The sequence below is a fragment of the Astyanax mexicanus genome, chromosome 6 (assembly GCF_023375975.1).
Source record: "Astyanax mexicanus isolate ESR-SI-001 chromosome 6, AstMex3_surface, whole genome shotgun sequence".
NCBI lineage: Eukaryota > Metazoa > Chordata > Actinopteri > Characiformes > Acestrorhamphidae > Astyanax > Astyanax mexicanus.
The window spans coordinates 45003726-46157158 of record NC_064413.1 but is presented as its reverse complement, the minus strand read 5'-3'; the positions used below and the strand labels follow the sequence as shown (position 1 = coordinate 46157158).

The 1153433-nt window shown below is 38.3% G+C and overlaps 5 protein-coding genes and 3 long non-coding RNA genes across 22 annotated transcripts; 5 read left to right on the top strand and 3 right to left on the bottom strand.

Moving 5' to 3' along the window:
- Positions 1–182636: 182636 nt before the first annotated feature.
- Positions 182637–185998, bottom strand: LOC125802423 (uncharacterized). The gene is made up of 3 exons (XR_007439552.1): positions 185657–185998; positions 184069–184363; positions 182637–183014 (listed from the first exon to the last, which is right to left on the bottom strand). It is a non-coding gene; the product is annotated as an uncharacterized LOC125802423 (long non-coding RNA).
- Positions 185999–186399: 401 nt separating this feature from the next.
- On the top strand, positions 186400–207321 carry snx16 (sorting nexin 16). Of its 4 annotated transcripts, none has more exons than XM_022673410.2 (10): positions 186400–186626; positions 190141–190654; positions 194121–194207; positions 196866–197014; positions 198655–198724; positions 199029–199165; positions 200731–200859; positions 201779–201836; positions 201947–201986; positions 203844–203919. In XM_022673410.2, exons 2-8 carry the CDS (start codon positions 190271–190273, stop codon positions 201834–201836), a joined length of 1014 nt encoding a protein of 337 aa, XP_022529131.1. In that variant the 5' UTR covers positions 186400–186626; positions 190141–190270; the 3' UTR covers positions 201947–201986; positions 203844–203919. The 4 variants fall into 4 exon arrangements, with proteins under 4 accessions (XP_022529131.1, XP_007238707.1, XP_007238708.1 ...); XM_007238645.4 differs by having other exon boundaries at positions 201951–201986; positions 203844–203894; XM_007238646.4 differs by lacking the exon at positions 201779–201836 and having other exon boundaries at positions 203844–203963.
- A 48666-nt stretch (positions 207322–255987) lies between these two features.
- Positions 255988–306522, top strand: LOC103040182 (NEDD4-like E3 ubiquitin-protein ligase WWP1). 2 transcript variants are annotated; one of them, XM_049480024.1, is made up of 26 exons: positions 256129–256176; positions 274274–274331; positions 276314–276404; positions 276523–276661; positions 283005–283129; positions 284296–284439; positions 284735–284801; positions 288423–288604; positions 290039–290369; positions 291758–291853; positions 291953–292127; positions 293734–293788; positions 293932–294016; positions 294739–294867; positions 295002–295074; positions 295187–295258; positions 295458–295546; positions 296627–296786; positions 297961–298094; positions 298647–298787; positions 298882–299002; positions 300958–301062; positions 301185–301281; positions 301407–301479; positions 302642–302812; positions 303191–306522. In XM_049480024.1, exons 3-25 carry the CDS (start codon positions 276335–276337, stop codon positions 302739–302741), a joined length of 2763 nt encoding a protein of 920 aa, XP_049335981.1. In that variant the 5' UTR covers positions 256129–256176; positions 274274–274331; positions 276314–276334; the 3' UTR covers positions 302742–302812; positions 303191–306522. The 2 variants fall into 2 exon arrangements, with proteins under 2 accessions (XP_022529132.2, XP_049335981.1); XM_022673411.2 differs by lacking the exon at positions 303191–306522 and having other exon boundaries at positions 255988–256176; positions 302642–302757.
- A 724-nt stretch (positions 306523–307246) lies between these two features.
- rmdn1 (regulator of microtubule dynamics 1) lies at positions 307247–314692 on the bottom strand. 2 transcript variants are annotated; one of them, XM_007238647.4, is made up of 10 exons: positions 314469–314692; positions 311449–311587; positions 310918–311005; positions 309401–309560; positions 309168–309257; positions 309006–309061; positions 308617–308704; positions 308486–308516; positions 308255–308388; positions 307247–307465 (listed from the first exon to the last, which is right to left on the bottom strand). In XM_007238647.4, the coding sequence occupies exons 1-10, from the start codon at positions 314577–314579 to the stop codon at positions 307421–307423; spliced, it is 942 nt and encodes a 313-aa protein (XP_007238709.3). In that variant the 5' UTR covers positions 314580–314692; the 3' UTR covers positions 307247–307420. The 2 variants fall into 2 exon arrangements, with proteins under 2 accessions (XP_007238709.3, XP_015458304.3); XM_015602818.3 differs by having other exon boundaries at positions 311449–311554; positions 314469–314689.
- LOC125802334 (uncharacterized) lies at positions 313236–313985 on the top strand. 4 transcript variants are annotated; one of them, XR_007439370.1, is made up of 4 exons: positions 313236–313319; positions 313484–313516; positions 313550–313648; positions 313898–313985. It is a non-coding gene; the product is annotated as an uncharacterized LOC125802334 (long non-coding RNA). The 4 variants fall into 4 exon arrangements; XR_007439371.1 differs by having other exon boundaries at positions 313418–313516; positions 313550–313615; XR_007439368.1 differs by having other exon boundaries at positions 313418–313516.
- Positions 314693–316887: 2195 nt separating the features above from the next.
- cul2 (cullin 2) lies at positions 316888–338462 on the top strand. 3 transcript variants are annotated; one of them, XM_007238650.4, is made up of 21 exons: positions 316888–317084; positions 320272–320412; positions 320977–321079; positions 321179–321273; positions 322555–322660; positions 322889–322971; positions 323262–323358; positions 326655–326765; positions 327537–327699; positions 328283–328407; positions 329306–329413; positions 330347–330406; positions 330582–330710; positions 331282–331368; positions 331626–331778; positions 332050–332127; positions 332261–332327; positions 333536–333738; positions 334218–334319; positions 334508–334624; positions 337741–338462. In XM_007238650.4, exons 2-21 carry the CDS (start codon positions 320294–320296, stop codon positions 337870–337872), a joined length of 2238 nt encoding a protein of 745 aa, XP_007238712.1. In that variant the 5' UTR covers positions 316888–317084; positions 320272–320293; the 3' UTR covers positions 337873–338462. The 3 variants fall into 3 exon arrangements, with proteins under 3 accessions (XP_007238712.1, XP_007238711.1, XP_022529133.1); XM_007238649.4 differs by having other exon boundaries at positions 316894–317084; positions 320269–320412; XM_022673412.2 differs by lacking the exon at positions 316888–317084 and adding an exon at positions 317561–317713 and having other exon boundaries at positions 320269–320412.
- A 2601-nt stretch (positions 338463–341063) lies between these two features.
- On the top strand, positions 341064–896052 carry pard3aa (par-3 family cell polarity regulator alpha, a). Of its 4 annotated transcripts, none has more exons than XM_015602813.3 (24): positions 341064–341391; positions 420167–420268; positions 558630–558813; positions 584608–584774; positions 591915–592052; positions 626322–626419; positions 627113–627196; positions 637614–637739; positions 642635–643164; positions 650706–650845; positions 654368–654496; positions 673332–673520; positions 674794–674964; positions 688215–688362; positions 702353–702539; positions 720317–720465; positions 722870–722914; positions 729493–729735; positions 735993–736218; positions 767422–767550; positions 778505–778774; positions 869724–869850; positions 883464–883585; positions 891313–896052. In XM_015602813.3, the coding sequence occupies exons 1-24, from the start codon at positions 341272–341274 to the stop codon at positions 891692–891694; spliced, it is 4206 nt and encodes a 1401-aa protein (XP_015458299.3). In that variant the 5' UTR covers positions 341064–341271; the 3' UTR covers positions 891695–896052. The 4 variants fall into 4 exon arrangements, with proteins under 4 accessions (XP_015458299.3, XP_007238713.3, XP_015458300.3 ...); XM_007238651.3 differs by having other exon boundaries at positions 688212–688362; XM_015602814.3 differs by lacking the exon at positions 722870–722914.
- On the bottom strand, positions 884914–924172 carry LOC125802410 (uncharacterized). 2 transcript variants are annotated; one of them, XR_007439537.1, is made up of 4 exons: positions 924088–924172; positions 917281–917372; positions 886751–886837; positions 884914–886528 (listed from the first exon to the last, which is right to left on the bottom strand). It is a non-coding gene; the product is annotated as an uncharacterized LOC125802410 (long non-coding RNA). The 2 variants fall into 2 exon arrangements; XR_007439536.1 differs by lacking the exon at positions 924088–924172 and adding an exon at positions 918158–918385.
- Between the last annotated feature and the right edge of the window lie 229261 nt (positions 924173–1153433).

The following is a 1153433-nucleotide window of genomic DNA, read 5'->3' as shown; positions in this document are numbered from 1 at the left end:
GTGAATATAAATGGCATTAAGGGCTTCACCTCCATCCAGATCAAAGGCTACCCAGATATCTATTTATTGCAGCATCGTTCGCCCTTAAAATCAATGAGATACGTATGGTAGCCTTAACAGCAGAATTTAAAAAAAACGTACAAAATTTAATAAATGAGAGAGGCACACTGTGGGCAGTAAAGCAGGCAGTATTTTAGATGTGACACCCTACACCTCGTGTAAACCGTGCAGTAATATGACAGCACATATGCATGCTCGTGGCCTCTTTAAAGCTGATTTGTTTATCCTCCCACTGACAGGCATTGAGAACACCAGACACATCCTTTCAGCCAGCTGTCAAAGTATTTCTTTGCTATCAACATCACATTATAATTTCACAACAGCCATGTTCAGCAACAATGTCCCAGCATGAATAGATGAGGAGGCATCCACACTCTCTAAATATAACTCTCCAGTGCTACCCCTAATAACCTCCAGTGTTGTGATACCACTTGAAACAAACAGGCTCCATCTTCCATTTTCTTTCCAGGAATATGTAAACCCAGTGAAAGGAAAAATACAGAGAAGGCTTTCTAATAGTTTTTTTTTTTATGTATCCAGCCAAGATTAACATTTAAACAACATTCTTTAAGAATGCTTATATTCAAGTTCCTTAGTAAAAGAAATGGTTCTATATACTGTACAACCTTGACAACTTAAAGAATCATAAGGATGCTCAACTCGATACTTTTTCTTTTTTTCTGGTGAGACAGTTCATCAGCTGGTAGAAACAATGTTAGGAATAAAATTTAATCAGATTAATCACAACACTATCCTGTGATTAACTGTGATTAATCATACTTGTTCTTATTAAAACACAACATTTCTATAATGGATATTAAAAGTTTTAATAAAAGATTGAATGTAAGAATGTAACATAAAATTATATTTATTTAAGTGGTGTCAATTAAAATGCTAGTATATACTTTTTTTGGTTTAGAAGAGATAAAGCTAATGTGAGGCACTAAATTAAAGATTGCATGATAAATCGGATAGAGGAAACTTTTTTTTTTATTTATTGTAAACAGCTCAGCTTGGTTGTAAGAATTTCTGAATTAGAACCTAATTTGCTAAGTATAAAAGAGCATTTTCACACCTGTAGTTTTTTCTATGGTCCAGATCAGTTGATGAGTTTGTTTATTTGGAGTGTCTCTCCTCCTGTTTGTTTGTTTGGTTTCACACAGGCATAAACCTAAACACATCAAAATGCGCACCAATAAACCATGCGAGCATTGACTCCTCTGATTGGTCAGAGCTGTCTATTGCGGGAGCAAAAAAGTAAATTTTGTGAGATGATTCCAGCACATATATCTGTGCAGTGTGAAGTGATTTGTGATGAAGTGAAAAAATCACCACCTATTTCCAGTATTTTTAGTTATTTTAAGTAAATCTAAGCATGGTGTGCAAGCTGAATGCACTATGCACTCCCTCAGATCATCAGAGAGTTATAAAATCTTACAGTTCTTACAACAGCTCTTGTTGGTGCCATTTTTCCAAATACAAAAACTTCCATGTACTTGAAGAAGAACTGAGAAAACTATGTCTGTGTCTGAAAGTCTGGCCTGCAATTGAAGAAGGACAGATCCCGTGTCGTATAAAGACTCCTTCTCAGTAGCCTGTTAATCACATATTTAAAAGAGTCTAAAGAAGCTTTTGCTAGTATTTCCCTACGCACTTGACTGAAAGAGAAGGAAACGAGAGGGGGGGGCAAACTCAGGTGTGGGCAGGAGTTCGGGGCAGCTTTGTTGGAAAAGTGTAAAGCTGAAGCCCCACCCCACACACATAAAGGGGTACAGGAAGAGAAAGGGAGAAAATAAATGAAGGAGGAAGATGGGGAGGAGGTGGGTGCGAGGTTGTTCAACACGCAGGTAGAGAGGAAGTGACGGTTTATATAGGGAGGAGAGTGGGAGGAGTAAGGGTGTGGATCAATCTCCCAAAATGAAGTTATATAACTCCACTTTTTTGTGATGTCATGGACAAATGATTTGTGATGACACTGAGGTGCAAAGAGGCCAAGAAGTACAGCCAACTTCACCCACAGCCTACACTTCGAAACACTATAAACTAATATTATGAAGTGTATTCTGTCTAAAATGTTACCTTTTTTCTTTTATATGTTTGCCTCAGGTGTTTCTGGTAGAAATATGCTTTTAGTTGCATATACAAATTCCTCGTGAGACTAAGCTGCAGGGAAAACCTAGCATTTACTCCTTTCCAGCTAAATATTTAAATCGTTTAAATGTAAAAAGAGATGCTTCCAAGGAGAGAAAATATGATATATATATATATATATATATATATATATATATATATATATATATATATATATATGATTCAATATGATATGCTTTCAGAGAGAGTGAAGATATATTATAGTGGATAAATAAAATACAGTACTGCAGAAGACAATTAATTCACTCTTTTTGCTACTTGTCAGGTATCTCTGCAGTACTACTGATGCGGAAACACACCTTTATTATTTTGTCATTAGTGACAACTTGCAATCAATCACACAAAGAGGCTTCGCATCTGGACCGTTTGATGGTGGAGAGCTATCACCAGCCGAGGAATAATTAGTGCTTTCATGCTGAAGGTGCGGAGCAGCGGAGAGATGAAGACTTATGGACTACAAAGGAACGGTGCAAAAACACAGCAGTTCAGCACATGTGGCCGGATTAATTAGTAAATTAAATTTATAAAACATGCATAAATCTGTAGCAAACAGCAGGTAGAGGCAGCAAGATGCATGAGATCCTTCTTGGCCAGAAATCTTGGCCAGTACAGGTGGCTGGGGCAAATCTATAATCATAAACCTGGGACAAGTAAACAAGGCTTAAACTGGGTAAAATTAGACTATAGGGAATTTGGTAACATGAAAAGATTCAGGCTTAAAACCCTGATAAATATGCTATCCAAATGCACTGTCTCACATTCCCACCAGAACACGCTCCTCTTAGTCAGACTAAGCGTTGCAAACGCCATTACTTTTTTCGGTAAGGAGTAATCTAACTAATTACTCTGACTCTAACTATAACGCCGTTACCATTTCTGACACCCCGTTACTGCACGTTACTTTAGCCGTTCTATGAACCTTTTTTTTGTAACTTCGTGCATACAGACAAAGGCGCAAGTGTGTGTGTGTGTGTGCGTTGTGTGTGTGAGTCACAAGGGAGAGGAGGATGAGATAACCGCCTAAGCAATGATTGGCTAAGGTATAGTAAGATTACGTCTTCAGCCAATCAGAGAAAATAGGTGGGTGGGTTTAGTGGCGGGTGTTTACAGTGCATAGCAAGAGATGAGCATAGGCGAGTGAGGAGGACTCCAGTGGCAAAACAGCCTTTTTCAGACGGAAATACCGGCAAGCTCACTGAGGTCAAAGGTAAAAATGTGCACGTACAGTTCACATTATGTCCCCAAACGTAAAACCTCTATGCAGGTACTTATCTTTGCTGTCGTGCACTCTATTCATCTGGCTGGGGGGTGGGGGGTGGGGTTTAGGGGGGCAAGTAACGGAAAATAACGCAATAGTTACTTTTACTGGTAACTAGTTACTTTTATAGTGGAGTAACTCAGTTACATTTTTGGAGAAGTAACTAGTAACTATAACGAATTACTTTTTCAAAGTAACGTGCCCAACACTGCTGACGACTCAAAAAGTCGTGTAGTGTGAACCTGGCATAATACTGCCACTCAGTCTGTCTTTTACTCATTCATTGTTCATGACCACAGTGACTCCTCTCAACCATGATATCACATGCAAATCCTATTATTATCCCTATTATTATTGTTAATTATTGATCTGGCTATTGGCCAGATCTGCAACATATGTATCCTTGCAAATCTTGCTGTACATAGAGGGCAGTCAACATAACCAACTGGAGGAAGTGGAGAGGAAGGAGGGAAAAAACAAAACAGTGACTGTAAGGGAAGGTCTTATAAATGAAGGTGGAAGCTGGTGACTGGTTGAAATATGAATGATGTGCATTAGAGTCTCCTGATAGAACTTGAGTTAAAGCATTCACGTAAAGCTGTAGATCCGTGGTGTTATTTGAAAGCACATAGGCGATTTCTGAATGCGTTCAGTTAAATGTACTGGGCCTTTTAATATTAAAGCCTGTGAGAAAAGTCTGTCATCACTGATATAAGAGGTAGCCTTTAATGTCAACATGAAAAAAAAAAAAAAAAAAAGTCAAGATGGCTCTCTCTCTTTGAAAGCGAAGACTAACTGAACGCTTGTAGCTTCAGCCAGCGATAAGGAATCTGAATTCAGAAGCTTTGTACAAGAGCCTTCTCTGAGTTAGGAACATTGCGTCTCCTGGGGCAAATGAAATAAAGATAAGTCAAGCATATTTTCATGATTCTATTCATACATATGTCAAAAAAAATGTGGCATATTTCTCCATCTCTTCATCAATTCCGTTAATATTCTTCAATATCTTTCCGTCAAGTCTATTAATATTTCAAATGTCAGGCGAATGAGACAGAGAGAACATTGTTATTCTTATCACCCTGACAAGGAACACCAGGAACAGGCCTGGATAATATATAATGCCTATATGCATAACTTAGCGACTCCGTTTTATCTGGAGTTAATGAAGAACAAAGCTCAGCTGAGTCTTAGTCATCCTACAGAGTCAAACCATGACCCGAGGGAAATGGGTTTGTCCTCGCACTGACCCTCAGAGATGATTCATTTGTGAGGATTATAATATATGCAGAGGAGCTGACGTGTTGGTGCACCCATGGATAAGCACAGCTTGGGTGCTGCCAGTGTTGCAGGTGGTGCGCTTCCGCACAGCCGTCAGCCGAGTGTCTCGCTCACAGCAGGAACTGAGAATAACGTGCGGACGTGATCCAGACCCTGTTGACAGTGTAAAGTGCTATGAGTTGTGTTGAGGCTTATCATCACTGTTTGATATATTGCTTCTTATATAAATTTTTCTTGTTTTTGGATCATATTAACCAATGGAAAAGTTCTTCCTTGTCATGTAAAGTTTTTTTGAGATATAAAGGCTTTGTTTAACAGGTCAGAAGTTTATACTCACTCATAGTGGGCATCAGCTTCCTACCCATCCATTTCCAGCCCAAACTTATTGTTGCTCGCAAAATAAATACATCAAAAACTACACTGATTTTTATAGTGAAACTTGTACTCATTTCCTTAACACAGACAGTGGTGGAAATATGACTTAACAAATACAGAGAGCATTAGTATCACCTGTCCACAGAACTATATATAATCTTTTTTTCAGAAAGTATAATTTCATACCATTAATTTGCTACCTTTCAACTTTAATTTCTGTTTGGAGTCAAGGTGGCGTGAAATGTCAAAAACAAAACAGTGAGAGTGAAAAGATGTCTCTTCTCAAGATGCCATATCTTTCTACCCACTTTTTGTTTGGAGGAACTGCAGATTTTAGCTGCCTGTATAAGCAATTTACCAAATATAGATCACTCATTGGGGACCAATTCCCAGACTCACTCACTGGTGTGAGGAATAAAAGAAGGCCAGCTATTGATCATTCAGCTTTCCGGTCACTGTGCTGCTATGTCAGTCCATCTTTCTGCACTGTCATCACACTGTTGATTCAGCTAAAGCAACGTAAGCTTAAGCAAAAGCTGAACGTGTCTTTTTTGAAGCCAAAAAGACAGAAAATCAGTAGTGGAGATTGTGAAAGTGGGAGGAGAATGTATTGCCCTTACTCCTTTTGGAAGAGCTTGTTTGACTTAAAAACAAATAGAGCACACAACAGTTTCAGATTAAGTCAGATACCTTGTAGACTGTACAGTTAATATAAGGAAAATAATAAAATATGTTTGAAATGTTTCATGATTGTAAAGTTATGACTGCTCACATCAGTTTGGATGGATGGATGGATGGATGGCTGGCTGGATGGATGGCAGGATGGATGGCTGGCTGGATGGATGGCAGGATGGATGGCTGGATGGATGGATGGATGGATGGACAGAACAAGGATATTTATATCCTGAAGACAACTGCAGTGTTACAGTAGCAATACAAATAGTTACACATATTAGTGCATCTCAAAAAATATCATTAAAAAGTTACTTTACACAAACGTCTACATTATATAGATGTATTTCAGACAGAGTGATCTCTTTTAATTGTTTATTTATTGTATTGTTGAGGATTATGGCTTACAGTCAATGAAAACTCAAAAATCCGTGTCTCAGAAAAAAAAATATATATATAATATAAGACCAATTTCAACTTTTGGCAGTATAGGCAGTGTGCCAAGTCCTGCTGGAAAATGAAATCCGCATCCCCATAAAACTTGTGAGCAAATGGAAGCATGAAGTGCTGTAAGATTTTGTGGGAAAACAAAACTGCACTGACATTATACTTGATAATAAAACACAGTGGATCAACACCAGCAGATGACATGTCTCTCCAAACCATCACTGATTGGTGGAAACTTCACACTAGACCTCAAGCAGTTTGGACTGTGTGACTCTCCACTCTTCCTCCAGACTCTGCTCCCTTGATTTAAAAATGAAATGTAAAATTTACTGATGATCAGTGATGGTTTGGAGAGACATGTCATCTGCAGCTGTTGATCCACTGTGTTTTATTATCAAGTATAAAGTCAGTGCAGTTTTGTTTTCCCACAAAATCTTACAGCACTTCATGCTTCCCTCTGCTGACAACTTTTATGGAGATGCAGATTTCATTTTCCAGCAGGACTTGGCACACTGCCCACACTGAGAAAAGTATCAATTGCCCTTATATAATATTCTAATTTTCTGAGATACAGATTTCAAAATAGATCACCTTGTGTGTTAAACATCTGTATAATATATGAGTTTCACATTTTGAACTGAATTACTTTAAAAAAGTATTTTTTTAATGATATTCTAATTTTTTTGCCTTTTTAGCCTGCATTAAGTAGACTAAGAATACAATAAACTATACAGTATGGTAATGAGGGGTATTTTTTATTATATTACCCATCAAATACAGCCTATATTATTAAAATCTTAAGAATATAACCATTTCCACCAACTAAAATCACCAACCAATCACCATAATAATAGTGTTAAAAGATACAGGAAATAAAATGACCTTTATAATAGTATGATTAAAATATCATCACAATACGAGTAAAAGAGAAACTACTAATTCCTCCCTGTAGCAGCTGGTAGTCAATAAAATTTAATTAATTCAATTAAAGTAAACACAGTGGGTGCAGCAAGCCTGAACTGCTCTGCAACACGTATTATGTTATTTGACACTGTGCCCAACTCACACTCTGTTGGTGAAGCAAATCAAGTGTTTTTTGACCACAGTTTAGTTTTGTTTTGGTTTGTTTTTTGCAGTAATGGATAAGTCTTAACCTGCAGAGCTCTTTTTCTGTTCACTGATAAATACATTTTATGTGCACAGCATATAAACAGTTGTTTAAGCTGGAGTAGGTGATTTATTTTAGCAACAACTTTTATTATGTTTTTTTGAAATACTGTTTACATAAAAATAGCAATAAAATACACCTGGCAATAGGAGAAGAGAATAATGTGTTATCTGTAGAGGCCGCAGGACTTTAAAAACTGAATTATTTCATTTGGAATGACAGGAGCATTCAGACCAAATGAAATAATTGAACAGACTACTTGCCTGTCTGACTGAGGAGGGTTCACAAAAATATCAACAGAGAAAATTACACAGTTATAGGGTTATAAAGACAAAGTGACATTTCGTATCAACTGTTTTAATAAATATATTGCTAATAAAATATAAAACTCAGATGCATGCTGTTTTAATTGTTGTTATAGAAAGCATACCATATGAAGAACACAGGTTTTTTGCACTGTTATAAAAGATTTAATACATAAAGTATGTGTGTGCCCATTCTCATGTGAAACATTAATTGTGTTATGTAATTAATACAGCTGCTTTAATATAATATTTTGGGTAAAAAAGGGGGAAAAATATACAATATACAAAATACACTGCCTGGACAAAAAAGTCAGTGTAACATTTGGTTGGACCTCCTTTAGATTTGATTACGACACACATTCACTGTAACATCGTTTCCAAAGCTTCTGTAATGTCAAAACATTGTATTGATGATGAAATATTTGAAGCACTTAATCTCCAGCACAGAGAATCTCCCCAAGATTCTCAATGAGGTTAAGATCTGGACTCTGTGGTGAACTCTCTCAATCCATGTGTGAAAATGATGATCTCATGCTCCCTGAATCACTCTTTCATAATTCCAGCACCATGAATCCTGACATTGTCATCTTGGAATATGCTCGTGTTCATCAGGGAAGAAAAAATCCATTGATTGAAGAACGTGGTCTATATTCAGTATATTGAGGTAGTCAGCTGACCTCATTCTTTCAGCACATACTGCTGCTGAACCTAAACCTGCAGACCAACTGCAGCATCAACCCCAGATCATAGCTCCTCCCCACAGGCTTGTACAGTAGACAGTAAGCATAATGGATTGATCACCTTAGCTGCCCCTCTTCTTACTCTGCCTGACGCTCCATTACTACTGAACAGGCTAAATCTGGACTTTATAATCCCAAATAAACTAAAGATGTTTTTGCTGGTTTGCCTCATGGATAGGTGGTTTTCTTAAGGCTACACAGCTGTTTAGTCCTGATCCCTTCAGTTCTCTTCACATTGGTCGTGTGAAAATGCTCTTACTTTCACTATTAATGCTCCACTAGGTAGGATTGAGATTTTGTGCTCGTGGGCTCCCCCTATAGTTGTAGAGTGTAATAAATGTTTCAGGCGGATTAGTTTCTTTTTCTCGTTTTCTGGCTTTCACAGACATATTCAGTCTCTTTCCAGCTTCTGCCAGAGTGTCTGTATGTTAGTTTGTAAAGAATGAACCAGTAGTCCTTGTAGAACTGTTAGAACTAAAGGTCGGAAAGCAGGTCGCAGTTCTCGCGAGCACTGGTCGCGTTCGCCTCGGAAAACTTACAGAGTCTGGTTTGAGCTCAGAGGAGCTCCGGCACAGACACGAGAGCACCGTTATTCCTCCTATTACACCTCAATGCAGCGCTGCAATGAGTTTCAAGCTGTAATTTTACTTTTTTAAAACGATTAAAAATCAAGGAAATCCTACGTAGTGGGGCTTTAAATCATGATCATTTAAGATTTTTTCCAAACATTGGAAAGGTCTTAATCTGATTTTGGTAGTTTCAGCATCTCCTTAGATGTTTTCAATAATTTGACCCTTCTGAAACAGATTAAAATCTTCTTTCCACATGAGAAGCTACCCACTGCATCAGTTAGGCTTCAATAACTTGTTGCCAGTTGAAAAATAATCGCCCATGCAGTAAATATACATTGGGGAGCTCTTACTAATTTGCTCAGTTAAATATTGTTTTTGGCCAGTCAGTGTATATTTTATTACAAAATAAAAAGTACATCACAGTAAGCACATTTAGTGTTTTCATGATGTTTGCAGGGGTGAAACCATGATGGAGCCACTACAACTCTGTTGACCTTTTAAAAACATCATTACAGAGTGATTACTGCATAAACCCGTGTTATTTGACTTGCACATAATCAGCTGTGCTGTTTGCGTGTTCTATTACCCATCCATGAATAATCATGTGAAACGCTCATCAAATATTTCAGGGGAGTTCACACCTGAAATCCCCCCTCCACCACCCCCCCCCCCCCCCCCCGGCTATGCCTCTGGTTATCGGAACGGAAGATGTGGAGAAAATTATTAAGCATTATGTTGTTCCCGGCTGTTGAGAAGCAAATGTAGCGTTCCACAGCTCCCCAAAGAAAAGAGGCATCTGACAGGAGTATTTCGGGAAACATTTGGATTAGATAGGTAGAGGTAGAACTGTGATGTGTTTGTACAGGTGTAATGTATAAACTTTTTATACAGTTTATAATATATATTCTAAATTTATATTTAAATCACCTTCTTATCACTTAAAGATAATTCTGTTCCTATTTGTTTTGAGAATTAACTGTACATGAAATCACATTATACAATAATGAAACCATTTTTAAATGCGTTATTTGTCAAAATCAAATCAAATGTATTTATGTAGCATTTTTTAAAACTTTACAGCTTTACTGCTTGTGAAATGTGTTAGCAGCACAAAGAATCAGACACTGAACATATAATATAGAACCCCCAGTGAGCAACAGAGGCAAGAAAAAAACTCCCTCAGAGCTGGAGGAGGAAGAAATGTATCTTATACTATCACTTATACATATCAAGACTGATATAAAAGGTCAGGTCAAGTCTTAAATGAAGGTTAAAAAGACATTATATATCCATGTATGTCTAATATATTCAGGTAAATATTCACATCAGCAGTTGCCAATGACAAAAACTAGGCCATGCACAACTGATATATGGTGGGTTGGAAGTATTTTGCTACTAAATCATTCAGGAACGCAATATATATATATATATATATATATATATATATATATATATATATATATATATATATATATATATATATACACTACAGGCCAAAAGTTTGGACACACCTTCTCTTTTTCAATGCGTTTTCTTTATTTTCATGACTATTTACATTGTAGATTCTCACTGAAGGCATCAAAACTATGCATAAACACATGTGGAAAAAATGTTTTATATTCTAGTTTCTTCAAAATAGCCCTCCTTTGCTCTGATTCCTGCTTTGCACACTCCTGGCATCATTCTCTCAATGAGCTTTAAGAGGTGGTCACCTGAAATGGTTTTCCAACAGTCTTGAAGGAAGGAGTTCCCAGAGGTGTTTAGCACTTGTTGCTCCTTTGCCTTCTTCACTCTGTGGTCCAGCTCACCCCAAACCATCTGGATTGGGTTCAGGTCCGGTGACTGTGGAGGACAGCTCATTTTTTGTTAAGTACATAAAACTCCACATGTGTTCATTCACAGTTTTGATGCCTTTAGTGAGAATCTACAATGTAAATAGTCAAGAAAATAAAGAAAACGCATTGAATGAGAAGGTGTGTCCAAACTTTTGGCCTGTACTGTATATATAATATAAATATCAATCCTTGTATCTTGTAATCCTTGACTTCTTTTAATAACACTGTACTTTATCTCCAACCTTGACCTTCATCTCCTACAAGGATGCTATTAGGCTTTTCTAATTTGTTCATTTTTACTTATCTTTGCCTCTAATCCTAATTAACATGGGGTGGGGGCAGAGTGACAGACTATCTCACTCTGGAATCACAACTAGGTTTAATACTGGGGGCGCTGAATATAGCGACATGTACATAATTATGATCCCACTCCTGATGAGAATCAGTACACATATACCTCTGTATCATACTGTCACATCCTGGTCTCGTCTGGTCGTGTCTCTGTGTGTCTTCCCCACGTGACCTGTGCTCCCTTGTCTCCCGTCTCAGTACTTTTCCACCTGTTTCTCATTTGTAGCTCCGCCCCTTCCCCAGGTGTTTCTAATTATAGTGTGTTTCCTTTTTCTTTAAATAGCCCTCCTCTGCCACTTTGTCTCCGTCGGTCTTTGCACCTTCCAATGTTGTTTTGTCTCTCTCAGTGTTATCAGTCCTCTTAGCGTTTCTCTGTTCTCTGTTTTTGCCATATATATATAGTCTATTTCCTTGTTTATTTCTTAGTGTTTTGCTTCTTGTTGTTTCCCTTGTATATACATCCCTGCCCTGTTTAGTTTTGGTTATTTCTTGGTTATTTTTGGTAGTTTCTAGTTTCTTGTTTATTCCTTGTTTATGTTCTTAGCTTTGTTTGTTTCTTTGTTTATTTACTCCCTGTTTGTATATATATATATTTAGTACTTCTTGTTTGTTTAGTTTATGTTCACTAGTTCCTCTCGTTTGTTTTGGTTTACTTTATTATTACGTGTTCTTTGTTATTTGTTTATCTTTGTTATTTATATATATATATATTTATTAAATTATTCGTTTCGTCCCTACCTGCACCTGTGTCCGCCTCCTCGTCTCCCTGCCTGGGTTTTCCTGACACATACCTCAGGTTTATATATTTATATTTATATTTACATTTAAACTGCTGCTAAAATAATCAACCAACCAACAAACCAACATACACTCTCAGAAAACAGTACACTGGTTTTCACTGGGGTTGAATTACTCTAAATGGTAAATAGTACATTTATTGTAGCAAAATGGACACAACTGCAGTGGATCTGTCTGTCTACATGAAATCAAATTATACAACAATGAAACCCTTTTTAGTGCAAAATATAACCATTTCTTTTAAACAACCAACTTTTAAAAGTACTATGATTTGGCCCAGTTCTCCACAGGACTGCTGCTTTCACTACAGAATGCTTGAAGCTTTATTTTATTGAATTATTGAAAATAAGAGACCACTTAAATTGATGAGTTTCTTTGATTTTATCAAATTGAAAACCTCTGGAATATAATCAAGAGAAAGATGGATGATCACAAGCCATCAAACCAAGCTGAACTGCTTAAATTTTTGCACCAGAGGTGGCATAATGTTATTCAAAACCAGTGTGTAAGACTGGTGGAGGAGAACATGCCAAGATGCATAAAAAACTGTGATTAAAAACAAGGGTTATTCTACCAAATATTGATTTCTGTACTCTTAAAATATATTTTATATTTTATAAAAAATATGTTTTTTTATTGTCATATTTGGGAGAAATGTTGTCTGTAGTTTATTGAATAAAACAACAATATTCATTTTACTTAAACATATACCTATAAATGGTAAAATCTGAAAAAACTGTCAGATTGTCTCTTAATTTTTTCCAGAGCTGTACACGTTATGTAAAATTACTTTACTGTATCCTATTCTTACCTGACAGTGGACTACAATAAAAAAACAGAATACCTCAATATATATATTTATATATAAAAATCCTGTGAACATATCTCCAGTGCATTTATCATAGGAGACATGACACACTTTCTTACACATCCCTATTCTAATTAATTCCATTTCCATCTTCATTCTGCTGGAGAGTGGAGTTTAATACGATACAGTCACCTTGATAGGACAGATGAAAAATTTCTGATCAAATTGGACTCTGCAGTGGCAGTCTGGGCAGGCTGACCTGGAGCAGTAAACGTGGCCGACCGCATGGCTGTAACAGGGCAGTAAGTTGGAGCAGGGAAAGTTCGGGTGCCCTCCTGTGCCGCGCTCTGACTTCATGGTGATCTAGCACACTTCTGCAGTGTGGCTTGCGTGCACAGAATGAAGCAGCACGGCTGAGAGTCGGTAGCTTGCTGAGTCTCGTCGTCAGAAGGAATAAATCATAAGTGGCACCCAGTGCTGTTTGCTGAGAGGCCTAGCACTAGCAGGTACGGGGAGGGTGGTGGTGGTGGGGGGGGGGGTCTCTAGCCCCCCACATCCCTCCGCAGCGCATGCCCGTGTTTCTGCACGCTAAATAATGCATAACTTTCTCCCGTTTTTTCCTCCTAAACATATGCAAAAAGGATAAAGAGTTGCGGGTGCACATGAATAGGCACAGCTTGTCACTGGCAGAAGTAGAGGTGTGGCGCTCCGAGAAAGGCAAACCTGTCATCCCCGGCTTTGAAGTCCCCTTCAAGGAAAATGTCACAATCTGCAGCGAGCGTCTCTGAAGTGAAAGCTGTCTCCGGCTCTCGGTATGACTGCGACTTGTCACACAGTGAGCTTTGTCTGACTCATTGCTCTGACACATTTAATTTCTAATGTAAGATCTGACAAACAAATGCGCAGCCCAGCGCTCGCTCTCTTTTTCTGTCACACTCACAAAAAAGCACAAAAAAAACGCAGAACGCCTTCCCTCAGTGACGGTCTGCGAGCGCTTGGCATCCCGGTATATGTTCTAGTGTATATTTAAAAAAGCGTGAAGTTTAAATTTCACTTATTACATTTTCTCTTCTGTCGAGCAACAGATTTAAACCTCAGGATTAGTGTTTTTCCCCTAATCTTGCTGCAGTACATTAATGGGTGATTCTATTATAAGGGCTCTTTTAAAAATCGCTTTACATGCTTTAAAAGTAAAGACGGCACCACTTTAAAATAAGGATCCTTTATAAAGGGTTTATTAATGTTATTAATTAGACTGTAAAGACTTTAAAAGCCATTAATAACCATTTACAACACATAAATAGAAAGGGCAACAGTGGCCCGTCATCTGTCAAATAGTGATTCCACTTTTATTTATACTGTTAAACATCAAATCCACTTTGTCGTTTCCCTCTGTCAGCATTCAAATACCTGTTAATAACTGTATTTATTTAACTAACAAGATTCATAATTGATCCAGTAATCATCAATCAACAATGCGTTGTATACAAATATATTAAATTAATAAACTGACTTAAGTTAATACATTTTTTAAAAAGCATTAATAACCAAAAACAGAAATTTTACATCAGCAGCTGTGACAATCATGAAGATTGCAGCTAGCATGCAAAAAGAAAAAAATATATATAAGTAATGTCAATTTAATATTTTGATTTGTGAATTACACAATATTATTGTTAATGATTAAATAATTAATCCAACTAATCGAGGAAGTGTAATGATTAAACCTACTGTACTAAATACAAACATATATGGCAATATGACAGTTTATTACTGACTGATACAGAACAAGTAAGATAAGTATCTAGAAAGACCTCAGGTTTACACACAGCATAAATTAATGTGGGCTCACTGTTTTAAGCATTTAATTAAGCATTTAAAGTATTTAAAATGTAATAATAACCATACATAAACTCCCTTATATAATTTTAAAATGTCTAAAAGTTTTAAAATGTGGGCTGTGGACAAGGCCAAAATACTTATCTTTTAAACATGGAGACTGGGGAAAATTGTAATCATAATGATTTGTTGGAAGTACAATAAATAATATGTTTTAAATATTTATTTAGTTTTGTAACATGAATTCATAACCTGGGGACATAAAAGTTCCCTAATTAAAGAATATCACACGTTCGAAGGCTGCAGAGTACTACTGCTTTAGGATTTACTGCTCTACTACATGTGTGATGATTCCAAACAAGAGTAGAAAAAGTGCTCAAATGTTGGGAAAGAAGAAAGAGACATACCTTATTAAAAAGTTTGCAGAAAATAACAGACATTAGATTAGATTTGAATTAGATTAGATTATTTTAGGTTACACAAAATGTAATTAGATTTCATTTAACTTAATTGTCATTGACAAAATACAATCACAAGCCAATGACATGAAGATACGCTATCTAAAGGACAAAAACAGGAAGATTAAACTGAACATGTGCAATCAGATGTCAGGGTCATGTAGAGGGGGTTTCTCACTGTAGTTCAGTTAAACCAGAATATAGTGGTGTTCTTGGTGTGTAAAGAAGATTATAAACTGGGACTAGAGAGAGAAAACCTGAGAGAGTTTAGATCTGACAGTAATCTATACATTTACTCAAAAAACACAACATGGGAAATACATTCAGTATTATAGAATGTATGCTTTGTATTTGAGCCATTAGAGTAAAACCAAACAATGACCAGGACAATATCATCATACAATTCATCTTTTTAACTGCAGGTCCAATGAATTCCACTCAATACTTATAAAGATCATTGGTATGATGCATACAAATCTGTGTGGTATAGAACACAGTATTTAAGTGTATAAAAACAAAAATAAACTTGATGGCACAGCTATTTCCCCCCCCCCCCCCCCCCCCAAGATGCTTAATCAAATTCCAGTAATATCTTCACTAATCAACTGTTCATTTGATGTTTTTTTTTTTGTTTGTTTTTTTTGGCAAACTATGTATTTAATTTTGGTAACACTTTTATTAAATGTCTACATAGCGGTTTCATAACACATCCATAAGCACTTAATAATGTGTTTAGAAAGCAGTAATTACATATTTATGAATATCTTATGCCAGTACTAGAAACATGAAATAAAATTACCAAGATTAGGCTCGAGCCACCATCCCTCAAGTCTTACAGAACAAAGACATCCCAACTCTTCTCTGTCCAAATTTCAGAGGACCATTGAACAAAATTCTACTGGGTGTCAGAACAATTACTGCCAGATTCACCTTTTAAAAGATTTTGTTTTAAACTAGCACTTTCCTAGGTGTCTAAACAGTATCAAAGTTTGAAATCTTTCTGATTCTAGTCTCTAAAATCTAGCTCTGGATATTTTCATAAAACAACAAAGCACTCGATTAGGGTTTATTATTAGTCATTCGATAATTTCTAATCACTAATAATAATTACAAAGCAATGCAGACCTGTGATGTCATTACAGAGCTACACAAGTGTGGAAAAAAGCCGGCAAACAATGTTTTTTTTATTATTATTATTTGTTTTTTATGGAGTTTAACCTTTTGCTGATTAACATTCTGGTGCATTGGTGTTTCTCAATGTTTCTATTAAAACCTTTATGATAATAAAGCACAGAAATACTATTCAAACATTTCCTGAATCTGTAGAGTCTGCCCTTTTGATTGAATCTTATCAGAAGATTGAACATGACTGACATTTGGAGTAACAAGGCTATGAAGTAGGGTTGAGATTTCCATCCTGCCACAGAGCCTGATTCTTTACCTCACTGAAAAAGTTTAATGTTTAATGGGAAAATAAATGGGAAGACTGAATTTAAGGTAAGTCCAAAGTCATACAATGACTTAAGAATAGGCCTTTCACACTAACTACATTATCGACTTATCGTTCAATGAATTGACATGACTTCAATCATTTTAATAATCATTATATCGTCCATTGTGTTCTTACATTGTGCACTTACATATATTGTGACTGTGGGCGTGGCTGCAGTGACCCAGTAGTGCGGAAGCAAAGAGAGACACAGACACAGGGAGTGAATTAACTCAAAACTTACCTTTTTTAGGAAAAATGGCCTACATCAACACCCAAAACTAACTTAAAGAAACATAGTAACAGCCCAGTGTGGCTTAACTAGTAGCTTAACTTTAGTGTCTTAAGTTCAGCCTTCCATTCAGCACCAGCTTATCTCGACTGAAGGCTGAGGCAGGGTCTTTATGTCGGTTCAACGCGGGCCAGCTGGGACAGACCGGGGCTTCAGGTCATGGTGTGGCACAGACCCGAGGTTCCTCTGCCTCCACACTTCGCAAAATTAGGTGCGTGAACAGGAATGGAAAGTTTATTGTCTTTAAAAGGGTTCATTCCTTTTTTACTATACTATGTTATCATTTTATTAGTGCCAAATTAGTTTTCTAAAAATACCAACATTATCGTTTATTGCAATCATTTCTGGGACAAAATATTGTTTGCAAAAAGTTGTTATCGTGACAGGCCTACTTAAGACCTTGCTTCTTTGCTGAGAGTTGATTGGCCACTTTCACACAGAACATACACTGAAAACAAACCCACCCATTACAGATTAGAGACTGAGGAAGGCACACTAATTCATCAAGCAGACATGGCAAGAAGCAGACAACTGTACTGCTGTATTAACTCAAAGATTATATTAACAGAAACATATAGTAACATCATATTTGACATGCTTGTGCATTCCCCAACAGTAGAGAGTTAAAAGGGTAAAGTAGTAGTTGTAACATGGTCATCTAATTTGTATAGTTGTCAGCTTTAAAATGCAATTAAAAGCTATAGACAGTCAGTGATTGGCCTGCATTTCTCCGGCCTACCTTCCCTCTCATGTGCAGAATCACAGCAGACGAAATTGATTGTGCTGAAATTGAATTTGATTGGAGTATTGGAAACGCGTATTCAGATGTGAGGTAACAGCAGGGTAATGAAGGCCATTCTCTAGCCCTGCTCATTCAAATGTTTTAATTACTGTAAGCACTATCTTGTTTCCATCTGTTACCAAGTGCGCGCTAAATAAGTCGCTTTGTACTCGTCCAAATTCAATTAAGCTGCACGGAGACAGACAAGGGCCCCGCGTGTTGGTGGAGGAGATAACCAGTCAACACGCAGCGACATTCACTCACTTTCCATCCGTCATCCTGTGCAGGCAAAGCCTGTCTGAATGGCAATTATACTGAAAAGCATCCTACAAAGAGCACTGAGGATCTGACTTAATCCAAAAACAGTCCATTTGCTGAGCAATTAATTTAGCCGATTCGTGAGTAACACATTATCATGTTTTCCCCCCTTAACATCGAGGTGACATAAATATGGAACATAAAATAGCTCAACAAAACCAGATATGCCTGTTTAATCTCCCAGCAAACACAACAATGTGTGCGCAGCTTTTAGGCTTTTTAGGCTTTTTAGGCTAAAGCTGCCAATTGCATGTGCCCTGTGATAAATAACTTCCCTTTTTGTTCCCAGAGCTGACAAAAATATCTGACAGGTTGATGATGCTAAGTGAACTGACGACCAGACAAGGGTTTTCTGTAAAAAGGGGAAAAAGTCTTTTTTTTTCCTCTCATTGAAAAGGCAGTGACTCAGCACTGGCCCACAGTGGATTTCAATAAATCAAAAGCCTAAGCGGCTGTCAATGGCAGGGAGTTTCATCAAAGAGAAATAAGTCAAGCGTGTGCTATGTGATGTGAGTCCTGGAGTGATACTGGAGGGGATGGAGACCTTATAGACCGTATGAGGGAAAAGGAAGACTGGAACGTAAAGGATTTGATCACACGCGGAGCTGACAGCGGCTGATTCCACAAACGGAGAGTCGATACCCCTCATTGGACTTCATTTGTTTGACTGGCCGAGCCTTAACAATCACATAATGAAACTAAACAGTGCAGGAGTGAACACTTTTACACGTCTCTATTTTCACTCTCTGCTCTTCTGCGTCTTCTGTGTCTGGTCAGAAAACATAGTACATGCTAGTATTCAGATTATTATGTGCTTCTATTAAAAGTTATTGGTAACACTTTCTATTAATGTCATCTCTATAAGACTCTATAAACATACCCATGACAGATTATAATGCATTCAAAAAGCATTATAAACATGATTATACATATTCATAAAAATGTATAACCTATCATAGCCATGTTTATTATGCATTATGACCTATGATCTTAAAGCACGATTTGTTGCCTATAAGACTCTATAACCATGTTATACTTTAATACCAAGAAACTCAGTCCCAGCTTGCAGAATTATAAATTCTAACTAAAAAAGCTGACAAATTCTAAACACACCCAAACAGTAATGCTCTAATAATTTAAAATTGCTCATGAATTATACTTGTCTTGAATATAATATTAGTTATAGTCACTTATAATGTGTTATAACAGGCCTTTGTGTGCTCCAAGAAAAGTTACAAACTTTATTAATGATAGATATACACTATTTTAACACACATATTATTAGCACAGCTTATACTGTATTATGATCACAAGTCACAATGCATAATAAACATAGCTATGATTGGTTATGCATTTTTTTTTATATTTATAATTTAATATTTTAATGTCTTATTAATGCATTATTATATTCATAAATGTGTTCATAGTTTCTAATAGAGATGAAATTCATAGAAAGTGTGACTGAATTATTTTTGTAAAAGAGATATACTAGACCATTTATATACATATAACAAACACATAGATGTTTTGTTACATGTGTACATGTGGTCAGATACGCTTTGGATTCACACTGCAGTTTAATGAGCGTAACACCAGGTCCTTTTCATCTTCTATTGTTTAATGGGTGACAATGTCCTATGAACCATCCAAAACCATCTCTTTTGGTCAGATTGAATTCTGGTCTTTTGGCCAGACCAGTCTTTGGCATCTTTAACTTTTTATACTTTGGATCAGACCAAACTGAAAAAAAAAAAAAACAATCCAGCAGATCTGAACTTTATTTAATGAATACAGGAGTTTTATTCAGTCTCATTGCCTCAGGTGTATAACATCAAGCCTCTAGCCATGCATTCTGCTGTTACGCAGAGTCCCAAACAAAGCAGACTAAATTAATACAAAAAGAAGCTAAGAAACAAAGAAACACAAATTGGCATGAGAAACAGAATAGGACTGAGTACCAGAGAAACAGGGGTCCAATTGTAAAGGCACAAAAGGTACTTTAACAGTACGACTGGTGTGGGATCAGTACACGCTGTTCGACTGGTAAAGCTCCATAATCTTTCAGTATGTGAGTATGCAGTATCAACACAACATTATTGTACTGTAAAGTGAATACTAGAAATTTAAAAACACATAATTTAATAATAATAATTAAAATGCTAATAAAACTAGTATCTAGTAGGGTGGGCAACTGGTCTGTTCTGTGTAACAGGAGAGCCTGACAGGTAAACTTTAATCAGTCCAGACATGGCAAGTGGTCTTAACACTTTTAGCATTTTGACGAATCTTAAGTACCTAAATTCGGTTTATCTTTGGCAATAAACTACCTTTAAGAAACTCCTGAAGGCAGAGCTCTTCAAAGAGCACTTACTCTCCTAACACCTCTAACATACTAACTACTTCTAACCCAATTTCCTCCTCTATCCCACTATTTCCCTTTGACCTCCTTTAGGCCCTGCCTAAACATGTTTTTGCCTCAAACTTCTGTCCTCTATTGCTAAATGTACATCATTAGTTGAAAGTTGCTTTGAATAAAAGCGTCTTTGTAGTTGCAGTTCATTTTTACCATCGCTTTAAAACCTGTGTGTGCATGAAATATAGCAATAAGGGATTTTATAGTATTTGCAGCTAAGAAACTAATGAATTCAGCCAGTTTTTGCAACATCCTAAACCAGTTTTACACCCACTTGCACCAAAAAGTGCAGCAACACTTGTGGCCGTCTTCATTACAAGAGTGCTTGAGACAGCATATCTCTGCCTTGGTTAAAGTTCCACAGAGTAATCTGGTTTCTCTGTGTGTGTAAACACGAAGGTGCAAAATATTGGCTAATAGAGTTGCACTGTGTCAAAAGTGCCTATTAAAATTCTATTTGCACTCAGTATGGCGTCCTGCTCATTCCCACACACTCGCCTTCTAGAAAGTTCAGTCCTGATGCAGAGCCATGGCTGGTAACTAATACGACAGTCGGAGGTTTATAGCACTTAATATTTAATCCATTATATACTCCAAACGAGGCTCATAGACTGTATCCTCCAGTGTGCTGAATAATTAAAGGTCTATTAGAATGGTGGATGGCTTAAGGGAGCATGATTTACGGTGCCATGCAGGTGCGATGCAATAGTCTTGCTGAGAAAAAGCTGCTAAGTAGAGGAGTTTGCTTCAGCTAGAGAGCAGGAGAGCCGGGTGCCTTCAGCACTCCATTGGCCCTGTGTAATTACTCACAGTACGCACACAATTAAGACAAAGGGACAGCCAAGGGCTGGGAGACACGTACGCTGTGTGCCAGACCAGTAGCGTGACACCTCAGCACGAGCCCGCGGTGTCCAGACCCCAACTAGCACAAGCCTGCAGGTCTCGTTTTAATTAGTACTTAATTAATGGTGGAGTTGTTGGGCCCGTATTGTTTATCATTGTAGAAAAGCATTCAAATAATTATCCTTCTGGCTGAACATGTCAATACGGGTTTTGATAAATGTATTTGTAATTACTCTTAATGTCTCATTTATTTATAGTAAGCTATTGTGTCCAAAAAGCACGGTTTTGTTGTCCGTTATTGGAAGCAGGGTAGTAAACAGTAGGGCTATATGAAGCGAGCTCTCTATGGTGCAATATGTTGTGATGTATTGACAAATCCTGGGCACGTATTTGTTTAAATTAGATGAAGAGTGCCAAGTTAAGTTCCTTATTGAGCTGTAAGCTTTTTTTCCTCTTCACTTGAGGCTTCAGTTTACCGTTATTGGTGACCCCGCAGACCCTGTGTTATGCTAATGGAATCATTTGGCAGCTTTCTTCTCCTGAAGGCTCATTTGAGTCAGTATCAGTGTGGCAATCTGAAGGGCAGTCCAAATTACAGGTTGGCAGTGTTTCAGCGAGTAGGAGGGAGAGTGCGCTTAGACTGATATGTCTCTATGCACTGAGGAAATTGAAAATTCCTCCCCACAGCCACCAAGAGCAACGCTGAAATCGCCGCACTAAACTTAGCCCCAGCAGCGCTGAAACAAATGTCTTCATTCATCCCTGCTCAGGTTCTACAAGAACAGCGTCGGCAAAATGGGATTTGAAGGGGCGGAAAGGGTGCAGCGCGCCTTTCTGAAGGCCTGTTTTCAGGGAAGACCTCGTTTTACCCACACTGTTATGAGAACAGCCTTATATATTCAGAGGTTTTCAGTTAATGTCAAATTTCAGAGGACTAGTGAACCCCTGAAAACATTGTAGCTGCAGCTATGTGTCGTCTTTGGTGACTAAAGTGCTCCAGGGTGCTGAGAGCTGACACTATCCAAGCAAATTCCTGTCAGAAATCATTTGGATCACCAAACTAGCCTCTTGTAGCCTGACTTCCTCACATACCCTGCAGGCTGAGAGCCACACAGTCCTCTCAGTGACCTCACCCGGTCTGTTTATGTCATAGGGGAATCACTCCACCTCCTCTTGTTGTTGTTGTTGTTTCATCACCTGCATTTTGAATTTTTGTGGCATTTAATTTGAGCCTGTTTAAGCCAATTTAGAGTAAAGATATCTAGACCTTCAAAATTCAGATTCAGATTATCACCTACGTTCCTCTGGTTTGACTCTTCTAAGGAGCTCCAGCACGTACAAGAGATCTTCACTCTCAAAAATAAAAGGTACTAGAAAAAGGTTTTTTTTCTGTGCAATGCTGTAGAAAAATATATATATATATATTCCCTCGGTTTTAGATATTAAGAATGTGTTTGTACTTGTTTGCCTTAAGTTCTCTTTTTAATTGTACAAATGTACAAAGTATTTATTATGAATACCAAGGTCTGATAAATCTGCTGTATTTCACCAGAATAGGCCTTTTTTACACTTCCGGTTTTGTTTTAACTTACCAGAAGTTATACTCCATCAGGATTAAACTGATCAACTCCAGTTGAAAAGCTCTGTTTAATAAAGTTTATTTTATAAGTAAATGAATTAAAAATAGTGATTAAAATATCTAAACTCAACATCAAAAAGAATTTATTAGGATTATTATCAGGCTTACAAGGCTCCGCCCTCTCTTCGAGTCTGAGCAACCAGAACCGGAGAGCTGTTGAGTTGTTGCCTAGCAACCATCTTATTGAGTGAGTAAGAAGAGGGCAGTAAACTGCTAGTTTCTCCATCTCAAGACTGTGTGCGTTGCCATGATAACGTAAATAAACGTTCATTTGCCAGTGATTGACAGCTGTCAGTCACAAATGTTCATTAGAATATCATGACCATGTCCACACAGTTCTCAGAGAGGTCCGAAGAGTTATTTTTTTTATGTCTGCTTTGTGTTCACTGCTTAAAGTTTGATGTATGCTTCACATAACAGCCAAGTTTAGAGTTACACCAAAAAAAATCAATATATATATATATATATATATATATATGTGTTCAAGTGCTTTAATAGGTTACTCTCATTCAGAGATGTTTTCAGTAATTGTAATGATGCTTGCTGTTGGCAAAATAATAATAATAGAAGTAAATAAAATAATTCATGTTTTTTGTGTTTATGTTGTTTCTGAAATAACCAAAAATTGTAAGCATAAATATAAATGCTGTCTTTCAAACTCTGGCGTGCACTAAATATTAATCTGCCTGAGCAGGTGGGTCTTGGTTTGTTTTAGTATGAAGTCAGAAGTATAAACATTATTTAAACCAAAGGCATCTAAACAGTGTTGTGCCAGTTCACAGCTTTTCAGAACTAGTTCAAGTTCAGTTCCTACATGCTCAAAGTGAACAGGTCACGTTCAAAGTTCACAATTTTCATTCTGAACTAGTTCAAAGTTCAGGTCATTTTACTTTTTTCGTGAGATATTCAAATAAATCCTTTTTTTTCACACTACAAGCTAGAAATCACTATACGTTCTTTGAAACTGCTCATTGTAGACATTTGCTCATTACACTGCAATTGTGGGTTTCTTACCAGGTGATGAAAATGTTCACAAGGAGAATCTGTGTCTGTCTCCGTGCATCACTTCCACTAGCCATTTTTTTTATTGCAGCGCTTTCTCTCACTCCCGTCATTGGTCTCTCTCTCTCTCTCTCTCTGTATATCTCTGTATCTCTCTCTCTCTCTCTCTCGCCCTCGCGCTCCGCGCTCTCGTTGTCTTGTCTCTCTTTTGAATTCATTCACGCACAACACTGCATCTAAATAAGTCAAATGCAGGATATGGTGTTTTAAGACCATTTTGTTATTAGCGTTCTTGCTGGAGGTCACTCCTGCTCACAGAACAATCCCCAGCTCCACCAACATCTCGACAAATGCATGTACCTGCTTCATCCTCTATACAGACACACTTCCCACATTTCTGTACATTAACTTTTATTACCTGACACTTTATATTATTACATTATTAGCTGGGCTGTGTCCCAAACCACATACCACCACGTTACACAGTGCACAATGCACAGCAGTGCCCGAATTAGAATTGCATTCATTATTACAGTAGTATTACTGTATCTCTTCTTCACCTGGGTCTACTAGTGATCTCCCTACTCCAGACCGCTGACTATTTAATCTGGTTCCGTCCAGACAGAAACATGAAACGTGATCACAGTACAAAGAATCAGGCAAAACATTAAACATAGAAAATTCAGAATACAGAACCCCCCCAGTGAGCGCGGAGGCAAGGAAAAACTCCCTCAGAGCTGCAGGAGGAGGAAGAAACCTTGGGAGGACCAAGACTCACATATTAGAGGGGGTACCATCCTACCACTGGTCAAACGGCTTTTAAATTAATTTTAAAAAGTCTTTCATACATCCACATAGGTTTTATATATTCAGGAGTATAGCAGCACCAGTAATAGAAGCAGTTAGAGTTCATGTAAGCTTGGATGTAATCTGTAGTGGAAATTAAGATGGATGATGTTTTGTTTTTGATGTGAATTACCTATTTATTTATATATATCTTTTACAAATTTGCATTGACCTCTAATATATAATTGCTATGACTCTCCGTTGTTATGTGAATTGCCTCTTTTGGTTTTCACTGTCTGTTGTTGACCACATTTTTGGATTGTTCTCTTCCAATAAAGCCTCTTTATTTTATCTGCACTTGTCTCATCCCTACATGCATCAGTAAAGTAAGGACATGTTCAAGACAGGATGTAATCATACTAACATCTGAAAAATAATGTACAATTCTATCATATGTAATTTCTTAGCAATTAACATATACATTATCATGGTGATGCAGACAGTGCCTTTGTCCTACAGCCTCAGGGCTAGCCTAGGGTTGTAGGTTTAATCCCTGCTGTGGTCACGGTCTGTGAGGAAATTGGTGTGTTCTCCCCAGGTCCCTAGGTGTGAAGCTGAGTGTGGTAGCCTGCATTGGACTGGCACTCTGTCCAGCAGGTATTCCTGCCTGTGCTGACTGATTATAAACAGCCTCTGGACCTCTACCCTGACTAGGATGAAGTGGATAAGAAGATGGATGGATGGGTTGATGGACGGATGGATGGGTTGATGGATAGATGGATGGATGGATGGATGTGCATTATCAGAAATGTGGCTCAATACCAATATCAAGGCAACATGATTTATTAGACCATGTTTAGCCTTTAATCTAATTCTGTACTGCTGGATATTTGCCCTCTGTGACCAGTTATTAATTATTATGTGGATCATGCCAGACCTGTGGACACACCCACCTTGTGCAGACCTTTACTCACTGCTGTCTGTCATACAGGCATCATTCATCACCTTTTTACTGCCCTTATTTTGGTTTGATTGTAGATATGCCAGTATAAACGCAAAGCAATCCAAGACAAACATTTGACAAAATGACAGTTTCTTACTTGGTCCAGATCAATAATTGTTTAAAAACACACCCTAAACACACTATTGACCTAAGTCTACTCAGTATTAATTTTGCTTTGACTTAAGTTAAGTTAAAAAGACATAAAATGTTAAGTATATATATACCTTAAGTTTTAAGGATTTAAATGTACTAAACTGAATATTTTAATTATAGTCGGTTCATTTATTTTTTTTGACAACTTACAAAACTTTATTTTTCAGTTTTTACAACAACGCAGTAGATTAACACCCCATGGCTCACTTTCTTAACTTATTTAGTAAATGTAAATTTAATCTGTGGTATCAGAAAAGTGAACACTGTAGCACTGGGTTAACACACTTTCACCCTTAGCAACACTGAATAAAGCTACAGCCACAACACTGAGAACTGGCACAAACACTAAAAGCTACTAGATGCTTGTTGAAACCTCTGTGCTTGTTAATTAAAACATATTTTTGTATATTTCTTAACAAACTGTTTTTTTCAATTTATTTAGCAGCTTACCCCAACATAATAACACCAGTTTAACTGACACATTCACAGTGCATAGTGTTTTTTCAGAGGCATGCTTCTAAACAACTAAAACACTTTTATTTGCAAGAGTGTACATCTTTTATTCATATATGACACAGGAATGGAAAAACATGTTTACCCTATGTCTGAATGATGCAAATTCACGTAAACCTTTACATGCACATTCAGCTTTCTTGTTATTCTAATGCAAGTTTCACTCTCCTCATCACTTACACTCCCTCGCAGAGACAGAATGCAAGAACACCAGAGTTTAAATGCCATTTCAATTTCACCCACATCATATCTCTGAAACTATCCGGCCTATACTTCACAAGAAAATTGATGATTGCTGTATTTATTCAAACGAAGCTTCCGCTAGGACCCAGAAGGCTTTATCTTAAATGAAATCACTGTGAAGGGAACCTTTAGCGGTAATCGTTTTTTATTCGGTTTGGCACACAGTCAGACAGAGCCTCCCTTTTTTCAAATATTTCAAAGTATCATCATGTGTCAGATCATACTCCTCTGACCATGGCTTTAATCTCTTAAACCGGTAATGTCATCTACTGCATACCTCAAAGCTCCGGGGGTGGAACAGGCTGCTGGAGAGAATTCTATACCACACTGAATAGTCAGCGGCTGCCGCTAAACCTGAAGCTCCTGTCTTTGCTCTGATAATCTATGGCAGGAGCGGGTCAATGCAGTGTGAAGACTCTGAGGCTGGAGGAAGGCTTGACTTTGCTTAGAGAAGCCTTCAGTCTTGTGAGATTTTTCTGCTTGTGTTTAACTGTGGGTTATGGTATCAAATGCAGTTAGGCCCTGTGTCAGATCTGCTACTACTGCTGTGCCCCAATTGCAAACTATACACTAATACTGTACTAAAGTGTGGGTTTGAAAGGTTAGTACATAATAAATTACTGTACTAATATGTTTTGTGCTAATTGAAAGTAATGAAGCATTGCTAAAACAAGATGCATCACTGCAAGTTCTACATCTACCTATGTAGACTGCCTTGCCAAAAATGTCACCACCTGGATTTAAGTAAATAAATGATTCTTTATCAATTATTTTGTCATTATATCATGCTACACCCACCTTGTGCAGACCCTTATTTTACTGCTGTCTGTCATACATACATCATTTACCTTCCTTATTTTGGTTTGCAGATATGTAAGTAGGTAAGCAAAGCATTTCAAGTTAAAAGGTTCAGGTCTTGGTTCAGCAACAGTATGTGCTGAAAGAATTAGATCAGCTGACTACCTAAATATACTGAATATAGTCCAGGTTATTCCATCAATGGATTTTTTCTTCCATGATGAACACGGCCATATTCCAAGATGACAATGCCAGGATTCATGGGGCTGGAATTGTAAAAGAGTTTCAGGTTCAGGGAGCATGAGATCATCATTTTCACACATGGATTGAGAGAGTTCACCACAGAGTCCAGACCTTAACCTCATTGAGAATCTTTGGGATGTGCTGGATGGAGAAGCGCTGCTTTGTGCAGTGGTCAGACTCTACCATCATCAATGCTGCTGCAAGATCTTGGTAAAAATTAATGCAACACTGGATTGAAATAAATCTTGTGATACTGCAGAAGCTTATTAAAACAATGCCACTGTGAATGTGTGCCGCAATTAAAGCCAGAGGCTGTCTTTACTAAAATACTAGAGTGTGTGACCTTTTTTTTTGGTGGCAACTTTCTTTTTGGTCAGACAGCATACATTACATACAAACAGAGCAAATTTACCCTCAAAGGTACAAATAACTGCAAAATAAATAAAGTGCCAATTGCCCCCTGTATTAAAAGATACTGAACCCATATTTTAGACAATATGGCTAATCTGAGTAAATATGAGTAGCTCCTCCCTTTCCATTTTACACTGCATTGAGGGACAACATTATCCACTGAAACAAAGCTCAACAACACATTGTTTTTGAAAAAGTTCTATGTATGCATTGTGACTACCTGAAGATATATAATCTGTACTACAAACTTTAAAACTAGTAAGTACTTCTAAACAGGTACACAAATGGGACACAGGTTGAGTAGATCTGCTGTTCGTCAACCGTTTATTCTGCTGTTAATCTTCAACAATGTTCTCTTCTCCTTCACACTTATTTATGTATATTTCTATTTCTGATGTATTGCTATTCTGATAAACAAAGCAATGTCATAAATCATAGTACTGCAGTATGTACTGGAAATTAAACATGAAATGTTGTGTCAAGGGAAGGCTTGGGAACTCCCATACCTGTACAAGCTGTAAGATTTAAAGTGTAAAATGCTCATGGCAAGGAGATTTGAATCATGGGAGTTGGGGGGAGGCCTGATGAAGGACTTACCACTCACAGTGGACAGTGCAGTGGGTGGTAATGATCATGATGGTTACATACCCATCATGGGTCTGCAGGTTTAAAAATAGATGTAAAAAGTAGACAAACATAACAAAACTAAATGTTTGGGGTGCATAAACTGTTTGATTAATATTCAGAAAAAAATATTCTGATTTTAAAATGAAGTTTAGAAAAGAGCTAATGTTCTGATTTTATTTATTATATTTTGACATTATGTGATAATGAAAGCTTTTATGTAATGTTTAAACAGAAATCCTCAAGATTCAGTAGTGTAATGTCAGGCAGACAAGTGACAAATATCCTGGCCTGTTAAGGAGTTAATGGGTGGAGGGTCATCCTTGATCTATTTTGTTTATTAGCTGTTGGGACACAATAATAGTTTCATACTGTCCCACGACTTTTGGCATGACACTGTGTTAGGCCACGATCAATCTCAATCAGTTTGGAAATTGAATTCTTGTATGTGATTGACAACACAATCATATACAGATCCATTCCGCTGTGTGTTACGAGTGTGCATAAGTCCCATAACTACACTGAGAGCTCATTTTAATGAGTTGAATGGGGAAAAGCCACAGCCTCTAAATGAATATTGGCAATATGTTCGATCAAACTGAGTTAATCTTATAAACGCACATATATCAATCTCAGCTGTTAAGAGTGAGGATCAGCATACTTATCCCATACGGCCACAGCTGCGCTCATTAAATGTTTCCTTTCCCACGCGCATTACCATCTGGAATCCCTCTAAATATGACTTATTTATGGCTTGGGTCCCATTATACAGATCTTAAAATATCGTCTCATTATTTCAGTTAAAAGAGAAAGAGCTCTTTCTGATTCACTTGCAATGTAATGAAAGTCAGTGTTATTTTTCCTACAAAGCAGATTTTCCCCCAATGGCAAAACAATCGATTTGATAGGAAGAAGGCCAGCACACACTTCTTACAAAGAATATGATGCATGCTGTTTCTCCCTTTTCAAAAATGATAGGTTCTGTTTCAAAACATATATCTTATTGTGCGTGTAACAATATAGGCATACAGATAGGTGGCACGTTGCATAGCAATGGTGGGTTATTTAGAGGCTTATCATACAGGGAAATATACTCCTTTTGTTGCCAAGCATTTTAAAGCTTTTTACGAAGCTCTTTGAAGCAATGCCCATAATTTGAACTGGCTCTTGTTTGTCTGAAGTGTTTTGTTATGTTGCTTTCAGTGTCTGGGTTAAGGACATATTGCAAATGCGTCTACTCCCTTTCAGCCTTTGGTGAAAACCTCAAAGATTTGTTTTTTCATACAGTCTTCATTCTTTATTAATTATTTATTAAAGGCAGATGTTCTATGAACAACCATGTTGACTCGAGAACATATTTGAATGCTTTAATTGTTCTTTTTAGTTTCAATAGTTCAATTTCAGGGAATTTTGAAAACCTTTACAAGTCTCAAGAACCATTTGAATTATTCTTCTCTGGTTAGAGGGTAAGTTATACCTGAAAGAGGGTTATTTAATGATTCTTTAGGCTGTAAGGCAATGGTTCCATATAAAACTATGACTAAACAGTTGTAAAAATACATAAATATACATATAAAATAAATGTAAATATACAATGCTGTACAAATTAAGGTGTTATTGTAACTGTGGTGGGGGGATCTTGAATATAGTTCTTTTCACAGCCCTGAATTTCTTTAATTATTCTCTAGTTATTAGATTTAAGTAAAAAAAAATAGTCATAGTTTCTATATAAAACCTTTGTGATACAAATTACTATTTGAATGCTTTAACAGTTGATGAAAAATATCATGCAAATGGTTCCCATAGTCTATAATTATTTTAGTATATTTTGTATTTTTTTAAGTCTATTTATACCCTATAATTGCATAGGCTGCTTGTTGCACAGAGAAATTATGAATGGGCTCTTTTTTGATTGGTTGTCCTGAATTCAACTTAGTTTTAATATATGAACCATATATAGGGCCTGTTGAGTCACTATATTTTAAAACATATAGAGGCCCTGATAGAGGTTCATGACAAACCATAAGAGAAGCCCTTTAAAATGGTTCTAAAAAAGTCAGAGAACCTACTGTTCTAGTTCTGAACAGATATACATAAAAAAGTTTTAATTGACTAAGTCTGTATAAATCGTTTAAGTTGCCATGAGATAAAAGGCAAGTGTTCATTCTCACTTACAAAGTAACACCTCTCTGTGACATTTGAGAAATGAAGTAAAGGTTATAGGATTTTTAGAAAGTGTGCATTAATACTTAAAACAAAAATGTGACACCATCTGCAGCAGAATGATGTTGGAGGTCTTTGGAGTTGGTCTGCGGGTTGACTATAACTGTTCTCACCATCCTTCTCCTCTGCTTATCTGAGATTTTTCTTGGCCTTCCAGTTCAGGCCTTCAGTAGAACTGTGTCTGTGGTTCTTCCATTTCCTCACTATGTTCCTCACAGTGGAAACTAACAGCTGAAATCTCTTCTCTTCATTTGAGCTTTTTATATCCTTCCTCTAAACCATGATGTTGAACGATCTTTGTTTTCAGGTCATTTGAGAGTTTTGTTTTGCGGCTACCATGTTGCCTATAATTGGATTCACCTGTGTATGTTGGTTGAGGGTTAATAAGCTTACCAAACATATTTTGTGTTCCAATAATTAGTGCTAAAAGTATTCAAATTAATAAAACAACAAGGGTGCCATTTTTTAAGGAATTATTGCACACTTTCTGTAAATTCTATAAACTTCGTTCCACTTCTCAAATATCACTGTGTTCATCTGCTATATGATATATTGTTGAAATTGCTGATCCGAACAACCAATGATTTATAAAGGAAAAATCATGAAAAGGATCAGGGTTGCCCAAACTTTTCATACCACTGTATTTAATGGTATATTTTCTTTTTATTATAGTAGTTCAGTGAGTCTGCTCTGCCACCACAAAACCAGTTGCAGAACACTGTGAAAATTTGCATCACCAGTTTTCAAGGCATCATGTCACACTGCTCAGCTGACAAGATCCCGCTCTCTTTGTCCAGTGGTGGAGTAATGGCTCGAGACATGGCGGCTCATCATTACCATTCCCCGCACATCAGCTCTCAGCCGTGAGTGCATGCTCTGCAGCAGCCAGATGGGGGACTGTGGGCCGGCTTTGTGTGCAAAGCCCTGAGTGAGCCCTTACCTTCCGCCCCGCTGCATTGTGGGAGTTTGATGTGTGTTCAGTATGGGCTGTAATGAGCTCATAAAATCTGCAGCAGCACTCTAATAGCTCCGGTCTAAGCCCTACCCCCGGGCCAGTGCGTCACACACAGCCCGGCTTGATTCCTCGGCAGGCCTTTCCACCGCCAGGCATGTGATCTATGTTCTCCACTTTGCTTGCCAGCACTCAGAAGACAGCAAAAGCCACCACACTCCAGTGGGCAACGTATGACCTCAGCGTACTGTAGAATTACACTGGCAAACAGCTCCGTCCCAGAGGCAGGGAATCGTATAGCGGAAACCGGACAGGTGTATGATGATGTGTGTCCGCAGAAACTTTAGAGGGAGCTGTAGAGCTTTGAGCATTTGTGAATAGATGGAGGCAAATCCTGTTGAACTGTATACCCCGCCATTTACACAGCGGGAGATCTGTTACACTGAGAGGGAAGGATTTAAAACAGTGTTCTTGCTCTGTCTAAATAAATTGAAACTGTGCTGTTTTTTGAAATTTTTGTTTCACAGTTTTCTGGTGTTTTTTTTTTTTTTTTTTTTTTTTTTTCCGCTGCAGCTAATGCCATGGCTGGACCCCATTATTTGGCCCAGTGTTGTAGATTTTAACAGTGTGAGAAAAAATCTATGAACTGTGCAGATGCATTTACAGAATTGCTTAAATTCCAGTAAATTTGACCCACACTGAGCTGGGTTTTCCATTTAACTAATCAACTTAACTAAACTGAACTTAACCCTCAAACTATTTAAGCAAATGTATCAGTTCACATGTCTATTTGCTGTTCCTTCTTATTTAAAGGATATATTAAATATTCTTATTTGTCAAAACACTGCTGTGAGGATTTAACTGCATTCAGCATCAAGAGCATTAGGGAGGTCATGATAATGTGTATTAGATGGAGCACCATCTTTCAAGATTTATACCCCTCTAGTGGTGCCTGGAATAAGGCATGGTGACAATAGCTGCAGTATGTGTTTATCTGTGCCAGAGAGTCCAATTCTATTGGCAGTACTTTTCTACAGGGAAGAGACATGCTATCAGAGCCTTTGCATATCTGTTTCAGCAATCAATATAACTAAAAGTACATTGTACGTATAGTGTATTTGTAACTGTCCAATGAAAAACAGTATCTGCATTTTTGTTGAGTTTTAGTTCATTACATAATATGAACACAGGAACTCTTCCCTTGCACTGTGTCAAATGTTCTTGATGAATCTTGACCAATAGAACATCTAAAACATAACCTGAAATAAACATTTTTTTACACAGACTTCCACTGAAAGTTAAAAAGATTTTATCTCTCTCCTGTAAAGCTGCTGTGTTGGAGACACATGTTAGTCATTTAGCTGAGAATGTGCATAACAGTGGCAGCTGGTGGTCTATATTTGGTATTAAGCACTATAAAAACGAAGACTAAGGGCAGAATCGTACACCCTGCACAATGCGTGTTGTGATGCTCTTTGCTATCTTACACCCCGTCAGCAGTCTATTTTCACGCCTTGTGCACACGCCATTAAAATAGCATCTTTGTTTAGGAATAAGGGAGTGGTTTATTGGTTTATTTCACATTATGCCCAAAACACACCCATGATTAATTGAGAGAATTAGTACATGCCTTTTGCACATTTCGAGCTGAACAAGGTGTATTTTTTTGCTTCCTCACGATACTCAAGACAAGCAAACACACCCTAAATCCAGCTGTGCGATTTGCAATTGTGCGCTATAGATCGCTAAAATAGGGCCCTAAATATGTGAAGTTCATAAGATACTACAGAAGCATCTGGTAGTTTCTATACTGTGCAAAGAACCTATGCTACATTAGCAAGATGACAGAAGGTGGAAAACAAGATATTCCATGAAATCCAATGGAGTATGCAGACTGATGATGTTTTCCAGTGAATGCAGCCACTGAATGAAGCAGATTTTCTGTTTTTCTTTTTTTGCTTGTAGTTAAATGCACCCTTGTTTACGGACAACACATCTTACACTAAAAGTAAAAACATGTAATTAGAAACATCACCACATGTTCAAATCTGTAGAATAATATAATGGTTCACACAATCATCATCATCATCATCATCATCATCATCATCATCATCATCATCATCATCATCATCCTACACATGAGCATGAATTCTGTCACCATGGTAATACATGCCACTGTGAGCCATGTATTATTGTATAGCAAAAACATTTTTTTTTCAATCTTAACATGTAAATGCAGTCTATAGATGAAGCACAGAAAGAAAATCTGAAGCCCTAAGTATTCATTTTAAACATTGTTCATGTTATACAGAAATGATCTGTTAAATTCCAGTTAAGATGTTAACATGTTTGAAAACGAAGATAATACTAATATAGGCAAATCAAAAGCAAAAACTTTAACTTTAAAGTTTACATAAATCAGACCTGGGGAATACATCTATTGGGAGCAAAAGTAACAAGATTTCATGTAACTTGAGTTTATATACTAAGTGATTCTGAGATAGTAAGCAGTTGTTTTTAGATAGTAAATCATTATTTAAAGATTATATGTCATTATTTTCTAAAAAAAACTAGATACTATTTATTAATAGTTATTTTAAGATACTAAGTCATTATTTTGAGACACTAAGTCATTACTTTAAGATACTAAGTCATTATTTTGAGATAGTATGTCATTATTTTTAGATACTAAGTTGTTATTTTGAGATACTAAGTCATTAATTTTAGATACTAAGTTGTTATTTTGAGATACAAAGTCATTGTTTTAAGATACGTAGCTGTCATTTTAAGATTCACCTTTGTAATTTAAGATACTAAGTTGTTATTTTGAGATACTATGTCATTGTTTTTAGATATTGAGTTGTTATTTTGAGATACTAAGCCATTGCTTTCAGCTACTTAGTTGTTATTTTAAGACACTACTTTGTAATTTTAAGATACTAAGTTATTATTTTGAGATACTAAGTTATTATTTTAAGAGAGTAAGTTTGAGATACTGATTTGTTACTTTAAGGTGTAAGTTAAATTTTAAAGATAATATGTCATTATTTTGACATAGTAAGTCTTTATTTTGAGGCATTTAGTCATTATTTTGAAATACTAAGTAACTGTTTTGAGATAGTAAGAATTTATTTTGAGATACTAAGTAATTATTTTTGATACACTAAGTAATTATTTTGAGATACAAAGTAATTATTTTGAGATACTAAGTAAATATTTTAAGATAGTAAGTCATTGTTTTGAGATAGTCAGCTGCTATTTTGAAATACTAAGTTGATATTTTGAATCAGAAAAAAGGAGGATGGATAATTATTATTTAAATATATTAATATTTGTAATAATTTATCACATTTAACCCCTTTCTGTCTGTGCAGTAATAGGTTTGTTGCAACACAAGAGCACAGATGAAGTAGATGATCTAGGATCAATAGCTGAGCTGCTCAGAGATTCAGGTCTTTCTCTGTTGATTATGTGCGTGTGGAAGGGAAAGATGCTTCAGTGATGCTGACATCATTTCCAGCTCCTTGTCATGCGACGAGACACCAAATGCCAAGTTCATTAACATCAAATGGCAGCAGCAAGCAGGGAGATAAGCCTTGATTTCAGAATCAGCTGAAGACGCAGGAGGCTGGGGAATTAATGGGATGCACGCTCTCTGAAACTAACCCAGCCCGGCTCTGTGAAGCTGCCTGTGTCTTCAAAGTTCAGAGATATCAGAGGGCATCGATGAATGGCTTAAGGAATATCACATAGATCATAGATTAATCAATCACTCCTGCGTTGGCGGCGCTAGAATAAAAACATGAACTGCAGTCAGAGGCGGCTTCTTCAAGCTCTGAGAAACCACAACAGAGAGCTTCTGGTGCACAAGCTGAAGGTACAGGATTTATATTACACAGTACAGATTCTATAATATCAAACGTACTTTTATTAAGTGTAAGAAAAGCAGCATAGAACCATTTTAAAATGTTCTATAAGACATTGTAAATACATTTTATTTAGTTATCTTATCTTATTGATGGTTCTTGTTTTAATATTGCATATATTCTTTAATGTAGACTACTTCAAAATATTAGAAGAGACCAAATCAACACTTTGGTACATTCTGGGACAAAATAGCGTCGTTGAGCTCGGGAACTCAAAAAGGCCTGAATGTCCATGGAAGATAACAGTGGGGGATAATTGCTGAATCCTTTCCATAGTGAAAAAAATGGAAAAACCCTTTACAACATCCACCCAAGAGAAGAACACTCTCTAGGAAGTAGGTGCGTCAGTATCTCAGTCTATGATTAAGAGAACACCTCATGAGAGCGAATACAGAGGGTTCACCACAAGGTGCAAAACCATTAACAAAAAGGCCAGATTACACTTTACCAAAAAACATCTAAAGAAGCCAGCCCAGTTCAGGAACAGTGTTTTTTAGGCAGGTAAATTAAGATCAATCTGTACCAGAATGATGGAAAGAAGAAAGTATAAAGAAGGCTTAGAAAGACTCGACACAAAGCTCACCACATCCTCTAAAACATGGTGGTGGTAGTATGGGCGTGCATGGGTTCCAATGGCACTCAGTCACTAGTGTTTATTGATGATGTGACAGAAGACAGAAGCAGAAAAGAATGAAAGAATGAGGTCAGCTGACTACCTGAATATACTGAATATAGACCAGGTTATCGCTTCCCTGATAATCACGGACATATTGCAAGATAACAATGTCAGGATTCATGGGGCTGGAATTGTGAAAGAGTGATTCAGGGAGCATGAGATCATCATTTTCACACATGGATTGAGAGAGTTCACCACAGAGTCCAGATCTTAACCTCATTGAGAATCTTTGGGATTTGCTGGATGGAGAAGCGCTGCTTTGTGCAGTGGTTAGACTCTACCATCATCAATGCTGCTGCAAGATCTTGGTGAAAAATTAATCCAGCAACACTGGATTGAAATAAAACGTGTGACATTGCAGAAGCTTATTGAAACAATGCCACAGAAAATGCATGCTGCAATCAAAGCTAAAGGCAGTCCAACAAAACATTCCACAAACAGAGTGTGTGACCTTTTTTTGGCCAGGCAGTGCATGCACCTCCTCATAATGCCAATGTTTCAAAAAAAAGCCACACTTATTATTTTGTGATTTTTTTATAAAACAGAGCATTTTCCCTCCAGGTAAAGTCACATATGTATTTATACATCAACAACAATTCCAAATACTCAGCAAATGCATTCCTAGTCAGCTTTAAAATACAATATATTTTTATTTATTTATATTTTTCTATTTGTTCCAGCTTTTTCAAACCCAACAACATGTTTGTTATATTCGTCACTATAAATTCTCTTGTTCCAACAATGGTAAGAGCACTTAAGCACCTGGAAGGTATGGCAGAATTGTTTGAGACTTGAAAACAATAACAAAGATAATCTAAAATGAACTGAAATGCAGTGGGCCGGCTGCTTCAGGGCTTTTTGTTTCTGCAGGCTCTTGGCTTTAAGTGCCTCTATGCACCAGGTGCCTGAAACAAGACATAAAGAGAAAGCCTGGCAGAGTACAATAAAGCAACAAGACCATGTACTGTTTATATCCGGAATTCTCAGCAAACAATGCACTACACTGTCTCTTTTCCTGCCTCCCGAACAATATTGTTCAGAGTGCAACAAATGTGAAATTAGTTTTTGAATAATTAAACCGAGAAATTAAGTGGTTTTTATTTAAAATGTCATGCATATTAATTAAGCACCTGAAACTTAATTTCTAAGCGATGATTGTAAATTAGGCAGCAGACTGGCGCAGGGTGATTACCTGCACAAGCTGAAGGATTTACATGAACACAGGCATCGGCTGGCAGCCCTCCAGGGGGGTAGGAGTTTCACAGCTTTTTCAGCACCTTCTTTCTATGATAAATTGGCAATCACATCTACGTCTGGAGTTTGTAGTCTTCCTCATCAGGAGACCGCAGTGCAGAAAGTTTTAATTACTGTTTCAGCTCAGGCTTGTCCTCATGCTCTCAACCGCTAAACACTTCACATTATCCCGGGGAAAAGAAACACAAATTAAAGCCAACATAAAATAATTGATATTTACATGATGGGAAAAGGCATGAACTGTAGAAGAAAGCTAAATGAGAATATAATAAATGTTTCAGTCTTCTAACAGTATAAAAAAAACACAACTAATAGCATTCACACCGAGACACTGACGCATTACCTGCTATACATTTTCATTACTGTATTCCTCGCAGACATAGACGAATGAAAAAAAGGTTATGTGGTGGCACTGTTCATTTCTAACCCAGTACAGAGACAGATTAGCTACTTAGTTTTATATTTAAATATCATCTGCATTAATGAAGTGTCTGAAACCTCATTTAAAAATAATATTAAAAGTTATTCTTTGGAATAAATTACAAATATAAAGCCATATATAAGTTATGTTGCGAATATGTATTTTTATTTTGCTGGTACAGATACATATTAGATACTAACAATAATAAATTAACTTTTATATTTTTTAAATATCATCTCTAATAGGTCTTCAAAATTAATTTTCCAAATAATAATGTATGTCTTAAATCTTAAATATATATTTTTAATTACATTTGTGATTCATTTTGAACACTGATTAATACAGAATTGCCAGTGTAGCGGCAGTTTCACTTCTAATCATATTAGCTAATAGAAAAAAAAACAAAAAAAAAACATTTTGAAGTAATTAAACTGAAAAATGATGTGGTGTTTTATTTTAATCTCATGTGTAATGACGCAGATGGAATGTAATTCCTAATGATTAAAATCATTAGCTTAGTTTATGATTTCTAGCCTTAAGAAATGTAACGTATTATGCATTTAAATTCCCAGTTGATACAGCATAGCCTGCCGCAACTTCCTGTAATTGATTCAAAATCATCAAAAAAGTGCTTGAGTGCAACATTACAAAGAAACTATACCATGATTTAGATGATCCAGATCCAGACTGGGATCACCTTTTTTGTTCCGACCAAATTTTGGTAATTTGGAAAAAGACCTTTGACACCTGCTGTTTAGGTTTAGACTAAAATCTACAAAACATGGGCCTTATCCCAGAACAACACTTCTCAGACTGCCATCATTGAATTTAAAGCAAATATTCATTTCGGAATCCCAGTTTGAAACTAATCGTGCAAATTTCACTACAACTCAGCTACTCCAACTAGTGAACAGAAAAGGCTCTTCTAGTTAATGTGTCTTACAGCAGATCAGAAAAAAAAAACATTTTAATCCCTTAACATTGAAGATTTCTCTTTAAGCATTACATATACAAGTTTCATCATCATAAATCATAAAATTGGCACTTTCCTGAACTTTTCACATTTTAAAATCAATATTTTCCTAAATACAAATTTCATTTCATTGTCCTCCAAACCTCGTTTCTTTACGTTTTTCTTTTTTTTTTTTAGATTTTTCTGTTTATTTTTCATCATACAGAATTTGTCCATGATTGATTCCTCTTAAAACTGATCTGAAACTATTACCTGTATTAAGAGTACAATACAGCTTCTCCAAGTGTTTTTAGGAGTCTCCAAAGTTTTCTAAATTTTTAAAATGTGAATAACTTATTTGTTTTACTGCATAGATAAAGGGATTGGTTAATGGGTTAAATAGCTTGGTTCTGGAAGAAAAAAAAAATGTGCGAATGTTAGCATAGAAAGAAATGTTGCCATTGGACACTGGATATGGAAAAACATTTAAAAGGAGAAACTGAGCTGAAAAATGGGTGACGCTGATTTGCCACTGAACCTACAAGGATGGGTTACATGGGATTAAGTTACATATCATGAGATACTGCAACCAGCCAGCAGAGGAGCTAGAACTGCAGTTGCTTCACTTTGAGAGGCCTTACATTGTCCATGCTTTTTTACATTCAACAAGGTTCAGACCAAAGTGAAAAATACAAAGGGTCAAAAACAACAAGATATGCGTGAAAATAAAAAACCCAGTAAAATCCCCCATAGTTCAATCCCAAAGACACGATCTGCAGCTGTCTCAGTCTACCCAGACTAAACCGGACCAGACCCGAGTGTAAGTAATTAATTTCTCTCCTCTGACTGGCTGCATAACCATGACCTCTCCTTGTTAAGCAAATCTTTAAGGCCACCCTTATCAACCCTGCGGAGTTGTGCTCTGAATAGCCATATAAATTCAATTTTCCTCCTTTTTTCTGAAGACAAACTTTTCCATTTTTCTGCCTTTATCACTGAAAATGGGAATGATTTCACACTTCAGCAGAACCACATTTTTTTTTCTTTTTTTATTGAAGATGAGAATGCACTTCCACTTGTACGTTTAAATTGCCTCATTTCAAGTGCATGTGCCTGTTGACTGCAAAAAGAGGTATGAGCATGCACACACACAAACACACACACACACACACACACACAATAATACACACAGGCACATAAGAACATACAAAGCCCAAACAGAACATTACAGTCGTTTATGGAGATCCCAGAATCTCTTCATCTCTTGTCTGTAAACATATTTCATACGTGCCGTATAAGATTACAGTTCATTTTAATACTGTCAAATGTATTAGCAGACAAAATATTTTAGCAGGGAAAAGAAATAAAACGAATAAAGCCCCTCAATAACAATATTTCACCTCATCGTTCCGTTCCTCATCTGTTTTTTTTCCGTGCATTTTTCTCTTCAGCTCTTCTGCTGTACCAGGACAGCTGTTGCAGGACACTAAAATCCAACTTAATCACTTTTGCAGAATTTCTAATGTCATAAATATTCAAAGTGGACATTGTGGTAGCCACAAAAGCCACAAAAAAAGGCTTTTTTATTTTTTTCGTTCTCGCTGATGGAAATCTAGGCATCCGAGAGCAGAGAGACGAGGCTGGAACACTTAGACAGTATAAGTGATGCTAAATAATAGGCTACTGGCATGGTCGAACAAAGGACGGTAATTACAGATTGACTAGATCACTCTCAGTGATGTTCTCGCCTGAACAAAAGGCAAAATCATTCAGCAAACAGGAAACAGTGGATTCGCACAGGAAGAGAGTGATGTGCGTGCCGAACTGCAAATTAAATCCGCCGTGTTCGTCGCTCTTGGAAATAAAAAGCAGCAAAGATCTGATTATAGAGATGTTTCTCGCTTGTGTTGTTTTGATGGACTGAATCCTGAGGAGAATAGCTCATCACTCATCACTGACAATGCCCAAGATGTCGTTCTTTGTCTTCGGTTTTAGAAGTGTCACAATGCTAAACAAAATTTGACATCCAACAACTGAATAAAAAAAAACTCTTAGATACAGAGCTTTAGTCACATGTTATGAAACGGACTGAAAAGATCAGCTTTTTTTACAGAAAAAGGTTTTACATTGTTCATTAATTCAATAGTATTAGGCTGATATTTTTAAAAATAGGACACTGGAAATACACAGGCATGCACTGTAGTTATGATACTTTGGCTGGGGAGGGGTTTTTTCAAGTAGGCCTAAGTTGTGAGGGCTCCGAGTGGTCCAGCTGTCTAAAGCGCTTCCACTGTGATCGGAAGATCTCTGGTTCAAATCCCGCTCATGCAGCTTGCCATCAGCTGCCGGAGTCCTGAGAGAGCATGATTGGCCTTGCTATCTCTGTTTCTCTGGGTGCGTAGATGGTGCTCTTTCCCCTCATCACTCCAAAGGGTGATGTCAATCAGCACAAGGCGTCTGTGAGTGGATGTATCGGAACCAGGTCGCTGCGGTTTCCTCAGAGTGCTGCGCTGTGATGCTACTCAGCAGTTAGAAAAGAGGTGGTAGCTGACTTCGCATGTATCAGAGGAGGCATGTGCTAGTCTGTACTCTCCTTGTGTTGTGGCATCACTAGTGATGGGGGATATACAGTAGAGTAGTTAAATAGGGAGAAAAATGGCCTAATTTGTAGGACCATAAAGTATGTATTAGGATGAGAGGGTTTTAAATATATTTAAAAACATGTACAATATGATATACTTAGAATATTTACCAAGACCATTAAATAACCTTAATAGACTATATGGCCAAATAATCTTGACTGCCGTTTCCATTTTTATTATAATATTAAAATGAAGCATTAATAAGTCAGCTTCCTTAAAAATCCAGTGTTCACTGGACACATTTTTTCAGTTCTCCTGATTTGTGCTATAGGCTTTAACGGTTTGTGATCTACATCTGATTGTTCATTTGAAAAAATGTAGAATATTTGGTCCAGATTTCTTTATTTTGTGGTTGGACAACAACAGGGTGGACACACTTTCCAATTTATCTAATATAGAATCTGTCCAAAATATATATAAAATAAAACACAGTTTGCCTAACAGAAAAAAACACTCTCCTAATTTGGTACCAATCAAAAACACTTATTATTTTATACATCTTATTATTAAGATCCTATTTTTTGCTTATAAAATATTTTATCATGTAGTAATGAGAAGCCAGTTTATTACCATGAACAGGGACTAAGTCTAGAAATAGACTATATTTTCCTTTCAATGAAAATATCTCCATTCTAAATGCTGTGTAGTCTAAGACTAAGCTTATTGCCTATCTGGGAATCTGCCCACTGAATATAAAACGAACAGTACTGATTTAACACTTCCAAATTAAAGCCACTGAGGAACCTCTTTCAGGTCTGTACCATCTTTAAATAATGGTGGCAGTCTGGGCCTGTCTGTTCTGAAGCTGTTTTGCGCTTGAATGGTCTCGTCTACCTGTTTACCTCTAACTGGCTGACAGCGAGCAGAATTAAAACCTTCAGGAGTCGCTCCATTCCAATTTGTGAGCTCCACTCGTATTCCATAGGAGACCATTCATCCTCCACCAAGCAGCTAGGCTTTAGGACATCACAGCATCAGGCAGCCTGTGCCCTTATCATGTGCTGCGATGAGGCAGTGGCATGGTGCTCGCTTATCTCCTCCACACCTGTCCCCAACACCCATCAGAAGCCAAGGTTCAGTACCTTCAACAATTACACCCTGTTATCAACAGCCAAATCCCCATGCCAACCAGATCTTTCCCCCGCTTGCTTCCCTCATTCATTTCTCAGATTCCAGTCAAAAAATCCCTCCATCTGGAAACAGTCTGGCACAGCGCTACATGCCAGCGGTCAGCCAATGGCCAGCGCTGTTTCCATAGATGCAGCATAGTGTTAGAACAGCTTCAGATGAGCTCAGTCTATCCAGAGTCTGGCAGGATACTTGAAGACATAATGGTTGAATAGTGAATGTGTGTGTTTTTAATACATTTAGAATATACCCTGATGAGGCACATTGAAAAAAAAACACATTGTTATAATAATTAGATAATAATGACACTGTAACTAATATTGCCAATAGTTGATACGCCATATTCCAATTATAAAACCCAGATTACAATTACATAATGGTATTTGTTAATCATACAACAAAATGTATAATAATGTCCAAAACAGTACAGATCCTATACTTATTTCACTCCTGTCTTTCCCACGGCTCCTGACTTCCAGGAAGTCAATCACCAGAATACTGGTCACACCTGTTCACCTCCCTATTTATACAGCCTCATTCCATTCACTCCATTCCTTTCTCTCAACCCACCCCTCGTTGTTTCTCCCGTGTGTATGACCTTTAAACTGTGTACTGTGTATGGTATGTTTTGTCTCTATTGCTGCTGTTTACCACTAATGACCCTGCTCTTTCTGATGACCCCTTTGTATCACTGCTTTTTTAATAAAGTATCTAATTCTCATCTGCGCACGTTCTGTTCTGAGTTCTGTCTAGTCATGACAACTTATCGGTGGTAAACATGTCAACTATTGAGATAGCACAGAGGTTTATCAGTTTACTCATGCTTTAGTAGAATTCAGTAACACTGAACAATGAATAAATGAGACAGGACAGTGATTTATCACTCACTATATTCATGCTTTGGCAGGAACTGCAGTAATTTGTAAAGCAATTTGTAATGCCTCTTGTCCATCCATTGTATCTATTTCATGAGTGTTTCTAGATACCATATACTGGCTTTAGAAATAAACAATGATGGTGTTTCCAGTTGCAATCCTCATATTCTCTGACCCTGTAAGTTTAAACTTAACCCTTGTGTGGTGGTCATATTTTTGTTACTCGTTTACTTTGTTACTTGTATTCAATTCAGCAAAATTAAGCAATTTTACATTAAAATGCTTTACACATGCTTGCTTCACCTAAATTGCAAGCAATATAAACAGCTTACATGGTTAATATTTGCCCTTTACCTTTTTTATGTTACATTTCTTTCAAAAAGTGCTACTCTTTTTTTATTTGTTTTTTAATAAAATGTAAAAGAAAATGAATTAAACTCAAGATATGAGTAGAAAATGTGTTTAGTTTCAAATTTACAAATGAAGCAATGTTTATTAGCCCTTGGCCAAACATACTGTATGTAATATAAATGTGTGTGTGTGTGTTTTGTACAGTGTGTGTTTATCGAACATGTGTTTTGATATATGTTTTTCACAAAAAATGAGCCAATGCCAATGAGTTTGAGTTAGAAAAAATATTTTTTTTGTATCATGATGAAATGATGAAAAATGAAACGGGTCCCACAGACCCGAACACCACACAAGGGTTAAATAAAATACACACGGCCAGTATTCTACTGTGATTCAATTATACACACTAACTACAGTGACATACAACCATATTATATTATTCATTGCACAGTATATACAGGAGTTACTTTAGTGTATCTATAAAGTATAGAAATTAGTAGGTATCCCTGCTGCCAGTTGTTTACTGTAAAACTACTTTTTTTTCACAGTGAGGGAATGTCAGTGTAGAATGCAATCAGTCTGCCATCAAGAACAGTCTGTTCACCAAAGGCTGCAGTGGATTACAAAGACGAATGACCATCTGCAGTGCTTGAAATGGTACTGGTACATACTGGCACACACTTTTATAAATGAGTAGACTGGCCACTGGTTTAAGCACGGCTGGGAGTTCTCATAATGCTCAATATGGTGTCCATTTGCAGAAAAAAACAAAAGATCCAATCATCTTGCTGTTAACACCGTAGAGGAGGGTCAACAATAATAATATAAGGCACCACTGAGGAAAGCTCATTTAAACATCTCTAGGAATGGCCTATTTGGTGTGGAGATATGCATAAACAGAACAAGCTGAAAAAATTTGTTTGTTTAATTATTATTGAGATAAATGCTAAAATACCTGCTAAAACAAATGCCAAAACAACAAGAATCGGATCAAAAGGGAAAAATGATTGTCAAGATTAAAACATAAGGCCATACACCATACATGATTTGAAACATACAGAAGTAGAAGACTCAGTACACTGCAATAGGGTTGCCAATGATAAAAAAATCAACATAGCAAACAAATGTTTAAATACAGAGAGAAATTAGTTGTATATGCTAGGGGTGGGCAATATTATATCGTATACAATATATTGTGACACCGAAATATCATTATATTAAAAATCCATATCGTGATAATAGGGATGGTTTGTCTTAAAAGTAGTCCATTATTTACTGTGAAGCTTTAAGTGTATTTATTGTATAATTGTTTTAGTTTATAGTTTTTGTTTGCAGTTTATATGCATGAAAATATACTGCAATATTTTTGCTGCATTATATTATTTTATGCTATATTATTTATTTTGCCACATTATGATTATACTGTTATACTATTATACTATATTCCTGATTTTTTTTTTCTGTTTTCCTATATTGCCAAGTATATTGTTATCGCAAAAATACCCTGAAATATCGTGATATTATTTTAGAGCCATATTGCCCACCCCTAGTATATGCATTGATTTAATACTTAAGGGGAGTTCAAGAGAGCAGTATGGACAGATGCAGAGCTTATGGCAGAGTCTTCAGAAAACAGGGCCTTATGGAAAGTGTAGTTTGAATAGAGTAAAGCAGAATGGAGTAACGGTCTGATATAAATGTGTCACTTTTTACTTGTTTAAAGTACGTATGTTTTTTTTTTACATTGACCATTATTGAAAGACAAGCTGTGATTTTTTTTCTGCCCTTGTGTTTAGAGCTGTAGGAACCTGCTGTGTGTGGGTGTGGATTGTGGACACTGCTGTGGAGCAGCAGTGAATGGTAAGAACGAAGAGCTTTATTTTCACTTACCGTAGCCATGAGTAGGCATCGCTTCTCAACTGTGCCGTAACTGAAGTTTCACTTAGAGTCACAGAACTGTGTCCTCTGCTTCCGCTGTGCAGACTCCGTCCTCTGCCTTGTGTACAGATCTGCATTCTGCTCTTTCACAAATCTCTGACAACCTGCTGAAAAGACACGAGCATAAACAAGCTGCCAGAAACAACACACAGGTGTGACTTATAGCCACTCAGCCAGCTGGGTTGCTGTGGCTGGCTCTTTCTCACTACACTGTGATGCTTGACCACGCCCTCTCATGGGCAGCCACCCAACGACAGAGAGGGAATCAGCCAATACCACCTGAGCTCCTGGCCTGTGGACAACCTTAAATTTAATAGACTATACTGTAAGTTACTGTGGAGATACAGTAAGTGCATGTCAGGCAATAGATTTCTCAATGGTAAAACCAAACTTAGTCACGTTTTTGTGGTTTGTGTGGACAGACATCTCTAAAAATTTAAGAAACCACTTCAGTTTCTGAATTAGATTCTCTGATTTTGCTATAGTGCTGCTGCTAAATGGGACAGATGTGGCCTGGGAAGCTACAGTACAACAATTTGCATGTTCAAGTGCAGTTTAATATAATTCCCAGTTCCAACATTTGACTTTCAAGGTAAACAGAAAGCACATAGAAAAGAGGACGGTCCAGTTCTATAAATTATCTCCTGTGGACAATACAGCCCCTACTCCTCTATTCAATGCATCAGTCTGTAAGACAAGGGTAAAGACAAAGGGAAAGGGAAAAACAAAGGTAAAGATAAAGGGCAGGCTAATACAGCAGCTGACTTTCAGAGAGACCTGCCTTCAGTTGGGTAAAACCCTGTTAGCCTTACTGTATCAACTGTTCTCAGGTTCAGCTTTTTAGCAAGGTCAGTCAGCAAACTGGTCAAACCCCAAACCAAAGAGTCAGACAGAAAATAACCAGCCAGCCAGAGAGCCAAAGAAACTCCCTGGCCTCCTTTTTGATCTTGGGTGTCAGATCAGGTCTCAATTGCCGCCATTTTATCAATTTGGGGACACAGTTGTCCACAACTCAAATGGAGGCCCATACACTGCGCCTCTACCTGAAACATTACACACTTCTTTGGGCTCTCTGAGAGCCTGGCTGTTTTTTATTCACTGCATTTTTCATACTGTCCCTTTTCTGATTTAGGTGTTGTGCATTTTTTTCCTTGGGGAATGTTGCTATGTCACTAAAAAAATCATTACTATAAACGAGAATGTCATTTACTTAGACAATTATGTTAAAAAGATGACAAAAACAACACTCTACTGCTACTCAGCCTGGCTCTGATTCATTCTGACTGCTCTCCATGATTATGACTTACAGACAACGAAAACCCAAAAATCAGTGTCTCAGAAAATCTAAAAAAAAAATTATATGACCAATTGGTACTTTTGGCATTGTGGGCAATGTGCCAATTCCTGCTGGAAAATGAAATCTGCTCCTCCAAGTGCTATAAGATGTTTGGGGAACGCTCTGCACTGATTTTGGACTTGATAAAACACAGTGGATCAACACCAGCAGATGACATGTCTCTCCAAACCATCACTGATCATCAATATATATTGCATTTTATTTGTAAATCAAGGAAGCAGAGTCTGGAGGAAGAGTGGAGAGACACACAGTCCAAACTGCTTGAGGTCTAGAGTGAAGTTTCCACAATCACTGTATCTTGATACTTGACCTCTGTGACCTGATGCAACAAGGTCAGGTCAATATTGAGTGTTGCAACAATTATTATCGACTGCTGCCTGCAACAATATTACAAGGACTAGAACAGATAGATACAATATAAATATTAATGGACTTTTTTTCCACTGTGTAAAGCACCACACTGCATAGTATTGATTTCTTTGTTTAATTAAGTATGAATTAGGCAGCATGTATCATGAAGCAGGTCTGTTTGTGGAAAAACATGAAGTACTCTACTCAAGGTCTTGTGGTTTTGCCTGTTGAAGAAGAATTGTGATTACTTTTTAATTATAAAAAGATGTTACTCTTCAGCCAACTTTGTTATTGGTAAACTGCATTTAAAAAAGCATTTAAACCATTTAGAGAGATGAAATGAATTCCATCTGCTAAGCTAAAGCTAGATTCTATACAGTATGTCTAACAAAACAGAATTGTATGAATTTGAACATATTAGTGCTTCCTAAAATTGTAATTGTTTGAATTGTTTGCAGATGTTTATGAAGTTTTATATCAATGGTAACAAAGTTGACTAAAACACTGAAATTCTGGACAGCTGAGTTTATACAGAGGTATGAAAACGTTTGGGCACCCCTGGTAATTTTCATGATTTTTCTTTACAAATCATTGGTTGTTCAGATCAACAATTTCAGTTAAATATATCACAGTAGACGAACAAGACAAGACATTTGAGAAATACAAAGTACAACGTTCTGGAATGATCATCACAGTCCCCAGACCTGAATATTATTAAAAATCTGTGGTGTGATTTAAAGCGGCTGTTCATGATCAGAACCCATCAAACCTGACTGAACTGGAGATGTTTTATGAAGAAGAATGATCCAAAATACCTTCAACCAGAAGCCAGACTCTTATTAGAAGCTATAGGAAGTGTTTAGAGGCTCTTATTTCTGCAAAAAGAGGATCTACTACATATTTATGTATTTTTATTGTTGGGGTGCCCAAATTTATGCACCTGTCTAATTGAGTTTAAACAATTATTGCACACTTTCTGTAAATCCTATAAAATTCATTTCACATCTCATATTTCACTGTGTTCGTCTGCTATATGATATATTTAACTGGAACTGCTGATCCAAACAACCAATGATTTATAACATATACATTACGTATTACATAAGTATACTTATTACATATACATACATACATATACATTACTTATTACATATACATAACTTATACATTTATACATTTTTCCAAAAAATTTCATGCCACTGTAACTGGTAATAGAGTATATATCAATACTGTTAGTGTTAAATGAACACTGTTAAAATGAAGCACTCACAATCCACCCAATCCACAATTACCCACATTTTATATATATTTTTTTCATTATTAAATCACACTTTGGAGATTAATAGGGTTGTTATGACATCAACAGCAGAAGGCAGACCTATTCTTCAGTAAGACGAATGATATATAAATGAAGTTATGCAAAACAAACAACTTTTCATGTGTGGGATGATTAACACAACATCCGAATTTGCAAGTCCAGACTTCTTTCTCTTTTATCCAACACTGAAGATGAGCACTCAGCAAAGTTCTAAGACCATATGCTGACAATCTGCTGTTTGTAAAGTCCAGCACTGAATCAATGCTGTATTTATGCAGACTGGAGCCGTGTTTATACTGTAGCATGTCCGCAGCAGTCATGATTATGGATGTTGATTCTGGATAACAATGCACATGGCAAGATGTCAAACATATATTTTATATTGTGGGCACAGGAAACACTAGTTCAGTCATTCTATGGAAGCATAATGTGCAGTGAATAACAGCCATTATACTATATTGTAGCTAAGACATTTGCATATACTGCACGCTGTTAATGCACTGTGGTCTTCTGAGGTTAAAGTGGTTCGAAAAGTTCTAAGGAACGTTCAGGAAAGTGACGTTTTGAAACTTTTTTGTTCTCCTGGTATTTATATAATCATTCGTTGACTGACTCATTCAAAGAATGCACAGACTCCCCAGACATTAATTTGCAGGTACTTAACTAAGTGGATTTGAATGCACCTTTGTTAAGCCGAATGAAAAATGGAAAACTTTCCACATCCGCCAGAACCTCCGCCGACCCTCATCCACCCACCAAACCTTAGCCGGCACCCGTTCGCTCACATACATTTTGATAACCCTACACTTTGAGAATGGTTAGTCAATTTTGGATTTTTTTTTCCAGTGGCAGAAAAACCCATTTAACAGAATGAAATAACTGCATGACTCACTCTGAGTGAACATTTAAGAGGAAAGGGTGACAAGGGCTTCCTGCATGGATAACACACCTGCCAGTGCTGGAAGCTCTCTCTCGCTGTGGTAGGAGGGATAGAAATATGACATCTGTGAGTATGTCTAATTAGTCATAGCAACTTCTGCTTTCTCAGGCCTGACAGATTGTACATAATATGAAATGACACCTTTAATTGCATCCTGTCTAAAATGCACTTGAAGGCTTAAAAAAAGTCACGATCAAAAGTTTTGGGATGAAATATTCCGTGCAGACCAGTGCTCAGAGCCAGAGCGCGGAGGAAATACAGTATTTCTACCCTTATAGAAAGAGTGATGTGACTACAGAAGGAGCAGAGCTTGTTTCATTCTTAAAAGATTATATTTTCCTCACAAGACAGAAAAATAAGAACTCGATGCAAAAGGTCACCGTTTTCTCTTGAATTAGCTGCAACAGATGTAGAGGCAAGGGTTACCTCCTCCTTCCACAGCGGCCATCTGTTACATAGAGAGATAGAGAACACCACTCGCCTCTCAAAGATAGAAGATAGAAAACAACTTGATCAGAGACCAAGACAAAGAGTGCTGCTGCCTCGAGGAACTGGCAGCATTCTCAGTAGTTAAAGTGTTTCTCAGTTTATGAATTGCTCATTTGGTGACATGAAGAGCACATTCCTACACTGTATGTCCACATATATGTAAGAGACCTTCTAAGGAATGATAAAGATAAAAAAAAAACATATTCAACCCTAACCCTAGTTTGTGGGGGACACATGCAGTCAGTTACTTAAAGCCAAACTCATTGCTGACATAGCTTCACAAATGCACACACAGCTTATCTGATCCATGTAGAGACGTGGTACCAATAAAATACATGTCTCTGGAGCTGTGATGTCAGTAACGCGTTACTTAGTAACGCGTTACTCTAATCTGACCCTTTTTTTCAGTAACGAGTAATCTAACACGTTACTATTTCCAATCCAGTAATCAGATTAAAGTTACTTATTTAAGTCACTGTGCGTTACTCTCTCTCTCTCTCTCTCTCCACCTCATCTCCTCCACACACACACACACCGCTCCCTTACCCATTCCCCCTCCACTCTTCCCCAATCACACGTGTCTCGCTTTCTCCTCTGTCTCTCTCTCTCTCTCACGCTCTGCGTGTCTTTAGTTTCCGCACGTTTTCGTTTTTCGCCAGTTCTCGGCGCCCTATCTCTTTATTAAAGCGTTTTTTTTTGCGGCCGCGTCCCAATTCACTAGCCAGGGCAGCGGTCTGCCACAAATTTGATTGGCAGAGGAGAGCATTTAAAGATTTTACACCACACGTGATTGGAAGTTCACTGTGGCGCAGAGCGCACATACCGTAAAGACAAGAAAAGTTCCGGTGCTTTAAATGAACACTGTCAGAATTAAATCCTTCTCAGTAGTTGGGTCCGGTATGGGTCCGTATTGGACAACGTCTGGGTCCGGACCCGGACCACAGTCTGCAAATATGTGATCCCTGGTCTAGACCATATACACGGTTTTGTTTTATAAAACCACTCCTTGCTGCCCTGCAGAGAACAACAGGTTTAATGTTCAGTTTTACAGTGTTAAATATGTCAGGTCAAGAAAGACTTTCTTTATTTTATATATTTTTTATAAAAACAAGTATTTATGTTTAGTAAAATCAAGAAAGACCATATTTTATTTTTTATAAAAAAAAAAATATTTATGTTAAGTTAATTTTTTTATTTTTATTAAAAAAAACTTATTTAGGAAATAGTTCGACTTAATAGAGATACATTGTTGCTGTTAAAAATGCATTTTCCAATAAAGGGAGTATTGGCAAAACTGGTTATAATTTTTATGTTAAGGCGGCGCCGCAGCGGGAGGTGGTGTCTGCAGCTGCTGAAAGTAACTAATAAAGTAACTTGTAAAGTAACTTAGTTACTTTTAAAATCAAGTAATCCATGAAGTAACTGAGTTACTTTTTAAAGGAGTAATCAGTAATCAGTAATCGGATTACTTTTTCAAAGTAACTTTACCATCACTGCTCTGGAGCAGACATCATACATAATGCCAGGCATAGCACTGCCAGCAAATCTACTAGAAAGCCTTCCCTGAACAATAAGAGACCCAACTCAGCCTATGTAAGAGAGAGAGAGAGAGAGAGAGAGAGAGAGAGAGAGAGAGAGAGAGAGAGAGAGAGATCGAGCAATGAACAGGTGCTAGCCAAAATGCTAACTACTAGATTAAAGGCTAAAAACACTAGATAGATAGATAGATAGATAGATAGATAGATAGATAGATAGATAGATAGATAGATAGATAGATAGATAGATAGATAGATAGATAGATAGATAGATAGATAGATAGATAGATAGATAGATAGATAGATAGATAGATAGATAGATAGATATAGATAGATTTACATATATTTATGTGTGTTGCATGTTTAAATCTTGCCAAAATCAGAGTACATGGCCAAAACAGCAAAGTGGTCAAGTCACTGTGGTCACAAGTTACAGTATATTACTAGATTGTAACACACTGAATACCTTAACTCTACCATACACCAAGGAATCATCTTATTTCTGAGAATAACTAAGAAAGAGTCAATAAGAGTGGAGGAATTCCTATTTACATGTAAATACATGTACATTTAAGAAAAGCACAAGAGCCTTGTCTCCACCTTGTGAAGGGTGTGAGATACAGCCCTAAATGTCCACAGCACAAAAAAAAGAAATATCCCTCACATCAAGCATCCGCTATTAGACCTCGCTCCAACTCTTCACATTGACATAGGCAGAGTTCAACCTCACAAGATAACACCTTATAATTTATTGTCACGCCTGGCGTTGAAGGCGCACCAATCTCTCCTGCACTTAGCTCTACCTGCAATCTCTAGACACTTTGGACTACAATACCCAGAATTCATCTCATTCTGGCATCACACAATTATACAATCCCCTGACTGAAAAATCACCAGAATATTGATTTCACCTGTGACCATCAGTATATATATATATATATATATATATATATATATATATATACATATATATATATATATATATATATATATATATATATATATATATATATATATATATATATATATACATATATATATACATATATATATGTATATATATATGTATATATATATGTATATATATATATATATATATACACATCTTCAGCGCACTTTCACATTGCATTGTATTGTTTGGTTTATCCTGTTTTGCAACACATTATTTTACTCGTCCTTGATTGACTTATTGACTTATGACCTTTTTTCTGTTTTTTTTTCAACTGATTTTCGTCTGCCCTGAATTACTCATTGCTTTGTTTTTGACCCCTGGACTGTTACCCGTTTAATGGTATGTTTTCTCCCTATGGCTTCTGTTGTCCGGTATTGACCCTGCATGTCCTGACTACTCTTTGTATTACACCTTCTAATAATAAAGTCTGTTATTTGCATCTGTGCGTGTCTGAGTACTGCCTCATCATGACATTTATACTGGTGTGGGCATCCCCAAGCCTTCTCCTAAATTGATCATTGATTCATTAATGATTTAATATTGATACTCCATCAGTTTACTAGATATACTAATATAAAACCCATTATTTCAAATGAGACAAAGAGTCCTTGAATGCTGTTGGGTAAAAACTGAATAAATGCATTGTATTCCTATTTTTATCCACCTCCAACTTAACAGCTGTTACTGTAAGTGTCTTCCTGAGCTGGAAATGCCATATGGAACCTAAGGATATTGTATACAACCTAAAATATTCTAAAATATTCATATTGAATGTGTGAGTGTTTATGAAGGCATTTAATGAGCCCCAATACATGTCATGTCATGTGACACATGCTGAAGCCCGTGTCGAGCCCATACTGGAGCCCATGCTGGATGACATGGTCTTTATTGTGAGAGTCTTCTCTTAGAGAAGCAGTGAATAAAAAGAGCTAAGCATGGTTTGAATTAAGAAAGAAGTGAGTTTTTCTGCAGTGAGATCCTCCTGTCAAACTGAAAACGGGCCTGCAGTTCCTCTGCAGGGAGGCACACAGCACACACATGCTTCCCCTCACTCTACATGTGCTTCTAAAAAGCTGTTTTATACAGACAGACTGGAGGACTTTCTGCCTGTCAACAGCTGAAAAGCTTCCTGGTTACAGGATGGTCGCAGTGAAGGCTTTTCACGCGCAGCTTTTTTAATACGTTTTTCTTTTTACGGCGACCTTGAGGAGACAATCATCTTTTCCAAAGCCGCATAGGTTTGCATAAGGTTTGCAAGCTGTTCTAAAGAGAGATAGAAGATACAGAACATCTTTGGTATTTGGTAAGGTCACAATGCACTGTTGTACTGAGAAAAGAAAACTGGAGCTCTAAATATAATGAGGCGTTTGCACACTCTTACAAAACCAGCTTACAGAAACTTAATTATTACTCTTAGAAAATATAGCAGTGAATGAGCCTACAAAGATGAAGAGCCCATATTGAGCCAACTAGATTCTCTTTGGCAACATTATTATTATATAATTGATTCTTCTATTGAAAGAAATACAGTTTACACTGATATGCCAAAAGTCATGGGATGGCAGAATGTAAACTGACCAAAATGTGGGTGGTATGGGTACGCTTATACCAACATGCTCATGGCAAGGCGCCATAAATTCTCAGATTTTTAGTGATTGTGCAAAGATTACCCATTCAATTCTTTTTAATTCCCTTGACTTCAGAAGAAACAATGAATGAACAGAGTCAGAAGTTCTTTCTTTCTCTTTCTCTTTTTTGTCTTTTTCTCTTTGATCTGTTCTTGGAGCTCAGGTTATCCGACAGAGTGACAGTCGCATTGAAGCAAAACGTTAATATTGAGCTTTCATCTCTCGGCTGGTCAGCAGATAACTGCCCTCAAACTGCTGTCAGTATCCCGAAGATGAGCTCTGAGCCATGAGCCTAAAATAGAGGGATTTTTCAGAGAGATGCAGTGATACAACTGTGCCTTTCTCCAGGGCTTGAGTATATAAATTACATTCAAATGTATTTTATGATTTATTAGGGTTATTAAGTGTTTATCCATGCACGACAAAGACACAGACGTTTTTAGATTCCTCGACTTGACTGTGAAGGGGAATTTTATCTGGCATCATCTAGAGAATATTTTCATAAAGATTTATATTAAGAAAAAGCTCTCATTCAGTTTTTACCTTGACTTGAGAACATCCTGACCCAGCATCAGTGTTTAGTGAAGAACCATGAGGATTGTAACACATTTTTGGTATTTCGGATTTGATTGTTATCATAAAAGGGGGGGGGGGGGGGGGGGTGTACCAGAGTTTAAACTTAAGATGCCTAAACTTGCCTTTTTCACATAATGCCTGTTTCACATAATGTTATGCATAACAACACTTATATAACAACAGTTATTTTGGCAGAACAATATGTGACATGTCATTTTACCATCTATGCAAAAAAAAATTTAGATAATGAAAGTGAGCTTGTTTATCGTTATTAGGATGAGCGTTGCACGAAGCAGAATAAAAACGTTTATCTCTTTTGTCTACTTTTAGCAGAATCATCTTTACAGCCATTTACAAACATTTTAATGTTCTGTTATTTGCAGTTCACAGATGCTAGAGGTGCATGAAGCTTGGCACATCATAATTTATTTAAAACATTTTTCCCATAATCCTTTTTTATCATTTGGCTTGTCACACCAGCCTCAGCTTATTCCGGCGTTTCTTTCACTCCTGTTGAGCTCAGGTGCGATTTGGAGCAAAAAGACTACAATCCCCAGATTAGTATGAACTACAAATGCAGGGACGTCACGGATCACATGCTACAATGCCGTGATGCATCACCCGAGTGGTGATTCTGTTCACCTGTGCTCCTTACTGCACCCTGTTGTGTTTTTTTGACCCTGATTTTTTGATCCCTTGGACTATTTCCTGGTTTGAACCTTGCTCTGGACTCTTTGATAATTTTGGATTACTCTCTGATAGTGTGGTTTGCCTGGTATTTAACCCTGTATGACTGGTATGTGTGTTTTGAGCTTCTTTTCCATGTTACTCTTGTATATGTTTGTAAAGAGTATAAATAAAGCACATTTAGCACCATCTGCATTTGTCTTTGTCTTGCCTGACCCTTCTGACATGGCTGGTGATAGTCTGACATTTCCTCCTCAATTAAGTGTAAAGTTTTGATGTTTTTCACTCGAAATTTGGTATTTTTCCATTTAGTTTTTTAATTCACATTTTCAGATTTCACAAGAACTTGGTGAACAGAAAAGTCTGCAATTGTTGTCTTTTTTTTCAGCACTCAGAATGGCTTTCCCTAACCAATTTAAACCACCATTCAACAACATTTTAAAATCCAACCCAGAACCAAACCATTAGTAGAGGAAACAAAAACCGTTTCAAATTTAAAGCTGTTCTTAAATCTCTCCAAATCCCAATTCCTTGGAAATCTCTTTGGGGACAGGCTTAGGTGGAAGTCTTCAATAGCATGGCCGTACGCTCTGGTATAAAGCCCTGCACAGTTAATCAGCCACTCCAGCAAAACAAATTGCATTTCATCAAATTGTGAGCATGTTGTTATGAGACACCACCACCATCTAAGATATAATGAATAAGCCGGTGGAGCCGCAAGACCAGAGGCGATGTCAATCATGCCTGAGAATGATACACTCCACAGATTCCATTCCCAACTAATGATCTCCACATTGGCCTGCATTTGTGCTGGAATAATTTTCTCCCCTATCTCCCAGCCGCTGCACAGCAAACACTGAAAATACGGAATAAGGAGGGAATTTGTCATTGTCTCTGGAAATAAAAACTGTGAATTATGTGTCAAATTCATGTTAAAAAATGTTATGTTTAAAACTTTATTCTTTACAATCATCAATCTTCAAATCATTTTTTCTCTTATTTTAAATCATTAGTGGTGTTTTTGCTCTGGGGCTAGATTTGGAATGTTTAATTCGATTTTTACATCACTGCCATAAATACAAATCACACTTTCACTTTAAGCACCCCCTTATGGATAGCTGTGCACTGGTATTTGTTGGCAAGCTGAGAGATGCAGTACCACTCAAAACTAAAAGTGTCCCTGTGTCTGATCCTCGGACTCTCTCTGGTTTATGGTATGTTTGCTCCCTCTTGCTGCTGCTTAATGGTGTTGACTGCTTGTTCTGACTACTCGTTGTATTGTTACTTGTTACTTGTTTTAATAAAGTGTCTTATTGGTATCATTAAAGCAAAAAATGGTAATTGAGTGCCCCCATATGGACATGCACTTGCTGTGAAATACAATACAATACCAATCATGGATGAGCACATATTACATTATGTAGTGAAAGCCTCCACATTTTCCCACAAAAATTCAATTGAGATGAGAGCATTTCTAAGAACTTAAGACTGCTGGAGAACCATTCTAGGTTCTACCTCATGGAGCTGACTGAGATAATGCCATTGTGTCTAAACTATTCACTGGCATGTAAAGTGAGAGAAGCATGTGGGCTGAGTAATATTACAGGATTGTACACAAACGTTGACTCAGGTAATGCAGTATAACACAGTTCTGGCAAGAGATCTCGTTCAGCTCCACCAAAGTTACATAGTGCAGTAGCAGCATTTTAGTCCAGAGTGACAATGACAGCTAACCAATTCTCTGAAGTCAAGTCTGAAGCTACTATTTTACGGTATATTTGCTACATAACGTGACTTTAACTCATAAAACTTTAAAAATGAAAAACCCATACTGTGATCCTATAGAAAACAGTAAAGTAAAGAGTCAAATGGCAGCAGGATTTGTGCTGATTGTAAGGGTGGAATCTGTTTAGCATGCAGGCTGCGCTCTTTGATTTCTGGAGGCCATATTTCATCCTTGCGTCAGTCTCTCATGTTTCACTCCAGTGATGGAGAGGATCCTTCGGAAGAGGCTTAACTTAGTGAAACACAATGGGGTCAGTGCAGTGAAACACAGTGTTTCGCTCACTTTCAGAGAGAATATGAAAGCTAACGGAGCGCACGGACACCCACGCACAAGCGCACACACACCTGCACACAAACATGCACACACATACACACACACACACACACACACACACAGTCAATCAGTACAGGTCCATTCAGATCAATGGTTCCGGGCTCATATGAAGTCCACTTACCAATTGCTCTTCATGACAGCCATGTGAAACAGTGAGGTGAACTGTGAAAACTGAGTTAAGTCCACGCGGCTGAACGCAGCATCTGCTGTATAAACACATTTGGTAGTGTCTGAGATGCGCCTGATAGTGTTATGATCCATTGTCTTTGCTCTGGTAATCTCAGGAACAGATGACACTGACAGCTGCCTGTTGTTCATGTATAATCCAATGCAGTTTAAATGAATATGAATCAAGTACTTAGTGAATGAATGCATGCATCTGAAATAAGAATCAAAGGAATGATGAATTATCATAAATAATCACGTTTGAAGAACAAAAGTTTGACTTTTTCTTGCCATTTACTGAACTTTTCAGTCTGGGATGTTTAATCACAAATGAATAAATAGACAATTTAGTGCTAACATGACAGGATGCAATTAATTATTTACAATTTAACAGAATAAGCTTCTTAGCCGCAGTTTTTGCATAATTTATGCTCAAATCTTCAAAGCAAAACACACAAGCCACAAGCGACTGCCTTCTCTCACTCATCCATCACCATGTGGATAGCAGTGTGGACAAGGCTCAAAAATAAAACAAAAAAAAAAGGAAAAAAAAGGCAAGAGGCAAATAAACAAACATACAAATAGGATTTGGAGGAATGTGCCACAGCCTTGCTCTGGTGTAATGAGAATCTAAAGACCCGGGGGCATTTCCCTGCCCTCACAGTCGCCAGTACAGCTCTGTCCTTAAACAGATTCAATGCGATTACCCAGAGCCCCAGAGAAATGCTTCCCTTCTTTTATTATTATCATTATCGACCATGAATACAAACACAAAGACAGCCAATCTCCAAACGCCATTAAATCCCGCTTTAAGTTGAGCCGCAGTATTAAAAGTATTGGAAGCCGGTTTAACGAGTCTTTTGTTTCTCCGCCATAAAACAGTGAAAGAAATCTTACCTTGGTTTAAACTCCTATAAAACATTTAAAAACAAAACACCAAACAGCTTCCACTGGCCAGGGGCAGATTTAGTGATGTTGAGGCCGTAGGCTAAAGGAAAGAGAACTAGGGCTGAACACGTGTATAAATTCTTTTATTAAGGGCCCTTTACCTTATCAGCCCGACTCTTAAACTTTAGCTTTACATTTACGGAGCGACAGATCTAGTGCAGATGGGAACATTAACTACAACATTATCCTGAGAGTCCTGATTTATTGACCCTTAAGAAATACTCCACATCCAGAGACCTCAGGAGAAGTTCATGTATAAAACCTGAATTCTGATACATTTTGGGGCATTTCTATTGGTTCTATTGGGGATTTAAATTATGTTATGTTATGTTGTTGTGACAGCATTGACATAAATCCAGTATGTATAACATATATAGTCAAGTGTACCGTGACTGAAACATACTTATATTCGTTTGCTATATATATATATATATATATATATATATATATATATATATTTTTTTTTTTTTTTTTAAGTTAAATTAAATGTAAATGATAGATGGGCCAATAGAAGTAATTTTAATGCCCTGGGCAAAATTAACTTTAGGTCAACCTCACTTAAACTTATACAGGGGTAGGTATTTCCAATCCATCCACTGATATATATGTCCCATGACTTTTGACATGCCAGTTTATATGTACCATAACTGATATTTACTGATAAACAAGACATTGACCTGTTTTTTTACAAAATGTTTTGGCCACAATAAATATAGCTCTGGAAAAAAACACTTAAAAATTATGAGTTTCTTTGATTTTACCAAATGTGAACCTCAGTAATATAATCAAGAGCAAGATGAAGAACACCAGCCATCAAACCAAGCTGAACTGCTTGATTTACCAACTGCTTGAAGTTCTCCAAAAGCAGTGTGTAAGACTGGTGGAGGAGAACATGCCAAGATGCATAAAAACTGATTAAAACCAGGGTTATTCTACGTCCATCTTTTTTGTCATTTCAGCCATTTCTCACTTTCTGCAAATAAGTGCTCTAAATGACAATTTGGGAGAAAAGTTGTCCGTATTTTATAGAATAAAATCTGTATATGTACATGCCTAATGCCTAATATTTATGTCTATAATTGCCCAAAAATCTGATTTTCATTTGAGTCTTTCCACAACAGTAGGTTTTTCTACGTTTTGTGCAGAACTGTTACCTTAAAGGGAACCTATCATGCTGTCAAATAGCTGTGATCAATTTTTCCAGCCCCCTAAATAAACGTTCAGAACAAAAATCAATAGATTTTGTATTCTAGTTTAAGATATTGAGCTTTTTTTCTGATAACCTATAAAGCGTGATTCTCACATCTCTACAGCTGGTTTGCACTAGAGGCAGCATGGCTCTATTGGCAGACCCTAGAATGACCACGCCCCCTTATCTACTGCCAGTCATTAGCAGTTAGCGTTAGCAGTTACCCTCACTTGTACTTTTTATGGATCTACATTTTCTGTGGAATTAACAAGCAGTTTCACTCTGAGTCAGTCAATATGCCATGTTGTGCAGTTAAATGCAGCTCAGGTCTAATAAAGTCTTTATTATAAAGCTTTTCATTCTGATTTTCAATTCAGGTCTAATAAAGTCTTTATTATAAAGCTTTTCATTCTGATTTTCAATTCCACTCTACATTTTACAGCTGCGGTGTTATTTGAGGTAGAGAAGAAATGCAATTAAAAAGCTGAGGAAAAAACAAGCCAAGTTTCAGATTTTAGAATTATTGTGCTTATGAACATTATCAAGTCTCTCAAACACTGCTTTCTTAAATTAAAACATTTAGGAATTCATGTTTGAAGTGTTAAATAAGCATCAAGAACAGGACTGTAAAACCAGTTGACACCTAACGGCCCAAGGTGTGGTGGGCTTTGTGTTAGAACCGAGCTAACACTGCTTCAGCAGAGAAATGGTTGACTTGCAAAGTTTTAAGTACTGAAAATCTACTAAAACATCCATGCAGAGGAACAAGTACAACATTCTGGAATGATCATCTCCGTCCCCAGACCTGAATATTATTAAAAATCTGTGGTGTGATTTAAAACGGCTGTTCATGCTCAAAAACCATCAAACCTGACTGAACTGGAGATGTTTTGTAAAGAAGAATGATCCACAATACCTTCAGCCAGAAGTCAGACTCTCATTGGAAGCTATAGGAAGTGTTTAGAGGCTGTTATTCTGCAAAAGGAGAATCTACTCAATATTGGTATAATTTTCTGTTGAGGCCCAACTTTATTTACCTTCCTAATTTAGTTTAAAGAATTATTGTACACATTCTGTAAATCCTATAAACTTAATTTCACTTTAAAATATCACTGTGTTTATCTGCTATATGATATATTTAACCCTTTATATTCCAGTGATGGAAAAATATAAAAATGATGTTTTCTGCTCATAAAGCACACAAAAGAAGAATCAAATACTCAAATTTAAAGTCCAGTTAAATCCAATTAACTAAAATATTTTATTGTTTCTTTTGTGTCCATTATATATAGATAGATAGATAGATAGATAGATAGATAGATAGATAGATAGATAGATAGATAGATAGATAGATAGATAGATAGATAGATAGATAGATAGATAGATAGATAGATAGATAGATAGATAGATAGATAGATACTTTATATCCTGAAGGAAATTTAGGCATCCAGCAGCAACAATAACACAATAGAATAAGAACAACACAATACAATAAGAACAACACAATATAATAAGATTGTATTGTAAAAAATGTAAAATTGCATTGGAAGCATTGTGTTTAATGGTTTTATTTTATATTTGATATTGACCTTTTTATGTCAATAAGCTTTCCTACACAGTAATGATGAAATAAACTCTAAATCTGTCACATCTTGGCCTCGTCTCGTGTCTCTGTGTGTCTTCCCCACGTGACCTGTGCTCCCCTGTGTCTCCTGTCTCAGTACTTTTCCATGTGTGTCTCATTTGTAGCTCCGCCCCTTCCCCAGGTGTTTCCAATTCTAGTGTGTTTGTGTTACTATAAATAGCCCTCCTCTGCCACCTTGTCCTCCGTCGGTCTTTGCACCTTCCCCTGTTGTTTGTCTCTCCGTGTCTCTTTGTGATTTCAGCCTTAGCCCTAGCCCTAGTTCCTTGTTTACATCTTCTTGTTTCTTGTTCCCTTTAGTTCCCTGCTTAGTTTATTTATTCTTGTCTAGTTTAGTTTTTCCCTGTCTAGTTTAGCCTCTTGTTAGTTTTCCTTGTATATATCCCTGCCTTGTTTAGTATTGTATTTATTCAGTCCATCGTTTGTTTCTTTGTTTATTTACTCCCAGTTTATTTTGCTATTTATTATCTCTTGTTGGTTTAGTTGATGTTCTCTGGTTTCTCTCGTTTGTTTTGGTTTTTGGTTATTTGTTTATCTAGTTTAATTTATTTAGTTCACTCCCTTGATCCTTGTATATATCTCCCTGTTTTATGTTTAAGTGTTTACTTGTTTCTCGTTTCCTGGTGTATTTATATTTATTTATTAAATTATTATTTATTGATTTCACCCCACCTGCACTTGTGTCCGCCTCCTCGTCTCCCTGCCTGGGTCATCCGTGACAAAATCACATAAAATTAGAAAAATTAGCTCTTATTACTTTGCCTCATAGACTTCAAACTGCTGCCACACTCTGATGCCTGAGCTGCCATTTTTTTCAGTAAAGTGGGGCGGGCCTAAGATACTATGTCATTGGCTTGTAAACTTATTCATTGGCTGGTTTATGCTCTATTTGGATGGACAACTGTTAGTCTCAATTAGTGTTATGTGCAACAGAACATTAAACAAAGGAAGCACATGATGTCCTTTGGAATAGACGCAGGGTATGAAAGGGTTAACTGAATTTGCAGATCCGAACAACCAAAGGAAAATCATGACAATGATCAGGGGTGCTGAAACATTTTTCATATCATATCATATATCTGGAACTCAGAGGCCTGTAAATAAATGCACTATTTTAAAGCTATCAATGTGGTGGTGCTCTATAAATGGGTATTCCCCTGTTACTGTATGGGTGTATCAGTGCATTGCTGGAGAGTTGAACAATCTGTACTGTGTGCTCCCACTGAATCTGGGGGTGTGTGTTAAAGTCAGTGTTCACACCAGGCCTCAGTCGGGTGCGGCGAGGAGCATCCTGCAGTGTGGAGCAGCAGTTTCTGCAGCACAGTAATTGTTTGTGCTGTGTGTCTGTTCTGATTTGGAATGCGCAGCTGCGCTCGTGGCTCTGCAACAGGCGCAGGATTAGCTATAGATAACTTTCCTTTTGATCAAGCGCTCCTGTGTTTAATAATGCATGCCTCAGCCCTTTCCTGCTAACTACTTCCTGAGACGGCCTCGCACTCTTAAGGTAAGCTCTCCTTCGGCAGCCCCACTCATCATCGCTCTAATCCAAGCCTCATTTATCCTCCTCCACAACGACGTGCCACAGTGTAGGGCCGCGTGATATGACGTTGATCTACAGAGGAGTTCAACAGCACAGCTCAGTGATGCGGCTCAGACAGCATATTAATCATGCGTCGTGATCAGAGCATCTTGCAGATTTTCAAATGTGCGCCATATGTGTAAGTCGTCTTTGGGAGAAAAATAAGACATGAATTATGAACGATATGAATAATATATACACACATATTTGAGAAGTACTGTGGGAGAGAATGGCGCATGTGGCTGTTTCATCATCGGTTTGAGGGATTAGAGTAGAGTGGGAATTTACGTGTCATAAATGTAGAGAAGTAGGCATTTGTCTCATTCATTTCAGTCATGAACACTGATCTCTGTCAGAGTTCTCCTCCATAACACTGCGCAAAACTTTCAGCCGGAGACAGTGAGAGCTCTACCATCACTCCACGCTCAACCTTGAAGCTTCAAAAGTTATTGGAGTGAATAAGCATCTTGCCAATCACTTCTGCTGTGTTTTAGATGTCGTGAACTGACGAATGGCATTTTTAAAGCAGAGGGAGTCAGTAACTGCTGCAGGAGTGCAATGCAAATGAAGCATTTTCCCATACAGTACTCTACTGCATGTTTTTCTAGCTTACTGTAATTTATGCAGTATGTGAGTGACACCAGCATTACACCAGCTAATGCGGCCCATACCATTACTTAATCTCGCATAAACACACACATAATGCTATTGGTTGCTACCATATACAATTTAGGCCTGTACCTGATACATTAAAGCATAAATCATAGGCTGCCCAAAAATCTAAATATGTCAGTAGATGTGAAGGCTATACATCAATGTATTGATTCACTATATAAATAGTAGAGTTAAATGTAGAACTACTCATAAATGACTACAACTACAACGGCTTTTAGCTTCATGTTCACATTTTGATTTCCACCTTAAAATGGCGCAAGCCTCTGTGCATTTCTGCTTATGTTGTGCCGAAATTAGAAACAGTCCACATTAAACTATACCTGAACTATTGTTATTTGAATATTATGTTAAACCTTACAACTGAAGCTTGTGTGTCACCACAGCAACATTTAAGGTGGAATGCTAAATTAGCAGCATTTAATGTGTAATGGTAAAATCAAGCTAACATCTTCATGTGAGGGATGTATTGAAGGCAATGAGGTGTATTTAAAAAAGCTAGAATTACACGTAGTATAAGCAGCTACTTACACATAGTGCCTTGGCTTGTGCATGTGTGACCTGAATTTTATTTGAATGTTCTGTTCCACCTCAAAAACTGAAGCATGTGTGTCACCACAGCAAAATTTAAGGTGGAATGGTAAATTAGCAGAATTTAAAGTGAAACAGTAAAATCGTGGATCTAATTTATTGACTATGCCCCACGCTCGGCGAGTGAGCCCCGCGTGAGAAACAGCTTGTCCCTAGTGGTTGTGCTAAAGTACCTGACTGAATTAGCTATAGCCAGTTAGCTTACCTGTTTAGGAGAAAAGTAGCAGCAAACACACTGCCAATATTCACTCTTGTTTTTTGAGACATGCTGAGGCTTTTTAAGCTGTGTAGCAGCTGAGGTTTAACTGTACCAGCTCTGCTAGCTAAGCTGCTTTGATGCAGCAACGATCGCTGTAGTGTAGTGTTACTTGCTGGCAACCCGGGACGGCCTGCACATTTAAAATAGGAACGTACTGCTGAATCCGTGCTGACAGGTGAGATGCTACCAGATTTAAGGTTTGGTAAGCTCATAGATAATTAGGGAAACAAACTCATTTATTATACTGGGTTCATCATGAAGGATTCTGAAATACTGTATAATATGCTGTGCTGTCAAACCTATGTTTTAAGCCAAGATTTTGAACAGATTTTAATATTTTCCCCCCAAAACACTGTTATTAAACAGATGTTATGCATTGTTTTATCATTTACTATGTTTGCACATTACAAAGCACTGAATGAATGGTTTGCATTTACCAACTACATTTTTGCTAAATCTTCTGCAATGTTTCAAATGCAAAACTCCAATAAAAAACACTTACATATTTGCAACCCCCAACAATCAACAAATGCACACCTCAGAAACCAACTGGGTTACCATAGCAATTGAATAGCAACCACCTTGCAAAACCCTAACAACCAAACAGCAACATATAGTACGAGCAAATGCTTGAGATGCTAAAGCAATAACTTAGCCACACATCTGCACCAATCTTTCATTCACTTACACAAGACCACAGCAACTACCTGTGATACCACAACCAATTAGAAACACCACAGGAACCAACCAATAACAACCTACCAATCAGTTAGAAGCTGCATAGAATCCATATGGGATATCATAGCAACCACTTAGCAAACAACAAATCAGCTGTAGTGTAGTGTTACTTGCTGGCAACCTCGGTGGGGGGAGTTAGTGTCGGGGAACGAGCAGCAGGAGGAGTCAGAGGACAAAACAAACATAAAACCCGGGACGGCCTGCACATTTAAAATAGGAACGTACTGCTGAAGCCCTGCTGACAAGAGCTGCCAGTGCTTTCACTCAACATGTTTCCTTAATATCTGATGATACGTCCTGATCATTTTATCATTTACTACTGAGAATTTGTTACATAGTGGTCCTTTAAGAAAGCTAGAGAGCAGCTACTTACATGTAGTGCCTTGGCTTGTGCGGGTGCTACCTTAATGAAGATGCCAACCGTGTGACATTTTATGACAAATATTATGAGTGTGGCAGGCGGATGAGAGGAATGGTTAATTACAAGGACCTGCATGCCAGTCCATCCCAGATGCCTCAGAGCACAAAAAAGTTGCTGCTGCCTTTGGACATGGTTAACAAAAGGCTTCAGTTTTGAACAGTATATTTTTATGACATTTATAAATGTAAAACTCCATAGTGAAGGGCTATTGTTGAATGATGGTTTTTGTGTTCAGCTTGAGTCCTTGCCCTTTATGCACTGAGATTCATAAAGAAGGAGACAGCATGAGCTCCAGCATCACTCCACTCTCAACCTTGAAGCTTCAAAAGTTATTGGGGTGAATAAGCATCGTGCCAATCACGTCTGCTGTGTTTTAGATGTTGTGAACCGATGAATGGCAGTTTTAAAGCTGAAGAGAGTCAGTATCTGCTGCATGGGGGCAATGCTAATGTATTTTCTCTTTACTCTACTGTATACACTGCTAACATTCCCTGCAATACTGTATCTGATTCTTCTGACGTTCTTCATAATACATGTTTCTACTGCGCGATGGTACATTCCAGATCCATCACAGCCCAGAAAAGTCAATACCAGTTTTGGACATTTTTTTTGCACAGTAAAGGTTTAAGTGGCATTTGTTGATGTAACTCTGTATTAAAGTAATCCTTTGCATACACAGATCTATCTTAGGCTTGTGCCCCTGCCATTTACACACTTAAATATACAAAAAAAATAAAAATTTTGTTGTAGACAGCGAGAGCTCTACCATCACTCTACTTGCAACCTTGAAGACTCAAAAGTTATTGCGGTGAATGAGCATCTTGCCAATCACATCTGCTGTGTTTTAGATATCGTGAACTGGTAAATGGCAGTTTTAAAGCTGAAAAGAATGCGTAACTGCAGTATGGCTGCAATGCAAATGAAGTATTTTCTCCTGTCCTCAACTGCATACACTGCAAAAATTCCTTGGCATGTGAGCTTATTAATAAGAATAAGTCCATAATCAGCGTTTTGCTCTGCAGAAGACTATGATCGTAAAACTATAAGAAGGAGATAATATTTCATACCACCATAAAAAGAAAAGCTGACAGATGAGATGCTACCAGATTTAAGGTTTGGTAAGCTCACAGATAATTAGGAAACAAACTCATTTATTATACTGGGTTCATCATGAAGGATTCTGAAATACTTATAATATGCTGTGCTGTAAACCTATGTTTTAAGCCAAGATTTTGAACAGATTTTAACATTTTCCCCCAGGGAACGCCTGTTCCAGAGCCTGTAGAGACAGATGGTGGTCTTTAGAAATGCTATTTTGGTTCAAATACATTTTTTAATGTTATTTCAGATCAGTTTTGTTAAGAAACTCATTGAATATCTACTTTTTTCCATTGCAGTTGCACATACAAATGTACAACTATGTAAGCTGAATTTCAGTGAACATACATATATACATTGTATGCAGTAAAAACACTGATATTAAACAGATTTTATGCATCGTTTTATCATGTGCTATGTTTGCACATTACAAAGCACTGAATGAATGGTTTTCTATTTAGCAACTATATTTTTGCTAAATCTTCTGCAATGTTTCAAATGCAAAACACCAATAAAAAACACTTACATATTTGCAACCCCCAACAATCAACAAATGCACACCTCAGAAACCAACTGGGTTACCACAGCAATTGAATAGCAACCACCTTGCAAAACCCTAACAACCCAACAGCAACAAATAGTATTAGCAAATGCCTGATATGCTAAAGCAATAAGTTAGCCACACATCTGCACCAATCTTTCATTCACTTACACAAGACCACAGCAACTACCTGTGATACCACAACCAATTAGAAACACCACAGGAACCAACCAATAACAATCTACCAATCACTTAGCAGCTGCATAGAATACTTATGGGATATCATAGCAACCACTTAGCAAACAACATATCAGCTATGTATTAACCACTCAGTGACATCACAGCAATGTTACTATAACTACTGGGTTACTATAACAACCATTCAGAAACCACTGAGCAAGACCATCGCACTCAATTAGCAACCCCACCAAAACATATCAATCACTTAGCAACCACCTAGCAATTTTAACACCATAGCAACCATCTACAACACCAGATAAACCATGTAACAAAAGCAAAGTGACTGCTTGGAAGTGGATTACATCTAAGCTGTGGAATCATTACCCATGTTACCCACAGAAAATTCACTTTTATAATTAAAATTATATTGATTATTAAAAGTATTTACATGTTTTGTCTTTATTTGGGTGAGATCCCTGTAACAAAAATCAACTTTTTCAGTAAAACTATAAATCTATGTAGTGCATCAATAGTGTTGGATGTTATATATAAGTTATAGGGACGTGTGTGCCTCACTAAATTCTATCAATATTTTCAGCAAAAATCTGAAATGTGGTAGAACTTCATATTTGTCTGGCAATAGTAGCTACAGGGCGTATATAAAATGAAATTACAAATCACACACCTTCCCAGACTTGTTATTTTTTACCTTAAATCAGTGTTCCCACTAAAAATAAAAATCCTGGAGGGAAATGGCTTCCCTTAAATTTCCTCCCTGCAGAGTGCATCGCTGTGTGTGCAGTCAGTTTCAGAAAAAAATACCTGTTTGTTCTTTGTTCCTGCTATTGCTGTCATCTATTTGCACTGAAAGCACCACTGCTTTTCTGTCTGAGTGCATAAAACAATTCAAGCCTGTACCGAGCCGGGCCAGTACCACAGACTGACCACAGGAGTTACGGCTGGCTGAGGCCAGAGTCCAGCAGTATATCAGACTGGAGCAAACACAGTTTGACATACTGCTGCTGAATGTGGGGCCTGGAAAAGTTAAAGTCTGATGTTGTGACAGTGATTTTCTCTTATATCTCTTGCACGAACAAATATTTAGGCAATAAAATTGGTATTAAAGGTTAAAATCAAAATCAGTATTGGTAATCACCAATACTATGCATTGGAAGTCTTTTTTAAGATCTGCTCTGTTCAACTATATTGTGCCAAGAACCCAATTTACAGCTCTAAAAAAATTAAGAGACCTCTAAAAAATATGAGTTTCTTTGACTTTACCAAATTGAAAACCTGTAACATAATCAAGAGGAAGATTGATAATCACAAGCCATCAAACCAAGCTGAACTCCTCAAAACTTTGCTCCAGAAGTGACAAAGTTATCCAAAAGCAATGTGTAAGACTGGTGGAGGAGAACATGCCAAGATGCACGAAAACTGTGATTAAAAACCAGGGTTAACTCTTTATACTTTATGAACATTATTTGAGGTCTGAAAGTTTTGAATCTTTTTTGTTATTTCAGCCATTTCTCATTTTCTGCAAATAAATGCTCTAAATGACGATATTTTTATTTGGAATTTGGGAGAAATTTCGTCTGTAGTTTATAGAATAAAACAACAATGTTCATTTTATTCAAACACATACCTATAAATAGCAAAATCAGAGAAACTGATTCAGAAACTGAAGTGGTCTCTTACATTTTTCAAGAGCTGTATATTGCCAATGTTACCCTACAACTGGGAAAAAGATTGTACATTAAGACACTCATAAAGAACATGCATTTCTGGACAAGCTGAGTTAAAAACATATGATTGATGTGATGTTTAGCTGCTACTGTGTCTCATCATTGTTCTTAGGAACTATGTTAGTTTCGTCCATCTCCTTAGCATAAGCTGAGGAAAGACATAAATAGAAATAAAATAATAGCAAAATATATAAAGCTAGAATAAGAAATACAGTTTTTTATTGTTTATGCTAACATGGGCAGACCTTTTATTTTATTTATTTATTTATTTATTTATGTAATTATTAGACTCATTTTATCATGTTGTTCCCCACATTATTTTATTGTTTACTGTGTGTTGTAGTTTTGTTTTGGCAGCTGTATAATTATTCTCTGCACTTGAACAGTTTGTTCAGCCCCCCAGGCTTTGTTTCTCATGCAGAATAAAAAGACGGGATTGACCGGCCTGGACTGGGGCTTCTTGTTTGCGATTCTGTGTTTTCTCCTCTCTGCATCAAATTACAGTGTTGTGTCTCTCTAAAGTCATGTTTAATAACGGGAAATTTGAGAGTGTTTTCTGAACTTTGTTTAAACCCATTTTAACTTCTTCTCTGAGACTGCGGCTGCTGCTGCTGCTGCTGCTGCTGCAGATTGTGGATGTTTACTCAGACTGTCTCCATTCCACCCACAAAGTCATTTTTTTAAAAAGGCGCTTTGGTTGTTTTCCATTAACAAGCTTACAACTGGCTTAGTCTGCTAATTACCAGATAATTACTTCATGTGCCAAACAGTTGGTTGACAGACAATAATTGATGTATTTCTGATTCTCTTTGAATCTGTTTATTCTTTTATAATAACAGATTCAAAAACAAAGCACAATATTGGAGTTTGTATTCTAAACACAGATAAGTGTAGAAACCATTATCATAATATAAACCAAAATACAGGCCGTATTTGCCATTGTCAGAGTAGTTTGAGTAGCTTCTAGGACGCTTTAGAGAACAGCAATTCCTAGAAGATCTCAGTGGTTCTTAGAAGTCACAAACTGAACTGAAGGCCATTTTCAAGGAGTCAATTCTGGAGACAGCGCTTCTTGTTAAAGCTCTCACCTATGCCGCTAACCTTGCACCCTCTTGTCAGGCAGACAGTTTTGTGGGATATGCTGAATGGATCGCAATAAATGCAGCCTTTATTGGACATTGAGTGCTGCAGATGTACTATAGCTACTGTGAGGGGAATAAAAAGGGACACCACATATTCTACTGGATAGATTTGTTGATGCCTCCCTGGGTTTTTTAACAATGAGGGACATATTTTAGCAAACTAAATCAATTGCAGATGACACAGCTGGATTTAGGATGTGTCAGTGTGTCTTTGGTATCATGAGGGTGCAAAAAATACGCCTTGTGTGGCTTAAAATGCGCAAAAGGCAAGTATTAATTCTCTTAATTAAACGTGGGTGTGTTTTGAGTTTTTAAATCAATAAGTGTGTCCCTTGTCATTCCCTTTAAGAGACAGGTGGGCTCTGGGCTCTGACTGTTCATATTTTAACAGCGCATACTTTTGTGTTTCTCAGCAGAGAATACTGACCGTTCACACTGTAAAAATGTATCAGCAGCTCATATTTTATTTTTTATTCTGTTTATTATTAAGATTTAAAAGTTGAGTTTGTGCTCTGCAGCAAATCTGTGTGTGTGTTTTGAACGAGCAGGGGTGTTTAAATGACTGTTGTCTAGGTTCATTTCAGTCAGTGGGGCACCTGTTTTTTCCACCGCCAAAATAGAAACACACCACTTATATACCTGAACACACCTCACCTTCAGATTTATTACTAAACTCTGATACTATTTTAATGGCGCGGGTGCAAGGTGTGAAAATAGACTGTTGACAGGATGTAAGATAGCAAAGAGTTCTGTCAGCAGCTTACCTGATTTACCACATTTACCAATTTACCAAACCAGGTGTTGATTAATATGATGAGAACTAGAAATAACTCTATTAAACTCAGATGAGGAGAGATTAGGAGCTGTTTTAAGGAAAACAGGGCTGTAAAAGCTCTGCTTTTTGTAAAATTGCTGTTTGTATTTATTGTAATGTTAGTGTTTTACTGAGCTAATAAACACTTACTGCCCAGATAAGAAGCTTTTCTCTCAGTGCCTAAAACATTTTCACAATATTGTATGTGTGTGTGTGTGTGTGTGTGTGTGTGGTGTGCTCAGAGACTGACTAAGGCTTATTGTGAATTATATATTTTAGTCATCATTTGTTTTAAACTAATACAACTGATAATTTATGCTTTGTCATTTTCCATATTATAGTTGCAGTTTATATAATTGAAATTGAAATCAAAATGCAAACAAAATGCCATCTGATTCTCTGATAGATATGCCAGTCTTCCAGTCTGTCACAAACCAATTTAACTCGCTTGTCGTCGCTCTTTGGCGTGACATTTCCGAGCCTGATGACTCGAACAACACCTATTTGTCCAACAAGGATGAAACATTACAAATCCTGTATTCATATATTGTACATCGCCATACAGCGCCTGGAGATCCGGCTAAATTGGATCTGTCATACCTCACAGAGGGCACAGAACATATGCTGTTTTCTTTCCTTTTTACACACCATGTACGGACTATCAGTGTAAATTAGAAAAGGTGTACAGCTGTAACAAAACGCTAATTAAAAATGAAACCTTCTCAAGCAATTCATCTTCACCAGGCTAATTTAAAAGCTTTATAAACTTAGAAACTTTTAAACACTTTTAACTGATTTCATAATTCATTTAACACTCTGCTCTGTAAATAGCTCCTACCAATCTTTAAGCATGATGAAATATCTCGGCAAGACCGCAGGCCAGGCCCTGTGAACAACCTACCCTCATCACTAAGGCACCTTGTGGGAACTACAGTTTTACTTTCTGTGCTTGAAATAGTGAGATTTTGTGTAATTAAGAAATCATTAAAATGACTGTTTTATCTTTGGGTAGCTGTTGGTGCAGAATGTTTTATTTTTATTTTAGGAGTATAACATGCACATTGTTACATGTTGTTTTTTATACTGAAACAAATTACAATCATTTTGTCCCTTAAACTTTGCTAAAATGCAATAAAATGCAAAATGTCTATTAACTAATATGTTTTCTAGATATATAAATAATATTTTACACATTAATAACAGGATGAATAACATAATAATAAAAATAGAGCTTAATGTTAATATGATGTCTCAATGTTATTTGATGTAAATTATTTATTTGAGTATTGAGTGTGTCAGTCAGTGGTGTAGTCAGTGAGTAATCTCCAAAAGACAAAGGGTAAGACAAAACATTATTTTCCACATTCAAGCAGGATTAATGTGCACTTTGTGTTTTTACATTTTCACTATGAACAATGGAACCGAGCACCATGCAAAAGTTTATCTAAAATATCTAACCTAAGACCAGAACACAGGCCCTATAAACAACTTGGGAACCTTAGTGTGATTATAATTATTTTTGTTATTGAAATTGGACAAAATGTAAAGAACATGTGGTAGATTAAATTTAGATAGATTAAATATTAAATTAAGCAACAATATGATTAGAAATGAATGAGACACTTGAAATTAACCATAGTATTTATCATATTATTCAGAATTAAAAATAACAATTACTTGTAGTTTGAAGTAAATAATAGTATATTAGGCAATCGAACCAAGAAGAAAACCAAGAGTCAAACCTAAAGGAAAAGCAGAGATCAATTCATGGAAAAAGCTGGGTAGGCAATAGGAAGGTTAGGAAGGTTGGCAATACTTCGCAAATGATTAAACAAACTGGACAGTACTGTATACATATAAACAAATCTGATTGAAAGCAGGTGACAATGATTAGTAATCAGGTGAAAAGGAACAGCACAACAATTTAGGATTTAACTGTATGTGAATTTGTGTCTGACACATAATAAGCAGGTAGATGACAAAAGAGTAGAGGGAGAAGCTGGACATGTGGCAATCATTAAATTGTAGAATTATTATAATAGTAATATATGAGTAGGCACAGATATTAGTTTAGACCTTGTTCTACACATTTGCATCTATAGTTCATCTGAAAGATAGAGTCTTATAACTAATGTCTTCTTTGAATATTCAAGTCATCTATAGTGTACTACACTAACTGATGGGGCCTTTTTCCCCCCAAGCTAAGCAATCTTAAAAACATGTGCCACACACTTGCGTTTAGAGTGTGACTATCAAGTGACTTTCAGATAAGAGCTGATCCAAGCTCATTTAAGTCAACATCCATGTCTGCTCTGAAATGTAAATGAACATGAGTAGCTTCCAAGAATAATATTTTCCCCCTTGTCCACTGCTTCTGCCCAGCAACTTCAGTGGAATAAATACATGCTTAATTTTGCCTGTGTAGCCAATGCATCTATTTGTCTTCATTATGTTTTGGAGGAGCTTAGATGAGAAACAAAATCCATTAATGATGTACTGGTGCCTCAGAGCCCTGGGGAACGCAAGGTTTGTCAAGTCAGCATAAGCAGTGCTGACTCGCAGGAACGTTTACCGAAGCTAATGTCTCTTTCCAAAGAGGTCGTGACTTGTAATGGGCTGCCAACCACAGAGCTGAGCATTACACTGCCACTGTTATTCAAGAGGCATTCTCCTGAAAGTTGCCACTGTGACCGAGGTTACTGGTGCTATACCTGAGCATTCTCTCTGCTTTTACCAACCCTAAGAACTACAGCATACTACTGCGCATCTCTGCTCTACTGCATGCAGCTCACACCTACCGTCTAAATAATGCAGTTACACTGAACAATATCATCTCAAAACAATTAATCCGGCAGTTCTCTGGAGCATTGTGCTCGCTATCCCTTCATCACACACTAATCAGTCATAATAATGATTCATCTCTTAATCACATATTAATTAAAAATGAAACAGACCTAAGTCTACTAAGCATTGCTAATCACATTGCCTGTGACTCACATTTGCCCAGATAGGTTTCTCATAACGTAGCACACTAGATTGATGATTGTGTGGTTGGAGACATCAGGAACTAAACTTGTGTTCATCTGTTGTACACACTACGAAAAGTAAGTTCAGATTTGTACTTAAAAGAGTACAAAGCTTGTTGCTGGGGCTGTACCTTATATTGAGGTACAAAAAAGTACCTTTCAGTGAAAGTCCTTTTTTTGTACCCATGGTTTTTGTGCCAGTAAAGATTATAAAAATTATAAACATTATTTTCAACTAAATATGGCTCAAAAACTTGATGACCCAAATATGTCTGGCTTTCAAATAAAACATGTGCAATTAAAATATGTATATTGTTTATTAGTGCAGTGATACAGAATACTGAATGTACCCTTTGGCTGGTTAAATGTTAGACATGTGTACTTATTGCTGTTAGGAATGACTCTGTACTTCAAAGGGAACAAATCTGACCCTGTAAAGACCAATATTGTACCTTTGAGGGGACAATTAGGAAGAGTGTACCTTTGAGTACAAAAAAGTACTCATATCGTACCTCTTTTTTTAGAGTGTAACAGTGTTCTTCTAAATATCGGTCCATCTAGCTTCCATTATCAGCTTCATCTTGTTCAGGGGTAAAATTGGTACAGTATCTGCCAATAATCAAAGGGGACATTGCAGGAATATTAATATATTACATAACTGCTCAAGATTGCTAGAAAGATGATCAGCGAGTTAACAGACTTTCCTATAAGAACTTTGACCCTTCACCAACAACAGCAATAAGAGAATTAGTGCTGACAAAACATGCATAAAATAACATTTGTTCACATTATAGCTGTCCAATGAAAAACATGCATGAAAAATGCACCAAAACAGGAACTTTAGAGGAAAAATATAAAACATACTTAATTTTAATGGATGTCAGTGTAAAATAGTTAATTTCAGGTAATTCAGGAGAAATTCTATTGGTCTTTTCATCAAGAAACTTTGAACCAGTGTAAGGGAGAGTTTGCATGCTCAAATGATGTAGTAAACTAAGAACCAACAAAATGAAGATCCTTGTTTTTCTTTTTTTATGAAAAATTCATGTTGCAAGCTCGAAAATACTTTTAAAAAGATCCACACAGCCCTAAAATCAGGTCTGTTTTACATTAAAGCCAAATATCAGATTAAAGTCACTTAAAACATGGCTGCTGACATCAATGTAGCATTAGTTTTTGAATATTCCATTTCAATAAACCTTATGCTTAAAGCAGCATTATGCAAGAATTGGTATGTTTTGTTCACAGCTAACCCTAAAGTTAGTAGTAGTAGGGGTGTAATTCATTTTTACACTACTGCCATACATACAAATCACAAATCACCCCTTTACAGACAGCTGTACATATGCATTTGATGACAAGCTGAGAGATGTAGAATCAACATCTGAACTGAAAGAAGCATGTTGACTTAGGCTACAGAATAGAATTACAGAATTTTATACAATTTTGCCCCTAGGTCTTGTGCAGCTTCATCAGAGATACAGTACATAAAGTGCAATTAGCAGTGTGCTAAGCCTGAGTACAACATGTCGGCACTATTTCCATGTTACAGATGAGTGGAGCATTAACATGATTTTCACTGTTTTTAAAGTTTTTATTTTAAAGGTAAAACACGTTACAAGTGCTATGTAATCCTGGTGTAAGTCAGACACCTTTTGTTGAAACATGGTTACATTATATCTACATTTAAATTATTTAAAATGCTCATTTTCTATAAGGACATTGTCTAACTGCTAAGATAAGTACTTTCTTGACCAGCTTTACAGAACAATAACATGTGTCTTCTGTGTTTTATATATTTTACATGTCAGGTTAATAAAGATTAATATAACTAGTTTATCTGCAAACATGTAAAACATTTAGTTTGAATACAATTTTGCCTTTTAAAACTTTGCATTTATCTCTCCACCAGTGGCTTTTAACAAATCTAGCAAAGCTATAATAAACAATGTCCCAGGTAGCAGACAATGTATTCATAATCATTTAGCATAATAGCTTTCTGTGGTGTAGCTTTTAGAGACATTAAACTCTTCAGATGCCTCTTCATGGCTCATTCATCCCCACTGTGAACCATTCTAACTCAAAGTTTGTCTAGTTTAACACATTTTTCCATCAAACCTCTCTGAATATGTTTGTTTACAACTGAGGCATTCATTATTCAGAATTTTTTGAAAGATTTGAGAATTCGCTCTTCAAGCCTTTCAAGCATAAAACAGAAAGTCTAGACTCCAAATAAATAATAATGAAGACATTTCTGATGAAACAGTTTACTGTGGGCTATTGCCGCCAGATTACATCTTAAAAATGCATTAATATTTTTTTTCCTCCGCTGCCGCCGCCGTACCTCTGCTGGACTCTTTGTAAGTGTAGTGTGGGCCTAATGGCTAGGAGAGGCTATTTCAGCATGGCGTCTGCACAGCGAGAGATTATCTGGGCTGTAAGAGGCTGCAGAGAGAGGGATTTTTACCTCTCCCTGTAGGATACAGCCTGCCTCGCCGCATAAAGAATGGAGCCGGCATAATGGGACGCGAAACAGTGACAAATGGCTTCTTTTACAGCCTCTGCTCTCATCCCTCTGACTTCACCTGTGCCCTTGACATGCATTTGTCCCAGACCACTGTTTACCACAGCTTGACTCACAGCAGCACAGCTCCTCCCTGCTTCTTCTTCCACACTGCAGGACGCTGCTTACTGGAGCAGTCGGTATTAATCTCGCACATTACTGAAGCAGCTCTATTGGAGGTAGTCACATAACATAACGTTTACAAACATGTATGTATTTCTGGACTTGTACGTGCATGAACAGCTAAAAAAAGAATAGAAGAACGGCAATATTTTGTCAATTTATGCTGAAACGAAACATTTGATTTCACTTCTATAGATGAATCAGTGTAAAATTATATTTCTATATATATATATTTATTTGTACATGATTAATACATGAGTTTTGTGTGGTTTTTGTATGGCTCTTTTGTTTTTTACATTCTTATTTTATACTATTAAAAAAAACAGTGATACTAAAGTAATGAATTACACTAATCTAGACATTTTTTTTTAGTAACAAGTAATCTAATGTTAGTATCAAATTAAAGTTACTTATCCAAGTCACTGTGCATTTATTTTTTGTCATTTGCCACTTAGCATGGATGCATTAAAATGATGGAAGAGAAAGCCATTTACAGTTCAATACGACAAAATGTGACAAAGTGCATTACGACAAATTCCTTCAAAAATGCAACATTTAATAAAAAAAAGTCCCACAGGTGGAGCGAAGCTTCCAGTAAAGTGAGTTTTGGCAAAACTGTTATGTGTTATGTTAAAATGGCAGGGGTGTAAGGGTGTGTGTGTGTGGAGGTTAGGGGGGTATTTTTGGCAGCTGCTGAAAGTAGTTAAAAAAGTAACTTGAAAGTAACTTAGGTATTTTTAAAATTAAGTAATCTATAAAGTTACACTTTAAATGAGTAATCAGTAATCAGATTACTTTTTCTAATCTGTAACTATGCCATCACTGTTAAAAATACAAACCACATGACCTTCTTGTTTTGCTCCAGAGCCCTGTTCCTATTTGTTTAAATCTGAGAATTGTGGGTAAGCAAGGATCTGGAAGGATACATCAGTTGCATCCTCAAAATCACTTCAAACACCAGCTGCATTTCTCGGCTATAAAAGAAGGGTGTCCTTCACATTGGAACAGCTGTCTTTGACATAGTGGCTGGGAAATGCAGCTCACTTTTCTGTAGCGAAAGCTTTAGAGACAGCAAGTATCACTACAGCTACTTTCATGCTGATTTTCTTATTAATGTTAATTAACATTAATAAGAAAGCTTCTAAGGAGCCTTCTAAGAACTGTATTAGGGTAAGTGTTAGGTTAAGTTAATTGTAATTTCTTTTTATAAATGTAGAGCAGATATAATATGGGGTTTTGTTTTTGTTTTAATTTGTTCTGAACCCTTGTTCTTTGTTCCTTTTAAAGCTAATAATAAAGTATATTGCATAATTTAGTGTGTATACAAGTGTATAGTTTGTTCAGTATTTTGTTAATAAGAATGTTTTAAGATGTTATTAAAAAAAAGGTCATTCAGTCCACATCAGCTTCTACCGATACATTTTCTGACACTTATTTGTTTTTCTGTTTATTTTGGTTTTTTATAACTGAGTGTTCTATTATTAATGACCAGCAGCACATCGAAATGAGAGAACAGCTAAATAATGCAACATATCAGACAAATGATAAAACAGGGCCACTAATCCTTGTTTATGAATGTGCAAATGTGTAACTGTGATATTATTTGGCCCAAATGTCACATTAAATCTGATAGTGTGTTTTATTACTCTGGATGTGAACACATTGCTTGAAATGATCTGAAATGAACGACCTTTTATTAGATACAATTTTTCATTCCGTCCACATGGAAACAGAGGACGAAACTTTATGCTTCCCAGTTGGGCTGCCCATACAGACCCCGCATGGGGACTTGCAGATGTATTCATGTATTAAATCTGGGGGTGTGTTTTATTACTCTGGCCCTAAACATATTGAACTGAATGACCTTTCAACTTTTCATTCCTTCCACCAGTGTGTTTATCTTTGCACCTAAAGCGATACCTTAAGATCGACTGAGGCTCAGGCTTTGGTCATTAGCATTAGGACAGCAGGGGTTCATTAAGGCTGTAGAGGCTTTACTAAGTCCAGCTCCTCATATATCCCTCCGCACACTAATCAGCCCTCCAGCCTGCTGCTGCTGACTCAGCTCAACTCCACAGGCACAAACCATTAATTATCATCCATCAACTCGCTTTCACACACCACTTTAGATCTCTCGCCAAATTTCAGCTGGTGTGCAGCCGAAGAATAAAGATGCTGCCTTTGTTATCATCAAATTAAGAATCAATGACTTAAAATCAGAAAAGTGCAAGAGCAACTGTTACAGAGAGACTACAAAAAATATCAGCAAATTAGGAGAGACAAAATGATACAAGTGAGAGGATATCTGTTATCACAGAAACATGTTGCCAACCCGCTTCCACTGGATTTATATATTTTTTGTGCTGTTGTAATTAATTGATAGTAGGTAAAGTTTATTTCTATAGCACATTTAAAATGACATAAGTTGCACAAAAGGGCTTTAGATTACAAAAATAAAAGAAAAAGAGGGAAAGGAAGGAAACATTACAAGAGCAGAGTTGTCACGCCTGTTACTTACATTGTAGTTCCAACCTCAACCATTTCCCCTCCCATGAATGGACATGATCCTCTCCAGAACTACAATTCCCAGCATGCATCAAACAATATAACGTGTTCGAACTCAGCCAATCGCATCTCTTTCTCACGATCATCATCTCTGGAATTCTAGAATAGTTTTCAGCTGTTAGTAATGTCCATGTATAATAAACATGTTTGTTTGTTTTTTTAAGCAAAGTATTGCCACTGTTAATCCAGCGACACACCATGCGTTCTCTTACTGTTTGTATTATCGTGTATTGACCCTTTTTTCTCTTGCTTGATTTCTAACTAGCCCTTTTGCATTGTTTGTGCTGTATTTTCTGTTTCTGTATTTTTGGGTCAGGTTTTCTCTTTTGTCTAATGATTTATGCTCTGATGTATTGGTTTATTCTCTTTTTGGATTTGATCACTGCCTGTATTACAACTAAGCTCTCCTTTTTTTCGCCCCTAGTATTAAAACCTCATCTACTTTTTAATGCAAACTTGTGATTTCAGTTTATATTGTGCAGTCTATATTGTTCAATCTATATCAGTCAGTCTGTGTTGGTCAGTCTGTACTGTCCAGCCTGTGTTGTTTAGTCTGTATCCTCCAGTTTGTATCATTCAGTCTATATTGCTCAGTCTGTATCGGTCAGTCTATATCGCTCAGTCTGTATCGTCCAGTCTGTATCATTCAGTCTATATCAGTCAGTCTGTATCGTCCAGTCTGTATCATTCAGTCTATATCAGTCAGTCTGTATCGGTCAGTCTGTATCGTTCAGTCTATATCGCTCAGTCTGTATCGTCCATTCTGTATCATTCAGTCTATATCAGTCAGTCTGTATCGATCAGTCTGTATCGGTCAGTCTGTATCACTCAGTCTATATCGCTCATTATGTATCACTCAGTCTGTATCGTCCAGTCTGTATCATTCAGTCTATATCGGTCAGTCTGTAGTGTCCAGTCTGTATCGGTCAGTCTGTATCATTCAGTCTATATCGCTCAGTCTGTATCGGTCAGTCTGTGTCGTTCAGTCTATATCGCTCAGTCTGTATCGCTCAGTCTGTATCGTTCAGTCTATATCGCTCAGTCTGTATCGCTCAGTCTGTATTGTTCAGTCTATAACCCTTAGTCTGTATCGCTCAGTCTTTATCGTCCAGTCTGTGTAATTCAGTCTATATCGGTCAGTCTTATCGTCCAGTCTGCATCATTCAGTCTATATCGGTCAGTCTGTATCGGTCAGTCTGTATCGTTCAGTCTATATTGCTCAGTCTATAGTCTATATCGCTCAGTCTATATCGTTCAGTCTATAGTCTATATCGTTTAGTCTGTATCGTTCAGCCTGTATCATTTTTTACACCATAAAACTCACAGTGCACAGACATCAGCACATAAATGAGAAATGCTGGCCAATATAATGTATTTTAAATTCTGACGTAAAAGTCAATAATGATAGAGCACTTCAGATATCAATTAGAAAACTGTTCCATAGGTCCAGGGAATCCTCAGGAGAAGCTGATCAGCAGATCTCAAGACTTGATGGTTTGTGTAGCTAAAATAGGTTGGTGATGTACTGTAAACAGAAGCTAGCCTGTTTAGGGCTTTTAACCCCTACACTAAAACATTAAACTTTCTTAATATTCTGATCAACTAAATTGAAAGCAAATGGAAGGAGTCAATTATTAAAGTATAATCATTAATGTGATTATATTTATTCCAACTGCTGCACTTAAGATCAGCTGTAGTTGTGCTAGTGAGGGCTGGCTGGTCCATAAAACTATTACAGTAGTTACAGTAATCCAAATGCTCAAATAAAAGCATGAACCTCTTTTTCACGGTTATTGGCCAACATAAATGGATTAATCTTGCAAATATATCTCACATGCACAATCTAACGTCTATGTCTTCTATTCTTTCTGCTGATTCGTCGTCCTGTCTGGGCTGTTGATGTTGCTGTAATGTTGCTGTAAGATTGATGTTGACTGGGTGTTCCTGCTGCCTGCCCTCCAGACCATCTCCACCATCTGCATGTGCCATTTACCCTTTGGTCAGGCCAGCATGCTCCACTCATTCCCCATGATCAGTCTGATAAGAGCCCTGCATAGACTCTTACTAAAACCATTACTAAAGCCATCACTGCTAACATAACTAATCACACTGAGTTCTTCTTTAAACATCAATTTAACACGGCAATCATAAATCTAATCTTCATTTCCCCGATAAGACCAACATTAAGCTCTGGATTCGCTTGTTCAATCTGAGCAATTTCGTGAAATATTACGCTCACATTTCTTTATTAGTTTTTCATACTGTGTATCCAACTGTGGAATGAGAAGCACCCAGCATCAGATGAGCTCAGAAAACTGCATTTCAAATTCTTCATAAAAAAAATTATAATCAAATAATTGAAGATGCTCTTTTTGTGGGAAGATGACTCAATTTCTGTAGTGTTTTTCATAATTCTGTTTTAATTACACATTTGCCACATGGGCTGCACAGAAACCATACATTAAAATATCTAGTTGTGCTCGCTGTTCGCTTGACATGACTTCAGTGATTCTCTAACATTAAACAAGAACACCTCAAATAAATCAGAGATTTTATGATGGCTGAAGTCAGCAGGTCCTAGCAGGTGCTAGGAGCAATTACGCAAACCATGATAAATCAAAGACATCTCATGAGAACGAGGAGGATAATGCATTAGACACCCATACAACAACCACTGCTAATTTAGAAACTGACGTCACTGCGAGAGTTAGAGTTACTTTTTCACCCAATTTATACACCCAACCCACTCTTTATGACTCCCCTTATCACTAGTAATGCTCAAACACCAGGAGGGTGAAGACTAGCACATGTGTCCTCCGATACATGTGAAGTCAGCCACTGCCTTTTTGGATGAAGCATTGGTGAGTAGCATCACAGCGCACTCTGTTCCAATACATCAGCTCACAGATGCCTTGAGCTGCTGACATCACCCTTTGGCATGATGTGTGGAGAAAGTGCCATCTTCCCATCTATGCCATCTACTAACCAATTGTGCTCTCTCAGGGCTCTGGTAGCCAATGACAAGCTCCATAAACGGGATTCGAACCAGCAATCTCCTGATCATAGTGGCAGTGCTTAGCCTTGAGTTATCTTATGAAGATCCTATACCACAGTGCATTGTGTGCTGTCAGATTCTCAACAACGAGAGCATGAAACCTTTACATCTAAAACAGCATTTGTGCACTAATCATGCACCCTTTTTCTATGGAAAGCTAAAGGTCTAAAGCGAAAATCTAAAATATGGATATAAAACAGCATCTCCAGGCCCAAGGCCCAAAACGCATCACACTTTAGTATGCAGACTGCAGAAGTTTAACTAATCAAAAACAGTTTTCAAATGACAATATTGTGCACAAGTGTGTGTATATTGTTGCTTTCTAATGAAAACCATGTATTTCCAATATAGCATTTTTTAGGAGAGAGATACCACTTTGCTAAATTCCAATGTAAGTCAAAGAAAAAGAGTTTACTTCAAGTCATTTTTGAGAATGGAGCTACTTGTTTTTCATTGGACAGCAATGATATGTCTATTTTTTAAAACCTTAAGTTTCAGGCTTTGGTTGGCACATGGTCTAAAGAAATTGAGAGCCTTTGAGTCTTGGTTTCTTTTTAAGGTTTCTTCCTGATCTAAGGGACTTCATGTAGTCTCTGTCGTCTCTGGCTTGTTCAACTGGGTCTCGCTTGAACACAGATCTCTATAAAGCTACTTTGTGATGATGTCTGTTGTTAAAAGTGCTACAAAAAATATAATCTTGATAAATTGATTTTAATAGTATCAGCCTGCTTTCCTTTCTTTATCTGTTCTAATCAAAGTCCTAAATCATGTTAGCATAAATTATTTAGGATTTTCTTCACCTGCACATCTTCCTGTTTAGTCTCTTCTTCAAAGAGCCATCACTTTTTAAATCAAGACTTCACATTTCTATCTTTAGCTTTTATTGCTTTAATGAATTCTCTGTAGCACAGTTTGACCCTGTACGTCACATAAAACAAAGTTTATAAAAGAATTAAGGGATTAATTAAGACTTTCCTGTCTGGAGTGATTAAATCCCAGGAAAGGAGGACGAATATTGTCTCCCTGCTCCTGCCACCGCTATTCTGCGATGTCTGTAGAACACTGAGGCAATCACAAATTTCTTTTCAAATCACAGCAGACAAAAACACTTAAAAAGTGTCTGTCAAGTGTGACTGCAATTCTGTTTCTTTTCAGAAAAGCTCACATGCAGCGATGCTTTCATCTTCCTGATGTCTGGACATCCACAGATTGATCAAAGCCACTGATTTCTCTTCTCTTATGAAGTCACCAGTCAATTCATTTCCTTTCTTCTCTACAACAACACGGTGCTTTACAGTCGTGATGTGGATCAAAGAGAAGATCTCTAAAGACCTTTTAGAGGACTTACTGAAATTATCTTCCAAATGCTCCCAGAGGTGTCCTCAAACTATCAGGGCAAACAATTCCTGAAGCCAGAGAACACTGCCGTGTGCATCATGTATTGACAGATGATATTGAAAGGCTCACAAAGAGCTTCAGCGGCTGAAATGCGTGACTGAGTGCTATCTGTTTATCAAGTAAAGAACAGGAATATGTCACCAAATTGCTGATCTCTACAAAGCAAAAAGCCTTTTATCATCTGAAGAGCAGTAATTCAGCAGCGCTGCGTGGTGTGTAAACCTTCACGTTCAGTTTGTTGCATCTTACTAGCTGAACTTAACAATGACTCCTCTGTACACTACACACATGTCCAAATGTTTGTGGACACCCCTTCTAATGAATGCTTTAAAATACTTTTTTTAAGTTACATTCACTGCTGACACAGATGTGTAAATCCATGCATACACAGAATTTGTATTTCTTGTAGAAAAGTACTTCAAATATAAAAAGAAAGACTCCCTGGTGCCCCAGCCAGCACTTTTGGCATATGTAAGAAAAGTTGGGGATGAGGTGGGGTGGTGATCAACCAACATCCTGACCTTACTAATGCTCTTGTCACTGAATGCAATCAAATCCTGGAGAGTAGAGACAGTTACACCAACAAAAGCAGGTTAAACTCTGTTCAATACTCTTGATTTTCAGAGGAAACAATGTATGAAGAGGTGCCCCAATAATTTTGTCCATATAGTGCATGTGAACTAATTGGACAATATGTTAACTGACCCAAATTACTCTAATTGTGTAAGCACACGTGAAGCAATTGTATTAGAGGAAACACAATGTCAACACACACTTATCAACCTACTTTTTCTAATGCAGATCATAGAAATTTTGCTAATCTACCACTAGTGTACAAAGTGTAAAATTGGCCATACAAAATATACACAAAAAATAAGAGACCACTTAAAAACTGAATTTCCAGTTTTACCAAATTGAAAACCTCTGGAATATAATCAAAAGGTAGATATATGATCAAAAGCCATCAAACCAAACTGAACTGCTTGAATTTTTGCACCAGGAGTGGCATAAAGTTATCCAAAAGCAGTGTGTAAGACTGGTGGAGGAGAACATGCCAAGCTGCATAAAAACTGTGATACAAAACCAGGGTGATTCCACCAAATATTGATTTCTAAACTCTAAACTTTAAGAATATGAACTTGTTTTCTTTACATTATTTGATGTCTGAAAGCTCAGTTTTTTTATTTCAGCCATTTCTCTTTTTCTGCAAACAAATGCTCTAAATGACAATATCTTTTTTTAAATTTGGGAGAAATGTTGTCCGTAGTTTATAGAATAAAACAGCATGTTCATTTTACTCAAACATATACCTATAAAAAGCAAAATCAGAAAAATTGATTCAGAAACTTAAGTGGTCTCCATATTTTTTTCCAGAGCTATATATATATTGTATTCTTTAAACGAAAACCCTTGCTGTCACACAACAACCTTGTATCTCCATATTGCTTAACTTTGTTTTTAGAATTTTATGCTAAATGGACCAATAGAAATGCTCTTCGATTATAAAAAAAACACTTAATCAAACATATCAAACACATATGAATAATATGGAGATCTTACATGCCTATTTTATTTTTAAGGTAAATGTATACATGTGTATATATTTAGAAAGCAAGCAATTAAATATCAAACTGTATTACATATATGTAATCAAGCATATAATTAATAACAATCTTATCATTTATATGAAGAAAATGTGCCCTTTGAAGTGTTCTATAAAGTTACTATTTTGGAGACACAGGGTTTTGTGAAACTGCACAAAGAAATGCAATTTCAAATAACTTTCTATATATTGCCATACATATATCAGATTTACATATGAGTACTATTACATTAGAATTCTATTCATTCTGTTTGATGAAGTTGAAGATGCTTAGTATAATTTAATAACTTAGCTTAATATTGCGTCTATCTGTGTCACAATTACGCAATAAAATAGGCTTTTCCTGACTTTCTTTGTGATTGATCAGTTTAATTCTGTGCCAGCAGAGCACGCAGTGCGTCATCTTGACATAGCAATGTACTGTAGGCTGCAGTAATTGACTGGTTTAATTCACAGCAAATGAAAAACTGTATTTTTCACAACATTTTTCAGTGAACGTGATGACTGTGAGAACTGTCTGCATCCAGAATCTACTGCGCTCCACTGTGTGGACAGCCTGGGAAGATAGTATCAGAAAGAAACTCTGCGAGTATCTGTGCCTATGGATGTTTCCTGTTACTGAAACTAAAGATACTGTAGACATCTTTGCACGGAATTTGTTTCTTTTAAAGCCATCCAAAATATGCACCAAAGATCCACAAACAATTTTCTACAACAGTCATATTTATCAAAGCTGTGTTTGAATGTGTCACTTTGCCAAAGAATTGTGCGAGCAAACTCTGGGCTTGTTTGTCTTTAATCTCCGCTGAATGATTGGGTGTGAAATGAGGGAGTTTTTTTTTTTTTCAGCGAGGATGAAAACCCTCGCATAATCCAAGCAAGTATCTTTTATTTGTTCAACAAGCAGGAAACTGACAGTCTTTCCTCAATAAGCTGATATCGTTTTACCATAGCAAATCTTCTGAGAGAAAATGTTAATGTTTCCTTCTCTTCCAAATAATTTCATACTTACCAAAGCATTAGATTTCAACAACATTTTAATCATGTTTTCCCCTCAGCTAGAGACATTTCTGCTTCTTGTTGATGTGTGAAAGCTTGCTGCTTTGGAAGTCAAATCACTCAAATTTGACCTCAGAATAACCTTTACCTAAAATCCTCGCCTCTTTCTGCGTACTGATTATAAACAGGCTGGGGACTGAACTCAAACACCCTCACCAGCCTTCAGCTGTTTTGTGTACTCTTTACTTTCACTCCTTTAAATTGTTACCTGAAGGTTTTTGGTCCAGTCATGGTGCTCAGGAGTCATGCGGGTAATTTTTCTTATATATTGAAAGAACTCTGTCAACATTCAGTCTTTAAATTTACCAACTTAACTTTGACAAATTAGAAGTAGAGTGGATCAGGGATCTGTGGCCACAGATACAAAAGTAATATCTCAGGGTTATTCCTTCTAATGGTCTCTAATGGTTTTGCCCATGACCCAAATTGCAAATTTAAATAGATAATTATGACATTACCAGTTTTGTTAGTCCTAAAGATACACCCTTTGTTTGTTCTTTGCAGAAAACCTTAAAAAAAGCATATACAAACTGCAGTGCTTTAAAGAAACATATTCAACACAGCAGAGCTTTACAGTGCCCTTCTAATGCTCTTAAAGGAACAATGAGTACTAAATGAGAACAAATAAGACAAAAGGCTACAGAAAAGTTTAATTTCCAAATCCTGGAGACAGCTGCATGCCCCACCCGCACATCCACAGGCGCTAAGCTCACATAGGTTGCCAGATTGAAACACAGTGGCAAGTAACAAAGAGTTATACTCTGTAAGCTGATCAGCGAACATATACACTTGCAGTCTTTTTATTGCTTGCACATTATGAACAATTTTTTTACACTGAAAGTGTGCTGTAAAGTTGGAGACAATTGGTTTTTAATATAAGTATATAAAGTATGGTGAATACATGTTAGTTATAATGAATGAAAGCAGTTTTGGTATTGCCTATACGCAATAGCATTTATGTCTGTTTATGGTGGCCTTATGTAAAATTGACATACTAGTACATCTCCAAAAATTTGAATATCATTGGAAAAAAGTTACTTTATTTCAGTAATTCAGTTCAATTCAATGTGAAACTCGTATATTATATAGATGTATTACACACAGAGTGATCTATTTTGAGTGTTTATTTCTTTTAATGTTGATAATTATGACTTACAGCCAGTGGAAACCCAAAAAAACAGCAGATGACATGTCTCTCCAAACCATCACTGTTTGTGGAAACTTCACACTAGACCTCAAGCAGTTTGGACTGTGTGTCTCTCCACTCTTCCTCCAAATTCTGCTCCCTTGATTTAAAAATGAAATGTAAAATTTACTGATGATCAGTGATGGTTTGGAGAGACATGTCATCTGCTGATGTTGATCCACTGTGTTTTATTATAAAGTCTAAAGTCAGTGCAGTTTTGTTTTCCCACAAAATCTTACAGCACTTCATGCTTCCCTCTGCTGACAACTTTTATAGGGATGCGGATTTCATTTTTCAGCAGGACTTGGCACGCTGCCCACACTGCCAAAAGTACCAATTGGTCTTATATAATATTCTAATCTTCTGAGACACTGATGTTTGTTTGTTTTTTGGCTGTAAGCCATAATCAACAACAGTAAAAGAAATAAACGCTTAAAATGGATCACTCTGTGTGTAATACATCTATATAATATATACATTTCACATTTTGAACTAATTTACTGAAATAAAGTATTTATTTTTATTTTAGATAAACTAGTATATAATGTTAACACTTTCTTAGTACATGTTCACTTTAGAATAATATTGTGTCAAGGGACCGATAGAAAAGCTTTTTTTTTAACATAGATTTCCATTGCCAATTAAAGCAGTCAAAGCTTGTTCTTTTTCTACATAGTTTACATTTTTGGAGATGAGGATTACTACTATTATTATTATTAATATTACTGCACATAGTTTAACAGTGACTCTGGCACTCAGTGAAGAGTCCTGGCTCAGTACTGCCACCACTATTAGCTTTATCTAACAGCGGACTGAAATCACAGCCAGTAAGGTACAGTATCTAAGTCTTCCAGATGGCCTGGAGTGACAGTGAAGCTTTAAGAGTGACTGGTCCCACCTACGGTACGTCAGAATGAGACAGACTGATTGATTTTGCTGTCAGTTCCTAATTATGTTGGTGATTAATCAGTTGTGTCATGGATTTAGTCCAATTCCTATAGACCTAAACGCTGACAGAACTAGACTGGCTAGAAAGAATGTTCTAATGGATGCTTCCAGAGTGAGTCCCTTCTATTTCTTACCACAACTTTACAATTAAATAAAAATATGGTAACACTTCCTATGAACTCTGCATTCATAATGTATTATAAATGAATTTATAATGCATCATATGACATGCATAATACCATATAATGACTGTAATAAGTCTGCACAATAACTCATAAGTACTTAAAGTGACATTAATAACACACTATAAACTACAAGTATAAGGGTTTATAAAGAAAGGGCTTGTAATACCTTATAATATCTGTTCATAAGAACATTGTACAATGTAGTGTTGTAATGCACTATAACACATATTAAGCTTTTATACAAGTGCGTAACACATTATAAAGCCTTATATACAGTCATTACTGACTTTAGTTGACGTGAATTTTCATATGCTTTTAAACATGAAGTACATTTTATCATGCCTTACTATAATGTCTTGACAGTAATGACAAGCCAATGTATATAAGGCTTTATAATGTGTTACGCACTTATGTAAAAGCTTAATTTGAGAAATCATAGCTGCATATTATAATGCATTATACTAAAATATACCAAATCTGTGTTATAGTGCATTACAACATTACATTGTAAAATGTTCTTATGAACACATATTATAAGGCATTATAAGCATTTTCTTTATACCCTTTTACCCTTATGATTGTAGTTTTATTGTGTTATGAATGCGTTATGAATAAGTTATTATATAGGCGTATTACAGTCATTATAAAGTATTATGCATGTCATATAATGCATTATAAATGCATTTATAATACATTATGAATACAGGGTTCATAGGAAGTGTTACCAAAATATTACTACAATACTCAAACATGGTCAGAACACAAGATACTGGACAGGTACATTATTGGCCATTACTGTACCAATACTGTAAAACACAAGTCAAACGCTACTACATGAGCCTTACTGTCCAATTAGGCTAAGTATCTAGGTTTAAGACAAAAAAAGGTGTAAATAAATTGATCATAAAGTGTTACGTGAGGGGACAGCTTAGAAATGTCCACACTTGTATAAGTTGTGAGGTGTTATCTTGTGAGTGATTCTGGACACTGGCCAGCATGCTCATGTCAAGGCCATGTGAATGATCAGAGTCTGGTAGTGGGGGTCAGATAGATGGTTTCTGACCTACAGTTTAACATGTGTACTGTCCATACACTAACTGACAAAGATCACATCCACATTTAATCCAGGAGACCCCATATGCATATACCATAGCTCAATGCAGTGTTATTTACCTTCACTGGCATATGGCAGAAGTTCATGTCCCATGACATTTGGCATGTCAATGTAAAATAGCCTCTAGTCAGAAAAAATACTTTGAATACCTAGAATGTGGTGCATGTGGTGAACCACATAAATACACTGTAGAAAATGATTAATTTACACGGTTGATGCTTGATGAATAAGGTACAACTAAATAGCCAGAGATACAGCCATATTATAAATGGCTAGAAGCAGCTTGGTGGCCAAACTAATTTAAATAAAGTTAACACTTTTTTTGCTGCTCTCGACAAAACACATCCTGTTATGCACTGAAAGATTAAAATGTGAACTGACAAGTTAAAACACTGTCAAAAACTTAAGTATATCAACTTTTTATAACTAAAAATTTAACAAAACAAATTATACCTTTTATCAAAAACTCAATGTGTGATTTCTTAATAGCGTAAAAAGGCACCGAATGTAATATTTATGTCATAACAATGGAAGCACATGTCAGCGGTAGGAGACAAGTGATATTTTGATGTCTGAAAAAGGGCAGAATTGAATTATGTATTATGTACAATTTAACAATGTTTATTACTGTTGTACTGTCATACTGTTAATTATGACCCTTATTGAAAAGTGTTCCTATATTATTTATGATTTATTATTAGAAGGAGGGGTTACACTTAGGAATGCAGTGACTGATAGTCTTGTCTGGAAGAGACTGGTGATCTGTACTGTGTCTTTGTGTTTATTACATGGCATAATAATTTACTGCTGAAATATTACCCTTATTATAGAAACACCTGCTTCGCTTCTTTTTGAATTCTGTATATCTCAGTACTGGTCATCATTAAAGCTTTAATTTAAAACACATTATATCTTGACATATTTAAACAAAATTAAATCTAATTGTTAATATGGTAAAAATAGCCCCAATTGAAGCATCAACCAAATGCACTTTTAGAGAGATATGGTGGAGTGTCTCATCTGTGGGAGTTTATAAATGTATGTATTACAGTCTCTGTTTGCTCATTACTAAAAAAAATCTAATTAAATACAGAATGTAAAACAGCTTTGGGGTCTTCTGGCTGATAAAGTTTATTTTCCACTTTACTTGTTATTATAATTAAATTCAATGCCATTTCAGTTTCATAATGCCTCTGGCAATAATGATTTCATAACCACCCTTTATGCCCGTGGCGAGAAGCAGGGAGGACGCATATTTTTGCTTTATTTTTATGCAGTGGCATTCTCCGTCGTGGGCTATTGCCTGATAAAATGAAAACTAGGTTTGTGCACTGAGGGCAGTTTGTTGCCTTAGCTTTGGTGGATTTTCTCTGTGTTGTTTCATGAATTATATGTAGTGGGGTTTAATTTGAATGGATCTGATATTTTACAATCCATTTTTAGACTCTGAAAGCTTGGTTTGACTTTGTCTCCAGAGAACTACCACTACATGATTGTTTGTGCAACCTTATGAAATGTTTGTTATATAGAAAATATGTGCTTAAAATACAAGCTGCTAGGTATTGTAAACAGAGGCAAAACTCCCCTGAGCCATCACACTATTTTTATAATGACCAGCTGGTTACTGCAGCAGCAAACTGCAAGGGTTCCAGTCCAAAGCACAGACCATTCCCCCCACGTCCATATCCAATTACCATAGAAAGTGGCTCCTTAGCCCCTGTTTTCATGATCATGTGAGATCATATTAGGGTGTACTGCTATATTAGAGCACTAGTCAGGCTTTTCTTTACTTTCTGCAGTGATATCAGAAGAGAAAGAGGAAATTCATAGCCAGTGAGGCACAAAATACGGGATTTTTGAAAAAGTTTAGGGATATCACTTTTTTCCTGACTAGACGGATCCCACCCACAGCAGGGTTTGAAGCGGGCTGGTCCCTATAGGAAAGTCTGTTCACTCGGCAGCCATCTTTAAAACATAACATGGGCAGCTATTTACAGTCACACAAGACCAGGCTCTGATCTTAATGAATGGAATAAGACCAAAATGCTCTAAACTGAAGTTCAGATTAGCATTATATACAGTATATATATATATATATATATATATATATATATATATATATATATATATATATATATATATATATATATATATATATATGTTAGATTAACCAATGCATCTGAAAACAATTCATGAATTGTTTGTAGCATTTGGCTTTAGTACTGCACAAAACATTTTTTTTAGCAGATTTGCACACACAATTCTTTACACAAAGGAGGGCTTTGCCAGAGAGGTTATACTTGCTTACAGTTATGAATAAAGTCCCACTCTTCAGCAAAAAGAGCCAATCAGCTTGCTGGCTATGCTGTCTATGGAACTGCAAGCACAGTTGCCAAATAAAATCAGAATAAAATCATATGTCTGCGCATTATTGATTATCCAAACACTACCAACTACTCTTTAGGTTTTCATTAGACTTAATCAGTGATTTAGAGATTCATAGAGATCAGAGCCTGGTCTTATGTGACTGATTTAATGATGTCTAATGATCAGACTTGCCAATAAGGTGTTTTGTCTTTCCTGACCAGCATAATAACACCGTCAACTCTCCTATATACTTGCAGCATAACAAATAAGCAGTTTGGCTCTTGCAGTTAAAGAGTGGAACTTTATGTGAAGATATGCTATGCTAATATTAATATCCATTAATTTTTCAACCAGTAACTGGTCTACTCATTCCTAAAACATAGCTGCTGCTCTGTACTAATATAACTTTAAGCACTGACCCACAGTACATCAAAAAATGTTTGAATAATTGATTGATTCAAATATGTATAGATTTTTTAAAAGAAATACAGAAATATACCTTCTGAAATATTGGGCATTAATATGGAGTTTGCTCTCATCTTTGATGCAGTAACAATATCTTTGAGAATTCTCTTCTTGTAAGACATTACACCACATGTTGAAACACTGCTGTGAGGATCTGATTGCATTTAGTCACAAAAGCTTTAGTAGCAGTGGTATGTCTTGGTTAGTTGGTTATTTCTGGAGCCAAACGCCAATTTAACATCTCAATTGCAACATTCAACTGCTGCACAATGTATAAAGATATTTATATACCCCCAGCTGGTGTTCGGCGTTGTACATGGTGACCACTGGTTCATGCTTGATTGTTCCAAAGCGTCCCCTACCATTGGAAGTACTATTTTATGGAGATGTGTGTAAAACAATCCAATGATGAGAAGGGACGTCTGGTGTCAAAGGTAGTCAAAAAGAGAGAGAGAAAGAGAGACTAAGCTAGATTTAGATTAAGAGAGCGAAAGTAAGAGCGAGAGAGAGAGAGAGAATATGGTGAGAGTGTGAGAGCTTGCTTCAGAGGGATGAAGAAAAGAGAGGGAGAGAGAGCAACAGAGCTTATGTCGTCTTCAGTGGGCAAACTCTTCAGAAAGAAGTCCCAGAGATAAAAAGCAGAGTTACCGTCGCCTGGGGAGAATCCAGCGGTTCCAGTGGAGATGAGCGCTCCCGTCTGTGCCTTCCCTTCAAAGGTCATCCACCACACAGCTGCGTAATGAACAGAGAGACAGGAGAGAGAGATAAAAGCCAAGCCACAGCCAGCGGATTCAATTAGGAGCAGGGTGGAACAGAAGCGAATGTGATGATTAATAAAGTCTTCATTATTTCAGTTTTGAATTTACTAGAGGCAGACAAGACTCGCCAATTTCTGTTCTCCTTTGTCCTCATCTCTTTATGTTTGTGCTCAGTGATGCAGATCGGCGTTCAAAGACAGAAATTACAAGTTTATAGGGCCGTGGACAGAAACTGACGGAAGAGCGTGGCTATAGGCATAGAGTTTTTTTTTTTTTTTTTTTTTTTTTTTTTTTACATAGAGTTTCTTCAGCTTTAGCTGTACTCAGTACCCATCTGTACCCCAGGCTGTACTTAGGTGCTTAATAAAGATGATCAAAAAAAATGATCAGTTTCTCTGATTTTGCTATTTAAGAAAACAGATAAATTGTTAAAATAAAAAAAGATGCAGTGCTTTCATTCCTCAAATAATGCAAAAAAACAACAACTTTAAATTCATTTAGAAACAATTTAGAATCAATATTTGGTGGAAAAACCCTGATGTTTGGCATGGTCCCGGCATGCTCTCCACCAGTCTTTCGCACTGCTTTTGGGTGACTTTATAACCCTCCTGCCACAAACATTCAGGCAGTTCAGCTTGGTTTAATAGCTTGTGATTATTCATCCTCCTCTTGATTATAATCAACAGTCAGAGACAGAGATAGAAAATAAAGTCCAAAATATTTTTATATTAAAATAAAATATAAACAGAGCAAAAAACAAGAGGAAAAGGATGATACACAATAATACTTTACAAAAACTGATACCAGCTTACAGGTTTTTTTTAACTACAGTCTGTATGTTTTGGGAATTTTGAGATTTGGCGATCTCTCTCATCGTAATTATTAACAGGTGAAACTAATTAGAATTCTGGGAATGGTGAGCGTTTATGGTATGGTTTCTCTGGTGTTGAACCTGCTTGTTATTACTATCCCTGCACCATCTCATTTATTTAATAAAGTCTGTTATTTGTATCCGCACTTGTCTGGTTCCTGTCTGGCTCTGACAGAATGATGGACATGTGGATCGAGGGACACAACAGATTAATTCTGAAGACTGTAGTTACATTACATTACATTACATTTGGCAGATGCTTTTGTCCAAAGCGACTTACAATAGTGAATTGCTGGAGAGGAGTTGATCCACAGTGGAATATGTTATAAAAGGCATTACCACCCATAGTGGACAGCACAGTGGGGCCTTCTTTAGCACTAACTATGGTTAATGTCATAGCACAAGAATTATTATTGTGTAGTTCATCCTATTTATATGCCCAATCCTTTATATGTGTATATATGGTCGCATATTAGATTTCCACATGGCCACCCACACACACAAACACACACACACAGACCACCTCACACACACACACACACACACACACACACACACACACACACACTCACACATCATAAACCTGAAAGAGGAAAAGAAATGTCAGCAGTTTTGCTCAAAATAAGTTACTTGGGCCCACTGCAGGATTTTTTATGTGTGTATCAGCAAAGGAATACAAAATGTAAAGTTTTGCCCTTATGTGGTTGTGAACACTCAAACACACACATAAGTGATACTGAGTGAAAAAAAGAATTTCACAAAAAATATATATTTTTTACATTACTGTAGTGAAAGTCTAACTATCCCTATGATCAGTACTGCCAGCAGCACAAAGACACGAGCACTGTTTACTGTAAACCATGGTCTTCCAGTTGTTTGTACTTTTGTTGTTTTTAGGCCAAACCCAGAAACGGCTCCTGCTGCAGATAATCGCAGCTCATGCATCACAGGACAACCCTCAGCTACTCGGCCCGTAGAGCTGTCCACACACATAAACCGCAGCGTTCTGCCTCACACAAATTCATTTCACTGCGTTTCTCCCTGCCTGCCCGGCTCTGCTGTTCTGTTTGGACGCATTTGAATGGTACAAATAGGAGCAGCAGGGGTTCTTTTCCTGTTTAACTTCTGAAACCAATGGAAAAGTGCTTCTCAGAACTCTTTCATGAAGAGCTGCATCAGGGATGTCTGAAATTTTCTGTTTATTGTGAACACTCTTAAAAATAAAGCTGCCACTTTGTAGTTCTGCTCAAAATCTCAACAGTACATTTTGTTTCCTATATAGGTCACTATAAAACAGCCGAAATGCATTGCTAAATGTAGTGTACAGATGATGTACGCTAGCATTTCCAATGTTTACCATCATGTAGTACTGATGTTGGTGTTGAGTCAGACTTCTTCAGAGCAACTTAAACAAAGATGTTTGGTGTCTGGTCATTCCCTAATCAGTTAACTATACAGCAAATGCAGATGATTAGATAATTGTTAGAGAGTATCCAGGAGGAGCTTTAGTTAAAACTATTTTGGTTGGTTCTTAATTGTTAACCCCTTAAAATGCCTTGTATAAATGCCCGTATACAGCTAAAGGTCTAGGTGATTAAAAATATATTTTTTTCTGCAGTAAAATAATAATACATTTTTATTTTTATAGTGCTTTTCAGGAAACTCAAAGATGCTTTACATTGCATAAAAAAACAATATAAAAATACATATTAAAATAATCATCATCATCATCATCAACAACATCATCAATACTATACAGTAGAAATCAATATAGCAAAACAATTAAAAAATTAAAATTTCATAAGTTAAAAACAGAAGAAGAAAAGGAGAAGAGAGGAAAAAGGAGAGGCACATAGAAATGTTGCATCATGCGTTGAAAGCAGATCTGAAAAGATGAGTTTTGAGGAGAGATATACAGGCTACAGGTCTAGGTGATATTTTTTTTTCTGCAATAAAATAAGTTATTTACATTCTGAAAATGTGAGGGTTTGAAATCTCCTACAGGACACTTGGAGAAGCTGGCTGTTCTTCACTCTCTACTCCACTTAATAAATCCAGATCAGTAACAGGAATCCAAAATCTGCATGTTTGAAAATAGATAATGAAACCATAATAAAACATAAGGTTTGGAGGACATGAACTGTTTTGTTTGTATTTAGGAAAATATTGATTATTGTAATATTTTCTATTGCAAACACAATTATGCTTTTCAGTAAATGTTCCTTATCAATCATGAAGCTTTTTTATGTAATACTTGAATCGAAATCTTCCAGATTTAGTGGTGTAATGTTAGGCAGACCACTGACAAAAATCCCGGCCTGTCAAGGGGTGAAGTTAAAGTGGTTGGATCCTAAGAGTTCTCTGGGACTCTGTGTTCTAATGCAAGAAATAAATATGGCCTAGATAGCTATACTGACTCAACTGGAAATACTGGATGGAGCATCATCATTCCAGAGAACACAGTTCCACTGCTTCACAATACTGGTGGGTGTATACCCACTGTAACCAACACCTGCCTTTAAGCATGTAGACAATATGTTCATGTTTATCTGCTCCGGAGTGTCCTGTTCCAAACCAAGGCCTACACATTCATCTACACTGAGAACTAGTTTCAGTCAGTTTGACCAGATAATCTGTAGAAAATCTACAGAGTATAAAATGTAGGCCCACTGCTTTAACAAACTAAGAACCTTTTCCTTTAAGTAGCAGATCTCCTGCTTGGTTTAACACAAAGTAAACTCATGTCTCATAGAGATTTAAAGAACAAAGCCAAGAAGGCCTAACTTTCCTTAGTCACTTAATCACCCACATCCAATTAACATCTCATTAAGAACCACTGTGGTTTAGTTTTTCATCCCTGATCGTTACACAGCATGGTTCTTTCTTTTTCCTAAGTTTTAATTCCATAAATCTGACTGTGAGAGAAGAAACAGCTGATGTGGAGATCTGAGAAAAAGTGTTCTTGTCACATGAGATTGGTGTTCGAAACATCTTTTAACTAAAAGCCAGGAGGAAAAGCATCAGTCACTTTGCAGCAAACAACAGCTTTTACAGGACATATAAAAATATTCAGTGTTACACCTTCCAGGCAGGAAGACTGACAGCCAGTATTTGTTACCAAGAGCCCATCTAAGCCGCCAACTGCTAAAGGTCAGGGTTTGTTATTGGAGAAAAAAGGAAAACAACAATCTGATTCAGAACTAGCCTAAGGACAAGGCTGTGCATTACGCTGTGTGATCTTCTACAGATGGTGACACCCACATTAATTATAGCCTGGTGTTTCCAGCGCCTCTGCTGACATACTTTGATTTTCTTTATTATTTTGCCGGGTTTTTTTTTTTTTCCATTTTTGCTACTGACAGTCAGCTCATTTCTTTGTTCACAAGACTAACACAGTTAAAAGTCATCTTTAAAACTGGTTTAATGCATTTATTTATTTAATCAAATGTAGGAGTAATGTTGAATATACAGACTTTAAACTATTTTAATATCAAATGTTTGATGAAAACTAATTTTGCATTCATTACAAACCTAACTAAACCTAGATAGCCCTTCAATGACCATTAAACAGTCCTCAACATGCATCTATATTACACACATTTTTGTGCTTCTTGTCATACAAGGCATTATCACCCACAGTGCACAGTGCAGTGGATGTTAATGATCTTGACCAGCAGCATCTGGCTAAATTGGTCCATACGAACAGACAGATGACTCTGGCAGATATCACATCCACATTCATTGCAGTAGCTCCACATGCATATTCTGCAGATCAGTGCAGCATTTTTTTGTCAAAATCATGGTACACAATACTAGTTCCTACCCCATGGCATTTGGCATGCTCGTGTAATATAGATATAAACTTTTAACCAGGTTAAAAACATTTATACAGTTCTTCACATGTTCACATCTCTATTGCAAACTTACACAAAAGTCGTTCTTCTACAGCATAGATCAAACAACCCTTAGAAACACCTTTATTTTGTGTTGTATGGTAATAATTGGTAATTAAATGGTATTATTAACATTAATAAGTATACATTACCATAGAGTTTAAAATTCTCTCCCCTAGCCTGAGCCTGATTCGATGGGGTATGGTCGGGCTCAAGAAAAAGGTCTGTTTTTAATGCTATTTTTATTTTATAAAAGCTGTGGCGTGATAATCACAATATAGCAAAGTAACACATAAAACAGCATTTAAAAAAAGGTTATAATTTTATAAACATTTTTTTAAATAATAGGTTTATGCTTCTTCAGTGTTGCAATGTTAATTAACATCATTCTGAACAGATTTAGTTTATTCAAACAGCCCAAAATGTTTTTTAAAAAGCAGTTTTTACACTTTAAATACTAAAAAAGTGTCGAGTTTAAATCAGGCTTGGGCTCATAATGACAGTTTATGGGGACGGGTCGGGTCATATTATATTATCATATTCTGTTGATGAAAGTTCTCTTAACTCCCTAAGGGAAGTTCTTCATTAAAAGTGATTGTTACTGCTATAGGTACAGCAGGCCTATAATATGTAGTATAAGAGTGCACAGCTCACTTATCTTCTCTCTAAGGAGCTTCTCAAGGCTACCTAAATCTCCCAGGACCCCCATGGCTTTTATTTATCACCACGCTTACTTTTCAGATCATTCCAGCTGAGTCTTGAAGACGTACAGTAATTATATGTTAATGTTGGCTGAAATAAAAGAAACTCCTCATGCCCTTGGAGAGCTGAGTGCAGTGTGCTTTAGGATCAAAAGGGAGCGTATCACTGCAATCCACAGAGACCTTGGGAACTCTGCAGTGACTTTGGGGTTTCTTTACTCTCTCAATTCAGTCAGTCTGGCCCTGTGGGACCCAGAGGAAGTGGAAGTTAGCTTTCGGCACCAGGCCTGCGCTGAGATCGCTGTTTACAGCCTCCGAATGAGAGCCAAGCGAAGCCCTCCATTCCAAATTGTACATCTGTCAAATCATTTTAGCTATCCAAAAAATAAAGCCTTAAAGTAATATATTCCAGGTCCAAACCTGCAGAGCTATCTTTGGAAATTATGATGTAAATCCTGCTAGAAAATGGATTTCTTTGGTTGCTTATATGAAAAATAAAACGCTCAGTATTGAGTGAAGAAGAAAAACAGTGATATTTGTGTGCGTGCTACAGTGTATAAATTGAACTCCTCTTGGAACATTCCCTTTCATCTCCAGGGACTTAAACCAATCAGGCTCTGAAAAATTGCCTTTCAATCTTTCCATTTCTTTTACTTTCTCTTCTAATGAAAATGTATTGGAATATGAATCCACAGCTAAAGAGCACATGTCCCCTGATAGAGGAAATTCTTGTGAAATTAATTCGCCTTTTATCTTGGATTTAATGGTCATATCAGAGCAGGATTAAAGAGCTTTGCTTTTGATCTACAGAAGGTAAAGAGCCCTAGGTCTGCAAATAGATGGCTCAATGATCTTCTCCACATCCTCACTCTGATACACAATGATTAGTTGGAGACATAAGCTGATATAATGGCTGCTATATATATGTGCATCCCGTATTTACTCATAACTGATACAGACATCCCCAGCAATATCAAGCAGTTCATAGCTGACATCACCGCAACAGTTACACTGCCGCATTTGTTCTCATGCCGTCTTGTCTTTTGTCTCGACAGAATCTCGCAGGACCCGCAGCATGTTGGAAACCATTCCGCTGCAGCTTATAGGACGTTAGCAGACGTCAGCCCCGCTCCCTGATGGACTTATCAAAGTCAGGAGGTGATGGATGCTGCCTTTGACTGGGCATATTAGCAGCCAGCTATGTCAGCATTACAATGTTCAGGAGGCACTTGCAAGCATATATCACGTGGGGAGCACAATCAGTGCTAGACAATATTGATGGATGAAGGCATGAATCACGTTTACACGCTGCAGACTTGCCACACCTTTAGTGCTGGACCTGCAAGAAAGGCTGTATTTCACACAGAGCAGCCCACTGCCTCTCTAAGCTGACTCCCACTGCTCTGTGCTGGGGCTAAAATGGTCTGATCGATTGCACATTTTAACCAAAATATGATATATGTTTCAGAGTGCAGGTTATTATATAAGGAAATATTTAAACAATAACTAATACATTTCATATAAACAAACAAAGGACTATATAGAAACATGAACCTACTGGCACCATGCCTACAGCCAGCATGGCCCACAGAGGTATAAATCCACTGGCAATGAGCTGTGGAGCAGAGAAACTAGACTGTCCTCTGGAATGATGTAGCTTCATTCTACTTTTGAGATGAGTTGGGGAGTTGGGCATTGCAAAGCAATGTAAATTATTGGATGGTACATTCTGTTTCTGAAGTTTTGTGGGCATTACTACCCACAATGAGCAGGGCAGTAAGTGGTAATGATTGTGACCAGTGGTCTCTGGCCAGAACTGTCCATAGAAACAATCAAGGGTCCCATTGTCCATAAAAACAATCAAGGGTCCCACTGTAAGATTTTTTTTGTGGACAATATATCATCTCAGAAATAATTGTGAAAAACAATATTATTATCATTTTAAGATTATTAAATGATAATGATAATAGACAAACATAACAAAGCAATTATACCCTCATAATATACATAAGACAACTAAATGTAATTAATTGTAGACCAGGAAATATAGAGTATACTTATTCCTTCACCTGCTGCAGTAAACACAGTGTGTATGGAGTCGCAGTTTTTGAAGCATTGGTGATGGCAGGTCTGGCTAAAATACTGTTCAATGTTATATATGTGAACCAACATACAAATAAACATAATGGACGCTATTATGATTATCAAATATTAAATATTATTGTACGATAAGTCAATAATGTAATTAATTGACAGGCCTAATCTGATATGCATATTCCAGTCCAGCACTCTGTAGCTTCTATGGCAAATCTTAGGTGAAATGATACTATTTCCTATCCCATGACTTTGGGAATGTCACTGTTTTAAAATATAGGAATATGTCTAAATTTAGAGTAGTAAGAGTAAATGAAATGCTTTTTCAGTGTCAATAAGAAAAGAAAAGTTTTCAGTGGGCTCAGTTTGTTTTTTCGAAATTGAGGCCAATGTACTGTCGACAGAAGACCGGCTTTATGAAACTGAAATATATAAAAGAGGCGAAAATAGTGTGGAGCCACGTCCTAAGGAATAAACATCAGGGGATGTAATGTTCCTCCTCTGAATTCCTTAGTCAGCTCCTTCCTTTCTTACCATGGGACCACGGCACTTCTTTTTATTTCTTGTAATAAATGTTTCAGAGCCCTCCTCTCTCCTTTGTATAAATATTTTAGTGATACATTCAGAATCAGGCAACTCCTTGCTTGTTCATTTTTAATTCCAGTACACCAATCAGCCGGAGAAATGTATATTACATGGATGTAGCTGCTGCAGAGAGGAGGGCTGCACCTCTGTGAGCTGTGAGGTCAACTTCCCTCTCCAGAACTGACTCCATAATCTCATTTACTCCTGCAAACATGCAGGATGAAATCAATCCCTGCAATCCCCCAACGAGCCAGGTAGAATTAAAGACGAAGGGGAGAGAGAAAGAGAGAGAGAGAGAGAGAGAGAGAGCCTATTATAAATCAGCTGAAAGGGAGACAGACAAAACTGATAGGAGGATATACTGTAGTAGGGAGGACACTGAATGAAAACCAATGGACTACTTCTTTTGGACGAAGACCAAACAACTGCAAAATACTATGAACTATGAATTCAGAACAGACATGTGGTGATGGTAAGGGATGCTGTTTAGACTCACAATTATAAGTGTTTAAGATTTTGTATTTTAAATAAATTATGCACCTGGTCCTGCATTTACAAATTGAGGTGAGAAACGAGTAGTAAATCTTAGTTAATTTGATACAAACCACTGATAATTTGATGATAATTTATTTTGTTGCATCATGAGGCTTGTATACCCTGCTGTGTAAGACTGGTACCTAGCTAAGCTAGGTAGCTTTGGATAATAGTGAATAGTGTTATAGTCTACAGTATTAGACTATATTTATTACAGCTAATAAAACAGCAAGCACACAGCATCTCAACAGGGTGAGCTTGTTCTTACAAGGAAATTTGTCAAGTTCATTCTTTGTGTTCTTGGTATTGAGAAACACTGACTGCCTGCTTTTTATAGGTAGGCATTATTCCTGGGCACCTTCAGTACGTCTAGAAAGTACCCCGGTGTGCTTTAATGGCTCCATCGCCATGGCAGGCAAATCATTATAAATGCCAAAATGAAAACTGCTTAAGCTCCTCTAGCGTGAAAATAGTCCTCTAGAGTCTGAGAGAAAGTGACAGTGGAGAGGCTGGTCCTCTCCTGGTACTCTCATGCAAAGGAGTCACTCAAAGATGAAGATAACTCCACGAAACTTAACACTTCTTTCCGCAGCAAGTCGAGCCTTTAGCTCTGCAGCGCCAGCCTTTTACAAATGAGACGCCGTCTCTTAAATGAGGCGACCAGAGAGCTTCCAGCGTTCCTCACCAGGAAATGACTGTACGGAGCGCTCCCCAGAGGAGTCCCGGCTCCATTAGGGCCCAGATTGATATTCTTCGAGATGGCAGGAAATCTATTATTGCAGGTCAGTGTTCAGGTGTCGTATCAATCAAATGCGTGTCGTCTTTAGTGAGCAGGGCCAATGGCGCAGGATGCAGGGGTAATAGACAGAAGGCCATTGGTTAAAAGGGCCTGCAGAGGAAATCACCAATCATGTGGTCAATGGATCATAACATGGCAGGGGTTCCTCTCGGAGGAACATCCTAATCACCTCAGCTCATATGACTGATCAATAGATGAAAAACATTCATAAATAAATCAGACAGCCGTCGATCCAGAGAGGCTGAGGTCATCTGATCATGGGATTTTGTCACACACATCGATTCTGTGCTGAGGGCTCTAGACAGGTCTGAGGAAATGAAATTGAACCAACTGTAGTTCATCTTTCATAACTTATAAGGAAGAAGGGTAACACTTTAAATTAACTGAAAGTCTATAAAAAGCAACTTAACCCTATGTTGAATGTAAACACCTAACCCTAACCTTAACCACTAATCTACCCTAAAATCTAACCCTACACTTATCCCTAACCCTAACCTTAACCCATACTTTAAATCTAACCCTAAACTCAATCCTAAAATGTTAAGATTAGAGTTTGGGTTAGAGATAGATGTAGGGTTACATTCATTAAATAATCATTTACTTTCACCTTACAGTTCAATTGCATTTAATAGACATGCAGTTGAATGAGGCCATCAAATGGACCATTCAAGTAAAGTGTTACTGGAAGAAAATCTGAACCAAGCCCATGATTGTGTTTTATGTGAAGAAAAAAAAATAATTTGTCCAAAACCTACTTACAAAAGTAGCTCAATATTTATTTATTATTTACCTCCCCCTGATCCCACCTCAGCCCTGATCATGTAACCGTATCATTTACATTGTGGAACATGCCAGCGAGAGTCATTAAAGTTTGAGCAGATCTGGGAATGGGAGGCTGTTTTATTGTGGTGCAAATGAACAATCAACACCTGCGTGGCTCATGTCTTCACAGTTTTTAATTAGGTACTGTCTAAATTATAGATAACCCCTCAAGAAAGCAGTGATTTCATGTTTCCTCTTCACCAAACTACTACTTAAGTCTGCTCTCTCCAGTGTAATACGATCAGAACAGAATACCTGAAAACCTGAACCTGGACTAAATTATTGTTGTATGATAAAAATCATTATTTTGCTTAGTTTTTTATAAGCAGTTGTTATTTCTGGTTGGTCTGTTCTGGTGAAAAAAGTATTTGTTTTTTGAACACCTTATCTTAACCCAAACTTGTATTTTTTTAAAAATTAAAGAACAAATTCACATTTATAAATATATTATTAAATAATCTGAATTACTTACTTTTCTAAGTTGAGTTCTCATGCCTCCTTAAGTAAGTTGGAATACTGCAGATGGCACAGCACGGTACTTCTTGATTTCCAATCAATCCCCAAAACTTAAAGCACGCTTTTCATAAGCAAGGTAACATTTTTGTTGACAAATCTACAATAAGGAAAACAGTAAAGAAGAATGGAGTTAATGGGAGGATACCGCGGATGAAGCCACTGCTGTCCAAAAAAAAACACTGCTGCACGTTTGAAGTTTGCAAAAAAGCACCAGTATGTTCCACAGCACTACTGACTAAATATACTGTGGACAGATAAAACCAAAATTTAGATGTTTGGAAGGAAAACACAACTCTATGTGTGGCGAAAAAAGGCACAGCACACCATCATCAATACCTCATCTCAACTGTGAAACATGGTGGAGGGGGCATCATGGTTTGGGGCTGCTTTGCTGTCATCAAAAGAAAAATTAATTTCCAAGTGTACCAAGACATTTTGCAGGAAAACTTAAGACCATCTGTACTCTACCTGAAGCTCAAAAGATGATGGACGATGCAACAGGACAACGACCCAAAACATAGAAGTAAATCAACAAAAGTGAATGTCTTCAATAGAAGAAAATACGCCTTCTGGAGAGTCCAGACCTCAATCCAATTGAGATGCTCTGGCATGACCTCAAAAGAGCATCATAGGAGATTTGTTTCAGTGATATAATCAACTCTTCCAGTTCATATACAATCATATACAGAGTTACTGTATATCTGTTAAAGACATTTTACATTTGTACTAAAGAATACAGAAGGCCAATAGCCCAGCACAGCAAGAGGCTGAGTGAATAAACAACTGGGTGACACTTAATGAGTCAATTTACATTTTCAGCAAGACAGCAATCGGATTTCAGGAGACACATTTAACTAGTAAGTGTCAATGAATATGCAAAAGTGTCAATACAATCCATATACTAGTCAAATTAAGTAGGCAAGTCTAAAGGGAGTGAAATGTATGTCATTAAAGCCAGCAAAGCATGTGACTCAAGCACCAAGAAGGCCTAAATCTAAAACAGTGCAGGTAAACAGTAGCAACACTGCTGATAGAGGACCAGAAAAGATTCAGATATCAGCATTAGTAATCATATAAATAAAATGCATGATTGTTTTCTTTTGTTTCTTTGTAATCAGGTTTTGGGGGTTGATTATGTGTGTCCTAGCCAATGGGAGAGCTAGCTTTGCTGTATCCAACTATACACAATGAAAAAAATAACGGTTTCCTTTTATTGTATTAAATTTAATTCATTCAATTTAAAACCTGACCTTTATAGCACACTACTGCTGTGGCGTAATATATTTATTACGGTATTGTTACGATAGTTTTAAATATATCAGTACTTAAAATACACTCTTCTTAATTCAGATGATTTTTTTTGCAATCACATGGTTATTCGGGTTTGTATTTGCTTTCACATCATACACACAGTTCTTTCTGAAGGTTTTACTGGGCTTTTATGAGATTTACCTATATTGTTCGCCTGCCTTGTGGGCATTTGCTAAAGTATGTTCATTTTCAGATCTTTAAACAGTTGATTAGAAGAGACAGTGTTTGAATAGTGACAGTACAATGTTAAAAATCAGTGAATGAAAAGGTTTTATTTAGGTTGATTATGTGTGTTCTTCTGCCAAGCACCTAAAGTCCTAGCCAATGGAAGAGCTAGCTTTGCTGTATCCACCTATATACAATGGAAAAATAATGGTTTCCTTTTATTGTATTAAATTTAATTCATTCAATTCAAAAACCTGACCTTTAGATCATACTTCTGCTTGACATTTATAAAAAAAGATTAAAATCAGAAGCACCATTTCAAGCTAATACAAAAAAAGAGACATGCCTGTTTTATATTTAAATGGAATTATTATATTATAAAAATCTATTAGTTATCAGAAATAAATCAAAACTTCTCTGAAGGCATAGAATGGTCTGCATTGTCGTTGTTTCTTTTCTATTAGCATAAACATATATTTAATGGGCTTAAAATAAAATAAAAATACTTGACAGTGGTGCCTTAGTGAAAGTTGGGTTAGATTTCATTAGTTTTCAAATGACTTTTCCCCTTCCTGACACATCTTGCATGGCTCGCTTATTTAGATTGTAATTACGCATTCAAGCGAGCAAAGCCTTGTGGGCACAGTGTCAGAATAAAGCAAAGAGTAGAAATTAAAACATAATGCATAACAAACAAAGCTGCTGTCATCTCCGTTTACCCTGAATCAAAGCCATACTTATCATGTACCGATGTGAAAGTCTGTTTAAAAGTGGTGCTCAAATATTCCTTTTATGTGTCATCGTGCTAGTTATCCACTGAATCACTCTAATTGTATTCTGTATCTCATGCGGCTTTCGTGGCCATAGTCATCACATATATGTGTGCAGCCATTACTTGCAATGGATTGCAGCAAAAATAGGCGAGCTAACTGTGTAATCACTTGTTTCCCTTTTATTTATTTAATATACATTTAACAGTAATAAAATACAGTAGTGTTTTGCAAATGTTTGTGCAACCTTGATCAAATTTCATGTTTTATCACATTTTATAACACAATATAATAATTATGCCAGATGTAATGAACAAATACACATAAAATCTCTCAGTTCTGGTAGTTTTTCCCTTTATCCATCTGTGTTAAAAGACTTAATTAAAGGTAAGAAAGAGAGAGTGTCTTTGGTAGTCTTGCATTCACATGTGAGAACCACTAAAAAAGCTTCAATTTCTGTATTATTCAGGTTGTCTATTGTCATTTTATGGAATATTTTGAATCATTATCTCATTTTAAAGGTCATCCTCTTTTTTAGCTTCAACCTTTAAACAGATACATTGACTTCTGCATTGAGAATTTGCTGAAATTTTTAGAAATCCATACTTTGCTTCATCCGTGCCAATACCACTGCCACTGGATCAATACAACCCCAAAGCATGACAGATACACCCCCATGCTTCACAGTTGACAAGGTGTTCTTTTCATGAAATGCAGTTTCTTCACCCCCACAAAAGAGCTGCTTGTGGATAAAGAGGTTTTTGCTCTTCTGTGGATATTGCAGTCGTGTGAACAATGCTGCAACAGCAGAACAGTGTGTCTTAGTATGTCTAAAATATGAATAAAAGCTGCAAGCTGCACTGGATTATGTTGTTTGAGATCATCACAACTCTGGTCCTTTAATTCTGATATATATATATATATATATATATATATATATATATATATATATATATATATATATATATATATATATATATATATATACAAATACTGTTAATATATTTTGTTGAGTGCCAGAAACCAAACTGACATTTATTTATGTTCACATTAAAACACAAATAGATGGAAACATGTGTATCAAAACTGTCTGACACAAGTTAAAATATATTTATTATGCTATTGTTACGATAGTTTTAAATATATCAGTACTTAAATTATACTCCTCTTAATTCAGATGATTTTTTTATGCAATCACATGCTTGTTTGGGTTTGTATTTGCTTTCGCATCATACACACAGTTCTTTCTCAAGATTTTACTGGTCTTTTATGTGATTTACCTATAGCATTCCCCTGCCTTGTGGGCATTTGTTACAGTATGTTCAATTTCAGATCATTAAACAGTTGATTAGAGGAGACAGTGTTTGATAGTGACAGTACAATGTTAAAAATCAGTGAATAAAATTGTTTAATTCAGTTGATTGTTGATGCTTCACAGCTGATTTGATAATCAATATCTAAAACCCTGCTAAAAAGAAGCAAAGGATGGCTAAAGTGTAGACACACACAAACATACACACATATTAAACATACAGTTCTGATTTTACCAAATTGAAATACTCTGGAATAAAATCAAGGGGAAGATTGACGCATAAAGTTATCCAAAAGCAGTGTGTAAGACTGGTGGAGGAGAACATACCAAGATGCATGAAAACTGTGATTAAAAACCAGGATTATTTCACCAAATATTGATTTCGGAACTCTTAAAACTTTATGAATATGAACTTGTTTGAATCAGAGAAACTGATTCAGAAACTGACGTGGTCTCTTTTTTTTCAGAGCTGTACATACAGATTAGTGTGTACTGTATGATGTGTCTGAGTAAGTGTTTACCAATAAAAGTTTAAAAGTGTTAATAATAAAGTAAAAGTTGAGGGACTCTCTCTCTCTCTCTCTCTCTCTCTCTCTTCTATATTAATTGGATTCACTGCTAATTTCTTCAGTAAGATTCAACCTAAAATGCCTGCAGTTAATCTTAATAGCTCTCACTGAATATTTGCATAATATCCAGTACCTGGGGCCTCTCTGGCTCTCTCTTTGTGTGTGTCCTGGGTTGACGGATGGGTGATGGTGGAGCTGGTAGATCAGGAATGAGTCTGAGCAGCTTCAGGCGGACCCTGCTGTGCGTGCAGTGTGTTATCTGCTGTGAACACATGTTCACCCGTGCAATTACGCTACAGCCGCAACCAGAGGGCCGACCCCCTTCACACACACCTCGGCAGAGCTCTGTCACTCACCAGCATCTGCACCGGACACACTTCAGAGTCTTAACTGCTCTCTCTCTCTCTCTATCTCTCTCTTTCCTACACACACACACACACACTATCTCACGTAATGAAGATTAGATAGCAGGTAACATTTTCCCCCATATATATATATATATATATATATATATATATATATATATATATATATATATATATATATATATACACTGTGAGCCAGCTTCCCTCCTCAGATCTGAACGTTTCCTCCAGGAGTCTCTCCTGTTTGCTGAGCTCCCACGTCCACCAGCACAGAAAACGTGAGCGTCACACCTTTGATCACACACCACCCCGGCATGTCAGAAAGTTTTTAAAGCCGCTGGTTCTCCCTCCCTTTATTCATCTCTTTCTGCTCTTTTCTCTTTGTTCTCAGTCTTGCCTGCAGTTTTTTTTACCTTCTCTCTCACCTCCTCCTCCTTATCTTTCTTCCTGTCGCTTATTATTTCTTCTGCAGTAATAATAGCACATCAACTTTTCATGATGCACTTTCTCCCCGCTCTTCAGAACTCTCCTCCAGTGTGCAGGTGTGACTCTACCCATTCCGGCCCGGGCTCCAGAGCTTCCTGTCATCCTCAGATGTTCTGTATCTTTGAAGAAGCTCCACCAATGGAAAGAAATGCTAATGCTGTTGTTGTTGTTTCTTGGAAATTAATCATCTAGTACTGGCTGCTGTTTCTTCACTGTTGTTGGAGCCTGTTTAGGCTATTACTGAAATACTGTGCTTTTGACATCTCATACTTTCAAACTTTCCAAAAATGGCTTTTATTTTCACTTTTTATTTCCTGTCATGCGTGTGACAAGTGGATGACAGGGTGGACAGTTTTAGAGAAAAGAAACATTTGATGAAAACTTGGTTGACCTACAGTTGCAAACATTTTGAACAGTTCATAGGTTAGCTGGTTCTGTTTAAAGATACATTTAGATTTTGCTAAGCATGGAGAAAATATGAGAAATAATAAGCGATATTTATATCTTTATTGTTGAACATGTAAGTATTTTCAGTTCCTTAAAAATAAAGCAGTATAAAGGCTGTGATGTCACTGATTTTGAAGGTTACTTTCTTTAAGTGGCAGGGTTATCCCAAGATGACAATCCAGACAAGGAATTTATAAACACATTTTGATATTGATATTTTTATGAAAATAGCTAAAATAATAACTGGAATATCAAAATTATTTTTAAAAAATCTTTTAAACTTAAAGAAAATGTTTTTTGTTTGTTTTTTTAATTATTATTATGTTATTCAATCACTGAAAATAATGTTTTATCTTAAAGCATACAGTTCTGTGAACATGGGAAAAAGTCCACCCCCCACATTAAAGAAAACTAAAAAATAGAATTTACAATTTTAAAATTGAAGGTTAACACATTACTCTATAATTGTAATAATGTTGTCATTCAGAGTAAATTTAAATGATACAAATTTACTAGTACCATCAACCAACCATTTGGGGTTGATGCAATCATTTGAAACTTTATAGGAACTGTCTACCCAGCTAAGAAAGAAAAAAAAGACGTTTAAGAATGGTTTGATAGGTTCCAGGAAGGTTAACCTGTAACAATATAGAAATAATGTTCCAGAAACTCTAAAACTCTAAAAACATGTGACATAATAATGGTTTGTATCATGACGTTCCCAGCTATGTGAATACTAATCCTATGTAAATATAAATAATAACATTCCCAAAACAAAAAATTAAAACAATGACAAAAGTTCCGCTGCAGAGACCTTAAACGTAAAACATATACAAACTCAAATAAAGATGTTCTACAAACATCCAGAAACCTGAAATTTAGAAATGTTTAGACTGTTAAAAAACATTCTACTAACCAAAAATTGTTAGCTGGGTAGCAGACACCTAGCAACATCCTAGCAACCATTAAGCAACCACCTGAAAAAATAAGCAACACCTATCAACTTCACATCATTTATCTACCAACCACCAAGCAATATCCTATCAACTATTGGAAAAAAAAACATAGCCACCATCTTGCAACACTAGTGTATGCATCTATCAATCACTAAGCAACACCATAACAACCACCTCTTTTTTACCTCTGTAAAACGCATGACAACCACTTAACGACATCATAGAAACCTCCAAGACTGCATATTTAGCTAGCAAAGCCAGCATAATATTTCAGTACTCAAAATCTACATAACTCATGAGCTGCTCTTACATTAACCATGTGATCAGTTATTCTTCTGCTGTTTGTTTTGTCTGTTGTGCTCTGCGTACTAATACCACATTTGAGTCTGGGTTCTTCTCATGGTTTCTTTCTCTTCCTCTGAGGGAATTTTCTTCTTGCCACTGTCATCACTGGTTTCCTCATAGCCAAAGCTATAGAGCTGCTTTGCTACAACATCCACTGTAAAAAGTACTAATAAATGCGTTTGAACTAAACTGAGTTGTTGTGAACAGCTGTGCCCTCGCCAAGAATCTGTGAAGATGTAATTGTTTATTAATAATTCATATTTTAGCTTCTCTGAATCTTTACATTTTATTTTCAAGTGACGTAAGACATTTACTACATGACACTGACCTTGATATATGCTGTAAAGCGCCTACAGGAATAAGGTTTTACATTCAGTAGTAGAATATAACGGAGAATATGAAGTAAGGAAAAAAACAACTGTGCTCTTTATAGAGTCCAGTAGACTGGTAGATTAGATGGTGCTGTAATGCCACAGACAATCAGCTGTAGGCTTTTAGAACCTGCAGGCTTCAGACATTTAATCTGTCTGTGAAGCTCCAAGCAGAGATCTGAACGTCTGTTCTTGCGGTTCAGAAAGTGAACACAGCAATATGGCTCTCCACACTCTTACTTGATTCTTACTGTGTTCATTTGTGTCCAGCTGGACTTAAGTGAACTGAGTAGGTGTTTGTTTAACAGTAGGGATTCTGTTCTGAGCTGTTATGTTGTCCTTTTTATGGAATTGCTTTGTCTCTTTTAAAATCTTCAAAAGCCTACATTGTTAAAATGCATACTAAGTTTGGACACACCTTCTCATTCAGTGTTTTTATTTTTTTTTCTACATTATAAATGAATGCTACAGTTATCCAGACTATATAAAGAAACACATGGGGTATCATGTAGTAAACCTTTTTCATTTTGGCTCTTTTCTGGGGCACTGTTACCTACTGGGTTCTGAGGCTAGAAACTCTTATGAATGTATCCTGTGGAACCAAGGGAACCCTTGCTCTTCCTTTCCTGATGAGGGCCAGTTTCATTATAATGTTTTGTTGGTCTTTTTGACTGCACTTGAGGATCCTTTCACATTTAATGGCCTTCGTTTATTAAAGTAATTGTTTTCTTTACTAAGTTGAGTGGTTTTGCCATAATATGGATTAGAATATTACTCAAATAAAGCTATTGGAAACACTTCCTATGAACCCTGTATTCATAATGTATTATAAATGCATTGATTATGCATTATATGACATGCACAATACCTTATAATGACTGTAAAAAGTCTGTATAATAACTCATAAGTACTTACAGCGACATTCATAACACATTATAAACTACAAGTATAGGGTTTATAAAGAAAAGGCGTATAAAGCCTTAAAATATCTGTTCATAAGAACATTATACATTGTAGTGTTGTAATGCACTATAACACAGATTTGGTATATTCTGGTATAATGCATTATAATATGCACCTATAATTTCTCAAATTAAGCTTTTATACAAGTGCTTAAAGACATTATAAAGCCTTATATACAGGCTTATTACAGTCATTATAAGGTATTATGCATGGCATATAATGCATTATGAATGCATTAATAAGGCATTATGAATACCGGGTTCATAGGAACATAGAAGTGTTACCGAGCTATTTACTGTATACCAACTCTACCTCTTCACAACTTTACAACTAATGCTCTAAAACACATTAAGAGGATAAAAAAATCAAGTAATTAACTGACTGACAGGTAACTAGCTCATGTGCAAAGCTGTAATATGTAATCTAAGCAAGAGGTGCCTACTCTGAAGAATCTAAAATATAAAACATAATATTTTTGATTAACATGAATAATGAATATGAATAAATAATTCCATGTATATTTACAGCTTGACTGACTTTAGTATTAATCTACAATGCAGAACATTTTAATATAATTAAGAAAAAAGGCAAGGCTCCCCATGTAAATCATTGAGTGTTTGGTGCACAAGACCATGTTGACCTTCTTTGGAGCACTTTTGGTAAATACTGGCCACTGTGTTCTGGGAACATTTCCCAGGACCTGCCTGATATTTTGGAGTTGTTCAGTTCTGTGATTAAAGTTTTTATTTTAATCAAGCTGCTCTTTAACCCAGTAATATCTTGCAGCTCTTGGGCTGAATTTGCTAGGACAGTGTGTTCTGTTCATGTTATCTCCTCCAAAATCACCTCTAATAATGGTCTAATCATCTGCAGCTGATGTGGTGCACCTGATAACTACTCTTTTAGGAACACTTTGTCAAAATTATCTTTTTATACCTGCCTTCGAAAAGTATACATCACAACCTGGCCCTGCTTTCAAAAGTTCAAAACACTTAAAACTGAGCCTGTCACAATAATTGCAATATTGATTTATCGTACAATAAATTAACATGACCTCAATAATTTTTGATAATCGTAATATCGTCTATTGTGTTTATTTGTATGTTTGTTCACACATATAACAGTCAGTGGCGTGCAGTTAATATAGTGGGTACCCCTTCTGCAACACCCCCCCCCCCACACCCTCCGACCTACACATAGATTTATATTAGAACTACATATTCTCTGTCTCGACTTATATGAGCTTAATTCACATTAACAGCCCAAAATTACAGCTACACACGACAAAATCAATTCTTAATTTTCCTACAAGTACAGCCGGCCAACAAAGATCACTCATTTGTATGCCTAAAAGACACCAGGGCAGCCAAAACATTAAGTATACACAAAAACTCACCAGTCAGATGGCCTATCTTTGTGAATTAGTTTCACACTGAAAGAGAGCCTTTAAAAAGACTATATTTAATATGATACGACACAATATTTGTCTCATTTACTGATGCAATTCCATGATATTAGCTAACTATTGAATTAATCCAGCATGAGCGCCGTTTTACACTAACCAATGTGTAGTCATGGCCCCGCCCTCGGAGTGAAAATCATGAATCTGATTGGTTAGATTGTCCTGTGACTATGCTAATAGACTCATTACTACACCCTTCTCAAAATCAGCAGAAGAGTCACGCAGACATGTGGGCAGAAGCCATTTTAAAAAGCTTTGATTGGTCAGAACAGCTGTCAGTCAAATAGGAGTTCTGTAGCAACTGAAAAACGTAGACTAATGCTTTTAATTAGTTGCTGTTATTTATTTTAGTTCATTTATAAAATATATGCTTATAGTTTACAATAACTATAAAATATATTTCCTGATTAAATGTTATGTAATGATTTACATGCACCTATTGTCACCCCTTCTCTGAAGGGTTAGAAAAGCCAGTCATACTTCAATAACTGTGACTATATACACACAGTGTGAACTAAAGTAGGTACAGAAATATGTATATAATTCCCAAACTAATTATAATAAATTATTACTTCAAATTTGGTTGTCTTTAAAAAGTGTATAATTGCTTTTTTTTATGCTATTCGGTTTCATAGTCTTATAATTGCAAAAATATTGTGTATCGCAATAATTTCTGGGACAATATATTGTCTACAAAAAAATATTATCCTCACAGGCCTACTAAAAACACTACATGTTAAATGCCTGCTTTTATATGCTTTGATATGTACCATTGTAATGAGATAACTGAGCCACTCCAATGAATATGCATATATCATCCACTTTTCCTTTTTGGAGAAATCATTGTAATTTTGATTACAAGTGAATTACTATTATTGTTATAATTGTTATTGTTGAAGTGCCTTCATGAATGAACTTATTAAATTTTAAATAAAGCACATTGTGTTTTTTTACTGTAAAAAGAAGGACATTTCTACTAATTTTAGAGGCTCAATTAACATAATTTACTTCACATCATTGCTGTAGAGCTATTTGGGTTTTTAATGCTATAGCTGATCAGTGTGTACACAATGCCTAACCCTAGCAGCCAGAACATCACAGCCCCATGCCGGTTTTAAAGTCTCTGTGTTGTTAACCTGAGTTCTGAGCTGTGCTCTTGTCTAGTTGAACTTTCAGTTTGACCCTGTTTCTTTATTCTTTTGATTTGTGATAAGGAAGTGTCTGTGAGGTTCCCGCCTGCCTGTGTTTTGACCCCTTGCCTGCCTTAAAGATGAGGAGTACTGGCTTCACCTTAATAAAGCCTTCCAGAAACGCAGACTGCCTCAACACCCGTTTCATTACAGTGGTAAGAAAGTGCAGGAGATGTCACGGCCAAGACACTCCTAAGATTTAAATACCACTGAGGGTTTGTGGGATAGCAGGCTGCATTTATAAACACGCACCACCAGGAGGAAATTGAGAGCAAGTGGTGTCAGCTTATTCACATTTGGGGGTTATTGGAGGGATGAGAAATGTAATATTACTACTACTACTGTCTTTTTACCTCACATTTATTCACAAAACATTCTCGGCATGAGGTTAATAAAGTGATAGATTGCCTGAAATTAATACATTTTCTATGTTCTCGAATTGCAGATCAGCTTTGGTCACTCTAAGTATGTAAATAAACTCCTTAGTTTGGTCAGAAAATCCAATTTGGGCCACTTTTACGATGTTTACAAAGCATATAAAATTTTTAAACTTTTATTTTTTATTTTCTTCTCTTAGTTCTTTATTTCCTTTTTATTTCTTTCCTTATTTTATTTTATTAAATTATAATTTGTTTAAGTTTTGTATTATTGCTTTTTAACTAATTTTATTTTATTATTATTACTATTATCATTTTCATTATAATTGCTGTATTTTTTTTGTTCATTTATTTATTTGTATTTATTTATTGTATTATGTAAAAGTTAGTTTTAGCTCAATTTTAGCTTTTTTTGTTGCAATAACCTGCTTTTGATCTTAATTTCTTATCATATAAACCAAGTTTTATTCTATTTGTTACGCTGGGGTGTGATGGAGGGATGGAGGAGGACGTAAGTGCAAAGATATTTATTTTTAAACAAACAAGATAAATCAAAACAAATAAAACGCGGGTAACGCAAAACAACAAGACTTGGGATAACAAACTAAGAAACACAGACTAAGAAACTAGGAAACATACGGGCAGCAAGGATACATACAGACTAAGGATCTCGGATACAGGATACAAAATATACAGGATACAAAATACAAAAGACTCGACACTGAACATTCAAACAGACGGGCTTAAATACATGAGGACAGTGAGAAACACCTGGGCTAGGATGACGAGGGGGCGGGGTTACAGACAAGACACAGGTGAGAACACTAATAGGCAGGGCTGGGGCGGAGCTAGGGTGGAGACAGGTACAAAAACAACAACACGCACAAGCACATGGCTGGGAAACATGACAGGTAAACAGAGGGGCAGGAGCACAAGAGACAAAATAAGGCAGAAACAGAAGACAGACATGGGCTAAGGTGTAACATTACCCCCCCTCAACGGCGCCACTACCAGAGGCGCCGAGAGAGAGGGAACAGGGACTGGACAAAAGACTGGACAGGGGGCAGAGACTGAACAAACGACCTAACAGGGGACTGAGACTGGACAGGGGACAGAACAGGAGACGGAGACTGGACATGGAACGGAGACTGGGACTGGACAGGGGGCTCAGACTGAACAAACGACTGGACAGGGGACAAGGACTGGACAGGGGGCTTAGACTGGACAGGGGGTTGGACACTAGACAGGAATGGAGACTGGACAGGGGGTTGAAACACAGACTGGACAGTGGCCGGGAACTGGGACTGGACAAGACTGGGCAGGGGAACTGGGACAAATACATGGACAGGGACGGACACAAACACAGTGACAGGGACGGGAACAGGAAAACCACCGGGGACAGGAATGGGAACAAACACAGACACGGGGACCAGGACAGGGAGAGACATGGGTACAAACACAGCACTGGGGGCAAAGTCAGAAGGCCTCGGGGCAGGCCTGGAATCACGGGGCTTGGGACCAAGCATTGTTCTGGGAGTAGGCTTGGGGGTGTACAAAGTTCTGGGAGCGGGTACCGGGTCAGGAGCAGTGGGTACCACATGGGTGGCAGGCACTGCTGGTGCTGGAGCTGAGGCTGTAGCAGCGGGAGCTGCTGGTGCTGGAGCTGAGGCTGTAGCAGCGGGTGCTGCTGGTGCTGGAGCTGAGGCTGTAGCAGCGGGTGCTGCTGGTGCTTGAGCTGAGGCTGTAGCAGCGGGTGCTGCTGGTGCTTGAGCTGGAGCTGAGGCTGGAGCAGCGGGTGCTGCTGGTGCTTGAGCTGGAGCTGAGGCTGGAGCAGCGGGTGCTGCTGGTGCTTGAGCTGGAGCTGAGGCTGGAGCAGCGGGTGCTGCTGGTGCTTGAGCTGGAGCTGAGGCTGGAGCAGCGGGTGCTGCTGGTGCTTGAGCTGGAGCTGAGGCTGGAGCAGCGGGTGCTGCTGGTGCTTGAGCTGGAGCTGAGGCTGGAGCAGCGGGTGCTGCTGGTGCTTGAGCTGGAGCTGAGGCTGGAGCAGTGGGTGCAGCTTGAGCAGGCGCGGCGGGTGCAGCTTGAGCAGGCGCGGCGGGTGCAGCTTGAGCAGGCGCGGCGGGTGCAGCTTGAGCAGGCGCGGCGGGTGCAGCTTGAGCAGGCGCGGCGGGTGCAGCTTGAGCAGGCGCGGCGGGTGCAGCTTGAGCAGGCGCGGCGGGTGCAGCTTGAGCAGGCGCGGCGGGTGCAGCTTGAGCAGGCGCGGCGGGTGCAGCTTGAGCAGGCGCGGCGGTTCTAGGAGCTCGTGACCTGGGAGTAGGCACAGGAGCAGAGGCTGGACCCCCATGCACATGAACTGGGGTAACAGCGGGCACAGAGTCAGAGGCGGCCGGGGCCGCGGGAACTGGGTCAAAGACGGCCGGGGCCGCGGGAACTGGGTCAGAGGCGGCCGGGGCCGCGGGAACTGGGTCAGAGGCGGCCGGGGCCGCGGGAACTGGGTCAGAGGCGGCCGGGGCCGCGGGAACTGGGTCAGAGGCGGCCGGGGCCGCGGGCACAGAGTCAGAGGCGGCCGGAGCCGGAGTCGACGATCTGGAAGCCGGCCGGGCTGGTGAGCTGGAAGCCGGCCGGGCTAGAGAGCTGGAAGTCGGCCGCGCTGGAGAGCTGGAAGTCGGCCGCGCTGGAGAGCTGGACGCCGGCCGAGCTGGAGTGCTGAAAGTCGGCCGGGCTGGAGAGCTGAAAGCTGGCCGCGCTGGAGAGCTGGAAGCCGGCCGAGCTGGAGTGCTGGAAGTCGGCCGGGCTGGAGAGTGCGGTGGAGCTAACATGCTAGTTAGCTTAGCTGGAGCTGGGCCGACACTCTCCACCCCAAGGAGAGGCGCCGGGAGCGGTTCATCCCCCCGAATTAGCTCCGCGAGGAACCGGAGATACTCCAGGTCCGCCTTCCTCGTGGCATTCCACTTTGCTACGTCCATTTTTAGGTCGAGTCTTATGTTACGCTGGGGTGTGATGGAGGGATGGAGGAGGACGTAAGTGCAAAGATATTTATTTTTAAACAAACAAGATAAATCAAAACAAATAAAACGCGGGTAACGCAAAACAACAAGACTTGGGATAACAAACTAAGAAACACAGACTAAGAAACTAGGAAACATACGGGCAGCAAGGATACATACAGACTAAGGATCTCGGATACAGGATACAAAATATACAGGATACAAAATACAAAAGACTCGACACTGAACATTCAAACAGACGGGCTTAAATACATGAGGACAGTGAGAAACACCTGGGCTAGGATGACGAGGGGGCGGGGTTACAGACAAGACACAGGTGAGAACACTAATAGGCAGGGCTGGGGCGGAGCTAGGGTGGAGACAGGTACAAAAACAACAACACGCACAAGCACATGGCTGGGAAACATGACAGGTAAACAGAGGGGCAGGAGCACAAGAGACAAAATAAGGCAGAAACAGAAGACAGACATGGGCTAAGGTGTAACACTATTATTATTATTATTATTATTATTATTATTATTATTATTATTATTATTTTATTTTATTTTATTTTATTTTTTTCTAGTTTTATCTTTTATTTACTGTTACTTTAAAATTATTACATTTAGCTATTATTTTATCATGTTAATCCCTGTTTTTGAAAATGAAGGTTATCCTTAATGTACTTCCAAGTCAAAATAAAGATTGATTGATTGATTTAAGAGACAACTAAACACATACTTAACAGACAAATACTTAAACTGAAGCTTTAATTACTGTTTCAAAAACTTTTAAACCCCTGATTTAAATCATAGAACAACAGAGATGTATAAATCTGGCCTAGAACAGGGAGTGCAAAGTATTTAAGCATCCATCCATTCATCTTCTTATTCACTTCTTACCCAGAATCATTAAAAGCAAAGCATTAATACAGTCAGACAGGGCACCAGTCCATCACAGAGTCCAGCCTACACAGCAGAATTAAAAAAGTAATAATATATTGACTCATTACTGAGTTAGAAAGATTGAGTTTCTTTGAGAAGCTGACACGTCAATTACTTATTATCTTAAATAATACATGTTTAGATAAATGTTCCTGGGAAATGGCTTCAGAGCCCCATAAGCCCGGTAACAGCAGCCTTATTAAAAGAAGTACCTCTACTAGTAGTGAACGCTGTTTTACAGGGAGGAGAGAGACTGGTTCTTTAATGCAATTAAAAGGCTCTATCCCTGCACTGACAGCTGAATCCTGGGTGAAGATGCAGATCAGACTCTTCCACTCACAAGGGATTACTGTAACCCTGGGCTGAACTTCACACGCAGAGAGAGGGAGATGGACTGATAATGATATCCACTCAGTGGGACTCCCCTGCCTCATGCCGTGTGTTATGTGGAAATGAGGTGTAGCTCAGCACGGCTGATTTTGTTGTAGGTTGCATTTTTTCCTCCCAGATTACATGCGGAAGACATGAGGTTATCTGGAACATGCTGTAAAATCAAGAATACACATCTGTTACTGTAATGTGCTGTTAATGTAATCCAGTCTGTAATGTAGTGTTAGGTTAAACAAGGGCACAAACTGCCTCTCTTGGGGATCTAAACACTAAAAGCCGTCTGTAAGCTTTAAACAGAAACACCATTCTAAAGCATATAGAAAACCATATTACTATACATTACTATACCTAACCTACTAGACTGATTATTGCACTTATTATGATGGTGAACTAGTTTGGACATACTGTTTATTGGTGGTTTTACACAATTTTAGAAGCAGCATTTTAGAATGCAGCTTTAATTTTAGGGCAGAATATCGAAATTGTAACAGTGTGTTCGAGAATTAATCAGCCCAACCAGCCTAAGTCACATACATACTATTTACATATCGAAGTATGACTTAAAAAAAACTCTAAAATACAGCTCTGGAAAAATTAAGAGACCACTTCAGTTTCAGTCTCTCTGATTTAGCTGTTTATAGGTTTATGTTTGAGTAAAATGAACTTTGTTGTTTTATTCTATAACCTACTGACAACATTTCTCCCAAATTCCAAATTAAAACACATTTAACACAAAAGACATTTAGAGTACTTATTTTCAGAAAATGAGAAACGGCTGAAATAACAAAAAACATGCAGAGCTTTCATACCCCAAGGAATGAATAGAAAACATGTTCATATTCATAAATTAATATTTATAACCCTGGTTTTTAAGTTTTCATGCATCTTTGCATGTTCTCCTCCACCAGTCTTACACACTGCTTTTGGATATCCTTATGCCACTCCTGGTGCAAAAATTCAAGTAGTTCAGCTTGGTTTGATGGCTTGTGATCATCCATCTTCCTCTTGATTAATTCCAAAATCAAAGAAACTTATACATTTTAAGTGGTCTTTTTTTTTCCAGAGCTGTATTTGTTGGCCTCTTTAAGCTAGTTTCCTTTGCTTAAAAAACGAAATAAACTCTAACTATAAAGCTAAACATATGTTTGTTTTTATTCAGTCTAATTCAGAATCATGTAAACCATGGTACAATGCTTAAGATTAAGAGTTTTGATCAGCAGTGAGTACACAAAGCAATCCACAAACTCAATGTTACAACCCTATTATTTTCCTTAGAATGAAACAAACTAATTTACCTAGGTCTTGTGGACAGAAAAAGATCAACTCTGTTTTACTGGCTCTTTTAAAAAAATACAATACTCTGACGTCACTACAATATAACAATATGTTACGGGATTGTGTTGCTTTCTGCTGATTGTGTCCTCAGTGAAATGTGCTTTTAGCAAATTGAGGTGATTGTTGAGGTTTGGCTTTCTTAAATCTTAGGTTGTTTTTATACCTGCAATGTGCCCCATGTTAGGGGTTAGCTGATAGAAAATTTTGAGCCATTAATGAAAACAGTTATTAATAGTCATAAGATCCCTGTGTTCTTATTGCATAATTTTTGTTTTTATTTACAATTTATTAATATGATTTGAGTGTTTTTTATGATTGAATGTTATTTAAATGTCAATATAATGACTTGCTTATGTTTATGTTATTATGTTATATGTTAAATCATAACCCCTGTATTGTGATACCCATTGTAGTGTATGCCATATGTCATCAGTTGTTTTTTTGTACAAATTTGCTTGTCTTAAAAGGGCAGTGTTACCATTAGAGAGTGGTAAAGTTTCCTTGCTTAGCGTTGCTACTGTTGAAGCTCCACAGTTGACTAACATGGCAATCCACCAATCACAATTATTTCCTTTAGGGACTTAAGGAAAAAGCAAGCTGTTTGGCTCTATACTGAAAGGAAGGACTTTATATGTATATAGATACTGTGCTAAGCAATACAAAAAGTCCCCGTCATACCATCAGGCACTCTCCTACAAAAATGCCTATAAACACACGGTTTCACCACACACAAATTTTCAGTTCCAAAAGTGTCTCATCCTGTTTGTTATTTGTATTATTTCAGAACAGTGGGATGGTGTTTATCTGGAGCCCTGCAGGTGATGCAATACTAGTAGTTCATAAAATGTAGCATGTCAGTGTACCTTAATTAACAAGTTCAACTAGTTATATAAGGGAAATATTTAATCTATAAAGGTCTGGATTTGATGCTGCTGGTTTAGACTACAGTTTAATGAAGACAACCAGTATAACACACTACATCAAAACAGTGCCTTCATGATCATCTGAATAATAAAGCCATTAACAAGCAATATAGGCTTTTTTAAGTTTAGTGTTGAGGAGGATTCAGCATTCATTGCTTTTCTTAAAACTTCATTTGCATTAAATGGAAATGTTATGGCCTTCTGTAAATGACTTTTTGTTCCCTGGACTTTGGTATTGTGCTTTTGTTTTAATGGAACCCCCATTTCATCACCATAAAGAGCTGTTCAGTGTTCACTGTTTAATGTAAGGGTGTGTCAACAACGCAGAATTTAGTGTTTTCCACTTCCCACACACCTTCCTCACCTCATCAGCGAATGAACTTTTCATGAGTTACAGTAAATCTGGGGTGCTGGGGAGTCGGGAGTATGCTAAACTAAACTATGCGGTGCGGAGGAGCCGGCTGACTGGAGCTGAGAAACACTGATGTGAAACACTTTTCCCAGCCAGCCCACCTGAGGTATACAGCGGTTCTGGAGATGGGCTTTAAAAAGGCATGATGATGGTCAGCAGGAAGCCAGAGTGCAGTGGGGTTGAGGACAAATCCGTGATGTGGTCTCTGCTGATAAATTTAAGGCAGAGGAGGCATGACATGCAGTTCATAGCCATTGGGTGGGTGGTTTGAATCACAACTCAGCTGCTGTTTTCCTTGCTCTTGTTAGCGAGGTGAGCTGCCTTATATTGCGGATGACTAATGGAAAGCAGTTCCCTCTAATTTGTTCTACTTTAAGTTGCAGTCGATCGTGTTTAACATCTGAACTTTTTCGAATCAACCCCTCCTCTTTAATCCTTTCATGCGCTTTCTTCCTGACCTGATTAACCTCTGATTGGATGTGCACTGCAGCCTGTCTGGCAGGAGAGAGTGTGGTAAGATGAGACATTTCTTCACTTAAGTGAACCTATAACCAATAGAGAGGGGAATAAATGAATGCCTACAATGCATGTTCAGAATTCCAATTGTTCCTAACAAAACGTGGGATCAGAAAAAATATGGTAATGTTGCTCAACTTGCACCATATTAGGGGTATTTGATCTGATTTTAGCTGATATAGTAGGTTGAGTCGTCTGGGAAAATAATTTTTTACAACATATATATTAACCGTGTTGAATTCCACAATTCCACATGTTGAGGCAGAGAACATTAAATAACTCTACACTTTCCACTGATTTGTACTGAAGGCATCTCATCATTTTTTTCTTAAATTAAAATGGCAAACATGCCAAAATGCTGGTACATGGAGAGCTGCAGGACAAATAAGATTAAAAACTCTGATTTAAGGTTTTATTGCAATCCACACAGCATAGAAACAAAGCAGATATTAATAGATATTAACATTATTATTATATTATTTATGGGCTTCATGGGATTTTCTGAGATCCTGATTGCACCCATGTGGCTTAAAATGCGTAAAAGGCATGTACTAATTCTCTTAATTAATCATGGGTGTGTTTTGGGCGTAACGTGAAATAAACCCATCTGTGTGCCAGTTGTAATTCCTTTAAAGAGCCAAGTGAGCTCTGACTTTGGCGAGTTCATATTTTAACAGTGCGGTGCTTTTAAGCGTCTCAGCAGAGGATGCTGACCTGCGTGTTCACGCTGTAAAGGTACGCCAGCAGCTCATTTAAGGGAACAGCAATGTTATTTTATTCTTTATTCTGTTTATTGTAGAGTTCAAAGTCGCGTTTACACTCTGCTGTGCGTCTGCGTGTGTGTGTTTAATGAGCAGGTGTGAGACAGGAATGAACTCTGACAATTGACTGTTGTCTAGGTTTATTTCAGCCAGTGGCGCACCTGTGTTTTCCACCGCCAAAATAGCAACACACCAGAAATTTACCTGAACACACCTCACCTTCAGATCACCATCAGTGTAGATTTATTCCTAAACCTTATCAATGGCTTCCCGTTCCCTTAGATGACAACAGAAACACGATTATAGTGGCCAATTTTTTTACGTTCTTACACACTGCTAGTTGATTAATGACTTTAAACATTTAAAGTTACTTTTGATGTGATACTGAGTATACCTTAAAGCTACCAACCAGTTACAGTGTAATGTTTTAATTTTTTAAATATGCTTACTGCATTCATTCCACAACAATGTAAAAGAGGAAATGAGAAGGGGGAGGAGGAGGATGAGGAGGATAAGGAGGCGGAGGAAAAATCCTTCCATAAAGTAAAAAACTCAGAGAGTATCTGTAGCCTATAGAGAATATCTCAGCAGTGGTATTTATGGTCTTCGTCCTCTGTAGCTGCGGTCTCATAATTCTGAAGGTGTTCAGAGTTCTTCACAAACACAACAAAAAGCCAGCCACCAAAACAATGCAGTTATGATGTCAGGATTTCATCTGGATATGCTTTTGATTCAAAGCAGAGAAGACTTTGAGTCCTCAGCACTTTTTGCCAGTCTGAGCTGAAAGTGGGGAGCAAGTAAACAGACTCTAAAAGGCTCTCAGAAAGCCCACAGACTGAGCAGAGAGAAAGAGAACTGGAGATGAGCATTGTTTATTCGTCTGTTTGTGCGTGTGTGCACACTCGCCAATCCGACCCTCCAATTAGTGGGCTAGGGCTGGAACAGCCATGCTGTGTGTTCTTTTGGGTTAGCGAGCTGCTGACTTCTGTAGAGAGAAAGCCTCCATTCTTCCTGAGGGACCGGGGTTTTTGTAGTAATTGTGTGATGTTAGGTTCAGTTAAGCAAGAGAGTTCAGGCTACTTTTTAACATTATGTCAGTGAAATACTAAAATTCTTTATATTTTTGCAATAGTTCAACTCTCTTATGTTCTATTAATGTTTGCTCATCCTTTCTCACAGTTAAATATGGCTTTTTAACATGTGGTCAATGACTGTATATAAGCATGGACAGTGCAGCACCTCTCAAAAGGGAAGCAACCACAGGTCTAGTGTCTCTGTAGTATGTTGTGTAGCTCATCCTATCCCAATATGTTGCAATGACAAACCTGCCAAGCTCATTTTCCATCAATTGTTTCTCCTACAACTGTTTTTTTCAAGTGTCTAATTACAACAGTTACTTTAGTTTTCTCTTTACAAATACTAGAACATTATTACACTGCAAAAAAAAAATAAATCTTAGCAAGTAAAATTCTCTAAATTTAAGGCAATAAATGTCATTTTCTTCTCTGATAAGACGTTTTGTCTTACTAAGCATTGTAAGTGTTAGATTATTTTGCTTATTTTAGGGATAATTATCTTAATCATTCTTACTTAGAATTTGTACCTTATTTTGAGTAATTTGAACTTAAAATAAGCACAATTAAGCAGCAATCAGGTTATTCTGATTCTTGTGTCCAAAAACAAGGACTTTTTTGCTTGATTTAGGTGTTACTTCACTCATTTGAGACTTTGCCATTGCATTTTGTAAGAAATTTTACTAAGAAAATTTTGCTTACCCCATTGGCAGATTTTTTTGCTTAAAATTCATATATTTGTCTTTGCAATTTGCATATATTTTGCCTAGTTTTAGCCAATGGATTTTTTGCAGTGTAGACTTTAACAAACAGTTAGCAGCACTTTACAATGGAACAACGAACAAATTGGTTATATGCACAATTAGAAAGTGTACACAAATGAGGATGAGCACTGTAACCAATTGGTTGATTGAGGGCATGTGGCTGTGTCTTGTGCTCAAGCAGAATCTTCAGTATTCATTAAATCAGCAAATGTGATATCCACATATTAAAGTAATTTTCTCATGAAAACTAAATAAAACCTTTCTAAACATTTTAAATGTTCTCTGTTAGCTGCATTGGGTTAGTCCCACTTCTAGATGAGAATGATCTGTTTTTTTATTTGTACTTTTAAATAATAATGTTACAGAAAGCATCTATTTTTTTAATCATCTAATCCACATTTTACTGTGATCTCAGGTGATATGCTTTTGAAAGGTTCAAGTTCACCACTTCAGATTCAACTCTGTAAATCTACAGTCCTCTGATCTCACTGAACCCCAGTGATCTAGCCCCATACCTCTTCAAATTAACACAGCTTTCCCATCCTAACAGCCGCCATCAAAAAACAGAGAGACAAAGCCGACAGTCGGAGAGGATTTATGCAGCTGACCGGAACACTTTGCATTGCTTCTGGGACACAAAAAGCCATATTACACACACAAAAAAGCCTCAACTTGGGAAGTGAGTGGTATAATGTGAAGATATTATATACATTTTTCAAGTGACACATCAAGCCTGGAGGAATTATGGTGCTGGGGCATAAACATTTGTGAGTAATATCATACTGGGAGCTCTCCCTGCTGCCGCATGTCTTCCCTAAAGGGACTTGAGGCAAAGTAATAAAAGTCTATATTAATCTGTCCCTTCAGATCCAGGCCCACAAACTGTTTAGTTTCAAAAGCTCTCATATATTTATTCACACAAACATACATGTGCCCAAACACGTGGGCAGCCCTGCGGCCTTGGCACACTAATTACACATTATATTATAGATGTCAATGTAATGTGGAGGGAGATTACTGTACACACTTGTTGATTAATTAGTCCTGCATCTCTGCTCCTAAACAAGCATGGTGTTGATTTCCATACACTCCACCACGCCATTAATCAATTAATTACAATCAGGGTATTCCTCAGTAGGCTCCCTTAATGGGGGCTCCGTGGAACGCATGGTAAGGGAGTTGCTGTGTATAATTAGGCACAACCTGCATGGCATATTAAAGCTAGCGTCTGTTATAGGCACCTGCCATTAGTTGCAGACTGGGTCAATTTAGGGATCACACTCAGAGTGTGTATGTGGGTTCTGTGTAGCTCAGGTTTAAATTATTCCTGATGTTATGTATCCTCTTCAGTAATTGGAGTTTCTTTTTTAGTCTGACAGCGACTGACTGGCAAAACAAGAACTCATGAATCATTAAACAGTCTGGCAGAGCAGAGAAAATTGAGAAAGTAGCATCAATCATTAGCTTTCCATTTTTATTAAATGGTTTTCAGCACATGGGGCTTAAAACAAACTAGAGCTAAAATACTTGGTTATATTCAGGTTGATGTTTTTCTTTTTTTTTCAGTTTCACAAATTTATCACATTTTTGTTGCCAGGTTAAAATCTGTTTTTAAAACCTTTTCGAACAAGGTTCATGTTTTGTTGCATTGTGTACTGTGCAATTGGTTGCACACTATTTTACACTGTAGTTTAGGGAGTGCACTAAAGTACTTCTGCTACATTCTGCCATCATCACATATGTGGTCTTTGTGTCACTATACTTTACAATTATTGGTTTGTAGAAAGACGTGCATTGAACATTTGCATAAAGTAAATTTGGAGAAATTTTGTGCTAAATTCTGCCTCCTACCACTATCCAACATCTGTGTTTAAATACTGTAGCAGAATGTGTATAATAGATTCTCCTCCCGTCCATATTCAGTTTATTTTTTTGGTATATATTTTGCTATACATTTTTTTGAATATATTTTTGTGTATAATGTAGGTCTTTATGTAGTCTATGCATATTTTGCATTGAAAGTGAGAATTTCTCACTGCTCTGTAGTGTTTCTATCTGTCTGTCTATTGTTCTGTGACACACATGCACAAAGGAGAACACCAATTATATATATTTTATTCTATAATTTAATAGGAGGTTTGATAGTGTGCCTCAACTTCACATAATTAGTCCAACCCAACCATTGTTCAGCTGATACAGACTGAGACCACCTCTTCTGGTCAATCCAAATGTGGTCCTTTGGCCCAGATCATGTTTTGCAGCACCTTTCACATCTGCTATTTTGCCTCAGACCAAACTCTGAAGGTCTGGACCAAACAAGATAGAAGTGAAGGCACCTTTAACCTTTCCTCTATATAATCCAAATATAGACACTATCTGGATACGGAACACAACAGCCCACCAGCCCATCTCCAACATTAAACTTTAAACATTAGCACATTTCCTAGCCATCAGTTTCCTTTTTACAAAAAACTACAAGTACACTTCTGCATTAAGCCAGCATCAGATCACAATCTGTTCTCCCCAGCTACTGCACTAATTAGCTTCAATTTCCCTCTAACCTGCCTTAATAGTCAACAACACAAGACCTCGCCATACAGGATGCTGATAATTAATTTCACTTTTTTTTTCTTTTGGAGGGCATCCAAAAACACAGGCTCCTTATTATCAGCTTCCTGTTCATATTTTACCATTTTAACTAATTTTAACCCCCTTATGGTGCCCTACCCAACAGACATGTTCCACCTCTGGCTGCTCAAAAGCATTCTCTATTGGTCTGCTCGGATCTTATGCTGTATTTACTCTGGTCCAGAAATGGATATGAACACTCTTCCCATTTTTAGCCGACCAAATGTACAGTAGGCATTAACAAATTTGTATCCTGCATCATTCAGTGGAAAGCATGTCCTGCTAAGTCCATCTTTTTATCTGCTTCTTCCTTTCAGTGTTGAATTACAATACTCCCAGTCTTAATTTAACACAAAAGTGAATGAACCATACACTTGTCACACAAAAGGATTGCATAGACTCATCATGTTTGCTGAAAAAAAATCCTGCTTAAAATATGTCTTTACTTTTCGCTGCACAGCTCCAGACCCATTAGGAACCATGTGGCCATGTCAAATTCCCACTGACAATGAATGGGATAAAATATGGAGCCAGAGCAGTGTAAATAGTTTTCAGACTGCTGTCAGGATGGTGAGTAACATTAGTACTATTAGTATAGTACAAACTATCATAATGAGTCTACTATCATAATGAGCTTACCTTCTCATTTGAACCAAACGGCAAAGCACAGTAACATTAACACAGTAGTATGGAACAATAAGCAATACTAAGCAAACACAATCACAAAGGAGTCAGAAAAACATTAATAGGTCAGGCTTCAGGGCTACGTATAGGACTAATCAATCAAGGCATCACACGGCATTCAGAGGTTTTTATATGCTGTTCAGACAACACAGGCTAAGATGAATGAAATGATGTGGTAAATATAGGTCAGAGAGTAGATAAAGGGCTCCAGAGACACACAAAGCTTGTTAATTTCTGCATCTGAAGTATAAGATAAAAAAGAATTCAAAGCCTTTAAAAAAAAAGAGACTTTATGCCTATTTTATTTTAAGAAAATGGACATATGCTCAAAAAAAACCTAGAATTTACAAGTTACATTGAAAGTTAGGAACATTTTTGGATTTGTCACGCAGCCTGACTCTCCTTCCACACCTCTGGACTCCACTTCCCAGAATCCTTTGGGTTATGACGTCACCGTCAGTCGCTCGCCGTCGCCCAATCACGTTACGCTCCGGCGCTCAGACTCACCTGTGTTCTGAGGAAGATCCGGGTTATGCTCTCTGTTTTTCTGTATTTAAGGTCGCACTGTGTAATGTATCTTCGCGAGGTAGTGTCGACTTATGTTGCGTACTAAGCGGTTTCTTCCTGTTCTTTGTTATTGCCTTCTCGTTACGACCCTGTTTTCGGATTACCGGTTAATGTCTTTTGTTTTGCCCTTATTGGATTTGATGTTTGGTTGGACTGTTTCTCGGTTACGATCTCGGACTGTTTATACGACTACATCTTCTGTCTTTGGTGAGATCTTTGTTTACCTGGCTATACTGTTAGCTGCATTTGCTTGCCTGCCTGTAAATAAACCTGTGAGTACATTCTACTCGGCGTGCGTCACTCCTCACTACCTGCCGTTACATAATACCTCGCCTTCTAAAAGAGCGATGGCTGAGTTTAATAACCTACAGCAGGCAGTCGGGAATCAGGGGAGGGTTCTCGAGCAGCATAGCCAGCTTTTTGAGAGCATTACTCACACCGTTACTGCTCTTAGTACTCAGCAGTCGGAACAACACTCCCAGCTAGCTCAGATTACCGCTAGCCTCCAGGGTATCGCTTCTCAGCTCGCCCAGCTGAGCGTGGCTAACCCCGTTAGCTTAGCTTCTGCTAGCTTGCCTCCGGTTAGCTCTCTCACCCAGCCAGCAACCGCTTTTCCGGTGAGTAAACCTGATAAATACGATGGTACTCCGGATTCTTGTAGGGGTTTTTTGTTACAAATATCGTTATTTTTTGCTAATTCTGCGGTTGGTTCCGATTCAGCGCGAATTTCATTTTTTATTTCGCGTCTCACCGGTAAAGCCCTAGACTGGGCTACTGCTGTTTGGCCTAGCATGGAGGGAGCTACATATGAACACTTTCTCAAGGAGTTTAAGTTAGTTTTTGATCACCCTCATTATGGTCAATCTCAGGGGGAGTTATTAGTTAAATTACGTCAGGAAAATCGTTCTGTGTCTGATTATGCTTTAGAATTCCGTACATTGGCTGCTGGTAGTGGGTGGAATGAACCGGCTTTACGGGTCATGTTTCGCAATGGGCTCAGGGCTGATGTATTAGCTGAATTGGCCTGTAAGGATGATGGACTTCCCTTGGATGAACTTATTTCTCTGGCCATTAGACTGGATCAATTGAAACAAGGCGCTGTAATGAATCATAAAGCTACTACTCCACGCATGTTGGGATATGTGTCACGTGTTTCTGCATCAACGCGATCAGTGGTCTCCAGTCACAGCAACGAGGAACCTATGCAAGTGGATGCTACTCGATTGTCCAGAGAGGAACGTTTGCGACGATTTCAAGCTGGACTATGTTTCTATTGTGGCGGAGCTGGTCATGTGTTGAGTAACTGCCAAATATGCCCCTCTCGAGCTAAACGCCAAGAAGAAACTTCCGGTTCGTCCCACGGTGGGCTCTCCCATGGTTTCCATGGCAACCCGGACCGTCCATACGAACCACCTGCCACTAGCTCGGGAAAGCGTGTGGAAACCCCTCGGATTCCACACGCTACAAGGGTAAGCAGACTCAATCCTGACATGTTTTCCAGATCTTTTATAATCTCTGTAATACTGTTCTGCCAGTCTTCTTCTTTTGTGTTCCCAGCTCTGATAGATTCCGGCGCCGAGGGAAACTTTATTCATGAGCAGCTGGCTAGACAACTCCTGATCTCATTAGAAAACCTGGAGGATCCCATAAAACTGTCTGCTGTGGATGGGACCCCAGTCGGACAGGGAAGCATAACCAGCACCACCAAACCTGTCAAGATGAGCGTCAGCGCACTGCACTCTGAGGAGATCAGGTTTTTTGTTATGAAAGACACTCGATATCAAATAATTTTAGGACTTCCATGGTTAAGAAAGCACGATCCTATGATTACCTGGTCTAACAAGGAAATTACTTCCTGGTCATCCTATTGTATGAAACATTGTTTGAAGGTTCCTAAGGTTAAACTCCAATCCACTTCTGTTGAAAGTCCAGAGCCAGAGTCTCTTGCACATATTCCTCCTGTTTATCAAGATTTATGTGAAGTTTTCAGTAAAACTCGTGCTACCCAGCTTCCTCCTCATCGTTCATATGATTGTGCTATTGAACTAATTGATAACCAGATACCCCCTAAATCATGTATATATCCTCTTACCCAAACTGAGGAAAGAGCTATGGAGGAATATGTGCAGGAGGCTCTAACACAGGGTTTTATTCGCCACTCTACTTCCCCTGTTGCTGCTCCCTTTTTCTTTGTTAAAAAGAAGGATGGTGGTCTCCGTCCCTGTATAGATTATCGACAACTTAACGCTGTAACAAAGACCAACCCATACCCTCTTCCTTTAGTACCTGTCGCTCTTGAACAATTGCGTGGAGCTTCTGTTTTTACGAAATTAGACCTTCGCAGTGCGTACAACTTGGTGAGGATTAGAGAGGGAGATGAATGGAAGACGGCCTTTTTTACCACTAGAGGGCACTATGAGTACCAGGTTATGCCTTTTGGCCTCAAAAATGCACCTTCTGTTTTTCAATCATTTATCAATGATGTTTTGCGTGACATGCTGGGCAAATTTGTCATTGCATTTATAGACGACATTCTGATCTACTCCACTGATATGTCCTCTCATGTCTCTCATGTACGAGCAGTCCTCACCTGCCTTCTTCAGAACCAGCTTTTTGTGAAAGCTGAGAAATGTGAATTTCACAGGTCTACTGTAACCTTTTTAGGGTATGTGATCAGCGATCAGGGCGTTTCCATGGATGAAAAGAAGGTTCAAGCGGTTGTTGATTGGCCCCAACCTAAGTCAGTTAAGGAGTTACAGAGATTTCTAGGCTTCGCTAATTTCTACAGACGATTTATTCGCAGTTACAGTTCTATTACAGCTCCACTCACCAATCTGCTAAAACACAATACCAGAACTCTGATTTGGTCCGAATCTGCTGTCAATGCCTTTACTACTCTTAAGAGGGTGTTCACTACAGCCCCTCTTTTAAAACACCCAGATCCTAAAGAACCGTTTGTTGTGGAAGTAGACGCATCCAGTGTAGGAGTAGGTGCTGTTCTCTCTCAGCGTTTAGGCTCCCCTAGTAAACTACATCCAGTAGCCTATTTTTCCCACAAACTCTCCCCAGCTGAGCGCAATTATGGTATAGGGGATCGAGAACTTTTGGCCATCAAGCTGGCATTGGAGGAATGGAGGCATTGGTTAGAGGGAGCGTTACATCCATTCGTTGTTATCACTGATCACAGAAATCTAGAGTATATGCGATCCATGAAAACTATGAATTCACGTCAAGCACACTGGTCTTTGTTTTTTGCACGTTTTGAGTTTGTAGTGACTTATAGACCAGGTTCCAGAAATACTAAGGCTGACGCTCTCTCCCGCATTTTTGAAGATAATGGTATTGAAGGTCCAGAACTTACACCCATCATAAAACCAGAGATTATTTTGGCTCCTATTAGATGGGAGATCTCGGAAGAAATTGATCGAGTTAACTCAATAACTCCTCCCCCTGAAACATGCCCACCAGACAGCACCTACGTACCAGATCAATGCAGAGCCAGACTAATTGCTTGGGCTCATACCTCCCCTTCGTCAGGTCATCCGGGTGAAACACGTACTTTTCAATTATTAGAAAATCGTTTTTGGTGGGAAAAAATGCGTTTAGATGTTCACAATTTTGTGTCCTCTTGCACCGTTTGTGCTCAGAGTAAAGTTCCGCGTACTCTACCGGCAGGCAAATTAATGCCCTTACCTATCCCAGCCAGACCCTGGTCTCATTTAGCTGTCGATTTTGTTACCGACCTTCCTGTTTCTTTAGGTCAAACTGTTGTAATGACTGTGGTTGATCGTTTTTCTCATGGTGTCAGGTTCATTCCGTTTAGTAAACTACCCACAGCGTTGGAAGCTGCAGAAGCTCTATTTAATCATGTTTTTCGCATTTTTGGAATTCCTGAAGATATAGTTTCTGATCGTGGACCTCAGTTTATTTCCCAAGTTTGGTCAGCCTTTATGAATAGGTTAGGAATTTCTGTCAGTCTTTCTTCAGGTTATCATCCTCAGAGCAACGGCCAATGTGAGAGGATGAATCAAGAACTGGGTAAATTCTTAAGAATATATTGCTGTAATAATTTCCATGACTGGGCCAAATATCTCCCCTGGGCAGAAATTGCTCAGAATTCGCTCATCAGTTCTACTACCAAGTTAACTCCTTTTCAATGCTGTTTAGGTTACCAACCACCTCTCATGCCCTGGTCAGCCGAACCCTCTAACATCCCCGCTGTTGATGATTGGATGCGTCGGAGCGAGGAGGTTTGGGAGGAGACTCACAGATGTATTGAGGCAGTCTTAGAACGGCAAAAACGACAAGCTGACCGCCTACGTCGTGAGACCCCCCTTTACTCTCCAGGAGATAGAGTTTGGCTATCTACCAGGGATTTCCGGCTGTCTGATGGCAATAAAAAGCTTTCAGTTAAGTATATTGGTCCTTTCAAAATCATTAAGAAAATTAATGAGGTTACCTACCGTCTTGATATACCTTCTCACTATCGTGTATGTCCTTCATTTCATGTCTCCTTGTTAAAGCCGGTTATCCCTGGTCCTCTGGATGAGACTTCGCTTGGGTCACCTCCTCCCCCACCTATGGATATGGAGGGTGGTCCTGTGTATGCGGTGGAACGTTTGTTGGACTCCAGGAGAAGAAGGGGGGCCCTGGAATATCTTGTGGACTGGAAGGGTTACGGACCAGAGGAGCGAAGTTGGGTCCCAGTGGCTGATGTCCTGGATCCCTTAATGGTGGAGGACTTCCACCGGTCTCATCCGTCTCGTCCGGCACCACGCCCCAGAGGTCGTCCTAGGAGAGAGTCTCCAGGTCCTAGAAGGGGGTAGACGCGGGAGTGCTGGCTCTGTCCGATCCTTCAGTTCCATCCGCGGCTCCAGGAGGGGTCGTCCCAGATCCAGGGCTCCTGTCCACTATGTTCCCGCTGCCAGGCCACCTGTCCGGGTCTCCACTGAGTGTGGGGGAGCGGTTCCCTTGTGTCGTCCTCATCCGTCAACCGTTTCGGACTCTTTGGGGGGGAGTACTGTCACGCAGCCTGACTCTCCTTCCACACCTCTGGACTCCACTTCCCAGAATCCTTTGGGTTATGACGTCACCGTCAGTCGCTCGCCGTCGCCCAATCACGTTACGCTCCGGCGCTCAGACTCACCTGTGTTCTGAGGAAGATCCGGGTTATGCTCTCTGTTTTTCTGTATTTAAGGTCGCACTGTGTAATGTATCTTCGCGAGGTAGTGTCGACTTATGTTGCGTACTAAGCGGTTTCTTCCTGTTCTTTGTTATTGCCTTCTCGTTACGACCCTGTTTTCGGATTACCGGTTAATGTCTTTTGTTTTGCCCTTATTGGATTTGATGTTTGGTTGGACTGTTTCTCGGTTACGATCTCGGACTGTTTATACGACTACATCTTCTGTCTTTGGTGAGATCTTTGTTTACCTGGCTATACTGTTAGCTGCATTTGCTTGCCTGCCTGTAAATAAACCTGTGAGTACATTCTACTCGGCGTGCGTCACTCCTCACTACCTGCCGTTACAGGATTCTACAGTAATGTTTCCATTTGCAAGTTTGGAACATGCCATCAAAACAGCTTTCCCCTCTCTTATAAGTGGGGTTAAGAAGGACATAAAGGAGATACAAGGAGGAGGCGGGGTGGTGGAGGGTTGTAAAGATGTAAAGTAAAAGCATGAATGAGGTAGGAATGCTCCTCCTGCCAAAAGTTTCTAAATCATAAGACCAATTTGGGATTTTTTTGTGCAACAGCAATTATATATAATTATATTCAATATTAGTTTCTGAATGCTGTTATCAATAATGAATATCAGAGATACCACTAATTTGCACTCCTAATTTGAACCCCAGGTAAACATACTGTCAAAAACTCAAAACTCACAAGACAACCTTTTAGTTCAGAAACAAAATATGGGGTTTTCATGATGGCAGCCATGTTCCAGACATACCCTCATGCATTACTTGCTGGGGTAAATAATATGGCTGTATCCCTTTCGTGTCTTTTCTCTTCGTTTCTGTGGTAAAATATTGTTCTGCTATAAATAGTCAATTACATATAGTGCGTTAATTAATTACTGCTAAAATCTGAGATTAATTTATCAACTGGAACTGATGTTGTGTGATCTGAAAACAGTAGCAGCATATATATTTTATTTGTGAGATTAATTTTCTGGGTTGAGTTGATTAAGTTTCTTGTACAGGGAGTTGGGAACAGGCAGTGAAAATTGTAGATATTGATTTTTTCCTTAATAGCTCTCTTCAATTGGAGGTATTGGAAAAGGCAATAGCTGGAGTTAGTTATATTTTTCTTGGTTGTGATCGAAGGTCTTGTGGAAGTCATCTTTGAAGAGGTGTTTCAGACTAATCACTCATTTTTGTTTCCGTGGCTGAGATATGAAAGCTTTTCTGTTGACTGGTAAGATGGATCTGTGCCATAATAAGATACGATTAGAGAACCGCATTCATTATCCACCATTCAGTCCCAATGCACATGTTTTAATGGTGTATTTTTTTATGCTGAGGTGCATTTTGATGGAATGGATGTAGCATTAATAGACAGGGTCTTTACATGCTGCTTGAGCTGTTCCCCAGTAATTAAGGTACTGTATTTGTTTACAGTTAAATTATAAAAGAGCCAATTAATGAGTCAAATAAAAGTTTAGCCAAATTTATTTTATTTTTTTATTTTTTTCGTTGTGAGATGGGGAAAATTTGTGAATCCCCAAAACTTATGACATAGATTTACTGTACAAATTATGTACAGGATATCAATTTTTATATATAGAATTGTTTTATTTAAGTCTTATTTTACTAGGATATTATAAAATGTTTATAAGTAATAATAATTAATAAATAATGTAATAATTAATATCAAGGTCAGGATAATCTTAATATTTAACAATTAATTGTTTTTTTAACAATGAATTTGCAAATATGATGCTAGTTTATGTTTGTTTTTTGTTTTTTTTTAAATAACAAGAATATAATTTATCACAATTATTTTTAGGACCGGTTATTATTCAAGCAAATACAGATTTTGTAACAGGTCTACTGAGAACATGCATTTGAGATTAGAAGATATGTTGATCTTTAATATATTTAATGGATAAAGCAGGTTTATAGAAAAACCTTTAATCCCAGCACGTCTATGGGGCTCAGATACAGGATAAAATCTTGGATTTCTACCAATGGATAAAGTAAGCAGACATCTTGCTAAAGCTGTTAATTAGATTATGGACTGATGGAGGAGAGGGTGATGGATTTGTTTTGTTCTAAATGCTGACATACAGACTGATTTCATCATGATTTACTCCTGACTCTTATAATATTCTCTTTTTTTCAGGTTGAAGCAGCAAGAGTTTCCATTCATCAATAAACCAGTACAGTAAGAGTACAGTCTGTTACTATAATGAATCTGTATTGATAACAGCTTTATTTTCCACCTGAAGACATGGCAAGCTCTAGCAGAATGGATGCTAATATACAAAATACCAGACAAAAGTTTGGAACCACCTAACTGAACATTTTTTTATTTATTTTTACTAATATTGATGACAACAAAACTATGAATCCAGATTTGCACACAAAGGAACTACAGAAAGAAATGTTAAGAACGTTTCCATTCCTCGTGTCCTGGCATGGAGTTTTCTAAAGGTGTCCTGCAATAATCCATTCTATGCAGCTGGAATAATCCAGCAGCAGGATCTCTATATATAACCACTACAGAGATCTAAAGATTCTTAAAGCAAAACAAAACTGAATGCTCTTACACAGCTGAGCCAGTCACCTGACCTCAACCCAGTGGAGCAGCTTTTTACTTAGTGAAGAATAAACTTCAGAAAGACCAACAAACAAGCAGCAGCTGGTGGCGGCTTCAGTGAATGCCTGGCAGAGAATCTCAGGGGAGAGCTGATTTTAAGGGAATAAAATAAGTCAAATGTTGAAGGTTTCTCTCATTTTTATTTCCATACATAAGAAAAACTCATTTCAACAGGATACGATGGAACATATCCGAACATGCCAGTGTGCACAGGATTAAAATAACCTGAGGTTAATTTAACAGATTTCAGAACTAGGCATAAGGTGACGTGGATTATCAGTAAGGTCTGATAGTGGGTGCCAGATGAATAGCATATTCCATTTCTGAAGCTGTGCAGGTATTTATTATTTCCTGATGCAAAGTGTGTACCGGTAATATTCACAGAAGGCATTACCACCCACTGTGGACAGTGCAGCAGTGGTTGGTAATCATCATGAACGGCAGTGTCTGGCTAAAATTGTCCGTGTATACAGAGGATTAACTCCCACAGAAATCACATGCATATTTAATGCAGGAGGCTCCACACACATAGGCTATGACCAAAATGGCTTACTATTTACTATATGGCACTATTGAGTACTTCGGCCATTCGAGTGTCCAAATCGTAAATTGGAATTGGGATTTTATTTTGAGCGCACTAAAAACTCCTATAATGCATTTGACTTATGATAAATATTACTGCTTACTACATGAGCTTAATTCGTCCCAAAATGCATTGCGAGTCTTGCTTCTAAGTAACAGACAGCCAAACAAACAGAGCAGACAGCGAGCCACCAGGGTTGCCAGATTGTTACAGTGGGATTTAGATAAAACCAAGTCACTGGCTAAAACGTGTTTCATATCCAGAGAAATGCAGAAAAAACTGCCCAAAAACAAAACAGCTGCATCTAGCATCTAAACAGTATTACAGAGTTTATTCCAACATGATCTTAATTAAAATATCTTATTATAAATATCACCAACTGCAAAAATATCTCTATTTTGTTGGTACCTGACACCAGTTCCATGTACCATGACATTTGGCATTTCATTGTACAGTACAATACCCCACCAAAACATGGGGCAGTGTCCAAGCAGGGATTAGGCCTAGTCCTGGAGTAAACAGCATTTTCCAAAAAGACTTTCAATTATAAACTATATATAGTCTATGACCAGGCCTAGGGCTCTTGATATCAGTGGATTAAATTAATCTGTAACTACTAATGTTAACATTTCAAGAGATCAGACATGAAAGGAAATGTGGAAATCCTTGAGTTCTGTCCATTTTGAGTTCACTTATCTCATCAGATCCAGCTTAAAAGTCATACACTTGAAAGTCGTAAGAACAGAATGCTCACGTTGGCCGACCCCGGTCTACAGTCAGATTCAGGATGCAGGTCAGTTAAAGGCCTGTCCAAGTCAAGCCACTTGACAAAGTCTGAGTTCAAGCAGGAGCAAGCACAGTAAAACAGGATTCTGTGAATAGAAAAGCTGCTTTAAAAGCTATGGCTCTGGCTTTCTTTAAAGCATTTATTGTTCAATCTCGGAAAAAGTCTATATTCTATTGTATTGTATGTGTTTTTGTGCAGATCTCTCACAATCAGGAAAAGTTTGAATAAGGATGAGAGTTAGACTGGAGTTCAGTTTTATCAGTTTACATTAATCTGATTCTCAGAGCTGCAGCTCCATCAATCACCAACAATCACACTCTCAATGGTTCGCTCTCCCCATATCATCATGTTTCAACAGCAAAGCATGTCTTCTGATTCTCTGAATAATTCTCTTTTCCAAAGAATTAATCATTTATAAAACGTGTTTTATAATCCACTGCTTCTTTTGTGCACTTCCTCTGAAGGTATGTTCCATCTCCTCTTCTATCTCTTCATCATTCATTCCCTTATGAGTAACCAGTTGCTAAATTTTTGCATCATAAGCTGACTCCACACTGATTCAGTCTACATTCTGCAAAAGGCCACAGAGCTGGTTTGGTGAGGTATTGGAAGAAGAAATGAGATTTTGAATTAATTCATGCTCCTTCAAAAAGACCTAAGCTCTATCTCCAAAGTTCAAAGAAGTTCTTGTTGTAGGAAATCTATCAATATGTAAATCAGAGAGGGCGAAATGGGGTGACCAGCCAAACACACTGGGATAGGCTGCTAACTCCTCTAAGGCTCAAACAGACTATTAGTCCTTTGAGATGGAGTGACTTTGGTATTGTCCTTCAAGACTTTCTCATTTCTGCCATCTTTCAAAAGCATGTTCCTCTTCTAATACATCATACACCAATTTGGAAGGGTCAGATTTTCTCCAACTTCCTTAATAACTTAGGCACACTAGTCCTAAAAGTCCCTATAAAACACCATATATGTTTATGTAAATTAAGTATGTGATAATCCTAATATGAGACTATGATATGACATAAAACATGGCTGAACTGTGACCTATAAGTAAAGCACCCTTCATGCAGTCTATCCTTCGGTACTATTAAGAGAACATCATTAGCTTTACAGTATGGCCTAAGTTGCGGACTTTCTTTTCAAAATGATCACCGATTTTACATATTTTCCAATAGGAGAGCAAGAGACACATTTTCATATGTTGCTAATAGGCAATTTGTTTCTTCAAAAGAGTTCCTCATGAGAAAATAATTTTGTAAGATTTCCGAAATAACAGTACTTTTATCCCTTTAAAACCTCAGATGTGGTTTATTTATTGACAAAAGGACTTCGTATTGTAACATAATATCCATAGTTTAGGAAGAGGAGTGAGTCTGAAAGGATTTTATCCAGAACTGTGAAAGGGGACTCAGACTGAGAGCTGTCAGCAGATAAAGTAGAGGAGCACCAGACAGCAGAACAGAAGAGTGAAAGAACAGTGAAGGTCCTATCAGCTTTCTAGGAGCTTCCTGCCTTCTGGTTATTTTAAATAGTTTTTTTTTTTAAATAATAGAGCACACAAATTAGATTAGATCAGATCAGATCAGTTGTTTCCTTCATTTCCTTCTGTTTTTTTATGTCATGAAATAAAAAGGCCAAGGTTTCAAATCAACATTCCAAAAAATAGAAAACTGTACCATTACACAACCCATTACCAAGCCAGACACGATGTCCACTACAAGGGACACAAATCAAAATCAAAAAACAAAAAAATCTAAATATCATTTATTTTCTGGGTCATCTGGGGATATACCAACAAGACAATGCTTCATGGCTTGGTGTTTTAACTGATGTCAGATAGAGAAGAGCACCAGCACAGATTGCCCTTCTGGCTATTAAACAAGTTGCTTTCCAATTGCATTAGTCGTTATCTAATTTGTAACGGAAAACTATGTTCAGTCACTCCTAATTCAAGGAATGAAAATGGTCGAATGAACAAAATGCCAGACAGAATGGTATCAGAGAGGGTGAGATCAATGCCATTGACTGACTCTTTCGCACGCAGAGCACAGAATTACAAGAATTCCTTTAAATCCTGGCAAAAGCTCAATGGTCATTTGTAATTCAGAGTGTACTGTATTGTATTAATATAAAAACAAACGCTGTGAAATTGAACAAAATCCTCATGTTCCTGACAAGGTCAAATAGTAAAAAGCATCCTTTTTTTGTAGGATTATTACATGAGTGCTCAGAATGTTCTTCATGCTTCTTATAAAGCATGTAACATAACTGCATGAATATTCTTCTTGAAAGGAATTAATTACGAATAATAAATATGCAGATTTTCATTAACAACTAGCAGCCATCCATAGATCTAGTGCACAGTAAAGGAAGAGAGGAGCGGAAGAGAGAAAGAGACCTTTGGTATTAGATAATACCCATGCAAATATTCAATGAAAGCTATGAAGATTAACTGCAGGCATTTTAGTTATTAACAAAATTAGCAGTGAATCCATAATTAATATAGAAAAATCTTGCCATGAATAATGAGCCATCTCTGAATGCGGAGATGTGATTGAGGCTGGCACGCAGACTCTTATCTGTCGCATAATGATTCTTTGCGAAATTATCCTTGAGCTATGTAATTTGAATCCACTCTCAATATTCATGCTACACTCGGTACACTGTAATTTTTCATGCGGGTTTGGTGACACCTAATTGAGATTTTGATGGGGAATTGATAAGGGGGAGCACCACTGGGTCTGGGTTTACAATATGTCACCTGGGAATTTAAAAGGCGTTCACACAAAAATAACAATGCATATATGAGGCCATTTTAACAGATAAACAACAAGTCAAAGTGACTTTACTATGGCGGGATTGGTGCGACACTGATTGGTTCTGAATTGGGACCTTCTCATAAATTGTGAGTAATCTGTGGTGGTCACGAACAATGCAAATCAGGACCCTCATCTTTATTTTTCATCTTTTTATCCCTATTGCCTGCTCATCACACAATATATTACAATATATTAGAAATAATAACATCTAGGGATTGATTAGTAAAGAAAAAAATCATCATTCATTTAACTAACACATGCAATATGTGTCCAAATGTTTGTAAACACCCCTTTTAAAAACTGCCTTTAGCTACTTTAAGTTGCACCTACTGCTGACACTGTAGAGAAGTATTTTCAACAGGACTCTCTGAAGCAGATAAACCTATTATATCACCACCCCTAATGCCAGAATTGAGCTGTGGAGCAGTGGAACTGTATTCTCTAAAATGATGGGGCTCCATCCAGTACCTCTGTTATAAGTTGGGGAGTTGGGGTGGGAGCTAACACTCACTAAATGCAAGTAAATCCTAACAGTAATGCATGCTCCAAAATCTATGAGAAAGCCTTCTCTGGATAGAAGAGACAGTTACTCCAACAAAAATAGAATAAACTCTTTAAAATGTTTAACTATCTTGATTTACAGAAGAAACAGCAAATAAGCAGGTGTCCAAATACTTTTGTTTATTGAGTAATCCCATAGAAGAACCATCATAATATGTTAATTGCATGGTCGGCCTCATGTTTCCATTCACACATTCTTGCCTTCGCAGTTTAATTCGCCATTTAATCCATGATTTAAATATTGAATACATGCGGAGGCAGCACATTGAGATTCGGTCAAATGTTGCCAGGTCTTTAATGGAGTCAAAAATGGTTCTTCTATGGCATCACTCAATCAACCATTTTCCTAGGTTAAATAAGCTGACAAAAACCACTGCAACTTGACCCAACATGTCATGCACTCCATATACAGCTCTAGAAATAGAAATAGAGTTTCTTTGATTTTTCCAAATTGAAAACCTCTGGAATATAATCAAGATGGATGATCACAAGCAATCAAACCAAGCTGAACTGCTTGACTTTTTGCACCAGGAGCGGCATAAAGTTATCCAAAGGCAGTGTGTAAGACTGGTGGAGGAGAACATGCCAACCAGGGTTATTTCACCAAAAGTGATTTATGAACTCTTAAAACTTTATATCTTTGCATTATTTGAGATCTGAAATCTCTGCATCTTTTTTGTTTTTTTCAACCATTTCTCATTTTCTGCAAGTACATGCTCTAAATGACTATTTGAAATGTTGTCTGTAGTTTATATGTAGCCAGGTGGTGAATTGAGAATACACCTTTAAAATGTGTGTCTGTAACTTTAAGAAACACAATCAGAAGTGTTGTCACCCTGAGAGAGGAAAGGGAGGAGCTAAGAGCATGGTAGAGAAGGAGGCTCAAGCTGCAGTGAATGGTGGTGCTCCATTTTAGGATCCATCCAGAGCCATCCTTATGAAATATAAGGTAAAAATCAGGAAATACTGAACAATATAAGGTTTAGTTGGCCTATAACAGTAGTAGATGCCTATTTTGCCTTTCTAAACATGTATTTTGAATGAATCACAACCAGATGCGGGCAGATGGCATTGTTTCTGTGGGGTAGTGTGCTCCTTGTGTTCAAGCCTTGTATTTTTCTGGGTTACAGAAGCTGTTTGTCCAAGTTCTCTTGATGAAATGCTCAAGTCTTGTTGAGTAAAGCTGAGTAAATCGAGGTGAGCTTAAAAACAAATATAAAAAGAGCTCTGTTAATGGTATTAATGTGGCATTAATGTTATTTATCTATTTTCTGTAATTAGTGCCACTACCAAATACTGTGCTGTGTTCTAAGCTAGGGTTTTACAGTGTATTCATTTTATTTTTGTTATTTTGAGTACAATTGAGTACACGCTCTGATAAAAGTCTATAAATCTGTACACTGCAGTTGCAGTAAGTCAAAGATAGGTGGTGCAGTGTTGTTGTGCACTGAGAATAATATTTCTGCTCAGCCAGTGAAAGTGCTGATTGTCTTTATTTTGCTTTTATTTCATATTTGTTTTATAATTAATATACATTTTTATATTTCATAAAAATCCCATGTGGGATCTATCGGAATAAAATACCCCCCAAAAAAGTATTTTGTCATTTGGTGTGCGTCCTTTCCCCGGTGACATATAGAATAAAACAAAAATGTTCATTTTACCTATATTTATATACCTATAAATAGCAAAATCTGAGAAACTGAAAAATATTTGGTGAATATAATCTCTGATATATATTTAATGGGAAATGAAAACAGTGTGAAGTATAGAATAAGAAAATACTTTGTACCCTGATACCCTTATAAGTAAAATGTGCCTTTCATGACAATGCACATACCCACATTGCGATAATGACGATGCTGAACTGATATATTGTGCAGCCCTACCCTAAACCCTAACTGCTTCCCGGGCGGTGTAGTGATGGCTGCTCACTTCTTCAGGCATGTGTGCTCACTAAATAACTGTGTGCGTGTGTGTCCTCACTAGTGTGTATGTGTATGTGTTTGTCCACTGTGGAAGTGACATTCCTGCTGTGTATCCAGCGCATGTATGGTAAATATGGTTGTCCTGTCTTATCTTGTTTCACCTTGAGATATTATGTTTTTTTTTTTGCAAAAGCAGAATAAAAAAAACAGATGGAGGTGCATTCGTACACTTCAAGAATTGATAAAAGATTCCTGGAATTGCCAGTAGGTGTTTTTGCACACTGACTTATTTAGGAGTTGATTCTGAGAGCCTGTAGATATGCATGCAAATTTTAGACCTTTTACATCTTTAACAGCGCGCACAGTATTTAAAAGGAAAAATCACCAACTGCCACCAAAAATAATGAGTCATCGTGGGATTTCTTCCCCTCTTCGTCTAGCCTTTTCTCTTTTATTATTGACTTAGATTACCGCCTCTCTTTCAATTATTAGGTATCGACTCTCTGCGTTCCCAGTGCAGAGTTATTTTTTGGGTCACATTACCAAAGATCAACCAAAGGATTGTTGGATTATATTGCTGAAAAGGTATCCAAGGCTTGTTGCTTCTAGCCTAAGTCACCCTTCAGTTTGGAAAGCTACTTAAAGCCCTGAAATCCTTGTCAGTGTTGGAGAAAAAGTGCTTTTATCAGCAGCCAGTTTTATATGAAAATAATGAAAGCTGGCCTTTGAGCGTTCTGCTGACGAATTTCAAAGGGGCTCTTGGTCTGATTTCGCAGCCTGTGGGTGTTTGTGTGTTGAGATAGTGGAGAGTGGAGGCGCTACCCTTTCTGCATTCATCTCATGAAGGAGAGATCAGCATTGTAACAGGTTTGAGATTGAATTCACCCTTTCCTTCATTTGATTTGACACTTGTCTTTGTTTACCTTTGCTCCCTGTCAATGAGATTTATTTTTCTACTTGAAACTATATAGGCTCTACATTTATTGGTGAGCTGTTGACAGCACTTTGGCACGAGGGTGTAGTGGGTTGAACAGGCTGTAGGATTAATTCCGCACTGTCTGTGAAAGAAATTACTCCTTCGCTGCTTTATTAACCTGACTATAGCACTGAAATTAAATGTATATTGGATGCAGTTTGAGAGAATCATGCATATCCTACAATAGTAAACGAGAGTGGGAGATGAATACGGAACAATGCTGGCCGGGGCACTTGTTTTCAATCCTTTGCCAACATTAAATCCTCCTCTGTTTATAGAAGAATGGCATTACATGGATACAAAAAACAATGAAGAATGAATAAACACAAAGATAGAGAGGGAAAACGATTGGGTGGGCCGACCCACTATAATCAGCTCTAGCACCACTAGACCATGTTTTTCAAACCACTAAAGCCAGAGCACCCTGACCCAGGGTGCTCCAACAAACACAAACACATCCAAACCTGAATGAATGCTTAAAGCCCTTATAAATGTTCTATAATGCCCTGCTTCTGATTTACTATCCTTAAAAGATTCAATAAATCACAAGATTTTTTTGTGTGAAGAGTAAAATGTGTTTCAACAAACACAAACATATCCAAAGCTAAATAAACGTTTAAGACCCCTTTATAAATTATCTATAATGCCCTGCCTCTGATATACTATTGTTTAAAGATTTAATAAATCAGAAGAATTTTTACTGTGTAAAGGGTAAGGGCAAAAAACTAGGCTTAACACCCATGATCTCTGACTCCTTTAGATGGTTTTGTATCTATTGGTATCATTCAACAAAACTGAACCACATCAGCATTAGGTTACTTGGCATATTTTGTTAAACACTACAACATTCACAAATGCCACTTAAGAAGTGTTGACTAGTTTGGTCAATTAACCATCACACATAGTGGAAATGGGAATCCCAGTCAAACTAATCTGTTTTCCATATCCTTTGATAATGAATTAATGCCATGTATTTCAGACCAAAGATGAAAAGGACCATCTAGTCCAAAAGAAAGCGTCTGTCATGGTATGGAGTTGTACACTAGAGTCAGTACATGTCTGTGATGGAGCATTAATGCAGAAAAGAACATTGAGATCTGAAAACATCATACGCTGCCTTCAAGACCACATATTTTTCAGAAATGCCTATGCATTTTTTAACAAGTTAATACAAAAGAACATGCAGCACATATTACAAAGCCATGGCTACTGAAGGCTAAGGCTATTGGATATTGGACTGGCCTGCCTACATTCCTGAACTGTCCCTAATAAAGATTAGGTGCAGAATTTTGAATGAAAACATGTTTAAAGGAAGAATGTGACAAAATAACACTGGAAACACTTTATCGCTTAGTATCATCAGTGCCAAAATGTTTTATAGATGTTTTTGAAAAAGAATGGCAACCCACAAAGTTTTCTATTTTACTCTAGAACCTAGATTCTAGATTGTTCTTCCTTAATCACATGTTCTGAGCAACTAAGCAGTGTTGAAGGTGCCTCACTGATAGCGTCCATCTACAACATATAATTTACCTGACACATGTTAAGGTGTGTGGTAGCCTTCATTAAGGCTAAGGCATTTGGACCTCTCTCTTTGGCCATTTCCACATCCTGTAGGCAGCTTTTCTCTGGCATAAATGAAGAACAGCTTAAAACTGATTATATCTTGAGTTTTTTAATACTACATTGAGGGGCTGAGCTTTTAACTGATGCAATCCTGACACAGTAACTGCTCTTTTAGTGCCTGCTCTGCTCATTTGTAATGCTTTTGAGAGACAAGGGAATGAATGGTCCCTTCCATGCACTGTAGCTGCACTACAAACAGGGATGTGTGCAATGTAATTCAGTCATTAAGAGGGGGAAATCTGGTTTAGTGTGTTTATTTTCCTCTGTAGACCACTGCCATTGGTTCTTTCTCCGTTTTCATTTTGCACTAGTGTCATGGAATGCTGGCAGGTCTGTACATCACCAAAGCTGGGACAGCAGGCCATTGTGTACATGGATGTGAGTCTGGGGTTTATCTGATAATGACTAGGGGAAAATGGGGAGAGCTATGGCTTAGCACTAACCTCCAGCAGTGGCCTGGATTTACTGTCAGATGGAAGAAAAACATACATTCTCTGAGCAGACAAGTTCAGCAGAGCCAAAATGCTGGAGTAAACACGCAATATTGACAGCCTAATTCATACCGCCACGTTATCCGCTGCTGCTGCGCCATAAATAACACAATCCAATCTTCAAATTTCGAGAGCGTCATGACGTATCTTTTCATCTAAATAGTGTATGTAATCAAATCATCCTGAATCAAAGCTGCTAAGTGCTGAGTGTCATCCCCATTGTTTGCTCATTATGTAGACATACTTCCTAATCCTCAAAGCATGGAAAGCAATGCAGAATTAGTCCCATCCATTGATTATTCCCCTCTTGTGCTGTGATTAAAGTTCTGTTAGTGGAAATCAGGCCCATTTTAACACCCTCTGCTGAGCGAAGTGAATCAGGAAACATGTCGGCCTGAGAAAGCTTCGGGAAAAAAGAACTGCAAAATCTTCCAGTCTTTGCAGAGTCCCCTGCCCTCGAATTTTTGTGGGGAGGAACGCAGAAGCACTGCAGCATCTACCCACACAGATGGGAACCTTATACACTTGCAAACAGTGGCTAATCCCACACAAATGCACACAAATTCCTGGGGAAGCCAACCAATGAGCCGGCTGCGTTTGCTCTAGTGACTTCCTGTGTTAATGTGCTTTTAATTATCAAACGTTATCGATTTCTCATGCCGTCCCCCAGCCGAACAGAGGCCATAAAAATGCACGACAGGACACAAACACTGGCTTTAATATGAATAAGCAGCCTGTGTGATCATGCCACTCACGGCACCGGCAGTGCACCCTGTAACACCTGCACGGCATCACAATGCCGCTGTTAATTATTTTTGTTGAATAAACTGGGTGTCAGGGGAGGAGTTACAGGGAGAATTTTTATACGGCAGAGCCGGGAATGATGCGCTCCTGTCAACACAGATGACACCGCAAATGGATATTTCCTGTAGATTTACAGAGCCTTAATTGTGAGCTCAGACCCACAGGGGCAGCCGGTTATTCCGACATTGCCCCTGAGTTACTAAAGTAGAAAATATTATGATCCTGAAACACAGGAGTAAGTGTGTGTGTCTGTGTGTATGAGAGAGAGAGAGAGAGAGGGGGAGGAGTAATAAAGAGAAATGGAAGGGAGAGATTCATTCATATGAGTTTATAAAGGTTTATTTGAGGGTTGAAATGGTACACAAGGTTCAGATAACACCTTGGTTTGCACCTTACAGTTTGGTAGAAGTATAGTACAGTAGTATAAAAGTCTACATACACCAGGGGTGTCCAAACTTTTTTTGTTGGGGGCCAGAAGGAGAAATATATTTGAAGTCACGGGCCACAGACTCTGTAATAAAACAAACAATGAAATACACCACTTTTAACTTATAAAAAGAGCTCTGTTAATTGTATTAAGGTGGCATTAATGTTATTTATCTATTTTCTGTAATTAGTGCCACTACCAAATACTGTGCTGTGTTCTAAGCTAGGGTTTTACAGTGTATTCATTTTATTTTTGTTATTTTGAGTACAATTGAGTACAAGCTCTGATAAAAGTCTTTTTTACATTTTTCCTGATTATTTCATTTACACACCATTTTACTTGACTTACTGTCTTTATCTTTGACAGTGTTGTGTAAACTAAGATTTTTCAAATTGATGTTTAATTTCATGTCTCTTAATATTAAACTCCTTAATTACTAATTTACTAATTACTTATTAATTTTCTGCGCTAAAAAATGCGCACCCTCTCCGCTTTTAGACTCTTTGGCCCATTTTCTGCTCTAGAAATGCGCTCCCTGTCCGTTTTAGACTCTTTGCTCCGTTTTTCTGCTAGAAATGCGCACTCTCTCCACTTTTAGACTCTTTTTCTCCATTTCTGACACCTAGTGTTCAAACTTTGAATTTCACATTATAAAAACCTGCTTAACAGCGGGCCAACTTTCATTCTATTTCTAAAATACCTCGCGGGCCGCTCCAAAAAAGAAAACTTGCCGCAAATAACCCGCGGGCCGTAGTTTGGACACCCCGACATACACTATATAAAAAGACATATATGCATGTTTTTCTCACTGTCTGACATGAAATCAGAATAATCCTTTCTGATTAAGATCAATTAGGTTTACTGCAATAATTTAGTAATTTATAATTACTAAATTCTCTTCACATTCTCATACTAATATCTTGGCTGATTTCTTTAGACATTTCCATGATGTCACAAAAAGAAGCAGTATGTTTCAGGTGTGTCTCTAATTAACTCAGATGTTGACAATGAGCCTATCAGAAGTTTCCAAAGACCTGACATTATCATATAGGCTATACCAAATTGTTTAAAGGCATAGTAATCCTCGTAAACATTTGATTTTTCAGAGTTATAAAAGTTATAAAGTTATAAAAATGCCTTAACATTCTCTCTCTCTCTCTCATTATTCTGGCAATTTGGCAAATATAAATAATTTTGGTAAGTTGATGTGCAAGTTATAGTTAGTTTCATACAGTGTACTCTGTGGTCCAGGCCGTAGTATACATAATTAGCTAATTTAGCAGTATATTGTAAAGCTTAGCATGTTCACCCACAGCCACAAATGCAGACACATCATCCTCGTCCAAACCACCATGATTTTACGGGATTTTAAATAAGATGTTAAAGTCACAATATAGTTGAGGTGCCTGGTTGATTATTTTGGTACAAATACAAGGTTGTAAAGTCAGCTTAGAAATGTTATATAATATTGTATACTATATACAATACAACAAACAAACAAAAAAACTATAAATAAATAGATAATATAGTACAAATATGCACTATTAAACAACATAAACAATACATTCTAATTCATACTCTCTTCTCTAATAAATGATAAAAAGTGAGAATAAAAAAGAAAGTGTTTTTTTTTCCATATTGTAAAAAGACACAATTAATTATTTACATTCATATCTATGCAACCCTTAGCATCACCATCACTACTGCAACAGCCTTGTTTATGTCCTATCCACAGAAACAGACTAACAGGGGAGCAGATGTCAGACATGAGAGACAAGTGGCATTTAGATGTCTGGAAAAGAGCATCATTTATTCATGCATATTAATCATGTTCATGGAATAGATTTATTAAGCACCATTGTTATTTAGATCATTACAAAAAACAATAGATTACCTTTAGAGAAGACAGAAAGAAGGAAAAAATATGAGAACCTATTGAAATGTATCTGATTTTTACCTTATGAAACACTATTATATATTTGTCTAATTAAACACACTTATAAGGACTTCTCCTCTCATTGGTAATGCCTCCAACACTAGGAGGGTGAAGACATGATGATGTAGCAGTGGACTTGGAGGAAAGTGCAGCAACCGAGCTCCAATAATTCAGCTAGCAGATACCTGCGCTGCCCAACATCACCTTGGGAGTGATAGTGAGGCGAGTACCATCTACCTACCTAAAAAGAGCTTGGCTAATTGTGCTCTATCAGGCAAATAGCATGACCCAGGATGTAAAGCAGTGATCCTTGGATCAAAGTAAGAGCACCTTATTCCGCTGAGCCACTCTAAACCCAAAAAATAAGAATTCTATATCATATTGTATAACTACAAATGATTAAATTATTGCTATTATTGTAGTTATTTAAATATGTAAAAGTTGGTAAACAGAATGGTAAACAGAGCCCCCAAATGAAGAATTATCCAAGTAAATGTATAAAAATGAAAGAGGGTTTTGGAGTTCAGGTTGGTGGGGGTGAACCACAAACACTTCATAAATGGAACAGAGTGAAATGGTACAGTAAGCCCATAAGAGTGTGATGAGGGGATTATGGAGATGGCCTAGCAGTGGAGAGAGGAGGGGTGAAGGGAAGGGGGAAGGGAGGCAGAGATAGAGGGATGGAGAGAAATGGAAGATAAAGTGAGATTACCTTATTATTTTATAACACAGACTGTATGTGTTCTATTTTCTAGTTGTTCTGTTTTTCATTTGATGTTTTTTTCCTGTTTGTGTTCATTATGAATTGCTTTGTAGCAATGATGCAACTGTTGAAGTGAAGTAAAAGTAACATGAGAGAGAAGGAGAACGAGAAAGACAGAGAGAGATAGAGAGAAGGGGCCAGAGGGGAAGTGGTGAAGGAGAGATAAATGAAGAGAGAGTGAGATGTACCAAGAGATGTGGGAGAAAAGAAGCATCAGCAGGGAATACTAATTAGATATTTGAATGCAGTAAAGCAGTGAGGAACACACCTTCTCACGCAGGTTTGACTTACGTGACTTGCTGGTTTGCAGGCAGATGGAGAGGGGAGGGGGGGTTATGAGCGAGGGGCTTTGTTGTTGTGTGTGAAGGAGTGCTGCGGTTTCAGGGCTGGGTTCTGTGATGTGTGAAGTGTGCTAGGTGATGTCTGATGAGGAGATCATGCCCCAGTTCTCCAGAGGTTTGGTGAGAAGGTGAGATGGTGTGAATCACACACTCCATACACGAGGTGCATCTGCCCACACCCTCATAGCACACACTTTGTTTTCACAACATCAGTGAAAAGGCATGGAGGACTGGGGAAGGAGGGAATGTGTGTGTGTGTGCACGCGCTTGTGTGTGTGTGTGTGTGTGTTTAGGGGAGGCCAATAGAGATTCCCTGTTTTGCTCGGAGGGGAGGGAAAGCAGCCATTAGTTCAGGAAGGTGCATTAATCCATCCTTTGCAGCCCAGAGAGTTTTCTTCAAGATCAAGACACAGAGCTCACAAACAGCACTGGAAACAAATCAGTCTGCTTACAGGAGAACCATTATTGCACTGGTTCTGTTTGTTTGTTTTCTTACCAAATCATGATTAAATATTAAACACTGTTTAATTACAGTTTTTACAAAAACTGCATGTAGGGCAATTAATCACAAATTAATTAAAACTGAAAATCAAATCCTCTAACCAATGTACTGTTAAAAATTTTCAGACATGCCAAAGGTCAGAGGACAGGAACTACTGGTAGTATCGTGTCCCATGACTTTTGCCATGTCCAATGGAAGCTAAAGATGCACAATGCACTGACCTGTGGGATATGTGAGTGGGGCTTATGTCTTCTATAACATATTTCTGGTACACACGTGACACTATGGATTGAGGAAAGTTAAATGTCTGCACAACTTTAGAAACTGAATGTCTCAACTATCTGGCACCCACTATCAAACCTCGCTTCAACTCCTCACCTTGTCATGAGCACATTGGCCAAAGTTAAACCTCACTCAAAAGATAACACCTCACAACTTATACAGGAATGGACATTTCCAAGCATCCCCTGATGTAGAAAAAACACTTAATTATATACTGCTATCCCAAGACTTTTGGCATGACAAATGTAGTACCCCACTGCAAATGTTCACGTTCTGTCCACCTAAAAACATATCACTACATGCCTTAGTACAGGGGGTCTGTTTTGAAAAAATGAAGTGTAACAGGATGGAGTGCTACAGACTAGTAGCTCTCCAGCCCAGAGGGTTGTTGAACCCAATTGCAGAACAGTTTCTCTCAAAGCAGGTAAACCCAAGAAGAAAATAAATAAATAAATAAATACACCGCTCCTCACATGGAATCGAACCCGTGTCGTCAGGGTCATGGTCCAACACTACCACTGCCCCGGCTAGTGAATTGGGACACGGCTGGGAAACAATGCCCTTATAAGGAGATAGGGAGTCCAAGAACGGGCGAAAAACGAGAATGAGCAGAAACTAAAGTCACAGCAGAGAGACAGAGAGACAGGAGAGGAATGTAATCAAACGTAGCTTTACTACACATCACTAAAACATGGCCCAAAGTCTTAAATTGTGGGTTTAATTGAGGTCTGTAATGTTTCTATATAGAACCAGAAACACAAGAATAGTTAGGATACAAAACTAATCTTTTGTATGGTAAAACGTGATGGTTTTTTTTTTTTTTTCAGTGATGGAAACCTGTTGTTTTATGGCATTCTTTAATAGGTTTAATGGTTCTATGTAGCACCAACATGGACTCAGTTCCAAGTTTTTAAAGCAACATTTTGTGCCATTTTAAACTTAAAACATCATTGTGATCCTCCACTGACGTTCTTGACTACATGGCTCTGCACTATGTATCTTTGGTGAATTTTTTTCTTAAATATTTGGTGAAGGTAGTGTAGTAATGACTTGAATTAAAAACATTCATGTTCTTAATAATAAGTGGTTGTTTTCATTTATGTTTTAATTCATACAGCAGACACAAGTCTTAACATTATTTGACGCAACGGAGACAAACGCAATGGTGAGCAAACAGTGAAGAAGTTATTCAACTTGGACAGTTGCTCTGTTCATTCTGCATAAAGTATCTGAACTGAACTAATGTTAACTCCTCTGCTAAGGCCTTGGAAATCCATGCAAATATATATAATAGGCTACGATGAAATGTATTGGCGTGGTCACTTTGCATAAACTCGGTTTATATAAGTGATAAAGTAATCTTCGCAAAAAATGTGGTTTCATAATGTGGTTTTGCGACATGCTTTACGTTATTAAACTCATCAGAGCTGAACAATGAAGACGCATTGTTCTTTTGAAAAAATTAGCTACTGCATCTACCTCATCTGTTTTCATTTGATACATATATTTCGCTGCACTAAAAGGTAGTAATTCTCATTTGTGAAAGTTGGGTTTAATGTCACTTTGAAATAAAGTTGGAAAAAAGTAATTTTCGAAGAATAGCTGAAAACATACTTAAATGTGGTATATCCTGATATATATCGTTATCGTGATATTAAAAATTGAATATCGTAATATATGATTTTCCCCATATCGCCCAGCACTAATGTGGAATGGCATTTGATACTCTTCCAACACAATCAAAAAGCCCTAAAACAAATTATTACAGGGCAAGATTAGGAACGTCTCACAACCTCATGCAGAAACAGCTGGTATATTGTGTTACAAATGCATTACAGACTACTTCTGTATGTGAGGCTCAATAAATATAAGCAAGAAATGCCCATATCAGTCTAAAATTCTAATTATTTTTATTCCTGGAAGAGCTCAACAACAATTGAATTCTCAATATATATTACAAAGAGAAATGTTTTAATTATAGTAATTGTTGTTGGTGTGGCGCAGTGGATAACACCATCACCTGCTTATGAGCTACCACATCATGTGGGAGACTGAGGTTCAATATCCACTCTGGGTGACTATACTGTGATACACTAATAAGAGTCCTTGGGCAAGACTCCTAACACTACTTTTTTATTGTTCATTCCATAAATTGGCACATTAATTCTCAGAAGTTCTCAGAATTTTATGTACAGACATCTGTTTTGGGAGTTGTGTTCAAATCAATATTATCAATCGAATATGCCCTATCAATGGAAATTAAGAAACATATTGGGATATTTTTGGCCATTTGATCACCGCCCTAGTTTCTGCTAATAGCAATCCAACACTGCAATTCAACACATCAACCATCAAACAATTTTTTGTTGTTGCGTGTACATTTTTACATTTATTACCTAAAAACATACATAATTTAAAATTTCCTTCAGTGGAAATATTTATTATTCTAATATTAATTTACTGTAATGGACACGCTAAAGCATATTTTTGCAGTTCAATTCTGACAAACAATGTTTTTAATGCAAATACTAGTGTATATTTATGTTTTTAGAAATCACCTTGTTAGCCGCTTTGGATAAGAGCATCAGCAAAATGCTGTAAATGTAAATGTAATATGATTCTTCCAATATTTTAGCATACATTTTTCAATCATTGACTGATGTTCACTCCATGAATTGGCACATTCATTTTATTTTAAGTATAGACATCTGTTTTGGGAGTTTTGCTGTACCTTTTTATTGTGCTTAAATCAATATTATGCCCAATCAATGTAAATTAAGAAATATATTGTGATATTTTTGGCCATATCATGCAGCCCTAGTTCCTGCTAATAGCAATCCAACACTGCAATCTGACACATCAACCATCAAAAAAATGTTGATGATGAGTATAACTTTTTACATTCATTACTTATAAATATACAAACATACATAATTTCCATTTCTATTACTGGAAATATTTAATATTTTAATCTCAGTTTACTGTATTAGACACACTAAAGCATATTTTTGCAGTTCAATTCTGACAACCACTCTTTTTAAAGCAAATACTACTGTATATTTATGCTTTTTACAGTAATGTAACCTTATGATGACCCTCAACCACTGTGCAAGCATTTATAGACAACCATGTGGTAAGTCTGGACTTATATTATCTCTCAGTGACACATACATATAGCACATTAAAGACAAAAGGTGGCATGTTATGGAGTGTTAATGCATTATGCAGTATAGAGAGGTGGGAAATTGTGACTGTAGGATATTACACACAGGCCTGTGGTAAGAATAGTTTCTCATATGTGAATTTTTCATTTTATTGATATTTCATGTAGTCAGTTGTGAAGGGCATTATGAGTATGGCTGTGTGTGTGTGGGTTTGTGGGTTGCACATCATTTGTCTTGATCGTGTTCTCCGCAGTTCATAGGAGACCAAAAGAATCTCTCATATCTCTCAGGTAGACCAACAACCTAAAAATAGGTATGGCAGAAAAAGAGAGAGAGAGAGAGAGAGGGAGGGAGGTGTTAAACTCTGGGGTACAGAGCGAAGACAAGCCGAGCATGAAGAGAGCACCTGGAGCAAGGTCTGAGGAAGGCCTCTGGTGCTCGTCGCTATAATCACTCCCAATTCAGAAAACCTGTATCTACATCCACTGGTGATTTTATCAGGGAAAAGAGAGTTGCTACAGCTTTTTAAACAGCTCTGAGTTACTGATGGGTTGAGAATATTTCACTAAATTAATAATATATACAGTATCTAGTGGTCCTGTGGTTATAAAATGTCTACTGATGAATAGATTCACTGCAGACATGGCATTTTAGCAAATAAAACAATCTTAAATCAATGTAGTCTGTATTAACCTAATATTTCTCATTGTTTTTTGTAGGATGAATCATTTAAAGATTTTAAAGCTTAGATACTACTATTTATGTATGCACATTTACACATTTTGTGTGTTATTGTATCTTGGGATTTTTTTTTATCATTTAATATATAAAGCAGATTCACCAATATAATAACATCAATGTCAAAACCTCCCATCTTTGATGTAATGTGAATGAAACAGACTAAAATATACATGTTTTAATGTTATTTAGTCTAGTGGACTACTAATATGGCCTATGGCCTACTAATATGAATATGTAGGTGTCAGACGGTGTTCTGTATTTACAACTAATCTACTTATACTTATATATCAGGACACCGACCACAGGACACCACCCACAGAACACTGCCATTAGTGCACCACCCACAGGACATAGCCCACATGTCACCACCCACAGGACCCCTGCCATCAGAACACCACCCACAGGACACTGCCCACAGGACACCACCCAGAGGACACCGCCCACTGGGCAACGCCATCAGGACACCACCATCAGGAAACTGCCCAAAGGGCAGCGCCATCAGGACACCACCATCAGGAAACTGCCCACAGGACACTGCCATCAGGACACCACCCAAAGGACAATGCCCACAGTACACCGTCCACAGGACTCCGACCACAGGACAACAACACCAGGGCACCACCCACAGGACATTGCAATCAGGACACTGCCATTAGGACACCATCATCAAGGCACTGATCACAGGACACCACCCACAGGACACCGCTATCAGGATATCACCCACAGGACACAATCATCAGGATATCAACCTCAGTATACTGCCCACAGGACACCATCTACAGGACACCAGCCACAGGACACCACCCACAGGACACCGCTATCAGGATATCACCCACAGGACACAATCATCAGGACATCAACCACAGTATACTGCCCACAGGACACCAGCCACAGGACACTGTCATCAGGACACCACCCACAGGACACCACCGACAGGACACTGCCATCAGGACACCACCCACAGGACACTGCCCACAGGACACTGTTGGTAGACTATTCTCAGTCCAGCAGGTGTTTGAGGTTTTTGGGCTCCTGAACATTAAAGAACAGGGTAAACGGAGGATAAAAAAGTATGAAAAGGAACAGATACAGGACTACACTCTGTAATTATAGATCTACTAAGTGCTCCTATATATGCTCAGTGGAGCTGATAAAATATGGGAAATGTGTGTCATAATAATGTCATGCTTCATCTGTGTATGTTTCAGTTATTATAAGCAATTGTGGTACAGAGTATCTGATATACTGAAAAGCTACTTATTTCTGTTTTCAGAATAAAATCTCAGTATATGGTTACATGAATAAGGCAGTTGATATTTACATTGTGGTACAATCTTTATGATGACCAACTGAAATGCTCCAAAATAACTAATAATAATAAAATAGTTTTAGATTGACTTCCACTGAAAGTTTAAGAAGCTCTGCTTTCTTCTGGTGTCTTCTGCAACTCCAGCTCATACCAGAGCTGCACACACTCCTATTCTACTTCTTTGTCAATGTCAGCACTGTGCTGAGTATGATCCACCACCAATTTAATATCTGGTCCTATGGTATGGCTCTTCTGTTGATGGATGGGGATGGGTTTTATAAACTGCAGAAACAGTAGAACTGCGTTCTGTAACTTCAATCGTAAACCTACAGAGTTCCCCTGTTCGGTTAATGTTTCTGATAAAATTACCAATAAGTTAATACAATATAAGTAAACCTAATAAACTGCCCACTGTGTATGTAAGTCTTGTAACTTGTGACCCAGTAAACACTGAGCTTGTTTTGTAGAGTTGGATTATTTTTATCAGTGAATGTTCTTTAATATAATTTGTCAGCCTTGGATGGATGATTGGATTGGTATGAAGAAACTAGCTAATTGAGTTCATTAAAAAGTTACTCGCCTATAATTGCCTGTTCAAAAATTTAATTGTGAAATAATCGAATGTATTACTATATTAAATTAACATAATCTGATTACTTGAGATTACTTTTGGATTACTTGTCTCTTTAAAGCAATTAATTCAAATAATGAAAAAAGAAAAACCTCATGTATAAATTCACACAAATTTGTCCTGTGCATTTCCAGCACATACCAAACTACACCATGTACAAACAAATCTGTTCTCATTAATCAAATCCCTTGTATACAACACTACATAATATCACTGCTGGACAAACAGGAACCCTAATCTCCAAAATGAGTATTAAAAGACTATAAAACGTTAAATAATTTTAGATGGATATTAAATTATTGTCATTGATACTGTTATTGTATAATATTACAAAGTACAATACCTGCACACTCAAAAATCATAAAGCAATCCCTGCTCAACTACATAAATTATATGATAATATAAAATATTTTATGACAAATACCTAAATTTAGTGGAAAACTATTTCTGTTAAACTCAGAACTTCGGAGTGTAAAAACAGTAAAGAAAACAATGTTTAGCTCAAGAAAAAAATGTTTAACACCAGTATAAATTAATGCTTTTTTTACATTGTACAAAGCAGTTTTATAGTGACTTTTAGTAAGAAACATCTAGAACTTGCTCTTCTAACATTTGACTGAAACCTGTTTAAACAATCACAAATATTCATACACAGTGTACACAGACAGTGAATGCAAAGTCACCTCATGCTCTCAATAATCCATTAATTGCAGAAAATCCAATTCTGGCAGAAATATGGTCAATACGTTTATACACACTTAGTTCATCAAATATTGAGTCAAGTAAAAGTAGGATTTAGTAGGATTATTGACAACCAGCCAATGATCTTTCAAATGCATGTGGCGTAAACTTCATACTTATGGCTTTCTGTAAACACGGACCCATGTTACTAGTAAAAATGATTTTTTTGTTATTTTATGTGTCTACTGTGTCTCTATATTGCTGCAAATATGGATACAAGCTTATTTTTTAACGAGCATCTGTCCAGTTTTGTTATGGCTCTCTACATGTGCTGGAAAATCTGATAACTGAGCAAAAACCAAGCTCTCATAATTAGATTTCTTTACTGAATTTCTGAGCCTAATTTCAATTTTAGAAATATGAGTATGTTGATTACATGACCAATCAAATAATAAGACAAATTCAGTTTCTGCAGTTTAAACACAGTCAGTGACATACTTACAACTTACAAAAGGCCTAGATTTTACTTTTAGACACTATTTTAACCTTTTGCACCCTACATCAAAACTGTTGCTTATTAATCTACCATAAAAAGTCTTCACTTCTACTGCTAAAGTCCTAATATTTGAACCAACTGGCTTACTTGGCTTTAAAAACCTAAACACTACAGGGAAAATCTTCTCTGATTGATGATTTTTTATATTTTGTTTCCAACCAAGGTGTAACCATGGAGAAGGTGAAGAATCCTTGCAGAGAAAAATATATAAAAACATATTTAGTTTCTAAAAGTCATTAGGCATCCTCTGAAGGCTTAGAAGGACACTGCTTAAAGCTTATAGTATCTCCCCAGGATGACATGAGCGCAGCTCAAATAGGGCTTATGTTACACCAAGGTCCCTAAGCTGCATAAGCCCTATTCATTCCCCTGTATACTTGAAAACAGCTGGAATGACAATAAAGTTTTTCTTGATCTTGATCTTGACATCCAAACCCTTTGTGCTACTCATAATCTCCCCGAACAACATGATGGAAGATTTCCGGCAGCAGCGCCTCATCACAGAAAGTCGAGCTGGAGAAGGGGAAAGTGGAGGACATTTGAGAGGAAGCGAGGAATGAGGAGATCGGAAGAAATGCTCAAATGCTCTCTGATAAGACAGTTCACTCAGGGTCAGTGCACATGGCTGCATCCACCAGAGAAATCCAGGCCCTCATGAAGACAGATGGCGGAAGTAAAAAGGCAGAAATTTCGAGCTTGTGATAATCAGCGCAAAATGCAATTGTGGAGAAATTACTGCAAAATAGGAATGCTAATGGGTTAGAGAGCAAACAAATTACTACTGGGCAGGATAGGTGGACTCTGCTACAATGACACACACACACACTCCTAAAAAAAAAATATGCGAGCAATCATCATGCAGCTTAACTGGAAGGAAAGAGAGAGGGAGAGATTCTATCTAATCTGTTCCTCTTTCCATTGCCACAGTAATCACATTGTGAGGATAATTATGATGGTATTACGCTGCTTGCACAATCCAGAAGAAGCCACACTATCTGGAGCCTTCCGGACACAGTCGAGCCAGGCGAGTAAAGCAGAGAAATGGAGCCCATCCTGCTCCATCATTCCTACGGCTTTATAAGTTTCAGCACAGCTTGACGTGTCAAAAATCCCCCACCGAAAGTTCCGAAGCAAGATTATACCCTCCAGGCCAAACACATACCCTACGTGTACACATCCCCTACCACTCTCACTCCAATATAACCTGCAAACTCCAATTCCTCCATAATATAGCAACACGCAGGCCGAGGCATGCACACGCAACACCCAACAAACACACACACACACACTTAAAAAAAAAAGAACCTGCACATGCAAAGCACACACAGACTCATATGCACTCCCTTAAAATCTGGCAGCTCAGCTTTGCCACCTGCTGGTCAAAGGCCGCCAGCATCACCCCGTAGGGAGCCGTAGATGTCATAGTCCGTCTGGAAAGTGAGATAAGCCGTATGGATCAATTCAGGTTGGAGCAGAAATGGCCCTCCATTCTTCGCTCCAGTTTCTGCCTTCTTCATCTGATGGTTCTTCATTCACATGTTAACAAGTCAGGAAATCAGGTGCATGTAGTCTGTGCTGGACAGCACCAATACCAAGGATGCTGGAGCAACAAATACATGTTTGAAAATGTTCTTCAAAACATGTCTAATTCTGGTACTCTGTCTGCTTATGTGGTTTATTAAAATATATAAGAAATATACATAATCTATTTATTTGATTATAGTTTGAAAAATTAGAGTCATTGCTATGCATGTTTACGAAAAATGATTTTAAAATCATTACGCACTATAAGGTGCACTTAAAATCCTTATATTTTTATAAAAAAAACGACAGTGCGTCTTATAATAATAATCTGGTGTGCCCTATGAATGAATTCCACCAGTCAGGCTGTAAGGAGCAGCAAAGCCACTTAGCTGAAGTACAGCTTTATATAGCAGTTTCAGTGAAGTTTCTCCAGCACCGAGGTGAGTATATCGGACAGTAACCTGCATGTTTATTGTGTTAAAACAAGCTACATGGGACGAGCTGCTAACCGCGACTAGTGCTGCTTCTAACAGTGCTGTTAAAAATAATGTAAATCTAAGCTTATTGTAAATGAACAGAAGCACTGTACTCACCCAAATAAACAATTTTCAGGAGAAAAATCTGCCTAGACTAACAGCTCATTTGACTTTGACATTGTTCTTTACTATTGTTGCCTAAAATGCATCTTATAATCCAGTGCACCTTATGTATGAAAATAGAGCAGAAAATAGATGTTTATTGATAGCTGCCTTATAATACAGGTGTGCCTTATAGTCCATAAAATATAGTAAAAGCAGTGTGTAAATTGATAACGGGATAGCTTGGCAAGGCCTACACCTTAAACCACAGCAATAAAACACATTGATAACATTCTTTTATCCACAGTGTCATGTGTCTATCACATCACATCATAAAAGGCATTACCACCCACAGTGGACAGCACAGTTTGTGAGAATGATCATGACCATTGGTGTCTGTTTAGAACTGCCCATGCAGACAGACATCCACATCAGAGCAGGAGGCTGAACACTTCCATAGGACATGGCAAAAGTCATAGGCCACAATACTACTTCCTGTCAACAGTATGTAAGCCTATTACAAGTATGGCTTCCAATTTTATCCCTAGATGTCTGAAATAAAGTACAGTCCTCTAACACTCCTATTGATTCTGGCAGTTTACTTTTGGACCAAAGATTAGAGAAGTGGGTTTAGGGCTGGAATGTTCAATCCTCATGACCGGCATACATGGTCGAGGTGCCCTTGAGCAAAGCACCTAACCATAAATTGATCCGTGGGAGCCCTAATCACTATTGTTAGTGTGTGCATTGATTTGTTAAGTGGGTCGTGTTGGCCCCACATACAGATGCCCATCAGAGTTATTAATAGGAAAAGAAAGGGTAAAATATGGCATACATCTGGGTTGTACACTGCACACAGTACTAGATGGCTCCCATGCAAGATCATAATGAATTAATGAAGTTACACTTATAAAGCACCTTTCTAGAAACCCAAGGAGGCTTTACAATTTACACACAACCATTCATACTCAGCACTTATCCACGCACTGGTAACAAGCAGCAGCCAATAGTGCACAGCGTACTCTCAACCGGAAACGACCGTCCACCTGGAGGACTGCATTGGGCACTACAGCATTTAGCCAGGACAGAATTCCAATCCATACCTGGGCACAGTCCTACATCTATTTTATATGTATTTTATTAGAGTGGGCTGTAATGATGGGGTCCATTTTGGAAATCCAACTGGCCCCCCCGTAACAAACCCATTCAGAGTGTAGGCCCACCTGGAACCCACCTAGCCCACATTCCACCCATGTGAATCCAACATGAGCATGTCCGCTGCAACCAAAACTGGGACTATGGTGTCACTCAAAGGACCATTTGAAGTAACTAAATTTTTTTTACAGAGTATGTACAGTATATGTTTTAATATTTGGTACCACTTTCAAATAAGAATACCTTTATAAAGGGTTTATAAATGTTTTACATTTAGTTGATTAATGGTTCCTAATTAGGTTGTAAATGCCTTAAATTAATAATCAGTTATAACACATACGTAGAAAGGGCAACACTGACCTGTTGTTTGCCAAATAGTGAACCCACAGCCATCCATAGTGTTGCCCTTTCTATGTATATGTTATAACTGATTATTAATGATTTTTAAGGCATTTGCAACCTAATTAGTAACCATTAATAAACTAATTGTAAACCATTTATAAACCCTTAATAAAGGTAGTCTTATTTTAAAGTGGTACCTAATATTTTAAAGCAGAAATTTCCCACATCAATCTTATTCCCTGCATCGTTTCACATTTAATGTGTTTCTGAAATGTACAGAGCAATCTAGCGAGCATGTCAATAATCCACCTCCAGTTATATTCTGCAGTAATCCGTGTTTTTTTTTTTTTTGTTCTAACCTCTATGGGCACACAAAGTGAGTGGAAAAACGATGATCTTTCAGGTTCCTACATGCTTTCAGCGACTTATATTATCAGCAACCATGGCAGATTCTGGAGGCAAAAGTCCAATTACTGGTTTAATCTCACATGTAGCTCCCTCCTCCGAGTGCCAGCGAATCAGTTCCAGGCGCTGTTCTGTTAACTTTGCAGAAGTGTGTTTTTGTTATGCCTGGACAGCTGGGCAGTGTGTTTTATCTAGCTTCATTTCTCTTTTAGGACTGCGCAGAGGCACTCTCTTGCAGGCTTCCTGGCTGTCCTCCAACAAAAAGAAGGACTTTTGTTCTTTCCCAAAAGTAGAGATGTTGCTTATCTAAGAAATTAAAATCTTCTTTTAATGTCTTTGCCAGGGAAGCAATGTGTGAACACAATCTGACCGCTTAAAAGAAGCTCAGAACAGCATGGGAAAAATTGAAGATTGAGGTGATTAAAGTAAGAGGGGAAAAAAATCACTTTTCTCTTACTTCCCAGCACACACACACACACACACATGAAAAAAATTCTCCTTAAAGCACAAACACGGCTGTTCCACCAGCCTTTCAAGAAAAGCACAGAGTGTTCTGCCTGCAGTCAAGGGTAATCATGACTAATGGTGCGCATTTAAAAATAAGAGCATCCCAATAATGCACACTCCCAGTGTCCACAGAAGGTCACTGTGAGAAAAACATTTGCTATAACGACGAATGAGCTTGACCTTCTACCCGTAATGATAAAGCATGGATGGAGGACCAGGCCAGAGACGCCATTAACCCAGACTAAGAAGCAGAATCACAGAATCAATGGAGGAATATGCTCTTATGATGGAGACGGCTGTGATTTACTGTACCCATAAAGCCACTCTGAGAGGCAGACTGAGCCATGGTAGACTAAGACATGCTCTTTGTTCTGGGCACATTGTTCTGCCGTTGCCTTGCTTCGCTCTGTCACTCATTCCCCCAGCTCTCATTGACTTATGACTAGGTGACAGCAATAAAACAAGCACACCTGCAAAGATTTCCATACCTGCCACTGGGTTCCACTGCCAGCCTCAGGCACATCTCACTTGACTGAGAGGAGAGATGGTAAGAAATCCTTCATGGCCATGACTTCAGCACTTAAATTATATATAGCATGAAGAGGCACAGCTTCACAGGGGTACACATTCAGTGGGGTCTTTTTCTTTTATGCCAGAGCAGACTAGAGGATCTTCAGTTTTTTGAGAGTTTGAGAACAATGGTTAGCAAAGGAATTGTCCTTTTGGTCTTATTACTCTCAGCAAAAAGAATTCCATAGAATATTGTAAAAGAACTGGTAAAAAGAATGGAACCCCATTTGGTGCTGTAAAAAAAAAAAGACATCCTGCATCTCCAGCGACTTAAGAAATTCTCCTACATATAGAATAAGACTCCTGAGGGCCAAAAAATCATATGGAATATCCCAGAACATTCACAGCAGGTGAATGACAGACATTGCAAGAGTGAGTCTCTGTACAGTTGTGGGTGAAAATGAACCGGGTTACAAAAGTATGTTTACTGTTCCAACCACAACCTTAAACACAACCTTAACACTCCTGGGCCCTATTTTAGTGATTTATAGATGACTCGCCAATCGTGCACCATGCAGCATGATTTAAGGCGTGTCAGTGTTTTTTCGCTTTCATAATGCCAAAAAAGTATGCATTGCAGAGCTCAAAAAGGGCAAAAGGAATGTACAAATAATTATTTCTTAATTAATCATGGATGTGTTTTAGGCGGAACATTTAATAACCCCATCAGTGTGTCACTTGCCATTCCCTTTAAGACCCAGGTGCACTCTGATTTTGGTGGATTGCTATTTCAGGAGCACAGCCACCAGGACATATCCAATGCTCCACAGCTCCTCGTCTTACTGTTGATGTCTATTTATGTCTACCTAGATTTTTTTTTTCAGTCAGTGGTGCACCTGTGTTTTCCGTTGAAAAGATAGCAATGCGCCAGAAATGTACCTGAACACACCTCATTTTGAGACCAGCACACCCATCAGTGCAGGTGCAAGCTTAAAAATAGACTTTTGGCAGGGTGTAAGACAGCAATGAGCATCACAACAAACCTTGTGCAGGGTGCAAGATAGAGCCCTAGAGTGCTAACTTCCTGCAGACTCTAAATCCAACCCTAATCCACCTCAACTGAACTAAGTACTGCCTTCAGAAGTCCATGTTTGGCTGACTGGCTGTATTAGGTTTGGGTTTGAGTTGAAACCTGCAGGAAAAAAAAGTTTTGGAGACCAGTACCTTATTAACAGAATGAGCATGAGCAATACTATTAGACTATGCTGTAAAAGGATGTTTTATTTTTCAGTTTGGAGAACTTGTATGCTCCCAGATTATAAAATCATGTTAGTAAAGAACAAATAATTTTTTTTTAAATAATTATTATTGAACCACAAGGATAAATCTGCACCAAAATCATTATAATATCCATGTTTTTGGCCTGGATTTTGCTTAAACCGATAGAGAAAAAAACACACTTGATGCTACACCAAGACTGTTAGCAAATTAACACATCCCAGTCCTGTCTGCCCTCTACAAAGACTCTTTACACACTTTTGACTCAACTTTTTCCATAATCCACCTTTTGAACTTTTGCTTCAAGCAACCAACCACACCATATCATTTTCTTGTTCACTCTCACCTGAGTACCTATAAGTCACACCTTTATACCTGTATATGCACACTTAAAGTATACCTGGGGTTTGTATTGTTTGCTGTTTAAGCAAACCTTTAATAAGGTTTGACTATGTTTTGATGTTATGGTCTGATATGTGCCTATCCCTTTTTGTATATTTTTGCCAGCTGTTTACTCCTTTGGTTTTGACCCTGCCTATTGTTTTTTTTTCCTTTGGCCTTTACCCAGGTTTCCCAGTTCTGACCCAGCTAGTTTGTCCCTTCTCTTTTAAACATCCTGTTTTTATTAATCCACATTCGGTGGAGAACAGGAATGTTTGTCTGTTTTGAATAATAAATCTTATTTTATTTATTTTATTTGGTATATTTAACACATTGTATTAGCACTGAACATGTAGACTATACCAACACTTACGTGTCTTTAACAATCAGGGTCCCCTTTTAAAATGTTAATAAACACTGACAGCTGTAATTACCAGAACAAAAGAAATATAAAAGCACTGAACCAGACAAGCCTCAGAACAAAAAAATCGTCTTCTGTGAAGATCAGTGGAATTGCAGATTCTCAGAAGTGCCAGGGTATTCTGGCCAACAATCAGGGTGCCTTTGCCAGGGGGATACTTCTTGGTTGACAATGGGATCCAAAATGCATTTCAAAATCAACACAGAAATGGATGACTAAAACTGGCATTGCTCTAACAATTTCAGTCTCTGCCAACACTACAGACAATCTGTAAGCTGAAGATGGCCATCCATAAACTCACACATATAAGCTAAGACTTTAAATCGGTTATCATTAATAAATCTACTTACAGAAGTTGTTTTCTGGCTGACCCAGTCCAGTCTGTGAGCAGCACCACTCCAGCAGAAGAAAAGAAGTTGCCTGGGGCAGTGGGAGGTTTAGGGCCTTGCCCTAGGATACAACCAATACATAGCCAGTCCTGGGATTTCAGCTCCAATTCCAAAAATGTTGGGAAGCTGTGTGTGTAAATATAAATAAATGTAAATAACAACATAATGCACATTTAATTTACAATACAACATAGTACACATATCAGATGTTAGAAGTTAGACATTTTACCATTTCATAAATAACATTTAATTATATAGAAAAAATATATAGTACCAACGCATATCAAATAACTTGGGTCAGGCCAACAAAAGGCTAAATAAGTGAATAAGTGGTACTAATAAGTGGTACTAATAAAAAACAGCACTAACTCACATGACAAACATTTAAAGAGGATTGGATATTGGTTAAATTCCAAATTGGCCTGACTTATATACACATACAGTGTATGTGTTTATGTTTCTATATACATATATATATCTTTGTTATTATTAAAATAAAATAATAATCTAGTCAGATATCATACCATGAATTCAAATGTGATTCCAAATGTTTCTGCTTCACTTCACTGCTGGGCATCACCTTATGATGGCTGTATTAAAAAACTGGTCGTTGCTGGCCACATCACTTTAAAATCTACTGATTTATGCTAACTTTTATTAGTTTTAATAGATTTATTGTTTTTATTTAACATGTTAATTTAGATTTAAAGATGGATTAAGTCTGTGAGCATTCTATGTACGAATTAGATAGCTAACTTAAATTTGTTTAAAATTTGTTTTTAAAGTTATTATAAATGTGTATCTGCATTTCTCTCAGCATTTGAAGATATACAGCTCTGAAAATAAATAAGAAACCACTTAAAAATTAGGAGTTTCTTTGATTTTACCAAATTGAAAATCTCTGGTTTACAATTAAGAGGAAGATGGATGATCACAAGCCATCAAACCAAGCTGAACTGTTTGAATGTTTGCACCAGGAGTGGCATAAAGTTATCCAAAAGCAGTGTGTGAGACTGGTGGAGGAGAACATGAAAAAATGAATGAAAACTGTGCTTAAAAAACAGGGTTTTTCCACCAAATCCCAACCGATTTAGAAACTGAAATGGTCTCTTAATTCTTTTAAGAGAGTTGTGTATATATATATATATATATATATATATATATATATATATATATATATATATATATATATATATATATATATATATATATATTACATGGTAAAGTGTAAAAAATAAAAGTATAGTGTATATTCCAAGCAGAGAACATGGTCAAATCTGTACACATGCTTCCTCATCTTTCCGCAATCAAGTGACATACATGTTCATTATGAGCACTGGGAAAAGTGGTCAAGTTCACCAGGAAACTTTATTTGGCAAAAGCATTAGGCATTAGGCAGAGGGATAATTATGGATGTAAAGTCCATTTACATAAACTCAGGATTTGTATCCTGCCATTGTTTTAGGAAATAAAGGCTTTATAGGTCTCTCTGTGCGAATGGTATTATATTCTGGCAAGATTTACAACATAAGCAAAGTAATCTCCTAAACTGTGGAACTTTTCCACTGAGAGCTCTGCAACGCCGCGTCTGAATCTTTGGCGTTCCAGATGAAAGCGTGCACTGGGAAAAGAATCAACAGACTTTTGGCTTTTATTCACTTATTCTGTTTGTTTTATTCTGCAAAGAAGGAATGCTGTGCTGAGGCTGTGATACGGAGAACTGCAGCTTTTCCACACGCCTCCCGAGGCTGTGTACAACAGGCAAACAACAAAGCACACTAACAAACCCACCAGTGCAGGATAGAGGAGGGGCAGAGAGGCAAACAGAGAGAGAGTGTGTGGAGCCACACCAGCCAGCGTCCCAACCGCTTTCTAACATTGCCATCTTGTGGCACCAATGAGGCAGCTGAGAAGGGATGCTGCTGCCAAGTACAGTAGAGCAGAATAGAGCACTTCAGAGTGCACACTACCGAGAACTGAGCACACTTACTCACCTCACTGCTCTCTGTATATGAAAACACCATTATACAGGAATAAATATAATGTGAATATACTGGGGCCTGGCTGTCTCATGTACAATAAAATGTCTTGTAACAATCTACATATAATCACTGTGGGTGACTAATTGGGTGACAATGTAAAGAAATATATAATCTCAAGTAATTCTCAAGCACGATTTCTGATTTATTTTGGTTCTTATAAACCAACTGAAAAATAAATATGCAAACTATTGTTTTTTTTTACATTTATTTTCAAGGGAGTCAAAATTGTGCAAGAAGTATAAAATCAATACAAAAACTAAAGTTTATTTTAGTACTTTGTTTATGAATAGCATGCAGCTATAATATTTAACAATTGGCAAAAATAACCTCCTTATATTTCAGCTAAGGAAAATTGCAAAGACTTTTTTACAGGTTTCATTTAATGAAGAACATCTACTGAGATTCCCTCTGTCAGGCTTTAATAAAGTTTAATTGTTTATTAAAGCTGAGAGCTTTTATCCAGGCACACTCTTTTCTTTTTCTTTGAGATGGATGGATGGATGGATGGATGGATGGATGGATGGAGATAGTCCATCACTCCAGAAACCAGCTCTATCAGCACAACAGGTTACTGATCTTTAAAAGGTGAATGATCTGATCTATTACCCCAAAACCAGAATTTCAGAGATCTCATTAACGTGTTGAGCTGATATGTCAACAAATTAATTCAACTCAACTGCAACTTTTTTTAACAAAATAAGGAAAATACTAAATTTGAAGCATTTCAAATTTAATTTGGTCATGAGATTTAATGTACAGTGTACAAAGAGAAAACACGAGATTCTATTTAGGTCAAATTGCAAAAAAATGTCATTAAAAAGACATTTGAACCAGGTTCAATCTTGTTGAACCTGATTTTGGTGCATTGCTGAGGACTTGGCTGCATTTAGTGAAGTTTGTTAGTGAGATCAATATTTCAGAGGATTATTACCTTACCCCATCCCCAACTCATCCCAAAAGTACATGATGGAGCCCCACCATTCTACAGAACACAGTTCCACTGCTCCACAGCTCAATGCTGGAGTCCCAGTTAAACGGTTCCCTCTCACCACTTACTCAGTCAGCTAAATCTGTAACTTATTTACATGCCACTAGGTGGACCTGCCTCCCAGTCTGATACCTTTAAATGGTTTCTTTGTAACACTGTTAGTTTAAAGAGTATGCATTTGAGAATATGAAGTATTCAATATAGTGAATATACATTTGCCCCTTTTCTTGATTGCCCATAGTATCGCACATATTTTTACCGTTAGATAGTGTATTTTATTATATTATACAATATCAATGTTGAAAGAAAAATATATAAATGTTATACTTTCCCATATTTTTCACTCTGTAACAAATACCACTGGGACATGGGATTAGTTTCAAATGACTGCATTAACCTGTGCACTGTATGCGTATGTGATGTGTGATTCTTCTAGATTGGACACTTCTAGCCAGATGCTGCCAGTTATGATCATTAAGTGCTGTCCACTGTAGATAATAATGCCTTCTTTGACTTTTATGTTAAATGAATATCCCATTAATCTGGTACCCACTACCATACCTCACTCCAACTTCCATAATTTACATCGCCTTGCCATGAGCACACTATCCAGTGTTCAACTTCACTCACAAGACAACACCTTGGCCTGTCACAACAGTTTTTAATGAACAATAAATTGTTTAGGATTAGGATTTTTTATAATATAGTATTTTATTGTGTGTGTATGTCTATAAAGATAAGCATTGTGAATATTTAATTCATTCCATTACTAATTATTATATCAATATTTAGTGCAATGGTGTTCCTTAACTCTAACAGCTAATGGTTTAACTAGAATTATTCACTTGTTTTACATGTTCAAACTTTTTAAAATGTTTTACTTCTTTATTCATTTTGAAAGACCAACTTATAAAACACAATAGTTTTACATAACATTGAAACATAACATTGCAGTTTTGTTTTATTTTTAGTTACTGCAGGAGGTAGTTGCAAATATGTGAGATGAACTATTTTTATATTATATGTTGATTACACTTATTAAAGCACACAGAAGAAATTTCACTGTAAAAATACTTTTAACTATTTTTCCTAGATCTTCAATCTTTAACATAACATAACAGGAGGGTTAATGTTATCTCCTCTGAAACTCTGGTTTTGGGAGAAAGGATCAGATCATTTTTACCACATAAAGATAGATCAGTAACTTTTGTGCTGACAGAACAGGTTTCTGAAGTGATAGACTAGTAGGATAAGTCTGGTTACTCACACAGCTCAATCACACGTTCAGCAGCAGCTATGAGTTTGAGTTTGAGTCAGACTGGATAAAGAGCTAACTGACTGACCACATACTTCCAATCAGAACACTGTGAACCAACACATGCCACACATGAAGGTCCGGAACTTTCACACACTGCCACGTAACAGGAACAGAACAGATGTCTGTGCAACCCTTCATTAATCTGTGTGAAAACCACAGTTTAAAAACAGCAGTGTGTGATGGGGCAGCCCGCCTCAAAAAAAATTTCCTTTGTCCCTCAAGCCATCAGACTGTACAACTACTCTTTGCAGAGGAGGAGGGGTCACAGGAGGACAGAAGATGTGAAGGAGCACTAGACTGATCATAACATAAACAGGATTATTAGGAAAAAAGTCTCAACAACAATATTGAGTTTGTCAAAATTATCATGGTAATTTATCACATGATAAGTCAATAACGTAAATATCACAACAGGCCTAATAACACCTCACATCTTACACAGGTATTGACTTCCCAATCCCTGCCTGAGGTAACACTTAATCATGCTTGCTACTCATGATACTGCTATCCCATGATTTTTTTACCACGTCAGTAGTATAAAACTTGGTATGTTCGCCAGAGCCTCTCTGTAAGAAGTATGTTTTTTGGCCTTTATGATCCAGAACAGGGTGTCCCATTCCCAGACAGCGTTACACTGACAAACATCTCAACAATCAGAATATCAAGTTTACTGACAACACTACAGTGAGGTTTACCCCAACAACAAAGAAAATATTCTATAAACATTCAGAGAGGAATTGAGCTACAGGTCTAGAGCAAGGACACACAAAGACTGGGTGATATAAGTAAAAACCCATACCTTGATAGCTTTCAGAAAAATGGCGATATAAGATATACTACAACATGATAAAAAAAATTAACAAAGAAAAATCTCTTATACTGGTACACTAAAATATAAGTTAATTCCCTACCATACAGTCATTTACCAATCCTAATACACACTTTTAGCCAAACTCTAAATACAGTTCCCTACACTCCACACAGCATCCTGTGATTATTTTTGGGTACACTGCCCTGCAAACACCACACTCAGGTACTAGTTAACTAAAACCCGGTTTTATTATATCTCTACAAACCTAGTTTTAAATGCATACAGAAGTATCATAGAGAGTATTTTGACCTGTAATATCACTGTCTGATAAGGAAACTACTCCATGTCTGTAACTCATTTTGAATTGCTTTTAGAAATGCTATGATTGCACTTGAAAAAATAAAGAACAAACTCATCCTTTTAATGTTTGTCAGATGATTCTAGTTGCCAAGATACCCCAGTACTGTGAGCTTGGTGGTCACCATGCCAACACCAGGAATAACAGTGACTGGTCAATTAAGTTTATTGTGTCTCAGGACATGGCGCCTGTACAGCTTATAAAGCACTTATTGTATTAATGTATTTGAGTGATTGTTCAGTTGAGAGTTCTTTTTGCCATTATAAGTAGGAAAATTGTACATTTTTAAATATGTTGGTATGTATTATACACACATATTTAAAAATATAAATTTTACTAATTGAGATACCAAAAGAAGCCCCCAATAAAAGAATAAAAAATACACTAATACAATAAGTACTCTGTATATTATTTATACAGTATGGGACATACATAAAAAAGCTAACTTCCTCCATTTCTAGAGACACAAATATCACTATTTTCTTAGTGTTGACTATTGTTACTGTTTCATTTCAGATATGCATGTGAATAAAACATTTAAAAATTACTTTATTTTACTTAATTTAAAAAAATATATAAAGGTATCATTTGTATTGATTTATTGGAGTGAAAACATTTCAAAAGTATTAATTGGGTCAAAGCAGTAAACTTTTGATATTCAAATACAAAAAAATACAGTATGTGGAGAAAAAAAAAACAGTACTGCAGGGTAAAGCACACAAAACAGAAAAATGAGTTTGTGGCTTCACAGAAAGACTAATCCCAAACCTAAGCCTACTTCCCCTGCCAAACACAAAACCAAGACACATTTCTGAAAGACGTTAAATAATAGTTTTGTGTTTGTTTGTGTAGGTCAGGCTATTCCCCCCACGGCAGACTCCCTCATAAAACCCCACCAGTGGGAGGGAGATGACTATAAAATGGGTCAAACTGGAGAAACTAGGGCCAGGCGCCGTGTGAGATTAGCTGCTTGGGACATGAGAGACTACTGCTACTGCAATGAATAATGTAGAAGCAGCTGCACGCAGGAGAGCATGCTGTGCAGACACACACACACAACCGGCTCACTGCACACCTGAGAGCCTCCATTAGGCCTGTGTGGGCCTACGCCAGCCTCTTTCTCTCTCTCTTTCTTTCTCTCTCTCTCTCTCTCTCTCTCTCTTTCTTTCTGTGCGAGTCTCTCTCTTTTTCTATCTCCCTCGCCACACCGGGGAGTCTGGAGTATCTGATGGACACACAACATCAATCAGCAGTTCATTCAGCCTCTTACTTAGTCTCCATATCACTTCATTAGGCAAGATGTGCCGTTCTTCAATTGTTAAGAGAATCTAGTGCAGAGTCTCCTTTTCCGGCTCATAAATCATGCCTAGTGTTCACCATATGTCTGAAAAGAACTTTAAATGGGCTGCCTGTTTGAGTAAATCCAGGGATGGGATGATTAATCTTGGCAGAATAGGTGGAGTTGTCACTGCAGTAGCATATTAAAAATGCTTATTGTAGTGTTCTTATAATAAAAAGTAACCTATCGCGGGATTAGACTAGTGACGCACGTGAGATCACTAGCGAGACTGTAAGGATAGGGAGAGGGCCATTATGAACATGTATGTGTGCTAAGTTAGGTGTGTTTATTAAAAGCCTCAACAAACGGATACTACTCTCGTGTGTGTTATCTCTAAAACACCACAACTGGCGACGAGGATGTACCAGACGGCATAGCAGGACGGAATTAAAAGCTCTCTCAGCTGTTGACGGACCCGGAGCGGAAAAAAAAGAGAATCTAAGAACGTCGGAGCTACAATTCCGGATTTTCACTGGAAATTCGAAAACACTCTCTCAGGGAAGTAAAATAAGTTTTCTGTGTGATGCCAAAACGTTTAATTATCGGAATTGAGCGTGCATATGCCAGAATTACTGCTCACGGAACCTGTTAGAAGCCTCGTTTGAAAACAAAAGTGAAAATGGCTCATGCGGTCCCGCTCGGTGGGCTCACGGCCCCGAAACCATTAGACACTGTTGGCGAGCCTGAAACTTTACATCAACGATGGGAAATGTGGAAGAGTGAACTTGAAATATACATTGTAGCGTCAGGAGTCGTAAATGCTGCACAAAAGCGAGCTGTGTTGTTGTTGACAGGGGGAGAGGGGCTGCGTGAGATATGGAAAAATTTCACTGACGAGCAGAAAGCCCATCAACCCGCTACTGATCTGCAACCTGCACGAGATGTATATCAAGTAGCCATCCGACTTTTTGACAACACATTTGCACTAAGGGAGAACATACCTAAAGCCCGTACAAAATTCTGGGAAACAGAGCCCAATGCTGGTGAGACAATAAATAATTTTATCACTCGCCTCAAGGTACTAGTGAAAACATGCAACTTCGATGCTGAAGCTGATAATCATGTAAGAGATAAAGTACTGCTGCACATTAAAAATTCTGAGTTAAAAGGCAAATTATACAGAGAAGATAATCTCACACTGGATCGCCTTATCCAAGTAATTGGCTCATACCACCACAAGGAGGCGCTAATACTCAGGTCTCCAGCAAATACAAACCATGTCTCTGGTAGAGCAAGGTCCAAACCAAAGCCAAAGGCACCATCACAGTCAGGGTGTTACAAGTGTGGTGCACAAGGACACATAGGTCGCGAATGCATCCGATCCAAGAACCACAAGTGCAGCCACTGTGGGAAAAGGGGTCACTTTGATGATCTCTGCTTCCACAAAGATAAATACAAGTCAAACCAAGTTGACACGCCAAGTTCACAGGGTTGTAGCAGAGCCTCAGGTCGCAGCAGGGATGATCCAAAGCAAAGCAAAGGTCGAAACAAAAAAAGCCAACGTAGGGTAGAAGAAGGAGAAAACAATGACTCGCGGAGTGATTCTGAAGATCTCTACCTATTCAGAATATCTAAAGCAGAGGACACCCTAGATCTGCGCCTGAACGGTTTCACCTTACCCATGGTGATAGACTCTGGTGCTCACCACAACACGCTGTCTGAGCATGATTTTAAAAGATTACAGAAGGCCAGGCCCGAAGTCAGTGTGCAACCTGCCTCCACAAAACTGTATTCTTATGCCAGTAAACAAGCCCTCAAGCTCCTAGGCAAATGCACACTTGAAGTTGAAGTCCCAAACACAACCCGGCGTGCTACTGCTTCATTCTTCGTGGTGCCACAAGCACAAGCGTCACTTCTGAGCAGCAGAACCAGTAAAGAGCTAGGACTGTTGAGAGTTGGCATCAATGCGAACATCCTGAGCTGCTCTGGAGCCGACGTATGGACAAGTCTGCGCACAAAGTACCCACAAGTCTTCACTGGGCTGGGGAAACTCAAGAGCTACCAGCTCAGACTTAAAATTGATCCAGACGTCACTCCAGTCATTCAGCCCGTGCGGAGGATTCCCTTTAACCGAAGGCAGCGCGTCATTGAAAAATTACAAGAGCTAGTGGACCTAGACGTCATTGAACGAGTGTCAGAACCAGCTCATTGGGTGAATCCGCTAGTCACTGTGGAGAAAAGGCCGGAAAATGACCACAAACATGGAGATGTGAGAATCTGCATTGACATGCGGAGAGCCAATGTGGCCATCATCCGTGAGCGTCATCCTGTGCCTACCATCGATGAGACAATCCAGGAAATGGCTGGAGGGAAGTACTTTTCCAAAATTGACCTCAACATGGCATATCACCAAGTAGAGCTCCACCCCGACTCCAGAGAAATCACAACATTTGCTGCACCAGGAGGACTCTACAGGTACAAAAGGCTCTTATTCGGAGTGAACATGGCATCAGAAAAATTCCAACAGATAATCAGCCAAGTTATCAAGGACTGCCCAGGTGCATATAACATGTCTGACGACATAGTCGTAGTTGGCAGCACAGAAGCTGAACATGACGAAAGGCTGGCTACCGTGGTGCAACGGCTAGCTGAAAGAGGACTGACAGTCAATGAAAATAAATGCCAGATCAAACTCACATCCATCAAGTACATGGGTCATGTCCTATCACAAGAAGGCCTTAAAGTATCAGACGAAAAGGTCAGAGCCATTGCACACGCTCCCCCACCAACTGACGCGTCACAAATGCGTAGCTTCCTCGGATTGGCCCAGTTCTGTGCAAAGTTCATCCTACAGTTCGCCACAATAACTGCGCCTCTCTGGGAACTCACTAAGCGAGATGCTGAGTGGAAATGGGAGAAGGAGGAACAGCGTTCGTTTGACCAGCTCAAAAATGCTTTGATCAACGCGCCCGTCATGGCATACTACTCAGTTGGAAGACCAACCAGAATCACCTGTGACGCTTCCCCCATCGGCGTAGGCGCCATCTTAGAGCAACAACAGACAGACGGAGTCTGGAAGCCAGTGTATTACGCCAGCAGGAAGCTCACACCCACTGAGACACGGTACTCTCAGTTTGAAAGAGAAGCTCTCGGAGTATTCTGGGCCTGTCAAAAATTCAGCCTGTATCTCATCGGATGTGAATTCAAAATCCTCACAGATCACAAGGCGCTTGTGAAAGTGCTGTCTCCTAACTCACTCCCTCCATCAGCCAGAGTGGAACGGTGGTTGCTGTACCTGCAACAGTTCACCTACCAAGTAGTCCACATCCCTGGCAAAACCAACAAGGCTGACCCCCTGAGTCGTCAACCCGTTGGTCATCGAGACAAAGCTGAGGAGAGAGAAACAGATGAGTACATCTACAGCATCATCAAAGATTCCACACCTCATGCTCTAACCCCCCGTGAAATCGAGCAGGCATCAAAGGATGATCCGACTATCTCCAAACTACGCCAGGCCATACAGAAAAATGACTGGACCTACTTTAAAGGCACAGCATTCCAGGCGGTCAAAGATGAACTTTGGACGGCTGGACAGATGGTCATGCGAGGAAACAGGATCGTGATTCCTGAAGCCCTGCAAGAGCACGTGGTACAGTTAGGACATGAAGGACATCAGGGGATTGTACGAACAAAGAATCGACTGCGAACTAAAGTCTGGTGGCCTGAAATTGACAAAATGGTGGGAGAGCAAATAAAGCAATGCTACCCATGTCAAGTGATAGGCCAGAACGCTCCACCAGAAGAGTTGGAGCGTACGCCATTGCCAGACCAGCCCTGGACTTACCTGGCAGTTGACCTGCTGAGCATCTGTGAAGGTAATTACATGCTGGCCGTAGTTGATTACTACTCCAGGTGGCCCGAAGTTGCCTACATGAAGGTCACCAATGCCACCAATGTGATTAATGCTCTCGAAATGATATTTCAAACTCATGGCTATCCCAAGTATCTGAGAAGCGACAATGGACAACCGTTTGCATCCAGAGAGTTCCATGATTACCTCACCGCGCATGGCATCATGCAGCTGAAAGGAGTACCATACTGGCCTCAGTCGAACGGAGAAGTGGAAAGATTTAACAGAACAATTCTGAAGTCAGTGAAGATAGCCAAAATTGAAAGGAAAGATTGGAAAATTGCACTGAGAAGTTTTCTGTTCCACTACCGAACCACTCCTCATGCAGTCACAGGAGTGTCCCCAGCAAAGATGTTGATGAACAGAGATCTCCGCGACAAACTGCCAAGCTTCACCGGTATGTCTGCTGACAGTGATGTTCCCCATGCAGCTGTGTCAGAGGAAATTCGTGACAAGGACGCTTTGCACAAGTTGAAACGAAACATCGCTGCTGATCAGCGAAGAGGAGCCAAGGATCAGGAAATAAAACCAGGAGACACTGTTCTTTGCAAGAACCTACACAAATCCAACAAGCTAGACCCCAACTTTGAGTCACAGCCATATGGAGTCATCAGTAAACAAGGAAATGCAGTCATCATTCAACAACCCAACAGCCCACCCATAATGAGAAATGCCGCTCATGTGAAGAAGTTTTGCAGTGATGTCAGTCTCAGCGCCCCCTCCGTTCCAAATCCAGTTACCACACCAGCTGAGTCTGTTCCAGTCACCATTCCTACGCCCTCCTGTCCCCCACCTTCTATAGATCCGAAGCCCATGACAGCGGTACCGTCACCTGATGTTCCTGTGAAGTCGACTCGTGTCCGGTCTCCACCTGTATGGCAGAAGGACTTTGTGATGTCTACCTGACGTCTGACTTTGGCAGAAGAAAAAAAAAAAACAGAGAAAGACTAATGGTTTTGTTGTTTAAGACGAGGGAAGGAAGAATTACTTTAGAATAGGTTTAGTTTGAAACGGATGTTTATTTTATTATTCTGATACAAAGGAAAGAACTTTTATGTTAACATGCTGAAATGTGATTAGTTTAGAATGCAGAGCTGATGTCGTATAAGTTAAGTTCAACGTAGTATAGCTACATTGACATAGATATGATTTATTTTCTTTAATTCTACCCCCAGGAATTTCATTATTGAAAAGAGGGAAGATGTAGTGTTCTTATAATAAAAAGTAACCTATCGCGGGATTAGACTAGTGACGCACGTGAGATCACTAGCGAGACTGTAAGGATAGGGAGAGGGCCATTATGAACATGTATGTGTGCTAAGTTAGGTGTGTTTATTAAAAGCCTCAACAAACGGATACTACTCTCGTGTGTGTTATCTCTAAAACACCACACTTATCTGGTTTGAAATCTCTATTTTGTTGTCTTTTCTTCCGGTATTAAAATGCCAATAGCACAAGTAAAGTCATGTTGGTGTCTCTTTCCCTCTCTCTTTCTCAAGTTTAATGTTTTATTGGCATAACGTAATGGCAACAATATTTTAACACATTCAAAAACAATGTCTCTTGCTATCTCTCTGTATATACCATATACACACATATACACATTAAGCACATATACACACTTTACACTTTACAGCAAACTCTGCTTCAGCACTACAATTCCCAGAATCCATCGAACGGGTCACATGCCCAGACTCACAGACAATTTTCACATACAGACTGTAGTCAGAAAACCTGCATTTTGCACATACAGTGTATGGACAAACTCTGTTTTAACACTACAATTCCGAGAATGCATCTGCTAGGCTTTTATGTACGGACTGCTTGAGTTACACTTTTTTCAGTTATCCATTACCTATTGAGATGGCCAGATTTAATGTTTATATCATCCAAACTATGAGGAAAAACATACGGAATTATTTAATAAACAAATAAACCAGAATACTGTTTTTATTTTACATTCTTTAAAGTAGCAACTCTTGCTTAGATGACAGTGTTATGGCATTTTGTCAGTTGAGAATGGCTTTCAGTTAACAGCTGTGCCTCATCAAGAGTTAATTACTTGAAAGGGTTGGTATGCAGAGCATCACACTATTTTTTCATCAGAGTTACCAGCTTTAAAAAATGCAACTTACCAGCTCCCCAGATAAGAGCAACTAAATTATTTTGGTCAGTTTAACACTTTAAAGTTACTACATGATTCCTTATGTGTTCCTTCACGGTCTAGATGACTTCCGTATTCATTTACCATGTAGGGGAAAAATATTGCATGTATACATAGCTGTTTACATCACTGTGTTTATAAAAAAAAAATTCAAAGCTCTCAAGTCTTTTATTATTAGTAGTATTATTTATAGTTATCATTGCCTGGTTTGATGGAATAGAGCACAACTACATGCTAGCAGACAAACCAAGTCTCCCTGAAGCTGCGGGACTCTCCCGCATTTCGGTAGTGGCTCCCTGAGTCACATATAATCTCCCGGAATTCAGAACGAGTGCCCCAAGAGCGCACTGCACACAAACGCGCACACAGGCGACAGACTTTTTTTCTCTAATCGCGTGTGGGAAGGAGAGAGAGAAAACAGAGAGGGTTCTGATTGGCCTGTTCTCTGCAAAGAGTCTGTTAGACAGCCAATCAGTTTTTAGTGTGGGCGGGCAGTGCTTTTCCCCCCTCCCGGACGGGATTTGTTCAGTGAGTGAGAGAAAGCAGATCATGGCGGAGGCAATATTAATAATTATTGTAATATGATAGGAAATGTTTTTGATGTTGTGCAATTTTTTGTGATATTGTAACTGTCAATTTTTGTCAAATAAAGGCTTTTCTTCCAAAAAAAAAAAAAGGAAAGCAGAGGCAGGGCCTTCCAAAAAGAAAAAAGATAAAACTAATTTCACCTCTGAATACTCTAAATTTAATTTTAAAAAAGTAAAATTAATCAATATAAAAGTAAAGTTTCGTTATCCTTTGGTGTGTGTCCATTTTTTTTTTTTTTTTTTTGGGGGGGGGGGGGGGGGGGGGGGATGTAACCTCCCTGAAATCAACTTTCTGGTGGTGTCCAGGAGAAATCTTTTTCTCTTCAAACTAGCTGGTCACTGTCACATGAAACAAAACAAAAAGATAATATGAAGAGAATGTATAAAATATGAAGCTTAAAAAAATATAAAACTAAAGATTTTGTAAGAATATGTAAAAGAATGACAAAAACATACAAAGATACGAGCAGCCTTACTTAGCCACCTAGCTGACAAATTAGCACCTATTTCACCAGTAACAAAGGCCAGCCAGTGAGTATTTTTTTTTTTTTTTTTTTTTTTGCAGAGCTTGGTTAGCTAACCTTACACGGGTTTAGCAAAGCTAACCTTACCCGGGTTTAGCAGAGCGCAATGCAAAGCAGGGTCAAATCCAGTACCAGTCAAAAACCAGTTAAATGTTTTGGGTTTTTTTTTTATCTCTTCATTTAATTGATTTTTCTACATTGTATTTTAATAATAAATACATCAAAATATTAAAGGGACACATATGGATTTAACTAGTAAACAAAACAAGTGTCTGTCCTCCCCAATCTAAACCTGATCAACTGAGACGGTGATTTGAGGTGATTTGGGATGAGCTGGAGCTTCACAGCATGAAGGAAAAGCAGCAACTATTGTTCAGCACCTCCAGAAACTCCTTCAAGACGCTGAGAAAACTATTCCAGATTCCAGGTGACTCTCCCTCATGAAGATACTGAGATTAAAATACCAGGAGTGTGCAGATGTCTCATAAAGCTAAAGAAAGAAAGAAAGAAAGAAAGAAAGAAAGAAAGAAAGAAAGAAAGAAAGAAAGAAAGAAAGAAAGAAAGAAAGAAAGAAAGAAAGAAAGAAAGAAAGAAAGAAAGAAAGAAAGAAAGAAAGAAAGAAAGAAAGAAAGAAAGAAAGAAAGAAAGAAAGAAAGAAAGAAAGAAAGAAAGAAAGAAAGAAAGAAAATAATGATATTTTAGGTGACTCTACCTCAGTGTACAAATCTGTCATTAAAGCTAATGCCTGCAATATTGAATTTACAATGTAAAAGAAAGAAACAAACAAACAAAAACACACAAACAAACACACAATTGAAGAGGTGTTTACAAACTTGTATACACGTGCTTCAGCAGATGTGTCCCACTAAACAAAGAGACGTTGAAACGACGTCTTTTCTAGGTCATTTTTGCACGTCCAATTTTGGTCTCCTGAAGGTGCAGACTGTGACGCCAGACGACGTCTTTTTTCTGACGTCTTCTGCACGTCCAGTATTGACGTCCCCCAGACCTCCGGATAAGGGCTAATTCTAGTTTAAATTAAGTCGTTGTGGACGTCTTTTCTACGTGAAATTTACATGTATTCGTTTTTATAGACCAGCTACTTTGAGGCTCCCTGCATAACTGTAGTGCCATTTCAGACGGTGGCAACTGTTCCATTGTTCCAGCTTCAGCAGATCACTGGAAACGCATACAAAGCTAAGCCAAACAATTACTGGAACAGGTTCACAACCTTCTGGAACTAGTTATGCACGTTAGTTATACACAATATGCTTTACAAATAAATTGCATTTCAACCCTCTCACTTTTTCCAAAACATGTCAACCTGCAAAGAACCAGTAAAAGCAAGGGATAAATTAATTACCCCCATCTTACTACTGTTGATTTTAAATTGACCCTTTCTGTTTGGGGAAACATTAATATAATAATAAAAATAATGAGTAAATCTCATTTGGGGTTAATGCCTTTATTTTACATCAACATAACATACACCTTAGATTCACACCATAACAATTTCACTAAACATTTACCTTCCCTTAAAACTATTACAGCTTTACATTACACCTTCCCTTAACAATATTATACCTTCCCTCAACACTATTACACCTTTAACATTACACCTTCCCTCAACACTATTACACCTTCCCTCAAAACTATTACACCTTTAACATTACACCTTCCCTTAACAATATTATACCTTCCCTCAACACTATTACACCTTTACATTACACCTTCCCTTAACAATATTATACCTTCCCTTAACACTATTACACCTTTACATTACACCTTCCCTTAACAATATTATACCTTCCCTTAACACTATTACACCTTTACATTACACCAGGGGTGTCAAAGTACCGGCCCACGCGGTTTCATACGGCCCCTCACGGGTTAACAAAATAAACATACATCTGGCCCGCAATTCAATTTAATTATTTGTGCTTTATTATGTTCGTTTTCATATTTTATCTTAACTTGTATTTTGGTGTGTGTGTGTGTGTGGTTTTTGTTTTTTTTTTGCTTACGCTGCGTTGCCTGCTTTAGTAGTCTTCAGTAGCCTTCAACAGTCTAACCTTGCTGCCGTGGTGTGTCCACTAAACTCCGTAGTTATAAACATCCTGAGGTTAGCAGCGCGCTAACTGACCTGTTTATAATGTAATCCGAGCAGTGCCTCCGTGACGCTGCTCTAAACTGCTGCTGTTAGCTGCTTGGGCTGAAAGATGAACTGTAGAGAGCTGTATTATCCGGTTAGTGGGGTTATTTTATTTCATACACAGAAGAACTTAAAAAATTTCAAAACGCTCCAGACAGGCTCAGCTGAGTCCTGTAGCCCGTGGCTGGGCTGTAGCTCTGACTAAGCAAAGACTGCGGGCTTGTGGTGCTGCAGCTGCAGCTCCGACTAGTGGTTGGATGAGGAACTGCTAAATCTGAGGAAATGCTAAATCTGTCACAGCTCACAATTTTTGATTTTATATTTATTAAGCCTTATTTCAGTATCAAACGTTTTGATCAAAGTTAATATAACTTGTACTTGATGTAATTTCTATTCACTTGAATAGTTTGGTTCTTGATTGATGGAGTTTTTGGATTTCATAACATGACAAATTAAAAGGATTTATGTTAATAGAGCAACAAGCAAACATTTTTCCATGCAACTGTAATATTTGATTGAATAAATAGTATATTGAGAGTTATTTAACATTAAGGAGTAATTACATTCATTTTATATTACATCTGGTTACATTTTCTTATATTTGTAAGTTACATCTGGCCCTCAGAGGACAGCCAATATGTCAATGTGGCCCTCGGCAAAAATGAGTTTGAGACCCCTGCCTTACACCTTCCCTTAACAATATTATACCTTCCCTTAACACTATTACACCTTTAACATTACCCCTTCCCTCAACACTATTACACCTTCCCTCAACACTATCACACCTTTAACATTACACCTTCCCTCAACACTATCACACCTTTCCACTACACCTTCCCTTAACACCATTACAACTTTACATTACACCTTTCCATTACACCTTCCCTTAACATCATTATACTTTCATTAAGATTCTAGGTCCTGAGAGACAGCGGTGTGTCCTCCACGTCTTTGTGGTGCATGTTTGAGATGCTCCGAAGTATGAAGTCCTCGGTGGCTGTCCCGTCACATTTCATGACTCCATCTGCACAAGTAGAAAAAGACAAATTAGAAATCTCAGAAAATGTTGAAGATGGCCATTTATTTTTGTCCCACAACAAACTATTTTAAATTGCCTTATTTATGTAATATTCACATAAACTTACTTCTTCACACTATGGCTTAGCTAACGCTAAGCTAACGGCGGGAATACACATTTAACACCTGACGAGAATTATCGTGCCGTTTTAATTCTCACACATCATATTAAGCTATTTTAATTAATTTTTTCCCACAACAAAGTATTTTAAATTGCCTTATTTATGTAATATTCACATAAACTTACTTCTTCATGCTATGGCTTAGCTAATGCTAAGCTAATGATAAGCTAACGCTAAGCTAAAGCGGGAATACACATTTAACACCTGACGAGAATTATCGTGCCGTTTTAATTCTCACACATCATATTAAGCTATTTTAATATTTTTTTTCCCACAACAAACTATTTTAAATTGCCTTATTTATGTAATATTAACATAAACTTACTTCTTCATGCTATGGCTTAGCTAATGCTAAGCTAATGATAAGCTAACGCTAAGCTAAAGCGGGAATACACATTTAACACCTGACGAGAATTATCGTGCCGTTTTAATTCTCACACATCATATTAAGCTATTTTAATATTTTTTTTCCCACAACAAACTATTTTAAATTGCCTTATTTATGTAATATTAACATAAACTTACTTCTTCATGCTATGGCTTAGCTAACGCTAAGCTAAAGGCGGGAATACACATTTAACACCTGACCAGAATTATCGTGCCGTTTTAATTCTCACACATCATATTAAGCTATTTTAATAAATGTTTTCCCACAACAAACTATTTTAAATTGCCTTATTTATGTAATATTAACATAAACTTACTTCTTCAGGCTATTCAAAATGCACTTGATATTGCCCCAAGTTGCCTAGGTTAATTGTGGGTGCCACAAACTTATATAACTTAACGCTAGCTTAGCGAATTTAGCCAAAGACGGTTCTTTGATTTAGCTTAGATTGGCTTATCAGCCTAGCTCTGGTTAGTGCATTGACTTAATGACCGGACAATGCTTCTACGTTAAAGCTTCGGTTACAGTAAATATTATTTGCATTACGGTCGTTCTCAAAAGTAATTCCAATTCCATTTTAACTATGGCCACTGTTTAGCTATCGTTAGCTAGCTAGCTAGTTAGCTAACTGCCTGGGAAGAGAGGCAACGCCAGCAGGTTCAGGTTAAGACCACAGAGCTAAAACAACTAACACTACAAATACATTAACTTATTATACATATCGTCTTACCTTATAGCTTGGCAGCTGAGTCCGGTCCGGAGCGGAGCTGAGCTGAGCGAGCTGAACTGAATGAGCTGAGCTGAGCTGAGCTGAGCTACTGCAGCAGCCAAAAAATGTTTAGCGTGTTTTGCCTCGGCATATCAGAGTGGAGTTTATGATGACGTGCGGTCTCAGCAAATCAGAGTGGTGTTGACTGGTTGAAATCAACTTAACAATTTTCCACATAAATTGCATTTCCAAATAAAAATAAAAACATACGTAAATAAATACCTACATTCGTTAATTAATTAAATAGATAAAAAATATAATACTCAAATAAATAATTAGAAATAAATGATGCTTAATCATAAATAATCTATATTCATAGTGATTAACAATATTGATAACAACAATTTTGACATACATTTAAAAATAAATATATTCTTAAATAATGTTAATTTCCTGCACCTGTATTAGACGTCCCCATGACGTCCAAAAAAGTGACCTAGTCCGACGTTCAAATGTTTAACTGCATATTGACGTCCAAGTGGGGTCATAGTTAGACGTCCAAATAGCGGACCTAGTTTGCACGTCGTGTAGACGTACAGAATTGGTCTTGGACCGACCGACGCAATATAGACATGATCTGCACGTCCATAAGACGTCTAATGTTTAGTGGGGTGTGACAGGGTTCTCCATCACTAGATTAAGGCCTATAAGAGGCTTGGCCACTAGAGGAACCAGTGTAGTACAGCTGAGAACAGAGGGAGCGAGGGAAAGAGGGAGGGAGACAGACAGACAGAGAGAGAGAGAGACAGCCTGGGAGGGCTATTATCCAAATAGAGATGTGTGAGTGACTGCTTGCCTGTCTGTCCGCTCCACAGGACCCTTTATTTCCTCAGGGATGTGGCACGTCTGAGCAAAATGCTTCCTAAAACGAAGAGGATCCTCCAGCCTTCAGAATTTAGCAGCTATAGGAGGATAAACAGTGGAGTTGGTGGTGAGTACAGTCCCTCTGAACTCCTCACTCTTATTTCATACTACTCGTTTATTGGCAAAGGTGGCTAGTCCAGATTCAGAGGGTAAAAATCCGCACCTGGATTTTGCTCCAACTGCCTGGATTGCCCTGCTGCAGCTGAGCCATCCAGGCAGTTGGAGCCAAATCGAGGAGCGGATTTATAATATTCTGGATCTGGAGCTGGATTTGCCGCCTCTATAGTTAGCTAGCTAGCTAGCTTAGTTAACTTGGCTTGTTTTTAGCTTTATTATCTGTTTATTTTGACAGTAGTTTGTCGATTTTAGCATCTAAATAGACGGATAGTGTCTAATAGATATGTCTTATAGCGAAGAATATCAGAATTTTAAACTGTGTTTATACGCTAAGTTTCAGCTTAGCTAGCTAGGTCAGGTAACCTAGCTACGTGTTCAGTAACGTTAGTTGTTTACTAGCCACTGTAGTAAGCCTTTAAATGTCTTTTATTTATCTATCTAGCTGTCTAATCTTAAAAGAAGGTTATAGTTAGGTCACATAGTTATTTTTTACTACATTTTTCTAGCTATTTATGAGCTATTTTCAGATTTAAACAGCTGTCATACTAAGGATACTACTAGGTTAACTTAGGACATTAAGGTTAACTAAGGATATCTCCTTATAGTAGCTAAATGTCTAAATCTAATAAAAAAAATAATGCACATTTTTGTAAATATCTTATAAGCTATATATTTTAATGGGACAACACTGAAGATTTGATACTTTGACACCACGTGACACTAAGTACTCAGTAGAGTTGAGTAATAAGGTGGGTAATATAGCCAAAAAATAATATCACAATATTTCATGGTATGTTTGTGATATGATATTCCTAGCGATATGGCAAAACTTTCAAATTTTGAGAATACTCTACTGCAACCAAATTAATATTACATTTTATTAGGCAATTTTATTGCTTATCATATGACATGCCACCAAATGTGTCAAGTGTTTACATTCATTGCTCAGGTTAAGTACTATATACTCTATATACAGCTCTGGAAAAAAAAATGAGACCACTTAAAAACAAGAAGTTTCTTTGATTTTACCAAATTGAAAACTTCTGGAATATAATCAAGAGAAAGATGGATGATTACAAGCCATCAAACTAAGCTGAATTTCTTGAATTTTTACACCAGAAGTAGCATAAAGTTATTCAAAAGCAGAGTGTAAGACTGGTGGAGGAGAACAAGATGCATGAAAAGCGTGACTATAAACCAGGGATATTTCACCAAATATTGATTTCTAAACTCTTAAAAATAGACTTGTTTTCTTTGCATTATTTGAGGTCTGAAAGCTCTGCTTATTTTTTGTTATTTCATCCATTTCTAATCATCTGCAAACAAATGTTCCAAATGACAATTTGGCAGGACTTGGCACACTGTACCAATTGGTCTTATATAATACTCTGATCTGTATGTCGCTGTGTGTAACACATCTATGTAATATATTCACATTTTGAACAGTTTGAACTGAATATTTCACATTTTGAACTGAATTCTAAAGTAATTTTTTAATGATATATTTTAAGATGCACTAGTATACATACTAGGGTTTAAAATACTTGTCTAAAAGTTGAAGTATGAACTCAAGCTTTTTAAAAAGTTTAAAAGTACTGTTTTCAAAACTACTTTAAGTATAAAAGTAACAAAAAAAAGTAATGTAAGGGGGGGAAAATGCAATTAACAATGGCAAACACATTTTTCTAAGAGCCATAATGACTATAATGTTGAAAAATTGGAATACACTAGGCTCCCTGTTTTATCCGCATATATATACAATGAAAATAAATGCATTTTAGTACAGTACAAATCTATGAAGAACATTAGTTGAGACATTTTGCTCACACTCTGTGTCTGCCATGGATCATCTTCCTACTAGGCTACAAACCTCTCCTATGTTCTTGCTGGATTTTGGCATGATGTGTTCAGGTGCCAAACCAATGGGGTGTCACAATGGTCTATGTTATGTGACTCTTTAGTGTTAAAAGGTCTCAGGTGTGAATAGAGAGCAGGTGTATTAAATTTAACTGGTTAAGTAACCCTAATTTTGCATTGGACATTATTTTCAGTATGCAAACATTTCTATTATGTTTGGGCAAAACTGTTTTAGTTTGTTTAGTTTATTTTTATGTATGTTTGAACATTTTTGTCAGATAATACAGAATTACAAACTTTAATGTAAAGTTAGTAAATGTATTATTGGTGTTGTGTTATTTAATTAAACACCCTGTATATAATTTAACATTCTGCTTCCTTAATTAAAAAAAAAAGAAATTCCTCAGATAATTTAAAGGTCCATTCACTAAATTTAACATGACATTTCCTATATAAGTGATCAGCATGTGTCATCTATTTAATCAAAGTCAGTTTCTTTAATTCAACAGTCCATTCCCACAATTCAACAATTTTCCTCCTGTTCCCTCAGTTTACACAACATTGAACTACAGTGATTTTAATGTAAATTTGCTACACTCCATCCAGCAAAAGGACTAATTAAACAGTCCGTACTGAAATGTTTAGATGGCTAGTGTTATGAATGTGCTGATAGTATCCATACTTAAAGGAAGAAATTATCTAACTGAGTGTATTATTTATTAAATTGAAAAAAAAAAACATTTATATGTCTCCAAAAACATTGTTTTTCTTTCTTGATTCTTTAGAAGCTGGTAGAAAACGGTAATTTATCTTTCAAGAGAAGCAGTTAATCCATTTCTGCCCTTTAGCAAAATATTTTTTCTACCTTGTCAGTCACCACATTTTTGCTTTGGCAGCTGACAGCACAAGGATAAACTTCCAATGAATGCTTAAAAATGAAAGCGGAGACAATGACCTATTTTAGGTTAGATAACCTTCAGTCACAAGCTTTAAACAAGAACTTTTAGTTTAGTATCTGATAGAAGCTTGATAGTGAAAAGGAGTAAAAACTAACCACAGGACTAGAACACCAGTGTTTCCCTGCACCAAGCAAAGAGCTGATGTGCTAGCTAGCACTTATCCGTTGTTTTGTATTGCTTGTTGACACATATGTAATTCTAAGTAAAGCAGTGGTCACTGCCTGGATTCTGAGCTGTTGCTTGCGAAACAGACGTTATATTTAGATGTTCTGGCTTTCTGTCCTTTGTCATGGAAATGAGATCTACTTGGATGAGCCTATTTATGTCCAGTTTAGTTTCAGCTGTGCTTTGCAGCTATAAATAAAGCTAATGTTGTTTAAGAGGAGGGAAATCGTTTAACTAATCTTTAGATTGCTGGGGAACTTTAAGTTCTTTTGTGATGCTGTATTGATCGGGACTTGATGCTAGAGAATAGTTGGGATGTGCTTGTGTGTATGTGGATGTAAAATCTATATGCGCTGTTTTTAGCTGTACAGCGTGTCCTAAATTGAGATGAATCTGCTTTTGCTTTACTCGTGATATTAGGTTAAATAATATAAATAATAATCTCTGAATCTGTCTGGTTTTTTTTTTCTATGTTTTCTACAGTGAAGGGTCATCATAAGTCTACGTGTGCTGACAGATTGTCCATCCAGGCCTAAATCTAAGACAGAACAGGCGAAAGCAGAGGTGCAGATCAGGATTACGGCGTATCACAGGAAAAGAGTCCTCTAAACGGATGGCGACACCATTTGTGCCAGTGCCTATACCCATGGAAAGGACTCTGCCGGGGGCTACCAATCCCCGGCGACCCCAGAGGGCCTCGAGTCTAGGTAGTGCATCCAGCAGTTCAGAATCCTCCTCCACTAAAGGCCCGGGCGATGAGAGCAGCTCAGGGAGGCGAGGGAATAGCAGTGGAGCCTCTGGTTCAGACAGAAGCTGCTTCACTCCACCTTGTCAGAGCCCCATCACTCGGGCCAGGATGAACGGCTTGGACACTACAGTGGAGTACTCCAGCTGTACACGGCCGGACACGCCGCCTCAGACCCCCAGCTGGGAGGAGAGACCCATAACCCCGACTGTACTGGGTTACGAGGTCATGGAAGAACGAGCCAAGTTCACGGTGAGAGAAAAGTTCCTGGGGGGCTTATAAACCTCTGAAATTTTTTCATTGTTTTATTAAATTCAAGTGTTCACATTCTGTTCATTTTCTAGTGAAAATCAGCCCAGTCATCTAATATTACAGGAATGCCTCAAACATGTTCTTACCCACTTGCTGATCTGCTTACCCTACTGCCCTCACCACAGGATTGCTTAGTCAGGGTGTTCACTTTGTGAGGCTTGGTCACTGGCCCAGTTGGTTTAAAGCTTTAAGGTTTGTCAGTTTGAGATATTGCTCGAGTAGAACTGGCGGAACTAATCAGGAGGCATACAGTCACAATGTCTGGGTCATTTGAGTTCAGCATTTGAGGTTACTCTGCCTGGAACTGCTGATCATTTTCTTCTTTTTTGTTTCAACAAGTTTAATCTAGGGGTGGGTGTAATTTAAATACCATAAGAGACCACTTAAAAATTATGAGTTTCTTTGATTTTACCAAATTGAAAACCTCTAGAACATAATCAAGAGGAAGATGGATGATCCCAAAACCCGGGTTATTCTGGGTTTTCTGGGTAAATTTTTCTGAACTCGTAATACTTTATGAATATGAACGTGTTTTCTTTGCATTATTTGAGGTCTGAAAGCTCTGCAACCTTTTTTAGTTATTTCAGCCATTTCCTGCAAATAAATGCTTTAAATGACAATATTTTTATTTGGAATTTGGGAGAAATATTGGGAGAAAGGTCCAATTTCCGACACACTGAAGCAGAATACAGTTCTACAATATTAAGACTTAATCCGTTTTGAGTATTATTGATTAAACCTTCAGCTGTGCAAGATATAATATCAGAACACCATGCTCTGAGTGTCTTTGTCTAGAGGTCTGTGAGTCAGCCTTGAGCTGGAGTCATGAGCTGCCTTTTTTCTCTGCTGCAGGTTGAGGTCATCCTCTGGTCATCCAGCATATGTTTAGTAGTTGTGTCAGGTAGAAGATAGGATTTTGTCATGTTTTGCCGGATTTATAGTTCCCACCTGTCGACTGGCAGCTGAAAAAGGAAGATAATGTTGTTTTTAGTGAACTGTTTCTTTAATACTCTGCATCCTCTGTGGTGGCCTAGCATTTAAACAGATGTTTTTTTACTTCCTGCATCCTTTCCTGGCTTTCTGCTTTTGAATGTAGCTGTACTGCATTTATTGGGAACCTGGGACTTTGTGTTAATTCCACAATATGTTTATTTTGTGGTTATTGATAAGAATTGTGCAATGTTTGTTTTTTTCTTAAACAGCTTATAAAAATAAATAGCATAAATGGTAAACCGTGCAGTTTGAATCAAAAGGGCACTATGCAAATGAGAAGAGGTGCTAATTGGCAGCAGCCCGTTTTCATCTGTCACTTGCCATTTGTAAATTATAGCCTGTTGCATTTTTTTCAAATAAAGTGAGTCTTTAAAGGTTTTAAATTTTACAACACATAAACCATTCCTTTACCTTCACCAAAACTCTATTTATATAAAAAGAAAAAAAAACTTGAATTAAAATGGTTCAGACAGCTCGTTATAAAGCATTTTTTATGTATATTTTTTATATAAATAGCTTTTAGTTTTGGTGCAGTTAAAGGCATGGTCATGTGTTTTGGTGAAATTTAAATAATTTAAAGAAGTTTAACAGGCTATAATTTACAAAATGGCAAGTGATGAATGAAAACGGGTTGCCGCCAATTAGCATCTCCTCTCATTTGCATAGTGCCCTTTTGATTCATTATTAGTAACATCTCCATAGAGATACTGAGATCACGTCTCCGGAGGGACACTGAGTGACGCAGTCTTGAAGAGGGGTTGACTGCAGCTGTGTGCTTTAATTTTCAAAATGCACTGATACACACCTGCTGTACTCTTTTTTTATTCTTATGTCACACCCCTTTCACACACCAGAAAAACACTCTTAACAGCTCTCCGTCCTACCTGCCTCTGAGACTCACTCTTCTGACTTAATGTGCTTCCCAGGATATTATGTGTATACTTTTATGACTAATTTGTGTTTTTTCCCATGTATGTGTTGTAGCCATCAGTGAAAAGGGACCATCATTTCCAGACATAGGCAAATATTTATTTTAATTTCTCAGAGTGAAATGCTGATGTGGGATCAGTTAAGGTCCACTGAGTGACCATGACCCCACTCCAGTAAAGGGGGTTTTATATTGCACTATAAATTATCCCTTAATTTGATTGTAACAATAATCTAGCCCTTTTCTTAAAGGTAATTTACAGATTTTCAGATGTCATTTAAATTACTTTTTTTTTCATTAATTAAACATTTTGCTATTAAAATGCTCTGTGTAAGAAAACCATTTAGTGCCAGAGAGTATTTTTGCATGTTTGCTTTAACAATTATACAACTTTGTATTCTGCATTTCATGGATTTCACACTTTTCCCGAGAATAGTTTATTTTATTTATATCAGAATCCTCGTTAGGTGCAATATAGGGTTGTTTGCAACTTGTATTTAGAATGGCTATATTTTTATTTTCTGTAAATGTCTCTCTATAATTGCTGAATAAATTATGTATCTGTGGCTGGATAGTATGGCCAAAATACCACAGTATGTTTCTTTACTTGTGATGTACATAATTATCCACTGATGTTGCCAGGCTATGAAAACCTATGATTCCCAATTATAAAGCACTATTATGAAGCCTAGAATAGCAGCAATGTGCAGATAGCCTCAATCTATTGTAATATATTATTGTCCAGCCCTAATTGTCCCTATTCCTCTACTGTGCTAGCGGATATTGTTTTTTTGTGTGTCTTAACCCACTTGAGTTGTCACCAAAATTAAATTTTAAGAAATATTTTCATATATCAAAGGACATTTTAGCCTGTACTACTCACACTCACTCGCACAATTATGTGAGCATCCTGCAGTAGACATCTGTTTGAGCTCGTACCACCCTGTTTCTGTCCAATCAGATGGCTTGTTCCTTAGACCCCACTCTTTAAGTAGCTTCTGGATCAGAGACTCATGCAGTGCAAAATGAAAGACCGAGCTTTTATGGTTTGCTGTATGTGTATGTGGTGGGACACATTGGCAGAAAGCCGAAAAATATTTATATCGGAGCTCTGAATTGCTCCAGATGCTGCATGTTGGGCCTGCTGAACTTTTAACTGGATTATATTTTTTCTGCTGCAGATTAAGCCTAATTATGTTCTTATTTGTAATAAATAATGCTAAGAAACAGCAGCACGCCTGACTAAAACAAAGCTTAAGATTGTTCATTTTCATTTTAATCAGGAGACTTTTTAATACCGAGACATTTAATACTGAGAATGTGGGATGAAAACTAAAAGGAACCTGCACAGAAATAAGGACAAGCAAATAAACACAGAAGGACTCCAGTGCTTATATATTCAGGTGTCCATAAACATTTATAGTTCTTTGATAGTATTCCTAAAGGGTGTGTTGTTAAACATGGTATTCGTTTCCTTTTCAACAGGTGTATAAGATTCTGGTGAGGAAATCTCAGGAGGAGACCTGGGTGGTGTTTCGGCGCTACACAGACTTTTCCAGACTCAATGACAAGGTCAGTCTCTGCCATTCACAAGGGTTTTATACCTGGATGATACAGTCACCATAAAACCTAGGTCATAATTTACCACCATTTACAACTTTTCTCATTTTCTGTCATTGCTCCAAGAAATATTGGATCACGGTATTGAAAGAAATTTTCATGATGCACCATATATAGAAGCAGATATCACATGCAGATGTAATGCATTTGTAGCAGCAGATTCTTAAAAATGCAATTTAAATACTAAAGTAATTTTTATTTATATAAGCACTGATGAAGATGCAGTGTGTGCAGAGTGAGAGAGCAAAGAGAGAATGTGGTGTTTTCCTATTTGCATGCTTTCTCTTGGCTTCATGCTTTATTTTACACAGCTTTGTGTAGTTTTATCATAAATGCGTTTATTTTCTGTGTGTGCTTTTTGACTATACTTGCTTGCGGAAAAAGAGATTGCTCTTTTACCAGGCAGTTGTCTGCTGCACGGCCCTTACCTCTTGGGAGCCAATTATACCAGTGAACCCCATACAAACCAGCTGATATGGCCCTCCACCTACTGACCTGACCATGTGAACAAATGTTTGCAGTACTCAGACCCTGAAGTGGTATAAGAGCACCACTTTCTTAAATGTAGTTGTCATAATATAGTTGTGAGTTCGAAGTATGTATTACTCTCAGTGTTTACTTGGGGGCTTTTCCATCTCACTGAAGTTTAGTCCCTTTCAATTAGGGGTGGGCAGTATGGCTCTACAATAATATCAAAATACTTCAGGATATTTTTTGTGATAATATTGTTCTTGACAAAACACTGATGAAGTGTGTTTAGTAATTTGTAAACTACAGTAACTTATTAAAAGTCTGATTTTATGTAAAATAATTATAATGTCAAAATAAATTATGTAATGTAATGTAATATAATAAAGGTCTAACACAAAAGTAAAGTGCCGAATATTTAGTATTTGCATATAAATTGCAAACATAAACAACTATACAAACATATCCTTAAATCTGCAATGATGTCACAATATGGATGTTGGAAACTATAAAACATGGCATACGCCTCCTCTCCTTACAATTTATTAGTGGACCCAAAGGACCACCATTACTTACCTGAGTGTATTTAGATGATGGAGTTTGCTCAGCATAGCATTGTGGTCAGTATGATACGAATGAATGAGGTTGCACTTATATAGCGCCTTTTTTACACACAACCATTCATACTTAGCACTCATCCACATACTGGTGAGAATGGCAGCCAATAGCACACAGCCTAATCTCAACCGGAAACGACTGTCCACCTGGAGGACTGCATCGGCCACTACAGCATTTTACCCAGAACAGAGAGCCAATCCAAATCTGGGCACAGTCATACATACGTTTACACACACACACATTTACATACATACGTTAATTTTTTCTGGGTAATTTTAGAGTATCCAATTTACTGGTTTTCATGTTTTGACTGGAATGTGTGTGGTTGGACTACTGAGTTGAGAATTGGCCTCCAACTAAAATCCTTCAGCCAATACTTATTATCCCTTTGGTCAGAAACCAACCACTAATAAAGAGCTAGACTGGTTCTAATTGTACAAGTCCTGAACTAGACTGAAACAGCTTAGTTTGGCTTACAGACCAGGTTGTTTTGTCTCTACAGTGTGGCGCATCCTCTAGTTTTGGGAACTGACCTGGTGTCTGAGTGTAGTGTGGAAGTGATTAGGCTGGAGGCTTGTTTCCATACACACAAAGCCCTACTGTTCCCCTCTAAAGCCAGGACCAGAGCCAGCCAGCTGACCCAGCCTCTGTGTGTACACCCCGCCAGTGCACTGGCTGTTCACTTTCATCCCCAGCTATCAAGGCTTGTCCCAGAGAGCAAGGGGTGACATTTCGAAAAACCTGATGGAGCTGCCCTTTCCAGACAGCTCAAGGATTCTTGTTCAGAGTGGATTTTTTTTAGGTGAAGTTATTATTTTCCATTTGTCCTGAGGCTTTGGGCAAGTTTGTGCTGTTCCCTTGTAGTATGTAGGGAGTCAGAATGAAGTCTTTGAATAGGGTCAACACTGCATTAAGTACAGTCTGCCTCAACACATCCTGTCCAGCTGGTTTTTCCACTTGCTTGTTTTGCACTGTAGAGATGAGCAGTGTAATGTGCATGTGTTTTTCAGTTTTTAGCAGTGTATTATTTACACAGTGCATTATTTACACAGTTAGATAGTTGCTTCATCTGTCAAGTGATCCTAACTACTGCATAAACAAGATCGCTTATTATTGTACTGTATTCCCTTTTTTAGCTGTTTAAGGCATCTAATAATCTTTAAAGGAATTGATACTTATTGTGTTCCATTGCATGTATCCACATTCATCTCTTTGTTGAGCACTCCTTTGTACTCATTGTTGGTCTTTGTACATTAAGGTTTAATAAAGGGTGTTTTTTAAACTTGTGAAAATGCCCATAAAGGTCAGGAGTATGATCGTGTTTCAACATATAACGTCATCATTGCTGTCTTTTATCTCTAGCATTGTGGCTGTAATAGTGTAGAGAAAAATCCATGTAAGAAGATTTTATTCCAAGTTCTAAGCATGTTTTTGGTTCATTTAAAAAAAACATTGTTTAATATAATATTACAGTAATGGAATGTTTATGTTCTTGGTTTTTCTTTCCATCTTTCTTTCCTTTAGTTAAAGGAAATGTTTCCTGGATTCCGGCTTGCTCTGCCTCCTAAGCGCTGGTTTAAAGATAACTATGATTCAAACTTCCTGGAGGACAGACAGTTAGGCCTGCAGGCCTTCTTGCAGAACCTGGTGGCCCACAAAGACATTGCAAACTGGTAAGCAGATGGTCTTATCCCCCCTAAGCTCTTATCTGCCCCCCTCCTTTAGCCTAATTGAATTATTAGTTATTATTCATGCATCTTTTTGCCTGTATATTAATGCATTCTAGAAAAACTCATGAATAGTTTGTTGAGTGCCTGGCATGTTCTGGCTACTGTATGTTTACAGACTTTCACATCAAGAGGTGCTTCCCCACTAGTATGTTGACCCTCCCCCTCTCAAGGAGTAACAAGCATCCTGATTGGATCTTTTTGTTCAGGGCTGGAACTTTATCTGTAAATATCTGTAAAACCCCATGTAAACACATTTTAACTAGGTATTCAGAAGGTGATGTGCACAGTTGTACATGTTCAAAACATTTCAGGGACTGATCCGTTCTCATTACAGACAGATACAGGACACTTCAAGTATCCAAATCCAATCTGATGGAAAAATCTGAATACAACAGATAATCTAAGTCGTTTAATGTGAACCTAGCCTAAACAATCCAGATAATTAATCAGGAACAAGATAAGTAGGTCACTTACCCAGACATGCTCTGTTCCCCTCTTTGTCCTGAGGTTAGTTAGAGTTCTGCTCTGAATACATTGTTGAAGACCCGTCTGGCATTCAGTTTAAATGCTCCACTCTCTCCCTCTGGCTGCTTTTCATCTCTCATACAAAATAACCCACCAGAGGGTGTTTAAATAGTTACACTAGTAAGGATATACTTCTTAAAGTTATGTTGGCTGTTGTCCAAGCGTTTAGTTTGTACTGTGTAAGCATAAGCAGGAAATTTACACCTGACATAAAGAGGTACTGCTCAGGTACTGTAGGTTTTCATAGCCAGCTTTTCAAACTGTGTATTTGATTTTTATTAATCACTTAAGCTGTGTCCAAAAGAGTACTGAGCTTTATGTTGTCTGCTGTGGATCATCAACAATGATATACTAATACTTGCTAAGTTTTTGCTTATTGTTTTATATTATGGTTTAAAATGGATAGCTGAATTAATATTTTCTCTAAATTTAGTTGGCGCATGATTAATCATATAGGGGCAATGAATATGCAGTGTATCATTCATTGTTTCTTAAGGTTTCTATTAATATCTTTTGACATTATACAGTGTATAGCAAATATAGTTGAAACATTTCATGCATCTGTAAATTTAACCTATTCACCCCCAGAGCCTGATTTACTTTGCCTTACAGAAAAAAAACATGTTTAATTGGAAGGCTATATTTAACTTTTTTTTTCAGTTATATATTAAAGTCCTTTGTGTCTTCCCTGGAGTTCAGTCTGTAGTTGTGTCTTCTGCAATAGGCAGAAGACGAGTTTCTCAGCTTCACTTCATTATCTCAAACATATTATTAGAAACATTGAGAAACAACAAAGCCTTTAAACAAATAAATTGCAGAAATATTTCTGTTACAGGAAGTAGACATTGATTTTATTAATGCAAAAATAAAACTTTTAATGAAGGTCAAAAATTATTTTAATTTGGAGCATTTCTAGAGTCTACTTATCATAAAACAGACACAATGTAAAGAACAAATATCAGATACACACTGTCTACATGTGAAACCTGCAAGGTTTTCAGCAGGACAGAAAATCTGGTATTGAAATTTATTCACAGTTTTGTGTTTGTGTATCGCAGCGTTGCTGTACGAGAGTTCCTTTGTCTGGATGACCCACCAGGTCCTTTCGACAGTCTGGAGGAGAGTCGGGTAAGATATCTGAGACCACCCATTGTGTGAACAGCTTTAAACAGACACATTCACTCAGTGATTTAGCGCTCACTCTGACTGTTAAAGTATTTTCCATTGTTTTCAGCACATCTTTTATTTTGCCAAGGTGCTGCAGCACAGACTGTGGAGAGCCAAACATTAGATTTTAGATTTAGAGTTTTCTCATTAGCATATCTGGCTCTCAGCAGCCTGTCCACAGCCCTGCAGCCTTTAGACTTACTATGCTGACAGACATGATCCAATACTGGACCATCTACTAATTACCTCTCTGTTTCTCTCCCAGGCGTTCTGTGAGACTCTGGAGGAGAGTAACTATCGGCTGCAGAAGGAGCTGCTGGAGAAACAGAGAGAGATCAGCACCTTAAAGAAGATTCTGGAGGAGAAAGATCTCTACATACACTTGCTTGAGAAAAGGGCCAAGTAAGAGCACTTATAAGTAAAAGTAATATAATTGTAGCAGGGGTGCAGCTGTCTTTTTACTCTGCTGTGTTACTGTACTTAAGCAACTCATAAAATTTTGCACAAACACTAGCATTAATGGCTTATGCTAGCAGCAGTGGGCTAGCACATGCTTACACCTCAAGATCCCTTGGGCAGTGTTTGCATTTCCATAATTAAAAAAAAAACACTCTCTGCCATCAACTAATTCACAAACACGTTCATTAGAGGTGAGGTAGACAACCAGCAGCTCTGTGAGACACATCAGCCACTTCCTCACTGGTATTACAGTAAGAATAACAGATTGTAGGCATTTAAATGGCATAACAAATAAACTTGCACACACTGCCCAGCACTAATGTACATTTGTAAACCAGTAAAACAAGTGCAGAGAAGGCACTAAATAAATAAATATCAGTGCAGTGCTATGTACAATTTAATTATAAAAAAAGTTTAAAAAATGTATAGAATGGCTTTATATTATTTTGTCTGAACTGCCCACTGTGAAGAATACATAATATTCATTTTATTTGGTCTGTTAAAGTGAAAATGTGCACATACAGCTCTGGGAAAAAAATAAGGGACCACTTAAAATGATGAGTTTCTTTGATTTTACCAAATTAAAAAAAAACTCTGCAATATGCTTGAATTTTTGCACCAGGAATGGCATAAAGTTATCCAAAAGCAATGTGTAAGACTGGTGAAGGAGAACATGCCAAGATGCATTAAAACTGGGATTCTAGGGCGCTGCCACTATTAGCGGGAGCTCGCAGGTTCAAACCCCCGCTCTTGCAGCTTTGATATCAAGCTGCTGACGCTCAGAGGGAGCAAAATTGGCCCTCTGGGTGGGTAGATGGCGCTCTCTCCCCACATCACTCCTAGGGTGATGTTCACAGCACAGGGCCTCTGTGAGCTGATGTACCGGAACCGAGTCGCTGCGCTTTACTCCAAGCGCGCTGTGATGCTGCTCGGCAATGCTGCATCAGCAGCAGTTCGAAAAGAAGTGGTGGCTGGCTTTACATGTTTTGTACCCTCCTGGTGTGTTGGGGCATTACTAGTGATATGGGGAGTCCTAATGAGTGGGTTGGGTAATTGGCTGTGTAATTTGGGGAGAAAATGGGAAAAATTAGAAAAGAAAAAAAATAAAACTGGGATTCTTTCTGGGACTGCTTTCTTTTCTTTTCATTATTTGAGGTCTGAAAGCTCTGCATCTTTTTTGTTATTTAAGCCAAAATTATTTGTAAATTGGGAAAAATGTTGTCTGTAGTTTATAGAACAAAACAACAATATTCAATTTACTCAAGTGGTCTCCTAATTTTTTTCTAGAGCTGTATGTTTTGTGTGGGTACGGAGGAAGCTTGTGTTTAAGATTGTAAAGGGAGGGTCCTCACTTAACTTAGGTATTAGAACTTAGGTCATTTTATGTCTGTTTTTTATTTTTATAAACTCTGTGAATTACTTACACATGCATCCTGATGTATGTCTGTGCTTTTGTGTGTGTGTGTGTGTGTGTGTGTGTGTGTGTGTGTGTGTGTGTGTGGTTTTAGTGGCGAGTCTTTGACTCCGGAGAGTCCTTGTGGTCTGTCCGCTCAAGGCAGTGAGAGCAGTGTGGATGCAGACGGAGAGGTGGAGTCCTCTACAGCCGAGGCGGATCAGGATATGCCAGATGAAAATGGGTATGGCTTCCACTCCCTAACACACACTTGTGAACATTCTTGGAGCTACTATTTCCTTCCCCCACATATTCAGTGTGTTTCTCTAGTACTTAACTGTGCACAGTGTTCCATTCGTGGGTCTTTTGAATGCTGAACTTTTTCAGCAGTGGCTGGCAGTGTGCCTGTTTCCCAGGCAGCTTTAACACACTCACTGCTTTGTTTCCGCCGTGGCCTACACACACTGTTGAGCCCCATTGATCATTTAGCTCAGTCAAACTGTGCTCAGAATTTGACTGGCCTCAAAACCTTTAGCATCGCTTGTAGGGGCAGACCTCTTTGGAGCAATACAAATTACTTTAAAAGCTTGACAGGCCCCTCCCCCTCCTTACACACACATACACACACCCATACACATGAGCATCCCTTCTCCTATACTAACACACACACCCATGCAGACATGCACTCCAATCTCTTAACTCAATTTAGCTAATGCTTGTGGGTTTATGCCTTTATCCCTGAAGTGCTAACAAGCAGATGGTAATAAGTAAGGGGGCTTAGGCACTGCATGACAAAATACCTTCATATTTCGTGTTTATTTATCATATTCAGGCTGAATACTGTTTTGAGAAATTGCCCACTCATAATAATGATCTATAGGCTTTATGCATAAGTGATTACTCACAGACTCTTTTGTAAGTCTCTTAGGTGAGCTTCTGTTTCACGCAGCCCCATAGATTGCTTGATTTGTAATCTGGCTGATTTGGAGCCTCATGGAAACATTTTTGTGGACAGACTGGAGAGTGATGCAGCTGATATTGAGTTAGCCTCCATTTCCAAGCAGCTCTCAACATACTCACTGCAATCCTGCCAGCCCTGCCGTTTTAGTGGTGGGGGCGGGTGGACTGTGTTTCATGTCGGCTTTTTTCTTTTTTACCTCTAGCAAATCAAATACAAAGACACTGAGACGAGATAGACATCAGACAACAGACATCATTTAAGTGTGTGGTTTTCTTTTAAGTAAAGTACTTGTTCCATACAACACTACATCATTTCAGCTGAAACTCTTATCTCTCATTGAAAATCCTTCTGTTTTTTTGCTTTCCTTCAGCCAGACAGAGCCACTCTGACCTATTTTGCAGTAGTGTGAGGTACTGACTGAATTATATGTGTTGTTTTTACCCCATATGTCTTTATCTTTACTCTCTTGTATGTATCTGTACCGTCTTGCTTGGTCAGGCAGTTTTGTGTTCAAAAGATTTCCTGTGAAAACATTACCAGAGACCTGTCTTGTTGCAGTTTCCCATTTGAAAACTGTCTCTTTCACATACTCTTTCTGTCTATGCTTTTATTCTTAAAAATAAAGGTGCCAGGTGAGTGGCTTAGAGGCTAATGGTGTATTCTCAAACTGTACTGTGCTCAAGCACGTTTCCCTACCAAGAGCCAGGTTTATTTGACTAGGGTGATCACCACGGACCATGCCCATGCCCATGCCCAAGCACAGTACATGGTCAATTTGGACTCTAGTATGATCACTAACTGTGCTTCTCAAGTGGTGCTGCATCTGTAACAAAAAAAACACTCTTACACATGCAGCACAGTTATCAGAGCATTACTGTGGTTAATTTGATAAATATTTAACGCATGTTGTGTTTCTACGTACTGAAACAAATAAGCACCTGAATAAATACAGTAAATACTGCAAAATTAGACTTCTGTTCATGCACAGTCAAAGTAGAGTGTGTGTTTGGGCCAAAATGTGAACCCTGTGATTATGAAGTGTATAAGAAGATAATGCAAAGCACAGTATTCTTGATATTCTTGCCTGCATGGTAACCAGCCATGCCGATACACGCCCACACGGAACAAAACTAGCAACCTCAAACAAAGGATTAGCACAATCTGAGCACAGGTCAGTGGAGGAGTGGGGAGACTAATAAGAACATGATTAATTGACCAAAGTATTACTGAGAATCACCAGTTTGGATCCTGGGCCATGATGCTTTTCCATCAAGCACAGCTGCATCTGAGAGAGCACAACTTTATATGCTCTCTCTGACCAGCATGGGAGTCTTCATCAATAGTTTAAAAAAAGGCACTGACTTGACTGCTTATACAGCTCTGGATAAAAAAAGAGATTACTTAAAAATAATGAGTTTCTTTGATTTTTTTTTAATTAAATACCTCTGGAATATTATCAAGAGGAAGATGGATGATCACAAGCCATCAAGGAGTGGTATAAAGTTATCCAAAATCAGTGTGTAAGACTGGTTGAGGAGAACATGCCAAGATGCATAAAAACTGTGATTAAAAAAAATCTATCTTAAAAAAAAAAAAATCTATCTTAAAAAAAAATCTATCTTACAACATTATGAATATGGACTTGTTTTCTTATTATATATATATATATATATATATATATATATATATATATTATTGCAAATAAATGCTCTAAATGACTATTTTTATTTGGAATTTGGGAGAAATGTTGTCTGTAGTTTATAGAATAAAACAACAATGTTCATTTTACTCAAACATAAACCTATAAAAAGTGAAATCAGAGAAACTGATTTGGGAAGTGGTCTCTTAATTTTTCCCAAGCTGTATATTAGCAGTGCTAATATAGTGCTGGGAACAGTCAATTTGTTTCAGGTTTCTACATAATTAAGGAGTTTTCCCACAAAATATATGCTCAAGCCATTTAGAACCTTAATTTTTAAGAACCTCTGTCTCTCTTGTCCTATTTCTGTCTTCTCTTGTCTATTCAATTTCCTTCTGTGTTCTTTTGATATTGAAGTGATCCAGCCTCAGTGTCTGTTCTTTCCATGGTTCAATAGGAATGCTAATGTATGCAGAAACTGTTCTAATGCAGTGTGTGAGTCAGTCTCTGACTGTCTTGTCTTGTGTCCTGAGCCCTTGAATCCTCTGCAGAGCTAGCAGAAAGTGTGCTGTCTGTTTGTGAATGTGTTTCTGCATGCTAAATGAGGTTGTCTCTGTTCTTTCTGCAGCTGTGAGCAGCGGGCACCGCCGCAGATCTCCTCAACATGCTGGTGTGGACCGGCCATTAGCCGCTCTCCTCCAGTTATCCAGGTCACTCAGCTGGAAAAGTGAACTACAACCAGTACTGCACTTCCTTTTTCTCTGTTTTTCCCCTCTCTGTCTCTGTTTCTCCCTCTTCCTGTCTTCTTGCCCCTCCCATCCCTTCCCTCGCTCTCTCCCTCTCCATACTGCGAGTGAGACGATGCTAGAGTCTCCTAACCTCGTGGAAAATGATAAACTGTGACAGACGCACAGGTGCTGTCTGTCTGCAGTCAGCATCAGTCTCTTATAACACAGACGGGCAAGCTAACCCATGAGACTCCTGGAAGGATGTGATAATCTGTATGGGGGCCTGAAATCTGCAACATCTGGAAAGACAGCATGAGAACATGAGAACATGAGAATGAGCTGTGGATAATCTGAATGTGCTCCACTATTTTCTTAACAAATATATTTATCTCTATATTTCAAGCCCATCAAGTCATGGATTGGCTTCTTGGATTTCAGGACTGGAATATCGACCATACAGTGGACATCCTGCCAAAGAGGGCTTCTCGACCAAAACATCAACAGACAGAACTTCATTTAAGCTCCCTAAAATCCAGAGACAAGAGAGTTTGTGTAATATTAAATGTGTGACAATCCAGAAACTGATAGATTGCATGTATTCTCTCACTCTCTCCTCTCTCCTGTGTGAAAACATAGCAGAGCAGTGCCCCTATTGGCTAATAAAGCTACTGCAGCCATCAACTCAGGCAGGACAGTGACGAAGACTGAGGTTTCCCCTGTGCTGCTGAAAAAAAAAGAAAAAAGAAACAACAGGGCTGTGATTATGTGAACTGATATGTAGAACTATAGGTCTTTAGACTGACGATCTTTGGTTTAAAACCTCTGACGCAAAATTTTGCCTTTCATGTCATCATGTTGCTTCGTACTGCCATTGCTTCATCGACAACAAGAGGGCAATTCATACATGTGTAGGAATACAAATATGCTGCACGTGGATTAGCCGGGAGTGTGTGTTGTTTTGGTTCTTTCTTTGTCACTCATTGTGATTTTGTGAATTTAGAATTTATTTTGTCACCCTTGTTTTTTTTATCGCACAATTCTTTCGCGGTAGTGATTGTGAAAGTCTTAACACTAAGTGAACTTTAACAGCCATGCGTGCAGGTCGTCTGCGAAACGGGATTTGTTAAAATGGAGTGAATTCAATGCCTTTTATTAGCATCAGGTATTCAGCTTATAGGATCATATTTTGACCTATAGGAGTAATCTATTATTATTTAATCATAATTTAACTTCTACATTTCATCTCCCTTTACTCAAACAACCTAATTTACACAGTCATATCAGAATATTGTAACCATCTCTTTGTTAAAATTAATTGTAATAATAGCAGTGCACTATAGGGATCATTTTAGCTATTTAGAGAACTATCAATATGATCATCTCTCTAAAAATGTTGATGAACCCCTCTTTAAATGATCTTTGTACTTTTAAATCCCTCGTGTACACACTTTTGTAGTGTAATCCAAATTTGTAGTGTAATCTAAATCCAAAATGACAAGAAAAAAACCTATTAACTTTCACCTGAGGTATCCATGCTCTAAATACAACCTTTTTTTAAACATATAATCTATTCTGAAGTTTAAGGCAATAAACAATGAAGTATGTGGGTAGAATTGCTTCAGCTTTTCAGGTTAAATGATTATTAGTTTGCTTTTTTAGTTTATTTCTTTCCAGATTGAGTATAGGGTAGCTAAGAATGAGTTTATGTGGGTGGAGCATATCATCGCTGTCTTGCAAAAACCTTGTGTCTCCATTCCTTTTTTGAAATGTTCCAATTTTCACTTGTTGACAATTTCAATCTGACAGTTGTTCTTTATATTGCTCTATTTCTTGTTTACATTGACTTCTGTTGAAAGTGTTGTCCTTCTTATATAAAGCTGCTATTTTGGAGATACTCTATATAGGCAAAACTATTCGGACACCTGCTTATACATAGGGTCTTCTGAAATGAAGGGTATTATTGTGCCCTATGTTTCTACTACGCAGAATTAAAGAAAAAATGAAATGGGAAACCAAAAAAATTTAAACTGCTTTTTTTTGGAGTAACTGTCTCTACTGCCCCTCATCTCATTGCTGGGGGATTTATACCCCTCTATCCCACATATGGTGCTTTTGAGAATCCTAATTTTTGGGCAGTACTTTTCTGCAGGGAATAGACAAGCTGTGTGTCTAGTCGAATTAAAGTACAGTAATGTCCAAAAATCTGTTTTTGTGTGACAGCGATGATTGATTGATTGCTTTATAGGTTAATATAATTTGAGCATTACAACCTGAGCCAATCACATAGGCTCTCATGGTATCTTATGGAATGAATGTGTTTGATATCACAGTAAGAGTCAGTAGAGGTTGAAAGAAAAAAAGGAAAAAAAAAGAATCTCTACTAAGTAAAATGTTGTTGGGTTCACTGAGGGTTACACTAGTAGTAGTGATGTGTTCGTTAATAAGTACACAGATTTAGAGGATCACTATCAAAGCTGTACTTGGCATAGTCCAAGCCAGGAAGCTGCTGAGTCACGGTTCGTAAATGACTGCAGTAGGTCACATGTCGCACTTTAATGTCCCTAGGGATTGTGGGGTATGATGCTTCTAGGCTAGCAGGTGGAGCTTCTTTAGAATTGAATGCTAATTTTAGCTTCAAAGGAAGCACGTGCAGTGCCTTTTCCCTGCTGTTCATATATTCATGCTTCTGTATGTGTTTATGTTCATCTGCAGGTCCATTCCAATCCAACCTCAGCATCCCTGCTAACATAGTGCCTTGCATCCCCTTCCCTTATTGTAATTTTTATCTACGTCTCACTTTTTTCATATTTACTCGAGTTGGCACCACCTTCTAAAGTAGTTTTCATGGGTGTTGGCAAATTGTAAGGTTTTAAATTATGCAATCTAAATAGATTTATTGCCATTTGTTGTTTATTGATCTCTGTAGGATTTTATTTGATATATATTTAACAAAACTGCACATTCAACGCTTGTGACAACGAATGAAGTTAATGTAATGTTTCCTGTTGATTAGGTTCAGCTGAGAGGAATTCACGTGTTTTGAGTTTATCTTAGAGTGTACCTTAGAGTTTACCTTATGCAACTGCTTAGTAGATGCAATTCATGTGTCAACTTGTCGAAACGTGTCAGTCTGTAAGTATGTCCTGACCAGTAACTGTTCAATGGTCCTGACATTTGTTTTTCTTTTCTGTCCTGTCAAATATCCATATTCCTATATTATTTCCCCCCCCACTAATGGCTGTTGATGAAAAGTAGGCTAGGACTGGGGATGTGATATTTGTTTTCAGATCATCAGAACTTATGCAAATGTGTTTGTCACATAATAATGATAGATTATTTTCTGAGGGATAATAAATGTTTCCAGTGGAGGTATTTTCACCTCATTGTAATGTGTTTGGTCATTTGTCTCTTTTTACAAGCACTTTTTTACAGAACACCCCTTATTTATTTCAATAGCAGTTTATTCCACTAGAGGGCAGAAGCTGCTTTTGTAAAACCTTAAATGCTCCAGAATGAACTCTGATACAGTAGCATCATGTTGCTTATTCAAGGTCTTTTTTGCCTGATGTGCTGTATTTGATATGCAAAGAGAGATAAAGTCATTCTCAAGCATAAATGTAGATAATTCCTTGCTTCCTAATTTCTAGTTTAAACATCTCCAAAACTTCAGTAAATCAAACATCTAGCATCTCTCATTTATCTGTTTTTTCCTTTTTAGATTCTTTTTGGTCTAGTTTGAATAGATTAAACTGATAGTACTATACGTACAAAAGATATTGGTACACTAACACATAAATAGTTTTCTCATAAATCAAGCGTATTTAAATCCTGTTTTATGGAAGTTACTGTCTCTACTCTCAAGTCAGGACGACTGCTGTGGAAATGTGATTGTGTTCAGCAACATGAGGATTAATGAGGTCAGAATGTTAAAAAATAAAACCCAACAGTATAGAATAGAGTGCTCATTCCAGAGAACACAGTTCCACCACTCTAGCTCATACCTGGCCTTAGAGAAGGTGCCCGTAATTTTGTGTTTTTCTGCTCCATAAAGTCCTATTCTATTGCCAATATATTGACATGCCAAATATCATTGCACAGAATGTCCCATGGAAGCTGAAAAATGCTGCACTGGTTCACTGCTGCAGTGGGTCACCTGCAATGAATGTGGATGTGATTTCTGAAAGAGTCACTTCGCTTTTTACAGACAATTTTAACCAGACTTCACTGGTCACCGCAATTACCACCCACTGTGGGCGGTAATGCCTTCTATAACATACTGTACTCCTGGTACACGCAAATTACTGTAGACTGAGAAACATTAGTGACCGCATCTGGCATCCACTATCAGACCTTGCTCATAATCCAATAATTCTCTCCTTGCAATGAGCATTTTGGCTAATGTTCAACCTCATAAGATAACACCTCACAACGTACACAGGCATGTGTGTTCCCAAGCTGTCTCCTAAGATAACACGTCATGATCATTTATCATATTATACTGCTGTTTTATGACTTTTGGTTTTTCATTGTACTTCTCTACAGGGACTAGATAAGCTGTGTGTACACTTGGCACATACACCTCTGGAAAAGATAAAAGCATAAGAGAACACCTACAAATTTCTTTGATTTTAACAAATTGAAAACCTCTGGAATATAATCAAGAGGAAACTAGATGATCACAAGCCATCAAACCAAGCTGAACTGCTTGAATTCTTGCACCACGAGAGGCATACAGTTATCCAAAAGCAGTGTGCAAGACTGGTGGAGGAGAACATGCCAAGATGCATGTTCTCCTGTGGAATAACCCCGTTTTTTAAAACGGGGTTATTCCACCAAATATTGATTTCTGAACTCTTTGCATTATTTGAGGTCTGAAAGCTCTACATCTTTTTTGTTTCATCTTTTTTTGTTTTTGTTGTTCATTTTACTTAAACATTTACCCATAAAATACCCGCAAAATCAGAGAAACTCATTCAAAAACTAAAGCTGTATGTGCATCTGCGTCAGCAATGGGTGCAACTTAAAAAAGCTAAATGCATTCATTAGAGAGGATATTCACAAGCATGTATTGTATAGTTTGAACACAACGCCACACAGTTAAATCTTACCATAAACCTTTTTTTTTTATCCATCAATGTTGCAAGTCACGAACTGACGCATGAGGCCTCCTCTTCCAGCAGTTATAGAAAACAAGAACATCCTGACCTGGACCAAGAAACGGGATGCTGCTTAGAACAGGTATAAAAACACTTCAGGTGAGCTTAGTAGATATCGTTAGGCAGCTCATGCAAAGAGCGCAGAGCCACGGCATGAATAAGCCCAGCTTTGTCCTGATTTACAGCTCCTTGGCATTCTGTAAGACCATAGTGTCTGGAAGCTGTTAGCGGGGGATATCAGGCATTTTGGCAACGTGGGCCTTCTTTATGACTTAAAACTACTTTAAAGCCATGCAGTACACAAGGCCATTGGTTAGCACACAGCAAGGGATCTGTACTAAACATGAATTACTGTTTCAACTCAGTGCTAAACAGTGAAACTACACACTTTCTGTAACCAGGGTCAGATTTGGGGTTAAGATCTCATAGTAAAGAAAGATGATTTGTACAGTAATTGATTAAGGTCAGGGTTTGATGTCTAATGTTTAATGTTTTTTATTATCATTTTTATTTTAGAAGGATCTCTTGAAGTAAACAACTACGAACTTCTAATAAGGGGGTCTAAATCTACTCCAGTGTTGGGGTACTGCTGTATCAGCACCCTGAGGCCTGTTCTCTATATCCATGCCAACAAAAAGTAAAGAACAATAAAGTCTCAGACTGAAGGCCAGATGAAGGCCATTTCAAAGCAAACTTTCTGTAAATGAAAAGTGATGAAAAGGATCAAATTCTCATCTAGTGCTGCAGGCGTTCTGGTTAGCATCAGGCCAGCTTGTTTACGCAATAGAGAGCTGCACTGTCTGACAGAGGAAACACAAGGCCTTGAGTTTTCAGAGTTTATTGTCCACAATTCTTCATGACTTCAGCTTCTTCATGACAGGGCCAGCGGTGATAACTGTAGTCTGAGGATGAATAATGTTCCAATTTGTCTAGTCACTGTGACTGTGACATCCCCAACCACAAAAGAATTTTCCTTACCAGCAAATAAATCAGTAATTACAGTTTTGATTATATTCTGTGATTTTTTAATGCGCAGTGTGCTTTTTTGCACAATACTGCACTGTATTTACAACTAGGTTTATGACATTTGGCAGTCACTTTTACTCAAAATGACTTGCAATAGTGCTTAACAAAGTGTTATTCACTCGTATGTAATGCTGGTATTGATAGACCCAAATTCAAGATACGTTTGAGCTCTGTTACTACTAGAAACGAGCCCCACAGAAACGTTAATTCAACAATTTTCAGGCAATAAACAATTTCCAGAACCTAAAAGTAAATATTAATATTATTACTAGAATAGTACTATGATATCACTATGATATTACATGATGATTAGTATTCATTTTACACATTATTCTCCCCCAGTTTAGCTGAGAGAGACTAAGAGACACACCCATTCACTAAAACTACACCATCACTTAGAGTCCTCCCAACATTAGGGACACATGTGACGTGAGATGTGAGTACAGTATGTCTGATACTCTTTTTGAACTGCCACTAATGCAGCATCACTATGCAGCCAACCAGCCAACAGGTGCAGGCTCTGGCCAATATAAGATTAGGGGTGATGAGAGGAAAGAACACCATCTATCAGCCCAGAAAAAGCAAGGCCAGACTCTAGCTACTGATGCCGAAGCAGCATAACCTGGGATGAACTCACAATTATCAGACCTCAGACCATGTTGCCACGGCTTAGTATGCAATATGATTTTTTTATAAAAGTACACATTTTCACAGTACACATAGTACAGTCATATGAAAAAGTTTGGGAACCCCCATTAATCTTAATCATTTTTAGTTCTAAATATTTGGGTGTTTGCAACAGCCATTTCAGTTTGATATATCTAATAACTGATGGACACAGTAATATTTCAGGATTGAAATGAGGTTTATTGTACTAACAGAAAATGTGCAATATGCATTAAACCAAAATCTGACCGGTGCAAAAGTATGGGCACCCTTATCATTTTATTGATTTGAATACTCCTAACTACTTTTTACTGACTTACTGAAGCCCAAAATTGGTTTGGTAACCTCATTGAGCTTTGAACTTTGTATCCAATCATGAGAAAAGGTTTTTAAGGTGGCCAATTGCAAGTTGTTCTCCTATTTGAACCTTCTCTGAAGAGTGGCATCATGGGCTCATCAAAACAACTCTCAAATGATCTAAAAACAAAGATTTTTCAACATAGTTGTTCAGGGGAAGGATACAAAAAGTTGTCTCAGAGATTTAACCTGTCAGTGTCCACTGTGAGGAACATAGTAAGGAAATGGAAGACCACAGGGACAGTTCTTGTTAAGCCCAGAAGTGGCAGGCCAAGAAAAATATCAGAAAGGCAGAGAAGAAGAATCCACAGACCACCTCCAAAGAGCTGCAGCATCATCTTGCTGCAGATGGAGTCACTGTGCATCGGTCAACAATACAGCGCACTTTGCACAAGGAGAAGCTGTATGGGAGAGTGATGCGAAATAAGCCATTTCTGCAAGCACGCCACAAACAGAGTCGCCTGAGGTGTGCTTTTGCACCGGTCAAATTTTGGTTTAATGCATATTGCACATTTTCTGTTAGAACAATAAACCTCATTTCAATCCTGAAATATTACTGTGTCCATCAGTTATTAGATATATCAAACTGAAATGGCTGTTGCAAACACCCAAATATTTAGAACTAAAATGATTAAGATTAATAGGGGTGCCCAAATTTTTCATATGACTGTACAAACATAGCTTGTAGTCTGTACATATAGTTCTATTCCTAACATACCTCCACTGTACTTAAGTAGTAAAATACTGTGTCTGTATCTACTAGAGTATTATTATTTCTCCTACTTCTACTTTTAATTTACTATATATTTTATATGAGTTTAATACTTTTTCTCTATGTGCACCATCATTACTAGTTACAATTACAAAAATGTTAGAAATCATTCGAAACGCAGCTTATCACTAAAGCCAGAGTGGTAGATGCTCTGCACTGTCATCGGGTTTGATGAAGCTTCTCATCATTCAGCGAATCAAGAAATCAAGCTGATCTAACATTATATGGTTCTGCTTTTCACTCTGAGAACTTTCCAATGCTTTCTGTAATAACTACACTAATAACACAGTACAGTACTTTTACTTTCATTACCTCACTACTATATTTTACTATAAACTACATAAAATCTTTGAGTATAAAATATGTTGAATACTTTAGTACATCCCTTAAGTGTGAAGCTTAAAGTACATTTCACCTTTAACTCAAGTCACTTTTTTGTTAGAGCACTTGAACTTAATTCAGTAGAGCACCTACACACTAAGAAAAGTAAGTACAGATTTGTACTTAAAAGAGTACAAAGCTTGTCGCTGGGGCTGTACCTTATATTGAGGTACAATAAAGTACCTTTCAGTGAAAGTCCTTTTTTGTACCCATGGTTTTTGTGCCAGTAAAGATTATAAAGATTATAAACATTATCATCAACTAAATATGGCTCAAAAACTTGATGATCCAAAATTGTCTGGCTTTCAAATAAAAAATGTGCAATTAAAATATATATTGTTTATCAGTACAATGATACAGAATACTGAATGTACCTTTTATCTGGTTAAATGGTACAACTTTGTACTTATTGCTGTTAGAAATTACTTTGTACTTCAAAGGGAACAAATCTGACCGTGTAAAGACCAATATTGTACCTTTAAGGGTACAATTATGAAGAGTGTACCTTTGAGTACAAAAAAGTACTCATATCGTACCTCTTTTTTTTAGAGTGTACTCAATTCTGGCTCTCTAGTACTTTATACATGCTCATATATATATATATATATATATATATATATATATATATATATATATATATATATATATTGGAGGTAACATTTTTGTGTTCTGTATTTTCCTGAAAAAGGGCTGCATAATTACCTAGAATCTGTATACAGGCACTTGAAGAGAGTATTTCGTCTTCTCTAACTTGAGATATTGCATAACCTCTTGGATCCACTGGGAGTCAGTAGGTGGAGGAGAATTTCCACCTGAAAAATATTAGTCAAATAACCTACAAAGTCCAAAAGGCCAGTAAGCGCAGTAAGGGATTTTATAGTTATTTAAATTGGCAAAAGAAAAAGCAGCATATTAGTATCGGTAACATTTTGGAGCAAAAATTAGATTCAATTAATTTTGCATTTATTGCCTTTATAAAGCGCAGTTAGCATCTAACCAAATGCTGTTTAATGAGCCTGGGCCTGCTGAACCATCAAATTCAAACACAAGCATGCCCTATGCTGCTCAAGAGCTGAGCTGCACCAAAAGCTTAACCAGTTTGACCCATTGAGATGATCATTTTTGTCAGTGGGGACCCTTGGGTTGAGCTTCAGGTGGTCCACTTTAAGATGTCAGTTAGATCAAGCTGAGGAGAATCAAGCTGAAAAAAATGAATGAGTTTACCAATTACTAGCTTTCCTTATTTATCACAACATCTTCAAAAAGTAAATTAACTGTACAATGTAAAAAGAAAAACATTACTGCACAGTGAAAATGAAGGTTTAATTGTGCATGCGGCAACAAAACAGAATCTGGAATCTAGCACTGAAGTTTAACCAGGAAGAAAGGATCAGAGTAGTCAAACTTCCACTTATTCAAATGTTATTGGATGCTGATAACAGCTGGTTCAGACTGTGGAAAATCAGTTACATTTAATACATCAAATACACTTATTTTATTGTATTTATTGCAGCCACCTGTGCGCTGCAGTTCCCTCTGAAAGTATTTGTGGGGAAATATTATTGCTAGGCAATGTTAATAGAAATCTTATAAATACACACATCATCAGATGATGGGAATTATAACATTAAAGTCCTTGTTTCCTCTTTTTTAAGGAATATCCCATGACCCTGATTTTAGCCGTTTTCTTTTTCTATTATCACATAAAAAGGTATTTACACAGCAATGAAAATATTAATACAAGAGAAAGGAAATGTACCGTAATTCTGCAATAATATTATATAATATAAATATTTTTTAGTATTTAATTTTAATCTATATGATTTTTATGTGACCATGTTTGAAGTGTAAAATGCCCAGACACAGTTTTACAACCTTGTTATGCCATGTAACACTAATGCATTTTTACCCCATGGGAGTAACAGCACTCTTTAAATTGCTGTAATACAAACACACTAGAAACACTTAGTCTACCACTAACACAGTAAATTCACCAGTGTTAATTTAACACTGAGAGTGTAAAATTTAACACTACAGATTTGTAGATACTGTGAAGGGTACCACTGCAACAAGTTGGCAACACCAGGTAAGATGGACAGCGAGTGTAGAAACAAGAAATTGGTATTTAAATAATGGCTAATTGATGTATACTGGAAATGGTTTGTCTCCTTCACTGAAAAGAGTTCCACTCTTGTTGTAAAGCCAACTAACCCTTTCCGTACACTTATATAAGTAGTATAAGACCCTTTACTGTTTGGATTCCACATGCTTTGAATTTTCCAGTTAACATTGACCACACTTGAGCCATTGTTGTTTATCTTCACCTGATCTGTATATAAAATATAATTCCAAAAAAATAATGGTGGGCTTGTCTCAGTACTCCAAATAGGATTAGGATTAGCCTATGTTACTTGATACCAATGGAAGCTTTGCTTTATTTGACCTTGAGGTCTCTATCAGACAGACCACAAGCAGTGGGAACTACTACTACTTGTTGGTTTGTTTTGTGTTATTTTCCTATGGATTCATTACAGTTTTGCTGAACTAACACAGCTGTTGTTTCATCATGATTATAAATATTTCAGATTCATCGTGTTACTTTTGAATATCTCTAATTAAATTCTTCTCTTTCAGCATTACTTGCATTAATCTGACAGTCAGGTCTTAAGCTCGTATACTGGATTTTGGCCAGGCAAAAGCATGGAGATGACAGTGGGTCTTACACTCGACCTTGTTTTTATGAGCTGGTTGTAAAAAAAAAACAGTTTTAATGCTTTTTTTACACTCCCCATAATTTATCCCATTATCACAATCATAAAATGAATCTGAAATGTGAGAACACACAGCAGAGAGCACCATTAACACACATCTATTGTTGTTGTGTGTTATGTAATAACTGAAATTTGGAAAGGGGATAATGCTTGAACCTGTTCTTTCCCTCTGGAGTTAATTTATAGTCTTAAAATTAAACAAAAAAGTTTTCATTATTCGGAAATTGGCGTAACAAAGCAATCTCAGGTTGTTTTTGGTTCTCTCACGAATGCATATATATTTATTTATTTTTCTCATTAATATTCCAGTCCTGTTCTTTGAACAGTATTCCAATTCAGCACAATGCAGGCCTAACTGTTCATAACGCTGAACATTGACAAGTTATTGAATAAGTATTTATAAGTGTTGGGACTGAAACAGCATTCCTCTGTTTACGTATAAACAAAGTTAACAAAGGTAGATATAAACACAATACATTCAAACGTATCCAATTCTTTAGTGAGTTGAATGACTTAGAGAGTGAGTTGAATGACTTTACAGTGCACTCATTACTGATAAAGGCTTTTACAGTGAGTTTAAGGTTAACATTAAAATAATTTTAATAAACATTTATTGTATATAACTTAAAATCTATGTTTCTCTACAGGAGAAAGCAAATACTTTATAGTTATGTTTTTGGAAATTGATGTAAAATTGTGTATCATGTCATTTTGTAGAGTTTCTGTTGGTCTTTTTTTATCTACAACACAACTTTATTTTTTACATCTTTGAGCATTTAATCTCCAGACAATCACTCCAGAATATGTTTAAGGAGTCATTTTGATCTATACCTAATTTTCAGTTCCACCATTATCAGCATTTGACCTCACTAATGCTCTCATAGGCAAATGTCATCAAATCATCAATCAAAGAGGGCAAACAAATGTGTAAGAGTACTTATGACAGACATAAACAATTATAAATTGTTAAATAATGTCTCAACTATTGTTAATTTTATACTAATTAAGTCATTACTAAATTTGTATGCTTGAGAATGTTGTAAATAGTAATGAATCAAGACATTATTTAAAAAAAAATCATAATGATTAGTAATTAATTAATAATTTTCATTATCATTCCTTTATTGTACAGTAATACCAACCTTCTTAAATTTCAATTGAAGTTTTATTTTGTAAAAATAATACATTTTATGTAATTTGTGAAAATGTCTATTGGTCGATTCATGGTGGAACAGCCTGAGTCCTCCACTGCCCAGCAGCCTCCGTTACTAGTCTCTCAGTTTGTGAGGACGGCCTGTTCTAATCAGATTCACATGTGACTTATTCCTTCATTTTTTTAATGATGGAATCAACTGTATCCAGGGAAAGGTCAGTGACTTAACAAGTTATAAATGTGGTTCAATACAAAGTCTAAATTCATGGATACTGATTTTGTTATTATGAGTACAGAAACATAAACAGGCAGTAATCGGCATGTTGCTTCCAAACAGACCAAAACACTGTCAGATAATATAATGCACTACATGCGCAGAGTTAAAGGAACGAGCCAGAATATTTCAAAGAGATGTTAGCATGCCTTTAACCCCCCTCTAAATAGGAAGCAGAGGAGTTGAAGATACATTCCCAACAAATCACGTTCTCCCAAGGGCGTAGGAGCGGGCTTGATATTGGGGGGGACACATTTGCCAATATGAACCCAAGCCCACCCAATTGTTTCCTAGAACAACATTTGTGGAAATTACTTTTAATTAAAAGTAAATTATTATTATAAGGTGATTTTACAACCTAAACATTACATACAACTAAAAATTATGCAAGCAATGTCTGAATTATGTACATATGACAAAATTTTTCAGTTATCACCTAATATTTAAAATAATATAACAGATTATTATTATTGTTATTATTATAATAATAACAATAATAATAATAATAATAAATAATAATACTAATACTAATACTAAATAATACTAAAACTAATTATTATTATTATTATTATTATTATTATTATTATTATTATTATTATTATGTATTGGCATGTCAATTCTGTTGTATATTTACATTTTCTCCTGCACTTTTATTTTTTTCTACTGAGAGCTCTTCTTAAGATGGTGTCCTTTTATGTAAAAGAATGTAACTTTACGTTTCATAGAGACTTTTATAAACGTCAGGATATGTGGTCTTACTGTGAAATACAAATGAACAGAAGTCACGTTACAGCAGTGTTTCTCAACCCAGTTCTTATATATTCTACTGCATATTAAAACTGTTCTGCATATTCTAGAGCTTCCTCTGGAGGATATACATGATTAATTTAGGCTCCATAAGGGGCTAAAGGATTTTAACAGGTAAACTCAGTAAATGACTGTTTATTAGCTGATCAGGTGGAAAACACTAGTTTAGGGCAGTGATCGGGGTAAAGTAACTGCTTTAAACTACCAACTTAAAGTACTGTACTAAATTCTGGCGATCATCTACATCCAGCTTCTAGATAACTAGTTAGTTAAATCAATTTTCGTTCATTATAGCTCACAGTAAGTCCTGTAATCCTAAATGAATAAACAGTTTGAAAATTAAAGTGATTAGCTGATCAGGTACAGGGAAACATTACATATATATTTTATTTTTTTCCTTTAACCCTGACTCCCAATCTAGCTAATTCCAAAGATAAGCTAACACACTAACACAGCTGCAGTTTATTAATCACAGTGGGTTTAAACTGTGTGCTGATTCAGAGACGTGTATTTTTAACCAGCTATCAGAAACATATCATCACAGTTGAAGTGGTTAGCCTATCGTTACCTTTTCTTTTAGAAAAATCTCCGTATATCCAGATCTGCTTTAAAATCAGCTGAAGCTGCTGCGTCCCGATCCCGCTGCTAAATCTCACAGCGAGGGGGCGGGGCTTCCCCAACAGCAAACTGCCTCTGCTCCGCGCGCCGCAAAACCAGCAAGCTGATTGGCTGTTTCTACTGAGAGGCGGGACTTAATACCTGAACCGGCTCCGTGATTGGTCCGGTCTGTCTCCTCATTAATAGTACAGCTGACCTGAGCGAACTGATATCATTTTTGGGGGGGACAACTACAGCTGTAGTAATGTAGTAACTGCAGTAACTACAGCTGTAGTAACTACAGTAACTGGAACTGCAGTAATATAGTAAGCTGTAGTAATGTAGTTACTACAATAACTAGAACGGTAGTAATGTAGTAAGCTGCAGTAATGTAGTAATTACAGTAACTACAGCTGTAGTAATGTAAGTAAGCTGTAGTAATGTAGTAAGCTGTAGTAATGTAAGTAAGCTGTAGTAATGTAATAAGCTGTAGTAATGTAGTTACTACAGTAACTAGAACTGTAGTAATATTGTAAGCTGTAGTAATGTAGTAAGATGTAGAAATGTAGTAAGCTGTAGTAATGTAGTTACTACAGTAACTAGAACTGTAGTAATATTGTAAGCTGTAGTAATGTAGTAAGATGTAGAAATGTAGTAAGCTGTAGTAATGTAGTTACTACAGTAACTAGAACTGTAGTGATATAGTAAGCTGTAGTAATGTAGTAAGCTGTAGTAATGTAGTTACTACAGTAACTAGAACTGTAGTAATATTGTAAGCTGTAGTAATGTAGTAAGATGTAGAAATGTAGTAAGATGTAGTAATGTAGCGGCTAAATACAATCCAATGTTCTGTGTTTCTTTGTTTTCCTGGAATTCTTCAGTTTCCTGGAAGATATTATGTCATTAAAAATGATTATCTGTGACAGTACAATAAACTTGTGCGTGATTGTATGTGTTTGTGTATAATTCACAAAGTAATGAAATATAAATATATAAAATAATAATAGTGTAGCTTGAACACTGAGGATGACGTTAATAAAGATGTATCTGGGACAGCTGGGCTCGTTTTTTTTAAATAACTGAAACAGAGCATCTGCCTCTTACACTGTAACATTTCATTATAAACAACTCAACAGAAACTCTATAAAATGACTTAATGCACAGCCTTTACACTAACCATTTAAAATGTATTTTCTTTCTCTTGTAAGGATTTAAAGTTTTTTTGATAAGATATGTATACATGCCTTTTCAATACAAAAATACATTTTAATTCCATATTTAGTTTGGAGTAAAAATTCTCAGATGAGGACATTGGGGACACAAACAGTAGTCCACTGTGGTTAAGATGTTGTAGTGGGGGGCTAAGTTTTAGGATTATAGCAGTGTGAATCATTAATAAACAAATTAAACATTTACTTTTTATCACAGCCTTGGTAGCCTATTTGGTCAAAACATTTTGATTTGTAATAATTAAGTAAACTAATAAAAACAAAAAAAGTTATATTTTATTTTATATTTATGCCAATCTAAAACAATATTATCAATCAGTCATAGTTGAAAGCACAGTGGTCCAAGCCGTAGTATTAAAGATCAGTACACCAGTGGTAAAATCTCACATTGTAGCTCAGACCTCAAGTGTATTGTTGTGGTTTTACCACAGTTTTGGGATCACCATTATTTTATATACTGTATTTTAAAAAATATTTGTTTATCAACAGTGTGGTATAATGGTGGTATAATGGTGAAATTAAAACACTGACAAAGCTGTTAAACACTGAGAATGTTTTTTTTTATGTGAAAATTAACTTCATTTTTTAATCAAATAATTTGTTCTACATTAAATAGTACAGCAGATCCAGGTCACTCTGATTGGCTGATCTAATTTTGTGTCTCAAAGCATACAATATACTGTACCTATGTACATACCTACCTACCTACCTACCTACCTACCTACCTACTTACCGATCAAGCAACATATCCGGCCAATTAAAAAAACAAGTATCTCAAAAACAATAATCATTTAAACCAGTAGGTTGTCAGAATGATATATGTTTATGTTTTTTTAACCACAATCGAATTCACTCTATCTGGATGGAGATAATTATTTGAAATGGGTTTTTCTGAACAATGAGAAGCCAAAATGAAAACAAGCTAAAAACAAGGCTATTTTTAAAATGTGAGTAGAAAGTTCATATAATTGTGTGAAAATGTTAAATGTAGGAGTAAAAAATCGGCTATGTAAAGTATAGATAACCTAAATTTCTGCTTTAGTAAGGTAACAAAGTATTTGTACTTCTGCTCAGAACTGCCTGTAGTATAAAATATAACATTCTGCTCAAGGGTTAGAAAGTTCACTAGTATTAAACCTGGCAAAGCACTAGAATTTGCTGTGTCAAGGGAATATTCACCATTCCATGGATACTTTATTGCAATTTTAGAATCATTATCTTATATCAGCATCAGTGCATAATCGTGCAATGTTGCATGTATGGCTCTTATTTTCCTCTGGCAAAATATCAATATTATCTCCTTGTTTTGTTTTGTTGTTGTTGAAGTGTAGTGAAGTGTAGTATGGCTAGCTATTCGTCTATCTGGAAATGCTTTATCGAGGGAGGGAGGGAGTGGGGAATAAATGCTCCCAGTTTTACACAACACTCTGTCTTATCTGACTTATACGCTAGCTCTGATTGTTACATAACCTATTAAACCACAGTGGACCGCAATAATGCAAAGTCGAGCCGTGTCATGGGCATCACTGCTGCTCTCATTATTGTGTCAAGCTGACGTGAATAAGTGCTGGATCTTTGGGTAAGCCTTTGAAATAAGTCCAGAGACAGGCTGTGGAACTGACTGAGGGCTGAGTGAAGTGAAGCCAACTGGTTATTAACTGTGAAGATACGCCTCCTCAGTCATTGCATAAGGGAGTAAACTGAGATTTCTTTTCTGCTTCCTGCTCTACCTGCAAACCATGAAAAAAAGCTTGTGAGGGTCAGATATTTTCTCAAATGATTTGTCTTTTCCGGGATTTGTCTTCTCCAGGATTTGCCTTGCTCTGGGAGTCTGAGCCTGAGGCCAAAAGACAAAATCTTTTCAGGCAATGCCAGGACATGGTGGATGCATGGAAAAATAAAAGCTAACGAAAAGCCCTTAAATAGGTTGGAATGAGCCTGAAATTGCAATTTATAGCCGCCCCATGGCTGGGGTGTGAAAGAACATACAACTTCCTAAAACTAATGTTTTCACACTATTAGATTTTCACACAGCGTAGGGATCTCCAAGCTCAATTGTTCAAAAGCAGAATCCTTTCTCCTAGTGACCTCTTCTGTTATGCGATGGGCCTTAAATCATTCATTTATGTTCATTTATGTTTTACAGCTGTGAAACATCTTACATTAAAAGCCAGCCGCTGACCTTTTCTCTCCACACAGAACTTTCCTTAAACATCTCTTAGTAATTAAAGTTTTAAAAGGTCCTGGAGACACAGTGTCCAGTAATGTTTGATGAGTTCCCTGTTAAAACACATCATAGTGGGTTAAGCCAGTCAACTGGAGGAGTCACATGATACAACTTCAGGAGGTGTAAGGGCAGCTATAGGACAGCGGTGGGTCATTGATCACAAGCTTGTGGGTTTAATTCCCAAGTTCCATAAGTTGCCATGGTTGGGCAAGACAAGGGCATAATTACTGATTCTGTCTCAGTAACTATTTTTTTTAACAATATTCAGAATTCAAAAGTATTGGAACAGTGAGACCAATCCATTTATTTTTGTTTTTGTAAAATGAAAACATTTTGATTTGACATTTGATTTTCTGATTTTTACATTTAGATCCGATGAACAGTCCAGAAGATGTTTCTGTAATTAACTATAAACTATAATTAACTGTAATTAACTATAAATGCACAGTCAGCAAAAACACACCTGGGTAACAAAACACCAAACAGTCACTTGTTCTAATACTTTTGCTCACAAGAAAAATGGGTGGGTTCAGATAGAAGCTCCTATCTTCTAAACTGTGCATCTGAGCCAAATGTAAATACTTGAAATTTAAAGCTGAAATATTGATCATTTTTCTCACATTAATTTTTTAATGTTAAACCCATGTTTCCAGTCTACAGGAATTGCCCTCAGTGTTCCAACACATTTAGAGGAGATTGTACTGTCCCTGATACAATTGGGCTAAATTAAATGATTGTTGTTTTTAGGCTCTTTAATGTCATTGATACAATGACAATATATTAGCCTAAAAATACAATTACACCAATTTAAAGGATAATTAATTTGTATTTAATATTAGTTCGGGACATGCATGTTTGTTTTACGTTTTCACCTGCTCCAGTCCACTGTCTGAGTATGGAGGTACTGTTTATGATGCATTATTCATTGGGCAACTGCCTAAAATATTACAGTAGATGATGTTTAGGTCAGCAAAAGTTATTGAGGGCATGTCTGTTGCTGTACAATAACGAATAATTAATCATAATATAATGATTGTGACCGGCACAATTATAACATCACCACCTAACTCTGTTTATTACATATTTGTATTTGGCCTAATATCTTAAGGTAGAACCCTTCCCAGAACTACAGCTCACATTCTCAGAGTTTTCTCCCCTCCCACAGCCATAGAGATTTTACCTTCAATACTTTTTAAGAAGTATGCTGCATTCCTTTTACCTTGAAATTCGGATGTCAGAGCTAGGAAAACACATTCCACCAAGGCGTTTGCATTTCACTTGAACTTTCCAATAACTGTACACTATTTGAAAACATATCTGGTAAAAATCCAGCTCAAGACCAGCTGGTCAGCCAGAAAAAAACATACCCTGGGCTGGTGTGCTAGCTTCTTAACTCTTGACCAGCATAGGGTATTTATATATTTATTTATTTATTGATTTATTTTGATTAAGCAAGGATTTCCAAACAACGGTTAGCTAAAACTAGGTTTTAAAAATCCTTAACTGATGTTTTACGGCAAATATGACCAAAATCTGTCCCAGGTTGGCATTGTAAGCAATAGCAGTTCATAACAATACATTATGCAGTATTAAGCTCTTTTTATATCACAATTACCATAGTAAAGGCAGTGGAAACCCTCTGCGAGATCCATCTGGCAAAGGGGGTGCCAAATTCAACACAACACCTGCACAAACTAACCAGATACTCCAGCTTGGCAAAAGCTGGGGGCAGTAAATAGCCATAGCCACAAGAAACACAGCATTAAGGCTGTCTGACTTAGTGGCAACACTCTCTTAAAATAAACGTTTTTAAACAGTTTCTGATTTTTCTGTGATATTATATTTTTTTTTTTGTACCTGTTTCTCAAACTGGCTGGGACACATCTCCCCATACTCCAGATAAAATAAAAAAAATAAAAGTATACAGGCTGACCTGAGGACTGGTATTATGGAACGCACAGTAGCAGATTACCTACAATGGCTAATGGCTAATAGCTAGCTGCTGACGCTAACTGTAATTTCGAGCTGAACTAATTGCTGTTTTTAATAACAGATGGATGGCACTGTGCTCGGCAGAATTGGGTAGGTTCTTTGGTTTTATATGATATGTGGATTATGGCTATAGTTTACTCAAGTCTAGTTATCACCCTTACGCAACTGCTATGCTAACTGACTGCTGATGTTAACGGAGATGCTACTTGATTTTTGAGTAATTATGCTGCCTTTAAGTCCTCCTCGGAAATTCCTACTTACCAGGTTGGAGGTCGTTATTAGGATTTGATATGCGTTCAAGTGTTTTTGGTCACGTGGAAATGGACCTCGTTAGAAAAGTCCTTGCGTTTATACTTTTGGTCTTTTATCATAAAACACAGGAGGTTTATCTTGCCATACTCCAAGAGAATGAAGTGAATAAGACAAACATTAGTGGAGGGATTTTATTAGATAACTAATAACAACCTGCACGTGTTTAAGTGTTAATCAGTTTACAATACAATATGTCTGCATCAATTTATTGAATGTATTCATCAATTATATAAATAAATTAAACAAATTTATTTTTCTCTTCTTACTGATACGCCCCAACTGAAAAACTCTGGGCTTATCTAAAAATCTGAGTTGTCCACTGGTAAATACGAGTTTTTAGTGGAGTTCATGTGCTCTCATCTCGTAAATACGATTTTTTCCGACACAACTTGACGGCAGCATTAGGTTGCACTCTAGAGCCCTGGCCTCTTGTGTGTTTTTAAATTGAACAATATAACAGATTTATGAAAACCTGCTGTTATTATTATGTTATTATTTCTGTCTTTTTAAATGGCTCACACTGAGCTGGTTTAATTTAACAGATCCCACAGTGGAGAACTTGAGCTAGTTTCTATGAATGCTGTACTGTAAAAACATATACTGAAGGAAATGTATTTATTAAGAGGGCCAAGCAGAGACCTTTAGAGGGGCAGGTGCATATTGAGCACAGATACAGAAACATACCTTACAATATAACTGGTTGATTTGTGGTCTCACTGTGGTGTTTCTATAAACAACAAATGAACGGAAGTCACATTAGAGCAGTGTTTCTTAACCCTGTTCTCACATATTCCCACTGTTATATATATATTCTAGAGCTTTCTCTGCTTTAAAAGCACTTAATAAAGTAATTGGTGGTATGATATATCTAATACACTGCTGGATATACAGAATAATTAATTTATTTACCATTACCTTCCTTTTAGAGAAATCCCTATGTGTCCACATGTGTTTTAATGTCAGCTGCTGCCTGTTAAATCTCACAGAGAGGGTAAGGGGGGGGGGGGGGGTTTCCACACTCACACTAACACTCCTCCACGCTCCGCAAAACCAGCAAGCTGATTGTCTGTTTCTTCTCAAAGGCAGGACTTTATCTGTAAACTGGCACCGTGATTGGCGTTTAGAGATTTCCCATTCACACAGCGGTCTGTCTCCTGATTAATACTGTTTTTTTTATTTAATAATAATACGGGAAATTTACGGAAAAATACTAATACGTGAAGACGGCAGGAAAGATACACACATACACTTACAAAAAAAAAAAAAATGGAAAAAAGGGCACCTTCACTTATTAAGTTATTTCTAAATAATTTAAAGCAAAATGAAAAATAATATAGGGCTTCCAGCAATAAATATTCTCTCTGCTTCAAAAGACTACTCTCCAATTTAGCTAAAGAAACACTGGAAGGTAAGAAAAAGTATCCACGTAGCTAGTTAGTTACAGAAGCTAAAGCTAGCTAGCACTGCTAAGCTACCTGTATGATTAGTCAGCTAGTTAGTTAACCTAGCTAGCTGACTACAGGTCACAGTCTTGTCTGATACTAAGTGTGTTTCTCTGTAATATTGTAGTACTAATAATATTATTTTAGCACAATAGCTTGTAAATTAAATATTATATATCTTTGCTACTATAAGGAAACCTCTATTTTTACCAAAGGCAGCTGTCTTTTACCCTGTTCTTCTATACAAATGAACAGAATATAACGTTACCAGCAAACAGACCAGCACACACTCGTTTAGACGTTTTTATTAGATAAAGATTCATGCTGTATATTTTTTTGTTTCAGCCAGATGTCTAAACATTGTGCGTCATTTTCCAAGACAGGGATTAAGCCTAGTCTTCAGCTATGCAGCTTTAAGAGAAAGATATGACTAGTCTTAATAAACTGACACTTTGTGATGAATTGATCAAAATAAATCTAACAAAAAACTGGAATAAAACCATTTTTGCTTTTTGCTAATGTTGTATTCAGTGAAAAGTTGTTTTTTGTTTGTTACAGAAGTGGTGGTGTATACTGTATATAATAGAGAATAAAGATGTGAGCCTTTTTTGTGTTTGGTCTAGACACAGGATGTTTTTTTTTAGATTCATACATTATATAATTTCTGTAATATTTATGTACATTTTCTATTTTAAATGTGTGTATTTAAAATACAAGTAATTTCAAAAGTAAATAAGATTAATCAGATTTTTAAATAATAATCCTTTAGATTGTGTTACAATTATACTTTTAACAGTAATGTAATATATTATGTAATATAATGTAATACGTTTTTACAGCAACCCTTTCTACCCTGATTCAATCCTGCTCTTCTGGTGGCATATGCACAGGAGCTCACCAACCTCTGCTTAGGTAAGGGTAAATTAAAATATCTGCTTCAAACTTTTATTATTTAGTGAATGATTGCTGCTGCTTTCTGCAAAGTGCAGAAACTTTTTAAATAGGATAATTAAAAGGATTGGATGTTTAACCCACTATTTCCCATTTTATATATTTTTGGTAAAATGTTTATATTATTAATTTATATATAATTTAGTATGTCTTTTTTCTTATTTTAATTTGTGGCCTTTAAAGAGAACTGAAAGTAATCTGATTGCATTCTTTTGAAATACTTAAAGCTAATAATCTTTTGCATTACATTACAATTACATTTGTTATCATGTAATGTTAAACGCATTTAATAAAAATTTGTTTTAGTTTACTACACTACATTACATTAATGTACAAAATAAAAACCATTAACGGTTTTAGACATTGCAGAGTATTACTTATACAGCCCTAAGTGCTTCCATCATATGAGTATATCACATTATGTAATCTGTAAAAAACATATAAATGGACTTCAGGTAATATAACATGAGCATGCTTCATTGCATATGGTATTTTTTTAAGGTTGTAGATAATTTAATAATCTATGTAACTATACTCTGCGTACTGGTTCCTTTCCATGATAGAGCAAAATATCTTTGAGACAGTAGTCTAACAAATTCCAGTTTTTCTGGTTGTCTTCTTCTAATATAAATTTTTTTTGGATATAGACCCAATCCTAAAAGCTTTGTCTCTAGAGCTATTTGTAGATACTGTACTGAATGTCCTAAATGTATTTACCCCTGCAAACCCAAATGCATAAAAAAACCCTCATCAACTACCTTAAATCCCCTACAGCACCAAACAAATGTTAAACACAGAGACTGAAAAATCGGGCGGTAGAAACTCTAAATCACATTTTCTACAGAGCAGTGGGGTTAATATAGAGCCCCCACATCCCCAGGCTAGGGGAGGGGCCACGTCCTCACTATAATACATGATGCTGCAGACCACCAGACCCAAAAACAGACTGACATCAAGTACAGAACTAGTGTCAGTCCTCAGATCCTCTCATCATTTCACTCCTCGCCTGCGTGGTGGACCTTCAGATATTCTGGTCCAGTGTTTTGAGTGTGGGGCAGTTTTTAGAATGAAGATCTTCTTGGTGTGGTTTTGCCTTGTCCAGGCTGTGCTTATGATGCCATCAGCACAGGAGCTCACCAACCTCAACTCAGGTAAGCATTTCTCATCTTATAAGAGACAGAATTAGCAAAATAGTCTGTAAATAATCTACTTTAAATTGACCTCTTTTAATTAGCTATTATTAAGTCTGGGATTGTTGCTTCTTCTGGTGGAGGAATTGTTTAAAAAAGTTAATGAAAGGGGAGGTGGGTTCTTTTTATTAATATTCTTATATAGTTTTATCAATGTGTTAACTGTCCAGTGATTGCACACCCAAAGATAATTCTTTTTTTATAGCCTATAAACACACATACAGCTCTGGAAAAAAATAAGAGACCACTTAATAATGATGAGTTTCTTTGATGTTTACCAAATTAAAAACCTTTGGAATATAATTAAGAATAAGATGGATGATCAAAAGCCATTAAACCAAGCTGAACTGCTTGAATATTTGCACCAGGAAAGCATAAGGTTATCCAAAAGCAGTGTGTAAGACTGGTGGAGGAGAAAATGTCAAGATGAATGAAAACTGTGTTTAAAAAACAGGGTTTTTCAACAAAATATTGATTTCTAAACTATTAAAACTTTATGAATATGAACTTGTTTTATTTTATTATTATTATTTTTTTTTTTTTTGCATTATTTGAGGTCTGAAAGCTCTACATCTTTTTTGTTATTTCAGCCATTTCTCATTTTCTGCAAATTAATGCTCTAAATGACAATATTTCTATTTGGAAGGTTGTCTGTAGTTTATAAAATAAAACAACAATGTTTATTTTACTCAAGCATATACTTATAAATAGCAATTGATTGAATAGAAATTGATTCAGAAACTGAAATGGTCTCTTTTTTTTCCAGAGCTGTAAACTGTACATAATTCTTATACATATTTGTTTAAATGAAGCAATGCAAGGCAAAATTTTAGTTAAGATCAACAACATCAATTGGTTCCATCATTCCGACCTCAAACATCATAGAGATCATAAGTGATATTAAATTCAAAAGGGAAAGGGAAGGCTAGTTTTACAACTGGGTTGATTTTGGTCATTTTAACTAAGAGTAGTAGCAGTAGTAGTAATAGTAAACTCTCATCAACTGAGTCTGCAAATTGTATTATTGAGGTTGAAATGTCATGTAGGGAAAGGATGGAAAAGGGTTATTTTTTTTCTAGTGAGATTTGTCTTTTGTTTTTTTTTTTAACTAGGGTGATTGCATAGTCTGGCATGTTGTTTTCATCTTTTTCTACTAATTCTATTATTTGTATATTTTAGTATTACAGAGCAACACACTTAAGCTATTAATAAAAATATATATTAGAGGGTAGTTACTCTTTAAAACATACTTGAGTCGACTGCAGCCTCCTGAAATATAACCTTTGGCATGAGGTTATATTATAGTCTTATTTATATTACATTCTTCTAAATGTTTTTGTCATGTTTGGGTGAATAAAGGCGCAGCTATAAAAAAATGCATCTGTAACTGATCAATGTTTATTATTTATTATTCTAGTATTTATCCTATCATTTATTCATTCATTTGCTGCTCAGCTAAAATTAATTTGAATTGTACAGTTTAAAATACTTTAATGAGGAATGTGTATATATGCAATTAGCCACATATATGTAATTAACCACAGTGCATGCAATTATTTTTTTAATCGCCTGACAGCACTATTTAAAACCTACAAACCTGAAATGTGAAGAAAAACAGTAAAACACAAACAAAAATAAATAAATAAAATGGATTTCATATGGCCCTACTAAAACCTTTAATTTTTACATTATTTGCAGCTTCTTCATAATGTAAATATTCAGTTGCAATAGAAAATCCTTTGTCGCCTTTTTTAATATTATTTTGTGTGATTTGACATTTACAGAGAGTTTTCAGTGTTGCTGTCATCCTTTCCCACAGATATGTGGAATCAGGGAAAACCACGGACATTGTTTGCCAGAAGAGGTGCCATGGAGTATCACAGACTACGAACATCAGTAAGCTATTTTATATAAGAATAACATTGATCTGATTCATTGTATGATGTCAATTAAAAAACTTTTCGTACCATATCATATACTGACATGCCAAAATACTGGTATAACAGTATGTAAATTGATCTTGAAGTGTTACCCTACAGGACAGCTTGAGAACACCCACTCCTGTATTAATTCCTGTATTAAGTTGTGAGGTGTTATCTTGTGAGTGAGGTTAAACACTGACCAGTGTGCTCATTGCAAGGCAGTATGAATTTAATGAGTATGAGTGAGGTCGAATAGTGGGTGACCAGTTGTTTGGTCATTACCATTCACAGTGGGCAGTGTAGTGGGTGGTAATGTACGTGACTGGTGGCATCTTGCTACAAATACACATTATATCCATATTTAATGCAGGAGTCCCCTCATGCATATCCCACACATTAGTGCAGCATTCTTAAGCTTACATAGGACATGCAATAATTTATGGGACATGATACTAGTTCTTGTCCCACAAAATATGTCATGTCAGTGTAAAACTATAAAACTGTCTAAAACCTTTCCCAAAGCCGGCAGAGAAAGATAGCAGTCACATATATGGTTGAGAGCAGGATTTAAGGGAAAATAAACAACATTCTATAAGTGTGAACTACGAGTCGATTTCCATGAGGCTCTCTGTGTTATTGTGCAACTCTGGCTTTAGAGCTGACTGAAAGGAATGCTCCTCATGGCCTGAAGCAAATGAAGCATAGATGTTTCTCCCCACTGAATCAACTGACCAGTTGTTTATCTTGCTGCTGCTTCTTGTACATTTTGTACATGCAGATAAAACTTCATAAACCAGCTGCTATACATTTAAAGACTCTGCCCAGGAGGTGACAACAATTACTGTGATATAGTGCTGTTTAATATGATCTCAAATCAGTATTGTAATTAACATAACTTTCTACTTCCATTATGAATAATAAGTGATTAATTTTATGGCAAACAGAGCACCTTTCTTTGTGTGTGAGTTCTCCCATACAGAAATGTATCATAAGTACGGGAACATACTTAGTCCTTGAACTATTCCAGGTGACTCTACCTGAGAAAATACCAATAGTGTGCAGATATAACCTTAAAGATAAATGTGGTTGATTCTAAAGTTTAAAAAATATTCTGGTTTGTTTAACACTTTTTTGTTTACCAAATAATTTTGCACGTGTTCCTGTACAGCTTTATTATATTCAATATTAAATTTTAAATAAAAAAAGATATATAAAAAGAAAGAAAACACATTGAATAAAAAGAGGTGCATCCAAATATTTAACTTACCCCTATAACAAAATTTTGTATCTACATATAATATAAATATATTTAGGATATGTTTTTATGATAAATTGCATCCATGTATGTTAGCCATATGTATTTAACTCTTATATACAACTGTTCAGTGTACTGTGAACTTATTTATTTCTTTTTTATTTTTTATTCAGGATTACATTTTATGTTTAATTATGTTTAATATTGATGTGTGGCATGCAACAAATTGGACTCTGTACCCATCAGAGTTATATTTACATTTATGTATAGGCTCTTCCATGTCGCAGCTCCTGAGCAACCATCTGGTATAACAAAAAACAACCCCCAAGAAAATCATAGCAGTTACTTAGCATCAACCTTGCAATATCATAGTAATAACATAGCAGCTGCCTATCAAGCAACCACCTGGGACAACATAGCAGTTTTAGCAAGCACTAAAGCACAAGTAGAGGAAGTCATGTGATAAGGTGAACATTATTAACATTTTAAGCAAAGCTGTAAACTAAATTAATAGAAATTATACACCATAGGCAAGATTACATCAGTTAGAGGTTCTGAATGTTGGTTTCAATCAATAATTTTGATTGTTCGATGATTAATTGTCCCGCCCTTCTATAATTCATGCATGAATATCAGGCATCGCACTCGTGTCTATGATTAGAGCTCTGCTTTCTGTGCAGAGACTTATTTTCAGACGTGGATTGCAATGTATTCTGAAAGTGTGTAAAATATTATTGAAAAATTAGACACAGAAAATGCAAGGTGAAGCCCAGCTTTGCTAAACTCTATTCAGCATTCAGGTAACAGATGTTTGTAGAGTGCAGGGTCTTCAGCCAAGTAAAGGGATAATTTTTTCCAACTGATTTTCAACACTTAAGGCAGATGGGCTGCGCTCTGCTTTCCGGTGTACCCTCGTCAGGCACCTGCATGGTACATTCCACATTCCATAGGATCTGTTAGCGACCCAGCCTGCAGATGTGGCAAACTCAAATCCAGAAAGTGAAAAACCTGCAGAGGACGTTGATCCAACTGCTTGGACAGCTTTGCTGCTGGTGTACACTAATTGGAACAAGATCATGTGGACTTTTTACATTTTGGAATCGAATTTGCAACATCTGCCATCCGGTGGAGGGTGTTAGCAACCCTGTAACTTGAGTTTTGATGATTCAGTGCAATTGCAATTTTTGATCATTATAGTCATGGTCAAAACACGTTGATCAAAAGACTATGGCATTATTATTATTTCATTGGTATGTGGTTGATTTAACTATGAAAGTATAAAAAGTTCAGTATTGACTGCCTTTTCATGGTTTAAAAAATTATGGGGGGCTGCTGCTTCTTTTTGCAATAAATTATGATTTTTTGCCCTCTAGATGAGAAAATATAATTAAGTGCCCTTATGAGTTCCCATCTATTAGTACTCTTATGTCCGTCCAATAGAAAGGGTGATTATGAAGCGCCTTCAATGCCACCCCTCCTAGACAGTGTCCTAAAGAATGCTTATAACATCGTTGTTTAAGGTTCTCCTACAGGTAAGAAAACATGTTTAAAAATGCCTGGTTTTGTGCCATGCCAGATGATAAAATGTGATGCAGGGCTGTAAAGAGAGCTAACGTGTGTGAGAATAAGGGGAAGTATCTACTGAAAACCCATTCAGTGGAAAAAATGTGATGTAGTGATATAGGTGTGATGTAGGTGCCCTAACAGTAGTATAAACTGCATTTGATTGTGAGACACATTAAAATAATCATTCCAAACTTGCTAAATGTGCGTCTATTCCATCCATTAAAGTTTTTATTTTTAGAGGGGGTTTAATACAATGTGAGGTGAAACCCTGAGAGCATGCTGCAGTGTGTGAGGAGACAATTAAACGAGCTTTATTTAAAAATTGTAATGATTGCGTTTAGCACAATAACATAATCTTGATCTATCTTATCATATGTGGTGCTTTGTAGCTTTTGCATTTAAGTGTTTGGTAGATACATGCTATAGTGTTGCTGAGGTGTTGTTCTAAGTTGTTGCTATGGTGGTTGCTAGATGGTGTCTACAATATCCTCACATGGTTTGGGTGGTGTTGCTAAGCAGTGGTTAGGAAATCACTGTGTTCCAGGTGGTTACTGTGGTGTCTCAGTTGGTTGCTGGGATGCTGCCATGTGTGGACACGTGTGCATATCATTGTGACATAAAAATGGGTACACAAACATTTGCTCTATATTTATTTAAATGAGAAAAATCTGTAATAAACATGTAATAATTAATGGTAGTAAACAGGATATATAGCCTATTAATAGACAGGACAATCTGAAGAAACACAGTGGAATCCAACAAATCCTCATGCAACCCCGTAGCCTGAGCTATTTGGTCCAAAACTTAATGTCCTGTCCAGAAAAGTTAATGTCTCATGTTCAGACACTAAGGGTCAGTTTCCTGAACAGGGAATAAGCCTAGTCCTAGATTAAATGTTCCATTAAAGAGAAAATCTCCATTGAAAATCCGGTATATAGTCCAGGACTAGGCTTTATCCCTATCTGGAAAACTGCCCCCTAAAACCTCACAAAGTGGAACGTACTGAAAATGGTCAAGGCTCACCGCATTACCATGTTTATTCTTATGTAAGAGCGTAATTCCGTGAAATTAGTTTGGTTTCCTGTTATGCTTTCAAGTCCACTCTCAATGACTGGCCATTGTTGAGTTTGGTATGATATTTCTCTGCTGGGATTGGTGGCAATGCTCTCAAAATAAAGGCCCTGTATTAGTGTTATTACACGGGTATTCGTTGCACTGTTCCAATATTGGGAAGTCTCATTTTGTTCAAAACAGCTTCAGTTTTTCAATTTATGGCCTGCACATAATAGAGATTCTGATCTATGTTGACATTGATTGCATCACAATTCCTGCAGATTTTTCAATCTTTTACGCCTTAAAAACCCCATTTTACCACATCCCAAAGAGTTCTGTTGGAATCAGATCCGATGACAGGGTAAGCCAGTGAAGAACACTGAAACTCACTGTTCATGAAACCAGTTGGAGGCACTGTTTGTGTTGGACACTGATGGAATTTGGCCTCCACCTTTAACCCATCTGTGCAGTGAACACACACATACATACAGTCATATAGTGAGTGCACATTAATGGAGAGAGGGTTAAGGGGGTTGTTTAAGGGCACAAAAGTGTCAGCTTGGCAAACCCAGGTACATTCCCCATTCCCCACACCATTACACCACCTCCACCAGCCTGGACTGTTCTCGTAAGGCAGATTGAGTCCATGAAATTATGCTGTCAGTGCCAGAATCTGACCCTACCATCTGACGTTGCTCCTGAAAAAATCAGCAGGAATTGTCTGAATGTTTCCAACATGTTTTCCAATATCCATAGCATGAAGAATTGCACCTGCCCTTCTTCTTTTCCTTCTTCTTCTCTTTCTTCTTTTTCTCCTTCTTCGGGTCAATTACTGTTGTACTATTTAATCAATATTTCTGCATTTATATTTAAGCTCATATGCTTTTTTGGAAACATTTCTTTTTTTACCCTGCAGGCTTGAACCGCTTCTGCTTTTTCATTTTCATTTATTGATGTGAATGTCCCTGTTCAAACACATTAACAAGTCATTTTCCATTCACAAAAAAACACAGCAAAATTATGAATATAAATATTAATATATTAATAACGTTATAATTTTAGTTATAATTATAGCATATTTTAACAAAGTCCTAATATAACATTTTCTCTTCAAAGGAAAAAAGCAAGATAAACTGCTCTGCCCAACCTAATATAATCAGATTACTTTTTTATAACTTTATAAAAATACGTCTTGATCTTAATGCTCATGTCACTGTTATCTAACATCAAATGAGATCAGCTGACCTCTAAATATTATGGGGGAATTATGTGTGGAGACACTGCAGATCAAGTCAAGTCAAGTCAAGTCAAGTAGTTTTATTGTCAATACTGCAGGACATACAGAGAATTGAAATTACGTTACTCTCCTTCCCAATTTTACAGCAGGTACAGATAATAGATATAATAAAGGAGAATGGGAGACACTATGTGTACAATACAGCAGGGACACAAATAGACATACATGAGACAAAAACAAGGTGCAGTGGTGTGGGGGAGGAATAGATATATAAATATAAGTAAATAAGTAAAAATAGATATATAATTATAATATAAAAGAGTGGGAGACACTATATGTTCAATACAGCAAGACACAATAAACATACGTAAGACAATAGTGCAATATTGATGGTGATTGAGATGGAATGACAGTAAAAATAGTAAATAACAGTAGTGCAAATACGGTATATGGTATATAGCTTAAGGCTGGTAAAGTGAATGGGTGCGTAAGTCCTTAAAGTTCACAGTTTAATTAAGTGGAATTAAAGTGCGTATTGACAGTGCAAGTATATCAGTAGTGCAGGTGTTGTGTAGTGCAAGTCCGTTTGGAAGGGACCAGTACTTTGTGCATTGTAGTGCAGAGTTTCAGTACTTTATTAGTGGGGGGGTCAGGATGCTGAGTGAGTGTGTGCTGGGGGCAGGATTGGGATGGGGGGTAGAGCAGGAAGAGAGTTCAGCATCCTCACAGCCTGATGGATGGGGCTGTCTCGCAGTCTGCTGGTCCTCGCCTTGAGACTCCGCAGTCTCCTCCCTGATGGCAGCAGGATGAAGAAGCTGTGTAGTGGGTGAGAGGGATCTCCTGCCAGACGGAGGGCTTTCCGTGTGAGGCGGGAGCTGTACAAGTCCTGAAGGGAGGGGAGAGAGGTGCCAACAATCTTCTCAGCTGCTCTCACGATGCGCTGGAGGGTCCTGCGGCAGGATGCTGTGCAGGCCCCGTACCACACGGTGAAACAGCTGGTCAGTATGCTCTCGATGGCCCCTCTGTAGAAGGTGGTCATGATGGGGGTGGGGGCTCCAGCTCTTCTCAGCTTGCGGAGAAAGTAGAGACGCTGATTTGCCTTCCTGATGCCATTATTTTATAATAAAAGAATGTATGGGAGTGTCATTTTACTTTCCCTTTCTAAAACAAAATACACAGACTTTGTATAAAATAGCTGTTTGTGTTTGTGTTGATTTAGAACCCTCATGTGAACGCTGTGATGACGGGTCCTCGCTGCTCCCGAGTGTCTGAAAGCTGTGTTCCTCACTCGCGCTGCTGTGACCCCTGCGCCTCCTGCCACTGCCGATTCTTCAACACTGTCTGCTACTGCTGGAGACTCGGCCATCACTGCCAGAAAAAGACCTAAACACACACACACGCACACACACACACACATACAGATATTAATATATGCACACACACACACTCTAAGCAGACAAAGCAAAGCAGATTTGCTGATTATTAAGCAATGGTTTATGGGCTATGCAAGCTGTTGAGTGCAATACTGCTCCACTGGCTGAATCTCAGCCTCACTCACAGCTGTTTCCTCTGACACACAATTGAACAGTCCCTTCCCCCTACCTGTTCCTAGAAAGCATCAAGCTAATTTATACTGATTTTGTATTATGTATTGTGCTTATTTGCTTAGATAAGCTAGTAAGGGAAAACAGTAAAAATACCTCATGTGAAAACAAGCAGCATAAACAGGTTTTATTTTGGATGAAACCATGCAGAGCAAAAATAGATTAATATTTTTCCTTAATTCAGACAAAAACACAATAAAAAATTATCCATCAAGAAGGAGTCCTCAGCAATCCAGGTTTATAATTTATAACACCACTGCAAATTATGGCAATGGCGACTGAGTGATTGATAAACTAGAAAGCGAGCAATTAATTAAAACAATGATTCTGCTTTTCTCAATTCCTCTCAACTGGGCAAAATGTCTTTAAGTGCATCATAGAGGCATGTCTTGCAGTCAGTGATCTCACCAAGAGGTATACTAGCCAAAAGCATTAGCCTCTGACATCTGGGAAAGAGCTGGGGAGTTTTGCAGCAGTGCGGGATGCATTGTTTTTTGTTTCTTCATTTTTTTTGTCAATAAGTGTGTTTGTATCCTTTGATCGTCAAAATTTTATGAAAAAGTGAAAAATGTACCACAAACAATGACGTCATTAGAAGATCACAGTGCTCACAGTGGAGAAGTCTCACTGGTTGCACTGACATAATAACAGTTGTTTGTTGCTGCTTAGTTTTTTGTGAGTTTTCTGGTGTTTTTTTTTTTTCTTAAAAATAGCTGTTCAGAACTACAATTGGGAAAAATAAATGCATCTGCTCTTTTTGGGTCATATTGATCCATATTGAAGAGATTCCAATATTTGATTTCATTTCATAATTATTTTAAATTATTAGTTATATTTTCACTTCACCATTATGAGTGGTTAAGTGTAGATTTAGAAGTAGAAATAGTAGTTATGTTCACTCAGAATGAAATCCACAATGCAGTAGAATTCTGAATGCTCTATAAATCCAAATGATGTGGCTTTTTACAGATTTCTGATATACTTTGCTTTTAAAAAGGGTTGGCTTTATGTTTCAGTGTATTTTTCAGATAAAAAGACAATGTTTATTTCCAAATATATTTCTTATTTAAATATGTACAATGTATATTTTACATATTTACCAGTGTACTGACTGCTTTATTGATGAAATACATTTTATTGTTTCATTAAATCCTAAAATAATTATTAAATATGTCAGCGTAGTTTCTGATTGTTATCTGGTGAGAAAATTCAAGTTTTATACACAATAAATACAATGATTCAATCAATATAGTAGTTTATTAATATCAGTTATATGTGTAATAGCAAAAGAAATATAATTTCACCTGTATTTTAAAAGTGTAAAATATGTCTATGATCAGAACATTGAGGTAGTTTTTGACAAATATTAGAGTCAGTACCCTGAAAACTTGAATTTCCATCACTTTTGACTTTGCATAAAATGCACTGTTCACACCATCCCGATAAAACTGACTAGTCACTAATAATCCAATAATCCTTGTGGCCATTTCCCAGACAGGGATTAAACCTAATCTTGGACTAAACAGCATATCCATTGAATGAATAAAGTATAGTTTATGGCTTACCCCCTGTCTGAGAAACTACATCTGAGAGTTCAGATTGGGTCATGTCACTGCAGTGATAGATAGTGATGCTGGTGTTACTCCGTGAAAACGTGAAAACGGTCAGCAGCAGTGAGATGATAGCTTCAGTGGTGAGGAAACAAATAACAGAGCTCTGAAATATTTGTACTGATGTGTTTGTTCCAATAATATTAAAAAGCTTTGGTCGCAGCTGCGTAGTGTTTCTAATTAATTAGCTAATACATTTTTGTCGAAAACGACGATACAGATTCCAGATTGCTGCATTAAAGAACATTAAAGAAAAACCTGTTTGTGAATAACATGTAAATGCACCCAGCAAGCTTTTAAAACAGATATAAATCAGATGACTTAACCCACTTTACAGTCTAACACCAACATTACCTATAAGTTATTTTTTGGGGGTGGTGGGGCTCTGGAATCCATACAGGCAGCGAGTCTGAGTCTGAATCTGATTATTGTTCTCAAATAAAATCATATGACTTACAAAGTCAGTCAAGGGGGCCGTAGTTATTTGGGAACAGAGCCAAAAAAAAGGGAGTATTGTCTGCATAGCTGTGGTAAGTTATCCCATTGTGCCGTAGAATCTGGCCAAGAGGAAGCATGTAAAAATCAAATAAGAGCATCCTATAAACTCAATACTGAGGATCACCACAGGACACTGGCAGGCTCTGTGAAACATTATGTTCTTTTTCAACAAGTAATTCCTGCCGAGCATATAGGAGATGAGGCATTTTATCACTGTTCTTGACATTCCAACCGGTCTCAAGTCTGTCTATAGGGATTTTATGGCCAATGATGTCAAAGGCAGCAGTCGTAGAGTTGTAGAGAGTCTCTTTATAAATTAATATCAGTAATGGTCTAAATTAAAACAGTCTAGGACAGATATTTTGTCAATTATACTCACTGACTTAAATATTAAGCAACAAGAAGGAGTTGTTGAAGATGCAGAGCTTTTAGACCCCAAATAATGCGAAGAAAACAGGTTTCAGAAATCATTATTCGGTGCAATAACCCTGTTTTTTAATCACAGTTTTCATGCATCTTGGCATATTCTCCTCCACCAGCCTTACACACTGCTTTTGGATGAATTTAAGCTACTCCTGGTGCAAAATTTCAAGCAGTTCAACTTGGTTTGATGGCCTGTGATCATCCATCTTCCTCTTGATTATATTCCAGAGGTTTTCAATTTGATAAATGCAAAGAAACTCATACTTTTAAGTGGTCTCTTATTTTTTTCCAGAGTTGTATGTGATACAGTATTAGAGTGAAAGGATAAGTATATTGGGAAAACTGTACAATTTAAAGCACATTCTCTGTTGTAGATCTCTGTTGAGCGCTGGATGAGATACGATTGGACATGGAGATATGCAGGTTCTGTTTGGCATCCTGCGCCACATTTGCCCACAAATCAGACCATAATAATTTACATATCCAACTGAGACCAATTATTTTCCCTGAAGAGGACATACACTACCACCCAGAAGTATTGGAACAGTGAGGCCAATGCCTGAAAACATTTGGGGTTGACATTGAAACTTGAATATGAGACAAGATTAACATTTTGGCTTTTATTTCCATCTGGAACCGATACATAGTTCAGAAGATTCCACCGTTTGCCTAAACCCATTCATTTTTGGAATATGTGAATATGTCAGGTGTGTTTTGTTGCCCAGATATTTTGTATAACAACAAACAACGCAGAATGTTTCTGATTTAGGTTTTGCTTGTGCAGACTGTGCATTTATAGTTTATAGACGAATAACCAACATTAAAACCAGAGCGCTATCTATGGGTGGAAAAACAACCAATTGTAAAAATGAGAAAAGATGAAAAATCTTTAGTAGCCATTGCCCAAATATTGGTTATAGCCATTACAATTTTGAATGTTCTGAAGAAGAAAGTATTCACTGGTGTATTAAGTAACAGATGTCGCACAGGTAGACCAATGAAAACAGCAGCATTTGATGACAGAAACATTGTGTGTGCTGTAAAGAAAGACCCTAAACTAAATGTTAGTGACAACAACACACCTGTTACTTGCCACAGGTAACCTTAAATGAATTGAAAAGGTGCCAATAATTTTGGAATTTTTATGTTGTTTCAATACACACAAAGAAATAAATGTGTATAGTAAAACATATGTAATTGCAATAAGTTTCTCGTAGAAGTACTTAATTTCCAGAAGATTAAGTTTATATAAAGGAAAAAAGGGATTGGCCTCACTGATCCAGTACTTTTGGAAGGTAGTGTAGCCTTGAAGCCAGTATTTGTTGATGTATGATGTACTTTTCTGCAGTATTCTGAAGTGTACTGATATACCTCCATACCATGCCAAACCCTGACTAATTCGGTTCATCTTGTCTTTGGTCTGGAGTTCCCGGCATCCATTTAATCATCTGACCTCAATACATGTTTTCACTTTGTGAAGGTCCATCACAGGTGATTTAGGGCCAAAATAAATCAATGCTGTTCTGGATGGTCAATATACACCTTCTTTTTTACACATACATTTTTAAGTAGCGTTATTAAAAGTAACTGTAAATGTAATCCCTTTCCTGATTGTTCTATCAGGTTTGTTGAATGACAGTTCTTGATGCAGTGCCATTTCAGGGGTCAGAGATTACAGGTGTTAAGATCTGTCTCGTTCCTTAAAAGGATCAATTATATTATGCACTGTGGAGCGAGAAATATGCGCAACTTTTCCAATATTTATTTGAAGAACTTTATTTTTAAACATTGTAGTAATTTTCTCACAGATTTTTGACAAACTACAGCTCCAAACAGGTGCTTGTAATCATGATTTAGTCCTCAAAGACTTTGCTGTTTGTGGACACTGATTTTCAACCAAATCATGATTACAAGCACCTGTTTGCATCATCTGTTTGAAATCATTTAATTTTTTTAGATTAATGTCATTCATAAATTGCCCTAAGTGCAGGAATAGATGCATGTCAAGAAATTAAGTGAGGTTGATGAGACAAGACATGAATTACTGTGTTTTGTCTTTATGTAATTTTAAAGCATGATCTATATCTGTGTTTTTTAATATAAATTGTTCTATTCTTATGATTATCTGTCGCAAATACTTTTTCCACAAACGTTTTCGTCTTCGTTTATCCATGTGACAGCGAGTAAGACAGTTTCACCTGTTTTTGTAAGTCCTCTCTAAGTAATTCATGCATTTTTGGAAAATGTATGCTTTCCCAAGGAAGCAAAAGGGCTTGGTTTGTCAGTGAATAATGCTTCCAGATGCGCTGTTCCCACAAGTTGCCAATGGAACCATAGAAAAGGATTATTTGTGTGTTTTTCAGTCCATGCAGCTGAATAATAAATGAAAGGATGCACTATGACACATGTCCACAGGAATGAAAAGTTAAGCCTACGAAGAACTGACTCCCTGAATTTGCGCAAGTCTACCACACATTTCAGACTCCCTCCAAGTTGATATAGAGACAGCTGACAGCGCAGCGGGACACGCCGGCTCCATGCTGTACGGACTTCTCCTTCATGACAGAGACATGCGCTCTGCGGTCTTGCTCCTGCCAAAGCAATGCTTTCTGTTGAGGCTACATTTCTTCACAGGCCTGATTGATGTGAGTGAGCATGACTTAAGCTGTGTTTTGCAAATTAATTAATCAAACATGACAGGAAAAGCAAAACAGGGAATAATACAAACTTTTGCCTTGATATATTGTCCCATGAGCTCAAACTGTGAAGAGAGCCATTTCAGTTTATTTTGGCACAATAGAAACTGCAATGCTAAATCATTGTACTAAAAAAGAGAGAAAATTTGACACTATGCATTTTGACTGATATGCTTTTGGTTACCCACAAAATAAGTCCTACTTTCTGCAACAGCAAAACTGGACCCATCAGACTTCAGGACTTGCAAGAGGGACTCCTGAGGGACTGTGGATCATTATTAATATGCCTTAGACCACTGAAGGGCAATAAGCATAGATGATACATACCACTTTTTACCTGCAGTAGGATTAGTTTTTTAAATTTTAGAGAGGTTAGGAAACTTCCTATACCCACTTAAGTCAAGTAAGAGAAATTCACTCCAAATTCTAAATGTTGAAATTAGACTCATGGTGACACATAACAACAGGTTTTTACAGCATATAAAAAATAGTTGGAAGAAATGATCTGTTCAGTTTTAAATCTCTAACATCTAGATTTTTAAAAAGTAAATTTAGTAAAAATAAAAAGTAAATCTCCCTCTCTGTAGAAATTAATTATGTTCTTTACTATTGTTATAATGGTATTTTATTTTTTAATGAAGAAATATAAAAAAAAACATTGAAGTTTTTTAATGGGAAAAATTGTAAAAAAAAAAAAAAAAAGAAAAAAAAAGAAAAAAGAAATAATAACTGAAACCTCAAGATTTTTGTGTAGTTTCAGGATGTAAATGGAGATTAAGGATTTTATATACAGCATAGCTTTGACTTGAAATTGTCATGGTGCTCACATAAATATTTAAAATCTCAGGTAATTCAGTGGGTGGTTCTTGATGGAGAGTCCTGTTGTTATATACAGTTATTTAAAAAGGTCCAAAAGTTATAAACTTTTTTTTTATTATTTTTAAGTGCGGGAACTTAAATGGGTGCTTTGATGTAGAACTGGGACCTGGTTATGTTTCACTTTTTGGGAGCTATTTCATTCTAATACACAAACCGATCGGTAACTACATTACAGAAGGTCTGTAAGAGAAGTAAGAGGAAGAGATTGCTACTTAAAGAGATTTAAAAATGGAAGAACAAAGGTGTTTATTGTATACTTCCCAAATAAAGAACCATTGTTCTTGAGTCTCCAAGAAATGGAGTAAAGCAGATTTTGCTGAAGGGAAAGGAACAGATGATTCAAAAACATCTTCAAGTGGTAATTGCTGCCAAATGGATGACAATCATTTTGAAGCTTTTAACTCTCTACTTGTTGATTTATTGTTTATGTAAGTCAAGTTGAAAATGTGCTTGTGGGGATCATTCTGCAGCAAGCTGCCCTTGTATGCATTAGCTTCAGTAATTGGCTAAACTACCCAAACAATTTACCCTGGTTAAAATAGATATACAGAGCATACATTCAGCTCAAGTGGATTTCCTGTAGGTGTGGTGTTCCTACACTGGAATACAGTTCGTTTTATAGCTTAAACACTGTTTGCCAATTGTTCTCATCCAAAGCTCATTAACTGTGGTAAAAAAGTGTATTCACTCTTAATTACATATTACCCAGTGGGACATACTAAGTCCACACTACAGGGGGTCAGCAATGGTGGTAGTTCGGCATAAATATATAGTCTTGTTTACTGCAGAATGAAGTAGGCATTATATGAGTTTTCAGGTTTGTCAAAGGTAAATGTGACTAAAAAGTCAGGTTTTCAGGTTTATTTAGGTTTATTTATGTAGCACCTTTTATCAACAAGTCAAGTCAAGAGGCTTTTATTGTCATTACATCTGAGTACACGAACACATTGTAGTAAAATTAAGTTTTTCTGTAACCATGGTGCAACATGGAACAACAAGCAATAGACAACATAAAGTGCAAGATGAAACTAGAACACTACAATAAATACAATAAATACAAAAGATGAGACAATGTAAAAAACAGGACAGTGCAGTACCGATACGGTATAATAAAGTGTATAGTGAGGATATGGTGCAGGGATGTGTAACATACTGTAACATATACAACATATATAATCACAGCAGTTACTGAGGTAGAGAGTTTATAGTTTTTGGGAGTAGCAGCAAATATTGCTGATAGGAATAGAGACATTTCAGTCTGGGGGGTTCAGTTTAGTTCTGTGTGAGTGTGTTGGGTGTGTTCTGGGTGTGGTGGGGTTCAGCTCTGTCTTTGTGTGTTGAGAAGTCTGACTGCCTGGTGGATGAAGCTGTTGCAGAGTCTAGTAGTGGAGGCTCGGATGCTCCTGTATTTTATTCGTGAGGTTCTCTGCAATGTGAACACTGAGGAACTAGGTGTTCTTCAGAATCACATCTTGGTCCAACTTTCACCGGTTTCTCGTTTTGGCTCGGTACGATTTGCACCGTTGTAAGAGGGCTCTATGTCCCCCTGTGACAGGGAGACCCTCGTTTTAATGACATTTTTTGTGTTGTCTAAAAACTACTTTATTCGTTGGTCTGATTTAAGTGCAGTGTAGTAACACTGTAACACATATCTATAAATATTATAGCAATATCAAAGCAAAACGTTAGCAACCAGTTAGCAGCTTCAACCACCTGGAGTACCATAGCAACTTAGCAACACCTTATTAACCACCCAGCACCAAGATTACATCAGTGAATGCACTTTTCTACTTTACTTTGTCTTCCGATCTCAGATTTCATATCTCTTATATCTTACAAGGCCTTGTGTTGTGTTAATCATGATTGGTATTGGTCATGACTACATCTCTTTAAGGCTGATGGGGTGATTAAAGCTACAGTATACTTCAGTATATGTTGGGGCTTCTTTCGACAGGGGTGGCTGCATTAATTCTGTCTGTGTTCCATCAGCTGAGGTTACTTTGTTCTTTGAGTATCTAAGGTGGCAGGTACTTTTTCACATGGGTGATTCCACATGTTGGATCAATTTGTTCATTAAATAAATCTAATAACTCTGGTCCCCTTTGTTTAGTATTACATATAAACCTGATATATAAACTGTGCAATATGCAGTTATACTGGAATTTAGAAAAAGAGGCAAATGTTTTCTCAAAGTGCTGTAAAAGCAAAGGTTAATGAAAGCTAATCTTTTCAAAGGGAAAAGATTTAATCCAATTTATTCTAACAGGATCTCTGTCATAGAGATCAATTCTCATTTTCTAATTCCTGGAATCTCTGGAATGGATTCAATTGAGGTTTCCATAGCTGAAACCACAAACAACTTCCAGCAGACACACACACTCACACTCATTCACACACATACTCAGATGTTTTCCTGGACAGATTGACATTAGAATTGCAAAAAATACACAAACCCCCACATCTCTCATCTATTTCAAGAACAACAAATTGCAGCAAATAGAACAGTACAGATTGGAGGCTGTACAGAAAGTTCTGGAAGGAGTTTTCACGGACGAATGAGATGAAAATGAACTTTATATGGAACCCATCTGTGTGTTGTTTTGATAGAAAAAAAGTTCCTATTGCCAATAGCTGCGGAGAAAGAAAAAAATGGGACAATTTGAAGCACACTACCTCATTTACCTCGTTATATGGTGTAAATAAATATGCCATAAAGTTCAACCATGCATGCCAGCCTGTATAACATACCCATCTGTACGGATTTACAAGCGTCTCCTGTGTCGATGCTTGTTTTTTGTAATTAGGTAGACTGGCAACAAACGAAAACACACAAAACTAATTTACCAAAGCAACAAAGGAGCTCATCAGAAGAAAACAAATGGTCCTAATTTATTACCATTAAAGCAGCCATTTCACATTACGGAACACACGAACCTTAGACCTGAAGTGCGCGTTAACATCTTAAGGAAAGTCAGTGATTATGGGTGCAGTCGTATTGTACTGGACACGCTGCAAATCAGTGTTTATTCAATGTATTTCTATTAGAATAGATTTGTAAAGCTATACTTTCACATTATTACTTGATCAGCTTTTAAATAAAGCAAAAATATTTTGGCATATTATTTGGCGTACCATAATATAAAAAAATAAACTAATGAATACTGACTACTGATCAGGTTTATGATTAAAGACAAAAAAGGTGCTTTACAAGATTTTTTGAATAATGCTTTAGCTCATTGATTCTTTAAAAAAAAACCCTACATGAATTTTACAGGAACACATGTGCCAAGCACATTTAAATACAGTAGGGTAGACATGGCTTCCACACATCATACATGTATTTTCCTTTAACCAACAGTTCTTTACCTATCTGCAGGCTAGCATTGTTGGACATTTTATTATTTATTCTGGTCAATGCAGCATGCCTATTTATAGCAATACTAGAAGGTTTCAGACAGAGAATAACAGGAGTGCAGCATAGTGAAATGCAGTATACACTAGGGGTGGGACAAAATATCGATATTGCAATATATCATATGGTTTTTATTTGTGATATATTATTGATATGTGATATCAATTATAAGTAGTAGTATTAAAACATAGGCTCTCTATACTCCCTAAGACTCGCACCTCAATTCAAACTAAAGTTATTGCTTTATTACTCAAATTCTGTAAACCTGACACCAATAGAAGCATAATTCCTTGTATTCTCTTATTTATGAATATTTTATTCACTTCGGTAACACATATACCGTGAAGTATTGTAGAGAATTGTATTGTGTGATATATCGAGTATTGCAGAATTACAGTATTGTAGTATCATCATGATCGTGGGAAAAACATTGTAATAATTTGGAAACAAGAGATGACCTGTAATGTATATCACTTGTCTAAATTGCATTTTCTTAAACCCTAGATTTATTGTTTAGCTGCTAATCCTAATACAAAAAAGAAATTTTTTGTTTTGTTATATATTGTGGAGATTCTCAGGCTTCTACTCTAAGTTCAATGATATGTATGTTAAAAGTACAGTACTTTTGTTACTGTAGTGTATTGAAATGTGTACTAGTAGGTAAGGTTATGCGCTAAACACACAAAAAATGCAATTTTGTGTAAATTACCTATGAAAACATATTTTAGCACATGCAGCAATTTATTTGAGGTCATCTGCTGTACCAAATTGGGATTCTTGTACCACAGTTTAAGGAACCACTGACTTAAAAAAAATGTTTTTTTCATAAAGAATGAGGTGCCACATTCTCTAACCACTCTTTAGACATACATCGACTTAAAACACTTTTAGTCACAAAGTTTTAAAGAAGATTCTGACATGCACTGACTTGTTTTCTTATTTGGAAAATAAAGTAAACTTTTTCACTTTCCGAGAACAGTGGGATCCATCATTATTACAGCAAAGCTGTGAGCAATTCCGCAGTTTAAAAAACATCATCAGTCTCAAAGACTTCAGTTAGAACTTTTCTCAAGAGCAATTTTACAATAAACAATTCTTAGGCAAATATTGGTAAAATAGCCACATCTTTGTAGCTGACAAAGTGTTTTTTCTGTGGTGTGCCTCAAATAACTCTTTGACACTCGGGTTTTTGCTGACTGTATAACCAATGCATTTGTGATCTACCACTTTTTATATATTTACAGTCGTTTGGATCTGATGGAAATATATCTATTAGTGCCACTAAATAAAAAACTATTTTTTTAACACCAGTCTTTTTTGCATTAATAGCTTTAATTTATACTGTAACTGAGATTTTACCATAGGTTTAATTCAGTCTCTGTAGATTTCTCACTGAAAACTGACTGCTTGGCTACATTGAAAATGAGGGTTGCCCTCAATGTACTTTCGAGTCAAAATAAAGGCTGATTGATAGATTGATTGAAAATTCAGGCTCTTGAGACCTACCAAAGATTATGTAGCCTTAATCCTCAATACCCATTCACTGTCTTGTGCTAATTGTTGCACTGCTTTTTACTTTTACCTTTTGTTCTTCCAATTATTTTGTAATATCCTGTTTTTTGTTTGTGTATTCCAGTTTATTATTAGAAGCTTATTTGTGAATCCTCTGTTTATTTTCTCCCATCTTGTTCCTGTTTATCCTCTTCCTCTTTGGTCTTCGATTCTTCCATTAATAATTGTTTAGTTTTTTTTATATTGAACCGGTTGTTCAATATAATAAAGCTTATATATTTATTTGTTTGATGTTTGGTGATGATGAACAAATGGTCCAAAAATAGCAATTCACAACATCAACATGAATGGTCAGCATTAATAAGGTGAAGTCACACCTACCTTCCTTACAAAATGTGGTCCTACCAAAAGTAGTAATTTCGTTCTGGACATAGTTAATCATGGTCCAGTTCATTTGCAGTATGAAAGCACTTTTCTACATTTTAATATTCAGACCAATTATATGAAGTTGAGACAGTCTATCATCACTAATTAAATAACAGATGAAGAAACAGATGCCTGCCACATTCGCACACATCACACGCCGTATAAGCACAAATGCTTACTCTTGTCATTTTTATATGTACTGTAAATATAGCTTAATCCTTATTTATAAACAAAATTAAAAGGCAGAAGTCAGAGAGAAATATGTTACACTCGTTCTGCTGCATGACGTGCTTGTGTAGGGAGACATATTAATTGATTTGATGATGACAGGATGTAGTACAGTTCTTTAGTGCGCTCACTAAACACAACCTAAAAAATACACTGCCTAGTTACACACTCTAATATTTGGTTGGAGCGCCTTTAGCTTTGATTGCTGCACGCATTCGCAGTGGCTTTGTTTCGATAAGCTTCTGCATTGTCACAAGATTTATTTCAATCCAGTGTTAAATCCATTATTTTTTTTACCAAGATCTTGCAGCAGCATTGATGATGGTAGAGTCTGACCTCTGCACAAAGCCTTCTCCATCCAGCACATCCCAAAGATTCTCAATGAGAATCTTTGATGATCTCATGCTCCCTGAATCACTCTTTCACAATTCCAGCCCCATGAATCCTGACATTGGTCTATATTCAGTATATTCAGGTAGTCAGCTGACCTCATTCTTTCAGCACATACTGTTGCTGAACCCAGACCTGACCAACTACAGCATCAACCCAACATCATTTACTTAGTTAAATCCAGTTGGAGACTATTTTTGGCCAGGCCGTGTAATTAGACCAAAAAAATACTATAACCAATATGCTATTCTCTGATTTTCAGGTCTTCAGTACTAAATGAGAAATGGTTCATATTGAGAGTGCTGTGTTTTGTAACTAAGTGTTATTATTTTTGTCAGACTCATGAAGAGACATATGCGATGTTCCTGAGGAAACACATTTAACCATCAGCTTTAAGCTTATGCTCTACCAACTCTGCTTTTTGTTGTTGCCAAATCTGTAAGTTGCCAAATATGGCACTTTATTCTTTTATCCATCACATTACAGGGCCTATGTTCTATGTTTATGGGGTGCCTTGAGTAGGAATGAAGAGAAATTAAACATCTACTCCAGATTCCTCACAATGTTGGAAACAGGCTTAGTGAGATGAGGTGTGAGGAGAATGGTCTGGATTCAGCATGTGAGTTGTTTGCAATGCCAAAAAGGTGTAATTTACTAGAAGTGGCTGTGAAATACAACAGACCTCCACAAAAAAAACGAATAGCAGAGTTTCATGAAGAACAGTTGTGAAAAGAATTGTGTCCAGATTATTCAGCAGTTCCAGTGCATTAATCATGTGGTAGAGCATAGAATTGGATGGAAATATAAAAAGGCAAGTTATGCTGACCGTAAAAGTCACTTATTGTTCCTGCATAATTTGGGTAGGAAGAAGACAGAGCCTTGTCCATATGCTGCACATCTGTGAACCAATAAAAAGAGTGAGCAAAAAGAGAAAGAGACAGAAATGTCCTTGCTGTTTCCAGTAATTTACACTATTTGTCCATTTGTTTTTGGACCTCTAATACAGGGGTGTCCAAACAATTTTTTTTGTTGGGGGCCAGAAGGAGAAATATATTTGAAGTCACGGGCCACAGACTCTGTAATAAAACAAATAATGAAAGATACCACTTTAAATAATACTTTTTTCCTGATTATTTCATTTACACACCATTTTACTTGACTTACTATCTTTATCTTTGACAGTGTTGTGTAAACTAAGATTTTTCAAATTGATGTTTAATTTCATGATTTCTCTAAATATAAAACTCCTTAATTACGGCAACTTTTAGACTCTTTGGCCTGTTTTTCTGCGCTAGAAATGCGCACCCTCTCCGCTTTTAGACTCTTTGCCCCGTTTTTCTGCACTAGAAATGCACACTCTCTCCACTTTTAGACTCTTTGCCCTGTATTTCTGCGCTAAAACTGCGCACCCTCTCCGCTTTAGACTCTTTGCCCCATTTTTCTGCGCTAGAAATGCGCACCCTCTCCGCTTTAGACTCTTTGCCCCATTTTTCTGCTCTAGAAATGCACACTCTCTCCGCTTTAGACTCTTTGCTCCGTTTTTCTGAGCTAGAAATGCGCACTCTCTCCGCTTTTAGACTCTTTGGCCCGTTTTTCTGCGCTAGAAATGCGCACCCTCTCCGCTTTAGACTCTTTGCCCCGTTTTTCTGCGTTAGAAATGCACACTCTCTCCGCTTTAGACTCTTTGCTCTGTTTTTCTGCGCTAGAAATGCGCACCCTCTCCGCTTTTAGACTCTTTGGCCCGTTTCTGACACCTAGCGTTCAAACTTTAAATCTCACATTATAAAAACCTGCTTAACAGCGGGCCAACTTTCATTCTATTTCTAAAATACCTCGCGGGCCACTCCAAAAAAGGAAATGGGCCGCAAATGGCCCGTGGGCCTTAGTTTGGACAACCCTGCTCTAATAAATGCATTCAGCTACTTTAATTGCACCTATTGCTGGTACAGTTGTGTAAATGCACATACTTAGCTTGTCTCAGTCACTGCTGTGATCATATATAACCTATATGTTACAGTGTGTTGCATATCTCTGCACCTTATTTTTACTTCGCACATTTTATTGTAACATATCAGTAATGCACTGTCCTGTCTATATAATTGTTTCTTGTCTGTTGTATTCATTATATTTATTGTAGTGTTATCGTTTCATGTTGCACAATCATTACACTTTCGCACTTTATGTTGTCTATTGTATTGCTGTTCCATGTTGCACCATGGTTCCAGAGAAATGTAATTTCTATGTACCTGTACTCAGATGTAATGACAAATAAAGCCTCTTGACTCTTGACTTTTTGTCTAGTTTTTGTAGAGAAGCATTGCCAATAGAATAGTAGAAAGTAGAAAGTAGAAAGCCTTCTCTGGACAGAAGAACTGGCCGATAAAAAAGGTCAGAGAAAACAGTGAATGAACAGTCATCCCAATACTTTTGACCATAAAATGCAGTTATTTACAGAGCATATACTGTTAATTAAGGCTAATCAGTGTTACAGTACTGCAGCACAGCTGGATTTAACCGGATGGGCCATCCAGCTATTAATCAGAACAAATGTGTTCACTACTCACAGGAGTTATAATACATCCTACAGTATTTATAACTCTGTAAAGGCAAGCCGTATAAGACATTAAAAAATAATTTAGTGGCGGCCTGCATTAAGTCAGAAACCACCCCAGACAGAGCTTTCAGAAAACAAACTGCCAAAATTACTTCACTTAATCACATCTGAATCACAAGCTGACAGGAGTGCTAACGGCCCCTGAGAGGAATGCAGTACCGGTGTTAACTGTATATTCACTGTGAAGTTGACTCTTAAAAAGAATGGAGATTTTAAACCACCTGCCTAAATATTGTACTATGGCGCCATCTACTTTCCATTGTAACACCAACAGCCCACCAAATAACACTGTTAGTACATGAGCAGTATGGAAATAGAAGGTGTATTGGTCAATATAAATATAACCTTTCTTTTGTGTCTTTTGTGTCTGTAGCATAGTTGTTTATGTTTCAACAGTAGGTCTACTCTGAGTGACCACATTTTTTACACATAAAGCAGGAAATTTCATTTTTAGTAAGTAATTTTAGTACATTTTATATATTTTTTGTGGGGTGTGGGATTTTGGCATGTCCGCAGTGCTGCATGGTTCAGTGGATCAATAACATTTAATTTTTTTATTAGTACAACTCAGGAAAAAATTAAGAGACCACTTCATTTTCTGAATCAGTTTCTCTGATTTTGATATGTATAGGTAGATGTTTGAGTAAAATGAATATTGTTGTTTTATTCTAAAAACTACAGACAACATTTCTCCCAAATTCCAAATAAAAATATTGTCATTTAGAGAATGAATTTGCAGAAAATGAGACATGGCTAAAACAACAAAAAAGATGCAGAGCTTTCAGACCTCAAACAACACAAAGTTCAGAAATCAATATGGGGTGGAATAACCCTGGTTTTAATCACAGTTTTTATGCATCTTGGCATGTTCTCCTCCACCAGTCTTACACACTGCTTTTGGATCTGCAAAAATTCAAGCAGTTCAGCTTGGTTTGATGGCTTGCGATCATCCATCATCCTCTTGATTATATTCCAGAGGTTTTCCTAATTAAATTATATTTGATCATATTTTAAATTCCTTAACTTAGCACTGAGTTCTAATGAAATGATATTGTCCATCCTGTCAAAAGGCTAAATACAGAATACCAACACAGAATATAGGACAGATTTAGTAGAAACTCTGCACTCTTATTCTGACCTGTAGTCAATGCAGCTAGTAGTAGAGTGATTATTCTTCAGCAAACAGTTAATAATACAGTAATGATCCCAAAGTTGAGACATTGGAAGATAGATCTAGTGTAGGTTCCTGGTGAGCTGAAAAAAGAACATGTGTTGATTGTGTGTGGTGCTCCTGAAAAGCAGGGTGAGGAGAACAGAGAAGACCAGCAGCAGCAGAACGAAGCTGAGGTGGATGGTGGCGAGGAGACGGTGGAACAGAGGACTCGAACATGGTAAGATTCAGTTTTACAGTTTAACCTGAAGTTCTGTAGAAATGTTCAGTCTAATACGGAACATTAACATACAAAAATGTAAAGCAGCGTTATGTAGCATTTAAACTATAAAATATTAGCTTTAAAATTATTGTGAGCAGGGGCATAGCAGCAAATTCTGGGCCCTGTACACTCTCAATATCAGTGGGCCCCTATCCATGCCAGTACAGAAGGAACATGAGTGACAAAAAAAGTGTCTTAAAATGAGTGAAGTAACACCTAAATCAAGCAAAAAAGTCACTGTTTTTGGAAACAAGAATCAGAATAACTTGATTGCTGCTTGATTGTGCTTATTGTTAGTTCAAATTACTTAAAATATGGTACAAATTCTAAGTAACAATAATTAAGATAATTATCTCTAAAATAAGCAAAATAATCTAACACTTACAATGCTTAGTAAGACAAAAAGTCTTATCAGAGAAGATAATAAGATTTATTGCCTTAAATTTACTTGCTAAGAGTTTTTTGCAGTGTGGTTGAATTGAGAGTTACACTTTCTGACTTTAGGGGAAGCCAAGGAGCAAGAAATGCCAAATTCTCTATAATGCTGCTTTAAAAGGAAGAGCTTTTTTAAATATTAGGTAACATCTGGTATAAGTTCAGGATCAACAAGCTAATAATTAAAGATGATTTCTTTTATACATTGCTTCATTGTCATCTACAGGAATGCTGGAAATGGAAATGAAAGACCCATTCTACGAAACCCATTCAACATCTCACTCAGTTGGATGGAGGAAGAGTCTCACTTGTCTTCTTCTTCCACCGATAAAAAGGGGGGGAGCAGATCATCGTCTGTAATCCACAAAGGTCTAGAGGAAGTCTCCGCCTGACTCCTCTTCCTCTTCCTCTTCAATCGATGAAGAGTTTGGAGAGCAGAACGACTCTTTAAGAGAGAGGAAGACATTGGGTTGTTTGTAGGTAGTTAATCAGCTGCAGTCTGATTTGTGGTCTGATTTCAGAAGTAACACCAATACACATAGCCTGCCAGTCAGTTAGAAGAAGAATGAAGAAGCTCCTCAGGAGAAACATTGTGGTGCATCTCTTCTTCTGCTGATTGGTCTGCTTCATACACAGAAGCTCCTGCATGCTCACATTCTGATCAGGTGGTGGAATCTGAATCTGTGAAGCCACAGCTCACACTGAAGCAGACACTCAGGGGGCTGAGACTCCTAAAATTTAAGGTATGTGAATATTAAGTTATCCATATTTTATACTCTTCAAATCACTTTGAAATTCTCATTTGTTAAATCTTTGTTATTAAGAAGTCTACAAGGGTCCATCCCATGTAGACATCCTCCACAGCTAAAAAAGTAATTAAATACCACAGTTCTGCTCCATGGGCGAGTGGTGGAAGCAGAAACTGTGCTCCCACAGCCCACAGTAATGCAGGAATCCAGAATGAGACTGAGGCTTCTGACTGAGTACACTGAGTAGTTCAGCTTAAAGGTATGTTAGATAAGGTATTTAATGTATTTATTTGTAAGGTATGTTTTTCCTTTCATTCACAATTGATGACCATTGAGAAATCTCTATACCCTATATATGATGGTCAATTACAGTTTAATTATACAATTATAGTTCTTCAGCGTTCTGTTTAGACTGTGCACATTAAGCCCTGTTAGTAGGTGACATTTGCGAGAGCACCAAGGATTGAACCCAGAGGTGAATTTAACCTAAAAGCAGATTGACCCTGGAAGAGCTATCTGTCAGCTTCTGTCTGTCTGGTGTCCACCAGAGAAGGATGGGATCCTCTTCTGAGCCGTGTTTCCTCTCAAGGTTTCTTCCTCTTAATCTGAGGGAGTTTTTCCTTGCCCCTGTTGCTCAGAAAAGGTTTGGACTCAAATTGAATTATTGATGTTTTCATCAGTTTTGTGCTTCATCAATGTTGTCTAGAAGAGGCATTTTGACTTACTGACTGACTGATGAACTATGTTAAAATGTTAGTATGAGGCTTCGGATGCTCCAGCGGACGAAGGTGCTGCCACTATGATCAGAAAATTGCTGGTTTGAATCCCGGTCATGCATCTCGCCATCAGCTATCAGAGTCCAGAGAGAGCACTGGGTGGCATGGTGTCGGTTAGCAGATGTATCGGAGCCATATATATTAGCCACATGAACCTATAATCTAGTGATTTTTTTTTTGAGGCAATGAGCTACAGGTCAGTATTTAGCCTGCTCTCTACAGCAGCATTATGCAGGAATTAGTCATAATTACTCCAGCTAAAAAAAAAAAGTTTACTCATTTCATGTCATTTTTAAAAGGAATGTAATAAAATGAGAGTGAGACTGAAGCAGAGTAAACACAGGGCTGAATGGTGGATTTACTCTGGTCAGTTTAAATTTTGAAAAAAAAGTGTAATGGAAAGGAATTCTCTCTGACTTAGTTGTTTATTGATGTATTCATTCTTCTGCGTTTCCTTTCCTTTTACTTTTGTTTTCCGTTTTCTGTGACATGCCTTGATAATATACAGTTATGTTCAGTTATGTAATATGTAGTTGTGTTTACATACAGTGCTGTGAAAAAGTATCTGCCCCCTACTGATTTATATTGAATATTATACATATTTTTTTCAGATGAACAAACATATTTTAATATACATGAGTAAATATAAAAAACACTTTTTAAATGATAATTATATTTATTAAAGGAAAAAAAGCATTTGCCCCCTAAACCTAATAGCTTGGTTGTGCCACCCTTGGCGGCAAAAACTGCAATCAAGCGCTGGTGATAATTGTCTTTCAGAGTCATCTCTGTGGAAGAATTTTGGCTTACTCTACATGGAAAATTGTTTTAATCACATTGGAGGATTTTTGAGCATGAACAGCCTGTTTAAGATCATGCCACAGCATCTCAATCAGACTTTGACTAGGCCTCTCCAAAAACTTAATTTTGAGCCATTTAGTGGACTTGCTCTTGTGCTTCGGACCATTGTCCTGCTGCAGAACCCAAGTAGGGCTGAGAATTTTTGATCAGCAGAGGTTTTTGCCTTGGAACTCTCCCATGGATACCCAGTCTCTTTCTTTTTATTAGATCATTAACACTGCCTTTAACTGAGACAAGACCTTAACACTTTTAATTCTTTACACAATAATTCCTCATGTGATCCTGTATAGCTTTAATGTCTTCAATATTAAATTTACAATGTAAAAAAAAACACATTGGGCTCTATTGTACCTATCTGTATGCAGCTAAAGGCATGTACTAATTTTCTTAATTATTTATGGTTATGTTTTAAGCATAATGTAAAATAAACCAATCACTCTGTCTCTTGCCATTCCCTCTGACTTTGGCCGATGGCGTATCGCTTCTGTGCTTCTTTGCAGATGTGTGACCAGGTCATTTTTCAGGGACAGCAATGTTATTTTATTGTGTGTTTTGTTTATTGTTGATGTAAAAGTTGAGTCTGTGCTCTGTTGTGTGACTTGCGTGTGTGTGTAATGCATGCCGTTGAGCATGCACAGCACACCTGCATTGCCAAGATAGCAATGAGCATGTTGACTGTTGTCAGAGTTTAATCAGTAAGTGGCGCACCTATGTTTTTCACTGCCAAGATAGCAACATGACAGAAATTTACAGAAATGTGATATATTTGTAAACTCCGTCACTATTTAAACAGTACAGGGCTGTTGGCGTGGTGTATGATAGCACAAAACTCACCTTGCACAGGGTGTAAAATAGGACCCATTAAATGAGAAATGAGAAGAGGTGTGTCCAAACCACTGACTGGTACTGTAAGTAGGTAAGTAAGGTGGAGAACAAGATTTGCCCTTTGGACTTAGTTGAAGTAATAACTTCAATATTTTTGTTGAATGTTGAAGTTATAAGAGATACTAAGTTACATGGTTCTTTAAATTACGTCATTGGACGTGTGGAGGGGTTTCTCTGCGGTGTGTGAATCTGGATATCAGAGAGAGAGAAAGAGAGAGGGAGAGAGAGACAGACAGACACAGGGAGAGAGAGAGAGAGAGAGAGAGAGAGAGAGAGAGAGAGAGAGAGAGAGAGAGAGAGAGAGAGAGAGAGAGAGAGATGGTCAGACCAATGACTGTATAGCTCTGCCTGTCCAGCTTTGGAGAACAGACACACACACTGCTACAGAAGCAGTAGCAGAAACAGCTCAGCAGGAAAACACACTGACTGCGACCTCTCCGCTGAGAGGAGGAGGGCGACGGACTGTGTGAGTTTATATTTATTACACAGCTCTGATTTGTTTGTTTGCTTGTTTGGATGTTGTGTAGCTGCTGCTGATGTTGTTATTTGTATTGGAGGGGTTTTAACAGCTAACCCGGGATTGCCCTGGTAGTTATATGGTATTGTAGCTAGGTTAGCTAGCTAGCTAGCTTGTTATAAGCTGCGTTCACAGCTTCGGCAAGTATTTCTTCATGTTTATTTTATTAAGCTAACAAAGGTCAGCTGTTGTGGCTTACACACACACTTTAGTACACACTCTAACACACCTTCACACACACTCTCAGTGCAGTTTGAGTAAAAATGGCGGTCACTAGTGCAAGGCCCTGCCGATTTGTGCGAGGTTTATGTTGGTTTTTAGTGGAATTATCCGTTCCACCTTAAATGGTGTAGCAGTTGAATGCTGCAAATGCTGATCTGACAGAATGGAGCGGATGCACCGTTTTAAGGTGGAACGGATTCCGCTAAATCCGAGCAAATGAGCTAGGAAGCTAACCTAGGTTCAGTTTTAAAGGCTGTGACTTGTGACAGTAACATATTAAATGGTTTTGACAAACATCTGGATATAATTAAACAAAGCATGAGCAAAATTAGACAAAATAAAGCTAGGTTAGGTCATTAGATTAGCTAACTGTTAGCTAATAAACAAACATAGATAGCTAGCTAGCCAACTGTCTGTGCCTGCCTTTAGCCTAGCTTAGCTTAGCTTAGCTGATATGAAAAAGCTACGAAATAGCTAGCTAGCTAACTACTTAACTAAGCTAGATAAGTTAAATCGTCTCGGTTGTTTTGTGAGCATTGCCTAGTTGACAAACTAATTCTCCCCACATTAAGGTTAACTAGCTAACTTTGGGTTGGTGGGTGAAGTGACAGCTGTTTATTTAACGTTTGACTTTTTTAAGACGTTAGAGTACCCCTAACGATCTAGCTAGCAACGTTAGCATATCACAGGGCTACGCTAACTTAGCTTAGCTTGCTTAGCTAGTTACCGGTAATAAACAAAATTTGAGTTCACTGGCTGCTGAGGAAATGTATAACTTAACTGTTTTTTACAAGACAGTAAAAGGTTGGTGACCTTCTTGACACTTAATTTTAGAATTAATTAAACAGGTAATTTTAGCAAAGTTTATATTTTTTACAGTGCTAGTAACATGACTTGGACTTATGGACTTAGCTAATTATATATGTGAATTTTAGACTGTTTTTGAGTCTGTTGGATGTACACTTAAACTAAAGATCAGATCATAAGCAGAACATACAGCTAAATATAATGTCTAGTCTTAAATGGAGCCAAAATGTGGGGTAATAAGCTGACTTTTGCAGCAACTGGTGCATCCTGCTGCTGTATGTGTGTGTGTGTGTGTGTGTGTGTGTGTGTGCTTAGGCCAGCACTGAAGCGTAGGACTAGAGGTTAATCGAATACATTTTATTTACCAAATTATTGTTTTAATGCAATTGAATGGGATAATTGAGATTGTACATTTTTATATATAGAAGCTGGCAAAGAGATTTTTATAGATAGACACTTTCTTCTGAAGGCTTTTATGGAGCAGTGATTTCCATATTTTAAACTCCATTATGTGGTTTTGCTAAGTGTGTGACATGCGGTATAATGGCAAATGTTCATATCACTTCCATGTCCACAAGTGTATGAAACCAAGCACCTAGACATTAAGACTGAATCTATTAACATTAGTAAAAGAATGGGCAGCTTTCAGGAGCTCAGTGGATGCCAACATGGTATCGTGATAAAATGCCCCCTATGCAACAAGCCCAGTTAATTTTCTAATTACTAAATATTCCACAGTCAACTGTCAGTGATATAACAAAGTGGAAGCAACTAGGAATGACAGCAACTCTAACTGTAAAAGGCAATGTAAAAAATCAGAGCCGCAGCAAACACTGAGGTGCATGGTGCGCATTCAGTCTCTACAGACCTATAAAGACCTCTTATCAGTAAGAGTCCATGAGCTGCTTAGGGCCCCAGGATGCGATTCCAACCTATCTAACAACTTCACAACGCAAGAACTTGAACTGGTAATCCAATGCCTGAAGACTGGCAAGGCACCAGGCATAGACGGCATCCATTCTGAGTACATAAAACACCAAGGCAAGAAAGCAACTGACTGGCTCTGTTCCTTTCTCTCTGCATGCCTCCGGTACTTAAAGCTGCCCAAGATCTGGCGTTGTGCAAAGGTGATAGCCCTCCCGAAACCGAACAAGCCAAGCGATGACCCAAAGGGATACCGGCCCATCTCACTTCTGTGTGTTCCTTACAAGCTTCTTGAGCGTCTCGTCCTGGCACGCCTCACCCCAGTGATTGACCCCCAGTTGCCCAAAGAACAAGCTGGTTTCCGAAGTGGCAGATCAACAACAGATCAGGTGACCCTCCTGTGCCACGACATAGAGGAAAGCTTTCAGGCAGGTGAGAAAGCTGGTGCTGTTTTCCTGGACCTCACAGCTGCATATGACACGGTCTGGCTGCGTGGGCTACATATGAAGCTTCTGGATACCATCCCAGACAAGCATATGGTGAGCTTCATCATGGAGATGCTAAGCAACCGCAGCTTCCGACTACACACCAGCAATGACCAAAGCAGTAGGATGAGAAGGCTCAGGAACGGCGTCCCACAGGGTTCAGTGCTGGCCCCAATGCTGTTTAACATCTACATCCATGACCTCCCCTTAACAACATCCCGGAAGTACAGCTATGCAGATGACCTGGCCATCTTATTCAGCAATCGATCCTGGGAAGCAGTAGAGGAGGGCCTCTCCAAGGACATGGAGATCTTGTGCTCCTACTTGAAGAACTGGCGCCTCAAGCTCAGTGTCGATAAGACTGTCACAACAATGTTCCACCTCTACAACAAGGATGCAACCCGCAAGATCAACATCACAGCTGATAATGTGCAGCTACAATCCGAACCCTCCCCGACGTACCTCGGAGTGAAGCTAGACAGAACACTGTCCTTTAAGCAACACCTGGACTGCGTCAAGGCAAAAACCACTGCCCGTGCTGCACTGATACGGCGTCTCGCTGGCACTACGTGGGGAGCTGACACAAAGACATTGCGCATCTCCACTGAGGCCCTGGTTTTCCCCACCGCTGAGTACTGCGCCCCAGTCTGGTGCCGCAGCCCCCATGTAAAGAAGCAGCCCTTAACACTGCCCTGCGGACCATCTCTGGATGCCTACGAGCCACTCCAACCTATCAACTGCCTGTCCTCGCTGGTATTGCCCCAGCAGAGCTCAGAAGAGAAGCAGCCATGCTGGTTCTAGCTCGGAAGGCACAGATGAGTGAATCCCACCTCCTCCACAAGACCGTCACAAAGTCTTCACAGCGCATGCGCCTCAAGTCCCGACGCCCCTTTGCCACACATGCCCAGGAACTGCTCTGCACAACACCAGTTGACATCTCCAAGGCCTCCTGGGTGAGGGCAAGATGGAAGGACCAGTGGAAGGCAGCAGGACCATCTACACTGCATCAGTTTATCAAAGATCCGACGGATGTACCTGGCCAGCATCTTACCCGTAGGGAGTGGACAACCCTAAACCGCCTGAGAACAGGAGTAGGGCGCTTTGGTGCAGTGATGCAGAGGTGGGGTCTTACAGACAGTGCCCACTGCGAATGTGGGGACCCATCACAAACTCTGGAACACGTGATGACTACCTGCCCCAAATTCCGGCCACCAAATGGCACTCAAGGTCTAATAGACCTGGACAACGAAACACTGGACTGGCTTGCAGCAACAGAACTGAGGGTCTAAGGACATACGCCAGAGAGAGAGAGAGAGAGAGAGAGAGAGAGAGAGAGAGAGAGAGACCTCTTCAAACTGTAGAGTGTGGAGGGCGGCATAGAATGGGTTTCCATGGCCAGGCAGCTGCATCCAAGTCTTTATATCACCAATTGTAAGCAGACAACTGGATTCTTTTGGTAACATAGTGTATTGGACCCTGTATATACGCCAAAACCAAAGTTATTCACTCTCATAAACACAGTATTTTAATTAACTTCAGTGTTGTAGTACCTAGAGTCATAATTTTACAAACTGGATTAGTAGTACTCAAGGGCAGATTTAGGAAACCCAAGCATTTATTTACACTAATAATGTCTATATTGGGTTTCCCAATGTCAGTTTTGTGGACCCCATGCATTCAGGTATAGTTTTGTTAGCTAGAATGTGGTTTTCTAAAAGTAAGTACCGGAAGCCTCATATTCTGTCCTTCTTTCCATAATTTAAAGGCTTGTAAGTGAGGAAAAATATGATGCATAGTATGGGGTCCTCAGGACTGGGGTTGGAAACCCCTGAGCTATATATTTTTTCCCCTTGCTCAATGCAACAGATACAACATGATTTGGCATACTTCCTTGGTTTTTTAAAGTTAGTCCTGGACACCACATGCTGTGCACATTTTTTGTGTCTCTGCTCTTGAAGTTTAATTGGATCATGAATTGAACCAGACGTGCTAGATGTGGAAAAGCACACAAATTAACATAGTGTGTGGTCCTCAGGATTGGTGTTGGGGACCCTGCTCTTTTTTTGAGTGAAATTTGTAAAGAAGGTTATGATCAGCAGCTGCACAAATTTGACTTTTGTGTGGCAATGACTTTTTGTATACCTTGTTGACCATCTCCCATGGACAGTTGCCCCTGTGGACTGTGGCCTCCATTCTGTGAGAGAGCAGGGAGCTTGAGCATCTCCGTCTCCTGCAGGGATTGTTTTGCTTCACAGTTTTACTTGCCTTGTTTTTTGGCTTTTTTTCCCAAGGAAACAGCTGTTGAGAATGCTGGAGATTTGTTGAACTCCGCAGTGTGTGGATGGCTGGAGCCAAAATAAAGAAGTGCCTGATGGCTGACAGTTTACATTTCAGGCAGTTTCAGTTACGTGTAGGATATTTTGTAGTGTATTTACTGTTTAAAAAGTGAGAGAACCACATTAAGTGTGTTAATCCAGAGCGATTAATCTTTTAGCATCCAGGGAACCTGTCATAATGTAAGAGTGTTTAATCTGGGAGTTTAAACTGAACTTGTCAGCTGATAATGTGAGATGATTGGCTAAAACCACAACATACACAATAAACAACATGGCTAAATATCTGTTAGTCTTTTTTTAGGTTATAACACAATAATGTGCACTACTTTCCTCCTTGTTGCATGTTGCGACATCAGGAAATTCAGTGCCCAGAAAGATTAAGTCAAAAAACATCCAATCTACGTGGCCAAACCTTCAAAAATGGAAGTGGACAAATGTGCCACAATCTGGGTGTTTGAAATCACTTGCAAATAATCTCTTGTCTCTGAAAACTGACTTTTGTGGTGTTGATATGGACCTTGTTTTTAAGAGCATTTTTCCGGTAAATGGTGTAAAATTTTAAGTTAATTAAACAGTATTTCATTTTGTTTTGAAAAGATGAAAATATTTTAGGCTTTGGTTCAAAATCTGTTAGCCTTTGGGTCAATTGACCTTTTCATTTTTTATTTGTGTAAAGTGTAACATACAGCTTAACAACATCAATTAAAACTTCTTATTGTGGGCTCTTGAATGAACACCTGCCAAGATGCTAACCGGTTATTGAGTTTGGAAACATGAATTGATTCCCATTAGTTTGGTTTGTTTTTATACAAGCTCACAAAACTGACATTCACCACGTTTAGAATATTTAAAATGTATATTTTAAAATTGAGCAACAGCAGCGATGGCATTTGTTCATAGCTGTAGTAATTGTCTAGACAGTTTAGTTCAGTAGTGTACTACACCTAATAGTTGGGTCAGCTCAAGGTCAAATCACATTCATACCAAAAACACCCACTCCACAGTTTGGGTATTAATTGACACCACCTCCCTTCAAGGGTCTCTGCACAGTTTTTTTGGTTCACATTTAAATGTGATTACTGTATACACACCTGCCTAAATGAATCACACAAGGATGGAGGTTAAATCAGAGTCTAATTCAATCATTCTTATAAGTTCAGGTGTGAAACTAGCTTAAACGGTTAACCTCTTTGCAGTTGACCTCTTTGGAGCTTAAATTGTCCTTTAGTGTTTCACTAGGTGGAAAATGTACACATTGATTTAATGTTATGATGTCCTGTCCACAACTCTATTTTATTAGCAGACTTGTCATGATATTAGACAACAGTGATGTGGATGTCCTGGTTTGGCTTGGTGATGATTCTGGGTATTCAGAATGCGTTAATTATCAGTAAAACAAGTCCCTGTTCTCCACAGTGGTCTGCTGCATGTGTACGATGCACATAGTCACATTTCTACAGAGATGCAGGGTTTCACTGTAGCTGTAAATGTCCTGTTAAGTAGGTCCTCTGCATTCTTTTCTGAATCTTGTATGAAATACACTTGTGTCTCTGTTGGCCATGCTGTATTGGGTTTGAGCAGTGGTGTCCACAAATGTTCAAGGTGCAGATATTTCCACCTCTCTGAGGTGGTCTTCCAGTGAAGTTATCTACAGATCTCTGCTCCATGTTTGTCATTCAACAAAACTGAAAACTGCACTGTATTAACAAGAGCATCACAGAAATGTTACTTTTTGTCCGGTCGTATTCAAGATGTTAGTGCATCATGAAAAGATAATTTTTGGTTTATTCACCATTTACAAAAATACCTTCTTCCAGTATTCACTTTCTTGCTCCCATCCCAGACAGCTCTGACCAATAATTAGAGAGAATGTTCTCACTAAAGCTCATAAGATTTTTTGTGGTGTGTGGTGCTCTTGCATTTTGCAAGTTTTGTTGCTTAAAATGCTTAGGTTACAAACCTTAGTAGGCTGTCAGATTTTTTGATTTGGAAGTTTTAATAGACTTTTTAAAGTACAGTTTCACATTTGTGGATGGTTGTATGTGAATTATAAGCTAGTGCTAGTGCATAGAAACAGTCTTACTGGCTCTATTCAAACAGTCTTACTGGCTCAACAGCCTATCCAAGTTGGTAAAGAAATAGAACAAAACTTTGTGCAAACATGTCCTGCTAATGGCGTCTTGCAGACTCAACATGTAATTAGGCAATGTTTATGTCTCATGCAATTTCCCAGTTGCCCTTTGTTTTTGTTATAGTGGTCAGTATCTTATTTGCTGCTCAGATTATGCGTCAAACATTTGTATAAGTGAAAAGGGAGCACAATGACTGTGCAAATTACTGCACTGTACTGGACTTTGACATTGCCCGCACTTGTTCACTGAGCTGCATGTCTGTTTGCTGGTTCAGACGTGGCTGTGTTAGCAAGCAAAGCCTACCCACATGCCACAGGTTGGAAATTTGTGCAGTGAATGCAAAAACAAATCTAGTTGTTTAAACCTATGTGAAAGTATTAGGTCTTTTCTCAAAAGCTGTGAGGGCTACTATACGTGGTTTGATAATGAGTCAGTGTTTTTAGTGGTTAGCTGACTAAAGCAGCTGACTGTTATCAACTGAAAATAAATTGTTCACAGATTGTTTCGCTTAGATATCATTCAAAGGGTGACCTGAACACAGTACTGTCACTCTGTTCTCACATGAGTGTAGACAGTGTAGTCCTTTAAAGGAAGATAGTGATCAAAATGAACATACTGTCTGTTCTAAGAGTGCATGTTAATCACACTGCAGAGGACAATAAACTATAGTCCACTCTATTCATAAAATACTGGGCCTACGTAACTTGCTGCTTGTAGGTTCATTTGTTTCATTGAACAGCTTTGAAACATTAGATTTGGACATGTAGACCATACTAATTTAAAAACGGATATGATTAAGCTACATTACTTTTCAGAAATGTAGTATGACGCTCTCTATTAGGTTGTCGGAGTTGGTGTATTGCCATGCCACTTAGGCCAGATATTTCTGGTTTATGTTTATTAAAGCAAAAAAAAAAAAAAAACAGTTGCATTGTTTGTGTGACTGCTGCTGTAGAAAATAATCATGATGTTGTGTCGTTTCTCTAGTTCAAGAAGAAAAATAACTTTTTTTTTTTAAAATCCAAACAATGCTTAAATGGATCTTAATCAACATTTACATATAACACTCTGTACATATTTTGGTTGAATGTTATTTTTAAGTAAACTGTGATTTAAAGTGGCTTAAGTTGAGTTGTAGACATTGGGACACCTACTTCATATCACTACAGTGTTCCTCCTCTTCATAAGAAAATCTGTAAAACGAATCAAATCATTTTTAAACTCCTGGAAAATCAGAATAGTTAATATCCTGAACATAAGAGTCTAAGCTAATGAGACACACTGATGAGACAACGTTATACTGAATGGCTTTTCGTCATTGTAAGAAAAGTCCCAGATAATGCTGTTTCCTTAAAATGTGGGAACCCTGCTCCACCACTTGTAAAAAAAGTCTTTTTTTTAACTGTTTACCACTTGACATCATCTATGAGACACAGATGGTTGTGGTATTCATTTTGAACAGTAGTCCATGCTTAACTGGTAATGATGATTGTGTATTTTCTCTGAAAATTGGCCAATATTAAACATTACCCTATGTACATGGCATTTATCAGTAATTAGTAAGCATTAGTGTAAATGAGAACAGATGTCAGTATTATAACAAGCAATGTAGACACATTTTTTGGTTGTGTTTATTGAAGTTTTGAATGTTCATACTGAGGATGCCACATCCTTTTCACTGGTAATTTCATGGGAAATACCAGTGCAAGCATTCCTGTGTATTATTATTTTAGGTCTGCATGTGTTAACAATGTGAGATCTGAATGTAACTTGAACTAATACTCTTGGTTTTGTGTAATAAGGGTTTTTTGGCTCTCTACAAGAAAGGGTCTAGCTTTAAATGGGTTTTAAGATGTGAGTGTAATTGTGCAGAAATGGAAAGAAGGTCACCGAAGGGCCACTGCACAGTTATTCCCCGCTGCCATACTTGTGATTGAGCTATTTAACAGGGTTGATAATTAGCTGATGAATTAGCTGATTAAATTGATCAGATGCGCTAAATACAGTACAGTGCTATAGCACTGCTGAAATTGGCCACCTCTAAACTAGGCCTTCTGCCCATCCAGGCAGGGAATAATAGCTGCACAGCCTGAGATGCCCAAACCGATCTAAATGATTTTATTTAGTGTGTCATATGTATTAAGACACTTTTATACCTTTTTGTCAAAAGTGTTGAAGTATGAGAAAATCATTCTGCTTTACTGGTTGTGATTGTCAGCAACACCATGTTTAATTGTACTTTCATGTTTGAGCAGTGCTCCAGCTCTTATTGCATTAGGTTCTTCTTGCCGGTTTGAACTCCAAACCAAATCTAATACACCCTGTGTGGCCTATGAAGAAGTTCTGAAGGCAGTAATTCGTTGGATCAGGTAAGGTAGATTAGGGTTGGATTCAAAGTCCTCGTGAGATCGGATTTCTGAGAAAAGGGTTTGAAACCACTGTGATAGACAAACTTGAAATTATTTGTCATAACAGCACAAATATATAATTTTACAGTGTATGCTATAATGCGCATAATCATAGTCAGTATCTAAAATGTTTTGAGAAAACGCTTTACCTTGTTCCACAATTTGGTTCACAATTAAGCATTTTATAATGATATTTTATGTTTTTTATATTTTTATTGTAAAGATGGGTATGTACAAACAAGAATAAAACAGTAACTGCATGGGTTTATATGTTGCACTTTTTTCTGTCACTTTTTAAGGTAACACTGGCTACATTCATATTATAAGCTCAATCAGTTATGATGTTTTTGCTCAAATCGAATTTGGTGGTTCACATTCATAAATGTAAGTGACCTGTATCTGTCTAAGATGTGTAATGCCTGCTGGCATCTTATTGGACAGTTCACGTTCATGTTGCATGCCCACTAATCTGGTAAACATCCGATCTCAGACCACATGTATTCAACTCGTGCATATTTCCATTTTAAAAGATTAGATTTTGCATGTTCACACAGCTCTGAAATAATCATCTATGCATTAAGGTCAAAACTCAAGCTTGAGTACCTTTAGCCTGGTAATGTAAACCTAGCCCCTCAGTTCTCACATCAGAAGCCACTTCTGTTGGCTAAAAACTGATGAATTTAACACTTATCCTCATTTAATTCACCTGATTTAACACAGCAGATAATTAGCTTTTTTGTGAGTTAAATGCAGGTGAAAATTGCTAGGTGGTGCATTACTGTGCAGTGGCCTGAAATGACCCTTATTTTACACCTTAGAATAAATCAATAAAAACTGTGTGGTTCACAGCATGCACAACATGAACCAAACCGTGGCAACTGCAGATTTTAATTTCGATTCTGAATCTCTACAGCACAAATTGTAAGATCACACCTAAAAATATGGTCAATAGTGCAAGGGATATATTCACACTTAAAACATAAAGGATAAAAAAATAAAAGTAAAATGGATTTACGGTTAAATTACCTTGATTGTTCATTCAAAACATGGAGTGTGTTTCTATACCAAATGTTCTGCACAATATGCAGAAAAGCTGAACTTGCTGATGCAGGATTTTACTTTATGGCATATTCAAACAGTTTTCACTTCACTTTTTTGGGATGGTTCGGTCTCTGAGGATTATGACTCATGCCCCCTGTGGCTTTGACACATCGGTACGGAGGTTAACAAATCAGACCTCAAGGGCAGAGTTCCTCCATCTCCTACACATTAAACTGTAATCAGCTGATTATCAAGTTTTAGGGTTAAGTTTGTAATGTTAGAGCAGGTCACACTGTAATCAGTGCTGCACTGTGGAATTGGTGCAGGTGTCATTTAAGGCCTGAGAAACACTACACCATGACTAGCAGAGTATAAAAGGTATTTAAAAATACTGTCCTTTATTGTAGAGGTCAGTCTCACATATGAACATGTGGATGTGTGCTGTTTACTTATCATGCAGATTTTTTTATTTATTTATTTTTTAAAATGAGATCCATTTGGACCGAGTGTTTGACCAGTATGTACTGCTAGATTACATTCAGTTGGTAGTGTTCTAGCTTTATATTGCACAATTGGTTGCATGTTTGCACTTTGTTTCACTATGTTGAACTGTTTGTTCCGTGTTGCACCATGGTTCTTGAGGAATCTAATTTCATTGCACTGTGTACTTGGTCTTAGATGGAATGACAATAAAAGCCTCTTGTCTTGACTTGAGATTAATACTCTCTTTAAATATGGAAATGGAAACCGTTTCATAAATCCTTTACTACATATAGCATCTACAATAAAAACCTTTACTCAAACCTATTCTGGAACTCTGGAACTGGTGATTTTCTGTAATAAAAGCACGTCTGAAAATCATGACGCAAACAAACATGGCGATGGTAAAAGGGGTTATTTTTATAACTTATCTACTACACAAAGGAGAGGCAGTGGTCCTAACAGTGAGCAGAGTAAAAGCAGAGTAAAATAATCAGAGTTGGAGATATATATGGATCTAACCATTTAAAAATTAATAATAAGTGTGTTTTCTTTTTGGCTGCAAGTCTGATGCATGTAATTGTCTTCTGTCTTTCTGGCTGCCTTAAATATTATGCTGATCAGTCAGAGTTGAATCACTGTGCAGAGATGCACCAATGTGGGAATTTAGATATCTGATATTACACCTGTATAACTTGAAGAGAGATGCCTGAGATTGTTCACAGCTTTAAATCCTCTTTTTTTATGTAATACGTCAAGTGTAAATAAAATGTTGAATGAGTCACTAAGTAACTTTGTTTAACAAGTGTTTTTTTTATTTTAATTGTTTATTCATTTAGGCTATTTAACCATATTTTATATTTTCTAAAACCAGCTTCTAACCAGCTACTAAACATATTAATTATTTAAAGGAAAATATGAAACACAATTGTCCTAAAATGACAATAATATCTCTGCCACAACGTATTCCGACATGCCTTCTTTTATAATAAACAGTGTTTGTATATGATATTATAAATAATGTGAGCTGGGCTGTGATATAAGCCCTGTAAATCATTGTTTGTTGGCTGTAAAAATGCACTTAAACCATGGGAGCTGCTAGTAGCTACAGTGAATGTGAAGAAATATGGCAGTGTTTTGGCACATCTCACTCCAGGCTTTAGTACAACAGCAGCATAATGCTTTTGGGGCCACCTTTCCTGACCCAGTGTGTTGTTTTGCTGTTGTTTTTCTGGCTGGCTCCCTGCTGTGGCGAGTGTCCTGCTTTCTCAGGGGCAGGGCCTCTACCCAGGCTTCTCAGTTTTCATTGATGGTCATGGCAGACATGAACTGACTGGTGTAGTGTAGGCTTTGGTAGGAAGGGTGTGTGTTTTGTGTGTGTGAGAGAGAGAGCTTCAGGGTTGGAAAGGGAGGGAGGGGACAGGGATTGTACACTGCTGTGTTAGCAGAACTCTTTTTATCTACAGTGACATAAATGCAATTTGCTCTGCTGAGGATGCATGTTTGGAGCTCAGATTTAAAGCATTTTGAACTTTTCTTTGAGATGAACCAAACTCACCCCCCACAGGTTTTTATTATTTGTTTACCATGATGGCAATGATTTATTTGCTTGTTAATCACTCTGAACTTCATCACTAAGTGGAGGGGCTCTGCGAGAGGGCCGAGGTAAGGTAACCGCCAGATGATTAAGTTGGCTGAGAGCACAGAGGTCATTAGTGTAGACGGAACAGCAGCATCAACAGTTTGGTTTTTGCTTAAGTGGGATACATTTATGCTTGTGAAATAAGTATTGGTGGAATAAATATGGTCAGACGTGATTGACTCAGGGCTCTTTGGCATAATGATGATTTTTCTGTCCAGAGTACTGTGGAAGGTACACACTGGAATGTATAATATTCTCTGTTTTATTTTTGAATGCTGTCACTCTGCTTGTGTCTCTCGTGTCGGTAGGAGCAGGATGCTGATGGCAGTGTGTGTGTGTTCAAGTTGGACCAGAGTAAGATGACATAGGCAATTTGCTGTTGACCACAGCTCCCTCTGATCTAGATGACTAGACTGACATCAACACAAAATTGTTAAAAAAGCTTAGTAGTCAAATATATATTGTATATTATGGTTTTTAATTTCCCTACTCTTTATTTTTCGTGCAGGATTAATGCAGCAATATGTAATTTCCTGAAAATAACATCAATGCTCGTTATCATGCTGATACTACACTAACTACATTTAAGGAGACCATGTCTCCAATATTGCTATTCCTGGCTGAAACAATGCTTCACTACTTCACAAGACTTCTCTTGAGTACTACATAATACAAATGTATGTAAAATCCTATAAAATTACTCTACCACCTCAGTCCACATGTTTCTTTTCTTCAAATACCAGTTCTGTATCTCTTTGCTCGTCAACAAATGCACATGTACATTTGTTCAAATGGGAGAGCTCATAGCATGATTAGTGTTTATGATTGGGGTGTAAATGTGAATTGACACTCCACTTTGTCTTATGAACTGTGTACTACTATGTAGTAGTTATCTGTTGGTTGCTGATGTTTCACGCTTTTAATAATATACCAGTTTTATATAATATACAAGGTCCTAGAAAATGTGGAAAAATTTACAGAGATAGGAAAAACATTCAGCTATTTATCAATATCAGACAATTTTCAGACAGAATATATACAATCTGTCTACTTGAGTACTTATCCTGAGAGTACCTCACTTAGCTTGGTACACTGCATATCAGAACTATATGCAGCACTAACCAACACCACTAACCACACAAAACAGAAAACGGTGTAGAGCACATTTAACCACAACCCGTACAGCAGCAACAGTTGAAAGGTAAGGGAATCGGCTGAACGTTTTTAATGCTAAACCAGCAACTCTTTTTTTTGTTACCACTGAGCTCCACAGTGCAGTTCTGTACAGGAATTCACAGACTCACGCAGCTGGTGCTCAGAGTTTGACAATGTTGTAAATGACTGTAAATTTCACCTTAAGAGAAGATGCACAGAGCATTACAGAAGCTTGCTCAATAATTCCTTACCAAGTTTGCCTGGAGAGGTTAATGTGACTCGAGCTCTGCCCTCAATCTCTATTTGCAGCTTGTTTCCACACCAAAAAACACTGATTAGTCCATCTTTAGAATTTTCAAAGTGATTTTTCACTTAGACCCGGACACCAGCCTCCTGCTAGCAGTCTGAACAATTTCTCTCCATTAAGCTGGGGCTCATTCAATCATGTTAGGCTTGGGTGCATTTTAAAGTTGTCACTTTTTGTTTAAACCATTATGGTGATTTGTGTTAATTTACTGCTTTAGACTTTATTTCTGCAATTGTAATTAAAACTGAGGTGCTGACTGTCAGATTCACAGGCTCTTTAAAGCCTGACACATTTTTAAATATGAATGCTTTTTTAAACATCATCAGTGTCTGTACAGTGTAACACAAACACATAAATATTCATTATATATGCATTTCCTGCATAATGTCTGTGTGTTACCCACGCAAATATTAATTTGTGGACCCTCAGACAGTGCTTTTTCAGTGCTCAGGCTTTACTGAAGACATGGTGAGGGTTAGGGTGCTCTCTCTCTCTGTGCTTATGGTTTGGAGGCCATGTGGTTTGGCTCAAATGGTTTTGTCAACAAACTCTCTTGATTAGTGGTGAGTATACAGTTTGTGCTTGTGGACTGTGGTCTGGCTAAGTGAAGGTGTTTGGTCTGATTGCCTTTTTCACTTGCGGGGAATGACTTGGACCTTCTGAACAGCAGTGAGAAAGATTTTGCCTTCACTGAGTTGGCTAAGGCTAAGCACACATCATGTAATTTTAGCCAGGAGTGTCAGAACCCAGACAAGTTTGCAGAAGTTTGAGGAAATCTGTACAGACACAAGTGTGGACTTCTTGTCTACCAGCATTTGTTTAAACATTTGTTTAAAGTGAGATGGTCAAAGACTCCTTGTGTTTCTAGTCTAGGGTTTTGCAAGGTTTTGAATTTAACTCTGGTCTTTAGTCTGTGATCTTGAAGTTGCAGGCCAAATGATAAAACTTGTTAGTGTTTTTTATTGATTCTTTTGGCAGTAAGAAAATAGCACAAAGCACAACGTTTTAATCTGATATTTCTTTTGTTTATCATGATCTAATGCATTCTTTAAAAACATATTTATAGTGATTGATATGTCCTGTTTTGTATGATGTGGAATTATTATTAGCATTATTAGACAGAAAAGCCTTTCACTCTATGCCAAGTTGTGTATAACACCTTATTATTTATTTTTCTTTTAGCTTAAGGTTGTGTTGCACCTAAATGCTTTAGGTGTTACCAAAGGGCTTTATGAAGAGAAATTCTCATTAACCACTTTAAATTTTCCCCCAAGTATTGAATTTCCCCCCTTTGCAACTTCTTATAAAAAAATTAACTTATCTTTTCCCTTTCATTACCATAACACCCAAAAGATGGAATATGACTAATTAAGGGGCAGGGCAGTTTGGCTACTCTTTCCTGTGGACAGTAACCATAGATCAGTGACTGTATTTTTTCCATGATGAGTTGGTGTCATGCTTACAGTGGAACATTACCACAGTAAAATCTCAGTCACTGCAGTAATTTCCGTACCTTTCTCTTGGGTAAGAAAAATCCTTCCTTAATTATTAACCTGGTTCTTAAGTACAAACCTTAAAAACCACCTTAAGTTTTTACTTTACCAATTCCTGATGTTTGTAAATTAACGATGCTATTAATTTCTACTTTTATAGTTTTAATGACATGTATGTTTTTAATTAATGCTTTAGGCTGTGGTAATTGGCACTTAAATAGTTACATATTTGTAGAGCTACTTTGTGTTTCATAGCTGATGAATGGTACATATGTGATGTACAGCATATGATCAGTGCTTGTGTTGAATGTGTGTTTTCTGTTATTATTATTTCCCAACCCTAGATTTACATACAAATGTGCTTACAAACTAGAAATTATAGTAACATATTTATTGATGCTTATGAATGAGTGGTAATCATTCACTGATTTCTTTACCCAATCATTATTTTCCTCATGAATTTATCTTTTCAGAAAAGATTTTTATGGAGAAGGTTAGGCCTAATAGAGCTTAGAGCCCTATTATTGAGAGTTACAAGCATTGGGCAAACTTTCGGTCCAACCTTTTGACAAAACACAAGTTAAAAAGCATAAAAAGTGCAGTGATAGCACTTATTAGATACCGCTGAACTGAGCATATGAGATTTCTCTCTTTCTCATTGACCTATAACTCCAGTCTCTGACTAAAGCCTGGTCATTTGCAACACTGTATGCTGAAGTAAGCAATAAAAAATCGGTGGTGTTAAAAAATGAAATAAATCACATTATTCAACCAAAAGTAAAGCAACCACAGTTTTAGCTTCTCTACTGGCTGTAGAGAAGCTAAACTCCTCAGTTTGAGGAGTAGATTTGCTCATCATACTACATGATCAGATTGTGAGGACCCTTTCTGTTTATGACATGGAGAAGAGGAGTTGTAGATGAACTTATGTGAACTACTTGAACTGTTAAATCATTATACTTACTGGACAAACTGAGAATCCAATGCAAAATCCACTTTGCTTCTGGTTCGGTAGACTGCACTGTAAACTCAACGACGGCAGTCTGGGAAGCTTGATCTGGGAGATGATGGGGCAGGCTTACCAAATGCAACCACAATGCTATTGTTTTTGTACTGGCCTCAAGTTAAATATAGCCATGTCTGAAGTGAAACTGTAGACAGCCAAATAAACATTACGAGACCTGAATGAATAATTAAGATCCCTGTTCCCTTTGTTTATCTGACTTTTTTGTTTTAAATAAAAGATGCTGACAAAAAGACTGTGATGATGCTGTGAGAATGTGCAAGTCCTTTACACTTCCTTTCAAAAGTGAGGCTTCGGTGTAATGTTTTACTACTGTTGCTACTACTGCCATATCGAATCAGCAAGTGTGATAAGAGTCTGTTGCTTGCCTGAGTTGCTGCTGCTGCTTCTGCCTCTTATGAAAAAGTGCAGATTACTCCTCTGCCTCCCTGCTGTGCGACTGCCACCGCTGTGAACCAAACATATAAAACAGTTCTTGGAAGCTTTATTATTTAGCTTTGCATTATTTATATATTCATTATTATTAGGGATGCACTGAATATTCAAAAACTGACATTTTTTAACTGAAAATAGCTTGACAAAAACATTTTCAGTAAAAAGTTTGAACACTAAAGTGAAATTGGAAAAAGTTTAGCAAGCCAGAGTGTTAAACTGGCAGTGAACTTCAGATGACAAAGGAAGTAAACAGAAGTGAAGTGTACAAAATTAGATTACTTATTAAAGACTTCTGTGTGTTGTTTAACATTGTGTAGTGACAGCATTACTGTCACTATATAAATAAATTCTATATAAATAAATTAGTGTTGAATAAATGTGTACATTTTATGACTCACTCTTAACATCTGGTTTGGGTTGTTCATGCACACCCATTTATCTTTCTCTGTTTATGGCAAGTTAACCAGCAGCACTGATATTTATTCATCTAAAAAAAATAATAATGTATGGAAATGTTTGAAGCAAAAATATTATACACCTTGACTAAAGGCTATAGCCAATTTGCAGCTCTTCATTTTTACATGGTGTTTAAAAAGGGTTCTTTAACTGATGACATGCATAAAACTAAATATTTAGATGTTTATCATTAAATTCAAGTGTTTTAAACATTTAAGCAATTTTCTTCAAGCATCTGTTATATCTGTTCTTTATGGAGGCAAAAGTAGATATTCTGTGGCATCCTTCGAAGAACTATTTGAAGCAGTTTTTGAGTAGTGTAGTATTAGCTCTGAATGGGTTTGTTTGGGTCTTGCTATACAGTGGTTGTGTGCTGCAGCTGGTGCTGCTGACACGGATCATTCTCTGAGCCTTCTCCCTCCATCTGCCCTGCTATCCGTGTGGAGCTCACTCCGGCCTAATTGGGTTCTTCTTAAGCTGCTTAAAGCCCGCTCAAATTTGGGCCTCTATCTCTATGCCAGCCTCCAGGCTCGTCTCCCTCCACGCACACAGCCCTAACCACGCTGGATGTGCTAATGAAGCTGTGTAGCTCTGCAGGTTTTCTATGTTAAACACTCATGCAGCATGCTGTGGTTTGTCACTGCCGCCGTCTGTGTTTTATTGCCATCATTGCTAACCACTTCCTGTTTCCTGTTCTAGTGGTAACCATGGGCCACGGTGTCGGCTGAGGATCTGGAGGGCTTTGCACACACCTATCGTGAGTACACTATGACAAACCTCATTCTGGTTGTGTTTTTAATTAAGTATTTATACTGTATGTGCTGAGCAGAAGTTGTTTAGGTGTAGTTAATGATTAGAGTAGAGCTGCAGCAACAACCTGCACAGCTGACTTCTAGGAATTTTGTTGTTTCCTTTTATGCCAGTGCCCTAGTAATGTGTCCCTATAATAGTGGGCATAAGCAATGGTACTTTATTTTAGGGGTGAAACATTTCCTTCGAGTACCTCAAGTAAAGAAAATTAATAAAATAATTTTCTCTGCCTTGAGGATCATTTATTTAATTGTTAAAACTCAAAGCATGTTATTTCAAAGTGGCTAATTTTAATGTGGCACAAATCGATAATGGCGACAAAGGTGCCACACAAAAAAATTGCAAGTTGTTGTTCAGTTATCAGCATAGTAAGAGCTAGAAAGAAATCCTACCGCTTATATAAAAAAATGCATAGTCATCGCTCTCTGGTGAGGATCTGTGATAAATTCTCTGAAGGAGCGCTTATTATTGAGTGCTTTCCACAAAGTTTCTTTTAAAGTAACTTTATGTGTCTGGTTCACTGCTTTATTTCTAAGTTTTCATTCACAAACCTACGTTCTGAAGTATAATCCAGTGTCGGTAGCTCTGAGTTATTCTGTGGTTTGTGTATAGCTACACAAGGTCTGAGCATGAGATCAGCTTCCACACAGTGTTTTGAATCATTGATTCAAATTTGCACTCAATTCATTAAATGAATCGTCTCTACACTTAACCCATCGTGTGAGCTCCTCAAAACATCCAAACACAAAGAATTCACAAATATCACAAAGCAAATTAATAAAGTACTATGTTCTTACTTAAAAAATATAAACATCACATTGTTCATCTTTTTTTTTCTTTATGATTTTTTTGTATTATTATTATTAATAAAAAAGCAAAGCTGATATTTCCACAGATCATGTTTCAGCTAACTAAGGCTCAAATTGTTTATGCTTTAAAGTTGCTAGAAGATATGAGAGCAAAATCAGAGTGAATGTTCTCAGAAGTGTTTTAAACTATTTTAAGTCATTTTATACCGACTGGTTCATCCCTGTTTGCTCATTTTTCCTTTCATTTAAACTTTGAATAGACTAAACATGCATGTACCAGTCAGTTGGATCCTAAGGTGGCACAACCCAGGAACATAGCAAATGACTTAGCGAATGTACATAGGACGTAAACTCATTTGGCCATATACTTGATAGACACAAAACAGAAATTTGACAAATCAAATACGTTGTATATTTATAATTCTCAAAATAGCATCCTCAATTTGATATACAGCATCATTTTATATACCATGATATATGGTATTGCTGTTGTATTGTCTAACCCTACTAGTGGTTATACGTTTGTATACTGTAAATTAACAGACTGACCAGAGACCATAACCAGTATAACCAGAGAATGCCATTAGACATTAGAGTTTCTCCTGATCAGCATAAACCACTTTGATTTTCTTCTTCTAAATAAGAACCTCTGGTACTCTAGAGCTGCAAGAGAGATCTTTTTACCAACAGTTATCATCACTAATGAACCCCTAACAGAGAACAGAGTAAAAGCTCATACAAAAATATGCAAAGAAGGTGGACAGACTATTTTTTATTTAGGTCTGTAGAAAATGCTGAATCGATTGTTATTAATTGCCTAATTATTGAATCTCATATTCTGCTGCCTCAGTGTGCCTTTCAAAAGAATTGCTATGATCTACTTGCCCTCAGAACTCCCTGGATTTAGCAACTAGTGCTTCATAATTATACATGATTGTGTGACTCTTACTCTCTCTCCCTCTCAGCCTGTTTGTAGAGGCTCTTTAAAGCCTCAGGATTGAAATGGTGAAGTCTCTTTTAATTGGATCATTTTCCTCTGATTCACTTTGTAATGATGTGTCTCTAAGAATGTATGTTTCTCTTTCTCTTTTTCTTTTTTTATTTCTCACTAATGTCCTAGGCTTCCACCTCTGTATATGACATGGCCACGGCCTCGTCCAGAACAGATTGTAGCAATAACCACGGAAGGACGTCGCAGCTACATGCCATTGGTAACCCATTTTGAAATCGCAAGTGGAAAAACATATCTAGCTTTTCTGTGATCGAGAAGCTCATGTATAAATTAACCTACCAGTTTAGTTGGTTGAAGTTTGGTCTATTCTGCTTCAGTTTCATGTGCCAAACTCAAGAGGAAGAAGACTTTGTTTGGGACGGCCATTTATGTGGAGGTGACAGCGGAGGGTGAGAGCAAGAAGACGGCCAAATCCCATAGCTCCTCCAGTCCCAAATGGGAAGAGCGGCTCACCTTGTAAGTAACCTCATCCTCAGCCCAACACTCCCCACATCCGCTTTCATCAATGTCACACAGAAAACTTGCATCATTATTTTTGCTGGTTTCAGCAAAATATCTAATAGAAATGCCCCAAAATAACTAAAAACTTTATTTAACATCCATGAATTATTTTTGGTTTAATGATAAGACCATTATTGTATTTTATGGGTCACAGACACTTTAAAAAGTGGAACGTTTCTTACAGCATCTTGTCCTTGACTGTATTTCCTGAAGGCACAAAGTGACGTACTGGGCAATCAGTATGTGTTAAAGTACAATTTATAAAGGTGTGTACCTCTGACTTCCTTTATAAAATCCCAGTGTTCTTGGACAAAAACCAGATCATTTTCAAAGTGTGCTTCTTCATAAGCATCAGAATCTGATGCTTATGATTCTGATGGTCCGTTTTTTTAAATTTAAACAATTCAGATGCTTAAATAAAATATCATGTTTTATATTGCTGATTCTAACTTGATTTATGAACTTTATGTTGAGACATGTAAAATCAAGATTTAAAACAGTATATTTATTTTAAGTCCTGTGACCATCGCAATCAGAAGAAAAACTGAACAACTGCTTAATTGATGAAACTGATTCAATAATTTAAAGTTAGTATTTAAAACTGGGCCCAGGCTCTTGTGTGGTAAACTTCTATAGTTGCCTTCTTTACACAGAAAAGGGGACAAGGAATGCAATTTTTTAAATTATTTGCTATTATTTACTGTTAGTAAAATGTACTATATTTAATTAAAGGTATAGGATAACAAAAAATGGTAATAGTTTACAGGAAATTGTTAAAGTAACATGTTCTACATGGGTTTTACACTGTATGGACAAACGGTATTGGCAACTGCTCATTTGTTCTTTCTTCTGTAATCATTGATATTTAAAAAAGTAGTGATGAGAGTGTTAAGGTGAGGAAGCCAATAGGCTTTTGCCGCTCTATTGGTAATATGCCTTACAGGGAATAGAGAAGCTGTGTGTGTATACATTTGTTGATCAGTGTCTGAAAAGCAGTGTCCAACATTTAGGCACAGTGTATTTCTAGTGTGTCAGCAGGTTTTCTGTTCTATTTTAACTACAGGGAAATTGTTGCCTGTAGTGATCTACCATGTCCTACAGAACAATCAGATATAGAAGACAAACACACACAAAAGGAATATAGTCAGTTGCACTAGTTTTAGATATACTGATCTTTATATTTTGAAGGCCTTAAGCTCCAGACATATCAGTGATGTTATGAGTAAGATTATCTTTGGTTACAGACATGCTGGTAGTTAGAATTCTCTTGTTGCCTTACATGCCTTGCCCATCATTTTCCTGGTATTTGTTTTTTCTAAGAAGACCATGTGATGTTGGTATGAAATCTGAAGAGGGAAGGTTCCCACAGGCACACCTAACAACAAGGAGTAGGTTGTGTTGTATTCCTAGAGAAGAAAGATTCCAAGTCATAATCCTTACTGCTGTTGAACCAAGTCTGGCAAGTCATAACCCTAAAAGAGCTGTTGACACTTGTACGGTATTTTTATGCTTGTGTGTAAAATCAGCCCTATATACTAACTGAGCTAGCAGAAATCATGTGAGCTGTGCAGAAACACTGCTCTTGCAGACTAGAGAGTGCAGTTTCTGCAGAAACTGCTAATGGGATTGCATCTCAGATTGTTGGTATATAGTAAAATTAAAATACATACAGGCAATAGAGCTGTGTCCACACACTTTTTGCTAAAATACCTAAAGGTTTTAAGGTCTAAACCCTCCTCCATGCACAGACAGTACTGAAGAGCAATAGGGAGAAAAGAGCCGTGCCACTCTTCTCTCATTCTTTAAAAAAAAAAAATGTAGGTCAATATAATGAATTCATAAAGCAAGCGTCACAATTAAAAGGAAATGGACACATTTAAAATGCATTCCTAAGGAACAGTTTTGCAACTGTTGTACTTGCTATACAAATACTACTGCTTTTTTCCAAAAACTGTATACAAGCAGACTCCAGACTACTTAATTTGTTTGAATGGGGACGATATCTCAAGTTAATGAGATCTCACTAATAAGCAGTTTAGAAATACTGAGCTTCAGACATAAGTAAATTATAGCACACACATTTACACACTTGCTAATGGACTGCTAATAGTAAAGTCTGCAATAAGAATTAATTTAAGGGAATTCAGTTACGGTTTAACAGTTGATGGAACTGACATCCAGAACAGTTTCTCTCCCTAGACTGTTTATTTCACACGCTTAAACCAATTCACCAGTGGCTGTCAGACATTGTCAGAATGAGCTGCGTTGCATGGGCGACTGTGTAATTTTTCAGCTGCATTTCTCAGAAGCCCACAGGTCAGAATTCTCTGTATAAACACCTCCACCCACTATGAAGGAAATCCAGCAGAGCTGTACAGAGAGCTGCTGGCACAGCGAAGCTGCACTGCTCAGGCAGGGAGGGGGATTGGCGGGGAGACATTTTGCAAGTCATTGGTATTGTATTCTAATCTCGTTTTTGGCCTGGGTCCTCTTGCTGTTTTTAAGCTGCCTTCTGACTGAAGCTGTAGTCTGAGGGAGTCCCTGTGTTGCTCTGGTGTGAGAGAAGACTGCAGTGTTGGTTATGCACTGCTGTGATTTGGTGTAGGAGAATCTGTGCATCAGTGGATTAACACTGTTTGCCTGGACATCAGCTTGTAAAATACTTAAGATTAGGGCTGGAATTCTCTAAGAACATAATTTTATTTTATTGAGGGTGCAAAAATGCAGTTACACTGGCATGCCAAAAGTCATGGGACAGGAACTGCTACCTTGTAGGATCTCATTAAGGCCAGTGAATTGCAGCAACTCGCCATGACATCACTTCCACAAATGGAAGGAATACAGCTGGAAGGAAGCTGAGACATTATCTCTCAACAGCCACCAACAGCTCTGTGGTATTTGTAGGCGCAGGATTGGAGTTCTTGGCACAACATCCCACAAATGCACAGTTAGGCTCATGTCAGCTGCCCACGCTGGCCACACAATTTGTCAAACTCTTCAGCTTAGTACACATTGTGCCCAATGACTGTGCATTACCCAGTTGGAATATCCCATCACTTTTGGGGTTGCATGAAGTTCATAAAGGACTGCAGTGAAATCTATTGGGTGCTTGTGTACCTGTGAGTCCATTGTTGGGGGGTGTTTAATAGAAGTAGTCTTGTGGGTCTTTAGCTTTTCTATCCCTTGGAAGCTAATGAATTTTGTTCTTACCTGCATTGAATGTGGATGTGACTGTCTGCCAAATCCGGTCTTATCACATCGACAATTCAAGTCATAGGCCGCCGGTCACAATCAACAGGCACCTATGGACAGCCCCTGCACTGTCCACTGTGGGTGGTAGTGCTTTGTATGACTGACACCCAGTACAGAAATGGCCAAGCAGCCTCCTAAGATACCTCCATAATCTCATAATCTCTTAATAATCAGTTTTCATATTGCTTTTCTCTTCATTAGAACTGGCATAATTAAATTACAATAAAGCTTGCACAGCCTGCTTCATGTATCCCTATATGCTAATGTTTTAACTGAAATAATATGCTGGATGTGCATTATGTAGCCTGCAGTGTTTTATTTCTTTAAGAATGTGTTATGCACTCTGCTTTAGTAGCTTTGCTTTACTACCTGTACACTGCTCACAGACTAAAATAACTTGAAGCAAATCTCCAAAACCTCCTCATCAGTGGGGCTTTTCCTCTGACTGGCTTCTGCTCATCTCTCTGCTCAGACTGACTGCAGAACCAGCAAGTCCCCAAAAGAGCAGTCAGACAGAGCTCTGAGCAGCTGCTGATGGGGACTATAACTCCAGGCTCTTTTGTGGCTGCTGATTGAGCTAATGGGAGAGAATGAGAGGACGATGATGGAGGGGATAGAAGAGAGAGCTGCTGTTTGGCTAAAGCCCCTGTGTGCAGAATACTAACTGCCATTCTGCTCATCTGCAAAGAGCTGGGAGGGAGGGAGACTGAGCCGGAGAGCGAGTTCGTCCTTCTGACAGATTTAGAGGTGTTTAGTCAGACATAATGGTGTTTAATAAGCTGTGTGTTGGTGGACTGATAGATCTACACTGTTGGTGAGCAGAGAATCAGGTTAATGGTTTTTCTAATTTTTCATTTGTTCTATTTAATAGGTCCATCTGTTGATTATTTAGCAGTTTGATGAACTGACTAGTACTCTTAGGATGCATATTATAGCATTGTTTTTTTTAACACTGTAGCAAAACACTGTAAAAACTATCAGATATTACTGTATATTTCTGCTGTCCTCTTATTGTGTCTTTTGAGTGCTATTAGGGTGTGATATAGCTCTAGATTTGTTTAGTTGGATTTTTCTTATGGACCAGGTAACTGAGTGAGTAGAGAATGAGAGGAGGCTAGCATTAGCTCTTTGCCTAGTTTGCCTCTGCTGCTTGGTCACATGCCTAATTTGAGCACAGGGAATTTTGCAGTCATGAGGTCTGATTCGTATAGCAGCCCCATTCCCTTGATGATTTTGAGTCTTTATTGCCTTCAACACGTTATTCTCCTGAAGTGTTTTACTATTTTACCTGATTTTACTAGAGCTTTTGCTAGAAGTCTAGGTTTGTGTAAATTGTTGAGAGGATGAATTTGTTCAAAATTAGTATGAAACGGTTTTAGGGTTTGAAATTTATCTTTTTTTTGGTCCCATTGATTATGCTAGATTTTCATTTGAAAGAGAAAACAATAGTTTTTTTGAGGTTAACGGTTTGTCAGTTCCATATTTCAAACTGTGTGGATTGTGATCTTTTCACATTCAGTGATGCCTAATTGACATAGCAGTTTCATAAACCCTATGAAATCTAATTACATGTACATTTTCTGAAAGATATTAAAGTGGGACCATCTTCACCATTGTTAGTTTCTATTCTGTTTATGTACTTTGCTGTGATTTAAACACAAGTGTCCTGACCAAGCTCTAGTATCAAGTCGGTATTCAGTATCATCCAATGACCTGTTTCACCTAGTTCAGATATCAAAATCAATATTGGGACAGAAATGTTTGGGTCAATTTATCCCTACACTCATCCTGTTCTGTCTCACCTCTGAGTCACAGGAGAGGCTTATCCTAAAAGCTGCAGAGGAGATCTCCGGAGACAGGAGTGTGAAATTTGATTAGACACTTTGTCTGTGCCCGGTCTCCAGTGCACAGATCGATCAGGGAGTCCGCCTTGGGATCATTTGAGAAGGAATGGTGAAACGGTTACCATGCGACACTGATGAGGCAACCTGGATCTGGTCTACTCTCTGATGATATGGGCTGGGTTATTTTAATAACTGTAGGAGGTTTAATGAGGAGTTCTTCATGATGTGCACTTTTGATAAAAAATAAATAAATAAACAAAATAAGTGTCGGATTGCAATGCTTTTAAAAGGAAAAAGAATCTTACCAGAAACAATACATTTACATTTTATTTTAACAGATAGAGGAAATTATTAATTCAGGTACAGATATAGAAGTAGTGTGTAAGGCAACATGCCAGACTTTTCAGCATGAAGTTCTAATGTTTCCTATTGGTGTCCTGCAATAATCCTTCCACAGATTTAGCAGTAGAAGTGTTCATAACTTGTAAAAAATCTCCCACACATTTTAATCTGTGATTGGTCTGGCAATGGCACAGCTTTTGGGTTTTGAAGGCAAGCTCTTTCAATGGCAGCAGCATGTGGATGAGCATTGTTCTTTCAGAATATTGTTCTGGAGTGTGCTTTCAGAAATGGTAGGGTCACTGATTGCAGGCCCATATTAACGTAACAATCAATGCTGTCAAAGTGTCTGTAATGAATACAAAAGGATACCACACACCTTTACAACAGGCCTTCTTGACATCTTCAATCTAAATTTGTAATCATTTTGGTTCCGGGTCGCCACTGTCCCTCTGCATTGCATTGCTTTTGTTTTTGAGTAAGATAAATGTAAAACCAACAGTTTACACAGATTCTGTTCACAGAGAGTATTGTCTTTCAACACTTATACAAAACTTATACACTCTATATAACTCTATGGGGTTCATTGCAAGATATCTGGTGTCACCGGTGTTCATCACTCTCTGTGTTCCAGAAATCTCCATACACACAGCATGCTTACGCCGATTATAATGCCCTTATTTTCATTCCACATCTTACTCATTTTTCCTGCCTAAGGCAGCAAACAAACAGTGTCTGCTCCTCTTCTGCATTTCAGTCAAGATGCTCCTGCTGATAGCCGTCACTGCCAGTGTCTTGTGCATCCTTAAAAGCCTCTTTCTTGCGGTTGTCTGTGTTTGTGTGTGTTGTCTGTTGTTTTGCAGGAATGTAACACCACACACACAGTTGGATTTTAAAGTATGGAGCCATCACACTCTAAAGGCAGACACACTGCTTGGGAAAGCCACTCTAGACCTGCGCCAAGCTCTGGAGCAACACGACAGGAAACGTATGATACAAACACCACACTGCATCACAGTTTGAATGAAAATCATTTGAAGCATTAAAACACACTAGGAATGTTAAAGCTGCGTCTGATAGAACAGGCGTGATGCTTCATATTCTGTTCAGTTCTCAGTAAATTATGATTAGATTATTATTTTAGTAAAATATAATATACCATTTATTGTAGCACTTAATATTACATTTGTCTTTTGAGGAATTACTTTTATTTTAGATAAAATTGGTTGGACCAGTGGTCTTAAAAAATATCATTAAAAAGCTTCTTAATTTCAGTAATTCAGATAAATTTTATTTTATGTAGATGTATTACACACAGAGTGATCTATTTTAATCGTTTAATTATTTTTTTATTGATGATTAAGGCTTACAGCCAATAAAAACCCAAAAATGAGTATCTCAAAAAAAATTGAATATTATATAAGACCAATTGGTACTTTTGGCAGTGTGGGCAGTGTGCCAAGTCCTGCTGGAAAACAAAATCCATATCTCCATAAAAGTTGTCAGAAGAGGCTAGCATGAAGTGTTGTAAGATTTTCTGGGAAACACTGCACTGACTTTGGACTTGATAAAACAGTGGACAAACATCAGCAGATGACATGACTCTCCAAACCATCACTGATTTCTCTCCACTCTTCCTTCAGACTCTGGTCTCATGATTTACAAATTAAATGTAAACTTTTCTGATGGTCAGTGATGGTTTGGAGAGACATGTCATCTGCTGGTGTTGATCCACTGTGTTTTATTATCAAGTATAAAGTCAGTGCAGTTTTGTTTTCCCACAAAATCTAACAGCACTTCATGCATCCCTCTGCTGATAACTTTTATGGAGATTTCATTTTCCAGTAGGACTTGGCACACTGCCCACACTGCCAAACGTACTAATTGGTCTTATATAATATTCTAATATTCTGAGATACTGACCTTCGGGTTTTCAATAGCTGTAGGCCATAATGATCAACAATAAAATAAATAAACGCTTAAAATAGATCAATCTGTGTGTGGTATATCTCTAAAATGTATGAGTTTGACATTTTGACCTGAATTACTGAAAGTAAGTTTTCAATGATAATTAATTTTTTTGAGATGCACTAGTCTATTGCTTTGGTCAGGAATCAGTCAGTGATGTCAGTGTTTTTGTATGTGTGCATGCAGTTGAGAATGTAAAGGAGGTGCTGAAGCTAACTCTGGAAAATAAGAACGGTGTGGTGACTTCTGGAGAGCTCACTGTCATCTTAGACGGCTTCACTGTTGAACCGGATTCTTTGCATAATGGTAATGCCACCACTACAACAACCAGTGAGTATTTGTTTGTAGTCATTGGTGAGTCCACTTCACTAGTGCGGGGCGATATGATCTTAAATTATTACGATGAATTAACCAATTTTACTTGAAATATGATTTAATGGCACGCAACATTTTTGTTTGGAAGAAGCTTCTCATTAACAATGTTTTCAGCAGTCAATTGTTGATTAATTCTCCAGCACTAGTCTTGACTCCTTATTTTTTTCATTTACTCACTCACACACTTATGGTTAAGCAGGGTTTTGGCACTTTTTTGTTAAACTGCATTGTCTTAATTTTTTTTAAACAGAAGTTCAGCAGAATGGAGATGCCATTCATGAGAATGGGGAGGATGGTGCCACCAGGGCCCAGAGCAGGTGAGACCACTTTTTCCATTATTCTAGCACCCTGGCTCCTAAACCTGGAGTACTGCCTACCCTGCATATTTTGGCATTTCTTCCTGCTTTCAATAGACCTGATCCAACTAATCAGCCAATTTACTAAGCCTTTTCTATACTGAATTGTGTATTTTGGATGGAGGCCTTCATAGTGATCAATGTTCAAAGTAGGGATAACTGATATTGCTTCCTGGGAGCTTTGAAAAGCATGCTACTTTTTTTGACAGTTTTTGCAAAAAGACATCAAGAAAATTTGATGCAAACATGTGATTCACGTGTCCAAAAGTTCTGTTGTGCATCTACAGCTGTTGGACAATGAAACTGAAACACCTGTCATTTTAGTGTGGGAGTTTTAATGGCTTTCATGGTGGCCAATCTTCATTATTTGCACATTGCACCAGTAAGAGCAGAGTGATTAGCACCAGTAATTATCAGGGTAAGAGCACAGTTTTGCGTAAAACTATTTCAATGCACACAACATTATGGGTGACATACCAGAGTTCAAAAGAGGACAAATTGTTGGTGCACGCCTTGCTGGTGCATCTGTGACCAAGACAGCAAGTCTTTGTGATGTATCAAGAGCCACGGTATCCAGGGTAATGTCAGCATACCACCAAGAAGGACCAACCACATCCAACAGGATTAACTGTGGACGCTGTAAGAGGAAGCTGTCTGAAAGGGATGTTCGGGTGCTAACCCAGATTGTATCCAAAAAACATAAAACCACGGCTGCCCAAATCACGGCAGAATTCAATGTGCAACTCAACTCTGCTGCTTCCACCAGAACTGTCCGTTGGGACAATAAATTATTGTGGTCTAAAACCAGATGTTTCAGTTTCATTGTCCAACCCCTGTATGTGATGCTGAGTTTGTCCTCCTGGTAGTACACCATAATGCAATGCAGCATTTTTTTTATCATGATTTTTTAGCTTTGGCAGCAGCTCTCCTGTGTCCATTATTATTGTAAAGTTATTCATTAAGTTCCTCTTCAAGCAGCCAGGTGTTTGCAAACTAACTGATGCCAGCTGTCATTGTAAACATTGCAGTGTCGCTCTATGAATGGCTTCATAGTGGCATTGTTTAGATTTAGCTGTGTTTGCCAGCTGTGCTGTATGTAAAGTGGCTTTGTATGGGAAGCTGTTGCTTGCTGTGGTAGAGTGTCAATAAACAGCCAGACGTGGCAGTCATAACTTCCTGTCCCACACATTGTTTCCTGCCAGTGTTCGATCAATAAGCTCCCCCTACACAGTCTGCAGATGTAACTGCTCTGTCTTGTAAGAGCCCCTCCAGGATTACCTGAGGCTTTACCTCTTACTCAGAAGTGCTAGACTAGAGTCTGTGCATCAGCCTTTTCCTTGAACTCCATGTGCTATGGGATTATAGTTTTATTTACCAAAAAGTTTTATTACTTTCACTACCATTGACATTTTTGTGAAACATTATAAAACATAAATTTCCATATATGTAATTTCCATCAATGCATGTATTTGTTCTTTACAGTGTGTAGAGTGAGTATTGCTTTTTAAGAATATTAAAAGTGTATTTATTCAGCTGCAGTGGCATATAAAAGCTGTTGTATGGTGCGTTGTAGTACTGCTTCCGTTACCTCCATCTTCCCACCTTGATGCACTTGCTGTATCTCTCATTTTAAATTAATAGGCTTTTGCAAACTTAAAAAAAATTGATATGACATTTACAAAATATTCTGAAGCAGCAGCAGAAATATATATGTATATATGTAGCGTATTTAATATATGTATTTCATTATTCAGCTCTGGAAAAAAATGAGAGACCACCTCAGTCTCTGAATCAGTTTCTTGTATTTTGCTATTTATAAGTATATGTTTGAGTAAAATGAACATTGTTTTTATATTCTATAAACTACGGAAAACATTTCTCCCAAATTCCAAATACAAACATTGTTATTTAGAGCATTTATTTGCAAAAAATAAAAAATGGTTGAAATAACAAAAAAGACAAAAAAAAAAAGAACACAATTTTATATTCATACAGAGTGCAGAAATCAATATTTGGTGGAATAACCCAGGTTTTTAATCAGTTTTTGTGTATTTTGGCTTGTTCCCCTCCACCAGTCTTAAACACTGCTTTTGGGTAACTTTATGCCACTTCTGGTGCAAAAAATATTCAGGTTTTCAATTTGGTAAAATCAAAGAAACTCATAATTTTTAACTGCTCTGTTTTTTCCATAGCTGTGCGAAAAACTGCTAAAACGATAAATAAAATTTAACTGTATGCCATGGGCTTTAGAAAGTAAAGCATTGTAGAATATATATAGTCCCATAATTCCCTTAATTCTTTGTTGTGGGTTTCCCTGGTTTGAGATTTTAAGCAACAGATTTGAAGCGTCGCTTTGAGATTCCCCTGCGCTCTGTGTCGATTCTTCATCATGGCTGCCCTCTTTCTTCTGTGTCCTGCATAACAACAGACTCAATGTCAGACTGGCAAATACGTCAGAAGTGCCCTCTCTCCTCTTCTCCCACTCACAAGCAAAACACATGCCACCACTTCCTCTTCCTTGATCACTGAACAGGCCAAAGGCCGCCTTCCTCTGTGTTGTGTGGCTCCCTTTTTGATCTGGCTGCTGGGTCTAGTTTCTGATACTGTGCTTGTCTGTACTAAACAGAGAGGCAAGCAATTTTGTTTATCCTGGTATCTAACTTTGATTTTTGATATAAATATAAACCTGTAAATAGTAATTAGGTAAAGGAACATAATTAATATACAGATATACAAATAAGTCTAGTCTGTATATAGTAGTGGATGTTTTTTTTTTATATTTAGTTGGGGGTGTTTGCACAGAAGTTAACATTTTTTTTGCTTAAAAGAAACACCACTGGTTGTACCAGCAACTTCCAGGGTGTTGTACTGTACTACTTGAATAAATTGTCACTTGTACCATTGTCTCTTTAATCTAAATAAAAAGAAAACAAGGTTAAACATACGCCTATGGTTCTGGGCTTAGTTTGCATCAAACTATAACTTTGGCACTGTTGTACTCCTTCCTCTTTGACATGATTCAAATCATGATTCACTCTGAATTAGAGCATCAGCCAAATACCATAGAAATAATTGTAATTGAACAGATTTGCTGTTTTGACTTCACTGCTAATGGAAATACATAGTTCATCTTTCAGGCTTTGGTGAGTCACCATTTCCAGACATTGTGTAATTTGTGCAGATGTTTAGTGTGGAAATGTGGGTGTATCTATTTTTCAATCTACTTCATAGGGCACATATTTTTTGTTGATCTCAGTTGTAGAAACATCAGTTCAGTAGGTCAGTACATATGAAATTAAGAATAAATTGTGTTATTAAGCATGAGCCACTGCTTAACATTTTTGGCAAATGAAAGCTGTTGAGTTCATTCATTATTTCCAAGACTGTAATATACCTTGTAATAGCTCACTGGCACCTGTTGTAGTAGGCTTGTTTGTGCTTAAACCTGCAGATACTCAGCCACAAATTATTATATTTATTATTATTATTACTTAGGATATAAGCCTTTAAGGACTGTCCTTTTACAACTCTCAGACCTCCAGCTAGTAGTAAATTCCTGAATGTGTTTTGTGTGCTTTGCAGCTCAGTGAATGGCACAAACGGAGTTGAAAGTGAAGCACCATCCACCTCTTCTGGCAACAGTGAGGGCAGCTCTGTTCCTATTGTAAATGGTGAAGGAGAGCCCACACCTACACATCAGATCGCCAGCCCAAAGGCAACGTCCATCCCGAACCCTGCAGACAGGGACTTAGACAGTACGACTGGTGAGTACCGCTGCTGTGCTTACTGGGATGCTGTCACACATTTGCATCCCAGAGTCTTCTGGATTGCTTGCAAAGGTCACTACTGTAGAAAAGGAAAATAATAAGCACCTATTTCAATACAGCCATTGATTTATGAGTAAACTCTTTGCAAAATTCAAATCGGAATGGTCATAGAAGGATTGAGCTTCCTGACTGATATTATTTCTTTCCACGGATCAAAAGAAAATTACTTCTGCTTTCAGATCTGAATCTGGTAGTGTTTTTAAACACCTGTCACTGTAATTAAAAATAAAATAACTTTGACTATGTTATTTTGTGCATGGTAAAGACACAGTTATTGGGACATCTGGTTATTCATTGTTTAACAAATGCAGGTTAAGCTATTTAATTAACTCTTTTGTCCAGGGAATGTTTTCTGCTCCATTTTGAGCATTGCTGTGATTGTTTGATTGTACTTAGTTATAATAACATTTAATAAGTAGATGATGTTGGATGATCCCACTCCTACCTCATCCTCTACTCCCCGACTCATTCCAAAAGTACAGAATTATTAATGGAGTGCCGTTATTCCAGATACCACAATCCCACTTCTGTACAGCTCAATGCTGGGGTGTTTTTTCCTTTTCTATTGTCAGTACTTCTCTACAATGAGTAGACTAGCTGTGTTTGGGTGTTAATTATTGTTACAGGCCTACAGGCCTAGTTGCCATTGCAAATTGTTGTTGATTTATATGATAAGTTAACATGAGGGTAATCATTTTTGATGGTCTCGATATTGCCTTTGTGCTTGTGTTTATTTCTGTGTATTTGCGTGGATATGTTAAACCATGTTTGTCGTTCTGTTCTGCTGAGAGGCTGTGTATCCTGGGACAATTTATCGTCCATTAAAAAACAGTTATTGTGACAAGTCTAGGAGCAACTTAGTGGCTAAATGCATTAAAAGGTGGTGTCCCCGAACATTTGGAAATTAAGTGTATGACTGCAATTCATGCACCTAAACACTTTACAGATGCGTCAGTAGGAGAAAGACAGTTCTTAAACCAGTCTTCCGTTGTTGCATGGGTTGTACAACATTTTGCAGTACTCTCCATAGTGAATGTGCATGTGTAGAGAGCAGAGTAGAGGATTTACTGTGTCTGCTGGGGCTCATTTTCATTAAGGTGCTTGCTAATCCATGCTGCTGTCAGCACCTCTGCTCAGCTGAGCTCTGAGAGCAAGCAGCCAGAACAGGTCACGGCAAAGACACTCACTCAGGGGTTTGGCCTCATGATTGACACCTCAACCCAGCAGGGAAGAAGTTCAAATGGTTCAAATTGAGCTCTGTTTAATAGGGAATTGGTTTAAACATAGCTATTGTTAGATTTTTGGAATCTGTTGAGACCAGATTATGGTCTTTTTAAATGTGTTTCCCTTTTTTTTCCCCTCATTCTGCAGTTAATGGGGAGAATTCTGCTGCTGCATCCACAGTGGAGCAGGTGCCTCCCCCTGCTGGTGGGAGTGAGGAAGGCAGTGAATCTGCAGCTTCATCATCTCCAAGACAGCCTGCTGCTCCTTCCAACACGCAGCCCACTAGTGCCGCTACCGCCGCTGCCTCCTCTTCAACCTCTTCCTCGTCTACAGCTTGCCAGGCGGCTGCTGCTGTTGCTGCTGCTACATCCTCTAGCTCTACAGCAGAGGCTGCAACTGGCAACAGCACAGCCACGGATGGAGCCAAACCGCGCCAGCAAGCACCTAGCTCTGGCACTGCAGACCCTTTGCCTCCTGGGTAATTCTCACACATTGTCACAACACAAACAGTAAGCAGGAATTTGAAGCATGGTTTGATAAACATGAAAAAGAAACCTGTGGCAACGTTAGTTTGTGTTTATAGACCTTTTTCACAGTTGCTGCATCGTCATGTCCAGCTCTGAATAGTAGCATTATCCACCGTTTTTCAGACTCCCTCAGACATCTTTACTGGGCTTCAGCACAGCTAACAGAAGCACAGTGAACATGTCTGGACATTGCTCCAGCATGGTCTATAGGCTAGTGTGTATTAGGAATACCGCTGACGTTTAATACTTGAACAGCACGACTCTCACAGCACCATATGTGAGCCTGTTCCAGTTTTTACATAGTAGAGCATTTGTTTATGATCATCACATGCCTTATTCTGGAGAAAGAAAAGAGGAGAAAAAAGGCATCAGGTTCCCCACTTAGTCCATGTAAACATTACCACAGCACCCTGAACCCCACAGCTAACACAGAGCCACAGCGTCATATTTCTACATTAAGCTATGCACCAACACATGCTGCTGACAGTCCTCACTGATAGTACTCTAAATAAATGATGAAATGTATTAATTTTGATGTTGAGTTTAGGGTTTTTAATCACTATTTGTCACTATCTGAGTCAGAGTGAATGCTGAGTTAAAAAACAATTTCACTCTGGTTTTATTGATGTAATAAGCAGAGCTTTTTAGCTGGAGTTGAATAGTTAAATCCTGATGGCATATAAACTCTGGTAAGGGTGTTTAACTAAATTATTGGTGTATTTAGGAATGGGCAGTAGCCTCCGCTATTGATCACAACACAAACGGAAATCACTTAACGCTACTATTTACTCACGGAACACAGATGTGTAAAAAAAAAAATATATAGATAGATTATACATTTCTAGTAGTAGCTATATGAACAGCATATCTTCTTTTAAGATTGCAGTGTGGTCTAAAAATCTGATAAAGGTAGCTGATTTTTTGCCAAGTAATGGTATTTCTCAGTTCATTTATGCTCTTATTCAGAGTATCCTCAGATTTCTCAGTCTGCATGAAATCAGAAATAAGCTAGCAGTGTTCAACACAGCACCTGCACCTAAAGGATCTAAATAATCTTCATCTTCAAGCTGATGTATGGTCATATTGTGGCCTGATGTGTTTACAAAGAAGCCAAGCATTAAGTTTGGGTATTACAGTATGTTTACATCACAACTTATTCTGTATATTGGCTGATGGCAAAGGCAAATATGGTTATTGCCTGACCCATGTATTCCATTATCTGGTTATAACTTTGATATTATGCATCAGTTGTATTATAAAGTACATTTAAACACAATCACTGTTTATAAGCCACTTTTTAATTTTTTTTCTTCTTCTTCATCTGACCCTGTGCTCATAGGTGGGAACAGAGGAAGGACCCACATGGCCGAACTTACTATGTCGATCACAATACGAGAACCACAACATGGGAAAGACCACAGCCCCTGCCACCAGGGTCAGTCGTCTACTCTTTTGCACTGATGAGGGGAATCACTTTTGAAACATTGTGTGAACTTGTAAGTGATTGTGTGTGTTGTTCTGTGGGTTTGTGTAGGTGGGAGAGGCGAGTGGACGACAGAGGCCGAATCTACTACGTGGACCACAACACACGGACCACTACGTGGCAGAGGCCCACCATGGAGTCAGTGCGCAACTTTGAGCAGTGGCAGTCTCAGCGCAGCCAGCTACAGGGAGCTATGCACCAGTTTAACCAGAGATACCTCTACTCGGTACAAAAACCAGTTATACTGACTATTATTTGCATTTTACATTAAATAAATACAGATAACTGAAGACCACAAGGATGTATAAAGAATGTATAAATATGTAATGTACTTAATCACAATTATCCACACATAAAATGCCATCTATCACTATTAATAACATTTGTTTGCTTATATCGACACTGTATAGACCTAAACATCTACTGTTTTGATTGCAAATGATCATTTGGTCATACTATGCTTACTTTACTCATTAGGGCAATGGTAACAAATGTTATCGGTGTAGGGCCGATGTGGCTGCAGGTTTTTATTCTAAACAACCAGTCAGTTGGTCAGTCTTCAAGCTACTGATCTTCTGTTCTTCTGTTTGGCTGAAATGAAAACCTGCAGCCACACCTGCCTCTTTGTGGATAATGTTTGACACCTGTGCATTAGCAGATTCACACTATGGAAGTGGCTGGAAACAACTTTGATTTGATCAAAGGAGTCAAGAGAACTTGGCTCTGTTTTAAAGCTGTTTTTCTAAGAGCCTATTTTTAAATGGTTCCCTTTATCCTATATATTTCACTATAAAGGCATGAAACTGGAACCACATTCATGAAAGTATCTTAAAGGCATTTTTTAGAAACATTTTTTTAATTTGATACCATTTTATTCTTATTTTTTATTCATATTCTTTTTTTTCTATTAATTAAATACTAATAATACTACTACTACTAATAATAATAATAATAATAGTTTTCCTATTTAATAATGTTCTTAATTATTTTTTATCACTCCAATCTCCTCACACTAATGACTTATCCTTAAAAGTGCAGATTATTGGTAAATTGCAGTTAGTTCCTGAGAGGAAAAATAGCTTTTTTAAGGCCTTTTTTAAATGTTGGTTCTGCTTTACCTCAGTTTTGCATTATGAGTTAATTCAAATGAACAATGTCAATGTTTTTTGGTAAGAATATTAAATGTAGAATTTATTCTATGTAAAACATTGGCTACATTTGAAAACTGAAAGAAGAGTTGGTGATTCTCCCCCAAACTTCCTTTAGGAAAGCTTTTGTGAGTCTGGCCTCTTAGTTTTACACCCAAATAATGCACTAAAAGCATGCCTAAATGAGTTTCTATTACACCTAATTTGAGTGAAATGTTTCATTATTTACACAGTAAACAACATAGTATAGAACCATTTTAGAATAAATGGTTTGAGGGGTGAACAAGGACATGGGGTTAACAGTATTAAAAATACACTTTATCTTTTCAATTTCTAGTTTCACACATACTACATCTTTGATGTTCTTCTGTACTGCTAGACTTTCAGTAGCTTGATTAGCTTCTTCACTCCATTAGAGAGTTTCACTTTCAGAATGTGGCACTTTGAAGGACACTTGCTGGGCCTTTGAGATGCTGGTTAATCTTGTCTCAGTTTGATCACAGTGATAAGCTTATCTAGCCTTTGGTAGTTTATATAGCCGAGGTGTTCAGATGGAACTGCTTGTGAGTTGGAGCAGAGCTCCTGTAATTTCCTCAGCTAAACTGGAATATATTTCCCTGTCTTCTAATGCCTGTCTTTCTCTCTCGATCTCGTAATATGTATTTGGTCCTGTTTCGGAGACAGGCTTCAATGATGTCGGCAGAAAATGACCCTCTGGGCCCACTACCTCCTGGTTGGGGTGAGTTTTTTTTTTTTTTTTTTTTTTTTTTGTTATCTGCTGCATTGTGTTTTGGGTCTTACAGGCTCTGAAAAATAACAGAGGAGAGGAAACTTGATTGTTTATTGATTAACAATAATGTTGGATCTGTTTTCTTTCCTCAGAGCGACGAGTGGATTCTAATGATAGGGTGTATTTTGTCAATCACAATACCAAGACTACCCAGTGGGAAGATCCACGCACACAAGGGTGAGTACCAACTTAATCACTGTTTTTCAGATGATGTCTTAAGGTTGTATGCCAGCAAAGATGATACTTTAATCAAACAAAAGTGTTTAGTATAAAAACGTACAAATTTGTTTGTTTTTATTTATAGTTTTCGAGCATTTGGGTAACTTCTATCAGATGTGTACACTTAAACATCCATAGCTAATGTGAATAGACTACTTTGATGAATGAGATTTTGTCAAACCTCTGAAATAAGTGCCATGTATCACTTTATATTCTTTATTTAGCTTTAAAAATAAGTAAATAATAGCATGTTAATTGAACTAGAGCTGGGCAATATGGTAAAAATAGATAATGTTTAAAAACATTTGTCACTATTCGAAAAAATGGCTACACTCCATCCAAAAAAAACAGGAATGAAATGTGCAGTTAGCCAGGGTTATTTATATCCAGGCACCACTCATAAAAGCATATTGTTTGTCATGACACAACCACCTATACCAATATAGTAAAATATTGTCAAATTGCCCACCTCTAAAGAGAACCTTGAGCTGCCCAGCCCAGTCTACTCTACTGTAGTGTTGAATGTGGGCCCCTAAACACCATATATATTTATATGTTTTATATATATATATTTATATGTTTTATATATATATATATATATATATATATATATATATATATATATATATATATATAAACAAAGCATATGATTTGCTGCTCTCTTTCTCTGTCGTTTTTAGGCTGCAGAATGAGGACCCTCTACCCGAAGGCTGGGAGATCCGCTATACACGAGAAGGGGTTCGATACTTTGTGGATCACAACACCCGCACCACCACATTCAGTGACCCAAGGACTGGCAAGTCCTCTGTGTGAGTACATATTCATCAGCCACAGACATCACTTTCTTTGTGCTTTTTAATGTGTTTAGTTTAGTAACAACTTAAAATGTATTTTGTGTATGCTTTAATAAGTGTTTTTTCTTATCTTGCCTTTTGTCTTGCAGCACCAAAGGGCCTCAGATAGCATATGAGCGTAGCTTCCGTTGGAAACTGGCTCACTTTCGCTACTTGTGTCAGGTAAGAGTAGTTGTATTCATGCCTGCCATCTGCATTTGGATGCTGTATATTGCACATACTGATTCCCATGTCCCGTCAGTCACCAAACGTTTGGTTTCTTTTTCCTTTCCAGTCCAACGCACTTTCCAGCCATGTTAAAATCACAGTGTCTAGACAGACGTTGTTCGAAGACTCTTTCCAGCAAGTAAGAGTTTTCCCACTTCTCCCTCTGTGTGGAGCATGCTCACAGGAATGCCATGTTTGCTTTGGTTGTAATGAAAAACGTTCTAGTTAATTTTTTATCGTGTGAGTAAAACTTCATATTGTTTGATAGATGGCTGCTTGTTATGCCTATGTGTGTTTTTGTGTGAACTTACTTATGTGTTAACTATCTTCTCTACTAGATAATGGCTCTGAAGCCTTATGACCTTAGGAGAAGGCTTTACGTCATTTTCCGAGGGGAGGAGGGTCTGGACTATGGAGGCCTTGCCAGGTTTGCTCAGTTATACAGTCATACACCAGTAATATTTTTTAATGTAATTCTGTGTTTTGTAATGTTAAAATGTACCTTATACTTTGGTTCAGTATGAATGTTAAAGGAGCAACGTGTACTAAATGAGAGCAAATTTCTACCACAGTTCAGTTTCAAAATCACAGTTAGGTTTCAGCCTGCCCCCTTCCCCACCAGATGTAAAGCTCACACATGTTGCCAGGTTAAGGACACTGAACTGATGCAAAAGAGCCTAAGAACATGATATCACTAAATGGAGAAAATATAGACTCACCTCTATACCTCTGTCAAATATTTCTGCCATGCTTATTGCTGTGACCTGTCTGCTCCTCCTTTTTTACTAAAAGAAGTTCATGTTAGCATGTTGTAGCCAGCATTTGTCTGAACAACTTTACCTGTTAAGTTTAATACTTTCTTCATATTCCCGTATATTGGTTGTGATAAAAATGTACTACTAAAACCGTAATTCCATAAGGAGACCCTCATTATGCAGTAACTCTGCTTGGAAGCTGGTCCTTTGTTAGCTATTAGCAGTAAACAATAAAGCAGCACTTTAGCTTGTGAGTTTCTTCTTCTTTTATTTTTTTAGTAATATTTCCCAAATATCTCAAATACTTGCTGCATTGATAACCTGGCTGCACATGTACCACTGAGCATGAATGTTAAAATGACTTAAGATGGCCATTCCAACTTGTGCTTGTTTATAAATGATCTAGCTAAGTTTAGCTAACTTTAGGTGAAGCTCAGGGCTTACCTTTTAGTCTTGCAGCTTTTTAGAAGGATGCCAAGGGTGCAGCATGCTATTGTGTTCTGTACCTGGCAACCTGGGTTGGGGAAACAGGAATGGGCAGTGGGTGTGATCAGATGCTATAACACATTTCTGCTCCATTACGGACAATAATAAAAAAAAAAAATCATCATACTTTCTCTTGCTCATACTGCTGCTGTTGCCTTAATATCTGATGACACATACTGATCAGTTTATACATTAATACAGTAAATACCATGCATATTGGTTTGATTTTCACAATCTTTGATGTGCTTGTGTGTTTTGTTTTTTAGGGAATGGTTTTTCCTTCTCTCACATGAGGTCTTGAACCCCATGTACTGTCTGTTTGAGTACGCCGGCAAAAGCAACTACTGTCTGCAGATAAATCCCGCCTCCACCATCAACCCAGACCACCTGTCCTACTTCTGCTTCATTGGCCGCTTCATCGCCATGGCAAGTGCTTTTATTTACAGTCCCTGCTTCTCTTCTCTTTCACGTTCAAGTAACTTAAGGTCTGGGTTAAAACTTTACAAAACGATGTATTCAAAATGAATTGTTGTTCAGGTTAACTGTATACATTTTCTTTTTTTATTGTGTCTGAGAGATATGTATAGTAAGGGAGTAGAACCACTATACTACTGTACTTAAGTACAAAAATACTGTATCTGTATCTACTGGAGTATTATTTTTACTTCCACTTTTACTTCACTACATATTTTCGCTGATTTTAATACTTTTACTTTGATCCATTCACTGGGTTTGATGAAGCTTTCTCATCATTGAGTGAATCAAGTGATCAAGCTGACCTTATAAGATCTCGCTGCTCCCATTCTGCCTGTCACTCAGAGAACTTTCCACTGATTTCTTTAATAACTACACTAATAACACAGTATTTTACTTTTACTTTCAGTACTTCAGTACTACATTTTACAAAAAAAAAATACTTCTGCAGTACTTAAGTATAAAAATGTTTAGTTCTTTAGTACTCACACACTTAAATGTGGTGCTTAAAGAACACTTAAAGATCACTTTTGTGATTGAGTACTTGTACTTTTACTCCAGTCTCGTCTAAGACCAACAGCAGTTATTTAAAATATTATATATTGTAAATAATGAAAATCATTTACATGCACAAACGATTCTGTCTACTCCTAAACCTCCTATAAACACTTTATGTTCTCATTATCATTTTAATCACCACCACAAACAGTAAAGATTTGTTATGGTGTTTCATAAAAGGTTTTATTGCTGATGCTATAACATATTTATTGAACCAGATTAAAAAGATGTAAGAAAGATCAAGTTAAATTTGTTTTTAAAAGGCTTTTCTCATGATCTAATCGATACACATTTATTCAGTGACACTGACCATTCTAAACAGATACAACTGGTCCATCTATGAATGGCTAATGATGCACATTAATTGCACTGTTTTAATGAGGCAGAGTTATTGTCTGTTATGGTTATATACATCGCTTCAGAGGATTTATATCCAATTAAGAGACCATTCTAACAAGCTCTAAAACAGAGCTTGGTGCAGTGTACATGTTCTGTATTGTTGTACATTATTAAACAAGGACAGGTATGTGCTGGTTTATGAGTGTCTTCATGTGCTGTGTGTCTGTAGGCACTCTTCCACGGAAAGTTTATCGACACAGGCTTCTCCCTGCCTTTCTACAAGCGCATGCTCAACAAGAAGCTAATCCTGAAGGACTTGGAGTCAATTGATCCAGAGTTCTACAACTCTCTGATCTGGATCAGGTATGGGCTGTCTGTACTCTCTTCACATACAGCTCTTTTTAAGCACATTTCCTGTGATTGTGTTTGTATGTGTGTATCTGAAATTTGATCTGTGCTAATGCATGTTTGTGTTAAATAGGAATTGAAGCCTTGTAAAAATCAATAAAAAATGTCACAAACAAAATAGTATCATATAATGCTAATAATGTGCAGCAAAGATGAACACTTGGTTCAATTAATATTATGTGATCTAAACTTAAGTAAAATAAAAAAAATATGTATATATAGATAATATAGCCAATAATTGAAGGCTATTTAACTTTTCTTCCTGAGAATAAAGTAATGATTAAATAATTGAATAGCCTTTAGATCTTTTTAAGTTAAATCAAATCTAAATTATATAATATATTTTTTCAATTGAAGCCACTATTTAGATTTTCACCTTTTGTTTTTGCATATTAGACATTTATTGTTTTAGACACTTTAAATAAGACATTTGTACTCTCTTTAATTTATTAAAGATTATACATTTGTAATGTGTATGCTCACTGTTCTTTCTCTCTATTTGTGCAGGGACAACAATATTGAAGAGTGCAGTTTAGAAATGTATTTCTCTGTTGACATGGAAATCCTGGGCAAAATCACCTCCCACGACCTGAAACCAGACGGGGCGAACATTCTGGTGACAGAGGAGAACAAAGAGGAGTATATCGGGTACGAGCTTTTGTTTCACGACCAGATGGGCACAGCGTGATGCGACTGCAGCGCAGGATGACTAATGCAGATGTGTTTTGTGTGCCCTCTGCAGGCTGATGGCAGAATGGCGGTTTTCCCGAGGTGTAGAGGGACAGACCAAAGCGTTTCTGGATGGCTTCAATGAGGTGGTTCCCCTGCAGTGGCTGCAGTATTTCGATGAGAAGGAGTTGGAGGTGAGGTCTAGTTCTGGATCTGAGAGAGTTCTGCTTTTACACACTTAGTGATGTGTCAGCAGTTATATATTTATTTGTAGGTCACACATTAGAGATGTTAAGTTGACTGGCAAAAAAAAAAAAAAATACCTGTAGGTTTATAAAACATCAAATTGAACGAGTTAAAGGCCTTCAAGTCTTAAGTTGTGCTGCTGTAGTATTTCTTCTGTAATTGTATTAGAGGGTAGATTCTTTGTTTGCGCCTGCACCCACCAAGCAAGACTATGGACATTTTTGGGGCAGAAATCAGAAAGTATAGGCATCTTACATACACACCACAAGTGAGCAAAAATGCATCTTCTGAGTAGGGAATTGGCCCCACTACCCCCCTTCTGGGTCAGTCTCAGACAGAACATGATTGGGCTTGAGTAGGGTTGGGCTGGATATTTTTAGTTTGATCTTAGCTTTATTTTGTAGTTTGGTACTGTTCAAAAAGAGTGAAAACTGCAATAGACTTATTTAAAAAGTAAAAAAAAATGGTTGCCTATGTTCTCATATTTTAGGTATAATATTAGGCTTATGTTTGTTTGTTTTTTCTTTTCTTTAATTGTCTAACATGTGTGTCCAGAGTTCACTGGAAAACTGGAAATTTAATCACAGAAATTCATGAATGACATAAGAAATGAGAAAATGGTTTGAAATGTCCTAAAAAAAGAGAGAGATCCTGGATAGTTTGAGCAGTTTATGTCACTGCTAATACAAATATTTGTCAGTGATTAGTAGGATCATTATTAATAGAGAATTCATGTTGTTGACATCTCTGGTAAACATTTTCTTGCTTTACAGTGTGCCCAAGTGTTTGTGGTCACCCCTTCTAATGAATGCTTTTAGAGTTTTTAGGTTGCACGTAGTGCTGGACTTTTTATCACGATATATTCCTTAATTTCGGTCGATACGATATAATTTCAATATCGATATAAATACTTTGAAGGCCTCGGAAAACGGCTAAGAATCCCTGCAATGGAAATCAGTACACTACTGTCTGAAATTTTAATTTAAGTCTTTGAAACCTACTTTCACAAAAAACTTTATAATACTTTATAAAATATAAAACTTTATAAAAAAAATCAAAATAAATCAATGCTCATTTTTATTTGCATATAGCAAAATATAAACACGACATCCCTTTTAAAAATAAGCCTATATAACTAACTAACTAAAAATAACTTTAAATTACAACAGTGGCAGAGCGTCTTACTCTTTTGTAAACATATTTAACAGATCAAAGCAGAAGTGTTTCAACCAGGATAAAGAATACAAGAAGCCTTTATATACATAAAAGGAACATGACATCCCCGTCAAGTAATCAAACCTGTAGGCTTTATGAATTCTAAATACCTTAGTTACAACATAAGCTACAAAAGTGCTTCAGCCAGAATACAAGAAGCCTTCATATACATAAAAACAACAAGATTTTCCCCTCAAATAAACAAACCTATAGGCTTTAAGAATTATAAATAACTCAGTTACAACATAAGCTACAAAAGTGCTTTAGCCAGAATACAAGAAGTAGTCATATACATAAAAGGAACATGCTATCCCTGTCAAAAAAACAAACCTAAAGGATTCATAAAGTTAACTTAGTTACAACATAAGCTATAAAAGTGCTTCAGTCAGTATAAGGAAAATATTGTATGTAGTGGAGTTATTTCAGGTGGTGGAAGAGATTAGATGTATTAACGTTACCGCTGCTGGTCGGCTCCACTCTCCGGCACAATTTGCAGCAAACTGAAGTTTATCAGACCTTCTAAAGTCGAACCAAATCCTCACCACTGAATTAGACCTCCCTCCTGCAATTAATCACTTGTGGAAGCGGCAGGGGCATTCATTTTGCATGAAAAATGTCCCGCGCTGGATCCGAGCGGACCCGCGTATGAGAGTTTTAAAAGTGTGTGTTTTGTGTGCTTGCTTGTTAGGTAATGCTTTGCGGGATGCAGGAGGTGGATCTGCAGGACTGGCAGAGGAACACTGTGTATCGCCACTACACCAGAAACAGCAAGCAGATCATGTGGTTCTGGCAGGTGTGGTAACTCTGTTCAGTGCTCCTCAGTTTCTCATCAAATTGGGCAGATCACCTCATTTCTTCTTGTTGGCTTGGTTTCTTTGTCTGGAAAGTCATATGTGAAATGTGCTGTGTGTGCAGTTTGTGAAAGAGGTGGACAATGAGGTTCGTCTGCGACTGCTGCAGTTTGTCACTGGCACCTGCAGGCTGCCTCTGGGGGGCTTTGCTGAGCTCATGGGTGAGCATAAAAATACAGTTTAAACTACACAGATCAGAGTGATCAGTAACTGAATTATACCTACACATTTGTAAATGCTTACATTGTCTTCTGTATTTAATATTTTCCATAATATTTTTTAATAGGGAGTAACGGACCTCAGAAATTCTGCATCGAGAAGGTTGGCAAGGACACTTGGCTTCCTCGCAGTCATACATGGTAAAGCATTAGCTTTTATATATTTTTATATTATATTTTGTCTCATTGACATTATATTACGTTACTGAAAATGTTATAGCTCTTTTACAGCTCTGGAAAAAAAATAAGAGACCACTTAAAAATTTTAAGTTTCATTGATTTTACCAAATTGAAAACTTCTGGAATATAATCAAGAGGAAGATGCATGATCACAAGCCATCAAACCAAGCTGAACTGCTTGAATTTTTGCACCAGGAGTGGACCAGAAGTTATCCAAAAGCAGTGTGTAAGACTGGTGGAGGAGAACATGCCAAGATGCATGAAAACTGAGTTCAAAAACCAGGGTTATTCCACCAAATATTGATTTCTCAACTCCTATAACTTGTTTTCTTTCCATTATTTGAGGTTTGAAAGCTCTGCAACGTTTTTGTTATTTTAGCCATTTCTCACTTTCTGCAAATAAATGCTCTAAATGACAATATTTTTATTTGGAATTTGGGAGAAATTCGTAGTTTATAGAATAAAACAACGATGTTTATTTCACTTAAACATCTACATGAAAATAGCAAAATCAGAAAAACTGATTCAGAAACTGAAGGTGTCTCAATTTTTTCCAGAGCTGAATTTCATTATAAATCTCTGAAATTGGGCTCGGAGTGGCTTGGGAGACTTACGATCGTATGGCCTGAGATTTGTACTGTAAGTTTGAATCCCGTGTCCGGCTGCACCACCAGCGGCAGCTGAAACCTGAGAGAGCATAAAGGGCCATGCTTTCTCTGGGTGGATAGATGCTGTTCTCTCCCCTCGGTCACTCCCATTGTGAAGCTGACTGGCATAAGCATCTTTAAGTTAATGTATCAGAGCTGGTGATCCAGTGCTTTCCTCCGACAGTCCGGTCATGCTGTGTTGGTATCTGATTTGCTTGTGCTTGTGCACCTTCCTGGTTGTGCAGGGGGGATTCTAGTGAGTGGGGCAACTTCAGAGAAGGAGGATTTTTTTTTCTCTCTCTAATAAGACCGAAAAATTAGGTTAAAATAAAGTTCTGTAAAGTTGCTATTTTGGAGATATAAAGTTTCTGTGTTACTGTGACATTTATAATTTTCACCAAAAGTAACCAGTCTTGTGTATTTAAAGTTGGAAAGTGTGATTTCTAATTTGTGTTTTTCTGTTCTGATGTTTTCAGCTTCAATCGACTGGACTTGCCCCCCTATAAAAGCTTTGAACAGTTGAAAGAGAAGCTGCTTTTTGCAATTGAGGAAACAGAAGGATTTGGCCAAGAGTAGAGAGCAGTTCCTCTCTACAGCCGTGCCCAGCCAAGTCCATGAGGGGGAGAAAAAAAAAGATTACAAAAAAAGTAAAATTGCACAGATAACTACCAATGTACATAAGCTATTTTGTCATTTTAAACCAAATCTTAATCTTAAACCTCATTTAGCAATCTCCATGACATTATTCCCCATGATTATGCAAGCATTTCAGCTTTTTCTTATCTTTTAAAAGCAGAAATCTAAAAACAGTAATAGTCTTTTCCTTTTGGTTGTTTTTAAAGGAGATTGACAAAATAAAAAAATCAAGAGAGGATTTTATAATTAAAACATACCTACAGCTCTAGTTTTATAGAGCTCTTAAAGGATGATTGTAGTGTTTGGTCTGGTGCCTGGGTTTTCTTCTTCTTTTATTTATTTTTTTTCCTTTTTTTTTGTTTTTGTTTTTTTTTCTTTTTCTTTTTTAGATCTTTAGTTGTGATCGTGCTGCACTTGCATGGCTGTCTCCAGAGAAGATCAAACCCCCACCCCTCTCCCCTCCCCAGACGCACAAACACACCATGCAGCAAATCCATTACTCCGTTTGGTTTGCATATCATCCAAAAGACCTGGGTTCAGTCTGACAGTATTGCTGTTTGTCACTTTAGACCAGAAGTATTTTTGTTCCTCTACTTAGCTGCTGCATTATACACAGGTTATCTACTTTAGGTTCTCAGTGTCCTTGTTCAGAAAATGAATTCACAGGGAAAGGCTAGCTCAGTCTTACTTTCTCTCTTACCATATTTGCTTAACATATATATGCCTGTCAAGTTATATTCAAGGCTACGCAGGTTCTCTTTGGTTTAGACTACTGGAAAAATAGATTGTCTTAAACTTCAGACTAGCTGGCAAGCAGAAGGAAGCATTCAGCATCATTTTATATGGCATATCAGAGTTAAGTCTTTAGAATTACTTTACATCTTCTCTTCACTTTTTTAGACTTTTCTAGAGTAGATCTGAAGACTTTAGGTTAAAGTGTCGGTTTGGATGCTCACAAAATAAAGAGGCTCCCAGTGTAGTGATACAAAACATTAGCTGTGTCCAAAACTGTGCCCTATTCACTCTATAGTGCACTACTCTGAAATTCTGACATTCTGAAGTGGTATTCTAAAACAGTGGACCACAAAAATCCCAAACCCGAAAATATAACACTATAATAAATGCACTATAATATATATTGTAAAAAATAGTCTACCCTCCTACCAGCTACTAATTACCTGTAATTCACTTTGTTGTTTGGTTTAAAGATTTGCATGAAACATAGTTAAGGAAAACCGACAATTAGATTGTTATATATGCGACGGCAGATTGTCACATACTGAGCTCGTACTCACTCAGCTAGGTAGATGTGGTGTTCATTCAACACTCTATTATATTATTCTCCTGTAATAGTGCTTTGGAAATGGTGTTTTGGATTTTTGCATGTAGAGGAAAGGGAATAGGGTACATAGGGTTTTGGACACAGCTAGTAAATAAATTACAACTATATCTAAAAAAAAAAACATTTATTGTACGTTCCCAATTATAAATAAAATACAGAAGGGTAAATCTCCCAGGATGTGACATGTGCATGCTCTTCCCAAAAATGGTTAATCACAAAGCATATGTTGCTAGGTTGGACAGGTTTTACAGGATACTGGCAAAAATCTCCTTTAGGCTGATCTGAGATTTTTTTTTTTTTAATAACAATTTTCTTTATTTAGAAAAGTGTTCTAGACAGTCACTTATCCAATATGATTTAATTCTTCATCTCTTTCTGGTTTTTAACTGGTTTGAAGACAGTTCACATACACATCTTAAAAATATGCCCGTTATTTAACAGCAGTAAATATAAAATATATTTATACGTATATTCAAGCTAATTATACTAAGTCTATAGCATGAACCTTTCAGTAGAAACTGAAACCACTACACTTAATGGGTGAGAATAATCAAATTAAACATTTTAAACATTGCTTGTTTAATTTAATTGTAGTTTTCCCTTAAACATTTTAAAGAAGGTGATTTGATATGCTTATTTCTCACAAAGATGAACAGAATTCTTGCCAGTGTTCTGTAAAGCTTGGCCAATTATCAACCATTGCTGTGAGAGGACATATTTGTACAAAGACCAAGTATAAAAATCCCTGTGGTTTAACATAAGTGAGTCTGAGTACTGTCTCTCTTGAGCTTTGCCACCAAGCATGTTTCACTTTGTTTTAATCTTTATCATTGTTTCAGGTTAATGTATTACTGCCTGTTTGACTTTGTTCTTGACATTTGATTGTTAAAGAGATGAACACAGGGATTCTGGACATATGATGCAATAGTCACATTTATACTGAAGATGTTCTGCCTAAAGCTCATCCTAAGGAACTGATGTTGTTGGACTCATCAATACTTTACCCTTAAAAATTGACAAATAAAAAAATGTATACCTGTGTGTGGTATACATGGTATATATTTATACCATTTTTATACCAGAGTTATACAGAACTGTGTTCTCTGAAATGATGGTGCACCTCGCTAATGCTCTAGTTGCTGATTGCAATCAAATCCTTACATCAAAGCTCCAAAATCTAGCAAAAAAAGGCTTTTTTGGACAGTAGAGACAGTTACTCCAACATAAGCAGGATATGCTTGTTTTAATACCCTTTATTTCATAAGAATCAATGAATGAGCAGATGCATTATGTGCTTTTTTTTTTCTTTCTTTTTTTTAACTTTTACAAAGGACGTTATCACTGAGATTATTACTCTTTCCCAGGTCTCCACATTTTTCTTTCGTTTTTTTCCTTTAAATATCGTATAAAAGCACCTGTAGTAGACATTTCACAAGCTTCCCGGAGACAGTCCAGGCCTCGGCAGAAACGGGAATTATAGAGGCTGTTTTGTTAGTCTAGTTTTTTTTTCTCAAATGTATTTATTTAATTCTTTCTTCTTTTTTTTGGTTATTTTCTTTGTAAATGTGAAAACTACCAAAATCTGCCTCTGGTGCTTTCTGTCAAATAACTAGAGCAGGGAGCTGCTCTGTCCACTTAATCAAATGAGTTTATCAGCAAGCTACTGCTGTTGAATTTTGATCAAATCATGAGAGTAAAAAAAAATCAGTATAGTTGGTGGAATTCAGTTTGTTCATTAGTCTTTGTAAATAATGAATGTTAAAGTTACTCCTCACTGAAGAGTGAAGCCATACGGTAAGAGGACTCCATCGCTTCTTGTCTGTAGCTATTGGCTTGAACAGCAGCAGTTGCTAAGTAAAACCTCATCACCACGGTACTGTGCTTCCACCTGAAATCTACAACTGAAGAAAAAAAAGTGTATAACACAAAAGACTAACTTGCAACTATCATAGAAAAAAAAATACTTAATTGGTTGTATTTGGAGCAGCAACATCAACAGGCTCTGTGATGCCTTGTTCCTATCAGATGAACTGTAACATATCACATGTAGATAGACACTGTAAACACTGTAAATGCCCCCAGCTGGAGATTTGTGTATAAAATATTAATTTTTAATCTACTTTATCCAGTTTAATAGACTCATTTGATTTATGGAAAATTGAAAACCTACCCTCCAATTTTGTCCTATGGCAGGAGACAAGAGGAGGGGTGGGGCAAATTGGCAATGGTATGGTTTTCAGTAATTTTTTTTTTCTTTTACTTTCTTTTTGTTTAGTTTTTTTTTTTTTTTTTTTCGTTTTCTTGGGAGGGAAGGGGGTTATCAGTTGGATCTTGCCTGTGGAGAGAACCATATTTAATAAATGTATATGACCATCTTTACATTGAATTTGATTTTGTTTCCGGTCTAATTCACCACACCACTCAACAATAGTAGAGTTAATCAGGAAGCACAAATCAAATGGCCTGTATTACCTGGTAAATCCAGCATCACTCTGAACTCATTCTCTAGTGTGATTATTATAATAAGGTTATGTTAACATACTACTAGGCTCAAGTGACCACTTTCTTCACTTTTATTCTTTTTAAATCGGATCGGTCAGCTGTATGTGGTCATAGATCATATATGTAACTAAGTTTGGGGCATGCGACATGAATGTAAAGAGCAAGCACCAGTGTTGTGCCAAATACTGTCTCCTTACAGGATACAACTCCCCTTCGCATACATACATGCGAACTCATTACACTTACAATTCCTGTTTCAGTTAATAAAAAAAAAACTTAATATTAAGCTATCCTTCACAACACATTAAAGAATGTTACAAATGGGGAGTCAGATTCTGGCATGTAGAATTTGGAACAACACAGGCAGCACAGCACAAACTGAGGCTGTTACATTCATAACTGTACCAGTCTGTGCTCATATACTCTTTCAGGGACAGATTTGGTCACATTACAGATATGCAGGTTATTATGAATCTGAACCATCAAGATAAATCTGATCTAAGCCAAAAATCTGATTTAACTGAGACTTTGAATGTAGCCTACGATGATGATATAGAAAATGGGCCATGGTTAATTACAAGCAAAATCTTTTTACACTTGGTGCAGTTAAAACTATTTACATTTTATTACTGTTACCTTAGAATACAATCAAACTTTTTATTTTAAGGCTTTTAGAATTAAAAATACAGCTTGGAAAACTAAAACATTAGAAACAATGTGTTGGGTCCAGCTCTGTGTGATATCTGGTACTATCAGTGACTGTCTGATACTTCCATCAGCCACCGAGTTTCTTCAGCAGGTCCAGTGCTTCTTTATGAACCTAAAAAAAAAAACCATAAATTAGAGAGAAAAGGGATATGTACATCCCATCAGGCATAATATTAAAATGTTAAAAAAGAGAAAAACTATTAATTAATCATTGAGTGTCTTGTTACAATGTCAAAGGGAACAATGTCTATATACTAGTCTGGAAGTGAACGGTTACATATTGAAGTCAAATTACTAGAATTACTTGAAAAAAAATGGATACATGTAAAAAAAAATCTGAGACACTTTAAAATGGCCAAACTGTAAAGGCTTGACGACTGGGTCGGAGCATCTCCAAGACATCAGGCAGGCCTTGTGAGGTGTTTCCAGTATGTATTGGTCAGTCCTCCATGGAGGAACAACCAGTGAACTATGGTCTAGGTCATAGAGTCCCAGGGCTTATTAATGCCCAATAGGAGCAAAGGCTTTGCTTTTTAAAAAGAAAAATGTCTAAAGAAACCTTGTGTCTTTGACACATACCACCTACCTAATGTGTAGTGCAAATGTGGTGTGCAAATGTAGGCAAATATAACAGTTGCAAAACCACTTTATGGCAGCTTTATGGCATACTTAATAGCAGTGGCCCCTTTCAGCAGCATAACACACCCTGGCACACTGCAAAACCCATCTCTTAACCCATAGGATTTAAAGGATCTGAGGTTATGATACCAGAAACCACAGGGAGCCTTCAGGAGTCCAGTGGAGGCCATTCCTCAACAGATCAGAGCTGTTTTGGAGGAATAAGATGTACCTACACAATATTAGGCATGTGGTTTTAATGTTATTTTGTGTTGCTCCTTACCTGCTTGTCCTCCTCTGTTATTGCTGGATAGTCCCGTGCTTTATGGAGCCAAAGAAGAGCTTTGTCCTGGTCCTTAAGCATCATGTAGGTCTTTCCCAGCATCAGAAGGTTCTTGCTGTAGAAATTTGGGTCCACTGCAAAGATGCAGAACAAAATATATGTTTTTGTTTCCCCATAACTGTCAGGTAAAGGTTTAATTTAATCAAGTTTAGGAAAATATTAATACTTTACCGTCTTCAGCTTTCAGAAAATAAGCCAAAGCCTATTAAGGCAAAAGGATTTATGTCACTGTCAGTCAAGTTTAAGAACTTATGTAAAAAGACCTGTGAGGCAGAGGTTAGATTTTGCATTTAGCATTTTACCTCTTCGTATGTAGCAGTGGGGGGAGATGCAAATATAACCGCTGCAACTTTACGCTGGTACCACGGCAACTCAGCAAAGGCGAAACACCTGAATAAAAAAAAAATATATAGAACAAATGAGCTTAACAGTTCCCCTGGTTGTTTAGGGCTGTTCACTCTCTTACACTGTCAGAAAAATAATAGTGGAATTTTAACAAGTATTCTACTCTCTCATACATAAAGATTCTTAAAATTGCTATTTGAGTGATGCCATGTAAGAAACAACTTTGCTTTTTTTTATATAAAAAGTATTTTCTTTGTGGCATCACTCAAAAAACACTTTTGAAGTACCTTTATCTTAAATGGTGTAACAAATCTTTAAAACCAGAGGCTGAACAGATGACACTTACCAGTAACCCAAGATGTGGATAGATGTAGCATCTTTCGGATTCAGCTCTATGGCTCTCTGTAGAAACAACATTCTGTTACAATAGAAATTTTATTCTCTGATTCTGTTATCTGTATGTTTCCCATTGTGTTATTCGCAAAAATTATTACTATAATCAACTTACCTCCAAATGGTCCTTAATTATGTAGGAATTTCCAATTTTAACTTTGACTCCTTCATAATCACCCACATCACTGAGGCAGATGGCATACCACTTAAAAAAGTGAAGATTTTTTTCAAAAGAAAAGCACATTCACATTATTAAAAAATAAAAATAAATAAAAGTTGCATCAAAAAGTTATTTGAGCAATGCCGTAGTGTGAGACCATTTATCTTTCACTAAAGGACACCGTTTACCTTGTGTGCAGCAAAGCAGGCTTCATTCTTCTCCAGTGCTTTTTTGGCGTAGTCAAAGGCTTCATAGGTGAGCTGTTTCTTCTGGTCAGCAGCAACGTTGGGTACTAAGGCAAGGTCTCGTGAAGCCCGTGCCAGCCTCCACAAGAACTCAGCATCATCACTGGAGAAACAGGAAACATAACTAAGTGAAATACTGGTAACTTTATAAGAAATAATGAAAGATCATCAAGCCAGCTCCCATTTCCCATTGGAACATCTGACTTTGTATTACCAATTTTGTATTTTTGATGTTTAAATAGATTTTAAAAATAGGTTTAAAAAGATTTTTTTTACCAGTTCTTCACAAATTTCTTCTTCTTTTATGGCAAAGCTTAAAGAACCCTTATCTTGGTGCTACCAGTATGTACATTATGTATGCAGTTCAGCTTAATTTTAATCTAAAGATTTGAAGATTTAGCTTGATATTCACATAAAGGATAAATAAGTAATCACTGGTTATTTATTTCCCAATATTTGAGTATTTGCATATACAGCTCTGAAAAAATAAGAGACCATTTAAAAATGACCTTTGGAATATAATCAAGAGGAATATGAATGATTACAAGCCGTCAAACTAAGCTGAACTACTTGACTTTTTGCACCAGGAGTGGCATAAAGTTATCCAAAAGCAGTGTGTAAGACTGGTGGAGGAGAACATGCCAAGATGCATGAAAACTGTAATTAAAAACCAGGATTATTCCACCAAATATTGATTTCTGACCTAATCAAACATATACCTATAAGGAGCAAAATCAGAGAAACTGATTCAGAAACTGAAGTGGTCTCTTCAGAGCTATATATATATTTGCACTCACTAGTGCAAATTAAAGACACCTGCATATTAAAAAAAAGGCATTGTGTGTTCTTGTGCAATTGGGGTTTAAAATCTTAGAAAAGCAGTTTCTTTTAATATCTAGTGGCTTAAAGAAAACATCATCAATCAGCATACAATAAAAATAAAAAAAAAATATTGGCAATGCTTTACTAAATGATATAAACAATTCTGTATTAACTTGAAAAAAACATTCAATGTCAAGGACCACTAGAGTTTTATTAAATCTGATTGGACTGATTTTGAAATTTGGGGTCGAACTGCCTTTATACTCACAAATTTCTTTTACAAACATGGTTCTTTTCTATTGCATTGCATAAAGAACTTTTGTATATTTTGAGACTGTTTTTTTTTTTTATCAAAATATTGAAAACTTTGCTCAAAGCAGCATGCATACCTTTCCAAGCAGGCACATTGTATCCTATCTCTAAAGTTTCCTCAGCCAAATTCAGCTGGTTCTCAAAGCCATCAAAGCCACCATTGTCTGTTATTCATCTCTGAAAAGAGAGTGCACTCAGAGGGTACTCCAGGACACTGCCCGCAAATAACACTCACCCCAGTTCACTCACTGTTAGAGTATGACTATCATGTTCAGGGTGGCTAAACAAGTTTATTCATATCTAAATCAACAGAGGATTTTTCTTACCTGTCCTTATACTGCAGCAGCAGCTGGTAGAGTTTCTCAGTCTCTCCACAGCTGTACAGGTAATCTGCTCGTTCTATAACCTCGTCAGCTGATCAGAGAGGAGAAAAGAGGGGCGAAAACATGCACAGAATTAGTCATAAAGTGATGGAACAGCAGTAAACTTCTCAGCTCAAACCAACCCATGTTTAACCATGTTTAATAATCCATGTTTCCTCATTAATCTGATCTTTAGTATAAATAGTATCATAAATATAATTATTATTTCTAGTATTTAACACATTATAGATTATAAGTATAAGTATTTGTGTAAATTTAGTTTTTTTTCCCCCTTGGAAGCCTCTATTGTCACTACTGTATCAACCTGACTGAAACAGTATGTCTATGAAAAACATGTATTAAAAAACATAATACAAATGCATTAATTTAGCATTTTTACAGGCTTAAACCACTAATTTATTAATAGTTAAAAAATGTTTTATTCAATATGGCCTAAAAACCTAAGTTTATAAAGTATATAATTAAAAGCAATACCTTTGTCAAGTGCGTAGACTGTGGTTGCAAACGACACTTTCTTGTGAGCCTCATATCCCAGGTAAGATAGAGCAGGTATAGCAGCCAGGAATGCAGTCTTTCTAGCCTGATTTGAGCCAAAACACACAAAATATATCACCTGTGGGAAGCCACACAGTCAGACAGAAAACAAAGTATGTAAAGCATGTAAAAAATGTCCTGAATGGTTTCATGCATTTAAACAGTATATGGATAAAAGCAGTAATATCTAAAGGCATCAGACTGTCCAGTTCCTGTAGAAAAGCTGTGGAGCAAACAGCGGAAGAACTGTGTTCTCTTGAATGATGGTGCTCCATCCAATACTTTTTGGATTAGTTGGGGAGTTAAGTTGGGGGTGAGGTGACTTGGTGATCATCCAAACCCTGACCTCATTAACGCTGAATGCAATAAAATCCTCACAGCAATGCTTCATGGTGGTTAAAAAGCTAATCAACTAGGTGAAAACACACCCTATACTGGTAATATAGATGATTAACTAGCATTTGATCAGTATAGTGTATGATGTTGGTGCTGATCCAAGAGCTACTGTGAACATGAAGATATCAGAACAGCAGATTAATAATTTTTCTGCACATTTACACATCATAGAATTAGAACTAAAGAGAGCTTATTGTGATAAAGAACGACTTTTTAAGGTTTTAATCCTGATGTAACATAAATGCAACAACAATGATATTTTAATGTTTTATTCTAGAAATCATATTAAAACTAGTTATATGGGGAGTAAAACATTTCATTAAAGCATTTACATTGTTAACCCTCTATGGCATAGAATTGCCTGCCCCCAGGCAACAAACCAAATTTTTGGTTAAACTGCACCTTCTTTTAAATATTTTATATAATGTTAAAAGGCATATCTACCCCCATTACAATGAGAGGTACAAGTGGATCATAAATAAAAATGTGTAAATGTGCAAGAATATGTAAATTAAGTATATTTGGCTGTTTATATCCTAAATATGTTCTTACATTCTTGTCATAAAATTACTAAACCGGTGTTGTTTCACTTGTTGCAGGTAACCCACTCCTGCATGTTTTGGGTGCCTCCTTGGTTTAAAACATCTGATTCAAACGATCAGTTTGTTATCAAAATTCAAAATAGAATTTTATATTTGATATATCCACAGGGACTCCAAAGCTTTCAAAAATAATATTTTCCTCCGAAAAAATTAAATTAATGCCATAGAAGAAGCAAAAGTTACTTTTAAAGGAGCTAGTTTTATTTCCAGCACAACACAGTACATTTACATTCTGTAAATATAGTCAGATGGATGAACACACATTCACACACTGTCTCTCAAGATGTTCAGTATGTGTCACTAAGAGACTTAATGAGTTAGAGTGAAGGACAGTGTGCTGTAAGTAAACTTCCACAGCTTTTTTGCACAGCACACATATGTCACCAGACGTATCCACTGTGAATAGAGTGTACAACAATGCAAGTGTTTAAAGTGTTTTACCCTGCACTTTTAGCATATGGACTTTAAGCAACTTTTTACAGTGTTGGGTAAATCATGCTCCTGTCAGAGGCTCTGTGCTCTTTCCCCTAGATCTACTAATCTACTAGCTAGTGCAGTTCAGAGTGCAGATATAACCCACTGCTGCTGGGGGCTGACTGGTCCACTGTACATTTATAACTATAGGTGCGCAGAAAAACACTGAAGCTACTCTGTAACAAGTCCTGTAACTAGTTAGTTTGCAGCTGGAAAGATCATGCTCAGAATAATCTACTGTTTCACATAGTAAAACACTAGCTATAATATCAGAGGAGTATCAAATGTAATATAGGAGTCTCACAGGTAAACAGCTATAATATCAGAGGAGTATCACAGGTAAACAGCTATGATATCAGTGTAAAATCACAGGTAAACAGCTATGGTTTAGAGGAGTATCACAGGTAAACAGCTATGATATCAGAGGAGTATAACAGGTGAACAGCTATGATATCAGAGAAGTATCACAGGTGAACAGCTATGATAGAGAAGAAGTACCACAGGTGAACAGCTATGATATCAGAGGAGTATCACAGGTGAACCGCTATGATATCAGATAAGTATCACAGGTGAACAGCTATGATATCAGAGGAGTATAACAGGTGAACAGCTATGATATCAGAGGAGTATAACAGGTGAACAGCTATGATATCAGAGGAGTATAACAGGTGAACAGCTATGATATCAGAGGAGTATCACAGTTGAACAGCTATGATAGAGAAGTATCACAGGTGAACCACTATGATAGAGGAGGAGTATCACAGGTAATATCAGAGTATCAGAGGAGCATCAGACATAATATCAGATGAGAATCACAGGTAAACAGCTATGATATCAGAGGTGTACTAGAGGTGAACCGCTAAGATATCAGAGGAGTATCACAGGTGAACCGCTATGATATCAGATAAGTATCACAGGTGAACAGCTATGATAGAGGAGGAGTATCACAGGTAATATCAGAGTATCAGAGGAGCATCAGACATAATATCAGATGAGAATCACAGGTAAACAGCTATGATATCAGTGTAAAATCACAGGTAAACAGATATGGTTTAGAGGAGTATCAAAGGTAAACAGCTATGTTATCAGGTAAACAGCTCTAATATCAAAGTGGTAACACAGGTGAACAGCTATATGATATAAGAGGAGTATTACAGGTGAACAACTATGATATCAGAGGAAAATCACAGTTAAGCAACTATGGTTTTAGAGGAGTATCGCAGTTAATATCAGGAGTTTCACAGGTAAACAGGTATGATATCAGGGGAGTAACACAGGTGAATAGCTATGCTATCAGAGGAGAATCAAATGGAAATATTAGAGGAGTATCACAGGTAATAACTGAGACAAATTACAGGTAAACAGCTATGATATCAGTTAGTGTCACAGGTAATTTAAGAGACAAATCACAGGTAATATCATAAGAGAATCACAGGTGAACAGCTGTAAGATCAGAGAGGTTTAAGATCAAGATAAATTCTTAGTTACACGAGTTGAGATCCTCCGGAAGGGCCCGAGCTGCTGCTGCCCGCTGACCCGGCTCTTCAGCTCCCTCCCCGCGGCTCTGAAACCCGCCCGGACCGCAGCTACAGAGGCCATTCTGCAGCTCCACTGACCCCCAGCTCAGCGACCTCCACTATCAGACGGGCTGAATGGAAGTGAACCTGAGAGCGGGCGAAGCGCCGTGTAACCCGAGCGCTGTATACCACACAGCGTCAGAGCCGGGGCTGCCAGATCCTCTACAAACCCTCTTCTCTAATACTTTCTTTTTCTTAAGGATTAAGAAGATTATTAAAGATTTTAATAGTGGATATAGAGAAAAACATTGAATAAGAAGAGGTGGTCAAACGTTTTACTGGTACTGTGTATGTATGTATGCACATAACAAGTTTAAATTGCGTTTTAAGCTAATGTAATTTGTGTTAAAACCTGGAGTGTAGCTCGGGGGTTTATCTACACCTGGCAACCCACAACATTTGTTTTGGTCTGTCGGTTCGTAATATCCGCTGACGACACGCATAATGATGCGGAAGAAGTGCTCGGTTTCTCTCCGCTCTGAGAGAAATTCACACCTTTATTCTGTGTATTATTAATATATTACATTTAATCTGGAGCTGTGTGTGTTTCAGAGCCTGTAAACTGTCAGATATAGAGTGTAGACAATGGGGATCACCTCTCTCTCTCACACACATACATATATGTTACCATATATTTTTTTTTAACAATTCTAAGGCTTTTTATGAAATATTCTACTAATTATTATATATTCTGATATTCCAAAAATAATAAATGTGGGTATATTCTTTAGACTTTTTCGGCACATTTAATTCTGTGCCGAAAGAATAAACAATTAACAGCAGTTTCAAGAGATTTGTTTGTTTTTTTTAATTCAATGTAACAACTTGTGTTTTGAAGTAAAAAAAAAAAAGAAATATTTGCATTCGCATAGGAGAAACAAATGGTAATTTTTTCTAAAAGTTAAAGACCGTATTACAATAAAAAAAAGATAAGCCAGGTTTTTATCACAGTTACCTCAAAATGTAAAATATTGTTTATATCTTATTATATATTTATTAGAGAATTGCATGGGGGATATTTAAGTGTATTTCTTTTACTTTGTTTTATACACCTTATATAAAAGGATTCCATCATCCTTTACCTCAGTGAATATTTTCAATAAGAGCATTCCAATTAAATTGTACACACAGAGTGATATTTTATTATTGATGATAATGATTATGGCTTACAGCCAATAAAAATCCAAAAATCAGTGTCTCAGAAAATTAAAATATTATATAAGACCAATTGGTACTTTTGGCAGTGTAGGCAGTGTGCCAAGCCCTGCTAGAATATAAAATCTGCATTTCCATAATTGTCAGTAGAGGGAAGCAAATCAAGTCAAGTAGTTTTATTGTCAATACTGCATATGTAGAGGACATACAAAGAATTGAAATTACGTTACTCTCCTTCCCAAAAGTTACAGAAAGTTCAGAAAATAAGATTATAAATATAAAATAATGGGAGACTCTATATGTACAATACAACAAGGACACAGAGGCAAAAAGACACAAGACAATAGTGCAATAGTCGTGAGGGGGAGATTAAAGAGGAAATGACAGTACAAGTATAAACAGAACCCGTATAACAGTAGTGCAAATATAGTGGTATAATTGCTTAAGGCTGACAAAGGGAATAAGTGCACACAGTTCTTAAATGTTCAGGGGGAATTAACAGTGGGTATGACAGTGAAGTCCTTCCAACCATCACTGATCATCAGTAAATTTAGCATTTCATTTGGAAATCAAGGGAGCAAAGTCTGGAATAGTGGAGAGGCACACAGTCTAAGCTGCTTGAGGTCTAGTGTGAAGTTTCCACAATCAGTGATGATTTGGAAAGTCATGTCTCAATCTGCTGGTGTTGGTCCACTGTGTTATATCAAGTCAAAAGTCAGTGCAGTGTTTTCCTGGAAAATTCTACAGCACTTCATGCTTCCCTCTGCTGACAACATTTCATTTTCCAGCAGGACTTGGCACACTGCCCACAAGTGGGTAAGTACCAATTGGGTAAACCATAATCATCAACCATAAAGAAATAAACACACATTTTGAACTGAATTACTGAAATAAAGTAACTTTTCAACAATATTCTATTTTTTTGAGATGCACCTGTATTTGCTCATTTCTTCTCAGTTTTTTGATGATTGACGTCATGCACCTCAGGTCGGCCTCGGAGCAGAGCGGTGTGCGCGAAGGTGAACTGTCCTGAGCTGGATTCCGTAGTTTTGGACAAAACCAACTCGAAATGGGGGAGTTTTAATAGCGAAATATTGTTAAATCTGTCTGTTCTTACACAGAAGGGATATTTAACACTCTGTACATCAGCTTTGTAGTTAACTTAAAATTATTACAGGTTCCTGGTGTGTGTTTTACAGCTTTTTCCCAGTTCCGCAGTGTGTGTGGAGTCTGACATCCCTCCAGCTGATGGAGTTGTGCTGTCCTCCTCTGCTGCTGCTGCTGCGATGGAGCAGGTCTGAGAGAGAGAATCGGGCTTTCTGACAGCGGGGGAACTTCACTGAAACCGAGCGCACTGACCCTGAACCCCGAGGTAACCACCGACACTCAGCTACACACCCAGAACCGCGCCTTTATCCGCGTGTTTAGGGCGCGGGCGAGCCGGGGCCGGGTGTCGGGGCTGCGGGAGGAGGAGCTGCGGGCTGGAGCTCCTCTCTGGATCGGAGGCTCGCTCGGGTTTAGCCGACTAGCTGCTGTTTCGGTTCGGTTAGAGTTCGGATTTCAGCGCTCTGACTAAAAGGACGGTCCAGTAACTTTACTTGGGGAGTAGCTTCCTTGTTTTGGGCCTGTCTCAGTCTTTACCTCCACTAAACTCCAGCTCCAGCTCCCTAAACAAAACCGAAATCACTGAAATGTCAGACTAGCTGAAGCGGCTATCCGGCTAACTAGCTAGGCCTCCGTACTGTTAGGCTCGTGACTGTGTTTTTATAAGTAAACGGGTTTAAATCCCAACGGGTAAATCCGGGTAATTACCCAACTGTCGGCTTATAAAGCTTCACAGAAAACTCATATAACCAGCGTTAACTAACTGTATAACGAGCCTTCCTTAATATAGCCACAAATGGAGTTCATCAATCTGCTGGCTGGCTGGCTACTTACTTAGCCCTAGCTGTAAGACATGGTGGTGGTCTGAAGTTTGCTCTGTAGTTCTACTGTAAGACTGTAAGACTTCAAAATCTGCTCAAATCAATTTTACCCTGAAATGTTGTGCTTTTAATACTTGGTGTGTAACTAGCTTAATTATATTTAACTTATACTATTGCACAAGTTATATTGGCTTAAAAGTTACTGGTTGGCTTAACGTTATCCTAGCTAGATTTAGTTAACTATTTAGCTAGGTTAAATAAGTCAATACTTAAGCCCAAAATGTGATAACAGATATTTCATATATTGTAACCTTAGCTGTAATCTTAAAAACATCTTTTATCTACCATTTTTCACTTTATGACAATGTTAATCTGACAGTTTTCTACGTTGTGTCGAGTTTCACTAATAAACAGACCGATAGAAATGCTTTTGAAGATGCCTAGCCCTAGCTGTAAGACATGATGGTGCTCTAAAGTTTGCTCTGTAGTTTTACTGTAGGACTGTGAGGCTTTACAATCTGCAAATTTCAAATTTTCCCCAAAATGTTGTGGTTTTAAACATTTAAAGGTGTGTAGGTTAGTTATATTTATACCATTACACTAGCTATTTTGTGTTACAGGTTTACTAGTTAGCTAGATTTAGCTAACTAACTAGGTTAAATAAGTCAATAAGTTACTTAAAACCAAAATGTGATATGTCATGTACTATAGCTGTAATCCTAAAAATATCTTTGACCAGCCATTTAAAATTTTTGACAAAAAAGTACTCATATATTTTAAATAGCATTTTAAAATGCATTGTCCTGTTTTTTTTTTATGAAAACAAAAAAATATATATTCAACACTAAACTTTTTAAATGAGCCAGCTAAACAATGAAAGTGCCTTTTTGCCTTTTTAGCTGAATGATTTTGGTTGGTGAATATATGGGGCTTCCCTACTTGGAATAAAGAGTGTTTACATTGACTTCCATTGAAAGTTGTAAAGTTGTCATGGTTCTGAAGTTTTTCAGAACTGGTAGAGGCTTCCCAAATTAGACTTAAATGTCTTGACTCCCTTTGAGGAGATATGTTGCCCTAAATGTCCTGCAGTAAGTTTACTGAGTTTTACTGCTCTTTTGCAGTCACCTACAGAGCACTGCTAATAGCATGGTAATGATGCAGTGTTCTTTTAATTTATTTATTTTATCACAAATGTATCTGCATTCTTCTGCAAGGGCTTAATTGCTGCACTTCTGATAAAAAACACTAGTCAAGTGTGTATTTATATACTATATAGAAATGAAACACTGTTACTTGTATATTCTTTTCTACATTTTTTACATTATTTGACCCTTGCATTTAATAATTCTAGTGTGTACAAATTTCATGACAGGGTTCCCGCAGGTCCTTAAAATATGCATAATTTAGTTCTTAAATTGTCTTAACATTTCTGTAAATTTACTGTAGGTATTACATTTTTAGATGGTGCGTTTAATGCCAGTGGGAAAGCACTAACATTAGCGGAGAGCTTAGTAACATGCTAACAGGTTCTGCATCACAGTGGAACAAAATTGATGAAGAAAATTGATCATAAATGGGAAACGTTACATTTTAATTTTTAACACAATAAATTATTTTCTACTTAAGAAGTTATAACTACATTTTTGGGCCTTAAATATTTATAATATAATATTTATAACATATTTACTGAGGTCCTAAAAAGGTCTTAAAAAGCGTTCAATTTGACTTTTAACAAAGAGCAAGAACCCTGCATGATGAATTGGCCTCTTTAAAAGTAAAATTCAGATTCAGTTAGTGAATCTGTCATCTATTGATTGTTTGATAAGTGTAGATGCGCTGGTTTTATATGTACCTATATGAACCTAGAGTCGCTATGCCCCAGTGCTAAGCCTCGGTTCTAAAGCCATCCTCACTGGGCTGTAGAGGAGTTTTCTGTACTGAGGGAGCTCCATTCAATACTTTTGGGATAATCTGGTAGAGCTTAGGTCAGGCCCAAAATTAGGCTACAAGAATTAATTCTGAGTGACTTTATTCTAATCTAATATAATTTAACATGTTTTAAGATAAGAAAATAAATCTTAACAAAATATTTTTATATTGAGCTTATAGTCTATGTGCAAAAACAAACAAACAAACAAACAAAAAATTATTAGGCTATGCACTGCACAGCACTGCAAGTAAAGTGCGTACTACGGACAAGTGGAGTGTGCACTTTTTTAAAACACAGTTTTAAACCTTGCTAGTGATTATCATGCCATAGATTTATATAAAATAAAAATATTATTAAAAAACAGATGCCTACATTACATATTATTATCTTGCGCCCAATTCGGCCTGAGGAAAGTGGTGATAAATCTCGGCCCGACTCTATGGTTCGGACATAGAATCTAAGCTGCAACTTACAGCTATGTTCCAACATCTGCCATAGTTGAAAAGCCAGCAAAGCATGATGCATCTCCCTATTAATAACTCCTTGATTTCAGAATACACTTTGCATGAACTGATGTTTACAGTCTTTTAAACAGGCTTTTTTTAGAGTGTAGCTGCTGATTATGAAATCTGTGCTTCACTTTGGCATTGGTTACTGGGTTGTATGACACATTATCTTTTGAAATCCTCTGCCTCTCCCAGCAGTCTGCAGCGGAAGCCGCACACAATGTCCTTAAAACCGCGGGTGGTGGATTTTGATGAGACATGGAACAAGCTGCTGACGACCATCAGGGCTGTGGTGATGCTCGACTACGTGGAGAGAGCCACTTGGAATGATCGGTTTTCGTATCCTGCTTTACACCTGAAGGGAGATGACATATGTCCGGTGTCTAGTGGCAGTAAGTCAAGGCTTCAGTGGCTTTGCAGATGTTAAACCTTGACTTGCTACCTCTAGACAGCACTATTTAGAGCTATCAAATAAGCAAATTTTTGTTTTTTTAGCTTTAAATTCAAGGTAGTTAAAAAAAAAAAAAGTTTTACTTATTTTTTTAAGAAGAGCAAGCTAGCTATTTAGCTTTTATATTGAAAACATATCCTCTTTATATTTCAGTTGAAGTTAGGTGCAAAATATGCAAGTCGCTGCCAGTTAAAGTTCTTTACAGATTTAAAAAAAAAGGCACAAATCTGTTCCTCTGGCAGGGTCTATGTGTAAAATTATACAATCTTGATTATCCCATTTTGAAAATGATAACTACTTGACTTATTGCATTTAGCTCCCATCCCAACCTCCAACATTTAATTTATATTTAGTCTTAAAGAGCTTGGCCTTGGTTAATTTTTATTTTAGTACTGCAAATGTTATGAAATGTTCAAACTCTGACCTCCACAAAACTTTAACTCCACCCTCAGTGATATTTATGCATTGTGTGTGGCGTACCCAGAACCTTTGGGCGAGCGGCTTTACACAGAGACAAAAGTATTTCTGGAAAATCATGTCCGTCAGCTCTATAAGGTAAGGACCAGTGACGTTTCCTCTTGTGGACATTTGCTCACATGTAGTGCTGCCAAATGCAGAACTGGAGGTCATACTGAATGTTGTCTCTTTTTGTAGAAAGTGCTGGAGTCTGAGGAGAAAGTCCTGCTGATGTATCATAGATACTGGGAGGAGTACAGTAAGGGTGCTGACTACATGGATTGCTTGTACAGGTGCGTGGATGTAGACTCAAATAGGTAGAAATACATTTCTCTTATTAAATGGTTTGTGTGAAAATAGAAAATAAATTTTAGCTTTTTTGCATGTTTGTTTTTTTTTGTTTTTGCTCTTTATGAAAGTAGTGGAATAAATGTTTCACAGTAAACAAGCTCAGCTGGTTCTTTAGTCTGTTTACTAATGCAGTGACTCCTTATAAATGTGTTTTATTATGTGCCTGGTTTTCATGGAAACATAGCCTTTTATCCTCCAGTCTTTTGGATAATCCATCTATCACTTGTCAGTTCACAACGTAAAAAAAGCGATTGGCCAATTCAGGTAGCTTCACTTGATTTTTGCCTATGGTGGAGTAGCACAGTAGTTGCATTTGAGCATTGATTGATCGATTGTAGAGGCATAGTTTTTATAGTTTCAGTTTGACTTGTTATTGCAGGTGGTTGCATGTTTACCTATTTAAAACACTGTCAATTATATTCATATTTATACCAACTTATTACTGCTGTTTTATGGTGAGTATAACAAAAATGTATCACATTTTTATGTAAAAAATATATTGCAAGACCATTCTCTATGATACTTCACCGACCTGTGTTACTGAGGATAAAATACCCCTAAATAAGCAAATACCAGAAATTAAAGATTTATTGGTGTCAGTTTCACATAATTTTACAACCAGTATTTTTCACTGCAGGTTTATTCTGTTCATTTGATTAACACCAAAAGGTGGAGCAATAAAGCAGTAATTGTAGTAAGTCAACTGCGGGTGAGTCTTGGGGAGTTTAGAGTGCCTATGTTTCATTTAAAAAATATCAATATTTGACCCCATGTATCGATAATGTATCACAAATATGCAATATATAACACTATGTCAAATTTCATTACAAAGCTCCTCATGTTTTTTATGCAGATGTAATTACTATAGTTGTTGTTGTTATTGTAATATAATGTATTTAAAATTTCTGTGCCCTGTAAGCCCAGTCAGAGTTTAAGGTCAGTTCAGTGTGCCAGAGTTCACAGTGTTATGCTGCATCCTGGCAGTGTCACTGTCCTGCTGAGCTTAGACAGCTGAGGAAATAAGCAGAGAGCCCACAGAGGCTCATTGTAGCGCTGTAATTGTTGATTGTCTTTTGTCTTTACGGTTTCATCCAGTAACTCAGTTGAAATGTGGTACTTAAAATGTGATGTGTGTGCCAGACAGATAAACAGTGATGCATGAGGACAATGTTTGTTTTTATAGTGTTTTTCCAACTGTCTGTGCAATTATTATTTTACCTCAGGTACCTCAACACACAGTTCATAAAGAAAAACAAACTGACGGAAGCAGACTTGCAGTATGGGTACGGTGGGGTTGATATGAATGAACCGCTGATGGAAATTGGAGAGGTAAACACAACAAACTATTGTTCTTTTACTATGCTTAGATTTAATATTTTTGTTGCTCAGTATTTTATTGTGTATGTATGTTAACAGGTGCAAATTGTATAGATTTAAGAATATAATATTTAAGTGTTTTAACTAACAGAGTTAAACTTATTAAAGAGTATAACTAAATATCATGTTATCTTAAAATGTTATTATGATAAATTTTATAACTTTTGATTACATCTGCAGCTTGCACTTGACATGTGGAGGAAGCTGATGATCGAGCCACTACAGGCCACGCTGATCCGAATGCTTTTGAAAGAAATCAAAAAGTAAGTTTACTGTCTGCATGGATCACTGTTACTCTAGATGCTGTTTCATTTACAGTGTCATGTACAGCTAAGCCTCTGAACAAAAATAAGCTTGTCTCAAGCAGTTGTTTATTTTGTAAGCTGTGTTGAAGTTCTGGTAACTTGTATGTCACATCACATTTTGACTGGTCTTTGTGTCTTTTGTTTATGGATTAAAGTTTACTTCATTTGTGTATGAATTGTAAATATCTCAGGCTTACCTTGGCTTCTCTTGTCTGTAATGATATTAAAAAAATGTGTTCTGTCTCTAGTGACCGGTGTGGGGAGGATCCGAATCAGAAAGTAATCCATGGGGTTATCAACTCCTTTGTTCATGTTGAACAGTACAAGAAAAAGTTTCCTCTAAAGGTGAGTACTAGGGGTGGGAATCGATTACTATCTCACGATTCGATTCGATTCCGATTTTGGGGGCCACGATTCGATTCAAAATCGATTTTTGATTCAAAACGATTTGAATTATAAATATTTCTGCTTCTGGCTTATGAATCGTATTGAAAAAAAACCCTCCATAATATACACTGGTCCTGGAGCAAGTAATGTGTTACAAAAACAATAAAATGTGCAGGAATGTGGGTCCTCAGTGACAGAGGAATCACTGGGATATCACAATGACGTTAATGAACAATAAATAAATAATAAATAACACTGCTTTATTACCAGGCTACTAGCGGTGGTGTGTAGGTGACGCTGCTGGGCTGATGTGATGATAGCAGTGGAGCGCTAAAGTTCAGGAGCAGCTGCTGATTAATTAGTTAATTTAAGGTGGTTGTATTTCTTCAGAAAGGGGGCAGGAGGTGGAGAAATTAATTCATATTGTCCATTCCTTAATTCCTCTGTGATGAGGAGCTGAAATTAGCTCTGATTAGCTTATTGTTATTTTTCCGTTCCGCCTTAAATGCTGCAGCCCGCTGCCACCTGTAGCGTTATTTAAGGTGGAACTGGAAAGTTAGCTAGTTAGCTAGCTAACAGTTACTGAAACTAACTACTAGCGATCTTTTTATGCTTGTTATGAAGCATTCTGCCATAAAACATTAAAACTACACGTTAATCTAAGGTAATATAGTGCTTGTTCTGCCATCTTACCGGTGATTCTCAAACACCTACGCTCTGTGTGGGTCTGGAAGATCTCCAAAGGGACAAGCGCTATCCCCAGGGTTGCCAGGTCCAACAAAAATACCCAGCCCAAAACCCAGTCTAAAACCCGCCCCTCAGAATCGATTTTGGGACATTTTAAATCGATTCTGAATCGTAGTAAATGAGAATCAAGATTCTTATGTGAATCGATTTTTTGGCACACCTCTAGTGAGTACCATTAAAAATGTTGGCCACTGTTTTTTTTGTAGTGAGAAAAAAATTGTATGAGTCTAAATGTCTGTGTAGATTATTTGGCATAGGTCTTGGCATAGGACTGTGACCTATTTTATCTAAAAGGTTCCCTAGTGTGGAAATTGTTTTTACCTTACTTAACCAAAACAGGGGATGCAAAATAAGGAAATTCTTAAACTCCAAAATTGTTATGTGTCAGTCTTTGCACCTAGCCCACTAGCCAGTTAGCCTTTTATAAACTGTAGCTGCACCTCAATTGCTTACATTACCCTGAAAACAAACTTGACTACAGGTGCTGGTCAACGAATTAGAATAATTTGAAATAGTGCAATCATGAAATTCTTTGAATGCATTTTTTGTGCAGAAAGCAAATCAGGTGTTCACCGCACCTGTCCTACTCTTTAGACTAATCACAGAACTCGTTACCTGGAAAATAATTTGCTCAGCTGAGCTTTCCAAAAGGCCCATTTAGGCCATTTAACTGTGACACTGTTGTTTTATTGAATTAGAATAATGGAGAAACCGTTTCATTGAATTAGAATAAATGCTCGAATTTTTGTTTTCTGTGAAGAGTGTTCACTGTGCAGTATAAAGTCAGGGTTGAGTAGAATTTCTAAGTTGTAAAATCAATCATGGGTAAGCAGCGCGACCTCTCAACTGGAATAGTGGCTCAAATTCAAGCCCTTTGCCAACAAGGCTTGACCCAAACTAAAATTGCTGAGCAGCTCGGCATCAGCCAGTCTTCCGTCTGCAAAGCTCTCAAGAAAAACTGCAGCAAGCGCACCAACTGTTCCGGCGTCCGAAAAACTTCTGCTCGCGACAACAAGCAGCTGAGAAAGATCGCAGTCAGCAACCGGTTCAAGTCCACTTCCGAGCTCACCGACTAGTGGAACAAGCAGACCGGCGCTGACGTCTCCAGATCAACCACTTACCGTCGTCTGCGCGAACTCGGCTTCAAATCTCGCGTTCCAGCAGTAAAACCGATGCTGAACAAGAAACAAATGGAGAAACGGCTGAAGTGGGCCAAAGACCACGGCGAGTGGACTGCTGAAGACTGGCAGAAAGTGGTCTTCAGTGACGAATCACGCTTCTGCATCTCCTTTGGTGAGCAAGGTACTCGTGTCTGGCGTCGTGGTGGCGAAACCTACGAGTGCGTGAAAAGATCCGTCAAGTTTCCCTAGAGCGTTATGGTCTGGGGATGCATGTCCGCTCGAGGTGTAGGGAAACTCTGCTTCCTCAAGAAGACTGTCAATGCTGCTGTATATCAAGATGTTCTGGAAACGTTCCTGATTCAGACTGTTGAGGAACAGTTCGGCGAAGAAGACTTCATATTTCAACAGGATCTTGCACCGGCTCATGCGGCAAAGTCGACCAAAGATTGGTTCACTAAAAAACAGCTTGAAGTTTTGGCATGGCCGGCCAACTCGCCTGAAAACCTCAATGTCATTGAAAACCTTTGGGCCATCCTCAAGCGGAAAATTCGCGACAGAAAGCCTACTACGCTGGACCAACTGAAGCAGAACATCGCCACTGCCTGGGAAGCTGTGAGTGCGGAAACTTGCGACAAGCTGGTCAAATCGATGCCGCGGAGACTTCAGGCAGTCATACAAGCCAAGGGGGCAGCCACAAAATACTGAGAAAGTGATGATTGTAATTATAATAAAAATTATTCTAATTCAATGAAACGGTTTCTCCATTATTCTAATTCAATAAAACAACAGTGTCACAGTTAAATGGCCTAAATGGGCCTTTTGGAAAGCTCAGCTGAGCAAATTTTTTTCCAGGTAACGAGTTCTGTGATTAGTCTAACGAGTAGGACAGGTGCGGTGAACACCTGATTTGCTTTCTGCACAAAAAATGCATTCAAAGAATTTCATGATTGCACTATTTCAAATTATTCTAATTCGTTGACCAGCACCTGTACAGTGGCTGAACCAAACTGGGGCAAAACACACATCAAAAGCGACCAGTACCAGCTTGTAATTCTGAAAGACCTGGTAATAATTAGAATGCTATGGTATGTTGCTCCTAGGAGCCATCATGATGTTGCAAACCAGCCAATAAAAGCAGATTTTATCATGTTTCTATTATGACCTTCTGCGACAGAATTTATGAATGTAGACAATCTGTATATATCTCTGAATAAATTAAATACTCAAAAAATGCATTCTGTCTAAGCTTTTAAGCAAGTTATGCTAAATTAGCTTTTAATGACACTGTATTGTTTTAGAATATCTGAAAATGTGTCTCTGCTCTGTATGCCCTTCTGCACACTTACAACTCACATGGGAACCACACCCTCTGTTGCTGCATTCTAGTTTTATCAGGAGATCTTTGAAGGGCCATTTCTGACAAAAACGGGCGAGTATTACAAACAAGAAGCCTCCAACCTACTGCAAGAATCCAACTGTTCTCAGTATATGGAGAAGGTAAGGTGGGGCAGACATACACTTTTGTTTTTGCTGATGGTTTGTTTGCCAATCTTGATTCTGTTCTTATAAAAATACAATTAGAGACTGGTTGTGTTTTCACAAGCACACTGATCAGTCGTAATGCACTGAGATAAACTGCAGCTGGTATCAATTTATGTTTAAGAGAGCTTCTTAAAGCATTCTCATCTTGTACCACAGTCTCTTGATTTGGACCTTTTCCAAGTAATTTTATGCTTGTTTGATTTGGGGAAAATTGTCTGATTTTATCTGTCAGTGTTCATTAGACGTACTGGTTGGTATGCTTAAGATGAATGTTAGTATCATGTTTCATTCTGTTGAATAGTGTTTTAGACACAGTCATGCAGTCATGAAAGCCCCAGTGATCGCTTCATAGATTTCACATTTCTGGAATCGGTGTAGATAAGGGCTCTTTATTATTTACTGGAAATTTTACTCTACCATTAACATGACTTTGTTTTTTCTTTCTTTTCTTTTTTTTTGTTATTGGTCTGTTGTTTCAGAAGTCGTAGGTAAAGCAAATCAATTAAAAAGAGACACATTTTGTTAAGTTTACTTGTGGGAATACTGCAGACTTTCCAGAAACATTTTGAGACATTTTCAAATCAGATTAGTGGGTTTACTGCTGTATAATCTTGTGGAGCTGTCATAAATAATCAGTTATCAGAACTAGAGCTAAGCACTTGAATGGAAATGAATTTCCTTTATAGCTTCCTATGATCAGAGAGTCTGTGGTTTTCTGGGTTGCAGGTTTTAGGGCGGTTGAAAGATGAAGAGGTGCGATGTCGGAAGTACCTGCACCCGAGCTCCTACGCCAAAGTCATTCACGAATGCCAGCAGAGGATGGTGGCCGACCATCTGCAGTTTCTGCATGGGGAGTGCCAGAACATCGTCAGACAAGAGAAGAGAGACGGTGAGTATTTTTTTTATTCTGACAGCCTCAATCAATCTATTCAAACTACAAAATGCTGAGTGTGGTTTAGCAATTTGTCTTTCACATGGAGTTGTAACTAATGAGGAATTACCATAGATTAACATTTCATGCACACCAACAAGGTCAAGATTACTCATCAATCCAAAAAAACAATTCAGATATTCTATTTCATTATTTTTTCTTTTTTTTTCATATCAAAAGAATGATTTAATTTGACAATGAAAACATCCAAAACTTCTGGTTCCAACAGGCAAAAAACATGCTCCAGATATACAACATTGTATAGTTTTATGTTTCTATTATTAAAAGTAATAGTTTAATAATAATAGTGACTGTTAGATAGTAGTAGTAGTATAGTATATAGCTCTCATAAGTTGTTCCTCATTATATCTCAAGGTGTTTAACAGCTAATTCTCAGCGGTGATCTTTTTTGTTGTTGTTGTTGCGTCAGTGACTCTTGGTCATCCTTTAGTGTGAACAGTATGTTGGGAAGGAGCCCAAAGCCCTGATTTTCACTTTTGGATCTGGGGATTTGATGTGGCTTGTTCTGGCTTGTTTTCAGACATGGCGAACATGTACACGCTGCTGCGGGCTGTCTCCAACGGCTTACCTCACATGATACAAGAGCTGCAGGTGCACATTCATGATGAGGGTCTCCGAGCCACCAGTAACCTCTCTCAGGAAAATGTGAGTTTTATGGGAAAATAAAATATATATGTAAATTTGATTCTGTATGTCTATTTTCTATGTGTCTGAACTAATTAATTAAGAAATCCTTATAAAGGCAATATTACTGTTTCAAGTTTACATACGCTTGTTGTGGACATAAATGCATTAGCAATTCTGGGATTTAAGTGTTTTTTTAATACTCTAACACTGAATTCTCAGGGGTACAAACACATACATACACTTACGTACGACCCTTAGATTATTAAGTGAGTGGTGCTGATAGTTTCAAAATATATTTTAGCATGCCATAGCCAAGGGCAACTTTTTGTTAGTGATTTTAATCGACTACAGCTGGTTGCTTTCCATTTAAAAGGGTTTGAGTGAAGTGCATCTTGTACCTGTACAAGTTAATAGTAAGTATATACATTAAGGAAATCCCACACTGTCACCCTAACATGCACGGAAATTGATAAACAATCCTTAAACCACTAAGGCACAGGTCTGCAATAAACTAGAAACTGCTAAAACACCAGTGTCACTGACGATGTTCAAAATGAGTTACACATTGCAGTGAGTTATTCATAGCCTCATAATACCATAACAATCATGTACACAATGTGAACTTTTATCCACCGCTTTATACCCTTTGAGCAACTATTAATCTGAAGTACTTTTGATAATTAAATAAATTCATTAAAAAAGCATAGATTCAATTAATAAAGAATGTCTGCCTCAGGGTTAATTGAATTAATAAAAAAATCTGAAAAAAAAACCTAATGCACTCAGGAAAGACTGGCACCAGTGCAGTGATGTTACTTGTCATGGCTGTTTAGTCTGTTGCCCCAAGAAGTAGTATGATTAGTGTGTCTTCCTGTAATTTATATTATTTATTGTTTTTTATGTCCTTTTTCTGCAGATGCCAACCCAGTTTGTGGAGTCTGTGTTGGAGGTTCATAGTAAATTTGTCCAGTTGATTAACACAGTGTTGAATGGGGACCAGCATTTTATGAGCGCACTTGACAAGGTATAGAGCATTTCTTATTGCATAAATAAATTTACATCAAAATGATGAATAAAGGTCAGTGGCATGATTTAAACATTGCATAAATCTCATACAGGGCCCCAAACCTGTACCTGCTTGTCAGATTTCCAGGTTTATAAAGGCCTGCCATTCCAGCGTGTGCAGGCTTGTCAGACTTAATGGGAAGTTACATATTTAATCATAGACTTTAAATCCTGTCTGAGATTGTTGGACGACTAAATGAGACATTGAATATGTTGGATGTTTTTCTGTATTTTTGTATAAAATCAGTTTTGGCAACTGAGCACATAATTTAAATTAATTTGTTTCACTAATCTTTCACTAAAGATTTTACTGTAAAAACTCCAGGTCTCATTAAAGCAAGGTATTAAGATTTTGTTCTGATTTTGAGTAACATACTTTATCTTGTGATGTAGTCTAAAGAACAAAGCTTCTCTTACAAGAACACATAAATACATAAACATACATAATTTGTGTGGATTAATGACCAAGCTAGGTTGTTGATATGATGATAACTATAAATATTCCTAGACTCCACTAGTCTAAAGCTTAGGGGATGTTGTAATGAATACAGTGATATAAACCATGACTTTAAGTATGATATTTTGTATAAATATTCTATTATTCTAAAATTACAATAAACGATTACTGCCCAGATAAGCGTTTTATTCTAATTTCCACAGGTGCTGAGAGAATTGCTCAATACCATTTGTACACACAATATTCTTACATTTTGTTTGTGTGTGTAAATGTGAAAGTGAGTGTACTGGGCTTATGCTTTTGGCCCAGTGGGTGGCATCAAAGAGTCAGATGTTGTGGATTTGGTTTTATGGCACTAACCACATTTGCAGGCCTTGCATGTAATGCTTAGTGATAAAATTATGACTGACTGTTTTATGAAATATTATGTTTTAGGCATTGACTTCAGTAGTAAACTACAGAGAGCCTAAATCCATCTGTAAAGCGCCTGAACTGGTGAGTGCACGGCCCTAGATTCTATTTAAGCATAACCATACGAGTTCTAAAATATTTCACACTAAAGCATGTTTTTTTTCAAGAGTGCTGCAAATAATTGTTGTGTGTACGTGTCTTTTATTTGTGTGTGTGTGTGTGTGTGTGTGTGTGTGTGTTTCTTCATGCTGTGGTGCAGCTTGCCAAGTACTGTGACAATCTGCTAAAGAAGTCAGCGAAGGGGATGACTGAGAACGAGGTGGAGGATAAGCTGACCAGCTTCATCACTGTTTTCAAGTACATTGATGACAAAGATGTCTTTCAAAAGGTATGTTTAGTTGGCTATATATTGATTAATTAATTAATTAATTAATTATATTCCCAAATGTGTGTTTGTGTGTGTGTTTGTACACACACAATGTACAAATGCACCCACAGTTTGTCTAGTCTCTGAATAGAAGCACTGCCAATTAAATATGAAGCAGATGAACATGAATCATTTGGCATCAATAATAATAACAAATGTGGGCAATTGGGGGTATATAGCTACTCAGTATTGAGCAGCATTGGTGACCATCCAACATCCATAACTGGTTATACATCATTACACACAGGCCTTTTGCAGATATTTTAGCATATATCAGATATATAATATTGCTTTAAACATTGTTTTAGTAGTATGCATCTGTTCATAAACTTAAAAGACCCAGCTATGCAACCTTTTTTTTTCATGTTCTCCCTGTCATTTCCTTATTAGGTCTCATGTTGTTTAATTGCTAAGTAGTTTATGTTCACATCTAGGCCCTTTCCTGTTTACTTGCCTTTAAATTTCTCTGTAAATTCATAAGTAAAATGTGCTTATGTAAAACTTGTAAAACTAAGTTTTTTCTTTCTTACAGTTTTATGCAAGAATGCTTGCTAAGAGATTAATACACGGCCTCTCCTTATCCATGGACTCAGAGGAGGCCATGATCAACAAACTTAAGGTAAGGCAGCAGTTTTGTGTTGCACTGTGTGTCTCTTTGAAGTGGCCTATAATTCTATGCTCCTTGCCTATAAATGTAGTGATGTGATTCAGCAGTAATCACCAGTCCTCTTCTGACTCCCACTCCTGCACAACAGCTGCTATTACGTATAATCAGTAGCACAAATGAAAGGGCACTTGTGATGAAAGTATACAAACTGTGCCCTTTTTTGTTTGTTGCTTTTTTTCCTGACTCTTTTTCTGTCCTTTAACCTGCAGCAAGCGTGTGGCTATGAGTTCACAAGCAAACTGCACAGAATGTACACAGACATGAGCGTTAGTGCCGACCTCAACAACAAGTTCAACAACTTCATCAAAACCCAGGAGATAGTGGTGGACCTGGGTATCAGCTTTCAGATCTACGTGTTACAGGTAAGAGCAGGCAAGATAGACAGCGAGAGACCACACAAAAACGTGTGGAGCTAGAGGGAAAAATATGTACTGGGCTTGAGAAGTTAATGTTGTAATGGATTCAGCAAGCGTAAAGTACAGATAATTTGACATGTAGTTACTCTGACATCTCTTTTCCAAATGTAGACAAATCCAGACAAATTTAGACAAGTTCTCTGAGATTTGGGAGACATGAGGGGATTTTGTAAGGTAACAGGCTGTCTGTGAATGTGTGTGTGTGTGTATATTGCAGGCAGGTGCATGGCCTCTTACACAGGTCCCCTCCTCTACGTTCGCCATCCCTCAGGAACTGGAGAAGAGTGTACAGATGGTAAGTTCTTACATTCTTGAGTATTTAACAATACTTTTTTTTTACCTCTATTTAATGAATAAATTAATAAATAATCTATTTAAATATAGCAGTTTACAGAGGTTACATGTTCTTTATGTCTTTTCTCCCACAGTTTGAGTTGTTTTATAATCAGCATTTCAGCGGGAGGAAGCTGACCTGGTTACACTATCTTTGCACAGGTACCATGCACAGGTTCATTATAACACATTATAATGAAAATCCTATAAATCTATAAGTAATATTTATTTTTGGTGTTGACCTACAATGTTTATGCAGCTTTATTAATCCAAATACAATGAAAAAAAAAAAAAAGTTAATTTGCACATCTGTGTATAGTTTAGATTCTCTGCTCAAGTCCTAACTCGGGCCAAGTCGGTTTGAGAATTCCCACCAATCTCTTTGGGCCCTGTTAGTTTGGGCTCATAAAAAAGGTCTTTGACATACATGTGTGCCCTTTCACTTGTCCGCAGCTATAGCCCTTCGCATGGTTTATTTAAAAGCTCCGCACCTTGCTCACTTGGTGCGCCACACACCTTGTGCGCATCTAAGCTCTACATCTTTGTCGCAGGGAGTGCCAATTAAAGCGGCTAAATTCATTAATTAGAAGTGATATCTGCAAATATCTGGACACAGTGAGTATAATAGTGAGGCCTGTCACAATAATGACATTGTCAGTTAGACACTACCTTAATTATTTTAGCTAACTTCAGTATTGCTTATTCTGTTTAGTTAGTAAGAAGAGTACTTTGGCATGAATAAATTGACCTGTTTAAAAAATAGTGGTTTAATTTTGTAGAATATATAAACATTTTATAATTTCAAGGTCAATGTCTGTATTGAAAAAGGTGACATTGTATTAATTATTTGTTTGTATTAATGTCATAAAATGTGTTTTTTTTTTAAGATAACAGTACTATAAATCCTCAAACATGTGAGTCATTGTGACAGGCCTACTGTATAGTACTAGTATTTATTTTACTAATCCTGCTTTTGAGATAATAGCAGCCAGAACTGCTTTGTGTACCCCAGTAAACACACGCACAAACACAAGTCTGATCTTGTTGATGCTGTGCCGTGAGGTGATGTTTGTTGTTTGAATGTTTTGGGCCATATGTAACATATTTCAGAGCGTGCCATTTCTGTGGAACTGGTATCATCGACTTATTCTTTAGAAATGTAACTGGGATTAGACTGTTAACATCAACATAATTGATAACATCAGGCAGAATTGCTCAAAGCAAAGTCATCACTCCTCTCGGAATACACCCTCTTTTCTGTACATGTTTCGAATAACTATCACTAACCTGGAGAACATCTGATACTGCTCCAGTGAATCATGCTGAGTTTCCCTTTCACTCTTTTACACACTTTTTTTTTTTTTTTACAGGTGAGGTGAAGATGAACTACCTGTCCAAACCCTATGTGGCCATGGTTACTACCTATCAAATGGCGGTGCTGCTGGCCTTCAACAACAGCGAGACTGTGGGGTATAAAGAGCTGCAGGACAGCACACAGATGAGTGAGAAGGAGCTGCAGAAGACCATCAAGTCCCTGCTGGATGTCAAGATGATCAATCATGACTCACAGAAAGTAAGTTTGTGTTTTATGCAGGGGTGTGCCATATTGTATTTTTTTGCAATAATGCCAGTTTAATTTTTAAACTGTAAAAAAAACATATTGTATATCTTGGAAGTCTATTTTTTATATGTTTTTCTATATACTGTAAAACTGTAAGGGTATTTTTGTACAATTGTGTATTTTGGTTTACAAAATAGGCAAAAGGTTACAGATTTGTTCATCTATTTATACTTATGAAACTATCATTTATTTAATTTATATATTTTGTTCTTGAAAGTATTAAAATATACTTTTTGTGTTTGGTCATATAAAAAAAGAATTATCATATCAAAAATACCCTGAAATATTGTAATATTTTTTTAGGGTCAAATCACCAGCTTCTAATCTCATATAGCTGCTGATAAATAATAAAGAATAATTTTTACTATAGATTCTTAGTTATGTATGTTTATGTACTTTAACTTTCTGTTCTGCTTTGCTTATGCCTTCAGGAGGAAATTGAGGCCGAATCTACTTTTTCACTAAATATGAGTTTCACTAGTAAAAGAACCAAGTTTAAGATCACTACGTCAATGCAGCGGGACACACCACAGGTACGACACTGTAACACTCCTATATATTGCTGGTTCTGTGAAAAAAGCTCTTTACACAGCACTATAAACAGAAAAAAGTAATAATTCTTTGTTTAATTATGGGGATTAGATATGACTGTGAGGATGTACTGTCTGTGTCATATGAAGCCAACTGCATGACTCAAGCTGTCTTTGAATGTGTATATTAGGAGATGGAACAGACGAGGAGTGCTGTGGACGAAGACAGGAAAATGTATTTACAGGCTGCTATAGTGAGGATTATGAAAGCCAGGAAGATCCTGAGACACAATGCCCTCATACAAGAAGTGAGTTTTCTGACTGCATGCCTGCCTGCCTGCCTGCTCTCTCTCTTTCTCTCTCTCTCTCTATATATATATATATTTTATTGACTTATTATTGTCTTGTAGTCTGATAATCTTTATTTCTTATCATTTTCTTAGATTGTGACATTTGTGCAGTTTTAGGAAACAAAAGCTCAATTTTAAATTTCTTAAAATTTAACAGGATATTTTTGTTGCTGTGCCTTTTAAGATTGGCATATTAAGTATATGCTTTGACTGGCTCAACTGCATTGTGCTTTATTCAGAAAATAATTATTGTTATTATAACATCACAAAGGTCAGTAGGTTTAAAATGGGTTTTAAAACATCATATTCATTAATTTACTGTAGGGTTCAAGCTATGTGTTAAAGGTGTCCCAATCAAGTTATTTTGCTCCATGATAAATCATATGAAATCTTTGTGTGATTTCATAAACAAACAGCCAGGTAGATCGTGTAACATATAAATTAAATAAAATTACTTTGCTTTTAGTAATAGTTAACTGTGCAATAAATCATTTTAGCTCCCAGTTCCTTTAAAACACTGTAGTCAAATAACTGTTTTTGCATGTGCGTACATACAGAAATGTACTTTCAGATATTTTATTTTATTTAATCTTCATGTTTCCCTGTAAAATAGTTCCACATTGTAGACTGTAAACGGTCTTATTACCTTCTTAGAACACTCCCAGCTTCAGGCTGTAAATTATGTCCCTTAATGATCATCTTGAGGGCATAAGAGGGCATGTTGTAGATCCTGCTTTCAGATTTCAGTTTTTTCCATCATACATGCTTTTTAATGAGGCATTTTAGTATATGCCTCTTTTTAAAAGTCATATTTACTATAAGATTTGGCTTTGGTGTTTATTTTGCGAAGGGTTTAAGCTGAATTCCTAAGGTGTGAGATATGACAGCTTTTAAATGGGATACTTAGGGGGACTCTATTAAGGACGTCTGTCGAGACACGCATATGGGCCACACATGTCTTTAAGAACATTACACAAACACAAAACTGCATGTACAAGGCCCCTGCACACGTCTTATGTAGATATCTTTATCTAAGCCTTCATTAGTAAATCAGGTGAACAGCAATTGGAACTGAACTAATCCATACAGTGTCTAGAGTTCACAAAGATGACAAATCAATACAGGTGTACAGTTGAGTGAAAAAAAAAAAAGGGTGCATGAAATAAAACAAGAAATATACACTTACGCTATACACATTAACATTATGAACATACAATATTGCATGTAATGTTGAATGTACTGTGAATAAAGTGCAAGGTGCGGTGTGAGTTCATATGGGATGAAATAAGACCGGTGTGGAGGCCTGTGGTGGTTTGGAAAGAACACTGTTCTACTGGCTGTTCAGCAGTCTGAAGGCCTGGGCAAAGAAGCTGTTTTGGAACCAACTGGTTCTAGTCTTCATGCTTCTGTACTTTCTACTACCTGGCAGCTGTGAGAACAGGTAGTTACTTGAGTTAAGGTCCTTCATGATCCTTCTACATTTCCTCAGGCAGCGGTTGGTCTGAGGTTTTGAAACTGAACCCCAGGCACTACAGCTCTGCAGGGCTTTCTGCTTAAAAACAGTACAGTTCCCTTACCAGGTGTTAATGCTCCCTGTCAGATTACTTTCAATAGTGCAGGTGTAGAAAGTACTGAGTATACAGGGATTCAGACCAAATCTTCTCAGCCGCATGAGGAAGCAGAGGTGCTGCTGAGCTTTCTTCACCATCCGTGTGGTGTGTTCTGACCATATAAGATCCAAGCTGATGTGAACACCAAGGAACTTAAAGCTGCTGACCCTCTCCTCTGCAGTTGTATTAATGAAGATGAAGAGTGCACTCCCTCCTGCTTCCAGAAGTTCACAATCCAGCTCCTTGGTCTTGCTGCCGTTTAGAGAGAGGTTGTTTTCCTGGCACCAGCTAGTCAGGATGTTACCCTCCTCTCTGTAGGCTGATTCTTCACTATTGGGGATTATCTCCAATCAAAGCTGTGCAGACGGGGTTCCCTCATCTGTGCTGTATATCAGACTGCTCCTTCGACTCTGCATTTCAGACTACTGTGTTCTCCCAACTGTGCTTTTTAAAGCATGCTTTTTAACGTGTGCTCTTCAGATTGTGCACTTCTAACAAAGTGCCACATGCTATTTTTTCCAGAGACCCTTTTATTGACCAGAACAACTTGTAAAGAACATACACGCACAGTAGTTGTAGGTGTTGACAGAAGCACAGGATCAGTTTTCTGGATTCCCACCCTATCTACATTCCTCTGCCACATTTAGGCACTTTTCCCGCTCGCTTCAGGCTCTTGTATGCAAATCTGGGCTTCATCCCTTCTCTCTTAGGTCTGTGTGTGTATTCTATTAGCGTTAAAATGTTTGTAAATTTTTCTGTCTGTACACACTTTGACTGTTTCGGTAGCCTTTTTTGTTGCAGAATTTGACAGAGGACATTATGCCTTGTGTTGTCTCCTAATCTAGTTGATCAGAAGGATATTATATTTGAAGACTGTGGTTCACAAACTGGGTCCAGATTTAAAAACCTTTTATCTCCTAAAACTTGTAAAGAATCTTGAACATTAAAAAGTTCTTAATAATGTTTAAAAAAATCTGAACTGTCTCTAAGAATAACTAAGAATTACTAACCTAAGACACCGCTTTGGATTTATAAAATGCCAGTCCAATTGTATGAAATCATTTAGAGCTGCTTTAGCTTTTATCTTGAGTATGAAGAAGAAAGAGAGCACTTTTGTTACTTTGTGAATCCAGCCACTGGTTCTTAGGGCACCCCGAGGGTATCCGCACATTATATTATTCATTATATAACATTATATTCATATTGTTTAGACTCATCTATCACTGATATACGAACATATGAATATAATCATACAATTTATTGTTATATTAAGAAGAATGCATGTGATCTATTCTTGGAAAACCAGCACAGTTGGGATTTGAACTTAGTGTCATAATTTGTACAGTATTTTGGACAGCTTTGACGTTTTTTTCTATAGTGAGAATAAACCCTTTTATTGTTTTTTTCCAAAAGGATGCATCACACAGTAAGCTTATTGTATGTTTCTCATCTCTCTGCTTCAAGGTGATCAACCAGTCTAAAGCCAGATTCAACCCCAGTATCAGCATGATCAAGAAGTGCATCGAAGTGCTTATCGACAAGCAGTACATTGAGCGGAGCCAGACATCTGCGGACGAGTACAGCTACGTCGCATAAAAGAATCGTCACTTGGCGGACAGATCGCAAATCATGTTCTTTTTTTTTCGGCTGTGGCTGGCTCAGGCTCTCTCCCGAAGGGAAGAAGCGGGACTGTGCCTCCATCTTATGTGGGGGGAGGGGGAGGGGCCTCCAAGTAACCAGGCAGCCATCAACACCCCCCACCTCCCCTCCAACCCACCCTTTCTGATTTTATGCTGTTTACATCACCAGTGCCACGCCCTAGAGCGTCAACGAAAACAAAAAAAAGAAAAATGCCTATAGCTATTCAAGTGAGAGCTGATAATACATTTTTAGACGATGTAATCGTAACCAGAGAAACCAAGAGAGCGAGCGGATGTGCCGAGCTGTGTCAGAATTTTAAAAAAGAAAAAAGTGTCAGAGAAAAACAACCATGCTTTCTTTTCTCACGTTTGCAGTTGTCGTGTGTTTTTCTTTTTTTAAATGTATCAAAGTAAGAGGAAAAAAAATATTGTAATAAAACCGTTATACTGATAATTGTATTTACTTTCAAAATGTAAAAAAGTAAACAAATAAGAGGTGACAAACATGATTCTGCTGCTTGTCCAATAAATACTTATAAAAGAAAATCTCACCTTTGTAAACATTATGTACACGGACATGCCAAAAGTCATGAGACAGGATCTAGCATTGTGTACCATGACTTTTGCCATGTCTCATGGAAGGTAAAGAAAGATGCACTGATTTGTTGGATGGATGTGTGTGTGTGTGTTGTCCTGCATTAACAATATATGATCAATACTAAACTAATATAAAATACTGTAATCCCACGATTTTTGGCATGTCAGTGTGGTAGACTGGGGCTGAATGAGTCAGATGGTTAAATAAATGGTTATGTGGAGACGTCCTGCCAGCTTCTCCACTGTTCTCAGGTGGCTATTTAATGTAAGAAAGTTCAGCTTCAAGCCCAGGACTCGTTTCATAGCTCGCTCTGTGCTACCTCTTGGCTAAGGATTTTCTCTAAATCAGCTCCATATGAGGAGATCTGATCAGTCCCATATTCCACTCAGCGTACGTCATGAGTAAAGCATGTTCAGTGTACTGACAATTATATTGTCATTTGATTTAAGAGACTACGTTTTGCGGTTTATCTGATGTCATTTTAGTTTGACAGAAAAAAAAAGAATCACAAATAGGACATGAACCAGTGACTTGAAGAGTTTGTGTAGAGCACCAGTAGGAGGCAGAGAAGAGTAACTGAAAAGACCTGCCAAAAGGAGAAATAGAAAGTTCAGGAACACTCACTGAAATGTGGATATACAGGGTGAATACCCTTTGAATTTATTAGTTAGAGAAGTAATTCTTACATTATGGTTTTAGAAACAACCCAAAATGTTTATAATAAATCTGTCCTGCTTATATGGAAGCAATTTGTTTTTCATTACAAAACTAAAATTTGTTTTACTTAGACTTGATGTATTTCTTTATTTATAAAGGCACCTAAAATAACATAACTTCTAAAATAAATAGTAAATAAAAAATCTCACCAATTGGAGAATTGTTTGATTAATAGTTATTAATTGGAAGTGCCCATAAACATGGGTGTCAGGAAGGAGGAACAGTTGTAACTCCTATATCTCATCATTACAGGTGCTGTATTGAGCACAAACCTTAGACATTACACACAACAGCACTTAGTCAAGTCACATGTTCCATCTAAAGCACCAGGTTTTAACTCTTGTCCGGGTCTGGATACTTTTTTTCTCAGAAAGCTTTCAGCACACTTTGCTTGTCGTGACACGTCTGGTAATATAATGTCATTTCTTGTAAAGAGGTCTCATTTTCCATTAGAAGCTTTCACACAACATGTGGAATGATGTTACAAACTCATATCCATATTTTTTATGTCTATATTGTATTTTGCTGTCTACATCTTGAATGTAAGTATGAATGCTGTTGTTGTCTCTATCATGATTAGACCTTTTTCATTCCACAAATCAAAATCCTCCCTAGATATGCCTTGTCACTAGTTTACTCACATTTTAGGCCTCAGACTTGGACAGACACGTTTCCTCAGATTGTTTAAAGAATTCCTAATGCAGGTTGTATGGTTTATGCTTTTCCACTATGTAATCTCAGTGAAAACTTAAAAGAATAGTTCAGTAAAAAAAAGTCATTTTTTTATTCCAAAATTAGTCAAACAGCTAAGACATGTTTGGTAACTTAAATTTGCTTTTTTTTTTTTACTTAAATTTTTGTTTTTTAAGATACTCTCTAAATTATTGGGTTATTGGCTGCATGGTAGTAATAGGGTGTCAGGGTGCTCAGTTTAGCCATAAAGCCTAAGCCTGAGGCCAAGCCAATAGAAGAAGAGCTAGGGGTCAACCCCTATTGGACAGTCCTGAACCTTTGGTTACTGAGCTAATTGAAAATCCTACCTTGTTTCATCAGCCTTGAAGATACGTTTGAAGTAAAGAAAATATGTGTTTTTACTGTTCAAGAGAAAGTGGCCACCTAATGGCTCACTAATGGCTCTATCCGAAATCTCAGAAAATAAATAAATAATATGGGCACAATTTGTTTACTTTGTTTACTAAAAATATATAAATACAGCCCTGAAAAAATAAGAGACCACTTAAAAATGATGAGTTGCTTTAATTTTACCAAATTGAAAACCTCTGGAATATAATCAAGAGGAATATGATGATCACAAGCCATCAAACCAAGCTAAACTGCTTGAATTTTTGCACCAGCAGTGGCATAAAGTTCCAAAATCCAAAAGCAGTGTGTAAGACTGGTGGAGGAGAACATGCCAAGATGCATGAAAACTGTGATTAAAAACTTTATGAATATGAATTTGTTTTCTTTGCATTATTTGAGGTCTGAAAACTTAAACTCAATCATTTTTTTTCAGCCATTGATCATTTCCTGCAAATAAATGCTCTAAATGACAATATTTTTATTTGGAATTTGGGATAAATTTTGTCTGTGGTTTGTAGAATAAAACAGCAATGTTCAGTTTACTCAAACATGTACCTAAAATAGCAAAATCAGAGAAACTGATTAAAAAACTGGAGTGGTCTCTTAATTTTTTTCCCAGAAATGTATATGTGTAAATAGGCTGTTACTGGGAATGCCCTATGAATGTGTGTGTGTGAGAAAGTAGAAAGGAGGAGGAGAAACTGTGAGTCAGTGCTCGACTTGCCCAACCCATTCACTGCGTTTACACACACACACACACACACACATACACAGACAGACAGAGAGAGAGAGAGAGTCTGGCAGTGGCTGAACAGGTGGGTCCTGTAGTGGAGCTGTGAGGTATGGAGGGATAACGCAACGCGGCTGTGTGGATATAATGTATCTGCTGTGTTTGGAGGCGAGGCTCCGAGTGTAAACCCGCCGTCGCTCCGGACTCTCCGGGCTCCTGAGAGGAATATGAAAGTGACAGTGTGCTTCGGGAGGACCCGGGTGGTCGTTCCGTGCGGAGACGGGAATATTAAAGTCCACAGCCTGATCCAGCAGGCGGCCATGCGCTATAAGAAAGCTATAGCCAAGGTAAGAGCCTCTGAATTTATTTGGTTTTCGCCCCTTTTCTCTCCTCTGAAGGTGGAAAACTGCTGCAGCTCCTCAACATGGCGCTTCTCTGGCAGAAGAACAGGCAAGAGAGCCGGAGAAAGGGATATTTAGCTTTATTTATCTCTGTTCTCCTGAGAAAAGTGGTTTTAATTTGGGTTGAGCTTGTTTTTAAGAGTGTTTGGTGTTGACAGTTTGGGCTGGTGTGTGAATGTTTGTTTGTTGATTCACAGAAACAAAGAAACAAAACTTCAGTCAGCAAATATGTAACAGTTTGTATGCATATATGTATCCACTTCAGACAACAGATAGCGTTAGACTGATTTATATGTCTCTATGTCTGTGTTTTTGGTGCACTTCTTTTACTTCTAAGAGAAGTTAGACTTGTAAAAGAGAAGCTCTCTGTTGGTTTGGCTCCTGGTTTTTCCCATGAGGTGAGGAAACTTCTCCTGGCCACCAGGAGGAGGTTTGTTTGGGAGCTGAGTTTATTGGAGGGAAGATTTAACCACCTTCTTGTGAGTTTGTGTTTGACTTTACCGATTTTTTCTTAAACTGGGCCATGTTTAAACAAAAAAAAAACAAGCTTTTCTTAAGTTGGAATGGTTTGGGTCAATGTGGCTGCAAACATTAATTCCAAACAAACAGCCATAAGCAGCAGCAGCAGCAGCACACCTGATTCCACTTGGTTAATCAGGTGGTCAGTCCTCAAACAGCTGACCACGTGTGCTTTAGCTTGGCTGCAAGGAAAGCATGCAGTCATAAAAACACAATATTGAGCAATTAGAACAGATCTGACACCCCTCTTCTGACCAAAAATAGGCATTTAATGTTAAATTCTAGGATAACGTTTGGAGACCCACGAGTTTGTTCCGTCACTGTAACTTTTACTGTGTTCAGGTTTATGACTGTTTGGTGCAAAATTAGAAAATTGGGTGTAAAACCTCATTAGTATATTTTATCTTATATTTGGCATGGTAGAAATTAGAAGAAATATGTTTTCATCTTTTTTTTCTGAAGATTATTCAAAAAAATACATTTTCAAATAAAAATCTTTTTTTTTTTACAATATCTATATTTTTGTGACAGATTAAATACTGTTTATTTTTTTCTGATATTCAGATTGTGACGGGGAGAAATAAAAAAAAACGATTAAACAATTCTTCTCAGAATATTAAAACATTTTTTTTTTCATTTCTCTGCCAAGAGAGTTATGAAGGTTTACACCAAATGTTCTATTTTTTAATTTAGCCTCGCATAATAGTAAAACTAAACTCTGGTCCATGTGACCCTAAAACTGTGAGATTTTGTAGGTGGTGTGATCAGTGTTTTTTAAGTCCTGTTCGTGGTGTTTCCCCTGCTTCTTCTGATCTAACTAATTTAGCCATTTGCAACCGTTTACAACCCCTTTCATAGTTCTAGTGGTTGTGTTAAATCAGGTACAATACTATTATGAGCAGGGATGTGTGCCCTCAGGAACATGTCCTGGAGTTAGATGTCCTGCACGTTTAACTAGTCAACTCATTAACTAACTATCTATTTAGAGTTGTAGTGAGTGTTTTACAGCATGAAATGCACTGAAATTTCACTGTGTTAGACAAGATGTACCATGATTGTCATGATGTCTTTAGCGTTTTTTCTCCTCCAAACACTTCTGACTCTACCCAACAAACCCTTTGTGATGTTAATAAGGACATGCAAGAGCAGGCAGAATGAGAAAATTCATAATGGCAAACTCATTTCAGGAGCAGGCTTGGGAAACACTGCCTTATAGAATTAGCTACTCTTAATTCCTAATGCTGTTGAGGATTTCCAGTGAACTCCTAAACTTACTGACTTAGGCTTAAACTTTGTGTTCTCTAAATTGTATTACGTTGTTTGAGCATTAAGGAGCTTTCAGAAGTGGCCCCCTGCTGCACTGTCTAAGAAGCTCTCTCGTAAAATACGTTTAATTAAAGTCATTAAAGTAATTATGTTGACATGAGAAGACTCTTCTTGGGGGCAGATGTGCAGATAGATATCGTGGAGGGTGAGTGAGGGAGAGAGGAATCTTGATAGCAGGCATAACAAGCATTAGTACACTGATAATAAGTAATGCTTCATATGTAACCATTATAATGTAATATTTAGCTTTGGGCTCACATAATCTGCCCAGTTCTGAACAGCTGAGGCTGTTAATAATGCTGTCAGGTCCAGACTCTGTTCTGCAGGCTTTGAATTCTTTGGTAAACCAGTGCTGGTATTGCCAGGATACCCTTAAAAAATAGTTCACATTGCCCTAGAATGGAAAATTATGCAGAGGCCTTGCTCCCTGCATTCCTGTTAAAAACTTGGAAAAAGAGCATACTGGTCTTTATGTAATAAAACATTGGGAATGGGCTCTGGGAGAGTGATTAGTTCAGAGGAACATAGCATACATTGTCATCATACATGTCTTATTTGGTTATCGTCATTTTTTTAAGCAAGCTGTAACTGATATGTAACATCTGTGGTTGTGATGGTGCATTTAGTTTAGATGGGTATCAGTATTGAGCTGATCTCAGCAGAAAATGCTAGATTGAATATCAGTCTGAGAAAAAAGAAGCAATCTGATCCAATTCAGTAGCAAATCTAACCTAAAATAACAAACACTCTCCCTGTGATGATGTTACACTCACAGCAAAATGGGTTTTATATGGTACTAAAGACTCAGAATATTGGTTGATCCCTTCCCAATGTTAAATAATGATCTATATTATTTATATGCAAAAGTTTAAACCTTGATCCATTATTGCTTGAGTGCAGCTGTACATTTCATGTTGAGGATTGGTGGCTTAGTTTATTTTAAAGCAGCAGAGAATTTAGCCAAAGTCAAATAGTTTAATTCACGTTGTGTATGCAGCATTAAACAATTCCAGCAAAAGGTCTGGTGCAGCTCCACCGAAGTTCTATAAAGCAGTAGCAGTAGTCCAATTTTTTATATAATATATTTTTTATAAATATATATATATATATATATATAATTAAGTTGATGCCTTTTGCAACCTCTGAGGTTTAAAAAATGAGTTTGGCCTTAGTATTGGTGTGAGATTGATACTCCTTTAATATTCATTTTGTTATATCATTTAAAATAAATGGCTGTTTCCCTGGCTTTTTAATGCAGAATTGCAGTAGCTGAAAATTATAAATCATTTTTCACTGCAGTATGAAACTTGAGCCTTGTTGGCTTGGCGAGACCTCATGTCTCAATATGCCTTTCAAACAAAAGCTTTACTTACTCCCAGCAGAATCATGCCCTTCTGCAGTTCCTGTTCTCATCACACTGAACTGGGACTTCTCTCAAACTTCGGACACTTGAACTCCCCACACACACAGTGCGACCTGTCTGGCACACTCCAGACCTCTGGCTCAGCAGAATAGCGGCGGCTGGCCCATTGATCGAGTCAGTGTAGGATTTCCCAGTGGACTTGTCCAGGCTTTCTCCTCTCCACAGTCCACTCATAAGAGGCCTCCAGGCAGATATGCTGAAGCAGGGGTTTATAAAAAAACCCCACCTAGAGTCACTCGTCTCTGAAACCAGCAGACCAGATTTTAATGCCAAGGCAGGAGAGGGATTTCAGTAAAATATGCACTAAAATGTATCGTATACCGCTTTACTGTGCCCTCAGATCTGCAGCACTGTTTCTGCTGATTCTTTTGGGGTTTAAAGGACAGGAGCTGCTGTGCACTACAGCATTTGGCTTAGCAGAGTTTTGCAAGCAAACTGAATTAGGTAAACTACAGCAAAAAACAAAGGTTAGAGAAGTGGGCTTGAGGCTGAAGGGTCACCAATTTGATCCCCTGGACCAGCAGGAATTTGGGATTGGGGGACGTAAAGAAGAAATGATGCTCCCTTAACATTCATGACTGAGGTGCCTTTAGGTACATAACCACTAACCACTTATGCAGAATTGATTCCCAGGCATCAATTTTGTTCTCTACTGGTGTGTGTTCACTGCTACAAATGAGTTACATGAAAAGGGAGTGATGTTGTACTGCTGTAAAATGGCTGGGAAGTATTTAAATCCTAAAGCAATATCTATTGATGTTACTGATCATCCGTAACATTAATACCACCTCCGTGTTTCAGCACAACACTGACCATACAGGAGCATTGCAGTCTATCTGTTCATCTGCATACTTTATTATCCTCTTTTCTCCCTGTTTTTAAATAAAACACATATCAGGTATTATTTGGGTGGTGGGTCATTCTCAGCACTGCAGTGACACTGGCGTATTGGTGGTGTATTAGTGTGTGTTCCACTCATACAAGTGGAGCTAGCATTCATATTTTGCCCTTCCAAGTGACACGTCTAGATATTGCACTTCAGATAAACTTCCAGGCTCACTCATTTTAATAACACTAGACAGTAAAATACCTTGAGGACTGTTTTTGTAATTTCCTGCTGCTGTGACGATAAGGTCAGTGCAAGGTTGGAATAAATGAGCACTTTAAGCCGTCTCAGATTGCAGGTGTGCAGAGTGCTCTTTGGGAGAGGGTCATTCTTTCAATTAGCCCTGATTTAACCTAATTGCATGGGGTCATTTTGGCCTGATTGTGCTGATGGCTCCAGGTGAAATATATTGTTAATGTGGGATGTCTTCTGACCCCTTTTTGTGTTTTGAGATGGTAGAATGAATCATTAGTTGCCAAAGAGGCTGGAGACAATTACTGCAATCACAGCTAAAGCCCAACAGACACTGAATCAGTGCTGAAACCCTGAGTGTGATTACCACTGAAACCAAGCAGTTCTTTTTTACATGAAAGGTTCTAGTGCATATTAATGATGTCTGTTTATATCATATATTATTTATTTATTTATATATATGTTTTAGAGCAGGGGCCAATGACCTTTTTGAAACTGAGAGCTGCTTCTTGGGGACCAATTAGTGCGAAGGGCTACCAGTTTGATACACACTTGTGAAATCACAAATTTGCTCAATTAACCTTTTAATTATGTTATTATTAACAATTAATGATATATTTAGAACAGTTTTGCGGACTACTCGTAAGGTCCTTGCAGGCACCATGTTGGTGACCCGTTTTAGAGAGTGTGGTCATTATGCATGAAGTAAATAGAAAAAAAAAAGTATTCAGACATCTGCTTATTCATTGTTTTTTTAACAATAAATGGTATTAAGAAGAGTTTGTAATGCTTCTCTTAGAGTACATGTCTCTACTCTCCTGGCTTTCTACTAGATTTTAAAACATTGGTTTGAGGATTTGATTGCATTTAAGTGTTGGTGAGGTCAGGATGTTGGATAATTGGCACTCAGTCTAATCCCCAAGTTCCCAACTCCTCTGAAAGGTGTTGTAATATTGGATGGAGCCCCGTCATTCCAGAGAACACTGCTCCACAGGTCAATGCTCAGTAGCTTAAAACCCTTTTATTATCCCACACCTGGCATTAGTGCTAATAGGTTTATGTTTATCTTCTTTAGATATTCTTTTTGTAATACTTCTCTGTATCTGTTCCGGCAGTGGATGCAGTTCAAAGTAGCTGAATAGATCCTTTAGAAGGAGTTTCTATAAACATTTGCACATGTATTGTCTTATGTCTAATATTACATATTTCTCAGTAGGGTTGGAAATCACAGGGCATCTCACAATACAATATTACAATATGTTGCCCACATTAACAATATCACGATACTGTAATTCTGCGATAGTCGATATATTGCAAGACAATTCTCTGCAATACTTCACGGTATCTGTGTTGTACTACTGAATATGTGAATACAAGGAATTATGAATTTATTGCTGTCAGTTTCATAGAATTTCTCAACCAATATGCCTCACAGTAGGTTTACCCTATTCATTTGATTAGCTCCACCAGTAACTTAGTAAGTCAAATTAGTGGGCTATTCTTAATGAATTTCTGTAACAATATAGATTTTTCATGCTATGACATAATAACAATATATTGTCCCACCCCCTTTGCCAGTCAGCTAAACTTATGGGCTGTGAAGTTGATGGGATGTCATCACAAGGCTTGTTATAATAAGTGACCACATTATTTATTGGCATTGTGGTGCTTCCTACACACCAGTGTTTCAGACTTGGACAATATGGGCAAATCAAATTGACTTGTGCATGGAGGCAATATTATTTACAGTATCTTTACTCTACATTCTTAAATGAAGCTGCAGCTCTGAGGGCAGAATGATTTAGCGCTCTTTCTTACCAGCAAACTAAACTAACCAGTGTTTTACAGTCTCAAGCTTTGATTCAGTGCTTCTAACAGCTTTCTCTCTATTGCACAGACACATGGAAGTGTGCATTTCAACTTTACACAACAACCTGATCAGACAGATATTGTGTTAAAGCCAAGAGTGAAGTTATTTCCAGTCTGTCTCCCCAGTCAGCATCCTTGTGACTCCAATAATCATACACTGAAGGAGTTCTACACTGTCAGCTGGCAAACAACAACCCTAAAATGGAAAACTAGAGTTTGTAGAACTCTCACTGAGGAGCTTTAGGTCAAGTGGCTCCTAATTAACTTTAAAATGTACAGAAAGACATTTTGCTGCCCACAAACTCAGTTAGTTGTCAAGTGGTGGATACTAGGGGTGGGCAATATTATATCGTATACAATATATTGTGACACAGAAATATCATGATATTAAAAATCCATATCGTGATAATAGGGCTGTTCTGTCTTAAAAGTAGTCTATTATTTACTGTGAAGCTTTAGGTGTATTTATTGTATAATTGTTTTAGTTTGCAGTTTATATGCATGCATATAATGCACTTTGCTGCATTATATTATTTTATGCTATGTTATTTATTTTGCCACATTATGATTATACTGTTATACTATTATACTATATTCCTGAAATGAATGAATTATTTTAGTTTTCCTATATCGCCAAGTATATCGTTATCGCAAAAATACCCTGAAATATCGTGATATAACTTTAGAGCCATATCGCCCACCCCTAGTGGATACCACATTAATCATCCTCCCTTCAGTAAGTGGAGGCAGTTGATAAGTCGAATAAAGTATATTAAAATGAAGAATGTTAATATTTGAGTTGCATTGGATATTGTTTTTGTGACTTTTCTTCTTATGTTTTTTGAAAAATAATAGTATTTTTTGCTATCTTCTGCAGTTTGATATTTTGGCACTCTTTCACTTATAGATCATTTATTTGGTCTAATATTTGGGCTTGTATACAGCATTTTGATTGGACTTTCATATAATTTCCTATATATTTTGATTGTTTTTATATGCCCATTTTTTTTTGTATTGGGGTGCCCCAATGCGGTACCACAAAAACCTCTTGGCTGTCACTGCAAACCGCCTGTGGGTTTTAGAAAAGCGCTATATAAAAATAAAGTATTATTATTATTATTATTATTATTACCACAGATCCACAGCAGATTATTTGTCCTGTAAGTTGGAATCTGACACCTCTATGGATCATGCTAATGAACCTTATCCTGTCACCAGTTTATTGGATGCCCACTTAAAACACTTTTGGTAGTTACTGACCACTGAACACTAGAAAGCCCCCACAACACCTATCTGATGTTTTAAGGATCTTTGACCCAGTGATCTAGCCAACAAAGTTTGCCCTTGTTGAAATGGCTTGGACCCTTTGCTTTTTCCCCTTCTGTTCTCTTGGTGCCTAATATAATAATCCCTTTACTAAAGCTTCTGTAGTTAAAGGTAATAGTAATATTGTTATGACTGATCAGTATATGTACTCAAGTGTAAAATAAATCCTGACTGTACAAAAATATACATTCATGCACATACACATACAATTCGTATTGTGTTTAGCCCTCTGTTGTGCTTAATTGAATGGCAGTGTTACACTGTTTGTAATTTACAGTATATAATACAGTTTGGTTTCTTTGGGAGTGCATGCACAGATCTTCTCTAGGCTAAATGGGACAGGTTATAATACTGTGTTGGTTTTCATTACAGCAGAAATCTAAATTTCCCATGGACTTTACATTACATTAATTCTGTAGAGGGTGAATTGTATTCTTATAAATGTGAATCTATCTAATAAAACAAATTAGGAAAGATTTTAGTTTTTAAGGTTTTCAGTTGTCTTGCATCAGTTAAATGCTCTAAAAATAGCAGCATAACTTTTTTTTTAAAGTTTGGCACATTTTCAGCCTTTTATTGAAAACCGAAACAAATCGAGAAACCACTGTATCAAATCACTTAGGGGTGTAACCAAATCATTCAGTTTGTTTGTGCAGTTCATAGCTTTTATATGACACATTTAGAAGTGCACCAAGATCCCTCAGATGTTTAAAGACACTGACCTGGCTTTAGCACTTGAACATGAACTTAAGAGCTTCAGCTGTTTGCACCTCTTCTTCCCCCTCTGTCTCATAGAGGCTGGGACAGCAGACTCTGTGTGAGGCCTCTGGATCTATTCCACCAGACAGGCGTGCTGGACCTCCCACTGTTTATGACCACCCTCTACTTCTCCTTCACATTCAGCATTGCCTCGTAACATCACCCTGTGCATGTCCACCCTGACGGCCCTCTGCTCGCTCACAGTCAGCTCCTTTTGTTCCTGAGAAAAGCTCACATCACTCTCCTCCTGGTCTTCCCCAGTGACCACTAGATCTTTCCCTCTAAACCCCTCCATTTCTCCCTCTCACTACTCCCATGGTGTCCTCCCATCACTCTCTGTACAGCTCCTAGACAGGCTGTGACCTGTGATCCAAGGCTTTTGGGAGTCCTCCCTGGGTACAGAGGAAATTGAGTGTGAGTGAAGCTGGAGGGCACAGCTGGAGAGGAAGAGGAGGAGGAGGTGGGAGCCTGGCTGAGGCTGCACTTGGTGTTCAGCTTTGCTTGGAGAAATTCTGCCTTTCATCTTCTCAGCATTGCTAAGAAAGAAGTTAAAAGAAATGAGCTAATTATAAATGTCTATGTTTATGTGTCCTGGTTCATCACAAACCTTATTTATATTTATAATTTAAATATAGATGAGTAACAGTACAGGGCTACATTTAGTGGAAAAATTCTTGCTCTGTTACTTATCTGTACACTGTTACTGCATATCATTCATCTATGCATCTTTTTTTTCTATTGATCCAGCCATCAATCATCTTATCCTTCCATTCATTCATCCATCTGTGCATGTTATCCATCCATTAATCCATCAGTCTTTTTTTTTCAGCCATCCAAACATTTTTATTCCTGTCTATCTGTCCATCTAACTGCTCATGCATCCATTTATTCATCCATGCATATTCTTATTCATCCATCTGTTTATTCATAATCTATCCCTCCATCTTACCATTCATGCAACCATCCATGTATATTCTTTTCTCATCATACATCTTCTTATTTATCTTCTTATCCATCAATTTGTGTATCTTGTCCATTGTCTTCATAAGGGTATGTATCTTCTTTTATTTATCATCCATATTCTTATTCATCCATCCGTCATCCATCCCTCCATCTTACCATTCATGCAACCATCCATGTATATATTCTTTTCCATATTCTTATCTCTCCATACCTCTCCATCTTATCTATTCTCTTTTCTCTTCATATTTCTTATCCATCTTCTTTTCTCTTAATGCATATTCCTATTTATCTTATCAGTTAATTAATGTATCTTCTTATTTATTTTCTTCTCCATTAGTTCATGTATCTTCTTATCCAGCCACCTGTGTACTGTCATTATCTTCTAATTCATGATCTTTCTGGTCAGTGTTGTGGAGGGTGCTGGATTTCCTGTAATCATTGGACTCATTGTCAGTAATACTTTCTTTACAGGGTGTTTGTCCATCACAGCCTACAACTTATAATAATTCCCTCAGACCTTTTATAAATCCAGATTCTCTGTACACAAGCTTCTGTGAAAGTACTTCTCTAAACCTTAAAAGGTGCTTCACACTCATATTTGTGTTGTATCGAGTTTTGTTTATTTTTAAGCTCCTTATTTCCAAAGTTTTATCTTTGGCACAGGGCACAAAAATGTTCACTATTTAATGTCCTAAAATTGACTTGGTTATCAAATTATGTCATACAGACACTGTGTTTTTTGAAGCATAATGTATACTGAAGCATGTGTTAATTGATTGGTAGTACTGTGATGGGCATCTAAAGAGATTCATAGATTTCATTATGTCGCTGAGTGGAAGTCACTGTTCCAGCCAAAAAGGGTTACAGACATTAGCATAGATTCCATATTAACTGTCTTTAAGAATAAAATATGTGTCATCCATTATTTTTAAAGTGAAAGCCAGTGACTTAGAGTACTGTAATGAATATTGCTCCATTTCCAAGACTCTTGTGAACATGCCAGTGAAGGACACTCCTGTTTTCTGAGAGACTGAGTTTGCCCATGTTCTAGACCTTTCCGTGATGAGCTCTTTCTGGGGAAATGAGAGTAGAACCTTCACCAGGACCTCTCAGGCTCCCAGCCAGGGAGGAGATGCTCAGCTACAGCTCATCATCGCTAAAACTTTAAAGATGTTACCGTTTGCTCTGTTAGCCAGGCTTTTTCATGCATGACAAATGAATGCTTTGGCCTCATTGTTTTCTCTCACTGTTTGAAGCTTCAGTTTTATGGAAGGCTGCTCCACCGCAGTCTTGCTTAATCCTTCTGCTTACTTCAAAACAGTGCCGATCTGTTAAATAGGACCCTCTGGCCGCAGCTGTTTCTACAGTTAACTACAGTTCATAAATGACACTACAGAACTGTTTCTGTAAAATAGTATTCCTCTGCACAGCTTTGATAATGACTTTGGCTTTAAAAAGTTGTGTTTGATGTTTTCATCTGTACTGTCTTAACTTGTGTACTTTTGGCTGTTCCCCATAACCTACTGACAAGGTTTTTTCGGTTGCTTTCAACAGTGTCTTATTTTTCTGCATTTTTTGCTTCTTAAATCACTTTTAAGGGCTTATAAAAAACAGTATGTAAATTGATTAAGAAGCTTTACTTTATGAGACTGTTTAGAAATGTCCGCACCTGTGTGTAAATTGTGAGGTGTTGTGAGTCAGTTGAACAGTGGCCCTTGTGCCCACATGTATATCACAGATCTTTAACTTCTATGGTACATATTCTATTACTTTTGGCATGCCAGTGTAGATGAATTGTGTTTAAGTATTTCTTTATTCGGCCTTATTGTTCACTTATATACTTATTATAGTTGTATATTGCTGTGAGTTGTAGGGGTACTTATCTCTAAGACCTGGTTTACAATTTAGTATTTTTATAATATTTTAAATTAAACATGAATACTGTATGCAGTTGATTCATAATCTATTATAAAGTCTAGAGCTAGAAAGCATTACTCAATATTATATGCAATCTGAGAGTTTTTTTTATATTGTATTCAAATTTCATGATGAATTGACCAATGTAAATGCTCCAGAATTACTTCTTTCTTTTACTAGCTTATATTGACTTGGCTGATTTTTTTTTTTTTTTCTCTCCAGTAAACCAAATTGGCATTTTGGAGCTGCAAATATTTTGTATGACAGTGATGGTATGCTGGATAGTGGTGTAGTGTTCATTTCTTGCCAACAAGAGCAAAGTTATGTAACATTGGGTATTGTTTGAAAGTGGCCTGTTTTCCAGCCCTTTTGAGGGTTTGCGCTTTTTACCTCTGAAGCAGGGCACATGTGTAAATGTGTGGACATTTATGGTCCCTTCGTACTGATTATTCAGCTGTTCTAGGGGATTTAAAGTTTTCCATTCTGGGACACAGTTAAACCAGTGAAGATATATGTATATGTATATTTTTTTCTTCTTTTTCTCTATTCTTCTGTGTTTTAATTTATGTTTGAATCTGTTTCTTATTGTATTGTGTTGTTGCTGCTGGATGCCTAAATTTCCTTCGGGATAAATAAAGTATCCATCTATCCATCTATCCATCTATCCATGATTGAGCTCATCTATTGGTGATTTCTGATTATCACTAATCGGCTCAAGCCTGCCTGTACTGTGTCACAGAATCAATGGAGTCTTTGGAGTGGAGTGCTTAGTACAGTACATATAGTGTGTGTGTGTGTGTGTGTGTGTGTGTGTGTGTGTAAATATGGGTCAGTAGGGATTACGGAGTCTGTCTCTGATCCTCTCCAGTGACTGGCTCCATGTCAGGGTCAGGGATAAAGACAGCAGGAGTGGTCTTATCTCTGTTGCCCCTGCCCGCTGCTCTGTGGCACCGCTTGGTCACACTCTGTCATCATGCGAAACGGCTCACATACTCATGTATGATGCCTTTTCTGTGTTGAAGGTTGTTTCACGAAAAGACAAATGACCAATTCTTTTTTGAGAAGCCAACTGTTCAGTGTAATCTGGTGAATGACTCTGTACTCGGACACGTAGAGCCACCTGGTCCGGGGAACACGCTGATGCTTTTGATGGATTACCTTGTGGAGTGGGATTTTAGAAGGATTTAGTACCCTTTTTGTAATTGATCACTGGGTCACGACTGCTTTGTCATTGATGACGTTCTTCTGAATCTGGGATAATTTTAGGTTAAATTAATGACTTAATTTTTTTAGCTACAGAGCATCAGCGAGCTAGAATTTTTTGACTTGCAGATATCATAGTAAATTGAAAACTTTTAGACGAAAGTTTCATCTATTTTTTTGTTTGTTTCACACTGTGGTTCAATGACTGAGTGCACTAAATAAGTTTGCAATGTCCTGTTGTCCTATACTATGTGGGCTGTATCTCTTAATGCTTTACTTAGGGTTTGTAGAAGGAATGTTGACATGTCAGTTTGTTGGAATACCTTTTTAGGTGTTTTGTACCAAATTGTGCCTCCTAGAAAGAAACTGTCCCTCTTTGAGTGTGCCTGTCATTTGTCCTTTTATCTGTTTATATACAAGGGTTGATATACAGTTACAGTAGATACAGGAATTACTAATGTCATCTGTTGCACCCATACTGATGCATGATGCACATTTTCTATATACTCTATTGTTTTACTACTTGTACACTGCACACAAACCAAAACATGATCTATGAAAGGGCAACAGCAACGGTTTTATTTTATTATTCTAGTTAGCATTTTTTAGATTTTTATATGTTTTTTAAACTTTATGTTTCGTTTACCATCATGGTTTTTATTTACTTAATTTTGTTGCTGTGTGTATCATTTCACAATGCAATTTTAATTTGTTCTTTACTTATTATTTATTTTTTTCTACATCTGTTTGGCTGCTGCCAGTTATTCTTATTTTACTTTAAATTTAACATAGAAATAATTTTCTTTGTTTTACTAAAATCAAAAACATTTGACCCATGTGCCAAGTAATTTCAGGAAGGCTTCAGACCCACCTTGCATATTAAATAGCATTTTTTTTTAAATCAGTATTATATGTAACAATGTAAGTGAGAGTTTAATTACGGATGCTCTATTGATTATTTGGTTTGTTTTTTGCTCTTGTCTGTCATGTTCTGTGGTCAGACATGATGCCAAACTCCAGTAGATTATTAATGCCTGCTTTACCAACTGATATTACCAAATGTTGTTTGGAAAATAGACACCTTTTCTTTTCATCAAGATGGTGTTTCAATTCAACCTGCATTCTTTATTATACAGATGATCAATATGTTACTGGCAGTTTTTGATAGCAGTTTGTCAGAATGGTTGGACATGTGCTCAAAGAAAGGTTTTCATGTATTAAATAATGTATGTTTTCATGCTAAGCGGGCTGAAATAACCTTGAATGCATTCAGTTTAATTTAGTGTGCTTTACTGGTTTGGAAAATGGTTGCTTGGTTTAATAAATCAGAGAATATTAGAGGACATGAATATCGCTGAAAAGCTAGACAATGACTGCTAAATTTGAACAACACTGCAAAATTGCTGCAAAACATTGTAGAAACATTAGAGGACACAGATATGTGCTTTAGTCTTAATGTTATCTTATTTGTCACTCAATTAAATTAATTTTGATGTGTGCTAAATTGTATGTTTGTGTGTGTGTGTGTGTGTGTGTGTGTGTATGTTCTGTGTGATGTGGCTTTCAGAGTTTAGGATTGCTTGGGATGGTTAACACACACACACACACACACACACATATCCGTTAATGAATAGTGCTGCACAGACAGACTGGCCTTGAGTTAGAGTGACATATGATTAGTCTTTCAGTGTGAGCTTTAAAAAGGCTTCATCAGAGTCACGACCACACAGAGACGGAACACTCAAACAATGCCACTAGGGCTAACCAGAGGTTTCTGTTGCCTTATTTAAAACAGATAAGCTTCATAATGGTTAATTATTAGCTATGGACAATGTAGGAGAACCCCACAGCATGTTCAGACTGCATATTGTTTCTCTTGAAAGAAAGGCTGCATCCTAATGTGAACTTCACACTCATATTAAAGGTGTATATTAAATTGCCGCTGTCCAATCAAAAACATTTCCAAATCAGCAGCTTTACAAGGGAGATATATAACCTTCTTAACTTGAATGAAAGTCAATGTAAAAAGAGTTTATTTCAGCTCATTCTGGAGAATTTTTATTCGACCATTCAACAAGACAGTTTAACGGACTGTGTATAGGTACAGGTTGTATGTACTAGTTATGTACTAAACTAAAAATAGACAAAAATGAGGGACATACCTGTTTTTCATTGTACAGAGATGATATACTAATCACAATAGTGCAGGTTTGACAGGTTACTTCACAAAAAAAAAACACTGCTCACCTGTTTTGTTCTAAAAGGAAGGGACAGGACAGGATCATGTATCAAGACTTTTGCCCTATGAAAGCTAAAGGACACAGTTTGTCTGTTGGCATGGACAGTTCTCGGTTCACGGTCATTGCCACCAACTGCACTGTTTACTGTGTGTGGTAATACCTTCTCTAATAGGAATGTTAAATGCCCATAACATTTCAGAAATTGATTATTCCATCCATCTCCACCCACCATCAGGCCTCACTCTGACTTCTATAATTTATGTGGCTTGCTATGAGCATTCTGATCAGTGTCCATCCTCCCTCACAAGATAAAACTTCATAATTTATGAAAATGTGAGCATTCCCAAGATGCCCCAATTTAATACTTCATTAGAATTGACATACTACTATTCTATGACTTTTAGTATATATCACTGCAAGTTCTTCTGCTTCGTTGCCACTGCACTTGCTTTGTTATACTCTATTTGTCTTCAGCAGAATCACAGGAGCGATCCAGGAGTTCCAGTAGCAGACAGCTGGGCTTGTCACCAAGAATGTGTTTGAATTCTGTGTAAAAACGACATGTTATTTATAGGGGTGGGAAAGAAAAGTAATCTCATTTTTCAGAGGAATTACATGGAATAATCATATTTATCGTAATCATACTCCAAAACGACTGGTTCTGAGTATTGTACCTATACAGCATACTGTTTACTAAGTATAAGTGTGTATTTAACAATAACTAGTGTTGTTGATTGGACTTGCCACCAAGATCTACTAGAATGTCTTCCCTGGAGTAGACAGTTAAGATAATTTGTATTTTGTTTTTCTTTTACTTATATATTTGAATTGATATCGCAATTGTTTTTAGCGTCATACAGGCCTAATTTTTATACCTGAAATGTAATATTCTGATGTACTAATGAGCTAACACTACAGTGAACCAGTACAGCATTGAAAACTGATAAGGACTCGGGGTGTTCTACATGACTTGTTTTGTTTTTAAGTGGATGATGTGACCGCATGTTAGCCAGTGCTCTAAAGTCTCATTGCTGGAGTTGTTTTTTTAACTTGTTGTTTGGGAATTAGGTGAAACTGCTGGGACTCAGTTAAGGCATTTCAACATTCAGGATTTCCAGGTTTTTGCCTCAGTAGAGTTGCTATAGGCAACATCACACAGGAGTGTTTGAGCGGTGAAGTAGTGGAGCGAATCTTCCTTCTATTTGTCTTCCCCATTCTCTCTTTCTCTCGCTCTTTTCTCTCTCTTTCTGTGCTCGCGGTTTCCATAAACAGAGGAAATGTGGACATGTAAATAATGGCTATAAACTCCCTGTGGATTGGATGATTAAACTGCTGCTCTAGAGTGTGACTCCATTAAGTTGTTAAAAGTTTGTGCTCAAGTGTGTGTAAGTTTCGACGCTCCTTTTTTAAACTGGCTGCCCACCCACACTCTCCGTCACCTGGTGACTCATAAACACATCCTTTTTAGTGGCGTGAGAGTGTGTGTGTACACCTGTGTGTATGTGTATGCATGTTTGTGTTTAGAAGTATTTTTTAATCTCCGTTTTTCTTGCTCTCTTGTGCTCTCGGAATATAAATAATCTGCGTGGAGGCTGAAGATCTGAAGAAGTGAAAATAAGGCTTAAATCCGAAAATTTTCATCAAATTGTGCATCAAAATTGACTTTTTAATGTGAACTATATCCTTTTTCTGAACATTAGTGCTGTTAAACTGATGCCAAAGAGCAATTCTTCCCTGTGACATTTGGGTTTCCTCTTTAGCAGAATCACAGGAGCTATCCAGGAGTTCCAGTATGAGAATGAATTTAAACTCAGTGGTATAGGGGTGGGAAACAGAAGGGATCTCACAATACCATGTCATGATACACTGTCCACTGTGATTCTGCGATACATATATTGACGGTTCTCAACGATGCTTCACAGCACCTGTATTATGAAGAGGATTAAATACTCCTAATTAATCAATCACCAGGAATTATGGATTAATTATGGTCTGTTTTTTTTACCCCAGGTTTACCCTTTTCTTTTGATTAGGGCCACCATGTGGAGTAATGAAGCAGTATACAATATATAAGTATATACTGCTATTGTTCAGCCATGCCCAATACTTGGTTTTTATTACATTTTATTTTTTTAAGATTTTCGTTTTTCATTAACTGTTTCCCTGTGTTTCCAGTTTGTGCTCGTGTTCCTGTGTTTGTGTTCATGCACATGCTCTGTGTTTTTTCTGTGCCTGAGTGTTCTTACCTGTGTTCTCCCACATGACTCTTATATGTAGCTCCATCCCCTGGTTACCTGTTTCCATTTCCGTTTCCCTCCATGTGTATTTATACCTCAGCATTTCCTGTCTTTCTTGTCGGTGATTGTACGTTTTATGTCTGTTAGGCTGCTCCCGGTGTTTTGTGTTAGCTTCTATGTTTCTTGTTTTCTCAGTTTTGTTTCTTTCTTGGTTTGTTTGTCAATTTATCTGTTAATAAATATTACTCGCATTTGCGTCCACCTCCGTGTCCTCTCACTGCTCCTGCACCTGACATTAACACTGCAGCCACACTCTCCCGTGGTCGTGTTTGGCCATTTTGTTATAAACACATAGCTGCGTAGTTGCAATACAAGCCCTCTAATTTAGAAGAGACCTCACCCCCAAGGAGCTCCTTCAACAAATAATAATATTTCAACTTTTTTCTCAACTAGTCATTTAATTTTTGGTGCCTTCATGAAGGGAGAAATATATATTATGTGCTATGTATCTCTTTCTCTGTGATGTACAAGTTGTATTAGTTTGGATCTGGCTGTTTAGACCGAGGCACAGCTGTGAAATTTTGATTCAAATTCAATTTCTGGTGATTTACACGTTTCTGCCATTTACACGGCTGCACAAATAAATTCTGTGTAAGATATCACAGAAAAGATTGGTTTTGGGACGCATTAACCTCCTGTTTAAACATATCCTGAGGCGGACCCAAATGCAAATAATTACCATACTACTGGCCATGCACTAATACACAGGGAATTAGAACCTTTATTACACTCTCTTTTAATATACAACACTATATAGACCCTGAGTAAGTACTTTTCCATGCATGTAGATAAGCTAGTCTGCCTCCTCATCGCTGCCCCAGCACAGTAGCTCTACTGCTTGATTGGTGGCTTCCTGTGATATTAAAGCCTCCTTCCAGGTTTCCACATTACAAGAGGGAGTGTGTTAGAAAAATACAGAGCGTTTGTCAAGATTGCATCCTGAGTATTAATACCTGGCTCTGTTTGCCAGGGCGCTTCAATTTACGAGACAGAGGATTTTTTTACAAGCTAGCTTTTAAGATTTTGACGCCTTTAATAGTTCCTCTGTTGTGTTTGTCTTGTGCTCTGGTTCAGATATACACTGACACGCCAAAAAAAGCAATTTTGCAGGAACTAGTGTCATGTACCATGACTTTTGCACTGTCCTGTGGAAGCTAAAGACTGCTGCACTGACCTGTAGAATAGTCAGTTGGCCTCCTGCTCATGAATCTATTGTCTGTTTATGGACAATTATAGTCAAACTCAGCTGGTTACAATCATTACCACTCACTACCACTGCACTGTCCAATGTGGGTGGTAATGTCTTCTTTGATGTATGACGTACACAGATGACACAGTTGACCAATAAATGTTAAAAGCTTGCACAAATTTGAAACTGGAATGTTCCATCCATCTGAAACCCAAATTCAGGCCTCACTCCATTTCTAATAATTTGTGATAATTCATGTGGCCTTGCCATGAGCATGCTGGCCTGTGTTCAACCTTATTCACAAGATAATGCCTCACAACTTGCACAGGTATGAGCATTACCAAGCCATCCCCTAAGGTAACACTTCATAATCAAGATACACACTGCTATCCTATGACTTTTGGCATGTCAGTGTATGGGGATCATCCGGGACCACTGCAACAAAATAGTGTTAAATTTTATGTAGTGTAACAGTTTCAAGCGTTTACTAGAAACAAAATAAAAATCTGTAAACTGTATATTGTTCATTTAATAAACAATCATAACTTTTCAAGACTATCCTTAATGCTTCACAGCAAATTTTAACCTGTTTTTAATATAGAATACTGGTATTATAACAAAATGCATTTCATATACGTTGTGTTTTATATATGGCACGCCCCTATTATTGTGTGTGAGTGTAGGTAGGTCTACATGTTTTAACTTGAGAACCTGACATTTCACCTTCATAAACTTCAAAATGAACATTCTTCTGTTGAAGGATGATGGTGTAGCAGCAGTTATGGGACATATCCATCTCTATAGTAAAACCCCTGAGCTCAATGCTAGAATTTGATCATAGCAAAGTTGTAAATAAGCGAGGTGACTGCACATAAACAGAACAAGTGATTTCATCTGTATTACCAGTTGTACTTTTCCATAGCTACATTTTATGAAAAGAAATGAACCTCAGTTACACTGACACTAATGGCATAGCCATCCATCATCGGAAGTTCAATAGAGGCTATCTGATCCTGCTGCTCTCTGGATAAAGAATTGATGTATATCTTTTGTCCTGAACGTCTTCAGAGGTTTTTCTGCTCCCATCCTGCAGAAACTGCTGTTTCGCCTTTACTTACACTAAAAGTTAAATTCAGACTAATTTAATAATGTACTAATTAGATGAATCAGTGTTCAGTCAGATGTGTTAAATGAGGCAGAGCTCTCAAGTATTCAGCTCAGGACTGGAGACAGGGTAATGTGAATAGAGTTGGGAAGCTAATGTAGCAGTTTAAAAGATGCTGTAGGGTGCAGTAGGATTGGGCAACCATAGCTCATAATAGTGCTGGGCGATATGGGAAAAATCATATATCACAATATGGATTTTTTATATCACGATAACGATATCATGATATACCACATTTAAGTATGTTTTTTTTAGTTATTCTTTGAAAAATATGACAAAATAATATCATTGCTTACTTTTTTCCAACTTTATTTCAAAGTGACATTAAACCCAACTTTCACAAATGAGAATTACTACCTTTTATTGCAGCAAAATATATGTATCAAATGAAAACAGATGAGGTAGTTGCAGTAGCTAATGTTTGTTTTAAAAGAACAATGTGTCTTCATTGTTCAGCTCTGATGAGTTTAATAACGTAAAGCATGACGCAAACCAGCGTGTCGGCACGTGCCCGTTAAATGACGTAAAGCAGCGTCATATCTCAAAACCACATTATATAGCTTTTTTTAAGATTACTTTATTATCACTTATATAAACCGAGTTTATGCAAAGTGACAACGGCAGTACATTTCATCGTAGCCTACTTTATATATTTGCATGAATAATTGATGAAATTACTGAAGAAACGATATATGTCGTCATATCGCACAGCAATAGCTCATAATTAAACTTTTCTTCCTGGGCACTTCTTATTTACTGCTGTGTTTTGTCTGCTTCATGTTAAATAACATGAGGAAAAAGTAAATTAGCAAGACTATAATTTGGTGATGTCTCAATACTAGTGTGAAATTTCTGCGGTAACAATATTCTTGGTGATATTTGTTTTTTTTTTTATTAAAAATATACTACTGCATTAAAATAAATGTAAAAGTTTTATTTCATGTAAGTATAACATTTTTTGTACTTTCAGGAAAACTGTACTGCAACAAAATAAATAGAACATTTTATTTGAGGACATTATTGCATATGATCGATTATACATGGCACGTTTATTGTGTATTATAGCATATGGCTCACCCTTAATTGATATTTACACCAGATTGTAACTGAAGTCAAGGATCCAACGTGGTAGTAATAACACACTCCATATATCCAGGATTCAAGTAGAATATAAGATACTGAACAGATATGATATAATATTGATATGAAGCAGATGTGATATCATGTATTATACAGTCCGGCCTAAAATTTTGTAATATTGTAATATTTGGGTCATTTGACTAAATTTATACCATGCTGACATCCCCAGGTACAACATCTCTTGTCTCTGAGTAAGCTTGCCTTTAGACTTCTTGACTGGCTGGATGAATAGAAATGCAGATGCCTGATTAAAAATAACATTAAACAGATGTTATTGTTGTATTGTAGTTATATCAGCTGTTGTTTTAATGTGAGGAGCAGGAATGAATGGATAGGAATGCAGTGTTGATTGTGTAGCTTTGTAATCGTCAGCGAACCTGAGTTTCATTTTCTGTTCAAGGTCGGAGGCTTTAGAAATGATTAAACCGCTGTGAATAGACTGCTATTTCATTAGCAACAAAACTGCCTGGAGATGTAATGATCTGTCCACAAATGGTGGAGGATTGTGAGGATTCTACCACATCTAGGGCGTCTACCTTTTCACTTTAATCTGTGTCCTAATATCTGTACTGGAGCGCAGAATTGGACACATTAGTTTTGTGGCTGGCCAAACACGTAGTTCTGGAATTGATCCCTGAAGGGAAAACATTCAGCCTCCCTGCGTTTTGGATCCTCACCACGCTGTCGTTAGGAGGAGTGTTTTTGAGGCGTGAAGGTATTCAGTGTGCTGAACACTGTGCTGAAAAGGCATCTGGGGATGATGTGGACGTGTTGTAGCAGAACTGAAGTATTTGCCTCGCTCTGTTTCAGCATGTCAGCATGTCAGATTGTCAACAGCTTCTCCTCGCGGGCCGGGGAGAATCTGGGAGGCGTTTCTCTTGAGTGATTCTCTGTTTACTTTATCAACTCTGATCTAAACACCTTTCCTCAGGACTTCCTTCCATGGGTGAAGGGTCAGCTATCTAATAGCACTCTTAAGCAGGATTACATGAGCTATTAACTACTATGAACTACTCGTATAAAAAAAATATTAATAATTCTCCATGTTATCACACACATCTATTGGCTTATCTTAATTGTGGTCTAAAGCCTGCAATTCATTTCTGGTTGTAAAAGAGAGATATTAAGATAACACTTTACAGCAAGGGAATTAATTCAGTCTGTATTTATTGAACTACAAAGTTTCCTATATTCTCAGTGAAGCTGAAAAAATGAAGAATAGATTTAGACATTTATCCTTTTTTTTTTTTTTTTACTTTTTGCATAATTTCAATGTTTCACTTGTACTTTACACTATTTCAGTATTTAATGATGAATTGGCCAATAGAAATGCTCTTTATTCCTTGTGTGGTGTTCATATTTTTGTTACTCGTTTACTTTGTTACTTGTATTTAATTCAGCAAAATTAAGCAATTTTACATTAAAATGCTTTACACATGCTTGCTTCACCTAAATTGCAAGCAATATAAACAGCTTACATGGTTAATATTTGCCCTTTACCTTTCTTATGTTACATTTCTTTCAAAAAGTGCTACTCTTTTTTTTTATTAGTTTTTTAATAAAATGTAAAAGAAAATGAATTAAACTCAAGATATGAGTAGAAAATTTGTTTAGTTTCAAATTTACAAATGAAGCAATGTTTATTAGCCCTTGGCCAAACCTACTGTATGTAATATAAATGTGTAGGGGGGGGGGGGGGGCGGTGGGGGGTGTACAGTGTGTGTTTATCGAACATGTGTTTTGATATATGTTTTTCACAAAAAATGAGCCAATGCCAATGAGTTTGAGTTAGAAAAAAAAAAAAAAATTGTATTATTTGATGAAAAATGAAAACGGGTCCCACAGACCCGAACACCACACAAGGGTTAATAACATATTTTTTTTTCATTTTGTTGGCAGTTAAATATAAAATGTTTTTTTTGTGGCAGTGACTAAATGTATGTTTAAAGATAAATCATAAAATATAAAGTATAAATCAGAATTAGATCTAGCAAGGTTATTGAAATAAATACATCATAATATATTAGATACAATATGAAGTTATCTGCTTCTTATAATTCAATTCACACAGTGTGCCTGCATGCAATAATATTATTTATTTTTTCCCTTAGAATGACAGGCTTTTTATGTATTAAATAAAACGCTTTTTATTTAGTATTTAATAATGTCTGATATACTATAACAATGTAAGGTTGATGTAATATCTCTCTCCTTCTCTGGTCTATGAATGGGTTAGTCTGGCTCTCCCTGTCGGTCTCCCGATGATAAAATTTGCACAACAACCTGGATCTGTGTAAAAGGCCTTCGCTCTGGAAGTTCTGCATAATAAAGACACAAGGAATGTTGATGAATAATGCAGTGAGGTAGATGTTAAAGGTGGATGCTACTGGTAGGACAGACGCTTTGAAAGCACAGCACTGTTTACGCTGGATCTCCTTTGTAAACACTGTCATTCAGCTGCAGGAAGAAGAAGGGCAGTCACATGAAACTTACCCTGAGACTTTAATAGTGGGTTTAGGTTAATCAGACACTAGGATGTTCCAGTTTCCTCACAGTGTTGAGTTTGTTTTCTTTGCACAGCTATAACCTAGCTCCGTATGATAGTAGGGCTGTGTACTGGCAGGAAAGATGCAGGGGTTACAATTCAGTATAATGTGATACTCAGGGAAAGTTCATATATTGCTATTATTTAAATCTTATTTTAGGAAAGGTGTCATAGTATTAAAAGACAAAAATCTTTATATAAGAATATATATATATATATAATCGAATAGAATATTACATCTAAATATAAGAATAGATGCAGTTAGAACGGGGATGTAATGATGGTCAACACTGTATGTAAACTTGATGCTGTGAATTTACACTAACTGAAAATTAATGCAGTATTGCACAACAAAACATTGTGATATCAATTTTTTTTTTCTTACACCCTAAAAATCACAAAAGAGGGATTTATGAAAACAACATATTATGATATGTTTTGCAATACTGTATCAGTTGTCAAAAACAGTTTTTTATTGTTAGTTTAAATGCACATCTGTTGCATTAAAACCCAAAGCACTTAATAATAGTGATGTAATCTGTTCTGATTGGATGAAACTTTAACTTTTCCTGAATATGTTGGTTCAGTGTCAAATTTCATGAAATTCCATTTAAAAAAATGCAATATATTGCATTTCTTAGTGTTGCACTACATCACAGTATAGTTAATCATAATGCTTCTGTCATATGTAAAAGGTGATTGCCTCTACACAACCTTATGGTACACTACTGTAAATAACATTTCTGAAGGCTTATTTTACTTACTGTTTAGTCAGCTTGAATTTCTGACATTGACATTGAGCATTTTCCTCAAACTCTGTAAATAACATTTCTGAAGGCTTATTTTGCTTATAGTTTAATCAGCTTGAAATTCTGACATTGACATTTAACATATTCCTCAAACTCTGCATATTGAAACAGAGCAGGCTGTTGCAGCTAAGCTGATGTTGCCTGTGCTTCAGACACTATATGTATGCAGCATATCACTTGGCCTGCTCTCTAATTGAGCCTGTGTTCTCATTAACATGCATGGAATTTGTGCTGGGCTGGCTGCAGACCAGATGCTGTGCTAATAGAAGCTGGGAAACACAAACGTGACCTGCTAGCTTTGTAGTTAATCAGCAACTGATTAACGTGCGACTGCGTGTGTGTGTGTGTGAGTGTGAGAACACGGCTAATGTTTATGTTCATAACATGGCTTATACAGCATTATCCACTATTTGGGAAATACGAATGAAGCTCAGAGCTTGTCATGTTACATAACAAGCAGAATGTGAATTGTTATCAGTCTGATTACTTCAAGAATGATTATGTAACTGCTGTATACAATTTTTATGAAACGCAATTTTTGAAATATATTTTAATCAGAGCTGGGTGATTCAGCAGAAATAGATCACTAGACTATGTGTTTATTTATACATATTTATACAGATATTATACAGGGAAGTCCAGCTGATTTTTAAATCCAGTTAACCAGAGCAAATGATGCTTTCTTTATGCTTTCTTTATAATGAAACGTGAGGTTCCAGATATGAAAACAGGCGTAATAGTTGGACAAACAACTTTTTTTAAACCACCTAAACAGTGCTTTAGCAGGATCTAAGAAAGTCACATAGCTCTGTCACCTTTGGTCTAAACCTTACCTTAACCCTAGTTAAAGTGTAAGTTTTTGGAGAGAATGTGAAATCGCACGAAGCATGCTAAAAATACTTTTAACAAATGCATTGAAATGCGGTCTTTATTCAGAGTGACCATGGGTGCTCGGAATAGATAGATAGATACTTTATTGATCCCAAAGGAAATTTAGCAGCCAGGAGCAGTTACACAGTAGAACACAGTAGAAACTAACAAAAGTGTAGTACAATACGAGAGCACATTGAGGGATACAAGACTCTAAACTATAAAATTCTAAACTAACACTTAAAAGTATATACATAAATATATAAATACAAAAACTATAGAAAGTGTGGAAGTAATCAGTCGTAGATATGTCTTTTATTACAGAATAAAAGAAACATCAAAAGCTGGCATAGGCAGAAAAAGCTTCTGAGACCTACCAGACACTTTTTTTTATGAATAAATGTGGCTTTGCGGGAATGGTAGAACCATATTGATGCCTGTCCCTACTCTGGAATACTAAAATCTTGAGGACTGCTGCTCTAAATGAGCAATTGTTATAGTTTCTTGATTTATTTTCCTCTGTTGATTTCTTTTCTGCAAGCTCAAAAAATTCATTAAAAGCAAGATATTCTCCAAATTGATTAAACTGATCAACCTATATTAACTTTTCTGTATAATATAATGTTATTAAAATATTTTCAAAAGTTTTTAAGGATAAGATTTGAAGGCTTTGACTTTATTAAACAGCTTAAGCAATAAAGTTGTTGTGTAGTAGGCTGCCTTCTGCCATCCTTTATGACTGAGAGTATTACAGCAACAATCAGAAAGTAACCACATTCACTCCCTGACCTACATTTAGAGGTGAAAGACGCTTATCCACTTATGTTTTGGAAGATCATGAAGATGTTATGATCAAACAGACTTCTTCTCATCTCTTTGGCACGGTGTTCTTCCTCCATTAACACTAAACTGCGTCACCATGCTGTCATCTGTGGCTTCTTCAAGCTTTGCTTCTTTGTTGATCTGAGCAGCAATAGCTAGAATAAAGAGTGAATTAGCCTCTGCTTCATAATCTGCAGTTTAGCATAGCTTTATAGTGGCAATACTCCCTTTGGGATGCATGTTAGGGTTATGATTTCCGTATGCTTCGTTTTTGATCTTTGGCATTGTTGATCCAGAGAGACCAATGCTGGAGATTAATGTGGCTCAAGAGTGGAAGAATCCCTGTTGAAAAACAGCATTAGATTATGTGCATTAGACTCCAATCGTCTTGAGTAACTGTATTGTATTTTTAAGATTGTTTTCCACCAGTCTGGCTTTTATTAACTCATCAAATTAAATCATTGTTATAGTGTCAGACTGAGCACATTGTGCAGTTATGGGCCAAAAAGCTTTGTATTGCAGTTATTGCAGTTTTTAATTAAGCATGTTTTGCTTTCCATATCTGCTGTACAAGTCAGCAGTTTATACTGAAACTGCCTGACTACCCTTCCGCTGTAAGCAAACTCCTCGTAATGACCTATTCCAGCCTGAGTTCAGAGAGGACATTAGCACGACGCAGTGTTTGCATATTGCGCAACCTGTGTGCATACCCATACTGTTCCAATTACTGGCGGTCAGCTGAGACACGGTTTAGTGCATTCATCACAGTTAGCCTCAGTTCTCATTAGATGGTACGTCCAGTTTGGAGCTTTGGTGCTAATGAAGCAAAAAGGCCTCGGACAGGGCTGAGAGATGCTTAGGATTCTGGAGTGGATTTGTGTCTGGATGAGTATCTGCTGTAAGGGCAAAACAAAGAGACAGTGTTGGCAGCTTCGGCCATCACAGCTTAAAACAGCTTTAGTTTCAAAGCCTGGCTTCTCTCCCTGAGCATCGGCTCTGCCAGCATCTCTGAGTACTCTCTCATCCCTGGCCTGGATGACGAAGAAGAGGTTTTTCAGGGCAAATAGGATGAGGGTTAGTGGATATTAGTTCAGGTCTCATCACATAGTATTGCACACCATTTGCTGTGGTCCAGTCCTGTGCTGGTGCCCCCCTGCCCTGCAAATTTACGGCTTTCTCTTTTACCCACACCTCTGATTCAAATAATCAGTTCTTTAACAAGCTCTGTCAAAGTTTCATTGAGTGTGTTTAAAGCAGGGGTAATCCTCCAAAATGTGCAGGACAAGGAACGCTTTAGGAAAACTGCCCTAGATAGTTCTAGATTAAGGGAGGAATGAAGGGGCCAGAATCCAACACAGTTTGTTGATATCCTTGCTTTAAACCTTGAAGGTAACAGGTGACTTGAATAACATGTGCTTTACCCTTGTGCTTTATAAAGCAGTGGTGGGCAATGTGACCTCAATATCATGATTAATTCAATATATATTTACATTAAGATTAATGAATGAAAAAATGGTTATTGTAATGGACATCCTTCATTGCATTTTTTTTTCTTTGGTGCAGGCTCATGTTACATTTATGTTCGACTAACAAAAATCCTCCCTGTTTGCCCAAAATACTGGAAATATTGCTGTGCAATGAAAAAATGTGCACTTAAAGATCCTGTTTCAGTCTGACTAATCATAGACGTATTTCACTTAAAAGTGTAAATGCATGTGGCTAAAATCTTATCTGGATACAATCCACATACTAGTCACATAAAGTGTCTCAGTTAAAAACAGCTAATCTAAGCTAAGTGTAATTTTATTTAAAAATGTTAATATCAGTCAATACCTAAGAATTTCCATTAATGTTTTATTTTAAAAGAGAAAATGTGTTTTGTCACATCTCCAGTTGCAACTTTATTTAACTTCAGTGGTTGTGTAAATGTAGGCTATTGTTGCAACCTAAAAAGTCCCTATATGACTCATACTTGCGTAACTTTCATCCACTGGGAGAAGAAGTAATCACTTGATCAATCTTCACAGTGGTAGAAGTTGACTTGGATTCAGAGGGTGAACTTCATTAGTTGAATACTTTTACGTTTCCACTTTCCAGGATGGAAATAAGTATTCCACAATGGTGCTCTGTTATTCCAGTGGATTTATAGCGCACTAAATTAAATCTGTATTGGTCAAAGAAATAGTCCCTGCAGTATTTTGTTGTCTTGGACTGGCAGTCATGCATTTTCATCAGAAGCATTTCAAACAGGAAAAACAACACGGTCATGCTTCACAAGTGGGTTTTTCCTTTTTTCCTCCTGGCAGTATTCCCTGAAGTGAGCATCCAATTATGCGCTTACTTGTTCCCCTAAAATCTGTCTCCCTCCACGGGACGGGGAAAGGGGAGAGAGCGCTAATTGCTGCCTGATTCATTGGGTGCAGCTGGGCTTGGGGGAGAGCTGTGCATAAGAGAATGGCTTGGGCTCTGCATGGGCCTTTAGAGGCAGTACAGTTAAGGGCAGTAGAGGAGGGTTTTGCAGGCTTTTGGAGGAAGTGCTATTTTCACTGTGGAACCTCCTGCCTCTTAACCATACCACTGTGTGATGTTTCTCTACTTATTCAGCTTAACTACAGCTTCCTCTCCCACCACCTACATCTTCCCAATCTTTCTGTTTCTGGCTCTGTAGGGCAGCTTGTGTGGTGGACCACATACAGTACATGCATCAAACTCTTACATAAATGAGCTTTAACTACTTAGTGTTGTATGGTTCACAGCAAAGTATTGTGTGCTGTTAATGCTGAAAGTGGAGAACTTGCTTTTTCTAAGCTGGATTACTTTCAGAGTTGATGACCGACCCAAGTCCCTGTGTGAGTCGAGTCTTTACTCTGCCCTATGGCTATAGGAAGCCCTCCTGTCTGTTGATAGCTTTAAGATAATTATTCCGCCTTCTTTGGCCACATGTTTCGGTTGCTAAATATTCTGTGCATGCTTGCTTGAAGCTCTAGATGTTGGTTTAATGCTGCATGTGTTTTAAATAAGCACAAATCACTTGTCCTCATGATAAGCCTCAGGATGAACTGAAGGCAGACAGCAGAAATGCCCAGGCAGTTGCAAAACTGATGCAACATTGTTGCTAAAAAAAGGTTCTCCCAGGTGATTGCTGTGATATACCAGAGATTGCTAGGTTGCTGCAATGGTATTATGTGTAACTGCAAGCCAGAGAACCAGTGGGTGCGGCGAATAGGCAGGGCATACTGTCATTTGATCTGTTATAAGACTGGCTGATGCACAAAATGACTGTCAATCATTTCTTGCATTGTCCAACCAATTGTGTGAAGTATCTGTCTGTTATTTTGTGCATCAGCCAGTTGTTTAAAGGAATTTGGAAAAAAGGCTTTATGTTAGGCGTGCCTTAAATGTAGCCTTGTCTTTATTTCAGGTCAAGACAACATCATAATCCAAATGTACATTTTCAGTTTTAATTATGCTTAATGATTAAGAAGGTTTTTGTCAAGTATAAGTGATGGAAGGCATATTCAGTTAGATGCATCAGCCTCTGTAACTTCTACATCCATATAAACATACATACTCCAAAATACACTTGATTTTGTACAAATTTGTGTATTTGAGCGTTAAATAACCTAACAACATATAGATTGGCTGATGCAAAAGGTGATGGATAGGTTGTTCTACTCTGCAATTGGTCAATCCAGAATGTAATTGACGGCTAGTAGAAAGAATTGAACTGGTTGGTGCAAAACATGATTGACAGGCATATGTCTGAAGTCTTAGCCTATTTAGGTCTCTGGTCTGCAGCATTACACATCTCCTGCAATGGGGTTTCTAGGTGGTTGCTATTGAGTAGCCAACTGGTTAAGAAATGAGTGCTAGGTGGTTGTTGTGGAGTTTCATAATGCTGCTAACACTATTTGCTGTGGTACTGCAGAATTTTCCATCCCCTCTAACATTAATGAAATTGCAAGTCCCTCTCGAGTGTTGACAAATCACATTAAAATTAATGTAAATATTAATGTGAAATGAAGGTCATTGTTGCACTAATAAAACATTGTTGTGTATTAGCATCTGATATTGACCCGGCAACATGATTGCAATCATCCATAAGTAAAATAGATATATTTATTATATATTGCCCATATTTGCCCATGTGTATTTTACAGTTTCTTCAGCTGTTATGTATCTTCTTCAGTAACCTCCACGTCTTATGAGAATTCTCTTTGGGTTTGTGTTTTATTAACTGAAGGTAATAAAGCTGAATAATCAAAACAGATGACTGCAGAAATTCCACTGGAGACTGATTTAGGCCTAAGATACGGAGAAGATTCTGAGTAAATGTTAATAGGATTTCCAGTGAAGATAGAAGATGGATGTAGCCCGCTGATGGGGCGCTGTCTGTAGATGATTACTGAAGTTTAAAAGTGGGTCACTGTGTACTTACATGATGTGTAAGTCATCTTGTTCATAGATACATGAGGGGTTGATTGAGTCTTCTGGTTCAAAGCTGTGGATTTGTTCCCTGAGCATTGGGACAGCATTTTTTCCCTCCATTGGAATTCCTCTGTTGATGCTACACAGTATCTGCTCTCAGTGATTCCAGTACAGAATCAGTACAGCCTGTTTATGATGCAGTGCTGCCTGAGGGCCCAAAGATCACCAACATCCAATGTTGATAGTCTGTCTTGTCCTTTGTGCCCAGGAATTTCTACAGATTCTCTGAAGCTTTGAAGATGATGATATGTACTGTAGATGGTGGGATATCAAATGTCTGTGTCATTTTAATGTTGAACATTTTTCTGAAATTGTTTCAAAACTTTTAGGCACAGATTTCCTTAGTTTTCCAGTATTTTGTTGTCTCTTTGAGATGTTTAGCTGCTATCAAGTTCCAAATGCTCATGTTTATACAATGGTAAAATGTGTCAGAGTCACAACTTTTTGGAAATTGAGGTTGTACTATTGTGATGTATATTAAAGAACAAAAAAAATTCATTATATTTGATATATATCTCTGCTTTTATATGTGTGTATATATATATATATATATATATATATATATATATATATATATATATATATATATATATATATATATATATATATATATATATATTTGGGGCCTCTTGATTCCTTTTATTTATTTCTTAGCTGAAAAAGTCGCGCCAAAACAGCACCATTTAGATCTTTCAAATATGCAAACTGCTGTTTTCTTTCACATTTATTTTCAAGGCAGTCAAAACAGTGCAGGAACAGTAAAAGTTACATGTGACCAAAATATAAAAAATAATGTTTTTATTTAGCTATATTTTTAAGAATAATAAGCAGCTTCCCTTTAACCTAACAAGCTGTTTTTTGTTGAACAAGGTGCAAAATAGCCTCCTTATATTTCTGTTAATATTTCTGTTCTGTTGAAAATCAAATCACTACAACATAAAATACATTTTCACAGGTTTTGTTTTTTACACAAACACAAGTTTATCTACTGAAATCCCTCTGGCAGTTCCTGTACTTTTGATTATCTCAGAATCATGTTAAAACTGTAATTTGATTATTCTCCCAGCTTTGGTTTCTTCTTCTTGATCTGGAGCAGTGTTTATTTGCTGTGTTGCTTTTGCTTTGCTTAAATATGGTTTTGACCGTGAGCGTGAACCTGTAAGTGTGAGACAGTGTAGGTTAAGAGGGTTCTACTGATAAGTCATGCCTTTCTAATCAACATCTAACTCTCAAGTTCCACTCATGTCCAGGCCAATGAATGAGTGTCTGTCTAAAGAACCCGTGAGGGTTTCCTGTGTAAAGGTGGTTAATCAGGCTTTGTGTATGTGCCTGTGTGGGAGCAGAGTGTGAGATATAGTCAAAGATGTGGTGATTGCCACAGTATGTGCACAAGCCCGAGCCTGCTGCCTTGACACTCCCACATCGTCTGAAGTGACAACGTATTGTATATCTCTCTGTCTCTTACATACACTCACACACACACACACACACACATACAAAAGAAAGGAAGACAGCTTCTTTCATTTGCTTGTGTTTCCACACACTCAGAAAGACAGACAAACAGGCACACACACACACACACGCACATTCACAGGTTTGTTTTAATGCAGTGTCGGGACATGATTTGATACATATACTATGGCCTATATGTCTTATATTAATGCATTTGTGTGTAGCAAGGCAAATCCTAAAAACAAGTGCTAAATTCTTTTAGAGAAAGTAAGTGTCATATATAAACAATATTAGGTATATTAAGTATACCATGCTGTATACTGTGGTGATTCTCTGTACATTTATGTATTATAATTAAGTATTACACACTGTATCAGTTACATTTTTTACCATTCAATTAAAGCTGTCTGACCAGTGTTAGAATTGTCCCCCTTATATGTGAGCCTTGGTCCTCCCAAGGTTTCTGTATTGTGTGTTCAGTGTTTTCTCTGATTCTCTGTTCTGTAAAGCTGCTTTTTGACATCATTGCAAAAAAGGCTATACAAAAAATGTGATTTGATTTAGATTCTTTATGCTATGTTCACTCCACACCATGATTAATTTGCTCTGAATAAGATTGTCTGGCATAAAGGGAAATGGACTTTTTATAATGTGGTTGCGGACACTGTTAACATGCTGCAAAATAATTTAGATTCCCTAAAATAGTAAGACAGTAAGACTTTGAACACTACATTTGTGTAACTCTGTAACATGATTATGAAGCTCTGAATAAGAGCATATGCAATAAATGTGAACTAGAACAGGATGGTTTAAAAAGAGCTGTAATCTGTGGCTTAAATCATGGTATGTGTAAGATAGATGTCATACACACTATGAAAACATAATTAAGTTGCCCTAAATGGAGCAAACCATAAAAAAAAAAAAAAAAAAAAAAAAAAAAAAAAAAAAAAAAAAAAAAAAAAAAAAAAAAAAAAAAACATAAATCAATTCTTGGTCACAGTAACAACAAAGTAAATTTATATTACACATATTTAAGGCCTGTTTCCCCGTTGTTTTCCTGTTCCTGTTATAATGATAAGCTTTTTGTCGTCCTCAAAGTGTATGAAAACAAACACAGACATTTCACACACTCTTCCTCCCGCCTTTTACCTGTAGTACAAGAACAGGTTATTCTTCTTCTGACGCCGTCATTCCCCGTTCTCCGTCTGTCACAGACAAAGTTTCTGACCTGTGGATCCTGTTACTACCTCCATTCTGCAGTCAGATAAATTTCCCATCGCAGAGCCCAGTCGTCACACATGCCACTACCAGTTGAGTAAGGTCCAGGGTCACTCTCCATGCATTGTCTGCCTTTTGTTGCACTGTCCGAAGATCCAGGTCAAAGTTCACAGTGAAAAGCATGCACTTTTTTATCGCATTAAAACACTTCAGGAGTGTGATGGTGAGAAGATGGTTTGGTTTGTTGGAGATGAGCATTAGACTTTACTTTGCCTTTAATCTCCACAATCTTTTATCTGAACACTGGAAAGATGAAAAGCTCATTACTGTGGCAAGTGGAAAATTTTATTTCAATATTTTCCCATATCTGTTGGATTTTCCCATTTTTCTATAGTAAAACTAAATAAAAAAAATTCTAAAAGATGGCATATCAAGCAGTGAACAGCTCTGATGCTTCTAGTAATATTATACACTGTTTTAATCTTTATTGCATGTACACAGCAATTAACTGTTACACCAAATATTTCTCCACTAACCTATACTCCCCTGTTCTGCTTGTACTCCCTGTATACTAGAGGTCTGTACTCGCAGGACCCGTCTGAATATCTTGCAGCGTGGGATAGAATTGATTTGGTGCCTGGGTTATTGGTGGGTGCGGGAGTTAAATTAATCCAGGCAGTGTAGGAGTGGGACCACACATAAAAAAAAAATCCTACAAATTAATAAATAATCTAGAAAAGTATAACTAATTACAACCAATCAATCAGTAAGATTAATAATAATAATAATAATAATAATAATAATAATAATAATAATAATAATAATAATGCATATATTCATTAATTTAATTGAATTAAATTTTATATATTTTATATTTCTGAATCTGTCCGGCATGTGTTTGGACTGTGGTAAGAAATGGGACAGCGCTATATTGCTGTTTTAATAAATACATAAGTCAATTTCAAGCACTAAATTCAATTCATATTGTGTATGTGGCAGGCAGGCACGGGATTAAAACAAGCGTTTTTTGCCAGGAGCGTGCCATAATGGGACTAAAACCATCAGGAGCAGTACATCACAGACCTGTACTGTATACTATCTTATACTCCTTTATCCTACCGTGTAATACGTTTTACTCTATTGGGTAATATCAAATCTGAAGTCTGAAAAATGTATCTGTTTGACCTCCCAGATGTATAATGAACTTCAGGGTGGCATGTAGATTTCTGCTTTTATTATGTAAACCATTGCTTTTAATGCTCAGCAACAGCAATAAAACATGATTGAAAAGGTTTTTTTTCTTTTTTTCTGAAATTTTGTCATTGCACATAAATTTTACATGAAAACCCATCGTTATGGGTGTTTGTTAATCTCTCATGAAATGTTTTTCCCAGAACCCTGGTTTAACCCTGTTTACCCAATCATTACCAGATCCAGGCTCCCAGCTTTCCTCTATTTAGTCCAATAATTCTCATATTTGAAGCTATTTGAAATGTTGCAGCTCAGCTCAGGATCAGATGAGGATCCGTGCAGGAATTAATATTTTATATCTTCTTATATTTGAGTACATCCAGTCTTTCATGTGGACAAAGTCTACTTGCAGCTGAAAAATGTCTATTTAGCCTAGCATGAGATTCAGTAGGATGTTCCCAGCCTGGGACAGCTACTAATTGCATATGCAGTGTTTCAGTACTTGCTAAACCAGATGCAGAGATGCTTGATGTAGACAGCAGTGACCATATAATGCTCCTTGAGCTTAAAGGCTAGTTTTCCTTTCAACTGTTCTTCTCAGTGATTGTCTTATATGTAACTGCCAAGGTAATCTTGCAACAGTTTCCTTCACTGGTCATCATTCTCCAAAGCAGCCTTTTATTCGGGCTGATGGGCTTTGTGGCAGTAGAAGAAAGACTGTGCATATTATGCAATGCTTTAGTATAAGAAGTGAGCAGACAAAAGGGAAAACGCTATTCAGTTCAATGGAGTTTCTGAGAGGTTTTATAAAAGGCTGCTGTAGAGGTGTAGGTGTTAATAGTACCATTAGTCTTAAGAACAAGCCTGTATCAGTATTGTTCACCACATTTACGGTGGCTGTCTGAACTTGTGTAGCCAAGAGCATGACCCAACACATGTTTACTCACCTTTCTGTTACGAGAGAATGGTACATGCACAACAGACGTGCCTTTTTTGTATATATAAATATAAATATTTTTTGCTATTAAGCAGGACTGAGTGTAAAATCTCAAACTCTCCTGGATCTGTTCTGTGTCAATCAGCAGTGTAAACATGAACCAAATTACAGAACGTTGTACAGTGATATGTCATGTTAACTGATTTTGCAGTGTTACCTCTGGGGTGACCTGGGAACCGTATAGCTGGATAAATTGTGAGGTGTTTTCTTGTGAGCGAGGTGAAACTGAGTGCATGGATGGATGGATGGATGGATGGATGAATGGTAGGATGGTTTGATTGAGGGTTGTGTGAATGGTTGGATGGAAGGATGGTAGAATGAATGAAGAAATGGATGGTTGGTATGATGGATGGATTGTTGGATGGATGAATGGTATTATGGATTGATGGAAGGATGGTTTAATTAAAGGTTGGGTCGATGAAAGGATAGTAGAATTTATGAAAAAATTGATGGTTGGTATGATGAATGCAAGGATGGATGGTTGGATGGATTTTGTTAGAATGGTAGGGAATAGTAGAATAGTAGAATGGATGGGTGTATGGTAGGATGGGTGGATGAAGGGTTAGATGGATGGATGGTAGGATGGGTGGATAAAGCGTTGGATGGGTGGATGGTTGGATGTATGTATTAATTTATTAATTCCTTTGTCACCACACAGAGAACAGTAAAATAAGTAGCAATCCCAATGGTGTTCACGTAGACTGCATTTACAAATAGAAAAAAAAAAATACATACATACCTGTATGCCACAAATGATGATAGCAATAGTCGTTTTGATTTTTATTGATATTGATGTTGATTTTGTATATAGCTGCTCTGAGTATGTACAGATACAGGACTGAGTGTTTTTTAAAGTGGTAAGAATATATAAATACTGTGCAGCTTGTATGAAAACATATGTAAAACAGAATTAAGAGTCATCGGTGCAGTGAAGTGTGCTGTATTGTGTGAACGCATGCAGGTTCTAATAGAGTAGATGCCAGATGAATTAGACATTGCATTTCTGAATTTGTGCAGGCATTTAACCTTACTCAATCCACAGTGTAAAGTCTGTACTGGGGGTATTTGACAGCTTCTGGTGTCCCAGACACTGCCCCTCCGAGCTTGTCACAGACATATCACTTACCCAACTTCATACCTGTAGAGCCACACTGGCCTCACTAATGACTAAGCCTGTACCTAGCCCCGCTGGCATCATTAATGCGTGCTCAGTGCCACCAGTTCCATGTGGACTGTACACCATGCATTACACCATGCCACACAGTATACACCCGCACTAACAGTTCTGATGACAGCTGCTTCATTGGTGCTCTTTGCACACAGCCTCTGACATTCTGCTGTTCTGGAGCAGATCAATAAATGCAGGACATACCTGGAATGAGTCCTATTCTATGTGTTTAATGTCTCAGCAGAATATTTTATGGGTACGGCTGCTGTGGTAATTGAATATAGAAGAAAACGTTCTGTATCGCCACACACACAGTGAAGATCCTCTTTGGAATGCTGAATTGGCACAGACAGCACACAAATCCCGTTTATCTGCTGGATAATCTCTTACAGAGCACATTCTGATATGCATTGCTGATACATTTTAGCCGAACAACCAGGTTATGTATCAGTTGGTCTTTAACGGCTATATTGATTCAGTGAATTCATTTTGTGGTAATTTACTGGTTCAGGGTCAGGCTGTTCTGTATACAGAAATGTTATAATGTCAGCATATGCAAAATCAGTGCTTCCTTACTACAAACACTACACACCTACCTTAGCTTTGGTGTTTAATCTTGTAGTTTTTTTAAATTATTTTATTACCCTCTTTACAACTAAACCTTACATGCATATTAAATATAAGGATTATATCTGGATGAAGGCAAAACCACATTTCAAATTCAAGTGTAACAGACAGACTAGTATCATGATTGTATCCTCCTAAGACTTTTGTGTTATGCAGTTTGTGTCTAGGACTGAATAGGCACATTTAATTGTATTTTATTTTTTACTGTTGTGTCCTTTGTCTTGAAAGTATTATTATTATTTTTTTTCCCTACATTGTAAATAAATACTCATACTCAAGTCATCCAGATTATAGACGAACACATAAGGAATCATGTAGTAACTCTGATGAACTTAGAGGATCTGGGATGTTCCTGATGAGAGCCAGTTTCATCATAGCATATACTTGTGACTCAGAGCTCAGTGCAGAGTGTTAATTAGGCAGAGAAAAACACATTTGGCTCCACACTACACACTACAGTCTGCTTTGCTGAATGGGGTTAAATAAAGACAGTTCTGTTCGCTGCACAGTTTGACTTTCTATTCACCATTTTTTGTTTGTTGACAGAGGTGGAGTATGAGGTGGTGTTCAAGGCAAAGGGCAATTGTTGTTAAGGTGTCTGGCTGCCTTAACATGCAGTACTGTACAAAAGTTTTAGACACCGAAGCAAATTGCACTAATCCATTTATCTCAGCAAAATGAGTGATTTTACCTAAGAAAAGCACCAAATATGATTTGAACAGATGCAAGTAAACATACATACAGTGAAACGTAACAAGGAATTCTCATTTTTTACTAAGTATGTTAAATGCTGTGAGACAAGCTGAAGAACAAAGTGTAGTTTCTCCAGATTTCTCCTGGATGCTCCTCAGCCAGCATGTGTATATTATGTTCAGTTCCATCAGCAGCTCACCTGATTTACCAAATTTACCAATTTAACAAACCAGGTATTGATTAATATGATGAGAACTAGAAATAACTCTATTAAACTCAGATGAGGAGAGATTAGAAGATGTTTTAAGGGAAACAGGGCTGTAAAAGCTCTGCTTTTTGTAAAATTGCTGTTTGTATTTATTGTAATGCTTTAGTGTTTTACTGAGCTAGTAAACACTTACTGCACAGATAAGCAGCTTTTTCTTTACTGAAATCCCCACAGGTGCCTAAAACATTTGCACAATACTGTACATACTACTGCGGGAAACCCTGCATATGTTTTTTTTTTTTTTTTTTCATAGTTTGGATTACTTTAGTGTTCATTTACAATGCAGAAATTGTTTAAATAATAATAAAACACTGAATTTAAGTGTCCAAACTTTTGACTGGTAATGTGTGCTCATGACCTCAGTAATTTTTGCTGACCCAAATTAACAATTGTGTTTCCTATATGTATTTTATATGAAACGTTTCACACATACATCTATTTGACCATGTCTAGATATGCTCCTGATTTTCAAGCTGCATCAAATGACTAGATTTGAATGGGCTTATAGGGACAAATATGAGCACTCAGGCCACTTGATGAGCGGAAGGAGCTGAAACTCATTTAAGACTCATGTTTATAGCAGTATAACTCATCCAGCTCTACAAGGCTCATTTAACAACCTAAACTCCTCCCAGTTTTATTAAAACACCAGTAATAATTGTTGCACAAATAATGAATTTGCATGTTCTGTTCCAAACAGAAATCAGATTTTAAATCATATCAGAATACAATCCAGTGGTAGATACTAGTCACGTGAAGTAAACAGATGTAAACAGGGTCTATTGTCAGCTTCTTCATGCATGTTTTGACACAGAAAAGTAAGGCAGAGTGTTTACTATTTCAACAGTCATATAGTCATATAGTCATCATACAGTCTGTTTAATGTAACTGTTTGTTCACATTGGGAAACATATGGAAGGCTTCAGTGGCTGTGTGTGGCTGTGTGTAGATGATTCAGTTGAAATTGTGCTGTAACATTGCTTCTGCCCTCATTATAGAGCACTGCCTTACGCTGGAACATTTTAAATGCATGTGTCTCAATTGAATTTGCCTTTTGTGTCAGTGGAGAAATTCAATTTGTTTCTGACGAGGAAGTATTGAACGCTTTAACCTCCCTAAAAGACCTTTTCTCACCCAGTAACGTCTCTCTTGGCAGATGGATCACTCCCAGTCCATCCGCCTGATCCAGTTTCACAGAATAATGCCGGCGGCATTATAGCTGTATGTTAGCCACCCCTCTTAAGAAACACACAAATGCACACACAGACAGCACCACCTGTGCCAGTTGAAGTTCAGTGGGTGCAGCAGGTTGTAAGTGGCAGTGCTACTCACATCCAGACAGGCGGTGTGGAGGGATATTTGTGTGTGTGTGAGAATGCCAAGCTTTGTGCTCTTTCATGATGGGGTCCCGCTGCCCTTCATGCGCCCGCTCCAGCAGCCTGGCTTCATGCCCCCCTCAGCTGGCTCTGCCATCGCCTGAGTCAGAGCGCTGCCAAGATTAATGCCCCTTACTCTCGCTCCCTCAGTCTGTGGGTCTCACTTTTCTCCCTCTCTCCCTCCCTCTCTCTCTCTCTCTCTCTCTCTCTCTCTCTCTCTCTCTCTCTCTCTCTTCTCAATCTCTACCACTGCATTGCTGGTGGTCCAGCACTGTGATGGATGGGGCGGTTCATCCATCACCTCAGTGACACTAATGTCTGCAGCCACTCTAAAGCAGAGAGGCTGTGGGTGGTGGCTTTACTCTGAATAGCTCCTTCCACCTCCAAAATCACTGTGTTGGAATTTTTTTCAGGCTCCTCTGCCTTGTTTTGGTGTTTTAATGGGCTGTTTGTGTTTAGTTGTAAGCGCTGAATTGTTGTATCTGTAGAGCCGGAAAGTGTTTTTGCTTGTTTTAAAGTTTTATTTCTCTGAAACTGATGTGAAATGATTGGCTGTGCTAATGTACAGTGAGTCCTTTTAAAGGAACATCCAAACAAGCCTGATTCCTTCTGGAAATTGTGGAGTGATTAAGTTAAAATATACAGTATTGTGCAAATGTTTTAGGCACCTGTGGGAATTTCAGTAAAGAAAAATAAGCTTCTTATCTGTGAAGGAAATATTTTTAAGCTTAGTTAAAAACCAGCATTACAATAAATACAAACAGCAATTTTACTAAAAGCAGAGCTTTTACAGCCCTGTTTTCTTTAAAACATCTCCTAATCTCTCCTCATCTGAGTTTAATAGAGTTATGTCTAGTTCTCATCATATTAATCAACACCTGGTTTGGTAAATGGGTATATTTGGTAAATCAGGTGAGCTGCTGATGGAACTGAACATAATATACACATGCTGGCTAAGGAGCATCCAGGAGAAATCTGGAACTTGTTCTACAGCTTGGCTCACAGGATATAACATACTTAGTTAAAAATGAGAATTCCTTGTTACATTTTACTGTATGTTTATTTGCACCTGTTCAAATCATAAGTGTTGTTTTTTTTCAGGTAAAAACACTCATACTGCTGAGATAAATGGATTAGTGTAATTTGTTTTGGTACCTAAAACTTTTGTACAGTACTCTATATTTTTGGATGCAATTAGCAAATATGTGTTTCTATAAAATAGGGAGCAGGATTTTATGAAAAGATTTCCTCTACAACTGTTAAGCATGAGGGTGGATTGTTCATGCTTGTGTTGCAGCCATTGGCACAGTGCCCTGGTGATAAATAGAAAATTGTCCTTTGTCTACAGTCAAGCATGGTGGTGGTAGCATTATGGTCTGGCACTATGTGCTGCCGAGCACTGGGGAGCTGAGTTCCAACATGTACTATACTGTACCCCTCCCTTCCTTAATGGATAATTATTATATGTTTGGTAAGTTCTTAGGAAATCGACTGGAAAAAAAAAAAAAAAGAACATTGGCGTGCTGGATTTTCTTGTGCTTCAGGCGAAATCTTCCGCCAAGAGATTGGGGTTAAAATAAACCACAGCAGAACAGTCTTAATTGCTTGCAATCACTTGACTAAAAGTATGTTAACAAACACTCTATATTTGTTATTGTCTTTTTAATCATTACAATTATCAGTAATATGCCCAGTCCTGTCTGTTAAACTGTCTTATATCTGTTGTATTTACTGTATTTATTGTAGTGTTCTAGTTCTATTTTGCACAATTTGTTGCATGTTTTCTCTTTATGTTCTCTATACTGTACTGCTGTTCCAAGTTCTACCATGGTACAGGAGGAACGTCTATTGAATTGTTTTTTACCTGTCCATTGTTTGAAATCCAGATGTTACTTGGGTTGTTGGTAATCGGTGTTGCTGTAATGTCCTGAGCTCGAAACTGTGTTCTGTTTACTATATAGTGCAATACTTTAGGTTCCTTACATACAAACATAACATGTCTGAAATCCTTTACTAGGGCTGCATTATATTGGAAAAAAAATTAATTGCAGTAGTTTTTGTTCGATATATATTAAGATATTGAAAAATGTAGGAATTTCCCCCATATTTTACAAGAAGCAAGTAATTAAACATTTTACGCTAGTAATGTACACGCTTACCTGTATGGGAGTGTGTGAGTAAAATAAATGATATTGGGCAGATGTAATTTGCTTCTGATATATGGTTAATACAAGATGAACAGTAGGGGTGGGCGATATGGCTCTAAAATAATATCACGATATTTCAGGGTATTTTTGCGATAACGATATACTTGGCGATAAAGGAAAACTAAAATAATTCAGGAATATAGTGTAATTGTATAACAGTATAATCATAATGTGGAAAAATAAATAATATAGCCTAAAATAATATAATGCAGCAAATAATATTGCAGAATATTTAGTGCATGCATACAAACTGCAAACTAAAACAATTATACAATAAATACACCTAAAGCTTCACAGTAAATAATGGACTACTTTTAAGACAGAACAGCCCTATTATCACGATATGGATTTTTAATATCATGATATTTCTGTGTCACGATATATTTTATACGATATAATATTGCCCACCCCTAATGAACAGTAGGATTTTTTCTGCTGCAAAAAAATTACATTGCACATCCTGTGATGTGATTATTGCATGTATTGCATTGCCATATTGACTTAATAATAAACTTTTCAAATTATTTTCTCTTTAATAGAGCTCTTAATAATAATTACATAATTTCCGCACGCATGGTGAAAACACAGCTGTGGTCTTGTCTCATGACACATACACTGGTTTTAGGGGGTGTGTTTGTACATGCATCCATATATTGCAGACTGTATCTGCATTAATCAGGCATGGCATCAGTCTTTGTCTCAGTAAGTCGCCTTCTAGTAGATTTAATTACTCAACAGCTTGTATTAAACAGTATTGCTTTCAGTGCGGGAAAGTGCTTGGCTTGTTCTCTCAATCCAACTGCAGTGACTCACCTTTTACAGGGTAAATCTTACTTTTTAATTCATTTCTTTCCGTTGCATTAACTCACGTTGACCCATGTTGGCTTGGTGGTCACCGTTGAGCTACAAAATGATATCTGTCCTCTCTATCTGTACAGTCTGATCTGTATTTTCCACTTGAGTGCCCTTCGATAGAAATAACCTCCCGTTTAAATGCATGACCTCTCAGTAGTGAGTGCAAAAGCCTGTGCTGCCAAGTGTAATTTCCATAGCCAGAGCCTACTGCCACGGTCGAGTGTCCCATAGAGAGCCTTAAACGCTCTGTTTGAATGAGTGCAGTTGGAACAGAAGGGATCATGGCTCGAGGAAGAGGCCTGACTCAGACTGCCTGGGGAACGACAGATTGAGCTGGAAAAAAGAGAGAGAGCAAGATATAGACTCTGGTAATGTGCCTATATAATGTCATGCAAACGTTTTAACACCCCGAGCCAAAATTGCATGCAAATATTTTGCCACCCCAAGAGATTTGAGTTCTTGAATAACTTTTACTGAGGTCTTACCATGCATTCACACTGCAAGCATCGAATGCAACATTCAGTGATGCAACTGTGAGCAATGCAAAACAGGCAAACAGACAGGTTGAGCCCTGCTCAACTTTATTCAAATCAACAGTGACTCACAATACCAATGACCCATCAGAACGCAGGTTTGCACATTCCCTCCACGACCCCTGCTCCACTGACTTTGGTTCCTACTGTAGATTGGTTCCTTGTTACTAAACTAATTAGTAAATGGCAGAGTTTGCTGGTGGTAAAGCACATCAACATATATAGCAAAACAATCTCTCTTACAGTTGTGGTCAAAAGTTTACATACACTTGTAAAAAAACATAATGTTATGGCTGTCTTGAGTTTTCAATAAGTTCTACAACTCTTATTTTTCTGTGATAGAGTGATCGGAACACATACATGTTTGTCACAAAAAAACAGTCATAAAATTTGGTTCTTTCATAAATTTATTATGGGTCTGCTGAAAATGTCACCAAATCTGCTGGGTCAAAAATATACATACAGCAACAAAATTTGTCAATTTTGGTGATGTAGCGAGTTGTGTCAATCAAATTAGCTTCATGTCATGGCCTCTTCACTTCTTGTAAGTGATTCTGATTGACTACAGCTGTTGACTTCTCATGAGCCCATTTAAATAGGGCTCATTTGACCCAGTGATTAGACTCAGCTACAAAAGCTACAATGGGAAAGTCAAAGGAACTCAGTGTGGATCTGAAAAAGCGAATTATTGACTTGAACAAGTCAGGGAAGTCACTTGGAGCCATTTCAAAGCAGCTACAGGTCCCAAGAGCAACTGTGCAGACAATTATACGCAAGTATAAAGTGCATGGAACAGTTGTGTCACTGCCACGATCAGGAAGAAAACGCAAGCTATCACATGCTGCCGAGAGGAGATTGGTCAGGATGGTCAAGAGTCAACCAAGAATCACCAAGAAGCAGGTCTGCAAGGATTTGGAAGCTGATGGAACACAGGTGTCAGTCTCCACAGTCAAGCGTGTTTTACATCGCCATGGACTGAGAGGCTGCCGTGCAAGAAAGAAGCCCTTGCTCCAGAAAAGGCACCTTAAGACTCGGCTGAAGTTTGCTGCTGATCACATGGACAAAGATAAAACCTTCTGGAGGAAAGTTCTCTGGTCAGACGAAACAAAAATTGAGCTGTTTGGCCACAACACCCAGCAATATGTTTGGAGGAGAAAAGGTGAGGCCTTTAATCCCAGGAACACCATGCCTACTGTCAAGCATGGTGGTGGTAGTATTATGCTCTGGGGATGTTTTGCTGCCAGTGGAACTGGTTCTTTGCAGAAAGTAAATGGGATAATGAAGAAGGAGGATTACCTCCAAATTCTGCAGGAAAACTTAAAACCATCAGCCCGAAGGTTGGATCTTGGGCGCAGTTGGGTGTTCCAACAAGACAATGACGCAAAACACACATCAAAAGTGGTAAAGGAATGGCTAAACCAGGCTAGAATTAAGGTTTTAGAATGGCCTTCCCAAAGTCCTGACTTAAACCCCATTGAGAACATGTGGACAGTGCTAAAGAAAACCATCACATTTAGCTGAACTGCACCAATTCTGTCAAGAAGAGTGGTCAAACATTCGACCTGAAGCTTGCCAGGAGCTTGTGGATGGCTACCAAAAGCGCCTAGTTGCCGTGAAAATGGCCAAGGGACATGTAACCAAATACTAATGTTGCTGTATGTATATTTTTGACCCAGCAGATTTGGTGACATTTTCAGCAGACCCATAATAAATTTATGAAAGAACCAAATTTTATGACTGTTTTTTGTGACAAACATGTATGTGTTCCGATCACTCTATCACAGAAAAATAAGAGTTGTAGAACTTATTGAAAACTCAAGACAGCCATAACATTATGTTTTTTTACAAGTGTATGTAAACTTTTGACCACAACTGTATATCCGAAGATTAATTAGTAATTTTATTATTCCATTTTGTATTTTGCTTTTATTTGTACAGTATGAGTTCCCTCCAAAAAAAGATGGGAATGCTGCTTATTGGTTAAAAACATCATCAGATTCTAAGTAAGATAACTTGAAGCTAGCTATGATTTATTTTTCTAATTGCCTAAACACTTTTTGTCAGGTTTTGAACCTTTAGTGATTAAATAAAACTCCAATCACCAGTTTGTTTATGCTAATTTGCTCAACGACACAGTTCAGAGCAAAGACAGTCATTGCTAATGGATTTAAGCTCTTGCCTTGTACGCATACTCTGTGATTCTTCAACCTTGTCCCAAAAATCAGCAGCCATGAGCTCATCTAAATTGCTGAAAATAAGGAGATACCTGAGAGAAGAATTTGGTAAAGCATTTTGTTTTTCTCATTTGACAACATAACTTTTAAAAAACTAGTTGAAAGAATTGGGTTTAGAATTTAAGGTTTTGAAAACTTCGACAGCTTTCAGGGAGAACTACACAAATAATAGTAATACAGAGTCAGATGTGATATAGAAACTTGATTTAAATGTTTTAAAGTGTCTTTTACTTAAAAAAAGGCTTTGACTTTAGGCATCATGGAAAAAGTCTTTCCCACACTTTGCTATTCACAGTTACTATGAGATTTTTAAGGCATGGGTGTCTGTGTGTGGGAGCCATGTCAAGGTCCAAAGATTTTTTGGCATTCCCCTCACCTTTTGTAGTTGTAATAATGACTGATCACTTCAGAGAAAATTCTTATCAGCCTGGGCTCAATCACCACATGTCTGTTAGTCACATTACCGTACATATTATGAACATGTTTTGAACTGATGAAGGCCACTGGATATGTGAAGAAGCACCTTCAAAAATATCCCACAAGCACAAAGACCTTGGATTACTGCGACTAGACACATCACTGTGGCTTCTGTGCATCAACATGAAATTTGTATTTCTGCTTCATTTTAGATTACATATGTGTGATCTCCATGAAAAAAAGCATATCACTTATATATTTTAGCTATTTTTATCTATGGAAGATTATTCTTATGAAGTAATTTGTATTAACAGTAGTTAGGACCCTGCCTAGCTCAAACATCACCCAAAAGTGTCCCAAAACCAAACTGAAGTCAAAATGTGGTGTCTAAGGGTGTTTTCACACCTGTAGTTCGTTTCTCTGGTCCGAATCAGTTGATGAGTTCGTTTACTTGGAGCGTTTTCTCCCTCTGTTTAGTCTGGTTTCACACAGGCATAAATGTAAACGCACCAAAATGCGCACCAATGAACACGCAAGCGGGCTGTGTCCAGTGATTGATCAGAGCGTGGTCTGGCGTGTAAGTAAATATACATATACAAAAAAAAGGAAATATAGCGAAGATTCTGTGTTCCAGCACATATATGTGTTTTTACACTGAACGCTGGAACATTGCGCTTTTAAACACAGCGTTTCTATGTGCAGCGCAGATGTAAACATAATAAACAGAGTTACACAGCCGTGAGCAGTGAAAGCAGCACAGACCGCGTGCGCATGGACACAGTGTTTGTTCTTAGCTGTGGTAGTTAGCGTTATCTGGCTAATATATCAGTTTAGACTGTGTCTTAACAGCCGTTTAGCTCAAATAAATGGACTATATTTAATAGCTGGATCCGATCGAGACCGGATCATGTTCTCACCAAAGCGAACCGCTCCAGAGTTCGTTTGGTACCGGACCGAGACCACCTCCTCTAGCTGGTCTCGGTCCGGTTCTTTTGATCCGCACCCAAGTGCGATTACTGTTTTCACACCTGCTCAATCGAACCGCACTAAAGTTACAAACGGACCAGAGTTCGTTTTAACCGGATCAAATAGTGCTGGCGTGAAAACGCCCTAAAATGTGGTAACGTAATCTTGTATTGCAACAATTGGTATGTGTTGTGCAAACGGCATATCTGAATTATCACAGACTTTTCTTAGAACATGTGAGATTACTAAGGGTTGTATAATAGACTTGCTTATGTTGACTGTGATACTGCATGTCCTGCTGTTATCTATGAAAGTAGGTGCAGATATATGTTGCTCCTGTTTATAGTTATATGATGCTGCTTGTGTAGTTCTGTAGATAAATATACGTGCGTTCCTGATGCATCACATAGGTGCTCTAGATTATTAGGGTGCTAATCAAATGAATACACAGATGCTGTAAAATATCAATAATTCTCTTGCAATATGTTAAGTCTCACAGAATCACGGTACCATGATGGACTTGGCCTTCTTAATGGCCCTGTATTGGAGATGACACTGCTTTTAAGTTTTGCAGTATGACCATTTTGTGCATTAACTCGCTTTATGGAACTATGCTAAGGTAAATACAGTTTTCATCAAATGGAACTTTTAAATGAAAGCTACTGCTCCACTTTTCTAATAGACCTGCTCTGTACTTTATATAAGGATGAGTGAAAGAGAAGCACGCTCAAAACACTGTGTGCTCTTCATGTTTTGATTTCTCAAATCGGATCTGCAGGAACGTCAGGACACATGATTCCATTCCTAGACGTTGAGCAGACTCTGATGGGGCGGCGATTACGTTTATTGTGTGTTTTATGGAAATGGCCACTCAGTCCGACAGATGGGCTCAGCCACAGACTGCTGTAGGCTGTGTGTGAGCATGTGCCAGTTAAAACGAAGCGGCAGTTTATCTTGAACTCTGACTGGCATATGGAGGCTGAGTCAGACTCGTGCAGCCAGCCAGCAAACACACCAGTGACCTTTCCAACCGAGACGAGCCACCAACCCCCCTGAAGACCGCCGGAGATTCTTCCAAACACCATGAGCTTCAAAAATAGAAAAGAGTTGAAATAAACTGTCCATGTTTCCTCTGTGATTTCCGTAATGGTCGCTGGCTTTCTTTGCGGCATATTTTGCCATCATCAACTGTTGCTCAGGCCTGCTAATTCATTTCTCAGACCAGTTTTCTACATGCTACTTCAATATATTTACAGTGTAAAATCAGGAATGTTGAGGACTGTGCTTCCAGACAGGCTTTATACTTAATCCAAAATAAAAAAAATCAATTTTCAGTGGAATATTCCCCAATCTGTAGAAAATCAGATTTTCTCCAGTGCAGGTTATTTCCATTCATGGTCAAAGTCATTGATTAATGCCCCTTTGATGGATTTAATGACCTCCATCCTATTGACTTTCCTCAGTTTCCTGAGTTGACTTTGAAGAGAGCACTTCCTGTTCATGAGTGCATTTGCCTTGTTTGCCTCTCTGAGCTCTTCCTGTTCAGTGAGAGGCTCTTTTTTATGAATCCACAAGGGCATATGGTGCACTAGTACTGTCCCTAGCAACACATGTGCACAAAACATGCTCTGCTATAAATCAGACTGCTTTAAGTTGTAACTGTCACTTGCCTTGTGCAGTTGCATTTATAATGTACATCAGTATAAAACAAATGAACACTTCAAGTTTTAAGCACATTTTACTTAATTGTATGTATATTTTAGGGGATGGTAGGTGTTTATAGGCTCAATTCATGAAAGCTTTAGTAAGAATAAAATGGAAGAAGTGTTTACCATAAGATATACAGTAAGACTTGCAAAATGCAATTCTTAAAAAAGCAACTTAAGTTCTCAGATTATCTGTTAAGTCTGTTTAAATCTGTCTAAATCTGAGACTCCATCCTTTTGTACTGCATGTATTAAACAGATTATCATAAAGAACACAGGGTACATTTTTTGTTTCACTATCAAACCAAGCATGCAAAAACATTAACACAAACAACAAAGAATTATGGAGAAAAGATATGAGAGATGTTGCATGACACTAGAGAACTGTTTTTAACTAACATATTTTTAAGAACAATATATCAAACTTGTTGAATTTTGTTGAATTAAACATTGTTTCTAATTATTTAGGCATTTGAACTTATACTTTGATCATTTTCAAGGCTGACCTTCTTAACTATTACAATCTAAGAGGAATGTAAGGTGAAAATATTAGGAATTGGGTCTGAATTTAAGATCTTAGAATTTTTTTAGATGAGGAGATCAATGCATAGATATTTTTTCCAATAAAATCCTCAGGTGGCTCCTTCAGAACCTGCTTTAGAGAATGTAAAGCATATGCATAGCATTTTCCACAGGGGGCTACTTGACTATACTTAACTATATGGACAAAAGTACTGGGTCACATGTGACTATTGGGACATATGCTAATAAATTGGTTATGCTTTTGTTGGAGTACCTGTCTGATCTGTCCTGGGAAGATTTTTGGGAAGAATCCCAAGTTGAATTGATTGCAAAACAGATCTGTTTTTCTTTTTCTTTTGGTACTTTAGTGTTTCCTGGTTGTTTTGTTGAAGTTTTGATTATTCTATATATTGTACATATATTCTGTATATAACTAGGCATGCCCATATGTGTGCCTGGTATGCATATACCATTGGTTTCTGAAATGCTATATTTAAATGTTCTAAAACCTTTACGATAATAAGCATTGGTTGGATATTTTCGGATCCATCTTGGAACATCACATTTGCCTTGTTTTATAGTGAGGAAACACATTTCAACGGCAGTTTGTTTAGTGTTAATCATTTTTGTCAGTAATAAATTGATGGTCATGTGAGAGTGCAGGCATTCTACAGTTTCCCAGTTGTTGACACTTGTTTTTTATTAAACTTTTGGCACATTAACCAGTAAATATTTTGTTGATGGGCTTGCATAGGTTATAAATCCAGTGCTCTCTAAATGTTGACGTTAGCCTTGAAGAACCCATATGAGTAAACATGTAGCGTACACAACTCTTCTGGACTGTTATGGCCTAAAGCAGAGAGACATGGTTCAGGTGCAGAACCTGTACTCAGTAGCGCATGCTGCTGTGTCACCTTTAGTAATTAAAGCACAATAGCTGTGTTTTTCAGTCCTACTCAGAGAAATACTGGAATAACAAGTTCTGCTGTTAGTCAGTGATTAGCTGGGGTTCAGTGTGTCTGCTCAGGGGGAAGCACGCCTCTTTTTAGTAAATGGCCTGTTATCCAATACACCCAACCCAGTGTTAATGGAGTACTACTGGATGGAGAAAAAATGGACCAACACTGCCAGATGTCACAAGGACCAAAATACATATATATTTCAAATATTTATAATTCATCATTCTATATTATGTACGATTATGTAAGTGCTTTATGAAAACACTGATTTGTCAGGTTGTAATAAAGTACAGTCTGTAGTAAAACGTGTAGTGATTGACTAGAGGGTTATTTGCATTTTAATCCACCTGCATAATCAATTTAGCAAAGGACCGTTCTGCCATAGTTTGGCTTTCTGTTTTTGTCTCTCCATTTGTGTATATTTCTTGCTCTCTTTTTGACATTGTCCTTCTTTCATTTTGTTCTTTTTTCTTTTGTTCTTAATGTCTGTGTCTTTTTAGTTCTTGCTGTCTTTTGCTTTTTTTTGCTCATTCTTTTTCTTGCTCTGTTGCTTTCATTATCTCATTCTTTTTCTCATTCTTCCTGTCTTTCAAAATTCAGTTTCTGATTATTCTAGATTGTCTTTCTTTGTTTTCCTCATTCTTTCATTGTATTGTTTCTGACTCTTTCTTATTACTATTTTATTCTGTCTGTCTCTTTTATTTAGTCTTTTATTCTCATTATTTTTTTATTTGTATTGTTTCCTTTTTCATTTAGTCTAGTTCTTTCTTTCTTTCTTTCTTTCTTTATTTGTTTATTTGTTTATTTGTTTATCTTTATTATTCTTTCTTTCTTTCTTTCTTTCTTTTTTTCTTTAATTTTGTATGGTTTTCTGTTATTCTTTTATTCTGTCTCTTTCATTTAGTCTCTGATTCTATTTTCTTCTTTCTCTTTGTGTTCTGGTCTCCTTCTTTCACTTTTGCTCTCTCTCGCTCTCTTTCTATTCTCTAAGATGTCTAATCTGACTAATCTGTTGATTGCCACCACAAATATGTGAACGTTTAGAAGATTTCTCTTGCAGTGCAGAGTGAGCAGTGTCTGCTTTCATCGTTATTTCTTTCTTTTTTCATCATCTCTCTTTATAGAGCGACCCGTTTGTGTTCTGGCTTTGCGGTTCTTTCCTGTGCTTTTGTTTTCCTGGTTTGTACTGTTACATCTCTCCTCTCCTCCGCCGAGGCCTGTGTTCTGACTTGTGAATGTTGGATCTACGCCCAGGTTTATTTGGCAGACGGCTTTGTGTGTGTGGTTCTGTGTTAGGGGTGGGCAGTATGAGTATGACAGTACTGTTACTGTGATAAATTACGTCACTTTTTTTCTTTTTTTGATGAACAGAACTGAGAATATAACAGACTTATATACCATTACACTATTTGCAATAACTGTGTAGTAATATATCATTATCTGTTTTCTTATACAGCTTATTTTATAAGCTAATATTACCAGCTCCATTTATTAAATCATTTGAGAACTTTTAAATACTGAAATGTTTCTGTTTTAAAGCATGACATTTTGTAACATGATGAATGGGCGTTCGTTCAAGGTGTCGTGGCAAGGACAGCTGTCCCCAGCCCACTCCCTATCCACTGGGGTTCCCCAGGGTTCGGTACTGGGTCCCCTTCTCTCTCAATATACACTGCCTCTCTTGGTCAGGTTATCCGCTCACACGGATTTTCCTACCATTGCTTTGCTGATGACACCCAGCTATACCTGTCATTCTCACCTGAAGATAACTCAATCTCTGCACGGATATCGCAGTGTCTCTCTGACATATCCTCATGGATGAAGGAGCATCACCTTCAATTAAATCTCTCAAAGACTGAACTTCTGGTCATACCAGCAAAACCATCTTTTCAACTCAACCTCTCTATAAGCATCGACTCTCTCTCTCTCTCTCACCGACAAAGGTTGCTAGGAACCTGGGTGTTATGGTTGATGACCAGCTCTCCTTCACGCACCATGTGGCCTCGGTTGCTCGATCCTGCCGCTTCGTGCTTTATAACATCAGGAAAATTAGACAGTTTCTGACGCAACAGGCCACCCAACTCCTGGTACAAGCAGTCGTCATCTCACGCCTCGACTACTGCAATGCCCTGCTAACTGGCCTCCCGGCCTGCGTAGTAAAACCACTCCAAATGATCCAGAATGCAGCAGCACGTCTGGTCTTCAACCAACCAAAACGGGCACATGTCACCCCGCTGCTCATTGAGCTCCACTGGCTACCAGTTGATGCTCGCACCAAATTCAAAACTCTTACAATCGCCTACAAGGTGATGACAGAACAGCTCCTTCCTACCTGCACTCACTCCTGAAGGCTTACGCTACCTCCCGGCCGCTGCGCTCCTCCAATGAACGTCGCCTCGCTTTGCCAAACACTCACACAAAGCAATCCAGACTGTTTTCATACAGAGTTCCCCAATGGTGGAACAAACTACCTTCCACTACCAGATCAGGAGAATCTCTCGCTATCTTTAAGAGACTCCTGAAGACAGAGCTCTTCAAAGAGCACTTACTCTCCTAACACCTCTAACACACTAACTACTTCTAACCCCATTTCCTTCTTCCCCTCCTTCACTTCTCTATCCCTTTATTTCCCTTCGACCTCCTTTAAGCCCTATCTAAAAATGGGTTATCTAAATTCCTATTACTTTTGTACTTCATTATTGTAAGTCGCTTTGGACAAAAGCGTCTGCCAAATGAAATGTAATGTAATGTAATGTAAAGGATTTTAAATGCAATGTTTGATTTTAGAATCATGATTTAACACACTATCCATAGGCTAACATATTATCCTTGTCATAGCTATATAAATTAAATCATACAAATAAATACATTTTCTACCAATAGAAATCCAGCAAATTATTTTGAATAAAATATTTTTGGACTCATTTCCATTGAAAGTAAGGGAGTTTCTTTATTTTTCTGTAGATGTGTTTTCTGGCCATTTCTTTCATCACCTTTTATGTGAACACTCATCAGACCAGTTTAGGTCGGTTTGCCTGCTGTAGAAATCCACTTTCCATTTCGTCCTTGCACTTTTGATACTATGCACAGAATTAATGGAGCGTCACCTTTCCCTCTTATCCAGGCTTTTAGCGAGATTGTATCTGCTATAGGCTATTAGCTGTCAAAGCCATAACCTGGTGTTCAGCCGCCGCCATCAGCAGCCACCTCTCAAACAGAGCCAGTGGCAGCGTGAGCGGCGTGGTCTCCCCATACTTTAATCCCTGAAAGTGCTCGTCTTTACTTCTCGCCCTCGCAAAGCCTTCCTCTGGTCCAGCATGTCTGCAGTGACTCAAGGACGCCCCTATAGCACTTTTAGGTGTCATCAATACTTGTTAGGCTGAGATGTTTGGCGCCGTCTCCTGAAGTATCCTGTAATGGATTTAAAGGTCATGCCATACAGTAACAACACAAGCTTATTGGATAAACACTGCAGAGATTGGACACATTAAACAATGTCTAATGCAAACAAGGCAGCAGAAGTGAAATGCGTATTGATGGACAAAATAATAAATGAAGTAGAGCACTGGTAATTGATTGGTTTTGAGTGGGTGCCAATTGAAACTCGACTTCTCCTAGATAAGTGATGGAAATTAAAGTACTGGGGGTCATACATCCCCAGCTATTGTCATTAAAATACTACAGCCATCCATGGCCGGGAGTTCTCACAGAGCAAAATGTGCACAACCCCCAAATATAGCAAAATATTATATTTTATAATACTGTGTAAATTTACAAAAATACAGTATTTATTATTAATTATTTTACATGCAAAGATTTGTGATTCGGTTTATTTTGTGTTGAAACTTTGACCTCTAGATCAGAGCTTACTGTTCTGATCAAATAAATGGTTCCTTTTTTATACTATGATATAATCACAATATATTATCCTTCATTATAAGTGTACCGTATAGGCCTGAACAAAAAAAAAAAAAAACAGAAAGTTTCATCAAAATTTGCTAGACATTAATGATCCAACATGTCATGATGTTAATAATGCAATCAGTGTATCAATGAATGGAGAAAATAAATGATTGTTTGTTGAAAATGAAAGCAAATAAAGTCTAACACTTTGCTGAAGGCCACATATTGAATACCGAAGTCATCATTAATCATTAACTTTTTTTCACCGTAAATAAATTGCATTAGCTAAATGTTTTTGTCTTTATTTTTGTCTTTGATTTTCAAAAAGAAAAGGCAATTTTAAAACTACAATTTGAAAAATGTTTTGCAGAGTTAATTTGCAAAACAAACCATATATATTTTTGAAAATGATCTAATTTATTGAACATGGAACATTCTCAACATCGCACCACAACATTGCTTAAAATAATTGTTTAGTTTAAATATCTCAGAAAAAAAATATAAACAATGATACTTAGTAACTGTGGTTGCCAAATATTTAGTGAGTTCTTACCCATATTGTCCTTAGCCCATATTTTCTCTTATTTATGGCACAGATAATTCAAACAACAGGGCAAATAAATCAGTATACATTTGTTGGCTGTATGCAAAGATCTTTTTTAAGTAACTCTGAATAAGTGTCTCTCCCTCTGTAGAGCAGCCTCAGATGTCTGACAATAACACAAGCCTACCAGGGAGAGACTGATCCCATAGATAAATGAATGATGTCATCGAGAGAAGAGAGAAAATAGGAAAAGATTTGGAGAAGTGTGTGTGTTTGTGTGAGAGAGAGAGGCCACTGTGGAACGCTGAGCCATTAATAGTGAATAGTGTTCATATTACAACACTCTTGAGACACGTCCCCACACTAATGGTTGAAGCTTTTTAAACCATATTTGTCCCTCAACATCAGAGTAAATAAAATACTAATGAACTCCAAGTGCTCAGCCTCTCAGAGGAACATCCGCGGCCTCTGTTGAACAAAGGTGTTAATGGAACACATTATCCCTGATTATCGTTTCTGTGTGTGTACATATAAACTGCTCTGCCCTTTCAATCTGTGCCTTTCATTCAATCTGTCTGGTTTGCATAGCGCCATATGTGCATTTCCTCTTTTATAAAATCCTGCTGGAGTTTTCTCTGAGCTTCGTGATTCTGCCACAGAACAGTATGTTTCACTTGGCATAGTCGCAGTCACCATCTGGCAGTCATAACTTGTGCTTATGAAATAATAAACAAATGTAGTAGGAGATTGTGCTGAGTGCAGTCGTGTTTAAGTGCTGATCTTGAGGCTTGCCTGATTTGTTGGCTAAGAACACGTCAAATCTGCCCCTGAACACAGAAACCTTCACATAGTGCTGTGATTCGATTTGCTTTCTGAAGAACCCAATTACATTGTAAAACTGTACAAGGGCCTGTACTAACAAGCTGTGGCCTTGCTGTACCCGGTGTGTGAACCTGAATTTCTTTAAAGTGGCAGTCTGTATTATTTTATTTCTAAACTGAAAGCAGAATCATATATTAAAATTGTGTTTAATGGTACCAAAGTTCTGGAACGACCATCCGTGCTGAGCCTAACATATGTATTCTAAAAACTGTGGTGTCACTTTTTGCGTAAGTTCTTCTGGCCACATCACGCGTCTTTACGTACTTGTATCACATGTACGGCCTCTAAAAGAGGATCCGGCTCAGGTTTACTGAACGCGAGCGGCTGGTGGAGCAATGGAGACTTCAGAAGGGGAAACTCAGACCTAAGTAGCTCATTCACTCAGAGGAAAAACAAAGAAACGAAGGAGTGAAGTTTCTGACTGAGCGCACTCTCTCTCTCTCTCTCACTCAGACTGAACATAACCTGTTATCGGATTCATGCACTATGAAAGGAGACCGCATCACACCCACCCAGTTTAAAATTATTCTTCCTTATTGTGACAGACCTACTTGCATAGCATCAATATTCATTTGCAGTCTGTATTTCAGTATTGATCTTGTTTACAGTTTGCTAATATTACTGAAGCTCTACTAAAGTTTTTTTTTTATTTTATAGGTTTAAAAATTCAATAACAATTAGATTTCAGTAGGAATTCTTTACTTTCTTCTAGTAATAATACTATAGCCCAAGGTTGGGTGAACTCTTTTTCGTTTTCTTGTCCTGTCCCCTAAAAATAATTGTTATATTAATGTTAATGTTACAAGGTTTTTTATGTTTTTGTTGTAAAACTAGTGACATTTGAGGGTTTTAAGCAAACATTTCAGCAGCCCTGATCAAATTAGTTCTGCTTATTGAGAAAACTCTAACCCCAAACTAAGGTCCTTCGTCGCAAACCAGTGCACAAGCCACAAGTTACCACAATACACTACTAACTAAGTCCCCAAGTTTCCCCAAACGTCTTTAATCCAACACCAAAACTGGACGAATGTAATTTGCTGCGTTGAGTTAATTGACATAACAATATAGATTTTATTCAGTGGTATTTAATGAAGTTTTTCAAGAAAAACATAATTTTGATCAGATCACAATATTGTGGAACTTTGCTTTTATGTTAAACAAAGCAAAAAAAAAGGATAATGTTTGATTTAATTAGTTTTATGTGGCCTTTAATCAAACACACATTGCAAAGACTATGCTGAAATCATCTTCCCACAAGTACTGACTGCACTTGCTTGTGTTTTAAGAGAAGCCGAATTGATTTGAATAATTTTGAGTATGAAAATATTCCCTCTTGGCTTTGATACTGTTGCAGTTACAACAAAACTCACCATTAGGATTCTCCGAGCTTTAAGTCAACAGTTTTTTTTTTCTCTCCTATTTGATCTTTTCCATTGTTTTGTCAAAACAATCTGTAGTCTGTGGTGATCTGTTGTGTAGATATGTGGTGAAAACTGGAGTTTGGAGCCAGTACTCAAGAGGTCCACTGTGTTTTTGTTGCTCACCTCTTTAGTTTGGCTGAGGTCCAGACTCTGGTTAAAGAGGTGATAACCACTCTTTAAGTAGATGTAGACTGAATGTTAGCTTTGCAAGGCGATGCGTTGAGGCCTCGTGAACAAACAGACCGAGCCCCCCCAGTGGTGCAATGGCTTTTGAGCGTGTATAGTTCACTCTCCATTCACAGAACTTTCCATCCTGTGGGGCTGTAAAGCGATCTGTTTCTCCCCAGGTGCGTTAACCTTCTTTGGGCTTTCTGCACCAGGCTGACCTGACTTTGCTGTTCAGGAAATGAGTGGAGTTCCCTGCTGTTTAATGGCACTCAGGGAAACCTGGAGCTGTGTGTTAATGACCCATCGCTGGCACCATGCCCGCCGCACACTGCTAACACTGCTGATGTAATGCCAACAGTCCAGAATAAGTAAACAGTCCAATATGAAACAGTGCAATATTGTAATTTGATGTCAGAATTTGTTTTCTTTTTTTTCTTTAGAACAGTATATACTGTGAATTGGAATGCATTTTTTAAGTGATAAAAGTGACAAAGTGCTAATTGATGGTTAATTTTACGTTTAAAGTTGTTGTTATTATTTAAAATAATAAAAAATGAGCAAGAATATCATATCCAAAAGTTTAATAATGACACTTCAAACTTTGTGATAATTCTCAACAACCACAGATTTCACTAAACAACTGACTATGGATTTTAAAATAAAGGGGAAAAAAACTAAATTTCCATTGTCCACTATGTGATTAAGGGGAAATGTGGAAGTCCAGGCTGTATCAGGAAAACTAAAAATCTTATCCTAAACATTAGCCTCTAAAATTAGTGTTGTGGGCCGCTATGAATGGCATGTTTTGGATAAAAATAAAGCTCTGTTCAGTGTATCTATTATACCGTAAGTATGGGCACATAAGCTACGGAATAGAAAAGCATTAATTGGCCTTAACTGCAACATTTGCAGTGTTATATTTTAAATAGTGTAAATCAGACACTGTTTATTTCTGTTCACTTCAAACATGGAAAAAAAAAATGTGGTATAGACTTAGGTATGCAGATTTTCCATACAAATCTATAATGACAAGAAGTGTAAATTATACTTCTCTTCTATAAAGTTTTGATACTTACATTGTGACTGCAGTAACATGTTTTTTTTTTCTTGCATTAAACCTTAAAAACAGTATATTTGCATATGTGAAGGTGTTATTCAATGTTTTATATATATTTTTTGTAGGCTGAACAGAACATCCTCCTCTTCGCTCCACATAGTAGTTGGAGAATCTTCACTTTGGAGTGCCCACTGATTTTGGGGGTGATTTATTGGTTCCTACAGCTGGACTCTTTTTCTCCCTACATTCCTTGATGGTGGTCAGACCCTTATCCCCGCCCTCTCAAAACCTTAACAGTAAATCTGCATCTGAGCTCCATCTGAGCTCATTGTGTTCTTCAGATCAGAGACAGATAAAAGCATGATGTGATGTCTTAATTGGATTACACATCATAAGTGGTTTCTTTAATCGCGTAATTAAGATTTTTATTTGTTTCTACTGTAATTATCGCAGCATCCTGTTTGTATGTGTCAGCAGTGTGTTTTGTTTGGGGAAATAGTGTTCTGGCTATTTTCTGTGGACCAGAGGTGGCAAATACTCTACAAACCTACACTTCTTGGGGAAAAAATACCATTTTAGAGCAACAACATGGTTTTGGTCTATTGTGGAGGCATACCACACACTGTATTACAGCTGTTTCTCTGCAGAAATAGTACAAAATGCTGCATTCTTGTTAATTGTACAAAATATGCCAAGATAAATTTCTCTAAAACTGATTGAGCAGAAATTATTAAAGTATTAATTTATATTCCATAAGCTCTTTGCCACTTGATACAGTACAAGGAACAGTTAACTGGGTAACACAATACATGCAGATGGTAGTGAGGTTACTGGTGGGTGTTTTTTTAGTTTATTTTTTTGCTGGTAGCTGATTTTGGTTGCTTTAATGATCTGATCTTTTATGGTCATTCAGGTGAAAACATACCCTTTACTGGTAAGCTAGTTAATGAGTCAGTTATTAACTGGCATAGTGTAAGCTGCATTTGATTTTAAACTTCCTGGTCATGCTTATTAACCAGAGTGGTCATGCTGGTTCACCACATTGGTCATGCTGGTCAACCAGTGTGTTCTAGCTGATAATATACCAGCTAAACCATCAAATTCAACAAAAAAACATACACCCTTCTCTAGTCAAAATAGCAGCTTAACCAGTTTGACCAGTCTGAGATGGCTATATGGTTATTTTACAGCCTGACCTGTTTATTTTTCAGCAGGATTTTAACGGCTGTTTTAAAAGGTTATGCTCAGGTTTAGTCTGCTAAAAGTTTATTTTAAGCAATAAATAGATAGTCTAGGCATGTGTAGCATGAATTCCTATGCAAACAGGCAGAAACCGCTTTTGCTTTGTGGTGCTTTTCTGGTGTGAAACAGCAAACACACAGAGGGATTCTGGTGTACTGTGCAGAAAGTCACTTCTGGTGTGAATTATGAAATGGACATTTATGTGCATTTGGATTATTATGCTATTATTTTGTTCTCATAAGTGTTATTAAAGGTTTTAATACCACAATCATTTCTAGAAACCTATATTGGTCTAAAGAATGAATTATTGTGACAGGCCTATTTCTTTCTACCTTTTTCACCTCCAGCTGGCACTCTTTCATGGCACATTTTGGAAACAAAGCTCTGCGGTTGTCATCTCTTTAAATGCAAGTAATTAAAACATGACATCACCTGTTATAAAACTACTGCTCTTTCTGAGAAGCAGGAACAAGTAAACAGCAATGAATTTTATAGTGTTTCAGATGAATCAGCATTTTGTTTTTGGAACGGAAACACTTTAAATGGTGTGTGTGTGTGTGTGGTTGAGTGACCTCAGGTCATGCATGTTTCCAATTTCTGTGTTTTTCTCCTCTCTGCTGAATGCAGTTTTCTGCTATGGCTCAGCAGTACAGCTTGGATATGCTGTAATTGTAATACGGCTGTCCTCATAAGGGCCTCTCAGAAGCTGACATAAGCATGATTCTTCTTCTTTCTCTGTAATGAGATTCAATGATGATGAAGATGATGATGAAAATGTAGTGATATGGAAACAGCACTCATGCAGTTCAGATCTGACACTTGACACACACACACATTCTTCACACTGTATTTTTTTTTTTACTTTCCTCCTACTCTTCTATTCACTTTGTGCCAGACCGAGTGAGCTGCAGCACAGCAGCGTGATGACATGCTGCCAGCGTCAGAAGGCAATCACACATATTTGTCTCTCTGGCAGTGCGAACAAAGGTTTGTGTTGGATTGAATGAAGGCTAGCATTGCAAATGTTCTACTAATAGAACTGGCATAGTCCTTTAAAGTCTGTCTGTTATTTATTGCCCAGCATTACCTCAGTTCTTCAGATTGTTCTGTTGGCCTGTTCTGTTTTTGACCTTTTTAGATTTTAATCAGTTTAATCAGCGTTCTGCAAGAATTAGTAGTTTTGCTGCTGGGCTCCCTCTACAGCGGGGGAGTGCAATTCACTTTTACGCCAATACAGTAAATACAAATCATACTTTGAGCTCCCTCTCATGCGCCCTGTCCAGATGGGATAAGTTTCTCACACTTTTACTCAGTGATAAAACTCTTGTATACGGACTGCAGTTGAAAAAAACAGCAGGACCAGTGAGATTTTTGGCTTTCTTGGTCACGACATCATGTTCAGTAGCTCCTCCATTTCCACTCGCTGTTGTGTTTACGTGAATTTCCATGGAAACATGCAGCCAAAGTGTGCTTTTTAAAATGGAGGTCATGAAATCTTTGTTTTTCAGATATATGTGGGGTGTGGTCTTACATTAATGAACTAATGTAAGAGCAATACCCCCAGCCGGATTGGTGGTGAAGTATATGTCCCGATTACAGTGGAGCATCAATGTGATCCTGAAGCTGTCCTTTTCACTTACAATTGCTTCGTGATGTTGCTTTAATTAGCTATTTGAACTAAACTAAAATGTCAAGCTTTTTATTTAACAGGTTAGTTGGACTTAGTTGGAAAGCAATATTCATTCCATGCCCCGGTAAAACAGAGTTGTTCTTTATTGCCAGTGGCTTCTGCAGAAATCTCGACTTTCTATACTAGGATGAGAAACTTGACTTAATGGCTAGACATCTGCTCTCAAATCCTAGTGTAGCCTTGAGTTAATAACTCTGTACTAGACACTCCTTGGCTGAAGCCTTGAGTTGAATTATATGGTTAATAGTTTCTGTGTTCTGTAAAGCAGCTGCTTTAAAACATCCAAAAATTATTATTCCATTCTGTGCTCTTCTCCTATTCTATAATTTTCATATCCTTTCAGGTCGTTTCTCCACCCGTTGGCCTTCCTCATAGTCTGATGTCAACCCTACAGGATATCCTATATCAAGAAGGCTAGCACACCCATGTCACCAGGTTAAATGAACAGCTAACAGCTCTCAACTGTGTTCCCTCTGCACATCAGATCCAGCTCCAGTAGTATTCGGTTTTCCAATGCAAATGCCAACATCTCCCAGCAGACAAGAATGTGTCTCAGTTTGGAAGACTGTGGTGTACTTGTGGTTTTTATCAGAGCCATTCCAACTGAACACACTGCTGCAGAGTCTGGAGCAGTGCTGCTGTGTATTGATGTAACTAAATATCAGTATTTTCCAAAGGTGTCATGAAATCAGATGATATTTCTTTGGTAGCAAATTAATCTGGAAGTAATACCCCTTTGCTTACAGTACTCTAGTACTCTGTACTCTGTATTTATGTATTGCAAACATGATTTTGGACTGTGTTTTTTTTATTCCGCAGGAAGGAAACTGTGCTCTAAATGTAGCTTTATGTATTGTGATAAAGTTTCTAAAGCAGCCAGCAATTCAATTCATTCTTATATGACCTTTTTCCACAGTTTTCTCTCAATCAGAATTTGAATAAGCTTTTCCTAATGTGTCAAGAGTGGTATGTAAATATCCTATACAGCCCTGTATTTTTACATTTTTACCTCATTTAGAAAAGCACTGTTTAACACACTATATCACTAAGTCTTTTTTTAAGCACAGCGCAAATGCTGTTACAGATAAATTGCTCTTAAAAGCAATGCTATATAACATTTTGAATTTTTGTCCAGCTACATTTTAAATCAATGGCACAATTTTGCTATGAGCTCCCACTCTGTACCCATGCATTTGTTGACCAGCTGCGAGATGCAAAAGCAGCATTTGAAGAGAAAGAAGCATGCAGATTAATGCAGTGATATTAGAGAATTTTAGTTATATTTTTTTGCTACTTGTGTGTGTATACATCATAGAGAGAGTGCAACATTCAAAAATACAGTTAATAAGTCAATAATGAATGCGATAAAATTGTTTAGTATGTCCAAGGCTAAAGTAAAAGAAATGCTTTTGGGCTTTGGCCAACTTTCCTTTTGTGTCAGTCAAGTTGTAGCATGCTGTTTGTGGTTAACTTTGCTTTCTGTAACATTGCCTGTTATGCAGTGTGACTATTGCGCAATGCACATATTGCTGTAATGATGCTGAATTGATATATTGTGCAGCTCTAATCCTCTCTGTTACAGTCAGTGGCGCATCATCATGATTGTAAAGCTCGTATTCTATGGTACAGTTGCTGCATAACGTTGCTTTCATACAGCTGGATGACACCAATACTGAAATAACAGCATAGAAAAGACATTCAAGACATTTCATGCTGTGAATGATTTATTTGAATGTTCTTAGCTTTACTTACATTACAGCTAAAAATCCCCCATAAACCACACAGATATTACTCTTCCACTCCCCCTCCCCCCTCCCCAGTCCACAGTGTGAGTCAGAGTCAGAGAGGTGCTTGATTTGCATGCATACTCCTTGCAGTGATGCTTATTTGACCAGAAGGATCAGGACATGATCAATAACCCACACATGTTTCTGAGCTTTTGTTAAGCCCTGCTCTAGCTGTCGGTAAGTGACGGGGTGGAAGTGATAATGAAGGCAGATAGTGAGAGCAGCAGACCTAGAGAGAGTAAGAAAGAGAGGAAAAAGAGAGAAGTGACTGCTCCAAAGAGGTGACAGCATTATTATTATTCATGAATCACAGGAGAGCCGTCATTCTCAGTGAGACGTGATCTCACCTCTCTTTCTCTCTCATCCTCTCTCTCTCTTTCGCTCTTTCTTTCTGTGTCACATCTGTGTCCCTCAAACCCTCTTTTATTGGAATGTGCAGTCAATCACAGATTATACAGACACTTTACTCCTCCCGCGAGACTCTGAGTGCTTTCATAAATTAACCTTCCTGCCTCTTCTTCTCTTGCTCCTGTCTGGCAGATGTTCTCGTTCAGCAGGCTGCAGAGCTCCTCCCAGCGCTCTCACTCTACATACGACTATGCAAAGCTACTGGGCTATATTCGGCTGCGTTAAATCTTTGAATAGCATCTCCACAATGACTGGTCTTATCTGATAAATCATGCAAATGGAAATTAATATCATTGTTATGAAAGTATAAAAGGGTAAATTTTTTGCCAACATTATCTTAATTTGGTTTTGACAACTTTAAAGTGCTGGAACAACCATCCCTGCTATGCCGAATATATTCATTCTAAAAACTGGGGTGTCTGGTCGCTTTTTGCAGGAGTTCTTCTGTCAAGTAACGTGTCTTTACATACTTACGTCACATGTACAGCCTCTAAAAGAGGATCCAGCTCTGTTTAACTGACCACAAGCGACTGGTGGAGCAATGGAGACTTCAGAAGGGAAAACTCAGAGCTCAGTAGCTCATTCACTCATAGTAAAAACAAAGTGTGTAGTTGAAGTGAAGTTTCTGATTGAACATAACCTGGAATCAGAGTCATCCACTTTGAAAGGAGACCGCATCACACCCGCTCAGTTTAAAATGATTCTTCCGCATGCTCGGTGCAATTACCATTCTGACCAGAGAGGGCCCTAAATAACAAAACTTACGGACATCAGCTTTACATGTTTACAACATGGTTTAGAAACACATCCAAACACAAAACCCATACATTTTAAAGCATTGTCTTTCAGGGTTTAAGCAACATTATGTAGCATTTTTAAATTAGCTTGAGAATCATGATTATGCTCCAGACTGTAATGGGGAGAGGCACATCTTCAGGCTGGAACACTTCTACTGCACTTCAGTATTTTTTGTGGAGCTGCATGAGAGCTCTTGCAAGAATTGCACAATGCTGAGTAATATTTGAGTCATGCTCTGTCTGCAACCCTGTAATATTGCTTTACTGCCTCTATAAATTTTAAGCTTGTGTAAGCAGCTTACATGTGATGTCACTTGAGTAGGTTATTTAGACTGATGTGGTGTTTTTGTTTAATCAGTCAATCAGCCAATCAATTAACCAATCAGTCGACCTCTATTTAAACTCACTAGGGGTGACCTTTATGTACAGTGCAGCTGAGCGTGTGTGCAGAGCACTGGTTCTTGAGACGCATTCTTGAGACAATGTTGGGCGTATTGAAGATTTCTTATTTGATGTTTTCTCTTTTTGGGTCTTGAGCTTTTGCTACTTTATATTTTTCTTTTTCCACTGAATGTTTAAAGCTGTTATACAATATAAAACTATATGAAACTTTATTTTCATGCAGTAGTATATTTTTAAAATGTATAAAAATATTTTTCTGTCATGTTCGGTCATATCACCACTGATAACATTATTGAAAAAATTCTAAAAAACATTACATTACGTTACCTTTGGCAGCTGCTTTTGTCCGAAGCGACTTAGAATAATGATGTACATATAGTAATAGAAGTTCAAGGTAACAATAAAAAAAAAAAAAAAAAAACATTTAAGACAGGGTTTAATAGGGGCCAAATGGATAAAGTGGGATAGAGGAGGAAGGAAGGAAATTAGTTTAGAAATAGTTAGTATGTTAGAGGTGTTAGGAGAGTAGGTGCTTTTTGAAGAGCTTTGTCTTCAGGAGTTTCTTTTAGATAGCGAGAGACTCTCCTGATCTGGTAGTGGAAGGTAGTTTGTTCCACCATTGGGGAACTCTGAATGAGAACAGTCTGGATGGCTTTGTGTGAATGCTTGGCAAAGCTAGACGACGTTCACTGGAGGAGTACAACAACTGGGAGGTAGCGTAAGCCTTCAGGAGTAAGTGCAGGTAGGAATGAGCCTGTTTTGCCATCACTTTGTAGGAAATTGTAAGAGCTTTGAATTATTGTGTGTTCCAATTTTCACCCCTATTTTATCCCATCTCTGTACCATGGTGTTGGAGTTCTTTTGATCCAGTAGATTGTTGCACCCGTCGTGTTGTTTTATTAGTAGTTTCTTGCTTGTTCAGATAAGAGGCCATCTGAGGCATTATTGCCTGAGTCAGAGCAGTAAGAGCCTCATACTCTAAACAAGGCAGGTTTCAGCATGCCTGCTGTGCCTCAGGAGACTCTGGGTGCCTGGCCCCCTTCCCAAAGCTTTTTGTAGAGACTTCACGGAACAAAACAGGTTTGAATCTCAGCAGACCCCATGCCCTTCCTGTGTGTCTGTCTACATCCGCCAGCGAAGCCAGTATGAGTAAGCTAGCACCGACCAGCTAGACTATTCTCCTAGTGTCATTAGTCTGCAGAGGCATGCCTTTACAAGCAGACCTGTTAATGAACACTGGGCCACAGGAAATGTGGCTCCATTACTGCTTTTTTAAATACTTCTGATCTCAAATTAGCATGTTTTGTACACAGTGGTGTTGTCACAACTTGGTCCTGACTGACTCCCACAAAGAACATTGATGTTTACACTCTTTACACTATTTAATCATTTAACTAATGGCCCCTATGTAGAAGCGACATGTGATGATATACAGCTCTGGAAAAAAAATAAAATAAGAGACCACTTCAGTTTCTAAATCAGTTTCTCTGATTTTGCTATGTATAGGTATATGTTTGAGTAAAATGAACATTGTTGTTTTATTCTATAAACTACAGACAAAATCTCTCCCAAATTCCAAATAAAAATAGTGTCATTCAGAGCATTTATTTGCAGAAAATGAGAAATGGCTGAAATAACAAAACAGATGCAGAGCTTTCAGATCTCAAATAATGCAAAGAAAACAAGTTCATATTCATAAAGTTCAGAAATCAATATTTGGTTAAATAACCCTGGTTTTTAATTACAGTTTTCATTCATTTTGGCATGTTTTCCTCCACCAGTCGTACACACTGCTTTTGGATAACTTTATGCAACTCCTGGTGCAAAGATTCAAGCAGTTCACCTTGGTTTGATGGCTTATGATCAGTCGTCTTCTTCTTGATTTTATTCCAGAAGTTTTTAATTTGGTTACATGAAGGAGATTTGTCATTTTTAAGTGATCTCTTCTTTTTTCCAGGGCTGTATAATAATAAAATATTGTGCTTAAGTGCCTAAGCTAACTGTATGTATCGAAGGTGTGCTTCATACACAGAGATACGCTATTTTTTTCTAGCTTCATTGTGGATATTTATTTCATGTGCTCAATTAAAGACAGCACAACTGTTTGTTTGTATAAATCAATCAATGAACCACTGCATAAACCTTCATTTAAACATTAGCTATTGTGGCCTATTGTGAGCATTAAGCACAAGAAAGTTGAACATCCATATATAGCAGGTTTGGTTATTGGTTGGTTTTTGGTTTGTTGTTTACAATTCTTATATGATTTATTATGTGATGTTGTACTCTATATGTATATTTAGATGGTTATACTACAACACATTAACCTCAATATAGCTAATGATTATTCTATTGTTTTTATATATCACAGTGTGGTGGGTGATATGACTGAATACCATAATGCTTAATATATAATGGCATTTCCCATCATGCTTGTAAATGGCACCCTGTTCTCTCATTTGTCTTGTACTTCACGTACCCCTGCTCTTTGTCTGTCTGTCTTTCACATTGTCAGACGTTCAGTAGGTGAACGTCTGCATTCTTCACTGTTCTTAATAGACCTCAGTCTCCTTAGAGTAGCAGATCAGATAAGAGTTTTGTGGAACCAGGATTGTGTTAAAGATGGTTATCTGTTGTAAAGGACGCTACATGAAGGGTGACAAATCAAGTCAAACCAGAGATGTTTCATGCTTGTTTAAAAGCAAGTAGATGTCTAGCTTTGTTTCACCTTCTGCTGTTACCATAGTAAAACATCTGTATTTTTTAAGTTAACCGGCATAGATTTTGCACACCTTTAAATGTGCTCTAGAAAGGAGAACTGTGTCTTGGCATACTTAAATAGTGGAAGGGCTAAAAAAGAGAATTATAGGCCCTCAGTAATCCTCAGTAGAATGGTCCAATTAAAAAATCCATATATATATATATATATATATATATATATATATATATATATATATATATATATATATATATATATATATATATATATATATATCAGTCTTGACTTAATATATTTGATGAGAATCTGTATACTGTAGATGGCTGTTTGTTGTATTTTCTTGCTTTTTAAGTTTGGTTTCACTGCCCTTTTACCCCTCAGCACTGTAACATTTTCCAGTGCCATGTTCTTAACTAGTATTCTGCAATGTGTTGTCTACAGCATAGATTGCACGTGTGCCCTATGCCACTGTGCACGTTTATACTTTTGCATTAGTGTGTTCACGACTTTGCGTCAATCGGTAGTTTAAACTGTGAAAATCACAGCTGCTGTTGTCCACATTGCATAGTTACATTTCTGGGGAGGTGCATATCAGACTACAGCAGATGCTGTGGCGTAAGGTACATGGCTACATGTAGGGTACGCAGCTACGGTATACATACTATGAGGTATGTCGAAGTAAATTGGCCTTTAGGCTTCTTATGGACTGGGTGGACTTTAGTAGTTGTTATAATGTGCTGATTAGAAAATCTCTTATGTGATGTTTTTTATTTCGTTTTGTTAACCAGTTAAAAAGAAAAGTTCTGGACAAATGGGATGACTTGACCCGATTTGAAAAAAAGATACACTGCTGTAATTTGCATATAGACACTGTAAAAGTGCTAAGTGGTCCTTAAGACAAAAACGTTTGAAGACCTCTTTGCTAGACCCACCATACCGCATCTTAGACAGACCTCTTCAAAAACCAATATTCTAATAAATCCAAATAATTTAATATAAAAAAGTGTGATTTTACATCACTGTGATATTTTTAAAACCTGTTCATGAATGTCGAGGAATCACACATTGCCATTCTGAATGATTAATAATGCTTATTTATACAGCACTGGGTTTGTGGAATGAAATAATAGTAATTTGTTAGTAAAGGTGTTTGATAACTTTAAGGATGAGATTGTGGTTTCAGGATCTGTTGCATAAATGTGCATTAAAACTGTGTCTGTTACTCGCTACTTGTGTGCAAACCTTGGTCATAGAGTAACTGTGTGAAATTATATATATACAGACTTTAAGTAGGCTGGCTTTTGAGCCAAACATCAGTGTTTCATGAGCTTAATAATACACCTTGTGTACAACATTGGCATCATAAGCGTTCTGGAGTGGGTAGTGCATACGAGTGCCCACCAGGAGTGTTTCAGTAGAAATAAACTGTACCAACTCAGTAGTACATTAATGGGAGGAAAACCCTAAAATATATATATCCTCAGTGAAAAGTCAAGCTACCTTATTACAACTGCACAGGAAAATCAATGGCGCCACACCTAAGCAGTCTCTATGACAAAAACAGGCTATAAAAGCAGAAAAATTACACATTTTAAATATCAAATAACAATTTCATGTACTCATTATGTGCATGTTAAACATCCTTAGCTGGCAAATTTTCCAGTTTGTTGCTTACTCTTTGCTGTAAGTGTGCTCTCGCCACAGAATGCGTTTAACCATGTTTTGCTAAAAAGCAGCAAACACAGCTACATAGAAACTCTGGAATTGCAGACATTATGAGAGGCTGTTGTGGTGGTACACATGGTTTTCATTTTCCACTTTAAGATAATTCTTCACTACAGACATTGAAACCACTTGTTAACTTGTGACAGGAGAATTAGGAAGGGTAGTAGACTTGAAGTGGTTGTATGTTTGAAATTGGATTAAGTGTAAATTCACAATGTAATGTTAATTGCATTTGCATTAAGACACTTTTACTGATCAAATAAACACAATGCCCAGTACTGACGTTACATGACAGACAATCTGTAGCCCATAAGAATCGCCTCCCATCCTCCACCCTCTAAAATCAGGTAGGATGTAAACAGTCGATTAATCATCGAAGTTTAGCAGTAAGTGTGGAATACAGTTTTACTGCTGCTGTTACTTTATACAGTAATAATTCCTTGCTTAAGAAATGAATTGTGTAAAAGACATTGAACCATGCGTGCCGTAACACAGCACATAGAACATGGCCTCTCATCACTCTTCTATTAAAATACTGTCAAATTTTTTTCTCCCTTTTCCCTTTTCCCTTTTCAACATGTGGACTTTGCAACGAGAGGAGCGAGCGCGCTGGATCTTGTTTACACAAACATCCCCAGCGCGTACTGGGCGGAGCCCCGCCCCCACCTCGCTTTCTCGGACCACATGTGTGTGTGGCTGACTCCAACATACACACCACTCATCAGACGCTCCAGACCAGTTCAGAAGCAAGTGAAAACCTGGCCGGCAGGCTCCATCTCTGCCCTTCAGGACTGTTTTGAGTGCCTGCATGGGACATGTTTAGGGAGGCTGCTACTGAAGGCGATTCTGTTGATTTGGAGGAGTATGCAGCATCAGTCACTGGCTACATCAGCAAGTGTATTGATGATGTCACTGTCTCCAAGACCATCACTACACGCCCAAACCAGAAGCCTTGGATGACTGCTGAGGTACGTGCGCTGCTGAGGACCCGCGACTCTGCCTTCAGAGTGGGTGACAAGGTGGCCCTGAGGAAAGCGAGAGCCGACCTGTCAAGAGCCATCAGAGAGGCAAAGCGCGCACACGCCCAGAGAATCCACAGCCACTTCAAGGACACGGGTGACGCGCGGCGTATGTGGCAGGGCATCCAGGCAATCACCAACTACAGGACAATGCCACCGTCCTGTGAACGTGATGCCTCCCTCCCTGATGCCCTGAACAACTTTTATGCACGGTTTGAGGCACAAAACAACACGATGGCGAGAAAGACCATGCCCAAGCCAGACGAGCAGGTGTTGTGCCTGACTGCAGTGGATGTGAGGAACACTCTGCGCAGAGTCAACCCACGAAAAGCTGCAGGACCAGACAACATCCCCGGCAGAGTGCTCAGGGAGTGCGCAGACCAGCTGACAGATGTTCTCACGGACATCTTCAACATCTCCCTGTGCAGCGCCACTGTCCCAACATGCCTCAAGTCCACCACCATCGTTCCCGTGCCGAAGAAGTCCACAGTGTCCTGCCTCAATGACTACCGTCCCGTTGCACTTACACCCATCATCATGAAGTGCTTTGAGAGGCTAGTCATGAGGAACATCAAGACACGACTGCCCTCTTCACTGGACCCCCTGCAGTTTGCGTATCGTCCCAATCGCTCCATGGACGATGCCATCACCACCACCCTTCATCTCTCCCTCACCCACCTGGAGAAGAAGGACACTTACGTCAGAATGCTGTTTATAGACTTCAGTTCAGCATTCAACACCATCATCCCACAGAACCTCATCAGGAAGCTAAGCTCGCTCGGCCTCAACACCCCCCTCTGCAACTGGATCCTGGACTTTCTGACGGGGAGACCCCAGTCAGTCCGGTTCGGGGGCAGCACCTCCAGCACCATCACACTGAACACTGGGGCCCCCCAGGGCAGTGTCCTGAGTCCTCTGCTGTTCACCCTGCTGACTCATGACTGTGCTGCAAAACACAGTTCTAACAGCTTTATCAAGTTCGCCGATGATACAACCGTGCTGGGTCTCATCACCAAAGGCGACAAGTCAGCATACAGAGAGGAGGTGCAGCGGCTGACAGACTGGTGTACAGTCAACAACCTTCACCTGAATGTGGACAAGACAAAGGAAATGGTTGTTGACTTCAGGAGAGCACAACACACCCACTCTCCACTCAACATCGACGGGTCCTCTGTGGAGATTGTTAAGAGCACCAAGTTCCTTGGTGTCCACTTAGCAGATAACCTCACCTGGACCCTGAACACCAGCTCTACAGCCAAGAAAGCCCAGCAGCATCTCTACTTCCTCCGGAAGCTGAGAAAGGCCCGTCTCCCTCCACCCATCCTCACACTCTTCTATAGAGGGACCATTGAGCATCCTGAGCAGCTGCATCACTGCCTGGTTTGGGACCTGCACCATCTCTGACCGCAAGACCCTCCAGCGTATTGTGAGGACAGCTGAGAGGATCATCGGCGTCTCTCTCCCCTCCATCACGGACATTTACACCACCCGCAGCATCCGCAAAGCAACCAGCATTGTGAATGACCCCACTCATCCCTCACACGAACTATTCTCCCTCCTGCCTTCGGGAAGAAGGTACCGCAGCATCCGGTCCAGCATGACCAGATTCTGCAACAGCTTCTACCCCCAAGCCATCAGACTCCTCAACTGCAGAGACTGAACTGATGTTTTTTCTGTACATGCACACACACTCTTACCCCACTTACCCCAGAAAATGGAAAGCACTAAAAACCCTACTACCTCACTGGACTCTATTGCACACTGTGTAATAGAGGTAATTACTACCTCACCTGGTCTTTTTTGCACACTTTTTGCACACTGCATAATTTGCACACTGTCTTGTTATTTATTATTCTTTGTCTGTATTGTGTTGTATTGTCTGTCTGCACTTTTGTACTGTTGCACTATTGTTCTGTCTACACTGTGTTTATGTGCACCATGGTCCTTGGAGGAACGTTGTTTCGTTTCACTGTGTACTCTGTATATAGCTGAAATGACAATAAAAACCACTTTGACTTTGACTTTGACTTGACTATACTTCATATTCATTCGTTTGTAGAATGTTAGGTGTTGTGCCAGCTGTTGTCAAATTGTAGTTTTCTGTCAGAATCCAACTACCCTTCGTGTACATGCACGCCCTGAAGCTGGATGAATGTTATCCTCAGATTCCTTTTATTTCTGTTTACTAATCAGGGCTAATTTACGGTTATAGTAAATTAATGAATTCCCAGTCTAAGTGTTTGTGTCCAAAATGCTGCATGATGCACCTGCACATCAAGGGGAGTCAGATTTTGGCCAACACCAATTATTTTTTCCTCTGTTTTGTTTAAAGACTGACGAAAAAAAAGAAAAACTTCCTTTAATTGGTCTGAAAGTCTGAAGTGTCTAGAAACGTTCAAGCAAACTAGCCATGGTTCAGTAGATATGGACCGAGACTACCCTTATTTGGTTGGAACAAACTCTAGTCCTTTGGTCTGGACCATGGTTCACTGCCCTTTCACACCTGCTACTTTGGTTCAGACTCAAACTGAAAGGCCCAAAAGTCCAAATCAAACAAGGCAGGTGTGAAAGAACCCTCAATCATGATACTTGTGAAAAGGAAGTATACTTAAGAGTATTAAAAGTATGTTTAATTTATGTTAAGAATACAAAAAATGCATAACATAATGTAAGTTTTAAAAATACACATTAAATACACATTTTCTGTATTTTCATAAAATGTATTTTAAGCCCCGCCGATGCCGGCCGGGATAGTATTTTAAGCAATTAAATTATACATTGTGTTGATAAAATACAGTGGCATTAAATACTTCTTAAAGTGCACTTTAGTGTAGTTTTTTTTTTTTTCAGTAGCATGAAGGTGTACACAATATGTTCCATCAATGCGCAAAGTAGTACATTTACAATATACTTCAACTGTATTTGTATTTGTAATTGTACTTAAATCTACTTAAGTTTGCAGAAGTTGTACGAAAAAGCACTCAAAAGCACAATTTGATGCTTTTACGTTGCGTTTAAATATAGCTTAATTACAACTGAAATATAGTTAATTTGCCATAAGTTGTTTCAAAATAGTATGTTTAGTATGTATTTAAGTACATATTTATATATTTATATAATTTTAAAAACAGATGTACTTTTCCATGTTAAGTATGCTTTTAAAAATTGTACTTAATACACTTTTCTTTTACAAGGGTAACCCTAAAATAAACCTTAATCTAAAACATCAACCTAAACCTAAACATGTTTAGGTTAGATTTGAGTCTAGGGTTACATTTAAAAGAGAATAATTTACTGTACATTCATCTCAGAGTTCAGATGCTTTTAATAGATATTCAGTTGAATGTTAGTTGATTATTAGTTAAGCATCTATGAGGCATCTCTTATGGACCATCCAAGTAAAGTGTTACCCTTTATTGCGGATTGACTCTCTCCTGAGACTAATAAATAGCTGTTCCTAATACTCTTTGATGCTTTGCCCTGGGGTTCTGTTCCGACAAGTGATAGGTGGTGTGATAATAATAGGTGTCATGACTTGAAACTTTAGTCCTGTTGTTTTGAAGGATTAGCAAGCAGTGTATTTGTTTTTTGACAGGGTTCCATGTGTGGTGAACTTCCTTAGATGTGATCAGGTTTTATTAGAGTAACAATGGAGCTATTATTGAGTGTGAATTGAGACGAGGCAGTGCTTGGTGGACCCCAACCCGTGATTTATAAAAGAAGGCAGGATTTTTAAAGGACTTCCAGATTGACTCGTAGGAGTGAAGATGTGTGAATAGGATGAATGAATAGAATAATATTTAAACAAGCTCTGCAGCCACCCATCGGTGTTGCTTCTCTCTCTTTCTCTTTGTCTGGGATCCTACGTTTATTCATTGGCCTGACCCTGCTGTTGTTCTCTGTGGAGAAATAAATGGGGCTTTCACAAAGGAGGCCTTGTGCTCGGGTCTTGCAACATCCTGGAATGTTATCACTTTGTCAGCAGACGTTTGTTCGCTCACCTTGAGTGTAGTGTATGACACTCGTGCAGGGTTGAGGACTGGGCTGCTGTGTCCTTAAACACAGCTGCGAGTGTGCATGTGTCTTTGTGTGTGCGTGTAGTCTTTGGGGTGTTCTTGACATTGCAAAAGTGGTAAAATACACAGATGTGATCTGTCTGATAGGCCATATCAGTTAATGTTGCTGCTGTGGTTCACTTTTTAAAGATTTACAAAAAAGAGAAGATTCTACTTTTTTGCTTATGGCATATATGGCTGGACGATATGGCAACATTTTTAATAATGCATCAATTTTATTGCAATATTTTAACATGTGAACACCTGATTATCCTAGAAAATCTGCAGTGTTCAATGTTTTTTTGTCTGAAAATAAAGACACATGGTATATAATATATTTATCACTCACTTGTTACACACGGTTTATGCTCATACCTGCCGACAGCATAACCAGATATATAATGTTTCCCTAAAGAATTGCATTTAATATGCGTCTGGCCCATCAGAATAAAATCATGCTAAAGCTGCCCAGACTAAATAATAAAATATATTAGTAATATAATATGTTTATTATGTATATACAAACACACGCAAACAAAATATATATGTTCAATAGAATGTTAATCTGTCGAACTCTACAATGTCAGGAACTGGTCCCACTAGATCATTTTTATATCAATCATTTTTATCTTTCTGCAGATTATGCTTTAAGCCTTTCTTTCCTTATTTAATTTCGCTTTTCCAGCGGGTGAACGATTAAGCCCTCTGATCTTGGAGTGCAGAGGAGCTGTAAGATTTAAAGAGCTTCTTGTCAGGGAGGAAGTAATATAGCCAGTGGTGCATGTAGCTCTGCTGCTGAATTTGTTCCCATATTTGCTGATTCTCGTTGTGGGTTTGTGGCCAGAAAATCTCTTCCAGATACACTTGGCAAACTCTGGTGAACTCATCGACACTGCACTTCAAAGACCTGATGAGAAAATCTGTGTTCTGTTCCCAGTGTATTATTGATAATTATTTACTTTGCTGGATTGTTTATGGCTAGTATAATCTAAAATTAATAATATATGCATCTCTAAATGCTACCAGAATCACTAACCTCTATTAAAAAGCCTCTAATGCTGTTTAGGCAAATATCATGAGGACAAAGTTCATAAATATGTTCTGTTCCTTTCCCAGACCCAAGTGTTCTTTTTGGGTTTCTCAGCTGCTAGTTAGTTTGGCTCGGACCTTTGAGCAGTCAGAGCAGTTTTAGGCTCTTAATTTTGCCTTAATATGACAAATATCTTCACATATCTTTTTAAATCAGATTGGAGTCACTTTCATTTATGGTATATATATATATATATATATGATTAGTGGACATGCAGTATCCATTCGAAAGGTCAGATTTTGTCTGCACACATGCCCTTAATGCTGTAGTCATCAGACGGCACTTGCAGTGTGACAGAACAACTGAGGAGAAGGGGAACAGCTGTGACAACAGTCAGAAAACAGTCAGAAATCACAAAATGTTAGTGTCATTATGTGCATGTGCACTCTTTCAGGGACAGATTCTGTCAGATACTCCCAGATACTGTCCCTGTTTAGTGAAAAATATGCATCTCCAAAACAGCAAGTTTACAAAAGAGAGATAAAACATTATTGACTTTTAATGGAATGTCACCGGGGAAAGGACGCACACCAAATGACAAAAGAACTTTTTCGTTTATTTTATTCTGATTAAATTGTACTCAAAACAATAAAAATAAAAATGAATACACTGTAAAAACCCTAACTAAGAACACAGTACAGTATTTGGTAGTGGCACTCGATTTACAGAAAATAGATAAATAACATTAATACCACCTTAATACCATTAACAGAGCTCTTTTAATATTTGTTTTTAAGCTCACCTCAATTTACTCAGCTTTACTCAACAAGACTTTTACTCAGCATTTCATCAAGAGAACTTGGACAAACAGCTTCTGTAACCCAGAAAAATACAAGGCTTGACCACGAGGAGCACACTACCCCACAGAAACAATGCCATCTGCCCGCATCTGGTTGTGATTAATCCAAAATACATGTTTAGAAAGGCAAAATAGGCATCTACTACTGTTATAGGCCAACTAAACCTTATATTGTTCAGTATTTGCTGATTTTTACCTCTTATTTCATAAGGATGGCTCTGGATGGATCCTAAAATGGAGCACCACCATTCACTGCAGCTTGAGCCTCCTTCTCTACCATGCTCTTAGCTCCTCCCTTTCCTCTCTCAGGGTGACAACACTTCTGATTGTGTTTCTTAAAGTTACAGACACACATTTTAAAGGTGTATTCTCAATTCACCACCTGGCTACAGGAAGTCAGTGTAAAAAGAGTTTATTTCAACTCTTTTTGGAGAATTTCTATTGGTTCGTTCATTAAGAGATTTTAATACAGTATAAGAGGGACAGTTTTCATTGTTTTTCATTGGACAGCTACAATATATGATTGTAAATAATCACGATAGACAACTACTTTGTAAATCTTATTAGATCTATAATACAATTCTGAACTACAAAAATCAGAGGTGTGAGCAAGTTGCAAATGTGTCCTGCTTCAGGATCACAGTGCCAAACGTCATGAAATTGTGTGACCTCAACTGAGAATGCCCACACTTGTATAAGTTGTGAGGCGTTATCTTGTGAACAAGACTGAATGTTGATCAACATGTTCAAACAATAACCAGTTTTATAGTACACTAGTTTATAGTATGCACAACTAATAGTAGCTACATATTATGTAATATATTGGTTCATCCCCTTAAATGGAATGATGGGGGGAAAATAAAATGGAACTGGAAGCAGCCTAGCATTCCAGTAGCGCTCAACCTGAATTCTGCCCATTTTCATCCTCCTCCTCCTCTTCTTCTCTCTGCGTGTCTGAGACTGTGCCAGGTTGAATGAGGGCAGTAGCGTGTGTGTGTCCAGCTACCAGATTCCAGCAGTTCAGTTCAGCTCAGATTAGCCTAATGTGCGTGTATCACTGCAGCAGCAGCAGCTTACTGAGCCTGAGCCTCAACAGACAGTCCTTCATTTCCTTTGGGGGAAAATGCGTCTGCCAGTATGATTGTCCATTGGGAAAGTGTCACTGTGAAATCTCCTCAAGTACTCAAGTTTTTCCCCACAATGCCATAGAGAAACCACTTTTGATTCCCTGAACTGCTGGTTAGTTAGATATGATTGTTCTAAAAAGAACGCCTCAATTAATATAGAACCTTTATAGCATGTTTTATTATAAACTTAAAAGCTTCTTCATAGTCACACCTCTTTTTTTAATGTTTGATAGAAAACCAAAAATGGCTCTTTTAAGATGTTAGTTCTCAAACTAGCTTGTAAAAACTGTACTATATCAGCAAAAGTATTGAGATTGTTTTTTTTTATAAAATAAAGGTTAATAAAGAGTTTAGCTGACTTTACTGTGCAGTTAAACACTTTAGATGTTATACCTCACTAGCTTGGTATTAGGCATGGTGCCAATAGTTTTGTGTTTATCTGCTTCAGAGAGTCCTATTGGTAGTAATTGTGCTCTGCAGCGATTAGACAAGCGGTATGTGTAACTTTAAACAGGCATCCACAAACATTTGGACATCTGCATGACTGAATTAGATGATAAAACCCCATAAAGAAGGAAGAAAACAAAATACACATTACATTTTTACTAGTCTACTATATCTGTGTTAATGGAGATTTAATGAACAATCTTATCTTACATTTGTAATAGAACAGTATTTACATTTATTTGCACTAATATATTTTATATGTTGAAATATGAAATCTAGTGCTATCTGTGTGTTAGCGATGTGCTTTTATGACTTATAAAGCTATAGGGATATAGGGAGCGACAAAGATAAACAGCAGATACTGTGATACATGCATGCATTGTGATGTTAGAGTATTCACAAAGCTCTGTATTCTCCATCTACACGAATACACTAAGTTGTCAAAAATCTCCACCTTCAAAAGTATTTTGAGAAAGTTGTTTAGTGACCTTAAAAAATATTTAATGTGAGCTGGAGGCCAAAACTAGAGAAAAACTGTAAAAAATATATTTGAATACATGTAAATGAGGCTGAAGTGGGTTAATGACTGCATTAAGTAAAAGTACTGTTATTAAAACTGCTTATAAAAATGTGTAAAGTATTAAATTCTGTTTACATATTTCTTAACTGCTGATTTTCCACTTGAGGTGTACTGTGTTTTCTTTCTGCATCATGTACGGGCTGTGCGAGTGCTCTAGGTTATCTTTGTGTCACACTCCCTTCTGACAAGCAGAAACACACACAGTGGTGTTCTCACACTCCTGTCAGAAGCATCTGCACAGTTGAACGTTCTCATGATATTTGATCCAGCGTGACAGCTCGTCTAACCCTGAACGTGAGAAGAAGAGTGTAAAGCACAGGGCTGTGTGTTATTCTGGCTAATGATTAGGGATCGCCTGCAGCAGCTCTTCCAGGCTTCACCTCAGGCCACTGTTTAAGTGGGTTGTTTTCTTTTTTACTTTGATCTTTGGACGTTGGGAGTTTTTACTGGTTTTGTCCATGATTAAGGACAAAGTCAGTCCAAAATGCATGCACTTTCCATTATTGCACTTGTAGTGCTGCCACAAACACAGTCTCTTATTGAGATATTTGTATTATGTGACTTTTTTTTCTTATTTCAAATACATGAATGTTTGAGGCAAACACCCATTGACTTCAATACAATTGACACATCATGCTCGGAGGAAAACGCAGCGACTCTGTTCTGATACATCAGCTCACAGACGCCTTGTGCTGATCGACATCACCCTTTGGAGTGATGTGGGGGGAGAGAGCCATCTACCCACCCAGAGAGAGCAAGCCCAATTGTGCACTCTCAGGGCTCTGGCAGCTGATGGCAAGCTGCATGACCGGGATTAGAACCAGCAATCTTCCAATCATAGTATCAGGGCCTTAGTCTGCTGGATGCCCCAAAGCCTGTGTGTTTTCCTTTAATGGTGTTAAATGTTTTTACTCTGCATCATGTGTTATTTTTACATATTCTACACAATTTGAGTTTAAATCAGACAAGACTTAAATAAGACGTTCGATATGTTCCAGGTCAGTATTTCTAGTGTTTGACTAAGGAACTGCAGCATGATGTTACCTTGTACAATACTGCAGCAACTTGCAAAATATGGATCCCGCTATTTGAACAGAACTGCTGAATTAATCACAAAGCTATGTGGACTAAAATTGTCAAATACTGGTTTATACCAATTGACCCTACAATCACCTGTAGGGGATAGAAATAATTTTATATATAAAAAATGCTGGTAAAATGTTTTCGATGATTGGATGAATATAAATGTTCCAAAATGTAATCTTTTTTTTTACCGAATTCCATTGAAAGTTAAGAAGTTTTCTTTTCTTTCTCCTGTGAAGTTTGTAAGTGCAATGTTGTGCATCACAGCAACAATGTATAGAAAATATGCTATATAGTAAACCATATACTGTAAAGTTATAGAGATTTAGATTGTTAGTTGTTTTTTGATATATTAATAGATTAATAGATATATTAATGAATTATTAATGGATAGATTTCCATTTACTAATTCATATCTTTCTTTCTCTCTCTTTTGTAGGATGCAGGCTACTGGATCCAGGTTCACCGGTTGGAACATGGTGATGGAGGAATCCTGGACTTGGATGATGTGTTGTGTGACGTAGCTGACGATAAAGACAGGGTGAGTGTGTTTTTTGGTCCACCCAGTCCATTCAGTCTTTGGTTCGGCATCATAATTCTTGAATTTTGTCTTGTTTGGCAAAGTATGATCTAAACATGATTTATTACTTTGCACAGATGAAGTGGATCAGGTAAAACATGTTTGGTAACCTGAAGTTAAAGAGTCCGTTTGTGCAAAGATGTGAATGTGTTTGGGTGCACTACTCACACACATACACACACACACACACAACACTTAACAGACAGAAACTTAAACTATCTTTATCCCTATCAGCAATTTTTGCTGCTAATTCTATATTCCACTAAATAATGTATATTCTCTACTTTAGTAACTGCTGTTATCATGTATGTTCTATGTGTTACAGTATGTTACCGTACACATCTTTGCATCTTATCCTCACCATGCATATTTAGATTGTACCTCATCGGTACTGTACTGTCCTGTCTGTTAAATTGTCTCATGTCTGCTGTATTTATTGTATTTATTTATTGCGTCACATCAATGTCAAAAGTTGAGGGTGCAAAAATACCAGGTGAAAAAAACATTAACCAGCGTGTTTTAACATTTTGCATGTGTAAATAAACTTCACGTGAGCACAAATGTGAAACTAGCAGGTAAAAAAGGGTATCGTGTGTGCGCTAAATATAATGTTGCACTCGAGCCTCATTTTTCTCCTCTCAGGTGCTTTTTTCCTCACGCGCTGTGTGAATTACCTGCTGCAGCAGTTTGCGCTCAACTGAGTTTTTTGTGCTCAAGTTTTGAAAGGGGTGGTTTTGACAGTTTGGGGGCGGAGTCGCCTCCCTCAGTGAATGTTATTGATTGATGTCTCCAAGGTTTGTGACGGACCGCCTACCTCCACGAGCTGGAGCAGAGCCGAGAAAGTAGGACAGCAGGAGAGTTAGCTTGCTGGCTTTGCTAACATTCAAACAACCCGCTCTCCACCGCTGTTGGTCCGGGTATAGTGCCTGGAACAAAGATTTCATTTTATTGGTTCATTTTTTCACCTTGTATTTTTGTGCCCTCGACTTTTGACATTGATGTGAAGCCATATTTATAGCAGTGTTTTAGTTTTATGTTGCACAGCTTGTTGCAGTTCTACACTTTATGTTCTCTGTACTGTACTGTTGTTCCATGTTGCACTGTGTTAATTTCAGAGGAAAATGATTTCATTTACTTGTCCTCTGACAAAAAGACGAAAAAAAAAAGGATATTGACTCTTGACTTGACTTGATGTGTGATGACTTTGGAGATGTATGTGCTGCATGTTTTGTGCCCTGCTGGTGGTTTCCAGTATTGTGAGTGATTGTTGGTTTGAATAGAGATCTTTAATCATGTGTTCTGTCCAGTTTCTGTTTATATATCCAGTGAAAGAGACTAAGAAAAAGCGGTGTGTCAGAAATCGAACACGCTCCTTTATTTCCTTGATTGTTAGTTTGCTTGTTGGAGCCGGATGTATTCCAGAATCATTTTACTGTGTTTAGAAATAGCCAGGATGTGGCTCATGCGGTGATGGTTATCTTATTACTTCCTGCTCTAATTTTCATCGGTTGTTGTGTGGCACATATGTGTGTGCCACACACAGTATAAGAGTGACTGTGTTGAAAGTATCAATGATTAAGCATAGCTGTCACCGGATGAATGATGCGGGTCTGATTTGTCATGTGTTGGACCGCTCTGGTAAGTGTTCCTTATGAGGGGTGGGTGACTGATCAAAGCTCAGTGATGAGAGCTGCAGGATGATGCCATCAGTCAGAAATGTTGTGAACTGTACTATCACCATTGAATCATTGTTGCAGTTTGTGTTTCCTCCCAGGAGCAACATCAGTGGTTAGCCACAGTTCTTTTCTGGCGACTCCTTTTTTAGAGTGATTGGGAGAATGTTTGAGGGTGTGTGTGCATGGCTGTTTTTGTACATTAACTGAAAAGAAAAACTGTCCTATGTTTGGGTTTCAGTGCAATTCCAATACAGTAAGTAAAATGGAGATTTATGTTACTAGCATTGACCTTAATTAAGCTAAGGGGAGAGTTTTTTGTTTAGTCTTTTTTTTTTTCCCTTAATTATTCTGAGCCCTGGTGGAATGCTTGCTTGTTTAATTGTTGCTGCACTTTACACATGTTTTAGAGGAACTTGTGTTTTTGTATTGTTTGTCAAAATAAAGTTACAATAAATGCATTTCTTTTACAAGGAACACATTTTACACATATTTATTTCATAATTGCTGTTTGTTTGCAGAATTTAACATATTACACACAATGTTGTTTGTGCAAAAGTATGGCAAATGTGTTGCTGTAATGCTTTTAATATGTTATGCTTTATTGTCCTAATAAGTTACATTTAGAAGTAAACATAAATGTTTTTGTTTACTTGCTTTTGCTTTGAAAATCAACAGAATATGTACTTTTATCTGCTTTTATTCAATGTATTGTAATGGTGTTATCTGGTAGATAATCTGTAAATTTTGTTCATTGTTCCTTTTCATTAATGTCATGATCTGTGGACCTTTAGGATTGTGATATAAACACAGTTGTTTGTATTCCTCTGGTTCACACCTAGTATAAGGCATGGTGCCAATAGGTACGTTTGTCCTTTTCTATTGGCGAAACTTCTATACAGTGAGCTCTTTATTAAGTTCAACATAATGTACAGCTGAATGCATTAATTAGGAGGAGTGTCACCCTCAAACGTGGACATTCTGTACGTACTGTTGTAGATGGTACTCATGAGACATGCATCAGCACCAGTGGGATCATACCCTGAGCTGAAGAGCTGTGCTGTTCAGACTGGAAGCTAATTACTCTGTCCGGTCCTGCTGTGCTCCCTGCGGCAGCTAGCATGCTAATCGCCTGGCGCAGTATTGAGGTTTTCTGCTTTGTGGCTTTTGCTCGTGTGGGTTTCATGTAAATCATGCGGTCCCGTTTGTTCAAATTCATATTTCATACGAGGCCCAAACAACTCCGAACGAGCGGAAATGTGCCTCTGAGCGAGGCGAGGACTGTATCTGCTAGCGTTTAAGCTGCTGTCATTTTAAATGCATGAGGGCTGCAGAGCTGCCAAACTGTAGTGTGTTATGCAACTCTGAATACATCACCCCAAAGAACAGCAGGGGAGCCTGGGCCGCTGCCCACAGCTCTCTCTGAAGAAGAAATTAGCCTGGCAATGAATGAGCAGGGGGCTTCTGTGCATTCTAGAGCCGGTAAAGAGGATGTGCTTTACTGTGCTCTGTACATGAGGACATGACACATTCTGATTTAGAAGTTTACATTTCTGCAAAAATGGTTCTATCTGTGTTAATGGATATTTCTCGGTCTGAACAGTGTTAATTTAGAAGAATGCTCTAAATTAATGCTCCAGCCAGCTGTGGTGCTTTTATTTGAATGGGTCTTGTCAGATTAGAACTAGGGCAGTCACGACTACTTTATTATTTGATTAAAATGACCTTTAAAAGTCAGCTTTGATTACTTAGCAGTTTAAGTGATGATGATGCATGTTTTAGATTTTCTCATTGCTTTATCCTACTGTGTGAAACAGAGCCAAATGGATACTTTTATCTTTTTGCCACATAATACTAGGGGCTTTTAAAAGCATTGTAGTTTCGAATTTCAAATTAATATTCTGTTATGGTCTCAATTACATTATTGCACATATAAATAAATAAATATAAAGCAAACGCTTAGAAATTACCTGTTTTGTCTGCATTGATTGCTAAAAATGTGAATACTAAAATACTTTTATTATAGCTTTCAGATAATCATACAGTTGTACTGTTCTTTTCCTAATTATTAATCACAATGAATAAACATCCACAGTGCAGGCTAGAAAACTTAAGGGAGCCCTTGGATATAATGGCCTGTAGACCAGCGATCCTTGTTGTTGGTGTGTTTCAGATCATCAGTATTTATGGGATACATTGGTTGCACTACCTTTTTCATGCAATAGCACCTTTATAATAGTAGGGTTTGAATTGTCCTAAAATTAGAACTTGGTCAATACTAAACAAGTCTTTTCAATAATTATTCAGTTTTTTTTATTTTAATGTCAGATGTTTTGGATTATCTTTAAAATTCACTGATTATATGGTGTCCAGGCCCTGAGGTTGAAAACCAGCTTAATCCATACTCCCTCCACCGTGCTTCACAGTTGGGGTGAGGTTTTAGTGTTTGTGTGAAGTGTTCATGTTCTTTTAGTAATGGTGTGCATAGAGTGATTTTGTAGGAATAACAACACTCCTGTATGTTCTGTGTAACAGATAATGGATAACCAGGTGCTTTGTAGTTAAACAATATATATGTAACTGCCTATATTATTGTTTTTGTGTTCAATTTAAAGACTGTCCCTTATTTTGTTGTTGTAATTTTTTGCCTTTTAATTTGTGCGTCTTTGAGAATCTTGAAAAGCGCTATATAAATAAAATGTTTTATTATTATTATTATTATTAATTTGTAGCCGATTCCAGCCTTTCTGTCACTCTTCTGAAAGCTGGTTTGCATAGGGATGTGGTTTTCTTAATCAGATTAAACAACCAGTCTTGTTGTGCCCTTCTTATTAATGCTTAGTGAACTCACATTTCCAATATCATATCATCTCCTTAACACATTTTGTCAGTTATCCCATGAATAAGTCAGATCAGAGAGCTTCACTTACTTTTTCTTGTCTGCGTCGTGAATGTGTACTCAATGTGCTCTAATAAAAGACATGGACACTAAAGCTCTTTGGTTTATAAGTGGTTTCGTCCCTAATTCCCAAATATTAGCTTTAATAAAAGGTCCATACGTACTGTTTATGTTTGTGACTTCGGTTTGCTTGGCCTGGAGTGTGTGTATATTATAAGCTTTTTTATGGATGAGAGGAAAGTGTCATACAGGTGTGTGTGTGTGTGTGTGCATGTGTGTTGAGAGCTGTTCCTCTCATCCTAGGAAAGGTAGACTCTTTTATTTGCTGGCTGCCATGGTAACGTGTCTGCTAGGACTTGGGCACACACACACACACACACACACATCTGCATCACTGCTGTGTGTGATGCCTCTGAGGACGACACCCCACCCTGCCCCCCTTCTCCCTGTTCATGCTGTTCTCTCTCATCTAAATAATGTGCAGTTGATTTACTGTAGAGAGCGATTTAGGTGCGATTTCCTGTACTTAGAGATAAGAACAGAAAACCTGTTCGGTTTTATAGAACTCAGTGAGCAGAAGCTGAAGCAAAATGGATTAAACATTGCAACAAACTTCACAACTACTTGTACTATTGAAGAACTAGAATATAGAATCCATGATTGTGCTCTATTGTCTTATTTGTAACTCACATTCATTAGTGTTGAGATGTAGTTGAATGGATCTATACTGTTTTCTAAAAGTCTTTCAGGGAAAAAAATATATATATTTTGAGTTTGAATGTTTAGCTACTCTAAAAGCATCAACCTGAACAAGCTAGATAACTAGTGTGACAAAGTTTTATCCATACTGGTTGTCCAGCATTACTGCTTTGTTCAATCAGCATCACCAAGCTGAATGACCAACATGACACCTCCAATCAACCAGTCACATTGACCATCAAAAACCAACTTAGCCCCTTAACATGCCTTGTTCCATATACGAGCTACAGGTGTAGGTGATATAAAACAAAACTAAAACTCTTTTCTGCAGTAAAATAACACTACAAGTAGTTTATGTGTTCAGATGCTCTATGTGGACAAAGTCATGCAACCTTACAATAATCACTTTAAATGAACTATAACAATAGAAGATATACGATTATCTTAACCAAAAAGAACTCATGGTGACGTATGGGTCACAGATGTTGAAAGTTCCTTACAGCTCACTGTAAGTCCTTTACTTATGAAGTCCCTAAGAGACATCTAATGAACATCCTAAGAGCATCACAGGACAGTTTGTAATTGATCTTATTTATAGAATGTTGGAGTGCTGGGTTAGCCCTGGAGGTAAAAATAGCTTTTACTTTTAAAAGTTTATTTGCGCTTCTACAGGTCTGTTCCAACAATTTTAACAATTAAAATAATTGAATAAAATGTTTTGCAGTCCATATGGCTAGTTCTGACAATTTTTTAAACAAAATGTTAAAAATACAACTCATGAAATTGTTGTTGTCATTCATGTTACATCAGGATTTAACCTAAAATTTGTACAGTCATTTTCCCTTCTGTCTCAATTAGATGAGCAATTAAATTAATTTAACTGGTTAAATAATTTTTTTTATCAATATTCAGAACTAAGCTTGGGTTCCTGTGCATTAAAACTAAGATGCTTTTGGGAAAATTAATGGTTTATTGTATGTTTGCTGGTGGGGATATTTGTCCTTGTAAATAAAGGTCAATATGGGAGATTTAATGTTGTTATTGATTGTGTATGTTGATAGTGTTTGTAATGTATAATACTCACACAGCAAACAGGGTTAAATCATTTTATTGATCTTCCACCATTGTTTGTTTAGGACATCAATAGATGGGGGTGCTCAGTGTAGGTTTGCATGTATTAAATATATATGGTGTCATTTGTAGCAGCTCCAGTGTCCTTTTAATTGCTGTTATTTTGATGTGATGTGACTCCTCATTAACACACACACACACACACACACACACACACACCTTGACACTGCATCTGCTCTGGACCCTGGTCTGCTACCGTTGAATGTGGGAGTTGCCTGGTTTTCTATTTAGGACTCTGTAATCATGTTTTGATATTCAGTGTGTTTAAGTCTGCGGGGGTCTGGAGTAGATTAATGCAGGTTATCTCCTGGGTAAAAACACTGATGTATGATGTACCGTTCCTGCTGAGCCCCCTGCCTGCCATTGTGGGTCATTGCAGGATGATATGACTAAGAAACATTCTTAGTGAAATATTTGATCTAGTTATAATATCTAGTAAGTGTTAATATTGCTTCCTTAGCTCTTGCTTAGAGTGTTTCAGTTTTCCTCAATTTAAAGGTGATAATTTTGCACACTTTACATTTTCCCATACTTAACAAATTTAATAAATAAAAAACAAAAATGATGAGTAATTAAATTATAGTTAAATCTAAAATCAGATGCACTAAGGGTAGTAGATTTTTTTTTTACATATATGTCTAAATGCTTTTATATGTTTGTTTCCACGTTTCACAATGAATGGACTAATGTGGACTAATGCTCCTAAATACCTTACCATTAAAGGTTTAGCTTGCTTTCTATTCTAAAAATAAATAATGTGTAGTGTGAGATTGTCTCAGTTTGTCTGAGTTATTGCAGCAAATCCAACAGTGAAGTGTTACAAACTACATAAGACATTGAAAGTGTGATGTATAAGTTGCACAGCTACACTGGCAGCAGACTTAAATAAGTTTAATGTTTCGGACCATTTGCATTTTTATTAATGCATCATCACCAGTACATTTGGTAAGGAGGAAACTGCTTCATCTTAAAGTTAGAGGGAACATGAGGGATGTTTAATTAAAGTGAAACAGTCCAAGATTATCCTTCTAATAATAAAAATAAAAATAACAAAAAATCCTAAAAGAATTAACATCTTTAAACCCATTAGAGACACCAAGATTTCTGTCACATCCCTGGAATAAAGAAGTGCACGCTGAAGTCTGGACTGTGGCTCTCCCAGCAGGGAAATCAGATTACAGCCTGGGATTAAAAGTGGAGATTAAATCAGTTACTGTAATTCAATTAGCAGGAGAGGTGAAGTGTTTGCTTAAATAATCCTAATTCTGAAATGGACATAAAATAAATGTGATGGCTGCATTCAAGCCCTTCCCCAGAAACTTTAAACTTTATTTAACTTTTTTAATAGTAATCTTTTACACAGTTATTCTGAATCAAGTGATTTATTGCTGGTATAGGTTTATTTTGTTTTTAAATGCTCTACATGCTTAAAGTCACAGAACAGCTGTTTGTAATGTCCTGGTAGGTTCTTGACATGTTCATCCTTAATGCCAGGCCTCCTTTTTTTAGTGCCTTGTGCTTCATAGAACAAACATCTTTCTAAACTTTCTAAGCAGTATACAGTTTCTTAACTCATTTCATTGTGAGATTCCTAACCAGAAGTCCTTTGCACTTCATCTTCAAGTATCTAGGTCAAAAACTCCTGAGATATATGTTCTTGCAGTATCTACTAGAGCTGGAATGATTAGTCGACATAATCAACAGTTTATCGAGGGTAGGGGGCAAGTTCTGCTCACTTTCTCAGTTCACACAAATACATTTGATGAAGCTATTAGGCCTAAGATTTATATTTGAGTTACATCAGTAATTATTTAATTTGCTATGAGACTGGACAAAAGAGTGAGCAGGTGAGGGCCATGCTCACAGTGATTGAAAAAGTCATTGACTAATTGACTAAAGGAAATTTTTTTTGTCAGATTAGTTGACTACCAAAATAATCATTACCTACAGGCACTACAGAATTAGGACCTTGTGAGAATGCAAATGCATTTCCCTTCCAATAAGTTCTAATACATATCACTGGTCATCCTTTTTTTGCTTCTTCCACCACCTTAAGCCAGTTCATGTGAAAGCCCAGTGAAGGGGTATGGAGGGAGCAGTGTGTGGCTCAGAGCACCGTGATGCTGTTTACAGTGTGTGAAACATGGCTGCCACCTCCTCTCCCTGTCTGGGTTTATGAACTTCAAGGACCAGTGACCTGTCATCCGTCAGGGCGGAGGGTGCGTCTGTCAGTGGGCAGGCTCAGACAGAAGGGTGGTTTGAGGTGCTCTGGCATGAGGAGCCACCTCCAGGCTCCAGACCTGTCTGTCTAAGTGGTTCTTGTTGTCAGAAGTGATGTTTGGTTCCTCAGTTGTCAGAAGACTGTAGTGCTTTCAGTGTGTCGAGCTTTCTGCATAGACAGGGTTTGTGTGTGTGTGGGTAAGTTATGATAATTACCAGACTGTGATTTCTTGAGCTGTAGCAATTTTCTACAGATTTTACAGTCACATGTTAATGCTATAACAAACAGAATTACATTTAGGAGTTGTTTTTATTCATTAAGCTGAGGGTGTAGAAAGGGTTTCTCTGTCAAAAACAGCTATTATACAGCTCGGGAAAAAGTAAGAGACCACTTAAAAATAATTAGTTTATTTGATTTTACCAAATTGAATACCTCTGGAATATAATCAAGAGGAAGATGGATGATCACAAGCCATCAAACCAAGCTGAACTGCTTGAATTTCTGCACCAGGAGTGGTATAAAGTTACCCAAAAGCAGTGTGTAAGACTGGTGGTGTGAAAGTGTTTCAGACATACTGGCCTTTTTAAATGGAATCAGACAAGAATTGTGTGTTTTTTGTGTGTGAAAGCACCTCAAACATGCCAGTGTAGTTTAGTTTACTTCTCTTACTAATTTACTACCTTTACTTATTATTGTCTCTCAGAGAGAACTGTACAATACTAGTTAGAATGAACTGTAATGTCCTTGATGGTATAAAAAAACCTTGATTAGCCTGTTTTTAGAATGTTTTTTGTCAGCTTTGTTTTCTGTTGTACCATACTCATACAAACTAACTATAAGAGTGTGTAAGGTTGTGTATTGTTGCACCTCTAGTAGCTTATTGAAACACTGTGATTTTACTTTTATACTTTTGGCAGTTTGATTAAAAAATTTATGATGTTTAAATGGTACTTCATCTTTTCACCATATTTTATGGAAACTACTTGTTGGGACCAAAACTAGTGCATCATATAAGAGCAAAATTGGAAGGAAAGGGCCCACCTACATCTAAAATCTGTGGGCTTGTGATTGTTTTGGTTTATTCTGAAAAAGTGCGGCCAAATTAGTCTGTGATGTCTTTTGTTGATATGTCTTTATTTAATCTTAGTCTTAATCAGTGACTAATCATCAACTAATCAAATAGAGAAAAATGTGCGTTTAGATTTGTGTAGTTGTGGGAGAGAGTTTATGCTGATGATTAATGTTATTAGTTTCTTTTGAATGTTTCTGTATGTATTAAATGTTTTATGTGCTCAGGAGGCAGCTGAAGGGTGTATGTGTATATGTTTGCAGTACCTCGGGACTCCCAAGAAAATATTTACTTGAGAGCTGTAGAGTGTATGCAGAGTGACGTGGGATGCTGCATTTGTAGCAGGAGTGTGTTTTGCTGGCTTCGCTCTGAAGGAATGAGCCGTTAAGTGTGTGAGCTCTGCAGCATCTTCAACACGTCTGCTCTAGCAGAAGTGCTGCTCACATAGATATTTACTAGTAAATGTTTGTAGCTTCAGCCTCAGTTTACAGCATTGAACTTTATATGAAAGCATGGGTGTAAAGCTTTAATTTGAGCATAGTTGTAAATTGCCTAGAATTGACTGTACAGAAAACATGTATTTTTTTTTGTCATTTAACTTTGTTTGCAGTCTTTTTTATGTGAAACTAAAGCCCTATCCAGACAGGATTAGTTTCTCAGGGGGACGTTTGTGTGATAAAACTCTTGCATCCAGACTGCAATTGGGAAAAAAAAAACAGGAGGACCAGTGAGTTTTTAGGTTTTCACGATCACATGACCTCGCGATCAGTAGCTCCTCCATTTCCACTCACTGTTATGTTTACTTGGATCTCCGTGGAAACGTGCGCCCAAAGTATAATTACGGTGCACAGCAGTGGACAAATAGCTGTGTGGAGACGGAACTCGTATGGGTATAGCTTTAGCGGAGGACCACTGAGTTTAGTGAAAAACAGTGGGTAAAAAAGGACATCAGAGGAAAAAACCCATACATGGTTATTCTGGCGGGAAATAAATCACAGAGGAAAAGAAAAGAAAAGGAAATTACCCCAGGACCCCCTAAGAAACTAATTTTTTTTTTTCTTTTAGTGGCATTTACTAGAGATAGCTTTTGCACACACCCATAACCTCCACAGTCTCAGTGGTTAAAAACACTATATACACTGGACACAGTGTGCACATGAACACACACAGACACACACAGTAATGAATGTCACAAGGAGTTATCATGCAATTGTCTACCAATTAAATGGGCCTCCATTTCTCTCACACCCTCTCACTCTCTTTTACTCTCACCTACCCCCCTCAGTCATGTGGATGCACATTCACATGCCACCACACACAGTGTGAGTGTTAGTATGAGACTGAGGGTTAAAGCCTGCTTTGAGCTCACATGCCTTGTTGGTCCTCACTTCTAGTACAAAGTACTAGGGCTGCAACTAATGATTATTTTGGTAGTCGACTAATCTGATGATCATTTTTTCGATTAGTCAACGATTATTTCTGCCATCTCAAAAAACAAGAGAAAAACAGTTAAACATAAGATTTAAAAGGCATTTAAATGTCCACATTTTGTTTAAATTTGGAAAGTACTGATGTTCAGTGAATAAATATGTAATCTGGTGTGTTTGGGCACTTTTGGAGACACAGATCAAGTTTCTTCTGTCCCCAGCACTTTGTGTAATGTGGTACTGCTACAAATTAACGATTAATCGACAATGAAATTTGTAGTCGACAAATTTAAATAATCTACATTGTTGATTATATCAACTAATCTTTGGATGCCAAATATCATAGTACACTCTGGCAATAGTGAATTTCTTGATTTAAATTAGCATTTTGGAGAATTTCTAGGACATTCTGTACACATGCAATTCTGAGCAAGCTGAGAGACAATATATCAGCCTGTGGATTGATGCTGTAGAGTAATATTACAGGATTTTACACTGCATGCTTCATCAGAGCTACATAGTGTAGTGTCTCGAAGTGGCAGCAATAGAGGTGCTATCATGAACATTTTGTTCTAGAAATCAGGTCAGAACTAGTTAAAATATTTATGTAAGAATGTAAATGGTTTAATTGTTGAAACAGACATGTAGAAGCAAATAATGCACTTATAAAAAGAGCTAGTTTTATCTCCAAAACTAATCCAGCACTCCTACATTCTGTAAATAAGGTGATATGAAAGACTTAACATCCTGAGAGCATCACAAGACAGTGTGTAAATGTGTGAATGTGTGTTCTGTATCGACTTCACCAGGTAAATTCAAGGACAGAGTGCTGTAAGAACTTTTTATACAGCTTTAAAAAGGCCTATAACACATCACAATAGGTTATTTTGGGTTAAGATAAAATAAAATAAATAATATTGCTTTAAGAATCTAAAAATTCAATCCTACTAATCCTACCTACATTCAGAGTGATTCATGTGTTCTGGGTTACAAGAAGACTAATAAAATGGCACTTTTCTGTAAAAGGACAGGAACCTGTCTAAAATGACCGTAAAATCATTATTGCTGTGCCTCTGATGTATAAAGACTGTGTGCTTAACATTTACAACTCTGCATTAGGTTTTATTATGAGAATAATTGTGTTATTGGAAAGATCTTGTCTGGAACTGCTGTGATAGTAACTTCGAGAGCTCCTTTAGGAGCTTTTCTCAGCGGTTAGCAGTGTCCCTACTTATCACAATTAATGCTTTATCTTTCTCTTGGAATAAAAATGATGCTTTCTTTCATGGTGTAATCCTGTTTTCCAGCACACTGGACTGAACATTGGTTCTGCTGTTCAGACTCTCCTGTGGTTTCTCTGGGGCGCTGAGGTAATTGTATTAACCCAATCAGCCAGGAGTCCGAGCAGGGTGATGCTCAGTGATTTAGGGCTGCGGGGAAACCTGCTGTTTGATTTTAATGGCTCTTAATTGGCTGAGATTATACTGGAATAAGTGAAAATATGGGTATTAACACTGTCATCTGACTCATCTGCACTGGGCCAGATTAGAGGATGGAGGATCGTAGAGGAGTCTAAAGCTGTTGGACCCATCAAACACTGCAGACTTTCATGTATGGGGGAGCAAGTGTTGGGATTAGGGATGTACAGTGGCATTGAAATTCATAGTGGTGGTATTGGCAGATATTTGCTTTGTTTTAAATGTACTGGTATTTGATGAAAAAAAAACATTTTATTGCATTTGTACACAGTAAATTGTCCGTTTTACCACCATTTGTGTTAAAATAAGACTTTACATATTGTAATTTTACTTTTACTGTGTACATTCACTGTGCTTAGTATGTAAATACTTCTCTGCAGTGTTCATCTAAGAAGATCTTATGTTTCAGCCTCTGTATCCACAACAAAAAACACACCATGAAAAGTTTTCCCTGTTTCCTATACCATATTTTAACCTATGGGCACATTCAGTCTTCATTTCAGAATTTTTCCACAAATCAGAATCTGTCAGGATCTCATGGAAGTTGTGTTCTGAACGCCTGACTTAATGAGGACTAAAGAGTAATTGGTTTCTACAGGCACAGAAAGAGGCATCAAACACTGCAGTTACTATGTTGTTTTAATGAAAAACACAGTGGTGCTTCTTCTGGTGGAAAGACAGAAGTTTAGAGAAGCAGTTAATCACTGAGGCAGATCACCTTCATCAGTCATTTACTTTCCACTGACTCCAGGCTCAGTAATGTGGGCGGGTGCTGGACAGTGAGCAGCACTCTGAATGTTCGTGGTTTTGTGTTCAGATCACCACAGTCTGGTTAAAGAGTTGAGGTTAATGGTTTATTAGTATGCAAATAGGGAATTAAGCTTTTAACAGTGGCCAACTAGTCTTGCAGTTAAAGATCTCCGGCTGCTGGTTTTTGAAGCTCTGGAATGTGTGGTGTGTGTGTTGTTTTAGGGGAAATGTGGTGACACAGTAGGTAAAACATTGGCTCTCTGGAATATGGCACAAAATCGTAGAGATGGTTGTATAGTTTAGACATCTCATTGTGTGTGTGTGTGCGTGTGCGTGTGCGTGTGCGGCACTCAGACGTAAGCAAAGCAAAAACTGAATCATTCAAGTAATACCATTCAAGGAAATACCATCCAAAGAAATTACCTTCAAAGCTAGGTCATTTAGGTTTATACCTTTGAACATTATACCATGCAGAGAAATATCGTCTAGAGGAAAAAAACAAATAAAGAAATACCGTCTACAGAAATACCATCTAGAAATACCAGAGACTCCTCATCCAGAGATGTACCATCCAGAGAAATACTGTCTAGAGCTCAGAGTCTAGAGAAATACCATCCAGAGAACTATTGTACAGAGAAATATTACTGTCTAAAGAAATACCATCCATAGTGATGCTATCCATAGTGATCCTATCCATAAAACTACAATCTAAATAAGTACCACAAAAAGGCATGCGATGCGAAAGAAATGAAACAGAAAAAAAAACGAGTAAACATTACACAATTTGTCTTTGCTATTCCAGCAAAGCTTATTCTTAACATAAAACCAAACAAAACACACATTCATAGATACATACGTTTGATTTACCATATTAGTGAAAAGAGGAATTAAATTTTTACAAAATATTTTCCACTGTGATTCTGTACATTTAGCATTTTATGTTAATAAAAAAAAAAAACATTGTCATTTTACGTTTACCTGATTTTCAAGATCAGGGGAGGATTGTAACAGTGGTGGTACTATGATGCCCCCTTCTGGTGTGCATGTGTTTGTGCTGCAGTGGGATTACTGGAGCTAGATAAGACAGACAGGTTTCATGGGTAACTTTATTGATTCTGAACAAAAATTTGGGAAACAAGTAGCTTTAAGAACACGGTAAGATAAAGTAAAATAAATACACTCAGGACACACAGGAGAATATATACACATACAAAGGAAATAGATAGCTATGCAAAGGGTATTAAACTTAGAACATCAGTGGTGAAACAGTACAGTAAAAAGTACAATCGGCCAATAAATAAGCTACGGAGCTAAGCAAGTGCAAAATGCAAATAACATAGGGTATGTGATAAAGTAAATGGGTGTGCAAAAGTATTAAAACGGTTAAACAAAAATATGTTAAAGTAAATAATCCTCAATATTTATTTGCAATTCTTTAACTTGCAATAACTGCATCAATTATGTGACCAATTTATCACTAAACTTGTGCTTTCATCTTTTGTGATGCTTTTTCAGGCTTTCACCACAGCTTCTCTCAGTTTTATGGGTTTACTCCCTTCAGACTTATTTTTAGGAAGTAAAATTCATGCTCTATAGGGTTTAAGTGTGGAGATGAACTAGGCCAGTCTCTGCCTGAACCTGATCCGAGGCCAAACCTAAACTCCAGCAGGATCTGGCCGAGATTTGCCCCCACCTTCGTCTGGCTCAAGAAAATAGTCTGTGACATAGGCGTCTGTTTTTTAATGCTATTTTTATTTTAAATAAAGCTATGGTGTGATAATCACAAGCAAAATAACAGATCAAACTGTGTTTAAAAAAAAAAAAAAAGTTGCACAAGTGCGTAGTGCACACTCCACTTGTCTGTAATACACACGTCACTTGCAGTGCTGTGCAGTGCAGTGCCTTAATACTGTTTTTTTTGTTCGTTTTTGCACATAGACTGTAAGCTCTCTCTCTCTATGTGTGTATATATATATATATATATATATATATATATATCAGACATAATTCTATATGATGTTTAGGCTGTGGATCATTGTTCGCATTGCTTGTGTTTTAATCTTTCGGAGATCTGTTCTTAATAAACATTTTTCCTTATATAATAGGTCTATGCTTGTTCAGTGTTGAATTTCTTGTATTTGTACTGGGTGATTTTTGACCAACTACATTATGTTAAACCATTTATTTCTTTTTGTCAGACTTTGTCAATGTTTGTGTTTATGATGATTTTAATAGACATCTGTGTGTGCAATTAATGCCATTCTATTTAAAGGTTGGTGAATCAAAATTGACATTTTAGAGTTGTTTAAACTAAAAGTGTGTGCCCGCGCGTGCATGTGTGACTGGGGGATTACCATAGTGGCACCATGGTGACTCAATTGGCCTCTACTGTCCTTAACATCATTAGTGAGATGACTGTGCTCTCTACAGGAGGTGAAATACACAGACACACACACACAAACACACCCCCACACACACACACACACACACACACACACACACACACACACACACACACACACACACACACTCTGCTGGGGCTGTAATGTAAAGTGACAGGATGAGAGTAGGTGCTGAAGCAGCTGTTAGAGGACAAGGAGGTCAAGGAATACACACACACACACACACACACATATAACCCACTAATATGCACAGACATGCTGTCATTTAGTCAAGCTGAAGGAATACCCCTACTTTAAAAAAAATTAAAACATTTAATATTCAGACATAGCACACAAATAACATCCATATGTAAGCCTCCATGTGGCATGAGACAATGCAACCACCCACCGAAAGACACTGTTATAATGCTGTGTATAATGCTTTGTTATAATAGAAACTATTTAAATTTGGCAGTAAATCTTGCCAGAGAACAAAACACCTGTAATCTTGCACCTTTAAAAAAATGTCAAAAATTGGTTCATACTTTTCCCATTGCGTGCATTCATTTACTGTCCACTTAAAACATGCACTGACATGGCAAACATTTATGGGACAAGAAATTGTACTGTGTCCCATGATTTTTGCCATGTTCAATAGAAGCCAATAAACACTTCCTTGACCTGCAGGTGGGGATGTGGGGTCTCCTGCGTTAAATGTCAGAATTTCTTGTCTGTTCATTTTGACTAATCTAGCCAGACACCACTGGTCATAAACATTAACACCAACTGCTGTCCTTTGTGGGAAATGGGGGTAATGCCTTCTATGATTTCTTATTATAGAAAGCCTCATATACACCTTTGTGGTGCCAGTGTGGCTGACCAGCTTTATAAGCTTGGATATGCAAGAAGATCATTGTTGTATCGTTGTCGTATTCTGCAGGTGTATAATACCAATATTGGTACATAAAATCACATAAACTGCATGGACAAAAGTATTAGGACACCTGCTTCTTGGTAGTTCCTTCTGAGATCAGTGGTATTTGAAAGTTTGAGAGTTATTCCTGGTTTTATTCCAGTAACTTTCTCTAGTGTTGAGGAAAGGCTTTGTTCTAGAGGTGTCAGCATCCCCAACTGCCCAGTGCATCCCATAAGTATTGTATGGAGCTTCATCATCCCAGAGAACACATCATTCCAGCGACTCTGGCAGAAATCACAACCACATTCAATGCTTAGCTTCCACTGGACATAACAAAAGCCATGGGACACTAATTCCTGTCCCATGGTGTTATTCTGTTCTTGGCCATGTCTAGCATTAGGCATGGTGTCAACAGGTTCAATTATCTGCTCCAGGGAGTCCTGTTTAATGTGCAATACTTAAATGGATTTAAAGGGATAACACAGGCATGTTTGTGTTTGTATCTAGGAGCAATTTTAAGTTACTGAATGCATTAATAGCCCACAAATATTTGGACATATAGGGATAGTATCCCAGACATGGATTAAGCCTAGTCCTGGACTACGCTGCATGCTAAATAGAGATTTTCCATAAGAAAATAAAATATAATCGCTAACTAGGCTTAATCCCTGTCCTAATATCTGACCAATAATTTATGTCCTAATCTTTAATTACACAATTCTGAACCAAAAACTGTATGCCGTTTTTGAGATGTGATGTGGAGACCCATGTTATTTAAAACAGCATGGCTGTTCCTTTAATACACCAGCACTGAACAGCAACACAGACAGAAATCTGTAATTACACCTACAGAACCTCTCCCTCGAGTGTGATCCACTCATACACTTATTTGCTGAGATTTGCTGACTGAGCTGTTTGGGAAATCAGCCTCTGTGCATGTGTTTTGTAAAGTGCTGTATGCAGTCTTTGCCGCTAGATGGTGCTGCTGGCAGCAGAATGACCTGTTCTGCTTCCTTTTGTCTCCGCTTGCCATGGTGGGTGGAGGAGGTTGCTTTGGCTGCGGTTATTATCAGCATGTCTGGGCCTTTACAGTGTGACATTGGCTATGGTATGGGGCTTTGATTGGCTCACCCAGTCTCTGGAAAAACATGGGGGCATCACTATGGCAACAGTGCCACTGTGCTGAGGTGGCACCTGCGAAACTGGAGCTCATGTGGTGAGGTAAATTGGGCATTTCCACAACACGGTGCGAACAGCTGCTCACAACCCAGTCGCTGATCCAGCAGAAAATAAGAAAATTATTACAACCAGATTGTGTACTTGTGTTCCGTCTTTTGTTGGTTAGAACTGTTGGATGAAATTACTGTTTTTTTGAGATTAGTATAAGGGTCAGCTTAGTAGTCAATTTGCTAAGGAAACACCTATAAATACAACTGTTCTATAATCAGCTAGACTGCAGATTAAAATAATGCACAACAAACATTAACAGTTCTGTACCATGCTATACTAATTCTGTCTTCTTCTCTACACTGCATACCACAGCAACCGCTAAGCAACGCAATAGCAACCACCTAACTAGAGCAACTACCTGGGAAACCATAACAACTGCCCTAGGAACATCCTGAAATACCAGCACATCCACTTTGCAACACTATAGCGCCAATTTAGCAACCACTTATCAATGGCATAGCAACCACCTTGGATACCACCTTGGCAATTGCATAGTAACCACTAAGCAACTTCTAACAAAATGTGTAATGTGCTATTATAACAACTGCTTGCCCACACTAGCAACCACCTAAGAAACAACAACAATAGTCAAACAACCTTTTACCAACACCCTGGAAACCACCTAAATGCCATAGCAGCCACCTTGCAACACTGTTGCAACTATTTATCAACCACTCATTAAAGCCATAGCAAATATTCAGGATACCATAGCAACCACATAGCACAAGCTTTTATATAGGTCTGTTTTGGTGGTTTACCAGGTCTTTTATATGGTTATTAGTAGTTGTTTGGCTTTCCTCATCTGTATCTGTATCTAAATTTGACTGAGTAAATAAATAAAGGTTGGAGTTGGAATTTTCAACAGCATTGTTTGTAAATACATGCAGGTTATTTATCTTCTATTTTTAATTTTATCTTCTATTTTTAATTCTATTTTAATTTAATTTTGGGTTTGCATCAGTTTGTATCTATTTACGTTTTCCCCTCTTCCCCACCCCACACACACACACACACACACACCATTCCAGGAGAGCTCTTCACATGAGAAGAAGCTGCTGAGGAGAAGCCTGTTCATCCTCTTTGTCATTTAATCAATACACTACTCCCCCAGATCGATGACAACATCGGAGTCGTACATTTAGTCTCTCTCTCTCTCTCTCTCTCTCTCTCTCTCTCTCTCTGTCTCTCTAGTCTTTGTCTCTCTAGTCTTTCTCTCTCTCTCTCTCTCTCTCTCTCTCTGTGTTTCTCTCTCTCTCTAGTCTTTGTCTCCTTCTTGAACTTGGTAAAGACATTGAGAGAGGGAGGGAGAGAGAGATCGATTGGGCCAGTGATTCTGACTGAATGGTTTTGGGTTCTAAGAGTCTTTTTGGTTCCTCTAGCATTGAAGGATAGTGGGATTGAATGAAGCTAATCAAAATGTGGGTTGGTCTGAAGATGACTAGAATTTGAATTGTATATATTGCAGGTTAGAGAGGTATAAAACCCTCCAGTATTGAATTGTGGAGCAGTAGAACTGTGCTCTCTGGAATGATGGTTCTTCAAGAGAGAGGTCATCATCCAACATCCTGACTTTACTAGCATTCTTGTTGCTCAGAGCATTCAATCCTCACAGCAATGCTTAAGAATCTGGTAGACACGAAGAGAAACAACAATGAATGACCTGGTGTAGAGCTCTCAGATTTGTATTTGTGTATCTGTCTGTTTGTCCATCTGTGTCTATCTATCTGTATTGTATGTGTTAGGCTTAAGCTGTATTACAGTTCATGTATCAACTTGTATAATTGTAGCTTGCGGATTAAGTGTTCGGTTGGGGCATAGCAGTATAATTGCTTTCAGATTTCTAGAGCATTGCATCATCACAGCTTTTAATGTAGCTGTTATGCTTTTGTAATTATTGAATGTTTTAATAACCTGGATATTTAAGGAAAAATAAACCACATTTTAGCAACATTTTAATACTGTATTGAAAAATATCTATTCTATTGTTTCAGATTGATGTGATTGCACATGTTGATGTGTCTGAACTGAGAATTACGGTTAAATATACATGTTTTAAACCACTGCAGAACCTTGTTTCTTTGCTACATCTGCCTGTTTTTAGTGTTGTGATTGTTAAAGATGGTTGGAGAAGAAGTGAAATGGTCACATGACCGTCTCGGTTGTCCTGATGATGCGTTCTAGCAGTGAGCTGGACAAATTGTTTGTGACACGGCTGCTTACAAGGTATAGTGTCTGTAGCACCGGCGTGCTTGATCCCTTGCCAGAATCTGGCAAAACATAATCTAAGACACACACACACACACACACAAACATACCATCAGACAGAAGCGTTTGTCTCAGGTGACAGCTGTCAGCTTTGGTGGTGCTGTGGCGCTGAAGTGCTGTGCCAAATGTGCTGTTACCAGGGGCCTGTCTATGAGCAGGGCAAGGGGTAGACACACACATACACACACAGGCGGATTTGGGTCAGGCACGATGGGTGCTCCTAAGCAAAACTGACAGTCCAGGACCCCCTGCTGGGTTCTCCCAGTTGCCTTAGAGCGCAGTGGGGAGCCTTGGACGCAAACCCTCAGACACACACACACAAACCAGAATGCTGAGCTACCCATAAAGTCCGGTTTTGTTTGTCATTGTAAGGGCATATTAGACCAATTAGACATGCCCTATTTTGATACTTTTGTTGTTCATGAATTTTGAACTTACCTTTTCCTTTTTTATCATTCTCTTTCCTGTGCTTCCATCTTATATTTGATTTCTTATATTATTCTTCTAGTGTATCTTTCTTTCATCTAAAATTGAAGCAAAGGTCATGGTGTAGCTCATTGTTTTTGTAAGGTTTGAAGCAGTGGCTCTTCTGGCCTGTAGAGGGTAGCTTTGCTCCATGTCTTATATACGTATGTATATATGTATGCATGCATGTATGTATGTATGTGTGTATGTATGCATATACTAGTGCATGACGACTTATCACTAAAATTGTTAATGCTTTTTTTAAGATTAAAAAAAAAGTTTTTTTTGGAAAAAAAATGTTTGCTGTAACATTTTTTTAGTGTGTTGGGAACAAACTTCAGGAAAAGGGAATTAGCCTGCTCTACAGTCATAGACAAAAGTTGACTGGGGCATCCAGTACAGTTGTTAATTTTCTAAATTAAATAAATGAACAAATTAAAGATTAAATAATGCTTAAATTTGTTAAATTTAGAAAATAATAATTCTAGGCATCTGTATTTCTCTCTCTACCTATGTATATATCTATCATTCTGGGTTAGAGCTAGCCAGATCTACCAGTCCCCACTCAAGTTTATTTGAAACACTGCAGTTGAATTGCTTCAGTTGTGTGTTTGAGATGGGAAATACTCTGACATGAGTTTGCCCAAACACTCTGCCCTAGTGCCCCAATAAATTGTCTAGTGCAGATTTTAGCAATGTTTGTATCAAATAAAACAGACCCCTACTTGTCTGAGATCAGTGAATTTTAAGTAAGCATGAGTATTAAAACTATTTTTTAAGCGCATTTGATTAGTTTCCAGTTAGGATTAAGTTCTAACTCTGGGCAGTGTATTCAGTTTACTGGTATACCTGCAGTCATACAATGCCACATGTACAAAAATTGTCCAGTTGTTGCATTATTAAAAAAGGTCTAAATTTGGGAAGCTATTTATGTGAATTGACTGAATGCTTGTTCTGAGAGTTTTTCCACATTTTACCAAAGAAGCAAAACTCAGACACCATTCAGAAATAACAGATTTACAAAAATAACAAAGAATAACAAAAATAATAATTGTTTTATTCTTTAAATATGTTCAGTTATTCGAGTGTAGATGTGGTAGATCTGTTCATCAGAACTTTTTTGTTGCACCCAATTTTTATTACATGATCGTGATGTAAAACATTAACAAATAAAAATTTCTTTAGACATAAAATCTGAATAAATAATACGTTTTCTTTCTGAAAACTGCTTCCTGTCTGGTTAACATGTAGAGCACTCACTGTGTGAGATTCCCTTTGGTGTAATTTTTAATAGAGAAGCTCGGAGTAGCAGCGCTTTGGAAGCTTGAGCTCATTAACTTTATTAATGCGTGCTAGTTAGTGCTGTGCCTCTGCAGCCGTCAATCTTTGTGTGCAGAGGCTCTGTTGAAATACTCACGCAATACATGCACTAGTATTGCAACTTCTATAAAGCTGCAGATGATGTGATTTGAATGATAAGGGATGTGTTGGGTGTAGCTAATCAGTTTTGTGCTGCAATTACACTGATATGACCCAGATTCTATAACTTTGACTTGTTCCAGAAGAATGTTGAGGCAGTTGTGACCCGAAGCTCTTGTAAGTTTGTTCGCTCGTGTTCTCCGCCCCTCTCTCCCCCTCCGCACCCTCTAACGAAACTTTGATGGCCGAGGCACGAGCCCAGCTCTCTGAATTGAAAGTGGAGTGGGCTGAGGAGCCTGCAGCCACTTTCCTCTTCATTAAGAGAGTCTACTTTTCTTTTCTTCTCATCAAACCCTCCACACTTCAAACTCTTACTCTTGTTTTTATGCGGTCCCTATGCCCTGGGCATATAGTTGTTTATGTTTGTGTATTTATGTACACACATGTGAGTGTGTGTGTGTATATCTGTGTGTGTGTGTGTGTGTGAGAGAGAGAGAGAGAGAGAGAGAGAGAGAGAGACAGAGAGAGAGAGAGAGAGAGACAGAGAGAGACAGAGAGAGACAGAGAGAGACAGAGAGAGAGATGTGTGTGTGCGCGCTCCACTGTGTGTGGAGCAGTTTGGGAGAGTTTATATTGTAATAGAATACTTATTAATTCTCTCCATTTGTTGGAGCACACTTTATTAGGAATACTATACTAATACTGGTTAGGGTCTACTTTTGCTCTTAGAAAACTAAATTCTTCATGACATGGATTCTACAGAGTGTTAAAAACATTCAGAGTCTGATATGGTCTGTTCACCTACACTATCACATAAAGGCTAACCTCTAGAATCCAATATATAAGCCTATATTTGAATAAACCTGCAGTTTATACAGTTTGGACATGATGTTATGTAGATGGTTATGTTATACAAAGTACACCTTACACCGCCCAATCGTACAGGCAAATTAGAGCAATTAGACATGCCCTATTTTGAAACTTTTGTGGTTCATGAGCTTAACTTGGTGAAGGTTTAGCAGGGTCTATCATAGATTACCTTTTCCTTTTTTATCATTCTCTTTCCTGTGCTTCCATCTGATGTGCTTATATTTTATTTCTTGTATTATTCTTCTAGTGTATCTTTCTTTCATCTAAAATTGAAGCAAAGGTCATGGTGTAGCTCATTGTTTTTGTAAGGTTTGGAGCAGTGGCTCTTCTGGCCTGTAGAGGGTAGCTTTACTCCATGTCTTATATACGTATGTATGTATGTACAGGCTGGAGAACCAGTGGGTGTAAGTAAAGAGCTGAGAATATATAATATTCTCAATATAGTCACATTTTATTGAACCAGTCATCATATTTTTTTTGCTGCAGCCTCCTAAAAAACAAAAATATATATTATACATGTTTCCTTTTGCATTGCTCATACAAAAAAAAGTCTCCTCATTTTTGGCATTCTAAATATGGTCCAAATATTGTGAGAAATTTGAATCATGAATCTACAATTATGAATCAAATTTAACTGAATCATGAGCAGAGTGCATCGTTACATTTCTAAGTCACTTTGGCTAAAAGCGTCCACTGAATACAGTGTAATGTATTGTTATGTACATCTTTATACATAGCGTAGTTAAAGACAGGGGAAAAAGTTGCAGATATTTATATCGGTATCAGCAGACAATAGACATAATGTGGTATTGTGCAAGTGTGTCAAAAAACGTCCCTTAATTATAGTTCCACATCCATCGTCTTGCACTGTTGGCACAAGCCAAAAAGATTCTACTGTTTGATTCTACTGTTGCCAAATCTGACACTAACATTGTTGCTCCTCAGCAGAAATCGAGATTCAATACAGCATGCTACATTTCTCCAATCTTTAACTGTACAGCTGTGTATGCAGTCTCAATGCAGTCTCTGCTCTCTGTTCTTGACTGACAGAAATGAAAGCCAGTGTGTTTCAGAGTTAGACAAATGAGGAGTGAATTCTAGAGACTTACTCGAATATAGAAATACTGAAACTAGCCTATGTGGTAGCAACAATCATGCCACACCCAAAATCACTGAGAACGCATTAAAAAACTTGAACAAAGCTGCCTGCTCCAGTTCTCAGTGAGGAGAATGATGTCTTATTAGGAGGATGTGTTTAACTGAAGCCTATGGTCATGTAACCAGTAGAGCCATTGATACAGTGTACAGTAGTGCATGAGCTATAAGTAGAAAGTCAGCATATTACTTCATGTTCTCCTGAGCTCTCAGGCGCAAATAAGACTTTTGAAGATATTGCACACTCTATTAAAAAGTGTAGGATGTTCCCCCGAACTGTATCTTACACTCTCTGAGAAGTTCAAACCAGCGCGTTCTCAGTGTTCAGTTATGTACAGTGTTTTGCTGATCTACTCTGTTGCATGCTCACAAATCAAAGACACTACAAAAGGCAGGGTTACAGGCAGTGTAAGCAAATATACCTTATCTGAGCTCCAAACAGATTCCATATTCAGCATTCAGAGTTGGGTGCACTCATGCAGAAAGGGTTTTCCAAACACACACACACACACACACACACACACACACACAGAGAATTGGCCTGAATCAGGGGATTATATTATGTTTGTGTGCCTGAGATTGGCTGTATAATGAATCCTTGAGCTTATTTGAACTCCATCTCATTTTTGAGACGGCTCAGTGGTGTGTGACTGCCTTTAGTGTGTGTGTGTGTGTGTGTATGTGTGTGTATGTGTGTGTGTTTGAAGAGAGAGGCAACCTGACACAACCCCTTCACTTCAGTGCTAATGCAGATCTGTCAGTGAGGCAATGACAGACCCAAACACAACCACGCACCCCCAGCCCCCCGACATAGAACCCCCAATCCCACTGCCCCAACCCTCTGTTCCTCTACCCCAGATCTGTCCTTCCTGACGGGACTCACCCCAACTCCCTGCCCCCTACCCCTCGGGAGAAGACAGTTGAGTGAGTGAAGAAGAGAAAGAGAGCAAAGGAAAATGATGGAGGGAGATTAGTGTTAAATATCAAGCTTTATTTCTCTCAGAATCTGCATTACAATTAATATACTTATAAAAAATATAGAAAATGGCTGAGTCTGACAGAGTTTTTTTACAGAGTTTTTTTAGAGACTGTTTACAAAGATAATTCTAGCCAGATGCTGCTGGTCACGATCAGCACCCACTGCACTGTCCACTGTGGGTGTTAATGCTTTCTAAGACGTATACCCGATACACGTGACACTGCGGATTGAGGAATGCTAAATGTTCGCACAACTTCAGAAATTGAGTGTTTCATCCATCTGCCACATGTTAATAGGCCTCACACAAACACTGATAATTCATGATACTTTGCCATCAGCACAGTGACCAGTGTTGGGTCTCACTCATAAGATAACACCTCACAACTTATACTGATGTGGGCATTCTCAAAAAATGCCCTGAGATAACACTTTGAGATCAATTTACAAGCTGTTGGCATGTCTGTCATTTTTCCTTATTTGATAAAATGTTTGTTTGTCAGTTGTTGTTTTAATTGTGTCATAATGAACACCAAAAGACTTGTGATATTTTTTTTTTACATATATTTAAATTGAATTTTAAAAGATTTTTGGATTTTTTTTTTAATCAGTGACAATATTATAGAGAGTTTAACCTCCTAGGACCTGCCGTCCACATGCGTGGACCTCACATTTGGGTTGTCTAGACCACAACGCCAAATTTTGCTCTACAAGGGTCTGGTGTCCTCTTATGAGGCCACTATACTGTCACCTAGTAGTGGCAAAAAGTTTAACACGTTCCAGTTTCATTACATTTGTTACTTTAAGTCTTTTCAAATAATTTATATTGCTCAAAGGGGCACAATTGTTGTTTCTACTTTTGTTTTGCACTCATCCAAAAAATGCTGCTGTGTTCGGGCACAAAATCAATGCACATCATTTCTAATTGTGACTTTTTAATGTGTTCTATTGAAATATAAAACTAAAGTCCTGTTGTAGTATTTTTGGTAGTTTCTCTGTCAGTGGTTATTAAGTGCGGTTTTTAAACAGTGGCCCTGTCCTCTAGTCTTCAAGAAAGTTCAGCTCTGCCACTGTTGCTGTTCTGAAACCCCTGGTTGTGGCTCCAGGAGCAGTTTCTGGGTCACTCACCTCCACCTTTGTCCTCGTTTTTTGGCAGTCCAGGTAAACCAGCATGAGCATCTCCAGGGGCCTGAAGGAGTCGGACACCACTAGTGTTTTATCAGGTTGACTTCACTGTGACCTGGCAGTGGCTGTGGGCCAAACACTTCTGGGAAGAGTGGAGAATGTTGTTTTTCAAAAAAACAAGTAAAATACCAGTGTGACCTGCAACCGGCTTATTTCTGGACTTCACTCTGTACTTTTCAGAGCGTTGTTGGATATTTTGATCACAGTGTACCTGTGAACAGTGATGATTCAGCCACTGAACAGTGTGAATGAGTCATGGTTGTGTTTTGAATGAGGCTTTGAAAGACTCTATTTTTACAGTCTAACTAAGTGTTTAGTTAGTCAAGTCAAGTAGTTTTATTGTCAATACTGCATATTTACAGGACATACAGAGAATTGAAATTACGTTACTCTCCTTCCCAATTTTACAGCAGGTACAGATAATAGATATAGTAAAAGAAAGAATGGGAGACACTATGTACAATACAGCAGGGACACAAATAGACATACATGAGACAGAAACAAGATGCAGTAGTGGTGGGGGAGAAATAGATATATAAATATAAGTAAAAAGAAAAAAGATATATAACCTAAAAGAGTGGGAGACACTATATGTACAAAACAACAAGACACAATAAACATACGTAAGACGAAAGACAATAGTGCAGTATTGATGGTGATTGAGATGGAATGACAGTATAATAGAACCCGTATAATGGTAGTTAGACTGTTGTGCAGAATTATTGTTATTTCAGGTTTAGGAAAACAAGTGGGTGATGTCTAAAATCTGTTTTTGCATGATTAGCCCACATCTGGGCTACAGAAAAGTCACCCCACACTTTGCTCGGCAGAGATGATAGGCATACAGTTCGGGTCACATTGCAGATTTTGAACCATAGAGTTTATTAGTTCAGTACAGTTCTCTTTAACACCTTACTCTCCATTGATGTTGTAATTCCCAGAGATTTCCTATACCTGTGTCTAAAAATAAGTCTTCTAGCTTTGTTATTTTCTCACCGTAGTCAGATGCCAGTCAACTTCAGCTATTGCTTGTTGCTTAATTGGTAATGGCTTACAGCTTGAATTTATTGGTGAAACTCTCTTTGAAATTGTCTTAAAAATTTGGCTCCTTATTACATTAATTTGTCTTTGCACATAGATTACCAACAACAGGACAAAGGTCCAACCAGTGTGAGAGATTGTTGGAGATTGTGAGAGATGATTTTGTTTGAGAGATGTTTACTGTTTATCTTATTGAGAGAAATCCTGTTTGAAAAATTGCAGTATAGAATTTATAATTTTTAACACTTGAATTGTCACACACACTCACCTTAACAAAGGACATGTGATTGATGCAGTAATACCTCTAAAGTTTGTAAAGCAGATTCTTTTCTTTTTTTGTTTTTCTGGAAATCATTAGACCAAGTCCAAGCAGGCTTAGAGAGTTCCTCATTAATAGGCACCATTCTATACTGCAAGTACAAACACACAGACCTCTCTCTCTGAACCTCATCCTGGTCTTCGGAAAGGTCATGCAAACTCGTCAGTGTGGTTTAAGGCACAGTATGACTTACAGAACCACACAGTGGAACCCATTTAAGACAAGAAGTTTAATGAATTCTTAAAGTCCACAGTAAATCGAACTTTGCCTTAAACCATATCTTAACTGATTGAAGACGTCTCAAACTTTTCCCAAATCCTTCTTTTTAATTTGTGCTGTTATCTAGCAGCTTTTTTTATGTTCTCTAAAAAGAAGATACCTCTTAACAGGTTAGTGTGATGTCAGTTTAAACAACTAGTACTTACACTGATCAGTTCTGACATCAACCAGTTACAAAAAGGCCATTGACCTCACAACGATTGTTGTCACAGTGGCACACACTGTTGATTTGTGCTAGAATAAAATAAATAAAGAGAGTTAGCAGTTGATATGGTGTATATAGTATGATGGATAAAAAACCCAGGGACAGGAACATATATATATATTGCTCTGGAAGAAATAAGGAGACCACTTCAGTTTCTAAATCAGTTTCTGTGAATTTGCTATTTATAGGTTTATGTTAAAGTAAAATGAACATTGATGTTTTATTCTATAAACTATTCCAAATTCCCCATAAAAATAATGTCATTTAGAGCATTAATTTGCAGAACAAAAATATGCAGAGCTTTCAGACCTCAAATAATGCAAACAAGTTCATATTCATAAGGTTTTAAGAGTTCAGAAATCAATATTTGGTGGAATAACCCTGGTTTTTAATCGCAGTTTTCATGCATCATGGCATGTCCTACTCCACCAGTCTTACACACTGCTTTTGGATAACTTTATGCCACTTCTGGTGCAAAAATTCAAGCAGTTCAGCTTGGTTTGATGGCTTGTGATCATCCATAGTCCTCTTCGTTATATTCCAGAGGTTTTCAATTTGGTACAATCAAATAAATTCATAGTTTTTAGGTGGTCTCTTATTTGTTTCCAGAGCTGTATTCAGAGCTGTTACAATTCAGTATATTGCAGTATTTTGCAACACTAAGCCAAACTATTTATGGAGTTTTATAAACACCCCTAATAGTGTGCTGGGAACTGGGGTTTCCCTTAGCAAAACTTTTAACACTGTATATTTTGCTACTTCTGTAACCTAGTTGGAAGCTGGAAATCATTATAAGTTAAAGCAACTACAAAAATACAGATTCAGTCTTGTATTATTTTATCAAAAGTAAATCTGGGGGAAAATGAAAAAAAAAATGTAGTACGTTGACTCAGACCTATAAGCAGGCGTAGTTGCTTCTTTTTTCGAGTCACCAGTGAGGTGCATGGACATTTGCATGCTGTATCTCAGAGGCTTTCAGACATCAACTCCTCAGCTGTGGCTTGGCACTACTGGGTGTTTGTGTATGTGCCTGACGTCGAAGCCTGGGGACTCTCAGCGCTGTGCTGGAGCAAGAGGCGGCATTGATGATCTGATGGCATGTCAAAACAAGGCTGGCATTCTGGCTGCGGACTGCAGCAGGTAGCCTCTCTCTGATCACCCTGGAGCTTACTCCCTGCCACTGTCCTCACCTGCACTCCCCTCATATGCTGTTTTCTTTCTTTTTATTAGCCAGGGTGAGAGAGGGAGACGAAGGCAGGGGTGGAAAAAAGAGAGATTGGAATGGATAGACCGGTGGCATTTATAGTGAGAGAAAGAGCAACAGAGAAAGAGAGAGAGAGAGGGAGAGAGTTGAAGATGAGGCCCTGCGTAGCTCCTCTCTCTAATCTCTTATTGATCTCCACTCAGGCAGTGAAGTGCGCCTCACTCCTGCTAAGCCTCAGAAGTCTCAGCTATTGATCAGTGCTGTCTCATCCTGACACATCCAGACTAGTCCTTAACTAACTTCCAGCCACCTTTAGCTTCAGTCCAATTTATATACAAATACTCCCTGTTCTACCGAATCCAATACCGAAGCCTGTGTTTGGTTTCATTAACATGCCACATCACATGTACTTGACATGTGTCGGCAGCAGAGCTTCTGAGACCTCTGAGATGCTCACATTTATTTGCTCACATTTCTCTAAAAAAAAAGGTTTTGTCAGCATGTTTTTTAAGCAGGTCACAATATTATTTTAATTGTATAGTTATTTAATATAGTTTATAAGTAATGTATTCTAGTTTCATTCATTAATAATTTTTTTATCTTTAATTAATTAAATGATTAATTCAATATCATTATTTATTTACATTTTTTTTATTTTATTAATGGTTTTACCTGCTCCCAAAACATACATGTGGTAGGGCAATGTGTGTGTGGTACTCTAAAGTGGACTGGCACTCTGTCTAAGGGATATTCCTGTATTGGTCCATATTTGATTTTCTTGGTAATATCTTGATCCATCACCACCATGACTTGGAAGGAGCTGGTAAAAAGCTGAATAATGGGATGGATGGTTGGAAAGTTTGGGATGGATGGAATAGTTAGAATGAATGGCTGTGATGGTGAGTAGGGATGTTTGGATGGGATGGTTGGGATGAAGTATGAAAAGTAGGAATGGATGGACAGATTGAACGAATGGTTGAAAATGGATGATTGGAAAGTTAGAGATAGGTGGGTTCGTTGTAATGGGCTGGTTGGGATGTGTTTTTTGAAATGAGCTGTTCTGGATGGTTGGAATAAATACATGTCATGAGTGGTTTTGATGAATAGTTGGGATGGATGGATGCATGGAATTTTTGGTGGCTGGCGAGATGGATGTCAAACATTTTTTTAAATCAAGGATATAAAGAGTGTGTCTCTTCTTTGTTGGATTTGATTTCATTTAGCCATGAGCACATTTGTGAGGTCAGGTACTGATGTTGGAGGATTAGTTCTGGATCACAAACGGCACTCCAACACATCCCAGAAGTATTGCATGGAGCTCCATCACTCTGGAGAAAACAGATCCACTGCTGTAAAGCCCAGTGCTGGGGGATTTAGACCTCTCCAGCTGATGTTTGGCATGGCAACCTTAAGCCTTTGTCTGTCCGCTCCAGTGGATCCCACTTCATTAGCAATGGTTCTATTGAGGTTGCACAAGCTGTATGTCTTTGTGTGTGAGCTACTGAATGCTTATAAATTGGCTAATTAGTAGGGGTGTGTGGATATGTTTGGGTATACAGTTTCGCATGATGTAAATTCCATTTTAAATTTAGGCATATTTTTTGTATTTGTGTTATGAGTATAATTATAGGTCTAATACAGATCCAGGATATTCAGCAAACCACACATATATACACATTTTGACAAAACTGTTATGTTTTTTCATGACGTGCATTTGAATTGTGGTAAACACAATGGTTTAATGATCAATTTGCTCAATTTTAAACTCTGTATTTTGGTTACAACCAATTTTTTTATGTTGTTTTCAATCACTAAATCTTGTCTATTTAATTAACTCTGGATGTTTAATATTAAACTGCCGTCAATTAAATAGCATAAAGTATTATACATGCATGCATGCAGATAATAATTCTTCAGAAACTGCCATTTTTCTAACACAGCTCAAACGGCTCTGTTTTGTTATTCTGCTCATGTTCTCTTCTTTTCCCTCATTTGGCAGAATCAGGTGTACAGATAGGCCCTTGTAGTGAGCCAGGCTGTCACGGCAGCGCTGCGTCCCAGTCTGGGGGTTGACAGGTGAAGGGTGGGGGCCTCGGGGGTAAAGGGCTGAGTTGGTGATGGGAGGGTGTGGGGAGAGGAGTTTGTGGGTGATTTGGGGGGACTTTGACAGCAGTGGTGCTATGAAAGAGTGTGAGATGAGCTCAGATGCGCTCTGCATGTAGAGTGTGTCTGCTTTTGATGTGTCATGTTTACCTGTTGGCAGAGAAGATGGCTGAAAGTGGAACAGTTGCTGCTGTTGGTGATCAGCGAAGGGGAGCCTGACTAACATTTTAACCTTTCTTCAGCACTTTCTGCTTCTAAAAGGGAGAAGGACAGGCAGAATTGTTTTTTGGATGATTGTGAGCATAATTTTAGTAAATGTGACAAGAAAATTACCAGTGTGAACAAGTAAAAAGAAAATGAAAGGATATTACTAAGAGACTGAGAAATATAAAATAAAAAAATGCATTTTTAAGGCTTTTACAGAGTAAAAGTGAAAAGTGCATGTCATTACCAGTCCTAATTTACCATTATATAAGATGAGAGAGAAAAGCTCTTAAAGTTAAGTCTACAGTGTACAGTGATGAGCGCTTATCACATTCAAATCTAGCTGAGAAAGTGTATCTCTTTAAAGTTGGAAGAAAATTGAAACTTTTCTCTGATAGACTCTTCTGGCCTCTGTCTCAAATATCTCAAACTCATAGTCATTGCCTGTCATTCACATTCAAGACTCAAGCCCTCTGGGTTTACCCACAATTCTAAGCCTCTCTGTGCTGTCAGCCCCCTTCCTCAAGGGAACCAATTTGACATGAGCTTTGAGGGGTGGAAACCCAGGGTAATCTTTTTCTTCTGGAACCTGACCTCTAAAAACAGGCCAGCCCAGGGGTCCTCCACTCCCATTATTACTTACAATTAAACCAATTAAAAGCTGTCATGAATTCTTTCTTAAACATGGAAAATAAGAAATAAGGCAAAAAAAGTAAAAAAAAAAAAAAAAAAAACTTTTCTCTACAGGAATAGTATGTGCTGCATTGGGATGCATTTTCTTGTTATATATTGTTATATATGTTTTTTTTTACAAATCGTAGTGTACTTGTAAGTACTGTGGACAGATTGGTGTTTTTGGGCCTGATACCATCTTTTAGGTTTACTAATACAGATCAGGGAAAGAGAGCTGTTTATTATTAGGAATCAAATATATTTCAAATGTTGTCAAACTTTAAGATTCAACTGAGAGTGTCTGTAAATTCCTGTACATAACTTCACTGTAAAGATCACAGTGTGGTTAGTGGTATTTCTGCTGATACTCAATGGACTGGCCTGAGTGATGGACTCTATAGAGGGTTATCCAGTTAGTTGTGTTAAGACTTTACTTTACCTCCTCCATGAAGCGTGTTAGTTTTGCACATTCTATAAATATCAAAAACAGAAAAAAAACAGTCAAAAACAGAAAAAAAAAAAAAAAAAAAAAAACCTCCCAGTTTCTTAAACCAACTTTGCTGGAGATGTTCTGTCCCAGTTGTTTTGCCTCTACCGCTTGACCTTTGTCAAATGATAACTATGCATGCCCATTTTTCCTGCTTCCAGAACATTATCTTCATGAACCAACTATTCCCAGGCGGCCCAGTAGAGAATGTAGATTTCAGCTCTTGACTAGTGTCATTATAACCTGATAATTAATGTTGTTGACTTGCCCTTATTTTCACCAGTGGTTTCAATGTCATGGCTTATTTGTGTATAGCTAACATTCGTAAGACCTTATGATATCCTTATGAAGTTAATATATCACAAGCGTGTCTCTTTTATCTTGGTAGGGGTTCATTAGCTCCATTTCATTAGCAACATTTTGTTCTTAGGAGCTTATCTCTTCGCTCTAGGCTCCTGGCCGGTATCCTAACCTTTATCGTTCTTAAGCTACAAACTTTCTTCTTCATTATGATCTAGTCTGCAGACACTGAAAGACATAAGCGGGGTTTAAATAAACAAAGCCATGAACGTTCGCCCCCGACGAATCCTCGCTGTGCAACAGCTTTGATGAAGCATGCCCGGCATATTCCTATCCACCCACTGTCTGTTCCATTAGAGTGAATGGTGTAGTCATTACCACACTACCCACACTCATTAGTTCAGGCGCATTGTGATGCGTGGTCTGCTTGTGCTTGTGTATCTCACATATAACGCTCTTATCATCAGCATACACTCTCAGCCCCCTCTCTGTTATTGTTCTGTGTGCTGTGACTTAATTACGGTACACACACATACACATGTTGCAGTCAGGGAGCAAAGCAATAGAGTGTTGTTGTGCTTTGGCGGTCCTCAGGGGGAGTCATTTTTAAATGAACTCGTTGTTAGTGGAGAGATAGCCCACAGTGGCTAACATGCATAGTGTTGTTGTCACACACTGCTAAAGCAGTGTCTGTCTGTCTGTCTTTATAAGGTATATCTTCTTCTTGCAGAAACACACACACACTCATACAGAGCCCAAGGAGCCCCAGAGGTAAAGCAGTGTGGTACCACAGTGTTGCAGTGCTGTTGGGCAGAGTTGCATCAGAAATCCTGTTAGTGTTGGGGTCTGAATTACACTGCCAATCAGACGCGAACAGACTCGTAAACCGACCATAGACCCCCGTGTTCACATCACACACTTCTTTCTGTGCAATTCACAGAATAAGAGCATGAACAGCAGTCTTTAAACGTGATGTATATGATTCTGCATACACAAGGAAAATTGGACACATCTGCTTCAAAGGGTTTACTATATTTTTATAATAGAGGTAAACCCTTTGAAGCAGATGTTTCCAATTTTCCATATATATATATATATATATATATATATATATATATATATATATATATATATATATATATATATATATATATATATATATGTATATGTATATATATATATATATATATATATATATATATATATATATATATATATATATATATATGGAAAATTGGAAACATCTGCTTCAAAGGGTTTATCTCTATTATAAAAATATAGTAAACCCTTTGAAGCAGATGTGTCCAATTTTCCTTGTGTATGCAGAATCATATACATCACGTTTAAAGACTGCTGTTCATGCTCTTATTCTGTGAATTGCACAGAAAGAAGTGTGTGATGTGAACACGGGGGTCTATGGTCGGTTTACGAGTCTGTTCGCGTATATATATTGTACTGGATACAGAGCAAAAACTTTTTGTATTTGAACTCTAAGTAAAGACATGTAAGTGTGCAGGTCCTGTCCTTTAAGTAAAGTTTCTTTAAAACATTTAAAGATTCTGCACACATCTTTATTACGAATAAAGATTAAATTGATTGCACCTTCTACATTCTGAATACAATACTGATGCTAGGGTTTTTTTTTTAAGTATCTGCTGATATAGAGTACTGACACTGATATAAACTGAGCACATATACCATAATATATTTAAGATATATTAAGCTTGAATATCTGCACTTTAAAGATTTTAAAGTAATAAAAAACACAGACATGCTGCTGACTCCAATGAAGCATTGTCCAGGTGTGTGTATACATTATCAGTGTTCTCTATTCAATACTGTGTGCCAGTGCCAGTATCCCAATACAGTATGTCTGTCTCTTAAACATTAGTTACAAACATAGTTCCTTTGGAAGAAAAAGTTTTTCTTCATTTTTTATTTATAACAAAGTATTGGGAAAAGTTTGGTATAGACAATTCAACAGATGTGTTTTTATGAGGTAGGAGGAAGCAGGATTGCACAGAGAGACTATAAACTGCTCATAGACAGTGACCAGAGGAAGGCTAGAGATAAATTTACTGTTTGGGCATATGTTCACATAGACACTGGCTGTGTTGTGGACTAAACCGTCCACATACTGTTCACATCCTATGTGCTGTGCATGTTACTTGACAGAGGGACTAGACACCATGGTATAACTTTAAACTACTTTAAAACTAATACAAAATAAATGTTTGCTTATGTAAATTAATTTTAAAGTAGCACGGCCAGGCGATGATTCTTAAAAAATAAACAAATAAATAAATTGGCTGATACCGATATAATTCTGATATTATTAAGTATCCCTAATACGAAAATCATATTACTCACTGTGCAGCAACAAGGACATATCGTAGAGTTGTGGGTAATTGTGAACTTGGTCACATCCTTTCTTCAAAACTTTTCTACACTTTTGTTATATTGCCTATTGCCTGCACTGCTCCTTGTATGTGTGTGTCACGTTGATTTCTAAGGACGAGCTCTACCAGTGCACAGAACTGATGCACAGAACTGATGCACAGAACTGATGCACAGAACTGATACACAGAACTGATGCACAGAAGTGATGCACAGAAGTGATGCACAGAAGTGATGCACAGAAGTGATGCACAGAAGTGATGCACAGAAGTGATGCACAGAAGTGATGCACAGAAGTGATGCACAGAAGTGATGCACAGAAGTGATGCACAGAAGTGATGCACAGAAGTGATGCACAGAAATGATGAAAAGGAACTGATGTACAGAACTGATGCACCAGACTGATGCAGCATGTGCAAGGCAGCAGTCATGCATGTGCATCATGCAGATTCAGACATGTAGTTAGGATTGAATGCACAAACCCAGGCCCCTACAGCTATACAGCTGTGCCACCCCCAAATAAAAATATTAAATATGCCTATTATTATGCATATTGGACTGAAGTAACAAGTCAATGCTTGATGACTTAATTTATGAGCTCTGGAAGAGCAGCCCCCAGTTTCCCAGAAGCATCTTAGTCTTAGTCATCATCTTAGTTATCATCTAAACTGTTAGAGCATTAAGTGTTAAGAATCATCCCTTTGCTAAGATGCTGTTTTGCTAGAATAGCTGCATTATGTTTCCCTTTAGTGTTTTTAACCAAGCAGTATTAAACATTCTTAAATGGTTCAGTAATGTGTCAACTGTTTATTAATGGACACTAGTTAAGCTATTATTAAACATGTTTTTTTTATATTAATAACGTTTAATAATGTACTACACATTCTGTCATGAATACTGTTAATTAATGTACCCTTATTTTAAAGTCTTATCCTAATTTAAACAAAAATATTATATTAAAACTATAGGAAAATACTGAAAATCAGCTTTAACTCACAGCTCCCGTATCTGTGTATCCCTACAAAAAAAAGTGATTCTGCAAGATTCTTCAAAGTAGTCCACGTTTGCTTTGATGCAGCTCTTGGCATTCCCTCAAGCAGGTTCATAAGGAGACAGCTGGGGTGCTTTTCCTTGAAGTATATGGAGGACTGAGGTGAATTCAAACATAGACATGGAGTTAAATATTTATATTTGCCCTCCTCACCAACTTTAAGCATCTGAAGCCATCATGAAGTGAACGGGGTGTGTGGGAGTGTGTGTGTGTGTCACACTATTCTGTGTTCATTTGATCCTCGCTCTGGTCTCTAACTGTGTGAAGCATGAAGTGTTCTGGTACACTGTGGCTTTTATCTGGGTACCGTGTGTACAACTGTACTGATACCAACAGGTAATTGGTCACAATTTTTAGAATGAATGGCATTGACATTGAATTTCTGTATCTCTGTTCCTCACTTTTTTATAAAAAAAAGTCAGACAGAGCTTTAAAAAGTTATTGAATAACTAAATAACTGCATACCGTACTGCTCAGATTTTTAATATTTAAATGCAGAAAATATAAGTGAGGATGCTTTAAATTAACAGAAATATATTTCCTTATGTAAGTGAACTACATTTCAGCTGAGACAATGTGATACGGTTGCTTGATTGATTGTCATTATAATCACCTGAATATTTTTCTGTGGAGGATTTATTTATTTATGTTTTTGCAGTCATAGATTTCAAGTGGTGGTGATACCTGTAAAAAGTCACAATTCTCAACATCTGATTGGTATAGTGATTAAAGACTGTATCAGTACACCTGTGCATGACAAAATTTGACTTAATAATTAATTAGTAATCAATATGTGGTCAGAGGAGGATGGGTCCCCCTTGTAAGTCTCCCAAGGTTCTCAGCTTTTGCTCTCTTAGAGGATGTGTTTTTTTCCCCCCTGTTGCTGTTTTCCCCCTGTTGCTGTTGGGCTGCTCGTCTGGGTTTTTCTGTGCCAGAAGTCATGGGATAAGATACATTTATCATGAATGTTTCCTTAAGGGAACTTAAGGGAAACTTGGATTTTTTTGACTCATGCTGAACACTGGTCAGCGTGCTCATGGCAAGTCAGCATGCCTAATCAGAGTTTAAATGATGCCTGACATTGGTTGCCAGATGAACGGGATATTCAGTTTTCAATTTTTAACATTTCTTAGTCCATACTGTCTTGTGTAACCTGATAATATGTCATAGAAAGCATTATCACCCCCAGTAAACAGCCTAAAGTGTGTGGTAAAGATTGTGACTCATAGAAGCGACAGAAATCATATCCACATTAAATAAGAGGCCCTACATGCATATCCTGCAGGTCAGTTTTGTGTTTTGTAGTTTCTGTGGGATGTGACAAAAGTCATGGGACAGAAAAAGTATGGTGGTATTGGAATATTAGTGTACCTGCAAAAGGGGGACTGTTTCCTTATTAATGCTTCTGGATTTAGAACGAGATATTTTAAAAGCTCCTTAAGGTTTTAATATGTAGTTTTCTTGATTGTGTATACAAGAAGGCTCAAAGTTGAAACACTGACTTTTTAATGTTCTTCATTTTTGCATCCCTAATAAAATCTCTGCATGCTTTCAAATTGTATTTGCCTATGGTGTGAGAAAGTGCATGAAAGCTGATAATGCAGTACAACACAGCAGAACAAAGCCTTTGGAATTGGTATTTAATCCTCAGCAGGAGTTTAAGCTAAGCTGCGTTGCCTGCCGTGTTGTTGAGCAGGTAGAGTGCATGTGTGTGTGTGGAAGTTAGTTCTGAACCCCGGGGTGCGTTTCCTTCCCGCTTTACTCTGTGTGTCAAAGCAGCCGCCAGATTGCCTGCATCAGTGGTCGTGTTTTACACTCATCACCTAAACTTTAATTAGTTTTAGCTGCTGGTGTTTCAGTGGGGACTGAAGTGAAGCTGCCATACTGTCTCCATAGTGGCTTGATCCACCTCCGTGTGCGGGTGTGTGTGTGTCTCTGCATGCACAAGTGTGATTTTCACATCAGCACTGATTAGAATATCAAAGGCCAGATGATCTCTCTGGCTCTTCCTCTGCGCTGGAGCTTGAAGAGAGAGGTGTGTGTGTGTGAGAGACAGGTGGACCTTTGCTGTGTGAGAGAGTGAAAGATACTGTGTGTGTATGGATGTTGAGCAGTCTTCATGGCAGACTGAACACAGGCAGGTGGGCCAGGTGTGTGATTGTGAGAGAGTGTGTGTGTGTGAAAAGTTGCCTATAGCTCATTGGAGCTGAAAGGCACAGGTGAAAATAAAGTCATTAAAGAAGTTTGAGAAAGAGTGTCTAATTTGAATTATATGTAATAATTGTGTAATTGTTATAATGATTTAATTATAATTATTTATAGTGCATTTCACAACTGCAGCTTTAAATAGATCCAGATCTAAACCTCCTTTGAGAAAGCCAGTGACAACATTGGCCAGGAAATACTTCCTTAGATCAAGAGGAAGAAATCTTGAGGGGAACCAAGACTCCTTTATGGTGATTTAAGAAACCATTACTCTGTTGCTTGGAATAGATTATCAGATTAGGTTTAGGATTGTGCAAATAGTACATCGCCCACTCATTTAATAATGTGCACTTGGATTATAAGATTATAAAATGCAAATGTGTAAATGTGTGTGATTAACACATGAACTTATATGTCTAATGCCAGGTGTGGGCTAGAGGGGTATAAAGCCCCCAATATTGAGATTTGGAGCACTAGGAATAATGTTCTCTGGAATAATTATGTTGCTCCATCCAGTGCTTTTTTGGGATGAGGTGGGCTGGTGATAAACTAACTAGTCACACATTACCAGTTGTACTGTTAATGGCTTGTATTAAGCACATTGAGTAAACAGCCACAGTGCAGGCTAGAAAAAGTAAGTGAACCTCTGTATTAATGACTTTTTGACTATTCAGTAACAGACATGGACAGAATCTGAGTCAGTTTTGATGCTCTGTAGATTATTATAGAAACACCAAAACACCAAGAGCACAAGATCAAACCCATAATGCTGCACAGGATGATCATATCAGAATAATTTTATATCATTATTATTATTATGTAATCAAACTCATACATTTTGTGCTGTTCACTGATAATATATGGTTGAGCGTAAGCATTTGGGGTTGATGTGTGTGTCTGTATGTGTGTGTGAAAAACTATTAGAGAGAAAAGAGATAGGGATAGAAATGGAAATAGAATACTTTGTTCTTTGTAACCTCTCAGATGAAAACATTGGAAGCTGCTATTTCCAGCACAGACACAGAGTCATTCCAGTGAAATCCATTTGACCTCTAAGTCATTCACTCACAGAACACTCATGTGTACACACACACACACACACACACACACACTCAACAAAAAGAATGGGTAGTAAACATAGCATTACCTCGGTTCCTTTGCCTGCCATTATGCCAGTGATGCAAACCAAGGCATATACAATGTGCGTACACACACACACACACACACACACACACACACAAATAGATCCAGAAATAAAGTGTTTTTTGTATTGCTCAGCAGGGGTGGCCGCTGCACTAGGTGTTGTGTATAATGGCACCTGTTATAGAAGCGTGATCCGTAGGGAAAATCACCCTGGGCATCTCCTGGGTAACGCCGGCCTACAAGACAGGAAACGACAACGATTTTCCCACCAGGACCTCCTGCTGAGAGAGAAAGAGAGAAAGAATAGAAAGAGGAGGAGAAGAAAATGAGAGCAGCAGAGATGAGACCAGACAGAGAGATGTATTAAATACCATTTCCCTCAGAATCACAAATCTGATTGAATCATTCTTTCTATTGAGGCCAATTTGCAAACGCAAACATCCCAGCACTGTTATAAACACATAACTCTGCTCCCAGCAGTGCTGCTGATCCCACCATTCTTCATCTGTGCATCGTCAGTCTAGGACATCACTCCTCTTTTACTGCGTGTTTTCTAATTGCTCCACTCCAATCAATTCCCAATTTTCCTGCTCTTTATGATGTTTTGAAGCAGCCTTTGGCCCTCTGTGTGCCTGTTTGATCCGTGTTTGGCAGGGCTGTTTGTTTTGACTGCGTCTGGAAATGAAGCAGCGGTTTGGTGTGATGTGATAACTCAGGCTCTTTGAAGAAAAAAACTTAATCATGAATCTTTGAATTAAAGTTTCGTTGAGAGGGATGAAAGCTCTCAGAACTGTGTGTGTGTGTAAGTGTGTGTGTGTGTGTTTGTATGTGTAAAAGAGAGAGAGAGAATGAGAGAGATGGCAGACAGTAGGGGGCACTGTGGTGTCACGCTTGAGTATAAGACTGGGGCTCAGAAGGCTCTACACACACTGCTCTGTGATCAAACGGTCACCAAATAAGGGATGACTGCCCTTCCAAGCCACAACCAATGTGTGGGGGGGTGTATTTTTTGTTCTTTGTAAAAAAAAAAAAAAAAAAAAAAACTGTGTTTGGAAGGGCCAATACGGGTTTGGAGCTCAGGTTTCCTGTGTTAGTTTGTGTGCGTTTATTTATTATTATATATCCATGTGTACGTGTGTTTGTGTGTTGCACTGTACAGCAAACTCTGTCTTTGCGAATGTGCGTCTGGATTTGTTTTTCATCCCAGGACCAACTGTAGTGTCATAATGTTTGGTACCAAATATGGGCAGGATGATTACATTTATCATTATTGTGATGCATCACATTGCAACATATCATAAAACAGCTGGACTATTATTAAAAATTAATCTAAATTGATATTTAAAACCTGTTTAATTTCGCCCATGTAGGATATTACATACTAATTATTAGTTAATACCTTTAACCATTGTTCATGTACTCTGTCCTTATAAACATAAAGCTGCATGTATAGTCACATGACTCTGCCCTGGAAACAACATGGAGGAGGCAAACACAAAACAAACTGAGAAACTCAAAATATATCAATAACTTGATATTGATTTGAGGTCATATCGCTCATCACTACGTAACAATATTCTTTTCGTGGCATATTTTTTCTGGAAATCGTCAGTTCTTTTATACCACTGACCAACTGTATTTAATAACTAACTATAATTAGCACCACTCATTCTTAAGAAATATTTAAATATAGTATGATGCAGTGTGGGGTTAAAAAACTGATCTGTCAAATGAAAATTCCTTGCATGAATATTTTTATTAATTAAAGTATTGCCTGTTTTTGGCATAGTCAAGTTCTGGTCCTTTGTTTTACTACTGTATTCCAGTAGAGCCCTCTCTCGAATAACATATAGGATCCATTTTCTGAAGATCAGTTTAGGGTTTCTACCATGTTAGCTTTTGCTACTATGTTAGCCTATGTCTACCATTTCCCCCATGCAAACCAACCACTTTTACTGTAAAGATTGTACAAAGATTTCACATTTTCTATGCCATATATGTAAGGAAATACACTCCCTCCTTATCTTTCCTCTTGAATTATGGCTGGTAAGTAACTAGATCTGAATGGTCTGGGAGGTTAGTCAAAATATAAACACACTATAAAATTGTGAAAATGATTATATAAATTAGAGACATTGGTGTTTTTAAGGCTGTTACCAATTAAGGATGAGGCTATATGTCACATTAACCTTTCCACACTAATAAACCTCTCCAACTAAATTGGAGAATTAAGGTTTTGTCTATTAACATTACTGAAGCTTATTGCACTTAATGCAGTTCATTAGGGGAGTTTAATATGGCCCTAAAATAATATAATAATGTTTCATGGTATTTTTCAGATAACAATACAATATGACAAAACATTGAAAACATTGGAAAAAAAATAAAAAATTAAGAATACACTACTGCATAAAAAAATAAAATAATAATAATAATAATAAAAACAATTCTATTATGCATACGGTATTATATGGCACCCCCCTAACTGAGATATTAACAAATAGAAGAATTTCCATCAGATTTGTAACAGAAGTCAATAATCCAGAATGTCATTATACTAATATGCACTCCAAATATTTCCATATATCCAGGATTAAAGAAAAAAATTATTGATACTGCACATATATAATTTGTCTCTGGTAGATATATAATGGGAAATGAGAACAGTTTGAATTTTTCTTTTGCTTAAAACAGCAAAAAATAAATAAATAATACCCTCGTGATAATTAGTGGTGGGTGATATGGCACTTTATTTCAGTGTATAATATTGTTCACAACATGGTACAATATGGCATCCCCTATATCCCCATATATGTTAACATATAGGTACTTATTTAAAGCTCGCACTCGTGCACTCGTGTGTGTGTGTGTCTGTGTTCAGCCTTTTGGCATGATGCTAGCCTGCATCTGGATCCAATGGCCAGTCACCAGTGTGAGAAACTCCAGAAGGCAGCCGAGTCCGATCCACATCCACACCACACATTCCTTCCTGTAAAGCATCAGCCTCATTACTCAGCAGCGGGGCCACTGCACGCCTTTGATCACTCATAGACAAATGAATCTGATTAAAAACAACGCTGTGCTGGATCACGTCCCTTCAAACCATAATCCCCTGCTGCAGCAGCTTCAGCACAGTGGTTCTTAGCCTGGTTCTTGGAGTACCCGGGCTCTGCATGTTTTAGTGTTTTCTCAGCTCTAATGTGCTCTCGTCAGCTCAGGAAGGGTTTGGTAATTAGCTGATTAGTTTGATCAGGTGTGTTAGAACAAGCTTAATCTTAGCCTCAGAAACTCCATACACAGATTTACTGCAGATACATACCAGATGCAGCATGTCAGCGATTCCTAACACCCTCCATCCAGTCCTCACTGTCTTCATTCAGTTCCGTCACGTAAACCTGTAGATTACTTTTACAAACAGCAGATGGGTTTTGTTGTGACAAAACAACGATCACTGGTTTTTATCCCTGTTGGTGTCGTATCTTGTTATCGTCATGGCATTACAAACAGCTTTGATCATCATGGCATTAGGTGCAGCTGCCAGGCCAATGAAAAGCTGCATTTTAATTGGTTCTGTGTACAGTTTGAGTAGGATAAATAAGAGAACAAACACTGTTGATACAAATGTGTCTTACAGTTTTTTTAGACCAGTTACAGAAAATATTGATATTAATGTATCAAACAGCATTTATCTTACATGCCATTTTTATCCATATTGTGCACCCCTAGAAGTTGGCCTCATATATTTCTTACATCATATATATATATATATATATATATATATATATATATATATATATATATATATATATATATATATATATATATATATAATATAATCTTCCTGCTAAAGTAGGTGGCTTTTAATGGCAGTCAGAAATGTGGATTGTGATACAAAAAGAAAACAGATGCAGAGCTACTTCTGGATCAGGCCTAGCTCAACTTCAGCTTCAGTCTCAGTGTTTATATCCTCCCAGTGTGAGAAACGAGTGACAAGGTACATTAAGATTTCACTAAATGAGCAGTCTGGCTGCTTGTGTTCAGTTTAGTCTTTAGCTTTTTGCTTCTTTGTCATTATCATCGTCATCATCATCATCATCATCATCATCATCATCATCTTTAGTGTCTTTTTTCTTTTAGTGTTCCCGTTCATCGTGTTTTTTACCTCTCATTGTCTTCCTCTTTGGTTCTTCATGTTTTTTTTTTCTTCACTTCACTTTGCTTTTGTCATTTGTATTTTTTTTTTATTCTCTTGTTTTCATATATTTTTTTCTCTTTCAGTGTTATTCGTCATTGTGTCTCGTTTTTATTCCCCTTTCCTTCTCATCCTCTTTTGTTATTTTCTTCTTTCTTTTTATTCTCCATTTCAATCTTTTCCTTTATGTCCTTATTTTTTGCTCTTTTTTCCTTCTCCTTCTCTTTCTCCCTTTCTACTCCTTCCTTTACTTTTGATTTACCTTCTCCTTCTTCTTTTTTCTTATTATTCTTTTTATTACCTTTATTTTGTTTCTTTTAACTTCTTCATAAGGAGTTGATTTTCAGAATTTGCCCCAAAAATTTAAAACAGATCAATTAACATAAAAAAACTAAAGTGTATATATATTTTTTTGGATTGGTATGTAGGAGAAGACAAGAAGGCTGGTTAAGTTTCTGAGTTATCTGATGAAGTTCAGGTTCACAGAACTTGCCAAAACATACTTTTCACTGAGCCTCAACTACTGCACATCTGTAGAGCTGCCTCTGACTCCTGTGCTGACCGAAGAGACGCGAGGAGTTTCATCTTTCAGAGCACGGGGCTGGAATGTGTCTGTCTCCTTCTCGCTCCCCGCTAAGTCCATTTAACAAATCGCTTGACGGATACATGATCTGCAAAATGGCTACAAACTGAAGGGATTTCACCCGCTTTCTTTTTTTTTCCCCTCTCTGGCTCCTTCTCCTTTTCTATTTGCTTAAATCAATCCCTTTTATTAACTTGCAGAGTGGAAGTTGTGTTCTGATTCATTCCGGTGCCCACTATAATCCCTTTTCCAAAACATCAAACACCGGGGGGTTGAAATCCATACTGATGTCATTAATCTCAGCTGGCTGCTGCCGGCCTGTGTGTGTGCTGGAGTGGTGGACTGAGTGTATATGGGGAGGTCCAGGGCTGCAGGTATTGTTGTACTGTTTGTGTTTTTGACTAATTGAGCGTTCGACCACTGTGGACGTTTCTTGCGTGGGTTTGGACTCAAGCACTCGCTTTTATTGGCTCTCAGCTGCGAGCTCAGGAAACACAAATCACTTTTATCAGGCTTACAGATGTTTTTCCTCTCAACAGAGCTCTGTAAGGACTTTTTCCAGCCCTATCACGCTATCTCATACCAAATACACGGAGGAGTCTTCTTTCTGGGTCCCTGTGGAGTTTTCCACAGTCTGGAGTGCTTCTTCTCAGAGGGAATTGAGCTACTTTATACTTATCTAAGCTCCATGTTGGCATCAGCTTGTTGAACTGTGGTCTGAAAACTAGCAGAAAAAGATCAACGCCTTTCTTGGCATATTAGCGGTTACTCAGGGCTTTAATGCATGCCCGTCTCACAGTTACTCCGTCTTACTCTAACTCTGTCTCGCTGTTGGTGTCTGTGCTGGAAGTTTGACTGCAGCGCTTGATGACTCTTGAAGGGATTGGCTCCAGCTTTAGCCGGAATGCTAGCAGCGGTTGATGTGCGCTAATCACACGCTGAGTGTTGGTTCTGTCTCCGGCTCATCTCTCCACGAGGCCAAGAGAGCCTAGCGGCGGATTGGCAGGGCAGAATTACACTCTTCTACAGAGTTCAGAGTCGTAATAACACAGCTTCATCTAACAGCTCCAAAAAGTTATTCAGCTTTATCTGACTGCTGGAGAAATCCAGTCAAATCTAATATTCACACTTTCTATACTAAAAATGTATGCTTAGTATTATATGTTTCATAAATGTGGTGGTTTAGGTAGCTTTATTGCAAAGCAGCTCTGACGATTTATTGACGTCTTATCATTGATAATAGGGGTGGGTGGTATGGCGATATTATAAAAAAAAAAAAAAAAAAAAATATATATATATATATATATATATATATATATATATATATATCAATTTCAGTGTATTATAGTGATAATAATGTTCTTGCTGACATTAAAAATATATATATAAATATATAATTTTAAGGGATTTATACTTTCAGTAGAATAACAGTGAAGTAATGCAAGAAAAACAGAAATCTACCACCAAAAATAGTGCAGCATATACACTGCAAACCCAAAAAATTAAAATGTAAATACAGTTAGTAGCAAAACAAACACACATATGGCACATCACTAAGTGATCCACACAACACATGCTTAAACCTTGGCGTTTGTAATGTCTTGGTAGTAAACCAAGATTTAAGATGTGTATATATATATATATATATATATATATATATATATATATATATATATATATATATATATATATATATATATATACATTAAAAAGATAGGAATATTGGGGATAAGGGGTCTGTTTTGCTATCTAAAGTGTTTTCAGCGTTTAATATCTGACAGTCTCTAATATCTGTTTTTGTTGATCAGTATGATCAGTATACATACTAGGACAGCGTGAAATGGTTAAAATATTGTATCACAATTTTTTTAAAGAATTTGTTACAAGATTCAGTATTTATCACTATAGCAAACCTGTGATTTAGGCTGTAGTGCTTTCTGATTTTACTGCCTGTGTACTGCAGAGTTTAAATAGCATATATATATAATATACGTTTAACTAAAAAACTAATAGACTAAATAAGTTTTTTAGTTTGGACTGCATATATGGCCTAAAAATAATACAGCACCTCCAGATACTAAATAAAAACTGAATACCTAAATAAATGCTGTTTAGTCAAATATAAAGTGTTTAGTCAAATATATAGTATTTTGATATTGCACTGTATGAAGAAACAATAAAAAATACAAACATTAAAACATATGTTATTATAAACCATTTTAAATAAAATATGTTTTAAAATATTAATAGTAAATTAATAATTGTACTTCTCAATTGCATTAGATTGCTGTGCTTTGATCTGTTCTGTAACCAAAAAATTTATTTCTACAGACCGACTAACAAAGCCTGGCTTTGGCTCTGTCTTATTTTCAATATCTGCAGGCTCCTGTGTGTATTTCCTTCTGGAGAAATCCTCTGTACCAGCCCTGAAAGCATGTCGTAACTCAGGGACCATCCCCTAGATGAGCGTACACTCCTGTGGCTGATATATACGGCCGTGGTCATCGGTCGCCAGGATGATGTAATGGCTGCCCTTTTGTGTATTGACCCCTCGACTGTCCCTCGCTGCCCTGAAACACTCATCTGCTGCTCTGTCCCGTCTCTCTTTCCTCAGTTCCTGACGGTCCACGCCTGATTTCCAGCCCGCTGACCTGACCTCTCCTTCTACTCGCTTTATGATGGTTTAGAGCCGTGAGGTCAGCTGATCACGGTACCGTCTGAGCTCTCGCTGAAGTATTTATGGCCTGGCTCCCTCTGTGCTTGTAAAGGATGCTTACATACCCCTGGACTCCTTTATGATGGTGATTTCATGTGTTTTGCGGCTCATGAGACATGAAGGGGAAAAAAATGGCTGATAAATTGCGAATGTAGTGGCCGGAGACTCGTGACAGTCTGAGGGGATTGTGTGTGTGTGCGTGAGTGTGTGTCTGTGGAATGGCTGTGTTGATGGCGGTGTGGTTCACAGCAGATTGCTCATGGTGGAGTGGCCCAAAAGATGAATCAAACACAGCTCCAAGTGTCTCGGCCCGAGTGCCTCTCGGCAGCATGCCGCGGAGGTTTTTCACCCAGGTGCAGGCTGGTAGATGGTGTGTGTGTGTGTGTGTGTGTGTGTGTGTATGTGTGTGTATGTGTGTGTATGTGTGTGTATGTGTGTGTATGTACAGTTGTGGTCAAAAGTTTACATACACTTGTAAAAAAACATAATGTTATGGCTGTCTTGAGTTTTCAATAAGTTCTACAACTCTTATTTTTCTGTGATAGAGTGATCGGAACACATACATGTTTGTCACAAAAAACAGTCATAAAATTTGGTTCTTTCATAAATTTATTATGGGTCTGCTGAAAATGTCACCAAATCTGCTGGGTCAAAAATATACATACAGCAACATTAGTATTTGGTTACATGTCCCTTGGCCATTTTCACGGCAACTAGGCGCTTTTGGTAGCCATCCACAAGCTCCTGGCAAGCTTCAGGTCGAATGTTTGACCACTCTTCTTGACAGAATTGGTGCAGTTCAGCTAAATGTGATGGTTTTCTTGCATGAACCCGTTTCTTTAGCACTGTCCACATGTTCTCAATGGGGTTTAAGTCAGGACTTTGGGAAGGCCATTCTAAAACCTTAATTCTAGCCTGGTTTAGCCATTCCTTTACCACTTTTGATGTGTGTTTTGGGTCATTGTCTTGTTGGAACACCCAACTGCGCCCAAGACCCAACCTTCGGGCTGATGGTTTTAAGTTTTCCTGCAGAATTTGGAGGTAATCCTCCTTCTTCATTATCCCATTTACTTTCTGCAAAGAACCAGTTCCACTGGCAGCAAAACATCCCCAGAGCATAATACTACCACCACCATGCTTGACAGTAGGCATGGTGTTCCTGGGATTAAAGGCCTCACCTTTTCTCCTCCAAACATATTGCTGGGTGTTGTGGCCAAACAGCTCAATTTTTGTTTCGTCTGACCAGAGAACTTTCCTCCAGAAGGTTTTATCTTTGTCCATGTGATCAGCAGCAAACTTCAGCCGAGTCTTAAGGTGCCTTTTCTGGAGCAAGGGCTTCTTTCTTGCACGGCAGCCTCTCAGTCCATGGCGATGTAAAACACGCTTGACTGTGGAGACTGACACCTGTGTTCCATCAGCTTCCAAATCCTTGCAGACCTGCTTCTTGGTGATTCTTGGTTGACTCTTGACCATCCTGACCAATCTCCTCTCAGCAGCATGTGATAGCTTGCGTTTTCTTCCTGATCGTGGCAGTGACACAACTGTTCCATGCACTTTATACTTGCGTATAATTGTCTGCACAGTTGCTCTTGGGACCTGTAGCTGCTTTGAAATGGCTCCAAGTGACTTCCCTGACTTGTTCAAGTCAATAATTCGCTTTTTCAGATCCACACTGAGTTCCTTTGACTTTCCCATTGTAGCTTTTGTAGCTGAGTCTAATCACTGGGTCAAATGAGCCCTATTTAAATGGGCTCATGAGAAGTCAACAGCTGTAGTCAATCAGAATCACTTACAAGAAGTGAAGAGGCCATGACATGAAGCTAATTTGATTGACACAGCTCGCTACATCACCAAAATTGACAAATTTTGTTGCTGTATGTATATTTTTGACCCAGCAGATTTGGTGACATTTTCAGCAGACCCATAATAAATATATGAAAGAACCAAATTTTATGACTGTTTTTTGTGACAAACATGTATGTGTTCCGATCACTCTATCACAGAAAAATAAGAGTTGTAGAACTTATTGAAAACTCAAGACAGCCATAACATTATGTTTTTTTACAAGTGTATGTAAACTTTTGACCACAACTGTATGTGTGTGTGTATGTGTGTGTGTATGTGTGTGTATGTGTGTGTATGTGTGTGTGTGTGTATGTGTGTGTGTATGTGTGTGTGTATGTGTGTGTGTATGTGTGTGTGTGTGTGTGTGTGTGTGTGTGTGTGTGTGTGTATGTGTGTGTATGTGTGTATGTGTGTATGTGTGTGTGTGTGTGTGTGTGTGTGGTTGTATCTGTGAGAGTGTGTGTGTTCTGTGCCTTTGTGAACAAACTAAAGGTAAACAAGAAATGATCCCCTTGGTCCTGCAAGAGCCTGACATTTGCGCTTTGGTCTCTCTCCTCTCTGTCTGACCAATGTGATCATTTTACATTAATACAGACTTTAAATTAATAACATAAGTGCTGATTAAAGCTTAACATGATCTAAAATTAAACACAATCCAACAGGTATATATATAAAAAAAACTACAATAAACCTAAATTAGAATTCATTAAGTTGGTTCAGTGATCACTACAATGCTGTTAAATAGATCATCCAATTCTTAGTCACATCTATACAGTTTTCCCTCTTACTTTAAACGTTGTTTAAGTTTGATGTCTTTGATTCTTTTTTTTTTTTTTTGCACTGGAACCATGCTATTAATGCAATAGATGTGACCCAAATAGATTAGACAGTGCCATATCGAATTGCACACAATAATATTGCCAACATTTGTTATTACATAAATTAAATATTTTGAAATATGGTGAGATTATTTTAGAGCCATATGGGCTTCACAGTACAAGTTTTATGCTGTTTGTAACAAAAGAAAAATGTACACTGTTTACATTTCCCATGAAATATCTACTACAGGTGCTGGTCAACGAATTAGAATAGTTTGAAATAGTGCAATCATGAAATTCTTTGAATGCATTTTTTGTGCAGAAAGCAAATCAGGTGTTCACCGCACCTGTCCTACTCGTTAGACTAATCACAGAACTCGTTACCTGGAAAAAAATTTGCTCAGCTGAGCTTTCCAAAAGGCCCATTTAGGCCATTTAACTGTGACACTGTTGTTTTATTGAATTAGAATAATGGAGAAACCGTTTCATTGAATTAGAATAGCAAGCGCACCAACTGTTCCGGCGTCCGAAAAACTTCTGCTCGCGACAACAAGCAGCTGAGAAAGATCGCAGTCAGCAACCGGTTCAAGTCCACTTCCGAGCTCACCGACTTGTGGAACAAGCAGACCGGCGCTGACGTCTCCAGATCAACCACTTACCGTCGTCTGCACGAACTCTGCTTAAAATCTCGCGTTCCAGCAGTAAAACCGATGCTGAACAAGAAACAAATGGAGAAACGGCTGAAGTGGGCCAAAGAACACGGCGAGTGGACTGCTGAAGACTGGCAGAAAGTGGTCTTCAGTGACGAATCACGCTTCTGCATCTCCTTCGGTGACCAAGGTCCTCGTGTCTGGCGTCGTGGTGGCGAAACCTACCACCACGAGTGCGTGAAAAGATCCGTCAAGTTTCCCCAGAGCGTTATGGTCTGGGGATGCATGTCCGCTCGAGGTGTAGGGAAACTCTGCTTCCTCAAGAAGACTGTCAATGCTGCTGTATATCAAGATGTTCTGGAAACGTTCCTGATTCCGACTGTTGAGGAACAGTTCGGCGAAGAAGACTTCATATTTCAACAGGATCTTGCACCGGCTCATGCGGCAAAGTCGACCAAAGATTGGTTCACTAAAAAACAGCTTGAAGTTTTGGCATGGCTGGCCAACTCGCCTGACCTCAATGTCATTGAAAACCTTTGGGCCATCGTCAAGCGGAAAATTCGCGACAGAAAGCCTACTACGCTGGACCAACTGAAGCAGAACATCGCCACTGCCTGGGAAGCTGTGAGTGCGGAAACTTGCGACAAGCTGGTCAAATCGATGCCGCGGAGACTTCAGGCAGTCATACAAGCCAAGGGGGCAGCCACAAAATACTGAGAAAGTGATGATTGTAATTATAATAAAAAATATTCTAATTCAATGAAACGGTTTCTCCATTATTCTAATTCAATAAAACAACAGTTAAATGGCCTAAATGGGCCTTTTGGAAAGCTCAGCTGAGCTAATTTTTCCAGGTAACGAGTTCTGTGATTAGTCTAACGAGTAGGACAGGTGCGGTGAACACCTGATTTGCTTTCTGCACAAAAAATGCATTCAAAGAATTTCATGATTGCACTATTTCAAACTATTCTAATTCGTTGACCAGCACCTGTAGAGACTGATTATATCATTTATTTTATTTGATCCTGGATAAATGGAGTGCGTCATTGGTTCCATGACATGTTAGATCAATGATTTCTGTTACAATCTGCTGAAAATCTCAATTAGGGGTGTGCCATACCATATCGTATGCAATAATATTACCAAATTAACTTATATGTTTATTTTGTTGCAGTAGAGTATTCTTGAAATATCATCTACACCTATTAGTGGAAATGTTTTCAAGTAATTGTAATATAAACACCGTAAGTACATCTTTAGAAATTATGTTGTTAGTAGATTTTGCTCAAATTCAGCCCAGAAAAACGATTAAATGCAAAAGTGATTCTTTGCATGGCTAGCTTACTTGTTAGGGCTATTACTTGTTTACAGCCATCATTAAAAGGGCCAATTAATGCAATGTATTTTAAAACGTTATAACCTTGTCCCAACAATCAGCTGGAGCTTTTTTTCAGGTTTTCATTAATCAGTTTATAATGGAATTAAGAAATGGCGGTTAACAGGCATGACAAAGGCCTAGTTAAGGTCTGTTTCAGATGTATCAGACTCTGAAGTGATGGTGCACTGTTCTGCATGGGTATGATATACACCATATACCAGGTCACCAAGCTCTGTATCTAAATACTGTGGCTCTGTTGTAGTAAATGCATTAAACCTTAATATTGGCCCCTTTACTGTCCATAAGATGCATGACAGCATGCTATACTGTACATTTCCCTCCCTGCATGATTGCCTTGGTTCAGATGCAGTTCAGGCTTCATTGTGTTGCCCATTTCCTGCACACCTATCTCTAGTTTCTCTATTATATCTGTTGAGATGTTCTGTGTATATGCATGTGTGTATGATTTTGTGTGTGTTTTGTATTTGTGTATATGTCTCTGTGTATGTAGCCGTGTGTGTGTGTGTGTATGTGTATGTGTATGTGTGTGAGGTTTTGTAGAGATGAGCTCATGGCCGAGGCATTAGCTGTGTGCTGAAGGAGCTATACTTTACACCTCATTTCTCTGGCCACTTACTGATAAGAAGCTCATTACACATCAAATGGGCACAAATTGCTACAGTCTTGCACTGTTATCTGGATGAATAGATCCCCCTATTGCTCTCAGGCTATGATAGAGATGTGTGTGTGTGTGTGTGTGTGTGTGTTTGAGTGTGTGTATATGGGACAGGATATCTCAGCTTGTTTATGTATTTAGAAGTGCTTATTGCTATAGTGTTTCCTTTGAGTTCTAGTGTGTTTGCCTGGACATCTTGTCTATTTTTATGAAAGGCAATACCACTAGACATTTGATCTGTCACTCTCTTTCACACACACGCACACACACACACACACACACACTCTGCATAAGTTGTTGCCATATTGGCTGGCTGTGGCGAGCGTGCTGCAGAGGGAACACAGATAGAGAGGTTTGATAGTGTGTTATCAGATCAGAGAGAAAGATTCAGCATCGCTGTTTCACCAGCCTGCCTCCAGCTCTCTGCTAAACCAATTAAAACTAATTACCAGCCCACTCCACCACTTTCCACACACACACATACACACTCACACACATATGCAAGCAGAGCTCTAAAATCAGGACCACATACACACACACACACACACACAAACATGCATACAGGCGCACACACTCACACTTGCAAACTGTGAAATCAGGACCACAAACACTTGCCTAGGTGTAGTAATAATAATAATATTTTAATGTATGTACACACATGCTATATACATCCAAATGTTTAGGCTGCACCCTGCTGACACAAATGTGCAAGTTATGCAAATACACACAGAGCTTGTTTGGTTTCTATAGAAAAGTATTTCAACAAAACAAAACAGCAATCTCTGAAGCAGATAAACATGAACTTATTAACACCATACCTAATGTCAGCTGTGGGCTAGAGGAGTTCTCTGAAAAGATAAAGCTCCATCCCAGTGGGTTTGTGAGTTGAGAATGAGGTGTGGTGGTGAGTAGGGGCGGGACAGTATATCTATGTAACTAATTATCATAGACAATTGTTTTGAAATATATTTAGTATTATATTGTCACAGTATTGTGATATTGTTGTTATTGTAAGTTTTTTGTTAATGGATAAAGTCAGATCCTCACAGAAATTCTGCAAAATTTAGTTGCAAACTTATCTTCAAGACTGCCTTATAAGCCTTGGAAAGAGTTACCACAACAAGGGGGGTATACATTTTTTTTAGTACACTCAATTTCAGAAAAAAAAAAGTGAATGAGCTGGTGTCCCAACACTTTTACCCATATAGAGTATTGTCAGATAGGCCACTCCTATTGATTTGATTGAACCCTTTTAAGGTTACTCTTAGCATACTGTAGTTTTACTTAACTGCTTTGCTCTTGTTTCATGTTTTTTGCTTCAATAAGACAAAGGGGGAAATTGGGATATTATTTGTAAGGTTTTTACAGGTGTACATGTGAGTGAAAAACTTGGGTGCAGGTTCCTACTAGTGTGCAGAGGACAATATTTACAATAAGTAGATAAAAATAAAAAAAAATAAAAATATAGAGAACTTTACAGTATACACAGCATGCACAATACACACACAATACCTTCAATACCTTACACTTTAGACATATTTACATATGGTATTGCACAGAAATATTTGTATTACTTATTACTTAAATATAATTTTACTTATAATACTTATATGTAATTATATTACATTTGCATAGCAAAATTAACAAAATTAACTTTACAAGCTTTTAAGATGTGTGTATATATATATATATATATATATATATATATATATTTTTTTTTTTTTTTTTTTTTTTTTTAACTTGAGATTGGTATTTTGCTGGTTGTTTGCAGTGCATTGGCCATGCCGCTGCTCCGTTCGTGTTTGGAGTGGCAGTGCTGTTCTCACCTGCTGGGCTCACACAGAGAATTCACACACCGACTCCCCCCTGTGGGCAAGTCAGGGCATAGCAGCTGGTGAGCGGGTCAGCAGCGCAGCAGGATGAACTCAGAGTGCTATGAGTTTCATTTACACCCCGTGCTCTAAAGGAATGGAGCAGAGAGAGCGTATTCCTTCTGTCGTCTGTCTTCCTAATTCCCGTACGCTGTTCCCAAAATATCCTGTTGAGACCATTTTCCAAACACAAACTATATACCAGTATATTTATGCAGGTTTAGTGATGCTATTTACTCCCACCCACACACCCATACACGCCCACCCACCCACCAGCACCTATAAATATTAAGATTATCTACTTCTCGCTCTACTCAGCTGGGTGCAGCACATACATTATCTCCACAATGAGATACATACCATCAGTCCCCATCCTGCAGCCTGCAATCACAGTTCATATAGATTCTCAAGGTTTACATGAATACTAATGGGAGTGTGTGTATATACACACACACACACACACACACACACACACGCACGCATTCTCACGCAGCTGTGTGATTAATGAAAGCAGTTTGAAACAGAGTCTGGGTTTGCACCTCACCGCTCTGCTCCCGTGGTAATGCATCCCATAATGAGGTTTGTTGTAATAACCCAAGCTCTTTTTAATAAAAGCTCATGATGGTGATGACTGAGCTGGGCCTGGCTCCACGCTGGCCCCTGGTGACCGTGAGACAGTGACCTCATCACCAAGGGCCCCCCGCTGTGTGCTGGAATGTCTTTGATTAAGAGTGAATATAAGCCCTTGTGTCTCATCGCCAATATTTTCAGAGCTCATCAGTGAAGAGATTGATCTGATAGGGATCTCAGTCAGCGCACACTGTAAGATTCTGAGCTTCATGTTCTGAAGCTGAATTGTTCTGTTCTGTATCGTCAGTGTGGATCCTTTAAAACCAGAAGACTTAAAGGATGTCTTGAGGATGTTTTGATGTTTTACTGTTGTGCTATACATTCGTATCACTGTTGTCCATTCAAATAGGTGTATTTAGGGTGTTTCTATTGATCTATGCATTTAGAATAATTTACACAGCCCAAGGTTCAAACAGTATAAACAAAAAATTAAAATAGACAAAAATGCATCTCCATATGTTTAAGTTGAGAAGATTTTGTTATGAAATCAGTTTTTAGGCTGGGTGAAAAAAATAATTCCTTAGATGCAAATGTCATGTACTCATAGCTAACATTTTTTTTAAATGTTTAATGGGATTATTATGTGATTACTGTGTTTAATTGAAGGGTAGGAGGTCATGTATAAGGACTGGATTGTCCAGTCAGACTGTATAATAATAGAAATGAGCTTGTACTGTTCGGTATCAATTACAGGCAAGTTTTAGACCAAAGTCTCATGGTGTTTTAGTATTTTGTGTATGGTGTTTTGATGCACTGTATGTACACATTTGTAGGAGCACCTTCTCAGAAAAAGAGCTGTAAAGAGTAATGACTTTTTCCTAGATTTTGGAGCATTGCTGTCATGATATAATTGCATTCATTATATTATTATAGGCTAGTCGCACAAAAAAACAACTTTATTAAACAATTGTATTTGTATTTTTAGTTGTGACGTGAAATAACATTTTGGCCCTGTTCAAAATTGACCAGTATGCTTTTATTAGTAAATAATAAGAAAAATAATAAAATAATAACTAATAACATTGCACTTGCACTTGCACTTTATATTTTTTATTGTGGTTAAGTGGATTTTTTACTGTTGTTATAGTTCCTCAGGTAGTTGCTAAGATGTTTATCATTGTTAGTCAGATGTTACTAATGTATCATTTGCACACAGAAAAGGTGTTCAAGCATTTTGTATAAAGAAAAAATATGGAAATTCATGATGATGAGAATTAAATAATCTACATTTTCAAAGAAGAATATTCTAAACCAGACCGATTTGACTGCAACACAATTGGAGAGTTAACAACAACCTCATGGACACTAGAGTGCCTTCCATGCAGACCCTCTCGATCATAGACTCCAGGATCTCGACCCACTTAACATTCACACATTCACACTTCTCTCTTCCCCCTGCTGTTTACTGATAAATCTATATATGCATGTAAATGAATGTGCTGTCTGATATCTGCACAGCCTTACTGTTCTGCCACGGGTCCACACAGACAGGAGAAGCTGAGTGTGTAAAGAGTGAAGTGACTTGGACACACTCTGGTGATGAATGGCCTGTCAGAGACAAGCCCATGTGCAGTTTGGGCTTTTAATTTGACTCTATGAAGACATCTCTGTGGATGGCCACATAAACCTAATATGGGGCTCAGTTACCAATGATTTAGCACTACATCACTGTGTGTATGTGCGTGTGTGTATGTGTTGTATGCCAGCCGTTTAGTCGTCTGTGTGCCCATCTTATGTGTAGAGGGACCCATTCACTAATCACTTATTCATCATACCCCTCTTTAAGCGTGCCTCAGTGAAAGCCAATCACTTGCACGTGTGTGTGTGTGTGTGTGTGTGTGTGTGTGTGTGTGTGTGTGTGTGTGTGTGTGAGAGATCATTTGTGTGTGTGTGTGGCCGCCGTCCATTCCAAACACATTCTGTGGGGATTTGGATTTTGGGAAAATGGTTATTAGGGCATCAGATTTCAGCCTGAGTAAATTTGCTGTGTGTCCCCTGACAAGCAGCCCAGACCAGACTGCTCTCATTGGAGTGCTTTCAGGCCAGAGTCGTCTCATCTGACCCTTCAGTCTGCAGTGCAGTCAGAGTCTCTGCTCCAAAAACATTTTATTTCACTGCCATTCACACTAGTTTCAAGGGGCAACAGGTCAAATTGATGCTCTAGTGGTTCTAAGTTCAGTTCAAGTCAAGTTTATTGCAAAAAAAAAAAAAAAAAAGAGTGAATGATCCCCAGATGATGATTTTTCATTCATGCTTGGGGAACAAAGTAGTTAAAACTAATACTGACCATACTTTAATCTTATATGTATGCAACATATACAGCCTCAAAATTATATGACAACAAAAATGTACTACCTAACAAACATTTAATAAATAAAAATAAATACAGTAAACAGCAAAAGATATACAAAATATATGCTTTCATGAATATCTCGATAGCACAAAATGGAGATTTGTGTTGTTATGCTGTTAATAGTGTCATGCAGTACTTGTATGTGCCTGCATAAACAAAGGGTCTAAACAATTGATTCATGTGTTCAAAATCAGTTGTTCAGACCCTTTTGTCAGATGCAAATAGTTTTATGCAGTTTTTTAACCAATTCCAAATTCTTTGTCTTTTTTGTAGAAAAGGGTTTAAACATGAAATATGATTTTTTATAATTGGTCAAAAAGTTTTAGAATGTGATATGCTGAGCTGATTTATGTATTAGTTAAAACCTTAATCATTCCGATCCCAGTGGCTTTAGAACAATGCACACCTCAGCAGGACTATCCTATGAAGCAAAGTTTTATTACAATCTAGCAGAATGCCTAGACCTGACAGTAAAAACAGTTACTAAAAACAGGAAGCTCTTTTTATTACCCTTGATTTCGAGAGAAATAATGTGTATGATCAGGTGTCACAATATATTTTGTCCATATAGTGTATAGTAGTAATATTTTCTAATATTATCGTAATCTTGGATTATGAGGGGAAAAAAAAAAACTAATATTGTAATATTGATGGTTGTGTATGTAAATTTTGAGAATCCTGTTTTTCTAACAGTCTTAATGAGCTTAATGTCGTTGTGGTACTCGGCATTTAGCCCTGAATTCCACTGTGTGTGTTTGGCTGTTCATGGACTAGGATGTGGTGGACAAAAGAGGTGTTGGGCAGTCTATGAAAAGCATAATACACGTCTTGTGTAAACATAATTAAGTGGTGCTTGCCCACTTGTGTTGTTTTTCAGCCACTTTCACTTGTGGTGTTCCACAATTTTATTAGGATATGTTTAATAGCAAAACAATATAAATATTTGCTGTTGGTTTAAGGATTGTTGTGCATATATTAGGCTGTACATCTATGAGAGAGATTAGACTTGCTCTCTTTTTGAAGCTGAAAAAGCTAAATACGGTTGTTTATCTCCTGTTTATCAGTTAAATGCAGGCTCTGAGCACTGAGTGTATTGTGATTTATTGAAGGTCTGCCTGAAGTGGACCCCGAGTAAGGAGGACACAGTCTAGCCTAATGGACAGGCTTATTAGAGTGCTCTTGTGTGAGCTAGACCTTCATGTGTACACTGAAGCTAGTTAAGCCTGTGTACCCCGGCTGAAATGGGCCTATTTCAGCTCTTAGAAATTGCGGTCAGCTTTGTACATGCAGTCCAGAAGGACAAGTGTTTCCTTCATCAGTTCTTCATCTTTTAGTGCCATTGGGGTTTTTGAACTTGGTCCCCCGTTTTGGTGGGTTTGGGTGCAGGTAGATTTTTTTTTTTAGAAGAACATTCCTCCATTCATTCCAATTCATTCCTCTAAATATATACTTCTAAAATACATACTGTGCAAAATTCATCCACCACCCTTAATTAGTTTTATTTTTAAACACAACAACTGTCTAAAGGGATTTTAACCTGCATGTTTTAGGCTGGTTAAATTCTCCATTGTCATTGATCTGATAATTTATCAAGTAACAAACCAGATACCAAAATTTAAATGAATTGGAAAAATATAGGTACCATGCTGTTAAAAAAAAAAAAAAAAAAAAAAAAAAAAGCACCAGAGAGACACATATAGCCACTCACTGTCCTTCAAGGCTTTCAAGTGTTTAGTTCTCACACTTTTCACTCTTTAGTTCTTGTTTTTTTCCAAAGTCTCTTTGTAAAGGTCAGCGTTTATTGAGTTTTCAAAAGACATGCTTCAAAAAGAAAGAAAGAAAGGATAAGAGATTTGAGAGCGAGAGAGAGAGAGAGAGAGAGAGAGAGAGAGAGAGAGATACATCTGACTTCATACATAGAAAAAAAAATGTCTTGTGTTTGTTTCATTGCATCTTCTGTAAAGGTCAATCTGGGCTCGAATAGGATGCTACCAAAGCCGGATGGCTGGTGACATTTTAGTTGTAGTTTTTTTAATTGGATGCTCATTAAACGCAGTCAACAAATAGACTGAATGTTTATGCAATGATTCCCTCTTTTCTCGTTTTGTTCTCCTGTGTGTAAGTGCCTGAAATGCATATTTCTCCCTACACTTTACAGTTAGGCCTTTAAAAAACAGTTTTCTTGCAGCTAATCAGAGCCGAAGAGGAGGCAGACCTGCTAAATTCAATCTCCTAGCATTGCACTAACAACAGCCCCGTGGCAATACATGAATCATGTGATACTTCAGCCTCTCTCTGTGCGTGAACATGGGAAAAACAGCCTTCGGGAGCTTTGAAATAAAATCGTACATCAACACGCTTATTCCAGCCTTTCCCTGTAGCACAGTTGAGAAAACTGGGTCTCAGATCCGCACTAGTCCAAGCCCAAATTGTAGGAATGTGTTTCATTTTATGTTGCAGTTAATACAATTGCTGAGAAATCCAAGCTAAATCAGGACTAGATGTGGCTAGGACATGGTTTCATATGTAGGTTAGTCTGATCCAGATGGTCAAATTGGTTGAAACTGAGGTGAAAATGCACCTTTTGCTGGTAAGCTAGCTGTTTAAGCTGGTTGGCCCAAAGACTGTTTAGAAAACATGGATAGCGCCTCTGCTGGCTGGTTATATATAACGATATGTAACTATGTCTATCCCATATTTTTTAATAAGAAATTAACCTTATTCTGCAAACAATAGTGGTATTACAATTAGGAAGAAAAGGGCCTGCATCGTGCCATCACTGTGCTTTACATGGATTAGCTGAGTTGTAGCGGAACTAACATGAACTGTACCTTTTTTGTAATTCTTTATCCAGTGTGTACTTCCAAGAATTGACATTCACAATATACATTTTTTTTTCTTTTTTTTGTCATCACTTCTGATATCACAATTGTCACATTTTTTATGCCTTCAATATATAAAAAAATATGTATACAGGACAAGTAACTATTAACACTGAGGATGCCTTAAATTATTGTGCAATAAAAATGTAAAGTAAAACCAATAAAAAAAAAAGAAATAAAAGTTTTCTGGGTAGTAGTTTAGTCTGTTTGTGTTTCAATGAAATCTGGTCTTTCATTCTTCATGTAAATTGTCCATTTTGACCATAGTTTTGCAAATTTTGACATTTGCAGCCTAAGTGCAAATCTATTTTTTTCCATTATATATATATATATATATATATATATATATATATATATATATATATATATATATATATATATATATTTCATTGACTATATTAATCCATTCTTCCATTACTGGCATGAACTGTACCTTAACCAGTAGAATCAGTAGAAATATACTACTTCACTTTTTATTTTTTGCACTAGCTCTAAACTCCGCAAAGGCAGTCTGAGACGCTTGTTCTTGGAGAAGAGGGTAGGACTACTAAAATAAGTAAGTGAGTCTGGCTCCATGAGTAGGTGGGTCTGGTCTCTGCTGTTGGGAATTGTAGTTTAATCTCTGTAGAACATAAGAATCACGCTGTCCATATTATCTATGGTTAAGGCATTGGCCCTGTTTGCTCTTTACCAAGATAGCATCTGTTTTAATGTGAAATAGATGGACTACCATCTACCATTGTGTGGTTAGTCTAGTCATGCTCGTCAACCAGCTTATTTCAGCTGGTCAACAAGCTTGTTGACTAGCTTGAAGAGGTTGTTTATAATGCTTGTAGACCATTTAAGCCATCAAACCCAAAGAAAAACATCCATTATGATGTTTAAGATCTAAGCTGGTCAACCAGCTTAAGCAGCTTGATCTGGCCAGGCCAGTCACGTACAACATTGCAATGTTTTTGTATGTCTAATCTGATACTTTGAACACTTAAATTAGTATTGGAATTAAAAGACAAGTGAATGTGTTTTCTGAAGAAAAGAACCCTTTGATTTCTCATATGCACTTAAATTTTGCACATTGCTGGAATCTATATTTTGTTGTTTTTCTTTTTTTGCTTTTGATGTGTTAATTATGGCAGGTGATAAAGAGATGCATATAATTGTAGGCAAAATGAAACTGTAATTATTTCAATATTAGCATTCAGTAATCTCCCTTGCAGCTTATGCTTTAGATGTTTTTTTTGTCTCATTAAAGTTTAATCTAGCTCTCATAAAAAGCCACTTTACACGCTTTACGCAGAAGCGAAAGTGAATTTGACGCTGCCCGCTAAGCTGACAGCCCACTTGGCCTGACATGCTTTTAAGGATTCATTGTTTTAATATAGCTCTAGTGGGGGTGGGTCTTTGACCTTGAACTGGGATCAACTAGCACACTCTCTAAGCAGAGCTTCTCAGCCCCCTCCACTCTTTCAACATGTCTGCTATTGTCTGATTATCGGGGTCACAGGGCATGGGGGTCCCCAGGGTGGGAACACAGAGGGGCAGATTTTAAAGTGCTCTGTGAGCGCAGGCTATATGTGTGTGTTTTGCGAATGATTTGGTGTCTCACCTCCAGTGTTTGCTGGACGCTGTGAAGAGCTTCCAGAGGAACCTGAGCTTTTAGCTGTCGGATTTAATGACCGTTTGAGGCATGTTTGCTGTATCGTGGGAGCAAAGCCTCCTAAATATAATATATATATATATATATATATATATATATATATATATATATATATATATATATATATATATATATATATAATATATCCTTTAACACTCAATATGTGTTGATAGCTGTTTGTAAGAACACACATAAGGAGATCCCAAAATAAACCATATTCTTAACAATATACTTAGAAATAATTTAGGGTGTTTGCTTTTTTAAAGCTCTGACTGCATACACAAACCCCTAGCTTGTGCAGTTGATCACACCTTGATATTGGCTATATTGCCAGCTTTAAAACAGATGATGTTAGGCTTTATCTCTAATATATTATTTGCTGATGAATGGAGCAATTAAATGGTTTTAATTCTTCCACTAATGGAAGTAGATTTGTATTATAGATTCGAACAACAGTTGGCATTTTAGTGGCTGAACTTTAGCTGATTTATAGCAGATACTACCCTGCATTTAATTAGGAATTAAACTGTATATATACACTGTAAGAGGAGCTGAATCAGTGGTAGATGTGGGCTGGTGTCTTCTTTATCTTTATTTTCCTGCTTGTTTGTTTAAAAATGCCAATCACCTCATTGACTTACCACTTCCTTAATCTGTCACTTTCTTATGCACTCACTAACCTCTTTAACTTCTGTACTCTCTCTCCCTCCCTCTCTCTCTCTCTCTCTCTCTCTGTATCCCATTAACCCCAGCTGTTTGGCTACAGTGCGGCTGCATTTCTCTTGTATGGTTACAGTTACACTCTGTGCTCTTTCGGCTCTGACACTTTCAGTCTTTTCTCAGGGCTGCTTTTACTTTGAAGAACAGGAAAGGCGTACACCATCATAGTCTTAGTCACATGCTGTCTGATATGAAACTTTCATCACTGATACTGATTTTCTCTAATAAGCTGTCAAAATCTTGTGTATATTAAAATATATTATCCTTGTGCTCAGAGTTAGATTTAAATCCAATTTGTGTATTTGTTTTTCATGATGATTACTTGTGTTCTGTGTTGCTGAGATGAACATAAGCAGATGGTGCCAGCATTTAAATTTTTGATCTAACCCATATTGTCATTTTGGTACTGTGAGTATGATAATATTATAAAGTATTATTATCATTTTGCATGTGAAGGCTTTATTTAGGTCTGAAAATGTATAAAATCAGTAGGACTTAATTGTCTAAACTAGAGACTAAACTAGTCCTTGTCTGTTTCTTCATTGGTTTGAAAGAAAGCCATGTGTTATGAGACGCTGAATTTATCGGCTTACACACAATACCTAAAGCTCTTTCCTTATGAGGCAGTTTTTCTTCATACCTGTCATTTCCTCCTCCTTCTGCCTTATGTCCTTATGTTCTCTTGCTTTCTGTCTTTCTCTCTCTCTCTCTCTCTCTCTCTCTCTCTCTCTCTCTTTCTCTCTCTCCTTATTTTTCTCCCTGGTGGTCTCCTCATGGTGGGGCCATAATGATGCGTTAAATACTCTCATTTTCCACAGCAGCTGTTGTCCCAGTGGAGGTGCTGTTTGAGAGTGGAGAGGGAGCAGGGACTCGAGCAGTCTATCCCTGGTCAGTGTGGTGTGACTGGTCTGTTCCGTCTCTGCTAGAATCCCTGGAGAAACCAGAACTGGGGACCAGCATTTCTTTCCATGTCGCTCTTAAACTATGCTAAGCTATGGTAGCCTTTGTTTACTAGGTTGCTTGTTTGTTTTAATCTGCCAAACAATTTGCCTTCATATTGTCTCTGTTGCTTTCTCATGCTCATCCCAAACCTATTGGATGGAGCAAAACACAGTTCCACTGCTCTACAGATCAATGCTGGTGTTCTTTATACTCCTCTAGTCCATTTTTGGCATTATAGTACCATAGTATCAGACCATATACTAAACTTATGTCTTAAAAACCTGAGATAGTTTGCATTGCTTTGACTGTTTTGTTGTCCTATGCCTATGTTTTTAGATTGGATTGTTTAATTGTTCTTAGATTTTTTTTAAATAATAGCATTCAAACACCTAACAATAAATTTACAAAATTAAGTAAATGAAAAGATCTGCAACAAGAACACTGCAATGTGAAGACATGGATATATCATTGATGCAATGTACATATAAACATCAACTTTCAAAGAAATCAACGGGTTTTTTGCTTCCAAACTGACATCAAAACACTATTTATTCAGTTTTCAGATTTTTTTTTTCTTTTCACTCAATGTGTTTACACACAGTGAAAAGAAGCAGAACTATATATTATGCATGTGGATTACTAGCTGTAGTTATCAGGTATTTGCTGCTTTTGAGGTAGGACAGGTTTTCAGAAGGACTGTCCTATGAAGACTCCTTCTCAGTAGCCTGATAGTTATGTGTTAATTTCCTAACAGTATTAATTTATGAATAATTTGAAAACATTTTAAAACAGACTTTGCTCCAGAGTCTTTGTTTTCCACAATTTTCACGTAATGAACCTTTTGTTTTTTCTTTCTTTCCCCCTCTCTTATTTTAGACATGTGTAGTTAATTGTGGGCAACCAAGGGCCGGGAAGGATTCATCAGTTGTGTCTTTTAATTGCTCTTCATCACATTGGAACAGCTTTACATTACACAGTGGCCAAGAAATTCAGCCCCCTTGGATGCAACTTACACTTTGCAATGCATTGCTATTGACATTAATGTGAAAAGCATTAATATAGTGTATGTATGCATTAATGTGAATATAATCATGTTTAGCAATACACATAACTGTGGTATAGCAGTGTGTCACTTATTAAAAACAAAAAATATATATTTTGTAAAAATAAATCATTGTTGCCAGTATCAACAAGAGCGATAAAAAAGATAAAATATAAATACAAATTTATATATACATATATATATATTTTTAATCAGTACATTCTAATTAGGTTAGCTCCTTGCCCCCCACTGCCTCCCCTGTCTTTCTGTTCTTTTTCTATCATCCTTCCCCTCTCCGCCCCACCCTTTCCTCCTTCCTATCTGGGGAGGACTAAGAATAAGAAAAAAAGAGCCTGCCACATGAAGCGGGAAACAGGCTAATTTCAATGGACCCAGGAGAATCAATTTTGACCAGTAAAGAGGCTTTGAAATAAATGGCAGGTGTCTGGCCGAGGCCAGTATAAATACCCATTAGGCTTTCTTATTGTCTCAGTGTCAGGTATGGCGGCTGGTTTGCTGGGAAAATTGAACGGCTGCTGTCATTTGTCAACGTCCACAGTCGCCTGGGTCTTTTCCACTGTCTTGGTAATTGGCTTAGAAATTATTCAGTCTATTTACCTTTTGAAAGCCCCCATTGCACATGCAGACACTAAGCACTAAGCAACAATTGATCACTTCTAGAGGGTGGGGCCGACCACTTTATTTCGCCTCTTCTAGAATTACTATGGACGAAACAACTAAGGGCTCAGCTCAGACAGACTTACAGTTACAGTACAGCAGTATATGGCCACATATACAGTGGAGAGGGTTTTAATATTGCATAGAAAGCAGTTGTAATCCTTCTTTTTAAACTTAAATTAGTTTTAAAGTGTGGTGAGTTTAGCATGTTGGGAATCTTGGTGCAGAATCTGTAGATGTTTTGTTATTTCATCTCTAGTAAAGCTATTCCAAATCAGTGGGGAACTGTTGATCACACGTCAGTGAAAAAGCACTCAATGTGCTTTAACTTCAGTATCACATTCTGTGATATTTTATCAATGTTCAGAGAACAGTATTAGTTTGTAATCAACACTTTGTGAGCTATGTGTTGATTTTCTCAACGTTTTTTTAAATCAGGATCACAGGATCTACACATATGATGCTATAACAAGCAAATCGCCAAAACTCTCTATTTTCAGTGGTTCAAATTTGTGTCTACTGGATGTGTGCACAGACTCTCAATGGTATAGATTGATGGTCCCTTGTCCAGTGACAACTTGATTGGAGGTGTGCTCTGGAGCACTTAATTAAATTTGCTGGCTCTCCAGGAATAACTCTTTTTCTCACTCCTCCTCACTTTGTCTCTCCCTCAGTCTAACACCTAACTCATACAGATGGTCTTCTCCCTAATTTTTCACAAATATATTAATGCATCATGGTCTGAAATCAAACAGCAGGGACGCAGATCATTATTTCATCTAGCCTGATCGATTGCTGAAAGACTGAAGGCCTTTGCAGAGAATATCCATGGTCATCAGGTATCTGCGTGTGTGCAGCTTGAGTGAGTCAGCTCGCTTTGTCTTCACCACAAAAATACCCAGCCACTTTCCACTAAGCTGCACTTCCCTTAACATGAGCTTTGCCTGCCGCCTCTGACGTTCCACATCATTTAAGCCATAATGTAGGCCATAACCAGCCCAAGCAAGCATAATTCACTGACAGCCAGCTCTGAGCCTCAACCTTAAAGAGAAGATATGGACTGTTCCATCTCCTTTGCCACGCATCCTGCTCCTGAGGGCTGGAGTCACCCCCTGAACTCCAAACACATTCTATTTATCCGCAGTAATTTACTTACTGCACAGCAAAGTGCTGAACTATGCCACCACCCTGGATGGATTGCCATCCAGTAATGTACCACCAGTCAGCTGATTGAGATCCACCATTTCCACAGTGTCAAAACGTAGCCACGGAAATCAGATCATACCTCCCAACCATCTCCTCATTTCTTTTTCGGAGGATGAGTTCATTTTAACCTGCCTACTCCTACTCCCACTCCCACTCCCAGTTAATTTTCCATCCTGCTTCTCTCCTAGATACTTTGTTACCTGTTCTTCGCTGGTTCCTCTGAGAATGAGCTGATGTAAGTGACACTGACACAAGCTTTATTGGCTGCTCAAACACAGCTGACCACACTGCCTGACCTCTTTAATGGCGGTCAATAGAATCGTCACATCAGGAGCCTGGCTCATTTCAGACAGCAGTCACCAAGCCAGAGACGCGTCCTATCATCCTATCAGCACAGCCATATAACTCTGGGTGGAAGGTGGATCTGCTGATAATACCTGTTGAATTGAGCGGTCACTGCCATGTATCCCAGGTGGATTCATGGTGTGCTGAGAGAGAGAGATATGAGAATTTTGGAATATTATTGAAAATCGGTCACACTTAAAATAGTTCAGAACTGTTAAAAGTTTTGAGAAGTTTCTTGGTGATATGTATGATATGTTGGCAATTTTAGACACCTCTAATCAGTAAACAGTGACTGTTTTGGTAGCAGGACTGCTTATTTTTATTTGCCTATGGAAATGTGTGTAAAATGTGTCTGAACACCCAGACTAATGAATGCGCTCAGCTATTTTTAATTGCACCCATGGCTGATATAGATGTATAAATCCGCACACATGCACAGATCTTGTCTAGTACTTGTCTAGTAAAAAATATATTTCTAATAGATACATTGGGTGGGGATGACTGCAATCTAGTCAGCATAACACAGTAGAACTTGCAACATTTTCTTTGCATCACTAAAGTATCTGTCTTTCTGTCTGTCTGTATTAGGGGTGGGCGATATGGCCCTAAAATAAGATATTGATAGTTTATTTTCGTGATAATGATACTGTTGACGATATAAAATTTTATAATTGCATATGATGTGATCTGGCACTTCGATAACTGAGAATTTTATCAGATTTGAAACAGAAGGAAATGATCCAGAATGTCATGATACCAATAAAGCACTCCAAATATCTCCATATATGCAGGATTAAAGTTAAATAAATGATAATTAGACATATATAATATGTCTCTAGTAAATATATACTATGAAATGAGACCAGTGTAAATTTCTCTTTTACTAAAAACAGTGAAAAAAAAAGTAGTATATAGATAGTAGATAATATATAGTAGTAGATAATAAGGCGTGGGTAATATGGCACAATATTTCAGGGTATAATATTGTTCACACTATTCTAAAATGTTAGCGATATTACTGCTTACGATACAATATGGCACACTCCTAGTTTGTCTATAACAGTAGAGACAGTTCAACACTCCAACAAATACAGGACTGACTTTTTCAGTAAGTGTGAATATTATTTTGCCCAATTTGTGTTTTGTGCCATATTATGTCATAGTATGAATGCTATGGTAAGATTACAACATGTCTGATGCCCATTTAAAGATGAGACTGCAGTGTCCAAACAAATTGAAGTTTAAAGGACCCAAGGATTCAAACCAAAGAAGTGTCTGAGACCAATAATGTGCACTTTTTATAGTGATCTCTAGTGGTGGGCAATATTATATCGTATACAATATATTGTGACACAGAAATATCATGATATTAAAAATCCATATTGTGATAATAGGGCTGTTCTGTCTTAAAAGTAGTCTATTATTTACTGTGAAGCTTTAGGTGTATTTATTGTATAATTGTTTTAGTTTGCCGTTTATATGCATGCACTAAATATTCTGCAATATTATTTGCTGCATTATATTATTTTATGCTATATTATTTATTTTGCCACATTATGATTATTCTGTTATACTATTATACTATATTCCTGAAATTAATGAATTATTTTAGGTTTCCTACATCGCCAAGTATATCGTTATCGCAAAAATACACTGAAATATCGTGATAATATTATACTACAGTTTACTTACTGTCCTGTTGTAGTCTGAAATCCCTAAGGCAAGACTTTAGTTCACACATGCACCTTTATGCTATAGGGTGCTGTATTTTTACACATTCATCACGTGTTTAGATGGTTCTACAGTTGCCTCATTTCACAATGTACTAAGAACTGGACAGGGATGTTCAGCTCGTCAGTCACACTTGTTACTCTCAACTCAGCTGCCATTCTAGCTGGTAACTGTAATCCCTGCCCCATGCATCTTATCCATTTCTGTCTGGATGTTGTGTTTTCTCCATCTGCTTGATGTTCTGCTTCTCAAATCCATACTCTGTTGTTCACTTGGACTTCTTAGACCTCTTTGTCTTCTGAATGAAACAAGGTTGCCTCTGAGGATGTTGCGATTAAACACGCTTTGCTAGTGTGCAACATCTGGATCCTCGCTTAGGTGTGGAGTTCAGAGGTTCTGAATGGATCCCCAGTCTGTAGAATCAAAACTCACTTTGTTTCGGCTTCACTGTTCTCCTCTAGAGCTTTAACGCTCTGAAAACATACTGAGAGTTCTGAGCTTGAATTTGTTGAGCAGAAGAAGTGTTGCCTAGTCAGGAGTTTTTGAAATTTTCTTTTTCTGAAAGTCCTTATTAAAGTCTGAACCAATGTTAATGTGTTTGTTATAGGGCTGAACTGTATGTAGTTTTAGTATGATTCCTGTAATATGCACATGTGCAATAGTCAGACCAGTAGTCACACTTGTAATCATGCTTGAGTAATGAAATGAAATCAAATTAATGAGTAAAAAGTTAGATTTAGGTAATTTGTTGACTTTTTGACCCTTTATATCTCACAAAAGTGAGTACACCTCACATTTCTGCAATCCTGTTATTATAACAGGATAACTATAATAGGTTATATAAATTAAACTTGGATATAAATTAGAGTAGTCAGCAGTATAGATTTGCTGGTCTTTGAAAATAACTCCATACAGCCATTAATGTCTAAATAGCTGACTGTATAGCTGTCTAAATAGTACTATACTGTACTAAATTTGCCAAATATGTGGTATTATTCTCCAACATTGGATACACTGATCGCATTAAATATCACATTTTGGAAATCTAGTGAACTGGTCTCCATTTTTCAGTTTTGTAATAAATATCACTAGAAAATGCTATTTTAAGGGTTAAGGGATTTACAAGAGTATAATCTGTTGTGCTCTCACATCTGTGTGACGTATGTCTGAATTTTTTTTTTTCTGAAATATTTCCAAACATTTGAATCTGGTTGATCTGAAGCTAGACCAGTTCTTTTGGTGAGTCCACATTTTGATGCTTTTCATACCTGCTATTTTGGATCAGACCAAACTGATTGTTTTAATGTTCCAGACCCAAACAAGGTAGGTGTGAATGCACCCTTAGTAATTTAGTAGTTCAGTAGCTTAGCAGTTTAGCAGCAGTCAAATGAGTCTCTCTTTTGCCACCATTTGTTCTCCAGGGTTCTCCAAGCTCTATGAGTGCCAGTTAGAGATGAATCATGAATCAACCTTTGGTTTAGCTCCAACAGTCTGTTAATGCATTTGGGCTCGTCTTAATTTCTTTCTCATTCAGTTTGACTCCCAAAGCGAATCCTAACTGGATTTAGATTTCTATGATCAATTCCGAGGACTCGCAGGATTGCTTATGGTGAAACAGCACTTCTTTGTCTACAGTAATGACCCAACTATTGATTGCGCAAATGCTTTGGGATCACAAAGCACTCTGAATATTTTTCCACGAAATGTGTTCTTTTTTCCCCCCTCGTTCTCTCTCATGCCACCGCTTGATAAGACTTGAGGGAAGAGAGGAGCAATTATCTCAAAATGAGCTCGGCTCCTCGGTGAAGCCTTTTTGCTCCATCTAGGGAAATATTGTCAGGGAAATGACCCCGCCATGGCTCTGCAGAGCAGTATTTGTAGGTGTCTTAGTGCTATGCTTGAGCGCTAATGTGCTGAAATGCTCATCATTTTTCTCCGCAGTGAGCAATGATCATAAGGGTTGCAATAAAAACACGTCCAATTCGGGAGGCAGAGTGCATCTCTGGCCAGCCGTGTGAATTCACTCGCGAAAGGGAAGATTGAATATTTAATATTCTGGTCTTATCTGCTTTGCTTTCTTTTTGGATGAAGACAAATCACATATTTCGGTAATGCGGGTTGAGTTGATTGAGTCGTAACCGTGCTTTTTGAGAGGTGGGGAAGGGTCTGACACTACATGCAAAATAATGTCACACAAAGAAATATCACTTGGCAGAAAAATGAGCATGAAGGGAGGGGAAAAAAAGCGTGTCTTCGGAAAGTTTTTTCGGGCCATCTCTTCATATGTAGCTGTTGTGCTTCCGGGTTTGTGATTAGCATATATATAGCCCGAGAGGCCTTTCTCATTTCACTTCACGCTGCTTTAAAGCACCTCATTAGCATTTTTGCCATGGTAACCGTAAAATGATCTTAAGTGTGCGGCCTGGAGTTTGTGTCATTCGTGTCTGGAGGGGTTTTGGCGGCGTGATTTTTTCCGAGCTGAAGCATTAGCGTCCTATCGCTGCTAGTGTTATCTTGTGCATTTTCCCCACTCTGCGTGCAAACGGATCAGCCTGAAGACGCACACAAGCGCCATTACGGAATTAGCATAATTTCCTATTCCTCCATGTTAATTTGTTTTTTTTTTGTGCTTTGTTTGGAACTGTTTGCTTGGAATTATACACATCCACAGGAGTATAGCAATTACTCTGTGTGGAAGCTAAGGCTTGAGTCAAATGAGTCTGAGCTGTTTTTGTTTTTTGTTATTCTTCCATCTTTTATTGTTCTTTCTTTCTGTCGTTTGAGCATGCCTTGTTTTGGTACTTCTCGTTGAACCTGTCAAGACTTTACCGCTGACTGGAGCCATGCCAGACGTTTTATATGAGTGTGTGATGAAATTTGAAATGAACGAGTGAACACACACATTACAGGTTCTCTCATTTACATGTATATGAGGGAAATATGTGTGTGTGCACTAGACAGAACATGCTGTGTTTTTCTCTGTAATACAGTAGTATGAAGCTAAATTAATCTGTCATTGGGAATAAATGTACCAGAATATAGTTCTACCATTGGTGTGACAAGACTGTAATACCACACACAGTGATTAGGATATTTTTATGTTTCACTGTTACCTGTAGTTACATGTAGGTAATTGGTTTTTCATTGCGTATTGCCTAATTAGAGTTATTCTTCATATATATTGTACTGTGTTGTGATGTTCCAGATAATATCGGTTTGTGTTGGTGTCAGTATTATATTTTAGCCAGGTTTGAAAAGTATTTTCTTAAAGCTCCATTTTTGTTCAACTGAAATGAACATTGTTCATGTTTACAGGTCAGTTCAACTTATTTTATCCATATTTGACAATCTAAAAGTAGTTAAGATAATATTTTTATTTGTAATATTTAATTGTTTGTTCTTAGACCTAACTTGTTGCAATGTGTCTAATGTCATGCACAGTACGTACAAGTCCCCTAGTTCTAAACCTTAGCAACATGAGATTAACAATAGTGATGGTACAGCAATGCTTTTGTCAAATTAGGAGGGATTCACATTTAGGAAGTAGCAGAATAAGCTAATGCAGCATTTATAGAGACCTGATATCTAGACCAGCTACTTCATCTACCATTTTATCTAATGTAATATTTATATACAATGAAAACCAAGCAGATTAAACTGTAAAACTGCATTTGTGCAGTGGCACAGACAGTGTATCTTGGCTGTGTGAACCCAGTAATGTTTGTGACTCAGGTTAGCTATTGTTCAGCTTCACCAAAGTTACATAGTGTAGTTGCAGCACTCCAACACCTGGAGTGACTTGAAGTTGCAGCTCTAGAGACATCTTTCTTTCTCCCTGTTACAATCAGTAGAACATCAATATGGTTTTGATTCTGTTTTAAGGTAAAACTGTTAAATACTGTCTCACTAAGGTGTGGTTATATTGCTTATAGCAGATGACAGTGTTTTTAAAGTGGTGGGATAAGATTAATTAAATCAGTATGACCACGGGTGTGAACTAATCATGTTCATAAAAAGGTCAGTTTTTATGTCAGGTTGACTTCAGCAGTGTAGTGGCTGATTTGCGCTGTCTGTGAGCGTTCAGAGCGCTGTGATGTTTCCTCTGTAGTTTATTTTCGAGCTCGTCCCTGCAGTTCCTCATTTTTCGTCTGATTTGTATTCCTGGCTCCATCACAATGCAGTAACCCCCCATCAGCCCAGCCATCGGTGTGCAGTCCACCCCCCACCCACCCCCTCCGCTCTTACCATGCCCATCTCAGCATGCTGAATCCAGGGTTGCCTAGAAACACCGCTGCCTCCTTTTCTGGAGGGGTGAGATGGGGAAGAGGATGCTCTTGCTTATTGGGGGCACTACTGGGAGGCTCGAGCCTCCCCTTTTTGTGTTAGAAAAAGAAAGAAAGAAAGAAAGAAAGAAAGAAAGAAAGAAAGAAAGAAAGCATGAGTGCACAATGAAAGTGACTGAGTAAAAGCAGGGGAAATGTGTGTATGTGCTCGTGTGTGTGTACGTGTGTGTGTGTGTGTACGTGTGTGTGTGTGAGAGCCTTTCTGTGTCTTCATTACTTTTAATTGATCATGGACTTTCTCCAGCAGTGCCCTTAAGCCCTGGCCTTGCCTCTTTCCCGCTCACCCCATTAAAATGTTTGAGGGTTTTTTTATCTGTTTATTGGCAGTGATTTGAATAATTAATGGAGGCATCGAGCCCCCACCCAAACTATTAACACCAGAGCCAGGAAAGAGCGGGCGTCTGTAGCGTGTGTCCGTTTTGGACTCTTGGCCACATGCTCTCGTTTTACTTCATATTAACATGGAATTTTTCAGGACCTCAGACTTTCTTGCTGCACATAATTTACATTTAGACATAATTTACTGCTACATAATTTATAAATGTTGCACTCTTACATGTATTGTGTATGTTTCAACAGAGGTTTTGCACAAAAGTATTGACAGATTCAAAGACATAACAATATCAAGTGTTGCATTAAAGCTGCATGTAATAATTAAATCAGCATTAATAAAATAACGAGCCCATGCTTAAGTGCTGCTACACTATGAAGAGGGACAATAAAGTCTTACACACTTGATCCATTTTTTATTTTTTTTTTATTTTTTTTTATTTTATTTTTTAAACAAAACAAAAACTAATTAGAAATCCTAACTTCAATGTATGTATGTACTCATCATACAGGGGTGTTAGGGCTGCACGATATTGGATTCAGAAGAAGAAAGAAAGGGCATTACAGTAAGGCAGATTTACATTGGCATGCCAGAAGTCAAGGAATTCAAGTGTGTAATTTGACCCTTAAATGTTACTATCCGGTCCGCAGCAGGGAGACAAGGAAATGTAAAAAGCAAGCAAAATTTAATAAACAAGGAAACCAAATATGCACAAAACCAGCTAAACAGGACTAATTAACAAAAACAATAAACTGAGACCTGGATTGAGCAACCTAACCAACATGAAATTGTACAAGAACGACAAGGGAACACTGAAACAAAGGGGCTATAAATGCACACAGAAGTGGAACAGGAAACAGGAAACACCTGTAGAAGGTAACGAGGAGGCGGAGTAACAAGTGAGACACTAGAGGGAACACTAGAGACTAGAGAGGAGACAAGAAAAACAGCATAGGACCATGTACTGGGAAGCACATGGCTGGGAAAATATGAGGATAAAGCTAATCGGGCACACTCACACCTGTATAGTTCATGGATCTGCTTGATAAAATCTGTGCTTAAAAAAATCTGAAAATCAAAAATAAAATAAGACAAAAAAAGAAACAAATATAGAAACACTGTTGGCAGCTGAAATGTGCAGCTCTGTGATATTGTCCTGCTGTCATTAATGTACTGCTGCTATGACTCCTATAAATACTGCTAAAATACTGGTATTTTAGTATCACATCGTACTCTCTGTCAGTAAATAGTGCATCATTCAGGACTGAGTGTTTATGTACTGTGTGTTTGTCCGTCTTTTTCTTTCTTGCTCTCTCTTTGCAGATGTGTGCCTCTTGCCCTCGCTCCCCCTCCCCCTCTCGCTCGCTCTCTCATATTAGCAGATGTGCCAGTCTGTGTTTCTAAGCAACCCTAAGATCTCACATTTAACTTCTGTCCTCCACTTACTTTGCAGTCTTTTTTCCTTCTCTTTTCCCAACCAAGATGCAGGAGTGAACAGCTTGTCCACAGACCTCCTTGACCTGTAACAGACATCTCCGACAGTCCTGAAGTCCACTTGGCCTTTCATCACATTAAATATTGATGGTAGATCAGTCAATAGCGCAGGCTCTGTCTGGATTGCATGTAAACCGGTAGCCCCAAGGCAGTGTTGTCATGCCATAGTTGCTTCTGCTGAAAGCGGGAAGGAGCTGTTGCACAGAATCATCAGAGAGCTGTTCATGTGCATCAGTGTACAGTTTGAACTGTCTGCTTGTTGTTTTAAAAAAATTAAATAAAAAAAGATGCTAACATATGTTTTTTTTTCTCTTTTCTTTTCTTTTTCTCTCCTTTCTTATATCTTGTCTGACTGCTGTTTGATGCTGCTGCCATGTACAATCATACAGGTGAGTCCTATCACATTAGATTTCCACATAAAACTGTGTCTGTAATCTGTAAATCTTTAATGTCATGTTTAGAAGTGGCATCTCAAGCGCAATTAAAAAAAAAGAAAAGTGCTACAAATGGTCGTTTTAACCTTTTTTCTTTTTTTTTATAAGTAGTTGTGCTGCCTAAAAATCTGATAAATCAAATCATTGTTTGTGACCTGTCAGTTTTTACATCACATTTTATCAAATAAATATAAATAATGTGAATCATAAATATATGTTTAATATTATAGTAAGTCCAGATGGCACGCTTGCTAAAAAAAAAAAAAAAATACTAATAATAATAATCTCTGTGATAACATGCACACTGGTGGTTTTAAGCAAAAACATACATGCATGCTGTCTGTCTCATTATTCCACAAATGAAGATATCGGCCCAACAATATATGTCAGTAATTCAGTTAGACTACAGTTAAGATTATTCATCATATGCAGCATCTCTGTACTGATTTTTAAAAGCGTAAAAAAAACATGTTCCTGTGACTTTCTTACAGGAGTTTAAAGTGAATTTCTTTGCAGATTTTTTTATGTTTTTAAAAACAATAAGGAACTTTTTCCACCATTTTTTGAAGCAAAACTGGTTCTTCTATCACTATTTTTTTCTTCTTCTTCATTCCTCACAGACACAGCAACATAGAGAAGGTTCTGTATATGTCCATGCACTTAACGCTAACTCAGGAAAAAAATAAAATAATAATAATAATAATAATAATAATAATAATAATAATAATAATAATAATAAAGTAGTCATTTAATTAGTTATTAGTTTGCTTGCTAGTTATGTATTGTGCAATATCATTGTCACAATTGCTGCAACCACACACTGGCCAGCTGGATTTAAAAATCCTGAAAAGAACCAGTTCAACACAGAGTGTTAGTTGAAAAAAGCCGTCAAAGAACCCTTTGTAGCACCTTTTGTTTTTAAGAACGTGCTCCCGAGTGGTTCCATCTTACTGCGCCGATCCAGCAGCACACCTGTTTACAGTTTAGAAGCTGCTGAAGTCTTTAATTACCATCAGGTGTTACATTAGAGAGCAGGAGCTTAATCTCTACAGGAAGTACACTGAGATAAGCTCACAGGAGCCACTGTTACCTAATCTCATCATCTTAACGCCTGTTCCTAAAGCAGCATTTAAAACTCCACACTCTTATAATTCCCCTTTAGAAGAGTTCTTCTCTAATTATGAGATTGTTTGTCTATGTTGTTGTTAAATGTAATAACCAACCCAACATAGATGTCTGTTATCAGATTTGTTTGTGTATGAATATACAGTATATGTATATTTATATACATTGTGATCTATATGAGGTCTTCCTTAATACACAATATCACCAGTTTAAGCCATGTTTTGAAGCCAGTGCATCAACTGTTGTGCTACACAGTAACTTGAGCTTTTTAGCTTTTTTTTTTAGTAATTTAGGAAAATTTTTAAAATAACTAGCCAATAGAATTGAAAATATAAATATTATAAATTAATATAAATATTTTTTTTTACACCTTAAGTTATATTTTAGTTATCAGTACAAATTTATTTTAAGAAATAATACAGTACAGATTTAATTTGTATAATTGTAGTTAATGATGCAAAAACATCTAAACATCTGAACAAATATTGAAAGTGAGAAAAACCTTACTGCTTTGGTTTCTTACATTGTATTTTAGCTCACTGTAGCTCTCCGTGTCTAAAGCTACGCTTATGTATCTGTGAAATCCCATGTTGAAGCTCCAGATGTGGCCTTGCCTGCTTGGGGATGGAGGGATCTTAGAAAAGAGCAGATGTGATGGTGTGATTGAAGGCCTGTGCACCATTGGTGTGTCGGTTTAGACACTTCCTGGCCTTAATGGAGAGGAGATCTAGTTTACAGCTCTTGGGAAAATGCTCTGTTAATCGGAATGGATATCCAATCAGGAGGCCACACACAGGCAGTGATTGATGGCACGCTTTCTCCAGCATTAGTTAAATCATTGTTTCCAATGCTGACTGCTGCCAGCACTGAGCTGTAGCACTGATGATTGATGCATGAACTGTGCACAATCATACACTTGCATAATGCTCCACTGATGGAGGTTTTTATGATTATAATGTGCTTGTCCATATTTTTTATTGTGACTGTATTAATCGAGCTGGGTTTTTGTTCTCACACTTGTCATGCCATAAGCGCTAATAGCCCTCACAAGTGCATAAAGGTGTGTGTTTGTGTGCGTGTGTGGTAGGAAGGGCTGCGGCAATTATGTGTACTATGATTGCACGGTGAGGTAAATAATTAATTATCCATGTCTGTTGATCCCATAGGATCTTTTTTTATTTATTTATTTAGCTTGTTAATTAAAGTATCGTGAGATGTTATAAGCCATTAGAAAAGACATGGATCACACAGTGGTCCGCATGAGGTAAGATACATGAGCACAAAACCTATAATTATGATATATGGAAGTGGGTATTTGATATAGATATGTATTCATTATTTATAAGGCTCCATTTAAGATGGGTAGTTTTTTAATCTAGTACAGTAGTTAAGACATTCCTCACCTCACAAATGTTTTAGATGTTTTTTTTTTTTTTGTCACAGTCTGTTCTTTTTCCATTACATTTTCTTCAAACTCCAAAAATGTACAGCATAAAACACACAGCTGACTTATCATACAATTTTGACACATGAAAAAGCTGGATGAAATGCTACTAATGGATCATCCTCATTCTCATTAATAGCCAGAGTTGCCAAGAAATGAAGAACAAATTATTTTTTACTTTGGTTATCTGTACTTTACCGGAGTAATTATTTTTCAGATGACATTACTTCTATTTCACTACTCCTTATATTTTAACAATAGCCTCGTTACTCCTATTTAATTTTAGCTATCCAGATAAATCTCTCCAACCAGATAGAGTGAATCTGATTGTGATTGGTGAGAAATATAAACATATATCATTCCGACACCCTATTATTTCACACGATTTATCACACCTGCACACGTCCCGCCCCCCACACTCCGGCAAGAACATAGCATACGAATGTAGTCTAGTATGAAAAGTTTTATCTTTATTATTATATTATATTTAAAATATGAACATTTTAATTATAATATTATAAACACTTTTACTGGGGGTGATGGGAGGGTGATGGGGGGGGTGGGGTTGTGCACTATAGGCCTTTGTGGTGCCGCCTAAGCTTTTGTTCTTAATGGCATTTTCCCCCTTACATTACCTTTGATTTTATACATTTAAGTAGTTTTTAAACCAGTACTTTTACTTGAGTAAAAAGCTTTAGTTGATACTTCAACTTCTACACAAATATTTTAAAGCCTAGTATCTATACTTCTATCTGAGTAATGAATAGGGAAAATTTGCAACCTCTACTCTTACCAATTAAACACAGTGGACAGTAATGAGGTTTTATCTGTATGTTTTACAGTGAGTTTAGTGTAATTATTGTCACAGACCTACCTAAAACTGTACGTTGCTATGTGGACCCATTATATTGGTTATGGTCTTTTGATCAATCAGGACCAGAATCTCAATCTCATAATAAATATGCAATAGTTTGTTATTGTCATTGGATCATTGGATCAATGTCTTGTGTCCAGTCCTGTCTTCCTTTATTTTTAAATGCGCATTATAACTACACTTTTATTGTCTGTCTAAACCTGCTTTTAACTCATTGGTTCACATGACATTTTAAAGTCTTGTAAATGTAAATATCTGCCCGCAGCCGGCAACAGGACAGTTACAATAGTGTCTCTGTATGTTAGGGGGGGGATGTAGGTGTTAAGTAAATAATGATCTTTGTTTTTGTAGGCTGTATGCAGGATTTATATAGACTGCCTTCCTCAGTGCTGAAAAGCTTTGATGGGCACTAAGTGTAACTGGAACAGACTCCTCTGCAGGTAGCTGTAGAGGTGTAAGGGGAGGCGATGTGTGGAGCCCGGCGGGAAGCTGTTAGTAGGGCTCCTTGGGTCATGGCACCTGGGTGGCCGGCCTCGTTAGTGCCCGGCCCAGTGAGCATCAGGTTTCTCTTGGTGCGTTTAAGTGGAGTCCTGTGGTTCAGGGTTTTGGGGGCAAATCCTGCAAGAGTGAGGTTTTGGCTCAGAGGAACTTGAAGTTTTAAATTCATTGCTTAGGTGCCTCCTATGTTGGTAGAAGTGGAGTTACAATGACTTCTCTGTGTTCATGAGAAGCGAAAATGCAGAGGATGTAGATGAGCGAGCCCAGGGGGGAGAGAGAGCCAATGGTCACTTCCTTCAAACGTTTAACCTTTCCCACTCAATGCGATTTAGCTTATGCAGCACTTAGAGCCCGGGAATAATGTAAATGAGTCAGAAGGTGTCCAGCACAGTTTGGAAATATACCTTCTCACACAAACCTGGTTCTACTTAGCTGTTAACTGACCCAATATGGGCAAAAATACAATGTTTAATAAAGCTGTTGGATATTATAAAGATGATATAAGATGCGATAAAGTGTCTTAACCTTTTTGAGCACATATAAAATAAAATTGGTTTCTATAAAATATAATAATTAGATTTAATTTCAGACACCAGTCAGTTTGGGTGGAGCTTGGCAGAACATATTTTCTTCCTGTTCTCCTCTGCAAGCAGCCAAACTCTAACCACTTAAACCTGCCTTGCCCAGCTCTTAGTAAGCAACGGTACCTACTTCCTCCAACTGTGCTGCCAATTTGGTTCTGCCCATCAATTACTATGTTGAGTACTTTATGGGATCTGTGGGCAAACCCAAATTGTGCAGACCTCTAGTACAGTCCAGTGTATAAAATGTTGAATCAAAGTACACTGTAAAAAAAAAACGATTTGCAAAATAAACTAGAAAAGGCAAAGTTCGTGAACGAACTTTAAGTTGGCTTGGAAAAGTACGCTAATAACGTTGAAAAGTTAAAATGGTTGCTTAGTGGTTGCTAGGCAGTTGTCATCATTTCTAAAGTGGTTGCTAGGCAGTTGCTATCATTACTAAAGTGGTTGCTAAGTGGTTGCTAGGCAGTTGCTAACGTTTACCTAGTGGTTGCTAAGGTGTTGCTAAGTGGTTGCTAGGCAGTTGCCATCATTTCTAAAGTGGTTGCTAGGCAGTTGCTAACGTTTTCCTAGTGGTTGCTAAGGTGTCGCTAAGTGGTTGCTAGGCAGTTGCAATCATTACTAAAGTGGTTGCTAAGTGGTTGCTAGGCAGTTGCTAACGTTTTCCTAGTGATTGCTAAGGTGTTGCTAAGTGGTTGCTAGGCAGTTGCTATCGTTTCTAAAGTGGTTGCTAAGTGGTTGCTAGGCCGTTGCTATCGTTTCTAAAGTGGTTGCTAAGCAGTTGCTAGGCAGTTGCTAACATATTCCACATGGTTGCTAAGTGGTTGCTAGGCAGTTGCTAACATTTTCCAGGTGGTTGCTAAGATATTGTTAACTGGTTGCTAGGCAGTTGCTATCATTTCTAAAGTGGTTGCTAGGCAGTTGCTAACATTTTCCAGGTTGTGGCTAAAGTGTAGCTAACTGGTTGCTAGGCAGTTGCTTACATTTCCAAAGTGGTTGCTAGGCAGTTGCTAAAATATTACACATGGTTGCAAAGTGGTTGCTAGGCAGTTGCTATAATTTCTAAAGTGGTTGCTAGGTGGTTGCTAAGGTGTTGCTATGGTATCCGGGGTGGTTGCTAAGGTGTTGCTAGGTGGTTGATAGGTGGTTGCTAGGGTGTTGCTTGGTGGTTGCTAAGGTGTTGCTATGGTATCCGGGGTGGTTGCTAAGGTGTTGCTAGGTGGTTGCTAGGCAGTTGCTATCATTTCTAAAGTGGTTGCTAAGTGGTTGCTAGGCAGTTGCTAACATTTTCCTAGTGGTTGTTAAGGTGTTGCTAAGTGGTTGCTAGGCAGTTGCTATTGTTTCTAAAGTGGTGGCTAAGTGGTTGCTAGGCAGTTGCTAACGTTTTCCAGGTGGTTGCTAAGTGGTTGCTAGGCAGTTGCTATAATTTCTAAAGTGGTTGCTAAGTGGTTGCTAGGCAGTTGCTAACGTTTTCCTAGTGGTTGCTATGGTATTGTTAAGTGGTTGCTAGGCAGTTGCTATCATTTCAAAAGTGGTTCCTAAGTGGTTGCTATGCAGTTGCTAACGTTTTAATAATGGTTGCTAAGGTGTTGCTATCATTTCTAAAGTGGTTGCTAGGCAGTTGCTATCGTTTTCCTAGTGGTTGTTAAGGTGTTGCTAAGTGGTTGCTAGGCAGTTGCTATCGTTTCTAAAGTGCTTGCTAGGCAGTTGCTAACGTTTTCCCAATGGTTGTTAAGGTGTTGCTAAGTGGTTGCTAGGCAGTTGCTTTCGTTTCTAAAGTGGTTGCTAAGTGGTTGCTAGGCAGTTGCTAACGTTTTCCAGGTGGTTGCTAAGTGGTTGCTAGGCAGTTGCTAACATTTTCCAGGTGGTTGCTAGGCAGTTGCTTAGTGGTTGCTAGGCAGTTGGTAACTTTTTCCAAGTGGTTGCTAGGCAGTTGCTAAGTGGTTGCTAGGCAGTTGCTAACATTTTCCAGGTGGTTGCTAAGTGGTTGCTAGGTAGTTGCTAACATATTCCAGGTGGTTGCTAGGCAGCTGCTAAGTGGTTGCTAGGCAGTTGCTTACGTTTTCCAGGTGGTTGCTAAGTGGTTGCTAGGCAGTTGCTAACGTTTTCCAGGTGGTTGCTAGGCAGTTGCTAAGTTGTTGCTAGGCAGTTGCTAACGTTTTCCAGGTGGTTGCTAAGTGGTTGCTAGGCAGTTGCTAATGTATTCCAGGTGGTTGCTAGGCAGTTGCTCAGTGGTTGCTAGGCAGTTGCTAACGTTTTCCAGGTGGTTGCTCAGTGGTTGCTAGGCAGTTGCTAACGTTTTCCAGGTGGTTGCTAAGTGGTTGCTAGGCAGTTGCTAACGTATTCCAGGTGGTTGCTAGGCAGTTGCTAAGTGGTTGCTAGGCAGTTGCTAACGTTTTCCAAGTGGTTGCTAGGCAGTTGCTAAGTGGTTGCTAGGCAGTTGCTAACGTTTTCCAGGTGGTTGCTAAGGTGTTGCTAAGTGGTTGCTAGGCAGTTGCTAACGTTTTCCATGTGGTTGCTAAGTGGTTGCTAGGCAGTTGCTATCATTTCTAAAGTGGTTGCTAGGCAGTTGCTAACGTTTTCCTAGTGGTTGCTAAGGTGTTGATAAGTTGTTGCAAGCCAGTTGCTATCATTTCTAAAGTGGTTGCTAAGTGGTTGCTAGGCAGTTGCTAACGTTTTCCAGGTGGTTGCTAAGTGGTTGCTAGGCAGTTCCTTTCATTTCTAAAGTGGTTGCTAAGCTATTGCTCGGCAGTTTCTAACATTTTCCTGGTGGTTGCTGAGGTGTTGCTAACTGGTTGCTAGGCAGTTGCTATAATTTCTAAAGTGGGTACTAAGTGGTTGCTAGGAAGTTGCTAACGTATTCCAGGTAGTTACTAAGTGGTTGCTTGGGAGTTGCTAACGTTTTCCAGGTGGTTGCTAAGGTGTTGCTAAGGTGTTGCTAAGTGGTTGCTAGGCAGTTGCTAATGTTTTTCATGTGGTTGCTAAGTGGTTGCTAGGCAGTTGCTATCATTTCTAAAGTGGTTGCTAAGTGATTGCTAGGCAGTTGCTATCATTTCTAAAGTGGTTACTAAGTGGTTGCTAGGCAGTTGCTAACATTTTCCATGTGGTTGCTAAGTGGTTGCTAGGCAGTTGCTATCATTTCTAAAGTGGTTGCTAAGTGGTTGCTAGGCAGTTGCTAACGTTTTCCATATGGTTGCTAAGTGGTTGCTAGGCTGTTGCTATCATTTCTAAAGTGGTTGCTAAGTGGTTGCTAGGCAGTTGCTAACATTTTCCAGGTGGTTGCTAAGATGTTGTTGTATCGTTGCTAGGCAGTTCCTATTGTTTCTAAAGTGGTTGCTAAGTGGTTGCTAGGCAGTTGTTGACGTTTTCCAGGTGGTTGCTATCTGGTTGCTAGGCAGTTGGTATCATTTCTAAAGTGGTTGCTAGGTGGTTGCTAGGCAGTTGCTAACGTTTTCCAGGTGGTTGCTAAGGTGGTTACTAAGCAGTTAATAGGTGGTTGCTAAACACTGGCTGGGGTGCCGGGGTGTCCAAACTTTTGACTGATAGCTGCTCCATACAGCAGCTCCTCCATACACTCACAGTACTGGAGGAGCAGGGGAGAGAAGGGGTTATGCTGTTAACTTTTGGCTAAACGCTAAATGCCAAAAACACTGAAATCTAAAAACATTTGGTTAAACGCTGAAATCTAAAAACATTTGATTAAACGCTGAAATCTAAAAACGTTTGATTAAACGCTGAAATCTAAAAACGTTTGATTAAACGCTGAAATCTAAAAACGTTTGATTAAACGCTGAAATCTAAAAACGTTTGGTTAAACGCTGAAATCAAAAAACATTTGGTTAAACGCTGAAATCTAAAAACGTTTGATTAAACGCTGAAATCTAAAAACGTTTGGTTAAACGCTGAAATCTAAAAACGCTTGTTTAAATGCTGAAATCGAAAAACTTTTGGTTGTACTTTTGATTGCTAATGTGTTGCTAGGCGGTTGCTATCATTTCTGAAGTGGTTGCTAAGCTGTTGCTAGGCAATTGCTAACATATACCAGGTGGTTGCTAGGTGGTTGCTAGGGTGTTGCTAGGTTGTTGCTAAGGTGTTGCTATGGTATCCGGGGTGGTTGCTAAGATGTTGCTAGGTGGTTGCTAACGTGTTGCTAGGTGGTTGCTAAGGTGTTGCTATGGTATCCGGGGTGGTTGCTAAGGTGTTGCTAGGTGGTTGCTAGGTGGTTGCTAGGGTGTTGCTAGGTGGTTGCTAAGGTGTTGCTATGGTATCTGGGGTGGTTGCTAAGGTGTTGCTAGGTGGTTGCTAGGGTGTTGCCAGGTGGTTGCTAAGGTGTTGCTATGCGGTTGCTAAGGTGTTGCTATGGTATCCGGTGTGGTTGCTAAGGTGTTGCTAGGTGGTTACTAGGTGGTTGCTAAGGTGTTGCTATGCGGTTGCTAAGGTGTTGCTATGGTACCTGGGGTGGTTGCTAAGGTGTTGCTAGGTGGTTGCTAGGGTGTTGCTATGATATACAGGGTGGTTGCAAAGGTGTTGCTAGGTGGTTGCTAAGGTGTTGCTATGTGGTTGCTAAGGTGTTGCTATGGTATCTGGGGTGGTTGCTAAGGTGTTGCTAGGTGGTTGCTATGTGGTTGCTTAGGTGTTGCTATGCGGTTGCTAAGGTGTTTCTAAAGTGGTTGCTAAGTGGTTGCTAGGCAGTTGCTAACGTTTTCCTAGTGGTTGCTAAGGTGTTGCTTAGTGGTTGCTAGGCAGTTGCTATCATTTCTAAATTGGTTGCTAAGTGGTTGCTAGGCAGTTGCTAACGTTTTCCTAGTGGTTGCTAAGGTGTTGCTAAGTGGTTGCTAGGCTGTTGCTATCATTTCTAAAGTGGTTGCTAAGTGGTTGCTAGGCAGTTGTTATCATTTCAAAGGTGGTTGCTAAGTGGTTGCTAGGCAGTTGCTAACGTTTTCCTAGTGGTTGCTAAGTGGTTGCTAACTGGTTGCTAGGCAGTTGCTTTAATTTCTAAAGTGGTTGCTAAGTGGTTGCTAGGCAGTTGCTAACGTTTTCCTAGTGGTTGCTAAGGTGTTGCTAAGTGGTTGCTAGGCTGTTGCTATCATTTCTAAAGTGGTTGCTAGGCAGTTGCTAACATTTTCCTAGTGGTTGTTAAGGTGTTGCTAAGTGCTTGCTAGGCAGTTGCTATCGATTCTAAGGTGGTTGCTAAGTGGTTGCTAGGCAGTTGCTAACGTTTTCCTAGTGGTTGTTAAGGTGTTGCTGAGTGGTTGCTAGGCAGTTGCTATCATTTCTAAAGTGGTTGCTAAGTGGTTGCTAGGCATTTGCTAACGTTTTCCAGGTGGTTGCTAAGTGGTTGCTAACTGGTTGCTAGGCAGTTGCTATCATTTCTAAAGTGGTTGCTAAGTGGTTGCTAGGCAGTTGCTAACGTTTTCCAGGTGGTTGCTAAGTGGTTGCTAGGCAGTTGCTAACGTTTTCCAGGTGGTTGCTAGGCAGTTGCTAAGTTGTTGCTAGGCAGTTGCTAACGTTTTCCAGGTGGTTGCTAAATGGTTGCTAGGCAGTTGCTAACGTATTCCAGGTGGTTGCTAGGCAGTTGCTAAGTGGTTGCTAGGCAGTTGCTAACGTTTTCCAGGTGGTTGCTCAGTGGTTGCTAGGCAGTTGCTAACGTTTTCCAGGTGGTTGCTAAGTGGTTGCTAGGCAGTTGCTAACGTATTCCAGGTGGTTGCTAGGCAGTTGCTAAGTGGTTGCTAGGCAGTTGCTAACGTTTTCCAAGTGGTTGCTAGGCAGTTGCTAAGTGGTTGCTAGGCAGTTGCTAACGTTTTCCAGGTGGTTGCTAAGTGGTTGCTAGGCAGTTGCTAACGTTTTCCAGGTGGTTGCTAGGCAGTTGCTAAGTGGTTGCTAGGCAGTTGCTAACGTTTTCCAAGTGGTTGCTAGGCAGTTGCTAAGTGGTTGCTAGGCAGTTGCTAACGTTTTCCAGGTGGTTGCTAAGTGGTTGCTAGGCAGTTGCTAACGTTTTCCTAGTGGTTGTTAAGGTGTTGCTGAGTGGTTGCTAGGCAGTTGCTATCATTTCTAAAGTGGTTGCTAAGTGGTTGCTAGGCATTTGCTAACGTTTTCCAGGTGGTTGCTAAGTGGTTGCTAACTGGTTGCTAGGCAGTTGCTATCATTTCTAAAGTGGTTGCTAAGTGGTTGCTAGGCAGTTGCTAACGTTTTCCTAGTGGTTGCTAAGTGGTTGCTAACTGGTTGCTAGGCAGTTGCTAACGTTTTCCAGGTGGTTGCTAAGGTGTTGCTAAGTGGTTGCTAGGCAGTTGCTAACGTTTTCCAGGTGGTTGCTAAGGTGGTTGCTAAGCAGTTATTAGGTGGTTGCTAAGCCCTGGCTGGGGTGCCGGGGTGTCCAAACTTTTGACTGATAGCTGCTCCATACAGCAGCTCCTCCATACACTCACAGTACTGGAGGAGCAGGGGAGAGAAGGGGTTCCGTGCGCAGAGCTGCTCGTGTGTGAGTTAGAACTCTGGGCCCCCCATTCATTTCTATGGGAAAACTTCGTACGACATTTGTACGAAAACCGTACGACATGTCGTCAAAACGTTAAAATTTTCGGAAAGAACACGGTAAGTTCTATAGACCGTCCGATTTTTGTCTTTGTATGTCAAAAATTGTTACCTACACAGTCGTTCAAAGTTGTCCCCCATTCATTTCCTATGGGAAAAAAAAGCGTACGTTTACGAAGTTTTTACGAAAACCGTACGATGTATCGCTTAAAAAAGCACAAGCAACCTATTCGGGTATAGGTCCTACGATACTGCAAAATTTCGTGGTTCTACGTCAAAAGCCCTAGGAGGAGATAGTGATTAAATTTTGCGAATAGAATAATAATAATAAGAATAAGATTACGAAGAACAGTAAGTTGGCTTTTCCAAGCCAACTTAATAATAAAATGGAATAAGAAGATTACGAAGAACAATAAGTTGGCTTTTCCAAGCCAACTTAATAAGATTACGAAGAACAGTAAGTTGGCTTTTCCAAGCCAACTTAATAATAAGTAGAACTAGAAAAGGTAAAGTTCGTGAACGAACTTTAAGTTGGCTTGGAAAAGAACGCTAATAACGTTAAAAAGTTAAAATGGTTGCTAAGCTTTTTCTGTATGAAGAGTGTGAAGAGTCATTGATATGCTGTTAACGCTAAATGCTAAAAACGCTGACATCTAAAAACATTTGGTTAAACGCTGAAATCTAAAAACATTTGGTTAAACGCTGAAATCTAAAAATGTTTGATTAAACGCTGAAATCTAAAAACGTTTGGTTAAACGATGACATCTAAAAACATTTGGTTAAACGCTGAAATCTAAAAACGTTTGATTAAACGCTGACATCTAAAAACGTTTGGTTAAACGCTGAAATCTAAAAACGCTTGTTTAAATGCTGAAATCGTAAAACTTTTGGTTAAGCTTTTGATTGCTAATGTGTTGCTAGGCGGTTGCTATCATTTCTGAAAAGGTTGCTAAGCTGTTGCTAGGCAATTGCTAATGTTTTCCAGGTGGTTGCTAAGCTGTTGCTAACTGGTTGCTAGGCAATTGCTAACATATAACAGGTGGTTGCTAAGGTGTTGCTAGGTGGTTGCTAGGGTGTTGCTAGGTTGTTGCTATCATTTCTAAAGTGGTTGCTAAGTGGTTGCTAGGCAGTTGCTATCGTTTTCCTAGTGGTTGTTAAGGTGTTGCTAAGTGGTTGCTAGGCAGTTGCTATCATTTCTAAAGTGGTTGCTAAGTGGTTGCTAGGCAGTTGCTATCGTTTTCCTAGTGGTTGTTAAGGTGTTGCTAAGTGGTTGCTAGGCAGTTGCTTTCATTTCTAAAGTGGTTGCTAAGTGGTTGCTAGGCAGTTGCTAACGTTTTCCAGGTGGTTGCTAAGTGGTTGCTAGGCAGTTGCTAACGTTTTCCAGGTGGTTGCTAGGCAGTTGCTAAGTGGTTGCTAGGCAGTTGCTAACGTTTTCCAAGTGGTTGCTAGGCAGTTGCTAAGCGGTTGCTAGGCAGTTGCTAACGTTTTCCAGGTGGTTGCTAAGTGGTTGCTAGGCAGTTGCTAACGTTTTCCAGGTGGTTGCTAGGCAGTTGCTAAGTGGTTGCTAGGCAGTTGCTAACGTTTTCCAAGTGGTTGCTAGGCAGTTGCTAAGTGGTTGCTAGGCAGTTGCTAACATTTTCCAGGTGTTTGCTAAGTGGTTGCTAGGTAGTTGCTAACATATTCCAGGTGGTTGCTAGGCAGCTGCTAAGTGGTTGCTAGGCAGTTGCTAACGTTTTCCCAGGTGGTTGCTAAGTGGTTGCTAGGCAGTTGCTAACGTTTTCCAGGTGGTTGCTAGGCAGTTGCTAAGTGGTTGCTAGGCAGTTGCTAACGTTTTCCAAGTGGTTGCTAGGCAGTTGCTAAGTGGTTGCTAGGCAGTTGCTAACGTTTTCCAGGTGGTTGCTAAGTGGTTGCTAGGCAGTTGCTAACGTTTTCCAGGTGGTTGCTAGGCAGTTGCTAAGTTGTTGCTAGGCAGTTGCTAACGTTTTCCAGGTGGTTGCTAAGTGGTTGCTAGGCAGTTGCTAACGTATTCCAGGTGGTTGCTAGGCAGTTGCTAAGTGGTTGCTAGGCAGTTGCTAACGTTTTCCAGGTGGTTGCTAAGTGGTTGCTAGGCAGTTGCTAACGTTTTCCAGGTGGTTGCTAAGTGGTTGCTAGGCAGTTGCTAACGTATTCCAGGTGGTTGCTAGGCAGTTGCTAAGTGGTTGCTAGGCAGTTGCTAACGTTTTCCAAGTGGTTGCTAGGCAGTTGCTAAGTGGTTGCTAGGCAGTTGCTAACGTTTTCCAGTTGGTTGCTAAGTGGTTGCTAGGCAGTTGCTAACGTTTTCCAGGTGGTTGCTAGGCAGTTGCTAAGTGGTTGCTAGGCAGTTGCTAACGTTTTCCAAGTGGTTGCTAGGCAGTTTCTAAGTGGTTGCTAGGCAGTTGCTAACGTTTTCCAGGTGGTTGCTAAGTGGTTGCTAGGCAGTTGCTAACATTTTCCAGGTGGTTGCTAGGCAGTTGCTAAGTGGTTGCTAGGCAGTTGCTAACGTTTTCCAAGTGGTTGCTAGGCAGTTGCTAAGTGGTTGCTAGGCAGTTGCTAACGTTTTCCAGGTGGTTGCTAAGTGGTTGCTAGGCAGTTGCTAACATTTTCCAGGTGGTTGCTAGGCAGTTGCTAAGTTGTTGCTAGGCAGTTGCTAACGTTTTCCAGGTGGTTGCTAAGTGGTTGCTAGGCAGTTGCTAACGTTTTCCAGGTGGTTGCTAAGGTGTTGCTAAGTGGTTGCTAGGCAGTTGCTAACGTTTTCCAGGTGGTTGCTAAGGTGGTTGCTAAGCAGTTATTAGGTGGTTGCTAAGCCCTGGCTGGGGTGCCGGGGTGTCCAAACTTTTGACTGATAGCTGCTCCATACAGCAGCTCCTCCATACACTCACAGTACTGGAGGAGCAGGGGAGAGAAGGGGTTCCGTGCGCAGAGCTGCTCGTGTGTGAGATGGAACTCTGGGCCCCCCATTCATTTCTATGGGAAAACTTCGTACGACATTTGTACGAAAACTGTACGACGTATCGTCGAAACGTTAAAATATTCGGAAAGAACGCGGTAAGTTCTATAGACCGTCCGATTTTTGTCTTTGTATGTCAAAAATTGTTACCTACACAAACGTTCAAAGTTGTCCCCCATTCATTTCCTATGGGAAAAAAAAGCGTACGTTTACGAAGTTTTTACGAAAACCGTACGATGTATCGCTTAAAAAAGCACAAGCAACCTATTCGGGTATAGGTCCTACGATACTGCAAAGTTTCGTGGTTCTACGTCAAAAGCCCTAGGAGGAGATAGTGATTAAATTTTGAGCGCGGAATAATAATAATAATAATAATAACTAGAAAAGGTAAAGTTCGTGAACGAACTTTAAGTTGGCTTGGAAAAGAACGCTAATAACGTTAAAAAGTTAAAATGGTTGCTAAGCTTTTTCCGTCTGAAGAGTGTGAAGACTCATTGATTTGCTGTTAACGCTAAATGCTAAAAACGCTGAAATCTAAAAACATTTGGTTAAACGCTGAAATCTAAAAATGTTTGATTAAACGCTGAAATCTAAAAACTTTTGTTTAAACGCTGAAATCTAAAAACATTTGGTTAAACGCTGAAATCTAAAATTGTTTGATTAAACGCTGAAATCTAAAAACGTTTGGTTAAACGCTGAAATCTAAAAACATTTGGTTAAACGCTGAAATCTAAAAACGTTTGATTAAACGCTGAAATCTAAAAACGTTTGGTTAAACGCTGAAATCTAAAAACGCTTGTTTAAATGCTGAAATCGTAAAACTTTTGGTTAAACTTTTGATTGCTAATGTGTTGCTAGGCGGTTGCTATTATTTCTGAAAAAGCTGCTAAGCTGTTGCTAGGCAATTGCTAATGTTTTCCAGGTGGTTGCTAGGCAGTTGCTAAGTGGTTGCTAGGCAGTTGCTAACGTTTTCCAAGTGGTTGCTAGGCAGTTGCTTAGTGGTTGCTAGGCAGTTGCTAACGTTTTCCAGGTGGTTGCTAAGTGGTTGCTAGGCAGTTGCTAACATATTCCAGGTGGTTGCTAGGCAGTTGCTAAGTGGTTGCTAGGCAGTTGCTAATGTTTTCCAGGTGGTTGCTAAGTGGTTGCTAGGCAGTTGCTAACGTATTCCAGGTGGTTGCTAGGCAGTTGCTAAGTGGTTGCTAGGCAGTTGCTAACGTTTTCCAGGTGGTTGCTAAGTGGTTGGTAGGCAGTTGCTAACGTTTTCCAGGTGGTTGCTAAGTGGTTGCTAGGCAGTTGCTAACGTTTTCCAGGTGGTTGCTAGGCAGTTGCTAAGTGGTTGCTAGGCCATTGCTAACGTTTTCCAAGTGGTTGCTAGGCAGTTGCTAAGTGGTTGCTAGGCAGTTGCTAACATTTTCCAGGTGGTTGCTATGTGGTTGCTAGGTAGTTGCTAACATATTCCAGGTGGTTGCTAGGCAGCTGCTAAGTGGTTGCTAGGCAGTTGCTAACGTTTTCCTTGTGGTTGCTAAGTGGTTGCTAGGCAGTTGCTAACGTTTTCCAGGTGGTTGCTAGGCAGTTGCTAAGTGGTTGCTAGGCAGTTGCTAACGTTTTCCAGGTGGTTGCTAAGTGGTTGCTAGGCAGTTGCTAACGTATTCCAGGTGGTTGCTAGGCAGTTGCTAAGTGGTTGCTAGGCAGTTGCTAACATTTTCCAGGTGGTTGCTAAGTGGTTGCTAGGTAGTTGCTAACATATTCCAGGTGGTTGCTAGGCAGCTGCTAAGTGGTTGCTAGGCAGTTGCTAACGTTTTCCAGGTGGTTGCTAAGTGGTTGCTAGGCAGTTGCTAACGTTTTCCAGGTGGTTGCTAAGTGGTTGCTAGGCAGTTGCTAACGTTTTCCAGGTGGTTGCTAGGCAGTTGCTAAGTTGTTGCTAGGCAGTTGCTAACGTTTTCCAGGTGGTTGCTAAGTGGTTGCTAGGCAGTTGCTAACGTATTCCAGGTGGTTGCTAGGCAGTTGCTAAGTGGTTGCTAGGCAGTTGCTAACGTTTTCCAGGTGGTTGCTCAGTGGTTGCTAGGCAGTTGCTAATGTTTTCCAGGTGGTTGCTAAGTGGTTGCTAGGCAGTTGCTAACGTATTCCAGGTGGTTGCTAGGCAGTTGCTAAGTGGTTGCTAGGCAGTTGCTAACGTTTTCCAAGTGGTTGCTAGGCAGTTGCTAAGTGGTTGCTAGGCAGTTGCTAACGTTTTCCAGGTGTTTGCTAAGTGGTTGCTAACTGGTTGCTAGGCAGTTGCTATAATTTCTAAAGTGGTTGCTAAGTTGTTGCTAAGTGGTTGCTAGGCAGTTGCTAATGTTTTCCAGGTGGTTGCTAAGGTGTTGCTAAGTGGTTGCTAAGCAGTTAATAGGTGGTTGCTAAAACCTGGCTGGGGTGCCGGGGTGTCCAAACTTTTGACTGATAGCTGCTCCATACAGCAGCTCCTCCATACACTCACAGTACTGGAGGAGCAGGGGAGAGAAGGGGTTCCGTGCGCAGAGCTGCTCGTGTGTGAGATGGAACTCTGGGCCCCCCATTCATTTCTATGGGAAAACTTCGTACGACAATTGTACGAAAACCGTACGTTGTATCACTTCGCAACCTGCTATTCATTTAAAGATCTCGATAAGATCTATAAGCTCGCCGAATTTGGTGTTCGTATCTCAAAAATTGTGGCGGTTACGGACATTTAAAATTTGGCCCCATTCATTCCTATGGGAAAAAAATGCGTACGTTTACGAAGTTTTTACGAAAACCGTACGATGTATCGCTTAAAAAAGCACAAGCAACCTATTCGGGTATAGGTCCTACGATACTGCAAAGTTTCGTGGTTCTACGTCAAAAGCCCTAGGAGGAGATAGTGATTAAATTTTGCGAATAGAATAATAATAATAAGAATAAGATTACGAAGAACAATAAGTTGGCTTTTCCAAGCCAACTTAATAATAATAAGAAGATTACGAAGAACAAGAAGTTGGCTTTTCCAAGCCAACTTAATAAGAAGATTACGAAGAACAAGAAGTTGGCTTTTCCAAGCCAACTTAATTATGTTTAAATGTCAGACTCTCAGTTCAGGTTTTTATTTTGGCTTAATGAAGTGGAAATTAGGAGTGAGTTAAATGAACTTAATCTGTAATTATTGCTGATACCGTTTCTTATTGGCTCCTGCAACTAGTTTTTGTATAGTGAGTGAATCTCCCTCTCCCCTTCACTCACCATCAGCGTGTAGTTGTGCCCCCTACTTTTTCTTGTGCATTCTGTTAGGTATTATGCAAGGGTTGACTAGACAGCCTTGGTGTTGATGGCTATAAGAGCAATTTGGGATTTGCTGAATGATTGATTTTAACTAGCAATGGAGACATCAGAAGCGAAAAATCATTCACTCATAGTAGAACCAAAGTGTGTATTTGAAGTGAAATTTCTGATTGAGCTCTCTCTCTCTCTCTCACTGACTAATTATAACCTGTAATCTGATTCATCCGCTCTGAAAGGAGACCGCATCACACCCGCCCAGTTCAAAATGATTCTTCCGCATGCTCGGTGCAATTACCCATTCTCATCAGTGAGGGCTCTAAATTTACATTTACATTTAAGGTATTTAGCAGACACCTTTATCCATAGCGACTTACAACAGTGCTTCGTTGTTACTTCAAAATATCCATAGCTAGTTTGTAGACTAGGATCAGGAGAGACACAGAGCTTGATAAATCCCAAAACTTACGGACTTAAGAAACTTAAGTAATAGTAATTACAGTTGGTGGTATTAATAGCTTTTGGACAGCCTCTACAGTCAGGATGTGAAATTTTGCCGTCAGTCACCCCTAAAGAGATAATCTATATTTAAACATCAGACCATACAGAACTGTCACTAAATGTGAATGATGCATAAGGACTGATTTATAACTGTCTTACTCTTATGGGCAAAGGTACAGTTTTTAGCCAGTCAGTGAAATCAGGAATGGCCATCAGAAGCATCTGTTTCTGGTAAAAAAGTGTATTTTAATCAGTGAAATTCAGAGCCATTGTTAAAAATAGAAACTATGAAATTATGAAACATTATAGTTTAATATCAGGACTGTGTCAGCTCTTCTGGTCTTGTTTAAGGTAATAGCTAATATAATGTTATCAATGTTAATTATTTAATGAAACATAAAATAAACCAAAAGCTGTAACGTTCTAGAAACTACCATGTAAAATGTTTTAGTGTGGGGGTGGTGTTGCTCTGTCTGAAAGGAGTATATTTTACGTGTTGTGAAAATAGTCTTAAATTGCTTAAACATCTTTGTGTTTGCAATTTTGTCTTATTGCCCACCTGTATCTTCTGTGCTCCGTCTCCCTTCCTTTATTTAGCTTTTTCTCAATTTATCCTCCCTTACAAGGAATTGTGAGGAGGGAATTCTTGGGGGATCAAAGACTTTGCCCTCCTGTGTTTCTCCAAACTCTTATCTTTCTTTCAAGTTCTTTTAAAACGTCGGGACTGCTGTTCTCTAACGCGTCCCAGCAGTTTTTCCCCATAATTATTTTACACTGTCTTTCACCCCAAGCTTTTATCTCTCTCTTTAAATGAGTGGGGAGGCGAGATTTGATTTGGTCTTCCTTTTCATCCCACCTGTAGCCAACTATCATCTCCTGCTTCTTCTGCTTCTTCCGCTTCTTCCTCTTTTCTGCTACTCCAATAAATCTCTCATCACTGGACTCTTTCTGTAAGGCGAGATATAGAGAATGAGTGAGGAAAAGTTGTAGAGAGAGGGGGGACTGAAAGAAGAGAGATAGAGGAAGAAAGACCCAGAAAGAAAGAAGTAATTGTCTGTGTTTGTGAGGTGGATACACAGCTGTGAAGTGCATTTAACAGGCCGGCCCCTCTGCGCTGCTTTCCTGTGGGCGCCCCGCTGCCTGATGGGCCGCTAAAAAGCCTCCCTCATGAGGACGAGTACAGCCTGGCTTTGTGTGGCCGAAATGGAGAGAAGGAGCGCGGGAGAGACACAAAGGCTGAAAGAATAGCTCCCGGTCCCCTGTTTTGGCAGGAAATTGAAGAGGAGGCAGTTTTTTCCCCATGTTCTTTGTAAGATGCTTCTCAGGCGGTTTTGTGCTCCTTTTTGTGTCACCATTGACCATTTTCCTCTGTGTCGAGGACCTGCGCAACTCAGAGCTGAGACTTCCCTTCTCTGATAAACAGATAGCCAGAAGAATCAGGAGAGAGAAGTGGAAAACAGGGAAAAGCTTTAGTAAATCTCTTTTATTTCTCTCTGGCCCCTCACCAGTGCTTCCTTAATAACACAGGACTAATGCCTGCTCTTGGTGTGCAAATATTTGAGTCTGTCTCCTCAGCCTTGGTGAAGTCGATCAATGCTAGAGATATTGGCACGTCTCCTGAGTGCTGGAAAAGCCTCGAAACCACGCCGCCATGACCTTTCACATTCAGGCTCCACTGAACGTTTTTAATAACTAACAAGCCTTCTACGGATTTGTCTTTTGATTGATGTGAGGGGCTTTGAATGTTTCATAAAGCTCTTTAGAAGGTTTGCCCAGAGCAGTTTGTTTGTTTGTTCTATCTCTCTGGCACCTTCTTTCTCAAATTCACTTCTGCACTTCTTTAATAATAAAGAAGAACCACTATTGGTTCCATGAAGAACCATTAAAGGCTTTTTCCATAAAGAACCAATTTTAAAACATTGTGAGTGTACTGTTACAAATTACAGTTAGTGTAATTTCTTACCAGTTTAAAAGGTTCTTTACTCAAACAGGTTTCAATGAAAAAAGTGATTGACGTCAAAGAACCTTTTACAGACTTGAAGAATCATTTTTGTAAAAGATGTGGGTGTGAAAATCCTTGTAAATATTTAAAGTAAAGGTTCTTGGACAATCTAAAAGGTACATTTAGGTTAATTTGTTAGTGTAAAGAACTAAAAGGTTCTTCACACTTGCAGTCAAATGTAAAATATGTGAATGTGAATAAACTTATACAAAGTAAATGTTTTTTTTACTTATTTAAAAGGTTCTTTACACTCTTACCCTTCTGTAAAGAACTATTTCTTAACTATGTCAAAGGTGCAAGTGTCTGTATGTATGTATGTATGTATGTATGTATATATGTATATATGTATATATATAAGAATCTTTCAAATGAATGAAGAACCATCACACTGTGACTACCTTTACAAAGGTTCTACACACTCAACCCTTTTACAAAAAATAGTATTTTATGAAAGACTGAGTGTAAAGAACCATTTAAAAAGGTAAATAATCTTTACAGTGACTTACTTTAAACCTTTTACAGGTTCTTAATACTCTAATTTTTCACAAAAACGTTATTTGTAGAAGGAGAGTCTGTATAACATTTTAAATTGCTAAAAAACCTTTACATTTACTTCTTTTAAAACAGTCTATTCATATAGTTCATCTGTTCATATACTCTCTTTTACCAGAGTGGCTCATCATGGAACCCTAATTGTGTGTCTTCTGTGGCATAACTCAAAGATCCCTTTGTAGTACGTTTTATTATTTGTTTTAGATCATTTTCCAAAAAAGTATGATATTGACCCAAACGTGGAACGGCTTAATTGGGAGGAAAAGAACAACACAGCCACACACACGTGTGTATGTGAGCCGGGTACAGCCTGGGCAACATCAGCGCTAATTAGGAAGTGATGGTATGGCAGATGAATGCGCTGCTAACGAGGGTGTTACCATTTCTGAGCAAATCAGCGGCACGTATAATGGGCACATAAATTCCCATTTATAGGTCATAATCCGCCGTCTATTTACCCAAACGCCCCAATTAAATAGGCCCTATGCCTCCCTTGGGAAGCTCCATATCTCCATCCTGGAAATCCTTGTACCCCTATTAGTAGTGCCTGCGACCCCTCTGACCATGTGGATCAGGGGGGTTCCCAAACATAAATGTCAGAAAGCTTTAGGCAGATGGAGAAATGGCAACTGTTGGCCTCAAGTACGCCACACTGTGTGATGGACCTGGCCTATAGCTAATGCAGAATAAGATGGTCCACCATACCTGTTCCAGCTACTCTGTGGAACAGGTTTTAGAGGAAGAAAGATGTAGAGTGTCTGGAAAACGAAAAGAAAGGACTAAAAAATGGCAGGGGAAGATTTAATGAACCAGCCCCAGCCACCCTCACAAAAAAGCCTAAAGCGTGTCAGAAAGCTGCATGTTCTACAAAGTGAGACTCTTGTTCGGTCCACCATTAAAAGTGCTTCCCTGCCATGTGTAGAAGCCCTGCTCCCACTGAGAGCACAGGATGTCACCAGCTCTCAGAAATCTTGTTAATTCTGGCTTGCTGAGTCGCTGGCTTGTGAGAGGGTCCTGAAAGGGTCTTCTGGTACCATGCACCACCCTTAAAAGAGCTCACAGGCTCAGTGGATGACCCAAAGAATAACCCAAAAGCATTTTCTTTTCATCATCTAATTGTTGTACAATTTTTTATAAGAGTCCTGATCGTTTTTGCTGACCTCAGTACTACTCATTGTTTTTGGCACAGAGAGACCATTAATATACAGACCATTAATATACAGTAATATTATCATATTTCAATATCATAACAATAGTCTTGGTTATACAAAAAAGACCCTAAATAAACATTTTTAGTAATTGTAGAAATATACTACCGGACAAGACACCCACAATCCCCCAGATATGGCAAAAAAGTACTGGTTTATGAAAAAAGAGCTTACATGGTTATGTCTATATATGGATATTTCTGTTTTTCACTAATATGTCGGTATTAGTGTGTCCTATTTTTCCTTTCCTTTTGTTTTTGGTTTTCGGTTTGTTTTGTTATTTTTTTATTGAAAATTGAATAAAACCATTATTGAAAAAACAAATAGAAATATACTACTGCATAAATATTAATTAATACTTTATTTCAGGCAAGTATAACCATTTAAAACACACAAAAAAATGTTTTCCTATTTTGTAAACAGTAAGGATAATTTTATATAAAATAATAATAATGTAACATAAAACGCAATGTAATGTAGAAAACATTACTAAAGTACAGAGTATTTGGTGCATGCATATAACTATAAATATTAATAATTATACAAACAAATCCTTAAGGCTTCACCGTAAATAGTAGACTGCCTCCAAAACAAAATACTGCTATAATCGTTATATATATATATATATCATTATATATATATATATATATATATATATATATATATATATATATATATATATATATATATATATATATATATATATATATATTGTTAGAATCACAATATTACTGGGTCACCGAATATTGTGTACAACACTATATGGCACACCATTTAACGTTTAACATTTTATATTTTAATTAAATATTCCTAATTATTAATTAATTAAATATTATACTCTATTTGAATTACAGACTCTTTAAAACGGTGTTACTGCATTATTATCTATTATTTATCATTATATTAAGGGCATAAATTGATGATAAAAAGAAAACAGTAACGTTTATTATTAACAAAATATTAAAAATATAACAAATACAGTTATTATGCCAGGCCTAGTTCCCACAGGTTTCATCCAAACTGTGTGAAATCTGGAAAATAAACTTAGTGTTCTAAAAGAAATAAACCAATAGAGCTAATGAAATTCAGCAAAAGTTGAGAAAAAGATGAAAAAGTCATCTTGCGTGTGAACAAAGTGGGTATAAGTTTGGCCTTTGTGAAATTAAAGGACGTAGTAATACGCAGTTCAGTGAAGGTTTAGTTTGTTGTAGTGTATTTTTAATTTACCAACAAATCCACGACCTAATCCGGTAATAAATATCCAATCCAAACTTCACCATCTGAGACTGCGGATTCTAAGGCTGCTTAGCTCAGAGCCTTTTGTCTAAATCTGTTTCTTGTGATGTCCGGCTTTACAAGGACCGAGGCATGGCAGCGTTTGCCATTCTGTCTGATGTCGGAAACCTTACGCTTTAATCTGAGGATATCTTAAAATTTACTCCACAACACAGGCAGCATTACTTACCAGCTAGTGTTTGCCTACCACAATAGTACACAGTGCCCTTTCCCAGAGACCACATTCAACCAGTGCAGCTCATCGACTGGGTTTTACTGTGTTTAACTCATTTATGTTCAGTGTAATAAATGCAGTATTAGTGTTGGTATGAGTACAGTGTAGTACTTGTCTTTTAGGTTGCATTAGGTGCATTAATATAGATAAGAAGGGACACTGTTCTATATAAATGAAGCCGAAAATGTCGGCCTTGATGCTGTGTTTGCACTAAATTTGAAAAATAAAAAAAATAAAATAGTGGAAAAATAGTTTTTGGGTGAAAACTCACACCTTCACAACAGGTGTGTGTGTGTGTGTGTGTGTGTGTGTGCGCATGTGTGCAACCATAGAAAAAAGATGAGCTGTGTATTTCTTTATTTTATTTCTTTTTTTTAAAGCATGCTGTTTCTCATGGGTCTGACATGCAAGGTCCCTCTTGAGGAGAGTTGTAATTCACTCTTTAGTCCTGTTTGAATTTGTTTAAGTCTCACGTTGACAATAAATAAACCTGGTAATAAATAAATAAAAAGGGGTGAGTTTCCAGTTTCTGACTGTTTACATCCAGTTATAATGTGGATGAGCATGTTCACAACAATTGCTTCCAAATAGTTGAGGTGACTCTGGATATTATTCTAGGTTTAATTTTGGTTTCACAATTGGAAACATTTAATTTATAGTACTGAACAAAGTCAGTGACACTGAATCCTTTTTAACTGTTTGATTTAATTTGGATCATTTTAGTCTATGAAAGTGTTTTTGTTTTACAATTCATTTGCTGATGTCTTACATTTCCATTTTGCAACTCAAAGTTTCCATTTCACTATTTATAATGTGTTTAAAATCTACTTCAGACAAAGAAACAGTAGCTCATATTTTATTTAGTTCAGATTGAAATCCTGATGCTCAACAGTCGTTTAGTTTTATCTTTATCAGTTTAATTTTTTTTTTTTTTCATTTTGATGTAGAATGTGATCTACCAAATTGTGTCAGAGACATACGCTCTAAGAACAAACTGATTTAATTTTTTATTTACTGAAGTTTTGTTGTGTGTTAGTAAAGTTTTTAATATCTAACCAGACTCAGAGAGATACTCACTCTTATCCATGTTCAGCTTAAAGCTCTGAAGTTCCTGCAACAGTTTGATTTGTGTTTCTTTTTTCATTTCGTGATTTGGAATGAGTTTAGTATCTTCTGGCAGATCTCTGATGCATGATCTCGGAAAGTAAAAGTGGTGTGTAGTTGCAGCAGCAAATACCTCTTTCCCCAATATGAGGCAACATTTGTCTGGAAAACGTGCCATGGAAATGTGTCAGTGTGTGTCTGACAGCGGTAGTGATCAGCGTTATTCTGAGTTCAGATAAACAGGAGGTAATTTTGTAATTTGCCCTTTTTCAGGGAATAAGATAGAAAAACACAGACATGGCTGATCTGGATGGAAATAAAATCACAGAGGATCTACCGTGAAAGCGAGAATTACCCCAGGGCCCCATGCAAATTTAATCCTGTCCAAATAGAGCTTTTCTCTCATCGCTGAGGCTTTTCTACACCATTCTGTTCAGTGCTTCTGAAGCCACTGGGGTTTTCACTCAGTCCATTTCCAACAAGTGAGTGTGGTGGTTCTGAGTTAAATGGCTGCCTCTCTCATCCTAATGAAGGCTGAGGTCGTGTGCGGAGGTGTTGGAGATGTACTCAACCAGCCAGATGCTGGATTTGACCCTAATTCACTCCAGCCGAGCTCAGTGTCATCATTTATTCAAACATCCACACTCGACTACACATAGTGCTACAAGCCTTTTTGTAGCTATTAACTTATAATGACTAAATTCATTCATGAATTTTTTGCTGCTGCGTGTTCCTAAGTGAATGGTTATGGCTTTTCACGATTCCATTGACCTGTATTAGTGTAATTTCACATGAATCTACAAGCTCTAGTGTGTGATTGACCTTCCCTTAAGGCTAGCAGGAACGGGTATGTGGAGATGTGAAGGTTGATGTATCTTGTATGACATCAAATCTTTTTAACGCTGCTGCCTCAATAGAATCTGAGCTGTGACATTTGGTCTTGTCACTTTGTGAAACGGCCTGCTGTGAATGAGAACAGTGAAGGATCAAGAAAGCAGATCTCACTTTTTAACTGTTAGCCTGAAGCGGATTCAGAAGCACATTGAGAGCACAATGAAGAGCAATGATGTGGGACTTTTCTAATCTGACATGCATCTTATAAAACTCCATAAAAAAGCCTGTCTTCTGCTTACTCACATTCTCTGTACATTTGTTCCATTATAATTTCCAACATTTTCGAACAGAAGCAAAGTGCCGCAGCGAACGCAAGGGATTTCCTTCCGTACATCGGTTTCTGGAACGATGCGCAAAGATACGTAAGAACTCGCTCTAAGCTCACAGCACTTAAGCAGTGTGTTGTAACCCGTAGCCTTGGGACATGGCGGGCCAGAGCGTGGGCGTGTGTTCTTTCTGCATAACGGTCGTCTCTTTGCTGCAGAATCGCAGGATGGAGCTGCTTGTTTTTTCCCAGGCAAAGCTTCCTCAGATAAACAGGTTTTTCTTTTATTTAACCCCGCCGTCTCGCAGGACCCTCGCGGGTAAATAGACTTGAGTATGTGAAGAGTGCAAACGCTGGCCTTGTTTGAGAGATGGAATTGTGAAAGCCCGGACACAGAAGCATCTACCTCCCTCAGGGGCCTGAAGGATAGACAAACAGTGTTGGTTTGCATTGGATAAAGGGAATTAAATCTAAAGATGTGTTGTTTTAGAGGACTTTCCTTCATGAGAAAAAAACAGATGGTTTAAAGGTTCTGAATCCCAGGAAAGTCAATGTTTTGACAAGTGCCGGATCTGCTTTCTGGCATGTCTTCGGATGCCTGTGCAGGAGGAATATAGATGATTATGCAAAATAAAAAACCTCAAAGTTTGTCTTTTATAACTTTTTACTCTATAAAACACTTAGTTCTGCATGAATATTTGTGTGTAAACACGAGCGCACACATCATGAGGTATGAATAATGCATTAGAACTAACCAGTTTCCCAAATGAATCATTTGGTGGTCGATCATTTTCCACATAAATCAATTAATTTGTTAATCAATACTGCTCCACCACAGCACATAATGTGCTTTAAACTGTGTAGTGCACTTCACCCAAATGCCTAACGTTAATAATAGAATCAGCTCACTTTAAAATGGCGTACCACACATGTGTCAAACACAAGGCCCGCGGGCCAAATGTGGCCCGCCACGTCCTTTTATGTGGCCCGCGAGAGCTTGTAAGATCTTAGTGTCTATAATAAATGGATCAGAAGCGTGCTTTGACCAAAAACTACGTTTCCCACAATGCTTGTCGATTGTATTACCCGCGAAGTTACGGCTTACTGCCACTACACGGCAGTGTAGTCATTGATGTGGAAACCCTGCCGGAGGGAAGGCGTAACTTCGCGGGTGAAATGTTTATCCCATAATGTCCAGAAAAAGAGAAGCTGATTCAGACGGACGGCTGTGCTTCAAGGCGAAAGAATGGTATGCCTTTTGTGTTACGAAGAGTGTTACTAACCAAAATAAACGCTTTTTAGGAGAGATATAAGTTCTGTGTAAATATTTATAAGACAATAGCTGACAAAATCTGTTTTAATGATTTTAATAAACATCACTGTGTCAGCGCTATTCAGTTTCACCGCAGCGAAGGACGAGGAGGTGAATCACTTATCTAACCAGCCTTTACTGATTTCTGCCCTCAATAACCTCCAATAGCCTTTAATAGTCTTCAGTAGCCTTCAACAGTCTAACCCTGCAGCCGTGGTGTGTTCTAAACTCCGTAGTTATAAACATTCTGAGGTTAGCAGCGCGCTAACTGACCTGTTTATAATGTAACGTTAATCCGAGCAGTGACTCCGTGACGCTGCTCTGAACTGCTGCTGTTAGCTGCTTGGGCTGAAAGATGAACTGTAGAGAGCTGTATTATCCGGTTAGTGGGGTTAAAACCTTTATTTCCTACACAGAAGAACTTAAATTTTTTTAAAAACGCTCCAGACTGGCTGAGCTGAACCCTGTAGCCCGTGGCTGGGCTGTAGCTCTGACTCAGTGAAGACAGCGGGGGCTTGTGCTGCTGCTGCAGCTCCCACTAGTGGTTGGATGAGGAACTGCTAAATCTGAGGAAATGCTAAATCTATCACACATTCTTAACAGCTCACAATTTTTGATTTTATATTTATTAAGCCTTATTTCAGTATCAAACGTTTTGATCAAAGTTAATATAACTTGTATTTTATGTCATTTCTATTCACTTGAATAGTTTGGTTCTTGATTGATGGAGTTTTTGGATTTCAAAACATGACAAATTAAAAGGATTTATGTTAATAGAGCAACAAGCAAACATTTTTTCCATTTAGAGTTATTTAACATTAAAGAGTAAATACATTCATTTTATATTACATTTGGTTACATTTTATTACATTTATAAGTTACATCTGGCCCTCAGAGGACAGCCAATATGCCAATGTGGCCCTCGGCCAAAATGAGTTTGACACCCCTGTACCATGTGTCACTCTCTAGGATGATATATGGGGTCTGCTCCGTCTGACTGACCTCTGAAGATTACTCTTCCAGGTCTTATTATGAAAAGGCTGAGTGTCAGCCTCTTATTCATTGTCGTGTGTGTTGTGTAGTTTGGTCTGCTTACCGATCTAAAGGGGGAATGATGGGAATAATGAGTCTATCGAGTTGACTCACTGTGTGCGGTGGAATACCTTGTTATTTTCAGGAACCTTTAAAAGCCGCACCAAAAAAAAAAATCCATTAGAATCGTAAGCCAGACAAAAACTTCAAAAGTGTGTTACGATGTTCTGTTACTTGCACTTTGTTTTTTGTACGTGGTGTTATTGTTTTGATCTACGGCGGCGGTCAAAGTAAAGCTGGCTGCGGTTGCCTTTACAAAGCATTTTAATGAGTGTGATCCCGCCGCACACCTCCTGCGCTGAAGGGGGCGACGCTGGAAATGCTACGTCAGATCTTCGAGCCAAACCGCTGGCGCCAACCTCATGGAGCGACAGTCCGGCCAGCCGGTGAATCAGACCGCACCCGTGCCTCACCGTTCCCATGGGTCCCCTAACCAACAACTTTAAAAAAAATAGAAATCGCCAGACCGCTACTGCTATGCTAACGACATTTACTAAGTGTGTTTCTTAAGATTTTAGAGCAATCAAAGGTCTTAAAGTAAATAATTTATAGCCTAGCTTTATTTTCGCAGTGACACTTTTTGTGTCTGCTTTAATAGGATCAACAAACAAGCGAACGACCTGGCAAAGCTAGCGTATAGCGGTTAACTCAGACTTCCCGTACCCTGTTTTTAAGGTTGCTTCCTGTCCTAGAAGCATTTTTTACAATGATAATTGCCAGCACACATCTGGAATCAGGCCTGAATGGCTGCTTAGGTGTTAATAGGTTTGAAAGTCTGCTAATGGGGACAGACTGGAAAAGAGTGAAGTTAGCCTGTTTCATGTTAGCCGTAAACAGGCAGGGAGCTGTCACGACTCATTTCAGACTGCTCTGTCTTACAATGTCCATCAGGTGGCTCCCGCCCCTACTGGGGTGGACATCCTGTTCCCAGTCCCCAGAGTCTTACCGTGCAGACCTGCAGCTGAAGTGTGCATTCATAAATTACTAACTAATGCCAGACTTTTTCCTTACACACCTCGTTCCTGCTACCTTTTTAGCGTTTTACCTACCTAAAAACAGATAACAGTGATTTTATGCTCTAGAGATACTACTTGATGCATGGTGGAATTTGGAAATAGGCATTACATGAAAATGTGTAAGAGAGATAATTTGAATGATACCATTTAGCCACTAATTGATTTGGTGAGTTAACAACATACTTAATGGCCAAATGACCTGATCTAATATGTTTGAGGCACATTATTCTACATCTAAAACATCTGAAGATACACTGTACAAATGAAGCTGCTTCCAAGGGCTAATTGAGCTGATTCTTTTAAAAATGGATGGCATATCTTAAATAAAATAAGTAAAGCTTTTGGTAGGGTATCCATGTAGCTGCTTTCGACCAAGGAACAGTCTAATTGCCTAAGAGTAAGATCACTTTCCTTTATCTGTCAAATTAGGAAATAAAAAAAAAATATATACAATTTAACCCCATTTGTTTGATACCGTACCTTACTCTCAGTGTTTTCACCAAAAAAGTAGCATTTCTCCTTTCGTGCTCCATTTTGCATTGAAATTATATATTAAATCATGCAGAACTACCCAAATCTAAAAATACTTCACTTCATGTTCTCTGAGTGCGGTCCAGCAGATTGCAGTGGACTTGTTAGTCCAAAAAGGGTCCATTTAAGTAAATGGTTTATTAGAGAGTGAAGGCTTGTTTTGCTGAGTCCTGCCCTGCTTTCCAATTTTGGAAACAATGCACTCTTGGACTTCCCCTCTGGGAGAATCCCTGCCAACATGTTGAAGGGCATTCTGATTCAAAGAGGCAAAGTGAGTTTTTACCCTCTGATTTTTTTAAGGTAAACTGTCGACTTTAGGCAGTGCCATATTCTAAGATATATCTTGATATATAATGATATATAATGGCATTATAGGATAGCTACTTTCTACATCCAAGACATTGACCACTCATGAATAAAGCCAATAACAATGGTTATTTCATTAAAGTGCCATATTTAAAGCTTTGGTGATATATGTGGATAAACCACAAACCAACAACAGATTGTTGACCGCCCCAGGCTCATCTGCAGAAAAGTTCTAAAACATCAAAAGGGCTACTGTAAAACAAATCATTGTATTATGTTTGATTGCAGGTGTCTGTACAGCTACATACAGTAGTTGTCACAGTCTGGGTACAATGGTTAACCCATGTTCACCATCAAAGGTCTGGTTCCAGTGCACAAAATAAGCTTGTTTGGTCTAATGAGGGTTTCTTTTTCATCATATGGATGTCTAAACATGGCCAATGGAACAAGTCTAAGGCACAAAGCACATCGGCTGTATAATGTGTATGTGGGTACAAATTGGGATGAAAACTAATCAGTTCTCATTAATTTTCCCATATTATATGAACACAAAAAATGTTATGGGTCCTATTGCTAGGTTAGTAAACTCTGAGTCATGAAAACCCAAAGGCAACATCTCAACTATACAAGCTGTTTCAAAATTAAAGTAACTAAAAACAAATATACCTTGTCAAAACGAGTAACAAATACAAATGTTATTAGTAACGTACAATGCTTTTAAACCTAGAGGTCCCATTCCAGTGCACAAAAGAGGCTTGTTTGGTCTGATGAGTGCTTCTTTTTCATCATATGAATGACTAAGCATGGGTGGCCAATGGAACAAGTCTAAAACACATCAGCACCAGCTTGTATTTGGATTAAACATTGGATTGTCTTGAGGTCAATTTATGCTTTTGCACCAAATTAACACACATTCATTGCCTTTGCAGTGGCCAACTCCATTGTGAACGTTTATACTTGTGCACTGGTGTTTCTGTGTTGCTCTGCAATTACACTACCAAAACACCAGTCACACTACACATTTACAGGGTGAATTTTCTGTGCTTGTTTGACCACTTATAGACATTTAATGGGTTAAAGTGAATGTAGATTTAATGGTTTGGCTCATCATTTACCAGCAATTATTTTGTCAGTTATGCGCAATCCATGATCTATGTTTTTCTAGCTGAATTGAAAAAAATGGTGGCGAAGGAGGCAATACTATAATACTATGCTACCGAGTGCTTCTGGATACTGTGTCTGTCACACACATCCTTTTAAAATAGCAGCCCTGCAAAAGCTGTCAGCATTGCTGATAAGTCTCATCTTCAAAAAGAACCCGTTTCACAACCTTCCCGCTACTGCTGCTGCTTCATCTCTGCTCTCTCATGGCAGTACTTGACCTCACAATTACCATTAAACGCCTGGGTCCTAGGCTGGCCTAACTTTAATCATCCACTCTGCTCAGTGTGGCCTCTTGAATTGCATGTAATGTTAAACCTAAATGAGGTAGAGAGTTTATGGCTCTGGAGAGAGAGCGAGGAAAAGCGAGTCTGTCCAAACAGAAGCTGTGTGGAGTCAGCTTCTTTTTCACATTCGGGTCAGAGACATTTGACATATGACTTTAAACAAGTGTCTTGTTTCTGTGGGGAGACAAGCCAAGGCAGTGTTTTAGTGGTGCTGAAATCCTCCGATTATGCTTACTAAGCAAGCAGCTTACATGCCATCTGAAGAAGATTAGGTTTGCGAGAGCTTTGTGTGGCACCCTTCGGTGGCTGCTGCCAAGGCGCTTTTGTGAGGCAGATCCGAATCCACCTGCTGCGGAGCTGACATTTTGGCTCCCTTCATGCTTCTGAGATACAGCGGGAGCATGGTGTTGTGCATGGGGGGATTTTCAGCTGCTTAAGCCAGCGGGACCCACTGCCCCAGCCACGGCTGTTCCTGGCTCCAGCATCTCCACCTTGACAAAATTACACATTCTCTCAGTCTCTCTCTCTCTCTCTCTCTCTCTCTCTCTCTCTTTCTCTCTCTCTCTCTCTCTCTCTCTCTCTCTTTCTCTCTCTCTTTCTTGCTTTGTCCTTCTCATTGCACTGGTTCTGACCTTGAGTGTGTACTGACCTCCTCACCTCTCTTCCTCTATATCAGCTGCATTTGACTCTGTAAGACAGTAACTATGAGGCATCAGTGCAGAACCCATTAGGCATACCAATGTGGGATCACCTTGCAAAGTCTTGACGTGAAGTGTCCTAATCCAAAGACATGGAAGGGAAAACAACTTACTTTTAGCAGCTGGTGCACTGGCAGTCTGGCAGCCTGGCAGTATAATGTGAAGTTTATAAGGTGTATATGGGTAAAAATTGAGATAAAAAAAAAACTAATAATTTACCATTACTTTTCCCATGTCAAATGAAGACAAAACAAATCCCCTGGGTCCTTCTGCCTAAAATGTGAATGCAACTTTTTTTTTTTTTCTTTGGCAGATTTTCTATGTGCAAGAACGCCTTATTATTACCACCAACTGCACAGTCCACTGTGGGTCATAATGCCTTCGATGATGTGTTAACAGTTCATAAGTGATATAAGTAAAGTAGAATAAGGATTGTTAAATATTTCAGTATATGAAATCAGGCATAACTCAAACTGTTAATGTATGTTTCCTTGCCATAGGAATGCTTGACACCTCACAGCTTATACAGGTGTGGGTTTAGTTCACTCACATTTGATGCAGAGCTGCAGTGAAAACATACAGACTGAGCAGCTGTCTGTCAAGTGAATAAAGAGTGTGGCTAAAATCGGTACAATTAGTAAACACTGAGTCATGAGACCCCAAAGGACACAACTCAACCATACATACTGTTTCAAAATTAAAGTGGCTAAAACAGATACAATATACCTTGTCAAAATAAAAGTAACAAATATAAATGCTGTTAGTAACATATATAATACTTTTAAACTACCATGTAAAATTACTCTCACATTTGTCTCCCTTTTTATTTTCCCTTACCCTCCCTTTTTCCACATGATGTGATTTGAGATAATTTACACCACTTTTAAACACTGTTAACTCAAAGACACACTGCAAATCTATAAGTGATCCTTATCAGACTCTTACCGTACCTTGTTTTTTTTTATTAACACAGCAATGCTGTTCTGCAGTTCAATAAACACATTTAGTTGTATTTTGATAATCATATTTTGTTCTCAAACACTTTTTAATTTCAGTTTTGTGATTGTCTATGTAGGTGCAGTTGATGCATAAAGAAAAAAAAACTGTACAATACAAAAAATAAATCAGAATATTTTGGGGGAAATGTTAAAGATGAACAGCTTTGAAAATGAAATGTCCTACCTATCTGACACTATAACCATCTAATTTTATAGGTCCCTAAATAAGACCACTTTTGTTTGTTCAAGACAGTAGAGTAGTGGGTGATTATATATACAGTCATACACTGTACTAATCATAAAACTCTAAAACTGTAACAGTCACATATTTATGATGGACTGTTTTTGAGACATCCCCCCTGCACAACCATTGGCATAAATAACAATCAACTGGAGCTCGGGATGTTTATTCCACAAGCCCTTTGCCCAAAAAGAAAAAGTTATACGTGTCATGTATCACAGAGAATGTCACCTCAAGGTTTTTGCCTGTAAGACTTTAAAAATAGCTCCATAAATCTTTCGTGGTCTTAATTAAATGGGTCTCAATGACCTTATCGACAGATTTAATTATTCACAGGTGAAATGTTGCAGCCTTAAAAGGAACAGCGCTAACAGGTTTATAGTGTCAGATTCCCTCGTCTTATTCTCAGGGGAGAGCTGCCAAGATTGTGCCACCCTGCTGGAACGCACTGTGCTCAGCTTCCAGCCAAGAAGATGCTTAAGCACAGCCACACGCCTTCCTGCAAAAACACATAAAGCCTAAACGTTGGCAGAAAATGTAGAAAATGTTGAACTTGTGCGTACTTTAACAAAGGCTTACTTTGGGGTGGCAGAGGATGATGTGAGCTGGAGTGGATGAACCCTGGCCTGGAGCGGGCAGGGCTTTTCTCCCTCCTGCAATCGCCGATAGCCTGGCCTGTCATCACAAGTGCCAATTAGCCTTGATTAGGAGGCACTGTGGAGGCAACCGACAGCTGCACCGTGCCAAGAATCTCTCAGGCTCTTTCTCTTCTGCTCTCTCACTTTCTCCCACTTTTTCTATGTCTTGCAACTTTCAGCTCAAGGTCAAGCAAAGAATACAACTCAGCAAAGGCAACCTGAGGCTCACAGTTAGACCAGCCACATCTGACTCCTAATGAGCCAATATTCCGCATTCTACTTTTTTAACAGTACTGTGGAAAAGGACTTGATTTTTCTTCCTTTATTTCATTTCCTGTCCAAACATCTATTAAACAGAATGTATTAATTTAGTAGGGCATATTTCTGAAAAGATTAAATCTAAGATAATCCACTTGTGGAAGGAGAAGAAAAAAACTCTTATTTACATTATTCAGGACTTCTAAAGGCTTTTTCATGACCAGCGTCAAGTATCGATATAGAACCAGCCTTATGCCGGTACTCTACATTCATTAATTTATTTCAGATTTGTGTAAGGGTTGCACTGAAATTAACGTTTTTGAGCAAGGCTGAAACCAAATAAAACGAAACATTAAGCTGAAGGCCATATTTTAGCATATTAAATGGATTTTGTCACTTTTAACTGCAAAACCACAATTTAAACATATTTACTTTGAACACTTTTACCCTCCCAACAAACATGCCAATAAGACACAGACTAACTTAAAGTGAATGTCATTGTTTAGAATAAATTATTTAGTAAATTATTTAGTATTTATTTATTTTTCACTTGGCCAAATAATATTGGTCGCTAAATATTCAGTCTTTAATTTGTGCACATGCTCTCAAAGTTACAGGCATGGGCAGTACAGTGCACTGATATTGGACATTGCTGGGGACAGTGTAGCCAATAGCTTGAGCAACATATGACAAAAATATGTTAAATACAAGCCATAAATACAGCCAGTTACATTTTACTTAGATAAATGCAAACGCAAAGGACATAAGTATATGAGCAATGATAGATAAATCATTTGAAATTCCCTCTTTTATTATATACAAGGAGTATAATTGAGCTTTTGGACTGGCAACATCATCTTGTCTTGTGACTACAGACTGTCTGCAGTAACAACACTCTTTATCACTTCACCCAGTTGCGTTAAAGATTTAGTTTAACTGCTGTAGACTGAGTTTACCAATATGGATTGTATGGATTGTGTAAGATTTAAACAATGTGAACATCAGCCCCTTTTGTTGAAACAGATAGGAAATTCATGTTTGTGCTTATTTTGCGTAATTGATGAGTTATTTGTCGGGTATCTGCTGTGGTAAAATGCGGTCTGCATCTATGTCAGTAAATGGTGTTTTGCAGGGAGAAGTTGCTAAATAATAGCTGTCATGGTGCTCGGGGTCTGCTGCGGCCAGGCTTCTCTGCTTCCAGCACTTATGTCATATAAGGCCATAAATCTTACTGGCTGTTAACTGCACATTAATGGAACGATGTTACTGTTGTATTCTCACATTATTATTCTATAGAGAGGAAACTTTGTTCTGAGCTCATCTACTGACGTCAATCACGCCCCTTTTCTGAGTGCTTAATTGAATTGCTGAGATTTGCTGATAACTCTGTATTTTTAGCTTACGTTAAAAAAAACATGTTGCTGGACAAATCCAATATCCAGTTCTCACAATTTCCTCATTTTCCCTCATTTGCTTATTGTTTGAAGTTTGCTTGTTTAGCTTTGTACAAGAGATTTGAAGCTAATGTAATAAGTAGGGATGCACAATAAGATCTAGTTCTTACTGATTTGAAAGGGACATATGAAATAAAATGCAAACAAAACAAACAAAAAAGAAAGAATAAGGGAAAAAAATAAAAACTTGTTTATCCATGTTGAGTTGCGTTCTCAGGGAGGAGGGTGAAGTCGAACAAGGGCAGTTGTAAATGCCGAGGTCAGGTCTGGTTGTTATTTTACCATTTTATCAGATGAGAGGGCTTGAGAGGTGGCACGTACATAGAACAACCCCCTCCGCCTTGCCCCCCGCTGTCAACCTAAACATTAATAATCCATGTCCACATGCAATTAATCCTGTGTTCAGGACTTGCCTGGCAACCTCTTGCTGGGAAAAACAAAAATATTATTTTTTGCAGTAGGAGGGTAGATGGGGGTCATTGTGGGAACTCCGTAGCCTTTCCTCCCCTCTCATCTTTCAGACTGGACATCCAAACAGCCTCTGACCAATTGTGAAGGTAATTTGTAAGAGCAAGCTCATGAGTGTATGTGTGTGAGAGGGAGAGAGAGAGAGAGAGAAGCAGGTTTGTATCACTTCATTGGGATCACTGTGGGGGTTGGATCACTTCATCCATTATAGGCTTGATGGGAAGGATCTTTTAATTACACATTTTCACTGTGGCCCCCTCACCCCCTCTCCCAGGCATCATCCCCTCCTCCTCCTCCCCTCTTCCCAGCTCACTCTGTCTTAACAAGAACAATTACAGTTGTTACTGTGCAGTGTCCAGGTTTTGGTCAAATAATTAAAAATGTGTTTTTTAACAGATCCCTCAAGGTTCTGTAAAACCTGCTTCTCCAGCACATCACACAGCTGCTTGATTTTTCCTTTCCTTTCCAAACATCAATTAAGTGAAATGTATTAAATGTATGAAATGTATATTTCAGAAAAAGATTTTCTTCTGAATTTTTACACATAAAGTTATATATATATTCTACCTCTGGTAGCTATGATGTGGAAAATAAGAACATTGCAGATTCTGTGTTGACAATTGCCCATTTGCACATTCCGATGGCAATTCTAAAACGATATATTGTTCAGCCATAATTGTAATCTTTGAAATATGAAGGCAAGGGCAGTGCTTGAAACCCTTTGTTTCTTGACATATTCCTGAACTGAAATCATGCAAAAACAGATCACCATAAATTGAAATCTTTCCTATAAAAGGTAACGGTGTACCAGGTCTGCACTGATGCCCAGGCTCAGGGTTTTCCAAAAAAAATCCTGCCCAGAGCATGACGCTCCTGCCAGCTTGTCTCTTTCCTACAGTGCATCCCCCTACATTTGGCCATCCTCATGATGTAAAAGAAAATGATACTTATTGGCCTAAGGAATCCAATTGCTCCAAGGTTCAGTTCTGATGTTCTTGTGTCTAATCTTTGGATATCCGTCAACAGTATCACATACCAGACTTTTTACTCTCCTACTACAAAAACTGTCCTTAGATCCCACCATGTTTTTTCAGCCAGTTTATGAGATAATTAACATATTGCTCTGAGTCCTCATAAAAATATATATATATAAATTAATTTAGAATTAGAAATTTAGCACCTGTCATTATCTTATCCATGTAGGTTGTTTATTTATTTGTTGGTTTTTAAATAGTATTAGTTTCTTTTGTAACTACATTGCCCACAGTTTGTGTTCATATATTGTCCATCTAATAATATATTGCAAACTCAAGCAGCATGTACGAGAAAAATTCTGTGTCCATTACTGTCATGCAAAATCCTTCCAATATGGAGAATGAAATGCTTATCTTTTAAAGTAAGTTAATCTAAAAAAATATATATATTTTATTCCAAGTCATTTTGGTTCATTTCTTCTGGTTCATTCATTGTGAAATTTGGATGCCATGCAAAGCGAAACTACCAGATTTAGATTTTTTGAAATAAGAAATTATAGTAATGTTTTTACTATAGAAATTATAGTACTAAACATAGTAATGCAAATGATATCATTCCTAATGTTTTTTGTGAGTAAATATCATGTGTTTAAAAATGTAGTAATTGTTACAGTCTTTTACTTAATGGGACAGATGGAGGGTCCAGGGCCCCCTCGCTCTTCTACCTTAAGCCGTAAAGCCAATCCAGCAGTAAATCAATGGTGGTCTAATACTGAATAATTGCGGTTATTACAGTGCCGTCACGCTCGCTGTGTGAATCCCCCTGAATTTGTAGAGTCTCCCTCCTCTCCCCTCGCTCTCCATGACACAAATTCAGATAATTAAAGAATGAAAAATGCTAGTTTCTTTCGAGCCCTCTCCACTCTGGCATTAATCAGACGTGAGCATGCATATCCTGTTCATGCAATGGGCTGGTGTGAACTCTCACCCGGGTCTGCTCCTGCTGCTGCATATCATTTCCTTTTGTTTGGCTGCTAATCGCCAGGCCTCGGGCCCTGCACTTCAACACTTCATAGTTTTTTACACATGGAGAGAGTGAGTGAGAGAGAGGGAGAGAAGGAAAGAGGGAGAGAGGGAAAGAGGGAGTAAGACTGGCTGTGATTCGGAGGTGCACTAGAGGGCACAAGCTGCTTGTGTTAGACTCTGTTTTGCTGAGGAACTCTAAGCTGCTTGTTATTCCACAGGCTTCTCTCTAACAGCACAGTTAGACTAAGAGACTAAACTTTACAAGCACTAGACCTTTTATTTTAAACCATAAACCAGCCTCAAATTAAATAGTAGATTTAGGAGCAACAAGAACAGGTTTGGCTCTGATGTTGAGGTGGAATTTGTGGCCCAGTGGCCCAGTGCAGCAACCTAGTTTTCAGAGATATTCTTCATTACACTGTGTTTAAAAGTATCATTAATAATCATAATCATTTTCATTAAAATTTTGGCATATACTTAGACTAGCTCTGTGGATCGTAAATTGATTCTCATGAAGATTCCCATCACTAGATAGTCTGTATTATTTATTTATTTTTATTTTTTACCTCAATCCAACACAAAAAACAGGAATACGGCAAACCTCCAGGCCCTTGGACCATGAGGTCTAGTTTACCAGCTGCAAACATAGTGAATACATATGCGGATATCTGTAAAACTGTTATATTATTCATCAGCAAGGATTTCTCAGTGTTATTTAGTAAAGTGGGATTGAGGCTGATCCAGGCCTTTGATGGATCTTCTTCTTGCTTTCTAGTTTTTTTTTTTTTTTAGTTTTTATATGTTATGTATATAATAATAATAATAATAATAATAATAATAATAATAATAATAATAATAATAATAATAATCAATATTAATGTGATTTATGACTGCTTCATTATGCTGACTGGCGCTGCTGTCACTTTATTTCTTTTAACATTTTAGTTATATTATTGTTATTATTATGCGTAACACCTATTAGCCTTGAAAAACTTGTCTTCACCTGTAACAGTGTGCTCTGTGTGTTTGGAGAGGATGTCCTTTATAATAATGCTCACAGACTCTTATTCCGCCTTCGGCAAAGAGCAGACAAGAGAACAGAACAGTGCAAATGACTAAAATATGAATGACTTTCTGTGTAAAAAGAGATGCAAGTAAACATAATATGTAGTTAAAAGCAAAAATATAGAGATCCTGTTCATATGTTGTACTAAACAATAAACTGATATACATTTGGTTTGCTATTATTTTACTTTAATTTGAATTATATATAGCTCTGAAAAAAATAATAATAATAATAAGAGACCACTTCAGTTTCTGTACTAGTTTCTCTGATTTTGCTATGTATAGGTATATATTTGAATAAAATTAACATTGTTGTTTTATTCTATATACTATGGGCAACATTTCTACCAAATTCAAAATAAAAATATTGGCATTTAAAGCATTTATTTGCAGCAAATGAAAAATGGCTGAAATAAATAGAAAAAAAAAAGTTCAGAAATCAATATTTGGTTAAATAGCCCTGTTTTTTTTATCACAGTTTTTATGGGATATTCTCCTCCGCCAGTCTTACACACTGCTTTTGGATAGCTTTATGCCACTCCTGGTGCAAACATTTAAGCAGTTCAGCTTGGTTTAATGATTGTGATCATCCATCTTCCTCTTGAATATATTCCAGAGGTTTTTAATGTATATACTCAGTTTAGGATCTTAAAAACTGGACACAAAATTGCTAAATTAACCTTTTATCATCTGGTAGACAACTTTTCTATTGCTCAGGTTTCCAGATTTCTCTGGAGGCTTGGTCTGTCTAGTCACTCTTAACACCCCTGCACTGCACAGGTTCCAGCTTCCCTAGTACTTACACACCTAATTCACCTCAGCAGTGACTTGATCATCGGCTAATGCTGTCACTCAGGGGCAAATAATCATGGCTATGCATTGCAGGTTGGCCTTCAGGACTGCAGTTGGAAAACACTGGTCTATCCACTGACATGTCAGGCCTCTACTGTTCAGCTTATAAGCGAAACGAGGTGTCATTGGTGTCATGATGTTTGGAGCGCTTGGTCGTGTAAGTGTGCTGTCAGAGCATAGCTCCACACTGGAGCCAGACAAACAGCTCGACGACAGCAACACAACAGCGACTCTCAGCCAGGCAGCCAGCCAGAGAAGTGGAGATGAGGCAGCGTGTTGGAGCTGACAGGCTGAAAGTGGCAACACTGATGGTTCCCAGCATCATCTATAATCCAAATCTAGAGCTGTCTTTTGATCCACACTGAGAAATCTCCACACTGAGATAGAGCTGAACCTGGCTAATGAGTCTGGCCAGGCCAGACATCAAGGGTTTATTCTAGTACACGGTGGTGTGAGGTAGTAATGGGTATTGGGGCTATAGAGTTAGTGTGTTTGATTGATGTGTAGAATGAAGATATCATCCGCCAAACCGATGTGATGTCTTCAAGTTTCAATCACGTGATCTCTATAGGATATACAGCTCTAGAAAAAAATAATAATAATAATAATAATTAGGAGACTACTTTAGTTTCTGAATCAGTTTTTCAGATTTTGCTATTTATAGGTATATGTTTGAGTGAAATGAACAGTGTTGTTTTATTTAGAAACTACGGGCAACATTTCTCCCAAATTTCAAAATATTGTTATTTAGAGCATTTATTTGCAGAAAATGAGAAATGGCTCAAATAAAATAAAATAAAATAAAAAGAGTTCAGAAATCAATATTTGGTGGAATAACCCTGTTTTTAGTCACAGTCTACATGCATCTTGGCATGTTCTCCTCCACCAGTATTACACACTGCTTTTGGATAACTTTATGCAACTCCTGGTGCAAGAAATCAAGCAGTTTAGCTTGGTTTGATGGCTTGTGATCATCCATCTTATTCTTAATTGTATTCCAGAGGTTTTCAACTTGGTAAAATCAAATAAACTCACCATTTTTAAGTGTCTTAGTTTTTCCAGAGCTCTAAATGCTATCTAGTTTGTGAGATGATTAGGACAATATGCTCAGTCAGATATCACAATAATTTGAAAAGGAAGTAATGTGGCTTAAACAACAATCTTACAAACACAACACAAAAATATTTGTTTTGCAGAGTTTTGAGGCACCATAGAACTTATATCCACCACATTAGAAGGGCCGTGTTAAAGGCTCTAGATTTAAAGCATCCAACCATATGTTTGCTCTTAGCACTCTGTGGAGGGGAATCACACACCTGAACATTATTGTCTAGAGAAAGGGCTGGATTTTGAAGCGATGATGAAGTGGATGCGTTGGGTGCTTGTGAGGCTCTCAGGCTTGCTCTTAAGCTAATGTCCTCTCTGACAGATTCACAACATCTGATGCATTCATTCCACTGGAGTGTCATAACTGAGTTATTTGTCTGGGTTAGGATGTTCTGATGTTGTGGTCCATCAGAAAATGGTAAGAGCAGATAGTACTCTTTTGAATGGATGTTTCAAATGCTAAGGCAGTGAATATAAGTTTTATGAGACCCCGCTATGGTTTTCAAGAGCTAGCAGCTATTCGCTAATAGCTCTAAGTCAGGGGTGTCAAACTTTTTTGTTGGGGGCCAGAGGGAGAAATATATTTGAAGTCACGTGCCACAGACTCTGTAATACAACAAATAATGAAATGTACCACTTTAACTAACACATTTTTCTGATTACTTTTATTTACACACCAATTTCGTTGACTTACTATCTCTATCTTTGACAGTATTGTGTAAACTAAGATTTTTCAAATTGATGTTTCATTTCATGATGTCTCTTAATATTAAACTCCTTAATTACAACAAGTTTTAGACTCTTTGGCCCGTTTTTCTGTGCTACAACTGAACACTCTCTCCGCTTTTAGACTCTTTGGCCCGCTTTTCTGCGCTACAACTGAACACTCTCTCCGCTTTTAGACTCTTTGGCCCGTTTCTGACACCTAGCGTTCAAACTTTGAATCTCACATTATAAAAACCTGCTTAACAGCGGGCCAACTTTCTATTTCTAGAATACCTCACAGTACGCTCCAAAAAAGGAAACACCCCTAGTTTGGACACCCCTGCTCTAAGTAATACTAAATAACCTGTTGGTATGTTGGATTAGCATAGCTACTTTGATGATCAGTGCGTCCGGAGCACTAGTCTGCTTCAGACTGCATTCACAATGAATGCAATTTGCTCATAATCTAGATTCATATGAAAGCATAAAAAAATTATAACACACAGGTGAAAGAAATAAACTCTTAAATGTGGGCGTGACAGACAGGGTGAACTGCTCTATTCAGGAGCTGGTGAACCTCTGAGCTTCCTATAGAGATTATATTAAATGCTATGTATTGTAATGTGAATAGTTTAAATGTTCTGAAACAATCCTGAGAATTGCAGGAACTACTGATTAAGCTAGAAGTAACAGATGACTGCCTAAATTAAATTGGCATGCTTTAGTTAGTTCAGCAGAAGTCCAGGGCCACAACAGGTCCATTCTTCATCATTTAATTCACTCACTGTTTCTCTCACACAACACACACACACACACACACACACACACACAAAAGCATGCACAAAAGGACAGACAGATTCACTGCTGCTGGCTGTGGGCCTTCATATGGTACCCAGGACTAATTTGTTTTGCCAGATTATCCCTCCGCCAAACAAGAATAGAAAACAAAGCCTTTTCAGCTTTTTGTGTGTTCTTTTTAACGTCTCTCAGATTGTGCATTCAGTCATTCTGAAGACTTTTAACTCTGGAAAAAAATAGGGAGATTTTTTGTTGGGAGTTGAATTTCTTAAAAAGCATCACACAACACACATTACTTTAATGGTGTTGTTCTACAATGTAGTGTAAAAAAAATGAATAAATAAATAAATAAAAACAATCACTTCTAATAATTTTAATAGTACTGAAAAATGGAGGTAGCAGTGTATTATGCACTAACATGCCAAAAGTCATGAGACAGCAGATTTTAAATTGATTGTAAAGTGTAACCTTAGTGGACTTCTTGGGAATGCCCAAACCTGTATGCGTTTCATCTTGTAAGTAAGGTTGAACAGTAAAGGCATGATTTTGGTGCTATATGGACGGGACGTTTCAAGTTGTATGGGCATTTAACATTCCTCAGCTCAGTGTAATTTGTGATAATGGCATTACCACCCACAGTGGGCAGCGTTTGGCTAAAATTATCCAGGTCAGATCTTCCCAGCAAGTTTTGTCCAAAATTAAACCACAAGATAAGTAAAGAAGTGTTCAACAAAAAGAAAACGCCATCATAATACCTACCGATAGCTTGCTGTACTGTTGACTTTCATATAGAAGATGTGTTAGGAGGAAACTTATCCTGTCACAAAAAGAATGCAAAAACGTCTGGCTCCCAATCTGACAGTATTTAGCACCCAGAACTTTAATGACGGGGCAGTCTGGTAAATGCTGTAAATATGCTCTCTAATTCTCTGTTTTCCCTCGCTGTTTCATGACATTCTGATATGGGCCAGGCCAGTACCTCAAAACCCAGACTGCAGACAAGTTTACCACAGAAAGATTTACTGCTGTGTGTGTTTCTGTGTGTCTGTGTGTGTTCACTGCTTGGCCGATCAGTGGAAATCCCCATCAGAGTTCAGTGTTGGGGCTCTAGCAGGCCCCAAAAAGCCAGTGTATCTGCCTCTCTCTGTATTTATCTCTCATCTCTGTCTGTCTGTTATTTTATCCATTTATATTTGAGCACAAAACACTTGCCTGCCATGAAAAGAACAACATCTGAACGGACAGCAGATACTATATTTATACTAATAATTTCTGCAAGGAAGAAATGTGATCTCAGCAGAATATGATCATATCATTTGAACTGGGATTTCTATTGTGGAATGTATTATTTTAATTGCAGATAAAGTTCTTTGTGTTCTCGCCGCTGGGCGAGCTTTTGTGGCTGCAGATGCCTGGTAATGACTGAGCTTCCCTGGAGGCTGGACAGCCAGACCTGCTGCCAGTTTTGTGTGTGCGTGTGTGTGTGCATGCATGTCTGCCCTGTTTATGGGCCATTTGACACTGGGCCTGGCTTCCTGAACATGGATTAAGATTTGCCTCAGACTAAATTGCAGAACAAAAAAAAATAAATAAATCTCTATTGGAAATTTTCATTTTGCTCTAAGTAATATTCATTGCCTTGCTCTTTCTTCATAATAATAATAATAATAATAATATATATATTTTTTATATATCACCTTTCATACATAAGATGTAGCTCAAAGTGCTTTTCAATATAAGATCAATATACAAGATAGTTACCTGAGGTACATTACAACAAGGTAAACAAAATAATAGGAAAAATGAATACCAAAAAAGAAAAAGTAGAAAAATAAAAAATAATTTATCAGCAAAACATAGAAACAAAAAATTTATAAAGCTAGTAGAAAGCGAGGGTGTATAGATGTGTTTTAAGCTGTTTTTTAAATTGTGTAATATCTGGTGACTGTCGAATGTGTATCGGTAGAGAGTTCCAGATTTTTGGTGCATAAAAACAGAAGGCAGCTTCACCCGTCTTTTTATATTGCATTTTAGGAATATCTAATAAAGCAGCTCCTGATGATCTTAGAGCTCAATCTGGAACATATTCTGTCAATAGTTCAGAAATGTACTGAGGAGCTGATCCAGTCAGACATTTAAAAACCAGTAAGAGAATCTTAAAATCTATTCTAAATGGCACTGGCAGCCAGTGCAGTGAAGCTAGAACAGGTGTGATGTGTTCTCTCTTTTTAGCGCGAGTTAGAACTCTAGCTGCAGCGTTCTGAACCAGCTGTAATCTGTCAGTAGTAGATTTTGGGAGCCCAGTAAATAACGCATTACAGTAATCTAGTCTAGAGAAAACAAAAGCATGGATTAATTTCTCAGCATCCATCTGTTTGAGAAAAGGTCTAACTCGTGTAATATTTCTTAAGTGATAGAAAGCTGTTCTTGTAACATTTCCAATATGAGGTTTAAAAGTTAAACTTGAGTCTAGAATTACACCCAGATTTCTAATTTCATCTTTAACTTGTGGAGCCAAATTTCCAAGTTGGCCTAAAACTATAGATTTTTCTGTTGTGTTGCCAATTATAAGAATTTCAGTTTTTTCTTCATTTAATTTGAGGAAATTTCTATTCATCCAGTTAATGATGTTGGTCAAGCAGGACGTTAGTCTGTCTAGAGCTCTTGTATCATTTTGCTCAACAGAAATATAAAGCTGTGTGTCATCTGCATAACTGTGATAGCTGACTCCATGTTTTTTTATAATATGTCCTAAAGGAATCTTTCCTAACTTTCATTGGCTTTTCTTTTTCCTTATTGTTTTTCTTTTATTTTCATGCCATAAATAGACAAGTCAATCAGTTCCAATGGAAATGTACCCATTAGCTATGCCCGACACATTTGCTAGTTATGTTCGATAACTGCAGCTGTCATATGTGAGTAGGTTTGTCTGGGTGAATGTTAATGAAAGAAAGTAATGTAAAAATATCATAACCAGGCTCAGAATTCTTGTGTGAGCCATCATTACAGTCTGACATAAAGAAATCAGTAATGGCAAATGTTGATACAATATAAGTTCTTATGTTTAAACACAGTCTAACATAATGCATGCTTGTACAATATGGGCCATTGAGGTATAACAAAGTTCAAATACAGTGTTGCAATTATTCATAGATATAATAAAAATAAAGTATGTCAGTCTTATCAAATGTCATAAGATAATGTCCTTAAGCTCCATCTATGCATAATTTTACATGTACAGTGGTGCTTAAGGATGTCTGCATTAAGGTTAAGGTGTAGAACATACAATACAGATTAACAGCGTGTTTTTGCAGCTAAGGTAACATTTCGTGATCAATTTTCATTTTGCTATCCCATGATTTTTGACATATCGTTGTGTACATCACCATGTGAATGGGATGTAAACATTCATTACAGTACACTTACTTGCAGTGGATAAGAGTGTCTGTTAAATGCCATAGATTTTAAATCGATGCTCTTCTGCACTCTCACTTTCAATCTTTTGCTCTCGCTCTTTCTTTCCTGTGCTCTGTCTCCGTCTCTCACTTCGTCACTCTGCTCTCTCCTTCGCACTCTCTCTTTCTTGCACTCTAATTCTCTCGCTGTTTGTCACTCGCTCTTGCTCTCTCCACCCAGGGCAAGAGTCTCTGAAGGTGAGTCAGACAATATCAGGGGGAAGAATGGGGGTTCTGCCCCACAGCTCTGCTATTGATGCTATCGGGCAGCACCCGTCTGCTCCATTTCTCCACTGAAGACTCTCTCACCCTCACCTGACCCTCGCGCTGCATCCATTACAATCAGAACAGATTTCACTCAGGGCCCTGATCGAGTCACCAAACTCACTTCTCAATTGCCTGTGGTAGAGGCAGTGTTTGGATCCGCTGAACCATTTAAGTAGGTTGTTTACTCACCCAGCCCCAGACCTTAATGTATGTATATGAAGACAGGAGTGTAGGTGTTCTTGCATTTCTTGAATTCAGAAAAAAAAAATATTAATAAAAAAATACATTTATGTGTGCTGTACCTGTTTATACGAATTAAAATGAATATGTATATATAGTCTTCAGCCCAGGAGTTGGCAATAGACGGCCCAAGCCTGAAACATCTGGCCAAACAACATCTAGTTGTTTAAACTCTAATAAACGATAATGAATGAAATAAAATAATTTACATTCCTCCCCAGTCTCTCTGTCGCACTCAGAAAGACTTAAGTTTCTGCTCTCTATCTCCTTATAAGGGCATTTTTCCCGGTCATTTCCCAATTAACTAGCCGGGGCAGCAGTAGTGTATTGGACCGCAACCCTGATGAAATGGGTTCGATCCCGCGTGAGGAGTGGTGTGTTTATTTGTTTTTTTCCTTTCTTCCTGAGGTTACCTCCTTTGAATTCAACTGTTCTGCAATTGGGTTCAACAACCCTCTGGGCTGGAGAGCTACTATTCTGTAGCGCTCCATCCCATTATGTCCCAATTCACTAGCCGGGGCAGCGGTAGTGTATTGGACCGCAACCCTGATGAAATGGGTTCGATCCCGCTTGAGGAGTGGTGTGTTTATTTGTTTTTTTTTCCTTTCTTCCTGAGGTTACCTCCTTTGAATTCAACTGTTCTGCAATTGGGTTCAACAACCCTCTGGGCTGGAGAGCTACTATTCTGTAGCGCTCCATCCCATTACACTTCATGTTTTGGGAAATATCTGGCCCATGAACAAACTTAATAGCCAACCCCTGCTTTACCCCTTAAACTCTAAATGTTGGTTCATAAATCAGGTATTGTACACTATATCATAATAACCAAAAGTTAATGATTTGAGGTTAATAGATGCCAGGGGTAGTCCTTTTTAGTAAGTCGAGAGAGACCTCAAACCTAGATACTGCTTAATATAAGACTCACCATGGGCATCAAGTGGTGCCTTGCCAAACTAATGCACCAAATCCACAACTGGGCTACAGTACGTGGTGTAAAATCTTGCTCATGTCATGTGTGGCAGCCCATCATGCAGAACTCAACTCCAACAAAACTTTACTGCTGTACATTCCTGGAGCTACAGGTCTTGCTATCTAATATCTAACTAATTGCTTACTCCATCTAAAGAAGCATAAGCATAAGAGACACTGTTTTGCTCATGAATCATTGGGAAAATAGCAATGTTTTAATTAGAAAAGTCTCAGTGTTGTATGTATTGTATTGCATTATTGTAAAGCAATGCATTTAAGGCTTCTGGTGAAGCTGTCTGTTCATGTGTGCACGTGTGTATGTGTGCTGATACTGAACCCAAGTTAGGTGGCCGATGCTCTCCTGTCACTTGGACCTTGTCTTGAGACTTGTGTCTTTGATTACGCTGGCCTCATGGTTAATTCAGGTCACCGCTGCATCACAACGCTGTCCAGACTGCCCACTTTTTGGCCTCTTCACGTCAAACTGTCACAGGCAGTAAAACGGCATATTTTCGCCAGTGGTGGAACGAAGGGATGGCCGGTTAGCATTCAGGACTAGATCCAGCAGGCTGCTGATCCATGGCCATGTGAAGGACAGAGCACTTGTGCCTTTCTGCTCCTTTCAGTGCTCCTTACGCACCCTTCTGCCTAATAACTATCTCACAAGGGAGGCCCATCTTGTTTGAAGTCTTTTTCTCTTTTTTTGTGCATTTTCTCTCTCTCTCTCTCTCTCTCTCTCTCTCTCTCTCTCTCTCTCTCTCTCTCTATCCCTACCTCTCTTACTCTGCCTCTCCCTCCCTCCCTTAGCAGCCTGGTCCCTGGACGAAGGTTTTAATTACTTTCCTTTTGGCTTTGTGCATAGCCAATGAAGGCCTGAAGGGCACAGCACATCCTTTAGACAGCATAGCGTTTTCCCTAATGTGGGTTTTTCTAATGCATGAGTGAAGGGCTTGTGTGCATGGTTGTGTGTGTATGTGTGCATGAGAGAGAGAGATGGAGGGTAGGGAAGGGAAGGTGGGTGGGCGGGGGGGTTGTTGGTTGTGGCAGGCAGGCTAATTTGATTGATTCATTTCCTAAAGGCCACTTCACAAGAACAACACCTGAAGGTGCTTTTAAAGAACTATATTTAGACAGCTAGATGAATCGAGGCACCAAGAAAATCAATAGGGAGTATCATAAACAACGCATTAGTTAGCCAGGACTGAGCATGTTAGTGCTCTAGCCTTCTATATATTTTATGTAAACAAGAAAATTATGCACTCCATCAATATATTGTATCTGTTTTAGTTGAAATGTGGAACCACAAGTGTAAACCTGTTGATTGTAAGAGCACAGGTTTGATGGATGCGTATCTGCCTATTAAAATTGTCTAACTGGATGAACTGTATAGTGAGATTATGTGTATTGATGCTGGATATACAAAGTAAAGGGCATTTATGTGTGCTGTACCTGTTTATATGAATTAAAATGAATATGTATATATAGCCTTCAGCCCAGGGGTTGGCAATAGGTGGCCCAACAATGAATCATCTGGCCTGTGAGGTTGTTTAAACTCTAATAAACGATGATGAATGAAATAAAAAATGTTACATTCCTCCCCAGTCTCTCTGTCGCACTCGGAATGACTTTAGTTTCTGCTCCCTATCTCTTTATAAGGGCATTTTTCCCGGCCGTGTCCCAATTCACTAGCCGGGGCAGCGGTAGTGTATTTGACTGCGACCCTGATGACATGGGTTAGATCCTGCGTGAGGATCGGTGTGTTTATTTATTTATTTATTTTTTTCATTTCTTCTTGGGTTTACCTGCTTTAAATTAAACTGTTCTGCAATTGGGTTCAACAACCCTCTGGGCTGGAGAGCTTCTAGTCTGTAGCACTCCATCCCATTATACTTCAAGGGGGGGAAAAAACATAAAATGAAAAAATTGTTTGGCAACCTGTTAGGCAATGGTAACAACAAGTATGCCACCATGAGTCGTAATCTGGGTTTTTCAAATAGGATGTGTGGGAGGTGTGTGACACCACAATCTGATAGAAAAAATCAGCTGCGTTTTTTAAGAAACAGACAATGGATGCTGTGGTGTCGACTGAGCCCAGAACAGTAGTAGCTTTTGCTTTTGTTTTTATTTATTTATTTATTTATTTTTTTGGTGATCCAGCTATTATTTGTTGGGAGCAGACCCTATTTCTTGGAGTTTGTAAGATTTTTGTCAACTGCATTGTGGGTAATAGTAGGCCTATTTGGCTGTCATTGGTACATTATCGATCTTCCCGTTCTGATTTTGAGAAAGTGCCATTTTTCATAAAGAATGATATCATGTGAATTATCTAAGTTACATTGATATGAAACAAACCATTTTTTTCTGGTGAAATTGTCTACCAGTTTGTGCTACATGTCTCATCTTCCCACGCCAACAACTTTTAAGGGCCCACTGTATTATACCTGAAGCTGTGTTCTGATCATAACTTTTGCCTCAGGTCTGAATATTGGAGATATCGGTCTGAGTCCTGTAAATCCTAAAGTTTTGGATCCAATATTAAGCCACATAATTAATAGCAGCTGATAGGTTGTAGCTTTTAGTATAGTGACAAGTGACTATAATAGAAATGAGCCCCAAAATTAAGTACATCACACTATAATTTTATGCAACAAACAGGCATTTGTATTACTGAAAATTTTGCTGGGTACTTTAAATTAAGAATAATGCATTATATCTCCTGACCCTTCTAATCATAAACTTCTGACCCTCATTCTAACCTCCTGACCCTCACAGGACTTTGTAGGAGCTTGTGGAAGCTGGCCAAAACTGATGTAAACTTCTATTTGTTAAAGGTAATAGTAGGGAACTAGAGAAGCTGAGGTAAAGTAGGGTGAGAAATGTAAAAGGCAGGAAATGGTCTGTAAAAGAACACGAATGTGAATGAGCAGTGTGGTTCATTGGATTTGGTCAAATATGTCAACCTTTTATTGAGCCTGGAGAGAGAATGTTGCTCCTAGTTCAGATTGGCCCTTCTATTTCTATCGCTCTGTTGGCTACACTGTAGATTCTCACCTCACGCCCTTACATACTTCACATTCTTCCGCTCCCAGACCTCTGTAATTGTTATGATGTGTTTTGGTTGCCTGGGCTTTCACACCTTTTCCTCATGCGGCAGCAAAAACCTCCACCAAGCCCAAAGCCATGATTTATTTCTCTTTTGAACAGAGCTCCGTTTCTAAAGATGACCAAAGGTTTATTGCATTAATGTCGAGAAGGGAGGGTTTATTGGAGTTTTCCCATTTTGTCAGCAGTGCGTAGGTAGAGGCAATACACGGTTGCGAAACTGCATTTGAATTTTTTCCCTCGGCTCCTGCAGCTCAGGAGGAACTTCAAAGGCTGGTACTTAAAAAAAAGAGTAAAAAAAAGGGGCCTCAGCCAAGTGGATTTGAAAGGATGAGTTCCTAATCTGTTTAAACTTTGCTTGCGCCGTGTATTTTCACACCGCCAACTCCGCCTCTCTAGCTAACCCCTTCTCTTTTCATCCTTTCGAGAAGAGGAAAAAAAATAATGAAATAAAGAACCTGCCTCACCATATCCGGGTCTTAGTGAATAATAAAGCGTAAGAGAAAAAGAGACTTGATTTAATGTTTATGATGAATAAGTCGATGCTTCTTGCGTGTGCTGGCTTTTAGGGCAACAACAAACCAAGAGAAACTCAGTTTGCTCTGTTTTGCAAGTGAATGTTCCCACAGTTCCCTTCCGTCTATTTCAGGGCAGCTGTGATTAAAGCTGCCTTGGTGTCTCTGGTTGGTCAGGTGGTGTTTCGTGGCCGCTGTTACTGCGGTTTGGTAACTCCCTGCAGCACTGAATCTCGAAGTGAGCATCCCCCTTTGCGGCAGGTCTTTTGAAATATGCATTAACCTGAGAAACTGGGGAAAGCGTTCGGCCTATTGGCTGAATATTTGATGGCGTTAACGAGAAGTGGAACAGCGCTAAGCACTCAGTGCAAGCGCATAAAGAAGGCCCGGCTACGGAAATAATAGATGGATAAAACGATGAAATATTCACAAGCTGAAGTGTGATGAGAAGTGTTCAGTAAAGCATGACCAAACGGAGCTTAACTTCACACTGAAGACCTTCAACCATGGATAAGACTTTTGCGTGACCTCGAAAGTTCCTGCTTTTTTTTCCCTCCTGTTTTACTTTGCAGCTTAAGTATGTTGCGTAACGGCAAAACTTAGAGCCGAACGGTTCTCTCAGATAGAGAACCCCAGTTTTGTGTCAAGCTCTTCTCGCAGTTGTCTGCATCCTTTTGACAAATGAAGGTTTAGAGACAGTTCCGAGGACGGTTGGATGGATGTGATGATGGATGCATGGACGGATTAAAGGATGAATAGGATAGGCCGGGATGCCGGGATGAAGGAGGCGCTGGGCTAAGCCGGGTTTTTCAACTTTTCAAAGCTGAGGAAGATGAAGTATTAGTCTTCCCTGGATGCCCTTGCAGCATAAATGATGATAAATTCTAGCTAGAGTAAATATGAGAGGAGAGGAGAACAGGTCTGAGAAGTTGTGTAGACGATTGAAAGTTGCAGCTATAAAACTCTTAAGCCATAAAGAGAAGCATCTCTGGTTCTCCTGCAGGCAGTTTTTCATTGCTAATGTGACGATGCACTGCAAAGCTTAGTGTGTTTATTATGCCCATTACACTGCCTGCCTGTAATGCAACATGTCCAAAGCATTTGCCCTCAAGTGGCACAGCTTTTACACTCCACTCCCATTCCCGCATTCTAACTATGAAACTTTTATCAGCCTCACATCTGACCAGAACCTCTACTTCATCAGTCAGTTGCACTAGCTGAACTTAAGCTGGATCATAGGTTAGGGTATAAAGTTGTATAGAGGTTAATAGAGGTGTACAAAATTTTGGTTGTACATCAGAAGCTTACTATGTAATAAGTAACTAGTAGTGTGTAAAGTGAGGGTAGATCAAAATGGCATCAGACAAACTTGTGCAATTTAAGGCTTGTTTGTTTTACATTGCATTCTTTCAATTTTGTCCCTCATGCTTCTTCTGTTTAGCTGTTTATAATTTTTACAGGTATGTTCAAAAGCATCAGTTGAGCTGTGCTTTTGAACAGGGTCGACAGCTAGGTTTTAGAAAGACTGTCTCTTAGTACCATACAACACACTTGTAGAGATTCAATTGTAGAGATTGAAATAGCTCTGTTTTTGTATATGTTTTAGTCTGAATCTGCAGCCAGGAGGTCTGTGATCTTTTTTTTATCTCTGAATAATGAAAAAATAAGTTGTCAGTTTGGTCAAAATGAAGTAACTCGTTGTACTGAACTCTTTAACTACGCAAACTGATGAGGATTTCCATTTCTCATGATAACCAGCCATCCTATTGAGTTTGACCTATGACTGCTGTTAAGTATTAAGGGTTTTATGTTGTAACACATACTTTAAAGTACCATGGTTGTTGCAGTACATTCGTTTTTAGTATTTCATACACTCAAACATGGGTGTAGTGGTGAGAACATGTTAATAGGGAGAAGACCCATTGCTAATTTGCTGTGCACTGTGGTAGAAGAACATCTATAGGAACTCTCTTAGCCATTGACTGAACACTGTGAATGTTCTTTAAAGCCCCCCATTATGAGTGGGCTACAACTACAGTGGTTCCTTATTGATTAGAAGCCTAACACATTGATTACTCTTGGTATACTTTTAAAAGAAAATCCATAGACTTTATGTATAGGATATATAGATGAAATTGTGTTGCAAACAACCTTAAGACTTAAGTAAAAACTTGAGGAAAACTCTAGTGCAGACATATTCAACACAGTCCCTTACTTCACTTTTACACCTTGTTAGTTTGTGATGTTCAAAAAATGCATCAAAAAGTCACTGACAGATCATCCTGCTTAGCATTAACATCACAGCCATGAACTGAAAATCATTATCTGCTGCTAAATAACCACCTCAGAAGTGAGTGGATGTCAAAAAGTTTGAGTTTGAAGAGGAGCACGATTTCTTTCAACTTTTGCCCTCATTCTATCAAACGCACAGATGAAACAAAATCATAGTCTGTGAAGTGCCAAGGCTGAAACTCAGGAGAGTCTCTCTGCTGTAGTTGGAGACAATGAGATGATGTTTCAGTGTAATCCTCATCTTGGTACGGCTGCCTGGATTTAAGTTTTACCAAATGTAACCTAGTCATTTAATCAAGCAGAATGTTTCAGTATGCTGAAGAAAGCAGTTGAAGTTTGGTTACTATGTGAAGCTGTGGAGATTCAGCTATAGGCTTTTTAAGGCTTATTGTTCAGTACAACCCTTAAAACAACAATGCATACATTGTTTCTATCTTAAAATATGAGATGCAAAATCACAACCTAAATCATTTTGAATCTCTTCTGATTTACAGTGAGTAAAATAGCATCTGAGTAAAATAATACTGCTAACTGCACTCTGTAACTTTGGTTAAACAGGCAGGGCAATGCTCCCGAAAACTGCATAGTTCTGTGTAACTAAGGTCATGTTTGTGTAAAGTTAAGGTTGGACAATATGGCCAATATTTGTAACTTACTTTATATATATATATATATATATATATATATATATATATATATATATATATATATATATATATATATAATTTAATTCCAGTGTTGAAATGAACAATAACAAGACACAGAAAATTGTCCATAAATGCCAACAACATATGTCTGTTCTTATATACTTAAAAAATAAATGTTCTAATTCATGTAATTCATCCTGTAATAAACATCACTGTGTAACAGAGTAATTAATGTATGTTGACATATGGGAAATGAGTTTAAAATCATACCGTTATTAAAATCTTTATTGTGTTATTGAATATTGTATATTATATGATAGTGTATATTTTTTAAACAAAATCATTCAGGGTTTGGTATAAAGTGGCTTGTTGTAGAAAAAAAAAATAAGTTCATACTGTCTTTCCAGGCCATTGCAGCCTTTTTAATTAGATATATATAACTGTCAATCTATCCAAAATGATCTGTAAACCTACCCATGTTTTTTTGAGTTTGTATATATTGTTTGCAATAAAACATAACCCATATAGTTTTATTTTATTTTTTATTTTTTCCAGCATGTTATCTTTGGGTAATATTTTTACATTACATGTATGCAGTTTAGCTGAAACTCATATCCAAAATGAATTGCAATCTTTTTAATAAGATGTCTAAGCAGTGTTAGAAGTCTTGCCCAAAGGATCATATCGTAGCTCCAACAGAAATCTTAAAAAAAAAAAAAAAAAAAAAAAAACATAATTTAATGTGTTTTTCTTTTTTTTTTCCACTATCGATATCAACAATTGTGACTTGACAAGTTCCTATATGCCACTGCATTCAAAACCCTTTTGCATGACTTATTCTTACCTTGCAATCAAATTCATGTATTGCAATTAAAATTTTGCAGATGAAAAGAAAGGATGGAAAAAAAATTGACTCTTAGCCAGGTGTAGAAAATATATTTTGCTTGTATAACCTATGGCTCATATTTAGGACCTTGGTTTGTTCCATTTCTGCTCTGGAAACTCCCCTGTTTAGCATTTGTGCAGTGATTAGCCATGACTAAGTGGAGTTTATTTTGGGTTGTGATGTTATTGCCTCCTGATTCTGTAACGAAGACTTCCTGCTGAGGAAAACGATTCGCTCCCTCTAATCCCGCCCCAAGCGTTTGGTTGGACAGTTCACAGAGAGTCAGCAAAGTGAGCAACTTTGACTGCTCGTTTATCAACACAATTACTCATCTTTGCTGTGACCCAGGCGGCTAATGGAGTCGGGGTGAAGTGCCCTGAGCGCTTTGAGGTTTGAGAGACACACCACCGCCAAAGGGGTTGCCAGTCCAGTCTCTGGGCCTAGTCATTAAATGTTGGTCACACTCCCATTGAAATGGATTTTGTGGGTGAGAATGAGAAGGAAACTGGAAGTTTATTAATCTCTCACTGTCCTGGGGGTCTGTAGGTGAGGGGCGGGTCTAATACAGGCTGGCAGGCAGGTGAAGTCAGCTTCCAAACAGTAATTGAATGTGTTGCAATGGAGTTTCCCCTCTTGTTTATTCATCTATTTATTTATTTTTATATATCTTGTTCCCTGCCCAAGCCATTAGGCTAGGAATGAGGATGTGTGATGGTTTTGGGTTTACTGCTGCTTGAAAGATACAGGATTAGAATGGTGCCCAAAGTGAATTCTGCCTGTTGTAATGGTCACAGTTGTCTTCTGGCATTAAGAATTCTGTTGCAGGTTTTTGGAGACCCTGCGTGTAGTTAATAGGTGCCAGTCTTCATGCCAGCATGATGTGGTTGATCACAGGCTGTCTGCACTGCAATATCTAATAGAACAGGATCGAACATCAGGCCACTGCTATAATCACCCCGCACTTCCCCCCAGTGGCTCGGGCTAGAAGAAGATCAAAGAGAGCCTACATAAAAGGCATCATCAAGATGCACCCCAAGTCTTTTCCCCTCTCTCTCTCCCTTTCTCTCTCTCTCTCTCTCTCTCTCCCTTTCTCTCTCTCTCTCCCTCTCTCTTTCTCTCTGGTAATGGGTGAAGGTTAGAGTGTGCACTGTAGGGTTTGAATAAGCGTTCTTAGAGTTTTTGCACTAGTCTAGCACTCTCTCAGTTAAAGGCAGGATATTTCACCAGGAGGCTCTTCACCAGCACTCCCATCATCTGCTGCTCCACTTTAGAGCTGTCTGACCCCTCAAGTGCACTTTTTCACAAACTTTTCTCCTCACAAACGCACTGGCATATCGCTCCCCTCACCGATTAGCCATGCAGAGGGGCCTGCATATTCCTCTCTCTCTCTTTCTGCGTCTCCACAACCGTGTTTGGCAACATATGCTACCGGAAACAGCGGGGAAATTGAACTGAAAATTGTCATGGGTTCCAAGGGACCATGGCTAATTTGCAAAGTGTAGAAGCGCTCGGATGTGTGTGTGTGCTTCGCTGATGAGTAGACACTTGTAACCGGCTGCAGAGGCCCAATATTATCTTCTTCTGTCCAAAGGCAGCCAGGGATGATAAGCAGCGGAGATGAGAGCCACAGGCAGGCAGCCAAATATATTTGGAAATGGAAATATATTTGGTTACAGTCTGAGGAAGAAAAGTTCATGTCTAAAAAGTGAGCACAAGTTGTACTCAGAGTGTTCCGGATGTTTCTGAATAGAGAGTGTGTGCTGCGTTGAGATACACAGTTAGAGCTGTCACTGTCGAGTACAGTAATTGAGTAATCTAAACCTCTGTTTTTTAGCCTGTGGGATCCATTGCTCCTGCTCTGGGGTTAAATAAATGTTCTTTAGAAATAGTTTTACTATATGTAGATTTCAACAAATGTTATTTAAAATGTGACTGATATAAAACATTTTTATGTAGAGATTGTTTGAGATTGTTCTAACATAGTACAGTAACATGACAAACAGCTAGTAGTGCTGTGTATTGGTAAGAAAATGGTGGTACAAAATGTACCACAGTTTTGGCTTATGATTAAGTATATTGCAATATATTGAGAAATACATTGTAAAAAAAAAAAATAATAATAATATATATATATATATATATATATATATATATATATATATATATATATATATATATATATATATATATATATATATATACATATATATATATATATATATGTTATGCAATCAGAACAGTGGGATCTATCCACAGAATGTATTTCTGTTTTACCCGTCATGATTAAAAACAGATTCAGTGCCATCAAATTAATTGGCATGCTTAATTTTTCCAGATTTTAAATGGTTGATTATATTATTATGTTGGCCACCTTTTTTTTAAGCTGGTTAAGTTAGCAACAAGTTGCAAAAGGTCAGGAACTTCTCATTTAAACAATACATAAACAGATAGAAAGCTTTCAGAGTAACATTATATAGCAAATAGTAACATTTATATAGCAAATTTGCTTTAAATTGCAACTCCAAAATCATATATGGTAACTACCAGAGCTACTATGTGACTTTGGTGGCGCAACAGGAGACATCTTCTGAGAACTACCTTCATTTTTAAATCCTATGATATTTATGTACTTACCCCATGGGCCCACATGCTCCTGGGGCTTTAAAGGCTGCTTCTGGACCTCTTGTACTGTCAACAAATGTATGGATGAAGTGCAACGATGAGTGGGAGATCAAAACACTATTTGTATTTATCGCAGCAGAGTAAAAGTGAATTAGTTTTCCTAAACTGTAAGATGATCCAATGATCCTAAAAAAAAATAATTCACACAAAATACTGTCTGTAAAATGAAAAACATGTCCATTATGTCCATGCTTGATAAGAAGGTACATTTTGATCCAAGTATAACTTGCATAGCCAGCTACCAGCAACCATAGCAACTTGCTCACATTGCGCAAGCTGCCTGAGGTTCATGAAGTTTGAGTACTCTGTTGAAATTGTGTTCAGGATCCGAACATTCAGAGCTCCAATTTTAGACCAATGAGTGATGTGTTGTAGAAGTTTTTTTCTGTTTTATAAAGGTAACCCTGAAAACTTGACTTCTCCAAAAGCAGCTGACGCGTGCTGAATCTGAAATATGGGGATGCTTGTGACATGTAAGGTTCTCCTGTTCTCACAGAGTGTTCCTCTGCAGAGTTTGGGCACATTGGACCAAATTAGAACTTGTTTAGACCCCAGAGATTCCACAGCGTTCCTTCAGCTTATAGAGGTGGTGAAGTGGTTGCTCTTTCTTGTATCTATATATATATTTGCGCAGTCTGCTCCTGCATTGCTCTGACTCTATTCAGGGAGGATAAAAACTGACAGCTGTGAGAAGGGAAAGACGCATGGGGTTCTTTCTTTCTTTCTTTTTTTTTTTTTTTTTTTAAGCTCACCCCAGGGAGGGAATGTAATGATGGGTTGATTTTTTGGCACTGTTTGTTGTGAATCATTTTAGAAAGTTGCATTATGCAAACTACTTCAGCACAAACAAACAATCGAGGCAGTATTTTTTCAATGTAATGCTGATATTTATTTGCGGTTGATATACCAGGAGATTGACTTTATCAGCAGGGGTGGTTTGCATCTGACCCTACTGGGTTTCTTGTTGGACATATGGTCAGGTTAGTTCATCATTTAACTGACATCACTGCTAATAAATGTGTTTTACATCTGACTTTCGTCCTGCAGCATTGTGCCTACGACCGCAGCACAGCATTTACATGTTAAAGCACAAACCTTGAGTATATTATTGTGATGATATCACAGTTGCATTATCACTGTTTATTGAAACACTCCGCAAGTTAAAATAGTTCCATTGCAGCTCTATTTGTAGCTGTGCTGTTTGGCTTGTAAGCGCTGTATTGTTGCTAGATTACCTGTATGTGGCGGAGTAATACATAGAGAGCTTTGGATACAGTGCATTACTGGCTGGTACACATAATGCTGGTTCACACAGCTGGTTCACAGAATGCCTCTCAGCCAATCACATTGCAGGGTCGGAACTAACTGTTATAATTATATAATGCATTGGGTTTATCAGAAAATACTGGAGTCAAACAGGTAGTGCAAATGATCAGTAACAGCACGAACAGGATAACTAAACCTACGGCTAGACGATATGTAGTTAAAGTGGTGGTTCCATGATAAGGTGGCAGTGATTTATTAAATGGTCTGTGGCATTTTGTCAGTTATTGTATATAAATGAATATGAAAAGAATCTATTTAATTTAAACCAAAGAAATATTCATATGCAAATGCAAAAATATATTAATATAAATATTGTATTTTCAAAATACAAAACCTTACGTACAGAATACAAAATCCAATGCAACAGTGTTCCAAAAACAAAAAATATTTCATATAGTTTAGTATACGGTTTATAACTTCTAAACTGTCTTAAGATATAATAATATTTGTTTAATGTAAAGGTTTGGTTTTATTTTCGGTACTTGCTATAATTTTTGGGATGGAGAGTAATGTAATTTCAATTCAATGTCCTGTACATATGCAGTATTGGCAAAAGAACTACTTGACTTGACCTAACTTGTAGTTATTTTAATACATTTACATCTAATCCTGTTGTTTTATTGAAAACATGACCAGAGCATGACCATGTTTTCTGAACTGAAGCTTTAACATTGACTGGGGGAGGCCTGTCTGTATAGAAGTTGATACAAGTAAATATTTTCTCTTTAAAATCCCAATTTTAGTTAAATGAATTAATGATATGGCCTGTGGACTATAATATCTAGAGTAAAGAAAAAAAGTGTTTTTTTATTTTATTTATTTGTTTATTGTTTGGTCTCTGTTCTCTGCTGCTGGCTGGTGATGAGGAAGGTAGGGCGTACCCCCGCTCCCATCCGCTCTGGGCCGAGTCCCGCTCTGAGGGGTGCTGAGAGTGTGCTTGTGGGAGAGGAGAGTCTGCCTGCTCTACGCAACTGGAGTCCATTTAGTGCCACAGCAGGAGTCATAAATGCTGCATGATGGCTAAACAGTGGCCCATTTGATGACAAGAGCGGTCTGATGTGTGTGTTGAGGACTTGGAGCAGAGATAAGTGTATGAGGTTTGTGTGTAACATGCAAGTGAGGCGTGATGAGAAGACGTGTGTGTTTGTGTGTGTGTGTGAGAGAGAGTGTGTATGTCTGAGTGTATAAGGACACTTCTGCCTGAATAACCACTTGTCAAGAGTTGTGAAAAACTCAATTTCATGTCAAAGCACTCAGAGCTGTGAGATTGATATCTGAAATGGTGTAAGAGACGAATGCTTTAGGAATAACAATCTCCTCAAGAAAGAGTCCTTTCAAACACGGCTCAGGGGAATGCAGTGCATGCCCTTAAACCAATACCTGTTCCCACTCAGTTAAACATACCTGCGGGCTTCAGATGTAGCGAGAGTGATTTTTAAAAAAATATTAAATTATTATATACAGTACCAGACAAAAGTTTGGCCATACCTGTTTTTTCTCTACATTGTAAATTAATAATGAAGTCATTAAAACTATGGATAAACACAAAAGGAACCATGTAGTAAAGTTAAGTGTTAAACAATCAGACATACTGTTGATTTGCTGTTTCTGATTAACTTATCCTTTGCAACATAGGTAACTATTGGTCTACCTTTCCTGGGGTGGTCCTGATGAGAGCCAGTTTCATCATAACGTTTTTGATAGTTTTGCGACTGCACTTTCAGCGTAATAATGTTTATTTTTCTATTTTTATAATAACCAGCCTTTATCAGTCCTTAAACATTTAGAACCAAGGTCCAGCTAAAAGTGTTGCCACAAATGTATACTTGATGGCTTTAAATGATGATCAGCTAAGACAGTTTATTGGTTGTAGGTATTTCACAAGCTCAGCTTTTCAATTACGCAGTTACTCAACCAGTAAATGCTTTTCTTTTAAGTGTATTATATATTATTTGGAGAGCATACCACCTCTCAAAAATGATAAAAAAAAAAAAAAAAAAATATATATATATATATATATATATATATATATATATATATATATATATATATATATATATATATATATATATAAATAAATAAATAAATACTTGACACCTTTTACATAGTCTTTATATCGGTATTCGTATTCTGTAGGGCAGACACTTGAAAATCTGGTATTTGATGAAGAAAAGTGGTATCAGTGCATCCCTAGTTTTTATACAAATATCAATAGATGGAACTAGTATTATCGTGTCCCATGACTTTTGCCATGCCCTGTGGAAGCTAAATAATGTGGCTAATACGAAACTTTTTGATAGCACTCTATTTCCACCTGCCCCAACTCCGAAATTATACAAAATAAAAATAGTACATTGTGTCAGTCACTTTAAATTAGAACTATCGTAACTCACACACATGAACACAGGTGTACATGAGCATGCGAGAGCGAAAGAGAGAGAGGAAGGCGCTGGAGAGAGAATGTGAAGCAGAAGTGAAGGGCTCTGATCTGAAGCCTCTGTTTGTGTGCAGTTGTGTCTGCTGCTGTTGTGTGCCTGGTCGTATAAGCAGTTTGTGCAAAAACATGACTGTTTGTGTCTCTACCATCTAAACACATACGCTATATCTATCGCTATGTGACAGCCTCTCTCTCTCTCTCTCTCTCTCTCTCTCTCTCTCTCTCTGTCTCTCTGTGTCTGCTGTTATTCCGGTGCTGTCGTAAACACGCTGCAACAGAGATGAATGCAGATGAATGGTGGTGGCGAAGCGGACGGAGACAAAAGCTCACCTGCTAACTCCTCATTCCAATTTCCCACTTTTGTCTGGAGTGTGGCAGCGTTACGGAGCACGCTGAGCGTATACGAAGCCGGGAGCACTTGATAATCACCTGATGTGTGTGAATGTGTGTAGAGCAGACGCCCCTATCACCTCCGTAATCTGCCTTTCAGATTTCTCTATTTTTACCTATGTTCCTGTTTCTCTCTGGAATACAGCCTGAAAAAGTGTGTGTGTGGGTCTGTGTGCTTGAGTGCGTTGGCAGCTTGCTGTTAGCTGGTTCCTGGGTGTCAGCAGTTGGCACAGTCTACACAGGTACAGGCAGCAGGAGCAGCAGACAGGTGGGGCAGTGGCACAGTGCAGGTGTTAACCTGGGCAGTGGAGGCATGTTGGCAGAAACATTGTTGAAGTGGCAGATACTCAGAGTGAATGAGGTGTTAATTTATTTCAGGATAGCTCATGCCGTTCATACTATATACAGTATTTACCAAACAGCTTTATAACTGTCTTACTAACGGACATGATAACTAACTTATTAAACTTAATTATCTTTTTTTATCTAAAAGCTATAGAGAATTAAAACTACTGTACAATACGACTTTATAAATATTGTACTGTTATTGTATTGTACTGCTATACATCATAATTAGTAGTCTGCTACTCTGCATTAGAACTAGCAGGGATTCATTAATAGACACGTTTTCCGCAGGCTTTCTTTTATTCTGCCACTTTTTCACCATGACATAAATTTCATAAGAAAAGGCTTAGTGTTTTAACATCACTTTAACTGAAAGATCAGCTATGTACATGCTGACAGGCTCTGGCAGGAGTGTGGATTGATGTAAAAAAGGGCTTTATAAGCCATCATTGACTTAACTAGTGGGGGAGAGTCAGTGGAGGGTGTTACATGCAGTTACTGCAGGTAATGGCTTTGTGTCAGTTTTACTGCCAGCAGGCAGATATAACTGTCCTATTAGTCCAGCAGGGGAAACGATGTCACGGTTTTACACAACGTGAGGCTTTGTTTGTTTTGATTGTGAACTGTTTGCCACCTATTGTATTTTGATCCCCCCTATTCTCCAAAGAAAAGAAAAGATCAATTTTATGAGTCTGCTGCAGAAATCCAACGTGTTATTAGTGTTTTTGGGATTACAGCAGCAGGGAAACCACTGACAGGTGAATACTGGCGGGTGGGTTTTAACTATATGTGGAATAAAAGCAGCTTATTTGAAAGCTGAATGCTTAGAAACTTGATTGTTTGAATATTTTGCAGTTTTATTTAATCATACGTACATGAATTTGTAGATCACTGCATATGTGATGATTTACATTTAAAAGAAGTTTTCCTTAGAATCCACATCTGTCTTTTCCATTGATTTCGATAATGCACAGAACATTTTCAGATCAACATAAAATGTCTTCAGTGTTTCTCTACTTTTTTATTAAACCTATAAATAAGAAATAACTGATCAAATTACAGCATGCTTTTGTTTATTATTGCTTTTAACATCTAAGTATTACCTTTTTCCTCTTTCTGTAGCTGGTGGCAGTCTATGAGGAGCAGGACCCTCATCATGGAGGTGACGGGACCAGCGCAAGTTCCACAGGCAGTCAGAGTCCGGACGTGTTCAGCAGAAGAGAGCTGAGCTCCAGCAGCCCGTCAGCCTTCCAGCCCTACCACAACAGCAGTGAGATCGAGGTCACACCATCAGCACTGCGCACCAGTGAGTAACACTAACACACACACACACATAAACTTTCACACTACATATTAACTTACTGCACCCATGAGAAATCTGAGACCAAGCTTTAAACATTATTGTTACCTTTTTTTTACTGTATTTAACGTTATTTTTATCTGTTCAAATAATATGCAGTGTTATTTTTTTAGACAATAACACTCATATTGCACAGTACCATATGTTAGTTACTGCATGAATATAACATACTCACAGTCACCATGTTTAATGAGGGACTAGGTGTGATTTAACTTACTTACTTACTTACTTACTTCTGTGACGCTCAGTAATCAGTAATTCAGTTATTGTCACTTTTACTCATCAATATGTAGAGATTCTGCTGATTGGTTGATTAGTGTGAAAAAAAAAAAAAAACTGCAGTTAAACAGGTTAAGCCCGTAGAGTGTATATTAAAGAAGACCGTAAGTCCCAGTCTAATACAATTGCTACATTTTAGTGTCAAAATGTGGCCTAATATGAAAGCTTATGGCGCAAAAATAAGTGAAAAAAAATAACCAGCGTGTTTCAACATTTTGTATGTGTAAATGAACTTCTCGTGAGCAAAAATGTGAAGCTTGCAAGCAAAAAAAAAAATAAAAAAAATAAAAAACTTAAGATCAATATTCTCTTCGTGTGCACACGATTCCCATTTTTTTTACTCCAGAATGTCTCCAGAAGGAGAAGTTAATTTACACACACAAAATGTTAAAATACACTGGCTAATTTTTTTCACCTGTTATTTTTGCGCCCTGACTTTTGATATTCATGTGACGCCATAGAAGCTGCCATCTTTTTTGCTTTTGCACAGTAAAGGAAAATTGGAGCCATAGCATTAGAACTTTAACCAGACAGTTAGTATTAGGAGTCAATCAACTTGCCCACAACTGGGAATCTGAACCTCATTGCCACACCATTTTAAAATATCATGAGATAACTACTATAAAACATTGATTGCGAAGAAAACATTTACCTTACCTTTTCAACCGCTGCCTATATTAATTAGTCTAGTGATTGGTGTATTTTGGAAAGACCTCTCTTTAGTAACTGCAGTTTATTTAGGTAAACCTAAAACCTTAATCATTTGGTCCAATTTCATAGATTTTGTGGAACTTTACAGACATGAAGTCAGTGTCCAAATAAGACATCCACTAGAATACACTGTTAGCCTTAACATGCTAGTTTATGTCTTGGATCAATAATTCTACTTGAATGTCGTTCTTGTAAAGCTTATGTCACCTTGTTTATACAAGTCTAAAGTAAATACATATGTTTGTTATCCACTGTAAGAAAATAAGTCATTTTTGCTTCATAATTAGCTAGCTATGTCTCTGTCTATGGCATTAACTTAGTTCTCACTGTTCTTTCTTCTTTAGTCAACCAGCTTTGTATTAGTTTGACATTTAACTCACAGAAAGCTCACACATCACATTATCTACACACAATTACAGTGGAATTACTGTTCATTTATGTAATGTAACATATTTCAGACAAATTACAACAACAACAAAAAAAAAAACGGTAATTTGTACTTAAGCTCAAATGTAACAGGGGTTGTTGACTTTTTGTTGTTCTTGTTATTGTATTGGTGCTGCTTTAACAGTACTGTGTCTAAATATGCAGAGAGAGAGAGAGAGAGAGAGAGAGAGAGAAAATGACCTTCATTCAGTTCAGTTTAATTCAAGGCAGCTTTATTGGCATGACTGTCAGTAAAGTTTAAAGCTGAATGTACTCATTACATTCCCTCTCTCTCTCTCTCTCTCATTCTTTTTCTCTCCCTCTCTCTCTTTTCTTCATACACATTATGTCCCTGACACACACACACACAAAATAATACATGTGAAGTTTTCACATGTTAGTCTGCTGTTGGACGGTGGTTTTGATTTATTACTGGTCTCTGAAGGCGAGCTCAGAGGGAGATCTGAACTGGAGCACTCTGTAAATTCCCTCTCTGATGTGAGAACTGTCAGCAGGATGCTCACTCTTTTTGAGTATGTCTGTGTGCATGTGTGTCTGCGTGTGTGTCTGCGTGTGTGTCTGCGTGTGTGTCTGCGCGTGTGTCTGCGCGTGTGTCTGCGCGTGTGTCTGCGCGTGTGTCTGCGTGTGTGTCTGCGTGTGTGTCTGCGTGTGTGTCTGCGTGTGTGTCTGCGTGTGCGTCTGCGTGTGTGTGTGTGCGTGTGTATTAGACCACATAAACAGCAGCAGTGTTCTCCAAGTGTAAGCATTTGCTGCTGAGTAGAACATGAATAGGTTTGTTTCCAGGCGGTTATATGTGACCTGCTTGGATTTCATAGGAAGCACCTGCTCTCTGATCCTATACAGTATAGTTTCAGTGTGTTTCCTTTAGGCCTGGTGATAGCATCAGGTTTTTGGCAGATTCTCATTCGTTTAATCTCAGTCTTATGGCAGCTTGACCGTGTTCCTTTCAAGCGGCTCTGACGTGTGAACTTTCCCTCAACTTTGAATGTGCTCTTACTGCTAAGTGTGTAATAGCTGCACATTAAAATTTTATGTGCAGATACTTATACCGTGTTCTGACAAAGGTGTCTGGCTTACGCACCAGAAATTAGGCCATACAGTAGGTTTGTGTTTATCTATTGGCTGGCAATATGTCTCTACATGTACTAGGCAAGCTGTGTATGTGCATTTGCACGTCTGTGTCAGCAACATGTGCTACTTAGCAAATTAGCTAAATGCATTCATTAGAAGGTGTGTCCACAAGTATTTGGACACTCAGTATGCTTCTGTTTGTGTGTGTAAGATTAAAGCAATGTGATATTGCTTGCGATGTGTTTAAGAAGTAGCAAGAGAAATGGAAACAAGCCCATTATTAACAGGTATATTTCACATTTCTGCAGCTACTTCACAGTCGCAGCAATTCAGAATCATCAGTGCCTATTGATTGTTCTTCCTGCCTCTCCTCACACGCCTGCATATTAAAAAACACATGCAGATGAGGTCAAGCGACTAATAATTGAGCTGGAGATGAGATGTAAATTGCGGTAATGAATGTAATTTGAGTGTAATTATGTGAAATCGAGGCTCGGCTTGACTCGCCCCCGTGAAAGTATAATCTCAGCGCACACAGAAAGAGAAAACTTTTAAGTCTTACTTTTTTTTAAAGTGATTGTTGTGTGAGATTGAATCTTAATGAAGATAAACTGAGGCCTGATTGCATTTAGAACATTTAGTTCCCCTCTGTTACTGGTGTACAGCAGTTCATGGGTATTGGTATTAAATTACACAGCTTTTTCTAATTCCACATTATTTATTTCAGTGTAAAACTTGTGTTTCTACTCAGACATTTAGCAGTAAATCCTGCGAAATGAGAGAATCATTTAGTGGAAGCACTGGGTTTAGTGCGGATTGGGAGGGGACTGCAGGTTGTGGATGCACAAATAAATATTTTTCTTTAATCTGTATATAGAATGAACCACTGTCTTCCAGCAGAATTTATCTGGTAACCGTAATGTAAATCAGTAATGTGTTTTCAAGAATTTAGCCTTTTCCACAGAATTTGGGATGTTTTTTTTTTTTTTATCAAAAACCTTTAAATGATAAAGGTACTGTAAATGAACAAAATAAATCACAATGGTGAAAAATTAGCTGATTTCTGATTTCAAGGGATCAATTTATAAATTATTGCAAATAATAATTGCTTAACAAATCTCATCAGGTTTCAAACTTCAGATCAAATTAATACAAGTTTGTCATTTTGTGAAGATATATTGTTTTGTAACATTTATGTGCACTTACATTAGTTTTAACTCTAAACAAGCACCTCTGTATGACTGTTTTGTTGAACTTCTTTAAAAATCTCCAGTTTTGACAAATATCTGTCCAAATTACTTTATGAATGTGCAAATAGAATCATTTTACATACAGTTTTTTTTTCCTTCTCCTGTTAAGTTGATATTTTAAAGATGCGACAGCACACTAACTGTATAGCATCTCTAGAAAGCAAACCTTATTCCAAAGTCAGTAAAACTACACCTGTGTAAAAGTCTGAAAGTCACCCTGTGGTGTCTCCCTGCTGATCTGAATTTCGTCATGTTCTTGTTTACCCTGTGTTTGTCCATTGCTCTGGCGGCAGGGTTGCGGATCCAGGCTGCATGTGTGCTTGTCCTGTGGGGAATATGAGTGGTGGGACAGGGTCTGAGGGGGGCCTTCCTGCCTGCAGTGACATGCCGGCTCCGGGGCCATTAGGAGATTGCCTGCGGGGAAAAGTGTGGACACCTGCGGACAGGCCACCATTTAGCTAATCAATTTGCTTTGTGGCTCGCTGCCGGGGCGCCACCCCCCCCCCCCCCCCCCCCCAAATCCGCTTGCCTTCCTCCTGGCTCCGGGCCTGTTCAGAGTTATTAAATGGAAAATGATAATATTAATCATTTTGTAGTCTGTTAAAATAAGCATTGAAAAAAGCATTGGTTATACGTAATCTTGTGATCCATTCTTTAATTCATCTATTTATTTATAACTGATATGGTTTATTTTATTGGGCTTATTTGCCATAGCCAGAAAGCCCAGTGTACTGTTAAAGGTGAAGAAAAATATCATTAGAGTCAAACATTTCAATATTATGTTTTGCAATACTGTGTCTATTCTTAAAAACACAATATTGATTTTTAAATAACATTTTAAATCTGAACTTTTGGCCACATGCTGGCATTTGACATTTTTTATAACTCAGACATGATACACCAATAATAACAAACAGCAAAACTTATAATCAGCACAGTGCTTACTCTAGTAATTCCTTCAGTTCAGTCAGCTCGGTCTTTGTGCTTACACAACAACTTACCTTTACTCACTAAATCAGCACATTACACATTACAACCTCCTTTGGGCAATTAAATCTCCTGTTTTGCTGTTTTGTCATTTAAGAGTGATAGAGAGAGCCTGTCAGCGGAACTGAACTGGCACTCAGGCACTGATTGAGAGCCAGGAGGCGAGGGGCACTCCGTTTGAGAGTTCTAATTTCAGGAAAAAAAAAAACGTCCTGAACCCAGATAATACTAATAGATGCAAAAAAAAAAAAAAAAATCCGTTTTTTTTTTTTTATCATTTAATCAATGCAATCAACGTTCCATAATTGTAGGAGTAGAATTGTTGCATGTTCAGTTTAATTCTCTTTCAAACAACATCTTTACATGCAAAGAAAATGCAATTAAGAGGTAATTTGTTTATCAGAACATGGGCACATTCATTAAAAAAATAATAATAATAAATTCATATGAAGAAATGTGGTTAGGCTAAGATTTTCTGAAAATGCCTCTGTACATTGCATGTTTCCTTTATTTAGATTTTATGCATGTGAAGGTGCATTTTCCTTAAATACTTAAATACTTAAATACGGAAATAAGTATTTAGACCAGAGCAAAAGCAGAAGCATTTTTGATTCTGTAAAGGATCATTTTGCTAAAAAAAGATGTACTTGTGAATAGTAGTGGGCAATATTATATTGTATATTATATATCTCGATATTAAAAATCCTTATCATGCTAATAGGGATGTTATGTCTCGAAAGTAGTCTATTATGTACTGTGAAACTTTAAGTGTATTTATTGTATAATTGTTTTAGTTTGCAGTTTATATGCATTCACAAAATATTCTGTAATATTTTTTGCTGCATTATATTATTTTATGCTATATTATTTATTTTGCCACATTATGATTATTCTGTTATACCATTATACTATATTCCTGAAATTATTAAATAATTTTTCTGTTTTCCTATATCGCCAGTATATTGTCATCGCAAAAATACCCTGAAATATTGTGATATTATTTTAGAGTCATATCGCCCACCCCTACTTCTGAAGAATGTTTTATTAAGATTGATCAAACTTACTCTCATGTCTACATTACCGTTATATCCAGAATAGAATCTGTTTGTCCCGTTCTAATTCAGCCATGCTCTTCATCTCTGAGTGGGCTAAATGTTTCTCCCTGAGGATCGTCTTTATTCTTTATTCTGTTCTTCACACCAAATCAGATATCCGCTAAATGAGAGCTCATAAATACAGGCCTGAATTCGTGGTCTCCTGCGGCTTCTCCCTGTCCGGCTCAGTCTTATCACAGAAGAGGTCTCTCTGACATTAAACAGGGTTTTTCCAGGAGTGAGTTAGACCCAGAGTTTATTACTTATGTCGTCTCTTAATCATCCAGGCCTCTTCCATTAGGAACCTAGTGTGCAAATGAACACCCATGGAGAGAGAGAAAGAGAGAGAAAGTGTGGGAGAGAGGGAGGGACTGAGGTTGGGCTTCATTGCTGTGGGCCGCAGGCTTGCCTAATTCAAGCCATTAGTCATAAAACCATAAAAGTGCCACAGTTTAATCTAAAGCTTATTATGGCTAATTGTTGTAGCCGTTGACACCGTTAACTGGATAAAGAGCCGTTTCGATAATGAAGTGTGACGCACGCAGACAAGGGAAACACACATTGTGTGTGTGTCAGTGTGTGATTGTGAATGTACACTGTTATTAAAAAAAAATATGTAGCCCTTAATGAGTGAGCTTGTTGTTAATAGTTTATTTTAACATCAAATTCCCTATATATTATCAAATTCTTAACATATGCAAAAGCCTGCAGTCAGAACATTGACACAAAAACATCCCAAGAACATTCAAAATTAGCAGATATGTATAAGATACTAAAGACTTAGACTTGAGTAGAAGTACAAGTGCTCTATAACAAAGTGTCTTGAGTAGTTGCTTGAAGTGTTCTTTAAGTTCCACACTTAAGTACGAAAGTATTCTACTTTTTTTGTACTTAAGTGTTGCACTGGTTTAAACTAAAATGCACTTCTTAAAGGAGAGAAATGAACTTAATGTATTAAAACATGATAAAAAGTACTTACCATTGTTAAATAGCCCATCTCCACTCTCCCGCAGCTTTCTGAGATCCAGTATTTTGTGCAATTCGCCCAAATAGGCTTTAAAATGAATGATATGGGCCATGTTTTGTGCCTGCAGATAAATCAAGTTTTCCACCGTTATCCAGGCTCAAAGTAGCTTCACACTTCATTGGTAGAATCCAGAGAGCCCTGACATTTAAAACAAGGCATTTAGAAATTTAAAACTGCGCAGAAAGTTTATTAAAAAACACTGTTTTAATCCTATTGAATAGATTAATCTGCCAAGTGTTGTTATCTTAAATTTAAGTCATAATAAGTCAGCTGTCAAGCACAAACTAATAGGTAGGATAGTTGAGCAGATTGCAAAATTAATTCCTTGGAAATGAGTGAATTCCAGCTGTTGCTGAAAATATCTGGTTACTGTTGATGTCGAATGAAAAAAAAAACAACAACAAATGACAAACATTGTTAAAAAAGCTTTACTATTCGTGCTCAACGTCATATTAATATATTTCAATTTAGTAACATAATTTAACTGCCTGTTTAATTCTGATGGCTAAAATAAGAAAGTACCTACCTAACTTATTAACCTAAATAATTTAATAATTTTCAGAATTTCTAATGGTCCATTTATGATTAAATTTAACTACAATATAAAGAAAGGATGCTATATTCAAATATCATTAAAAATTGAAAACACCAAAAATACAGAGGCAGTTTTTTGGGCATAAATGTGACAATATAAGGGGCGCACAATAGTATGACGTACAGCATGTGTCTGAGTAGAGATGTAAAGCTTGACTAAACAGCTATTAAAGAGTTAAAGAGTCAGCGTGAACTTCCCGCTGTGTTGGGAGTGTGACAGCACTGCTCGGTCTCCACACATTTTTAATGTGTGTGTCGCAGTGCGCTGATGTAGTGTGATCACAGATCATACATCATTTCTCCTGATCACCTGCAGGTTCTTCAGCTGCAGCCCCGCCTCTCACCCTGACAGGCTGAAGTCAGGGAAAGTTCTGCGCATCTCTCTGGAGCTGCTCTTCTACGGAGGCGTGTGGGATCATTAGCGATGTCACCCAGTCATCAGCATTCAGCCCACACCGCACAACTCGAGCTGCCTAATTCAAAGCGCTCACTACAAAGCTCCTCGCTTTTCTCAACCGCGCTGCTCCGTGGATGCAAACGAAGGCAAAGATCTGATCCGTGTTCCGACTCTGCCGGTCCCTGTGGCCCTGTCAAAAAGAGACACCCACATGATATTTGGGAGCATTAATGTGTAAATGGAGCGTTCACGTTAGTTGGCAGAACTTTGGAGTTTGCTCGAGTTTTCACTGATTCACTGTGTTCTCTCTCCTCTGCGGCTCCTCTCTCGGCCGCCCCCTGCTCTTGCCGGGTCTGGAGGAGGTCTAATTGGGGTACGGCCTCCTCAGACCTCTCATCTTCCAAAATGGCCTGTGATTATGGTTTATTCCCTACCTGACTTCACTGTAGCCCGGTAGGAAATTGGGGCACTGGAGAACTAGCCTTAAAATCTAGCCTTGGAATCGCTCCTTAGTTCTGGGCGAGTGAATCCATTGCCTATAAAATCCCATTACAGTGACTTATTAGCTTTTAGCTTTCACAGACGTGAATGGAAGTGGTTCATTTCCCAGTGCTGGCTTAGACAGCCCCCGCTTATAAGGTGCTATATGGTTGGGTGGTGTAGGTAAGTGCCCATATTTGTCATTTGGTAGGAAACCACATTTTCCTGTGCTTGAGGTACCTGCACAGTGTTGTGTGTTAGTAACACAATTAGAGATTGAAGTAGGCAGTCAAATACTCAGACCCTTTCTGAATGTTTACTTAATTGGGCATTTGAATAAGGAATGCATGCTTTGGAAAACAAAAGAATTAATGAATGAATGAATGAATTAATACTTACTGACTGAGATTTCCTCACAAAGTGAATGATTTAAGGATAATTACATCTGTGTTTATATACACTCATCTTAAAGTATTTAATATAATATTTTAACTAACGATTTTAAGGCTAACAATATACATGGTCAAGAACATACATACAATTTATATTTAATTTATGATGGACATAAAAAAGGGTTTGTTTGACCCTTTTGTTGTTTGTTTGCTATATCTGTTATATATTTATTTGTAAGTTTTATATTCATTCTGCACTAGATAAGTTAAAATAAAAGTGTAACTAAATCATTAAAGGCCCATTATTGCTACAAGCTTCCCATCCATTAGGAATGTATGCAAACGTTTTACCACAACACAGTACATAAACAGAAAATGACAAATATGTTCAATGTAAGTTTCATGATCCTGAATTTTAAACACAAATAAAAAAAAATCCTTAATCAGCCAAATGGTTCTAAATACTAGCTGTGAGTAATTAACAGATAATAACAATAAGCCTTCAGTGTCGTGTGTTTTTTCCCATAACAGTATAATATATTTCTCAATGGAATATTCTAATGCTTCCCATCTCCTGTGGCACCTCAGGTGTTAATTAGCATCACTGGCTGGGATATTTTGGAGGCTTTATTTGCCACAGGAAAACTGTCTGCCTCGTCTGCGAAGCTTTGCTCCTGTCTAGAAAAAAGGTGACTTCAGCTTTGAACTTTTTAGAGAGTGTGATACAAGTGAATACACACTGAATTTTTTGTCTAAATTCCGCAGGGTTGAGTCTGGCCTCTGGCACTTTTAGCGGTTTGGTTTGCAGTGTGAATCGTGTTCTGCTAATTGGAGCATTGCATTTTTCATGAACTTTGCTGCATTGTGACATCTTTCTCCTTTTTTCTTGAGTAAGATTCCAAGACCGGAAAGGGCAGAAACATGGGAAAGTATGCTGGAATGTGCTGGGAGCTGATACTGTATGTTGACCTGACATTTCTTCAGTGCTGTTTTTATTTTTTTTTGGTTTGGCTTTATTGACCCACCCTTTTTATTACATTACACAGACTGGATATGCCTTTGGTCTGAGCTTAGATAATTACAGATCCTCCCAACCTTTCGTTTAGGGGGAAAATATGAAAAAAGAAAACATGGCTTACAAGTAATTAAGGCAAGTGCTTTTTTGGCTTCAGGATCATGTCTTTGATCTTGAGAACATTTTCCCTGCCATTTTTTCATGTTATTATTTTAGTACTTGGCTTGATGGACCAGCTCTTTGGTACAAGAATGGGTTCCATTGAGACTCTGAAGGCTAATTTATCTGACAGTGTCCATGGCTTTAACGGGTCTCACTGCTTATTTTCCTTCATCACCAATCTCTTTGAAATCGTAATCCTCCTGCTTATTGGCATAGCTCTTGAATATATTTTAGCTTCATTGACTAAAATGCACTATATGCCATTGACCTGATGCAGACATTAGGTTTTACATTGATTGGATTATGTTTCAGGTTCTATATTCTTTATTTTAAATTGTATATTTAAACTAATTTATCTCTGAGATGAAGTTGTACCTTCCTAGGGGATGAGATCTGCTGCGCACAGCACCAAATAAATAAATAGCTAAATAAAAATAAATAAAACGTCTTGAATATGAAGTGTGTATACATGATTCTGCATGAGTGTTCCCTGTTGTTCCAACTAGGCTGAATCACAACAGCACCAGTAGGGAATTAATTACATCGTGACAACCGTCATTACTTTGATGAGCTCGGATTAGAGTAGCACAAATTGGCCCTTTGTGACATTGCAGCATGAGATCTAGAATTCTGCTGCATCACAATAGAGATTCTGGACCCTGGCAACAACACAGTTGGAATTCTGGAAGCCACAGACATCACTTTGGGATTCTAGACTCTGGTAAAGTCAAAGAAGCAATTGTGGTATCCAGTTGCATCACAATGGGGATTCAGGACACACATGGTGTCACATGACATCTAGACCTTGTTGGCATCACTATAATTCTATTAGTTATAGAATCCAGAGACATTACAGTTTTGGTAAATGTGTAACTCTGCTGCCTTACAGTGGGAATTTTGGACCATAATGACAAGAAAGTGTAAATTCTAGAGTCTAGTGACATCACAGTAGAAATACTGGACCCTGACGATAACGCAGTTGGAGATCTGGAACCTAGAGACATCACAGGAGAGATTCTGAAAGCCAGTGACATCACGGTAGGGATTCTAGGCCCTGGTGATTATCATAGAAAGATTTGTGGCATCCAGTGACATTACAGTGAGGATTTTCAACCCCTGTGACATTGCTTGGCTTCTAGAACCTATTTTAGAGGAGTCAAGAATCTATTCTCATTACATCACTGGGAGACCTGTAACTGTTCTTGGACCCTAACGACGTCACAGTATGGATTCTGGACCCCAACAGCACAAACATATGGCTTCTAGAACCTGGTGACTTCAAGAATATGTTGACATAAGAGTGGAGAAAGTTTGTAAGTTATGCACACTGCTGACAACACAGTGGGGAATCTGGTATTCAATGACATCATAATGTGCATTTTTGACCCTACTGCCATTGCAGTGTGAATTCTGACACCCAGTGACATCACAGTAGAAACGGTGGACCCTGTTTTAGGGGATCTGGAAATATGTTGCATCACATTATATAGTCTGCTCCCTGGTCACAACATCACAGTTCAAATTCTGACATCCACTGGCATCACAGTTGAAATTATGGACCCCTAATGTATTAAAGCAAGGCTTCCAGAACCCAGGGATCACATCATAAGTTATAAAATCTATTGACATCCCCATGGTGGAGATTCTCGAACTACTCTTCTTCTGGAACTTTACTGTATTACAGTGTAGATCCTGGCATCATGGTGAAACTTGTTTGTATCAGAATAGCTTCTCAATAGCTTTGCTTTTTTTCTTTGACCTAGTTGGCCCTTCTCAACTCAGTCCAGTTCCCCTTCACAGACAGTGATGCTGGCCTTGCGTTCACACCCAGGTCCTCCGGAGCCGGGCGCCTCAGCATGGGTCTGTTGCAGTGGCGGCCAAGACCCTTCCTTTGGCTCACAGGCGTCTCTTTGTGCCTCTCAAGCAGACCAGTTTCTTTCTGGTTTGATCACACATAAAAGCTCTCAGGGTGGAATCCCGCTGAAGAGCAGATTGGAGTCTTCGCCCACCCTGGACACCCCATGTCCGGTCATCAAAGCATATAAAAACAACCCGTTTGCAATGAGACTTCACCTCGATGGCTGGGGCTAATCAACTTCATATGTTCCTTGTGCTTTTCTTCTCTTCTATTCTTCTGTCCTCATTGCTCTCTGTTGATCCTCTCATGACCATCTATGATCTTTACTTCTTTTTTGTATGGGATTTAATAGATCAGAAGATTTGGATTGAGTTTCATGGGTCCTGCAGCAGAGTGGGCTCTATGCATACAAAAACCTCAATACAGCTCCAGGAAACCCAGATAATAGAGATGTACCGGATATTGGGCAAATAATATGTGGGAAAAAAAAAAAAATCCATGTTATAGTTTTGCAATTCTTATCAGCAATAAGAGTATTTTACTTAGAAACCCCCAGATCATATTAAAACAGATACACATTAACATAAATTCAACAAAAAGAATCAAGCATTTCTCATTTAGAAGAAAGTACTTAAGACCTTCTGAGCAGATTTAAAGAGCAACACAGAATTCAACACACTGGATGTGGTGATACTTAAACTTAAAAATTTGGTGATGTCAAATTGTATAAAAACCACCAGCAGAACTCAGGGATATGTTTAAAAGCAGATTTAAGAGCATGTTCACATGCACAATGCAAAGAGAACTCAAATGATTGACCCTAAATGACTGTGTAGCTTTAAGAAACCACTTATCAGTGAGAATGACCAGCAAAAGCGTCCTTAATTTGTTTATAGATTGGACTCTGCAGCAATGAAAGAAGGTTATGTTGTCGGATGAATCTAGATTTCAGAGTGATGGAGCATAAGGTAATGCACCCATCGTGCCTAGTTCCTACCGTACAAGCCTGGGGGGGTGGGGCTATGGTTTGGGTTTGCTGCAGTTGGTCAGGTCTATGTTCTTCAACGTTATGTGCCCAAAGAATGAGGTCAACTGACTCGGTGAATATGCTTAATGGATTGTTTCTTCCCTGATGGCGAACTCTGAAAAGCTAAAAGTGCTGAGCATGTGTCTTTAATAGTATTACTTCCTTCTGCTGAAATTCCAAGACTTTCCTGTTCACTTCATGCTGTGTTCACTTCCACGACACGTTCCAGTCATGTGACTACTGGGCCTGATCCAGACTACTATTTTGAAATGTGGTGACATTGCTGATTGTGATTGACAGCAGGACCTCGATTTATAACTGCTATTTTTTCGTTGCTAGAGCAGCATGGTCCCTGTGCTGCGGGCAGAACTGCTCTGTGGTATTTACATTAGGAGTGTAGAGAGCGGTGGAACTGTGTGGAGTTGTTTAGTTAGCTGATTAGGATTCCTTTAGGGAGCCAGCAGTAGGAGGGTGTTCTCCAGGCTGCTCTGGATGCTGGGGTGGCCTTCCTGTGTGTTGTGTTAATTGCTCTCCCCTCTCAGTTAGCCTTCTTCATCCCCGCTGTGTGGGAAACAGGCGCCCAGCAGCATCAGATTTCCTTTTGGAGAGACACTCAGAAATATTTCTTTCTCTCTCTTGTTCCATCACTGCATCTGCATCACTCCCTCTGTGTTCACCTATACAGTATATACTCTTTTCTACTGTTTATATCCTTGATTCATCTGTCCATCATTCTGTTTTTCCACCTTCATCTCGATTTTGTTGCGCTGTCTCAATATTCTTGTAAACAGTTGTTTTATCAGACAGTCCTGATAGATTTCTGAAGTACCACCCCATCACAGTCCTCTGTCACAGCCCTTACATCTTTCTGTAATGGACTTGCCAAAGGGCATAGAGCTATTTATTTAAAAAGGCTGATTTGCTCTGGAATGTATGGGTGGGCGATGACCTTGGCTAGAGTTCGGCTTTACTTTGCATTAAGCTTACACTTGGTGATTTAAATTACTTGTCAGACACTATTACAGTACTTTGTAGTTTAGAATAATAGTTTTCTTTACAAAACACATTATATATTGACTATATATTGACACTGACTACCCATATAGGGCATTGGCAGAGTTGTCTGAGTGGGTAGAACACTGGATTTTAATTGACCTTTGCTAAGCTGCCACTGTTGAGGTGTGTTGGGTGACCTTAATTTCTAAAGCTCAAATATACCTGTACAAGAGCAAGGCAGTTTTGTTATACTGTACAAGTGTACACATATAGTATCTATAAAGGTACTGAAATGTATTTGCTTATTTAATAGTAATTAGTTTGGTCATTTTAATAATTTCAGTTAAATAATAATTTTAAGGTTATTAAAAATGTGGACAAAAAATATTAGGACTTCTTATTATCTTCTTAATCATTTTATTTTCCAAAATTAAGTATATTAAAACTATTTCTACTAGACTTTGGGCCATTCCTTATCCTCTACCTCAACTCCACAACTCATCACGAATTTACTGAAACACAGCTCCACTGTTGCACAGCTCAATCTTGGGGGCTCTGTACCCTTCAATCCAACACCTGGCATAAGTCATGGTGCCAATGTCTCATGTTTATCTGCTCCAGAGAGTCCTATTTTATTGGCAGTATGATTCTACAAGGACTAGACAAGCTGTGTGTGGGCATTTGCGCATTTGTTAAATTAGCTGTGTGTATTCATTAGAAGGTTTTCTTTTGCACATTATGTTTAATGGCACATGAGGGAGAAATAAAAAAACTTTTTAAATATTTGAAATGCTTGAATACTAAGATTATGATGGAGAACAAATGTATGAGCTGTGGCCTTATTCCCAAGGCAGTACTTTTGTAAGTCATTCTAGGGTTATTGTACATAGATATAATATTCAATAAATATTATATTTAATTTTCTAAACAGCTGAAATAACCTTCATAACTTTCAATTGACGTAAGTACATAAGGAATGTATTCCAATTAATTTCAGATCATTTATATTGGTCCATCTATAGTGAAATGTTTACACAACATAAATAATAACTTTCAGTCACCCTGCATCAAACTGAAACTCTAAAACGAACTAAAACAGACTAAACCCTGCGCAGATGGGATTAGTTTCTCAGGGTGACGTGAAAAAAAAATCTAATCAGTGATAAAACTCTTTAACCCGGACTGCAATTGAAAAAACTGGAGCACTAGTGAGGTTTTTTGGCTTTCTCTGTCACATGACAACACATCACAGTCACGTGAGAATCGGTTTAGTAGCTCCTCCACTTCCACTTGCTGTAATTACGGTATGTGGCAGTGGACAAATAGCTATTTTATTAAACTCAAGTAGACAAAACTCAGAGATGTGCGTCCGGACGAGAATAAAATTACCGGACGACCACAGAGTTCAGTGAAAAACAATGTTATTTAGCCTGTAATTTTCTTAGAGGACGTCTGAGAAAAACACATACATGGTCGTTCCGAATGGGAATAAAATCACATAGGACCCCCATAAAAAAAAAAAAAAAGTTACCTCAGGACCCCCTGAGAAGCAAATCCCGTTCGGATAGGGCTTAATAGAGATTTGATGAAGGTTATTTTTTGTGGCTGTGACAATTTAGAAAAAGCTACAAGCCACCAGATGTTTGGTGGGCAGTCTAAATATTGCCCACAGTATACTGTATGTGCAGTGTTCAGAAGGCATGGGTAAGAAATGGTGAGCATTGAAACATGATTTTTTTTCTTCTTTTTTTTTTTCTGAGAAATGTGTTTAAGCAGGGAGGAGAAACCTAACAGAGCAGGTTGTAAAGTGTTCAGTCCACCTCCTGCAGCCTGGCCGGCTGAGAGAAGAAGCTTTAGCCCCGACTCTGTTTCACAGTAGTGGTCCTTGCATGGTCCAGTGGACTAAGTGTCAGCCTCTCTCGCTCTCAGTTTCACGTGTTTTCTCTCTCACCCTCTCACTCCCGCACACTCTCTCACTTCCATGCTGTCTCTCACTCTGTCTCACACTTTCTCTCACATCCTGTTTCTTGCCCTATCTCCCTCTTTCCCACATATTATTTCACTCTCTCCATCTCTTTTTCACAGGCCTTTTTTTTACCACTTGCTCCATCCATCCATCCATCCATCCATCCATCCATCCAAACTGACAGGTCAAATTAGTTTAGGGACAGGAAGTAGTGTTCCATGACTTTTGCAGTGGCAGTCAACTGTATTAGCAGGGCCAGCTTCGTTTGGTCCTTTTTTCAGCAGACAATAAATACATCAATAAATATTGTTTTAAAATCCATCAATACCAATGTTCCTTAAATAAATTAATAATAATAATAATAATAATAATAATAATAATAATAATAATAATAATAATAATAATAATAATAATAATAATAAAAAGGTATTATCAGCCAATTCTTATATAATTCCAATATCATTGTAAAACTCTAACAGACATAAAATGGCCCATTCATCTGACATGCACTTTAGGGCCTCACTCAGACTCTGAGCCTCTCTCACAAGCTAATGCCTCACAGCAAATACATGTGTGGGCTGTCACATACTGTTCCCATACTGCTGTCCCATGACAATGTCAGTGTATTCATAAGCAATATATTATGTGTTTTTAAATGAGCCTCTTTGAATGTGCCCTCAGTTCTACTTCTGGGGGTCCAGGATTTCCCTGTTCATCTGAACTGAAAATGTATTGACCCCTGTTTTCGTTGGTTTCTGCCTTGCTTTGTTTTTGTTCCATCATTGAGTAGTATGCCTGTGATTCAGTTGCTAAATCACTCATCTCAGTGTACATTGGATGGATGAGATGATAATAAATGTAATAAATAACTTGACTTGCAAACCTGTGAGTTGGTAAATAAGCTGGGTGAGTCAAACTTCTCATTTCTAATGGATGTACACTCACTCTTGTACCAGCTAATTCAATACCATTGCTAAATTTATCAGTGTTGATTCACTCCCCTTAATGCACTCTCTTTTCCATCCAGCCAGGACCAGGCTGTCTTTTGTTTTTATTGGACGTTTCTTCATTCCTCTCCCATGTGTGGAATGAAATTGCCCAGCAGTTAAAAGTTCCTCTGACTCCCCTTTGGAGGACCTTTTGTCCTTTTGAAGTAAATGCAAATTTGGGTTGGGCTGTTGGCTTGAAGAGGTCCTCTCCCTTAATCTCCAGGGACATCAGTATGGACACAGCGCTGACACTCGGTTCTTTAAGAAAAATAACTTTTTTTTCATCATATTTTATTCATTCAAGCGACTTCAATTAAGCCCTCCAGCCTTCAAAATTTCCAGGCCTTCACCAGGTCCTCAGCAGCACATAATAATTTTCTATCAGAATACCAAGGTCATGTTCTTGATATCCTACAGAATCCATAAAATCCATAAAATTGCACCCGATTTAACCAATCATCCTATTTGCATAAAGAAAGAGGAGCACAAGAGAGGAAGAAAGGGAACGAGAGAGAAGCGAGTGATGGAGTGAAATGGAATTAGCGTGCTGGCCTCCATGCTGCTCATCACTTTCTTTCACGTCTGCTCGTCGAACCTGATCTGTATTCTGCTGTGTGAGGGTCTGCTGGCAGCCAGTCAGGGACACTTTCCTCTGGCAGGTAACTGGCCACAAGGACAAAATGGACACTTGGCCAATTTAAATGATTGGAGGCAGTAGGTAATGTATTAGAGTGACCTATGCTGGAGAAGGCAGGCGAAGGCTGTGTGCTGTTAGTGTCTGTCCAGCCTGATGGGAAGTTTTACCATAATGACATGCAGAGTTCATTTATAGACCAGAGATTAATACGGAAAATACAGATAACACCACTTTTTAGCAGCAGTATTTTATTGTCATTTGTCATTAGACTGTTGACAGGCAGACAGACAGTTTGTGACATGGGTCAGAAATGTGCTGGATTGAAATTACTTATGAATATTTATTATTGCTATGTGTAGGGAATAACATTCTCACTGATGCCACATGTGTGGCAGAGTTAAAAAGTGCAGTACTGAACGGTGTCTGATAGTATGTACGTTGGGTGTACTGCATAATGTGGGTTATGTAGGCCTAATACTGTCATATTTCTTTTTGTATATGGTTTAATTTTCTACTATACAGTCTGTGTAGTGTATGTGTAGTCCAGTACTGTGTAAAATTAGAGGATATACATGGGGAAATACTGGACAGTATGTGACAGTAGGCCTGGGCCTATGGCAAAAAATATTATTTCACAATATTTAAGGCGTTTTGACCATACAAAATATTTGTTGTGATGCATTTCATTTCATGATGTCTCTTAATATTAAACTCCTTAATTACGGCAACTTTTAGACTCATTTGCCTGTTTTTCTGCGCTAAAACTGCACACCCTCTCCGCTTTTAGACTCTTTGGCCCGTTTTTCTGCGCTAGAAATGCACACCCTCTCCGCTTTTAGACTCTTTGGCCCGTTTTTCTGCGCTAGAAATGCACACCCTCTCCGCTTTTAGACTCTTTGGCCTGTTTTTCTGAGCTAAAACTTCACTCTCGTCGCTTTTAGACTCTTTGGCCGTTTCTGACACCTAGCGTAAAAACTTTGAATTTCACATTATAAAAACCTGCTTAACAGCGGGCCAACTTTCACTCTATTTCTAAAATACCTCGCGGGCCGCTCCACAAAAGGAAACGGGCCGCAAATGTCCCGCAGGCCGTAGTTTGGACACCCCTGGAATAGACAGTACTAGATCTACAATACATGCAGATCATAGTACACAGTGTTATACTGGACAATGTAAGGCAGTTGGTATAATAACACTGAGCACAGTATACATAGTATAAACTGGTCAATGTAAGGGAATACACAGGGTAATACTGGACAGTATAAGGCAGTAGTCCTAGTGTACAGTGATGCATAGTGGTGTAGTTAGTTCTAGTGAAAAAAGTAATTGTTTTGAGATGATTGTGTGCCACTTCCCTTATTTAGTTGTAATGTACCCACTCATACACATTAGTATATGGCTCCTATTTCAGTTGATTTAGTTGTTTTCAGCATTAAAAAGTCAATGAATGAATAAATCAAGGTCATATCAGGATATGTTCTGCAGAAACTACTGAAGCTTCTGAGTTAAAGTTTTTGTATGTATCTTTCCTAGACATCTGTGTGCACTCTGTGTTAATTACAGATTAATCCCCCCCAATCCCTATCTAACACACACTCACACACATCCTCAGAGCCAGAGGCAGTAGATTAGTGATGTAAATATGAGCTTTGTGAGAGGTGCTCTCCTGTGTGTTGAACCCGGTCTCTGGTGTATGAGGGTGGGCAGGCTTCGTAAGCCCTCACGCTGGGGGCGAAATTGCCCTTCCATCTCGTTAGGGGCCCTGGCTGTCCCCCAACACACCTGAGATCGATGGGCCAGGAGCTTTAAGTGGTCGTCCAGGTTATTAAACGCAGGAGAAGCCAATTTCGGAGCGAAGGGAAGCTAATCCGATCACACATTAGGAGCCTATATGAGGGAGAGCGAGTGAGATAGAGAGAGCTAGTGAGAGGGGGTAGGGGATTTGGAGTTCATGCTCATGTCCTCTGTTTAGACTTAACACACAGTTCAGTTCAGTTATTATAATGGAGTCTGTGCTGTTTCTGTGCCCACATCTGTCCATTTTTCTTTATTACTGCTGTTTTAGAAAATCCTTGAATGTTTAATATATTATATTTTAGCAAAAGTTAAAAACCTCTGGTTTCATTGTTGGAAAACTGTCATTCAGTAACCTTGTATCTTCATTTTAATTCATTTTTATTAATTAACTGCATTCTAAAGCATTTCTCAAATGGTAAATTATATGAGTCTGTTCCAGAGGGAAAGAATTTAGGTATACAGTGGAGAAATGCAGCTAACATTTGGTACAATTTCAGGGACACTATTTATGCATCCTTTGTGGCCTTTTGATAGCCAAAATTCTACAATTCTCCATGTACACAAATGGGGAAAGAAATTAAATTGGGCAATACATTGGAAAACGAAGCCTGAAGATAATACATTTTAATCATATAATTCATTTCTGTGAAGAAATGGAGAAACCCACAATTTCTGTGCTATTGTGTAATCATTTGAGGTTTGTGCGTCACCACAAAGCCGTATTAGACGGTTCAGTATCTTTTACCAATTAGAAATACTAATACTCTAATAGAAACTACTAAGGAAGAGTCTTCATAAGACAGTCCTACAAAATACCTCCTACCTTCACTGCAGCCTAGACCTTATTATCAAACTGTCATGATGAATTGGCCAATTGTAATACTCCAAAATAATGTGTAAGAAAATCTTTTTACATTGGCTTTCACTGGAAATTAGTAATGTTTTTCCTCCCGTGGTAAAGTAGCCACTTTGGAAGTGTCAGGTTTTTGCGTGACTACAGTGGTTTACAGAATGTTAAATTTTGGGCCAAATCGATGATGTAATCATCTTGAAAGGAAAGTCGCCTTTTTCACATGGTGTAAAAAAAAAAAAAAGAAGCAAAACATTAAAGCATAAATCTTAAAAATAATATACGCTAAGAGGTTCTAATTTAACCGCAATTACATATAAGTGTTTTTGCAAACTCTGTCAAGCTCATATTTCAAATATTGTGTTTAAAATTGGACCCCATTAGCTTATTAGGCTATACTCAATGTCTGTGAGAAAGCCCCTGTATTCATGCTTGACGTATTTCACAAGGTAGCAGAAGAATCTCATTATGGCTGTTTTTTGGCTGTCCCAGCAGTCGTATTTTTGCTGGAAATGACCATTTGACATGAGAGTTAATAGCATGATTATGCTGGAAAAACCCACTTGTATCAAGTGTCTGAAAATGAGCTATGGCATGACCAAAGGAGTCAAAATAGACCCAGACAAAACTTCCCTTTTTTATATAACCCCTCAGAAGGAGGACACATGCTCAGCAGTAGCCTCAACTGATGCCACATGTTACCATTGATCATGTGCAGTTTGATCCTTTTTAGGAACTTTGATCTGCTTTAGAAACGTAGTTCTAAACAAAAGTCAGTGAGAGTGTGAGTGCGTGCTCCAGCGGAATGGCCACCTGTTCTCACTGAATCTTCAAAGGTATCTGTCATGGCAGCACCATACTCTGCACATTTGCTTATTTCTGGCCTGCTGAGATATAAAAAAAAGAGAGATGAAAAGAATGAAGATAAAGAGGATGGAGGAGTGTCTCCTTCTGCATCTCTTTCAGGTTTCATCCATATCTAGTTCCTGCACATCTGCTGAATGTTTGATTGTTTTCTTCTGGGTCTTCTGGTCCCCTGGATGTATGAATCAAATAATTTATTATCGTCTGTTTCATTGCAAAAACTTAGACGTTATGTTTTTTATATTATATTCATAAGCAATTAACTAAACAATTTAAATGGCACCAATGTTTTCATTGCTTTTAAACTCAAACCAATAGGTACAACACTACCTTGACACCACATATTTGCTTTGGCGTGTACTTTTGCATGTATTGTATCCAAGTGAAGTGGCTCTTAATCTGGTCTTTGGAAAAGCCCAGTCAGTCCACATTTTTTGTCTGTACTTTTGTATGCTGTAGTTTGTTTTGGAATCTGGAATGAATCCAGACCATTTAAGGGTCTCTTGGGACCAAATGTCTACATAGTAGATAACACCAGAGCCACTGCCAGGGTTATATAGTGCAGACATGGCCTGAGTAACCCATACATTTTGCATTAATCTTAGCATGACAACACCATGACAAGAACTTAAAGCACTTAAAGTAAACTTAAAGTTAAAGTAGCATTACTATTGGCATTTCTTACTCCTGGCATTTCTGTACAGCATGAAAAGTGGTCTCTTAACAATTGCTGACACTGATGTGCAAATAAACGTAAACAGCTAGTTTCAGTAGTGTCTAGTTCCTTTAATCAGTACTGCCTTTAGAAAAGAACTTTTTAGAGCAGATAGACATGATCAGATTAGCACCATTCCTAATGCCAGGCTTGGGCTAGAGGGGTATAAAGGACCTTATCTCCACAGTAAAGGCAGTTTTTCACACAAAAGCAGAACACACTACTTTTTATTGCCCTTGATTTCATAATGAAACAATGACTGGTGAGCTGTCCTAATAATTCAGGTTTCAAGCAGATATACAGCTCTGGAAAAAAAAATGAAGAGACCACTTTGATTTTGCTATTTATACGTTTATGTTTGAGAAAATTAAACATTGTTGTTGTATTCTTTAAACTACAGACATTTCTTCAAAATTCCAAATAAAACATATTGTCATTTAGAGCATTTATTTGCAGAAATGGCTAAATTAAATAATGCAAAGAAAACAAGTTCATATTTATAAAGTTTTAAGAGTTCAGAAATCAATATTTGGTGGAATAACCCTGTTTTTTAAATAACAGTTTTCATGCATCTCCACCAGTCTTACACACTGCTTTTGGACTTTATGCCACTCCTGGTGCAAAAAATGTAAGCAGTTCAGCTTGGTTTCATGGCCTGTGATCATCCATCTTCCTCTTGATTGTATTCCAGAGGTTTTCAATGTTTTTTTTTTTTTCTTTTTTTTTTCAAGAGCTGTATGTGAATGCCCAGTACTTCTGGTATTCCTGTACAGCATGGAAATAGAAACTGGAATTAAAAGTGAAAGAAGCATAGTATAATTAGCCACATGCTGTGCCCAGGGTAGAAAAGTTTGGATGCTGATGCTGTACTCCTTATTACAACTTTTCCACCATTTAAAGAAGAACAGAGAATTCAGATCAAACTAAAAATTAATGTTCTTTGGAAAAAAAATACAAGAAAAAACAGAAACATATAATCCTGGTACAGAAACTCTATATCAGTATGTTCCTGTGAAAAATTCACATTTAAGTCTGAAGTGTTTGGCGGACACACCACTGACCTGTCCAGCTGTTGACTCACATTAGCACTCAGTGTAGTGCTGCCTTCCCCATTTTCAGTACTTCAAAAACCACATCAGAACCGCATTAGTTACCAAATCCATTATCTACAGTTTCACGTACAGGGCATGCCAGTCCTCATTATTATGTGTCTGGCATTAGCAGGTTTATAATGACATTTACTGAGGTCAGTGTACGCAGTTGTAATTTGATCTTTTTTTCCTTTCCCCTCTGTGTTTGGGTTGAGCCATTTCAACTCTGCCTCACAGTCTAATTACTTAGTCCGGTCCAGCCTGTGGGATACAGTTATACAATTCAGATTCCTCTGAGGCCTGGTGTCACCAGAGCCGTGCACTAGACATGAACTAATCACTGGCAGGAGGAAAGTGTGTTTAAAAATCGTTATTGAGTTCTGGAGGTAATTTCAGTCTAATGGTGCAGGTGTGGTGATTTTTAGACAGCATTGAGGCTGCACACACACACACACACACACACACACACACACACACACACACACACACACACACACACACACACACACACACACACACACACACACACACATACACATGCACTCCCCTCCTGACCAGTTCAGTGTTCTGGAATCTCCCTTATAGAGCGGGTAAAGCAATGAAGGATATGAGCATCAAGCCTGTTTAAGGGACAACAGCTCCTGAGCTCAGATGGAATCAGGAACGTGCGCATATGCTAAGTGGTGTAAGTGTTGAAAGATGGCAGGTGGTTGCTGTGATATTTGCATAATTTGTGGGTGTGCTGTGAGCGGTAGTCATAAACAAGATCCATATGGCCTCTGAGGGCCTTCACATACGTTCACTGAGCCTTATGCTCCTGTTAAAGGACAGCCAGTACACCCAGTGTTAAAGGCAGCCTGACCTGTTATGTAATCTTGGCCAGCATTTCCAGTCAGTATTGAACTGTCAGTTTAAGACTCTGTGTATAGATGTTTTCTTATAATGGGAAGTGGAAAGAGTGTCTTTAGAAGAATCGTTAATAATGTGACTACTTCAGTTTCTGAATCAGTTTCTCTCATTTTGCTATATATAGGTAGATGTTTGAGTAAAATGAACATTGTTGTTTTATTCTATAAACTACGAACAACATTTCTCCAAAATTCCAAATAAAAATATTGTCATTTAGAGCATTTATTTGAAGAAAATGAGAAATGGTTGAAATAACAAAAAAGATGCAGAGCTTTCAGAACTCAAAAAATCAGAAGAAAACAAGTTCATATTCATAAAGTTTTAAGAGTTCAGAAATCAATATTTAGTGGAATAATCCTGGTTTTTAATCACAGTTTTCATGCGTCTTGACATGTTCTCCTCCACCAGTCTTACACACTGATTTTAGATAACTTTATGCCACTCCAGGTGCAGAAATTTCAAGCAGTTCAGCTTGGTTTGAAGGCTTGTGATCATCCATATTTCTCTTGATTATATTTCAAAGGTTTTCAATTTGGTAAAATCAAAGAAATTCATTATTTTAAAATGGTCTCTTATTTTTTTTTCCCCAGAGCTTTGTGTGAATGCCCAGTAAATGTATATGAACGGCAGGGGTGAGAGATAGAATAGGAGTATCAGTGTTGACTGGTCCTCCCCTGTAGTTTAAGGCCGATGTCTCTGTCCCTGTCTTTTTGTCTAAATGAGCCCAGCTAAACACTCCTATTTGCTGTGATCTGTATAGCTGGGTGTTGGGGGACAAGCTTTGTGTGTGTGACAGGAGTGCACCACTGTTGTGCTGTTTGCTGTGGTGTGTGAATATAGGCCTGTAATAGGCTATCTGCAGGGAAACAAAGCAGCTGGGCTGAAGAGCTGTGGGGGAAATCAGCACGGCTGTGTAGTGGATGTGTTCCTCTACTCTACACAATAGGGCTCCTATTGTGCCATGAGACAGCTACATATCAGGAGAAGAGTAGTATTAATCCCCTGTCTCTCTGTATCTATCTCCTGCTCTCTCTCAATACAGAAGATCTGTAGGCATGGCCATATTAACTTCCAGTGGTGTTCATTTATTATTTATTATTATCTGTGAATATATACTTTTATACACACCCACACAATTAGCCCCACATATCTTACATGTTGCTGTAGTTATGCAAAAACTAGGGATGTTAACTTTAAAGCATTAACACATGCACTGTTAATTAATAACGCAAGTTAATTAAGGCACCAACTTTGACCCCTACTTCCACCATAATCTGCCCCAACCCCACCCAACGTATTGGTTTGTTTTCTGGCTGAACGATTAAATGGCACGTGCTTACGGTGTCCAGCAGTTACACTCCGGTTCAGACTTCCTGCTCTGACCCGGTTAGAGAGCTTTGTTTGGTTTCTCTCTCTCTGGTTTCTGCGCCAAATAGTGAGCTGGATAGATAGCTTTGTTCTCTCTCTCTCTCTCTCTCTCTCTCTGCGACTGTCTCTCTCCGTCTCTCCCTCCCTCTTTCTCTCTCTGTCTCTCTCGCTCGTTTCTCCGCCAAATAGAAAGCTTTAGGGCAGGATATAGGACACTCGGACTCACTCTGCAGTATTCCACTATCTTATTTATTAATTCATACATGAACTAATGCAGTGTAAATTTAGCCTTAAAGTCTGTTACAGGGACAGTGTATACATTATTGAATACTGTCCGCTACATATTTCCTATTTCCCCCAGGCCATTTATATGGTCATCACTGAGATTTTTGTACTCAGGAAATTAAGTTTGAATTCAGAAATCCTCACAACCAAGCTGAGACATTTACAATCCAATTTATCATGCCTACTTTATTCTAGCACCCTACATTGATTTTATCTCCCCTCAAACATACAATATATATATACTATTATTTTAATTGACATCACTAATATACATAGGATTGCATTTTACATTTCTTACATTCATTGTTTTATTTACGTTTAAATATCGACTATAAAAATTAGCATCTAAAGAAAAACAAATGAGATTAATCTCAGTTAATCACATAATTTTTTGTGATTAATCAGATTATGTTTTTAATCGATTGACACCACTAATAAATACTAATTGGTTTGTTGTATGTGTTTTTTGTTTTCCTTTTCAGACATGCCCCTTCATGTGAGACGCAGCAGTGATCCTGCTCTGGTGGCCATGAACGAGTCTCACCTACAACCAACTGAGCCATCCCGGAAGAACCCCTCACGCTGGTCCACCACACCGGGTTTCATCAAGCCAAGTACCACCACTGGAACCAACAGTCTGGAGCGGAAGGTTAGACTCCTCAGAATACAAATATGGGACACTCTAAAAATCAGATACAACTGCAATTATTCAATGTGTACAAGTTTTTGACTAGATTATTAAGTGTCACAGGACATTTTACTATTTGACACAGCTTAAAACTTTGAATCATTGAATCACAATACAAGAAAAAAGTGTTGTTTTTTTTACTTGATCAAAATCATGCTACATATAGAAATACAAAAATATTGAGACACCTGCTCATTCACTTTCTCATCTTTTCTTCCAAAACAAAACAAAAAAATGATGGTTTGTCACGCCTTTGTTAGAGTAACTGTCTCTGCTGCTTAGGGCAGGCTTTCTACAAGAATTTGTGTCATTACTGTTGTGATTTGCTTGTATTCAGTGACTAGACCCTTGGAGTCAGGATGTTGGATGATCAACATCCCAACTCATATCAGAAGTGTTGGATGGAGCACCACCTTTTTGGAAAACACTGTTCCTCGCTCTACACCTCAGAACTGGGTGTCTTTATACTTGTCTAACCCTTGCCTGGCATTAGACACAGTTATTAGTTTAATTTTTATTTCTTCCAAAGAGTCCTATTCTATTGGCAGTATCATCAAAGAGTGCAGTTTAAACTAACTAAATGCTTAAACTTAAAAGGGGTGTTCAGAAAATTGCCAGATGTGGATTAAGCCTAGTCTTGAACTACCCACAATTTTAATGCATTTTTCCCTTTAAAAGGAAAATATAGGCTTCAGCTTAATCCTTGTCTGGGAAACCAACCATAGTGTATTTCTAACCTCAGTGTAAGATAACGCAGCTCATTGTACACTGTTCTGAGAGCAGCCAGTAGTGTGATAAATGGGAAACTGAAGTGACTGGCAAAGATAAATGACTGAGTCAGTCGAACAAATTACACCATATTCCAGCCACCTACTGTACAATACATAACAATTTTCTCCTGTTTTTGTTTTTTTTTTATTTACCAATTTAACATGCAGTGTTCCAGAATGAATTGTCATGATGAATAGATCAATAGAAATGTTCCAAGAAATAAGAAGGAGTATTCTAAGAAGTAAGTCAATTATGTTATTATACATATTTATTTTTAGATTCTTATAAAAAACATAACTTGCATAAAATCTAAATATAAATAAAATTTCTATCCTCGAGAAATAGCCTATACACTTGAGTTAAAGTGAATGAAAAAAGATTATATTACAGGTCCATTCATCATACAATTTAGACAGAATGTAAAGAACAACTGCTTTCTCCTCCTTTTACACAATACCTGTAATATCACTAATTGGACTATGAGAGTGCTACACCTCTTATTGTGCTATTCTTAATGGGGTAGCTAATATGATCTTGTGTGCTGTATAGAATATGGAGCACTCCTTTGTCGTGCTAACGTTTTGCTTTGTTGTTAGCCCCAGAAGTGAGGTCAGTGCCTTTGGCTTCTAATGAATCACAGAGACGTTCCCTCTTTCTCTCTCTGTCTCCTGACCCCCACCACCCCATGGCAACTGAGGAAAAAAGAGGCTAATTATTCTCTCAGAAAGGCCCTCCACTCCGTGCGATGACAACTCTTCAGCGCATTGAAAATGGAGATATTCCAAATGGAAGAGAGGAAGTGAGGGCGGAGGATGGCGCGCTCCGAATGTGACACGGCAGGCCACGATGAGATTAGCACGTCTCGCAGCGTTCGCTAGTAATCCTGTTTAAAAGCACTCCGCTTGTCACGGCCTCCATAATCCAGCAGCATGCTCTCATTCGGGCTGAAGAATTAAGCTGTTATTTTTACCTTTTTTAAGTTTTTAGCAGATGATCTTTTATTATTCTGCTTCTGTTGTTGATTTTGGGGTGAAGTGTCGAAGGCTCGAGGTGAACAGAAGGTCTGTTTGTAGTTGATAGTGTGACGCTACAGTCTGGATGGATTTACGATGATGCTAGACTGAACAGTGTTAGATTTTAATGGAATAAATCTGTGGAACAAAGCCTTCTATCCCTTTTGCAGCAAGGATATGTGGCACTTCTAATTAATACTTTCTCAAAGTCTTTATACACCTGCTTTAAGACTGTACCTTTGTGGTGTATTGTTTTCTACTTTTTAAAATATGATGCATCTCTGCTTGAGTACTCTGCTAGCATTTGCAGACATCCACCCATACATGTGTTGCTATGTGTGTCCCGCTGTTTTGAATTTTGACACAATATTAAGAACACTTAGATTAATATTCAGAAAATGATGTTATTTTATGCAAATGTCATGGAAATGAACAAATGCTCATAGATTACTGGGTAATGCAATTTATAGGAGAGCACATTTAGTTTTAACCATTGTGGATTTTAAAGTTCAGTAATGCTACAAGAACATGATACACATTTAAGAAAGATGCCACTGACTATAAATGCATTAAAAATAATTATTTTGTATAAAGTAGTTCAGATCTTCTGAGCTAGTTTGGTGTCAGATTTATTCTGCATGACCCCAGCCAGCGTGTAGATGTGTTTAATTCCCTGCAATTAGGAGAGTTATTTTTCTCTGAACACAATAATGTAAAACCTATGTTGTTAGTGTTGTTAGTATTTAATCTAGACACTGCACAAGAATAAGACACTTTTTTACATTTTAATTATCACAAGTGCCTAAAAATATTGAATAGCACTGTACTTTTATCTGCTTCTACATATGAAAGACGTGTGCTTTGTTTGAAGATATATTTTGTTTAGATCTTTTCATATTGGTTAGCTTGTCAACCCATACACTAGCAACTCTCACGTGGGCAAACAATCCACTTTTGTCCATAAGTGCAATTTTTGTGTCCATATCTTGGCCACAGCACCTGAATACCAGAGAGTTTCTATTTTTATTTTATTTTACTTATTTTAATTTGGTCTAAGCAAACTATGTCGTTTACACATGGGCATGCACATATTTTACATGTGAGTGTGTGAACATCTGTGAGACATATACAGACAGTCTTGATTTAAAAGAATGGCCTTATAAACTCCTCACCTCACACTGATGGCTTTACTATGTTTGGATGTCTAGCCTCCCATTCACCCCGTTTCCTCTTCCTTTTTTCTTTGGTTTCATTTAAAGACCAATAGTAAAGTCAGATGTGCCTAAACATATTGTTCCTCCAATCTGATTTAGAACATTTTATGTCTACACACCTCTTTATGCTTTGCTCCCTATGCTCACAGTAACAATCAGCAGTTTGGACACACTTTCTCACTTAAAAATGTTTAATAAACCAAAATAATCTGGGGTGCTGCTAACTACTAATGGTTTCTGAGGCTGGTAACTCTGCTAAACTTATCCTGTGCAACAAAGGTAACTCTTGGTCTTTATTTCCTGGGTCATTCCTGATGAGAGCCAGTTTCATCATAACTATTTAGTGGTCTTTGTGACTGCACTTATGAATAATTTAAAAGTTCTTGAAATGTTTGATTGACTATTATTTGCTAAAGTTATATTTTCTTTACTTAGTCAGATAATTATTGCCATAATTTACTTGATTAGAGCTATTCACAGTATACAAACTCTGCCTCTTCACAACTTTACAACTGATGCTCTCAGACACATTAAGAGGACAATTGGTCTTATCACCAACAATAACGAACATCACTATCGTGAACAGGTTGCCCAAGCAGTCACTTGGTGCCAAAATAACAATTTACAGCTTAACATATTAAAAACTCAGGAACTCATAGTTGATTTTTCTCGCACACCCATATACAAAATACCCATCTCTATTTTTTCGCAACCCATTATCATCACTGATTCATTCAAATTTCTGGGAACCCATATCAGCAACACACTTAAATGGAAACTACACTCACACCAACTCTACAAAAAAGCCAATAAAAGGCTATTCTTTCTCAGACAACTAAAAAAATTCAGAGTTAGGAAAAATATCCTTCTTCAGTTTTGCACTGCCATCATTCAAAGCATACTCACCTCATCCATAACAGTGTGGTATGGGAATTTGGATACCCATTCACGCAAAAAACTGCAAAGTATAGTAGATAAATCATCAAAAATCACAGGGCACATCCTCCCATCCATTGACACTTTATATTACAGACGCATCACACAACGAGCAATAAAAATCACCTCAGACCCCTCCCATCCTGCATATCATCTATTTACACTTATGCCTTCTGGAAGACGTTACAGGTCACTGTCAACCAAATCTGTCAGATTTAAAAATAGTTTTTTCCCAACCGCTGTACGTTTACTAAACCAGGTTTAACTGTTTATGTATGTATTTGTCTATTCACTGTTGTGTTGTTTGTTGTTTTGATACAGACAGAGATGTGAGCATGTTATGTTATGCTGTACCGTAAGTAAATTCCACCAACTTGTTGTGTGGTCATTAATAATAAATGAATGAATGAATGAATGAAGAGTTTTTAGTAATTAACTCTTAATAAGTTCAGCACAGCTGTTAACTGAAAGCAATAAAAGCTGACCGAGACAATGCCAAGATATCTAAGCAAGAGGTGCTACTTTGAAAAAACTAAAATAAAAAACATATTCTGCTTTGTTTAATACTTTTTTTTGTTTCCTAAAAAAAAATCTGTATTTTTTTTTCTTAATAGTTTGTGTGATGTTATTATTAATCTTCAATACAGAATACAATACAAAAAACAAACAAACAAAAAAAAAAACTTGGATTTAAGCTGTGTTCAAACTTTTAACTGGTACTGTATGTTTTACTCTGGTTTAAATTTAGAATAATACGTTTTCTGGTCTTAACCTGTGGCTGGAATTACAATTAACAAATTTTAGCTAAGTTTTTGTGTCTGACTTGTTCCTCTACATTCCAGTGTTCTCCCCATCACCTGTCCCATCCTGCACCTCCACCTGCTAGCTAATCGTATGATTTACCTCAAAGTGGAAAATCTGCAGTTATTTTATTCACTGTGGATTGGCTGATTCTATTATTGGAGCTATTTTTTGTTTTCAGTATGATGATATCTATAGCCATGAGCTGCTTTGCTCGGCGGCCTTTCTAGGCCGAACTCCTGGTGTGTGAAACTAACCTGCTTTACGTCCGTTTGCTCCATAAAGGCCGCAAATGGAGATTAGACTTTCCTGTGCTGCAGGGCATTTAATTTCACCTTCAGACAAAATATGCGGTTGTAACACTCATGCATTCAAGTCATGCATTCGCCACGGCGTGAGTTAGCAGCTTGTAATGGAGCCTCTAATTAGTGTGGAAAGAAATGAGATTGAGTACAATGAATGGTTCACTGCTGGGCTCTGCTCCAACATAAGCTTCTTTAACCTGCTCGTCTTTATATTTTTACTAACAGCTCAAGTGTGGCAACTGTCTGTCATTTCAGCAGGAGATGTTCAGACAGGCATTCCATTATTCACTGTTTATGTTTGTACATCTTTATTCACAACAAACCTGACGTGTGTCTGTAGTTATTTCAGTCTTTTCTAAATAACTCCGCAGTGTATGTTTAATTTGGTACAGGGGCAAAAGTATACTTTGTCTCAAAGTCCTTCACTGAAATAAAAAGTGTCTGTCAAATTATTCAAATATAGATACAGTTGGTTTGTTTCTTTGCCTTGTTCAATTGGTTAGTAAACATAAAAAATAAATTGTAAAATAAATTCAGTTAAAAATACTACTGTTATGTCCCACAAGCTGCAACGTTAACACAAACATTAATAGCTTTAATTGTCACAGTTTGCCAACACTGTTATCAGTAAAAGTTAACAAAAGAAGACTATAAATTAATAAAAACTTTTGAGAATGATGCTATAGCTGTTTATATATCAACATATATATGGAGGCACGGTAGCTTATTGGTTAGCACATTCACACGTTAGCCTCCCATCACTGGAGTCTTGGGTTCAAGTCCCTACCTGAGTGGAGTTTCCACATTCTCCCTGTGTCTGCGAGGATTTCCTACGGGAACTCTGGTTTCATCCCACAGTCCAATAACATGGAGATCAGGTAAATCGGATACTCTTAATTGCCCAGAAAAATGTAATACTCTAAAATTGATCAGATAAATTGGATACTCTCAATTACCCAGAAAAAAAAAAAAAAACTGAGTTCTCTAAATTGATCTGTGTGTATGTGTAAAGTGTGTGGTATGTATGTATGTTTGTGTGTGTAGTAAATGTGTGTATGACTGTGCCCAGATATTAATTGGCACTCTGTACTTTTACTGTTCTGGGTAAAATGCTGTAGTGCTGGATGCAGTCCTCCAGGTGGACGGTTATTTTCGGTTGAGAGTATGCTGTGTGATATTGGCTGCTGCTTCTCACCGATGTGTGGATGAGTGCTGAGTATGAATGGTTGTATGTAAAATGTGTAAACTGTAAAGCGTCCTTGGGTTTTTAGAAAGGCGCTATATAAGTTGACCTTTCATTCATTTAACAAAAATATTGGAGCACCTACTTTTTCTTGCCTTCTTAAGTATGTTTATTCTGCTTTTGTTTGTAAAAAGAATTTATTCTGCTTTTGTTAGAGTAACTGTCTGTGGTAGAAAGGGAAGGATTTTTTTAGATCTTTAGATTTAGGAGCATTGTCATAGGCATTTGATTTTATTCAGTGGAAAAAGTATTATCTGACCTAATATAATTCTGCTTAATGTTCAATAGAAATATGTGTAATCAACAAACAAATTTAGATACCTGCTCATTCATTATTTTGGAGCATTGCTGTTAGTATTTGATTGTATTCAGCGACAAGAGCTCCTTATTCATTGCCAACTCCCAGTATCATCTCAAAAGTATTGGATGGAGCTAAATCTTTCCAAAGAACAGTTTGATTTCTCCTCAGCTCAATACTGGGAAGCATTATACCCCTCTGCTTCTCATGCCTGGCGTTAGACTCTGTGTTCTGTTAGTAGAACTTACTTATCTACAGTAAATAAACAAGGTGTACATGATGATTTGACTCTGTCTGTGTTAGAAAAAAGTGCAGATAAAGTAGCTAAATGTATAACTTAACAGAGACGCCTGTATTCTACATGTGAGCATAAAGTGTACTTTGTTCAGTATGTCAACCACATCAGCAGGTCTTTTCAAACTTGAAGGAGAAATTTGATTTTTAACAAGACTATAATCACCAGGCAATAATGTAAACTGAACTTAAACAAGTTTTTTGTTTTGTCATTTTGTTCCTGCAGGGTAAAGGACCAGCCTTTTACCGCAGTTTGCCCCGGGACACCGCAGCGTGGGCCAACCAGTTCGAGAGAGAGAGTGCCCGCTCTTCCCTCAGCGCCAATCACCCGATGGTGGATCGCTGGCTGGGGCGACAGGAACAGGTAACGTGAACAACCCGTCGCCTCTCTCAACACACTCACACCTGTCTGCAGATGGCACTTCAGACTGGGGGAGTATTTGTACGTTCTGTAGCATCTCCAGTCACTGAGGATTTGTTCTGTGGAGCTTCGGTTACATTCCAGTCAAAGATAACACTCAGAAGTCAAGGAGACAGTGGAGATTAGATGACCGACACAAAATGACAGGGAACAACGGAAACAATACGTCGAGAAGACTCCTGAAGTACAGGCCACAATTTCTCTGACCTTGGAGCTGAGCACCACACTCTGCTGGTTTTTGACTCGTTCAATTCCTCTAATGTTGGCCTTTCTCGCTCTCGACACACGCGCTCGCTCTCGGCCCGCCAGTCCTTCAGAGGAGCTGTCTGGAGGTGTGTGTGGGCGGCGTTTGAAAAGGAGCGGAATGAAAAAGGAGAGGTGCGAAAAAGGAGATTGAGTCGTCGGTGCACGGAGCGTGCTGGAGGGAATTCACTTATTAATTTTCACAATCGATTTTCTCAAGCTGCCAGGATCCCTTTCACCCTCTCACCCCCACCTTCGCCCATACCTCCGCTGTCCCGCCCTCCTCCTTTTCGTTAAACACTGCCATCTTAAAAGTATGTGTATTGTTCTTAAATTAAACTATAACCATTAAACAGTTACAAGTACCTCATTAAAGAAAAAAAGCGATTAGGTTTTCTAATAGTGCTGTGCTTTGAAATACACTCTAAAAAAAGGGTTCTTTCATACCACTTTCTTACCAAGAAGTTCTGTTGCTTGTACTGGAGATGTGCTAGTTCTTAGGAGTAGATCAGCATTCCCAATGGTTATATATGTGGATGTTAATTTTACCAAATTTAGAAGTGGTTGCTGGTTTATCACACATTTCCTTGAGTATTATTGTTGCAGAATTGAGGAAATTCACACAGTTTTTTTTTATTTCTGCAGCTTTCAGCACCTCTCTAGACAGTTTTTTTTTTGTGTTAGTTGTTTCACTCATTTTTTTAGTGCTTAAGTTTTTCCATTAAACCATACTAATATCCTAGAAACTGCTTAGCAACACTTTGCAAACTAAAACATACAGTATAACCAACAACTATACCATAACACCTCAGCAACCACCTTGCAACACCTTAGATACCAGGGGGAACTGTTTTAGCTGTAAAGACATTCTGACTTTTTAAATTTTAGTAATTATTATTTCTGAAGGTACTGTAAAATATACCATATTTATTTTTCAATATTGCATCCGTATTTGTGTTTTTTAAGAATGAAATTGGCAGTATACACTAGTTTCAGGAATTATCTCAATATTTTTTTATCTTTAGTAGCGATATAGATGGCCTCAGGGTCTCCAGTAAAACAAAGGAAAACAAAGAAAAAACAAACCCGTTGTCAACTGGTGAAATTCCAGATGCAGTGAGACAGTGAGAGACCCGGTCCTCCTGACCCTCACCATCCAGCAGCATGGCCTCTATCCTCGTGTATCATCATTAGGGGAGTTCTGTAGCGTGGAGAAGGCTCCGGGTGGCTGGAAGTGGGGAGGGGAGGGTGCTGCTGGTGGCTCGAGCTGGAGGATCAGTCAGTCAAAGCCTGGACTCAACCTGACAGTGTAATTCATTTCAGCCATACTCTGTTACTGCTGAGCCTGACATCCTCCCTCCTTCACCCTTTCTCTCTCTCACTCTCCTTCTCTCTCTGGCCTGTTTCTATGGCCAGACTGGTGGCACTGAGATTGTACTTGGTCAGGGTGGACATCACTTTGGGGCTATTCCTGGTGGTCAGATAATCTGCTGTTCTATACTGGCAATTTAGTGCCAAACAGCACTGTAACTAGGTTTGAGCTTCCCAGTAGCTGATGTAGTTGTGTTGGAGCTGTTTCCTAATTTGGTTGATTGTCTCTGGTCCTGAGCATGTGGGGTGTTTGTGTGTTAGGGCTGTGTTAGTAGAGTGTGCTATTATCTATAAGTCACCCCATCTCTCCATGTCTTTTTTTTTTCTCTCCTACACTTTTTTTGGCCCTTTCTTTCATTCTATTCCTCCCTCTCTGTCTGTATGTTCCTCTCCACTTTCTCTTTCACTTCCCTTTTAGATCCCTCTCTCTTACCTCTCTGTTCTTCTCTCTTGCCCATCCTGTCCCTCTCTCTCTCCCCTTTTTTTCTCTTCAACCCTATTTCCCCTCTCTTGTGCAATCTTTCTCACCCCTCTCTCTCCAAGTCTCTTGCCTCTCTCTCACACCTGTTTCTGATGTTCCCTTTCACTCTTTATCTCTTGTTGTTTGTCTTTGGCTTCTCTTTCTTTTTTACCTTTTATGTCTCATTTTGCCACTCTTTCTATCGCTCCTGCATTCTCTTACACTCTCTTTCTATCTCAAGCACACGGTGCCTCTTTTTAAATTCGAGCCGAGGCTTGTTTGCATACTCTGATGGCATCCTCATGGCTTTTCCTTGTGTTTATGAGTGATTATGTTTTTAATTTCATCTACAGTTTATTCTGCTATTATCTTTTTACGGTGTGATTTTAGAGTCCACCCCCCTTTCCCACTTCAGTGACGAGGCTCTGTTTGATGTGCCTCTGCTGATTCCTCACAGGCCTTTAATTGCCTCTTAATTCCATTGGCGTAATGCGCTGGTCTGTTTTATTGGTTTTGAATAAGCTGCCTCATTAAGCCGATGGCTCTGTCTTCTCACTGCCTTTTGTAAGCCTTTCACACGCTGCAGAATGACTGGTTTAAGTGGAAGACTCTTCATCAAGTTGCTTCTAGCTGCAGATGAGAAGAATCGGGACACCTGCTCACGCATTTTTGTTTCGGGAATACAGTATATTGTTATTGCTTTGATTTTGTTGGAGTAACTGTCTCTACTGTCTTGGGATGATTTTCTACTAGATTGTGTAGCATTTATGTGAGCATTTGCTTATGCAATGAAACATGGGTGAAACATTTGGAAGCTTAGTGTGTTTATTCCTGAATGGTTGTTTTGAATGTTATGCTGCTTATTTTGTTCTCTCTCACACCCCCTCATTCTCTCCTTCTTACTTTTTTACTCTGTCTGTCTCTCTCTCTCTCTCTCTTTCTCTCTCTCTCTCTCTCTCTCTCTCTCTCTCTCTGTGGAGGAGGGTAAATGACATCAGAACAAAGAAAAGAAATATGCATCTCTTGGTGGGTTAATTAAAACATCACACTGTCATACCACTGCCTGAGATTACACACACACACGCACACACACACACACACACACGCATACACACACACACACACACACACAGACACACACGCGCACACACACACACGTACATGAACACATTATGTGAGACAGACAAGGCCTTTGAAGTGGAATGAGAGCAATTAGCTCCTTTCTTTATTTATCATGAGGCGTTTATCTAGTGTTTCATTATTTGAATGTGTAAGTTGTTATTATTCTGGCAATGAGATTTATAACCCCCCTCCATGGTGCCACCCACAACCCTGCTCACATTCTGCTGCAGTCGGCCAAGCTGACATAAAACACATGCGGGGAACTGTATCATACCACACCAAGGCCATTTCCTCACTGTGGGGCAGTGTTGCACAGACAGACTTCCCACATTACCTTTTCTCTTTATATTTCAGATGTATATCCGTGTACTTGAAGAAAACCACAGGCATATGAAAGTAACCTATGCTTGCTTTGACCACCAGCATATTTTTTTCAGTACAGCTGTGCAGAACAGTGGCAATATAATCTTGAGCCTGTCTACACACAGTAAGTAGTAACTTCTTTGGACAGTAGACACAGTTTTTTTAACAAAAACAGAATCAACTATTTTATACCCTTATAAAACAATGAAAAAGCCAGTGTCCCAATACTATTGTCTATGTTTATAGTGTAACTTTGTGTGTGTGTGTATGTGTGTGTGGTAGGTGTGGTTTGTGCTGTGATTGAGGAATGCAGCGAATGGATGTATTTGATTACTCTGCAGATGGTTTGAATGAACGTGTCATTAATGATGTGTGACAAATAGATTTGTTAAACAATGATGCAGTGATGTGTGGAATATGGCCGTGCAACGTAGCTCGGTTAGCCATGCACGCATGTGCGTGCCTGTGTGTGAGTGTGTGTGCCTCGGGCCTCTCTGGGTAATGAGTGTGTAATGGACACAGGTTGAGTATGAGGAGAGCACGCAGTGAAGCATCTGGGTCATTTACACCTGCGGGGTGTTCAGACCTGTGTGTGCGCTTGTGTGCGTGTGTGTGTGACAGAGAGAGATTTGTGTATGAGAGATTTTTGCAGCTTTATTATTTTCATATGTCTAAGTGTGACTATGATCGGAGTGTGTGTGCGTGTTTGGTAAATATCTGTCAATTAAAAGCAAAATGGCAGTCACCAGCCCCTCTCATTCTGTGCACAAATCACATCCATATTATCAGACACAAAGATGACCCCTCTTTTCAATATCATGTAATAGACCTGCAATAACATCCTCTCTCTTTGTGACCTCCACATACTCTCCACATTTTTGTCCAAAAACACCATTCAGCGCTTGTTTATTCTGCTTTCAGTCTGCTGTAAGGTTAAGTATTACCAAAGAGCTCACAGTCAGATTCTGAATACACTCTCTAGTGTTAAACAGGGAACAGTGTCTGTGTAACTCACAGTACTTTTTCAAACTAACCTTTATTGTTATATAACTGCATTCTTGCTATGTCTGTATGGCTGACATCAGTCATATTTACAATATGCACAGCAAGTGGTGTAGCATCTGGTGTAGATTCTGGTATTACCTACCTACCTACCTACCTGCCTGCCTACCTACCTGTCTGTCTACCTGTCTACCTACCTACCTGTCTACCTACCTACCTGTCTACCTACCTGTCTACCTACCTGTCTACCTACCTGTCTACCTACCTGTCTACCTGTCTACCTACCTACCTGTCTTTCTGTATGTCTGTCTTTAACATAACATTATCCTCATTATGTTTATTATGTCATTAACAACATTAGTCTCAAGAGAACAGCTAATAAGCTCAGGTAAATACACTGATAGGCCAGTTGTGTGGTATTCTACCCTTCTAGGCCACATCTGGCACAAAGTGTGTTGCCAAAAGGTTCATGTTTATCCGGTCTAGAGAGTCCTATTGTATTGACAATGCTACTCTACAGGGACTAGACAAGACAGTCAGTGTGAGCAGTAGGTGCAAAGTACAGTATATTAATGCATTTATAAAAAAGAGGTTCCAAGACTGGAAACTGGATGCATGATCCAGATTTGGAAAGATCTCTTTTAATGATTTCAATGTTTCTAAAGGTTCTTCAACATTCAGAAGGTCCAGTTGCTTTTATACGAATGATACCTTAACATATGCTTAATAAATCATTTGTAGGATCTTAATTTTAAGACTGCAGTCAGCGGTAATGAGAAACAAACCATTAACTGTTCACCTGGCTTTGGGCAACTGAGTCTCATCCAGAGCAGGAAAAGCTGTTCAACCTTATTTACATCAAGATAAAAGCTTCTATGGCACACATCTATCTTAGCAAAAACTGTTCCTGACCATGTACTCTGCTTCATGCGTGACTTCATGACTTTTTCTTTATGACAGCCTATGTTCCACAGCAGGACTGGTATGTTGTCTAACTATCTGCCAGTCCAGGGCAGCTCCACCTCACAACTTGTGGAGCCTATAGGTTCGGGTGCTTGCGTCTTGCTGCCATATATCGCAGGGCACCTTTAGATGTCCAAAAATACAATTAAGCAGTTGATCCTTTTGTCTCGTTGGTCTCTACACACAGATAAATCTGAGAGGTTGATGATGTTGGCCATATTTAGTATTTCCATCAGGCCTGTTAATGCCCTCTGTCGGAGCTGAGCCAGGAGCAGAGTGGCGAGGAGGTCACTGTGTCCAGCTTCCATCCGCTAGTTTTTAAAGCGTCACTCTCTGCTCCATTTTTAATCAGCCCTCCGCGGTTGTGAATTAGAGATGGGCCCATTCTGTCTCCTCCACTCTGTACTTGAACATGTAGGGTAGAGGCCACACGCACAGGTGGACTAAGAAAAGTAACTAAGGCACACACTCATGGAATCAGAGACGGCTACAATCATTTTAGCAATGTTTAAAAGCGTCTTTAGTCTCTTAAACCACACTTTATGTAGTCCACACTTTAGTTATCTGCTTTTATAACTGCATTACTATTAGAATAAGCACCAGCTGTATACACCCTACAATAGAACTCTGTGGTGTTCCACAAAATCAATAATGTCAGATGGTTACTACGTAGTTATAATATATAATATTTTAATTAGAACTAATAACTGAATAATGGTTCATGGTGTTAATATTGTAGATGTAGTAGATGATGTGATATTGTGTAATTTGTTGGATCCATAGATATGGCAATTTGTGGCAGTTGGTTTCTTCATTAAATACAAAATTCGGACTAGATCCGGCTTGGATGTAGACTAATCTTTTTAAAACAGTCAGGCATGTGTGAGGCATTCACCTGGGTGTACCTAAATAAGGTCAAAAGAAGACCTGATTGAGGGAGTGTGTTGCTCTGGGTAGGGATGTTCTGCTCGGAGAATCAAGGATCTTGCCATATGTGGGAATCTAAACTTGACAGTACACTTTTGTTCAATGGCTTTCACTAAAGGCATTGACATATTTTTGCAGGATTGTAACCATAACCATATCCTACCCATGATGCTCATATGGATCAGCTCGTTTTGTTTATTTGAAGATACCATTAAAATTCTGATCATTTTTGTAGTGCGGATATGAGGTTATTTATTATTTATTATTTATTTATCTATCGTCAATGAAAATATTCATGGTCGTGAGGTCCACAGTGGCTTATATGCATTCATTAGTGTGTGGGGGGCTTGCAGTCAGTATTACATGCCTCATTTGTGGCCTTGGGGGAAGTGCTCCAATAGTCAGTTTACCTTGAATTGAAATAGCATGGTTTGAAAAGCTTTTTTTTTTTTTTTCCCATAGAATCGTAAACCATACCCGCGCTAGGCATTCCTTAAACAGGCCGTTGTAATGTTTTCTGACCTCAGTGCATGAGGAATCCATTTATATAGTTTATTTGAGCTTAGAGGTACATAGCAACAGTGGTTTCGAAGTTGGTGAAGTGACGAAGCTGTCGGTCTTTGGGGCCGCCCAGTAACTGGCCTTAGCGACACTGGGAAAAGAAAATGCTCAGTCATTTGTTTCACAGCTGGTACTTTTACTTAAAAAACTGCTCTTTAAGTCGAGGTAAAAAGGAAAGGAAAAAAAGTGAGGAAAAAGACAGAGGGTGAATGCTCCTGGGATTTGTTCTTGAATCGAGCGACTTGTCCAACACTTAATTGTCCTGATGAAAACAGAAGAGCAGTCTGCCAGCAGTCAGGCTTTTGTCCTCTAAACATGAAAGATGAGCCAAGTTTCTTTCTTTCTTCATTTTAATCCTTCAGGGACAGCGAGGGATGTCACAGGTAAGGTTGGTGGCAGATGTTGGGGTTTAAATTAGAAAATTTGTAGTTTCTTTCGGGTTTTAAGTTTTTTTAATGGCTAAAAAAAACACTAAAATAAAGATCTGGCAATCCAGAGTAAGTGCTGGATGATTGACAGTAGTGGCTCACCTGATAGAGTGCTGGAATATTGATTGCAGAGTTATGGGTTCGATACCCAGCTGCTGTGCTGCCACTCCCCCCGGACACTTGTGCCCGGCCCTTAACTGTCTCTGCTCCACGGGGTGCTGTTGCATAGTTGATCCATGGCACATGGTGCACAAGGGTGGGTCTTCAGGTTTAGGCTGTTTGAACAATCTTACATGTTAAAGAGTAAAATAATAAATAATTGTATGTCCAAATCAGGCTTGATGATTATTTTTAATTGTATTTACCAAGTGCTGTTTAATGATATCTTGACTAAAATATCAGGGAAAAACAAGTGTAAGGAAAAACATTAAACTTTCTAATGTATTTTTTTTATATTGATGGTAAAAATTAGAAATTTAATATTGCCATCACCAGAAGTCATTGCATCGATGAAAGTTATCACTTTTTCAGATTAAAAGACATGGATGAACTAAAACTTCTCAACTGGTAGTTTGAGATCTTAACTCTTAATTACACATAATTTATCTGATCTTGTAAAGAGGTGAATTATACAAAACATTTTTAAAGCAGTTACAGGCACTGTAATCATGGGTTCTTGTGTTAATGACGGTAATGTTGGGAACAGTAATTTCTCATTTACAGAAAACAGGTAATACATTGTATTTTATTGTACCATATGACTGAATGATTTGAGGAACATTTATATCAAAATGTATTTCATAATTTGCTCAATTTAGTAATATTTCAGTGTTGATTTAAGCAAAAATAAACTGTCCTAAAGAAGTCTGCACCAACAACAGATACTCTATATATTTGTTTGAACATCTTATTATAAAAGAACATCTACTTTTTCCACTGTGACTGCCACATATTTAAACCCCTTTATGAATAAATCTAAGTTGTTCTGTCTAATGTGTACACTAATGTACAGTGCAATAAGCCATTTTGTTTGTGGTTTGTCATTGCTTTAATTATACATGAAACAGAACCAAACAAGAGTCTTAACAAGCTTTCAGGTTTGTAAGATGTTCTTTTAACATAGAAAACTAGTGTAAAGGAACAGGGGTTCATTAACAGTAGTATGTAAATATCAGCAACACTGATTTAATCGGAAAAATGTTGTTATATTAAATTTTATCAGGACTACCCAGCAGTACTTGAAGCACCAGTGTTTTATGGAGATTAAAAACTGTGGGAGGCTGTGTGTTGCACAGATAGCTTTGGCTGTTAATGCGGATTGGTGTGTGATTCTGTAGAATGCTTGTGGTGTGTGTGGTGTGTGTGGTATGTGTGGGGGGACAGCAGGTGGGCTTGCTGTCTGGCCCACACAGGCAGAAGGCCATTGGCACGCTGCAGGCTTGAACTGCCCAGTCAAGTGGAATGAGCTCCATAAGCCCAAAACATGAGAGAACACAACCAACTATACCTCTCTCTCTCTCTCTCTCTCTCTCTCTCTCTCTCTCTCTCTCCCGCTCTGTTACGTGTCATTGCACTAGTTGTACAGAATAAAAAGATGGTATCTTTATTATTATTATTTTTTTTGGTATGCATTTCTGCAATTAGGTCCGGAAGTATTTGGACAGTGCCAATATATTTGCATATTGTTTCTCAATCCACCAACTCACTCACTGTGAGCCTCTCCTCAATTTAGGATGGGCTTGTTAATGATCTCATTTGCTGGATCAGGTGTGTTGAGAGCAGGGAAGCACTGTAATGTGCAGGACAATGGGGTTTCCACAACCAGGGTGGGAACCACTGTTCTGTGACATCCCTTGAAAAACCTGTTGTAGCACTTTTTTTTTTTTTTTTTTTTTTTTTTTTTTTTTTTAAGTGTACAAGGGTAAAAAAAATCCATTGTTGGGGAAAATAAAATAAACAAAGCATTATATTAAATTCTGTTACATTACATTATATCATAGTAATACAAAATGTGTCATTGTGCTCATTTAACCCTTTCAAAATTATAATACTGTATAATACTTATAATACTGTACATTCTAAACACACTTGTCAACATAAGTCACAATATTCACACAACTACATCTAATCATTATTCTAGTCATTATTTTTTTTTTTTTTTAGCATATTTTAAATATTTGTAAGTGTTACGTCATTACATAGTCGCATATGGACCTACTGGATGCCCTGTCTGTCTCCATCCTGTATTATATATAATTGTGTAGTCCAGCAGACCTGGCCAGTAGGTGCTGCTCTGCGTTTACTGTTTATATCCAGAATGGACTACAGAAAATGAAGAAAACCCATTCACCCATTTCCTCCATTGAAATGCTTCCTCTGGCATAAACACACACACAACCTGATTATTCACAGTGCAAATGGCAGCTCACTAGAGAGAAGCTTCTCCAGAGCAGCTCAGACAAAGCAGGCTGTGCTCCAGCCCACCTTTGCCCACCTTAATTAACTAGCTGCGGTGTTTTGGCTGCTAGCAGACACTGGGCCTGCACATCACACACTCTACTGTTCCCCCATTCATTCTCAAAACCAATCACATAAGCTATATACTCACATTTTATTTTCATGAAGATATATAGTGAAAATTCCAGCCAGCCACTAGCCAAACCCCTGCCCCATATACACACACACACCCTGCCATATACACACACAGAGCAAAGCCCCTGCTCTCTTACACACTGACCCTGTTTGCACCTGGTCATGTCATGTGACCAGTAACTGGTTTGTATTCTGATAAGATTTTAGCCACATGCAGTTATACTCTGCAGTCAAATGCATCTCCACTTAATCAGCATGTAATTCGAATTTGGATTATGCAGTTTGATTTTTTGCACACCAGTTATTACTGGTGGTTCTCTCATATTCTTGAACTCTGTCTTACAATTTGCCACTTGCATTCTGTCACTCACATTCGTTCTTTCTGTTTCTGTCCCACAGTTTGCTCAGTCCCACATTCTGCTGCATTTTATTGCTTTCTCACATTCTGAATTTCATCGTCACCTCTCTCCCATTCTCTTACACACATTCTGACTCCAATGTTGATGCTTTTATTACATCATCTCTTACATTCTTATACACATCCTGTCTCACATTCTGCAGCTTTTACTTTGTCTCATACTCTTACACACATTCTGACTGACATGGTAATGCTTTTACATCATGGCCCATACACTTGCACACATTCTGACTCTCTTTTACAATCTGACTCTCATTCTCTTACATTCTGACTCACATTATTTTTGCTCTTACATTCTGACACACATTTCGCAACTTTCACATTGTCTCACACTTTTACACACATTCTGAATCTCATTGTACAGCTTTCACATAATGTCTCACACTCTTACACACATTCTGACTCACATTGTACTGTTCTCTTACAATCTGACTCTCATTCTCTTACATTCTGACTCATTTTGCAGCTTTCACATCATGTCTCACACTCTTACACACATTCTGACTCACATTTTACTGTTCTCTTACAATCTGACTTTCATTGTCTTACATACATTCTGGCTCACATTATTTTTGCTCTTACATTCTGACTTTCACATTATCTTACACACATTCTGATTTTGCTGATCTCTCATATTCTGACTCTCACAATCTCTTATACACATTCTGGCTCAAAATGTTGCTCCTCTCCCATCTCTTACATTCTCTTATACACATTTTGACTCACATTTTAATGTTCTCACATTATCTCTCTGGTTCTGGTTACACATTCCTTACCTTTGCTACCTTCGTTACCGTTCACATTCTGATTCTTTTACACACATTTTTGATTATATTTTGCTGTTCTGACATCATCTCCAAGCTCTCTTGCACACTTTAACTCACATTTTACTGCTCTCACATCATCTTTTACACTCTCTTACATTCCAACACTCTCTTACATTCCAGCTCTCGCATTCGGACTCTCACATTCTCCTACACACAGTAAGACTTACATATTGATGCTGTCACAATCTCTTACACACATTGTTACACATTGTACTGCTCTCATGTTATTTAATATTATTTAACACATTCTGATGCTCATTTCACATTTTCATGCTCTCACATTTTCATATTAGTCCACCTTTTATAGTGACTTACATTCTGTCCCTCTCTTATTCTTTTCTACACATTATGACTTGTGTTCAGTTGCTGTTGCACTTTGACACAGCTCATTCTCTTATGTCTGACAGTGATGTTTTAGCAGAGTCTTGAGTATTTATCTCTGTTCTCTGTCTCAATCTTCTTCTCTGCATTGTGTATCTGTTCTCTGTCTTTCTCCTCCTGTTATTCCAGCTGTCTTTGAAACTGTACAAATGAGCGGTAAAGGCTGTTTACTTGTGTTGTGCCTAACGTAGTGGGTTCTCACTATCTGATCAGTGTACTTTACAGTGGTTTAGTTTTAGCTACAGTTGTGGTAATTCCATTACAAACAGTCCCTCTAATACAGGTGAGTGTATTAGACCTGTCACCTCTCAGTCCTGCTCTAGTGGATACAGGTGTGTGTGTGTGTGTGTGTGTGTGTGTGTGTGTGTATCTATCTCTCTCTCTCTCTCTCTCTCTCTCTCTCTCTCTCTCTCTCTCACTGCACCTGCGTGTTGAGAGGTGCTCTTTGCTCAGGAGTGTTCAGGCCTGTCCGGCTGAGAGGATTCAGTGAGCCGGAGCTGTTCTGCTCCACTGAAGCTGCCACACCTCTAACGCACCACAGGCCCTGCTCACTGACCCTGCTGCCACTTACACACTCCGCTCTGCACTGACACAGCAGCAGCACCAGCTCCTTTATCTGCTCGCGTGGCCTTTAGTGAGAGTGGTCTTGTTTTTGTTTGTACTTGGACAAATGTATAGGAAAACCAGAGAAACATTGCATGCTGCATTTTTCTCCCTCAAAAATGGGGTACAACTATTTGCTTATTTGTCCCTGGGATTAGTTTTAAGTTCATAATTAAGGTGTGCCCTGAATATAGTTGCATCTAAAATGTAATAAGTTTGGACACGTGCTTGTAAACGCACATTTTGAAAGCTGTGCACCTCAGTCCAGCACAGTTACAGCTGAATTCACGCTTTTAATTAAAAAAAAAAAATATATATATATATATATAAACAACTTTTATTTACCTTTTAAAAGCCATTTAATTTTCGATTAAAGGGCCGATTACTGTTGTTTTGCTGCTTTTCTTGGGTTTTGAGTGCTCGGCGCTAAATCAGCTCTTGATTGGTCCAAACACAAGACAGTACGCTGGTGGGGGGCGGGGCTGGTGACGTTGTGGACCTTGCATTGTTTAGTATAACAATATACAGTACATAGTTGAAAAAAAAAAAAAAACATTTGCGATGTACATTTTTTCCAGTATCGTGCAGCCCTAGTACTTGCTCTTTTTGAAATACAATAGATCACTCTGAGTTGCACATGCATGCTGCCCTTCTTCTACCCCCATCGCCAGCATTTAAATTCTAATAAAAAAGAAAATAGACTGATGTCATCCCGTAAATTAGTGTTCATGGCCTTGTCCACCTTAGCTTACAGATGCCCAGTGCAGAGCTGTGGAGGGAGAATCACAGTGCTGTAAGCCAATCAGAGCTGAGGCATTTGCATATAATAAATATTTATGAGTAAGAGTCGAAATCCTGTTTTCCTTCTCCACCTACTAAAACAGCCTGAAAAACAGGTGAACCGGAGCACTTTTTCACAAAAAAAGACTCACAGGGCATTCATTCACACTAGAGACCACCACAATCATTAATCATGATCATGATCAAAAACAAGAAATGAGAGATTTCAATTGTGGTCAGCTATCATCTGGAGTAATTAATGTGAAGACTTGCCTAACACTATCTTCTCTAAGAGTGTTTTCACATATGCAGATAGTGTGTTCTGGTCTAAATCAGTTAACAGCAGAATTGAGGTTTCTTCTCTTGGTATGGTTTGTTTGCACACAGTGAAAAATCCAAGATTACCAAAATGTGTCACAACAAACTGTGTAAATGTTGTTTATTGGTCTGTCTGGGGTGGGAGCAAGAAATTACTGGTAAATACAGGAATAAAGCACAGTGATCTGGACTAGTACATATTTCTGTGCAGTTTAACAGAGAGCAATAGTGGTGATGGATTTTTTTTCATAGCTGTAGTAATTATCTGGGTAAAGTACTGTTTAGCTCAAATGTGCTGAGATCCAATTATTCTCAGTATAGTTTTTGGGCGGGACTGAGACCACCTTGCTGAGGGTGAAAACCAACCATAGTCTCACAATGTGACGATGCTCAAAGACTACTATTTTTCTGTGAACTGCTCCCACTGTTGAAGGTTTTTTTTTTTTTTTTTTTTTTTTTTTTTTTTCTGACAGTGGAATTAAGTTTGGCTCAGTAGCTCTCTAACTTGCCAAATGCCCAACTTGCAGCTGAAGCTGGAGTACAATTAAAATTTTAATTGAAAAAAAAAAATGCTTTCTATCTTTTTTTTTTTTTTTTCCTTCATCCTGGAAACCAAACCCACTTTTCAGACTGTGCCTGGGCTGGCTGCTTTGTTCAGATTTCCTCCTTCCAGAAGTGGACAGGACATTCTTATCTCTCTTTGCACAGCAGAAGGAGTGTGACCAGTGTGGGTCCTGCTCTGGGCTTCATTTCCCAGTAAGCCATAGCTTCATTTGGGTGTGAGAGAGAGTCTGAAATAGATGGAGAGAAGTGACCTTACATAGAAACGCTAAAAACCCACTCAAACAGCAGGGCCCTGTTACTGTGCCTGTGAATGAAATGCTGATTTTAGTTTTATGGTGGAAAGTAAAATAAAATAAAAAGCATTTTATTTTGCATAGCATTTTTATTGGCTCACAGCCGTGTTGTCTTTTCTAGAATAGCATAGCTTTTAAGACATAACAAGAACTGCTGGTATTTGTAATTATTTCTAAGTCTTAGGGTTAGCTATTATGTATTTTTTCATTTTATCCTGAAAACCAAATTTCAACCTTTTTTATACTCAGCACCCTCCTAGCACTCAATGCTTTTTTTTTTTAGACCTGTCACAATAACTGTTTTAGTTTATTTTGTGCCATAGTTTATTTTGGGATAAAAAAAAATATATATTATTGTCATTTTAAGAATTTTCTGTGCTACTAATGTATTGACGATATAATATCACAATGCTGCAGTTACTCCCTTTTGAGAAACTATTGAATTTTAATTGAGTATTTAGACATTAGAAGTTTAATGTTTTAAATATGTTTAAAAATATTAAATAAAAAGAAAACCTAATAAAATTGTTTTGTTTCAAAGTTACATATTATACACAACATAATATTAAAGGGGTTTCCTATATACAAATAAGAGGGCATATTCAGGGTTCGCCAAAAATAATTACTATATGTAAGTGAAGCAAAATGTATTTTACATATTTTTATATTCATACATTCTATGATGGGTCTATAATGTAATTAAATATGGCAGGCCTCCAGTCGTTCCCTCTCTAAACAGTGCTTCATATTGTTAGCTTATAGCCATTTTAGCATTGCTTCTAAAATAGCCATCACTTTAAGCTTTTAAAATATTGTAAATAAAACATTTTCAACTTGTTTTATAGCCCTGTTTTACATGTTTTTTTTTGTTTTTATGGCACCTAAATATATATATATAAAAAAAAAAAAATGAAAGACAGTGATAAGCACAGACATACCAATAGCTTGTGATACATGCCTTTGATTTTGTCCAGCCTATTATCTGGTATTGTTCCCTGCAGGCCGTTTTGGTTATGATCCTCTTTAACCTTCTAAAACAGATTCCAGTTATTTATAAGCAGGCAATTACCAGCTAGCACAGAAAAAACTATTGTACACACATGGTCACACTGTCACAAATGCGCTCACACAACTTTGTGGTAATTAAATGTTTGCCCCCTTAACAGGCTCTGTGCTAATCTGGCTAACATGTTGTTGGGGTGTTTTTCTCTCCCTCACTCTTTGTTTCTCTGCTTCATCACTCCATGCTTGATTACCTTTCTGGCAGCTTCTCATCTCCCTGTGCTCCAGTTTTCAGAACCATGGCAGAGCCAGGCCTTTATCTGAGCCTAATCACCCCTACGCCCGAGCCAGACTCATCAAATCTCACATCAGCAACAAGGCTTTTGGCTGTGTTCAAATTACAGGGTTGAAGTAGCACAGAGCTAAAATTTGGCCTGAATGTGAAGTTGTGAGTTTTTTTGGAACTTTGTAAACAGGCAGGTCTTCTTTTGAAGTGTTCAAATTGCAATTCTGTTCCTTTAAAATTCCATATTGGCCACAATTACATGTGGTATACCTACACCAAAAATACAGTCAGTTAAAGTACAAATATAAAACAATGAGAACACTTAAAAATGGGGAGTTTCTTTTGTTTTACAAAATGGAAAACCTCTGGAATATAATCAAGAGGAAGATGGATGATCAAAAACCATCAAACCAAGCTAAGGAGTTTCATAAAGTTATCCAAAAGCAGTGTGTAAGGCTGGTGGAGGAGACATGCCCAGATGCATGAAAACTGTGATTAAAAATCAGGGTTATTCTACCAATTACTGATTTCTGAACTCTATCAAAACTTTATGAAAATGAACTTGTTTTCTTTGCACTATTTGATGTCAAAAAGCTCTGCATCTTTTTTATTATTTCAGCCATTTCTAATTTTCTGCAAATAAATGATGTAAATGACTATTTTCATTTGGAATTTGGGAGAAATGTTGTCAGTAGTTTATAGAATAAACTGAGTAAATGTTTGAGTAATTTTTACTCAATGACCTATAAACAGCAAAATCGGAGAAACTGATTAGAAACTGAGTTGTGATAAGTTATCTTGTGAGTGAGGTAGAACACTGGCCAGCATACTCAAGGCAATAGTATATGAATTATTGTAGTTGATCAAGGTCTTTTGTACATGTAACTCTTCTGTATGTATAATCTATCAGATGCTTCTGTACAAAACTATAGATTAAGCTTGCATCAGCCTTAGTGCACACCATACATAATGCAACATAGAAGCATTTTCACTGACTTTATGACTCCAGCACATCATATGTCCAATTTGTAGTAGCCTTCAACCGTAATAAAAGTTAGATTGATTTGATCTTACTTTACTCTGAGTATTATTTGCCCAAAAGTTTGTAGACTACCCTTTATATAAAATATTTCAGCTATTGTAAGTTGCACACATTACTGACACAGATGTGCAAATGTACACACACACTGTTGGCACACAACAACATCTAGGTGTGGGCAAGAGGGTTATAAAGCCCTCCGTTTTCTCTGGAATCATGGTGCTCTTTCCAATAAAAAACAGGATTAAGTTATCATTGTTCTTAATTTCAGAAGAAACAATGAGTTTGAATGCGTAAGGGTGAATCAATGCTTTTGTCCAAATAATGTTTAAGGTTTTGTTCTGAAGAGTTGTCAGTAGAGCTTGGGCCTTTAAAAGTTCTAATGTAATGTCATGTCATTATTGTTCATCATCTAACTTTATAAGGTACAAGTTTGTGTCAGGTGTGTTCACACTCACAAAGACAAATGTGAAGGAGCCGAACTACAGGATCTGATTAGAACCTCAGAATCCAGCAATAATATGCTTATAATGTTAAGGCAGCTTTGACACAAGGCGTAGCAAGAGTCTGAGACTGTCACTCCAATGTCTCAGAAACACGGCTTTCATCACCTCCTCTAAACCTGACACACTTCAGCGTGTCAGCCATGCCCATATTTCACACCTTTATTTATGCTCTCTTGTTCTTTTTCTACCATATCTATCTCTTTCTCTCTCTCTCTCTCTCTCTCTCTCTCTCTCTCTCTCTCTTTCTCTCTCTTACACACTCATTCTCTCCCTCTCTCTCTTTATTTTTCCAGGCGGGTGATTATGAGCGTGTTAAGTCCTGATTGGAATTAGCGAGTGCACTCCGTGCTCGGCTCTGTCGAGTGAGAAATCACTCCCTCAGTGAGAATAATTGAACCTAGGCCTGGGTGCCAGCTCATTACCCACAAATCATAGCGAGCCGGGGCACCTTAGCTGGAGACAATAATGACTTTGGGGAATTTGGACTCCCACTGTGGTAAAAACTCGCAGCGCGCCGGAGTCAAAACAGAGACGCTAACGCTACAACAGTGCCTCAGAGTGGAGTCGGGTCTGGTTATTTACGGAGAATCAGACCGCTCTGAAAGGGAACGGACAAATGTGTGTGAGAGAGAGAAGGGAATATTGGCCTTGTCAGACTATTTTATTTGCTTTTGCAAATGGACTGGACACAGTCCAGGCTCCTTTTGTTGACAGAGTGCTGGAATTAGCCAGGCTTGAAAAACATTAACATCCATCAAAGGCCTTACGTTTTAACAGACAAGCTCTTTTGAAAAAGCACTTTAGCGTTAAGCTGTGTATCTCTCTCTCTCTCTCTCTCTCTCTCTTTCTCTTTCTGCCCCTTGGTCTTTGAGTGAAATTGTCATTGATGATGCTTAGGACATTGCAGCCAAATCCCCAAATAAATAAATAAATACACACTGGAAAGCTTAAAATCATGAGACAGCATTTTGTAAATTGTTTGTTAGGGTCAGGGTTTGACTTGGAAATGCCCATACATGTATTATTGTGAGGTGTTCTCTTGTGAGTAAGTCTAAACGCTGATAAACACTGGTCAAGTTTAAGTTCAAGAGTTAAGTTCTAATAGTGAGTGCCAGATGAATGGAGTATTCCATTTCTGAAGTTCTTGTGACATTTAATATTTATAGATCCACAGTGTTATGTGTGTACCACCCACAGTGAACAGTGCAGTACATCCAGGATAAGCTAGATTTTGGAGCTAGATCCTCTATTGGCAATATTTGCAGAACTCCAGATATTGCCAATAAAATAGGACTCTCTGAATCAGCATGGTTAATACCAAGTGTGTGGAAAGAAGGTTTTAAGCACCCCAGTATGCACATATGGTGCAGTCAGTCTATGTGTGCTAAAACAATGGTGTTCCATTAATAAAATTGTGAAGAGTGAGGACATGCCAATAGACTTATTTTTGATCTTACTAATGCTCTTGTCAATTTTTCTCAGCAATGCTCCAAAATTTAGTGTAATGCATTCCGTAAACATTAGAGACAGTTACTCAGACACAAGCAGGAAGCTGCATTTTGGAAAAAAACAATAAATGAACTGGTGTCACATTTTTTTTCTATTAATAAAATAATAAATAATTAATAAAATAAGTTTTTAATGGAACACTAATAATAACATTTAAGCTAATAAGTCCATGTTTGTTCGCATTTATTAGACTAATAAAAGTCTTGCTTATTTGCCAGACATCCTTGCAGTAAGCTGGACAGCAGAACCTGGAGACCATCAATTTCACTTTCCCAAACTTGCTGAATTATTCATCAGTGTTTATTTGATTCTCTTCTTTTTTGTTCGTTCATTTTTCAGTCGGCAGGACTCCATTCTCCCTGTCATTTCTCAAATGGCTCCACTCCAAAATGAGTGTCTCTGCTTGTGCTGATGGGCCATTGTCTATTTCTCTCCATCTCTTCTTCACTCTCTTTCTCCACCTGCACAACACTTTCAAGCTGCCGAAAGAATGCAATATGCTATGGGTAAACTGTAAACATCTCCAGGCTGGTGAATAGAAGCTGGGAGGAGAGGGCCGCCCCATCTAAAACTGAGAGAGGTCCATTTAAAATAGAGAGAAAGCTCATTACGTTTGCATGAGTGTTAGTGGTGAAAAAGGAAGGCAGCCGATTGGCCGAGCTGTTTGGGAACAGCTGAGCTAAACTCTGATGGGAAGAGGTGGAATGTAGAAAAGAGAAGAGAAGAGAAAAGAGGCTATTTCATGGGAACTGAACCCAAATAGAAAACCCTGACTGCAGGTGGTGGTCTGACGTGCCATCTGAGGGTCCTACAGGCCTGTGTCTCTGCAGGTGGAGAATGTTGAATGCATGAGTGATTGCCCAGTGCATTCATTAGTGAAGTCTTCTCCACATGCAGTATGGAGACATTGTTAATTTTATAATATATGCTGCCTATCAAAACTATGGGAAAGTCTGGCTGCTCAAAGTGTTGTTATAAATGAGCGAGCCATGCTTGTCAGCTGCGATAACTTAACTTGCTAAAGACTAAGCAGGTTTATCTGTTATTTGTTAAGAACTCATATTCATGGGACTGTAGAAAACACTTTGTTAATTATAGCTTAAGCTGATTAAGCAGACTGGACCCATTAGCTTTTAACCAGCATAGGGTGTATTTTTTTTCGCTGAGATTTGATGGTTTAGCTGGTCTGACAGCATCACCAACCTGACAGAGCTAGTCAGCAAAAATGACCAAGCTTACTGAATAGCCTGACCAGGTTGGCTGGCATGCTTGACCATTATGACCAAGCTGGTCCACATGTGTAAACTGCATCACAATTACTTAACCAGCTTTACTAAAGCAGTAAACCTGTATGACCAGTATACCAAGTTGGTAGACACACATGACAAGCATGACCTAAAATAATAAAACGTCTGGTAGATGAACATGACTTACATGACTATACTGACAAAGCTGCTTTGTATGATGACTGGGTCAGACCATCATAGTCTAGCTGGTTAATCAGCATGTTAAATGTGACCACACTGATCCACTTGTGACTAGCTTATCCAAACTAGTCAACCAGCAATCAGCCTGGTGATCATGCTGATGGACCCTGTCAATGATTGGGGCATATTAGACAGCAAGTGAACATTAAGTTAATGTATTAAAAGTCTCAGTCCATTGTTTTTCCTTTAATGTTAAAATGTCTAGTTGTGATCTCTAGTATGAATGAATGTGAGCTGTTTTTTTGTGGAAAAAAATGTTCCGATGATCTAGTATAGAGTGTTTTAGTCCTGTGGAGGAGTGGGGGAGGGGAGATAAATGATAGGATTTTGGCTCTTGCTTATGAATAATTATATATGCAAACATATTGCCTCGGATTGGCTAACAGAACTGCAAACAACAGTTAGAAATGTTTTAAAATAAAGACATTTTTACACTAAGAACAGTCTTTGCAATGTCATATGTTACTTTACAACATGTGTAATGCCCTGCTAATTGCAGTTCAGCCACTGACCTAGTATTAGAGTCTCTGTAAAACGCCAAATCCACCAGAAATACTATCTTAACACACAGAGGTGAGTTGTCCAGGTCCAGAAAGTAAAAATCCACATTTTTACTAGCATAAACAAAACTGTTCTTAAAATACACACCTACCTCAACCTACCATATTAATTGTACTGCACTGGTGGTGTTCCATAATTCTAACCATTTGTTCCTAAGCTCTAAATTGCTGCACAAAGCATAGAACACTGTCGTGTTGTTTGCACAAATAACAGGAACAAACTTGCCCTGCTATTAGCGCTGTTTATTAGCTCCTATCTGATTTTAGCAGAAGGACACCTTTAGAAGCTAGAAAAAGTGCAAGCATAAGAATCTAAGCCCCTTTGACATGTTTTAATGGTATTCAAATTGGCCCTTCTCCTTTTGAATGAATACACTGTCAAACTAAAAATTCACTGTAGTCTGTCCTGTTTAAAAGCGTGTCCTAAGACATTCCCCACTTTTTCTCCATGTGGGGCAGACAGCGTAGCGGCTGCTGTGTCACGGATGGCTGCGCTGCTGAACCTGACGGACAGTGCCGTGCGATTGGGCTAAAAATAAAGCCGCTAGCTCGGTGTCAGTTCAGCAGAGGTCTGAACCAGAGGATTTTAGCCAGGTTTCTTTAATAATGCTCTACTGACTCTATAGCTTCCTGTTTTTGTTCCAGTCTTCATTCATATTTCTCATCTGCTGCTGTAAACTCATTCATGGGTGAACACGCTCCTGAGGTGTGAACAGAGCACTATTCTGCATTGTGTTGGGAAATAAAAGCTGCTCCAGCTGGTCTTTACCAGTCGTCCTCCACCCCTAAATTCAAAAGTCACTGAAGTATGCAGCCAATGAACTCTGTGTTTATAAGGCCGGTCCCATAGGATGTTGACGCTCCTGGCAGTCCCGATTTCCCATGAATGCTTGACACGTCCTGTGCTGGGCTGCGGTGGCTGCAGGTGTCTGGGTTGGGAACTTGTAGCAGGTGAGTTTTGTCTGTGGAAGTTCATTGAAGGGCCAACATCTGCTGTACTTCCATGCAGAAAAGGAAAAGAACAATAACATGACCATCAGATAATAGTTCAGACTGAGATAAAAACCTACTTCACTGTGTTTTCCTGAGTTTATTCATATGCTTAGATACACTCAGCATGCACTTTATATGGAATGCATAATTAATTCTGGGAAATTCCTCAATTCTTCATGACATGGCTTCCACAAGATGTTCGAAACTTTTTTTTTGTTTTTAAGATTCTGGTCCAGTTTTAAATGAATGCATCACACAGTTCCTTCATATTTTAAAAGAACACTCTCAAGCAAGCAAATCACTTTACTGGATTTAGATATAGTAACTTGGAAGGCAAGTAAGACTTTGTTTACATGTTTCTGGATATCTTAAAAATCTGCAATTTCCTTCAATTAAAAAAATAAAATAAAATAAAATAATGTCAGTCCACACATATATGAAATCACTTGTATGATCATGCCAGCCCTGCATGAAGTGATATCAGCACACCCAATAAGAAGGAATATAACATTATTTTTAGATTCTACATCTAAAAAAGGCATATTTTTGTAAAAGAACATATTTGAAATTTGGCTAGATTTTCCCTGCCTACAGAACCTGACCAAAAATATATATACATATTTTTTTTTACATGTAAGGGAGGCCAAAATGCAGACAAACATAGGGTCTAAGGAACACTAAACATATTCAAATGTTCACACGGATGCTATGTTTTTTCAGTCTTCAGTCTGTCCAGTTGTGTTTAGTGTGTGCCCACTGCAGCCTCAGCTTTCTGGTCTTGGCAGACAGAAATGTAATCTGATATGGTCTTCCATTGTTGTTAGCCTATCCTGTTCATGTTTGGCCATGTTATTTGGTGGTATTTGGAGTAATTTTTGCCTTTCTGTCAGGTCCAACCACTCTGGCCATTCTCTGTCAACCGTTATCATCAACAAGATGTTTCAATTTACAGAACTGTTGCTCACTAAATGTATTTTCTTAAGTGCACAATTCAAATTAATATTTAGGATCAATTTATGTTCAAGGAATGGATTGATTCTGAAGTTGATCATCCTTTAGAGAATCATTTGAGCTATAAAGTAGTATTGTGCAATAATTCTAAGAACAGTATAAGGACAACAATATTGACTTATTGCTCAGTTAAACATATGATGTTTCTCTATGTGCACTTGTTGACTCCTCCCTGACTCTACATGATTGATTCTTGACATGCTCAAAACTCTAACAGTGCTTTAGCTTTGGTAAGAAATCCTAGACCCAGCAAGTGCTGATCTCTGGAATGGGCCTGTTGCTCAGTAATGATCTGTTGCAGTGGCTTTAGCCAGGGTTTATGTCCTGCTAAATTATTCATAGAATGATATAAAGTGTCTCCAGTCAGGAACACCTCATTTACTGGTGAGAAGAAGCAGAGACGGCCTTTTAGCTCGCTAATAATCACACATGGTGGGCCAAACACACTGTACCTACAGCAGATAGTATCAACGTAAAAATGGAAAAAGCAAAGGCCAGACTTGACTCAGGCCATTCTGTTTTACTCATATGAAGCAAAAGTGGACCGTCTGAAATCTGATAAGGGTGAAATTGATTGAATATTGCTATTGTAAGCCAGTTAGGGAAGTGGAACGAATCTGATTATTTGCATGTTTCAGACTGATGTAAGTGATAGTTTAACTAAATTTGAGCGTAATTCCAGAAGTTTGCCTCATCTGTGTGTGTGTGTGTGTGTGTGTGTGTGTGTGTGTGTGTGTGTGTGTGTGTGTGTGTGTTCATGTGTGTGTTCATGCTGCTTTTCTTTTGTCTTTGCCTGTATTATTGCTTGATTTTGTTTCTGTGTGTGTGTGTGTGTGTGTGTGTGTGTGTGTGGTCGTACCCATATTCAGTGACCTTCATAGCTTAAAGCTAGATTAATTACTCCATTCTGTCGTACAGGCACTGTCCTCCCTCTTAATCACCTCCAAATGATGATTAATCATGAAAAGGCAGCCACACACATATGTGATACCCAGCCTAAGCTATAGAATGCATTATAACTGCTAACTGTGTTCATCTGTCTGAGCGACGGCTGTAGTCTGTAGAGAGACAAAGGGGGAAAGGATGTGTTGGTCCTATTTTACTAAGTGTTTGTATTTGCTTTATGGTTCATCATATGATCACTGGAACTTTAACATTGCAGGCTTGAGAATGGAGTGAGGAGTCTGTTTGTCTTATGCATTCATTCTTTCATTTATTTAATTATTAATTCATTCATGTGTTTCCTATTTTTTTTTACTTGTTTGATTTAAATTTGTGTGCTCTTGATTTTCAAAAGTGACACTTCTAAGACCAGTTTTTGATATACTGTGTTATTCAAAGGCAATGCTCAATGCATATACTCCCCTATACTAGGGATTAGGCATTGTGCAAGGTTCATATTAATCGGCTCCAGAGAGCGCTTTTCTTTGGGCAGTGTTTTAATACAGGGACTCGGCAAGTTGTGTGTGCATTTGCACATCTGGGCCAACAATAGATTGAAGTGTCCAAAGACATAGAGTAAACTTACTGGCAGGATTAAGGACATCCGTGGCCCGAAGTTTTTAATTCAGCGAACATGTTCTGTTCTCTGTTACTTGTTAAATTTGTACTAGGGTTAATATAGATTAATCTTTTAATGTCAAATTGAACATTAAATTGATATACCACATTAGTTTTTAAATCATTAATAATAAAAATCATTATTACCTCATCATAGATTATCATTGTTAGCATCCAAAAGCTCATTTGTGAATCCTGTCTGATTTGTGACGTCCAGTTCTCTCTCCTTTGCAGGGATATTGGTTTTATAAATGATCAAATCAGATAGACTTTCGCGATTTCCCAGCATACGAGCAGAGTCTTGAGTTTAGCTTCATTCTCAGTCCCTTATCTGCTCCCTCACTGCCAGGGGACCATGTCAGAGTGGCCTAGGACAAAAGCAAATTGTGGTAACTTGATTTTCAATAATTCATACCCTCTCAAAGCCCTGTGTAGTATGAGAGCGCATTCCTGTCTGTGGTTATTGATGAGGGCCTGCAAGTTTTAGGCACGGCAGGCTTTAGGTTTTTGTTATTGACCAAGTGATTGATTTAAACTCTCATAATTAGCCAGCCTAATTTAATTAAAGTGCAATTTAACGATGCAGAGGCCCCACCAAAGCGTGCTCTGGCACTGATATATGCTTGCGCTCGTATGAAATCTCGGTTGACAGATGATGCCTTCGGCACAGATGCATTTCATTGACTGAGGCAGAGGAGGGAGTGGGTTAGAGAACGGCCCGGGGTCCTGTTTAGCAATGCTGCTCGACATCCCTCACTTACCCTCTAGAACCTCCCTGATCTGGACAAATGCGACCGGCTCACGTATCTGATTTAATTTACCTAATAGCATTAAAAACCTGTTTGGCTTTAATTTGCTTAAAGTAATTCACGTCATAGCCAAACTTTTATATACCATTAGCAGTGTCTTTAAAAGTGAAATGCAGACAGATTTAAAGGCTGCCATGTCTCTGTTGATTAAAGCAAAGGGAAAATGAGCGGAGTGGACGTACAGTTAGAGGAAAAGTTTAGCCTGCAGTTTGTCAGGATTTGATTATTTTATGAGCGTTCTGAGACTTCTCAAGCGCAACTTGTATATATTTAGCCTAATGAGACTGCACTCTATTTGCAGTATAACAATTATAGTGCTGCATTTTATGATTACAATAATTTGAAAAATATTTATATATTTTATCAAATATTAATATGTAATGGTGTAATGTAAAAGCTGCAATCTTTGGCAATATAATGTAATTATTGCTGACTTTTTACATTTTAATAAATGTGTAGTTTTTCCCCCATTGTCAGCATTGGAGCTTTCAAAGCTGTACTGTAATTGGAATAAAAATAGTAGTGATACAAAAAAAATTATAAAATCTATATACTGATCCTTTATAACACTAGCACCACTGACAGGTGAAGTGGAAAACATTGATTATCTTCATTCACAGTGGCATCTGTCAAGGGTTGGGTGCAAGTGAAATACTAAAATACATCAGATAGTTGTCTAATGCTTGTCGCAAATATTCTCTGTAGCTCTGTAGCTAATTATGTATATATATATATATATATATATATATATATATATATATATATATATATATTTCATGATTTTCACTTCCAAGAACCTACATGAGTGAAAAGTGCTGATGCACTGTTCTACTGTTACTTGCAACATAACATGATAAGAACAGAAGAAATTGAACCTTATCTGTGACCTTGTTGCAACACTCAACATTAAAAAAAAAAACATTCAGACTTTTGGTAACAAATTATATGAATTAGTACATTCAATATAGAACTCTTTGTTTGTAAAGGTATGTTTAAAGTAAACATAAAAAAGCATTTTTTGGTCAGTACTGATGTACTGACTCTGACACAGCTTCACTCTGTTATTATGAAAGATTATTGTATGGCAGAGTGTTTTATGAAAGTTACGCAGATTATGTTTACAATTAAAACATGTCTGTGTTGGTTAACATTGTCCAGCATAAAAATAGAATATTTTCTTAGGTTCTTTTGCACCGTGTATTTTATAGTTTGCAGTAATCAAAGGTTATGTTGATCCGGCGTGTGCCTCCCTTTTTGTGTCAGTCAGCCTTTATCCGTGATGTCAGGCTTTAGCATGATAAGAACTAAGCTGCAGAAAGATTGGATCAATACTGAAGGCGGCAGACCTGTGATAGAAAGTGATTCGAGGCATTCAAATAGGAGAATGCTCAGATTGCCTGTTAATATGCTATGAAAAAAATAAATTCCATGTACTTCACCCATATAAAGTGTGCTCTGCATCATACTTCATCCATTTTAACCACACCGGATCATCCAAACCACACCGAGATTGTATCCATGCACCTAGATTGGATTACTCAGGTCATCTCAGTGTCTACTAATGACTCCAGATTGGGTTTAGGCCCTTTTAACATTTGTTTGCCCAGCATAAATGCAAATAAGTGTCTCAGAAATGCTGACTACAGTGATTCATTGACTGCTTTAATAGGGGTCATTTGAAAATAAAGGATTCAAATGGGTCTGAATGGGTTGAAAGGGTTAAGATGAGGCTACCAGTCAAGTCCAGTTGAATCAAGCTCCCCCTGTACAGCTCTAATTGGGGTAATGGACGTCGACTCTGAGAGACAGCTATATCATAATGGCTCTTTGACTTGAATGGTTTGCCCTGTCTCCTTTGGGTTTGGTTCGGCCTTGAACATTCAATTTTCGCATCAAGATGACAGCGTGACCCCGCCCATTTGAACCCCTGTTTCAGCTGGGCACTTTAGGAAGTTATTGAACGGCTCCTAAATGCTCTTATGCTCGAGCCAAAATGTCTGCCATGTTCTTTCTGGAGTGAGCCCAAGCCAAAGGATTCTAAGCTATAAAGAGAATTAATGGAACTCAGGAAGCAAAAAAGGACATAAAGCCCATGCATTCCTAATGAGTGCAAAACCAATGATGGTTAAGCCAAAGGCCAAAGCGAGTTATGACAGGAAAAGGTTGCAACTGTTCCATTACATGTAAAGACAAGCCATAATGTTCTCAAGCTCTGATAAATCACATAACAGGTCACATAACACATATAACAAGCTATTACAGTGTCATAACAGGCTACAGACCATAACAAGTCACAACCATTTCATAACAGGCTAGAGACCATAACAAACCACAGCCATTTCATAACAGGCTACAGACTTAAGCAAGATATAACTGCCAGACTACAGACCATAACAAGCTATAACAGCTCCACAATAGGCTACAGACTATAACAAGCCATAACTGTTTCATAACAGGCCACAGACCATTACAAACCATACTGTTAATCTCCAGTCTCCAGACTACACTACCCAGAACACACCACACACTGACATCACTCCCTCACGTAACCACATTACACTGCACACAACATTATCCGGGAGCCAATCACCCACTTATTGATTACACCTGTCCCCCACAGTATAAATACACCTCCCATCCACTCACTCTTGGCTAAGTATTTTTTGACACCCTCTTTACGATGCATTTCTGATTATTGTGTTTTGATCTCGTGTACTGACCCTTTCTGAATTTTGATCAACTATCACACATATCATTTCCAAACAAACAAGCAGCAAACAAGCTATACTAGTTTCATAATCTGTTATACACAGAGATGGACGACGTGTCGCCGTTCCCATTCATTCAATGAAAATGAAGCCAAATCTTCCGCCATGTTGCCGATTCCTGAAACCCGAGTCTGCGCAGTAAAAACCAGAGGAGGGAGAAAGACTGTGGAGAGACAGCCTACTTATTTGAATAAAGCCGCACCCGAGGGCTTCCTCGCGGTCACAGGCTGTAGAGCGGGGCGGAGCGGAGCTGACGGTCTGTTATTGGTCCCGCCCATAACCAGCCCTTTTACAATAACTACACCTTTTCTGAATAGAGCTGAATAACGTTTTTAAAAGCGAATTCTGTGGGGATATAAACATTTGACAATATAAGCTGAGGTTACACTAGCTGTTGCATTTAAATAAAGGAGATAGAATTACAGTATATTAGAAAAAAACGTGATTGAAAGTTATCTGTTTTGCCATTGAAACCTATGGGGATGGGTGGGGTTACACAGCTTTCTGAAACCGAACAGCAGGGGGCGCCCGACCTGTGGTGGCTTCACTTTTGAGAGACGATGCTCTGTCCACCTATACACAGTCTATGGTTATACAGTAACTGTTCCAAAATTAAGTTCAAAAAACACCCAGGGAATAACTAGACATAAGGAGTCACAATAGACCAACATTAATAAGCCACACAAAGTCAGTCAACAGAGCAAAGCATACTATAACATGCCAAAAACTGTATAGAATTACCTGCTTTATTCTGTTTTAAAACTAAATAAAGGTAAATAATGTATAGTTTTCATCTCTCTGTGCAGACCATACCCATGACCGCTCAGATCCAGTGTAGTTGTTGCTTTTCCATGAGGTCAGGGGGTGAGCTGTATGATTGTGGTTGCCAGCCCCTGCTCTTTGACACACTGCTCTGCACTCTGTCTTTTCTGAAAGTGTATTTCAGACGAACCCATCTGGACAGGGCTCCATCGCCGCCACTAACCAGATTACACAGCACCAGGGCACAGATATAAGCAGGCAGCAGGGCTGGTTATGACCCCTGGGGGCTCTGTTGAAGGCCATAAATCTGTCGGACTGAACAGAGCTTTGACACATGTGCCTTTCTGTGAAATCATAAAGCTCGTAACAAAGATTTAACATAACTAATTCAGACATTCTGGATTAACTCCACGCATTTGTATTCATTGACTTGCAAACTGTGGCAAATGTGAGAGATTATTACTTTTTCTATTTTAATTATTATTTTTCTATAATTATTATGTGCTGTTTAGCTGATTAAGATATATGGTCCCCCCCATCTATTTCTGTGTTGTTTTTATGGGTGTGTGTCTTGCAAGGTAATTACCACTTCTTATTTTAGTCAAGAATGTGACTGGGCTCTTTGTAAATATTTCAACAGCCATTGTTTTAAAGTCTGCCCCAAAATCACCTTCTTCCTCCTGCTATTATATGGCCTGTTTTCTAGCTCTTTATGTTGGCTGTAAAAACATGTTATGGAGCCAGTTTGTAGAGTGAATTTGAGAGCTATGTGTTTGGGTAAGGATTTTAAGATAGACTCTAAATGCTGACTGCAGTTAGATTCATGGAGATAAGGAGCAGTCATTAAGTCTGTGTTAAGCTATTGTGTGGTTTGTTGAGTACTGCTGAGTGTAAATGTGACCTCATGACCCTTTCTATACGACCTTCTCTCAGAACCTGAGGGCATGTCCAGTGCTGTCAAAAACATCTGCCTAAAAATTCACTTTGCTGTCACCGCAGGCCTCCACCAGTGTCTTCTGCATGGGCTGAAGGTCTTCCTACGGGTTCTTTTAAAAGCTGGCTTATGTTACACCATTTGGGTGTATTTTGGGGCAGAAATGCACTTTTTTAATGTCTTGCCTCCCAAAGCAGTTTTGGTTTAGTTGATGTAATCTTGTCTGCAAGTTGGTTAACAACTAAAACCTAAAGTCCCTTCGAGAGCCAAACAAAACTGGGAAGGGACAAAAAGCTGGTTGTGTTTTCTGGTAATGGGCAAGAAGGTGTTTTAGTGTAATTTTGGTGTGTTGACTTTGAAGCTTGCATGTAACCCCAAGCTTTTCACCTATAATAAAATACTATTGACCATAAACAAAATGTAGTTTATACAAGGCTTAAAGTGATTATCTGACTGTACTAAAGCATCATAAACAATTATTTATTAAAACTACAAAAAAGAGAAAAGAAAGAGAAAAACATCTCTCTGTTTATTGTATACAATATGGACAGATTTGATGTTTTAATTATATGTTTCGGGACATTAGAATATTGAGTATTAAGATTGTACATCATTTATATACAATACATTAATATACAGTTGTTCTGTATATTGTGTAAATAGTTTTTAAATTATCTGAAAAAAAAAAAAAAAACTTTGTTTTACATTAGCTTTCATTCAAAGTTTAGAGCATTTTTGTCTTCTCCTGTAAAACCACCAGTTTGGCGTTTTTCTTTTTTTTTTTTTTTTTTTTTTTATTGGACAGTGACAATATAACTGATAATGTAGGAACCCTGTATCTTAATATTTAGTCATTTTCATATTTTTGACATAATTTGGACCTGACAACCTTTTCTTGTCAACTTAGTGACCCACAATATAGAATTACGATACCAGGTGTTTGAACGCTGAGAAGATGAGCATAGTGCAGAAAAGTCTCCAACACACTTCTGATGACTCCCATGACTTTTGCCATATCCTGCAATTACTTGCTTTGGTATGTGTGTTGGGCCCATGTATTGAATATGGATGTTACAGGGAGTTATGCCAGTAGTAGCAATACCAGTAATTGCCTTAATTTTGGGCAGATCTTAAATTTCGGGTAACATTACAGGTCATACAGTATTAATCCCCAAGCTGCAGTGTGCTGATTTATCTGTACAGTTAACACAGCGCTAATTGGTCTTGGTGAAGCTTCTATTATGTATCAACCCTAACCTCATAGCTCCAGTACAAAAGTACAGTAGCAGCCGTCAGACGCCAAACATGCCATGGCTGATTTACTCAGTCTGCTGTGAGGGAAACATTGTGTGAATTAGATTTTGGGCTGAAGCATTGCTTTATCCAGGGGGAGTGTGTCTTGAGGCAGAGGTTGGCCTGGAGCTCTTCTACTTAGACGATATCAGCTAGTCTCTATTCTGCTCCTGCTCTCCACTGAGAGAACCACCTTGGCTGAAAGCTCACCGCCCTGATCCACACGCTTGGTCTCTCTCTCTCTCTGTCTGCTGGCCTTAATAATCTAATGCACTGCCTGTCTAATCACCAGGCTCGTAACCTCTGGCTTCCTGGCGCAGCAGGGCTGAGTGGCTCCTGGACCTCGCCCAGATCTGATACACACACTCAGTTTCTGTGCTCACATACAGCAGTGTTGGCTAAGTTTGTGTGTGTGTGAGAGTAAATGTGCCCCGCTGACATGCTGGCAGTGAAGAACTCTGCGACTGAAGCTGTCCCCTTTGAGATGCTGGTGAAAATGACCTCCCGTCTCATGGTGTGGGGTCCAGCAGTGTCCGGCGGGGCTCGGGGGGAGATGATGAACGAGGCTTTCAGTGAAGCGAGCTTGTCTCTCTCTGGCTAAGTGCATCTGCTTTGGCAGGTGGACAAAGCTGGACAATAGCTGCCAGCCTTCATATTTCTCTCTCTCTTTTGTCTGTCTCTGTCTCTGTCTCTCTCTCTCTTTCACTTTCTCTCTCTCCCAGTCTGTCTCTCACTCTGGCTTCTTGCTTTCAGTAAGGGGAGGGGAAGAATGTCGCTCTTTCTGTGTGATGGACCTAACTTTCTCTCCTCTGAGCAGCGAGGCAACCCTTCAGAAACCCTAAATGGACCTGTTCACAGCAGTTCTTTGGTCATCGCCAATGTCTTCTTTCCACGGATCCTCTTTCATTTAACTTTCTTATTGTTGTTTTTTTCTGAGGCTGGTCAGCTGAAGCTAAATAGAGACATACCAAGCATACATTCATGGCACAATGTCTCTCTCACATTATATAGCTTTTGCATGTAGTGATTTTCTATCACTTGCTCTTTCACACTCCCTCTCTTTGGTTCTCTCTCACTCTTTGTCTTGCTCTCTGTGTCTCACTCTTACTTTCATACTGTTTATCACATTCTTTCTTTCTTTCTCACTTTTGTCCTCTATCATATGCTCTCTGTCTCTATGTCGTTTGCTTGTTCTCACTGTCCTTTTTTTCTCTCTCATGGTTTCTCTAGAACTTTCTCACATTCTTGTACTCTAGTTCTGTTATTGTCAGTCTCACATGCTCTCTTTCGTTAACTCTCTCTTATGCTTCTCTCAGTCTCTCTCTCAATCTTTCTTTCGTCCTCTCTCCCTATCTCTGCTCAATTTCTCAGAATCTTCAGCAGTTTTCTCTTATTGGACTTAATGACTTGTCAGTGTCAGTTCTGATGAATGGAAGGCAGTCCGGCTCCTCCATGCCATCCTAGAGCTGTCAAAAACAACACAAGTCAGAGCCACTCGCACCATTTCTCACAGCCGGCCATCCCTCAGCCTTATGTGCGGAGTGTGCCATCCACAGACCTTTGTATCTCTTTATTGTTTCTCTAAATATTCATTTACTTCATCGTGTTTGTCTCTGAGTCACTGATTATAGACATGGTTTTTGTGTCTGTCTGAGTGCAGCGCTGTCGTTATGCTCATATATGTGCAATTTAAATCAGTGTATGACTCTTTGCATTGAGTGATTTGTTTCCTGTTTGAATGGAGTCTGAATGGGAGTTACGAAACAGGTTCACATAGGAGATCATTGTCACAAGAAGTCATTTTTCTTTCTTTTTTTACCCCTTTCTCCCTGCTGTTTTTCATATAAATGAGTGTTTGGGTGACATGTAATTAAGGCACTGACAGTAGGGGTGTGTTTGGAGACAGGAGGTGATTGACTCGTTTTCACAGGCGATGGTTCTGGATGACTCACTGTGTATTTTTTTTTTTATTTATTTTTAGTTTTTCTGATGAAATTTTCATGACCTCTTTCTTTAACCTCTTCAATAAAAGAGAGATAGACTAGACGGGAAGGAGAGATGGGAGGAGAGAAATGGGAGGAGAGCGAGTCAGACAGCCTCTCCAGGCTGTAGGACGTGTTTGGTGGAGGGTTACTGTCTGAAAAGGCTGAATGCATTTCCATATAAAGACGACGAAGCGCTTATTTAGCTGTGCTTGACATTTCAGCAAGAGGCGGAGGTTAAGGGTGAGACTGGCGGAATATTAATATCGGTGGCTAACAAACCGGCGCGGGCTTCACGCCTGCCGTCTAGACGCTCACTTGGCCTTGAAAATGAACCCCCAGTCAAGGGCCTGAGCAAAATTAGAGAGGGGAATATTCACCTGTCATTATGCAGATATTTCCCCCGTTAAATGCCGACGCAATTGATTGCAGACTCGCGTTCCCTCTCGTGTTCCCTCGAGATCCAGACTGAAATCTGTAATGATGGCACAAGCAAACACGAGTCAATGTCATTGATAGTACTCAGAGAGTGCACCGTGACTTTCCGAGCTTGCTGAAGGTAGAAGGTTGTGAAAGGCATCAGCTCTGAGGTCGAGCGAGAGTCAGAGTGAGCCAGGATGTGATGGAAGAGAGTGGAAGAAACAAATTTGCCTTGGCGAGTCGCCCTTTCCTTATCAGATTAGCTGCAGGCCCAGGCCCTGGTGACCCCTTTCTGATTGACTGAGTTTAAGGAATCGATTATGGCTGCCTTTTCTCTTACACACTGCTGCTGCTACTGCATCAGGACCAGCCAAACACTCTGAGTCACCCTGAGAAGAGGGTAAAAAGGAAAATAAACATATCTGCTTCTCATATCTTGGATTGTTGGCACAACTGGCATGGGAAAGTAAGATGAAGTAAAGCCCCCGACTTTCAGAGACCAAAATAAAACGACCAATCCGAGTCTTTAATATCTGATTTTACAAAGTCACTGCACCATGAAACGCTGGAAAATGATTGTCAGACCCAAGTCTTTAACTTTTTTTTTTTTTTTTTTTTTTTGAAATGTTAGAGTTAGAGCTCACCTTATATGGACTGTGACACAATAAAATGTATAGCAGTGAGGCCTGGTTTGAGTAGTAATTAAGATTATATAGTTTGAAAGTGATGTGCTGCTCTAGTATCAACAGTCTAAAGCTTTCTCTAGTGGTATTGGATGTATGCACATTTATTTGCTGTCACAACAGCTCTTTAGGGGAATGGAATTGACTATATTTAAAGCCTAGTTTTGATAATCCCAGATTTTCTTTTGTACAAGAACACTGTCATTGTCTGAGGTTCACTGTAAGGCAGTATCGTGCACCAACCTGTTATCCTTTATCTACGTCAAGAGAAAATGCAGCATCATATTTAAAATAGTACTGATAGTTTAAGATTGGATCTGGGCATGTTTCTTTTTGTTCTCAGTGAGCTTCTTGCTTCTTTTCATACTGAATGTTTTCTGTTATTCTCACAGGATGAAGAGGAGGAAGACAGGAGGAGAGATGAAGGCAGGAATGGAAGGATAGAGCCGGTGGGAAGGGCTGACTCCTGCATTGAAACACTGAATCTAGAGTAAGCTCCGATCAGAGCCACATCCTCCTGCTTTATTTCTTTCCTGTGTTAGGACTTACCTCTGTTCATTCTCCAAGAATCTTTCATAAAACAGAGGATTGTTTTTAGCTCTGCTTCCAAGTCTATCCTCAGCATTCAGCTGGACCAGTAAAGCCTTTGTGACAATTCTGCTTGATTAATTTCAAGTCCCATACAAATAAGTAGAGCACAGGGGCTAATAAAAGTGGCATTAAATTATTGAAACACACTGTTCCACTCACAGTCAGTGAATATGAAAAAAAAGAGACTGCAGCACCTTTTCATTGCATGTATTCATCTTCATTAATCTGACCATTTATTGTTTTCTCTTCCTCACTCTGGGGTTCGGTCTTCCCCCGCACAGATGTGGCTCACTCCCTGCCGTTCAAATGGAACCCCCCTCCACCCGAGCATACTGCAGGCCTCAGTCTGATCCTAATCACTTAATTGAAGTGTCTATTTGGGTCCTTCATCGACCCACGGTGTCTTAATGGCTGTCTGGATTATAGATGGCCCCCTGTAGAAAGAGATCCAGGCTAGCTGAAAATCCTTACTGTGGCCTTCATACTCCTCCCACCCTATCAAACAGCCACCTGGGCTATCCTGCTCTGTACTGTTTTCTACGTATATCTGTTTTTGTTGTTTATTTTTATTTATCCTTTTCTCCACACTCAGTGACATGCTTAAACCAGTCGAGGTGTCGAATGGCGGAGGGCCGCTGGGAATCCATGTGGTACCATTCAGTTCCAGAGACAGAAGGTAATATGTTTAATGTGTTTTTTTATGTGTGATGATAATTCTTTAAGTATAAAGCTTCCCAATTGAATTTTTAAAGACACACTCGACACTTTAAAACAGTTTAACTAAAGAACTGTTCATTATAATGATCCTTAAGTGGCTGTATATAAAATCAAGTACCTACTCATGCATTCAGCCTTTATAAACATTAGAGAAAGAATGAGTAGAGCTATAGAAAACACTCAACCCCAGTGGGGTGCTGTAATAGAATGTAACCAATGCAACACATTAGCTGGTGAAATTTCTTTCCTCCCTATTCTATCCGCTTTTGTAGTGATTTTATGAAAAAAAATAAAATGTTAGTAACATTTCACAGCAACGTGTCTGACCATGCAACGTTACAGAGTGGACTGTCCGAGTGCTGAGGAGCATAGTTTAGAAAATCTTCAACCCTTTGCTAACTCAGTAACTGCAGAGCTCATCACTATTAAAGCACTGGCAGGGGGACCAACTCTATATTAATGACTATGGATTTGAAATTTCAATGTCATACACTGTGTAATCGTCACTTATAATAATTCACATTGCCTTGCCATGAGTGCTCTGACCAGTGGTGTTCAAGATCACACCTTAGAACTTATTCAAGTATTGCCATTCCGAAGCTGTACCCCTGAGGTAACAGTTTATGATCAGTTTTAGGAACTGCTATCCCATAACTTATGGCATTCCAGTGTAAAAGCTCCATCAGGTGTAATGTTTAGTGTCTCACATGTTTTTTGTAAAAGGTTCACTGACCTGTTTACCCCATTAGTGCTGAGTTTCACACTGTAATATCTTCTACCTCTTCTTATCTTCCATTCTCTCTCCTCTCATGTGTTTCTCGATGCAGTTTGGGTGGTGTTTTATCAGAGGTGGCTTGTTAGCCACCGCCCCGCTATGTGCTGTCCTCAACCATCCTACACTTCTTCTCTTTCTCTTTCTCACAGATCTTTTCCCAAGGTTTCGACCATGAGTGACTTTGTTCTTCGTTCCTTCTGCCTGTCTTTTGTAGCACATCTTATCACACGACTGGTTTGCTTCCACAAAGCGAGGCATATTTTCCCTCCTCCTCAAGGACCCCTCAACAATATTCCACTGAAATGCGGGTGATTTCTCCTTGACTGTGCGTGCTGTAGTCTGTGGCTTCTTTGCAGAGCCTTGGCTGAATAATAAACCATAGCTTCAGTGCAGGTCTGGGGAGAGTTGGCGCAGGGCAGGGCAGTGGCGAGAGCAGTGGTTTTGTGACTTTGCCCCCTCTGTAAAGAGAGGACACTTCAGATATAGGGACTGAATAAAGACAGGGCTTTATGGTCATTGGGGGGCCTCGGAGTAGCCAAGCCAATCGAGCTAAAGCGTCGCACCCAATCAGGATAAAAGCTCATCTCAAACACTGACAGTGGCTCCTTCACCAAGGTCGGGGCGCACACGGGAAATTCACTAATGAATGAGCCAAAGTCAGCCTCATCATCAGATGTAGTGGATAAGGGTCATAAAAGGATTTTCCCAGAGTGTTTTAGGAGCTATAAATATTTGTTGACCTTTTCTAACAAAGACAGATGCTGACAGCCAAAAATAGACATATAGACTGAATAGATTTCCTGAGTCATGTTTTGATTCCATTTTAATTTAAAACCAGGTACATTCAACCATATGTGGTTTATCATGATTCATGTTTTAAATTCAGTTGTCAAGCTTAAAATATAATTAAATGACCATTAGACCATGATATAATATAATGTTTTCTGTGTTCTTTAGTCCTTTACTAAAAGGACAATCTTGACGGCCCCTTGTCCTTCCCGATATATCTAGTGTTCCAATTTGTACTTCACATGCTTTTTGAAGATACATACAAGATATGGGTTGAATGCTTAATGGGAATTAATATTTTTATTGAATTGTTAGATAGTTAGAAGTAGTGTTGGTACAATGACAGAATGTACACTAGCTGTTAATCACACATCAATACTAGACAATTATATTACAAAAATACGCAAATAAATAAATAAATGACTCCATGCATTTATTGCCTAAACACCAATGGTATGTTCTTTGGACATTTTTGTGCCCAGTCCTGCAGGAAACTGCCAGTATCTGTAGAATATTTGTTCGCCATACTATGTCTAAGTCAATCTAAGCCAATCTGGCGCCTGAAAAAGCCATAGGAAATATTCACGTGTGCAGTTCAAAAATGTTATTTACCTAGTTAAATAACTATCTTAAATAAACAACATCCAGTTTAACACCAAATCTTGCTGGTTTGTCTGGTTTTGGTCTAATCATTGATGGTTAAGGTCGTTTAAAAGCTGGTCATCCAGCTGAATAACCTCCCTATGCAGAAAATCAAGATGTTTTACCAATTCTTTACCTGGATGAGTTATGCTGGTGAACTAACCTGGCTATAATGGATCAGGATGCACAAGTGTAAACAAGCTTGTTCATACAGGTTGTTTAGCTGTACAAAATACTAAAAAAATATTAAAAGAATGACGATGTTTTCCAGCATTCATTATAGAAACTACAATTAACTTTATATTTTTTACTTACATTTTGTGTATTCATTGGGTTTGATCCTAGCTGGCCATTTTTGTAATCAAAATGTACCAGTTATTCAAACTTTCCCTCAGTGTATTAAACTTTAGTTTTACAAAAAAAATATCTGTCTGACCGATTAGCCCCATTAGCTCTTCTAGATACTTCTTCAGATTTTTCTCCAACCTAGAGTTTAATCGGAAAACTTTTAGAATTGAATAATAATTTCTGCTAGTTATAAAATGAAAGTTCAAGGAACTGCATATTTAAATGTGGTTTAATTGCATTAATTCAATGTGAGTCAAATCGTTAAACATTCAGATCTTTTTTTAGTCCTTTAGTTAAAGGGCAAAACTGATTTGTCCAAGCTGGAGTGCTCTAGATGCCACTCCAGATGCTTCTTCAGCTACTGAAATTCTGTATAATGACCGTCAAAAACCAACAATTATCCCCAACCAGAGCAGTCAACACAGTGTCTCTGCATCATGCTCCTAATAGCTTCATCAGTGCCTGTGGCAGACTGATTGGCATTGGCTGCAGAGTGTGGGCTCTCATTAGCATTCTGATAGAGGGCAGTTAGGTCAGCCCAAGGACGGAGAGAGAAAGAGAGCGGGAGAGTGAGAAACAGAGATGGAGGGAGAGAGGGAGAGAGAGAGTACTTCAAACGATTGCTGTCTGTCTTTACTCCACAACTGGTACCAAACATCTGCAGTTGAAATGAAGAAACACACTCTCACTTCTCTCAAAGAGTTGCGGATACATTAGTCCAATAATGAGATCTCATCCCGTGACCATTGTGAACTGTAAACAAGCCGGCGGTGTAATTGCAGCGCATAAATGGATCCTGATTGCATTATTATTCAATTAAAGGCAGTGGAGGAGAACAGGTGGTCTCCTTCTTGCTAAGCATTCTGGGCCATCACTCAAGCGACGGGCGGCTCTGCCACCACTCAGATAATGATGAAGTAGCTGCAGCTCCAACCAGTCACGCCTGAATCTCTCGTAATGACTGCAGCGCCGGCCAGCAGCTGGGCTGACTTTAGATTGAGATGTGATTTCAAAGTTCCCCCAAGACAATTCTGCTGCACTTCTGCATAGATCTGTTCATGTAAAACTTTTAAAATTGCTTTAAAAAAATAGTTACTGCATGATTTGAAGTGAATTGCACACATATTGGATAATCTTAGAGAAGCACTACTGAAAAAAGCATCCAATGGCCCAAGTGCCTAGAAACCAATGTAACCAATGTTCCAGCATCTACTCCAAAGTAAATATATGTTTTTTAGTCCTGGAACTTTATCCCGTACATTTATCCAGTTAATTATTCAACATCAAAATCTAACCTCAGTAGTGTTTATACTTTTGAATGAATTTAGTAAAATGTTTTCCTATCTACTGTTAATAAAAAACAGATTAGGGGCCCTAGAACTTCATCTGGTACCATTGGCCTGAGTTGAAGTGGCTTTTGTAATCCAGATATAATAAGTAATCTGTATCTGACCTCTTTTTCTCTTCTTTTTGAAAAATTCAATCAAATCAATTAGGGGTGTCACAATTCTTTAAATCCTCGATTCAATTTTATTTCCGATTTTATTTCACAATTCTATTTGATTTTTTTTTTTTTTACAGCAGAGAGGCCTGTGCCAGTTTTAGATTAGTCTATGGTCATTCATTCATTCATTTGCGAGAGGGAATGTCGATCCTCTTTTTGACTTCGATGCTCGAGACCATGACACAATTTCGATCGATTTAGATGAAATATCAAAATTGTGACACCCCTAAAATCAATACACCAATGTTCCAACATCTACTTAAAGTAGACATATTATTAATTTGGCTAAATGTTATCAAATCCCCATAACAATGGTAATCAGTATTCACCATTCAATGTAATGTTCTTTCAGAGGTATAGGTGTTATTACAGCAACAATAATGAAACTTACTTTACCCTTAATACATTAATACTCTGTAGTTTGAGTAACGTCATCCAACGTTATTTGACAAATTTGACAACTCGAACACCTTTAATCATCCCAATTTAAATAGGTTTAAACTATTTTGTAAAATTGCACTAATTAATGCACACAATTTTACATAGTGTTTGCCTCGTCAGCCCACAATATTAAAGCTCTGACACTTTACAGAATCAGAACAGTATGTTTATAGTACGATAGCATAGGCTTACAAGCCCAGTAACAAATCCAGCCTGTGTACTTACAAGATATATAAGATTGAGGGATATAAGATATGGTTGGAAAACTGTCATGTAGGAATGACTTATGAATTGTTTTTGGTGCATATATCCTCTCAAACTTTATAAGTGCTCCTCAGGGGATAAATGTAGTATCTGGAGCCCTTTAATTGTCAGCGCTGAAATAAATTGGTCCAAACAAGAGACTGAAGGCATGGACAGAGTGTGGAGTAGCACGTCAGACCTGTTCTCAGTTTGCTTCAGTCATGTTCTTTCCAGCATTAAAAAAGGCAGAGAATAGTGCACTGCATGTTCTGGAAAAGCCTGCTGGGAGTACAGTTCATGTGCCTGGTCACTCAGGGTGTACATTATTAAGATAAAAAACACACTGCTTCCACTTCCAGTCAGTGGAATTACTCTTTACTAAGTGTATGACTCACCTACACCCAGAAAAAAACATGGTTGGCCACTGCAGCTTCAGTGTGAGACTTGGTGCTTTGGAGTAGTTTGTTTGCTAGTTTCTGTCTGAAGGTGTATTTAAGTTTATCAATAAAAACTACTTACCTTTTCAGACCATGGGGATGTAAAACTCCCTTTTATGGAAGCAGCAATACTGGTGTTCCAGTTTATTGCTGTGTTTTGGTGGCTATTGGAGTGTTCTGGACCATCTTAACCAGTTTCCTTTAAGATGACCGTGACTGTTAGCAAAGTGGCTACACCTCCCAAAAAGTTGCATTTATGTACAGTTTTTGAACTGATTATTTTAGGGTCTAAATTTGGCTGAAATATCTGTACATATCTGATTGACATTCAATTAAGTTTAAATATATTTATGACGAGCTTTTTACAACGAATTTTGCACCAAGGCAACAGTGACAATTAAAAACGAAATCAGACCAAGAAATCAGACTTTTCTGCTGTCCACACTGTTAAAATCAATTCATTAATCTACATATGGTACAAATTGAATTTGGAGTAGCAGTCTGAGCATAGCCCAGGATGTTTTCCTGACTTGTTTTGATCTGTGGTCATTCTAGTTAGCTCTGCACTTCTAGATTTCAAAATGAGGCAATGCAAAGACATAATACAAAGGAGAGATTCCAGACTGAAATATGTCAGAAATGAAGGGGGAAGAAAAGAAAAGGCTATATATTATAAATCATTGCTGTCATGCAAACCCTATATCTCAGTGTCAGAATGTCATGATGAATGGACCAATAGAAATTCATCATAATGTATCACTTTCACTGAAAGCTAAGGATACTATTTTCCCTCTCCTGTTATGTGGCCGTATATACACAAATAAATAATGTGTGCGTTTGTGTGTTAAAATCCTACTATCTATATTTTCCTTTCTCACCACTGGCTTTGAAACTGTGGCTGAGTTTACTGTCTGTAAGCTCATCAGATCTTTCACTCATACTTGCACAGTGACACACACACACACACACACACACACATGCATAAACGTATACCCGAATCCAAATCTTCAGAGAAGCTTCTGATTTATTTATTTTGAGTGTTTGAAGGGAAAGGCTGAGCGTGGTGAGGGAATGCTGATGCGACAGAGACTTTCTCTCCATCTCTTCTTTTTCCACCTGCTCTACCCGCTCACTCTTTAAGCCTGTCAAATGCGACGGTGCAATTCAGCTGCTGGCGATGATCGCATCTCAGGGTTTGTGGATTACGCCCGCCGGTGCCCTTCACAACACAGAGCCACCAATCTGACACCGCAGCACTTCTGAGAGCAGCAGAAAAAAAATTCTATATGTCAAACCGCAGTTCAACTTTCCAAAGTCATTTTTGATGTGTGATGCTCAAGGCAGTAGCTCAGTGATAGCTGCTGCCATATTCAGTCTAAACTACACTTATTTAGATGAAATATCAAAATTGTGACACCCCTAAAATCAATACACCAATGTTCCAACATCTACTTAAAGTAGACATATTATTAATTTGGCTAAATGTTATCAAATCCCCATAACAATGGTAATCAGTATTCACCATTCAATGTAATGTTCTTTCAGAGGTATAGGTGTTATTACAGCAACAATAATGAAACTTACTTTACCCTTAATACATTAATACTCTGTAGTTTGAGTAACGTCATCCAACGTTATTTGACAAATTTGACAACTCGAACACCTTTAATCATCCCAATTTAAATAGGTTTAAACTATTTTGTAAAATTGCACTAATTAATGCACACAATTTTACATAGTGTTTGCCTCGTCAGCCCACAATATTAAAGCTCTGACACTTTACAGAATCAGAACAGTATGTTTATAGTACGATAGCATAGGCTTACAAGCCCAGTAACAAATCCAGCCTGTGTACTTACAAGATATATAAGATTGAGGGATATAAGATATGGTTGGAAAACTGTCATGTAGGAATGACTTATGAATTGTTTTTGGTGCATATATCCTCTCAAACTTTATAAGTGCTCCTCAGGGGATAAATGTAGTATCTGGAGCCCTTTAATTGTCAGCGCTGAAATAAATTGGTCCAAACAAGAGACTGAAGGCATGGACAGAGTGTGGAGTAGCACGTCAGACCTGTTCTCAGTTTGCTTCAGTCATGTTCTTTCCAGCATTAAAAAAGGCAGAGAATAGTGCACTGCATGTTCTGGAAAAGCCTGCTGGGAGTACAGTTCATGTGCCTGGTCACTCAGGGTGTACATTATTAAGATAAAAAACACACTGCTTCCACTTCCAGTCAGTGGAATTACTCTTTACTAAGTGTATGACTCACCTACACCCAGAAAAAAACATGGTTGGCCACTGCAGCTTCAGTGTGAGACTTGGTGCTTTGGAGTAGTTTGTTTGCTAGTTTCTGTCTGAAGGTGTATTTAAGTTTATCAATAAAAACTACTTACCTTTTCAGACCATGGGGATGTAAAACTCCCTTTTATGGAAGCAGCAATACTGGTGTTCCAGTTTATTGCTGTGTTTTGGTGGCTATTGGAGTGTTCTGGACCATCTTAACCAGTTTCCTTTAAGATGACCGTGACTGTTAGCAAAGTGGCTACACCTCCCAAAAAGTTGCATTTATGTACAGTTTTTGAACTGATTATTATCCTGTTATGTGGCCGTATATACACAAATAAATAATGTGTGCGTTTGTGTGTTAAAATCCTACTATCTATATTTTCCTTTCTCACCACTGGCTTTGAAACTGTGGCTGAGTTTACTGTCTGTAAGCTCATCAGATCTTTCACTCATACTTGCACAGTGACACACACACACACACACACACACACATGCATAAACGTATACCCGAATCCAAATCTTCAGAGAAGCTTCTGATTTATTTATTTTGAGTGTTTGAAGGGAAAGGCTGAGCGTGGTGAGGGAATGCTGATGCGACAGAGACTTTCTCTCCATCTCTTCTTTTTCCACCTGCTCTACCCGCTCACTCTTTAAGCCTGTCAAATGCGACGGTGCAATTCAGCTGCTGGCGATGATCGCATCTCAGGGTTTGTGGATTACGCCCGCCGGTGCCCTTCACAACACAGAGCCACCAATCTGACACCGCAGCACTTCTGAGAGCAGCAGAAAAAAAATTCTATATGTCAAACCGCAGTTCAACTTTCCAAAGTCATTTTTGATGTGTGATGCTCAAGGCAGTAGCTCAGTGATAGCTGCTGCCATATTCAGTCTAAACTACACTGCCCATCAAACCTGTGCTTTCATGCTTATACAGAATGTGTTCGATTTAGCAATATTGTAGTAAATACAAAATAACAAAAAAGCAAATATGAAGAAATATATGGCAGTAATTATATTATCAATGCTGTCTAATGAAAGCTATTTATCTCTGTGTGTCTGTTTTTAGTTCCTCCATTATTTGGTCCCAATAGCTGCATTGTAGAATGTGATAACTCTGGATGAACAGACCAAAATAAGTGCTCTAAGATTATGTGGAAAACTCTTATTTTACATTAACCTTTATTCAATTTTGGAGATACTTGCCTTTCATTTTACATTAGACTTTTTATCACTACTTTAATTCTTCACTCTCAGAATTGGCCCTAAAAAAGAACCCTGTTGGATACCACAAGGATAGTCCAATATCTAATAGGTTTTAATATGTGCTTTAAAAAACAGTGGATTAAAGTGAGTGTTTTGTACCACAGATAAGACCTCAGAGAGATTGTTTCAGAAAAGAGAAATCATCATTAGCATCATTAACATCAAATGTTATATTACTTTGTTTTGCTGTGCATTTCCACAGTTAAACTTTGCTTACATAGTTTTTTTTGTCTATTTTTGTTTTTCCCCCCATTTCACTGCACAATGTTTCCTTTAAAGTCTAGTGAAATCCAGCAGACAGTCCTATAACTTATAATCATGTGTTGATCTGTTGCAGCATTGCTGTTCATAGCACATCTCTGGTTCCTTGGTCTTTGTTTTGTGTGTCTGTGTGTGTTTCGGAGTGTGTCATGTCTTACTTTATGAATAGTTCTCATTGTATTCTCCTGCTGTTACTAGGGATATCCACATCAAATATTTTTCCCCCTGGTTCAACCTGAGTTCTTTAATATTTAGTATCTGCTGATGCAGAGTCTGATGCAATGCTTATGTTTTTGTGGACAATAGTGCTAGTCACTGTGCACTTCAAGTACATTGAAGCGAGTAAAAAAAACACAAACAGAATAAGAACAAAATAAGAAATATACCAAACAAAAATACAAAACATCTAAATAAGATAAAATAAAAGCTCTGATGATACAGCTCTATAGTTTAAAAATAAATTCTAACTTCTCTGTTGTACCCCATTATTAGCTGAAATATAGGTGAAATATAAACACCAGCCCATGCTAATGATTTATTAATATCAATAACAAATATTATTGCCATAATTAATCAAGCAACAGTCTGCCAATACTGACATGATTATAATATAAACTCTTCATACATTCCTCATAAAATTGTAAATAACTGTGTATCAACATACTTTTTGATCTGTTGTTTTAATGCCTTCTTTTTGATAACTTGATATATGATTATTTATAAAATAACTTACATTGCATTAAATGTTAACAACATCACAATTTATTACATTATTATTATTTTTTTCATAATGAAGAATCTGTACCAATATTTTGAGTGATTGGTTTTGAACATGTAGTTCTTTATATCTAGCTAAACAGGACCTAATAAATAAAATATATATTTTTTCTTTAAGTAGTGATTATTTGTCTGTTTTGTATAACAGCAACAATATTTTCTTGAGAAGGATGAAAAAATCTAATTCCCCACCTCTACTTTTATATTTCAGAAGTGCCCACATGCTTTTTTTTATTTTTTTTCCTCAGGCTTGAGTGAACAGTTTTGATGGAAGGCAGGTGTTTAACTGCAGTCAAAATACTGTCAGTCCTGGATAGCTGGAGTATTTGAGCTTTTTGCAGTTTCCGCTTTAAAGCATTTTCACACTGCTTTTAAACTAAAACATAAAAAAGAGCCTCTTTACTGAAAGTGAACAAAAACTGGGTGTGGGGGCCTCATCTATACCAGATCTGTATATTAAGCACTATAATGAGTAAAGTAACCAAAGCACTGAATTGAGTTTAATAAGGCTTTTATAAACAAGCCTGGCTGAACTGATTTTGATTTTGATCTTTCAGATCAGACCGGAGCTCTAGTTCCACTATAACGTGCTCTGTAACTTTTGCAGGACGCTGGGTCTGCTGGTGAAGCGGCTGGAGAAGGGCGGAAAGGCGGAGCGGGAAGCGCTCTTCCAGGAGAACGACTGCATCGTCCGCATTAATAACCAAGACCTGCGCAACATCCGATTCGAACAGTAAGCCTTCAGTCCAGAGGGATCCGGGCATCTTTCCACCTGTTCTTTTACAGCTCTTCCCTTTAACCCTTCCTGCTGTCTTCTTCCAGCCTCTTTGGCTCTTCTCTTTTTAACCCCCTGTGCTGTTTTTTTTTTTTTCAGTGCCAATGCAGATAGGAGTCTCAGGGATGTTTATTTCCTTAGGTCCAAATAAAAGTGCAAGTCAGATTCATTTTGTTGTTCTATCTGCCTCTCTCACTGATCCTTTTATCATCACGGTCTAATGAAAATGATAAAAGCTCTATCGGGATGGGATTCCTTTCTCGGGGGTCCTGGGGTCATTTTCTTTTTTATGGGGGTCCTCTGTGATTTTATTCTCGTCTGGAACGACCATGTATGTGTTTTTCTCCGACGTCTTCTGAGAAAATGATCTCCATGGTCGTCTGGTTATTGTAGTCCTGTCTGGATGAACATCTCTGAGTTTCGTCACCTCGTGTTTAATAAAAATATTTACATAATTTACACCTCGTGTTTAATTACATTTTGAGCACACGTTTCCACGGAGATCCACATAAACACAACAGCGGGTGGAAATGGAGGAGCTACTGAACATGATGTCATGTGACCAAGAAAGCCAAAAAACTCACTGGTCCGGACACAAGAGTTTTATCACAAAGTAAAAGTGTGAAATATTTTTCAGAGACCGCCCCCCCTGAGAAATTAATCCCGTCCAGATAGGGCTAAAGTTGCTGTTTCGGAGATACTTGTTTTTCCATAGAACAGCAACATGTTATGCTCTACATATTTACATATTTTTTGGAGAGATTGTAAAGCCCTATTAGTTTGGGATTCCTTTTACACAAGGAGTTTGGAACAGCAATTACTGGTGTTTCTAACTTATTTTAGTTCTGCCCGAGTCTGCCATGTCAATTGTGCACTCCCACACTTGTATAAAACAACCTGTAAACATAACTCTAAGTTATTCTAATCTTGTATGAATTGGCATGTTCTGTGGAGGAAAAGGAGCTTTTTTTAGGTTTCAAAAATAACTTTAGCTTTATATCTATCTTTATTTTTTTAATAAACTAAAGTTATATAAACAATAGATTTAGTTCCATAAAGAATATTGCTTGTAAAATATGAGTCTGTTTATCAAGTGAAGGCTTCATAAATCACTTTAAAACTTTTGAGAGGTTCTGTACACTTACAGGTAACAGACATGGTACCAAAAGTGGTTTCACTGTAGATTCATCAGTAGAAACCATAATATTAAAAAAATCACTCTCTTAAACAGAATACTAAACTGCTCCATGGATGTTGGTATTTGAATGGATTTATTATCATGTGTGTATCGGTCACTGATATTACAGACGGCGTGCGCTAAAATGACTCCATCTATTGAGGGTGGTAATGCTCTAATATTTGATATTCTGTTAAAATCTTTATCTCATTTTCTTAGTGTCTCAAGAGTTGATTGTAATTTTAAGCAGGTCATATTTTTCCCCTGCTGAAGATCTAATCAAGAACTCTAACAAGAAATTTAATATTTATCAGTAATCTGTTTTTAATTTGCACTTTTAAAATACTGTTTTAAACATACTGTTTCATGCTACGATCTCTGTTCATCCTCCATCTTGTGTTTTTACTGTCAGTTTTCCATGTTGAAAGAGACAGTGATGTGATATAAAGCAACATAACATCTTGCAGTAACAGCAGGTGCAGGAAGTGACAAAGACCAGAGAAATCACAACCCTCCCATTATAATCTGCTGGGTGCACCAATATGGCATAATTATGATATAGTGTGTTTTATGTATGAATCTGCTGATGCTAATACATAACATTGTATAAAATGTGAAGATCACATGGAATCTGTATAGCAGAGAAATATATACACGATAAAATGTTGAGGGGAAAAAAGCAAATATATACACAGCTTGTCTAGTCCCTGTCACAAAGGATTGCCAGTATAATGCGAGCCATGTGCTAGAAGGCTATAAAGCCCCCAGCATTGAGCTGTGAAGCTGTGGTTTTCTCTTAAATAAAATTCTTTTTTTTTGGCCAGTCTCCCAAGTTTAGGCAGGTCTATTAGAGGCATTATTGCATATAATGCAAATGCCCTATACTCGGACTGCAATATTTTCTGTAGGTTTTGGGAATAATTCTCTAAACCACGATAATGCCATCTTCATCAATAGTTCCCTCTGTTATTTGTAGAATGGATAATTTTTAAGCATATATATATATATATATATATATATATATATATATATATATATATATATATATATATATATATATATATATATATATATATATATATATATTATATGGATAACGCATTGTTTTTAAATGTTTTGTTTTAAGTAATGCCACACATTTTACCACAAGGATCTTATCCAATCAGTTCTAAAAAAAAAAAGTGTGCTTACACTGTATGTCAAAATATTTTAATGCCATCTGCTTCCATCTACTTGTATTTTGTCAGCTAGCTTATATTTACAGACCCTGTTCTGCACAGCCGCCATATTTTTGCCTCTGCTTACCTTTCATTCTCCTCACAGCAGTCAGAAGCAGCCCACAACACACAGAAAGAGGGATGCTGATATACAGCAGATGATAAAAAATAATCTTATTCTGTCTCTCTTTGCTTTATCTCTCTCTGTCTCTCTCTCTCTCTCTCTCTCTCTCTCTCTCTCTCTCTCTCTCTCTGTCTCTCTCGCTCCCCCACCCGTCTCCATCTCTCCTCCTGACTGGGTAGCATGCAGAGTTATAATTCAAAGAGATATTCTAATCTTATAGGATTGTTTTGCATGGATAAATATTTAGTGCTGCTTAATCTAACTCAATGTAATGATGCATTGATGGAGTCGTTTATTATTTAATCAGAGGCGGGGAGCTGCGTGATTAGCTGCGTGCCACAGCTCTGCTTGTTAAGACACAGACACACAGCACAGACACACACAGATACACACACACAGATACACACACTGCTGTTTACTTGATTTTGGAGGGGTGAATTAGCATAAGAATGAAGAGGGGTCCCTCAATGAGGCTGACTGACTCTCTAGATGCGGAGAGTGATCTAAATGAAGAGTTCATTACAGCAGGAGAAGCTGCTTAGCCTTTGTATTGCTGTCGAACGGTGAAGATGTCAGTCTTCAGGTTCAGAATACAAATGCTCCGCGCTGCTTTATTAAACAGTAAAATGTGTACATTTATTACGATCATTTACTACACTATAAAAATGTTTGATCTATAATTGTATAGCTGTATAGCAGGTTTACTTATTTATTTATGTATTTTATTTACTCATCTAGATAGGTGGTTTGTTTTATTTAATTATGTTGCTGCTTTGTTTATTAGTTGTTGTTTTTTTTTTTTTTTTTTTTTTTTTTTTTTTTTTTACAAAATAGGAAGCCATCCATCCATCTTTCCATTGGGCCATATTCATAAAACATAAAACCGGGTCTACCATCCAAATTGTTTGGCAAATAAGTTGTATTCATAAAGTCACAGTCATTATGAAGAACACTCTCTTCCGCTGCAGTTCTTTGTATATTTTCCTGTTTCCAGCCTTGTCATTTGTGGTCATTAGTTTTGTTGGCCCCAGTGGCAGGTTGCTAAAGAGCGTGACCGCACCTCGTGTGGACACACATCCTGGTCCTGGGCTCTAATGCATGTCCCTTCTTCCTCCCAAAGGCTTTGCGATTATGTTAATCGTTGATAATGTAATCTGTGAATTAGCCCCGATTCCAGCTGCAGTAGTGCAATTAGCCAGCGATTAGCCATGCTGATCTCCTGACCTTTATGTGTGTCTGCCTCTTAACTGTCTGACTACTGAGGACAAGTGTCTCCCCTACAAGAGGAATATAGCATGTCATAAATGTCTGTCAACTAATTGGATTACCTTTCCTCTGTCCGCTTGTGTGTGCATACATTTCCGCACACACAGATGTTTCTCTGCGTGTCTGCCACTAATTACATGACCGCTATGCTTTCACTGTATCTGTGCTGTACGACTGTATGCTTTGTATGCTGCCGGTCATGTTAATGGCAAGGAAAAAAGAGCCTTTATAACCTTCTGTTCCCTTTCATCCCTTTAAAATTGCATACATGCACAGAGCTGTTACTGTTGTTGTGTAAATTTACGCTGCTACCCCATGTAATGCTGTAAGAAATGCTCATGCCATCTTGAAATGTCAACAAAACTATTTTATTGAGCAACAACTGCCTTTAAACTAGACCCATGGTATTGAACTATGATAAGGGGAACCAAAAAAAAAAGAAAATTCAATCAAGAGAACAACTGGAAGATACACATTGTTAGTATGTACAGTACGGCAATATAGTACTGCATACATACATAATTTATGTAAATGTATACAGAATAATACAGAAACCACTTATCCACTTGTGGCTCTATAGGATTCCCATTGCCATGTTTATGCCAAGCCATGTTTATGTTTATCCGTATTTCTTAAAGCTGCTTTAGGTTATACATATAGGAATTTAAGTGTGTGCCATATATTTCAGTAAATATTTTATTTGAACTAAAGTTATCAATTGTAGGAGCCTGTTAGCTATCTGGCAAGACGATCATGCTTGACTTACAGCATTTCTTTATTTTGTTTAGTTTAGGGCTTGTGTATATAAGCTAATTAATCCAAATGGATATATAGGATCCCACAGGTGTGGTTTCCTTCTTTTCAAATGATGAACATGAACTCTAATTGAATTAAATGCTTACTTAATCTATGTCTTTAGTGGAGAAAATCACATTTGCAGTCCGAATAATCATCACATTACACTGACTACAATTTCAGCCTATTGAGTTAATGACAATCCATTGTATTTTTGATCAGCCTAATAAAATATTAATATTGTGTGTATTTCTGTGTGTTTTCTCTCTCTTAGAGCACAGAACCTGTTCCGCCAGGCCATGCGGACCCCACTGATTCTGTTTCACGTGGTGCCAGCGGTGAAGAATGCTCAGTATGAGCAGCTTTCTCAGATCGAGTTTGGACCAGAACCAGGTCCTAGTCCCAGTCCAGGCCCTGGCCTTGTCCCTGGGCTGACTGGCCTTGCACAAGACCCCAAACTTGGTCCCACACCCAGCCAACATATATCAGACTCCAAATCTGGCCCTGCACCCAACCGACATTTACCGGACCCCAAACCTGGGGACAGGGGAAGTTTGGTGGTGGGAACCATCGACTACAGCCCTCAAAGAATGTCCAAGACTGGACCACACCCTGCCATTAATCACCCGCCACTCCCTACACACCCAGAGCAGAACAAGACTCCCACCTTACCAGCAGCCGCCATCACCCCACCAGCCAAGACCCCACCAGGGACAGGGCAACCCCCCAAGATAACCACACCCAACACTTCCATCGGCTTCACCAAAAAGATTGGCCGCAAGTTCAGCGTTCTGCTGAAAAAAGGTATGAGGCTGTCATCATGTCCCAGAGTTTTTAGGACTGTGTCTACAGGTTACAGTTTAAAGGTGTAGAATCTACTGTTCAAATATTTTATATATCAGTAACTCACTAATTTAAAAGACAACTACTACAACTGCTACTACAACAATTACTACTAGTGCTACTACTACTACTTATTCAACAACAACTACTACAACAGCTACTACTAATGATGATGATGATGATGATAATAATTACAAGAAATGTCTGTTTCCTATTGAAATTTGTAAGGAGTTGCATAGAAAGTGGATTCCTCTTTCAATTATGTGACTTGCTAAGTGGTTGATATAGTTCTGTGATATCCAAGTTGGTTGCTATAATGTTCCTAAGTTTGTAAGGTTGCTATGGTACCCCCCTGGTGGCTGCTATTGGATTGCTAGCTGGTTTCTGTGTTGTCCCAGATGGTTGCAGTGGTGTTGGTAAGTGGACACTAGATGGGTGCTACAGTGTGGAAAAGTAATAACTAAATTATTTAGTGGTAAGTAGCATTTGCCATGATGTTGCTTAGTGGTAGCTGCGATGTTGCTAAGGTGGTTGTGGGAAAGTTGCCTCAGGGTTGCCTAAGTGCTGATTTACAGTGTGCAATAACTACAACAACAATATTTATAATATAGCATTAATATTTTTTAGTTTGTTTGTTTGAGTGGCATTCACATTCTGCACAAATGCAAATTTGGGGAAAAATAATAAAAAAAATAATCATAAAACAAAAATAACAAGCACACTTTTGTAAAAGCTCACTGCATTGTACTGTAAAGGTAGTGGTTATATTGAGAATAATGAAAACTGTTATGTTAAACTTTTGAGGAGTATTTTGTTCTCTGCTTGGAGAAGCGTTCTCTGTGAAGTCTGATCCGATTTCAGCTGGTTTTAATAGCTGATGTTATCTGTGTCGGTGTGGTGACTGGCTCTGTGTAACTAATACAGTTAGCACTTCAAAGCTCTATTGCTGCCATTGTGAGGGAATATGGACTTTAACACTTCCTGCCAGCCTTACCTGCTGCTCCAAATCCTGTTGGTTCTGCATGGCAGCTCTATCTGCCCATTTCACACCACCTGAGAACTGCAAGTGTCTACCAGAGAGTCAGCATTAGCCAGAGAGTACAACTTACTGCAACTTCTCCTGTTTCTTTCTCTTTCTCTCACTCTCTCTCTTTCTCACACTCACACACACACACACACAGCCAGAGAAGCCTTAGACCTTCTCCTGACAGATTTCCAGCAGAAACTTCTCAAATATTGTCTGACCCAAACATTTCTCTCTGCTCTGCTTCATGCTGTAATCACTCTCTCCAGCTTGGTTAAATAAATAGAGTGAAAATATGCATTTTTTTCCAGCTAATGGGATGCACCAGTCTTTATTAGCTTTGCACAGTAAGAGAGCAGGGCTGCAGAGACACAATTAAACCCCTGACGACGAGTAACAAACCCCCGGCACTATGCCCTGCTGGGTGGGAGAAATGTTGGAAAAGCACAAGCATGGACTGGTTTAATTGAAAAGGCCTCTCCAGGTGGGAGGGCACCGTTAGATTTACTATGAAAGGGCCTTGTGTGTTTGTAATGCTTTAGCACACATGCTTGCTTAGAATGGCACTTTGTCTAGTGTTGAATGTGGGTGTGCATGTGTGTCATGATGTGTCTGTCTGTGTACCATATGTTTCAGAAGTTTACAAAGTGTTCACTCACTGTTATTGTGCAAAACAATTCTTATTTTTTAGTGTTATTTATGGTTTAAAATGAAACAATTGTAGACAGTATTAAATAGGGCTAAACAGCATATTATATCTGGATCTCCATCACAGTGTGTGCATGCACAGTAGTCATGTCACAGGGCGTGGGATATCAGGTGCATTGTCTAATTATATCAAACACGTCATGTTACAGACTTTTATGCAGGGAGAAGAAGAGAAACTCATTTGCACAGTGTGACACATAGGAATCAACTTCCGCCTTTAACCCATCTGTGCAGTGAAACCCTCACATGCTAATGAGAAGACACATACTACTTGGGCACGCATGTGTAGGGGGGTGGGCAGCCACCTAGTGGCTGCTGTTGCAGGTTTAGTGTCTTGCCTTGCAATCATACTGTAAAGAAACAATGTATAAATATTCTTGTCAGGTTAACCAAAGAATCTGTATCATCAATTTCCAACAAAATCTTAAATGAAGACACTGCTTTGACTCATCATAATGGAACAGTATCAGCTGATTAGATGTGCTGCTCATGAAAGCAAGCTCCTCTTTGCGTGATTTCAGCTACTTCTTCCTGCTCTGGAGTCCTGAACTCAAACATGCACACCACCACAGTATTCTGTTTTCCATCCAGTTATTCAGAGCATGGAACAGGGGGAGGACACAGAGAGAGAGAGAGGGATTGGAGGATGTGTGTGTGTGTGTGTGTGTGTGTGTGTGTGGCTCTGTGCCCGCTGGCTTGTCTATTCCTGATGCAGCAGATGCTGACTGCTGGTGCTCTGGCACGATCCCTCATCAAGTCAAGTCAAGTTTATTTATACAGCACTTTTAGAAACAGCTAACGTTGACCACAGTGCTGTACCACAGATTAAACGTTAATTAAGAAATTGAAGGAGAGGAAAAGGCCATTTAATGAAATAGGAAGAAATGGGATTACACAGAATACACTGTTAGACTGAGGCTATTCCGGTGTAGTTTTTCTGTTTTTATTACAGATAAATAATGTGTAGTTTGTGGATATGGATATGGATCAGTGATCGGAAGTTTTTCTTGGAATACTCAAACATGTTCCCTCATCTTGTGGAGCTGGGATTCTTAGTAGTTTTGTACAACATTGTATCATATTTAACAAATATCCACACAATTGAAAAGTTATCAAATGATGTTTGTTTTAAATAGATACATATGTTTTCCTCAAGATAAGGGTTCCTTGTAGTTTTTTGACTTGCAACAACATTTGACCCCTTTTATGGTCATTTTTAAAACCTGAATTTATGTATTTTATTTATTTATTTGCATACTTACCTACCTACCTACAAGCGCACCATCTACAAAACAACAGGTTCTCCACAAATGCAGTGAATCATTTAAACATCCTGGTGCTTCATTTTGTTACCTCAGTTCTGTATAGAATCTTAAATAAATAACCCCTGAATACTTTCTTTTTTAAGGACATTTTCATATTTTCAATGGTTCTTCTTTGGCATTACTTAAAAAAAAAAAACTATAAAAAAACATATACATAATATATATACATATAAACATATAAATATACATATAAACATATAAATACTATATATATATATATATATATATATATATATATATATATATATATATATATATATATATATATATATATATATTATTTATATATTTATTTATTCATTTAATTAATTCATATTTATGGCTTCTTTTTTAAGGCAATCAAAAACTGCACAACATAACAAACATAAGTGAGCTAGTCAGAGTAAGATATGGTGGTATGATGGCAGATAATAGCAGAGGATATGTTGCAGGCTACTCAGAACGTCCTCTCACAGTTTCTTCACGCTCCAGCACTCTATAAACAAGTGGCATGACCATCAGCTGTATTTACATAAACCATTCATTTTCTGCACTGATGGTGAGACTGACCCTGTGTGTAGAGTCTGAACCGCACGGCCTGCCTGGCCTGACCTGGTTCAACTCCAGTAGATTCCCCTGCCAGCCCAGAGCCTTTATTTAAAGCCTTACCGACTGCACAGCTTTAGGACTCTGGACGAATTATTGTAGGTATTTTTCTCCTCATGTCAGAGCCAGGTTTCAGAGTTTGTTTTGAATTCCAGTTTTATGGACTAAGATGTTTGGCTTGTCCAGATCCATCAGATTGGTTTTGTTTCTCTTTCCCCCGGTTGGCTGCTGGATAGCCATATTTGGCCAGTTTGGGCTTTTTCCACTCTGAGAGGCAGCCTCGCTCATTTTAATGATTTACTTTTTCCCCTCTTTTATCTTAAAATAGTATTTCTAATAGCCTAATCCCAGTGTCCCACTCAAACCCCCTCCTCCCCTCACCCCCACTTGTGTCTCTATTAGTCCTTGTGGACTAATCAAATAATGGACCATCCAGAGCACTCTTTCCATTTTCACCTCAGTTTTAAGATGCCATGCTGCCTTATGGCCGCCAGTTAATTAGCTTTTTAGAACTGGGACTTTTTTGCCTAATTCAAAAGGGAAAAACATTGTTATTTTCATTATTTTTCATTCACATTACCAAGAGGAAATGGGGAAAAAAGAACCGAAGACATCAGTGATTAATTAGCAGTCGGCTGTTAAAGATGCAGTTCACTAATTACCTGATTGAACACCATTAGCGGTGGGCTCTCCTAATATCCCAAGAGTTGGAGGAAGGACATCAGATTATGTTTAATAACCTCTCAGGTCATTACTATGAAGAAGTGCTTTCACCTACCATGAATAAAAAGTTACACTACACTACAGAAGTTCAAAAGTTTGGAAACGTCTGCAGATATGTGCTCTGTGTGCTGTTATATAAGTTTTCTTTTTACATTTTTTTTTTTTTTCTTATTGTCATCACTTAACTTTAAATAGGTAAGCTTTTTTATATCTGGACATTCATTTTAACACCATTCACGTTAATTCAAGTTAAATAATAATAACTATTTTGCATCATAAATCCTTAATATTCTTGTTTTCTTTCCCATTGGTCATTATTCACCACTGTGTAAGTTGATTATTTTTAAGTGTTACCTTAGGGGAAAGTGTGGGAATGGCCGCACATCTATCTATGAATTGTGAGATTTTTTTTTATTATCAGCTTTCGAGCAAGGTGACTGGTGGCGTCTGGCTGGAATTTTCTATGGACAGAGAAGTGACTCTGGGAAAAATCACAACCTCGTTCAATGCAGGAGACCCCTATATGCATATCTTGCTGGTGATTGCAGCATTCTTTAGCTCTAGCAAAAGTCATGTGACCAGTGGGACACAGCTACTTTAATTTACACTCACAGCTTGTCTTTGGAGGGAATTATTGCCATTAGAATAGGACTCTCTGGAGCAGATGAACCTATTTTGGCACTATGCCTAATGCAAGATGCCGTATAAAGGGGGATTAGTGTTCTGCTCCATCCATTAGTTTTGGGCTAGTGCTCCTGTTGCTGAATACACATTTTAAAAGATGTCAATGTACATACAAGGTATTTGCAGGACCGTGAAGATGTACAGTACCAGAGAAAAGTTCCTGGATGTGCTGAACAATTGCTGCTGCTTTTTCTTCATGCTGTAAAGCTCCAGCTCATCCCAAATCACCATCTCAGTTGGTCAAGTTTAGGTCAAGGAATTATGAAGGGCAAACATGTTTTTAGTTTACTACGTAATTTCATATGTGTCCCTTATTTTTTTATGTCTTTACACACTGAGAAACATAAGTATGGATTTTAAACATCATCATCAACTAAATGTTTGAATATTAATGATGCAAAATGAAAAAAAAAAAAAAAAAAAAAAAAAAAATATATATATATATATATATATATATATATATATATATATATATATATATATAATTAAAATATGTATGTTGTTTATTAGTACAGTGTTACAGAAAACCAAATCTACATTTTGGCTGGTTAAATGGTACAAACCTGCTGTTAGAAAATACTTTATACTTCAGATTGAACACATCTGACCCTGTAAAGACCAATATTATTCCTTTGAGGGTACAATTATGAAAAGCTTACCTTTGAGTACACTCAAAATTACACTTTTTCACATATCTTACCTGTTTTTTTTAGTGTGTAATATTGGTCTACATTGTAGAAAAATAAATTAAAGATAGAAATATAGAAAAAAATTAGTGAGAAGGGGTGTCTAAACTATTAACCACTACTGCATAAATAACCATTGCGTACATTAACAATAGTTTTTAGTCAAGTCAAGTGATACTGAAACTCCACAAATACATCAGAAGCACTAAAACTCTGTTTTATAGACATGTGCTTACTTCTTTGGGTTGAGTAGTCTTAAGAGCTTTGCTTTTAGACCGGCCAAACAAGGATGACTTGATGGCTACAAATGTGACTTGAAATGAAGATGCACGTTTCGTGACCCACCTATCGCTCTTTGCATCGTCTCGCTTCTCTGTCTGCGCTCTCTGAGTAATGCAGGGCCTCTGTGGTGATAAGGTCAGCACTGCCGTCCACTCGCTGCTCTGACCAGAGCTCACTTCTCTCTCCAGCTTCACTCTGTCAGCCCATTTATATTCATTTGCCTCTCCCAAAAAGGTCGTTTTGTAGACGGCGGGCAAATTGCTTTAGAGATCCCACGTCGGAACCCTTAACAACGTTTGGTTGGGATTTAGTAGTGTCTGTGGCAAGCCGTAAAGCTCAATTTGCCTGATGCATCAGTGCATCAAGCCCCATCAAAGGCTGAGTTTGAGGGGACCGATGCAAAAGAGGTCGCACTACCTTGCCCTCATAATGAGTGGCTAATACTCCCTGTGCTAGACCTCTTTTCTGAGCTGGCTGGCATAGAGACTTAAACACATGCCCTCACCATGCCACTACATTCATAAGGCCTGTTACGCAGCTGTGGATCGGAGCTAAAATTGACTCTACTCCGCTCACTAAACATTCAATTAGGGTTTGCAGTTTAGGGCTTGTGTTTAGAATGCTGTATGTTATGGTTTATGCATGCACATGTGGGCAGTCACGCCCTACTGCAGTACACGGGGCGTTTTTATTTTTTTTCTTCACTCTAATTCTAAGAAGGTTTGAAAATAGCAATGCTAATGGCCTGTGATTGGTTATTAGATACAGTAGTTTTAAGGCTTTAGCCTGGGCTGTAATTTCACTGTGGTCAATACATGATGTCTTTGACAGTGTTAGATTTAGAAAGTAACCCATGGCCATGTGTGGGTGCAATTTAGTGAAGCCGTATATTGAATAGAAGAAGAGGCTACAGCAGATGATTGAGCATCGGGTTAATGTTTTTGTCTGTGTTTTGACCTCCTTTTTGTTAACTGAAGATGAAGCTTTTCAAAAACAATCTACAAGGTGGAGATTTGTGAAAACTCTTGTTTTCAGTATTGTTGTGTTGCTGAGAAACAGAGCTTTAGTAAAAAGCTGACATCAAAATGCATGTATGTTTTCGCCTGAATCCCAAATACCTCTTTATTCTCTATATAGTGAACATAAGTTATAAAAATACAATATATAAATACAGATAGCATAGATTCCAAATTGTGACTAATGAGTTATTGCTGTAGGATTATTGTTGTAGCACAAACTAATGATGCTCTGCTTAATTTTGGAATCTGAAATGTTGGTACATTACATAAAAAATAGTGTGTAATATGAGATGTGGTGATTGTATCTCTCTTTTTTGAGGTACTGTCACCCTTTACAGAGCTAGCTTCATCACAAAGCACTTTAATTTAATGTAAAACAGTGATTTAGAATTTTGAACTTGAATGGTGGTATACCTTGGTATTTCTGTGTTTACCATTTTGTGTGGGTTTGTGCTCCTCTCTGCAGGTCCAGAGGGGCTGGGTTTCAGTATTACATCACGTGATGTCCCCATCGGAGGCTCTGCCCCAATCTACGTGAAGAATATCCTTCCTCGTGGAGCTGCTATTCAAGATGGCAGTCTGAAGGCTGGTGACCGTCTGCTGGAGGTATGAACTGTTAAGATCAGCCTGTGACATCACTCTGCCCATCATCTTAACACATTATGACACTTTTTGAGCACGTGCAAAAATGTTAGTCTTAATTATTTTTTGTAAACTCCCCCCTCCCTCCTGTCACTCCTGCAGCTACCTCTACTACTACTACTACTACTACTACTACTACTACTACTACTACTACAATTACTGCTACCTCTACAACTCAACTGCTAAGTTTACAGCTACTGCTACTAGTCAAAAAGGGTTGAGATAGTATTTAACATTGGTTAAATAAATCTTTCTCATATTTACGTACATTGATTACACTTTACGTAGTCCATGCCACTTCTGGACAAGGTCAGTTGTGCTCTCTCAGGGCTCCGGTAGCTGATGGCAAGCTACATGAACAGCAATCTCTCGAGCAGTGCTTAGCTGGTCCACTCTGAGCCCCCTTATGGACATGGTTACCATATGGCTTATTTTTTTTTGCCCATTATTCAATGTGGCAAAAAAGTGGCATTTGTGGAGGTAACTCCATACTGTAATGCTTGACAGAGTAGTCCTTTGCCCATACGATTCTATCAGCTGTTGTTAATTGCTGTATTTTGATGCAGTAACATTTGAGAGATCAGAAATCACAGGTATTCAGCTTAAGCTTGTGCCCTTGCCCTTGCCCTTTACACACTAACACTCCCACCTTCTTTTTGAATGTTTAATAAAAGGGTAAATAAAAGGGGTAAATGAAAATATATACATTAAAACGTACTCCCACGGTATATTAAACAAGCAAACAAAAGCGTCTTACATTTTATTTTCTTAGCAGCTTCCCGTGCATTAAGCAACATCAATGAACAGCATAAACACATAAGTATCTTGTTAATGAATGAACTTGGGCAGCAGGAAACTTCTTTCATGCTTGTTGCTTTCAAACAAACACAAACACTATTCTTTCTCGCTCTCCACTTTTTCTATGCGTTTCTTACTTCCTGTTCCCGACGACAGCTCTTTTTTCCAGAGGACATCCTGTTTCAGTCTGCTCCAGGCTTTTGTGTTTTGGCTCCTCCTGCTCAGAAGCACTCCGGCCTCACTGTAATGCTAAAAAAAGGGCTGTAGGTGATGGCTGATTCACAGTGACAGGCAATCAGCAAAGGCCATTTGATTTGGCGGTAGAGCGGGCCACCTGCTCGCTCTGGTGCAGTTGCCGGTTTCTGGTCCCTGCTACAGAGGCTGACTCAGAGCTTTATTCTGGCCCACAGAGCGTGGACTGAGTCATGAGGTCACCTTGCTCCATCTCCATGCTGCTCTGCGTGCACTCATCCTTCGTCAGCATCATCACAGTCACGCTGGCCTGTAAATTATTGCTCCTCTCTCACTGCATGTTTGGCTGAGTTAGGTTTGATTCGGTAGCAGCAGGTTGTGGAACAAGATGCATGAGTGGAAAGTAGAAATAAATTAAAAGTCCTTTTCATTATGCATTCCATATGCATGGCCCAGTTGTTCAATTTTATTTATAGACATATCATACTCACAGTAATTACATTTACAAATTGTTTAAGTTTTCAGTTATTATGCTTTGCACTTTTTTTCACTTTTATTTGTTTCAGTGTCATACAGTAACCTTTCTCGCATGTAAATAAGATTATGAACACACAAGTGATATTAATTTAAGGTGGTGTTCTCAAGTCTTTCAACAAAACTTTTGTGCTTGTATTAATCTGTTAAATGTGTAAAAGTGTTTCGTTATGTGTTTCCATGACATTGGTCACAGCCTGTGTGTGAAGATTTAGAGTGAGTTTCCTGTTTATGTACTGATGGCACACTTTACTACTTAATTAATACCCTACAGGCTGTATAACTCACCCCAGGGGTGGCAATATGACACTAGCAACACTAACAAACTGTAGCTGCTGTTTGTTCAGGATATACTGTATGAAATGAAATCTAACCTTATGCATTTGGGGGAATGATATCCAAACTGTGGTGTAAACAGGCCTGCTTACCATTACATCCCTAGTGAAGAATTCTAATTTTTATCACAAGTGATAACTGCTGATGTAATGTAAATGTCACCTTAAATAATTACATTTAATGCATAAATATACATTTGTATTGTGGTACATCATCTGAACTGTCCAGTGTCCTCTGATTTGGTCAGGCAGACACGAGATGCACATGACACTCTGAGCATTTGGGGATTTTGGCAAATGACCACTCTTGTTCTGCATCGTTTGTTCACTTCACAGCTTGACCCAGAAAGCTGGTGCTGAAATTTACTGATTTAATTTAGCGTCTAAAAACACAGGCAGAGAGCTGTGAACAGCACACCAAAGCCACACCTGCGAAACCTGTGTGTGTGAATTCAATTATTGTAATTCATGAATACTGGGCGTGTGAATTATAGTGTCAAAAGAGCAAGTCACTGAAGGTTAGTCAGAATAGAAGAAGAAAGCAGAAGGGAAACAAGTAGGAAGCCAGAGAGGATACGAACAGCAGCAGGAAAATCTCAGCAGCTTAGCTTCATATATTTACACATTTCCATGAACTTTCGTTGTATTTTTTTATTGTGTAAAAAAATAAAATAAAAACTACAGATGTAAATGTTTTAGAACAATCTATTAATTGTAATATAAGAGAAAAATACTAGTAAAGACACAGTGCAGTTTTTAAGTTACTAATAATTCATTGAAGATATCAAATTATTTTATTTTAAACTTGTGCTATATTACCAAAAGTTCGTGGACACAACTTCTGAAGAAAGGTTTCAAGCAGATGGGTTTGGGAGTTGTGGATCAGTTGAGGGTTGAGGTGTCCAGTGTCCTGTTCTTGTAGCAATCACAGCCTGACAACAAGTTCCCCAGAATGTAGTATAAGACCTTTCCTGGACAGTAAAGCAGAAAAGCAGAATAACACCCCTTGATTTTGCAAACTAGTTGTGGATTTTTATTCAAATGTATAATCAAGTATATATATATATATATATATATATATATATATATATATATATATATATATATATATATATATATATATATATATATATATATATATATATATATATATAGTACCCCCCAGAAAAAAAAATGCCATTGAGTGTTAAGATTTTTTAATTACAGTACACATCATTTTGTATTGTATTACTGAAACATGTCAGTATATTTTACTAATTTAATATTTTATATAAAATAATTTCATGTGTATTACTACAAAAAAGAATAAACCAAAAACACATGCATTTTCAGAAACTCTTTCACTTTTAATGGATTAACTATAAATTACGGTAATATAAAAAAAAGCATGTGAGGCAAAGAGGAGTGTGGTTATGAAGACTGAGAGGCTGATAATTAAGGTTTATATAAACCAGTGTGAGACATATGTTCCCTGGATTATTTTCACCTGAACCCGTGACGCATATCCAGAATTGCATTGTACAATGTGTTGCCTTTGTTGTATGAAGCCGTTGGAGGAAAAGTTTACATTATATTGCTGTAATATACTGTTTTGTGAAGCATGTTTTGTTGTGATATCTTTGTGTAGGTAAATGGAGTGGATCTAAATGGGAAGACTCAGGAAGAGGTTGTTGCTCTGCTCCGCTCCACTCCGATGGGAGGCACTGTGAGTCTGCTCGCCGTCAGACAAGAGGATGCTTTCCTGCCTCGTGAAGTGGTGAGAGACTCTTCATCGTTTGTCACTTCCTTTTTTTTTACACTTAGATATTTTACATATTTTCAGTATTTTGCTGTATCTTTCTTTTGCAGTGTTACTCTTTTCCTATTATTTTCACTTTCTATTCATTCTTTAGCTCATTTTTAGCCCAGATTCCTCATATTTAATGATAACATCAATTTGTTGTCTGTGGGTAATGGAATAGAGTTTACATTGTATGTCCAAATATGTCATAATGCACTGTTACAGGTCTTTAAAAGGTTCATAACTAGTCTAATCATCCTAGAGTTACTTCATGGAGCTATACCCCTTCATATAGTTCACATACCACTTCTCCACTGTTTGGTTTGTCAGCTCTGTTCTCTGAACAGTGTTTGTGCATACTGTTTCTAAAGACCTGTTTAATGAACTCCACATAATGTGTTTAAACTGGAAGGTCTGGGCGCCTTTCACTGCCATTCCCAATTCCGTGGAAATGAGGTAAACAGATGGTATTGAATGCTACATAAATTGCTTATGGCCCATGCACGCATCATTTGTATGAAGTCTGTAATCTTGTAGAGTTGATGGAAGGCAGTGGTGGAGTGTTTGAATCTTCTCAGCCAAATGATTTCTGTCCTGCAGAACATCATCTTCAACATGACCTGATTAAGAGACTTTTAATAAGAGAAGTGGGTTTTACATTCTCCCAACTTACTTAAGAACCAAGCCAAAATACACTACATTCTACCTGCCTCTGTTTCCTTCTCTCCTTCTCTTGGCTCTCATTTATCTGTTTTCTCTATATAAGTGTTCATGCTTTTTCTTTCTCTCATTTTTCTTTTTCTCTCTTTTTGGTTCCATTTTCCATTTATTTTGTTCCTCTCCATCTTACTTCTTTCTTCTTACTTGGTTACTTTGTCTTTCACTCTTTTACTCTCTTTTTTTTCTCTCTCTGTCTCCCTCTCTCTTCTCCTGCCTTGCTTCTTCTCTTGCACTTTCTCCTTCTTTCTTGCTCTCCTTCCCTCATTCTCCCTCTTTCCTACTCTCCCTCATACTCTTTTTCTCTATATATTTCCTATCACCATTTACTCTGCTTTATTGTCACACTTTTTTCACCCCTTTACTTGTATCTCTACATGTTCACTTTTTTTTCGTTTCTTTCATCTTTCCATATTACTCCTCTCTTTTCCTCATTCATTCCTTTCCCTGTTTTTTTTTTGCTTCTCTGTCTGTCTTTATACATTGTACTCCTGCGCAAATGTATTCAAACATTTTCTTTTTTTTTTTGAGAAAATAGACAGAGCGAGAGTGAGAGACAGAGATAAAGTGTGAGTGGGTTGATGCTTCATTACTCTCATTGCCACATTAAGAGTCTAAAGAGTCAGCTTTGGCTCTTCAGCATTAAAGCATCTCAATAATCCATACACTCGCGTTCATAAAAATCAGATTAGTGAGACATTGTTCCACAGCTGTGAGTTACTGCAGCCAAGCAGAGAAAAAAGAGGGAGTGAGGCAGTTTATTGCATCTGTCATTTTGAAAGAAGGATTTGAGGTGGGCTTCGGGTGGGTGGATGTGTAGGTTTGGGAGAGTTGGGTGGATGATGTGGTTATATATAGGGGCAGATTGTTGGTTTTGGCTGTTGGACTGAGGAGGCATTTTCTACATCAGGCAGGAATTCTTAAATCCATCACAGTGCGTGGTTGGAACATACACCCGGAGAGGATTACTTTTTTTTGAGGATTCATTCTATTCCTGCATACTGCTGGATAGACATCTCAGGATCAGGACTACTATAATTATTAATGTCGGTGCTGTAGGAACAAATAGTCTCTGCGTTAGGATTAATGGCTGAATAGCTAACAAAGGGTTCAAAGGGATACCATGAGTGTCATGTCACAGTATTTTAATACACTTCACTCCTGTTTTTTACTGACGCAATATTTGACATTTCTTTGTTTCAATAGTAGTGCTGCATCAATAATCAATAATCAGACGTCCTATTGTGCTAGCTTGCAGATGTTGAAAGTGTAAAATACTGGGTGGTTAAAGAGATAAAGTGTGTGTGGCATGTGTGTTCCTATGAATGATTGTACTTGTAAGTGTTACTTGAAGGTTTTCCTTTGATCATGTGGTATGTGCTCTAAAATGTTGGGAAATCAATATATTATATATTCTGCAGATTTCTCTCACTGTGCTCCCTCACAAGGCAGAGATCACTCTAAATTCCATTTGCACTCCAATTAACTGGTACAAAGAACCAATAGAAACTGCATCTGCATCTGTTGCACAGTTGCACAGAATGAGTATTGGAATTTTCTCACTTGCGCTCCCTTTAGCTCCCCACATGTTTCTGTGTACAAATGTCTGGCCTTCCATGTACGGAGTTCGTAGTTCAATGGATCCTTGTCTCACTGACCAAAGTAACTGTCTCTACTGTCCAGAAATGGGTTTCTACTACTTTTTTTTTTTTTTTTTTTTTTTTTTGCTGACAGGATTTGATTGCATTTAGCCCTAAAAGCATTAGTAAGGTTAGAATTTTGGATGATTACCCTAACTCATCCCCAAAACCTAGCTTGTCCTGGAGAACACAGTTGCACTGCTCCACCGCTCAGTACTGGTGAGCTTTATACCCCTCTATTCTACGCCCGGCATTATACATGGTGCCAATAAGTTCATGTTTATCCGCTTTAGCGTAGAGTTCTAAGAGTACAATTCTGTTGAATGTAAATTCACCAGATTAGGGTAAGGAAAAAAAAAATCATTGTACCTTTTTTATTATTATTTTTTTTTTGTTATACCACTAACACCAGTGTTCACCTGTTCACTAAACAGCCAGTGTTAAGTTGAATCGATGCGCAGATTAGACGATTAGACAAGCAAGGGCATTTAGACCCTTATGCGTCCAGTTATCAGTTTCTAAGTATCTTAATCATAAGAGTGTAATAGAATGCTTTTTTATTACTGGCCTTTTTTCTGCATTTAACAAAAGTTAACCAAAACAGAGTCCCACTCTTTTATACGAAACAAAGATCTCGCCATGCCCACGACCATTTCTGCTGTGGAGCTAGGATAGATAAGCAGATCACTTGGTAATTAGTGCCGCCCTGACACAATGAGTCCACCTTCCCCTGAAACGTAGCTGCTGAAGAAAGGGATGGGATGGCATTAGCAGCATCACTCGAGATATTATTTATTTCCTTCCTGCTGCTTTGTGCATTTGATTAGCCTTCTTCGATGCCTGTGGGATTGCCGCAGAGTCTTTGGGCAGATGCTCTTCAGCAGAGGCGGTGACTTATTGATAAGGGCGTCAGCTCTAACCTTTACTCACAGTGTTAGGCGGTCCAGGGGGAGCAGCTGAAAAATGAGCTCTGACGCCCCCACCCAACCCCTAGCCATCCGGGAGAGAGGGAGAGAGAGAGAGAAGAAAAAAAGAAAAGAGAACTGTGTGAAGCTTCAGTGAACTCCAAAGAGGCTGGGATCAATGGAGCGATGCCCTTGAAGAGAAGTGAAGAGTTAGTTTAAACTGAGGGAAGAAAAAAGGCTGTGTGCCGTCAGGACATGGTAGGGTTATGTGGGGTGACCAATGCTCAGGTCTTGGCAGACTGATGAGATGCTAGACCGGACTGATCCTGTGACCTTTTAATTATTATAGTCACTCTTACTGTAAACTGAGCCCTGAGAACTCAAAGCCATGAACTGCCCGTCAAAAGATGATGCTTAAAAATATTTCCACATAAGTGACAGGCACGTGCAGGGGGGTGGCAGAGGGGCCTTGAGCACCTGCCTGTTTGGCCTATTACTTCCCTTACTGCCCCAAAGTGCTCTTTTATTAAATGTATTTATTATTTTCTTGTAAGCTAAGCCTATGTGTAAAAGTTCTCAGTTATGAACTCAATTTTATATATATATTTTAATCAAAATTGACCAGAAATATGATCAGATCAGGTCATTAAGTTTCAATTCAGAGTCCATAACATAAAACAGCCAAATTAGTACATGTAGTTTTCTAATTTAATTTTTTAATGGGGAAGATATCAATGGCTATTAAGCATGTAAAAGCATGCTCTCTTATGTTACATTTCAATCTAAGCTTAACTGGTGATCTATAACCACCTTAGCAAGAAATTACCTGATAAACAGCTAAACATTTCCAGTAAGGAATGGGACATTTTGGCATTTTCATTGTTTGTGCTGCTCTTGCTTATCTAATAGTGAACTCGTGTGAAATATGTATTAAACACAGGGGCATGCAGGTCCTTTAAGTTACTCCCCATACTCATGGAGATGTTTTTGATGTATACATTTTTATTATAAATAATAAATGTTATTTATTAGGAGACGATCAGCATTGTAAAAATAAAGTACAGACAAGATATGATAATGTTATAAAACATATTAATATTATAGCCATTAGAACATGGAAAAAAGTACACTGCAATATTGTAGGATAAAGAAAATATATCTATCTGTGATTTTAATTGATCTGTAATGCATTATTTCAGTTGTAGAATTGGCAAGTAAACTGTAATGTGAAATGCTATAAAACAGTTTCATCATTTACCTAGGAAATACATTTTGATGTGTTTTTGAAGTATACCCATAGAATAAGCATCCATCCGTTTATTTCATGCATGTATTTTTCTTGTTTTTTGTGCTCCCAGTGCCAGTGAAAATAGTTCACTTTAAAATAAGCCAAAGTGTTCCCAGACATCTATTGAGCAATGTGTTGGCTAGACATTTTCATGATCTAAGTTTCAGAAACCATGTAGTTTTAAAATCATCTCATTATTAGTAGTTCAGAGCTGTACCTGATTCAGATCAGCATGCAGTTGTTTGTGCGTTACAGTGTGTTTGAGAAACCCGTGTTCCACATTAGAGTTTCAAACTTCTGGCGGAAACTTTTACACTGCCATGCTGTTTAGACATTTAGCATTACAACTGCTGCTTGCTTTTATTGGCCTGGTTCAGTCTGAAGGCTTTAATGTGGTTTGCTGCTTTTTCCCTTTTATGGAGTAGGAGCGGAGCTGATAGCTGAGGAGATGCTGGAAGAATGATGGGATCTCAGGGAGGCAGACAGGGAGCTGGAGCAAACATGGTGATGATGGAAATGATGGAGACGGAGGGAGAGCGAGAGATAAAGCAGCAGGTTGTTGGCTGGAGGCTGATAGTGAAGCAAAGAGAGAAACAAAACTGGGAGGCATTGAAAATTCCTGCTGATAAAAAGTCCCCAAAACAAAAACAAATCCAGCATAACTGCAGTGAAAGAAGGGACGCGTGGAGACAGACACGTTTCGCTTGATGAAATCTGCCTCCCTACTTTGTACCGACACACACTTCAAGGTCCGACACTCGCACTCCGAGGCTGCGGCCGCTTGCCTTTGAATAATTCATGTCCACAGAGGCAATTACCCAGCACACTAATGCAGCTCACGGCAGGTTAGGGAGTGTGAGAGCATTAAAGCTGCTCAGTACACAGACGCAGACAGACTCAAACACACAAACACAATTCTGTTGTGTAAACAAAAAAGGCCACTGTGGGCCACCTGACCGTCGTTGGTCCTAATTTATCGGTGCTTTTTATCTCCCGTTGCACACTGCTGTGAATGTGTCTGGGCTCCTGTGCTGTTTTGGTTGATTCCAAACCTCACTGAGTACAGATTGTCTGTTTCTCTGTCGCTCTCACTCTCTCTCAACCCTGCAGAATAAGTAAGTCAATATCACGCCTGGGCAAACACGCTGGACAGAAGAATGAGACGGGGAAAAAAGAGTGAGAAAATGAATTACTCCTAGAGCATGGTCCCTGAATGCTGATGTAAACTGACAACACCCAATTTTTCACCTGTTGAGTCGGCTAACCCACAGTACCAAAGTGTCACAACTAGTGATAGTTCTCTTCAGCCACCCAATCCTGGCCTGTTCCCTGTCGCTATATTTAGTCCTAGTAATGAGAAAAACCTGCATGCATATCTGTCCTTTTATGGACTGGAAAGACTGCAAAACACTCCGTCAAACAAAAGCTTACTTAAGGTTTCACCCGAATGTACAAGGCTTGCATTTGATGCATCAGACGCAAATCGGGCTAAGATGTCAGACCTAACACTACTAATTAATTTTTTGTTTAATCCTTATTACAGACATACATTAGTAGTTATAATTCTATGGTTAAAACATTCTATGGTTGTAGTGACTTCGTACAATTTCGCAATACTGGTGCACAGTCTGAGAAATAAGAAATAACATTGCCTTCATGCTCTCTTAAGATATAATACACTACAGTTAATAGACTAAAGTATTAGAACACGTGATCATTCATTGTTACTTATGAAATCATTGATATTTAAAAATATAAATCCTGCTTTTGTAGGGGTAAGTCTCCACTGTCCACGGTCCTCTTCTTTTAGCATTCCTTCTATCTGTGCCAGCAATAGGTACAACTTAAAGGAGCTGTATGGATTTATTAGGGCTGTCCACACATGTTAAAATACTGTGTTAGCTTTAGGGTGGCAAATCCATCAGCCATGGTTCTGTCATCAGAAACTTAATATAGCTAGTCTTCTCCCCTCCAGCGTAGTGGCATCTCCACTATACATTTGGTGGGGAACACTTTCTCTTCTAGCATCAACATATCATTAAACCTCCTCCATGCACAGATAGCAAGCTGATTGGCTCTGTAATCTGACAGCATGTTGATATTTTAAACAGTGGCTGTCCTTTATAAAACTTTTTTTTCTACAACTAGTTGAATAAAGTCCAAGATTTGCCATACTACAGCTATCATGCTCAGTATTATGACCTGCGCAATTCATATTCATAATTTATAGTCAGCTTTGAAAAACCTCATCTCTTTCATGCTAAGAAAGAAATACAATTTCGCTTTATCAAGAGAAATTTCATGTTTTTTGTCAGTGCACATTTAAGAGCCTGCAGTATATCCATGTGTCAACAAAGAATGAACATTAGGTTGATTTACTACCAGCATTTTAAAACTGCCATTCCTGATATTCCCAAAAGATAAAGTGCTGCTTTTTAATGTCCATACAAAAAAGCTGCTCTCTCTTTATGTTGGAGCGCATTAGCATGACTAATGCTCGTTAATCCCAATTGTAAGTGCAACTTGTTGAAATGGGCCATGGTACCAATGCAAAGCAGCTTCCCACACTATGAAACAGATGACAGATCGAACGGCTGCATCGCCTCCGTTTAGCACAGAGCAGTAATTAAACACTGCATTAAAGTCCTCTTTATGATCAGATCAGAATTGTCACAGATCCATTAGAAGCCGGAGCTGCCAAGCAAAGAGAATCTTAATTGCGCAATTAATTTGAGCGTGCAGTTCTACTGACAGTTGGATTTATGGTGTCTGTGGAGGCCAACTTCAGACGAATGCCTGACAGTTTCTATTTTAATAACTGCTCCCTATTCAGGCTCTTCTACTGGCTCAGGCAGTGTGAACACTAAGCCCTCCTGCTGGACATAGTCCAGGGTCCAATCCCAACTTTGTTGTGTATGCAGTGGGTTGTCAAGGTTTTCTGATGCTGTCATTGGCGTTGTCATGTTCTCCACTGTCACTAAGCAACATATCAGCTCATATTATATCACTACATTTTCCTGGAAATGTAACCACGCTGACACCTTGGTATAACTATCAGAAATTCTGCCATAATGTCCAGAATGTACTGATTTAAGACTTTTTTTAAGCAACAATGTTTGTAATAGACATAGTTGAATGTAAAAGCCCTTTACATTACAGAATAACATGTTTTATTACAAATATAGTTCTTTATGAAATGGAAATGGTTCTTCTGTAGCAAGCAATGATTGCCCCACCATGTTTCCATGTCAGTGAAAATAGTTCTACTCCTCCGTAGCTTCATAGCTCAATGCTGTGTGACTTTTTACCCTTCTTGCTCATAGCTGGCATTAGGCATGGTGATCTAAAGGCTTTCTTTAGAAGGGGTTTTCACAAATGTTTAAAGCTATATCAATAGAATCAAATAGAAAAAAAGTGTTAACTTGCTTTATACATGTCAGAGGAAGTAGCTATTGAACACCTATTGTTCAGTCTGTCATAACATCCTTGTCGTTGTGTCAAAACGCAAAGCTGATAGTTTGAATGACCCTTTGTCCTGCTTTGCAGCTTTCCTATTTTTAGAGCTTCATCCACATGGCTATGTGAGCATCATGAGGTTTGGGAAAGTTTACACATCTGTGTGAAATGTAAAACACAAGCTGTCTTTTGTTTCATTTCCAAGTCATTGCAGTGGACCTTTTCAGAGCATAATTTCTCAAATGGTCACAATTATTCACAGTAGATGATATCACAGTACCCTGAATATACACAACACACTCACACACAGCAACACACAAGAAGAAACAGCTTCTCCAAAGCCAAAAATAAAGGTCAGATCTCAGCATTTCAGGCACTAGGCATTTCCTCTGTGTGCTGGAATGTTGCTCCTAAATCTGAGGGACAAAGAAGTAAAATTTTAGATAACTAATGATTAAACTGTAGTGGCGTTTAGTTTCATTGTTCAAAGAGTTTTATATGCATCACCGATGAACATTCTGAGAGACCATTGGTCCACTGGTTGCCTGGTCCTGACTTTCTAACCTGTTGAAAGGAAGATTACAGAGTGGACCAGGCTGATTGAGGTGAGACACTACCTCTCCCTTACTATCCACTGATGAGGGTACTGCAGGGGAGCACATCGAGGGGTGGAGTGACCATCACAGGGATGGTTTGTTTTTGTAGGAATCAGTCAGTGTTCCACTTAGTTTAGATATAATCAGTTAGCCATTTCCAGTTTGGAGTTTGAAGTTTAGTATGTATCTAATGTAAAGAGAGCTTATATGCCACCAGTCCGTATTGTACAAGCTATATAAAATCATTTTGCACACCTTTATTTCAGTGTGATTGGTCTAGGTATGCAGTTAGCACAGTGCTAATTGGTAAGGTTTAAGATTACATTACTTTGTAAATACATCACTATTTCTTTCATACATGTTACTTATCAGGTTATCATGTTTCTGTTTCATTTTGATGGTTTAGCTGGTCTACAAGCATGATTCACCTTGCCAAGGTAGTCAACCATTATGCTGAGCTTGACCATACTGCCATAGTTAAAACCAAACTAGCTATGTTCATATTTGGAAAGTCAAGTAAAAGCTGGTCTTAAACTGAATGGTGAAGTTTTGGCCAGAATACCTGTGGTTTCCTCAATACACACAGATCAGTCATAACATTTAAATCACTTGTCTTGCTCTGTCTTACCAAGGCATGGAATCCACGTGACCTTAACCAGCATTTTTTTGTGCCACAGTAGCTCAAATGTGGGATCAAACCAGATAGAGTTGCCTCCCTTTAGTTTGCTTTATTGTTCTGCTTCATTTGCATCAGTAGAGACAAACTGACTGTTCGCTTGTTGTGTAATGTATAGGTCCCACCCCTTTTGATTGGTTAGTTTGAAGATATAAATATTATTTACTTCACATGGCTGGTCTTAATGTTATGATGTTATGAATGTTTATTTATTATTATTATTTTAATTATTTATGTGTTTATCAGTGCAAAGACAGATAAGCCTCAGTTGTTCTTTAATATGGCAGATGACGTCCACTCGGACATGTTTGTAATAGGGCTGCAACTAATGATTATTTTGGTAGTCGACTAATCTGATGATTTTTTTTTTTTCGATTAATCGATTAGTCAACGATTATCTCTGTCATGTTCTCCATCTCTAAAAAACAATAAAAACAGCTGAACATGAGATTTAAAAGCCATTTAAAAGTCTGGATGTTGTTTAAACATGGAAATTACTGATATTTAGTAAGTAAATATATAATCTGTTGTGTTTGGGCACTTTTGGCGAGTTGAATTTAAACTGTTTGAGTCAGCCATTTATCCATCTCCCATTGCACCTCTGGCCCCAGCACTTAATGCTGACTTGACTTAAATAACGATTAGTTGACACTGAAATTTGTAGTCGACAAATTTAAATAATCAACATTGTCGATTATATCGACTAATTGATGCAGCCATATTTTTTAATAACTGTTCAGGGTCAGCCTGTATAGGTTGATTGTATAGGTTGATGATTGACGGAGGTGAAGACTGAGGTGTCTGATTAGTCTAAACAGTGATCAGTCCTGCACAGCAACAGTGAGAGAACCTGTAGCATCTTCAGGGTGATTGCAGGCAGAAGTTAATTACAAAACTTTAGGTTATTTATGTAGGGGTGAAGTCCACCTCTGTAATGAACGGGGCAGTCGTGTGTAGACTCAGAGGTGCGCCTGCCTCTGCTTTAATATAATTAGCTGTCTCTGAGAGTTATGCTTTTGAGATCGCTGCTTTACGGTGAGGATGAGATCATGTTCTGCAAGTTTTGCTTACAAAGTACAAAAATGAGACAGCTACTTTTCCCCCTGTCCTTCTCCACAGTAGATTCAGCCAAATGCCTCCATTCCAAGTGTCAGTGTGACGCGTGTTGCTAACTTGGCTTTCGATCCAGGGGGCATGGCTGAGTCTGAGCCAAAGTGGCAGCAGTCGGGAACACGCCGAGACTTGGCAGCAGTGTGTCCTTTTGACAGTGTATGAATTAGCAGGTCGAGTAGGACCTAAGTTTTCTCACTACATCAGAACGAGGTGGCTCTGACAGTGAAAATGCTTTTAATGAAAACCTCTGTCATTCTCGTAGTTTGCTTCATCTGAACTCCTGCAATTCATGTCCCTACAGGGCTTCAGAGGAGTTATTACCTTTGGTTTTCTGTATTGTTTAAATGTAACAACATAATTACATAATTGCATAATTATTTACATTCTGTTTTGACATGCTTGAATCTGCACTTCTGACCCTCTCCCAGCTGTTTCAACATAGCATACCAAAAGTATGGCAAATGACTAACTGGAAGCTTTACTTTGTGCAAAATACAACTGTAAACGTACAAATTTTTGAATCATATTTAAATCAAAATCAAAACATGTTCTAATTTAATTTAACAAAGTAAATTGTCCTAATTAAAATAATATGTCCTATTTGTCTACTTACAATTTCAGATTTGGCATTGATTTATAGTTCAGAATACATATTTTTTTGTACTGTTTTTCTCAACGTTTTAGGGACAATTGAGACATAAATGTACCACTATGAGCCTATGTACCACAGCACTTAATGCAGTGAACTCATCTGCACTCAGACCTTTCAGGTGTTGAACCCATCTTTGGCCCAGAAGCTTTTTAATATGTGCTTTAATCCTCTTTGGTATGGTGTTGCCCTCAGGCGGCAAAGCTTCTTGGGTTATTGCACCATCTCTTCACAGTGTACTTTTTGAACTATATCACAAGGCATTGGTCTCTGACTAATAAATTAAAAGGTAGTTTATGAATAGCATTATTAATAAAATATGTTTGCGCTGAAATAGCCTGTGAATTAAACATGTATATGCACATTAATATGTACATTTTAACAACATTTTGTTTTACCTGTACATACCTTTTTTTTCTCATATGTTGCCCTAGGGCAACATTTTGCATTTAGGCCACTTTTATCAGGCCAGTCATGCTAAAGCAGGTGTTCTGAGGTCCTGAAGACTAATATAACTAATATAAATGCCCTGTGTGTTTTAGATGCTTCTCTTATCCAGCATACCTGATTCAAATGCTCAAGTTCTTATCATGCAGCTGTAGCCATTGAAATAGTGTTAATCAAATCTACTGTTCACAAAGAAAAGCTGCTGAATAATAAATGTGAAACTGAGTGTTACAAATTAAACACAGTAATTCAGGTTAGATATTAAAGTGCATATATTATCATAGAGAAACTTTAACATCACTTTAAAAAACTTCAGTGCACATCAATATATTCCCGAATATTGTATTTATGTTGTAGGGGTAGGATGTGGAAGGATCTGTGTTAGGGACTGTGCACTGTCTTAGGCCTTAAAATCCATGCAAATATGTTCCTCAAAGACCTTATTCAGGCCCTTTCACTCATCCAAAACAGAATGGTGTATAATGTTCTCCACCAATCTCCTACATTTTCTTCTCCTTGTCCCCCTCTGATTGTTCCAGGGGCCATAAACCCAGCATGACTTTTCGAAGGTTGGTGCGCCAATCAAACATGGCGCTTTGTCTGGTGCTCCTGCTGGGAAAATTACCCCCACGCCCTTCCATTACCCACGCTGGGGACGTTTAACTTCAATTGCCTGTTTGAAACCTCTTTTTTTCCTCACCGCAATTGTCCCCTTGTTTTCTCCACTCTCTCTCTCCCCAGTTCTCTTGCTTGTCTTCCACTTACATGTTCCCTTTTTTCTCCGTTTGATGATGAGCACCTGTATTGTCGGAGAGGGCTTTTATAGGCTGCGTTCGAAGCCTGCCAGCCCAAGAGTCGTGCCATGTTTGGGAGCAGGGGGAGCCAGGTGCTACCATAATTAAGCCTAATGTCGCCAAGTGCACCAGAAGACAATGCCGTTGCATTGACAACCTTTTTTTCCCTGCACCAGTTTGGATGTGCCACCTGTTTTCGTTTAGTACTTTTTTCCAGCAGCTGTGGCAGTAATTAGCCTCTCTGCTCGTATGGAGGGGCTGAGCGCTGCTATTGTTAAGCAGCGGTAAACAAGCTGGTTTGGGCCATTTGGAGAGACATGCATGGCCTCCTGCAGGAAAACTCTGATCAAGCTGAGCGAGCACAACCAATCAGTAGCTGCTGTGATGCAGCACATGTGCTTTGTCCAGAATATGACTTTCTTTGTGAGTTAGGGTATTCAGTTCTGACCAAAGGGCTTTTAGCACTCAGAAGTAGAGCTCCACTAATTAATTGAATAAATTAAAGCTTATTATTAAAATAGTTGGTGACTAATTGAATAATCACTTAGTTGGGGCTTCATTAATATACACACAAATACAGTCAATACCCCCTAATGTGGGGCAGTAAGCCAAAGCCATGGCAGTTCATCACCATTAAGTTGGATGCGTGAAGATCACAGTAAGTTTGTTGTTGATTAATTCTGTTTTTTCTCTCACCCAATGTTCCTAACAACAAACAATTTATATCGCACTCATGTTTACTGAACAAGTTAGCTTTTTAGCATTTTTTCAGGTCAGATCAGCTGCTTGGCCGATGGGAAGTTTGGCCTTGCTAATGTGGTTTTGGTAGCTTTCTAAGCTGCGAGGAGAAGACATTTGTTGTTGTTGCTACATTATCAATTGGACCAGTCACTAGGAAGACACTATTACTCACAGTCTGCAGCTTGATGTGTGGTTATGATTGGGTCCGGCTGCTTCTGGCTGGAATAGGCTGTGTGACCATTTTAAAAATTACATCCACATCCAACACAAAAGACTTCACACACACACATTCCACAGGTGAGTGCAGCTTTCTTTAGCTTCCATGAGTAATAACATAAAAAGCATTTGGCATGTCAGTGTATTAACAATGTAGCTATTTACTTTAGTTTTAGTCTTTTGTTTGGAAAGTATTTCAGTGTTCCTCTTAGTTAAAAGATTCAGAAAGTGCAGATTTCACACTTGACCATTTCTATGCTTGTATCAGTGAACTGCGAGTATGCAATTATTAATTTTAAGTTACACTATGCTTATTGCTATGATCACCAGCAAAAACTTTAGTGTACAGTGTATTCAACGTTTTCAAGATCCTGACCACACATATCCACAATAGTGTCCCCAAAACAGAAGCTCTAAAATGATAATCATGACCTACTGGAAATAAGCTGGAAATCATTTCAACCGTAAGGACTTCTCCATCCAGCCATAATTGCTAGACTTTTGCCCTTTTTTTTCTCTCTCTCTCTCTCTCTCTCTCTCTCTCTCTCTCTCTCTCTCTCTCTCTCTCTCTCTCTCTCTCTCTCTCTCTCCCTTTTTCTCATCCTGTCTTTCATTCTTTCTCTGTATTTGTACCTGGAAGCCTGGAATGCGCATTAGGTTGAGGTGTTTAATATGCACTCTTTATCTGCAGTCGTCGGAGCAGAGAAACTGCAGCAGGAAAATTCATGTTACAATACTTATCATGCACAAGCCCTCTTCCCAATTACATCCTTGACTGATTTCTTTTAGGCACTTAAATTCATTTCCAATGACCTTTATGTCTTCGCCCCAGCCGGGCGAGAGAGCAGCGGAAAAAGGCAAACGCTGCTAATTGTTTCAGGTGAGGATGTGTCAGAAAAGTCTTTGGTTGTGTGAAAGAGGATTTTTTTTTCCTTTTTTCCCCTCATTTCAACTTTATTTTCTTGTTTTTATTCTCTTTTTATTTATTTATTCTCTTTTGCTTACACATCCATCACCCCTCTCTTGTTCTTTCTTCATCCCCTGCTCATTGGAATGATAGCAGTAAGTACAATATTACCAAAGTGTTGCCAAAATTAACAGGTAACCCAATAGTTTGCACATGTAGTGTACATATAGTACCAGTCAAAAGTTTTGGCGCGCCACATCATTCTTTTTGTTTTCTTTTTTTTTTCAAATCCTACATTGAATACTGAAGTAATCCAGACTGTAAATGAACACACAAGGAATCATGTAGTAACTTAAAAGTGTCAAACAAAAATACTCTTATCTGGGGTGCTGTGAACGTGCAGTTTCTGAGGCTTTGATGTTTCTGGTAACTTTGATGAATGTATCCTATACAACAGAGGTAACTCGAGCTCTTCTGAGTAAAGCCAGTTTCATCCTAACTTTTTTGATAGTTTTTGCAACTGCACTTAAGGATACTTTCAGAGTTCTTGAAAGTTCATTTCTTAAAGTGTTTTATTTTTTTCTTTACACAGTTGAGTTGTTTTTGCCATAATATGTGGTAAAGGACAATAAGAGAACAATAAATTCAAGTAATTTACCCATAAATTAACCTCATAACGTTAATTTAAGCAGGATATGCCTTATTTGAAAAATATTTTAAAAAAATAAGCTGTTTTGTTAACTAAATAATTCCATATGTAGTTGGATGTAGTTTGGATGACTGCAGTATCAATTCACAATTTTTTCAGTAATAAAAAACAAAACAAAAAAAAAACACTGAATTTAAGGTGTGTTCATTCTTTTGACTGGTACTGTACATAATTACTCCTTTTACTAGATAAGAAATATCAATATCATCAAGCATTATAGTTAACATTGAAACAGTGAGATATATTTGGTTATGCACACATGCTCTCTCTTTCTCTCTCTCTCTCTCTCTCTCTCTCTCTCTCTCTCTCTCTCTCTCTCTTTTGCTCCCCCTCCTCTTTGCCTCCTCTCTCATTTGACTACACAATATATTTTAAAAGGTAGAAAGAAGAAGTATACCTGTGTATACAGTATTTTCGTGTGTGTGAGTGTGTCGGTGTGTGAGTGTAAATGTAGGGGGTTCTGTTTACTGGTCTTTGAGAATGCTTGCAAGTGTTTACATGAGTGAGTGAAGTGAATGCAGACTCTGGAATCGGAGAGTGGGACGTCTTGACTTTGTCCTTGGCTGAATAAAGCTGTGTGTTGGATGATTTAATAGAGAGGTAGTACAAGGAAGTCTGTGCGCAGTCAAAGGATTATAGTGTATCTTTCATTGACTTTTCCCTCCAAACCCCCACACACTCCCTCTCACATCCTGCCTCAGTTTGACATTGACACACCTTGAGAAGAGACACTCACTCTGTGCCTTTGGATTTGGCCAAACAGGTCTCTAAAATGATGTGCTTTCATTATCAAGGACGGAAGAAGCACATCACATGGAATTGACAAATATCTTGACTTTGAAACCTACATTGAAGGCTTAAAAAATACAGTTCCAGAAGACTTAAGTGGAATCTCTACATCCTGTGTGAAATCTGTCCATTGTTTAAAAAAAAATTGAGTTGTACAGCTACATGTTTCTGAACAGCTAAACCCTGCAAATGGTCACCGTATCTTCAGAAGCTTCTTATATAGGGCTGTTAATAGCATCCTATAACCTTACCCCACTGCCATTTAAAAAAAAACAAAAAAACAATATTCGTTCTTATAATCATGCTGTCCTAATTCTGAAAAGTGTCATATAGCTCAGAATTTCACAAACGTTAACCAGGACATCTTAAATTAATCTCAATCTTTAATCTCTGGTCTTAAAACCTTTCCCATCCTTACCCTAGAAAATGTGCAGCCACAGTTTATTAACTTTGAATCATGAACACATCATGTACATAAGTCCATCTTCACCCTGTCTTTATCTGTAAAAATTAACAAGCACTGAAACCCTGCAAAACCTTGTGTCATCCATAATCCCCAAAACTGGAGTAACGTCAACTCCAAAATCTCACTACCATGGGCCCTGAAACTTTCCTCCATCCTGGTTCCTTACCAGAAAGGCTCCTTACACCATGTACCCGAAACCTGCCATAACATCATCTCTGAGTTACATCATCAACCCTGAGAGTTTACACCTGAGTCACTGTTGAGAGTTCACTGTTGCATCAGGCAGAGGCGAGGTGAAGGCTCTGCTGGAGAAAGAGAGCGCTGGGTTTTTGACTGTACTGTACCTTTGAAGGCTGAATGGTGGAATGTGTGTGTGAATTGTATGCTTACGGTGGGGAGGATGATGTGGCGTGTCCGGTGTGGCTACCACACTGCCTTCACCTGAGCAGTGAAGTTATTGTCAGAAGAGAGTTGCCTTGGTTGCCATGACAACCATAGTGGAAGGTGATGGCATTGGATGGGTTGTGAAGTGATGCAATGAACCGTGTATATGTGTGTATGAAAACGAGAGAGAGAGAGAGAGAGAGAGAGAGAGAAAAGACAGAGAGAGAGGGAGAGAGGTGTGACAGAGGTGTGAGAGAGGTGTATTGTGAGGTGGAGAAAGATAAGGGCTTGACCACTTGAATGCTCTGCTGCATCCTAATAACTCCACCTCCTTTTAAGCTTCGACACCTTCCAAGCTTCCACCAACTCTGCAGATACAAGGACTTTTCTCAAGCCTGTGTGTTTGTGTGTGTGTGTGTGTGTGTGTGTGTGCATGTGTTTTCAATAAAATACTGAAAAAAAACCTGAGAATTCATATTGCTTCAGCATTCATTACCCACAACATGTGTAAATGCTTCAAAAATGTGATGTTCTCATTGCTCAATGAAAAATGTTTCTAGAGTAGGGGTGTGCCATATCGTATCGTACACAATAATATCGGCAACAATTTTTAATATCGTGATCGATATTATACCCTGAAATATTGTGCCAAATCACCCACCCCTAATTATCACATCAGGATACTACTTTTTTTTTTTTCTTTTTTTTTTTTTTTTACTGTTTTTAGCAAAAGAAAGACTTGCACTGTTCTCATTTCTCATTATATATTTACTAGAGGCAGATCATCCAGGATCATTTATTTTACTTTAATCCTGGATATATGGAGATATTTGGAGTGCATTATTAGTATCATGGCATTCTGGATCATTGACTTATGTTATAAATCTGATACAATTCTTGTAATTCTTGTAATATATATATGTGTGTGTGTGTGGTTGTGTGTGTGTATATATATATATATTATTATTATTATTATTATTATTATTTTTATTTTTATTTATTTATTTTTTTAATTCAGTATTTTGTCATATCGTTATTGCGAAAATATTATGAAATATCGCCCACCCCTATTCTAGAGGAATATGTAAATTATCTATATTTATATAAATATAGATATATTTGTAGACATTATTGTTTTCTATATTTCTAAAAACATAAATTATCTAAATTACCTATATTAATTAAGTATTTGGTATTGGTTGTACTGACTTTTTAAACATAGTTCATTTTCATAGTTCAAGTTCATAGTGCACTTTCATAGAATCTTGGTCATGACAATCTGTGGCTTCATAGAGGATTGAAACTGTAACCTTTGTTGTTTAGGACCAGTGATGAAGCATTAAGAAATAGATTATGTTTTTACAATATTTTGAAATTTATGTTGTTTTAGTTATGCATATATGTGTTAAGAATCTGTGGAAGGTCTTGCAAACAGATCAGTGTAAGTTATCATAGTAGATCATATTAAGACCACTGCTCATTGGTTATGGACATTAGATTTTTTTTTTTTTTACCAAATTACATTCAGCATCATATTTCTGTAAACAAGATCAAATGTGTTTGGAGGCGTTTTTGTTTTAGTTTGCTTTTATTATTTTTTATTTTTTGTATTTTTGATTGTGGCTATATTTCTATAGTATGATTAGTTATGTGATTGTATTTAAGTGGGGCTAAAAATGACAATAAGGTTAGACATATAGGGGTTAAAATTCAGCAACTAGTATTTTTTTCTTTCCTTTTTTCCTTTTCCTTCTTTTTCTGAGGGTATAATTAAAGAATCTTGATGCCAGCAGGTATTCCTTGAGTCCCTGCTGTACAGTTGCTCCTGTTATAAGTGCCATGTTCCCCTGCTGCTGCAGCAGCTTTCCCCTGAGCTCAGAGGGGCACAGCTATGATTGGTGCTGTTATCAGCAGGAGGCCTTACTCACTGCAAAGGGAACCATATCAGTGCTTCACTACATCCTGTGGGAGCATCATATGTTGTCACATGATTTTGCTATCTTTATCTTTATCACGCTGTAGAAGCAACATGCAGCAGAACTGCTCAGAACCACTCTGTTAGATGTTCTGTTTGGAGTCATTGTAAATGAATGTTTCGTTCATGGTTTATGATCAATTGAACAAGCACTAAGCTCAGAGTAACAGTAGAATAAATGCTTGACTGTTCTCTGTGTAAAATTGGCTTATTGTATTGTCTGAAAATAGCTCTTTTCTGAAGGCCTAATGTGCTTTCATGTGTAATGTGTGTATTGTGTTTGTTAAGTGGTAAGAATATATTTAAGAATCTTTTTTCACACATTTTCTTTCTCTCTCTTTAGAAAGCAGAAGAAGATGAGTTGGTGCTTACTCCTGATGGAACAAGAGAGTTCTTGACCTTTGAAATTCCTCTAAATGACTCGGGCTCTGCTGGGCTTGGGGTCAGCGTCAAGGGAAATCGCTCCAAAGAGAACCACGCAGACATGGGCATCTTTGTCAAGTCCATCATCAATGGAGGTGCTGCCTGCAAAGTAAGAAACAGATCATCTTCAGGACTGCTTTAATGAGATATTTGTGAATTTTGACTGTTCCTAGTCAGAGAGCTCCACCGTTATTGAAGTATAAGATGACCCACTACTTTTTGGTTGTGATTTAGGAACTAGTATCATACGTGTTTGATCATGTCCCATACAAGCTAAAAAACACTGTACTGACCACCGAGATATGTGTGTGTGGGGCGGTCATAATCATGACCACCCACTGCACCATCCACTGTGTGTGAAAATGCCTTTAATGACCCATACGACACTCTAATAGACCTTGCTCAAACTCATAATTTACATTGCCCTGCCATAAGCATGCTGTCCAATATTGAGCTTCATGATACCACCTCACAATTTATAGTAACGTGTAAGTTTCCAAGCCGTCCCCTGAGGTAACATTTCTCAATCAGTTTACATACATCTCATGACTTTTGGCATGCCTGTACTTTTTCTCATTGAAATGATTCACTTTCTCTAACCGTGATGCCAGGTTATTTGGTGGTATTATTTTGGAAGCATCATATGTCATAGATTCACAAATAATTCAGTCTGTCTGCAGCCGAATAGTTTATCAGCCATACTCTACTAAAATAAAACACATAGTGGAAAGGGACTAAAGTGCCACTGGTGAAATGTCTTAATGCAGCAGTGACTCCAATAATGTAGTGTTTTTCTCTCTCCTTTTTATTCATAAAATAAGCTCCAGGCCTTTTAGCTTGTTTGTTAGTTTTTTGTTTTGTCAGGAAGACAACCCATCCAAGCAATTCACAAACCTTATGTTATTAACTTTCATTATTATTTCCTCTTAAATTTGCTAAGATAACATTGTTTGATATTGTAGGCTTTAATTAAAATTTCATCCCATGTGATTAAAAAAATAAGTGTAGACAATTATAATTTTTAGCCTGATTTCCATGTTAGTACGTGCTGCAATTATGCCTCTGTATCTCCGTATCTCTGTATCTCTGTATCGCCATTTTTCTTGTTTTTTTTTTCAGGAGAAATTCTCCACAATGACTTAGAATAAAATTGTTTTATATGGACTTGCCTTAAAAGTTATAAAGATCATTTCCTTCTTCTGTAAAGTTGCAATTTTAAAGAGACAAGGCTTTTGCATTTCACAGCTTTTAGATTATTTGATGTGACAGATTAACTGCCTCTTCTATTAGCAAAGCTAATATTTTGCATAGCCTTTGTGTACTCATGTTCAGAAGGTTCAGAAGTTGTTTGTCATCTCTGTATTGTGTATGTGTGTTCTCAGGATGGTCGGTTGAGGGTGAATGACCAGTTAATGGCTGTAAATGGAGAATCATTGCTGGAAAAAACAAACCAGGAGGCCATGGAGACTCTACGCAAGTCCATGTCTGTGGAAGGCAATAAGAGGGGCATGATCCTACTCATAGTGGCCAGAACAGTCAGCGGGAGTAATAAGGTCAGTTTGTGTGAGTGAGAGATAGGAAAAGATTATAGGGAAAAAGAAAAATCATAAGTTTTTGTTTTCTCAGTTAAGTAAATTTAGATCTCTGTTAGAAACAAACAAATCAAGATATTGGTTTGCACTACTGAGTGTAATGTTGTACTGAACATCCAAAAGTTTTTAGACATGCTAATTAGTCTGTTCATCTAATTCAAGTTTTTCTCATTGCTGACTGACATAAGTGTTTAACTGTGTACACTAAATTTAGTTGCAACCAACTAAAACCCTGCTTAAACTTGGTTATGCCATAGTATTTTCTGTAAAATATATCTGGTAAAAATTTTACACGTACTGGTTGACTGAGTGATGGCTGATTTTCACGATTATTTTGGTTGATTCGAATTATAGTTTTAATGCGATTTTAAAAATCACGATTTTACATACATACATTTTATTTCTTTAATATAAAATATACGAAAACGCTACTCATTTCTGAAGTGTTTATCCATCTTGCCTTGGTTACTGGTGCCTCCCACAGACTGACACCCACATATTTTCTAAACAGAAGTGTGTACCGGAAAAAGTTCCAGCACTGTTCCAGCACTTTCGACAAATACACCCATTGGGCTAAAGCTTATATTTAGCTGGAAATAAATTTAGCTGTTTCTGAAAACTGCACTGTCAGCGCTTTTTTTTAGGCTATAATCACCCAGCACTAGTTGATTATCTTCACATTTTTAATGAATCTCAAACTCTTTTTGTGCTTTTTGTTATATACACAGGCTGACATATAGGGAGTCTGGGGTCAGTTCATGCTCTTAGCTGTCCTGGCAGTACAGAACTGTGCCTATAACAGGCCATCATAAGCATGTCTGATGACGGACAGAGTCTTGTGCTGTGAGCAGATAGTTGAGTCTGACTACAGGAAAAGTGAATTAGACTGAGGAGTTCTTATCAGGCCTGAACAGGGTTGAGCTAGAGGGAGTGAGAGAGATGAGGCGAGAGAGAAACGAGGCGCGAGATCGAAAGCAATTCGGCTCCTGAAACGCTCATGCTGATATGAACTGATAAGGGCTGGCTCTATGAAATATCAAATATCTACGGTTATTTATTTATTTATTTTTTCTGTGCTCATCCCTCCAAGTCATTATTTTCTCCTTTACATGTTTGTACTAACTGAGCCATTTATTAAGACAAATATACTAATACTGGATAGGGCCTTGTTTTTTTCTTAGTTCTTAATGCCATGAATTCCATAACTCATATTTCAGTGTGATAAATTAAAAATAGGAGATACAATATGATATAACAAAATATTATCTGAAAGTAGGAGTATTTATTTGTAACGGCGGATACAAAACACAGCATGCTCTGTAGTTAAATATCCAAATGGATGACTGTGCAATATCGTCTTTTTAATAGTAAGTATAACACTGTTGAACTCTGTGGTATTTCACTCATTACAATACACTGTATTTTGTTGTTTGAGATAGCAAAAATGAAATCGTCACTATGCCGCCTGTCCTTAACCCCAACTGTTTCCACAGAAACAACCCAAGCACACTGCACAATATTATGATATGATATATTTTTATTTTTTTTCCCCCTTGTATAAAATAGTTTTGGATGTATTGATATCTTGCTTTAGCCATAGATTCTGGTCTATATGGACACACAGTGTCTGCAGACTTTACTGTGAATCTCACATTCTGCCACAACCCAAATTGTTCTATTGACCAGAAAAAGCCACTGTTTTGTGCCATCATACATCATGCTAAATTGTAGTTGTAAAGAGACACACGTGGTTAGCAAAATAACAGTCAGTAATTGACTGGAATTAACATGCCCAAAGTGTAACCACGCAACTTTCCCCACACCATTACACCACCTCCACCTGCCTAGTGTCTGTGTTGGCACATTGCAGGTTGGATTCATAAATTAATTATTTTGTTGTCAAATTCTGATCTAACCAACTACTATGAGACTCAGCAGAAATCAAGATTCATCAGACGAGGCTACATTTCACAAGTCTTAAATCATCCAGTTTTGGTGAGCTGCAGCCTCAGCTTTGTGTTCTTGTGTTTGATCTGTTTGTTGGTGATAAAATGTCACTTGTGCAATATCTTGCCCAGCCAGTGACTCCACACCATCCCCTTGGTCTTTATTATATGTGTCAATTATGGAAGTACAAATAATGTGTTACCTTACTTAAGCAAAAATTGTTATCTATACTTACTAATATAGTAATATATATTTTTTGATTACTTTCTACTTCTACTCCTTACATGTTCACACAATTATCTGAGCTTTCTACTCTTTACATAACAAAAAAATATATATTTCAGCTTGTTTTCATTCTGGCTTCTTATCATTCAAAAAAAAAAAAGAAAGAAACTATCCAGATTAATATTACCATCTGGATAAAGTGAATTTGATTTTGGTTGGATGGGAAGTATTAAAAATAGCCCTCCAACACCCTGTTAGTTTATACGTGAGCCATGTCACCTGCACATTTCTTTTACCTTTATACCTCAAGTATTTTTGAAACCAGTGCTTTTACACTTTTACTTGAGTAAAAAGCTTAAGTTGATACTTCAACTTCAACTTAAACAATAACTACAAAATGATTTTAATACCTAGTATCTATACTTCTACCTGTGTAATGAATGTGAATACTTTTAACACCTTTGGTCTCAATATATTGCATCGCCCCCTGCTTCTGCCAGACAGAAGGCATCAAGTCTAATATCTGTTAAAGGCATACTCATGTCGGTTACTGTAGTATTGTTGCCTCTTGCTGCCAGCACTTTACTGGACTCGACCACATGCTGTGTTCCTGTTTCACCCCATCACACACACATACATGCTGGCTTGTCTAGATCAGGTCTGTTTAGTTTTTTATTTATTTATTTATTTTTGGATTGTTGCCTGTTGCTTCTAGCACTTTATTGGAGTGGACCACATACTGTTATTCTGTTTCATCACACACACACACACACACACACACACACACCATTCCCCCGTCTTTCAAAGCAAGGTTACCAGTCGCCTCCAGAAGTGCCCAGATACAAGGTCACTTCTTATCTGTCTATCAAACGGACTCTGGGTTCTTTGGTTGTTCACCCTGCTGTATAAACCAAGTCCTGAGTGTAATCAGCAGACCCCAGCCTAAAGCCCTCCAACAGAATCGGACCCCCGCTGCTTCATCTGAGCAAACATTGTAATGAGAGAGAGACAGAGAGACTCTGATGTTAAAGCACCTTCATTTAAGCATCATACGTTTAAAATTGAAAGTTACATGTGTGTTTATCTGGTGACACACACACTAAATATGTGTCTGTGCGCGTATTTATGTATTTATTTAAAGGTATGTATTTATCCTATATGCATATACTCAGATAGAACAGTACAGTTGTAAGAAACAGAAGGGCATTAGGAAGCACTGTGGGAGTGGCACAGTTAGAAGAGCACAGTTAATAAAACACAGAATAGAACAATTATAAATGACACAGCTGAAATTACTACAGGTTTAAAGCAGGTAAACTGTAATAGTTTTAGTTTTACACTGCATGTTTTTACATGATTTCTTTATTATCAAGTCATTCAGTATCTATTAGCCTGTGTTTAGTAAAGTCTACACTTTCTAGTGCACTATAAAAATACACTCTTTTTATTTCTAACCTATATCATTTATACACACATGCACACACACACACACACACACACACATACATGAAATCACATGATTCCCCATGTTTAACTGACAGTGATTTTAGCTGTGAATGCCACTTACGAGCGTGTACATTAGACACTCTCTTTAAGCTGCTGGACCCTGTAAACGGAGTGTGACTGCTATTAGCGCTGTGCTAATGTACTCTTGTAATAAGGAGTTAATTGCTCTTCATGGCCTCAGGATGAAAAAGGCCAATCAGCATGATGACATGATGACAGCGTCAGCACGGTTTCTACTGTTCACCAACAGAAAGGAACTACGGACTTTCTATTGAAGAGCCTCTGGCTGTAAAAGCGAAGGCCCATTTGGAGGCATGGGGCTATCTCTCCCACCATTCCACTGGCTGCTATTGGTAATTGGAGCAGTCCTGCGCATCAGAAGGGATGGGCCTGACCCACTTAATGATGTAATGTATGATTGGTCATTGCAATTTCTCCCGCTCAATAATTGAAGCAATGCTTCAGAGCGCCTGTAATTTCGACCGCTGGGTTTCTATTAATATAATGTCATATGTGTTCACGCAATTAAAATTCTGGGAAAGTCATTTCAATTCAATTAATTTCTTATCTGTACTTTAAAATGCACTTATCATTTTGGTATTTCTGTGGTGCTGACTTCAGCCTTTACTCACTGCTACAGAAGGCCAGAGCTGAAATACGTCAGCTTAATCTTTAATGATTTTTTAACACAAACTTGCATCAGTAGAGTCATCAAAGTTCGGTTGCCAGCAGCCTCGATGCATTTCTGCTTCATGAGTAGGTAACGCAATATTGTGTGTTGTTGTTTTTTTTTTTGTTTGTTTTTTATAATAGTCCTTGCATTATTTGGGGCAAAAACTAAATAAATCATACATAAAGTGATGGAGTGACTCAAGTTGGTCAAAAGTTTATCTTAGCTTCAAATGTTTAGTTCTGTTTCTTAGTTTGGACAACAATACATTTTAAGCTGACCTAAAAAAAAATTAGTTGCTCAAATTGAGTAAAGCATTTTATAAAATGTTTTCCTCCACCTCATTGTTTACTGTTTATTCTCATTTGCAGGTTAGAACTTACCCTATCACAAAAGGGGAGGCTATCCTCTTCGCAGACTTCTGACCATTAAGGGTTGTGGTGTTGATGGGATTTAATGTTCTGCTTTTCTTGACAAGCAAGCAGGTACACACTTGCACCATTCTAGAGCTGTAAAAACTGTGTAGAGTCCAGGAAAGAACAAAAAAAAACGATGTACTCCAAACTGTTTTGATGTAGTTTAATTGTACAGCTCTAGAGTGGTCCAACAGTTTAACTGCCTCTTACCTGTAATCAGTTACTTTATTTAGTAGGGCTGGAATGTGTTGAAAATGGTGCCAACTTTGTTGCAGACTTTGTTACCTTTTCTGGGTTGTCCATATGAACCATACACTCACTCTCACCCACACCCTTACATACAAATTTAAAATATCTGCAGTCAATATGTTGTTTTTTTGCCCTTTCTCTCTGCTGTGGCCTGTGCTGAGGTTGTAGTGTGAAGTCATATATATTTCAGATGTTTACTCACTTCTAACTTTTGAACCTCAAGCAGGCTTTAGCGCGCTCACCACTGCGATCTGTGTGTACCGAAGGTTTATAGCAATAACATGACCTTTTCAGCACTTTTAGTATTTTGGGAGAAATAAATAGCTTGTACACTCCTTCAGCAGTATTCACATATTGCTGGATTGTTTGCTGCCTCATTGGATCGTTCAAGGAAAGTCATACAGATCCTGATTAACTCATACATGAAGTTCTTATTTCACAGTGAGGTACTGCCATAAAACATTTTAGCATGGATCAGAGATGCACCACTCTGGATGTACCAGATTGAACCTATGTTTCAAATGGAATCGACCTGTTGTGTAGCTACTTGTGGAGCAAGTTATTGTTTGCACTGATAAATACAGCAGGTTATAGTGCAATGTTAATACTGTAGCCTAGTTGTTGTATTTAGTTACCTTTAAACTGCTATACATACTGTACATGAAGGAGGAGGAGCCTTAACATGAAACTGCAACTGCAGTTTTCAACTTTAAAATATGATCTAATTTGATCTGATCTTTGTTTGTCCGTTGTTGTATTTATATATGGTTGGTTGTGATGCTGATCTAAAGATTTCCCAGTATCAGGGCCTAGTATTATTTGTGTGATTTATACAGATATCAGTACATTCATATAAACCCGTGTAACCAATTCTATTTTTATTTGTAAAAATCTATTTGCCTTTATTTCTCAATTTATTTTTTGCATGTTTTTATCTTTTATTAAATTTCTGGGGCAATTCTCACAGGTAACTTGAATCACTCTAACCAGTCAAGATTGCCTCTTGTGCCTCTTGTGTGAGCTATTAGCAAAGTAGCCCAATTCTTTGGGCTCCACATGAGGACTTTTTTTTATATATTACACTAAAACTACCTAACTAATGCTAGCTAACTGCACTTTTATATTATTCAAAATGCAGTGCTTTAGGTTGCCAAGTATGTGGTGTAAGGATATAGTGCACAGGACCCAGGGTCAGATACCATTTAATGCATATGGTAATGATGTCATGCAATGCATAATATGTCTTAAAGTCAAGCTAAGTCCAGTGTAGTTACTGAAGGACATCTTTGTTGATATCTGTATCTCACCTTCTTTTAATCAGTAATGAAATCCTTCCATCACTCTCTGAAACTCCTCCCAGTTCCTCCCACTCTAAACCTAAATTCACATACAGCACAAACACACCCACCTTTATGGGTTATGCATGAGAGCAGTGTGGTCCACATTTTCAGTCACATTTGGGTAGCTTTTTGTCTCAAAGAAATGAAGATATATATATACTCTATTGTTCTACACGGTTCAGCAGAATTCCCTGCAGGAGTTGGCTCATAAGTGGAGATTTGTGCAGAATGTTTCTCTCTCTTGACCACATGAAAAGGCCCTGAAATTGTTCTAATTATATAAGTAGAACCGTAAAAAAAGGACTCTCATGCCAGAGTGCCTGGCTGAAAAGTATTACTTACCGTTTATATAGTGTTTGTTTTTTTTTTTGTTTTTTTTTCCCCACACGCCTTTTACCTGCCTTTTTTAAATGTCCACTATATATATGACCCAAACAGGAAGGACACGGTTAGCTAAATTTCCAGAAAACAACTGAAGTTCACCACAACTGAATTGACTATTATTTATCAATGTTTTATTTCAACTCATAGCAAATTCAACTACAATATTTCTCACTTTCTATATCGAAGGTTGTAAATGTTAGCATTGTTCTAGGTTGTCATTCATAAGGACACTATAAGATCATGTCCACACAGTCCACAAAAGTTGGACAGTACAGTGTGTACGACTAATTTAAAGAGACATAAGTAGAAAATGACCTGTATAACACTACTGATTTTGCAACTATTGAAATGCATTGTAGCCAATACATTGAGGCTTTCCCTAAATAAGAAATTCAACATGTGGATGAGATTTAGTTGAAATTTAATTCTTGGAACTCCAAAATTTAGACAGCCGCAATTCATACATCTGAGTACAAATATAATGTAGCTCTAATCATGCTGTAATCATCTGCAGTAGATTTTGAGAATGTTAAGTAATAGATGTGCGTGCTATCCAAACTTTGTTTTAAAATAATTGCATTTATGTTAAATCTATTTTACAAATTATTTTCAAATATAATTCTTTAGTATTTTTGTAAATTTTATATTTTTATTCAACTGTATTTTCTTTTTCTATTTTTCCCACATGTTTGTACATGTAGCTGGAAGTCTGTATCCCAGGTGACTCAAACATATCCACAGATATGGAATGACTTCTGGATGATTGACAGCCCAAAAAGTGACCTTCTGTCTCTCTTCCTGGGCACAGCAGGGGAAAAATAGGGACAGCGCAAGTTCTCAGAGCAGAGAAAAGCTTTCTTTGAATGGCAATGTTACATAAGGGAATACGCAGTCACTGGTGTGCATACAGATGAATTGATGAGGGTCATGGCAGGATGATGATGATTTGAGTTGACACGAGGAAGGAAACAGCAAGGCTGCTACACGAGGCTGTCCCATAAAAGGAAAGGCTTGATCAATGGTGTTTTTAGCGCACTATCAATCAGGGTGGCCAGTAAATTATGGCTTTATTAGTATTGAGCCACACTGCTTCTCTGGATTCAGCACAGGAGGATATATGCTGAGATGCATCCAAATGCGGCCAGTGATGGGATGAACTTTATTGCCCATTCTTGCTTTCTTTGGCTGATCTTATCTGTATTAGATCATTGTGACATCAGTACTTATTGATCTCTCTGATGTCATTGTGGTGATGGATAGGGCATCATGGGAGCTGTAGTTTTGATTTAAGAGATTGTCATTTGGAAAAAGTACCTGTAGAGACCAGACATATAGTCTAAAATACTCCAAAGTAAACCAATCTTCTGTCAGACAGACGTCATATGATGTCATGATCTGTGATGATCCTGCAGCATCATTGAGTTCTGAAGATCAGCAATAATCCACACAAAGATCATAGTTTTAATCACCATCTCAGCTGTGCTAATGCTAATACCGGGATGTAAGAGAGAAAGCAAAAGAAAGGCCATCTTAGAGGGTGTTAAATAATAAAAATAATAATAATGTATGAGTGAGAGAGAGCGATGGATGAAAGGATGTGATGGAGAGGGCTAATGAACATGACCGAGCCTGTGTAAGGCAAGCCCCAGTGCAGCCTGGATGTGACAGCTTAAGGCCTGTAATTACAGCCTGAGAGGAGAAGAGGGCAGCTGGATTAAAGCTTCATAAACAGTGCTGAGATGCTTGGGCAATTTCTGTGTGTAAGCATGCATTGGTGTAAAACTAAACATGTGTGAAGCTTTTTCAAACTCAAAGCCCAACTTTTCTTAACTCTCTCCAGCTCCTGAGGGAAGTTCTACATGAAGGGTTGCATCCATTGCTCTGAGGAAAATGTGAAACTCCTGTTCAAAGCAGTGGGAAAGCTTCTGGGCTTTCCTGCTTCTGTGGACGACAATTCACGCATCATCAATCATTTTGCAAAGTCTTCAGAGCTGGTTATTGTTATGATGTGTCAGGCTGTCAGCAGTCTGAGAAACACTTCCATAAGTTCTGAATAGAGCTTAAATTGGACCTGAAATTCAAGTCTAGGCATTACTGACATCACCATGTCTATTGTCCAGGCCTAATTTAAGACCAACATTTATTTTTTTCAGTCTGACCTAAACAAATCATTATTGTTTTGAGACTAATGCTGATCTGAACTGGCTCACAATTAGATAAGGTCCTGAGTGAAAACTGGTATTTGTGGTGAGAGAGCCATTTCATTAATTGATTAAAGTATTATTATATACTGCAATATCGATATATTTTCCCACATCTAATCAACATGAGTGTCTGATTAATTAGAAACCAGAAGGACATGTTCTTGCCATTGCATAGTGGTACAGTTATGTTCAACTTTTACATTTAATCCATCAGTGGAAACTTTTAGAGTTGACCATACTTTTTGCAAAATTTAAACATTGCATGATCTTGTGAGGTGTAAAAATCAAAACATGAAACATTTTATCCAAAAAAAAAAAAAAAAATATGTTGTTGTAAATTGCCCACAATTTTTGTGATCAGACGTGAGAAGAGCCTTGGTGAATCTAGAACTGATGTGGACAAATCCCAGAACCAAGACAGAAGCCTGTGTAGTCTCTTTAGGTTCCTAATGCATTCAGTTAAATTTTTACCTGAGAGTGATTTACACACCAGCCATGGCACACTGATTGCAGTCTGAGAAACTCTGAAATGGAATTGTTGGCCAATTTCAGGAGGCGCCATGGCCTGTTACTAACGAGGCGCCAGAATGAAAACCTTCAGAATGGAATGGCAGGAATGGCAGGACTTTATAATGAGGTTCCTACTAGATGGCGCTATCTTAATCCACTCAGTTAATCCAGTCTGAGAGAGCAGTAGATTAGGGAAGATTAAGTTTGGAATGGGACAAATAAATGGGTTCATGATAATTCAGCACTCCCTGCACCGCCTCCACTCCGAAACGCTTCGCTGTTAAGATCGGAGTGTCCCGTAAGCACTATTACTCAAGCTTAGCTCTATCATCCTCCTTGTCCTTTGTGAAATGTATGCTCTTTTTCATTTATGCTCTCTCGCATAAACACGGTCTCTCTCTCTCTCTCTACATCTCTCTCTCTTCCTCCGCACTGTTTCTTAAAATTCAGCCCTTCTCTGCTATAAAAGCTAATATTTTATCAGATCTCATTCTCCGTCCGCCAACAGATTAAGACACGAGAGAAAAGATTCATAAAACAAATCCTGGTCTCACAATTGAAAGCTCATTGAGGGCAGCGCAGACTGTGGTGAGGGCTTAACAATAAGGCTGGTTGTGCTGTCTTCAGCGGGCTCTGTTGTAATTGCGTTGACCCTGTCCATGCCACGCTAGCCTGGTTTTCTTATCAAGCCTGCCTAGATAAGTCCTCAGCTCCAGACTTCATTAAATATCTCATCTATATTAAATAGTCTAGGGTCCCCTGGCTAATGTTTCTGCCAATGCCATTTTTGAGACCCTCGTCTCTACAGCTCCGGAATGATCTACAACTTTGTTTTACCTTCACAGATAATGTTTGTTGTTGTGAAGTAGTGTTTTCCCCTCTCTCTCTCTCTCTCTCTCTCTCTCTCTCTCTCTCTTTTTTTTTCTTTCTCTCTCGCACTCCCCCCCCCCCTCCATCCCCTCCCCTCTGTTTGTGTGCATGTTTCAGGAGTGTCCATTTAAACCAGTTCTGTGTTTTCTCTCATTGTGTCAGTCAGCCCTAAACATATAGGTTTGACTCTAGAGGAACAAACTGAGAGGGTTGCTGAAGACTTTGATCTCCATCTTGTAACATGCAATAACAACAATAGTCTATGCAATGTCCATGGGTTCTGAATTCTGCAAGTTTAAAGAAGCTCTAAACCTGATGCACTATCAATACTAAAGTTTCTTCCTGCTCCTGAAGAACACCATTGTGAATGATTGACTAAATATTTAACTTTCAGTTGAATCAAACTGACAATCGGTATTGTTTATACACAGTTTGTTTATGAGTAAATTATTTTTTGGCACCATTAACCTCATTCCCAATAAACACAAAGCAATAACTGTAGGACCTTTATTTTTGGTAGGCTACACCCTTCAGCACTTGCAATCAGCAAGTAATTAAAAACCTGTAAAGCTACCCAAGTCTTTCCACGTAAAGTAAGTTGAAGTAGCTAAATGTATTAATCAGAGTGTAGATGCATATAAATTAATATGTGTCCTTGCATCAATTAAACACATTTTTGTGTAGAGTATATATTTCTCCTTCCTTAGGTAGAGGGACCTTTTTGCCACATGGTTCTGACATAGCTTTTAATAAGATCTGAGGAACTGAAGATCTGAGGGTCAGTTGGTGGGGGAAAAAAAAAACAAAACAAAACAAAAAAAACTTCCATTACCACTTCAAAAATGTGGCAGGAATTCCAAAGGGCATGTGCAAAAAAAGAATCCCAGAAACTTTTCTTTTCAGGATTTCGATTGTTGGGCTGATCCCTGGTTTGTACTTGTATGTAGACTTGCTTCCACATGAAGTTTTTAATTAACTTTAAGCAGTGATGTGGAGCTCTACCACAGATGACAGCCAATGAGAGCTCCAGTCTCACCATAAGGCTTCACACACATGACTGCTGGGATTTCACAGGTGTTTCCACAGAGGGGTATTAAATATGATTAGCAGGTGCTTCTCTATACCCCTGCTTGGCTTTGCTTTCCTCACATGAGGGACTTCTCCTGTCAGACCCTGGGAGCTCCTCCTGCCCCCATCTGGAAGATTTTTTTTTTTTGCCTGATTATGTGATGAGTGATGCTGTCAGTGTTCCTTCCTCCTGTTTCACACTGCAGTGCAGTCAGTCCCAGTTCACTTGCACCTATTAATCTTTGGTCAGTTTTTGAAAGTATGGAGCTGATCCAATTTTTAGTTTCCACATTTGGGCATATAGGGGCAGTATCCCAGACAGGGTGAAAGCTTTGTCCTTGATTATACAGTAACTTGAAAGAGGATCTTTTTTTCTATTAAAAGGAAAATATGGTATGTGACTTTATATGGCTTAATCTATCAGGGTTACCGTCCCATAATGTATGTACAGTATTGATTATGCAGTGTTAATGCAGTGGTCACTTTCTTCTGCAGAAATAAATCCAGTATACTCAGATACTCAGATTCTCATGGCAGAGTTCAAAACCCTCCTGACATTTAATGTCCCATTTCAGTCCTTTGCCACCGTAATGTTCAAAATGGCCTTTCGAGAGCCACTCTTTATTCTCCATTAGTGTAAAGTGATGGATCCCTTTCCCTGTCACGTTCTTTAGGCCTATGCTGAATGCTGACTGACAAAAGTAAAAGTGTCCGGTTTGTTCTGGGATCCGTAATGCAATACATCGACCACTGAGCAAATGTCGCAGGCTCTTAAGCTGTGCTTGTTGTAAGATGGATTTTCTGAAAGGCTATTGGAAATCCATGTGGTCTTCTCTGACTGAAGAGTGTTTTAGTTTTCTTTTAACATAATGCTAATGCAGAAACAGCCCACAGCCTAGCCGAGTGCAGAGATTCCTAAAATGTCTTAGGCTTGGTCATTACATTTACTTATCTGTGCTCATAGAACTTTAGAAAGTTTCAGTTTTTCCAGTTTTCCCAACATTTTTTTTACTGAATGGCAGTATTTTAAGGGTATATGGCACCTACTTAACACTCATGGTGATTAATGTGGACCTGTATAAAGCTATTTGAATGTTTATTTCAATTCATCCTTTTGCAGCTGATGTTTGTTAAAAATTAAATTTAAAAAAGTCATAAATGTGTGCCATTTTTTTTTAATGTCACTCTAAAGAACCCTTTTTCTACTCGGATTTATGAGAATTCTTACTGATGTTGAGAACAGCAAATATGCTCATGAGTAGAATAATTACTGATCTATTCTGAACTTCCAGTACATGTTCAATCAATAATATACTCAATGTTTGTGTTGTAACATAATATACTAATACTGTTGTACTGTGAGAATTCTGACCTTGTGTAAAAAATCAGTACACTGATGCCAATATCTCAAGTTATAGCCAAACCTCAAGTATAATATTGTGATTATACTATAGTTATGTTGTCACCATTTATTTATATGTTTTAAGTTTAACAGAAAGATTATTTTAATCCCATGACCCACATCTTTATTTTAATTTGTTTCATAAACTAAAGAATGTACCCTACCTACCTGTTTATCTAACAGTATTGCTCAGTTTTAGTGTACTTAATGTGCACACATTGTGAGTTTAGAACTAACAGTGTAATAATATTATCAGTAAAGAAAGCTTTTGAGTAGTTTTTAAGTAGTAATTTGAGTAGGTTAAGATTACTGTGGTGGGCATTTTATTTTAGTATGTAAATTAAACCATCACTTTGTGCATTTATTTGTGAGGTTTTGTACCTTGTTTTGCTAAAGGTGGTCTTTGCTTTCTTTCAGCAGGAGCCCCCAGGCAGTCCCTCAGTGTCAGATGTGCCGCTGAACCGGCCTCACACAGAATTGGAAAGGCGAATCTCCCATTCTCTCTACCCTGGAGCTATAGAGGGCCTGGATGACACACCTCGGACCAACATCACCAATAGATTGATGGGTATAGAAATACACATTTGCATGCACACTGATTATCAAAAGTTTTAGGACAGTTCTTTTACTGTTGTTTATAATAGATATAATTACATTTTCTGTCTTCTAGTTCTTCCTGTATTCCTTTGTAAATGTTTCAGAACTGCAAGAGCACCTAACTTGAGAATAATGGCGAAGTACACATGTTTTAAATGGGACAAAATATTTTCAGCCAATGATTTGGGGCAGAGGGCTCTTTAAAGCAGATAAACATAAATCTATTGCTACCATGCCAATTACCAAGTATACCAGTATTGAGCTGTGGAGCAGTAAAACTGTGTTCCCTGGAATGATGGTGCTCCATCTAGTACTTAGTATGAGCTTAGACCAAGGTGGGATGGTGCTCATTCTCACACACATAACACACTTATGTTTCTGAATGCCCACATAAGTTCTACTGAATCTAGTAGGAAACCTTATTCTGACAATGCAGACAGTTATTCCAACAAAAGTAGTACAAACTAGTTTTTAATACCCTTTATTTCAGAATAGACAAATAATGAGCAGGTGTTCCTTACTCGCTCTCTTACACACACACAGAGACAAAGGGTCAGAGTGAGTGAGCTGTTCCTCCATGGCTGTGTGGTTCTGTAATTAAGGCTTAATGCAGTTTTCACTCTCAGACCACGTTCATTCGTTCAAATGATGCATGATTTCACACAGGTATTCCCCCTCACACAATTGATATTGGCAGCTCAATTCTTTCACTTCCGTATCTGACAATTCTCAGTGGCGCTTTCCACCACATCGCCACCGCTTTGATCTGCGTGCTTGAAGAGAGAGTCCTGCTTCCATCTATCTCTTTTTTTCTCTCGCGCTCTCATGCTTTTTGTTTTTAGCTTTGGCAGTCTGTTGCTCTTTCTTTCTTACTCTGTCTCTCACACTGTCTGTCTGTCTGTCTGTGTGTCTGTCTGTCTGTCTTATACATACACTTTGCCCTACTTGCCACAATTGCTTCCCCTGACAGGGACTGACACACACTTTCAGCCCAATGAAAAAAGGCCTGCATGATCATAAATATCTCCAGTGCTGGCACTGAAACAGTTTCTAAAGCTGCAGCACTTCAAGGGCTCGAGCTCTCAGCCCGGCAGCTCACGCAGGACAAATGAGCAACGTGGAGAAGTTGCAGAAAAGTTTGGCACAGAGAAGATGGGAGCCGTCACTATCGGCAGGCTTGACAAATTGTCACATTTTCCCTCTGTTGATTTTCTGCTCTCTTTTTTTTCCTCTCTCTCCCAAATATGTCGGAGTGTTGCTTTTTCGTTTGCCATCTTCGTCTCTTGTCAGTTTATTTTTTGTTTGGTAAACACATTTCAAAAGCTGGCGCAGCGATATGAGTGATAAGGCATCATTACATGGGCCATTTCTGTCACTCTAAATGACATTATAGATGCTGTATGACCTTCCATTTAACAGAACGGCGAGGCACACAGTGATGTATGGCTCATGTCTGAAGCACATAGAGTTTGCTGGTGGAAGAAAAAAAAAAAAACGTGTCAAGGTGAAGACCTGACTGACAGGGTGTACTGAATCATGTCAGAAAGAGAGTCTTCAGCAGACACAACTCATTTCACAGAATCCGCCAAATATATCACCTGCCACTCAAAAGTAAGGACATGCAGGGGTCCAAGTTTGCAAGGTTAGCCAGATAGTGTCCTTCTGTGTAGGTGTGAATGATGGATGTCAGTAAAGAACCCTGTGGTCCAATCTCTAATCTAAACTCTATGCTACACATTAGGATTCACAGTGGAACTCAACTGATGTATAGTTTGGTTGATAAGATCAACCAGTATTCATGATTTTTTTTTTTTTTTTTTTTAACAAGTGTAATAATAATCTGCTAGTACTTAAGCTATGCTAACAAATAACTATATTTTAAACTTTATCATTTTGTTTTTCTTCTTTCTTATGTGAAGAGGCTGTTGGTAAAAATGGGATAACTGATCTACCTAAAGAGAAAAAAAAAAAGTTCAATGTATGGTTCTATATTCTCTAACCCTGCAGCTGCCCAACAGATGAAATAAGAACACATGCTCAGAGCAGTAGGCAACCACCCCAGGGCCCTGGAAGCAATTGGGTGTCATATGCCTTGCTCAAGGGCTCCTCACTGATGCTGATTGTGTGGACAGAACCAGTGATCCTCTGGTTGCTCCTGGAGTGATTAGTGCCCACCTTAGCACTCAGGAAACAACTGTGGGTCATGTGCCTTGTTCAATGGCACTCCTGGGGTTGACCTTCCAGTCACAATCCCCCAAAACCCATATTATATTTATTTTACAAACATTCATAGCTGTCGGGTAAATGATTGGGTAAACTGTAGTCAGCAGCAATACTCAAATAGGTTAAAGGATTTAAGCAACAATGAATAATATGTCTGCATTGTAAAAATGTAAAGTTAGGGTATTTATATTGTTCATCATAACTGTTAATGTTTTTTGTACTTCTAAATAAATCAGTATTGGTACTAATACTGATTGTATGCACTGTTCGTGTGGTATAGAAAAAGTAAAGTGCTGTCAACCAGTAAAAGGTAGTAATGCCCTTTCTTTTCTGCCGAACAGAATAGCACACTCAGAGAATTTGACTAACTTTATATGTCAAAGTAATTCACTTCCATCACTCTAAGCAATTTTCTAAGTTTGGATTAAAGGAGTGGTGCCTTTCAGAGCTATTGATTTACAGAGTAAAATGCCTGCTAGTACTAAAATGGGGGGGACAAAAAAGGTTATCCCTATTAAGGTGTTAAAAAATCTCCTATTGTGCTGCACTGCCGCAAGCTGGAACCGGTAGAAATGTTAAGAGTAAGGAATGATGGATGGCTGGCAGATGCCCGTTCAGGCCCAGCTTTTACTCACAATATTCTGATTTATAGAGAAGTATGTAGGGGAAGGAAGAGGAAAATGGAGCAGTACTGTCAGACACAGCATTAGAATATAATGTATGGCATGAAATTGTGGATATGAGCTAGAAATGATCTGTAAACCATAAGGGTGGAGCAGTTGAATGGTGATTTCTGTGGCACAGGATTTCCAGTAAATGTGAAAATGAGCTTGTGGGATTTTCTCTGGGATTCAGTTGTTTAGCTCTTAGAGCAAATGTATTTGGTTGTGTTTGTACTGACAGATCAAGAATAATGAGTTGTGTAAGACATTGTTCTGTTTTGAAGTCTGGAAACGGACCTTGTAAGTTCATGTGCTGGACCGGTTTTGAATATGTTTCCATATATTATTAAAGACAGAACTCTTGTTTTCTCATAATTCCCCATTAAAGTGTAATGACTTTTGTCTGCCTTCAAGTTATCAGTTACCAGTTATTAAACAATGCATTTGTGTTTTATCCACCCCTACCAGCAAATTTATAGCAGTAAGCCATCTGGAAAAAAATAATAATAATAAAGTATGAAAACTGCTATTAGAACGTTTTAGGTAATTTTACAATTTGGTTTAAGAGAAGCAACACATTGCAAATAATCTTCACTACAGAAATAAACACTTACAATTAACAAGACAATGTGTTAATACAATTGTAATAATGTTAGGTAGGACCTGCTCTGTATGGAGTCATTTTTTGAGCAGTTTTTGATTTTTTAATCAGTGTTGGCATGATTGTAGCATAGTATTTCCATGTCCTGAATCTCCTGATCAGCTCCATTCTAAATGTGTTTAATTGGATACCAGTTTTTATTACTGGTTAGTATGAGCTTTTTTATTACTGGTTATTACTGGCTTTTATTATGGTTGGCAGCAGTAGGTAAAAAGGCTTGACATTCAAGTAGTGAGTGATGATTGGTATTAACTTGCCTTAAGTGTGTTAAAAAGATGTTCCCCACACTATGACAACACCTTTACCAGCCTGGACTGTTAATGCAATGAAGGCTATGTTCACAGATTGGTGTTATTGGTACTAAAGTGTGACCTTACCATCTGTGAGCATGAGCAGAAATCGAGGGTTATCAAACCAGGCCTAGTTTCTTTAATTTTGTGGAATCTGCAACCACTGCTGACCCCGTTTTCTGTTTTTGACTGAAAGTTGTTTTCAGCTGTTTGACATCAACACCTCTGTTTGACTCCACGTCTCCTTTTAATGTTTGATGTGAACATTACCGGAATCTTTTGGCTCATGTTTGCATTATGCATCGTACTGCTTTTGTGATGTTTTGTTAAAACCGTGAATGGGTAATTGTACAGGTAATTGTAGATGTTATGTTGAGTTCACAGAAAATTGTGTACATTTATTTTTATCGCACAGTTTCTTGAATGGTTGTTAGAAAAAGCTGGATATCTGATAAGACCAGGTTCACTGCATGGAAACAAACTGCCACAAGCTGTTTATTGCTGTGTGTTACGGAGGTTGCTGAAGCAGCTCAGTATGGATCTAAATTTATGTCTGAAGGACGTGTTCAGTTGTGTTTAGAGAAAATGGGAAAGAAGAGGAAAACATGGCAGCAGTGCAGGCACTGAAGTAAAGCAGTCAGAGTGATGGAGGGATGGGCTAGTTAATCTAGCTACACAGTGCCATCACATCGATCTCTGTGCTGCGTTTCGCTCAGATTGATAGGCCGAGGTGTTGGATGACTGTCGGAAGAATGGGCCGCTGTCTGTGCGAGTGTGTATGTATGAAGGCCACATATGTACACACATAGAGACACACACACACACACGCATACACACACACATCCAAAAGTGATTCCTCTAACTGTCTGCCACCACTACATCAACCTGTGACATTGTCAGCTGTTGCTTCCACCTGCAGAGCAAGCTAATAATACAGCACTGGCACTAAACAGGATAGTTTATATGGGAACATGTGAAGCACTGTCCTAAGGTTTCTTCCTCCCTTTTCTTCTCTCTCTCTCTCTCTCTCTCTTTTGCTTTCTCTCTTTCTCAGTAAGTGAAGTGTGGAGTGTCATGCTCTCCTCCGTCATCCCGCTTTCCTCAGCGGTCGGGGGCATTAGTGAGATCACAGGCTGTGCCTGGAGCCTGGCCTTAATTGAAAACTCTGACTAGAAGCAGGAAGTCACGCTGTGTCGCAAATTGAGGGCCCTGTCGATTGCTTCTGGGCCTGAGTTTATACTAAATAAATAAACAAACAAATAACAAAACATGGGTAGGGCCTATAGGTGGAAGTGATATGTGTGTGAAGAAGAAGAGGTGCCGGGATTTACGTTGCTGTGGGGTGAAAGGTGCATGCAGCAATCTCTGTTTGAGAAGCATTTATTGTAGTAGTAGTAGTAGTAGTAGTAGTAGGAGTAGTAGTAGTAAACATAATAGTTGATTCCCAACTCTTTCCAAAAGTATTGGGTATAATACCATCATCAACTCAGCTTCACTGTTCCACAGGTCAATGCCAGGGCATATACAGCCAATGCTTGGTATTAGGCATGGTCCTCTTCTATGGGCAGTACTTTTCTAAAATAACTAGACAATTCATAGTAAGTATTGCCTTTACATCTCTTTATATTTACGTGCACACTTTTCCATTGCTATTTTAATTGCAACTGTGATTGTTAAAATTTGTGAGTTACCATATATGTGATGTGGTGCAAATCCTGTATACTCATGTTTGAGTCATTCTACACATTTTTTTATATTTTGTGAGCTACATCTGCGTCTGTCTGTTCTGTGTTCAGAGCCCATGCATATTTCCCTTGTGGAACAATACTGTATTATATTATCATACTATAACCTTGGCCCATTCTTGTTTTTCCCGGCTGTTTTAAGTCATTATGGGACGTTCATGACCCAGTCTAAGCTTGCAAGCTATTGGTGTCTGTTGATTATGAGTGCATGGGAACTGGTGATTAATGCCACATGTTGGATTACTTTTTCTTTTTTCTCTTAGATCATTTAGCTTGACCTAAAATTTAAAACGATGTTTTGTCTGTAACTTAGAGGAAGGAGAAAAGCAACATGCTTTAAACTAAGCATATTAAATAACCTCAGTGACTTTGTATGCCTATACTGTAATAGAGGAGTGTTTAAGCTAGCTAGAAAGTGACCCTGTGGGCCACTGTAAATGATTTTCCCCTCTCACCAGCATCTCTTTCCCATGATTAGCCTCTAAACGGATATATCCACAGCAGCATGGATTAGCTAATGATCTTTGATCAATAGTCTTGACTGTCATCGGAGGTTCTAGTGGAGTGTCCTCTAAGAGCATGAAAAGTAAGGAGAGCTAATGGTGTGACCTCACGCCCTGTAATTCAGCAAATCTGACGGTAAAAGTGGAACCCTGGCTTTTAGAGTGTGTGGCCTACACAAGTAGAGAGCTTATCTTTCACTATAATGCTGACCCACCCATGTCTTACCTCAGCATTCTATGTTACACATTAGGCTTGTGTCAGAAAGATGTATTTGACCCTTTATTATGGTCTCAGATGATTGTTAATACTTATGTATGTCAGAGATCCATAATATTAAAAGCTACGTGCTTTTGAGATCTTTTTTGAGACTGTGATTCAAAATCTGAAATAACAAAGATGCAGCACTTTCTGACCTCAAATAATGCGAAAGGTGTCAAAAATGTCATATGTCAAAAGGTCAGTCAACTACCAACTTTGGTAAGGATTGTGAACGGTATTCAGAGATTGGAAGGGCACTTTTAAACTACAGTGGTGGTTTTAATTTTGAGCTAATCGGCTCTCGGTCAAAAAAATTAGAAATATTGACTTTTTTTCTGAAATCAGTTACTGATACATATCTTTGATAAATATATTTCAGATTTTTTTTCTTTTACTAATATCTACTCTGCAAAAACATACACTGTTTTAGTAAATTAACTTGTTTACAACAAGAAAAATAACATTTCAGGCTTGTTCAGGGCATCCCCTCTATTTAATAATGTCAGACACACATCAGGGAGTGCCTGGGAGGTGTGATGTTGGCTTTTTTCCATGTAAATATATTTTTTGCTTTCAAGCTTCCAGCATCACATTTCCCATGTATGATCAGCAGTTCAAAGCCAGTCTCCCTGGTGTGTGTCCTACACACCCACAAACCGTGACATTCCAGTCAGGACATGGAATAAGTTTCTCTTTCTTTCTTATGATTATTTATCCTAACTCCAGCAAAACTCCACTCAAGATAGCATCAGCCGCAGTTGGGTGATTGCTGTAGCACCGTGGTGCCTGGGTCTGTCTGCATTCACCAGAAGTGTGTGTTTGTTGTTGCTGGGGTTGACTGAGTGAGGGTCGTTTGATTCCAGCGTGACAGGAAGCAGCAGTTAAGCATTGGGCCGTCCACGCATGCTGAGGAGAATGAAGTCAACAAAAGCATCACTTACAAACACAAACAAGTCCTTCATAAGATATAATGGTAAAGTTTGAGGAGAAAGTTGTAATGCCTTCGCTTTCCAGTCCCATCTGACCCAAGTCATATGGCCTCAGGATATACGCATGATGTCGGATTTTGGAAATATTCTATCCTTATACAAAACACAAGCTGTTTGGCAAGAAGAGCATTTTTGGAACAGTGCTGGGATTTTGAGGGCAAGTAAATTTAGGCTTGTTTTTTTTTGCTCCCTGTTTATCCCTGGTTGTGTGCAGCAGCCTTTGCAATTCAAATTCCTGGACTTAAATCAGAAATTCACAAATAATTTAGGAAAAACATACACAATTTATTCCTCCCTGTAAACTCATGTTTGATTACTGAAACTGCATTTGAGATATATATATATATATATATTTAGCTTTGGTCTGGAGATCCAGGTTAAATTTGAAGGGTCTTTTAGTAAAGAATTATCTTTTTTGTGCTTAACTGTTTTTTTTTTTGTTTTTTTATGTTTTTTTCTTTGCATTGTCCCGTGTCTTTTTGCACGTCAGTGTATTTTCATGTTTCGAACAGTTTCTTTCGGTCCTTTGGTCCGTACTGCAGGTGCTGGCTTTTTTACACCTGCTACATGGGTTAGGACTTTTTATTTGATTATTTCGAAAGTCTAGACCAAAATGTGTAGGCAAGCAGGTACATTTTGTTGGATATTGTCATATTTAAATTTTGCAAGTTTCCCTTACTACAAGAGCTACCTTATCCTCTTATCCCCCCTTAATAAACTTATTAAACATGGCTAATTTATAATGTGCAAATAATTTTTATATTGTAACATTATTCCCTGAATGCTCATCATGGTCATGAGATCCTCTGCAATAGTATCTTCTTTTGGCAGGTGTATGACCTCGTTCAGCCCTGTCCGTACTCCACACTCTCTTTAATGGGCAGAAAGTGAGAAATGCTTCCACCCACCTCTTCCATCCACTTCTAGAATACTGCTTGCCCGGCCTGCTCTCTCAGCCTGGCTGCCTAATGCATCCAGACAAGGTGCAGAGGAGGTGTCAGAAGGATTTGTCAGCCGCTAATGTTCTGAAGGTTTTCCTAGAGAGGGAGAGAGGAAGAGGGAAAGTGCTCTTCCATCAGGAAAAGCTGAGCACCAGCTCATTTCTGTTTGGCTGTGGCTAACAGGTCAGCTGTGTTATTTTAACCACCACTGTTTTGTTTCCTGTCATTAATATGAACCTATAAAAGTTATAATCCGTATACAGTATACATTTATTCTAAATGGAAAAAGATTTGGAACATTAGATCAGGTTTCCTCCTCATAATTTACACTGCTAAGTATTCCTATTCTTTTCTTTTTAGAATGTCAACATGTATCAAAGGATGGTCTAGTTGTTCATACTTATTCATGTTCATGACATTCAGTAAGATCGCTTGAATGCCTATTGGTGCTTTTCATTTGAAACTGTAAACATTGCAGCGTTTTTTTGCGTTTTTATTTATCTATCGGTTCATTTATTTATCTAGTGTTAATCACCTTTCAAAAGTATTACAGCTATCCTGGGCATAGCTGCGTCCATGCAATTTAGCTGGATAATTCAGCCATGGCACTTTGCAGTGCTGAGGGTGGGCGATATGGCTCTAAAATAATATCACGGTATTTCAGGGTATTTTTGCGATAACAGTATACTTGGCAAAGTAGGAAAAATAATGCATTAATTTCAGGAATATAGATATAGATAAATCATAATGTGGCAAAATAAATAATATAGCATAAAATAATATAATGCAGCAAAGATATTGCAGAATATTTTCATGCATATAAACTGCAAACAAAAACTATAAACTAAAATATTTATACAATAAAAACACTTATAGCTTCACAGTAAATAATGGACTACTTTTAAGACAAACCATCCCTATTATCACGATATGAATTTGTAATATCATGATATTTCTGTGTCACGATATATTGTATACGATATAATATTACCCACCCCTACTGGACATCTGTAAACAAGAAACAGTTCACATAAGAGAACCATGCAGGCAATTAATTAAAGTGTCATGTTATAATATGTACCAGCACGTGGCAAGTTCTGGATAGCTTCTACATGCTCTGCAGAACAAACCAGGGTTGAACCCCAAACCACCGATAGAGAGGAATGTTTAGACTTAAAAAAACAGCTTTTACCGTTGTGCAAAAGTACTTACAACTTAGAGCAATTCAGTGTCCTATTCACCTGGTACCTACCATCAGGCCTTGCTTAAACTTTGATTCATTCACAATGGCCAGTGTTCAATATAATTTAAAAGATAATGCCTAGAAACTTATATACATGTTGGTATTTCCAAGCCATCCACTGAAGAAACACTTTGTGCCCTTTTTGCATACTCGTCAGTGTATACATCTCAGAGATTTATATCATCTGGCCTTCCCTAACTATCCGCTCACTTATCATTTGATGTATTGAAACCTTTGATTTAGATGTTCTTTTCCTTTTATTTTGTTTGTTTGTTTGCTCTCTATGTCTCATTACCTATAGCTGTTACAGGCTGCGAAGTGCATGCAGATGCAGTACGCATTTAGTTACCATGTGGATGATCGCCCACGCTTGGATGATGAAAGTTCAAGGACAAATCTGTTCTGAGGCCCAATCGTGTCTGCAATCTGTTCTTAAAGCAGGGTAGCTTTGATCCAGTGATGCAACTGTGCTGCAACTGGCCAGCAGAGTGAGAACACGAGGGGCTGCTCACACATCCAGCCTCCGGCCAGCCTCCTGGACCCACTCTAATCGATCAGCTGCCCTGACCCTCAGCACTAGATCCCTGTGAGACCTTCACAGGGGTGGATTTACACAAAGCAGGGCACAAAGCATAAGGGTGGGTTCTTCCAGTCCCATCAGTCTTCTAAGATGGAATCAAAGGAATTTGTTTCAAAGAGGTTTCTTCATAATTTCTAAGCTGCCTCATATGGTTCTCTGCACATTGTGTAGTGCAGACTGTTTAATGTTTTAGATCTTGCCACAGTCCCAAAAATGGCTTTGATCACTTGAGTGCAGAACCTTATTTTTAAGGTGGGAGCTCGGCTGAGGCGTGCAAACCCTTGTCCTGCTTGTCTTGCAAGCAGGTTAATGATTTATTAATGAATGTCTGGAACAGCCGAATGCTAATCACAGTGCTGTTAATTTCACTGCCAATCTGATTAAGCTGAGTGAAAGTTAACGAACTTTCACTGATCGGAGCTGAGCTCTTCTCAGTCCCTTAAGATGGGCGTTATTGAATTACCTTTCGCTGATGCTGTAGTTCTTTACAGTGTGTTGGAGGGTAAATGTTAAAGGTAGTTCTTGTGTTTGAGTTGAGTCCATTTCTTTACTGCTAGACAGATGTCTTATAACACCCCTAGTTTTGTCAGTTACTATTGACATTTAAGCACAGTGTCCAATCATCTCAAATGATGTAAAGAGGTTTTTTTTTTTTTTTGGAATTGGTTGATATTTCCCAGCTAGTCTGTAACAATAGAAGTGAAAGCCTCTTTTGCTTTAAATAATAATGCAACCTGTTTTACACCACTGCTAAAATAACCAGATCAACACCATATCGTCGCTGACGTATGAAAACCACTTATCTCCATTTTTGTCTATTTTTAGTTTACTGCATGATTTGAACCGAAAAACTGTCCGTTACACTGTGCCAAATTTTTTTGACGAACGGACCAATAGAAACTCTTCAAAATGACCTGGAATAAACTCTTTTTACATTGATTTCTATTGAAAATTTACAAGGTTTTTTCCCTCTCCTGTAAAGTTGCTGTTTTGGAGATAAGTGTTTTTCATTGGACAGCGACGATATATTGTAGGTAGCTATCTTAGGATAGACTTTGAGGGTTAAGTGGTATTTAATGATGGTCATCCAACATACAATATGCTGGTAAATAAAGTGGTTTACCATCTCTTGACCATCAGATTGTATGTTGCGTTTGTTTTTATCATGCTGGTTTGACCAGCTCAATCCTTCTAGCTTGGTCTGTTTTTGGTCTGGTTTGTCATGCTGGTTGAACAGTTTGATTACGTTGGTCATATTGGTCAACCAGCATGGTCTTGCTGATCATGCTGTTTTAGCAGCTTGGTCTAACTGGTTAAAAACCCTTTTGTCTGTATAAAAGCAGTGTTGGAACAGACTTTGTTGCTGCATCCTCTACAGCTGTGTTTAGACTGATTGCACATTCTAATAATCATTTATCAATTATCATAATGGCTAGAAAGTGGTGCTTAACAAATAAACACACATTGACAGAACTAAACAAAAACTGGAGAGAACTGAAGAGGTCTGGTACAGGAAGAGTTATGACGGACTCAAATCCACAACAGCATCCGAAGAAGGTTTTTGAGAGGCAGCAGCATACCTTATATCTCAGCTTTACACTGGACCAAGTCTCAGTTATAGCTGTGAGAAGGAAAAACTGCAGGAGCCGCTGGTTTGACAGGTGATGTGGCCATAAGAAAAACCTGGTTTAAATGTCAAAACAAATAATCTGTTAGTGGATCACTGAAAAAAAAAGTTTTAATTCTTTTGACAAAAACTTTGTAAAGAACTTTATTTTTCACCTTTTTTTTTCTTCCTTCTTCTCCTCTTCAAAATGATTTTGGTGTCAGCAGTGGACTGCTCTTGAGTGCCCAGTCTACTGGAGTTAGTTATCTGAGGCTCCATCAGAACAGTCTTGTTTATTTTGCAATTTTATTCTCGAATGTAGGCAGTAATGGCATGAAGGTCAACCCCTATATTCCTCCTGTCCCCCGTGCCTGGAGCAAGCAGGGGGAAAGATTTGCATGGGTTATTAAAGGAAATAGCCGTAGATTGAAGGCATTGAGATGTGAAATGAAAACTCTGACCTTTCAGCAGCTAAATCACCCACTTTCTGCCTTCACTTGAGCTTTAGTTTTGTCTTAGACTCTACTGAGACGGGAGTGTCGGTTGAAGTCTGTCCGCAAGCGCTCATTAAGAGATGCCATTTAAAGCAGCAGGTATCTTCAGCTCCGCGCTCTCAATTTGATACGGCACAACATTAAACCCTAATTCATTTCCATTAAAGGAAATTTGTCACTCTTGAAGGCACTCTGAAATTGAATATGAGTTGTATTATTGCTTGAAGGAGACCAGGGTAAATATTGTTTTCCCCTTTGGTGGCAATTACATGCAATTACACTTAAGCTAGTGAAATTGTTAAATGACACTGTTAATGAAAACAAATGCACTCTGTTGTGTGGGGGGTTGGAGAGGCTCAATGATTTCATGTCAGAATGAAAATATGTTTATGTAATTAGCTATGTGTGCATGTGTATGCATCAGTTTCCCTTTCTAAATGGGTTTTGAATTTCTGTATGCATATTCTATGAATATACAGTGACCTGCCTAAAGTCATCAGACAGGAACTAGTTTTTGCCACCATGATTTTGGAACCATGATTTTGCCATGTGTCATGGATACAGAAAAAAAAAAAAACACTGTACTAAACTGACCTGTACTGACCTGTAGCATATGTGTCTTATTATTAACCCTTGTGTGGTGTTCGGGTCTGTGGGACCCGTTTTCAATTTTCACCAAATGATACTAAAAAAAAAAATCTTTTTTCTGACTTAAACTCATTGGCATTGGCTCATTGGCCCCCTAACCATTTATATTACATACAGTATGTTTGGCCAAGGGCTAATAAACATTGCTTCATTTGTAAATTTAAAACTAAACAAATTTTCTACTCATATCTTGAGTTAAATTCATTTTCTTTTACATTTTATTAAAAAAACTAATAAAAAAAAAGAGTAGCACTTTTTGAAAGAAATGTAACATAAGAAAGGTAAAGGGCAAATATTAACCATGTAAGCTGTTATATTGCTATTATATTTATATTAATTTATAATTAATTTTGATGAATTAAATACAAGTAACAAAGTAAACGAGTAACAAAAATATGAACACCACACAAGGGATAAGTGTAGATGAGTTCTCATTCATAATCCCTTTTCAATTTATACAGAACTTTAGCCTTTGCCTAAATTATTGTGTATTTCTAGTAAAGCTATGTGTTCCTGGTACATATGTGATATTATGAATTAAGAAAATGGAATCTCCCATCAGTTTGGCATCCACTATCAAGCCCCACTCAAACTCTGATATTGCACGCTGCCTTGCATTGAACACGCTGGCCAGTGAAAACCCCACCAAATAACGTTTATACAAGTACGAACATTCCTGAGCTATTTGAAATACTGCTAGCTGCTTTTCTGAAGATATCCTCAACTGTAAATACATTTTATATTAATTTACCTCTAATTAAACTGGTAAACTTTTGGCCCCAAGCCACCTACTCTAGCCCTTAGGAAATGGCTATTGACTTGTTTAATATTAGAACTAACTACTGGCAGGAATGTGTTCAGGATTTTTGTTCAGTATTTATTACATTCATCGCCAGTCATCAAATGGTTTTATCGTTTTACTTTGTTATTTTTTTTTTTTTTTTAAAGAAGATAAGTATATTTTACATTTGAATTCCCTCATCAGTGGAAAATTAATCAGTTGGGCTGTATCACACCTCAGCCTGCCCAACATGAGCTTTTGCTGTAATATTGTGTTATATACTGATATATATAGTGTTCAATACTGACACACCCCTCTCTCTGTAATCCCTCTCAGGTAACTACCAGCTTTCCCCCACTGTGAACATGCCTCAGGATGACACAATCATCATTGAGGACGATAGACCACCTGTGCTTCCTGCCCGCCTGTCCGACCAATCATCTTCCAGCTCCCATGATGACATGGGCTTTGTGACAGACGTATCCACCTCCTGGGCCAAAGATATTCAGAATCAAGATGACTGGTAAGAACTTGAATCCCAAGGTTATAGCAAGATATCGGGATCCACTACAGGAAGAGCTGGGTACAATATGTTTACTGTCATATACTGTTACCTCAAAAGGAAATCATTGGATCGACTGTTATGTATCAGTCTTGAATAGTTACATTTGCTGCATCACAATATGCCAATACCCACTAGACAAAGACCTGTTGGCCCTAGTTAACACAGATAAAGTGTTACAGGACTCTACCGGTTATAAATACACGTTTTTGTGTAAACCATGTCCTGTGCCCACAGTGTCCATAGAAGCTTAGAGCTTATCATGTGACAAAGCAAAACCCAGGGAAGTAAAATGGATCAGCATTAGACTAAAAGCTAAGGCTAGCCATGCTGCTTTTACCTGAATCAAACTCGAGACATACACTCATCAGAAAGAGAAAATGCAGGTTTATTTCATAACTGGTTAAACTTGAGAAGGCTAAACTTAGGAAAGCAAGTTGGGCCTATGCAAACCATCAGCAGAATTTATAAATATTTAATTAATGCATTCTATAGCACCTTTAATATGAGATTTCACTTATAGCACTTTGAGTGATGGTGGTGGCAGAGGTAGACATAAGGCATGGTAGCTGATTTAATCAGATCAAATTTGATAGGTGAATCCATTTAGGAACAGTCCAGTGTTTTAGCTTTACAGATATACTGCACATATTTGGTTATTTTTGATTTGTTAAATGTCTGACAGAACAGAAATGGATATGTTCCGATGAGGTCATAAATGATTTAAACCTTTTAAATGAAGGCATTCTTTGCCTGAGGGAGTGGAAGTGGGTGGTGTTCCTCTGCTAACTCTGACTGAAATGTGTGCACTGTGTAACTGAAAGGTCAAAGCAGTTATTCAGTTGAAACAAATGAATGTTGGGTATTAGATGTAGTTAATCAAATTGATAAGCCTCCCTTCCCCTGAGAAAACATGGATGACTTTCAGATGACATCATATACTCCCACTCTCTCCTGTTTCCAAATACGGTTCTCTTTACATGACTGATACCTGAGCTCGTTTGTGTGTCTGCGTGCGTGAGTGAGACTGTATGAACTCTGTATGAACTCAAATCTCCTTATATTAAGCTCAGTAGTGAACACTGGAATGTGTGCGTTTGTTTTTGTACATTTTCTGGATGCAAAGCAACCTACAAACTTCTAAGTATAAAAACTGATGGAATGATCCATTTTAAACAAAAGTATATTTCATTTCTTTTAGTTACTTTTAGTTTATTAGGAAGTCCATATTAAGGGCATTTTCACACCACAATTGATTTGTTCTGGTCCAAATCAGTTGAACATTTTCCCCCTTGGTTTGGTTCGTTTTTACAGACGGTAAAATCCAAGCTCACTGAAATGTCTCACAGCAGACAAGGTGATAACATTCTCTCTGCTCATTGGTCAGACGTGTCGGAGGCAGGAGCAAGAAAGTAAATACAGAGAGAATTTATTATTTATTTTCAGTTTAACATTGAGCAGCAGCAGACATGTGACTTGTTCATAGCTGTAGTAATTGTCAGGGGGATATATAAAACAGGTTAAACTGTCTATAGGAGTGGATTAGCTCAAACTTGTTGAGTTCCTGATAGCTGTGTCGGATCAAGGTCAGATCAAATATTCACACCGCAAACAAACAACGTTTTGGTTTGGTACCAGACTGAGTTCACCTCCTATTAAGGGTCTTAGTGTGGTTGATTTGGCGTACATCCAGTTTTTCACATCTTCACAAATTAATCAAACTAAGTGGGAAAATGAACCAGAGTCTGATTTAACCAGATTAAAAGTGCAGATAGGAAAATGCCCTTAAATGTACAACATTCAGTTCTTGATGATTTTTCAGCAGCACCTTTATTCTTTAAATCCTCTGTTCTACCACATTCCAAATGCATCCTATTGAATTCAGATCATGTGACTGGGAAGTCCACTGAAACACTGACCTACATGAAAATAAAATATATTGCAGTCATGTGAGGATGCACAAAGTTATTGGCATTCAAGCAAAAGTTGATTGGTATTAACAAGCCCAACATGTGCCAAGACTGGGTTTCACACTCCATTACACCACCTCAGCCAGCCTTGACTGTGGACACAAGGCAGGTTGGCTCCATGACTTCAAGCTGTTGTGCCAAAATTTAACCTTACCATCTGTGTACCTTGATTCAGTTTTCCGTTGTGGTAAGCCTGTGGCCGCTAAAGCCTTAGCTTCCTGTTCCAACATTTCTGGCACATGTTGGCATGATTCCATTGGGCAATTCCTGCAAATCTTCCTGTTTTTATACAGCAAATCGTAGATTATACCATTCCAAAAGTGTTCTAATGAATTCAGATCTCAGTGTTATCATGCTGGAAGTAATAGTAGAAGGTGATTTGCCAAAACAAAAATTGCCAATACAATGCCCCAGACAGACTTTAAGTTTATTAAATCAGATTAGGATTCTCCTGTCTTTAATTGTCGGGTTTTGGTGAGCCATGTGTCTACTGCAGCTTCAGGTTTCTGGTTTTGGCTGACAGATTGGAACTCGTGGACTTGCACATGCTGCACATTTTAAGATACTATTGCTGTTCAACACAGTTATTTAAGTAACTGTGGTCTTGCTGTTATTTCCAACCTGCCAGGCCATTCTGCATTACACTCTTTCATTAACAAGCATATGATACGATTTCTGACAACCTTCTGAGTGAATTCTTGAGCAGCAGCAATCTATAATCTTAACCTGAAGATACTGGGTCATATCTACAGGACTGAATGTGTTGCACTGCTTTGATGCAATTGACTAATTAAATAATTGCATTAATGGGTCGTCATATAGGTCTTACTAATACATTGTTATGACGGTGGTCATCATTTTTATGTGCTGTGTGCAACATTAGCTTGTTATGTAATGGTGCATATGGTACATATGGGACTCCTTTTTATACATTGTGCGTTTCATAACCCAAGGCATGTGTACATATCTCTCTGATTGAAGGTCATGGATAACTGGGATCTAAAAGCTTGACTGGATGGTGTGTGTACTGCATAACTGCTCCCCACTGTAACTGCCTCTGCACAGTGTTATTAACTGGAGAAGCTTTGTGGGCTCCATCATTCCACAGGCTGCTGTTTTATGGCTTGTGGCATGACAAGTTGTCACAGTGGGTATAAGTTTAATTAGAGGCTGTTCTAAATCACAACAGCCCAGAGCTTAAAGCTCCACCATAGGAGTTCCTAATGCGTCTGTGAAAGCGCTGTTACACCAGCAGAGATCTACAGCACGATACAAATCCCTTTCGGTCAGCCAGCGCTGAATGAAGCATGAGGGAAACACGCTGGAGCCGTGTGTGATGTATTTATTGTGCACTGTGTTCTGTGCCACTGTAGGACATGTCGGCAGCTGTTGTGGGGGTTAAAGCAGGTCCAGCAGGGGTGTCTGTGCTGCAGAGGTCTTGGAACAGCTCCAGGATTCTGTTGCTTGGTCAAGGGCGTATTAGTGTGACATTGGCAGGAACAAGTTTTTTGGATTTGAGTTTGCATAGATAACAGTGCCCTATTTGGAACTAAACTTCGGATCTTAACTTTTAAACAATACAGCTCTGGAATAAATTAAGAGACCACTTTTCCACGTTTCTGAATCAGTTTTTTCTGATTTTGCTGTTTACAGGTATATGTTTGAGTAAAATGGACATTGTTGTTTTATGCTATAAACTATGAACAACATTTCTCCCAAATTCCAATTAAAAATATTGTCATTTAGAGCATTTATTTGCAGAAAATGAGAAATGGCTGAAAAGAAAGATGCAGAGCTTTCTGACCTCAAGTAAGTTTATGAGTTCAGAAATCAATATTTGGTGGAATAACCCTGAATGTCCTTCATAGTTTTTATGCATCTTGGCATGTTTTCCTCCACCAGTCTTGCACACTGCTTTTAGATAATTTTATGCCACTCCTGGCGCAAACATTCAAGAAATTCAGATTGGTTTGATTGCTTGTGATCATCCATCTTCCTCTTATATATTATTTTTATTTTAAAAGGGTGTTTATACAATTAAAATGCAATTATGACCAAACTGAGGTGATTTTAAACCAAAATATAAATATAATGATACAATGCAAAATCTAGGCCATTCCAACCAGGCTCTTAAAATCATTCCATGTGGCATTTGCCAATAATACACAAGTGTGGAAAATAGATATTAATTAAAATAATACATTAATAAATTAATCAAATTATTTTAAACCACGTGATTTCTTTATACTTGTTTTTTTTTTTTTTTTTTTTTAGTTTTACAAGTCTGATATGGTGCTTGCTTAAATAAAATATATAAATACTCTTTTAGTAGCTGAACTATGTATTCTTTTTAAATTATTTCTAACATAAGTTTATAAATTGAGTATATAAAGTTTTCCCTAATTAAAGAAGTCCCCAATTGCTACAGGTCTCTAACTCGTCACATCACTGTGTGTTAGTTGTAATATTGTAAGGCATGTTAAACTGTGTGCTTGTTTTATAAGTGATGGTGGAAAGTTTTTTCTCTCTCAAACAGTCAGTTAATTTATGACTCAGAAGTTAAAATCATTTCCACCCTCACCCTCCCCTCAATGCTCATAAACCTGCAGCTTTTACTTTACGTGCTCTCATTCGTGCAGTGTCAGAGGTTTGTCATCATGGATTAGGGCTATTGCAGATGCCCACACACCACACACCACACACACACACACACACACACACACACACACACACACACACACACACACACACACACACACACACACACACACACACACAGTCACAGAAGTGTAACAGTGCCTTAGGTTATTCTGAATTATTCATGTCTAAAAAACCCTAACCTGAATGCCATCCTTTCTCTCTCTCTCTCTCTCTCTCTCTCTCTCTCTCTCTCTCTCTCTCTCTCTCTCTCTCTCTCTCTCTCTCTCTCTCTCTCTGTGCTCTAATCTGTGCTCTGTTTTTCTCTTTTCTTCATGCTGTCTCACTCCTCACTGTCTCACCCTCACTTACTTTCTCATTCTTTTTTTATCTTTCTATTGCTCTCTCTCTTTCTCTTAGTCTCTATCTTAGTCATATTATGTATGATTTATTGTGTTTAGCATTATTTTATCTTAAATAGTACAGAGAATTATTATTATTATTGAACCTTGACATTTTTCCGGTGCTGTGATTCATACTTTCTTGCGTGTTTGTTTGTTTATTTGTGAAGTTTAAGCTTCCCCTCATTTATAAGCATGTAAACAATGATGCACACTACTGTAGGCTGTCTCAAGCGAAGTCAGTCCTTCAGCATTCATCAACATCAGTGTCTCCATCAGCATGACTACCACTTAGATCACCCACTGCTGTTGCGTGACAATCAGTAAACATGGAGAAACAGAGGCAAAACAAGAAGCGTTGGGAAATAGGAGCCGGAGGGAAGAAGAATCAGTGTACAATTCTGTGTCTGTGTGTATGTCTGTAGAGAAAATTATAGGGGGAGGTTTCAACTTTTTTACTTTTATTTATAACTTTTGCATGTAATAGTACCTAGGTGATTCTAGGTTGGCCAAGTAGCACTAAAACTTTAAATGTAACCCTCGAGGGGCGCCAAATGGTCCAGCGGTCTAAAGCTCAGGGGGAGCACAATTGGCCCTGCTCCCTCCGGGTGGGTAGATGGCGCTCTCTCCCCACATCACTCCTAGGGTGATGTCCACAGCACAGGGCTTCTGTGAGCTGATGTACCGGAACCGAGTCGCTGCGCTTTACTCCAAGCGCGCTGTGATGCTGCTCAGCAATGCTGCATCAGCAGCAGCTCGAAAAGAAGCGATGTCTAACTTCACATGTATCGGAGGAAGCATGTGTTAGTCTTCACCCTCCTGGTGTGTTGGGGGAGTCCTAATGAGTGGGTTAAGAAGTTGGCTGTGCAAAATTGGGTAGAAAAAAAAGTAACCCTTGCAAATGTCTTATTGGTCAGAGAGAATCATCACTCTGCACAATGCTATGCAAACATCCAGCACAATCTAGCCATTTGTATGATCACATTTGTTTTTTATTTGAATTCCATGGAAATGTGAAAGGAGGGAAACCCTTGCTTTCAGAAATAATAAAAAAAAACAACAAACAAACAAAAAAAAAAAAAAGCAAGCAAGCTATTCCATGACTTAAGGTGCTTGCACACTGCACGTGGTAGCCATGCTGCTTAACGCTGACCCCCTTCGGATTTAAGTTGTTTGTTCCATGGAGCTGTGCGAAAAGTGTTGCGTTTCCCGCTCATAACTACGCCTCCACTCGCTAATGTTTACCGCTGTCAAAGTTAATTCAGAACCTGATTCAACTTTTAACTCACGGCAACCTGTACTGCGGCACAAAACGTGAGCCGTGAACTAACCGGACCAGAGAAAAACTGTAGTCCAACCAACAAAAAACATGGCGAGCAACTGATATTAACGATTACTGAACACCTCAAGTAGAGCTTTTTTCTAACGTTTAGAGACTGATACAGGTCTACAGATGGAGTAGCCGACTTAAAACTCCAAAACACTGGACGTTTTTTAGAAAACCCTTCCAATTATCAGCAGGTGACGCTCGGTGTCAGCAGCAGCATAACACAACTGGTCGGCGTCCAATGTGAAAGCATCTTTAGGATTTATTTATAACAACAAGCAACAGTGATAATAATTGTTGTTAATGATCTTGTTGTGGTTATATATTTGTTGTTTGCTCTCTCGTTTTGATAGCAAGGTTTTTCTCTTTAAGGTTATTAGACAGTGGTCAACCCTTTATAAGTTTTAATGTCAATCATGTGTGGTCACACTCATGTGACTTCATCAGTAAATGAGTATTTGAAGCACACACCCATTCTCAGTATCTTCTGTCTCCCTCACCTCTCCACCCGGTGACTCTCTCTCTCTCTCTCTCTCACTCCTCCTGTCTGTGTGACTCCTGTGCTGTGATCCAGCTGTAGTTGGGGGGCGGTGCAGGCTTGCTTCTCCCTCATTAGCACATTAACATGGCTGTTTGGAAGATTAATGATAGCTGCTTAGCAGGAGCAAAGCTACAGCTCACTGGAGACGGTCTTATACAGTGACCTAGTTTTACAACGCAGTCTTAGAAACAATTCAGCTGTGTGTGTGTGTGTGTGTGTGTGTTAGGAGTTTCCCACCTCCTGTGTGAATTGGGTAATGTGTGTCTTAGCTGGGAAGCTGTCATATTTCACCTATATTTAAGTGGGTTTGTAGATCCATAAATAAAGGGAACATGCAGTGTAATTGGACAGTGGAACACATTGTGTTGTTGTTTTGGCTTTGTAATCTGGCACTGTGGCTGGGTGGTTAGCATGATTGCCTCTCAGCACTGGGGACTTTCTCTAGTTAGAGACTCTCTACACTCTGTAGACAAAGCTACTGCTTTTGTTTGAGTAACTGTCTGTGGCCCAGCTTCCCAAATCATTCTAAAAAGTATTGGATGGAAGGCCAGCTTTTTTCAGCAAACACAGTTCCACTGCTCCACAGTTTAATGCTCTACCCCACACCTGGCACTAGACTTGATGCCAATGGGTTCATGTTTATCTACTTTTGAGAGAATTTTTCTATTGACATCACTTCTGTACTGTGGTTAGACTAGCTGTGTCTGCATATGTGCACGTCTGTGTCAACACTGGGTGCAACTTGAAGTAGCTGGATACTTTTCTTTAGAAATTATGCTCACAAACAATTAAACATATAATGTGTATAATGTTTTCAGTCTTATTTACCAAAAAATAGTCCTTATTCCCTCTACATTCCCTCTCATTCACCATGCACTTGTGCTCTCCTGTATTTAACATAGTCGGTCCAGATACCTGATATTAAAATGAAAAGATTTGGTTCATGATTCTGAGCGATTCACCAAATTCATGGTTAATGTTGGTGAGCGTGGAGGGTAAGAGAACTCAGTGGGGGTAAGAGGATGAACCAAAGTGTGTGTGTGTGTGTGTGTGTGTGTGTGTGTAGCAGGGGGTAGGTTGTGTGCTGACGGCTTGGCTCGCAGCAGTAGAGATAGGACAGATTCATGCGCTGTGAGACACATGCAGCAGGAATCCATTCTGATAGCTGCTGAATGAATAATGGAGCGAGTGTACAAGCATTCAGCCTGGAACACTGATCTCTCTCTCTCTCTCTCTCTCTCTCTCTCTCTCTCTCTCTCTCTCTCTCTCTCACACACATTCCCTTCCCCCTCCCCCACTTTTTGCTCTTACACTCTTTTTTCTCTTTTTCTCTATTTTTCTCTCTTTCTCCCTTTCTCTTTCTTTTAGTCTTTATCATTTGTTTTTGCTTCTCTATCTCTCATGCACTTTTTCTCTCTGATGTGCACAGACGCTCTTCCTCTTTTTCTCTCATCCTTTCATACTGTCTCTCTCTCCTATCACACTGCATCCTTCTCTCATTCGTTCACACACTTGCTATTGTTTTTCTCTTTTTTGGTGCCTTACTCTACGGCGCTCTGTCTCTCTTGAATATTGTTTATTTCCTTCTTTCTATTCACTCTTTTTCTCTCTTCTTCTTTATCATGTTCTAATTTTCTTTCTTTCTTTTAATCTTCTTCATTCTCTTTCAATTTCTTCTGTTCTGTTCATCTCTCTCTCTCTCTCTCTCTCTCTCTCTCCCTCTCTCTCTCTCTCTCTCCTCTGGCTGTGTGTGGAGAGGTTGTCGTGGGTGATGGATGTTTGTTATTTGCGTTGCGATTAGCCGCACTGCTGGCTTATTACAGCCACAAAAAGAGCCGTTTGTCAGTGGGCTGCTTAGGCTGTTGGATGACGGTCATGTGTGTGTATTCTTGTGTGTGTGTGTGTGTGTGTGTTCCCACTTACATTTTAACAGGACCTGCAACATCTGTCCATTAATATGAGCTGGACTATTATATAGCTGGTTTTCACTGTCTCATTTTGTTATTCAGAGCACAGAGCAGTTCAGCAGTTCAGTTTGGAGATACACTTACAAATATCTCTATCAGTCCTGCACGTGTTCATTTATCCATCCATCTGTCCGATCTTTATTTACTTATTGTTTGATTCACTTATTCATTCATCAGCTGATTCATCAGCAGCTGTAGCTTTTCTAAAAGAGCAGGTGCTGCATCATGGAAAATGGGAGCTTAAAAATATGTTTGTATTGTGCGTATATGTGCATAGGTTTTTGTTCTAATGTGTGATGTGATATGAGGTATATTCATGTATAGACTTGATATATTTTGGTGCGTTCAAGCAAAATTATAATTTCACAAAACTTTAGAATGGGAAAGGAATATAACTCTTGATTCAGAAAAACTGCCATATTCACATGGTCAAAAAATAAGGAAAAAAAAATATATGTATCTTACGGTGCATTTTCACTTCACTTTTTTACTGATATTCCAAATGTCATGTCACATAGAAATGTTTTTGTGCACCATGGCTGTCCCAGCAGGATGTGTGGATGTGATTTCTTCCAGTCTCACTTGCCTTTGTGCAGGCCACCAGTCACAATCATTACCACCCACAGTAAACAGCACAGCGGGTAATGCCTTATATGACTCTATCCTTGTCAATCATGGAATCATGTTTGCTCACACAACTTCAGACATGGAATGCCCAATCCATCTGGCACCAACAATCAGGCATTACTCCAACTTCAATAATTTACAATGCATTGTCATAAGTATGCTGGCCAGTGTTTAACCTTACTCACAAAATAGCACCTTAAAACTTGTGAATTTCTGGGCTTTCATGCACAGTTTACATACTACATTCTAATGTACTGCATATTTTTTGATGTAAAAATACTTGAAAAAAAAGCTGTATGATTAGTTCTTGAATTTTGAGGTACAGTTTATGTCTCCCAGGTTTTTTTTTTTTTTTTTCAGAAATGTACAGACTTTTTAATAGTGACACATATCAAACTTTTACTACTAATAATGCTTGATGTACCGTATATGTTCAAAAGATTGTGGAGACCTGTTTTGCTTAATGCATTTAGCTAGTTTAAGTTCTGACAAATATGTGCAAATGCATGCACACAAAGTGTCTAGTTCCAGTGGAGACCTCTTGCCAATAGCGGATAATTGTGGACTTATTGGTACCATGCCTAATTTTATTTATTTATTTTAATGTTTCCAAAATGTTAATTTTACCACACAAATACCAAACATGCATTTTTCCATAAATACTGTAATTAATTAACTTACTTTTACATATAAAATCAAGAAAACATGTAGTTTAAACAGATATTTCCAAACTTGTTCATATATAACTTTGTGTGCGTGTATGTGTGCATGTGCATGCATGTGTGTGTGTGTGAATGGGTTCAGATTCATGCATGCATGTCTCATGTCTGTGTGTGTGCGTGTAAGCCTGAAATGTGTGAAGAAGCTTTTATCACCCTATCTTTTTCTTTTGACACTCTGCAGTGTGTGTGTCCAGTGTAAATGTGTGGCCTCAGCAGGATGTGCTGTGCTGTACCATCCAATCCTCAGTCCAGTTCCTCACTGGCATCCAGAGGCTGAGCGGAGTTCACCCCAGTTTTTATGCTCTAACTGACCAATAAAATGCCTTTACATTGATAGGTGTCTTTTCATCTGTAGCTGACCACCTGGGAGATCTGAACCAAAGTACACGACTGTGAGGAAAGCCCGTTTCACTAGTAATATGCTCAGCATCTGGTAATGTCACTGGGTCAGCTTCTCGTGATAATGGAATAACAGAACCTGATAATGGACACAGTTGTACACCGTTCCCATGCTATCTGTAGGTGTTTAACTGTCTGGGCTCAGGCTGTCAGTCAGTCTGAGTGACTTTGACAAGGGCCAGGTTGGTGCTGGCTGCAAGACTGGGTCAGACTGTAATCAGACGTTTTGACCACTTCCTTCAAGATTTTCATTTTCCTGTAGTTAGAACCTATTTATAAGCTATTAAAAAGTCACTGTAACTTTACATGCATCTGTTATACCCCTGTCAAGAACAGGAAATAATAATAATAATGGCAGTAGCAGATATTTAGAGTATATGCATACTATGCATTCATTTATGTAATTGGTAATGATAGGTGGAAAACTAAGAAATAATTTATATTTTAGGCTTATATTATTGTTGTTCCTGGGTATTTTTTAATAGTCACTGATTGTTACACTTTCTGGTGTATGTCCCATAGGTGATTTCCAGTCTGTGATCTTTTAATCTCTACTTTACATTTAGAAATCTCCCTCTTAAACAGACCAGTCAAACATAATTTCATAGCCACACTACTGTGAGTACAGCTATTATACTAATTGAATCTTGTTTTGTAATAGTGAGAAGGTGAGAGATGTGTGTGCAGGTGTTCCTCTATTACAGTTCACTTTGCTGGAGCTTTTACCAGAGATTCACAGAGCTTTTGTTAAATCATGTGTTGTGGTTGTAACCAAGAGTGTGGCTGCTGCAGTTTTCTGGGGTAGTTGCTTGTGACTGCAGCAGGAGTATTAAATAGAGAGCGTGCTTATTACAGAAGGTCTGCTGGCCTCTCTCTCTCTCTTTCTCTCTTTCTCCCTCTCTCGTTCTCAAGTTAATTGAAGGTGCTCTAGTAGCGTAATTGAATGTGATTGAGTGCAGTACAGTGGTGCAGGCCTCTGTAGCATTTGTGTGTGAGGGGGGTGTGTTAAGAAAGAGAGAGAGAGAGAGAGAGAGAGAGAGAGAGAGAGAAAGACTACAAAATGGCTCAAGCATACAGGTAGAGATATACAGGTAGTTGTGTATTTATATTATTATTCATACTTTTATTGAAATGAAATGAAAAGAAATGTAAAACACTTTATTTTGATCATTTTTAAGTGTTTCTATTGTTCAATTTATCATGAAACCTAAAGTGGTATGAAGAATAACTGCCAAATATAGATTAGTGGATTAGGGTATGTGTCAAACCAGCAAAATCAGTTTAATGTGGTATCAAGAGGAATATGTCATGTTGTGTATGGGGACTGCTTATATGATTAGAACGTCGGTTTGGGTAATTGTGGAAAGATTACAAGGTGTTAGAAGGATGTATGTTGCTCCTGGCAACGTTCTGCTTAAAAGCCGCAAGCTTGTGAATTGATGTGAATGTCAGCTGGACATGTGCCATCTGCCTAAATCTTGTTGCAGACCACTGGTATACTTGCTAAACTTGATGCCAGCAGGATCTGACACTGTGCACACCGCCGTATTTTGGCGATATACACAGGGCCAACAGCATAGTAGGTAGGCTGTCTGTCTGCTTCTAAGTGTATAGATTTAATACAATGCTGCCAAACTTCCACATTCACTCCTTTTGTTGCTTCCGGAACAATCAAGTCCATTGAGTCACTGACTCTTCTTTCATGTTTCCCAGAACATCATTATTATTGAGCGTCACAGGCAGTCTTTTTAAATATATGCTTTGCATGTGTGTACAGCACATATACTTCAATATATGTATATGGGTGTGTGTGTAAGTTCACATATTTGTGGCCTGCTGCTGTGCTGTACCTTTGATCTGTAGGAGGCTGCTCTATATTTGAAGGAGTAATCGCCTCTTCACTTTGAACACTGCCAGCAGACACGAGGTAGGACCGCACTACTACTGAGATGAGAGAGTTAGAGTGAGAGAGAGAGGGCAGGAGAATAAGAAAATGCATTCTGGATGTTTAGAGTACGTTTATTGAAAAATACAAGGCATTACAAGTAGTTCTAAAAAAAATATTAAATAAAATATATGACACAAAACCGATGGACCAGGATGCCAAACTGTAGTCTCGGAAGACCTGTCTCCAGTTAAGTTCAGTAGTAGCCCTGCTCTCAGCAAAGTGTGTGTGATTAAGTAAGGAAAACAACAAACATTGCTGGAGTTGTGCAGTCTTGCCATATAAGAACCCATTTTGTTTGCACCAAATAAAATGACTAACACTCTGGAGTGGTCCAGCAGACCAAGGTGCTGCCGATATGATCAGAAGATCATAAGTTCGAATCTCAGTCATGCTGCTTTGCCATCAGCAGCCGGAGTCCCGAACAAGCACAATTGGCCGTGCTCTCTCTGGTTGGGTATCTCTCCCTACATCACTCTCATGTTGGTCAGCACAGGCATCTGTGAGCTCATATATCTAGAATATATATATATATAGCACTTCAAAAAGAGGAGGTGACTGACTTCACATGTATTGGAGGAGGCACGTGCTGCTCCTTACTTTTCTGGTGTTGGGGCATTGCCAGTGATGGCGGAGTACAGCATAGCTAAATTGGGAAGAAAAGCATAATAAAAAAAAGAAAAAAGAAAGATGTTGTTCTAGGTTATCACCCAAAGAACTATTTAATTTACTCAGTGAATCTATTTTTTCATATACAAGTATCGAAGTAGGTCTGCTTAATTCCAATCTGAAATACCCAGCCAAGTCAGGGTTTGTGTCAATATCCATTTTTGTTGCAGTAAAGATTAGTCAGATTGGAGTCCAATCTAACTGAGATTGAGTTTTTCAAATTATTTAAATTGCCCACACCAATTTGTGCCATGTTAGTTTAGATTCAAATCATAATGTTGACTTCCCAGCTGTACCTGCTCCATCCTAACAGTGTGACCTCTGACATGCATCCAGCATGGCTCTTATTGAATCAGTGCTGATGGAGAGAATGGGGTGGGGAAGAGTGAGAAGGAAGGAGTAAGTGTGAGAGAGGAAGAGTGAATTGATCTTCACTCTCTCTGTGAGATGTCACAGGTGAGTACTTTATTTTTGGAGACAGACTTGACAGTCTGTCAAGTGGCAGAGCAGAAGAGACGGTGAAACACACACACACACACACAAATACGCACTTGTTTTTCATTATATTGTATAGGCATACATAGTTTTGGCTCCTTAGGGATTTTATTTATCTGTTATTTAAGTAAATATTGTGTGTGTGTGTGTGTGTGTGTGTTTGTGTTTGTATCTTTGTGTCTGTATGTGTTCCATTGTCTGTGCTAATCTTTTCTGAAGTTTCCTACAGGGATGGATGAATGTATAGATGGATGGCAATAAATATAGATTAAAGTTGGATAATGGGTGTATTAGTAAAATAGATTGAAGGATCTACAGATAAATAGAAAGATTAATGATATATTGAAAGATGGATATATAGGTAGATAAATGGAAAGTGTATGGATAAATGGAGAAATAGTTAGATGGGTAGATACATTTTATTGATACATGAATAAATAAACTGATAAATAGATACATTTATAAAATGTTGATGGATGACATATACTGCCTGGCCAAAAAAAAGTCTGCAGTTGGTCTGCAGGTCTAGGTTCAGTAACAGTATGTGCTGAAAGAATGAGGTCAGCTGACTACCTGGATGGAATTGTGAAAGAGTGATTCAGGGAGCATGAGATCATCATTTTCACACATGGATTGAGAGAGTTCACCACAGAGTCCAGATCTTAAACTCATTGAGAATCTTTGGGATGTGCTGGAGAAGAGCTTTGTGCAGTGGTCAGACTCTACCATCATCAATGCTGCTGCAGGATCTTGATGACAAATTAATGCAACACTGGATTGAAATAAATCTTGTGACACTGCAGAAGCTTATCTAAACAATGCCACAGTGAATCTGTGCAGCAATCAAAGCTAAAGGGGCTTCTTTTTTGTGGCCAGATAGTTTATATATAGATATGTTTAGATGAATATAATGACACAATGTATAGAATAACTTATTTATGAAAGCTGACAAGATATCAGGTTATATGAACAGGACAAGTGAATTAATACTTAGACAGATGAATAGGTAGACAGTCTAATAGATGAGTGGATCATGGGTGAATAGATGTATTAATAGATCAATTGAAAGATCAATGAATGGTTAAATAGGTGGATCTATTGGTAAATTAATGGCTCTCGTTTTTCACATTATCTGTAAAACAACAGCACTGAAAATGTCTCCCTCTCTTTTTCTTTCTCACACTTTCACTCCTCATCTTGTCTGACTGTACAGATTCCTAAACACACTTCCACACTTTTCCTTTATTCTGACTTCTCACAGACCAATCCTCAGCTAGCCAGCTCTCCCTATTTCTGTCTTTACACGCACATACACACACATTTCAGATTCCACTGAGCCGTGTACACACATCACTCACAGCTGTCCCAGTTTCACATCAAAAGTTTTAGCTATAGTATCTATATTGTGCGAGTCACTCAAAGCAGCTTCAACTTGAAATGTTCCCAGAATGACAGTGCATTTGGGATTGGTCTTTAGAAATCCAATCACACAGCCTCTCGCTCCTCAGCTCTGTGTGTTTCCATTTCAAGCCCTTGCAGAGTAGGCCACAGATTTGTGTGTGAAAAATGTGCCATGACAGATGCTATCATACCTCAGAAACTACTCATGTGTAAACGGTAACAGGTGTGCTTTGCGAGTTATTATTTGTATGATTAGGGCTGTATGACACCTCAAATTGTTATTGTTATTAAAACAGAATAAGCACATTTAAAGAGCTGTGATAACGTTGTGAATAACATAAAACTAAAACTGCATTACTTGTGTGCAGCAGCAGCAGAGGGAGCTCTTTACACGGTGCACTGTGCTCATGTAAATTAACCAAGCTGGAGATAGAGTGAGGTAGAGGTCCACAGTGAACACACATGCTGCTTAGTAAGCCTGGAAAAATGATTTCCAGCTAAACGAAGTGCTGAAACAATTTGGAGGAGCTTAGACTACTAGACTAGTTTGACTTTGATGTCATTAAATTAATAGGCAGTATCGCACATTAAATGTTTTTGCTAGTGGGTACTCCTAATAATGTTTAGACAATATTTATTTATTTATTTATTTTCTATGCCCACACACACAGAGCTATCTAATGTGATGCCAAACATAAACTATAGAAACAGTTTTCTTCTCTCACAGGGACACACCTGCGTGTGTGTATGATGAAGATGAAGACAGGAGGAGAAATGTGGGAAGTTAGAGATGAATAATGCATTCATGTGCTTTTTCTTCTCTTCCTGTTGAGCAGCTGGTGCTTCCTGTCACTGATGTTTGTTTGATGGTGGTGTTTGTGCCTCAGTCAGACGTGAAAAGTGTGCTATTAGTGTGTTCAGAGGTGGCAGAGGAGTGACCAGGCTGGCTGCTTTTATTTATCCCTAAACACACTGACTGCCTGTGGAGAGATGGACAGGTGTGAGGGCAGGCAGGTTTCTAATACCAGAACTGAAACAGCCCCCTACTGCAGCATCTGTCCAGGCACTTAACCACCTCTCTGTCTGTCTTTGTACTTTATCTCTCTCACTTTATTTTCTTCTTCTGTACATTTTGTTGTCTTTGACTATATTCTTCCATCCTTAATTCCTTATATCATTTTCTTCAGTAATTATTTACTTACTCCCTCCATGCCTTCCTTGCTAAACTCATGAACACTTGCTTCCTTACATGCTTTTTTGTGTGCTTTCTTCTATCCTTACCTTCTTTTATTTTATTTTCCTCCTTCTTTCCTTCCTTCTTCCTTTCCATTCACACATCAGTCCGTCCTTCCTTTCTTTGAAGATTTGATACTCAGTTCTGAAGACGGCACCTTCTGTCTGAACCCACCCTTTTTTCTTGGGTGAGCAAATGTATTGGCACATGTAACTGTCAGGAGTTTTTTATTGCACAAATGTGTCCTAATACATTGATTAAAAAACAAATAGCACATGATGTGTACCTTGTTTTAGATTTGGTTGTTGCCTGTGCTGACTGTGCTTTTACAGTTAGAAGAGTAACCGATATGAAAAACCTGGAGTTGTGAAACTGAGGGAAGATGGAAAATCAATAATTGCAGAAATGTTCTATTGCCACAGTGGAGGTCATGTCATGGCTTGGCCTTGCATGGCTTCGTCTGGCTTAGTCTAATTAAGCTTTAATGATGTATGATGAACTCAGAAGTCTACAGAAGAATTTTGTATGTCAATTTGAAGAAAGATGCAGCCAAACTGTTTGTAAGAGCCTTCATGAAGCAGCAAGATAATGACTGCAGATACATGTTGGATTTAAAAGGAAATCCATGGACTGGCTGACTGAGCTTAAGTTGGCCTTCCTGGGCATCAGGAGACAGGGTTCGTACGGGTGCTTGAAATCCTGGAACATGCTTGAATTTTAACGCTCTGTTTTCCAGGCCTGGAAAGTGCTGAAATTTTGAAGAAAGTGCTTGAAATTGTAACTGCATTTACATTACAACAAATAACTGAATAAATAATTCTGAATAAATAAGTTTGCTTAAAGAAAAAAATTGCAGAGCGTAAAATAAAGGCTTGGCTCGCGCCTCCACTTATGTGAGACTACAATATCTGGTTCTTTCTCGTAATCCAAGACTAGATGGCTCACGAGGAATTGGCTCTGTTTGCACCTCTGTGTTTTTTTAAACACAGACAGCAGGACAGTTAGCTAGCTATGCTAAAAGCCAAACTTTGGATTTATCTAAATAATAATAGTAATAATCCGGGTTACAAGTACACTATATAATTAGGCTAAACCCAGCCAGGCACTGTTAACGCGGTGTTACCGTCCCCCAACGAGCCACTGTTTGGTCCGCTTCAGCGCCGTGAAATGAGCCGATTTAGCTATGCTAAAAGCCAAAAGCCTTGAAAGTGCTTGAAAAATGCTTGAATTTTACCCTGTAAAAGGTGTATGAACCCTGAGAAGAGGCCAGAGAGCTGTTACTTAATGTGTGCTTAGGCTGCCTGTATGTAACACTTGTAGATACTGAGAAATCTGATTGTGTGCTTTCTTTTTCCCCTCCTCCCTCTCTCTCTCTCTCTCTCTCTCTCTCTTTCCCTCCCAAGTTCACTGAGTCCTGATGCAGACCCTGATGCTGCATTTCAGAGGGAGGGCTTTGGCAGGCAGAGTATGTCAGAGAAAAGGACCAAACAGTACGGAGACGCTGCTCAACTGGACATCATCAAGACTCGCAAGTCTAAGAGCATGGATTTAGGTAAACACACCCACATCCCTGTGAAATCTGCAGCACTCATAATCACTCACCCTGACCTCAGCCACTTCCCTCCCTTGCTCTTTTCCCGATGAGCTGTGATTAACGTAAAAACACATCATCCCTAATGGATGTTTTTTATGTTGAGTACAGAGATAACTAGGCTAGAACTTCAGCTGGAAATTCAGCTAAAAGGATATCCAAATATCTAAATACTTGGGCCCAACCCTTCGACCTTGCCTTCTTTATTTAATCTTCAATATTATTCACTGATTTGAGTTTAGTATTAATTTAACACCTTTTATCTTAGCATTAAGTCACACGTACCTCAAAAAGAAAATATATATTAAGAGAGAAAAAAAAAAAATTAAGAGGCAGTATAAGAGCTTCCATCCTGCTCAGCACAGACAAATGTGGCACAGCCATTGGGACGGGTCAGGGTCATTCCTTTGCAGATGAACATGGGCAGGCACATCCCAGAGGACCTGTGCATGCTGCCGCTCCAGCGAGTGGCTAATCGGAGGAGATAAAACAGCTCTTTGTTTTGTTCTCTGTCCCATTATGCCAAGTCACCATGGAGACCCTAGCCTCCAGATGCTGGTCTCGTCTTCATTCAACCACCACTCATTCTCCAAAAATCTCCAGAAAACTTCTCCATCAGGACACTTCACACAAATCATGGGAGAGAAAGCTGATACAGCACTCAGAGATAGAGAGGAAGAGGAGTGAAAGAAAAGGGCAGATAAGACTCGTTTTAGTCCCCCATCTAGGTGGAACAGCATTAGGCTCTGGATATCAATTAAAGCAGCTGCAGCTAGCTGGGCTCAATCAGAGCCATTAGTAATGGTAGGAGAATCCTCCGGTGTGTAAAGAGCTTTGGGCCTGAGCTGCAGCTTCTCCATCATGCTTTATCAAAATGCTTCATAATTGTGCTGTCAGCTGCCCTCACTCCTGATGAAAAATTGATATGTGGAGTGATGTCCCCCTGATGAAACAATTACGCTGCTCCTAATCAACGGAAAGTGAAGTTTGAGAGGCTTTTAGGAGAAGTCGTTTCCTGACAGCTTCACCAAGTCCGCTGAACTTTGCTCGGGCTGATGTGCACAGCCCTTAGAAGGATTAAGTGTGGTTGGGCAAGAGAGTTTGTGGTGAGCTGTAGATACCACTGGACCATTTGAAACTGTGAATTAATCATTAGTTCAGTTTCACAGTGTGATTGGCTTCTGCTTTGTTTACAAGTTGGCATATCTTGTTGGAATTTATACCAATGCTTTGGCATGAAACAATTTTCCAAAGATCAGGAGCACGGTTGGATAATTCTGGTGCCAAATTCCAGTACTGTTTTTTTGTTTTTTTTTTTCCCTAAGAAAACCCAATTTAATGCACCTGTTTTCTGCCAGGTTTGTAGGGTAATTTCTCAGTATGCATTTTTGTGTCATTACATAGCCCAAGATTCTTTCCAGTAAACCCATAAACATTACACCTGGTTTCCCCTTAAAATTAGGTAATAAATGATCAAATATTAGTTAATTTAATATAAAAAACAACAATTTATTATTGTGTGTCGAGAGGCTTGTATAGCCTCAACTAAGCTGTTTAGTAGTAACTAACCTGAAAGGTATTCAATCCTTTCTGAGCCCCGTTGCCTACCCTGTTTAGAGCTTTGTTTTTCTAGTCCAGTCTTGGAGGAGATGAATAATTATTCTATACAATTCCAGGTTCAGTCTGTAGAGTTTTAACCTCAGTTCAGAGATTCAGAACCTTAAATAGTACTTGGACCTTTAGTCACAGGCTACAGAAACCTGTAAATGGCCCCTAAATAGGTATAAAGACCTGAGCTGGAAGTACTCCACATTACTTACCATCCTAGCACCATTTACCACTAGTCATTAGAAGCACTTTCACTCTAATCTCAATTCACACTTTTCACATTATTTGCCACAAATGGCCTATTTCTGAGCCCCCTTCAAATCTTTTATATATCCTTCTCTTGGCCTTGTCTTGAGTATTCCGTAAGTGCACCAGATCTACAGTGCCTACCTACGGATAGATCTGCAGGGAGCCATTCCAGAGATTGAAGCGTCCACGTGTTTGAATTCTCTTTGAATTCTCTCAGATGTGTGATCAGGCCGAGTTAAAGAACAGACGGTTGGCTCTACGCCATGCATGGGGCGATGAGTTAATAGGGAATATGAATGACTCTGGAATAAGCATGATATTCCGTATCTGTGTGTATTATACCTCTCCAATTCGTCAATCTGTCTCTTTCTTTCTTCAGTGATTTGCATGCTTCTTTGGAAATGCCAGTGATGGAAATGAAGTGCATGGAAAATGTAATGCATGTGGGTTGGGACTGGGAGAATGTTTTAACACTAACCAATCACAATTCTTTATGCCTCTTTAACAGTAGCTGACGAGATTAACCTCACTCCCCGCCCAAACAAGACGGAAGGTAAGACAACCAGTCACTTTAGTATTTCAACTGGACTGGCTTATCTGTCTGCGCTTGGGCATGCTAGCTCTTAGAAGTCTAGCTTGGATTCCAGTTGGATTTTATTCCTTTTCTGCTGGTCTGTGTCTTCTGTTTACTCCTGTTTACGCCTGTTTACTACTCACTGTAGGTACTAGTTATTTTTTCATATGCCTCATGTTTTAAGAGCTTCTAGTAAAGTTGGCCGGAGTTCTGGAGGCCACACTGCATTCCTTTATGGCAGAGAATGGATTAAATATGACCTGCAATATTTAGTTTGCCCTTTAAGCTTCTTGCCAAAATAATTCCACTTATTTTAGCGCTTTGCTTATAGGCCACATTCATGTGCGTATGCTTATAAAGTCATTTGAGGTAATTGCCATCAAATCAAAGATACTTCTCCTTCAACTGGGATAAGTGGTGTGATGCTAAATAGAGGTTTTTGGCTGCAGCTTTGTAGAAGGCAATGCAAACTACTTTCTCGTTGGGAAATAAGATGGAAGAAAACGTTAATTAGGTTGAGAGGTGTTTAAAATGGGAAGAGGAAAGATTTGAGAGGAAGAGGGAGAAGTGCGTGTGTTGAGTGCTGGGGTTTTCACTGGAATCCTGCTTGAAAAAAAGACCTTTAAAGTCAGACAAGCCTGTTGCCTGACTGCAATTAATCCATCAATGTCTCATGGCTGTAGTTATGTTCAGTAGTCACAACATAGGGGAGCACATGGGCTAAAGGCCCGGGGTAGAGTTAAACCATGTAGAAAACTACAGTACATTGGAACAGATGTATAGAGCTGCCTAGAACACAAGCAATTGACTGAGAGAGCACAGTATATTGTCAGTATATGGGCCATGGAAGTTAACTTTGTGGCTTTTCTGTAAAATGGAGATGTAAAGCACAAATGTTTTAAAAAATAAACAGTTTTTAATTTAGACATAAATTCCTCAAGTGAGTTCATTAAGCCACACCTGGAATTCCTTTTTTTCCTTTTGCTGGAGGTTTAAAACCCCTTCAGCTGCCCTAAATGTCCTGACTACTCACTGAACCCATAAAACACCTATCTTCCCTGGAGAATGTGATAGCTGTTCCTTGTGATAGTATTGTCCAAGCTTCTACTCAAATAGTAATAGATCACTGAAATTCTGCCACACCTGGAACCACTCAGAACCAACTTAAAGTCCCTTAAACCATCTACGGAACCTCATTCGACTTTATTCTCAGTTGTAAAATTAACTGGAGCACAACTGCAGCAATGAATAATCCACCATGACCCACGCTGTGCTATAAACTAATGAACTGCATGTCCTTGTGGTTCGGGAAGGTAAATGGTGCCATATGGTGCAGGTCCGCGCATTACGGATAGCAGGTCGGCTGCCGTTTGTGTAAAAGGTGTAGTGACGGATACTGCCGCCAATTGGCTGTATGACTCAGCAGAACTGCCATGATGCCTGAGATGATTCAGAATATCTGCATCATCGCCGACGGCATCACAGTAATGGTACATATAAAAGCCCCATGACTGATTGAGCTTGGCTATTGGAAGATAATTAGGACAGGTGTAAAGAAGCAGGAGAATGGAGAGGAGGTCTGGTCTGCTAATGATCCAGGACAGGCAGGTAGGCATGGAGTCCTGAATGACCCCAGGGCCTCCCTCGTTCTTCCTGGGATACCAGAACACGACTTCCTCCTGGCCACTGTGGAGCTATTTTTAGCCTAATCACCCTTTTACCACTCCCCAACCAGCTGAATAAATTACATGTAATGGATCCAATGTCCATGCACACGTACAGGCCTTTGCAAGGCATCGCCTTGGGTAATGGCCTTTACAACACTGCCGGAGCCACACTAACGAGGAGCCAGCCACAACCCTCACATTAACTGCCGGCGGATTATTCATGGAGTTTGTGATACCTCCTCTTAACATTTAATGATAATTGCTCCTGGCCACTAAGTGCCCTTCCTGGTCATCTTTGTGGACTGATTAATTGAAGAGATATAGGTTGTATGCCTTGTCAACTTATTCGCTCATTTTCATTGCATGTATGACAGAGTTCTCGTACTGTGATCTTTTAGGATGCTCAAGCCTGTCCTGGCTTCTGTCCGGTTATGAGCTTCGAGAAAGAGAGCAAGCAAACAAGAAAAGAAATGTATGTTTTTGGTTTATTTATATTTATTTATTTTTTTTTCCCTTCCCTTGTGAGTCACGCTGAGCTCAGTATTAGATGTGTGATAGGAATTGTGGAGTAGCTTGCCCTATTGAGAGATGCTTTTCAAAAAAATGAAGAGAGGACGACAAGGCAAGGGAACAATTACTAGTATATCTTCTCTGGCACTTCTCGCTCCGATGAGACACAATGCCAGCACTTGTAATGCAGAATGCCGCATAGGCTCAGCCGCATGATAATGCCGAGATTCTGAGTGAAGCAGATGTCATTCGTAATTCCTTGAACTGCAACGGCTGCCCTTGCTTTATCCGCTGTACCCCATTGCGTTTGGCATGCAAGCACGCTTCTGTGATCCATGCTTTCAAATTCAAAGCTTTGGGAGCTTCCTATTTACCTGCTATTTCAAGTATGTTGATTATGCTTGCTCTTCTGATGGCATATGCAGATCAGTGTTTTTTGGATCAGATACAGGATTTCTGAATTTAAAAAAAATGGCTGCCTTTCAGTGTCCTTCAGAACTAGGAAGACCCTTCAGGGAAATAGAGAACATCTACACTTAAATCTAGATGCAGATGAGTTTCATTGTCAAATAAATTGCTTCATATCTTAGCTGTAATCAGCTACATACTCTGCCTGCTGGAAATAAAGTGCCTCTGGAAGTGCATCTTTAAGTTTGTGTCCTCTTGGACTATGTTGACCATGCTGGTTGTGGAAGGTGTTCTGGTACATTGTTCCAGTGATTACTATAACTATCAACATTAACATATGAACATATGCATTTGGTGAGCTTGGATTTTCCCCTGTGTAAAAGCAACCCATATAATGGGAGAACTTATGTACCAAAGCAAACAAAGTATATGCATTTCAGTTTCTCATCATTGTCCTGTTGAGTAAAGAGATCTAATATTCAAAATGACCTTATTCCTATTACCTACAATTTTTTATTTACTTTGGCCTACACATTTTTTTGATTTACAGACAGAATGCAATTACATGTCTCCCTTGAACTTTGTCTCCATACCTGCTCACTCACCAGAGTCACCTGACCTGACTCACCAGACCTAAGTTCAGTTTGAGATGGTCTAGTTTAACCTCAAGAAGTACTGTAATGTAAGAAATACAAAATTTCAATTCACGTTATTTTGGAATACTAGCCTGATTAGTGTGAAGGTCTGTTTCTCTTGTGCTTCTCTTGTATTGGTCCCTCTCTTGATATGAGAGATTTGTTTAAGCCAGGCTTGCTTAAAATAGCTTGGACCTGCATTGCTGCTTCATCTGTGAAAAGTACTATAACAATTTTGTTGTCACCCCATCTAATGAATGCATTTATCAGTTTTAGGTTGAACTTTAGCTTTTAAGAGCATGCCAAAAATCACGAGATAGCATATATGTCTTAAAATGTTACCTAAGGGGTGGCGTGGCTTGGGAGGCTTGCTTGTGATTATAGAGGCCTTGTTTAAATTTTGTGCCATTGATTTGCTAAACATTTGCTAAAATGAATCTAGCTCAAATGCTACTTTAGTTTAATTTCAAGGATGTTGTACGTGAAGGTGGTGTTTACCACCTCTGTCTTCTTTTTGTGCAGAATGAACAGCTCTCACCAGTAGTGCTGGTGCCAACTGAGGAGGCCGAGCTTCGGGTTTGGCTCGGCTAATCGTTTGTGTACATGGCGCAGGTTTGCTTGGTTAAAGGATCAAGCGAAGATTAGTGAAACATTGTGGGCTACCGCTTGTGGAAGAATGATAACAGTGGCAGTTCCGATGTGGATTACTCTGCTTCCCTGGCACCCTGCCTTGCCTTACTCTCCCGCCTCCTACGGCTCAAACCACCTGGAACCATTCTCCCACTGTCCTCTCTCTCTCTCTCTCTCTCTGTCCTCACTTGAGCAGAAAGAGCGAGGATGTAATAGATTTCTAATTGTTTTTGCTGGGTGATTGGAGGTTTATTTTGCCAGGCCAATCTACGTCTCACTTCAAGGCACTCCACGCAGAGATCCACCGTGAGCTCAGCGGCTGCCGGGCATGCCCCATTTAGCTCCCTGGAAACAGGCTGAGGCCTGAGAACCGTTTCCGGAAGGGGGAAATGAAGAAGACCACAGTTAGAGACAAGGGGGAGTTAGAGAGATTGAGTGGCAGCTATGTTTACACAGAATGCCGCCATATGTTTCACTGCACTATACAAATGGTGTCCCGTTTTGGGAAGAAGATCCATGGAGACATCAGCCTCACATTCCAGGCAATTCCAGTAATGCTTGAGCACACGCGCTGAAACACCCATGCAGGTCACGCTGGGAGAAATACCGACCCTTATTCAAGAGCTGAATGTCAGGAACGTGCGGTTCGATGCATATCTTAATCGACGCTGCTTTGTAAAAAAGGGCATTTGATGAAAAGTCTGAACGGACACCCGACCACATGAGGGTTGCGGCCCGTTGTTCAGAAGGTGTACGCTGACATAATGAAATACTCGAACCTCGTCTCGCTAAAGCTACTCTAAACAAAGAACAGCAGCCACTGGAAAAATAATTCCGGCTGTCGGAGTGGGAGTCAGGTTGGCCTTAAACTGAGCGAGAGGCAGCTGGAGCTGCAGAAGCCCCTTTTGGGGTTTCCTTACATCAATATCTCCCGTGTTTGACCTAGCGTGCGTTGTGGAAGGAATGGCACGTCTATCAGCTCTGTCAACAAACAGAAAGAATAGCTCCAGTTGCTGTCCTTTGAATCGCAGCTTTCCCTCATCTGCTCTGTGTATATTTAGATATCATTTGCATGTTAATTAAATTTGTGTGCATAATGAGGATCCGTTATGCTCAACATAGTAATGAGATGTAGTCAAGCGGACCAGTAGTTATGCACCATTACTGTTCTTCCTTGGGCTGCATACACTGCTGAGCCCTTTGTTTCTAGGTTGTGTATGGTGGGTTTTGTTGTGTAGGTGTGTGTATGTGCGTGCGTGAGATTGATTGGGTGAGCTTTAAACGTTTATCTTATCCCAATCACGCAGGTGGCTCTGAGAATGTTGTGGGTTTGGCAACTGTTCCAGAGTCTGTTCCATATGCGCCCACCTGGCCCCCCACACACACACCCATCACAAACCCAACCAGCCAAGTCATCCGGCTCCCTCCCAAACAGGTTCTGCAGAGCAGGATTAATGCAGTGTCTCTGCTGGAAGTTGTTTGAAATGGGTTGTGTTGTATTTCTGGAATACCTCTTCACCTCCCGCACACGCCCCATACCACACACACACACACACACACACACACACATACATGTGCATGCATACACACTGTTACACTGTTTCAAGGAGTGAAACAGAGCCACAGAAAGGTCATTAAGCAGAAAGCTTGATGGGAGGCACGGGGAGGATGTGCTGCTGAATCAGAAGGGGGTCTCTGAGTATGTTTAGTCTGCATCATGCTTCTTTCCTCTCTTCCTACTCCTTCTTCACATCCTGTCTTTTTGTCTTTCCTTTAATCACTCCTTCTCCTGACCACACTTCCAAGATAAATGGACCTTGTATTTGTTCCATTTGTCAGTTCCTCAAGCCAGTTGCATTTTCCCCTCACACATGCTCTTAAGTATTATGTAGTGTTCTCTTTCTCTCTTATTCAGTGTTTGCATTTTTCATCTCTTTCTTTCTCTTTAATCTCTTATGTTCTCCCTCATTTCTTATATTCTCAATCTCTTATATTCTCTTTCATTTTTTCCCTCTCTGTCTCTCTTAAGCAACATTTTTGTTGCTTTCTGTCTCCTCCTTTTTTATTTGTGTGTCTTTTTTTTTCTCTTGAATCTACTCTCTATAGAGAGCTTTGGGTAGAAGAGGAATTATAGGGGATTATATGAAACATAGGGTGGTATAGGGCAATATAAGGAGTATATGGAAGTATAAAGAAGTATAAGGTAGCGTAGGGTATTATGGTTAGTATGGAGTAATGGGGAAATTAGGCGTGTTACAACCCCTACCTGTCTTTCAACATTATATATTTTTTTCCCTTTTTACATCTTTTCCCTCTCCCACCAACTCTCTCACTACCATGTTTATGTTTGCTGTATAATTTAACACAATTATGTACACAGATTGAGGAAGAATCCACTAAAACAGCCCCGAGAGTTTGAAATATATTGTTTATCCTGTTCACAAGACGGATAATGTGTCTCACAGCTCACTTCATATCCAATGGGGTCTTTATATTCCATATTATTTCACTGTTGTTTTTCCTCTCTCGCTTTGCAGCAAATCAGCAGATAAGTGGAATCCGCATCTTCTCATTAATCTTCAGACAGGGGAGCGAGCGCTGCAGATGAATTAGTAAAACTAGACTGTACCCCGCTTCTCAGGATGGAAGAGCTCTTTGGTTGCTGCTGCTGAGTTCATTACTAAGTGTCCTCTGTTTCACCCCTAAGGCAACTCCATGCAAGACGTTGGGCCCAATCTGGGCCTGAAGAAGTCCAGCTCCCTGGAGAGCCTCCAGACGGCTGTTGCCGAGGTAACGCTGAACGGGGATGTCCCCTTCCACAGGCCACGCCCACGGATCATCAGGGGGAGGGGCTGCAACGAGAGTTTCCGGGCTGCCATTGACAAATCATATGACCGGCCTGTCATGAGTGTGGCTGGTGAGGAAGAGGAGGATGAAGGCATGGAGACATGTAAGTTGTTTCAGGTTACAGTTGTCAACACATGTTGAATTTTATTCCTCTTCATTGTTTAAATAATACATATTTATACATATAATTTATTATACACATAATATACACATTTGTACAAATAAAACAAGCATGAAACATGTTTATTACACAAAGAATTCCCTATACATATATAGTTTTCTCTTCTGAAACAGTTAGAAATGATATATGTAAAATTACACCATATTTTTGATATTGATGAATGTAACTCTTAATTTTAAGGAATCCTTCAGTGTTAAACTATAAACTCTAGCAAAACCCAAACTGAAACTGGTGGAACTGAAAATGAGAATATGGTGTTGCTGATCCTGGAGAGCAGCACATCCCCTTGAGACTCTATTCTTATTGTAGTTTAGCCTGCTTATGAGAAAACATAAATTATTTTTTTTTAATTTTCCAACTGTCTATGTTCCTGTTGAACACTCCTTTTCCATTTTATTTTATATTTTATTTAGTCTATTGTTGTTGTTGTTGTTGTTGTTTTTTGTCAAATAAGACTGCAGTCACCCTGAGGAAGTTAGACAACAGCACACAGAATCCTTCGCACCACATCTAAGTCAGGCTTTCCTTATTCAGACAGAGAACAGCCCAACTTGGGACCCTGTGGCCAATCAGCGTCTCGTCTGCATTACTCACATATTACTATTCATATCAGTCACGTCCGAGCCAGCTCCCAGACGACCCTGCTGGCTGTGTTTTTTTTCCTCTTCTCTGCCCAGTGGGGCCTTCTCTTTCAAACGGCTGCTTCTTAATGTTTTCAGACTCGGAGCGGTGGGGAAACCCTTGTCCTGTTTACTGCAAGAAACAGCTCGTCCTTCATTTCTCCTTCAAGCCTATTGTGAACAGAGCGGCAGGCAGTCACTGCTTTAATTTCAGCCATTGTATAGGCAAAATACTGTATATAGTGCTTTGTGAATGTGTTCATCTACAGTTAGGGCTTTTTTTATATATAAATGAGAGCCAGGTAAAGATTTTTTTTCTTTTTTTTGACAGTTTTTTAAACAGTCAACCATGTTTACACAAACAGCAAGGCCATCTGAAGCTGGTCAAGTGGGTTATAATGGCTACTTACTAGTATAGTGGGCATCAAAGGGTATTATTTTATTTGAGTTTGATGGGTTAGCTGGTCTACAAGCACGATCTTCCTAAGCAACCAGTGTGATCAAGCTTGTAATTCAGTTTAAATAGCATGAATTAAAGCAAATGAACATACACTATGCTGGTCTAAAGTTGGTTAACCAGTGCATTTAATCTTCAAGCACAGACCCTTTATCCATTTGAACAAAATGTTTTAGCATACACATAGGCCTTTGATAAGCCTGTTATTATTTAAGGAATAATTGCTACAACTGAAGAACCTTAGAGAACACCACCCCCTTTTTTCTAGAAAAACTGCATTCCTATTTAAAGGCTATGTGTTTAATATGTTCTTTACACAGTCTTTTTTTTTTTTTTTTGGGTGTCTTGCTATAGAGTGTCAAATTAATTAACACATTGTTGTGACTGTGTACATTGTTGAGCATTTCACTTTATATTCCAACACACTTTTTTCTCTTTTCACTCTACTAAAAGTAAAGTATTGTGTTAGAAACCTGTGAATGAATAAATGAATATATGAAATTGTTCTCCCTCACATGTATGGAATAAGAGCAAGTTCTTTTTTTTAAGGCATCACTGATCCTAAAAACAAGCAAACATAAGCAATTGGTGCCCTGTCCAGTCTGTTGTTTCATTACACACAGCAATGTTTTTGAGCTGTCAAACAAACCCAGGGCTGGTTATTAACAGCAGCCCACCCCACCCGACCCGAGGAGCTGCCTTATTCTCTCCATTAAAAAGATTCCATTCAAAGGAGCGGAGGTATTTTTCCAGCTAAATTATTTGCTTGAATCACTTTGTTCTGGAAAGCTTTGTCTGTAAGCCGCTAAATACTGTCTTATCTCCCCGTGAGCAAAATGGAGGGTGAGGAGGGGTGGGGGGGGGTGGGTAAAAGGGGATGCCGGGGGCCAGGAGATTCTGCTATAGAGGTATATTGCATTGCTCCAATCCTGATATTCAAATAAGTCAAATAAGTTTTTCAATTTAGATAAAAAGCAACCTGCCTGTGTCTGTCCCCGAGGTTAATAGTCAGAGTTGACAGATAAGGACGGGCATTCTTTGTCCACGCCGACACTTTTATTTACATAAAATGTGAATTTGGTGTTAGCTGGAGGAAAATGTGTCACTGGTAGATATCCTGCAGAGAAAATGAGTTAACCTGTGCGTAGCATCTCTCCTCAGCTGCTGCTGTTCCCTAAATACTAAACCTGAAGCGTCTTATGTTTCAGCTCGTGCACCAGGGTAGCAGTTTCTCTTGCATCAGAATCCAAAAGGAGGGGACTAATGATGCCTTTTGATCGGGGTGTCAAAACATTTAGTGCTTCTTGCCTCTCTCGTGAAGCTGAAATCATTTTAATTACCCTAATTCGCTGCTTTTTATACCGCAGTCAAACGACCAGCTCAAAATGGCAGCTTAACTTAGCAGCAATGGCTGTTTTGATGAAAACACTATTGATCTGTGGAGCTGTTGCTGCATTGACTCCAGCTCTGCCTCCGTCACACGTCTCTTTGTTAGGCTAATGAGTAGTGTTTGGGAAATGAAGGGTCCAATTTATACCTCTCATGCTTTTCTCTCTCCCTCTTCCTCTCCGTTTTCTCTCTTCTTTGCTTCCATGTTTGTCAAGACCAGATTGAGTTTTTGTGGGTGTGTGATAATGACAAGCTGAGTGCTTGCCTACACACACACACACACACACACACACACATACTCACACACTCATCTGGCCCCCCAGGAGGCCTGAGCGATTGCCATCTCCTGTGTGTTATCCGAGACGGCATCATTAGGAGCTGCAGAAATTAGCACGCTCCTCTAATCTCGCAGACCAGTTTTAATTGCCAGATGCAGCTCATCCGTGGAGATATGCCGCCTTTGCACTTAGCGGCCCGATAAGCTGGCACACGGGAAGAGAAAAGGGAAGAAGAAAAGAGTGATGAAAGTGATAGCTACCCAAATGTAGTTAGTGTTATCATCCTGCAAACTGTTAAAGGGGTTTAGAGAAAGAAGAGAAGGAAAAAAGAAGAAAAAAAGCAAAAAAGGGACACATAATTGAAAAAGGTTTTAGAGCTTGATTGTGCCTGCCGCTCCTGTCATACACAATTCCACGCTGAGGTTTCACTTCACAGATGTCCTCTGGGATTGGTCTGAGTGAAAGAAGAAAGTGTTGCTGATAACTTCAGAGGAGGGGAGGGGGGAGCAGAAAAAAACAACCCCCCCCCCCCCCCAAGCTAAAAACTCCACCATGGCTCCTTAGTCTTTTCTCAGATAAGCTTATTTCTTTCCACCAAAAAAAACCTCTACTGCAGAGAGAGAGAGAGAGAGAGAGAGATGTGGGATATTAATAAGTTCTAATCACACAATCCATCTTCCACCAGGTACACTGCAACAGATATACCATCTCCACTGCCGCTTAGCGTCATGCTAAAGCACTTTGCAATTAGCAGTCTCTTTTTCTCCCTCTCCCTCCCTCTCCTTTGCTCATTCGGAGCTTATTTAAACTTACAATTACTGACAGATTAATTACGTTTGATGCAGCAGGCCGTCCGGAATGGAAATAGCAGTTATAATCAGAACTACGCCGAAATGAAAATGAGCTAAATCAGTTTCCATTCGCTTTGGGCCTTGCGATTGTAAGTAGTGTAAGATATGTTCCGAATGTGGAGGCGAGCGACACATAAGAGCAAGAGCAAATTTTGCAAGCAGTTGGAAAACCATCTGCCTTTTTGCAAGTGAGCTCTTGCTGTCTGTAACCGTCTGCCCAGAGGTCTTTGAAAATGTATTAGATATAACCGGTACTCGACTTTGTAGTTCATCAGAGCAATGTGGGAAATTAACATGCGAGAACCATGTAGACAAGATCAGATGAAGAATTACTGCAGTTACGTTCTGGTGCCTATAACTTTTGCACCATTTAAGGTTGAAAGTACAATTCTAGTAAGATGCTGGAGAACAACCTAATCCTTATGACTGCAGTTGTGTTTGTTATATTGTGGTAAATTACCTTGTTATAGATTTAATGGCATAACTCTCAAACTGAGTGTTCACTGTGTTAAATAATTGGAAATATGTCCAACATTATTCACTTTTTATTTATTGAATGATGAGGGAAGAAAGACACTTTAAACACATAGAGCTTTAATGAGAATGTGGACAGGAGGATCAACAAACCATTTAATTATTTATTTTTTTTATTGCAGACAATTCAGATGAACTACTTAACTTATAGCTATTTGTTGCGTCACCTTCGTAACTGAAGGTACCAACCATTGATCAGTCCTAATAAATCCCAATGATCAAACTGTGTTAATGAAAAGTTTAATGCAGGAACAATTCTCTTCCAAGACCTCAGTGAATGCAACAAAATCAATATAACAATTTTTAGTAAGGCTATAAACACTGCAGTGAAAATTATGATCATCTTGTTGCTATTCTATCAGGAGACTAAAATTCTCTCTTCAAAGCAAACATCCTAACAGCGCAATGCATTACTAAAACAAGTATATTAGCAAAGCAATCCTGCCCTTGCTCTGATGTCTTCAAAGAGAGCTTCAAAGTCTCTTGTGGGACACCGAAATATTGCCGCTTCTTAATTGTGCGCACAGAGGCAGGGAAACAGTCAGATAATGATTTACTCTTGAAGTGGAGCTGTTACAGGGAGAACATTTTAATAGAGAACTCTCTGTTCCCACATGGAAGAACTACTTTTTTCTAAAAATACTCGCTCGCTCGTGCCTGGTAGATAACGGGATGCCGTAACTCTGTCTTCTCAGAATATGTGCTTGCTTGTCTGTGAGTGTGTAGTCTAGCCCTCAGCTCCCGATGTTGAAACATATACAGCGGCAGATGTGTGAAACATGGTTGTGTGGCTGTGGTCCAGGCTCTTGGGTAGTCCCTGCTGTGGAGGCCCTGTAGAGAGAAAGCCTTGCTGACGAAGGTCTATTAAAAGTTATAATCTAGTTACTCCAGGCTACAGGATGCATGCATGCTCATATAGTCAGTCAGCCAACACGCGGTTGTTGTTTTTGTGCTGGTGCTGTAAGGCTAATAAAGCTAACAAGCTTGAAACTATGTAATGGTTTTTGGATTCCTACTAGAGCAAGAACACCTACTAAACTAGTCCTAAAATCATACCTCTCCATTCCAGAAGGCTAGTTGATCTTACAAGATTTTAGACCAATGCTGTGAGCATTTTATTACCTTTAGTGACAGCTGCTGATAAGATCAGAAAATTGAGTAATTACATCCCACACGCCATATTCCTACCTCTTCCCAAAAGTATTAGATGGAGCACCATCATTCCAGAGAACACCGTTCCACTTCTCCACAGCTCAGTGCTGGAGGATTTATTCCCCTCAAGCTCACACTTGGCATTAGATGATTGTGGTCATTTTATGGTCTCCAGAGAACCATGGGAATCAGGGAACAGCTTGGGGACATCTACAGCTGTATAACTTGTGCGGTGTTACCTTGTCAGTGATGTTGAACACAGTGCTCATGGCAAGGTGATGTGAATTATAAGTAAGGCCTGGTAGTGGTTACCTGATTGATGAGACTTTTAAATTTCAAAGTTTTAACATTTGGCAAGTCAGTGTAGTTAGATTTGCACATACACTAACTCGTACAGTATCTGCTGGGGTTGAGTTTAGGTAATTTGGGTGATTTCGAAAAGATGAAGGAAGAGAAAGGAAAGGGTTTAGTCTGTGATGAGAGAGGCAGAGACCTTACCACCTTTGGTGCAGATATGTAAGAGGGAGTGTGTTGATGTTGATGTGGGACTGTGGGTGTAAAATGAGTTCAGAATTTTAATGGGTTCCTTATTGAGGCCGTACTTTAGCACAGATTCCTTCCAAATGAAAAAAGCAAGGCCAGTTGAGCCACTATGGCCTCTAACCATTTCAGACACTTCTTTAGCGAGTATCCAAAAAATAAAGTGCTTGCGGGTGAATCTGTGTCAACAGTGTTGGAAGTGCTCTGCATTTGTAAAAATATTTTATTTGGCAGGGCCGACAGGGAGGCCTTGGGTGCTGTCTTGATTTTGTGCATATTGAATTACTGAGACCTAGGTCTAGAACATCGCTCACTGTCTCTCTCTCTCTCTCTCTCTCTCTCTCTCTCTCTCTTTTAGTGGAGGAAGATACAGAGGAAAGCTCACGCTCTGGACGAGAGTCTGTCTCTACAACGAATGACCTCCCCCTTCCAGCTGGTGGAACAGCCACCCTGGAAACCCAGGTGAATGGCAGCCGACCCAAAGATGACAAGAAGAAAGAGAAAGGAGAAAAGGAGAAGAAAGAGAAGAAGGAGAAGAGCAAATCTAAGAAAGGCGTGCTGAAGGGTCTGGGCGACATGTTCAGGTGCAGTGAACTAAAAACTAGAGATGTCTCATTTCAAAACACTTCACTGTCACATTCATCCCAGTGCAGGTAGCCAGCACTCAACTAGTGTCTGTGCAATAAGCTGTGTAACCTCTACCAGTGCATAGCTTGAGCCGTTTTTTTTTTTTTTAATTTAATGTATGGTATTAGGCTAATAGCATACTGCTCCTAGGTTAAACACCAGCTAATGCTATTAGATAAATACTAGCTGGATACTAGCTTTTTTTAGTTGACATTTGGCTGTTTCTGGGGAAGCACATTAGGTGGTATTAAGCTTTTGCCAATATAGGGACCATTTAGCTGGTGCAAATACAGATCATTAACTGCTATTTAGTGGGGGGCTTAGCTGACTGTAGTATAGCTACAGCTGATGTTTTCTTCTGGTTAAAGGGACATTAGGTACATTAGCTGGTATTCAACTAGTCCCAGGACGGGGTCATAGCTGGTGTTTAGTGGGTTTTAGTGAAGAATTTAAAAAAAATTAACAGTATTTAGCTGCTGTTTATGTGCTTCCAATGAATCACGTTAGCTGCTGCTTAGCTAGTTGTAGTATAGAGCATTAGCTGCCATTTAGCTGATACTAATGCAGTTAGTTGTTCAGTTTGTACTAATGCTATTCATCTACAGTTTTTTAAGTGATATCTGTCTGGTTATTATTTATTTATTTTGTTGTTGTTTTTTTTGCACAAACTATGTTTTTCTCATAGCAGAGCGGTTAGCACTGTAGCTCATATTTTATCTAGTTTTAGAGCAGATGCTTAGTTTGTGGTAATGTAGGTTTCCCACCTGCTTGCCTATGTAGTTTATGAGGACCCTTGGCTTCACGTAGAACAGCAAGGTGGCTCAGGTAGCCTGTGGCAGTTTGCGCGAAGGTGGTCTCTAATAAGGGGAAATGTTTTATTCATGTGACTTCTGCATTGTCAGAGCCTTTATATCTTGATTATGAATGCAGAAGTGTGAATCCAACAGGGGGGTTCTGAAATTATAGTATTTTTCTGCTCTAAAAATTACCAGTTTACACAATTGGTGTAGCAGGTTCTGAGATTGTGGTGTTTGTATTGAATTAGAAGTATTTCCAATTATTTGAATTGATTTATACACAGCAATTGATGTATACACAGCTATTGAGCTGCACATTCACACATATAACCAGGACACTCTGGAGCACCCACACATGAGTCTAAAGTCTCCAGGCCCAGTGCCATCTGTTAGATAGAGGGGTATACATCCCTGCAGCAGAGAGGCTTATCTAGGGTGCTGGAGCAGAAGCCAATACCACTGGTATAATTATAGTGGTACCTGACCTTAACAGTGCTGTTATGGAATAGAGGCACTTACTGCAGCAATGAGTAAAAAAAAAAACAAAAAAAAACAAACAAAAAAAACATTATATCATAACATTTGCTTTCAACAAAAACAACTCTTGAGAAGTGGGTGCCTTTAAACCTTGTGATTTAATGTGTGTCTCAAAAATTACATAAACATCTTCTATACTGTTCTAGTAGTTATACCTTAATGTTAATATTTGTAATAAATATCCAGGTTCGGTACATGTGGATGTAGTATGGGAAAGATTAATGATCCAGTACACCACCCCCCCCCCCCCCCTTCCACCATAGATTATGCCTATGAGCATTCACATAACTTGATGGTGAGTTAAAAGAAAAAAGAAAAAAAAAAGAAAAACGATGATCTATCCCTACAGAGCACTTCTGTAGAAACCAGTTGGAATTCAAGCAAGAGCAAAAAAGAGAGAGAGAGAGGGGGGCTGACTGCGAATAGTCAGGCGCCCCTCATGTTGTCAGGTTTATTAGAGGGGCTTCTTTCCCTCTGGGTTGATGGTAAGCAGGGGGTCCCGCCTCTGTTTTTGAGGGCGCATTCAACACTGCTTCTGCCAAGCTAATTAAACACAGGCCGCAATTAATTATTCCGATTTGGTGTTCATTTGAATCCCGCATAAATTAGGCAAGGCCTTATCAGCACAGTAAGTTGTTTTGTGGTGGATTAGAGTAATGGGATTAGTTAGCGTAGGCGCGCAGCTCGTGCACAGTGCTGTAGAGAACAATAAAGATGAAGTGTTTCCAGGTCATGTTTCAGGAACTCTGAGAGGTCGCTTATCACGGCCACTAATTTGTGCTTTGCTTCTCGTTTGCGTCCTGTGGAGAAAAGGCGGTCGGTAATTATGAAGACACAATCACGCCCTTGTATGCGTGTGCACACGCTCTACACCCACTTTCTCTCAAACACACACACACACACACACACATACACACACATATCTGTTGTGTCTGTCGTTTGAAGAGAGTTTGATTAGCAAATGAAAATGAATGGGAGAGTCAGAGGTTAGGTGTGTGTGTGCGTGTTCGTGTGTGTGTGTGTTTGTGTGTGTGTGTGATCGTGTGTGTCTGTGTGTCTGTGTGTATGGTGTAATGAGTGTGGTGGTCCAGAGGGAGAAGCCTGGCTTGAAAGGTTGTGAGTGTCTTCCCCTGAGCAGTGGTTCAGCCCCTCGCTCACTGCATCATCTCTCTTCATTAGGGCTGAGTGGCAGTACCACTTAAGAGGCAAACAGGGGAGGCCCCTCCGTCTGGGCCCAAAACACACCCACATCTGCTGTTAACACTGCAGCCTGGGTGCCCACCACAGCACACCCCACCTCAGCAACCAGCTTACAGGACCTGTAGTCTGTCTGCATTTTTGTCTGTCTATCTATCTGTTATCTCAGACTGTCTCTCTTGTGATATTTTACTGCTCTCTGCTTTTTGCACTTAGTGTGACTTTTGTTTATGCTGCTGTTCTCTCTCTTTTTTGTTTTCTTACTGTCTCCCTCTCTCTCTCTCTCTCTCTCTCTCTCTCTCTCTCTCTCTTCTATAAACTATGGACAACATTTCTTCTAAATTCCAAATACAAATATTGTCATTTAGAGCATTTATTTGCAGAAAATGAGAAATGGCTGATATAAAAAAAGTATGCTAAGCTTTTAGATTTCAACTAAGGCAAAGAAAACAAGTTCATATTCATAAAGTTTTAGGAGTTCAGAAATCAATATTTGGTGGAATATCCCTGGTTTTTAATCACAGTTTTCATTCATCTTGGCGTTTTCTCCTCCTCCAGTCTTACACACTGCTTTTGGATAACTTTATGCCACTCCTGGTACAAAAATTCAAGCAGATTTTGTCCAATAAATATAATGGTCCCATAGTGAAAATGCAGTTCTAGTATTGTATTATTAAAAAAACACATTTTAAATATTGGTGCAGTTTATCTAACTACATTAATATAAGCTGGTTGATGGAACTACTTATTATATAACATTGATCATTTACTACGTACACCAGACTTGCAAAAAAAAAAAAAAAAAAAAAAAAGCTAAATCTTTACCTAATGCGACTAATACTACAACCCACATGACCCATAATAGAGTAATCTATGTAACAATTTGCTTTACCTCAACTACAGCTTAGCTACTTTATGTAATAAATAAAAATGTCCTGCAAATAGTCTCTTCCCCAAGCCAGGCTGTCAAACACTTCATTACAATGTAAAATGTGTCAATATTATCACAGGGAAAACTGATTGTTGGAATTAGACACTGGAGATTCAAAGTAAAAAAAATTATATATATAATAATAAAAATTTGGTGAATGAGGAAAGTGGCTGTTCTGTAATGAAACCATATGGGAATGGACAGAGCTGCACATCACACTCCAAGCTTTTGTTAATAAGTGCATTAGTTTTGTTTTATTGGAACTGTTGTCTAGCCTTGTTGTTCTCTAGTCAGGCAATTTTGCATCCTAAAAATGTATGAAGCAGACTAACAAATAACATGCACATATACACCAGCCCAGGAAGGAAATATGAATTTAGTTTTTTTTGTTTGTTTAAGTTTTCTCTTTTTACTTTTCAGTTCACACATTCACCCAGACACACACTTGAGCATGCATACAGATGAAAACCTGATCTCACACACGCTACACATAATTCCTTTGGCTCCATCTATTCAAGGCCAATTTGAGTGAAACTGACCTTCACTTTCCTTTAGTCTTCCATCTCCGAATAAGAAACACACACACACCCACACACACATAGGCTTTCACTCGCTCTAGGGAGACTGTTGAGGCACTAGCAACACACTGCAATTTCAGCTCATCTGAATGCCTGACTAAACATGCTCTGATGAGCTCACACCACACAGCTTAATGGAGAGAGATGGATATTAATGTCAGAAGCGGGGATGAGGGAGAGCAATGGAACAAAATCGGAGAGAGACAAAGAAATTGAGCATGTAGCTGAACTGGGAGGAGGGGGGTGAGGAACTGAGTGTAAATGAATAGTGCGTTAAAAAAGAAGTGCCAAAAAATAAATAAATAAAGCGAGGACGAGTGAAGGAAATGAAAATGCAATAGTTTATATAATATAGAATATATATTATTCAAGTCTGATACAGTAACTTGTGACTGTACTGGCTGGGTGTGATTGATATGATTCACGTATACAATTCTATTATTTTCTCACTGTAGTGTCAAACCCATTAAGAGGGCAAGAAATTTGAGTAATTAACTTTTGACAAGGCACAGCAAGAGATGCCTGCTGCTATTAGTACGCATATTCTGGTTTGTTTAACTTTTTTTTTTTGTTTACCAAATAATTATATATATATATATATATATATATATATATATATATATATATATATATATATATATATATATATATATATATATATATATTATATACTTCTTTCTAGTTTGGATGACTTTTAATATTAATCTGCAATGCAGTAAAAAAAACACTGAATTTAAGGTGTGTCCAATACCTTGTAGAAACATTTGTAAATTGTTTTATATTTGCTGTAGACTTCTATAAGTCTGTAACTTCACGTTTAACTGTTCAAACAATTATACGCATATAAAAGCACACAGCAAATAGTGTAATTAATAATTAAAAAGATGAAGAAAAGAAACACTGCTTAGCAACAGGGTGTCTGCTCCTCTATGGAGTACAATGGTACCATTGACAAAATGCTCATCTTCTGATGTAATTATATCAGTTCCAGTGGGGTGTGCCTAGCATCCTTTTCTGAGATGGCATGTGATCATTACTCTCAGATCGTATCGAGCTTGTTTAGTTGTCCATGCTTCACCCCAAGGCTCTGTTAGCGTGTCAGCACGCTCAGTGCAGCCACACAAAGCCGTCTCCTCCCCTGAGAGAGAGAGTGAAAGATCGAGGGAGGCGAAAAGCCTCTATTTCCAGAGGTAATTAGGTGTTGTTTATCTTCTGTATGACTGACTGGCCACCCTTCATTCTGCCCATTGGTCTTTCACTCGTGTGTGTACATGCGAGAGGGAAAGCTGGCTATCTTTTGGTGGGTGCTGGAGCAGTGCTTGATTTGCAGAGGTTGGGGGTAGCGAATGCTCAAGGAAAGAGAGAGTAAAAGACATAAACGAGTGCAGCGGAGTGAACTGGGGCACAAGGGAGGAGGAGACAGAAGAAAAAAAAGAAAAAGGCATAAAGGATGCTCTCGTTCACGCTTTCGGTCACGGCAGCATTGGCTCGCGGCAAAGATATCCCTCTATGACTAGCCTTAGTGTTCACTATTAATAGGCTTTAATTAATAGAGCTGAACACACACACACACACACATACAGCCCCCCATACACACACACACACCCCTGTACAGCCCACCTTTAAATGACCCCTAAACCTCCAACCAGGCTGATAGATTGCACCCCCACACAGCCATCACTTTTCACCCTCAGCCAAGAGTGACAGCCAGCCCCCATAGGGACCACAGTCTGCCTGAAGTGGGAAAGACAGACAGACAGATAGACAGGGTGAAAGGGGGACCAGAGCATCTTTGTTATTTCGGGCCTATAAGTGATACAGGTGTGTGTGTGTGTGTGTGTCCAGGAGATTTAACCATTTACTATAATAATAATAATAATAATAATAATAATAATAATAATAATAATAACAATAACAATAACAATAATAATAATAATAATAATAATAATAATAAACTTTATTTATTTAGTAATAATGCAACTCAAAGTGCTTCACAATAAAATTAAGTAAAACAGCAAAATGTAAAAGTAATATAAACTAATAAAAAAATAAAAAGTAACAATTAAAAAAAATAGTAGTAAATAAGAGACATTTATATTAAAATAAAATGTAGATTAAAATAGAAATGAAAATCAAAATAAGAACAGTCAATCAAATAAAAATGTTAAATGTAAATGGAAAAGAAGCTAGTAGAAATCTAAGCTAAACAGGAAGGTTTTTAGCTGCCTTTTAAAGTAAATTTACATTGGGGGAAAACATTCCTAACTTTCAATGGATGTCAGTGTAAAATGGTTTGATGTCATAACAAAGATAAAATATTTGAAGAAAATAAATGATTAGGGTTTAATATTGTAACTAAAATAACTTAAGGCTCATTGTTCAGAAACAGCAAATAAATTATAATATAAAGTGAAGAACAGCATAGGTTTGTGTGGTGAGCGTACTTATTCAAATCTTAGATCTCACTATATTTGTCTCATTAGCATGCACACTTCATTTTAAATTAACCAAGCTCATCAACACAAGAGCATGGTTTAAGTTAGGAGTGCTGTTGTCAGTGACGATAGTGTATTATCAGTCAGGACTAGTTTCTTGCACTGTGTGGATGAATGTGATATGTGGAAATATAGTATTACTGCATCTCTTTCAGTGTGTCTGTATTGTTTTTCCAGCAATGACCAAGCACAGGCAGCAAATACAACAAAAGGGCAGTCTAACAAATTGTCAAAATATCAAAAGAGCTGTGAAGCAATATTGTCTTGTCCTTTAGATGGGTGGGTGTGACAGTCAATGAGAAGATAGGCGGAGGAGGAGGGTGGAATAGAAGGTAGTGCGAGGATATTGAAAAATGATCTCCTTCTGAAATGTCAGTAGCCTCTGAGGTGTTTACTCATATATCCATATCTCCAAAAGTCGTGTTTATATAGAACCCTGCTGAAATGAGGGAAAGAATGAAATAAATAAAAGAGATTATTTATTTTCTGAGCTTAAGGCAGATCTGTGTAACTATTATATATTTCCTATAATAACTATTATATCTTTTTAAGATGGTCTTCTCCCTGGACTGAGCTGAAGGGTTTTAAAGATTTTAGAGGGTTTTGTCAGGGGACACATTCTGTCTGAACCTGAAAATGTTCACCTTCCAGCCTTCTTTTTATCACTCTGCCAATCAAACTCCCACCATTCACAGCAGGGAGCACAGAAGTGCAACACGTTTTCTAGACAAAAGATTACATGTGTAGGAAGTGTCAGTACAAAGACATAGAATAAACTATAGAGTTTACAGTGACATGCAATGCTTTATTTCACTGTGAATTGTGAAAGAAAAAGGAGATGAACAGATCTCCAGAAGGCTTAAATTAAAACATGAAACATTTAAGGCATGATTAGTGTATTAGTATGTTTTTATAGTTACAGTACTAAAATTGCAATAGCTGAATGTTTTGCTATGGCTCTCACCGTTCTGCAACCTAAACATTGTCAAATATCTCTAGATAGACCTCAAAAACAGCAGTGCAGTGCACCACAAAAACAAAATCTAACAGAACTGAAAGCATCCTGGGCCTTTTTCTTTTTTGGTATTTTTTAAACTGTAAAGTATGGCAATATAAGACACAAATATTGCTTGAAATATTAGAGAATTTTATCATCTTCAGCTTTATGCATTGTGACAGTTGGGCATATTTTACTTCCTTAGCTTCTCACAGTAATAGATATTTTGACCGTGGGTTATTTTATTTATCCTGTTATTAAATTATGAACAAACAAATTACTGTTTATAACAGTGGCCTGGCCTCTACCAGAAACCACTTGTGAGAAAGAGAGAATAAATAAACAGCTTTAAAAGAGTAAAACCTAAGATGCTGCATCACAAGATAAAACAAACATAATAATAGGAATGTATGTAGAAGGATTGCATATTTCTGCATGTTCCTCTGTTGCTGGTTGTCACAGTCACCTCTTTGTCATGCTGTTATTTGAAGAAATCGTGTTAACAGAATGTATCGAAAAATACGCAAGTCCTTTGGTCCACATCACATTGAAATTAGAGAGAAAATAGAGAGTTCTCCTGTAAGGATCTCATATGTGCAGTCTAACAATTCATTTATGTAGTTTAAATCAGTGTTCAGTGTTTGACCCTGCAGAAAGGGTTTCGTGCCAGGCACTGGCAGGTCTCTGTCTCTGCTGTCCTGTCTGCCTGTCTAGATCATACCCCATTTGGTCACTCGAAGAGAATGCCACGGGGCACCTCTTATTGCCCGTCTGTGGAGTAATTGTGTTGAGTATGACTAAATCCTCGTGCGTAGAACAGGCCTCTTTTTGGGCCAGCAACAGTATGAGAGACGATAGCGTGCTAATTGAATCTGAAACCTCACTATGGATGAAACGGGATCCACCAGCGTCCTTCATGCAGACAGACTCAGCTGGGATGCTGCACAAGAAAAAGAAATCCTGCAGGGATCAGATTAAAGAGGACAAGGAGGGCTGAAACTATTAGTTTATACTGTAATCAATAACCTATTTGATTGAAGTTATTTGATTAATCAACTAATGTGTCATTGGTCTCTTCTGTAGTACTGTCACAATACTGCAGTTTTTAACTTTGATGTGATTTTTATTAATCTATTGTTTTTTAATAACAAATGTAGATAATATAGAGGGTGTTCCTTGTTATTTTTCAGCATATTTAAATAAATGTAAGAAATTGCATATCTCTACATTAAGACCTGACAGCTTTGAAATGATTAATTTATTATGTTAAATAATAGGCAAATACAGAGACTTAGACATATAAATATAACTATATTGTAGCAGAGGCTACTTACACCACTGATGTGCAAATGCACGCATGCATTTATACAGCTCTGGAAAAAAGTAAGAGACCGCTTTAAATGATTAGTTTCTTTAATTTTACCAATTTGAAAACCTTTGAAATATATAATCAAGAGGAAGATGGATGATCACAGCCATCAAACCAAGCTGAACTCGTTGAATTTGTGTACCAGTAGTAAAGGCATAAAGTTATCCAAAAGCAGTGTGTAAGACTGGTGGAGGGGAACAAGATAAGCCCTCACAACTCGTATTGATGTGGGCATTCCCAAGCCATCCTCTGAAGTAGGACTTTATTATCTATTTACATACTGCTATCTTATGAATTTTAGCAGGTTGAGTTTAAGGCCTTGACTTGTTGATAACTAGTCATCTTGTAGACACAAACAATCCTGCTTTCTGCTTTGCAGTTATATGTAAATGACTAATTCTATTTTTGCACCAGGAGTAAAGGCATAAAGTTATCCAAAAGCAATGTGTAAGACTGGTGGAGGAGAACAAGATAAGCCCTCACAACTCGTATTGGTGTGGGCATTCCCAAGCCATCCTCTGAAGTAGGATATTATTATCTATTTCCATACTGCTATCTTATGAATTTTAGCAGGTTGAGTTTAAGGCCTTGACTTGTTGATAACTAGTCATCTTGTAGACAGAAACAATCCTGCTCTCTGCTTTGCAGTTATATCTAAATGACTAATTATATTTTTCTAATCATAAACCACCTTGCCATTCTCACACATGTGTCTGTGGCTCGTTTGCATAGAGAAAAGGTTTGATCTGCGGAAAAGGTTCAGAATATGTTCCTATAGCTCCCAGGGGAAGAGCCAGGCACTAATGAGACAACACAGAAGCAGCTCGGAAACACCGCTACCCTGTTTGCTCTCGCACAGACTGCGTCTCAGATGCTGAGACAGTGGAATATGAAGATGGAGAGTTGTGCGAGGTGTGCGATGTGTGCAGCTTTTATAGTCTGCCACTGTTTAACCTCGCTGTGTGTACAACACACTGGGAGAGGTGAGAATGGGCTGTCTGAGCTGTATGAAATGAAAGCCTTGTGTAATGACAGAAATGGTGACGGAGATAAAAGGCTGTTTTTCCTCTGGTGGTGCAATATGTAAATGGCCTATGGAGTGCAAGTCATTACATACTCCGCCAGGAATGCATAGGGACCGGGCTTTTAATGAGGTAGGGGGCTGCTCGTGAGAACGATCTTTCATATCACACACACATACAGATACACTTTGTATAGTTCTTCTCCTCAGTAGCGCGAATGAAAGGAGAGCTGTAGGTGAATTGCCTTTGTGTGGAGGCTGTTATATCAGCCAGTGTGGAATTAGACCCTTTCAGAGGAAGCCAATTACTGCACGTCTATGCAGATGTCTGAATGATACACACACACAGCATACGTGCAGACACCTTAGGAAGCTGCGAAAATGGTTTAAAAGTATTATCTCAAGAGTACACATGTCTGTGTCTGTAAAAATAGAATGAAAGCAAATAAACAAATTCTTGAAGTAGAGGATTGTTGTTTTGTAAAGTTATTGTGATGGGAAAAAAACCAGAATTACTTCCTGCAGTCTTAAAAGAATCAAGTTTCTACAAGTTATTATTTTATACAATGCCAGAGTAGAACACATTTAGCTCCATAAATCCTAAATTTTATGAGGTGGATGAAATTTACGTAGGTGAACAAGGCCAAACCCACAGGATCTGCATGATGTCTTTAATCAGCTGTCTATCCAGCACATTTTTTTAAATTCATTCCTTTAAAGACATCACCTTCAAAAACTGACTATTCACTTGCTGCATTTTACATCCCACCTCTTGCCTGTAGTTGTCACTGTAGTTGAAGATAACCAGTGTTATTTTGACTACACTGCTAATGTTCTGTTTTTATGGTGTTTGACTTCTCTATGAGCTCCTGATTAGGTAATATTAGGTGTTGTATGAGAACTGTAAATTGGCCCTTTTTAAGGATAAACATTTGTTTATAATTAAATTTTCATACTTTTTTAAATTTTATTTATATTATATAGTTTAGCTATATAATTTTGATTTTATATAAATATAAACATAGTCCCTCTGTTTAATATTTTTGCACATTATTTCAGGCAAAATATTTTGTTGCTGTCCTTAGTTCACTATGTTTTGAGGGGTTTTCCTCTCTGTGTCCCCAGATAAGATTTATTTGGGTTTTCTCAACAGTAGGGAGCAGAACAAAAATTGCCGTAGTCTGTTTAGGAACAGCTTTTATTTGGCTCTAAATCAGTGGTCAGATATTAGAATGACACTGAACACCTAAACATCTTAAAGTGTGTGTTTACTTGGAAAGCGATGTTACATTATTTAGAGGTTGCAAAATACTAACTTTACATACACTGCCACCACTGGTACTACCATATCTGTATAAATTGTTTGCTGGAAATTGTTCACTATTAAAAATAGCAGGTGGCAGTGCACTGTAGTCTATGATGGTCTCTGTAAATTTCTGGGAGGCTAGCAATATGTGCAATGACCAACACAAGTGGTAATTGTAAACCGAAAACGTGTACCTGGCCAAAATAATGAGTTCATATATATTTAGAAACAACAAGTCTAATGTTTGAATCAATATTTGGTGCAATAACTCAGTCCACCATCTGAGACATTGGTCTCTGCAGCTTGGAGTAGTGGGCGTGTCGAAAGGTGGTCGTCTATTGGTCTATTGGAGCTGACGTTTCAGCGTGACCGCCATTTTGGAGTTGGCAACCATGCGCCCCCAGTGGATTTATTTACACTGAGGAATGAGTTTAATAAACCTATAATATTCAAAACTTTACCAATTTTTACCCGATTTACACACAGTTTGATTTGTTACAAACATCAGAGATGTAGTAATGATTCAGGATGCTGTGACACAATATAAAGTATGCTTTAATACTTTTATATTATGCTCTTTAACTATATATATATATATATATATATATATATATATATATATAAATATATATGTGCGCGTGTGTGCGCATGTGTGTGCGTGTGTGTCTATGTACATATAAATATAAAATTAATTAATTTATACACTTATTAGTATGCCATACCATATGCCTGTCTTTGTTAAAGAACATAATATAAAGTATTTCAGCACATATTTGTAATGTGTAACAGCGTCCTGTATCATTACTACGTCTCTGCTGTTTGCAACAAACCGTGTGAAAATCGGGTAAAAATTGGTGGAGTTGTTATTATTATAAGTGTATTTAATCCTTTTCGGCAGTAAAGTTTTGACACGCCCACTCTATTGCTTACACCACCTTTCGACACGCCCACACCTTTCGACATGCCCACCTTTCGACACGCCCACACCTTTCGACATGCCCACCTTTCGACATGCCTACACCTTTCGACACGCCCATACCTTTCGACACGCCCACTACTCCGGTCTGCACCTATACTTGCACACTGCTTTTGGCACAATGCCACTCCAAAGCAGTTCATCTTTGTTTGAAGGCTTGTGACTATCCATCTTTCTCTTGATTACGCATACCTATGAAAAGTAAAATCAAAGAAACTGATGATTTTAAAGTGATTTCTTAAGTTTTTCACGAATTGCATATATGTGTGTATAATTAAGCAGTGGCACTTTTTAGAAATGATACTGTTCTCCTTATTGTACTGAATCATTTGATGTCACTGACACTGTGCTTCCTACTACAGGACTGTGTGTCCTTTTAATGCTGACCTGAAGCCATAGGGAGCAGAACTGATGCTGTGGCCTGGAACAGTTATTGGCTCACTTGTTAATCACGACCAGAGCACATTCATGAAGGGCGGATTTGCTACAGACAGTACACCCACTGCATGCTTTACTTCATACTCACAAAGAACTGTTAGTCTTAGGCTGCATTTTTCTTTGTCTGATTTTGGAAAAACCTTTAATCTTTTATTAAAATATTCTTCTCTGTCCGTAATAGCCCAGCTGCTACCATCTGGTCATTATGGGTCATTGGTAGGAATGGAGCTGAATACAAATACAACTCAATACAAGTGGACAGAACAAGAAATTAATTTAGGAGAATATGAATACATAAAATAATAAAAAAAAGTATATAAATAATAAAATATTTTGATACACATTAAATAAATTCAAATTCATTCCCTACATTAATGTAATAGTTTTATATGAACTGCAATATAATTTAAATATTTTGCACAAATATTTCGGAGATCAGTGGCTTTAATATAGTCAGAGAGGGCTGCGATCATGTACTGTTTTAGACATGATTCTATGTTAATTGAACAATTTGTACAAGACAAATACAAGAACCTTAGCAATACCAAGCAGCTGCTGGCTGCTTTAGCCAAAGTTAATATGTTATCCTGAGCAATGTTCAAATGACTTAAAATGCTCATTTTCTTGTTTTGCACTCCATCTGTGGTCACAGAGATTTTTAAAAGGGTTCAGCAACTGCAAGGTGACTGTGGAAGCGAAAATATAAGCTATAGCTGTTGCCATTCTCTGACACATACGTGATGTACTCCTACTTTTTATTTGTTGTCAGATTTAAAAGCATATAACATTTTTTAAAACAAAAACATTACATTTTGTTTAGTTGTAAGGAATCCTCTTATCTTAGTAAGTTAATAGGATAAGCTAGAAATAAGCTTCTTAACACCTGTAGCAAAGCTTTAAAGTTTAAAATGTTTCTGTCCCTTTATCATCATATATTCACTCAGTATTTAGAACAGATTGTGCTTAAAAAAAAAAACAAAAACAATAAATAAATCAATCAATGGGGTGGAAGGCAGTCAACGTAACCCCAACCTGTGTTGTTTGATTCAGAGAGGTGTGTGTGTGTGTGTGTGTGTGTGTGATCAAAGTGAGCCATTAAGCATGCGCTGTGAAGTGACGTATGTAGGTCAGCAACAGTGACTCCTCGTCCCTGCGGGATTTCTTTCTGTTTCCTCTTCTCCATCTCTGTCTGTCTCACACTGATGACACAAACAGTCCCACTTTTCTGAGGTCACAAAGTGAATAGTGTGTGTGTCAGAAAGGCAGAACACTGCAATGATGAAAAGTAGTTTTTCCCCCCGACTATGACAGCTGATAAATAGCACTTTATTTACGTTCATTATTCATTTCTAGTTTGCTCGTTTATGGTTTGCCGCCTCTGTTTGTTTACCTGTCAGGAGAATACAAACTGTTTGACAGAGACACAGACGTGCATCCTAGTCTCCCATATGGAGTAAAGTATATCTACTTTTTTTATTCAGAATCCAAATAAATAAACAATATAGGATCAATACAAAAGCTCCAAAATGTCAACTTTTTACATTGCTTTATTTTTTTATATAGGGGTGTGACGAGACACTATTATAACGAGACGAGACGAGACAAGATACTGGGTTCACGAGAATGAGACGAGAGGAGATTTAAAAATAAAATAAAATAAAAAAACGTCAAAAATGAAAAATGGCTTGAAAACTAGAGTTTTATTTGACAAAATCATATAATGCAAACTTAACAGACTGGTTTCTCTCACACATTGATTTTAAAAGAAATAGAAATAAGAATAAGAATAAAAAATAAAAAGAAAACTTTTCTAGGTCTTTTATAGTGCAAACAATAAGTGCAAACCACAACCAGTCATATTACACCTATGGTTTGTGTTTTGTTTCTCCTAAATCTCTTGTAATTTTATTATGCATAACCATAACCCCTCATATTAAGACTATGGTTTGTGTTGTTTTCCCCTAAATCTCTTGCAATTTAACTATGGATATCCTTAACCAGTCATATTAAGATTATGCTTGAGGTGCAAACAGAGACAGAGCATTTTTAATACAGTACAGAGCTAAGGGATTAGTACAACTGCCTATGAAACAGTCACGTGTACGATTTACTTACAGTATTTACTAGGGCTGTGAATCTTTGGGACAGTAAGAGCACTGTCGCGCGGAGCTTTTTTAACTGCACCGCGGAGCTCGCCTACTGTCTCGCGGAGGTTTTTAACTGTACCGTGGAGCTCACATACTGTCGTGCCAAGCTTTTTAACTGTACCGCGGAGCTCACCTACTTTCGCGCGGAGATTTTTAACTGTATCGCAGAGCTCACCTACTTTCGCGCGGAGATTTTTAACTGTACCGCGGAGCTCACATACTGTCGCGTGGAGATCTTTAACTGTACCGCGAAGCTCACATACTGTACCGCGGAGCTTTTTAACTGTACCGCGGAGCTCACCTACTTTCGCGCGGAGATTTTTAACTGTACTGCAGAGCTCACATACTGTTGCGCGGAGCTTTTTAACTGTACCGCGGAGCTCACCTACTTTCGCGAGGACATTTTTAACTGTACCGCGGAGCTCACATACTGTCGTGCCGAGCTTTTTAACTGTACCGCGGAGCTCATCTACTTTCGTGCGGAGATTTTTAACTGTACCGTGGAGCTCACATACTGTCGTGTGGAGCTTTTTAATCTCGCGAGATCTCATGCCACGAGATCTCGTCACACCCCTATTGTTATACATTTCTTTCCTTCTCCTGTTAAATCGCCATTTTGGAAATATATGTTTTTTTTGCACGACATCTCTGATATACCAACATATGTCTACTTACCTACTACTCACCTACTGCTGATACCCTTGATATCAGTTTCCCCATACTTTTATCCATATAATGTGTATCGTCTCACTGTTGATTCATTCAGAGTGAACCAAAATACCTAAACCACAAAACAGAATACTCTGTTGGGATTCAATATTTCCTAAATTACATGACAGTGATACATTATTACACTTTAAACTAAGTTTTAACAGTGTCTTCAGTAATCCTGGTTTGTCCATACCATAAATTCTCCTGCCTCTCTCATATTTGTCTCATTAAAAGGTGTAAATCTTCCATGTCTTCAGACACAGTATATTGAATTCTTTTTGGTCTCTGTTTGTTCAGACTTTTGTTGACTCACTGCATACTTTTATTTATATTCTTAAATATCTGTATTACTACAGACCTTTTTCCAGTGAGTGTCTGTATTTATGGATCAAGGCACTTAATCCTAGCTTTAGCGATACTCCCCATATCCCTGAGTTGTAGATGAAAGCATATCATATCCAGACGGTGAATCACCTAACCACAGTCAGACAGAGGGAGTAAACTAGCTTTGCAGACTAATCGTGTTTAGTAACTCGTGAGTTTGGGTTTAGAACCTGCTGTGATTAAGCAAATCAGAGTGAAAGTGTTTGTTTGGGTTCAAAAGTTCATTACTTCATCCTGAGTATATTTGATATATATCATATATCACATCCACTTTCAGTTCAGGTGGCCTAACACACATTTCCCACAGGTCAATTAAGTATTTTTGGCTTCTGTAGGAAATGGCAAAACTAATGGGACACAATGCAAGTTCACATCCCATTAGTTTTGGCATGTTATTGAAATATACAGATCTGAAAAAAAAATAAGAGACCACTTAAAAATTATGAGTGAAAACCTCTGGAATATAATCAAGAGGAAGATGAATGATCACAAGCCATCAAGCCAAGCTGAAGCTCGATTTTTTTTGCACCAGGACTAAAGGCATAAAGTTATCCAAAAGCAGTGTGTAAGACTGGTGGAGGAGAACATGCCAAGATGCATGAAATCTGTGATTAAAAACCAGGGTTATTTCACCAAATATTTATTTCTGAACTCTTAAAATTGTATGAATATGAATTTGTTTTCTTTGCATTATTTAAGATCTGAAAACTCTGCATGCTTTTTTTTGTTATTTCAGCCATTTCTCATTTTCTGCATATAAATGCTCTAAATAACAATATACCTATATACATATAAATAGCAAAAAAAGAGAAACTGATTCAGGATCTGAAGTGGTCTATTATTTTTTTTCCCCAGAGCTGTATGTCTTATTGTTTCTGACCTTGGTGGTGACATTTAGAAGATGGTTCCTTTGCATGTTCTTAAGTCATCACTCATTAGACCTGGTTGCAGACACAAACAGCAGTGTTTTCAGCTCACACTGGTGAGGAAACAAAACATAAGAAGGATCCTGCAAGGCATCTGAAGTTTAACTCACTAAAGCTGTCCACAGCTTGTAAAGTTGAACAGCTTTATTACAAAGTGCCCGGCCAGTGTCAAGTTAATCCAGCAAATAGCTTGTCTTAATCCAGACAAAACATTAAATCACTGAAGTGTAACACCAGTAAGCTGCCTTCCAGCAGTAGTAACTATTTACTAAAAGAAGATTAGGAAGTTTATTTCCTGAAGGTCAGCAAGCACATATAAACTATTTAGACAGAAACAATCAGGACACTCACTTGTTATTTGTTTCTTCTGAAATAAAGGGTATAAAAAATATGTCATCCAGGTTTTATTGGAGTAAACAGAAGGATAGTGTCTTTGTAAAATGTTGATCAGGTGTCAATGTTTGTTGTCTTGCAATAAGTATGTTTCTGGTTACTTATTGGTACAAAATTATACATTTTGGGGAGTTTACAGCATTTGTGTTTGTTTATATGTGTTTTAATGCTGTGTTTTTATCTGTTTTTTTGTTTTTACAAGTAAATACTGTTATCTAGTCTGATGGAATATTCAGTATGTGTCTGTATATGTAATGTGTGTCTGATGCTTTTCCCATTGGATGCAGGATATTTATTAGGTGTGGTCTGGGGCCTGTGCTATGGCATGTAGTATGGTATGTTCAGACTTGGCAGTGTGTTGTGGTGGCCATCTAAATAAAATCCCATGAAGCATAGTTTAGACATGAAATGTCTTGTGCTTTGAATTGTAATAAATCCAGAGGAAAAATAGCCTACAGAATAACCTACAATGTCAGGACCAGCAGAATGGCCATGGAACATACCTGTCAAGTTTTAGATTTAAAAATAAGGGATATTTTACTCTGTCCGCTTAAAGCCGTCCCACCAGCCCAACGAAGGTAATGTATCCCGTACATTTTAAGATAGGTTTACAAAAAATCTAAAATAACGACATGTGAACCACTTACACACTACAAATAGATGATCAGAATCTGAAATGTTGTGGACATTCCTCCATATGTCATTCTTTTAATACAGCCAAATTAAAAACCCCTTTCTATATATATTTTTAAAAAGTTAAGATTTCATGTCTTTTTGGTATAAATGCACTCTTTTATATGATATATTTGTTATTTATTTAATGGATTTAAAATTGAACAAAGGGTGCACAAATTCTGCAAAATGAGTCTTTTGATCACTCCACCCCTGATCAGTTTAGTTAATTTCGGTCCTCGCCACATTTCTAGTTAAACTGAGTCACAAGCTGTCATTTTTTTTATTTTAAAAGGTTTAATCTGTGTGTTTTATTTCGGAGACGAGTATTTTTAAGCAGCTATCAGAAAAATCTCATCACAGTTTACATGATTAGCCTACCGTTACCTTTCTTTTAGAAAAATCGCTGCATATCCAGATATTTTTTAACGTCAGCAGCTCCAACTAGCTGCCTGAACTCACAGCGACGGGGGGCTTCCCCAGAGCCACCCTCCTTTGCAAGCTGATTGGCTGTTTCTCATGAAAGGCGGGACTTTCTCCTTGAACCGCCTCCACGATTGGTTAAGAGACACAGAGCGGTCAGTGCCCTGTCTCCTCAGTAATATATATATTTTTAATTGTAATATAATACGGAAAATTTACGGGAAAATACTAATACGGGAGGACGGCGAGAAAGAGGAGTAAAATTCGGTAGTTTCCCGGCCAAAACGGGAGACTTGACAGGTATGCCATGGAATGTTTCCTCCCCATTTGTACTAAAGCTGTGTTGAGAGAAAAGCATTTCTTTTTAGGTTACTGAGGTAAATGTTTGGGTCAGAGTTTGTCTTGGGCAGAGAAAATACATATACACACATGGGATGTTCGATTATACATCCTGACATTGTGCAAAACAAGCCTGCGCTTGTAAGGGGACAATCTCAGACCGGGGCGTGAAATCCCGCTCCTGTTGAAAGCCCATTCTAGATTCCTGCAGTAATGCTATGAATATATTCATTGCACACACACACTCACTCGCAGCTGGGAGGACCCACGCTGTTCTCCTCTGTGCCGGGCTTTTCATTTGCTTTTTCATTTCTCGTGTTATTACCGCTGAAAGACCGGGTTTGGGTGTCGCCCACGGCAGCGAAAGAGCCCGAAAAACACATTTTTGTTCACTTTTCCTGTGCAAAAGGCAGTGGCTGGAGACTGAATCAGAGAGATGCCTCATGTGAACCCCCCCAGTGAGAAACAGTAAAAGTGTGGTGAGATCCAAAACAGAACAGCCTCAGCGATGCCCCGAGCCGTGGAACATCACACTGTCATTTTTTCTCTTCTTCTTCTTCCATTTCTCTCCGTCTTTGCCCTGTTTCTGTGTAACGCAGGCTTTGACAGGCGAATGCTTGAGTGACGTTAGGATTCCAGGATAATGAGCTCCGCGGGGAGAGGCCTAATCGCCAGCCGCCGGGTCATAACATCAGCATGAGCGGCCAAGGCCGTCACCATGGCAACGGTGGTGGACCCGAAACTGGGATGCATAATGGCAATGATGTTCCCATTAACGGAGGCTAACTAGCAAAGGCTGGAAGAGACTCCACACAGTCTCTCTCTTTCTCTCTCTCTCTCTCTCTCTATCTTCCCCTTTCTCCACATGCAGGTATATCTCAGAGCTATACTGTGCTTCCTTCCTTCCTCCATCTGCCCTGGGGGACACCACCGCCACTCAATACGGGGGGATGGGAATGGTGGTGGGGGGGTGTTCAGGACAGATCCAACATTTCCTCTCTCCTCTTCTAACAAGATGTTATTAAACTTACATGCTGCTGTCTGGGCCTTGCCGTAGGAGGTATGCTCCTGCTCTGCTCTCCTGTTTAATATGGAAGCAAGAGCACACACAGGGCTGAAGGCTTTCTGGAGACACACTCATACATGCACACACTCATACATGCACACACGCGCACACACACACACACACACACACACACACACACACACACACACACACACATATCACACTGGCCAAGGTTTCATTGTTTTATGCAATGATTGTGAAATCACTGCATTCTTTCCACACACGAATGCATAATTTAAATGTTCCTACCCCGATAGGGCTGGAATGACAGCGCTGACAGTCTCAGTAAATGTCAGCTATGAACATAGATGGAGATTTTAATGTTGATTATCTGTAATGATCTGTTATGGTTATTTGATTGACAAGTCATTGTGGCAGATTGCAGTTCACTACCAGAAACACAGGGGGCACTATGGCTTATGTGATTTTATTATAACATAAACTATTGTATTTATTTTTTATTTTATTTTATTTATTTTTTTTGCAATGGAACCATGGTTTCAGCTAATAGCTTTTGTATTACAAGTAGGATTTGCTGAGCTGAGTGGTTGCCAGTTGGTCCCCAAGTGGTTGTCGTGGTGTCCCATGTTGTTGATGTGGTTCTGTAAGTGCTAAGACAAGTCTTTTTGGATCACAAAGTAATTGTTGTCGCATTTGTAGATAGTTTCTATGAAATCCCAGGTGGTTGCTGTAGGTTATCAGGTGATTGGTTAAATGTCGCTATGGTACCCTATGTGCTTGGTTGGATGTGAATCTTTAATTTTGTAACTTTTATGGGCATCTGGCTAGAATTTATGTGTTAACAGAAAATCAACTAGCAGAAATCACATCCACGTCAAGTGCAGATCAGTGCAGCATACTTTTAATAAGACATGACAAAAGTCTTGGGACACACTATTAGATATCCAGAAGTTCAGGTGCACAGATCTAAAGTTAGTAAAAGCTTAATCTGTGAGCTGGTTCTCTTATTACTTCATAGCGCTGATGCATTAATGTGACTGGCTGCTCAATGATTGCAGTGCTGCAGTGAATGTGTCCCGCTCATCAATGCTAACTGCTTCTTAAACAGCCTCTTCTGTTCTGATTCCCTCTCTGCATCACAGCCCTGGCCATTTACAGCAGGAAGGAAATAGAGTAAATAAGCATTAGTCATCTGGTCTTCCCCTGTGTGTGAACACACACACACACACACTCATAGCTTTCATCGAGCAGAGCTCTCGCCGAGCGCTTATCACAATGGCATTATCTTCCCTCTGAGCACTCCCCAATTTAAACCATTGTAAATCCTAATTGGTTTAATTGGGCTTTTGCATAATAGAGCAATATCCTGTTGAAGCGAGTGTCTGGGGTTCGGTCTGCACAACGCTGGGACTAGATAATAACATATGCAGATGTGTGCTGTCTTCAGATGCTCACTAATGTCTATCGTCTGGAGCTGGGCAGTACTTTGCTAGCCTATAAATCAATGAGGATAAATTATGGCGCGGGGAGAGGGCACCCATAAACTGCTAAGGCCCACCCTGAGGTATGATGATGTAAAATATTGAATGTCAAGCTTGGTAAATAAAATAGCGTGATGGTTCAATAACTGCCCCTTAAGAGACTTAATAGGAGTCTGTCCGTGCAGTCACTGAGAGTGTTTAAAGCTGTCTTTGAAATGCAGAACAAGGCGAATTTATAAACCCATTCAAGTTCATTGGATACGGAAAAGCACTTTAAACACACGTGTGCAATATTGAACATGTTTAGTGTAAACAGGCTTTTGAAATGCATTGCTTTGTGTAGTGATACGTTAGCGCTGACAGCGACATTGTCCCGAGCACTGCAGGTGATTGAAGAGATGGTGCTTTTGAATAGTGGGTGTAGGCCGTTCAGTATAATACGGGGGTCCTTTGGGGATGCTCCCGTTTGGCTGTGCATTAGAGTGTAATTGTCTCCTCCTCAATGGCGGCCATCATTCACACCATAGGCTGCTGCTGCTTGTGGTTGCCTCGTAAAAGCATAGCATGTGCATGGATGCATGAATGATTGCGTGTTGTCAATGTCTTTTGAGAACCTCATAATTCTTGTTTTCTTTTTAATTTTCCAAAACACCAGCTGCTTAAATTTACTCACTGAATGTGTTAGAAAAAAAAAAAACATACTAATACTTGGTAGGGCCTCCTGTTGCTCTCAAAACAGACTGAATTTTCTTTGTGAATTTGATCTGTTAACATGAACCTAATTAACCTAATTTTACACAGTTACTGCAGAAACTAAAATACCGTACCATTGTCACACAGGAAGGGTGAGAAGACAAATGTAATTGCAGGTATAATATTTATCAAACAAACAAGATGAACAAAAGCAAAACTGAAAGCAAACATGGGTAGCAAAATGAAAAAAAAAAAAAAAAAACATAATATAAGACTAACTAAACTAAACTACACAAACAAGGAAAACCTAACCAAGAAAAATAGATTAAAAAAACAAAACTAAGAAGACATAACAGATTTAAGTTAACTAAGAAAATGAGAAACAGTAAAACAAGCAGCACAGAATTCAACAGACCTGACGAGAACGCAAGCACATAGACCAATACTCAGAATTTGAGACACACAGAGGACTCCACAAGCAACACTGAAACAGAGGGGCTAAAATACACAAGGAGGGTGAAGAACACCTGGAACTGGTAAATGATGGGGCGGGGTTACAAACAAGACACAGGACAATGGAGACAGGACAATAACACAGGCCATGTGCTCTAACAGCACATGGGGCAAGAAAACAAAACAGACCTAAAGGCAGGTCAGAAACAGAAGGAACAGAAAAAGAAACACACAAGGGTACAACTTTAAAATAAGACTACCTTTATAAAGGGTTTACAACTTGTTTATTAATGGTTACTAATTAGGTTGTAAATGCCTTAAAAATAATTAATAATCAGTTACAACACATACGTAGAAAGGGCAACAATGACCTGTTGTTTGCCAAATAGTGAACTATATTACACAGCCATCTATAGTGTTGTCCTTTCTACGCACAGTATGTGTTATAACTGATTATTAATGATTTTTAAAAGCATTTACAACCTAATTAGTAACCATTAATAAACTAATTGTAAACCATTTATAAACCCATTATAAAGGTAGTCTTATTTTAAAGTGGTTCCCACACAAGACATACAAAGGCTAAAGGTGTGACACCTGTCCTAAAGATGTTGAATTCAAATCCAGTCACTCTCATTGTCCTCAGGTTTCTGAAACCCATGTAAGAGACATTTTGCTTTGTTACGTTTCAACTTTTCTTCATTCTTGAACTGTCTAGATTTGGAAGTACCTGTAGTACCCAAACTGAACTGGTCTTCTGCTGTTGTAGCCCATCTACCTCGAGATTGGTCCTGCTGTGCTGTTCTGAAATGATTTAATGCTCTCCACAGTTGTACAGAATGGGTTACTGTAGCTTACCTGTCAGCTCCAACAAGTCTGGTTTATTCATGCTGAGGACATCACATTGTGTTTACCGTGACTCTAAAGGAAAGTATAAATGTGTGCATCCCAGTAAAATATGGTTTAAGAGATGCATATGTGAATCAGTCAAAATACTGTGGTGCTGTCCCAGGTTGTGTAAAAGAGACCAATGGTTGCATGTATATGTGACCCCTTCCTGCCCAACACTACCAAACCAGTTTTCCTTCTGCGGCTCGTGCTTTTATTTGGAAGCCGGCAGGTGTTTTGGTATTCATTAGTCCTAGCTGTCAGTGTGGCTGGGGCTGTGTGATGCTTAGTGATGGCCCATTAAACTGTGTTTTTGTGCACTGGAGGCTGCCATGCACAGCACTTTATGATGAACTGAATAGTGTGTGTGTGTGTGTGTGTGTGTGTGTGTGTGAATGGCATATTAAGAGCTACCTGAGGAGACGTGAGGAGACATGCTCTCCCCTGCAGGCCTCTCTTTTTCTCTCACATGTACATGCAATCTAGTCTCTCAGAGACTGGAGCATAGTGCTGGCTCTGCTTCAGACCTGCTTGTCTGTTTTTTTGTTGTAGTTGTTTACCAGTGAGGTTCTGACTGTTTAACAATTTGTACAACAGGCCATTAAATAATGCCCTGTTTTAAAGTACAGTTAGACCTAAAATTAATTTTTCAGAATTTAGCCTTACCCCAGATGAAGGCCAGCCATACTTTTTCCTTTTTTATTATTAATATTTTTGTACTGAACCTTTAAATCTGTTCAGTGTGTGAGACTTCAAACTACGTGTCTAAAGGATCAAACAGTTGCTTTAAAACAATTCAAAATGTTGCATAATATTAAACATACTTGCTTATGTGCTTTCGGATGCTGTAAAATATACTGTTACTTATTTGGACAATGCATATTTTAAAGCAGTAGTTACAATAATTCTGAAATCTCATTATTTTCAGTTTCTATCGATTTGTAAAAACTATCCAGTGAAAAACTAGAAAAGTGAGTTTAGAAACTGTTGTCACTTTGTGGAATAAGTTGCTGATGGATGAGATGTGTTCTGGTCATTCTTTGCTCAGTGTAGCATTAGCTTTTAGCATCCGTCTTAAGCTGCAGATCATTTACTAAACAGTACTGTAGCTTTTGCCAAACTTGGCTTTTGTGCTACACACTACACATTCCACACTGCATTTTTCTGCCTTGTCCAGTTAGACTAGTATTAGCTTTTAGCATTTAGTCTTTAGTGTTTGTGTCTTCTGCACATAGCATCAAAATACCTTAATTTATTTTCATTTTGTAGTTACATGAAAACAAAGCAAGCTAATTGTATTATTCCTAAGGTTTAGCTGAGAAATAAAAAAAATTGTTGACAATCACTTGTTACACTTTATGTTAACATATTTCCCCCTCCGTTTCTCATTAAATGTTTGAAAATTATAAATTAATATACATTGTTTTTAATCCATTTTATATAACAGTTTATTTAAGTGTTTAAGTGTTGTCCTGTCTTTGATTATGTGGGTGTGTGGGGAGAGAACCCACTCTCATCCTCTAAATCAATGCAATGTACTATATGATCTGCACGAGACAATAAGATGTGTAATCATTTTATGTCCCTACTGCCATTTTTGTAGGTCTTAGTACATCCTGGTGTCGCAGTTTGTAGTAGCAGCAGTTCACAGTGTACCTAACTAAGGTCTTTGTGTTAAAAATGTTAAAGCTTTAACAGCCTGGTCCAGTGTCCTTCCTGGTTGCCCAGGGTGAGTCAGTTTAAGCCAGACTCAATCAGTGCCTCATTGTGAGTGCGGGAATGAATGTGTGCGTTCTCACTGATTTGCCAAAGACCATTCACGCACTGAATTATGCCCAGCCCAACCCCGCCAGCAGAGAGAGCAGCCAAAACCAACATCATCCTCTATAACTCATTCAAGTGAGCAACAATAGATGAAGGCAGTGTTGTCTTTGTGTCCTTTAGCTGATTAAGTGGTCTTCACAAAGTTCAAATGAGATCTTTCTCAGAGTTCTTTCTTTATAGTTACTGCAAGTGAGATTTTAATTAGTGTCAAGGTTTGCAAGTGTCTTAATTAAAAGCCCCTGCAGTAGCAATCACACTACCAAGGATTTAGCCAATATTACCACACATTTTTACATGGATATCTTTTGTGTAGCTTTCATTTAGAGTCTTCTAAGTTCTAATTATGTACCAGAATTGAGAATTGGAATCATGTTACAGCTATTGCAAAACAATACTACAGAATTTAAGCTCTGTATTTATTCCATCAATGGTAGTAAAAAAAAACACACATAAGAAATATATGTACACATTTATACATTTATACATTTATAACTTAATAGCGCTGAGAAAACACACAAACAATTTGGTGATCACACACCTTGGTGCAATTGAAAGGATCCTTGCTTAAAGTCACCTCGAATTTTGAATGTTGAAAAATGAGAAAGAACACTTGTCACTTCACTGCCCCCATACATTCTTTCTGATAATCCAGTGACTGGTGACCTTCTGGTTTTAAGAACAAATCTCAAGTTATAGGTCATGGCTGCACCAGTAATTAACATAATGTTTGTTAAGCCACTGTTTATCCTTTGAGCAAAGCCATTACCCCCCTCTACTCCAGGTTCACCTTATCATTGTTGACTCTGCACTCTGGCCCCCAGGTTATGTCAGTGGTAACTCAAAGGTTATAGTGCTGGTTATTGATCACAAGGTGCTCCAATGGTTGTTAGAGTGCCAGGATTATTGTGTAAGTTTTATACCCAGGTTTGCTGAGCTGACACTTTTGGGGCCCTTAACATTTTCTTTTCCAGGGCCCCAAGTATAAATGAGAGCACTTGCTTATCTACCCACCCAGAGAGAGCAAGGCCAATTGTGCTCTCTCAGGGCTCCGATAGTCGATGGCAAACTACATGAACAGGATTCGAACCTCCTGATCATAGTGGCAGTGCTTGGCTAAATGTATTTTACTGGTTAGTTTTAAAGAGGTGGTATTTTACACCTATCAATCCTCTTTCAATGGTTACAGTATGTACTATGATAAATTGCCATAGTGCCACCTACAGGATTGGAGTCTCAAAACAGGACAGCCAGAGCTAAATCTTAGAGAGTATGCAAGCTTGTACAAACTACAGAAGCTTTAACAATTATTTTTGTTAAAGCTTCTTTAACTAAAATAATACAGAGGCCTTAATTATGTTCACATCTTAGCAGATGCATATTCTCTGATTTATGAGTTTTCTTGCTCGCTCTGTAAGAAGTGTGTAAGAAACTGCTTTGCTCTGCATGTTTGAAAGCAAACGAATTCTGTGCCTGTGTCTGGATTCAGGGTTCACCACGAGCAGTCCAGTGTCAATAAAACCACGGCTTGATGTTCATCAGACACACTCCATTTGGTAATAGCAATTAGACTTAAAGCCTGGAGGCATGAGGAGATGAAAAAGCACCGTACGTGCTCTGTGGGGACGAGTTCGGTTTCACTTTATTTCATCTGCAAATTGGTGTGTGCTCCCTTAGGATTTTATAGCAAGGGTTAAACTACTGAAGGAATTAGCTGGTTAAAATGATTACAAATGAACAGGAGTGCTAACCCACGTGGCTTGCAGAAACAAAGTGCTTCAGACTGCATGTAAATTACACAGTAGTTTAGAACACCTTCAGCCCACTTACTTGTTGTTGATTTCACACAGTGTTGTAAAACTATGCAGCCCCATGCTAGTCTGTCTTTTATCTACTAATTTGAATGAAGGGATGGGGTGGGTGGAGAAGCGGTAGAGCTGTGAAAAGGAGGATGCATTGAAGGGGAGTTAATGAAAAAGTCCTTGGGAAGTACGGCAGGAAGCTGTCAGCGAGTGGCTTGATAGATAGGGCTGTCGCAGTTATTAGTATTCGCATGGTGGACTTCTGTACCCAGACCGTAGCCATTTGTTGATTAATTAATCAGGTAATGTACAGCATTGGAGGGATGAAAGCTGCAGTTTGGACCTTCATTTTTTTGCATAACCAGAGAGAATAAAGTGCAGTCCTCTTTACCCTGACTGAGACCACCTTTCTTCCAGAGTTGTGTGGCCAAGGGAGGTCATTTAGTCAATGGATCTGCCCATGAAGCTGAACAATAAACATATTTGGGGAAAAGGGTTTCCCATTTCATGAATATATTCAATTTAGCTGCTTAAAGCCAACCCTGTGCAAAGTAATTCTATCAAGTTTGGTTGGAAAGTTTGTGTTCCCGCCGTCTCCAGTGAGCCGTGGGACGAGAGTTAAAGAAAACAAACGTGGCTTGTGGTGGTTAGGATACAGGCTGGCTTGCACAGAGCTTGCTCTCCAGCAATTGGCATAACCGTTTCACTGGTTGGAAATAGAAATGGATTGTCTGTCAGCGATTGAATGGAGTTTTTTAATAATCAAAGTGCGTTCTTGCTGTACACGATTCAGGGGCATCAGGAGAAAGCTACAGAATCAATGAAAATGATTACATTTATTGAGCGCTGACCAATTCGTACACATACTTTTGCAAATCCATACATATTCTGTTATTGCTGTGTGTACCGAGATTTCATTATTGCCGCCAATAATTCCTCCTTTAAATGAAATCCATTTATACACAAAAAAACATGCATTCTTTCACAGTTGCTCAGGCACAACTTATAACATAATCTATAGTACCATTCTAAAATTTGACAGTATTTTGGTTTGTGGTCAGTGGTGTTGTGGTTGACCACAGTCATCACTTCCTGTGCACTTTTCTGCTCTCTGTTTTCTGAGCCACAGCTGCCACCAGTGTGAGAATATTTTAGAAGAAATGATGTCATGAGGAAATCTTGAAGGACAGGCATATCTCTATACAGCTTCCTCACCACATGATGCCGGATAGTGCAATCCAATGGGGCAGCTTTGTTAATGGCCATGGCCTGAAGGCCAACTTCAAATAGTGTTCCACTGAGTGAGCAGCCGGTCTATACCACATCCTGACTTAAGAGGAAAGGAAGAGGAAGGAAGAATGATTAAGATGTAAATCACTTGATAACAGAGCTGGAGCTCATAAGGGTGTCTATAATGCTAGATACAGAATAGTATCTATGGCAAGTCAGTGACTTGCCATAGAGAAGGCAGATTTTATATCTACTATACTAAACCAACCTTTAGTTTTGACCTGTTTTGCACCGTATTATAAGGCACATTATCAATGAACATCTATTTTCTGGTCTATTGTCATACATATATATATGTATGACAATAGACCAGAAAATAGATGTTCATTGATAATGTGCCTTATAATACGGTGCAAAACAGGTCAAAACTAAAGGTTGGTTTAGTATAGTAGATATAAAATCTGCCTTCTCTATGGCAAGTCACTGTGCAAGAATCTGAAAACTACAATTGCCAACCTAAAAGCTGTAAAGGTAAATAACTTATATACAGATTGGCAGTCGAATAACTAAAACCATGACACACAGCAACAAACCTACTATTCTGTATCTAGCATTATATATATATATATATATATATATATATATATATATATATATATATATATATATATATATATATATATATATATATATATAAGACCCAGCGGATTATAAGATGCATTTTAAGAGACAGGTTTCACCGCTCGGTGGTGGTGGGGGGTAACTAAGTTAAGTAAAGCTAAGCTAAGTAAACAAAACTGTAATAAAAAAGCGCCTTTCTTTTAAAGTCAAATGAGTCGATAATACTCCACTCTGTACAGGAAAATAGCGAGCACGGTTAGTGGCTAATGCTAATGCTATTCCAACAGTGTCAGCCGGGGATAGGAGCAGGCTACAGGCCAATAATACTCACCTCTAAACGGAGAAATAGCGGTTAGCTGCTAATGCTAATGCTGCTCCAGCCGCGGTGCTGGAGAACTAAACTGAAACTCCTGAATAACACTGCAATTTGGATTTACTGCTCCTTACAACCTGACTGGTAAAATTCATGCATAAGATGCATTGGATTAAAAGGTGCACTGACGATTTTTGGGTCAGTGCCGGATTTTGAGTGTGCCTTAAAGTGTGAAAAATACGGTAATAGCTGAAGTGATAAGAAATTGATATGCTGCCAATGCTGCTGCACTTCCATCATTATCTGTCATTTCTTTCCTAATATTATTCCTGAGGGAGTAACCTTCAGTTTGGTTTATCCTGCATTGCATTGCGAAAAATAATATATTTACTTATCTATATATATCTATCTATATATATATATATATATATATATATATAGATATATATATACATGTTAATCTAAATTAAGCTAAATGTTAATCTATACTGCATACATACTCAAAACAGTTTAATTAAACCAATTTTATATATATGTATATTTTTTTTTATTTAAATATTGCCACTGCGAGATGTGGTATTTTAGTTGAACCTGATAATCATGCTGTAACAATGTCAAACCCTAAACGCCCGTAATGGGGACTATTTTTAGAGAACCATTACTAAAACATGAACATGAATTACTAAAACCATTACTAAAACATGAACATGCGTACAGACCCCCACACCAAGACTCAAGCAGATGCACAGAAATGCACCTTCTTCACTGAGATTCCTCTCAAATCCATTCTCCATTTGTTTTAGCATCCCACCTTCCAGTTTACTGCCATTATCCAGAGCTGCTGCCTCTCGTCAAAACTGCGGCGATTTTACTGTGTCAGTCTGTCATTAAAACAGACACATTTCCATCTGTCCCGCAGAGAGAAAGTTGCAAACGATGTTGGCAGGCTGAGTAGCTGAGCTTATTTTCCATTCTGGATCTATTTGCATCTGCCTGCTTGGAACTGATCCTCGAGCTGACAGGTCTCAGAGAGCTAACTGTGTGGATGTGGGGTTTGGAAGGGAGGTGGGGATAGGGGGGGAGGGGGTTAGGAGAAGTTATTATTGAGACATGGGCTGTAGATTTATTTAAGCTCTAGTTAATGCGAAAGCAATGATTTGACTGAAGGAAAATTAAGCTCTTATTGAAAGTTGATTTTACTTTATGAACTTTAGTTTGTTGTTCTTCTTTTTGAAACTTTATTTAAGAGAGGAGGCATATCTCAGATGTCACACCTGCTCAGTCCCAATCTTGATAAGTTGCGCAGCATGCCAGTTTAATTTACTTAATCTTTTTGAAGTGTTACTGATGATGACTTACCCAGAAACTGCAAAGACCTGCAGAGACCAACCTATTACCTTTTTTTTTTTTCTTTGCTGGCGATAACAAAAAAGTTGTTATTTAAGATTAATTATTTCTTACTCCCAGCTCATAGAAATTCTGCCCAAATTATTCTAAACTTTATTGTTTATGTTTCTGAGTTCAAGGTGAGATATTTATTAAGATTTGAATCTAATAATTGGATTTCCCTGTTCTCCTGGGGAATAAATAATGTCACTTATATTTAGGTTATGTGCTTCAATGTCTTGGCGTACCACATTTTAGCATTGATTTTCACTGAAAGTAAAAAAGGCTTTTTCCTTCTCCTTGCTATTTTAGAGAGACAAGGCTTTTGCCTCAGATCTGAACTTTTACACTGTAGCTAAGATTCAGACAGTCATCAAAATGATTTGATCTGCTCACCACAACCATTTAAACACCTATGGAGTACATGGAACTTAAATGCACACTGCAATTTATGACCATACAATACAACATTCTGAAAATAACTCAAATTATTATTCAGATATACTTATTTAGTATGCAAAATGCAACTGGAGTAAATTTCATTTACTGCAATGTATCTCCAATATGACTATTTCTGTTTTGTGTTCCAAATAAACCAAAATCCATAATGGTGGTGTTAACAGTTACTCAACTAACATATTTCACATTTCCAAACTGTATCCAAACAGGATCCTGACCAACTTTAAGTGATTTAACCATGGTCTGATCCTAGTGTGTCTTTGAAATTGGACTTCTTTTCCAGTCTTATCTTTTTTAATATATATCAAAATAATGATTATCTAAGGCTAAACATTATTGTTTTTATTAGGTTTGGCAAGCACCGCAAAGACGAGCGAGGCGGAGACAAGATGGAGCGCAAAGGCTCGAGTAAGAGCAAAACAGAAGACACCCAGGCCACTGAGGACGAGATGCAGAGGATGCGTCTGGAGAGGGAGAGGTGAGTGCCCACTATTGTGTAAAATGCTCACGAGTAAACCAATCACTTTCAGTCACACTGATAATAAAAACCTGCCTAATTAAGTAAATGGGGGCTAAAAGGAAAAGTTCTGGGAAAGTGCTTAGATGTCGTCAGTATTAGGGCTTTTATAAGAGTGCATTAAATTGATAATGCATAGATTGTTTGTCTCTTTTGTTCTGCTGAAATGGGCTAAGCTTCTAACGAGGGCCGGCCCTGGCCTGTACATTTAGTGGCCTCACTCATTGTGGGAGAATTGAAAGGATTTTAATTGGTGCTTTTTCCAGAGGCAACCGGTCATTTCCTTGTCAGGTGAGCTTCTGATGCTTTGATGTTTCTGACTGAAAGCTTGAGACTCTTGCTTACAGTACTGTACAAACATTCAGGCTCGCTAAAAAACTGTATTAAAAAGCTTCTCATGTGGTCAGTAAGCATTTGGATTTAATACATAATGGTTTTACATCACAGCATTTATTAAAACATATCCAGAGCTCTCTGTATGCCTGTCTAGTATTATTTATAATACTGGTTTGGTTATTCAGAGTATAATGATATAAACTTAGCTATGTATATGTCATTTATTTTCTTCACAGTCTGAAATCATGTTTTCATATCGATTGTAATGTGACATAGTGCCATTGAGATCTTTAGGCATCTTAATGCTGAGATGAATGATAAATGGTAAGATGGTAATTAATTTGCTCAGGTGCTTTAAACCTCTACACAGTGTACATTTTAGTACCAAAGTAGTACATCAGAAATTCTTACTTTTAAGAGTAATAATAACTGATTAAATAATAATAAGTTAAATACATTAAGTTTAAGTGGTTAAAAACCTGGCAGTATTGCTCAGTCAGCATCTGACTATTATATAATTCGACAAAGAGTATGTGAAGCCTTGTCCACATTCCACTTAGAACACAAAACCATTACAATGCATGGCTGTATTTGCCATCATGTTAATTACAGCAGTTTCCAGTGTCCAGATTTTAGTTTTAAGCCACCACACCAGACGCTTCACAGCCTCTCTCTGCTTCTCATTGAGCTACAACAATGCCAACGCACAGTGTTTACATCCTGGCCTCGTTCACAACACTACAAAATCCCTATTAATTTTTCACATGCAAGAGGAAGACAATATCAGTGGCTTTTCCATATGCTAAGAAGGCTTGCCACCCTCTATTATGCTGCACAACCCAAATGAACTCAGTTATCAAGCCACTTTTGCTAATGGAGTGTAATTGAATAGCAACAATAGGGACAGCGCAGGCCTCCGTGGAGAGAGCACCCATGGCCTGCAGTGACAATGAGCCCGGGCTGCTCAATGGAACATCTGGAGCCCATTATCAGAGGAGCCGGCCCTGCCTGTGACGCTCTCCTCCACGGGCACTGAGAATCAGGCTCTGGCCTTCAGCCCAGGACATCACCAGCTTGCTGCTAACAAACGCACACAGACAGAGAGAGAGAGAGAGAGAGAGAGAGAGAGAGAGAGAGGGAATGTGAGAAGTAGCAACTAGAAGATATAAACTGACAATTAATGTTGTCTCATAAAAGCTAAAGAATGATACACTGGCTTAAGTATAAGAGTGTGGGGCCTCCTGTATTGAATATAAATGTGATTTCAGGAATTCTAGCCAGACGTCGCTGCTCACAAACATTGCCACCCACTGTGCTGTCCACTGTGGGGTTAGTACCTTCAGTTATGTATTCCTGGTACACATGGGACAATATGGAATGAGACATGTTAAAAATCTATGCATCTTTGGACATGTTTGGAATGTCGCATTCATCTGGCATTCATCCGCCATTACAGCTTGCTTAAATTATGATGATTCCGGTCATCTCTCAATGAGCACACTGACACGTGTTTAACCTTACTCACAATATAAAACCACCTAACTTAAACAGGTGTGGGTGTTCCAGAGCTGTCAATAGCCAAGGTAACACTTCACAATAAATTCACATACTTATATCTCATGACTATATCTATTCTTTATCTCTTGGCATGACTGTGTGTATAGGAAGAAAGATAAGGAAATTAAGGGAAAGGAGAGAGATAAAATAGGGGATGTAGGGAAAACTTTCCAGGAGATGTTATTTATACTGTCTTTTTTTATTCAAGCCCTGAAAATCTGCTGAAAAGTAACAAACACTGCTCAAGTCTGGAGATAGCCTGGTGCTCACGTCTTTATTTCCATTTGTTTCCATTCCTGCTTTCCCTTTTGAGAGGCTGACTAAAGTTCATATTTCCCAGGAAGCCTTTATAGGTTGTTTGTGAAAGTCTGGAGCATTTGTGTCTTGGTTTAAAATCGAGACTTGATATATTTATTATTTCTTTTCTTTTTTTCTTTTGCTTTTGTTTTCCTTCTTTCACCCTCACCTCCCATGTCTTCTGCTGCGCTTGAGTTTTCTTCTACTTAATGGAAGTGAATTCTTGAGGGAAATCGTCCCAGTAATAATAATGTGCACCGCTGCCGCGTCGTGATGTGATATTCAAAGCCGTGCACTGGGGAGACTGACAGCTCTGAAAATCAATTGCAGCTGTATTTTTAGGTGTGTTATTACATGCCGAGAAGCAGGTTGGACAGATGTGTTTGTGTTGGTGTGTGTACGTGTTTGTGGGGGCGGCGTGTCTGTGTGAACCTCAGGCGAGAGCACTGATTGATTACAGGGACAAGGCCGTTTCTGTGTGCTTATGAAATTATGGATTGTAGACTGATGGCTAGCATCGACGAATAAACGAGTGGAGGTGTGGCGGTAACAGTTGCTAAAACAAGCCACGGAGCTCCGGGAACAGGCAGAATCGGAGAGGATGAGCAGCAGAAATGGGAAGGAGGACCTGGCATGGTCCGCAGCCAAACGCTCTGCTCCCCTGACGTGCCTGATCGTTAATTCGAGCTGATGTTTTGACAGCAGCTTTTAGTGACTCAGAGGGAAAAGTCAGCGCTAAAGGTTGCCTGGATTAATTCTCCATAACCCGCCATCATTAGCCTATCTATTTCTGGAAGGCGCTCCACAGCCCCGATTTTAGTGCACCTGACCCCTAAGATGTTTATGGAATTCATCTCTGCCTCTTAATAGTCTGTGCTTTAGGGCTTACGCTGGTGTATTTCTGGGTGACTTAAGCTCCCCAAATCCTCCTCTCTCAGTGTAGTGTGCATGACAGGCATTGCAACAAAAATGAAAATTGAGGAGAGAAAAAAACACACAAACCCCCCAAACCTCCCCCACAAAAAAAACCCAAAAAACAAAATACAACCCAAACATTTGAAAATGATCTGCTGCAAAGCGCTAGCAGGCTTGATTTGGGCTGAAGTTGATGGAGTGTCGTCATCAGTGGCATTTGTTTTGCCACAATCGGGTAAATTGTAAGCAGCTGCTGCCCCCCTAGTCCTGTACCGGTCCTCCAACCGCCAGCCTATCCATGCCTCATCAAGGGCTTCATTAAGGGCTGGAGAGGCCCTCTATGCTGAAGGAGGAGCATGGCGGCCCTTGTGGGCGCTTTGTTTAGTCCTGTAGATTCATTGGTCCCCTCTGTCATTGCTTTTTTCTTTCTTCCTTTTTTGTTCTTTCATTTTTTGCTTGAATGAGGAGACCACCATGAAAGGGCTCCACGTCGAACCCATGCTTGGAGGAAAAAGCATGTGGGCACAATCTCCGCTGGATTTCTTTCTGGTTTTGAAGTCTCTCAGCCAGGATGGCGACCGAAAAAACAGTGTACATTACTTCTTTTCATCTACCTCAGTGTGTATACACACGTACTCAGTCTTTACTGTTGCAGCACAGTTTTGTTAGGAACAGTTATTTGAGATTATAGCTACCAGACAACTACACTGTATGTCCAAATATTTTAATACATGCCTCCAGCATCTTTAAGCACTAATTTATGTCACAGATGTGTAAATGTGCGCACACACACAGTTTGCCTGGTCCCTGTAAAGAAGTATTGCCAATAAAAAAAGGACTAAAGATGGTCCCTCTAATATAATTGGAATAGGTTGGGGAGTTGGGGATGGGTTGGGGTGATAGGAAGCCTTCCTTTCCTGGACAGTAGGAACAGTTTATCCAACAGTATTTTTAGCTAGAAAAACCCTTATGTTTAGGTGAAACAGGACATAAACAGAAGTCCCAATACTTGCCCATATAATGTATGGCAGTTTGTGCTACCTACCATGCAAGTCGCACCTAACGCCAGCAGTGTGGCTTCCATATTGGCTAGTCAACAGGGTTCAGAGTAGTAAACAACTTGTTCCCAGCCCAGTCTCCCTACAGCATTAGCCACTTTCTTATCTGCTGGGCTCCACTGAGCTGCTAATCATGGGCTAGCACTCCTCCATATCCAGCCTTCCTGCTCCCTGAGCCTACAGCATCCTCCCATTTGTTTGCATTCTTTTTGAGTGCAGCCAAGCTGCGAACGCCTCTGTGCGTCAGTCTTGCTTCTGCTAGCGATCGCAATCACAATGAGCGACTTCCTTTAGCCTCAACACAACACACCAACCGGAAGATCCATGATAAACATGTGGTTGATTGTTTGCCATTCCTATTGCTCTGGCAGCCTGCTTTCTTTTCCCATTCAATTTCAATTAGCACTTATTGTTTAAAGAGATCTTTGGTCTTGACCCATTGTGGTTTGACCCTTTTCTCATTTTTCTCTATATAAGGCCCCAAAGTGTTTTGTTCATTCAAGCAGTCTCTCTATCTATAGTTATCCATAAATCTCTATCCATAGTTTTAAATACATTTTTAGTATTTTAAAAATGCATTATGTCTAAATATTGTGAACACCGCTTGTATTGAATGCATTCAGGTGTTTTAAATTGCACCCATTATTGACCATTATCGAACATTTTGACCTCACTAATGCTCTTGCCACTTGCAATGCAATCAAATCCTTACTGCTATGCTCCAAAATCAAATAGAACAAAGCTTTCTGGGCAGTAGAATGGTACCACTTTAAAATAAGACTATCTTTATAAAGGGTTTATAAATGCTTTACAATTAGTTTATTAATTGTTACTAATTAGGTTGTAAATGCCTTAAAAATCATTAATAATCAGTTATAAAACATGCATAGAAAGGGCAACAATGACCTGTTGTTTGCGAAATAGTGAACCCACAGCCATCTATATTGTTGCACTTTCTAACTGTGTTATAGCTGATTATTAATGATTTTTAAGGCATTTACAACCTAATTACAACCTAACCATTAATAAACTAATTGTAAACCGTTCATAAACCCTTTATAAAGGTAGTCTTATTTTAAAGTGGTACCGTAAAGATAGACTACAAAAGCACAAAAATAGTATCCCTCAGAAGAAACAACAAATGAGCAAGTGTGTACAAACACTTTTGCTATAAAATGTACTTTAAAACTATATTTTAAAGTTTATAATTGCTCACAGCTCAACTCCAAATGCTGTCTTTATTTAGCAGATTTTAAAGTCTCTCAACTCTGCAGGTATTTCCAAACTTTTCTATTTAATGCATTAATGCATGTTAATCATTATCATGGCCAATCTTTCCCCCTTGCAGCGTGACAGTAATTGTGTTACAAAATAATTAGCTCATTATGCTCGGCAGTCTTTTGTAACATTTCACTGTCTGACTGGACCAATTAGCATGCGCAGTTCAAAGACAGATGACACAGACTGATTGTGAACCTGATTACGTTTGTAATTATATTGATAGTTTTGCTGGTGGCTAAAAGTGATTGTTAGGCCCCTTAGATTCTGACAATTATTGCGCTTATGAAATTACAATCTAGACCATGTTTTATGCACTGTGGCACTGTCATATGCTTTGAATGGCAAACAAGTTTTAATTGTAGCAGAAAACATTGATAAATTTTACCAGAACATCAAACTTTGAACAAGATATTCTTCACATTTGCAAAAAGGGGTTTCATCTACTAAATGTTCTGTTTAAGCCAGTGGTTCTCAAGGCACCCTTAGACAGTCCAGATTTGTGCTTTCATTTTATCAGCAACACATAAAAAAGTCTCCCAAGGACTATTTTGAGAACCACTGCTTTAGAGAACCAAAAAAAAAAAAAACATTTAAACATAAAAAAAAAAACTGGAATGTTCTTCACATTTACAAAAAAATACCAAAAAATCTGTATATATTGAAAGATATTTTTAAAGCAGTGATCCTTAAACACATAGGGTAGAGGTGACTGGTTTGAGATTTAATGCTTTGAGAACCAGCAGCAAGTTTTCAGATACCAAATCTGTTGATATTCAGGTGGTATTCTAGTTTCCATTAGGGGTGGGCAATATTATATCGTATACAATACATTGTGACACAGAAATATCACGATATTAAAAATCCATATCGTGATAATAGGGCTGTTCTGTCTTAAAAGTAGTCCATTATTTACTGTAAAGCTTTAGGTGTATTTATTGTATAATTGTTTTAGTTTGCAGTTTATATGCATGCACTAAATATTCTGCAATATTATTTGCTGCATTATATTATTTTATGCTGTATTATTTATTTTGATATGATTATACTGTTATACAATTATACTATATTCCTGAAATGAATTAATTATTTTAGTTTTCCGATATGACCAAGTATATCGTTATCGCAAAAATACCCTGAAATATCACAATATTATTTTAGAGCCATATCGCCCACCCCTAGTTTCCATGACATTTGTCTTAAAAGTTAGTGTACATTCTTAAAAACAAAGGTTACTATATAGGAAGTTCTATTTAAGGCAGTTTATATATAATAATATAATGATACTGACAAAACAGTTGTTCACAAATAAATGCATGCCATAACCACACACCATTTAAATGAAAGAAAGTTCCTTTTTAAACCTTTTGTTTTCCTGAAAATTATTTTATTGTTTGGGATTTTTTTCAGTTTTCAAGGATAATAAGTTAAATCATGGTAATAGCAGAGCTGCAGACAGTTATGTTGTTTAAAACACATCATAAATCTGACATGTTTTTTATTTGAAGTGAGGTCTAATTTCCCAAGAAGAAAATACTTTTTTTTGATATGTGAGATAAACAGATGCGCTCTGTGTTGTTTATAGCATTAAGAAGCGTGAAGTAACACCACATAATCCTGTTACTCACAGTATAACACTGTTCAATTTAAGAATCTCACTCTGAGAGTTGTGTTAAACATGTTAAATGTGTGCCAGTAGATGAGTGAGTTTATGTTAGATCTTTGCTGGAATACAGCAGTGTACTTGATTAGCAGTGAGATTTATTCAGCATGGGGAGGAAGGACTGCAGGCTAGCCTGAGTGCTGTTTCCTGAGTGTTTGCACTCAACCTTCATTTTTCACCTAAAAAAAACAGCTTTAATCCCTGCTGAATTGTTTAGAACTTGTGTAAATACTCCACATGTAATATCTCTGCCATTGCCAGCCATGATTAATGTGTGATTCTTCGCAAAAACAACTTTTTGAGCATTTGGGTTATGGAACATACTTTGTTCTCTGGAACATCCATGTGTGGTTTTGGCAGAAATGGTTTTGGAAGGGTTTCAGGCTAGTTTGGCCAACTCTTTTGATAAGGAAATGATAGGAAAACTACTTAGATATGGCTGGGCGGCTCCTAATGAGCTGATAAAGATGTGAGACATCTTGTATCCATTTTAGGGTTGCTTGACACAATCTAGAGCGCGCTATTTTGTTACATACTTTTGGCTCGTTACTTAGAGACTGAGCGGTCAGCGGTGCTTACCTTCCTGTTTCCATAGCTGCATCCTCCTCCTCCATAAGATGAAATGCAGCACAGCTGTAAGCTAATAAAATAGCATTTAACTCTTAATTACTCGCACATCTACATGCTCACACCCACATTTCACACTCTCACTTCTGCACATCCTCATAAAAAGAAACATTTTCACTGCACACTGTTTTTTTCTGAAAACTCTCAGCAGCACTGTCTAGGCTAATTAGCTTCAGGCTCAGAAGCTCGCTAAGAGGGATTTGTCCTCTCTCAATGTATAAACACTTTGGAATTATGTGGATTTCTCTGTGATTGTCTCCTAAAATGTGGTCTGATCTTCATTATCCAAATAAAACACAACAAACAAATACAGTATCGGGACTTATCTGGGATATAATGGAAAGGATTGAAACACCAGAGATTCCTTTAGCCTTTACTTAGACAAAAAAGGACAGATCAGTAATTATGTTCAGCCAGTTCTCTCCTCTGGGCTAACACCTCAGTGGGCCATTGATTGAGTAATGAAATAAACAAGACACTGGCTCTCCGAACTTCCATCCAAACAATTAGTGCACTCTACAGCTTTGGAATTCAGACCTGAGCCAAGCTGAACTTAAATCTGTCCACCACCAGCCAGAGATCACTCCCCACATTTTCACTGACTGAGCTGACCAAGTTAGCTCATAGCTTAGTGGCAATAAAATGTACCCTTATTTTTATTGAGAAACACCATTGTAGGATAATAATTACAAAGTATATACAATTGTATTACTAGCTATCCGTTTGACATTTATACTGTGCTGAAATATCAACACAGACAATTGCTTGAGCATGGTATAAAAGTTCATGCTGGTTTAGCTCATTGATCAGATACAGGTTATGTATGTTTGAGTTTGAAAGGTTTAGCTAGTCAACACTCTAGACCACCATTATGGCCAATCTTGACCACTCTAAACAACCAGCATACAGCATACATACTCTCAGTATATAGCTTAATGCACTATGGAACTTTAGAAAAGAAGCAGAACCCATATCAGCCCATGCTTTTGTGCCTACATTGATAATAACATAGAGTAGTCCATGTAAAAAAAGACCATTGTGCTTCAGTAGGAACTTTTACAAACATGCCCATTGTGTAATAAACTGAGAAAGCACACATAGAGACTGCTTCACTGTTAGTCTAGCCTAAGCCTCTGTCTCTCTCACTCTACTACATTTAATACCCACAACTACCCACACTCTATGAAATACACACAGAGCTGCCTGTGTGGCTCCTTCCTGCCTGTCCACTAGGTCCACCTACTTATCGTCCCCACAGGCTGAAGGCTAAATGAGTTTTAGTTTGTGACCGCGGGACAGGGTCTGGCCTAGCCCTCTTACTTGCGCTAGACATTATCTAATTCAAACACACGCATTTCTCTTGCCGATTTGATTTGGCTATTATGCGACGGTGTGCCGGAGGCACTGTCTCGCTATTGGGTTTCTGTAAAACCTGTCATAACAAAAGCGCAGATCTTCCAGGCAGCGAGGTGACATCAGTTTCTGAGCAGACGGCAGGTGGGCGGACTTCACTCTTGTTCCACGTTTCACCCTGTCCAAGGCCCAGCATCAAAGCAACGGTTTAGCAAGGGCTAGGTTCAAAGAGGGGATTCTTCTAGAGGCTTTGAGCGATGGCTCAGAGAGAAATGCTTGTGTGAATTGGAATGGTTGGGACACATTGCAATTGTTGTTGGTTTCCACAAACCCCAGCAGTTTTCCCTCTCATTTCTGCTAGGCTATTAACTTCACATGACATAGAAACATACGCAGTTCTTCTACAGACTGTCTCAGAATTAGATTTGCACAGGCAAGAAAGAGAACAAAATGAAGCTACAGTGAATTGCATTGTAATCGTATTAGGCTGGCAAGGAGAAAGAAATGCTCATTGTTGAGAAATTAGGTCACGCTTATAAGAGTGTGTGGAAACATCCCGTTTTTTCTCCCAGGGAAACTCCAGCTTTGACCCTTGGCTGTCAGTCAAATTCACTGTGATAGACAGCTGGCAGTGAGCAGGGGTCAGCTGCGTCCTGGGGTGGTGCTGAAACAAGGTGCTCCCAGCAGTGTGGGTTTGTTAGTGTAGAGAGAGTGGATGGCTGGAGTGAGGAACTGGCCTCATTGTTGAAGCCCATTTGGTTCTAATAAAGGTGGATGGGGTTGGATGGCAGAGATCAGTTTAGAGGTCGCGCTCCAGGAGGGCTTCTCATGTCCGTACCAAACCTCCTGGCATGCCTGTATCTTTTGTGTAAGGCTCTCTTGTGCAGACACATGGACACACATACCCTCAAAGCCACAATGAAGGCCCTCATTCACCTCGGCCTACCAGAAATGTCCTGAAAAAGGCCGGAGCGAAAGGGTGGTAGAGACAGAAAAGGTCGGCTGGAGGCAGATCAGAGGAGCCCCACTTTTCCTGCCATTTCCTGCCTTCAGGATGCATTGCTCCACTCGTCTCCGGAAGGACTCCTATTGCCCATTTTTGCAGTGCGATGTCAGCTGCACTGCCCTGCTCTGTGTCTCTGTTCTGAGGGAAATCAGCAGGAGAGGAACTCTAAGGAGACAGGGCCTAACCTCTGCAGATAGCTGATGGAAGTGTCCTCCCAAAGGAGATTCCTGAAAGAATGTTGTCTGGAGGTTCTGCGGTGCTGCTTCCACCTCGCATACTGCCTTAATAGGGGAGAAATCCAAGGTAAACACTGAAAGGGCAGTCCAGGGTCTGAGCAGTCCTATAAACCCAGTAGGAGCTCAAAACTCATACACAAACATGAGCACAGCATGAAGTCCTACATCATTATTTAAACAATGGTTATGCATCTAAATTGCTTTATTTAATGGGATTGAACTTGTTTTTGTCATTGTATTTAAGTTTATTATTACATATGTAGTTGCCAGATTTTTTTATAACTCTTTATTTTGAAGGGTATTTTGAAGCCACAACAAATGCAAAAGCATTGTATAACACATTGTATAAACTGCTGTTCTGTTGTGATGACTGGGGTTTTATGAGGCTATTTTATTAACTTAAAGTAAACTACAATGATAGCCATTTTTTCCATGTATAACAGCATAAAGATTTATTTTCCAAGTACTTAAGGCTGGATCATGCCATCTTTAATGAGGGTCTCTGTAATCAAAATTATTTAATACTTCACTTTTACGCTTTTTAAGTGTTGTAGAAATGTCACTGAATGTGTGATTGTGTATTTTTTAGGATCCAGGCCAAGACCAGGGAGCTACGAGAACGACAGGCCAGAGAGAGAGATTACGCAGAGATCCAAGACTTCAGCCGCACCCTAAGCTCTGATGAGGAGCACACCTACGCCGGCATCGGCTCACTGGACTCCTCCATGGACAGCAGCCAGAGCCTGAACCAGCAGACCCCTGGGCAGGAGAGGCCCCACAGCCTCAGGGAGCAACCTCTCGAGGCCCTGTATGCCCAGGTCAATAAGCCTAGGAATGGCAGGCCTCCTTCAACAGACAGGTAAGATCTGTTCTTGAATATCTCATGCTGGCCTGTATTATTTTAAAGCTGTGATTGTGGAAGATGATATAAAACAAGAAGCAAAATGTGTAGTACAGAAAAATGAAGTTCAGATTCACTAGATGTGAATCTAGATTTGAAATAATACACAGGTAATAGTTTGCCTTTATTTTTTTCCCCCAACACACTAGTCAATGAATTGTCCCTGAGAGAGAATTTATAAAAGTTCCAAGAATTGTCTAAAGTGATATTTTAGACTGAAATCATGTTTGAAGATTTTCAAGTACTGTAGCGCAATCACACACCAGACATGTAGCACCACATAGCATTGTGCCATGCATGAAACAATTGGTACAACAAAGTCAGATTTAACCTTAATTAGACCAGACAGTGAGATATTCTGAAATAACTGATTTTAGAAGCAGTGTTCAAAGAAGTTTTTGTTCTTAGAAAGTTGTATTTCCCTTCCCATCCTTGACCTACAGAGGAAACTCAGGACACAGCAGTCACGTTTGAGATATTTTATCAACTGTTGTAGCAAAGGATAGCTCTGCTTTTACACTTTCTCCAGAATAACTCCTGCACCCTGTTAGCTTCCTCTTTGTTCTCCGTCTTTTCTGCTTGGTGTGCGATTTAAAATGAAGACGACGTGCTTGGGTGTCCTCTGGCGTGTGACTGCAACTCTGCTTCACATTGAAAAGTCAAACAAATGCAATAATCATGTTTCACCGACTTGTCCCGGCGGCAGGTCTTACAGCTAAGGTAAATCATCAATAATTCTCAAGGTGTGAAAATCTAATAACAACCAGCCTGCTGTATTATCCCAGATAATGTCAGATTCTCTTCCCATCCCAGTCCTTGAAACACATAGCCAATTGCTAAAAATGTGCCTGCATCTATTGAGCAGACCCAAGACATCTGTCTGCAATCAGATTGTTCAATATTGAGGGCAAATCATTTGTTTTGTCTGAATTTTCTTGGTGTGGAAAAATATAAAAGATTGTTTTTGTTTCAGGAGTTGGTCTTTAAAGTTTAATGTTGAATATCAGGCTCGTTCTTGGATGTCGTTGTTTTTAAGGTGAATCGCAGCTACTTTATGATTCAGAAGCACTGTTGACACTTTATCCCAGTGATGAAATTGTGCCAGACTGCGTTTCTTCACAGCTGCTTTAACATTCAATTTAAAACATTTAAATGCCACATTCCCATGTTCCTTAATTATCATAGAGACATCTGCATGCACAGCTGTAAACTTTCTCAGCCTACTTCGTAGACTCTCTGCCATCTATTATCTTCTCCTGTCTCCTCATTCTTCTCACTCTCCTGCATGGTAGGACATTCTTCTATGTTTGGCCTCAGTTATGAAAATAGCTGCATAAAAAGACAACATTCATCTCTTCAGCTCTAATAAGTCTCAGTGGACTCATTAAGACAGATGATAATTACCTCATCCAGGCTAATGGAATCGAGCACATGATTGACAGCCGCCACTCAGGGTTTTGTGACCTTTCAGCCGGGCACAGTGGGAGGGGCATTAGGAGGCAGCCTGCTGTTGTTCTCAGCAGTAGATCCCTCCCCCACGTTGTGAGCAGTAGGTCTCCCCATGACCCCTCTTTGCTGTGTGACCTCAGCGTCTGGATGACAGCACCATGCAGCAGCTCAATAAGCTGCCTAATCCCACTGCCGATACCTCTGGTGGCAGAAAGAGACCAGTGGTCGATTCTTAACCCCTGTGGACACTGCTGGCCCGTGACAGCTTCAGCCTGGGATTATCTCTCATGATGACTACAGATTGCACGTTGTTTGATATTTTTAGCACATGTATAGATTAGTTTAGATCAAGTTCAGTGTTCAGAAATCAATATTTGATGGAATAACCCTGGTTTTTAATCACAGTTTTCAAGCATCTTGGCATGTTCTCCTCCACCAGTCTTACACACTGATTTTGGATAACTTTATCCCACTCCTGGTGCAAAGAATTCAAGCAGTTAATCTTGGTTTGATGGCTTGTGATCATCCATCTTCCTCTTGATTATATTCCAGAGGTTTTCAATTTGGTAAAATCAAGGAAACTCATCATTTTTAAGTGGTCTCTTATTATTATTATTATTTTTTTTTTTTCAGAGCTGTAAATATTAAAAAAGCATCCGGACCAATTAGTCTATCCTTCCTTCCGTTCATCTGTCTGTCTGTCAATCCGTCCATGTGCATCCACTTGGCATACCACAACAACCACCTAGCAACACCTTAGCCGCCGTATCATAGCAACTGCCTAGCAGCTGTCTAAAAAATGTTGGAATGCCTTAGCCACCACATGGGAATTAGTAGTAGCTGCCTTGCAACCCCGAAACAACCATATAGCCTTTATTAACCTTTGCAACTATCGTGGATAGAATAGCAGTTCCCTAGGAACAACATCTATTATATGTATATCTGTCTTTCTTTAGTTGCAATGGCATCCAATGACATTAAATAACTTATGTTTGTTTATTTATTTATTTATTTATTAAGTTAGTTAGTTACTTAGTTATTAATTAATTAATTAATTAATTAATTGTTAATTAATTTATTCATTCTAAAACAAAAATATATATATATAGATGTTCCCATGTGATGAAGTAAACATGTGTCTGTTAGTGGTAAACATTGCACACCATGACCTAAATATTCCTCGTCTTCTTTAATGTGCTCTGCAAGTGAATCTTCACTTTAAAGTTAAAAAAGCAAGACGATGCCAAGAAAGAATAAGGTGAGGAATCTGCAGTGTCTTATATATTCTATTACCCCTCTTGCACTTGTAAGAGGTTGAAAGAGACTGAAAGACGTTTTATCTGCTGCCCTTTGTTCTGGGTGTGCTTGGCCCGGCTGTTGGGAGCTGGCGCGGTGCTGTGTGTTTGAGGGAGCTGGTTGGCTGCTGGTTTGGAGTGTGTGATAAACAGCTGCTTTTGTCTTCGCCACTGAATTCACAATCATCATCTCATTCTCTCTTCACGCCAACGGTGCCTATTTATAGCAACCTGTGTGGTGCCAATTCTTTTTGGTGAGGAGGGGGGTGATAATGCAGGCGTATACACACACACACACACACACACACACACTTACCACATGGGTGTAGCTAATTGCAAACAGATGCAACATTACCTCTCACACATATTTAATTTATTTTTTTTTATTTCCAGTTTGGTTGGCATATGCATTTTTGTATCTAATTTTTTTAAATAGCGACCACATTGTTTTGATTTTTTTGTGAGGGACTCTTTTTACGGCCTGAGGCTTCCATGTTGAAGCACTGGATTGTATTGCCTTATATGGACATACATATCTTTTTGGATATTTTGAAAAAAAATTAACATGTAGAGACAAATAAGGTCTTGATTGGCCATTGATGTTCCTGCTTTTGTTTTATTTTGTGAGCTAAATAGCTTTTTTTTGTGGTGTTCATAGTTGTGGTTGGATTGATGAGTAATGGTTTGTAGAATGATTGTTAAAACCAAAGACTTAAATCATGTTCTCAGTAAATGAAACCTTGATACGGTGAAGCTAAACACAAATCATGCTGGAGAGTGTTTTAGAGCAGTTACAATCCCTTTATTGTTTGAGAAAAAGGTTAGAGAACATGTAGGATATATATATCACATCAGCACACTTTTTTGCTCTATCATATTAAATAATAAATATTCTAGACCTGCTTGAGATACTTGAGGTCCAGCTTTGATCACCACTGGTTTTAAGCATGTATGATTTGAAATAAACCATATTTTAATAGAATGCAAATTTCTTCTTTGGAACTTTGTGGAACATATTTGAAAACCAGTAGTTTTAAACCTGAAGGTTCAAAGTAAGCTATATCAGTAAAAAAAAATGTCTTAATATAGTTATATGGAGATCCCCAAAGAAACACTTTGACAAATTAGTAGTTTTAAACACAAGCACGTGAAATTACCCTATATTTAAATAAATAAGGGTAGATATGAATGTTCTGATTAATTTAGACCTATATCCTGTTAAAACGTGTATTAGATATGTTGGACTCCCTACTTTTGCCTAGTTTTAAGTCTTAAAAACTGTTAAAAAATTTGCATTTTTCTACATTTTTTTTGGCCATTTAAATCTGTGGAGGCAGTTATTTTCTCTGTCCAGAGATTATGTGGATAAGTTGGCATACTGCAGCAAAATATGTGAGGTTTCTTTAGAAGAACATATTGTATGTGAACCTTTTACCTTTCTTTCTGCACTCTTTTAAAGCCTTGGCCCCTCAGGCAGTCCATATTTTTTGCTCTGTCTCTGTTGCACGCCGGGTTGAACTGGATAAAAACTAGACTCTTGGGATCCCTGAGGTATAGTTTGAAGACCCACTGATTTTAAACACAAAGACTCTACAGCCATTGCACAGCATTACATTGGATTCATAAAGCTAGGCCCAAATCCTGTTGAGAGAGTGTTAGATCAGCAGCGTTTGAAACATTTGTCTCAGACTGCAGGAGGTTTAAAATGCAGGAACATCCACCAACAGGGTTTGTGTGAGAAATCAACATGCTCCTGCCTAATTTGCAAGTGTTTATGCGAAATAATGGGATGGGACTAGAGGGCGGCTTATCTCTGCGAGATCTGAAAAAATGCAAATGCCGCCCCACAAACTCCAACCAGTTTTTGTTTAGGACTTCTCTGCTTTGCATATCACTTAGAAGGCTGGGATTGTGAAATTTGCTGTAATGTTTGTCATTGTGGCTTTGAAATTAATCGTGGGCTCTCATTTTTTATTTAGCTCCCAAGGCCTGCAATCTGCATAAATGCCATAATGCACTTTGAGAAGCATTCAGATTCCAGACAGTCATTCATGGCCTCAATCAGTGCAGCCCGACTCCCTCACTGACTCAAAACAAACAACAAACAACCTTTTGCATTTCCAAATGAAAGCTAATGGAAATTTCATGGTGTCAGACTCCTACTATAAAAAGCTGTGTGCATGCGAGTGTCGGCTGTTTAGAATAAGCGGCTGTGCGGAGTCGAGAGCTCAGAGTCGAGAGGAGTGGACTTTCCTGAAAAGAGCCAGAACCTTTTCTCTGTGTTTATTCTTCTGCATGCTGGAGAAAAGGAAATCAATTTATCTCATTGAGATAACATAGAGAGAAGGACTTCCTCCCTGAAGGTGATGAAGCAGGAAGTGGGTAAGGTTCAGGATCTGGGAAATCATCTGTCATGTTTTTTATCTAGTGAGCTTGAAATGTGGCCAAATTATTTACCTTAAAGGGTGAATTACATTAAATTAAAGATTGTTAAAGTTTACTGGTCTTTACAGTCAGTGTAGAAAAAGTAAGTATTCAAAAATAAAAGTCTTTTTTTTTCTGATATCACAAAAGCCAGTGCATTAGCATAGCTCCACCTATACTGAAGTTGTAAAGAGAGTTTCAGGCCAAACTTCTTTTTGAACAAGCTCAAACTAACAAATTAATATTTTATACATACTTTGATCTGGATTATAATGGAATATAATAGAATATATTATAAAATACGTGCCTTTTAACATTTGTGTTTAACTTTTGATCCGTGTTGTCATTGGTCCATGTTGAAAAACTGATTTAAAATATTAAACCTTAATAAGTTAAAAGTTTTATACAATAAAGTCCTTGCGTATGAAGGTGTCTGTGAAGCTAGGCCATAGTACAGTTTAAAAATGTTGTCACTTTTCCTCCTCTTTATGGCATTCATATGCACAGTCATATACACAAATTATTCTGAAATTTGTTGGACTAAGCCTTACATTTAATAAACATTAAAACCCTTAAAAAGATTTTTCTAAGTAGCTATGTTGGAGATGCAAGATTTTGTCATGACAGCATTAATATATTGACCGGATATTTGCAGTGATCAGTAAGTGGTCAGTCAGGTTTAATTTCCTAGTCAGCACATTCCTCTGTGTAACCGTGGTGAGTTTTTGATTCGGGACTGTTTGCCCCTGTCTAGACAGATAAACACTCCAGCGACAAACCCTGCTGTCCCGCCGCCTGCAGCGAAGCATGTGCGGCTGAACGCTCACAAAACCCGCCTTTGTTTTTGTTTATCTGTGGTGCTCAGCTCCAAGTTGGAATCATTTCCCTTCTATTTGGACTTTTTTTTTGGATTTCTTAAAGCCTGGCATTAATAATTGGCGTGATTGCCAATCGCTTAGCAATGGGACATTGTGTGTAAGAAGCCGTCTGCTGACTAGCATGTGACCTGGGCAGCGATTAACAGCAGGCACTTGTTTTGGGGAGAGAAAGAGATAGATAGATATTTAGGGTTCTTTCATTTGGTTTGTGCAAAATATTTCAGTAGATGCCTCAACTAATGTGGACCAAATAAAGACTTTCTGGACTTTCCATGGTTATTAGTCAAGGCTCAAGCTGTGGGCAAAGCATTGGCTACTGACAAAAGGAAGGTTATTGATTAGCTGCTGATAAAGTATAACTGTTTCCGAGCATTGAGTATTGAGTATTTCCAATTAGCGAAGTAGCAGACGTTTTCCGACATCATGTAATACTACCTTCAATTACATTCATTTAGGCTCTTTAAGGTCAAGCTCTCTACTTCCACTCTTAAAAGCACATATGCAGCCAGTCATTAATACAAGCATGTTTTTGTACGTGCGGGTTGCAGTTTTGTTTTTGTTTTTCTTTGTTTTACTCCCAAAGCACGGCCCAGAGCAGTGAAATCAATAAAAGCTTCTTTTGACTTTGCCAAAATTGTTTCCAGCCCCATTAACCTCAGATTGTTCTGAGGAACTCAAGCCCTCAGTCTGGCATCCAGCCTGGAGATTAGTAAAAACACTGAAGACAAGCCTGCTGCAAGTCTACAGTCCACAGCTGCACAAATAAAACCGCACTGTAAGTACAATCGTAAGTCCTGTCCATCCGGTTGTTAGCGAGCCCAAATCGGAAGGTCAACGGGGCAATATAGCGGAGAACGCCTGGGCTCCAGCGCTCGTAAAGTATATAGAACCTAAGACTGAAGCTGGTGATCAAATCCCTGTTACACGCTCTCCGCATTTACTGCAACTCTGAGGCAAAGCCACCCGTCCTTTCCTTTTACAACTGATCGGTCTGGAGCTGGTCCTCCTTGAATGTTCACATGCGTATGTACTTCAAATGTTTGTGGACAACCTTTCAAATGAATGCATTTAGCTACTTTGTTGCACCATTGGTGACACAGGTGTTCACCTATTCCCATAGAATAGGACTCTCTGAACAGATAAACATGACCCTATTGGCACCATGCCTAATGCCATGTGTCAGCTAGAGGGGTGTTAAATCCCCCAGCACTGAGCTGTAGAGCAGTGGGACTGACTTCTCTCCAGGGAACACAGCATAAGGTGTCCCAAAAGATTTCAAATGCAACCTTGTAAGGTTAGTGTTGTAGTTTCTCTACGGTCAGCCATTTCCTTCAAAACACTCTGAGTAATTACTCTAAATTCCCCTTTAACTGAGCACACCTGTCATTAGGCAAAAAAATTTCATTTAAAATGGTAAAGGTCCATATTCCAAACCCAATTATCTTCATTACTTCTGCATGAAAATGAGTGTATTTGCTGACTGTGTTGTTTCTATGGATGCAGATGTTTAGCTGTGTGGCTACTTGTGTAAGTTCTCATTGCAGAGCATTGTTGAAAGTAATTATAGGCCACTGCAGGTCAAATAATTAGCTTACATTATCCAGGGGAATGGCAGTGCAGCCGCATACAAAAAAAGCTTTGTCTGTATCCACCAAGAATGCGCAAATTGGTAGTTTCACAATTTAAACAGACTTTTCTTAAAATTAATCAAATGATTCGTTCATTTCTCAACCATCTCAAGCAATTTGCTTGTTATCTGATTGTTTTATTATTTATTTTCTTCTTCCTACTTTTTTGGCCAGGTTTTCTCTTTTTATAGTTTTAAGATATCATCTTTGTTTTGGCTACAGTCTGTGTTCTGTGTTCTGATTCTGTGCTTGTATTCCTTGGCTCCCTTCTTAGGTAATAATGATAGGAACACAATTCTAACACCCAACTAACAGCATGAGGTACCACACCAACCACTTGGGATGCCATTGCAACTGCCTAGCAAACCACATATAGCATCCTCTCTAGTGACCATATATGAACTTTATTGCAGTCATATCAGCCACTCAGCAACACCATAGGAACCACTGAATAACCACTTGTCAACCACCAAGAAACCACTTTAAAACAGCCACTGGGAAATCATAAATTCTACTTAATTGTATGCAATTACCTAAAAACACCAGAGAAACCACATGTGATACTACAGCATCCAACTAAAAACAGTATGTCAAGCACTTATGATACACTTGCAACCACGTAGCAACATTATTGTGATTAGAAAAGAAACATAGCAACCACTTTGGTTTTCATTATTCTGTGTTTCCTTTAATTATTTAACTATTTTAAGTTAATGTGGAGTGCTTCCAATACTTTATTTCCATATAAGTAAAGTATTTAAAGGCTGATTTTTCGAAACTTTAATATTGTATATGCATCGTATCCAGTATTTTATCCATTAAAAAGTCATTATGAATTGGTGAGAGCTGTATATATATATTTATTTATTTATTTGCAAAGTCTGGCAAGTGAAGTGACCTCTTTTTAAGACAGGCAGCATCCAGAGCAGGCTTGAGTGCGTGCAGGACCCCAGGGGGCGAGTGGGACGGTGTGCTGTGTGAGCGCCGGGCTGACAGGTGTCATGCAGAATGAGATCTGGGGGAGCGTGAAGCAAAGCGTCACCTTTCTGATGCTCAGCGGGCTTGATTGACGGCTGTTCCCATTAGGGCTAGATTCTCTAAGCTTCTTTAAGCTGAAAGACAGAAAGACAGAGACAGAGAGTGAGAGCTCCCACTCCAGAGACCTGGGCCAGTGAGCAGTGCTCGAGGAGCTTCACCTGTAGAGACAAACTCTGAGCTGTTTCTGTTCTCTCTTTTTCTTCCCACACTTTCACCACTATCTCTCTTTCTCTTTAAAATCTGATTCTAACTTGTGTGAGTCTATATTTGGATTGGGGCATGCTAATATAAAAGACTTGCAGGATAAGCTGTTTCTGGTTTGTAGATGGACAAAAGTTTTGGAGCCCCTTCTCGCTCATTGTTCTAAAAGAACTCAAGGGCATTAAAATAAAAAATGTGTATTCTGCTTTGTGTAGCCCTGTCTCTCCTGTCCAGGAAAGGTTTTCTACTAGATTTTAGAGCACCGCTGTGAGGATTTGATTGCATTCAATGATGAGCATTGTTGAGGTCAGGATGTTGGACCCCATTCCCAATCAATCTTAAAATCTTACTGGATGGTGCACCTTAACTCCAGAGAACACAGTTCCCCTGCTCCAACTCCACAACAACAGAAAGAGACTAGTGAGGTTTATAAAGTGGGCAGGGATCCCTCAGGGACATGCACAGTTCACATGATAGCTGCAGCCCTTTCACAACTGTCCTGTTGTGTTAATGTCAGTTCTTTCAGTTGGGCTGTTCTCTTTACATCCGATTTCTCATCATTATAGTTATCATTTACCAAATAAAATGGACCATGTGTCAAATGTCTGGACTAGTTGTGTAGGATTCCGCTGGACTTTAAAAGCCTGAGCACACAACACAGAGACATTCTAAGAAGTGATCTTAGAACAGGGGTGTCCAAACTACAGCCCGCTAAAAGCGGAGAGGGCGCGCATTTCTAGCACAGAAAAACGGGGCAAAAGAGTCTAAAAGCGGAGAGGGTGCGCATTTCTAGCGCAGAAAAATGGGGCAAAGTGTTTAAAAGCGGAGAGAGTGTGCATTTCTAGCGCAGAAAAACGGGGCAAAGAGTCTAAAAGCGGAGAGGGTGTGCATTTCTAATGCAGAAAAACGGGTCAAAGAGTCTAAAAGCGGAGAGAGTGTGCATTTCTAGCGCAAAAAAACGGGCCAAAGAGTCTTAAAGCGGAGAGAGTGCGCATTTCTAGCGCAGAAAAACGGGGCAAAAGAGTCTAAAAGCGGAGAGAGTGCGCATTTCTAGCACAGAAAAACGGGGCAAAGAGTCTAAAAGCGGAGAGGGTGTGCATTTCTAACGCAGAAAAACTGGCCAAAGAGTCTAAAAGCGGAGAGGGTGGCATTTCTAGCATTACAAATCACTTGTATCACTTTGCATCACTTATATCAAGCCCACCTTTTGAAATAAGATGTTGTAAATTTGATGAATCAAACCAATGACTGACCATAGACTAATCTAAAACTGGCATAGGCCTCTCTGCTGTAAAAAAAAAAGAAAATCGAGAATCGAATCGTGACCCTGAAATCGGAAATAAAATCGAATCGAGGATTTTGAGAATCGTGACACCCCTAGTGTTGTTGATGTTATCCTAATCAAATTAAGTCCCAGAGGTACATCATCTACTTATTCTAAGGCACGTTAAATTCTCCAGTTCTGGAGTATCAGATCCCTACACAGTTTGGTAATTTGCCTGCTTAAACACACCAAACACACCAAAAGGGTAGAGAAATCAACAAACTGTGCTGGACCCGCAGTTCTCCACTCTTGTTTTAAAGGTACAATTGTCGTCATCATCGTCATTATCATCATCATTATCATCATCTTTGTTATTGTTGTCACCATTGTCAACACATCACTGCAATATAAAAACAATGTGTGTGAGGAAATACGTGGAACACATCAAAATGTTGCATCATTCACATTTTCTAAGGGTACAATCATCATCTCCATCACAGCCATTGTTTGCTACTAAGGCAATTTCTCAATTTTTTTTTTTTTTTTTTTTTTTTTTTTTTTTTTTTTTTTTTTTTGGATATACCAGATAATTTCACATTTTAGCTTGTTGGGATTTGATACAAAAGTAGAAAGATGCTTTAAATGGTTATTTGTGATTATGGTTTAAATGTGATTTTATACTTGGTAGACAAATGCAAATCTAATCATTGCAGCAGAAGATATTACTGGAAGAACGTCTGGGTTTACTGGAAAGGAGTTTTAAATTAATTTGTATATGTTTACTCATGCATTTATATGTGGCTTGGTCTTATCCAAATATAATCCTGATACTCAGGATGCATGGAGTTGCCAGGTGTAAACAGGGTCTTTCTGTTGGAGCTGTTTTTTTTGTAAGCAACTTCACACTCATCAGGTATGTGTACGTTGTATTGCACACTTTTATTTCTTATATACAACACTTTTCACATCAGTTGTAAAAAAATATTCGTTCTAATGTTGAAATTACAACAGACTTATTGCATTATCACTGTTTGCATTCTTTAATTAGCCCTGAATCCAGAGTTAATGGCAATAGTCATTTTATTATTATTTTTCTTCTCAATTCAATTACGGCATCATTAAACTCGAGTGCATCTGGAGCACTTTCTCTTAAATAGTATTTGTTAATAATTCATTTGTAAGTAGATGAGCGCGTCGAGATGGCTGCATATGCTTATGGAGCGTACGTGTTTAATTTCTTCTCTCATCAGACCCTGGGGAATGCGGAATCTCATATAGGGCCATATATATATACGCCATGCGTCAACACACACTCTTAACGATAGCAGGGTAGATTACACTAATTTCAACCCCTCACATCAGAGACAAATGGCTTGTTCCCTAATTCCTCTCTCATAATCTCTCTCTTCATCTTTCTTTCTCTCTCGTTTGCCAAATGCTACAAGGAGCTTGTTTCTCAACCTTTCTCTCATGCTTTTTTAAATAGTGTGTATGTTTTGTAAGGTCTTGTTCTGTTGGTTTTGTGTTGTAGCAGGATAGCGGCATCTGGTAATGTTTGGATGTGTGTGTGTGTCCCAGTGCGACATGCTGGTGTGGGAGAACATAATGTCCACATCAGTTAGAGCATACTCTTTGTTGAACTTCAACTTGTAGGAACGCTAAAAGCTCAAAGTGAGCTCTTAGTTTTGTGAAGCTATGCTTTTAAAAATTGAAGGTGCTAAAAGGGTTCTATTGAGTGCTTTAAGTGTTGTTAAAACTGAATGTTTTCTCCTTTTCTGTTTTTTTTTTTTTTTTTTTGCACTAAATTATTGTCCATAGTCAACTCTATGTTACATAAGAAACATATACAGGCCCTGGCATAATATATTGATCAGACATTGAAGCACACATTCTAGGCTTTAGTTTAATGATACATTTTGTTCAGGTCCCACAAGGTAGTTATAAAATATGCATAAAATATGACTAAAAATTTGTTGTGACATTTTGGGATATGCAGTAATATCAGAATATGACTGGAGTATGCGGTTAATGTCAGTTCTATAAATACAGCTCTGGAAAAATAAGAGACCACTTAAAAATAATACGTTTCTTTGATTTTACCAACTTGAAAACCTCTGGAATATAATCAAGAGGAAGATTGATAATCACATGACATCAAACCAAACTGAACTGCTTGAATTTATGTACCAGGAGTGGCATAAAGTTATCCAAAAGCAGTGTGTAAGACTGGTGGAGGAGAACATACCAAGAATCATGCCATGAAAACTTTGATTAAAAACCAGGGTTATTCCACCTAATATTGATTTCTGAACTCTTTATAAATATGAACTTGTTTTCTTTGCATTATGAGGTCAGAAAGCTCTGCATCTTTTTTGATATTTTATCAATTTCTCACTTTCTGCAAATTAATGCTCTAAATCACAATATACAATTTAGAATTTGAGAGAAATGCTGTCCGTATTTTATAGAATAAAACAACAATGTTCATTTTACTCAAATATATATATCTAAAAATAGCAAAATCAGGGAAATTGATTCAGAAACTTTTGTGGTCTCTTTTTTTTTTTTTTTTCTTCCTGAGCTGTATGTTAACACAGGGCAGTTCGCTCCATTAATAGGTTGGTCACCAGATTCAGAAATCAGAATTGGTCAGACCAGGTAACACTCTGGTCTTCACCTGTCCAGTTTTGATGATTCTGTACCCACTGCAGCCTCAGCTTTATGTTGTTGGCTGTTGAAGTTTATGTTGATGCCCATCAGCCCCAAGATTGGGTGATATTGCAATTGTTTCATACTATTTTTAGTTTGGCAGAAGAGCAGAACCTCTTCATAAGTGTTTTGTTTTGTTTTACCAAATCAGTGCATACACTATGGTGGTTTATCTCTGACATCACTGTTTTTTTATTTATTTTTTTATAAAACTAGATATGTAAATCATGTTTGGCCACAGGTTTGCAAATATGGTAAATACTCACACACACATGTGCTCAAACACACTTACTGATTCCTTTCATGGTTTGGACCAGTGTTTCGCAGCGGTAGGCCAAAGGCCCCGTGCAGTTAGTGTGTGTGGTTTTATCTGGTGTGTTACGTGCTGATAGTAAGTAGTATCTGGGAGGCAGAAGCGAGTGAATTATCTGGAGCGCCTGTTTTCATTTTTTGCTCTGCTTTAGAGAAGGCCCTCTGGGATGTGTACAAGGAGATGGAGCAAGAGGCAGGCAATTTATCCTGCGTTTCTATCATTACGTTCATTTAGGAAAGCAAACAGCCTGAAAGGAGAAGCAGCAGGTTTAAATGTACGCACACACACAAGACTAAACCTAAAACATACACATGTACAGACAAATACATATGATCGGCACATTTAATAGCAAATACCTTTTCTGCAGACACACAATTTAGATTTGCACAGGCAAATGCTTATGGACTATTGCATTTTACACATATACATTCACACTTAACACCAGGGGGAAGGGAAACTTGAAAGCCTTATGTGGAGAATCTAACTTTTCTCATTGCTTCCCTATGAGCTCCTCTGCAGGGAGATTTTTCACATTTCCATTGTTCTGTTTCTGTTTTTGCTCCATTCTGTCCATACCTGTAAGCTTTTAGAGAAAACCTGCACAGATACCTTCACATAAATTCAGAGTATGGGCAGAATCAGTCAGAAAAAAAAAAAACATTCAAGTAATATTGAGGTCTAGACTTGACCCATTGCTCTAAAAGTATCAGCAGCACCTTATTATTGACTTGATTCATTATTCCTTCATTCATACTTTTTTTTTTTTTTAGATATGAAGCAGATCTAAGTAGATAGCTTGATTTCTTTTTTAAATATGAAAGTTTTTTTGCTGTTTATCTGATGGAAACAAATTTGTTGGTCTAAGACTTACTAGGGCTTCCAATTTTGCTGTGTACTTCTAGTCTTTTTTAACATTAAGTTTTGGAATTTCCTGTTTTTTGTTTACTTATATTCATTTGATGTTTTTTCTTTCTTATAAAAGTTGTTTATTTCAGATCTCATTGCTGTTAGCAGTATCTCCTGAAAGAGTTGAGCTTGTATTTAATAACCATTTTCTGGAAATGAAAGAGATCACCGTTTCCAGGAAGACGAATTTCTTCTACATGCGAGTGCACTTATCAGAGTGATTCTGATTCTGGCTGAGAATGACCTGTGTGTTTCTGCATAGATGAAGAGAAATCAAATATCAAGCACGCCAGTCCCTCTGTCTGAGTCTGCTCTGCCGGCTAATTTACTCCCAGCAATCAGGCCGGCAAACACTCACTTAATCCATGTCCACCGGCCAGCCAGCCAGCCGGCCTGCAGTGGTCTTGATCACACACACACCAATGCAGTGGATTAGCAGCATTTTAATAGCAGTTTAAAGCCATGCTAACACTGTTCAGAGTGGCCAAACGGTAACAATCGGCATGTGGACGGTCTTCTATCGGGGAATAACAGTAAAATTATGGCTCCAATATTCACATAGTCTCACTAGTATGTTGTTATTAAGAACTATATATTTGCCATGTTCCAAACAACGATGTTAATTTATGGAAATTGCATGTTCTCTCCTCGTTACCACTGGCTGTGACCCTAACAATGGAGGATCAAAACAATGCTTTTTGCTTTATTTGATTACACATGACAAGCAAGCACCACCCCCTGCTCGCTGCCGTGTGTGTGGGGTGCAGGATATTACATGAGAGGAGCTTATTAGATATGGACAGAATGACTTTTTTCTGGGTCACCGCTGGGTGTTTCTATTTTCCTCACTTACTGTACGTATGAGATCTACTAGACAGTTTCCACATGATGGATAACCCAATTCACTAACTTAATCACAGATCCCTCAGCTAGCATAACATCCTCGCTTTCATCCCACACCGCTCACACAGTTCCCCAAAAATAGGCCCTGGAATAAATGCAATTGGAAAAAAAGCAGGTGATGGAGGGCTGGCCCAATTTCACCCAGAGTTAGCCCAAAAGTGGAGGTAGCTTTTTCCTTCTACTGTCTATCCAAATGTCTCTCCATCTCTCTCTCACGTTGTCTCTCCTTAGTGATATTCTCTATTTGGCATTGCTTGCTTTGTTTGGCTTGGAGCAGTTTAGCTCCAGTCGTCCCTCGTCTCGGTGGAGTTTGGATGTCATGGCGTCCCTCAGGCCTCTCTTCCCTGACCTGGCAACAGGAGGAGAAACATAACTGTGCCATACAAAGCCTAGATGGAGCATGACATTTTCCCTTGTGAGAAAACAGTAAGATTAGCAATAACAGTGAGGGCTTCTGAAACAATCACATATAAATCTAAAGCCCATTTCACACGAAAAGAAACAGTCTCAGAATTTATATTCAATAAGAGGTGGGCTGGAGGACGGGCAAAGCAGCATGTCTGGAGAATCAGGCTCAACGACAAGTGGGCTCAGCCCTGAGAAACAAGACAGTGAAATTGCTGGTTTGGCAAAGGGAATGATGCTCTTGTTTGCTCTTGTTTAGTCTAGACATTTGATTTATTTGTATATTTTCTGTGAATTTCGTGATTTCTGTGATTGTAGTCTACATTTGAGAAGCTTTAGCTGTGTTAGCTTTATGATCACTATGGTTACCAAAAGAGGTTTTCACCTGATTGCATCCACGATATCAGAGTAACGCATGCATTGAAAAGTGAGTGAGATGGAAAGTGTCATAGATGGACATGATTTGGTTGATTTTAGCCTTGAACACTGTACATTTTAATCAAACCAATTATCAGATTGTTTAACTAGAACTGCCTGAACTCGGATATGATGTCCATTTCTAGTCCAATATTTGATTTTTCTCAAATAATTCCAAAAAAAGAAAGAAAAAAAAATGCCTAAAATTAAATGAAAGGATCAGTATTTTACATTTGGCTGATGTTTTAATCCAAAGTGTCCTGCTCACCAGGAGGATCTTTATTTATTAGCTCTGGACTCATCCTCTTTGGTCTGATGTATAAAAAGCTGTCCAGAGTCCTCACCTTTTCTGCAACAAAAGATAAACTGAACCGGTCTACCAGACAAACAGTCACTCTGCCATTGTCATCTAAACATTTAACTATTAGTAGAGTCTCAGCCAGACAGATTGGAGAGTGTTTAGCTAGATATCATGCTAGCTAAGTGAATTACTCTTTTTTTTTTTTTTTTTTTAATGGTCAGACAAATGGTTTAACATTTACTAAATGATTAACATGAATGTTTATGCAGTGTGCACTTAGTCTGTAAACAAACTGAACTATGTATTTAATAATTTTTCAGTTATTCAGTTTACGCAAACCCCTGCTGCCAGTAATTAACTGAAGCAGAGTTTTAACACAGTATGACATTATTAAAAAAAGAGGATACTGCCCAACCCTTGTAGGAGGTCTGTTGTTTTTAACTGCACACCCTGCAGTCTGGGTCTTGCCCATTTATACATGCTGTATTTGTATTTCAAACGCAGGATATATCCATATGTTGCACTGCATGACTGGACAAATGTGGTTTTAAGGTTTTAATGACCACATTCTTCATGATCTTCATCTTGATCTGGTTATTTTGAGTCCTCTCTTTAATCCAACAATTTCCTCTCTGCTACCTGACAGCAGATCAGTGGCTTTGCCTCTCAGTCACTCTGCTCCACAGCTTCAAATCACTTTTAAGCAGCTGGCCACAAGGTGTGCTGTTGACAAGGTGTAGACAGAGCAGCAGAAAGGAGGCCTGTGCTGTGGTTTCTGCCTTTTATAGTAACATAGATTGCTCTGTTACATCAAGCAGGTCTGCCTCACAGATGTGTCAGTGAGGAGTTGTGTTTTACATGGCTGTAAGGCATTATAGATATACTGTAAGCAAATACTCAGGTTTCAGTGGTTAATAGAATAAAAGGACTGTGATTGATTTTACCACGTACAAAAAGGAAATTATCCACCACAGAGATCCGGATGCTCTGTTCCAGTCCAATTCAAATTAAATCACTAGGAGTACTTTCCTTTTTCCAGTAGATAGATGTTCTACACCTGCTAGTGTTTCAGAGCAGTTTCAAAGCACATGTGAGGCCTTTTGCATAACCTACCTCCTAATTAAATGAATTCAGCATTATCTAGCATGAACAGCATTCCTCAACAGGAATCTGGTCAGCTCCACAGCTACGCTTATGTACCGGATCTTAAATTAATTTAAAAAGAAAAATGCCCACCGCTCCGCCAAGCTACTCAAGCACTTCTCCTTAAGTGAGAATCGCATTAGTTTGCTATTTTGAGGAGCCCGTAACTGTGCTTCTCTTTGTCATTTCTTGCTATTGTCACTCCAATCCCTCATCCCGGACGAGCTGAGAGCCGCAAATCGGATCACTGGGGGATCCCATTGTAATGGGCTCAATGAACGCAAGCTTGTTGAACCCACAGAAGTGAGAAATGACATATTTTTCAGTTGATTAAAGTAACACTGGAGTTTCAGTAGAAAAAAGGGGATTTATCAAAGCTTACAAAGCAGAGACGAGCTCGCTGCAGAACGGCTTTATGTTGCTACTACAGCAGCTTCGTTTATTTGCCAGTGGCTTTTGGACTTGTGGTTGGGATGAGTTTGCATTTCAGTCATGCATGGATGTCTGTGTTAATGAGTGGACTCATGTGACTCATCTTGTTGCTAACATGACAAAATTTGCCCAATAAGCACGGGTGTGAGAACAATGCCTAATACTAAGTGTGTACTAGCAGAAATATAAGGCTCTCAGCATTGATTGGTGGAGCAGTAGAAGTGTGTATACTAAAATAATGAAGATTTGGGACCAGTTATTTACCTCACTGACCTCACTAACTGATTGCTGACCTTATCCCTGAATGCTGTCAAATCCTCATATTGTAGAGTGAACAGGTGCACAATGTCTTGGACTGAGCAGATGGGTTAAAGTCAATTCAGTGGTCAGCCATCACCAGCTGTAACACTTCACAGAAAGGGAAGTGATGATGAACCATTCACTGAAGTCTCAATGACATCCAGTCACAGCTATCAAAACTATCAGGAGAATGAAAGGTGCCTCCAGGTGGGGCTTTATGACTTAAAAGAAAAAGGTGACACCACATGTAGTTGCCTTTAATGTGAGCAGATGAGCATGAACACCTGATTGAGTTGGTCAAAATTCAGCGTACACCAGCATCAAACTGGACAGAGTTTCTGAAGTTGGTGGCTTTGTCATGCTGTAAGTGTTCTGTACCAGATAACTGAAAGTAACCAGGTTCTGACTTAGCATAATTAATTGTTATTTGGGATGTGTTTATACTGTTAGTTCAGTTCCCTGGCTGTGGACTAATCAAGAAAATTATTAATTTTTACATTTTAGTCCTGGGTATTTACAATTGAGCCAAATTAGGCGAAGACCGCGGGTGTGTCTGTTGGTGTGTCTGCGGTTGTGTCTGTGGGTGTGTCCACAGTTCCTACAGGATTCATGCAACTAATGTGAAGGAAACTTAAGATCTAACATCTGTCCCCTAAACCTGGCTTATTAAATCACATGATCCTGATACCAGTATTTAAACATAAAGCTAATGTGCATTTGGTAATTTGTGTGGGACAACAGAATGGGGAATACAGTACTAAAGCTCTAAAATGTAATGTTACTGTAGCTGCATCACAACTTGCATGTCTTTAATGCAGCAGCTGCACTAATGAATGTAATTCTAATGGTAACTAATTTTGAATTAGTGCAGTGTGGTAGTGTGTGGTTTAGGTAAAGCACAGAAATGTGGGCAGGTGTGAATCACTCGTGCACAACCCTAGCTGCAAGAATGCCTATAACACAACAAGTTTGCAACATAGAATATTGTGTTGCTTACTTCAAACAAACCGCACTTTAGATTGTTGACTCTGGTTCAAAAAAGTAAATGAGTTCATAAGTTTGCAGCAGATTTCCCTTGGTTTTATTAGTCCAAGCACACTTAAATGTGTCAAAACAAACCATGTGAGAACGTGCTTAGCTCAGACTTGTGAAGCACATTTGAAAGTTGGACCATCATACAATGGGTGAAATCAAACCAGACTATGATCTAAGTAGAATAAAAAGTATAGGTGTGAAAACACTTTTAGAATAAATTTGAGACCCCAAGTGGTCTCTGTCTGCCTGTTTGATGTTCACCAGAGTTTGAAAGGCAGCGCTGATACTTAATCTAACGAACAGCATTAACAAAGTAATCACACTGGGGCTCATTTCGATACGCAGCTGACTAACTAATTATCAATATATCCTTAAATGGTAGAATCTGCTCGGTCTATAGACAAGTCCTACTCAAAGTTTACTCTGTGTATTCTAAAAGGGTGGAGTGATTCAACAGGCTTCAGGGGGACTGCTGTTGCTGTCTGTGTTAATAATAGGTCCACAGAGACAGAGTAGGTAATCAGTAAACCCAGTGCACTCTGGGATTTCACCAAAAAGCCTAATAAAATCTGGAGGGCCAGCCATCCACGGGGTTTAATGATGCCTGATCACTAGTAAAATATTGTGTTAGCGGTTAAGGTCAGAGTGATGGTCATCCTCCTGCTGTTGACTGCCCTTAATGGAGCCATGATGTCATCTGTGCTGAATCTGAAGACTGGTGGAGTTGTATTTAGAGTGGGAGCGACCAAGAGACTCCTGAAAGGTCTAATAGAATCAGCCTTATTGAATTGCTGTGCTGATTGACACTAACAGAATGCAAAATCCCACCAATAAAAAAACAAAATATATTTCTCCTCTCGCCTTTCTGCTCTTCTAGACATGTGACGACTCGTTCTCAGAATAGATTCTGACAACACTGCCAGTTCTTGCTCTTCCACTTTTTACTCCCCTGAATTTTTCTCCCCATTTTTTTTCTAATTTCCTGTTTATATTCACTAACCTGGTCTATCAAACAATGGTTCCAGTTTTGGGAGGTTGGATGCTACTTAGTAGTGAAGTAGGACCAGTTATTTACATCAACTTGCATCACTAGCACCTTTTCACATCTAAGAGTTCAGACCAGAGTCCGCACCAAGGTTATTGTCTTTGTTACAAATGTCTGGACCAAACAAGTTAGATGTGAAAGTCCAACAATAGCTCAACAATGACGATACTGGCTGTTCCACTCATTCACGAACCTAATTTTGAACCAGTTTGCCGCATTTCCACCAATAAAAGTAGGTTCCAGAACAAGGAACATTCATTTGCAGCAGGAAACGAAGACTACTAGGTGCTTCAGTGTGAACCATGATGACATCTGTGGGCGTGTCCATTTGTACAGGAGCACCGCCAATGTGCAATGCCCTCTGTTGATGACATATGATGTGGCGTTTTGACGGTTCAGCTAAAACTTGTGGAAACATGGACCGGTTTCCTAAAAGGCACCACGGTTCATTTAAGCCCAAACAGAAGTTCTTTTGATAGAAAAGCGCCATCAGAAGCCCACTCTTTTCAGAGTAGATGGATTTTTTTTCTTTTTGGAGTAACTGTCTCTGTGTCCTAGGCAAGGCTTTGTATTAAAGCGAATAAAAAAAAAATGGGTGTAATCAAATTTGATTTGACTAACCTCAGTCATTAGATTGAACTTATTTGATGATCATCACCTCACCTCATCTTCAACTTCCAAAAGTACATGATGATGCACCATCCTTCTGGAGACCTGCAGTTCCACCTGAGGGCTCTATGTCACTATAGCTTATGCCTGGCATCAGACATAGTGCCAATAGATTCATGTTTATCTGTTCCAGAGTGTTCTGTTCTATAGATAATACTATACAATACTATACAGACAAGCTGTCTGTATGTGTGTTTGCATGTTTGTGTCAGCAATGGGTGCATCTTCAAATACTTAAGCATATTCAAAATAAGGAGTGTTTACAAACATTTGAACATACATTTAACCCTGCTTTCAAAAGTATTTTAGATTAGTGTGCTGATCTTCTGGATGGGACTTTTGACAGTGTTTCTACAGTCTGATTGCTGATACAATGTGTTTGTGAGCAGAGCTCGTGTAGATCAGTTGAAGACAGCAGACAGCTGAAGCAGAGTCTGCAGTTCTGAGTCTGTGGCTGAAGTTCATGGACTGAGTTATAGAGGGGTTTTCATATTTTATGCTGTTTTGACTCTGCAGGATATCATAAGTACTGTAATTCATCAGGCAGTTAAGAGCCAGAGGAAGTGCCTAAAGTGATGGGCTGATTTAGAAAACTGCTCACACTACTACTTGCACAGTACTTGGATGTGATTAGGGGGTTATTAGTTTTTCAGTCAAGACAATACCTTTTTTCACTTTTTAATCTAGCAGCTGTTGGCAAAACAGCACTTTATCCATCTCTTTCAGTACAGTAAGTCTAATATAAAATGACCAATATGATCTAATTAGTTCTAGGCCAGCTTGCTAACATGTAGTGTAGTTAGACTGTGTGTGTGTGTCTTTGGTGTAAACAGTAGCTCCAGATTACCTCATATCTCTGCAGTATTAATGCTTTTAAAAGTATAAAATGATCTGAATTCATCACCCATTCCTGATGAGTAATAAAATTGTGTGTGATATTAAAACTAATGTGTCTGTGGGGCTTCGGGGCTGCATCGTAACTCCTGTTATTAAAACTGCAGGTCATTCTCTCTCTCTCTCTCTCTCTCTCTCTCTCTCTCACTTACTCACTCACTCACTCTCTCTTTCTCTCTCTCTCTCATCCCAATAGTGGTCTGCTATAATGAGTACACTCTTTAAAACAATAATAAAAATAATAGCGCAGTAGTGACCCATGTGTGGTGAATGGCTTTTAGATTAGCGAGAGTGTGCTTCTCAGCAACCTTCAGACCTTTTCATAACACTGTAACACTGATGGAAATGAGGCAGTGCTAAAAAATCTCTCTATATATTCTATATTCTCTCTCTCTTTCTCTCTCTCTCTCTCTCTCTCTCTCTCTCTCTCTCTCTCTCTCTCTCTCTCTCTCTCTCTCTCTCTCTCTCTCTCTCTCTCTCTCTCTCTATCTCTGCCTGCTGAATGAGGAGGCCAAAGCTGATTAGTCAAACTTGTGATTTCCAATTTCAAACCTCAGACACAAATCCCTCACACACACTTAATATTCATGCAGAAGGAGCGGTGGCCCCGGGCCTGCGCTCGCCTGCTTAAGCAGCTTATTCACACACTGGAGGAAGAGGAGTGGACGATGAAGAAGAGGAGGAGAGCAGAGCACAGGCCAGAGATCAGACTGTGCCAGTGTGCGTGTATGTTTATTTAAAAAAAGGGTTTGGGACCTTAGGTGACTATATACAAAGAGAAGGACAGAAATCTGTCTCTCGTTGCTGTCTTCTGTTCATCTGCTGCACTTACAGCACTGAAATAAAAAACAGCTAATTTTTTTTTGTTAGATTTTTTTTTTTTCTAATTCCTTTTAGAGATTATTCAAAGAGCATAAAATTCTTATATTGTAGCATTAAATCAGTTGATATAACTGTGTATGCTCAAAATGAAGGATAACGTGTGTATGTACATAATAATCAGTTGGTTTGTGTATTTATTCACTGGACTGTGTATTTAAGTGCAATGGATAAATGGAAAAAAATTACAAACTAAACAATACTTTAACAAATCACACCATTAGTTCTCTCACTGTCCCTGTGTGTCAACTCAGCAGCTCCTCTCCAGCTGCAGTTCCTCAAATCTACCACTAGAGGCTCTGTTTTCATTCAGTCCTGCACTCCAGCCTGAGAAACGAAGAGACAGCAGAAAAACATCAGCTCTCTGTATTTAAGTTCTGTCTCTCTCCCTCTCACACGCTCTGTCTCCAAAGTTATCTTTTCATCTATTTCCTTTTGTCATTCCATTTTATCTACTGCTTCTTTCCTTTTTTACTTCTCTCTCTCTCTCTCTCTGTCTCTCATTTACACACAGCCACAGTCTGTGCTATTCCTTCATCTCATATGTTGAGCATGCAAAAAAAAAAAAAAACTGAAGGCCCCTAGAGGAGCTGTTAATCACAGGACTTTGCTTTCTGCTGATTGGCTGTGCTGTCAATGGTGTGTATAAAAGATGATGCTGGAGCCAGAGGTTCTCATTAAAGTCTAAAGGTCGATTCACGGATGTTCAATCTGCATGTGTATCTTTCTCTCTCCCGCTCTTTTTTCCTTTTATGCATTTATTCAATATTTATGTATTTATTTAATATTCCTGTATCCCTCTCCTCCACTGTCTCTTGACCCTTTGCTTATTGTAGAAAAGAGAATAAGAATGAGATTAAGAGAAGAGTGCTTCAACTTCCCTTCTTTTTTTCCCCTTAAAGATGAAACGAATGCTCCGTGTGCCATTACTTGATCTATCTGAAACCTATTAAAGTGAAATGGGAATCCTAAGAAAGGAGATTTCCATAGAATGAGATTTCCCTCAGCCAGAAAACACACATCAGTCTCCCGATATTGCATTGGTTTGTTTGATGGATGAACAAAGCTGCGTGAATCTAAGCCTGGTTAATGGGATTTTAATGGCACATAGTGCCATACATTAGATCCCATCATAAAGACCATGCTTTGCTATCTACATGAAGAAATGCTTTTGTCATTTCTCCTGTCTGTGGGCTGCATCTCCTCAGGAGAACAGCGCTTCACTTCTAAAATACCTGCAGGACAAACAGCCTCGATAAACTGTTGTGACGTTTGAGTGCAGGAAAGAATGATAGCCTCTGAATCTCAGCAGATGAGTGGAGTCAAAGTGTTTCTGGGATCTCTAGTTTTTGAAAAAGAGCATTCATATTAGTTCATCGGGTTAACTGCTTAAATAATTGTATATATAAAAAACAAATAAAGCTGGGCTTTACGAGCTTATCTCTGACTTCATGATATAGTTAATTTCTGATTCACTGAGTCATCTTTCATGTTGAAGTTAAGATTAAGATTTTTTATGCAATTCCGAGTTTTTTTTTTTTCTAAATACACTACATATAGAGTCTATCCAACAGATCTGAATTCAACACTAGTGTTGAGACTTAAGCCCTGTGTGAGTAGGAGCAGACTGACTATAAAGTATGAATTAATATCACATAATAATTGTTGCATAATTATATGCAATGATTGTAGAGTTCAGCGAATTAAAAATGTTCTCCCTGTGAAACTGTGTGAGGTTGTTGATCAATAGAGATGAACCGCAGGCTTCAGATCAATAAGTCACGATGTGTCTGTGCATTTTTTACACTTTGAGAAACTGGTGGATTAAGCATGAAGTTCTTTGTGGTGAATATTTGACTCCCTCCCATGGACTATCTGAAATTAGGTCACCAGGAGGGAGAGCAAGGGAGGGGTCGAGGTGGGAGGATGGGGATGTTAGACGTTATTCGGAGTAGACGATTTTCTGAGCTAGATCAGAAAAGATCAATCCCCTTCTGGTAAATCACAGCAGTCACAGAGCAGCTCCAGGTGAGAGGCGGGTGCTTTGATCAGCCGCGGCGCTCCTGCGGTGTGTGTCTGGGCCAGGACTGCCATTTTGGGAGCTTGTGGGAGGGAGGGCTGCTGGGAGGGGAGGCTGGGCTCATGTTTGAGTCGTTTGGCGGGGCGTAGGTGAGAGTTTAGAGAGTGTTTGTTTATAGTGCCTGGAGGAAGCTAGCTGCTAGCTCCTGTTTGTGAGCAGGCACTGATAGAGCGAGGCGTATGTTTAACGTTCGTCTGGCTGATGTGTCCTTTCATGACAATCCCCCAGCTCGCCAAAGTTTCCATTACTCTGCAGAAGTTTACTGTTGAGCGACTTTGGCTGTCACACTAAAGATGAAGCTGTATGTGTGGAGGGGGCCCACAATATGGATTCCAAAATAAGTGAATTATTTAAAATGGATGACTTTTCAGAAGGGAAAAGACACAGATGAGGTATACAGAGTAATACAGGGACAGAGTGATAATAAGAAAGGAGCAGATAGACTGAGAGAGGCAAACCGATTGAAATAAAGGTAGGAGGGGCGCATAGATTTCGAGATATAGGAAAGGCAGACATATTAAGGGAGAAATAAGAGAGGCAGGAAGCTTTTCAGTGAAAAAAATATGCAGGCAGATTGAGAAGGAGATTTAAGAAAGAGACAGACAGACTGAGAAAGGCAGAGACACAGCACAGAAAACTGTCTGACAAGCAGAAAGGCAGAGGTAGAGAGAGATAACAGAGGCAGACAAATTGAGAGAATGATATAAAGAGAGGCAGACAGATATAGAGGAAGATATAAGAGCCAGACAGACTGAAAAAAGAGGCAGACAGAAAGGCAAAGGGAATAGAGGCAAAGAGAGTGAGATAGAGAGGCAAACAGACAGAGATATTTAGAGGCAGACAGAGATATAGAGATAAAGATACACAGACAGATTAAAAGAGATAAAAAAGCAGGTAGAACAAGAAACAGAGATAGAGAGGCAGACATATTGGGAGATTAAGTGAGGCAGACAGACCGAGAGAGATAAGAAGGCCAATTAAGGGAGAGTTAAAGAGAAACAGACAGATAAAGAGAGGCAGAGAGAGCAAGAGAGAAGAGGCATTCAGAGAGACAGATTGAGAAACTGAGAATGAGGTGAAATGTGGGACAGAAAGTGCACAGAGGGCGAGAGAGAGAGAGAGAGAGAGAGAGAGAGAGAGAGAGAGAGAAGCAGAAAGTTGGAGAGACAGAAAGAGGAGAGGGTGGTCTGTCTCTCTGGAAGAGGAGTAAAAGTGCTGGTCTCATCTGGAGCTTGATTATTAGTTCAGAAATCAATTAGGCTGTGCAGTCCTGTGGGCTGATGAATCAGAAGTAATTAGCCTGTAGGTGTATCTGCGCTGTCCGGCTCTATCTCTGCATGCTCGTCAGATGCACATTTAGATGAGTCCCCTCGTGTTAGACTGATACAATTAAACGTGTTATTGAGTGTGTGAGCCGTGTGAGTAGCTGGAGAACACACAAGGGCAGCAAGGCTGTGGGAATGAGAGGCTGGTGAGAGGATCAGGATGGAGGAGTGGCTGGGCATTGTGATGCCGTATGAACAAATGAGCTATTGGGGATATAAAAATGAGTCGATTTGAAGGGTGTTATTTAGCTTTGGATATTAGGAAATGAATAAAGGAACTGAAATTAATTGTGGTGTAATCTGAGAGTTTATGTTGTTTGAATTATTCAAACAACATAAACCATGGGTTTATTTACACCCAACAGAACCTGTGGCCTGCCTTATCAGACCAGCTGTCAGTCAAAGGCCTGTTCGTATAGAATGGCCTTGAAGGAAAGGTTTAATAATGCAGAGTGTAAATGCATGAGACAAGGCTAATAATATAGGGTGTGCATTGTAATAATGTGAGGCAGATTATATGTGGTATTATATACAGTTAACCCCCCCCCCCCACCCCCCCACACACACACATCCATACGTAGGCCTAAAGAAGCTGATAAGCCGTATTTGCTAAAGATATTATTTGAAGGCTTACAGGTGAAGTGTGTGTGTATGTGTGTGTGTGTGGTTAAAATAGCTGGTGTCCAGGTGTTGAAACAGAGGATCACCTGTAGAATAAAGAGCCACCATGGAGGCCCCCAGATGGGGCAGAGCTGCGGGGTGGTTGTTAAGAGCTAGTGAACTGAGGCTAAAGGGGTGGATTCTTTGAAGATTGAGTGTTTTAAGAATCTCAGAGTCCATCTGGAGAAAATGGAAGGTGTGTTTGCTTTTAGGAAGTGCTCTGAGAGAAAGTGGTCTAGAAGTGTGAGGACAAGAACGGGTCTATATGTCTGTTTTTAGAGATGGAGGTGAAGTTGTTCTTGGTTTGATGAAATATTGACTTAAACCAGAGTAAAAGTACTTCTATACAAAAAAAGAGAAGTACATGAGTGCCATGTCAAAAAAAAAAACTATTTTAGCTATGGAATGTCATGGAACGTTGGTTTAGGATATGGTGTCAGGCTGTGTCTTTTTCTTTTTGGTGCACTATTAGTCTAAAATAAAATACAAAAAAATAATCAAGGGCTTTATCATCTAAGATAATAAGATTGTGAATGCAAATTCTGGTGACCCTGGGAACTTGTGATTCTCCAGTGAAATAAAGAGAAATTAAAATAAAAAAGAGTGATTTAGATGTTATAGACTAAAACTTATAGACTAAGTAAAAAAAATGGTGATTTTCTTTCTTACATCAGGAACAATAAGTAAGAAGTAAAAGCAACTTTTCTATTTAAAAGTGCAAATACAAATATGATGCGCAGTTATGATGTTTCGGCGAAACGGCTACAAAAAGATGTAGGCCACTGTGATTAGGAGCAGCTTCAAAACAAGCTAAATTTAAAGGATTTAACTCTGTCTGCTTTTAGAAGCAAAACTTTACAGCTGTTTACAGTCCTTTTATTCTTGTATTTGCAGTTCAGAGAACTGTGTGGGATAAGCAATGATCCACCTATTGAAGGCTGAAATCTGTGCCACACCAACAACATCCACCAAATGTCTAGGAAAACAGTTGTTGTAATGTTGTAAAAGTACCAATGTTTTATTTTTCTATTTTTAAATGAGCATATTTCCAAAATATATCATGCTAATGATAACATTATCATACGGCCTAACGAAGAGAAAAGTTCAAAAGTGAGAGAGAGAAATATAAATTATACATTTACCACCCATCAAAAAGCATTGTTTATAACCAAAAACAATGTAATCATAACCCCTGAGGGTGACAGCTTAGTGCAGCTTAGAGTAGCAGAAAGCACTTTGGGAAATGAGTGCAGTTTACAGGCATAAGTCTGTACATTTGTAATGAAAGAGAGTTAAATGCTGCGCTCAGCATCATGTTTTAAAATGTAAGGCACCGTTATATGTGCACTGTACATTTTAATGACCGCCCAAAACAGCTCTCAAATATTAGCATATGTGTTTAGATCTTGTTTAAATTCAAAATGTTAATAATTAGTATTAATTATTCAGAAAATGTTTACACACTCTCTACTATAAATCATCCAGTAGCTACTATACATCATATGGCAAAGCCTATAAATCATTTTCAAATCCTTATTTAGTATCTACTATGAATTATTTAGGAAATACTATAAATTATTCAGTAACTCCTAATAATGTTAATTGCTAAAAAAAGAATGTACTGTAATATATTTAAGTTTTCACTATGAATTTTCCATTAATTGTTGACTTATATACTATAGCCTATTCTACTGTTCAGTTACTGCTGTAAAATAATTATATAAATCATGTAGTTAGTTGTGTAGTTCATATTTTATATTGTTTATTAACTGCTTTAAAATATTTTAGGATAAATGTATATGCTACTCAGCAACTTTTATATATTATTCAGTAATAAAATATTACTACTATAAACTATTAATTATATAATTGGTTATTATTCTCTGTAGCTGCTATGAATTATTTATTATATACTGTTTAGTATCTACTGTTAATCAGTAACTGCTATACAACAGTGTATAACTATTGTAGATTGTACAGTGACGAATGTAAATTGTTTTGTAAGTAGTATAATGTATTTATTTCCTCTAAGTAATTCAGTAATTACTATAAATTGCATAATAACTACTCTAAATTAAATTTCAGAAACTACTGTTAAGTCGTTCTGTGAGTAATTCTTTTGAGAGTGAGTAACTGAAGTACATTACATTTTTTATGCATTTTTTAAAAAGTAAAAGTAGCATAACGTGTGTGTGTGGGTAGTGCGTGCGTCTGTCAGTGGCAGTCTGCTCTGTTCTGGTTCTGCGTTGTGTCCCCCTGTGGTGTGTATTGTTTAGGCAGGCCTAAGTAGGGATTAGTGGTGTGTTGATGGGTTCTGTCAGAGCTCACTCGCACTCTCTCTCTCTCTCTCTCTCTCTCTCTCTCACTCTCACCCAGTTTCCCCAGTCTCACAGTGACAGAACTGCGTGAATGCTGAAGAAATTGAGAAGAAAATGAAAATCAGATTCATGGGGAATGTTCAGGTGAAGCGGGAGTGAAAAGTTGTGTTGTAAGAGCAGCCAGATGGAACATTCCAGATGTTATCAGCGGAGTTTGATTTAGGTTTGCGTCGTGCCCTTCCGAGAGCCTATCATCTCTCCACCTGCCTGCTGCAATCACATGAAAAACCACAAGAGAGGAAACAAGGCCAAGTTTGTCTTATCTTTCCATCTTCCATCCACACGCAATCTATAAAAAAACAACACAGGAGTGAGGAGAGAGGAAAAACAGAATGCTTCATGATAAAGAGGAATCCGCACCTGTATGCAAAACAACAACAGAAAACAGTTGCAGGCTGCTTTAACCCCTTAAATCGTTTATAGTATGTAAGCTCACACTTCATTCCTTTTAAAATGTATAACAATTGCACAGACCCTAAAATAGAACCCTGTGGTACTGCATTTTGCTTGTTGTTGTTTTTTGAATGTGTTTTGGATGTGTGTGTATGTGAACACATATAAAGTTCTTTATAAAGAAGTAGCACAGACTATAAGTTGTGAGGTGTTATCCTGTAAATGAGCCTGAACATTGGCTGGAGCTCTCATAGGGTAAGACGTACTGTTTTCAGTGTCATGTGTCCCCATAATACATCACAGGAGGCATTACTGTGGACAGCCAAATGGTTGGATGTCACATTTACTTTCAATGCTGGAAGCCCCACGCACATATCCCACAGGTCAGTGCAGCATTCCTTAGCTTAGGGTCATGGGGCACAATGCTAATTCCTGTGAATGTACAGAAAGTGAAGGAAGAAGCAGGGAGTTTTGTGACAGATCACTGCGGATAGCCTCGTTCGGGCCTTTTATTTATTTTTTTATAACTCCCCCTGTGATAGACATTCATCTAATCATCCAACAGGGAAAAGAGAAACGGTCAGGGCGGGGTTCAGTACTGTATAAAAAACACATCAACAGCAGAGAGATATGAGGAATTAAATTCAGGCTGAGAAGAAATGAGAGAGAGAGAGAGAGAGAGAGAGAGAGAGAGAGAGAGAGAGATTTGATGGCCAAGGCCTGACAAAGCTGTCACCACACTTATAAAGAGAGACACTCTCAATAAAATATTTTCTCCAAGCCTGCTGTGCTGTCTCTCTCTCTCTCTCAGTTCAGTTCAACAGTGCTTTATTTGCATGAATGTAACAATCAACACTATTGCCAAAGCATAAAACAGAAAGCAAACAAAAATAACAAGAACAACAACAGAACTTATTATTATTTACAGGATTAACTCTTGTTGTTATTATTATTATTATTATTATTATTATTATTATTATTATTATTATTATTATTATTATTATTATTATTATTATTATTGATAATTCAAATAGAAGGAAATAAGAGTGTGGAGACTTTATAAATGTGTAATAATAAGCAATAAATCATTAATATTAAAAACTAGTTATGATAATTTATATTGTGTGGTTTTGTCCACAATGGTTGTCCCTCAGGTTGTGACAGTCTGTAACATATCGAGCTGCCTGAGTGATTAGCTCACTTAGATTTTTCTTTATTTTCTTTATTTCTTTTTTTTTTTTTTTTTTATCTGGCTAATGAGGCTTGGTTGATAATCAGCATTTAAACTCTTCAAAGATGTTTAGTTGAGGTCAGGCCAGTCTGGTTCTTCCAAATTGCAAAACTCTTTCTTTATGGACACTGTCACACTAAAACAGGAGGGAGTCTTTCCTAAACTGTCCCACAAAGTTGGCAGCACACACTTTTCCTGATGGTTTTTGTACACTGTAACTTCTAAGATGTCCTTGTGTGGATCAGAGAAGCCAAAAGATTAAACAATAAAAACGGTGCATAAATTGTACAGATGCAGCTATGCATTTTGAGCTGGCTGCATTCTCTTGCATTCAAGAAGCCTTGTCTTCAGTGGCAGTGAGCTTTACACAATTCCAGTCAATAGTTGGCTTTGTGCATGGTAATCTTAGGCTGCTCACAATGGGAACCCAATTCACAAAATGGATGATTATTTTTTCTAATGTTGACTGAGCTTCTATAAGTTTGTGTGGATGAGAACTGAGGTGTTTGCTCTTGGAGGTTTTCAGTTACCAATAACTGCACTTACAGTTGACAGGGGCTGCTCTAGCAGGGCAAAAAAATACTTATTTCGAGGGGGAAAGTTGCATTCTATAAAAGAAACACAGTGAAAATGTGCTGTTTTGTCCATTGTCAGAGCCACAGCATTTTCTGTTAAACATTTATTTGAATATATCAAATTGTATAGGGAAATATTTTAATATTTTGTCTCTGAATGTTCTCAGTATTTGTTAATGCCCTGTAAAAGACTGAACTGTAACAATAAGTGGTATCCACATATATGCAACATGCACATCATAATTTGATAGCCTCTGATGTGTTATGCTTTAAGAAGCTTTAAGGTAAGCAAACAAATAGTAATCCTATGGTTTAAGGGTTTAACTCGCTCTCAATCTTTCACTTCATCGTTATCTCTGTCTTGTCTAATTTTACTCGCCTTTTTCCCTGCAGGTAATGTGGTCATCTCTGTCTGCCCTTCATTGCCAAAGCTCTATCCAATAAGTTTTTTTTTTTTTTACTGTGACATCATCAGGTTAAGCTGGGCTGTAAGTGTGCACCCATTGAAAGGCTGGCTTTGTGCCCTGTAGAACGTTCTTGTGCGTCAGGGGCACGGTGGGATTTTGATGCCCGCCGGCTTTCTCTTGGCTCGCTCTGCACTGGCAGCACAAAGGAAGTTCTGTGTGGCCAGTGTGGGAAGAACGCAGCATGAGATTTTATGACCCAAAGTGGCCACACAGCCCAAGTGAAGCTCGGGACTTGTGGGCATATTAAATTACAAAGGCCACTGGTTTGGTTCGGGTCAATTTCCATGTTAGCAGTGTTTTTTTGCTTTGGTCATATTTACGGCATGTGTGTTTATGACCGGTTTTAAGTGCGGTCTGTTGTGACTTGTTGGGTTTTTTTTTTCCCCTCTGACCAAAATTTTTAGTGGAAAGTCCTGCAGAAAGCACAAAAGATGTTTGTCAGCTGGCTGCCACCATTTGTCTCTGGAACAGAATGGTGCTTATATTCTTCCAGAAAGAGAACAATTCATTGATTTCCCCAGTGCTGTTCAGACAGTCATTACAGTCTTACCCATATTTTATTTATTTTTTTCCCCTTAGGAACAGAACAAAGCTTAATGTCAGAATACCAATCACCTATTATGTAAATACTAGGGCTGGTACGAATAGCGTTTTTTGAGCTCCGGATATTCGGCACTGATTCGAAGCGAATATTCGAATATTCGTTTTTAAAAAAAGAGGTTTAAAAAAAAAAAAAAAAGCAAATCACGGCCCCTTTAATCCACTGAAAAATGTTCAATTTGCTCTGACCTACGAGACATATTCACCCCGGAGTTTTTGGTGTTTTTATCCCGGATTTTTGTGTTTTCACCCCATATTTTTTCTGTGTTTTTAGCCCAGATTTCATCGTGTTTTCATCCCGGAATTTCTGCTGCCCCACACGCGGCTTATCCGCTGCGTAAGCAGGCTAGAAGGCTGCTGCTGCATGGTTTCTCCGCTGCGCAAGCCAGCCCAGTAAATTGCTGTTTGTGTTTTCACACTTAGGCTATTTGCTTAAAAAAACAAACAAAAAAAAACGTTTGTTCAGGAAGTATTTTATATTCTTAAACATTGTTAATTATATTAGAGGACAGTCATTGTAAACTGTACTTGGTCTATTTCGGTTAAAGGATTGTGCAGGGCATATTACTGATTTTGTATTTTTGCACTTGGGCTATAAGCTCAATATTAAATATTTCGTTTGTTTAGAAATTATTTTATATTTTTAAACCATGTTAAATTATATTAGAGTAGAGGAAAGTCATTGTTAATGACGTTATTGTACTTGGTCTATTTCGGTTAAAGGATTGTGCAGGGCATAGCCGTATTACTGATTTTGTATTTTTGCACTTGGGCTATAAGCTCAATATTAAATATTTTGTTTGCTTCGAAATTATTTTATATTTTTAAACCATTTTAAATTATATTAGATAAGAGGAAATTCGTTCAGACATCATTTTTGTAGGCCAGGCTTTTGTAACCGATTTAGCCCCTACTGTTGCCACATTACCCCTTACGTTTTATTATATAAATCAGTTTCGAAGAGCCTGCATTTTTTTTTATCATGTATAATAGAGGTCTGCGCGAGACTGATTTTTAAACCCACTCTTCCACGCTCCCGCGTTTCTGTCTCGTTACCGCTCCGCAAAAAAATTGCTTCTTTTAATCCCGCGCCCGCCCGCCACATACACATTTCTGCCGCTCCCGCCCCACGTTCCTAATATAAATTAAATAAACTACATTTAATGCTTCAAATTTACTTATATATTTATTAAAACAGCAGCGCCGTTCCTTACCCCAGTCCAAACACCATCGGTGTGTGCGTGTGTGTGTCGGTCCATCCTGCGCGTTGAGAGTTTTCTTTAGGTTTTTTTTTTTTTTTACAATTATTACAGTTTTCTTAACTATTTATTAATTTGCTCCCGCATCGTCTGAATTAAACTCCCGCTCCAGCCAATAACAGTTCAGTTCTGTCCCGCGCGCAAGATATTCTGACGGGACCCGCGAGAACAGAAGTGGTTAGAGTGAGATGGAACTCTGGAAAGGAGAAAAAAAAACGAATATCCGAATACCAAAATTAAAAACCGAATACCTACTCAACGAACGAATATCCGAATACCCGAATATTCGGGTCCAGCCCTAGTAAATACCTATTATTATTTAGCACAATTTTGCAACAAAAGTTTAAACAAATACAAAACAAATACAACTATAGAGCTGCATATGATTGGAGGAGACTGTCTTATTTAAAGAAGGCTGTAGATGCAGAACAGCCTGGGAAAGGATTTAAAAAGACCAGAGCAACTAGAATTCAGTTTTTCCCTTTTCAGAAATAACTGTCAAGTGAAATACATTTAAAACTACTGACAACACGGGTAGGTTGGGTTATCCTAACAAGTTAAGCCTAATAATAGTCCACAAGATAAATAAAGAAGTCTCCAACAAGCCTTAACATATCTTACTGGATCTACAGGTAGCTCTCACCATAGCTGATGTGAAAGAAAAACATCTACCATCTAAAAAAATGTGCATGCTGGACAAAGACCAGTGTGCTTTGGTTAAAGGTAGATAAATGTAAAGTTTGATTATTTGGCCGCAGTTATGGAAGACATGTTTGACATAAACCCAGCAACTGACACAGCATTTGAGAAGCAAAATCTCAACAGCATGTATGGTGCACACAAGAAAACACTTTTGTTGGTGATCTCCAAATTATCTCCAGAAAATGGGGCATGCTGCACTTAGACAGTTGCACCACATAGGATCAAACTGATTAATAAATATAAAAATGCACAAAGGATCATGTGTTTGGTTGTGGTAATTTAACACCCACCTAAAATAACAACCCCAAGCTACATGGTGATCAGATCACTCAAATGACATTTAGTGGTGTTGAAACAACATGTAAATTGAATGTAATTTACTTAGCTGACTATGCAATTAAATATGTAATGACATAATTACAGTAAAAAACAACATTAATAACAGAAAGTTGAATAATAAAGAGGATAAAAACATCAGGAGTGTGGCATGATGGTTGTTTGGTGAGAACTGGTGTTACTGCATTCGTAGAGCCATGGTTTTTATTTATTTATTTATTTATTTTTTGGAGGTTCTGCAGAGACAGAGGTGATATTTCTACTTAGAATGCGCTTTCGTCTCCGAGCTGACGTTCCGGCAGCTCTAACAAGGTGCCATTCATAAATATTCATCGTCTTCCTCTGCATTCCAACATGTTTCTCTGCCGTTGAGCCAAGTGTGTATTCATGAGTATCTGAGGCTGGAGATCCAGCTGTTGATCTGCCGTCTGCCGAATGTACCACCGCCGCCCTGGTACAGCTCCTGATCTGAGACACTTTTATCTCTCTTTCTCTCTCACACACTTTCTTTAGCCCTGTCTCTCTCTCTCTCTTTCTATTTCTCTAGCTCTCTCTCTCTTACTAATTTAGCTCACTTTTATTTTGTTTTACTTTGTTCTTTGTTATGTCTCTCTGGCTCTAGCTGTCTCTCAACCCTATTCTCTCTTCTTTCTCTATTTTTCACTTTCACAGCATCTCTCTTTCCCCCATTTCCTTCTTTCATGCACTTTCTCTCCCACATTTCTCTTTCTCGTACACTATCTCTCTCTCAAATTCCTTCTTTTATGCACTTTCTCTTTCACCCATTTTTCTCTCTCATACTGTCTCTCTTTTCCCAATTTCTCTCTCTCTCTCATGCTCTGTCTCTCTTTTTCCCAATTTCTCTCTCTCATGCTCTGTCTCTCTCTTTTTTCCAATTTCTTTCTCTATCTCATGCTCTGTCTCTTTCTTGATTTCTTTCTCTCTCCCTCCATTTCTCCATCATGCTCTGTCTCTTTCATTCCCCAATTTCTTTCTCTCTCATACTGTCTCTCTCTTTCCCCAATTTCGCTTTCTCTCATATTCTGTCTCTCTCCCCCATTTCTCTCTTCATGCTTCATATTTCTTTTTCCCAATTTCTCTTTCTCTCTTATACTGTCTCTCTCTCTTTCCCAATTTCTTTCTCTCACATCCTCGGTCTCTCTCTTTCTCTCCCCCATTTCTCTCTCATGCTCCGTCTCTTTCGTTCCCCAATTTCTTTCTGTCTCATGCTCTGTCTCTCTCCCCCCGTTCCCCCGGCTCTGCTGTTGGAGTCTCTTTCATGACTCAGATTAATGAGGTGGGCTGTGTTTGGAGTCTCTCGTTAGCCGTACATATAGGGGTTGCGTCTCAGGAGACCCTCTGAGCCGAGTCTGTGTGGAACAAACCCAAGTGGGCTGATCTTGCACCGTTTAATGTGGGGAGGGGCAGACCGGGGGGTCTAATACATGATTAGTCAAGCATGCTAGGTGTAGGTAGGGATGGGCTGTAATGCATCCCACAATGCACCTGAGCATCTTAGCACAGGCAAAAGGTCAGGTGACAGGTGGAGAAGTATAAAGCTGAGAAATAAAAGAGTCAAAAGGAACAGTTATTACATGCACAGGTGCTGTTTTATTGTGTTTTGTTGCCTTGAACAAAAATCAGGGTGTAAACCTTATAATGTGTTGAGTGTGCATAAGCTATTTAAACGACTCATTTAAATAGTGCCTGTTAGTATGAACATTGCATTGAAATTGGCTGTGTTTGTGGTTGGTGTTCAGATTTGGACTATATAAAATGAATGGAAATAAAGGGCAAAACTTATTTCTATCATACTGGCCCTTTAAGATAGTCCTGAAAATAAAAGAGCACTATGCACTGCACTGTGTCCAAAAGTAGTCCCTCCTGTGGTTCATTTGTGTCTGTGTGTGTTACTTTTATGGGTTTTTGTGTGTGTGTGTGGCATTTTTGTTTTGCTGCATGTGTGTGTGTGTGTGTGTGTGTGTGTGTGTGTGTGTGTGTGTGTGTGTGTGCCTGTGTTAGGGTATAACCAGCTGTGACACATGCCTGTAGGAGTGTATAGATCGGTGGTCGCAGAGCTAATAAATGGAGGTGAGTAGTGTCGCTTACCCTGCTCAATAAATCAGAGCTGATCTCATGGAAACAGACACGTTTGTTCAGCTGTACGGCCTGGAGGGGTGAGAGTGATACACCCCCCCCCCACCCCACAAACGCACACACATGCAAAAAATAACTCACTATGACTATAAATTGGGTCTTCTGTTACATGCTGTTGTATAATTGTCTGGCTATGCACACATATCCACCTATACTCACGAACACATACACACATGCTGGTATACACACACAGTCTGCAATGACAAATTGATTGCTGGAAAAGTTTTCTTTTCCTGTGTGGCACTTCTGTGCTGGCCCTTATATCAGTGGTGAGAGCGTAATTGACCTCACCAAAACCCACCAAAGGCGTACATATGACATGGTTAACGATTAAAGTTAAAGACTCTTATATAAGAAGCTTATATGAATAAATTTGTTCTTTAAAATTAATATGGCTAATTTATATATTCTAGGCTTGTGATATAAGTACAGCAAAGTCAAATATTGTGATTGCCATGAACGAACAGTATACTGCACAAGCCTACAGTTTATTCTGTTAAACTTTTTTCCCTTCCTTTGCTGGTTTCAGAAGTAGCTCTCTTTGTTTTTGTCCAATTTCTGTTTAAATGGTTTATCTAACTCAACCGTTTATTTTTCAATTTTACAGTAAGGCCCAGAGTCATCAGTGTTGGGATTTAGGAAATTATAGTCTGACAGGTTCCTTCTCCAAACAAAATCTGTAGGCTGTCAGTAAACATTTGCTTAAAGTGTAATCTTCATTTGAGTTCCCTTTCTCGTTAATTCATTCTGTGTATTTTTTCCATTCCTTTTCTCCCTCAGCTGTCTTTTGACTATAAGCTTTTATTCTACACAGCTACAAAACTCCCCAGTTTGTATTCCCGGAGTACACAGGCGTTCATTTTCATTTTAATAGCCGTGAGAGGAAATAGTGGCATAGCAGATATGATCTTTTCATTTATTAGAACTCTGAAGTCAAAGATTAGTCCTGTCTTTTTATAATGAAAACTTTGCTGTTCGTCAGGGATTCTCAATTTATTGGAATTAACACACAAAGACAGAATGCAAAGGCAGGAGGGGGGAGGGGGCATCAATTATTAATTTGATGCACTCACTTCTAGAAACAAAGGAAAGTATTAAAACAGTGTCGTGTTGAATTTAAATAGAAAGACTAAGCTGTATTTTCTTAATGTTAGACTTGTCTCGCAGTAAAACTTTTAGAAGGTCATATTAAGGTTACAAATATAAGTTTAACTTTAAGTAAGTGAAAAAACATAGAAGTCAGTACACCACAGATGACGAGCATTGGTTTGAGAGTGGATAGTTAAGACCCATCCATCTAGTTAAGCTGAACTGCTTAAGGTACATTGCACTAAATATATATATATATATATATATATATATATATATATATATATATATATATATATATATATATATATATATATATATATATATGGAAAATGGAACATTTCCATATTTATGCATAAAATCAGATCTTTGTGTATCATTGTTCTATTAGAAGGCTTTACAATAGAGGTTTTACTTTAATGAGAATATCCAGCAATAAATATATCTTAGTTGGGAAAAAGTATGTGAACCTTTGCTTTTAATACTAATGCTGTGATAAATTATGTGTTTCAAGGCATTTCGATTCATTGGTGCTTCAACTTATGTGGATGTCTTTGTGTGGACTGCTTGTTTCCTTATTTTTCTTTCACAGGAAATAAAAGTCTAGACATGGAAATTGCAGAAATGTGGCATTTTTCCTGCCTAAATCTTTTTTTGTAGACATGTGTCCTTGCTTAGGGCCTGTGTCTTGCAGCATTGATCCACTTTAAGTTCAGCTTCTGTTCAGAATTCATACTACCACCCCCATGTTTCAATTGGGATGTAAGTATTGATGTTGGAATATAATTTATTTATTTATTTTTTTATTTTTTAACAAGAGTACAGGAGTAATTTTAGCTTGACAGCCACTCCTGAAGAAAGCAGTAGTGGTACTGAATTTCCTCTGTTTATATATCATCTGCCTCACAGGATTGGTGGAGGTATTTAGAAAGTCTTCAGAAGTGGTTTTGTAAACTCTTCCAGCTTGGTAAGCTTCTCCTTTGATGGAGGCATGGCACACGTATATAATCCTGTGTGTTGAAGACCAGATTGCATAATGAAGACCCAGGTTTATGTTCTTGAAACATGAGAGGCCCTGCTAAACCCAGACCTGATTACCAAACTCCTGTCTAAAACACATGGCTTTAATCACCCCTTTAAACTAACTTCTGCTGCTAAAGATATACATAAATACTATTTTCTGACAAAAATATTTACTGAACATAACTTTGTTATTCGTTAAACTGGGTTTTCTTTGTGTAGTTTAAGAGCTAAATCTAATCACATTTGAATCAGATGAAATTTTTACAAAGAAGTGGTTCAGTTAGAGTTCACCAGCATCCTCTGACACACTGAATCGCTTGAACTTTAGGCAGTGTGATTTAATCTCCCTTCACATTCCTTAATTCTGTTTTCTTTCTTAACTGTAGTTGCATTTCTTCATCCATACAAATAGTTAATATTGCGGAACAGAGCATTCCCACCTGTTAAAATATCCCTCTACTGACATAGTCTTTTTGGTGAAACCTGATTGTGCCCACGTTTCCAAGTCAAATGTCAAAACCTGTAATAACATGATTAACTTAATTAAGTGTAATTAAAGCCCTTAATCTGCGAGAGATTGGCCAGAGCTCCACGCATGAAGCCATTTCGTTCTCATGTTTCTGCTCTTTTTTTTTTTCGTTTTGCTCTTAATGACATTTAAACAGGTATCATTTACTCAGTTCCTTTAATTTCATGGCCTGTTTAGATAAATGTCATTGCGAGGACTTCCCTGTCAAAACAAATTAAAGCAAATCCTTTTAATGTCTGAGAAAGTCAATGGACCTGCAGTTCCCCCTTATTATTTTGTCCATATGTATCTGCTTTCTCAAAATAGCCACAGTGGTCTGTATGGTCACTCTAGTGTGTGGGTGGTTAAAATGCTAATGATAGAAGGGATGTTCTCTAAAGGCTCCTGCTGAGTTGAAAGAAGAAACTAGCTTTAAATTAAGTACAACTAATACTGCAGACCAAAAGCAGTAATTTACAGATGCTATTCTGAGATAACAAATGTGATAATAATGCTGTACTGACCTGTGCAATAGGCATGTGAGCTCTGCCAGAGACACGAGTGTTTATGGACAGTTCAAGCCAGACACAGCTGGTCACCATCATTACCACACACTCTGCTGTTCACTGTAAATGGTAATGCATCCTATGGCATATTTTCTAGGACACATCTGATAATTCACCATGAGCACACTGACCCATCTTTTACCTCACTCACAAGATAACACCCCACATTATATACAGGTGTGGGCATTTTCAAAAAGTCCCATGATGTGACGCTTCATAATCAGTTCATATACTGTTTTACAGTTTTTAAATGCACCCATGTAGATAACCTAAATAAAAAAAAATACCATTAGGAGGGGGACTCTACACTTCAACCTAATGATGGAGCTTTAGGCAGTATTTTTTGGAATTAGATCTAAAAACTGATTTTCCAATAGCAGTTCATATTATTGCTATAAATGCAATCAAATCTGTAGTAGAAGTGGCTCTTCATCTATACGCTTCCCATTAAATGCATTCTGGAAAGGAGAATAAAAAGCTGTAAATGCAGAAAAGAAGGACAACTTCTGTTACTGATACCCTTGATTTCAGATGAAATAAATGTTAAGCAGATGTTGACAGGTGCTGCTGCACCAGTTGACAGGTGCCGCTGAATATTATTGATTATTATGCTACTTATTTAACCTGTTAGTAGTTTTATTTGTGTGGCTTATTGGACTAAGTAACTGATTTAAAGGTAAAGTGTTAAAGTCATATTTTGAAATGAACTTTTTTCTTTTTTTAGGCTGTAGTGTAGACAGGTCTATAAGTCTGAAAGTTTTAGACTTCTTATACCTGTGTGTGTGTGTGTGTGTGTGTGTGTGTGTGTGTATACGTGTGTGTGTGTGTAGGCATTTGGAGGAAGATGGGTAGAATCAGATTAAGTGTCTCACTGTTGACAGGTCTATTGATCAGTTTTGGGTGTGGTTTTCCCTCTCTGTGTGTGTGTGTGTGTGTGTGTGTGTGTGTGTGTGTGTGTGTGTGTGTGTGTGAGTGTGTGCACTTAGTACGTGAGTGTGTGGTGCATGTGTGGTGTGTGTGTGTGTGTGCTGTCTGTCCAGGTTCTAGGCGATACAATAAGAGCTGAGGCAGTGTGTGGCCGGGGCTTGAGGGAGCCTGCAGCCTTGATTACTCCAGCACAGAGGCAGCAGTGGGAGGGGGGAGATAAGGCTAAGCCCCTATCTCTCCACCTCTCCCTTTCCTTCTCCAGTTTACTGGGGCATATTGCACATTTTTGTGCCAGGCTTTGAAGTCCCATCATAAAATGTGACAGTTTCCATCTAACCTTTCCCCAAGGTGAAGACTGTCTTATACCCCCGCCCTCAGTCAAATCGCTTTAATAACCTTTTCCAGGTTTTGGCTTTACTCAGAGTGGGGAATTATCGGGGGGAAGTGTTAGACGCTTCTGACTTCTTTGCCCTTTCCACACATGCTTTTGATGTGTGTAGAGAACTGACTGTGGAAGTTGCAGGGGAAAAATGAGTTTTGTAAGAGTGCCAGAAACTTATTCTTTCACTGTTCAGCATTTGAGTTATAGAATTGCGTTTTTGCTTCAGTATATACCAGCAAGGTGAATAATACGGTGAAGCTGAATATACATGCACCTGTAACTATAAAATGTATAGTTAACAGTATGTAATGGAGAGAGCCGCCGCATGCCGCAGTGCATGCTAGGTCGTGTTGCACTGAATGCAGCCTCGCTGTAAAGGGAAAAAGTTCAGCAGAGCTCAACTTCATTCAAGTCAATATGGCCACACTGCATCTAGCGAATTAGGAAACAGTAGGCTGATACATCACATACATACAAGTTCCATACATGCAAAACAGATGCCTTGTTTAAATAGGGCTCGGAGGTTAATAAAGTTAATTTAATTTATTGAATTACAGTTTTAATACCAGAGATGACTGATTTGATTATGTTAGAAACCTGTAAAGAACTCTTTTATGTGACAGTAATTTTCATATTTTGCACTTTTGCTTAACTAAAGTAAGTAGTAAGTAAATACTACTAGAAAATAGTAAAATACAAGGAAGTAATGTTTAGACTTTTTTTAATATAAAAGCTGCATGCAAGGATTAGGGGGCTGCTTACTATTAATAAAAAAAACTAAATAAAACATGTAATTTTAAATGTAAAGTACATAATAGCTGTTGTTTTTTTTTTGTGTTTTTTTGTTTTGTTTTTTACAAAAAATCGTATTTATTTGATTTGATTTGATTTGATTTGATTTGATTTTAAACATTTTAAAAAGTATCACCCAACCCAACATTCAAATACAAAATTGGCCGAATCTGGATTTACAAAACCATATATCAGAATGAGGTTAAAAAATATAAATCTTCAAATTATGACTGCCTATTTCAGTACTTATTTGTTGCTTCATTTGAATTTAAAAATGTCACAGCCACACCTGCACGGTGGAATGTACTGTTACACTAGGATTTCTGGAATAGTTTCTTAAGGTATTTGGGCTGATTTCTTAAGGTATCCAATGAGAAACTGAAGTGAACTGTAGTGTTTTACATATCAAATTTGCACAAGACACTTTACACACATAATCACACTTGCAAATAAAAGAGATGCTGCTGCAAACAGAATCATATTTTGAAAAGTTTAACATTGTCAGATTTTAAAGCTATAGTTTTACTGTTGTTGGTCCATTTATTATAAAACAGCAGCAGAATGCTTTGTACAATAATGATGAACAGAAGTGCAGTTCCTGATGCATTTTGGGGGGCAAGTGCTCAGGGGGGAAAAAGGGCACTTTTTAGCGCACTTTTAATTTTACTGCCCCCCCCCCAAGCAAATCAGTCCAGAACCGGGGCTGTATGTGGTCGTCCTCACGTTATCTATCATTGATTTGGGCTAGAGCGGCTAGTTTATCTGGTGACCAGTCGGCTAAAGATGCTTAGTAGTTTGGTGCTGTATGAGACATATTACTGCACAACAAAATGATTTCACGTTGGGTTTAGAGGGCAAACGGTAGGATTTTACTTGATGTGTATGTTACCTGGCTGGTGGGACACGGGGGAGAAGAAGCCTATCTGTTGCCATGCGTGCTGTGCTGAAGACTCACTGAACTGAACTGCTGCTGCAGCTCATCTTAGTGTGCCTTGCGCGGGACCGCGCGGGGTCACGTGACAGAGGAAGAGAGAGGTCGGGTGTGTGCGAGCTGATTTCAGGGCATTCTGTTTTCACTCGTTTTTAATTGCTCAGGTTTACAAAAGATAATTTCAAACCGGCCTCAGTAAAATCTTAATAATAATAATATATATAAAAAAAAAAAAAAAACGTTTCAAAAGGGCACTTTGGTTGATAAAGGGCAGAGTTGGCTGGTTGGTTGATTGGTGGTGCTGATGTCTATGTCTGCACACCTCTGGTCCTGACCACTGTTCTGATACATCTGCAGCAGCTTATTTTAAGGCAGTTTTGGTATAAAGGGCAGCATGTAAAGCTCTGTGGTCTGGTCTTTAGCTGTGGTTTTGCTGGAGGGTCATGCAGCCCTCCCAGGTTCAAGGATCAGCAGAGTTCTGTTCAGTGTCTGTCTGCTTTTCTCTAAATGACACTAATGACTCCAGGAAGCGCTGTTTCTGCAGTAATCTCAGCTTTCATCTTGGAAAGGCCTCCTGAGGCTTGTGTGCGCTACAAAGCTGTATTGGTTTGCAGCACTTGTTCAGTGGTTTCTGCTACCTTTTATGCTGGTGCTTTGTGTAAATGTGAGCAAATGCAGCGGGTGTGTGCTGTAGTTAGAAGAAGAGCTTGTGCTTGATCAGCAGGAGGTGTGTGTGCAGCACAGAAGGAGGTGCTGCCCTGATGTGCTGCCTCACTGCATCACAGCAGGCTGTTCAGTAGTAAATGCACCTGCGCTTGTGTGCACACACGCACACACAAACACACTCGCGCAGAAGCTTACAGATAGGGGAGCTACCTTATGCTGTTCTTAGGCATGGATACACACACACAGGTTAGAACAAGGCCATGGGGCTTGTTAACAGGCCTGAGGTCAGGTACAGTCTGACCCTACTATGTCCAGCAGAGCCATTTGAACTCGAGTATGTTTCCTGTTCATAGGCTCTTTATTTTTGGACTAAAACCAAATGCACTACATGTCTAAATGTTTGTGGACTGTCCTTCTAATGAATGCATTTAGCTTCTTGAAGTTGCACCCATTCCTGGCACAGGTTTTGAAGATGAATTCATGCATTTAGCTTGTCTAGTCTCTGTAAAGAGATAACAAATGAACATGAACCTATTGGCTATTACCTGCGTAAAGTTAGAGGGGTATAACACCTTGTCTGGTATGGTGGTGCATCATCTAATACTTTGGAATGAGTCTGGGATGAAGTGGGTAGAGATTGTAGAACATTATGGCTTTATTAACACTCTTTTCTAGTAAAAAGCCTTCTTGACAAGACAAAAGCAGAATTAAATCATTTTTTAATACTCTTGATTCAATAAAATAAATTTATATGTTTTCCCATTTTTTTCTAATATGTACATTGTGTAAATCTGTATATCAGAATGGATACATAGATAAAACAAGTCTGTGTTACAATGATATCTGGTTGGGATAGATGAAACCAATGTCCAGACATCTGACTCAGAGCAACGGCATGACATGTTTGGTGTTTCCAGTCAGCAGTAATGAGTATCTACTGACAGTGGATAGGTGGCAGGGTGTTGAGATTCCTAAGATGTCTGGCAGTCCTCTCTAGGTGGAAAGAACAGAAAGGCTGTAGCCATAGTGACTTCCTATGTTCCTATGTATGTTGGGGCCTGTCTATGCTTTCCGGTATACAGGTAATGCTGACTGTCTATTAGGTTACATTGATGGATGTAAACATGCCCACATGTAACAGCTACTGTAATCAGTGGTTTTGACATGAAAACAAAATAGTAAAAGGGACATGAGCATTTTGCTAAGATTGCATGATTCAGTGCTACCTTAGCTCCTGTCTGAACCTGTGTTGAGTTTTCTGCTCTAACTGCAATGGTTCTACATTGCCCACCATTTGTTTCCCCTGGTTTCTTAGCATCTAGATAATGGACACTACAGTTTTCAGAATGTGTGTGTGTGTGTGTGTGTGTGTTTGTGTGTGTGTGTGTTGCTTGAAGGCACTCTCAGTTAACTGGACAGGTAGGAGGATGAAAGGAAAGATGGATATGCCATTGAGAGAACATTTTAAAGCTGACCTTTGTTCTTGCTCTTTTTTCTGCATTGAGGATTGAAAGGACAAGGTGTCTGGTGTGAATTTGATATATAATTACATCATTGTAATCCTTTTTTTTTAACCCCCACTTATAATCTCTAGTGTAGTTTACTGGTGTGCATCTTGTCCTAGCTAAATTGGGCACAAGCCTGCGATGAGGAGGGGATGAAGTTCCTGCTGACATTTAAAGGTGTTTATTTAAAATGAGGCCCTGAGGAGCACACTGAAGAAAATAGCAGCAATTGCAGCAATAATTACTGGCTTTTCCAGAGAGGTTGAAATGACGTTGTGACATGAAGTCCTCTCAGCTGTAGAGTTGCCATTTTCACACACAGGAACTCGAGTACATAAACCAGAGAGCATAAAATGTATGTACTGCTATATTTCAAATGTGGCTAATGAGAATAAGCATTAAAATGTCTGGTTTACAATGATTTGTTTTCATTTTTAAATACCATTTATGCACTATTTGTTAAAATGTTTATGTACACTAACACCCTTCTAATGAATGCTTTCAGCTTATTTAAGTTGCACCCATTTCTGGTAACGATTGCTTGTCTAGTTCATGTAGAAAAGTATTGCCAGTAAAAAAAGAACACTTGGAGCATATAAAATTAACCTATTAACACCATGCTTAATGCCAGGTGTGTGCTATGTGGGTTTTCAAATCTAGTACTGAGCCCTAGTACTAGTACTGAGCTGTGGAACAATAAAACAGTGTTGTTTGGAATGATGGTGCTCAACACAATACTTTTGGGATGAGTTGTGATTAAAGAGTGGTGCTGATTATCCAACATCCTGACCTCACTAATGCTCCTGTCACTGAATGCAATTAGAAATTTTGTGTAATGCCCTCCCTGGACATTAGAAACAGTTACTCTAACAAAAGCTGGATATACTCTTGATTAATAAGCAGGTGTCACAGTCCTTTTGTCCATATAATGTCCAATATTTCTCTTTTTTTCATTGTTATTACTATTATTATTTTATAAAAGCTGCCTCCCTGTATATCTGAACTCAATGCAGCAGCACATCTGGTCTTCAACCAGCCAAAATGGGCACATGTCACCCCACATGTCACCCCACTCCATTGGCCACCAGTTGATGCTCTCATCAAATTTAAAGTTCTTACAATCGCCTACAAGGTGATGACAGAACAGCTCCTTCCTACCTGCTCTGATCACTCCTGAAGGCTACGCTACCTCCCGGCCGCTGCGCTCCTCCAATGAACGTCGCCTCGCTTTACCAAACACTCACACAAAGCAATCCAGACTGTTCTCATACAGAGTTCCCCAATGGTGGAACAAACTTCCTTCTACTACCAGATCAGGAGAATCTCTCACTATCTTTAATAAATTCCTGAAGACAGAGCTCTTCAAAGAGCACCTACTCTCCTAACACCTCTAACTAACTACCTTCCACTACCAGATCAGGAGAATCTCTCGCTATCTTTAATAAACTCCTGAAGACAGAGCTCTTCAAAGAGCACCTACTCTCCTAACACACTAACTTCACTCCTTCACTCCTCTATCCTATTATTTCTCTTTGCCCTCCTTTAGGCCCTATCTAAAGATGTTTTACCTTTAACTTCTATTACTTTTGTACTTCACTATTGTAAGTCGCTTTGGACAAAAGCGTCTGCCAAATTTAATGTAATGTAATCTAATGAACTTTTCGTGAAAAATTGACCAATAGAACTGTTGTACTGTACTTTATTTGTATTGAGATTTGATTACATTATAATGCACTCAATTTAAAGCAGCGTTTTGTATATGTTCTACCTCTATAGCAGAATTCACTTTTACACCACTGCCATAAATACAAATTGTGGTTTGAGAGCCCTGTGTGGACAGATGTACACATATATTTGTTGACAAACTGGGAGATATAGGTCTGGTATCTGAAGTGAATGTAGCATATGTTGACTGAGACAGCACTTTCACAAGACTTAACCCAGTATAATTCAGTTCATACAGGTTTACATAGAGAGCCTCTGCAGCTTCTTCAAATTTATATAGTGCAGTAGCAGTATTCTGCCCTGTAGTGGCAATGACGGACACTCTTGACGTCTCTATTAGAGAGTGAGTTGGATTTATTTGAAGCTGCTCTTTTAAGGTAAACTTCCTGCATATTGTGACTTTGAATTATCAATTCATTTTAGTGTTTTTGTTACAATATCCATGATATATTTTGCATGATCATTGGCTAAAATGAATGATTGCATTATATATGTTCTATGGTGACCTTTGCATAAACTTAAAACATGGATTTAAGTGACCTGGCAACTTTAGGGCTGATCGTATGACAGATATGTGATGGTAGTGATTGAGGTGGCAAAAAAGGCAACATTGGGATTGGCACTCTTTCTCACACCTTGTTCTTTTCTATTTTTCTCCAACCCCTCCATCTCTCCTGCCATAGCCTCATCCTCCAGCAGACATTAAAGCAACAAGAGCCGGAGAGCTTTCCTCAAAGCCCTTTAAATGCCCCCGGACTACTCATCCCTTACTGAAGGCTTTCACAGGCCACTGAGCTGTCTCATCCAACCATGTCATCTCTCTCTATCTCTCTCTCTCTCTCTCTCTCCCCCCATATTTTTCTCTCTTTCTCTCAGTCTCTCTCTCTCTCTGATGATAATGCTCTAAAAGGGCCACACTGCTTGATGGCTGTCACTCACTCTTCCTCTGGCCTGGTCCAGGCCTTGTCTGTCCAAATGCGTTTAGATTATCTCCACCCAGATAAACCCGTTTGGCTTTATTTCATTTCACACCGCTTGGAATTCTTCCTGCCACCTGGCCTATGTATGGAAAAAACAGCATTTTGTGAAAAAAAGCACAAAAAGAGCACGTAGCATGGGTTGAAAAAGGGAGGCTATCACCCTAGGTTCAGAGACCCTGCTATTATTGAACTGCCACAGCTATCAGAGGAGCGGAGGTCAATTTTTTTTTCTTCCCTCCTCCTTTGAAAGGAAAGTAATTTTCTGTCAGTTTTGTGAAGATGGGCCAGCCATGTTAGTGCCTCTCTCTCTCTCTCTCTCTCTCTCTCTCTTTTCTCTCTCTCTTTCTCTCTCTCTCTGAAGAAAAAATAAAACGGCAGAAAATGAGTATGATGGTAGACCCACCATTATTTTGCAGCCTTATTCCAATGCCATTGATTTTTCTACTGTAATAAATGGCACTCCCCCTCTCCTCATGGTTCTGATTATTGTGCAGATGATTATTAATCAGCGTTCACTGGAGTCACAGTGCAGCGGGGCATTTTAACACTTCATTTATTCCCCCGATGCTCTCGCCTACTGCCGACCAATCACCTTGTGGCATCTCCACACCCCAGCCAATCAATGGATCCAGTTTGCAAGGGAGCTCCAATTATGACAAACGATCGAGCGCGAGGGCATTCGTTATGGCCTCCTCGACACCACGTCCTTGTGTTGACGCGACATCAAATTGTTTTGCGAGCCGTGATTTATTTCGTTTCCAATGCGCTAAAAATGCATAGCTGCTTAATGGTGGTGGTTAGTGTCTGCTTTACGCTGAACATTAGTCTTTGATTTTCTTATCTGTGTGTTTTTTATGTGGCTCATTATGTATCATTTATCTGACCTCACACACTGGAATCATTCAGCGGTGGATTTATTGAGGGCAAGTTGTGTGTCTGAGAGTGTATTGAGCTTTTTCTATTTATTAACTTTTATTTATGTGTCTGAGAAAACACAGTTTAATGAGCCCAGATATATAATGGTGCCAGTTTAAATCAAATGACTGATATTATTAACCTTAATGTTGTTTATGCGATTCATTGGTGGACTTGCTTTTGTTCTTCTGCTGCATAACCTAACCAAGCTTAAAATGATGGGTGGACATTCTCTCTCAGGATTTTATGATAGAGAGCAAAATGCATGAGTCATTTATCAATTGCAAAAGCAAATCTGCCCCTAAACATCACACTACCAGCCCCATGTTTGACTGTTTGTATGATGGGGTGGTGGAATACAGTTTAAGGTTAATTCCAGTTGTGACAGGAATAATATCCCAAATAGTCTTAAACATAAACAACGCAAGGTGTAGTTTATGTTACGAAACATTCTGCAAAAATAGTCTATAAAAAATATATATCTATTAATGTAGCTAACGTAAGGCTTTCTGAGATACAGATTCAGCAGTTTTTAATGATAAACCAATACAATAAAAAAAGCCCCACAGGTAAGTGAATTGTATTGATGACCTGGTTAAAATGGCAACTGTCTTTATTCATACAAATCATCATGAAATTAATGTTCTAAAAGTGAAAACAATTAGAGACACATTTTATTATCTAGATGCCAGAAACAGCAATTAAGCATCACTTGGGTCTCCCTGGATTCACACATTGTTGCAAATACAAATTAGTAGTTTAAGGCAGGCAACAGTGCAGCCAGGACCTATTCAGATTAATAAAACTTTCATATAGTATATTTAGTATGCTTAACCTACAATTTTAGGAAACTATTCTGTATAATACTGAAAAAATATTTTTGACCTCTGATAGCAATGGTACCATTGTATGGTGCTATATACAGTATTCAGATTATTTAAAACAGACAGATTAATTAAGAACTGTTTTTTTTCCATAGTGATTAAGATGATTCTAACCCGGTACTGTAGTGCTAGCTTTAGCCAGCTTGTTCACCTAAATAAAAAGCAGTGTAGATGGTCTATTTCATTGTTGAGATCTGATCTTACAGTACCGACCTTAAACAATATAACCAAACCAAAACTGACAAAATAAAACAAACAAAAAACAAAGGCGCACAATATCACAGTGGAGAAGGTTGTCATGCTGGTCAGAAAGAAACAAAGAAAACAGAGAGATGCTCTTTGTTTGAAGCTTTCAGAAGCTCCATCTGTCTCATAGTGCTTGTAGAAATGAATGTATCTTTTATTCAGACCAACAGCTTTCATGAACCAGACGTGCTTTGAGTCGAACTGTTGATGTGTTATCAGTAGCACATTGTTTTTGTTTTTTCTTTCTCTGTTATTTTGTATTTCAAATCATTCCACTCTTATTTCAGTAGGGACATGATCTTATCCAAGTGTGTGTGTGTGTGTGTGTGTGTGTGTGTGTGTGTGTGTGTGTGTTTATTTATTTAACCTTTACATCACCAGGGTGGGTGTAGGTGTGGGTGTCAGTGTCTTTTGACATTTAGAGAGAAATGAAATGGTCCACTGGCTCCCGGAGCATCAAGTACATGTAGGTATAGGTTGTGTAGCTTTGAGCTATCAGTTTACACCTGGGCTATTACTGTATAGTGCTTTTGTAGCAGGTGAATAAAGAGCAGCTTCATGAACACACAGGGATCTGGGGCTGTTGTATAGGCTCTTGTTACATAGGGTTAAAAAAAAAAATAATGCATTAAAACCGTCTTAATGGATCAAGAAGAAGACGAGTCCATTGCAGTGGCTTTGGTTACAGCCAGAATCATTTTTCTTGTGGTGCCCCCTCCTCATCACCACCACCACTACATGTGATATACTCTATATATATACACACGAAAGCATTGGGACACCTGCTTATTCACTTTTCATTTCAGAATAAAGGGTAATAAAAAGTAGTTTATAGTGCTTTTGTTTAAATGACTGTCTCTACTTTCCAGGAAAGAGGGCTTTCTATAAGACTTTTGAGGATTTAATTGCATTCAGCAACAATTCAGCATTAGTATCTGAAATGTTGGATAATCGGCTCCAATTCCCCAATTCATCAACACATTGCAAAAGTATTGGATGGAGCACCATCATTCCAGAAGACACACTGTGTTTGGAATTTATTATGTTAGGGGCATTACATTATGCTTTCTTGCATATCTTTCTTGTGTGTTACCAAGAAACTAGGTAATACTTAATGAAAAAAAGAAAATTAACAGTGAGTGAAATGAGAGGGCTTGTGTGTGTTTTGTTAAAAAAAAATGTGTTGTGACAAAGTGTTTTAGCGTAAGTGTTAAACACAGAGACAGGATGTCTCACCTTGACCGTTTCTGATTTTAGTCAAGCATTTATCTGCTATTGTTCCCACTCATTCTACTGCATGAAACTCTTTCAGAGTTTTACCGTGGGAACTTCTGCAGTTTCAAGCATTTGCAGTTTCTTTTTTTTTCTCAAGTGGAATTTGAATACATTCAGCTGAAGCAGAATCAGTTTGATTTGTGGATTTAATATTTTTTTAAGTTATAAATATTTTTGAAGGACATTTAAAGGATTATTCAGACATTTTTTTTGGTTACTTGGTCCTATATAACATAAAATATTAACAATCTAGACAGCAATGCAAAGACCTTCATTAACAAATTAAAACCAAATTGTAATTAGTGTTTGTCAGTATGTGAAAGACCAGACCAAATGTTCTCTTGAAAAAAAAATACTCATTAACCCATTTACTGATAACAAAGGCAAATTGAAATCCCCATATGACTGCTAGGAACCTGCAGAACGGTTTAGCTGATCTAGGTGCACTGTTTCATTGTGCAGTCATGCAATTTTCAAATGTGCACAAACATATTTGTTTTTTCAGTCAAGTTCTTTGAATATATATTTTTTATGATTAATTGATGATACTACAGTTGTATTAAAAAGCATCCACACTGGTGCTTTAACAGTGTTCCTGTGTGAGCAGTAGTTTGGCCTTCACAATGGCAAGCTAATGAGGATTAAGTGAGAGGGGGAAAAGAAAGCAGGTAGAGTTTTAATTCCCTGTAGCAGAGAGTCGTCCCACCCCACCTTTCAGTCTGAGTCTTTGTCCTTCCATGCAGGAGATTTTACAAACCCAGAGCAGCCCAGTGAGCACAAATCCCCAGTGCTCTCTAATCAGACATGTTTTCACCCTAAAAAAAAAAAAAAAAAAAGTATTTTCCGCTTTACCCATTCAAACGGAATCAGGCAGGCTGACAGAGTTTAAATTTACCTCAGCCAGGCTAATCTTCTCAAATCCACTCTCTTCTCCCATTACAGCGTGGCCGTGCAGGTCTGTTATTATTGCTGTTTTGTTCTTTCTTCTAAAGACACTTTTTTGGCAACTTCAGACTTTTCTTTTTATCCATTTGTGCGAAGCAAGAGCTCCCGTGTAAGCCCATTATGAGGAGAAGACTTGATGGATTTCAATTTCTCTCACTTGTGGCCATGTGCGATTGACAGCGAGTGGTCTTATGAGTGTACAAGGCCCAAGCATTACGGCAAATGGGGAGCTGTGAGAAGAATCATGAGGCGTCTGAGATGCACGCTGCTACATGGCCTCGTACAATCCGGTTACTTCCCCAGCTTGCTGTAATATCTTCCAAATTGCGATTTTCTGTTTTTCCTTTCGTTCATATATTTTTCACAGTGAAACCGTGTTACCTCCAACCCAGGCAGATGAAAGAGATTATTAGTATATATTTTTCAGTTTTTTTGTGGCATAGATGTGATATTTTTGTGGTTCATTCCTCACACTGTGCCCTAAGGCGATGCAACACAATAAAATACAGCTTTATAAACCGATTTCTGCACCAAAGCCCCGAGCAGCATTCTGCACCCAGAGAGAGTGGGAAATCTGGAGGGGAACGAGATGTGGTGCAGCCCTCCATCCAGCACTGGCTGACATTAGGTGGAAAGCAATAAACTGTGGGAGATGAGAGATAATGCAGAAGCTGGGGAGAGTCTTAATAATCATCATGTCTACAATAGTTTCTCTCCTTCTGTCTCTGATAGTGTTTTGGCCATCTCTTCTGTGTGTCTTCACTTCACTGAGTGTGCTCTGAACATTCTCTTGAACTCATAAGGCTGAGAGTACATACTGGGAGATCTTTTACTCCAGTAATAGCAAGTCACTACTTAAAATTACTTTTAAGCTGTTGTAGAAACTTCCTGAAATACACTATATGTGCAAATTGTTATAATCAATTTTGTTCTCAAGACAAGTTCTAAATACAGTATTGTGCAAATGTTTTAGGCACATGTGGAATTTTCAGTAAAGAAAAAGCTTCTGATCTGGGTAGTAAGTGTTTATTAGCTCATTAAAACACCAGCATTACAATGAATACAAACAGCAATTTTACAAAAAGCAGAACTTTTACAGCCCAGTTTTCCTTAAAACATCTCATAATCTCTTCTCCTCATCTGAGTTTAATAGAGTTATTTCTAGTTCTCATCATATCAACACCTGGTTTGGTAAATGGGTAAATTTGGTAAACATATACACATGCTGGCTGAGGAGCATCCAGGAGAAATCTGGAATCTCTACACTTTGTTCTTCAGCTTGGCTCACAGGATTTAACATACTAAGTTAAAATGAGAATTCCTTGTTATGTTTTATTGTGTGAATGTTTATTTGCATATGTTCAAATCATATGTGGTACTTTTTTTTTAGGTAAAAACACTCATATTGCTGAGATAAATGGATTAGTGTAATTTGCTTTGGTGCCTAAAACTTTTGCACAGTGCTGTACATTAATTGGTTACAATATAGTGACACTGTTTCAACTCTAGGTTATTCAGCCTGACTGTGGTGTGTGCTTTTTATTCAGCTTTCAGCATTTTGTCACACTTCAAAAAAAAGATATTACAATACAAATAAAGAAACAAGATCAAATGATCCACATGGGATACCATAGCAACCATCTGAGATGTCATAGCAGCCACTTTAGATACCACAGCCCACATAGCAATCACCTACCACAGTAATCATCTAGTTACCAGTTAGCAACAGCATAAATACTACCTAACAAACATCTGGAATACCATAGCAACCACTAAGCAAAATCTTAGCAATAGCATTTAACAAGATCATTGTTGGAGTTTCCTTTACAGTTTGTGTGTAATGCCCTAATGCATTTTGTAACTCCTGATATTCGTGTCACTCTCAGTATTTTTATACATGTACATCGCCAGCATATAAACACTCACTGCAGGGTGTTGCTAATGGCATGTTAACATGCATGTTTACATGGAGGGCTAACAGACAGTACTTTAGGGGTTTCTGGATGGCTCACCAGGGAGGGGTGGACTGCTAAAGCCAGGGAAAGGGCACACACACACACACACACACACACACACACACACACCTCCACCCAAAGATTAGTAAGGCAATGACAGATCGGCCTCTGCCTCTCAGAGTTGCTATTTCTTGGCAGTGCATGGTGGATTTGAGCATTATAGGGATGAAATGAACTAGAGCCTCAGCTGTCACAACACCAGTATAACCCCATGTCCTGATCTTAGACACACACACACACACACACACACACACAGGCTACTCGTCCACACCACCTGTTCAACTCTCTGGTTAGATACTTGCTCCGCCTACTGCTTTAGGACACTATTGGCTGTCTCATGAGAGTGTGTGTGTGTGTGTGTGTGTGTGTACTTGCATGCCCTTCCATTGTGCAAAGTGGAAAATCTGAGGAGATTTCCGCAGCTTCTGGTCTATGCTTTGATGCTCTGCACTTGTCATGCATTCGTCTGTCTGCTGAAGCTTTATGAGACAGATGCCCAGGCTGTCCCAACATCTGGTGGGCATCTTTACACACACACACACACATACACACACACACACACACACACACACACACACACACGAACACACACAAATTCTACACCAGCTTTTTAGCAGAAGGAGGGACAGCTTTTGTTGAGGAAATCTGTACTGCTTAGACATTAACTTATGGATATGATCTTTCTGAGCATTTTTCCAACAAAACAATAACACAAAAAAGAGAAATGAAAAGAGAAAACTGAGAGTAAATACTGTATGTCCAGATGTTTGTGGACACTGCTTCTAAAAGCATTCAACTACTGAAAGTTACACCTATTACACAGATGTAGAAATGAACACACTCAGCAACTGAGTTCCAGAATCTAGTGGAAAAACCTCTATTAATAATAGAGACTCTAGTTAATCCAGTAAAAGCGTGATAAAATATTTTAAATCCCCTGTTTTTTTTTTTAAACATTATAGTTTATATAGAGTACACAGTGCAAAATACCACACTTACAAGAACACAATTGCACAAGTAAAGTGAGCAAGCATATACAGATGCCAGCACATCCTGAATCAGTGTCTAGGCTGAATAACCCCACGTTGTGAAATAAAGTGTACTTTATTAAGGACAATGAGATCACTCCAGTGTGGTCATGCATTCTCAGACAGTGACCATTTTTCTAGATATTTCTTTGTCATGGTTTAATACTGATAATTGTCTGTGATTGGAGAATACCACATGACTGTTTCAGCATGACCAATAGGGCTGCAGTTACTGGTCTACTAAGTAGATAATGGAGACAGATCAGCATGATGATGAATTATTTTTTCCCAAAAAACGAATAAATATGCTTTATAGTGTTCAGGGGTGTCCTCCAGTAGTCTATGAAAAGTGCTGTTGTGACTACAGGTTTTATATTTAAAGTAACACACTTTATTAATCTTGTTTAATTAATTGGCCAGTCTGGTAGCCTGTGCTTTTGCTTAACTGGTGCTAAGACCTAAAGCCACACCAGCCCAGTGTGGATAAGATTGAACACTCCTGGTTAATAGGATGTGTGCATGGTCAGTTTGACAGATTTTGAGTGGCTACACTAATGAAACTATTATGAAAGAGACTATAGTGTTCCCTCCAGGGTTTGTATGGTCATGAAAAACATGGAAAAGTCATGGAATTTCAAAATAGCAATTTCCAGGCCTGGATAAGTTTTGGAAAAATATAATTACCCAAAACATTAAGTCATTGAAATTTGCTCTACAAACCTCTGTGTGTCCGTTTATTAGTGGAGAAAAGCTATTTTAATCTAACAAATATTTAGGCTCAGAGTTAGTTCAGTAATTTAGCCCTACACGATGGAACTCTCTGGATCTGACACGTTATTATTATTGAAGATGATTTTTTATCAAATAAATTTTAGGCTTACTGTAATCAATTTGGATTTAAGTTGATATTTGATGGTTTTATTGTCCATGTCTGCACTGATGTTTTAAAAATCGTATGGTCATGAAACTTTGCCTTGAAGTCATGAAAAAGTCATGAAAAGTCATGGAAATGTATTGGTTAAAAACTGTATGAACCCTGTCCCTTCTGACATAGCTGCCCACCAAAGTTGCTCATCAAACATACCGTTTCTTAATGTAAACATTTATGTGATTTTGCTTTTGTTGAGCTTTCTTTACTGGAAGGAAGATTTTTTACAAGATTTTGGCGCAACCTTGTGAGGATCTGGTTTCATTCAATGGCTGCAAGAGCTATAGAGAGGTCAGGATGTTAGATGATCAGAGCGGCACTTCATTTCCAACTCCCTAAAATAGTATTGAAATAAGCACCATCATTCCCGAGGACAAAGTCTCACTGCTACACAGCTCAGTTGTGGAAGATTTTTTTTCTTAACATACCTAACCTATGGTGCCAATTTCTATTTGCAAATCTATTTTAGCAACGGGTGCATTATAAATAGTTGATTGCATTGATTTGAAGAGATGTCCACAAACATTTGGGCAAATAGTGTAGACCAAATGCTTCTATTAAGCAGCTGTGGGCTTATTCAATGAATTTAGGCAAGGTGTTGGATGTGCAGTGGAACAGCAGTACATGTACATTCACTTTTTTGTCATTAAATAGATATATAAAAAAAAAGTTTTCAGGCATATATTTAGAGGTCAAGCACAGAAATACATCACACAGCACATAATCTGCTTTTATACACATACCTTTCTGAGACTGGCTTATAGAAACCTCTAAATTAGAGCTGGTCTAGTGGGCCTGTGTGGTTTCCCACAGGTGCAAAGGTTTAATCCAGTCTACACTCACCACCCCCTAAATACACACTTATCTCCTTACCTTGAGCCTGGTCTTCTAGCCTGCAACAGGGATGCATTTAACACTGTCTACTGCTACCTTTTCAACACAACTGGAGCGCAATGACACCATCAGATCCCACGGCAGATAAAGAGATGCCTTTTTCTCTGAGAATAGAGCAAATGTTTTTCATTGGATCTCTATAATCAGGTCTTTACTGTTTTTAATAGCTCTCCTGATTATCTGGAGTCTCAGTCACAAACACATTGACATGGTAAAAATAACTTAATAAAACTTCAAAATAACCCATGGAAGCTAAAAAAAAATACTATATATATATATATATATATATATATATATATATATATATATATATATATATATATGTGCATGTGGGTCTTCCTGCATTGTCCACTATAGAAAGTGATCCCTATAATGTGTCTCATCAATCTGGCAACCAATTTCAGACAGTTCTTTATTAATTCACATCACCTTACCATGTTTAACCTCCCTCAGACATAATACCTCACAACTTACACAGGTGTGGGCTGTCCAAAGTCGTTCCCTGAGATGATACTTCGTGATCCATTTACACACTACTTGTCAGTGTACAATAACACGCAAGAGGCAAAAGTTTGAGATCCCATGGTCAAAAATATATTTTACCTTGAATGAACAGATCCTCAAAAGTTATACATTTATAGATAAAAAAATTATAGACATTGTATTAGTTTTGCTTTTTACAATTTCACATTGTAAATGCAAGAGGTGCCTCAACAGATGTGAGCTTTAGGGCTTGTTTACAAGACCAGATGATTCAAATTTCTAAATGTGTAATACTTTCAACTTCTCAATCCTTGTTCAGACAATCAGCAGCCATAGGTTCCAATAAGTAGCTACCTCCCACTAGCCAATATTCTGTGCCCACAAAACAGGGGAAAGCTTTTTTGTGTAGTCCTTTTCTTGGTAGATGATTTAATTAAAAAAAAAAGCAGTTAACAGGAATGGTATTGGCCAAGTTGAGATCTGATCATAGAGATCCATTAAGAATGTTTGGTCATATATACTTTATCTGGCACCGTATTGAGAGTATAAAAATTTCCCTCAAGATCAACTTTTGATGGGAGCTGGTTTTTGATAACCTAAGCTGTTCTTTGAAGGTCAAGGTTGTGGAAAGTTTGTCATCCAAGTAACAAAACCTCTTCTGGTCTGCTGATCTTGCCAGTCATGCTGGTTGATCATCATGGTCATGATTGGTCAAATTGATCTTTTCATCTTTTCAACTCCCTTAGATAAATAGATAAATAGATACTTTATTGATCCCAGAGAGAAATTCTAGCTGATCAGCTTAGCGTTTGACCCCATGTTGGTCAAAAACTGAGCTGGTCAGCCATTTTAATCAGCTTTGACAGGCCAAGGCGAACCAGTCATTGATAACGCAGTGCTCTAACCACTTAGCCACTTATTAATGTAATTACTACAACAGATCCTAACTGCTTCTGCTGATAGTATATATAGATGTTAACTGATTTTAGCTAGATTATAACTACTCCTCTATATGTTAGATGTTAACTAATGTAGAGAATGTTAGCTAGATGTTAACTGTTCTACATAATGTTGTTTAGATGTTATTTGCTCTAGCAGATTGTTGCAACAACCTTTTATCACCTGTGAAATGATCATAATTCTAGACCATGCCTTTCTCAGTCTAAATAATTACTTCAAATAACTATTTTTAAAGCTTAACCTCACATTTGTATATGTCTAATAATCATCTTCTCTAGAAAAACACTCATATCTTTAAGTAATCCTCATCTCAGCACCTAGCTGCTCCTATCTCTAAAATCTATAGATTTGGTACTAAAGAGTTTTTCTATGTTCTATAATAATATATATTATTATTGGTCATTTGATGTTCTACAATTTATTACAATTATAATCATCTTCAGCTTCTTAAAAAGCTGATTTGCCTGAAGTGGCCACGCCTCTAGACCATGACATAATTTACGAAGTTCAGAAGGCGAAAATGTGCATATTTTTACTTTGATTTTTTTTTTTGGTGAATAAATACATGGTTAATATAAAAAAAATGCAACCCATATAAGGAATTGCCTCAAAATTGGAGCCCCCTGGGGTCCTCACTAAGGTTGAGAAAGCCTCCCTCTCTCTGAGGACTGAAGGTCCTGGAACTATGATGATCTTTCATATGGAAAGCATTTATATTAAAGCATCTGTCATATATGGAGATGAACATAACCCAGACAAAGGCCTCTTCCTCCTTAATGTCCTCCTTTTGTTCCCCTGTAGTCCTCCCCCACCGCAGTGGCATCTCCTCGGCCCACTGAAGCCACCCTGAATGGGGTAACTCGGACTGGTAATTGGGATAATAATGATTGTGTGGTTAGTGCCAGCTGGGTGACTAAGAAGGTCAGAAAGCAGCATGCGGTCTGCCTTATCTCAGTGTTTGAGTTGGGCTCCATATGGCAGAAAACAATGCAGTGTGCTCCAGAGTTTATGTCTACACAGATATGAGTCTGGCTAAATGTTTTGACTTTTTGGCTTAAAATAGCAAATTTTTACTTTCATTGATTTGTGTATTTTATTTTATTTAATTAGTTGATTTGTTTAAATCTTTGTTTTACTACCCACAGCAACTTTTCATTTATAGAAGATGTTGACAACTCTTCCTTTTTTAATATACAGCTAATATCTGATATTATGTTAGTTAGATGTTAACTAATCCAGCTAGATTATAATTATTATATATTATAGATATTATTGCTGATATTTGCTAGAAGACAACTGTACTGGGTGATGTAAGTTAGATATTAACTGTTATAGCTGCTTATTGTTAACTACTCTAGGTTTTGTTAACTAGATGCCAACCTCTCTCGCTTATGTTAAATACATGTAACTACTTATACTATATGAAAAAATAAATTAAGAGACCACTTCAATTTCTGAATCAGTTTCACTGATTTTGTTATGTAAAGGTAAATGTTTAAATAAAAAGAAAACATTGTTGTTTTATTCAATCAACCAAACCTGGGTCAACATCATTATTAAGAGATCACTTAATAATGATGTTTTTAGTTATTTCAGCCATTTCACATTTTCTGCAAACAAATGCTCTAAATGACAATACTATTATTTTGATTAATTTTATAGTGCTGTATATATGTTAGCTACATGTTGAATACTCTTACTATATTAAACTTCTATAACTTACGTTAACTAGATATTAACTATTCTTCTGTTAACTAGGATGTTGACTAAATCATGTCAGCTAGATTTTACTATACTTGCTGTCTTAACCAATTTACTTTATTTTACTGTTTAGGACTTGTTTTTTTGGATTTTATTCACTTTTTTCTTCACAGCTTTCTCTTATTTAACAGCTTTGTTCAGCACTTTCACACCTTTCAGAAGCAGCTCCAAGTGTTGCATTTTTTTGAAATGTGTAGTTGGAGTTGCTCCGTTGTGAGCAATTAAACTCTATTGAATCACACAATTATCCCTGACTAAAATGCTGACAATACATCTCGCAGCACAGCTGCCGAGGCCACTGGGAAATAGCAGACAGTGTGAGGTTAAGTATGAGTCTGCGTCCCCTCCTTCCCCTCCCACTGCCTCCAGGCCCAGTCCCATGAGTCCTCGATTACTGGGTAACCATGGTAGCGGGACGCCCATAGCAACCCATGCTAGCGTGCATGAATCAGACATTTAGTGCTGCACACTTCTTTTTATCTCCTGTCATGGAGGGATTTACTTCGCTCTGCTTTTTAATGTTGTTATCCGCATTGAATGGCCATTTCATTCACGTTCTAAATGCGCAGTCTGTCTCTGAAAAGGTGAAAAGGCCTTGCAGAACAATATGCTGCTCCGGCCTCTGCTGCATGGTGGCCACGTCTGTTACCAAACCAAGTTCTGTGCTGTGTCCTCCCCTCCTCTCGTGACTTTGAAAGCGGCGACGGCGGTGTGAAAGTCGATCTTTTTAACGGCGGTCGTTAATCCCGTATGGAGTGCGCGATCATACCTCACTTTCAAGTCTAAATTAAGAAGAGAGGCCTTTTTTTCCCGCCTCCTCTCCACCAGCCCTTTTTTAAATGTGATCTAATTTAATTAAAAGGGATGTTGGCACACTCTCGCCATCATATTACTTATTCATAGAGTGACTTTATTTCCTGCGAGGCTGGGCCCGAGCTGTAAACCACACAGAAGGACAAAGGCCTCTGTGCTCTCAGAGCTTAATAAGAAGGAGTCAGGTCACTGATCTGAGCGAGGTTTCAACACAAGGACAGGGACAAGAGTCAAAGCCAGCACTGATGCAGGAGGACTCCTGGGAAATAAACTCCAAAAGCAAAGTAAAAGCAAAGGTTTGATCTCTGGATTGAGCAAGGTCAGGTAACTTCCATAGATTAGAATGGATGCAGAATGCTTTGTGGTCTAATCTGGTCTATACTTTTACCTGGGATGTTCCAGAAGTATTGTAAAGTTGAAATTGAGTTGTAGCCAGTCTGATCTTCATTAAAATAGATTGACCAGCCAAGTTGAGAATGTGTGGGTGAAATATTGTTTCAACCATGTTTTTTCAACCATGTGTTTGCATTAGTGGTGTGCAGTGAGGCCCTTCTAACCCTTCAGAGAAGGGGTGACAATAAATGCATGTAAATAATTACATAATTTTTAATCAGGAAATATATATTATAGTTATTGAAAGTGTAAGAATTTATTTGATAAATTAACTAAAAAAAACAGCAACTAATTCAAAGCATTAGTTTTTCAGTTTCTACAGGACTCTTATCTGACTGACAGTGGTTTTAACCAATCAGTGCTTTTTAAAATGGCTGCACACCAATGTTTTGCAAAATTGCAATCCAGACAATTTATATGATAATTTTTTTAAACATATATATATATATATATATATATATATATATATATATATATATATATATATATATATATATATATATATATATATATATATAGCAATGGCATACATACAAATCTAATGAACAAATAAACTAATGGCTTGCCTTTTTTGTAGGCTACCTATGTAAAATGAGCATTTATAGTTTGATCAGTATGCTGTGATAGCATGCTGCTGTAACACTGTTTTCTTGGTTTATAATCCAAAGTAGGCAGTAGTGGAATGTTGTTTTTTCTGCGGTGGATTAGTTATTAACCAGCTTTGACACAAAGATGTAAAAAGTTGGTGTTTCTCTGCATGTTTTTTTGCAAGAAACTTTCATTAAACATCAGAAAATATCCTTGAAATGTAGCAGCTGTGTGGTTAAGTGTCACTAGAGGAAAGAGGACTAACTCAGGTATAGCTGACAAAGTTTTTATTCAAACATAGGAGCAATATGCACATTAAAATGTGATGGAACAGGGTGGTACATTTAATCCTTTACATTACATTCATGCCAATTATTTTAAAATATTATTTTCTTTATATTAATAGCCAAATAAGTTTAACACACATAAATGCCCAGTGTCAATTTTCAATTACCAGTAGCATCTAAAATATCGGCAAAAATCACCTTTTTTTAAGAATCATAAGTATGTCATTGTTTGCATAAGCTGTGTTTGTTTGGTTTACCACCCCGACACACTAGGTTGTTTTGTATTTAAAAGGTTTTAATATGTCATTAAACATTGTGGTGGCAGATGGCACCGTTTTGTAAAAAACGACTCTTGAATAGACTAATAGGCATGTTTCAGTTCCCATCAATTTGCACAGAAATTGTTACATTAATCTGCATTAAAGTTAAGTACTTTTTCCATCTGCTATAAAATGATCATTAAGTTAGCATAAAGTTTTAGTTGTTAAAACCTTGGAGAAGTTTCATGGTAGGTCATGTGCTGCTTTAATATAAATGATAGCGAGATTCCTCATTACTGTATCTGATGTCTGACTGTATCTGAGCTCTGAGTGACAAAATGACTGACAGGGCATGAGCACTCCAGTGACCGTATCCGAGAGGTCCATGTCCTAGTGGCAATAATTTGGTGTGTTATGGGTTATGGGTATTTAGTGAGCATGTCGGAGAGCCCTCCTCTCTCCGAGCTGTCAGAGATAAGTGACGAGGCTGCTGAATGACTGCTATTCATTTTTCTAAGTGCTGTTCCATGGTGTCGCTTCGTTTGGCCCATTACGATAAAGTCTACGAAAGTCATTATCAGAACTGTGCTATCTCAGTAGAAATATCACATGCATTCACGCTGCAGTGCATTAAGCTGCATAAGCTTCTTTATGGCTCCCTAAGCACGCTGAGGGGGAGGTATCATAATGGCCTAGTGCAAATATGGACATATGTTACTGAAAAGAAATTCACACTTGCCGGAAATGAAATTACTGGCTTCCAATACTTCAATGACCAGGAGAAATATAACGATAAGCTCATAGAGCAGCCCAAAGTGCTTCAGACTCAACAGCCTCGAGAGGATAATATATACACACACTTTCACACATTCACACAGTGAGCAACACCAGCCTAGTTAGATACAATCGTTTTAAATGAATCACTTTTATTCTTGGTCAGACTGAGCTTTAAATGATTCAGATGATTTAAATTGATTCTTTTCACCACTGTAAGTGCCCCAGTTATCACATACACTCAGAAAAAACGTACAGTGCTCTGAAACAGGATTCGCCATATTTCAGTTTTTTCCATGTTTACACGTTTGGCACATTTTGATGTTTCAGATAATTCACAATTTTTATTTTAAGATTAGGGTGATATGAATGAACACAATACAACTTTTAAATGACAATTCCATTTCTTCTAAATCTTTATCATCCATGGGGAATATATACATTTTTTGTTTTTTTTGTCTGGGTTTGGGCCTGCCATCCACCCAAAAACAGCATTTTAGGTCAATAAAAATTTAACTTTTTTGAAAATGACTTCCAAGGTGGAGATTTTGGGAACAGGGTACGGGGGAAAACGCAGTTTTATGAAAATGCTGACAGAGTCTACGCATGTCTGTTTTTGTTTGTATTAGTTTAGCCTGTTCAGAATGAGCCTGAAGTGACTCGATTGATTTTGTTTCTCTGTGATTTGGGGGTTAATAACATTTTTAAAAGCTTAATTTAATTTAATTCTCATATTACAGAACACAGCAGTGGTGCCAGACTGAATCTTCCTGTTTTTCAGCAGTACGCTTGTTAATTCTCTTCATCTTTTAATGTTATTTTGTAGGAAGTCCAATCACCCTCTAATTTCAGCATTTCAGCGTTTTTGTGTGGCATTGTGTTTGTGTGGACAGGGATATTTTCACTCTGCTGGCGTGGATTAATATCTGAACATTATTTAAATAGAACATGTCTGGCATAAAGACAAATTTTGAAGAGACTTAAATACATATTACAAGTCATTGAAGTCTGGGAAGGGTTAAAAGCAACAGATGCAAACATTCCCAGTAGTGGCAGACCCAACATATTTTCAAGCAGATCAACAACTCATCCAGGAGGACACAAAGAACCCTAGGTAAACCTCTAAAGAATTGCAGGCTACACTTCTGCACAGGTCTCAGAAAAGGTCAGAGACATACAGTAGTTGCAGTTACATCAGGAATGAAGCTTGCACTGATTTCTCTTAAAAGAACAGCATATTAGCTGGCAAACAAGGTGGTGGTAGTGTGGGGATCTGGGGCTGCAAACATTTGAATCTCAGCTTCTTTTTAGATAAGGTTTTGCACTCTTAATCACTGTAGTGTTGAGTTCAGTCATTCCAAGCTGGCTGGCATTAGCTGACCCCAGACCAGCGAGTGGATGCTGTCAGAGGCGTAGCAGGTTGCCGGCGCTGCTCCTGAGCCAGCGCGCAAAGTCCATCTTGCTGAGTGGCAGGCAGGCTGCTTTAAACTGATAATGGCCTTTAATTTAAGCCTGTGGTGATTTAGCCCGGCTTGGCTGGCCTCCCAAACCGCGGACTTGAAAGCATGAAACGGAAACTATTACCTTTGGAGGTGTCATCAGTCACCGTGGAGGTTTTGAAGGTGGGAAGAAGAGCGAGTGTAGGAAAAAATTCTGTGGATGTTTCGAATGATGTGCTTAATAATGCAAGGTTGGATCAAATTCAGCACACGCACACAGAAAACCACTGCATGGCCAGCACATGTCAGCCCCCTGACATATTTGCTGCTGGCCATTAGCTTTAATAACTGATGTGACCACTTCAGTGTGCTACTGACCTTCTCAGAAGAAAGCGTTGATCTCCTGCACTTTTCGTTGAAAGCCCGCTGCAAACTGTGAGATAACAGCAGCCTTTATAAATTTACTGCATGTCACACTGTACGAGGTGATGGCAGTAAAACCACGACCAAATTCTGTGGCAGACTGAATACCAGTTATGTCCACACATGCTGTGTGCCATCTTTTATAATAAAGATTCAGTGGCGATCGACCTACGATGCAAGAACGTGATTACATTCCGCCTGGGTCTTCCATCAGTTGTATCTGGTGCAAGTTGTGAGTCATCCCATGCCATTCTACTGTTTGAGGAACTGTTTTTTTAGTGGTGCTCCATCCAATATTTCAAGAGTCATTTGTATGTACATGTACTTCCTTGTATCCAGTTATGTGTGTAGTAAAGTTATTAACAAAATTTGTGCTGCTTTGGCATCAGCATTTCAAAAATATAATGTGTAATGATCTTGCAAAATCATTGTAGTACATCCACCTTAAAAAAAAGGATACATGTAAAAGTGAGAATAGCCCCAGCACATGCATGATTAGACCTTTTGACCTGTCATTTAAACCATCATATTACTTTCAGTGTCCAGTTACCAAGCTGCTACCGTAACGGGTCCCACACCTTCCCATGCGTTCTATTGGCTGAGCGGCGCTTCTGTTCCTCACCTGCTTCAGTGGATGAGACGTGTTATCTCAGTAGGTTTAGTGTTACCAATAAAGCTGCTTCATTGTCCAACAAATCGACAGTGCTTTGCAAACACTGGGTTTAAATTAAAGGCTTCTAGCAAATGCCTTTGTTCCCACACCAAGCCCCCTCCCCCAGCCACAACCCCACACACAACTCCAGTGTGTTTGCTGAAGGGTTTCATATGGTTACTCAGTGGCCATCTGGTAGAGTGTCCACAGTTGTTGTGTGGTCTTTATGGGAAGCGTCAGAGTCTCTGTCTGTGTGTGTGTGTGTGTGTGTGTGTGTGTGTGTGTGTGTAGCTGCATAATCCTGCCCAGCCTTTGGGTTCTGTGAGAGTTTTGGGGGTAAAAGGCTGGCGGGACAGCCTTCGCCCTCATGACACATCCCATTACAGCCACTTTCAAACTCTGCAGTCTGGAAATGAGGCTTTGGGTCTCGCTGCCAAATAGGCCCATTTTAGCAGACATGAATATTTCATCCAGACAATAAAAGACACATTAGGTGCTAGACTGTGCAAAGTACAGACCAGACCCTTCAACAGAAGCTGCTAAAGATGTGTGGTGGGCCAAAGGAGGGGTGGGTGGATATATATGTAGGTACAAATATGTTATTACTATTGGAAAATCACCCAGTTATACAAAAGTAATTTTCCTCTATAATGCTTGATGAGATGTATTTAGCGACAAAAATCTGCCAAAGCATTAACTTAATTTTGACCAACATGACTTTTGCATCTAAGCCAAACTAAATAAATTTTATTTTGTGATCAAAACATTTTTCTTTAAAAGTAAACATGTTATAAGCCTTTGGAACAGCCAGGAAAAAGATTTTTTTTTTTTAATTTTTTTTTTTATTATTTTTATTTGTTGATTTTTTTCATGTTAAACAGATTCAGTCAAGTTCAGCATACCCATCCAATCATGCAAAATAGATCAGGATATTTGCATTTATTAATATTTATTCATTTATATGAATCTATGATATTTCAGATTGACTGGCATGTGTGTTACATCCGGGACTTGACCACATGAAAAGCTGCAGGCTTTTTAGGATAAAATGTACTTTATCTGCATTATGCTTTATTGTGGATATGGCTCACATGTTTGAATGAAAAGGATAATATTAATAAGGATTTAATGCATAAAGAAGGATGTTAAGGTTGTGCTAAGTGTTTACTATGGTGTAGATAGGTTATTGCTACATTGATTGGTAAGATGTTGCTATTTTGTGCTTATACTTTTGTGTAAATGTTATCCAGAATACCTAAAACATTTGGCTAAATGGTGGAATGCAAATATGTCCCCAAAAACTATGCCCTGTGTGTGTATGCCTCTCTGTGTGTGTGTGTGTGTGTGTATAAAAGAGAATAAAAGTTTTTGGGGTACCGTTACGCAACAGCCGAGAGAGACAAAGAGAGCCTGAGAGACGGAGGGAGAGAGGGATTGAAGTGGAGAGATGAAGTGCAAGAGAGCGAGACGCAGCAGACAGAGGGAAAGGCTCTGTGGGCAGGATCTGAGCTCTGAGAGAAAAAAGTTCGGACCCTTATCAGCACCAGGGAGCGGGTTCAGCGGAGTTGCCGCAGTTGAGCCGAAGTGTAGAGACTTAATTAAAGCAATTGCACAGTTCAGAGACTCTTTTTCATCATGCTGCAGAGGAGCGTCCATGTATATTCATTCTCTCTCACCCATTCACTCTCACTCACATTCTCTCGCGCTGTGTTTTCAGCACTGGCAGAGTTCGGGTAGGGAATTAGTAGAGATTACATTGTGATCTCAACTTCTTTCTCTCTTTTCTCTCTTTCTCTCACTGTCCCGCTCCCTTTCTCTCAGTCTTTCAGTTGGTAAAGAGCACCTGCAGAGGGTGGTGAAAAGCACTGCCATCTCAGAGGTGGTCAGTCGGTCGGGCAGCTGCTTTCTCCCGGCCTGTCATCCTTATTAGGCCTTCTGCTGAAAGGCCTGAGCAAAGAGGCTCTGATCTGTGGGTTCTCCCTGAGCTCCGCTAGCTCTAGATTTCCACACACCTCTAATCCCCCAGGCGTTTATCGAAGCAAGCTCCAGCACTATGATGGAGTCAGGGTTTTTTTAGGCCTTCCTAAATGCAGCTGTAGATGTGGTCATCTGTGTGGGCAGAGGACAAGAAGGAGAGAGAAAGGGAGAGTGCCATTGGCAAGAAGCCATTGCTTGTCTCTCATTGACTGGATGCTCCAAAAAAAGAGTTGGCTTCACTGAATTTTGCTTTTAGACTATCAGCAGATTGGTTGGGTTCATTGGGAGGGTGACTTCTCACATTGGAGTGGAACGAACAGGCTTAAAGAACAGCACTCTGTTTAAGCTTTCTCTGTCGCAGTTGGCCGTGGTTCTCTAAAACTCTGCAGTAACACTACAGCACACTAAACAGGCCCTGTTCATACAGTCTATACTGTGGTGGTGGTCCTTTCTGATGTGGCCCTTGATGAAAGCTAATCAGATTAGCAGCATGCTAATGAGGAAATACATATTAATGACCTGTGCCACCTGTTTGGGTGGCAAAATTGAAATGGTATGCCAAAGAAAGCCAATTAGAGCTAGAGCTACAGATTCTGAATCATATGAAATATATTTGTACAGTGTTGTTTAAAGTGATGTGATGATGTCACAAAATAGTTGTGTACCTTTATTAAGAAGAAGAAGAAATAAGATCAAAAACCACATGAATTATAAAACCCCTGGTAAGCAAGCCAAAGGCAAAGGAACCTATGTTCCTGTTCCTTGGTTTAGAACAACTTGTGTTTCTAAATGTTTGATCAGAAATCACCATTATTGATTAGAAATCACATTTCTGTCACAGAAGTCTGTTGTTATGCTCAGGTGCACTAATATAGCAGTGATTAAAAAAGTAATGTTTGTTAACGATGTATTTAATAATATTAGTAGTAGCAATTACAACTCTACAGTATATTAAACAGTTTATTAGAAACTCAAACCCTGCATATCCACTGGCTGGTTACTTTATCAGCTCCATCTATCTCACAGCTCCACTATACAGTGTACAAATAAAGACTCTAGCCCAGCTGTCCCCACACAATTTGTCAGCCGCCCTCTGCCCCCTTCATCATTGGTCATTTTCTGACCACAGGTCTGTTGCTGACCAAACATTATTAGAGTAGTGTTGGTCAGTGTCTCACTGCTAGGTTGACAGTAACAGTGAGTCCAACACCCAGTTATATCCAGCAGAGAGTGGCTCCTTAGGCACCAAAGGACCAGTGAGGAAGGGCTACACTGATCACCCACACTGGGAATCTGTTGGATTTTAGTTTCTAAATGTTGATCAGCAAGATGGATCTGGGGAGGTGTTTCTAAAAATGTAATTTATTTTACTTTGCCAGTCTCACAACCCCACACACACACAACCCACTAGCCCTACAAGACTGATATATGTGTGTAACTGGTAATGTATAACTGGTAATGTGTATAACTGGTAATGCTATTATCAACCAAAAATAACCAATAAAATATAATCATGTCATTACTGCTTGGTCTCGGCCTCGGTTGCCCTTTTCTGCTCACACTTTGTCAGTTAACGCTGATAATAATCATTACACAGGCTCTGTAATGTACGCTGGCACTTTCCCTAATCAGAATGATGATCTTGCAGATGCTGCTCGTGCCTGTCACAGTTTGATTGATTGATGGCTGGTGATGAGAGGGTATGTGTGTGTGTGTGTGTGTGTGTGTGTGTGTGTGTGTGTGTGATGGATGTGGTTGGGTATTAACCCCAATGACTATTTGTCTGTGCTTCATTGTGCTCTAAACAGCGCTGTGTGCATCATCAGTAATATGTCTTCATTAGTCCGGAGAGCCCGGGCGAGCCATAGATCATATGTGTGTGTGTGTGTGTGTGTGTGTGTGTGACAGAGGCCATGCAAGGCCAGAGCCAGTGGATAATGATGGTTTGAATACAGAGGTCAATTAGAGAAAGCATATTAACATACATAAGGACTGTCAGCCAGGACTTAAATGTATTTTTCATTTTTTCCTTCTCAATTTTCTATATATCTCTTTTTCTTTCATTTTGCATCTTTGTGTTGTCCTTTCTCTTATTTTTTCTCTTTTCTCTCTTTCCTCTCTCTCTCTTTCGCTCTGCATGTCTTTCTCTTTCATTCCCCCTTTTCCACACTTCGCTCGTTAGTCCAGGGGCACTTAACCACTGAGCATCCGGCCTGAACCTGAATAGACATTAATAATCCGCCATTCATAATTCAGTCGTTTCCTGATGATGAGGGCTGGCGTTTTTGCATGGCGCAGCAGCGGCCAGTCAGTCAGAGGAAGGTAAATTATGGGTCAATAGATTTTCAGTTTCATCAGCGGCCTGCTCTGTCAGACGAGGCTTTTTAGACAGCTTTTGCTTTCCCATCTGTCTGCATATGCCAACTTACTGACCTGCACATTGATTGTGACCCAACATTGGTAAAATAATTGAAAAGATGCCCCAGGCCAGGACTTCCCACTCATCCTACTGCGTGGCCATTACCAAAGGTCATCACCTCTGACCTCTCCCTGTCCCTTATGCTGGGTCCCAGAAGGGGACCGTAAGTTCTAATTCAATAATGGGGCACAGCAAGCGGAGGAAAACAGAAGGGGACACATATGCACATGCACACACGCACACACACACACTTGCACGCACTCTCTCACACACACATTTACACCCTTGTTGGTAGCCGTCAATATACTTCTGGCAGAATTCTGGTTTGATATTCGACTTGTTCACTTTTCTTGGCTGAATTAGTGTCAAAACTAGAATATTTAATAGTTAATAACTTGGGTTTCTTGCCATGACCCACACTTTTGAGGTGAGGACTTAGATGTCCATTTCCAAAAGTGTAATATTAGCCTTCTTCATCCATTCCACAAGCACATTTGATGTGTCCAAGATTAATCTGTCCAGCTGATTGTTTTAAAATTATGCTGAATAATTCTGGGCTACTACTATGGTCTCTACTCTACTGCACAGACTATATATCAGATTACTATCTGCAAATCTGACAACAGAGCAGACAGTTGTGGCTTAATTTCTATAGAATGGAAGAGAATCACAGTGTCCAGACATGCTTTTGAAGTATGTTTGGCTTCTTTCTAGCCAGTTGAATGCGTACCTCTTGATATTGTTGACAGATGCACCTTCACTCCAGCCACTCTCAGCCTCTAAACTCACTATACCTCATTCAAAGTGCTTTTGGGCCTTTGTATTTCTCCCCTCATAAGTCCCCATTTTTGCTCTGAGGCTGAGCTTTGAGGGTCAGCCACACCACACATGCACAAACATAACTGCCTTCTCATAAATACCAAACTCTGTCCTCATGTAGTCACACACAGTTACACAACACAGGCAGAACACACACCTGTCTGCACATAAACACAGTGTCTCTTCAGTACTGTAAGTAGCCCACAGTTTCTCCTCCTGCTCTACTTTATTACTCCCTCTCTCCTTCACTGTTCTTATTGTTTTAAAAAAGAGACCATGGCAGCCAGGATTCCCCCGTCCTCCTCACTGGTTAATGAGAGCAGGTAGCCCATGGAGGGCTAAAAGGAGCCTGAGAGATGGATAGAAATAAAAGGAGGGAAAAGATGTGAATAGTCTAATTTGCTAGTTCATCTGTGTCCAGAGGGGCGCCAGAAAGTAGGTTTTCTGAAGCTTACAGGGAGTGTCCCCTTACATCAGGTGTAGCCAAGCAGGATACGTTTGCAGTCTAAGCTTCTTTATGTAGTTTGTTGTTGCTAATATGTAATGTATGATTAATTAACATTAATAATAAAATGTGATGAAGCAATTAATAAATCACTATCTAATTGTGTTAAAGCAGAATCATTTGAGTTAATTTGGTATTTTTCCTCCTTTGCTCCCTCTACATTTGTGGAGTGTTATTTATTTTTATATCACTGCTGTAAATACAGATCACACTTTGATCTCCTTCTCATTGACAGCAGTACTCATGCATTTCTGGACAAGCTGAGAGAGATACAGAACCAGCTTCTGTAGTGAACAAAGTACGCAAACTGAAGCAATAGAGTAATATTACAGGATTTTATTACTCATGTTGCTATAAACATGGATATATTAGACCTGTGTGGATGCATAATGACTTATTAATCATTTAAAAGCTGTTTGACCAGTGGTAGGATGGTCCCCCCCTTATATGTGAGTCTTGGTTCTCCCAAGGTTTCTTCTTTCTCCAGCTCTGAGGAAGTTTTTCCTTGCCTCCACAATCACTGGGGGTTCTGTATTATATGTTCAGTGTTTTGTCTGATTCTTTGTTCTGTGAAGCTGCTTTGTAGCAACATCAGTTGTAAAAAGAGCTATATAAATAAACTTGATTACATTTGATACACTGGATTTTTTCTCAGGTTATGCAGTGTTTTGCAGTTCTAGCTAAAGTTCTCGTGGAGCTCCACCAAAGTTACACAGTACAGTTTGCAGTGTTCGGTCCAGAATGGCAATTACAGAGATGCTATTCCTCCTATTAGTCTGTGATCTTGAACAGACTGGTTTATGTGTTTTTTGTCAATACCGAAATTATATTTCAGATGACGAACGTGTGGTAGGTCAGGAAGTGCAGGAACTGCAGACATTATAGTGTAACAGGCACTACCCTATCACATTCTTTTGTGAATATGGTTTTCCTGTCTGAATAAAAAAGGGGAAATAATACATTTTAGGCCTGAGCTGGGAATATATATTTAGAAAATAAACATCTTTCATGCTTTCATTTTTTTTTTAATTAATGATAAAAGTTTGACAATTGCCAACTCATTTCACTGAATGACATTGGGCACACTGTTTCTGAACTCTGACTTTTTTTTTTAAACTATGCCACGTACGTAGGTCTATTTTTGTGTATATTAGTAAAATTTTTGCCAAACTTTTCCTTTGAACATCATCAAATGTAGTTTTCTGTGGGTTTTAGTGTTTATACAGATTATACACAGCCACAATACAGCCACTCATCGCTCCTCTCATCTGCTGGGTATATTAGTGAAAGGCCATGTAATGTAAACCTGTCAGTGGTGCCCAAGAATACCCAGCCCGCATGATTCCTTCAGCAGATTCACATTAAATCCCAACTAAATCATGCAACAGATGTGAAGCAGCGCAGCGATTTTCAGGGTCTGCTGCTAGAGATCCGATGTTGCCCACCTCTGCACCTCTCTGGGCCCCGGCGTCTCCTCTCATCCGGTCTGGAGTGGCTGGAAGGTGCTTTGTATGAAGAGTGAGGTCAGTGTTGTGTGTAATGAACTGGCTCTAGCAGAAGGCCTCCCCCTATTCAAATGCTGATTTGCTGAGCCCATCTATTTGCATTAAGTGCAGCATAATTGCTAAGCCGAGCCTGATTATTGTGTGTCGGAGGCGATGAAATATGACCTCTCGCCTGGTTGGCTGGTGTCAGGCAGGCGTAAATCTGCATCTGAAGCTCATTCACTTTTTTTTTTTTTGTATATAGCAATGGTGAAATATTACCACTTGATGTGGAAGTGGGGAAGTGTGCCTGTACATTTATATAGGTCTCTGTTTTTAGACATTTTCTGGACAAAAAACAGGTACAGTGCTGCAGACTGTGTGCAGTGGTTTTTATGAGAACAGCATTTTTTCTCTTTCCCCCATCTGAAATATTTTTTAGGGAGTCTGAGATTAAAGTTAGAGTTAGATGTTGGGTTCAGCCAAAAAGTCATATACATATATAATATACAATACATGTTGGATATGATATATGTTTTTTTTTTACACAAAGTAGGGCTGTCTCATGAATTGCATTAAAATTTTCTTGTCAGAAATGGTAGACATTTTTTTTTTTATAGAATGATTTCTCCATCAAGCTTTGCCTATCAAATCCTGTGAAATTGAGATTAAGGCCCCAAAAGTCTGTATCATGGCCAAAACGCTAAACTAACAGGTTATATAGTAAAATGTGGGCATCTCTGGTCATATTTCAAATAACACAATTCCTGATGTTCTTAGTTAAAATAAGTACATATTTTTTTAAAGGCAAAACACATCTCCACAGTATAATACACAGTTACATTTCATAATTATCACTAATAATTATTGGCAGATTGACTAAAAATGTTTTTTTCCTAGTGTTTTTTTCTAGTATGTTGCAATGTGTTTTTGCCTATAAACAAAACAAATACTTTTTTTTAGTTTAAAAACATCTTGAAGTAAAATTTAGTTTGTTAAGGATTGATAAACAATTTTGCTCTATAACGCCATATTTTGCATGAAAATGTATATGTGTATAAGCATTAGATGTGCATCATCTCATAATAATGCTTCATGTCAAGGTATTGGTGGTTTTAAATAAGTTGTAGTCAGTTTTAATAGTGCTCATGTTGGATGAAGGAGAAAGGATAATTGGTACAGACCTGCTCAACTTTATTGATATCTAAACTAGGTTGGAGCTTGTGGCTGTGTCCAAGTGAGCAGTGCTGAGTTTCTGCTGACAGCAGTGTGAGGAAGTGTAAACCACATCCTGACAACAAGTTACTGGATGCAAAAGGGTTATTGATATGTGAGGCCAGTGAAGGCTATCCCATCAGAGCTGAATCGAAGTCACAGAAATCTTTTAATTAAAGTCAAGGGAGTAATGTGTTACAACACACTTAGTCATAGACTGGCCAAAGACCCCATGAGAACCCTTGTTCACTGTCGGAAAACGCCTATAATGGGCACAGGAGTGTCAAAACTGGACCATAGAGTGATGGAAGAAGGTCACTTGGTCCAGGAAGTCTGTGTTTTTCTTTTCTTCCCTTAACCAGCCAGGTACATGTGCACAGTTTACCTGTGGGATGTGTTGCAATGGGATTTTCATCCAAACCAGCTACACTTTGCTTCTCATTTAGGATGTAAAGGGTGTGTGTTAGTAGGTGTGTGTGTGTGTGTGTGTGTGTGTGTGATTGTATAAAAAGCAGCTCCAGCACACACCTCTGGTCATGGACGATGCTTTTCTTTGGTAGAACAAGTGCCCTCTTTGTTTCTAAAGGTTCTGCTTCTGCCTCAAGTGTTTCTGGCTTTTTCATTTTGCTGCTTGTTCACTTGTGGATGTACTGGGATCAGTTTCATATGAGAGTGTGTGTGTGCATGTGTGTGTGGGTCGTGGTTCTGTGTGTATTAGAGGGACTTCAGTGTACAGCCTCTGGAATTTTGATGAGCTGCAGAGGAACAGCTGGAGGCTGAGTCGCCATGTCTCCTAGTCTCTACCACACAAACCAGACACACTGTTACTGTCGCCATCGCTTACTGTGTTCTCTGTGTGTGGACGCATGTGTTTTGAACAAAGACAGAATGAAGACAGCCTGAGAGTCTTTGTGTCTCTCTGTCTGTCTCTCTTTTGCTCTTTCTCAGTTTGGCCAACATTGGAGACATGAACTCATTCCTCATCCCTCGTTTTCCGCAATGCCGTGCTGGGCTTGCTAAAGCCATTAGCCAGGCTGCTCTCTAGAGCTGTGTGTGTGTGTGTGCATGTATGTATGTGTGTGTCTGTGTGGTTGAGCAGACTGTTAATTGGCACAGGCTTGGCACGGGCATTTCTGCTCATGCCCCTTCAGGCATGCACTTTTGGCCGTCTGCTTCCACACACAAACCCACCGGCTCCTAAGAGTCTGTCAGAGCATCCACAGATTCCTCTCGGTCCATCTCGGCGAAGACTTTTTGCCACTTTTTGAACCATCGTTTCAACAGTTGAGAGTCTGTTCAAAATCGATTGAAGATGATGGACAGTGTGTGCATTCTTCAGTGCCTCGGCCACTTGTCCCGGGTCAAACCTCAAATCTCGGAGATGATCTCAGCACTCTGTGATGTTTTTATTGTGGTAGTGTCCTTGTTCTGACAACACACCCTAGGGTCACCCATATGCCTCCACACCTTGTCTGGAAAAACATTGTTTTGGCAAAAATAAAAATGTATATTTCAACAGTGCAACAGAACTATCCCTTATCCAATATTTCAAGTTGGTGTCAGAGGTAGCCATGCTACATCAAACCTGGACTAGCTTAAATCCTCAACAATGATATGATGGGCCTGTGCATTAAACCCACAACCCTGTTATTAACAGTGCCCTTAAAGTGGGGTACTTTAAACTGAATATTCTTTTAACAAGAGTATGGACAATGCAATAATGTGTCATTGATATTTCACGGTGGAGAAACTAGCTTCATGTACCTTTGCTGCACTGACCAGTGGGATATGCATGTAGGGCCTCCTGCTTTGAATGTAGGTGTGGTTTCTGAAATATGCACAAGATAACAGCTTACAGTTTAAACAGCTGTAGACATTCCTATGCTGTTCCCACAGATTGTTTTGCATACTACTGTTCCAAGAACTTTGGTATGTCAGTGAACTTAACAGCTTTCAAGCTTTAGGATGGATAACAGTAGAATTACTGCTATAGCTGTTTTTTTTAACAGTTGCATACTCATGGTTAGATTGTGTTTCACTGCCTTTTGTTAATGCCACCCACGGCGCACATCTCAAACAGCCATTATAGAGGTGTCATGTTGGAAGGCCTGGCAGAGGTTCATTATTTCTGTGTGTCTTTGTCATTGATCGCGTCCAGCCCTGCAGTGGTCACCTCCGGTCACCTCTGTCTGGGTGGCTGGCTGAAGTACTGAGGCTTTTAGCCCTGTGAGTTTAGCCTGAATATGTTAAAGCATGCTCTCTCTCTCTCTCTCCCTCCTCTCTCTCTCTATTTTTCTCTCTTTCTGTCTGTTAGAGCACAAGTGGCTCCTGATCAATGAGGCCGGATTAAACCGGCTTCTCTTCAGACTTGCCCTCTCACTTTGTGGAGTCTGCCACTGTCAGTCAGCCGGGCCAGACCAGCGCTCACCTCCCTGCACTCAATAAAAAGTTAGGAATTTACTGAAGTTAGCTTGAGAGCATTTATATGCACTGCACTCTTGAAAATTAAATTGCTACAAAAGGTTCTTTGAGCGATGCCACGGAAGAACCACTTTTGGTTCCATAAAGGCGCAATAAATCACTATTCCATTTGTGTAATAGAGAAGGTCAAGAGAAGATTCTTTAAGACTCAAAGATTTATAAAAACAGGCGTGGTTCTTTTATGAAATCCTTTTACGTAACCTTGTGCGGCACCTTAATTTTTTAGAGTGTGAATAGTTGAAGCTGTAACTCTCTTTAGGTATATGTTTTTCTCTGATGTCTTCACACCCATTACTTTTCGCTCACTACAGATTCCTAAAAATCACCCAACATGTGCTTCGCTGTCCCGTGAATGTAACTGAATTAGCTTGGATTAAAACCTAGAGAGCATAGCAGGCTTAATTTGATTTCTGAGAATGACGAGGCTCTGCCTAAAACTGTTCTTCGTGGAGTTTGCCCAAAGATTAACTGTGTCAGGATTTTAAACAGCGCCTGTTTGTTTGAGTCCATCAGCATGTGTCAGTTCAGCTTCTGTGTACTTCATGCTGCATCTTTATGGACAGCAGCCAAGCACTGTTTGTAGAAGAGATCAGGCCCTAAACTCTGAGATAGCAAGTACACAACATTAATGCAGGAGGAGCGAGATGGGAGCAGAGGTTTATTAATGGATTCAGTTCTAGTCTTTGATTTGTTTATTGGATCTTTACTAGAACAGCTGCAGATGGTCATAGCTAAAGCTTTCAGTCTCTTACCATTTACTAACTTTCTCTTATGGACTGCCTTATGTTCAAGCAGCTTAATTTTACTTTTGTTCCAGAAGTCATGATCTTTTTTTTTTGGACAGCAGGGGTTTCCTCCTTGCACCTCCCATGAAAATTAAATATTTTAAGTCTCTTTTTGAGGGTAATGCCCACATCAAGTGTGACTAAAGCTACCTGTAAGTCCTATGATGACATTTTAGGATTGTTGGAGATTTCTCTACACATTAAACCGGCTTGGACGCCAAGATACAGTGTCTGCCACTAATGTAGCCAGAGCCTGTAAGATGTGTCAGCTGTGTCCCAGTTGGTAGAACCCTTTATCTACACGCTGTATGCTTTCATCAAACTTCCTCGGATTTGTGGAGAGAATATCCATTTAACAAGTTAGTTATGTGTTCTGTCTGTGCTGGACTTAGCTTTGTTTGTCTTGGATTATTTATATTCTTCTGGTCCTTTGTCCATCCGAACGCCTTTCAGCACTGTGTTAAGTATAGCTGTGAAAGATGACTGTTAAGATCAAAAGCTCTGACAGTTTTTCTATTGTGTGTGTGTTTAAGAGAGAAAGACCAGGAGAAAGAAGGAAAAAAAATACATGCTTAGTCAGAAAGAAGAAACAGGTGCAGATTTTTATCTCATTCTCTACAGAAGAAGAGAAAATGGGACAGAGGGAGACAGAAATGGACAGAGGAGACAAAGAGAAAGTGAGGCATAAGGGAAGAGACAAACTTAGGGAAAGGTGTGAGACAGAGGAAGAGGGAGAACAAGAGGGACAAAGGAAGAGAAAGAGAGGAACAGTAAGGTAAATACAGAAGATAAGAGACAGAAATAGAGAGATGCACAAACAATGTGAGAGAAGGGATCAGGAGAAGAGAGACGAGTAGAGGGACAGAGGAAGAGAGTGAAGCTCAGACTGTGAGACAGTGCAGGGGGGCTGAAGAGAGCAGCAGCAGCTTTGTGAGTGGATGATTCAGGGTGGCGTGTGAAAAAGACAGGCTGGTTAGTTTTGAGGTCTCCTGTGGGGTGGTGATGGGGCGGAGGTGTGCTCCTGCATTCGTAACTCTTTCCCGGTGTGCTTTCGCATTCACTCCTGCATGTATTCCAGCTTAAAGAGGCTTCAGCTTCCTCTGCCTTTATTACCATCTTCCCTTTCTTCTCTACAAGAGCCCTCAGCATCCACCACAAGAGGAGAGCTCCACACGTGTGTGTCTGTGTGTCTGTGTGAGAGTGGAGGTGCATTTCAATTAGAGGTGGAAGAGTAAGGATTACCTATTTACAATACAGTACTACTATTAATTACAATGACCACAGCTTAATATCATGGGCTTTATTATCCTCTAACCTACACCTGGCATTAGGCATGGTGCCAGTTGGTTCATGTTTATCTGCTCCAGAGAGTCTTATTCTATTGGCATGACTTTGTCCCTCTGCAGGGACTCGTCATGCTGAATCTGTACATCTGCACATCTGTGTCAGCACAGGATAGAAATTAGATTACCGTATTTTTCGGACTATAAGGCGCACCGTATTATAAGACGCACTATCAAAGAACGCCTATTTTCTGCTATTTTTCCATACATAGGGCGCATCGCATTATAAGGCGCGTTAAGTGACACTAGAAAGGGTGCCTATATCAAAGTGAACAGGGGTGGCGGCATGTTTCCCTTCCCCCACCGGGGGTGGTCGCTTGCCGGTGGAGCGTCTCAGTATATATAAATCTAGCTCTTTCAAAGTCAAACGAGTGCTGGATATTAATCTACACAGATTCCTCTCCTGAAAACTGTTTATTTGGGTGAGTAACGTGCTTCAGTTTATTTACAGTAAGCTTAGATTTCCAGATGTCCACTAAGGCTTGCTGCACCAGCGTTAGCATAGCTATCCGCTAGCACGCTAGCTAGTCACCTAAACTAGTAAAGTTAACCCAAACTTAAACGACAGCGTTACACTGAGTAATCCTGCGTGTTCTGGTAAGACAGTGAGATATTAGCTAGCGATTCGTCCCCCGTAGCTTGTTTTAACACGGTAAACAAGCAGATTACAGGCTGATAAAACTCACCTCTGAGAGAGTTAGCGCTTAGCATCTAGCTAATGCTAGCCAGGCAAAGCAGCACAGACTTACAGGCCGATAACTCACCTCTGAACGGTGAACGCTTAGCGATTAGCATCTAACTCTAATAATACTGCTCCAGCAGTATTAAAAGTGCTAAATTTAGAAAATACTGATCTCTGAACAGTGAAAAAGCTAGTTAGCTAAGCGGTTAGCATCTAGCTAATGCTATTGGTGCTCCAGCCTCGGAGCGGCACGGCTCTGCACGGAGTGTGTGTTTACTGCTCCTTACACCTGACGGGTAAAATTTAGATAATACTGATCTCTGAACAGTGAATAAGCTAGCTAATGCTATTTACTGCTCCAGCCTCGGAGCTGCACGGCTCTGGACTCTGTATAGCACTGAAACTCTGTATAACGCTGCACGGAGTGTGTGTTTACTGCTCCTTACAACCTGACGAGTAAAATTTAGATAATACTGATCTCAGTGAATAAGCTAGCTAGCTTAGCGGTTAGCATCTAGCTAATGCTATTGCTGCTCAGCCTCGGAGCTGCACGGCTCTGGACTCTGTATAGCACTGAAACTCTCTATAACGCTGCACGGAGTGTGTGTTTACTGCTCCTTACAACCTGACGAGTAAAATCCATACAAAAGGCGCACCGTATTATAAGACGCACTGTCAATTTTTGTGAAAATTAAAAGTTTTTAAGTGCGCCTTATAGTCCGAAAAATACGGTAGTTGAATTTATTCTTTAGAAGGAGTTTCTATAGACAATAGGAAATAGTAGTGTCTGAAACTGTAGTTTGCTGACTTGATGCCCTACTTGCTACCCATGCTGCCTCTCAAGTCACAAAGACAAAAATACATCCAAAGACATTACCAAGTTACTGACAGCTCATTGATAGATAGCGATTAGCTGTGTTATCATATCCATTAGCATTTTCACTTGATAAAATATAAGACCTTCCTCCAAAACCCCAAATCCTGCCCCAAAAGTGCTCAGCAATTTATAGTTTTCAGACAGTGGAATTGTATTTGGATGTGTCAACATGTGTTTTATAAAAATTGATCCCTACGTAAATACATGTGATTGTTTTGCGGCATTGTTAACATTGCAGTTAGTTTGTAGCACCTGAGCCTAATTTTCAATAGTAACACTTTTCTACACCTCACTTGACCAGACAAAGTCCGGTAATCCCTGCTGACATTGAAACAACATTATTTTGTTGGAGAACAGTAAGCTTCTTCTTTTGCGGGTGATTTTTGATTTCCATTCAAATTTTGACACCCTCTAATTTGGCCCGTTGGCTCGAGCTTTTCCACAACAATGAAAGGTCAGAATGCGCTGGCAGAGCTCCTTGCCCTGCCACTCGTCCGTGGCCTGGCTAATCAGGCCGCCCGCTTCTTTGTCACGCCTCACGGCTCTGTGAATAGGGTGCAGGAGGCCGTGCAGAGAGAAGAGGGAGCACAAAGAGAAGAGCAGAAAGCATGCCTCTCACCCGCAGTAGGACAGCTTATTAGGGAGCACTGTCCCTTAGGGACCAGGGGCACTTGGCCCGGGTAGGCGGTGTGGGGGGGATGTGGGGGGCATGGCAGTGTATCTGTGCCATGAGTGGATGAAATCAGGGTGCAGTATGCCAGCAGTATTTTCAGCCTGCTTTTGTCTGAGCTGCAGCTGTCACTCATCTGACATAGAGAATGAGAGCAGAAGTCCTGCTCTCTGACTGGCCAGTCTAAGCCATGGGAGAAAAGAAGTAAAAGAAGTCCAGCTGGAACGAAGCATAATGAAATGTGAAAGATCTCAGACTGAAAAGACTTTAGTAAAAAATAAATTAGTAAAAGAGTGTAAAATATGGTCAAACACTGTCCCAACTGAGCACAACTGAGCAGCAACCGGTCTATGTGCTCTATTTTTTACATGAAACAGAGAAACCTGAACTTTTAATTGCCTTATATGGGGCTGAAAAGGGGGAATATATATAGATAGACAATTAGCAAAAGCATGTGAGGGACAAGGGAAAAAAAAGAATAGAGGTAGAGCAACATGAATAGAGAGAAAGAGCTGGAAAGAGGAAGTAAGAATAAGGAAAAAATGGAGAAACAGAGGGAGGAGAAGAAAAGAGGGACAAACTAAGCAAGAGAAGGAGAGAAACAGGCATGGAGAGAAACGGGAACAGAAAAGTGAAACACTCACGGGAACATCGTGAGTGAAAAAAGAAAAAAAGAGATGGAGGGAGAGAGAGGAGGAGATGAAGAGAGGAACACACTGAGCAAGAGAAAGAGAGAAACAGGGAGCAAAAGAAAAGGGGGCAGAGGGAGTGAAAATAGGGGACAGAGAGATAGAGAAAGGCATGTAAAGATTAAGAGAGAAGGAAAGAGGGATATAGAAAGAGAGAGGGGGAAGCATAAGAAGAAGAAGAGGAATAGAGTGAAAGAAAGGGGCATGGAAGGAATAAAAGAGCATAACAGAATAAAGAATAAAAGGAGTGAAAGAAGGGTGAGAGAGAGACATGGACATATGGAGAGAGAGGGGGACAAATAGGGCAAGAAAACGAAAGGGACAAAGAGAGAAGGAGAGAAGAAAGAAGGACAAATGGAGAGAGAAACTGGGGGGAGCAGAAAAGAGAGAAAGATGGAGTGAATGAGAGAGAATTAATGGACGAGTGTGAGTGTGGTCAAACACACTGTGTCAAGTCTGATTGAGCCCTAACTTGAGCAATTGGTCGATGCTCGCTGATTCTCCGCTGAGATGTGAGAAGAAAAGAGGAAACTTTATCTTTGACTGGCTTTATCTGGGGCTGTGAAAATGACCAGCAGTAATACCGATTTAATCTATCGGCTCCGTCTCTCTCCGCGGATCCGACTCCTCCAGCCGGCCCACAGATATGACAGCCTTTGATGGAAAATGAAAGTCTGCAGGGGTATAGCGCATTAATATGACTTAAGCTTTTGAGTTGATGCAATATGGCTGAAGGCACAAGCAAGCAAGCCTTCTTCATGCCTTCCCTATGAAGATTTAGAGGACATGATGAGAAAGCGGAGCAGTGGGTAGAATTTCAATCAGATGCTGGATTAGATAAAAGACAGTGACAGCAGTGAGTTAGAGATATAAATGGGTTGAAGTAAAGCCACCAATGTTGAATTTTATTCGTGCACTTATTTCTGGAATATCTGAAGTCGCCGTAGTGGCCTCTGGAGAGGAATCTGAATTTTGGAAAAAAGGCTTAAAGTTTATATACAAAATTATTACCTGAGCTATGAAGACTTTCTCATTCCTAATCACAACATCCCACCTCTTCAACATTCTACCTACTTCTCTAATTGAGAGGAGTTTAATACTTTTACTCAGATACATTTTTACGTGCTGCATTGTTACTCGTCACCAGTACTTTTTAGGGGTGTGTGTGTGTGTCATTCAATGTTTTCTTTCTTTCTATGATTATTTTTTTGATTGTAAAATTTAATATTGAAGACATTAAAGCTCTACAGGAACGTAAACACACTAAACAAATCATAACATGTTTTATACTTTAGATTCTTCGCATTTAGCTTTAGGTCTTGAAGGAGTTTCTGGAGGTGCTGAACAATAGTTGGCTGATTTTCCTTTGCGCTGTGAAGTTCCAACTCACCCATCTCAGGCGAGTTTGTGCCTCTATTGTTTCCCCTGATGAGGAGGGTCTTCTCAGTAAGACGTTATCAGCGGCCTGCCACATCTGCTTTCCTACACTATGTGAGAGCAGGTGGGAGAGAAACTGCCGCTGCCCGAGTGTCGCGCTGGATTTCGCAGCGTTTAATCTGCCACAATAACATTCTGTCATTGGAGAAATTGCTTTCGGAGGCCCATAAAGTAAACAGGCAAGAGGGGTTATTCAGTAAGACGGGATTGAAAAAGAGAGGCAGAATGGAAGGAGAGTGGGGAAAAGAGACGAAGGGAGCTAGTGTAAGAAAAAGAGAAGCGGGAGAGAAGGAATGAATGGAGAAAAAGCGGAAGGGTGCGAGCAATTGTAAACTGACCTTTCAGTCAGTGAGCAGAAGACAGATATTGAAGGATTCTCATTGTGTTGGGAGAATGAACCTGTTGGCCTGTTAAACGCTGTGGCATATGGATATTTTATCACCCTCCGCTTTTAATTGCCTTACTGTCAGGCCTGTTGTAGTGCCTGATCCGCTTTTAAATGACAGGAGGTGGAAATAAAACCTGGGGAGGTTTCCTATCCGGAAAAGCCTTGCCTGTCTTTCAAAGTGTACAGCCTTTTGTCCTCATCCCAGCTTCAGTTTCCACGCTGCCTGACCTTTTATCCAATGCATAAACAAGAAGCAGAGGCAGAGCTGCTCCAGCCAGCCTTCATTTGTATTTGTCCTCCTGCCCTCCTGTCCGGGCTGGGGGGAGGGAGAACAAGCGCATTTGTTCTAATTGCTAGTGCTCTACCGATGCAAATTGCTGCCAGCCTTTGTGAGCTCTTGTTTAGCTGGACCGCTCTCTGACAGTGATGCACGCCCTGAGGTATTTATAACCCCTCGACACCTTTTGCATCGCGATCGAGAAGACTGATCATGTGTTGCGATGTGTCAAGCTATTCACAGCCGTCCAGGTGGAAAGATCCATCTTCTTTATCCATGAACCAGGTGTAGCACCCATAAGGGGCCTGGGTAGGCTTTGGCCCACCCACTTTGCTTCCTGCCTACCTTGTTTTGTACCTTAGCTCTACTGTAATCTTACATTGATCACATTAATGTTGGCATTTGTCTAAAAAGTATCAACATGACTGGGTTTATTGATGCGCATAATGCAGGGATGTCCAGTTCTGATGCTGTTAATCTTCCCACCTGCAGAGTTCAGCTCCAACTCTAATCTAACACACCTGATCCAGGTAATTAATTAGGACCTTCAGGGCCTTCTGAAAAACAGAACCAGGTGTGTTGGATCTAAGATTTCCTAGGGTGGTAGATTTCTTAAACAAGTGCCGGGCCTCCCAACCATGTGTTGAAATGAAACATTACACTTCATACAAACGCAAACACAAATCTTTTGACTTCAATAAATAGTTAAATATGAGAAAGTATTTGCGCAGCCTGAATTCACAAAAAGTAGGGCAGTTTCAAGAGTTCTCATATGTTTCTTGGTTCTCTGTTCTTAAAGTGACTACCTATCTCTCATCATCTTTCCAAATTAGCTGGACTAAACATGACATGTTTTGAGATCTGGCCCACCCTGTTCTGAAACTCCAGCATTGCTCCTGGTAATGTGGGCTGAGTGAGCTGTTTTTGGATGCTGTGGAGCTGCAGCATCTTCTTCTGCCTTCTGGCTTTGTTTTTTTTCTTTCAATCTGCCCAAGCTAATTTCTCAGTTCCACCAAAACTGTGGATTTTATGGCAAATCCACCTCGAAGAAGCACAGAGACTTTGAACTGAAGCCCATGATAGGGTGTGATGGGGGTAGGAATGAGCTCCCTCCAGTTGATCAGATAGCAGTCAGTCCTTTGAACTGGCTTTTGAATTTTTCCCTCTTTAATCCCTCACCCCACCATGAATATAAGCCCTTGATCCAATTCGGTTTCCATTTCCAACTCCTCAACATCAATTTTAAGTTTTAATTAGTTGATGATCTTGTCTGCGCCTTGTGCCCCGCTGTCCCATAAAGCCTACTTATGAAAGGGCACTCTCCATTTCAAACAAATGAATGTCAGCTGTTAAAGGTCCCAGCATGGCTGTTGACATTGACTGGTTTATAGTCCTCACCGCTGTCTCTCTTTCTGAGCTCAGGTGGCCGGCAGACTGCCTGACTCACTGCCTTATGGTCAGTTTGACCTTTGCAGGGTCAGAAAGAAGCATTTATGACTGCCTCTCTGTTTGTTTTGGAGTGGGTGGGTTGAGGGGAGGCAGGAGGATTAAGCTAATGGCACCTTGCTGACTCCTCCATGTCTATGTGCTAATGGATGTAGGGGGATCTATAAAGTGCAGGATGAGACAGGCCAACAGCATGATGGGATTGTGTCATATGAGCGTAGGCAAGGCTCTTCTGGGGAACTTTGAGCTCTAATCCAATCAAACAGCTCGTTCTTTGATGTTGCCGTGCCTGCTCTGGCGTCACTGTCGCTGGCTTCTGACAGCATCGGGACTCAAGCTGTAAAACCAGGTTGATGTGAACAAAGGCTGAGTCAGTTTTCAGATCATCCCTCTCTCCAGGGGGTTAGTCTTGGGGAGGTGGAATATTTCTCCATGTTTGATAAGAAGAGATTTTTTGGTTCAAGTGGTTGAAAAAAAGTGTTCATCCACCCAGTGGATGGAAATAACATCTGATGGTTTCAGTATTAATCTACAAATGAGTTTATAGAACTTATCTAAATAACATGCTTAATTTTCTGCATCCCAGATTTACAATATAGAAACAGTGCATAGCACAATAATGATTATTGGTGTTCAGGAAATATTAAGTTTAACCCTCCTATTACGTTCTGGGTCAAACTTACTCGTTTTAAAGTTTGAAGATCTAGGAAAATTGGTTAAAATTTTGTTTTCAGTATGAACCTTCTTCTGCTTGCTTTAATTAGTGTAAACAACATGTAATATGAAAATGGTTCACTTCACATATTTGCAACCACCCTACTAAAACAAACTAAAACAAATCTGCATTGTTATGTTTTTAATGCTATGTTAAACTTGTGTTTTATATGTTGGTCTTTTAAAAGTAATGTTTAACGTAATGTTAAAAAAAGTTTAACTTTTTTTTTTATGAATTCTAATTGAACCATTACCATTACCTAGAGTTAAGGAACCCCATTGCACTAAATATTGATAGAATAATAAGTAATGGAGTTAGTAATGAACACTGCTTGTTAGGATTTTTTTTGGTTTCAGACATCTTTTGGATAATTAAACATGCACTGGGTCAAAATGCCTCAGCAATATCATTGCTGTTCCTGAAAAATGAACATAACAGAAGGGTTAAGTAAGTTTAGTTATATCTCTAGTGGCCACTATGTACTATTCATTTATTTAAGGTGAAGTCTGTTTCCAGGTTCCAGGTTCTCTTGCAGTTTACCGTATTTAAGAGCTTACAGATATGGATGGAATAGCGCAGTGAAACACAACCACTGTCATATAGACACAACACGGAAAAGATAGTGGGCTAAGGTGCTGCAACTATGAACTGAGGATCCCTGTTCAGTTTCCAGATGCAGCCATTCAGCTGAGGGAGCACAATTGGTCTTTCTAGCTTAGAGGTGGGTAGATGGTGCTCTATGGGGTTAAAGGGGTAAAAATTGCGGGCAAAAAGAAAGAAAAACCTATTAAAAACGGGTTGCATTATGATGCCAAGGCTGCAGCCAAAGGAGCGTGGGTCCTAGGGGAAAAACTGTGGCATGAAACATTATGAAAATTATGAAATAAAAATCGCTCAAAATCTTCTATTTTTTTCCCTGGTTTTTAAAAGCAAGCTAGCCAAGCTAGCTCTGTTCTTTAAGCATGTATACAAGTGCTCTTTTTGTCACCTCATCTTTAACAAATAGCTAAGCCCTTTTACTCGTATATGCCTTTCCTCATCAGTGTTTAGTCCTACACACTGATTACTGTTTCCATGGCCATGCTTGTTGTTCGTTTTCTCTGGACCCTCCTCTCACTGCGAGCGTGGTCTACAGGCATGTTGGCACCCAATGATAATGTCTAATCACATGTTTTACAGGAGCTAATGGCCAAATTAACTCCCTCTTCACAGATGTGTGGTAATGACCAAGTGATTGGTTGTTTATTATTCACAGGATTTAGTTGCCACTGTTGAGCCGGTTTACAAATGGCTTCAGTTAAGGGATCGGATCAGTACTCAGATCTGTTTACAGGTTTGAAACGTCACTGCATCAAACAAAAACATTGTATTTCCAATATGGCACAGAGCATTTCTATTGGTGCAATCATCGTGAACTCTTACACATATTTCAAGGACAGATACCAGATTCATATTATGTAGAAAATGAAAAATGGGAGCCAACAGATTTTTTTTTTCTCTGCTACCTTGACTTGTGGTGATCTTGCTGTCAGCTGATAGAATGCTTTCTTATAGGAAAGAAGCCACTTTTTCCTTATTACTGTTTAAAATGCCAGTAAATGTCAGAGGATTTAAATGACGGCTGTCTTGTGTGCATGGACATGATAAGTTTGACACATGACATATTCACCATCCCGTCTTCAATTCAGACAAATTGGAAACGAGTGTTTTTTTTAATACTGTAGTATATAAGATAAGGCTGGGTTTTTGAGATCTATTGGACATATTTAAAGCTACTTGTTTGAACCTGCCATTAAATAACCACTTTTTATCCCATAATATAATATATGCAATAGAGATATAGAGATGTGTGAAGAGTGTGAAGAGCTTTAATTTGTAATAAAAAACATCTAGTGACTAGTTTGTAAGACCCTTAAAAGATTCTTCATACTTGCACATCTCTATTCAGGAAAAAAAATATATATGGAATATTCTGTGCCATTACTCATACTCAAGAGTATGTCAACCTAATTATACATATTAAAACTATTTCACTAATTCCTAAATGTGTAATTGGATGACCATGAACCAAAGCCACATAAAAAATCCTGTTTGATAAGGGAAATCACACAGGCATTCATGTAACAATGGACTGGGGCAGCAAGTTAGCTCAAAGGCCCGCACCATACAAGCCAATGATCCATTTAATTTATAGAGCCGCTATTTCTACTGCCTCACAGATGAACATGACGGCCTTTGAGCTTTTCCAGCACCACATATGCATATAGGAATGGGAGATTAAATGGAGTATGGATAATACAATTGATTTTAATGGCTGCATAGAACAACAGAACTGGGATGTTCCACCATGATGTCTCAGCCACTCTCATTCAGGTCCATTTGTTCGTTATGGGGAGTGATTTAGCTGCGTTTTAATGAAGGCTGATTGGCAGCGTGTCTGAGCGCCCATTATCATCAGCGGGCTGCTTCTCACTGCAATCTACAATTATGGGCACATTTAGGCAGGAAGGCTGGGAGGCTTAAATATGCTATCAGCAGTGACTGCCGCTCTGCCACCTGTACATGCCCATGAACCAGGACACGCTCTGTCTCTCCCTCTACATACTCATCTAGCTGTCATTCATCCCCACCCCTTCATCCCTGTTTTTACCCATTATATTCAATATTTCTGTGCACTTTTCTTTCTTTCTTTTTGTTTTTCTTCATCACTCTACATATTGTTTGTCATTTTTGTCATACTTTTTCTGTTTTTTGTTCTGCTTCTTTTTTTTTCTTCTTGTTTTACACATAATCTTTCTTTTATTCTCTATTTTCACCTTTTTTCTTCGATTGCTTTTTCATGCCATTTCTTTCACATTCTTATTTTTTCTTTATTTGTTTTAGATAGTCTTTTCATGTAATCTATAATTTTTTCCTCTTTATTGTTTCACAATCTTTCCATGTTTCTTTTTTTTCATTGTTTCTTAGAATAGACAGTTTCTTTTTTTCCTCTGAACACTTTTTACCATAAATGTCTGTCTTTTTTCTGTCCATGTTTTAATTCTTCTTTTTTGTTTGTTTCCTTCTTTCTTTTTCCCTCTTTCTTTTGTCCTTTTTTCAATTACTCTGCATTTTAACATCTCTTAATTGTTACCTGTTACTAAACAATTGGGATACACCCTAACTCTTAGTCACTCTCTCTCTTTCTCTCTCTCTCTCTGTGTATAAATCACGAGCATTATCTGACTGGATGTCATATCATAATGAGGGGATTGGCAGTGACGGCGTGTGTGCGTGCAGGTGCTGATAAAAAAGGCCGGTTGATTAACAGAGAGAAGTGCATTGATTCCTATTGACAGGCGCTCTTCTAGCACTTAATGAAAGCAATGCAAATGAGCCGCTCATTCTGTGGCACTATGCTGAAGCGGTGAAGCTGGGGAGATGGCCATCCGACCGCTCAAGGCAGTCTTAAGGGCCACATGTATCATTGGCCATGGTGCACTGGGGACTCCTTTAGCAAGACATTCAGACCACTTCATGGCCCCGGGGAGTCGGGGAATGCAGGCCGTGCATGCAGAAAGAGATGAACTGTGTCCGAACATTGTAGATAAACGTAATGGACAGAGATTTGGGGAATGCTGCCACGGATGAAGCTTGTGTTATTGATTTAGGCGTTAAAGATATGATTATCATAAATTCAGAGCCATATTTGTAATTTGTTAATGTTAGTCTGGAGCCACTTTGTGTTTTTTTAAGTCTGTGTCCAAAGGATTAGACTGCAGTTCTTGTTTGGGATGTAACACTATTGACTTTAAATTATATTTATTAACACAGTTAATAATTAATTTGATTTATGTCTTTCTAGATGGGTCAGCCAGGAATGGGTGGGGCAACATGTTTGCAGAAGCAGTAGTTGTGGGTAGATTTGGCCTTTTGAGAATGGGGATAACATATAATGATAAGGTTTTAAAATTCGTAAAGACAAAGCCTCAAATTGCATAAAATATACTGTGTGGAAGCATGAACCATTGATGTAATGTAATTTTATATATATTTATTTGGGATGGTCAATACCTGGTCCACCCACTTACAACAGCTGGTTACACCCCTTCAGCAGCATTGTAAATCTTTACTTTATAGAAGCTGCCAGAGGGACTGTCAGTAGATGGATATTTGCTTTTGTCAGAAATCTATAAACATTTTCATGTGGCAATGTTTTTTTTTATATTTTACACTTTCTCTTAACTGAACAAGGATGTTATATTTGCATTGTGTTTTGTATAAAATCTGCAAGAAAGGTTGATTGTCTGCTTAATATTCATAAAACAACTTAAGTTTTTATGTAAGAACTAAAAATCGCTCTTGAATTTTAAATTTTAAATTAAATTTTAACAATATTGAGGTCACTTTTTTTTTCTTTTTTTTAATTAGCACTGTTTGCAGATCTTATGTGGACAGGTTCTGAAATGACATATATAGAAATCTATAGAAAATAGATACATTATCTCCGGTAAAATTCAAGTTAAATGGCTGGGGGCTTAAAGTCATTTTGTGTAAAAAAAAAAAAATATATATATAATAAAAAAAATAACAATTTTTAATTTTGTCTAAAACATTCAAAACTGATTAAATAAATATATATTTTTTGAAGTTTAGAATGACTCATCTTAGCAGTAAACTGTGTATATTTTCCTTTAGCTAATATGTTTGTGAAAAATGAATAAGCATGTAATATTCAGGTGGTCAGTGAGTCTGCCTACTATTGGCCTAATACACCAGAGGCGAAGCGTTAAGTAGATAAGCTGCTTTATTGTCTCTGCAATCTACTCTCCTGTATTGATTACCCTGCCTGCCTGTTGTTCCTTTCGGGCTGAAATCCGAGCAGCCGTTGACATTAGCATGCACACAAACAAGAATGTATGACCATCTTTTCTTCCCCCTCCCCTTCTTTTACCCTCTTCTCTCCCATAGCAACAGACTGGCGCCTAGCAACCATGACCGGATACAGCGGCTGAGGCAGGAGTTCCAGCAGGCCAGGCAGGAGGAGGAGCCTGAAGACCGTCGCCGTGCCTACAGCTTCCAGCAGCAGCAGCCATGGGTGAGTGTGCAATATGCTTCCAGCCAATTGCCTGGCTCACTGATCCATTCACACTGTGCCAGCCTAGCCTTTCCTAACCCCAATCGTGCCCGCTGCTGCTCCCCCTGATCCCTGCCACCAAGCTAGGAAACGTCTGGCATCCCCACTGGGACATATAGACTGAATCTGACTTTGGTCCAAGAGAGGTGAACAGGAGTTTAATTAGGACCTGGGTTTTGGTGTAAATCTGAAAATTCACCTGTTGAATTATTTTCGCAAGAAAATCCAAACCAGAACCAAACCCCCAAACAACCAATCCAACCAATGTCTTCAGATTGAATGAACTGGCCTGTAAACCTCATAAATCATTGGTCTAGCTAAACGTAACATGCTGGTTTTGAGAACCTTGGTGGACAGTAACGTGAGATACTCTCGATTCCTGAGTTAAAAATGATGCTGGGTCAATTTGTAAACGCATGTGTACTCACTTCAGATTCAGTTCAACAGGCAAAATGTGATGTGTGACATTTGGATTTTACAGGAGCTGCTAGCCTACTACTTACTACCAATACAATTACTCTCTCTCTCTAGCACTTTTGAGTAAGCAGAACCTCTTCAATTGATTCCATTGAGACAGTAGCACAGCCAAAATGAACTGATTTGAAGGCCATAGCAGAGTAAGTGGAAATAGTAGGTGGAAGTATTTAAGAAGGTGAGTTAATGATGACTTATTAGGTCCTATGTACTTTTACTTTCAGCCATCTAGAGTTATTAAATGAGAGCATTAATTACTTTTTTTCTGAGCTTTAAAAGGAAGGAAATTGTTTGACATTTTTGGGGTCAGGGCCAAAAGGTTCTGTTTTACATTTTTAATTTTTAATTAACTTTTTAATTAATAAGCTATAAAAGGTATTTATTTCAAATGGCCTAAAATAATGATATATTTTTCCATTTATTTAGTTGCCAGAGCAGCTCAAATGTGTACTTCTAAAAATAACATCCAAACTGAGAAGCAGACTGTTGCTATTAGATTTTGTGTGAATATTTCAAGCTGTGTGATTCAGTAGCTGTGGAGAAAACTGGACTGTTTCTTTAGGCTAATGCTGAAGCGGGACAAGCACCCACATTTATCCTTCTCTGCACTTTTCTTGGACATTCTGAGTGCAGATGGATTACACAGCTGTAGCTTGACTTGTTAATTGATTCCTGAGTTTGCTTAGTGCAGTCAGTTAACTCTGCGGGTGAGCGCTGGATGTACATGTTGCATTTAAATCCCAGGAGGCTCTGAGGTCTTTGCGAACCTGTTCGTTATAACAGAGAAAAACCTAGTGCTAACAGTAGCCGTGAGAAATCATACCAATGCACGACCCGAGACTCGTCTCCTTCTTTACAAATGTTGCCGAGTTTATTTACACTCCTCCAGCCCCATCTACTCATCAGCCCCACACTCCAGTGTGTATATTTTAACACTGTGCCCTTGTTCTTTCCTGCTTCATTTGTATTCATAGGTTAGAGGTTGGACGTTATTTTAACGTTATCTGTGAGATAAAACAATATACAGCAGTTAAAGGGGGGCTGGGAACTGACTCACCGGGGGTCAGAGGTCACATAGCTGTGTATCTTAGTGCTGTAATGGCTCGAATCAGACATGGCGTTCCGTCCTGCGGCTTCCTGTTCTCAAGGCACATGGGGGATTTTAAAAGATGACAGCCTAATTACCTTGAGGAATAGAACCATTTCCTTAATTGGGGGTCAGTTCACTGACCCTCCTCACTTGGACACATATTTGGCCTTCATTTTTTCTCTCCAGACGTGAATTCCTGAATAGTTCAACAGGGATGGTCGCTTTCAGAGGTGCCTCCTCTGTGTTTGCCTTCTCTGTGAGGGCGGGAGAAAAAACACAGCCAGAAAAACTGCACTTAATTGTTTCCTTTTCAGGGAATTCTTTAACAAAAAATGACAGACATATTAGTTTAAACTGGAATGTGTAGACCAGCTCAAAATTCAATTCTTTCATCACAACACTAACATATAATTGAGGCAGGAGAAAAAAATATCTATTTTTGGAAGAAATTTCCTCGCACCTTGCCCCCTTTCATTGGTGCTTTTGGCAAGATATGCCTGCATATTATTCATTTGCTCATTTTACTGTCAGCACAGCATTATTAGTGTTAAGCTAACCAATGCAAATTACTATGCTATTAACAGAACATGCTTCTTTAAACAAACTATAGATGATTCCTTTGAACAGCTCTTATGTTTAAAGTAGATCCTTTAAAAAAAACATGTTATTTTTTAAGTAGTATTTTTTTTTTTTAGTTAAGCCTCTTTTTTTGTTTAATATAGATATCCTGTATAATGGAGATTTGTTATGTATTTGATATTATTTTATTAAAACATATGCAAAGATATATTATTTTTCCTTTACTTCCCTTTTTTAAATGGTCTGTTTTTTTTAAAGCTTATTTTTTATTTGTGGACTGTATGGAGTAGAGAGCAAATGGTGCATTTAAACTTTAACAGTGTTTACGTTCCACTTAAAACTCTTAGTTCAAAAAGAGAAAAATACAAAAAAAAAACAGTGAAGTCTGACTTCAGCTGAACTCATTAGGAGGATCTTTCACACTTTAGAAGTTGGCAGAAAAAAAGCTTTTCTGTCTGTTTACTGAGTCTCTTTGCTTGCTGTGTGTATGGACGGCATCAAAGATTACTCATATTGCTAATGGTGAAACATAGCTAGGGGATGATACACAACTGAGCTTTTTTTGTTTTTGTTTTGCTTTTTATACAAAAAGTACAGAAAAGAAGAATGATCTGTAAAGACCTGTGGCAGACTATTTCATATAGTCACGCAGGTAGAGCTGTGCAGTACATCTGCTTATTATGTATTATATATAAAATACATCACAGTGCACAATATTCAGACTGTTTATTATTTGTGTTATGAATATTGATCGCCCATACTAGGGGTGAAAGCTGCAGGTACAGAAGTTATTCGTTGCTGGTGTCACATAGGAGGTTATATGATTGGTTAATTTTGTTGTATTTGTTACAATTGTTTGTTGAATGCTCATGCTAAAAAGCTTTCCCACATAAGAATGGCTCCTTGTTTCCAGGTGTTCCATGTGTTCACTGTTTAATGCTTGTGTGTTTGAATTAAAGTAACATTACAAAAATACAAGAAACTAATGAACCAAGGACCATTTAGCAAAGGTGTGCACAGAAAAGTGACGTTTAAGATTGCACGATCAATCTCCAGTTCAAATAGAACTGTTTGTGTGAAAATGAGCTTTTTCCTAAAAGAAGCCCAGAATTTGTTGTAGGTGTGGACTTTTGTATCAGTAAGAAAATGCCCTTGCACAGGTTGTCAAAAAATGTCACTTCAATATTGAACTCTTTCAGACGAATACTTAGTAAAACCGTTTTTCACTGCAATACCATCCTCATGTCTGTTACACAATATTGTTCTGGTTGGTTTTCCAGGCTTTAGTTTTTATTTTTAAAAAGACTGAAGCAGATTGTTTAGCCGCCTCTGACTTTACCATGGTCTGTTCTGAGAGAGAAAGTAAACAGGATAATTCTTAGTATCCAGAGTTAGTGGTTAGATGCAGCGGATTAGGTTTAGCGATGCAAAGTGAGAACCCGAATGAAGCTGCTGCAGACGAGAATGCTGGTCTTTGGATTGGGACTACAGGAGCACAGAAACATAAATATCCAATCCAGTGCCGGAACAGATTTGCTTAGAATCCAGAATCTGGATCTGAACTGAGTATGTTTTGCTGTATGAGAATTCCCCTTTGCATTTTTAGCTTTAAAACATCAGTGCTGCCTTTTTTTTTTATTCCTCTTTTTGTTGTTGCCTTTTTCCAAATGGGGCATATTTGTAATATATTTACATAGATAAAAATGTCTACAGTGTTGCATGTTATTATTCAGTATACAGTATGTTTATTTAATTCAATATATTGACATATGTGCATATATTTGCATTTATTCACATATCTAAAACGGCACATTTAAATATATTTAAATATCACATATGGTTACACATTAGTTATTCTGTGTTGATACACTGTGTTGATACACTGGACAGCTGCATGCATCATATGGGAATCTTTTTTTTTTTTTTTTTCCGAACATACCCTGCTGAAAAAAGGCAGCCTGGCCAGATTGAGCCGGTCAAGCTGGTTAAGGTGGTTGACCAGCTTAGTTCTTGACTATTAATTGGGTGAGCAACAACCAGTGCATAGAACCAAGTAGCTGATTGGATTTTAAACCATTTTGTCATATTTTATTCATGCATTGCTTACTAATCCTTTGATCTTTGGTTACTTATTGATTAGTTGATTAGGTTTAGATTTTTTTCCTGAATCTGTTACTATTTAAAACACTGGTAAAATCACAATATCACTGTATCCCTGTTCTGGATGTAGCATTACTGATCTTTTACTGATCAGTTGTTCCATAGCCTCATAAATGTACTTCATATATGACATTAATGTCTTCAAATATCATGGTTGCCAACCAGTATCTGGAAGTACGGCTGAGTAATTAATTGTAAGCTATCCCCTGTGAATGGTCTGTGGTATTAATGGCTGGATGTCTCTTTTGGAACAGCTCTGGTTCGGTTTCAGATGACAGGATGTGTTTCCTGAGACCGTAGCAGTGATAGGAGTGAGGCCTTCCCTCAGTCTACCTTTCGGAGGTCAAGCAGAAATGCTTTCTGACTGTAATGTGCACCGTTTCTGTGCTGACAGTTACATAACTGGCTGGTGAATTACAGGAGCACTGAACCGTTGGGATTGGTCTGTTGGGATATGAGCAAAATTATATAGAATATCAGAAATGAGGCTGTTGCGGCCGGTGGTATGTGAATAGCTTTGTGGCTGCAGGCTAGTGAAATACTGATGTACTGCCGTAAACAGTTATTACAGCCCCTGAATGCTCACTTCAGATGATCTTTAAGAAGATTGTTTGTTTGGGTTTGTGGGTTTCAGTATTAGATTGTGTGTGCGCTGTCTTGTTTCACACACTATAGACTCTACGGTTTTTATGATTATTCACAGTGAAAGTAGTAAATATTTGTAAATATAACTTACTTAGAGGTCTGAACTCCTTCAAATAAGACCACTGATTCAGACAATTGGATTTATTGTTTTAAGTATGCATGATTAAGAATAATTTTAAGTTTAAAATGGTGTGTAGCTCTGTAGTAAAAAAAAAAAAAAAAGAAACAGCATTATGAGCAGCCAAAGTGAGAAATAGAGAGAGAGAGAGAGAGAGAGAGAGAGAAAGAGAGAGAGAGAGAGAGAGAGAGAGAGAGAGAGAGAGAGATGGACAGAGGGGGAAACGGAAAGAGAGGGGTGAGGCAGGCCAGACTATAAAGCCTCATTTGATCGTGCTGTCAAAAGCTTGACAGGATGGTGTCATAAAACTGTCATAACAAGGTAACGAGAGCCTCTGGGGATATTCATAACTCAGTTTGAAAGGAAATGTCCAGCACAACAATGAAAAGATTCAATGCTGTTTTGTAGGACCTCGGTTGCAGTGTGTACCCATTTCTGAATGCAGAGTGATCTGCTATAATGGTAGACTATAGTAGGTGCCATATTGGGGCAAAACTGTCCTTGAAATTGGCCATTTACTGGACATGGCACGATAGATTGGATGTGCAGCTCTTTGAAAAAACATTTTTTTGCAGCAGAGTAGAATTTCCAAAGACTCTATAATCTATCCTGCTGTTGGTACTGGATTCAACTAAATTCAGCGCACATGTGGAGTTTTCCTCCCAGTTCAGTCCCATCTATATCATTTAAATATATTCAGAGTACACACTGTGTACTTTTAATAAGTAAATAGATTATAAAGTATTACCTAAGAATAACCGTGAGGTGTCATCTTGTGAGTGAGGGTGAACACTGGCCAGTAGTTTTGTGACAAGCGACTCTGACAGAAATCATATCTATATTCAGTGCAGGAGGCCCACACACATACAGCTCCTAACAATTAAGGGACCATTAATTCTATTAATTTTGCTATGTATAGGTATATGTTTAAGTAAAATGAACATTGTTGTTTTATTCTAGGAACTACTGACAACATGTCTCCCAATTTACAAATAAAAATTGTCATTTAGAGCATTTATTTGCAGAAAATAAGAAAAACAATGTAGTGCTTTCAGTCCTCACATCATGCTAAGAAACCACATTCATATTCATTTAGAAACTATAATAATGTTTTAATGCAGGAAGAGATTCTAAATCAATATTTGGTAGAATAACCCTAATTTTTAATTATAGCTTTTATGCATCTTTTGTTATGCTCTCCACCAGTCTTTACACTGCTTTTGGGTGAACTTATGCCTCTCCTGCACAAAAATGTTAGCAGTTCAGCTTTATTTGATGGCTTGTGATCATCCATATTCCTCTTGATTATATTCAATGGGGTCAGGTTTGCAAAAGTCATGGGACAGGAACTAGTATTGATCCATTCAACTTTATCAGTTCTTCTTTGAGTACATGTTGTGTTTATTTGGCACTGGTAGTGAAGCAGGTGTAGTGTATGTCTTAGTACACAGTTATGTCTTAGTACACAGTTTTATTCGTATATGTATACATTGTATGAGATGTATTTGCTTAGGCATCAAGAGAAGGAGGAAAAGGAAAAAAAAATCAATCAATCAATAGATTTTTCACAAATTCTTTCCTCTTTAGCCAGTTATTCACAGTGAATGAAGTTGTGTTGTATAACTTTTCTGTCAAACATCCAAAATTCTAAGGATCCAAAGAGTTTTGTGGTCAGACTTTTTTCAAATATATAACAGGCTCAGTGCTTTGTTTTGGAACTGACTGTATTTTAGTGAGGTACATTGTTAAGATTTTAATTTGTGTAATTTATTAATTTGTGAAACAATGAGGATACTGATTAAATCCAACAACAGAGCACTGACTGAGTACTGTTTTGACACTGTAGCGATGACCATAGAGAATCTGACACCTCTAATGATGGCATAAAAGTTCTTCAGATTCTCTTGACTAGCTGAGAGTTTGCTGTTAAAACTTTGGCTCAATTGTGCTGCAGAAATCAAAAGTCTCTCCAGTAATGATTTATTGCAGTCGTGATATAAAGCAGACTCCAAAAACTTCAAAGCCAGAGCAACTTTAATCACACTCATTCCAAAGAACTTCTCCGGCGTCTCAGACACGAGGCTCTAGAAAGCAATGGCATGGACAGACCTGGGTAAGAGTATAGATCTGTTATCCAAGGCTTTTACCTCCAAACCCTAAAGATGCAGTAATAGACTTCTTTAGCTGAACAGATCAATAGCTGTATATCATAGCTTGAGGATAATCGCCATGCTGCCAATGCCTCAGACTGTTCCAGAGGACAGACTATTAGATGTGTCTTGTTTTTCTCTGTCTTTTTCTCAATCACGGCTGGTGGTTTACACTCTTAACAGTAAAGGCTCCTAAATGGTTCTTGGCTTGGTAGTACAGTTCTTGGAATAGACTATAATTGGTGTAAAGCATTTACATTATGTTGAAGTTCTATAAACTAAATGTCAGAGGGTTTCGAGCGATCTTAACACTTGTGAAAATATCTCATTAAAGAAAATGGCTCTTTATATAACTAACCATTTAAAGGTGTCCTTGACTATTTCTACTGGCATATTTAAATAATAAGACTTTAGTACATGGAACTGACATGCCATGAACCTCAAGCACTGCTGTCTCTGTCTGTGTTCACTTTAAAAAGAAAGCCTTGCCTGTGAAAAGCAAAGCTGGAAAAACAGTTTCAAATCCCTAAAACTGTATCATGAGTCTTGCTTTTGTATAGTTACATACACAACCATGCCTTTAGGGATATTTTTTTATACAGAAGCGAGAAAAGAGAGCCCAAGGATGCAGCTAAAGCTAGAACTATATCAATAGGACAGGAGAATATGGCAGATTAGGTGCTAGACAAAAGAATGCTAGGATAAAAGCTAATCAGACATCTGTTTACAGTCTCTAGTTAGCTACCTGGTTATGCACCAAAATTATCTGTCATTGTTATAGTGCTAGGCAAAGCTAGATTACTCTACATAACATTCTATAATCAGTTGTCCTCAACCAGCCCATAAAAGTAGAGCTTATTATCTTTAATCTTCAAATCTGGACATGCAATCTTTTGTACATTCCTAGATTCTGTGATCCTTGGTAGGTGTAACATTACATGGCCAAACAATTACATCAGCTGCATCTTTTATTTTGATAAAAATGACTGGAAACTAGAATCACGGTCCAGATGTGATGAACTTGGTTCCATGGCATCACTCCAGAGTACTCCCTTTTTTGACACCTTTATGTTTGAGAGTACATATCTTTACAGATGGGCAGGTGGTTCCAGATGTTTGCCATAAAGCACAAGTTCTTTCCAAATGTCTGCTGCCTCATTTCACCCAATAAAGAATAAATCTTTTGGGGATGGGAGGAAGTGTGCGCTACCCTTCCTAACCCCCCCTAAAGAGGTTTGTGCATGTTCAGCATTGCCTGTACGCTTTCCTTACACAGATACCGTACATATGTGTGTTGTTTTTGGTAGCAGTCCCTTTCATCTCAGTATTTTATGCTGAAATGTGTTATCATGTGTGAATCATTAAAAAAAAAATAGATATATAAGATATAAAATTGAATTACTCCATCTTCATATGCAAAATGAATCTTCTGGGTCTATGTGGGTCTTTATATCATGTCCATGTCATGGAAAACACTAACAAGTGCACATGTCTAAGCTAAGCTTCAAAAACAGGCTGTTTTTTGTATGCTCTGTTTTTAGTGATGTCACATTACCATAACATAACATAACATATTTTCATTTAGCAACAAATTCAGCCTGCAGCAGTTTGGCTTCAGCCATTCAAACTAGAGTTCCTGTAAAAAGAAGTGTTTTAGTCTGGGCTGTTTTTGCAAGAAAGTGCAAAAGAGCGCAAAAGAGACATTAATTACGTGTCAAATTCATAAAAACCAGCTGTTTAATACTAACAGCCAAGAGATGTATAAAATGTCAGTGTAAAATTAATTATGAGGGTTTTAATGCACTTCAACCCTCAGAACGGACAGTTTATAGGCGTGGCTCCTTTAAATCTTCATGACCAACACCAACCAAAGGTTATCTGCTTAACTGTAAATCAGTTCAGCTTAACACACAGCAGAATTGTAGAACTATAGCAAGCAGCGTTGAGTCAGGCAGGAATATTGAACAGGATAATAAAGAAAGAATCAGAAGATAAAGCCTCCACGAGTCAAGATAGCTATTATCCCCTCCATGGAACACACAGCTTGCGACTGGACCATATTCTATACATTTCTGCACATGCAGCAGATAAGATTATCTTCAGAGAAAAGGGAGCTGTGTATCTCTCCTCAAGCACTTATCCAGCAGCATGTAATGCATAGCAGAATGTTCGACCCCTGCACCTCTCCACTTCGTGGTATGTTCATCAAGTAGCCTCAGAGATGCTGCGAGCTTCAAGGACAAGATGCTCTTAATGGCAGAAGTGTGATAGCATGTATTTTTTCCTGAGTGCTAAAGGTGTGAGGGCTTTTAGCGTGCTGAGAAGAAGCTCGTGAGAATTCCTGTGAATCAGGCATGTGCGTTGAGGACACTCTAAAGGCCTCAGCATATTATTTTTATGAAACTAAGTTCACAAGTGCTGTTTGAAGCCGAAAACACCTTTGTAAACTTACAAGGTTACAAACTTTCTGTGGTTTGTGATGTCTGTAGCATTCAATCCACAACAATTATAGGGTTTTTCCACTTTGGAGGACAAAATCGGTAATGTTATCAAACATTTTCTATCATCTATTTTATCTCTATACATGCTCTGTGAGATGCTAGTCACAGTCTTATGACGTTTTTTTTTTTTTTTTTTAATTACTGACCAATTGCAGGCTTTGTTGTGTTGTGTCTTCGCCCATGGAGTTTGTCCAGCACCAGAGATTCAGTGTTTAGAGCACCATGGTTTTGATGACAGGGCTGTTGGTTTGATACTCCAGTTTGGTAAGCTGCCACTGCCACTTTGAGCCCTTAACCCTCACTGGTACCTGGGTGCTGCAGTGACAGCTGCCCATCTCTCCAGGCACGGGTCCTGGTCTTCACCATCACTGTATGTGTATAAGTGTGTATGTGTTTAATGAATAGGTGAAATAAAGGCCACATTTTATCTGTCTTGACATGGAGGCCAAAGCCAAAGCCCTCATACAAACGTCTGCAACTGTGCAGTAGTTTGTTTTCTCTACAGTTAGGTCTCAGGTAAACGTCAGGTGAAAGTTTCCTTCTCAAGAACTATGCTAAAGCTCTAAGGGTGTAACCTTAGCTCTGTCTTTCTGTCTCTATGGCCCAATCCGATGCCATAAAATAGCCATCATGTTGCTGATATGGCACAAAACCCAAACAAACTATGGCCCAATCCCATTTCTTATTTGCACCCCTACCCCTTGGAACAGAGTGGGTGAAATCCTCCCCCTAAAAATTGGGACAACCCTTCAAGCACCCGATACAGATATGTAGCAGTGTAGCGCTAAAGTGCAGCAACCTAGCTGCTGGTTAACTGGTTAATTTTAGGGCATTGTATATATGTTTTAAAAGGGGGCAGCTGGTGCAGCAATTAATTATTATTATTGTTCATTCCTAATTCCTAGGGATCGTGTTGGAGGAGTGATGGATGGAGTAAAAAGCTGAAATTAGCTTTTTAATTTATTTTATTTATTCGTTCCACCTTAAATGCTGCAGCCTCTGCCACGAGTTGCACCATTTAAGGTGGAATGAGAAAGCTAGGAAGCTCCTGAGATGAACTACTAGCGATACATTATGTATGTTTTAAAGAAAATGGTCATAAAACATTAAAACTACGCATTCAACTATGGCAATATAGTGGTTATCATAAGGAAAATGCTCCAATTTGTGTTTTTTTTTTTTTTTTTTTTTTTTTGATTGTGCTGCAATCTTGCCGGTCATTCTCATAGCCCCTTATTTGGACTGTGCCTTTAAAAAAGGATGAAATGGGATTGGGCCAATATCGGTATCTGTTTCTGATACATCTGTATTCAGTGTTGTTATTGGTTCTGGCAGACTGAAGGCAGAATACTTCTTAGCTGTAGATGTAAGAGTGCCTTTTCGAGGCCCAGAACATGAAGCCTGGTGGACATTAGAGCAAATGAAGTGGTCTCGCACTTAATAAATTGGTGGAATGGGGCCTTGAGGAAGCCTGTTGACCATTTAGGCCTTACATAGCCTTTCCTTCTTTCACTTAATCTCATCCTCTGTCCGTCTTCTCTCCTTCTAACTCTCTCTTTCTGACACTTTCTTGCACTTGCTTTTTCTTACTCTCTCACTGTTTTGCAGCTGTTCTCTCGTGAAGTGATCCCTCAAGGGACTGTGTTTTGAAGTTGTGAGGTGTTATCTTGTGAGGTTGAACACTAGCCAGTTTGCTCATGGCAAGGTGAAGGGAATTATCGGATTTGGAGCGAGGCCTGATAGTGGGTGCCAGAGGGATGGGACGTTCAATTTTTAAAGTTATGAGGACTTTTAACATTTCTCAAGCCACAGTGCGAATGGGGAATACATAAAAGACATTGTGACCAATAGTGGAAACAGTGGTTTGTAATGATAGTGACCAGTGGCATCTGGCAAAAATTGTGTGAACAGAAAAGCAACTCTAGCAGAAATCACATGACTCATGTCATGTCTGTGTATTTCTTTATCTCTCTCTCGCTTCCCTTTTTGAAAGTTTGTACTGGAATTGTACCAGCAGACATGTTTCTGCTGACCAGCAGACATGTTGCCTTCTTTTTGTCTGTTTTTACTATTTTATTTGCGCAGTTTTTATTCTTTTTCTACTTAAACTTTTGTAGTCAGGCACAATTGTGGAGAAATGAATTCCATATGTGAATGTGAGCCTGTGTGTGTGTGTGTGTGTGAAGTGAGACATGGAAGTAATCTCTGGAAGTGATTGTGTGTTTAGAGCAGTAGTCAGTGTTATGAGGAGTAGAGGGAGTTAGCTTATGCGCAGGCCCTGAGCCTCATCCACCCGGCAAGCTGACCCAGCTTTGATATAAAAGGCTGTGGGTCACCCCACATGGTAATCATAACTATTACGCACCATTTGGAAGTCTGCTGGCCCGCTAGCGCACCAACACCACCCCTCTCTTTTTCTCCTGTTCGTCCGAGCGTTCCGGCTTCGAGTCGCTGCAAACAATTTTTTACAATTACAGCTTTCTCTCAAAAGGGTGCTCATGTTTGAACAGATGGGACTAGTTGTGTTGTGGTGTTTGCTTTATCTCAATACATACCAAAGAATTTAGATGGAAAATAGTAGCTGGGTGGGTGTGGGGGGCTATGGGCTGGCAGGCCTGACCTCATTTTTCTTTGGCTTGATAAAAAAAAAAAATAGAAAGAAAGGAAAGAGCAGCATGTGCCATGTTTGAATGTGATTAGAGGGAAATGTCAAGTTTTTATAAAGCATTTTATTTCAGATGAAGAATGAATAATCAGATTCTGTCCCCAGCTAATACGGTTAGGTACTCTAACTGATCGCTCCCCAAAGCCATGTATCAGAAAACATTGAAGTGGCATTGCTTTGCTTGTTGACTGATGGCATACAGACACACATATGTTTTATACTCTGTCAGGGCATGTCCTGTGTGTGTGATATGCAGTCAGGTATGTAAGTATTTGGGTAGTAGTGCCATGTGAATCATGTTTGTAACAATTAGAACAGTTAGTTGGTCATGATAAAATGTAACTGTTTCTTTGCTGTTTTTGTTTCCTTGAAATGTAGGGGGTAGGGGAAAAAAAAAGCTACACAGGCGGAGAAAAATTAAGATAATTCACAATCTTGCACATTCTCCTTATTTCTATCCTCAGGCTACAGGATTGGGGGTTCTCTCTCTCCAAATCTCATTTAAAAATATAATTTCTATGACTAATTATTTCTTCCCCATTTATGAAAAAAAAAGCACACAGTGAAAAGTGCACGGTGAAATCATCTCCTCTTGCCCTGCTTTAGCTCTGTGTGATACTGGCTGCTGCGAGGTGGGTTGTATCTAGAGTGGTCTCTGTGCTCTCTTCATTAGACACACATGTAATTGCCTTGGTTTCCCTGTTTTTAATGGAACCGACTCCAGCGAGGGCTTTAATTCCTCTGTTTTTACAGCTGCTCGCTAAAGACAAAGACCTTTTTCAGAGGACATTAAAGACTTTTTCCCCACTCTGACATGTTCGTTTTTATACTTTCCTCCAAATGTGTGTACAGCATTAGCACTCAGGGTCGGCAAACCCAAGCCCAGCCGCTCTCACACCTAATTGTGTTGTCATGGAATAACAGTGTTGCTCATTAGAGTCGACGCATTGCATGGGAAGGTAATAGCCTTCACTCAGAAACGAGCGCTCCATCACTGTGAGTCTCACACGAGCATGGTAGAGGTCAGGGGTGAGGAATGTGTATGGGGTCAAGCTCTGTAGTGTGTTTGGGTTGAGTGTAGTGCGTTGTATTAATGGGCTTAAATAAAATCCTTATGCTGAAAGCTGGTGTTGATATTTGTTAGTGTGTCAGTGCATCATAAAGAACATTTGTATCTTGTGTGTTTCTACAGGCTAATGCTGGGGCCTACAGTCCAACAGGACGCCATTCTGTTTCCATAGAGATGCAGATGCAGCGACAGAGACAAGACGACTCCTTCACACAGTCACAAAGACAGTACAACTCCCTACCAAGGTAAGAGGAAAAAAACACATACACCATACAGTAAGGATTCTTCAACTGCTGACTTAAATTTTGTGGTCTAGGTCATTCAAAGGGTTTATATATATATATATATATATATATATATATATATATATATATACATATATATATATACATATATATATATATATATATATACATATATATATATATATATATATACATATATATATATATATATATATACATATATATATATATATATATATATACATATATATATATATATATATATACATATATATATATATATATACTTTACACAGGCCAAAAGTCATGTGACAAAAAATAGCATCATCTCCCACTGAAGCTAAAGGCCTTCTGTACTGAATGTTGATGTGATTTCTGCCCAAGTCGCTCGTCTGCTTGAAATGACATTTTAATTACGACACCATTGGTCACAATCATTACCACCCACTGTGCTGTCCACTGTGGGTGGGGATGTCTTCTATGATGCATTTCCTTTACACATGTGAACTTGTGGCTTAAGGAATGTTAAATGCCCGCACAACTTTAGAAATGTAATGTTCCATCCGTCTGGCGCACAATCAGACTTAGTTGTCTTGCCATGAGCATTCTGGCCAGTGTTCACGCTGCTCATACTATCCCATGATTTTTGACATGCCAGTGTACTTTTTCTTGTGTAGTTTTAGGATACTACTGGTGGCAAGACACTACCCAATACTTATCAGAAACCTTTTAAATACATCTAAATAATATGGACATTTCCTTTTTTTCCCCCCCATAAAATATTGCTGTGGCTATATAAATGGTAATGACACAGTAAGTAATATAAATGGTAATGGGGCAATGGTGGCTCAGAGGTAAGAGCAAAGGGTTATTAATGTCAGGGTTATGGGTTCTTTAAAAAACCTTTACCTGAAATAAAGGCTTTTCATACACTATTATAAACATGGTTCATTTTAGAATTGAATGCTATTCCTCTATAGCAGTTGTTCTCAAACTAAAACATATACATGTCATGTTTTACCATATGATTTTTCACCTGTGAAGCTTGCAAGCTTTTGCAATCTGTAAGTTCAGTATGGAAAGTTGTTTGGTTATTGTTTCTGGTTAATACAGTGCTCCTGCTGAGAAATTTCAGAAAGATGTAGATAGAAGAAATGAACAAGAGTGCCAAGCACCTACCTTATTTTGACTTACTATTAATTGTAATGCAGAACTTTTTGTGAACTGTTGGTGACTGGTTGTTATCTCGTGGTGTTTTACTGAAGGTGTAAAGTGTACACTTACATAGTTACAGGTGGTTCTAATGGGTTAAGCACAAACAAATGTAATGTTAGGAAAATTACAGGTTTATTGTTCAGAGTATATATAGTAAATTAAGAATCTACAATGCTCTCTTTGGGTGGTAAAATGACGCAGCAGGTTTGCTGCGAGTTCCTCAGGCTTGGGGTGCCTGGATGTGTGCGTCAATGGCTGAGAGGGTATTCCAGGACCTACTACAACACAGGACAGAAAAAAATGAATTGTTTTTAATATTTTGGGCTACAATGCAAATACACTGCAGGATCTAAAACGGCCATTTTACAGTTTCTCCCTAAATCACTCCATGTGAGCTCGGTGCTGTCCTTCATCTAGACATCATCTTTAGTCACGCTCAACTCCTCACACATGCCAGTAGATCTTCTGTGTCTGTCTGTCTGAATGGCTGCAGGTCCTCTACTCTGTAAAACTCAATAAAGTTCTTCTGAGGAACCTGCTTTCAGCGGGAAGTTTATTTTGGCAGCTGTGGTCCTCTGGGCCTCGCTCAGGTTTTTCGGGCGGTTTACTTGCTGTATCTCCATCTGTTTCTTCTTCTCTCATCCCTCCCTCACTTGCTGTTCCCTCCTTCCTATTTTGCGTATTTGTCGTAAATGTCAGTAATGCTCAGAGTGAGTGAAATGTCTCTGCTCCCCGAGGCTCTGTTTGATACCAGGCTTTTCTGTATCTGTTTAATCTTTTCCTAACCAATGCAAAGGAGCAGACCACTGCGTTTGGAGAAGAGGTAGGAGAGGAGGGTGCGGACGGAGCAAGGGGGAGTGAGTAAGATGTGATACGGGAGAAAGGTAGAAAAAGGAAAGAGTGAGGAGAGGGGGGAAGAAGGGGGGGCGAGAGAGGGGGTGAGTGAGAGGTAAGAGCGAAAGATTGGCGGTAGGAGAGGGGGGGTAGTGAGAGGAGGAGAGGGGTAGAGGAGAGTGAGTGGTAGTAGAGAAGATCAGATTGAAGAGAGGGGTGAGTGGTAGGAGAGAAAGATCGGAGTGAGAAGAGGGGTAGGAAAGGGGGGGGGTGTAAGCGAGGAGAGAGTGTGAGGGGTGTGAGAAGGGGGGATGTAAGCGAGGAGTAGGAGGGGTGAGTGAGTGGTAGGAGAGAAAGATCGGAGTGAGGAGAGTGAGAGGGGTAGGAGAGAGTGAGAGTGGTAGGAGAGGAGGGAGAGTGAAAGGAGAGAGGAAGATGTGAGAGGGGTAGGAAAAGTGAGTGGAGAGATGGGTAGGAGAGGAGAAATGGAGAGAGGAAGGAGTGAAAGAAAGAGTGAGGGAGAGGACGGGGGAGAGGGAGATATGAGGAGAAGTGAGACGTAGTAGAGGGGGGTGTGTGTGTGAAGAGGAGATTGAGGAAGAAGGAGAGAGATAGGGGGGAGAGAAAGAGAGGAGAGAAGCAGGATAGCTGAGAGAATGTCAGAGGGGAAAGAAGAAGGAGAGGGATAGTGGGAAAAGAGAGAAAGAGAGGAGAGAAGCAGGATAGCTGAGAGAATGTCAGAGGGGAAAGAAGAAGGAGAGGGATAGTGGGAAAAGAGAGAAAGGAGAGAGTCTGAGACCAATGTCCTCAAACCAGAGTAACTAATTCTCCTTTTCAGTGTTCAATTCACGTTAGGCTTCTTTTTGTTTTTGCTTCTGTTGCTCTTTACTTCACCTGTAATCATAACAGCTGGTTAGCATGTTCATTTGCAAAGCTAACACTTGCATGTTTTTTTATGAAGCCAAAATAGAAAGCTCGATTCTGTAGGTTTGACTATCACTCTGGTCGTGGTAAGAGGTTGGTGCATTCTTATGTCAGTGTGTTTAACATGTCCTAAATACATACAGTAGATGAATTGGCTATGCTTAATTGTACACCTAGAATTGAACGTCTTACCATTTGATAGACTGAAGACTTGTGCAGGGGGTATTTCCTGGTCTTCCTGCCTTACTTCCAATAATTAAAGGTAGGCTCCGGACAATCCTGATGAAAAAAGATTTTAAAAAATTTAGCTGCACTGTGACTGCATGCACAGATCTTGTCAAAACTGACAGCTGTAAAATAATACCCCTTCTATTGAAACACGCACACACACCCCACTATCAAGTTACTACTATCCTATAAAGAAGTTGTATTCTCTGGAATTAAGGTGCGCCATCGTTTAGTATAAGTTGGAATGTTAAGATCTAACTTTAATTGTCCCACAGAAAAGTATTTTACCACAGTTACACAAAGACAATTATCAAAACTTTGTATTAGTTTTTTCCTTCATGCATTTAATACTATTTTCCTCTGCAGTATTTTCCTAGCTTGCCAAAGTCACTTATGCCGGATAGCTATTTGGTAAAATGAAAGAAAATAGACTGTGGAGCTTAGAGCTGCTTCATTTATTTTCCAACGTATCAGATTATGCTCTTTAGGTAATTGCTAGAGGAATGTGCAGCAGTGTGTTTGTGCAGTGTCTGTATGTGTGGCGGGGACTACAGGGGCGTGTGTGTATGCATGTGTGTGGTCTTCCCTACGTGGATGAGTTATGTTTTCTCTTGCCTGTGTTACAGTGCAGGATATGTACGGTTGCAGATTTGCCCTGTATCAAGCTGGGACAAGCCTATCATCCACCTCACCCAGTTCCATTGCTCGATGCTGGTGGGCTCTAGCACACACCTGGTATTAGGCATGGTACCAATTTATCTGCTCCAAAATTCTAATTCTATTGGCAGTACTTTCCTATAGTGACTAGGCAAGCTGTGTGCGCATCTGCACTTTTGTGTCAGCAGTGGGTGCAACTTAAAGTAGTTGCATAAATGTCTTATCAAAAGGGTTGTTTACAAACAATTGGACATAGTGTGCAGTATACATAAGAGACCTACCTCCACACATTGAATAAACAAGCAAGTGTGTGTGTGTTTGGGGCGTTATTCATAAACAAATCCATTACTCCCCCTGTACCTCTCCCATGGCAGTGCAGTGACTCTGGGAGTCAATAGAGATGTTGACACTCAATACGCTAAGGAACACAGACATAATGACACCAATCAATGCAAGTGATCGGCGTCCACTTTTCCTCTCCGTCTGAAGCTATTGCCCGTGGCACCACTGCTATTGGATACGCTTCAATCTAAGTGTCATCTGGTTATCCTCTGGGGCTGGTGTCCAGATCCAGTCCAGGAGGAAGCGTCTCACAATCCCTGGCTACTTGATACGCATTCCTGCCATAATCTTGTAGCACCCGCTGAGCCGGGTCAGGACAGTGAGAAGTGACCTCTGACCTCTAGAGTGTGCGACTGGCTCGTTAGGCGTGCTGATGGACTGGCCAGGCCTGACTCTACCCAACAGCAGCAGAGCTTAATGCAGCCTGTAGAGATAACAAGAGCAAATGGCTTTACTGTGCAGAATTAGTGCTGCAGTAATGAAGACCATAATGTTTGGAGAAGGATTAGGGAGAGAGAGAGTGAGAGACACTGTGTGTGTGTGTGTGTGTGTGTCCAGGATTTCACATCAGCATTTAGGTACTACAAGGGAGTGTGGGAGAAAGTAAGAGAAGGGGAGAGAGAGTGAGTGTCCAGGGACTGTAGGAGAAAGCGTGAGGAAAAAAGAGAGAGAACGGGAGAGAGTGTGAGAAAAAAAAAAATTGTGTCCAGGATTTCAGATTTTAGTGTTCCAGCATTTAGATTCTGAAAGGGAGATTGTTTGAATGTGTGTACGTGATTTTTTCTGTCTGTGTGAGTGAGAACAGTGTGTTTTTAAATCTGAGAGAGAGAGAGAGCGTTGTGTGAGGTGGGGGGGGGGGGAGAAGAGTGAACAGACAGTGTGAGTGAGAGTGGGGTGAACAGAGAGTGAGAGAGTAAGGGAGAACAGTGAGTGTGATTTTGTGTGTGTGATAGTAAGTCAGAGAGAGAAGGGGGAGAGTGAAGAGAGTGAGGGAGAAGAGTGAACAGACAGTGAGAGACAGTAAGAGTGTGTGTGTGTGAGTGAGACAGTAAAGGGGTGAACAGAGAGAGAGGAAAACAGTGTGTTTGTGAGTAAGTGTGAGGGAGGGGGAGAGTGCGGGAGAGAACAAAGTGTGTGATTTTGTGTGTGAGACAGAAGGAGGAGAGTGAGGGAAAAAGTGTGATTGGGTGTGTGTGGGGAGTGAGTGAGAGAAGGAGAACCGAGTGAGTGAGTGAGTGAGTGAGTGAGTGAGTGAGAGAAGGAGAACTGAGTGTGTGATTGAATAAAGGGAAAGAAAGAAATTAGACAACCTCTCCTACTCCTAGTTCAAAGAGAGATTGAACATGTGAGAAAGACTGAAAAAAGGATTTTGAACAAGTAAGGACTGAAAAAGAGAGAGAGAGATTGAATATTTAAAGAAAGTAAGGAGAAAGAACAAAGGGAAATTAAATGTAAGGGGAGATAAGAAGTGGCGAGCAAAAGATGCAAAAATTAAGAAAAAAGGAGATAAGTGTGGATAGAAAAACATAGAATGCAAATATTTCCTACATGACTCGTGAACTTGTAACACAAAATCCCTTCGTTCCTGTGATTAATTAAAAGAATATGTGGATTACAGTCTTTAATACTCTATAATTTATTGATTTACTGTAATTAATAGTTGCACAGCATATCTAATGTGTACCAGATGGGTGAAACTAGTGTTTTGGCTCTAAAATAACTGGTCTGTCATGACCTCACCATCATATCCCAAAGAAGCATAAGTCAGTTGTGATGGAGCGTAAAGCACGGATATTGTCTGAAGACGTCATGTTAACAGCGCTTCAATGACAAACTACACTATATAGACAAAAGTATTTGGACACCAGCTTATTCATTGCTTCTCTTGAGAGCAAAGAGTTTTTATCCTGCTTTTATTGGAGTAAATGTCTATACTATCCTGAGAAGTCTTTTTGATAGATTTTAGAACACTGCTGGGGGATTTGATTGCATCCAGCAAAGAGCATTAGTGAGGTCAAAACAGAGTTAATTACCAACCCAACTCGTTACAAACGAATGGAGCACCTTCCATAGAACACTTCCCCAGCTCAATGTATGCTGCCAATAGGATCATGTTGAACTGCTCCAAAGAGTCCTATTATGAACAGATTTCTGCAGGGACTTAACAAGTCGTGTGAGCATGCATAACTATGTCAGCAATGGGTACAACTGTAAGCTGAATCTCATTATTATACTCAAAGTATTTCTAAGCAGTATGGTAAGATGGACTGATCGAGGCTCTAAGGTAAAAGGCTTCTTCAACGATGCTGTCAAAGCACTAATCTTTCAGCTTTCATAACATACCGCCCAGCAGGACGGTCCCTTCTTTTACTCTTCTTTTTTTGGCTCTGTTTCTCAACAAACTACAAACACACACAGAAGACAGTACCATATGATTCCACTCAGTTCGGCATTTTTGTTTTGTGTGTGGCTGATTAGAATGATGAATGTCATGTGAATAAGCCAACTCTACTGCATACAACAGCTGCATGTTATCACAGGCCAAAGAGGAACACACATGCAGAGCTCTCACATACTGCCTTTAACAAACATAAAACACTGCCCTATGGTTACAGACTGTAAAAAAGAAATTATAATCATGTTGTAGTGAGTTATCTCTCAGTCACAGCTCAGTTAATCAAGCAGAGCCAGTCTGTAGAAACTCTAAACTTTAAATCCAATGGTCAATGGTTTTGTAAGAACACTCCACAGTCATAAAAACTCAAAGCCACAATGATTCTATTCTTGGTAGATAAAGAACTTTAAAATCTAGGTGCATCTGTGCTGAAAAAAAAAAAAGTCTGGCATAGATCAGCTTATTTCTTTATCAGCATAGGCTGTTTCAAGACAACCATGTTTACCAATTGTGCTGGACAGAGATGTTAATGGCCTTTAACTACAACCTACCTGTAAAGTGAACATACATTAGTGTGCACACATGCCTAGCTGATGTTACATATTTGTGGTAGCCCCATAACCTGGTCATCAGTAACACCTGGTTTTAATGGCTTAGATTTACTACAAGCATGATTAATGTGCCAAAGCTACATAACCATTCTGGTCAGTCAGCATGATGAGCATCATTAAACTGGTCACAAGTTCAAGACAAGCCTGTCTAGGCATGAACAAAATCAAATGCAACCTATGCTTTCTGCTGGTCAAGAACATGTTGACCCGCTGGCTTACAAACTGTTCAACCATTTAGGCCACCAAAGACTAGTTTAGACCATTTAAACCTGCTACCAACAAGTATTTAGTGATTGTGAATGAAAAATAAAAAATGTTTTACAATTCAAACGGTTCTCTGCCTTGTTATGGTTCTATGTTGAATCATTGCCTTTTCTTAAGAACCCTCCACAAACACAGAGTGTCAAAAAAGAGAAATAATGATTTAAATGTGTTGCATTATTTATGCTTGACATTGAAACAGAAGGGGAATATGTTAGTGGCATGTCATTTTTACATATGTATCTCTCTTTCTCAACCAGGCAACCGCGTAAAAACCCCAGCACTGTGTCCCAGGACTCCTGGGATAAGGTCTATCCCCCTGGTGAGGTGTTTCAGTCTGCTAAAGAGAACCCGTGCTATTCCAGCTATCAGGGTGGCCGAGGTGCTAACGGTTACCTGGGCGCCCCTGCATCTGGCCTGAATGCCCGTGTGCTGCTGGAGACCCAGGAGCTGCTGCGTCAGGAGCAGAGGCGTAAAGAGCAGGAAGCTCAAGCCAAACAGGTTCCAGCACCTGCTCCATCAACTACAGCCCCCACACCCCCCAAAGGCCCTTACAGGCAGGACGTCCCACCCTCACCGTCCCAGCTAGCCCGTCTTAACCGTCTGCAGAGCCCTGAGAAAGGCCGGCCATTCTACTCCTGATTGGGGGAGAAAGAAGACAGGAATTTGGAAGAAGAGTGGCGTTAAGGGCCCTGCTGGGCCACACCAGCAATGCACAGCAGTACTGGAGGGAGAATTAAGAGGCAGACTCTAGCAATTTTCAACCTAATCTCTAACTGCCCATCTGTATCACATCAGTTACCACGGTTATACCAGTTTTTATGAACTTGGGTATGATCAGAAAACTTAAAACCTTAAAACCTAATTATAACAGAAGCTACTATACATTTGCTGAGTGCCACAAAGCAACCATCTACAGTGGGAAATTACAACAGTTACACTCTTAATAATACATAAGTTTAGATTGTAGCTCTCACTATGTTCTATTGTGACCATTGCAAATGTAATTAGGGATGCACCAATGTGGGAATTTTGGGCCGATGTTCGATATTACACATGAACATATCTGTGACTGATATATACATTTCTGACTTACAGAAAGACTAGACTCCCCGGTATAACCTCATAACCAACTGTAGTAGCACGGCCAGTGTCACTTGATCCTTTTCCGGTATTACAATAAACATGTCAGCAAGTATCAGTTTGAAATATTGACTTTTGATTGTCCAAAAACAATTATCAACCGATATCAATATGATTTCAATATCAATGTGCATCCCCATGAAAGATTTACACAGCACAAATTTAGCACAACAAGAGGAAAGCAACAAAATGCCCTAATGCAAAAGATGAAACTAGGTTTCACTCATTTTGAACGCACTGTTGTGCAGGCTTATTTATGCTCAACAATAAATGAAGCCTTCTGTCTATTGTCATGCATTCTCTTAAATTATACAGTTAGGCCTAAAGTTTAAGCAAAACATGACCAAAACATGTGACCACTGTTAATGGGTCAAGATTTTTAAAAAAGTCAGAGTATCACCCAAACACCTGTTTTAGTCATTTCAGTGCAAACTGTAGAATGTGTGTTGAATAATGAAGTAAAAGAAAACCAAACATATGAGACTCATTTTCTACACAGTTGGATTGAGGCAAGAATCCTACAGTTCTCTCTAAAAAGACCACTGTACGATCATTAAGACCACAAATGGCTTGAAGCAAATGCAAAATACACTAAGATCTAAATAATTTAAGAGCTGGTTAACCAACTAGCATACCAGTTACAGGATTTGTTTTTGCCAGCTTTTCGAAAACCCTGACCAAGACCTGCCAAAACAGCCTGAAACAGCTACTTGAGTAAAATGCAAAACCAAACCTGACCTGCTAAGGGTTGTGGCTGAAACTTGTAGTTACAATATTTGATTCTACGTTATATTAGTCAAGTCATACTTAGTTATACTTAACTGCTTACCACAGAGTAGCTCTAAAAACTCCACCCACATTACTGATAATTACCTACCACAAGTTTCCCCTCTGAAAAAAAAAAACTAGTCCAATTTCTACAACAACTACAACAATGCATTTTTTGTTTGTTTGTTTTATATTTTTCTATGTGAGATAAAACTGTCAAATGTAATTTTGGTAACTAAACATTACAGATGTGGCAGAAAGAGATTTGACTGAACAAGGCTGGACTGTTCTTTTCAGGACTTTAAATAAAAAAAAAAATGGGTTTGTTTATTATTTTTTTCTATCCAGTGCATTGGTACTTCCATTTTATTTTTATTTCTTTTTAAACATTACTGTGTTGTGACAACATCCATAACAACCTTCAGTAAAGACCTGTTCAGTTCTGGTCCTGCTGGAGGACTGGTGTCGAGTTGCAGATTGCTTGCTCAAGGACACCTACTAAACCTGTTAATTACAAGATCAGAATCAGATTTGTGCTGGATTAAAACACTTGGAGGCCAGAGCTGGACAGTCATGTTGTTGGGGGAAAGACTTGTATGAATGTGTATGAGTGTTGTATTTTTAAATCAAATCCCTTCCAGCTACCCTTGACAATCACATGACAGCCAGCGTATGGCTGAGCTGCATTGGTATTCGTACAGTGCTGTGACCTACATATCCCATTTCAAATCGAGCATCAATTTGGAATGTCGAGTGCAGTGTTCAGGAAAGGAGAGGGTATGAGAGCGTTTCAAATATATTTTTGAGTATTGCAAAGGAGAGGTCATTGTGTGCGTCTACGTGTGTGTGAGCTGGGGAGAGAGCGATAGAGCCCATAGGCTTAAGCTGTGAAGCTGGAATGTATGGTGCGTGAGTGTGGATGGGTTATGATCCTGTCACCTAGAAGCCTTCATAGAAAATCCTCAGCTGAAACTCCCCATGCTCCCTGTGTAGTGCCCTACACTGTACAGTATGTGCAATAGGGAGGCCTTTGGGATTTAGCTCCTGTCACCTCAATCTTACATATAAAACAAGGTTTATTAAGGGGTATCAGATGTATAAATACATTTTATATATATAAGATCAATACAGCATTCCTCAGAAAATCAATAAGAACAGCACTGGAATTACATCTGAAAGCTTTATGAATATTTAGCCTGTCCTTCTATCCGTTTTGTTCACGAACAGGGCTCTCATAGCCCCTCCTTCTCCTACTCCACCAATCACAACACAAGCTCAGGCCTGGCACACATTGCTACAGCACAAAATCCCCCACCGTGTTCCTGCATGCACCTGTCCTGGGAAATCACTCATATGACCTGGGTCAGAGCTGGACTGTTAATTAATGCATTGTGATGAAAAATTGATTTGAATGTCGTATGCGTGTGTGTGTGTGTGTGTGTGTGTGTGTGTAATGTGTGTGTAGGCCAGTCTTTGATTACACTGGCTAAGTCAGAGGCCAAGTCTATTCTATACAGAATGTGTTATCATGCAGGTTAATGGGGAGTCACTCGCACTCTGTATGCAGTAAAACATCAGCGCTTATGTTCTGCCTGACCTCATTCTGATCTTTACACCCACCATGCCTTCAGCTCCAACTCCCAAACTCTGTTTGTGCACACGTTTGACACATTTTAGGGGAAATGTCAGTACAACACAATTTCACAGAAGAAGACAAAGCATTTTAAGGCTCTTTTAATGGATGCCTGTGTAAAAGATTATATTAGGCACAAAATTTTGAAATGGTTGAAACGCACTTTTGTTCAAAGGGTTGGAATCACTTCATTAATTTTAGTTTTTAGTTATTTTATAATTTATGATTTTGTTTGTGTGTAGCTGTACACATCAAATCTATAGATCAAATAGTCTTTTTTCTGAATGTTTTTATTTACACTTTAACATATAAAAAATCATTTTAAGAAATAATATATATGTTTTTAGAATTATTTGTGTCCCATTTTGATGATGATTTAATGATAATTTAGTGTTATAGCAACTTTATTTAGATGAACCCATTATGCACCATTACTTGAACTATTACATCTTAGTGAAAATAAGTTATAACAGTTGGGGAGGGGGCAGCCAAAACTTTTTTTTTTCTGCATTCCTTTTAACTATTAAAAAAACTCACTTGTTTTAATTGTACTGTACACGTTGGTCTCAAACTTTCAGTGATTCCAACTTTTAAACAGAAGTTAAAAAAAAAAAAAAAAAGTGTGTGCATCACTGGTGCCTGTAACATGACTCTCCCACATCGCAGGACTGAACTTTGGCAGTTGGATGAAACACTTGGCCGTGGATATCACGGAGTTGGAGCTGAAAGAGCAGCAGTGATGTCACTCTAAAGGAAAGGGAAGGCCAGGTCAGGCCAGGCTTTGCTGTAGAGTCTCTAACAAAACAGAGCTGGAACAAAAGACTCTCTGGCCCCCTCATTCACTCACTCATTCATTCTTTTCCCTTTTCACTGTGGGGAATAAAATACAGTACTGTCGTCTTGCATACGCAGCAAAGACGAAGATGTGGTTGGAGTAACTGTTACTTTTCTAGCTCCTGTGGTACGACAAATGTCTCAAGTATTGAAACCTTCACGAAAAGACTTTCCAGAACATCAGCAGTTTTTGACCATTAGCTGTTTTTGTATTTCAGATTTTGTATTTTTATTGCATTGGATAAATGTTGGCGAGGCTGGAGGTGGTTTAAGTGCCTGTAAGGAGGGAGGATGTTTTGTACTTAAAAAGCTATCATGTTGTGGAATGAACATATTTTATGATACATTTTATGTTGTTGGAACACATCACATAACAACTTGTTTAATTGTTTAAAACAAAAAGTAATATGCACATGATTTTGTATTTTTATGACTTTTACATTGTCTGTATTCTTCAGAGGTATGATGGTGTCCTAGGTATCCTTTGTGTAAGCACAGTGCAATTGTTTGTGTTTTTTGTTTTTACAGTCTTTATACATACTGTACACAGCTTTCTCTGTACATATCAAAATCTAGATTAAATAAAAAAAAGAAGGCTGTTCCTTCATCTTGTTTACAGTAAGCAGGTGTGTTTCTTTATTAATGCACTAAATTGTCATATGCTAAAGTAAATTAACCAGTTAGTTAGCACTGAGCCTCTAGCTGCATTCTGGTGCTCTTTTATCTGGTGGTCTTTTATCAAACATCAGAACCTGAAATCATTACTTTTGGACTATTTAATATTATTTGGAGTTTACCATGTAAACTTGTGATTAAAATTTGGTTAAATATCTAAATTCTGTTAATATTTGCATCTCATTATTAAGCATTTTAAGCAGGGCTGGTATATTTTATTATTATAAAGCAAAATATTTCAGCTATGTATTTAGAGTGTATTTAATCTTTAAGAAGTATCTGAGTAGCCTAGAATCTCCTAAAAATAACTTCTGACATGTTTTACTGTCTTCTACAATTGTTTAGGTGCAGCTATTATAAATTGGTCTAGCATGTTACTGATTGATGTTCATTATACAGAGTTTAAATATTTGTCAGTTCCTCCCTAACCAAAATTTTATTTAACTGTACAGTTTAAAATAAAAATGTAATGAATGCAATTAAATGTGATTATTTTTTAATGAATTCATCACAGAGCATTAAAAAATATAAAATATTAAAAATAGAAAAATCCAAATGTGGCGAAAAAAAAAAAAAGAATTAAAAACCGAAAACAAAAAACTATTTAACAGAATTTGCTAAAAGGCCCTAGACTGAACCATTCAACAATAGCAGGAAAAAAAACCCCACAAAATTCACTAGAATTGCAGGAGCATACGAGTACAATTATATCAGTCAGTGATGATACATTTGTTACTCAACAAACAGCTTCATTTGTTAAACTGGAAATAGTCTGTTGTTGTGCACCATGAGTACGTATTTTTTATATAATACTGGCAGCACAATAAAACCAAATCACCAGTTGAACTGACATTGTGACTTTAGATGTACATCCTTCTACAAACCAATTAATGCCAAATATAAAAAGACACAGCACAGGTGAAAACACCAGGACCTGCAGTAAGTACACCATGCTAAGTTCTGCAGTGAGCTTACTGAAGTACACTGTAAAACCAAAAGTACTGCCTCGTCCACACTAACCAATGTAGAAAAAGTGAGAGACCCCACAAAATGATATTTTTCAGTAGTCATCAAAGTCTGCACACTACGGCTCTTCTCTGAATGAAACCACATACACTTTTAGATCATGCACACAAACACAAGTCCCAACCAACAGCCCTGAACCTCAAACTACTACATCACACAGAAGAAGCCAAGAGGAAGAATGAGGGGGAAAAATAATAATGAGGTCAATGAAGTAATACTTGTGTAAATAAAGATTTCATATTATTTCCACACATATTCAGTGTTATTTGTATTTGTAGTATTATTCGAAGATTCGATACTACACCCAGGTATTAATCGTATTATAATTCGTATTACAAGTAATTATTTTAATTTACTGCACCAAAGCTTGTTTATATTTTTTACCATGTGCGAATGCAAGATATATATATGTATAAGAGATGCACAGAAAACAAAGGTGTCCAAAGTTATTATTAAAATGTGGTAAAGTTGAAGTAAAATAATTGAAAAATAATTACTGAAGTAAAAGATAGATAGCCAAAAATGTATACTTAATTAATGTAACAAAGTATTTGTACTTTGTGATTTGTAACCTCTATATATATATATGTTTTAAAATTGACATATATTCAGTGAATCGCTTTATATCCCTATATGTATGTTTGTATGTATGCATGTATTTATGAGCCCAATTTTCCTGCATTGTGTTTGAGGCATAACTGGATCATGTACAGACAATGCAACTAAACATCAACCCTGGACTTTCAGGTGTGCAAACGCCATTGGACACCTTTTGAACTACTCTCCACTACATTAATCATCTGTGCCTACATCAGGGGTTGAAAAAGAGAAATATGATAGTTTCAGTTCAGAGAGAACTTCGCACTTTGTTCTCCTGGTCTGGCCAGCAGATTTTGGAGCTGCTGAAAGAACGGAAAAGGAAAGAGAAGAAATATCCTTTCCGACTTCCCTCCCTTTAATCTATTTTCTGATCCTGTAGATCACTTTAATGCTCCCTATGACATGGCTGGCCAGCGCTGTAATGGGAAGTGTAATGACTTTGATGGCCATAAAGACAATGGTGAAATTTATGAAGTTCAGGCCAGGGCAAGAGGAGCTTTAGTAATGTTGGCTCTCGCTCTCATTTCACACAGAAACCTGCCAAGGCCTTCTCTCCGCCTGAGAAAGAGAGGCCCTCAGAAAGCTCCATCTGTTTGACACTGTTGGTGTGTGTGAGAGAAGAAGTGAGAAACAGGAAGCAGGGGCGAAAAAGTTTAGGAAAGAGAGAGAAAAAGAACACCTGAGGGAAGCTGAGGAGCAGAACATTGTGGAACTCTGCAGGTTCTGAATGTGCCTCTCCGTACCCAGCCTGGTGCTGTTTAAAGGGAGGTGCAGGTGAGAATGATTTGGGGGGGGAAGAGGTTGTTTTGTGAGGGATGGGGTGTCCTCCCATATGTCAACTATGGCACAAAGCCTGAGCTCCAGAGAGCTGGTGTGAAACCCTGAGGAGAGTAAGATTTTATCCTCTGGAAGAGATGAAGTGCTCTCTGCAGCATTATTCTTCATCCTGACTCACTTCAGGCACACAAGGCTTTTAAACATACAAAGTTGCAATACATACACTAAGTGTATTGGGCCACTTTTAATTGGCACCTCTTAATAATTAAATACAGGTGTTTCATGCAAACCCACTGTCAGATGTATAAAGTCAAGCCTGTACAAACATAAGTGACAGAATGGGTGGTTCACCGAAACCCACCCTCACTACAGATCATTTGGTGAAATTAAGAGTTATTACTGTAAAGTGAAAACATGTAGGAATCTCAGCAATTCAGCCACGAAGTCTAAAAATCTCCAAAGTTCTGCTGATCAATAACTGGAGATCCACACCTGCTGTTAAGAGCTGCAAAGGAGACAAATCTTGCTTATTGGTTTAAACTTATCAAAAAGACCAGCTGTACTTTGCATGGTTTTAACATCCAATTATTGTATTTGAGCCACAGTATTATGACTACCTGTCTAATATGTAGTTGGTCTTTCACATGCTGCCAGAAGAGCCCCAGTCTGCACTAAACCTACAAGGCCTCTAAAATGGTACCCTGCAGTACAAAAAGTGACAAACCACAAACTGGACGTGTTGTGCTGGGCTCCCAAACCACTGCATTTTCTAAGATGTTCTTGCCCAGTCCTCTCACCATAACAATCTGGCCCTAGACAAGGTTGCTCAAGTCTTCAGCCTGAACATTTACCCTGTATCCAAAACATCAGCTACAAAAAAAAACAACTGTTTACTTACTAACACACATCTCAGACTCAGAAAGTGTTCATTTTCTATGAAAATGTTTCTAGCATGTGTGCAGCAGAACATTACAGCAAATAAATTCTCTAATAATAAGAGGCATCATATTTGTCATATAAAACTTACAAAAGTTAACGCAACAACCTAATCTGTCTTCCATTATTCAAGTCTTCTTACAGTTTTTTGCAGCATGCATTGTTCTACTGCATGAGGCTGTCTCACAGTAAGTACAGTTTATATAAATAAAGAATGGAAGGCCAAAACGCTGCTATTGCGTCATACTGTATTCTGAGTATTGTATTCTATTTAAGCCTGTGCAGTGTATTTCCACCACATTGTTTAATACCTATGAATAGCTGTTAATTCCTGCTCTGTAGCTGTCTGAACCAGGCCACGTGAGCTGTGTAATGCAATGCTCTGGTACTCTTTTCATTGTGACGTTTTTATATGTCGAGTTTTGAATTGCCCTTTCGCACCACCCTCAATGATGTCTCATAAGCCTCCTCTGCACTGTGTGTAATCAATAGCAGAGCGGAGCTGTCAATGCCAGGATCTGATTTCATATGTATGTGCTCCAGTCTAAAGCTGGGGTCCGATCCCCCCCATTCGCCTTTGCTCTCTCTGTAAGTGTGTCGATATGAGAAGCAGATGCCTCGGATCCAGCTGAGCATTAAAGGCTCTCTTTCTTCTTTCATGCTTTTTTTTTTTTATATAAAGTACCCCTCCCCTGGCCTCTATCGTTTATCCCTCTGTCTTCCTGAGGTGGCGGGCCTGCCCTGAGTCACCTGTTTCAGTTCGAGCAACCTGTTTTTTTGGTGTCTGCAGGGCAGCCGTGGGGATTTGGGGGCGGAAGTGGTGCCTTTCTGCAGGGAAAAGGCAGCCATAAATCTTCTGGATGCGAGAGCAAACAAATTGCAGGGAGTCGCTTCACATTCAGCCCCCTCTCTCTATGTTCTGTGCCATAACCCACCACAGATTTCCCCCACAAGCTTTGCTTAACATCTGGCTGGTGAGTGTGTGTTCACGTTTTTAGACCTTTTCTGGATAGAAATGTCCTGTCTATGTAGTACAAAAAGGTTAAACAGAAAACAGGATCAGAACCAACAAAAATGTTTTTCTTGCTGAAAGCTGAAAGCGTATGATCATTCAGTTATAAAACTTTCAATTGCCAGTTATCAAACTGTGTTTATCTTTGTATAAATAAACAGATATTTAATGGACGTGACCCTCAAATACCCGTTTCCTCCTCCAAAAGCAAAACCCACACAAGTAAAGCAGAGCTGTAATACAAGCCATTCTGAAACCCTCAAATCTATTACACAACAGTCACATTATACATTATTTTTTATACCTCTACATTTGCCCTACAATTAGACAATAACAAAAGCCTTTCAAGATCAAACTTCAGCAAAAGCTTCAAGAAGAGTCAATTGGACCAAATGCAACTGCAGGCATTGCATGGCCAAAGCATCAGCTTCCTTATGATGCAGCTAATTGCTGCCCTCATGGTCACAATGGAATCAGTATTATTTGTGTGGGTCATTCTAGCCAGCAGTTCTGTTAGGAGATGCCTACAGCAGCCTGTGTTCTGCACAAAAAAATTGCTTACTGATTTTGCCTGATCTGTATCCCATAGCCTCAATCTAAATCTAAGTCCAAACTCAGGTTTTGGTATTGCAAGGCACACAGAGAACTGATAGAGCACATGTGGACTGTGACTTAGCCTCTGTTTTATTACTTCAATTAAATGGATATGCTCTCTCACACTGGGCTGTAAACGGAACAAATCTCTGTGTCTTTTGTTTAATGGCCCGTATATCTTTTACTTCATAAAACAGCTGATGTCTTTTTACGAATAGGATTATAAACCAATAAATAATATAAGTGTTACTTAATATTCCATCCACACTGTTGCTCCAGACATCCTTTCTTTCATCACTCTCATTATAAACAGCTTTATCATCAGGTCATGTACCATTCACCTTCAAGACTGCCAGAGTGGAGACCCATCTTCATTTTTTAAAATTGCTGCTGTATTTTTTTTTTTTAATGTTCCTAAACATTGCCCTTTATCCTGGTCTTGTTAGAGTAACTGTCTCTGCTGTCCAGAGAAAGCTTGGTAACAGATTTTAGGGCATCGCTGTGAGGATCTTTGTGAGGATACATTCAGTGATAAATGAGGTCAAGATGTTGGACGATTGCCACCTCACCTAATCCCCAATTTATCATAAAAGTATTGCATGGATCATCATTCCAGGCATAACAGTTCCACTGCTCCACAGCTCAATGCTAGGGGCTTTATACAACTCTCGAAAACATCTGGCATTAGGCATAGTGCCAAAAGGTTCTAATCTATTGGCAAAATGTAAAAAAGTTGTGTATGCATCTGAACATCTATGTCAACAATACAGTGTCTAAAAACATTTGGACATTTGACAGTGCATATATAAGAAACAAATGTAAAAAAAAACATGTGTTTGTGTGTGTATGTTTTGGAGGAGGGAGAAAGGAGGTCACCTTTGCTGAACCTTAAAAATGGAGTGTGTGCAGGCTGATATTAAGGCTAGAGTGAGGTGTGTGTGTGTGTGGTGTCAGGAGGGCTTTGTCTGCTGCATCTCACAGATAAGAATTGGAGTTGGATTCCCACTGCTTCTTTCCTGCCAAATGCCCTGTGAAATTGGAGCAAAATGTCAATGTGGTTAACCTCTGCATTTAGCCTCATGCCTGGCCTGGATATATACCCAACCCTAGCAGACCTTGCCGGACCTGTGGGAATCCAAGCACACCGCAAACAAGGCCAGATAGACCCGGTAGTTCTCAGACCAGGCAAAGCTCACTATAGGACAGGCTCCGCTTGAACTCAGGAGGGGGCAGGGGGGGCATCCACCCCTTCCTGTGTCCCTATGGTTGAAAAGGCAATACTAAAATGCTCTCTGTAGTAACAAAATAGAGACAAAGTGTTCTTTTGGCTGTCTTTCTTGTGAGAGAGAATGTGATAAAGTGCCTGCTAGGGCATGATGTGCCCCTCTAGATCAATACATGCTGATAAAGTGTCTTAATAAATGCCCATCTGTGGGTGTCTTTCTGCCCTTTCAGTAAAAAAAAAACACCCTTTGGAGCCGCTGACCACAAGTAGTGGCCCAAGTCATCACAAACTGAATGCCAAATCACATTATACTAGGAGTGAAGAGGGAGGGAGCACCATCTACTCACCCCTGAGAGAGCAAGGTATACTGTGCCAGGGTCTCCAGGTGCTGAAGGCAAAACAGCATGATCTGGTACTAGAACCAGTAATCCTCATATGATAGTGTCAGAGCACAAGTCCACTGGACCATCAAATTATAATGTGCCATCTAGATAAAGAAATGGCCTTTTATGCCACCCCTACTAGAAGGAAGGACTGCACCAGACTCTGAATTTGGTCAGTTAAATCACAATCATCTGCCTTGTCCAACAATTGAACTATTTGTTCTTGTTTATTTCATTATGGATTATCTAGCAAAGAGTAATTCAATTTGCATACGTTTCAGTTCTGACACCATCATCATTATGAAAGTTATTGGAGTAATGGGAACATATTTTTGAGCTTTTAAAAAGCAGTAAAAGAGGCATAATATGAACTAGCTGCATTGTAGCCTAATTTAATTATATACATGCAGCATGCTTGTATTTATGCAAAAAAATTACACTTTATGTACTAATAATGTCCAGATTAAAAAAGTCAAATGCAACAGAGTTATGGAAACATGACGTAAATATTTTTGAGCATATAAAAAATGATTTTTGAAAATTACAGGTCTTATTTAATTACTTTATTGACAGATTTGTAAAATGATAAACTAGACAACAGCATGTATGTATTTGTTAAAAAAAAAAAAAAGAAATTCACAGTATCAGTTACTTTAGGCATACTGTATTTTTCTTTAAATATAAATAATTTGAAGCTGTCAATGAATAAATACAAATCTGTGATTTAGGTTCTAAAATAATGTAATTATAATAAAACAAACCTATATTTTATAAATTTGTTCTTTCACCAGAAAGAGTTCATTTAGAAAAAAAAGGAAAATGGTATTTTAATTAGTATCACCTGTATTTTAATTGAACACATCTTTTCATTGTTGCATGTCAACAATTGTCTTAGTCACACCCCCTAGAATATTCGGATCCCATGTCACACAGGAGGTGCCCATATAATTCTTTTTCCCTGCCCTTGACAAATGTATTGTTAAGCTGCACATAATCAACACTAGAGAACAATCAACACGACGGCGGCCTTTCAGTTTTATTTCTTTTATTGGCAAGCAATTTGTTGATGTCACACATTTTACTCATGTGCAACCAATTTAAATATTGTTGAATTCAGAGCTATTTTTTCTCTGAATGTAGTGTAGTGTTTCAGTGTATCCAAATATCCAAACAACAGATGAGAGAATTTTGTTATCCAAACTATTACATTGAATTGATATTTTACATAAAGCTACAAGCTTAGACAATATATATACAGTATTTAAATTGTAACTTTAGTGTAGGTTTAGTGTATAAAGTGTAGACTTTCTGTATTAATTTAAAGGGTTTAACAAAAACACTGCATTAGTTTAAGATTTACAACCATGTTTTACAGCAAGTTGTGTCATTTTCAAAAGCTCAAAAGTAACTAGACCATTATAGGTATTTTTGTGGTAAGATGTAAATAGTTCATTAATTATTTTATAATGATTCATAGTGATATGTCAGAATTATTAACACTATTGAAGTAAAACCCTATGTAATGTTTTATGTTGGCAAATGTTCTATTTTTAATAGTGAAAATTATCCAATTACATACATTTAAGCATTTTAAACTGTTCAATTGAAACAAACTTTAGCTGAGGAGCGAATAACTGCCACAAAAAAGAATAACTGGTACAGACTGAAACATCAGTCAGTAACAGATGAAATTACATAAAGATACAAATTACAGGACAATCATAGAAGGTGGTCAGATACCAGAGGTTATTTTCAGTAGATTCTAGGCAAATCAATATGTCTTAAAGAGTTACTACATTAACAGCAGAAATGTGTTATTCTGTAATAAAATATACCAGACCTGCTTCAAATAATTAAAAAATGAAATGCAAATATTAAAACAATTTTAAATATTTGACTATATTTTAAATAGAGGTTAATTAGCAAAATCCAAAAAAACTTTATTAATTTAGTACACACTTTTACATTTTTGGGGCTTTTAGTTTGAATGACTAGCCTGATGTTATGTTAACTATATACACCATATGTTTAGTTTTTTATCTCCATATACATCATATCATAGTTTTTATATGCATATTCACTCCAACAGTCTATTAGCCTAGCTAGCATTGGGCTGACCGCTGCATTTTAGTGTTGTGAGGTCAATAATAAAGGACTCAAGTGAACTATAGCCATAATCTACAAGTCATATCAAACCATAGAACCTACTTTAACAAGCACAGGGACATTGACCTGTTATTTAAAAAAGCAATTCAATCAACATTAATTCAGTTAGTTGTTAGCCACTGTGGATAATCTGCTATTATTAAAACTATAATAAAAGTACCCAAGGCATCTCATGTACAGTACAGGGCAAAAGTTTGGACACACTTTCTCTTTTTCAAAGCGTTTTCTTTATTTTCATGACTATTTACATTGTAGATTCTTACTAAAGGCATCAAAAATATGAATGAACACATGTGGAGTTTTATGTACTTAACAAAAAATGACCTGGCCCCAGTCACCGGATCTGAACCCAATCCAGATGGTTTGGGGTGAGCTGGACCACAGAGTGAAGGCAAAGGGGCCAACAAGCGCTAAACACCTCTGGGAACTCCTTCAAGATTGTTGGAAAACCATTTCAGGTGGCCACCTCTTGAAGCTCATTAAGAGAATGACAAGAATGTGCAAAGCAGTAATCAGAGCAAAGGGTGGCTATTTTGAAGAAACTAGAATATATATATATATATATAGTTGTGACGCCTTCAGTGAGAACCTACAAAGTAAATAGTCATGAAAATAAAGAAAACGCATTGAAAAAGAGAAGGTGTGTCCATACTTTTGGCCTGTACTGTATGTTAAAATATCTAAATTCTTGTAATATTTGCATCTCATTTTTAGCATGTTGTGCAGGGGTGTGCAATATATCTTATTATTAAAAAGCAACATATTTCAGCTTTTGTAATGTAATGTCTCAGAGTGTAGTTACTCTTTAAGACACATTTGAGACATAGGTGAATAAGGAAACATCAAAATATACAAACTGGCCTTGGGTTTTAAGATATATACAGTATTTACAGCATCTGTTACAGACTGATGTTCATAATGTTGCCGTCAGTTCACTGCATTTAAGTCAAGCAGAAACAGCAGAACACTATAGGCTTCTGCAGCCTGGCAATGTCCGTGTTTGATGATGCAGATGCATGATGTATCTCTTTCGCATGAACAAAGATGCCCTGTTCCTCCTGTTGCCCAGCCTGGCTCTCCACTGCCCTGCTGCCTACTGTGACGCAGTCCTGCTCTTAAAATCTACTCTTAGCAAATATTTTTAATAAACTTCTCATATAGTTTTTACAATTTTTTTATTTTATAACAGATTAACATTTTCCTAAGGGTTAATTTTTTTTTGTAATTCTGTAATTGTTAAAACTTTTTTAAAGTTTAGTACATTTAAATGTTTATTCAGATAATTCCAGCTCCGCTCCTTCAATAGTCTGTAGCAATGTGTGTATGACTGCCAGATTTAAAGACTGATGGAACCATTAAAACTTATATTTGGGAATGTACCAGGCAAGCAGAAGGTCTTGTTGCTGATTTCTTCTGGTTTGTGTCTATCGTCACAGAGTGTTGAAATTGAGTGCTCATGCTTATTTTAAGAATTCATAGGAATGTTAATGGCTCGTGGTTATTTTGTCAGATTTCACATGAATAAAATCTTACAGCCAGCCACAACTTATCAATTTTAATGAGTCATGCTCTCAGCGCAGTAAATGGATAGATAACAATCTTAAAAATCATTATGCAAATCCTTTTTCTAAGTGAATTGATTCTCGTTTAGATCTGAGGCGTGAACAAGGTGCTCATCTGTTCATTTGTGACACGGTCTCACACCAAGGAGTTCTCTGGATTGCTAATGTTTGGCAGTGAATTTCAGTCAGTCAGTCAGTTGGAAGAAAAGTGCTCTCAAATGGTATCTACTGATATGGTTGCCTGACTGTCTTTAGGCCTTAATGCGCATGCTGGCGAATTCCATGAGTGCCAGGTTTGACAGGAAGATTAGAAAGATGACTTTGAACAGAGTGGGACTGGAGCTGCTGGACAGATAAATGACCCCCCACAGAAAGTGGAGCAAAAGCAGCATTTAGTAAAGCCTGCTGGGGCCTGATGAGGATTTTAGAACTTGTATCCCCTGAAGCAGAGACTGCAGCTCACTCTCTTTTGAGCATTCTGATAAAGTCTGAAGTCTAACAAAATAACCTGTATTTGTTGAAATTATAAAAAAAATTTAACCCTCCTAAAATGTGACTTATTTAGAAGTTTTTTGTCTAAATACTGTATTCAATTTAATTAGTTTATTATGATCTTTTATGAATTTGTCCAAACAGTAAATCTAAACACAATAATCACAATTTAGACCAGTTTCATATCTCATTCTACAGTTTTTGAGATGCAATTGAGGTTGTTACAAGAGTTACAAAAATATATTTTTCCCCTTCAGGAGAATAGGCAGTATAGAATAGTATTGGGGTATTATGTACTGTAAGGAGTATAGATAGTAAAGGGTAGGTTAGGGACTAAGAGGTGTATAAGATGATACAGCGAGTAAAGTGTAGTAAATGGTAGTATTGTGACTAGAGTATAATAGCACAGAATGCAGTAGTGTAGTGAGTATAGGACAGTTTGGTAGTATATGGGATATAGAGTAGAATAGGACAGTATAGTAAAGTATAGGGTAGTATAAGGTATTACAGGGTACTATATGGTGTATATGGTACTTTAGGATTTATATGGTAGAAAAGGTCAGTGTAGGGTACTAAAGGGTAGCACTGAGCAGTATATGATCGTATAGCGAATATAGGGTAGTTTGAACTAGTATAGGGTATTACAGGGTAGTATAGGAGAGTATATAGAGAAAATGGGAGAATAGGATAATATATAAAGAAAATGTAATTACACAGTGCTATAAAGAGAAAATGGGAATATATGGTAGTATTTCAAGAATATGGGAGTATAGGATAGTTTATGAATATAAAATGTAAATATATAAATATGGTAGTTTGTAAACAATATAGGGGTATAGGGTAGTTTCTTGTGAATATGAGAGTATAGTGCAGTATGGAAAAGAATATGAAAGTACAAAATTTGCAGAAACCTGGAGGATGGAAACCCACTAATGATGTTTGTACTTTTCATTTATTTACTTGCATGTAAATTATAGAGAAAAGCAGACGGACAACCTTGGCAAGGCCTTTGATCCTCTATATGCACATAACAGATTAAAATAGTGGAGGGTATTTTAAGTTTACTGCAAGGCTACTTGACTTTTTTCAGATGCTTTTCTTAATATTCTGGTGGAGAACAGTTCTTTCTGTTGTTTTTCTGTTTGGACAAGGAATTATCCATATTTCTACTCTTTTGAAATGGAAATGCACTCTTTGAACTGCACTCATAAACAACGGACAGCGAATGCAAATGTTTTGATCTGGTAATAATCTCTTGCTCGCATTCAGGACGTTTCTTTTTTATTGCGTCTTATCAAATGTAAAATGGATCAACAGAACATTTTGTAATTATTTCCATTTGATGCCAACTGATTAGACTCTCTCGTCTATAATTAATGTTTGTTGACATCGCACACAAAGTGAATTTGAATTGCACTTGAAACCTGCTGAGTTCAAAGCCCCGAGTTTGCCGTCTTCTGTCAGGTGCATTATAACAGGATTCTTATTAACTAGGATTGTGATTGTCCCTTTAAACTCTTTTTTTTCAGGTAGGCCACATTTTTGCACACTCAATTTTGCCGATTTCTGTCTCCATCTGGGTCCACACGCAGGCCGCCTCAGCCTCGCTGTTTATATTTAGTCGCCTTTAATGCCGTGCTTTGAGAGCTGACACTTGAATTGTTCCTGTTGACATGCGTTTAGCTAATGTGCTCTTCTCTCAGTCGACTGCCTGTCTCGTGGAATAAAGCCCTGTGTTTTGGAGGAGCTGGGGTATTTATGTGGCTGTGTATGCGAGGCGATGCAGCCTTGGCAGGGCCAGAAATGAAAAGATCCACCAAAGCGCCTCAGCAGCAAATCTACATGGGAGCAAATCCTATAATCTGCTGCAGCACCAGCAACCCAGAATGGCTGAGAGCAATTATTCTGACAAAGGAAACATTCTCTCTCTCTCTTTCGCTCTCTCCTCGCTTCTCCCTCTCCTTCACCACCACCTCTGTCTGGTGTCAAATTAATCCTCAGGAGTTTCATAAAGATCTGTCTGTAGCTTTCCTTTTCCCAGCAATGCTTTCTGGTACAGATATTGAAGAAAAAGTCTTTGTCAGGATGGCAATGAAAATTATTTTGCTTTAAAAAACCAGAGGCCTAGAACCTACAAAAAGTGAGAAGAAAGCTACAGTGTAGAGTATTATGAGAGGAGAATGAATTGTCTAGTTCACAGCTATATTTTTGGTGTGACCTAAATACGGTAGATAATTCAGATGCATGATTATACTCAGTTTCATAAATTTCCAATCAGTCCCTTCATTTTTCATCTCTTTTTAAATTGAAACAATGAACAATTATTTGTTTTATTCTGATATGAACCCTAATTTGCCCATCTCAACAAATTGTCACAATCAGAAAAGGTCTTCCAGGGTCAGAAGCAGTTTGTGGCGTAGATAATGATATATAAAAGGGAAAATTAGTTATTTTACATTTTTAGGCTTTATGATTTATCTTTAAAGAGTGGAGGCAGGTACAAGTACCTTTATCTTTGCACTTGTCAATGCAGATACCAATACACACTTAGAATTAAGCAGTCAGGAGCATTATGTATTATGTAACAGTGTAGTTGTTAGTGTGAAGTGAAATGTAACAATTCAAACAATAACTATTTTAAGAAATTATGAAACTATGATTAGATAAAAAAAAAAAAAAAAAAAACGTATGTTTATTACCCCAGTGCTATCACATGACTTTAGGAAGGTAACCAAGGTGAGATAAATAAACACTCCAGAAAGCCGTATCATTTTCAGATATTTTAAATTAAAGAGATAAAAAGTCTGTATGTAAAATCATGACTACTCCTTTTTGATAATCGCATTAAAACTGTAATTTGAATTAACCAAATTAATCGTGAAAATTACTAAAGCACTAAACACAAGGTGATCACATAAAGGTGCTTATACAATGTGTTTTCATGTAACCAAGCCTAGAGTGAGCACTACCTCAGTAAGAGCGCTGGCAGAAAGCAAAATAAGTGCGGAGATGTGCATGAACACAGAAAAAAAGCACAAGTGCCTCTATAACTTTAGTGCTTTAATAAGCAAAACTTCAAGGCACTCCATTTACAATTGCACATCAGCCTGCCAGCTCAGAGTGAAACACTTACGCTCAAATGCAGAACATCCTCATTTCCCCAAATACATATTCATCCACAGATTGCATTTCTGTTCCCTTTGTCATCATAAAAGCACCAACAATCCACACCAGCTTTGGGACTTGAAACATTCGAGCTTAGCTCCAACTCGCTGTGCGTGATACCTCCCCTCTGCCTAATGATTTAATATACACACTCACACAACTAAAACTATACACATTCCCTGTGCAACTACACATTCACAGTGTCATCTTCAAGCCAACATCACAGTTCATCCACTGTTCCAATTGTTCTCAATTTGTGTCTTTCTGTCACAGCGCCACCTGGAGTGACCATTCTCTATGGCCATTTAACACTCAGATGTCTTGTCATGTCTTGTTTTATTCCTTACTTGGCTCACTTTAAATCACGGGTAAGCAGGTAACAAAAAAAAAAGAACCTGGTTCCAGGTGACAAGTATCAACAGTGTAGACAATTACTCCAAAAAACAGGGATAAACTATTTTTATTTATTTTATTTTTTTTTTTTATGTCAAAAGAAACAATAAATTGGCATGTCCAATATTTTAGCCTATATTTAGTTTAATTCGTTAGGGAATTAAATATGATTCTGTGGCATTTATCATAAAAGACATTTGAGATGCGCGAGATGTTCTCTATTTTTAAAGTCTGACTGTAGTTCACACCCACTTCAAGATTTCATTGTGAGTGGCCTTTGCAGTGCTCTATTGTGCATGCTCTTACAAATTGTTTAGATCTAAATGTCAATCTCTTATTTTTTGGTCTCTAGGCTTTTGAGTAATCTATTTTGAAATGATTGAGCTTGTCTCAAATCCACTGCTAAAGCCATGTTTGCGTGTGCGCTTTCGCACAATATGGGACTAATCTGCTCTCTGGGTTCAGCCTTACTGTTCAGTACAGTATGAAGCTGCAGCTGCAGCACTGTATGAAGCGAAGCTCTGCCTGAGGGTAAACACACTTCTGCACAATAGCAGCATACATGCAGGATGAAAGCTGCTAGAGAGGCTTCGCTATTGCTAGGCCTCGGCGCTGACCCCACCACCGAGCCTTGAAGGAAGGAGCTTGGAAAGCTTTGGCACGAATGAGGCCACCATATAATGAGAAATGAAGCGTGAGGGAGTCCCGGGATGAGAGAATGGAGGGATCGCGGGAATGAGAACATGGGAGCGCGTGACCCTGGTGCCCCCTTCTTCCGTCTGGGGCGCCCGAGGCTCAGCGGCTGCTGGATAGGGAACGGGGTGATTGGCATGTGCTGCTCTTTAAGTCATTCCCTGAGTGGAGTAAGAAAAGAGGTGTGAAGCGACGTGGCCATGTGCAGAGGGAGGAACCCAAATCCCAGATCAATCACACTGAGCTCCAGCACCTTCGCCTTTAATAGCAAGCTGGTTATTGCCTCCTGCAGCATGTTGCACATAGTTATTGATCATAGGCTCGGGTGACCTGTTAAGGCGAAACATTTGTTATGAGTTCCATGCTGCATTTGAAACTTCCATTATTGTTTGAGTTTTAATCAATAACTTAAGTAGCACCATAAATCTATCCATAAATCTTGCGAGTGAGCAATGTAATTAGTCATAGCAGACACAGATGAATTATGACGGCTCTGTCAGTGGTCTCACCAGTCCCAGCGCCAAATTATTTAATCTTTTCTTCATCTTGACCTATTACACTTAAGACTCTGCACTCCAAAAGCCTGCACTGCTGGGCCCCGAAAAACAACTTCAGCAAAATAATTAGTCAATTAAACTGTCAAGCCATCATAGAACCCTAGCATTTCCATCCTCAGATGGGCAAAATACTCCAGCCAATACTCCCCCTCTCTCCTTATTGTTCGTCTCAAATCAATAAATAGATGGCTGTGGCTTGATTCACTGGGAGGTGACAAATGGACTTTGCCCATTTTGTCTTTTCTGCGGTGTGCAATCGATAGCACTGTTCAGAGCATTAGCTACGTAAACCAAGGTAATGAACTCCTATGGCTGCTGCTGAAATGCTACTAAAATCACTTGGATTCGCAAAGCACCAATCAATCAGTCTGCACCCTCGCAGGCCTGCCTGTAGATTTTTTACACTTGAACTACTACAGTATATTTATACACAGCACCATTTTACTACTAGTGTCTTACTTTTACTGTGTTATAATTTAAAATACCAGATGACTAATGCTATTTATGAATATAAGTATTATCAGTATTATTATTCTTATAATTGATTGTGCACTGCAAAGAAGCAATGTTACAGCAAGAGAAACATTAAACATAGTTAAGGATACAAAGATAGATACTTCTGTGTATACTTATCCTTCATTTTAACAGTATTTGTACACATTTTGTACAGAACAGTGGCATGTGTATTCTTGTCAGAAACATTTGACTCAAAAAAACATTGACATATGTTTTGCTTATTATCTACCCGGAAAATTAAAGAAACCACCAAGCAACATCCTATTGACCACATAAGCTGCCTTTAAAAGTATAGATTGAAGTCCTGTATAGACACCTTCTCAGTGGCCTGTTGGTCACATATATCAAACAGTCTAATGAAGCTTTACAAATAATTAAGAAATATATACAGTTCTGGAAAAAATAGACCACTTAACAATGATTTTCAATGAAGTTTATTTGATTTCACCAAATTAAAATCCTCTGGAATATAATCAAGCTAAACTGTTTGAATGTTTGCAGGAGTGGCATAAAGCTATCCAAAAGCAGTGGTGGAAACCATGCCAAGATGCATGAAAATTGTGATTAAAAACAGGGTTATACAACAAAACATTTTACTCAAACATATACCTATAAATAGCAAAATCAGAAAAACTGATTCAGAAATTGAAGTGGTCTCATTTTTTTTTCCAGAGCTGTATTTACATTTTATAAAACTATGCTCTGCAGACTGTGTTTTCCACCATTTCTCACCATTTTTCCAAGTGCTTTTTTCCTGTTTGTTTTTTTTTTCCCTCCACCCTTATTTTGGATGTGTGCATAAAGTGCCATGAAGGATACATCGGCTGCGTACATCAAATTGCTTCAAACATCTGCATTTCTCGGCGGTATATAAAAAGTCCTTCATTTTGGAACAGTCTTTCTATGTTGCAGTAGCTGAGAAAGGCAGTCAACCCTGTCTACAGTCTAGGCTTTGAAACGCAGCTTTAGTAAAACCTTAGCAAACACTTGGAACAGCATAGCAACTGACAAACCCTATAAAATACACCTGGGATACCACAGCTACCACCTACAGTAATAGCACAGAAATTGCCATGCAGGTATTAGCCACTTGGAACGGCATAGCACTCCCCTGGGATAGCAAAGCTCCTGCTGAGCAATAGCATTAGAAACATAAACCATTAAAATGAATAGCTGCTGCTGAAATGCTAGTAAAATCACTTGGATTTATGAAGCACTTTTACCAATCCATCCGACTGCATCCTCACAGGTCTGCCTGCATGATTTCCACTCTTGATTTTCAACAGTGAATTTACACAGCATCTCCCAGCACCATTTCCCAACTTTAACTTCGCTGTAAGTGCTAGCAATTTATTTTCCAATTAGGAGAGTCTTTTAAAGATACTTCTACCCTTAGTCTCATTGCACATTTGGTGCCGTATGTGGTGATGGAAACCCACCGTGTGATTATCTAAATCACAAAACCTTTCTGGGACTTCATCACTGTCTTCTTTATTGCTGAAGAGAAAATAACGCCAGGTTTTGATGGAGGAAAATGTGACTGAACCCCCTATTATTCGTATCTGAAATGAATCTCTGATTTCAGGTTGCTGCCAAGGACACCATCTTGTTTGCTGATAGTTTTTAGGTATGAAAATGGCAGATGATTGCTTCAGGAGCTGTGAGATATGAGAGAGTGGCAACAAGAGAGTAATTGTGTGTCATTTCTTGCAGCATATCTACTTAAAGAATCTGGCCAGAGCTGGATGCATGAAATCAGGTATTTAGAGTGTCAGTTTTATCAGCTCTGCGCAGAGCTCGACGATCTTAACATCAGAACAGCACATCTATTCCTGATGCAATGTTTAATGGAACTAGAGGCTTGATTTGATGATATTTGTTCATATGAGGGGGAAAATAGCTCTAGAAGTATTAACTGAAAATATCTTACATGGACTGGCAATCCAATATAAATGACAGACCAGTTATCTGATAGCTGACCCTTTGCCAATGTATTTTTAAAAAGTTGAAAACGCCTCACACAGACATTTTTCATCAAACTCCCCACACTGCATGTTCAGCCATAAATGAAACACTACACATATTGAGATTATGCATGCCCAACCGACAGCTCTGATCCTTAAAACCTTGCGGGAGTTTCTCGCAGACTGGATGTAAACAAACAAGGCGCATGACAGCAAAACCATCGCTATGCTACTTGTAAGGGTTTTTTTCTTAGATAAAGGCAAGGAAAGGAAAGTATTTGAAACCATGGCTGAAAAGACTAAGTTAAAAAGATTATATATATATTACAGTGCAAGCTTGAGGTAAATATATATATACCAGATGAAAATGTAACAATTTAAATCCACCCGATTAAGGTTGTATGATTTCGGATTAAATCAAATATTTAGGGCATGAAAGAAATCAGACAAACATTGAATAAACAAAATGTGACTGCACTGTAGCCTGGTGCTGGTGTTCAAACCTTCATAACTGAAGACTAAACACATCCGATCTAAAACAAAACTTACCATAGTCAGCAAATTTGGATCAATCTGATAGCAAAAAACAGCCATTAATTAATCTCAGAAAACTGTTAGCATCAAAGGTAACACCCACTAACCCTTATTGCTGAGTTTTTCTAGTAGCTATCATTGCGCATTGTGAGGTCAATATCTAAAAAATTGAGTGAACTATAGTCATAGTCATAGCAAACCACAGAACCTACTATTCTATCCAGCACAGTGTCATCCATCTGTTATATACAATTACTAATTAGTTCAGCTTGGAATACAGTTAGCATCGCCAGTTATCTGGCATTTTGGCTTCGAAATTAAAAGCGCCAAGGAAGTTAATATAAACAAAAAGATGTATACTCAATGTAATGACTGTATTAACTAAAATAATTAAGAATGTGCATTATTTGGATGATTTAATTTTATTTCGACTTTACTAAGTAAACTTGCATATGGTAAAATATATATATATAAATATACATAATAATAATTTTAATCAGGGCTGGTATACATTATTATTACAGAGCAACATATACTATTATTATAGAGCAACATATTTTAGTTATTTGAAAAAAAAAAAAAAGATTCATGTGCGACTGCCTTCTATATATTTTTTAAGACTATGCCAGTTATTCATTCAGTTTAAAATCCTTTAAGGAATGCAATTAAATGAAATTTAGATTGAATAATCAAAGAGCTTGTAATGAATTGACTGTGCACAACACCTAGTGAAACCTAAAGCAAAACCTCAGCAACCACCTACCAGCATCTCAACAACCACCTGGAAAATCACAGCACGTCCTAGCAACCATCCATAGCAACATCATAGCAAACAATTGGAACTGAAAATAGCAAATACCTAGCACTCAATGAAGTTGCACCCTGCAGTTGCAACACAGCCTGTGCATCTCCTTCAAAGACCAGAATGGAGCGGAGGACTAGGCAATAGCATGGATACGGCTTTGCAATACCTTTGGAACCACTTGTAACATCATAGCACCCCATGGAAACCACAACAACCACTTGGAAGAACATAATAAACATCTTAGCAACCTCTTGCTTTATCTGTTCAATTATTCTACATTTTCTTCAAATAAAGAGTCATTGTGTGATGCTTAATCCACACCAAAAAAAGTATTCTTTCCCAGGTGTAACACTTCCGATATTTATCCGTGCTAGTTAGTTAGCACTATAACAGACTTGTCACGAAGGTCAAGCATGAAACATATCAGTAAATGATTGCATTTTGATTAGACAGTTACATAAATTCAATTAGGGAATAACACCAATCTGTCGCATCATCTGAAGACTAATAATCAACTAAGAGCTTGATAAAGAGCCGCACCATTCTCTACGGGAGTGCTGTGAACGAGCTTGGAGGGTTAGTTCTGCGTAATTGGAGATGTGCTATTTAAAACACGGGGAGAGGACAGGCACTCGTGGCCCTTATAAAGTGCAGCCATGTTGGGTTCACGTTTGAGTGATTAAAAGGCTGCGGGTTCACCTTCATGTAATTCCATGTTAAATTGGGTGATAATTCATTAGGTGCTCCGACTGCTCATCAGCATCAGCACTGCGGGTGTTCTGCAGTTAAATTTCCGAAGAGAAAATGACCCATCAAGAGAACCAAATGAGGGGTCGAGAGACAGTTTCATGGGTCAATGTGGAACAAGAGGCAAGATGACCATAAGAAAAAAAATGTAGCAAGCCATTTCTGTTAACATCTCTGATGATTTTAACACCATTTTATTGCTATTTATTTTACACTTTACTATATTATAATGCATTCATTTTACAGAATGAGTGGACCAATATAAAGTAGTCCAAAACTGCATGGAATTAAGAATGACAACCCCTTGGAACAGCAACTGCCTAGAACCCCCCCCAAAAAAATCCACCTGAGATACCAGAGCACCCACTTAGCAATAGAACTGAAACTGCATAGCAACCACTTAGCAAACTTACCAAATACTTAAATCACCATAGCATCTACCCATCAACCCACATAATCCACCTAGAATAGCAGAAATCAAAAACTTGGAATGCACCAAATAATCCACCACCAAAATTATTTGAAAAAAAAAGCACTTATGATCGACTGAGTAAATGAAAAGACCAAAGAATAGACACGTTTATTCTTTGACAATCAAGCCATTATACATCCAAAGCTATTTACTTCATGCAATGGTTAACAAAGTGGCAAAAGTATTGAAAAGCTGGGAAAAAAACACATGCATGGTATTAATTTTTTTTTTTATTTTGTTTGGAAACGTTTATTTCTACTAAGAACAGCATAGACACCAATTAGAGTCCTATACAGCAGCAACACTATCAACTCCTTGAAATAGCATAGCAACTGCAGTATTCCATAGCAACCACTTGAAACAGTATAGCAACAACATAACCACTTGCTTCAACAGCACAATCAATCTGCATTGTTTCCAAAGCAACAGCAAACACACAAACATGCATCTGCATTAAACACAACATTTACATGCCAAAAATCTTGGGAAAGCATTTAGTATAATGTCCCATGACTTCCGCCATATCACTATAAAAGACAAGCAATGCTGCACTAACCTGCAGGACACACGTTGCTGCCAGTCATGATCACTGCACTGTCCACTGTAGATGGTATATCTTCTTTGATATCCTCCTGGTATGACACGATCCTGTGGATTGAGAAATGTTAAATGCCACAGGATTTCAACAACACAGCTTAACATCTTTAACATACTGAACAAACAATATTCAGAAATCTACTATTAATTCTTTACTGCATTAGAGAATTGTGAAAAAATTTAGTCCAACAACTGATGCTGAAACATCACACAGCTAAAAGAATTTAGCATGAAGCATAAAAAAAACATTCCACCATTCAACATATAATACAGATAGGCCTGTTTGTATTACTATTTTCATTTGGGCGAGAAGCTGTTCTAGAAATAACTTGTATAATGATAAAAGAATAATTAGAAAGTTACACGATTTTAGGTACTGGTTAATTCATCAGTTGCTAATAATTTGTCTGGTGATTTAGTTTTGTCTTTTAACAAAGTAAACATAACGTCTCATTCATGTTAATTGGCTCTTCTTGCAAAGAAAACACGATTGGCAATATTAGAGATAAGCAAGGATGACTGATGTCCAATGCAGGATGTTTCAGCTGTGTCAAAGTCAGTGACCATTCTTTATTAATTAAATTTTCAGTCAAACTGGCTACAAAACACCAAATATGTATTTTATAAATTCCAGGACCAATGTCTGATTGGTTTTAATAATTGAAACAAAGCTTTTCAAAAGGAATTAATTGCATTATTTAGCTATTAGTTTATCATAAAATGGTATAAAATGCTCTTATGACAATATTATTTATTGCAATTATTTCTGGTACATTGTATAGTCCTGAAAAATGTGATTAGTCTGTGCTTTGCTTTTTTTTTTCCCCATTATTTACATTTATTTATCAGTTTCCATTCTTCTCAGGAGAGTCTCTTCAGTTTTGTTGAAGATATTTTTTCCCACACCTCCAAAGCACAGCATTTCCCGCTTTCCTTCTCACCCCTGCCTGCTCCTAAGTACAATTCATACACAGCTGTGTTACTAAAAGACCATTTCAATATTTGTACAGAGTAAAGGAGAGTCAGTGTAACGACTATTCTAGGCTAAATAAATAAATAAAAACCCTTCAGTACTTCAGTAACCATTTATTTTGAAGGGAAAAGCACTTCTGCTTTTATACAGTAAGCTTAGATTTTTAATGTGTTAATTTCACAGCTGTTGGTTGAATATTTGCACAAAACACAAAAATTTAATTCATTTTATTATCTGAACCAAAACCAAAACTCATTTTCAAATCAAATTAAATTCATTTGCGTAGCACCTTTTTACAACTGATGTTACAAAGCAGCTTTACAGTAATGTGATCGCAGAACAGAGAATCAGGCAAAAAAATTAACATACAATACAACAGAGGAAAGAAAAAAACTCCCTCAGAGCTGGAGGAGGAACAAACCTTGGGAGGACCAAGACTCAGATATAAGGTGTACCATCCTACCACTGATCAGACAGCTTTAAAAATCAATGTAAAAAGTCATTGTACATGCACACAGGTCTAATATAAAATATACTGAAATATTATATTAACCTTAACATAATCTAAATGTACCCCAACACTATTACAACAAGAAATTCTGACCATTTCTGCAGAACTTTCTATCCATTAGTTCCCACAGAGGATATCCATAACAGAAAAGTGGGATAAATGTAGCTGTGGTATTGTAGCTATTTCTCGCAGTGCATTTCTAGCATTTTTGTTTGTTTCACTATTACCAGTACTTGGTGTATATTTTAGCACATTGTATGTAAAAAAAATTATTTGAAGACAAATAAAAAAAAAAAGTAGTAAACATACACATCAGTACTTCGTAGAGTGGACATTTTCACAGTAACAGTAATTTAAACAGGTGACAGGTGATACAGAACCTATTTTATCTGCTGTATAATAATTTATTTACATTCTGAAAACACTAAGGCCTTTGGAGACTCTCTTACAGGACATTTGGGTGATTCTCACGAAATCAGACTAATGAGGTGGCATTAAGGAGTGTGATGAACAGGTAAATGCTATCAATTTGGGAAACACTGGTTTATAAACATCTCATCAAAGGCTATATTGGAAGTGATTAAAAGTAGACATTGTGATATTTTAAATTATGTATTTTTTATAATTTAGTGTGAAATTCTCAGTACCGCAACGCGTCCATTGCTGAATCTCGGCTCTTCAATTACACAATTTTAATATTTAAAATAAATAAATAATAAAAAACTTAAATGTATCTCATAAAGTAAATTGTTACAGTCAATAAAAATGTATTACTTGGAATTCATTGGTAAAAGAAAAGAAAATATTTAGAAAAATAACTTTGGTCAGAACCAATGTTCTCAGCCTCCGCAACAATTTTCAAGCACCATTTAAGACCACAAGGAACAGAAAAAAAACAGCCATTTTGAGAGGGGGGACACCGTTTAGTATGACACCCAAGATGGCTACCAGGTAAGCACCTAATTTTATACCTCTCCAGATAAATGTTAAAAACTTGGTTGTCAGCGAGCATACACAACTTTTTGTTTCTCATTACCGAAACAGCTAGTTTTTAATGTTTAAAAAAATGAAAATGTTATTGTGTTTTGGGAATTTTTAAGGTTTTTAAAGTCTAAATACAAAAAGCTAGCAAAAGTTTAGCCAGGCATCATGGTGGCCCCACAGAGATCAAAGAAGGTTAAGGTCCCTCATACTCCGCAACAGCCTTCTCATACACCGCAACAATTTAAGGCCTGTTGCGGTAGAGAGATTCACTGTTGCGGTAAAGAGAAATTAATGTTTTAAGTGACATGAACTTATATATATATATATATATATATATATATATATATATATATATATATATATATATATTTATTGTTTCATAAAAAAGCCTTTATTTACTTATAATAAACAATATATAAAACAATACATGATGCAATTTCAGATAAAAAACAGATTTATGTAGCAGGGCAGTGACACCCATATAACTTCCGCATAAGATATAAAAATAATATATAAAAATAATATATATATATATATATATATATATATATATATATATACAGGTGCTGGTCAACGAATTAGAATAATTTGAAATAGTGCAATCATGAAATTCTTTGAATGCATTTTTTGTGCAGAAAGCAAATCAGGTGTTCACCGCACCTGTCCTACTCGTTAGACTAATCACAGAACTCGTTACCTGGAAAAAAAATTGCTCAGCTGAGCTTTCCAAAAGGCCCATTTAGGCCATTTAACTGTGACACTGTTGTTTTATTGAATTAGAATAATGGAGAAACCGTTTCATTGAATTAGAATAAATGCTCGAATTTTTGTTTTCTGTGAAGAGTGTTCACTGTGCAGTATAAAGTCAGGGTTGAGTAGAATTTCTAAGTTGTAAAATCAATCATGGGTAAGCAGCGCGACCTCTCAACCGGAATAGTGGCTCAAATTCAAGCCCTTCGCCAACAAGGCTTGACCCAAACTAAAATTGCTGAGCAGCTCGGCATCAGCCAGTCTTCCGTCTGCAAAGCTCTCAAGAAAAACTGCAGCAAGCGCACCAACTGTTCTGGCGTCCGAAAAACTTCTGCTCGCGACAACAAGCAGCTGAGAAAGATCGCAGTCAGCAACCGGTTCAAGTCCACTTCCGAGCTCACCGACTTGTGGAACAAGCAGACCGGCGCTGACGTCTCCAGATCAACCACTTACCGTCGTCTGCGCGAACTCGGCTTCAAATCTCGCGTTCCAGCAGTAAAACCGATGCTGAACAAGAAACAAATGGAGAAACGGCTGAAGTGGGCCAAAGAACACGGCGAGTGGACTGCTGAAGACTGGCAGAAAGTGGTCTTCAGTGACGAATCACGCTTCTGCATCTCCTTCGGTGACCAAGGTCCTCGTGTCTGGCGTCGTGGTGGCGAAACCTACAACCACGAGTGCGTGAAAAGATCCGTCAAGTTTCCCCGGAGCGTTATGGTCTGGGGATGCATGTCCGCTCGAGGTGTAGGGAAATTCTGCTTCCTCAAGAAGACTGTCAATGCTGCCGTATATCAAGATGTTCTGGAAACGTTCCTGATTCCGACTGTTGAGGAACAGTTCGGCGAAGAAGACTTCATATTTCAACAGGATCTTGCACCGGCTCATGCGGCAAAGTCGACCAAAGATTGGTTCACTAAAAAACAGCTTGAAGTTTTGGCATGGCCGGCCAACTCGCCTGACCTCAATGTCATTGAAAACCTTTGGGCCATCGTCAAGCGGAAAATTCGCGACAGAAAGCCTACTACGCTGGACCAACTGAAGCAGAACATCGCCACTGCCTGGGAAGCTGTGAGTGCGGAAACTTGCGACAAGCTGGTCAAATCGATGCCGCGGAGACTTCAGGCAGTCATACAAGCCAAGGGGGCAGCCACAAAATACTGAGAAAGTGATGATTGTAATTATAATAAAAATTATTCTAATTCAATGAAACGGTTTCTCCATTATTCTAATTCAATAAAACAACAGTGTCACAGTTAAATGGCCTAAATGGGCCTTTTGGAAAGCTCAGCTGAGCAAATTTTTTTCCAGGTAACGAGTTCTGTGATTAGTCTAACGAGTAGGACAGGTGCGGTGAACACCTGATTTGCTTTCTGCACAAAAAATGCATTCAAAGAATTTCATGATTGCACTATTTCAAATTATTCTAATTCGTTGACCAGCACCTGTATATATATAATTTTCATATATATAATATATACATTTCATGAAACAACTTTTATTGTTATAAACTGTTAATAAAGGTTGTTTCATGAAATTTATTTTTATAAACTTTTATTGTTATAAACTGTTTATATATATATATATATATATATACACATTTTATGAAACAACCTTTATTAACAGTTTATAACAATAAAAGTTGTTTCATGAAATGTATATATTATATATATGAAATTTATATATATACACACATATATACATTTCATTAAACAACTTTCTTTAATTTTATCTTTAATTTTAATTTAGTTGCACATTGATGTTTACATTTTTCATGAGATTAATGCTTAATACAGAGATGTTTAATGAGATGTTGAATTGCTTGTTTCATACTTAAATATTTAATTTCAATTTAGTTGTACATTGATGTTTATATCTGTCATGAAATTAATACTTAATAAAAAAGTTGTTTTATGAGATGTTGAATTACTTATTTTGTATTTAAACATTCCATTTCAATTTAGTTATACAGTGATGTTTAAAGTTTTAAGGAATTTATGTCTAATGAGGTATGTTGAAATTTGTTTTATTAAAATACACAGTTCAAAATAGGATATTTTCACAGCTTGAGTCTTACTGAGAATAATTTTCAACAGCAAATACCACATTTTGTTCAATATTACTACTCCATACAAAACTCAAGAAGTACATCATTAGAATTTGTTATTTATTCACAGCATTCACACTCTGTGTTTGTTGTGTAAAGTGTTATTGTTAATTAAGTAGGAATCCTTGTAATGACTCTCTTTACCGAAACATTGACTCTCTTTACCGAAACACCATTCTCTTTACCGCAACACATATTTATTTACTAATTATTTTACTGTTATAAAACAAATTGTAGTTTATAATGGTATTTGGATAAATTGTATTTCTTCATAGGTCATCTGTACTAAATAAGAAATTATACATGTAATTTTTCAGTTAAATATCCTGAAAAGACAGGACATGAATCATGAAATCTGTTGCGGTAATGAGACAAATCATAAAATAAAAAAAAATGGGAAACTTATAAATATAATATTTTCTGGGTTATATACACATATGAGCACAACTGTTAATAATATCTATTTAAAAAGTAACAAATGTGTAACTTTTAAACCATATCTGTTCTGTGTTATCATGTTGCGGTACTGAGAATGTGTGTGCTCTGACTGACTAAAATGGTGCAAAATATACAGAAAAAAATTATAAAATTAAAAAAAAAAGTATTTCTAAAAAGTTCAGACCCTAGTCTTGCATAACAAAAAGAAATTTTATATTTAAATGCCTTTTGAAATTTTTCAAGTGTGAACCCTTTTAAATCTGTTTTTCGTGAGAATCACCCATTTAGAGAAGCTGTTTGTTCACTCTATACTCCATTTAATAATTTCAGATGAGTAAGATGATTCAACCATAAACACTGCATATTTGCCAATAGACATAACAACTAGACAACTGTGACAAAACGCAAGGTGTGAGAGACACAATGTTTGACTTGTATTTAGGAAAATATTGATTTTAAAATGTTCATGAAAAAGTCCGGGAAAGTGTAAGTTTTATTATTTGTATTCATTATATTTTGACAGTTGCAATTTTTTTAAATATGTATTAATATTAATAAAAAAATACGTTTTGATACAAAATCCTCAAGATATAGGCGTGTAATATCAGGCTAAAAAAACGACAAAAATAAGTGTTGAGGGATTAAACCATAAAATATGGTCAGCTAATTTGCTACATATTAACTTGTTGTCATTGTCATCCATTCTGCTGGATCCTAAAAGCTCTTTAAATGACCTCTCACGTTTATTTTGCCGTTAAAACTCAGTATAAAGCGAGGACATGAATCATAGGTTAGCTAGCTAGCTCGCTAACTACTAACCTAGCCTTAGCAAGCTAGGTTATCTAGGGTAACTAGCTGACTAGCTAACTAACTTTGACTAGTTTACGTACGTTTTACTCCCAATTTTAACGTCATATTCACATTACGTCTAAAAGTTAAACATCCTGCGAACGTCATGTCGTGTAATATTTCACTGCTTTAATGAGTTTTACAGTTTATCACTTACATTAAACTTCTCTGTTCAGCAGCAGAAACAGCAGCAGCAGCAGGTGTTCACTATGATTAAACTGTGCGCTGATTTTTCGGTTTTCTGGGCGTGTCCGAATCGTAACACATGCTGCCTACTTAGGCAGGATTCTGAGGCAGGAAGTCACCATTAGGAAAATGTTATTGGCTAAATAAACCTTTTAAGTTATACAGTGTAGCTAGCAAGGTATCTAGTCAGTATGTTATTAAATTTCATTAATATGTTATTAATAAAATAAAAGCTTAGATAAATATATAACAGTTAATTTAGGATATTTTAGGCTGAAAATAAGGTGGTTGATAAAAGGAAACCCTCTTCTAATTTCAGCAGGTGTTGCTGTTTGTGGGCGTCTAATTAAACAAAAATGTAGCTAATTATTAAAAAAAAAAACAAATTAATAAAAAACATGAGTCTTGAATATTAATGTACACAAATATCTCCCCTGAAAACGGTTTATTGTGTTGTAAAAAGTGCTTCTGTTTATTTACAGTAAGCTTAGATTTCTAATGTTTTGATACCAAGTAGCTTAATATTTTCACCCTTTACACTAAAACATGATTTATTTATTTATTTATTTTTAATGAATTTCTCTACCTGAACAGCACTTTTTTTTGGTCAGATTTTTTGGGAATATTGAGTAAATAATGCCACAATTATATAAAACACAACTGTTACAGTTCTAAAGGATTTCAATAGTTTAATAACAGTTTTCTAATGAGTCAGACTTTTACATACTTATAATGTATCTGCAATTCTAGAATTATTTTCCAGGTTTTTAAAAATGTAATTGTCTTTTATGTTTTGCTTTCTTATGCAAGAGGATTATTGATTCACAGATCTTATTGGAATTATCTCCATTATCTCTTTTATGCAGTACAGTAAGTAGAGCAAGTGTATATTAATTTATTTGCCATAATAATACAGTTATGCAATGAGACGCATTAAAATTATTGTGTCATATATGTATATACACTGCTGGTAATGTGGTCACGGGAGCAGGTTAGGATTGTGTGTCTTCTGTCCAACGACACACAGCTTTGTGTGCTAATAGGACTTTTTAGCACACAGCCCAGTTCAGCAGCTTGGTGGCATCTTGTTAATATCTGCTGGCACTGCTAAGCTGGCATATTTGCCTGGCTTGTTTCGTTATTAAAAAGCATGGCTTTAAATATGTATGTGGAGGTACACACACACACAGACACACACACACACACACACACACACACACACTTTAGTGTTTCTGGTTGCCACTACATTAAAGTTAATTCTCACGTAAGCAAAAACTCTGGGTGTCAGTCTCTCATCCAAATTACACCCTGTTACTAAAAATATTTATGTTGTTTTGAATGTATGTGTGTGTGTGTGTGTGTGTGTGTGTGTGTGTGTGTGTGTGTGTGTGTGTGTGTGTGTTTGCTTGTTCCCCTTACACACAGACTGGGAATTGAGTGCATGTACAAAATAATCTGATAAGTGAAAACAGCAAATTTGGGCAATAATTCATCCAATGTGTTTACATGCACTTAAGTAATCAGATAATGGGAAAACTCTGGGTCTACCCGAGCTGGTCAATAATTGGATTTCTTTCTAAATGCATGATGTATGCTTCTCTACACTGGCTTTGCAAGCTGCCAATAAGCCTATTGAAGATTATAAAATGTGGGTTACTGTACGTGACTACTTAAAAAAAATATGTTGACTGCTCAAATTAGTTAACGATCACATTATTGTTGTGCATGTGAATATGCGTATTTATTCACAATCTTCTACTACTACACTGAAATCAGCTAAACACTGAAAGTTCAGCAGATATACTGTAGACAGATATGGTGGTATGCCTAAAAAATGAGGTATTGCACTGTTAAATTCTATGGTAAAATATCTCAAAAATTGTTAATTATTTGGATAATAGTTGAATATTATTTAAGAAACAATATTATCTTACATAAGCCTATGTTAAGTGACCTGTACTATTTAATTAAGCATGCTGAGAACCAGTACTATGTCACTAACCTATTGCAATCTTGCTGTAAGTGTGGGAGTGTGGGAGTGTGTACTATGTCACAGATCCATTGAGAACCTGTACTATGTCACAGAACCATATATTGTAACATGATTCTAAAGCAAAGCTCATTTATTTTAATTAAATATTTATTTATTAATACTTTTGTCAAGTTATTTTGTTGACCATTGTTTTTGTTTGTTTGTTGGTTTATTTTTTATTAACCAGAGGGGAACAAACAAGGAAGGGAACAGGTTGAGAAACTATACTGTGAATTAATACTTCCCCTCATTTCACCAAAAATTCTGGACAGAGTTAGTACCAGACAGGTGAACTTTAAAGACATCTGTGTCTATAAATTTGCCCTAATATGACCAAATTATTACCAAGCACTTTGGACATTAAATATCTTACTTACTTGATTAATATCTACAATACAAATGAGTAAAAATAAACTAATGATGGGATTTTGTAGTGAGAATTAGTCTGTCTGACTAAACCTTTTTATACAGCCACAGTGTTCTCAGTGTTTATTTATGTATAAAATGTTGTACTCAATTTGACGCTCAACAAAGAAGACACTTTTACAGATTAGACATGCTGTGGATTTTTATTTTACAATCTCTCTCTGATGTGAACCTGGAACATTTGTGTCAATTTAGGTTAGTGTGACATGCAGTGTTTTACTGATACACTGTATTATTTTGATCTACTGTTGTGAAATAAAAAAAAAAAAAAAAAAAAAAAAAAAAAAAGACTGAGCTCCTCGGATTAACTCTGCACTAAACCAGTCATTATTTGCATGAGTGGAACCAAACATTTGGCATGAAAAATATCAGAAATATAAAACTCGTCGCATTATCAGCGGGTCTCATTTGTGTGAGCTCGCTGCATGCAATATTCAGAGACATTGCACAGGGAATATTGTTTTGTGTTTGAGCTGGTGAAGCCCTGGGTTACATTGGTTCACACTCACAGTACTCTGTTATTATGAGCATGCAAAGTGTAATATAGTGTATGCATGCTATGTCTCTCCAGATGCAGTACAGACTCTGCAGAGACAGCTTTTTCCTGAAGATTAGATGCATGTCACTCAGCAGAGAATGAATTATATAAAGCTATAACGGTGCCTCTGTGCAAAGTTGATGCAATGTAAATGAATGAATGTCCATAAATACACAAATGTAAAATAATCAAATTAAATAAATATGATACTCTGCAGAGGCTTTTGATCACTCCCAATACAGTCGTCCTTTCCCTGCACACGCCACAAAATATAGAACTGAGAAATATGAAAGACATAGAGAGAAGAGACTATAGTACATTAAAATAGCTAATGTTAAGTTGGGTGTTTTATGCTTGTAAAGAAAATTTGCAATGTTCGTAAACTATAATACGTTAAGTCACATGGAGGTCACGAAACCCTATAAAATATATCACATATGGCACGACATCTACACAGAGAAAGGTACTCAGTCGTTTGATCATCAAACAATTCCTAAGACAAAGTTAGACAATTCCTAAGACAAAGCTAACACTACTATCCTAGCCCTGTACAGCTTGTACTCCTAGCCTAGAAAACAAAGCAGACTGATATTATGTGTGATAAACAATGCTAAATGCTTTATTACCTTACATTTATGCCGCCATTCTATAAACCGAAACGCTGTATGTAATGACTGTTAAAAAATACCCTACAGGAAACACTATATAGTAATTTCAAGAGACTGATTGAAATCAGTTGGACAGGTGACAGTTGTGCACTCAACTAATCAGCATGCAGGAGCTGGATGTCAGGTTTGGTTAGACGTTCTCTGGGTGTATTAGTGAAGTGTGAAAAGGGGAGAGCAGTGGGGATAAGACCTTAGCTTCTTTTCATTTAAACATCCTCATATTGGATTCTGCTGAAGGAAGCAGGTCAGACACACAGCACCTATACTGATTAAGCACAGTAACAAAATTGTCTTTACTGAGAAAGGTCACAGAACACCATGAACTGCAAATTTTAACTTTATCTTCAATATGGCTATGACTCATTCATAAGGCTAGATGTGTTTAGAGAGGCTGCTATTTGTGTTAGCACATATATATATATATATATATATATATATATATATATATATATATATATATATATATATATATATATAAACACAGCATAGACAAACATAAGGTATGTTTAGAAAGCTGGAATTTTGTTCACCGGTCATAAACCGTGCTTCAAGCATTTATTTAGTTTTAGTTTATTACACTAATTTACCATCCTTTTATTCTGCCTAAGAATGAAACACACTGGTTGTACCTTTTTTTAAGGGGTTCATGGAAAAAAAGAAACTCTGCTCTGAAGCTCTGCTTTCAATGGCTGGCTTATGACAAAATGAGCTGCATGTTATAGCATTATTTTAAATTATAAATGAGTGTTATGTGCTGTTAAAAGCTGATAAGATGAAGAGACTGTAGCCAAGTGAGACTTCACTGGGTTGGGCTTTTAGTTCTAATGTGTGTAAATTGGCTCCAAGGGAGTCAGCTGAGCTAGTCAACTTTTCTAGAGTTTCTAGAGAACAGATGGTAGGACGGTCGTAATAACTATTGATGATACAGTAAGCCTAGCATTGCCATTTTCCTCACACTGTATGTCACTTTCATGTATCTAACTCTCTTTTATTCTACTATACAAAGAGTAACACAGTTTCCCCTTCTAACGCACATTTAACACAATGGACAATGGATAAAAAACAGTATTTAAAGTAATTGTAGAGAACATGCGTTCAGATCATGCTCGTTATTTGTGTCTCTCAAAATTCATGCAGATTAATAGTATTTGGCAACACCTCTACAACAAGCCATTGAGGTTACAATATAATATCACAATTCATTCAGCATGTAGAACCACAAACTGCATCCCTACCCAAGGACACAGACTTTCCCTTGGAAAAGATTGGCCCTGCTAGTGATTGTATCAGACTGGGTTTGATTGACAGCACAGGCAGAAAGGTGCTCACGCGGCTGTGAAGTGTAATTACGTCGCAGGGTAACCCAGTGGGAAGCGATAGCTACGCTGTCTCGAGTCCCCAAAGGCCGAGAAGCCTTTGGAGTCAGTGACTAAATGAGGAGGGGCAAGGAGTGTGTCTGTCACTCAACCTGAGTTTCTCCATTACCGTCTCGTCCACAGCCGGCCAGAGGGAGTGGAGGGGAAGAGAGGAGGGGGCAGGATTTGCCAGGGAAAGCAGCTGAGGGGTGACTTTTTCTGCCTTCATTTGATGGTGGGATTTGGGAGGGGATTAGAGGGCTTGGCAATGAGGATGGGAAGCGATGCACTCTGGGCAGGCAAGACTCTGATGACCACAGCAATCCCCCAGCTGAAGGAGAGAGGGAGAGAAAGAAAGAGAAAGAGAGAGAGAGAGAGAGAGAGAGAGAGAGAGAGAGAGAGAGAGAAAGAGAGAGAGAAAGAGTAATGCAGAAGGCTAGAATGGACGGAAGTTTCTGTGGCTGCTGCTGCTGAGCTGGACTTTGTCAGGACAAAAGCCATGGAGAGGCTTAGGGTGGCTAACTGTGCATCATCCTTCATCCCTCCATCTCTCCATTCGTCCATCTCTGCATTCCTTCATTGCTGATGGCTGCAGTGGGCTGGGAGGGAACGGGGGATTAGGAGATGGATTTCACTCAACCGAGGCCTATTAGAATCATAATGCCCAAGGAAGGGTTTAAGTAAGACTAATCAGTGCAGAAAACACCTTATGAATATTCGTTATGAAACTTCCGCCACAGCTCAAAATGTGCCCTTCAGTATAAAGCTGACTTGCCCACTGTCAAGTATATACAGCTTGTTTTTGTTCATTTAATGGCCATCGTATCCAAACACCTTTGGAAACACATTTGGCATACATAATATACTGTAGACAAAAGTACAGGGACACTTGCTTATTTATTGTTTAAATGAATATCAGATATCAAGGATTCAGGGATAAGAGCATTAGTGAGGTCAGGAATTTGGACTTATTAGCAACTCCCCAACACATAGCAATAGGATGGAGCATAATCATTCCAGAGAACGTAGTTTCACTGCTCCCCAGCTCAATGCTAGGGGGCTTTATACACCTCTAGTCCACACCTGGTGTTAGGCATGATGCCAGTATGCTCATGTTTATCTGAACTTAGATGCACAGCTGGGTTTTTTTCACACTGTCTCTGTTCTGTATGTCTGCTTTATTTAAGCCCATATGTTGCCACTTGGTTACTAGTTTGTAAGCAAGATCTGTATCCCACAGTTCTCTCAGGCTCTTAAAAGAGTAACCTCTTCTTCTGCCTTCTGCATTAACAGATCTTCACCACTCTCCAAGGGCTTCCATCTGGGATTAGGCCTGAAGATAGAAACTTGCTGAGACATCCCGGCATGCTCCCAGTTTCCCACAGTAAAAAGCTCAGCTAGGAACCGGAGCTTTAGGAAGTAAATATCTTCCTCCTCCTCCTCTTCCTCCTCCTCCTCCTCCTTCTCCTCACAGTGGAGGTTCGTATCAGGTTAGCATTTGCCTGAGGAGACGCACCAAACTGCCTGGCACTGGATCCTAGAGAGCTGCCCGCTGGGGTTCCACCCTTTTTCTCCTGCCTCACTTTGAAGAGGAGGTTAATTTTATCTCTGTTTCCTTTCTCATCTAGGATCTTTTTCTCTGTAGACCGATGGGAGGGTGTGCCAGAAATCTAACATTCACTGAGCTAAGCCAAAGCATCTCTTGTTACTTCACAATCACACAGCGTGTGGCTGCGGGAGTGTATTATATCTCATACTGGCATATTTCCCTGCATATCATAAACTCTGTTTATCTGTATGATTATCTTTTTTTTTCAGTCAAAATTGGCATATGCTGTTTTTTTCAGCAAAGGAAGATCCAGAGATTCAATATTTGAATCACACCTCATCCTCTGCATGTGACTCATTCTGCCATCCATTATGAATCAATTACAGCCTCAATGTTCTGTCTACATGGAAATTGGACACATCAAAGTCACATCTTGTACCTAGTCATTAGAAACGCTGATATAATACATACATGCCATTTAAAGTGTTTTGTGGACGTTTTCTATACACAATTTGCTTTTCAAAAGAGCTACTAGAGATTCATTATAGAAGAGCCAGTAATTGTAGCACTGTGTTTCTAAAGGAAGCTGGCTTTTTCTATATGTTGCACTATTATAGCTAGATTTCATGAACCAGACCAGATGTTTAGATGAAGTGACCAGATATAAATAGGGGTTTCTTCACTTTCTACATATATGAGCTTGATTTCTTTCTTGACATTGGAAGAGAACATATTTTCTGCAGTCTGAAACAAAAAAAAAATCCACAAAACATATAATAAATCAGATTTTCAAATAAGCCACACTTGTATTTACTTTGTATTTACTTTCAAATCATATTTTTTGGCATGTGACTTAGCTTGACCTCTTAATGTTTTTTTTTTTTTTATTATTCAAAGACCCCAATACCATAGCATTAAAGTAATCTGATCTTTTTATAGACCAGTAAAGTAATCTTAAATGTATATATTAGGCAGCAAAAGGAACACTCAATTCTTAATGTCTGTGTGTTAGAAACAACTGAAAAAAGACTAGTTTCGGCTGGATGACTGGATCATCATCAGCAAGTAGGTCTTATAGGTTTTTTCTGGTGTTCCGTGGTCAGTATGTACCAAAAGTGCTCCAACAACGGAAAACCAGTGATCCAGCAACAGGCTCATGGCCGCTCAAGGCTCATTGATGGGATCCACTGAGGCCTCACCTCACAACTTACAGGACTTAAAGGATCTGCTGCTAACATCGTGGTGCCACACACCACAGAAGACCTTTAGATGTCTCGTGGAGTCCATGCTTCGATGGAGCTGTTTAGGTGGTACAAGGTGGGCCTATATAATTTTAGGTAGGTGGATTTGATGTTATGTGTCAGTAGTTTATTGTAGGCTTAAACACAGAGTGCTTAGAAGTGTGAATATTTGGGGTCCTATTTTAGTGATATATAAGTGAGCCATCAACCTCACAACATGGAGCATGATTTTGGGCGTGTGTTTCCTATCCCAACAACGGGAAAAATATGCCTTGCGTGTTCCAAAACACACAAAAGACGTGTACTAATTCTTTTAATAAACCTTGGATTTGTTTTGGGCTTAATATGAAATAAATCAATCAGCGTGTCACCTGCCATTTAAGAGGCAGTTGCGCTCTGACTTTGGCAGATTGGTATTTTAATGGTGCATCGTTTCTGCGCTTCTCAGCAGAGGAAATTGACCTGTGCATTAATGCTGTGAACATGCCTCACTTCCAGACCACCACACCTATCGGTGTCGATATCTTCATAAGTTCTGTCATTATTTAAACGGCACAGGCACAACATGTGTAAATAGACTGTTGACGGGGTGTAAGATAGCAATGAGCATTAAGACGTGCCTTGTGCACGGTCTTAGATAGGGCCCTTGGACTTAAAACTTGTCTCTGTCACTGGAAAGGCAGGTTTGTTGAATTGCTACTTATCATACATCTTCTATTATCATAATTGCTCATTGTTTAGCTATTATTATTATTATTATTATTATTATCATTTTTTTTTTTTACAAAAGTGTAAAAACTGTTTTTTCATGTACATTTAAATGGCAACCAATGTGAATAAGCCAGAAAATATGACTTTAATCCTAGCATAAAAATTAGATTTCATCATTTGATTCCTGGAATTCTAAAAAAAATAATTAAAAAAACAAATCTGATTTGCCCTTCAGTGTGAACAGAGTAAATGAGATTTCTTCCCACTGCACCTACACCATCAGTCAGCATTAATATGGCAGCAGTGCCTAATATCTAACCTTTATTCCACTCCAATAATGAACAGCTGAGACCTCTTCAGATCAAATTATCCTCGCAAAGAGGCTCATTCAGCTAGTTATCTCGTCTGAAAATGTCAATCAGGGCACACATAGTTCATTTCCTCAGAATGACTTGAGTGGATGTCCACATATAAGTTGCTTTAAAGTGAATTTAAAAGTAGTAACTTTGCATATAAAGATATATTTTATCAAATATTTTTTGTTTTTACAGCTTAAGTTGAGGATCATATTATTATATTCAGGGTTCATACACTTTTCAATGCATTTCTATGATTTTTTCGTGACTTTTCCATGCCTTAAAGGCAAATTTTCATGACCCTACGATCTTTAAAAATATCAGTGCAGACATGGACAATAACACCAAAAATCAACAAAAACTCTCATCAAAATTGATTAAAGAAGATCTAAAATGAATCTGATAAAAATAATGACACACAAAGTGATGTATTTGTTAGCTCAAAATAGATTTTCTCAGTCGATAAACGGAAATACAAGGATGTTTAGACCAATTTTGCCATTTTACTTTTTCCTAAACTTTTTGGGTGTTTTTATTTTTCCAAAACTTATCCAGGTCTGGAAATTTCTACTTTCAAATTCAATGACTTTTTCCAAGTTTTTCATGACTGTACGAATCCTGTATATTGTGTCAGCCTGCTGCTTTTTTATTCCTATTTGGCAGTGTGCAGTCCATCAATAAATTAAAAAATTACACGATTATATTGCTGCAACTGCAAGAAAAGGAACTTTTCTGGTGACAACTATATGAAGCCTCTTGAGATTGCTCCATTGCTCCATAGGCTACTCGGAAGAGTCTCCATAGGACAGCCCTACCAAACACGTGTCTTTGGCTGACAGTGTAGGATAAGTGTTCTGCTCTGTTAACAGGGAATTTGGGTTTAATATTGTTTTGCAGCATATGCTAACCCCTACATTTGAATTTCCCATTGATTGAAAGTAAACTCATCCTGGTTCATATATAATTATGCAATGACCAGTGTTTGGTCTGACATGGGTGTTTGGGGAGTCTAATTTATTTTTTTTTTCTTTTACAGCCTGACCCTAAACTGGGCTGTCAAGTATGTTAACCACACAAATACAAACCATGGAAAAAAATTAACTTGCTTGTAATATCCCATTCCATTGTAAATTTACCATTCTGGCTTGACAAAATGTAGCGCCATATGTGAGTGAAGTGAGGATATAAATCACCAGTTAAAGTTATTTCCTCTGAATATCTTATTCTAAGGAAATCTGAATAAAAGAGGTTTGGATGATATGCCTTTTTAAAAAGGGAATTGTCAGCAGCAGCCTTTTCAAATAGAGAATCGAGTGTCCCTGCAGAAAGTCACATCTTTCTGCAGAAAGACTCCAGACTACTTCTTCTATCTGCCGCGACATACCTTGAGATAGTGTTGCGTAACTCACCTTGACTGCGCTCGTGTCGTTATGAAATTGTTCGGATAAGCCAGGAGGAAAACTGACTTTTTTCTTTCTTCGTTTGTTGAAATCGTGCCTTGTAATTTTGACACATCACATTGTTAACAGAGCGGGCTTGCTTTGGCCTTGAGTCAGGAAGCAAACGCAGCGAAATTATTTCATACAGAGTCGTTTCAGCACAATGGATGGCCTGAGAGCACGGAGGAAATGTGTGTGTGTGTGTGTGAGTGTGTGTGTGTTTGCATGTGTGAAAGAGACATGCAAGAGTGAGAGCACAAGGCCAGCAAACAAATAGAAAGTCATTCAGTGCTGCACACAGAATGAATGTTTAGAATATGTGTTCTGATTCAGTACATGTGATCAGATTCACATGGGCATGCAGTGACATGACTATACCCTGTAGGAGGGCTGAACCACTTACCAGTGCATGAACTGGCTACAACATGGCACAGCATGCCATGCACTGCATTTTACTACTTACCATTTTTATATAGGAAATACCAAAGCATACATATTTAGTGTAACATTATTAACACAGTATGAAAAAATAGTTTTGTGATGGCAGCATTAATGCAGAAAGTACATTGAAATGTCAAATGAGAGCAGCATACACTGCATTCAAGATATCCTTTTCAGGGACAACAAGGCATTTTTAACAAGAAAGTGCAAAACCACACATGCTGCACACAGAATAAAAGAGTATGGGTACTGGATTGGTCTGCCTGCAGTCCTGATCTGTACCCAGTAGAGGATGTATGGCAAATTTAGAAAGGAACTTCAAGACATGCCTGCATGAATAATAGGGCAAAATATTACCTGAAATTAGGGGTGGGCGGATCGATTTAAAATATTGATAGTATCGATACTTACAATGGTATTGGGTATTGATCGATACTTGTGTTATGAGATTGATTCTTAAGTTTCAGTTTATCTTCTGTACAACTCCAGACATTTACAGAGTGACCGACTGGCCGTACAACACTGCTCTTCTCTCACTTCGCTCATTCTCAATTAGCCCTTCCCCTTTTCTCCCCGCCCCCCTTTTTAAACTAAATGAATTATTTCACTGGGTCTGAAAAATAGATATGCTGTTTACAAAAAGATATACTTATGCCTTAAACCTAAAATATAAATATGGCTGAATAAATTATTTATTTTAACTGTCAAAGAAACATTAGGAAAAAAATATCTTGAGTTTGTTAATTGCAAATGCAGATTCCCACCTCAAAAAGTACATTTAAGTTTCAAGTTTTCTATAAGAGTTACCTAATAAAAGTATTTTGATTTGCCTGAAAACTTTACCCTGTGTTTTATTATCATCAAACATGATTAAATAAATTCATTAAATAATCACAAAAAAACACATTTTAAATCAGATTTGCATATTGATGATGCATTCACTTAATAAAGTATGATTCATTGCTCTCCCCTACACAAAAGTAGATGGTAGTGGTAAAACGTATCGGTATTGGTATCAGTATCAGCAATACTGGTCCTGTTTTACTTAGTATTGGATCAATGCCAAATTCTGCAGTATCGCACAGCCCTACCCGAAATACTTTGAAATACTCTTGATATATAGTATATTTTTTGTGGCCATACCAATTAACAGTTGCTTTTACATAGGCATGCCAAATGTCATGAGACAGGAGCAAATATCATGTTCCATGACTTTTGCCATGTCCCATGGAGACTAAAATGACCTGGAGAATATAAGCTCAGGGCCTATTACTCTGAATTTAGATAGTCTGTCCTAATAGATATTTCTAATCGGGCACCGCTGGTCATTATCACAACCCACCCACTGTAACTGATTACTGTGGGAAACCATGCCTTCTATAACATTCTATAACATTCTATAACATTTGAAAATGGAATGTTCCATCCATCTAGCACCCACCATCAACTTTCGCTCCAACTCTAATAATTCACAGTGCCTTGCCATTATCACACTGGCCAGTGCACAACCTCACTTACTAGATAATACCCCACAACAGGTATGTACAGGAATGGGTATTTCCTGAGATAACAGTTTATAATTAATTAATATACTCAATATATCAAAGTACAGTAGATGATAGTAGGTTCCTGACGCAGTATACAGATGGTAACTGACTATTGGATTATCTGACACGCCACAATCTGCTTTGTATTAAAAATGGAAGCGAAAAAGATTGCAGAGCGTCAGTGAGCCTAACCTGGGCGAGGGAATTAATGAGGTGAGGATGACATGATCTCTGAACTTCAGTTTGAAATCTATCTGTTTGGTTTTTGCTAATGGGCTGTTTGTATTTGTAGCGAAATGCAATGTGTGCGCTAATGGATCTTAAGGCTGACCTTGTGCCATTAAAACACTCTAACACTGGTTATATGAAGACTTACGGCTGTTGTGTTGTTGTCTTGCGGTTGCTATTGGTCACAGTGAGTACATTAACATAAGCTATTTATATGCGGAATGCATTTAAAATGTTACACATGCATGATTCCAGCTTTGAAAGAGAATAATAAAACCTATTCTTATACCTATAACCTATTACTGTGTTGACATTAACTGTAAGAAATGTCAAAAAGTGAAGCTAACTAAAACAGCTTACACACTCTGCAATACAACAATGTATGTATTGTGCAGTTATTGAAGGTAAGGAAAGAAAAATACCCAGAGGCAAAGAATGAAATCAATTAAATTCTGTGCCCAACTAAACTGTGGAGGAATTAACTGCCATGTAAATAAGGTGCAGACACCAACCGCTTGAATACCACAGAACTGGCACTGTGTGTGATTGGGTTTGGTATAGAGCATTATGGAAATGTTAACATTTACATCGTTTCATCCACTTTTCCTGATCAGGACTGCAATGAGTCCAGAGCAAACCCAGAATCATTGGGCTAAAGGAAAGAATATGTTGTGTACTGGACATTACTCCATCACAAGGAATACGTTGTGTACTGGACACTAGTCCATCACAAGGTACAACAAACTCTCATTCACTTACAAGTACAATTAATTTAGCATTTAAAAAAGAGCCGCCATGTTCCTGCTAAGTAAGTAAGTAAGAGCGTTATCACACCAGCACTGTTTTTCCGGTTAGAACAGAACGGTTCATTTGTGCCCTTAGTGAGGTTTGGTTGAGCAAGTGTAAAAACAGTAATTACACTCGGATCACGCTGTGGATCAAAAGAACTGGACCGAGACCTGCTACTGGAAGTGGTCTCAATCCGGCCCCAAACAAACTCTGGAGCGGTTCACTTATGGTGATTGCGATCTGGTCTCAATATGACCCAGCTATTATATATACCCCTTTTATTTGAGCTAAACTGCTGATAAGGCACAGTTTAATCTGATATATTAGCCAGATAACGCTAATTACCACAGCTATGAACAAATGCTATCTCTGTTTTATGCACACACGGGTGTGCTGCACTCACTACTATATTTACTTTCTTGTTCAATCAGAGAAGACAATGTGCTAGCATGGTTTATTGGTGCGTATTTTGGTGCGTTTAGCATTATGCCTGTGTGAAACCAAACCAAACTTGGAGAAAAAAAAACGCTCCAAATAAACAAACTCATCAACTGATTCGGACCAAAGAAACAAACTATAGGTGTGAAAACGCCCTAAAAAACAGCTCAAGCTGGTTAAGCTGGTTGGCCAATGTATCTTTTGGCCATCATAGTGAAATTGATGCTTGATTAGCATTAACAGTCGCAATCTGGTGACCAGCATGACCAATATGACCAAGGTGGTTCACCAGCATACTCAAGCCATTCAAACAACTTGACAGACAATTACGTCTAGAAAAAATCTACTAACTTCCTAGTAAATTATAAACTTGCTAGCTGCAATCATGCTCATGACCAAAGAATGACCAAAATAAAGCCAGCATTTACTATGATTGTCAAGATCAGGACAACCAGCTTGCTTTCCAGCATAGGGCATGGTATTCCCGCAAGGCCAGTTTTTTAAACAACTTGACCACCAAAGACCAGCGTATTTCCTGGAACAGACCAACACAGAAATCCATTTGTGGCCCTGGTGCTACCCTAATGAATATTAATCTCTGCTAATGAAAGGTTCAAGTCTCGTTTTAAACGAAGCCTTGTCTTGTACACTTAGCAGCTCTTTATGAAGGTAATTGATCTTTTTCACATAGACGCTTCACCACACGCCCATGTCATTCCACAAACCACACTGCTGTACGAAGGCGGGCCTAAAAGTTTTGATTGCACACAACACTAACTGGCACAGCCCCGGTAGCTTTTATCAAATATTGATAATCAGAAAGTGAAGTTTGATGGACGCGGCCTGTAATCTTGAGTCATTGCTCCATTCAAAGAAGGCACCCAATGTCAAAATCGTAGAAAATCATCAAACTAATCTCAGTAATGATACGGCTCCACCATGGCCTGACATTCTGTCAGAGCGAAAATTGCTTTCATTTCACAGCTGGATGAAAATCTCATATGCTCGCTGTGTGTGCAAGTGTGTGTGTGTGTGTGTGTGTGTGTGTGTGTGTGTATGTGTGTGTGCACATCTACACATGGGTATGTGCACGAATGTGACTGTTTTCAAAACTTGTTGAAAAGAGGGTCACAAACCCTAAATATTTACCTTCATCGTAAAACGTGACTAAAGATGTTTTTGATAGGAGTTCAGTCCACGAGGTCAAACCCAGCATTCGTCTCACAACCATGTAAAAGTGATGTCATGTTCTCAGTAGGGAGAGGAGTGAAGACACAAGGATCTGTGTTGGAGACATTACCATGAATGATACCAGCACACAGATGAAACGGCAGGTTTCTCTCTCTCTAAGACGTCATGCAATTGACCTTTGACCTTTTCTGCAGGTCAAGTGGAAAGCTGAAACCAGAGCATTGCTACATCCATGCAGCTGAGAACATAAAATGTGCAGGTGTTGTCCTGCAGATGGGAACGCATCATTCACTTGCGTTTAACAGCCTTTAAAACAAGTGATGAGCAAGAGAAAAAGGTTAAAAGGGCATCTGAGCTCGACCTTTTGCTCTAAACTTCAGTCACATGCTCCAGCATGAGGAGACCATCACTCTGCGTATCTGCAGCAGAGGTGATTAGCTGTATTTACTTAGCAACACAAGGCACTCTGCAAAATGATATGATGATATGCATATGATATGACATGATATGCATATCCATGTCACTAGACAAGAACTAGTATCATATCTCATGACCTTTGCGGACGTGGATGTGGTCAGTGTTCAATCAGTGTCCGCTCACAAGATAACGCCTCACAATATATACAGTGTGGGCATTCTCTAGCTATCTCTATCCTGAGATAAAAATTGACATGATCAAAAAATGATCTCCATGTCTATCTCCAAATTGAAAGGGAAAACTTTCAAAAAAGATCATTCGTTGATTCTTTAGAAAGAGTTGATCATGCTTTTGTTGGAGTAACTGCCTCTTCTGTTCAGGAAAGACTTTATACTAGTTTCGGGAGCAGTGCTGTGAGGATTTGGATAGACCCACTGTCTTCGTGGGCACTTCTCTGAGGATTATGAATTTAACATATGCTCAGGTGTGTTTGTGAAGAAAATAATCTATTTTTATATTCATATTGAGCTCATAATTCATTTTCGGAGTTTAATTTCATTTTGTGCTGAACCTGAGCGGCTTTGCTGTTGCTCTCTCATTTACATTTACATTTACAGCATTTGGCAGATGCTCTTATCAAGAGCCACTTACAATTTAATCATGTTACAGAGGTAGGAGAGTATGGCTTTAGGAGCTGTGCATACACTCTAAGAAATATAAGTACAGATTTGTACTTAAAAGAGTACAAAGCTTGTCGCTGGGGCTGTACCTTATATTGAGGCACAAAAAAGTACCTTTCAGTGAAAGTCCTTTTTTGTACCCATGGTTTTTGTGGCAGTAAAGATCATAAAGATTATAAACATTATCATCAACTAAATATGGCTCAAAAACTTGATGATACAAAATTGTCTGGCTTTCAAATAAAAAAATGTGCAATTAAAATATATATTGTTCATTAGTACAGTGATGCAGAATACTGAATGTACCCTTTGGCTGGTTAAATGGTACAAATTTGTACTTATTGCTGTTAGAAATGACTTTGTACTTCAGAGGGAACAAATCTGACCCTGTAAAGACCAATATTGTACCTTTGAGGGTACAATTATGAAGAGTGTACCTTCGAGTACAAAAAAGTACTCATGTCGTACCTCTGTTTTTTAGAGTGTAAGGTAATTCTAATTTGTAATACAGTGTTTCTGCCAAAGGTCCAAACAAGTTTACAGACCAAACATTAAACCAGGAATGGACACAACAAGAACTGGACAGTGTTTTGTATTCACTGTTTTGAATTCATTGAAAGTTCTATTAGAAAAATTGAGTAGTCTGATGATTATTAAGTTACAAATAAAATCAAAAACAGGTGATATTTTCCTTTCTTTTGCAGTCTAAACAAAATATGTGAATATCTGTGTTGTTGAGTTCTTGAACAAGAATTAAATAAGTACTGTTCAAACGTGTTTTGATATTTTCCCATCCTCTGTTATATATTTTATTTAACTTTGGAGAGAGTTAGGGTTAGATAAAGATACATTTTAGCAACCAAAAACAGCATTTTCATGTGGACACGAAAAAAAGTTACATAAAAAACATATATCATTTTTAAAAGTAATAGAACAAACTCAGTTTTTATCTATCTAGTTTAGGAGCATTATATGTTGGCTGAGTTTGAATTGAGTTGGCTGAGAAGCCCTGTTTCTTACCCAGATAGGTAAAAGTTCTTTAGTGTTATTATATTTCTCTATATTACAAACTTTATTTTGTATTTTAAATCATACTACACTGACATGCCAAAGGTCCTATGTAAACTGCACTGATCTCCTCTGTGTTTGGTATTTATTATTGAATGTGGTTGTGTTGCAGCAGTTCTTTAGAGAAATCAGCCCTTGAATGGATTTGTTCTGAGTTGATAGCTGGTTAAATGTACTCCTACTCAAGTTCTTTTATATACCAGGGCTCTGCTTTTCCTTCTTCATGAGTCATTGTTTCATTGACTGTACCTTTTGACGGAGTACGAGTTTAGACTGCTCTACCCACCTGTGTGGAACATCTATGTGTCACGGATGACGCAGTCACACAAAACGAAAAACACTAAAAATAAAATCCTCCTTTCTTTCTCAACTTTCTCCTGCAGAAAGCAGATTTTAATTTTGAGCTCATCGCTCCTTGGGGGGAGAATGTTTATTGCTGCTTTTCTTTCTTCTTCTCATTTTCTTCTCTTTTTAACCCGCCCACCTCCCCTCAAACCCGATGCATCTGTTTTGCCTGATAAGGCAGCTCGGCGTCACCTTTACGTCGTTATTAAAATGCTCCTCCAGGGTGGGTTTGGGATGATTATGGCTCCGGGCTGGCAGCGGCAGGCTAGCCGACAGCCCAGCCAGCGCCATCTCAGGCCTATCTGCAGCCAGGCTTTGAAGCTGGGGACAGACTGGCTGGGTGGTTGAAGATTATGTCTTGCTTAAAGAACTAAATAAAAGGTTGGACGCGGAAGGAGGGGGAGAAATAGAATGAGAGGAGGCGAGGAGAGGGGGAGAAATGAGGTGACGGGCGATAACGGGACGGAGAGAGCTCTTTTTCTCTCTCTCTTTCTCGTTTTCTCTCTCTGTTTCCCTTACTCTATGTTTTCCCTCCCTCTCTCTGTACTCACTGGCTCTCTCACCCATTCAATTTGGTAAGTTTTATTGTGTGTCTCTCTCTGTCTCTTTCTCTCTCTCTCTCTCCTGTCTGAGATGGCAGTCTGCTGAGTGTGTTCCAGGGTTTACAGTCAGTCAGACAGAGCAGGCAGGATAAGTGGCGGTCAGACAGTGAGATGAGCTCAGCCTGTCTCCTGGTGCCTAAAGCCTTTCTTCCAATCCCTCTGTTGCTTCGGCTTCCTTATCGCACCATTGTGCATGCACAGCATGTGCTGCAGCGTGCAGCTCAGAATGAACCCCTAAATATCTCCAAACCCCTTTCACTTATATCCCTTTTAAAATTCATACGGAAATGATTTGCATTCATGCAGTAAACAGCTTTGTATTAGCAAGAGAAATGTTTTTTTTTTTATTAATTAATTTAATTTTAAAACAAACAAAAGCAGCGTGTTTTTGTATTGCTTTTTTTTTCTCCCTTTTGCAAGGTTCACTGTTTTGAGCGTAAATCTCGATGTCAGAATGTCCCGACAAAAAACTACTCATTTTTGTCACGGGAATAAAATGTTTAATTGCTTTCCGAGTAATGTTTTATTTTCCACTGACCTTCAGTTCACTAGTTGCTAATTGCAGTTTCGCCCAAATCAGCTAGGCGCCCTCAATAAGGTCGCTGACCTTACACTTTGCATAAAGAAACAAACAAGGCATGAAGTCGGGTTTGGAGCGGCTTAATAACCAATTATGACTGGATGCTGCCTGAAGCTTCATTACAATATAATCTTCAGAAGTGAGTGCCAGGCTAGGGCCAGGGCTGGTTAATAAGCTCTACTGGGATAAGTAAAGGTTAGACACGTTTAACGGCGCTCCTCTTTGTATTCAGAGTTTACCCCGGAGGCACAGCCACGCTGCATATTGAGAGACTTCAGCTCAGCATCAAGGTGAAGCGTCCTCCATCGCTTAGGCTGAATCCAAAGCAAATATGACTGACAGCAAGGTAGCAGGTTTTCATCACTTTTCTTTAAGGCCACTTAGACCTTGTGTGTGTGTTTTTTTTTTTGTCTCAAACTAACAGAATTATAGCGTGGGATGGTTACAGGTACCTGTATACAGTCTTAAAGGAAAAAATATGCTAAATGGTCACTGTCACTTTGATGCTACTGTAGAAAATAATGGAGAAAATGTATGGTAAAGGAGCTGGGGAAAAAGCAGACTTATCCCTGGCTTCTCTGGAGACACACACACACTGGAGCACACTCATGTGGGGTAGTAGAGGTGTTTTATGGCATAATGACATCTTTGCAGGTCACTATTACTGTCTGAATAACTAAAAATAGGGACATAAATATAGAGGCTATAGCTACAGCTACACAGTCCCATTCAAGGAGCTACTGCTGTAACTTGTACTTTTTTAGATATTTTTCATGTGTCATTATGCTGCAGGTAGTGTGTCACACAGGTCCAGAGGTCTGGGGCCTTGGGTTCAGTTCTTACTCTGATTACTGTGTGTCGGATGTTTGGTGTATTTTCTAGCTTCCTCCCACGACCCAAAACCACATTGCAGGTAACTGGCGCCCTGACCTGGGGGTGAACTGGCGCCCTGACCAGGGGGTGAACTGGCGCCCTGACCAGGGGGTGAACTGGCGCCCTGACCAGGGGATATTCCTGCCTTTCACTCAACAATTCTGGGTTTGCTCTTGAACCACAATGACCCTGACAAAATCACGTATCACCCCTTAAACTGTTGACTGCAATTATCTGGTAATGCATCCAACACATCGTGCTTTGTAGATCCAGCGAGTCCATGGCAGAGTGAGTTTATATTTCTGATCAGTAAACAGTACAGAAAAAAGATAAAACATTATTATCTGTGGTGAAATGATGACCATGTGTATATGTACACTGTTACATTGTGACAAATTGTGCTAAACTTACTGTTTTGGGGATTGTTTTGATGTTTTTAAATATATGATGTGCTGTATTGTCAGAGAATGCATTATGATTTGAGTTTTGAAAAGATGTTAAACGATAAGGTGATACAAATGATGTGACAAATGTTTGTGAGAAAATCTTTGGAAAACACTGTTTCAACATTCTATGAAAGTAGACACCACTCTGACAATGGTGTATGTTTATTACTGGATATGTTTAAAATGTATTAACCATGTAAAACTATGTTGCTGAGCTTAAGAGGGGCTGGGGTTGGGTGGGGGAGGTCAGTGTGCAGCACTGTAGAAGATATACATATACTGTTTTCTGTTTTGTGCATATGCTGTGGGTTAGTGTTTTTTTAAGATTGAGAGTGAAATCCTGTGAAATCTTGCTATTATCTTAATTGAATTCTACTAGTTAGTGTTTCTTTTGTTAGAAAATAATTTTGCACACTGTACTGAGCAGTGATGGAATAGATATGTAATCTGATTACTGATTACCCCTTTAAAAAGTAACTTTTACTTAATTTATCGATAACTTGATTTTAAAAGTAACTAAGTTACTGCCCACTCAACATAACAATTTTGACAAAACTCACTTTACTGGAAGCTTCGCTCCACCTTTGGGACTTGTTCTATAAGGGTGTGACTGTGACTAAGTGTTTATTTAAAATTTGACCGTGTTTTTAAAGCGAGGTAGCATTTTGTTGCCAGCATTGAGTGAACAACCGACCTTGATATTGATCATCTTCAGCTGAAACGTGAGACTTTCATCTTTCCATCCTTTTAATGCGTCAAGCCGGACGCTAAAATATCTTTTACTAAGCAAAATGACAAAAAAGTAATGCAGTGACTTGGATAAGTAACCTTAATCTGATTACTGGATTGAAATAGTAACACATTAGATTATTCGTCACTGAAAAAAATGGTCAGATTATAGTAATGCGTTATTAATGCGTTATTACTGGTTCTGAATAATGTTGCCTTATGGCTACTAACTAAATAACATCACTGATGTTTAAAGGCTATACGTCTGCATCAAATCTATGCCCTGGCCGATGTATTCTATGTGTACAACATACCCTATTCCGTAGCCTGATGTGCAGCTCCCCAGAAAGGTAACTTTGCATCAAGATAACACACATGATTGACTCACGAAGCTTCATATTCCCTCCTCCATGTTGTAGCTGCAACACAGACACACCATCACAATGGCATAGATCACCTGCACAGGCTACGCTACAGACTCACAATTAGACTCAGTGCACCAGTTTAAATCTGCCTTAAGGGGTTAACACTGTGATTATGCCCAAAAACCTGATGATATATTTGGTCACTGAAACCATTATAGGAAATATATTATAATTCATATTATTCACCCAGAGGCAAAGTCAGAAGCCTTGAGGGGTCCCACAGACATATAATAGCTATAAAATGTCTAACATTTTCTTAACAAAAAAGGTCTCAGAGGTGTTAATATGATACAGTAAGGAGGATCTGCAGAGCAGATGGCTGTGTAAGGAGGAATACTAGACTGTCATTACACTCACAATACACCTGAAATAGCAGCACTGAAGTGCAAAAACAGGTTAACCTTGGTTTTAATCACTGTTCTGTTTGAGCCAACAAATAGCATACGGACCAATGACTGAAAATTCACATGACTAAAAGGACATTGACCATCAAACAAGAGAGAGAGAGAGAGAGAGAGAGAGAGAGAGAGAGAGAGAGAGAGAGAGAGAGAGAGATATTCCACTGAATGGTACCTATACTACTAGATTCAACTCTATTTTCCATTCTGCTAGTTTCAAACAATCTTTATTTTCACTCAGGAATGCATTAAGTGGGACTTTTACAGTATAAAAGGGATTGAAAACATTACATTAAAAAAATAATAAATTACAAATAATAAGGAATAAAATAGTAAACCATTATAACATTATAACTAACATAATTTTAATATATATGAATATTATATATTTGTAAAATAGAAAATTAAAAACTAATTGTATGCGCTGCTTTGACAAAAAGATGAAAAACCGAGGATCTGTAACATGACCTCTTTAGCAGTTTTCATTGTTATTGTGTCACCATTCTGAAGATAGCATAATGATGGTGTTTTGTGATGTCACCAGCTGCATTTGTGGGAGAGCTTAAAAATATAACCAGGAATAAGGTACCAAAAAGCAAGTAGAGTCAAGTAATGTTTGTACCAAAGACTGTATAAAACATAGATACCATGACTCTATTCTCCTCCATTCTATAGAAATTATACCAAAAATATTCACCATGTTGTCAAGGTTGCAACCAAAACCAGGCTCACTTAATGATAAAGTAGCTCCCCCTGTTCTCCAAGACCAAACGTCCCAGACTGCCTTCATTGAGTTTAAAGAGCGGCCTTAAAGCAGTTTTTTTAGCTAGATAACCAGTTTCATTAAGTGTAAAATTTCAACAGTAAAAGTGACGTTTATGGATTTTATTGTGAAACTACATAAAAGTATGTTTCATAAATAGGAAAAAGATCACAGATTAATTGCAAAACATGAAAGGAAGATTGAGAAACAAAATAAGAGGCAGTAATATGAAGTGATATTAAAATTTAAACATCATATATATTCCATACATATTCCCACTAAGCTTCTATATAGGTCAAACTTGAGATCTGCCAAACACTTCCCTCTCCCCTGTTAAATAAATGAGCTTCTGGTACCCCTTGCCTGACAGTACTTTCTGGCTGTAGCAGATCTCATTATTGGGACTCTAGCTTCTGCTTCTGCTCACTGGACTTCACCGCTCATGCTGGACACATGGAGAAACCCAGGGCCTCACAAACTGTGCATAATCAAAGCAACAGAGCTGGCCAACAGCCTGCAGTCTGCATCCAGCCACTTGGCTGAAGAGCCGGAGAGATTGGCCAGTTTATTCGAGGCACGTGCCAGCTGTGGACTTGGAGTCTAACCTTCCTGTTATGTGAAGCCAAACCACCCCCCAATACACACAACATGCATACGCATCCGCAGACCCCCACACCCACACACATGCGCTTCCCTATCTGTTCATTCTTCTTTCATTGCACCTGCATCCTTGGCAACTGTGGCACGCTGCAAGAAGCAGACCATCAAAATAACAGACATCTGACCCTGCTTATAAAGCTGTGAGTGTCTGTCTTTAGTCAAAAAGTACTGGATGAAGCACCATTATTCCAGAGAACACCGTTCCACTGCTTCACAACTCAATGCTGGGGGGGGGGGGGGGTTATACTCTTCTAGCCCACAATTTGTGGCAATACTTCTCTACAAGCACTAGACAAGACATGTACGTGTACAGTGCATAAATGCATTGCAGTAGCTGAATACATTGATTAGAAAGGAAGTAAACAAATATTTGGGTACATAGTATAGCTCAGAGTATCAGGCTCCAGACTTTATAGATCAGAAGTTCTAATGCCAATACAGGGCAGAAATGGATTAGTGAAAAATCTAATTTACACAATTTGCAACAGTCGATCAGGCAAGATATATCGCTATCTAATTAATTTGTGTACTGAAGCCACAAGGCTAACATTTGCCAAAAAATGAAAAATTAATCAAAGATCAATAGAGGCCCAGATCTTTCCAAAAATATACACAGATATACTCAGTGTTTCAAATGTATTATCAACTTTATCAGCTCCACTAAACATGTAGCATCACTTTCAGCATCACTTCTAATTTCTGTCTAGTCTTTTTGTTTCTGAGAATACTTAATACTGAATACTAAAACTTATTCAACTTTCACCCTGTTTTTTCAATAATCAGGACTATACAGGAGCAGGTATTATTTGGGTGGTGGATCATTCTCAGCGCTGCAGTGACACTGGCATGGTGGCGGTGTGTTAGTGCGTTGTGATGGTATGAGTGGATCAGACACAGCAGTGCTGTTGGAGTCTTAAACATCTCAGTATCTATTCTGGACTGAGTAAACCACTGCTAAACTGAATGGTCCACCAACAGTGTCCTGTGGGCAGCATCCTGTGACTAACAAAAGACTATATATGGGCAATAGATGGGCCTCTTATAGATGTCTCTTTACGTGTCCTTAAATCTACAAGGTGGAGCAGCTTTAGGTAGGAGTGTCTAATAAGGAGTGGAGGACAGTGACTGAACACAATGTTTAAGAACTCAAGTAGCACTGCTGTATCTGATCCACTCATACCAGCACAACACACACTAACACTTTATACACCAACACCATGCCAGTACAGACACTGGAGTGCTGAGAATAAACGACCCACCACCCAAATAACGTCTGACTCGTCTGGTATTTTGAAGCTGAGAGAGTGTGTCTTTATTGGTTCATGTACTCGGCTGTTTCCTGGGCGTCTCGGTGCCAGCGGTAGGGTAACAGATTGAATCTGAGGCATGCTCAGGGGATTAATTGGAGGTTTGGTAGGTGTTTCAGTGCTTCCTCTCTGCAGTGCTGGTGTTTCCCTGGGGGGGAATTCTCTCTCAGCGCTTTCCTGTGTAATGGGAAGAAATCTCTCCAAATGGACCCCAACAACAACAGCACCTCTGGGAACACTCTGCCGGGTATGAAGTCTGCCTGCAGGGGCCCGTGGGCCTGTAGGGAGAGGAAGGTAAGGTACGAATGAGGCCTTTCAATCACCTAGATCAATATTAATGCCGAATTCAGGCCTTCACATTGTTCTCCGCTTGTTTTCGTTTCAGTAAGTGAGGGGTCTGTACTGTTGCAAATACAAACGATGTGTTTTTCTCAGGTACCACCAGTTCTCAACAAGATGTTATTGGCTAATCTGTTTCTGCCTAAATACCTGGAAATGCATGAAGCCCATCAGCAATTAAATTCATGCAACCAGGGCTGTAGCATCGCAAGGTGTCGCTAATGTTTGCCTTAATTTTATAATTTCATTTTGAGGAACAGCTGAAATTGGATTTCACGGGCAGTTTTTAATGAAAAAAGGAAGAAATCGATGCGAAGCTAACCGCTGTCCCTGAATCACCCACCCCGTATTTAAGAGGAGGGACAGGGCAGAGTGTCTAAAGAGACACAAGGAGGATATCCAGACGATTCACCTGATGACTCACTGGCTTCCAGTATCACTGGAATTACAAAGACCAGCAATTTTTCCACATAATTATACACCACACTGACCAAAGTTTTTAATGTTTCTTCAAAAACCAAGGGTATAAAAAAGAGGGAGAACACAGCTGCTATGCCACTATTCCAGTAAGCTTAATACTATTGGCCTGGTATTAGGCATGATGCCCATAGGTTCACGTTTATCTACTTTAGAGATTTCTATTCTATCTGCAGTCATTCCCTGCAGGGAAATGTAAGTTGTGTGTGTGTGTGTGTGCATTAGAAAGATTGTTCTGAAAACAGCATACTGTACCTCAGTCTCAGTATATCAGGCCCCAGACCTGTTACATCAGGAGTTCTGTTTCAGTGCCAAATCAAGTCAGAAATTGATCAGTAAAAATCTAATTTACACAACTCCTGATGTCATCAGTGGTAAATTGATCAGCCGAGACATATTTGGTGTCTAAATTTAGCATGTGTACCAAAGTCACAAGTCACAAGCTAAAAGCTAAAGCTAGCCAAGCTGCTTTTACTATCTCTTCTCTCTTTAATGTCTGCTTCTTTAAACACAAACTACTTCAGCTCAACCAAACTGGAGCTAAACACACATCAGAAGGGATCCCATATTTTTTATAGTTAGAAAATAAGAAAAGAAGGCTAAATACTAACCTGGCTACAATCTCTTTAGCTTGCTAACACAAAGTAAAAACAGCAACCATCCAGTTAGAATTTTCATAGTAGAAATTTTGGTAACCCTTTATAAAAAAAACTTGCGTTTTTGAGGGTAAGTATTTTACTGACAGAGTAAGAACAGTAAAACACTGTATACTACATAATACAGCCCGCTCCCTGTTGTTTCTGAGTACTTACTAAGTAATTACTGTGTACTTAAAGAGTAAGAACAGTAAAAAACTGTATACTACATAATAAAGCCCGCTCCCTGTTGTTTCTGAGTACTTACTGAGTAATTACTGTGTACTTAGAGAGTAAGAACAGTAAAACACTGTACACTACATAATACAGCCCGCTCCCTGTTGTTTCTGAGTACTTACTGAGTAATTACTGTGTACTTAAAGAGTAAGAACAGTAAAAATCAGGTGAGGTGTGGGTTTATTAACCATTAATATAAAACTTTGTGCTTTCTGTGTAATAATGTATATTTTTTCTTTATAATCTCACCATTCCTGATTGTGTTATTGAAGATAGATAAATATTATTGTATTTTAGTCTTGACATTACAAAGTATACATTTTCTTCTTACTCTACCCTGACTGATTTTAGCTGCTCCACCCTTGACAGTTTTAAAAGCACATAAAAGCTCATAAAATTATTAGAATAATAAATCCCTGGAGTGCAACTGGAATGAAGCCTTCATAACTGCCATGAACAAAGGGGAAAAATATTGTTATAATTTTATATGAAAATTGCACCACAAATTTAGGGAAATTGCAGGATCTCCGGTGCTTTATTTGTACCTACATTCAAGTACGAGTAGGACCCCATAAGTATTTTGTATTTACTGATTCATAGAGAGCAGTTACACCATAAGGGTTGGGTAGTTTCAGAAAGTTACCTAGTTATTACACTCTTTTTTTTTGGTTGTACTTTATTTATACCTACAGTTAAAGTACCTGTAGGACCCAGGAAGAATTTTAAGCACCATAAGTAAAGGGAACTATACTCGAAAACACGGCCTGTATTATAAAGCGTTACCGAAAATGTTAGTGTCTTTGTTACATAGCACAAATCACCCCATAAAACGTGGTTTCTGTAAACAATCCAATAAAAACAGAACTTATCTTTTTTCTTTTTTTAAGAACCCTCTGTAAAAGAACAATTTAATTCAGAGGCGAAATAACAGGGTTGTAAAACGACTTAAGTGACATCTGAGCATTTTTCCTCACTGCAAGCCATTTGTATATTATTTGTTAAAGAGACCCAATAAACATGTTATTTGGCATCTTAATGTTACTTTGCCACATTCAGACCCCATGTGATGTGGAATAATAAGCGCAAACTTAGCAAAGGCAGATTGAGGAACAGTTAAAAAGCAATAAGGCTGAAGTTTGTGAAAAACTACATCATTGTATTTCACTTACGCTTCTTGGAAACATTTTGCTGCTCTTATTAAATTCTGAGAGCAGTTCTTAGATTTTTGTCGCAGACATTTGGCATTCTGACTCATCACAATATCTGTCAGTGGAAATCGTTTCAAAGAGGCAGAACTCATTGACTGCACTCCAGGAGACAAATAAAGAAATGAGTTTACGTACTGAGAGGCTGCAGTCTAGTTAGGCAGGCTTTGTTTGTACAAGATAACCAATGAGATGCTTCCCCTGGCATCATTTATTTACCGTGTTTACCCATTTAGGCCCTCAGAGAGGTGAAAACATGTGTGTGCATGTTTTCACACACCCTCAAACTGAGTCACCTGCTGCGGATGGCTAAACTGAAAAACGCACAGATCCCAGCTTCACCATAGCCTTGCTATTTATCTAATGCATGCCTGTTCTTTTCTCTTGGTCTCTGTCCTGTGTGTGGATGTCTGGCAGCCTTCAGGGTGGAAACAGAGTGGGCAAAACGCTTCAGGACATAACAGATGCTCAAAAGTATCACTTGTTGTTAGTGTTTATTCCTCCAAGGTTGGCAATATCTCATTGATTCAGGCCACATCGACCACAGCTGCAAAGTGATCAAAGCTTCAAATGCAGTCTCGACTGACCAATGCTATTGTACTCCATTTCTACTGAAGTAATATCTAAATACTATACCAATACTTTGCATACATCCCCACATGTTACACACACACAAGGACACGCAGCAGTGCACAAACAAACGTTTATATCAACAATAAAAATAAAATAAAATAAATAACATTGTTGTTCCCGTAAATTACCAGCTTGCGCAGTTTCCCAGCATGAACATGCAGGTCAATTTCCTCTGCTGAGAGGCACAGAAGTGCTGCGCCATTAAGATACCAATCCACCAAAGTCACAGCACACCTGGCTCTTAAAGGGAATAGTCGTTGACATACTAATTGGTTTATTTTACGTTACATCCAAAACACACTCATAATTAATAAAAAAAAAAAAAAAAAAAAACACACCCTATAACAAGCTGCATGATGCACGGTTGCCGGCTTGCCTGTAGAATACTACAATAGGACCCCTACAGTTGCAAACCTGCTAAATTGTTCATAGTGACCTTGTTCTGTTTCAAAGGTAAATTTTTTTACAAGGTACAATTATTTTAACAGTGTGGAAATTAATATTATTAAACATCCAAAAAGTGTCTTCAGGCCCCGGAAAATAAACCGATGTGAGGGTTGTAATGTCACTGATGTCAAATGTTACTTTCTTAAAGGGGCTGGGTTATCACTAGATGACAGGGTGAGCAAGAAATTATTGGACAATCACTAATGAGTAATTGAAATACATAAATAATCAAAACACATTTTCAAAATTTTAGGAAAATATATTTTTTATTTAGCCATTAGCCATTCTTATTTTTTTTTCTGAGGTAATAGCTCTTTAACTTTTGTTGTATTTATTATTTTAATGTATGTTTTTAACATATCATGTGTGCAATATGTACAGTACTGTGAGACTGCAATTGACTTCGGCATCAATAAATTGCTATCTTATCTTATCTTATCTTATTTTAAGAACTTAAAAGAATAATTTTGCTTAACCACACATTGGAAAAAAATCACCCCTTACATATAAGAAAACTGTACAAGAATGACTTCAAAGTGGAGGTTAATAATCTTCTATACTTATAATAATTTATTTATTTAGAGTAAATCTTTAAAAAATATATCATTACACATTTAACCATCTAGTCTGTGGAAATAAATGTAATGTTGTATTAATAATAATCTGGATCATGTTCGTACCAATAGAAACATACAGTTTTTGTGCAGAGTCAGTTCATACAGTAACAGCTGTCTTTTTCACATTGTTATCATGATAATCCCTGTTTTCTATAGCAGCTCGTTTCTTTTTTGGCTTCATATTACATGTCTGGCTTTGACTGATCACAGTAAATGAAGTGCTCCTGAGCTGTCCCCTAGGCCTCAGTCGCAGCCTAATCCCATCATTTCCTGAGATTGAGAGAGTCAGCAGATGATTTATGAAGGGTATTCAGAAAGTTTCAGGAAGTGGACCATCGATAGCGTATTACAGCGACGGCTCATGATGAAGTGCACATTTCATCATATGAGGAAAAGGAATTCCAGTTCAAAAAACGTCTTGATTTGGAACAGCCCGAGTTCTGAACTACATTTTCTTCTTCTCTTTTTTCTTTTTCTCTTCCTCTTTCCGTTTTGTTTGAAGTAAAGGTTTCATCATATGTGAACAAATTTTCACCCCTCCCCAGGTCTCTTAGGTGGTCTTTGAGCCCGATTTCTGAAGCACAAATGGCTCCCTTTGACCAGCAAGCCCTCAAAATGCAGCTTGAAAAGACCTTTGTGGGCCAAGGGCTATTGAGATGGAGCTCTGTGATTAACACGGCACACTCCTGAGTGAATCATCACTAATCAATGCCTCAAAGTGCCACAAAGAATGAAAAGAGGAGACCGCTGGGTGCCTCCTTCTCACCTTCAGTGCCATGAACTGGGTCTAGTGCCTCAGTTGCCTTGGTGAGTGAATTTGTAGAAAATACTCAGAGGCTGAGCTCTGAATGTGAAGCTCTGCCACGGCTGCTGCTACAGTGAGGTCAAGTCATTACATGCTGTATTACATGCTCATTATCGCTAACACTTTTCTTAATTCGTTAGTGTGGCTATTTTTAAACCTTGTGTATCAGTCAATCAGTCACCCAAATGTACTCTATATTTATATATTTAATCTTCACTGAATGGCTTATAACATAGGTTGCACAGCTTGCCACAGATGCCAAATAAAGAATCTACTAGGCATTTAAGCTATTTGATGTATAAATAGGAAGTACGTGACTGATTGTGTTGAAGATGCTCAGATGGGATTTAACAAACCTATTTACAACCCTGTTATTTTGCCTATACATGAAAAGCACCTTAATTTTACAGAGACCATATGAAGAGAGAGAGTGAAAGAAAGAAAGAAAGAAAGAAAGAAAGAAAGAAAGAAAGAAAGAAAGAAAGAAAGAAAGAAAGAAAGAAAGAAAGAAAGAAAGAAAGAAAGAAAGAAAGAAAGAAAGAAAGAAAGAAAGAAAGAAAGAAAGAAAGAAAGAAAGAAAGAAAGAAAGAAAGAAAGAAAGAAAGAAAGAAAGAAAGAAAGAAAGAAAGAAAGAAAGAAAGAAAGAAAGAAAGAAAGAAAGAAAGAAAGAAAGAAAGAAAGAAAGAAAGAAAGAAAGAAAGAAAGAAAGAAAGAAAGAAAGAAAGAAAGAAAGAAATAACTTATTAAATGGTGTATGGCACTTTTATGGCACTATGATATCTTACAAAAAAGGCATATCATAGAATACTTTAACACTTTATTAAAATGTTAACTGTGATTATTTCAATATATTACTAGTGTTACTGCCTTCTTGCTGTGTCTTCTCAGCATGATGTGCTGCTAGCAATCTGAATTGAAGTTATCAAGTTATCTTTTAGTCTTGCCTCCATGCATCTCCCTGGGTTTGGCTTTTTCAAGTCTTTCAGGTAAAAATGATTTGGTACCCTCTCTTCTGATGTGTGTTTAGCTACAGTTTGGTAGTAAGCTGAGGGAATCCAGCTTGTTGCAAGGAAGTGTTGTTAAGGATTAACAAAATTTTGGGATATGGAGAGCGCCTCAATTACAAGCTCCACCCCTTCGCCCTATATATACCTCCAAGTCACAACTCACCTCCGTGACGAACAAACTCACGCCCACCTCCACCCCGTCACCTCCCTAAATTTAGTTTTTCACCTCAGCCCTGGGGGGGGACCAGGCTCGAGATCATCTCAAGCAGTACCGAACTGCACCCAAGCATTAACTGAACTGTACCCAAGCATTAACAGAGTTCACATCGCCCCCCCCCCCAATAAACACATACTGTCTTTTTTTAGCTTTGTCATCTGCTTGAGCAAAAAGTATAGAAAAAGTGGTGGCCATGAGGCTGTGTTCTTCTAGAAAGCTGTGTTGCCATAATTAGCAGAGGCTGGAGGTGATGAGCTGCTCTTCAGTATCAACAACACCATATCACTTCTGTCCAATGAAAAATATTTATCCCCAAAACAGCTTTCTTTTAACTTTACAACAGAAAGATAAAACCTTCTTGACTTTCAATGGAAGTCAATACAAAATATTTTAATATTTTATAGTTTATTTCAGGTCTTTTTTTTCATTATGTAGTAAAACGACAAAAATTAAGATTTGTTTTTTATATTGGACAGTGACGATTTTCTTCTAAAGTGACCATCTAGGGTTTATGTACATTTTGGGAATGTAAATATGTGTATTGTGTAACAGTCTCAGGGTTTTGCATTTTCAGTTCTGTTTCGGTTATGTTAGATTCATAGGAAGTCAGTTCCACATTTCAAAATTGCATTATTCAACTCCAGCAAGGAAAATGCAGTTTAACATTCTTTAGCAGCTTTAATTAGCAGTCAATATCTCATACAATATTGCAATTAGACTCTATTTCTTTGAACCAGTCTAACGCTTCATGATTAATTATATCAAGTCATAAGTATATTAATAATTGTAGATCATGTTATCCTCATCGCTTAAATAAACCAAGCTGACCTCAGGCCGTTCCCTGCTGCAGCCTGTGCTCTGTAGGGAGGAAAAAGGAGGAAAATAAATAAATGTATAAACTCTGAAACTCTCTTTGGCTGTGACAAGAGAGAGCCCTACCTCGCCACCTGCAACGTCTGGCACCTCGTGCTTCTTTGCCAATTAAAGGGAGAGAAAGGAGGGCTAGCCCCTGGGCCTGGTTTGCATAATATCGTGTGCTTAAAAACACGGCCATCTGTCTCCCCAACGATTTCCCTCATGACTGTTACTTTAATATGTTAATGTTTGAAAGGCTGCTGGTGAACCTCGGTGTGGTCCCTGATGAGAGGAAAAAAGGACAAACAGCGGACTTTGAGTCTGTAAAGCTGAATCTTAACCACAGATGATGAATTTGTTTTGTAGCTCAAAGTGCGCTGATTACATCTCATTTTAGTTCACTCACTACACTCTTAACAATAATGGGTTTCATTGGGATTTCACTAATACTTAATGTTCTAAAACAAAAAGTTAGCTTTTACATTGAGATTTGACTTGTGCTATTAATGTGTTTATATTCAACAATAAAGACAGTGTAAAGCTTTAAAAAAGTATATGGTGGTAAATTTATATGGTGATAAAACACAATTATATGGTGATAAAACACACAATAAACACAAAAGAGACCCAGCCCATCACAATGGTCACTTCTATGGTTTTAATGGACTTCTCCGGCAGCAGATTTCAGAGTTAAAAGAGTCATATTTCTAGGCCATAGAAACATAATTTTAAACAAAAACAAAGAAATAATTTCCAGAATTTAACACCCATTTATCCACAATTTAGCTTAGCCGATTAAAACCCCCAATCACTACGTCTCCTCCCATCACTTGCAGTGCTCCTGACACAAGGAGGGTGAGGACAAGCGCATGCCTCCTCCAGTACATCTGAAATCACTGTCAAAGTCACTGTGTCTTTATGAACTGCAGCCAATGGATCATTGCTTGGTATCCAACACACTATCCACCCAGAGATTATTATTAGAAATTATTAGATTACTACAGCATTTGGTTCCTTTTTCACTATCTTGAGCCACCCTGACCAATGCCACAGAGAACAATAGCTAGAAACACAGCATAATTGGCTTTGTTCTTTCTAGGTAGATCTATGAATCATCCTTCTTGCAATACAAGCCAACAGGGGCATGTTAGCAGATGTAATGAAATCAGACAGTTCTCCTCCAAGCGTGTTGAGCCTCACAGTGGGTCTGTGTTAGTACAGGCTGGAAAACATCCATGTCTCTGCAGAAGCACATGTTAGCATTCATTCCCCCAGCTAGGCAGCATCACTTGTGATAGGAGGATTCCCAGCTCAAGGGTGGAATTAAATGTGGACACAAAAATAAACTGTAGAGAGTGCTCACAGAAAAAAAAGATGATTTTTTTTGGTTTCCTGGACAATCGGTCTTTCAATCTTTCTCATAATATGTCTCTGGCTAACACATGATCTGGTGTGTATCATCTTCTCCAGGATGAGATCAGTCGAATGCTGCCCAGATCTCGCACACATGCTTCCAGACGGAGTGTTTGTTTTCTCTGGCTCGAACAGAGACACACATTCACACTCTTGCGGAGTTCATGCTCCGGCGTACCCAAGTTTGGCACAAACGTGCACACACACACACACACACACACGCATACAGACTCTGCAGCCTGCAGGCAGGCACGCCGGCTTAGAGGGGATGATAGATTAACAGCAAATGAGAAATTAAACAAACCCTCAGGGCCTGAGGACTTCCAGAGGTGGTCGACTTCAGACCGCGACTGCGGGAGGAGACGCCGGCCCACTGTGAGCCCATCCCAACTGACCGCCGGGCCAAGTGTGTACCCAAAGCAGAGGCAGACCAGATGTTAGCCATGTGGAACATGTTAGGGAATCACTGCTGATTTCTATATATACACACACTCACGCTGCGAAAGCCTTCCTCCTCAAGTGATGGATCTGGTTTTCCTCCTCCCAGAAGTTTTTTCTTCCCCCTTCCTCTGTCTCTTTATCATTTGTCAGTGAAATATCCTTGGCTCTGCTTTCAGTTCTGCGGTCTCACTTGGGTTTCATCTCCACTTGCTGCAACAGATGTCTATTTTAGAGATCAAGTAAACACATCAGTGTATCTTGAAAGGTTCGCAATGGGCTCTATACCTCCAAGCTGTCGTTACAACCAACAGAGGCTCGCCGGCTGATTAGAGACGTGCTTCTAATTACCAGCAGATCTTACGGCTTCGCTCCTGCGGTTTCCATCAGGGGTGTCAGGGGAAACTACCTACATTTCAGGCAATCAGATGCTTGTCTGCCGCTCCTCAACCGCAATGCTTGCTTTGAGATTTGGGCTATCCTTTGTCATCACAACAAAGACCCCACCCTAAGCTACTCTTTCAAGACGGAGCGCGTAATGGATACGGCGGTAATCACGGGGATTTGACTCTGCTACCGCCATGTGCAGGTTTCAAAGAGATGTTTCTCATTCTTTGTGTGCACGGAGAAGCGGCGGCTTAACTTCTGACGACGTTAATGCCAGCCAGAGCAAATAAGTGTTTTGCGTGAGCTGCTTTTTTAAGAGCACATCCTCGCTTTGTGTCTCCAAATTGGCACATTATGAAAACGGGGGAAAAAAAAAAACATATTTTAATGGAAGTCAACAAAAAAGATTTTATAACAAGAGAAATTTTTTTTATAGGAAACAATATTTGCAATGAAAGTGTTTCGCGTATGCCCTATTATTGGTCAGGTTTTGTAACCATTTGGACCCTCCCAGACTCTGCCATATATAGTAGGCAGGGGCAAAGCCAGCCTGCTGGGAAGTCTTGCAGATCCAACAAAGGAGGACAGTGGAATTTTTTTTTGTATTTGAAAGCAGCAAAGCAGGTGTATAAGTGGAGGTCTTTAACAGACAGGTGGAAGCTAATGATTTGTTGAGATAAATGGTGATTCTGGTAATGGAGTCTAGTAATACTATGCTGGAGCTTTCCTTTATATTGGTTCACTCTTCATGAATGTTTTTTACACTTCATATAAGAATTATGTCTAGAAGTTAAAAACGATAAACAGTTTTTTGCATGACAGTGGCGAAATACCCTTGCAAACAAGACCATTGTCGGGTCTTGAGAATATCGGTTTGCAGAAATACACAAAACTGTCTGCATATTTGTGGTGCCTGGTGGGCGTGGCCATTTTGCTTTTGATGAAAATGTGATTTATGCATTTGTTCCCTCTGGCAGTGCAATCACTCTCAATACGAGACACTGTGTGTGGTGCCGTGCAGCCTGGAGGTGTGCTAAACACATTAAAAGCTTCCCAGCGCCTGAAGAATGATTGCGGTCGGACCCGTCAATGCCACAGCCAGGCCTCGTTAGGCCTTCCCAATCCACTCCCCCCTATTCGACGCCTATTTTACATTATTAGGCTGCATAAAAATGCCTGTGCGCATTGGAAAGACAGCTCAGGCTACGCTAGGTCTCAGGCAGCTCATGAGCCGAGGCCTCCCGCAATTAAACGCCGGGTGATTTATGAAATGCTCGAGCCACAGAGTGAGACTCCAGCCCCCTGCCAAACACGGAAATGTAATATGATCGCAATTTCATTCCAAGATGTGTTCTTTCTGAACGAGAGAAGCTAATACAATGGAGATGGTTGGTGTCCTCAGGCCAAGAAGGGTGTGTTATGATGTGTTCCAAAGATGCATGGATTACTGTAATTGCAGCAGAACGTGCCTGGACTGATTGTGTGCCACACTTGCTCTCTGCAGTATCTCTGCACAACGCTTTCAGAGTTTTGCTGCAAGGCCCGAGCTCTCCCACTCGATTAGGCCTCATAAACGAACTGGTTTGACCTTGTCCAAGCTTTTAAGAGTGGGAAATATGGGTAACACTTAAAGCTAATAGGACTGAGACATAAAATCGACTTTTATCTCAAGATCATTAATGGAACGGACGAGTAAAATGTTAAAATAAGTTCCTTTTAACTAGTTTTAAAATACTGTTGCTGCCTTTGCTTTCTGTGTTCACTGAATGCAATTCATGTCCAGAATATTTCATACTTCTCTGTTTTGTTTTATGCCTGCTGACACAGACAGCAGCAATATTCATGTTTCACCGCTCACAAATAATTAAGAATAAAAATACGGACATCTCTGAAAATGGGCTTTCAGACCCATAAACAGGAGCGCATTTTAGATTGGAGTGCGTGGTTGACGTGTCTGCTTTCAGCCGGGTTTGATCCAATTATCTAAATGCTTTGTTTTGCCTCACAGGAACAGAAGGGACAAATGCAAGATTGCGCAGTAAAATAGTAGGAGTCTGCATCTGGCCCAGCAAGCTCAATAAAGAGAGGAGCCCATTAGCAGTAAAGTTAAATGTGGAGCATTTTGTATCAACTTCATCAGCTGCTCCCACTTATTCTCTGTTGTAAAAATGCAATTCAATTTGTTTTCCTCTTTTTTTTTTAGCTTCTGAGAATAGCAGTGAAGCAGGGATGCAGGATGTTACATTTTTGTAAGGTCATAGATAAAGTAGATAGTGCTTAACTCTTAGATAGTATCAGATTCCAGGCAGGATATAAATCTGTTTAAATAATATTCCAGCTAAATTGGCCTGGGGATGAGAGGAGAAATCAAGAGCTTCCCTGCTGTCTCAGTTTGGAGCAGCCATTTCAACAAAATGTGCAAATTACAATCTAATTTTAGCCATTAGTTTAAATTACCAAATAACAATTGGAAATGGGGCACACTCAAGCCCAAATTAATTTAATTATTATGACTAAGAAAAATAATGAATTGATTCTCGTGCTACAGTCACACATATAAAGTGGTAGAGTATATATATCAGGCAGTTCTGGACTTTTATTGTGCTGGAAGCAGGAAAATGGACAAGAGTATAAACCTGAGCTAAAGGCCAAACAGTGGTGGCTGTACATCTGGATCAGAACATCTCCAAAACATCCAGCAGGTCTTGTGGGGTATTCAGGATATGTAGTGGGCAGTACCCCACTAACAAACGTCGTAAGCCAGTGACAAGATCATGTGCATCTAAGCCTCATTAATAGGATCTGTAGAGGCCCCACATTACACCTTAGGAAACATATGCAGAGGTCTTGTGGAGTCCATGCTTCAATGGATTAGAGTTGTTTTGGTGGCACAAGTACAATATCAGAAAGGCAGTTTTAATGTCATGGCTAGTTTGCTTTTCAATTTTAATTCTATGTGGCATTAATCTATTTTTTGGTCTAAGTCTGTTTTTTAGATATGTAAAGATGCATTAAATCCAGACCTCCTGTCTGATATGTTTCTGATCATTAATCACTATTATAGAGTCGTGATCCAGCAATATCTGGCAAACGATCTGATTACAGACGTGAAACTCAAACCTCATGTTTTTATGTTAATTGACTTCAAAATGATTACTATAGCATTCCTGGAAGCCTAATAATCAAAAACAGATCTTTCTTGGAAATTGATATTTTTGACTGCTTTTAAGGAGCTGTTAACATTATATATTTATATTATATTATAATTATATAAATATATAATTCAGTTACTGATTTTAAGGCCCCTTGTTTGGTTAAAAATCTAAATATCAGGGGTGAAAGATGGTGGAAACCAAAGTCTAGGCCAAAGAATCAAAATTTGATCTGATCAAAAGAAATAGAATCAAAAGAATTGGCCCATATCAGCGGAACCTTGGTGCAGTTTGTTTGCAGTATAAAAACAAATATTTTTTGTATAGTTTAAACTTTTAGACCAATGACAGTAAAAATATTGATCTACTTTAGCTGTATGTTAACCTTATTTATAAATAGAAATAAAATGAATCTGTGGTGATCTTTTACACTTATTCTGCTGCATGACACATGTGGACATGAGGGCATCCAATTGCGGTAGCTAGCCAGAATTTGGCACAACACCTGGAAAAAGGAAACTTGTCAAATTTACAACAAGCCACAGTTAGACACGTATCCTTCTACAAACCAATCAATGTGAAACCTAGAGACATGCTACTTAAGCAGGTGATGATCAGTGGGCTCAGGCACTAAACTGCGGTGTTAAGCCATCAAAACTAACCAGACCAAATAAACAATACATACAGACTTTTGTCTGTTTATGTATAAAAAAGCATAAATACCTGTATTTTAATAATTAGTCACTTACTTGGCTAAAACTCACATTTTAATCTGGTCACACTGGTAGGTGAACGTATTGTCCAAAGATTCTTATAGGTGCAGTGATACGGAACTAAACCTTGTTCTGCCACAGGAAATACAGTCTAGTTATCCACTACACTACACCAACCATATTGTGTGTTGATCACTAACACTGCAATTCTGAAAAACAAGCATGAATTACCTGGAAATGTTCTCACATGTAAAGTCTATTCAGTGCATTTTTAAAACAGGTTTAACTAGACACTTTCTTCAGTTCTTCAGTTGATAGACTACCTACACAAGCTACCAACTAGCTTGAAATAGCAGGAGAAATCTAGGAGTCACCACTGAGAGTGAAAATATAATTTGATAAAACTTCACTCCTGATTGCTGTGTACGTGTAGCCATGCTGTTTATTACTGCCGTCAGCCGCAGCACTAGAAGCAGGGTCGTTTCTTAGAATCTGCTGGAATTAAATAAAGCTCTCCTGATCAATCTGGCCAAATTCATTCCAACCTCTCACGCACAGTAAACATCGGAAAAAAAGACGAGCAGATAAGTATTCTATTAAACTTCACATTATTTACTTTCCCTCTTCCCAGAAGTGCAGCCATCTTCCAAGAAGCTGCGATGTTATCACTCTCTCTCTCTTTTCTAAATAGAGATCTCACTCAATCATCAGCAGCGCTGGCTGCTTGGCCTCTTATCTGCTCTGCATTTTCTCATATGAAAGCATGAAGGCAGAGGAGGCGTCCTGAGCTCACTTTCTTGGGGGAAGTTATTATAATTTTTTTTTTTCCTTTTGCTTTATTTTCACAAGCAATGTTTTATTCATGAGGTAACGTACTGACAACCTGCCGTGTTAAAGTAATGAGTAAACTGTGGTAGAACGCGGTCAGTCTGAGGTCACATGGTCAGAGGATGCTTCTTTTTTTGCTTCTGGAAGAAACTTTCATAGCCGTTAGGAGTTTTGCCTCAGGTTAATAATTATGCATTGCACACACGCCGCTATCACAGCCACCATTAACTGCCACAAAAACACCTCTCAGAAGTCTATCATACTAGCGTGCATTATAATATTCAGGGCAAGGCCTTGCATTATTAATGCAGCCTCATAATTTGGGTTTTGGAGCAATTGTTTGATCCTCAAATGTGTCATGCGAGGATTCTCCTAATCTGACAAGGCTTTGAGGCCCGAGAGAGAGAGAGAGAGAGAGAGAGAGAGAGAGAGAGAGAGAGCGTGAGAGATAGAGTAAGCGAGAGAGAGAGAGAGAGAGAGAGAGAGAGTACGCAGATACGATAGAGCCAGTGAAGGTACCATTGCCTGAAATTCGCAGGATGGAGTGATGCGGCGACGATAATGAGGGCGGCGTTCAGAAGAGAGCGGATGAATAAATAATCACTCGCCGGTCTGTGAGGATTAGTTCAAAGGCCGTCACCAACTTAAGAGCTCATGTAGGCCTTTTTTCCAAACCAGAAACACCATGATTTATTCAGCTCCTCAACACCGTCAGCTCGGCCTGCGCTGGAGCGCTGCGGTTAGAGTACTACAGCAGAAGCAGAGGGGAAAAAAGTTTTGACGAAGGATGAATTACACCCAGGCCTTTTCCTGACACTTCACATCAGCATTGCAATTAAAAGGAGTGAGGGGTTTTACGGCTGATTGGGAAATGTATCAGGCCCAGTTTTTGTGTTTCTGCCAGAGGAAAGGAGTGCTTTGATAAGTTAGAGCTTTAAGTAAGTGTACTACACCAAACATTAGTGTAATTGCATTTCCGAGCCATGTGTAAACCTCAGAAACAAATCATTCCCAATGCAAGGGAAAGTGCATAGCAACATGTCAAAGTATATGTCAGTGTCAATATATGTATACTGGAAATGTATACACTGGAAAGTAAAAGGTTTGTGCTATTAAAGCTGAATGCCAATGAAATACCAGAAATGACTTCTCGGATGATTGGTTAGGATACTTGACTCATTAGTTAATCGAATGCCTTTCAAAGTGTTGCTTCAGAGTGTTCAAGGTCAGTTTAAATAAAAAAATAAACTTCCACCCACTTACCAATTTTACATTTTCAATGCATTGGACCTACAATATCTCAATATCTCTAAAGCTCCAGAAATCTATTTTTTGTTCAATTAAATTAATCATGAACAGCGTGCATCTACAAAATATGCTATATTAATATTGTTCCATTATCCAATAATTAACCTACAGCGGTTAGACAATGAATCTGAAACACCTGTCATTTTAGTGTGGGAGGTTTCATGGCTAAATTGGAGCAGCCCGGTGGTCAATCTTCATTAATTGCACATTGCACCAGTAAGAGCAGAGTGTGAAGGTTCAATTAGCAGGGTAAGAGCACAGTTCTGCTCAAAATATTGCAATGCACACAACATTATGGGTGACATACCAAAGAGGACAAATTGTTGGTGCACGTCTTGCTGGAGCATCTGTGAACAAGACAGCAAGTCTTTATGATGTATCAAGAGCCATTCAAACGTATTTATGCAATTTTTACAATAAATGTTGTCACAAAGGAGCTTTACAGAGATACAGGTCTATGCCTCTTGGAGCTATCCATAGCTTGATCTCTCTATGGACTCAATACTTCAAACAGCCATGCTTTTAGGAGAAAAGGAATTTTTTATTTTTGTATTAGCTTGTCTACTTACTTTTGTGCCTGTGGAACTATGGAGGGACAATTAAAAGCTGGCTGTTGTTTCTTAAAGATTAATGCAATATTTTTGGTAATCCAATTAATTGAAAGCTAAAGGAAAGGTGTAGAGAGGCAATATTGTAAAAAGTGTGTCACTGTCCTCATATTTATAGACCTCACTGTATATTTTTCCTCCTTCCAGATACTGTAGTGTGCAGCTCTGAGCAGAACTGCATTAACCGATTTTCACCAGAGTTTTCCATCAGCGTCAATACCATTACCTGACATACCAGGGGGTGTTGCAGAGTAATTTGTTTTAAATGAGTGTGTGGCGGAGCGGAGGCCCAGGAACAGGCCTGTTCTGCAGAGTGCTTTTGGACCTCCTCCGCTCGTCTCTGCATTAGAATGAGCCTCGCCCCGTCCCAGCTGGAGAAGAAAGAGGCAATACCCCTCTCACCTGCCACTTCTCGCTCCATTGGTCATGCTGCAATCCCCCACCTCGCCCCTTTTCTTACACTGAGGAAATTTTAGCAGGATGGAGAGCATGTTTGGGGCATGTACGCACCTGCGAATGAAGTACATGCTCCTCTTATCATGATGTTTCTTGTCTGTTTAATGGGAGTCAGGTGAAGGAGTGTTGCCAAATTTCTGAAGATAATTATAAGTGATTTGTGGGAACAGGATGTGTGAGTCAAATAAGCACAAGAGCAGGAGAGAAAAGAGAGAATGGAGAGAAAGGGAAGAATGGGGCAGGAGAACGTGTCTGCAGATTTGACTCCAATGACGAATAGGGAGAGAAAAAAATGTTAATATAAACATATATATATATATATATATATATATATTTCCCAATGTTGAGCTAAAACTTTGTTTATTTCCCCACAATTGGACATCCAGCTTAGTGAAGAGTAAAGTCTGCAGCATTCCTGCTGTCAGCCCAGACCCATTGTGCAAGAATCCTGATGATGTTTTCCAACGGCTTCTGTCCACAAAGACGCTCCCAACAACATCAAAACGGAAAGGAAAGGAATTCTGAAGTGAGGCTTCCACTGAGAGAAAAGACAGGGGTTTTCCACACTTAATCACTTCTTGAGGAGCAATGAGCCAAAGGCTAAAACACAAACTACCACTATAAGTGTAATTCTATGGCCCTAAATAAAAACAAAAAAACATCATTTTAAACTTGCCGGTCTACAAACATGATTTACCTGACCACGCTTAACAAACTTTATGACCAAGACTGACTAAAATCAAATATACCTTGTGCTATGCTGGTCACAAGTCACAACTAGCTTGTAAACCATATAGTTTTTCAGCACCAGACATGTTTTGCCTGGATGACCAGTTATTCAACCACCTTGAAAATCAAAGACTATCCCAGATAGCATAAAGAATAAGCCCACACTTGGCTAATGTATAGAATTATCAGCTGAGACTCGGTAATGTAGTATTAAGACAAATATGATTTACACTCGGCAACTGGAAAGCTGCAAAAAGTGGCATGGGCCAATTCCCATATTATACTCTGCAACAGGACTGTTTACAGAGGAAACACAGGTTAATTAACATATTATAGTTGGTTCTAAGTGTTAGCACATGCAATTTAAGCTGAGCATTTGGGCCAGAATCAGACCTAGATTCAAAATGGAGTTGCATCAGCCCGGTCTACTTTGAATCTGGGTCCGATTTAGGCCCAAAGGCTCAGCTCACACGTGGGGAGAGCGCTGCATGTGCCAACACTTAGGAAATGACCAGAGTGATTTCTGCTATCTGGGATACATCCAAGCCTAAAGCCATTAAGGAACCTTTATTTTTGAGATTACTTCTTAGAGAGTGGAGTTAGTGTGTGGAGCACTCATGAATTGGACAGGGGGATTAGTATAGAGAATGAGGGGGGGGCTTACATGGCAGGTGCAGGCAGAACAAACCTGCCCGAGCACATACTGTTCACATAATCACAGAGGAGATCTTATCAGCCAGCTCACCTGCGCTTATATGAGTCTGCAGATATACACATACATGTATAAACACTCGGTAAGAAGAAAATACACCCGCATGCACACAGCGAGAGGACGTAACACACACACACACACGTTTACAGGGTCAATCAACAATGCGCACACACACGCAAGGTCAGCAGGCCAGGCGTGTTTATCAGTGTACTCTGATTGGGCCTCTGTTGCGAGCAGTTCGTTTACAGAGCGCAGAGGTGATAACATTGTTCAGGTTTACAGTGCTGTATCCTCTCTTCCTCTCCGACCTCAAAGCTCTGGAAAGCTCTTCCACACTTTCCCACAAAAGAACTGACTGAGGCAAATATTTTTAGATGACATGCATAAACATGACCCAGTTCAGAACTGACCGTATTCAGTTACAGCACTGCCAAAGAATTTCAGCCTTTTTACATTATACAGGATTAGTAAATTCTTTAATACATGTTTTTTTTAAAGAAAGACAGCTAAACATAAATAGAAAGATTACAAACAGAACTAAGAAAATTGGAAAGAAGGTAAGAAAAAAATAAGTACAGATTTGTCCTTAAAAGAGTACAAAGCTTGTCGCTGGGGCTGTACCTTATACTAAGGTACAACAAAGTACCTTTCAGCGAAAGTCCTTTTTTTGGACCCATGTTTTTTTGTGCCAGTATATATTATAAAGATTATAAACATTATCATCAACTGAATAAGTGTCAAGAACTTGATGATCCACAATTATCTGGATTTCAATGAAAAGATTTTCAATTAAAATATATATTGTTTATTAGTACTTATTTGGGCAGGTTAAATGGTACAAATCTGTACTTATTGCTGTTAGAAAACACATTGTACTTCAAAGGGAACACAGCTGACCCTGAAAAGACCAATACTGTATCATTGAGGGTACACTTATAAAAAGTGTAAAGAGTACAAAAAAGTACTCGTATCATACCTCTGTTTTTTAAAATGTATCTTGTCATTTGTTTCCAGCTCAGTAAAAACTTAAATAAGTAGCCATGAAATGTTTGGTGTGGTGCAGTGGATAACACCACCGCCTTCCAGTGAGCTACCATGTGGGAGACTGGGTTCAATTCCACGTCTGTCTAACTATGCTGTGCTACACCAATAACACTCCTACATTAGCCCACCTTTGTAATGGGAACAAACTTGTACGTTGCTAAATGCCATAAATGTAATGTAAATTAAATGTAATGTACAGTTGCAGTCAGACACTCATAATGGACATAAATGATACTAGTCTTGCAGTGATTTCTTTGAATTGTTCTATTTTGTACTTCAACCAGACACTTTTAATAACAATTAAGAGGTTTATGTTCCATGTCTTAGGCTTTGTTATTCATTACTTAATTCTTCGTACAGCTGTAGAGCATGATGCTACCACCACCATGCTTAACAGATGGTGACTTAGTTCTTGAGGTTAAACTTCTTCTACGTTATTGTGGCCCTCCAGCTCAATCTCAAAACATAATTTATAATTTATTATAACTGACCATGCTTAACAACCTGTATGACTGAGCCTGACTAAGATCAAATCTATCACGTGCTATGCTAGACACGAGTTATTTAGCTTGTTAACCATCCAGTTTTCCAGCATCAGGCATGTTTTCCCTGGATGAGCAGCTTTTCAACCACCTTGACCATCAAAGACTATCTTAGTCTATTCAAAACCAATAACCAGCAAACACTTAGTCTTAAACTGGATTTTACAGCAGTAAAGTGGATTGAGGAGTACGGATATTCAGGATTCAGGTTTTGTCATTACAACCCAGTTACCATATTTAAACACCCTTAAAAACTTTAGGGTTTATGTTGGGAAGTCCAACCACAATAGAAAGTGGTTGGACAGCAATGAGGAAGTAAGCAATTACCAGAGGAGGACATGCAGGGAACTAAAACTGATACACACTTGTAATTGTTTGTTTTTGTTGTGTATCAGAAGTTATTATGATAAACAAGTTTAAAGCAAATATTTGGACTGTAAATATGTCTTTCATAAATATTCCTTCCCTGTTTATTTTGACATTCATGAGGATACTCAGAGAAATATGAAACGCATTCTGACAGATCAGTGGTGGAGGCGCCCGCAGAGGAGCCGTGTTTGTTTAGTGTGGGGGTTTTTGATATGGCAGGCTTCCAGGGACAACTCGGGCCAGCCCCGTGCTTCTGGGAAGACCCTCTAAAAACAAACCCACCGCTGCAGGCCTCAGCAGCTTCCCCACCGCCAGAACTTTCCCTCTCACCAAAAGATAACATTTACAGAATAAGGACTCCGGATTCATCCAGAAATTTACGAGTGACTGATGAAATTTCATCTTTAATGGGCCGATCCTTTATTCGAGAGCTTGTTGAAAAGCCCTGGAGTGGGACGATTTGCATTCCATTTGTGAAGCCTCTGACAGGCCTTTAAACGGTAAAATGGATGGAACATCAAAAAATGAATGGTGTAGTTGTCAGTGAGAGCTGAGGATGAGAGATCCGTGTCAGAGGGAGACACTCTCACAGCCTACAGCTGATGCTCTTGATTTGACATTTATGCTGCCTCATATGGAAAATTCTCCCTGGCTGTCCGGCTCAGGCTGAGGATCCATTACATTCTGGCTCAGTTAATGGACAAATGGACAATGTTTTGAAAAATATCTATTTCTGGACAAACATTATTCAGAGGTATAAGCTGGAGCTATCTATATATCTTCACTGAATAAAGAGAAAGAAAAAATAAAGCAAATTTATTTGTAGCTTTTTTAACTGTATATAGTATAATAACACTAATCATACAGTCTATAAATCCATATACAGCTCTGGAAAAAAAGAGAGACCCCTTAATGATTATATTTTCCCCTGAAAGCACCCGGAATATAATTAAGAGGAAGCTGGATGACTACAAGCCATCAAACCAAGCTGAACTGCTTACATTTTTTCACCAGGAGTGTCAAAGTTATTTAAGCTCTAAAAGCTCTGCGTCTTTTTTTGTCATTTCATCTATTTCTGATTTTTTGCAAATAAATGCTCTAAACGACAATATTTTTAATTGGGATTTGGAGGAAATGTCTGTAGTTTAGAGAATAAAAGCACAGTGTTCATTTTACTCAAACATGTACCTATAAATAGCAAAATCAGAGAAACTGATCCAGAAACTGAAGCGGTCTCTTATTTTTTTTTCCAGAGCTGTATATGTGAAATAAATACATAACTAAACATATACATGTGCTGTAAATTAAAAAGTTTAAATGTTACAAGGTTAAAAAAAATTGCAGAGATCCAGCCACCTTCAAAAAATAATTAATCCTGTAGTCCTGTGGTAACAAGAGCATTAGTGAGGTAAGAATGTTGGACGACCATCGCCCCACCCTATCCCAAAAGTTCCACTGTTCCACAGCTCAATGCTCTATCTTTGCAGAAATGTTTGCAGCTTAAAGTAGCTGAATACATGTATTAAAATGGTTGTTGACACATTTGGACATGCCTTGTATTTACACCGTGGTTTATATTTACACCATATTAAAATGATTTATCTATAAGGACACTTTGTCATTAAGATTAATTTTCTCTAAATGTTTTAGTGGTATTTACATGGGATGTTTACTTCAGTAAAATCTAAAATTGGACATTTGAGTGGTCATGTGATTTTGATCACATGACACTACATCTTGTATTAAAGCACAGATTACTTAATCAAATAAATGTGTGTTTTTTGCAGCAGATATTTCTAATTATATTCAGTTTCTAAATAATATATTTCATAATATAGCTTTTAGAGGCATTAAATGACCCATTTCTTTCTTCACTGCTGTGAAATCATTTGACCGCTGTTTCATAACGCAATGCTAAATGACTTTGTTTATTACTCATGACTTTGTCTTAATGATTAAATGATGCAATAATCTTGTATAATCGATTCTTCCCACACACTTATCATAAAGATCTGTGTCATGTTTGGCAAGATCGTCCTCACAGTTTTATAGCTCACCCTGAGCTACACAATAAAAGAGCTCATCATTATAGAGGCAATTCCCTTTTATTAATGACTTCACTGAGGTAAAAAATCATATTTATTTTTCTTTATGGCTGCAATCAAGAGAGTCAGGCCGCTTTATAAAAAAAAGAGGTGAGAATGAGAGAGAGAGAGAGAGAGAGAGAGAGAGAGAGAGAGAAAGAGAAAGAGAAAGAGAGAGAGATCTTGACATAAATACCACAACATGGTCTACAACATGCTGGTTGACAACCATCACCAGTATCACCAAGATGTTTAACCACCGTAACCAAACTTGTTGACCACCATATGCAAACTGGTTGACCAGAATCACCCAGCTGCATTACCAAACACCAAAATGATTTGCAACATACACTGCTGATAAGATACTCATGCTCTAAATCGTATCTCTCTGAGGAACTGGTAATGAAAAAGCAGACGCAGGCCTTCATGTATTCACAGCTCTGCAGAAGCCACTGAATAAAGAAAAACAAACTCTCCCAAAGGTGCAGAAAGGGACATGTGGGGTGAGCGAGATGATAAATAAAATGTAACTCATGAATTTTATTTTGAAGCTCCAGAGGAATCAGAGAAACCTCGTGAACACCCCCCCTTACCACCACCCACCTACTCAAATCCCCCCTCCATCTCTCCTTTTCTTTCCTCCTTCCCTTCTTCCGTATCATTAATTTCCAGACAAAGCCTGAGAGAGCACGCAGTTCATTTCTCACCTTTCTGTTGCACATGATAATGTCAGCAAAGGGTCGTTGTTATCTAGCGCCTCCATTCCTGATTAAATGCATGACGAATATGAATCACTGTTTATTTTTTGCAGCTGTTGTGAGACTGTCTGAAGGGTAATTGAGGGCTCGAACCGTCATATAGTTTTCAGCTACGCGCCGAGAACACAAGCCTCCTGCAGATGTCTGTAACCTTGTTGGGTTTTTAAATAATGAATGAAATAACATGATCAAAGTTCTGGAAATTGCAGTGGTTTTGGATCACTCTTTACAGGTGCAGAAAGCATTTCTGAGATAATTAATTAATTACCTCATTCAATTCAACAAAATATGCAACCCTGAACTTGACAGAAATGGTTAAAAAATAAAGATATTCTCTTTTGATGGTGGTTTGCAGTAATTTTATTAAATACTTGAGGTTTTAGTTATTGTTTCCTGTTAATCTATACGAGGACATTCTAAAAGTAATAGAACAGGAAAAGGACGTGTCCTAGTGTTGGGTCTCATGACTTCTGCCATGTTCTACTGAAGCTAGAGAACACTGCACTGACCATACATGTGTAGCCTTCTGTACTGAATACAGATGTGATTTCAAACCAATTTTACTTGTATGTTGGCATGGACAATACTAGCCAGACACCACCGGTCACAATCATTACCACTTATTTCCACTGCATTGTCCACTGTAGGTGGAAATGGGATGTTCCATCCATCTGGCACCCACTATCAGTTCTCACTCAAACACCATTCATTTATATTGCCTTTCCATGAGAAACAGTGGGCTGCTGTCCCAATACTTCTGACCATATAGTGCATTTCACTAAGCTTCAAAGCTAAAGCTCCAGCACACAGACTCTGCTCTTACTGAGGTCTTCTGAGTTTCTGGTAAAAGAATAAATGGGTACTTAGAAGAGTTAGAGCCATTCTACTGATGGATAGAGACCACCAACACACTTTAGCACCACACACACACACACACACACACACGTCATGAAGCAGTGTGTTGAGAGAGATATAACTTTATCCAGAGCTGTAATTGAGTGTAGGCTTGCAGTGTTTGATAGCTGCAGTCTGTGGTCATTCCTCTGGAGAGTTGGAGCGTTTGGCTCTGGTTCAGCAGCAGTGGTGTGTGTTTTATTGCACCACTCATCCCAAGAAGGTATACCACCACCCTCCATCCAGCCCTCAGTTCAGTCCTGCTCCTAACACCAAGCACTCACTTTGAAATGCTTTGTGAAATGTTCCTCAAATGTAAAGGCCTTGCTATCATATAAAACATAAAAAAATAAATTAAGAATAAAAAAGCAAATAAAGCAAATTCATAGAAATTAGGAGTTTTTCTTTTTACATTGGTATGTTTTAGATAAATAGTGTTAAACACATTTTAGTGAATACTTTACTAGCATGTTCCCATCAGAAAAAAAACATGTCATGTAAGGTTTAAAATTTTGCTGGAGCAGATTTGTGTAAAAGCGGCATTTTAGAACACACTGATTCAGACACTTAATTATATGGAGTATGGATAAACACCTGATTAAAAACAGCCTATTTAAAACCTTACTTTTTAAATCTTTTTCAGATTTAATAATTATGATAGAGTGTATATATGAAAATAAATAAATTGCCTTGCTTAAAGCATCATAACAACATATTGCAATATAAAGAATTGTAATGAATGTATCATTATACATATTAGGTATCATAAAATATGTAATATAAAGGCACCTTCTGGTAAAATATTATTAAATATGTATTGTATTGCTAGGCTTTTGACAATTTGCAGCCATAGATGGAAGATGTCCAAAACTAAAAATGTATTGGTGACACTGAAAATGTTTTGATTTTCCTATTAACAACTAGTGGAGATATTCAGAGTGGAGTAATTTTATGGAAAAACTGTAAAAGAAATTATATTGACTAATACTGTGGTTATATATTACTGAAATGGAAATATATACGTAACTCATAGATCATAAAATACTGGCTAGTGGAGTTACCACTCACATAATGTAGGTATGCTTTTGGTGCAGGTAGGTGTTCAGCTAGCTGAAGAGATTGTAGCCAGTCTGCTGCAAGGTAAGCTTTTAGCCTAGTACTGGGCTAACAGCCATTTAATTCACCTCTCTGTACTGCTCAGCAGTCCCCTGTCTTCCCAATCACATTGCTCCTTGTCTTACACCTGCAGTGGTCCTCCCATCTCTGCTCTGTTTTTTTTTTCTTTCACTTTCTCTTATTTTTTCTATTTGCATTCGTTTTCAGTCTTTTATAGCTCACTTACATATTCTCCCAAAAACAGTCTTTTTCAAGCCAGATTTTCTTCTCCATAAAGAGACAACAGTTCTTAAGGTTTATGGTACATCACTCCCATGTCCCAAACACTTATTACTCAACTATTGCCAAATTAACACAGTTTTTTTCATTCTTGAGTACCTTAAAAGAACACAGTACTTTACTGCAGGAATTCTGCTGTAAATATACAGCAATTTCTTATTGCTACACCTTATTAAATATTTAATGCTGTCTGCATGAATAATTTTCTATGATTTTCTTATTACCACTACTGAGATTGATGGAAATTCACCAGTGCCCCACATTTTCAGGAGTCTCTTTGTTTTTGTTGATATACCCCAACCTCCCACCCACCCCCTGCTTAATTAATGGTCGACTTTCATATAACCCAGATAAACAATTCAGATGTTAATTAATGGAATCAAATATGTGTGACGCCTTGCTGCAAATGAAAAACTCTCATGCAAATCCAGTCTTTTGTGGCAGATTGCCCCCGCCACCAAAAAATGTGCCTTTTGTCTGACACCTTCCCCCTTGCGCCTGACAGGAATAAAGCACACTTTTAAAATGTACTGTATCAGTGGAATACACAAATTATAATCAGACACCCTTAATTACAGAAAGCAATTATTTTTTGATGTCTTTTCAGAAGAATGATGGGCTTATTCGTAAGTGCGTGCTTGTACAAACCCCACCATGCGCTGTTTTTAAATTCAAATATTTTTGCGAAAGTTATGCACAATTATTACAATTTTACCATTTTTGGGTTTGAAGCAAACTTTAAAAAAAAAAAAGTGTGTGATAATCAAACCACTCTTAGGGCTAATCAACTCCAATCTTGCCAAATAATGAGAAATTTGCTTTATAAAAAGTTGAATTTTGTATTTAGTATAGGGTTGTGGGTGAAACAATTGGCATAAGGGTAACAATATATCATCATTGTGTTCATGCCGAATGTCAAGCAATAGGAATGAAATTAATGATATATTACCAGACAGAATATTACTGGATGGTGCTTGTGTTCCATGCCAAAAGTTAATGTACACTTCAAAGTAAAGCTAAATTGAACCTAATATATCTAAATTATATATTTTTTATATATTTACATATTTATTTAAGAGAATCTGTAGTGTGAATTATAAAATTGTACAGAATAGTTAGCAAATATACTGTAGGTCAAAATTTTAGTGGGATATGTACAATTTTTAGAGATCTTTCTTTGGTCAAAAAAAAAAAAAACCCTGTGGATTTGCACTGCCTCTACAGTGAAGCGCAGTACAGTGAGCAGTACAGTAAACAGACACAGACGCAGTGAGCGCGCTGCAGCTGTATAACTGAAGTGGGCTTGTTAACTTGTTCATCGCTCCTCAGCTAGTTAGTGAAGTATTGAAAAGCGTGTTTGTGATTCTTGTAATAACACCTGCAATGATGGCTGTTCAATCAGCTGTTTTTCACCTGTCATTTTAATCACTTCGTCGTTAACTTTTCGACCCGTGCATTATGCTCGCTCTATGCTGGGTTTGCAGTCCAAGTCTCCATGACAACAGAGTCTGCTAGGTGGGAAAAACACAACAGCGGCAACTTTGTTTCTCTGATGATAAAAAAAAGCAGCAGAAAAATAGGAGTAGGAAAATTAACCCTCGCTGACTTCTTTCAGGTTCGCTATGCTTTATTTCAGGTTTCTAAAGAGACGGGGAAAAAAAACACTCAGAAGCTGGGAGGCAGAAAGGAACAGGAATAGCAGTGTTCTCCGCCTCCCTCAGCTCTGCTGAAATACCTCCTAATCATTGCACAGCACTCTCCTCTCCTCACATATGGCACTTTCATCCCCACGTCGCCGCGTTCTCCTACTTTGTTCGTAATTTCATTCTTGTGATTCCCTTCCCCTTGACTCTCTGCCTCTCTTCAAGAAAGCAGGTTTGACTTGTACCTTTGCGTAATTAGCGACTGTGATGAATTACAGTGCTGTGTTCTCGTGGGGCTCCAGTAGAAGAAGTCATACTGAAAGGTGGTTTTCTAGCTTCCTAAATGAGCTACTTTACCGCAAGAATCAACAGGCGTTCCGGGAGCTCCTGCCTTCTGCTTAGTCTTTGTACAAAAAACACGACGACAAAAAAAAAAAAAAAAGCTGCGCAATTATACTAAAGTACTGTTGTGTGCAAATTAAGATATCATAGCTAATTAACGCTCCCGACGGGCTGTCAGTCTGTCTTCTGTCTTCTGACTGAAACACGGCAGCTTCTCAAAGCTGTAACTCTGTATTACTGCTCCTATAAACATGTGGTTACATATCGCCAGCTTTCTATATATACATATATATACACCTTCACCATCTACTTATCTCCGCCTACATTATGGCTCCACTTTAAGGATCAGCTGTACAGATGTACAATTATTGATTGCAGCCTTTCTGACACTCCAATACTGCCTGCTGGTGTTGTTGGATTTCAGACCACTGCTGACCAGATACTGTTTAGGTGATGGACGGTTCTCAGCATGGCAGAGACAGTGATGTGGTAGAGGCAAATCGGCATGTTGGTAAAAGTGGACGAGGCACAAGCAGGGGGAGGGTTACACATGTCAGTGTCACAATGTCACTGTCTTCCTAGAATCAGTGTCAGACAGGTGCTCTACTAAAGCCAGAGACTGATCAATAATGAAAGGCGAAATATTTTTACTCTTTCTTTCATTTTTATGCCATTTATTTTTTATTTTTTGTGTTATAAACATCTACAGAATGTATAGTTTATAAATCAGAAAATATTTAAAACCTACGAAACTTAACAAGACAAGGAAAATTGCTCTTATGTGTTTATAGTATTTTTAATTTATTTCTTATGTCCTTTATCCCATTTTCTCCCCAAATTACAAGGTCAATTACCCAACCCACTCATTTGGTCTCCCCTGTCACTAGTGATACTCCAACACCAGGAGGGTGAAGGCGAGCACATGCCTCCTCCGATGTAAAGTCAGCCACCATCTCTTTTTAAACTGTTTCAAACTGATTCAGCATTACCGAGTAGCATCACAACGCACTCAGAGGAAAGCGCAGCGGCTCTGATCTGATACATCAGCTCACAGACGCCCTGTGCTGATTGACATCACCCTAGGAGTGATGAGGGAAAAAAAGCTAAACAAGCTAAACAATCAGTATGACTAAGCTTTATCAGAACTGTGGTTTAACTGTGCTGATTGACCAGCATGGCCAGAATCACCAAGCTGGTTGACCTACAAAACTAGCAAGAGTAAACTGGTTGAGCAGCATGGATGAGCATAACCACGATCAAATTCATAATCAAAACTATTATAGTGAATAATTCTGCTTGTATAGCCAGCTTTAGAACCATCTTAATCATCAAAGACCAACTAAGACCAGCAAAAAGCTGGTGTCCAGCCTGATTAAGTGTTCTACTAAGATGTTGGGCCTACCCAAGGACCAGAGCAGCTTAAGTGCACCACTGAAAGGTTCAATATACCTCTGAAAAGATACTAGGGGAAGGGCACACCATCCTTTCAAATAATATAAGAACCTATTTCCTCACCTGATGTCTGGATGATAATGGTGAATGGTGGAAGCTGCTATATATAATGCACAAGTCCAAAATCCCCCATAGTTTCAACAGAGACTCAGAAGGTCAGAGAAACTGATTTATATAATTTACACTACATTCTAACCAAATCCTGATTTTAAAGACCTATTCTAACCCTATTCTAAATAAAGAAAACTTTTATGTTCTGTAATACAGTGCACGCCAACAGTATCTTAGCAGCTTCAGCTTTGGCATCTTAGTCGTAGCTATTAAAGCTCAAAAATAAATCTTAAACTGAAGGCGAGCTTGTGGTCATGACTGCTTTAGTAAGCTAAATCAAAAAACAATCTTCTGATCACGCAATCCCATTGAGAACAGAGCAGACAAAGCACTTTTTAATTACACGCATTCTCCCAGGCACTGGCAGACAGTTGAGTAAAAGTCAGCGGACAAAGTATCCGGCAGCTTTAATGTAATAGATTACGTAATAGGCCTTTATTTCTATCCGTCTTTTTCTCACCCTCTCCTCTGTTGATGAGATCTGTTGACATTTTTCTCCCCTGCCTCTCCACTATTGACCGGCTAATTCCATTAAATCATACTTTGAAGTGCTGTGAGAAGATCGCAGAGTTTCTCATCTCCTAAAGCCCTCTGAGAGAGAGTATTACAGCAGACAGAGAGAGAGAGAGAGTGAAAGGCTTCATATGAGCTTCGAGTCACCCCTCCTGCACTGGGTAAAAAAAACAGCAGCTGAATCTCTATGCTCAGCCAGATTCCTCACACCCAATCATTCAGCTAATGACACGGCATGCTAATGCAGTTATCAGGCTCACTTTGCAAAAACATGCTTTTTTTAACAGCAAAAAGTTCTTTCCCAAAAAGGGCTGTATTATACTGAGTTGCGCAGGTGCAGGCCGGCTGCAGCTTTGATGTGCGGCTGTATGAATGGCTCATTGTACAGGCATTTCAGTGCAATTCTACTTCTTCCACAGCTGTATGGCTAATCACAAAGAGATCAGATAACGTCACATAAACATCTAAAGCACTTGTCATCTCTTAGCCAGAGCAGAATTCCACTCTTCCCCTACATCCCTTCCACGCTTCACCAACTCATTCTTTTTAATTCACCCGTCTCTTAACTCTGATCATGGTCCTCTGTAATGAGACTGAGTTTTTTGGATGCCATGCACAGGTGTTGGATGTCAAGTTCAAGTTAGCACTTTACACAAGCCAAAGTATTGTGTCCCATGACTTTCGTCAAATTCCATTAAAAACTAAACAATGATAAAGTCACAATTTAGCCAGACACTGCTGGTCATGATCATTACCACCCACTGTGCTGTCAAATCTAGGTGGTAATGCCTTCTATGACATATTACAATTGTATATAAAATATATATATAAAACAGACTGACCCATCCACATGCCAACCACTAGCATGCCTTGCCCAAACTCCCACAATTCACATTACCTTGCCATGAGCATGCTATGGCACTCAAAAGAGAATACCTCACAGCTTATACAAGTGTGGATGTTCACAAGCCATAAACTGAGGTAACACTTCATCATCAATATACATGGCAAACAGGTGAATAGTATAAGTGAAAAATTCTATTGATTCACTCACTCTTGTTAAAGCAATCTTGATAAATGATGGAAAGCCTGTTGTGTAAGTTTCCTTAAAACATTTAATACACTTTCAGCAAGTCTCCTACCTTGATTAGCAAATCAGGCCTGAGGCACATCACTAAATCTAATTACAACCTATCCGCTGAATCAAATTTCCTAGCTTTATAAATCGTCTGACTCTTCAAAACATGCACTTCAACACTCTTCAATCCTGAGCTCCTCTCTATGACTATTTAATGATCTGAACCATGAAAATAATATATGCCCACAGTCCAGAGGCAGGCTATTGAGAGAAAGCAGAACTTAAATGCCATATATCTTCATATCTTTACTAAAAATCTGTTGAAGAACCTTTCTTAAGAATCAAGTGTCCAGATCAGTATAATGGAAATCAGTAATCATTTAAGAATTCATGTTTTTGTCTCTTTGTCTCAAACAGCAAATAAAAAAATGAAATAGCAGAACAGCACTTCATGTAAGGGACAAGAAGGTTCATAATATGAGCGACTCAGTCTATTGATCAAGGGTAGAGAGGCCGTATGGCGAGGGGCTGGCCAGTAGTGGCGGGAACCTGCGCTGAGCGATGAGAACACGCGGCCTGGTTCACCTGTGCCTAGCAGAGAAAACAGAATGTGACGAGGAGCATGCCATCTGACAGATGAGGACACTCATGGATGCGGACAGTTGGCCAGCATACAGAGAGTAACGGGGGAGGGAAGCTGGCACTTCATCAAGCCTGCCTCCACTGGGACATCTCGGCAAAGAAAGAGAGAGAGAGAGAGAGAGGGGGAGAGAGGGGGAGAGAGAGAGGAAGGGCGAGAGACTTCTTTTCCAACTCTGTGATGTATAATGCACTCGGCCTGCTCCTGCGTGCAGGACAGAGAGAATTGTGGATTGAGGCAACTGGAAAGACTCGGTTGCCAGCAGTTGCTTTAGGGAAATATTGATTTGCCTCCGATGCTTCACTAAACTCTACTGCACATCTGCATCCGTACAACTGAATCCAGCCCAAAAACACAGCTGCTAGACCTGCGCTGGATTAATTGTCTTAATTAAGTCATGCATCAGCTTCGAGGCGTTCACATGCTTTAAAAAAAAAAAAAAAAAAAACCTTGACTGGCACCTGAATCCTCTTCCAGCGAGAGCTCGCGTTCGCTCTATAATAAGGCTGGACATGTCTTGTCTTCCAGCAAAACAAAACAATGAGGCTTTTTCTAGGCGAGTAACATATGGCACGAGCCGGAGCCAGAACACGAGCTGATAGAAGTGAATCTTTTGGATTCCTCAAAGCCATGGCAACTCTATGCCTGTGGGAGACGTCTCGCATGTGAACTAAATGAGTCCAAAGACGGCTAACAAGAGAACATGTGCCGAGTCTGAGCACGCAGTCAGATCAGAAGTCAGAGCAGAAATGCTCCATCACAGGCCTTCGCTTCAAAGGACCTTTCATATTGTGATGAAGCATGAATTGCTTTGTGGGGTTGGAATTTTTACACACTGTCAGAAGTTTGGGAACCACTCCAGTTTCATGAATCAGTCAACAGTAATAAGACTAGCAATGGGGAAATTAGTAGTAGTTGGAAAAGTACTTTCTACCTCATGAACATTAATTAAAAGGATATAACTAAGCTGACGATTAATAAAGTTAATAAAGTGTTGTCAAATATACAAATTCATTGTTAATAGCTTCATTTGGCAACCTAGTTTTTATCCTTTTTTTATGTATGTGAAATGTTAGTGCTGTATTTTCACTACTGTAATCATTTTTTGTATATTTAATCTTTCCAACCCCTTCTTTTATGCAGTATATTGCTTGGCTAAATTGTAAATGACTGTCACTTTTAATATATTTTAGTTAGAGGTTAAATAAAAGCTGAGTGATTGATTAATTGATTGACAGACTAATTGATGGAGAAGACTATTAGAGATTATGAAGAACTGCAATGAAACTAATATGTAAAGGGTGCATAATAAAAGTGAAGACCACATCAGGTAAAAGTGGTAAAGTAAAGAAAAAAATATCCACCACAAGGGCATAACATGTGCACGCTCTCTCTCTCTCTCTCTCTCTCTCTCTCTCTCTCTCTCTCACACTCACACACACACACACACACACACACACACAAACACACACATCCTTTTTAAGGATTTATACAGAGGACAAGTAAACAGTGGGGATAACTGACCTGTTTAGGAATGTGTAATTAATTCCCAGGTTTTGGTAGCTGGCGGCTTGACTTAACCTTGCTCTTCACACTGGAGAGCTGGATAAATCATTGGCCTGCAGAGCCACTGAAACAGGGCCGACCATCCGCTCCGCTCAGAGCTGCTAGCATCTCTTTCATCAGTGTACATTATTGTTAAAATTCCAACACCTCGCTTCCACCTCTTTGTTCGGTACATTTAATAAATAGCTAAAGGCTGTCGTAATTGACAGTCCACGTCAATGCTCGCTCTCATTCACTGCAGCGCATAAGAGGCCAGAAAATTAATTCCGTTTATCCAGCCTGACTCTATACAAGCTAGAGCTGCCGTGTATTCACACATAAAAGCAAAATAGGTGCTATAAAATCAGCCTGCGGGGTCTGAATGAAACCACACACACACACACATACACACACACACAAAGCAGATACACAACGCATGCTCTGAATAAAACATTAGGTGACCCTCTCTTCAGGACAGTGTGTGTGGAAGTGAGCACAATGCCTTTCATTATGGCTGCACCCCATGTGTCGCTATGCCACCTGAATTTTCTTCCTCTCCTCCTCCTCCTCTTCCTCTCTACAGTCTTCTCTGAGGACCTGAAAGCGTTCCTGGCTGCCGGTGGCCTGCTGCTTGCATAAATACCATCTCACCAAGCCCTGGCCTTCAGGGGCCCACCGCCTATTGTTCCCTGAGCCTGGAGAGGAAGGGAGAGGGTCAATAACTCAGTATGTGGAACACTGCCTGGAGGAGTTACACAAACAACACATTTATTGTATGTCCAAATTTTTATGGACACCCCATCTACTGAATACATTCAGTTACTATACATTAAGCACCCATTGCTGCGGACATACTATGTGCAAATGCATACAGTCCCTGTAGAGACATACTGCCAATATATTAGGACTCTCTGGAACAGATAAATATGAACCTACTGGCACATACTTAATGCCAAGTGTGGGATTGAATGTTAAATGCTTGTACCTCCATCTGACACCCTCTATCAGGTCTCGCATATACTCTGATAATTCAGAGAAGTCCCACTTTTTATGAGCACAAGATAACACCTTCCAACGTATACTTATACTGGGTGTACAAAGCTGTTTTACAGCTTTTATTTGATCCAAGCCGAGACCAAAAGCAAGAAACCTTCAGATAAACCAAGACTCTACAATGGGGAGCTAAACCCACTCTGGTCGTCACTAGACAGCATATGAATAAATGGTCAAAAATGTAAAATGGATGATGGACTATATAAACTATGGATTACATGAAACAAAGACAGGTACGTTATGAACAAGTGAGTAAACACATGTATAATAAACACCACTCCACCTCATTATCTCCAAACCTCCTAACTCATTCCAAAGGATGATTGGGATTTAAACTGTGGACATTGATCATAAAGTGGCTAGCTATGCTAAGCCAGCATTAGATTAAGGTGATTAACCTTATTTACAGATATTTACAGCATAACTAACAAGTCTTTAAACACAACACAAAAAGATAGGAGTGCTGTGCAGAGTCAGGTCCTGAGAGAAGATTTTAGCTTCAACAAAACTTTAGAACCAAGCCTTTCTCTGAGTTTGGATGTTCTGATGTTGGTTTATCCTCTATAAAATGGTAAGAGCAGACGTTTGGGCAATTGGTTGAATGTGTAAAATTTAGCCGTCATCAACAGACACAGCTCCATGGGACAATTCGGCCAGTTCTGAGAGGGGGTATGAGTGGTCCAGCAGGCTAAGCGCTGCTATGATGATCGCTGGAGATTGCTGATTTGAATCCTTGTTATGTAGCTTGCCATCGGCTACCAGAGCCCCGAATGAGCACAACTGGTATTGCTCTCTCTGGGTGGGTAGATGGTGCTCTCCAAAGGGTGATGTCGATCAGCACAAGGAGTCTGTGAGCTGATGTTTCGGAACCGATTCGCTGCACTTTCGCTACTCAGCATAAGTTAAAAAAAAAAAAAATTAGGTTGTGGCTGACTTCAAATTAATCAGAGGAGGCATGTGCTAGTCTTCACCCTCTTGGTGTTGGCGCATCACTAGTGATGGGTAGTGGATTGGGTAACTGACCATGTAAATTGCGTAGAAAATGGGTTATTTATACAACCTAGCTTGCTAGTGTAAAACAGAACTATTTCAATAACTTCTTGAATATAAAAAAAAACTTTATTAGTAGGCTAATTAACATATTTACCAGTTCATCACCTGTGGTGTTGGATATAAGTTTAATGGAACCCCAATATTTTTGGATTGTGTTTAAAACACTGCTGTTCAATATGCTGCATGTTGTTTATCATGGTGAGTGTAGCCTATATGGTGCACCAATGGTGCACTGCTGCGTCAGATATTCTAACACAAAGTAAACAAAAGTTGCCGCCCCCTTGTCATAATGCAGAATAAGGTGGATACAGTCCACAATACAACAGATTTGCAGTATGAATAAATCAATGTAAGGATTGAGATCCTGACAGCATCTATATAGGATTTAAGGAAAGAGGAGAGCGAGGTTGAGGAAGAAACAGCAGAAACAGAATATGAAGTCCAGTCCTCATCATTTTACCTGTATATTTATTCAGCTTTGTAGCTGCTTGCAAAGAAAAACAACAGAATTCTAGATGTGACGCACTTGCAAGCCAGCAAAGAAAGCATGCTCATCCTTTTGAAAGGCTCTTATGCCCTGCTGTGTACGCAGGTACGGTAATAGAGGCCTACGTCATGCCTTTTAACAGGCAACAGGAGGTTAAAAACATCTGCATATATATTGAAAACAAGGAAATGTCACTTTCCTAGTGTTTCATGTTGCGTTGTTTATCAGAAGCAACGGCTACATCCGAACACTCGGGCTGGATTGGAGCCATGACAGCGGGCTGTTGACGTACAGTGTGCTCTTAGAGTTTGGAGAGGGGCTGTCATGCAGACCTAATCACACAATAGTGAACAAAAAACTAAAGAGCCCATTCCATGGATGTCAGTGGCGTGATGGAGGGGAAATTGAGCACCCACTGACACAAATAAGATTGGCTCTAATCTAGGCCGAGGCTTGTCAGTGTGGCAGCTCTCCACGCCAGTGAGTGGGGTGGCACCTAAATGGAAGGGGCTGAGAAGGAGGGGGTAATTGCCAGGAAGAGGGGGCATTTGTGCTTGGGTGGATGGCTAACAAAAATATATCTTGTACATGCACACACATGCAAACACACACCGCACACACACACCACACATGCACCACACACTGCTTTCCCATTCCCTTTTCTGCAGGCCCAGCTTGTGGTGGTGCTGGAGCGCTGGAGCCCATTTCGCTGGAGGATGGATAAAAAGCCTTTGATCAGCAGTGCCTCTGTGACATCAATTAAGCATTAATGCCAGCCAGCAGCAAGATGATGAAGAGCTGGCCAGGGTCAGTTAATGCTCTATCATGTGTGTGTGTGTCTGTGTGTGCATCCCTAACCCACTCAGCCAAGCCCCGGGCTCTTCAACATCTCTTCAACAAGCCTGCCATCTGAATGACCGCCTAACCCACTGCCCCCCTGACTCCCATGCCCCCCTACATTATCAAAGATAAACAGAGGGTCACGGCGGTGCTGTAAGGCTGTGAGTGTGCTGAAGCATGGATGAACGCAAATCTGAGCTCCACTCCACCAACACATTCTCCTTTCAGACCCTCCTCCCACATGACTGATTCTAAACAGGCCATACCTGACAGCTTTGGCCACACATTAGGAATCATTCACTCACCCGTGAGGTTTCAGCCCATCCTTATTTCAGCCGTTTGCATTTCTTCAGGGTGAACTGCGACCTCTCTCAATTCATTCGAGTTTTAATTCATTTCTGCACTGAGCTTTTGACTTAAACCTACATACAATTAAACCTAAAGAGGACCTAGAGCCTCTCGGGTATTTCCCAATCTGACCCAAAGCAAGTCTTTAATCTGGACCAGATTCAAGTCTGACCTTCTGTCTAAACTCAACAGCAGCCAGACACAATCCAGATTACTTCTGAAGTCAAAGACCACCTTAGTCCAAGTCAAGTTCAAGGTTATGACTAGTCAAGAGTCAAGAGCAAGTGTGAAGGTCGAGTCCTAATTAAAGCAAGACTGCATTTTGTCTGGTGAGGTTTACACTTTATTAACAAAATCATTGGGACACATGCTTATCACTGTTTTTTTTTAAAGGCAAGAAACAACCAAAAGCCCATAGTGATGTAAAGTACCATTTAAAATTAATTCAATGTTTTTATTCTTTATTTTCTTTAGTTTCTACATTGTAGATTATTATTAAATATTTAAAAAACAATTAAGGGACACATAGAGAATTACACACATATAGAAACTGTATTTGCAATACAACTGAATTGATAAAAAAAATGCATAAAAGTAAAAGAAAAATCCTGTGACAGGACCTGCAGGACTATGCGCCTAAAAAACTAAACTAAACTAAAAAAGAAAATAAGCACATCATAACATCAATATCCTCAAATCAGTATCTGTGCTCCTTCCTGTGTCTCGCACAAGACTAGATATCTCAGCACGGCTGCTGACGTCCGAGTTAATGAGGATATATGGTTCCATTAAAGCAGAGCTGATGAAAATGATTATATAATAATTTTATTAAGCAGTATTAGCAGGAATTCCATGATAGATGGGTGAGATGGGCTTGGCCAGTGTACGGGGTTAATTGAGAGCTCATGGCGAGAGCTTCACCTTGACTGGACTCCAGAATTGGCAGGTCGCAGACAGGACAGGGCAGCACACAGATGAACATAAGCATGCCAGCGCTGAGACAGCAATGCAGCCTGCGAACAGGAAATTAAACAACCTGGACTAATGCCCTTCGCTTCATACACCCACAGAGTTTAAAGGCCTGTATGAAAGGATCGTTCAGGTCATAATAATGATCTGATGTATAAAAACAAATTTAATTGTACAAGAACTAGTATCATGTACCATGACTTTTGCCAAGTCCCATGGAAGGTAATGAACACTGCACTGAGCTCTGGGACATGAATGCAGAGACATTGAATGTGTATGTATGAAAAATTCTATCCAGATGCAGGCGGTCACAGTTACTGCTGTCTACTGTGGACTGTAATTCTGTTTATGGTATATTCTCAGTATCCACGATACTGTGGACCATTAAATGTAAACAAAAGGTATGTGAAATTCTTCTGATACTCACTATTAGGCCTCGCCCAAACTCTGAAAATTCACGTTGCCTTGCCATGAGCACATTGGCCAAGGTTCAAACTCACTCACCAGATAATATCTTACAACCTATTCTGGTGTGGGTATTCCTAAGCCATACCCTGAACACTTTATGATCAATTTGCATACTGCTATCCCATGACATTTAGTAAGAGTTTCACATCTTATACAGTTTTATGCATCAAGTTTTTTAATTAATTGAAGCAAGTTAAATTTTCTATCGCTAATACAGCTGACTGACTGTTGATGATGCTACTGTTGCTTGGCAACAGTGAGAACATCAGGTCAAAACAGTCGAGAGTGTGAATCCCCACGAGACAAAACAACGTGATGTGACTGACGCAGTCTGAACCTACTCTTAATCAGCTAATTATTCTTTAGGTTTGTACTGAAGCTACACACGGCTAATGTAGCAAATAAGTAATACATGTTATTAACATTGTGTAAATCACATAAATCATTTTAGATAAGTGTGTGTGTGTGTGTGAGTGAGTGTGTGTGTGTCAGTGTGAATCTGACAGTTGTTCTTAACATTGTGTCAAAATGTCATGATGAATGGACTAATAGGAATTCTCCAAAATGACTAAAAAACATTTTTACACTGACATCCTTTATGAGAAAATAAGGGATGCTGGATGTTTTGGACACACCTCTTCTCATTTTCAATGTGTTTCTTTCTTTCTATGATTTAATTCCATTGTGAATTTAGTATTAAAGACATTTAAGCTACACAGGAACACATGGAATTATTTAATATATAAAAATAGAAGCACATTTAGCTTTGAGGACAGATCTGCACACTTTTGGTATTTTAATCTCAGTGTCTTCATGAGGGAGAGTCACCTGGAATAGTTTTCTCAGCGTCTTGAAGGAGTTCCTGGAGGAGCTGAACAATAGTTGCTGCTTTTCCTTCACGCTGTGAAGCTCCAGCTCATCCTAAATTATCCCAAATCACCATCTCAGTTCATCAGGTTTAGATCAGGGGATTAATGTGGAGGCCAAACATCTTTTTTGTTTACTGGGCAATTCCATATTTGTCCCTTAATATTTTTCTTTAATTTAAGTCTTTAATTTTACATTTAATGTTAAATAAACCACTACTCCATGACTTAGAATAAAGCGTTTTATATTCTCAGATTTGATTTTTGTCTCTTACAATTATATTATTATAATATATGAGAAATATGAGAGACAGCAATGACAGCAATATATTGACATCTTGATTATGAATAATCAGTTATGAATAAAATAAAGGGTAAAACATCCAGGGATTAATATATATTTTATAGACACTGCATACATTTATGAACATTCAAACTTGATGTAGAATTTCAAATAAACCAGTTTATTTTTGCAACTGACAGCTAACAGCAGATATGAAGATTTCTGTCTTTTCCTATTGTTTTAGTGCTTCTAATATACATTTTCTAGCTTTAGTTCCAGCAGCTTCATAGCTCTATTGCAGAACTAAATAACACTACACTGAACTCTAAACATCTCTCATCTGATCAGTTGCTTCTCTCACATACGCAAAACAAACTGTGATAATTTGATTTCTTACTATGGCTATGGCTTCATATATTTATTAACCTTCTGTCACTGCACTTGTTCCCACTTGCCACACTAGTGCCATCATGAATATGATGAACCATTATGGATATGAAGTCTTCGGGGAGATTTTAAAACAAAGACTGTAAAACAATCAGAAGACAGCTGACATCCCGCGCCTCTGCAATGGGATTCGTTGAAAGACGAAGAGTCTGAGGTAATGGCAGCCTATACGTCAGAGCCATCAGAGCCGTCAGGACGCTCCCGCTCTCCTGCTTCCCGAGATTAGCTCCGGCTCGAATCGATGGATCCCTCGGGAATGCCGCTCCGTAATTCTCTTGGATGTCTTTCCTGCTTAAGTCTCCATCAAAAGCATACAGAACGCACCCGGTTCTCTGGCTGTGTCAATATGGTTAACAGGATGCACTTCACGGATCTTACCCATCCCCCTTTTCCTCCTTAGGAAAAAAATAGGAATAGAGGAATTTAAAAATGAATAACAATGCCCTATTCCACCCAGCCCAACCCCATTTATCTTTAAAAGCGAAATAAATAGAAACTCAACTCCTCTCATCGTTTTCAGTCTTTGAGAATGATAAGAAGGCACGTACGCTTTGGGACGTGATTGGCTGCATGGAAAACAAATCCTGAAATTGATCGACATTTCTTGCGTCATTTTTCCCCTTTCTTCCGTTTCTTTTTTTTCTGAAAATGAATTGACATCCAAGGCGCAGACAGAACCCCGTCTTCTTTGTTGTCTGCTGTCTGTCTCTCTCGCTTTCTTATTGGTGGTGTGGATGTCCTATTGTCGCTCTGTGCTTCAGATGATAACTGACATTAGTGACGGATAAGGCGCATGAGTGGCTAAGGCAGTGAATGAAAGGGTCATCTTCCACAAACAGCGGCGACTACTGCTTGCATCGAGTTTAATGAATACAGTAATCCTGACAACTATCAGTAAATGGGGGTCTATTTTCTACTGACATATCTCCTTCTTTGTGCTCTTTTTTCTGTCCATTCAGTTGTGAGATGGAGCCAGTGGAGATGGATATAAGGGGGCAGGAGGGTTCAGGAGGACCCTCCAGTGGTAATGAAAAACGAGATGGGATATTGGGAGGGAATCTCTCACCCACTGTGCCATGTTTCGCTGATAAAGTGCCTTCACCTGACTGAGACGCCTTGTAATGTGCCAATACAGAGGAGGACATGAATGGAATTAGAGGGGTAATCACCTCCTTTACCGTCTGAGCTGTATCAGAGGGACGAATGGTCCGGGCCTTTGTTTGGTGTCATTGCGAGACAGGGTGTGTTTGATAGACGATAACAGGAGGATCAGGAGAGCTGTCCTACCGTGCTATTTGGCAGCTGAGCATCGTATGTTGTATTTGGCAGCACTGCCAAAGGAGCTCAGCAAGAGGGTTGGGTTACACCTTAGGAATGAGCTTAGGTTTGGTGTATGTGTGTATTCACAAAGCCTATTGTACAGCATTAAACAAAAAGAACATCAGTGATGCGTGTGGGCCATCAAAATTTAAGAAATTTTCTCCTTTTGACATCAGTATAGTAAATACTTATCTTAATGAATCCAAACTCAGCTTAAATAGTATTGTTCCTATGTCCAAGTATTGAACATAGAACATATAAATGTTCAGAACTTCAGGGGTAACTGTAGACATGTAGACACATAGTTTCATTCTGTAAAATGTGTACTTTTCACAATAACAGCACTTGGGATTGACTGGGGCAGCTTTAGCAGCTCACTATGACCGAATCTAGTGCCAGTGTTATCTGTAGTGCAGCATTAGTTCTATCTTAATTTCATCTGTCCAAAAATGTTTTGTCAGTACTATTGTGAAGTGTTACTGTGCTTTTTTACAAATTTCAGGTATGCAGCAATGTTCTTTTAGTAAGCAGTGTCCAATAACAGCTTCACATCTTTGTGTGTCACTCGTGGTCACTTTTCATATTTTTGTAAATCATCAATTTTTGATTGTAGATTCTCTGAAACCTTTTTATGGCGTGGTATGGCTCACATATGCATATCCTTCCTGTGCTGAACAAATTTAAACAGTTTTATTGTTTTTATCAGTTAAAGTAGCTCTTGTCCGGAGATCCAAACTAACAAGACTCCTTTTTGAGGTCATTAACACTAGCACTAGATTTGTATAGGTATATATTTATAGGTATATGTTTGAGTAAAATGAACATTGTTGTTTTATTCTATAAACTACGAAAAACATTTCTCCCAAATTCCAGATACAAATATTGTCATTTAGAGCATTTATTTGAGGAAAATGAGAAATGCTGAAATAACAATAAAGATGCAGAGCTTTCAGACCAATCAATATTTGGTGAAATAACCCTTGTTTTTAATCACAGTTTTTCATGCATCTTGGCATGTTCTCCTCCACCAGTTTTACACACTGCTTTTGGATAACTTTATTCCACTCCTGGTGCAAAAATTCAAGCAGTTCAGCTTGGTTTGATGGCTTGTGATCACCCATCATCCTCTTTATTATATTCCAGAGGTTTTCAATTTAGTAAAATCAAAAGAAAAAATCATCATTTAGTCTCTTATTTTTTTTCCAGAGCTGTATATATATACATACACATTCAGAACACAATAAACAATGCGGCTGTGAGTGACGGGGGAAGGGGGTGTGCGCAGGTGGAACAGGAGCAAAGGTAGATCAAGCGCTTCACCATAGCAACCAATGCAGCACTGTGCCGGCATCATAACTTATGCACCTCATGTATACATTCCCACTGAAGCCTAGTACTGCTGCACACACACAAACACACACACACACACACACACACACACACACACAAAAAACTTCTCCAACAAACATCAGTACAGGCCATACAAACATACCACACAGCAGTCATACACATGCAAATGAATACACACACACACACATGCAAACACACACACACGCATATACACACACCCTCCTGGAGTGAATTGATAGCACACTGTGGACAACAGGTGTTGGCGCGTGTGCATCGCTTCTCCGGCAGCAGCCATTGATTGCTCAGATTAATTAGAAGGCAACTGCCAGGACACTGGTGCCCACTCAGCCCTCCCAAATACAAACAAAAACCTGCTCCTGGAGCTACTGCTGCAAATGTCAGAGGAGGAGAAAGACCGAGGGAAGGAAAGAAAGAAAGAAAGAAAGAAAGAAAGAAAGAGAGAATGAAAGAGTGTGTGAGTAAGTGAGTGTGTGTGTATGTGTGTGTACGAATGTGAGCAGAAAACACAGAGAAAATCAATGAATGCAAAGAAATAAACCTGAGCTTCTTTCATTTTATTACCCGGAGCCAGAGACATAGAACAGCAGCAGATCCAATTAATGCTATCGGTGCAGTCGCAGCCATAACCCGCAGCAGGCCGGCTCATGCTCTGATAAAGCAGCTGTAAGCCTCCATCAGCCCGCTGCTCCTACACTGCTAAAGCTGCTTAGTTTGATGGCTATCGTTATGCAACGGTGAGTTGCTTTTGTGAGATATGACAGCGAGATGGGGTTTAAATGGAGGCAGAGCTTTACCTGAAAACACTGATTATCACTGCGCGATGACTAATTCCAGTCATGTGGCAACATTTACGTCAGCGCCAGCTCTCCTAAAATGACCTGCATAAACACCTGTTGGAGGAAATTAACAGCACAGAGACGTAATAGATACTGAAGCTGGAGCTAGAGCGCACTGAAAGAAATGAACTCAGCAGTCACAGTAAAGCTCACTGTTCAGAATAACCTCTTAAGTGGAGGTCATTCTACAGAAATGTCCACTTTTGGAATAGCAAAACGTCTGGTAAATCTAAAAAAAAAAAAAAAAAAAAAAAAGAGGTTATTACACAGTTTATGACGGCTTTGTTATTTTTTTTTAACTATTTTTGTGAATTTATTTAAATGTTGTGGCTATCATAGAAAGATAACACCTGACAATCAAACTCCACAAATCATTATGTAACTGCTAAAATATGTTATTTACTCTAGTTGTATTCTTTCTTTTCACAGTTCCCTACACATACACATATATTAACAACTTCATATCCAATCATGAGACAAATAGGAACATTTAATCCATAATATATATATATATATATATATATATATATATATATATATATATATATATATATATATATCTTTTTTTTTTGTTTTGTTTTGTTTTTTTTTACACACCAGTTGAGGCCTAAAACAAAAGTATGTTTTAAACCTTCAACAGGAAAAGCATGCTTACATTCTTACCTACAGTCATGACAATATCATGGTATGGAATTAATATCTTACATTGTCATGTAGTGTGTAAGTAGTACTCTGACAAGCTAAAGTCATGGAATAGCAGGACGGAAACTGGAAATTGGAATGCTACCTCAGGGGAGAAGTAATTACTTTGGTGGATTGGTATCTTACCGGCGCAGTGCTGCTCAGCAGAGGAAACTGGCCTGCTTGTTCATGCTGTGAAGGTGTGTAAACAGGTCGTTTACAGGAACTGTAATATTATTTGATTGTGCATTCTGTTTATTGTTGATGAAAAAGTTGGATTTGTGCACTGCTGCATGTCATTGTGTGTGTCTAACGAGTGGGGATGTACATGCATTGAGCATGTGCGGCACACCTGAATTGCCAAGATAGCAATGAACGTCTGACAGTTGACTGCTGTCAGGGTTTAAATCAGACAATAGTGCACCACTGTGTGGTTATGATTGTGACGGGTGGCATATGTCTAAAATTCTTTCTAGTTCACATAAAAAATGGCAGTACTGTGAAATTATTTTGCTTATCAGCAGCAATTGTAGCAAAGTTTGCTAACCCACAAATAATTGTGAATGAAAAAGCAGTAAAGCGAGAGATATGTTAATCACTAGACGTTCTCCTGAAATCATATACAGCTCCTTTAATGTAAACATATTTTAGTCCAAGTAGTTTATTGTTTCTTTCATAATAAAATTGTAGTAAAGAGGGCACACCTCTAATTAACAAAATTAGAATAAAAATGCAAGACTGTATTTTAACTTTAAAGTAAAATACCACAACCTATATGATTCTATGAACGTGCACCGTGGGTGTTCCACAGCTAAAATCCTGTCTAAATGAATCCACAATATACACAGTACTCACTAGACTCATCTAAACAGAAAAACAGTCTGTTCCAAATTACTATTAGACTTGTGGGGGGGGGAAATGACCTGGATATAGCTTGGCTCTTCTCCTTCACAGTGATGACCACTCGTTTAACAGAAAACTGCTGCTTGTGATTCAAGTGTGCAGGCTGTGTGCCACCACTCATCACTCCTTATTGTCTGAAACATCCTGTTATCACAACACACACTCTCGCTGAATCTGATTAATGAAGCCTGCTGTTGATCATGGGTTTGCGATGTGTAAACAAGCAGAGAAATCTGGCGTCTTTGTGTTTCTTTAACTGTACTGTGTGGGTTGACTTTAATTTGGAGAGGCAAAGAAAGCAGTCATTGCTTTTCATTAGCGTAAAGTGACCCATCACTGACAAGGGCTGTAATTAGAATGAAGAACACACATACTCAGAAAGGACAAAGCATTCTGGGTGATTATTTGCTTATTACTTCCTTCTGCTCCAAACAGGCCTGCTGTTTTATAATAAAATGAAGTAATTCAGTCCTTGCCAAGGAGCAACATGTTATAAAGGAACATCTTTAGCATTTTCAGCCAGTCCAGCATGACCCTCGACATGAACGTGTTCAGTGTGCAGTGTTCAGTCAGTGTGCACATCTGATTTCCTCATGCCAACATTCAGGAGTTTGTTTCTTTGTGTCTTTATTTAAAAATGTCCAGTCATGTCATATTAAATTGTTTATGTTCCAACTGAAGTCAGATTGCATGCAGGATGAAGCAGCTAGTGCTGTGGACACTGATTATAAATGTGTTGGCTATGCTAACCCAACATTCCCTCAGGCTATTTAACCTTATTTAGCACTGTTTTGAGCACAGCTAACTAGTTAACTAGCTAACTTTTTTTACCCACTTCTTTCCAAATAAAGGAGGGTATGTCTACAGGTGCTAAATTCTAAATTTATAACATTTATAAACAACATCAGGCATTTAGCAGAAAATCTTATCCAGAACGACTTACAAAAGTGCTTAGCTAGTATGTAATGGCTAGAATCAAAAATATTCCTCAAGCTCAGATACCTGCTTAATTCAATATCAGTTGGGTTACCTAGAAGATACTAGTGCATGTCAAAAATTTTATTATTTTTCCATTGAAGGGTTATTACCAATTGGTACCAATTGGTTTAATATAATATTCTAATTTTCTAAAACAACATTGACTGTAAGCCATAATCATCAACAGTAAAAAAAAAACTTTGTGTGTAATACATTTATATACTATATGAGTTTCACATTTTGAACTGAATTATTTTTTACTTAAAGTACTCTTTGAATAGGTAGATATGCCGTCTACATTCGCAGAAAGCAAGTGACTCCCAATGGAAGGACTTTTCACCACCTTGGTGGAAGACAGTCTGGATGCCTGTTGTCCATACATCTTGAAGGATGGTGGGTTAAGCTTAAAGGCTCTTCAACCTGTCTGCTCTTACCATTTTGTGGAGGGAAAACTTGCTTGTTAAGCTCCATTGACGTTTTAGTAAAGTTTCAGTCTGTCAGAGAAGATAATAGCGAGACACCTAAGAGCCTCACAATAACAGGATGTATCCTCTTCACTGGAGCGTCATAACATTTCTCTAGATAAAGATGTTCTGGTGTCAGTTTTCCTTCACAAAATGCAGATTTTAAAAGCAGATGTATGGATGTTGGGTGGATTGTTTAAATGTGGTGCTTTCAATCAAAGACACAGCTCCTCTTCTTAGGAAAGCGGTAGATAAAAGTCATATGGTACCCATGGCTTTTGTGTTGTGTTCAAAACACTGTTTTTAAGTAAAATGTTTCTCCTTTTCTAAGTATTGTGACATTCTCAAACTAACTGAGCATATTATAATACTATGTAACATATGTTTACTGTCGCTGTTGTAATCTATATCAATGGATAAAAGTAAACAAAGGAAATAACAATGCCAGCCCATCTCACCTTGTCATCACAAGTGGATGGATATTAAAGAAATATCAGCAATACAGTTTTTTTAGGAAAAAAGAAGGAACAGGAACACGTTCCAGTAAAATGTTGTGTTTCAATGAAAGAACCCATGTTTGTTTAGCCAGTGTCATGCGTAAAAACTTTTTAGACCACAAGCATCATACGCTACCATATTTTTTCCACCCCAGCACAATTTTCTACACGACCACACATCTGAAATAGTGCTCCCCACGGAGAGTTCAGCTTCTGAATCTCGCAGTCGTCCAATTTACTCTTTGTGCTCTTTTTTCCTGATGTCACTGTAAATGCTGCCATTATCTCTGCTCTGCACTGTCAACGTTTCTTCCATAACCGACACACACGCCCACTGAGCGGAGGCCATTAGGCCGGCGGCAAATGAAAACATCGAGATGTTTCTCAGAAAATTGCCCTCGCTGTAGGTAGGAAGCAGTTTTATTGTTTTTATTGAGCCAATGGAATGTGGTAAACAGTGTTTTGTTTCATCAGAATATGACTATTGAAGAATTCATGATATACCCTCGCACTCTATTGTGATACAAACAAACTAGAAATGATGATTTCTTTTCTTCTGTTGACTCCTATATATAAATATATAAAAAGTCCAGGAACTGCAGTATGTTATTCCTAATGAGAATGGCTTCAAAGAATCACCACATAACCAATTAATACCACAACTGTAAATTAGATAACTCTTAATAAGAAGCTTCACTTCTCCTAATAATCCATTACAAATAGTTCATCTGATTCTTGCAAAAAAAAATCTAAGCAGTAAAACAAGGATGTACACTGACTTTCATGGTATAGGAACTAGTATCCTGTCCCATGACTTTTGCCAAGTCTCATAGAAGCTATAGAACGCTGCACTGCAAATTCCCAAGCCATCCCCTGAGGTAACATAGGCCAATATATAGTGCACAATAAATGTTTAAAATAGTGGCCACTGTTTTTCCAACTTGCAGGTTTTAGCCTGGTCTAAAAAGAAATTCATTCAAATGTGTCTAAAAGACCATTTTAGGATTTTTAGTAAATGTAGTTCAACCCTCATACATATGCATGAATTACCGATGCAAAATGAATGAAGCTGTAGCATAAACAGTAGCTACACTGTGTTATCAGTTCTTCTTCATGTATTTGGCAAAACAGTGCCAACCTTAAAACGTACAAAATATATTTTTGCCAATGTTACAAACATTTTGGGTTGGGCATTTAGTACTATGAATACAATGTTTTATGAACCATTATTGGCTGGTGCATGGTGCTGGTGCCTTTGAATGTAGCAAAAAATATTTTTTTTAAAGACGTCAAAAGTCATTACATTTTGTCATTTAAATGATAAGATGAAATCTGCATAATAGAACCAGGCATGTGGGCTAACAAGATAAAAAGGTTCAGTTTTAATTTCATGTTGACATATTTCCCCATTATGAAAATGTAGATAAAGCAAGTTCAAAAAGGCATAGAGCAGATAACATAGTTCACTAGTTAGCTAGCCGCCTTTATTCTGCTATCTTTACATTACATTTCCCCCTATTGTAAAAATACATAAAGGGCTTTCACACAGCACGTGACAAACTGCTCCCTGCTCCACCTGTCTTCCACCATCTTCCACGTGAAAGGTCAGAACTCATTGTCTCTCTGTATCTCCCACATGATAATCCTGGTAACTACAATGCTAGCATAGCTAGCTGCTAGTCTCGCACAGATGTTAAACACAAAATAGGAATACGATTAAAAAATATATAGTATAAAATTAAAGAAGAGAGCCATCAACATAACCTTCATTTTCACCTCAGCAAAGCCTGGTTGGAGAAATTTATTTTATTTTATTCTATTTATTTTTGGGGTTAAGCTTAATTATGGGATTGATTATGGGATGTGTGATTGTCATGTAAAAACATTAAAAATAAGAGCATATACTTTCCTCTTCAGTAGTTATAACTCACACAGGGATATATATATTTGAACTTTGGAAACTCCCCACCTCATCACCAACTTGTCCCCAACTCAACTTACTCCCAACACATCAACTCACCCCCAACTCCTCAACTCATCCCTAACTTATTCCCAACTCCTCAACTAAACCCTTTTTAACCCCAACACCCCATCTCATGCCCAACTTCTCAACTAAACCCTTCTTAACCCAACTCCCTATCTAAACCCTATCTCATCCCCAACTCCCCAACTAAACCCTTTTTAACCCCAACTCCCCGTCTAATCCCCATATTATCCTCAACTTCTTAACTTATCCCCCCGTCAACCACAACTTTCTGGCTCATCCCCAACTCCACAACTCATCTCAAACTCCCCAACTAATCCCTAACTTATCCCAAACTCCTCAACTCATCCCCAGCTCAAGCCCAACTCCCCAGCTCATTCCCAACTCCCTAACTTAACCCCAACTCCCCAACTGATCCCTAACTCATCCCAAACTCCTCAACTCATCCCCGTCTCAAGCCAAACTCCCCAGCTCATTTCCAACTCTCTAACTTAACCCCAACTCCCCAACTAATCCCTAATTCATCCCCATATTATCCTCAACTTCTTAACTTATCCCCCTGTCAACCACAACTTTCTGGCTCATCCCCAACTCCACAACTCATCTCAAACTCCCTAACTAATCCCCAACTCCTCAACTAAACCCCGTTTGAAGCCCAATGTTATTTTGCATACTAGGTCATATATATATATATATATATATATATATATATATATATATATATATATATATTTGTGCTCTTATCTTTAAATAAACCATTCAGTATTAAAACTGTACAGTACTGATTTGAACTTTTGTGAAATATTAATGTGAAAACTGTGGGTTAGAAACCTCTATGTGTAATAGAGGCAGCTTATGAAGGTAGAATTACTCACAGGCACCTCTCAGACCTTGGCCAGAGCCGAAGTGGGATGGAGGCGTTTGTGCTGGATAATCTGGTCTGGTCTCATATTTACTCTACAGCCATATGGTAGGAGCATATGGCAGGAGAAGTGTGAGGTAAGTGTGAATTAGACTCTGTACCTGTGTCTTTCTAACACTCCCCCCAGGCCACGCTGCCGCCGCCGCCTTCTCCTCTGCACCCACGTCTTTCTGCTGTGCGTGTACACGACTCTTTAAACGACTGCAGGCCTGAGGTGAGAGAGCTGTATTAAAGTCTGAGTCTGAGGCTGCGGGAACTTCACTCAGCTCTCATCACCAACGCTCTGCTCGGCCTGTTCAGACCACGTTCACACTTCACCATGGCAACTCCGTGAACTTTGTCACTCATGTATAAATTAATGATGCAGTATTTCCTCAGGAGGTGTCGACTGTGTCTATACGTTAACTGGGGGAAGTGAAGGAAATGTTGAAGAGACTCCAGAACTGTAATCTTTAACAGGTGATCTCTATGTAGAAGACAGTGAGAGATGGATGACTAATTTTTTCTTGATATTTGAGTTGATTCTCCGTACTCTATATGTTTAGGAAGGACTATAAGCAAGACACCAGTGCAATTAATGACTAATGCCAGCCTTGCACCAAAAAACAAAAGTGATTTTTCTATTGTGGACAAATAGAAAGTCTTTTTTTTTCATCTTGATGTTCTGATAAAATTAGTAACATCACAGGTCTTTAGTTTGGGCTTTTGAAAATTGTATCATGGACAATGAAAATAACTAATATGCAAATTTTTGCCAGGGTTGTGTACACATTTTTTATCAAGAGCAAAGGCAAAGACAAAGGCAGCTGTGGCTAAAATCTGCTTCTTTTCAAAATCTTTCAGAAGCCTATGAAAGGATCAATGTCTGACACACTGATAAAGACAGTTTATCAATGCACTTCAAATACTGAATACATTGCAGGGTCACTATTTGCTAGACTGCTACTAGATTGCTAATTTAATTTTGGTGATAGGAGACTCACACAATTTTATTCTGACATCGGAAGTTTGTGTTGCTTGAAATGTTATTTGGTATAAGGTTGGCATAAAAGACAGAATGACAGATAGAGATAGAGATGGATATATATATTTTTTGCTTTAACCCTTTGAACCCTAGGCTGTTTGGTGTGTTTTTTCTTCATTTTTGTCAATTTCTCTTTCAGGTCTTATAACACAGTAATTATATCAGACAGTTACATGCCATGATCTCTTTTACTCTAGAAGACATACGACTGCTTAAAAATATAATCATTTAAAATGTAAAAGGAAGCAAAATTGTTATATTTTCCTGGAACTGATCATGTTTTGGTCAAAATTTTACCTAGCGGCTGTTTTTTTTTAAATTATTTTTTAATGTGTAGACTTTAAATATATTCATACCTAAGCTATATTCTCAAAAATGGTTAGACTAGAGTGTATATGTGCTGAAAGCATAAGAATATAGATGATAGTTCATTACATGGCTTATTTTTACTTTGACAAAATACATGAAGAGCATCAGGCGAGGAGTTATTTTTCTTGTTAATCTTCCCTCTAGGATACATGTGGATTACTAAAAACCTGACCCATTTAGAGAAGCCTATGCCTTACAGTATTTTGATCAGGACACACAATGAAAACTATATAAAAAAATGTGTACTTTTTAGTCTAAATAATATTTTTCTTAGTGGAAAATAACTACTTAGTAAAAATGTGCAAGTAAATTAAAAACTATATAAAGTAGTGCGCTGCATACCTAGCTTTAGTTTGAGTGCAGGTAGTTTCACACTTATTCTGTGGACACTTTTAAGTCATTTACTGATATTATTTGGTTTGAAACATCATATAAATATGTTTAAAGCACTAAAGGTAAATAATATTGTTTGGAAAAGGAGATCTCGCTTTTTTAGGTGTTTTTCTCAGTGAATTTATTGCAGATAATAGCTTCACTGCACTGGGATGTAACCATTATCGTTAGAAATAATATGTTCCACCCTTTCTAACCATATATGGATTATGTTTATGTGTGAAGGGATTCCTGAGTAATTAAGCTGGGAACACAAGGTGCGATTTTAGACGGAAAATCTGTCCGTAGGTTTCTAAGGGTTAATATGACACAAAGTGAATAAATATGATATTTTTGTATCAGACATGAGCCACTTGTACCTGTTGTTTGGGCTAAGATTTGAGGCCTTGTGATTGATTAGACCAGGACTTCACATGTTTTTCCAACTTTAGATGTGGATCAATCTGTGTTTATATGACTGAAGCAACTCACCTGAAGTTATTGCCAGGAAACATTGGAATAACAATGCATCTGACCTTTCTCACCTATATCTATTAATAATAGTGAACAGCTGAGAGCTATTCCAAGCCAATTATCTTTACCATTAACACTTGCACTGCTAGCTAGTTCATTTGAGGTTGTTTTTTTATGGTGCATGTGGTTCATGCAGGTCATTTCAAAGTGTAAATCTGATCTGAGCACACAGTCTAAATTGAGAACACACAGGATACAAACTGGACACAGAGAAAAACAGCTGGCAATGAGGGTATTTACCAAACACGATGATATGCCAAAAGCTTTATGTACTTTGATCCTGAAGTGTTACCTCAGGCGACTCCAACGCCAAGGTTTTAAAGTTGTGTGAGCATTTATCATTCATTGATCCCCAATTTCATTTTTGTCATCTAAAAGGGATAAGTCACAGAAGGCATTAATACCCACAGTGGTGTATACCACAAGCATATCCTGCAAGTTCTATAGATTACATGGCAAAACTCAGAGTATGTTGTAAAGCTGTGAAGTGGACGTCTATTTAAGGGAGATGATTTAAGTACTTGGGTAAACTTGAAAGTCCTATTCCAGTTTTTAGTGGACAGAATTTTGTGTTTATGTTGGTACAAAGTCTTGTGCACTAAAAATAATGCTTGACCAATCAGTGGCTTCTACCTATTTTTAAAAGAATGTGATTTATACCCTTACTGCTGAATTGTAATTGATAGTTGATAGCTGAGGGTTTGCTCTATTTTATCTTGTTATATTATAATTTGCTTATTTCTCTGTGCAGCACTTTGGTCAACATTTGTTGTTTAAAATGTGCTTTAGAAATAAAATTGACATTGACATTGTCCTCCCTACCATCTCCAGGTTGGTCCCATCCAGTTACCGAACGTGATTTTTGCATGTCTGTCTCTGGAATCAATCTGGTAGAAGCAACAGTTTTATGACGTTGTCCATCCTGATAAACATGTTACATTTCTGAGGAGTGTTGTGGTAAGTCTGTGTCGTCATGTTCACTGCCAGAGGGTTTTACAGCCCACCACCATTTCCCATTAACTACTTAGGAATAGCCCGCAGTAAGTGAAGTCACAAACAGAGGCTTTAGTGGACTGGCTGAGGGAGTAGGGGCCTGAACCAGACCGCGGCTATATTAATTGGAATGCATTACTCCTTTGTTGAAGCATCTATAAGTTTTTAAGACATGTGGCCAAGACTGTATAGTTTAATAGTTGGCTGCTGACTGCCTGTATGAATATTTAAAGCAACATCTGTTCAGCCTCAGGTAGACATCTGTACTGGAGGCAGTCTCTCCATCAGATGACTTGCATAAATGTATGACCCCTTTTTAATTCACAGCAGTCAGGCTGTGAAAAATGCCTGTGATAACTGGCAGCTCTGGGCACTTTGTTCATTCCGCATATGGATCTTGGATGTTTGCTTTTTTTTTTTTCCTCTTCTTTATTGTTTTACAGTCTCATTATCCCGTTATAAAAGAGGGAAAATAAATAAAAACAAGCAGTGCTTTATCCTGCAGGGGCTGGGGCTGATTTTATGGAAGTATCAGCTGACAACAGGTTGCTTATTCGCTCATTCCTTTTCTGTGGTTCTGCTCGAGAAACCACACGCAGGCTTCTGGGATCTACAGGAGGAATGTCTGGAGGCCTCAGGGTTGGTTTTTGGTCATATTAGAGACAGAACTGTGTTTGTATGGGATGTGTATGTGTGTATGTGTGTGTGTATCACTGGACGTTTTCCAGACATGAGACGTACAGGCTCATTTTTTTCCCCACTGCAAAACTCGTAACTGAAAAGCTTCCGAGGTTTTCCACCATATATAGCTGTCACTTCTTTCCTGCTTTTTTTTTTTTTTTTTTTTTTTTTACTGTGGAAGAATGAGTTTCTCCAGAGACTACAGAGTTTTATGCACATTTTGCGTCCTGGACCTCTCAAAAAGCACATCCACGGCTCCAGCGATTCTCAGCTATTTTAATACTTAATACTTAAAATTTCAAGAACTATACGAGTCTGAATGAAGACAAGTTGCCAGTCCAGTCTGGCTGGGATTGAATTAGGACTTGGACGCCTCGACTGATCACAGATTAGAAAACCGGGTGCAGTACTGCCGCAAGAACTGGCATGAGAATGTGTTATATGGCTCAAGTGGGATTTAGCTAGCACCATCAAGATTTTTTCATGCATAATTACCTATGCAACGTGAACAAGCCAAGGCACTCACAGAAAACCATTGGCGGCATCTCCAAACCAGAAGAACTGCACGAGAAACCACTTCCAACACTCAGACGCAGTTGCAAGATCCAAGCCGTCTGATATATCAAGTTTTGGACGTTGCACAAAAGAACAAGCTGTAACGTCATTTCCAGAAATCCTAAAATGTGTTTCCTGTTAAGATATTTTTGTTTTCCAAGTTGGATTACAACGTGCACTAGTACTGATGGGAAATTCCACTGAATTTGACAAATAAATAAATAAAGAAATTTAATTTAATCTTGTGCAAATGACTGAATGCCACATAGAAAACACTGAGATCAAATGAGAACCATGTTGGTTTCCACCATCACACCCTGGCCACTGCCTTGTACACTCAGTACTGAGTCTTGAATAATCCTCAGCCTTGCAGTCAGTTCATTACAGCTGTTTTTCTGTGCTTATTATAATGTATTTACTGAAAAAAAAAACATCTGGATGACGCAGAGATGAAGAAATGTGGTTAGACTGTATATTGCGGCTTTGTCGGTTGGTAAACACTACACATAGCTTAGATGACAAAATGTACACACTTTTATTAATATGTAATATAAGTGTCATTAAACTGATGTCATTGCTGTGACAACATGATATCAGATTTGCCAGGTGGTGTATTGTATTGGAGTAAGCCTGCATAAGCTTACATATGTGTACAAAGGTTTATTTAGGGTGCAAATCAAAAGCAAGAGAAATGTACTGTATGTATCTTACTCACAGATAAAACACAGGTCTTTAGGCAATTCGGTTAACCTCAGCATTCTTTTAATATACCATTACAAAATATTACAAAATATGAATAAAACTCAAGAAATAATATAGAACGAAAAATATATTCTTACTGAGTCGTTTTCTTTAGTTTGACTAGTTTTTTTTTCTTTAGTTTTTTTAATTGGTTGGTGGTTGTTTGCCAAGTGTCAAGTAAATTTCACAAAATGCTTTTATTGGGTTTTTTATTATTATAGTGATCTATTAATAAAACAGCACAGTAGGGCCGTTATAGGGCCTCTTTTTCATTTTGCATAATTCACTCAAACCTTTCAGAAGAAATTGCTGCTACACAAGCCATTATATTTACAAAGCAATATTTAACAGATGTATTAATATATTATAGGGCCTTTAAAACCTTGTTTAATTGCTGTTTTAATTCATTTCAGGTAAAATTATCTTTCTACAGGCCTAATGAGAGACGCAAAAGTTAAATAATAATGATAATAATGAACAGAAAGTTAATGAGACAAGCAGAGAACACAGCCAATGGAAAACAGTGCTGCTCTTTATGGGTCAGCTTTTATTTTTAGTGAATTTTACAAAAAAAAAAATGGAATTATTTATGCTTATGTTTTTATTTTGAACATTATATTACTGTCATTCCCTATTTTTTTGGATACTGAAATTCTAGTTTCTTTTTTGTGTATTTTAATTTTTTTTGGTAGGGGTATATAAAGTGTAGTAATTTTTTTCAGCCTTGAGAGGTTTTTAAATAACCACCTGACCCCATGCAACACATTTTCATGGTCCTACAACCTAGACCTACTCTGATTTGTGAAAGGCAAAAATCTCACCATTGGCAACGAACAAAGAGAAAGTTTGTTTAGACAAGAATTCCTCAAACACAGGGTGGGACATCTCACACTGGAGAGGATGAGGAGAATGGGAGGGGATGACCCTGGCTATACCATTAGCCAAACAAAACCTAACCCTCCCTTCTTGCTCTTCACCCTCTTGTGAGGCGAGGCAGTGCGGGAAGGGGTGGTACGAGCTTTAGGAAGCAGAGTGATTTATGTCAAAGCTATAGCTGCCTCCCCATGGCTTTAACTGAGTCTCCTCCTCACCTACTATAATGCAATTTCTCCGGAACCCAGGCCCAGACGGAGATAGGAAGGAAAAAAAAAAAACGCAGCTTGCTAATCTCCTCGCCATATGGACAGACTGATAGATGCTAAGTGGCTCGCTCAAACCTTTCTGGTGAAAATAATTGTAATTTACGATGCTGAATCCTCCGATTCTTCACAGGGCATGTCCCTTTCTCCTTGCAATGGAAGAGCGTATTATAGCATATCGCGTTTCCCAGCCATCCCTTTCCTAATCGAATCTCCTGGGCTGATTCCACCCTGGACTTCCACTGCAGCCCTGTATTCTTCGGGCAATTCAAGGTCATAATGATTTTAATTGAGCTCAGAAGTGGGTTGCACCCAGACCGCGGGGCCCCAGTAATGAAAGTTTATGTGACGTGCTGAAAGCATTGCCCAATTAGGGGTCTGAGAGAGGCCTCTTATTCAAAGCTGGAGCCTTAGCGGATGTAAGACAATGGAGGAACATCTGCTGCCCGCTTCTGAAAAAATCTGATGATTCTGCAAATGATGAGTTATTGTCTGGGCACCTGTGGATACTTGCCCATACATGGCAACAAGTAGCTTCAGCATAGACCAATACAACAGGCACTGAACCTTCAGGTACTTTATACCTATAGATAAGTGCTTTGTACTCATGCAATGTTGGAAGCTACACTTTAAAAAGTGATTCTGTGTTTTTGCCAGGTGGCCTGTGGTAAGTGTTTGTTTGTAAAACAAAAATCTTTTCTATTCCCTATTGGGCGTGTCCTCTCTCCTCACTTACCATTAGTGTGTTGTCTGTTTCCTGAAACTAACTTCTCTTGGGTGTGCACTTCTATTTCTAAAAAGAAGAGATCAATAAAAAATTATGTGTTTCTTTAATTTTACCAAAATAAAAAAACATCTGGAATATAATCAAGAGGAAGATGGATGATCACAAACCACCAAACCAAGCTGAACTGCTTGGAATTTTTGCACCAGGAGTGGCATAAAGTTATCCAAAAGCAGCGTGTAAGACTGGTGGAGGAGAACCTGCAAAAATGCATGAAAACTGTAAAAAACAGGCGTTATTCCACCCAAAAAAAAATTCCGAACTCCTAAATCTTTATGAATATGAACTTGTTTTCTCTGCATTATTTCAGGTATTTTTTGTTATTTCCGCCATTTCTCATTTTCTGAAAATAAATGCTCTAAATGACAATATTTAGGAGAAATGTTGTCCGTACTTAATATGATGTTGATGTTGATGTGCACTAATCTGGTGCTGCAGTCTTTACTCTTGTGCGTTACTCTTATATAAATTTCTCTTCTGAAACATAAAATTCAATTTGTGGGTCATAGAGCGTTATTAATTATCATTATAGTTTCTGAGTAAAAAAATCTGGGCTCCTTTAGTCTTTTATTAAAGTGCTCTATTAATAAAACAGCACAGTAGGGCCACTGTCCTTAGAATTTCCTCTTTTTCATTCTGCATAATTCACTCAAGCCTTTCAGCAGAAATCGCTGCTACAAGCCACAAAAGCCATCACATTCACAAAGCAATATTTAACAGATTTATTAATGCATTATAGGGCCTTTAAAACCTTGTTTAATTGCTGTTTTAATTCATTTCAGGTAAAATTATCTTTCTGCAGGCCTAATGAGAGACGCAAGAGTTAAGTGAATAATAATAAGCAGAAAGTAAACGAGGCAAACAGAGAACACAGCCAATGGAAGTCAGTGCTGCTCTTCATTGGTACTCAGCTCTACTTTACCTAGCTCCCCAGCCTAAATTAGCATCTGTTGGCAAGGTATGTATGCCGAGTGTCAGCCTACTAACCCCGTAACCCAGCCAACCCCATACCGGAGGGAGTCTGGAATTTGCCCACCTGCGGAACCGCAAGGACACGACTGACAATCATCAGTCAAACTAGCTTATCTTCTGCTCGTAGCAGAGCACTTCAAAGAGATCTAGAGCCACAGACTGGCAATTAGCCCTGATTTACGGGAGCGAGGAGTGGACAGTCACATGGCCTCCCCAGGTCGACTAACAAGGACACGTAATGTGTTATTTTAGCCCAGAGATAACGGACTGCCTACATGTGAGTGTCGCACACTGAGGATCGTCCATCTAGCTGTTTAACAAGTAGGTCTACGAAAGCAGATTCATAGGTGGTCCTGCTTTCAATCACGCTCGCTCGCCTGGGGCGGTGCAGCCGGTCTGAAAAAACAACTGGAATAAAAGAAAATTAGAGTGTGAACAAACTTACATTCACACTCATACACATGTAAACACACAGGCTGGCATGTTAAATTAGGTTTATGTCTGCCGTCTAATTTCGACCTCCTGTGCCTCGCAGGGAGGCAGGATTTAGTTAGTTCCGCAACACTGCAGACCATGTGCCCACTGTGAATAACCTCATTGTCCATATACCTGTCCGCCTGGAACATTCAGAGGAGGAAAAAAAAAAGGCTTGGGCTGTGATAGGACACCAGTCGTATTATAGCTGGTGTGTGTGTGTGTGTGTGTGTGTGTGTGTGTGACTTCTATCTGGAGATCAGGCTTGCTTAGCATCTCAGTAGAGCTTATTTCCATATTAAGATCAGACTGGAAGGTTGAAAAGGACAACACTGTCAGAATCTCAGTCTGAACAGACAGGCACACAGTGCACAGTGTGTGTGGGTCTGATCAGCTGATCCTACTCTAACCTGATCTTCTTTGGATCTGTTCTGTTACTTCATGAATTTGGCTGTAAATTGGTGTGCCAGTACAGAAACCATACACATGAACATGCCTTATGTAAAATTGTACAGGAATTCAATCCATACCCTGAGGTAACACTGTAAAATTAACTTATATACTGCCATCCCATGACTTTTGGCAAATGCATTTATCTATTTCACAAGCACAGACAGCTTTTTTTAGTAAAATAGAAAAGGATTGTAAATAGGATAGGCCTATCTAGGGAAAATAAAGCAGATAGAGGCCACCCACCCTAGCATTGAGCTGTGGAGCAGTGAAATAGTGTTCTCTGGAATGATGGGCCTCCAACCAATAATTCTGGAATGAGTTGTGGAGTTGGAGATGAGGTAGGATTGGGTGGTGATCATCTAACATCTTCACTCAATAATGCTTTTGTTGCTAAATGGAATCAAATTCTTAATATGATGCTCCAAATCTATTCCGAGACATTATAGACAGTTTAATGATTTAACAAAAGCAGGAAAATCTACATTTTACTAGAGAATTGAGATTTTTTTAAAAGAAATGAATTAGTAGGTGTTCCAATACTCTTGTCCATATAGTGTACTTCACATCTTTTTAGAGCACAGACTGTCAGTCAGAACACATTCAGGCGAGGAAGTCATGCATTCTTCATTCATGAATAGACAATGTTGGCCCCCTGGCCCATCAAGTGCATCACATAAGGTCATGCTCTGTTTTGGCTGGAAGGTAGTTTTCCTTGTTAGCCTCCGCACCTGTCTCAGCTATCTCCTCCCAGCTGTTCCAAGCATCTTCTCTTTTTTTCTTCTTCTCCTCGAGTTCACTATGAGAAAATCTTATGGCCTTTTCAGGCCCCAAGCTCTATTATTCTCTCTTTTTCACCATGTAGCACACGTTTCATGAGCGCACTTTTGAACACAGCCAATTCTAACAGTCTGCCTGCAGAACTATGTAACCTCAGAGCTCCCCGGGGCAGTCAACATACTCCCTACACACATACTTCCCTCAGCCAGATGGTTCGAGCCACGTTCACAGTCCATCATAATTGAGAGTGTGGATCGGTGTGTGAATGTAGGACAGGAGCTGGGTGGAGGGGAGCAGTACCCTGTCTGGGAAATGAAGGAGGAAGCAGAGGGCACGCTGAACAAAGCTCTGTGGCCTACGGGCCTGAAGACAAAGACGCAACCCTTTCCTTCACGCACTTATCTGAGCCAGCAGTCTTTATAGAGGGCAAAGGCTGTTTTCTTCTAACTGGAGAAGAATGTGTTCATAACGTGAAACTAAAGAAATAATGAAAAAAATTTAATGACCGCAGACTATTTTCAAATGTCTAAGGCTAATCATTTCCAATACAGGCCTCAAGATTTTCCCTCAGATTTGCAGTCAGAATGTCAGGCCAAATATGTGGAGGAAACCATTACATCTCAGTCTCATTCCCTTTCTCAACTGCCAGAAAGCTTTAGCTAGGCAGGTGTTCCAGTGCAACCGGACATGAAATTGCTTGCTGAAGGCTTATTCGACAATACCAAGCCCAAGTCCTGTTCAGGGAATATTATTAGGCGGCGACTCTTATGAAAGATTGTGGTATTAACTTCCTCTTCGTTTTGATACCTGGCCTACAGAACAATCCGTCTCATTCAGCGCAGCATGTCTGCTAAAGGGCTTTAGCTGTAATTGGAGGTTTGCGGTGCTGGAATCCTGTCTACACGATTTAAAATGAAGGCGCCAAAAAGGCTCAGAAGAACCATTTTCCATTCCTTAAAACTGTTTCAGTGGATGTTCTTTAGAGAAAAGCTGTTGTAATTGAGACGTGTTAAATAACCTTTACATTATGTAAATATTCCTGGAAAAAACTCATAGCAGCAACATGAATGCCACATCATGAAGCAGGAACTATTATTATTACCCATGATGAAGGAATACTTCACTTGACAGTGGACGGTCATGCATTGACAGTGGATGTAATGTCTGTCAGTCACTTGTCTGTTTGTACAGACAATTCTAGCCAGAAGCTGAGAGTCATAATCATTACTAGTTACTGCACACTCCACTGTGGGTGGTAATGTCTTTTATGACATGTTCCCAGTACAAACAGTATGTGAGTCTGTGAATCAAGAAATGTCAAACGTCTGCACAACTTCAAAAAGTGTTCCAACCTTTGGCACCCACTATCAGTCTGTACTCAGACTCTGATAATTCACATTGCCTTGCTATGAGCACACTGGCTAGTGTTCAAGCTCTCTTACAAGGGAACACCTCCCAAATCATACAAGTATGGGAATTCTCAAGTCATCATCTGGGGTAAGTCTTCATGAACAATTTGAACGCTGCTGTCCAATAACTTTTGATAAGCCAATGTAGAAACCTTAAAAAAAGGCTCTTATAATTTTTGCAAAAATGGGTCTTCTACAGCACTTCAGTCAACATATGTATATATACACGTATCTGCCATAACATTATCACTACTGACAGATGAGGTGAAAAATATTGATTGTTTTCGTCTACAATGGTATCTGTCAAGTGATGGGTTTTACATATTAGTCAGCAAGTGAACAGTCAGGTCTTGATGATGATGAACGACAACAGGTTAAATTGTAAGGAATAGATGACTAAGTCAGAGTATCAAGCAGGTTTTGTGAGAATATTCTGGTGTGCAGTAATCTTTACATAATAAAACTTTTTAATAAAACAATTTAAACTGTGAATCTTCGGCACATAAGGCTCAATTATACATTCCATGAAAGGCCCTTTATCACAACCTTGAACATCTTCAGAGGAGTCCAGGTTCAGAAGTGTCAGATCTGTTGTACCAGCTTAAGGAGCACCCACTCAACATTAGCCATGTTGTGCTAATGTTATTGCTGACCTATATATAACAATTTTATATTTACTGAAAAAATAAATATAAATAAAATAATCTGGATGTAGTCTTGCTTTTCCCCATAATTATACATAGTAAAAACAATTGTGAGGCAAAGAACCTATCTGCAAGAAGAATAAGTAGAAAATCACGTAGCATCTGGGTCCTCAGCTGTTTGTTGGCAGCACCAAATTAGCTGTGGTGGGTTAATGCAGAAGCAATCCGTGCTCCAAGCTTTAGTCCTGGCCTTAATGTGGCTCTGATTTTTTTTCTCTTGAGAGGCCACTCAGAGAGAAGCACAGACAACACACCACTGTGATTCCAATCCTTGATTAGTCTCATGTTTTTCTCTGATTTCTATGTTGTCCTATGCTGCCTAATCATGTTCCTTCCCGCCTCCCTGTCCATGTTGGGGTAATTGGCTGTGTTCTTGAACATACTTCACAGACAGTCTAATTATCCTATCCGGTGTTTGGATGAAGCTCAAGTTCGAGATTAGAAAAGCATTTGTGGTTCCTTTGCTCTTCATCGTCCTTGTTTTTGATTATGGATTAAAAAGAGGAAGGAAAAAAGGAGAAGCTGCTTAGATCAATATTGAGTCCCATTTCATTTGGCTGTTAAAAAAAATCTCATTATTCGTTCCTGCGTTTGTGTTTTGTCTTTGTGATTCCATAATTAGTGTTTATTTTCAAGATAAGCAATCATGTGAAAGCAGCATCCGCGTCCAGTTGGAGCGATTTTGACAACTCTGGACACAGCTGGACAGCACACCTGCAGCCATGGGCCTAGCATGTGCCCGCTAGACAGCCACGAGCGAGACATCTGTTTGGAAGAGATAATGATTGCGGATGCACTGCAGCTCTCAGAGATGGGCAAATTCTCTCTGCCAAACACCTTAAAGAAAAACACTATTGGACTTTAAGTGCATCTCAGAGTAACTGTTTCACTCATAAGCACTCGTTTTGCCAGTCTCACTGCCAGATTAACTATGATTAGTATTATTTGCTAATGTATAAATGAGTATAACTGTCTGATTTACCAATTACATGGTCTGTGGAATCACCACCATTTGCCCTCATTTGGTTGCACCATTAGCAACTCATAGCACAACACCACCGCACTAAATATACCATATTAACCTATCTGCCATTACAGTTTATGTACAAACGTGAGAAAATGCAATGAATGATATTTCCTTATTTTTTAAAAGCATGTTTGGTCATACAGACAAATCATCAACACGTTATGTGCTTGCAATCCGCTTTTGACAGTAGACTGAAGATTTTGTTAATTTTCATACACCATTTATAATGCATTGTCATGAGATCTGCCAATGGAGAGACTACACTTGGACCCTGTTTAGACTTGGTCAGTTAATGTGACTAGTATATGGATTTTAGCCACATTCATTTACACATGGTAGTTAGACGCCTCACTGCTTAATCCAATCCAATGAAAATGTAGGGTTAAATATTAAGCATTCATTATTCAGCAGCTTGTTCTTTATGTGCGCTGTGCTAAAAATGCTTACTGACTTTAAATCTGCAACCTAACTTGCTGGTGATTTTGGTTGGTCCAAAATGCATTTTGGAGAGACTTTAGAGAGGATTTGTTTACATTGCTATAATGTGGTTCACATTAGGAGTGTAAAAGTATATCAATATATATAGAAAATGGCTATATTAACTAGTGATAAGGAATATAATAAACTATAAGAGCTGTATCGTGATATGTACTGTATGGCAAGGTTCTTAACAATGCACTGCTTTTGTTTATATGCATCTCAGACCATCTTCTGAAGAGGTTTGGGTAATCTTCTATTGTTTAATGGGTGACGATAGTCTACCTTTCTCCTGTAAAGTGTTTTTACACTGCAAACTAATCAAACCATGTTTGATCCACAATGAGACCATCTCCTTTTGTTTGGACCAAATGTTGATCCTTTGGACCAGAACATGTCTTGCTTCACATTTCAGTCCTGCTACTGTGGTTTGGAACAAACTGAGAAGTTTGAAGGTCCAGACCTAACAACATAGGTGTGAAAGGACCTTTACACTGAATTCTGAAGGGCTCCAATTTTTTTGTTTTGTTTTATAGAGCAGCAAAGGGCAATTTTTGGTAAACAGACCATGGGCATTTTACTGCCCAGATAAAACCCGAGAGGAAATAGAAGGCATGTGGGCTGCAGAACTGCAGGAACTGAACCAGATTACAAAATTATGTCAGATTCAAGCAGTTTCTGTCTGACGGCTTTTTTATAGTCTGACTGAGACCTTCCCTTTCTTTCTCTCTCTCTTTCTCTATCTCTTTCTCTCCCTCTCTCTCCTGAGTGCCATTGTTAAAATGAAGAGCTGGCCATTCTGTATAGCTCTTGCTTTGGTCAGAGTGCTGACTGCTCCTCATAAACTGAGATATTAGACTGGGGAGTTCAACAGGAAGAGACCATCACAGCTGATTTTAACCAGAGCTTCTTGTATCTGTATCTCCGGCCTGCATCCTTTCTACCTCTGACATTACTGAGCCTGTTTAGCTTCATCGTGTTACTTTTATTCTTTCATTGTGTTACTCTTAATTCAGCATTTGATTAGCAGGCCGAGGCAGACAGGATGGCGTGATCAGGATTATAGCATTGTGTACGCACTCGGACAGGTGTCTCTGTGTGATCTGCCTGCTCTTCCTGAGAAGACATGCAGAGAGGCAGGGAAGCTCTCAAAAGGGTTTAAGAGATTTCCTGTTTGGGGCCGGCTCTGGTTTGATTGGAGATGTGAGTGGAGCTTTGGTGCGGAGGGGTGTAGCTGGAAACAGTCTGACACAAAGCAAAAGGAAGACTAGACAGGAGAACGAGAGGTTACTGAACAGGTGCTGAACCTTTCTGCCCTGTAGACTCACTCTCCTCTTTATGGGCCAAAACATACAGTAAAAATCTGTGTACTCCTCTGTTTCAAACCCAGTATTGATTTTTTGTTGTTTGTTTTGAAATAAAAGAAAATGATAAAAATGGTAAGAATATCCGTGACCTGCAGTAGAACACTTCCTATATATATATATATATATATATATATATATATATATATATATTGTTCATTGTGAACCCACCATAATGAATAACTATAGTTTAGAAAAACATATAAGCATGTTTTGACCTAAATATTGAAATTATAGATAAAAAATGTGTCAGGGCCAGGCAAGGACTGAGATAAGTGTGGATCTATTACTGAGGCTTTACAAGAGAGTGGTCAAAACAGGCAAATGTTTTTGTTTAAAAAATACAACAAACAGAATAATACCAAGGGAAGGTCATGGGTCGATACACAGCAAATCAATAGCAAGGTCAAGACAAACAACTGTAAACAGTAAACAGGAAGTCACACATGCCAATAAACAATGAAATGAAACGCTTTGTACGTCAGACAGAACCAGAACAATACACAGCAGGGATGCAGTGGAAATAAGGTGCAATATGTATGGCTTGAAACAGGTGAGAACAATTCAAAACTCAGGTGGAGCAGAACAGGGTATTGTCATATAATCATGTGTTTGCATGAGATCAGAGTGCAATGTATCCTGGGTAATGGAGCCCATATGTAGTAGTTTTTACTCTAAACTTACTCTTAACTTAAGGTGCCCTAAATGACACTTGGATATGCCCACAGTGGAAACTTGAAGATGCCAAAAAGGACACTTGGAGATGCCCAAAATGACACTTGGAGATGACCAAATGGACACTTGGTGATCCCCAAAATGGCCCTTGGAAATATTCAAACGGATACTTGAAGATGCCCAAAGGACACTCAGAGATGCCCAAAATGACACTTTGAGACACCCAAAAGGGCACTTGGAGATGCTCAAAAAGACACTTGGAGATGCCCAAAAGGACAACTGGAGATGCCCAAAATGACACTTGGAGATGCCCAAAAGGACAACTGGAGATGCCCAAAATGTCACTTGGAGATGCCCAAAATGACACTTGGAAATACCAAAAGGGACACTTGGAGATGCTCAAAAGGACACCTGGAGATACCCAAAATGACACTTGGAGATGACCAAAAGGACAACTGGAGATGCCCAAAATGTCACTTGGAGATGCCCAAAATGACACTTGGAAATACCAAAAGGGACACTTGGAGATGCTCAAAAGGACACCTGGAGATACCCAAAATGACACTTGGAGATGACCAAATGGACACTTGGTGATCCCCAAAATGACCCTTGGAAAAATTCAAAGGGATATTTGAAGATGCCCAAAGGACACTCAGAGATGCCCAAAATGACACTTGGAGACACCCAAAAGGGCACTTGGAGATGCTCAAAAAGACACTTGGAGATGCCCATAAAGACACTTGGAGATGCCCAAAAGGACACTTGGTGATCCCCAAAATGACCCTTGGAAAAATTCAAAGGGATATTTGAAGATGCCCAAAGGACACTCAGAGATGCCCAAAATGACACTTGGAGACACCCAAAAGGGCACTTGGAGATGCTCAAAAAGACACTTGGAGGTGCCCAAAAGGACACCTGGAGATGTCCAAAGGGACACTTGGAGATGTCCAAAGGGACACTTGGAGAGCCCCAAAATGACCCTTGGATACTTGAAGATGCCCAAAATGACATGTGGAGATGCCCAAAATGACATGTGGAGATGCCCAAAAGGCCACTTGGAGATGCCCTAAAGGACACTTGGAGATGCCCTAAAGGACACTTGGAGATGCCCTAAAGGACACTTGGAAACATCCAAAGGGACACTTGGAGATGCTCAAAAGGACACATGGAAATATCCAAAGGGACACTTGGAGATGCCCAAAAGGGCACTTGGAAATATCCAAAGGGTAACATGGAGATGCCCAAAAGGGCCCTTGGAGATGCCCAAAAGGACACCTGGAGATGCTCAAAAAGACACTTGGAGATGCCCAAAAAGACACTTGGAGATGCCCAAAAGGACACCTGGAGATGTCCAAAGGGACACTTGGAGATGTCCAAAGGGACACTTGGAGAGCCCCAAAATGACCCTTGGATACTTGAAGATGCCCAAAATGACATGTGGAGATGCCCAAAATGACATGTGGAGATGCCCAAAAGGCCACTTGGAGATGCCCTAAAGGACACTTGGAGATGCCCTAAAGGACACTTGGAGATGCCCTAAAGGACACTTGGAGATGCCCTAAAGGACACTTGGAGATGCCCTAAAGGACACTTGGAAACATCCAAAGGGACACTTGGAGATGCTCAAAAGGACACATGGAAATATCCAAAGGGACACTTGGAGATGCCCAAAAGGGCACTTGGAAATATCCAAAGGGTAACATGGAGATGCCCAAAAGGGCCCTTGGAGATGCCCAAAAGGACACTTGGAGATGCCCAAAAGGACACCTGGAGATGCCCAAAATGACACTTGGAGATGCCCAAAAAAGACACTTGGAGATGCTCAAAAGGGCCCTTGGAGATGCCCAAAAGGACACTTGGAGATGCCCAAAAGGACACCTGGAGATGCCCAAAAGGACACTTGGAGATGCCCAAAAAAGACACTTGGAGATGCTCAAAAGGGCCCTTGGAGATGCTCAAAAGGACACCTGGAGATGTCCAAAATGACACTTGGAGATGCAAAAAAGGGCACTTGGAGATGCCCAAAATGACACTTGGAGATGCCCAAAAGGACACTTGGAGATGTCCAAAGGGACACTTGGAGATGTCCAAAGGGACACTTGGAGATCCCCAAAATGACCCTTGGAAATATTCAAAGGGATACTTGAAGATGCCCAAAGGACACTCAGAGATGCCCAAAATGACACTTCGAGATGTCCAAAGGGACACTTCGAGATGTCCAAAGGGACACGTGGAGATGTCCAAAAGGACACTTGGAGATGCCCTAAAGGACACTTGGAGATGCCCTAAAGGACACTTGGAGATGCCCAAAAGGACACTTGGAAACATCCAAAGGGACACTTGGAGATGCTCAAAAGGACACATGGAAATATCCAAAGGGACACTTGGAGATGCCCAAAAGGGCACTTGGAGATGCCCAAAAGGACCCTTGGAAATATCCAAAGGGTAACATGGAGATGCCCAAAAGGGCCCTTGGAGATGCCCAAAAGGACACTTGGAGATATCCAAAAGGACACTTGGAGATGCCCAAAATGAACCTTTGGAAATATCCAAAGGGTAACATGGAGATGCGCAAAAGAACGCTTGGAGATGCTCAAAAGGGCCCTTGGAGATGCCCAAAAGGACACTTGGAGATGCGCAAAAGAACGCTTGGAGATGCTCAAAAGGGCCCTTGGAGATGCCCAAAATAACGCTTGGAGATGCTCAAAAGGGCCCTTGGAGATGCCCAAAAGGACACTTGGAGATGCCCAAAATGACACTTGGAAATACCAAAAGGGACACTTGAAGATGCCCAAAGGGTTCTTGGAGATGCCAAAAAGGACACTTGGAAATATCCAAAGGGATACTTGGAGATGTGTGGGGAGGATGGGGAAAAATACCTAAGTAGCCATCGTTTAAAAGCAGGTGGAAGATAAATGGTGGTGCTCCATCCAACAAATTTGAGATCATGTGGGTTAGTAAACATCCAACATTCTAAATCACTAATTTCACTGAATGTAATTAATTCCTTACAACAATGTTCCCAAATTTAGTACAAAGCTTTTTTCCTGGACAGTAGAGAAACCTTTATAAAATCAGGATTCTTTTGCCAATATGGCTTCAGAACTGACAGGAGACTGAAATTGTCATCTGTTTTCAGTTCAAAGCTAAAATGTAATAATAGAGTTCCTCTATATACTGGGGTAAATATCCTATATTAGTAGACCTTTTTACATTTCTTTATTTGGTTTAATTTAATAGAGAATTGAGTTAATCTCATTTAGAGCTACCTGAATATTAAATAAAAATGAACTGCAGTTAAAAAGACTTACAGTATGCAGAACCCAAGGTTTATAGTCCCCAGGCTTTTAATTAAATGTGCATTCTTAAAAGTATTTCAGTAAATACCTGAGCAATGAATAAGCCATCATTCTTCCTACTGATCAAGGCTGTGAGTTAGGTCATTCTGTACCACCGAGGCTGCGGTTGAATTGATTTGACCGTATATGAAATATGATGAATATATGTCAAAGTAAGTGTTATTTCTCAAGATCAGCAAGCTGAGGACTGAAATTAACAGGCTGTATTCCAGAGCCGTAAGCTTTTTCTGAACCTTTTAGAGGCCTGCATAAGTGCAACATCACACATTACTGCTTCCCCCTGTGAGCTATGGGGGAGAAATGGTGAAACACTTGTGCAGACAGGAAAGGTTAGCTGGCTTGTGAAATAATTGGTCCAATTTGGGCCTGGGTGCTGGCATTTTGAAAGTATTGGAGTTACTTTGGGGACTTTGCGTCTCGTGGTTGTTTAGCTTTAGAAGATGCCTTTTCTGTTAATGGGATATTTTCAGTGTAATTGAAAAAGCATTCTCTGCATTTTTAATTGTTTTGAATTAATAATAAAGTGTTCGCTCAAAAGCCATTAAAAGATTTCGCTGGATGCATGTAGTGTCAGATATATCATATTAATTTTGTCCAAAGATTTTTGTATTGTTCGTTTTCTACATTGCTGCAATATCCTGTGCCAACAGGACCCATAAGACTCTTTCTCCAGCCCTGATCTCAGATATAATTGGACACTGGACCAGTGCAGGAAAACGTACAGAAAGTGGTTTATTTGGAATGTGGTGAAACTACTGCCAGTGAGGTGGGGAGAGGGAGGAAATGGGCCACAAATTGCCAAGTGCATTCTGAACAAATTGGAAATGTTGGGTAAATTATCCCAAACCTATAATCAGTCAGCAGAGGCTGGTCTCAGGGGTTAGCAGGTGGATAGCTCATTATGCGCTCACCTTCTCGCTGCCCTTCGCATTGTGCTCGTTTTGGCTCTCCGGCAGAAGCTCCCAGCTTTCTGTCTCTTTATTCTCCAGTGCTGAGAACAGCTGGACTGTATTTCCATCCAGTGCAGTGTTTGAATGAATGGGGACCAAAATGTCTTTTGTCTTATGAAACGATAAAATAATTTGCTAGATGCAATTTGAGGCGCGTACAGCTAGACACATTTTGTGCCAAGCTCTTTCAGAAGTACAATACAAAGAGCTGCTTCCATGCAAAATCTTCCAGCCAATTATGGCTGAATTATTTTACACTATGAGAGTAAAAATATACTCACTGAGGAACTGAATAGGACAACTAGTTCTTCTTGCAATTATCAAATCATATAATTGTGTGACAGCAGTGCAGTGAATTAAATTGCATATATATATTGGTTATCAATGTCAGGTATTATTCACATCACAATATATGATCTCTGTAATGTAATTATGTAATTTTGAGAATGACATTATTGTTGGTGCCAAAGTTGATGGTTTTAGTACTTCTAGAACCAGTAGTCTAAAGTCATGTAGTCCTGTAGTCTAAAGTCCTGTAGTCCAGGAGTCTAAAGTCTCTAAAGTAAAATGGCATAATAAAGAACACTTAGGAAATGAACAGCTGTTACGCATATGTAAACTCCCTGTTGATAAGTGAGCTTAACAGAGATTTGTCAGCTTGGTTAGAGCTGACAGAAAGGCTACTGTAACGCAGATAACCATATCCAACAACAGAAGGCCATGTTATGTTCCACTTCTGTCTGCTAAGAACAGAAAGCTGAGGCTGCATTGGACATAGGCACAACAAACCTGGACATTTAAATCTCAGGTTTCTGGATATCTGTTGAGATTCACAACAGATGGGAAGGTAAGAATTTGGCAACAACAGCTTTAATCCATTAACCTAAACTGCCTTGTGTAAAAAGCCAAGACTGGTGTAAGAGGTAGTAAAGGTATGGGGGTTGTTTTTTGGCACACTCTGGGCTGGTCAATACCAATTAAACTCTGCCTGAACACAACAGACCATTTGAGTATTGTTGCTGAAAATGTGCTTCCATTCATGACCACAAGTTAATGATCTTCTAACAGCTAATCCAGCATGAGGATGCACCATGAACTACCATGTCACAAAGCAAAAATGGCAATGTTCTTCTGTAACCTGTGGCCTTGTCAGTCCTGAATATGACATAAGATGTTGTAGAATGAGAGATTTAAGGCATGAAACAAGAGAAACTGCATGTGTGATTCCCACTCAGTAGTGTTGCTCAGATATAGGTGTTGGTTGCTATGGGGTAATATGTTATAGCTGTTAATAGCTAGGTGCTTGCAAAGTTGCTAGGTGATTGCAAAGATAAGACAAGTCAGGCAAATAAAAAAAAAATAATAATAAAAAAATAAAAAAAACTTAACTTACATTGGTCCTCAAAGATTAACGAATAAAACTTATTTTTTTGTTCTATAGTTTAATTTTTTTTTTTTCAAACATTGATTGTATGTATACTATTGCAATTTCTCAAAGCTCAAATCAGACGTAAAAATGGCGTTGGTATATTAAAAACTAAGAGGAATGCCTAGGAGGATAATATGAAATTAAGGAGAACAATAGAGTTTGCCAACTGCAACTTTATCTTGTGGAATTCATGCCAGGAAAAACGTGGCTGTTTTAAGAGCAAAAGGAAGCCCCGCCCAATAATAGTATGGTCTATCTGATAATAATACATAACAATTAGTCAATGAGAGTATAGTAATATAATCCTTTTTTATCACCAATACATTCCTGCCACACAACATAGCTGTATATATGAATGTTGAAACTTTATAGATTTTACTATTAACACTGAGCATCTGTTCGATCTGCTGCTGATTAGCATTAGCATTGCAAAGTAGCATCACAGTGCACTCGGGGGAAAGCACAGCGACTTGGTTCCAATACATCAGCTCACAGACGCCCCCTTTGGGTGATGTGGGAGCAAAGCCAATTGTGCTCTCTGAGGGCTCTGGCAGCTGATGGCAAGCTGCATGAATAGGATTCGAACCAGTGTTCTCCTGATCATAGTGGCATAAATAGAACTGACAAAGTATTGGGATCCAGTTAATACATCTGCTTCTGTAAATAAATCCCCACTTTCTCAGCAAAGAAACAACAGAAACAAGGCAGGAAAGCTGAGCTTTCAGTTTAAACACAGTTAAACACAGTGAATGCGCATGATTCACAGAGGAATGTTGGATGACATAATGGTATGTTGTGGCCGTCTTAGCTGAGTATGTCTGGCTGGGGCAGGATGCACGGTTCAAACACTCTCACACACACAGCTTCCTTTCCTCTTCAGCATCTGTAGACAAGGAGTTCTGTCTAACTCTGTCTTTATTGTCTCCCAGTGACCCCTTCAAGCACTGTTTCCTGTGTTTGTGCCTTAACAGGAAGGTCTAATAAACTGGCATGTCATGTGACTGCTGGGCTGGTGAGCTCAGCATGAAGATCTCAAGCACATGAATCAGGACACATGCTCTTACTTGCTCTCCTTGTGTTTGGAAGTGACATGCAGGACATGATGAATATATGAGTGAAGAGAGCAGTGTAGAGACATATTGTGAAAAGAAAGCTATTTTGATTACTTAATGAAAATATCATACCTAAGAGTAACATAAAAAGCCTGAAACACTGTATATGATACATGAAAACAATGTCAAATAGGGCTGTAAAAAGGAACAATGCCAACAACAACTCCAAACTGTTATATACATATGGAATCTGCATGACAGCTGGAAGAAGAAAAAAAAATATATTTAATATATATAAAAATATATATTAAAAAATAATACAATACTACAACACACTGCTGTCCAGTAAGAGTAAACAGAGATGGATGCTAATGATAGAAGATCAGATTGCCATATTGTTAAACAGAATTGCATGATTTCACCTTTACATGGGCATATATTTAAAGCTTATAGTCATAATACACATTATTTCTGTCATGGCCATACCAGCTGGTTTACTTGTGTATCCACTTCCTAACTAGATTGTTAAAAAGGTCATATATTAAAGACATAGTTTGGCAAATACAAAAAAAAAGTAATTACTTAAATAAATATATTTATATATATTTTTTACAAATCATAAACATAATTAGAATTAAATTTAAGGTGTTTATAGCAGCGGGTTAAAAAGTCAAAAGGTCAAAAAGAGGCTTTCTTTTTTTAAAACTTCTTATGATTAAAAAAATAAGTTATCAAGTTATCTTGTGAGATATGTTTACTTTTTACAAAGCATTGTATATTGGGGATTGGTGAAGAGCTTTAGAAATTGTTCAATGACATGTAAAAACACTACTTTTACATTAAAAGTATGTGCCATAGTGTTTCATTGGTGCATGCATATGTAGATATATGTCAAAAATGCATGGTTCTCAGCATGCAGATCAAATTAATTGAAGCCCTCAGATCAGTTCTCCTAAAATGTGAGCAACTTCCTTAGAAAAAATTTTTCTAGTCGTGTGATGTGGCCAGATCATACAAATTGATTAAATGAGAGGAGCAGTTTGATGTTGGTCATACATTCGTTTCGTTTCATTTTCAGCAGCAACTGTGACCAGCTCATTAAAGCGTTCATTGACTGGAGGCACGCAAACTTTTCTTTGCCCTTTTCTCTTTTCCTTACTTCCTTTCTCTCTCTCCCAATTCATGCTGTCTCAAATCTTTTGTACACAGTCCTGTTTCTACAGTGGTGTAAAAGCACTTAATACTCCCTCAGTTTTACGTTTTTGGAGCCTCGGTTGAACTTTGTATTTTGCGGCAGTCAAGCTTTATACCTGATTTCTACACAACAGTCTGACTATGTGAACAAAAGCTTTAAGCCAATTAACTTGACTCGTGTGACATAAGCATACACAGCTTTTCTAGTCCTGTATAGAAGTATTGGCAATAGAATAGGGCTCTCTGGAACAGATGAAACTATTGGCACCATGCCTAATACTAAGTGTGGGCTAAGCCAAAATGTGGAGTAGTGAACTGGGATCTTTTTATTTATTTTGGGACATGGTAAGTCTGCTAACTTTTAGATGAGTAATGAAAATCTAGCTATCACTAAAACAATTACATCCTGGTCTCAAACTAAAAGTGAGTTGTCAAAATTGATAAGAATTTTACGTTTAATTATATATGTTACATGGTTTTAATATATGACTTACAGTTGATTTCAAGTACTGTTTTTCTTTTCTTAATATTTTATCTCATTTTTGCTTGTGCTCCACCACTGAATACCAAACTGTTAGTGTTAATATCGATTTCATGGCTGTTATTTAGTAGTAATAATTAATTCTGTAATATATTTGTGAAGAAGATAATATCCATATTTTTGGGCAATGTTGTTTTGGTTCTGGTTTGTTATTTTTGTAAACTTTGTTGAAATAGAAATAAAAAAAAATTGAATTACAAAAAAAATCTATTTCTATCACATAGGCTAGACCATGGCTGTGAATTAATCATAAGATATGCTGCCTGATCCTTAGGCAGGACTCTCAGGCAGGAAAACTCTTAATCTAGCCTTTATTTTATCAGGCAAAAATGCTAATGGCTAATGACAGCACTACTAAACACATATCTATCAAGTGATTGACACTTATATTGTCGGCACATATTGTCAGGGCATACTGCTGCCTATATGATTTAGTTATAAAGACCTTTCCCACTGCACTGTCAAGTCAAAGTCAAAGTCAAAGTGGTTTTTATTGTCATTTCAGCTATATACAGAGTACACAGTGAAACGAAACAACGTTCCTCCAGGGACCATGGTGCACATAAACACAGTGTAGACAGAACAATAGTGCAACAGTACAAAAGTGCAGACAGACAATACAACACAATACAGACAAAGAATAATAAATAACAAGACAGTGTGCAAATTATGCAGTGTGCAAAAAGTGTGCAAAAAAGACCAGTGAGGTAGTAATTACCTCTATTACACAGTGTGCAATAGAGTCCAGTGAGGTAGTAGGGTTTTTAGTGCTTTCCATTTTCTGGGGTAAGTGGGGTAAGTGTGTGTGCATGTACAGAAAAACCATCAGTTCAGTCTCTGCAGTTGAGGAGTCTGATGGCTTGGGGGTAGAAGCTGTTGCAGAATCTGGTCGTGCTGGACCGGATGCTGCGGTACCTTCTTCCCGAAGGCAGGAGGGAGAACAGTTCGTGTGAGGGATGAGTGGGGTCATTCACAATGCTGGTTGCTTTGCGGATGCTGCGGGTGGTGTAAATGTCCGTGATGGAGGGGAGAGAGACGCCGATGATCCTCTCAGCTGTCCTCACAATACGCTGGAGGGTCTTGCGGTCACTGCATTCTAAAGCAATTGTAACACAGTGTGGACAAGGCATCAAGCCACCCACCTCCAGTTTCAGACACAGCCTATGATGGCACCAGCAGGTCTGTTATAGGCCTGAAGTCTGAACCAGGTTCATTTTCTCCTTGTCTGTCTAAGGACTCCACCCCCTCCCTCCAAACCAGCACCTTCTGCTCCCACAATTCCCCTCATGTTGCACACTCATCTTCATGCGGCTCAACTATCTCCTGGTCCAAGCAGCTGGAACCCTCCTTGTTCGTTTATGCCCCCCGTTCTGTTCTGAGGGGTTGTCAGAAGCCATTAGCAGTGTGTCTGTAGAGGCAGGCTGGGGGGAATTAGAGCCCCGTGTTGTGTGTCATGGCTGTCTGCTCCGGCCCTCGTCCCACCGCCAACGCAGCAGCACCACTGCTAATAAAACCAGACAGAGCTTGGCGGACCTGCGCCAGAACGGCCCCAATCAATTGACCGTGGCAAGGTCAACACGCAGCCGGCTACTTCCAGTTCCTCAGCAGTGGGGAGAAGAGGGTAGGTGTGAGAGGAGGTGGCACAGCTAATGCAGTGTCACACCTAATTCTCTAATTCAGCTAAGCTTCTGTCATATGATGGCTCTTATTATGGGCGAGTGTGGCCCAATTAGTCCTTAGGTTTCTTGTATCAGTGTGCCGGCAGTCGACCGGCAGCTTTTTGACTTAATTACCGAATCCAATCTCCCTGGGTCTAATCTCGTACGCCCCACACAGTGCGAGGAATTAGTTGAAAGAAATGGAAAATGTCTTTTAAAGCCTTTTTTAACGGTCAAAAGTCAAACGGCAGCATCAAACATCAGAACTGCAGCGGGGAACTTTCTTTTCTTGCCTTTTTTTTTCCCCCGTTGAGGGCGGTTGATGGCTGCACCGTAACCCTCGGCACAGTGAACTCCTTTCTTCTCGGCCGGAGACAAATGAATCTGTTTATCCATCTCCTGAAGGGATTGTTCTACTATCGCAATACTTGTAAATGAATAGAGTCAATTGAATAGAGCACATATATCATTACACTGTCACCCAGTAATAACACCTGTATTGAATGGCATATACTATGTCGAGATCATTGTCTGAATTAAATTAAGTGAATGATTCTACACACGTGTCAGAGTAATTAATATTCTGCATTTCCTTCCCGACGGCCACCCGGCAGACAGCTATTCATACACTGACATTCAGCTTTGCATGTGTGTGTGTGTTCATCTGGAAGAAAAGGAATGAATGACAAGCAGGAAAAAGATCCTTTGCATATGGAAGGCGAGTGTGTGTGTGTGTGTGTGTGTGTGTGTCTCTGCTTTGTACTAAAAACAGAGAGAAAAAAATATGGTTAGCCCTCCTAACACTTGTTTCTTTTTTGGCCCTTGTTTTACCTTAAAGATTACATTTCTTATTTCATATACTTCATATAGACGAATTAATGTCTATAATTATTATTTCTTCCAAAATCAATGGTATCAAAAGATTTTATCCCACTGTTGGGAAAGCTGTCTACTAGATGTCTTAAACATTGCTGTGTGGATTTGATTGAGTAAGCTTTAGTGAGGTCAGCTTATTGAATGATCACCATCTCATCCCCAAATTTAAGAATTTCTTTTTTTTTTTTTACTTATATTGAAAAGTTTTAAAATATGTGTTTTTTGCATGGCAGTGATGATGCATATTATAATGTGGGGAAAAGTATAAATTATACATATAATTATATATATAACATACTGTAAACACACCTGCCTTTGCATTAATTTACAAATAATGCATTTCTACCTCAAAAGGGTAGTATGTAGCCAAATGCCGCCAGTCACAATCATTTACGCTGACTGCACTGCCCACTGTGGCTGATAATGTGCTTTATGATGTATTCCCAGCACACGTGTAAGTCGTCACCTTACTCACAAGATAATACACATCTTAAGCAGGTGTGGATCACTTCATGATCAATCTCAGTGTATTACACCTGGCTATAAAAGGTTAAGATACTGTGTGAAAGGTTTGCTCCAAGGGGGCAAATTTAGATTTCTCCCCTTTTCTTTACTCCAGCTTCATGTATTATTCTCTCTCTGACATTTTCCACGGGCAGTGGGTGGAGCCTGAAGCTGTCCGTCAGAAAGACGGAGTGTGTGAGAGAGAGAAAGTGAGAGAGGCAGGCAGCCACTGCTTGCTTTGGCCCGCTCTCCTTTGTTTTCTCAGCTGAAGCCGCAGAACGGTCTGGAGGAGACACAGCCAGACCACAGAGGATGGGCCCCTAGTCTCGGAGCTTTGTCTACTCACTGTCCGCTGTTTAAATTTCTGGGAATTCATATTAAACAACCAAAAAAAAAAGCAGGCAGACATTTGCCGGGCCTCAAAAATGTCAGTTTGGAGATAATGGAGGTTGATGTAATCGTTTGTCAGCCACACACGAGAGCGGGATGGAGGAATGATACAAGAGATTTCGCTCTCATTCACATTCTCCCGTTCCACTCGTCTTAAAAGACGACGACAACAATCCTCGGCCCATTGTTTGGACTGACAGCTGATGAAAGGCCGCTACGGATGAGAGGAGAGCGCCTCGCTGTATCAGAGCTGCTGCTTATTTTGACAGTTTACTCCTTTAAAGCCATTAAAGTGCAAATTGGTGGGCGACGTGGGAGGTGTAGACTGGAGATGCACCTGCTAACCATATGTCCATATCAACAAGCTTTTATACTGAAGTGTGGTATGTTTTCCCTAAGCAGTTCCACGGAAGGGGTGGCCTTCTCCATCAGCATCTGGCAGGTTCAAGCTGGTCTGTTGTCTCGTTTGTTTGTTTGCTTTACTTGTGTGTTTGTTTGTTGTTGCTGTTTTTGGGGTGGCGATGTGTTAGCGCAACATGCACCTGCTTTCATGTGCGACGTTTGTGCGGGGCGCCCCCCTCCAGCATCCTCCATCTTTGATTAATTTCCTTTAAAAGAGTGTCATGATCAGCGAGAGGGAACAGAGGAACAGAGAGCTCTGCCTCGGCCTCAAAAGTGTAGCCTAAAAGAACCTGAGAAAAGAACAGAGAGGAAGAAAACTGACAAAAAAAAGAACGAATATGTGAGTCAGCAGCTTACACATAGTGAAAGAGAGAAAGAGAAAAAGGGATTCAGAACAGAAAAGAAAGACATTTACAGGAACAAAATTAAAGCTAAAAAATTAAATTAAAGAAAGAAGGATAATTGTACAGAAAGTGAAAATGGAGAGTAAATGAGTGAGAAAGTGATTCATTGAGGGTAAAGAAAGTGAAAATGGCCAGATCAGAGTTAGAGAATGGAAAATAAAAGACAGCAACAGGAGCAGACTTGAAAGACAGAGCATGTTTAAAAAGAATGATCGAGAGCGAGAATGTAAGGGCAGGAGAGAAAGAGAAAAAAATGGAGATAAAAGAGAATATGTGAAGAGAAAGGGAGTAAAGGAGAGAAAAGCAGGGAAGACAATGAGAGCGAGAGAAAAACAAGACAGAGGATGCAAAGATAGAGAGAGAGTGATTGAGAAAGATAAAAGAAGGAAGGGAAAGAAAATATGAGGAGAGAGGAGAATAGAGATAGAGAAAGATGGATACTGTGTGAGGAACGAGGGGCAGATAGGAGGAAGAGTAGTATAGTGAAAGGAAGAGTGAGAGAAGTTTAGGGAGAGGGACAAATGAAATGACAAAGAGATGGACAGAGAGAAGAGGTGAAGCAAGAGAACCATAGTGCGACAGAGAGAGAAAAATAGAGAAAGGGAGAATGAGATGAGAGAGAGAGAGAGAGAGAGAGAGAGTGTGAGAGTGGAAGAGAAAGATAGATGGGGATTGACAGAGAGGAAGCAGGAGGGAGAGAGACAATCAGAGGAGCAAAAACAAAGAGAAAGAAAGTGAGCAAGAGATGGAGGAACACACGCACAGAGAGAGAGAGAACAAAGAGAGAGCAGCAGAGAGAAGAAGAGAGAAAAGAGGTAAAGCGGGTGAGGGACACAGAGAGACAAACAGAGAAACAAAAACAAAGAGGAAGAAAGTGAGCAAGAGATAGGAGGAACACATGCACAGAGAGAGAGAGAGAGAGAGAGAAAAGAGAGAGCAAGAGAGAGAAGAAGAGAGAGAAGAGGTAGAGGGTGTGAGGGACACAGAGAGACAAACAGAAAAGCAAAAACAAAGAAGAAGAAAGTTAGCAAGAGATATGACAAACACAAAGAGAGAGAGAGGGAGAGAGAGAGAGAGAGAGGGAGAGAGGTGGAGTGTGTAACAGAGCAAGAGAAGGAGGAGATTGAGAAAGACAGATGGGAGGAGAGGAGGAGGAAGAGGAAAAGGAAGAGAGATAGAGAAAGAGAGAGAGACAGGCTCCCACTTGGGGAGTCCTCCTGAAGTGGCAGAGGGAAGAGCAGCTGTGGCAGCAGAATAAATTTCAATACTGATCCAGTTTAATAAATAACTCAGTGAATCAGAACACCTGCCCTGTGCTGCTGCATGACTCCACATGAATGTCAGACTCCCAGGAACTGATTACAACCTCACCAGAGAGAGAGAGAGGGAGAGAGAGAGAGAGAGAGAGAGAGAGAGAGAGGGAGAGAGAGACAGAAAGAGAGACAATCGTATTCAGCATTGTGAGTTCAGACCGTCTGTCAGCCTGGCTGAAATTGGCCATCACAGAGAAGAGGTCGGGAGAGAACGGCTCCAGACTCATCCTCCGCTCCTGTGCTGAGCCCCAGCTGAGCACAGCGGCCTTCACCACTACTCCACTGCTGCTTAACAACAGAACAGAGGAGCGCTGAATAGGAAATCACGAAACACACAGACAGGTAACAGCTCACAATTGCAGGGAGCTGTATGGGAACGTGAGAGTGCGCTGTAATGCATCATACATGAAAGCTGCTGTGACCCATCATCTGGCTATTTTCATTATTCCCTATAGTCCTCACACACCAAACACAACGTACTGATTCAGAAACCATTCAGATATTAAAGAAATTTACCTGAACATATATGTAGAGTATATTAAGAAAGTCAACCAGCAAGCTGTATGTGCACTCAAACGAGCAGCTCGATATAGTCTGCAATTCTTGACCAAAACTTTTTTTGTTTTTTTTTTTGCAATTGCAAAGGAGGTTCAATAGACGTCAGCAAAGATAGATATTATTCCAAGTTATTTTGGAGCATTTCTTTTGGTCCAATCTTTAAACAAAAATCTTTAATGTAAAAACCAACTACCAGATTTACACTGTTTCAAAAAGTGAAAACAGGAGAAAAAATTAAGTTGGTATTGAGATTTCAGGGATTTTGCACTGATTTGAGTCTGTTGCCTATGCCTTTTCAACCATATATACAGTAAATACAAACTAATTCTAGAAAGAAATACTCTCTTCTTGTCACAATGGATCCAAGTGGACCAAATAGTCTGTTGTAACACTTTCAACACAGTGAGGATACATCAAATAACAGTACTTACAACAGTAAAAAACATTGTCAAATGGTTAAGTAAAAGCTCAACTAATTATTAATTGACATTCTTAAACATGACTGATTCTCAATGCTTAAGAAGAGATCAAATGTTGTTATGATTAATAATATATAACATTAGGCCAATTAATAATTAGTTGAAACATTCTGTTGTTAAGTACTGTTAAATAATGTATACTTATTGTAAAGTGTAACCAAATTTGGAGATCCCAATTTTGAAATCAACAATCTATACAATCAATTATTATTATTTATTTTTTTTTCTATTTTAAATCCAAAATAAATACAGGTACTGTAAAAAAGTAGTTGAATAACATCAGCAAAATGCCATAAATAAAAATATATATGTTGCAGCTAACCCTGCATATGGGGTATTTTGCTTATCTTATAAACAATTAGACTCTATGCATGTGTTTTTATGTTGCATGCACTATAATGTTCTTATAGTCACAATAATTATTAAAGCACTTAAAGAGTGCTAAAATCACTATTTTTGTGTGTAATTTAGCTATATACAAGTAGCATAAAAGTTTTTATTTGGGTAAAGTGTACTTAATTGTGCTAAAATGTATTTAAATCAATTTAATTGAGTACCTAAATAGAACTCAGTTCACATGTATTACAACTGCATTTCTATTATACACTGAATGTATTAGAAATGTTAAAACGTAAGAAGAACTGTAAAGTGCATCATCTGTCTTATTTAAGTCTCGATTCACTTTATAAGTAATTAACAAACACACTCCACCACTGGCGGAGCAGGAGAGCAGGAGGGTTAGTTGGTAGAGTTTGGCACAATCCAGGTTTAAAAAAGCAGAGTACCTCTAACATTAACTTCGCTGAAGAAGAAAAACAAAGCCAACAGTTGGCTGTTGCTGCTGCACATACACACGGGATGTTAAATAAATGATAAGCAGACGAGAGCATCAAATGTATCATTTGAATAATTAAACTGCAATGTGTCACTGAAACCATTCAACCTTTTGCTCTTCAAAAGGTACAGACTTTTCACAAGCGGTTTGCCTGTTTTCTCACCTGAAAGCACCTCAGAGCTCTGATCTATTATGCAGGGCCAATTAGAGCGAATTTGAATGTTTGCCTCCAACTATCTGTCCCTGACAAAAAGTTGGATAATGTATGAATCAGTAATGAGCCGAACAAACAAATTGTTAAATGATTGATAAACAAGGGAATAAATAAACAAGCACATTAATGAGAAAAGAGAAAAATCATCAGAAAAGCAGAGCAGACAGAGCTTTAATTATCTCATGAGGATGTGAAAACAGCAGTGAGCAGAGAGAGGCTGAACAGAGGAGAATAGCTGCTGAATTCCTGAGCAGAGAATAAAGACAGTTAATGAGAGCTGGAGGCGGGAAAAGTGCACAGAAACTTCTCCAGATTACTCTTTACCATGTCCCCCCCATCAATGGAAAAGGACAGTAGAAGAGATGGACAGGCCTTGATTAAAATATCCATCACAAATAACCTACATACACTTAATATTAAAATATTTGTTAACACCTATTCATATAGATGCATTCAGTTACTTTACATTGCAACCATTGCTGATACAGATGTGCCAGTGCACACCCACAGCTTGTCGAGTCCCTTTAGAAAAAGTATCACAAAAGAATAGGATGCTCTGAAGCACATCAGTCTATTGGAACCATCAATAATACAAGGTTTGGGCTACGAAATGAAACAAGCCCCACCAGCAGTGAGCTGGAGGAGAATGAAGAAGCTTCATCCAAAACCTTTTGGAATAAGTTGGGAAGTTGGAGCTGGGATCAAGATCATCCTGACCTCACAAACACTATCATTTCTGAAAGCAATCAAATCCTCACAGCATTGCTCCAAAATCTAGTAAATTGCCATTTTAATGACCTTGATTTTGGAAGAAACAATGAATCTACAGATGTCCTTTTGTCCATATAGTGCAAGTATTTGTGTACTTTTACAAACAAATGTCCCAAAAATGGTTCTTAGTAACATCTGCATAAGAAAAACGCTTTTTGTTTTGCTAAAGAGAACTTTAAACAAAGTCTTTTACGCTGTGTTGCCAAACCCATTAACAAAGTAGTTTCTCTAATGAGGAATACTTATTAATATTCTCATTATAATTTTTATATAAATGCCTTCACTCTGTGATTATGGTGCAGGAGGGTGTAGCACTCAGCGCACACACCGTAGAAATGAGTAAGTTTATAATCCAGTAGAGTGAGTCAATAGCCAACTCAATCTCGCCACAGACTAACTCTGCTGTGCTGTAATAACTTCATTATAGACTATAGGTCTTTAAACTGGACATTTTGACAGAATTTTTATAACACAAAAAAAAAAAACCTCTTTCTCTCTTCAAATTCAGATTCAAAACTGTTACATAAACTACACAACGTATATACACCCAGCACACTATTTAAACCCTTTCAAATCTTAAATTTGTAAGTTGCTTCTGCTGATACTTTCAGTTTCAGATTTTAGTTCAGATTTCTGACACTTTATAACATATTATTGCCAGATTTATAAGTATGGTGTTCTTTACACGTACCGCTAAAAACAGTGCTTTTTGAAAATAACTTAGGGAAAAACAGAACTTTATGAAAACGTCATGCATTTCGTCACAATGCATGCATATTTCTGTCAGAATTTTAAATACCTCAATACTCCCTATATAGTGAACTACATCCGTCAAAAAACTACATCTACAAGGGGCTCCGAGTGGACCAGCAGGCTAAGTGATGCCACTATAATCAGGAGATCGCCTGTTTGAATCCTGTTCATGTAGCTTGCCATCGGCTACCGGAGCCCTGAGAGAGCACAATTGGCCTTGCTCTCTCTGGGTGGGCAGATGGCGCTCTTTCCCCTCATCACTCCAAAAAGGTGATGTCCGCAGCACAAGGAGTCTATAAAACTATTTACAAGCATATAGCACTAAATGTCAGATATCTTCATATGAATATAATACTGTTTTAGGGTTTATGGATTAGTGGGGAATTTGCAACTAAATGTGTGACTCTTTGTTTATTCCATCATCATGGAGGTAATATTACCCCATTTAGAGCTAGCTGGCTTTTTGTTGTGAGTTGGTTGGATTCTTATTAATATTGTGCTAGTATTTAAGCAAATATAACTCATAAATATGAGTTTGTGCTTTATAATAAAAGGCATTTACTAGAGTATCTGAGTATCAGTCCTCTTACCGAACTTGTGTTACTCTGTAAACAAGAAGTTCTATGCTGATATGAAGTTTCCTGGATCGAGTGTCAGTTTATAAAGGCTCAGCCCCTCATCTGTATATTCCTATCATCCCTCTGGTGTAAGAAAAGTAGAATACATTCCTTAAACATGTGAAATGCTCAGACTCTGGTACCAGCCAGTGGCAGTCAGAGAGATGGTGTTTTTTGTGGAAGGTATATATGTGGATGGGAGGGCGAGGGCAACAGGGAGCAGAAATAAAGGTAGGCCTGTGCCCTTGGAGAGTGTGGAGATGAAAAGAAAGGACAGAAATACTTCAGAGAGAGAGAGAGAGAGAGAAAGAGAGGGCGAGAGAGAGAGAGAGAGAGAGAGAGAGAGAGAGAGAGAGAGAGAGAGAGAGAGAGAGAGAGAGAGATTATATGAGCCTTCACATGCCCACCACCACTGTGGGTAGCTGTCACTGTCAGCAGATGACTGTGAATAATACTGTGGGCTCTTCATGAAAGAATAGATCTTTTCTCAGGTGGGTGAAGACAATGATTCTTCCTCCATAAACAAGAGAGGAAATATGAATAAAGGTAAATCAGTCTGCACCTACACTGCCACTGTTACTGGTCCTTTACAGGAGCATTTCTGTTTGAGTTATGGACAACATAAATGTGGAAAATGGAGCAACCCCAATTCAAAAGTCCCATACAGGCTGTTTTGGCCAGGAAATGGAAAACAAGTAGTATTTTATTTTTTTCTGCTACTGTATATTTTTATTGTATTTTTTATTTGTTAAAGGAATTAGCTGCACTCCAAAGCCTAGGCTGCAGCTAAAGTATTCCATAGAATGCTGCCCATGTTTGGAGACATTTTAAAGAAACAACTGATGTAACTTTTTTAGGCCTTCGATTACCTACAGATCTCTGTGCAAGTAAAATGCAAAGAAAAAAAAATAACCGTAAACATAGTGGAAAACGAAGCCTCAAGACCAGAATTAATTTTTAATTGTCCACATTTTAATGTATATGTATTACAGTGTAAAGTGTGACATTATTGATTAATTCAATCATGTGTCATGCATGGGCCTATGTTTTATATTTTAATTAGAAGCATATAGTCATATTAGTTTGGCTAGCTATCACAGTCAAACGCTAAACAAGCTATCAAATTTCTTACCCTGAGATTGTTCATTTTAATCCAAGTAAACACATCCCACCCATCCGTCTTTCACCTACTATCAGACCTATTTATGACGCCTTGCCATGAGCACACTGGCCAGTGTTCAATCTCACTCATATGCAGTCGTAAGCAACTTACTCATTGCTTGTCATGTTAGTATTTAAAAGACAAATCAATTCAAGCTGATTGAGTCCAAACAGAAGTGCATGCAAATTAATAGTAAGACATGACTAACATCTAATCCAAGTGACTGTGATGACAGCTTGTAAGGCCATGTCTGAGGCCTGCCAGCTCACAGCCAGCCTGTGCCATCCCCACATGCCCGCGTGTGCCATCTCCAAATGGCACGCGGTACACGGCGGCCTGCTCCCTGATGGTCCGATGATGGTGGTAGCAGGGGTCCTTCATCTTGCAGACAGCTTTCCCCAGGAGGTCTGTGAGTGGAGCTCCCTCTCATCACACAGTCAGAGAAAAACAGATGGGCACCCACTCCTTTCAGCTGGACACTACGGAGCCACAAGCACCTTCTCACAGGCCCCCCACACAGGCAGCCTGCCACACGCTCCCACACACAGGCCCTTCAGACAAGCCTCTTCACACAGGCATACTCCTACATGTACTGTACTGTACTCAGCATTACTCAGGAACACTCGCACAGTCAGTCATCTTTACTCAGGCCCGGTCACACAAGGTTACCTCACACAGGTTATTTTACACAGGCCCCTTAGCCTTACTCAGGCCCTTTTACACAGGTCCCTAACATCTGTTATATTAGACTTACACAGGCTACCTCACACAGGCTCCTCAGCCTTACTCAGCCCCTTTTACACAAGTCCCTCACATCTGTTATATAATACTTACACAGGCTACCTCACACAGGCTTCTTCCCCTTACTTAGGCCCTTTTACACAAGTCCGTCACATCTGTAATATAATACTTACACAGGCTACCTCACACAGGCCCATTTAGCCTTACTCAGGCCCATTTACACAGGTCCCTTAGATTTGTTATACGTACACAGGCTACCTCACACAGGCTCCTCAGCCGTACTCAGCCCCTTTTACACATGTCCCTCACATCTTTAATATAATACTTACACAGGCTACCTTACACAGGCCCATTTAGCCTTACTCAGGCCCATTTACACAAGTCCCTCACATCTGTTATATTATACTTACACAGGCCACTTTCCCTTACTGGCAAGACAGGAGGGGTATAGAAGGTAAAAAACAAACTTCAGACACCAGGCATGTGTTGGGTGATTGACTTGACTACATTTAGTGTACAAGGGGGTGTATAACTAAGCATTTTCACTAAAAGATTTCTTGAACAAGTAATTAAAGAGTTTGAGAAACCAAGTCAAATGGCACGCGGTACACGGCGGCCTGCTCCCTGGTGGTCCGATGATGGTGGTAGCAGGGGTCAATGAAGTCAATGAAGAGCATGAACGGTTAAATAGAGATCCAAAAACAATCTTACTGCTGAAAACTTGTCCAGTTATGGTTCTTATTAGCCCATGAACTCAGCTTCAGCAGGGAACTTTCTCAGGATCAGAGAGCCGGATATCAAGAGAGGTTTAAATGTGCTTGAGAATTCAAACATCTAATCTGATCTTAAAGCCACTCTGAATTGATTAAGAATGGAATGAGGTTAATTCATATGTGGAATCACATCAAAGAAATAGGTCCAATACACTCTCCAACAACTGATTCCATGTGGGATTGCTTTATGTTACTGTATGAACCCTTGAACTGGATACACTGTAGCTACATTTCCAGTGTGTTGTGACTTTGATTTCCTTGTGATCAACCATCCTTTGCTTTCTAAAAGAGAAAAACTATTTTTTTTAAGTTTATATTCAGACTTACAGCCTGAATACACTTTTGGTCCCATGTAGGTTGTACCCAGATCGATTTCTGATAGTCTTGTAGTCTGATAATTTGGTACTGATGCCAAACTCATCACCACAGCAACCCACGTACATATGTCCAATTAGATCACATGCAATTTACAGTGCACACATTTAAGAAACAAAATTGATGGCCAACAGTAAGAATATAGCCTTACAATCTACCATGCCATGTTTCTAAAACACTATAGGCACCAATGGATAGATGTAGACAAAACAATACACTCTGTTCTTCATCTTAGTGGTTTTAGGAAGCATACAACTTTTTTATGGGGGATTTTGGGAGTGATTTTGGGAGTGTATAAATTCCTTGCCTTCAGAGCTAATCCCCCAAAGTTCGACAAAGGTTATCATCTTTGGTTCTGTTTGATGCAAAACCCTTCCCTCTGAATTCTGCACTACTGTATTTTTCTGCTTTCATGTGTTCCGATTGTGGTTTTTATCTTTCTTTCTCTCTCTCTCTGTCTTTCTCTCTCTCTCCGTCACTGTGGTACAGTGGCAAGCTGTTTTGCATTTGCTCTAATACACGGTGCATAAATATTGGATTAAATAAACAAATCCAGGGGCTAAGCACTGAATGGTATCGGAAAGTCGGCCCCCGGTGCCAGGGGGAATGCTACGGTGGCAGTCTGTCGCAGGCTCGGCACATGAAAAGAGGGAGAGAGAGAGAGACAGAGAGAAAAAGAGACAGAGAGAGAGAGAGAGAGAGAGAGAGAGAGAGAGAGAAAAAGCAAAAAGAAATGAAATGGCAGCTAATCCCTCCACAGCATTATCTCCCAGGTGTTTTTGCAAGCTGCTCGGTGTGAAAACTTTGAAACCAGGCCAGCGTTTCATCTAGAGTCTGGGGTCTCTCCCTTTCTCTCTCTCGGTTACTCTCTTGCTCTCTCTCCCTTTCAAATTTTCAGCCACTACCTGCCAACTCCCTCGGACGACCTTGTCTGTCACTCTCAGCCAAAATTACCTCTCAATTGGCTTGATGGCTACCAATTAACACCGGAACATCGCTGACAGCAGAGCTGCAGGTGAATTACCGTAAGTACGACACCATCCTTAGCGGAAAGCACTCTATGAACCAACTGTACATTGTTATCCCAGCGGGACCCTTTGCCTGCTGCATCACTGTGAACAACAATGGAGTGAGAGGAAACAAAAGACTATAATTTAATCATCTTGCCACAACGCGTATACAGGGGCCTTGGATGAAAGCAGACAGTTATCCAGTGATCCACGAAGTACCGGCACCCCTGCGTGTGAATAACTGTGTCTCTTCCAGCCCTGATGCTGCAGTAAATGTCATTCCTGCCCTTCAGTATTCTCTGCAGCTGAGGGCTGTCGCGGTGAGCTTCAAAGCCACGTGGGGAGACTTATTGCGCTCCAGCACGGGCCGCTGTGACTGAGTCTGTGCAGTGCCATTGTGCATCAGGCCTCCGAAAGGTCCGGAAAGAAGCTGACAGCCTCGGCCTTGAGCTCCTGCAGCTCCTGCAGCTTCTGTAGCTCTAGTAGCTTCTGGAGCTTTAGCAAAATAACTCTGCGTCTCAGAGGGAGAGAAAGCACTAGGCCTACTGCCCTACTGTTCTAACCCAGGAGGGATGACCTTTCGTGGCATGTACTGATCTAATATGGCACTGTGCCACATTCAACTTGCAAGTAAAGCCATTTATTGGCTTACAAATACAGTACCTTGGTACTGATTGTAAATACAACGATCCAGCATAACATTATGATGACCCCCTTGTTTCAACACACATTGTAAATGTTTTTTGCTCTACTGAGCATATAGGGGCAGTGTGTAGTTCTATAATTGCATTGATAGTCCTTGAGTTTCTTTGCATACTTTATTATTCTACCTTCACCCTGTTCTTCAATGGTCAGGACCCCACAGGAGAGACCACGACAGAGCAGGTATTATTTGAGTAGAGGGTCAGTCTCAGACACAGACACTGCTGTGCCTGGTTGACACATGTCTGATACACTTGCTGGTACTTGTGGATCAAATGCAGCAGTGTTCCTGGAGTTTAAAACACCCCTGTGCCTCTGCTGGATTGAGAATAGTCCAACTGATGAATAGTTCTGATAGTTCTGCAGTGTCCTGTGAACACCGATGAAGATCTTCAGGATTAACTTTTGTCCTGAGGAATGAGGAAGTAGAGTCTATGTGAATACTCCATGGTGTAAAATCCTTCTCAGGCCTGCTGTCTTGGATGCTGGTGTAGGTCAATGTGAAGTGTCTCTCCAGCTGTAGCCAAGGCTTTATTGGAGCTGAGCGCTGTGCTGTCTCCCCCTGCCCATGTCAAACAGCTCCAGTGGGGCTGCAGAGGGGGAAGACCTCTCTGATTAATGGCACGGGCGTCTCTCCACACAAGATTAGTCTTCGTGTTCCATATTTTCTAATGGTAATGGGAGCAGTCGTTTAGAGGCCCGCACAGGGAGCCATCAGTCAAAGGGCTGGATGCGCATGTAGCATAGCTGAGCAATGCTGTGTGCAAGAGAGAGAAGAGACAGAGAGAGGAGAAGAAGAGAGAGGACAAGAGAGAGAGAGGGGAGCCCTGTCATAAGATAGAGGGATGTCCTCCCTCTCTCTCTGGTGCCTTTAGCCAACACCACTCACCATCTGCTCCAGCTGACTCTGCTGTCGTTCAGCAAGTCTCCCCCAGCTAACAGCTAACTCACTTTGACATGCCACAACACACACACACATAAAGAGAGAGTAAGCAAGCAAGCAGTAGATCCACCAGTAGAGAGAAATAAATAAAAATGGTAGGTAAAGAGAGTGAAAGGAATAGATTCGCCAGAGGAGAGAAAGAAAGAAAAAAATTGGTAGGTGAAGAGAAATAAAAAAAAAAGAGAGCAAGCAATAGATTCAGCAGAAAAGAGACAGAATCAAAAAGAGTAAAAAAGACAGAGAGTGAGAAAATGAGCATTAGCTTCACCAAAGGAAAGAAATAAATGAAAGAAGGAATAGCCAGGTAAAAAGAGAGAGTGAGCGATATAAAGAGAAAGAGAGGAGAAAGAAAGAAAGAAAGAGAGGAGGGAGAAAGAAAGAAAGAAAGAGAGGAGGGAGAAAGAAAGAAAGAAAGAGAGGAGGGAGAAAGAAAGAAAGAAAGAGAGGAGGGAGAAAGAAAGAAAGAAAGAGAGGAGGGAGAAAGAAAGAAAGAAAGAGAGGAGGGAGAAAGAAAGAAAGAAAGAGAGGAGGGAGAAAGAAAGAAAGAAAGAGAGGAGGGAGAAAGAAAGAAAGAAAGAGAGGAGGGAGAAAGAAAGAAAGAAAGAGAGGAGGGAGAAAGAAAGAAAGAAAGAAAGAAAGAAAGAAAGAAAGAAAGAAAGAAAGAAAGAAAGAAAGAAAGAAAGAAAGAAAGAAAGAAAGAAAGAAAGAAAGAAAGAAAGAAAGAAAGAAAGAAAGAAAGAAAGAAAGAAAGAAAGAAAGAAAGAAAGAAAGAAAGAAAGAAAGAAAGAAAGAAAGAAAGAAAGAAAGAAAGAAAGAAAGAAAGAAAGAAAGAAAGAAAGAAAGAAAGAAAGAAAGAAAGAAAGAAAGAAAGAAAGAAAGAAAGAAAGAAAGAAAGAAAGAAAGAAAGAATGGCTGTTGGGAGCAGCTAGCTCCCAACAGCCGGTATCAGGACTTGTTCAAGTCCCTGCGGCCGCTGCTGAATTATGGGAAACCGAAGTCGGGCCAAATGAGATTCTCCATTTCAGTGCTTTCCTTCATTTATTGGTCAAATCCCATGGCCTACAGCCAATCACGGTGAACCTAATGCATACAAACATGCCAGCCTTGTGTCAGAGCTCTGTCACGCCGTGGTGCTGCTTCACACCCCGCACTGAGGTGAATACACCTCATTCATTCTGCCTGAGATTACATTTATACTGGGCTGAAATAAGACGCCTCTGACCACATTCAAGGTGCAAATCAAACTCCAGGTCTGGGGAAATCGGGTCCTGCATTGAGAAATCGCTTCTGTGAAACAATGCATCCACACATCAAGTGCTATTCACCGCGCTGTGCGTGTGTATGTGGGTGTGGGTGTGAATAAAACATCCAGGTTTATCAGAAAGAGGGATTAGGCTGAGAGGCCAGGGACAGACAAACACAGGCAGAGGTGGTGTGGAAGAGATTGGCATCAGGAGAGAGAGAGAGGAGATAAGCCCTCCTAAAGGAATGAGATAAGACCAGGGCTGATTGGATGGGTGTGGGGTGGCAAAGGAATAGGGGGTGTCTGCATGTAAGGTGAAGAAATTGAGCCCTGGTAAAGGTCACAGCGGATGGCATGTTTCTGAAGTTTCTGAAACTGACACTATGGTACCAAAGATTTTTAGACCTGGCTTTAAGCATACAGGAGCGAAATCAAGACAGATGGAACATAAAAGCTATATGCATAACACTTTGGTCCAGACACTGTTAGGCCCATTGTCTTTAGGACTATCACCTTAGAGCTTGACAGGTCTGGGATCACCATTACTGAGCCAGACACATTTATGCCAGTTTCCCGTGGTCCCTCCAATGTTCAGAAAGGGCAAAACTGAACCATTCACCATTAGGCCAATCATTCCATTCTGCAAGGCACTTCAGGACCCATCACCTCTGAGTTCATCATCATAGGGTCAGTTTCCCTTTAGTTGATCTGAACCCACTGTCATGGAACCACTATAAGAACTCTTGGGCTGGTCATTGTTAAATCAGCTACCACTGAGTCAGTGCCCACTGGACATGTCACTGTTGGGTCCATTACCACAATACTAACATTTGTGGTCTATATTTGTTTGGGACCATGCCTATTGAGCCAGTCATACTGCAACAGTTATCTTTGGGCATGTAAATATTGGGATGGTTTCCACAAGGCCAGTTACTGTTAAACCAGTCATTCTTAGGCCCATTAGACCATTCTGAACGCATCTCTGGACGCATCACCTCTGTTCATCACCACTAGGTCAGTCACTTTTGATTCAATCACAACTGGACTGATCAACCCTAGGCCACATACCATTGAGCAGCTACCAGTTAGCATGGCAACACTAAAATCACACCATGGAATCACAGCCATTCTTAATCATGTCACTACATTCACCATTAGACTGGTCAATGCTGAACTGCTCATAACTGGGCTGATCACCATAAGTCATTAATCTCCAGCTGGTTATCACCAGGCTAATCACCAGTGGCTTGATTTCCATTGGATCTGTCGTCATCACTGGACCAAATCAACTGTGGGCCTTTTACTTCTGGTTTGCTCATAGCTAGTCAACACTGGGCCAGTCGTCCCTGGTCCACTCAGCCTTGAGTCAATTGCAGCGCAGAATAGTCAATCTAGGTGCCATAGTTTATGGTGTACAAATATTTTGTGGGTTTATTCTATTTTGTGTATCAATGCAATAATACGGCTGTGGTCAGCGGTTAGAGCACAGGGCCATCAGTGACAAGAAATACCCGGATTTGGTGGGCCGCCACTGTTGGGCTATTGAGCAAGACCCTTAAACTTTGACTAGGCATGTGTTTTCACAAAATCACTGTGTGTATCTTTTGAGTGTACTCACAAATGTGAATGTTCACTGCATGGATGAGTTAAAGGCAGAGGTCAAATTCCATCTGTGCCCAACACAAGTGCATGGTGTATATGGTTGTCTTGTCTAATAACTACAGTATACTGTGCATACTTACAGTCTTACCATCAACTTAGCTTCTCTCCAACATTAAGTATTGATTATATTGCAAATATCTCAACTTGCTTGGTGTGTGGTCTTTGACCATGCTACATCACTCTGTGTCCTACAAGTGGGGAATATATGTTTTATGTTATTCATCTAATGTCATTTTCTTCTAATTGTCGTTTGCATGTCTATAGCTTAGCCAGTTCCCTAAATGCAGGGTTTGAACGAACATGAATCCTACTTTTTTTCCGGGAAACACTTTGAGAAAAATGTCTATCCACATTTCCTTGTCTTTTTATCTCTATCCTTCTCTGTTTCACTATTCAGACTGGTGACAGGCATTTGAAACCTCACAGTATGCCTTTAGTCCACAGCCAGGAGAAAGCCAAGGCCTGTGGTAATGGCCTACTGCTCAGAGCTGCACCATTGACCAGACATGATGAGAAAATGATCTGTAAGTCACATCTCCACTCTCCCAGACTCTCTCTTGAGCTTTGTGATCAACAGTGGTATGAATAAAGCCAAGCCAGAATCCGTACGGCCTGGACTGGATTGGAACACAGTCCCACCGATCTTCAAAGCAGGAGGAAAATAAAATCCAGAGAGCTCCAGATTTAGGAGTCAAACATGTGTGTTTGTTTAGCTCTGGACGTGCTTCCACAACTTCCTTGAACAATTATCCATGTGAATCAACGCTGCAGAGCGGAGTTTACCCAGGGAAAGCCAGTAAGGCCTGCAGTAAGAGAGTGGAAGTCCTGCTAAATCCCAGCTCACTTTCCGTGAGCTGCTAATCCTCTAATCAATACTGCTGAAATGTAGATGCCAGGCAGTTCTTCTTCCTCAGTCATATAGAACAGTAGAAGTGAAGCATGTCCATTGGTGAGGATGTGAAATTGGAATGTGCGATGCTGGATTTGCAGCGAGGTTCTTCCAATAATTTAAAGCTAAGCTGGAGGGAGGATTGAAGCCAAACAAACAAATTGATGGAAGTGCTGAGGATAACAGCCAGACAGAAAGCCTAAAGATCACTGATCGGTTTTAGCAAACGACAGATGTGAAAAGAATGAGAAATTGGACTGGAAAACAAAAGATGTCTGATAAGAATGAACGAGTGCTATCAGATTCATGAAGGGCCTGAGGTACTTTTTGTCGTCACATTGGAGGCTGTCTATCAAGAACCTTGGCATCCACTCCAAAATTAACATTACACAAACATAATCATTGACAGTGGTTCTACACCACTGAACGTAATTCTATTTTATCAGTGTTTTATTGAGATAATAGTGTAGTCTTTACATAACTTACATTTTAACAATTACCATCTGCATCAATGATAACAGAATTGTTTTCTATTAGTGCATGAGTGGTCTATGTAGCATTCAGCTAACATAACACCACACTTAACAACAGTAAACTGAGTAAACCATAACTTGCTCTTATAGCCTTTAACAGCAAGGCTAAGCAAGCACACATTAATACAAATTACATTTAAACATGGTCACCAGAGGGAAGGACTACACAAGGATGGTGGGTGATTGGGAAGACAAACCCAGTGTGCCAGGAGAAAATAGGAAACGGCTGAAAATTGCTTATCCAGGTTGTACCTTTCATACATGATTTTATCATATATTACATACATATACAGAGAGTAATTAATTTCCATTCTCAGGAAAGGCACTCTCAAACCCCAAACAGCCAGTGTCCAATGTGGCCGTGGCTATGCCTGATCATACTCTGTGTGCTGAAATTTGAACTAAAATAAATAACGCAGTAAATCATAAAGCTTATTTATTTGGTTTGCAATACATAAATACATAATTGATCTGTGTCATACAAGCATACTTCTATGCAAAAAACAACTAAAACCATTGTTGTGAGTGTGAGGGATTGGCCTGCAGAACAAAATAAAGATGTTTAAACATAAAGAATAAGTGCTAGCAGATTCTCAGAAACAGTCTGAAGTATAGCGGATATGGACACTTCTTGGTGTCACACTGGAGACTGTGTTTTCTATCAGGAATCTTGGCATGGGAGACGCAGGATGGGTTTGCACGGATGGCAGGAAAGCTCGGTCTCAGCCACAATAAAGACTGGCTGGTTTCTGAGCGTTCTCCAGTTCAGCTATTCCCCTGGGATGGTAATAGAAGCCAGGCTGAGACGGCACACTGGGCAGAGAGAGACTATAAAAACATACGATTCCCATGAGGATATGACTGCACAGATGAAAAGCAGAAATGCCACATAAAAAGAATTTATATTCCTACTGAGCAATTATTTGATTTGGAATTGCACGTATCATTAACGGTTAAAATCACAGCTATTATCTTTGTTTTGGTGATATATTAAAACGTAATTATACAGTAATGCATTTAATTGCATAGTTAGTAACAATTAATTACATATACATTCTGTTTCAATGGCCTCTACTGACACTACTGATATTTTTTGCTGTGTTTTTATGTTTGTGTCTGTATTTCTGGAACAAATCTGTAGGCATACTAAATTTACGAGATTTAGTATGCAAGCTAATTTTATGTTTCAGTATATTATTGGAAAATGTTTGCTTAAACACGTCTCTCTAAAAGTTAGAGAGGGTAAGTGTTATATGTATATCTTGTATGTAAGTTAAACTGGTACTAATAATAATGCATACAATCCATGCAGATATTACACATTTAAGGGTTAGTAAAATGAATTTACATATTAAATGACTGTTCTAGCCCAATAATACTACACATGTTTTGGTAAGTAACCAGTATTGTTGCGTGAACAAGACAAACTACCATAGTTTTGACAAATTTAAGTAATAATTTTAGCTTAAGAATTTACATTTAATCATGTCTCTCAACACTGCTCAAGGCTGTTACGCTGTTATATAAATGTATTTACCCCTCCAGATTTTTTTTTTATAATATTCAAATCTGAATTTCCTAACAATCATTCAAAGAAGCAAATCAAATTAAATTTTGTGAAACTGTTGGGTAGAGTAATTTTAAACCAGAATACAGTTACCTGAATAAAAAATTGTAAAGTAAGTTATTAATGAAAAAATAAATACATGCATGGTTATTGGTGTTCTTATGCATAATCATAGTACATTTGTACGTATTTGTTTCTTTTATACTGAATGCTGCAAAGAAACATTTTTATTTAAGTTTGATCATTTTCGATGTGTTACATTTTTATTTTTTATATTAAAGCCAAAAATGATCATTAATACAAGTTTATTTTCTAAAGGATGTGGCTTTTAAAGTAGATCACCTACAAACAAGTGTGATAAAGACCTATAATTGATTTTATTTCCAATGTTAAATACAATTCTGGCATGTACCCTAAAGAGCTTCAGAAAAAGCTTGTAGTATTATTTGAGTCTTTAGTAATGACTGTTAATAGGCTGGTAGGCTATGATTATATCTGTTGTAATGGCTCAGATATCAGCTGGGCTATTTCTCTGTGAAAGCAGCTGCATTGTAATGAATAGTTAAAAAGCCGATATTTGTGAGCAGATCTCCTGGAATTCCCTTTGTTCTGCTCTGCTGATGTATACAGTAAAACCTTTCTTACTGTCCCCTGACTCTTATAATTAGAGTGGGAAGGGAAAGCATGTGGTGACTGGAGAGTGGAGGTCTGGTCATTTCACCCCGCAGCCAAACACACTGCTCTGTTCAGGTAGCGCCGTTAAACCGTGGAGAGCTACTCCAGTGACCGTTCAGACTGACCGCTCTTTTAATGCATGACCAGCGGCCCTGTCAAGCTGTTTGCCTCCAGTTTCCACCTGCTGCTTTCATGTACACACAGCACGCTGCTGCTGCTCCCGGAAAATACTTCCACTGCTTTAAAATAGCGAGCAGTGCAGAGTGTGTTTTATACATGTAACTGCTGTATACATGTATTAGGCATAACTCATTCATCAATATAAAGTGTCTCATTAATCAGTGCACTGTGTGCAGAACTAGTATACAGTACATTTGTGTAGTTGTAAACACCGTCACGGTAATGAATCAAACTAACATACACATTTTTGAGCATTTCGTAGCATAAAAATCAAGCTGGATATAAAACCTTCAGCAGAAATTCATATTTTAGTTTTTTTTTTTTTTGAGATCTTGGGTGTTTTTGCTACACAGCTTGTTTAAGGTCTATCCACAAATGTTCTAGGATGTTTGTGAGGGTGATAAAGGGTGATAAGTGAGGAAAGTGTGAATTTTTGAGGAAAATTTTGGGGATTTTGGGCAATTTATTCTTGCAAATGCCACTGGCAGCAGCACAGCCCCAAAGCATGATAGATTCACCCTCATGCTTCACATTTGGCATGGTGTTCTTTTCATGAAATGCAGCTACTTTTCACCCAATAGCTTTATGAATTCATGTTTGTTTACAAAACTCATTTGGCTGCGATGGTTGCAATAAATGGTTGCAATAAGTTTCTGAAAACATTGCCGGCGTTTTCTACCTCTCAAAAATACTTTTAAATACAGGAAGTAAAACACAGATAATAAAATATGACAAAAAGACTCATCACTGTCCTCAATACTGCTGCCAACAAAAAAAATTATCACCCTGAACTTTCTAGCTGTGCATGTAAAGGCATGAGTATGTGTGTGTCTGTAGCTACAGTCAACTGTAGTGTTTTGCATAATATTAGGAGATAAATGCATTAATTAGATATTAGATATTTATTATTTTTTAGATATTAATTACATATAAAAATATGTTTTTATTTTTTTATACTAAGAAACCTACACAGGAGGATTTGGACAGCTATAATTTTGAACAGTTAGGTTGTAAGTGTCAGGAGAAATGTAAAATGAAGTTGCTAAACTCAGCTCTCTCTCTCTCTCTTTATATATAAATATATATATATATATATATAAAACATAAAAATGTAAACATCAAATAAAGGACAAAACAACACCCATACTTAGTGTTCACCAGCTCATTATACATTTAAACATATTCTCAGCATTTCCATCCCACACACACGTTCCTGATTTTGCCATTAAACTTTTTACATTATTCCATTCCATTCCAAGTTCACCACAATGGATGTTGCAGCTCACTTTAAAGCTATTTTGGTACGTTTATGTTTAGCAATGTATGTATTTTACAGAGCTGTAGGATATTTACACAAACACAGAATACAGTGCAAATGTAGTATGACGACAGCTTTGAGTGAAACATGTGTGTAATGCTTTGGCCAGCAGTGCAGTGTTTGTCTTGGCGTTGGGCTGAGCGCTCTGGCCAGCTTTGGCAAGGAACTAACCACCGCTAGTGGTTGGACGGGAGCCTTGTGGGTGTAGCTCATCATGCTAGGGGTAAGCTGATAGTGTGATAACTGAGCAATCTCCTTCACTAAATAGTAATGACATATTGTGGACTGATGAAGTAAAACAATGAGACCTAATTCCAGTGTAAAAGTGCAGCGGGGCAAAGTGAGTGCATCTGCATTTTTTTGTGTGTGAAATTACTGCCTGTTTTTGTAGGCCTTCACTTACTGTCATGGGGAAGGTGGAAATAAATCGTCTTAAATTTGGTGGAGCAGCGATTGATTGCAGGTATTGACAGAACATGGAGGAAAGATGAACGTGAGTTTGAGTTGTTTTAATTAGAGGGCTGAATTTTAGGGAAAGGGAGTCAGTCAGAGTCTGATCACAATCAAGAGAAAATTATCCCAGTGCTAGCAGGTGCTAATACTCAAAATCTCGCTACTACAACTGTGTGTGTGTAAGTGAGAAAGAGAGAGAGAGAGAAAGGGGGGAGTTTGTATTGATTAGGTCTCCACTTTGTCATCAGATCATACAATAGACTAATAAACCCCCAAGTCTCCTGTAAACATCTGCATCCACTCGTAGCGGGGAAAACGGCGCTTCAAATCACCCTCCTCTTCCGTGCAATCAGACCCCAGCCGAAGAACATTCTGTTGTCTGATTTGTTAAGGAGCTGTGGACTTTCCTCAAAGTTCCCCTGCCTTGCTGCCGGCGGAGGGGAGTAATTGATTTTTTCCTTTTTCTCTTTTTTTCAGTAAGCGTGAGGTTCATGATGAAGAGCTTGTTGCCAGGCAGAAGATCATCAATCCAATCTGCTTAATCAAGTGACCCGCGGAATGATGGTCGTAGCCAGGTTAGGTCAAAGCACCAAGGAAGCTGAAAAATCAGACAAACTTCTGCTCCAGTTCATCTATTAGAGTAGTTCTGTGATCTAAAGAGGCCATGACAAGTATTGATGAACATTTCAGGGCTCAATGTGATTTTCTTTAACAGGGGCTGTGTGCTCTTGCTCAAAGCCAATTCAGTTCAATTCAATTCATTTAAATGTATTACTCTTTTTGCAATAGACACTGTCACAAAGGAGCTTCACTGACGTCATCAGTGAAGAATAATGAGAAAAAAAAAAAACATTCAAGCTTTGGAGAATCAACCAAGACTCAAAAGGAGAAACTTCCCAAGAGATTGAGGATCACACTTTGAAGGGAAACAAGACTAAAAAGGAGAAACTTTCCAGATGAATGAGTTGAGGGGAAGAACTGTTGAGGGGAAGCAAGGATCAAAAGAAGAAACTTGCCAATAGGATGAGAGAGAATTACAGAAGGGAAACAAAACTCAAAACTGGCAAAAGGATGAACTATTGAAGACCAAGGGCCTGAATCTGGCGATCTAGATTCCACACAGCTTGATTTAGGATGCATCAGTGTGTCTATGCTTTCGTAACCGTACGAAAAGTACACCTTTATCAGCTTGAAATAAGCAAAAAGCATGTATTATTTATTTTAATTAATCATCTGTGTGTTTTGACCATAGCTAATCAGCGTGTCTCTTGCCACTCCCTTTTAAAAGGCAGGTGTGTTCTGAGTTTGGCACATTGCTATTTCAGGGGAGCAGCTACCTGTACATGTATTACGCTTCTCAGTAGAGGACAGATGCACGTTCACGCTTGTTCACTCTGCTTATGGTTTATATAAATGTTTAAATAGCTGCCAGCAGGCATGCTCAATAGGTTTAAGTATTGCTGGCTGTTTTGAGTCAGTGGAGCACCTGTGTTTTTTTTGTCGACAAGATAGTAATATGCCAGAAATTTACCCGAAAACACCTGACAACCATGCCCATTTGTGTGATTATTTTCACAAATATCTTCTTTGCTATTTGAATATCAAAAAATAAATAAATAAATAAAAGATTGTCGGCGGGGTGAAAGATAGCAATAAGCATCACAACACATCTTAAACAGATGGTAAGGGAGGACACCAAGACTTAAAATAGGAACTCTCTAAGAGATTAAAGCAGAATCAAGGGTCAGCATGAGGGAGAATTACAGAAGAAAACCAAGACTTAAAATAATAAATTCCCAAGCAGCAAATAGATGAACTATTGAATACCCAGACTTAAAAAAAGGTTGATGAGGTATTAAGACTCAAAGAAGAAACTCCCCAAGAGAATAAGGAAGAACTACTAAGGGAAAGCAATAATCAAAAGAAGAAAAGAAGAAACACTTCAAGAGCGTGAAGTAGAACCACTGTGAAAAACAAGACACAAAGAGAATTCTCTAAGAGAATGATGAGGAACTATGGTGAGACCCAAGACTCAAGAGAAGAAACTCTTTACAGTAATGACAAATGACCACAGAAGGGAACCAAAATGAGAAACTTTCTCAGAGCTAGAGGAATAACTGTTAACTGTTTCTCTGCATGTAAATTTCCACCATCAGCCTGATGGGAAATATTCTTAAAGGAACTGCAGTGGGGGTCTAGCAAATATTGACCCTAAAGCTCTCTAAGAACATTAAGAAGAACCACTGTGAGAGCCAAGACACCAAATTTCAAGATAACATACTCTCACTAAACAAATGAGAGTTATTGCGAGTTATGAGAATGAAGAAAACGAGAGAGAACATTTAACAGAAGTGTTTAAAGAAAGCGGAGAATAACAGGGACTAATATAATATGTATATAAAGGTTATCATAGATTACTGAGTGTTGTATATGAGAATATGTCAGCATCAGTCACTTCTCACGCTGTAATACAACCACATACACACCACATCTGTCTGTTCTACATCTCTGTTATCTGTAGATGATGCTGGCTGATGAGCTCATGGTCTGAGAATGTCTATATCTCTTTTTTCCCATTTTTTTCTTTTTTTCTGGAGATATCAGAACAGCAAACTTAGTTTTTAGTTTTTTTCTGATAATTTATGCAATGTTAAACCAAACAAACACAGAATGAGAACTGTAAAGAGATGGAAGGCTAAAGGAGTGCACAATAGATTCCGTGCTAAAAATCATAAAATCCATCTACTCTGAAAAGATACTGCATTACAATGCAGGTTTTAAAAGTACTTTTAAAAGTAGTGCTTCCTTGGAAATTACATTCTCATAAATATGTATGGACTGTAGCTTTAAGGACCCTCACTCTAAATGTATTTGAGTGTGTATGCATGTGTTTAAACATTCGGAAACATATATTTTGCTCTATAACACATACAGTGCTCTACAAATCAATGGAAAATATATGTGCTATTAAAGAAAATTACTGTTTCCTACCAAAACACTACTATTACTATTACTATGAACTATAAGTTTACAGGTATTCAAAAAATTATCATGTTTTAAAAATGTGGTATCACTTTATTTGGATTGTCCATTACAGATGCCTCATAGATGCTTACTTAGCATTAATCTAACATTCAACTGTACGTCTATTAAATGTTTTTTAACCCATATGTTGAATGTAACTGATTTTATATAGAATGATACCCTATCTCTAATCTTAACCTAAACTTTAAATGTAACCCTAAACCTAGCCTTAAAATATTAAAGGAGAACTCTGGTGTAAAATGAATGTTTTTTTTTGGTGTAGTAAAGCATAATAAAAAGTATCTAACTTTATAGAAATTTTAACAGTTTGTCCAAACACCCTTTACACTGGGTGACACGGGGCATAATTTGCCCCGATAAATAACTTTTTCCACCCTTATCCAGGCTCAAGGCGCTCAGAGCTGAAGCTAGCGTTATGGGATGTAAACAGTGGTTTTTAATAAGCTTCTTGTGAACTTTATTAAGTTATTAATGCCTCGTTTTAAATGTCAGGGCTCTCCAGATTCTAGCAAGGAGGTGTGGAGTTACTTTGAGCTGAGTAATGGCGGAAAAAGCAATTTGTAAGGGCAAATTATGCCCTGTGTAACCCAGTCTGAAGGGTGTTTGGACAATTTTTTTCCATTTTTGGATCTCGTAAAACTGTGGGAGAACAGAGGTCATTTATCAAAGGTAAGTACTTTTTTATCATGTTTTACTACATCAACAGTCCGTTTTACACCATTAGACTTTGGGTGTTGGGTGTAGGGTTGCATTCAACTGATAATTATTTGTTTTCACATTAGAGTTCAGTTTCATGTAATAGACATATTTATTGAATGTCAATTGATCATAAATGAGACTATGAGATCTACAATGGACCATTCAAGTAAAGTGTAACCAAAAGTTTTACAGAAAAGGTTAAAATCACAGTGTTCACTTTAAACTGAGGCAAGAAGGGGAAGTTTGAGAAACTTGGGCTGGAGTTTTGGGAGGCTTCAGCTGATGAGACTATTTCTGAACAGAGAACAAGCATGAGATTGGAAGAGAAGAAGTTGTTTGTGTTGTGGTGAGGTGTCATTTTTTAATTGCAAGAAGTTAAATAGAGAGAAAAAGCTTTATGAGGCAAATAATAACAAAGAGAAGTTTGGACATGGTCCTTTGCCAAAACATTTGTTATAAATATCACCATTTTTAAAGATGTTCACTGTTTGACCCTCCAAAGCGCAGACAGAATGAAATGGATCTAGCCCTTACATTCAAATCTGATGCTTGTAATAAGAATGGTTTCTCATGCCAGCTGCAGGAATGAATCGTAGCTCAGAGGTTTCCTGGGCCGGCTGACTAAGCGATTCTACAATGCAGCAGAGCTGAGGTTCAGTAGGGCAGCCGCTCGAGTGAGTCAATGTTGTGGAAACTAGGGTTTGGTGGCTGGACTAACCCGGGTACTGAATGACTGTGCACTGTGGACTCTCAGTCTGAGAAGGACTTTCCCCCATTTATCTCTGGCTCAGCTAAATGACTTCATGCCACAGTCTGTGGAGTTACCCCACCCATTTTCCAGGGACTGTGTTATTATCATAATATCAGAATTGCTTTATAACCTATATACAGCTCTGGAAAAAAGTAAATGACCACATCAGTTTCTGATTCCGTTTCTCTGATTTTGATATTTACATATGTATATGTATATGTATATGTTTTATTAAAATGAACATTGACGTTTAATTCTATAAACTACACAATTTAGAGCACTTATTTGCAAAACAGATAACAAAAAAGATCCAGAGCTTTCAGATCTCAAATAATGCGAAAAAACAAAAAAACAAAAAAAAAAAAACAAGTTCATATTCATACAAGAGTTCAGAAATCAATATTTCGTGGAAAAACCCTGTTTTTTAATTACAGTTTTCATGCGTCTTGGCATGTTCTCCTCCAACAGTCTTACACTTTGCTTTTGGATAACTTTTTGCCACTCCTGGTGCAAATATCTTGGTTTAATGTCTTGTGATCACCCATCTTCCTCTTGATTATATTTCAGAGGTTTTTAATTTGGTAAAATCAAAGAAGCAGTCTCTTATATTATCTTATATTTTAACGGGGTAGCAGTATATTAACTAATTATGATTGTTACCTTGGAAGTGTAATTAAAATTAATAAAACAAATCCCACATCTGTATAGGTTATGGGGTGATATATTGTAAGTGAGACTGAACACTGGTCGGTGTGTTAATGGGAGGGCGAAGTGAGTTATCAGAGTTCAAGTGAGGACTGAGAGCGGGGACCAGATAGATGGTACATATCAAATTTGTGTGGGCATTTACATTACTTGATCCACAGTATCACATGAATTTCAAGAATACATCATAGAGGGGATTACTAGTTTCTACTTTTGACTTTCGGCTTGTCAGTTTATGATGTATGTATAATATATTTAAAAAAATATTCATGTTACAAATTTCTTGGGGTGCATTTTAGTCATATATGTACATATTTCATGTGATTTTACTGGTTTGTGGTGAAAATCTTGCTTTGTGTCAATTCTGCGAAAAGGTTTTGATTTTTTTTTTTCTTTTTTCAGTTCAGTACATACACGGGTTGAAACTAATGTTATTGAATGTTATTGCTACAGCCTGTAAATACATTGTTATGAGGCTATTTCTTTGTTTAACCCTACAGCTTTAAACGAATGCACTTGTTTATTTACCAAAAGCATAAGTCATCATCACCAAACTTGTATTTGTGAACATACTTGGCAGCTAAAGCCTGTTTTAGTATTGTGCTTCTGATTAAATCATTACAGATTACAGAAGGACACGTAGCTGAACGATGCTGAGCACTTTTATCTACTTGAAGTGAGAGGAGAAAGTGTGATGAAGATCTGAAGGGTTGGTAAGATCTCAGTGCTCCCTTATAACCCTCATGTTTTCTATCTCTGCTTAGAACTGGGCTCTGATGAGGGTATTGTTGATCTCGCTTTCGATTGTAAGATGCAAGTAAACACAGACCGGCACACATAACTCAGCGCCAGTGTTCCATCACTGCTTATGCCTCGGCGGTATTTGCTGTTACTGCGTCGGCATAAACTATCCGCCGCTGTTTTCTTAATTCGCACACCCTTAATACGATGCTTATGCAGTGTTATGGTGCGCTGTACCCAGAGGGTGGAAGCTAATGTTGTTTTTTTTGTGGGGTCTGCAGGATTTCCATAAGGTGCCCAGGGGAAGTCATTATGGCGGATCTTCCTCTCACTACCCATCAATCTGTAATTAACATATGCAATTCAGATAACTTACTTTGGCCTAGATATAGCAACTTATTAGTCCAAGCAAACACAACATCAATGAACATACGTATTGTAAATATTTTGCGTCCTAAATACACAGCGCTAGTCAATAGTAGGCCTATCGGCTCATCTTAATAGGTTATTTACTTGGTTTAATGCAATAGAGATGCATGCTGACGGATGTTTACTTTCCTGTCTTCTTTTAAATTTGAAATTATAATACACTAAATAATAGACAACAGTAAGTATTAAATTAAAGATATTTAAAAAACAGTTTATACTGCTTTTTTGTTCATGCAAGAAGGCTTTCTCCAAGATTGTGGAACATCGCTGTAAGGATTGCATTTGATTGCATTCAGAGAACAAGAGCGTGGGTGTGGTCAGAAAGATAGATAATCACCATCCGCCTCATCTCCAACTCGTCAACTCTTCCCAGAAGTACTGGAATGAGCACCATCATTCCAGAAAACACAGTTTCACTGCTAGAATTCACAGTTAAATATGCAGATTGTAGGCTGGCATGGTGATGCAGAAGGTCACATGTGCTCTTTGTCCATGTGTGGATCATCTCTGGGTGATCTGGTTTCCTCCCAAAACACATAGCATGTGAACTAGCTACGCTAAATTAGCCCAGTGTAAATGATAGCTTGCAATGGACTTGTTCCAGGTGGTGCAACTAATTCCTGACTTGCATCCAATGTCTCCAGATCTATCAAAACCTGACCAGGAGGAAGTGCAGAAGATGAATAGATGGGCAAGCGGGTTTTTAAAGTGCTGCTTTACTTTTTTTCCCAGAAGTAACAAAGGCTTTGCCTGTGTATGCCCTTAGTCTACTCTACAAACCACTGCATATATAGCAGACACAGGCAGGAATATGAAGTGCTGAATGAGGAAGTTAGGTCACACCGGAGCCCCTTATTGTTCAAACATAGGGGGCAATGGCCAATGAATTTGAATGGCAGGAAGAAATGTGTGGAATGAAATGGGCTGAGTGGAATTCCTGAAAGCTTTCTGTGGGAAGCCGCAGCTGCAGGAGCCCTGTGTTTACCCTCCACCACATTAGCATGTGTATATGTGTGTGTGTGTGTGTGTGTGTGTGTTTTAGAGAGGACTGACCAGCAAAACCTAGACAGAATTCATCTGCTTCCACTGACTGTTCTGTTATATTCAACTGTGAGGAACAGTCATGTTTCTGGTGGAATGGTTCATGTTTAACCATCCAAAAGATTGGGACAATTTGAAAGATTGTCAATAAATTACTATCAACATTGATTAAATAATAAACATTTAGAGTAATACTTAATACTTAATAAATATATTTATACATACAATAATTAGTGTTATTTTGTACTTCAGTCTCAAAATTATTAGAATACTGTGTCTTTTGGCACAGGTGCACAACAGAGTGGACAGTTTCAGCGTTACCTCAGCAATAAGTATTGAGTCAATATGATAAATATTCAAGAAATCAACATTATTAATTGGTGAACATACAGCAAGTATATATGTTGGTAATAATGTCTTCATACAGTAAAACATCTATTTTTCCACAGTGTTTATATGGAATTTAAACAACTACGCTGTGGACAGAACAAAAACAAAACACATTATTTTTATTATTTCAGATTTTTTAAAAAGAGAAAATATATACTTTTGGTCTGAATATAATATTTCAACCCGTTGTAGCTTTTATTTAATGCTCTACACGCCTCAAACATTGTGTGTGTAATTGGATTTGGGGAGGGAAGAAGCATGTGAATTTGCATGTTCATTATACTAATTAAGCCCAGCAGAAAATATTTCATGCTCCAAAACTGAATATAAGTAATTAATATTTAATGAATATCAATAGAAAGCTTGTGTTTTTAAAGTTTTAATCAGGTCAACATGAGCTGGAACAATACAGAGGGGTAAAACAGTGCAGACACCCTTCAAAATAAAATAAAAAAAGTTCAAAGGGTGTTTTGATGGAAGCTTTTTTTTATTTTCGGGGTTTATAAAGAACCATGTTTGTTAAAGAGATCTGTAGGTTTTTAATGTCTTAAGAACATTTGCTGAAAAAAAAAATTAAAAGTTTTTGATGTAAAAAGATCCTCACACTCCCAAATTCTCAAACATGGTTCTTTATGGACCTGAATGTGGTTCTTCTATGATCTCGCTCAAAGAAACCTCTGAAGCACCTTTATTTTCACACCCTGTACTCCTGACCCATTATCCTCAGGGACAAAAGCGAAACGTTATATGTTATCAAATTAAACCAGTATTTTTAGACCTGATTTGCATTTCATTTTCATACCAGTGAAAATCTTCCCACATTGCTGTTACATTCATGACATGACTGCACTCACACACTCTCTCTCACACACACACACACACACACACACACACACACACACACACACACACACACACACACACTCACAACCCCAGCATGCATGCTTCAGAGGTACAAAGAGAAATAAGAGAAAGAGAGAGAGCAAGAAAAAGGGGGCAAGGAAAGGAATGAAAAGGGGGAAGAAGACAGGAGGTGTGTCTTTGTGAGAGCGCCAGAAAGTGAAAGAGTACAGAGAGAGAGAGAGAGAGAGAGAGACAGAAAGAGAGAGAGATTTGCAGAGCCGAGAGACCTGTAAGGAATATTTCTGCACACAGCTGTAAGGATAGATTGCAGAGTGAGTGTGTGTTTGTGATAACACATGCAGCACGCGTTGACTCTTTCATCTACAGCAGAAAACTGCAATAGACAGATCTCGCTGCGGCGCTCTCTCCCTAAATTCGGCCTCATGAAAGAAGGGAGAGACAACAAAAGAAGAAGAAACAGGAGGGCTCCCTTTTTTGTCTCATCGCTGAGAAACTGAACGCCTTGTCTCCTCAGATTTGACACCACACACCGTCCCTGTTAATTACCACTACTGCCGCTGTCTTTGGATTACGTTATTCCGTGGGCCAGACAGCGCAGTCACGCTCATTAGCATTCTTTTGCAGCGTTCACGAATTCATTTAAGGAAACAGGTGGAGACTTGTCCTCCTTCGCTCGCAGAGCCATAAAGGAGCTGTCTGGAGTCGTTACGTTGGCGGCGGCTGTTTAATTTGGCCGTTGGGGGCCGGGGGCCGCTCTCTCAGGTGTGCTGGGCGGCAGGTTGTCTTTGCAGGCTGGCAGTGAGGAGATTACCTGCAAGAAAAGGCACCTGCTCTGCCTGAGAAGTGTTAATAAACACGGCTCTGCTGGACTTCATTTACAGATTTTTAAATCAACCTGTGGCTGGAAGGGGAACAAGGCCTGTTCCAACTTCTTCAGAAAAGAATATTAAAGAGTAGTTTTATGAAATCTGGAACACATGTCGGATAACTATGCATCACAGAACATATTACACCAACAAATCATAAAGAAGCAGGTCATTTGCCTTGCAGATAAATATCCAATTGGCAAATTGGACGAAAATTTTCAAGAAATATTTCAAATGCTATAGAAACAAAAAAGAAAGGGTAGTGTCCCGACAGGATATTCTTAAAATGTTTTAATGCTTGCATACCACACATCTACCTAGCAATCACTAAGCAACATAACAGCATCAGACATCAGCAGCACCATATCAATCACCTGGGATACCACAGCAACCAGAAAACAATCAGCTAGGAACACAAGAGAAGCCACCCTGCAAGAACACAGTAGCTGCAACTGCATTGTAATCCACTTTAGGTGTGCAACTACTTTGTGTTAGTCATGTCTATCTATTGACTTATGTTGCACAATACACATGAACATATAATTCAATGGAATAATGTCACTAAAAATGACTGTAATCAACACAACATTAGATACATTTAGTAAATACATTTTACTGAACTTGCGTCACATAACTTGCCTAGGTGTGAGTTTACTGTAGTGTCTGTTCATTATTTATATTCTTTACTTTGTGAATCATGTTATTTGCTATTTGCTTGACTTATTTGTTTGCTGTTGAATGTATATTGAATACACTATACACTTTTAAATGAGGCAAATTCTGCTGTGTCATCTAATAATCAGAACAGAACAGTATTTAAACATATTTCTGAAGATAAAAGTTCTATTTAGAAGATGGTACATTTTGAGGTGAGGATGCAGGAATTGTCATATTTGTGTTGCTGCACAAAATGCACAGAATATAAAGGATAATGCATTATAATAAAAAAAGCATAACGTGTTGCAGGTAGCCTCAAAAATTCTACTCTTCAGTGGTTTGATTTACGGCTGAGTGATGACGGATACATAAGCCAATTATTGTGTTTTTTTCTGCCCATTTTACTCTGCAGAAACAATCCTCTTTTTGTGAAACACTTCATTATATCAGACATTGAGTCTTTCACACCAGCCTAAAAACACATTTTCAGGGTTGTTTGTGCTTTGCTTTCTTCTCTCTATTAATCCTCTCTCTCTCTCTCTCTCTCTCTCTCTCTCTCTCTCTCTCTCTCTCAGCCTGCGAGATGACGGGCTGGTGAAGGCCCCGAGGGACAACACGCTTTCATTAACACTCCTGTGTAATGCTGGCTGAATGCTACATGAGGGGCCAGTGCGTGGTGTAATCTAATACGAGTGACAGGGATAAAGCGTGTCACCTCTGCGCCTCGTGTCTGAAACTGGAGCAGGCTTACACGGCACAAAGTGTGTGGGTGGGGGAAATGGGACTCGGAGGTCAGTGTGCCGGTGGAGTGGCCCAGAAGCTGCAGGCACACATGGAAAGCTCTTACATAATGAGAGCAGAGGGGTCAAACTGTGCTGTGTAAACCCACTAACCACAGAAACTTCATCTGTGCCCAGAAGCTTACTGCTTCTCAAGGACTCGCCACAGAGTGTCACTCCGCTCAGAAGACATGGTGTATGTAGTATGAGGCATTTTGTCAATGACTGAAGAGGTTTATAAAAGGTTTTAAAGGACCAGCATCCAGCATTTTCTTGTATTTATGGTCCACTTATGACATTTCTGTGGATTTATGTGTCATAAAACATAAAAACAGTCAGTTTTTTTATTTGCTCACCTCTCTTTGTCCCTTTAAATGCACTACTTTTGTTACTCCCTCTTTAAGGCTGATTGGCTGCAATATAAACATTAATATAAACAGATCAGGCTAAATGCTGTTTCAGAACAGGTGGGCTATTATCTAGGGGTTACATTACATTACAGTATATTTAGCGAATGCTTTTATCCAAAGAAACGTACAAATAATGAGGTACATAAAAAGCCAAAGGAAACACATTTTTTAGAGGGGCCTGAGGAGTAATAGTGGGATAGATGAGGAAAGAAGGAAAGGGAGGTTAGAAAGAGTTAGTTTGTTAACTAAGCCCTAGCTCACCTGGCTCCCCTCCTTGTCCCACCTCTAAACCCATACATCACTTTAATGCTGAAATCAGTGTGGTGAAGTTACCCTTTAAAGTGCCACAAAAACAGCTGAACAACTGAGCTATGGACTCTACAAGCCCTCTTGAGGGGGGTTGATGGTATTGGGTACTGAGATGTTATCAAAAGATCCTTTAAGTCTCACAGTTTGCGATATCTTGTTCTGATAAGCTTTCAGTGCCCAACATTCTCTTCATCTGTGGTCATAATTTTAAATGAGCTACTTTGAGAGATTAGATTAGATATATTATTGCATATTGCAATACTATATGGTTTGGAGACTTTCTAGTGGTCCATTTACCACGAAACTTTGACAAAATAAAAAGCAACGGTATCAGTTTATTTGATAGTTTATCACAGATACTTCATATTTACTTACCTAACATTTTAAGCCTAATTATATACCTAACCTTAACTAAAACCTAATTCTAACCTTAAACCATACTCCAGAAAGCTTAGGTTAAAATTTTGGTAAAATAATTAAAATCAACCTAGAGATCAGGTACATTTCATAGACATTTAGTTAAATTGTTGTGAATGTTTAAAATAGTGTTACCACAACAATTGCCAGATTTACTTTATGTTACAATGTAAAAAGCAAAAAGTAAAAAAGGAGAAACAAGTTTTTTTGAGGAACAGTGACAATATAAGGCGTGGGAAAATGTATTTATTGATAGCCAGGTAAAGAACTGTACTTTGGCTTTCAGTTCCCTACCTATGCTATAAACGGACTGTGTGCTGATGGTTACTGCTAGCACAAACCCAAAGCGTTATACAATCTAGCTACTGTAAGCATGTCTACAATGTCTTAAAAGCTTTTTGGAGAATATATTATATTGTTTTACAACAAGACAGGAAACAGTATTTTTGTGAAAGCTTACTGCTAGAACTTCCCAGTGGAAATTAATGTGAGTAAGCAGATCCCTGACCAGTCTCTCCAGATTCATCATAGAGCAGATCTAGCATCAAACGGCTCAGCCAAGAACCTTCTCAGGTAATGCACTAAAAAATAGACTGTAATTCATTAAATTCTAATTAGCTATTGGGGAAACCACTAATTACAAAGCTGAAGGTGGGAAGGCGTTAGATTGACCATAATGCATTGGTCAGCATGTTCTGAATTGTCTGTAGAATTGCATGTACCTCTGAAGTGCAGTTTGATTCACCCACAACTGAGCAGGGTAATCACAACTACTGCTGGTTTGACAAAACTGCAGTCCAATGGGCAATTTTTGGGTCAACAAAATTCTCAGGTGATCTTTGGAGAGCAGTTGCCTCATGGTCACAACTCTCTTGCCTTCCTCCTCCTCCTCCTCCTTATGCCCCTTTAGTTGGCCTTACCAGACTACCAAACTTGATTTCTAGTTGAAGGTTTGTCATAAGCAGGAGAGGTGGAAGTCCACAGCATTCCCACTGATTGCATTTACATTCTCCTAAATACATTTAGACCACCACAGCCTTTGAGGGAACCTTGGTCTCTGCCTTTTAGATGAGGCCTTACTGTATCTAACTGTATTAAATGTAGTGGAATGCATGAGAAACAAGGTTTCACTAAGTAAAAGTAACTTCAGTCCAAAAAACAGCAATCTGCAGTGATTTACAGTGTGAGTATTTATAATCAATTACACACTGCACTGTCTGTAACTCCGATACTGTGGGCCAGAGCTGAGACTCAGCTGGCAAGGACAGACAGCCACTCGAGAAGGCGTGAGGGAGTGTGATGGAGGGAGAAGGAGGTGATGAATGAAAGAACAGTGTGGCTTCACAGCCCCGGGCTGGAAAGTTCCCTCCAAATTGCACAACAGCAAACAGATGTGATGTGTCATTGTGAGAGCATAAATGCAGTAAGTTCCACAGCAGGAAGATCAGGAGACTAAGTTCCTCAAAACAAATATTAAGTCATGAGCACAGTATGTAATAATTTCAAACTGATAGAGAAACTTCATTGCAAGAGTTTAGGAGAACTGAAAGTTAGGGTTAGCACATGTTCTCGCAAAACAAGGGTCAGAATGTCCCAAAACTTGTTCTGAAAAATTACTGGCAAGACGGTGAAAATCATTATGATAACCATGGCATTATGAGTGGTTTGTTCCATAGGGCGACTAGACAACACTCCACCAAAGAGCAAACCAGGAGGTTTCTGCAGTGTTAAATCAGCTGTGACTGTTCTGGACTTGCGTCTAAATATCATAGAGAATGTCACAAATGTTTGGCAACAGTTTGAAAAGGTTCTAAGAAGACATAACAATGGTTTGCCTTACAATTAGAACGTCTCTCACCATTATGGAAACATTAAACATAAAATTTCATAATTTAAAAAAATTAATAATTAATACTTTGTCACAATGCAGCAATGTTACCAGAACAGTTTCGCTTTAAGAAAACACTCCACTAACCAAAAATTGTTAGCTGTGATGGGGCCAGATGTTTACAACATCATACCACATCATACTGTTCCACACTAGAACAAACCCCTTACACCAGATCCGTTTTCATTTTACATTTGCTGTGTTGCTGAATCAGAACCAGGAACCATAAAATATTGAGACAGTTGCTGTTGTTAGATGTGCCTGGTCTTACATTTCTGCCATTTCTGCACCGAGGCAATGGCTGCATGCTAGCTACCTCAGATTACTGTAGCACGTCGCGAGTGGTCCAGCTGTCTAAATCGCTGCCACTTGATGCAGCTTTGCAATCAAGCTTCCGGCGCTCGGAGGGAGCAAAATTTGCCCTGCTCCCTCCGGGTGGATAGATGGTGCTCTCTCACCACATCACTTCTAGGGTGATGTCCACAACACAGGGCGTCTGTGAGCTGATGTACCGGAACCAAGTCGCTGTGCTTTCCTCCAAGCGCGCTGGCTACTCGGCAATGCTGCATCAGCAGCAGCTCGAAAAGAGGCGGTGTCTGACTTCACTTGTATCAGAGGAAGCATGTGTTAGTCTTCACCCTCCTGGTGTGTTGGAGCGTTACTAGTGATAGGAGGAGTCCTAATGAGTGGGTTGGGTAATTGGCTGAAAATGAGAAGAATTTGAAAAAAAAAAAAAAGAATACTGTAGCAGTTACATTCTGTCATCTGAGGCTGCTGAATCAATTAATGCACGGTCATCTACAGAGCACCTATAGTAGCTGAGGATGGCATGCTGGAAATGCAGGCAAAACATGTGGATATGTTTAAACGGGAGGATTTTAAACACTTCTCTTTGTAACTCAGTTCTACTAGATGAAAATATTCAAAACAATTTGATATATAACAGAATTGTAAGTTGAAGTCTTTAGCAGAGGCCCTGTCGCTGGTCCAGATCATGAACATGGAAGGTGTGAAGGAGCCAACCCTGTGTACAACCAGGCATAACCGCAATAGAGATAGTGGGGAGGAAGAAGGGCAAATTGTAATCATCATAATTTGAAAGCAGCTGAGGTAGCGTGTCAGTTAAATTATCTTAGGTAGGTAGGTTGGACAGAAAATGATAGCAAGATGTAGAGTGTCCTGGTACAACTTATTTGCTTTTTTTTTTTTTTTTATTTCCAAGGAGAAGAGTGACACTCACAAACATTGGGCTGAGGTATAATTGAGAAATGGGATTGGGCCTCAGTGAACTAAACAAGCTTGTAATTAGCTACTCTTTCAATTAACATAAGATCCTCTTTTTCATTGTTAGTTTGCACGCCGAAAAAACACACTGTGGCAGGTGATCAATTTCAGTTACTCCAGGTGAGGTCTGATCTAAGAGCTTCCAGATTCACCCAGACAGACAGGCCCAGCCCACTTGTCATTAAAGTGCTGACTCAGCATAAGTGTTACTTCCAGAAGCAGTGCGTAGGGAGGCTGTGGGCTGTCAGAAGATTCACAGGTACTGTCTTTAGTTAGCAATGTGAAAAGGCCAGCACATTCTCTGCCTGTCTCTTTTGTTGTTACTATTCCGCTCCGAGGCCTCATCAGCAATTTTTTGAGGCCTTTCAAACGTTCAGATTATGCAAGAGACACAACACGCTCTGATAGGAACCGAGGAACCGCCCCTACGTGCTTCCTATACACCCGGCCTGTCATGTGGCTGCTGATTAGGGGAAACTGAGAAAGTGAGAGAAGAAGAAAGAAAAACAAACAAACGCTTCTCAGCTCTACTGCTCTCCCTGTGGCAGCTGCAACGTCAATCCACAGCAGATCTGATTACAGTGAAGGTCTAGGTCTAGGAGACTGGGTGAACCTGGTTGGGTATGTATGTAACAGTATTGTTTAGGGCAGAAAAAGACGATAATTTAGGTTCAGATATATTAACAAATACTTGGAGAATCACAGTGAAACTCTGAATGGTAATTTCTTGCCTGATTTGGTCTCATTACCCTACATCAGGGGTGTCCAAACTTTTTTTGCTGGGGGCCAGAAGGAGAAATATATTTTAAGTCACGGGCTACAGACAAACAAATAATGAAATATTCCACTTTAAATAATACATTTTCCTTATTACTTTCATTTACACAACATTTTACTTGACTTACTATCTTTATCCATCTTTGACAGTGTTGTGTAAACTAAGATTTTTCAAATTAATATTAAGAGACAATATGAAATTAAACATCAAACTCCTTAATTACGGCAACTTTTAGACCCTTTTTCTGCGCTACAACTGTGCACTCTCGCCCCTTTTAGACTCTTTGGCCCGTTTTTCTGCACTACAACTGCGCACTCTCTCCGCTTTTAGACTCTTTGGCCCGTTTTTCTGCACTACAACTGTGCACTCTCTCCGCTTTTAGACTCTTTGGCCCGTTTTTTTGCGCTAGAAATGCGCACTCTCTCCGCTTTTAGACTCCTTGGCCCGTTTCTGACACATAGCGTTCAAACTTTGAATCTCACATTATAAAAACATGCGGGCCAACTTCCATTCTATTTCTAAAATACCTTACGGGCCGCTCCACAAAAAAAAGAAAACTCTCTGCAAATGGCCCGCGGGCCGTAGTTTGGACACCCCTGCCCTACATTTTGTCAGTGGAATCACAGAAAACAAAATACAATGACAAACAATATTCTTGCTATGGATTTGATGTATGTTTTGGACGGTCAATTTATTGTAGAAAACATCTTTTTATGGTTTGTCATTTGCAGCCAAGCTATACAAGTATTATTTCCCCCACTACTGTTGCTACTGGCAACAACAGAACCCCAAGTCAAGACACTTCACAGTTGACAAGGTGTTCTTTTAATGAAATGCAGTTCTGTTTTTATTTATTTATTTTTTTTTGCATCTTTGCTTCTTCAGTTAAAGGTCACCTTCCGTCGTTTTTTCTTTCATTTTAAAATGTCTAGTTGTGGTCTCTAGTATGAATGAATGACATGTGAGCCGTTTTTGTAAAAAAAAAGTGCTCAGGTGTCTCTGTATAGCTCTTTTTTAATGGACTGTTTTAGGGGTGTGTCCAAAATGACCGGATTCCAGCTTTGCTCATGAATATTCATACATGCAAACAGAATGCAAATATCTCTCCTCTGATTGGCTAGGAGCACTGCGACGCCCCTCCACCGCTCTGCCGCTCACTGCCTCCCACCTCCTAACTGATGAGCGGTGATGTTGCGTCGCTTCAGCTCCGCCTCTGGGAGTTTCTCGAGCCAAGGTGGGCTGGTCTGTGAGTTTCTGCCTACGTAGGCAGAAAGATAATTCAAAATTCACCCGTTTTTCGGAGGGGGGGAGGGGGGATTTCTTTGCTTAGCTCCTGCAGACAATGGGGGCTGCAAAACAGTTTAATGTGCAGGTGTACACATTCAACTCGGAGAGACCTACTGTATTCCACAAAAAACAAGAAAAATCGGATTTTCGCGGAAGGTGAGCTTTAAAAACACTTGCTTTATTAGTAGTTCTCTCTGAGAATTTTCTTGGTTTTCTAGATCGCATCTTGACCTCTACAGCTCCCTGACATTCAATTTCTGAATGAAAGTCTGCACTGTAGAAACCACAAGCTGAAAACACGTCTATAGAATTTCCCCTGGCTTACGGAGGCCGATTTTCTTTTGCTTTTAATTCTTTAGACAGCTGCTTAGAGAAACTCATGGTTGCTAAATGTAATTACAAGGGTTAAAAAGTCAGGGTTTTTGTGTTTACTACTTCTACTACCTCTCTCCAGTCTACCAGGCTTGGTGTAGAGTATACCTTGGTGATTTCTCTGACTGTAATTTTCAGTGTAGTGGCAGAAAAAAATCAGGAATATTGACTTTATGCTTTGAATGTTACATTTATTTAATTATTCTACATATACATATAACCATTATCTGTTCTTTTAGAATATTACCACTTTCTACGTCAGCAAAAAGGTTTAAAATAATGTTTGTGCCAGGTGAATGAGCATGCTTAGCTCTTAGTAATCTTATTGTTCAGAACATCAACTTTTCTTCTGGTACATGCACACGCTGAGACCTGCTGACAGACTATAGCCTGGTTGTACTAAACGAAGTGCTTATTTCTGAAATTAAAAGAAGTAGTATTCCTGAGTGCATATATACTGTATAAACATTATTTGCTAAGGTTTGTCAGGGCTTTTTCTGGCCATGACAGCTTTTAGCTAATCGTAGTTTAGCTAATGATGCTAAAACAAGAACTACTGCTGGCAGCTAAAACAGATCGAAACAAATGCTTTATTCATCCACTCTGAAAGGAGCCCACACCACAATGCACGTTTTAACAGTATATGTTATCAGAGAGATCTCTCTATGCCTATAACTTACAGGCTGCCAATTTAATTATATTTAATATAATCTAATATATTTAATATAATTGAATTATATAATTATAATTAATTGATCATAGCAACAATGTTTTCAGCAAATTAATAGATTTTCACTTTATGTACCTTATTTGCAAACTACATGTGTTCTAAAAAATAAAAAAATAAATAAAAATGCGTTGCTGTGTATTTCTCCCCTCTGAGCTCGGGGCATTTAGGGTGTTTGATCAGACTGAAGGCAGAAACTTCCCTAGACAACTCTGAATATTTTCAGGAATAAAAGTTAATAAAAAAAAATATCACCACAGTCAGATTCACTTTAGTGTTTTTGGGTTGAAGTAGGGCTATTCAGTGTCCTCGAAAACACCCAGATCAATATCAATATAACGTGGCTTTTGTGTCGCAGCCTAGTTGTAAATTTCATATAAACACAGTGTAACAATCAATTTTTGAGATTTACTCTGAACAAACACAGTATTACAAATATAGAGAAACATTAACTTTCACTTTAAAGGACTTGTTGTACATTTTATACAGTTCTTTGGTATGGGGGTGTTTTTTCCACTGTACACACTCCACAGTGCTCCCTTGTTAAGTTGAATCATAAAAATAAAAAAATAAAATAATTAAGTTAGCTAATTTCATAAAAATATCTATGCTATCTAAACAAACCAAGAGTTCCCTGTCCTGCCCCTCAGCTTGGATTAACCCCAACCCCTTAAAGAAAGTAACCTTTAACATCAGTGACATCACAACCCTCATACTGTTTTATTTTCAAGAGACTAAAGCCACTTTCTGTATGTTCATCCATTAATAACATTCATATCACTCAACAAATCTGAAAGTGTGCCCATACTTAAATACTTAGTTATGGTTCATTCTTAAGCTGTTTTAAGCTTCACTATCATGATATTATATCATAGTATGATATTTGCAAATAGTTGCAAGTCTAGGTCAACCACAATATTCTTTAAATCCTAATATTTGTTACAATTCCCCATCCTTTTGAGCAGCTTATAACAGGGTGGATACATGTATATACAGCTCTGGAAAAAATAAGAGACCACTTAAAAAATGATGAGTTTCTTTGATTTTTCCAAATTGAAAACCTCAGGAATATAATCAAGAGGAAGATGGATGATCACAAGCCATCAAACCAAGCTTAAATGATTGAATTTTTGCACCAGGATTGAATTAAGTTATCCAAAAGTAGTGTGTAAGACTGGTGGAGAAGAACATGCCAAGATGAATAAAAACTGTGATTAAAAACCAGGGTTATTCCACCAAATAGATTTCTGATCTCTTCAACTTGAATGAACGTTAACTTGTTTTCTTTGCATTATTTGAGGTCTGAAAGCTCTGCATCATTCTTGTTTTCAGCCATTTCTCATTTTCTGTAAATAAATGCTCTAAATGACATTTTTTTTTTGGAATTTGGGAGAAATGTTGTTCGTAGTTTATAGAATAAAACAGCAATGTTTATTTAATTTAAACATATTAATATAAACAGCAAAATCAGAGAAACGGATTCAGAAACTGAAGTGGTCTCTTATTTTTTCCAGAGCTGTAAGTAAATTAAAAAAGTAAAAATAAAAAGTGATTAAGCTGGAAAATGTAATTTCTGTAATGTCTTATAAATATGATGAGTAGTCAAAGGATTTTAAATATTATCTGAGAAGCCAGTATTCTGAGAGGCACAGTATTCTGATAAAAACTCTAACAAAGTTTATTTTACCTTATTTAAACTTGAATTGAATGCAAATGATATGTGTTACACAACCCTTTAGGGTATAAAACTCCATGCTTTGTGGTAGTAAAGTGGAGATTTATGCAGAAAGCTGTGTCTCTGTGTATTTCTTCCCTCTGAGCTCAGGGCATTTGGGGTGTTTGATCAGACTGAAGGCAGAAGCTTCCCTAGGCAACTCTGAATATTTTCAGGAATAAAAGTCGATTTTAAAAATCTGCCAGCACAGTCAGATTCACTGTTTGAGTGTTTGGGTATGATCTGGGCTATTCGGGCCTCTCAAATACACTGTTTAAAGCACGGGCGCTCCTGAATGTCTTTTTAAAGATCTGAATAAAGATATGCAGATGTGGCGGAGCTTTCAGAGGAATTAAGGCGTTCTGCATGTTTTATGCAGAGGTCAGGGTTTACATGAAAGGTAAAGGAATGCGGTTTTACCTACGCATGTTTCTTAGCAACTCGCAGTAGAAAAAACAGAACAAAACAAAGAAAAAGCAAGAGCTTAGAGCAGACAATCAGGGAGGTCGCTAGCAGGACAGACACGTCTGATCATGTCCTGCTCCTAGTGTATCTTATTCAGTGTGATTAGAGTCTATTCCCTCTGATTCACTAATATTGAAGCCATTCATTCTACAAGCCTCAGACCACAGTCGGTGTTGTCGGATGTTGTGATTGGTCTTGAGGCATCTTCTGAAGCTCCAAGTAAACCGCTGGCTTTAAATGGCTCGTATAAATAGCTCAGACCTTGCATCATATGTGTGCAGTAATGTGTTTCTCTAAGTTAATAACATCATTAAAGTTTACTATCCCATTCAATTATACACAGCTATTAATGTCAACACAGGAAACCTGGACTGCTGTGAATCCCGACACATTAACACCCTTTGTGTGTAGACTGTACCTCAAAGCAGCGGATGAGCAGACCATAGTTTTATATTTATTGCTCCTCGTTAGTCCGTCCTTTAATGAGCCAAGACAATTTTTTCATTACTGCTGTAAGAAAGAATCAATTTATCACTTTTCTTGCTGTTTTACTGTCCCTGCTGAAACAACCAGCTCAAGACCAGCTGTTGCTCATCACTGGTTTCAGGTGGTTTAAGCTGATCTTTAATGGATAAATTGAGTAAAAACCCAGTCATCTTGAACCTGGACCAAGCTAAATTAAGTAAGCTTAAGCTTAAGTAAATTAAGTAAGTTAGTTAGCAAGTTTATGAAGTGTAACCATTCTGGTTGAGCAACCTGGTAACAGTGTTCATGCTGGTCATGTTGGTCAATAAGCTTGGTGATGCCAGTCATATAGTTAACTAGGTTGGTGATGCTGGTCATGGTGGTTGAGCAACTTGGCACTGATGATCAGGCTGGTTGACTAGCTTGGTGATGCTGGTCATCCTGGTAATGCTGGATGATCAGTTTGTACTTGTTGATCATTCTAGTTGACTAGACCTGGTCTAGTTGACTAACTTGGTCTTGCTTGGTCATGCTGGTCAACCAGCTTGGTCTTACAGGTAACGGAGGTCAACCACTTTCTGGTAAAATCGTTGCAACGTCACTTGTTTCTATGATTACATTTTTAATTCAACCTTTTAATGCTCCCATAATGTTAGTATTCTTCTATCTGGGAACATTATGTTGTGATGCAAACCATTACAATTGAATTGAATTAATATGTCAATTATTGCGAGTTTTCTCAATGTTTCTTGAACATTATTTCTGTAGCTTTATAAGCTAAACTTCCTGGAACCTTTTCAAAAGGTTGGTAAACATTCTTATAAGTTCCTGTCGATCTGTTGGCTGGGTGGTTGTTTAGCTTGGTCTGGTTGATTAAGAGCTAAACTGGACAACAATCTTAACCATCTTGACCATCTTGATTGTTTTTTTGCAGAAGGAGGTGAACCTGGATTCAATGGAGGGAATTTTAACCAACTGTTAACCAAGTGTTACATTAATTCAGCACTGTTCACAGCCATTGCATTTCATTTAATTCCGGTGATGTATAAAGCAGAGAATGGCATAATAATTGGTTGGAAACACATTTGGAGCAGTTTTCTGCGTAAGAATATGGTTGTGTGCCCAGTGGCTCATTTACTGGCCTCTACAGTCGATGCCGTAGGTCTGAGTGAAAGAATGGCAGGATCTAAAAGCTTCCTCACAGTGGTACAGTCAATATCCTCTGAATAGCTGAGTGTTTAACAGCACATCTCGTCGAGTCTGCTGGCTCAGTATGGAGCTAGGCTCATTAAAACACAGTTCTCTTGCTGTTGCTCAGTCTGCCCAGCAACAGGAGATAAGGAGAAGGTGGCAGGGCTTTAGGCAAAGAGGTGAACATGGATGATCAAAGCCTGACATAAGCTAGATAAGATAAGGTCTGATGGGTTGTGTGTATATAGGTGTATTTATTTGACAGCCTGGAGGCTCACATTTTTCATTTTTCTTTTATCACTTTTTCAAAATGCCTGCCCATCTGGTGCTTAGATGAGGTTAGCCGAGCTGATCTGTCATTTCTAACCTCTGAAGGTGGATTAGGGTGTGCTGGTCAAGCTAAGCGCTGTGACATGATAAGGTCATATGAGTAAGAAAGCAGAGACTGCTGGAGATAAGAGTTTGGTGATTACTTCATTCCAGCTCCAGAATAGGGAGTTACAGAGGCCATTCAGGACAGGAATCAATGTACACCACAAAATCCAGTGACCAGGTTTACCTTAAATTAGATGTGTGGTACATTTTACAGTTATCTGAGAGCAGCTCAAATGATTCAAGGCCATTTTTTCTGAATATAAAGTAAACCATAATTTAATTAATTGTTGAGGTCCTCAATTTATATTGGAAATGTTATGTGTTTGTGCATCAGTGTATTTGCTAGAGGGTGACTCACTGTTACTGTTTCTTAGGTTCCAATTATATCAATAAAACACATGGCTATTCTGTAAAGTAACATTAAGATGGTTGTATTTTAGTTATTTAGAAGCAACACAAACACTACAGTCTGCATTATACTCTCACCCACACACACAAAAAAAAACAGATAAGTACACACTGCTGTTGCTTCTTACTGGATAAAATTTGCTTGCTTGCTTTATGCTCACGCTGTTCTCTGTTTTCTTTCAGTAAAGCTAAATATACTTTTTCTATTTTAGTGACAAAAGAAAAACAGAAGCACAGAAGCAAAAAAGTGTTTATTCCAGGTTGTTCATGTTGTTTCCAACTCAAATCATGTCGACCTAACGAGCTCTGAGGAAAACATAAGAACGCTGACTTTTTTTTTACCAAATTAACTCATTATTTTATGTGCTATTATTGCATAGCAAAAAATACTAATTATACTGCAACTCTGATTAATGTGCTTTATTGTATTGCATATTGATACCCTACGTTTTTTGTACTTGAACAAGGCTTTTGGTCCTATGGAATAAAATGAAACTGAAAAAAAAAAGAAATGGTATAAAATGAAACATATTTGTGGATTTTTATTTCTTATCTTGTTGTATTTCCTTAAATTATTTGGATCCAGGTATCAACATTAGAAAAACAAAGGCCACCCTGCTGATAAACAATTGTTAGTTCAGCTGGTCTACAGGCATAATCAACCTGAACAAGCTAAACCACCAGCAAGACCAAGCTTGACCATCCTGACTAACCAAGCATGACTGGTCTGATGTTTGTATGATACTCGACTGATAGTCTACCGATGCTATGCTCATGTAAACAGCCCTTCTTTTGAACTAATTTGCCTTAATCTAGTCTTTTTACAGGTCTTAGCTCAGAGCAAGAACATTGTTGGGCTATTATACAAATACAAATAATTTCCTTTTTAACCTACCCAGTACCATGGGGGGCAGGAGGATTTCACCAAGGACTGGATTCATCTTTTATGAAGACAAATAAGGCTCTGCGATAAACGAGGTCCTAGATCAGTTCATTTTCACTTCAACTTCCATAATCCCTCAAATGATCTCAGATACAAATCGGGATTTTCATGCAGGTTCATGGGGAATTTAACAGTATTAAATTCTGTTTATATTTAGTTATGGTAAAGCCCAAGAGAAGCAAGGAAGAAGGGAAAGTAATCAAGACTGACAATTGACTTGACAGCGAGTGTAGTCACCTGCAAAGAGCTGTCAAAAGGACGATGAAGGCATTTGTGGGCCTCCATGCATGACTGACGATAGGGAGATTAATTATTATCCTGCTTGGATGTGACACATTTCATATTCTTTGTGACTAAATAAAAAATAACATTAAAGCCAGGTCGGGAATACCTTGATTGTTCACAGAGCTCCAACATTTCATGCCCTTATTAACTAACTGCCATTGTCAAATGACAAACTGGAATGAAACAACTGGAGGCGAGTCTGTTTGGAAGCTGATTATTGTTAATTAACTTCGTCTGCTGTCTCCGGGTTTTAGTCTGTTAGGGATTAGAGCGGAGGAACAGAATAACAGTGGGGGATTCTGCATGTCACCTGCAGTTGGCACCCGCAAAATTTCTTTCAAGTGAGGCGTTGGCTTTTCGCACAAAGTCTGCGGCAACACTTGATATCTGGAGACGACGTGTAGGCAGACCTGTTTAAAGGTGAATTATGTCTGAAAGGGGGTTTGAATGAGATTAAGAGGGAAGCTACTCACTAACAATGAGTCAAACGCACAGAATCACGAGCCTCTTGTAGTGCTCATAGACTTCCAGCAGACCATGGAACTGTCTCACCGTGCCGACGCATCGAGCCGTGACCTGCTGGATCTCTGCAAACATTAGCAAACAGCCCACTGATGAAAAGTAAACAGCGTTTAACAAGATTTTAATTCCCATGACTCCATTGGCTTATGGTCTGTTAATAGTCTTTTGAAAGATGTCTTTGGAAACTATATTTATCTTTGGTAGGTTGCGGAATGTGTACAATAAGCCTTATCAAAAACTAAACATTTTCCATCACACCTTGGCTGCAGGGGGGAACCTCACCCAGAAGTTGCAGAAGCAGATAGGAAAAGTAAAAGGTACATGAAAGCAGAACCAAGTACATATTTTTTTTTAAAGAGTGCCTTTGATAACATGGCCATTGTTAGTGGCAGTAGGGGCGGTGTAATGTAAAACAATTATATATTACTAATATTAATAAATAGGCAGATTTATGAAACTGGAAGTTTCTGAAAGATGTAGAGAAGAAGGAAACTAAAGGTTCCACGTTGCATTGCGGCAACATTGAATCTAAATATGGTATTAAACTGGTGGCACTGAGAATGCATTAACAGTGCCAGTGGGGATAGTTACAGCCTTAGTCACCATGGAGGCCACTGCTGAGTTACATTTAGTGTGGGTGTTTAGTGTGTTTGGTGGTCTAGCAAGTAGAGTCTACCTAAAACTGATGGCAACGAGCTTGCATTAGTGGTAGCAGTGAGTCTAGGAACAGCCTTAAGGCCTCAGCCGACATCCTGCAAGGATGTACTCTTGGCCTTAGTGAAAGCGAACAGCCGTGGACATTGCACAAAGACTTAGTTTAGTGCTAATGTGTAGTGTGGGTAGTGTAGTGTAGATATGGTGTAGAGTCTACATGGAACCAGTGGCACCAATGCCAGTGGGGACAGGTATGGACAGGTGACTGGAGCTTGGAGGGGTTGGAGTGGATTTGGGATGCTCAGCATCACTGTTGAGCCTTCTGAAGGTGTTAAGTCGTGGGTTTAATTCAGTTTCACACTGATAAAGGTAGGTGGCTACCTGATGAGCCCTGTGAAGAGCTCAAACTGTAGAAATTGGCTGGAATATGGGTGAAGGGTATGGGTTAAACGCTAATTGTTAGGTGAAGGATTGTGTCATCTATTCCTATATTATTTCACTTGGTTGCTATTGGTCTTTTGATAGCTATATTTGGAAACTTTATTCAATTTTGGAAAGTTTAAAAATAATGTATGAAATAAGCCTCATCAGAAACCCAACATTTTTCTGGCCCACCTCAGCTACCATTGTAAACCCCACCCTGAAGAACCAGGAGCAGACTGGGAAAGGCCAGATGCCTGTAGGACATTTCTAACCTCGCGGGAAAACATCAACCTCCCATAAAGTTCTACTGAATTGTTCAATGTTTCTGGCCAAATGTAGGTTACACTGAAATTAGTCAGGGCGGCACCTCCGTACGGCCCAGTGGGAGGCGTGGGGAGGTGAGGAGGGAATCTATTACGCCCAAGACATGTACCTCCTCAGGGCATAGCGTAACCTCTGACCTCCATCTCTGCCAACACAGCTGCCTTTCATGTATCTCTCATACCTTTCTCATACCAAATGATGAAATAAAGATCTCGCACAGGAAATGTTTTGTGGTCAGGTTGATAGTGTACTACAGCATAAAGGAAACGTCCCCCGATATGCCCCCTCCCCATTGTGTGACGGGACCCCTGGAATGCGCTCTCAAAGAAAGTATTCTTCCGTGTCACCTTGGGGCAGCAATTTGACCTCTGACCTCTTGAACAGGAATAATGACAAGTAACAATAACACAGTGTGAGACTCCATCCTGAAGTGTCAATCACCCTGACGCACATGTCAGTATAGCTTAAAAGAACTTATAGAGATGTCTGGAACCAAACGCAGCGATAAGCTCAAGTAATAAACGATATAATAATAAAAAGACTTTACATTAAAGGACAAGCTGCCAACATAAAGGTCATATTTAATTCATTCAGGCAGTAAAATCCCAGGCTATATTCTATGCGATACAGTAATATAGGTTGATTCTTGTCTTTCTTCATGTAAAATACATATATTTGATGTTTTTATGTATTACAAAAAATACTTTTTGTTGCCTGTTTTTTTGTTAGTCATGTTAGTCAGGGGAATCATTTATTCTTTTTTTTAATAATTTTTTTTACTGTTCAAGGTTGCAGTATGTCAGGAGGCAGTTTTTCACAGGGTCTCAGACGTGCACATATTCATATCTAGAGCAACTTAGCCCAGCCAGTTCACCCATCATGTGTATTTTTGTGATGTGGAAGGAAGCCAATATAGACACAGAAAGAATATACTTAAACCAAACTCCTCACAGGATTGAAGAGTAACTTAATTCTTTGAATAAATAACTACTGAGAAATGTTTTCAGTCTTACTCTTTTCTAAACGTGTCACTGCTTTTTAGAACTGAGATTTTAACTTCTCCACTGTTAAGACATCTCACAGGGTGGTTATTAATATGGCCTCTTTAAGAAAAAGGTCACATGAATAAAGAGTAAAAATATGTGCTGCATTTGTGCTTTATTTGAAGTCAGAGATCAGTTAAAGCTGTTTTGAATAAAGAGAAAAGAGAGAGAGAAAACGTGTTTGAATTCCTTCCTACAGCACCCTATGTTTCAATAACCTTGAAGAGCTGTGGAGGAAGAACAAGAGAGAAAATATAAATAAAGAAAAAGCATCTAACACTCCGACAGACTCTCTGAGAGGAACGCTCTAAAGGTGATAGAAAAAGAAAAAGAGAGAGAGAGAGAGAAAAAGAGAGAGATGCATTGGGTCTGGAGTATCTATGGTTACCTTGGCTTTATCGCTGTTTGTCTTGGATTTCAAATGCAATAAAGTGAGAGCGATGCTTTAGAGCGGCCTGATATTGCACAAGCACGCCTTCACACACTGCCACCACCATACAATGCAGGGGTCCAGCCTGTCCTAATGCCTCTCTCTCTCTCTCTCTCTCTCTCTCTATTCACTCTGTATTCTCTCTCTTTTCTCTCTCATTTCTCAGATTTCTTTTGTTTTTGCATTAAAATCAGACAAATATTAGCTGAGTAAATATAAAAAAGCACATATTACAAATGTATTTATTAAAGCAAAAAACTATCCAAACCAATCTAGTATTGTCTTGTAAACAGCAGAATTTCAGGTTCCATCAATTACAGCAAGTTGTCCAGGCCCTGAAGCAGCAAAGTAGCTCCAGATCATCACACTATCACCACCATGTTTTACATTTATTATGATCTTCCTTTTTTCTGAAATTGTGAGTTATATGCCAGATGTAAATGGGACACACACCTTCTTGAATGAATGAATGAATGAAGTTCAACTTATATAGCGCCTTTCTAGAAACCCAAGGACGCTTTACAATTTACACGTTTTTAACACTCAAGCACATTACACATCAACACTCATCCACACATCATTCTTATTTTTGTTATGTCACAAAATATAAGTGAGAAATAAGTTATTTCTTGCTTCTATCTATCTATCTATCTATCTATCTATCTATCTATCTATCTATCACTACTACTACTACTACTACTACTACTACTACTACTAATAATAATAATAATAATAATAATAATAATAATAATAATAATAATAATATTAATAATAATATGGAATTGGCTTCACTGCTTGTCCCTCAGATTGAGACAGGCTGTTATGTATTGCGGCGCGAGTGTGGAGTGCAGTCTCTCTTTCTCTTTCTCTCTCTCTCTGGCCTCCATCTGCACTGTGTTTATTATGAACACTACAGTCTCATTAAAGCTGATTGCATTGTTGTTTCTCCCTCCTCCCAAATGTCCAGTGACATCATACTTCACCTCGTGTTTCTAATTAAGATGTAGTGCTGCAGGACAGGCGGGCTGGACTGTTATTAAAAAGAGGGGGAAAAATAGATGGAAAATTAAGTATCTCTCACCGGAGTTTTGATCAGACGCTGCCACAATAAGCACTAATGAAATTTCACGGCTGTAAGTCATGGGGGGTGGAGGTCAGCCCGGAACGAGAGGAAGAGATGGTCTACCCGGCACAGCAGAAATCCCCAGGTGCACCTGAACATATCTCATCTTACCTAGTTTTATATGTAGAGGCCCAGCCTCCACACACACACACACACATACACACACAGATACACACACACTTGCACATGAGGCATAACTCTTGCTTCGATCCTGCTGAACACATCCTGGGACCCCCTGGAGTGTAATAAAAAGTAAAGGAAACACACACGCGCACACACACCTTTCCCTAAATGTCTTCTTCTAGATGGGGTGCACATTAACTTCCCATGCTTCCCACTCTTCAAGATGAATCACCCCCAGGGATCTGAACCATCAGCCCTACCACACACTCGTACCCATCTCACCCCTCCCCTTCTCAGCACACACACACACACACACACACACACAGGAGGAAGAATTGCACACCCAGCTATTATTAGCTACTGAAAGGACACCGTTTGGAAAAGCCATTTGGAGAAAGAGTGAGGAGGGAGATGATGGGGTGCCAGCCAATCTCTCTCTCTCCCTCTCTCTCTCCTCCTGGAGTGCACAAATGCTTCCTCCACTCACGCTATTTTCCATGTTTTTAGCATCATTCCAAGCTTAGCGGAGGAGAAGCAGGCAGGCTGAATGGCATCAGATGAGAATCAAGGCTTATCGAGTGCAACCCTGCATTATTAACCTGTAAAATATTAGTACTACTAATATATATATATATATATATATATATATATTTTTTTTTTTTTTTTAATTAATATGTTTTATTTAGTTGTATTAACTTTCTCACACAGGTGTTTAATTTTGTCTGGAAGAATAGGAGCCAATGATTTAAGGAGATACAAAGATCACAAGGAATACCTTTTCAACTGAAGCAATTTTTTCTGGTGCTAGGTGGTTTCTAGCTGGTGTAAGCTGGTCTCTATAGGTAAAGGTGCTTAAAAAGCTGGTCTTCCAAGTAAAGCATACCCTATACTGGTAAACTAGCTGCTATTTTGTTGATGGTAGTGCTGGTCTTGGTGGTCATACTGGTCAACCTAATGGGACATGCTGGTCATGCTGGTCAGCTAACTTACTTTTGCTGATTATGATGGTCCACAAGTCCACAGTTCAGTTCAAACAGGATGTTCATGTTTGATTTTTACCAACTTAGGCTAATCAGGCTGTTTTTCAGTTAAGCTAGACTATTAAATATTGACAAATGCCTGTATTTTAGTGGCTTACAAAACTAACCGCCATATTCATCCACTTCTTTTTACAAGTGAAATTGAACCATTTTGTTTTGTTTTCCATCTAATGTTGACGTTGCATCAATCTATCATTTTGGATTAGCAGTGCTAATAGACACCCACTCAGGGCTGCAAAAAACAGTCAGTCTGGTCTGGTTAAGACTGTAAAATGTCGGTGAATCCACTTTCTTTTTATTTTATGATTCTGTTTTTTGTTTTTGTTTTATGGAGATGATATTCTGTCATTTAAGTAATGATTTATTTATTCAGACTAAACAATGTGTCTGGTTTACTTTAGAACAATATCATCATAGTGTCAGCCTAAAGTTGTTTCAGGACTATTCCCAATTACTGAACACATTTACTGATCTGCTGAATAAGACTGGCTGGCTCAAGCTGTTTAAAATTGTTTGATATATGTTTTATAGAGTTTGTCTGAAAGCATGATTAACCTAACCAAGCTAGAGAACCAGCATGATCAAACTGGTCAAACATCAGGACCAAAATTAAATGGAACATACAATATGTTGGTCAAGTTAGCCCGCAAGCTAACCAGTCTATGGTATGACTTCATCTGAATGACCAGCTTTTCAACCACTAAAGACCATCTGAAACCAGCTACCTGTTGTGTCGTACAAAGCATGATCAAGCTGGTTGACCAGTAAAACCAGCAAAACTCCACTGGCCACCCAGCATGATCAGCATGACCATGCTAGTTAAAAAGTTTTACCAAGAAAGACCAAAATCGTATGCAACAAATGCCATGCTGGTCAAGACCTGATTAACCAGCATATAGCTTGTTTTACCTCGATGACCAGCTTTTCAACTTCCTTAACCATCAAAGCCCAGCTTTAAAAAAAGAAAAAGAAAAAAGTTTGGTAACACTTTACTTGGATGGTCCATTTTTTTGGCCTTGTTGATGCTCAACTGACATTCAACTAACACTAAATTGAATGTCCATTAAATTTAACTTAACCCTATGTTGAATGTAAATGATTCAAGTAGAACCTAACCCTACACCTAACACCCTAACCTTAACCCTTAATCAACCCTAAAATCTAACCCTACACCAAACCCTTACCCTAACCTTAACCTAAACTTAAAATCTAACCCTAAACCCAATCCTAAAATATTAAGATAAGCATTTGGATTGGAGTTGAATGTTGGGTTATATTCAATAGAGAATCATTTACTTTCACCTTTTAGTTAATTTGCATTTAATAGACATGTAGTTGAATGTTAGTTGAATGTCAGTTGAGCATCAAAGAGGCCATCAAATGGACCATCCAAGTAAAGTGTTACCAAACGTTTCAACTAGGCCTGTCACAATAATAACATTATCGGCTTATCGTACAATAAATGGACATGATCTCAATAATATTTGATAATCGTGATATTGTCTATTGTGTTTATTTGTATGTTTGTTCACATATATAACAGTGAAGTGTATTTCTTCCAGTCATGCAATACCAGAACAATACTTCAATAACTGTGACTGAAGAAATAAAAAATCTATATATTTCCCCAATATATTGTCCACAAAAAAAATCCTGTTGTGACAGGCCTAGCTTCAACAAGTATAAAAATGGAGATCCATATTCACCAGCACTATCTAACTTTCTAAATAGTTTTATTTAGCATTTTATATGTGTACTGGCTAGCTTCACTCTGCTACTGACTGCAAGATCGATGCCAGAACATGATATTTTGAGTTTCCCTGAATGAACTCATAGCATCAGTGTGTATGTGTGACTAAATGCAAAAATGTGTCTATCTAGTAGTGGCATTCGTACATGTCAAAATAGAGAAAGTTTGCGCTGAGGGAAATGTCAGGAGTCATAAAGTGAGCCGGAGTCCCGGCTGAAAGCCAGAGTCATGAATAAGACTGATGTAGATATCTCATTACTCACTGCAGCATCTGCAGCAGCAGCAGATCACCCACAGCACGCACATGACTGACAGCGTGACACATCCAGAATGTCACGCTCTGAAATATCACTACTCGCTAAAATAATCCAGGCCAGACTTATTGAATGTTTGTGTAGTATATAGTTTCAAAGAAAACAGTTCAGTCAGCTCTTTAAACCTTCAGCAGATTGAGAAAATCATGTCCACAGCTTCAGATTGTGTCTCTGTTAGCAAGGAGTGGGGGTTCTGTATTCTGTATTTTCTATGTTTAATGTTTTGCCTGATTCTTTGTCTTGTAATCATGTTTCTGTAAAGCTGCTTTGTGCCAACACCTGTTGTAAAAAGCGCTATACAAATAAATTTGATTTGATTTGAGTATCATTATTCCAACAGATATTTCATTTCAAACAAAATAAAGACAATAATAAAGTGTTGATGGTGAAACGATGTTACGAAGGTGATAGTGATGGGTTATATGGCTTATATATAGGGATGGGTTATATGACTGAAGCGTTGAAAACTGCTAGAGCTGCAGGCCAGTCCTCAGTGCTCATTCTGCTCGACCTCTCGGCCGCCTTCGACACGGTCAACCACGACTTCCTCCTAACTATACTTTCAAACATGGGGATCTCAGACAATGTGCTGTCATGGTTTAGATCATACCTCACTGAGCGCTCGTTCAAGGTGTTGTGGCAAGGACAGCTGTCCTCAGCCCACTCGCTATCCACTGGGGTTCCCCAGGGTTCGGTACTGGGTCCCCTTCTCTTCTCAATATACACTGCCTCTCTTGGTCAGGTTATCCACTCGCATGGCTTTTTGACACCCAGCTATACCTGTCATTCTCACCTGAAGATAACTCAATCTCTGCACGGATATCGTCGTGTCTCTCTGACATATCCTCTTGGATGAAGGAGCATCACCTTCAATTAAATCTCTCAAAGACTGAACTTCTGGTCATACCAGCAAAACCATCTTTTCAACACAACCTCTCTATAAGCATCGACTCTCTCTCTCTCACCGACAAAGGTTGCTAGGAACCTGGGTGTTATGGTTGATGACCAACTCTCCTTCACGCACCATGTGGCCTCGGTTGCTCGATCCTGCCGCTTCGCGCTTTATAACATCAGGAAAATTAGACCGTTTCTGATGCAACAGGCCACCCAACTCCTGGTACAAGCAGTCGTCATCTCACGCCTCGACTACTGCAATGCCCTGCTAACTGGCCTCCCGGCCTGCGTAGTAAAACCACTCCAAATGATCCAGAATGCAGCAGCACGTCTGGTCTTCAACCAACCAAAACGGGCACATGTCACCCCGCTGCTCATTGAGCTCCACTGGCTACCAGTTGATGCTCGCACCAAATTCAAAACTCTTACAATCGCCTACAAGGTGATGACAGAACAGCTCCTTCTTACCTGCACTCACTCCTGAAGGCTTACGCTACCTCCCGGCCGCTGCGCTCCTCCATTGAACGTCGCCTCGCTTTGCCAAACACTCACACAAAGCAATCCAGACTGTTCTCATACAGAGTTCCCCAATGGTGGAACAAACTACCTTCCACTACCAGATCAGGAGAATCTCTCGCTATCTTTAAGAAACTCCTGAAGACAGAACTCTTCAAAGAGCACTTACTCTCCTAACACCTCTAACTAACTACCTTCCACTACCAGATCAGGAGAATCTCTCGCTATCTTTAAGAAGCTCCTGAAGACAGAGCTCTTCAAAGAGCACTTACTCTCCTAACACCTCTAACACACTAACTACTTCTAACCCCATTTCCTTCTTCCCCTCCTTCACTTCTCTATCCCTTTATTTCCCTTTGACCTCCTTTAAGCCTTATCTAAAAATGGGTTATCTAAATTCCTATTACTTTTGTACTTCATTATTGTAAGTCGCTTTGGACAAAAGCGACTGCCAAATGTAATGTAATGTAATGTATTATTACTAATACAGTAAGTTACATTGTGTTATACATTGACATGGGTTCCACTCCATTGAAAAAAATCCTGCAGGAGCTCTGCAGCTTCTCACTGTGTTGTACTTCAGGGATTTCACTGTGCAAAGTACAGTATGTTAGGCTGCTGGAGTTTAGATATGGATATGAATATAGGACATATTACTCAGACTCAAACAATGAAGTTGTTGGAAACAAAAGTTGTCTGTCTGTTGTGCTGCAATGTGCACTTAGTATTGGATGTTTATATCGAAGACTTATTGACAAGTATAAATACTAGTGCATGAGCATGGTATTTGGCCCAATACCAACATCCGCATTGGCATTCATGCATGTCTAATTTTAACCCATTCATTTTTTAATATTGGTCAGTGTTAAAATTATTTGACAGAGTTCACTATTTCAGTGTTAATTCAAATAACACTAAATTAAACTGCATTTACTCTGTTTGCTTCTTTGATTGAAGACAAGACAATGGCACCATTTTCCACTAAACTCCAAAATTCCTAAATTTAATCCAATTATACACTGTAAATATAACCTATAGAATAAGCTAAAGTCTACCTTGCATTTCTTACTTCTGCACACAAACAGTATATATTACCACTGGCACCCAACATCATTTATTTGGATGCAGTGTTAACTGTCTACTCACTTAGTTGTGACGTGCAGTGTTAATTGTCTTTTCACTTAATACAGAGTATTAATTTAATCTGTTCTGTGAGTAAAAAAATGACTTTCAATTTATTGAACACTTTAACACTTGACTTTTTCAGACCAATCTTGAACTCATATGATAATTTACGTTGTCTTGCCATGAGCACAATGGCTAGTGGTCAAACTTACTCACAACTCACAAACTTGGGCTGCACAAATGAAGTGGCTTGGGCAAAATGCAACAGATGATGTTTAGTTGACTTTGGGACTTGTAATGCAACATTCATGTGAAGTTCTCCTCAGGTGATGGTCTACACTAGAAATCAACAAGTGGGCTAAATAAGGATTTATTTGGGTTGTTTTATCCTATCAGAATATCCTACACCTTGGCATTATTTTTTTTCAGTCAATGCTGAAAGTTGCTTGTGGCTTTTCTCCTGTGCTTTCTATTTTTGACATTTTAAATTAATCATACATGTGAAAACAGCACTACAGCAGCCATAACCAGCCTAGATCCCTGGGAAATGTTCACTTACTCTTTTATTAGTGCGCACTATACAGACTTTGCTTTCCAGTGCAATTAAATATGTATGGTCCAGTAAGCTAAAAACGTTCAGGGTGGGATCCCCAGCACGTTTCTTATTAATTTATTATCTCTTTATGGTTCTGTTCTCACTTTATATTGTGTGTGAGAGCTACAGTACTGCTGCATTGATTTTGCACTGGGTGCAGTAGGGAGTATATCAATACCTTCAGCTCCAGAATCAAATCAATTGCAAGTACACCTCTTCAGGGGTGGCTAACAATGAAGGCATCGCTTTATTAAAAATCCTGTATCCACCTCCTCATGTTCTCTTCCAGCCAACACGCACTTATGGTCGACCACGAGCTGCTCATTCGCTCATGATCAATAGTACAAGCCCCAGTGTTCTCCTTCTCTCTCTCTCTCTCTCTCTCTCTCTCTCTCTTACTCTCCCTTTCATCTCAGAGTCCTTCTTCTATTTTTCTCTGCCTCGCTCACTTTCTCTGTCTTTGATTTACACTTTTTGGTAAAAATTAGGGACACACATTTGAAAACGCTGATAATTGCAGTAATATTCAGACTGGAAATAACTGTAAAAAATACCTATACAGTATATCTTTATTGTGAAATCAAAACATTTTATATTATAATATTAAAATGGCAAATAACTTACTGATATTCAATGGAATCAATGAGAAAAAAAATCCTATTTGGAACATTTCCTTAAGTCTATTCATCATGGAACTTGGACAGCTGCCATATATAAATAATCAAATTAACCCAAATTAACCCATGGTGATGTATATGTAACAGATCCATAAAGAAACTGCATAAAGTTCCTTACAGCACTCTGTCCTTCACTTTAACTCATAAAGTCCCTAAGTGACATATTTTGAACTTCAGAAATACTTTACAGTACAGTATGTGGATGTGTGGTCATGTGACCATTTACAGAGGGGTGCTGCGTTGGTGCTGAAGATAAAACTAGTTCAGTCAGTAAGATGGTAGCAACATGTTGGCAAACCTAAACACTGAGTACCAAACTTGTACCAAAGAACAAAGCTGTGTCCATCACTCATTAATGCCAATCGAGGTAAAATGTTCAATTAATTGTGATACTGATTTATGGTTGCATCACTTAACACTATTTTTAAGTTATTTTTGTTAAAAGTGGGGTTGTAACAGGATTTTCTTGTAAAAACTGTCAAATAATGAAACATGCAAAATCTGCTGTTTATACAAAAGATGACACATTGATGGCCATGTACCTGACTGCTGGAGAAAACACCTACAGCACTAGCAAGCAGCTTGTTTTATGTCAAAAAATTCTATGCTGGTTTAATTTCTTCCTAAATAAAATAGTAACATGGAGATAATAAAAAAAAAATAGATGGTGCCTTTCTTTCACTATCTCACTCTATTCTGTCTCTCCTCATCTTTTTCATTAGCTATATATTCATATAATGGCAGCTGATGGAGTGTCCAGGCTCAGCAGATGGGAGGGATGACATACATCTAGATTTATAAACAATGTCGTCTCCAGAGATGTGGAAAAGTACTTCATGTTAATGAAGATTAATCCTGAAGGCCAGGAGCCTCACTGCAGCCTTGTTCCATATGCAGGTGGCTTTGGGTCTGGACCCCAAAGCTTCTGTGGCATGGAACGCCTAGAGAGAGCAATGGCTGATGCTGGTGGACAGGTACAGTAAGCTTTGTCCCGTGAGCTCAGCAGGAGAGGGCAAACAGTCACGCTTCACTGTCAGGTCTTTTCTCCTTCTCTGCTCAGCTGGATACGATGACTGTGCTCAGGGTTTGGATGTGATTTGACCTCTCCACACACTTTCTCACAGTGTGAACGGCGTGGGCTCTGCGGCCTCATGCAGCGGTGCTGTCTAATTGCTCCGTACCAACACTTAGGCCCATTAAAAGGTGCGAGACCCCCTCATTTCTCCCCCCCTGCACGACCAGATGGCTCCAGCAGGCTCCAGGATGCTGTTTAGCTAATTACCAACGTGCTGAAAAACCCAGAACCCTCCCACAATGCAGCAGGCGCTCGGGGGGCAAAGGTCGTGAGCAAAGCTGGGAGTCATTCAAGGGGGTGCGGTTCAGGCAGGCAGGGTGCTTGGACCCCTGTGATATCTCCTCCATGGATTGTGAGAGGTAGGGCGGAGGAGAGTGGGGTTATGGGTAATGGAGTAATTGGGAGAGCAGGAAGCTTGACCGTGGGAGCATGTGGCGCTCAGTTTGTGGCACAGCAGGAGCATGGAGAAGCATAAGCCTGTAAACAGAGCTGTTTTGATGTAGGTAATAGGACTAATCAGTAGATTTATTCGCAGTTTGATGTGTGCAATTGTAAGGGTAGGTTTGGCATCGATTGGCATTGGCATGGGGTCATCATCCCTAATTCAGAAGCTATGCTGGGTATGGATTCTTGGTTTTGGATTTAGAAGTGTTGACTTGTGACAATGCATGTGACTTTCAATGCACACAATACTTTTGTGATTGGTTGCAACCCTTAATTGCAACCATTAATTTCCTCTACCAAAGGAAATGTCCTAAAGCTCTTTCTTCACAATCATCTACATTAACTGCATTTAACTGAAGCTCTTATCTAAAGAGACTTTTATTTAAATCATTTTACACAAGTAATACAATACAAATATAGTGCAGGTACAGACATGTCACAGGCAACGCAAGGACAGGCCAAGGAAGTATTGTATTCTACCATCGAAAGACATCAAAATTTATCACCTCTGGGCCACCATACTTAAACCCCATACAACTCTGTTTCAGTCTTCGTTAACAGTTAGGGCAATGTTTGGACAGCCAATATTGATATTCCTGGCCTTTATCAGCTTTAGGAGTCATGTACAAGGTACAATTAATAAGTACTCTACGGGCCTTATCGCACACCCTGCTCAAGGCACGTCACAATGCTCTTTGCTATCTTACACCCCGTCAAATTTTCATGCTTTGCTCCCACACTGACAAAATAGTGTTGGAGATCAGGAATAAATGTACACTGATGGGTGTGGTGGTCTGTAAGGGAGGTGTGTTCAGGTAAATTTCAGGAGTGTGTCTATATTTTGGCAGCTGAAAACACTGGTGTGCCACTGACATGAAATTAACCTAGACAACAGTTAATCGCCCATTCCTATAGGTGCGGCAAGTGCGATACATGTGCCTAGTGCGTGTACACCTCCGCTTGTTAAACACACACACACACACACACACACACACACACACAGACGTGCTTCAGAGTGCATTACCCGACTTTTATCTCAACAATAAACAGAATAAATAATAAAATAACATTGCTGTTCCCTTAAATGCGCTGCTGGCATACCCTCACAGCATGAACGTGCAGGTCAGTTTCCTCTGCTGAGACACACAAAGCGATGCACTGTTAAGATACAAACGCGCCAAAGTCAGATCGCACCTGCCTTTTAATATGGAATGACAAGTGACACATTGATTGGTTTATTTCACGTTACACCCAAAACACACTTGTGATTAATTAAGAGAATTAGAACATGCCCTTTGCACGATTCGAGCCGCTCAAGGTATGTTTTTTGTGGCCTCACAATACCAAAGACGCAACGACACACCCTAAATCCAGCTGCACCATCCGCAACTGACCTGTGTACTATAAATCACTGAAATCGGGTCCTATGTCTCAAGCACAATGGCTCTAAAGTATGTATATAACATATTTCTTAGGTTCTAGAAGTCATGATTATCCACAAGTTGCACCTAGCAACAAGCTATTTCAGATTCATGAGCATGAACATCAGTTAGCATACCTCCTCTAACAGCAACAAATGAAAGTTTTTAAATATTTTTTATCAAATGGTCACATTTTAATGAGGCTATACAATATAATTGATAAATTACACAAGAGATACAACATGAAAATCCCGGAATCTTGTTGTCTCCTCTCACTATCAGCAACATTTTTCAGCCCCCCACAGGTAATGACGGTTCGAAGCCATCCTGTCAAAATCTTCCACTACTGTGTCTGCATGGATGACAGGAAAATAATGCAGCTCGTTGTTGTCATAAATTGATGTGACTTGATTTGTGATCATCACACCTCACACACGTAGAGATTTTAAGCTCTTTGAAAAATTTTCATAGACTTATTTTACAAATAAATGTTCAATATAAAATATTGTTATTCATTCTGGCTATGCAAATCTCCCTGGGTTGGTGAGGGTATACTATATTACTATATACTATACCATTACTATATTCACACCTTAACATACAATAGCATGCCGTAAGTCATGGGAAAGCAGTATGTTACCTGATCACGATTTAAGGGAATGGCTTGGGAATGCCCAGAACTGCATAAGCTATGAGGTGTTTTCTTGTGAATGAGGCTGAACACTGGCCACCATACTCATGATAAAGTGACATTATTTATCATAGTAGGAGTGAGGCCTGATAGTGGGTGTTAAATTGACCCCTAGTTGTGTGTGTGAGTGAATAGTTGTAGGTGGCACCATGCAACGGACTGGCAAAGTGTTTAAGCAGTACTCCTGCCCTTCCCTGTCTGACTACAGGTTGGCTCTGGACCCAAAAATTAGCAGATAAGAAGATATATGGAAGGATAGAAGGATGCACGCTAGTATTTACATTGTAATTATTGGTCCAGTTAGTTGGCACATGTAGTGTGGGAGGTGCTGCAGAGCAAGAATTTCCTTATACAGTATAACTACTTATCTATCTGGGTTTGTGACAAACTGTTTAATCTTTAATATAAAAAATTGGGTACCACTTTAAAATAAGACAACCTTTATAAAGGGTTAATAAATAGTTTGCAATTAGTTTATTAATGGTTACTAAGATTGTAAATGCCTTAAAAATCATTAATAATCAGTAACAACCAATATATAGAAAGGGCAACAATGATCTGTTGTTTGCCAAAAAGTGAACCAACAGCCATCTATATTGTTGCCCTTTCTATGTATGTGTTATATCTGATTATTAATGCTTTTAAGGCATTTACAACCTAATTAGTTACCATTAATAAACTAATTGTAAACCATTTATGAACCCTTTATAAAGGTAGTCTTATTTTAAAGTGGTACCAAGATTTGTGTATTAGAATGCATTAAAATACAGTGTATCCAGACACCCCTATCCAGACACCCCTATACCGCTGGTTATAATGTAATACTTATCCAAAATGAAACTTTAGGAGGATTGGAATTGTGTGTGTGTGTGTGAGAGAGAGAGCGCGATTGTGTACATGTGCGGTTGAACGGCTTTGAGGGCACGGAATGCAAGAATTTACTCATTGCCTAATGAATGTGACATTTAGCTGATATTTACATGCCATGTGCGCTGTTGCTTTTGCATGCAAAACACTAAGCTTCAATTAAATAAAGCTTACCAATTACACACAATCAGCCGTGCACAGATATAGCTCAGGTGACCCATACTGGCCCGAATGCTTATCCCTGACTCCTAATGCCACAGAACTCATTAAACGTGACACACTGAACTGCTAAGCATACCGATACCGCTATTTTGCTGAAAGCATCAAATTAACTGCAGAATTCTAAATGCCTTAACTCGTTTTGCTAGTCTAATGTCATATTACTCGCTGGCAGGAAAGAGCTCCTGTTCTGTGGTCTTTTTTCAGTTTTTTCTTTTTTTTTCTTTCTATAGATGTGAAAACAGGTGACTGCCATGACCTTGTCATGTCCCATTGGTTTACTGCTCATCATGTATAGCTGGAGGAAGATTGGCAAAGTTAACAAATTTATCCCACAACCAGAGGCACATCTGGGGCGTTTTCCCTCGAGGGATGCCCCAGTGACAAGATGGACACATGATGAGATTACTCCAGTGTCTGAAGTGTCGGCTCTGACTGTTTTAGTTTAGACTGGGAGGGGAAGACCATTATGGAGGTGTCATGAGCATGGCCTGAGTGACAGGCAGCCAATGGTGCTTTTCTACTGCATAGAACCTACACTCCTCAAGTCTGCTGTACATAACTTATAATACTGTTATGAGCTGACATTGTAAATTAGACAAAACAAATATGATTGATACTTGGGGATACTAGATTTTGGAGATTGAATCAATGGCTAATTTGTTTGCTAACTTGATGTCGGCATTTAATTGCATAAAGCAGCGGTCACCAATTTTATCCATAAGGGTAGTCCACCCTACATAACTTACCAATTGATTTAAGACTAAGACCAGTTGATTAATCAAGCAGAATCAGGAAAATTTGGTTTGCATAGGCTAATCAAGTAGCCAAAAAGGACACCACTAGCCACTGCAGTTCAGAGAACACAGCAGCAATTCACATTGAAAGTGAATAGGGTACATTTGTTGACTGCACAAAAAATATGATTTAAAGATTTTATTTGTATTTAAATAACCACTGTGAGAGACAAGGTGTAAAGTTCTGCTTATACATTTTTTGTTACAGTTGTCAATCAGGTTTTAATGGCATTCAAAGAACTAAAAAACAACTTCCAAGTTTACTTTGCGTCAAGGTTGTCTTTGAAAGACTACTTTTAAAAAGGTTGTTGATTATAAAGAATAACTTACTCAAGCAACCCCTAAATTAGGTATGCCTCTGCTTTATTGTATGTAAAAACCTTCAGCCACACTAGCCCTTTAAAGATAAGATTTGTGAGCCTACAGCATTTTTCTAACTATTTATATCTTACATTTTAGTCCATACTTGGATCACTTGGAATGACAAGCAAGCAGGTCCTAAAAAAGTACCCAGTTCCAGGTACCATGTACAAATATGCGTCATAGGAAAGCAAAAACGTCAAGTAGAGTTGAGTAGTGTAGGTACCATTCAGTATATCACGACTCTAAGGAAGCCTTCAAGGAGCTCCATAGTATCTGCATAACATCGTTAGTAAATCCACTTGGGGCAATGGACATGGACTCATGTTCTGATGCTTTTACCCAGCTATTAGAAGGCAGCCTAGCAAGCCTGCAAAACACTGTTGTGCAATAAAATGGCATTAAGTGCAACAAGGCATGGCTATTGAAGCGCAGTTGTAAGTGTTAATGCAGTCATTAGTAACACCCAGGTGCTTTTTACAGGCTAACCTGAGGCTGAAAATCCAAGCAAGCGGGCAAATTCATTTTCCCTTAGAAAAATAATAATTATGAGGCCGTTCTGAGGCAGATTGCTGTCCTTTCTGACACTTACATCCAAATGAGGGTGGTAATGTGTGCAGCTGTGTTGCTTCAAATGCTTTCTCTAGTGAGGTCAGGTTTATTAATTGAAGGGTCTGCCAGAGCTGCTTTAGACATCACTTTTAAACATCTTTTTCTCTCGCTTTTCTTTTCTCCTCCTCTGTTGTCCATCTAGGAAGAGAAAGTGCTTGGAGATGACCCACTCGTGGCCTCGTTTCTAATGTTACACATGGGTGCACACTGACAAAAAGGCCACACGTGAAGATCTTTTCTCCTGAGAAGCATCACCTACACCCCAGGTGTTCAAGAGCTGCTTCCCAAGCTAAAGTGGGCGAGAGAGAGGGAGAAGGAATGACAGTGTAGCACTAAGGGCCCATCTGTAGGGTCGCCTCAAGAGCTTTATGGTGTGCTTTATGTGTGTGTGTGTGTGTGTGTGTGTGTGTGTTGAAGCACAAGACATGTGTGTATCCCGGTGTCCTCCTGAGTCCGTGGATGGAGTCTCAGAGTCTCTAATTATCCCTGACCTTCTGGAACTCTCTCTTCTTTCACTCTGAACCCCTGTGGCTCTTTTATTTTTCTCTTTCTCTATCTCTCTCTCTCTGTTTCTATCTCTCTTTCCCTCTCCATCGCTCGCTCCACCCCCACCATCCTTGTTTGTCCCTCACTCGTAAAAATAACCCAGTGGTTGGAGCAGTCTTTTAATTGGTACCATTTTAAAGTGACAAAAGAAAGGGATTTAGCTAGGGAAGTGTTTTCATCTCAAGGTCAGCGCTGTAGAAGGGCAGGGATGCGCCCGGCTCTTCTGGTGTAAAGCGCTAACTCTCCGTCATGCAGAGCTGGATGCTGTTTCATTGTTTGCCGCAGAATCGAAAGCTGATAAACCTATCATTTACTCCCACTCACCGAGAACCAACGCAATTACGCTTTCCACACATTTTCTTTTTTAATGTACTCTCTCGCTGACTGATTATACATGTTGACTTAGATTTGAAGATTCGGAGGGTTCTGTAGCACAAAAAAAGCATGATTGCAGGGTGAGGGCCAATAAAAAATAAGGCGCTCATTAATTCAGTTTAAATATTTAATGGAAAATGGTACTTAATGAGTTTTTCGCAGTGAGGCTGAGTATTAATCTCTGCGTGCTTAATTGTGCTTTGGCGTCCACATAATAGTGGAGGAAGGAACAAAGATTAAATGATAAAAGCAAAAGTGATGGAAGCCACAATGATTTGATGAATAGAAGGATAAAGTGACGAGATAAGAGCATAATTTGGATATAAACAAAACATGATTTTTTTTTTTTTTTTTTCAAATTAAATTGCTACAAAATAGTTCAAAGTTCTAATCTTTTTAATGTGTCATATATCTGTTCTGTGTTTATTGAGTAAATGTGCAGATAATCACATCCCTCATGCAAATTTTAGGAGGTCCATTATAGGAGCGTTAATCTTGCAGTGAGTTTAGCGGACTGGCTGATTTGTTCCAAAACAAAAGAAGAATGAGCTAGCAAACCAAGATAATCCAATATACAACATTTGCCTGAAAACAGTTGTAGCCTGAGAGTAAAGTAACCTTTAATTGCTTTAATTTTCCCTCACTGGGATGGTAAAATTATGTTATGTGCTGTAATAATGTGTTGGCTCAGCAGATACTGTCCACCTTGTTCCAGATTTGTCCTCTTTTTAGGATGTGTAGCTTGGGAATTTTGTAAAATGTCTAGAATTGGTATTGATTTCACAAGAGCATTTGCTCCTACTGTGTCCACACATTCTGCACTGTAAAATGTGTTTATCTTGCAAAACAAAAGAACACTTGGTACCACACTTCCTCAAATGTTTCCTTGCTGACTCAAGTTAAAACTGTTGCTCAGAATTTTGTAGAGGCTCAGTTGATTTGAAACTTGATAGAAATAGTCATTCAAGTCATTCAAGTCATTTGCCCAAAACTCAGTCAGTCACTTAACTTTGTGTTCACAGATATTAATCTCTGTCTTTAAAACATTTATAATTTAAGCCTGAATTATCTGGAGCATGGCCTGTGCTAATGTGTGTGTGTATGTTTGTCCTGCTAAGATACGAGTAAAATGACAAGATGATGAAATAATGAGATTCTACATTTGTGTCAGTCTCTGTTGCAAAAAAAAAAAAACATTTAACATTTGAACATTTACACTTTAGTCAAGCGTAAAGAAAATGTGGTCACCCTAATTATACTACATACAAAAAAATACAGTAATGAAATTTCTGATGAATCTGAGTTTATACCTCAGTTATTAGCAGGTTTCATTGTTTTTTTAAACACAGCTCTACAGTTTACCCTAGGCTTTCTAACAGGATCCAGGACCTTTACTCAACTATTTTTTGTAAGTTCAGTGACAGATGTGTTCTCGTAAACGCAGCAGAATGGCAGCTATGTGCAAACATGAAACACACGCAATCAACAAACAACCCTATTGTATGTCCGCATGCTCTGAGGCCTACATTTACCTTTTGCCCTCTAGGACCATGGTTCAAAAGTTCAGGGTATTCAAAGAATCCACTTAAGCGTCTAAAGACAGCCCATGCAAGCCTCAAACAAATATTCACACATCCTCTCCAACATACCAGCCGTTCTCCCAGTGTTGTGACTTTCCAGATGAAGTGAATATGCAGTAATAGACCCAGGAGAGTGTACGGAATATAATGGCACTTATTACCCCAAGCTCACCATAAATGACATTCGCAGCGCATTTGAGCACAATTCACTACGCTCGAGTGCTATGTTATCTCAAGTGTCTACCGCTGTTCTCGCACCAGTTCTCTCTAGACACCAGCCATGCTATATTTTGCCAACATATCTGTCTCATAAAAGACGGTTAAAAAACTAAAAGCCTTTTTTTTTTCTCATAACAAAAAGGTAGGCAATATATATGATGAGTAGCGCTGGACATAAAATGAATCACTGAAATGTTATACAAATGTTTTCTTTTAATACCTTTTAATATACACATTACGACACTGATATTCCCCATGTGAAGAATATCTGCTTTAGCTGTAAAACATATGAACCCACGCCAACATTAACAAATACTTCACTATGCTTCAGCAACTGGTGCAGGAATCCTGAGGTGAACTTTGGATCTGGTTAGGTAATACTGCAGCAGTAGTACAGCGTTGCTTAACGCAGTGTTTTCTTGGTCTTATCTGCTTGGCTATGTGGGGAATTGGGGTCAGTTTGGAAATGAGCTCTAATTATAGTTGAATTCCTCTTTACCAGTTCAGACTGGTGTGCATTGATATTTATGCCTGACAGGAGATCACTGCCCTTTCTTTAACAAGCTGCCATTTTAATGTTTGCTTTTAGCCGTTTGCAGCGTTTTGCTATGCAGGATGTGCCCGGCCATGGTCGACTGGACACTGTACATATGTGGCAATTAATAAAGGCTTTCTGCATTTCACATGCTCTCAAATTTAGATTTATTGCCTGCTGAGTTTGGCTGAGCTGTTTGCCATGGTTTCTGCTGTCAAGTACTGAAGTAGCAGTACCACATTAGCAGTACAAGCAACAGGCCTGGTTGTTGCTGAGGACATTTTACTGCTTTGTGGCTTAAATGATTAAGTTTAATATTAACCAATTCAGATCACGTAGTATCTAGTATAATTATGTACAGGAATTGTAAATATTGTATGCTATGATGCACACTAGCAGGCCTGAAAGCTGTAAACTAATGTATAACTCTTTGTACAAATGTGAATCTGGCAGCTGTTCTTTACATTGTGTCAACATATGATGATAAATGAACCACTATAAATGATTTAATAGTTGATAAAATTTTAATGAAAGTAAAGCAGGTTTATTCTTCTTCTTTAAAGGTGCCATTATGAAAATATGATCTTTTTGTCTGATTGTGATGATATCGTAAAAACAAGCATGCAACATATATATATAGTTGCAAGAAAAAGTATGTGAACCTTTTGGAATTACTTGGATTTCTGCATAAATTGATCATGAAATGTGTTCTGATCTTCATCTAAGTTGTGAAGCACTGGTATATATATATATATATATATATATATATATATATATATATATATATATATATATATATATATATATATATATATATATATAAATAAAAGTGCTGGTGCTTCCCAACACTTCTGCAACACAATCAGCATGTTCTAGCTTTGACCTTCCAAGCTTGGTAAGATTCTGTGGCAATTCTAAAGCAAGTTCATCTGGTTCACATGTTGAGCCCTTTTCATGATGGACGAAATGTTTACACATTGATAAACAAACCACAAATCAGATTAGGAAGTCATTTCCATAAGTCCTTGCACATCTGACAACTGGATAGGAGAGCATATGGAGGCAGATGCCCTGTTGAAGATAATAGTCATATCTATAAATGTTCAACTAAAAAAAAAGAAAGAGAAAAAAGCTGAAGGGGGGGAAAAAGCAGTTCTAATGGCATTGCCATGGAGACTGTAATTATTGTGCTACATTTCCACAGATGTGTGGAGAGGTGGGGAGAGGGCTTGAACGAGGCTAGTGACGCTATGGAAGCACGTCAGCGAATATTAGAGCCCTCGCTGCCAGTAAACAAGCACCTGCCATGCAGCCAGCGTCCCGCTGAGCACTGTCTCTCGCGCTGGGTTGCCGTGGAAACCAGTGAAGGAGCAGATTACCCCCCCCCCGAATGTAGCGGATAGGCCACCAGCAGCCAGCGGTGAGTCATGTGACCTTGTATAGTACGGCAGGCACATGTATGGCGGCGTGGACGTGGGCTGGTGTGAAGCCTCGGGATGGCACTTGTTGTTTCAGCTCCATAATAACGACACTCCAGCTGAGTCCGAAGTGAAAACTAGCTGCTAACGAGAGCTGGGCACAGTGCAGCTGTAATTTGCATCCAGGGATGTAGTTAATGCTCCAATCCAAAGTGCTGATGTAGTCACACTAGCTGTGTGGTAAACAGCAGTCAGTGTCCTTTACCTATTCTGTGGGCTCTGAACTGTACTGAACCCAATACTGAACTGATTTGTCTCTTAATACAATAAACAATGTCCAGTCCAGTCTAAACTGAAAAGCTTAGGAGAATTAAAATATATCCTCTCGCATCATCTTCATCATCATAATCATTATTATTATCATCATCATCATCATCAGTAAAATTCTTCCAGTTTTCTTTCAAAGTCCAAATTCAGATCAAGTTTATCTATTAGCTTGATAAAGTAGCTTGTGTGGATGTGGACAGTGTGGTATACAGGTGTGCTATATCATATCATACACAACAATATTTGAAAAAAATCTGAAAGAAAATCTAAAAATAATCTATATCATGATAACAGTTTAAATATTTGTAAAAGCAATCTATTTAGTGTTTGTTTTAAATTTGCTGTATTTAATTTAAATTGTTTGTTTGCAGTTTTATGCATGCACTAAATATGAGGCACCTTAGATTTGTGGTAGATTTTTGTTGTTACATTTCTTTATTTTGTTAGATTTTTTTTTTGTTATACTATTATTATTTTATACAAAATCAGGGTATTTGTAAAATACTGTTTACGAAATAGACAAATGATCTGACAGTATGAAAATCATATTAATGCTAAATAAAATTTGAATATCAATTTTTGTTGCAGTCGTACATTTGTAAAATTAATAAATAAATAAAAAATCAATTTTTTGTCACATTGCCAAGAATATTGTTATCTTAAACCCGTAACACCCTGAAATATTGTGATATTATTTTAAGTCCATATTGCACACTTCTAGTATGGTATTGCAGCTGTTATGTGTTTTTGGAATTGACGGGAATAAAACGTGGGTGGTGCTTTCCTGTAATGGATAGACAGGCCACCTCCTGAACACCTCACAAACCACATCTGCACTCAGAGCTGAGCACTTCTGATCAGATCACCCTGAATGCATGTTAAATTGTTTGACTTTTGCTTGTGTGTATTGGGAAGTAATTCATGCCTATACACAAGGGTTGTAATACACATTGTAGCATCGTGACATGGTCTTTTAGACACCTTGGTTCCACAACTGGAAGCAATGTAAATTTATTTCATAAATCTATACTGCATATAACAAAAGTTTAAACAACCAGAAAACTCAGTGACACATGAAGACAAATATGTCACTAATATAAAAAGATTAGTTTCTAGAACTTAAAAACTATTTACATTTTATTTACATCATTAACAGTGCTATGCAACTAATCATCTCTTTTCTCCAATGTCCTAAAAATCTAACTGCAAAAACACAGACTAGCGCTGATCACAGTTCAGAATAAAAACTCAAAAGTGCTGTACAATTCAAGTAAGTGCTGGGAGTACAGGGTTAAAAGCTAACCTTACCAACCAGCTACAATCTCTTCAGCTGACTAACCACACACAGCCCCAAAAGGACATCAACAGGACCCAGAGAGCACAGCTACACTGCATGGTAAGACTCAGGAATCAGCCAATCAGAACAGAGCTCGTTATTTTTTTTTTTCTATTCACAAGCTCACTGTGAATAGAAAATCAGCGTGTTTCATTCTGAGGGAAAATAACAGTGCATACAACATCACATATGTAATTTTTTTCATTTTTTTGGCCCAAACAAAGTCACACACTTTACCTTAAAATAACGTTAATGCTTTCTTTGACATTCTTAAAATCTTATCATAACAGAACTATTAAGTTGTATTCTCTATTTTTAGGTCTCACTGCTAGCATGCCAGTTTTTGTACAATGTGTAACAGTTGCATTCTTATGCAAACCCACCAAACATCTGTGTAAGCTAGAACAAAGCAAGCAGCACTTTATAAAGCTCCTCTTTGTTTGAGCTGTTATTACTTTCATACAGACGCTGAAGCAGCAGCCGCTGAATGCTGTGTACGAGCAGCTCCTCTCCACTAAAAGCAGATTCCTGTCAGGCACCGCTATTGTGGCAGGAGACTGCTGATGTCTGGCTTTCTTTAATTGACAGGTTGAAAGCTGCTGCCCTTGTGTCCTTAATCACTCCACCGGCATTAATTAGCCATTTCTCCTCTCTGCCAATTAAACACGCCTAAAGGGACAAACCAAATAAATCGTCCGACGTCGGCCCCCCGCACGTCTGCCGCGTTCATCGAGCCGCCGTCCCGCTCGCGTGTACCTCCTTTTCAGCCAATTAAAGACTGATCAAAGTATTTCTTGATTTGACATGACACAGTGTTGCCGTGGCTGTATAATTAATCTAGACAATAAATAAATGTGGAAGATTAATTGGTAAATGCTAGGTCAGTTTGATGGGCAGTTTAATTGATACCAAGGAGAAAAAGCCAGGAATATTGATCACTTCTTTTGCATATTCTGAGCTAAGTGCTTTATTTTGGCAGACGGAGATCACTGACAAATGAAACTGGCTTCAATTCATGCTATTCAAAATTAAAACACACTGTGAAATGGTACTTAAACCACAAAAGCTTTGTAAGTTATATTTCTTCCATATTAATATTATTTAGACACTTATTTTAAGCAGTTTACAGCTATAACACACCATTGAATTCATATATATATATATATATATATATATATATATATATATATATTTTTTTTTTTTTTTTTTTTTTTTTTTTTTTCTCAAGCTGCCTCATGCTGTGGAAAAGTCAACATTGTGATATGGTTCTCTACAATACTCTGAAAAGTTCATTTTAAACCACTGCAAGCTACAGGTGGGCAATGTGACAATATTTTGTCATATCATGATAATGTTTCTTTTCATATTGACCTCTCTTAAAGAACGTTGACCCAACTGTACATTTCATTACTTGTCTTAATTAAGTGTATAATGTTCAGCAAAACTGCCACTACTGATACTCTATGTGTAAAAAAAAGCATTACAAATATATTTTGTTTATCATAAAAAAAAATCATATCAAAATAATATTATTAATATTGTAATACAATATATATTTTTAAATAGCACCCAGCTCTACTAAGTTCTAAACTATGCATAATACACTGCCTAGCCAAAATAAGGTCACACATTCCAATATTTCGTTGGACCGTCTTTAACTTTAATTACGGCACACATTCACCGTGTCATTGTTTCAATAAGCTTCTGCAATGTCACAAGATTTATTTCAATCCAGTGTTGCATTAATTTTTTACCAAGATGGCAGAGTCTCACCGCTGTACAAAGCCTATTCCAGCACATCCCAAAGTGAAAGTGATGATCTCGTGCTCCCTAAATCACTCTTTCAGAATTCCAGCCACATGAATCCCGGCATTGTTATCTTGAAATATGCCCGTGCCATCAGGGAAGAAAAAAATCCATTGATGGAATAACCTGGTCTATATTCAGTACATTCAGGTAGTCAGCTGACCTCATTCTTTCATAACATACTGTTGCTGAACCTAGACCTGACCAACTGAAGCATCAACCCCACATCATTAACTTACTTAAATCCAGGTGAGAACTTTTTTTGGGGGGGTCAGGAAGTATAGTTTTGTCTGCCTGACATTTTCACAAAAAAAAACAAAAAAAAAACAATGGAAAATTCACAATTTGCATCACATTTATCCATAACATTAAAACCACGGGCAGGAGAAGCAAATTAACAATATTATTTGGGTAAATAGCACCCGTCAATGGGTAGAAACTGTCAGGTTCTAAACGTGATGTGTGATAAAGGCAGAATGAATGATGAAACATAAGAAACGGAGCACGTTTAACCATGGCCAGACTGTGATCTAGACTGGTATGCAGTGGTCAGTACCTACCAAAAGCTACTAGGAGTGAAAAGCAGTGAACCAGAAACAGAGTCATAAACACTCAAGGCTTGTTAAAACAATCCATAGAGGCCCACCTCTCAATTTATAGGAGTTAAGATTAAACACACCACACCTTCAGAGGTCTTGTTCTGGCCATGCTTTAATTGACCATGGTTGAACCTACACAATACTAGGCAGGGTGATGTTTAATGTTCTGGCTGTAGTGCAGATTATATTTTATTAATCAAAGGCATTTAATTTCTTTTCAGTTTAATTGTATACCAATTTACACTTCTGTGTCTAACCTACGCCATAGCCTACGCGTACCCAGCTGTTTTTTTTTTTTTTTTTATGGTAGGGGGAGGGGTTCAGAGCTGTCACTGAGACGTGATCACTCTTTATCTCTGATGAAGTTAGTAAGGTGAATGTAATCATGCTCTACTGTTTCTCTGTTATACCAAGTTGTTTAATGTTTTCCTCAACATGGTCACCTGATCCTCCATTGATTAACCTGATACTCTGCTCAAAGGGCATGCTATGTTAATAAAGCACCTTAAACTACACTAGAGGTTTACTGCGCAGTCTAGTATAGCCATCTCTAATTCTAAGTGTATTTAAGTGTTAAGTGTATTTTATTCCATGCATTTTAAAAGTAGCTGGCTTATTTGTTTGTATGACAAATAACAACAAATAGTGTCTTCTGACATTCATATTGTAAGTGAAATTTTAAGTAAATAACACATTATATTCTGTTAACGTAGAAGTCTTATTATTATTTTCTACATAATAAATTGGATTATGGATTTAGCCTTGTCTATTAAAATTGTTTGCAAGTAAAAGAAAATGCAAGTTTTATATTTTGTCTGTGTACTTTTTAATAAATGTGAACTCATTTTGCAAAGTTTGGCTTAAAACCTAAAGAGTAAGAATAAACAGCAAAGTGTCACTGTCACACAAAAAATGCTTTTCACTTTCACTTCCATTTTATTACATAATCGGGCAATTGTTCTTTACATTGCGTAAAAAAAGGAAATGTTAAGCAAATCTCCAAAACAACGTGAAATATATATTTCTATTTCTTTCTTTCTGTCAGTTCCAAATGAAATTGTAGAAGCTTTTCTGCTACTTTCTGTAAAATACAATTATTATTATTATTATTATTATTATTATTATTATTATTATTATTATTATTATTATTCAGGCTGTTGTAACAGCCTGCACAAAAGATAGCTTTATGTTTTTGATTTTATGATCAACCAACACCAAACTATTGACCAAGGATAGATTTATCAACTCACCACCAGATATATAGTAAGGAAGTGAAACTGCCTCATTAAGTGGAAATAGTGAGAGAGTAGCTTCATTTCATTAAGAGCAAATAGTGATGAAGTAGCTCTACCTCATGCGTACATGCTGTAACCAATTCTTAATAGAATAGAGCTGCTGAGAAAAATATCTCCAGGATGAACAGGATGGTCTTGACATTATTTGACCTTTTTTAATGAATGCAGATTTCTAAAATTGGACCTTAACCATTTCTGGAAGGATAAAAAGCTACATCCTGTATAAGTTGCTGGGCAACAGGATAAAGTATATCTACCTACGTATATCGGCAGAGCATCTCCGGCAAAATGGAAATCTGACATAGAAGAAATATACTTTCTAGTTTGGTGTTAAACTTATTTGTTAACAGACACATTAATCATTAGAAGTAAGAGGAATAAGATATAATAAATACCATTTCCTCCAGAATATTTTCTTTAGAGAATGTAAGAAATGCAGTACATCAGTGCTGATCTTTATGTTCTCAAAGCTGAAGAGATTGGATGTGTTTGTTAATGTACATCATACAGAATTCAAGCAGCAAATCTACAAGGCCAGAGACACATTCAGGCATAAGCACTGAGATACTGATTCAGTATAAAAGAGGCCTGGCCTTCAAAGCTTGCTGACTTGTCAGCTTTTTATTCTGTAATAAGGCAGCATAGGGCTTCTCAGAAATTCATATTAATGTAGCAACAGGAGGATTAGAGGCATTCGTTTAACTTTAATTTTAAAAAAGGAGTGTGGGACGTGAGGTAGGGCGCAACTATTGGTTTAAATTTAGAGCTTGGAGGATCAGAAAGTCACTGGTTTAATTTCTAGGACTAAGAGTAACTGGGGGATTAATGGAACATTTTTTTCCTTTTTTGGCCTACAACTCTTGGACAACTCAAACAAATGCAGTGTTTGTATGGGTTCATTGTCATAGATGGCTTAAAATGGGCAGATATGCCCCAAAAGTTAGAGAAGCAGCTTTGAAACGAGATGGGAACTGGTTTAATTCCCAGGTCTGTGGAGTCAATGAGATGCCTTAAAGGTAGAAAATTGCTCCTCAGGTGTTCAGGTGGCTTTCCACCACCTATGTTTTCTAATTTCCGTAGTGTGTTCTCTGCCATGGATGGGTAAAACTGAGTAGCTGAGGTCTAAAGATTAGCGAAGGAGGTTTGGAAGTTCACTGGTTCAATTCCATGAAGTACCTTTGAGCAAGTCTTCTAGCTCCCAATTGCTTCAACACTGTCACTACTGTGTGTGTTCACATTCACAATTTGGTTAAATTGGCCTTAAGGCTGGAGAAGTAGGGTGTCGGTTACTGGTATAAAACCACATTGTTTTCCAGGTGCTTACATGGCTGCCCACTACTGCCACAACACTGTGTGTGTAGTGGTGCACAAGGTCATTGGTTCAATACTCTGAATTGCCCTTGCGCCAGACATCTTACCCCCCCAAAAGGTGGCTGTCTACCCAAGGGTGTGTGTTCTCACTTCCAGTTTACTAGTGTGTTTGTCCACTATCACAAATGGGGGAAAAACATGGTTTAAGGGTTAGACTTGGGACCAGAAGGTTGTTGATTTGATCCTCAGATCTTTGCTAATGCGTGTTCACTCTTAATGATGGACAGTACTGTTACTGACTCATCTGACTGAATCAACACTCAGTGTATGTGTACATGTGCGGTAAAATGGTGGAGATAATGAATCAACCCTCCTGAACCCCAAGCACATCATCATCACCCCACACACAGTAAGGTCAACACAGAAGTAGAATGAAAGCTCCCGCGTCGCTGATCAAGGCAAGCAGAGCACGCCCTTAAACTCAACCCGTGAATGGTCCCACATCTTTATGTTTATCGGGATCAGATGAAAGCGAGCTCCTCTCGAGGACCTTCTTTAAAACAATCCAGAGAGCTCCTCGTGTTTAGCTTTAATCAAGCACACCAAAGCGGATCACAAAGAGTTCACACTCCTCCAACTTCTGCTGCTGCAGCTGCGGCTGCACTCTATCCTGCTGTCCTGTTGTCAGTGGTGCTACTCTGGTCTGTCAGTCAAGCGATATGATTGTGATTTGTTTTCTGGGTGTTTTAGAAGGCCTTTCATGCACGCACACTCTTTCCTGAAAGATCTGAACGAGCCCACAGCTTTAGAGACAGTCAGCCACGGACGCCATTCATTTTCCTTTATTGCAGTATTTCTGTTTGTTGTGAGGCAATTTTTTTCATGCAGGCCAGCGCTACCAAAAAGTGACTTCACAGATTGATCAAAGGCACAAGCTGCTCTGTAGTAAAGAAAAAAACATGACTTTAAGTGTCAGAAGCTGTGTGAGGAGGGTTAATTTCACACACGCGTCATTTCAAAGCTTTCAATTTGTGTGCCGCCTCCCCAAGGACATGTACGTCTAGAAAGCACAAGCAATGATCAGAGATGTAGTGTTGTGGCTCTCTCTCTCTCTCGCACGGCCTCTCTCTCACTTTTCTCTCTCGTTTTTTCCCTGAAATAAAGCACAGGACTCATCCATCACTTATTTTTCTCATTTTCAAGGAGAAGCCAGGCACCACTTATCTTGCCTGGGCCGTAATAAGAAGCGATGGTTTCTTTTATTAGCCCGATGTTTAGCAGCACAACTTTCAAGTTGCTGTGGACCCACCCCACCGCCCCTCCTCACCGGGGTGCTGACAAACCCACTGAATCCCTCAATCTCGCTTTTATCCGTCCCTTTGGAAGACAATTACTCAGCGCCTAGTCGGCAGGAGGCCCAACATCTGTGGGAGAGCTCAATCTGAAGATGAAAAGACGGAGTGTGATAAAGAGAGACAGAGAGAGAAGAGAAAAAAGAAAGAGAGAAAGAGGGTGCTGGAGCCAATGGCATGAATTAATACCACCGATAATACCATTTGAGTGGATCTGGGAGTTCATATATAATGTATCAAGGGAGGCTGTTGAAAGATATCACTTCTCATCTCTTTCCTATAGTCTCTCTCTCTCTCTCTCTCTCTCTCTCTCCCCCTGGGTTTCCTTTTCTGTCTGTCTCTCTCTCTCTCTATGTCCCTCACACACAATCCATCTCCCAGGCAGACCCAGTGAGATGGATAGATAGTGTGAGGGAGGTGTGGAGAGAGAAAGAGACAGAGAGATGCAGAGGGAGTGAAAGAGAGGCACCGCAGCTGCTCAAATATTGATCGCCGTGCTTTGTGCCCGGCCGCTGTGCTCTCAGCCGGACGCTCGGGACTCCGTCTGGATGAGGGCAGGCCGAAAGGCCACCGAGCTCAGACGCAAAGAGCTGCTCCGTCATCATGCACTATTTTAAAAGCCTGTCATCCCTATGCACCCCCTAACACACACACACACACAAACATGAATGCACAAAATTATAACTATTTCCTTGTTTCAACACCCATTATCCATTTTTTGTTTCCACTGAGCATGTAGGAGGACTACGTAATTCTATAATTACAGACGGCATATATTTTATTAGAAAGAGGTTTATCTGTTCATCTGCACAGTTTGCTTTGATCATCCTATAACCATTGGACGCTGCTGGTGAACTATTCTCAGTACAGCAGTGACAATGAGGTGTTTAAAACTCCAGCAACACTGCTGCTCTGTGTCTGATTAACCTGTACCAGCACAACACACACTAACACACCAATACCATGCCAGTGTCTCTGCAGTGCTGAGAATGACCCACCACCCAAATAATACCTGCTCTGTGGTGGTCTAGTGAAAACATGGAAATAGCAGTCCCTTCCTTTCTTCATAGAAATCTCCCCTGCTCCTAATGTACCAATTAACAAGCACTTTCCGGTGAGGTGAACCGTGTGTGCTACAGCGGAGGAAAATAACACAACCTTTACAGACTAGGACTGAGACCTGAGGCATATGCTTTGGCCTAATTTAGGTCTTAGAAAGGTTGCACATTAAACAGCCTGACTCTGCCACTGTTACTGGTAGTCAATGCACCAGGCACTTTTTTGACACATCCTCTGCTATTAGGATGACTCGAGATGATCCAAGATTCTGTGTGATCTGGCCAGAGAGAGGAGCACAGACACAAGCCTGTGATCAGAGTGTATAGTTTTGTAGTGTGTGGGAGCATTTTCTGACTAGATTAGATCTTCAGTGGAGCAGAGTGAGGTCAAGATTAGTTTTGGTTTTTCTGCCACCCTGCTGGGGCTATTGTGTACCAGGTGTGTGGTGGTAAAGCATGTCACTGGCACATTTTGGTCAGTTTCTGTCTATTCAAACACACACACACACAGTCCAGTCCCACGCCACAGCCGCAGGTGTGCATGCCTAATAACCCAATCCTACGTGCCTCGGTGGTGCCCATGATGACGGGTAGCAAAGACTGTTCGGCTGTATAGGCAGTGCCCGTTTTCTTCCCTGGCTGCCAGTGGCCCAGGCGGGCCACAGACGCTCCGAGTGACACCAGGTCCCTCACCCCCGCGCCCTGGACCTCCGCCCGGCCATCTGCTGCCCCTACTGCAGCTGCCAGTCACTGAACACACAGAAAAAAACTCCCCACCAGGGACCCTCGAGCACGAATCAAGCAGCCATCCATCTCCAGCCCAGCCTCAGCTCTCCAAGGAGCTCCACTGGTGCTAATCGCTAAAGCCCCTCCCTCATGTACTGCATAGAGCTCACTGCTAGCATGCTAATCTCTAAAGCTTCTCTCACACCTACATTTCTGTGCTTTGCGAACAGAATTGGAACACAACTGCAAATAAATAATTTGTTGGTTCTCAAAAAAAAAACATCATTGGAAGCTGGAATCTAAGAAGGACATAACCATTTTGGTGTGGTGTGGACAATTAACCATTCTTGTGCTGGGCACACATAGGTTTGACCTCTGCCTTTTACACACTAGTGAGAACACTCACATACATACAGTGAGCACACATGCCCACGGTTGTGGGCTCCAGCACCTATGGAGCAGTAAGTGTTCAGGACCTTGCTCAAGGGACCAATAGTGGCCGCTTGCCAAACCGAATCGAACCCACATCCTTGCGGTTTGTTCTCTTTACTGGATTTCTCTGAGTACTTTGGTTTCCTCTAAGCTCCTTCTGCCCAGTGCCCAATTATTCTGGGTAGGCCCTGGACCCCCTGCAACCTTCTTGTCAAAAGGGCATATTGCTGCCTTGTACCCAATGATTACAGGTAGATTCTGGATCCACAATGGTCCTGGTCAGTTCTTACAACGATTCCAGGCAGGTTCTAGACCCACCACTACCCTGACCAGGGCATATTCCTGTCTTGCTTCCAATGATTCTGGGTATACCCTGAACCCACTGTAATCAGGAGCAGGTATTGTTTCTTTCTTGTGCCCAAAATTAACCTGACCAAGGCATATACCTGTCTTGCTCCCAGTGATTCCAGGTAGACTCTGGACCATGCCAAGCCGATAGATTGATGGGTGGTTTTATTTGTCTGTACACTTCATTATCTCACCATCATGAGTCAGTGCTAAAAGGTTGTTTTTTTCCACTTTCTTTTCCTGGCCTTTGCTATTGCTCAGCAAATGCTACAGAGAGGTACAACACTTGGCACTCACAGCATATACTATTGATCATCAGAACACATGAAGTGCAGCTGGAACATGATGTTTCCTTTAACCGTAGCATGACTCAATATACCTCATCTGTAAGAAAGGTCACTGATCAATTTCTAAAGTAACATAGCTTCTTTTCAGAAACCTTTAAAAAATCAAAAGCTTGTTTTTTGGCTTTTATACTCACTGTTTTTTCTAATTTTAGTCATGACCATGCAAATGTACTCACAACTCACTCATAAAACCTTTGTAAAAACTTGAGCAAACTGCTGGTAAACAGATCTAGTCTAGAGTCTTTGACAGTTTGCATACTTTATATGTGGTCAGGATCATGTATACGTTTTGCATACACTTATGAACCTTTTCAAATTAACATTTGATTTATTTTTGAAGATTTAACAAAAAAGTAGTGTATGAATGATTTATGTGCAATTTATTTTGTTCAATGAATTTGGTCCAAGGTCACCAAACTGTGAGTTGAGTTTGGACAGCAATGAGCACCTAATATAACGCAATAAAGGAGGTGCTACAAAGAGTGATTCCATAGTAGATTCACTCGTGTTAGAGATGTAAATGAAAATCCTTTTAAAAGTTTTAAAAATGTATTAATTCAATTGATAAACTAAATCATTTCAAGGCTCTTAACACTTAAATCTCTTTTAAAATGATTCTCCTATGCAATCTCCCAAAATACATTTATTTTTTAGAGTGTATGACAGCTATTCCACCCACCTATACAGATTCAGGCCTTTTATGCTCTTTTGTACTCCTGACCACAGATGGTTGTGGCTTTGCTGGGGATCAAAGTCAAGGTCTTTTGATGATAGTAAGAACACTTACATGATTGTCCCACTTGAGAGCCCCAACCTAAAAGCTCTATTCACAGTAAACCAAAACTGACACTTAAACCATTTCCCCCTTGAAACGATTTGGTGTAACTCGAGTCATGTATACAGAATCTGTAGACTCCTATCAAGTTGCCGACACCTTGAAGCTATAGGCAGCTGAAGCACTTTGGTGTTCTGAAGGTGAGCCTAACAGAAAAGATGAATGCAGCTCTTTTAGAGTTGTGTCAGTGTTTGGATATGGAGATGACATGATAAATGTCTCAGGATGAAGCATGACCTCCCTCAAACCAGAATTCTCCTCCATTCCTTGCCACAGATGTGCTTCCTCAAAAAAAAAGGAAAAAAGAAGAGAAAATGCTCCCACTCTCACTCACTCTCTATTCATAGCATCAGATCAGCATCAGTTTCTTGGAATCTTCAAAGCAGCGTTTGGCTGCATGTTATGGAAAGCATGTGAGGCCTAGCATCCGCTACGCTAACCAGCTCCAGCTCTGCCCAGTTCCGTTCCCATACAGGCTGAACTGAATCTACTGTGCTTAAGAATTGTCCCTGGCCCAGAGTATCAACTGTCCTTTAGCTCACACTTTCCAGCCATTGTACAAGAGACTAAACAGGAACAAACTGTGATGCAGAAGAGAGATGTTTCATGATTACATTTGGCAGCTTATCAGTGAGGCCTGTTGCCAGGGTTTCTTATTGACAGAGGAATCAAAGGGGGGCTGGGACAAGTCTGAATTTATCAACGTGATCTCCTACAGAGAAGTCTGATACACATGTACTTGAAGACTTGATAAAACAATGCTGGGAAATAGTTCTGAAATAAAACAAACAAGAATAAAAGGAGAGACAGTGCAGAAACAAGATTCATAATTTCATATAGGTAAGGTTTGTCTTAGAAGGGCTAAAATTAGGTTTAGATCTAAATTAATTTACAAACTACATAACGTTAAATGTCATCAGACTATTTTACTGTTCACACTACACAAGTTGTCTTGTAATCAGGAACATTTTAATGGTTATGGTTTACACAAATGACAAGATCTTTCACCAGGAGGAACCTACAACAAGCAGTTGATGTGCAGCAGATTTTTCTCCAGCTGAAGCTTTTGTCTGCAATTTCTAACAATGGTCAGTGAATCAAGTATAGGGGCTAACTTTTGTGTATGTTAAGGTTAGGTTAAGGATAGCTTTAGGTATAGATTATAGTTGCTTCTCATCTGTTAGTAGGTGTGTGCTATCTCGTATCGTATGCGATAATATCGGCAAAATTTTGGAATATCGTGAACGATATTATACCGTAAAATATTAACACATAATTAACACATCAGGGTAGTACTTTTTTTTTTTTTTTTTTTTTTTTTACTGCTTTTAGCAAAAGAGAAATTCACACCGTTCTCATTTATTATTATATATCTACTAGATATATAATAGTACCATTTATTTTACTTTAATCTTGGGTATATGGAGATATTTAGAGTGCATTATTAGTATCATGACATTCTGGATCATTGATTTCTGTTACAAATCTGATAATTTTTTTGTATTTTTTAATATCTCAGTTAGGAGTGTGCCATATCATATCGTATGCAGTAATAAAATAAAGTTTTATTTTGTTGCAGTAGTGTATTCTTGAATTTCTTTTGTAATTCAGTGTTTTATTATATCGTCAAGAATATCGTTATCGCGAAAATACCATGACATATCGTGATATTATTTTAGGGCCATATCACCCACCGTTATTGGTTAGTCAATTTTTTGTTGTGAGTCAATTCTTTTAGTCAGTTGAGACAGCTCTTAGTTATTAGTCAATTTTCAGTCACCTGTAGAACTGTTTTGGTAATTACACATTGTGATTTCTTTGATCATAGAAGTCATTGTTTCACAGGATAACAGTAAATGACCAATGTGGACGTTTTCACAAGTAGAACATGTTGGGATGTGGCTAGCCTCTGTATTGGTAGACCTCCAAGAATTAAGCACGTTTAATCTTGAAGGCAAACACTATTCATAATGAAAGGCCTCTTTTACTATAGTGTCTGAGTGCTCTGAGCTCATTACAAATTATCTTCATTTTTCTGCTGTTCTAAACACTTACAGTGCGGTTCCTCTTTAGCAGAGATAACAGAAGGAAGCATAAGCAGTAAGATAAATGTCACAACACATCCTATTCTCCTCTCGCTGCACAGATAAGGCCGGCCACAGATGAAAGCCCCGGCTGAAATAAAACAGGGGACCACATTTGTTCAGATCATGATAGCATCTCTGCAGAGCACACAGCAGAGATGCATTGGGTAGATAGAGTTGTGTTAAGATGAATGCGAATTCCAATAGAGATCTCCGCACTTCAAAAGGTGTGAGATGTGAGACCAAATAGCAGTCAGTCTTTGTGTTAAAAGTACTGCACGAGGTCTGCGCCTGTTCTGCTTGATGTATTCCCTGGATCAGATATCATGTCCCGTAACACAGCATGTTGTGTCCCTGTCATGGAGAGTCACAGCACTGTATTGTTCAATGTTTTCCTGTCCAACACATCTGATTCAGCTCATAAAGGATAAAGGGATTGTGGGATGAATGAGATGTGCTGGATCAGGGAAAACGTTGATCTGTGTAGTGGTGCGGCCTTCCAAACATAGGGTAAAATCTTGGTTTATTAACTTACATTTATCTTTTCCTTTAAAGTTAATATTTGCATTGTTAAATAGAAACAAAACTGTACTCTTTAGGTCTTGCTCATTCAGGCCTAAGCACAGATACTTGGAGAAAAAAGATCTATAAAAAGTATAAAAAAAAAAGAAAAAGAAAAAGAGAACATCAGAGAAACCACATTTTGTTTTTAATATGTATATATTTTTCTATAAATGTCTATGATTTTAGGAACATGTGTCAGATAAGTTTTGAAAAAGGACAGGTTTTACAGGTATTTTTGTCAGAATTAGAAATTGAACCTTATGTTCCTGCATTTCTCCAGCACCAAGATTGTTAACCACTGACACACTAGCAAATGCTGGAAAAGTGGAGAACACCTTGACATTATCAACTAGAAATCTTTTGGTTTCTAGTCCTGGAGTCCCCAGTTATGCATATTTTAACATCTCATTACAGTACTTTCATGAGTTATCCTCTGTCATTTTCAGCTTTTTTCACAAATACAGTAATATTTTACCCAGAAATTACCAGAAATACATTGAACCTATTGTTTTCCCTACCAGTGAAAGGTTCATTGTGCCAGTGGCTACACTACAAACCCAAAACATGATCTTTTAACCCAGGGGTGTCCAAACTTTTTTTGTTGGGGGCAAGAAGGAGAAATATATTTAAAAAGTCACGGGCCACAGACTCTGTAATAAAACAAATAATGAAATATACCACTTTAAATAATACATTTTCCTGATTACTTTCATTTACTTACTCATTAAACTCCTTAATTACGGCAACTTTTAGACTCTTTTGCCCTTTTTCTGCGCTACAACTGCGCACCCTCTCCGCTTTTAGACTCTTTTGCCCTTTCTCTGCGCTACAACTGTGCACCCTCTCTGCTTTTAGACTCTTTTGCCCTTTCTCTGCGCTACAACTGCGCACCCTCTCCGCTTTTAGACTCTTTTGCCCTTTTTCTGCGCTACAACTGCGCACCCTCTCTGCTTTTAGACTCTTTTGCCCTTTTTCTGCGCTACAACTGCGCACCCTCTCTGCTTTTAGACTCTTTGGCCAGTTTTCTGAGCTAAAACTGCGCACCCTCTCCGCTTTTAGACTCTTTGGCCCGTTTGTCTGCGCTAGAAATGCACACCCTCCCCGCTTTTAGACTCTTTGGCCCGTTTTTCTGCGCTAAAACTGCGCACCCTCTCCGCGTTTAGACTCTTTGGCCAATTTCTGACACCTAGCGTTTAAACTTTGAATCTCACATTATAAAAACCTGCTTAACAGTGGGCCAACTTTTTTTTTATTTCTAAAATACCTCGCAGGCCGCTCCAAAAAAGGAAACGGGCCGCAAATGGCCCGCGGACCGTGGTTTGGACAGCCCTGTTTTAACCAATAAGTGCTCCTGTTTGTAGTTTACATAGTCTTATAGACCTTAACATGACCTCCACTGTTCCTGCTTACTTCCATCCCATAACTACATTACAATCTAAGAAAATTGATTTCAGAGAGTAATTAGGCATATGCAGACATAACAGAGTTCTTGTACGTCTGATTATCAATCATTTAACACCCACATGTACAGCTTGGTGCATTTCAGTTCCTCCATTGCGAAAGTAATCAAACCAAATCAAATCAAAACCAATACTGTGTATTGAAATCAGCCAAAATGTGCTGGGTATTTATACTGTGCTGGAGGTCAGGTTTTTTTTTTTTTTGTTTTTTTTTTTACTGTGCACAACAATAGCCAACTGCTAGAGGTATGCGAGGATTAACTTAATCTTAGCAAAGTCCACTATGCCTCATATAAACCAATATGATAAAAAAAACTAGATACTTGGTTTAGCAAACTATTAGAATCCCTTACTAATAAAACTATTTATCATTTATTATTTCTTTCGCACTTAATTTTAGTGTTTTATTAAAACCATGAAAAACAATATTACTAACATTATTATAACACATGAGTCCTTATTATTATACAAGCAGGTCAAGAGGGCCCTTTTACACAGTCTGAGGGCAAAAAGGGCACAAGCTCATGCCCCATATTGGTGTGTCATTAGTCTTGTCTGTGTCTTGTTATGGTTGTGAAAGTTCTGTAGAAAATCATTGAATATGCATAAGCCTACTTATACTCCAAACCCTGTTCCTCGTATTCCCATGAGTTCCTTGGCTTTGTTAATTTCCCCTTGTTTCTTGGTTACGTTTGTTTGTGGTATCTTGCCAAGATTGTTTTTTTGGACATGTGGTATTGTGGACTGTGCTTCAAGCTTCACAATTCTATATATTACTGAAAAAGGTTCTGTGACTCGTAACAATAGAGAGACTCTACCTGGTGCTGTACTTATTGACAAAATGCTAAGGCTAACAAGCTTAGCCAGCCTGCTTAACAAATGTAAGATATGTGTTGCCCAGCATGATGAGACTTTCAACCACACTGACCATCAAAGACAAGATAAGACCATCTGAAACCAGCTAGCAGCAAAATCTGGCACTGAGCTGGATTATTCAGCAGGAGTGGCTCCAAATATTAAAACACTGCCTTTACAAAAATCCTTAAAAATCCTTTTCAAGAGAGTGTGTTACATATTTACTGACCATTTGGGAGGCCAATTGACTAGCAGCCCTCGCTTCTTTGAAGTCAGAGATCATCTTTCCCTCAGTTGAGAAGATCTGAGAGATGAAACAGAACTGCTTGATTGAAAAAAATCACCGGCAGCTCTTAGAAAATGCTGGAGTTTTTTTCTTTCGGTGGTGATTTATTGCTCTTTTAATATTGGCTTTCTGCACTATTGCTCTGAAGTCAAAAGAACTAAACACAGTGCTGGAAATCAGTTCCCTGACATCTCTTTTCCAAAAAAACGAACAAATGAAAAATCCGCAGAGGGTCTGAAACCGTAATACGGTAGACTCCTTCTCTTATGTGCAACAGACGCTGTGTTAGACAGGATTCTGTGCAAACGTGCCAGATTATCAGTTTTCTTATCGTAGGTGATTTGTATGTCTGTGTGAACTTAATAAACACAGTGATAGTTTAATTAAAAAGTGCTTGGCAAGTAGGGCCGAAGAACTGAATTAAAGATAACAAGTGTTTGGTTAGGCACTAATTATCAGCACAGGGAGTGAAACTCATACTAAAATGCCTGGAATCTTCTGCAGCTCTGCTATGCACCAACTAAATTAGTTTGTATTAAGCATTGCCCTTTGGAGACAAAAACGTGATTCTGTGCATACTCCTCCACCTCCACCATGTCCTCCTGGCCCTCTCCACTCCTCTCATTTTCCTGCAAGTCTTAGGAGTTGCAGTTATCTCTGGTGATAACAGAATTGTGGTAATTCAATATTAAAGAAGTAGTTCTGTGAATCACTTATCACTGCATTTAATTGATCAGCCAAGATATGTTCAGTATCTCATCTTGGCTTCTTAAGGTTACAACAGGAGCTGATTGATTACCATTGCTAACAAATAATGAACTTAGACTCAGGGTAAGCATACATGCTTTTTTTTGGGATGTAAAAATTGTAAATGGTGTAAAATGTCTGGGATTATGAGGCCTTTTTTTAAATTGGGCCAAAAGATTAAATTAAGTGCTGGTGCAGACCCATTAGACCAGTTACAGCTTCTTTTTTCATTTCTTCTTTGCATTTAATTCCCTTTTCCATTATCATCTTCGTCCAACATTGCCACAGAAACACTAGCTCAGTTTGGTACAACAGCACACATCACACACTTTGCTATAACAGAATTAGCACGCAGTTGTCCCACATCGCTATCACGGAATTAGCATGCTGGTGATCAGGCTCATCCAACATAGCTACCATGGCATTAGCGCACTGATGACCAGTCTGGTCCCACATCCATTAGATGTATCCAGTATTGCTATTATGTTATTAGCATGGCATCTTCAAGGCTCATCTCACATCTCACATGTTGCTACAGCTGCATTAGCATTAGCATGGCCTGGCAGGACAATATCTCTCAGTCTTTAAGTCGTCATTCCGAATGGTTCTACCCCAAACAATAATGATTACAATTCTAATCTGTGTTTGATTTTGTTTAGAAAAAAAGTTTATTCTTATTAATATACTTATATTTAGGCACATATCTAGCACATATAATTTGTTACTAGAGCAATTACAGTATTACACCAAACTACAAATCTACAGTATTGTGTAAATGTTTTATTCACCTGTGGGAATTTCAGTAAAGAATAAGTGTCTTTCTGTAAGTTTTTATTAGCTTGTTCTAGAGCTTGGCTCACAGGATATAACATACTTGGTTAAAAATGAAAATTCCTTGTTACGTTTTACTGTATGTATATTTATTTGCATCTTTTCAAATCATATGTGGTGCTTTTCTCAGGTAAAAACACTCATATTGCTGAGATAAATGGATTAGTGTAATTAGCTTTGGTGCCAAAACGTCTGCACAGTATTGTACATGGCAGTAATAACTATAGAGTTAAAGGTTTAAGGGCCTTCTGAATGACTGTTACAGTAGATCTTATATATGCCATTGTTTGTAAGACCCTCAGTCATCCTCTTGGACAGTCACAGTGTGTGGTGTTCATCAGGAAGAGATAGAGGGTAGTTTGAGATCCTCCTACTGAATCAGGCATCATCATCATCCACCCATCCATCCACCCATCAATCCATGCCTTCATGCCTCCAGACTCCTCCACTGGTTGCGTGACAATCAGGGATGACTCAGGATGAACTGCGTGTCAGTACAGTGTCTCACCCGCTGAAGCCGTGTTAAATCGTCGGGAGCACTACAATCATTGCCATGGCAACCAAACCAAATCCTTGGCTCTTTCGTTCTTTGTGTAAATGTGTGTGTGTGTGTGTTTCTGATTTTATGGATGAATCAAAAGCAGTGACTTTGCGTGAGGCTTTAGCCTCAGTGATTTCTGTTGGCATCTTAAGACATAAACATAAATTGGAAACCTATAAAACTACATAAATATAAAATTTTAAATTGTGTAGACATACTGTGTATATATATATATATAAGAGATAGAGAGATTGCCAAAGAGAGAAAAAAGTAGCACGTCATACAAAAAAGAAATGCTCAGTATACAACAAGGGGTTGGCAATACTTTGCAAACTGAGGCTCAAAGAGAGAGAGGTTTACACATACAAAAATAATTAGGAACAGGCCAGTTTTAGCACGGTGCTAATATGTTCATGTTTATCTGCTCCAGAGAGCCCTTTTCTATATGCAACCTCTTTTTACAGAGTAAACAATATGTGTGTCAATAATAAAGTAATTTAATGCATTCAGTAGAGGGGGTGTCCACACATGGCACGTGGAACATAGTCCATGCCTATAATGCAAGTCTATTTAAATGTAAAGAATAAAAAATATTGGGAACTGGTTGTGTAAGGGTAAATTGTAAATGTTTTGGGTTCAAATCACTCTCCTCTGTTCGTCACTGCACTGTCGTTAGTACGTCTGATTCACAATCCTGTAAAGAGGCCAGTCCAAAATCAGCCTGCTTTGATTCGCCTCCTGGTCTGAATAACAAACAGAGGGAAGATGGAGGACTCGCTGGCTCTTTGTGATGACATGTTCTCTGGAAAAGTCTCTCTGTCTTTTATGTTTTGCCTGTGTTCCCTCTTCACATGTTCTTTATACCTGCTCACTCTGAAAACACCTAGATAAAGAGGCGTCGGTTTAGCTGGGATTGTGTGGTGCTGCATCCTGTGCGCTGGTATATGCAATTATCTAATTTTGTATTGTTGATGTGTGTGGGCAGGTGTGAGCTTTTGTGTCTGTGTGTGTGTGTGTGTTTGTGTGTGTGCGTGCGCATGTGGCATGTGTGTCGATGGTTTACTGTAGCTAAGGGAGACAGGACAGAAATGCTCTTCATGGCTGTTGAAACCAATTGTCTCACATAATTCTGATACAAGAGCAAACAAGTCCTCATGAGTGGAGAGCCACAGTTGTAGCAGCAGTATGATAGTGCTTCACAAAGCGTCCATTAATACCTGCTAGATATGGCTAATTAGCCACAGTAAGGAGAGCCATTTGCTATAAGGAGATATGAAATAATTGTTTCGTTTGTGTGTGATATTATGGATGTTAAAGGAGAGTATTACAAAGCAAGGGAAGATGGAACACTTCTAAAAACTCTAGAGCTATGTGGGAACAGAACAGATGTAAAAGAAAAGTTCAAACAATACTGCTACATGCAACATGTGTGGTAAAGAGCCAGAATGCAAATGAGAACACAATGATTCCATTCCCTTTCATTCCATAGAAATGAAGCCAAGTTGTCTGAGCCGTTGTCAAACCAGAGTAGAGACCAAAGGTTTGGTACACCCACTGAGCGTAAGGTGTAGAAGCAAAGCAGATGTTTGACCTCCCCTGGATTCCCATTTTGCCTGGGAAGTGTGGTGTTTCAACAGAAAACTAGGAGCCCATGTACACAGACATGCCACATGAGTTTTAGGACATGTATATAGGAGAAATGTGTGTGCCAGAGTTGCAAGAGTGACTGTTCACATGGGCAAGTTAGCCAGATGTCACCAAACACGATCATTACCACCCACTGAACCATCCACTGTACGTGGTAATGCTTTCTATGACTTATTCTCAGTACTCACAGGACAATGTACAGTATATTGAGGAATGTTGAATGCCAGCATATCTTCAAAAATGGCCCATCCACTTGGCACTCACTCTTAGGCCTTAGTCAAACTCTGACAATTCATGTTGCCTTGACATGAGCACGCTTCAATATCAATTAACATGCTATTGTCCCAAAAGTATTTTTTGGCACCTCAGTTTAAGTTCCACTATAACTCAGCTACTCCATGTAGTGAACAGTAAGGTCCAGCAGATTATCTCTTCCAGACAAGGCTGTCAACCATTTCAGATTTCAAGATTGCTGCTCTGCATATCAATAGTAGTAAAACGCTTCTATTCTATCTGCGCATGTGCATAATGTTTAATTCTCCACTGCAACAGTTAACAATGCTAACCTGGCGCATAAAACACAGGACATATTTGGGTTTAATTCAAAAACACCAGCAAATGTTTAGCAACCCAGTTGTGGTAAACTCCAAAGTCTTAAACTAACTGAAAGCTCTGACTACCAAGGTGAATAGAACACAGCATTAAGTGCTAGAGCACCTGGGGCACCTGTTGGAACACAAAGGAGTGGGCGGGGCTGGGGCAGAGTCAAAGACAATACAGAACAGGGTCTTGTGCTACAGATGCTATAGAAGCCATAAAGACCAGGATAAACAGACACAAGGGCACAGTGGGGATCACACTGCATTACAACAGATTGGCCACCAGTATAGAAATGGTCTTAAGTCTAATGAATTAGACAAAAATTCAGAGTTAAGTAAAGATTTTTCCTTAAAAACTTTTGGTTCACCCAGTATCACATCTCTTGTGTGTTGTGTGTGTGTGTATATGTGTATATGATTTTTAAATATGTGTGTTACGGTTCCGCTATAAATAATTCAAACATTCACATTTGAAAAAGAATTACATTAAAAAGCTAAGAAAAACAGCATGAAGCCTTAATCTCCTGGCTGAAAGTATAAAGCATACAATAGGTGCAGCTCCTATGTATCAAACCCTCCTGCTCTAACAATCACACTCGATGCACTCGCCAATTCCAGCAGGAACAAAGAGCACAGCCTCAGATCCTCCTGATCCGCACAGATGTGTCAAAGGACTGAAGGATATTTCTGGAGAGCAGAGAGAAAGAAGTGTAAAATGAATAGCATATTAGCAGAAGATACAGCCGTGTCTGAACGAGCGGTGGAGGAAGGAGGGGGAGATTAAGAATTTTAATAATCTGCAGAAGCGCAACCACAACATAACATTCTGGGCCTCCAGGGGTGAAGAGCGACTATCTTCATCAAAACACGCCGTGCTCAGAGAGAGTGAGAGAACAAAAAGAATAAGTCTGGAATTATATAATCTTTGTCTGAGTCTGTATTTCCTCTAAATGTTCACACTTCTGTTTAAGAGAGATATAGAGAGAAATACCTGTGGGCAGTTTCCTGTGGGCAGCATCCTATGACCACTGATGAAGGACTAGAGGATGACAAACACAAATTGTTCACCAACAGATTCAGAGTTTCTGTCTCTGACTTTACATCTACAAGGTGGAGCAGCTTGGTTGGAGTGCATAATAGAATGGAAGACAGTGAGTTAACACACTGTTTAAAAAACTCGAGCAGCACTGCTGTATCTGATTTATTCATACCAGCACAACACACACTAACACCTCATACACCACCACCATGCCAATCAGTATCTCTGCAGTGCTGAGAATGACCAACCCATGGAATACCTTCTCTGTTATGGTCTATCGTGTTGAAGAACAGGGTAAAAGGAGGATTGTAAAGTATGCAGAAGAACAGATGCAGGACTACAGTCAGGAAATGTAGAACTACAAAGTGCTTCTATATGATCAGTGGATAAAGATGATAAAATTCTCACTGTATGTAGAAGAAAAGAGGTGGTGTTAATGTTATGGCTGATTGAATCAGAGAAAGACACAGACAAAGAGAGAAAAAGAAGACAAAGAAAGAAAAAAAAACAGGAGAGAGAGAGAATGAACAAGAAAATATAGAAACAAATGGCATAGAGGCAATAAAAGATAAAGGATCATTAAATTATGAAGTCAATGTTTGAGAAAGAGGGAGAGAGAGAGAAAGGGAGAGAGAGAGAGAGGCAGGCTAAGATATGTGCTGTAATCAAGCGTGCATTTCTCACCAGGAGACACTTCCTGGAGGATTCAACAGATGTGTCCCATTCAGAATGGTACATCACATTACACACGCAAATGTTATGCTTTCACAAGATTCATGACACTCGTTTTTTTCTTCTCTCTCGCTCTCTCTCTCTCTCTCTCTCACTCTCATTCTTTCTCTGTACCAAAACATTCCCTCTCTCTCTCCCTCCCATCTCTCTCTCTCTCTCTCTCTCTCTCTCTCAGGTTAGGCCGTTCAGCAGACTGACAGGTCAGTTTTTGTGGAGAGGAGGAGGAGAAGAAGCAGAAGTAAGGGATGGAGCAAGGGATGAAGGGAGGGGTGGAGGGAGGACTCGTCTGGAGTGCATGAAGAGGTCAGTTCAGCCGTTCCTCTGCCTCTCTCAGCAGAACAGGGCGAGGCTGAGGGTCTATGAGAAAATTGCATGAGACGTAGTCTGCAATAATGCGGCCCACACGGCTCACTCTGCATACGAGGCACCAGAGAAACACAATTACTGCATTAATGTCTGCTCTGTGTACCGCTGCCAAGAAACAAAGAGAGAGAGAAGAGGAGGATCAGCAGGGCACAGAGAGGGAGGAGAAGAGATAAATCCCTGAAGAAAGATAAAGAAAACAATAAACTGACCAAAACTACAGAAACCCCCCAAAAATAGTTTGGGGATTAATATTTTCAAAATTATTTAATTAGTTTATTTTGTATTACTGGATTATTAAGATATACTCATTGACAGTAGAAAAGCATGGATGCTGTGGTACCATTCACTGTCATAAAGACAAAATTGTCCACCATGATGCTGAATTTGTAACCAATTTGCAACCAGAATCTGCTCTTTAGAGACCAGAGGTGGAAGCAGACACACCTACTTATTTGGTAGACTTCCCCCTTCTCACAAATCAAGCATCTCAGACTGCCTTCACTGAGCGTATAGCACAGCCACTGGAGCAGAATCAATGCATTTTTTCACTAAATACCCAGCAACAGTAAAAGTGCAGTTCACATATTTTATTATGAGTTACTGTTCTCAGCTTTGTTTGCTCTGTTTGCTGCTGAGAGAACCAAAGCTACAGCAATCTACTAAACAATAGCATTAGATATAATATTGGCAATTTTTTAGCACTGAACAGAGCTACTGTTTCTTATAAAAGTCTAAAAGCCAGACTAAGTTTACATCATGGTGCCAGAAAATCAGCACAGTACCACATATTATGTTAAAAAGTGCAGTGTTAGTGTAAAATATAAAGCTATGACACTTTCATTTATGTAAATAAAGCAGTGTAATACAGGGATGTCTCAAAAAGCTACACTATATTAGCCATATACTTTGATTACAATATCAAGACGATGCGCTTTGAGAGGCCAAGTTTATCTAAAACTGATGAAGCTTTTTAGCATTTTAAGTGTAATACTGTGTGAGAGCTTTCCTGTCTGTCTAACTGCAATCACAGTGTTTATGCATTAGTAGGAATTTTGAAGTCATTGTTCTGTGTACATTTCTACCACAATGCAAGAAACTTTAATATTTTTGTGAATAGTTATTTTCTGCTGACAGAAAATAACTGCTGACCTATTTTAATATTCCACTAAATATTACTTTAGTAAATGCTGAATATGTTTAGAAGTTTGACCAAATACATGTTTTAGTTACACACTATTTTACGCCCCTCACTCTCCCCCAAACATAACTTTATGTCTGCTCTAAAAGAGCCTATACAAAAAAGAAAAACATACATACTAATGAGCCATAACATGAGCACCTAAAACTGAGCAGGTCCTTGTCTTGCGACAAAAGATCCGACCAGTCGAGACATGGACTGAGATATCTCAAACAAAGATCTTAACAGCTTATCCTTTAAGTTCTATATGTTGTGTGGTGGACCCTACATGGATCGCACAATTAAAACCTTGCTCAAGACCTGCCTGTTGTTTTAACGAGGTTCTGACTACTGTTTTCACATCATCTCTTCAGCCTACAGCAGCTTTACCCACCCAATTACGCTCATGTTATAAACAGTGATTCCTGCCAGAATGCTTTCTGAATGAGGGAGAATGGCAAGCATTAAGAACACAATACACACTAATGAAAGAACCTGTTTACTTCTTAGTCCAATGGAAAGACGGGAAAATGGTTAGACAAAAGAGAATTGTGATTTTCTTTTGTACAAAAACATCATAAAAAGGTTCTAGGAAAATTTTATGAAAGAAAAATATAGAAAAATAGCCTTTTAGAAGAGCATTTCTTAGGATTAGGTCTGTCCATGGTTCATCATCAAAAATCATCCATTATGATTTAGCAATCATGTAATAATGTAATGAGGTCTGAATACAGAAGAGCAGAATATTACAATATATATACAGTGAGTCCAAGAAGTATTTGATCCCTTGCTGATTTTCTTTGTTTGCCCACTAATAAAGACACTATCCTTCTGCACTTTTAATGGTAGATATATTCTAACATGGAGAGACAGAATGTCAAGACAAAAATCCAGAATATAATTTTAAAGAATATATTTTAATTAATTTGTATTTCAATGAGGAAAATAAGTATTTGATCCCTCTTGCCAAACACACTCAATACTTAGTGGCAAAGCCTTTGTTTGCAAGCACAGCGGTGAGACGTTTGTTGTAGTTAACCACAAGTTTAGCACACACACCAGGGGGAATTTTGGCCCACTCTTCTTTGCAGATCCTCTCTAAATCATGAAGGTTGGTGGGCTGTCGCTTGGCAACTCTGACCTTCAACTCCCTCCATAGATTTTCGATCGGATTGAGGTCTGGCGACTGGCTGGGCCACTCCATGACCTTAATGTGATTTTTCTTGAGCCAATCCTTTGTTGCCTTTGCTGTATGTTTAGGGTCGTTATCATGTTGGAAGACCCAACCACGGCCCATTTTCAGATCCCTGGCAGAGGGGAGGAGGTTGTCCCTCAGGATTGTGCGGTACATGGCTCCATCCATCTTCCCAGTGATGCAGTGAAGTAGCCCTGTACCCTTGGCAGAGAAACACCCCCAAAACATTATGCTTCCACCTCCATGCTTGACGGTGGGCACAGTGTTCTTGGGGTCATAGGCAGCATTTTTCTTCCTCCACACATGGCGGGTGGATTTGAGGCCAAAAAGTTCAATTTTGGTCTCGTCTGACCACAAAACCTTCTCCCAATAACTTGGTTCATCTTTCAAATGATCACTGGCATACTTGAGGCGCGCCTCCACATGTGCTCTCTTCAGCAGGGGTACCTTTCGGGCACTGCAGGATGTGAATCCATTGTTGCGCAAAGTGTTGCCAATTGTTTCCTTGCAAACTGTGGTCCCAGCTGCCTTCAGGTCATTTGCTAACTCCTGCCGAGTGGTTGCAGGACGATTTCTGACCGTTCTCAGCATCATTGCCACCCCACGAGGCGAAATCTTCTTTGGAGCACCGGGCCGAGGTCTGTTGATTGTCATGTTATACTCTTTAAACTTTCTGATAATTGCACCAATAGTTGTTACTTTCACATCCAACACCTTAATAATCTTTTTGTAGCCCATTTCAGCTTTGTGAAGGTCAACAATTCTGACTCTGAGGTCCTGTGACAGCTCTTTGGTTTTACCCATGTTGGAGACTTGAAATCTGTGTGATCTGTCTGATTCTGTGGACAGGTGTTTTTCACACAAGTGATTAGTGAGAACAGGTGGCTTCAGGTCAGGTAACAAGTTGATTGGGAGTGTCTAACTGGTCTGTAAAAGCCAGAACTGCTAATGAATACTAAGGGATCAAATACTTATTTCACTCCATGAAATACAAATCAATTAATATATATTCCTTAGATTTATTTTCTGGATTTTCTTTTTAATATTCTGTCTCTCCATGTAAGAATACATCTACCATTAAAAGTATAGAATGATCATGTCTTTATTAGTGGGCCAACGAAGAAAAACAGCAAGGGATCAAATACTTCTTGGACTCACTGTACATAATAGTACTTGCATACATTAAACAACCCTGCAATGAACTCATATGTCCTGAATGTCCTCATACAATGTCCTTCAAAAACTCCTCAACCCTTGCACTTGTCTACACGGCTGGCCACTTCCCTGTGTCTATTTCACTCCAGTAAAAGTGCTGGTGATTGGGTCGCTACAGATCATTAGAGCATAATGGTGCTATGGAAGACATAGCTTTCCCCAACATTACTGATAGATGGGACCTGACTCCTGCCCTATGTTATGATCTCATTGTTTGTGTGTGTGTGTGTGTGTGTGAGTGTTTATGTGTGTGCATGCAACTAGAGTGTCGAAAACAAAGGGAAACAAATTGACACAATCATGAAGTCGCCGGCGGCGCGTCATTTGTGTAGTAAGAGCTCATGGGAATGCTTGGAGTGATGAGTGCCCGCTCCACCATCTCTCACTCACTCTCCACACACACACACACACTCACACACACACACACACATATGGGTGCAGTAATTCATCTTTGCCAGTAGAGTGTTTTGTCAGAGCCAATATTGTTGCTCTGTAGAGTTCCTGTTGTTCTGTGGACATTCTTTTAAAGAGCTTAAGAAATGAAAGCAGGATCACAGTATGGAGTAATTATGCTGAAACTATAAAAAGCCCATGTGTCAAACCCAAGGAAAAATCCCATCCAAAATTATTTTGGTATTTTATTTATGTTATGGTCATTTTACTACATGTGCTGAACTACAATCCTCACTTACTGCAATGGTAAGTGTGATCTGACCCCCTCCTCTAAGGTGAGATTTTGTACAACCCTACAGCTTATTTCAATGGAGGAGAATCACCTAAACTGCCTGTGAGACACAGCTCTCTCTCTCCCTTTAGAAATGGATCACAAGTATTAATGAACCTACAGCAAAGAGAGGATATTTAATTCAAGAAAAAATTAATGTTAACGCCTTAACATGCCTTGTCCGTATACGGGCTACAGGTGTAGGTGATACAAAACCTTTTTTTCTGCAGTAAAATAACTAATTTACATTCTGAAAATTTGAGGGTTTAAAATCCCCTACAGGTTATTTGCAGAATCTGCCTGTTCACTACTCCACTTAATTAATCCAGATCAGTAACAGGAATCAATCCAAATTCTGCATGTTTGAAAATAGACATAAAAACTAGACAAACATAAAGAATGAAGTTTAGAAAAGAGCCAATTGTATGATTTTATTAATTATATTTTGACATTAGCAGGTTTACTTAAATATGTTTTTATATTTTCTGATACAATTACAAGTATGCTTTTCAGTAATATTTCTTATAAAACATGAAAAGCATTTTATGTAATTTTATGCAATGCTTGAATAGAAATCCTGAAGGTTTAGGGGTGTGATATCAGGCAGACAATTGACAAATCCTACTGTTATATTCATATACTGTATACTTAAAATTATTGCTAATAATGAAAGTACTAATTTAATATTCCAAGGAATTTATGTGCATGTATTTTGCCTACACAGTTCCTGGCATATTAAGAAATAAATAATGATCAGTGTGGATTAAAGGTTAGAAAAGTGAGCATGGGTAATTCTGCTCATGCATTTCCTGAGTAATCACACTCAATTCAACTCTTCTGTTCATTTTTAGGTTTAATAGGTCAGTTTGAACAGGTAAATTTGACTTTCTTTGCCCGCCTCTGGACTAGAGGGTTGCTGGTTTGTTCCCCTGGACCAGCAGGAACTGAGAGCTGTGGGGGGATGAAGTAACAGCGCTTTCTCCTCAGCCTTCATGGCTCAGATGACCTTGAGCAAGGCACCTAACCCCAAATGCTCTTGGTGTGCTCAGGGGCTGCCCACAGGTCTGGGTATGAATTTTATTTTATTCTCTAATAGGCCAGTGTTCAGTGGTTAACAGATTGGGTTATTAATCATAGGGTTTTGGGTTCAACGCCTGGGTCCACTAAACCGCCACTGTTCAGCTGTTGAGTAAAGGACCTTAATGCTCTCTGCTCCAGAGGTGCTGTGTCATGGCTGACCACTCGCTCTAGCCCATAGTTTCTGAGGCTACATCCACACATATGTGGATATTTTTAAAAACTGAGATTTCTCTATAGTATTTTTACAGTGTTTTCGTTCACACAGAGATAAAAATGGTTAATGAGCAATAAGTAGTACCTCTATAAAGAGAGATCAAAACACTATAAGAAAGGAAATAAATAGAAACACGTTTAATAATTGTATCATGGATCTTAAATTAAACCACAGCATTATATATTTGTAACAGAATAGTATTTTTTATCTATTAATATGTTAAAGTCTAAATCTAGTGCCGTCTATGAGTAGACATTGTAGTTTTAGGACTTATGTAGATTACAAATCCAAATCCTCCATTTTAAAACCTATGAAACTCCATGTGGATATGGCCCAAGCTTGGATATATAAAGTGTATAAAGTGTATATATTAAATGGCATTGTAATGTTCAACTACAATTTAGAACACAAAGGGGCATTCATAAAGACAAATGTTTTATAGTAAACCCCTTTGTGGCATTATAAAAAAAAAAGAAAGACATTGTTCAGCTTACCGTTCTCATTATTCATTATTTCACTAAAGATACAATACTCAAAGTCAAATGAGAATATAAAAATATATGTTATATAAATATGAAAAAATAAATAAATAAATAAAATCACACTTGGCCTTTCATGGTATTGTTCAAAGAACCCTTTAAAGCACCTTCATTTTTAGGACTGTATGGGTCAGACCATATCTAGGTGGTCTATATATCATATCATGCACAAAAATATTGTTATATTCTTTTAGAAATGATTAACAGAATACATAATACATATATACATATATATATATATTTATATATGCAGAGCTGTATATATACAAATACATATATGTCAATATTATATATTAGCAGTTTTTGAATACATTAAACATTATGCACTTACGTTTTACATTATCTTTGTTACATATTTTATTTTTGCTATTATTATTAATATTATTATTATTATTATTATTATTATTATTATTATTATTATTATTATTATTATTATTATTATTATTATAAGAAGACTGTTATTGCAAAAATGTAATATTATTTTAGGGCCCTGTTGCCCACCCCTAGTTTAGATTACTCTGCAGACATCAGCATGAAGACATTTTTTAGAGAATGTTTTTTTACCCTCTGTTTCTGCAGCCTTAAACACATAAAACGTTCGCTTTCAGAATTTCTATTGATCCATTTGTCACACAAACACTCACACATCTACCCTTTTCAAACACTGTACTAAAAAACATAAAGGATACGCTCCCCTTTTCATCACAATGCCAGTAAATGAAGTAAGCGCCGCTCAAAGAGGTGATGGCAATTGTTTCCCATAAACAGTTCATGCTTGGCCTGTATCAGCCAGACACCCTCAGAGGGCTATAAAGAGTCTGGCTTTCTTACACAGGCAGCCGCTAGCAGCCTCTGAATGCAGGGCCAGTCTATTAGTGACCTGAAGGGGATTTCCCCACCACTCACTTAACCATTAACCGGCGAGTGTGTGGTGTGGGATATGTCAGGACATGTTTACGAGGCTCCGATAGTGTCTGTGGCCTGCCCACAGAAGCCGGGCTCGGCCTTCGAGAGCCAGTGTAGACAGATAAGAGCAGGAGCCCAGTGTAAAAGCATGTACGGGAATGATCTGTGTAAACAACCACTAATCAGCCAGCGCTGCTAATTCAGTCACAGCAGACAGCAGGACATTAAGGGGTGCTGTGCTGTAACACACCGTACCACCCAGATTTTTCTTATCGTGGTTTAAAAGCATGATACTGGGGAACAGTGCTGAAATGAGGATTTTCAGGCCAGCATACAGCATACAAAAAAATCCTTAAATGTTTTCTGGTTTAAAGGTTTAAATTTATGGTTCTGTACTTTAAAAATGATACACTTAAAAAAAAAAATGTTCAAACGTTTGGCAAAGCACACTGAAGTCAACTTGTCTTTTTAAAGGTGTTTATTATTGCTCCCCCCCCCCCCCCACCCAAAATAAGACATATTTTATTGCTTTATTTCTTGGTGAGCATGTTAAAAGGTTGCACGACGAAATCCTAATAAGTCTACTATAACCACTTATCAGAAACATAACAAATATGGATGCAGTGAAAAAAATTGGCTACAGCCAATGGAAAAAATATATTAAAAAATAAGCCAAATACCAAATGTCTAACAAGTTTTTGCAGGTTTTACCAGATTTGCCCTTTTTTTGACAGTAAATAAATTAATCAGCCTATTTTTGTCTTAAGTGTCAGATATTATAATTCATGAATTAATTATAATTCATAAACTTCATTAAAATGTATTTGCAGTTGTACTTTCTCTTGACATTTCAGCAGAACAATGTTTGAAACCATTTTTGAGTCATTCTCTGACACTAAAATGTTTCCATACAGCTGATATTTTGCTTCATTTACAAAAAGCATAATAATATGTATACTGGGTAAAAATATCACTTACCTAATGTTGGCAAAATAGAACCAGAAGTAAATGATGAAAAAATATTTTAAATTATTTATTATACTATATTAACCATTTAAAAAAAAAACTCAACAGCCATCATCTAATAACACCATTGCAACCATCAAGCATATCACCAAAAATACGGCAAATACTTGGCAAACCACTTATTAACACCATAGCAAGCACCTGGGATACCACAGTATATATCTTCTTAACACCACCAGTGCAACCCATCTGGAACACCACAGCAACCACCAAGCAAAATCACCTTAATTTTACTCTCGTGGACTCAACTGGATGGAAGTCTGAACCACGTAAGCTATGCAATCATTCTGCTTTTTCTTCTAGTATATTTAATGTTTTCTTTTTCTAATTTATTTAGAAAAAAATCATTAATCATTAATAATATTTTTGATCTCACCAAAACCAACTGTACCATCTTTAATTTTTTTTTACTGTGAGAAAAATATTTTGTTCTCGCCCACAAACTCCAGCTACTCTCGTAGGGTCAACATGATGAAAGAAGCAAACAAAGAAGTTGTTGTGAGTTTTATAGAGCCGAGCAGAACTTTCACATGTACTGATCTACTAAAACGCCCATTTATCTGTTTCATGTTTGTTCTTTCAATTCAAACTCGGGTTGCCTTTGACTTTCACTCTCATCACGCATCGCCTCCATCCAGTTCTCAATATTTAGCTCTATTCCATTCCAGAACAGATACTGCAGTCCTTGTTTTTGAGGACTCTGTAAATAAATAAGGATTGTATTTATTTGATTTGGCTCCATTTCCTGCTAGAACAGAACAGCATGCAGCAGTGGATTATTGTGGAGGGAGAAAGATTTATTTAACATCTGTTTGCTGAGCCAAAGTCATTATTGCTTGGTGGCATTTAAACCGAATAAGATATCAAGTTATTATAACGCTTTCACAGCACAGAGGAGAATCCAATAAGAAAACAGTGCGCTGAAAAAGGAGTTTAATAAGAGAGGGGCTAATGCAGAGATGGCTTAGGAAGAAGCGTTGCTCATAAGATGATGTTGTAAGCATTGTTGGAACAGAACTGTAGCGGTACAATGATGACAATTTCTGGCTCTGGCTGTTTTCCCAAAATATAGTTGCCTTTGACTTGGCCTACTTTTAGCTACATTCCATTCTAGGACAGATAATGTAGGCCTCAGTTTTTCAGAAATTAAAAAAAATACATGTGAATATGTAATAATAGTCCAGTCCAGCCTGTAATTACACTGATTACACCTCCAGTCTGGTGTTTTCTCCAGCCTCTCTCCTCCCTATCAGTGACTTTCAGCAGAGTGGTATTCAGAGTACACCAGATGCCACCTTATCAGACCCCCTGGCTGTGAGTGAGACAAAAAAGATCAGACTGGATCACACACCTCCGCTCACACCCACTCACGGCTCTGACTCATTAACTGGAACAGGAATGAACCAGTGAACTTCCTTTCTTTCTCACACACACTCACATTTACAAGTTTCTTTTTATACAGTATTTACCAGTATTAAAGGTGTCTAGAATGTCAAATTGTATTTGTTGACATATAATTAAATAAGGAGAGCTTGTTAGCTGCATGTAACTGACATACCAGGAACCACAATAATCTCAAATTACCATGCACCTTACTCTCTACACTTTTACATGTCAAGGACATTCCATAGATGCACATGTTCATCTTACTGCACAAATGTTATAACTGCACTACTGAACTTTTTGTATGCTTTCATATTTCACTGCTGTAAATAATAATGTACTTAAACTTGTAAATAATATCCACAACACATACTGTTATCATGTACATATTTCCATCCTGGATGTAAATTTAACACAAATTTAATATTTATATTTTGTTTGTTATTTCTTGCTTTTTTGTTTATTTTCTACTTTTATCTTTATGCGGCATACATAGCGAAGAGCAAGGAAAGAATTTCATTGTACAAGGAAACTTGTTTTTTTTTTTTTACTGTGCACATGACAATAAACTCTTTGAATCTTTGAATCTTGAATCTCAAACACTATCGAATTCTCTTTCAAATGAAAATCTATATTCACTAATACAGAGCTGCATGGGCCAAATAGGCTGTTATGGGCTGTTATGATAATGGTTTTGACTTGTTATATTTACAGCACATGCCTAAAATTGGAAAATATGTTAATACTGGTACGCAAAATGGGGGGTGGGGGAGTTGATACAACGGATAATACTAATACCTGCCAGTGAGCCAGAACACCATACATTAGACTGGGGTTCAATTCCTGGTGTGGGTGTCTACACTACACCACACCAATAAAAACCCAGTGGGCAAGACTCCTAACAGTACATTGGCCTAACTTTGCTATATTAGTAACATGAGTAAGTCACATGTTTTAAGTTACGTGTTTTGCATTAGCTAAAGTTTGGTAATGGAAAGGGTGTTCAAACTCTGCATGTGATGAAGCAAAAGCTAAATGGATGCAAATGGTGATTTCCACTAGGCTAAAAACTAATGGAAATCAATGCTGATTTACACCATTATTGCTGTACATTATCTGCTCACTTGAAACAAACAAAAAAAATTGTACTGCATCAGCTAACCAGCAAATTGTAGCTAAACACACATAAAAAAAAAAGAAAAAAAAAAGAGTAGGGGCAAAACTAAAAGCTATCAGGCTACAATATCTCCAGCTTGCTAACAGTACATTGTTCTAAGAGGGCAAAACAAGATCTACAATGTTAAAATATAAATATGCTGTAATATGCAGATTCAAAGAGCCCACTGTCAGTGCTGTAAACCAGCCAATAAAATCATGGCTTTTCTATCTCTATAAGCTGTCTGTATAAGGTAAAATTGATGTTTTATTCAAGTGCAAAACAACTAGGTAGTATACATCAAATAACAACCTAATACTCAATAAAGAACCGAAAATGTTCAAGAACAAGCCAAGCCCCATACAGTACAGTACACATAGACAAACATACTTTTAGAAGGGCGTGATCATATACACACATTCCACCTTTATCTCTAAAGGCTTTTCATCAGACATGGAGTCCAATAACACCCCGTGTAATGATGGATGTATGCTCTGTCAAAGTGCATCATTCCTTAAAGTTAGCGACCCTGGCTTTGGGAGGTAAGCATGTGCAGAATGTCCAGCTGTATCAGCTCTCCCACTCATCACCCCACCCTCTCTCACATACTGTACCAGATCTGCCAGTCTGCTGTAAAAGTGTTTCTAACAGTTTCAGGCGAATTTTCGAGCATACCGTTAAAACCAGCACTGTAAATTCACTGTAAACTGTTAAAAGCTAGAAAGTCATCCTGTCACGAAGATTAATCGGATTGCAAAATCTAGCAAGTGCTTTTCACACTCAATTAACATCTTTTAAATATCAATAAGCAGGCTTGTTTTCACATTAGGCTTTCATTTTTTGAAATAAAGTCAAAACTATGAGGTGTGAATCTGCTGTGTTTGGGTGTAACATGATAAAAAATGTGCTGTGGAACATTCAGCACAGTTGGTTTTCCTCTTTGTGTTTTTATTTATTGTCTCCAAACAGATCCCAGCCAGCATTATCTGGGGAATGAATTTCAGGCACAAAAACCTCAAATCCACAAAAACAAATGAAGCCCACTTTCTTTATCTAGACATTCCTGTGAAACTGTGGAGCAACGGGGGATCATACATTTCAAGAGATATAGAGTGCTTACGATACCTCCACTCTGCATGTCTCCTGAATCTATCCGCCCTCTCATCTTCAAAGCATATTTTCATAAACAAAGCCTACCATAACCTTGATTTCCACAGCAATTATTTTTCATCGCTCCCCTCCGACAGGGTCTACATTTTATATTTGCTTTGAAGAGCCCTGTACATTAAAATGTATATTTAACTGAGCGCAAGAGGTCTATTTGTTCAGCACGGTGGTTTGTTAGGACAGAAATCAAGCTGTTCTTTGTTCCACTGTAGAACAAAGCAGCCCTACCTGTGCAATTTTGTATTTTTCTTTGAGAGCTAAATACAGCTGCTTCTGCCCTGCAAGACACCCATTACTTCAACCCTTGTTATTTAAGGCTTATTAATCCCAGTTAGACCTCCACTGCCAGCTATTCTTCACTTCTAAGCTCATATCCCCCAAAATACTGACTTGTCAGAAGCCTGTTGTTTAAAAATTGTAGTGTTTAAAAGTGACAGTGTGCTAACCGTGGCCTGACACTGTGCCAGATTCTGAATAAATCCATTTTCATACATAAACTCTGAAAAAATGTCTGGAGAATCAGGTCCGGACATTACCCAAAGTTGCCCTTTCCCACACATAGTGAACAGTCAGATTCTCTGCATTAGACACATCTTACTATGGAAACTGTTCTACGTGGTTTATGCAAGGGGCTATGCCTGTATAGTGTGTGCGGGGGGCATGGAATGGTGCAAAAAGTACTTCGCGGAAACAGCATAGGGTCTTGGTTTTGCGCTGGTCACATGATATTGGACAAAACCTGAACCTTGTAACAGTGAGCTGGCAGGATAAAGCCAGGGTAATGTCTGTTACAACCGATCCAGACATTTGAGAAATGGGGTCACCAGTGGTCAGATTTCATCCTGCATTTATCTCACTCCCACCCACAGTGTGGATATTTCCACCAAGTCTCATACTCTTCAAAAATAAATATAACTTTCTTCTGAAATAATACACTGTGGCTAATAGACCTCAGCACATTTTATTATTATTATTTTATTTGGTTATGTATTAAAGAAAGTGTTTATTTTTAATAAGCACAAAGTAAGGGGCTAGTCAATAAGAAAGCAGTTAAAAGTAAGTTAATTATGTAAAATAGTAAATAGCCACTATAAACCTACTGAACATATATAAAAATGGATGACTGCCTAGAGACTCCACCATTTCTGTAACACAATAATGCTCAACATGCTTTGCAAACATTTAGAAAAAGTTAATTACTTTTTTTATTGATAGAATTACTTTTTATGTTGTTTCCACTTATGTTATGTATGCATGGCAATTACTTTGTAATGTTTTACCATTTTATATACACTATTTAATAATTTCTGGGATTATTTTACATGTATTTGCTGTTTCACTCCTGTACTAACTGGATTTGCGATATCTTCATGCTGTAAGTATGTGTAAAGCGAGTCCTGTGGGAATGCAGACTTCTACCACACACGTCAGAAAGTGGCTCAAGTTATAAAACAACTGAGTTTTGTTCCGCACCTCAAAGACAGCTTGTCTTTGCTGAGGTCTTCACTGACTGATCCATTGTCAAAGGCAAATATACCCCCCTTTCAACTCAAAGACATCCTAATATGACAGTCTATTGAGTTTTGTGTCAAAAACTATAATGAGCTTTTGCCTTGACCGCTGATCTTGTGAGATTTTGATTTTGATTATGGAGAAGGCACAATCCAGAAGGACCTGCAACTCCTCGTAAATCCATGCAGGTCTGCTTTTCTGTCAAGTGACTTTATTTCGGTGCTGTCAGGCCACAGATAAGAGTGGTCTAGTCTCTGGAAGTCTGACAGTAACAAAAGCCCTCTGTCAGACGGCTCCCGGGCCGGGCAGAGCCAGTGGCAGGCTGAAATGTTACGAAGATAAGGTGTCACCACGAATGAACATGCGACGGTTGGACGTTCCCAACATCTCCTCACTTGGCTGCAGGTCTTCAGGCTTGCGTGCTGCCAGGCAGCCCCGGAGTGAATTGTTTTCAGGAATTGTTGTTCATAGGGAACAAATCCAAATGACATTTTGGCTTCCTACTGTCTCACAACCATGCCCACCATAGAAATCAAGCTATGTCAGCATTCCAAGTGTTGTTTTTTAGGAGGCGGCCAAGCACAACAACAAGCCTTCCTGAAAGCCAAAGGAAGCGTAAGAAATGAAGGATGCTTTCCTTTCCCCCTTTTCTTCGTCTGGACTTCAGTCTCTTTGTCCCTCATAATTTTTGCCTTTTGAACATTGGCATTTAAGATCCAAGATTTACGTCTCCAAAGCATGGGCCAGTAAGTCTAATAACACTGGCACTGCTGGGAACTTCCGTCTTATTATTAATGGAAGAGAAGAAAAACAACTTATGCCTGTGAAGCAAATTGTCTGTCCTCGGATAAACTTTATGATCTCTTTCCATCCTCAGCATACATGCTGTTACAGCAACGACGCAATATTCAAGCTCTGTCTTTCATGTGCCTATGACTATTCAACAATAAAATTGAGAGAAGGATTACATTTGCTTAATACATTGTCTACCCTTAAAAAGCTCAGAGCAATTGCAGAGCGGAATGAACAGGACATTCTGCTGTGGAATAATAAAAAAAAAAAGAGTGAAAGAAAGAACTGAAGGGAATGAGGAGAAACAGCTCTTCTCAAAGAGTTCAGCGTGAAAGAGCAGGTCCTCTCAGCTACACCTGCCGCTTCCAAGGGAGTGTGGCTGGCAGGATTTCTCTTTTCACTTCCCTTCTGTTTACCATCCATGAAATTGCAGCAGCCACTGGAAATAGAGTGGAGGTTTCTCACTCACTCTTTTGAAACCTGTCCTTCCTGAGCCCAATCATGGGCCTAGCTGCTGTGAACAAGCTTAATTTAGGGACTAAAGTGAAACAATGTAGTCCTAACCCATTCTCAACTCACTTAATTCACTTTAAGACCATCCCTCATCCATCTACAACCACAATCAGAAAAATAAAAGGAAGCATAGTGTTTCCTACATTTACTTTTGGCCTACAGCACATTTCCAAAATACATTGTGAGAGTAAAGCATTTATTATTTTGCTATGTTGCCTTTCCTTCTCACAGCATGATTAAACATTATGGCATGGAAAATACCAAGCAAGCATTTCTTAATGCAAACATGTTCTAAGGTGTGCTAAATTGTAACAGTTCAGGGTTGTTGTTATTGTATATTTTTCCTAGTCCACTACCTGTACCCTCTTTTTCCAGCCATGCTTTAAATGTGTGCAGATTAATGTGTGCTGCATTTGGTTTGCATTGACTTGTTAAAAACTGAATGTATGTCCCTGGAAAATATGCTATCTTGAAGACCTTAGTTTACATTTCTGTAAAAGGCTATCATCAAAGAAGTGTACCAAAACAGATCCTGACTTATTCCACTGATCTGAACAGTCTAGCTTAGTCTTTTGGTCCTAGGTCTGGAGCACAAAATATCCAAAAACATCTGGAATACTAATAATCCATCTAAAGTACATCAACAAATAAAATAAAATTATCATACTTTCTAAAAAATATATATAAAGCGCACATAAATGTAAGAAACATTTTATTTTAGTTTTATTTCTGCATTTTCCATACTGTCCAAACTTTTTTCTTGATTTTTGATTATATCCTATTTAAAGTTTGATGTGAGGAGATCCAATGTAAAAGAATGATGTTTGCTGTAAAGGTTAAATGATTAGAATCAGACTTTTGTATTTCGGGTCCGAACACGATGGGAGAATTTATCAAATAAAGGGCTTTTTGTCTTTACCAAGCAGATGCAGGAGCATCCATCTTACTTGTCTTCGGCCTATCAGGGATATTTGAAGCATACATTGCAAAGCATTGTCTGTTTCCACTATACCAAAATGATAGCAGCGATGCCATGCGTCAATGTCAGAAGTTGTACGATGCGCAATCGATAAAGGCCACATTTACCAGGGTCAGTCTGTGGCCACTGCGCTAATGACAAAAAGAGGGAGACAAATTAAGTGTCTGAGACGGCCGCACTCTCTGAATGGGGGATGACATGCACGCTGTTGTCCAAACAGAATTTTGAAGAGAACAATCATGTTTGCTGTCCTTTACCGAACCTGTTTTGATGTGATGTGACATCGATTACCAACGTTGCTGTTCTGTTGACAAGATAAACACATTGGTCAGAGAGGCCATAGTTTTGCACCAATAGTGAACACACACACACACACACACACACACACACACAACCGCATACAATGACAAAATATCAGGCAGAGAAAGCCGACAGAGATGCATCACTGTACCAGAGAAACCACGGGCAAGACAAATGGGGTCACCAGGGGTCAACGACATCATTGTGTCAGTCAACAGTGACATGAAGCACACAGTTTACAACAGCTCTTATCCAAAGTAAGGGCTGTGATTCACACAGCGTAGAATGATACGAGCCACTCTCCTGAATGTGACCATGGTAAACAAAGCCCCTTTTTACCTTCCAGCCAATTCATCCTTTTTAACAAACATGGACCCTCTCCATCAACTTAATCACTTAGCTTCTACTCTGGGGGTCAAAACAAAAGCGATGCCGTTGTAGTAGTTGCTTCTGTTGCCAAAGAGCTCTGCTGCAATGTGCCAGAAAGCTCTGTGACTGAGGCTCGCCCAGGCCTTGTAGCCATTTCCTTTAGCCATATGGTTTGTCTTTGAAGTGAGCGGAGCACCTCCTCCTAATCCGCCCGGCCTTTGTAAGACATCCTCTCACGTCAAACGCTTCATAATTAAGCGTAAAATGGGAGTCAGGGGAGAGTGGGCTGAGCTGTCAGTGGTGTCCCGGGTCCAGAGGGCTGAGTAAAGAAATGAACTACAAGAGTATGGCAGCAGAAACACGGAGGAGTACAGGGCGGTGTATTTCAGCAATGAGGCCTAGAGGTATTTTTATTGGAGAAGGATAAGAATTTGACCTTTATCCAGCTTTCCCTTTTTCTGCATTGGATCTGCTGGAGTTGTCACATTCTCTGTACTCCTTCTGAACACTTCTGCTGTACACTTACTGAGCTAACTCTGTACTGAGTTAATGACTGTCCAACTCTCCAGACACTGACACTGATGGAAGATTAACCGTCTAGGTTTCCTTCTACCTGTCTTACAGCAGTATCCCACACTTCATTACGAATTACATTGAAGTTTATTTGGACTGCTTTTATTATTCTTACCACCAATTGTACCAATAGTGCTAGGCATGTTTATTGTTATATCAGCAAATTTATACTATTTATTAATTTGGCCAGAAGAGGATGGATGTGAATCTTGGTTTCCTCCAAGTTTTTGTCTTTAAGCTTTGAGAGAGTTTTTCCAATGTTGCCTCTGCCTTGCTCACTGGGGTTGCCTTGCTCACATGTTTTGTTGATTTCTGGAATGCTATAAAGCTGCTTTGAAACATAAACAACATATATGACACAAAAAAAAAACGTACAAAAAAAAAAATCCTGAACAGTGATTTGATAAAAATCACTCAAATTAAAGCTGATTGTTGTATTCCCATCAAAGCTGAATGTTTTAATCCCACAGGTAATAAAATGCTTTACAGTGAAATATATAAAATGTTTTTTTATAGTAGCACCTTTAACATAGTGAGTGAGTCCTTGTCATGTAATGTAATGCACAGACAGGAGCATGAGGCTCAGCAGAACACACACAGTTGTTGGAGTTTGCTTCACTATGATTCATAGTCAAATTTTTGGGAGGTTTGCAGAACAGATTTAATGCATTAGAGCATAAGTTGACCTTAAGCCTACAGTACAGGTTGTTAAAACAAACCAAGCAAAATACACAAAGAACAAGATAAATAATACAAAAAAAAAACTTATATCTATATAAAAAGGATCTAAAATAAAAATGTACTGATCAATACAATACATTCTAACAGTCGTAGCTTTCTCTTGAACACTTTGCTATTTGTATTGCAGGCTGTCCACAAGGGAAGTCAAGCAAGGCCAAAGAATGACAGACAGCGGATGGAAGCGTTTTCAAAACTCAACTCCTCTGACATTATGCTACGCTAGGCCAATCTGCGCCAGCCTTAAAACAACAAACACTGACACTGCAGGCCAGCAGAGATAATGCCAGCATGTGTGAGGCGGGAAAGCTCTCTCAGGACGTACTGCCGTGCTGGCTTCACTGATAACCTGTGTGTATATGTGTTTGTGTGGTGTGTGTGTGCCCTCAGTGATTGTGTTTCCACACCAAGACCACACTGACAAGATCAAACTGTTTGTCTTTATTTGTCTCTCTGAACAGTTTGATTTCTCAGGGGACGACCCCCAGACGCAGTCAAATAGAGCAGTTTTGTGTTTTTTCCCCAAGAATCTTTTCCCCCTGCATGGTCTGTAAAGAGGTCTTTGATTTCTGACAAAAGACCAGTAGTGTGTACTGCAGTGTGAAGTATATTGTGTGTACTGGGTTCTGGTCCAGATCTTGAATCTAGTGGCCTGTATTTTGTAATCAGTGGTAAGGCACAACAAAGCTGAGAAACAATGGTATGTGGCGTATTTCATACGTTTTCATACGTTTGATGTTAACTGTACGTGCTGTGAAGTTTCCATCGGTAGTGCAGACATTATAAAACATCTTCAAACAAACCAGATGCTTGTAGATAAAAAAAAACTATTATTTTGGTTTACTGTGACAAAAATGCAGAGTGCAAGAGGGATAATGACAGTACCAGGCATAAGCAGAACCATAGGACCATATAGCCAACCAAAGTCCCAAACCAGAAAACAACCACAATCAGGTAATCAAAAAATTGCACCATCCAAAAAGGCAAAAATAGGGTCAGATAACAAAAGTGAATATGAATAAACTGTTCTTTGTATGCAACACAGAATGTTGACAATACTTTGCAAAGAGAGGACTGACACACAGGTTTATATGTGCAATGGTTAATGATACATCAATATAATCAATGCTCAGGTGACAGGAAATGAGAGTACAGTGCCAGATTGGTGGGAAAATACAGTAAAAGGATGCGACAGAGTCGCAAGTGGAAGAAGCTAGACGGACCCTAAAATGGAAATCTGTATTTAAGCATTGCTAAATAATGAGAGTTCAGAACATGTAAGTGACAAATTCAGGACCCTCAAACATTGGTGCTTCCTCCTTTATGTCACATCAATCAGGGACATCGCTAGAGATGGGGGCTACGTTTTAACTAGGAGGGTCTTGGAGTAAGTCTCCCAAGAGAAACAAAAAGTCCATATTATAAGATTTTCAAAGAAATTATTTAAGCTATAAATGTAAAGCAGTATGTTTGTTTCAGGTACAGATATTACATTACATAAATACTATGTATCTACTGATAAGAGGTTTAGGTAAAAAGTAAAAAAAAAGTAAGGTACTTGTAGGAACAGGCCAAAATATACTTGTAGTTCCATTTCTGTGACATAATTGTAATACGACTGAATGTGACAGCAAAAAAAAAAAAAAAATTGTGAAAAACTAATTGTGTTAACTTCTCTTAAATTAATTTTACTTGTTTTCACACAAAGAAATATAAACAAGTCAAGTCTTCTGCAACTTTTCTCTTACCTCTCTTTATCTGCCTTTCAGTAACAAGTAGACCAGACCTGTGGGATCTGCGCTGTGGTGATAAATGCAAACTTGTAACCAGTTACCAACTCCTGCTGGTCCCATTCAATAGGAGTTTAATTTGTCTATAACCATCTGTCAGGTCAATAGGCTGTACAGGGTCTCTGGTAGACAACCCAATGCGTTTGCTTTTATATATACACACTTGAATATAAACCAGTATCTCTTTACTGTCCTCCCCTGCCATCTCCCCTCACACTTACCTGCCCCACCAAGGCCTGCCCACCACAAACACAGCACCAATAAAAAGATGAATACATGCATAACAATGACTGACAGCTATGCTGCAAACTCTCAAACATCGTATTCAAAGTATTAATATTTTTATGCAACATTTTTAAATATTTTAAATACAAGCACATTTAATATATTAAATAAAATATTATTACCCCACAATACTTCCCACAAGCTACATCAAGGGTCTTCAATCCTAAATGTTCTGGTGCCCCCCTGCCTAGCAACGTACTAAACTATTTATTAAGCTGACGAAAAAAAAGTGAAACCAACGAAATCAAAACTAGAGCTCTTACCTGGCTAATGCTAGGCAAATCGAAGTCAGGACAGATGTGGTTATCTCTCAAACCTTTGGAGCTGCTAAGAGTTAAAGGTGAACCAGATGCATTCTTGTCAGCTTGCTAGAGCACATCATGTTGACTGGTTACTGTAAAGATGCAGATAAAACAACAACACTGGTAAGACTCAGAAAATATTACCAAAAATATGATAAGTTATGTTGCACTGGATGTGTTAAAGCAGGCAATCCTCTAAAATGTGCTGGGCAAGGGGGTGCCAAGACCAGGATTGAATAACACTGGGCTACATGTTTATTTAGAGGGGCTAAAAAATAATGATGGGGCTATATCTCCCCTAAAGAAGGTCTCATTACCTCAGTAAAGCAGGAAAATCCATTCAAAAACCCAAATCTGTGACACAACAGTTTTAGCTCATTTTATTTATGCCCAAAAAGTACACACAGTCAGCTGACTGGACTGAAGCTGAAAACGACTACTTCTTTTGAATAATATGAAGGCAATAGTAAAAAGTGAAACCAACCAAATTAAGAACTAGAGCTCTTACCTGGCTAAAGCTAGGCCAGCCGAAGTCAGAACAGATGTGGTTGTCTATCAAACTTCTGGAGCTGCTAAGAGTTAAAGGTGAACCAGATGCAATCTCGTCAGCTTGCTAGAGCACATCATGTTAACTGGTTACGGTAAGGATGCAGATAAAACAAAAACACCTGTAAGACTAATTAAAAATATATGTTTTTGTCCCTTGTTTTGGTTACAGTGGGCCAGTGTAACATTTAGCAGTTAAATTTTCTGACTGTATCAAGCTAAATTCGAAGTGAAGAAGAAATGGGTTTTCATCCAATTTGTTAATGATCGAGTTTTTAATTTCAGCCTTTCGCAAACAGAATTACAAGAAAAATGAAAAATGTATTATTTTCTTTCGATTTTTAGATTTGTCCATTTTTGTATCTTGTAACACAAATCTGATGGTATAATCCAATTTGCAAAATTTAAAAAAATATTTTCTAAAATTGATTATTTTTTTTCATCTTTCCTGACAAAATTGATAGAAACTTGTAACATTAAAAAAAAAAAGAAATAATACTTCTTTTTTTTTTTTTTTTTTTTTTTGCATTTAGCCTCAAACGATCAGAACATTAAATTAAACGTTACACTGACCACAGTGCTAAGCTATGTTGCATTGGGTGTGTTAAAGCAGGCAATCCTCTAAAATGTGCTGGGCAAGGACGGTTGCCAAGACCAGGATTGAACAACACTGGACTACGTGTTCATTTAAAGTGGATAAAAAACACAATTATGGGGTTATATCCTTCCTAAAACAGTTCTAATGCCCTTAGTAAAGCAGTAAAATCTGTTAAAAACCCAAATCTTTGCTTGTTTTGTTTATGCCCAAAGTGTACACACGGGTAGCTGACTGGGCTAAGCTAAACACTACTACTTTTTTTGGAGAATATAACAGCATCCAAAGCTAGGTAGGAGTTAAGGGTGAACCAGCTGTATTCTCCTCATCTTGCTAGAGCACATCACGTTGACTGGTAATGTAAGAACACAGAAAGAACAACACTGGTAAGACTGAGGAATGATTACAAGTAATATGTTTTTGTTTTTGTTCTGGTTACAGTGCTAAGCTATGCTAAGTTAGACTAGGCTATTCTATACTGTGTAAACAATGTGGAACATCTCAGTGACATAAACAAGCAAACAAAACAAAGCTAAAAGCACAGCTTATCTAGCTTTTTTTATATTGTTTTTTTACTCACAAGCCCTCAACAAAAAGGAATAACCTTACAGTGTTGAATACAAAATGTCAGAGTAGTACAGATGTATAGATGCACTGAATATGTGTAAACTGAAAATATTTGGCCAAAAATTGCAAAATAAACACTTTCAGTGCTCAAACAAATAAGATAAAATACCAAACAATTCATACAGAACAATGACTCATTGGTTTTAAGTCATATTGTTGTGTTAGGATTATTTTAAAGCAGCAAATTAAACAAAACAAAGCATTCACTGCCACTTAAAGAGCTGGTTAATAGTCCCTTACCTCTTCACACACTGCCTGTTTTCCAGCTGAAAGATACTGACTGTACAGGGCTAGCTAGCTAGCTAAGTAGTGTTAGCTGAGCTAGCTAACTTAGCTTTAGCTAAGAAGCTAGGGTTAGCATTTCTGTGTTTACCAGCAGATAGGCTGTGTGCCTCTGTGTACTGGAGTGTTTACTGTGTTCTCATGTGACCTGAGTATCACTGCTGTGGTAAATTTATAATTATAATACATTTCTGAGGTAATATTCATGAAAGAAATAGCCCTGCTCATGTTGTAAGTTAGTTAAAAGTGACTAGAGTAGACTCCATAGTTACATGCAGCTACATTATGTCAATTTAGTGTATCTAAAGCTACATATTTCTATTTTTTTCTGTCTCTGTATCCAATCCTTTTATGTTATTTGACTATACATATGCTTAGTTTCATATATAATATTTTATATTAAATATTCGAATTTATTCATAGTTTAGTTTATATATACAGCTCTAGAAAAAAAATCTCTAGAAAGAGAGCACTGCAGTTTCTGGATCAGTTTATCTGATTTAGCTATTTATAGGTATATGTCTGAGTAACATAAACATTGTTTTATTCTATAAACTACAGACATGTCTACCAAATTCCAAATAAAAATATTGTCATTTAGATCATTTATTTGCAAAAAAAAAAAGATGCAGAGCTTTCAGACCTCAAATAATATGAAAAATAATTAAATAAATAAATAAATAAATAAATAATTAAAAAAACAGGTTCATATTCATAAAGTTTTAAGAGTTCAGAAATCAATATTTGGTGGGATAACCCTGGTTTTTAATCAGTTTTTAACCATCTTACTCTTGATTATATTCCAGAGGTTTTCAATTTGGTCAAATTAAAGAAACTCATCATTTTTAAGTGGTCTCTTATTTATTTTCCAGAGCTGTATATATAGAATTTTTATTCACGAGATAACTGTATTGTAATTTGTTGACATATCTGCTGGGATATTTAACAATGTTAAGTGTTCAATACATATTTATTTATTTATTTATTTTAAATTTTTGTAATTGTATTTTTTTTACCTAAAAAAAAGAAAATAGTTTTATTCTATGTAATTTATTTAATGATGAAAAAAGTGTGGAAAAAAAGTGTTTTGAGCATTTAAGACTCAATATTCAACCTTCAGCCAAAGGGTTAATTTTGTTTATTTTCAGAAAACATATATTTTTTAGTGCATCCTAAATAATCATGCATGTAAAACATTTTTTAGCTTAGCATGTGCAGTGTGTCGCACATTATTTAAACATTTTAAATGTTGTAAATTCTGTTTCACTGGCAAGCTTGACATACAATAATTTGAGTTTCTGTATCAATCTGTTACTTTTACTTTTTGTAAAAAGAAAATCATATTTAACTTGCCATAAATTATTACTTATCAATGTGAATCACTTGCATTTGTGTGCATCTGTAAGTAGGTCTATACCGATCCTTGTGGCTTAGGATATATATGGAAGAAGACCTTTTCATTATGTAGCCCAATGGTACTTAAATATTACACGCTTTACCGTGCCATGGAGACGGTGCTCACACTGAAAACCTAGTTATTATAACCCCAACAGTTACTTAAAGACTGATTCACCCTTTCCAGTTCAAACTGAGAACCCAGAAATTGCAAGGACTCAAGGAATCAAATATGATTAAAAAATGATTTCTCAAGATTTTCCTTTAACTGTAATCTCGATTTAAAAGTTAAAATAACAGGCCATCTACTTGTGTGTTTGCTTATATGAGGTAATCAGAGTTCTTCTATGGAGAAATCTAAGATCTGCCAGGCTATCAGCAGACAGTGACTAAGGCATGAGTACAGAGACTTACATGCCAACAGAGACAGAAACTGTAATCTTCCACTAAAATCACAAAGGAGGGTACATCATATCTATCTCAGTGTTTAGTTTCCCCTGAGTTTCCCAGTGTTTCTACAGCACAGCACAAACAGTTCAGTCACGGAGAGCTGTGTGTGTGTACTTTTCTTCATCACAGGATCTGTCTTTCACTCATTACTGACAGACAATTCACCTCAACAGTTTGTAGAACAAATGGAAATTTATTTCAGCTTTGCTCTGTTAGAAATAACAGACTAAACAGAAAAATGATTAAATCTGGGCACTTTTCTGTGCAAATACTGCTAAAGGAAGAAAGACTTATCTGGGAAATAATGCCAAACTCTCCAAACTCTATATGTTAAATCCCTTTATTGTGCTTTCAGCGCTTGCCAGCACTGAAAGCTTTCATGTGTTTAAACCAGCTTTGGGACAACTTTAACAGCAGTTGGGAAAAAGTTGGTACTGTATGATATGTCGGGGGTAGAGGCTTAAACACACCCTATCTCTATAAAGTTTATACATTCTAGCTAGCTTTATACTTTATTATATATATAAAAAATAGTATTAATATAGTATAATATTATCTATTATATATATATATATATATATATATATATATATATTATATTATATTATATTATATTATATACATATATTATTATTAAAGCTGTTTTGATTTTTTATAGTATTATTTTGTGTAATTTTGCAGTCACCAAAGCATTTCACTGTTAGTTGTGCTATGTGTAGCTGTGTATGTGATGAATAACTTCTAACCAGAATTTTATTAGGACTGCAAAAAAAAATCCATGATTGGAATAGCACAACTGAGATAACCGTATTGTAATATGTTGACATGTCTGCTGGGATGCTGGGATAGGATTTTTTTATTTTTTTATTTTTTTTGGTATTTGTAATTGTAATGGTAATTTTTGTACCTTAAGCAAAAAACAAATAATAGTTTTATGCTATATAATTTATTTAATGATGAAAAAAGTGTAAAAAAAAAAAAAAAAAGTTCTCAGCGTTTGGTATATATATTAAATCCCTTTAATTTAACAGCAGTTGGGAAAAGGTTGGTACTGTATATGTCGGGGGTGGAGGCTAAAACACACTAACCAAATTGGGGATGGGAATCTCTACACACCTTACAATTTGATTATAATTCAGTGTTGATAATGATTCAGGGGAGATCTGTGATGTGATAATAAAACGATAATCGGTGCATCTTGATGCATCTTTTTTTTCTACACAGGATTTCTTTTTCCTCATTGCATGAATACTTGGTACTTTAAAAGTAAAGTATCTGTAATGATCCATAATGTATTCTGCTATGTAATAAGCTCTCTGACACTTTTTTATTTACTTGAAAAAAGGAGTATAGTTATTTGAATTAATCAAATGAGGGAAATAGTTAGGCAAGCTTCACTCAAAATATCAAAAAAACAGCTACTAAGAAAGCAGAAACAAGAAGATGATCATAAAGTTATGGCTGACCAGTGTAATGGATATAGAGAGCTGGTTTTAATGTTGTGGCATATTATAACAAACCACATAACCTACTAATCTATCCAGCACAATGCCATCCATCAGTTATCCAAATTTAGCCATTAATTAAGCTCAAAAAACAGTTAGCCTCACTAGTGGCTATTTATTATAGCTAATCTGCCATTTTGGATTTCATAATAAAAGCCCCAAAGCAATATCATATTAATGACTAAAACAATAATAAATTTCAGTGTTTAATTTTATTTGGACTATTCTATTTTATTTGGACTTTATTAAGTAAAAAATATATAAGTTCTGTTAATATTTGCACTAATTTTAATCATTTTAAGCAGGGCTGGTATATTTAATTTATTACTAAGCAATATATTTTAGCTATTACTATAAAAATGTCTGAGACTATTGTTCATTACAAGGAGCTTTTAAGTATATGCCAGTTTTTCATTTATTAATTTGCCCTCAGCTAAAATTCTATTTAATTGTACAGTTGAATTAAATATGATTTATTTAGATTAATTAATCACAGAGCATGTAACTAATTAGATTTTGTTCATTGCCTGACAGCACAATTATGAAACTAAAAATCTGTGACCTGAAAAACAGTAAAATCAAAAAAACTAAAAAAAAATAAAACTAAATTTGCCAAAAAAATAAAACCGATTTCAGGGGGCTCACAGACTCTACCTATGAAACTCACTGAGTAAGACTCATAAAACTGCCCTAGTCCAGCACTACTGCTGGAGACTAGGGTTCAATACCCGATTCAAACAAGTACACAGGCTATATCAATAAGAGTCCTTGAGTGAGACTCATAAAACTGGCGCCAGTCCATCGCTGCTGGAGACTGAGATTTGATTCCCCGTTCAGGCAGGCACATACACTATACCATTAGGAGTTCTTGAGTATGTCTCCAAAAACTGGCACCGGTCCACCACTGCTGCTGGAGATTGGTGTTCGATTCCCCATCCAAGCAAGCACACAAACTATACCAACAAGAGTCCTTGAGTAAGACTCCTGAATCTACAATCTTTCATCTCTGTATTATGACAGCAATGTAACCGTAAGAACAGTGCATCTGCTAAATGACATAACTGTCAAAGAAAAGTATCAAATCATTATTTAGGCAAAGCCTAACTGTTGCACCAAGAAAGTCAAACTGAAGGACATGAATCTGAGTGTTGCAGAAGACAGGTAAAGTATCAAAGATTTATGATGAAACATGTGCAGGTATTTTTCTCACATAACTGAAAAGTACCACAGAATATCAAACATTCCTTAGATTTAAACATTTCAAAAGCAGACGGGCTGTCCCCAGACTTTTTGACAGCGCGGTATAAAGAGCTAAAAAATACAGACTGCATTAGTTTGAGAGGGAACTTTAAAGACTTTGAATTTCTGTAAAAAAATTCATGAGACCTTATATAAGCCGCACAAGCTGTAGTAATACCACCCTTACTGTTCTCCTCAGCAAGATGGGGTGTTTTAGAGTTTATCAGAGAGAGACTGAGAGCGTGTGTTTCGGAGACAGTATATTACTGTAGAGTGTCTTATTATTATTATTATTATTATTATTATTATTATTATTATTATTATTATTATTATTATTATTATTTGGTTAGCACACACAAACACACACACAAACACAAAAGTGTGACCTAACCAAAACGCCTCCTCTCAGTCTCATGCAAAAGACCCCTCTACTGAAATCTCTGCCCTGACACAGGACCCCGGTATCAGTCCTGGCTTAAGCCCAACAGGAAAGAGATCTGACACCAATCTGAAGCCCCAAACCACACACACACTCTCATACACACAAAGAAAAACTGATAGCTTTGCCCAAATCCCTCTGTGCCTCACCCCAAAGGGGGTCAAAGTCTCATCTTGCAGTGGCCACCCTCTCACCATATCTGTTAATCTTTATGATAATGGTGGGGGCTTTTTGAAGCAGCTTTTCCGTTATTTAAAAGCAAACGGAAAAAGGAAAAGGTTGTGAAATTGCCTGACTAATTTATAATATAACTAATTATGAAAAATTAAGACAAGATAAAATAATTTAGAAAAATAAAATGTTTACAAAAATTCAGTAAATATAGAAAGCAAGCCTAAAAAGTTACCTTAAAACACTAGCTACATTTACAAGCCTAAAGGATTAAGCCAGTAGAACACACAAACAACAGCTCTAGTAGGCTTAAGCTCATGTTTGTTATTTTTAATTTTCAAAATGAAAACAGTAAAAGTAAATGGTAAAATTAGTGCGATGAGTAAATTTTCTAGTGATTTTTTTGGATTTTCTTTCTGTTTTGCTTACTTAAGTATAACAAAGTTAAATAATTTGCGTTCCATCCACACCTGATGTGTTGTTCCACCACAGCAAAACTGAATAAATAAATGCATATTGGAAAGCATTATGTTAAGATTTTGTTACGCCTAACTAAATATTTTAAGGCTGCTTGGGAGACCACGAGGCACTGATACAAGTACTTATCTCCACTGATGAAGAACTTTTGGAAGGCAGCGAGCATGGACTGCATGGGTAAGAGCACAGTGACTGATTATTTTTGAGATATTTACAGTTGTGAGTTATCTGTGTAGTTTAAGTTGGTTTTAGAAACACGGTGCTTCAGTGAACTATGTTGGCCTGCAGCTATAGGCAAGCATCAAACCGAAAGAAAGGGCAAATGTAGCTAGCTAGCACGTAGGCTAACCACCCCGGTGGCTAATCCGGCACTGGGCGCGTACAAACCGGGCTGGGCCGTCATGCTAACACCGCATTAGCGACCCCGGTGAGTAGACCAGAGTCGGTCTAGCTGGCTTAATCAACTTATTTTTAGCGTGCCGTAATGCTAACACCGCGTTAGCGTGCTGTAATGCTAACACAGCGTTAGCGTGCCGTAATGCTAACACCGCGTTAACGTGCTGTAATGCTAACACAGCGTTAGCGTGCTATAATGCTTACACCGCGTTAGCGTGCACCGCATTAGAGACCCCGGTGACTAACGCCAGATCAGAGTCGGTCTAGCTGGCTAATCAAAGTATTGTTCGCGTGCTATAAGGCTAACGCATGTTAGCTACAATGATTGGCCACTTCAACCCCTTTTTTACATTCTCCTTTTCACTGAGCAGCTTGGTGCACTTAGTTCTATAATTATCAGTGTTGGGAATAACAGCGTTATAAGTAACGGCGTTAGGTAACGACGTCATTTTGTCAGTAACGGGATAAAATAATTAATTACTTTTCCTGTCGTTACAACGCCGTTGACGTTACTGGTGATTAAAAGCAGTGCGTTACTATATAATGATATAATAACAGTAATTCGAGCGGACCCCTGCCCAGGCTAGTGAGTAGTAACGGGTGTTTCACCATGAACTGTGACCTATAGAGATCTGTGACTCCAGGTCTAAACAGGTGACAGTTCTCGGTGTAACACCTGTTGAACTTGACACGCTCTTAACACGCCCTGGCCCGACGGCGGGCCAGATAAATATAATAATTAATATCTGGCTGTGTTTATGAATAATTACAGGCTCAATATATCAATGACAGCCTGCTGACTCTCAGGATTACGGAGCTGCAAACCGTTTTACTGTCGGATGTACGGTTCCTGAATAAGAGTGCGTTAGACGGTTCGGTCTGTGAACACGCTCTTTGATCCGCCTGGGGTTACTACAGGACACCCCTCACACGCAAACAGAGAATATCAGCGCGTACCTCAGAGTCCGGGCTTCAGAACCCCTCCAAACATCACAACATCCATCAGTCCAGTCTCCAGTAATCCTCATATCCGAGCACTGCTTTTAGAAAAAAATATTATCAACTTTAACGGTTTATTTTAGGAGTTTCTCTTTGTTCTACAGCGATAAACTGCGCATGCGCGTTTCCATGGGCTTCAGCCTGAGAAAAAAAAGAGGTCTGGGCTCAGCCAATCAGGTGGCGAGTTATGCGGGACAGAGGTGGTAGCCAATCAGAGCCAGTGTTTTTACACGTGTGCCGAAGCACACCTGTGACACTCTCTGTAACTGTTTACTTTTTGCTTTTGCTTTTTTTTATATAAAAAAATGTTTTTTTAAAGGATTTTATTCTGCTCTATTCTGATGTGCAATAAATATAAAAAGTTATGTACAAACACCTTTCTGATCTACTTATTTCAACTGACTGTAAAAATGCTTTTTTTTTCAGTAATTGGCCTGCAGGTTAGGGAGACAAAGGGATAAAATATTTTTGTTTCTACACTGTTTTACAGAGTTTTTGCAGATGAGCATAAAACACATGTATTTCTATAATTACAGACTGTTTGTTAAAAAAATGGAGTTCATTTGAAATGGTCTAAGACTTTTTTTTAACTGCTTTTAAATATTTAATGTTCAGCTGCTCAACCTGCTGTCTTGCTCATGTTCATCTTACAATATTAAGTTAAGTTAATATTAAGTTTATTCACTGGACAAAGACATTTTTTTATGTGAAGGCGTAAAGTGATTTTTTTTGTACTGTCAGTATTAAGACTTTTTGAAAAAAGGACAAAAAAACTTTTCTTAGTTTTATTTAAGAATATGGTGCAACATTTTTGCAAACGTATTATTAAGTATTGCCAGTTTAAGATTTTTGTTAAAAATTAGTAAAAAAATATTTGTTGGTTCTACGTAAAAATATGGTGCAACATTTTTGCAACCTTATTATTAAGTAATGTCAGTTTAAGATTTTAGTTAAAAATGACTAAAAAATATTTGTTGGTTCTACGTAAAAATATGGTGCAACATTTTTGCAACCTTATTTTTAAGTAATTTCACTGTAATTTTTTTTGTAAAAATGACGAAAAATGTTTCTATGGGTTTACGTAAAAACATAGTGCAACATTTTTGCAAGCAAATTATTAAGTAATATCAGTTTAATATTTTAATTAAAAGTTATCAAAAAAGATTTGTGGGTAACACTTAAAAACAAGCTTGCAAAAACGTTGCACTATATTTTTAAGTAAAACCAGCACATCATTTTTTACAGTGCATATGGTAAACATAGTATAGGATTCTAACTGTGCTACTACTGCCCCTTAATATTACCTGTGTGCATTAATAATCATTAGCCTAAAATGTGAGTTTTGCAGCAGATTCCCACAAAGTTATGTCCACACCCAATGCTTGTAGCACAAATTAGATAAGTGAGACCCAATACATCAGTTTTGGACCGTTCCTGAGACAGAACCTACTTTATGGATTGTAAAAGTTGAGTTGAAGGTTGAATGATCCAGAGGTGCAAATCTTTGGACCCTTTTTAATTGATACATTCAGCTATTTTAAGTTGCACTTATGGCAAACACACAGGTGCAAATGCATGCACACAGCTTATCTAGTTCCTGTTGGAAAATATTTCCAATAGAACAGGAATCTCTGGAGCAGATAAGCATGAACCTATTGGCACCAGGCTTAATGCCAGTCATGGGCTTGAGAGGTAACAATCCCCCAGTGTTGAGCAATGAAGCATTGGAACTGTGTTCTCTGGAATGATGAGTTGAGGAGTTGGGGTGAGGTGTTCTTGTCACTTTTTGCATTGTTCCAAACAAATCTGGTAGAAAGCCTTTATCTGGACAGTAGAGTCAGTTTTAAAGATATGAATTTTGATAGCGATTGCTTTAAACTACTAGTTTTCAGCATGTGCCCATTAGTTTCTGTTAACAATGTGTGTTGGTTAAAACACTGACAGGTTTTCTGTTGCATTTCTGAGTACAAGGAAAGTAAATAATTCAATGCTAGGGAGACAGCAGGCTGTAGGCTCAATTATTGCGCTCTCAATCTTTATCCCAATCACTCTAAAACCTTCTGGTTTTCTGGATATTGTGCTAGCAGTAGTGGGGTAATGCCAGCATTACCACCTGTTGCAGTAATTACTGACCAAACAAAGCCTAAAGGAGGTGTGTGTGCAGGAGGTGTCCACTTTTCGCTGGTGTTTGATTGTTGGCTGGAGTGCTTGATGCTGGTTGAGCTTTCTTTATGCTTGGAGAAAGGTGACTGCAGCGTCTTCTCGATTTCCCCTCTCTCTGCTCACTCCTTCTCACTCTTTTCTTACTTTTAGCAGATCAAAAAGCCAGTCCTCTCGTTTGTGCACTGCCTGCCTGTTGCCACCAGGGAAATTTTTCAAAGGCTGAAAGCTCAGAAAGTGATTTTTCACAGCGAAAAACAAAACACAAAAGGCAGCCATCCCGGCAGACTAAGCAGCGGCTGCTCTGCCTCAGCAGCAATCTTAATCGACCTACATAACGTTCCTCCTCTGCCTTCCCGGCGTGCCTTCCTGACGTTTGTGAAATCTGTTTGAGAAGTGTGTGAAGAGCATGTGAATGTGAGACCTCAGTGCTACACTGTATTATTAGCCTCCAGACCGTGTGTCGGAATGTGATTCACTGAGACGCGTCTTCATCTCACTCCTCTCACTCCTCTCACTCCCGACACCGTCGACCCGTCGCTCCCTAACAAATCCAATTAAGAACAGGAACAGCTCTCACACTCCCTGACCACGTGATCATCACCTGACTGAACCCCAGAGAGCATGACTGTGATCATGCATTTCAGTTATACATGTCAGGATTAGAACTCAACTTCTGTCTTTGTATCATTCCTTCTTTCTCAGTTTCTCCTTATGTCTAATTGTTTCTCTTTTAGTCTCCATTTATTTCATTTTTTCCACTCTTTCTCTTGTCTCTGTTGATTTCATGCTTTCCTTCTTTCTCTCTCTCGACTTCAGTGTGTTTTTCCCTTTCTGTTTCTCATCTGTCTCTCATAGTGTCTCATTTTCACCTTCTTCTCTTGTTTACATCTCTCTCTCTCTATAGCGGTCTCTCTCAGTTTTATATCTTTCTTTAAGTTTCTCTTTATTTTCTCACTGTTTTTGCCTTTCTGTCTTAATTTATCTCCTGCTCTCTTTCCCTTCATTTCTCTCTTTCTTTGTATCTTTTATCTCTCCCCCTCCTCCCTCATTACCTTCTTTCTTTCTTTGTTCTCTACCACTTTTGTCTCTTGTTCTCTTTCATCTCTCACTATCTTTCTATTTATTATGTCTCCCACCATCTCCTTTTCTATTTCTGTCTTTATTTCTCTTTCTACATATATTACTCACTCTTTCTCCCTGTTTCTGTCTTGTTTTGTTTTTATTTCATTGTCTTGCTTTATTTCTCTATTGTACCGCCTGTCATTTTCTCACTCCTTCTCTAATTACTTGCCCCTGCCCCTTGTTTTTCTTTCTGTGTATTTGTCTATTTCTTTCTGATTCTGTCTGTTTATTTCTTTCTCACTCTCTTGCTCTTCCTACTGGTTTCATTCTATCTCTAAAGCTCTGTCTATTTCTTTCTTACACTATCTGTCTATTTCTCTCACTATTTTTGTCTATTTTTCCCTGTCACTCTTGCTGTCTGTTCCTTTTTTGCTCTTTTGCTCTTTCTATTTCTCAGAGATTCTTAAGCTTTTTGTCTATTACTATCTGTCTATCTCTCTTTCCACACACACACACACACACACACACACACACACAAATACACAAGCCCAAACTGACTGCTTTATTATTAATTCACGACCCATCGGCTGCGCCTCCCTCTCTGGAGTAGGCCTCCATATCTGCCTGCTAGGTTATGCATATTTATATGCGCATCCACCACTCTGCTCTAGCACATGTCATGGTGGTGAATGTTTCTCTTTCTAATGAAGGCATTCTTATCTTTCTGTTTCTCTTCCTCCCTCGCTCTCCTCCCACGCTGCCCCTGTATCTGTTTGAATTAGGGAAGCCCCTGAAAAACACTGCTGTATGCACTCGTGTCACAGTGCGGTGGCAGTATTCCAGCAGCTAACTGTGCTAAGCTAATTCCTCTCAAACTTCTCTTCACCCTCGCCAAAGACCTCTGAGGACACTGTGATTAACATCACTTTGTTTTCTGCCACTGCCTGCTACAGTTCTTAAATTTTGTTACATTCAAAATAGTTTATATAATAAGTTATTTTTAACTGTAAATGCTGATATTTAAAAATATTTTCAGTCAGAGTGGGATAAAAGTGCTTTTTTCTGAAACAGGCTAAAATTTCTAACCTTTGTGCCTCAGCATCTGCTGAACCCACACTGTCATTTTACACTGACAGAACTGACTACCACTCTGGAGTTCATGTTTATGTTTGTAGAAGCAGTCTGTATGCCTAGGTGCTTAATTGTATACACCTGTGACCAAAGAAGTGATTGGAACCTAACTTGAATGATTTGGATGTGTGAGCAAATACAACAGTATAGTATAAATAATATTCCTATATATACAGCTCTGGAAAAAAAGGGACCACTTAGAAATTAAGTTTTTTGATTTTACCAAATTGAAAACCTCTGGAATATAATCAAGAGGAAGATCGATGATCACAAGCCATCAAATCAAACTGAGCTGCTTGAATTTTTGCACCAGGAGTGGCATAAAATTATCTAAAAGCAGTGTGTAAGACTGGTGGAGGAGAACATGCCAAGATGCATGAAAAACTGTGATTAAAAACCAGGGTTATTCCACCAAATATTAATTTCTGAACTCTTGAAACTTTATGAATATGAACTTGTTTTCTTTGCATTATTTGAGGTCTAAAAGCTCTGCATCTTTTTGTTATTCAGCCATTTCATGTTTAATGCAAATAAATGCTCTAAATTGCAATATTTTTATTTAAATTTGGGAAAAACGTTGTCCAGAGTTAATAGAATAAAAGAACAATGTTCATTTTACTCAAACATAAACCTATAAATAGCAAAATTAGAGAAACCTTTTCAGGAACTGAAGTGGTCTCTTAATTATGCTGTTGTTTCTGTTATAAAAATGTTTTGCTTTCAGTTACAAGCAGTAAACCATATTGTAAAGTTTTTCTTTGTCAGGGATTAACTCTAGTTTCTCTTGTCTCTAAAGCTGTGTACCGCAGTGAATGTGTGAAAGTGCTCTTAGGTCCCATAATTACAGACAGCAGTCAGAAGTGTTAACGAGAATTACAGTACGCCTGTTCTCTGCTGCTTCCCTCAAACAAAGAAGCGCCTTCTGTAGAGCGTCTCAATGTGAGCATGGAAGCGTAAAACCTGTTTCTTAAAATGAAACGGATCTCCAGCCTGCTCCATTTCCTTCCTCTTCTCCTCAAATAGAGAAGTGAGCTTCCAATCCCATTCTGGTTCCAGCTATTTAACCACCGAGCCACAAAACATCAGAAACCGTAAATGTTCAGCTCTCCGTGTGTATTTTATTATTAGATGTCTCTTTGAAGTGAAATTGTATTTATTGCTTATATAACTCCGTCATGTCTGGGTTGAGAAATGGAAAAAACTGACAGTCCTCACCGCCACCGGGGGAATAAGCACCTGCCTAAACACTGCTGTTGGTAAAACCTGATCGTCTTAAGGATGATTTTCTTTTGAAAATAAAACAATAAAAAGACAGAAGCGCTCATGGCGTAGTATAAATCACACTGTGATTTACGGTATGATTACAGGCCATTCTTTACATTTATGGAAACACACAAGCCAGTCTTTGATACATTTCACAGCCCGATATTTCACATGATGGCCTATAATACCTGTCATCCATGTATACTAGCCTCATCTGATGTCAGTTTTTAACCAAAATGCACATGAACATTAAAGGCTCTCAGTAGTAAATACCATTTTATTAGCAATCGTGGTCTGAAATCCCAAAAATCAACAAACCACCTCCGCCATGTTCAGCTATGGCAAATTAAACATGAGCTCCGAGATTGGCATCCGGCACCCTTTCATTTTGGAGAGGCCTGGCCAGGAAATATGACTGTTATTATATGAAGTTGCACTAGTTGTCTGGAACGCTGAAAAATAGGCTGTTAAGGGGAAAATTACAAGCAAAGCACTGATTAATAAATAAAATGAATGTTGTATGGAAGGCTTGTGCTGAATGAATTAACGTGGGCTTTGCTTTTTGGGTGGCAACTTTGCGAAATAAAAGGAAAGCCAAATTAAGAAAACCAACAGGGTGGCTCTCAGTGGCATGAAGCACTTTTGTTCACAGCTAATTATTCCACAGGAATGTATTAAAGATTACTCAGGATATGCAGGAACAAATCCTTTAAATGGGCCGCACATTGTTCCTGCACAATCACCGTCATTTCAGATATGGCTGCGGTAGACCTTGTGAAATTACTCAGCCCTATTGTTCCATATTCATATTACCCTCCAGAGACATCACTCTCCTTCCAGACCCTGATGGAAAGCCCTATACTATATTCTCTCTCTCTCTTTTGCTCTCTCTACCACTGCCTATCTTTAAAACGAGTGTAATTACCAATAGTGATTGGTCATAAACGAATGTGTTCCTTTGTTCAGGAAACATTTCATTACTGGCTAGTGACAGAGACGCTCAAATTGAAGTGCTCTTTGCAATCAAATCAAAGTAAAAGCATGTGGGGTGATCAAGTTGTCATCTGTGAAAAGTCTAAATTTGGGTTTTCACCTCTATTGAAGTCCCTTATCCCTGGTGAGTTGAGGGGTCATTGTTTTGCCCCCTTTAAGTGTGTTTTTCACTCTCAGAGAGAGGGACATCTGCCCCTTCTAGTTATAAATTGAAAACAGCCCTTTGACAAACAGAGGAAACAGAGGAAGATCTGATCATCATATCTTTTGAAGTCTTCAGACACGTCCCTGAAGAGCACATGCTGAATGCTGACTACAGCTTTTGTATTTCCTGGGTGCAGAAACACAAAGGTCAGCGACATGAACTCGCCACATATTGAGACAGTAACAGATAACCTGAGGGGTCAGCTAGTCCAGTGAAACATCAACCACAAACCAGAAACTGTCTTTCTTCAAGAAAAACATGGATAAGCACTTAGGACTTAGGACTGGCTATCAACAATCAAGCTTACTGAAGGAGACATTTGAAAGAAATAAGGCTTTTGTTTGTTACTCTGCAATAAATGTGACAAATTTAACCTCTTAAATTCTGCAAAACCACAGCTTTTTTATCATCAGCCAGTTTGTAATGCTGGATGTGTTGTGTAATAAAATCATGGAGCATAAGGGGTTAAATCTGTCATTGAAGAAACATCTGCTTGATTCATTCATTCATTCATTCATTCATGCATTAAACTGAATGAATGAATGAATGAATAATTGATAATGTACTAAATAAATAAAGAGCATCATTGCATATTAATAAATAAACAGGAACCATAAATAATTAAATTGGGGACAGAGTTTAGATATGTTTCCAAATATTTTCCTGAACAGTACCTTTCAAGGAAAGTCTATGTAAATAAACTGTATTTTGTATCATTTTGTAGGATTTTTATTTTTTAGTTCATTATAAAGCAAAAAAGGAAAAAGATAGTTTTATACACTGAAATGCCAATTGTTATGAGACAGTAACTAGAATTTTGTCCCATGGTTTGCCATGTCCCATAGAAGCTCTCTCACTTTTATAATCATTCACAAATAAAATTGTAGATGTTTTTACTCCACACCTTAAGAGTTCATGGTTAAAAACTACATGATGCAGCATGTCTCTGTGTGTGTATGTATATGACTACTCAGCCTTAATGAGGTCCACCACTGTTTAACCTCATTCACCTTATAGCACACTGAGCATGTGTCCTGCATTTATTCCCATTCTCGGTTCCTCTACATAGATCATGGCTGCCTTTCACATTAGTCAGTCAGTCCTCTGTACTTTACTCTCCATTACTGTACTTCTATCCTGTAATTAGACCTGCTCTCTTGGAGTTCTTGTTGTGATATCTGGTGTTGATCAGTGAAGGGTATGTTCTACTCTTGAGTCTTGCTTGGCCCCTTTGA

Excerpts from the sequence above, each read along its gene's own strand:
- cul2 (XM_007238650.4), top strand. The coding sequence starts at position 320,294 with ATGTCCTTAAAACCGCGGGTGGTGGATTTTGATGAGACATGGAACAAG. Across the intron at positions 327,700-328,282 it reads CAGACAAGAGAAGAGAGACG|ACATGGCGAACATGTACACG; the intron begins GTGAGTATTTTT and ends GCTTGTTTTCAG. Across the intron at positions 330,711-331,281 it reads ACAAAGATGTCTTTCAAAAG|TTTTATGCAAGAATGCTTGC; the intron begins GTATGTTTAGTT and ends TCTTTCTTACAG.
- pard3aa (XM_007238651.3), top strand. The coding sequence starts at position 341,272 with ATGAAAGTGACAGTGTGCTTCGGGAGGACCCGGGTGGTCGTTCCGTGC. Across the intron at positions 654,497-673,331 it reads CTTTCCTGCCTCGTGAAGTG|AAAGCAGAAGAAGATGAGTT; the intron begins GTGAGAGACTCT and ends CTCTCTCTTTAG. Across the intron at positions 767,551-778,504 it reads ATGCGTCTGGAGAGGGAGAG|GATCCAGGCCAAGACCAGGG; the intron begins GTGAGTGCCCAC and ends TGTATTTTTTAG.
- snx16 (XM_007238642.4), top strand. The coding sequence starts at position 190,271 with ATGGCGACACCATTTGTGCCAGTGCCTATACCCATGGAAAGGACTCTG. Across the intron at positions 199,166-200,730 it reads TTGCTTGAGAAAAGGGCCAA|TGGCGAGTCTTTGACTCCGG; the intron begins GTAAGAGCACTT and ends GTGTGGTTTTAG. Across the intron at positions 200,860-203,843 it reads GATATGCCAGATGAAAATGG|CTGTGAGCAGCGGGCACCGC; the intron begins GTATGGCTTCCA and ends TTCTTTCTGCAG.
- rmdn1 (XM_007238647.4), bottom strand. The coding sequence starts at position 314,579 with ATGGCCTCTGTAGCTGCGGTCCGGGCGGGTTTCAGAGCCGCGGGGAGG. Across the intron at positions 309,561-310,917 it reads CTGCTGCAGTATAAGGACAG|TGATGATGCTGAGTTCTTGT; the intron begins GTAAGAAAAATC and ends CTGTTTCTCCAG. Across the intron at positions 308,517-308,616 it reads CCACTGCTACATACGAAGAG|GCTTTGGCTTATTTTCTGAA; the intron begins GTAAAATGCTAA and ends TTGCCTTAATAG.
- LOC103040182 (XM_049480024.1), top strand. The coding sequence starts at position 276,335 with ATGGCCACGGCCTCGTCCAGAACAGATTGTAGCAATAACCACGGAAGG. Across the intron at positions 295,259-295,457 it reads TCGAAGACTCTTTCCAGCAA|ATAATGGCTCTGAAGCCTTA; the intron begins GTAAGAGTTTTC and ends CTTCTCTACTAG. Across the intron at positions 298,095-298,646 it reads AACTCTCTGATCTGGATCAG|GGACAACAATATTGAAGAGT; the intron begins GTATGGGCTGTC and ends CTATTTGTGCAG.